Below are 1,073,213 nucleotides of genomic sequence, written 5' to 3' on the forward strand. Positions count from 1 at the left end.
CTTAAGATTTTCGGGTCCAGATAGATGATTGATTTATGAAAGGGTTTAATCAGTGATGAAACTTTATTCTTAAAGCTATAATTGATACTCCTGACGATCAAGATCTGACAGTTACGATAGAGAAAATGTCTCGTAGTAAAGGTTTAGTGTGTGTGACTGGATTCACGCGAGCACGTTAATGCATGAAAAGCGAACCCAGTACAATAAAAAAAAAGTGCGCTCCAGAACGTTCCTATTTATCATTGGCCAGCAGAACAGAGCCCTAACTATGGCCGATGAATAATCAATCATCATGATGATGATGATGCATTTGCCAATCACCCTTTCACACTAAACCGCTTATTGAATCAGTGTGAAAAGGTACTTGCTAGAGGTTCTTCCAGCGCCACGGTTACTCTTAAAACCTTTGTGTGTGCTGCTACTATGTGCTTGGGAGGCTATTTTTCCCCTTAGAAGAATATTCACCACACCGTAACCTGTTTTAAAAACGTATTTTAATATGTACGTTAATTGTTTTTGTGCAAAGATTTAAAACCTACGGACGGAAACTGTTCTACCGGGTGCTCACATCTCCGGGCAGCTCGAGCTCGAGAATTTGGCCGAGACTACTGAATAAAGGCAACGAAACACTTTTTTCACATTGTCTTGGCACGCACCACTCACAACTTCTTCCGTTCGCCGAATCTGGATCGAACCAGTTGGGGACGTTTAATGCTTAGGAAGCGTGCCACCTGCCCAACACTATCGTGATTCGGTCAAACAGCGCACCCCCCCGACATTGGCATCGGAAGCGTGCCTTGCTGACAGGCGTACGAACATAAATTAGCTGTTGTAGTAGCACCACAGCAGCAACCCCCCGCCCCAAAAAAAGGAGCGCTTTTGAATCCCCACAGCGATCGATCTGTCACAATGGTAAAACATTGTAGCGTCGAAGGTAAACGGTGGTGGGTAATGAGAAGCACCGGCAGAGTGCAACATTGATTGCAATTATCGCGACTGCACGAGATCGCACGATCGATTTGCAGGCGAACGTATCAAACATTCATGGGTGCTGATGAGCTCTAACCTTACTGGCTGATTGCAGCACTTTTCACGCCCGGTGACAGAAGCGTGCTAAGCATGGGGGGACGCAATCTCGTCGGCCGCTTGGTCGCGATCCATTAATCCGCCCAGGTAATGGTCAAAATGTTAATCATGGGCACGCGCCGCACTAGTTTTTTTGCCGGTGGTGCCACCGATCGAGAATCCTTGTGCGATGGAAGCGGAAGAGCTCTTGGGGGGGGGGGGGGGGGGGGTGACGATAGGGGGTGGCAAGGAGACAAATGAAACTATTACCAGCCATAAATTTGCGCCATTGCGTGTCCGGTCTGGAACCCGTTTTTGGGCCGCCAGTGCTAGAGGGACAACGCTACCATCGTTGAGGATAACAAGATGCTGGCCCGATTCCTTGGCCCGCGCGCGACGCAAGTCGAAATTCAAATTTTGATTGATTGCCCCTTGCGATTAGTGGACGGTGTTGAACGAGGTACGCGATAAGTTAGACAGCTTTTACAGGAATGTGCAGCAAAAGATCACTTGTTTTGTTGGTAAGTTTTTCGCTAATTGAGTGAGCTCTTGTGATATGCCATACACTATTGGCTGACGTTAAATCCTTGTGAAGTTTAATCCTCTAAAGTTAAAGTGTTGTTGATGAAACTTTTTGGTAATACTTGCACCATACTGACCCTGGATAAAGCTGTTTTTGGTAACGCATTGCTTTTGACGGCGTGTGCTTTGGAGCCGGGCTTAGTTCCCTTTCACAATGACTGGTCCGGCTTTTTGGAGGAACAAGTCTAGGGGATTCGTTTTTTTTGTTGTTGTTTGTTTGTTTGTTCACGATTTCGCAACAAAAGATTATGAGTAAAAAGTCCTTCAAAAATTCCTTGCTGCCGGTTTTGCGTGTTGTTTGTTGGGTGTACTGCTTGTTTTTTTGTCTGCCCACGGTTCTGGTTTCCTTCTATTTTTCCGTTGATCATTCAAAATGATCGTTTAAGAATTTGGCACCGGGGGGGGGGGGGGGGGGGTGGGGGGGGGGGAAACAAAAAAACATCCACGCGCCTTGGACATTATTTTCTCTGTGTTGAAGAAAAAAAAATGGTTCGGTAGATTAATAAAGTCCATTGACTAGTAACTGTTTTACTGGAAGGAGCTCTTTAGTTTTGGGGTTTTTTTTGTGGTACTATGGTACAGATTTTTAAATTCAGGGTCAACGTCAGCAAGATTAGCCAGCGGACCTGTGCAACGGCCCATATGCGGTTTAGGGAAGTGAAGAAAATAGTGCACTTGTAGCGACTTTGGGTTTTAGCGACCGATCGGCACTGCGAGATACGAGATTAGAATGGTGTTTCGTCCCGGGCGTGAAGGATCCGGCATTATGCTGCCCCTTGACCATTTGTAACCTCTCGATTTGCATCAGCCTGTTCGGCGTGCAGTTTTTGTTGTTAACGGCGCGTGCCATAAAGTGATGGAATGTTGTTGCCGCGCTGCGCTTTGGACGAGCAAATTGGTAGAGCCTGATGCCTGATAGAACAAAGACACATCATACTGGTGGAGGAACTGGAACTGGTTGCCTGGTGCCGTGGGGTGCCCGATCTCTGATGCAATTGGTCCGTGCCATACAGTTTTGGCATGGTTCAGCAGTTCTATGACGCACCTTCCGCGTCACCGGCGCAAATTTTTATGTTCTGCGCCACGCGAGCCTCTCACCGTTGGTCGCCGTTGGTTGGTAATGGTAATACGAAAAACATTAATTGGTAATGCAAAGCGATACAAACGACACCGGTGCGCCTCCATTTCGGTATGGAACTGGTATTGCTTACAACAAGTTTGGTTGGGGCTTGAATTAAACAATTATGAATGAATTTGAAAGGGCCGTCGGAGTCGTGCAAGATAAAGATAAACACGTCGATCGGTCGTGAAACCACCAGGCCGAGAACAGGTGGCAAAAACAACCATTTTTGGGAGTTTTTTGTTTTGCTCACGATGCACACCGATGGAATCGATTTAGTTCTCGTTTACATTTTACGATACACGCGTCAATGAAGCATCAAATCAATTAAATGGTCGCAGCTATGGCCGTCCTTTCACTACGGCTAGGCAAACCGGCCCGGGCCCGGTGGTGGTGGTGCCATAAATTGGTTTTACCCGATCGAATGGTTTACAATTAGCGGTGCTCATAGAACGAAGCGCAACACCCGATCGGCTTCGTTGCAATTGATCGATGACAGCAATGCTGCTGATTGCTTTGTGCAGATATGCTTTGTTCGGTTGATCTGGCGGATTCATCCAGAAGGACACACACATTGGGGCGAATGTGTTACGGATCCTGCTGTGATGCGGAAGCCCCGCAATAGGTGTGATTTAGAGCAATCAAATATGGTTTAATTTGATTTTTTATTCTTAATTTAAGTGTTTTGGTTTTCCCCCCAAGAGCTGACTAATAGGCTGGATGCGTTATTTAGTGCATCAATCGGTTGATTGGATAATGGAGGCGTAATTTATCAATTTACTGTTGGTTATTGCTACGATGGAATAATATTTTTCGTTGCCGAATGAAATTAAGCTAATGATAAGGAAGAATGTAATATGATCTTAATAAAGCTCAGCAGCGCCCAACCAAGTCCCATTGAAAACATCCAGTCCAGTTTGGTGAGATGATGATTTGAAGTTTTGGAGATTCGTAATACTTTATTACAGTAGAGCGTGCAGTAACAGTTCGTTCGGAGTTAGTTGGGCCCTTTTACCGGCCAGTTGAGTTTATCGGATTCCAGCCATTCTAGTTGTTATCAATTAATTCCGATAAACTCCACCGCCGGTAAGCCAGCCACAGGCCATACGGCACACACCGTGTCACAGTTCAGCGTTGTTGGCATCGGCATCAGTACGCTTCGAAGCGGAACGGTAGCGGGTAGCCACCGTTGTACGCCCGCCCTAGCCGTGGCGAGAAGGGCAGATTTCGTCCGAGCCGTGGTGCAAACGGTGGCCGCTGATGATTTTCGCCGACCGAATCGCGCCGTCCGAGCCGTGGTGAGGTGGTGTGAAAGAATGCTGGCTGCGGTTTGCTTGGTTTCGCTGTGAGCAGCAGCACCAGGTACGGTGCACCCTGAACGAGTTCGGCGGCCAGCCTTTGCGGTGGTTCCCCAGCATAGCCCAACGGTTCACTGTCGAACTCTTCCACCAGATCGTCGTGCAGGTCCGTGGCGATGGTTCGCTTACCGAGCCGCGGTCCGAACCACATTGCGGCAGCCCGTTTGCTCAGTGCGTCGGCAGTTTCCTCCCGTCTAAAGGCGCCGTCGGTAGCATCTGTCGCACTGGCATCCGGCGCCGCCGCACGTCCGGACGGTTGCAGGTCCGCAAACTTTTGATCCTGTGAAAGGTATTCCATGCAGAGTTTAGCTGGACGGTTCCATGGCTTACTAGACGCAGGAAGTACATTTGAATCAACCTCTACGCTCAGTGCACTTTTGATGGCCAAATACAGGCAGATGAGATTAAAGAAAAAGGAAAACCTAAACATGATGATTTCACTGTTCGCGTTTGGCTGGAAAGAAAATGGAGTGTTCACTGTACTATCACTAAATTGCAACTGTTTTATCTATGGGCAGGACGAGCGTTTCTTATATAGTTTGGACACTGGTCTGCGATTGGCCCGTATCGATTTTCTTCCGATCCGTGCTGGTGTAAAGATGAATGAAAGCGATCGACGGTATGTAGGTGGCAAAGCAAATCCTTCCACCAGCTGCTGTGGGACGGATGAAAAGTGATTGTGTTTGAATCGTTCTATTTTTGCATACTAAAACAATATTGGTTTATTTTTTAATTAAAGCATTATTCTGGTCAGTTGCATGTACTTATAATAAATTAATCTAATTTACATTTGTTTAATATTTTATTCATGTGATACAAAGTGACACCAAACACATGTTATTGCGATGGAGACTCACACATCGTATCGGGGTTGACGCACTCCTTTCCCATTCTATTAATTATTCTAGAATTCTAGAACAATTCAACGTTAGTTGCGCGAAGCAACTAATCGACATCATCGTTCCATCGCACTGTCGATTAATTGGAAATCCATCGTTAAAAAAACCTTTTTCGGATGGAGAAAAAAAAACGCCGAACGCGCCATGCATGGCCAAACTTACGGCCTGCCATTACGCCTTGTCGAGTGGGTATCTTTTGCACCCGGCCCGCCCGAACTGACCAGTGCTGTGATGAGCATTAATATTAATTTAACGGCAGAGATCAGTCGGCAGGCGGGGTTCGGTTCTGAATCCCTACATCACCTTTTTGTGCCATTGGGCGTTTGTCGCAGCCAATCGGGGTGGGTACGGTTCAAAACAAAAGGATTACAGTCGCAGTCGGAGTCGGATGTTTAAAAAGGGGGGTGACGGGCAAGGTATGCAAATCTAGCGTCGCCCATACGTAATCGATCCTCGCAGCGGGATAGCAACGCTGCTGAAGGAAACACGACGTCACACGACGTCCTCGTGGAAAGGATATGTGTTAGGCGAGCAACATATACGGCCGGTAAGACTAGCTTCAAGTGCAATCAAGTGTGTTTGCAGTCAGTTTAACTTTTTTTTTTTGCAACAGTTTAAAATTGAAGTCAAATTGAAGGTTCCAATGAGCAGAAGAATTTGTCTCCTTCAAGAAGCATTGCTTCCGTCGTACTCTTGCGATTGTTTTAAGCTGAATTTAATCTTCATTTTAAAACGACCGACAAAAAAAAGAGAGACGAGTGCATAAAGTTCAACGACAGTAAAAAATATCATTAACCGCTCATCGATCACAGGGTAGGCAGGTTGTTTGCCTGCACACTGACTGCTTGGGGAGGAAGTCATTTGGCGCAAAGCGATCGAAAGGCTCCATCATGTTCTTGCGGCTATTTGATGAGCTTAATTTTCACTTTTTGCTTCATTGCAAACGCTTGTTTACAAATCACCACAACGGGCTCTCGGGTCACGTGGCCGTACGATTTGCCTCACCAAAACAAATCAACGGGCAGTGCGCGATGCATGACAACGCACGCTCCGTTACCATGGGAACGCGCCCGGGAGTAAACAAACAAACAAAGCACCGCTCACCGACCGTGCAAAAGCGAGACGCCGTGTGGTGGTCCTTTTTGGGCACGATTTTGACACTCCGGTGTTAGTGTTTGATCGCACAGCGAGCGTTCCGTTTTTCCGTGCAGTTCCCACGCATAATCGTGCCGCAATCATGACGGAAGGTTTAAAGTTAATTGTCATCGAGCTGAACAAGCTGCTCGAGACGGATTACAATCTGATCAGCTTTGACGCACTGTCGCCGGAATCGTTGCTGCAGGTGTTGGTGGACGTGTGTCACGCGTTCGGTGCCATCGACAAGCTGGACGTGCGCGAAACCGATCCGGAGGAAACGAATGCGCTCGTGATGGAGGCGCTGCGTAAGGTACAGTACCGGCCGGCGGAAGCCATCGACGATCCGGGTGCGTTCCGGCGCGGGATGGTGCGGGGCGAGAAGAAGCTCATCCATCCGATCCTTCGCTGGATTTTCGAGAACCGTGAGAGGGTTAAGAAGGCCGCATACCTGGCGAAGTAAGTAGGGCAACCCCGTTGCCGTTGATTCAAGTGGCCTCTGCCAAGTTCGATTGGTTCGGTGGTGTGCACGTTTGGCTTCCTGGTGGCGGTGGGTTTCACCACTCGTTTTTGCTCTGTTCAAGATTTTTGATTCCACTGGACCTGCCGCCGGAGGCGATGTCGATGCCGGAACTGGGCAGCCTTTGGGCCCAATATCTGGAGACGATGAACGACTTCAAGGATGCCCACCGGGCGTACGAGCAATCCGTGCACGAGGGCACCCAGACGCGCGAACTTCGCAACGACATTAGCGCGATCGAGACGGAGATCGAGAACGTGAAAAAACGCATCGAGCGCACCCAGGCCCGGCTGGACAAGGTGCCCCAGCAGGAGCTGCTGCTGGAGGCGGCCAACAGCCTGCGGATCGAGAAGGAGCGCCAGAAGGAGCTGCTGCAGCAGATCGACGAGCAGAAGCAGGGCCTCAATCGGGCGAACATGGTGCACGAGCGGTTGCAGAAGGAGCTGCACAATGCGAAGATGTCGGTGCAGGGTGCGACGCCCCAGAATCTGATGGAAAGCATCATCGAGGAGACGCAGGTGCTGGAGTTTATGGTGCAGCAAAAGTTGCCCCAGGAGCTAAACCAGCGCCGGTCCGAGGTGCAAACGCTGCAGGAGGTGATCGATGAGCCGAACATAAGTCGGGGCGATTTGCAGGATTTGCAGCAGAAGATCGACGAGCTGAATCGCGATATTCAGCGGTTGGTTGAGGTGAGGCTCGCCGAATACAGTACGCAGAACGATACGCTTGGCCCTTTCCGGCAGCAGGCGGCTATGGTGGCCCGCAACAAGGAAGCCGCCGCCGAGCAGCTCGATCAGCTGACGAAGGAGTTGCGCGAGGTAGAGCGCCAGCTGCAGGACAGACAGCGGCAGCTGCAGGAAACCGTCGGCGAGGTGATACTGCGGGGCGAAGATCTGAAGCAGTTCGTAAACACGCTGCGCGCCAAAAGCAACGTGTACAAGCAGCAGCGTGCCGAACTGGCCGCGGTCAAGGCGGAAGTTAGCGATTTGACACAGACGCTGGAAAATCTCAAATCGCAGGACCCGTCCCTATCGTCGACACTGTCCCAGATGACAGACGACGAAGCGTCTTCGCTAGGGCCGAGCGGTGGGTTAGATGGGGCGAGCGACGTCGGTGAGGGGGACGGGGGTCGCCGCACGGAATCGCCCATTACCGGACGGGGCATGACGGAGCTGGCGCGGCTCGTCGATGGCCTTCAAAGGGCGGTCGGGGCCGCCCGTGAACGCGTCACGCCACTTTCGCAGCAGCTACGGCCACTGCGGGAACGTGTCATCGAGCTGAAAGACGAAATGGACTCCAAAAAGCAGGTAGGTTGTGGTGGTGGTCGAATGGTTTCGCTTTAATGCGGTTGTCATCGTCGTCAAGTTCAATGTTGGTTTCCATTTCCCCCCCCCCCCCCCATGGTCGCCCATGGGGCCCGTACCTGAGCCGTACCTCCGAGCGCTCCGGAGTGTGGCGAGTTTCGATGCAAACGGAGAAATTTATGGATCCGTGACAAAATGGTTGCATTTTATGGTTTCGCCACCTGTTTTTACGACGCTTAATGCATTCTGCCCAAGGTCGAATGATGATTTAAAGATGGTCGGTGCATTTTACAGCTGTGAGTTGTATTGTAATTGGTTATTTAGGTGTTTAGTTGGCTGGGAATACTTCAGGGCCTATTGATAGCTCGGCGAAGACCTACGTTGGCCTTCGCAACCTTCGTCCTACATTTCTTCCTAAGCAAGAGAATGATCGATCTTGCAACAGCACACAGCAAAATGTCCGCACAATGCAATCCATTTAGGATGGAACTTCCTGTGCCGGATTTTTTCCACAGCCCAACTGCGGTTCCACGCAACTGTACATTTGTCGTTTCGCATCCTCTTCCACACGAAACGTTTTTCGGGACGCCGTTTTTTACCTTCTCGAACGCTTCATTTTGTTGCTTGATCCGTTCTTGGGCTAGGGAGAATAGGAGACCGGGTGGTTTGCCAGTGACGAACAGAAAAGAGGCTGCAAGTGCGACCAGATGTGGCTCGGATGCACTGCACACATCGAAACATGCCCGATCGGTTGTCGAAATCCCCCGACTCGGGTGTCCTTTTTAGAGTGGCAATCTATGCCACGGGTAGCTGGCAATGGGTACAGCGAACGAACGGTAAGCGGGATGGGAAAAAAAAGGTACAAAACGATGTCAGAAGAAGAGGTCAGGTCCTTTTCGGGCCGCTGTTGTAGCCTCTGCACTGCAGTCAATGTTTTGCAGCACAAGAGTGAGGTGTTGGTGTAAGGCGGACGCATCCGTGCCGGGTTCCCGTTTGTGTGATCTCCCAGTGTGATTCTGTGATCTGTGAGCCGTTGTGTGAAGTAGGAAAAATCTCTCGTGTCGGACAGTGTACAGTTGGGCGAACGAAATGAAGCGTGGTGAGCTACCCCGGAGGATCAATCGATCGCTGAAGAAGATGGCGAAGCTGAACCTTCTAACTGTGCTAAACGAGAACGTTACCAAGCCGATCACGCGCTTCTTTCGCAACGAGATCGTAGAGCTGCAGCGAAACAAAACGAAAGCCGAGTATCACTATTGCTCGAATTACACCGTGACGCGGGATGCGGGCAAGTGCAAGCAGGCGTCCAAACACGCGGTCAAGTGTATAGAGTTTTCCTGCCGCGAGTACAGCCCAAACAAACCGACGCTGCGCGACCAGTTGAAGGAGTTCACCATGAAGCACAATCCGTCGGAAGACATGGTGAAGGATCTGCTCTCGATCATGAAGGACAACGGGCTGGAACTGTCGAGCAGCAGTAGCAGCGGTAGCGATAGCTCATCGTCCAACCTGTCCCTCTCGTCCAAATCGGATGCGGGAAGCTTTTGTGCACCACCGACCTACCACAACTTCGACGTAATTCCAATGTCCGTTGGACGGTATCTATCCTTCGGTATCAGGCGCTCGATCACGAACTATCTGCAGCGCTTTGTGGACGACAGCAACCACTGGTACATGAAGACACTCTTCATGGACATGGCGTTCTATGTGGTGAAATCGGAGAAAGCGAAGGGAGGCACCGGCCAGCTGCCCCACTACCTGATCATCCTCGGCAAGCTCTCGATACAGCTGGACGAACCGTTCGTGATCGGTGTGTATCAGGGTGCGTTTCCTACGCCGACCATCGCGAACGAGATCCTGCGCCCGCTGGTGGACGAGATGAAGGAGTTGGAGAATCGCAAGTTTGAGATCGAATCCCGCCCGTACCTGCTCTCGATACGGGCCGTGCTGTGCGATCCGATTGCGAACAGCTTGATCACCTGCACGGCCCTGCCCAACTCGCAGTTCGGTTGCAGCAAGTGCAATCAGAAGGGCCAGCTGCAGTTTAACGAGGGCATTACCAGCTTTCCACCGACGGCTAACCTGGCCACGCTGCGCACGGATGATGACTTTGTGTACGGGCTGATCAACGGGCATCACGTCGGTGTGGCGGTGCTGGGTGAGCTGAACCTGGACCTGAAGTCCCAGTTCATGATCGACTACAAGTACGTGGTGTGTGAGGGTGTCATGAAGCGGTTGATGAGCCTGTGGATGACGGGGAAGCTGGACTATCGGTTAAACAAGCAGTCGCTCCAGCGGATATCGAGCAAGATGGTTGGGATGGGCAAGTACTGTCCGCGGGAGTTTCGCCAGAAGCCCAAGCCGTTGGAAGAGCTGGATGCGTGGGACGCGTACGACTGGCGTCAGTTCCTGCTGTACTACTCACCGATCGTGCTGAAGAAGCACATGCCGCACAGGTACTACGTGCACTTCCTGTACCTGCATCTGGCCATGCGGATCCTGATCAGTGGAGAGCTCTTCGTCGAGTGCAACACGTTCGTGGCGGGCCAGCTGCTAAACACGTTCGTGGCGGACTTTTCCCAGCTGTACGGTTCGCAGCTCATCGACTACAACGTGCACAATCTGCTGCACTTCGAGGAGGTTAACATGAAGGCGGGACCGATGTGCCGCATGAACGGGTTTCACTTCGATCGCCAGATGGACACGATCCTGCGCAGCATCAGCACCAACTCGGCGATTACGCTCGAGGAGATTGGTGCGCAGATCGACGACACGACCGGTGCGATCGTGGAGAATCAGCTGAACGAGTATAAGCAACCGTTCCCCAGGTTGGAGGCGACTCCGTTCGGTACGGAGCTGCTGATCAACCAGCACGTTACGCTGTCGACCAGAGAACCGGACAACTGTGCGATCACGAAAGGCGGTGTAATGCTGATCGAAGCGTTTGGTGTGGAGGAGGGCGAGATAGTCCTTACTGGGCGACGGTTTGTTGAGCAGGCGGTACTTTATCAGGCACCGGTAACCACCCAAAAGCTGCTGCTAGTATCCGGACTGTCTGACGTTTGTGTGGCCAAGGCGGGAGATATTCTATCGAAGGGAGTTAAGATCGATACGTTTCGGGGGATTGTCGTGTTGCCGCTTCTTCATCACTGAGCTGATACCGGGGCAGCCGTTCGCAGAACAGCACGTAAACAGATTGTGATATTTATTCCAGGGAGAGATCAGACTGGTCACAGGCACCCGTTTCGGATTTGGTTGGGGTAGTAGACCTAGCAGAGGGAAAACTGCGCCAGGTACCAACGGTGTGTTGCAGGTGATGTTTTAAATAAATTACTTGTGTGTCAGAGCTAAAACGAATTGTTCTTGTTTTCGTTAGACAATTAAGTACGTGAAAAGCCCAATGCTTACAATGGGATATGTCCGTTTCTTTTTAAAAAATCCAAGAGAAGAAACCTCTTCGATTCTTGGGTAGAAACCGGGACGTGAAACCAATTACAGTCGATCATTCCAGGTACGAGACCGATTTACGGACAGAGACTAGAGATCGTCTTTTAAGTTGGTGGAAAGTCCATTGTACCATTTTTAAATTCCGCCAACAAAAAATGTACAGGAAAAAAACTGCCACCAATATTAAAATAAAAGGTATAAGAATATTTTCCAACATTTAATTGTTTCCAAATCAAACTCTTATCTTATCAGAGCTGAACCATTAGGCAGCTGGGAAAGATAGCGATCTTTATTTTACCTACATTTTTTACCATCAAAAACAGTTCTAAATTCCTTGGTGCAAATTGCATCTCAAACCGAAACCTTTCATGAAGATTTTTACAGGAGAAGAACAGAAATCCACCCCTTCAAAGTTGGGTTTACCACCGAAGGATAAGAAAAACGACCAAACAACCAAAAACGATCCGATCCAAGTGAGCGTGTGCTACCTGGAAATGGGATTGTTAAGTTTTATGCCCTCTTCGATTTGAGGCAGTTATTGATTTTGGTGTCCCGGTCGGCCTGAAAACCCCGAGGTAGGTCGTCGGCTAAGTTTCTTGCAGTTTTTTGTCCGATCTTTCTTCGATCTTTCCCTGATCTTTCGGCTAGAGTAGGGTCGCTGCATGTGAAGAAGGATCAAGGTGGACAAGCAAGCTGGAGAAGAAAAATAGCTGCTGTGCTATTATGTACGGATAAAGATTGATCGGTTTTGCAGGACGAGAAACAGAAAAAAAGGGGACGAAATTTGTACACAGAGCCCGGTGCAAGCTTGTGCAAGTTGCAATGGTTGGTACACCAGACCAAATTGTTTCTACAAAGAACAACCCGGCGTCCTACGGTTGACACACCGGACTATTCCTGGAAGAGGGATAGTAAGGTGAAATCGTTCACTTTCTTCGGTTGACATGTTGGGAAAAACGAATCAAAGGGAAAATCCCTTTGAAAAAGATCGGTGAAGCAACACGCAGAAGGTGCATTCCTATTGAGCCTACTTTCTCTATTTGCAGACGTACGACGCGCTAATCGCCACGCTGAATGCTGAATCGGCCACGATGCAGACGAAGATCACGGAAACGGAGCGCGCCATACACAAGCTCGAGCAGGAGTGGCAAGAGCTGCAGATGGAACACGAACGATCACAGCTACTGCTGGAAAAGGTCAACGAGGAAATGTCCACTGCCGGAAACGGGGAACGAGTTTCACTGAAGGAAACCCTTTCGCAACAGATACTCGAGCAGGAAGCAGCGATAAAACGTTTGTCGGAGGAAAGGACGATGCTGCTCGCGACCAAGAACGATCGTGTCCAGCAGCTGGAAATGTGGAGCGATTTGAGAAAGTTGTTTGAAGTGAAAATTCGTTGTCTGCACGAGCGGAAACAGCGAGGGCCGGGTGGAACGCTTTCCGTTAGCCGTGGTGGAGCTGAAACGTTTACATTGCAGTAACATTAATAGGGATCATTTATTCCCCTTGACATTAGATTGAAGAATACATACTCTTGCACGAAAGGCGGACTCTCTGATCCTCGTACGAGTTTACAGTTCGGTTGAAAGTCGGCAGCGAAGCTCCTCGATGAGTGTGTCGAGCGTTACTTCAACCTCCTTCCGGGAGGATATATCACGAAGCTTTACGACGCCGCGTGTCATCTCACCTTCACCCAGTATGATGGCGTATGGGATCTGATGCTCCTCACAGTGTTGCAGCTGGGCAAGCAGCTTCGGATTCCGCTTGTACGAATGTTCCGCCTTAAAGCCAGCGGTCCACAGTTGGTTTAGTATCGCAAGCCGCCTTAGATGCAACCCTTTGTGAGCCGATACTACGTACAGTTCCGTTTCGTTGGTGCGAATCTGGTCGACGGCACGCGTTTCGAGCACGGAAAACAAACGTTCTACACCGATCGATACTCCAACACATGGGACCTGTTGTTTCCGCTTGGGATTAAACATTCCCACCAAGTTGTCATACCGTCCGCCACCGGCTACAGAGCCTACTGATAATTCCCTATCGTCGTTAAGTAGCACCGCCTCGTATATCACACCCGTGTAGTAGTCCAGTCCACGAGCCAAGCTAAGATCGAAGGAAATTCGGTTTGAGATCTTAAAGATCTCGCAGTATTCGAACAGCAGCCGCAAATCCTCGAAAGCCTCACAAGCGTTTGCATTCGCTTTCAATTGCTCATCTTCTGTTAACTGCTTGAACAGTTCCAACCCACCGTGCATCGTTACGTACGGTGTGATTCGATCAATCGGCTCCCTATCCAAACCCTTTTGCTCGATCATCTCACGTCGCACCTCATCCCACGGTGTCTTGTCCAGTTTATCGATGGAAGAGCACACAGCACGGAACATCTTCGCCGGTACTCCGCATACCTCCAACATACCGTCCAATAGTTTCCGGTGGTTTAGTCGAACCATAAACTCGCCAACGCCGACTTCGTCGAGGATTTCGCACACAATCTTAACACACTCCGCATCCGGTAGCATCGGATCGTACATTCCGGCGATATCAAAGTCACACTGGTAAAACTCCCGGTAGCGACCGAGCGTGATCTGTGGATTATCTCGCCTGTACACCTTCGCGATGTGATAACGCTTGATGTTGGAAATGTTGTTCATGCTAACGTACCGGGCAAACGGAACGGTGAGATCGTACCGCAAGGCAAGCAGCTCACCGCCCTGATCTTTGAGATCGTAGATAAGTTTCGAGTCGTCACCGTACTTGCCAGTCAGCACCTCCTTTAGCTCGAAGACCGGGGTTTCAATCGTTACGGCGCCGTGTTTTCGGAACACGCGAACCACCTGGTCCAGCAGCCGTTGCCGGATAGCGGCCGCTTTTGGACCGTGATCTCGTGTACCTTTCGGTGTTTTTAGTACGATGTGCTGGTTGCTGATGCCTCGATGATTTTCTTTTGATTTTGCTTCTTTTTTCTCCATTTTTACGTTCTTTCCTAAAACACAAGCACTTGGTTGCTTACTGATTGAGACAAAACGACGGATGATGTTTGGCAAATAAAATTGCATCATGCTTACTGGTGGTTCGAGCGGTTGTTTCGAATCGTCGCACTGTATTGCAGCCACAGGGTATGCAATCCGCATGACATCGATTCGAGCAGTATTTTTATTCGCATTTTTCGAGCACAGTGGGTATTTTGTGGGATGATTGGGACGCAGTGAAGAATGAAAAAATATGTTGTGAGTTCATATTTAATGTAATAATAATTTGATAATTGTTAGATATTTTAAAGAAAAAACCCCAAAAAATGAAGAACGAAAACTGCAATTTACCCGGTTTTGTTTATGTTTGTGGCCCTTCGTTGTGACATATGACCACGGCTTCATGTGCATCCCAAAGTGACAGATAGAACGTAAACAAACACAAAACCCAATTCGCTGCCGGTTGTTCAATTTCACTAAAATTCACCTTCCTTTAGGTTGTCGCGATGAACGAAATCAACCACAAAACCGTATTTGTGCTCGACCACACGCCCTACTTCGGAATATCATGCGAAAGTCCAATCGATTGCGATTTTATCAAGAGTAAGGTGCCGGTGCCTCCGATCAGCAAGAGCCTGTGGACGTGTGCGGTAGAGGCTTCCGTCGAGTATTGCCGCATAGCGTACGATCTGTTTCCCGTCGGAAAGTTGATACGGTTCGTGGTGAGTGACACGGCGGCCCACATCGTGAACACATGGAACACGGGCACCCAAACGCTGACGCACATACTGAACGCGATGACGATGGTTGGCGTGCCTCCGCGCCAAACGCAAGCCTCGGACTATTCGGTGATACATGGTTTGCGGGCGGCTATCGAAGCACTGGCAGAACCGACCGAATTTCAGAAGGAACAAATACTTGCCCACTCGAAGAGCGACAGCTTTAAGCTCGTAAATCGCGGCCGGGTGATTTGCATTACCTCGGCCCGGGATGACGCCAGTATGAAGAGCTTGGAGGACATTTTCCGGACGGTGCTGGTGCAGCAAAATACGATAGCCGGGCACAAGGATTACATCAGCATTGACCAGTGCCACCTGGTAATCATCAACCTGTACCCGGCCAACATGGAATCGATGGTTTCGAACCGCGCGCTCATCGACATTTCGCCCATACTGATGTCGGAGATACACTCGAACAAGGCGAACAGCATATCGAACAAGCTGACCAACCTGATCCTGCCACACTTTGATCTAGCAAGCACAACGGTTACCGGGATACCGATGAAGGAGGAGCAAAATGCCAGCTCCAGCGCTAACTACGATGTGGAGATTTTTCACGGTCGTACGGCTCACTCGGTGTTTCTCGGGACGGAGCTGGTTCTTCCGCACAGCTTGAAGGAAGGTTCGGACTACGAAACGGTCACACTGAAGTGGTGCACTCCGCGCAGCTGTGGCTCCTCGGAAATGCAACCCTGTCTGGCGCAGTGCCGTGTCACACCGGTCGATGTTACGTCGCGGCCAAGCTCATGCCTGATCAACTTCCTGCTCAGCGGCCGTTCGGTGCTGCTCGAGATGCCGAAAAAATCGGGTGGAAAAATTACGAGCCATCTGCTGTCGGCGCACGGAGGAGAGATTTTTATCCACTCGCTCAATACCGCCCGCAGCTGTTTGGAGGATCCACCCTCCATATCGGAAGGTGGTGGCGGACGGGTGACGGACTATCGTATAAAAGATTTCGGCATGCTAATGCAACAACACCGCCTCATCCCACTGAAACCAATGCCCGAGCGGCAACCGGACGAGAGTTTGCTGAAGATGCGCACAAAGCTGTCACGCAACTCGCGCTACTGGCCACTAACCCTCGGACGTACGGTGCTGTACAACATACGCCACTTTGTGGAACCGATACTGCTGCTGACCCAAAAACCGGAACTGTCGGAAGACGAGAAAATGATGTGCCTCAAATCGATCTACAATCTGTCGCAGCTGGAGGAACGCCAGGAAACGATAGCCATGCCCAACATGGGTCATCGCTTGAAGGGCAACAAAAAGGAAGAACAGTACCGGTTGCTCTGGTCGGAGCTGGAAACGGTGGTGAACTATAATGGTACGTCCCCCAACCATAAGGCCATCGTAAGCTGCATTCGCGAGTGTCGGCGGATGTACCCGAACGTGGACGGTAGCGACGCGCATGACAAATCGCAGGGTAGCGAAGGAAGTATGTCCGATGCGCACCGTGCCAGTGTGATTCGAGCCACAACCGATTCACCCATGTCTCCGCCACATTCGATGAGTAGCAACGGTGGTGGTGGTGGTGCCAGTAGCACAAGCGGCAGTGCTGTCGTACCAGCGGATCCTTCCTCTTCCTCGGCAGCCGTCACGCTGGGAGCGAGCAGTACAGCCGGCATTGTTGGGTTACTTGGAGCACGGACGGGCGTGGCTAGCAGCACCAAGAAAAGCTTCGGTTCGGGCGGACGATCGCTGTTCGACGTGTTGGCCACTACGGAGCGGACCATCAGCCAGAAGCGTATCGATTTCAGTGGAAGGCTTTGTACGCCCACGGGACAGGTCGCAAAACTGTATTCTCACATTGGATCGAAAGATGCGGAAAGTGCACCAGGCAGACCGGCGGATGTAAAGTAAGGCCGGGAGGTGAAACACAACCTACTTCTCACGATCGTGCATACTTTGGCGGTTTCTGTAAGTAAACGTACAATTGCAAATAAAGTTTTATTAAAAGTTAAGCATACCTGAAACTTCTGAATTACAGATCGTTTTACTGAACTTCTGTCAGCGTTAATCGACAGTTAAACAATTGAAATTTGGTTTCTGCATCAAATGTTTCAGCTCTTTTTGGGCCTTTGGGAGCAGTTGCTAGAAAAGGTCATTAGATAGAAGTCTGTTAAAAAAGCATTGGTCAATGCTCAATTCGGTTGAGGGTGATTTCGATTGACAACGCCATCTGAGTTGGCGACTATCCGTCCCAGGATACTCTGTTCTCCACCGTAGAGACGAATCAGATTCAGTCGTACTGATCGGTCAAGATCAAATTGAACTTTAACTTGAGTCAAATTGTAAAGCTGCATATATCAAAATCCAGGGTCCATGATCCCAGGGTCAGTATATCCTCCTCTGTGGCACTGCAATCTCGAGAGTTCTTGGGCAGCCATTGTGAGATAAAAGTGCCCAGGGATCCGAGCACCAGGATATCTTAGCCCTTGCTGTGTGTCATCACTGTTTACGAAGGCCAAATCATTCACACCCACATGGGACAGAAAGAAAGACGTGTTTTGAAGCATAAAAAATAGTACTTTTTTATTTTTCAGTTTTTCTTACCGTTTTTCTTTGATCAGTAAAAAATAGTTAAAAAATTAAACTACCTTGATAGGAATACAAAAATTTGCTCTACCTCCGTGTTTCTTTTTCTCCTCCCTTCATCATCCCTTATGTGTTTGCTTACAAGGGCTTCCTTCTCCAAAACATTTTCCAACCATTTTGCTGCCCACTCTACCACGGTAAGATGGCACACAGTTCTCTGTGCTTAGGTTTTTTTTAATAACTTTTCGAACCGTTGTTTCGTTATGTACCGTGTCGCATTCGCAGCAGAGTGGCGCAGTAAGGGATGCGATCTGATCTTCACTTGTTTATGGTTGAAATGGGTATTGAATATCGCTCCACTCGCGCTCATCATCATGCTTGCGGGTTCAAAACGCAGTAACAATTTCACACTCGACAGCGAGGGATGTTGGAGTCGGAGTTGATTTGGTTTTGCCATGCTCCTCACTCGTCTTCACACGTGCCTATTGTACACCGCATTTTCCAGGTGGTTTCGGGTTTTCCTCATGTGCTTTCACACACACACACACACGCACATCCCTTCCATTGCACTGTTTTAATGTTTTCTGCTTTCATTTACTGTTGCTCTTGTTTCGGTTTTCTTCTTCCGGGGTCGCTTTCCTCCACCCCATTATTTGCCATTATTTGCTCGACACGCAGCACGACATTTGTTACCTTATTTTGTCTTGTCTTCCGGTTTTCTTTTGTTTGTGTGTTTTTTTTTTGTTGTCTTTAATTTATTTTCACTAGAACCTACACTCTAAACTGTAAAAAAAGGGTCATCAAACTATGGGCGTCTACATTTTTTGGTCTATATAGACGGATGTAATAAAAAACAGCTAGAACAGTAATAAACCTCTAAATATTTTTTTTTGCTTTGTTTGGTTTTTTCACTTCCCACTCTTCCACACTTCTCCCTTACATGTATAATGTGTGTGTGTTTGTATTTTCGCGTATTTTTCTTGTGTTTTGTGTCTGTGAGTGTCTGTTTCTTTTTAAATGTTCAAACGGTTTTTGGGGTTTTTTTTTATTCCGTTTGATTTTGCTTGTTTTTTACTCTCTGCTGCTGCTGCATTCTCATTCAGTGTTATTATTATTATTTTTCTTTTGTTTCATAATAATTATTATTTCATAGTCATTTGTTTAATTAATTACTATTTATTGGCTAATAAATTTGCTTCGTTCTTTCTTTTTTTTTTCTTCTGTAGTCCAATGTGTGTGTGTGTGTGTTTGTTTTGTATGTTTTGAGTTGTCGGGGGTTTATTCGTACTATTTTATATGCAATGTAAACTTAATTTAGTTCATTAACCTTTTGCCTCTTTCGCATTATTTGTTTTTGTTTTACCACGTTTTCGCAGTTTTTCGCAGACAAAATCAAATGGGTTTGAACTTAAACTGGAAGAAAGCGCGGTTGGACGAACTGCGGTTCTGTGGTAACAGCGCTTGTCACAAGCCTAAAAACTGTTAACCAAACCGGGACTGGTAGAAAACGTTCACTGCACGTGATAATACTTAATCCCTTTCATTAGAAAGAAATATAAAGTGTTTGAGAAAAAAGAAACAACAATTCTTACTAGCAAAACACTTCCAAAAACTAAAGTGAAAAAAGAAAAACGCTTTCGCTACCTTCGCTATAACACGAGCAATAGATAACAACAACAACAGAACAACACGTAATCTTAGTTAAAAAGGATTGCATTTGCTACGATTTGCGTTTGAGAGTTCGATTTCCTTCTGCTCAAGCTGTATCCGTGTGTGTGTGTGGTTGTGTTTGTTTTCTCTGTATTACTTTCATGTTTTCCTTAATATCGTCCTTGCTTTTCCTTGCTTTTTAAACTATTAAACTCTCGCGACATTTATCTGCTTCCGATACATATATGCTTGCAAAACGACGTTCAACTTCTTATCATGTTACCGCGTAAAACACACACACACACACATTGCCAAAAACATTGCTTCTCGCTGGCTTTCTTTTGCACGGCTTTTTTTTATCAAAACAACGCAATTGCAAATGGCCGATTTTTATAGAAAAAAAAACTTCTCTAAAGTAATGCCAAAAATCAATACAAATTTTATCCACACGCAGGGCGCAAATGTGTGTGTGTACGGGAGGGAGGAGCGAGCATTGGAATTTTGACCATTTTTTTGGTTTCGGGGGGTTTTTTTTTTAATTTTATCTACTTTTGTTGTAGCATTTTAAGCAGTTCGCTTTTGCGGTGCTTTATGGGAGGGATTATAAAGGGGAGAAGGATTCGAAGGGCAGCGGCCCGGGAAGGACTTTCGTGGACTATGCTCGTATTGCTCCGTCGTTTCCTTTCATTGGTGTGTGTGTGTGTGCGTCTGTTGGGAAAATTTGGTTGTTTCGTCGCTTTTGTTTCTGTGTTCACCCACCACACGCTCTCGTATGTGTGTTGTTGTTTCTTTTAATCTCACTTTGATCCACCAGGTTTAAGGTTTTGTATTTTTTGAATGATTTAATTTTTGTTAAAAAACGTCAGCTACAAGTATAAAAAACATTTCTCATCATGAGTCTAAAGTTTTACACAATTCTCCGTATTTTTTTGTTTTGTTTTGCTTTTTTTGCTTGTTTCACGCTAACCCGCGGCAAACCCACACGCTGGCAGGCCGCCCGGATGACGAATGACACACGCACGCCATTTTCTCGGGCGTACTACCCGCGCCACGTGGCTACGGCCCGGTTTAGGGGATGCATTTCTCTGTGTGGGTGTTGCTCCTATTTTACTCCCCCTCCCAACTGGTCGTCTAAGGTGGTTTTTGCACTTTTATCGTTAATTTTGACAGTTATTAGAAACGTTCATGTGTTGCGTGTTTCGCCGCTGTGTTATTAATTTTTTTCCCCGCTTTTTCTTCCATATTAGTGTTTGCATCAAACGGTTTGTAGTCGTCGTTTTTCATTGTTTTTTTTGTTGCTAAACTGCTACGCGAAGAAATGATCTTTCTCCCTTTCCTCGCTTTATAAAGTGTTGGCGGGCGAATGCACGCGCGCGCGAGAGAGACATTCCCATCCCGGTTTTGCTACACGTTTATGTAGTTGGTTTAGTTTTAAGTATTATAATATTTCGTGAAAAAATGCTCTAAAATTAGAATCCAAAATCTACTCAAAAGATTTATGTTCGCTTTCGCTTTCGCTTTCCATTATTGAACCCACCGTCCATCCGTTTGCTCCGGCGCAACAGTATGGTGGTGCGCTTGTGGCTATGTGTATTAAGAGTATAGAGTTTATGCATTGGGGTTTAATTTTCCATACTTTTGGAGAAGTGTTTTTCCGCTTTAATTTTTTTTACGTTTGCCAAATTTTCCCTCCCAGCTGCCGTACTGCCGATCGTTCCGGTTCATGCCAGGCCAAGACATAAACCGATATTCGGTGCTCGGTTTGGGGTTTTTGTTTTCGTTTTCAATTGGTTGGAGATTATTATAGAGGATGCGTTAAATTCTTTTTTTTTTTGCATTAAATTTTACCCTTCTTGGTAATGCGTTTGAGCCTTCTATCTTCGCTATCCACAACTTATATTTTGCTTTCACTAATTTTCTTCTTTGATGGAACGTTTCTTCCCTCTGCGTGCGTGTGTGTGTTTTCTTTTGCTTCTTAGCATAAAACACATTGCAATCGACCCGTTATTCCTTATGTTAAATCTTTGTTTTTTTATTATTAACGCTTTTGTTTCATTGCTTTTCTTTGTCGGTTTCCTCTGTTCCAGTTTCGCTTATCGAAGCTGTTCGAACTTACTTTTTTTTTTGGTGACATTAAACACTGCTGAAGAAGTTTTTCTTTTCTTTGTAACGGAAAATATTTGCTTCTTTTATATTTTAACGGTTTTTTCGGAACCACACTGGCGATCCTGGCGGTTTGGTTTGAATTGCGTAAGAAATAGGGATTAGTGTTAAACATGCATTCACTGTAACTGTGTTTCTGTGGTTGGATACTATGGGGAGGGGTTTTTTTGCTTCAACTCGTCGTCAGAATTTTCCTATTAATATTGTATTTTTTCAATTTGCTTTTGTTTGACTGCCACACACCTTCACATTTGGTTTTTGCACAAGCTGTTTTATAGGGGCAAACAGTGAACGGTAGCAATATTGACTCATTACTTTCCTTCGCCTTTGCCCAAAGCTTTTTTTTTTGTTAGATCGAGTAACTGTCATGCATTTTTCCCAACTGCGCTCATGTCTGTATTCTGATGATGGTTTCCTGGTTTAGCTGCCAAATACAAGATATGAGTGGGTGGGGCGCAATGAATGTGGGCGTACGGTTGGGTAAGCTGGGTATCATCATAACTATTGCTCACGAACTGGTCTGGCGAAACTTAGTCCTGACTGTCGTTTCCTTCCTGAATGAACTGCAGATATTCTCTTACTCTCTCTATTTACTGTCACCCACTCGGTATGATACATACATCCACCCGCTGCTAGTTCGATCATGAGCCTGTGCACTATTACTGCAACGCATTCCGGGCGGGTTCATAGTGCCCGGCTGGGCTGTGTGCCGTTTCGGGAGTCGAAACGGTCGATAAAGTGTTTGGTTTGCTTTTAACTAGGTAACGTTTATGTTTCGATTAGTACAAAAAATAGAGAAACGATAGCAACACTCAAAACAATCACTTCCTATGACGTCACTGCCCATCCGTTTACTTCATTCTCTTGGCCGGTTGCAACCTCTTGTTCCGCATGTGTGGGTCTGTACTGCATTTTATTTGTTTGTTTTCCCTCTTTAAAAAGATTAATTATCGTCCTGGTTCAAACTGTGCAATAAATTCACAATAACAGAAACAAAACGAACTTCTAATCCACAAACCAAAACAACTGAGATGAGGTGGTGCATTAGGCGGTTAAAAGTAATTCAAAATTTAATAACAAAAATGAAATTTAAAAAAACTATATATAACAACAACAAACAACAAATAGCGAAATAACAAGAAAAGTCTATAAATGTAGCAATGAGAAACAGATAAGACAGAGAATACTTTCTTCAAAAGCAATTTCTGAAACGGTGTCGACTAGTTCGTTGTCAGGGAAAGCGTGTTCAGCGTGTGTAGAATACGTTTGCTAAAATGTCCTGACAAACTACCCAATTCTTGGCCTTTTTTCCTTCATCACGATAGCGCACACAATTTAATACACCTTATCAATAAATTTAATTATGATCGCAAAATGTGGGTCAACTAATTACGGTTCCTTTAGCGGTATTGATAATTGCTTACAGTTCTCTACTCAGTAACCGGCAAGAAAAAGGTACGAGATTGTGTAATATACGCCCAACCCGCCTCCCCACAATCGTTAGTAGTAGTAGTAATGTGAAGTAGTACAAAAATATATATTTATTTGCTCTCTCAGTGCGCCGAGCCGAGAGATCGTGCAGGGTTCGACACGTGTACGACGACGGCAAACGGGATTTTTTGTTTCGCTGATGAATTATGTTGCGAAATAACGCGCATCGAATCTTGCTGATCGGGCTGTTGATATATAACTGGCATTCGAGTCTCTCTAGCGCTTGTATCGTTTTGCTTCTTTTGTTACTCGAGACTTCAGGTACAAACACTTCGTGTCGTAAGACTGGTTCTTCATTTCAACCTTTGCATGTGACGATTGGATTTTTCTTTTGGTTTTTAAAGGATAGGAAATCGCTTCCATGCATGTACCCATCTAACTATACAGAACGTGCTCGCGCGTTCGCATTCGTCTTTCGCTTTCGGTTCTGATATATTTGCGTTCTTTATAATGCGGAGCGAAGAACACAACGAGCTTGACTAGATTTACCCAAGTTTGTTGAAAACCTAAGCAACAATTAACGAATTCTCTTCTATAGCGAGCAAGAACGAGAAAGCCGTTCCGTTTTTTAAAAAAAAGCTACATTTTACAAAAATACGAAAAAGCTTGAACAGAGTCAAAATGTCAACAAACACTTACATTCAAATCAATACTGCATCAGTGAATACTATCGTACACAAAACAAAAACCCTCCATGAGATACAAGCTACATTTACATTTTTCTTCTTTTTATCGACTAGGTTTAACGTGTTTGTTAGAGTAGGGGGGAGATGAATGAAGTATCGTTTTGATCAATTCAAGTTGAAAAAAAGTAATTTAAAAAAAAACAACAACAACATTTAAATCGCAACAATCGATAGTATTATTGCAGGCTACTTTTGCAGGGTTTTCCGGTGGTGGTAAAATATTTGCTTTACTTTTGTCTCCTCTTCATTTTTGCTGTACATTACTATCGTTCCAGTTGACAAATTTAATTATGATCTTGAGCATAAGCACATATCGCCGGCCATATTCTCAACACGACGAAATGAAATTTTCAGATTTTAGCTAATTTGTACTAACAGTACTGATTTGTGTTCGACTATCTCTCTGTGATAATAGAGCCATGCGTGATCGAAAGTAGTGGAAAACAATTGCTCCCATTTGCATCGCATTTAGTAGTTAGGTCTGCTACATAAACTGCAAGAAAACAAGGCTACACTCCCAGATGATCTCGATGGATCGTGCTGCTCTTTTCTTATCCCCCGGCACAACATCAGCGTCAAAAGTTTTGTGTTGTTGAAATTGTTGAATTTAACTATTCACGACCACATGTTAGGAAAGCTACATCACGGAACTAAACCATTTGTTTATCGAGTAGACTGTCTACTAATTCACTAAGAAGAATTTGCTAGAAACCTCGTTGAATTTTGTGTGTGTGTGTGTGTGTGACTGACTGTTGTCGGTTTTGCATCCCTGCTCTCCAGGCCCGGCTAGTTGGCCCAGATATTGAGAAACTGGGTGCACAAAAATATAACACTTTGTCTTACGTGCCCCGCTTCACTCAAAGAAGTATCGCACGCATTTTCACCAGACGTTTGGGGAGATTTTTGATTTACCCGTAGGAAAACGGTATTCAAAATGTACACCCGTACACCTGTACGTTCTATTGGGATAGAAAAATATACTAACTGCAGCCATGCGGTACGTTACGATGAGGCGCGATAGGATTAGGGTTAGGGTGATTTAGTGAATCATTTTCTTTACGCCTGTCGTCACTTCGGTCACCTTGTTAGGTTAGTATAGAAATTCTACCATTTCGTATTATTGTTAAAACGGGAGCTTCCGACGATAACGTTGATAATTCTACGGTAGAGTTTATCATAAGCATTATTTGATGTATGTGTAAGTGCTTCGCATTCCACGGTTTTGCATTTCATGGAAGAAGTATGTTGAATCTTTCCGAGTCATGCGTATGCGTTTGTATCAACTCAAAACTAATCAGAGAACCTGTTACAAAAATACACCGAAACCGAAAATCGAGCTTTAACCAAGATGAACCAAACTCAGTGGCTTTCTTCACTTGCGGAGACGAGATGCTGCCCCTCTGACCTTAATTATGTTTCTTTACCACCGGCGCTTACGGTGCCTTTTTAAGATTTCATCCTAAGCATTACGAGAAAACTACGTTTTATTTCGTTAAAATTTGTAACGGTTGCTGGTTGTTTTTTCTTAGAATAAAATTTTTCCTTTCAAACAATGTATATTTATTGTATTTTCTCGCTGAAGTAATCGATAATATTAAGCCGCTTTACTACACTTCCCTTTGCAGTTAGTGGTTTTTTTTTCGTTTCAATAATTATGTTTAAAAAAAAAACAAACAAATTCGGTACCCATTTTTACCGATGCAATTTAAATCGTCATGTACAACAATCGAAAAAAAAATACCGAAAATAGTCAACAACTTAGCTTGGAAACGAATAATGTATCGGTTCAAACGTACGTAAAATGTACGCATCTCTGGTTGTTAGCTTGATGTAACTGCTACCTGCTACAGATTTTCCTATATGGCTTTTGCGCTACTTAAACCGTAATCAAAAATATGCGTAACAAAAAATACGTGTGAAGAAAATTGGAACATTATTTAACGTAGCTTGTCTTCTCCGCACTTACAAATCTGCTGTTTTTTTCTTCTTAAGTCATTCGCTAGCTAATAAGTCCTATAGTTATAGTTCGCTAAGATTTGTTTTGCTTCTGATAAACGTAGATTTGCTTACGTTTTGCCTGCATTGCACCGCAGGTTTGTCTTTTTTCCACTTTTGTTAAATATAAAATTGTATTAATACATCTAGTACACGCTTTCCTCAATCAGGGGGTTGTGTGTTTTCAAGTCTGTTTCAAGTAGATTTTGCTTACTATTCACACTCATGCTGTGCCTTGCTTTTTTTTGCTTGTTCTACCCATCCAACGGATGGTTAAATTGAGTAAGTCCAAAACAAAAAGCACAAACATTTACAATTTTGTTTTTTTATTTGGCTTTTACACGCTCCTCCATCTCATCATATTGTTTCAGTGGTTAGCGCGATCATACGTGTGTGTGTGTTTTATTTATGTTGCAAATTCCTTGCTTGATCACAAGGAATAATACCAGCATGCGATCCGACACCAAGTTACCGAGCGTCTTGCACAAACAACTATAAAGCTGCGGGTGGCCTACTCCCGGCCAAACCATTCCCGCTGGCCATGATATACCGTTTTTTGTTTGTTTGTTTTTTTGGTTAGCGTATTTGGGTTTTTAATGGTTTAAAGTTTTATAAAAAACGTCTTTTACATGTGCTTAGTCATAGTCAAAAGCCGGCGGAGCAAAACATCGGTTTCTGCCTTGATATAGCCTACCTTCAGGCGCAAATATCGTTGCTGGAGAAGTAGCAGTATGTCGTTACACGGTGCGATCGTCTAAATTGCAATAATGTGTTTCTATATTACAGTAAACCGATCCGGTTTAGTTTTGTGTACTGGTTTATCAACGCGTTCAACTTAATGATCGTCCGGTAAAGTAAGCAGACGCTAACACACACTACCTACTGGCCTGCTGGCCTGCTACACTTGCCGGCTGCATCGTGATGAGCTGTTCCGAACGGAAGAGGATGCTAATTTAATTTACATTTTGCTACTATATTTCTAAAAAAAATCTGTCTATCAAAAAGGAAAGTTCGCTAAATTGCTATATAAAATATGTTGATATGGTCAATATCATATACAAATCGGTTGGATAATTTTGAAGTAACGTTTTAAGCCATGTGTGTTTAAAAGTAAGAGGGAAGAAAATTTATAACTCCTCACAAAACACACGATCACATACTTTGTACAGTAAAATATAGGGTGTCTTTTGTGTACCGTTTTTGTGTATGTGTGTTTGCATATTGCTAAAAAGACTTTTGTTTTGTTTTTCGTTTCTATCTACGCTAATCTGGGTCCGTTTGATGACTGATTTGGAGAACGTAATCTTTAAAATGGCTCTTTTCGCCACTATTTTCCATCCTATATCTACACCAGTCTAAATGGTATGCTGCTGCTGCTGTTGCTGCTGTAAGCGCACGCTATATACGTTTTACATGTTTGTAAATGACCTAAATATATAATTCATATGCTTTACCTAGTTCAGATCGTTCGGTTTACCGAGTTGTTATGCATCACTTTCGGTAATCATTTTTCTCCTGCTCTGCACTATACTTTTGCAAGCACGTCATACGAAACAAATCGAAAGTGTGTTGTGCATATGTATTATACACTTGTTGCATGCCTGTTTCATCCAGTCGCAACTGTGTACAGCAGTGGTAAGAATGGTTCCGAGAATCACGAACGAGCACTTTAAAAAAGTAGCGATTTTACACAGGATCATTCAGCTGCCAACATGATCAAACGTTTGTTTCGTAAGTACAACAAGATGAGTGTAACCAAAAATTAACCAAAAACCCAGCTACAAAAAGCCTTCCCAATAAATCACTTGCTGCTGAAACAATTCAGTGATATGACACCGCTTTTTTTGTTTGGATGATTCATAAAACTCTGTCCCCTACTTCAAATTTGTCTGATCAACGTCTTTTTAAGTGATTTGCTACTGCTTCTAACCGTAATAAAGTTATTTCTTCATCATATCATACATCGTGACGTTCCGCTGGTTTGATTGCTATTTAAAATTGTCCGATGCTTATAAATATAAAACAAAAATTGAAATAAAAAACAACAGCAAAGGAACAGCTTCGGCCTTTTGTTTTCGGGTTAAGCGCAGCGCAATACTATGTACAATAATTATAATTACGACGCTGCTGGTATTGTGAAAACTAAAGTTATCAGACCAATACACCAATTGTTACTCAACACGGTTGAAAAACAAAATCAAGGTATTTCGATCGTAGGATAGGATACATCCTTGTGGAACACACGGTTGGCATGAATTTAAATCAAGGCATTTCTTTTCTCTTTCGTGTGTGTTTCGTCTACCAGCCATGCCATGCGACGATGTTTGTTTTTGTTTCGTTTTTTTAATGATTTCCTATAAGATCTTAATTGTTTTTTTCTTCTACGGTTGTATTGCAAATGGTTAACTCTATAAAAATATTACTTTCTTTTAGTTTTAGTGTAGCCATTTTATCACAAAAATCGATTCATCTCTTGCTTGACATTTGGGGCGTATGGTATGGTCAGTTCGAACGATTGGCTTATATTGAACTATTACTTTATCGTTTTGCAATCGGATCGGTGACAAAGCAAGCACAGAGCAGAATTGTTTTTTTTTTCTTATACACCTTCCTTTCCTTGCAAATATGTACAGAGAGAGAGAGTTCTTCTATAGCATTTATCAAAGCACATCAAAACACGGCAAAGGCGCGTTTGAATCGTTCGGTTACATAAAGCTAGTTACAACTTCTTTAAAATGGTTCCTAGTGGTTTGAATTATATTTACTTTGCACTGCCACACTGACAGCGCCGCTGGGTTGGTGAATTATGGATATTGAAAAAAAAAAATAAAGAAGACCATATTGCATCGAATGCTCGAAGAATAGTTGAAACGAATGTTAACGATTTACAAATATGGCGTTTGAAGTTAAAAACTACACGAAAAATGAATTATTCTCCCCGCTAAAGCTCAATTAAATCTAAACCGATATAGGGAGGAAATGTTTTAAAAAGAACAGTTTATATTGCAAACGCCTATTTTCCGAGCGGTTCGCTTATTTGTAATCTAACAGCCGAAGTAAAACAACGTATTATTCATACCTTCGCCTTAGGGACTTCCGTTAGTGGTAGGCGTAATCGATTGCAGTTTAGCAAGGCGTTGTTTCAGCATATCTTCTTTCTTCACACTAGCCATACCGGCGACGATGCCGCCGGACAGCAGGTTATTGAGGCCACCGATGCTGTTACTGCTGCTGCTACTACTGCCACCGATTGCCGCCGAATGATGGTACTGATCAATGGAACTGCAACGGTTCAGAGAGGACGTGGAGGTGGGCGGTACGGCGAGTGCCCCCGTAGCGCTATTACCGCTAGCCGAAGATGAGCCAAAGCGTGACTGGATATGATGGTACCCGCCCGTTCCACCGTGTGCTGCCGTACTCGCTATGGAAGAGGGTGTTGACGCGGTGGTGGCCAGTGGTGGTGGGCGACTTAGCTGGTGGTGTCGCGCTCTCGATGCCAGCCCGCCGGCAAAGCCAACGGTTCCACTGTTACTGGCTCCAGTGCCGGTAGACCAGGGAAACGAAGGCGGCGGTGGTATGTAGCCGGCAGATCCGGTAAATCCGGCATTAGAGCTGCTGCCGCCACCGTAGTAGAGTCCGGCGGGTACGGTGCCAGTGCTTGCGGATAACGATGCGAGGGTTTCGCTGGGTGTGCAGCCGACGACGGAACCGATGGCATTGCCGCCAGCTCCACTACTCGCCCGCGCCGCCGCCTGCGTCCTAGCAGTTGCAGTTGATATTGATCGGGGCTGTTGACGTTAACACCAACGAAAGGGCACTGCCCGGGGCCGATCTGCGCCTTCCTTAACGAGGGGCTTATGGTACTCGCGGCCTTCGCGCGAGTGAATCAGACCCCAGCACTGTTCGCAATAATACTGCGCGACGCAAACGAGACAGAAATAGGGTTAAATGTGAGTATACATCGTGGAGTAGACAATAGGAATTTTCGTCTGCTCAATTTCTAGTCGATCTCACCTGAAGACAAGTGACGTTGGCACAGAAGAACGGAGCAAATTTGCCTCCACAACGCTGACCATGGCACTCGTCACACATTTGATCGTCCAGAACGTAAGGCTTCACCTCGACGCGTTTATCGATGTCGCCATGCTGCAGCTGGACGAAACGAGCTGAGATGGCCGCAATGTAGCTTTGCTGATTCGAAAACGCTACACGTCCAGCGCCCTAAAATGTTCGATTATGGTAAATTTTGTAGTCTGTAGTTCGATCGATACCACGACTAGAGGTTCGTTGTACTTACCTTCGGATACTTCAATTCCGGATCTGTATCGATACCTGCATAGCACACACCACCATACAAGCGATCCATTATCATGGCGAGTTCATCTACGGACAGGCCGGAAAAATGATAAAGTAATTAGTATATAGTTTTTTTCGTCAAGGATTGGTACACTTACAAGCTTTCAGCGGTCTCGGCACACCGCCCACAAAGACGGTCTTGCGCGGATCGAGTGGCATCGAAGCGTCCAGCACAAAATCGGCATCCGCTAGCCGCCAGGGACGGATTTGAACCGCTTTGTTTTTGATCGTCGGTGATGAGACAGTGATGTAGAGCTTGTCGTCGTCCGGGACGCACGTTTCGATCAGCTTTTGCACACCGCGCTCTTCCTGTGAATGGGAACGCGAAAACAGAGCGAAAACAATTTGCCAGGATTAATCGTTTGAAAAATCGCATCATCTCCATTCCCGCGGACCAGCTTCGCCCTTTATAACGGATCCTGCTGCTACCACTACACACGATTGTTCTGGATCTGGGTAGGCGAGCTCTGGGTAGCTGGCAGAGCAAGAATCAAATCACCCCGAAAAATACTTGTCATCAATCTTGCCCTGTTGTTGCCACCGAGTGGACTTTGGCTTCAATTATCGTCGCATCAGACGCGCGTGGGTTAGTCGTGCATTCGCCAACGAACCGTGGACACGGTTCATTTTTTCCACGCCTTTAAAGTGGTGGCCCGTGGAGTCGTCGTTGTGTGTGTTTTTTTTTATTCCTCTCCCTCGGCAGTTCACCATCAGCCAACCAGCATTCTATGCCGGGCAAGATCATTTAAATAATGAGATTTTTTCCTCCAATTAATCTTCTCCCTTTCATGCTGTCTCTTGTTACAGGGACACTTTTTTTTTGCTTCTGATTCTAGATATCAGGTACACGGTGAATATACAGCCCGAAAGCTGGGATGAAACGTGTGGTCATTTCCTTGCGCAGAGTGACTATGAACGCTCCATTACTGTGCGGTACTATGCGTCACGGCCGTTTGGCAATGGTTGGCTGTCAAATTAATTTAATTAAAATGTCTCTCGAGGGGTCCCGTACTGACTTTCGTTACACTTTGGTAGTGAGACATTTGCTAGGCTTCGCTGTCCACTGGAGGGGGAGTATTGAATTCTAGTACCTCAATGAGCCTTTTTAGCGTAATTGCTTCATCAAGATTAAACCCTAGATCGATGGGTACAATTTAATAGATATAGACCAATCGTGGGGACGAAAAATTCTTCCTCCAGCAATGGTGGGCCGTGTCTAGGAAGGTTTACCAATGTCGCACCAAATGGCGCATGAGGCGACACAAAAATCGGGTTAAGAACACCACCGATGCTTGAGATGCTTGCCTAACATATCAATCTGGTCCCCGCCTGAAAGTTACGGAAAAGTGTTTCTCCCGGCAACATTGCCTCGAGAAGTAAGGCAAGAAACTGAAACTGCTCCATATGGTTTGTGTCCTTCTAAGCACCGTAGCAGGCCACCACCACCATACATTATGCAAGTGTTTCGTGTGGAAAACTCACAGTGGAGAGTTTTCCTCCCACTAAGATCGGGTGAACGGAGCGAGTTCTTTTGCCTTCCAGAAATGTAAAAGCTTAAACAATTTCTCGCATGGAACGTGTTGCAAAAGTGATTACCATGTTTTGCGGGCATTAAGTTTTGAAGGAGCACATGTCTTGGGGCGGGCGACAAAAAGCAACAATGGGAAACCGCAGTTCTTGTTGCATTCGCTCCGCCCAGCGCACCCGTACACTCTTCGTGCCACACTTTTAAAATGTGAACACTTTGTTTAGCTTATTGAAACAAGTTGTATCAGAAAGTTACAAAGTTCCCGTATCAAGCAGCAGCATGTGTGAAAGTTTCTTCAGCATCTTTGTTTGTTCGGTTGAATTAAAAATGCGTTAAATATGCTGGTGGATCGACGTACGATAGAAGGGAAATTTATTCACCAAAGATGGTTAGATCGGTTCTTCGTTAAAAATCTACGCTGTATAGGCTTAGTAAAACACTGTTACACTGCGGACATTTGTGGCCGGTATAACGGCGTGTTTTTTCTATAGATTTCTATTGTTCTTGTGTTGTGCAGAAATCATTTTCTATTGGACCCACTTCTGTTACATGAGTAGATTACAGGAAGAAATCTGAAAATTGTAGCTGCAATTTCTGGATTTTATGTGGCAGGGCAAAGACAAAAAAAAGTGATGGTAAAGACAACAGTATCTTCTGTGATGTAACCACCATAGGGCAAATGGACAAGAAAAACACAGATGACAATAGTGGTGTAATGGACAATAGTGTAACGATCATCTGGCAGAATGCTAATAGATGGGCATGACCCAACGAAGCGATACTTTGATACTAGCCGTTCAACGGAAAAAGAGGCTGCCGCTCAAACTGGGAGGAACTGGACCATAAAACACAATGAATGGCAAGCATTTGCAGAGCACAATAGAACGAGTTACCAATAGGCATAGTTACCGGACGATAAAAGGAATAAAGGGACACGGATTGTTCGAAAGAAGTTGTAGTTGTCATTAGCTAAATACAATCGATTAGTGCTGATGACAACGATTTACTTTGAAAACTATTCGCCTTAAATGTAGAGAAGTCTTGGCTAAACTTTCTTTGATTACTTTATTAGTGAGGGTTCGCGTATTTTGAATTAGTTTAGTAACTTCAAAAAGCCTTACACAAACATCAATATTCCTATCATTACTGCCAATACTTCCCGTAAAAAAAATCCCCAAAAGGACACAAGAACACAATTGTTCTGGGACCTTTGCAAAGTTAGACAAAGGGCCGGTTGCCATATTACAAAAAAGCGTGGTAATAGAAATTTTTGTAAGTTGCACCGATCGTAAGTATACCCTTGGGCAAAGCACCTCTTATTATTTCTTTTCCCCCAAACGACCGACGAAGCGATAAAAATGATTGTCTCACCGGGAATTTTGGTGTTGCCGCTGTTTGCCAACGTTGGCCATGACCCTTCGGTCTGGTCTGGATAGAGTAAGGACGAACATCGAAGTTAAGATTAATCGTTGAAGGATAAATCTTCCCTCTACCGGAATCGGTAATGCTTGGGCGAATTGTTAGGGCGTGTGATAGTGATTAATTAGTTCGAAAAGATCGTGATAATTTGATTTACCGTCCACTGTGACAGCTTTCCGTCGGAAACATGAAGCGGAAAAATTGAGATGTTCTAAAATTGCACATAAAAAGCTCGCTGTGCTATGTTTTCCGTTTTTATCTATAGTTGAATATTGTTAGCTTACTAAAATAATTTACAAAACTGTGGAAATCAAGCTAATAGCTTTCTAATTTGTAAGATATTTCATCTTGAAGTGAGCTATGTCGTGTGCACGAGTTTTGCTTCAATCATTGAGGAAGGAACTTAAGCCATTCATCAGAAACGTATCACACACAGTCGATGCTGTCTGGACTTGCTTTATCAACAAGCGCAACGTAACACGTTTCACAGAAAACAAATCATACACAAGATTTAGAATCAATACTTCTTGCTACCGTTCGACAAGGACGACAAGGAGTGCGGACTCGTGGTTCGGTTAGCAGGACGAATGATAAGCGGATTTCACTGGTAATGTGCAACACCCCTTTGGCAATTGTTTTCAACGTACACCGGAGAAAATGAAATCCATCGAACGTGATTTTCCGAGAATCCGAGCACCGACCATTCGAGCTATACAATCGCAGCACAAACCAGCGTAAACAGAAAGGTTAGGTCTTGGGGCTAACTGGTGCCAATTCAATTAGCAAACTGGACATTATTGTTGACCGATGAGTAAGGTGCAGAAATGAGGTTTACGGAGGTACATTGATAGAAACGGCGTTGCATCTTTAATAGATGCAAAATGAACATTGCAAAAGATTAATGCATAATAGTATATTCTACTTACTTGAAATAGCAGAAACGCATACCCCTTCGGGGGAAAGTATGATTTAGATTCCGCTTTGTGAGGCCAATCGACGATGAGATCTCCATATTGGTTGAATGATGTAGTAATTTCCTCTGAAAAGAATAAAAAACAATTACCTTTAGAACTTCTTCTACTTAAGTGTACCTAGAAACGAGTACCCAGAGAATTTTTCTGATGCGAAACAAACGTGCGAAGAAGAGGGAAAATCTCCCGAAATGAAACACGGAGCGCTTCGCCCAACCGTGGCAACTTTCCAACGAGAACCTGTAGCATATACTGTGTTGACCTTGCGGAGCCAAGGATCTATACACTGACGCACGATACACTCAGCACTGCCGTAACAGGTATAACAGGCTAAAAGTAATAAATCTGTTTATGTAATAACAGCATAATCCCGTATATGGCTGGGATTTCTTTGCGCTACACTTCATTGAAAAAGACACAGAAGAGCAGTCTAGTCCTGGTGGGGTGCTATCGTTTAGGTTGTTCATTCATTCACAATGGAAAAGCACTTAGGGAGCAGTTCATGTATGACGAGTTATACATTTGATTTTGGCGCTTTGTTCGCTCTATTCTGCCTTTAATCTTTGCAACACCACGAATCATGGCATCAAATAAAAATGCGACAGAATTCGAAAGGTATTATGTACTTCATAGCAAACTCGTATTATAAAAATATATATATTTTGAACATTAAAGGCTTTCTTATGCCTAACTACACGTGAGGTATATCTGCTTTGATATCTACAACAGATTCGGTACTCTGAACACATCCTTCATCATGGTCGCAACATCGGAGTATCGGATACGCTTGCGCTGCCCATTGACGGCAGCTGTGTTGTAGCAGGGAAATGTGTGAAACAGCGTAATGATTTAGTAGATAGCCGAGCAATTAATTTAAGAATATTGTTATGGCAGTGGTTTCTTTCGCCGCGACTTTGGCTCGCACTAGATCGGTGAAGTTGGGCCTGTCCATCGTACGCTGATGATAGTGCGGAAGCTGTGTACCATCACTTTTCGACGGTAGACGTTTAGCGACAAAATGTAAATGTTGTTTGAATTGGACATTAAGCGGTATTTAATAGATGGTCCATCCGTACCGTGCCGAGTATGCCGGTCAGCAGTCTGGCGAGCGAACAGAAGCAGCAGCAGCAGCAAGCAACATGACGATGAAGTCTGACAAATTGCCCAAGCTTTCGCTAATGTTCAAAGGGTTTCAGGAAAGCAGTGCGGCATCGACGCGTCATCTCTAGTACATTTGCTACCCTGTGCTCCACTTCGCCGCGGTACGTTTCATTGAAGGATAGTTTTTTTTATGGTCGTTTATTTGATAGCTGGTATTTAATTAAAAAGCAACCACACCATCATACTCGCTAGCATCGCCATGGATCGCATCCCTGGCAACTACTACAGGAGATGGACCTATATTGACCAAGCCAAGCATTCCACGTCTAAAAGCGGAAGTGAAAAAAACCCCCCAAGTGCGGGTAGTCAAATGAGGATAATTTTAGTGTAGAAAGAGTATTTGAAAATTGCACTGGAGCACACAGCCAAGACAAACGCAAATCTTAACCTGGCCCACCGTGGTGATAAAAATGGACGGAGAAATGACAAGTCGGTCGGACGGATGAACAAATAGAAGCTTTAACTGTGAATGAGTTTAAATGAGAAATAAAAGATTTTTCAGAAAAAAAATCATTGCTGAACAATTCTCACCTGCCGAGAGAGCTTTCAGTTTGTAGAATTTCCAAATAATGCTTTAATATTCGTCTTTACCAGCTTAGTGCATCTTCTTGCGTTTACAGCGCCCGCTTACGGTTCATAATAGTCGGCACCGTTGAAAGGAGGGAATAAAACGGTATGGAACGGTTCTTTTTTTTTGTTGTTGTCGTCCCTCCGAGCAAGGCATTAAAATCTGAGCCACCCTTAAAAAGGACGACGAGAGCAAATTTGACGTCTTCATAAAATGAGCATCGTCAGGTGGAACTGAGATACGTTTCCGACGACCGTTACGGCATCGAGGGAGACGCGGCTGCCAGTGGAACGAAGGGAACGATGGCACGCATGGAAGGGGAGCGCGGAACGGAACTTGAGCACTTTACAAGAGCAGCAGTTTCAAGTTTCGTTGATGGAGAAAAATGCGCTCGAGGTTTCAGGTTTGTGTGTGTCCGCGTTCGAATGCAGGTGGGGTTACTTTCGAAAGAACGTAAAGGAAGTTCGTCGACAGGATATCTGTTAGTTTGAAGTCCTTTCTGTTTTGTTCGTTTGCACCACGTGGCGCCGAGAGAGAGAGAGAGTAATTGAAGGCGAAAGAAGAAGAAAACAATATTTGTGGAAAAATATTTTATGGAGAGATATTTTTCTTCGCTTGAATTAAGTACTACAGGAAAAGGTTTTGAATAATGAGAATATGACGATAAAATTGCTGCACTTACTTCTCTGTTTGATAAGCTAGGCTTGCGAACGGTATTTTTGTTAACAGTTGAACGGCCACAGTTTCTTGGTAATTGAGTCCGTAATATTTTTTTAAAGAAGACTTGAAACCGCCTTCAGCTTGATTAGTTTTTTTTATGCGGAAAACATTGTAGAAATATGAGAGTCTTATGAGTCTTCACTATATAGAAATGAAAAAGGTTTATTTTTGAGCTGTTACAAGATTTTTGCTTTAAAAGTATTTTTTTCCTATATTCTCGGAGATTTTACACCATGGCGAAAGCAGCAAAATTAATTAGCAAGCGATCCAACACCGAAACACACAAGAATCTTATTGCATTATCGATCACCTTATTTTGTCGGTCTATAATACAAGATGCAACTAATTGTGTACCTCAAGAAATATTCCGATAATAGAATTGTTAAGAAAACAAACTGTGTGAATTTGTAACACAGCAGCTTCTACAGTGAACCGACCAGCCATTGCTAATTATTTATGATGTTTGAGAGGCAGGATCAAACTCGTAAATCACACTTCTGTGTGTCGAGGCTGCCGACGAATCTTTAAGTCCAACCGTAAGCAGCAGAAGTGCTACATTTATATCATTGGTCATAGCTGTCAGAACGATTTGATAAGTGTTGGATGTAAATATCTTGCTTTCCGGTAGAAATCTTCGTAATGCAACAACGTACAACTTATTGCGGTTTGCATACACGCGCGTACGAGCCGTTCCGTTGTGGTTGAGCATCGGGCATCGGAGTACCATCAACTGGACAGGATCCGTTCCCAGATGGTGCAGTAATTCATTTGGGGCGAACAAACTAAAGCCCGCCGGGCAAACCTTCATACCGCGTGCTTTGGGCGGCAAAGGGTAAATGGCGATCATTTCTTGTTTTGCAGCATTCACCCGGTATGCTTGTTTATTTAACCACTACCAAGTCACTACATGCCAGTAGATGGGGGAAAATGATCCGGAGTAAACGACACATGGAAGTTGCAACGATAAATAACAGCAGTTGTGCAATTGGTAGCACTCCTTACTTCGGAGCTGTATCTAACAGACCTGCCCGGTTCATTGTTGATCAATGGAAGAATGGAGCCCAGAGAGTTAATGGAAACGGGGGATACACTTGGAGTTTAATTTCTCAACACAAGCTCTCTCCTGCACTGTACATGGGCTAGGGTTTGTGGAAACAGCACAATACCAGATGACCGAAGCTATATGAAGGTGTTTAGAAAAAAACTCCTGTTTTTGAAAACCACTCCACAAGACCATGGAGATCCTAAGCACTTTACATCCGATACAGAATCTCTCCAAGGAATAAGAAAGCGTGTTTGCATTTCAAGCGCATGCCTGCCAGTGAGTAACATACTCACTTCAAACTACCTTCCCGTCGACTGCTACTACCTTTTGTAATCGCACTGATAAAGCAATAAACTGCAATGCAAAATGTCTTTGGAATGCAAATGTTACAACGAACGATCAACACCGGTTGGACTGTTTCAATAAGCGTCATTCTTTTTTGTGACAAAGCTACACCCACATCCTGCGGCTTGGTGGTGAGGTTCTCTTTTGTTTCACCGGAACAATGCCAAATAGCAAGTGATACACGTTCCCAAAATAGAGTATATCGGAACATTGCCGGAAAATATCCTTACAACACTGGACTGCTCGGCAGTAGTTCGTAAGGTGGACAATAATCTTGCAACTGGACGGTATGGACGGTGATAAAGGTTTACGCCATCCCAGAGCCGACTTTGATTTGAATGTTTAGACAACAGCTATTGAGTGTTGTAGTATGCTGGCGATGTAGGTTAACGGTGGACAATAAAGCGTCAACAGCTGTGAATTGTTGTTTGGTAAATTGCTTTCTGTAAATAAGGTGCCAGAGCTCAGTAGTACAGAGCTGTCGCATGTACACTAGGAAATTGTTTCAATGCACATGGGCTAGTACAAAATTTAAATTAAACTCGGAGACTGTATGCTTTTGCAGTGGGAAGAAATTCATCCATTTTCGGTCACTGTTGTCCGTCTGTTTCGACTCGCCCTAGGTAATAAAAAAAAGCGACAAGCATGCCTCCCCTTCTTTGTACACGCTACACCAATTTGCAAACCAAACGCAGTAGCCATCGCCCGGGTGGTAGGTATGTAGTTAAGTATTTTCAATAAGCTTCCTCCGTGCCGGTTGTCGCGGCACCCATTGGGAGCGCCATCGAGTGTGTGGACGAAATTTTAATAAACACCAATTTTAGATTTTAGGTCACGTCGCAAGCGCACAGTTGTACCTAATTGGGCAGTTCGCCGGATTCGGAAAGCAAAACGCACACGGCTCCGACTTACCTTCATCGATATCCGGTGGCAGACCACCGACAAACACTTTCCGCGAGAAGCGTTCCGTCGTCTCGGACCCGTTGGAGTGGGGCGAAGATCTAGCCGGCGAGTTTAGCTGCATCTGGTTGGCTCCGATAAAACCACCGCCACCGCTACCATCATCATCGTTCAGGTGTTCGTCCAGTCCCGCGAAAAATGGTTTGCCTGTAATGGGATGTGCAATGGGGATGAGAATGATTAGTAAAACGCCATCACTCGAATCATATTAACAGTAGCAGATATGATAGAGAAAACCCGGGTTAAAACCAACCGTGCAAATCGCGCACTTTCAGCTGCGTCAGATATGGCCCAAGAATCGTTCGCATTGCGGCATCAGTAACTTCACGAGAGTGCCGATTGTAGTTAGAACGCAAACACTTCCCATCACTGTGCAACATTATGGCCGAGCTTTGTGTAAATGCAATGGTAGAAGCAGAAAAGATTCTAAAACTGATGATTCCGAAACACAACCTTTGGAGACGCTTCTCAATCACTTCAATCACGGAAGAACGCTACGAATTGACTGCACTGCACGGGGCACGGATTATGCGAAAGCATGGCAATTATGTTCGTGTCTGCCCCTGATTGGCTAGCGCCCTTAGTTACCGTTGCCAGGTAGTGGATAGCAAAGAAAAGGCGGAATGTTGAATTGCGACACATGGCGATTGAAGCATCTGTCACTATTTTCATTGATCTGTCAAAATTCCTTTGGAAAAGGTTTGTTTACGTGTGGCGACCGTGTGATGATACAAATTAATCTTCGTTTTTCCTTTTTGTAGTTGCAGTATTCTGAATTAGAAATATTGCTATAGTGTTACGGATGTGTAAAGTTCGGAGACATATGAAGAAAACAGCTTTAACTAAATCATTCCTCACTGGAAGCTCTGATATGTGCCAGGATTAACGTCTCGCTTCAGACACGCAAAGCCAAACCAGCACCATCCATCACATAAAGAACCTAGCCCATCGGTAAACAAAGCGTGAAATGTATGATTTTCCTTATTTACTGAACATAATCAATCCAATTGGTTCGAAAACAGCGGCGAAGGTAGCGGCCGTATTGACAAACTGGCGACCTGACGGTTCCGGCTAGACGGCAGCGTACAGGAATTGGAAAACTATTAGCCCCTAAAATGTGAGACTCGGCGTGTTTGAAACCATGCGCACACTTTGTTTGATTAGCTGATTGGAAAGTATGAAGCGGTAGACGGCGGACCACCCTGCCCGATAGGGTTGCACAGGTGAGGCAAACCAATCCTTAACTTAAGCCCGCTTCCAGAAGCGACTAGCGGTGAAAGGTGTTACTGACGGAAGCGCGGACTGAAGTTGAGATTTTAATTGAAATCAAATTTCATTTAATCTCCGATGAACAGATGGTTGTTTGCTGTTTGGCACAAAATTGCCTACTTCAAGCATCATTGACAGACCAGATTAAGACCTAAATCGTGCCTAACGATGGGTGGGAACATAGTGTTCCAATATTTATGCACAAACCCTTGGCGTGCGGGAAACGATTGGCTGTATGCTCCTAACCAACCCATAATGTGACCGAGTGCTAACGTTGCCACAGGGTAAGGACCACCGTTTCTGGCGAAACGAAAATCAAACGATTTTCACAATTTCCTCATTTTCCTTTGCAGAGTGTTTTCTACAGCGTACGCCAGCCCTTGGGAGAAAATAGGCAATACAACAATTCCTTATAAACGCCCTACAGACGCGGGGCAATCTGGTCCCTCGTACCAGTGGGAACACTTATCGTGTGTGGAATGATGGTGGCTTACCGGCCTCCTTCACTGCACTGCTTCCTGCGTATAGTTAGGCTAGGCGGGGTAGGAAATGGGGGGTGTCGAATCTCCCTTCCTGTTCCACGTCAAACGTTGCGTGCGGCACGAGCTGCATTTCAACGTACAACATTACTAGTCTTGATTATGTGTGCCTGCTGTGCTCGGTGTGGAAGGCTTATCGCCGCGTGGCCAGGAAAGTTGTGCGCGCTGGGGTGCGAGAAAAATTATTATCAAAATAATCGTAATTATCGCTTGTAATTTGTATTTACTAGAAACGCCTACTAGCCACCGGGGACAGCGAGTGAGAGAGAATAGTGACGATTAGTCCAAGGATTATTGCCCTGTGCGTTCGGGGTCGAACGTTTTGCTGTATGGGTTGAGTCCGTGGTGCGCCCGGGAAAGATTGCATGATTTAATTTAATCTACCCCCGTTGTTCATGCCCACTGCTACTTCTGGTGCTCGGAACCCAGAAACCGAATGGATATTACGTTGTTTGAAGAAGGTTGATAGTGCTGTTGGGAGTCGGGGATCCGTACGTGTCACGCTTGTTGACGAGTTGGGGCTTTTTTATCGTTTAGCATGAAGCCTACGAACAACGGGCTGTGGACCGATAGGATCGAATCCTCTCAGGAACACGAACCAGTAATTAAGTATCGTTTGTATGGTTTGCCGTGAATGCCGATTGGAAAATATTCTGCAGGATTGAGGTGCAAAGAGTTTTATTGCAGCTCTATTTTCGAAGTTTTAAATGAAGCGAATGGTTCAACTGTAAATAGTAATTGAAAATCGATTTACGAACATAGTGCTTTGATTCGTGTACAATGCCCGTAATAGTTGTTTGATTCGAGACCATCATTGTACAATATTTTTCATCGGGGTTTTTATTTTTCTCAACATAAAACGTATAATGTAACGTGTTTTGTTGTTAGTCAGATATTATTCATCTCCTCATTGTGACGGCCAGTACTCCACACCGAAACCTTGCACAACATTAAGCTATCTTTTTGTCAATCGGTTTTGCGCCACATTTCGCATAATCGAGTTATCCGTAATGGTGTGCCAAGCGTATACGATACCACACGCCCACTCACGGGAGATTTTCCACTTGCGAGACGTACACGTTGCGTTAGTTTCGCAAAACAATACGAACCTAAGCATCGGAAGATCATTCCGACGAAAGTCCTCACGGCTGAACAGCACACCCCACTACGGCAAACCCCATCATAATGTGTATGAAAATGTAATTTACATTCAAAACAACCGCACACGCAGTGGTATCCCGGTTTAATTAATATTTATATTTACAACCATCGTCATCGTTGCGGCGCTCATGCATCCTGAAAACACTTAGATGTCAACCCATTGTGACGCTGTGGGCGCGCGCGTGGTATGGCAGTTGGGTGTTTCGGCGGTGGCGGTAATGTTCATGGCTGCCTAGCCAGCCGGTAAGCAATACAGCCAACCGTTTACGGTGACGATTCCCGTGGCTAGCATTATCCGGCACCATGGAAAGGGTCCGACCGGGAAGCCTGCTTGGCAATTCAATGAAGCAGAAGCGACGTGATTCATACGGGCCGGCAAACAAGCCAATGGACGGACAGGTGATCGCTGCGGATGTGATATGTGCCACTGTTATCGCACTAGGAAGAACAATAAAGATTCATGTTTGTGAGAGTGCAATTACATCCGGGCGCTGTTGTTTTTTTTTTGCGGCTGTTGTAAGAGCTGGTGCGAATGGAATGTGTTTTATGGACAACCTTTTCCATGTACACTATATCCTTTCATTTTCGATTCGTTTTAGACGCTGTACGTATCTACCACCGATCGGAAATTGAATGGCGGGTCCAAAATATGATCCACCGAATGGGGGAGGTTTTAATTAAAGGATAGAAAAATTTATGGCAACATGGAAGTGGAGCACTTGAGCGAACGTGTGAGAAACCATTTATTGAATCGACCGCTGAGTGAACGTGTGCCCCTGTGATCACGCTGTGGGAAAGTTGAGAGGAGAAATGCTGCTCGAACAGGGCACAGGGGTTGGTACGTGGCCAACAAAAGATTACTCCCGGAAATCGTTACTTATGCGCTGTGGAATAATAAGTGAGCGCCACGTTTTAAGGACGAAAGGACGGATAAAAAATGGAACCTCGTTCGCGTTCGTTCGTTCGCGTTATCAAATGGGTCCCGCGATAAGGTCCCGCGGGAGCTTGAAAGTGTCCGCTCGGGCGTTTCAGTTGAAAAGGTGTTTGACGCGTAGAGGGCGAGAATGTAAAATCGCAACCGAAGCGGAAGAAAGAAAATGGGAGGCAGAAAACACAAGACACAAAATTAAATCAACACTTTACGATCCTGACCATCGTTGTCATCGACGCCGCCGTAACGCTGTAGCCTGGCGTCACGATGTGGAAAACGGAAAACGTGCTGAAAGTATAAATCTTTATTGCAATCACAACGAAGACCACTGTGGGTGGGAGATACGAGCCCACGGGTAGGGAAAACGTGTATCTCAAGCGCTGATTCGAGCAAAAGTTTAAACGTAAGTCCCCTCGTCGTTCGTCGTTCGAGAGCCATAAATTTGTATCCGATTTTTCGTTTTCGCTGATTTAATTTCTGGAAAACCACTCGGCCAGAATGAAGGGCGTTTTTGAAGAGGAATTTAAAAAATCGCAACTATTGTATATAATAGTTGATTCAGTTGGGTAAGGGAATGGGGTTGAGAATTCAATGAGTTACCAGTCGTGGTCGTGTCGTTGGGTCAGATCGTAACAGTTTGTTGTGATGTTAATTTATGCAGGAACAAAGATACACGAAACTGAAGTGAAAATAAAAATCGGGATTTCAATTGCACTTTGAGAGACAAGCTGTTGGTAGTTTACACAGCATTCTTTCCTGACAATAAACACCGTATATTTGGTCGTTTTATATGAAACGAGCGCTGCAAGTGAATTATTGGCTGCTTGATAGAGCGAACCTCCTGGTGACGTTAATCAACTACAAGTTGGTGGTGGGAATATGAGTCTCGTGGGAATACTTTTCCCCTGTGACATTCGTAAAGCCATAAACTAAACTAACGCACTGTCTAATCGGACTCCATCGAGGATCCGGGACACCGCAAACCAAAAGAGAGAGAAAAAAACAACCCTTGGACAGACTTTCTGTGCTGACATCCGGCAAACCAGGAGGGGGTAACCCAGGTTTTGGGGGAGCAGGATCACGTGCATAGACATATTTTCAACGCTTTTGCCATGTTTCGATATCCGGTCAGTGGTTGGCGAAAATATATAACCATTCACGAGGACTTTTTTCCGGTCCTCGTCCGGTCCTAATCGTATCCGGGCGGAAGGGGTTTCCACTTTTTTTTGAGTGTGTGTGTGTGGTCCGGATGGTCCGGACAACGAACAACATTCAATAAATAAATAACAAAATGTTTCAACGCATGAGCACACGGTACGCGAGTGGCAAGTAATATGTTTTTAGCTATGAGACCCGTGGTCCGGGATGGGAGGGGGGAGGGGGGTGGGGCGGTCTTTTTCTTATCATCTGTTGTGGCCGAAAAGCTGAACCCATAACTCCGGAGGTGTTGCCTCTGCGGAAAGCATCCCCAGTTTCAACTTTGCACAGTGATAAATTACAACTCTTTTCCCCCTTCGGAAGCTCGGTTCCGTGTGCGGTGGGCAGTGTTTTACGTTAAATTAATTTTAACGGAAAACTTTTCCTTCGCCCAAGATACCACGTGCTCGGGGGTGTCTGATGTGTTTCGGGGGGTTTCAGCAAACTGTGGGCTCCATTGCGGCCGTATGAAGTTCAACCGGAAAAGCAGGGTGGGTGGTTTTTTGGAGGAGAAAATAAAACACAATACAACACAACCTCAACAACCCGAGCGCCAGCTTTCTGCGGTTGATATGTAACGGTGGCACCAAGTGTGGTTTACGTTTCGTTGATGTGGGCGGACGGATGATGTCCTAGCGTTTCTCTTGGTTTTCGTTTTTGGCCGCCGCTCGCTATGCACACTTCCGGCGCTGTTTTGTAGGGCGCGGTGCTCGCGACCCCTTTTTTTCTGCATCCGTGTGTACAATAATTTTATGTGCCATCTCTATTGCTTCGGGTTTTTCGGAGTTGGTTCGTCCTGTCCGATTCCACCTACTTGCTGCCCGCTCGTATGTGTGTCATTTTTCAGCAATAAAAGTTGTGTGTGTGTGTGTATGTGTATATTTTCCACGCTTCGCCGTGGAATTAGCGGGAAAACGCGGGCGAGTTTGTTGGTCCATGCAGAACCGGTCCCATTTCAGTGTGGTAAAAAAAAAAACGTTGAGAGCACGCGTAACTCTTAGCGACTGTGGTGCGATGGAAAAGACTGGAAAATGTCCGTACGTTCAAAAAAAAAAAAAAACGACGCAAGTTCGCGTGGGCTTCTGGCACGGAAGATGACGCGCTGGCGATCCAGAAAGATGTGGCGTTCCCGTACCCTACTAGCAGCGCCATATTCTATTCGACCGGACCAGAGGGTGCAATACGATCAAAAGTGTGTGATTAAAACTGGCCATGGTGGAAGACCATAAAAAATGGCAGGAGTGGACAAAAAAAAAACCCCTTTCCGAGCTGAAGAGACGGGAAAATGCGGGGGGTAGTGCTTTATGGTATGGTGCGAAATGAGCAAAAGATGTCCTGCGAATGGGACAGGAATCGTTGCGGATCGTAATTAAATAACTTTAATAAATTTAATATCAAATTATATTGGCTCTTCTGCTGCCAATGCTTCCCTTCCGCATGTTCGCATGCTGTGTTTTACCACCACCCCGATAGCATCGTCAGCCGGTTTTTACGCCGGTGTTTGTCAATCGTTTTCCGGTGCACGATGGGTTGACAAGCTAGACTAGCCCGCGGACAGCCGAAGCTTCGGACCGGGGCCTGAACGAAGTCGACCAGCAGAAGCTCCTTTATGTACCACGGACACACCGCAAAACGCGAGCACTCCGGCTCGAAAAGGGTGGGAGGGAGAGATTAATTGCCATTTATTTTTCAACAATTTAATTACACTTTTGTTTAATGACCTCCAGTCATCCAGTGAGTATCGGTGGGTGAAGAATGGCGGGAAAGCTGGAGGAAGCTGGAGGGGAGCCACAAAAAAAAGAGTGGAGAAACAAACCGGGACGACGAGTGGGTTGACAGCCGGAAAGCGCAACCCGACAACAAAGGGCGGTCCTTTGCCGATGCACTCAAACCGAGGGACAATTGATGAAGATTCATAAAATTCCATTAAGTGTTCATTGCATATAACCATTTGTCGTACAGAAATTAAACCGAAATGTAATTGAGATAATCAATTACACTGCTCGAGTGTAATGCTCGGTGGGTTGGGTTGGGTTGGGTGAGCTGTACCCCGTTTTACAATAACTTTATTTTAAACCGTTTTTGTGCGTTGCGGCGTGGATGGTTGTGTTTTATTAATTGTTTTTCATAGTTTGATGATTAACACATTTTCTGATGTAAACGTGTCGAGCGTGTGTCGAGCAACACAGAACGATGAGAAAACTGTTTTCACCTACAGCCATTGAGCAAAGTTGCGCTTGGAAAGGAACTGAACCATTAGTTGGATAAAACGCTTTTAACTCGCGATGGAGTAGGTGGTTTTGGGGAGGGGAAATGTAAGTTTTCCATTTCTCTCGCATAGAGGAAATCTTAAAACACACGAAACACCAAAGGGAAACTCAATCAATTCGGTGGCAAGGTACGGTGGAAATTCATCCTTCTCCCCTCCCCTCCAGAACAGCTTGGTACGTTCCATAAAAATTCGAAACGAAGCGTTTGTGTTATGGAAACAGGCGCTATTCTCCCGATTCTCGTACCGAAAGCGCAGTAAAGTATAGAGTTCACTTTACTGGTGCGATTTTCCAAATCGTTGCTAGAGCATCGTTAGAGTACGTTTTGTGCTACGGGCACATGCGGCTATAAGGTAGTAAACCCGCCGTTCCCCCGAGGTCATCCCACGTACTGATCCTGTTTTAAGCGACAAGGAAAACCCAAAGTTTTGTACCGTCCGAACTTGGTCCACAACGTGCGTTCGGAGCGTCCGTAAAGCTCCACGCCGGGGATGCCGACTCGTTATCGGCAGTGAAAATATCTATAGTAGACGAGAGCTTCGGTTCTCGGTCGTACTGTAGCTATGAACAAATGGGGGAATGAGGTTCAGTTTACATTTCGCAAAAAGGAGAAAAAAAAAGTTTGCAAAACATCCGAACCCCGTGGTTGAATTAACAGTGTAATGGCCTGTAGGTATCGTGAAGTTCATTTGCGTAATTTAGTGGTGTAAGGTACGAACTTACCGAAGACACCCGCCACCGGAACGCAACACGATTTTCCGATTGGTGGGGTATAAGGGCGCTTTCGCCAGATTTCTTCACGCTTTGAGTGAAGTATGTACCGGCCAAAGTACAAAATCGTGTAACATTGCACACATAATGATGATCCATCCGGGGGTAGGTTAGTTGCAAAAGCTTGGCTGGAGCGCACGGATTTGCTGATGGATAGGAGTAGCGTGGGGTTGTAAAGCCGTACTAACTTTGTATTCGTTCCTGCGACATGCATTGAAAAAGGTGTTTCATGCGGTACTATAGAGAGGTTTAGTTTCGAACCTCCGAGCAACCGAGCTTGAGGGTGAGGAACAAAATTAAATAACCACGAATTTTCTGATCGGTTGTAATTAACCATTAAACGATCCTGTTTGTACTGGTACCGCAGAAAGCAAATTGAAGCAAAACTTTTTTTCCCTCCCCTGTCAATGCCTTGACGCCGATTGTCGAAAGCCAATTTGTGCTGTGTCCTATTGCATTTGAAAACGATCCTCGCATGGAGGCGAAAGCAAATTCGTCACCGGCCAGCACATCCCCAATTGCCATTGGTTTTGTGTCACAATTGTTGTTATGGCCGTGGACCGCTCAGCATTCCATGCCAGCGACCGGACCGGACCGGGACGGAATGAATTGACGTAATTTATATTGCTTGTTGGCTATTAATTTTCCAATGATTTATGACACACGCAAATACCTGTCTCGCGCGGGTGAACCACATGAAAGACACGCATTTCCGGATGGAATGCGATTTGCTGGCCGGGAGAGGATGGACTGGGGGGGGGGGGGGTTTCCATTTGTGGGGGAAAGTTTAGCGGCACGCCGAGTGTGGCATTGTATTTATCGATAATAAATTACTCACCGCCGCTATCGAATCGGTACGTCATTTCGCTATGCGCCAATGTGAATGCGAACCGTGCCGTTTGTTTGACCAATTTTTTTGTTTTTGCCATTCAAACTGTAAAGCGTTGTACTACGTCGAGGACACTTTTGTCTTGTTGTCCCATCGACTGCATGCTAAATCAACAAATCTGCGATGGGGTGGGGACCATTCCGTTTGCTTCCTGACCTGGATTCGGGCATGTGTCTGGTCGGCGGTGGGTTGTAAAATGCTCGAGAAAGTATCCAGCTAGGCGTTTTCCGTACCGGGAGACACTACAAGAAACAGATGCTAACCGTGCGCGTGTGTGTGTGTTCCAGGCGGAAGGGGTGAAAACAGTGGAAAGTTCTGCCCGGACACGTTGCCTGTTTCGTTTTCGTATGTGCAAGCCTTTCCAGTGCGGATTTAGGCTATTAATTACGGCAGTACAGCCGGCCCGGCGGTGGTGCGCTGCTGTGCCGTGTGAGCTCGCGAGTTTCCGGTGGGGTTTTTGGTTGTTTTGTTCGCCAAGAAAATTTTAATTTAAACTTTTCCCGTGAGTCGTGTTTTCGTCGTGCTGTCAGAGAAACCAAAATTGAGACCAGTTTCCACTTATTTCCGGCCCATAAAACTGAATCCCGAACCCCGAAGGACGACGGATCGGAATCGCGCCGTATCCTTCCCGGTCGCTACATTCGGCGGAGCCATGCGCCATGCCATGTTACTGGGTTTCTTTTTTTCTTCCCCGCACCACTGCTCATGCTAGCGAACGTGCTGTTGTAACTTCGTAGCTGGTGGGAAAAGAAGCGTACCAGCAAGTTGGTCCACACCAAGCAAAACCCCGAACGCCCACAAGATCCATGAGAAGTGGAAAAGGTTACCGGGGAGGGGGGTTGTTTTTTTGTGTGGAAAAGGTTAGAACTTAAAGTCAAAAAAACAATAACATCAACTCACACACACACACTTGTTTGTACATTTCCCAAAACAAAGGTAATAATGGCAACAAGAGCTAGCAAGCAGCTGGTGCGAGGGAGCAAGGATTTTGACATTCGCAAGCAGCTGCTCCACGTGGGCAGAGCCCGAACGGTTCTCGTTACTTGGGCACGTTGACAATCCGGCCGTGCCTACGCGAACACCGCCCGTGTGTTTGCAAACGTGTGTTTGCTACATCGGGTTTTCAAAAATTCGCTTTCGAAAAAGCGTTGCCTAGGTTCGTTGATTTTTGGATGCCTTTCTTTTTTCGGTCGGTCGTTCCCGATTGCTTCGGTTACGGATGGAAAACTTTTTTATGAATTCCGGCTTTGATTGAGCGAAATAAAATTGCGTGGGGAAGGTTAAGGGGAGGAAGGGGTTGGGATGGCGAATCATTTCGAGTACGTGGATTTGACTGCGATCTGTCAAAAAAGCATACATACCAGCCCGAGAGCGGCTGCGAACCGATCACTGTACGAGAGGATAAGCTTGAAAAGGCGCAATTTTCAGGACGCTGGAAGTCAAAGTAAGCGCCAAAGTAACGGCAGAGCCGTGCGGTACTGGTGCGGAACTGCTGCGCCACTGGCTCATTTGGGGTCATGCTTGTCTTTTGTTTGCAGTTTAAATTGCTTTTCGAAAAATGTTTAAAACTTTTGTTTGCTGCACACAGCACGCTTGCCAACGTAGCCCACTAACGATGGGTCTTAACGCCAAGGCCAAGGATATGCTGATTGTTGAATTTGAGCGGAAGGAAAGTAAGCGTAATAAGGAACACGAAGAACAGCGCACCGAAAACAACCATTCGGCAAATAGCGTGCCGACCTACATCATCGTTTTGTGGCTATTGCTTTAATAAGTTGATTGTGTAACATGTTCGTGTTGGGTGGCTCCCCCATACGACCCACAGGCCTGGTGCGAGTTGAAGGTAGGGAAAAAACAGCACTCTACTGGAAGCCAGCTCGGAACAGCACATCGTGTGTGGTAAGCCTTTTTCTATCCTCCTGTGCCGCTGCGAACAGCGTCGAGTTCGATCCGCCTTGCACGGCTAACCACAAAAACCTGTCTATATAGTGTCCCATTCGGTGAGACAAAAGACAAAAGCGTGAAGTTAAAACTTTCCCCGTACATCGTCGTAAAATCGTCGTTTCCTTCCTCGTTGGGGATGATTGTGTTTTGTGTAGTTGTTTTTTGTTTGTGTGTCTAACCATGCGCAACTATGTCGCCTGGTATTCGCGACCATATCACCACGCGTGAAACGGTTGGAACTTAAAACTGCTCACGCCTAAAAAACATCCTCGGTATGTTGCGATCTCGCGAAAACGTGGGAACATCAGTCGTCCCGGTTGGATGCAGAAGGGGATTGTGGGACAAAAAAGCTTGCCGAGCTCCGGTTCGCTTAACGTACGGACAGTAGCTTTGTTACAATATGCTTACAATAGTATCGTTATATAGGCATAATGTTTAACAGTAGATCGTTTTTGTTGTTGCTCTGATGCCTTTTGACAGTCGTCAACGAGGATTGCTGCGTGCGTCATTATCTCTGATGGTTTTGTGCTACTGAATTGTTACTGGAAAATTGTAAACTTCAGCTTTATAGAAATTGTAAACAAAGTATAATCGTGCGTATTAGACAGAAAATATGAATATACGCACACATCAAGAATATTCCCGTGCTATTTCTTCTCAAACAATGAATACTTCTCACAAAGAGGACCGTAAGATAGAGCGAAGATCGTGGGCTCTTTGAGGGACTTATTGGATCCCCATCCACATTATTGACTGTATTGGTTGCCTTCAACCACGACTCGAGATGCTTATTTGACCCTGTCGGTATCTTTGAAATAGTTTGGTGCCGGGAATATACGAAAAAAAATTATGTCTCGAACCACTGGCACGAAGAAATAAAAATCTTTCCTTCCTTCCAACACTTAAAAAAGAAGAGAGTTTCGCCCAAATTAAATCGAACGTCTAGTCCGGGATGTACCCACCAACGATACCGCCACGATCGCCACCATCAACGCGCCTTTCAAGCGTTTGGACAAGATTTTATGATCCAGCGGCGTTGCAATAAAACCAACCGTCCCAGTACGGTACGGTGTTTTCGTTTGATACCTTCGTGCTCTTGGGTGCTGCAAATGCTGGTTTCTTCATAAAAATTGGATGATGAAATGGGTATAATTTAACGGACATAAAATGTCTCTTCTGTGAACACCGGCCATTGCTAGCGCGGCATTTCAAGGAAGTTTGGTCAGCATAAACTAAAAAATCTTCTGGATGTGCGTTTGGGTAAAGCAATCAGCCCAAGAGACGTGGACGCCAATTAGTCATTCGGCACCAAAAATCTCGGCAAGTTGAAAGAATTAGTTTTTTTCACTCAGTCGTCGTCCACTGCATCTGACACTGGTTACAGATAAATTATACTCGCCTAGCTGGTGGTTAGCTAATTGGAAATGCAAAAATCAATCGTTTTATAGCGCCTTTTAAACGTTCAATCTCACCCCAAGCGCGAGTTTCCGACACAAGATCCTTCCTCGTGCAGATTATGTCTGCATATTATGGCGTCACTGAGTCCCAAGGGCATGCGATCGATGCGGTCACGTGTACCGTCCTGATTCTTGTTCGAGAAATCAACAAAAGTGTTGGTAGGGCATTGGAACCTACGGCAAGCTGAAGAACAGAGGTTCAGAGTACATTTTTATTACTGTCTACAGTCTACAGGGATGTGTTTTTTGTTTATTGGAATCTGTTAAGTGGAAGCTCTGAGCGGCTGAGTGCGACACAGTTGTTTGTCTGCTTGTTTTATTCTGATACAAAGATACCTCTCAGCACTACAGATCGGCTTCAACATCACGCAAATCGCAATAAGAAATGCTCATCAATGCTTCTCGCATTGCCTTCAATTAGTTTGCTCCGTATAAATCACATTGATCACGGATCCTTCTAGACTTTCACTGATCGACGATCTTACACTTGGGGAACGAGCTGGGGTGCCATCGCTACCCACGCCGGCGTAGTACGGGAACTCGCTCGGCTGATTGTCGCCATATTCAGATTCGGAATCGATGATTGGCACGATGCTTTGTGCATAGTTTGCATGCTGAATCACACTCGAACCGGGTGAAAGATTGGCCGAATCGTTGGAGGTGTCGTCCGCCGAATGGGGCGTGCTAGCGGGCACTACACATTTGTCGTTGATCGGAGTTTGATAAGATTTGATTTGATAGAGCTGCAACGGGACGATCTCGCTGAATATCGGCATGTCGGCGGTTTCCGACCTTTGCTGCATCGCATTGCTGCATTGGTGCACTGCACTACAGGCGGCCAATAGGTTTGGTAAATCAACACCATCGTCCTTAAGGTACGGCAGCAGGCTCGCAAACCCCCTCACCTTAAGAAACACTCCCGTGTCGATGAAGGATTTTAGCTGCGATGCTTTCACCTTCGCATCGCCAACGTAGAGAATGTCCAGAATCGAACTCATATCATCGTACTTGATGTTTTTCAGCACTATTATCGAATTCCCGCACGGGTGCTCGTTAAGGATGGCTTTGAAAAACTTACTGCCCAGCGATAGGACTATCCGGTGGGCATATAGTTTGCGCGACTCGCACACTATCGTCACATCGACCAGATGCTCTTCGAGCCTTGATTTTTTCAAGTCGGAATGGAAATTTGAGAAGCTTTTCGTGTTGTCTATGTTGTAGTAATGATCTGCGGTGTTCATTGTGTATGTATGTTGCACACTAGCACTGCACTACAACTGATTCGATTTTTATTCACTGTTTGTTGGTTCTTTGCTCCCAGATCCACTTTTCCTATTTCGTTAAGATGGAGAACTTTACAGCCACGCGATCGAGCCACAAATGATGAAGGTTCCAGCTGGGTAGCCAGTTCTTTGGCCCAAAACTGATCTTTCCAGCAATGTCAAACTCAAACGAAATCGTGGCATGAATAGAATATTGCTGATAATGTGTAGAATTTGTAACAGAAAAAGGCTTTAAAAGTAGCTTTTTAAGTAGAGATAAAATTGAAATTCATTGGGCATCAAAAATTGGATGCAGACTGATGTTTGCGTAGCCTAATCAGAATGCTGTCTCACGTCCCCTATGTTTGACACCTCTGCGCAGCCGTTGCAACTGTGAACCGGTTTACGAAATTCGAAAATTTAATCATAAAACCCCTTTTCGTTTCGTTTCCCATCGTGTCCATACTAGCAGCAAAACAGCAAAAAGTGTTCGAATTTTGGTCTTCGTCATCGCAACTCGAACTATTAGTTTGCATTAAAGCAGGTACACGTACTCCATTCATCAACATATTATGACGATAGATCATCATTAGCAGGATGCGTGCTGCAATCGATCTTCCCTGCCGTATTGGAGCCAGTTTTCAAATAGTGCGAGCTGCGTTTCATGGAACTCTGCTGGAGACGGCATAATTTTCCAACCCATGCCGACCGAATCGGCCCGCGGGCAAATCTAATGTAATTAGAGTGTGTATGATTCATAGTTCAAATTAAGCTTTCACTTGTCCAATGCCATTTAATTTTCACAAACTCGCACACACACGCACTTCACATACTTATCAACTTCCTTTCAGTTTATTTCCTGGGTCCGAACGGTCGAACGTGGTGCCCGCCCGACAAAGTGCGACAGCAAACAGCATAACCGGGTGTGCCGGGCACATCGGATAATTAGATATTTATCATCAATCACATCGAAATTATGCTGTACAAACAGCGAGTAGAATTAGTAATTATCGTTACCGGGTAGACATCGTTTCATTTTCGGTACTACCGACCCTGGAGAGACCGTGCGGCTGAGATGCACGCATTTATCCCGATGGGAAGTGTGTCAGGTCTCCTTACACCGGCCAGCGAAGCGCGGTGAGATCAAATTGAACTTTATGTTAAAATCGATACGGTATGCCAGCCGAACGCGGCTTGAAAAGCAATCGTGCGGGAGAAATATTGGAACATTGGTTGGATCCCCTTTAGTAGCCGTTCGATATAACAGCTCCTCCGATAGGTACACACCGCCGCGTGTGAAGCCTGTCGGGCTGTGTAAGAATCGAAACCCCGGGGCGGACGGAACAACACGAACGTGAACAAGACCGTGAAGTCCTGGGCGCCACAAAGCAGCACATCTGTTGTTGTTGATGGTGGTGGCGGTGGCGTTATGTTTGAGCATATCGTTCGTTAGCTCAAGAAGATCGGCTTCAGATGCAACGTTCTCGCCTGGGACAATATGAATTCCCTGCTTGTGTGTGTGTGGGTCGGTGCAGGTGCCTAGTGTTTACAATCCAGCTCAACACATCAAACGACGTCCTGACGTCGTGATTTATTGTGCCCGATGAATGACGGCTCTCCTGCACCGCTTGCTTCACGGCTGGCAAGCGGATGGTGGCCCGGAGGCCATCTTGTCATCGCTTACCGGAGCGCGAAGGAAGTGAGCCCGGTGATGACACACAGTCTTCCAGCCGGCCAGAGCGACGCACGAGCTTGGGTGCCGTCGGGTGATGCCAGAACAGTGGGCGAGACGTTCTTTATGGAAAACCGAAAGTACTTCCCAACCTGTATTTATGATGCACGGCACAGCAGCATCCTCCAGCGAAGCACTCGACCGTTGTGGCGGTTTAGAGCGATTTATGAAAATAAGCAAATATACTGCTTGTGCAGACTGCCGGAAAGTGCCAGAGCTGTGCTGATGGATGGACGACTTCGTATCGGAGTAGTAGGGACAAGACAGTTTAATGCAAAACATGCACCAAGCGAGCTGCTCATTCGCGAACCATATGAATAGGTTAGGATTCAAACGCGCTCAGCCGAAATGCTTTCTTCTTTTTTTTGTAACATGTAAACATAAAGCTACATTTACAGCTACATTTTTATTTTCCCCCTTTCCCGGGCACATACAAAAGACACACACAGACAACCGGGACATGAATTTGCTAAAACGGAATGCAAAACTAATTGCACTGAGTGGCAAACTTTCGGCACCGTGGTAAATGCGAGCGGAAATTAAATTCAATGTTAGTTCGCTAGAGTGTAATTAAAATGATAACGCCAGTGCACCTGGTTACAGGGGGAAAGGGGCAAGCAGTTCCGGCGGCAGTGTACTGCCTGGTTCTCGCGTCATACAAGATGAATCTCAAGACGCTATGTGACGTTCCTCGGTGCGAAAGTTATGCAACGCGCCCAGATTCGCACAAGTGAAGTGAGCGCGAGACCAACTTCTAACAATCCTTGTTCGCGGGTGTGGGGAAACACGGGGGGTGATGCACCGGAAAAGGTGGACGTAAAATGGTCTCCCGTGAGGTGGAGGGTTTGACGGCGTTAATTAGACACTTAACCCCAAAAATCCGTCCTATGCTGACGTTATCTAGTATAATGAGGCAAATTTTTAGTGCGCGTCTCGCACCGCGGAAACGGCGCCCAGCACGGGACTGCTTCCTTCGTAGGGTGGAAACGCTGGGATTGAGTGATGAAAATTGGTGATAGTAATAGTTAAACTTCGCTATCTTTTAATGTTCCGCGGGCGGGGCTGGTGCCAAAAGGGAGCTTGTGGAGTTCAAATTTTGGCAACAGTTGCAGGGAAGTACTTGGGGCCGGAGCGAATCGCACGAGTGCTGGAAAGCGTAAATAGCATAGTTGCTGTCGGTTTTTATGTCTGGCAGGAAACGAGCGAAAGGCTGTCAGGCGAACGTTACGTAGCGCCTTCGGCACTACACTATACAATATTTCATAAAGAAATTGTTGTGGTAATTTCATGCGAATAGGCACACAACTCCTGAGGTAATGATAATAGGATCACTCAAGGCACCGGAATGCATACGGCAGCGGCATAAGAGATGCGATGAAAAGGGGGATCAGCATACTCTTAACAAACGTTTGAAGTGTTTGAATGCCAGAATTTAAATGAAATTCTTGCTTAAAAAGATAACCCTCCATGTGTTTTCATGTAAGGGTAATTCCATTTGATGATTGTTTTTCTAGACCAAAAATCTGGAGCAAATCAAATGGAGCAGATCATACGCTGCTTCCTGTTTTGTAACCGGCTATTCATTGAAAGGTAAAAGTATTCACAAAAACACGTACACACACACCTTAACGGTCACGTGTGGGATGCCAGCTAACAAATTATCCTCAGATAGAGGTTTTGCGGGTTTCGATTTCCGTTTCCGTTGCGACTTTATCGCAGCTTTTTTGTGTGTGCATTTGTGGCTGTCGAAGTACTGCTACCGGAAGCGATATGCAGCTCACGTACTATTTTTTACTAGCATGTTTCCCTTTTTTTTCTCGCGATACTCTTGCCCATTACATAAACACAAAACACCCTTCGCTGAGACTGACCGAGCCTGATTGTGTAACCGTTCGTAGTTAATGTACGACATCAGGGCAGGGCAAGTAGAACCGTTTTAGTGTTGGTTGCGAGACTAAGCGCAACTTTCGAGCGAACGGGCAAAAGTAGCACCCGGCAAGAGTTACACCGGTCCGTAGTGCGGTTTTGGGTTCAATTCAACTGACCCAACAATCTTGCATGCGCTGCTTCCCGTCAGAGCGCCAAAAGTACTAGAGCGAAGAAAAAATCTCCGGTGGAAAATCTCGGGTTCGTTTGCTTCCATTTCCATTTCCATCGTTATAGATTGCGGTTGAATGCTTTGTTTTGTTCCTATTTTTAAGAAGGTATCGGGATGGTTTGCATTTTTATGGGTGAAATTTTTTCTCAAGCGCTAAACGATACCGGGCTGGGGCAATCGTGCAGCAGGTCCCAGAACCCACCGTTTGTGGTTGACCATAAACGACAAACGCTTTGAAGATTTGTGAACTTTAATTAAAATTCCCCCCCCTATTCTAGCAGGAAGCTTCTCGTTATCGTGAATCTTTGACCGCAAAGCCCACGAACGCGGCACGGGTACGGATTAGAAATTTGCTGTCGATGGCGCTGCGATAGAAAAGCGCCGGTGAACCGTACGATATAAGGGCACAATTTTCTCCTTGACACGTGTAATTCAATTATTGGTTACCCGGTTACCTGATGCTGCAGGCACTAGACTGCTAGACGAACTATCGAACTCACCTGTAAGTAAAGAGAGAGAGAGAGAGAGAGAGAGAGAGGGAGGGACGTGTCTATTAAAATAGTTTATTACGGGGGTTTGAGGTTAATATTCTAAACTGCGTACAAAATGACAAGTTATGATCCGGAGGGGTGGTAGGTTAGGATTAACCTTGAAAGGGGTTATTAAAATATCAATATTGGTGGCACCCATTTTGGGGGTATATTGGGGTGTTTAATGAAATCTCGGCACCGCACACAAAGGTCGTAAATAAAAATGAACTCCTATTAAAATTCCCTTTCGCATTGGGGTTCATATTTCCGATTGGGCGGCTTAACGGCCAGAGTCACTCAAAATGCTTCGATTGGTTTAAAAGCATAAGGCATCGTCAATTGCGTCGAAGCTTGGCGAACTTTTAATGCGAATTCATAGCCATCGAAAGCCATTTGCTTTGGCCGAGCGCGTAACCATTTATTTGCGTTACTGTCCCTATCGGCTGGAAGCATTAGGCGAAAGCTCACACTTAATCATGATCGGTATGGCGGAAGTCGGAAGTGTAGCAAGCAAGCAAGTAACAAAAAATGGCCGAAGTAGTAAAGGCCGTCAGACAGCGGCTCGGGCCCAAAAATCCTGGCCGGAATCGAACTAGCAACGGAATTTATTGCCTGATGCTTTCGCACGTCCCAGTACGTCCTAGCGGGTCGTCGGTGGTTGCTGGTCGGGCGGGATAGAGCCACACTTCCGGCCATTGGATTTGACACGTAAATAAACGGCGTGTTTATGGAAACGGTAGTTATCTTTCCAGCATACGGTCGGCTGCTATGCCCAAACCGTGGCCCACCATTGGATGGTTGCACTCTATATATCTTTCCGATAGTTTACTTGTCTTTTTGTTGCTGTTAGTGTGCCGATCCACCGCCCACTCAGCTCAGCTCAGCTGACCGAAGCTGATACGGCCGTGTTTGCGTTGGGTTCGCTCGCCAGTAGGTAAATAAGGCGTGCGGGTAAATCGTGAAGCATAAAATCTGGTATGAAAAAAAGAGACACGGCACAAAAACATAAAACACGTAGCGCCCTGGCTTCGTCGATTCGTATCGACCTTGGCCGAAGGGCGTCCCTTCGCGTTTTTTTTTTCTTTAGTTCTGTTTGGTGGGTGTGTTAGTAAACATGATCCGCACAAAGCGCACCGGGACTGCTTTGCTTGCTTGCTGGAAGCGAAGGAAAGTGTAGCGAAGGGTGGAATAACGCCGACGCACGGTAGAGTTGCTGGGCTTAACACGCAAATTTGCAATTATAGCCGTATCGATCCTAACCGATTTTACGTCCCTCTTTAAAGGGACGGCGTTCGGTGTGCGTCTCGAGGGATATTGCCGCGGGGTGTTTTATTTCAAGCTCCAGCATGGGGGGAGGGGAGCCTCTGTTTACAGTGTTGTTAACCAAATCAAAGTCCGGTTTGCTATTTGTTCGCCGAGCCTTTTGAAGGTATGCTGAACGAAAAAAAAAACAGGAGGGCGATTTCATGAGAACGAGGCTGATAAGTGTAGAGTGTGGCGAGGGAAAATCGGGCAACTTTCTGCCCTTCATTAGAGATAGATGAAGTTGTGTAAATACTTATAAGCAATCTGTGTTAAGTAGTGAAAATTCCTAGTTAAATACTTCTTCAGCATTTCCACTATTCGCTAAACGCACGACGCCTTGCTAATCTATTTTACATGGGCACTGTGTGTCCAGCAGTGCTGCAGCAGGCAAAACAATGATGAAATGATAATGAAAATGGTTTTCTCATCAACCGCATCAACCTCTCGGCGTCAGTATTCGACAGTCCAACCCCAAAACTAATATCTTCAACTCCAATAAATCAATGTTTCTTGGAAATTTCCATCCCTATCGCAATGGCACCGCACTCCGCCTGCCGGAGGAAACTGTTGGTGGAAACCGTTGTTTGAAAGTAGTTGTTCCAAAGGATCACGGGCGGTTGCCGGGAACGGGTGCAAGAATGCCTGACGGAGTGCTTCCCTTCGAATCAAAGGTCTCACGCGCAGTAGTGTATGCAGCAGTGGGGCGGCATAGCTAAAACCCACATCGCACTAATTAAGACAGCAACACACAAAGGCAACGCACAAAAGTTTTACCATCGGGAGTAGCACACCGATATCAATCGAACCCCATCCATCAGTGGTAATTAGTTTCATTTACCGCAAAATTCCACTATCGAAATCTTGCCGAAACCGTCTGGATGGATCGGTACGCTCGGTTAGCTTTATCATTAAGGGGTTGGAGCATGTAGCCGATCCGAACGGACGATATTCGCTTTTGCAAGGATTCAGGTACTGTTGTGCGTTGTTTGGATGGAAATTGTAAGCTGATTGAAATTTATTTATTCGATACTGTATTGATAGGACAATGGCAATGGGAGGGTTCTTTGATAAGCTTTTGCGCCTATTGTTTCATCCAGCTCGTGTGGTTGGCTGGCGTGTGGATAAATAATGTTGAAATATTCGATAATTCATCATTTCCCCATAAGAGTTAAGGAGATATTCAAACACGCTCGTCGCACAGGAAAACTCTCTCAATCTATTTTTTTATATGCACAAAACGTGTATCGTTTCTGCTTTACTACGAGCATTCCGCGTCGAAGGATAAGATTACGTTGATTAGTGAATTTTAATCCCCCTAATCTGGGCTCACTTATCTAGCCAACTCTCAGCCGAAGAATCCCGCACTGCATAAGCAAAGCCGTCCTAATTATTCGCATTAGTTATTGTTTTCCCATCAACATGACGACAACAGAGTGCTTATTAATGCGGTGGCTGCTTCATTTCCACCTTGCTGGAGACTTTCCACCCCCCACAGGGTGTTCTCTTCTATATGGCCCCTTATTACAGCCGCTCAAAAGCTTCATCAGGCCCTGGGAATGGACCGATTTACATTCGATTGGCATTAACGTTGAACGCGCCCGGGTGAGGTAAAATAATATTATACATGTCGTTTTCGTTCGCCATCGTTATGGTTAATATTATACGGTAACAGGCTGGTAGCGACCGGCACACGTGCCGTCATGGGCGGTCCCTCGTGGGGTGGCGGGTTTTGAGTGTAAAATATGAAATTGAGATACGCAAGTAGGCCGGCTGGGGCCCTCGGGTAAGGTTCGTGAGCATTTTTCTCCCATTATCCTTGTGCCTGGTGCTGGGTTCTGTTCTCAGTCTAGCACCGGCCTCCCGTCACCGAGCATCGATTGCCTACCGTACACCAGGCACATTGAAATGATTGTATTGAATTTCATACGATAACCGTACCGTAATGCCGCTCTCCCACTAGACCATAGTGCGGAGATAAAAATCGATGATATCGCATGGGTTCAGGGAGTCAGAACACCGTACGGGCCTTGGATTGGAGATCAGTGATGATGCCCCTTTGCTACGGAGGATCGGATCCCGGGGTGTTGGAGAACTTCTCGCACTCGTGCCAGGCTAATGGCGGACGGGCCGCAGCAATAATGCACGCTATCAGAAGAACGAGCGCCAGAGCGAGAGAAATGGGCCAACAACAACAAAAAAAAAAGGAGCGAATTCGAAAAAAACATCACATTCACGAATCGAGCATATCGTTATTATTTGTTATTTTCATTTTTATCACCAATTTATTCATGTACATTCAATTTAAATAAATACATATTTCGGGCAAGCTGTACGCACCGGCGACAGTTAAAATCCGCCACTGGCCGCAATTGGCCGCCCGGAACGCATTCGGCCGTGCTTTTACGCTACGGCTGCGTGCCACGAGTTATGATTATGAAATTCAATTATTTTCATGTCAGCTTTTGTGTGTGTTTGTGCGTTTTTTTTGTGTTTGCTTTTTGGCTCACTCGCTTCATCGTCCTTTGCTTTCGTCTGATGCAAGTTACTGTTTGGGATGCCGGTTCGTGGCCTGATTATGTGTGCCGTTGATTCAGTACGGTTGACCGGACTGCACCGATCACAGGATAAGCTCCGATCCGTACGTGGGATGCAAATCGGTAGCCGAAATTAATATTGGCGAACTGCAATAGTGGCTGCAAAACTGTCAAACTGATGGCAGCAATGTTGTACGCATCTTTCATATCTGAGCCATTGATGGACGGGGTATCATGGGGGTTGTATTGGGATGGTTTCGGAAAGTGTTCAAATGAAGTTGCTAGCAAATAATCGGCGTAGAGTTCATAAAGCTCGGTTTGTTTGTTGAACTCACTATTTAAATATTCCAATGGGAACAAGAGCTTTATCAAAGGAGATCCCGGGTCAGAGATCATGAGATCCGGGGTCTTAACATCCGTATTCAAGCGATATGTGATCTTGGGATCCAGGTTCTTGAGATTAGGAAACTAAGGATCCTGTATCTTAGGATCTTGCAACCCAGGATCTTTTGATCAAACACCTAGGGATTCGAGGTGGAATGCGAGATCTTGGGAACCGAGATCTATTATTCAAAATCCGGACAATGAAATATTTTCTTCAAGAAAATCACTTAGAGGTCTCATCTTGTTAGTAGCACGAGACTTATCTTTTATTGGGTGTGATTATTTCATAATATCGAGCTTAAAAAACACTTTTAACCCCTGATGCGAAGGTTGCGATTAAAGCCGGTAAATTGAAAAGAAAACCACCACTCAGCACATTACGCGTTCTGTTTAACAACACATAGTAATTGTTGTGTAATTAATGGGAACATTGTCCGTACACTATCGCTCTTTTCGCAATTTCCCCTCACACACTCTCATTCTGCCGGCTTCATGCAAATGCAACGTAAACAGATGTTGACCAATGTTTACAGCGCTACCGGTTGTGGGTTGTGAGAAGAGTAGTTCTCTACATCCATTTGAACATGAAGAAACAGTCCAGGTGCACGCTGGTCGTGAAAGGGAACAAATTTTTCTATATCATATTTAAACGTATCCGTTCGATTTCCTGCAATGCACCTCACGGCTATACGGGTTCCACGATACAAGCTTATTAGTCTGATTGTTATTTCTGCACCGCGAGGTTTGTCGGGAAATATGCTTGTTAAGCTAGTGACTGTACATGTTTCCTTTATGCGGTACGCTGGTGATTCTATTCCCGTCGAATTGCTTTGAAGTTGTCACCGTGATGTGAACCACTAAACAAGTGCTAAATGAAGCGCGTAGCACCCCCTTTACTTTTATCTCGTACAAATCGATTCCTGTGCCCGGGGTATTCCAGTTTCCTTCTGTTTTCCTTCTTGTGTTGGAGAAAGTTGTGCTTTTTTTCTCTATCGCTCTCGCACAACAACAACATGAAGCTTAAGAGAAACAGCTGGCCTTCCACCCCTTCTACTCTACTGGCTATGGCAGGGTGCGCTTTTTGGGGCAATAAACATTTTCTTCAGATCGCTCCCACGCGGATCATCTTACACTATTGATTGAAATCGACTGGTAGGAAAATTGTCTCGCCATGTGCCAAATGTGCGCCCACTCGATCTGTTTTAACAGCATGGGGAGAAAGCAAAGGGGTTTCGGTTTTCCGCTAGCAGACTCAGTGGAGCAGCAAATTTTTAATCAACATCAACCCGCTGTATATGTGCGCCTCAGCTTCCTTCAACCGTTCAACCATTGGTGCTTACGAAGGAGCAGGGGAGGCAGGCTACGGGGTAGTGTGTGGCATTTTCCACCCGGCTCATTTCATTTTCTCCAGTGCTTTTCACGCGACGCTGACGAGTGGCGAGTATGGAAGCGAGCGAGCGAAGGCAAGCGCCGGAAAATCCTTACAGCACGTTTAAATTGAATTGTGATCATTAAAGCAGTGCGGGATGCAGGGGAAGGAAAAGCTGGGGCAGTGAACGCCGCCGAGACGGTTTGCTCCATTTTTCCACTTAAGCGTATTTTTCTGCCTCGATGCGGTGAAAGATTACCGAAATAACATAATCAAAATGGGATAGCAGCCCAGGCCCGGGCGGCGTATGGTGTTTGTTTTTCTGTCCTTCTCTCTATTTCTCTCTCTCTCTCTCTCTCTCCCTCTTGCTCTTTAACCCTGGTAAAACGTCTTGTAACATGTTTCTTATCTTTCTTCGTCTCGTTTCAGTTTCGGTGAAGGGCGATGTGTGTGTGTGGTGAGTTTATGTGAACCCGCGGAAATTCCTTGTGCTGTGTGCTGCGCCGTTCACACTCCGACGATTGTTCCAGGAACGGGCGAACTTTGGCCCACAACCACGAGCGACCTCACGACCAAAGCCAATGAAATCGAAGCCCGAAGGGCACGGGCCCGGCAGACGGCACGGGACAGCAGGAAAAGCGCATAGGGAAAACAAATCCAGCAACTTGGGACACAGCATTTGGTAACAAACTTTATCCTCTCACCCGGACCCGCACCAGCCCCTGAAGATGGGTGGTGGTGGTGGTGGTGGCGTAAATAAATGCGCTCACTTTAACGAGTGCAGCATGACGGCATCATCATGATGCTTTCGTGGCACGGGAATGTTGGTTGCCAAGAAAAATGGTTGGCCAAATTTTATTACAGAAATTACGGCGTCTTTTAGCGCAAATTTTCCATAACTTTTCATTCTGTGCGCCCGAGGGGGTGTGCCACCGTGACGTTGTGTGCACGAGCACTGGTGACGATGGTTTGCTAGACCCCCGGATTGGGTAGCGCATATGAAGCGAGCCGAGATGACACTGTTAATGATTCTGTGCGGTTAACGGAGTCGGTGGGTTACCTGTGGTGGTATCGGTCGTTCGGTGTGCGAACTCGCGCCTTTCAGCATCGCGCAAAAGCTGCAACCTAGCCGTTGCCCCATAGGAGCGCGGAAGCATCGTGCTGGGTATCCGCGATCCCAAACCGGAAGGCGTTAGAATCACGAATGAAAATATGATTATAGAGGTGATATTTTACACCGTTTTTCTTGCACCGGTGCAAATGCGCTGCTGCTTCCTGTGGTGCCTTTCCATTCATTCGTTGTGCTTGTTTGTGGCGCGAGTTTGTACACACACACACATGCGGCTGATGGGAATGTGCATTGTGCAAAAAGTGGGAAGGCCATCATGGGAAGGAAGTTAACTTATTAGCATATCGTTTGAAAATAAAGAATAAAAAACGTCAGAAAGCAAATCCCGGCATGCCGCCCGGGGACGCTGCTTTGGCGGTGAAGTGTGAAATGGAACCGGGAACAAGATGTATTGGGATACGTGTTAGCCCCCCCCCCCCCCCGTGCGAAACCTTTCGCCAAATATAATCGTTCCAGGACGGTGGGCAGAATGCACGGGTGGCACTTTCTAACGGCGAGCCGTACAGAGCGCCACGTTTCGTTTTCGTACATTCGTTGCTCGCTAATATGGTGGAGAATGTTAAGCATTTTTCACACCATCCGAAGCTTCCGGGATGCGGGCAGGAATGTGTTACCGACCAAATCCTCGGCAAAGGTAAGGGAAGTGAAAAGGCAGCTTCTTGCCGGTGAAATATGGTAATGATAATATTTTCGCAGCAAATCTTTTTATTTTCCACCCATGGTTGGATAGACAACAACGGAACGGTGTCCGCTGGTGGCTGGTAGCGTAAAAGTTACAACGCCTAGCCCATTGCTTAAACCGACTCGCACCAGGTTGTACAATTTTTCGGCGGATGGTTGCGCATTTACTTTTTCGCTTTTTATATGAATTCAGTGCCCAAGAAGGAAGAAGAATGTGGGCACGTACACACATTCTGGCACCACGGAAAGCGGCAGTTTTACGAGAGCAAATATTTTATTTTGTAGTAAAAAGAAAGGCGGCCAGAACAATATTAAGTTGCGTTCCCGAGCTGGTAATTGTTTTTTGCGTAATTTAAGCTGGTATAAGGTTGAGAAAATGAAATGTTAATAAATTTGCACTACGATCAAAATGATGGCTTACACTTACGCTACTAGAGGTGGCAGAAAACCGAGTCGTGAGTCAGTAAAATATCATTTATCACTTCTGTGTACCTGTGTGGGAAAGTGTGGCAAACAGCATAAAGCGTAATGCCATTTAACCGACAGCGATGTACGATGATTTACCGAATCTCTGGAAATTGGCACTGGCATCGTAACCTTGTGCACACCGTAACCGCGTAAGCTACCGGCGTTCGATACGTTCGAAGTGCTTGGGCGGTCGCAGGCTTCCAAAATTTTATCCAAACCTCGTTCCGATGTAAATGTCTTACCGCAACCCGGTAGACCTGGATCGCTTCCTTCGTTCAACAACAACAAAAAAATCGTCCGACCTCTGATTGAAAGCAATGACTCTTTTATCGCGCCCAACGAAATAGCGTCATCGTAGCGCTGTTTCCGGAAATTGATTGGCAACATAAAAATAAGAGATCCGTACGCTGGAAAACGGGAGTGGGGATGTGGGATCGTGCCATGGAGCAAATGGAATTTTACGGTGTTACGCTGGCACCACCAACCACCACCATATGGCAACAACGTTTGGTTGTTTTTTCTTCTCTCTTTCATGCTCACGTTCTTTGCGAGCGTCATCGCATCTTGAGCGGGATATCCATCCCCGTACCCGCGGTTGGTTAGGAAATTTTCGCGGAAATTTATATGCCTCGGTGTTGGGCGTTCCTTTTTCCTCTCTCTCTCTCTTTCGCTCTGTTTGTTTGAAATCGAATGTGAATGTGGCTGTGTCCCGGGGGCAGATTGAGCCTCGGTGGTAGTTACTAGTAAAGGCTACAGCCGCCTTGATTGGGGGGGGGGGGGGGGGGGGGGTTGCATTCCCTGGTTGGTGTGAAGCAACATTACATCGCCAGTCGGTGGGCTGCGTGTGTGTAATTGATGTTAGTACACCGGATTGCCATTATATGCCGTACCTTTTTGGTGGTTTGATTCATGACCGTGCCACGAAGCAACTGTTCTACCACCGAGTCCACGCCACTTCGCAGCTGACTGATGGCATGTGTGCGTTTTACTTAGTCGACTGACAGAAAAGACAAATATGGCTCTCAAAGTTGTTTTCTTTGCTGCCCCATTCACTGTACCGCGACGCGTATTGCCGCGACACAGTATGTGTTTTAAAAGGAGTATAATACTCTGGAAAAGGCCCGCTAGCGGAACCAATAGTTCATCTTTGCGTACAATTTATTAAACATTGAATGCTTGTTTTGCAGGAAGATGTGTATATGTGTGTTTCTTTATTTCTCTTTTCCTACACAGGCTCGTTCTCGTTCCATCGTAGGTACGTAACAAGTGCCTGCTTTGAGACAGTGATGAAGCCAAACGGTCATCATACCCTGAGGGCAGGAATTGAAATTGACTCAATTCAGCACAATTTCCGGACTTTTCCCGAAGACAAACCGTCCTGGCTTACGGCGTGCATCCATCGGAAGCGGTGGAATCGACCATCCACCCAGTTGGTAGTCGTTTTTGAATCAGCAAAAATTATAGTAGCAATAAAGAAAAATTGATGCCAGCAGAGAACGTCGGTGGGATCATATCTCGGGTGAGACATTCAAGCCGAACTTTCCACCAGGGCACCAGGTGCTATGAATTTGTTCTAGAGGGTTTTCTTCTCCATTTTTTTTGGTGTTTTCTGTTTTTTTGTCTATTTGCGTTGGCACGTTTTACGCGGACGACACTTTTGGTTGGCCCTTTTGCTGGCATGCCATTCTTCCATTCGGTGCCTTTCAACGGCCGGACGGTAATCATTGTTGTGTGTGGGTGTGTGTGCACGAACTGGGGAAAATCAAACAAAAATTTATTTCACTTCAAACGCTACAAAGCTCTTTCGGTGGTGGTAGAAGCATACTGCCTCTGTCTCGGATGTGAAGTTGAGCTGGTCGCCCCAGCAGCAGAACTCGACGAACATCACACGCGCGATGACAGTCCTGGCTCGGTGTCGGTGTGGGATCCGGAAGGACAAGACAGCACGACAGTTGGTCGCTTTACTGTGTCCTGAGTGTACATTGTGACTGAGCTGCACGGCCCGATGAAATTCATCGTTACCTGACTCTCACACCCCCCCGGTTCTAGAGACACCCTTGCAAGAGCAAGCTACAGAGACCGGGAACGCGTTCCAGGGGCTGGGATGAAAATTTTAATTCGCGAGCACTCGATGACGTGAGCAATCCTTGGTGGTGAGGGCACAGAATAAAAAAACGGAAAACTGGGATGACAACAGACGAACACCGGCTGCCGGAGCATAATATGTAAATGTCATCCTATTAACTTTTGATCCGTCCGGACCGGCTGGCAAATGCTTTTACTTTGGCCCTGCTTTTAGGATCGCATTCGTTGGCGTTGGTTCCTTGGAGATGGTTTTTTTTTGCCTTGCCTTGCCTTGCCTCCTTCTTGTTGTGCTTGGGAGCACTTTTTTGTGTGTGGTCCCTTTCCACACATTACTCGTTGGCCGATCATTTCGCTGTTATCAGATAATGTAATCTTTCTTTGCTCCTTCCTACCATCAACACCGTCAGCAAGCTCTCACCTTCCACGATCTCTGGTGGGAGATGTCACAGTTGTGACGGCTTCCTGTTCCGGCAAGATTTTGCCTATTCTTTGTAAATGCGTTGGGTGTGCGTGTGTTTTTTTGCTACACCTCCGTCTATGATGACGCGTTCGGTCGCGATACAGGCGGTAATTGCAACCCGCGCTTGCCCTTCGCACGCACGCTGTGGAACTGGATTTTCGCAGCCGAAACCGCCCGAGCTGAACTGACATCCTGCGGGATTACGACATGCGGCAGTCGGATCACTCGACCCGAACGTCAGGGGTCGGTGTACATGATGTAGAAAAATGTACCGATAAATTAATTCAATTACCCGGGAAAGGCGAAATTTCACCATTCGGAGTTATGGCGTCATTTCGGTAGCCTTTTTGCACTCTCGACCACTCTCACGTTTCCTCACCCCGGTTCGATAACCGGGGTGCCGTGGGCGACAAGAGCCGATTCAAAGCCCGATGATGATGAGTTCCGGATGCTGCAACTTCAGGACGTGCAGGGGAAATGACAAGAGTAGCAAATTTTTATTCAAATGAAAGCGGTTGTCATTTCAAGCAGTACCCAACCGCTCGGAGTTGAAAAGGAAGGGCTTCAATGGCACACAAACGCGGTTGGTGCGGTTGGATAAGCGTACGGGTTGATGGTGGAAGTGGGCAAATTCCTTCCCTACCAACCGAAGAAGAAGAGAAAAACACTGAATTCAACTCCAGGATCGTCGGGATCGTTTCGAGTGGCTGCGTGTACTGTGTGTTCTTAGCTGCAAATGGATGGCATGGCTGGAAGAAACAAGGGTGTTTTATCGGTTCGGTTATACCGCTGGTGGAGGGGACGCTTGGGATGAGCCGAAAAGTTTTCATATCGCAGACAGTTATTCAAATGCGCCCGGGAATGTCGGTGATAACGGGAAACGATTTGCGTGCTCGGGGTTGTGCTTGTGCCGCCCGAGTTTCGGTATGAATAATTCAACGGAACGGCTGAGTTTGCATGCGAAACTCGCGGCATGGGAGCGGCCGTGGGGCGGGACGGACTTCGCCCGCTGTAGGTGCATATCTGATGGAAAGCATGAATATACGGTGCATTTTCTCCGTTTCGCAGCGGAATGATGACGCTATCACAATTAGGCTTAATGAAAGTGCATTTATCGATAGCGGCAAAATGGATAGCGTGGTTTGTGCTGAAATTACACCACCGCAACAACTACACCATGTCCGGATTGGACCACGTACGAAGAAGCGGCAGCCTCTAGAAGCCAATCCTTTCCTTCAACAAAACGAAAAAACCTCGCTCGATTGTACCTTTAGTGTAATCTATCTCGTAACGCTTCGCACTCGAGCACAAATCCGTCGATAATCTCTTCACGGTAAGAAGGCTCCAGTCTAGTAGCGATCCTTCGAGGCACTCACTTAGCCCATTCGCGTAACCGCCGGCAGGATGCGGCATCCCCCAACCCATTTGACCACGGGACGACCTTCGGCATCGGACGTCCTATCGCCAACCCCATTATATGCATTATAATTTATTTTTATGTTTATCAGTCTGAATGAAATCATAACTTATTTACTGCGCTCGTACCTGTCCGGAGTGACCGGGGTTTGTGTGCGCGTTTCGCATTGAATGGCCTCACCGGTTAACCCGCCACTCGACTCAATGGCAGCTCGAGCTGTGCCAGCGGGCATCCCAAACGGTGCTGGAGAAGCAACCTTTTTCTTTTTGATCTCTTGTCCCTCCCGTTAGCTGAAGTAGACACTCGACGGCCTAAAGTGCGTCCCTTTTTTTCATCGAAAGGGACAGACGATCGATGTTGATTCCCTTCGCGCCTACTGGAGCTCGCAGGTGCGGGAGCAGTCTCGGGCTAAATCTCAGCATAATTCAAGTGTCCGTTTGACAGAAGGTCGAACGGCTAGGTAGGGGGAAACCTTTTCGGAAGAATCCGGTCGCGATACGGGTAAAAAAGCCCCGTGCAAAAGACGCACACAAACGACCGCGCGTTCCTTCTACGCTCGCCAAGTAGCGTAGCACCGCAAACGATACCCCGCCGCCAGGAAGACAACGGTCGAACGATGGCTTACGGGACGGCGGAAGTGTACCGTCACCCATTCCACACGGTCGGTGGTTCATCAGTGTGGGGAAGGTTTTGCCAGCCTTCCATCCCCGGCCCCTCGTTTTTTAACCCACTGCCTGCCTGCCCGGTGTTCTTTTTCCGTTCGGTATGATAATGAGGATTGAAAGGAGTATCAATTTTCGTATCATGTCTGCCGCAAGTGCCCGGGTCTGGTCGTTCCGTTCCGTCTTGGGCTCGGTACGTACGTACGTACGTCGGTCGTTGGGTTAACCGGCGTTCGGCTGGTGGTTGAACCTGGCTGGTTCAGTTGCTATTTGTCCACGGTAAGCCAAGATCGGGCCGGGCGTGTGCGTACCGAGCCCGTGGTCGGTTCGCTGCGGTTTTTCACTTTCGTTTCGATGAAATGTGCACCATTAAAGATAATGATGGTTGGTAAATCGATAAATGGAGTGGCGGTGGTGGTGGTTTCTAGGAAGGATCTCCAGGCTGCGGCTGCGTGCCCTCCTAACCCCATGCTAGCATGCGAACTGAAATGAATGGGCCCCATTCACAGGTGATTAGGATAGGATGTTGCGGAAATAAAAAAAAGAAAACAGGAAAAACTTCTACCAAAGAAAGAACATCATGAGCAAGAAATCGTGGCATCTGGAATCATCTCCCAGCATCACGATCGCTGCGTACGGGTGTTAGTTCCATCGTTAAGATATCGTCAAGGTTTCGGCGTGAGCTAGGGTGGAAGCCCAGAGTCTAGGCGTGGGTCGGTACTTGAGCATAATTGATGGAATTAAATATGGCTTCTTAATGCCTTACCGCCACCATTCAAATGAACGCTCATCAGAGCGCCCGACCGATAGCCGAACAGTGCGCGCCGCGGTGCAGAAATCAAGCATCATTAGGCGAAACGGCATTGAATTAGTATGCTAAATCTTGCATGAATCTGACTGCGGCTAGAAACCGCGGCGGCTGTACGCAGGGTAGCACAATTAGCAGTAAACGGATTGTGGTAAAAGTTAAATAATTGTACAATCAGCTAAAACACGGATTCAATCCGTCTAAAATTAGGAATGAGTTCTTCCTCTTGCTAAGAGCACTGTTATCGAAAGCTATTTCATGGTAAGAATCAGGAACCGGCACATACCATACACAAACAGACTTTGGATTCATTTATTTTCTAGCTCGATAGATCCGTATCCTCCGGACTGGTCTGGTGTTGTTGGATGACCTTTCGTACAATTGCAACAGTCAACACTGGCTGTCGGGTTCGATACAATGTATGCAATGGAAGTGTGTAAACTAACCCATCCAGTGTTGAGGCATCTGTGCAGGAGTGCGCTGTACCGTTGCTCCAGATGCACCACCGCTAACAATAATCGTAATTGTGGTGCCTTTCAAAAGTTCCGCCCAGGATATGGCCGAGCAAGTACAAGAAGAAGAAAGGCCGACCGGACCGGGTCCAGATGCAACAATGTGTTCTCGGATGGTCCGAGGGAAAAGGGTGGATGTGATCGGTCGATGGGTTGATCTATATACCGCACCGTTTGAAATGTGCTCAAACTCGCCAGCCACACCGGAGAAACAGGATGCGGGAACCCACACGTAGACATTACGATTTCCTCCTCATTCATGTTTAGCCACCGTTGCCAAGTGCCCGGTCGACAGGAAGCTAGGCACGACTATGTGGCTGCACATTTTCACGCCACCGAGTACGATTTGTTCGTCATTAACCTTTTGCAAATGCTGCCAGGTGAATGAATGCCGGTCGCCAAAAAGGGGAAACCACAATCCCACCGTCCGTGTGTACCCTGGCGTCACTGGTTGAATGGCACACGATTTAACGAGCTGCTGAAACTGTTGCTTTACCGAGAGACTAGCGCCCGGGTTTCACGAAGGTTCGTACGGGCGGAATACGGCACAAGGACGCACCTTTGACATTTGAAATCCTTCGCCCCGATGCATTCTTCTCGTGGGGCAGGAAATCTGTTCAAATGAATTGAAAAACCTTCCAAACACGCTTTTTCCCGACCACACTGTTTGCTAAAATCAGGGATTCTCGCGGTCGCGCAAAACTTTGCCCATGCGGATGGAAAGTGGAAAGATAATAAAAGATTTCACTTGAATGTCCCGGTTGCGGGTCTGCCCACAGGCAAAATGCAACCGGTTAGGCGGATGAACGTGACAACCTTTTTTCGTTTATAAACCGGACCCCGACGGGTGGTAAGTGTGTGTGTGTTTGTTTGCCGTTTTTCCTTCGCTGTCTCACTGACTCCATTTTTTTATGCTCAGTATCCGCCCCGGAAGGTAAACTAACGACCACGTGTCCCAAACGCAATCGACGGCTTACGATCTACGAAGTATGCCAGGAAGAAAAAAAAACCCTGGGCAGCAGGGTGTCCAGTACTGGTGCCACTCGGAACTTCCCGGTGTGTGAGTGTGCGCGCGCGCCTTTTCAATGCGTGTTCCGTTCGCATAGCCGAGGCTTAGAACGCCCGCAGGACACGGGACACGGGAGTCAAAGTTTGAATTGCAAAATGTTTCCGACGGAGCACCGGTCGGACCACGTGCAGGAACGAGCACTTGTGGCGTGGCGTGGCGTGTGGTAAAAGTTCCGCAAACAAAATCTTCTCAACTTCGCTTCTCTTGCTCCATTATTTCCTTTTTTTTCTCTCCCCTATCGGTCGGACACATTCCGGGTGATCTGTGTGGTTTTTTTTTCTTCTTCCCCGTCCCCGTCCCCTGGTGATCTCAACCCCGGGTTTGCCCGGGATTTCCTCCATTCGTACCATTCGTCCCCGCAAGGGACGTCGGCATTGAGGTCACGCATTCAAAGACGATTACAAAGCTGATTTCCATCCGGATCGTTTGTGTTGGCTCTAGTGGATGACCGTGCCAGCGCACGCACGGGAGAGCGGAAAGCTGGGGAGGGATAAGCGAGGATTGCGACGCAGGAGGGACAAAAAAATGTGAAATCCATGGGCGGGATCTGCTCAGTGAAGCGTGTGTCATCAAGGATCAGCTCTGGCTTAACTTTGGACGTAACGATGCGAGGATAATAATGTCCCATGATTACGACCATTACTTGGAACATCATTATTGGGAGCGACGAGTCGGTGTTAATCTGACCGCCGGACCCGGTCACTGCGTATGTTCGCGTTAGTGAGGCATTATGTTCCGGGGGGTTTTCGGACCATGGTCCGACCATGGCGGTGGTGGCGGTGGCGGTTTGCGGTGTGTAGCATATACCGACCGGGGACCAATTTTCTTGCGTGTCGTTTTGGGGTAGCATCTTTCTAATCAAAATACGACCGCAGGATATTTGCTCGGTATCATATTTCACTTAGTGCTCCACACCTACGGGGCGCAAGTGGGTGTATCATCTAAGATGGCAATGGTTCACAGCTACGCTACGGATCTATACACGGTCAAGTAAATCCTTTTGCTAGCTTGTAGTGTGCGCAGGTATACGACATCCCGGGAGCTGCTGACATGCGGAAGACGTTGTTGGTCCACTTACCTTGAAGTAGAGAGAGAGAGATAGAAAGGAACATCAACATAAGTTATCTAGGAGCGGTACATTGGGATATTGGTTTGAGACAAGCTTAAGCACCGATGCTGCGTCGATGCTTGTGAACATCGTTAAAGCCACAAGGTATAGGAGACACGACAGATTTTCGACCACGTTTTGTTTTAAAGATTCTTATTTTAAAATACTGTTTTGGGGAAAATGTATGGAAAAACTTCACAAAAAAACCTACATGCAGGCTAATGTATTGTACAAAATTTGTTAAATTGCCTTCAGCCTAAAAACGATAACAGCAATTTCGAAACCAAAGAAAAAAAAACCTCATACCTCTAGGTCGAATTAAAATTGTACAAACTCCCTGCTCGAACTAGAACAACCGAAAACCCGCTTCCAGGCAAAACGCTGCAACGGTTCGATTGTGAAAACCGAACCAGTATGTCGAATCAGTTGGCGCAATATTTGGTCATCTGGAGCAGCAAAACAAAAACATCGCCCAACCGAGGTGGAAAATTCCCCAAAGTACCGGAAGTTTATAAGCCTATCGCTTAGTTTACCATCGTTGCCCGTGGGACGGGGCGTACTGAAAACATCTCTATTCGCGACCAGCTGGCAAGCTCGTCTCCATGCACATGCATCACATATATGCTTCTCGCCTGCAAAAGGGAGGAATATTTGTGGGAACTGGGGACCGAACCGTACCCCTAAGCAAGTTCCCATGCTCGAACACTTCTCTCTGTGTGTGTGTACAAAACCGGCTAATAGTTAGTTTTAATCTGGTTTCAAGCGAAGGGCTTGTTGATTCAATTTGTTTGTTTACTGCTGCTGCTGCTGCTGCTGCTTCAAACGGACAACAGGATGGGTCTGTGAAAAGGGGAGGGCTGCAATTTTTATTCCCCCCTCTCCTGGTGGCGAATTCTGTCGTGAGATTTCAATGCCCATTGTTCTACGGAAAACGGATTGTTTGCACATGCTTGGTTTTGTTTCATTTTTGCCACCCTTTTGCCTCCCGGTGCTTTAAGGTGCTTTTCGGTGCGCCATATTGGGTTGTTTGGTGAGGTGAGTTTTTTCTTCTCTTTTCTCTTGTGTGTGTGTGCTTTTGTGGTTGGGCTACTAAGGTCCAACTAGAGAAAGGAGGCGTACGCCTACTTTATGGTTTATCGATTGAAAGTATGCACGTCGCACGTCGTTTCCTGGCAGAAAGCCTTCCAATGCCAGTTACGCAAAGAAGTAATTAAAATTTGGCTCATAAATAGCAAATCGTAGTGTGAAAGCCCCTCAACCGACCAGGTAAGGTGTGTTGGGTAAGATAAATAAAAATGCAAATTTATGTACAAAAGACCAAAAACGGACATTTGGGACGGCACTGGTGCCAGATTTTTCACATACTACCGTGCGCGCGTTCCGACTCCACCCGCTTTACGGTGATGCTACTAAGCTCGGTAGGAAACTTGTGTTCGTCACCGAACAAAATGAATGGTCGCCGTACGAATGAACCTTTTTCTGTTTTTCGGTTGGTGCTTTCCACTCTCAAGATGCAGGTCCTGGGGGTTCAGAGGGAGAAGCGGATGATGAGCCAGTTGAAAATGGACTGCGAAATGCGAATCGGTAGCATTAAAAGGAGTGTAGCATCAAATATTCATGGATGTGTACATTCATTATTCAGCTCGGAAAAGTGAGGAAACAATGGCAACCGAACTGCGGTACGGGACAATCTGCCAAAAAGGATCGAGAGAGAGAGAGTGAGCGAGAAAAATTGGGACCCGCACGTGGACATTGAAGGATTTGTCTTTGATTGTGTTTTGCTTGCCATTGCTGCACTGCTTCGTGGTGCATGTGTTATTGTTGTTGCTGGTGGTGGTGGCCACCCTTTTGACGCCATCCATCCATTCGTCGTCACCGTTGACGTCCTTACGATAGTAGGTGCAGGACGTCGCTGGACGACGCTGTTTGCAGAAGAAGTAATGGGGTACTGTATACAGCACTTCCGTCACCGTTTGTCTTTCGAATATTGCCACACATACACACTCGGACACATGCAAATCTCAATGTGTGTGGTAGTAGTATTCGGTAGCCTCGCTCCACGTTATGGATGGGTAAGCAAATGGGTGTTTATTATGTATGTTCGGCTGTTTCGTCCCGATTTTTTTTTTTGCTATCCCTTGAAACGGACGTAAACTCTACCATCTCCAAACAGTGCTCGGCAAGAGCTGTTGGCCGAAAACTGTGGTTTCAATTTCAAGCGCCGGAGCGCCGGTTCCGAACGGCAAATCCTCTTTTGGTGAGACGTTAGGTAAACAATGGGTGGCCGGCCGGCCCCTATTTGCTAAAACCGGTCGCATGGCCGACTTTGACCGAGAAAGCGCGAACCAATTCGTTCCCGGCTTGGAAGATAAAAATCCCAGCTGGTTTCCGGGAATTCGTGTGAATTGTGTGTGGGTACGGGTTTTTTGTTTTGCATTTTTTCCCACACCTGGTACCACCAGACCAGACTGCCAGGCCGTCAGTCACTTGGCACTGTAGTCAGTCCCGTGAGTTGATTACGGTGAACCGTCAGTCAGTCGATGGGTAAACGTGAAGCACCGTTCTTGACCATCAATCGCCGTACCGTAGGCGACACATTTTTCGAAGATGGCGATCGTCACGAAAAGATAACATCATCAATCAACCGATTCCCCCCAAAAAAAAAGAGGTACCGACCGGCTTAGTTTCCGGTCAGCGTACGGTGTTCAGAAGGCACAGTAGAATCGTTCACTCGGTTGGTTGTTGTACGGGGCCGAAAAGCGAACGGGGAACTATCCTACGATCGATCGACAATGCAAACCCAATTTCGTGTTTTATCAATCGTTATCGGCCTATTGCCTATTGATTTCCGTACCGTGGCGTGAAATATTTCCGAAACCGAAGTCCAACTCCAAGGAGTAATTGTGCAAGTCCGAACTGTTGGTGGGATGGATTTTGGATGTTTTGGCGCAGGGATGTTTTTTTCCTAGTTCGGTTATTGTTTTGTCGTTGTTGTGTTAGCAATTGGCTTTGCGCAAAATACAATGGCTTACTAATGGAGTTTGATGTACAATAGCAACTACGATTAAGAATCGCGGTAAACGTGCTTACTGCTGGAGAAGGATTTATCGATTCGTATGCTGCTATTAGTATACTTGGCTGGAGTTTTCTTTACAGATTTTTCTAATAATTTTTAGATTTTATACGATTTTTCCTGTAAACTAAAGAAGAATTATTTTCAATAATTTCGTGCGGATTTGGTCTCCAGGATCTCGCGATCCATTGCGACTTACTCACAAAAATATAACCCATACTGCACCACGAATTTAACCACTTGTCGAAGAAAAATGTTTGTACTACTTTCACCACGCTCGAGCTGTTATCACTGCTACTCGCCCGCACCGAGCCATGTCCTGCGGCTGACAAAAATACAGTTCTAAAAATAGACCGGAAAAGGGCGCGGCCAACAAGCCTTCCCCTGGCCGGTGTGGTGTGTGAGAACGCCGCGCCACAAAACACCGGATGGTATGGTGCGGGGCAAACGATCCAACTTTTTCGCAGATAGATTAAAAACCTTCCGGTGGTGTGGTGGGTTCCGTTTCCATATCCTTCGTTCGATGCTGCCACCGAAAACAGCGCTGTGTGCGATGCTGAGCAGCGATAAATGTATCCAATCTGCTCTTCACCGCGCGGCCTTCAACAGCGGCCTGCTTCTCCGTGATTCTCGCAAGCGTTCCCGGTCGGTTCAGGGTTCGAGCGTTTCGGATCGACCGGGCCAAAGTACCGAGCGATGTTACCGATGGTAGCGAAAATTGTTTGCCTACGAACTGTCGAATATTGTGCGCGCGAGGTTTTTCCTCTGCATTCCGTTTTCCACCATCGCCGTATCGCTTGAAGCAACCAGTAGCAGCGACCAGTGGCAAGGTAAGTTCGACAAACGAAACATTATCCCCCCGTGCTGTACGCTACCGGTTATCTGTCTCTGTGTGGGTGGCTGTGTGTGCCAGAAGGTAGAATAGAGCGGGGGAAAAAAACCCCGACGAACAAGAATGCTAACCATAGCCACAGTTGGAATCGGGGGTTTGGTTGGATCAGGGGGCAAAACGGTCAGCTGGCCGTCATCGTGCTCCACGGTGAAGATTCAATATGGACGCTCCAAACACTGCCAAACGGACTGGGCGAAGGACGAAACGAAAAAAAACTGGACCTACTCGGCAGGCTTTGTCTCGCTCGTCCACCGGCTACGATGGCCGCCACACGTTCGTACTTGTCCGGATCTTGTGGTTATGGCATTACCACAGTACACCGCAACTGTGCCACCCGTTTTGTGCAGGAAAGTGAACACGAAATCCCAAATCTCCTAAGTGAATCGAAATGAAATGAAAATAAATTATGAGATATGTGTTTAGTTTTCGGCAGCGGGCCGACGAGTGTTTCGGTGTTACAGTGCAGCGGCCCCGAAACTCCCCACGGACCGGGCGTGAACCGAGAGCATCGCATAATCCTTCTACGGGAATGCGTTCCGAGGCTCGAAGCAACTTTAACCAACTTCACCACGAGCATAATCGACACATTGGAAAATGGGCTAAAGTTTCGCCCGGTTGCGCTGGGTGCGTCGTGTGTGTTTGTTGTGTATGAAACAACTCCATTGCTCCTTCTTGGTCGCTTCCCCTACCGTATCGGGGTGTAATACGCAATCAACATAGTTCGATGATTTATTATTTGCTAGTTTTCTGGGGTGGTAATAGAATTACCTCGCCAAAGGTTTCTCGCACTCTTTTGGGACGGTTTAGTGAAACATGTTTAGCGGATGGTACGATCGGATGGGCGCTGTCGGTGAATTTGCTAACGCACCTGGGAAGGAATGTACCAAGCAGCAGCTGCTATCGATTTGTTCGGCCAAAATGGGGGCCATTTGGAGGATTGTAATTCAAAGTTTCCCCATCCAGCATGAAACCGCACCAGGAACGGCCGGGTAACGAGTGTGTTAACAATCGCTAAAGCAATGTGTGGTGAGGTGCCGGCATAGTTCAGTCAGTCATATATCAGAAGAGTTGTTCTAATGGCTTGTACATTTTATGGGAAACAAAAGATAGATAATGATAATTTAGCAACTAAAGTTTCGAGGAACTTTTCGATGAATAAGAAGCGCTTTATCACATATAGACGCTTGTGTCTCTTTAATTTAAATAAGCGGAAAACACCTCAACAAAGGCTCTGCTGTAATAGTGGCTCATTTTCAAGACATTTTATCTTCCCATTAGGTAAAAGAAAATCTATTCACGTCTCTGCTGCTAATTAATAATTGCCGCTCAGAGGGATAAATGGCGTTTTTCCTTCATCAAACATTCTACATACTAATCCTGTGCCTTCATAAAGCCTGTTCAACGGGCCGGGCGGGCGTCCGGATGTACGGGAGGACAAAACCGGCGGTGGACAAATTATGACACATTCATAAATCTTCTCGCTCTTCGGGTTCTTGTCTCAACAATGATGTCGCGAAGGGTTTTGCTAATGTCTAACCCGAAGTGTAGCAATGTCGCTGCACCCTAAGAAGGTTTGAGTGATGAAAACCGAGTGTTTTTTCTCCGGTAAATATTTTTCTCTCTTGTCTTTTTAAAGCCAATTGAACCAAGAATTGCTGTAAACTGAACAGCATGTAAGCATGTGAAAATCACGATCAATTTAATTGCAATCGACAGGTTGCAAACAATAGCTAAAAGATCGGCTACCTTCTGCGTCTGCGTCTTACAGTATATGTTTGCAGCAGATCAGCTTCATGAAGTTTGCCGATGAGGAAGTTCAGCTCAACCGCGTCTCTGGGTAAGGAATAAGTTTTTATAATTGACACTTATACGCTTGACGCTGCCTGTCTGCCGGCAAGCTTCATCGGGTTAACTTGCTATCCCTCTTGTGTCGGCGGGACGATCACGAGCGCAAGGAAAAGAAAGCAAACTTTACTAATCCCATTATGCGCAGGGAAGCATTGGAAAGGAACAATTGTTGAAATTAGTTGCATGAAAATTTCATGGGGGCACAAACCCGTTGCACCACACTTTGGCGGTGTTTTGGTGCCGAAAACTGAATGAATAAGTGCATTTCACTGCTGTAACGCACGGAGAGCTGTCTGGTAAAGTTTCTCATCTGCCAAATGTATGCTGCACCGGAAATGGTTCTTCGTCGAACGACTGGGCTTCGGTTCGGGAAGAAGCAGAGAGCGGCGAATTAAAACTGACATGAGCAGAGAAGCAGGAGTTTTTTTTCCTAGTCGCTTTTAATGGTTTAACTGTTGAGTAGTGCCACGTGGTTCGTGGTAAAACTGTCCGTTCGCTTACGAAAACAACGTCAACGGGATGTTTTGGTACGAGATTGATGCATTGTTGATTGTTTGTCTGGTAATAGGACGGAATGAATATTTACTGAGTAAATGTAAGAAGTGGTGCTCTTGGTAGGTTAACATCAAACTCAGCAGGTTGACGAGGAGGTGTTAGTGGTGTATGTTTGATTTTTTTAGCCTTCTTTCTTAAACACTTTTCAACCAATTACTGTACACATGAAAAGCGTGTGAGTTGATGCAACATTTGATTGCGATGCCAACCGTTTCCCTCCGGTTGAAGAACACAAGATATGAAAAGAATCTCATCTCATCACTTTCGATCTCTTTGCGCTAACTAATGATCAACTGTCACGAACAGATCCTGCATGTGAATGAATGCTGTAACACGTGGTCGGTTCACACGAACTGCCGGCATCAATTTGGGATGCGTACCACTATCTGTGCGTTTAATTGTTTGTACCATTTCATTTCCATGAAGTGATGGAAATCCCGTTCCAAGCCCATCCAGTGGGCTGCCCAAGTCGAACCGTAGGCTGTAGCGATGCAGCGTACGCCGTACCGTTCGCCGCCCACCGCACAAGAACGAAGGGAGGAAAGCTAATAGCTACTGTCAATCGTCGCTGTCAAAACCGATTTCCTTCCGGGGTGGTGTTGTCTGGGTAGCGGTCTGTGGCTTATTAACTGCTGGCGTCCTGTGTGTGTGCGTGGGATGCATCAGCTTCATTTCAGCCCCCAAGGGGGAGGGCCGTGCTTATAAATTGAGCTCGATATATTTCTGGTGTGTTTTCTTTGTAAGTAGCTCCGTTATGTTACGGGCGAAAAGCGTTGTATTGTAAGGAGGCAGACTGTAGGGATGATGATCAAAATTGAGAAATCGTAAGAGAATGCTGGGCGATCAAATTGGCATTGCGGCGCGGACGGCTGGCTGTTTGTACACGACTCGTGGATGCTGCTGGCCCGCTTGCTTGCGGGCAAATTTCCGTACCGAAGTTGATCGATTGGAAGGGAAAAATCGACAGGTCTTGTTGGACTACAGCAGCTACACGCTACCGAATGGATGCGGTTCGTTCGAGTTTTGGTTTCTTCACAATTTTCCTCCCCGGGGGAAATTTTAAGGCGTACAGTAACGTAGCCTGCTGTACGCCGGAAGGAAGGAAAGTGAGTGAATAATTTAAATTTACATTTCCTTGTCAGCAAACGGTACCGGCGTTGCGGCCCGATCGAATCGACGCCGGGGAGGAGCGAACGGCACTGTCGCTTATCAGTCAATTTCCGATACCGATTCATCTTCGAACTTCGCGGCGCGGAACGGTTCGCAGGCGAACGAAAAGTGCCGCCTCGGACTGCGGCGCCTAGGTTGGTGGTGGAACAGTTATAGAAAAAAGGGCAAACGAAAGGCGCAAAATAACTAACGAAAAACAGACAACGCTTTCGGTTCGGTTGTATCGCTGGCCTCGCAGTTCATCATGGAATCGCAGCTGCTCGGAATGGTGCAGTGTTTTTTTTTTGTTCCGTGGGTTGTTACGAAGGGAAGATCATCATGCTCTCGTGCCACACGTAGGAAGAGGGCTGTTTTTTATGTTTTCGCTCCGAATTTTACTGTCAGCTGTGACGATAGCGAAATATGATTGATTAGCGGAAACATTACATTTGACAATGAAAGATTTGTTTTTATTGGATTCTGTTTTATGATTTAACTCGCCCGGCATGAAGAGGGAAACTGTTGTAACAGATTTATGTGCGGTATGTGTCTGTTGACATTGACGTAGTTGTATCGGAACCGGTAGTAGCAGATTATTTGGCCGTGGGAGCAAGAAAAAAAAGCAAATATAAATACGCCCACTAGTTTTAAAATAATAAAGTATAAATAACAGTTAAAAATCGTTTTTTATTGTTATATTTTGCAATGTGATTTGTGATTATTGCAACTGCAACCTCACGATGGAGACGCATGGTACTTTGTTGTGTGAAGTACCGGGCGCCTCCTTTACCAACGAACCGGGCGTAATTGTCACCGAAATTAGTGGCTTTAATAAACTGTCACAATTGAAAGCCTGTACAAATGCGATTGTGTTTTATGGTCAACGGCGCCTTAACCATTTAGATTTTGGACGATTTTATTGCTGTCAGTTTGGGTCGGAAACCATTCGTTTTCCTCCGAGGATAAATGGCTTTTTATTCGCTGGCTTACTATCCGCCATTCGGGGCGCGGAAAGCGTAAAGAAATGCCCGAAAAAAAAAAACACTTGTAATGAAATGGATATGAGGATGCGTGAAACGTATAAAGCAAAATATTTTTCCCCCGAACACACGTAACCATGTAGCGTACATGTGCCGGGCATGACGAAGCGATAACGTATGGTGGAAGATTAATCAAGCGTGACTATAAATTCAAACCTACCATAATAACCAAAGCTGGAGTTGGGTCGGAGCGAACGGGAGTTATTTTTGTTTTCCTCCCCAGCCGTCGGTGGGGCCCCACAGTGGGGTTCACAGTTGGACGCGGGTCGCATGGTAACAATTAACCCCGCGTTCGCTCCCTTTCGAACCGCCCCAACGCCCTTACCGAAGTGGCTGCTGTGTTAGGGAGCGGGAAATGCGAAAACTGGAGCCCGTTACGCGCACGGTACAGGAAAGCCGTTTCGAGCATTCCGTCTCGTTTTATGTGTCGGTCGAAAGGATGAATAATAAAATTACGCGCAATAATTTCCAACACACTGCACATTGTGGGATAGATATGCTGTGCCTGGGAAGGATGGAGCTCGCCTCTCACGGCTCTATTACTTTTTCGTACCGGCGAAACACCAGCATACACGCGCAACCCTTATATCGACGGACGCGCATCAGGATTATCATGTGAAACCGTAAACCGGAAGCAAACAAAAAAAGAAGCAAAGAATTTGGAAACACGGACAATAAAACAAGTAAGGTCAGAATAAAAACTGTACTTGTTTGAATAAAAACAAACACGAGTGCACGGCGCGGCCGGTTTACAAGTGTGTGTCGATGCTTTAGATGTTTGCCATGTTTGCCAATGCCTCTCGGCCGCCTGCCCGGAACTGCCGCGCGAATCCGCTGTAGAACATGTTTATGGAGAACGAATATGAAGTCGATAAAAAATATGGCAAACGCTTTATTGCTCTACCACCCCGAGCACAACTGGATCTGTAACCGTTATTGTTTATTCAATTTCTTTTCCCTGCGGTGGGGAATTCGTCGTTGTTGTTGTTGTTGATGGTGGCTTTGCGTTTCCACTGCCGGGAAAGGACACGTGTTTTCATTTAGAAGAGTCATCCACTGCTCGGTGCAAGCAGCAACAAAAAAAAAGGAAGCAAAATGGGGAGAGAACAACCCCAAAATCGAGGTGACGAAGCGTATGGATAGCGTTGGCGCTCGGTTTGAAAACATATTTGAGTTTCATTTTATTTGCTTCCTAATTTAATTAAATTTAATATTTTATTTGCACTCCGCTTTGGGACACAGCGAGCGAGTGATGGCGCTGCGCGAAAAAGCGGATTGTTGGCTAAAGTACGTGCACGATTTGGGGGAGCTGGGAGTGAGCTGTAAATGTGAGAAAATATTTCTCACGCACAAAACGGCCGATGGGCAACACGCCAACTGATGGAGGGGTATAAAAAAAGTTTTCATCCCAAGGGACGAACACGTTTTGTATTTACCATCGGCTTGAGGACAAAGAAACAAGGGGGATGGCGGGCGCGCGAATGGATAGTGATCATGAGCTTATGTTCGAAACCGATGATGTACAAAATTTAACACTTCAGTTAGTCCAGTGCGAACTCGACTCGACTGAAATTGAGTAGGTCGGTAGAATCCGCTTCCATGGGGGGTTGCGTTTCTGCGGGAATGCTTCAGGAGCGGATAGTTAGAGGACTCAATTTCCCTCGATTTCAACCCGTGCCTCGCGGAGTGGACTGTTACAGTTGTACGCATTGTGCGTATTAATTGCAGTGCCACACTGAGCGTGAATGGCAATAGTGTTTACAGACGCATCGCACAGCTGGACCAGCGTTACTGGTGGCCTTTGCCAAACATGCGAATTTCACACACCCATAAGCATATTGTGTCGAACCAGTGTCGGTTAAGTTGCGTGTAGGATTTCGCCGCCTAATCAACGGTGCCGGTGCTTTATGGCGGGCGTCCAATCGGATCGGGATGGCAGTGTATTAAAATGCCCACACAAAGCTAGTCAGGGCATCGTGAACACATGTACTGATTTTAGTTGGAATGTAAATTTATCGTAGAGACATTCCTGCTCTAATTGACCCTCGGGAAGCATTGCGACAGAATTGGAGCGGTTTCGGGCATAGGGAATAGACATATTTATTGAAAAAAAAATAATTATCTTGCAATTGAATTAGAGGACCAATGGGTCTAAAAATTGATTCGTATCAAAATGTTGCAATCAAGGAAACAATTTTAGTTTTATGGTTTAAAAAATACTTCCAAGATGCCTTAGAAACGGTCATTCTTCTAGCTGTAATAATGATCATTTAACATTTCTATTTAAGAATAAATTACTTCGTATTTCTTTAGAAATCGAACACACAGCGAGTTGAAACACGAAATCTCCAGAGACGTAACAGTTTTTGGAAACCAAGCAACCTCATAACCTAGAAAAACCCTCCCGGAGAAGGATATCGCCCAAATAGAATATCGAAGAGAAAGAAACCCATCACAGAGCAAGAAACGAGTTTAGCGACGAAGTATTTCCAGTCCATTAATCATAATATGTTCGCGCGCCCAACCCATCCCCCCAAAGCATCGGTTGACACTTTGGCAGGTCGGGGCAGAAAACTCATCAGCCTTCTCCGAAACGCGAATCCCGCCGGGTCGGTAATTTCGGCGATCGTTACCGGGATGGAAATGGGGTACCATTTCCACTGGTATTGATGATTTTACCTTCTTCGTCTAGGCGTTGCGCCCTGACAAACGTGTCAAGCACATTTACCACGATCATAGCGCCGGGCCCGAGAGTTGACGAGGCTGGTACAATGTTTTTCGTCGTGCGAGTGGCAAGTGAAGCAATTGAAAAGGAAACTTAACATTTTAGACTCATCGCTCCTTGTGGGTTGTAATGCGTTCTTAAAGACGCCGTCTATTGAACCATCGTTACTGGTGGTACTCTGATCCTGATTTTTGTGGTGTGTTCCTTCAGAAACCTTCGTTGGTGTCAGCTTTCGAGGAGGTGGCGGTGTGGTAGTGGCGCACCGCCACGGTACGCCACTGATGACACAAGACGCGCACCAGAGCTTTCGTTTGTTTGCTTAGTGCCCGATAAGAGGCTTAAAATTTCATCACCCCACAAAGTAATTAATCAATGATGTTTCGTCAACCCCCCAAAAGGGTGGTACGATGTGCTGAGATGCCTCGCGGGAGTTTTCTGTCACTACGGGACCAGGTAGGCACAACAGTCTCATGGGGGCGGGAGGCTGGCGTGTACAATGCTAATGGATTATCGCATTCCCGGCCGGCGGGTACACACGTACAGGACCGCTTTAAGTTGTGGCTCAATACAGTTTCAAAGCATCAAGATGGCTTACGATGGTATGACGTTCCATGGGAAGATTAAAGCCACGGTACGTTGGGTAGAAGAAATGTGTAGTATCCCGATCAGCGTCAGTAGCAGCAACGTGAGCAAGATAACGAATAATTCACCTATCGGGAGATTTGGTTCGAATTATATCATCAACATTAAAAGCCAGGGAGCAGCGTACATGTGCGCCATTGCTCGTGGGATCGGCGTGGATCGGGTTGTGGAACTTTCTCGGGTGAAGTTTCGTATCGTGGCTGGATTATTGCTCAAGAAAGCTTCTTATCAAGAGCAATGCACAGCTCTTCTTTCTACATCAGCTTACTCATGCAAACAAAAATCATGTCAAATCATCCACTTCCCATAGCGATGTGAATCTGTTTGCGCTTTTAGGGGTAGAAATTCACTTCCGCTCCGATAACGTCGTTTTGTCCCTCACAATATTTTGGCGTGTTAAAAGCATCCGCCACAGCACACAATCTTGCAGATAATACTGTATACACGAGGTTCTGTGCTGGCTCGCAATTGTTTTACAACACACACAATTTTTGATTTCACAACGTAAACAGAAATAGGAACGCACTGACACACACACATACCTACACTCGAGGATGAAGAGGATTGTGCGTGGAAAAGCCAATGAAGTTTTATGGTTGTGGCCACCATCAGCGTCATATCGCCAGCTCGCACAGCCTCGAACGGACGTCGGTCGGTGAAGCAGAGGTTTAAAGCGCAAACCAACGGAACGGAAGCAAATGTTGTTGCCACTGCGGTGGCACGACGACGAGGGCAACCGTAGCACCCGGAGGATCATAAAACGCGGCAATCCAGCGATAAGCTTTTCGGGTTCGTTACGGTCCGCGTGACATAATCTTATCGAGCCGGTGGTCGGATGGATATTTAATAATCGCACACGCATTGATACACCCTCAGTGAGCCGTTAAGAAGCTATCAACGTACCATCATGGAGCTATCGCTGTCGTCGTGGAAGCTAACGTGGCTGTGCGGATTGGTGGGCCTGCTGCTGGTGACGGTGGTGCAGGGCACATTTTTGGACACGTACCAGGTACAGCTGGCCGAGCTGCACAAACAGATGAAGACGGAAATTGGGAAACGGTTCCGGGAGAACAGTGAGCTGAATGGAGTGATGATCACACAGGATCTGATACCGCTGCTGGCCGAGGGAACGGTCGCCATCCGCGAGGCAAACGGTGAACTACGGGGACAGGTCGACACGCTTCGTCCGAGCGATGCGACCGGCGAATGTTGGGCTTCGGTCGATGCGTTGATCTATCTGTACACACAGTTCGCACAGTGGGATCTGCAGGACTGTACGTACGGTGGATACTCCCAGTGGATGCGGGAAGATAGCCGGCTACGGTTTTACCCGGTCGCACACGAGCTGCATCGTGCCAGCAGTGAGGTGATCAACACGATCGTCGGTATACTGGCTGAGGATAATGTGGTCACGAACGGGGAAGACGTCGAGGGACGGTTGGATGGCAGTTTGGATCACTTTAACGAAGTATTTATCGAGGGACTGCAGGATCTGGACGAAGAGATCGAAAAGCATAACGATCGGAGCGTCGCAATTGAGCAGTATATGCGCGAGTGTATCGATCGGACGATTGCTACGAGCCGGGAGGATGTGGAGTACACGGTTCGGTATGCGGAATATTTCTGTCTAGAGGCATAATAATAAAGTCCCGAAATCTAGTCACTAGAGCTAGCGGTTTCGCACCGGACGTTGTCGTATTTATTTACAGCTCGAGTTCAGCAAGCACTACAACAGCTCAGCGAGACACTCTTCCAGCGAGTTGTCGAGGTAGCTGAACCAATAGTCCACATCGTCGTACACACCGGTGAAGCAAACGCGCGTCTGCTGCACGATCTGTTCGGCCACGTCATCATGCCCGTCGATCTCGTTCTGCAGCACGGTTTGATAGTTACCCCACAGGAAGCGCAGATATTCGAGCTCCTGCTCCAGATACTCCAGCTGGTCCTCGAGCACGGAATGCATACCGTACGCTTCCGAGGCGAGACTCAGGGCGCGGGTCGCCTCGCGAACGATCGTCTGTGCGTGCGAATGGAACGTGTACTGCGCATCGGCATTCGTTTCCTCGTACGCAATAACGGCGCACCAGCTAATGTCCCATCCGGTCAGGTAAGCGTACGCGTCCATCAGCTGGAACGCGGCATCGAAACATTCGGCCGTGTCGTTCTCGCGCAGCCACTGGTCCACCTCGAGCTGGGTCCGCTTGGTGGCCACAATCTCGCGCAGATTGGCCGTATTGTTGCCCATGATGGAGAGGACGTAGCTGTTGGTGGCCAGTATGGCGTCACTGTTTTCCGCCCGCTTGCGCTGCACCTCCTGCTCAATTTCTTGGCTCAGCTCGTCGAGCTGCTGCTGCAGCTCCTCGACGGTGGAACCGAACGTGGTACCGAGCACCAGGGCTAAGACCGCCACTACAGCTAGCACGCGCATGGTGTATGACACTTGTGTTCTTTTCTGGGCTGCGGATTAACTTTACTTCCAGTAACGCGGGTCACAGCGGGGGGTTCGATTTGCCGGCCAGAGTTATCACGAAATACTGCGCGAGATCAGAACGACGTCTGCTATTTATGAGCGGACGAAGCTTATCGAAGGGCACGCCATCATGACGTCGACCATGTTAAGCCTGAGGTCCCCAAAAAGGGAGCATATCGTACAGTGTGAAACAATTACAGGGTCACCGTCGGTAGCTAATGAGGAAGTGTTAAAAGGGGGTAAAAGCGCTTACTCATAGTGTCATAATTGGATCGCACACGCGCTTATGCGGGAAAGATTGTTACAACTGATATCTTAAGCTGCTAATACTTTGATAGAGATATTTACCAGCACGTTTCTTTGGTTATTCTTAATCTTTTTCTTTTGCGCGGTTTATCGTGGAACTGTTTACATCATTAAATGCACGATAAAAGGAATATAAACTCTTGTTCAGCTTTAAGCAGTCAATAATTGATACGATCTTCCTTCATAAAAGCAGTTTTCTTACAAAACCAGCAGCCTTTTGTATTTCGATTGTTCAGATCGGATTGCAAAGCATTGCCGAGCCTGTTCGTTAGTATCATTCCCTGTGGGTGGAAGATTTGATACTTCCGATCGGGTTCCTCTCAACCGATATTGCTTGCAGCCTACCAAAACCGAACTCCAACAAAGTGTTTCCATGGCCTCTTTTCAACCGTGAGCTATTATATGCCGCATAATTTCGTACGAGAAAAATCATGTGTGCGTGTGTTGTGTAAGCCTTTGCTTTGCCTTTCTTTTTCCTCCCCAAAGGATTTCCCAGAATAACTTATGTGAGCAGATAATAAGCTTTCGCTCCCACACACGATTGTGCTGTGCGTTTTTTGTTTGCTCCTCAATGACTAACAGAGAGCTTTCAATAATTTCCCTTCGAAAAAAGAGGCAAAAAGAACATTGAACACATTTGGTGACAGTGCCAGTGCGCCTTGAGAGTGCATGAATCAGAAATAACCAAACACTTTTACTCACGCTCACACACACACACACACAAACCGAATCCGAATTCTTGTGAAACGATGAAGAAAACAAAGGCAAACTTCTTATCATTATTGGGTGACTTTTTTTTCTTTGACGTGCCCTGGACGTGGACGTCGGTGCATAAGCATAACACCCAGCTTGACCACGGCTGGAAACTGGTCGTCCTGATGGGTGGTGCTGGTGGATGTGCGGTTAGCCTTAGTGACGGATCGCTCCCAAATGGGTCACAATTTCGCCCTTTTTGATTTATGGCGGAGTGATACGGTTGCGTGGAGGATAGATAGCAGCAGCAGCAGGAGTTGGTCGTGTGGTAAAGCCGAAATCCATAATACTTATTACGACCCACTCGGAATCGGCACCGGCCAATCGGTGGGCGGTTGTGTACCGGCGCTATCTTCGAGCGTGGCATTGAAGAACATCATAACGGGTGTTATGCGTTTTGAAGATTTTGCTTCCGTACTAATCTCTAGCGGGCTGCCATCGCTCCACCGACTTTAGAAACTGTCGGTGTGTGTCGAAATGAGAGCATGTTTTGAGGGGAAAGGGAAAACCAGAACCTGGACGCGTAAAGACAAATGACTGGTGGATGGGACTTACGATAATAAACATTCCGTACTGAGACACTCACACACAAACACAGCGAACGATTTATGTGCACCTCGCTCGCTTTCCCGGTGAAACAATCGCAATTACCTGGTTCGAAAGCGAGCGAGTGCCGGAATAAACCCGGCTCGGAGTTGCACAGAAGGGCAGGATGAATTAAATTAAGTTTTGCAATTTCTTGCGCCCTGAAAAGGCACAACATTTCGCACAACAATCCCGTGCGCCGTGTGTGTGTGGCATTGTGCGCGGAGTAGGTGAAGTTTAGATATTTTAGAAGCGTCCTAACCGTAAAAACTCGAAACGACCTTAATTTATCGTCTAAACCCCCAAATGCCTCATTACGCAGAGGCGGGCAGAGAACCGAAAGGAAACGCTGACCGAACCCGAGAGCGAGATAAAGCGACCGATGAGCGCGCTGGTGCGATGAGCTCGAGTGAAGTTGCGTGGTGGTAGAAAGTTACTTGAAAGTTTTAAGGGTCGTTCGACCAATGCGAACGGCCGCCGGTGGCCGGGAAGTTACCGAAATCAGTTTCTCAATTACATCGTAAAATTATGGACCGAGTTCCGGTTGCTATCCACGGTGCCACCGGATGGGAAATGGGGATAAACGAAGCAAGAGAGACAAAATCGTTATGGAGTCGGCTTACAGCGGGAGTGAACGCAAATCAAAGCAAAATGTGAAACGGGGGGCACGTAAGCCGCCCGAAAAGAGGTTACCCTTAGTTACTGTCGCACATCATCAAGCCCAACTGCGGAAGCTTTCGGGCGGGAGCTTTCTCGGGGCGCGAGGCGGGATGGAGACGCGCCTGGTTACGAATGCGATACGGTCGAAAATTTGCGTTTCCGGTGAAGCACCTCCTTCAGCGCAGATCATATAATCCTGGGCTGATGTTGAGAATGGGAATGAAAATCTCCTTCCCGGGCTTCCACCACCGTACCGATGTGTTTGGCTAGAGCTTTTGTGCTTAAGCCCTCGCGTTAAGCTCCGTGCTCACACTCATCTACCATTGCTGCTCGTTCCATCGCATTTGATCATCACAATCTGGCTCGGTTGGGTGGCAGGGGCTTATGTGAAAGGGGAGGTGTGGGGGAAGGGGAAGGTCGGGGAAAAAAAATATGGAGAGTGGCGGTGTAGAACGATGATTCGGACCAAGTGCAAAACTGTCACGACCGTTGCCACGACAAGAGTAGCAAGATTTATGAGCGATTTTAAATGGTAACCTTGTGCATCCTTGGCTGGTTCTGCTCGGTACCGCCACGCTGCAAAACCCGTACCCGTTGTTGTGTAATGTCGGAGTGTCGTTTGTTTGTTTTGCTAAACTCCAAACCGGCTACACTTCATCACTTCGACATTGCATCGGTTGCATTGTGGCTGGCTGGTCTGTTATGCTGCTCGCCCCGCGTCCGAGCTGTCGCCCCTCCAGCAAACCCCACACGAGCCGCACACATGACAGTGCAATGAGCGCAACATTTGCAAGTGCATTAATAAAATTTGTTTTAAACTAGCACAGGTTTGTGGTGCGTGGCTGTGTGTGGCTGAGTTTGGAATGCAAATGAATACAGCGGGGTTGGAAAATTTGTCCCTTTTGTTGCGCTGCAGACGCTTTTAGCACAAGGTAGCAAAAGGTACTGTGGTGGAGCTGTGTGTGTGTGTGTGCGGGTATGCCGTTTAATAGTGTGCGGTGGAGCCTGATCATTTATCATTGTTTGGGCTGGCGGTAAAGTACACAAGTTGTCCAATAACTCAACGAAAATGGATAGAGCGGAGGCCGTGGAGATCGGGAAAGATTTTCTCGTTATGCGTCCGGATGAAATCGCGACATACTTGAAATGGTTGCCGTAAGCTGTTGGATTTGTGAAATTTCATCGCAATCTAACGTACCGTTGGTTTTAATGTGTCTCTTTCAATACCTTTTGACTATTTAAGCTTAAAATGGGTTTTGTTTTAGTTTGCCATTTTTGGGATTTACCTTTATGAAACAGCTCGAGAGAGAGATAGAGATAAGATAGAGAGATAGAGAGAGAAATTATGTAGCCCAATCTTGGAAATCCGGCAGCCAAGGTGACGGTGGCGCCGAAGCGCAAAAACCGGCTTTTGCATGAAAAATGATTTACCAAAATAGCTTCAAACATAAACATAAATTTCAGATCAAAATAAAAACCCATCGCTAGCATAAAAACAAATCAAAATAATGGTTGAAATAAAAAGGGCAAACAGCCCACACACATCAATCGGTACCCTTTGACACAGCCGGAAGCAAAGCCACTTTTCACGATGACGTATTCAGGAAGGATCACAAGAGCTACTAGCCGCTACAGCCGTCTTGATGGCTTGATGGCTTCCGGGAGATCATTCATCGGCGTACTTGTTGTTTTGCGCAAACAAAACATACGCGTGGGAGACTTTTGTGATGTGTGTGTGTGTCACCGATTGATGGGGAAAGCGCTGTGGAAAGTTTAAAATGCAGCATGGGTTTTGTAACACACTTAACACAATACATTTTGTGTCCTAGAAAGTGTGAGGTGTTGTTTTATGGAGGTGTAAAAACAATTCACAATCTACAACCGGGATTCGAACGGGGGACATTTTATTTGTATGCAATCTGATATTTGGCTACTGGGCGAGAAGAATTTTCCTTTTGTTTTTTGCTTGTAGAGGATTTTTTAATTCTCTCTCGCTCGCTGTTGAATGATACAAACAAAGCAAACACACAAAAATGAAATCGAATTCTCGTTAAAAAGAAGCAGTATTGATTTCGTTGCCGGCGTGTTGTGGGTTGCTACGGGCCAACAGTTTGAGCCCCGATCCGTGGAGAAAAGAGTGTGTTAAGAGTCGAATTTACATCGTCATAAATTTTATGCCACCGTACGCTATATAGCCGGTGATAAACGTGGCGTGAGCGTATGCTTTCTCCCTTTTCCTACTCTTTAGTGTGTCCCTTCACATGTCCGGGGGTGTGCCATATATTTAGCCAATTTCTCCGAGCACATGAGCGGGAGAAACATACACAATAAAAGGGGGGAAACGACAAACGTTTCCCGATAGTTAAAATTAGCATGCAGACGAACCGGTGTGTGTGTTTGCACAATTTTGACACCCAATTACAGTTCTTTACATTCCGAAGCTGGATTGTTGGTCCCCATCTGCTGCTAGCATGTGTAGAATGGTTTTTCACGCCCGGGGAAAATGATGTGCTTGTGTGCTGATCACGGCCAAAGTCACTCAGATGCTTTCCGGACCGGTCAGGCACTGGTGTTGTCCATTCTTTGTGAGACAATATTTTGAGCTTTTCGGGGTGCAAAACTTTTCCAATCGAAGGCCAGCGCCCGTTTTGTGAGCCCCATGATCAATCGGTCGTCCGGGGGGGCTTATGATGGGTTTGGATTTAGCTGAGAATATGTGTTTTTTTTCTGGCCCTTTTTCTGCTTCTGTTTTGCAACCCTGAGCCCATTGGAGTGGGTGAAAATTTATTAATTTAACCGACAAAACTTTTCCAATCACTCGTGTGTGTGTGTACGGCGAAAGAGGAGAAAGGGAGCACGAACGCTCCAACCAGCAGGGCCCAATGAGTGATGGTCATTTTCCGAACCAGTACATGCAAACATGCTACCCCCGTCTTCCGGTCGTGTGATGTAATTGGGTGCAAAAACTTACCGCCTCACCCAACGAAAGATCGGCATCTTTTCGTGGCAAAACGTTTTGACATGGCATTGTACTTGGTGGCCCACCCGAAGCTGTCTTCCGCCGGACAGCCCCAAATGGATGCATGTTTCCCTTTTCTGGTCCTGGTTTTTGTTGTTCGTGTGGCCACTGGTGCATGTTACTTTCCCCCGTTTACAACACCCCACGGAGTGTGTGGGAGGGTGTGTATGGATGGGAACGGACCATCACAGGGGAGTCATCATTTCATGCTTTCCGGGGTGATAGAACTCCCGGCGAAGAAGCGGTACGATAATGTCTGCCAACCCGAGCTGTCCGGAACTGAAGCGAACTGTATCCGTGCTCGGAAAGGAAGTGAGCGAAGGAAAAGAATTGTTTCCTTCCTCTCGAACAACGAACCCGGCGTAGAGGAGTCTACAGCTACACCCCTTGCACGGATTTTGCATGTTGTGGATTTTTCTTACCCCCTCCCACCGATATTATTCAGTGCAGCGTGGTTCGCTGGTGTGCTTTCGGGATGACGAAGATGAAATGAATCACGGGTGATGCAAGATAGCGTACGAGGAGAACCTCTGTCATCTTGGCGAATGGTGGCGCTCGCTCCGTGTCGTTCTGTCCGATGATTATGATGAAGTAGCTGACGAGCGTGGAAGACGAAGCATTTCCCTGGTGCATATGAAATCGGGTAATGCATGTGTTGTTGCACAGCCGGTTTCTTTTTTTGCTCTTTATTTCGCAGGAAAAGCTACGGCACGAGTGTAACAGACTCAAGCAGCAGGAAGCAACGTCCGGAGATGACAAGCTTCAACAGTATCGGGGTGATGGGTCGGTTACATCCACTTCCTCGGATGGCTCGGATAAAGGACGTCCTGCACGGGGTAATGTAATCTTCATCGTTTTTACGAGCGGCCATCGGGTGCACACACATATTGGCACTCTCCGCTGGGGATCAGGATATGAAAATGTAATAAAACCGTTACACGAGCCAGATGCACAGTGAGGGAGGCACACTGCCGACTCTGCTGCGGGAAATTGTGCCATGCGTTTCCTTACACGGGGAGGCTAACGAAATCATCGTAACAGCCTTCAAATGATTTGGTTGTCGGGTTAAATCGACAGGATTAGTGGGGCTGTTTGTAGGGGGTGCCCCACGCAAGGAAGATGATAAATGTGTCCGTCTATAAATGCTGATGATCGGTCTCGGGATGTTAGCAGGATTCGAAAGGATGACAAAGAACAAGAGCAGAATTTGTTATTTGATTCACGCTTTTAAGTGGAAAATAACAGCACAACAGACCGGAAAGAATACAATAACACAGTCGCGATTTACCGTGCTTTGTTTTGCAATAAATGGTTAAAAACATACACAGCATTAAACAGGCCCTTCACCAACTGCTCGCTGAACCCACCGGTGTAAACACGCTTTCTTTGTACGTTTAAGTAAGGCAAACAGTATGTTGTTGTTCCACAATTGTTCCCAAAAACCACTTGAGGCGCAGAACGTTGAATCGAGCGGGCACTAATTGTTTTAAGCTGAAAACGTTGTTCAGTCAGCAGAAAAAGGGATTTATTTCTCTGCAAAGGCTGGCAGCTGCTGATGCGCAATGGATACATGACAACTTAAAAATCCATCAACTATGTATTTCATTCCCGGTCTCAGAACAGACAGGAACAATACCAACATTATGCAATGCATTTTGTGCTAGGTGCGTTGTAATTGTTCCCGGAGAATCCGTTCTGCAGGCAAACCGGCAGCTCCAGGTCGTAGTGAATGTTTCATAATTCGATGCAAATTATTTGCTGTGCTCTGATCGGCAATGAACGGGGCGCATCGGGTAGAAACGGTAGAACGCAGAGCTAAAGTTCCGGAACATTTGGCCTTTTGCTAGAAACAGTCATGCACTCTCTCTCTCTTAGGCACTCCTGAAGGCACAACGATGCAACGGCGAATCAAACATTCCTGTGGGTTTGTATGCGCTTCCATTGTGTATCGAGCTCTGGGTTTCGAACGTAGCCGACAAGCTAGTTTTGGGGAGCTAGGTTCGTGGAAGGACCGCGCTTTTGGCGTATCGCGTTTCAGCATTCACTCGCAAGACAAAGCAGTGCTGGCGTTTGTTTGATGTGATCTTTCGGCAACTGTTTTCGGGCAACGTTGGTGCCTTTCGGGGTAAAGACTAAACGTGTTGAAGTTTAATAGCGCGATCAGTCACCTGTGTTCGGGAACTGCTGAATCTGTCTAGCGTCTGTCAAGTGGGGGTTTTTGACATCAGAACCTTAAATTTTAAATTTACATCGTACTACACAGACAAATGTATGCTACCCAAACAGACGTTTGAAAAGTTTCACTATGCAAAGGATTACTTAGTAAGCCTCATAAGTGAGAAGCTCCCAGGTTGGCTTCGAGTTCATAGAGGTACGTTATAAATATTCACCAGCTTTGCGTAATGTGCGTGGTTTTTTGTTGTTGTTTCGCTCCTCCGAAGGTTTTGGCGAATTAAAAGTAATACAGGGGCGGGATGAAACTTTTTTTTCCTGACAAGCGGCTCGAAACTTTTCCTCAACACAACATCCACAACAGGGTGGATTTTGGGCAAGGTAGCAGTGTCCCCCGCGTTCATTGTTCAGCAGATTACTTAAGGGATAAAAAGCCCGATCCGTTTTCTAGTGTCATGGTGTGGTAGGCAGGAGCGAGCCGTACCGAAAGTGGCCAAAGAATCCTTATCGATGTTTCGCAAACTCGAAGCCCAAATCAAGCCTTGGGACGAAGGAAGATTTACGTCTCGGGTGCCGTTTGTTTAGCATCCCGTAACGTAAACTTTTTCCCCGGGTTTCTCCGTGCTGTGCATATGATTAGCAGCCATGGCTGTCAGTGTGTGTGTGCGCCTGTGAAAGCTACGCGATAGAACGTTAATTTTGCATTGCTTCTCACGCAAAAGTGTCAAATCCAGCTGTGGATTTTCCGGTTTTTATATTGCTCAGAAAAGTCAGGCTGAAGCCGTTCCCGACCCGAGCGAGGCAAAACTTGTTGGATACTTTTGGGGCAAAACTCTATCGCTTGACCTACTTTTTGGCGTGTGTGTGTGTGCACCACATCGCAAAATCCTAATGATGTATGTGACACGCCGGAGCGAAAGCGGGAGATGAATGTTTTGGAAACAAAATGATACAGCATGAATTTACACTGCTGACTGGCAGGAATGCAAACCCTCTTGCATTATACAACCTCGAGAAGGAATTCGTAGTGCGTAATAAAAACGCTTAATAATTTAATTTTTTGCAGTACCTTTTAAGCTTAAAGACTTCTGGTAGCATAAAACTCATTTAAAGTATCTGCAACTTTGAGTTCTTAATTCTACTCAACTTTAAAGCAACCGTCCGCGACTGCAGCTTTCGGCTGCCAACGCTACGAATAAAAAAAAGCTGATCCAGTCCCGGCAGTTCTGTTGCAAGTGTTCCGAACTTATTTAACACCGTCCACAGTAGCTCAGCCGGCGGTATAAACGGCATTCACCAAACCAAACCAAACACAAAAAAAGGCAAACTGGGCGTTTCGACCGATGAAGCAAAACACCGCACAATCGACGCAGCTCCGTGGGCTTGCTGATTGGCGGTGAGTGGCGCGAATTTTCGTTTCGGAATTTTAATGAGGAAATTTAAAACGCGCCCATAAATTACTACACCGAAGTATAACTTACTTCCGCCGGTACGGCGTCGACCGGATGCAGTAGTCGATCCGGTCCGGGCGTAGGAAGACAACCAACACCCAGCAACTGTGCCTTTCGCCATTCGTTTGCGCTCATTTGCTGGTGGTCGGTCTAGGGCAAGCCTTCGCGGGTAAATCGCCTACCATCGGTGGTGGTGGCTGGCCGTGTAGCTCGGGGGTGAAATGTAGGGCAAGATTGGTTTAAGCTAGCCGGCTGGGCCTTTCTTTCGCGGAAGTGCTCGAAATTGGATTAATGTGGTATCGCCGTGGCAGAAAACATTGTCATAGCACGGACACGGTTGCATAATGTTGCTTGATTGTGTAGCATTCGGTGTGGAGCTGTGCTCGGTTGTTCGGTGTTGCGGATTATCGTTAAGCGGGAACGGCATGTTTTTCGGGCCTGTCTTACCACCGTCAGGATGTGCAAACAAAAGTGCATTTAGCTGGAGGCGCGATACTGGCGCGTATTGTGTTGAAATTTAAATTGGCAAATTAGCCTTTATTTTTGTATTAACTCTCTCTAGTTGCAACTCTGAACTAAAGTTCAACCATCATTTTGGAGGTGAGAAAAATATAATTTCCACATGATTGAGGCATGCATGATGACCATCGAAACAGAAAACAACCACCAAAGTAATAACACCAGAAGGACTGCTTCTGTAGCCCTTTCTAGCCCTTTGATGTAACCTATCACAAATGTAACCACCCTTGACGCTGGGTCAATCAGCAACCCCTTGCTTCAAAGTATAGTTCTCGGTTACAGTTACAGAAATTCTTCAATTAACTCCCGTTCTCCGTTGAACCTGCGTTGCTGCGTGTCCTAACTCACACCTTCCGAGCCGAAAACTTTCAATTCCGGAACCCCCCAGCGTACCAACCAGTCGACCGAAGCCAACCACACCAACAACAAAAAAAAGCCAGCCAGGCTTTCAAAACCCGCATTGAGATCGCATCGAGTGGCGGATGAGTACTCGTGCTCGAATTACCCAATCCCGTGTGATGGGTTTTCCCCGGGACTGGAAGGTTTCATTTGTTGATTAGCACTTCCCAGCTCAAGTGTACCGGCAAAAGATTGAGGCAGATCCGTTTCGGGTAGGTTCCCGGCCGGTCCGGCAGCAAACTGCCAAACCGAGCACAACCGAACCGTTCGCTCTCTCTCTCTCTCTCAATCCAGTGGCAGTGAAATTGACTCGAGTGTGTATGTGTGTGTACGTGTGTTCGTACACAGTCCTGTTTCCGGCGTGCGGGACGATCGATAGCGAGGACACTCGAATGTTCATCAATAATTCGAAGTGGTCACCTATTTTTAGTGTCAAGATGAGTGCACTCTCGCGTTCCGGTTTGGGTCCTCCGGTTTCCGGCTGGGAATGCAATGCATCGCGCAGCAGGTGTGACAAAATGGATAGCAGGAACAGCATTGAACTGGCTGAGGATGATGCTCTTTTCACTGTGCTTCAATCGACTGCGCTTCTGGCCGTGTGTGTGTTTGTGCGGTGATTGGCGTCTGATTGGAAGCTTTTGAGCGAGATGCATTTGGTCAGAAAAGCGAGATAGATTTTTAGAACGTATCAGTATCGTTACTGACACTGTCTGGGAAGCGATACTAATGGACCTTACCCAGACAAGGTTGCAATAGTTTGCTCGTAGCTTTATTTATTTTAATCTTATACACAGATCCTTGGTATTTTAAATTCCCTATTTTCATACAAGAGGAATCATTAAGTGTGAAAACAACAGTCGTATTAAGCCATAAAAGTTTTGAGCACTGATAAAAAAGTGCCTGTGAGACGCTCTACTTCCATTTGTCTGCGAAGAAACCGTAAATCTCTTTTGCATTAATCGCTTTTATTTAAAAACGTGTTCAACCTGTTTGTCTCTCTCTCTCTTTCTCTCTCTTCTAATTCCAAATCTGAGCTCTTACCATCGATCCACACTCAGGAATGAAGCTTGCTGCCCTTGAAAGCTGCCGAAGGTACTCACTTAATTTTTCAACCGATGGAAATTATTTTCTCCATTCCCATTTCCTTTGAATGAATGAGGGATAAATCCTCGTCCGAAGTTCACGAGTTCGGAAAGGTGCAACTTAAAAAAAAAAACAACACCCAAATGGGGAGCCTGAATGTGAATGGCTGAATTTATAACGTTTACCCAGCAACCGAACGCGCGGTAAACGAGGTTCGATAAGGGAAGCGCGCGTAAACAGAGTGTGTGGAGACTTCGATGGAACCTCTGTGAATGCTACGTAGAGAGCGAGAGAGTGAGTAAAAAAAGTGTGATTACCTTAAAATGATGGGCAAACGAAAACGCACATGGCCCCGGGTTAGAACACACTTTCGGCAGCACAACAAACACTTGAGACTTCTGGGAGCGGCGTTGTTTGGCAGAATCTTCCGCTTATCCGACGGCCCCTGTTCCAGGATCGTGTTTATTTGCCAAGCCATTGCACGGCGAGCCGGGACGCGTGTATGTGCGAATCGAACAAGCACACAATTTTTTTAAAATTTACCCAAGCTCGGTCGGTCGCGTCACGCTCGCAACGGGTTTCGGAAGGCGCAGGCAACGCAGGGCGATGAATTGTTGCGTAGAGCTAGTCAAAAGAATAAATCCCACTCTGTCGGCAATTCTGCGTACGTCTTTTCGATTGCTTGGAAACCATAAATTTCCACTTCCGATAAAATCTGGTGCTCGCGAACGTCGGCAAACCTGGTGCCTTTCGCGCTGTACTCGGGCGGGATGGAGAGGTGGAGCATGTATGCTCTACGTTTGCTTGTCCCATTTTTCACCACGGGGTACGCGTGAGGGTTGCCGAATCTTGAGAACTCAAACTCGCTCGCCCCTCCCGCGCTACTAGCAATCGTTTAAGTTTCGTTCGAGGGGTTGATTTTGCCACAGTGCGACAATGTCTGGATTTGCTTGCACGAAGCTTTTCCCCATTTTTTCTGTTCTCTACCGTACTTTGTTTGTTGTGTTTTGTGGAAATTTCTGACGATTTTTTCTTCACATGTCACTTCACACACACTCACACACCCGCAGCCAGCTACCCACGTTCAACATGTACCGGAATGTGTTTGACTTTGCGTTGCGAATATTTGTGCGTTTTTGGCGTAGGTTAGCTTTGCCTTTGCTCGTGATTTTTCCTTCACACGATCACGATACGATCACGGTGAAGCTGGGCTGGGAAAGTTTGCTCATAATTTGTGCCATTTTACGAGTGGCACGGCGAGTGTGTGCGGTGGTTTGAGATAGAAGCATTTTAAGTTTAAATTTAATACTAACTTCGCGATGGTGTTTAGTTCTACGGATGCCGTGATGTTTGGCCAAAAACGCTTTGATAGCGTAATGCAATAAAATCAACACACATCGACACACGCGATTATTCGAAGGCTTGTGCTAGGGAAGCTTTGTGGCACGAGCTCCACTCCGCCTTGGGTGGAAAACTCAGAATAAGCTACCCGTTCTTATTTGAACTTCTCATTAAAGGCTTATATGGCGGGGATGAGATTTTCGTTTCTTATTGCCCTCCGTTCAAAACGGGATATAGTTTTCCTCAATATGAAAAGCAAAACGAACATTGGTTTGAATTTTTCCGACTTTAAATACCAGCTTACCCTCATTTGTGCGTTCACTTGGGCGTTGACTTTGAAAATGTTTCCCGAACGATGTTTCGTACTCGCGGTACGCTTGATACGGAAAGTCCTATTAACGGTACCATACGGTTTCGCGCTTTTCCTTCTTTTGCCCATTTGCAGGATCATTAAACCTGCTTTCCGTTTTTATTTCGCCTTACACCAATAAGCACCACCCGACCGACGCGAGCGTGTTCCCTGTGTTCTGTGAGCTTACGTTTTGGTGGGGGAGAGGGGGGGGGGGGAGGGGAGCGCCAAACCGAACGAACTAGTTTGGCACGGTTTTTCACGAAATTTTCTCGCGCACGACGACGCCCGGCTACAGGTACATGTTTTATTCATAAACAAATATTTGGAAAAGAATTTACTTCTTCCCTTCTTCCGCGTCATTGGCACACAGGAGAAGCTTATGTTGAGCGTTGCGGAGGTCAGCCACCAGACCTCCAGTTGCCTTGCTAGGTGTTCGATCATACGATGGAGGTGGATGAAAAGTTTGTTGTTTGAAGAACAACACAACTACTTGCATTGAGCGCTTAAGGGGGCACGGGGAAGCTTAGCAGTTGTGGCAGGGTGGCGCGTGCTTCGACAATTGTTCGAAAGCGTCAGCGCAACATCCACCAAGACGCCAACCACCAGCACACACACACATAAACACTGTGTGCTCTGTCAAGATGGTTGCGGAAAGATGGTGGCAAGCACGCGGTAATGTAACTGGAGATGAAAAACGCGACCGAACAGAAGTGGAAATTGTTGACATCGTTTCCCAGGTTCGTCTTCGCTTTCCCCCAACCCAACGGCAACCTGTACCGGTGGATCAAGCTTCGATATCGGTACGCCCCGTCGTCGACTGCACCGTTGTTCGGTGTCTCATCACTCAACTGTTTCACTTTTGTTACTTTGTGTCGTTCGGTTTAGCGAAGCCTCGGTCCGGGGGGGGCTCGAGCGTACTTGAAGCGGCAAAAGAATGCCAAGAATAGACGGCAGAGCGTCTCTTGTTTCATTGCGATTGGACCATCAATTGGGCGTGTGCGTCGTTGTGCGTTGCAAGCCGTAGAAAACTTTTTCCTCAAGTGTCACTTAGGACAGGTGCGTTCTGCCCGGCGAATGACACGCTCGAATTGATTGAAGAAAGCAGATGGAAAAGGGAGAATCGAATGAAGCAGACAGGCAAAACAAAAAGGGGGGGGGGGGGGGGGCAAAGGAAGGTGTTCATATTTCGAGGTTTTGTTAGAAAAAAAAACACTGCTGGCGGCTGAAGTGTTCGATGTTGCAAAGCAGAAGGAAAAGTACGAGGAAAAAGCAGAGGGCGCGAGAGAGAGAGCAGAGCGCGAAATAGGAAACCAGAATTGCCACACTTACCTGGGATGAATTCATGGAAATCGAGTTTTCCTGTAAGAATGCGGAAAGGAAATAAAACGTACCATTAGCAAAGAGTAGCGCCTGTATCGGTGAAAGGAATGAATTGCGTGTGTTAGCAACCACAGGACAGGACGATGGTGAAAGCGATGCAAAGCGAAATGGATAGTAGCAAGCGAAACAAGCAGAGGGGAAAAAAGATAAGTTTTTGTGTAAATGATCAGTTAGAGCAATTTATAGCAGAGTTTAACAAGCAGCAAGAAAAATGTGTTATGAATTTTATAGTTTCCACTCAATAATACTATTACGACGAGGGCATCGAGCTTCGGAGCCGTGCAGCAGCAAACAACATCCCATAAATTGCTAACAGATTGATCAAACGGGGAAATTTGGCAAACATTGGCATTGTTCACCTGCAGGTCGTACTTTCTATTATTCCGTTTAATAAAGTTAAACTCTCTCACCGTCACCCTCATCCCGGCAGCAAACGAACGGGTCAGGTTATGCCGGGTAAATGAGGCACAAATAATACACCGCCAAAAAGTTGATTGTACGACTTTGGCCGCACAAACACGTACCGAACAGTCCCGACCCGTTTTTGGGAAAAGGTTTGAAAAGCCGGTACGAACGTTGGCATGATAGATTTCATAAAGCAAAATCAGAAATCATCATCATCCGGCACTGGGTGGAAAAACAAAAAAAAGAAAACGACAACCAAAATGAATAAAACGAGAGGAAGAAAACAATAAAAAAATATTTATCTTTATCTGGCAGCTTTTGAGGTGGTTGAGTGAGCCGTATGCGCCCGCGTTCTGCCGACGGAGTACGGTGCAGAAAGTTAGCCTGCGATTCGGGATCGGTTCCTGAAGGCATATCGCTTCCTGTCTCATCCCACGCGCGCTTTTTGTGTGTGTGAGTGCGCGAACGAGACGAGGGGAGGGTATGGAGGCTTGGGGAGGAAAGATAAACCAACAACCGAAAGACCGGGAGGGCTATGATGGGCCTTTTTGTTGTGTTGTGTCTTCCGGTTTTTGAATGTTTAATTTATGGTGGTTGGCTCTAAGGGAAAGCGAGCGAGCAAGAGTGAGAGAGCGAGAGAGTGAGATCGTTAAAACTTTAGCGATATGCACAAGCATCCATTCCCGGGTGGGGTGAAGGGATGGGGGGGAGAAGGTGGGAGTTGAACAGGGCGAGTTTGAAACGAATGAACTTCCGTTTCGTTGGAAAAAGGTTTGAGCGACCGGGTTTTGCTCTCTCCGAACCCGGGTGCGTGGGTAAACCTTTGGTAAAATGAAAGCAGTGAACTTTTCCTCCTCCTCCCGCTGCTGTGTTGGTAGTAGTGTGAATGGTGAAACTAAATAAATGACAGGTAGGAGGCAGGTGAACCCTAGAAAGAAATGACCTCCCAAAAAAGGCCTAAACGATCGCCCACACACACCCATAGACACAGTAACCGCTTGACTGGATTGGATTTTAATTAAGATTTCTATCGTGTCGATGAACAACGGCCGGTTCCGACGTTTATTATTAAGCTAGCTAATAGTAATTATCTGCCTGAACGAGCCTGCAACCAGGCAGGCAGGTTGTAAATCAAGCAACAGTTGCGTTCTAGGAATTGTGAAGGGTTGAATCAAAACAAGGGGTGGGAAAAAAGAAAAAAACTCCGAGCAAGGAAAAAAAAACCCCGAGCGTTAAAATCCTTGATCCAATTTCGTTGGAACAATCCCGTTTCATCAAGCGGAACACGATTTGTATGGAAATTTTTAGGATGGCTTTAAACACATTTTATGTCCATCAGATTTTCGAAATGCTTTTGCCGTTTGATGGGTTTTAAAAAATAAAATTGTGTGTAATTTAGTTTACGGCTCTGGGATGAAAGACCTCACCTTTCGGAGGTGTATGGCCGTGACACTTAATAAACAAACGTTATTTTGAGGTATCGCGGCGTTTGATTTTTTAAAGTAATATTGATCTCTGCCAACGCAAATGTGTGCACTTTTTCCCATGCTTGGAGGTTAAAATAGCCGGGCATGCATCCTCGCCAAACACATACAACCTTTCCCCCGTTGGTCGATAATTCAATTTTTTCCTTCAAACTCTTCACTGTCCTTCCCTTGTGGGTGCCGAGGGGAGGGTAGGGGCCGGGCCACATCGCTCTGTAACATGATGATTCCCAATCAATAACGATACCCATTTACCGAGCCAGTGAACGGCTGCAGGAAATTGCTATATTCCTGGTAGTTTCATTTTACACACACACACACGCTCACACTGCACTGTCACCGAACAAGGAAGAAGTGAATGGCGAGCGCGAGAGAGAGAGAGAAAAAAAGAAGGCTACGAATCAGCCCAGCATTCATTCGCTCCCACCCCACCATGATCTCTGCCGTTTGACGATGCCATTTCCGGTCCTTCATGCCTCGGTACACGAGGAAGCGAGCGAAGTGGGCTCAATTATAGTTTCGCCATTGGAAACAACCCCGAGTGCGACTGTGCCGCACTGCACATTATACATATGCAAACGTGGCAGGAGCAGGAAGCGTGCGATGAGAGGTCGGTTAGGGTGCGGAGTGTCGGTTGATTTGAGTTGAGCCCGCTGTGCAACGGGACAGTGGATAAGAATCTCGAATTTCGGCTTCGGGAGTTTTGCGATAAAATGCATTCCATCGAGTGGGAGCCCGGTCGCCGGGAGTTGGTTGGCAAAGGGATTGTTGCGGGTGACGATGCCTGTCACTGAGTGCTGGCTGGCTTCATTATTCATGTTATTTATTAGCCGTGCAAAGTTGAGGAAAACGTGGAAATGTGATCATTGGGAGTGAAGTTGGAGTCGGGCGTTGTAGTAGAAGTAGAGCTAGTAGTAGTAGCGTGAGCCGTACAAAAAAATCCTTCATTCGCTCAATACATTCCGGCATGAGCAATGTTGGAAGGGAGCGTTCATGGAAATATCATTGAGGAAAGTTTAGCATGAATGGAGAAAAAACTAGGAAAAAGGGTTTGCACAAGAGCAAAAGCAAAACATGCACGTTGGAAGAGCAACACAAACAAGGAAGATGTTTGTAAAGAAGCAAACACGATTCACAAGGGACGCTCGGAATCTTGAATTGAATTTGCCCCGTTTTTTTTAACGGAAACTCTTTCCCTGGGTGTCCATTTTCTGCCAGTACTGAAATGAAACTGCATCATCGACAAACGACAGAAGGAAAGCTTGGCGATCGAGCAGGAGAGTGAGTACGATTGAAAATATTAAACATTGGCATCGGCATCGGCATTCGTCTGGGGAAATGGAAAAATGGTGGCGGAAAGCTTCGAAGAAAATAAACCATCAAACAACCGGCTCCCAGGCTGGGACGAGCTGTCGGTGTTTTTAATTTATTTCCGCTTAGCGTGAATATTCTAATTTCTTAAAGCAATCGCAATCTACTGTTGGGATTCGGAGTCCGTGCTGGGCTGGAATTCGCGTTGTAAGTTCTTGCCCTGCAGCTTGACGGAAATGACGCTGGACAGCAAATGATGGAAAGCTAAAGCAAAGTGCACCACAAAAGGGTTTGAATCACATCTACGATGTTGCAAAAGAAGGCAAACAATCGGAGAGTTTTATGGCTTCATCTGACATCTGGTAGGTGAGATAGAACAAAGAAATTCAACTGCTGGCCAAATAGTAATGGAAAGGTTTTATTTTGTGCTGTCTAGTGCTTGGTTAGAAAATTATTGGCCCGCATAGTACGTATTTTTTGTAAAACAAGTTAATAATGAAAACATGGCCACACGAACTGTTATTCTACCCCCGAAAGCTATGCAATCCGTTTCATGAACCCATGAATAAAACGCAAAACTATTGCAACAGAATCTCCGGCAATCAGGAGTGACCCCGCAGTTCGGTACCGGTAAGAAGATGAAGCCATAAAATGGAAAGACGCCCGTCATATTGGATTTTATCAATCAAATCAAAGCAAAGTCCTTACACAAACCTTTCGCAAATGGCTGCCAACCATGGCGATGGAAGGGGAAATAAAAGGCAACGAACGACCCAAGGCATCTTAGCCACAGACGGGAGCGATTGTTGTGTGGTGCCAGCAGGAGCGCAGCTTTCCTTTCTGTGCGCTGCAGATGCATAAAACTTGCGGCAAGGTAATGAATTGGAAAATCGGCAGAAGAAGGAAACAACAACCGAAAGGCTGCTGACCGAATGGAAGGAAGGAAAGCAAGCAGTTCGGTTACTTGTGGTGCTGCTGCTGCTGTTGTGGAACGGGTGAACGAGTTTTTCGTCCCAAATGTCACCCGAGTTGTAAAAGGTCAAATGGCAACGGTGACGCGATGGTGCGCTGCGGTTGACGACAGACTGATTTTGATTTCGATCAGCTGTCGATAACTGGCAGAACCACTACCGCTCGCCACCAGATAATCGAACCGTAGTCAGCGCAATACAAAACACCACCGGGTGTGTGTGTGTGTGACCGGGATGGAAAATAGATCGAATTGCTTGGCGGGTCTTGACTTGCCACTTGGTTCGGGGACCGGTGGAGAGAGAGGAGCGACTGTCATGTTTGATGAAAACAACTGACACACAATTCAATTGAATCAGAGCCAAACGCGTGCCAACCAACTGTCAAGAATTGTACTCCCCTGTTGTAGCTCATGCACTGGGCAAGCAAGTGAAAGCGACTCATTTTTGCTCGTGGTTTTCCACCATTTGGCATTTGATTATACAAAAATCATTCGCTCTAAAAAGCATCACTAGATTCGTTTGCCAATGAGGAGTTTCTTTCGAAAAGCTCACAAACACAAACACACATCCAGTTGGAGGTTAGAATTGAAAAGTGACAGTCCAATTTTATGCTTGCTTAACTCTTCCACTAGCAAATCGGTTGTGGAAAAGGCTGGTAGTGGAGAGAGAGAGAGAGAGAGAGAGAGAAATGGTGAGCAAGGATGTGCCTTGGGGCTGGCAAACTAGACGAGTGTTGTTTTTCTGCGCAAATTGTTCTTGGAAAACGAAATGTCACCGACCAATTGAGGGAAAACTCTCGCCTAGCAGTGCTGTGTGTCAAAGGGAAGCTGCTTTGAAGACTAAAAAGCGGGTCCCACTTTCCCTCCGTCTCTCTGTGTGTCTGTGTGTGTGTGTGTTTTTGAAGGAGGGAACGTTAGAGTTGGGTTGGCTAGAACATGAAGGCTAGTCACCAGCGTCCTTACTCCCCCGAGAGTGGATGTCTTCCTTAACCTTTTTGAACCGAAATGACGACATTTCTGTATGAAATTTGCACCCGTAGGATTTGTTTGATTTGCAGCGTGCGGGCGCTGGGTGGCCAGCCGTGCCGAGCAGCGAAAAACAGCGTCTGATTTGCTTGTTATCAGGTGGCACCATCACCTCCCGGCCGGTTGTCGGTACCTTCACGACCGACATCAGCGTGTGCTGTGCTGGGCTATCAACATGGTTCTCGACACTCACCATCATCATCATCATCATTGGAAGGTCGTCCCTGACGTCGACCTGATAGCAAGTGTAGAGAGATGAGAGCGCTGTCGTTATCGGCCGTCGGAGTCATTATGTCGTTTTCAGCTTGTTTTCCGGCAATGCTTCAACGCCGAACGGGGCCGGACCGAATAATGACAGAAAGTAACAATTTGCATACCTTCGGGGCGTAACGATCGGGGAGGATGTAGGTTCAGGTTCGGTGGCTTAAGAAAAGCTTAACGCTTACGGCGGCTAGCCTTCTCGGACAGGCTGCTGGTAGCCGGCCGTTCCCAATCGTTCGGGTTCGTTCATCTAGATAGATTTCCGGAGGCCCTTCCTGGCCCGGTCCCGACCCGGCTTAACGTATTTGAAAAATGTGTGCTACCTCCTCCTTTAACTTACACGAACTATTTCGCTGCCGGGGTTTGGGTTGTTTATGTATGGTGAGAGTTTTCTGAAAGCCTGCATATTTTTGGACGCAAAATATCCTGCCCTAATTGGTAAACATGAGCTAGCGGTGGGGATAGCATGTGTGAGGTTGCGCTGTGATGTGCAAGAGGGGCGATACCATTAACACCAGGCGCCTCCATTAGCATCGTAGCACCGGGGTACATGCTGTCACATTAGTGCAGGGCGTGTTTTCGATCGAGTGTTTTGCGGAAAAAGAAAACTGTCCAGTCTAAAGCGGCTGCTAATTCCGAGAATAAGTTGGGTGTTTTTATGACGTCAAAATAGACGTGAAGCTGAATGAAAAGTTCGGTTTCTGAGGACCATTAATGATGTGTCGTAAACGAGCTGATGGACACGGATTTGAATTAGATTAAAATGTCAAACAAATATTATGTCGCGAGAAATAGCGAAGAATTGATTTATCCTATTAGTAACAATAATTGGTATGCTATTAGCAGGCCTTAAATGAATGAACAAGTATCGCACGCGAATCAACAACAACAGTTTCCTTATTCATTAATTTACCTCTGAACTGTTTAGATTCTCGTTTTGCCGAAGGCCTCATAATTCACAATAATATTAAGCACTCAACATTAAAGGAAAACAAAACGGGGGCCAAAAAGTATGCTCGACAGTGGCTTCCGCGGAGGAAAGCGGAGGACAAATTTGATTGTACGTTAACCAGAACCACCGCATCGACCGATGCGTCTTCATTTGCAGCGCTAAATAATCATTAGCGCATGGCGATGATGATTGCTCTTTAAACTTTCGCACAAAACGATCCCGGCTCCCAACTCACCCCCTCCCCCCCCGTGCAGGGCCACCGGCCGTACCATCAAGGCTCGAAATTTTCACTTCACAGGAAAACGAGAAAAGTGGCCAAAGTTACGATAATAAACATGTTTGTTTTTGTCAGATTTTGTCGACCATCTTCCAGCCCCGTGACAGTTGAGCCCGCGAGGCCACTCATTTCCTTGCCAGCAGCAACAAACACACTTTGCGCGACGCGCTGGGGAAGCGAGCGAATCAGTAATGGGAGGCTTTGCTGTCTGCCCTCCAGGCAGAAAGCATCACGGGCAGCCAGCACCAGTGGAGGGAAAATTGTTTTCCAGCTTCAAGTTCATAAAGCGCTCCCGGTTTTCCTTCGCTTTCTAAGGGCTCGGGTGAGAAGATTCGCGTTAATGGTTATTACCGCTCGAGGATTACCGGTTAAAGCATCGCTTTTTTTGTTGTTGCTGTTGCTGTTGTTTGGTTTGCAACGTCCGCCCAACACTCCACCCGGCTGTGTGAGTGCCCGAGAGTCAAGCGTTTGTTCGCTGAAATTTCCTGTCCGGGCTTTATGTTTTGTTTTCCTTCCACTTCAAAGTGGTCATCGAGTTTGGCGGAAAGTAGGTTTCGGGATGGTTTTCGCTACTTCGGTGTGTTACTTTTGCGGTGCTGCCGTGCTTCTAAGTTTTTGTGTGTGCGTGGCTCAAAAAAAAAGGAAGTGAATTTTTAAAAGGTCAAAAAACAGATAGATTACCGTGGAGGAAGCGGACACGAAGCGATGAAGTAGAGTTGGCGGAGGGGTGGAAAAAATATTCAAACGAACACTCAAACTAATTTGAATAGCATTGATAGTACCGTTTGCCATTCGGAATGAACCGGCTACCGAATGGGAAGTACCCGGACGCGATTGTAAGTTGTTCCTCGAGCAGAGAGTTTGTCTCTTACTTTACGTTTCGTGTGTGCCCTTACTTCTGTCACTCTGTTGACCACTTTATATTGCTTCTTGGAATGGAACAAGAACAAGAAAAAAACTATTCTTACAAACATCCTCCTGGCGCATCTTCAAAAAAAAAAAAAGGAACGAGCAGAGAAAAAAACGGGACGGTTCTGAAGCAAAAAAAAAAAACGCCCGGAACACAATGGGCGAAACTTTCCCATACCCCGATCCCGGCCAGTTTCACTGACCGACCAATGTTTTGCTGGCAAGAGTCAAGGGAGCACGGAGCTAATGCTTACGAATTTAATTCCATTCAATTTTATTATCGCATTAATTAGGAACAAGTTTTGCTACAATATACCGCACCGTACGACCGGGAGCCAGGCAGGGGGAGCGGTATGTCCCCCGGAGGGAATACAGGCTGGGATTTTTCTTCCCTTCCTGGCAGGGCAAGATTAGGGAGCGAAGTAGCGCACAACGGGAAAAGCGCACAAGGAAATGGAAGGGTTTGTTTTTCTATTGTCCGGTCAGGTTTGTTCACTTCCGCTTTTTATTTCATTGCCACCACCGTTGGCCACTCCCGTCGGTTTTGCAAGGAATTGCTAGTGGCGAACACACACACACACACACACACACACACACACACACACACAACCAGTGGCACAGATACATACAGCATTGGGCATTGTTTGGGAACTCTTTTCTCGCAGGAAGTAATTGAATAACTTTAGATCATGAATATTTAAACAGTTTTCAAAGATGGAGGCTGCCCTTTAAAATTTTCCTTCGTCCACCCCCCCCCCCCCCCTCAAAACCCTTGCCCGGGGGGGGCCGGGTGGTTCGGGAGGTCTGTGGCAAGGGAACTCGTTTGCTCGGGTGGCTAATAAATAATGAACAATGCCTTAAAGCTACCGTCGAGACCATCGATTGTCGGTTTTTGGGGTGGGAGGGAAACTCTGGGCGATTGGGAGGGATGGCTGAAGTTTATCAGCAAAGAGTAATTGGAAATTGGTTGCTGTTTTTGCTACCGATGATCCCTATCCCTGCCACGATTGCTTGTTTATCGTCCGGTTTTACGATTTGCATGATTTGTGTTGTGGAGCGACCGGTTGGTCGGTAAACCCGGCAGGGCTAACGCCAGGATCCCGGGACGATTGTGTAGTTTTTCTTGGCCGCTTTTAGACTTTACAGATCTGTCTGGTGGCAGCGAGTAACAGAGACAAAAAAAGCACTGTTTTACATGTGTCACTTTTGACATCGTTTCCGGGTGGCTGGGAGGCCTTACCCGGTATCGTCGGCACACGTCGGTGAGAAGAACCTCTGGCGGCCTAGTTTGGCGGAGGATGCGTGGCCCTAGGCCAACTCCGTGCGGACACATGGCCCGAAATGAGGAATGATTAATGGCAGTTAGCGAATGTGATGGATTTATTCTCCCTGCCTGTGAGCGATCGTGATTCATGAACCATTTATTTTACTGGCACATGCAGACCCAATCCTGGTTGGTGTGGGCTGGGCAAAAAGGGGGTATGCCCAAAGTGCCAGTCAGTTTTGGACACGGCTATATTCCAGCCAAAGCAGTGGCGTCCCACTAGGAGAATCGCTCTGATGGAAATTAGTAGTTCCCCTTGGACAGTGGCGTGTCGAGCATCGCACTTTTGACAGCGGCTCTGGTCCGCTGCCAGCAAACGAACCAAAATCGGAGCAAGTGTAAGGGTTTGTTTGATTCCCGTTTTTTTTTTGTTAGTGGTGATTTGGTTCGTGTGTGTGTGTCTCTTGTCGCGTGGAGTAGATTATCCATCGTTTGCTTTATCTCAGGGGAGATGTAATTTTGATAGCTCGTCGCGCATAAGTTCCCTGTTTAGAGAAGGATAAGGCAAGATTTATGCGCAACAAAAACGGTTTATGGCTGGCGGTGGACAAATGGTGGCCGGTGGGTGTGGCACGTTTAATCTGCCAAGTGGCTTTATTATCCATCAGCAGCTTTATTTGTGCAATTTGGGGCGGATGAACATGTCGCAAAGTCAACATCAATTAGAGTAAGGTTTTTTTGTTGTGTGCGTGCGGGATCCTGTGTAACAGGATAGTTTGATGATAAATAATCGGAAAATAATAAATCACTCGATCATTTGCACTCATTCAGATACCTCATCAGGCACACACACACATATGGAGACATCCTAATTATCTAAAATATATCCTTAAAAAAGGGTTTCATCCCCAAAATGTCCGTCCCCTTGGCTGTCAATATAAATGCTAATTTAAATCGATGCGAAAGGGATGCGGCACCTTCATTGTCTATTTCCGGCACAAAGCAAAACACATTATTAGGAGATTGAAACATAAGCAGTTCGTTGCAAATCGAAAAATGGGAACGACAACAGCAAAAAACATTGAAAAAGACAACGGTCATTTTCCAAGCACGGTCGACTGATTGTGACCAATAACTTTTACCTTATGAACACTGGCCGTCCACACGATTCAACCCGACAATCAGCAAATGCAATAAAATATCCTGATGTTGGCCCCTTTCTGTGCTCCTCGCCCCACTCGCTCCTCGCCAAACGAGGTTCCCTTTCGTACAGATTTACTCACTGATTCGTACTTTATTTCACGTAAAATCGGACTTAAACCGGATGGCCCCACACGGCTTTGGGGAGAAGCTCGGGGTGTCCGGGATCGATTTTCTTCGATCTGGTGCGAAGAAATATAGAGCAGCAAATTGTGCTTCGACGTTCGCCACTTTTCATCGCCCTTCATCCTTCCGAACCCGCGGGGGGAAGCCAATCACGGAAGGCACACAGCATCATAATCTTTAGAAATCGGAAATACTGTCAATGTTTTCGACGGTTTTTTTTTTCTTCTGCTTTCTGTTGGTCGGTTCTGTGTGCTTTGGTTTCTCAGTTTGCCCGCTTGTTACAAAGATACCGAGCTCGACGAATGACACCGGTAGAAGCATCCTCTCATTCGAACCGGAAACCAATTGGTGGTCCAGTTTTATAATCCCTGACACGTTTTCGCTTCTTCCTTTTTCTCCTGCCTGTGTGTGTGTGTGCACTGTTTCTTCGGATCAATAAAGAAGACGGCAGACAGACGGAAGTGCGCTGTAAAGTGTGTTGTGGCCAACTCGGTCGGACGGTCTTCGGTTACCGTGGGACATATTGCCTGCTAAGTGCTGCTTTAGAAATGAACCATGAAGCGTGTATATATGCGTGCGTGTGTGACAGTTATGTGTCTTAAGGAGCGAAACCGGGTGCCAGCAAATGGCCGGAAGCAGATCAATCAAAGGTCGATATACCTTTCTAAGCGCTTACGAGAGCAAGTCTGGTGGAGTGTAGAGCGAATCCCGGCAGTGATGTTTATGGCACGCTCAACAAGACGCACTCGCACACTCATAAACAGTGCTGTGGATTATCTCATCCTGAGTTTAATTACTTGTAAAATCGTTCGGCTTAATATTTCTTCCCAGCCAGTAACGGTCGTCATTGACGACCTTTAAACTACACCCTATGACAGTGTGTTAGGACTTGTATGAGCGAAAAGCGCCATGCGTCGAATCACACACAATAGAGGACAGTTTTCCGTATCACCGAACGCACACACACACACACGCAAAACACTTTGGTCGGATGGGGAAATAATGCAGGAAATAGAGCGAACATTTCCTGGTGTCAACCCCTTGTTACGTGCCTACTTTACGATGTCCTGTACACCTACGGGCAAGCCGGTTTTGCTCTCGGGGGTTTTTTTTTTGTTGTCGCTCTTCCGTTGGCCTGGTTGGTTGGTCTGACACAATGAAACGTTTGTGGTCAAAGCAAAATTTGATTACGTCGGACCAACGGGGAGTTTCCATGCGTCGTTTCAAGCACAATGTCACACCCATTCTCACCGTGCGTGCGTGTGTCGGCAGTGTGGAACACAAGATCAAGATTTACATCTTTTTGCGTAAAATGCGGAACACGTGCGACCAATAACAATTGGTGAACGACGACTTCGTTCGTTTCCCGGGCAGAGTTTGGGGGGGGGGGGGGCATAAAACGCATGACGTAAGCCTTTACCCTCAACCCACAACGACAAACGGTCCGGATGGCTCTTTATAAGAGCTCGGGAGTTTTTGCACCCACGGGGCCAGGCCGGGTGGGCGGAAGTTTTGGTTCGGGGATGTGATGGGGATGTGATTCGGTTGGCAAAAAAAGAAGACGGCATGGGCCTACTACGCCTTTATCGAAGTGTCACCATTGGCTACCTGTTCGAGAGATAACAGCTTTTGAATGGGTGATTTTATTGCATCTGGTGTCCTAACGTCTTGTGGAATCACGACAAAGGAATCGACTTGTTTGTCTCTTTTTCTTCTGAGAACTGTACTGCTTCTTACTGATTCAGGTGTCCCGAGGCATGACCAGCATGCTAGCAAGGTGTATTGTGAAAGCTAACTGATGCATCAGGTAAATTTATAGTTTAATTGTCTGTCTTTTAATGCTTCAAAATCCTTCCCATTTTTACTTCATTATACTGCTTATTAACTCAATTTTTAAACAACTGTTCAAATAAAAAATATTTAGTAAATAAATTGGAGAAGAGAACTACTTTATTCTATTGTGAATAGAGTTCTCTTTCATTAAATTTAAAGTTGTATGATTGAGTAGTTCTTATTTCTGAGGATATTGGATTATGGGAAAAAAAACAAGACAATTATACCTTTATGCTTCTTCTAGGCATATTATGGCCTCTTCTCTTCTTCTTCTAGGTCTGAAGATCTCTTAGGTTTCTGGTCTACTAGACTTATTGATACCGCATATTTAGATAGCCAGTATTCACTATGGGGGAGCGGCCCAGATGAGATTTGAACCCCGGTAGTGCCGTGTGAGGATCGGCACCGTAGTCTACTACAGTGCCTTTCCTATTCTGAACGGCCTTTTATTCTAAGCTAAGAGACAATGAGTTTTTGTTAAACAAAAATGTGCTAGTCTGACATTCCGTTGGATAAACCTGGACTCATATTCGGCACGGGTAAACTTTTAAGTGTAATGTTATAAATAACTGTACCAACTGTACAGGACTTTCTTTATCCAGTTTTTTTTGTGTGCTACCAACCCGTAGAAAAAAATAGAAATCATCCCCACCGAGATCCGAAAGTGTGTCCAAAAGCCTGGAAAGGCCAAAGTTAAACCGATGACACAAAAAAGCAACTCGTCCTGATGAGCTGCTGATGTTACTCGTGATGTTTCCGGTGGGCGTTCAAAGGGTTTCACGCCACCTCTCCCCCCCCCCCCCTCCTACACGTGTTTGTGGAGCATCATAATTTAAACGTACTTTTCTTTTATTGCTTTCGCAACAAACACTGACAACCAGCCAAAGCTCAGATCGGACGGATGACTGCGGTGGGATGGCACGGGCCACTCCCGGGTGGAAGTGGCCCTTGTCGAGCTCACCCTTTCCGAAAAGGGCAGGTGTGCAATAACAGTAATAATAACAATAAAAATTATGAACATGTAAATGGTTGCCCCGCCCCGCTGGGTTACCGTGGCCACGCCGCATCCGCTTTGCCGTTTAACGTTTCATTCGGTGACATTCGAGCGTTTCCTTGTGGCACTCCCCCTACGATCGTGGAATTTCCCTCTATACCTGGTCTGGTTTAGAAACATTTTTCCTTCATTATTTTTGGTACTCCCAGTACCCCGAACCCGCCCCGAAAACATATTCATTTCCGTTAACATCGACCTGAAGTAGCAGCGACAGCGATGAGTTTGTGTTCTTGTTTTCGAACGAAAGCGTGAGGGAAAAGGGTGTTCTATGACGTTTTTTCTCGTTACTACCTTGGTCATGTAAAAACTCACTTGCCTGAATGTGATGGGCAATTTGTGGAATTGAAAATGTTACCACGGAACCGGGGTTGGGTGGGCTAAAGCTGCCGGAGAAACTTTTCCCCTTCCCGAACCCGTTTATCGGGCACGAATGAGGAAGAAAAAGAGAAAAACGAGGCAAAAGAAGGTGGTGATGAACGGGGGTTTATGGTGCAGGAGAAGGAGGGCGATTTTTAATTTTTCCATCTCTCGGTTCACGGTTCGGTAAGCATTTCGACACTGCACATCGTTAGCTAAACAGCCGCAGTCGTCAAAAAGTGTTTATTTTGCAGTATCCTCATTTTATGCGACTGTCTGTTGTGGAAGGTGTTGGCCGCATGTGGAAGGCTTGCAGCAGATTCCGTAATGCCGTTACAAACGTTGGATGACTTTTAATTAAGTTTATCGAACATTTTCTTCACCGACCCCGACCGACCGACGAAGTGAAGCACTAATGGCGGGGGGAATGGTTGGGGAGGAACCCATTCCCACTTTGCGTGAGAAGGTAAATCGTTCTGATTTGCCTTCCGACAGCATGTATTCAAACATTTCGTCCCCACGGTCGAGACGCCATCGAAGGCCGGTGGAACGTTGGTGGAGACGCCTGGTCCCCGTTGTGCAGCAGTTCGATTCCGAGAGCTCACATGGCAAAGGTGTGTTAATGGACTAATTTGCATACTTTTAACACGGTCTGTTAAGAGCCGGTACGCCTGCTCGGTGAAGTGGGTGCTTCGTGTCTTCTGTTTTTTTTTTTTTTGTTGCTTCCACGCATACCATTTCCACCCTTGATGGACAGCGACAGCGTGTGGGCGAATAAGTAACGAAACCGGTCGCAAGACCTCGGTGTCAACAGTTTGCAAAAGCTTAACAGTTCAGACGAACGTCACGCATTAGTACTGGACGGACATGTGTGTGTGTGTGTATCAGTGGGAAAGAGCGTACGTGCGTGCGTGTGTACTTAACTTTTTTGCTCACCACCGTCCTATTATTTCCCTCACGTCATCAAGCTCGTTTGCATACGATGGCGTAATTATGAAGCCTCACTTTTACGACGAGCACGAGTCGTGTGTTTACATTTATTGACCATAAAGAAAGTTCCACTCGATTAGCGTTTTGCTTTGGCAGTTCGTGGTTAATAAACAATTTAATGTTGTGAGTTGTTAAACCGATCGTATGTGTGTGGGAGAGGGCGCAGATAAATACGAACCGCGTTGAGTGTGTTCAGCAATTTGAATTGGTATCGTACGATGGCAGTTGGCAGTTGAATTTGCATCCTGCGTGTACGTTAAGCTGATTGGAAACAATTTATCGAAAGGGAGTGAATCGAAATAATGCCCTTTCAACAGGCTATTTTACTGTTCGAGCTGTGATAAACTTGATCACATTACACTGCGATAAATGCATCACAATTTAACAAAACTTTAGCAACACCACTGATACAAAAATAAATCAAACAGATGAAACTTACCGTGTAGCTGGGCTAGCGATTGCAGGGTGTTGGTGTTGCAGTTAAGAAAACCTGTAATGAGAAAGGCAAACGAAGGACGAGAATTAAAACAACGTCATTAAAAACTCAAAACGTCTGACGAACGAACGAACATCCCCCCCTCTATTTCTAGATTGAAATTCAGTTCAATCCCCACGAACCTTTCTGCTGTTCGATTCTGGAATGTGCCCTGAACAACCCTTTCGCGTTGACCCTACTTAAGATTCCTTAATGGTAAAAACAGGTTGAATGAAACATGAAAAAGTAATTATTAACATCCACTGGATGAGCGGACACAAGGTTCGAGGGGTTCGAATAAGAGCTAGTGAAAGAAAATGGCGAAGCAGAAGAAGAAAAAAAGGAACAAAACCTGAACGGAATCGCTGCTTTTTTATGACACCCCGGTCACCTCGATCGCGGTTGATCGAAGTGCAAAAGACTGTCAAAAATGTTCATCTTTCAGGGTTTTACAGTTTCATCGTCGAGGAAAAAAGCGCAGTTTGGGAAAACTTTTTTTTGGCGAGCCATATTTATCCTGCATTTGAAGAGGTTGGCAAGAGGACCGGTGAGCGGTTGCTTATCGGCGAGACTGTGTAAAAATATAGTAACAAAAACACAGAGCAAACCAAACGGGGGGAAGGAAAATCCACCAAGCAAAAGTGAAAGGCCTTACGCTTCGTCATGTTCATCCAAAAATGGCATCTAATCGCGCAAAAAGGGAGCTGAGTGTGTGGGTGAGCAGCTCAACCCTGTGCCGAGAGGGAAGAAAACGATGCTCAACCAACAGCACCACCGTCTAACCGTCGAGTGCCTAAGACATGCCGGGTTTTTTTTCATGTCCGCTGCCGGTGGCTGGTGTTAAATCCGAACCGTCCGTAGAGGCTAGCAAACGACGAAGTGTGACGATTTATATTATGCTTTTGCTTTTGTGCCTCCCGGGAACACGTTTTATTCGTTTATTTACTCAATTTGGGCTCTTCACTGTTGGGCGTTGCCTATTGACCATTAATCCGCCATGGATTGCTTTTACGATAAGGAATCCCACGAGGGCGAAACCATTGCTTCGGTTTTTCCGCCACCACTGATTGTCGGCATTTTAATGCGGCTTCTGGGAAAGGCGAGGTGGGAGTACGGGTTGTGGGACTTTCTTTTGTAAATTTTCTAAGGAAAAGTCCTTCGAAAGTCAAGCGGATGCGCTTTTGTGCGAAAGGGAGTAAAAAGTTTTGGTTGGAAAAAATTGGAACCATTCTACCATTCTTTGTTTCCAAGATCCAGTCCACGTGCAGTGTTTGGAAATTGGACTGATTAGACTGTTAGATAAAAACCTAAAACATTCTCAAAATTAAAAGCAAAATTTTTCCTATCAGAAGGAAACAATTTTTATTTCCTCAAGATAAAAATTACGAATAATGTCACATGTTCTTTAAGCGATGGTAAGAGTGGCCCACAAATTTAATACGAAGAAGGAAAACTAAACCCTCAATCTCTGTCTCTCTCCCTCTATCCCACGATCTAACTCATTCCCATTCCCACCCAAGAAACAACCGAAAGAAGGAAAAATCATTGCCTTTTGTTAATTGATTGATAGCTGAGAATTTCACCATCGGTCGACGGGGCATCGGCCATTGTGAGCGTTTGCTGTTATTATCAACAAAACACGTCAGTGCGATTATTGTGCCCCATTTTCTTTTCCGGCCAGCGACACGATGTCCCAAAACGATCCCGGCGCACTTTGTAAGGTCGGACAAAGCGAAAGGAATCTCGTGGTGGTGTGAGAACCGAGACAACCTGATTGATACTCGAGTATTGCTAATTACCGAGCGAACGCTTCCTTCCCGTGCCCGATGACACACGGCCAATGGCGGGTGGCCTTCCCCAGAAGCTTATTTTGAAAAATGTGTTTTCACCAATGACTGCTTTCCCAATCCGATGGGGATAGCACGATGATAGAAGGAGCGGAAGAAGCAGAATAGAGCAACTAGAAGAGCATCAACAAAAGAACCGATCTCGATGCCCAATCAGTGTCTGGGGAAGATGTTGGCACACACCACAACCCACCCACCCCCAAAAGATTCGTCCATTCAGAGCCCCGCGACCAGGCCAAAACAAAGCAAACAACCAAATCAACCTAACACAAATCAGGATAAACGGAAAAAATGTCATGGAGAGCGCTCCGGGACGGGGAAATGGCTGCTCGAAGAGAAGGGTGGGGGGAAACAATCCCCACCCCCGGACGATCTCGGGATGAAGGTTGGCGATGAAAGAACTTACTTTAATCGTTCGGCTCGTTGGGCCACAACAAGCGGCAAGAAAGACGCTCGTGCTGTATGTACACACAGCCAGCGTGGATGCTCACCATCATGATGCTCAAGCCCAAATCCCCAAACAGTAATTAATGTGCGCGTCTCTACAACTGCCTAGTTCGTTCGCAGTCGATCCTTGAACCGGTCCACCGGAGAAATGATGGCATGAGGTGGGATGGGATGGCACAATCGAAGCGGACGGAGTTTCTATCTCGTGTTTCGTTCGACCCGAACTGCTTTTAAAAATGAATGAACGAAGCAAGGTTTGCGCATGAAAAAAAAGGTCTTCACTCGTCTAACACTAAGACAGAAGGCAGGTGCTGCGGGTGAAACGGGAGAAACGGGTTAAAATTAATATCATTCGCAGTGCCATTTGAACTCTCCCGCTCTAAACCAGCTAACTAAGCTGAAGAACGGTGAATGCAACTCGAAACCTTGAGAATAGGAACTGAGCAGCGTCGGGTTCGTGTTTGTGTTTCTTTTCAAAAATGTTATCGAAAACTTTTCAATTGAGATGCAATCCGGGTGGCCATTGCTCGGAGCTTCCTCCCCTTGGGGAAGGAAGAGAACAAAGCTATCAGCGTTTGTATTCTAATCGGCGAACTATATCCTTCCACCATTTCTTCCATCGCTTCTGGCCAGTTCCGTTCAAAGACATTTCCAACCGTTCAATCGGTGCGGGGGTCAAATGTTTGCTCACAATTGCGATTCGCTTGCTGTGCTTCTGTGCGGGGTTTTCGCTTTCCATTTCTTCCTTATTTTCCCAAACACTAAACACGAACATTAGCATGGTACTAGCATAATCGGTTGAGGGAAGGGAAAAAGAATGTGAAAAAGAACTGCAGAGAGGGAGAGAGAGAGAGTGGCAAATGCGTGCGGAAAGAGGTGACAATTTTCTTCGAAGGTTATCTCCGGTGACTCGTTGCGGGTAATTGCATACTTCCTGGCGCACGATAAGTATCGTTTCAGTTGTCCGCCCGGTTGTCGTTGACAGGTGACAGCTGCAAAACTCTTATCTCTTGCTGCACACTTCACACCCACACCAGCGTTGTCCACCGCGGACAGGGACTCTTCTTTGGTTTATTCTTTTTTGTTTTTTGTTCTGTTTTTTATTCATCGCGGTAGATCATACTGGAAAAGTTTTCTCGCTTATCTTCGTTGTACTGTAGTTTGGACTTTTTTTTTTATTTGCTTTCTCTATGTTTGAATGTTTTTCAATTCGTTTTCAACTCTTTTTTTATTAAGTATTTGTTACTTACCCTATTCAAGCTGTTCATGTTTAGAAAACTAAATCCAATGTTGTTACCTTACTCGATTGCGTTATGAAACTTGCTCAGTGGGGATCATTTTCGTTGAAGGATATTCTTTATATCAGGCATATTTTAAACTTAAACTTAACTTATTGACAGCTGAATAATGCTGTCCAGAGAGTCAACCCGTACTCCATGTCCGGGGCCGAAGAGAACCTCTATTTATAGTTGTTTCTGTAAACCGGTGCTTACGCTTTTCTTATAAATCCTACTTTATATCAATAAACACTGAAGTGGAGTAAATTAAATTATGATCATCAACCAGCATCAAACGATCGATACGATACGACTCACTCAATTCATGCTCGATTAAACGTTTCTGGAAGCGAACCCTTACCAGCATCGAGTGTAAGCAAGTGTCCACTACGACGAATCCGAGCTGGAGAAAATGCACCCCCAAACCGGAAGTCGTTAACTTGTCATGGCAGTTGATGGAAGGTGGCAAGGCACAGCAGAACGAGGGGGACACACAAAACCCCAACACGTGAAGTAAAGAGTAATGGAATTCATTAATTTCTGCTTACGTGAGTATTCAATTTTTAGGACTGGCCCTTGTTTTCCAGCGAAAGCAAACCGGAGATCTGGGAGTCCATCGTTTCGAGAAATCTGGTACAAAATCTTTGCTGGTGTAGTGTTTTCTCGTGCTTCTTTTTTGCTGTCCTTCCCTTTTCATAGTGGCCGTACGGATAGGTGCAAACGAGAACGGGGAAAGGAGCGGCAGGGAGCTAACGTTTCGCACCCGAATTGCCAACCCTGTATGAAAAGGTAACCGATGTGATTAATTACACGTTCAAGACGTTCGTTGGCCGGTACAGCGAGGAAAAAAAAGGGAAGGAAAACAAAATCACATACACAAAGGTAGGTCGGCCGGAAGTGACGTGCTGGTAGAGACGAGCGAGAGTGAGGACAACACAAAACCCCCAAAATCGCAATACGCCAAAGAGCACCCGCTTTTGTTACAGCGCATAGAACGAACTCTATTGTGTAACGCTCGGTTCTGAGCCGTGAGCGGTGCAAAAGGTGAGGGTCGCTTCCGGTACTTCCGGTCGGTAAGGTGGCGGTAAGTTGACGTCAGCATTGGCCTTCAGAATTGGCTTAGTGAGGTGTGGGTGGGTCGGGGGCAAGGTGGCGGGGAGGAGGTCTCCGGGGTGAGTATCGTACCGGTTTCGTCCCTAGTGCCAGCCGAAAGGTGTTCATTTGTTTCATCGTTACAACCGTCGCCGTCGAAGGGGTGAGAAAGGGCTGCACGCGGAGCCAGGCGAGAATCGGACTCGGGACGGACCCAATCAGAGCAAATAAACATCCATTTTGGAAACACCTTCATTGTCGCGTGGGCTAAAGAAATGGCAAAGAGAAATGAAAAATGGCTCTCCGAACGCAAAAAAAAACCGGGGTGGAAAACCGCGAAACGTTCTATTACTGTTTCGGTTTGACAGCTCGTGGCTAGTTGTCACTTTGACCATTGTTAATGGCCGTAGTATAATTAGTGTGCGCCGGGTTGTACGGCCAGTGAACGAATCATTTGATAAATTTACGCCAGAGAAAGCATCGAAAAGTGCACTGGGAAAAGTAATTGAAAGTTTTCATTGTCCATCGCTGGCCGTTATTTTGCTACAGTTGAGTGAAGCTGTTAATGGCGGACACAATCGGGCACCGGGGCCGTAGGTGTAGTTGATGGGGTTAGTTGTTTTGCTGTGCTATTTGGTTTTGAGTCAAACAAATGAAGTTTCAGACAAAGCGACTGCATTAGTGCTATTAAACTTCATTTTTAAACAAAATTATTGTGCAAAGTTCTTATATTTATAACAGTTGTATAACAGTTGTAATCTACAAGCAAAGAGAGAAGCATTGAACGGTATAAATTCGGATAAGGTTTTACTAAATTAAAAATTATCAGAGTTTGCTAAACAAATGATGAAAAAAGCAGCAATGAAGCTACTTCACACCACATTTCGATGCATTTCGGTCACTCTCCCTACCCGAATGCCACACGGCAAACTGCAACGGGACGATCGATCGTACGTTCCTCATACGGTGGGTCGTTCTTTTCATCTCCGCAAAAGTTTGTTGCATAAATAATTAATGTGTGTATCCTATCCCATCTCTGGGCAATGTTTAATTTATGAGTTTAATTAAATTTTTAATCGGCACAGCGGTGACAAAGCGCTCATCTAGCTCATAATAGAGCAGCAGCAGCAGCAGCACGGTACGCTGTGTGCTAGCCGTTTAGCTGCCGACAGTCCTTTGCATACTTGGCGGCTGTAGAAGCACCGGGACAGCGAATGTGTAGTGTGCGCTTTTTTTCCAGCACGAGGCCCACCGGGTCGCCAATTTAATAGCACCGCCGGAGCACGCACACCACTTACAAAGCTGGGCGGTACATGCCGAGCAGTAAATAACGGTAAGAATTTAAATTTCAAATTCAGTTGAGGATAACTTTTTAGCCTGGCCTTTTTTCTCTCTCTCACCCTATCTTCTAGGGCGAGTCGCGTGGACACATGGGCGCGCGATGCGTATGGAGTTTGCCGTGGCGAAGCGTTTGTAATTGATGTCGCGTTCCACTAATTAGGCCAGCGCCGAAGATATCGTCCGCACCCGGTGGGGCGTTTAGGTGATGGTGCGTGCGAAGGATAATCGCACGACCGCTTCCAAGTGGGCTGAGCAAGCAGCACGTGTGTGTGTGTGCGTTAGCTACCGGCCCAGCGGTTTTTGCATGATGGATGTGTTCTTGTCGTACTCAGCAATGAATGACTTCTAGTGATGGTTGGTTTCGTGCTTAGCATAACTGAATTACTATTATTGAAGCTCACATGCTTGTGGTAAAAAAAGTGTTCTTTACTTTAAGAATTCTTCTTGAGGTCGTCCTACCTCATCAAGATAATAGATAAGCTTATCATAAACCGATTTCCCCATCAAACTAAAATCGTTACCTCGCTGCGACATACCTCCATCGCCAGGTGTCCTTAAAATTCGTCCGACAAACACCATTCAAACCTACGAAACACTAAACACACCACATCTCGGGGACTGATTGGCCTATTGCTAAATCAGTCGCACTGAATGTTGCATGAGTCCGTAATATATGCTGCCATCCGAAAGCCTTATTCATTTCCCGTGCGGCCATCGTAAAACCGTTCGTCACTAATCGGCCGGACTTTATCGGAGTTGAAAATTCATAGCATTAATTGAAAAGCATCCTACACGCTACATTATGTTAATTGATTTATCCATATTTGATAAACCTCATCACAACCTGCCCCTACCGACATCGGTCAACTTCGACGAGCCGTTTGCCCTTTGGCAGCGGCACGATTGCCCTACTGCGAGCGTTCGGCTTCTATTATCAGCCGGTTGAGGGTGAAGAAATAGAAGCGAATCTAGATGAAACTGGGCAAATATGCTTTCCTTGCTACAAGAACGGTTTCCGTCACGCGCACCAGAAACATTTCCGGGAACGTTCATTTCGGAATAGTAGCTCAGCAACTTCCCGGTGCTGAGATAGACGCTTTTAAATTATGGAATTTCAAATTCAGATAGCACAAATAAAAGCGTACCATTTTTCGGCTTCGCAAAATCTTACGCCAGTTGACGACTGTTGAACGGTGATTGAATCAAGATCGCCGGTCAAGGAAGGCGGTGGTTCAAAACACTTCCATTTTAATGACCAACGTCTGTTTGTCTTCTCGGATCGTTAAATTTGTGACCCATTTCTTCCGGTTCCGGCGAGCACTCAAACAAAAGAAACGCTGTATGCGAATGAAATCAGTGGAATTTGGCATAAATGATAACGACGGAAAGCATACTCGGTGTGGCCACACACCCGGAACACAATGAACGAAATATAAGCTGGTTTTGATCGTTTAGCGTAATTTCATTTACGCAATCGAGCGCTGTGAATCGGTAAGGTTGGCCTCAACGCAACTTTAACCAGCAGCCAAAAAACAGGTGGCAGGTGGCAAGTACTGTCTTGCTGTTTTTTTTTGTTATTGCTGCGAGGACTTCTTTAAACACAACGAATCCAGAAGGAGGATTCGATTTTAATTCCTGTTCACGTTCGCACCAAGCGGTTCGCTTCCCGGGCTGTGATTGTGAAGTGTTTCGGTCGACGGTCGTTCGTTTTTTCTCTCTACTTTGCGCAAAAAGTTTCACTTCTTCTCGAGCGTTTGCTGAAGAAGCGTCAATCGAACTGAGAAAACACGGTGGATCAAAGGAAATGGTAGATCGGGTTGAGCAGGAATATGATTTAATTTATTCCCAAGTTCCCGTTCGTCACTAATGAAGTTGAATTTGTGTCACCTTCCGGGGGGCGGGGAGGTTTCTTCCCACTTCCAACCGGATTGAGAGATAAAGATTATGGAAATATCGGAATGGAACGAGGTTTTAGTGTTGCTGGTCTGCACAAAGCCACCCAAAAACTCCAATCAGTCTGCCGGCTCGAGTGTGCGCTAGAACAAGTTCTGCATATTTTTAACAGGATGTTTTCGTTCGGCCCAAACCGTTGATTATTTGTGATTAAGCGCATTAAAGATGTAAGGAACAATTTAAATCCATTACGGTGTGGTTGCTACAGCAATTTAACGCTATACGTTCTTCCTTTCGCCGGTTGTGACTGTGAGGCGCACAATTTAATTGAGCCATTTTAAACGCCATTTTTCAACCCATAACATAGCCAGGGGAAGGAATCTTGATTGGGAACTGAAAGCACTTCACTGAATTCAAATTAGACTTCGAACCGGGGGCACGAAACCTGCGCTAATTACAGGTTGGAAAATGTCGCCATAAAAATACACCGCGCGGAAAACAGTGCCGAAAGCGGGGAGAAAATGGCATTCCGGTAGGCCAAAACATAAAGTAACATATTATGCTAGCCTGTCCTGGGGGCGTGTGGTGGAGAGAGGGGGTTGAAGAAGGGACAAAGGTAAGGGGAAGATGAAAAAAACTCAGTATCAGTATGCAAAAAACAAACGTTAGTCAATGATGATTGCCCATAAAATGGTGTAACAGCGATAGTTAATTACAATTTACAACCACGGCTGATACTATCGCGATCCGACCCCAATAAACTAATGATCAGGTAAAACTTCCCACCCACCCACAAAGGTTTATATATGTGTGTGTGTGTCGTGTTGGCTGTTTGCTCCGTTTATGTATTTAACATTTTTTGTATGCCGTGGTTCGTTCAACGCCACCACTGTCTCCACTGATTGGGTACCGGTTGTCGTTGTCGGGTACCTGGCTCTTGCGCCGTCAGCTTCACCCCCCCCCCCCCCCCCCCGACACTAATAGCCCGTTGGGAATCCGCGTGAGCTTCCGGCCAGGAGAAACCGATAAGCGGACTGCCGTCGGCCCTGTAACTCTTCGCAGTAATGGAGCGAGCGAAATAAATCAACCCCGACTGCTTCCCGACTGCCACTTCCCTGCCGACGGACGTCGTCCTACGAGGATGGCGCGAAGAACAGAACCGGGCGGACCAAACTTATTTGTGTCAGTTTAATCTCTCCGCAGTTTTCCGACTGGCCCAACTTTTCAGCTTCACGCCCGGACTGATCTCGTTCGCCCATTTAGCGCAGGAATAATTGAACAATAATTACCTAGGCTCGGAATGTCGGCAAAAGAATCCACCCTCTCGGGCGCACGGTTCGCCCAGAAAAAAAAGGTGGACAGTTGGTTGGTTCATTTGTGATTTTATCACATGAAGCCGAAACCCGTTTCATTCGCACCGCAGCCCGAGAGCCCGAGCTTCATTTCCATCGAAAGGTATCGTGCCCTAAAATAAATGGCGTCCGATGATGCGAAATGAAAATTGGGAAAAATTCGACAAGATTAAGCAAAATTCTACGTAAAGTACCACCAGGAAACATAACAACCTTCCCCCCCATCAAATCCACTTGGACTGGGATCAGCGCGTAACGATAAAGCATTTGGTGTTTGGGTTCTGAGTGCAATTCAGGGCTTCAAAAAGGCCTCAAAAAAAGCCAGCACCATTATGCTTTTCCCACCCTGCCTATCAAGCCACGCACGGGGAACCATTGTTGCACGCGAATAAATTATTATTAATTAATTCCTAATTATTTATTTGCAAAACAGTGCTAACTGTTCGCAGTTACACGGTCAACTAATTATCAAGTGTACGGCCCGCAATCGCAACAGGAGCACCGAACAGGACGACTGCCCTGGATCGATGACGGTTGAATATTAATTAGCGCAGCGTTGCAGTTCTCGTTCTCGACAATTGCACTTTCAGTGCAGGTGTTGAACGGTGGCGTTGGAGGCGAAAAAAGGGCCTAAAGTTTCCAACATTGATCAGTACATTAGTTAAGCGAGTTGCTGCTATTGAGTGCGTAGCTTGAGGGCGAGAGAAAAACTGCACCAAAAGGAAAGATCCGAATCATTACTCGTTCTTTGGAAGTGTGTGTGATTTAATGTTTAACTTGCATATTTTGGGCACAGTTTCAATCATGCTAATAAGGGCTGCGGCTTCGAAGCCCCTTTCTTCGAAGCGAATTGTTTCGAAATTCATATCCTTTATTGACCCGCTGGTGGGCTGAATTTAATTCATAATGTGCTTTTATATTCACGCATTATGTTTGCCTTTGATGTGACGTTTTTAAGCTGGGAGGGGTGAATTAATTTTTTAAACATACGAGATTGCATTCCCCGCACTGCTATCGAGCGTTGCACAAAGCACTCTGAACTAATTAAAGTTTCCCATAATCACATTTTAACTGAACGGTTCTCGGTACGAGGTGGATAGGCGGCTTGAGAGAGATGTTCCCACGATAGGATAAACATAATGTTTTTGTATATGAAAATAAATTAAAGAAATTTTATTATCGAATGATCCACACACTTCAGAAGATTGCCCCTGCCAGAGGCCACGTCCATCATCGGTCGTTAGTAACGATTCTTTGCCGCCTAAAATGACAACGACACAACCGTTTCCGTGCGATGGTACAGAAATTACCCGTGCCGACCGTGGCGAAGCAACGTTGGTAAATAATTACCCAGTTCCGATTCCGATTCCCGTACACGAACCTCGCTCACGTCTCTGGTTCATTCATTATTTTTGCGTCCATTTATCGCTTTTGTCCTGTAGGCAAAAGTGAATTCGTTTCAACGTTTTCACGAACGCTTCTTACCACGATATCACGGCAGTGCCTGCCAGAGCAGCAAGCGGAGAACCCATGTTGGTAAGTGATTTTTCCTCCTTCCCCTGTTTTGCACCCCTTCGCCTCCTCACCGACACCCCTTCAACCAAAACCCAAACCGATGAGTGAATGAATGGCTGTAAAGTCATTGAGGTGGAAGTTCTGTTTCGTAATCAAATTGAGTGCCACGATTACGATAACGATCAGCGAGCGCGGGCCCAGCCGGACGCACCAACACCGACCGGTACGGTGGCACATTCGGTCGCCGGCCGGAAGCGGAACTGTGACACGGGTACGACAGTGCCGACGCGTGGAACCGGGGATGTGTTATCGCTATCGCGTGACCGTATCCTATCTGTAGCGCTGCGTGCGTGGAAACATCTCACCTCACTAGCACGCCCCCGGGTGGGGGTTAAAGCAAACATCAAACTTTCGCGGTTTAGTCGAGCGAGGTAGCGTGTGCGGGCGAAGTCAAGGAAAACTATTTGAGGAAAACTCATTTTCACACCTACGTCAAATTGAGGGCCGGGCTTTGATCAGTGAGGTGTTGGTTGAGAAAATCCTGGCTCACACACATGTACGATGACGGTTAATTACACCATAGTGCAAGCAGTTTATGCATTTAGTGGAATTTGCCATACCCGATCACAGTGTTGTGCGTGCATTCTAGTTTTTCTCCCTTTTGCAACGTGTTATTGTTTTATTACCAGACCGTTGTAAATACAATTTCACCCTCGGAAAGGGGTCGAACTGTGCAAGCACTGTGACTGTTTACGCTGGCGGTGCAGAAGCAAACAACGTACCGCTGACCTTTTTAATGAGCTTTCTGATTACTGCGGCAAAGGTGTAATGGCGTGCGGCTGGCCATGCATTAGCTTGGGAGTAAGGAGCTACCTCCCGCTCGTACACACAATTGACGATTGACCGGAATTCTATCACCATCAGGAGCAGCAGCAGCATCTCTCGATCAATTCTTTCCCCATTACGACCTGACGTTGATTCATCAATCTTCGGCCCGCAGCCTTCCCGTTCCGAATCGATTTTGCTTTAATCCCTGCGGCGTGGCTTACATTCTTCTGCCTCGCTGATCGATTAGTTGAGGTTGGTTTTAATTGTGTTTGCAAAAGTCACTTTTGCACGGGTTTTTCCTGCTAACTCATGCAAACCTCCCAGTGCCGAGGCGAAGAAAGTGGCCCAGCTGAAGATGGCTGGAAACTGAAAATCATCCCCTGTTCTTCGCACGTCGGTCGATGACGGAAATGATGGGACGGGCCTTCGCGTCAGGTAGACGATGCTAAGACGTAGGCAAACACCGCCAGTTCTCTACACCTTTTACACCCGGGGTTAGTTGGAAAGGCTTAATCCATCAGATTAAATTACTCCCATTTTGGTGTGCAGGCAAGTTTGGTTGCTCGGGGGGAGGTTTGAGTTTGGGATGGAGTTGGGGCAAGCAGTGGAGGCACCAATCTTTTCTCCCGACGATTTTCACTGGGGCCCTTCTGTGGCCTGGTTTGGTGTGAGAATGCCAATTTCACATGCCACATGCTTCGCCGTTGTCACGTTTCAGCTGAATCACCAGACATCCCAACGCTGCACTATGGGATGGGGTGCGACAAGCCTGTGCCAAAAGTTTTGCAAATCGTTGAAGATATCGTAGCTAAAAAATCAGAATAAAGAGAGCTTTGCTGTTTGCGTTTTTTCACGTCTCTCAGCAAATTGATATCAGAATAAAAATATTTAAGAATTTTAAAACAACATACGGAACGAATCCAGTGTTGGAAATTAAATTAAAAAAACGAATTGAATTATGACCTGCTCTATCCAATAGTGCGCTATGGCGAGTAGGATTGGTTAAAGGATAGCGCAAATAAAATGGAGAAGGCTTTTCTATATTTAACCGAGGCACCTGTCCAGAATGCCATGCAACCCCTATGAGATAGACATTGGTTCGATTAACAGATTATGATGAATTTGCATTCGTTAGTTTAACAAGTATTCATTAACGAATGCCAATCAAACTATAACTATATTATACAGCATTTGTTTAAGCTCTTATATTATCCATAAACCACACATATAAATATGGGCCTGCGTGTGTGAAGCAAAAGAGAGAGCGAATGTGTGATTCTTCTTGTTGCCTTCGCTCTAAGCCATCGATCAAGTGATGAACGATGAATAAATATGAAGATAAAGCCAAATCCAGTTGTGACCCATTTGCAAACACATCACCGTACCGGGTGTGTGTGTGTGTGTGTATGTGCGTGTGGCACGGATTAGGCAGGGATGAATGATTGGACAGTGCAATTTCTACAGCCATCACCACCGACGCAAGAAGCCACAACACGTGTGCGTTATTAAGATCAATCATCATTAAAATTTGATATTGCCGGTTGAAGCTGATGACGATGACGGACAACAATCCCCCCACCGGCGGTTCGTCAGCACGGATGAAATGTCCTGCGATGATTGTTTCGGCTAGGTTCCAGCGTGCGAGGCGAGCGCTGGCCACTGCCGGAACAGCCCCGCCGGGAGTACGACCACCAGAAGATGTAGCGAAATCTCGCGGGAAAGACGCTTCGAAAGCTGCGATCCCACACCACTGTCGACGCGAAGCGATTCCATGCGTTTTGTGGCTTCCGGTCGCCAATGCCGCAACCCCCTACCCGGTGAGCGTCTGTTCGTTTATTTATAACCTTAATGCGTGAATTATGTCCTTTCGGAGCGCATATGCTGAAGGAAAACGCTAATGTTCCCGGGAGAGCGTGTAGTGTGATGGGGGGGGGGGGGGGGGTATAGGTTTGATCGAGCGTCGTGCGATGGAAAGTCGCTGTTTGAGGCTTCCCGCATCCCTCCACGGCCACAGGATAATCCTGGCTGCTTGCGATACGGCGTACACGGTGAATGCAGATTTAAAAGCCCGGTTGCTGGTTTGATGATAATGGCGCGCACGGTGCGCATATGATTATGCTTGTTTGGTTTCCTTTACGGTGTTTCGAGTAACGGCGTGCGGTGAAGAATGATGATGATTTTAAGAACCGCTCTCCGTCTGGCTGGCACACACGCTGGCGAATACATGGCCACAATTGACTTGTTTTTGCCTCAACCACAGCCGATGAAGGCGAAGGCGTAATGGAATATGCCGGGCGGAACCATAAAGGCGCGTACCGAGTACATGCGGCTGGCTACGATTGGTGCCACCGGAGGGATCCCAAACCCCCCTATCCCCCGTTTGGGGATATTGTTTTACTTTGTTTTGTACGATTTTTTGTGTGTGTGTGCGCGCGTGTTGCTATTTCACTTTTCCCGCAGGCAGATACTTTCGCGCACGGGCTGGATTTACCCAAGAAGCCTTCTGCGGCCGTTTGTGTAGCAATCTAGAGTGAAGTCGATGGTGCGCGCCTTTCTACTGGAAAGGATCATTTATCATCTTGTGACATAAAACATCATGTGAGCGCGGGCTCTCACACACCGAGAAGCTCACAAACAAGAGAAGTCATCAAACTGTTGTTAAACGGAGACGCCGGAAAGGATTGCCAAGAAGCTTCCGGTTGGCAATATGTTCCTAAGCGAGAAAATTACTACCTGGCCGGGGGGGTGGACGGGAAAGCTCCACCGAACAGAACCACACACACACACGCGCGTGCACACAGAGCTTTATGTGAGCTTATTTTGAAACCATTACCATGATCTCCGCCATGACTACCGGAACCGGCGGCATCGCAACAACAAAGCGGGCACGGGTTAGAAGGATTCAACCACAAAAGGTTCAAAATAGACACGCATTATCTTAATACACTTTCAGTACGTTAAGCGAAACGTGGTAAATTGGTGCTATAGCGTCGCACCGGGTTCAGGTTTCTTTGAAGCACACCACCACCACCAGCAATTGCACCTGTAAAAGGGAATGCTATGAAACATTTCTCGCGAGATTCAATTCCAGTCATTCAATCACAGCTCGTACCGCTCCGTGCGAACTGTTTGTCGAATGGATGGGATCAAAGGTAGACAGGTTGATGGCGGTCTTTTACGGCGCTCGTGTTGTTATGGTTTGGCTCATGCAAAACAGGACCACACTGCATCGATGCACAATATTTGCTCACCGTCCTCTGAGCAGATGATGACAATCTCTGACTCAGCCGAGTCAGCAGGATAAAAGGTGCAATATATCACGCGCTCAGATATTTCAATCATACCTCGTTACTGCAGACAATACTGCCCTTCTTGGTAGCGTGAAGAGCAATCTTTGATGCATTCATCGGTTTACGGTCAACACTATTCACGTAATGCACCGTTCGTGCTTACTGCAGTCGTTAACACAGTACCGCACGTACCTGATTGTTCATAAAATTGTGGGTAAAACTTTAAAGTGTTATGAATTTTAGATCGTGCCCGTCAGCACAGCTTTTGTCAGATTGCAGCTGGCGCGCCGAGAGCCAGTGAGATGTTTGCTATCACGTTCGAGAGCCTTTTATGACCGCTTTTAAAAATGGGTTTAATAATTTTTGCAGACGAGCATTCGTCAAGCTTTACGCGGGATGGAACCTTATTGTACTGTACTGATCCTTATCCAGGCCTGATTGGATGTTCTATTTTTACATGAAATTATTTTTAGACCTTAAAAAAACCCCCAAACAGTGGGAGATAAAACAGATTACCTGACCTGCAGAACTGAAGATGAAAGCGAAAAATAAAAGGACATTGAAAGGACTATTGCGCGAAGAAATTAAATTATATCCCCGTATAGCATATCGTCTCACAATTCGGCATCATATTTACAAAACGCTGTCCCTTCGGTTATTCATGCTTTCAACGCGCGCGCGTTTCAGTCGGTCTCTCGTTCTCTTTCGGTCCAAAGAACGATCCCGGAATTCCTCAACCATCAGCATGGTGTTTTGCGTCAAGTTGCTCAAGTAACAGGCTTCCTTCGCTTCAACTTCCTGCCAGGCTAACTGGGCAAACACTTCGGGCGGGGGGTAAGGAAAACCGATCACTCTTACCGGCGCGCCTACCATCGCCCGACCACCCCAGGGATTGAAGCAGGTCCTTAATATCCTCATCGGCACATGGGCTCATAAATCTGAGTTTTTGAATATTTATAATAACTTTGTGCCCGTGCCTTCATGGCTTCGCTCGGAAAAGTTCTGCCACCGAGGACGAATGCCACGAACCATCGCCACCGTCCTGTTTCGCTCTCCGGATGCCCCCGTGACGTAGTAAGTTTTGCACGATTACTGACCGCATCCACCTACTTCCCCGCCTCAGAATACCCGATCCACCGATTCCACTCGAACTCCCTGGAGCTTTTATTTTGCTTTGGTAAAAAGTGTGTGTGTGTGTTTTGCTGCCTTCGTCTCTCGCGCTTTCGTCATCATTATCATCATCAATAGTTGAATGGTGCTGGATGGATCGCAGCCGGGCCAAGGCTTGGAGCGAGATGTAGACGAACGCACGGAATGTTGATCGGAATTTTGATGAAGATGCTCCGGTATCGGATGGACCGCTTCGTTGGCGCCCCCAGTAGTATTGCCAGCGTGCCTGTGCTATGTGCTCCGGATTTACGTCTTTTTTGTTTGTGTTGCTTGCAGTGCAGGACCCATTTTTCTGTGTTTCTTCATTTTCGGGAAGCAGTTTTTTTGTGTGTGTTGGTTTTGGTTGTTGCCTTCCTGTTTATTCCTGTTTGCCCATCGTAGCGTTTTGTTTGCTTTCGGGGCATAGAAACAAGTGCTAGTGTGCCCGAAAATCGGACCCAGATCTAGACGGGACTGGGCCCTCCTTTGGGGCGGTGGAATGTTTCGGCAGAACTACGAGATGGCCTAGCGGGAGAAATATTGATTGTATAAGCACGTACCGGATGAAGTCCTGAGCAGCATGGCAAGTTACCATGGCCATAGAAACTCGATCTGCGTATAATCGATGTTCATATTTTTGGGGGTGTTTTCTATGCGTTTTTATTTCCGATAACGGTTCACCGTGCTTCCGGACGTTATGTGAGTGGAATTGAACTAGCCAGTGATGGGGAGAGAAATAATGACAGTGGTCGTTCACCCGACTGCCGGATGGATGATTTTTTTCTCTCAGTTACAGAAGATTCCGACACACGTGATGAAAGGGTATGTGTTGCATGGCATGGGCGGGAGTTCCATTACGGTTGAGATATTTGAGTCATGCCCGAATCCAATCTAGACCACTGGCTTTCATGAAACCGTAGCTGACTTACAGTTGTTTTAGCAAGAAACTATAAAAATCACAAGCAAGTACTATAGGCTCGATCTTGTATCTCCAGAAACATAACGAGCGACCGCATAACGCATCCAGGGAAAGGAATTAAAATGTTCGACATAATGAGTACCGAATACGGATGCTAATCTGGTCATGCTTAGCTGGCTGCAAGCGGCTGCTTATGGACTGGAGCTTTTCCACGGAAACACACAACACAAAAAGGTTCACCTAACACCTTCCAAAGCATCGGTGGGTAAGATTAAGCGGCGACCGTCCGGCGACCACTGTGAGCCGGTGTGAAACCACCGTAACCTCGGACTCGGATCCGTGCCCCGTCCGCTGCAAAACGTTAATCCGAGCAACGTGTGCTCGGTGACAAGTGCCACCCGAACCGTAATCCAATACGTAACGCATGAGTCACGCGCCGCAAGGACAAGTACGGCACACCGATCCGGTAGGGGGTCGGCCGTTACACGCCGTGCGTAGGTATCACATACACCACGATATGGGCCGTCGGATGTTTATCTTCGCAATTCAAAGTTTCTCAACCGACCGACTCTGCCAGCACGGACCGGGGTGTTACTTTTCACCCACATGTACTCCTCTGGCAGGCAGGCTTGATCTACAAAGGTCAAGTTGTGTGTCGGGACGAGCTTTGAGAACTTTTTAGCCACGAGACGTGAAGGGTGACGGGAGGAGGATGGGTCGGTGAAACTACGGACCGCTCGATAAGATGTTAATCAAAAATTGAAATTGCAAATGGCAACTGTGTGGATGCTGGGATAGACATTTCGGAGGTGTACGGGCTGTTGTACACAGGCAGAACGGCTGTGTTCCCATTATGACGAGCTGCAGATGTTGCATTTCCATTGCTAAGGTGCGATACCTGTGTGGCGGCATAAAGAGATTGTAAGGTATTGGTGAGGTTGCGGTGTTTGTACAAGTGATTGCCTAGACGTGTGTTGTAAGCGTTTGGTAACGACTTTCAGCTGATCATATTCGCAATTCCAACGAGTTCTATCGAGATGAAAGCTGTGCAATAGATGGTCGTTGCAAACATTCCACAGATATTGCTGTTAGCATGAAAAAAAGGTAAAATTCTAAAAATGAAACAAAGAAAACCTCCTCGAGCTCGAACACCCTTCACCAAGAATGATTAAAACCATCTCACAATAACAAGCAACCCAAGCTAACGGGTTAGGCTTTACGGCAGCGAAGGCACCGAAGGTTGCCCCGTACCCGGCCTAGCGAGCCACTGCTGTCGCTGTGGCATAATCGCTAGAGTGCTAATTTTGATAACAAACCGTAACGAGATGAAACGTGACGTGAAATGGGAAATAGTCGTGGCTTTTGTCGTCGGCGCTATCCACACGGCCGACTGACGACTAGCGGCCCAGCCATGACCGGTACCCCGTTTGGATAAATCGTTTGCATGACGCAAACAGTATGTGTGTGTGTGTCTTTTTTGCGCCAAGCCAAGGTCAACGTTGCACAGGTTCACGTGGATTAAAGGGTTGATAAGTGATTTATAACAGACGAAAGGTCTATCATGTCAGGCCTCGCAGGCTTTTTGAGGTGATTTAAGTCCAGGAAAAAGAAAACACTGTTTTACAAAATTTTAACTTCAGCATTAACTTAAAAACTAACGAGCGTAAGCATAGAGTACATGTCAGATAAGGATGATGCTTCTAATGCTTCTCGTTTTTCAACTCCCTGCACATCATGCACAAAAGCTGACGTATGAAAAGAATCCTTACATTTGCTTTCCGGGAAGCAAACCAATGCCACGCTACCTTTCACCGTGCTGTTTTGTGTCGCAGAAGGGAAGCAAAAAATTCGAATGTGTCAGTGTCCCTGCTTCCTACCTTCCAGAGGATCGTCAGTCGGCTGAAAGAGACGCTCGTCGGATAGCAGCAAGCTGGCCAGCGTTTGCCCGTTCCGTTGCAGATCGTTATCCTGCCGGTACTCGGAATTTAACTGCTCCTGTTGCTCCTGGCCGGAAGCCGAAGGAACTGAACCGTGAAGTTGACGTTGATAGTCACCTTCGAACAGGGAGAGGGAGCGCCGCACTACCGGCTTCGTGCCAATCGCATCACCGTGCCCGGTATGCAGCTCCTCACGCTCCGGCACGGTTGGCCAACGCGGCAAATCGAACGGTCCGAGCGTGGACGGGTTCTGGGTCGAGCCGGACGGCATGGACGAGGATGACGTACATTCGCTGGGAGGTAATGAACCGTACGCGCGGAACATTGTGATCGGAATTTTGACCTCCTTCCGTACGCTCCCGTTTTTTTTTTTTTTTGCGATTGGCAGAGAGAAAGCACACACGAACACAGAGACTAGCACTCAAACCACACCGTTGGAAAAAGAATATGGCTCCGGGGGCGGCACTGTGCGCCTGTACGTTTACTGATTTCCGATTCCAGAGCCAGATCAAATGGTATTTCGGTCGGTACCACACACAACACACTCTCGTTATCGAAGCAGGGCAACTGCAGGGCGTTAGATAACACACTAGAAACACTATCCGCAACACACAGACACGGGCCCGGGCCACATGTCACACCAAAGCCCTACACAAACTCGGGGCTCGTAACGCCTGATTCACTGTAGTGGCTCGCTGCTCGCTGAAACTATTTCCGGCACGATTTCTGGGCAGATTAGTTGGTTGTGATTTAACCGGACAGCGGGTTTGCTCACTGTGTGGGAAACTGCAGGCTACACCACACAAAATGGGTTGTTTACCACAAACAAAAAGAAAACCGAATGGACGAAAGATACACTTTTCCAACGGGCAACCACTGTTCCACCGAAAGAAAAGCAGAGCCAGCAGAGTAGTTCACTGTTAATGGGTGAATAGTTCCTGTGTGACTATATCGTAGGCACGGCGGCAACCGACCGACCGACCGACCGACCGAGCTCTCTGGTGACAGCTGTTGAGATCGTAGATCTGCCGGCCCGATGCAAGGTGCGGAAGCGCGCGGTTTTTAGAGGGAGGGTAACGCGCATAGAGCACGCGATCGCCAAGTTTTGGAGCGATTGCGCGAAACGGGGAGGAACTCGTACGCAAAGACGTGCGACACCGCTAATCATACGCAAGCAGCGGGCCATCTTCAGTTCGGCCGAGTGCGCCAGAATGACGGTGTTGGGGGGTGGGGTGACCGAGTGGCCGGCGGACGACAACGCACCACACCATGATAAGGCGACCACATGCACACAGCACCACCTGCCCTAGCCACACACACACACACACGGAGCGATCGGCCATGTGCAGTGTCAATGTTGCGGTTGTACCCGCTCACTAACGGAACGGGGCAGAGTAGTTTCCATATCGCGGCGAGCTGGTGCGTGGAAAGTTGGCGGCACATACACATTTTGTTTTCGTTTCGCGTTTATCTTCTACCGTCACGAAGTATGTGTGCCGCACTTTACTCCGCTGGTAACGGCGTGTTTGTGGGTTCCAGCTCCAGGGCTGGGAAGAAGCAAGACGGGGGCGGGACAAGGTTGCGAGCTACTAGCTAGCGGAAACAGCGGGGTGTCACATACACGGATGGCACAGCGGAACAGCGGCAGCATCGGCGACGTCTGTCAGCGCTGATCCGAAGATAATCGTGGCTAATGTTTCTGTTCCAGCGGCCGTGCGCCCGAGTTTGGACACAGGGCAAATGGGTCAAGATCAGCGGTGTTTCGGTGGTTGGCATAATGATTAATATCGATCAAGTACGATCAAAATATCATTAGCGGTGCGGATGTCGTTTAGAACGGTATAGCACCCACGTATAGCATTCCAATTATACGCACTGTGGTTTCGGTTGTGTGGTGGAACAATCAGATTTGAATGGGGATGTATCTAAATGGCGAGATAAGTTATTTTTAAACGATTGAATTCCTAAGTTCTTATTATGTAGTATTAGTAAACATCCATGAATATCTCATAGATGTAGAATTTTGAATACACATAGAAAGGTTTATAGCTTACGCTCACCACCATCACAGGTCAGCAAAACAGCAGAGACATCCAAAACAATCGGCTAGACTCTTGTCAGCAAATGTATGGTTGCGCGTTCGTATGCGGGAACCGATTCGCAGCTTGGTGCTAATTTAGCCCACACCTTGGGTAAGATGGGATGATTCTACTTATGGTGTTAGAAGCTGTGCTGTAACTGGGTTATGCTCTAGTTTAAATCACAAAGGCTACAGCACCCTTTTGGACCCTTTTTTATTGATGCAAGTGAAGTAAAATCGATCGCAACATGATGCTTGAAGCATGTCAAGCTACTTACTCTATTATTTACTCCAGTAAATTAAAATAATGACGACAGATAGAGCACACTGCTCGCTCACAACTTCAAACTCCCGGAAAAAAGACTCACAGCTACCAACACTCAGAATACCTTGCCGGCTGCCTGACAGCTGTCACATACGAGTTCATAGTATATGTCAAATTTATGACTTCCCTGCGTCGGGAATGTGGCACACGGAGGCATCCGGCTCGCCGATGCCGAAACACGGCAATTTCAACTGGAGCAAAATTCCAGCAGGAGCATAAGTCAGGACGGCTGACATTGACATACCTTTCTGGAGCTCCTGCGCCACCGTTCTGCCCAAACTGTGCGCATGATACCGTACAGACGAGTTCGCTTTTTGAAGGTGGTCGTTTCGGCGTAGGCATGAGCTCAATTTACCGTCCCTCGTTCCCTACACCGAGGCTGCTACTGTAAACACCTCGAAACTGCAACTGTCGTTCACAGCTTAGTTTCCATCCGAAAAATTATGATAACATTATTGCAGCCTACAAAACGCAAGCATTAGCATCAACCGGAGCCAAAGTCAAAGCGGGCTAGACTTCAGCAACGTTTGCCCGGGATAGAACTACTTACACAAAACGTCGTTCGCCGAAGGCCTGTTGCTGACAGAACTCTGTGTGGTCTTGGGAGGTTAGTTTGGGGTTGGGGAGGCCTCCTGTTTTCCACTTGACTTCCTATCTCTTCGAGAATATGCCACGTACAAGCGTGCGTGCGCTTTGATAGCAGCCTCAGCATTACAATTTGTGACAGTGGCTCCTGGTCCTGCTACATTATTTTCTCACTCCGGTCCGGAATGCGACCGGACATCGACAGTTGCCCGCCACCGATATGCCCTACCGGTGTACGGATTTATTCAAAGTCAGTAAAACACAATCTTTGCACCGGCCGTCCACTCTCTGTCGATAGCTAGCTGGCGAGCATGGTTTCGGAAATGGTTCTGGAAAGTGTGGGCACGACCTCACTCCGCTCGGTGTCGGTTTCCACCTCCGTAAAACCGTATGGTTTATGGTAGAGGAGCAGAAAAAAAGGCCAATCCCTCGGATCCCCCATGCACATGGGTCCCGGACCCCTCCCCCCATCCTCTGGCATGGCTAGCTAGCTAGCTTTGGACGGTCCCTAATCGGGGACTACAAATTACCAATGGTAATCGCACTAAGTGATGTGCGCCGATTGGATGGCCCTTTTTGCGGCCCAAGTAGGTCAAAGTAACGAGTTCCCGAACCCGAATGCGCCCCCCGATTCTCGCAAAGAAAATCAGAGCTCACCATGTTAGGGGACAGTTTTTGGGTGGAGGTCGGAGGGAAGGAAGCTACTTGAGCGGGTGTGTGTACGTTAAAGCTCTTTGAATGGTTTCAATTTCGCTTGATCTGGCTCAGGGGGTGGATTTCCACCGGGTATCATCGTACCACGGGAGCCCATTCACGTGGGTAATTTTCCTTGAGCTAAACACACTACTTTGTGCCAGTGTGTGTGTGTGTTTGTTTGAATGCGTTCTGTTGTGATGAGCCACATGCCGCATGGTTCGACTGTAAAAAGCGCACGCACACCATCGATTGTGCCTCGTAGTGACAAGGTTTGTGTTTACATTCGCTGTCACGTGTAGTGTGCGACATTGAAACAAACTTGCCACCGGTGCTGTATGGGCTCCCGAGGTGGAAGGGGGTGAATTGGGGTTTGGAGCAGGGCAGTGGCGAGGTAACATTAGCGGCAATGCGAGGTAACACGTTATGACGCAACTCGAGCGCGATGAAGTGCGATGCCATATCGCATATTGTCGGTGGTTTCGTGGTTTGGAGAGTGTAGGCAATTCATAATGCACGCGCGCGCCGTGCAACGGAAAAATGGAACAGAAAGGTAGAGTGGGACAGAAAAGAGAAGAAAAAAACGACAGAGAGAGAGAGAGAGAGAGAGAGAGTGAGTAGTAGTAGTAGAAAAATAGCGACCCATAAGGTAGGAACAGTGTGTCGGAAGAGAATTTATTTTCTCCACTTCAGATTCTAAATTACGTACCAGCCAGCCCGCTTGAGCAGTGTGCGATAGGAAAAGGTGTCACTGCAAGCGGCCGCAAGTCCGAACGGTGCAGTGCCGTTCGCCAAAAGGTAACGAAGCTGACAGACCTGTGGGGGAGGGGTGAGGGCAGCCAGCAGGCAGCCAAGTATCATCGTAACGATGCAAATGCAGACGGTAGCGACGATAACGAATGTATGCAAACGAGGTGCATCAATGGGAACGCGAATAGGAAGAACGGCACGAACACGAAGAACCTGCAACGAGGTTGTACGAGGCCATGCCCAGTGACAGCGTACAGCCTGATCGGATCGGGCAGAGTTTACGAATGAAATGAATTGAAAGTAATTTGCCAACCGTCAGTGCCGGCGGCGTAGCGTTTGCTGTGAGTGTGTGGCATGGAGGTGCTAAAAAACATGATACGTGGCAATGAGGATGGGCTCGGATCTGATCCAGTGGACAGATGGTTATGCAAAGGTTACGGAGTCATGCAACCTGAGGCCCGAGACACACTCCAATCATGAGCATAGGGAGAAATCAGCATATCTGCTGATAGCAATGAGGAAACGGTTATCGCAAGTGGCGGATAATCATGGCGGATACGATGGGGAAGCGTACGATCTGGAAGAATGTCTTGAGCGAAGTAGAAGAAAAAAAAATGAAGCTGTCGCTATGAAACCTTCCCGCTTGAATTATGATACTCACGACTGGGAGAGACTTCAAACTTGTAAAATTTACATTCCAACGAAACTTTAACACTTTTTCGTTTCCCCTAAATACGTACGTACGTTGAAAGCTGTTTCTGGCAGGTGTCATGGCGGTGATTAATTCTACTAAATACAGACTCCCTTAATAAAATATGCCCAAAATAAGATCTTCAACATAATGCTGTAACACGTTCACCGCATTGTTGCCATTCCAACGATTCGCACCCCTTTTGCCGGCTTTCCCCGGGAAAATCGAATTGCCAAATATGCCAAACATTTTGCTCATTATCCGTACACCGGCCTGATAAAGTGGCAGGCAGCGGAAGACATCTTTATAAAACTCGGCACCATCCTGCCACTGGTCCTTTCCGCAATAGACGGCCACCCAGCCCACTCGACACGAGTTAGCAACGAGCGTCGGTAATCGCTAAATCAGCATTGGGAGTGTCGTGTTGTATCCAACGCGACGAGTTATGCTGATGCGGCGATCGCTGCTGGGCCGTTTATGGGCCGATAACGGAATCGGCTGAATTCAATAAAATAGTTAATTTCAAGACACCGAACTGTAAAAGACTCTTTCTATCTATTCAGAAAGAAAAGTTTTAACTGGCGCCCGAATAGGGACCTGACAAAAAAATCAGCGGGAAGTGTATAAGTTAAAAAAAATCCTATAAAGTTAGCCATTTAAAAATTGTGGCTAATCTCGTGGTTGAAGGAGCCATCATAATAACGAAGCGAACTTTGGGACACCGTGGTTAATTCCCGATTGCTGCCAGCGAGCCCCCAGTCATCAGAAGGATAAAAAGGAACATCTTGCTGTAGCTGCCCAATTTTCCCCCGAAGAAAAAGAAGTCAGATGCCCATGGAAATTAACTCAACCATACTGTAAGTAAAAACCTAAAAAATCCGAAATCAGTGAAATTTTGGTGTTTAATTAAATAGCTTCTGCTGTAATTTGTTAGTGGTGAATCGTGATCGTGACAAGTGTTAAGTGAAGTGAGCATTTAAAACACAAAAATGACCAATCCCAACACTGAAATGGTTCTACGATCTTTCGTGGAGATGGGAAAAACCCCTGACTTTTTGAGGGATGTTCCTATTTTTGATGGAAACCCAAATGAGTTGATGAATTGGATTTCGGATGTGGAAGATGTTTTTATCATGTATAGAGATCTTCCTGACGACTCTGTGCAGTTCCATCTGATCGAACGAACAATCAGAAGGAAAGTCCGTGGAGAAGCTTCCGATGTGTTAAATGCAAATAATGCAACATGTAGTTGGCATCAGATAAAATCTATCCTAATGCTTTACTATAAAGATAAGCGTGACGTGAAGACCCTGGATTATGAATTGACGTGTATTCGTAAGGGTAATTCGGAAAGCCTCGCCGGATATTATAGCAGGGTTAACCAATTGTTAGCCGCTATAATAGCACAAGTTCAAACTGACAGTAAGTACTCTCTGCATGCAAATGTCCACATAAACTATTTCAGAGAGAAAGCTTTGGATTCGTTTATTAGAGGTTTAGAAAAACCATTATCCACTTTATTAAAAACTGCTGACCCGAAGACCCTTAGCAAAGCATATCAATTTTGCATTGATTACTTTAATATGGACGTTCGATCAGCACCTTTTAAAAATCAATATGGAAATCAAAATTCTCTTAATATTCCCAAGCCAAGAGATTTAGGCTTCGAGCCTCAACCCCCTAGGGTAGCACCCAGAAAAATTGTTTATCAACCAGTACCCCCTCCTAGAGCAGCGCCTCGTCCAGCTCCACGATACAATTCCCATTACCTGCCTAATCAGCAATATACCCCACAGAGGCAACAGCCCGAGCCAATGGAGGTAGATAGAAGTATAAATTCACGTCATATTGACTATGGTAACAGACCCACATATGGCGAAAAAAGACCAAGACCACCATCAAGTCAAGAAGCGTGGGTAAAGAGGCAAGCTCACCCATTATATGCTCATCAAATGAATAAAAATGCCAACGACGCAAGGTATTGTCACGGACAAACAATAAATGAATTTGAGCTCACAGAGCAAAACAATCTTGTTGACAAATTACAAAACATAAATTTGCAACACGAGCATGATCCGTTGGAGGGATCAAGTCGCGATGGTCAGAACCATTTTTTAGAGTGGAAGATGAGTTGGTAGTTCCCAGCCTTCCTTTTATTTATCTTAAAACTACCATTGGAAACTTTCCGTTTTTAATAGACACAGGTGCTAATATTAATTTAATACATCCACAATTGGCACGTGCATATGAAATCAGTAAACCGTACGAATTTTCAGTAGGTCAAATAAGTTGTGCAAATAGTACATTTGCTCCTACTAGTGCAATTAATATAAATTTTTTCCATCCCAAAATTGATTTTGAAGATCGCTTTTTGTTACACAAATTTCACAATTTTTTTTATGGAATCATTGGAAATAGCATGTTGAAAACATTGAAAGCTAAAATTGATCTAGAAAATGACCAAATCACATTGAGTAGAAACTCTAAAAGATTCGTCATCCCAATCTCATACTATTCTCCACATAATCGGTCATCCCACAATTTGATCCGAACATCTCATCTATCCAAATTAGAGCTAGAAAAACTAAACCAGGTTTTAGATAAAAACAGAGATGCATTTTACAAACCAGACAGTAAACTAACATGTACAACCAAAGTGGAATGTGCAATACACACTTCAGACGATACACCTATCCATCAAAGAGTGTATCCATATCCTGCAGCATATGCTGACGAAGTAAATAAGCAAGTTGACAAGCTATTAGCGGATGGAATAATCAGACCGTCTCGCTCAGCTTGGACTTCACCGGTATGGATTGTGCCAAAAAAACCGGATGCATCAGGACAAAAGAAATTTAGAATGGTTATCGATTATCGAATGTTAAATGCTAAAACCATCTCCGAAAAATATCCAATGCCCGAGATAAATTATGTGATAGACCAATTAAAAGGAAAAAAATATTTCTCGACTTTAGATTTAGCTTCGGGATTCCATCAAATTAAGATGAAAGCATCAGATATTGAAAAAACGGCTTTTGCTATTAATAACGGTAAATACGAATTTACTAGGATGCCGTTTGGTTTAAAAAACGCACCGGCTATATTTCAAAGGGCTATCGATGATGTACTTCGAAATTTTATTGGAAAAATATGTTACGTTTATATAGACGACGTAATAGTTTTTGGCGATGATTTAGAAAATCATTTGAAAAATTTGGACACAATTTTGACAACATTAAATAATGCAGGACTAAAAATTCAATTAGACAAATCAGAATTCCTTCGCCAAGAAGTTGAATTTCTTGGTTTCATTATTTGCACAGAGGGAATAAAACCCAACCATAAAAAAATAGAAGTTATAAATAAATACCCTGTGCCCAAAACCATTAAAGATTTGCGTGCCTTCCTAGGATTAATGGGCTACTATCGACGATTTGTCAAAGACTTTGCCAAAATTGCTAAACCTTTGACAAACATTTTAAGGGGAAAGGGATCTGACACATCCAAAAAGAAAATTACATTAAATCAACAAGAAATCGAATGTTTCAATAAAATGAAGCAAATACTATCATCGAGCGATATTCTCATCTATCCAGATTTTAACAAACCATTTATTTTGACAACCGATGCTTCAGATTATGCAATTGGATCCGTTCTTTCTCAAGGTGAATTAGGCAAAGATAAACCAATTCACTTCGCATCAAGAACACTATCTAAAACTGAAGAGAAATATTCCACCCCTGAGAAAGAAATGCTTGCAATTTTCTGGTCACTACAAACTTTCCGCAATTATTTGTATGGAGCTAAACTCAAAATATTAACTGATCATCAACCACTTACTTTTGCCCTCTCCCAAAAAAATACTAACGCAAAATTAAAACGTTGGAAAGCATATTTAGAGGAGCATGACCACGAGATTTTGTATAAACCAGGCAAAGGCAATGTTGTAGCAGATGCCCTCAGCAGAATAGTTTTCTCTATGACTGGTACGCAACATTCATCACAAACTAGTGACGATTTTTACATTATCTCTACAGAAGCACCACTTAATGCTTTTCACAACCAGATCGTGTTGAAAAAAGGGAAACCAAACACAGTAATTGAATATCCATTCCAAAATTTTAAACGTACAACAATTTACTCCGAAATAATAACCGAATCATCTCTTTTACAGATTCTAAAGGATCATTTCACAATATCAAAAGTAAACGGACTTTTCACGAGTGAAGACATAATGGGAAAATTTCAAGAGGTTTATAGGAAGTATTTTGGAAGTCAGAAGCTCCTTAAGATTCGATTTACTCAAAATCTTCTGGAAGACATTACAGACGAAGATCAACAACGAGAAATAATCACGGCAGAGCACAATAGGGCACATCGTGGAGCCCAGGAAAATAAGTCGCAAATTTTACGTAAATACTATTTTCCAAAGCTGCTAGCCAAGATAAAAAAAATTGTTTCCAATTGCTGTATCTGCAATGAAAACAAATATGACCGAAACCCTATCCGGTATCCTCAACAACAAACTCCAATCCCCGTACACCCTTTCCAAATTGCACACATTGATATAATGTTTCTCGAAAAACATTATTTTTTAACTTACATCGATAAATTTTCAAAATTCGCTCAAATTAAAGAAATTCAATCGCGAGCCGCCTTAGATATTGTTCCGGCAGTTAAAGAAATAATTACAAAATACCATCCTCCTAAAATATTAGTAATGGACGGCGAAAAATCTTTTGGTACACAAGATCTAATAGATTTTTATAAAACTCACCAAATCCAAATATATTTAACAGCTACAGGTCGAAGTGAAATGAATGGAGTAATAGAAAGGTTCCATTCTACCATATTAGAAATTTATCGAATAACGAAATTTGAGAACAACAATTTAACTATTTCTGATCTAATCGAGCTTTCACTTCACAAATATAATTCATCCATTCATTCGACTACTAAATATACTCCTTATGAGATAATTTTACCGTCTGTCCGTTCATCAGATATTTGTGAAAATGTTTACAAAAATTTAACAAAGAAACAGGAGAAAGATATTTCATATTACAATAAGAGAAAAAAGGAAATAAATATAAAAGAGGATATGACAGTTTATGAAAAAACCAGAGCCAGATTAAAACACAAGCCGAGATACAAGAAAATCAAGATTAACAAAGTAAACTGTGAAAATGTTCACGAAAGGGGGTGGTTGTGATATATTTTGAGGATTGAAGTGAGACTGTGTGCACTCGTATCGCTGGTCGGTTTGCAACTGTGTATTCGTTTGTCCATAATGATTTACATGTAATTCGAGTAGTTCGTGTAAGTGTATAACAGTCGAGTAGTCCTAATCTTAATCCTTAATTGTCTACTGTTTAATTCGTGAAATTTAAATGCATGCTCGAAAATTGTAATATTAAATCCTGTAGTTCAAATGCATGCAAGATTATATAATTATTCTAATTCCCACATTCCCGGCCACCAAAGAAGGAACTTCTTTAAATTTCATGCAAATGTGAATTCAAAACTAATCGTGTACTCCTGACGCAATGCTTATCTCCTATCTGCCTGTTATCATGTGTGTGTGTGTATATGTGGGTGCGTGTGGGCGTGTGTTTGTTTATCTTGATCCGTGATTGACACTTGTGAATGTAAACAATGTAGCGTGGTTTACAAGTGCGCATTAATCAGTGCATGTGGTTTCCGTGGTTTCAAGATGACTTAGCGGGTCTGGATTTGGTAGAACAGCTAGACGATTAGCTGCGCAGACGATATGCTTCCCTGAAGCAGTGCGCAGTGTAACAACGCGAACTACCCCGTCCTTTCCTGGATGTACTGCAACGATGCGCCCCATGGGCCAAGAGGTAGGATGAACATTGTCTTCCTTAATAATCACCAATTGATTTTGTTGTAGGACGGCTGCTTTACCGGAACAATATTTGGCCCGGGCTTGTAACTGTTGCAGATACTCCGGATACCATCGGGCCCAAATCGATTGGAGATGTTTTTGTACCAATTGGTATTCCTTCAGGTGATTGCTCGGCGTATTGGTGTAATCGATGTCTGGTACCGCTTGCATATTGCCACCGACAAGGAAGTGGCCCGGTGTCAGTGGTTCTAAATCACACGGCTCATCGGATAAAGGTGTTATTGGCCGTGAATTTAAACATTGCTCTACCTGGGCAAGCAAGGTAAGCATGTTCTCCTGCGTGATGCTTGTAGTGCCGATGGTTCTAATGATGTGTTTTTTAGCTGCTTTCACCGCTGCCTCCCATAAACCTCCAAAATGCGGCGCTCTCGGTGGGATGAATTTCCACTTCATCTGATTCGTCGCGCACCAATCAAATATTGCAGCTCGATCGTGTTCGTCGCATTTAAGCATCTTGTAGATGCGATTCAGCTCGTGCGCGGCTCCCTTGAATGTGGTTGCATTGTCGGAGTGAAGTTCCCTGATTTGACCGCGGCGTGCAACCAAACGACGAAGTGCATTTATGAATGCTGTTGAGGTCAAATCGCCAACCAGTTCGATGTGTACCGCTCGTTGTGATAGGTAACACAGTTTGAGTTCTGCCGCCTTGAGTTCGTCCGTAGTGAGAGGTGGTATGTGTTTTGAATGTGCCGTATTTCCCTTGTGAAGCTTCGCGTTATGAATAAAGCGCAAGCCGTATGCAACAACCCTTTGCAGTGTGTGGTAAGCCGAAATTCGGGAAAACAACCTGTTCCGAAATTCGCAGATTGTAGATGTTGTTGCAACCCGTGGTGAAGTTAACCTCTCCTCCTCTGCGCTCTCAGCCTCGTTTGGTGGTGAAGTGTTTTGTGGCCAATCTTCAGCGTTGCGTGCTAACCAATGTGGCCCGTGCCACCAGCGTTCACATGCCAATAGTTTCTCTGGTGTTAAGCCACGCGAGATGTCGTCTGCTGGATTGTCGGTGCCTGGAACATGCTTCCAGCACTGTATGCCGGAAGTTTGCTGGATTTTAGCCACCCTGTTGGCTACGAACGGCTTCCAGCGATTTGGTACGGAGTTCAACCAGTGAAGTACAGTCATTGAGTCGGTCCAACAGATTGTAGTAGCAGAAACCTTCAGTGAATTAATCACCTTCTCGTGTAGGAGTGTGGCCAATCGCGCTGCACATAATTCCAACCTAGCTATAGAGTGTGAGTTAGATAATGCGACGACTTTCGACTTGGCTGTTAGCAGCTGTACGGTGACTCCTTCCAAGCCTTCAGCGCGGATGTAACAACAAGCGCCGTATGCTAGTTGTGATGCGTCAGCAAAGATGTGTATTTGCAGACTTGTGGCCGTGCGTTGAGCTATGTACCGTGGTATTCTCAGGTTGCGCAGTGAGGATAAGGTAGAGTGGAAGTTCAACCATTCTTGCTGTAGGTGCGATGGTAGCTCGCTGTCCCAATCCCACGATCTTCCGTTCTGCTTTAGAGCCCACAGTTGCTGCATGAACATTTTGGCGATGATGATCGTTGGACCCAGCAACCCGAGGGGATCGAATATTTTAGCTATGTATGACAAAACTAGCCTTTTTGTCATGCGGGATGGTGTAGGTGGTATATCGATCCGAAAACGTAGAGTGTCAGCAGCTGGTTCCCACATGATACCTAACGTGGAAACCTGCTTCGAATCCTTCCATTCATGCGTTAGTTGAACTGCTACATCTTCAGACGGCACGGTTTGCAATGCTTCGGTGCGGTTTGAAGCCCATTTCTTCAGTGTGAAACCAGCTGAATTTAACATGCCTGATATCTGCTTCTGCATTTCAATCGCTTCATAGATATCATCGGTACCCGTTAACAAATCATCAACGTAGAAATCGTTTAGGACAGCGTTCACTGCCAGCGGGTACTCTTCCTTGTTGTCAATAGCAGCTTGTTTCAAGGTCCTTGTAGCTAGAAAAGGAGCTGATGCTGTGCCGTACGTAACCGTCTGTAGTTCAAAGGTTGAGATGGGTTCAGCAGGATCTTCTCTGTACCGGATGCGCAGATATCTACAATCATCGGGACTGTGTAAAATTTGCCGATACATCTTCTCTACGTCGGCAGACAATGCGATGGCACGAGAACGGAACCGAAGGATGATCGATAGGAGATCTTCTTGAACGACTGGTCCCACCATGAGTTTGTCGTTCAACGAGTAACCACTCGACGTTTTGCACGATGCATCGAACACGACGCGAACCTTCGTGGTTGTGCTCGACTCTTTAACAACGGCATGGTGTGGAAGGTAATAGTGATCTATCGAATCATCTGCAGGACTGGTAAGTCGTTTCATATGCCCCAACTGTTCGTATTCTCTCATGAATTTGGCATACTCCTTTTTCATTGTAGGATTACTGTTCAACCGCCGTTCCATACTACGCAATCTACGATCAGCTATTTGTTTCGACTCTCCTAAAACGACATTAGGATTGGGGTTAAAAGGCAAACGAACGACATACCTTCCACTTGTAGTGCGAACAGTTGTTGCAGCGAAATGCTTTTCGCAAGCATTCTCCTCGACCGATAGCACAGGATCCTCGGCTATGGTTTCGCTCTCCCAGAATCGATGCAGGATCTCCTCCAATGTGGCATCGTGTGCAGAAAGATGACACAGCCGCGGACCGGCTGATATATGATGAGAGATGCCGCTGACAACCCAACCGAAACGGGTTTCAATCAGCCACGGCTTGCCTCTGCCAATAGAGCGCTTGCGACCGGTGTGCAGCTCCCAGAACGTATCGCCTCCGATGACGATATCGACTTGCCCCGGATGATTAAAGGTGCTGTCCGCCAATGCCACATCCGGCATTTCCCATGAAGAGATGTCCGTTGGTGAAGTAGGAATGTTTGTACATGGCGTGTCCATAACCAGGAACGCCATTTCCGTTGAGAAGGGTTGTGTCTTGGAGTGAACGGTGGCGACGATCGAACCCTTGACCAGCTGTACCGAATTGCCGATGCCCGAAACAGCGACGTTGACCCTTTTGCGACTGGTCAACAGCCTTCGAGCTAGGTCTTCCGCGATGAAATTCGATGTGGAACCCGAATCCAATAAAGCCCTTGCTTCGTGGATGTTGCCGTAGTCATCCTTGATTTGGATGTTTGCCGTTGCAAGGAACACATTGTCGTCATCCGTTTGAGCAGACATTGTAACCGTTGTGGGAGGAGTGTAGCGTGGAGTGTGATGCAATAAGCTGTGATGACGCTCCCGACATATGCGACACGAAAATTCCGATTTACACTCCCTCACCTGATGATTGCTGCTCAAACAATTCCAGCACAGTCGATTCGTTGCAACAATGTCTCGTCGTTGCTGAACTTCTTTACCTGTGAACACTGGGCAGTTGCGCAAAGTGTGACCTTCGGAACACTCCAGTGGACACTTTGGCGGTTGGATGAGGGCAGACGAAGGAACAGGAGCCGGGCGAGAAGTAGCTGCATACGCGATGAACCGTCGTTGCACTGGCTGCCGACTGTTGCCGGCCACCTTGGTACCACCAGCGCTTTGATCCATCACGAAAGTGTTGGTCGATTTCAAGATTTGGATCCGATCTTGAACAAACTCGATCACATCCTTGTATTTGTCCCGCGTGAAGTGTACCGAATGCTTTTCCCAAGCCAACAGCGTTTCCCGATCTAACTTCATAAGCAGCATATTCGACAGCGGTGTATCCCACGAATCTACCGGTTCCTTTAACTTCACTAATCCGTTCACGAAGCGCGTGAATTCATCCACCAAGTGGGAAAGCTTATCCACGCACACCGAATGCACTCCGGGGAGATAGTGCATTTTCCGATAATACTCACGGATTAGTAGACGCGAGTTGTCGTACCGTTTAAGCAGAGCAGCCCATGTGATTGCGTAATTGTCTTCCGTTAGAGGTGTGTGCTCGAAGGGTAGTGCAGCCTCTCCTTTTAGCGATGAAAGTAAGTACTGCAGTTTTGCGATGCACGGAAGCTCAGGCGAAGCGTCGATCATAGCAAGGAAGCGATCGCGGAACGACAGCCATTTCGTATGATCTCCATCGAACGTTGGAAGCTCGATTTTGGGTAAGCGTAGGTTTGGTGCGTGCGGTCGACCAAAAGCGAGTGTCGACGAAGCCAAACCTGTCGTATCGTTGACCGCTCCTTCTTCCTTGGGTTGATTTGCACGTAAAAATGATTTCAGCTTCCTGCAACGTTCCTCGAAGTGGATTCTCTCCATAATGCACGCTTCGATTGTTGCATCACTTTCGTCGAGTTCCTCCAGTTTAGAAATAGCGGCGAAGAACCCTGCCTGATGCGATTCCAAATTCTCTAACACCTCCGGAATCTGTTGGGCGTCGTTGGGTTGGAAATCCGTCTGGAACCGCTCCATGGATTTAATGCTTTCCACAGCAATCCTTTTCTTCAACTGCACTGCCTTGATTTTCTTATCCATTGCTTCTCGAAAATATCACACGAAATATCACACGACGGTAACGAACAACTCGTTGGCGCGAAATTCGAAATGGTGGAGTGTAACCGACCGTTGCCCTTGACGCGGGGCCGAATGCGATGGCGAATTTGTCACGTAATGACTTGCACAATTTCCGTATACCGAGTTCCACTCTTGGTTGCAGAATGAAACTTCCTCTCCGTATATCACGATCCGGTTCGAAGGACCAACAAATGTGAAAATGTTCACGAAAGGGGGTGGTTGTGATATATTTTGAGGATTGAAGTGAGACTGTGTGCACTCGTATCGCTGGTCGGTTTGCAACTGTGTATTCGTTTGTCCATAATGATTTACATGTAATTCGAGTAGTTCGTGTAAGTGTATAACAGTCGAGTAGTCCTAATCTTAATCCTTAATTGTCTACTGTTTAATTCGTGAAATTTAAATGCATGCTCGAAAATTGTAATATAAAATCCTGTAGTTCAAATGCATGCAAGATTATATAATTATTCTAATTCCCACATAAACAAAAGCACTATAAACACAAATGATTCACGAAAAATTCATAAAAACGATATAAAAATAAGATAGCTAACAATACCGTCATTCTAACATCATTGTTCTCTTCTTACAGTTTTCTATTTGTAGTATGTACCCTAGCTGAGCCGAGGATCTCTATTCTGAAGGTAGACAACCAACCTATAGTTGCAATGGACGAAGGTTGGGCAAGAATAAGGATAGATAGCCATATTTACATACACCATTACAATTTAACTGCGTATAAGGGTTATATTCAAGCAATTAAGGACGATTTCGAAAAAATGAGCAATAATCAATTTTCCAGTATTATCCAAAACCAATTCGAAGAACTGAATACCATATTGAAAAGAATGCTTCCCACTAAAAGATTCAAACGTTGGGATTCCATAGGAACAATTTGGAAGTTTATTGCAGGAACACCAGATGCAAACGATCTTCGTGTTATTAACAAAACAATTAATAATCTCATCGATGACAATAATGCACAAGTTACAATCAATAGGAATATTAACAACCAGATTAAAGAAATAACAGAAAAAACTCGTAACGTAATAACTCAATTCAGATCAGAATCATTAGAAATTCATTCCATCAATATTTATCTCCACCTAAAAAAGATGATAGACACACTGCAGGAAATAGTTGATAGTATAGTTATGACGAAAGCGAATATTTTAAACGAAAAAATATTGTCAAAATATGAAATCAATTGTTTGGAAAAAAACCTGGCAGCAGAAAACATTCCGTTCGACACAACTCTAGAAGCGCTTTCCTACGCCGACGCCTCTATCGCCACCAACCGCCAAGAAATAATGCTGCTCATAAAAACACCCAAACTCGACCCAAGAACGTTCCGTAAGATAAAAATTTATCCAATCCTGTACCACGACGGCAAGATTCACCTCCAGTATGACAGATTCATAACTCACGAAGCAATCAGATACCGTGTTAGCACTCTAACCCCGAAAATCTATAAAATCAATGAAATAGAGTTGGATGAATCAGATTGCATTCCAAGATTAATGGAAGGTCGAGAAGCAGAATGTAACTTTACGAAGAGTCCAGCCAAAACTGAAATATTACAGATTAATAATCACGCCATATTGATTAACTCTGTAGAGAAATTTACACTCGTCTCCAACTGTGGTATAAGCAACAGAACACTTCAGGGATCGTTCGTAATAAGCTTCAACACATGCGATATTTACATAAACGACGTGAGATACTCATCCAAACTCACCGATCTAGTTGGAACGTTGAACTTATATCCACTCGACGGAGTGTTTATTAAAAGACAGCTGGAAATTTCGAACATAAGTCTGGAAGATTTACATAATCTGCACATCGAGACACGTAAAGAATTGGAGCACATTCGCTTACAAAACAACTCTTTTCAAATAACCTGGCCAACGATAAACATTTTCGGAGGTATCATCTTTCCTCTCATTATACTGGGAGTAGCATTGCTTTACTGGTTTACAAAGAGGTGCAAAAACACGCAAACGGTAGTCACAGTACATAATTCGTCACCAAATCAGACACCCGACTACGTCACATTTCCTAAACAAACACAGTGAATCGTGGACGTTCACATCTGAGGGGGGGCGAGTTAGCAACGAGCGTCGGTAATCGCTAAATCAGCATTGGGAGTGTCGTGTTGTATCCAACGCGACGAGTTATGCTGATGCGGCGATCGCTGCTGGGCCGTTTATGGGCCGATAACGGAATCGGCTGAATTCAATAAAATAGTTAATTTCAAGACACCGAACTGTAAAAGACTCTTTCTATCTATTCAGAAAGAAAAGTTTTAACTCACGTAAGCAACCTTAAAAGCATCACCAGCTCCCACCCGATGACGCGCCGGTCTATAAGTTCGCGCGGGCCGAAAGAAATTCAATTACAAAGCGCCGCTTCTTTCCTTGCACCGGTGCCAGTCGACGAATAAAATGTGCGACATCCGGACCCGGATGTCTCTTGGAACCCCCCCGCTTTCCACAGCACGCACGCATAATTCCGTCTGGGATGCATGCGTCCGCACTCTCGATGGCTGGATGGCTTCTTTACGGCTCGTAATAACCTTGCCTATTGTCGTCACCAACGACTTTGCACTTTTTAATTTATAATTTTTCACGTCTCAGACACGCAGCCTTTCCCTGGGTGCCGCATGGATTGTTTCCGAGAAATCGTTCCAATGGGGTGTTTTTGTTTTCCTCTTCTTCTTCCTTTTCCATCGCGCACCCGATATCGCGCCAGGCAGGGCTGTCGCCGCAACGTGCTGAAACGTGACCGCTTGTGGCAGAGGGTCTCGCTTTATTCGACTTAAATTTGGCATTGAACGGCACCCATGTCCCGGGGAAAAAACTGTGGCGGCGCGAGAATCATTAAGGGGACGGTTTAAACTTTCCCATGGGTACGCTTTTACTCAAAAGGGTTCCAAATAATGACACTCTGGCACACGACAGCGACGTAGAAAAAACAGAGTTCACGACAGAGAAAAAAAACCGCTTTCGAACGCAGGAGATGTCGTGCCAATGCGTTGTACGTGCGTTTTGAGAGGCAAGCCGTGAGGAACGGTTATTGGGGTAAATATTGTTTTGATGAAATTGTCTGCCGACCGGGAGTGATTACATTTTGTGTCACAATCAACGCAAACCGAGGAAGGGCAACCATTTTCGTGTTATTAGTCGATCGCTTTTCCAGCACGTACTGCAATCGTAATCCGCGTGGATTGGTTTTAAGTACGTCTGCGATATTAAACTTTTTATTTATTTTTATAATAAATAAACAAATTTCAAGAGTCTTTAAACATCCTCACATGCAAACTCCTCCTAAACTTTAAACCGTACCGTACCCAACGCTTGAAAAATCATGCAGCTCAACACATACCAGGTTAGAGTACGCTGCATTTCGGTACGCCGTCGTTCCGCAAACTCAACTCGCAGGCATCCGTTAGTTTGTTTCACTTTGTTGCTCACCACACTGTAACAGGCGAAAAGTTCTCATCTGCATCAGTCGTTCGCATCGATGCATCTGAAGATGCGCGGATGAGAGCCACAACCACTGGCGCTTCATCACATCACTTATCGCTCACAGCTCACTCGCACCAGCCACGAATAGATGCGAGATGGCGTGGTTCGGCGCGGATGATATGCAGCACACACGCGTATAATCCACTGTTTTCATTGTTGCAACTGCTGAACCTCGGGGCTGGAGCTGACTGTGCGAGAGAGGCTAGCTGGTCGAGGCTGCTGTGTTACGCAAAACTACGCCCGCGTTCTGCTACCGTTTGCACGCTTCGCCCCAGCTAAGCAATGAAAGCTTTGCGATGATTGTCAAATGTGGTGCAGCTGGAAACGGCAACAGATACTGCGACAGTGCGACAGTGGTAGCTTCTAAATCCGGTGGCAGCGGAACGGATGGATGACGTTTCATCGCCATAGGTTTAGTAATTATTGCTCCAAGGAGCGATTGAATGTGACAGGAAGTGAAATTGCATTACATGTACCTTTTGCTAACATGGTCCTCGTTACAGGACAGCATCGTTATGCTTCGATGGGGGAGAATTGCAATGGTTCCGTGATATTTACCTGTAATGAAAGAAAGAACACATAGAAAGAATGTTAATGCTGTTGATGACTTACGGGAAGTATGCTTATTTGTTCCTGGTGATTTCTGATATAAACGATAGCATTGCGACCTGGGAATATTCTGAAGAACAAATCGTATTCGCTTGGGAATTTCTGTATTTTTTTCAATCTTCAAGGACTTGGGCTTTAACTTGTCGTGCTGTAGCGCGCTAGTGAAATCATCCCTCAATTTCTGCACAAGCATTGCTAGGCCCTCTGCATGCAACCCGGTGTCTCTGCTGACTTTATCTCACCAGTACCTTCCAAAGCAGCCATACTTCCAAACTCGACTTCGACCCCTTTCTTGGGGGACAACTTACCAGAAACGTTACGATGTGTTACGGTTTCTGGCACTGTTGGCAATCATCAGCCTAACCGACGCAACTTCCCACAACAATGTCACCACATCCGGGGTTCGACCCCGTTCTAAACGGCTCCGACACGGCTGTCCGGGAGCTTCGGTTGTTCGGTGTAATCAAAAGTGAAGATAAATTATTACTCGTGAAACTAGGTCACCCGGTACAAAGTGCATCGCTCATTGTCGGGTGACGCCCGTAGCCCGACCATAAGCAGCTAATAAGACGGTGCGGACGGGGTGAAAGGGAACAGCTGTGGAAGAAGAAGCCACTTCCACCTGAAGCGATGAAATATGGTACATTTTTCATGCATGGTAGGCCCTCGTGCTCCTGTGCCCGATGGTCGTAAGGGAACGCTAATTGTCGGGTTTGTATCGTCAGGCATGAAACATCAACAATATCGGAACCTACAGCGACATCAATCGCGTGTTACAAAGCTGATTGAGCCGCAAGCAGGAGAAGTCCAAGCAGGTTACATGCACTCTGTATGGATGTTCAAGAAGGATGTACTCCTCAGCAAGAAGCGTAACACTCTAAATCGGCTTCGTTATCGACATGTTTCTTCACAGCGTGCACTGCTAAAGAATACTATTGTTTTCCCATAAATCTTTAGTCAATTATTTTCTGATTCAAGTTTTGAATGCTGCTCACAGCCGGGTACGCAAACGCTTCTAAACCGGTGTTGTCTGATGCCTGCTGGGTGCCGGTGCTGAACTTTTGTTCCACTGGTCTGCGTACATTAGTCCTTGTTGTGGTCAACACACACACACACTCACCTGTCTCTTGTCCGTTACCATCCCTTCCCCTCACTTCTAACCTCACTGTCTGTGGTACAATGGAGGAGTCCCGTTTTTCGGTTGGCTGAGTCTCACATACGATCGGTTGTGCCTGCTTCAAAGTAACCGCAAATCTTCTCATTTCCCTACAGTGGATGGTACGGGTCCGGTACAATTGCTGGTGCTCGTGCTGAGTACGGTCGACATTGGAACACTTACTCCAGGGGTCGTACACCACGTACGGTGTAGTCCTGTACTTGGAACACATCGTTGCACATCCGGGCACAGGAGACGTCGGAGGTCGGTTTTAGCTGCGATTCACATTCCAACAGGCGATTCAAGTGGGGACCGTCCACGGGTAGGACGTTTAATCTGGGGATTCGATAAAGCGAACCCGTAACCCTACAACCAGAACTTGTCAGGTCAGTGGCAAGGAATGGAACAAACAAAACGACCAACAACAATAGTGATCGGTGCCGAGCAGAAAAGGGAAAATGCATCCCCTTTAAAAGTTGCGCTCTCTATGATAAACGTCTGGCAGCAGGCAGGCACAGGCAAACGCACAGCCAGCATGTTGATGATAACATCAATTATGTTTTTCCTACCTTCCTGAAACATTAATTACACTCACTAATTACGACCGTCAAGTAAATTTTCCTTACCGCTTGCCACGTTGCCGTTCACAGTTCTCAGCAGCCAGCGCGCGTTGGAAACGGGATGCTGATAAGCTGGTCGGGGGGCGGCTGGTTCACGACCGAGGGAAAACCGGGAAAAGTTTATAAGCCAGTATGTGTGTTTCTGTTTTTTCTCTTTTTTTGTTGTTGTTTGGATATCGAGCAAACAGGCAGTCGACGCTTCGCGTTCGTCGAATTCTTTGCGAAGAACGATTAGGCGGTGGATGAATTATTTGCCAACATTTACAACCGCACGATAAGGGATGGTTCGATCGTCACGTTTGTCACCACGGTAAGTGAGGCTGAAAAATTGTTCCATAACAGCCAACCACAACAGCCAACACTGGAGAGCGTTGTGTGTTGAGTTTAAACAAGATCGAGAGTGTGAAAAATATTGCTTATAATGAAGCACCACAAGGACCAGATTTTCCAGTGTTCTACGAAAGCATTACTTGGTCTTTAGCGCATCTTTGGGAAAATTTAAACCATGCCATTGAAAGAAAACCCGGAAAGCTTATTGGAAAGCCAAACGAGCAAGGTGACTTTGTGCTTCGCGCTTAAGCGCCCCATTCAATGCAAGCTAAAAATAATCAAATCCGCATGTAAACTTAATTGAAATCCCGGAATCCCTATTCAACTGCCCATCATATTGATTTGCTCACGGTTCGCTTACGGATAGGATTCAGGATGTGACCACAAAGCACACACACACACACACACACACACACACACACACACACATACACTCACAAATATTAACTTAATTGATTCGATTTGTTCTCCCCGGGTGCTGATCACCTCACCGACAGTCCCCGCGCAAGCAAGCACTCGGACCGGGCCGGCAACTAATTGAAAACTTTTCCGCAACACTTGGCATTCAATGGACGCAGCTGGTTCGCTCTCGACGCGGCTGAAGGATGGCGAAGGATTTTGACGGTGTCTTAGATGAGTCGTTCTTGCCAATTTTCCATTATTATTTCCCCCTTTTTGTTTGCTGCTTTCGGTCAGTTGGCCGGTGTAGGCGTAGCACCCGTTTAAAGGCTTCTCCAAACGTGTTCCGTTTCGCGAACCGAAAGACGGCGAAGGCTGATTGGGATGGGCAGACGCACCCGCGATGACGTTGATGATAATGGTGAACGAGTGGCGCTGGCCTTGAAGGTTTTGTGTGGCTTTTTTCTTCTCTCTCTCTCTCTCTCTCTCTCTCTCTCTCGTTCTCTCATTTTGTTTGTTTTGTCTCGTTAGTCCTTAGTCCGCCACGTGAACACGATGATGATTCTGACAGCGCCGAGTTCATGGTACTCAAATGATAGAGATGATGTTCTGTGCACGAAACTCCTTACCACAAGAGTACCACGAAACCGATGACTGTATTATGCTATCATTAGCAGCACAAATATATGCGCACTCGCCCACCTCCCACCCAGTGTGCCTTGCTCGAATGTGCTTTTTCCGAATGATGCCTTTTTTCTGCTTCTGTATTAGCGTTTCCGTTTTTGGGCTGCGTGGCGGCTTTCTTCAAGTTCGGTTCGGATGGGGAGGAAAAAAGCAGTCCGGAAAAATACCTATCTCAACAAAGAACTTCCGCGCACTCTCTCTCTCTCTCTTTCTCTGTTGTGCGTTCGAAGTTTTTGGGTTTTTCCTGATGGTTCTGTTCTCTCTCTCACTCTCTCTGTGTGGATCTTCGATGGCGAGTTTCGTCTGTGGGACGATCGGATGTTATTTTTTAATTTAGGGAAAATGAGGAGTCCTGCTGTTGATGCTCATTGTTTTCGTTCAATTTTGTGTGCCGGTTCGTTTGAGCCAATCGATTAGAGCTGTTTAAAGCCCGATTTGAACGCGAGATTTCCCTGCGGAGTCGAACTTTAAATGGCCGCGCCCAACGGCCACGACCACTTTTTAAATTCATCGTTCAATCAAAACGTCATAAAGAAGAGCGCTGCAGCTAACTGGTAATACAGACAGAGGTGAGATCGATAGCAGCAATGATCCATCAAAAACGGTTTTTGGGATACGATTTTAGCAGAGAAATAACTGAAACCCCGATACACTCAACTAAACAGTCGGACGACACTAAGACGCCGGTAAACGAGGATGATAGATTAGCGTCGCTTGTACGAACGCCGAACGATTATTACTCGAATCAAATCGAAGCACGTCAAACCGACAGGACAAACCGTCAACATGATCCCATTTGTCAGCGAGTGACAGGTTTCAATATTTTCAATTCTCACTCCCAGTTTTTCGAGTGGAAAATGATTCAAGTTTTACACGTATTTGAGGGGGTGCTGATTACCGGTTGAGGGCCACCGGATGACCTAGCGAAGGGTGGATAATCACACGGTGGACTTAAGTGGGACTTAATTTAACGGGCTTTTGAAAATCAATTTCGTCTGGGATGGCGATTTTGTTGGCACTATTAAGGCTGATCAGCAGAATGATCCAGGGATTTTTTTTATGTTGTTTCGCAACAAACGAGGTGCAATTGGTGATGCGTGAGGCTTTGCTAACACGTCCCTAACTATTACAATTATTGTTATGTACAAAAACAGATATTCTTAGATATAAGTTCGTAATCGTATAATCACTGGATAGACTTCCCAGTTACGCGAATCATTCGGCGTAATTTAATCGAACTGAAAATGTCCTCTTTAAACTAAATGGCACTCATTTGCTTTCAACCACCGTCTTCTAGGGTGGCTCTACGCTCCTCGCTAGACAGTGGAAGCAGCATAATGATCGAATCTCGAAAAAACAATGACTATCGGACACGGACGACAAACCACTCTTGTTCGAATATCTTGCTTTTTTTGCTTCTAAAGATAAAGCGCATTGAAGGACACGGTGGGCGCTGGTCGTGTCCTTTTTTCGAGACCAAAACGTGACTCAAGTGGACCGCTCTTTCTATGACGGTTTACCACTTGAGCCAGAACGGAAAACGAAAGAAAAAGCAACAAAGTGAAGCATTATGCCTCTGATTTCATGCTAATAGTCCATCGATTAATCAGTTTGATCAGAAACATTGTAATTGGAGGGCATGATAGTAAAACTGTTTTTTTTTATACACAATGTAACGAATCTTACACGTACGTCGTTTTTAATGATAAAATTTAAAATTATGCAACGTCGCCAAGGGGGACGAACAAATGTTGAGCATACTGTTAATCAATAAATGACCCCGAAAGGGGAGAAAGAAAACCTTACCGGTGTACGATTGCAAAGCTGTGTGTGCCCGCTTTCACCGGGTTTTTCACCTTTTGCACAAAAAATTGGCCACAACCTGGTCGGCCGGGCGAGCAAAATCAAGCGACCGAAAGCAAACGCTCGTCATCGCCGTGGACAACACATGGTTCTTTTAATGGAAATTCCGGTAAAATAGCGTGGCGCATGTTGGTTTTGTGCACCGGGCGATTGCTCATACCTCGACCGAAAATCAATCAACGATTGCTGATTTTAATTTATTCATCAAATTTGTCGCAGCAGACGACGGATACAACTGTGCCGACCGACACATACCGTGTGCCCCTCCGATCGCTCTGTCCCTATCCCATCGGTAATCAGGACTGTGCTTTGCACGTACATAATCTGCATCCGACATGGGGCGCACATACGTTCCATATATTTTCCCGTCGCGTGTATGTGTGTGTGTGTGTGTGTGTGCTACCGTTGTTGGGAACCGAGTTCTGTAGCCTTATTTTTATGCTTCATCAAAATAATTTCACCATTAAATGAGCTCATTTCCATTCCATAAATGGTTAAATTTTTGAACCACTCCCCCACAGCTGCAGCAGTGGTTCAATGGATGGAATAATGTTAAAATCGCTGTGATATGGTTGATGTTTTTTGTTTTTCTGTAGGGTGTACTAGGAAATTCTTGCATGAAAGGATTAATTCGTCAGAACTGTTGGAGTTTAGTTTATGAAATATTTTATTCCGTGTACAATTATGCATATTAAAAAGTGGAGCTTTCTATTGATGTTTGCAGGACATCGAGTGATTAAAATGTGTGCAAAGGTTTGAGCAAATTATTTCTTTTTGAAATAAAAAAGTAGAACAAAAATTTGCTTTCCTAACAAAACCTTCAATAGCAGAAATGCCTCAGTAACCAATCGATATCCAAAATGTCCTGATGCCACTCGTTTCACAGCTCACCCAACAAAAAAACCACTTGACAATGGTGAGATTGATTTTCGAAGTTTTGTACCTAACCTAACCCCTAAGGACCGGTGACAATAAAATCGGTTTCTTCTCCTTCTTTCCCTCTCTCTCCAGAAAACACTAGTCCAAAGAGCATGAATAAGAAAAAACCGAGAGAAACAATAGTTTATGAGCGCCCCGAAACAACAATGCAAAGCAGCTGCTTGATGCTGGAGAGTTAAAATCATCTATTCTCCCTTTTGCTTGGGATTTACGGTACGGCAACGCATAAATCGTACCGCACAGGAAACATTCCGGTACGCACTCGGATGCTTTAAGCGCACCCAAGGTGAAGGCGTTCACATGCTTAAAAATTTCATCCCTTGTCAGTGTTCCCACTTCCACTCGGTCGATCGGTCGGTGAGTTTCTTAAGCAACTTTTTCCCTTCTCAGCGGTAGATAACTTACGCTTGGTGGTAAAGGGAACTTGACTGCTTCGTAACGAGTCGTAAATGTCGTACAAACACACATATACACCCAACCGTACTGCAGTGCTTTGCGGGGAGTGTGAGGTGAATCAAACGGGCAGCGAAAAGAAAACGGACGCCCGTGAAAAACGAACACCAATTTCGGAACAATTCGCTAAAGCTGTAAACCTTTCCAAAACCCTGCTGACCCTTATTAAGGTGAAGGAAAAAAGTCCAACTCATTCCGAAGAACTGAGAGCTGCTTATCAATTTCTGCAAACTCGGTTGCTCGCAGCCTTTCGCACCGTTACCCGATTCAACAAACTTCCGAAACGTGTTATCATACCCCTTAGAGGCCTATTCTGCTGCTGCTGCTGCTGGCCCTTTCAATCGTTCGATTTGACCCTCGTATCGTTGGGCTGAGATTGGGTGTGTGTGATAAAATTTATAAGCAAACTATGAAAGGAGCCCCAATTAAAGTGGCTGGCCGGTTTGGCTTGCTGCCGTGTTGGCAAATTATCACTGGCGCAGCCCGGCCAACCAGGGAAGCTGCAGCTCTTGAATGCGGGAACAGAATTTTAAAACAACCCTTATTACGAAATCAAACGTTATTGAGTGCTAATGAGCTCACGAGGCTAATATTGTATTAGGTTTTATTTTTCCTCCACGCAAGCTGATGTTGAGATGTGATGTTGAGTCGGAGATAACGCTTTTCCAACAGATAGGAGCAGTTTATAGGGTTGTTTAGGAGATGTTTAGGAGAAAATATATAGCTCATATAAGCGATTTGAGCGCAACAACCCTTTACTTCCGGGCATGATGCTATAGATGCGCTTCACGCAGAAAAGAAAAACTCAACCATTTCACTACGAAAAAAAAACAAAAATTATCGTGCTCCAAGCTAATCCTGATCGCTAATCCTAGCAGCATCGTTTCTCATGTCGGCTTATCGGTGCTACAGAAGCAAAAAAGCTCCATCTCGAAAGAAAAAACACACACACACGGGAGAAAAAATGTCAAATCCCTATTCCACTCATCTAACCGCTTCTTGCCCGGGATCAGTTTGCTTTCCTGGCCGGTGGAAATGTTTCTGGCCACCACCGAACGGGCTGTCATAAAGAGCCGGAACCGTGCTTTCACCGTTTCATTGTCACGTACGCTTTGTTTGTGGTTGATTAAATCCGGCACTTTTTAATGTTGGGAATGCTTTAAAACAAGAAGAAAAAAAGTGGAACCGGAAATGAATCTCCTGTTTGGGAGCTCTTTATTTCCTTGGATGCCATCACCCCCAAAACGCAACCCAAGGTTTCGGGGGCCAAAGGTTTCGACAACCCTTTCACCTCCAGCGGGTTTGTAATGCGTGTGCTCTTCCTTCTCTCCCTGGCTGGCTTTGGGTGTCATACATTTCTGTGTCGGGTTAAAAATCCCTTCGTCAGCTGTAGAAAGTGATTTCGTTAGTTTGTTTTTCGCTCCACAGTTTTTTTTAAGTATGATAATTTCATCCCTTTTTGGCTTCCCCGTGTATGTTGCGGGAGACATATTTTTCTTCATTCATTTGTGGCTGTGTGTGTGTGTGTATGGGTGTTTTTTCCTCTTGTTAGTCTCCCGCTATGCTACGCATCCTGGAGAAGGACACCAGCTGCCGGATGATAATGATGAGCCAGTGTAAAGCATAACTTCAAATGATCTCCTTCGCTCGGTGACATCTTCCCCAAAAAATGGTTGAATTTTCTACAGCAAGGGACCCGGGACATGTTGATCCCGGCCTGCATTAAATTGTGATCATGTTTTGCCATCCTTCCGGAGATGATTAAACGTGATAAGACGCCGTACCGAAGATCTAGTGTGTCAATGTGTGCGTCCAATTCTTGAAAAGCACGTACCCTGTAAAGGCGACCGTTGGTTTTTCGGGCCTTTATCGATACGTATTACGGAGCAGTTGTAGGTTGCGCCAAGTTTGGTCCAAGCCAAACTACAAACTACTCGTATTCATCAGCCACCCATCCCTTGTGCACCCCTCTCTCATTCTTCCACTAAGATCCTGTTGCAAAGAGCAGCTTCGATCAGGCTCACACTTGGCCATTGCATCCGTCCGAATCACTGTGGTTTATTGACTGTAGTTTATTGTAGTTAATCTGGTGCCATGCGCTTCCGAACGCTCCAGCGCCGGAGGGATGAGATCGGCACCAGAGATACAAACCGGTGGACAAAGCAAAACTACCTCATACTTGCTAATCATTCTCGGTTACGGTTGTTTCTGTGTGTCTGGTGCTGACGCCTTCCCGAACAAGCACATCATTGAGGGGTTTCGGGTGACTTTCGGGCTTACGTGGGCTTTCGTTTTGGGGAATTTTTTCTTCTAGAACATCCCACGTTTGCCGATACACTTGGACCTTCTCGACTATCCTTCTAGTCTTGCACTCCCTGAAAATCACCTGAAGCCATATTGCTTTCGTTTTCTTCGGAAGATAAATTACTGTGCTGCAGCAGGAAGGCACGGCAAATCTCCTTCGTACGTGGAATGATGAAAAAGTGACAGAACGATAGCAATGGAAAAAAAATCGTCGAGAGGCCAAATGAAACGCAAAGATACAAAAGAACTCTACGAATCGATACCATCGTTCCTTGTCCTTCGTGCTCCTTCCGCTTACGTGCTGGAAAGCCATTTTCAAGCCACCTATAGACAACCCCGGGTTTTTGGTTGCTTGTTGTTGCCCCGATGGTAAAAAAGCTTTTCGTAGGAAAACGAAAAGATTTCTGAGGCAAAAGTAATAAGCGTCCGTTCGGGTTGGTTGGCAAACGGAAAGGGTTAGCACACGGACGCCGGGAAGGATAATAACTTGCCACGTGCTCATAGATCAATTCCTCTGCACGAAGCAGTGTACTGTTGACGTGCACGGTAAAAGGTAATACTGATGATTTCGCAGAAAGAAAAACCTGAAGCAAACGAACCCGGTCGGAGAATGCAATAAGCAGAACGAAGGTGGTTTTACCGTCTCAGGGAATAGGAAGATGACGGTCATGGAAGACATATTTCGTGTAGCGCTCTGCCTAGATCATCCTTTACCTGCCCAAAAGGGCATGCTGAAATCCTTTGGCCCATTTGGCTCCCTCGTAGCGTTCCGGGGCGTACCGCCGGCGCGGATGGCGGGAAGGGAAGTTTTATTTAGCAGAAAGTTGAATTGACACGACCGGGATGATAACAGATGGTGCTGATAAATGTCAGGTTTGTTTCGTGCACCGTACCACGCCATCCGCTGCGCTAAACGGGCGAAGAAATCAGCAGGGAAGACAATTTAGGACGTCGTCCAGTCGTTCGCCGTGCTCAACCGAGAACCTGAAGAGGTGGGGCTTTCGAGGCCGGGTATGGGCATATTTGTTACGGGAAAGTTTCTGCGAGAAGGTTCAAATTATGATAGAATTTCAAGATAAAACGCAACCCCGGGAAGCGTTATGACAAAACTTGTATCTCCAGTGGTAGCAATGGTAGTGAGAGCTTGGGTCCGGGTTTTTTTTGCGGGTAGGAAGCCGTAGGGGTCAATACGGTGAAAATTTATGTTTCGGCTGGGAAATCAGACTGCGAGAAGTTTGGTGCGGCACGACGCTATTTTGCGCGCAACTACTATCCGCTTCTCGCAATCTGTTTGGATTATGGTGGATCTGTCTGGAGTTGCGCACGACGCTGGCTACATCCAAGGCATAGCTCTCGGAGGTGTGGTGTGAATTGAAATGTTAACTCCATCACAATCCGGCGAACACGGGTAAGCCACGTTCCTGGGAAAATATTTCTGGAGAGCAGAGCGCTTTACGAGCAACAGACATTTTCCCGAGAAAAAACGCTTTGATCGTGCGATGAAAAGATCCTGCGCATTTGTTTCTCATCACCTCAACCTTCAAACGTAATTACAAAACGTGAACATATAACAAATAAATTAACATTAATCTTCAGCGCACCGTTCCGCGTAAAGCAATTCGGCGGGAGACAGTGATGCTTTGTCATTGCGGGGTCATCGGAAAAGGGCTATCGCGTGACCGAATTTCGTACCATTTTTGCGCCTCCTTCTGTTCAACTCACAGCTCACAATAGCTCACACACACGCGCGCACACAGGGTTGAAAGGTTTCGTTATTTTCTTCTTACGGGCTGCTTTTTTCCGCTTCTCGATCATTGCTACCACTCACATACCTTGCTGATGAAACAAATTTCCACGCACTGGGCGGGAGAGTTTCATCGATGGCATCAAAGAGGATGAAGGTACACCGTGTGGGCAAGGTAGGGCGGTGGTCGGGTGCTCGGGCTGACTGGGACTTTTTTATGATTACTGTACCGTACTGGCAGCACTACCCAACCGCGCTACCCCATTCCCTTCTTCGGGACCGGTGAATGAATGTCACCGGTTCAAAAATAGCAGCATGACATTTTTATGCTGTCATTGCATTGCTTTTCTGCGCATGATTAAATATTAAACACGCGGAGCCGAGCGAAAGGTGTTGGCAATGTTCGGCACAGCGTGAATACATTCTTTACTCTCAGTGCTTTGCATACGGCAGATTTTATGGCACTTGTTTACAAATCATTGTTACGGACGATTTTGAGCTTAAAGTTTGAGATGAGCTTAAAGGATGGTATTAGAAAGACAGAAGTTTAAATTATTTGTTACTTGTGCCGCAAACTGCAACATATTTTTTCGAGCAACCTTTCGAACATCCCACGCACAATAAACCAAACCGAACACAACATTTCCACCATCAACAAAACCCCATCGGTCACCTCGTTTATCAACCCCAACCTTAAAGCTTTTACTCAACGGTCGCACATACCATCGTCATCAGCTTTGACTTCACCGTTCCTGATCGAAACCAATTGAATCGATACAGGCCCACCCGCCCGAAGCGCTCCGTCCCGGGGACAATAAATAGACCGGGGTGTATATGGCTCTGCGTCGGGGATATCGATATAAATATTTTGTTTTCCTCCGGCAGCCCCAGCACACACACACCCGGCGTTCGAGCAACGGCCCAGCCACAAAAGGGTAATGCTATGTCAACGATGCTGGTAAAAGTAAACGTAAGCAAACAGGACAAACAAACCACCACTCAACGGTACACACACACACACACGCTAAGGGGATGAAAGGGAAAAAAGAAAAAAACGTATGCAAAAAAGCGAAGAGGGATTCAAACCAAACGTCCCCTCCTTGGGGCAACGATTTTTCGAGAGGTTTATTTTATCGGTAAATATATCAAATCAAATAATTTTTAGCTCACTTTTCATTCCATTGCTGTTGAAGCAGACGCGCTTCATGTGGATCGGGGCGTGTACCGAACCTGCACTCCCAGGCAACATGGCCCAACGAATTCGATTTCGAGCTTGTGGCACTTGTTTGTGCACATCAGGATCGGGAAAAGCGATGGTAAATGAGGATTTTTCTAGGCCATCTAGGCGTTGAATCTTGCGATCGATCGATGAAGATTTGCGTCGTCAAGCCTACCGACGCTGTGGGGCGCAGACAGTACATAGCTTTCACAAATTACCCTTCCTTAACCCACCCACAGTTAGCATGGCATTGAAACAGCAGCAGCACCAGCAGCAGCTACATGGCAATACATTTAATATAATCCCTGTAGGTGGAGAATCACCAGCCAGCCAGGGCTATCGGGAGCATTCGATGCCGATAATAAACCCGTACGTACCACCTCGAGATCGGAGCCTGGCGAATCTTCATCGCCGTACCTTGCAACGAGCGCCGACTTTCGCCGCCGACGGGCCGGGACCGTTGTGTGTGGTGGGCATGCTGGCGGGGGCACACGCTCGCCCAGGACACTTGTGGCAATAATGGGGTGTTAATGGGTGAATTGATTTTCTTTATAGTCGTGAGCGCACGATATAGTCGCGGCACCGGCAATCGGCAGCGTCGGTAGCGATATACATCATGACCGATTATCACCCGCAACAAGATCCCCGGGTAGTGGAGCAAACGCTTTTCGCTGACGACCGGGTTTTCCTTTCATCGGCTACCACTCCCCGGGAAGGGAGGTGAATTCGGCGCTCACCGGAAGGCGATAGTGATGGCTATGATGACGCCGTTGAAGGCGTAATGGTACGACGACGCACACGTAACGCCGGGAAGCGGGAACGCGGACCGGGACTGGGCGCGGGGGAGACTGGTTGATCTGCTATCAAATCCCAAACACTCGGACCGCCTTTCAACGACTGGTGGACTGGGTGAACCTTGATCCATAAATAGTAGCCATTTTCATCTTTTTCGAGAGCGGCTAGCAGTGGTGAGATGCTGGCTGGCTGGTTGGCTGGCTATGGTTGATAAATTTTCCTTCACCTTCTTGCCCTCGGGGAGCTCGCCGATGATAGTGTACGCTCACTTCCCCACCGGACAGGTCAAAGCCAATGGCCAAGGGCTCATAAATAAATTAAAGCATGAAATACGTCTTGCGGTGACCGTAAATCAATGTTTTCTACTGCTGCTTGTGACGGTGATTCCGAGCGAAGAAGATTCTTCGTTGCGCACCGTGGTGAAGCACCAACTCGCTTGCTCTTGCGGCTCTGCACAAAAGAAAAAGCCCTCCCCAAGCATCGGTGTGCGTTAAGGGTACAAATCGCTGCCGGTTCTTACAAGCGCACGGAAGACACTTCAAGCAGTACGCAAAACCCCGAAATTAACCACCATCGTTCGTCCTCGGGTGGACGAAGGAGTTCGATCCCGGCTGCAGTTAATTTTGTTCCCGTTTTACATTCATCTTCCGAGCGCATTGCTAGATCTCGGTGCCTTCAGTCCACCGTCCAAAACCCGATGAGGAGTAAAAGTTGATAAACAGTCGTTATGAGCACAGAGTGAGTGAATTGGGTGCTTGTACGGAATTGATTGTAATGCGTGTTACGCCGGTTTTGAAGTATTGAGATTGGCTAAAATAGCTTTCTGGTGGAAGATTTGATTAGCTTTTGCAACCAGAAAGATAAAATTGGTATTTTATTGCTCTACTCTATTTGAATTTGGACGTCAAATGCGTCGGTTTCCGGAGAGCTTCGAGAGCGTTTTATTACTAGAAAATCTTTGAAATGACAATACGGCGTCATGCCGTAATACTGGAATTATAAATAAAATAAATAAATAAATCTTTGAAATGAAATCAAATGCACAAAACTGAGCTATTAAATTATTCAATTTTCTTCTAAGGAATATGCGATTTAACTGATGCTCTTAAAGCATTCTGATGCAAGTAACGAGATTTATTTTAACCTCTCTCTCTCTATTTTAAAAATTTTAAGCATCCTCATTTAATATCAGAACACAAGCAGATGGATAGCTCACCTGCTGCTTCAAACCGGATTTACATTTTTTAATACGTTCGTCAAACATTTATGATTTTACTTTTAATCTTCCTCTTCTTCACACTTTCCCGTGACACCCTGAAAGCGACTTAGTCGACTTCGCCCTCCTACCAAATTTAGGTAAGTTTAATGGATTTTCCTTTGTCTTTGTGACTTTTAAGTTCATCAATTTCGAACGTGATGCAGACGGATATAACCTTCACCACCGATACCGGTATCGTCCCCGGTACCCAAAAGAAGCCAAATGGGTGCAGAAAATCTTCACTAATCCATAATAATATTATCATCGCCAACCACCAAATGAGCCGCTTAAGTGGGCAAACTTACAAAAGCAAAGTTGCTGCTGGTGCGGCTGCGGTAAAGACGCAACAATGTACAAAAAGAAAGGGCGAATCACAAAAAAGATAAACAATGCCCACGCACACTTGCACCCCGTCACAGGGCTGTTGAAAGAAGAAGAGGAAGCGGTCGCCTTTTCTTTTTGCTTCCCTGTGAATCCCTGTGCTGGGATGGACTTGCTCCTGCGATAGTTGTGTGGTTTGCGAAACGCTCCTCGGGTCTTTTTCTTTGCCACCTTTCTTTGCGCCACCATATACTTTCCATCCATCGGAAGTAATCCTGTTGCATTTTCGTATTTCATTACCATTACCGAATTTCCTGTGACTTCATTAGCAGTAAAATCACGTTCAGCCGCGCGGTTTGCGGTGTGCGCGCATGGTACGGTTTTTGCGTGCGCACCCTCTACCACGCTGGCTTTGATGGTGAATAAAGGAATATAAATAATGTGAAAAAGCCCCCTGCCAACCATCCACCCTCACCGGCACCAGGACAGGGCTGGAGAGTGGTTAGTGGCCGCATGAGTAATGGTACGCGGCTAGCATGCGGCATGCGTTTGCTGGCCCCGGAACAAAGCACGAACCCATTGGCGCAATGATAACGGAACCCACCTTAAACCGTTGTGCAGCTTCGAAATACCGTTTTATACAGCACTTTTCGCTTTCGTGGGCGCTCCGGCCAAAACTCGATGGAGGCGCCTGGTGCGACGTACAGGGAGCTTTGGTGAAAGCATTCTGCGAATGACTTTTCGCACGGCTTTCTCAGAAATGCGCTTCAGTCTCGCGGGCGCCCATCACCAGTTTTGGGGCAATACAATCGCGCTCCCGAGGCAGAGTAGATCGAGAGTTATTCAAGTATGACACAGTCGGGCCACAGTAGTTTCATCATACGAGTGAGCGAGCGGTTGTTTTTGTTGTTGTAGGAGAAGATAAAGTTTTAGTGGGTGCGTGTGTGTCTATTTCTGTACAACAGAAGCAACGAGAGAGCAATAGATACTTTGCCGGTAAATGATGGCCACTCATACGCAGTTGGTTCCCCGCAAAAACATTCGCATTAATCTGCATCACAACAACTGGTTGCCGATGGGGACGGCCACCACTACCGAGTCACCGAGCGTAAGTGCGTGAATATGGTCCAGAAAATATCTCCATTAATCGCATCACAGCCAGCAAATTACAAAGTTTTTAACTAATTCTCATTCTATTAGCACTCTGGCAACTTTGCACTTCATCGCAAAACGGGCACGAGGAGACACACTCACTCGGTACGGCCACTTGCTTACCACAAATGAGTTCACGTGTTGTGAGTACACACACACACACACACACCTTCGGCACACTCCCCTTCTCTCCCGGTACCCGTCGCTGGCAAGTGTGATGATGTAGAGCGGTGGAAAAACTTTGTCATGCACATGCAAGTGGCAGCCGGTGTAATAGAAAATTTTCGGACCGAATTTTCGAAGTTGATGTTGCAAAGCGGACGAAAAATAGTCCGTTTATGAGGGAAGCATGTGTGTGCGTGGGAAGGAAAAATACTACCAACTTTCTTCATCAACAGCGTGTGCGTGTGAGTCGAGCACGCCTACCCTTGTACGGGCGGGTTTCAAGTGCAAGCGTCATTATTGGTTATTTGCCATACAAGTACATTTAAGAAGAGGCATGCCTGATTGATCAATTTGGCAGCAAGTGCATAAGCCCCGTCTTAAATGGTGATTAAAAAGTTGGCCAACATTATTTACACCTTTCTTTCTCTGCACCTATTTTGGGGGTTGGAAGCGTTTGTCAAAAACTCAGACACGAGATATTCACCATTCATTGCGATTTTCTTCAAGCTCGAGTTGGAAGTGTTTACGAAGAATATACAATGTTGAATATTTATTTAAACCACCGGTCCCGAATAAGACGAGATCACATCAATAATTTAATCTTAAATATGCAACAAATATGGTCTCGACACCCATCACACAGTCTGCAATATTCCTCTCAACCAGGCGCAACAAGCGCAAACACGATACGTGCGAATGTACATTGCGCCAAAGCAACAGCTACAAATCCTTCCATGTCAGAGCGAATTTGGTTGTAGCCACTGCAGGATTACGGCCACCTAACGACATCGTTAAGGTGTGCCAAATAAATAAAAACAAAACCAAAAAACCCCCGCGCAGAAAGGCAGCTCAAACGTTTTTCGCTTACATCTTAAGCAAACCAAGCATATCATCGCGATGCTGTTGCTCACGGGAAACCACCATCCGGCCCACGGGGGGTTGGCAAGAGAAGCTGGTCAAACCATGTAACGAGAATCTGTTTTTGCAGCTGATGATTCGGTTGAAGTTTGATGCCCCGGTCTTTTTAACGCTACTTGCGGCACCCCCACCAAACGCACTTGTTGACGAACGAACGTGGCGTAGCCCTGAACGTTGAAAGTTATTCTGGCGAGCACTCCGGCGCTGCGCAGGAACCGTCCTGTAGGACGGAACTTTTCTCCAGCCGCACCGGTTTCGGGACAGTTTCGCAGGAAGTGATGCTTTCCGTCTGCAGCAGCAGCCGGGCATTGGAACGCGCGAAGGTGATGTGTGTTTGCAATTCAATTTCCAATAAATCTCAATAAAGCCCACCCTAGCTGAAGATTCCCAGTTTTGCGCGAGTCGTGCTGTTTTTTCCTTTCTTCCTGGTTTGAGGAAGGAACGATAATATGGCCACATCGCTGATACGCACAATCAAATGCTTGGAGGGGCAGGAACTGGGTTTCATCGTCTCGTTTTGACTTGCTTCACTACCATCGTAGGGTTCGCAGTGCTTACCGATGGTCGAAAGACTTTCAGCCGGAAGTGAAGTTTAGATCAGTAGGTGAGCCCCATAAGTAACGGAAAGGATACGAGCGAAAAGACCGTTTCGAGCTTGGCCACGTGAAAGCGGATCGCGATAGGTGAAAGATGGGATAGGAGCACGAGCTCGTACGAACCCGGCCACCGTTATCCAGCTGTTGCTCTTTGTGTCTTTGTGTGCAAGACAAATCGGTACATCAGGGGCGGCCCCACGTAAATAGGCTTTGGCAATGGGATTAGTGTTTCGATTTCCGGGATTGCTGGCCGATTCCTGAAATAAAATTCCCCACACATAGTGTTGTGCTTTCTTTTGCATTTACCGCCAGCGCCATAATGTCCAATTCGCGCGTCCTGTGAGACCGAGAAGCGCTGTGAAGAAAAACTTTCGGACGAACATTTGATTTGAGCCGGAAGATATTCGCACTTAATCAATCGATTTGTTCGGTGCCTTTGGTTCGGAAGAGGGACGGGTTTTCCGTTGCGTTGCTTTGGACGACGACTACACGCGCCGATAAAGTTGTGTTTGATGAGCTGGAAATGATAGAAGTAATGCGTCCGGTCCCGGATTAAGGTTTTAGGGAACGTCATGAAGTCTTTGGCTCTTTTCTCTTCTTCGAATAACCGTTGACTCCGAGCAAACGCCCTTGCAAATCCTTTTTCAAAGTGAACAAAGAAAGTGATAGCGAGTTTTGTTAAGGTTTGCTGTTTCGCGGTTTTTGTAAAAGAAAAATATTTTAACATTATTTGTAGAATGAAATGGTAAATTCGTAATCAGCAACCATATAACAAGCACTGTCCCTGCCCATTTCGACCAACCCCGATAGGATCGCGAATGAGAGAAACCATACATTACACATGCCAATCGATCGCTCCGTGTTCCACGCAAACGGTTAAAATGTGCAAATTGTGGTAGCATTTTTCTCATACTCTCGCCCATACACCAATTTCGCTGTGCAGAAAAAGAGATCTTAACCGCTACATCAGTAGATAAAAATGAACGTTCCGAGATACCGAAATCCTCCGTGGCAATGTAAATTAGTCTCAGTAAACCGGATAATTGTGATTTACTGAAATCAATTCCGGGAAGATTATGGTGCTATTGCCACTGAAATTGCACCGGTATCGACAGATATCACGGCAGTCGTACGAGCAGACGGGCTGAATCGGTACCGTAAGCCCGCGCACGACAAATGTCCCATTTAATACCGATGGGAAACCAATTAATCGTTGTCTTTATCATTGGTTGTGTGTGGAAGTTAGTCTATCCGAGTTGGGGAAATCGAAACGGATAGTTGGTGTACAGTAAAAATGAACCGATTTATAGTGCTCATTCGTTGTATCTTTAATTTGCTCAATGTATTTCGAACGCGAAGATCAATCGCTTTTTTCAGCTGTCCTTATTGGTAATCTTGTAAGCATTTTAACCAGAGAAACTTATCCCAAAACTTCCCATTTACCATTCTTGGAATGATCTGCATATTATTGCAACAAATTATCATAAAACAAAAACCCACCAGCACACATAAATACATTTCCTTCCAGTCCACGCAATCACTCATCCGGACGCTTGCTGCTTCTGGAGGTAAAAAGTGACGAATGGCTTAGGTAACGGTTTGAACGGTCACCGTTTGCTGCAACCGCTTCCAGGAACAGATCGTTTCCAGCAAAACACACATTCGTAATGCTCGAGAGTGATCATTGCAGAGGAATGATTATTAATCACAAAGGAGTGGTCATCTCTCATCTAGCATTAAACATCTGCTGTACGATGGTAAAGTACAACAACCAGAAGAAGACAAAAAAGGGCGGCACAACTATCTCAAAGAACGCACCGCCTGCAGATGATGAGTTTCCGGCAGCAACCTGGGCTCTGTCCCGTCCTTACCACAAAACCACCCCCAAAGACGCACACAGAAGATGGGCAATTCGCCTTATCTGCAAACGGGATCACTTTTGGCTAAGGTAAGAAACCGATGCAAGAACTACCGAAATAGAGTGTCGCACGCTTTGTGTGACCAAAAACAAGGTCACAAAGCACTTCGGAAAATTAAACACCACCCTACTGCTGCGGCTAGGAGCATCCGGGAGAAAAACCCGAGGAAAGATTTCTTCGACTCACACAAACAATAAATGATATTCTTAAGCTGTCCGGCTCGGTGTTTGGTGGAAAGGCCAGGCTAAAACCCCAGACGCTGTGCAGCTCCCGCCCTCCCGGGTGTTTGAAATGGTAGAAATGGCGAAAGGAAAATAGCGACACTCAGGTGTGTTTAGCCGATGTCGGTCGGAGCCATTCTAACTGAACTGCAAACTGCACCATCCCGTTCCCAGGCATCCCCCGTCCAGCGTTCTCGTGTAGCGACTTGCCTCTGAGTCTGAACGGTAAGGCACCACAGATGGATGCTCGAGTGGATTGCTTTTCATTTATCATCAGAATCGAGCACGGGGAAAAGATGCGTTTTCCGTACTTTCTAAATGAATGAAATCCGTCCGGCGGTACCGAGGCTGACCAGAATGGAAGCGAAGGGAATAGGAGGAACCACGCAGCAGTTGGAAAAGGAAAAACAACTAATTAGAAGGTAATTAGTTTCATGCCAGTACACCAGTAGCCATCGCTAGTCTCGAGAGTGAGTTGGCTGTGTGTGTGTCTGTGTACGGGAGCTGAACCTAACCGGTGAAGGATTATGGTCACTTTTTATCGTTACCATCATCGCGGCTCGTTGCTAATTGTTGGCAAAAACAAATTTTAACTATTTCTATGATCGATGATGGTTCAGGTGGGCAGATTAAAGGCGCATTCGGGGAATTGTGAATGACATGTACTTCGAACGATTGTTATGATTATATTCTATGAATTAATAACTGTACAAAAAATTTGAAATTTATTCTCTAGACAGTTATACACTTTAGACAGATGCCTTCAAAAGGATCGATTTAGAGGAATTCTATAAAGCCTCTCCACATACTCGTATTTCCCACGTGTGCTATCGAGTTTGCATAAGCTTCAACGAAAAAATTGTACACTTTCCACGAAAAGCCTGCAGCTCAGCTGCCTACATCAACAATCTGGTTGATCTCATTTAACAGCAAAGCTCATTTACATACATTCAAACACGATTTTCGTGAACATTTTTCCGGCTTACACTTCGATCGATGTATTGTGCCGCGTCTTAAAAACGTCTTAAAAAGCACGCTACAACTTGCTTACGAAATTTAAAAACTCACGCAAAAACATTTTCATATCACCCAAATACCGAAGATCTACCAACGTATCTACGTTGGTCGCGTTTCCCATTTCCATTCCCGAGAAACGGATGCGGAAAAACTGAAGACTGTCTTACTGTGGCACCCTCCTTCTCGGCGTACGTTCTTTCGGCTTCACTTTCGCAACGTTACTTGCTCGGACCAACTCATTTGCATCGCTGCTGCCGCCCACGGTGCTGTTTGCGAACGTAAGCACACCAACCAGTTGTCGCAGTTTGGGACAGGTGACCTTTCCCTCGGCCCGGTGAACGCTAATTAATTACAATCTATCGGAAGCTCGCAATCGGAAGTTCACTTAGTGTTGGGAGAAATCTGTTTTTCCCTACCAAACGTTTGCTTTCGGACGGTTTTATTTGTCCCGGTCGTTTTTTTTTTTCTTCAAATTCTTCAATCTGCATTAATCCGGCCTATATTTCAATGAGTGTTTCAAACGTGTCGCAACAGCAATAGGAAGAAAAAGCCCTCAGGTCCACATTAGCATAATCGCGCGCGAACCGATGCAGAAGCGTTGCTTGAATGCTTGTTTAGTGACGCTTCACGTTCGTTCCTGCTCATTATGTTTATTTATTTTGAGCCTACGCGAATGTAAAAAAAAGCAGGAAGATTAAAAAGTAAAATTAGAAGAGGATGTGACCTGAAAGCGGTGCCAAGAGGAAGAAGAGAAAAAAAACAAGCAGCACCAAAGGAAGGGGGCCCTTTTCAATATCGTTTAAGAAGCGGATGGTTATCGCCTTTGAATGGGCTAGCTGCCGTGACTGTTCCCCACCGGGATTGGGTAAGGCGTTCTCATCGTAATCATGATTAATTTCTGAGAAAGTAACAGAATGTGCTGATTAGTTGCTGGCTAACGCATTTTCATCCCATGTGTTGCGTCACAATTTTCTGTGGAAATTTAATAAAAGCTACTATTTCCATGCGCTCTCCCTTCCTTGCTCCGGAAATGCACGAGCTTACGATGCGAAAACCAAAACAAAACCCAAATTTTCCAGTTATGCTTTTCCCTTTTGTTTCCTCCGTGAAAATCACTCACTCCTTACGCACTTTTCTGTGCGTGGCTCACTCAATGCCGCAACGAAAAGGCGTTCCAGAAACAGAAGAAAAGCACCACCAACCGTTGCATCCAAAACCAAACAATGACTGATGCTTTCCAGAGCTCTTCGGAAGAAAACAATACAAATTTTCTTTACCATTCATCCCGTCCGCTTGCCGTTTTTCGGTGGGGTCGAGCATGACGGCCAGCTAAAAATCTGTTCGTCCGGTAGAAACGAAACTATCAAAAGCTTTCTTGCGTCTTACGAAGGGAAAACTGGTGAGCAAAAAAAACACACAACTTCCCTGGTTGATAAAATGGCAGACAATCTCGGCCATATTTTTTGGAGAAAGTGTTTGCTGTCCTGGTCTCTGCTTCGTTTACCTAGCTGCTCGGGCCATTTTTTTTCGCTCCCTTTCTTTATTCCCACTCAACGTTTATGCCAGGTCCAGTTAACGAAAGCTCGTTGCCTGCTGCCGCCTGTTTCCTGCGCTGGGTATGATCTGAGTGGGGGGGGGGGGGGGGGCAGCAAAATCGACAAACGCCCTCGGGCGAACGAACATCGTTTTTCATTATTTCAAGTTTTCTCTCACTTTGCCGTGTTTTCGTGCGGGAACTGTGTGTTGCCGGTAAGACACAGACACACCAGACCTGGGTTGGGATTCCCGCTTCGAGCTTCGAGTTGATGGTTTTGATGATGAAAAGCTGTTATCGTTTGCAGGATACTCGTGCTCCGCTTTCGTCGCTGTTTATTTTATTCATCACTAGCGTACCACCCGCTTGCGCCACCATCCAGCCCATTATATGTGGGCCGGTTCTGGTACCGGAGGGTGAAACTGCACGCCACCGAAATACAAACTGATTTCGATAAGATCACTGAACCGCCTACACTCACTCACGTGCCAAATCTGACTGACTGGTGGGAGTTGGGACGGTGAAAATCAATAAATGGGGGTGGAAAAACAAGACACTCTTTCTGGCTTGTTAGATTTCTTGAGATGTAAGCACAGCGAGAGAGAGAGAGGGATATAAAATAGCCCAAGCATTATAACTTCTTTCAAGGCTGAAAGTACTAATAACTATTCATCATGCATTCCTATCCCGCTGCCAGAATAGCTCGAAGCGAACAGGAGAAAATAAAGAACCCTGCTTCCCGAATCGGGCTAAAACGCATCTAAAGCAATCAAACCGATTTCTTGCACCAACCGAAAAACTCTTCCCTGCCAAAGTGGCAAAAGCAACTCGCAGCGCTTTGTGACAGTTACAAATACGATCGAAATCCTGACAGATAAAAATAACTTCACCTTCCGGGAGTTTGGATGGGGGGTTTGGAACGGAAAATTTTAATACAACCCAAAGCTCCCGGTGGGCATCCTTCCGATTTCCATTTAAGCTGTCGCATTTTCCACACACACACCGTCCAACGATAGAGAGAGGTGACTCCGAAATGGGATAACTTTTGCAGGCACCTAGCAAACCCATCCAACTCTAGCCCCCGGAGTGAGCGATAATGGGTTGAGAGGGGAGGGAGGGGAGGGAAGGGGGAGGGAGGAGCTAGAAGGAGGGAAAAGTGCACTCACAAACCATACCGCGAACCAAACAAAACTTTACGCCGGCTGCTTCGGGGACACAAAACTTGACTTGGGGCTGATGCGTGCTGTGGCCATTGTCACACGACTTGAGGACCACAACCACACGTTTAGTTTAGCGTGCACCAGCACACACACATACACACACTTGCGCGCCGGTGCAAGCATGCTGTGCACGATCGCATCCGTGGTCGAACGTTGCATCCCTGAAGAAGAAAAGTTTACCATGGAAGAAAGCCACAAAACCCCGGAAGCCACTCGGGGGAGGCGGGAGGGTTTTTGTTGGGATCGTTTTGGCGGGGGGAGGGGCTTTTCTTTTTCCAAAGGCTAAGGTGGCAATAGTGCATATTCTAGTTCGTTTTTTTTTTCGTTTACCCCCATCGCAATTTTGGGTGACTTCCTTCTGTTTTTTTTGTTGGTCGCAGCCCACACAGCTAATACACGTTGGCGTTGGTGACGCTGTGTGGGAAAATCGTCCTACACTGCTAGTTTTCCCTAGCCTTCTGCTGGCTCAGGCTGTCTGTTTTTGTTGTACATTCTTTACTGTGGTGTAGGACGGTCCCACCTTCCCCCCCGGATGGACAGAGAACGGTTCCGGGCGAAGGTTAAAAGTTTTCCGCGAAGCGATGCATTTCCACTTCCTTCGCATAGTCTGTTATGTTGGCGAAGGAAAAGATGATTAATAGTCCCGGTGCAGCAGCGGCAGCAGCGAGCAATAGCACGGCATAACGGTTTGGGGCGAATGCGTGCCAGGACCATTTTGTGGTGCACATTCGATTCATCGCAATCATCGTGCGCTCTGCAACAGGAGGCACATTTCGTGGCCAAGCAGGAATCGTCCCGTGCGCGACCGCACAATGCACTCAACAAAATGCAGAAAAGTTCATTTTTCGCCCCCCCTCCACCAGATATGGAACACACACACACACACTGGCCAATGGAACTATTTGTTACTGCAGCGGAGCGTGTGCAAACCAGGGCGCACAAAAGGCACGGCACCGAAAGTGAATGTTTCGATTAGTTTCGGGAAAATTTATGGCACCACTCCACGCGGTGCACGATCATTTATCCCAAATCACACACAAAACCGAAGAAACAGAGCGCTTGCATCGGTTCTCCGCGCACGCAAAACCCTTAGCGTGATACCGGCAAGCACGGGAACTACCGACAATTCCCTGAAAGTCTCGAAGATCGAAAGATGAAAATATAATTTCCTTCGCTTTATCACCTTTCGGCGAAGGTGCGGAAATTTATGGAAAGCGTTGCTCGTTCGCCAGCTTCACCGCTGCGGCAGAAGCCTTCTGTCTCGGTGTCGTTTGCCGAGCCGCATTTGAAATTCGATCAAGTCACACTCAATCACAGATTCATCGACGGAGCAGGTGATTACTGTTGCGACTAGCCTGTCCATTTCGTGGCAGACGCGTGAACCGAACAGACGACACAGTAAGTAGATGGAAATCACTATGCTGATAGATTTTGCTCACGCATTGCCACGGCAAAACAAGAGCCGGACCGGCAACCAGGGTCGTGTGTTTTTCGTCGAATGCCGTGAAGAAAGCCAAACAGCATGTCTGCATCCATTCAGCTCAGTTTCCCCTAGTGAGTGTGTGTGTGTGTGTGTGTGTGTGAATCGAATTTCGACCATTTCCGCTAGCTCGGATCCGTATCCTTTTGCCAGTACCAGTTTGGGGGGAGAAAACAGTGACAGAAACTCGGAGCTGCATGTGAGAGCATCGTCATACGAGCAGAATCCAATCTTTGCCCAAACGGTAAGGTTGGGGATAAAGGAAAATCCGAAACGACAACGACTCACTGCACAAGCGTCGGAGATGAACCCCCCGGAGCGGCCGGGGCTTTGCGCTATTGCCAGCCCGGCCGGCGTTGCGGATTTTCCCCGTTACACCGACCCGATGCTGAGTGAAAAATTTTCCCATGCATATTAATAAGATGTTCTTTGATTTTAAACCTTTTATTTGTGCTTCGTTTGTTGCGGAACGACATGGATTACGAGATGTTTCTGTGTGTAAGGTTGGTTGCTTCTTGCCTTCTGCTTCAATGAATTCCCCCACACAACGGTTCATAAGGCGAGGAATGTATTTTTTAAATTAAAACAAGCACGGCACGTCATATCTGTATATCCAATGTAATAGTACGCGAGACCAAGCACAGTGATAATTTGTACGATTAAGCAAATGTCAATTATTACTTGTAGGATGTTATACCCACAAAAACAGAGCGTTGGTGAAATTGTCAACCAACTCATAAGCACATCAACATCATGACTGTAAATTTCGGAATGGCACATCCGTGTGCATCATATGCACATCCCGAGCACCAAACGATTGGGCGTCACTTGCAACGTTGTTGCTGTTGTCACCGCAATGCAGACTTGGCGAATGTCGTGTCGTGTGTGAGTGCATTGGACACAGTTTGCTCATGCAGAGCTTAATAGGTCGACTGGCAACCCAGACCGTTTATGCTGCTTATTGCGAAAGTCTTAGACAATCGTGTAGCGGGAAATGTTTGCCATTCATTTCTACCCCGGAAACACTTGTTTTGGCATCGTACCGTTGATGTCAACAGTCGGAGCGTGTTGCGATGGCCGTTTCGTTGCAGAAGCGCATGCTACGGCAATCGTAACACTACCACCACTGGAAGCCATACGAGCCGAAACCACCTGCCAAGTAGGTGCCTTGCCGCCGGTTTTACTTGGAACAATGAGCAGAGAAGCTCAGGCCGACGAAGGCAGGCAGCAAACATTGTGTGCCAAAATTTCAGACGAAAAATGTAGCAAAACAAAAAATCTGTGCGTTGAAAGATGTTGCAGCAAAATAAAGTTAATATAATACCAAGGAAAGGTAATGCTTCCTTTCTGGGACTTTCCCTAACAATTGGCTAACCAAAAAAAGGATGTTAAAATCTCCTTAAGGCAAAAACAACTCCAAACGACCACTTCCTCTCATGTAGGCTTCTCTTCGTACGGGAATGTATTTTTAATTAGCAATTAGATCTTTCGAACGATTCTGCATTCTCGTTCCAATTAGTGCAACATTCCAGTCAATGTAAGCTCGGTTAAGTTCCTCCTTGAACGTCCCCTTTTCGGAGCACAGTCCCTTAACTGACGATTAATCTAAATTCCATAACCTTCCCGAAAGCTAATAAAACAAACACACGACGCATGGAGCTTGATGTATGGGTGGTTTTAACAGCTGCCCTTTCAGGACAGAAAAAAGGCACAGATTACGTTCCAATAAAATTATGCGTTATGCGCTCACGATTCCTGCTTATCGATTCAAACTATCTCAAAGCATCACCACCCAACGGTGCCTCGAACAACATTCCAGATTGTGGAGCACACCCAATGTTAGCTGCTAGCCGTATGTAACTGTGGCGGGTTACATACGGGGAGCAAAGCTAAACCATACCCTGTACAACTTGAGCTTATCGTCGATCTAATAGAAGCAAGAAAAAAAACTGGACGAAAACAAGCCAGCAGGAAAACAGCCTTCCCAAAAAAAAAAGGTCTTCAATGTATGACGCACGATCGATAGGGCGAAAGTTTGGAATTTCCCTGTTTTATTTTTTTCTTGTTGGTCCCCCTGACAAAGTCCTTCCCTGGGGAAGGTAATCTGTTCAAATGTTAATTAAATTCTTCGTCCAGAAAAATTCCTCCGAACGACCTTTTGACCCAACCCAAAACGGTCCTGGCGTGCTCGGACCCTGGTAAAAGGTGCAGGGTTTTTTGAGCTGGGTTATGTGGTACGCATCGTACGCTAATTTTGATCTCAACAGACAGCTCATAAAAACCAACCCGACGGACGATTACCCGACGACACCCTCCGGTAATAGTGCGCTTCTGTTTTAAACGCTTGTGCCAGCATAATTGTGTGGCAGAGTGTGAAGCACAAACAAACAGACGCAAGTTTGGTCCAACTATTGAGCCGACTGTTTTGGCGCCTTCTGGAAAAGTTTTCCAATGCTACGCTCCATCCTGATCCCAGATACTGCCAGTTTGCGGATTGTGGTCTTCTTCCGGTGACTTACCTTTCAGATGATCCGGCTGCGATGCTTCGCCGACGTTTCGCATGATGTCGCTCAGACAGTGCTCGAGCGAGCGCATGTCCAAACCGTTGCTCAGCCCGGTGCGGTCCTACCGAAAGAAATGAGACAAAATGAAGCCGTTAGGAAATCCGGGTCCGAAAATTGTGAAGTTAAGATTGCGGCGGTAATTAATGGAACTTTTTCCTGCCCTTCGAATGCCGTTTTGGCGCAGCGAGGTATATTTTCCGAAGATGCTTCCACGACCAGCACGACGAAAGCGGCTAGAGTGACAGTGCCATTAAGCCAGTACAGTCAAACCTGGGTGCGCGGGAGAGGGGGGTGGGGTCGGGGACGGTTCTATCCAAAACGGTGGTTTATCCAACCGCCGTCGGAAGGATGCTCCTTAACAAAGTCGCTTTCTTTAAGGTCAACCATTGGAAACGAGACCCATTCATAAGTTGCTCGTGTATGTTAATTTAGTCCCAAATGGCAAATTGGTACGCCTCTTCAGAACGCTCCCCCCCGGTCCAGCTTTCCCCACTGCGGGGTAGGTATAGCCGCTGGGAAAACCCACGCCAGCTACGTACTATGTAACGTAAGATTGCAGTAAGAAGGGAAACTAATTTCGCAAAAGGTTGGCCACGATAAGTTTCGTTTCCATACAGGTAACATTCACACTTGGGTGAGTACGAGCATCACCGCTGGAGGAGGGCCACCGGTGAAATGAGCTACGGAAATCTTACGCTTCACTCATTCGGTGAATGTCTGCATCTAGCGATGGTTTCCAAAACCCCGAACCCTGGCTGTGGGTTTTATTTTTCCTGTGGTGAAATGTATTTTATGTTTGAAAATGTGTTTCCAGAATTTGTGCACAATTTCTTACATGATTTTATTGAGCACAAGGTATCACAATGCCCTGAGGCCAACTACCGGGCGTACATTAAATTGTTCGCCCAAACACGGCCAGCGTTCCGTTTAACAACACCGGATGCAAAACGGATGCCTGCTCGAAAAACTCGTCAAATCTCTAAATTGGATCGAACGATATCACACTATGCTGCGTCAGCGCGCACCTTTCGCCGAGAGCAACTTGCTTATTCCCAACGATCGGGCTGTTTTTTTTTTTGTCGCCCTCTTTCGTTCAGATTGTCGGTGGAGTCGGTTGAACCACAACAGCCGACACACACACATAAAAAAACAGGCACACATCCACATAACGAATACGGAAGCTCGCTCGCCATAATATCTCGTCCTCGAAGCCAACCATCCACGGAATGGCAAAACTGGGTCGTATAAATATTTTCTTATTGGATTTTGAATGAAATATTTCCGCTTGCCGCTTCCATTTTGCACACCCCTTTCCGGCACCACCCCTACATTGCTATGTGGTGTGTCTGTGTGTGTGTTTTGCAAACGGACACCAAAAGCCAATGTTCACCCTCGGTTCCGATCTCCTCCCGCAGCAGGACGATGTACCGTGTAAATCGTGCATTTTATCCACATCGTCCGCCAGCTCTCGCATATGCATATGCGAGGATGCTGTTTTACCGAACAGCATCCCCTAGTCAATGCTGGGAAGAAGATGTCGTTTTGTAGCACCCGGGGAATTGAGATTTTTTTTCCAACTTTCTTTTTCTTAACTTGCACCACCCGGGGAGGAGAGCTCGGGACACAGAGAACAAGAAGCAGAAAAAAGCGCCAGAAAACGCCAAGTTTATCCATCTTCTCTAAAGGCAATCGAAGCTAAAAACCGCACACGTTTCTCATGTATGCACATGGGGGGAATGAGAGCGGCAGGTCTGTTTCGGTTTTTGCTTTCCTTACATTTTTTGCATATTTCCCTTCTTTTCGGCACCCGGGGGGGGGGGGGGGACACATCTGTTGCATGCTGGTGGGTGGTGAGCTTTTCCCCACACCTTTTCCCATGCATTCCGATCGTCGGAAAAGCGGATGCGCCATGGCATCAGTGCAGCATTCGATCCGTTTGTCGGCGGCACACCGAAGCTCGGCAAGCAAGCAGGCTAGAACCTTTCAGTGTGTATGTGTGTGTGAAAGTCGCCCCCGGGAATAGGGAATTTGTGGTGGATAAGGGCTGCTTCCGCAGGACTGTAAATCCCTACCGAATAATACGGGCTGGTGGAGAAAATTCATTGAAAAAGGCTCACCATTCATCCGGAATGCACTGCCGGCTGCTGCTGCTGTTGCCCGAGAAAACGATCACTTTCTCTCCGTGCCTTAGCGTGAAGGATTGCAGTCAAAGCAAATAGAATAGTCTATTTCTAGCATACAGCAGCGCGCCAACGGCAAAAAGTTAAGTCTAACAGCAAAAATGCATCTGTTGAAGGAAGAAGCGCTGGTGAATCTGCATTCACCATTCGCGTCATATCGTAAGGCAAAAGTTAGAAGTCATCATACTTAGCGACCAAATCGAACCATTGCGTCAAACGCTGCTTGGAGTGTGTGGGTATGTGGGTAAAAATGCCACATAAACAGTCTTTTTTTCTTCTCTGTTTGTTTTATAAAAAAACCAAAAAAATTCTGAAGCACTGTTTTTGGTAAACATCCACCCGAGGAAAGCGATGACGACGTCAGTGCACAAGTTTGCTTGCCCCGGACCGAAGTAGTGTACGTAATGTAACTTCTTACCCGCTGCGAAGCTAGCAAGAACAAACTTACAAGACTGGTGAACAAAATTGATTATTTTCTATTTGTTTGCCCGCTGGTGCCTTACATCCAGCGCCCTGTGCTAACCCGCTGTTCCCCTCCATTCGGTTCGCACAAACAGATCGATCGCAGTATAATAAAACCTGTGCAAACGCTCCGCCCGATAGTCTTGCCCTGAGGGTTGCCGTAGCAAGCAAAAATCCGGGAAAGAAAAACGCACCTCGCCCTCGAAGGCGGCAACAACAACGCAAAAAAACCCGCACACACATAGGACCAGCAAAAGATTGTACATCAAACGTGTGCGCCTGACAGGTAGGCAATGTTTTCGGTGGGTTGATTTGATAAGACGCAGTGCTCGCAGTGCGCCTCATTTTCGTTGCCCTCGTCATCGTTAAAAGACTGCCCTGGTGATGTGATTCAATCGCTTCATCAAAGCTTCGCACGGCAGCTTCATCTCTTCGGGCAGTTATAATTGAATGTCTGGATGGGTAGACCCTGTTTCGTTGGAATGGGATAGGGAGGGGGGGGGGGGAGGCTAGAGAGCGACGCATGGCGGTGCGGGAGATCAAAGCTATTTGTGAGTCGTTTCGAGCTCAGGCGGTCGAGAGCGATGATTTGTATGATGCTGATTAAAATCGATAGTCCTTTGGGATAGTCACACCATTTGGACAATGTCCCGTTTCGTTGGAAATGTCACAAACTGGAGGTCGTTCTTTTGTTGTGCATTTGTTTAGCTAATTAGTTTGGCCTAGGGCAAAATATTTACCGTTTTCAGCTCCAAACCAAACATTACACATCAAAACAACTTAATTCATGATTTTTTCTTTTGTTTTGGCTAAACTTCTCTGAAAATTCCAAGTATTAGCCATGAAAAGCGTGATGCTAATTTACGATCCAGCGAGAAAGAATTTCAAATGCTGCTTCCTGTTCTTGCTTCTAAAATATTTCATTAGATATCTGAATATTTTCATATTGGCAATATACAGAGAACAAAAAAGCATCGCAGTTATGCAGTGCATTCCAGAGGTACGATGCGTTCCTACGCAATATACCTGCAGCTGCTGCTGCCAATGGACGCAAACCGTTGCAAACTAGCTAACGTAATCAATTCCAATACCTTTCGCACGCACACACCAAACATCACCTTTCATCATACTATGCGACACTTTTCCCAAGTTTTACTGTTTTTCCTGTAGGCGCTCCGTCATCAAACGGCAGCATATTTGCGTTTGTGGGGCGGTGGAGCCCGCACGCTGGGAGGTGCCGAAACGTCAATCTGAAATCAACACGTTAGCTAAACCAAAAACCGTGGCCACGTCCACGAGTCTGGCGCGTTAGTTTAGCTTTCCGTGTCCGAAAAAACCGTCCGTCGATCCGTCCGATGCCGTTTGGTATTTTGTGGCGCGAAATTTCATCCCAATGACGGATGAACACGTTTCGCGCAAACCGGGCCCGTCCGTGCGGGATTGCCGAGCGTCCCAAAATTGACGAGTTTCAGAACCGTATCCCGGGATCTGACCCGGGGCTGATCAATTATGAACGATTCAATTCGCTTTTTCGCCCTTACCATTCTGGCAGCATTCTGGAGGTGGGCACACCGAGCTCCACACCGAGCTCCATCTGTACGCCAACATCCGCCAGTGTTATTCAAGCTTTTTGGCCACGGAAAGCAAAGTTGAGTTGAATTTCTGTACGCCAAGCCGGCCAGACGCGCGGTACAAATCGTGCCCCCGAGCGTAGGCTCTGGTCTGGAATTCCGACGAAAGAAAACGATCGACCCAAAACCACCCGAAATAGACGGGCGAACATCAGTCCGGCACATTGGCTTGGGCAGAAATTTTGCGAAGGTTTCACCGTCGCATTTCCAGCCACCTTTTGCCAATTTTTGCACCGGGAATCACCGCATTGCAAGCGAACTAGAGCGCGCGCGAAGGTTCAGGAAAAATTCATAAAACCATTAAAATTCTATAACCCACTCAATCAGCTGCACGCTGCAAAGATGCACCGAAAATTGGACAGTTGATATTTTCATTCAATTCCAGGCTTCCGGTATACGAGGGCTGCCGTGGTAATGCTGCCGATTGTTCGATGGGCCCACCGGTTTCACCGGCATGCAGACCGATCTAACAGCTCATTGGACTCATTCCGAGCTGGTTCGAGCTTTCGCCCTGCACAAAACCGTTTAGTGTGGCCTAAACGACAATCAAACATTCGAACTACCATAACACATTGCTTCCTGGGCTTCCACTGGCTGCTGGCTTTACGGATTCGTTATGCCCTACAATAGCAGATCAGTTCAGGACACACACAGCACACACGTTCGAGCGCTTCTCTGTGCTGTTGGATTATTGGCAGTGTTATTGTAGCTATTCGGCTCACGCAATCCTTTTCGATGAGTGTGTGTGTGTGTGTATGTGTCCTTGTCCGTTGCCTCAAAACCGGGTGAACCAATCTCGGCCACAGCCAAGCTGCCGGTTACGTACGAGGACAGGAATCATAATTAGAACACAGCGGACAGCATTACGGACGGGTTGGACGGTTTTGTCAGGCAGAAATAGATGATGCGTGATGTTCCGGTTCGATCCCCGGGGACAATAGCATGGCTAAACGCTTTGCACACACACACACACACACACACTCGAACCACACAGTTGACTGTTGTGAGAACGTGTTTTTTGGGGGATTTCGAAACACTTTCGGTAACGGACAAACTCGATTTGTTTGTGAGGGAATTTTTGGGAACTGTGTACACAACCATTTGCCGTGCCTGTTTGTGTAAACGATTCACACAGAAAGGGCCCGATGTAGTTTCGTCACGATTGTAAAACAACTTAGAGCGCAAACATGCGTTTGAATTAAAAAAAAAGGTAGCTTTTGCTGTGGTAAGGACATGTCAGTACAATCCAGGATATTTTAGGATTTTTCTGCAAAGTTTTCATTCCCGAACTTCTCAATTTCTTAAAGGTATAGGTTCATATTTTCAACCGAATATCATACCATCTTGACTCTTCGCAGCTTCCTCACCGAACATCCCCCCAATGGTGTGTTTAATATTTCCCATCGCCAGTTTTGCCAGTCCCCCATTTTACGATCTCTTTAACCATCCAGCCGTGCACCGGCAGGCTTTTAAAACAATCGCACTGATACTCTCAGCAGCGAATATCTCTTCACTTCTTCAAGCGTCGGCCTGGACTCCTGTGCCGTTCCAACACCGCAGTCCACGTTAGGGACAATCCTTCCCAGGGCACCTAGCCTAGCTCCAAACGCTGGCAATGGACGCGGCTCAATGCACACGAACCTGTGAAACGGTGGTAAAGGTACCCGGTACCTTTTCATTTTGCTGCCCCGAAACACAACATCAAGGCCCATCAACCGAGATGGGAAGTTTAAAGTTCTTCGCCGGTACCAACTTCGAATGATTGTGCAGCACATTTCTCGGTGCTCGGTTGCAATGCTGCGTACCGTAGCGTACGAACCCAACGGTAAAGAAGGGCAAAACCCACCCAGGGACGCGAGAGAGGACGACAGGGGCGCGCAAGGTTAAACGCTCCGTTTATCTCTGCCGTACTTCGGGATTACTACCCTGCATGAAGTTCGCGCACTACAGAAGCGCACACTTTACGGCCCCCGCTACGTTTGATGCACTTTCCTCTGTTGGAGTATATGGAAGATCCCTTTTTATTTAACAGCAGCGGAACGAAAACAAAACACAAGAATAATACTGTCAGACGATGGCTGGATGATGCGGTGCGGGATCGATGACGGAATCTTGAAACCGTGGCAGTGTACCGTACCGTGGATTGAAACTGATTTCCACCAAATGCATACACCGGACCGGAAACCCGGATTCGGAACCTGGACTGCATTTTTCTTTCCCATTGTGCTGGGACCGAGCTCTCATCTGCTCGCCCGTACCGACACGGCTTTTACCGGGTTTTATGGAAGAATTTATGTTCACATCCCTGAAAACTCGCTCGCTAACTGTTATGGCTCTTGATTTTTTTTTGCAACCATTTTTTTGTTTGTCGGAACTATTACGCTCCGCTGTGTTTTTTTTTTTTTGCTTCCTCGGATAAAGATTGCACGGGTAGACACGGTACTCCTGGAACGTCTGTGCTGCCTACGTTTGCCCAAATGACTGCCTGCTAGCGCGCGCTGTGGGAAGAAGCCGTTGTTTGTAACCTATTACGGATACCTTTTTGCCAGCATGCGGCAGGATCATGTTGCTTCCCGTGCGCGCGCGCCCATCAGTACATACAACTTCATTGTGCTGTGCCCAACATCTTTTTCCCTGGGTGTTGTTGGTAGGCTTCGGCCAGAGCTGGATTCCCATAGCTTCAACTAATTTTCCGTCCCTCGGCATGGTTCGTCCGGAGAGAAAAGAACGACGGTACGGTGGAGCTGTTTTCTTGGCTCGCTTGTAGTTGGGCAGAGAAGGAGAAGTACGCGCAGAAGCAGGACTCCGGTCACAAAGTTCGGTACGGTTCATTCGCTAAGGGCAATGAGAGCGTGTACGGGAGCTCCGAAACAAAACAGAATGAGGTAGGTGTGAAAGTTTGCCTTTAGGAACAATTTCTTTAAGTACAGGTAAACCAACCATCGTAGGTCACCTCTTGTGCGGTAGTGGTGTTATGGTGCTCGCTATGGATTTGGTGTTTGTTTGATTCATTTTAGAAACAGGTTGGAGATTTTTCCTGCATCCTAGCTCGGTCGTTTTTGCTATAAAACATTTATAGCATGATTATGAAACTGAACTAACGTTTTACTAGCAAAACAATAAAAAGGTACGTCACATCCGGTACGCTTCGAATGCAGACAAAATGCAAATCCCCGCACCATGGCACAAGCCTGTTGCAATAACCACGATAGGAAACGTACCAAGGGAAGCAAAACAGCAACCACTGCTATAGTTCGGTCGCCATGCGTTCGCCTCACGCCGTACGATTGAAGTTTATTGCCAAACACGGGGTAACTTTAATTGCAAAATTTATTGAAACCCACGGTACGTGGTTGCGATGCGCTTCTGTCGGCCACCAACCTCCCCAAAAGCTCGCTGCACCAGAAACAGTCCGGGAATGGGTTGAGTTTACATAAAATCATACCCATAATAACGCGACCCGTTCGCTCGGTAAAGCTTCCAGAACGCGCTATGGATCCTTTCGAAACGGGACCAAGCACCAAGTACCGAACCGAACGCGAATCTAGAGCGCATGATGAAACATTTATTAATAATAACTGTATTACTGAGTTATACCTCATTTTCCCTTTTTTCTTTTTCCTTTTTTGTCCCAACGCTCCCCTTCACGGAGAATGCATTACGATAGTAACTTTTATCCCCGTGTGGTGCGCTAAACTAAAGCCAACTTTTCAAACTACCGAGTGTAACGAGTAACACTATTCCTGCTGCTAATAGGTACGATGAAGTGAAATTTATCTTCGCCACCAATTATCTTTAACCACAGAACGGTACGGTGGTGACGCTAATGCCGCGACGAGCAACACTTAGCAGTCGGTTATGCAGCCAGTTGACAATGTTTGTCAAGAGTGTCCTGCCTGAAAGCCCATCATTCATCAAATCCGGGGGTTGCCGAGGGCTGGTCGGGTCGGGTGCCCCGGATAAACGAGCGCTCGCAACATTTATCTAACCCCCTTGCTGCGTTATTAAAACAGAAAAAGGGTTTTACAACACTTTTTAAGGCAAGCATAAACTTGTGTACCGAAAATCTTTTGGTTTAACACACTGATAAAAACGCCTGACCCTGCTTGGGTCTGGTGGTAGAGTGCGCCTTCAAGGAGGGATCCCGCCAGGGACATCGGGAGCGGTGATGATAGAGATCCATTCGGTACAAGTTATGACCGAAGTCGTGAAAGTGCTTGTCTCCATGCCACTATCGTGTCGAACATGAAATGTCTTCGAAGGCTTCGTTCGTACGGTGCCCGGATGGGGTCGTCCGAAGGCGAGTGGCACGAAGAAATGCGCGCCGCAGACACATAAACACACAAACTGTATCCGGCGCGTCTCGGCCGCCAAACAATGTAGCCCTTGCCTAACCGTTGCCAGTGTAGCAGCGTAACGAGATGCCGGCCGGCCGATGCGCGTTGTGCAGGCTCAATCCATTCTGTCCGCCATAAACTGGCATGTTGAAAATAATTAAAAGCCTAATCAAATAGATTGTTATCTTTGCTGGAATGGGCCCAACCCGTCATTTGTGCAGCTTATCCCGTTCTCCCATCGATGTGGCCATCTAGCGTGGGGCGTTGTTCGTGTGTCTTTCGGAGAAAGTTTCGAGTGGTGTCGTTTCTGTGTGGTGTAAACCTTTTGGAAGGAGGTCCGGAATTTGGGGGGAATAGTAATGGGAAGGCATTCTTCGGAGAGTCACACCAATCATAGTTAATCTGAGCAGTCAATGCATCGGCAGGAACGAATCAAAGGCAGCGAGGCGGACTTAAGCTAGTTTAGGAAAACAAGAATACTTTGTAGAACGCAAAGAAAATCTTTATGGTTGTCTAAATAATGGGTCGTTCGATGGTCATAAATCAATGTCACGAACGAAGGAACTAGGAAGATTTGCCCAGCTAAACCCAACTGAAGAAGTAGCTTTCGTTGGGAATAATACGACAAGAAGCAACTCCTTTTTAAGTGTTTGCATCGGAGAAGATCTTCATCATAATTACTGAAAAACAAAACTATTATAACAAATGGAAAATAGAGTCCCTTTTTAAAAGATCTGGGCCATACTTGTGCTACTTAAAATGTTAAACTGAAGCTGCTCTTTCAGTTGTATAGTGGTAGAAATCACATCACAGCCTTCCTCCATTAGCCCCTGGAACGGAAATGTCCATACACGCCCCGCTTAAAGCAAAGTCACACACACACACACGCGCGTTGTTCACGCCGGAAAAAGGTAGCAGGCAAAAATCCATGGATAATTTAATGCATCCTCTACGCTCGTATTGTGCATGCTTTATTTAGCAGTACGCTTGTACGTCCTTTTCAAGACTTCCTTCGGTCGAGCTCGGGCACAAAGGAAAGGAGGCCGGTTGGGACGGTTGGGAAAAATAAAACATGCCTATGTTTGCGTTTTTGTCTGTTTTCGTAGTTGTATGTGTGGACGTGTGTGTTCACACATTTTGTGATTTTGCTTCCGGAACGAACCGTATAACCGTATCCGTTGCATTCACCAGGCACCGTTCCCGGGAAGCCAAACGTCTGCTCGTTATCATTCGATTTTATATGTGTACGCCCACGGAACGACAGCCTAAGCGTCAAGCCAAAGTTTGCTGCTGCTGCTCACCAGGTAGAAAGATGTCGAAAGCAATGCGGGACATCGAGTGAAGCGATGCTCCGCCGCTCTGCAACGCCTTCAACAAACCGGCCCACAAAGGCAAGTGATGGAGACGCCTTGTCGCTCATCGAATGCAGCCGGTTTTGATGAGCTAGAAATAAACTTCTTCTACAGGTTGATGCCGTTACCGGGGCTGTTACGCAAATAGGTCTTACCAATAAAATCATCATATCCACTGCACGAGCTGCTTTCAGAACTACCACCGACCAACTTGACCGACATTTCGTACACTTTTATACCTTCTCCATCGTCCGTAGGGGACGTCCGTAGTCAGTAAAACCCGCCCGAAGGGAGGGGAGATGATTTACGCAAGAGCTTTTCGATCCAAGCTGAGGTTTGGTAGTGGTTCTCAATAAACTACAAATATTTATGAGTGTTGCGTATTTACAATCCTGTTCAAGCATTGGTGTGCGTTAAAACATGGGGCGGGTTGTATTTGGTTTCCTTTCTTCAGCTCACAACATTACAACTTGATCTTCACTTGCTGTCAACTTTAAAGCTAACCATTATTGGCATGTACAAGCTTCGACAAAATTCCAATCTACTACGATTCGTTTTAAATTGAACAATGTTCCTTATGTTTGCTGAAAGTCGATTGGAACCATAATTTTTGAATGATTCATGACAATTTTGCTACAAAAGTCGAACAGCAATAACCACAGCGTGACACACCGGGGCACACGCTGTCGGCACGTACCTTCGCGCTGAAACAAATGGTACTAGTACAAGTCGGCGAACGGTGGCACGATTCGTCCCCCGGTTTTTTATTTGCGGCATAAACCCCAGACGTTTCTTCCATTCTCTCGTCAATCAATGCCAAGTAGAGTGGTTGCCTCCGGTACCCACGACCACAACCACGGTCCCGGAAGCGCGAAACCGAAATGGTAACCAGGTGGCAGCATAAAGCACGGTTGGTTATTGATTTCCCTTAGCTCGTGATGCAATCCTTTCGATTATATTCGTCCCCGCCAGGCAAAGTTGAGCGGGTTGGTCGGGCAAAAGACTCGTGCATGGTACATGAGTTTTCGTAGCCGTTCGACGACCGCGTTCTCGCCCTCGTCCTGTCGTCACCGTCGTTACCGGCCTGGTTGTGATGACAATCGTACCATCTTGAGCTTGCTTGATTTGAAATCCTACTCCTCTGCAAAGCCCCCGACATAGTTCCATGCCCTCCCTTCGCTTTTTTAACAATCAAACCACAAACAGCAATAATAACAAACGCCAGCAACCTAACAAGCCTCCCCACCGGATCCATTACTTGTTCGCGTTCACAACACACACACACACAGGCTCGGCGAAAAGAACAGGCAGTCGACAAACCTGTGCCTCTATCTCCCCTCCCCCCTTCTGAAACGAAATAAAACTCGTAATACCGCAAACGATGAGGTTTTTCGGTTGTTTAGCAAGTGTAGCCAGTGTCATTAGATGGGCCAACTTTACCGAAAACGAAACGACACCTACACGCATTCACGTCGGTCACATCACATGGCGACCGACCGAAATGGGGAGCGAGAAAAACTTCAAGCAAAACCGAACCAGCAACAACAAAAAAAAAAACAACAGGCCCAAGAAACAAGGCACAGCAAACTAAACCGACAACCCAAGCCGCGAACTTATTTTAAGCATATTGAGCGGACGTTAGGAAGTTTCTTGGCTTTTCATTGGATGGTTTTCGGTGCTTTTTTCCCCCCGTTTTTCTATCCAAACTTTTCCCAGCTCCCAGCAAGCTCTCGCACAGCACAGTACTGATCGGGTGGCGTTCCTGCTGTTGGAGCTCCGTATTTGCACAGTAATGCCATCGGAATACGATGTTTATGAATCGATAGAATTGGCTGAAGACACTTAATACCATCCCGAAATTGTTCATTCGCTTAATGGTACCGATGGGGAGAAAAAAGAGCAGAAGGAACGAAATCAACAAGGTAGCGTAGGAATCGATTTTTGTTTTTGGTTGACTTTTGCCACTCAAACACCACCAGGCACGGTGACTTGAATCAACAATCGGTCCCATAAATGCTGTCAGTTTGTGGTTGGTGGGTGCTTTCCACGGACGTAAGCAGCCAAAACGGAAGCACTTGTTTTGCTGAAATCAACAAAATGACACAAGTTTGGGTGCAAAATGAAATCGTTTTCCATTGTCGCTTTCAAGGAGTGGAGGGCTAGTGAAAGTCAAACGGTTTGTAGTGATCGCACAACATAATAGCTCACAGTTTTAACTCGAACCATGAAATAATCCTCATTTCAGTGGATTTATTTCGTTGAACATAATAAATTTGTAACAAGTAGAATGAAATAAATGAAAGCACGATTCGTTCGCGGAACTCAACCACACCGCACATACTGAGTTCGTAGTATACTTTTCACACCACCCTACAGCGCTAATGCGCGACACCAGTTTCGAAAGAAAATTCAATTACTACAACACTCATTTCGTGTATCGCGCATGGCGGGAGAAAATAATATTCCACCAGCACTGACGCCACCCTCCTAATTGGCCATCACCGATGGCTGCCCGGTTTCGGCCACAACGATTATGTAAGCAACCTACATCCCACCCGAAGCCGATTCGACCTGGGACTGGGGGCCAAGCCCTCCCGGAATGTGTGCCCGAGCCCTTGACTGCCGGACAAGCGCCCTAGCGCACAGACCAGCGAACCAGGCGTTGCGAGTAAATCATATTATACATCATCACCAGAGCGCAAACACTTAGCGCCTGAACTGTACCGAACCGAACATTAGTGGTTTAGCGGTGCTAGAATCGAGACTGGGGAGCGGAGGTGGCGGGGGAAACAGAACTCACACCGCGCTTCGTGGAAATGGAGGGTGAAATTAGTGTTATCCGACGACCTAACTACTTGTCACACTCGCTTCTCTGCAAACACACGCGGATACGCGAATGTGCTGACCACCTATCCTCCGGATGGTCCAGCCCACAACCGCCTTTGGGGGTGTGAAATGAGAGGAAAAAATTAAACCCCTCCAAAAGCACCCTTCCTCATCCGGCTGTCCGGCAGATCGAAGCTCACGAGTGGGAAGCTTTTTTTTTCGCACGGCCACCTCGGGCTTTTTTTTAACCACTTTACCCGTTGGTAAACCACCTAATTACATTCGAGCCTGTTCCGGCTTGAGCTCGGGCAGATGGCAGTGTACAGCATACACAGGGAGAAGGGAAAAAATGGAAACAAAACTTTTCCCCAAGTGTCCACAGCGCCACTCTCATCATAAGTACATCACCCTCTGTGCAACGCTCAACGATTTCGTTTGTGGGGACAACGGTCGGTGTTTGTGTGCAGACCGAGAGAGAGAGAGATCACGACAGCTGAAAATGCTAAATATGACACTGACACGAAAAACATAAATCAAATCAACTCAAATTATTCCAACCACCCACCCGGAATGACGGTGCCACGCGGGCAGGTCGGGTAGTGTGTGAGCGAGCGCTCTCGGAACGGAAATGGACGCTCGGGGACTTCCCGTCCCGACCGACGTTTCCCCAGGGCGGTTCCCCCTCGGTTGCTCTTTTACACGACACCAAGCAAATCGGAATCGACCCATGCCGAACCAGATTCAGCGCCCAGACCAGAAACTCCCCACGGAACTACCGCTGACGTGCCATGTTAACTCAATACTCGACGCAGAAACCTCTTCGCGTTCGCCGCCTAGCGTAAGCAAAACGTGTCGTCAAACGGGGGGCCGGGTCCCCGGTGTGCCCTCGCTCAAAGTCACTCAAGTATCTTTTGCTACCAGTTTTCACCAATCCCAAAGGGGGCCGGTAGCGAAACAAACAAATCACATCAACATTAATATCACTCGGCTCGATTTTGGACCCGGGCCCGGGTCCCCCGGAGGGACTTTACTCGATGGGTCTTCGCCTTTGATGGCCACCGTCCCCGGGGAGGGGGAACGACATCCCCGGGATGGGATGGGATCGTCGCGGTACCGAAAGCCTAAGGTGGAAGCGATGGAAAAATTGGCTCCAACCGGCGATAGGAAATGGACGGAGGCCCACTGAAGGGTGACGATGATTCTAACGGTCGCCCGTGTACATGGTGATGATAATGATGATGATGATGATGATGATGATGGTGAGTGTGGAGCTTACCCAGGACCTTGGTACCAGGTGTCAAAGGTAGGATATGGTAAATGATATTAATATGCATGAACATGCAGATGGTTTGTCGGGCTGCAGGATGTGCATGAAGCAATGAATCCTGAACCTCCGCCACCCACGGGTACCTCGACCACTGCAAGCCCATCTTCCCAAGGTGTCAGGTTTCATGTCAATGTGTGTGCTTTTTCTGTTGCCTCAAGCTTCCCGGATCAGTGCTAACCTTGTCTGCTTTCTGCTTCGATTTTCTTTGATAACCCTCAGGCAGTTCGGTGCGATTTTTCTAGCTCGCTTTGAACCATGGAAACATCGAAAGAAAAAAAGAGCCACCCCGGTATAAGAAACACATTGGACGTGAACCGGCTCACCTGCTATAACAGGAATTGAACGGAGCAGGGTTTTCTACTGCACGGTTCTTACAAAATACACACACCTCACACCCCCTCTCGCCACCGCCGCGCAATGTGTGTGTGTGAGTGCCGTAACAGGTGGTGATTTGAATTTCTTTTGCAACGTTTTTATTTGCCACTTGCCGCGCCACGGGCTCTGATTCGGGCTCCGGCCGAGGGGGGGGAGCGTGGGAGCAGTGGCAGACGTGGCAATCAAACGTAGCGTATTGGAATAATATTTATTGTGGCTTAGCAAATCAGCCCATTGACATGCAACACGCACGCAAGCCAATTTTTCGCAGATCGAGCCATTTTTGCGGCCACGTGCGCGGGCCTGTGTTTGCCGTTCGCTACCGCGCCTCTTGCAGCATTGATGGATCGTGTGATAAGGGAACGCTTAATTGATTGCAAAGTGACGGGTAAACGACAATTAGGTGTTTGATTTGAAGGTATGTTTTCGGCACGATCGTTGCATATGGGTGTCGATGTTTTTGATAAGAATTGTTTAAACTAATAGACTTTGCTCGATGGAGCTCCAAAAAATTTCAATGTTATGAGAATAACACCGGACGCCTCAGCCCATAAAGCCTTTTGGGCTTACGACATAGACAGCGAATTTGTAGCAGCAGTTTAGACTCGCAAGGCTCCGGTGGTCTTGCGTGAAAATTAAATGGGTCTGGCACCGGACAACCAAGCCCGTAGAGTCTCTTTAAGCGAGCCACATGGATTGAGGAAGCGTGTAAGGCTTAAGTTGAGATGTAGTGATGTCGTTTATTCTTCCAACTACAGGCCGGCATTGCTAGACGACGGCATGAAGGATTTCTTCAGCAAACCAAGACTTTGAAGCGGTTGTTGCGCCTTATAAGTCAGTAAGTTATAAGCAATTTCGTATCTACCAAATTACAGATTCTTCCGACTTAATTTGTTTTATTTCAAGTAGAAATTATATTTTAAAATTAATTGTAAATGTTTAACGCTGGCTTTTTCAAAGTGCTTCTGTCACTAATACTCAACTGATCTCCGCCGTATCTCGCTCATATATACCTTGATGAAACGCATCGACTCACCTGAAAGCAGAAGAGAAAAACAAGTGATTAGATAAAAGGAAATGTGTAAAACCTACTGTGCACACTCAGCTCTAGTGTATATGCATATTTTTGCCCGTTTTAAGAATTTGTAATACATTTTTAAGTAGGTCAACTGTTTGATGAAAACGATTCCCCAAAGCGTTCCCACCCGTTGTGTACCGTTTATCTCGCTCGGGTAATGCATACATTAACGAAACTCCCGTAGACTCCCCAACTTCAAAGAAACCTTTGTTCGCTTGACTGGAATGCACTGACAATCGATGCACTTTTACTAGCAGCAGCACACTCACACACACGCACTCTGGGTACCGTGTGCTCGACATTCTCGGGAAGCACAACCGTTTGCACTTGCCGCGTGGGATGCAATCTTTTGATATTGTCTTACACGTCTTTCAAGCAGATGATCAAGCAGTTCATTAAAACTATGCACCACTCTCATCCACCCTCGAGCCTGCTTTGTGAATGTTCATCGTAAAAATGTAACCGTAACCAGGACGGGCGCATCGCAATAACGCTCTACCGGTGCATGTGATGTTTCATAAAATTTCGATTTTCACCTAAAGCTATCGGGAATCATGCCATTTTTCTATCCCGTAACTACCCCACCCCGAAAGCAAATCGAACCCTACCAGCAGCAAACACCGGCTTGTGCAGCCCTTGTGTGTGCAGCCCGCAAAACAAGCAAAGGCTCTCGTCGCTCGCCGGCAGCCCCAGCGAAGCAACATTTCCGATACGGTCCACTCCATTCAGTGGCAGGATTCCCTAGAGTGCTTCCGGCGCTCCCGAAGGAGGTTCTTGTTACTTTTGCTCAAACAATCGCTATCTTGTCACCAACAAAGCTCACACGCTTTCGCTTGTCCTCGGAAGCCTTCCCCGTGTACGGTGCGCCTGTAGTTCGCGCTCGCACTACCATGAACACCGCTTCCCATGTTCCCCGTTGCCGTGTGGGAAGTTTGTCGACAAAGTTTCTGATAGTCCGGCCACGCTGTCCAACAACACAGCCCGCGGAAGCGACCCGTTTACTTGCTCTGGTTTAGTTCTACCTCCTTTTTTTTTGTTTTCACTCGATCATCTCCCTTTGCCACATCCCCAGCACCACAAAACGTAGTGTCGTCGTCTTGCATCGTTTCTCGTCCCGTGGTTTCACGCAAGCAACCCACTTTCGGAACCATTTCCATCTCACCAAGGACTTGGCGCTGATTTCTCACTACACACGATGGAGACGCCTGGTCTTTTTTGCTGGTCCGGCACCATCCCGCCCTGTTCTATCCCATTCTACTGAATGCAGCGGGGTACACAACCGCACACACACGCACACACACACAAACTTAGCCGCTTCCGCTTCCCCGTACATTCGCTGGGTGGAGCATTTTTTTTTCCTAACACCGCTTCTCGATTTTACATTCTACACTCAAATGAATTGCTTTATAACAGCTCTGGTGCACCACTGGGTCCCACCATTGTCGAGCTCCCCTTTGCCCACTCCAGGGCTAGAGGTTTTTCCTCGGAACTACGCAGCACACCACACCTGCCCCCTCACTCTGCATCGAGTTTGCTGCCCGGTTCAGCCAAATAACACTTCACTTTGCAAGCGATTTGTGCAGCATCGAGCACATCTACTTTGCCTGTGCCGTGATGTTCAATGCTCGGGAGAGCTCCGCACTTGAGCAACATATTTTTTTTTGTAGGAAATTTTACACCGTAAGTTAGAAAAAGAAGGTGGGAGGCTGGTGGGGCTGATAAACATTGTAAAAGAAAGAGAGCGGAACAGCAGCTTGAAATAGACGCGATGTTTGCACCGAACTGGATTTCAGTATAGCTGCACCCGATTGTCTGTCCCACCATTGTGTAAGTTGTCATTATCGTCATATCATCATTATTACCATTATGATCATCGTTGCATCAAAGGGAGAGTCTACGCAACTGCAGTGTGAGTTTGTTAGAGCGTAAAATGTAGTTCTTCCTGTCATAGATAGGGGATGTCACAACGACACGTTTCATGAACTTGTTTATTATTCGATCAATCTGATACTTCTTGTTCTTGCATTGCATAGTAATATTGCTAAAAATTTAAAATTATTATTATTTGAATCGAATGAACTCTGATGCTTCAAAGTATTCAAAATGAATAACTGATGTATTAATCCATGGATTATTTAAAAAATGGCAAAGCAATGATGTTTCATCATAATGGCTCTTCAATCTCATTTCCTCAACCAAACACAACAATTTCTGATACTTAAATTGATGCTCGGTTTTGTGTTTTTTTTTCCAACTTCTGTCATCCACACTGTTTGCGGTTCGCCCCTCGTTCGCTGCAACCGTCCTTCAGCTACAACAATAAATCCCAACAATGCAGTAACAACTCAACAACTGCGTTCCAACTTTTTTTTTTTTTGTGCTATGTTAATTCTAAATCCACAAAAAAAAGGTCTCCAGAGATGAAGTACATTTCTCGCAACTTCCACGTCTTCCGTGTCGTTACGCCGGGTGCACTGGCAAGCACTTTTGCATTGCATTTTTGTTTGCACGGATAGCACAGAACAGTGTAATGTCGGAAGAGGCACACACACACATACAGACAAACAAACAAAAAACCAACGTAAAACATCTTTTCCTCTCTCCTGTTTGTTACAAGATTGCTCATTTGCCAAGAAACTCTGTTTCACGTCGATCGCTCTTATTCTTCTGCTGCACTGCTGGGCCGGTCGAATGTTTAAAAAATCATCTGCACCGAAGCGTGGTAAACTTATTTCGCCTCCTAATAACTTGCATTGTTGTTACCCATCACAATTTGCTGCACAGAAATATTTGCTGAATTATTCAAGCAGCTGCAGAAGCGCAACTTTTACTACGACCTAACTTGGCACCGTGGCACCCGAGTGAGGATGGATGGGCGACGCAAAAACGAACCAAACTAACTTTAAAGTGTTGGAAAACAATCACCACAACGCATTGCTGGTGCGCTTACCACTACAAGATTTTCTAATTGAAGCGATATCCTTTAAAGGTGGGTGTGTGTGTGTGTGTGTGAGGAAGATTAAACTGTGTGGGTAAATTTATAATGTCCATTTTGCCCGAAGCCATCGAACTGCTAAACTCCAAATGACATTTACAAGGCGAACGTTCGTTTAAAATTTGACCCACCGAAGCTTTAATATCGCCAGCACGACCCTTTTGCTGGAGCTTATTGCTTCTTTTTCTTCTGTAACGGAAAACGGGGCGCGGGGGAGCAGCGGGGGAGGGGGGCTAGGGGTTCTCTTACACTTGGCTTCGAAACCCGCTCTGTAACCTCAGCCAAAAGTGGCAAATCGCTTTGTGGCGACAGTTCATAAGCAGTAAATTATATATTTAGCCACATACAGCCAGCGCTCGGAGTCGCAAATTTTGTCGTCAGTCTGCCTCGACACTGGGCAATGTTCGCTCGCCCGGCACTCGGAGACGTGGCACACGACACGAAGCTGCAAAAAAAGGGATCGAAAAATTACATCCCAAAAAAGGCAGTCAGTCAACGGTACCAGCAGCAGCAGCAGAAGCACGGGCAAACACCACACACACGTACCTTTTGCGGCCCGAAGGACGTGCCGAATTTCTTTTCCTTTCATCGGTTTTCCGCGCGACAGCGGCCAAACCGCACCAAATCTTTGGCTTCCTTCGGTCGCTCTTTAAGCAGCAACGACGAACATGAGCCACCTTCTCTCCCCCCCCCCCCCACTGCTGCCAAAACCCCGAGCGTCACATGGCTCTCGATTCGTTATCCTTGATGATGCAGCCATTTCCTCGTGGCAGACTCCACGCACGGTGGCGGACGAGCGAACGAGCCAATCAATTTACTTCCTACGTCAAAGTAAAGTTTAAACAGCTTCGTTAGCCTCCCGCCCGTGTGACATTGTACGTTCCAGCCCCCTTAGCATGCCCACAACCAATGCAAGAAGCGTTAGGCTACCGGCGCCCACCCCGATACGTTGCCGATATTGGGCTAGCAAGCGCCAGTACACGGTGACGGCGTTCTGTCGGATGGTCAACACATTCGACGAAGCATTCGACCGAGTTGACGGATGGGACGCGGGATCGGATGGGACGCGAGATCGGATGGGACGCAAAGACAGACGCAGCTTATCGGTTCCATTACGAGAATTAAGTAATACCACATCACTTTGTTTAAATGGGTAGACTGAAAGGAGCCCAGGGGAAGGAGCAGTGGCGATACTTTTATGCTTACGCTTTCATTCATTGCCCGGTCTTGAGGTTGGCTTTCTTTCCCGATTCCTAGCTTTAAAATCGCACCCAGTCAACTGTGAGATTAATCCGCTTCTACCTCATTGCAGGCTGGGCGGAACTGTTGGTGCGTCTTGTGGAACTGGAAGGAAACCGTTCCACATTCAAAAGTACATTCCACTTGCGAGCGTATGCGTTGAACGCAGACGAGCCAGTTGTGTCAAGTAATGACATTGTTTAAGAAGCGTGCAAGCCTAAGCTTTCTTCTCTTCACGATAAAACGAAAACATCCAACAGCAGCAGCAGTACTGTTCGTTAACGTAAGCGTTTAAATGAATTAAAACGGCTCGACAACAAAGCGCTGCTTCATTATTCAGCCCAAAGCAAACATTTTAATGATGGATAAGCCGATAAGATTCGCTTCTGGCTCGTTCCGTTGCTGGAACTGATAGTCAGACACCGATGTGCGTTTGAAAGTATTTTTAATTTCCATAGCCTTGCGTATTCTTATTCCTTGGTGCTTGGAATTGAATGATCCTCTGTACATTGAAATACTAAACGGAAAAGTGATAAGCGATGCAAATATTCAATTAAACTTTTTCGTTAAACACTCTATCGGTAAATACAGGCTGTTGGAAGTTTGGCAAGGAATTACATGTTTCTAAATTAAAGTACAAACCTAACAGTACTTTAATCAGGGAAAACGGTACGCAAAAAGAAAAAACACCACCCCGTAATGGTTGTTAGCCACACAAGTAGTGGCTCCTTCACACGGGGAAACGAATCTCCTTCGTTTTCGGAGCACACCAACATGCCGTTTCCAGTTTTGCCCAATTGCAAAACTTCGCTGCCAAACATTTTGCACAAGTAGTGGAAAGCTTTTAGAGTTTTGTGCGGTTTCCACCACCGACTTACTGCGCCACCAGAAGTGTTTCACCGTGGAACAGAGCTTCCTCCGTACGAAAAGTAGATACACTTGCATGCCCATGACACGAAACGAATCATCGTACCCTTGCTCAGCAGTGCGATGGTGTGAAAGAAAAATGTTGCCAACACCATCCTTTAACTCGCGCTATCACTGTACGGCGATAGCGGGAACGGTGTGGAGCGCATTGTAGGCGTGCACATTCAAATAAAGCCAGAGCCCTGTGTGGTCTGGTTGCAAATGGAAATAAATGCACACTTGGCAGGGAACGCGCGTGGAAGCCGTGGAACTGTGGAACCATGCAAGGAGCTACAGCACTTCTTGCCGAGCCTGCCAACCGGTAGCTCAAAGCAAAAACAAACAAAACACCTTACTTACGCTTAGACAAAACTCCCGTTTGCTGCCAGCCATCGCAACACCTTGAACGGGCCCATTGCCTAGCCAGTAAAGCATCTTCACAGTTTGAAAGTATTGTGAATAAATAATAGTGATGGTGTGTGCCATCACTGTCCCTTCCCCACACACACACACAATCCATTCCATCAATCCACCAACTACCCAGGACGCTAGGCAGTGGACCGGGGAGTGTCATTTCGAAATAACTTCCCAAAATGTGCCCCGTTTTTGTTGGTTGTTTTATGCACCGTCAGAAAATCTCTTCCCACTGCTATCATGCTGAAGCTCCAAACACTCTCTTTGGAGCGGTACAAGGCTGGGGGGGGAGGGGTGTGAGGTGAGAATGGAAGGCAGGACCATTGCAGATTGGCACAAAAGTGCAATCAGTGTTCAGTTGCAGTCGGAGGCAGGGTGATGATGATTTGCAGCACCGACCGACCGGTGGAAAAGAATTTCAATTATTTGCACTGGCATAAGCATTCAATTCTTGATTACTTTCACGAGTAATTGCTACCACGAGCAGTGCCGTGCTGCCAAGGGTTGATGCCATTTTCCGGCACAAGAGTTGCTGCTTTGTTTTGCATTTCCACAGCGCCTCCAAGACGATCTTTGTAGTACGTGGTCAAAGATGCACTTACAGCATTTCCATTTAGAGGTGGGGTAGAAAATCGAGTGCGGATTTTATTTCTTGTTTTCCGCCCGCTACTAATGTATGTTGTGATTGTAATTCTTGTGCCGTTTGCCTTTTTTTTGTGTTTCACAAAATGGGAAGGGGAACAAAATTGTTTCAACATTCTTTTGCATAACCAATTACCCTTTCGTTTGTATGAGTTCGCAGGCTCTTAGCGCTAGCCTTTCAAGTGAATAATTTAGAAGTTCTTACTTCAAGAGACACCAGATAGAAAAGTTTTAATTAAATTCTACTTCAATGATTCTATATATTGGAAAAATATCCACTAAACTGTTTAAGTTTAAAAGAAAACACTAATATTATTGTCAAACTTTTGGGGCTTGCATCACCATCAACATCATCATGGCTTAATCTCATTACCTCCAACCAACTCACCCGGATAAAGGCTCCGGTGGATATCCCACTACGCATCGAAATGCCTCCCACGGACAATGTACACGATATTTGGACAAGACACTTGCCTCAGTCAATTTGATACAATCAGCACGGAAACACATCCTCTTGATCTTCTCACCAAACAACAAAAAAAGCGGCCGGAAGGTTTTGTGACCTTCTCGCACTCCTTAAGTCAGCTACCTGGAAAATCATGATCACATAACTTGACCTGGGACTCTTTTTCCAATCGATTGCGTTCACTCATATCTTGAGCAAAATTGTGCCCTCCCACCCACCGGATGTTGAAAACCCCCCTGGTACGCCTGAGGTCAGCCACTTTAAGGTGAACCAATTTTTTGTTTGTTCTTTAAGCGTAGGGGAATTTTATTTCATTTCAATTTTTTTTTGTTTGGTGTGGTCGACCGAATAGAAGAGAGCGAACAGTAGTAGATTGGGTTTTGGATCGGTCCCGGTCCATTTTATCGGATGAGGCGATGGGCGTTTTTTTTTTCCTCTCTCTCTCTCGTTTCTTCTTTATTTTGGTGCTCATGCAATTGGAAAACCCCGTTGGACACGGATCGGGTGTGCAGCAAAAAAAAAAGGGGATCGTACAGGTAGAAGCATCCACTCGCTTGAATGGTGTACCGGTGCGCTGGTGAAACAAATACGTCGCTTCCTTTATGCGGTGAAAACACCACCTATGATAACGCTCTAAGTCATCGTTTGAATGGACGAGAGAAAATTAAGGTTGCAGACACTATTCGATTACGCTCAAGGGGGCGCGCGCACACACACACGCTACGAGAGGGCATGGTCAGGAGCACCGGGTACAGTCTTGTCAATTTGCTGGCAATACCCCTTAAAATGAATCGGTGTTCCGGTAGCAACTGTAATACACGCAAACCCACACGACCGAACGGAAAATGTCTGATACCTGCAAAGCAAGTACAACGGCGCATACCGCCAGTGGTCGTGTACATGCACATTGGCCCGGTTCACAATGAACCGCAAATGAACCGCCAATGTTCTCTAGTTGGGGATTGTTCTGTTCGTGCGCGGCGAAGCAATCTTGCCACCGGGTTGCCCTTTACCGAATGAAGTGTAAAATTAAAGTAGAACAATTCGTACGAAGCTCACCGGTCGTTCCCGGAGGTTAGGTCAGCGCTAGCGGAACCGAAGGTTCTGGAGGGTTCATATGAGTTTTCCGGTGAACACTCACACGTATACCGTATGCGAGCGGAAGCATCCAGATACACCAAATATGCAAATCGAAGAAAATAAATTGCTCGGCCAATTGGTAAACCGAGGCACAAAAGAGTCGTACCGTCGGGAGTATCATGTTTGCCCAAGGAATAATCAATTTCGTGGGAATGATCACAATTGTAGAATTTTCATCCGGTGTTCAGGTATCCCTGGTTTCTTAAGAATTGTTTCTTTATGATCAACTGTAAGATTTAATTTACACATTCGGCAACTGTTTTAGTAAGAGTGAAAAAAATATTAAATTTACTGACGTAGTTAAGAAACTTAGAAAAAATGAACTCATTTTTGCTTTATGTTATCCATTTTCTTTACACGCCCCAAATCGATGACCCCATAGCAATAAGACTATAAGGCAAAAAATGTTAAGTTTCGCCCGTTTCCAGGGAAAGAAGCACACCTTAACTATCACCCAATTAGCATTCCAGTCAGACATTTGTCAACGTTATCCTCAGCCACAGCCGGGAAAAAGTTTTGCGGTCGACAAGTTTTTCTTTTTGGCAGCATTTGTTCATTTTGTTGTGTCTCACCACCAGCTTCACCAGCAGCAAACACGAACAAACTTTTGCTCGGTAAAACCTCGTAAAGCTAAATAAGAACAAAGAAAAGTATACTCCAACAGCCTCCTCGTCTTTCACGTTGCTTCGGCTTTTTCTTATTAAATAAAACGAACCTTGCGGCCACATGAACCCTGCCCTAATAGGCGCGTTTTCTTTGAAGCGCACATGTCGTAACCCTCCCGCTAATGCAACGCAATCCGGCGTACCGAACAGCGGCACCGAACAGACCTCCTCCAATAAACAATTGCCAGATTAAGTCTTGTAGTCTTGGGCAAACAAAAAAAAACACATCCAACATGTTCGCCCGGAATATTAAACATCTTATAGAATGGGGCCGGGAAAATATTGGGGCCCGAGGGGAGCTGAAGCGATTCTGCCACAACCAACCCGAGACACCCGGCGAGACTTTTAAGCCCAATCCGGAGCGGGTCACCATTTGAAACGGTGCCAAGCGGTACAGTATAAATTAGCCAGATATATTGAACGCCAAACCAAAAGGGAAAGTCTGCTTCGGTCTACTAATGCACTAACAAAAGACAAAATCAGACAACCATCACACGAACCATACGAGCACACCAACCGAAGGGACGATTCCGCCGATTAATGGCTCGGGGAGAAAGTAAAACGAGTCACGTTGGTAGCGGGAACTGTCGCAAGAAATCGAACCGAAAGGAAAATGGATATGGATCCCCACCTACCCCCTTCTACCCCGGACCCGAGTAGTGGAGACTTAACAACACAGAGGCATACGAGTTGTTGGCTTCAGTGCACTGCTGCGCCAGCATTTGGTGAGGTACGGGAAAATGGACAACCATGAAATGTCTGTAAGTGTGTGTGTTTGTGTGTGTGGTTCTCTCTTTCATTCGTCTTTAAATTACAAAAACGTGACTAATTTGGTTCCCTTTTTATCATCGCATAAAAGAGAGAAAGACCAGAATCAATAGGAAAGCAATCGGCGCACACTCGTATCCTTTAGTGAAGCTTAAAGGATAATTTACCCCCTGCTGCCGTACGAAAACAAAACCCCAATCGTAAACGCATGAAAGCCAAACAGTGACAATGCGAAAGAGTAATAAAAAAATGCTTCGCGTCATCTTAACGTCGTTCTCCGTGATGCGTGCAGGCGTTAAGACTCGTCGCATGACGACAAAACCTCATTCTATCAAGCGGGTGCAAATGTTGGCCTCAATTAAAAGAGACATTTGCACATGGAAACCGTAATTAGAGCATGCCAGCGATGGAAACTTATGCATTTGATTTCCTAACCGAAAACACTTATCATGTGAATGGTCTGCCCTGGTGGTCTACGGCCCTGACGATGATGATGCAAAGCGAGCTTTTGTAATCGATAACCATCAGCTTGCTTGCTGGTGAGGTTGGTAACCATGGCAGCGAAGCATAGCAAAAGAAAAACCCGAAATCCCTTCGGGCGCCGCACCGGGTGGGAAGCGAAACCGAGCGGTGAAAGAACGTCGGCGACCCGCTCCCTACGTAATACGTAAGAAAGAGGATAGCTAAGCCATCACCATTATGTCAAGAGTGTGACGACGTCACCAAGCCAACTGACATGTGAGCGCGTTCGTAAAAACGCAAGCCATGAGTCAGTAAGAAAAATCAACGCAGACACCTAAATGATGGTGGAGGCCACACTAAGCAGAGCACCGAGTGAAAGAAAAAAAAAACACACAAAGACTCCACACATTCACACAACATGGCCGAAACAGGAAAGCCATGCACAGCGGAAGAAAAGCGTATTTGCTTGGCTAAAGTAAGAAGTGCTGCTCATGGTACCACGTACACTTTCAACCGGCTTCAACCACAACCACACCCGGCCAGTAGGGGAAGGGGAAAGCAGAAAGTGAAAAGCAAAATGGAGCACAGCGAGCAGAATTTACATAACCAAATATCGTCCCGTCATTTCTACGTCCTACCGGCGATGTAGCGTGGTATCGGTAAGTGCCCCGGGAGCGCCATTGTCTTAACCTTCGCAGCCGAATCAACTATTGAACAAACGATCTTGAATCCTTTGTGCCGTCACAACCCGTACAGCAGTACAGCAAGCAAACCGAAACCTCACGATAAGGATCGCATCCGAACTGATCGATTCGATGTGTGCGCCTGTAGTTGTGTGGCTGTGCCAAGTGTTGCGAAGAAAAATACTCGACCGCCGTGGGCATTTTGGTAGGGTGAAAATGCTGCTGTACGGACGCTTTTCAGGCGAGGCAGAAGATAATCAATCACGTCAAACATCAGAACAAAAGCATTACCCTCCCGCGCAGTGTGTGTACATGTGTAAAGGATTAAAAGAACAAACGAAATGCAAATGCAGAGCAGTATAGGTAAGCGAGAGCTTTCCGAGAAGTTTTCCTCAGTGTGCCATAAATTCTGCCTGTCAGCTGTAAGCTGTTTGGGCTGACAAGAAGAAGCAATTGAACTTATTTACGAAGCGAACATTCAATTTCAGCCAAACAACGAAGTCATCGTTGACCAATCTAATTTACTTGCTCTAGAGTTTACTTACTATCGATTTAGATTGAAAAGTTTATAATGACACATTTAAACTACGTTTTTTTTTCCTTTATATTAAATTGAAATTAACCAAATTGACCCATGTAACAATGTGGGCGAAAGAGCGAAAAAAAAACATTGAAACAAAAATGTTTCGCACAACAGACAAAGCAGCATTTTAATGAACCACCAGGCGCCTCCATTTTGCTGTGCCGTTGTTCGAAGCGGCTCAAACACATTAAAGGCGTTCTCCCTGTCATCGAGCAAACAGTGCTCGCTACGTTCGGCACGGGGCTAACTTCGACTCATCATCGATTTTCTCAAACATTCCATCCACCGCCACCCAATTCCATCCAACCGGTTCGAGATGGTACGGTTCGTAACCGAACGACCGAGCCGAGAGTAGCAGAAACATGACAATTCGTTGTAAGCGGGAGCGCAAACTGGACGCAGGAGGACCCAACCAAATCGACCAGAATAACATACACTCGACAGAAAACGTAGTGAATAAATTACCACTGCCAAACCGGCAAACGGAAACCGGAGGCAGAAAGCTTTGGCGTCGTCAGGCCCGATGGCGAGAGGATCGGGCCACTGTACCGATGGCCATGACGCCATGCCACATACAGACATTATCAATCACACACACACACACACTCGCGCCAATCCGTCCGAAATTCCAGCGCGTTCCTTCAACTCAACTGTGGAGCATCGTCAGGCAAGCAAGAAGGGTGTCGTGCCTGTAATGGCCAAAGAACATAAGAACAAACCCTACCAGTTAACATTTTAAATCTTTCACCATCCATCCGGCCATCCTCCACTTGCTCATGCCCACCAAACCAAGGTTTTGCGTTCCATTTGGAGACATACCAGCGCAGGAAAAAAAAAACGTTGTGTCCGTTCTTGTCCTGCCTGCCTGCCGAGCGCGAGCAAAAGCGACAGAAAAAATCGAACTGTGTGATGACCAAACTGAAAACTTAAATGTAACGTACCGAACATGACACGAACCTTTTGCCAGTGGCTCGACAATCATACTGGCATGCAACGCTTAACCCGTCCTGAAGTTGAAGCGCAAACTCGATATTTACTGCAATTGTTACAGCAGTATCCGAAAAATATCTTCAACTTAGTTTTGTTTCTCTTAATTCCTTAACACTTTAAAAAAAATGCAATTGAACCTTAACAAAAACTGAACTAGTTTTAAGCGAACCATCGAATCTAGACACCGAAAAAAACAGAACACATAAACTTGTCACGCTTTCCAAAGTTGGATCGAAATTTCTACGAATCGGACCCGACCCGCTTCCGAAAGGTCAATCGGGCTAGAAAAACGAGCATTTTTTTTTTAACCCTCATGCCATCCGCAACAACGAACGCAAACGAAATGCAATAAAACAATCCCTTCCCCATCCCCTACTCGTAACAGCGAGCCATTGGTAACGAAACTAAAATAAAAGCTCACAATAGGCAAAAACCCCTTAAAACGCAAAATTTCCATAATCATCCCACGTAGGACATATTTTTCATCCGAACCGATGCTACTTGGTGTCTTCTTGAGGGGGTTTGTTTTTTTTTTTTTTGGGTGCTGAATTTAGTTTCCATTTTGTGCTACGTTTCTAAGAGGGCTTCGTTTTATGCTTATACTAGTCTCTTTTTTGTTTGCGTTTTAAGGGTAGAATGAATCACGTGAATAAATCGTACGGTTTTCTTTTATGCTTTTGCAAGCCTTCCATCCTTCGATTACTTAACTATCGACATCGCTATCGGTTTGAGCTAAAAATGGTTTCTCCTTCAAAATGTCTCCGAACTGCTGCAAGATTCAATCACACGAAACAATCACTTTCAATCAACACTTGAAAACACACATTTTCGCAGCGAACTCAACTAACCGTTTTGCCTTGCAGATAGATGTGCCGATCTTAGTTACATGTGTGTTGCGAGGGATTGCACTGAGTGACACTACATTCCATTAATTCACACTGTGCCTACGCCCTACAGCCCACTCTTTTTTTTTTTTTTTTTGCTGGGATCAGTTTCATCATTCCTGCATAAGCCACGTCCACGTTGCTCCGGAACAACCCGAAGAACACTACCATTCCATAAACCATCCGATCGAAAACGTCAAATGTCACCATCGTCGAACCAAGCCACCAGAGCACACACCGTACATCCCACCAAAGGAACCCCAATGAAAACCCGGTAAAAAAAGAACCCAATCGTTCGAAGCCTTTTCCCGTGCCCGCGTGTTTTTTGCGCTCTCCCTTGGGGAACAGTTTTACAAACTATATATGAACAGGATAGAAAAAAAGGCCCACAAAGTCACAACCGAACCAAGCACGGCGGAACGTTACCAGCGAATGTTGCTACCGAACGGGGCCCCATTCCAACGCCTACACCGTACGACGTAAACACTCGCACGGCACCGTCCAAAACCAAAGCCCTAGCTCCAGCTCCTGCAGGATGATAGCTCCGGGTTTGCGCACACTCACACCACACGGCCCGTTACGCGTTCGGGCTTTGGAGATCGAGGTTTGCCAGCCTTGGCACGCGAATATCAGCAACACAATCAACGTGTTTTATTTCTTCTGCTGCTGTTTCTTGTTTGTGCTTGGGGTTTTTGTTGTTTTCTTCCTCCTCCTCATCCGTTTTTGTTCGTACCAACCATGCTCGAACGCGAGCATTCGAATGATGCAAATGAAAAGTAGGTCAAAAAGATGCTTTTAATGACGTCATTATCCTGGACCCACATTATGCTGAATGCTCACACCGCACTGCTCGGAAGCGAACGTGTCGGTATGTGCGCACAAAGCCTACGCCGCTGCTAGTGGTGGTTGGATTCCGACTTCTCGCGCCACCCAGTAGCGGCACATTCGTCACAATAAAGAAAACGTCACGGAATGGCGGTGGTGTTCGCCCAAGATGGTGTGGTTGGCAAGAAAATGTGGGACACTCTAAAGCGGCGGAGGCTTCACAACCGGTTTGTGGACTGCCAGGGCATCGTGGTATGGTGACGAAGTCCTGTTTTCCCCTGCTATTCCATGCTTTCTCTTTTGTAAAGCGCGTTCGGTAGAAACCAAAAACGTATTTGGAAGGACACGTTACGCTTTAATTCCCACCCGCATGGTCGACCATCCGACTCCCTGGCAGCAGTTTCTTTTGGTGGCACAGGAAAGCTTAGCATTCGTTTGTTCTTTTGTAGGTTCTATACAACACATCACGTTTTGATTCCCTTGCTCATCCTGTCAAAAAAACAATTTCATACGCCCATTTTCGTTTGAACAAAAAAAAATCAATGGCTTGCCGAAACATTCAACCCTGGGGTTTTGAATGGCAATCTTCTAGCTCTCGTACTTATTGTATTGTTGCCTTAAGTTATAAAATTCTTCATATTATATTTGTTCACAATCACACCACTGTAGTCAAGGTTTTAATAATATGAAATATACTTCATACTCTTCACGATCAATAGACCATGTATCCGTACAGAATGGCAATTGCCGCAGTTGGAGCTCGGCGTTTCGCAACCTCACTAAAGAACCCAAAGATCTCTCCACGAAAAACGAAAAATAAAATCCAGACCATTTAATTAGCTAACGAATCGTAATGGGCGTCGCACTGTTACTTCACACTTCCGTAATCTGTTCTTAACCAACTGCCCGACGCTTTAACGCCACCAACCCTCCCACCCCAGTATCAGAATCGCTGATGCCGATGGGTTCATAATTTTTCCTTCTTCCCCGGAAGCGTAATGTGCACTTTACAACCCCGTTTCACAGCAGACAGAACCATCGGGAAACGTGTTATCGGGTCGCTTTCGGGATGAATGCACCTGCACCGGTTGCGATTAATGGCAGACGCATTTCATTAACTGTACGGTACCGGGTACCGAAGCAACAGCCTGTCACGGTGCACCCAAATGACAGGTGAAAGCGTTTTTTTTGCTGCCCCAGAAACACTCCAAACCCGGTCTCCATCGGGTGCGTCGGTATTGCAGTGGCAGCATCCGTTCGGTGGGCAGAAAAGTTGGGTTTGCAACGGTTGCAGGATTTAATGTGCTTAAGGGTGGGTGATTTTAAAATTAAGCAACCTCCGCTGAACACCTGATGAGCTGCTGGTAGCAATTTGAGTGCAATTGCAAGTGTAGCTTTCACCATTGGCAGATAAATGCAGCGTAAGCAGGGTGCAGTATTAGACTTTCGTTTTTTTTGTTCGTACGAGATTTGCCACCGTTTGCATCTTTAAGCATGGTAAGCTTGCATTCCCGATTTGTTAATCGCTAATATAGAAAGCCTTTGCGGATTATCGTTCAGGTGTTGTTAGCCCTACAACAACGAGAAAAAATACGCTCGGATGTTTGCTTTTTGCTACGAGATCCATCTTAAAACCTGAACTCGGCAACATCTGTTCTCAACTCGCCCAAAATAGCATCGGAGGAAAAAGGTGTCGATGGATGGATAGGAGTTAATGAACATGGCATTACTAATTGAACACGATATCAATTTCTGCATGAGTTATCGTTCACTAATGAAACATAAAATCTTCGCTCGATCGCATCACTCAATGTGCAGATTGTCTACCGAACAACAACAGCAACGGCCGCAGTTGTCAACTTCCTTTCGGCCAACTTTGGCCCCCTATCCAACGTCCAACTCAGGCAACAAAGAACCTCCGCATAGGTGAACAATCTATCAAACACAGACACACAAACGAAGAAGAAGAGGAACAAAAACCTTCCCGACCTTGCCGTTTTCAACCGACGGTCGGCTAATGAACACCAATCCTCACAACCATCGCACGTACTCGGAGTGCCGTGCGGCGTCGTTTGGCAGCCAAAACTAACTCCCGACGGGCGCTTCTTTCTTTGTTCTTTCGCGCTAACCTGCGCCGCGAGTGGTACAGAAATAAATCCAAACAATTTATATCCACTGTTACTTTCGCTACTAGCCGCACACTTTCGCTTGCAGCATCGATCACGTGGGTACACTCGACGGGTCGGGGAACGATCCGATCCAATGGAAAACTGTCTTGGTGTGGTGTTTCTCACACCCAGCACAGACACAAGACAACAGCGGTTACGATGCCACCGCCATGAGATGGACGAAGAACCTTCTCCTACGATGGTGTAGTAGCGTAATGTTTCAAGGTTAAGTGATGTTGCTTGGTTGCGGCTAAAAATGGCCAACCGTCTGTAGCCACCTCCGTTGGAAGCAGGTGGCAGGGTGACGGTGCACAGATGCATTACTCAATCCCGTTACGTACGCGTTGGCATGCGCCGATGCGTCTGCGAGCCGTTGCGCTCACAACATTTGCGTAATACGGTAACCAACACATTCGCAAACGGTGCAAACAAAGCATTCCGAGAGACAATCACGCCGTCACTCACCTGATACGATGACAGGAATGGATCACGGTTCTCGTCCATGCCCGACACTACGTCGAGCGGTCCGGGAAATCCTCCGGAACCGATGCCACCGACACCGCCGCCACTGCCAACGACACCGCCAGCACCTCCACCACCACCACCACCACCGCCACCAACGGTACCGGTGGCAGATATGGAGAGGGACGATTTGCTGGGGAATGGAATCGATGAAGTGGTGCGCCTGTAGCGAGACGGCGAGTTGGCAAGGTTCGACTGTAACGGCTGCAGTGCGTTCGACTGATGGTGCGATGGATGATGATGGTGCTGCTGCTGCTGCTGCTGCTGGTGATGCTGATGTTGTAGGCTTTGTTGCTGATGCGAATGTTGCTGCTGATGGTGGTGAGATTGCTGCAGATGGCTGCTATTGCCGATGCCGTACGGGGAGAGCGACTGGTTACCGGACTGGTGCGGAGGCTTGCGCGAATGTAGCCCGTTCGGCCCGAGTCCCGATGGGTTGAGGCTCGAAACGGAACGGCCACGGTTCCACGAGGACAACGAACTTTGCTGCTGCTGCTGATGCTGATGCACTTGCTGCTGCTGCTGCTGCTGCTGATGGTGTTGCTGCTGCTGGGTGGACTGTTGCTGTGACCATGGGCCCGGGTTGGACCACGAAGGGTACGAATTTTTATACTGATTCTGTTGCTGCTGTTGTTGCTGCTGCTGCTGTTGCTGCAACATTGCATTACCATGCACGGATAAACCGCTCGGCGAGATACCGTGATGATGGTTGGGGAAACCACCATGCGAAGCCGTAATGGCACGGCGCTGTTGCTGATGTTGCTGCTGCTGTTGTTGCTGCTGTTGCTGCTGCTGCTGTTGTTGCTGCTGTTGCTGCTGGGCAGCGGCGGCTGCAGCAGCTGCGGCAGCCGCCACAACGGCACCACTGTAGAGATTGCTTGAGAAATTCTGGAACGCTCCCAATCCATTCATTGATAGGTGAGCACCACCGGAACTGCCCTGGCCAGACGTCGTTTCATCCGGACCGGTCGACCACGGGCTCGAATGATCCGGTGACGTTCCGAACCCGAGCCCGCTCGGAGCCAAGCAAGACCCGATGTGTGATGATCCGTTCATCAGATTGGACGTGACACCGAGACAGCTCAAGTCGGACGCCTTCAGACTGAGCTCTTCAGCTACGGACTGCAGCTGCAGCTGATCGGATCCACCATCCAGGAGCAGATTGTTGTTGGCGCTGTTCTGATTCCCACCACCACCGTTACCATTCACGCACATGCTACCGCTGCTGTTTAAACTGCTAGCACTGCTGCCCCCATTATTGCTGTGGTTGTGACCCGTGTTGTTGTGGTTGCCGTTTGCGCTACTGCCGTTGCTGCCGTTGCCCATCCCATTCACGCCACCGTGCCCGCCAAGGTTCACTATCGAGGGCGATGTAATGCTGCCACCGTTCAGCAGCGAAGAAGTGACCGTCGCTTCGCCGACATTTCCTGCCGCCGAGCCCAGTGCCATGGAGAGTTCGCGGGCAGCCGACACAGACGAAAGCGAGCAACCGTCGGACGACATGGCCGTTGTGATGATGCTAGACACTGAGGAAAGACCTCCTACGCCGCAGCTGGAAGCAGCAACGCTCGATGCCATCAGCAGTCCGCCCGGTCCATCGACAACGGACGCACCGGAACCGCCCGTAGCAACGCCTAACGCCAACGAACCAGCCGAACCACCGCCGCCACCAGACAGTTTGGGACCGGTGCCACCGTTACCATTTGTCTTGGTGCGCTCTCCCATCGACACCGAGGACGACGAGGACGAAGATTCGCCGATCGTGCCCAGACTGTCCGAGATGCCAGTGCCGGCCATATCGGGACCGGACGTCCCCGCCAAATGCTTGATGTTCAGCAGATTATTGATGCTGAGCGTGTCGAGCAGCGACGGATTAGCCACGCATGACTCGTTCGCAAGAACTGAGCTGGAGTACAGAAAATCGCCCATCGCTCTGTTCTCTTCCTGTACTTGGGGGAACGGAACCTTCCAACTAGCAGACAGACTGTGTGGTAAGTTTTTCAACCGCTCCAAACAGTCACTGCAATCGCACACACGCTTAGCCTTTCAGTCACGAGTCACTTGCAAATTTCACACAAATCTTCACGAAAAACCACTAAGCTTAAACTAAGCTTAAACAACCACGCACGACGATTCACCGACACGACACGCGCGAATTATTTACGAAGTTTTGCCAACTGCTGGCTCACAGTGCACAGTGCGTTTTGCGAAACGACGAGTACTATCTTCACCAACCGTGTTCACGATACATCACATTCAATCGAATCGACACACACACGCAGTTCACATACTCTTATCAGCTGTTGGGTTTTACACGCTTTTTTAAATATTTTAAAATTTACCTCCACTTTCCGATTCCGACATTTGCTTTACGTCCACTTACGCGACAGTAATCACGGTCATAACCAAGCGATACGCTCCCGACTCACGCATTCACACCAACAACAAACCGCTGGATTACTTTCGCGGCGGATTAGTGTTCTTCACCGAACAGACGAGCGATTTAACACACGAGCGCACACCTAGAGCAGTGGCGTATCTGTACTCGGAGGGAAAAAGATGAGCCAGAATGTAACAAGACCATTAACATTGAGCACAACGCACAACTGTTTGACACGTTTGAACTTTAACTTCACACACCGAAGCCGTCCGGGGCCATCCTCACACTAACGAGCTTAAAGTCGAACAACGAGAGTTAACAATCGATAGAGGGTTGAAGTTTAAGGTTAGCTTTCGTTTAACAGTCGATGAGTCTTCTTACGGGCACGATTCGCTCCCCCTGCCTTCGGAACAACTCTACCATTAACACACGCACACACTAAGCGGCTAGTTCAAAGCACATCGATAAACTCTAGCGAAATAGCGATACATAAACTTAACAAGCACACCGATAAACACCAGGTAGAAACGTTACGAATGTTGTTATAAAGGTAAGAAAACTTTCTGCCAACTCGTCGACCAGTTTGCTGTCGACCACCAGCACACCACCGATACGGTACACAGTGGACGGTGGCGTGTGTTTTTTTCCGCAGCGCCTTCGAAGCACGTCAGGGCTCGAGCCGAAGCCTAATGGTGCTTTCCCTTCTGTCAACGCCGGAAAAAAACGGTCCGTTTCGCTACTGCGATCAACTTGTCCTGAAACGAAGCGACACGAATTGACCGCAGAAAGCCAGCGTTGGCTGAGTTTTATTCGCCATCCGCCGAAGATGGACCTAGATGGAGCAGCCGAGCAAACCGAAACGTTCACAGTCGGGTCACTCAGCACCGTATCCTGCCGAACACTCCCCGATGGGGAACGCACGCAATGAGCGAGGGGCGGGTAAACAAACGCACATTTATCCCAGTGGCACCGTACCCTAGTGAACTCGACTCGGTCTAAGGATACGAACGGAGCAGCACCAACAGAAGGAAGCGTTCCGAACGCTGCTGAGTGACTCGGCGTGACATGCGCCGTCTCGTCGATACCCGATTCGGTCCCGTGCACTCGCCGGGTGGGGCGGGATGGTGGTGGTGGCTCGGCAGGAGAAACGACACCCACCAGCGCGATTAATAAGGTACGTGGGAGTTTTCGAACGAGCCTTCCAGCCTCAGAACTCCAATCTTAACGAAGATTCCCCAGCTGCCGTTAAGCTAAGCTCCTCGCTTGAATCGCCATCTCCATCAGTCACTCGGCCACGGTGAGTTCTGCAACGGTTTTGGTTGAGAAATTTGGCTCCATCATGACATGGTTTCAATCGGAAAAGATGCGTTTCGACTTTTCCCAAACGCGAAGCATCGGGACGATGGTGTGCTTCTGTGTGACTTAACGCCACACACGCCGCGCGCTCTCTCTCTCTCTTGTTGGCTGCGTACGTGCGTGTGCCGCTGCGACAGACAGTATGGATGCGTCTAGACGGTGGTATAATTGTGGGCTCTACTCTCGTCTAACCGAGAGCGCCTACTGACGTCAGTAAAATGCCTGGTGAACCAAAATGTGCCATCGGAAAATGCTCAACCGCCGTCCCATCCTCATAGCAAGGATACTACAGAACTTTCCAATTGCCAACACACCGTCTAATGACGGCTAAGCCACACAACAACAGCAAAAAACGCACAAGACATTTTATCCATTTGGAGTGGTCGCCGGGGTAGCCGATATGACGCTCCATCGAACGTTTGACGCTTGGATCGACCAGGGGAAGCGGGAGCGATCGCGGGTGCTGGCGGTGGTGTAATGATGGGAAATTTTCCGCTATGATTGATGCGTTCCGGAATGCTTGTTTTTGTGGGAGGAGTAAACTGATCAGCCCTGGTCCGTAGGCACCACAGGCAAGCCGGAAAAGAACTGGGCCAAAACAGGACATTCGTCGATGGGCCATTAGCCCTTCCCGTTACGCTTGTCTACCTTGTCGGTCGACCTTCTGACCGAATACGAAACGATTACATATTTCATCAGCAAAATGATGAAATTATGGAACGTTACCAAACAGCTCGGAAAACCGTTTGCGCTTCGCGTCCGGCATTGCGTGTAACCGAATTGATTTGCGTTCATTCATAATTATCGTTTTTTGTGTGTGTTTGTGGATTATTGGTAATGAGGAACATCGTCCGTGCGGACATCATTTGTGTACTGTCGGAGAAAAAAAACTACACCACTCTTCAAATCATAATTAAGAGCTTGATGTAGCATTTAAGCACGATCAGCCTAAGGAAGTGGTGGACGGCCTGTGCGTGTCGTCCTCAGCGTTGAACTGGGCAGCAAATAATGGATTATGATAGCAACTAAGTACTTATTTTTTGTTGATTTTCTTTTGGCAGCAATTCGTTGTGTTTTTGTTTACCGAAAACTGAAAATGTGTGTCCTTATGGTGTAGACTTATCATACTTTTTGGAGAGTGTCTACATCAGCTCAGTTTGATATACCGTGAACAAATGTCTATAACTCTATACCACGATATGTCAAAACGGTAGTGTACATACTCCTTCAATGTGAAGAATTCCCTTGACACTATCAGAAATAGCTATTGCATTAGGTATGTTAGATTGCTGGAATACATTAAATGCATTTGATCCGGTTCAAACATCGAAGAACTTTAGTTCCTAATAACTATCAAGCGCCGGTATGCAGCAAACCGAATAACTCTCTCTCTTTCTTTTTTTCTCTCTCTCTCTCTCTAGCTATGTCCAAATGTCAAATAGTCTGTAAACACTTCACACACACACAGCCAAATTCACCACTAAGGGCGCTACCATTACCAAGGCAGAGAAAATGGTGTCCTCAATCGTGTACACGGCGTCGCTAGGATTTTCCATGCCAACCGACCGCCAGAGCAGTGTGTTATGCCGGATAACTTTTCCACACTCACACCAGCGCACACGGGGTACACGTGCAATGGAAAGGAAAACCTTTACCGCACATGAATGAGAGCTGTTGTGTGCTGCCCAAAGGAAGGAGCATCTAGCGAGAGAATGTGAAGCGTTCAAACACGTTCAAAGCTAACCTGCGTCACTCACGGCGTCCGTACGGATGGACGCAGAGGCGGCTTTGACGTTATGATAAGCTGGGAAAGCGAAGGAAAACCCCAATTTCCGCACTCCAATGTTCATGCCACACGGTTCGGCGAGAGAGCCACATAAGCAATAGAACTGCACACAAGCGCGTGAGGGAAGAGCACGGCAAACAGTCCGTTTCTAATGACAGCAGTGCCAACTTTGCGGCATGAAAAATCAATCGCACAAATGTGTTTTTCTCGCATGGTTCGATCCCGCTCACACTTGAGTTTTGTTTTTCATTTTCAATGACATTTTTCCGTCGTACACAGCCTGTTTCTGTCAACCACTCTGGTATTCATGAATGTAGTGTACATCAATCGGTACTTTCCTACTCTTTTCGGTACCCACTTCATACATAGTGTTCCTCTATCGCTCGCTCTCTCTATCTCTCTCTGCTGCTCTTGAATGCTGGTATCAGCAACGGTACGCTCACGCGTAAAACATCCTGTGAATGAACAGTTTTCCTCTCTCACGGGCGCCTATGCACGGGGAAACTATAAATGTATACGTCAGAAGAGAAACTGTCAAAACAGTGGGCTATTTTTGTATGCTGAATGTTGCGTACGTCACACCGAACACAAAACGCCAAACCACCAAGCAGGAGAAGCTGCTATTATAATCTGAATTTTTCATCATTCGCCGCAGCTTACGGCGTTCGCAGGAATGGTTGAACAATTATTTCCACCGTTTCGTAACCCATCGATTTAGTGTCGGTTCCCGCTGGCTGCGCATATCATTGTTCAACGCAGTAAACACGCACATTTCTGGCCTCTTCTGGCGTTACGTTGGTGGTGGATTCCACCTTATCAGCAGATAACGATGTCGTCATCGGTGCAGGGAAGACATGGATTTGGAGAAACCGCACTTCAGCACAACGCACCCATACGCTGTGTTCCATATCTCGAGCACGGTTTCGTATTTTTCTAGCCTCTGCTACGTTTACGCAGTCAAACATCACATACAACACACGCAACATACGGAGCTCTAGCACTGCACGTAACACGCACACCACCGTACCCAAATGTCACCAGCTTGTGCTGATAAGCAAGCATCGTCGGGGAATCGAACAAAAAAAAATCGGACGCCAGCATCGACGTGGACGCTGGTACCTCATCGATTGCATTAAACATAGATACATTAGGTGCTGTATCTATGTTCAATCGTGCCACGACCGATTGGGGCGCACTCGGGAGTGCATAAATAAGTTAGCAACTTGACAGATGGGTTGCCTTCGATAAGCTCCACTACGGCTAGTTCGTACTAGCCGGGAAACCAATTCAATGCCAATACTCGCATCCACACACATACGCACGCACACTTTAACACAAACACATTCATTACTTATACACGCTAAGGCTACGTCCAGACTTTGGTGCATAGCGCTTGGTTTGCTTGAGATTGCATTTGCTGAACCTGAACCGTGTATGCACCGTGTCAACACTGCACCCACAGTGTACAAAACCTCACTGAATTCAACAGCCTTAAACATGAACTATGTGCAAACGGGAAGAAGAAGAACTGGCAGCCCGGGACTGACGGTGAGATCTCCGCTCGTATGCTGTCTGCCACCTTAAAACACCTGCGATGGACGGGCAAAGCTTTGGAACAATTCAACATCACACTCTGGTGTGTGAAGCCGTGATCCGCTCACAAACCCACACACACACACCAAAACACTAAACACGTCATAGTTTTTCCCTCAAAACACTTATCACATACACTCAGCTACGAAAGATTCTGCACGGCAAACCACACCGTCCACCCTTTGGCACGCTTTGACGGCAACATACGGCAACGGCCACAGAGCTTGCTGAAGCGTTAGCGATAAAGAAACACAGCATCGTCGCGAGCTGCACGGTCCAACCACAGGAATGTGTCAACTTGGCCCTCCGAATATTAGCGGAAAGATGTCCCACACACGCGTAGGAACCTTCCCACACACGCGTAGGAAATCCTGTCAAACTGGTGCCCGCTGCCCCGCTGCGGTTGTTGCCTACCTTCACACGCGTGAAAATACTACTTCCATGCGAATCTGTTCACACTCGAAACGCGTCTGGCCAGTGGTGGCTCCTGCCTAGAGGCTTTTCAGTCGCAACTCTCGCCAGCCCTGACGTTGCTGCTGGTGAAAAACTACTTTTTTTCCATCCGTCGAGCGAGCAGATTCGCTCACGGTTAGCTTCTTGCGGGAGAAAACACGCCACCTTACTTTCGCTCGGTGCTGGTACGGTGCGATGCAACAAACACTGCCTAAACACACGGTCCGTTCATTTTCCCTCGGCACTCACCGTGTACGGGTGAAGCGGAAAGCGGCCTGGGTAGGGTTGGTTTGGCACTCCGGGAAAAACTCAACCTCTGTCCCACATAGACGGTGCAAGGTGTGCGCATGCCAACAGCTGTTATCTGAGTGCTGCCGCTTGTTCGCACTCGCATGAAGGAGTGCTACCGCTCGGTCAACACTCAGAACTCGTCCGAAATGTTCATTACCCGGTAGTGTAAACGCACCGACCATAAAACCGACCACTGACAATCAGACTCACCAAACAGTGGGAGCGAGTGCGATAAAAAAAAACCTCAACAAACTCAACGCGATTGATAAAGCTTCCCAGCAGCGGGAGTGCAAAAGAGAGACATTCCGGCTAAAGATCGAAAGTGAAAGAGCTACTTCCCCGAAAAACGAGAACCGGTGAGGACTGGGCGCTAAGGGCGGAGAAGAAAGGGGAAGGTGCCGGGGACGGTTTCGAATATCGAAACTCGGTCGGCAAGTGAGGGATGCGGTTGAGTTCGAAAACAGCCCCAATTTTCATCGACCAAAGAGAGACCAAACATTCGCACATTGAGGGAGAGCAAGGCGGCCAGTTTTTGGAAACAGCCGCCGCATGCGTTCCATTGTGTTATACTATCAAGCGTTTGAAATGGTTTTAATAAATTACGAAAAGCGATGATAAATAATGCAAAGTTATTTTAAACCACATTTATTCATATTCTTCGCATTATTTTCTACCTGGTTAAGATAAGTCTTCTGTTTTAAGATACTGATGGAGTGAATTAAATTTGTGTCTGATATTCTATATTTTGACTAGCGTTGAAGTCATTGTATGATCGATGTTTTAGATACTTTTGCTTATAGAGAATGTCTAAATTAGAAATCTTTTTTTATTATTAGTTTAGGTATTAGTAAAAATGTGTATTTTGTGAATTATAAAAATTGAAATTCAACGACATAAATAATAGAGTTGGTTGTTAGTTTATTAAGTGCTTATTTTTTTACAAACGAACAAACGAACTAAGGAACCTAAATAGAATAAACCTTGAGCCAAGTAACTCAAGGAACGTTGCTAATTCAACTGCTTTGCATGCTTGCTTTTCGAACAATTAACGATGCCCAATCAGCAAGGACTGTTCTCATCAATTTCAAATCTTTCATCCATTCATCAAGTGAACATTAGTAGACCTAATGCCTGTCTCATAATGAGCAAATTCCGCGGTATGTTTTGCTTACCCCCAAACGAACCAGCTCGAATGTGTGACTTGCGCCATCTCATATGACTTTCATCCTTTTTAAAAACCCCATTTTTTTATTCAGCTTGCCTATCACTAGCTTCATCATCCCTCTCTCGGTGGTTGTCTGTTTTACGCTACACTTTGCTCACGTTCCCTTTGAAATGTTAGACTTTTTGTGAAAAAAATGGAACAAACCTCTAGTAAGCAATAAAGACACCCCATTAAAGACTGAAAGCAACGCCAGCGCAACAAAATTTCAAAGCTCTGACTATAACACAAAAAATGCGTCACCTTTTCACATTACCACCGGCAGCGGAGCGCATTTTACCCACTGCCCAGCGTAATTGAAGCGACTTGAAGCGGTACCCAACTGCAACATTGCACCACTGCAGCACACGCGACTAGCAGGCAGGCAGGCCTCAGCGTACAAACAGCAAATGTGCCGAAAAAAAACCCGTGCAATAAAACCAGCAAAAGCAGTGTGCTTCCATCCAACACCAAGCTCGCAAACAATGGATGAGTCCGTGTAGCACAGCATCGTACAGAGCTCATCAGTCATTTATAATTTTATAAGAGCACACCACAACCACTTTCTTCGTTTGTTAACCGTCCGGCCGGCCGACCGACCGACCTGCCGCTTGCTACCGATCTGCCCCGAGTGCCCGCGTTGTTTCGATTGTTCTACCTGTCTGGCTAAGAACACTCGCCACTTCACAAGCGCCCCAACAGAGCGCACTGGAAAATATTTCTCAACCGTCGCAAACACTTTCCGTCCGAAGCGCCACAAAACACATACCGCCCGTAATAGGTGGAAACCACTGGTTTTATGCTTGTGCCATTCGCTTTGCTGCCTAGTGTTTTTTTTTTCGCTGTTTCGCTAAATGATTCTAACATGCAAAGGAAGATTTAAACAACATTTATCATTTTTTTTTTATTCATAAAGAACGGCCTGGCCGTATTGCTAACATTTATCATTTAATTGTATATAAATCTTTACCATAATTTAATTGCTATTTCATTTAACTTTTTTGCATTTTTTAAATCAATTACGTCTGCGATTGATTAAACTTAAACACGGAAAGTTTTTTTTAAAAATCACATGCATTTTGCAAAACTTTATTCACGCTAACACGCTGCAATGAACCAGAACAATTATAAACCATTGATTTCGACTACCTTCGCCCTAAACCCACCGATAACCTATCCTACGCTAAGCCCCATCAACACCCACTGCTCCGGGCTGGCCATTTGGCACACTTTTCCATACTTCACACGGTTGGTGCGTGGGAAAGGAAATGCGAAACTTATTACCACCGTCGCTCGAAACGTCCCGTCGGGGGAGGGGAAGCTGATAACACATTCCGGCACTACTGGTGCAAGCAATGGAGGCGCCCAGTACCCGACTGTTTGCGAATGCAACACCAAACTTACACATGGCTCACGCAAAACTGCTACCACACTAACTGCTGCACCGGTGATAATGGAACGCTCGCGAACTTTCGTTCCGGCTGCGTTCAGCTATCAGCTGCCTAGGTGCGCACGTGTTGGGGGGGCAGGTGGTGCAAGGGGAAGCCAGCGCAAGAAGCCGAACCTTTTCCCCGGTAGCAGTAAATAAATACCTATTAACAAACTGTACCGCCGGAAACGACGCTGTCGTTGAGTGTGAATTTTCGGACAGTGTATCTATTTTAGAACCCCGGTACCCAGCACACACTCGTCTGGCGTCTATCTGTGCGCCATTTTTGTGGCGTGCAATTTGCCGGAAAAGGCGTTGTTTGTTCGGTGCGAGATAAAACAAAGTTGTCGTCACAGTTTGTTGCGTTTGTTTCCGGCCGTTGTCTCGCTCGGTGGAACGATTCGGACGGGCAGCTCGTTTTCCCGGTTTGGCATCATTATAGCGCCGGAGGTAGCGCCACACACGGTGGTAGTTGGGCGTGTGGCGAATGGAGAGTGGCGAGAGCAGAAGCAGAATCCATTAAAACTATTTATTTTTCTCATTTACACTACCGGGACGGTCGTTGTTGAATGGTCAGGACAGGACAGTTATCCACGTACCAGCGCCCACACCGATCGGGCCCGGTTGTAGTCCCGTCCTGTGGGTGTCATGGATTTATGAAGATACATTATTTGACAATTATGCAAATATATCTTTGAGATCCTGGTTTCCGCGTCCTGTCCAGCCATTGTCGCCATGGGGTGTCGGTTCCTTTAAAATGAATACCAAACACCCTCACACACGCGCGCGCGGTACAGCGGGACGATAGCCCGTGTACGTGCCGGCAAGCAACTGTTACCCACCGCCGGTAGATGTTATATTAAGATCGAACCGATTATTGAATACCCGCCAACAGTGACCGCTAGTTTTACCGCATCAGTCTTCCACCCTTTCTCCCCCAACTCGTCTCCTCACTCCCCTTCCTGTCTGTCCTCTTGCTGTGTGTTTGTGTTTGAACGGATCGTTAATGGTGGGTAATTAAATCACCATCTTGCAAGGCAACCGAAACATGACCATCAATGTGTCGTCGACCAAGCGTCGAGCGGGCGTCGCGTTTTGCTTCTGGAGGGTGGATGAGACGAGCGCGTGGTTTCGAGGTACACGCTTCACCATATGCATTCAATCAGCGATCATCGGTACAAGTGGATTAATCAGCATTAATTTCATTGCACTATGTGACATGACTTCCGTTCCGTTGATAGGAAAATAATTTCACCCTCGGTACGTGCCAGTAGATTTAGGAATCGAAACTTCCCGTTTCGCTCGCACACTTGTCTGTGTATGTGCGTGGAGGGAAATTTGCCCTGGCCAACGATTAGAAACAGATGATGTTAATGGAATTTTGAGCACGAACCAACACAAAGACTGTCGGACGCTGGCGTATTCGCCGTTCGGCGTCTGCAATTTCCACGCGTCCACCATGGTATTGAATTGATTAAAATGGCCAAAGCTTATCGAAAATTTGCAATGAATGCTGCACGTACCATTGGAGAATGCTTTTATTTTCCTTTCGACATAGTCTGCAGCCTTGCATGCTTAATACGTTCTGCAAGTGCTGCAAGTGCCTGGAATGCGGGAAGACGATAAAGCAGGCAAACAATTGTTGATCAATTAAACATGCTTCGAGAGTGCTTTACCAGGCGCACATGCCAGAGCAGCTTAAGGAGCAAGGCGGAGGACCAAAGGTGCTTTTAATTAAATGTTAAGCAACGCTCAAAGAACTCATGATTACCATTTTTAGAAAACCGAGCTGAGATAAATGGTTGTAATTTTTATGAATGTTTTCTGTTCTATCTCTTTATCTTTAACTGGCGATTTGAAAATTGTATGATCCTTTTCCATCTATTTTCCTCTTGTTCTATGATTAGTCCCAAGGTATTTTGGCTCTGTTTTTTTGTAATAAAGTCTCGTCTTATACCATTAATACGATTTGATTTTTTTTTTTTTTTGGGAAACGATCAACAAACGAAAATATCTGTGATACCATCAAAAATCCTCAGAACCTGGAACTTAAAGTACCACTTCTTTTTGCGCATGTAAACATTGCTTTCAACCATTCGTTCAATACTTCCACAAATCATATCCAGCATCTACTCCCCATTTTGCCAACAAAAAATCGCGGATGCACTATCGAAAAGATTAAGAACTTTTCCTTACATAACTAATGGCCACCGTACCATTTCCCCACCCGGTTACACAACTTCCCTCCCGTCGTGCGTAATTGGGTGGCGCACATTAGCTTTGGGGGTAAACACAATTACCACTTCTTGACACGCTCGTCAATCATACCGGTCACGGTCACGGCGCTAGTCGCTGGTCAGCTCTAACTGAGCGATGATCCTTCGCCACGCGTCAGTACTGGTGTCGTGCCTGCTCTGCATCGAGCGTGTCTACTGCTCCATATGTTTGTACCACGGGTTTCACGAAAAGTTTTTCACCGACCTCAACTACATTATCGACGACTTTGACAGCGACATCTGGTATGTGTTGGCGTTCCAGCAGCCGAACCTACCGTACCGGACGCTGTACCACGTGCCGCAGGATATTGCGTCGAACCGTAACTGTTACAGCTACACGCTGCGTACCCGGGTCGGCGTCATACTGGTGGAGCTGGTGTGCCGGGAAGCACGGGCCGGGTACGATTCGTTCGACATATTTACGCGCCCGAACGGAATGTACGTCGTGGGCAGCAAAGGACCGCAGGAGGCGCGAGACTTTCGCGTCGTGCATGTGATGCAGCTCACGCGAACGACAGTGCTGTTGATTAGCTGCTCGGAGCAGATGAACACGTACGGGATGCTGGTGCTGAATCGGGAACCACCGACGGCCAAGGATACGTACCAGGTGCACAAGATCATCGAAGCCCGACTGCCCTATCCCCTGCACCACTGGTTGAACTACACCGTGACGAGCGTTTCGGCCGGCGGTGAGACAAAGTGTAGCTGCATCAATCATTTTGTGAAAAGTTTGGACGATCCTCACGACAAACGGAAAGGATTTGTACTGATAACGCTTCTCGCGGCCGCCATGCTGCTGGGTGTCGTGAAGGTATTGAAACGATTTTGGTTAGCTGGATAGCGGATAACGCGCTGAGCAACTTTCGAATGAATAAATGATAAATGCTGCGTGATAATCGCTTCCATGTGCTATTATTTAAATTGAGCCTTATAAATACAATATCAGTGATGCATTTTTTTGTTGTTACCCATCAATTTAGTACCAATTCAATCGACAATAAAACACATTGCTTCATCGAAAGAGAGTGTTTCTTCACCGCTTGCTTCCCGATACGACACAATCCACTATGCTTGAACCCATGGCAGGATCCATCAAGCGGCTAGGACACTAACCATCCCGTTCCCCTTTGCTCGGTATTAGTATTGATTGGCCTTTACCCGAGCGACGCCTTATTACAATCAGCGTTTTATTTTATTTCATTGCGCCACCATTGCAAAGCCTTAGCCGCCCTCTGACAGTTTCCATCTCGGTACCACTGTCCACCAGGCGTACACAGGCCGGCGATGACGCCGCCACCGGTCGCCTAGCCTCGTTATCGCGCTTGCTCTCTTTACTCCCCTCCCTCACCCCCTTCTTCCCCTCCACCCACCCCCCGCTGGCCGAACCCGTTCGCATCTAATCTGCATACATTTATTATACATAAAATGTAATCCCCAAGAGCAAGAAAAACGACTGTCAGCCGACAGTCGGCTGTCGTCCGGTAACGAGTGAACGCTGAAAGGACTTCGCCCCGGATACCATTAGCTCGATCTTCTTGCCTTGACGGTTGTGCTGCCACCGGGTGTGTGGGTTCATTCGGAGATGGAGGCGGCGGCGGCGGCGGCGAGGTCGTAACCCCGTTTTCGCCCAGTAATCGGTGTGACAAATTCACTTTTGCGTTCCCTGTCAAAATCCTAGCTTAAACATGCTAAGCTGCCACCCATCGTCGACTGTTGACGGAGCTAGATTTTATCCCTTTCTCTCGGTGCGCTACCTCTGCTCTACCTCGTCCAATTGGACGTCTGGTGTTCCCTCGTTCGTAAAGGTAGTATGCACGCTCGCCGATTGCATGTCGGGCTTTGCACATGCAGTTCCCGATCCCGATTTGCTGGTTTACTTAGTAACGGTTCTGTCGAGGTTCTGTGTAAGTTTGTGGGAAAGTGTTGCCATCCAGTGTTCGGCTCGGTTCTACCACTTCGATTGTGTGCATTACTTTCCGATCACCATCGTACGCAAACCGTAACGGTGTGTGAGGAAGTGCTCACACGGTCGAGCGAACGAATTTCAACCGTTTAATTGAAATATCCCGCGAGTTATTAGCCGCACGAGGTGAAACTTTCCCCTATCATCTATCGCACATGTTCGGGCGCACCATAACTCAACCTGCGAGACGGAACCAATCCCAGCGTCTTACCATAGTTTCTCGCGTCTGGAAACGTATTATCTTGATCCTCTGTAGGCATCCGATCAGGATGCCGTAACGCTCGTGTGCCAATATTCGGCACCAACGTTGGCAGGATATAAGATTCTAACCCCGTTTTTCTATCATCCTGTCTTCCAGCTTTTCAAATGTTCCTGCTTCTTGAACACGAATGCATGCATGGTAGATTCACATTCTGACCGCGTTTAGCTGAGTTGAAATTCGTCCGTTCACATATACTTTTTTATTTTGGCTTGCGCTACCTCCACACAAAGTCTGTTCGGTAAGTTACCTACCTATGTTATACGGTTGATAAGAACCATCAAAACGAGCGTCCGGACGGGCGAAGCGTGGCGAAACCCCGAAGATATCTCACTCTAGGACACCGTCGGGACATGTCTGTGTGGTTGCACTCGGAAACCAGGAGCAGCAAAATCTCCTCGGTGGGAGTTTTTCACCCTCGAAACCAGTTGCTAACAGGTAGGAAAATTGATTAAAATAGTTTGCTACATTGTAATTTAATAAAACTCTCGTCCAACCACCACCGCTCCACCCTCCACCCGGAGAGGGCAAAAAGCGAACTCCGAAGCTCGGCAGCAGAACGAAAGTTCGCGTGTCTCGCTTCCTCGTACCATTTCTTTCGGTTGAAGCTCTAGGTGAAGCTTTTTACGTTGGCTGCTGTACACGGTGAACAGGTTACAGGCTATTATGTTGCTAGCTGCTCTCACTGCTTGCTTTAAATGCGCTTTTTCTATCGCTTCGGAAAGAAACCACCTTTCTCCGTATCTCGGTAATTGCTCAACGAACAAGAAGATTGTTTAGACAGTAAAAGTAAAACACGCTTTTAACATTTACCCCGAGAAAGTCATCTCCATCAAGATTCGATACAGGAAAGGATTATACTCTCTCTCTCTGCTACCCAAGATCTCATAGTGGCGCCAGAAACTAAAATTAAGTATTTACCGACGCGACCAACAACCAACGCAATCGCCCACTATTAATATTCAAATTCGAATCCATACATTGTTGACCGTGACAAAGTGTGTTGGTGTGCTGTCGTTCTTTCCCATTGCATTGGACGAGCGGCAAACGTCACAGTTTAGCAGTAGAAAGTGAACGGCCCACAGCCACATGGACCGATGTCAAGTTCACAAGACGAGCGTGGCAAAGCAGCCAACCGACATCTCGCATTCAAATAGCTAAAGTGCCTATTTGACCGTCGTTGGACGCCGTAGCTGAGCTGAGCTAGTTATGATCGTGCCAAACGAAACGAAAAAAAAATGTAATCGGTGCCCATTGCAATGCCGAACGCTGGCCAAAGCGCCAGACTGTGCCACTTTCTCCAATCTACATAAGTAATCAAATTGTCTAGACGCAAACGAGACTCTCAAAGTCTTGCGAGAATCGAAAATGCGTAACAGAGCCAACCGAGTCTTTCGTTTCTTAGGGTGATTTTCTTTTGCAGCTCTTGCTTTACTTGCCCTTTGAGGGAGCAAAAACGTCTCACCTACACTAAACGCAAGTGTGATCTGTCTTGGTGAGCCTAATAACTCACCGTGGGCAAAAAACAAAAAAAACTAAATTCGTTGATAAGTTAATTTGTAGAAGTACATTACACACACCAACCAAATGTTGAATCGTACTGAAAGGTAGGATACACACCAACCAATTCATCCACCATTCATTCATACAGCACGGCGATCAATAAACGGAAAATAATTTACAAACTACGTTTAATCATATTTCACTTTGTGCCACCGACCAAAGCCACCGGCTGTCGTGATCAGTATGGTGCCCGTGTTTTGCTCCTGTTTGTGGCTTTGTTTTCGCCGTTGAAACCCTCCCCGAGTCCGGAACCGTAACTTCCTGGTATCTACATCCGGTTCGTTTGCTGTCTCTGCGATTGACACGCAGCCGAGTTCCCCCGCCCCCGAATGCCTTATTCGTCCATTGTTCCACGGGATCGGCATTGCCCAGTTACAGTTGTGGCAGTAACTGTTTGCTTAAGCGATTTCTGATAACGCTCACTCACAGATTGTTTTCTTTGTGTGTTGTAATCGTTGTATTATCACGGGCGGGTTTAATGAAAGACGTACACAAAACAAAAGCAAAATGGGCAACAAAAGAAAACACCGCTAAATTGATACGATTAGTTGCGCAGCATCAACTACGGCCTATTAGCAGCATATTGATTTCACACCTATATAGAAACATTCTTATGCACGCCACAAGCGCACAACATCACACGTCCTCGCACGGGTCGAAACCGCTTTTGTCTACATCTCAAAGCATCTTCCTGCGTCCCGGTCAGCGAAGAAGAATGGCCTCCTCATGCCTTTATCCACCGTGTGCCTTCAAGGCCACAGCGGCTACAGCTCATTCGCACTTTACAAGCCACGGCCGATAGGTAATTCCTGCCTCCGGTATCCCCACATCGGTTGGTTGGAGGCGAACGCACGGATACGGCCAGCGGGTGCGATGATTTATATGAAATTTGCCATCAACATATTCGAAATAATACATCATTATTTCCCGCATCCGGGCATCCGCCGGGCTTCGGGTCGGGGGGGGGCTTCCCATTCGCTTACATCCAACGATCAAAAAGACATCGCACCCGTACCCGTTGGACGATGCCAGAGACTTCTCGGAACGACACGATTCCGTTTCGTTTGACCGAGCATCATCCAAAGCACTCGGACAAACAACAAAGGAACCGATCCGGCACACCAACCCGGCACGGATGGTCTGGCATCAGCCATCGTATCTACCTAGCAGCACGGTTCGCTCCGTGGGAACCGTGGGAACAGTTACGGAAAATATGCACACATAATTTCGTGCTTTCATAAGCGATCCTTTTTTGCCTCTGAGGATGGGAAAATGAGTATCATCATCGCCGTACGCAGAGTTTTCCATTTTCCACCACGGGGCACATGGGGTAGGGGCTGTGGCACCATGGCATCGTTAGTTTGGGCTTTCGGTTGGCGTTTGCAGAATTCCACCGAGGTCAGCAGCTGCCCGTTTCGGTGTAGGCGTAATGTGTCGATAGAATCATTAGTTCTGTGGTTTTCGCTTTTCCGTCGTACGAAATGGGTTTTGTGTGCCGTTGTCGTACGGTACGGTAAGATGGCAAACACCATTGTGTCGTTCGTGCCAATCGTGGGTCGGCGTATCATTTTCGATCATTACGCATCGCTCGCCCGAAACGTAACGCGCAAATAACGTGCGAAAGTGAGGTACCGCGGAGGTTCCAGGTTGCACGATGGTTCAATTGATTTACCTACACAAAGTGTTACAATTACATCATTTGTACTGATAGGAAGTGCATAATTATAGGCGAATGATAAATTCGTGTTTCTTGTTGTATTTGTGTTATGTGAGATATCTTTATACAATGTGTAAGTCCAATAAGCACAATTATAGTTATAAGCAGTTTAAAAGAGCGAAACGAAATAAATAACAAATTAAATCAGACTTGCAATGAATATCAACGACACAGGAACATTATTTTGGTGAAGGCTATACATTAAATTATGCCTGAATCTTACATCGTATAAAATTCCTCCCCAGATCCTGATGGAAAGCAACTCTTCCAAATTGATTGTTTAAAAACACTTAACAAACGTGTAGCTCTGTTCTTGGAAAATACATTTTCTTAAAGTTTTATTGAATTGTAAAAATGCAAAACTAATCCCACATTCACAACAGCATCTATTTCTTCGGAACAGCCAAACATTTTGCATGATATTGTTCTGCGAAACACAAACGATTGATTACTGCCGGCCTGTTGCTTATCAACCATTATCCATTCCCCGCTCAATAATGAAGCGTTTCGCGAGGCGTACTGATACCGTTTCACTGAAACCACGCACCACCATTCCAATGCATATTAATCAATCCCACGTTCGGCATGATTCAGCAAATGTAGCTCGAATGTAATTGAAATAGTTTCATCACCATCGGGCGGGAGGACGAGACGGGGCACCCCTCCAAAGCCAGCGTAAGAAACTAATCAAACATCCATCCATCACTTAACCATCATGCTTCATTAAAACCAACCGAGCCCAATCAAACTACTTCCCGCGAACGGCACGACCCTACCTGCCGAAGCCCTAGAGGTAGATGCAGTTAATTTAAATTTTGGGTTGGTCGGTCGGGGAGAGAGGCAGTGCGAACCACGGACGTGTTGTTGGGAGCCGGTTGGCCACACCGACGAACGGAGGACTGCTTACCACAATGACTTTTACTACGGCGCATCCGTTCGGCTAGGATCGCGCGAAAGAACTATCAATTTTGCATCAACCAACCCGCGGTTCGTTTTTCCCGTGCCCCTACCGAAAACTATCGCTTGCGGGCCACGATCACGGAAAAAGTGGTTATTCATTCGATTCCGATTACTGCATCTGCCGTGCTGCTGCTGCTGCTGCTGCACACGATGTCCTTCTACCGGTGCGATGCCATTGGCTGACGTTACTGATTCATTCACTTCATTTCCCGCTACGAGCACGTCTTGCGTCGAAACGATGGAAATGGAGTACCTGACAAAATGATAAGGAATCAACTTTCAAAGGAGCAACGCAATCTTATACTACCGGAATACCGCCAGCAACACTCGATACTGCCTTTTGCCATCCCTCGCAACCCACACTGTCTCTCTCGCTCTGTTTAAGCAGAATAGCAGGAACGATAGCGTGCTCACCAAGCTTCAGCTGAATGATGTACCGGAACGGTGCTTCGTCTGGTACCCACGTCTGGACACACTAGCCAGCCCGGCGCAAGGTGAGCCAATGATCCTTGCGAGCCAAAGGCAAGGGAATCGAGTCGCACCGACGGAGACTGTAAAGTAAATTACTTCCATTCCCGGTTCCGGTCGATGCATTTCTTCGCAGCATCGTTTCGCTCCTCTTCAGCTCTTGCCGTTACAAAACGGACTCAACAACGCACACACACACACACACACCAACGATGAAATGGGGCTGTGAAAAATTGTGCCGCATCTCCTGCAAATGGCAACACGATTCCTGCACCAGTCAACAACAACCGGTTGCTCCAATTTACAAACAAGCTGCCAGTGCTTCCCCTCACAATCAATTGTTCGTGTGTGGGTGAGTGTGTGCGAAGGTTGAAATTTGCGCATTTAAATTATGTTTTTTCGACTGAATGCACCAGCATGGGCGTGTTGGGTGAGGTATTGCTCATTTTATACGTCACTGAAGCAGAACGATTCGACCACCATCGCCGTAATGTTGACGTAATAACACCTCAGCATGCATTTTGCATCGATAATAATTTTATCGTTGGTTAGCATTTCATGCCCTCACGGTGGCAACTATTTTACTACACCCCCCCCCCCCCTGATTCCCCGGTGGGTAATTCCATCTATTCATTCAATAAAACAACCCACAAATGGGGGGGTGGCTGTGCAGAAGTATTATTAACACAAAAGAAGGAGTAAAAAAAAGCAGCCCAGCAATGGAAATTCCAATCAATCTGTTCGGAGGGAAATCGTTTTTCGTTCTTCTGCTACGGAATGATTTGCATTGTTTAAACCTTGCTGCTTTGTTTTGTGACATTTTCAAATCAACCCCCTCCATCGCTGTTCTTCTTTTTATTGCGTTTTTCACCAGAATCCAGAACAGTGCATCAAATTGATCTTTTGATGTGTACAATCGTGGAATGTATTTTAATTTTAGTTGTTTGCATTTTTTTCTTATTGTTCCATCAGTTTTCCGTACTGTCTACATCGCTGCTGTAGTTTATCGTTTGTTTAAATCGACATGTGTTCACCACAATAAAAGTGTCCGCTATGTTTTACAATTTGCGTTTAAGTATGCAATTGATCTGATTTTTTTCTCTCTCATTTTTCGTTTTTTGTTTTCTGGTTACAGTTAAGTGATTCACTGTTTAGTTTTAATTACATAAATTAAACAAAGCTTCGGAATCACTTTTAACTTCTAAAGCTAAAGGTATGTGCATTATTCATTTGAGTTTGTTCAAAGCGCTTGGGTGAAATTTATTTACGATGTTTCGTGAGCCATCTGGTTCACAGTTTTAAGCTAGCCGAGGGCTTGTTTGAGTTGTTTCGTGAATTTCTTTGCCAGTGTTTATGGACGTAACAGTTGTTTATTTATGTTTTGCGATAAAAAAAACCCCCCTCAACCCAGTATCCAACCTATGCTCATTCGGGATGTAATTGAGTTTGTTACCAGAAAAAGAAATCAATATGCTAACCGCCTAGCCTGCCTGTCTGCTGGAGCTTCTATCAGCACAACCAAGAACCACTGCGAACCATTTCTCTTTCGATTACCATTTGTTTGATTCGGTTGCTTGGAATTGGTTGAGGAACGGACAAAGCAACGGATAAACTACGGACATCATACGGTAAGCCGGTCAAATGAATATTATCGCAGCTACGGTCTGCATCGTAGCTTAAGCAGTGCCCAGTCCTATCTAAAATCCTACCTCACTGCTTCACTGGTCAACCGTACCGACCGGGTGGGATGGTTGTTCTGCTCCGACTTCTAAAACACAGTCCAGAGCTGCACCGAAGCCGTAAGTCGGTCGGGTCGGGACAAACATCACATTATAAGGAAAGTAAAGTAATGTTTTCTAATTTACTTTTAACGACCGAAGCTCCTGGTGCTGCTCCCGCCACACGCCCCAGTTCACGATCGAATCCAAACGCATTCGACCGGCACCCACGACAAATGGTTGCTCGCCAGTAATTTCAACGATTCCGTGCAGCGCAAATGTTTGGTGTTCGGTGCTGTGTTTGGCTTGAAATTAGTTTCAGGACTTTCAAGATGTGTTGTTGGACTGCACACTTTTAATTGCATTAGGCAAGATCTTTCAACTTAATCCATAACACTCGCTCGCAGCTTTTAAGCCTTGTGCTGGACCGTTATCACAAGAGGGCTGATGCCTTTGGCATGTATCACAATGTTAGGAAATAAAACAGTTAGTTGCAGCGCAACGGTTAAATACTCCCCCGTACCGTATGACATCTCATCTTTGCGCGCAACAAAACTCCTCGGCTTGTTTTCATTCAGTCCCGCGTGGAGACTTGTTCCTCGATTGTGTGTGTGCTGTTTCCCGCACAACCATGTACAGCTAATGCGGCTCCATACATCGTCTTACCGTGCATACTACTTACGCTTGAGTCTTTGGCTCAAGGACAGCCCTCGAGCGAACCGGTTCCATCAGCGAATTGCACAGTTCCAGTACATCTCATCCACTTAGTGCACCGATTAAAAACTACTATCGGCTTAAATGTCGAAGCAAAGTTTAGCCCTGGAGCGGGGGAAAACGGTTCCCCGTGCGGTGGGCCCTTCCTGACTATTGTTGTCATGTTTTCTCCCGACAACAATAGGGCGGACACACGCGTGTATTGGAGCGAGGGGAGAGGCCGTGGGAGGAGAAGAAGCGTGGTGGACATTTTCCTACCCGGGCAATAATTTCTCCCAGCAGACGCACGGCAGCGTCGTCAGTGTCGACGAAAACTAGGACGACGACACGACGACAACGCAAACGATAGCAAACAAGCGGGTGCCCACCATGTACACGTTGTCGGCAGTATGCAACATTACGGCAGGAATATAAGGCGGTTAAGGCTCGTAATTTACACGCGTCGTAATTTGTCCCACTGGCTGCTGCTGCTGAACAACCCCCCCCCCCCCCCCCCCTTACGCTGCACGCTGTGCGTTGTGTGCGGGAGAAAAGAAAATGTACAGCCAGGAGGCATTTCCCAGGCTCCCAAAGCGTTCGCGTACCGTACTTTCTGGGGGCGTGAAGAAAATCTTTGATTTCAGTGAAGTAACAGCACGGGGAAGTTGTACCGCCGGATTGCTTCCCCGAAAAAACTGATGAAGCTCCAAGCAGGAAAAGAAACACGATTGTCAATACCCGGCCCAGTCGAGCGCCGAGCAGCAACTTCAACAACCCTTCGATGGAACTCGTAGCCAATTCAGCTTTACCCCTGGAGACACTTGTCCAACCCGGTCGGTAACGGCCGGCCGAAAATGTTTGCCGTCATTAAAATTTATGCTACCGAGATTGTAAAACACTTGCCGTGCGCGATTTCCACCCCGGGCCGACTCGGGTCGCCCGTTTGGTGGCCGCTCGGGGGATGATGGCTCCTAAATCCGTACGTGTCTCAGCCAACCGACCAAAACACCTTCAATCTGCAGCCGACGAAAGATTGAGCCCCGGTGGGGTTGGCCGTTCGCGCAACGTTGGGCTGGCTGTGCCGGAAACTATCCCATACGGTCAACCGACGAAACGGAAGCCTTCCACGAACCTGTGTCACTCGGCGAGAAAAAAAGGAACAAAACTGGACAGCCTCCACCCCGGATGGACCATAAACGAAAAGACTGACTCGAGAGTTCGTGACTAAATCTGGAGACGTGTAAGCGCTTTTCACACGATCATATTTCTATCGCCGGCAGCAGCGAGCCTAAAAGGCAGGGATGGTTCCCAGAGCCGGTAGGTTACGCTAGGTGATGTAGGTTATTTTACGGATGGACAAAGAGGGCCATCGTTACAGGTCGCTCTGAACCGCTCGGCATGGATGTCCGTGTGTGTGTGTGTGTGTGTGGGAAGCTGGTAGTTAACTTGACTGGTCATCGTTAACGAGGTTGAAGCTTAACGATTGTTGAAACGCGTTTGGAAGCTTCCGTTTCCGCCAAGGACAGCACATTTTTTGCCGCTGGATGGCAAAAATCGTGCACAATTAGAGCAACTAACGGGTCAATCTAAACTGCACTGCACGACGAGGTTATGGGACTTGTATCTTTTCTGGTATTTTGAAGCTTATCCACGTGTAGACGTAAAGACCAAGAGTGGAAATATGAACCCAATTTTTGTATTGAATTAAATTTCATATTACCAAAAAATTTAGCCAAGAAGTAATTTTATAACTCTCTTTTAACTGGCCATACTAGTTATAAGAAGCTTATCCTTAAAGCTTCACCAGCATTCATCCTTTATCTGTACCTCTTAAACCTGTCCTACGGTGACATTTTTCAAAACATGTTTATGCTGCTTTCGATTCGCCCGCCACCCGTCAAGCATGCTTACGAAATGCTTATGTTGCGGGCAAACAAATAAATCTCACAAGCACGCGTACATTTATCGATAAACATCTGTCGATGCGTACAAAACATAACCGATATGAATGAAACCACCGAACTCTCAATAAAACGACTCCGCCATCTGATTTTGGGGCGGACAAACAAAGCAGCTCCAGTGGAGGAAAAGCGATGGTCGTAGCATAGAACACAGAGGGAGAGTTGCAATCAAGCATCTAGCCAACTGGTTGAAGCCTAAAAAACAGAACACACTATCAATCCATCTGGACGTGCAGTTGTTGTTCAAAAACATGCAAATCAATAGCCAATGTGCGGTCACACCGAACGGACACTTTAAACGATGGCTGTCTTGTTGGGAGCTCACATGGGAACTTAGGATGGGGTTATATTTAAAGTTCAATCTATATTTAGCTCCTTTTTTGGCATACCAATTGCGATCAAAAAATACCCAAAAAAGAGAATTTTCTTATCTTCACCATGAGGTTGTACACAGTAAATCGAGCTGAAACCGAACCGAGAAACAAACAACACCGTAATTCGTCTGGCATCATCCGTAACACGGGGCCACAAAGCCACCGTGCAAGGACAATGCGGTACCAGCGCTGGCTGAAGCCATTTAAGCATTTGTGCAGAAGACACATTGGTAGCAATTGAAAATCACACCAATACCAGCCCCGGATGGCTATTTGCAAAACGTCCATCAACCCGTTTTCCCCGGTTGGCTGCCAGACTGATGGCGAGCCGTAGGAAAACAAATCCACCATGGCTCGTGCACGGGGCAGGCTGTCGTTTCTGCTAAAAGTTGCATTCTTCGCAACTGTGATATGCTTCTTGCCTATCTGGAAAACTCCGTAACCCGGGAACGACTGCAACAGCCATAAACCATTTAATTAATTATTGTGCTGTTTGTGCTGCGCTAAACGTGGACGCCGGTCGATAGCCCAATTCCTGGTGTGCTATAATGGCGTGTTAGAGAGGGGTTTATTTTTGGATGCAATTGAATTTCTGCTGATTGACCTTACGGTGGCTTTCGGGGTTTGTGTGTTGTGTGCATGAAATGGAGGAGAAATTGAATCGTCCAGAATTGAGGTTAAAAATATCTGAACCAAGTTCTACCGTTCACTAGAAATTGGTAGCTTTCTCTTGAGTTGTGATATAAAAGTTGCAATAAATAAAATAAATTTACTAAAAGGATTCAATTAAACGTATAATATAACACCACCATTCTTTGTGCGCCCTTTGCCATTTAATCCAATTTTTTAGCACATTGTCAGATTACTCACACACGCCAAGCACAATTTAACTTTGTAATTCCTTTCAACAGCACGGCACCAAACATGCACCGCGAAACCGCGAGCAAAAGAAAAAAAAGGAGGATATCCATTTAACGCATCACACAAAATCGCCCACAAATAATCACTTCAAATGAAGAATTAAATGTTTCTGTTTTCGTGCATCCATCGTCCACCCATTTTTCGTGCATGAAAATGCTACCAAAAATGCTCGAGTGGATCGGTGATTTTTTCCTTCTTCTTCCATCGGTACATCCAACATCGTCCGACCGGTTTAATGGCTGTGTTTGCACGATACATAAAGACTGACATTTTCTGGCATGGTTCGGCTGAAGCCTTTGCCTCGCTGCTTTTGAAAAAAAGCAAACGGGTTCTGATTTCATTAGCTTCCATCAACTGTGCCGGTGTATTTTTTGCTTTCCCGATTGCACATCGTGTGGCGGGTAATGGAATTTTGTGCGATGATAATTGAACATTAATTGCAATAAGAATTATGGTTGAAATATTTATACCTTACGAGCACTGTGTTTTCAAATGTTAACAAAACGTTGTAAAATTAGTTTTGAAATCGTTTAACTTGTTCCGTCTACATTCGACCTGTTTTGTCCTTGGGCAAGTGAAACAAGGATTTACATTGTCAATTTCGCAATGTTGTTGTAATGCATGTAATGTAATTTGATCGGTGTTAGGTTTTGGGACACACAAATTACTGTCCGTTTTACAATTACAAGTTGTTGTAGGACAGGTTTGCTTGTAACGGCGGCAAACCAATAATTTATTTGGATTATATGTGCGTACGCGCTCTACCCGAAAGTCCCTTTTTTCACTCTTCAATTGATGGAGAGCACTTGCAGCCAAAAACTAACCGAAGGTGTTGTAGCAAATGTTTGCCCAAATGGATTCGTGTTTAAATTTACGAGATAACTAATTGGATTGCTCTTGCGAGATTCATGGGCTGTTTTGTGTCCTGTAGAGTGCATACTTCCATACGTGCGTGTTGTTCAGCGAGTCTTCTATAGCTATCCACGTTTTGTAGTTTTGAATTTCAAACCATGCTACTTTAATACTTCATTACTAATTTAGTTCTCCTTTAACAGTTTAAAACTTCAGAATTCTATACACTTTACCGACGATTTCCAGCTTTAAGTGAACCGTAAAGTCAACCGGCACACACATTCGTTCTCCTTCTAGCATTGTCTACGAGCCTTTCTGACAAAAATAAAGTGAACTCGAGAAGAAATCCCTTTACGAAACACAAGCACACACTCACTCATACATAATTTTCACACCCCCAGCGCGGGATTATCAACTCAAGCGTTAACGAAATCTTCAAATCCCAACCTGCACAATGGGAGAAAGTCACACACCACCCTCGCAACCACGCAAACCCACGAGCGGTCGCATCTTAGCAACAATCTCAACCTTGCCCTACTGAAGCGAGCCCGGTGTCGAACGCGTCGCGAGTATGGAGCGGAGGTTAATTTTCTCCATCCGTTCCCTACGCCACACCACAGCAGCAACAATCCATCCGGAACGGTGGCGGTACCAGATTCGAAGCGAACCATGCAAAACATGCTAATTACAAGTGGCAAAACTTTTACTCACCAACCGGTACACCGGGGCCCGCTGCTGTGTTGCCGTTGCCATTTAGTGACTGGCAGCAACAATTTCCCACTGCACTGCGCACCAGCCAGAAAGTGGTAGCTGTGAGCGGCAGAATACTTGCCCATATACCATGCTCACTTACCGGTTCGACACTCATCATCGCCACTCATCGTCACATCTCGGGTAAGATATCACCGTCGGGTATCCGTACCGCCGACCGCGGTTAAGAACCGGGGCAAACATACTCTCGGAAATTGGTGTGCGATTTAGACTATTAAAAACTTTATCCTACATCCGATCGGGCAGGGTATAGGGGGGTGGGGCGAAGAACGACCGAACCCCGGTAGTAGTGGGACACTGGAACACCGTCGAGGCTGACAGTTTTGTTGCGGTGTAAGCGCCAACTCCGGACGGCAAGAGCATTAAACTATCTTTCGTTACCCATCTTTTCATACACCCTTGAGTGGTTGCAGCGGTGGAAGGGATGCACACCCGACACACCCACAAACGGTTGTGCCGATCGTGGAATTTACCACACAGCAAAGAGCAACGACAGTTTCCGAAGTTGCTGTACGAAGATAAACACTAGCCGCCACGGGATGGAAACAGATTGGCCAATCCGCAGGGAAAACAGTCAACTGTTCGTTCCAAGCAGCAGTGGCAGCCGTGGAACAAACCATGGTGGATGAAAATAATGATGCAGATTCGCTCGGTGGAAGTGTAACATTAGCTCATAATTCTTGCCCAGAGTGTGGGAAGCGTAAGCATAACCTTACCAAGAAACTTCAACTGCTTCGGTACGCCACACACGCCAACACACCCAGTCTCCCAGCGTTCCAAATCTCATTCATTTTCATCCAAGCACTGTCACATCTGTTTCGGTGGTTTTTAGCAAAACACATGAGCCACATATCACCGCCTTCGGTGTCTAAGCTTGCCGTTCGAATGTAGCACGCGGACGATCCACCAGCCAAACAAACAAAAACCTCCCGAAACGGAAAACTCCGTCTTACTCTTCCGACCCACGGCTCGAAATTGTCGTTCGTTGAGCTTTTGCAAGTGCTGCTGCTTTTTTCCCAGCTCCGCTACCGCGGCTTCCAACATTGTTTGACGGGACGGTATGTGGGTTTTCCAGAGGTTCTTTTTTTTCTCTCCCTTGCAAGTGTTTTTCCTTCTTGTAACTTGTTCTACCAACTCTGCTCTCCCTCCCATTACATTCCATTGCGCTTACTTGCAACGTTGATGCTTCTTCGTATGCAAAAGTTGAGAACCTTAGTGGGAAATTATGTTCGACGCTGCAGCCTGACCACCCGCAGCAGTGATGCAAGCAGGCACAGATTCATTCGAAATTGATTTGGTTGCTAAAAAGCTGCTACTGGCCACAAAACATTCCTGCACCGACCAAGACCACCGAGACCAAATGGTGCTTCTCTCGCACTTTTTCTTTTTTTTTTTTTTTGGTTGGTTGGTAAACGATCCCGACGCTGGACAGGAGCCAGCAGGTTGCTCGGTCGGTTTGCTCGATGGGGAAATTTATTAAACTTTGCCAATGACGTGGAAATCAAAACATATTTGCAACCGTTTTGTGCAAAAGCTTTTAAGCATCGTTCATTTTATCTTCGTAGAAAGTGGTGAGCGAGCATCAGAGCTCTTTGCTCAAAAATACTAATGTGTTATTTGTTAGTAACTGACTCATTGCTTATTCTTGTATACTACAGATCAGATTACTGGTGAAATTAATTAACTGCAGCTGCAAATGCTGCTTCCACCATGAATCAAGCTGTGAATATGTTGAGCTGAATGAGAAAACAGACTGATATCTCTGTTGAATAATCTGTGCACAGATCAAGAAACACGGCCTTTTGATACAAGTGGTCAGCCACAAGAAGTTACAACTTTATTCAATCTTCTGTCAACTGTCAGACTTGACATTTCCCAAGTAACAAAAATTATATCGTGGCGGTGTTGCTAATACCTCAACAATCTCTACTATTCATTACTGTGAACGTTACAGCATTGCTGTAATAGTATTGAAAACGGATTTGATCCTTTATTTATCAGGCCAGAAAGCTCATTTTCAATTACTTTTCATAATTTGCATATCAAAAAAACGAAATAATATCAAGATAAGCATTTGATATCACTGCGATAAAGGTAGGTTCCTCCATAGAAATAACTAAAATGAAATAGTTAATTAATGTAAAAAGCTACGATTCTACTAACTCATCGTTTCGTTAATATAACTTTCTATTTGATAAAGTAAGTAGATATTGGTAAATGTCATAAAACGACCCAACGCTTTGTGATGAAGTTGCCCAACCAAAATAGCAATTTAGATAGATGAAGCTATTTCATCCTAACCACACACACACACACATACAAGATCGCTCTCACATTTCTCAAGCATTTGCACAACAATTTGAAACCCCTATGCACCATCCGATCCCTGTCGAGTGAAATGTTTTAACATAAAAGTAGACAAACACACACTCACACACCATACCTCTTCACGACGTAACCCGTATTCTTTTGTCGAATTTTACGAACTACTTTCCTTTCTTCTCACAGGAACCTGTTCGAGCAGACAACAATGTTTTGGGAAAATTCATTTTTTCGTATAAACGTCCCGACGGAAACCATCGCTTCTTCGTATGACCGAACTGCACAACACATCATCCTTGGCCGGTGATGTTGCGCTGCTGGTTGCGAAACCAACCGAAGAAAAATAATCAAAATAGCAATATCAAAAGTTCCCGCTCGCCTTATTCCACTTATACGCTCATCCAGCTTCATTACGAGGGGGGTTGGGAAAAAGGTTGCAACCAGAGGAGAGAGAAAAAAAAACACCATCGAAAGGATTGTGTTCTTGGGTGACACTACCAGTACCAGCAAACGAACTGGTTAAAACACAACGATAAAACATCTCGCGAGCTACTACATAGCTAGCAGAAGAAGATAAAAAGGACAAAATTGTAAAATAAATGTTTGCAAAATGCGATCCTTATAGCAGGGACAGTTTGCGAGCAAAAAAGGGAGACCGTATTCGGGGGGATTACGGTGCAAATTATTTGCCATTCGGTGTGGCGAGCATTCGTGCTGGAACCGCAAGTCGTACCACATGCCAGCTGTCGTGCACCAACGGCTAAAACTGGTCACCTAAAGTAGCCCAAAGCAGTGTGCAACTTAAGAAATTCTTTTCACTCTTCCTGCTCACCCCCAGCCCGGACGCAAAGGGGACGCTTTATCGATCTAACATTGACTCGATCCAGCAGGATGTGTAAGATGTGTTCCTCTTCGTGCAACTGGTGCATCCGCGCGAGAGATAACCACCCTGAACCACAAAATGCGTTCCCGAAAGTTTCCCCGAAAGCTAAGTTGCATCGATTTGGGACACTTAAAATGTGACACTTCTTGCAAGAATCGGTTCTGGTTTTGTGCCCAGCCTGCTTCTCTTGGTTGGTTCAATTTCTTCGATCGTGCGAGAATCGAAATTTGATAGCGTACGGCGATAATAGCCCCCCGAGTGGTGCCAAGCAGCTCGAGAGCTCGTAGTAACAACCACTGAAAACAAACTGAAGGACACAGCGCACCGGACGCGTGCACCACCGTGCTCGAAAGGCAAATTTATGATGATTGTAGAGCGTAACAGCAACAAAAAAATTGACTCGCTCCGAAATGCGATTTTGACGATAGCGCGAGCATGCTATTTACGGTGGCTGCATTCCAATCCGCAACGATCGATTCCAGCTTTGGAGTTTGAAAATTCCGTTCGCCTTTTTTTTTTTTTTTTGTTGCTTTGGTTGGCTGGCAATATTCCCAACCATTTAGCGCGAACCGGGCTCTCTCGAATGAATCGAACGTCGAGCGCCGGTTCGTTCCCGTTACAGTTGCACTTTTCGTTGCGTTTTGTGGGTTGACGAAGCAAAAAAAAACGCGCGGGTGGGGGGAAACATCCTACCCCCACACTAAACAACGGATCACAACGAACCGATATGCTCGCTTTTTTGCTTTTTGCTTAGCCTTAGCGACGGCACTGAACCGTGTGGACGCGATTGATGCAATCTGAAAATGAATCAAACATTTTTATGAACCTTGGCGTTTTTATCATCGCCTCCGCTACTATCTGCACCGCTTCCTGAAAGCGCTCCCGCTCAGGCTCAACCCTCGCATCCGAATGCGATAAAATTCACCAAAAACCCACGCACCGAGAAAGAGAGAGAGAGAGAGTGCGCACGGGCTAAACTAAGACCATCCAGATTAGGGGCGTGCAAATCCGCGTTATTGGTTTTTGCAGATTTTCGATACATTTTTTGTTTCTCTACCCGCTGACGGTGATCTCTGTCGCCCTTACATCGCGCGGTATGGTGCGTTGTCCTGTTTTGATGTTTTTGTTTGCTACATGCAACATGACCACATGATGCACGATGCATCCGGAATGCCGTACCGTTTTATCGACGTTGATTCGTTGCACAGTTTTACAAAACCTTCCTACGCTGCACATGCTGCGGAATAATTGATTGTTTTCAATAAGGAACAACGGGAAAAACAACACGGCTACCAAAATACTCGAGCAAAGTTGGGAAGAAAACAAAACTATCAATGCACAGCAACATACCAAAACCAATGTTGAATGACTTTCGACCCTCGCGGCAGGACTCACCCGAAAGCCCGAATGACCATTCGGCTCATTTACTTTCACATTTCTTCGCAGGAAGTTTCGAAACCTGGCGGAAGAAATGTATGCCCTTCTTTCCCCGGCCAAACCCCGGCCCCTTGCAGTGTTGCAATTTCACATTCCAATCTTAATGAGATACGATGCAACTACAAACCACGAGCTTCACTGGCAATTGCGCGAGAAGCAATAGAAATAAGTACATTTCTGCTACAGAGGTTCTCTGGCGGGCCGGGTCGAAGCTGTTTGGCACGATAAAGTAAAGTAATTATAATTCACTACGCGAACGTGTACAAATTTATTGCTGGCCAATAACCTATTACCACCATCCGGTGCTAGGGAATATGGCCCGGTCCGACCGTCGTTCGAAAGGATATTAATTCATAAATAAAACTTATGATGTTTGATACGGCGGTCGGTGCAGTAAGCTTGATAGCAAGTTTGCCGTTAATAGATAGTTGGTTTGAGGATGTACAATAATTTGATTACAACGGCAACGGTTCATCATTACGCTTTACGTCAGTCAGAAATTTATAAAAGGCAATACAAAGTCTAAAACAAATTTTGCTAATAAGTCCCTGAAATCCCTGGATCTTCATATTGAAGAATCCTCGAGTTCCAATTTACTGGGTGAAACATTCCTCAAATCAAAGGATCCCCAGGTTTCAGTATTACGAATTCTCATCAAATAATCGATTCAGTACGAAATTACTAAAACATTATTTTAAGAAATGTTTACCTTCATGGTAACTCCTTCCCCTAAAACACGTTACTCAACCATTCTGTGTGATGCTGATAGCATTTATTAATTCCCCACGCGTTATCATTCTAACGCTCTCGGCTATTTTCATTTCATAAAAAGGAATAACCATTTAATTAGCATAGCTGCGGCATAAACAATGAGCTAATCATCAGCTATAAACGCGCCCAGTAATTGTTTCACAGTAATAAACAAACTATTATCGACAAATCTATCGATGAGGATATTTTAATTACAATAATTTACTATCCATTACCACATTGCATTCGTTACTATCCCAACATCCAACTACACACGCTAGAGATTGAGAACAGAAAAAAAACCCCTACCACTCAAGCGCAACGTTATCATTTAATGCTCGATTGATCGACCGCCCAACGTAAATACATCGCTTGCTAATTGAAATCAAACCCATTCACTCGTTATCTTTTCCATTTCCATTCGCCCTGTCAAGCATTGGGGGGGGGGGCGCTCGTTTCAAATGCAAATTTTGGGGCTTCCCTATCAAAAAGTGCACCCGACCCGGTGTAAGTGGAGCTACGCGTTTGGCTGTCACTTAATAATTCAAAACTTATGCTTCCAAATTCCGAAACCCATCTATCCATGCACCCGGATAGCATCATCCGTGGCATCATAACCCATTTTGTGTGGCGCCCTGCCTGCCACACAGGCCACCGCTTGCCACCGACCGAAAAACGCAAGACAATCGTCATGCAAAAGCGCATTACAAAAGCATTTGCCCCGAAGGGACACCCGGAAGTGGCTACTCGCACCGTACCGACCTTCTTGCAAAAGGGGAAATTGCCGGTCTGCATGTACGTTGTGGAGTAACTAAATTCAAACTGCTTGATAATTTGCATAACAAAACATCTCGTACCGGTGTTCCCATGCCCAGCTCCCAAGGAACGGCGCACATGCAACGCGAAAGTCACATCAAGACAGGGCTTTGCACAAAATCGCTTCGAATAAGTGGCATAAGTTACGGGGTACCGGGAAAGCAAAACACTGCAGGGCTTCGACTGCTTGCACCGTAGCAGGGAAAGGGAGACGATGCTGCCTACGTCACCGCCATCACCTGCAGCAACAGCAACAGCAGCAGCAGGAGGATGGTGCCAGGAACATCAAACACCGATCATTGGTGGGAATTACAAAATCCGACCGTCCGCCTTCGGCCAACCGCAGCACTGACTGACAGCGCTCGAAACCGTCGCCTTCGGAGGCGAAGTGTGTTGCTTTATCTTTGCATACAGATTAATTAAAATAAACATTTTACTTCCTTCCAGGAAGCCACCGCCCGGCACCGTTTTTCCGCCGCGCAACACACGTCGATGTTCTTATCGCCTTATGGGGTAATTGTTGGAAAGGTTCGCTTCCTGAACCTGCCGCCCGGCTAAACCCTCCCCAGTGAAGGAGCAGCGCAGCGAACGTCGGGCTGCTACAGTGTGTTGGTTTAATGAAATATTAAATCACTAACCCGAGCGCTGAACCCAAGGAGCACGGGCAGGCAGGCAGCCATGGACAGGATACAGACACAGGGGACATGCAAACAGACAGACACAGTGAGTGTGCGGCCAACCGACGGCCGGGCGTGCTAACGAGAGCACCAAGAAACGAAGCAAAACCCATTTGCAGATGGGGAAAGGTCGTCGAACAAATGAGAATGCTCGCGAACCAGCATGAAACGTCTTGCTCCGGTTGGCCTCTTCTCTCCAGTCAATGGCAATGGCTTGTCGTATAATTTGCTGGCTGATGTATCTAACAGGCAGCAGCAGCAGCAGTTACAGCGGCAAAGGTGAAAGAGTTGTTAATCATCATTCATGCACGAGTTAAGTCTCATATCAATTACGAATTCATTAAACCCCGGAGCTCGCAAGGATGAAAACCCCTCGGCCTCGGTAAGTTTGGATCGTAAAACCGGCTTACGTTACGTTACTGGCACACGAACCGATCCCGACCTCACCCAAACGTGCCACGGCCGAAGAAAGATTTTTAATCAGCTGGTCCCTTTTGGGTCATGGTCTGGAAGAATACATCCTGCCAACGCTGGTACAACTGGAGCGGCAAAGGCCCTGGGAAGCTGCAAATGAGCAACGGCGAATACTGCCGGTGCCGGATTTAGCTTTTATGCTCTGATTTATGCTCGCTCGGAGTGTCTTTATCTGCCACAGTGGACCTTTCGGTCCCCCCCTCCCCGTGAAGGTTGCCCACCTGTGTCTGACTGTGCACGTTATTTCTCAAGTGAGTTTGGTGCCGTTTGATGGTCTTTCTGCTGTTGGGATTAGCTGATACGGTAACTGTTTCTCGGTCTATGCTCTCGCGGGAATTCGTATCATTCAAGTATGCGAGCAACATAATGTTCCATGAATTGATTTACTCCCAGCATCAACTTTAGAGGAAAAATGATAAGAAGATAAACGCTAGAATGCATTGAAGGCGCTCGGGCAGTTGCTACAAACGAACCATATTGGCTCGTACTATGCACTTATCTTGCATTACTTGATGATCCTTTCTGTATGATTCCTCGATAATATTGTGAGGAGAAGTCATGTCGTGCTTGTCAAGTCTTCCCCATAAAAGATACAATTAATTGAACGGTGGCTGTACTCCAGACGACCGGTAACGTGATAAACTGTTCAGTGTCCCAGAACTCCGCGTGCAAGCATAACAACAATCGATTTACTATTTTTCTTTTCATGCTTCGTCACACGGTTTATGGCGATGGGACTGTTGTACGTTCATGCCATATTGGTGCTGTAGTAAAACCGTAGCTTATTCAGTAAGGTTGCTTTACTTTAGCTTAAGCATACAATCTGCCGCTTTTTTTTTCAAACATCCAAATCCAGAATTATAAAACAATTACCTTCATAGTGTCATGTCATTCAAGGGCTGCGTCGCAAATAAACTGCCTGTTCAGCTTCCACAGAAATGTATCACGAATACGGTCCTTCAGCCAGATGCTAATGTCGCTCCTAGCCGACAGCGAACAGCGCAAACATTTTCCTAGAAAGATGCTTAATCTGATACACTTGAAGTACTAATCCTATTAATCTGCACGGCACACCGGTACAAACTGTACGCTTGGAACATTGGTTCGACTGAACTAATCCGATTGAATTTTGCTTGGAAGCGGGTTTCACGGAAACCTACGGAGGATTACAAAATGTAGAATATTACAAAGCATTGTTCAAAGGTGGTGCCACTAAAAAAACAACGTTCGAAACGCTTCATCAAGCTGTTGGTAACTTATTTTAACCATTGTATTTAAATAAACGAATGCACCACATGTTTAGTTAGTTACATGGTTCTCAGCACACAATCTTTAATATCTCATGTAAAGAACTAATCCCTTTCTAAAATAAGCGAGGTAGCAAAATGATGCTCTTGCCAAACCCCAAGAAATCAATGCCCTAAGCTCCGGTCTACGGAATATAAACTCTCTCATTATTACTGCCGTGCTCTCAAACCCCTTTTTCAAACTCACTCTGGTCTGGGTATTTTTTTTTTTTGGTCACACGTAACACATTCGAATGGTTGCCGAATCAAAATCAATTTCCATAATCCCACTACCCTTGGCGTTGCAATCGTTTAAAGAAGCCACTCGAAGCCGCTTGATTAATCCCACTTTATTTACCTCAAAAGGTAGGCTCATTTAATGCAGCCGCACCGTCCCCATATAAGCCTATTTTGTCATCAATTTCACCCTCCATAAAAAAGCTGAGCCAACGGGTAAAAGCGCATTAGTAGTTGGGGACCCACTGTCGGAAACCGGGTAGCGAATCGATATGAAATGCCGTATATGCCGTCCGCTTACCATAAAGGAGCCATAATATCAACAAAAAAGAAAGATGGCTACCACAGAAATGTCCACAATCCAAATGATGATGGTTTTGGTGCTTTTCTTGTGAGAAAATCCGAACGGCCGCTCCGTTTTCCTCTTTTTAGTTTTTATGAAACCGGATAGAAATCCCCTGGAAAAAGATCACATTTCCAAAGTATGATGTCCTGCGTGCGACTTCAGTTGTATATTTATTACAAGTACGTGCCACTCTCGTGCAGGCCGTTTGTGACCGGAAGGAAAGAAATATACTCCCTTCAGCCGATTCGAAATCCCTCAACGTGTGTTCCTTTCTTGCATTCGTTTGGAGTAAACTTCATAATTCAAACTTATTGTAGCCTTTTTTTGGGGCTAGACAGAAAAACCCCACCATAGTCTTGCTTCACAGGCGGGCACAGGTAGGAAGTGTAATATTAAATAAAAGGATAGGATTTTATTAACCTTACTTTGTGTAACTAAACCATTTTTCATTGCTACATCTCATTGAACAAGACTCGCGTTTTATCTTAACTTTATTGTCGTAACTGCTCTATTTCTATTTAATCACGTCGTTTTAAAAACGAACTCTACTTCCACATGAACTACGACCAAAATAGATATTCTCAGCAAATGTTTGTTGATTTTCAATCGTCTATTCGAGACATAATCATGAATACAATTGATGTAAATATTTCCACCACTACCGAAACAAGATCAATTTAATCAACATTTCGTTCATTAACAACTTCAATCAAACGCTAATATGAACGCTACCCATTCCTACCGGAAAATTTAGCTCAACAGTCAGAACCATTCCACGTGTTCATCGTAAGTTTTGTTGAAAGTACAACCACTGTGCCATCTGTCAAACGAATTTACCGTTGCACGAACTTTGTTTTTCGCGTTTGACGTTTAAAAGCGACGCTATGGAAAACGCGCCTTTTTCCTGTATATTCTGAACTCTGCGACACGACTAACATCTCAGCTATCGAATGTGCTAATAAAGTTTCTTTTGTGTTGTAAACGTAAAACATATTTGGCCACCTCTTTAGTTTTCCACCCTCGCCAACAGGTTATGGGCCCAGTGCATCGTGGACAACATAAAGTTTTGCGGTTTACTGTAGCAGGAAAGTGACTTTTGGTGAATTAGCATCCTGGTGTTATCCGTAGTGTGTGTGTTTGGAAAGAATACGCGATGGCGGAAACACATGTTTCGATTGAGAAGCTGAGTGACCAGAACTACACGGTTTGGAAGTTTAAGATGCGGCTCCTTTTGTCACGTGATAAAGTACTGCACGTTGTGACGGAGGAGCAGCCGGAGGCCCCTGATGCCAAATGGCTAGCCGACGATGAGAAGGCGAGGGCCCTGATCGGCTTGGCATTGGATGACAGCCAGCTTATTCATGTCATGCAGACGAATACGGCGAAAGAGATGTGGGACGCTCTGAAAGGCTATCACGAGCGGTCATCCCTTTCGAGCAAGATTCATGTAATGCGCCAAATGTTTGCCACCAAGATGCTGGAAAGTGGAAACATGGCTGAGCACCTGAAAGAACTTACTTCGTTACGTCTCCGACTGATAGCCCTTGGTGAGGAAATGAAGGAGCTCTCCTTCGTTGCCCTGATGCTGTCCAGTCTACCGAAATCTTACGACGGTCTGATAACAGCATTGGAGAGTAGGCCGGATGCTGACCTAACAGTAGATTTTGTTAAAGGGAAGTTGCTGGACGAAGGGCGTCGGCGTGCGAATGGCGTAGATGAAGAAAAGGCTCTGTACTCTGGGAAATATGGTGCTAGCAATAAACCCAGTGGAAAGAAAAAGAAGAAGATGCAGTGCCACTACTGCAGGCAGGACGGGCATTTCCGAAGAGACTGTAAAAAGTTGGCTGCGGACAAAAAGGAGAGAGGAGTTCGTGAATCAGCGAACGTCACTGTGGAAGAAAAACAACACAATAGTATGGGTCTGTGTTTGTTCCTTGGGAAGGCACAAACTAAAGGACTATGGTGCTTTGATTCGGGTGCGACTTCCCATATGACGAACGATACATCTATTTTACACCACATTGACAAATCGAAGCGGTCTACTATCTCCTTGGCCAATGGACGAGTCATCAAGTCGGCGGGTGTCGGAAGCAGTAGTTTGGTGTCGGTGAATGGAAATGGTGCTCGAATGAACGTTTCGCTAGACAACGTTTGCCACGTGCCTTCGCTCACAACAAACCTTCTATCGGTTAGCAAAATTGCCGATTTAGGTTTTGAAGTTGTGTTTGACAAGGCTGGCTGCCGGGTTAGAAAAGGTGAAAAGGTGGTATTAGTTGGCGAACGACAAGGCGGTCTGTATCACTTGAAGCGTTATTCGGAGCATGCAATGCTCGTCGAGCCTACTTGTGGAGTTTCCTGTCTACACCTGTGGCATCGTCGATTTGGGCACCGTGACACGGAAGCAGTAATGAAGATTGTGAAAAACAACATGGGAAGCGGCTTGAAAATTGACCGGTGTAACGCAAAGTCCGTATGCGGACCGTGCTGCGAGGGCAAGATGAGCCGTGAATCCTTCCCTAAGGTTTCATCTTCGAGGGCTTCTGCTGTTGGCGAACTGGTGCACACGGACCTGGGAGGCCCAATGGAAATACCCACAGTGCGCGGCAGTCGGTTCTACATGATCATGGTAGATGACTACAGTCGTTATACGGTTATCTATCTGATGCAGAACAAGTACGATGCTGAGGATCGAATTAGAGAATACTGTGCTCTGGTAAAAACACAGTTTGGTAACTTCCCTAAGGTCATTCGGTCAGATGGTGGTGGCGAGTATGGAAGTAATTCTTTGCGAAAATTCTTTGTAGATCACGGCATGGTACATCAACAAACGGCACCGTATTCGCCGCAGCAGAACGGAGTGGCCGAGCGCAAAAACAGGTACCTGGTTGAGATGATGCGCTGCATGCTGGCAGATTCGGGCTTAGATAAGGTGTTCTGGGGTGAAGCGATTTCGACTGCCTGCTACCTGCAAAATCGCTTGCCATCATCCTCAGTGGCATTAACACCTTTTGAGCTGTGGTACCGAAAGAAGCCCTCGTACGAACATCTTCGTGTATTTGGATCGGAGGCTTTTGTGCACGTTCCAAAAGAAAAACGCAGAAAGCTTGACAAAAGAGCTGACAAATTGGTGTTCGTTGGTTATGAGGATGGTCAGAAGGCTTACCGTTTTGTGAACCTGCTAACGAAAAGAATCACCATTAGCAGAGATGCCAAGTTTTTGGAACAGTGCGAGAAACAGAACGTGCCAAAGCCGAAGCTGACACCGTCAGGAGGAGTAGTGGAATTTCCACCTGTCTCAACTCCACCTCCTCAATCGGAGGAACCGATCGTCATCGAAGAAAGCGTGAACTTAGATGCATCGCAGTACGAAAGTGCGACCGAAGACGATCCGACGAATGAACCTTCGTTTCATGCATTCCCTTTGGATGAGGTTGTACGTAAATCGACTAGAGCGACCAAGGGAATTGCACCGATTCGTTTGATAGAGGAAGCGTATACGGCAAGAAAAGCGGAAATAGCGGTGGAACCCAAAAATCTCAATGAAGCTCTGGCCTGTGATGCTCATGCCGAATGGAGATCGGCAATGGAAAGTGAGCTGAAATCACACAATGAAAATGGGACTTGGGATGCCTTAGTGGAGCTGCCTGCAGGACGGAAAGTGGTAGGTTGCCGCTGGGTCTTCAAATTGAAGCGGAACGCAGCTGGAGAAATAACCAAACATAAGGCCCGTCTGGTAGCTCAAGGCTATACTCAGCAGTTCGGCGAGGACTATGACCAGGTCTTTGCTCCCGTTACCAGCTATACGACTCTTCGAATGTTGCTTGCCCTGGCTTCCAAATTGAAAATGACACTTCGTCATTTTGATATCAAAACTGCCTATTTGTACGGTGATCTAGACCAAGAGTTGTACATGCGACAACCACCAGGCTATGCAGAGAAGGGAAAAGAACATTTGGTGTGCCGTCTAAAGAAAAGCATCTATGGACTGAAGCAGTCTGCACGATGCTGGAACCTAAAACTGCATAGTGTCCTAGTGAAGATGAATTTCCAGCAAAGTGATGCGGATAAGTGTTTGTACACAAAAGTCGTTAAAGGGAAGAAAGTTTACATCCTAGTATACGTAGACGACTTAATGGTAGGGTGTGTAGATGAAACTATTATCGACACTGTATACCAAACCTTAAGTGACCTTTTTGAAATGACTGATCTCGGAAAAGTGAGTTATTTCTTGGGACTCGAAATCAAACAGAAAAATGGTGATTATAGTGTTAGCCTCGAAAACTATATTGAAAAACTAATCCATAAGTTTGGTTTGAGTGATGCAAAAGTTGCAAAAACGCCTATGGACGAAGGGTTTTTGAAAGTACAGGACAAGAGCGCAACTTTGGATGATCAAACTCAGTATAGAAGTCTTGTTGGTGGTCTGTTGTATATATCGGTGTGTGCGCGACCCGATATTGCGGTTAGTACGGGCATACTCCGTCGAAAAGTGAGTGCGCCTACTGAAGCATACTGGGTGGCAGCCAAACGCGTCGTTCGGTACTTAAAGGCAACTAAGCATTGGCGGTTGATGTATGACGGACGTGGTGATGGCTTGATCGGATATTCAGATGCCGACTGGGCCGGCGATGCCAACACGCGGAAGTCAACAACAGGATACGTGTTCTGCTACGCAGGAGGAGCTGTGTCTTGGGCCAGCCGTAAGCAGACGAGTGTCACGTTATCCTCCATGGAATCGGAGTACGTTGCTCTGAGTGAGGCTACACAAGAATCGATCTGGCTTCGTCGGTTGTTGAACGACATGGGCGAGCACGTGAAGGGACCGATAACAATTATGGAAGACAACCAGAGTTGTATTCAATTTGTTAACTCCGATCGGACCAATCGTCGCTCGAAGCATATTGAGACGAAGGAGCATTTCGTCAAGCAGCAGTGTGCGTCAGGACTTCTGACGCTTGAATACTGTCCCACGGCAGATATGTTAGCTGACGTTCTCACTAAACCCCTGGGAACCATAAAGCAACGAAGGTTTTCAGGAATGCTGGGACTGTCGACGAATGATGGCACAATTAGTTGAGGAGGAGTGTTGAAAGTACAACCACTGTGCCATCTGTCAAACGAATTTACCGTTGCACGAACTTTGTTTTTCGCGTTTGACGTTTAAAAGCGACGCTATGGAAAACGCGCCTTTTTCCTGTATATTCTGAACTCTGCGACACGACTAACATCTCAGCTATCGAATGTGCTAATAAAGTTTCTTTTGTGTTGTAAACGTAAAACATATTTGGCCACCTCTTTAGTTTTCCACCCTCGCCAACAAGTTTAGCCCCTGCCCAATAACCATTCCACAACATTCAGGCCAAGAGATAACAATTGGTCGTGGAAGGTTTGCCTTCGCGAAACGAGCGTTCAATTCATGATGGCTTACCACAGCATTCAATGTCAATTTCATTTGACATAGTAAAAATACCACGGCAAGGCACGGGGGAATCCAATAAAGCTCGCTGTAAAGCACTCAACCCGATGTACAAAGACGCTCGCACAACGCTTGCCGCGCTTTAGCTGGCCATAGTTATCATACGCGTCATTTTGGTTTAACATTTTGGTGCGTATTTTTGCGTAAAACGTAATGTTTTGCCGGAACGAGCGGCAAAGTGAAACATCCTCCACGGGTTAAATGCCGTAGCGGCGTCTGCAGGACACCGTAGCCCCGTGTAACCGGAAGCATTTTCTAAACGGCACCACAACTGCCCAATCGCTTAACTCGTTTTTTTACGGTCACTAAACGGAACGGCTATCCAACGGCCGAAATCAATGCTTTCTCCATTCCCACCGTTTTCCGGTTTTGTTCCGGCCCCTTTTCGGCGCCCTCTGCTACATTACACGATCCTGCGTAGCAGCGAACGATACCCCGGTCAAAGACATCCCATAATCGTTAGGCTTAAGGCGTTTGAATTTTAATTCAATCTTCCAATCCGCGCGCTCCACTGTCTTTTGGCAGAAGATAATGGATTTGAAGGCGAGGGCCGATAAGGGTCTGGTTTGGGCAATGCTACATCGAACATGAAACCCCTTTTTGGCAAAGGGTGAATGGTTGCTGGCTAAATGATTTCGAATTTGGTTTCGAGAGAAATCTTTTTCCTCCCGCCGAAGGAAAGTGATTGCGAGCAGGACGGAAGAATAAGTCCATCTAGCTTTCTTAGAAGTAATATAACCAAGACAAAAAGGGATGTTGAGCAAAAACCAAATATCCGTGCAGAAAATGTCTAAACATAATAATATTTTGAAGAAAGAAGCCTTTCATTTTTGTTAAAAATGTCTCCTCGCTATCCAAATACACTTATTACGAATTGTTAACCCCCAAGTAAATGATTTTATATTTTTTTTCTACTTTTTATACTTCACCTTTTCAGCACTGTTAGGGTTGCATTTTATTTTTCACTAAGAACAATCTTTGCCGGTTATCGCCATATCCAAACTGACCTTTAAACCACCCCTTAATGCTAGAAAGCACTGCTCCAAAGTAAAGAGCTTCCGGGAACAAGGAACTACGGTTACACGTTACAAGGAAAAGGCGTAAAGTAAAGCAGTGATTACGATGCAACGAAATGAGCACTTCGCTTAGCCGTGCTACCAAATTGGCATGCCGAAAGTGAAGAAGAAACAAAAAGACCACCGTCACCGTACAACCATTTTCCATTATGAAAATTAAATTTCTCACCACGCTGCTCTCGAGTGACTTTGTAAGTTCGGTTGCAGCGCTTGCATGTGACCATTTGGTGACCACCGCCACCTTCTAGAACGATAAATCAAGACAGTGCATCGTGGACGACAAGCAAACGTAACTGCTTCACCTACACTCCGTCCAACACAGAATGCATGTAAATCGGTGAAGCTTCAGTGCATCGTTCATCGTTTTCTGCACCAAGAATCTGTGTCTGTCGTTCGCTAAAGGTTAAGAGCTGCAAATAGAGTGCAACGAAGTGGTTTATTATAACACCTTAGCCAAGCCACGCAAATCACTAGAAAAATTAAGGATCAGTGCAGATGTTCTGCTTTGAAAATATTGTTCTTCTGTTATATTTGTTGGATAAAATTTGCGCTTAAAAAAGTAGCATTTAATTTTTGTATTTTTGTGTTCATCACTCTAGCCATTTTACGCTTTCTTTTATTTTCACCCAATGTTTTGCGGAATAAAATAAGATTCGCCTCCAGTAAAGTACCAGGCGTCTCCATCGAAACAATGAAGTACCGGGCGTCTCCATTACAAATGTGTTTACACAACTTTAACGTATTTTGAAGATAATAAACACGCTGCGCTCTCATTTTTATCACGCCTAAACGCGCACCCTGATTTAAACATAAATGTAATCAATGTTGACGCACGGGCTGTGCTGTCGAACAATTCCCGATAACAAAGCAAATGGTGAAACAAATTGACGACTGCTGACGAAGTGTTAGCGAAAGATGGCCGGGCGGCTTCAATCATTGTTTTAGCTCGTGCCACGCTCGATTAAGGACAAATTAACAAATGCTTCAACAACTCAGATTCTGCATTTGAAACAAATAACAATTTATCATACTTCCACCATTGCAAACCAATTAATCTTGACCTCCTCCGCCCGACGATGCCATACTGCCGGCACGCGAACGCCCTTCCGACGGTAGAAATAAAAGCGAAGGCATCATTAGATTGCTTCTTCGAGGCTAGAAATGACAGACTGTCTGACGCGGGAGACGACAGCTTTGCCCGGACGCTGGGCCCCAGCAAACGGTCCGCTCATCGATCACTAATCGACGGTCGGTGCCGCTTTTCGGCGCGATTTAATCGCTGATGATGCCTAACCACCACCATTGAACTCGCACTGTCGGTATGTCGGCTCGCTATCACTTCCAATCAAACAATGCTGGAGACGGTACCCGTTGTTCATCCAAAGCAGACTGAACCCGGCCAGCCTTAACAAAACTAAAGCATCAAATTCGCATGACATCAAAATGAGTGTTTAAGTGAAAAATTATTCCCATATCGATGACAATCTATGGCCCTGAAACGGGCAAGAAAGAGCGAGCGTTGTTGGGGTTTGTAAACGATCACCTCTCCGTGCTCGTGCACCACCCCATTCCGGTTCGCCCGCCCTCTTCGCGATACGAAGAAGATAGATTCTCTGTGTTACGATAATCAATCAAACTCAGCGCTCTACGATGACTCGTTTTTCCATCGGTTTTTCCTCGTTCGAGGGAGATTTTTCCCAGTTTTTATTTTTGTTGTTGCTTCCGCTCCTTATACTTTACGCAACAAACCGTGGCAAAGATGCTTTATCTTTCACTGCCCACTGGCAGCTCGCGAATCAATTGCAGTGCAATGTTCAGCTGGGGTGTTGCTTTACATTCGCTGCAACGTACCACTCGAGCTTGAGTTTAAATTTACATCGATTAATTAAATTCTCCAGTGCGGCACTGCCCTCGAACCGTGCGTGCTTGCATTGACAGGAATTTGAATCCCGGATTGAATCGTGCCGCACCTTCACGGCTGCCCACTCGTGCCAATCAATTTTCATTTATTTCAAGTGTGCAATGTAACACCTAAAGGTCGCTTACACAATTCGGCGAACTTAAGAGTGCCTGCGAAAAGAATTCAATTTTAATTAACTGGTCGGACTGGCACATGAGCATGCACAGTGGCTGATACGAAACTATGCTGCCAATTGTTATGTGTTATTTGTTTTATTAAAATTGGTTATTTATCGGGAACTATTGGAGCAATCAATTTAAACTCCTTATTGCAAAAAATTGTGAGTGGTTAAATGTTACTGGAAAGTCGTCCGATATTCGAGAAAAGATAAAATTATTATTTCTATATGACTTATTGTAAGAAGCAGCTATCAAATGCTACCGTTTTTCCTTTACAAACAGATAATCCACCATCGTTTTCAATCAAATTATATCCACATCCCAAGCTATCGATCATCGTTGGGTTTATGGTCTTTTAAGATATGGTCTCCCTAAATAACCCCAATCTTCTCACCGCGACACCAATCGCATTAACTGTCCGTTCTCCATAAACCCGCCACGGGTCGTATATCCCTGTCATAATTCTTCCACTTCAGTTTTATAAGCAATCGTTTGCCCCTTTTACCTTACAGCGTTGCTCCCGCAATGACCGTTCCCACTTCTTACATTGACCTCACTCTGCTTCTCTCGCTTCACTGGTTGCCCTGCTTTGACCTGTTCGTTGGTAATTCTATTTGAAACGAACATGCTCACACCAAAACCAGGTAACCAGACAAGCCAAGGAGCTGTTGATTTCAATAGGTCACTACGCGCAGGACACTCCGGGCACGGGTTTCTAAGGGTTATTGAGAAACCATAATCATAATACACCTCAAAATATGTTCCAAATAAGACCGGGTGGTGCCCTTTTGCATGTGAGGTAGTTTAAAAATGGCCCTACCGCTTGCCACCAGAATGCGGGTAGCACAGCTTCATCGCCGCCATATCGCCGCAAACAGCAAACTGCACGTTTCCATTTCTTAAGCATTTATTTCTGCATTCATAGCATCTCGGCTCGAGTGCGATGGTTTTGCGCCGAGCGGCGAACACCCTACAATCAACCGGGCAGACTGTTCACATAAAATGAAATTATGAAAATTAATTTGCTGGAACAACCCCGGGCGCCCCGCTGCCCGTGCCAGCGACCCACACCCCGATAGGCACATATTTGCCTGTGCTACGGTCATCATATTGTCAGTTTACCACCCAAAAACTTCACCAGCGACAGCGACAATGGCGCTTTCTTGCTCTTTCTATCTATTTCTTTTTCCACCACCACCACCACCAAGCGCCCTTCTGCGCGTACCGGCGGGCGGCTGGAATGCATGCGATAGGACACAAGCAAACAGCCAGCTTCTTCACAGCTGATGCCAGGCCCCAAACTGATGCTGCTGCTGCTTTCTCAGTTGTCATAATTTTCTACTCAAAAGTGAATTTGCCTCCCACCAACACCACCCGCTCGGTGCCGACTGACCACGGGTACGGGGTGGTTCGTTTCTGGCGCGTTTCTTATCTTCCTGCCGAGCGTCCTCCAGCACAGCACATTTGCGAAACAAAGCGAGTGGGCTAGCAGTGCAAGGCGCCAGTTCCATCGAAGATTGCTCCTGACAATAGTCCAGGTCGAAAACTCGATACCGCCAACTAACGATGATGACAATGGTGAAAAGATGTTGATGATCAGTGGGCGAACGTTTTCGAGAGCAGCATCGAGTTTGGGAGGCACCCACCGAAAGGCTCGATCCTCAACCATCTCTCCCGCCGCTAATGTGCCCGGGTTGGCTGTGTGACAGCGAGCAGCAGCTCGCGAGGCGCGATAAAGACGAGCACAGCCCCATTCGGCTAGGGAAAAATACAACCCACACTAGAAAGATGTTCACCAAAAAAGCAAAACAAAAACGTTTGCGTTCTGCTCGGTGTGAAAAATGTCGAATAAAAACAAATGATAAACAAGGCATCGCTAACACACCGCGCTCTGGAGTGTTCGTTTTGAGACACTCATTTTACCAACTTCCAGCTCAGCTCCCAGTGTGTTTCTTCTTCGGTGCCTGCAAAGGAAGCCTCGGTCGGTCGGGTAAAGTACCGTTTCACTTCACACCGTTGGCACTTCCGCACATAAAATAGTGTTCGCAGTGTTGCCAACGGTACTGCTGGGTTGAATAGTATAAAGGCTCGAAATGAAAAAGCTAAACAGAAGCTAGCAAACGCTCCACAATGAAGCCCGAGAAAACCGACCGCGTGCTCAGGCAGGGGGTTCCGGTTTTTATCACCACTTTTCGCGTTCGGTTTCATTATACTTACCAAACCAATGGAAGCAGCATCCTTCAAAAGAATGGACTGCTGCATTCATTCGGACCATTTTCTTCTCACCAGCCACAACACAAAACATACTCGAAATAGATCCGAAATACACAGAAATAGCATTCTTCCACCCGACCCTTTTTCGAACACCAGGAAGGGTACCCTTACCATCCCCTTGTTCGTTCTGTTTCGGCTAGGAAAAGTGATCAGTATCTTGTCCCGTACTTTTGTACGTAACAGCAACCAATCTGCTGCGCACCATTTTATGCAAATGGGAAAGAGAACGAACGGTTGCAGTTTCCCCAATCGAACACGGACGCAACAGTTAGTGGCCGATCTATTTGCCACGGTGCATCTTACCTTCCAGCTTGACAGCTTGTGTTGCACAATAGCAACTCATTTCGGTCGGTAATTGAAATGGATGGAGCAAAAGTTTATATTACCATTTTATGCTCAACGCAAAACAATAACTAATGAGGCTAATTATAAGCTTGTGCATGCTCCACTGAGGAGAGTTTAAAAAATAAAGTCAAGTCGAAGCACTTAAATAAAGTCGAAGATCAGCACATTAGGATAGTGTTACGTTTAGAGCTTCTTCTGAACACAATCGGCATTATGTAAATATTATTTGAATCCCAAATATTAAAAAATACCCACCAGCACCAATTTTCCAACCCGTAACGACATATGACGTACGGCACGTAAGGAACGATGTCGGTAGATCTAACGCATTGTTCAAGGTAAAACCGGCTAACACCATTCAGCCACAGAGCACTAGAGCAAATGGCTGCTGCAACAGACATTCTCCACAATCGTTATCGCTACTTTGAGGATTTTTTTTGTTCTGTCCGTGTGTGTGTGTGTCCGTATGTATGTATTAAGCACTCCACACCACAAATGCAAATGTTTGCAAATGCTTCGGTACGTGTTTGCTACAGTTTCAAATGAGTGCAGTTTCCTTTCGATGCGGATAGCAAATATTAACAGCGTTTTGTTCATAAATTTGACATAAATTTGCCCAGCTCGTTTTGCCCACTCTTGATTCCACCTTCATTCCAGCTCGGGGCGAAGATTTGGGGCGAAGCTTAACGGGGTTCTGAAAAACAAAAAAACACACTTCAGACACAAACACATCACGTTAGAATTTGAATTTGCACGGCAAAGCTCTCTCTCTCTCTCTCTCTCTCTCTGTCTCTCGCTCGCTCGCTCGCTCGCTCCCTCCTTGCTTGTGTCTCATTTGTTGCTTTTTATATACGCTTGGGAGGTTTTTTGCTGCATGACCATCCACACCCAAGCACTAAAATACATTCGGCCATTTCACTATCTCATTGACAGCGGGTGCATGTTTGGGAAATAAATAATTTAATTTAACCATCGAGACTGCATTATGCAGCGTACCGAGCGGGGCAGCATAATAGAGCGCATAGAGAAAAATAATGCATATAGAACACCACACAAAAACCCCAATGCATTTTTATCAATGCCCCATGCACATGTACGCATCCAACAGAAGAAAAAAAATCCCAAAAAAAAACCATACTTTGCAACTGAAAACTCTTGAGAATTCGCAGTAAGTTCAAAAACAAACCCCCAACCAATGTGCAAACAATGACTGCACTTTCCCACGGAACCCGATCCCCGGAAAAGCTGTTGAATAAGTTGCGCCCGCATACCAAACAGGTTGATTTTTAATGAACATACTTTTAAAATTCATTTGCACGTGCAGCACGCTTGCCGAATGTCTGCGACTGAATTTTGGGCGATTGTTTGCCACCGTTCCAACTCCTTTTTTTTCTGTGCGCATCACCACCGTACAATGCAAATCGAAGTAAGGCACACAAAAAAAACAGCAGGCGATTTAATCACGCCGCTCGCTTCGGACCCCACTAGTTCTTATTTCAATCAATTAACTCAATTAACTTCTAGCTCGAAAGAAAATTAGCCAACCCATTCGTTATTCCGCTCTGCTCCGTACGATTGATCACGCGCGTACCCGCCCCCCCCCCCCCCACACGAGATCCATTCAATTGGCCGCGATAACTTATCGGTGCCACTTGCTTCTGCCTCACGGCCTGTGTCACCCTTACGGACGGTTCGCCAGTATCCAGCGCACACTCGACTACCTCCGAGAGCTTTCTTCATCGTCCTTTACTCATTTTACTGCAGCCATCGGATTCTTGTGTGTTTAAGCTCTAGATCTACCGGTGCTTGTTCCTCTCTCTTTCTCTCTCACTCGCTCTCTCTCGTGCAAAGACCCAACCCGGCCGTCACGTGAATGGTTTGGTAGCAAATGCAGTGCGCAGAGCTGTGTTCAACGACTGCCATCAGATTTCTCGACACAGTTCGTCTGAAATGAAGGCAATTAAAATATCATTAAAGGCAAAAACGTTACTCTCACGTGGCGAAAACCTTCGGCCGGGATGATGCAAAGCATTGCAGGATTCTGCTTCCCAGCACCAGCAGCAGCAGCAAAGTTCGAATGATAGATGCAACGCCCCACAAGCTGAAGGATCTGGATCATTTGATTGTGGGCAATAGACACACACACACACACACCACGCAGTCACAGTAAAGCGCTGGCAATATCTTTACTATTCTGTGTGGACTTTCCGTTCGTTTGCTGCACCGTGATCGGTGACAGTGATGGAGGTCTAATTTTGAATTTGATCGTCTGCTCAACTCGTTTTCGGTATCTTCGGGTGGATAATTTCTTCCGATTAAATCCGGTCTGCAGTGGAGTGACAAATGAGATGTATAATTATTCGTACAAACAAATTTGATATCCATTTCCGATGGTGAAAAGGAGGCGCGTTTACCAGGTGCACCAGGCATTCGTTTTACCAGGTGAAATAAACCACGGGAAACTGGAACGGCATATGGAAGAGATTTGTGGTAGAAGCATTTTACATACCTTTTGTTTATTAATTCTTAATAATCTAATTTTTTTGTTATAAACATATTATTGGTCAAATCTAGTCACAGGAAGCCAGAAATGGCATACCAAGACCTTCGGAGGTTGTAATGCCAAGGAAGAAGTAGAAGGTATTATGAGTTACTAGCCGAAAGTCATTGAGCCAATCTTGTAGCTCCAGAGGGATAACCTTAAAGACGGTATTGGACAGCATAATGCCGTGGAAAATAATACATTCTAGCTTATTTTCCTTCTTGTACATAGGATAGAGGAGAACATCTCAAACTTGAGTGATTAAATGAATTTCCTGGGTTGGATTACTGCTGTTCAGCCCTTTAACATAACCGTATCAATGCTTCTATTCTACTTATTCTTAAACTCATATCTTCTTTCCGGCTGCTCCTTTGGCCAGTCGCATAAGCTCTGGATGCGCCTTTTGCACTTCTTATTGATATTTACATCAGCCTATATACATTCCACATGCACGTATAAAAAATAACCATTTTGGGCCATCGATCGGCAAACTAATTATTGCACACATTGATTAATGGCGCCTAGTTTCACCCCACCAAGTACGCATCGATTGCTCAAATCGGACCCGCTTCTAACAATAATGCCTCTGTCCACACTCACTCACTTACTTACACCCGGCCAAACATTTGCGTACATCTCCATGCATTACCAGCCTGCCTTCCAGCCCCATTCCGCCAAAATGCATCCACACACGCACGCACAGCAAAGCCCCGTTCCCTTCTGCTCGGCGGCTCGTTGTCTATTTTCCCTGTTTGATAGCGTAATTTATTCGCACGATTGCTTTTCCAATTTACTTCTGAAATCGCAATAAATTTTTCACGCAACCAAACGCACACCCACCACGACTTCACGCTTCGCATCCCCTGCGCTGAAAGTATCTGCGGAGCGTTGCGTGTCGACCCCACCACGAGGGGGTGGGTAATGCTGGGGAGCACCGGAACTGGTACCATTTTTGTGCTCATCTCCCCCATCTCCTCGTATCCTTTTTGTCCATGCCCACGCTTGTTCCCCATCCCGCTCGCCCCGCCCTCCCTGCTTGCCATGCGGATGAAGAAAAATCAGCCCACTGAGCATTCCCCCGAGCGAGTTCATGTCGGTGGGAAAAGTCGGAAATTTTTCATTAATATTTAAATCGTACCAGATTCAATGATCGAACGGACGGTGAAGAAGTACTCCCATATCCGATCTGTCACCTTCCTGCGCACTCCCTTGCGGATGCGTCCTACCGTTTTGTTCTTTCGCTGATGATGTCAGGGCCGGGCCTTGTTCTCGAATTTAGTGGGACAGTTTGATAATAAATATGATTCCATTTTTTGTTACTTCCTACCGGCACACCAACCCGGGACCGGTCTCGCAATCGAGATAGTGTCATCCGGGGGTTCCTTCTTTTTTTGCTCTACCCTTTCACGTCGTCGAAAACCCACCGACCGAGAAGAACAACCCACCGGGCAAATGTTACTTCCATTCCGTGGATGGCAGCATGGATTGAGAAACGATAGCAAAAAGGAACACGTAGACAAGCCCAATAGATTATTAGAATTAGGTTACCATATTGCCCCGTAGAGAGTTATTGAGTGTTCTACTTTGTCGCTTACCGTTTCCATTTCCGGCTACAGACGGTTCTTGAAGTGTCTGTGCTCCGGTTAACGAAAAGCTTTTTTAAAAAAAAGGCTGTCACAGTGGCTCGTGACTTTAGCATGAATATGAGTTTTGTTTTACGTAACTACCATTAAAATATTCGAAATAAGTACCTTAACTAATTTATAACAACCACAAAAGCATATTGGAAGTTATATGTTAACCATAAAGTAAATATATTTCCATTCCTTGCTATAAAAACTGTGCTTGTATTATTGTTGCCATCACTGTAGTCGGTATATCTTTTATAAATAAATTCATACTACACAACGCTAACGGAAGCCGAATCAAGCGAATGTGGCAACCAGCGGTATCCGTTCACCCTAAACGGTGGATCTAAGGTTCTCCACCACAATAAAAAAAACACACACACTCACACAAAAAAGGCACGGCAAATGACAAACGTTACACCATTTCAGGACAAAGCTGAAAAGCACAAATCTTCGACACGGTCATAAAACACGATGCGAGATGAAGCGTAAATCATATCGGCACATTTTTCTCACCGTTGGCCCTACCCGTCACGTGCAAGAGAAGCGCAAGAAAAACGCAAAACACTGATAGCTGGTGTTGCGTATTTTGCTCGGTGCGAACGGCGAGCGAATAAAAGCACGAGTGGCACGAGAAAACTGCACGCCCCGAAGCACGGTGGAACTGATCCATCCTTTACAGCTATCAACACTCATCATCTCGACCAAAGTCGAGACCGACTGCGGTTTGACGCCATCATGTGGCTTGTCGGGCCCCGAAACCCCGGCGCTGGTGGAGGTGGGGGAGAATTTAATCGTGATAAAACAATCACCACCAAACGATCTGCAGCCCGGTCGAAGTACAGCACGGACAGGGGGAAACAGGGGTCGCACGGGACCGGAAGTTTGGATGTAGGTTGTAGGTTTTCCCCTTTTTTTTTGAAACCCGATTTTTCTGCGCTTCCATCCATCTTCTATTGAGCTTTCCACCAGATTCGAAAGGGTACCGGTCACGGCCTATCCGTACGTATGCACACGGCCACGCACTCAGCGGCATTGTACCGTAGCTTGCCCGAGATACCCAATAACAAAAAATATTCAGATTTTACCAGCAAGCTCCGTAAATGGGTTCGTAATCCGTTTTGAGCAAAACATGTGCTACACTCGGGGGGGAGAAAAAAGCCACAAGCCCAACACACTATCCCAATATCGATAGTTGGACAGCAGCAATAACGCACCATCAATCTGCGGATGTGGTAACACATGAAGTCATCATTCTGCAATCAGAGAGGCGCTATAAAAGCGATATAACGTTACTGGGGATAAAATCATATTCCTCGAAACGCCGGCCCATTCATCGGTGCTTCTGTTTGCCAATGCTGCGTTCCTGCTAAATGAATTTTGGAGATCGGTGGAATGCTGCATAAACCGACTGATGGGCACGATTGCCGGAAAGCTAAACCCATTCTCTGTGGAATGTTTTCACCCGCAAGCTTGTTTGCACTACTATCATAGCAATCAAACAGTTGGAACGATCGGTGATAGTTTTGTCGCATTAATGTTGGTTTTAAATTGCTTTTCGGGATGATAGGTGTTTTAATTTTTTTAGAGCAAGCAATTTCTGAGAATGCAATAAAGTTAAATTTTTATGTAATGCGTCTATTACACATGGCTAGGTCGCCAATGTATTTCCAGGAAGCTTGATCCTGGGCAGCATTCCTCCAACAACGACTGTATCTGATCGCCGATTAGACTCCACCTGATCACTGTGCTCCTGTGTGCCTTGTACCGAACGTGTGTCCACGTGTCCCCATCATCGCATCCTTTCGGCTTTGACCGTCAGCTCAGCTAGTTCGTGATTCATGCTCCTACTCCGCATGCCAAGCTCGCACACACCGCCAAAAATAGTCATTAGCACCTGCCGATCGAAAATTACGAGTACTCTCTCTTCTTCTGTCAGCATAGCCCTCGTGTGTGTACGGTACTACAGGATGTATTAGTGTCCGATATGTTTGTTCAATTGATGTACCCCTTTATAGAGACAACTTCCCTTGTTCAATGAGCCTTCGGCTACGATCGTACCAAGCTAGCTTAACTCCTCTACCACCTTGAGATCGCCACCGTTTCTAGGTACTCTGGTTCCGAGCTGAGCTCTACCACGGAAAGAGCCACCGGCAAACAGGTATTTAGTGTTTCGGGTTTAAGACTCTCCCAGTTCTTTGTCTGATGATGTCGATGTCGTCCGCGAAGCTAATGAATTTGAGAGACCGAGAAAAAATCATGCCCCATGTATCAAATCCTCCCATTAAACTTACTAGAGCAATGTTGAACTGCAAACAGGAGAGTCCATCCCCTTGCCTCCTTCCGCGAAGAGATTCGGACAATTCCGAACACATGTTCAACACTCCTTGCACAGCACACCATCCATTGTGGCGTATAGGTCACATTGCAATAATATTTTTTTTCAATTTCAATTGACTTTTTTACTCCAATACATCTCTCTTCGCCGGCCTTATGTTCCCAGATACTTGCAACGCCTAGAACCCGTTTCAGTGTTTTGCGCTCTAATCCACCTTCCATTTTGTTCCAGCACCATGCACTGTACAAAAGCGCACAAAGCTCTAGCGTTCTAAAACTGCTCTAAGCAAGTGCAAAGAGTTCAGCCGATGTTACTGTCTACTTGAGCGCACTATCATTAAACCCCTGATTTGTTGTACAATTACTGGTACCGGTCGTTGGCAGCCACCACTTCCACATCGAGGCTGCCGAGCAACTCCAGTTCATATGCAACTCTGTCGTTCACATTTTTCGCATGCCTGCTAAATCCTCTAGAATCCTTCCCCACAGCAACAAAAACCCCCTCCTCCCCCCCCACGCTTCCCCTCCCTCCCCCCTGGTTCCAGCAGCTTAATGACGATGCTTAATGGTGTTTGGGATTAGTCAGATTTATGACGCACACGAAAAGAGTAACAACGGTCGCACTTTTGCCGTGTGCGCCCTCTATCGGCGGTTCCCAATCATTTGCGACCTCTAACGATGGCACACCGCAGCCGGCGCTTGTTGCACTAACCAAGTTAATTACAAGGATCTCCCCCTACTCAGGCCCCGCTGGCATGTGCGCCCCGTAACCGCAAAAGCTCGGCACGGTTGGCCGTCTGCAACGGCACGGCACCTACGTGCAGCTTTATGGTTGCCCCGAAGCCGAGGCTGTGTCGCGCTGACGAGTAAACTTTGCCCTGCTGCTGTTGCTGGTACTTTCCATAATCAAATGTAAATATTTGATCTGAGATAGTTACACGACCCATTTGCTCGTACCCCGCATTCGGGGATACTGTGGCGTGGACCGCGTTCCGCACAGTGGTCCGGCACGATGGATGAATCGACCGAAAGTTAACAAAATTAAAAGAATTAGTGCGGTTAAATTGTTCTGAGCCCTTGCCATTTTTGTAGTACCGCCGAAAGGAGCGATGAACAGTCGTTGCTGGCGAGATGTGAGTTGGTGTGAGGTTTGAAGTTGGCAAGCAAGAAGAAGAAGCTCGTTCTTCTGCGTTCAAAATTAAGTTTCTTTTAAAATTAGTTCGACTTAAATACAAAATATTTTTCATTTTGGAGATGGACGTTACTGAGCTTCGAAAACAATTTAACAAAAAACCCTTGTGATTTTTGCAAATCGCCAAGAATTAATACCGAAAGCAAGACCACTAACAAAATGGACACAAAACTTTATAATTTACAGAACCAGTAGCCGTGGCTTATTCTTCCCAAGGTCTACCACCAAAGCGGGAACAAAAACTTGTAGCATTAGAATCGATTTCAGCAATAGTGGGGGTGGTAAAAAAAAATCCCCAAGTCATCACCGCATCCATCAATCCTTGGGAGGAAAGTCGTTGGACGTGTCCAATAGCGGACGCGTCGCCCGAATGACGAATCGGAGTCAGACCTCGCCGCATGTGGGCCGCAGGTTGGGTCGAAAACGTCTTCTCGGGCGACGACCATTCATCTTGAGCACACGAGCTTTCCCGGAAGCGCCGGCCAGTTCCGGATGCTCCATCAAAATACCGTTGTCGGTTTCGGTTTACCCAAAATTGCCTCATCGGATCGTCATCATTGGCATCTGGATGGCCATATGCTTCCGTACGGTAGGAGTTCTAGGCCTGCGAGCCCCGGCACAGGCTAGTAACAACAACAGCAGGGCACTTACATATGCCTAATATAAGTTAACGCACACGGCCGGATCGCTGAATGGACGACCCTGTCTAATTTATTTGTGAGAATGAAAAATTGCGTGCTGATGAAGCAGTGTAAGCAGTGACCCATTATTATATGCATACAAAACTGAAGCAACTGTTGAAAAAATAATTTATAAATTCAAATAGTTTAACTTTTCTAAACCACTTATCTTAATTTCATCATGACTAACATGAGCGAAAAACTTCATCAACCGTACCTCGTGACAAACGCAGTTCTCCCCTTTTTTTTGCTACATTAACAAATAATCAAACTCTTCTCGCCAAAATCCAAACATTATCCGCCGTCAATCCGCACGAGCTCCCAGCGAAAACCGAATCCCAAAAATGTGTAGAAAATTATTTTCCCCGTTTTTTTTTTTCTCCCCATTCTCCATTCATTATGCCCCACGGCATGGTCGCACAATATTTGTACGGAAACGGTCACTTTGCGGGCGGGAACGGGCCTTAAATCGAACCAGCCGCTTCGTTTTTCGGCCCGTTCGAAACGCTTAAACGGAACCAACCCAACCATCCCGGCGAGCCCGGAATGTGGTGGCCATTGCCTGCGGGACGCGGCCCGAAGTAAGTGGGATTTAAACATCGTTAGCGTTTTGCCGGGGCTGGCTTATTGGGGATTTTTTATTTCCTTCCCAGCATCGATAGCTTCCCCACTGCTGGAGCGGCCGAACCCGGTGGCGGTGTGGGACGGGCGCGTTTGCTTCGCACTGTTTGATGGGCGCCGAACGTTGATGGGCTTTACAGTTAGTTGGGTTTGAAGATTGGGGGGTAAAAAGTGCTGAATAAACAGCAAAATTCGATTATGACCGCTGGTGATTTGATGAGACAGTTTTTCGCTAAAGACCAACCGTCGAGCTCCGCTTACTGCTTGCCGACTGCTGTCCGAAGTATGCCGTCAACATTGGAACGCACGGCCCCAATGCACCTCTACCATGGCTGTATTATCCAACCACTAGATTTCGGTCCCTTCTTATCCCGCCATCCATCCATCGACGAGCTACGGTTGGCGGGAGTTTCGATCAGTCGCAGAACTTCAGTACGAAACTCCCACTATACGACCGTAATCCTGACGGAAGCACGCACACACACACACGCTCAAACAGCTAAAACACGCATAAAAATGCCACTTTCGCCGAGCACCGAACACCGGAGATCGAGAACTCATGAACCAGAAGCCCATCAATTCGAGTGCGATTTATTGAACCCATGTTCTGGTTTATGGCCTGTAAACACTATTAAACATCTTTTCCATTTCGGGCATTTATTTTTTTTTTTTTGGCGGGGCCCCAGTCCACTTGACTGCAGTTTAGTCATGAAATGAAAAAGGAAACAATAAAACCGGAGCGGAAATACAAGCATATAGTGTTTTATTTTTGCGTCCCCCAGAAACTGGGATGACTTTTGTCGTACAGTGCGATCGATCGAACAGAGGCTGAGAGCGTCCTGGGAGAATAGTGGGAACCACTTGACATTTAATACTACGGACACAATAATCCGATGAAGCTGATGCTGACGGTTCAAACAATACGGCCCTCGAAGTCCAATCGCCGATCTCTTACGTGAAGGAATCGACCCATCACGTTTTGCTCGCGACTATCGATGGTCCACCATATGTAAAGTATCATTAAAATTATTCAATTTCTATGCAGCCACGCCACCCTCGGCCATAGCAAACAGTAATCTTCCAGGACTGTGGTTCCCCGAAAAACTTCCCCCCCCAGCGATACATAATCGGTGCCATCACTTCTCCATAAAAATGTTAATCAATGTCGCACGGTCCTTTCGCGCAGGTTCGCGTTGCAGCTCCATTGTGTAACTTTCGACTTTGTCTTTGTGGCTAACGACAACACATAAAATAAATCCATCCAGCGGTGGCCGAACCAGGCCGGTCGAACGTTTGCAGTGACATCCGGCAGGAAATAAGATTTTTTATTAGTTTATCCATCGGGTGATGGGAAAACACATTAGCCCGGTGTTGGCTGCATTGTGCTGGCCCCGCCCGATGTAATAACTACCGTCCGTCGTGATTGGCATGGTTCGTCTTCTTCGGTCCGAAGCTTCATCGATAATCTCGCCCAGCTTCATCGCACAATACGGTCACGGTTATGGACCGCAAGTCCGGACAGTTTTCGCTTTCGCCTAAAACCCTGCCTGCCGGGGCAGCGGGACGATTGTGTCCGGGTTGTCGGGGGGTAGTGGGGCAGCTTACGGGATTGTAGCTTCCGAAGGTGGGGTAGCTCTTATTGGTCGAAAAAGCAAAAAGCGGGAACCCGAGATCACCTCACCAAAAATCTCCGAGAAGCAATACAAAACGCATGACACGAAAGTGGCTTATAAATTTAATGGCCAAAGCGATTCGCCAAAATCCGCATTCACTGTCAAATTTATGTGATCCTTGGAAGCGATTTACGAGTTTTGGCCAGTGCCGACTGGGGCAAAATACCGCACGCGGCTGGTCATCGAATGAGCCCGCCACAAATCGCCGTGAGAAGTACGCACACGAGCAGTAATTCCTGAGCGTATTGTGGGCAGGCAGATGCAGCGGATGAAAACACACGACACGACAATCCGGTGCGATTTACCAGCACAGCATCAACAAACTCTCCCTGCTGCCAGAACCGGAACTGGCCCGTGATTTGCCGAACCGAATTCGAAGGTGGACCAATTTGCGTAACCGAATTTGCAGAACCAATCTGAAGCGGCGCTTATGTGGGATTACACGGGAGGAAAGCGGGAAACGCAAGCATGGGAAGGGATCATTTTTGCTGGGAGGCGAGTATACTCACCACGTGAGCACACAACTGTTGCTGCCACTGTTGTGCACAAATCCCCGGAAAAACTCGGTGTGCGAGGCAGAGCGGGAACCGTTGGCTGTAAGTCCCGGTAGAGCCCATTTTCCCGGGTTTTCCGAAAAAGGTAGTCCTCCCGCAGTTTTTGATCGTTTCACGGCACCGACCGATTCGAGTAGGTTTTGTCATAGATGGCAGCAGCTAACGGCTAATGCCAAATGTCGAATTCCACCCAAACCTCCGGCCAGCATGCCAGTATGGATTCGAGAATCCCAATCGACGAGTAATTAAATGAAACTGGAAACTACCATTCGAAGCCGAGGTTAGTCGGGCCTAGCGCTGGAGGGTGTGTGGGTAGAAAAACAACTCCGTACTTGGAGTCGTACCGGGGCGAGCATGCAAAGCCCAACTAAATTAAATTCCATTTGATTGTGCTTTATGCTGATTGCCGGAAGCTATTCAACAGCTGCATCGTTGTTGCATTGCCGCTTGCTGGTGGTGGACACGGCAGTAGAAAGCCGAGCGTAGGGATTAAAATGTACATTGATTGGTATTGATTTAAATAGCGTTATGAAACAGTGTAAAACGAAAATCGACCCCTTCCCCGGCAACCCAACCGGCGGACAATGCAGCCGGTTCTGGGTCCAATGAAGGAATGCGGTAAAAGTTGATGGTGAAAAGTTATTACGATTATGCCTTTCCACGAGACTGCGTGATCTATTTTATTCGATCCAGGGTTTCATAGTTATTTTGCACAGGTTTTTCCGACCTTTTCAAGCAGCGAAAGGAAATTGAAACTTTTGCTATATAATCTTTTTTATTGTGTTGCAGTATTTTAATGATCAGTTGCGGTGCGCACGATTAATTTCGAAATATGGTTTGGTTCGACGATCTTTGCGTCACTTTAAGGTTTGCTCTTGGTTCCTTTATTTAAGGATGCGTAAATTTACGTGGCGTGCTCAAACATTTGCATTGGGGAAGTGATTTGATGGGTCTTGCTGCTATCCATACGGTTTGCTATTACGGTTTGCAACCTTAGTTATCGAAGGCTTGACAAGAACTCGTAATTATCTGAGGTCAACCTGAGGCTCTGCTTGAAAAATGCTGAGGCATCAAATCGCCTTCAGGAGATACGTATCATCACTGTGGTGGGAAATTTGGTCCACATTACACCACAATGTCCTAGCCAGTCTCAAGTTCATGTCTGATTGTATTTACTTATATTTACGAATCATCAAGACATTCTTTTCCATAATTCAGGTGAGCTCTGCCGTGTGCAACATAATTGAAGAAAGGTCCAAACTTTTAATTGAATACGTCTAATTTCCCGCGAACACTCTGTTTGTGTATTTATTCTAGTTAACAAACTTTCAATGATCCCACCTGCCATTCTACATTTTTTGCACCTGTATTGGTAAACATTTAACTCATTTATTTAACACACGTTTACAATACAATACATGGCGTTAGTCTCTCTCCCAGTGCGACTCAAGTACCACACCACCACACGCGCTATTGAACGTCTTGCCGTGCAATGTATCGCAAATGTTATCACGACCATGTTCTGCTGCCCGGTATCTACACCAAAACAAAGCAACCTACCAAGCTTATCGCTCTCGGCACCAGCAAACTAGCCACAGCCCAACGAAGGTTGAGTCAGCCAACGGTGCGAAAGCACCCTCCGATAACGCTACACACAGCGATAACATTAGTTGTATCTGGCCTGCGTTCATTGACAGCCGCCCCATACCGTGAGGCGTAGCCCCAAAAATCGTGTCCTGACCATCGTATCCACGATGGACGCTCTGGACGGTGTTCCGCGATCGGTGCTCGGCTATCCGGTGAAAACGCGTACCCAAATCGTGATGACGTTTCTCGTGCCGGTGATCTTCGAGCTGATGGTATACATCGTGCTGACAACGGCGGACATTCTCGTGACCATCGAGCACTTCCGCAACGGTAACCCGGCCTGGGGATGGTTCACGCTCGCGCTTATCTGGCTACCTTCGCTGGTGTGCTTTTGCTCCATCGTGTCCACCCCGGAACGGTGGCCGGACCAGATTGGGTGTGACAAATGCACGGCCGTGTTTCTGTTTAACAACATCGCTATCCTTGTGTTCTTCCCGCTGGCCGCTCTCTATCGGTAGGGTGATCACAATGTGCGAGAATACTGGCAATTCCGTTCATTTCCTTCTGCTGACTAATTTTCCAGATTTAACAGGAGAATTTTCTGGAGCGTAGAGGCACTGTTTCACGACAAAAATACGTACGGACGGGCACAGTCGGTGGCAAAGATAATGGAAACGTCACCATGCGAGCTGTATCACTTTCTGCAGGCTTTTCTGCAGGCCGCTCCCCAGATGATGCTGCAGCTCTACATCCTGCTACGCGATGGCACGTTTCGCAACTACGACACGGTTACGGCGCAGGTTATCAGTGTCGTGTTTTCCTTCCTCACCATGGCCACCATCATCACCAGCTTTCAGCGTTTCGAAAGCCAGAAGATTGTTGGCCGTTGCTATCCGTGGAGCACACCGGAACAAGCCACAACACGGCGCAAAGAGCTGATCCGCTCGACAAGCACAGCCGACAGTGCCCTAGCCTCCCACCCACCATCAATCGCTCCCGAAGCCGATCCAATCGTGCCGAGCATTATGCGCAACTTTTACTCGCGCTATGGTGGCGAAGATGGGCGAGCATCGGAACGGCACACGTACTCCGCCGTCCCGAGCAGTCCGCGCAAGACGTTAAACGTGTCGGCGGTCAACTTCGATCGACAGCAATCGAAAGCGCATCACGATCCGTTCGTAAACTTCACCGACGATGATAAGCTGCACGAGATCAATGTGTTCGACACGGTGGATAGAGCTGTTGATCGCAACGCAAAGCAGTCTGGCCGTAGCGTAAGCTTCAAGCTACGGGATACCATTGACGAGTTGCAGGAAATGGACCACTATCTGCGCAGCACGGAAGATGTCCGCAACATTACCGATGACAGCGACGATGAGTATCTGAAGCCGGATGAGTTCGATGCGGTCCCAAAGAAACCGGCCCCGCCAACACCGGAAGCGTCGCCCGGTATGTTTCATCGGGTGTCCGTGTTCCGGAACATGTTGCTGTTCAATGCGGAATCGTTCATAAAGGAGAAAGTGCCGAGGCTGCCGGAAGGAATGTTCGATCATGCAGATCCCAACGAAACCGTGTCGCGCAAGGTGGCAAAGCCTGATCAGCCCGATGGTGATGCGATATCGTTACCATCGCGCCGACAGACGATAGTGGGCCTCGAACAGGACGATATGGTCGGCAAAACGGTACTGTTCGTCGGCTGGGTTATGTTCCTGCTGATGCGCATGCTATCCCTATCGACGTTCTACGTGTTCTTTCCGCTCTACTTCTGGATGCTGGTCGCCAACCACTATATGCTTATGATCGCCTGCATCGTTTACGAGGTGCGGTTGCACGAAAAGTTGGAGCGCTACTTCTTTTATTTCTTCCTCGCCTACATGTACATCTTTTCATTGCTAGAGTTTAAAATACGCTTCGTTCATGTGCGCTGGTGGTACGTTGGGTACGTCGGTATTGTGCTGATGGAAAACGTGGCAATGCTAGTGGTATGGTTCAATCTGGGCGTCTTTGAGTCCTGGTGGTTTTACTTCCTGCACCACACGATCATAGTGAGTGGGGCTTTAACCATGATGTGCTTTCTGTTTTATTACGCATTTCTACGCCCGAAGGATAAGGTACTGTTTGTGAATGAGTGACTTTTACCTCTCGCAAGATGGCACATCGTGGACGCTCTCTAGGCTTGCAGGCTTCCATTTGGGTGAGTGGAAACGAATATGTAGAACGTATTTATTTATTTTACTAAGCGGAACAACTTAATGACTGCTTAAAACTGCTATCACGGCCAAATTTTGTAGCGTTTTGAAACCTTTACAGCAGATAGCTATTGTCTAATCCTAAGTAATTTCATGGCTTTTAATATACCGACCCAGTGTGTATGAATGAATGAAAACATTAATAAAATAGTCTTAAGCACAAACCATCTTTTTCCATTTCCACTCATTATAAGCATGATAATACCAATCAGTACAATTAGAATAATTTTAACATTCAACTCCCTCCAACGCATTCTCCAACCAAACTTAAACCACGGAACGATGCCAATCAAAAGATTAACCTAAAATCAATTACACCTAGCAGCAAAAGTAAGACATTACCGTTCGGCGACAAGGCAACCCAAAATCGAATCCTTTACGCAAACAGCCCCACTAGTTTTAAGGCGGGTGGCCAGATTCGCCCTCCCCAAAAAACCCACCACCCCGCACTCGGGGCGCATAATCTCGCAAACCCATAATCCCATGCCCTCGTGACTGGAATTTGATGCGTTTTGTTTCCTCTTGCCGGCTTCCGGCAAGCCCTGGGATATCTCGCAATATACCCACTAAAAATTAACAACTTTCAAGATAATGGCACCGTGAACGGATGGAACATTCCCCCCCCCCTCCCCTCTCTCTCTCTATCTCTTTGGCCGACATTCCTGGCGTTGTCCTTGTACACCAGTTTGAGGCAACATTCCGACGCAAACCGTTTGACGAAAAAACGACAGACTATTAATGTGATTTACTGTTACGGCGGCTCGTGCCCCGGCACCGTGCTGGCGTCGGGACTCGTATTAGCTGGAATCGTAATGTTTTAATCTATTAAATTGATTAGAGATAAATATTTTATGAACGCTTGAATCAACTTCACCAATCATCTTCAGCGCTGGGCTATTGGCTGGATACTGCACGAAACCCCGCTCCAAATGGTGCTAATGGAGCACCAGTTCACACATTCTCCATTACCGAAGAGCGGAGGAATTTGGAAAGAGTTTAGCGGAACAAGACACGAATAAAGGCATCGTGAAATGCGGGTGAAACGACCCAGACCCGGAACGTGATGAATAAGGCTGATAAAGGGGGCGACGTTGTGAATGTATTCTTTTATGACAATCACTACCGGTGGGAAAGCGGCTGATGAAAGCTGCAATGAAACCCAGGAAACTGACTGATCGTCTAAAAGCGTGCGATGGAAAGAAACGATAAAGATTGGGACAATACTTCCTCCCATATACAGGGATTAAGCAGCCAGCTGACCGTATCACTGGGAACAATCTGCTTAGGAGCGGCAATTAAATTACGGAGAAGCATAAATTGGCATAAAGTTTAACGTAAAGTACAGCGCGAAAGGCAACAACAGTTGGTAAAAGCCATTTTAGTAGTTTAAAGTTTTTTTTGACATGAATTTTGCGCAAGGAATCTTATCCAATGGGATTGTTACCAAACTTTCTCGTCGATGATCTTCCATGATGATCGTTATAGGACGGAAATATGGAAGCATGCTAGAGCTAAAGATAAAATAAACCAAACCCATATGGAACGGGATTAATACAGCACGTCACATGATGGGATTTTCCTCCCAGCCAGCCCTCCGTTTTCAACCCTGAAATCTCTCAAATGTCCATTATTAATGAGGTTATGAAATCAATAAGAATTCCAAACGAAATAATCAATTCCATAATAATCACACTTCCAGCAGCCCCTATCGACGATGCTCCTTCATGTTTCAACGCGCGGCAAACATCAGCATTTTTGCCGCAATAATTCGATTGCTAACTTTTCCCCCCGCATACGTAAATGGAGTGAATAGGGTGGCACAATGGTGAGCATTCAGCCACGCACACCAACCAATGGACCGGGACCGAAAGGACGTGCAAAATCTCTGTCACTACAGGGATTGAAGAGGACGCAAAGGAAACGGGCAGCTGCAGATAGAACAACATTCCAGTTAAACATTCGATAATCCTTTTGCCCATTGACAATAGCTAATATCATTGGCGGACGCGTCAGCCATTGCCTGCTCGAAACGACCGTTTGCTCTTTCCATGTATCGAGCAATGTATTATGCTCCCGTACGATATTGCTGCTCGCAAATATTGTGTAAAGATGGCCACTTTCCGCAAACCTTCCCATCGGTAATCCAGCAGAAAAGATGGCAAAAAGAAGAAGAAAGAAAACCGATCCCCCGTTGGACTGGACACAACCACCCATTCGGTTACAGATTTGCAAGGAAAGACATCTATTCAACGATGGTCCAACAACCATGCGCCTCCATCCGCTAACCAGGAAGGAAAGAAGAAATGGTCCGATACCCAGAGGCTTGGGCTCTTCTCGCTCATCCGTATTGCATTCTCGTCCTGCATGACCGTGAGCAGAAGAACAGGGAAGCAAGTTGTGTACACCATACATGTTTACCGTGAATGCACGGATACCGTGGAACGGATAAATGTGACGCTCGACTGGTGCTAGAAAATCAAATCTTCAAATTGGCCACACAAAAAACGGGTTTCAGTAATAACACATCGATCCAACTTTTTCAATAACTAATGGATTATAACTTCCTGCCCACTGCTTTCATGGCTGCGAAAAACACACACACAAGCACACGGCTAGGCCAAGAAAATCACACCAAGCCACTTGTAGGGCCCATTCCAGGCTAACGCGAATGGCAGAAATGTTTGGGTTTTTTTTTTGTATTGCAAATTAAACGTAAAAAAGGTACATTGTATTCTTTTTATCCTAATAGATTTCCGGGTCCGGTAGCCGAGGCGATAACGGCGCCGGTCTTCACACAGCAGGACCGGGGTTCGAATCTCATCCAGACCGCCCCTCCCCGTACGCACGGTTGACTACTTTACTACGGGTAAAATCAAGTCACAGAAAGCCAGAAATGGTAGGCCGAGACCTCTTGAGGTTGTAGTGCCAAGGAAGAAAAAGAAGAAGAAGACTACCAGGTATATTAGTATCTGGGGAGTGATTGTGGCGATCGTGCCTAGTTTTTCTTTCACCCATTCCCAATACTTTTTTAATTTTATTAGGCGGTTTTTCACGCATTAGAAGCAAAGCTGGATCGTCCGGCACCAATCTCATGACATAACCGGGTTGTCCTGTAACACATATAGGGCCACAAATTCTACCAGGCAGCTTACTCTCGAACGTGGCCAACAGGATTTTGTCAGGTTTGGAAAGAGTCAATGTCTCAGACTCGTAGTGCTGCGACTGTAAATGTTTGAGTGGTGAATTTTTCTCACGCCGTAGTATGACCAGTTGTATGTTGTTATTGGCAAATGGTATAAAAAAGCTGCATGATAGCTAAGTGGTATTAATCAGTTTAATAAGTTAAATATGTCTTGCATGATGTATAAGAGCAGGTTAAGACAAGAAGAGATATGGATTCCGCCAACTATACTCCATCAGCATACTTTTCAAACAAAATAACATGAAAACAAAAATGTTATTCGTCAGGTTTACCAAAGGTTGCACCCTCAGCAAAACAATTGCCCCGAAAGCTAATCCATTTCCTATAGCTTCCTTTTTGGAGTTTGATAAAACCATCAATTGAACGCATCATATTACCCGACCCCGTCCTACGCTCGCTCGCCTCACATTTATGGGACGTCACATCCCCTTTAAATCGACAGCTGAGATTGTATGTAACCAAAACCAACGATCTGCAAGCACGCTGACGGCGAATAGCGGCACGATAAAAAGCTAACATTAACCATTACGAAGCGCATTCACAGCAACAAACCCAGCACCAGCCAAACAAGCGAGTGCGAAACAACTAAGCGGAAACGAACCTGGGTGGAGAAAGTCACCAACCAGTGATGCTGATGGTCGTCCATCCAGCCGTCGAAAGCATGGCGAACGAACGGAACGAAAGCACACGGTACAGCACATTGTACCGTGGTATGACCTAAATTTTACTGCCGTTTCATATTGTTTGAGGAACTAGTTAGCTTTATGGATCATGATAAAATGTTTGGTTTCGGGTACGTTTCGTCCCCGGGCCAGGATTACCCGTAGCGCCGATCATTGGAAGAATGCATCGGAAGGCACAATTACACGATGGCTCGCTATGGGCGGCCAGAATGGCGGAATGAAACCATCGGTCCGGTACCCGGTAATCGTTACCCATCATCGTTGATATCCCGAGGATTGCTCCACACACACACACCCTGAGACAAATATACCGATTGCATGTGTATCTTTTTCCCGCCCTGCTCCACCATTAGGACATATCACGTTTTCGTTAATGATAAGCTTCGTTGCGGGGGCCATTTTTTTTTTTTTTTTGTTTGTTTCCTTCTTTGGTGTACCAGAAAACTAGAATATAGCGGAAAATCGGTTCCATATTACATCGGCCGGTCCGACGGTGTACATGCGCTGGTACGCAAACAACGGCACACAATTTTAGCATCCATGCTGTGTTCCCGATAGGATCGGGACCGGTGCCTGAGAGTTGCAACCTTTTCCAGGCGCTTAATTTATCTCACCCTTGGCACACACTCACTTCCAGCCACAAAACTTGTCGCTCATTACCTACTGCTTTGTCGTCGGAAAATGGCACCACTAGTAGCTAGAAAATCCGCCAGTAATGGGTAGGATTTCTTTTAATACCGACTTTCCCCCCGGTCCACTTCATCCGTCCGGACAACGCCAACAGCCAGCATCGCCGGACACACGCCCGTCTTAATGAAGTTTGTTCAAATATTGACCATCTCCCTTGTTTTGCTCCATCTTCGTGGCTGTGTGAAGCTCAAGACTAATGTTACTTATGTGTTGGCCAAACCAAACAAACCACGATTGTCCACACACACACACTCGTTATGATGTCACCAAACGAAAGATTTGCGCTGCGTTCAATAGAACCTCTGCACCTTCCGCTCTGCACTTTTTGTCCGTGGGAGCAAATGAGGAGCGAGCCTCAGCTCTGCGACAGTACGTGCGACTCCCACCAAGAGGACGCGCGCCCACAAGCGATAAGAAACAGGCAGCACATCGGGCGGAAATAAGTAGTAGCCCTTTTGGGGGCTAAATTACCGGCATCCGGTGGGAGAGACAATAGGTCGTTAAATTGTCCAATTGAGTGACAATAATGATGAAGCTACTCAGGAAAACACAAACTTTTTCCCCGTTTTCAGCGTCATCTCTTAAAGCTTTGCTGTTAGCATCCAGCAATCTTTCGTTAGGTAATGATTAATTAAATCATATACGGAGCTCATACAAACCTGACCATTGGGACAAATAGTTTTTGTTGCTGCAATATACATTCGAAATGTATGCAACCATCTCAGACCCTCTCAGAGTGTAGCTAGGCCAAGTTTAGAATGTTCTGCCCGTCTTCGAGACGGTAGAGACGTCAGTATGCACATGACAGATACTTAGTATCCAGCTGCGGGTAAGCTCAAGTGAAGAAAGTCTGATCTGGTTTTTGCACTACCTGTAGCATTTCCATTTTCCATCTCAAAACAAAAAAGCAATAATCTTTTCGACAGAAACCTTCATCTAGCAATCATTGGCTGTACCATGTCTGATTGAAGAACAAACAAAGAATGGCAAAGTAGGCTATGACTTAAACGTCATGACGTCATGTTACATCACGACACGTCATGAAGTTGGCCCATTGCTCGTGAAACCGTGTAGTTCTGCACATCGCAAATCGCCTCCAATATCTCGGTCCTCTATTGCTGCGGTACAACTTACGCCATGGAAAAGGAGGAAACCATTTCTCCAATTCAGCAGCTCCCGTACGAGGCAAGTAAAATACCACAAAAAGAGGCGCTTTCTGAGTTCATCGAGAGCTTACTAGCGACAAAAGTAAAACAAGCAGGTGCGTTATTCTCGTTGTTTTAGGTGCTCTGTAAAATCTTTGACTTCCTCGACATAAACAGCGTGAAGCAGTGTTCTCGTACATGCCGGCGTTGGCAAGAAACCATTTTTTCCGACTATTACATCAAACGGTTCAAGATGTCCATAAGCCTTCCGCTATGCCGCAACGAGGAGATGCAAACTTTGAAGCAATCCAATCGTTTGTATTGTAATGTAAATCTTAGGCTATGTTCCAGCACAGCTCCTTGCGTCAACGGTGCCATTTTCAACGGGATCTATACAATCTTTTGCTATCCGAAGCTAGAGCAGTTGGTGACATTGAAAGTAGCTATTCCGACGGTTCAGCATAATGCTAAACGCATGCTAACGGATGCCATCAAACATATGAAGCACCTTCGAGAACTGCACATTGATTCTTCCACCGGCTCTTTAATAGAGAGCAATCAGATGGATAGGATTCAAATTCTTAGCCAGTCGATCCAGTCGCTAGTGGCGCAAGCGATACTGCCAACAATTGTGAAAGCTCCGAAGCTGACTTCATTGCGCGTAGTGATCTACACCCACCAAACTGTGCCCGTTCACAACGAAAAAATGTTCTACTCGTGCCGGTTGCCGAACCTGCAGGACCTAGAGCTTGAAAAAAAATCGAACGGGAGCTTTGCTAGCCGGCTCAACGTGAATCACGTCTTAACGTTCTTTAGCAATCTCAAGTCGCTGCAAACATTGAGGCTGAAAAATGAACGCACTTGTGGCTACTTGTTCAAAGCAATCTGCGAACACTGCATTAACCTGAAGGAGCTGTTCGTAGCGTCGTTACACATCGTCGAAACCTCGACATTGCGTAATCTTTCAAACCTTGCTAACCTTCGCCATCTTACATTCGAGCACATCGAATGCCTTGAACCCGTGCCATTTCGAGCCGTCCAGCTACCTAATCTAGAATCGCTAGCAATAGGCTCTTTCCCAATACTTCCGGAAACACTGTCAGCGTTCAGATGTGCAACGAAAATAACTATGCTGGGGAAAAATATGACGCCGGATTTGATCACGGCCATTGCTACCAATATGCCGAATCTGAAGCATATTGGACTCAAACATTTTTCTGCCGCTACATTACAGTTATTGCATCTATTCGTCGTTGCAGAAGTGCTCACTGTAGAATTTTCCATATCATTATTAGTCTACTCCCGAGGCACTGTAGCAAACATCAAAGAAATCCATAGTTTAATTACAGAAACACCAAAAGCTTCAGATATTGAACACTTACGTTCACAGTTTCCCAAACTGAAATTATTGAAGGTGGGAACAATGTTTGAAAAAAGCTTTCAAAACTGATTACATGTCGTTGAAAAACGTACAGATTATCTATTAGTATGCGGTAACATATGATCTTATGTGTCAAGTCCTCGGAAAATAATGTATTATTTAGGGGTGATGGAAATTCAATAAATAATATGCAATAATACAATAAAATGTATCACGACTACTACTTTCTAGTCAAATCATGAAGCTGTCCGCAGTGCCTGCATTTGTTACCTACTGCAAACATGATATTATCTCTTATATGTGCCAAATAATGTTCCGCTTGCCGAAATTTTCCCCATCCTGGAATGCGACAATATTGCCGGTTAAATGAAACCAAGAAATCAGTGCTTATACACGATCACTTTAATAGGAAAATAAAATGATGCCGCTACGGTTGAACAATCATCTGCAAATAATGGCGCAACAGTACAGATTCATCCCGAGCAACCTCTGCACCCACAGTGCACACATTCGACGACTCGTCCTTCCTCCAACTTCGATTTCGGCACACGGCAAATACAGTTCGTACCGAAGTTGGTGTCTCTCGTCTGTATGCAGCGCAAACAGCAAAGATTTTCATAGCCCGACTTTTTCCATTTCGCTATCAGATTGGAATCGGCAATTTTTTCCTTCAGGCAATAGTCGTACAGCTCCCTGCTGATTGCTTTCCGGCGGTAGAACAGATCGTAGATGTAGCGTGACTTTTGGTGATGTATTTTGAAAATCGGCCACAATGATTCCGTAATTCGCTTCCCTTCATGGGGCTCCGTTTCAGCTGCAAAAGCAACGATGAGATTTAGTTAGCAAATGGGTTGGTGTTAACCGATGGCGGGGTATCGAGCGTTGTTGCCTTCTGTCGTGGCCTGCTTGTGAATTGTTTTGCCGCACATCCTTACCTTCTCGCATCTTTTGCTCTAGCTCCTCGAGGGTAGGTTCAATCAGTTCCCATCCTTCGGGCGGCTGCTTTCTGCTCCTTCGCACCTTCGGCATCTTATTCCAGGGGGGGAAAGTACAACACAAACCTAGAACAAACAATTAGTGTAGCACAAGGACGTTTTTCCTGCACTCGCTTTGCATTTCTTTTCAACAAAACAGAATTGTTTTGACGCTTGTGGCAAGATATTTTAAGCAAAGGTGGGACACACGAGATACTTTGACAGTTGGGTGAGTTTGACAGCAGCGTAGCTGCGCATTATTTCTTTTTCGCTGCACTTGGGCGTTAATGTTAATGTATTAATTTTCGGCCAACATTGTTACAATTTTACAACAAATTTTGATTTACTTTTCGCCCAAGCTTCGAACAACAATCCAAGACATAACTGTGCCGGTGCATGCTTGTGCTATAATTATTTTTATAGGAAGTGTTCATTACTGTCATCAGTGTCAAACACAAAAACACGTTTATTTTGTTGTGAAAAATCTCTCTCTTGCTATTTCTGGGGCAAAAGGTCCAACACATTGCCGTTCTACCAGTGCGTTGTACGATAAATCCAATGCCATGGCGCCCACAATGACTAATAGTAAAAAACAAAAGAAGCTTAACAAAAGCACCACACTTGCGGCAGACGGTAACAGCATGGAATTGGGGTCACCATCGATGGAGAACGGCGGCGATAGCGCGGTGGATGATAAGGTTCGGAGCCTTTGCGAGGTATGTAAACAGTTTTACTTATTGTCGGCCCCCTTGCCGTGCGCAATATGTAGCCGTTGGGTTACAAAAAGAAAAGCACACAAATAAAGTCTGTTGATTGGTTGCTGAATTGCTTTTTGCAGCATGGACAAAACGCTATCGTTGCTGGCATGAAAGCGGCAAACGTGATGCCGTCGGGACGGTCGCGCGACCTTTACGCCTCTCATCCAGAGTTCATCAAAATCATGGACACGCGGGCGAATCAGGTGCTGCATATAATATCGAACATTTTGCAGATGCAGGGAGTACAGGGCAACATTCTGCAGTGAGTACACACTAAGCAAACCCGATGCACCTTCGCAGCTGGAGCAGCCTCCTCACATTTACTTCCCATTCGACAGACGCGATCCGGACGAGCGGCTAGAAATGATTCACGATTTTAACGACAACATTCTGGAGCGGATACACTTCAACTTGGACGAAATGGCAGGCATCCGCAAGACGGCGCCAACGGTGCTGGTTCAATCGGAGGTTCAGGTTCCCGTGGTACCGCGCTATCGACTGAGCGGCGCGTGGAACGAAAAACAGGCCCGTGAACCGGTTAAGGCTACGCTCATCACGGGCACAAACATTGCCCGGCCGCAGGCAAAATTTAAGGTGCCAGTTGATAATTCACGCATTAACCCGTTCGTGCCGACGATACGCGATAAACCAAACTCTCTGAAACCGCTGGCCGTGTTGCCGGAGTACGACAACGACGGCAACATTGTAAGCTATCTGCATCCGTACGAGTTTGAGTTAGATCACTTTCGGCCGGCAAAGAATGTTTTTCAGCATGTTACCCCACTGGAACCTCCGCTGCTGGAAGAAACCCCGCTGATGTTTATCGACAAACAGTCGCAGCTGGCGGAGCTGATGCGTGAGTTAAAAGCAGCCAGCGAAATAGCGATCGATTTGGAGCACCATTCATACCGGAGCTATCTTGGATTCACCTGCCTGATGCAGCTATCGACGCGCAGCAAGGACTACATTGTGGACGCGTTAGCGCTTCGCGAAGAGCTGCACGTTCTGAACGAGGTGTTTACCGATCCTAAAAAGTTGAAAGTGTTGCACGGTTCGATCAGTGATATCGAATGGTTGCAACGAGATTTAGGGCTGTATCTGGTAAACATGTTCGACACCGGCGAGGCGGCACGAGTTTTACAATTGTCCAGCATTGGGCTGCAGTTCCTGCTGAAGCACTACTGCAACATACACACGGACAAGGCGTTCCAGCTGGCCGACTGGCGCATCCGTCCCATCCCGGACAACTTCATCCAGTACGCACGGAAGGACACGCACTATCTGCTGTACATTTACGACAGGATGAAGAACGAGCTGCTGGACAAGGGAGAGGGCCTGCTGCAGACGGTGTACGACAAATCAACGTTCATCTGCAAGCAACGGTATCAGAAACCCACCATGAACGAGGATCGCGTGATGAACATCTATCGCCGCTCGCGATACGTGTTTGATCACCGCCAGATGTACGCGTTCCGCGAAATCCTGTACTGGCGTGACCAGATGGCACGCCTGGAAGATGAATCGCCGGGATATGTACTGCCGCAGCATATGGCGTTCGATATTGCATCGAAGCTGCCGCGTGAGATTCAAGGAATCATAGCCTGCTGCACACCGGTCCCTTCGCTCGTGCGGCAGCATCTGCACACACTGCACCAGATCATTCTGAAGGCACGAGAGCTGCCACCGGTGGTAGATGGCAATCAACCGCACACGAAGGAGCAACACGCGGACACGAGATACAAAATACAGACAGCGTTCGATTTCGACAATCCCTTGGTGTGTCCGCATGACAATGCAGGCCACACGGATGCAGCCGGTGGCACCAATCATCCGACACTGCTCGGCGATTTGACCAACACGCTGAATGCAGTACGGCTAATGCCACGGGTTGATGCAAGCTTGCTGAAGGAGGTGCCTGATTTGGGCGTTTTTGCAGCACCGACAATTGTAAGTAACGCCGAACGGGGTTTTGTCAACTTTGTTGTTTACATTTAAATCCATTTCCCGGCTGGTATTTGCAGCAAACGATAGACAGTCGCGGACGCGTCGGATTGAATGAAGAGGTCGTGGGTAAGGAGAAATACGTGAAACTATTAACATTGCATACGAATGTTCCGGTAAGTTTTGTGGGAAATCGGCATTTACTTTAGACAAAAAACTGCAAACACTTGATAACACTTCACTTACCTACTCTCCCTCTCTCTCTCTCTCCCTCGATCTATCAATCACCTTCGCAGCAAACCCAGGCAGGGAATAATGAAGCTAGCAAATATGAACGGAATAAATTCAATACACCATTCGAGCGGTATCAGGAGACGTGCCGTTTGCGTCAACTAAACGAACGTAAAGATGAAAATCATCAGAAGCAGCAACAGCAGTCCACTGTCCAGCAAAGCTCCGAACCGATCGATAGTGCCGCGCAACCGTTGCCAGGTCCGGCGACTGTAGTGGTGGTAAAGCAGGAAAGCAAAAAGCCACCAATTCCACCACATTTAATGACGCAAAATCAGCTAAAACGGTTGGAAGAAATGAATGCGCGTAAAGCCCTAGCGGCAGGGGAAAAGTTAAACTTCGATGGAACTACAACCGTCACACAACGGCCTTCCGTTCCGACTGCCGCCAATCAATCACACGGTAAGCGCAAATCCTTTCCAATGGAAATTAATGTAAGCGGCAGCGGAGAAACTATCGAGCAGAGCCTCGCGGGCGGATCGGAGTCGGAACCGACGGCAGAAAGCGGAAGCAGGAAAGACAAACCGAGTATGGCCCCGTACAGGGACGAATCGAAATCGGACGCTCACAATGACAGCACTAATTGGAACGAAAAGCGAGCAAAAACTAAGAAAGCTAAGCAACGTCATCGGAACCTCATGAAATCGTCCATCGGCCAGGGATCGCACCAGTCGTCCAACAAACCGATCGTCCCGTTCGATTACAGCAAGGTCGACTTTAGCAGGTTCCGGGGTGGCTCCAAACCGCTCGCTGCTCCGCGCAAAGGAAAGCGTGGCGGTGGTGCTGTCGGTAACCTAACGCTGGCCAACGATTCCGGAGAAGGTAGCAGCACCCTGAAGAAGTTACATCCGAACAGTCGGATAGCGAAGAACATAAAGCAAACACAGAAGCTTTTTAACCTCAGCAGCAGCGGCAGCAGCATGAAGCGGAAGTAGACTGTAGTAGTTAATGGCAAAATAAGGCCGTTTGAGCGATATATCTTATGAAAATAAAATGAAAAACAAACAAAGCGCCTTTTATCATAGCTCTTGTTTGGGACTGATAGAAGCGTACATGGAGTGAATTTTGCGGCTCAATTCCGGACCAATCCGTCGGTTGGAGGCCGTAATCGGTCCACCGGCTCTGCGGATGGAAATGTTGGACAGCAGGTTGGCGGCTGCTTCCACGCCCGCAGCGCGGTATGCTTGCAACAGCGAGTTCATCGTTGGGTAAACGCTCATGATGGCTTCCGCTATTTCCAGCGTAACTGAGGGTATTTTAATGAGCTGCGCTTGGTACAGTTGCTGGAGCCCGGCCGTACCTTCCACGCGCACGCAGCCTTTCTTCTCGTTGCCAAGGTACACCTGCTCGCAGCTATACTTTTCCAGCTGCTGCTGTTTGTAGGGCCGCTCCGCGATACTGCGTGCCAACTGGGCAACGAAGCTTGCCACCTGTTCGGCCGTTTCCAGCAGCTGGTGGGATGTGTCCTCGCACAGTTGCACCTCCGTTAGCGCCTGTTCCGTCTCCCGGCGGCCAACGCAACCGCGATGCACCCGACAATAGCTGACCAGTCCAAAAACGATCAGGCTGAGTCGGCGGTTCGGAAGCTGCTCCTTAACACTTCGCACCGTGGCCAACAGTTGCTGATTTCGCACAGATGCAACGAAAGCGCCACCGTCGAGCAGACACACGGCAAACGGTTCGTCACTCTTCGTACCGGACATGGCGCCATCGGAAGTCAGCTTAGCGACCATGGTTCGGTAGAACGTTAGCGTGCAGGGTACAGGCTGTGGCGTCAGCTCATACTTGCATCCTAGTTCGGTGAGTTTCGACAGTACCTGAGCGCCATGGGGTTCCCGCAGAAAGCCCGGATCGATTACAACGTGCAGGAATTTGTTACAGTGTCCCGGCTTTAGGTTGCGTTGTTCCTCGTTGTGGCTCAGCAGCTTAAGCCGATCGGGATTGTTTACGGCAAACATGGTGGTCGATATTTGTTCGGCACCACGACGCTTGGCAGCTACGAATGCAAAGCACAATAGTAAACCGTGAAATGTGCTGCAAAACACGACGAGTATAGCGATGTTTAGACCTACCGAAAGGGAATGTTTAGGCAATGAACAGCATATAAACTTGATTAACACCCCAATTCCTCCGATCCTACTGGATTACACTTTTATCAGCGTACGCGCCACCGGACGCCACACGCATGGCAAGGCCGTATAGAATGAAGGTAATCAAAACAAAACACACATATCGCGTGTTTCACTGTGTGCGTACCTTCGCGCAAACGGAGCGCACTACCAGACACACACACACCGTCACACACTTCCACACTATCGGAGCAAAACAATCCGCCGACTGCGAATCCTTTTTCGTGCGCAAGTGTGAGCGAACGGAGCGGGAAGCGACCGGAACTGTTCCCGTGTGTGGGGAGGGTGTCGCGGCGCATCACGCTGGCGGAAGCGAGAAGGCCAAATCAATGCATTTTCTAATGCTAAAATGGCGTCTCGATGGTGGTTCGGGGAATCGGTGCGTGCGTGTGTGGCCAAGTGTTTTCATTGAGCAGCCGGACGGATCGGTGGTGACGGTGTTGTGCAATAGCAAGCAAACGCGGAGACGGAACACACCAAACGTCATTTGAATATACAAACGCGGACAGTGATGGGTCGTTTCGCGGTGGTCGTGCTGGCGAAGATGTCATGGTGCTAGGGTGAATAAAAAAGCGTTCTTTAATTTCAGTGTAATTCATTGCATGTGTGTGGTGTGTTTGTGTGTGGTTACATTAAGAACTTTATTTACAAAATCGACCTAAAACCTGTCTGGCCCTCGATAGACACGATGAAGAACGGAAGTGGTTATTCGGGATCGTAGCAACAGCTAGTGTATCTGAAGGCTTGAAAGCTCCAATAGATCTACCTTTTTCCCGGAACAGGCCGAAGCCGAAGCGGGCTGTGCAGGTTACTGTGTGTGATTGCCTTGGCTCGCTCGCTTGCTCGGGGGAGCACCTTAAATTGGGGTCGAAAAGTTTCATGATCGATAAAACGAAATGGTGGCGAGAGCAGCGGGCGAGTGGTGACATTTCGTAATCGTAGTCTAGAGTCTGTACGCCCGATAGAGGGTCGCGCGCCTGTTGTGATGTGTGCTTGAGTTGCGCTGGGATGTCTCAGGAGCGGCGAAAGGTAACCGAGAAGGGGGACGGAGGGCACCTCGCCCTAACAACCCACAGCGCGTGATGTTCGAGGGACGACATCGGCGACCATAGGTTCCTATGATTCAGTCGCACTGCATAGAGTCTATAATAGCACCCTCCCGTGTAGCGGTCGCGAGAGCGAGATGGCCTGTAGCAGATTAAAAGATTCACCCCGAACAAATACACCCCACTCGAAGACACAGGAGCCTGTGTGTTGGTGGGTGCGTCCTAGTGTGCGTACTGCGAAGAGGATGAGTTGGGTTTCACGCTAAGGGATCTTTGAACCTTTGACCTCAGGAGACTACATCCCCGCGTCGGAGTGTATCGGTGTGCATGGGTTTTAGGGAAGGCGTGTGTGTGTGTGTGTTGGTGCTGTTTTTATCGCCACTAGCTTAGAATGGGGTTGCACGCTTTGTGCGAAATACATACTCTTCCTTGGGCGCGTTACGCGAGGGTTCGCCTTTGTGACTCCTGTGTCCCCAGCAGTTAGTTTACATCTTGCGCGCCCTCCGTGAACACCACGCGCAGTGACTCCTCGGATGTGTGCGGTTACCTGCGAGGAGCGCCCATCATCTCGCTTTACACGGTTATTGATTTTCCGAGGAGGTCGATTGCCGAGGTCCACCTTCACGTAGAGCGTGCGTGTTAATTGCTTCAAGACGTCGCAGTCGGCTCGCGTAGTGTGTGTGTGTGTGTGGTCTTAACAGTGTTCCTTCATCTTTGCTTTCACGGTTTTTGCTTGCAGCTCGGTAGTATCTAAGCGTCTACACTGGTGATGCATTCCGTTCTTCGAAACTAGTCACATGAACTAAGAAGCGGTGGTGATCATAAAAAGTGCGTGCTGTGCATGCATTTAGTACACGCAAAACATCATGAGTGCCGCCACCGGACTGTCGCAACAATTCTGTGTTCGATGGAACAGCCATCTCGGCAGCTTGGGAGCAGCCTTTCCACAGGTACGTACAATCGAAACATGTGACCCGTACCAGTTCCTCCAAGTATTTATTGTTATAAAATTTTATACGTTTTCGCTTACGCCGAAATTATATTTTAATGAATTACAAATATGTCGAAGGAAAGACGTTCGATTTCTCCAGAGGTTCTTGGATCCTGTCTCATCCCCCAGTCCCAAACCCTCGCTTCCTACTACGTGCGATATCTTCCTTGTCCATCTCATCCTTTATCCTACACTACTACCACTACTACTACCACACTACCACTTGTACATATAATGCTCTACCGAGAAAAGCTGAGGATAAAGTGTTGCCAATGGTAACCCCAGCCTACACGCTCTAGTGTGCGTATTCGTCATCGTAGCGCGCGTGGGGGTTGTGTTTTTGAATGATGCGAAGATGAAACCATCGAAACGAAAGGGCAATTCCCTGCTACCAAGCCTATTCGGTGAGACAATACTGCTGCTTCCAGCACGGTTGCTGTCCTTGCTACCGTGCTGTACGAAGAGGGTAGAGAGCTACGGCCCAATTTGCGCTGGTGTAATAATAAGCACGTCAAACAAATGATGCAAAGGTGGACGAGATGCGGGGTAGCGTTGAGGGACGAAACCGGGGGTGGATGCGGATAACGGCCTGCCCTCAAGCATTCGGGCTTGGACCGCAAGTCTCATCTCGAGCCGTTCCTAGGGGTAGCATTTAGCGCAAAGTGCATTTCGTACTTGAAGGGTTCCCACTTTTCAAAAGGGCTGTACCGTGTGCTCTCCTTCAGCTCTACAGCTCATCTCTTTCTGGCGCACCCCATTGTCAACGAAGGTCTGCTGCTGCTGCGTCCGACAGCATCATCGGGCGAAGAAGCACCCCTTGGTTTGTCTTAGTCGGGGTTTCCAGTGTGGTCCATTTGTGCGACACGCGTTTTGATAATACGCCCTGGGGTTCCGTGAAACGTGATCATGCGCCGCTCTTCGCAGTGCCCCTTCTAGCTACGTTCGTTTCCCTTTCTATTTCGCACTCGCTCTATCGCGCTAGGCTTGCTACGATGCGTTATGCTGTGTGTAATCTGGACTCAGCGTTTAGGGTCGTCCAGTGAGCGGTTTATCACAAATGTCTGCTAACCAATGCATGGCTTTGCCGATGAAAAATATGCCCAAAATTGTAGGAAGACTGCTCCTACTGGAAGGGTTTTTTATTCTTTATCCGAGGGTCTATCATGGGCAGGGACAGGTTTCCTAACTAGAAAATTTTAAATTCATTTTTACATAAAAAATAGGAAAAAAAACAATGCCGATTGGTTCAAAGACCCTGGAGTTTGGTTGTTGGTTGTATGGACTTTTAATTCCGTTCCTCAAAAGGACGATACCTTTTTTTCTGTTGAGGAACCCCTCGGAACCATTCATTTGGGCTGTGTGTGCTGGCGGATGTAGGGGTAATCGGAAATTTGAACATTTTTTGTCGTCGTTTTGTGGCTGGTGGTGGTGCTGCTCGCCGGGTGATGCTTCTACGCTCCAGTGTAAAGGGCATTCTTTGAGTCTGCGCCCAGTAAACGGTATTCCCTAACGAAACTATTCCCTGTAACGTTGCCCTGTCCTGGGGTCATCGAACGTTCTAGGAATGATAATTATCAACCTTTTAAGAGGGTCCCTTAACAATGAAAAGAAGCCACACAAGAGTGGGTGGTGGTGGTTGCTTCTACCTATGTTTCGTGCGGTTTTTCGGTAAAGCATTATATTTCTTAAAATGTATTTTTCAGCCCTGTTAATTTTGAAAATTTGCAATAAATTAAATTTTGTTTCCTATCGTTGTCCTGCAGCTATTAGCCGGCCAAAGGTTCGTCGATGTGACGCTTGCCTGTGAGGGTCACCAGGTGCACTGTCACCGGTTGGTGCTGGCCGCCTGCTCGACGTACTTTGAAAATTTGCTCGGCGAAAATCCCTGCAAGCATCCGATCATCATCCTGCCACGGGACATCAAGCTGTGGGCCATACAAGCGCTGGTGGACTTTATGTACAAAGGAGAGGTGAATGTATCTCAGGCCGGACTGCCAGATCTGATGAAATGTGCCGAAATTTTAAAAATACGCGGTCTATGTGGTTCCGATGCGGCGTTAAACCTAAACCAACTCCATAGCCCACCAGCAGGCGGAGGGAGCAGCTATCCCCAGCAACGGCATCACAGTGCCAGCAGTGACGCCGGCGAACATCCGGTGGACAATACCAATCGTTCAGCGGATGGATCGTTTTCCACAAGACATGGCGGTACGCAATTCCAAAGTATGAATTTAATTTTCGCACCATAAAATGTGTGTGTGCTGGTTTACCAACGAATTGCTTTCTTGTTGACCTACGGTGTTTTAGATTCACGATCAGCACAGCATAACAGCGGGCCTAGCGGACCAAAGAGACAGCTTTTGAACAGCCTGAACCTGCAGCCTATTGATGCGGGAAGTCATCACCATCAGACCGACGATGGAAGTCATAGTGATAATGGGGAAAGTGGCAATGAAATGTGCATCAAAACGGAAGATCTAATGATCGGTAAGGCATTTGTGCGTAAGCTTTTAATTACGTACGTAGATATGAAGCCAATGTCATATTCCTACTTGCAGATGACGATGACGCAAGCAGTAGACAGTGTGCAGATGATGACCTCGGAATGGAAAGTAATGACAAAGCTTCCACAGGTAAGTTAGATTAAAACATTTAGTAATTAACTGCATTGTGAAAATGTTCTCGGTAGAACATTGGATAAAATGTTCCCTGTCAAATCTGTGCCAATATGCCCGGAAAAGTATGCCACCCTATTCTATTGCTTTACTATCGGAAGACATTTCAAAAGCTTTAAGAAAAACACTTGTGATGAATTAAAAAAAAATATTTCACTTTCCGTGCTACGCGGACAATAGTAAAAGTGTGTGCTTTCGTTTGTAACGGAACGGATTCCTATTTCTCCATGCCTTAAATGGAGGTGCCTGGTTGTTGTACAGGACATGGAGGTGCCTGGTTGATGATGTCCGCATATGCATGCTTCGTATCATTGAAGATGCATCTTCAATATTTCCGTAAACTAGTTTCTATCGTTCACTTCCCCGTTTGTGGCCATTGTTGCCTTCTCATACTCTCCTTTCATTACAAACATTGTATGGCATCATTATCTTCATGCACTATAATCTCTCGCTCTCTCTCTCTCTCTCTTACCAAGCATTCCTATTTTAATGTTTATCCGTTACCTGTGTTTGTGTCTACTTGCAGACGCGATTCGCTGCGAGCAGTTCCTCAGCGTTCATGCAATGGATGCGGAGGATCGAGTGAACGATCGGGTTGCCAGTGATTCGATGCGGGACCGAATGGAGGAAGAGATGGAGGAGGGAGAAAAAATGATCGGTGATCGAAGAATGACGATGATGGTGATGAGCGAAAAATCAGACCAATCCGCAAATCATACCGATCGCCAAGATTTCGTGCAGGACGATTGCGATAGTTTCGCCCACGAAAACGAAGGCCAAGACAATGATGATGCTGATGATGATGATGATGATGATATTGACAATGATCTAATGGAGGTGGGAGAAGAGACAGAAGGCGTGCGGGCTACAGACGAAGGTGCGAAGGAACAGGAAATGCGAAGAAAGGCAAAAGCGAAAGCTAGATCCACCGTACATCATTCCACTAAAAGCAACGAACTATTAGCCTCCCAGCCGAAAAATTTCTCCACTCTCGCCCTTTCTGCCTCCTCCCTGGTAACGACTTGCAGTAAAAGTGTCGATAAATCTGGTGAACCGAATGCGCTGGCCAGTGGTGCTGGGGAAGGTGCACAGCGCACGAATGGAACAACACGCACGATCGGTTCCGTGCCATCACTTTCCTCCATAAGCACCGTGCGTACGGTGCCCGGTAGCTCTTCCCGAGGTTCGATCCGCGTGAAATCGATCGAGAATCTGTTTGAAAACTATCAAGCCAAACACCAATCCCCAAAGTCTTCCCGTGACGCTAAGCGAAAGAGCATGCCGCAGTCGTCGGTGCTTGTGCTTGGCTGTAGCGGCGGTGCCAATGTCAGTGAGAATGATAGTGCCAGTGAACAGCAGCAGCAGCAGCATCGTACCGGTGGTATCGCTTCCTCGCTGTTGTACAATCGCAATGAGACGGATATTTACGTGAAACAACGGATTCCAAGAGCGACCGAACGCCATGCAGACGGTGTGTGCGACGAAACGAATGCTTCCACGGCGAGTGACGGTGACGGGTATGAGAATATAATATGTTCCCCTAACTTTCCTCAACTGAGCGAGGTCGTCGGTGGGTATAAGGCGGAAGAGGACGACGAGGAGGAAGAGTATGGGGAGGAGTACGCGATACAGCTGCTGGCGGAAGAGATCGACAGCAGCATGCTTGCGAATGGAGCCGAAAGCGAAGGTGACGAAATCCTGTACAAACCACCAGCCTTGATGGCTATCGCCGGCAGTGCCAAAGGATCCGGCAACAGTTGTGCCAACAATAAATCTTCCGGAATGCGTACGTACGGCAGAGTGGGCGGGATGGGTAATGCGTCCGGAGCTACCTCGACATTGTCGATTCGCAAAGTAGAGCGGGACTCTCGGGCGAATCTTAACATGGCGCAAGCCCGCACCGTCAACCGACGGTCCAAGCTGACGGGTCGATCGAAGGAAGCTTTGCATCAGTTGCTAAACACAAACGGTGCGCCACCACCGATCGCTTTTACGCTGCGCAACCCGCGGGGCAATCAACCGCGCACCTACAACACCGAAGCACTGTGGGCAGCTCTGATGGACGTGAAGGCAGGAGAAAGTATCTACCGGTAGGTCTGGACGGTGGGGGGGGGGGGAGACACTGATGAGGGGTTTTTGTTTTGAGGTTGCAGAAATAACGGTACCGTTTACCCTTTTTCGATTTCCCATTCAGCGCATCACAAATGCACAAAGTTCCTCGCAAGACACTACGGAATTGGATGAAGCGTTGGGACATAAAGTCCGCTTACCCGATGCCCAGGCAGCTGAAGGAAGCGGCCGAAAAGAAGCGCATCATCAAGGAACTGACCAGCCAGATACAATAGCAGGAGCATTTGCAACGGCAGCGGCTGCCGCAGCTGCAACTAGGATTGCCGCAGCTGCAACCAATGCAACGACCATCGCTATGCCCAACGGACGATCGCGTGTTGACACAGTCCGGTTTCCACTATGCTAGTAGGAGCGCCATCACTACTACCACTACGACTGCTGTTGCCTTTCCACAGCAAGCTGCATCAGTTACAGCGGTTACAGCAGCCGCCAACCGTACTATGCCAATAGCATGGGAGTGAAAGTTAGGAGTGAAGAAGCAAGAACGGGGAGGGGAGGTGGGGGTGGGTTTAATATGCCAAAAACCAAAACTTACAAGCCAAGAAAGTAATCAGCGAGCGTAGTGAAACAAACATTATATACAATAAGAAGACATATACATGTACGTACCGAGTCAAGGCAGAGACGGTAAGAGACAAACCAAATGTTGCACTGCGATGTACTAAAAGACATTGCGCAGGGAAAGGAAATAGTTGCCAAGATAAAGATGGAAAGATACCCAGGGAAATGAGTATAGCGAGAGTATAGTTATATATATACACACACACACATATTCGTTTTATTTTACAGTTGTATATTACCCATCGTTTACCGTCTTGGTACAGCGGAATGTAGGGCAAATAAGTTTCCGTGAGTCAAGCCATCGAATCGTAGCCATCGTAATGCCCACCACCACCACCACTTACAACCATATACACTTTTCTTCCATTACTTTTGTGCATCTTGAATTGTTGTCGTTCAATACGAACGCGGAGTGCGAATGGATAGGGTTTTATACTTAGTGAAAGTAACTACTAGCGGCCAAAAAAAAATTGAATGGTTGAAAGGGCAGAAGGTGGGGGGTGGGGAGGGGGGGAGAGCCAAATTCGTTTATAGTAACGCCTAAAAAATCGATACACCCGGCATCCTGTGCAATGTCCTGGTTGGTTCTAAACGAATGGATGCGCGCATGGGTGTCGGTTTCTAGTCATGGTCTGTGGTTTTGCAGGCAGATAATTTGAACTTGTTTCGTTTATATTTTACCCACGCGGATATAGGTTTAGCTTTGGATGTGCTTAAAGTTTTAGTATTTTGTTTGAATCATTTTTGAGTTTATTTTCATATTTTTTTATTTAACACACAATCAGTGGCAATATATTATAGTTCGAATGCAGGTGTGGCGTATATGAAGTATTTAGTTTGTGATGTGATGGGCTCTGTCGCAATGCTTGGCAGCTTGCTTACTTTACGTTTAGTTATCTTTTTTTTAACATACCACAAATGTTTGTATTCCTTACCTCTCAAGTTGTTCCTTTTCGGAATCGGAAGTCTATATTTATTGTCCAATCGAAGGAGTGTAACCAACCAACCAACCAATCATGCCAAATCTCAATACTATTTGAACCCGCAATTAATTCGAATGCTAGTAAAGTAGGGGTTTGATTGCTGTCGTACTTATAGGTAATATAGTTGTGCCCGATAAATTAATTCTACGCCAGCGTGTACCAATCCAACTTTTGTAGTCAAACATCCTTTTTTCAGCAACATCAACTTTACTTGCACACACCACCAACCCACCACCAACACACGTGGTGTGGTGTGCAGGGTGATTATTTCTTGTCCATGTCGCGTGCCGGATGCGTAGAATACAGGAAAAAAGGGCGATAGCGAACCGAACCGGTGGATAATGTTGAGTGAATCCTCTCCTATTTTTTTACAAGAGGACCCCCCTTAAGAAATCGTCTCGAGACAAACAGATGGAACTTATGACAGGATATACCGACTATATAGATATACATATTGTGCATACACAAAATCCAGACAAAGAAAATGCCAGTAAACTATTTATAAGAATGATAATGGACAACCTTTTTTCCTTCCCCCCCTGTCGACCTGTCGACAAAACTGATGACCGGTGATATACAATATTAAGAGCTGCCTCATCTCATGCATTTACCTAACGTTTAACTCTCTAACCGGCAGAATTTGCCTTGGCCAATGTAACCTGCGAGTATGAGATGAACGCACAGCAGCCACAGATGCCACAGGACGGCAGCACCGTCGGACGGCGAGTTCGTCGATCGGAAGAGCTTCTTCGACAGGCAGCGGAATACGTATCGCGGGGAGAAACGTTCCAAAACGTGAGCCTCAAGTTTGATATTCCGATCTCCACTATTCGGTACGTGTATGTGCACCGGTGGGTAGCATCGCTTTTCCTGTTTAACGCCTTGCTTTCGTTCACTGTTTTCAGCTTCTACATGGCTCGTAAGGGAATACTACCACGAAGAAAGCGAGGCCGAACGGCCATGTTTCCCTGCAATGTGACAAATCGCCCACAGGTATCCGCTATGGAGATAACAACCTCGTCTACGACGATCCCGCCACCAAACCCAATAGATTTACACCATTACCATCAGCAGTTGAGCGAAAACATGATCATGGCTATTAGACAACCTGCCAACCAAGCTGGGAGCAGTAAGGAGAAGGAAGCTTCTGCAAGAAAATCTGGAAGCCGTTCGCCATCACCGACCGGCCCACCGTTTCACTTTGCGAACTATAAGCTTCCCGATCTACGGCCGGATCTGCTGTAGCGTGGTGCCTCGTAACACTGAACCCCGGTATAAATCGATGATCTCAATCAGTACCCTAACATTTCTTATATAGAGCAGACGGATGTATATTTACAGATTGCCATATGTCTATCAAATTACTGTATTGGGTGTAAATTATAATTAACATATCTGGGGATGCTTCTCAACTGCTAATCATGGGTATTTTAGCAGCAGAGCTAATTCCGGATTTTGAAAAGAAAAATAATGAATAAACTTACTCAGTGAAAATGTACTTTGATGGAGGTTGCAGGTGTTAGCTTTGAAATACACTGTTTTATTAAACTTAAGACTCACACTACTACACAGCCTATCGCTCCTTTGCGGACACACCTTCGAACGCGTTCAGCTGTATCTTCTTATGATAGATCTGTTCTTCCAGCTTGGCGCAAGCCTGCTCAATTTCGTAGTTTTTCGATACCAACATTACCCACTGAGCTTCCAGTGAGCGCAGCTTCTCGCCACCCTGCGTCTGTTTCGTTTTACGGGCCCAGTTTACGTCCTGTATCTCTTTCTTCACCTCGGCCAACCGGGCCTGACACTTGGCCTGCATGGTCACCAACGTTTCCAGGTAAGATTTCCACATTTCGCAACCATACTCAGCCATCAGCTCGAGGTTCATGGCACGCACCGCCTGATGCTCTAGCTGTGCCATCGAATTGTCCACACTTTCACCCCATGCCGATACCTCGTTCATCTTGCCCGCTGGGGGCGGTGGAAGCTCGTACCGCTTCATGCTCAGCGGTTCCATGGGGAGCCGGTTTTGGATGCGCTCAAACTCTGCCGCCATCAGTTCGGTCTCGAACGCCGTTGTGTTGAGGGCGGGCAAATGTTCCAGATAGTTTTTGGTAGGCCGATATCGGCGACATTCTTCCTCCACCATTGCGATAGCCTGAAACGGAACAACCAACAGCTCGGTGATGGGAGAGTTTTCGGTAATATAATATTCGTTTCATACCGCTTCACGAACGCCGGGATCATCGTAGCCAAGATCGATGTACGGTAACGCATCCACTAATACCTCACCGGCCATTATTTTATGAGCTGTTTGTTTTGTTGAAAGAAAAATAAAACTGTTCAATGTTTTAAAGGAACTGCTCAATGTTTTGATTGGGATACATTTGATTGTTTAACAACAAACCGTTTGACAGTTGGAACGACATTTGGTGAAAAGGCTTTCCGCTGCCGAACGGAACGAAAAGGCTTTTTTGTGAAAAGAAATTGGAGAAAACCATTCCCATGAGCACAGCAACAGATACGAATTGTTCACAAAATCAAATTGCTAGAAATATTTTACAAATGTAACAACTTTCCCTTCAGGTGCATCACCGACTGACCAAAAAAGGCGATTTGTTGGTATTCGGCTCTCCACTGAACTGAAATGATGTAATGTTGACAGCTGTCATGGAAAAGCCGGATCGGGGTGCTTCCGCTTTGAATAGTTCTTTTTCTGTCCCCCGTGGCATGGTGGACGTGCTTGATTTAAGCAGCCAACAAAAATCGTGAATAATCGGGAGTAAACCTGTGCGAAAATGGTAAGTTCATGTGGTAAAAGATGTACCTATGCTATGGCAACCGGATGATGCACCAGTTGCTGCGAAACTATTCGAGTAAATGGTTAAATTGTCGTTTGTTTGTGTGATGGACGGTCCGGAATGCCGGAATGAAAGCGGTGTGGTGGTTGACATCGCATCGGAAGGACTCTAGACCCCCTGGCGCATGCATTTGCCCCGATGGATTAAAGTGTGATTGAAAGCAAATGTTTCGTGAATTGTGCAATGGCGACGTTTTTGTTGGAAATGTCGCTGTTAACAAGGTGGTGGAAGTTACAGTTAGTGTCCGTCATCGTGCCCGAGGCGAAGATGCCGGAAACGTGTGTTGCGTGAGATGAAAGTAGCTGTTCGTACTGTTGTTTACCGGAAAGGCTATTGTAACACGTTTTCGTAGTCCTGATGTATGATTGTGAAATCGTTTTCGTTTGCCGTGGTGCTTTCAATCGATGCTGTGATATGTCTGCGTGCAGCCCGAAGTATTGCATTCTAACAATGCGTATGTGTATGTTCCTCTTTGCAGAGTTTGACGGCAGCGCGCCCTTTGGTCAGTGTGTACACTGACAAGAATGAGGCGGCAAAGGACAAGGCAGTCGCTTTGCCAGCAATTTTCAAGGCACCGATCCGTCCGGATGTCGTGAACGAGGTGTCGCAGCTGATGCGCCGCAACCGTCGCCAGCCGTACGCCGTTAGCGAGGCTGCCGGTCACCAGACGTCGGCCGAATCGTGGGGTACTGGCCGTGCCGTGGCTCGTATTCCGCGTGTCCGCGGCGGTGGTACTCACCGTTCCGGTCAGGGTGCGTATGGTAACATGTGCCGTGGTGGTCGCATGTTTGCCCCAACCAAGACCTGGCGCCGCTGGCACCGCAAGATCAACATCAACCTGAAGCGCTACGCTCTGGTTTCTGCGCTGGCCGCCACCGGTGTACCTGCCTTGGTACAGTCGCGAGGTAAGTCCTTGGGCTCTGTCCTGAATGTTGCGTTGTTTGTAATCACAACACTCTCTATCGTAGGTCATATCATCGACGGACTCTCTGAGCTGCCTCTGGTTGTTTCCGATGACATCCAGAAGTACCAGAAGACCAAGCAGGCCGTCACCTTCCTGCGCCGATCCAAGGTTTGGGCCGATGTGCAGAAGGTGTACAAGTCGCAGCGTCTGCGTGCCGGTCGCGGTAAGATGCGCAACCGTCGTCGCATCCAGCGCCGTGGACCGTTGGTCATCTACGATAAGGATGAAGGTCTGCGCAAGGCTTTCCGCAACATTCCTGGCGTAGACACGATGAGGGTGAACAAGCTGAACCTGCTGAAGCTGGCCCCCGGTGGCCATGTCGGACGTCTGTGCATCTGGACCGAGTCCGCGTTCGCCAAGCTGGATGCGCTGTACGGCACCTGGGAGAAGCGGTCTACGATGAAGAAGGGTTACAATCTGCCAACCCCGATCATGGCCAACACCGATCTGGCCCGCCTGCTGAAGTCGGAGGAAATCCGTCGTGTGCTGAAGGCGCCGAAGAAGATCGTCCACCGTCACGTCCGCCGTCTGAACCCGCTGACCAACAAGGCGCAAATGTTGAAGCTGAACCCTTACGCTGCGGTAACGACGCGTCGCGCCCAGCTGATGACGAAGCTGCGCAGATGCGAGCGTATCGTGGCCAAGGCACAGGCCAAGAAGAAGCCGCTGGACGCCAAGCACGAGGCCGTCGTTTTCGTCGAGAAACAGCAGCGACGAGTGCAGCGGCTGCAGAAGCGTGTGGACGCAAGAGTGGCCCGGCTCTTGAAGAAGAAGACCGAATGCGAGGCCAAAAAGAAGGACGGTGCGCCGAAGAAGCCGATCCAGAAGCGCGCAAAGAACGAGAAGAAAGTGGTAGCGAAGGATGCGAAGCCAGCGGAAAAGAAGGCCGTGAAGAAAGTTGTGAAGAAGACCGTGACGAAGGTTGCAAAGAAGTAAATGGATGAACACTAGTGTGCTCCGGTATGCTTACTTCATTGGTAAAACGTTCTAATTTCCATCGGCATAAATAAAACCATAAAGCCATCAGTCCTTTCAGCTGTGGTGGAAAGAAGATTGCGTTGTTTTATTTGAGTGTTGTACAGGCTAAAGAATATCACGCAAGCCGCAAACATATAAAGATGATAACACCAAACAAGATAGGAACTTACAGTCGACAGACACAAAGTAAATCATGACTGCTTAATCAATCCGATGGAAATCGCTTCGAAGCTTTGGTCTGGTGAAGAAGTCTCCTGAACGGCTTGTTTGGCGCCGCGTGTTTATCCTTGACTATCTCTTGGATGCATCCATGACATTACGCAACTTACCCAAAACTTAGCTAATGCCAACAATTAACTCAATTAGTGATTATCAAAAAATAGCTCCAATTATAATAGGCAAGAAAAGTATCTTTATTTTAAATATACTTCCAAGATGAGTCTGCAACCGTCGGTTTAATTCATTCATGCCGACTTGTCAACAGCTGCTGAACACTTTAGTACCAAACTTGAGATGTAGAGGTCGTGAAATCATACTGTTTTGCAGCTGTCAAACTTGTTTGTTTACAAATGTTTCGAAAAACGAAAGGAATATATTTTGCGAGGAGATCGTATCGAGTGGATTGAGATAAACGACCATTTTAATAAACAATGGACATACTAAAGGCAGAAATTGCTAGGAAAAGGAAGTTGCTGGAGGATAAAAAGCTTGTGGTAAGTAGAATCGAAGCCATCCGCCTATTCCACAGTCATTCAGACGCGTTTGTATATTGGCACTTTGTTGCAGGACGAAAAAAAGAAATACTTTAAGCGCGGTGAACTTTTGGCGCAGGAAGAGGAAGAATATCTGGAGAAAAGTGGATTAAACAAATTGGATGGCGTTACCAGCAATGGGTCAGCCGAAAAAGACGGCCAATCTGCTGTAGGGGCCGATCCTAAGTATGACTTCAAAAAGTTGCCCCGGTCGGAAGTGATCCGGAAGCTACGGGAACGCGGCGAACCTATCCTGCTGTTTGGCGAAACGGAGAAAGAATCGTGCCATCGGTTGCACCAGCTGGAGATATCAACGCCGGAAATTAATCGCGGCTTCCGTAACGACTTCCAGGAAGCGATGGAACAAGTGGACGAAGAGTATCTTAACGAAATCCTTTCCTCGAACGGACAGGCGCCCGGCATGGGCAAGGCGAAAAATTCCAACGAAGACTATGCCATCGAAGACAGCGTTACGTACGAATCGATACAGGAAATGGCTGTGCGGTTAGGGCGCAGCGGAAAGGATCACGACTGTCACGTGATAATGACGCTCATACAGTTTCTGCTCAAAATGTGGAACGACCAGCTAAGTGCGGTTACGGCCGCCGAGCGGATGGCTACCAAGGGCAAAATTGCACGGGCTACCTTCGAACAGACGCGGCTGTACCTGAAGCCGTTGCTTCGCAAGCTCAAGAACAAAACGATCCCGGAAGATATTCTCGACAGCCTGACGGACATTACGAAAAGTTTGCTAAAGCGCGACTATATCCATGCGAGCGATGCGTACCTGACCATGGCCATCGGAAATGCACCGTGGCCAATCGGCGTTACGATGGTCGGTATCCACGCGCGTACGGGGCGTGAAAAGATTTTCTCCAAAAACGTGGCCCACGTCATGAACGATGAAACGCAGCGAAAGTACATACAAGGGTTGAAACGACTGATGACCAAAATGCAGGAATACTTCCCAACCGATCCTTCACGGTGTGTGGAATACGTTAGTAAAAAGGATAGGCAAGACTGAGCTGTGGTCGATCTTTCTTGATTTAAAGAATAAAGCAACGTGTTTAAACTCATTTAACAACACGACACGACAGTGACACGTTTTATTTCACATTTTACTATATCAACAATGAAACACGTACACGTACACATAACCCACTACGGACCCAACACAAAGCGCACCATAACGGCTACGGCCTACGAAAGCTGATCGGCTCGGTTTGTAGCTCGCTCCACCGCGTTCATGACGGTGCCGCGCATCGATCCTTGCTCCAACGCGTGCACACCGTGGATCGTAGCTCCACCGGGCGAACATACTTCGTCCTTCAGCACGGCAGGATGCTTGCCCGTGTCCAGCACGGTTTTCGCCGCGCCCATCACCGTCTGCGCTGCAAGCCGTAGGGCCATGTCGCGCGGGATGCCCTGTTTCACTCCTCCATCGGCCAACGCCTCAATGAATTCGTACACATACGCTGGCCCACAGCCGGCCAACCCCGTGGCGGCGTTAATTTGACTTTCCCTCACTTCGTACGCCAGCCCAAGCGCACCGAACATGAACTTCAACGCTTCGTACAGCGTGTCGGTGGTGGTACACAAACGACAAAACACCGTACATCCGACGCCAACCTGCATCGGGGTGTTGGGCATCGCGCGGACCAAATCATTAGCATCTATCATCGGCAGCGTGCTCGCCAAGCGCTCGAGCGTTACGCCAGCCATTATCGAGACGTACAGCTTACGGCCCGCACTGGAAGGAAGCTTTAGAACTGCGCTTTCAATATCACCAACTATTTGGGGGAAAATTTGTGGTTTTACACAGATAAACACGGTGTCCGCTTTCGACACAATCTCCCCGTTGTTGGTGGTAACGTGCGTCACCCCGAGTGGACACCAACGTTTTTGCAAGTTCGCTAGGTTGGTGGCCGACACACAAATTTGTTCCGCTTTCAGGACACCTAAAGGAAGCGGAAGGGGAATACGTTAGCAATGGTAGCGCAACCGTTGCACATCGCCCAAACGTACCTTTGTTCAGTAGTCCAGATGCAATAGCGTAGGCCATATTACCGCCTCCGATGAATCCGACCGTTTGCTTTAGTGGACTGTACGTTTCCGACATTTTTACCCGTTGATGTACCGGCAGCTAAGGTAAGTGTTCGATTCACCCACACGCAATGCTACGATTTCAAGGGCAACTATGTTGAGGATAAACAATCAACAAACGCGGCACCCGTGCATCAACAACGAACGTCTCCTCTATCTCGCGATGTTATCTAATCAACGCGTATTCGTTTCGTGCGCTAATCTGTTGGCACTGTTTGTTGGTTTTGCAATTGCCATTGCGATAGAACGCGAATGACAGTTCGCCAATTGTTTACATGATTTGCTTATGTTTGTTCTGCCAGCACTGCACAGTGGGATATTCTATTGGCCATTAGGCAAACAAATCAATTCGACCTTCGCCTACAGCAGCACTCCAAAAAGATTCGAGATGGAACGTGTATTGCCTCTTTATTAGTGATAACAATTATTACAGGGACCATCAAGATGGCGAACATGAAAACGCTTGAAAAGTAAGTGAGGTTATGTTGAAAACACTAAGAGCACTGATCAAAGTACACAGTAGACGTGTTGCCGTTGACGTTCAACATGGCGGGAAGACTATCGTGCGCTAGTTCCGACAAGGAAATTCATCGTTTTGTCACACGCGAACAGATCGGCTTTTTGCACGGTCGGTTTCGATTGCAGAACGACCGACTTACGCTGGTGGAGCTGCGCGAACTGTTGAGCGGAATCGGGCTACACTATACCGACGAGGAGTACCGAACCTTGTGGCTGCAGATAAACACCGACCACGATGAGTACTGCCAGTGGGATGAGTTTCTGAGCTATCTGATCCTTGGCTTTCAGGACGATGATCCGTTGGCGGTAAAGCAATCGCTTGATCCACCCATTTCGGACGAGCTGTGTCTGAAGTTGCGGCGCCAGGTGTACAACATCATCAAGATCGACTTTTGCCCGATGGTGTACTACGTAAGTGTACTCACGCATGTGTTTGGTAATGGTCTGGCTCTAAACGCACTTTCAGGATGGAAGCGTTAGCTGGTCGCAAGGACACTGGATCACAACGTCTCGCGAGGGTGTGATACAGTTCTGGACCGAGGACTGGAAACCGGCGATGACGGCACGATCGGTTCCTTCGAACTTAAAACGCTCGAAAACGTGGGTTCTCGAAACGGTTCCCCTGCCGGATATGAGCATGTTCTGCGTCGCTGGACTGGAAACGGAGCTTCGGTTCTACGATGTCGTTGCGTCGTCCTTCACGCTGAAGCTGGTTATCGAACGACTGCCGCATCCGATCAGTGCAATGGCGTACCGATTTAACCATCACGAACCGGGCAAGCTAATTACCGGCGACTACGACGGTCATATCCGCTTGTTTGAGTTTCATCCCGAACGAAAGGCGACATCATCGAGCGAAACATACTCGGCCATAGCGCGCGTAACTCTGCAGGACGTACTACATGGGAAGTATCCACCCCTGGAAGGTACAGATTACGGGCGGCTTCTGCCCGACATAGTACGCTCTGTGCAGTTCATCGAAAGTCTGGGAAGTTTTATAGCGTGTGCGGAAGTGAATCCGCTAGCTTCCACCCGCGGACGATCGCGCGAGGAACAACCCTGCAGCATGGTACTGCATCCGCTAGAAATGCCTCCTTCCGCATCGGTAACGAAATTTTACGTTCCCCGAGGTGTGACGTGTTTCGCGTTCGAACCGTCCAACGAGCTGCTGGTGTCCGGAGGACCGGATTGTGATCTCCGGCTGTGGGATATCCACCGACCGGATAAGCCATCCGTCGTGCTGGTAGGACACACGTCGAGCATTACGTTTGTTTTCCTGCAAGACGCTGCCGAGAAGATTTACAGCCTGGATCAGAAGAAGATCATCAAGGTGTGGGACGTGCGGAATCGCGTGCTGCTGCAAACGTTTAGCCAGTTTTCGACCGTTCTTGTGAAAGGCGTTCCGGCCTGCGCGTACTACAATGCGCGTGAGCGAGAGCTAGTGGTAGCGAGCAACAAGCTGTTTGTAACGGCCTGCTGTCCGGAGATCGCACTCGACCGTACGGATGGTGATAGCCACACCAAACCCGTGTCGGTTCTGTTGTACAACGAGCTGTACCAGCTGGTTGTAAGCTGCGGGTTCGACAGCTTCATCATAGTGTGGGACCATCGGTTGAACCGGAAGATGACCATCATCACAGAGGCGCACACGCAGGTCCGCAATGGAGTGCTCGAACCGGTGGAGATTACGGCCGGATGCTTCGATGGGAAGCAGCAGCTGTTGCTGACCGGTGCTCGCAACGGTTCGATGAAAATCTGGAACATTAGCGGCCGAACGTGCATGCGCACAATACAGATGGATGACGACTGTGAGGTGACGGCCGTCTTTTGGCAAGCCAATCGTATACTGGCGATGGGCTGGAACCATCGGGTGGTGGAGTATGCCGCCTTCGCGGAGAACGATGAGTATCCGCGAGGATTGCAGTGGCGGAAGCTGCATTCGGACGACATTCTTTGTGCGGCGGTCAGTGGTACAACGCCCGGCGTGATGGCTACCTCCAGCTATGCGGGTGAACTCGTGTTTTGGATGCTCGAGACGGGGCAACCGTACCGCCGGTACGATGCAACCAATCCCCGTTCACGCATACCGATCCTGTTCCGCGAAGGACCCGAATCAAAACCACGCAAACTGACACCGAGACGGTCGATCTTTCTAGCATCGACTGGCAGCTTGCAGCAGCGTCGTCTGTCCCGAATCCAGATGCCATCGGGTTTGGAGCAGATGCGGCGACTTTCGATACAGTCGTTGCTGTTTCTTCCGTGCCGTCCGATGATGGCCGACCACGGGACAATGGTCGGTTCGCTGGATAATGGGACGGTGCAGGTGTGGTCGCATCATGCGCACGGAGGATTTAAAGCGCAGTTCAACGGAATCCATATGGCCGGCGATCGGATAATTACGATGGCAACGGATAAGGCGAACAGGTTCCTGTTTACTGGCACCGCGCTCGGATACGTGAAAACGTGGTACATCGAAAATTGTTGGTGAGTCCAACCAACAGCAATGGTCAAAGTCAGAATGAATATGTTGTTGTGCATGTCTCTTCTCCACTCAACAATAGGATTCCGGAGGAAGACAAATTTCACGTGAACAAACCCGCCCTAAGAATACTGTTTCCCTTCCTGCTGAATGATGTGGTACCGGGCCGTGCCAAACGTTCCGCCCGTGCACAGCCCAAACCCTGGCTGCTTAACTCATACCAGGCCCATCGGACCTGTGTGACCGGACTGGTCTATCTGGACGCTACCGGTGTGCTGCTGAGCTGCAGCAGTGATCGCACGATAAGGCTGTGGAGTCTCGGTGGGCGCTACATTGGTCTGCTGGGCAGTCCGGTCAGCTGGGAACCGTTAGCAACCGACCTACCACTCCCTGAGGGATATCGTTTCCGGATTCCGCCGGACCTGCAGCGCGAGGTAAGCTTTACCACGGCGAAAGTGTTACGAGGAGGCAAGGATTTCCCCCGAATACGGACCAAGAGCGGCGGTACTGGTGGTGGTCTAGCGGGAAGCGTAATCGTGGAACGACAGAAGCAGATACCGCCGATCGATACGTACGGTAGCGCACTGGTCGAACCAATGCTGAACATCGCCGTGCTGAAGCTGCCATCTAAAGAACCCAGGCTGCGGACGATAAAGTTGGAACAAACGTATCCCTCGTTGCCGCTGTACGGGCACATGGTAGAGTTTCCGATAAAAACGCTAGCAAACTCGACAGCCGTTGAGCTGTTGCTGGAGAAAACAAAAATGTTGCAATTTAAGGAAGCACCAGCGGATCCCGACACCGAGGAGAAATCGAAAGACGCTTAATTTGAAAGTAATCTCAAGTTGAGTAGATTTTTATTGATGTATTTGGACGCCTCGTCAGTCGCGTTACGATTCGCAGCTGTACGATTAAATTGTTTGCCGCGAACCTAGAAACCCCGTTTCTATCTAATGCTCTTTTAATGCATTGTACGAGTACAACGCGCCTAACGGAGTACTATTTTAAAGCGTCCCTCTTTCCTAGAACGTAATATGCATTTCCCTAACGTACGGTAAGATTGTACACTGTTCGGTTTTCGGTACACTAGCCGTGGGCAGTTGTCGTCGATCAGTTCTGCTGCTTGCGCATGCGTTTTCCCTATCCAGAAACAATCCTTCCCAATGTTGGCAACGACTGCCAAGCACAGTTGGAGCCTGTTCAAACTGTGCGCTGAACACTGCGTCCGATCCGTCGTGCCTTTCATATATATTGGTTGCTTCCTACCCAAAACGTTTCCTAAGTACGATGCTTATCAGTTAAATGACTGTAACTATTTACATACTTTTACCAGCCCTTGTGCTAGTTTTACTCCTGTGCCGGTCCACGCTCTCTCCAGCGAATCTTGTCTTGCGACTCATTCCTCAGTGAATAAATATAACATTGCTTAATATCGTGCCCACCTTTTCATCTACGCTTAGCCCAATGTGCAGCTACCTTCGTTCGTCTCGCTATCTACTGTACACGTTTCATAGCTATTGTCTAATTAATGTTTAAGAAATTGCATAATTATCTTACTCGGGATGGAATCTAATCGCGCGATAAAAAAGGGAATGGTTTGGATTGGAATCTATGGACATAAAACATAAAGAAGAGGGCGGGGAATTAAAACAATAGTCGATAAAATGCCACATATGTCACAATATTTTACAGCGCTAACACATTGCTCGAAGTAAAGATACAGTTCGTCCCGGGTCCGGGTCTAATCTTCATCCGGACCGTGTCGTGGGGGTGGCTTGTGCATGGGGTTTTCCCCTGGCACCCGCACATTACAGTTCCGTGGTAGTTTCCGCATCGGATCGATCCAGATCGTTTAGGTAGGAGAAGGACAGCTGGTTGTAGTCCCGCTTGCCGAAGCTAACGTTTTCGTTCGTTGCGCTGATATGGTTCAGCTGGGGCTGCGATTGTAAATCTCCGTTCTGTCTGTAAGGCAAAAGGGGGGGCAGGATGCGATCAGCTTTACGCACAGGTCACAGCAGGCTCGCACGACTTACCGAATGTGAAACAGAGGATTCGTTATTGGCACATCGTTGTAGCGATTGTTGCGTCCAAGCGTGTTGGTCACAATCTCCGTCCCGACGTAACCGCCGTTGTGCATCGGATGGTGATGATGGTGGTGGGCCTGGTTCAGGTTAATGTTGTTCGACGCATGGTTAGCATTGTTGTGCGGCGGCACGTGGTTGATGTTCCGCTGGTTGCGGCCCAGCGTGTTGAATGTGTTGTTTTGGGCCATGGTTAAATTATTCCGATTCAGCGTGTCACCGTATCTGTTTGGGGATGAGGAACGAAACCCCGTAAGACTTCTGATTGCTCTCCGACAAAAAAAAAAGCTAATCCTAACTTACCCATTGATGTAGTTATTGCGTTCGGATTTTATGCGGCCGAGTGTGAGCGTACCCGGTACCGCACCATTTCCACCGGAACCGAGCGGATTGAGATAGTTGTTGCGATTCATTTCGAGCGTTCGGTTGAGCGTGTTTTGGCGATTGTTGATGTTGAGATTGTTGTTGTTTTTCGTGTTATTATTGTTGTTGCGCTGCAGTGTGCCAACAACAGCGGTCGTTGCGTCGGAGTTTGTAGGACTGTGTTGACCTGGCGAGCAGAACGAACAAAGAAGAGAAGATAAATCAGTCGCGCTCTTAACCTCAAAAATACCAACTCAGGATAACGATACTTGAAAAGCAACTTCAAACTGACCATTTTCTTTGTGCGTGATGTAGCTAACGTTGTCTAGGCTGAAGGCATGGTTTTTGGCACTAAAGTCCAGCTGCAAATCGTCACCCTCGTCGGCAAGCGGTACAGCCATGGCAAGGACCTGCGTTTCGTACTCTTTCAAGCTGGTCGGATTTTCGGACGGTGCCTGCTGTTGGGAATTGATCATGACCGGATCATAGCGTACGGGGCTAGCAGGAGCAGTATACTGGCGCATTCTTTGCTTAAAGTTTTTGTATCTACCGAATAACGAAAAAAGGAAACCAATGCACATTAAAAAATAGCGTCAAGCTAGCGGGGAATCCATTCCGGAAGCAAACTGGGGGGGAAAACTGCATTACTTACTTGGACCACGAAATGCAAATGTACACGATGCCGATAGAACCCAGAATAAGAATCACGATCGCAACGGCAATGAGCGCGAACGGAAACACGTCATCGTTTCCCACGATGGTGGCTTTAATTTTCTGTATCGGAAGCTTCGGTTCGATCGGTCCAAAGATGCCCTGCGCGGTAGCACGCGCGATGCTGGACGCTTCGAAGTTGATCTGCGACAAGATGGCCGGTGCAAAGACGCGCTTCGCGATCGTGCTTGAGTTCCGCTCCAGGATGCGCTCCGTTTGCGGATCGACCGCGTAGAACCTGGTGGAGAAGGAACACAAAACCCCCGGATACCGATGTTAAACAGCTAGCAGTGGGTGAAATCCCTTATCCCTCGATACGTACCACACATCGGTTGCGCCGTTCACCTCCTCGGCGGTGCCGTTTTCGTTCAGCACCTTACGAACGCTGACCCGCTCGATGCCCGTTATCAAACCGTCCGTTTTCTCGTGCAACAGTTCCTCGAGATTGCGCGCATGGCGCCGCATGTCCTTTGGGTTCGAGTCCAGAAATACGAGCGTCATACGATTGATATCGGCGATCAGGTTGACCACAACGCGGGCCCGTGCCTTGTGTACCGTGCCGGTCGAACTGTTGCCATTATTGTCGCGCGCTTCCACCAAAAATACGAGCGGCGTCTGCCGAACGCCCTGGAACGATCGTTGCGTCTTGAGCATGCCCGTGTCTTCGCTGATCGTGAAGTACGTGCTCGGTGCGTCCTCGTGCGGGATCTCGTTCAGCTGCTCGTCCACATCCAGCAGCGCGTACTTGATCTGGCCGTACGGTCCTACGTCACGGTCGGTTGCCTTCACCTGCAGCAAGGGCGTTTCAATGTCCGCGTCGGCATTGATCACCGCGTAGTACGTGTCGTTGCGCGTGCTCTGTTGGTACGTCTTGGGAAACACAAACTGGGGCGAGTTGTCATTCTCGTCCTGCACAATCACCCTCACCGTGGCAGTGTTTTTGTGCTGGTTAACGAAATACTTGTTGCTTGCCAGCCGAACCTCGAGCGTGTGGCTGGCGGCCGTCTCGTAGTCTAGCGGAGCGATCAGTATCAGTGCGCAGGCATGGTCCTCGATGGTGACGCGGAACAACTTTGGCCCATCGGCATTGCCGATCAGTTCGCAGCTGAAGCCACCGTTGTGTTTGGTGGCTTTCTTCGAGTTGATGATTTGAATGAGCTTAACGGTCGCATTAACGCCCGTAGACTCCGGCACGCTCGTGGTGTAACTATCGTCACTAAACGCGAGCCCCTGCACCTCCAGATTCACGATACCACCGTTCTCAAGCCGCGACTCGGCCGAATCACCGTTCGGATTGGCCGGGATGTGACCCACGTAGACGGGAAGCGTCGAAACACTGCTCAGCTGCGGTTCGCCCATATCGAAGGCACGCACATCAATCAGATACTCACTGTCCTCCTCCTTGCCCAGGTCGTCGCGTATCCGTACGATTCCGGAATCGGCATCCACTTGGAAGTACTTTAGCGCTTTACCGCGCCCGACCAGCTCGTACCGTACCACGTTGCCGGGCGAGGATCCATCCCCGTCGACTGCCGGCATCGATCCAACGATTGCTCCGATCGGCAGATTGTCGTTGATGCTGACCGGTTCGGGAATCGAAACAAACACCGGTGGAATATCGTTCCGGTCCTCCACCTCGACCATGATCCGTATGTAGTCGCCCGGATTGGTGCCATTGTTCTCGAGCGTACCGACGATCAGCTCGTGCATCTTGTCCTTCTCATAGTCCAACCCGCGTATCGTCTTGATCTGGCCCGTACGCGCATCCACCTTGAACAGATCGCCGGGACCGCGCTTCAGCGTGTACGTAATTTCGGGTTTCGTGTCCGGATCGAATGCCCGCACCGTGGTAACCGTCAGGTCAGGCACGTTTTCCGGCACTTTCACCTCCAAGGTTGACTCCATAAATCTGGGCACTTCGTCCGGGATGTCGCGTACCTTCACCGTGACACTGGCCGTACCGAGACGCGGTTCCGGTGCACCGTCCTTTGCCGTCACCACAAATCGATACTCCTTCTGCTTCTCGTAGTCAAGCGCGGCCTTCGTGCGTACCTCACCAGACTTTGAATCGATCTTGAACGGAATGTCCGACGGGATGGTGTACGTGATCTCCGCGTTCATACCTTCATCGGCATCGGTGGCGTGTACCGTTCCGATCGCCACGTTCTCCCTACCCTCGTCCACCGCAAACACGTACGGCAGTTTACGCTCATCGAACTCGGGATTCTTGTCGTTAATATCCGTCACCTTAATGTTAACGGTGGCGCTGCTCGCTAAGCCTCCATTGTCCTCTGCCCGTATGATCAGCTGATAGCGCGTAAGATCCTCACGATCGAGCTTCCGGATCACGCTGATCACGCCACTGTCCTTGCCGATCGAAAACTGGCGCAGATCGTTCCCGGTCGTGATGGCGTAGCTGACCGGATCATTCTCAGGATCTTCCGCCTTGAGCACGATGACGGTGGAGTTAATTTCAGCACCCTCGCTCACCTGCACTTCATACACCGGTTTGGCGAACCGTGGCGGTTTCGTGTTTGGGCCGGGTGTGATTGTCACCTCGACGATGGCCTGCGACGACAGTCCCCCGACGTCCGAGGCCTGCACCGTGATGCTGTACTGCTCGCCAGCATTTAAACGGGTCCTGGTTTCGATCTCACCCGTGGATGGGTCGATGGCAAACTTGCTGCCACCGTTGTTGGACACGTGGAAGATCGAGTACGTAATGACGGCATTATCGGCGGCATCGTTATCCGTAGCCTGAACCTTGGTCACCAACCGTCGGCCATCGCCCGCCATCAGCGTAACCGGCGCAACCATTGCCAGCTTCGGTGCGTTGTCGTTGATGTCGCGTAAGTTCACCGTAAGGCTCATCGGCGCACTGGCCGCATTGCCACTCGCTTCCCGGGCCACCACCTGGAACAGATATTTTCCCGGGCTGGGAGGATCACGGTCAAGCCCTTCCTCGTTAACGCGCAGTATGCCTTCCTTCGACACGGTAAACGAGGGCGTCGTTACCTCGTAGATATACTCCATCCCTTCACCTTCCGTGCCGAGATCCTGATCGGTGGTGGATAGCTTAATCGGGGCACCGTGCGCATCCATCACAACCGTGCCGATGGGCGAATTTTCATCCACAAAACCCTCGGTCGAGGTGATGCTAATCATCGGTGGGTAAGCATCGACAGGCTTTACATTGATCGACAGCTTAGCCGTGGTGTATCGCTTCATGTCCGACACTTCTTCTGCCTTGACGATGATGTCAAACTTTTTGGCCGTCACCGACGCGTCCACCAGTTTGGTCTGTTTCAGCACACCCGTCTGCGGATCGATCTCGAAGTAGTCACCGTAGTTGCCCGGAATGCCGCTCAGGAAGGAGTACCGGATAGGCGCACTGATCGTGTCGAGATCGACCGCCTGTATCCGCTCCGGTGTAACCGTCAGCACGCCCTGCAAAGTACCGGCCGGTACCGATGCACTATACTCCGGGTTGAGGCATGCTCCATCCAGCAGTACACATCCGCGATAAATAAAGGACGGGTCCTGGTCGTCCGAGTCAGCAATGTCGATGGTTAAAGTTGTTGTAGCCGACAGTCGTTCGGTTGCATTTCGAGCACGATCCTGAAAGCAGGAGATATACGGTAGAGCTTGATCAGTGAAGTCGTTCGTAATGAGTGACATCAGGAGCAATTCAATCATTTACTGGAAAGTGAATCATAAAATTGGTTTAAATATCACCAACTGCAAATGGTATTGGGCGCATTTAACCCACTCCCGTTGAAGGTGTGTCGTCTTCTGCAGAGCAATTCTGACTGGTTAGCATTGCCGCATTTAAGTACTATTTTGGTATATTCATTACTATTCATTGAAAGTAAAATCGTCAAAGCAACAGCAACAGTGGCACCCTCCCCCCAGCGAGCCAATATTCGAGCTGGATCGGTTCCTTTCACCTGATCGGCAAAGGGATCGGGTAATTGGAGTCGCTTTTAATTGGCAGCTTTATACAACCGGGTGCCCAGGAGCGGTCAGAAAAGCAAAGAATAAAAGCCGTAAATGAAGTAGAGCAATAAAGTTTGTGTTAATTGATACTTTATTGAATAGCATACCAAGTTGAAACTGGCGACAACTCTCGCAGATAGTGCTAAGACGCTTTTACGATTTTAAGACTATTTCGTATGTGCTACTGGAGCTTAAACTGCTGCCGTTAATGAAACCAGATCCTAGTTTGATCGACGTAATAGACCTGCTTAGTGGTAGAGGGATCCATCCAACAAAACTACCTGTTCTGCAAACCTTTTATCTTAGAAACTCGATCAAATTCATACAGGACAGTAAGAACGGTATCCCAGCGTAGGTTACGAAGTGTCTGACTTTCGAACAGATATAACATAACCAGCCTGTCCGTGTTATGATATGCTTGATGTCTGGAAGTACTATAAAATTAGTTACAAAAACACCCCACGACGAACGATGCAACCCATTAAGTCAAGAGCAAACATTGAACTTTACAGCTCACTTCTCATCATTCCGTAGACATTATGGCCACCACGTCGATGAGAGACGGCGGTGGATCGTTTTGCCATTGTGCCAATCATCTCGTTGCGTGGATCAATAACAGCCTTCCCAGGGGGGGAAGGGCCAGCCATAACAATCAAATGGCATCTTTTGTGCCGAAGGATTTTAACTTCTTCTACTTCTGTGAAATTCTTCCCGCGAGTAGAAACCACTGAACCGGTCGGTAATCCCGCTCTAGACAGCGTGCATCATTTTTTTGCTTCGTCCGCAGCGGAATCGGTTTCATTTTGCCCTTAAGGAATCTTGCACATCTTCGTCGTGCGCCATCATTCTGACGCATGGTGCAGATTTCTGTCCGATCTCTGACATGTTCTTTCTGTTGCGGTGAATCTAGTCCAATCATCATCATTGCGGGCATCGTTATTGGTGTCCAGAGTCGGTACACTAGCTTTGGTTCGCGATGGAGTCGAGTAGGAAGATTCCATGCAGCAGCTCGTGTGGAAGGGAGAAAATCATTTAAAACTCTCGTTACACACACGTTCTACCTTTCAGACGATCATGTCCTGCTGATTGCTTCGCTGCATCATCGCTGCAACGGGCAGCAATCCCTTCAAAACGAGATGCAAATTACTGTGTGACGCGATGCATCATTGCCCACCGCTCGCTAGCCGTTTGTGCCGGTCAATCGGTTCATTGGCACCCTGTTAGTGGTAACACCTCAGTAGCCCTAGCAATCTCGCGCCCAATCCTCGTGGTCATTTGTCAAGCATCGGTAAATTGAATGTAATTGCCATCGGATGGGCGGCTGACGGTGTTTGGGCCTGAGGCTCATTAATCATCTGTCCTTTCGGGACGAGTGCCGCAGGACATCGGCTTGAATGGTGCCCACCCTAACACCGTCCATCATTCTGCGCGCTGATAGCCCATCGGTACACGTGTGTGGCTGATTCGTGTGGGACAGATTTTGTTTCTTTTAATTAAAAACCTTTTAAAAAAGAAACATAATGCAGCGCCATCGATTTTGGGGCAGCTTTGTGAAACACAGTGAATGTAAACAATGGCCGCGGCTGTGATGAGATTACAAGACCACGTGAGCAGTGATTTCAATGCGCTCGAAAAACAGAAACCCTTCCAAACGCGTCTGTGTTCTGTCAACGCTATATTAACCGGCTGCCGGGCATGCCACCCAACAGGGACTCACTGGGGGCAGCCTGAAGCGGTGCGTCTCTGTCGTCGCTCGGCTGGTCAGAGTTGAAGGTTTAACCTTGTTTTTCGAATCGAATTAGCGCAGCCCGACTATTATTAATTATCACTATCGGTGTTCTCGTTCGGTGTGGGCTGCTGTATTCGGGGTGTTCACCGCAAACAAAAGTGGTCAAACAGGCAGCTCTACAGCATGTTTGGGGAGTTTCCTTTTTTTTTGCTGTTGTTCGTTTGTGAAAATTGGAACACGGTGGGAATGGGTGTTAAATTAACCACCCATGGCGAGGTGGTGGCCGGGGAGTTGCCCGGTCGATTCCTGCGGTGATAGTTACGCGTTGTAGTTGTTTGTTAACTGCTTCTTGTGTTCGTACCATGTGATCGCTACAAAACAATTGTCTCTCAAGTTTGTGACAAATTTTGTTTAAGCTATTTCTTCCTACACGAATACTAGCAGTCGGAGTAAAGCGTTGAGATAATGTAATCGATCGATTACTTTTGGCATCGATTACCTTCATCATAGGTCTGGAGCGTGTATAGCACTAAATTGGTCCAACGGAAAGGTATGCATTTTCCAATTAAATTTGGATCCCGCAAGGAATGCGTGTGCCTTACCCGGTTTGGGAGCAGTGCCGAAACGAGCCGGCCAGTAAGCCAGGTAGCCTAGCATTAGCAGGGAAGTCAAACTCGATGCCTACCGAGCCACAATGCGGGCAGGGGGAAATAACTATCTTTAGTGTGTGGTGCCGACGGCCAACGTTCCGAGAGGAGTTCCATCGAGAACACTAAGGGACGCAATCGACGCCATCGGGGCGGACCCACTCGGCACGTAGCATGGCGCCTGCAGCAGAAAAGATAAAGTTGTTGTGTGCGTGTGTGGATCGGGGTTGAAAATTATAATAAATTGATCACGACCTGGGCTAAGGGAAATGCAAGTACTTTGGTTCGAGGCAAATCTTTTGCCTGGCCAGTGCACTCTGTCGTATGATTTCGGTGCGAGTCGCCCTCTTTCTTCGTGCCTTCGATGCTCGTTACGACGGCTAATATCGAGAGGATCCACTCCACTTGAATGGCGATCGAAAGGGAAACTCGTTGAGCTACCCCCGGTTTCCACTGGGCTCCAACGGAACAGCATCCACCGGCCGAGCTTTATCACTCTCGCTGACGACCCGACTGACCGCTCGGTGTGCGGGGAGAGTGAGATCGCGTAATTGCATAGGACGCCCGCGTGCGATTGTGCACGTCATCACAACCAACTCCCGTCCATCACAACACCTATTCCCGGAACCCGGAAGCTTGTGGTTCGGTGTGTGATTGCAAAAACAAAACAAAAAGCGGGCGGCAATGTTCTCCGCCAACTCCAACGCGGTAACGATATAGCACTGATCATGGGGCCGTCGGTAATGGTTTGTTACCGTAAATGGATCCGTCGTCCTCCTTGGAAAACCTTCGATCGAGAATGCAACGCGCTAGCCCCGAAACGACGAAACCCAAAACGGACAAAACGCTCCCGACGCAAAGACCAGCGCCAATGACGCAACGCGGATCGTCCACCAGCAGCAGACTGTGTCCGGGCGAGGAAACAAAAACTTGCACCACGAATTAAGATCACAATCTTTATTATCTCGCGTAATTTAGGTCCACATTTGGCACCTTTGGTGGTGTGGTGCACGGTGGTACCCGCCGTGCCCTGCTGGACTGGCCTATTAACGTGACTTGTTAATTCGTTTTTGCACCTGCTTCTTCCTGGCACGCTGGGAGTTCTTGGGTTTCGTCGTACACGAACGGAACCTATTATTGAGCCATGGTTGCCGAGCACTAACAAAGTCACCTCCAAACTTGTGTGAGCAGGTTGGTTTGAAAATGTGTAAAAAATTGGCCTCCGATAGCGCGCTGGAATCTTTCAATGTTACGCAAGTAGAACTAAAGCTTTCAATGCCAAATCTTAGCTGGATGTTTTGCCCCGTTTGCAGCACTCCTTGCTGGCGGATATTCATAACGCTATTAGATGAACCGAGATGGAACAGCGTTAATTGAGTGTTCGTTTTTGGTTGGTGGTTGAGTTGCAAATGTTATACTGCACCTTGATCATTTTCTTATAAGGTGGTTTATTATCGTTTGCCATTTCTTTAAGTCCTGATACTTGAGATAAAAAAGCTAAATTAAGCCTTTTAAGCCTTGCGATAAAAAAACTGCAGACTGAAATTTATTGGAGAGATTAAATAGTCCAATTGCTGGACGTCTTTTACGAAAAGATTTATAGAGTTTAGCTTTGAAGAACCCAACCATGTTTGAGTCGAGCAGCATTCAGGTTGGGCTCAAGCCATGCCCCCTGTGTCGTATGCTCTGATTTTCGCTTGCAGAATCGGTGCAGGCTAAGGACCATGCATCGCGTATCAAGTGGATTCAGTCAGGGGGTGCACAGGTCCCGTCCGTGAAGTTGCAGCAGCTTGAACAATCGAGGTCGTGGAATGCAGGTCGAACGTATCACCCCCAAACAAGTACTCGTGAAGCATTAGGCAAAAAAAGAACCCCGCAAACAAACAAGCCCCAAACGAAGGCTTCATTATGCTGCACCCGCTCGCTCCCGCTCGAAGATGCCTCCGTGTACAGCGCCCGGCAAGATGCTAATGGAGAGGGAACCGTTCACCACCCGGGCCATGTCCGAGGTGGGATGAGGGGGGGGTGTGTATCAAAAAAAGGGCAAAAACAATTTACCCATTTCGTAGGCTAATTCCCGGCACAGTTAATCTGTTTCACCTTATACGCCAGTCGCACCGAGACCAAGTTTTGCGGAATCGTCTGTGGATGGGTGAGAGTCGTCGGCAACTGCATCTGTCTCCCTGTGGGTAAGTGGCTACGATAGGGTAAGGTTTCGGTCTGTGGCCTGCTCTCGACACTTGCGGGTCCACCGCAGCTACTGTGCGCGTGTGTGTGTTTTGGGTTTGCTTCTGGAGAGCGCATTCCAACGCGGCTGGTTCGGCTGCGTTTGTTGCGATATTTATGCAAATATGCGACGGCTAGCTGAAGCAAACAAATATCGCCCCAAACCATGTTGCCGTGTGGCACCACACCGTGTTGGATAAGGTTCGTCCACCGAAGCGGACGAATCGGCTCCAATTACTGTCTGCCGTGCCGTCACATTGCACCTGGGCCGCCCGACTGCCAGCGAGCGGGTTCGCGTGGCTGGTCCATCCTTGTCGGGACACGTGGGCTACCCCATACGTAAATTGCGGACCCGCGCAGAGCCTTTTCTGGACTGGTTGGCAATGGTGTGTGGTATTTAGGTTAGGGGAGGCCCCTTTGGTTTGGTCTTCCATCGATGGTCCCCGAGATGCATATGGAAATAGCAATTATTACATGAATGCTGCAGCCCCACAAACGCATCGACACTTTAACGGGGGAACGGCACGCGTATCAAACAGGAGGTCGGGGGGGGGGGGGGGGAGAAAGTATTCACTCACCCTTGCGAGTAGCTTGCGAGCAATCGCACACAAACACAGGCTGATAATTAAATTGTCAAGCGGGCTAGGCCATCGCCGAGATAGTCGCCGACCACTATCCGCCCGACACTCGGGGGTTGAACCACGATCGGGACAGTGATCGGTGGCTGTCGGTTGCGATTAGGAAGCTTCATATTACTGACCCGCCGCCGCCACACACGCCATCGTCAGTTCATAAATCACGGACGTCGCTGCGGGCAGAGAGAATGGCAGGACTCCGTTCCGGTAGTGATTAGATGTCGTTAGACTTTCACGCCTTTACGCTTGAAAGCTGAACCTGAACTACTGGATTGCCACCCAGCGGCGCCCGAAACCGAATCGAAGCGTGCGGGAAGCGAATTTATTGGCCGATGTTTTTGCTTGTTTCGGGCAATTTTTCACACGGAGCAAATGTTGCGATACCTGATCGACGTTGCTGTCGGTGATCACGTACAGGATTCGGTGCTGGAAATTCACACTTGCCAGAAACTATATAATTATGGCGGTCGCCGTGTCGCCTCAAAACCTCCGGACCGGGACCACCAACCCTTCGAGAACCGCAACAAGGGTTGAGGTTTCTATCTCTTCCACTTTTGTTTCTCCAATGGCTTTAGTTGACTTTTTTGTTTTGGGCGTGTTTTGCACCCTGCCGGGTATGCTTTGGCAGTGCTGCGAACTGTATGCGGCTGATAGTGCGCTTTATCATATGTGTTTGCTATTAACAGGGACCGAACGGCTGTTTACCGCTGGATGACGGTAGGCCACCGTTGGATGAGGGTAGCGTGCATGCAACCTATCGAATTTAATAACTCATAATTATTCTTTTCGCGTGTTGTATGCTTCTACAACGCTGATGCCCTTCGGCAGTGTTTGGTGGATTAAGAATCCCGGTTCCAGGAAGTGTATATTGGTGGAAGTGTTAATCGACCGGTGAAAAGTAACCGTGTCGAAGCAAAAGGTGTTTTTATTGCAAAGCCTGACGTATCCTCGCTAAGCGTGGTATTAGAGTCGTAAAGAGATTTTTCATCCTGCTACGGTGATTATAGCCAGCGGGTAAGACCACAAAATGAAGATATCGGCTTATTTTAGACCCGGACCGCTGCGAGAGCACTTGACAAATCGGTGAAAGTGTTTAGCATTAAGCTTAATTTGCAATGTAGCTACTTTATGCACCGGTATGGGCGAGATAAGGTCTGCTGGCGAAGGATTTATTAGCATTGTCATAGCGAACACGCTAATAACGATCAATAGCGGCTGGCTCGGAGCAAGTGTGTAGCTCGCTGCTAGGAAATGGTTCAGAAGCTTGATTAAATAGAGTCCAATTTCTGCACGATCCAACAAGCAACACCGTGTGTTTAAACAAAATTACTACACCCCACGCCGCTATGGAAGGACAGTTAATGGTTTTGACCACAGAGGTTGATTTCTAAATTCTAAATAGATCTTGTAGCGCAGAACTCCAACAACCTGAACAGGTACCTCATACGAATGTACATAATCGCCTACTCACGGTGCATTATTCTTTGTCGTGATGGTGATGATGATGCAGCTCTTACAGCACTCAGAATGCATAGAGATGAGATCAACGATCAGAAAACATTGGTCACTAGTAACACCTTGCATATGGCAGGGTGATCAACAGAAGCAGATACTAATTGGAAGACGCATTAATCCACCTACTGGCAAGCGTGCTTTCGCGCGTAGATCAGATGGAAATCAATGGCACTGATTTATGATGCGAGTAATTGGCCTTTAGCCGTAGGGCACACACAGGGGTGTCGGTAATTATTGTCAAGAGTATCGTTAATCATTAGACAGTGTTTTTTTGTGAGTTCTGATGTGAACATTGCTTTAGAATATTGAGGGGCTGTATATATTTCTACTTCTAAGATAGCTCTATTCTCAACAACATTCTTAAAGTTTTAAATCTCTCAAGAGTTACGGGACCAATTTTTTGCTCACATTCGCTTCTAGACAACCACAATGCTCCTAATGTCCCAGAAGATAGAGAATGCTGCAAGATTCCAGAGGACCCTTCGTTTTAAATGTACCAAGCCCAACATGGCCAACCCCTTACCTTGATTGCGGGTCGCCATGGTCTACATCTGACGGGCTGCTACAGTACGGTGTACTTTAATTGCTAGCAGGCGCTGCAGGCTGGGCAACTCATGCGAAAGGGTGTGCGGGTGGTGTCTGACCTAGCGGTGGTTCCCGTTGCCGGCGAGGCGAACCATCTCGACCCCAAAACTAGGGAGCGTCCTTGCGTTCGTTTTGTTCTTGGTACAGTTTCGCTGGTACACGGTACACGGGAGAAAATGGCACGAGCCGTGGTCCATTTTTTGTTGTTGTTGCTTAAAAAGTTGTGCAACACAGATCGATTGATCGTTTATCGGTGTGGAGAAAGGGACGCGTGGGCCTCGATCGGTGGGCACTGCCGGGAACTTGGTAACGCTGGTTGAATGATTGAACCGACCTAAAAAAATGCGGTCAGCAACAATCAGCGCTGCACTAAACCCTCGGGAGCGAACTAGATTAAGCACTTGAGGGGGGGGGGGGGGAATTGTATTGGAAGGGCATGGGGCTATGGGGTAGCATGCAAGAGGCAGAAGAAGCAGCGAGTGAAGCGCTGCACGAGGCCTGATTCTAATCTCCGATAAGCACCATCGCCATTGCGCGCCGGCCAGAAAGATCGAGCAAATGGGATGTGGATGTGGATAAAGCAAGAAAAGAGGCTTTGAACCCTATTTGAGGTAACGTTACAGGGAGTGAAGAGTTCACCAACGTGTTCCTATCTTACGGTGGGGCTTTTGGATTTTTTCCTTCTCTCCGTTAAGTATCATGCTCACCATTCAGCGCAGAATATCGATCGAGAACCGGCTGGAAATGAAGAAAATTAGATCACTTCCGATTGGAGCGTAGGGGTTAATTGGGGACTACCTCGACTACGAAGGTTCCTGCCGGGTTGTTTAGCTGCCCCCAGACCAAGCTCATCGCAACGGCCGGCCGTGGTTTGGTTGGTAGATTAAAAAATAAAATGCAACCAAAGCGCCTTCATTTAGACTCTCTCGCGCCCCGGAAAGGGAAGTGTGAACACCAGCAATGGCGGTGTGGCATTAGGCTTCATACATCGAGCTGGAATGTGGCTCATCGCACACGGGCAAGAGCATTCGACCGGCATTAGCGTTGGATTACGGTTTCGGTTTGGCATTTTTCGCACTTTCTTCGGGGTCGGCCGGGATCAAAAGCGAGTGCGAATGACGACGATGATCGGCGATCAGTGCCGTTTCCGGGCATGGAATCAAATCCCGCTTGCCTGGCCGCCGATATGTTCCGACAGGCACGCATAAAATGATGAATTAGCTATTATTAAGTGATTAAATAATGCGATCGAATAGCGGTGGGCTTAGCGGTGTTTGATGCTGACCGCTCCGTTGCAGGTGAAGCCGAGACGGGCATTTGCGATTCCCTTTCCGCCTTTTTCGCAATCGCAAGTAATGGTCCTTTGGGAGGAGGTTTCCCTCGTCCACTGGTGTGGACATGCGAAAAAAGAAAACTTTCACTAATCCCGCCGAGTCACGTCGCGTGAGTGCAAATTATTTACGCGCCGCTCGACACGAGATGACATCGAGAGTGTTGCCCTTTTGTCAGGTACGGCATTCCGCATTCATCCACTCCTTGTCACACATCGCCCGGGTGCGTTTTATGTTTCACTTGCAGCGAACAGTGACGCTGTAAAGTTCAGCACCGTTTTGGGTGCTGGTTACAAACACTGACCGCAGAAGGACACCGGGTGGAGTCTATTGTGCCCGGGGGGGTCAGCTGCTGGGAGGCCTGCTTGGACGGTTGCACGTTGCAAGCCCAAGAATTAAGCTGATGTCGTAAATCTTTTCCCATAAATCAGTACCGTGTGCTTTTATCGCCTGTCATGCTGGCTCCGAAACCTGCGGACGGTTGCGAATCATCACCGTGCCCATGATTTTATCTGAGTAAGTGCAAGAGCTATGATTCCGTCCGGTGGGGAATCCCAAACGCATGGCCCGTTCCCGAGCGTTGTTGATAAGTTTGTCTGATAGGATATCTTCATTGTGCGATCGGCGATGATGCTGGTGGCGTCCCGGGGGTCGCAGCAGTCGACCATATCGCGTATGTGTCGCTGATCTCTGGCGGAGGGCTATCTCTGCGTGCAACCGGCGTGCCAGTGCAGAGATACGAAAGTGATGGCATGTGTGAGCAAGAATCACTTCTCAGTCTCAGCCCCTTGTACCAACGGCACCGTAAACGGCGCGGATGGTGATGATGACTACGTGCAAATATGAGCAGCTAATGGAACGCTCCTTGAATTAAGAGATGAAACCGCTCTCGGAGCGGCGGTACACAGGGCATCAAGAATATCTCGCACTCGCAGGTCCTCAGAGGACGACAGCTGAACTGAATGCTAATGTGATGATTGAAAGGATGGCGGCTGAAGAAGAGCAAAGTTTGTTACGGGGACATTCAACCGGTCCCTTCGGCTCCAGTGTCAACAGCCGGTGAACAGCCGACTGAAGGTGATTTAAATGACGTTCCTGGTGGAGCTTGCGATAAAGAAAAACATTGTTTCTGCGCTAATGAGAATCGTCGTTTGCGTGTGGTGATGTAATATTTAAAGACGCTACACAACGATTGCATTCGCTGACAGCAAAACACAGAAGAAACCGAGATAACATTTCAGCGTCTTGTAGTATCAGACTAGAGAAGCGATAAATAGCTTCTCAAAGTAGGAGCGGAAAGCAGAATGTATAATGTACATAACTTCACACCAATTAGAAGTTTTTTATCCGATGGATCATGTTACCCAGGGTTGGCAGCAAACCGCCAAGCTAAACATTGCCTTGCCGCTTGTCCAACGTAGCAGGAACGATCTCCGAATGTATCATCTTCAGCAATACGCCGCCAATCTAATGTTGCCAAATCCCCCATGCTCAATGTGATCGTGAAATGTTAAAATTGTTGTACCGCGATTGTGTTTCCCATCCGTTGCATTCGCTTCTGTGTCCGTACAGTTGTCGTTCCCTGTGCCATCGCCATTGCCGGTGGAGATTGCCGCAACAGCAACAGGGTTCGGTATAATGATCATGTGAATTTATGCTGTTATTGATTTGCTTGGGGAATCGTCTCCTAACACCAGCACTCTTAGGTACCTGGTACGGATGCTATCGTATCGGTGGTTGGTGATGATGTGGCGCAGTGGTTATTGTGTGAGTGTCTTCAAGCGCGAACGATGCAATGATGTGCATCGAATGCAGCGAGTCTTCAGGCCATGGTGGGTACGCGATGTATCGCTTGCTGTTGTCACGGGACTTTGTCATGAAGCCAAATAAGTCAGGAGGTTTTCAGCTTGAAGGTTGATTTCATAAAACATCGTGAAAAATCCCACCAAAAACGACTGTGCTGTCGGTAGCAGTGTTCATGGGACTGTATCCCACTGCATGACGATGGCTAGGTTGGGGTTGCAGGTGCATGGTGAGCTGTAGAAACCACCGAACGATACGCATCATTAAGCAGCAATCCTCACCTATCAGTTGTCGCAAAGCTTGTCTGGGACTGGCTACAAAATATTTCATAAACCCAGCGTAAGAAGCTTTCCTAGACGAACAAAATTAGGGCAATGCAACAGCGTGCTACGGTTTAATGACAATTAAGCACATCGTAGGCATAGGAGCAGTAATCGCATTTCGAACCCCAGCTCCGAATGCACTGAGAAAGGATTGTGCCATTGGTGGTGGTGCAGCACAAAGCTGGTGACACCTACGGGACACACGCGATTGCAACGGGCCTGTGCATGTGTCGTGCAAATAGATTCATTCCGTTTGTCATGGGTAGGGTATTTAAATTTGTTTTACCAGTGCCTCACGGCCACCGGCATCGAGCAACGTGCGCGGAAGGAGCCAAGAGTATCGGGTGAATGAGCACAAAAATACATCGGTGCCCATGGCCGAAAGACACCGCGTCTTTTGCGTAAGGCGGGGTGACTTAAATGGAGCAAAACAAATCATGCCTGCCGTACAGGACACTGTGGGAGCGACCGAGTGCCATAAAGATACGGGACCGATCCGTATCAGGTGCCGAGCGCTGATGTCTCGAGCGGAAAGTTAACATCCTGTCAGGAAGGTATTTACAGCACGGTGTAGCTGTGACATTTAGAGCCTTCCAGTTTCCACCTGCTCTGGCACGTTGCGTGTGACTCTGTTGGTAGGTGCCGCAAGCAACTATTTAACGCCTCGAAGAGTTGGCGAGTGCGTACTTGTCGGTAGGCTCGGTACGTCCACCGATATCAAAGCTTTACACCGCTCGATGGTTTTTTTCGTACTTCGATCTCAAGTTCCAAAGAACCGGCTGCCGATGTTAATGGTGTAGTTGGTTGGCTTGGGGTTTTTAAGCTGTTGTACAAAAAAACACAGACTTTACCATCATGGACGCAGTAAAAACCCGAAATGTCTCGTTGCCCGTAGCGAATTAAAAATATATCTTGCCCCGGACCGCACACACCGAGTCGCGCCATTTAAATTATGCCTAATCTGAGCCGCGTGTAATCATTCGTCCCGTACGCTGGGTGGAAGTATAATTATGAAAGGCGAGCAAATGGTGGCGGCGCGTGCACGAGCGCGTTTCCTATGTGCGTTTGCTTTACCATTTAATGCCCATAAAGCTTACACTAGGCAGCATTTTGTTCGTTCGGCGGTACCGTACAGTGCACATCAGGTACACCACCGGCCGCAAACCGGCCCACGGACGGTTCGGTTGTAATCTGGCCCGCCTCATTCATTCATTCGGGTTCGATAGAATTGGAGATCCTAACAGATCGATTAGGAGGTCCGCGGATCGAACCGCGACGCGTAAACGGCCGAACCGCGGGCGTTAGGCTGAACATGTGCAGGTGACGGCGACAATGACGACGACGTTTGTCGAATATTGCCACCAGCACTGCAGACAAGGTGTCGAAGGCTTCATTGATCTGGCAGCGCGATCGCGACCGAAAAGAATAACTGCTATTAATGTGTGTGTGTTGAAGCAGACGAGGGAGGGACTGAACGGTCGGCAACACCACAACCCCGGCATAACAGTGGAAGCAATAGAAGTGCAAGAAACCAATCAGAAAACGATAAAATCATGCTCCATTTTTTAAAGTGAAGCCTCATTTGCATATAAATTTTCCTCCCCAGTTGCGCTCGAAGCAGCACCATGATAGATTTCGACGAGATTTAAGCGCAGCGCGGTTTGGTGCGACCTGCTCTAAGACGTGGTAGTAGTCGTAGGTTCAACGCGGGTGCCTGAACGCGTTTTCAGGCAAACCACCGGCCAAGCGTCGTTGTTGAAGGTTAACTACCCCTACACGCCGGACGCCCAAAATTGGAAGTTGTTCCACCGTCATGGTCGTGTTGACGGGAGGTACAGAACGCCTATGCCCTTTCGTGCTGGGTAGCGTGACAAGAACTTGTCGCGGACAGTTTGCCAGAACATAGCACCTTTGAATCGTGGTTGTTGTTTTTTGCTATGCTCTAGTTTGATCGAGGGGGTTCATACAGGCGATTTTACGCACGAGGATACCTATGGAGCACCTGAAGGTTTGGTCCTGTAGGCACGTAATCACGGACAGCATGAGCCTAGGTGAGTCGTTCTTTCTAATCTACTTCCCATGGTTGGGATTTTAGCGGGCAGCAATGGTGTCTTTCGGTACCTTGACATGGTCCGTGGAGTGTAGTTAAGCTTTAAGTGACCCTACTGATTGGTACGCTGTCTGTTTGGGACATGCCTATCAATCCGTACCGCATCAGCTGTGGGTACGTTGGTAATATGTGTTCTACTTATTTGTTCTCTTCAGTGGAACTGGAAAGCTGACAAAAGTTGTTATTTATAGCATTGGATTATATTTTCATTGGACAGTTTATGTGAGACATAAAGGCAAAGATCGCTGCTATAATTATGCTATAAAAGTCACTCGCTCGAATAACCTGTTTAGCTGCGAAAGATTATTGCTGGCGTGTCCGGTATCCACGTTGTAATTCCTCTGTCATTCCACAACTAGAACAAAAAAGCAATATTGCTGGAACCGAAAGGTCTTGGCCAGCTATTTCTGGCTGTACTGGTTTGATTATACATGTCCTGCGTACGAGGAGACGGTCCGGAGAGAATTCGATACTCGGTATGCGATAGGTCGTCTGCCAAACAACTCTCGAAAATAATCCTTGTTGTAACATTGTTTTGCTTTGAGCCTTAATCACTTACATTATGCTAAATGAAATCGTCGACTTTTGCATTGGAAGTCGTCAACCCTTGGTCGGATGTGTTTCCTGATGGAAATATGCACGACGTGGCATGAACAGACAAACCCCGATGCCGTTCGGGAGCGAGTTTTCGCACTCGGGATGCGATCAATCACATGACACAATGGTCGAGCGCAAAAACTTACGATCATGCTTTGATGGATGATGGAGTGGTGGCAACATACAACAGGCACAGGTTCCAGCAACCTAGGGGTGACCGTGTGCCAAACGTCACTAACTGTGCATTACCGTCAATGTGCATCGATGCCATTCGTTGCGCAAGCGCGTAAGGTGCATTTGATTGATGTCGGGAATTAACCCGACCAGCCAGCCAGCCAGCCAGCCTGGGCTGCCTGTTTCGATTGCCACAGCCGGTTGCTGGCCGTTACACGGAGGGAAGTATGTTGCTTTTTCCCACGTGCGACGCGTCGGGGTTTTGTAATATGTCAGCCCACCTCGGGCGCAGAGTGCCCACCTAGCGAGGTCGAGCGTGATGATGAGCCACTCATCGATGAAGATGTCCGCCTCGTGGCCTGTGTGCGGCATGGTTATGAAGAACGCTGGCTGGAGCCCATGTGCGCAACCCTGCCAGCGTTGACTTTTGGCGCCGTTTATATTTGATTGCAGATGATGGGATCCTCGAGGGATTTGATGGCTTTCACGCGTGCACGGCTGGCAAAAGGCGGCGAAGCTACATTAAGTGTTATGAAAATCTCATCACCTTACGCAAGGATTGGAGAGTAAAGTGTGGAAGTTGGTTAAGTTTTTAAACTATCGAAACGGTATTGTTTGTACAGATTTCATTTCCCCGATACAGTGCACAGATTGCGTAGTGAGAACAACATACACGCGGAAGTGGCACGTATGCAAATGACCCTCAAGGCTCTGTATCCTTTACCACGCGACTCCTGCCGGTTGTGTCGAAAGTAGCCCGACCCGTTGGAGGAATCCCGTACGCGACTACCACGGCCGGTGCGGTTCGCAGGTGCGTTAAGGAGAAATGTAAACAAGCAAACCAATATAAACAACCGTAAAACAAGGCCCGGCACGCTAGGTGGCTGATAGCGAACGACAAGTTACGGACGCACAGACGGGTTGGGTTAAAATAAGCAACCCCGTCGGCGTCTCCCAGTTTGGTAAGGTGTACACGAAGGAAGGAAGCGCACGGGAGGACGCACGATCGAACTGTGCAAATAGTGTCATTTACACTCCACTCACGCACGCTTCCCCTCGCGGGGACACTTGAATTTGAAAGCTTTTCTAACGGGTTTGTCGCGCGACGATTTATCGATGGTCGGGGTTTGAACAGCACCTGCCACTGCTGCTGCTGTTGATGGGCACAGAGGAACACAGCCGCCACTTCTTCAGCTGGTAGGCTCGGGCGAGATTATGTCAGCTTTTTTTTATTATTTTATTTTGCTCAATGAGCTGCCGGGCTGATTGAGAAGCGAGCGTGCCTTGGAGGTTGGCGTTAGTGCGTACAAGTATGAATGAAACTTGACTGAGTCGTCTAGAGCCCGAGTGAACGGTTGCGCAATTCGATAGTCGCAGTGCAGCGTTCGATTGGGATCTGTTCCTTCGCCGTGATGTGTGTGTGCGCGCGCGCGCGTGAGCACTTTGCAACTTCGCAATGCGTAGAAACTGGACCCCGAAAAGAAAAAAAAACCCATAGTAACAATACTACCACGACCAGGCACAGGTTGTTGCGACCCAATTAGGGCACAGACACACAGTATGAGATGCAATGTGCTGCCACCACGTGCGATCGATCCGCCCCGACTGATGCAATGTAACGCGACGCATAATTCGCGTGATAGAGGGAGGTTTCGAGCACCGGTTTGCCCTTAAGTTTGCCGCATTCGATCGAACTCGGGCGATTCGATTGGGACCAGCACTTTTAATTGCCACCGGGGCAGAATTGTTTGCGATGCTTTTAATTACTATCCGATCCCGATCCGATCCGTACACGGCCTGATGACGGGGTGGGTTCGTTTGATCGGGTCCAATATTAGGCAACCGAAAATGATCGAAGCACAAAATTGATGGTTTATCATCGACCAGAAGGCGGTCGATGATTGGTGGTATTGTTAAGGTTTTTTTTTGTCTCTCGCCGATGACTCTCTTTTTCAACCTGTCACCTGGGAATGGGGGATGAGGCGTCCGACGTCTCTCTCTCTATGGGCATGCGGGTGATGATCATTTGAGCCGACAGGTATGATAACGGTGGTACGGTGGTGCGCTTTCTCTTCGCTGCCAGTAGGGGGCAAGCGCCCCGGCCAGCACAGCAACGCCTTCACCTCCGGAAACGATCAATGAAAAGTTAAATAACGGGTGGGATAATTATGTGGAGGATCTGTGCCTCTTTGAGCTGGCGGAACTTTAAACAGGAAGGTTAAAGTTTTTTGTACCCCCTCCCCCTGGCCAACCCACCCCCGGGGGGTCATCCTAAAAGTCTTCGGTCAGTCACAGGTTGCGCAACATAGTGCCCGGCTGCGTAAAGTGGCCTCCCATAATTACGCGCGCGCCTGTTTTTCTCCTGCGGAGCGCCCATAAGTGTGCGGTTCCGGTTTTGCTCGGGGGCCGTACGTCGAACAACAACAAAAAAAAATCGCCATTAATTAGCAGCGCGAATCTTCGACATTTAGCGGACATTGGTTTGGAAAGTTGTTGCGTGTTGCGCGGATGCTGGTAGCGTCTTATTTTGGTAGGTAAATGGTTTTTGAGACAGTTTGCTCGACTGCCGAGGAGTGCGAGCTAACACACACAGGGCTATGTAAAACTGTTTTAGCTGTAAGAACACGTAACAGAGCTTCCTAGTGTATTATAAAAGCAACTACTGGCAATCTGTATATTTATCACATACTCAAATGCAACTTCGACGTATATAAAATTTATGTCCAATAAAATCTGATCTATAAAATGACCCACTGGGAAAAAAACAGTAGGAAGCACTGTACTGCACCGGTTGGACTGCAATTAACCGCCGGCCACGGTACGGTCCGTGGGCTCCGTCAGCCGAACATAAATGGGAGAAAGGATCTAGGCAAGAAATATGATGCTGCGCGGAGAGCTTTGTCGAGCATTAAGCCAATGTCATTCGTTCAGAAACGTTACGAAAATTGAAACAAATTGGCACTTTTTCTCTGAAGGCGGGCAGCTCCGTGTCGACCGTTGGAACCAACAGTAGAGATTTTTCATGCAACTGGGAGAGAGATGCATGCAAATCCTCTGAAACGAAGTGGCAAGCGCTACCTGCTTGTCCAAAAGCCGTTTCCATGCGACAGTTTTATCCCCCCATCTTGTGACAGACGTCCAATATCTTGTTGCCCCTCATTTCAACTTCACGACGATAGCGAAACGAGCACATGGCGGATATGGTATGGCAAGCAGGCAAGAAGAAAACGCTACAAAGCAATTATTGGCAAAATGGGAAATGTAAACATAAACTCGGCAAAGAAAGATTTTTCTCCCGAAGGGCTTGAATCTGTACGTTAATTGCAGTCTAACGCGCGCACCTGGGTTTGGTAAGGTGAGTGAAGACTTGTGCGGTGCTCTGGATACATTGTGAGCGGAGGATCGCCTTAGGAGCTGTGGAGAAAGTGGTGTGTGGCAGCAGCATGAGATACGACGACGACGGTTGTCTACTATACTCGCTCACCGGTGAGGGTGACATGTAGGAAGGATAGTAGTGTGTTACTGCCCTCACTGCACCGCAGTAGTGCATTTCCGCGTTCCGGTGCAGCCGTCGTCCATCCGGTGCGATGCACGACGCGAATTGGGCGACCGATCCACGCTCCACGGTCAATTCAATGGGGTGTGTTCCGGTCGGTGTGCAGGTGAGGATAGGCAAAAGCTAATTAAGTTGTTGGCCCCGGACCGAGCCGAGCCATGATCCACCGTGACCACCGAGTAAGGGGGGAGTTTGTCGAAGCGAGCGATCGTGCACCAACGGAGCACCGTGATGGTGGTGGTAGGTGACGATGGTGATGATGATGCCGATGCTCTTTCCCATGGTGGTGTGCATGAGGGTGAATCTTAATTGCGAAAAGCGTTTATGCTTAGGTACAGCTTTCTTCAGCCTTCCCCACAACCCGATCAACACCCGTTGGCGATGCGCATGATCATGCATGCCCGATTCCCCGGCGACGGTGGACCGGGTACTGTTATGCAACCGGGAGTTGATCACGCCGTCACCGCCGTCGACGGTTGCTGGAGTTGGAAGATGATTTGAATGTGCAACCACGGCCATCCGTACATACGCCGCTCGTTATCGGAGCGCTGGATCGTTTCGACCCCGATTCTAGGCGATATTCTTTCACCGCCAACACATCTCGCCCTATAATTACACTACGCCCGTTCGTGCTCTGCTCGTCGCGCGCCCTATTTGCGGCAGTTTTTCACACCAAATAGCCTCGTGCGCGTTCCGGTTGCAAGGGTGAACTTCCACCTTTGGTAGCCCGGACTTTTCCCGCCACTCTCTTCCCGGTGGCCGGATCATAATGTCGATTCGGATCGGATGTTCCGTTAGGCGCAAACTAGACAAACACGAACACGGAGCATCAATCGCCACGGCGGAGGATAAATCGATTTTTTCGGACCAGTTCGATCACATCGCACACGGTGAGTGAGCCGGCGGCCGTGATACGGCACTAATGGTCGAATTTTAAATGCTTTCCCAATTGAATGAAGCAAAGAGCTAACAGCCGTCCCGGGCGAGATCCCATCGGAAAGATGGCTGCTGCGGGATGCGCGGGTTGGTTCCACCGATACCGTTCTCGAGTGTGTCACAAATCTCATCCAGCGGAACCATTCTTTTGGCCGGCGCAAGAACTAACAATTTTGCCACGATTTCCAAGACCGAAAGGTGTTAACCGAACGATTGTGCCGGTGAGATAATGGGACGAATGAAGATGACCTACCGTGGCTGGGGGGTGGGAGAATTTGGTTGTGGGGAAGCAAAAGAAAAATTGAATAGATCATGTCTGCTAACACGACTTTGGCTCTCGGGTGTAAAAGCATAAAAGATGATGTACGATCGATGCAACGGGCGAGTCAGAATTCGATACCGTCTCAGGCTCGGTTCAGTTTGTTCTAGTGGATTCCACCAACTTGACTACAATCTTCTGCACAAAATGGCTTACGGGTCGTGCTACATTCGTGTATGAGATGGGTGAAAAGGATGACCAGGAGGGGGTGAATTTAACGGTACGAAAAGCACACCCACTACATCCCTTTCGGCTACCTTTCATTTCCAAGCAGTAAGCTTCCCACTTTTGGTGTGTTGCGTCCCAGTAGCCTAGTTCTTTTCAAGCGATAAACGATAATTTACTGGTGGGTTAGCTTTATTCAAGCGTGCACATGACCCGATTCGCGCCGTTTGTCGGAACGAATTCTTTTCCGAGTGAGCGACAGCGAGAACAAAAGGACGCTGATGACAGCCAGCTCGGGCGCGAAAGGAACCTTCGATGGACAGATCGAGAGCTTCCCCCGCCTCAAAAATGATGTGATAAAGTCTACCATTACTGCTAGGATTGGACGATGTCGGACGTTGAGGTGGCAAATTTACACACAGTGTATTATGTTAAACGTTATGCGTGTGTGTGTGCGTGTTACGATAATACAGAAGGTCTCGTAGGAGCAAAAGTAAAACACCATTTAAGGAGCGCAAATTATTTGCACCGAAATGCTGACGCCCATAGAACGCCACAGCGGCGCAAACGCCTCGATCATTATGCTAATGTGGCGGGCAATTCCGTTTCGTACCTTTCGGAGGACGGGTTTCGGTTGGTGTTTATCTTTTTAGCACCCCTTCGATGGTAAAGAAGGCCAGCGCGCCAGCTCGCCTGGCTTGTTCGAATGGGCCCGAATCCTTGCGGCCAATCAGCGCGCGACTCATTGCGATTACGCCGGGCTCCAAACTGTGACCATCTTCAGCGTGGTCCCGAAGCTCATGAATAATTCATGGCGCATCATTGTACAGATTGAATTACAGAAAGAAAACAACACGCGAGAGCAGCAATAGGTGAACAGAAGAGGAAGAAGCTAAAGATATAACACAATCAATAGAAACAGAATCGCCCGGAAAGAGAAACCACCGTCGTCTCGTGCTGCGTTAGCTTCTTTGGTGGGTTTTGGAAAGTTTCGCTAGTTGCTCACCGGCCGACCACCGGACGGGAGGACGATACTATTAAAAAACCGAAACCGTGCAAATGTTGGTGAGCAAAACAACTAAATATAGCAGTATTTACATTTATAGTCCTTCGGCACGGCTAGCGACTGTGGTTGATGCTGCGATCGGGGGGGAAATAAAAGCAGATGCACACCATAATGAATGAGCCGTCCCCCTGTGAGGTCGAGACACAGGAAACCTTTCGGGACCTTCGGGATTGAACAAATTTAAATTTTTGATCATTCTATTGTTTTCGATGCTGGTTCGGTGGTGTGCAGCTGTTATGGTGCCGCATAGAAATTCCTGTGCGCTTTCACTATTATTTGGGTAACGCGAGCCGTGAGCTTGTCACGCTCGATCAGGTTCAGGATTTACCAATGACACACTGTCAAAGCTGATTGTTGAAAGAGAAGATAAAGAAGAAACCCGGCATTCAAACAGTCGCAGGTAAACGAGCGAAATAATCGTACTCATTAATAAACACAAATCAAACAAATCCCTTTCGGTCGCAGCACGGGTGACAGGCCGGCCAGGTCAGGCAAGTGTACATGCATCGAAATTAATTAATCATTGCAAAATCGTACCCACCGAATTGTTGGCCCAAAAGGGATGCCAGCTGCTTCGGAGCGTAATGTGAGAAGCAGCCGGAGAATGTGGTAAGCGGCAGCATTGCTTCGAAGCAAATGATTAAATAACCACATTAATTGAGAGCGTACCTGAAGTCGATGTATTGAATTAAAGCTAATCTTCGATCTACGATCGCAGCGGACCGGTCGTCAGTGCAAAAAGCGGTCGAACTGTCGTTTCGCGATCGCCCGGGATCTTTCGTACCCGAACGGAGACAGTGGTGCTCACCCGTGGCTAACCACTTGTCGTGTGAGATGAATTGGTGGGGGATTTTTTTTTTGAGTTCATATTTTTTCCTTCTCGATCACCACCAATGTAGCCCCCACACACACACTGATGGATGTGGACATACGTTCGCAAAAAAAAGCTCTAGCAACCGATGAAGTGCACTCCCGAAACACAGAACTAGCGCATAGTTTCTGCAAGCAAAAAACAAGAGCCCCGGAGACAACCTACATCGACGCCCCGGTAGTGACGAATGAGTTTTCACAGCATTTGGCATCGAGCAAAAAGGGGTGAAGCAAAACGATGAACGACACTGATCCCCGCTGCTGGTATTGATAGTAACGCGATCCAAAACTATAAATTGCATCGATTTAAGGTGGAAATGTAAGTGGACGCTCTGCAGCACGGCCTGCGCCTAGGGGTTGTGTGCGAACCCAGCCGCCAATGGAGCGGGCTGCTGTGGTATGCGATACAGGCGATACACTTTTCCGAATGGGCACCTTTTGCGACAGGTTTGACAGTATCAATTACATTAATTGGATTCCGGTTTCTCTTTCATTAGATTCTCGATTCCCGCATCGCCGTGTCACCCAATTGTGACGAGCAGGAACGGTGGTAGTACGACCTGCGGAAAGCAACCTGTCGCTGGCAAGCGGGCAAGGCGCGTCGGTTCAAAATTTATGTTGATTTTCGATCCACGGAAGCGACGGATCGCGCATATGTCAAGGTGTGCTGAAATATTGTCCAGTCGCATTCCCCCGGACCTTGAACTTCTCGCCAACGGGTTGCATCGCGATCCACACGGATGCACGGATTGCCCTTTAGCCACCGCGCACAGCTGTGGAGTTGTGGCGTTTTCTCACATCAGACAGCGGCAGCGACAACAATACTACTTCGGAATGAAAACCGTGCTAGAAAACCGCATCCAATAGTGAAGATGGCAAACGCAAACGCTCACCACAAACACACACACACACACGAGCACTCAGTGACATCTATCGCGAAGCCAGTCGATAAAAATAAACCACTGGTTTGGTTATATCGACCAATAAATTTATCTACTCGAATTGGCATCGCGAACGCCTACCGCTCTCGAGTCGATAAAAAGATAACGATCGATATAAATACTGTTCGAGTAGTTACGCTATCTGTCAAATTGGCTGTAAAATCTCTGGTTTGTTTACAAATAGCAACACAAGATTGTTATTGCTAGTGGGAAAAGTTTGGTTAAAAACGTTTAATGCATTATTTTTAACGGATGATGGTGATGATGATCATACAAATCTTGCAGCATAACGAAGGCATTTGTTACCAGGCATTTTGAATTACCTGATAAAACGTAAGGGAAAACATGTGTGGTGGAAGTGACCATCGATTGCATTGATACGTGGAAGGATGCTAGGAGGTGTACACCCTGAAGACGGGCAGTGGTTTACAGTATGGCTAGTCAGGTGGTTACTGGCTCTAGTTCCCGGAGAAGCGCACACTGAACTTTGATGAAGAGCCTTCCGAAGGGTGTCGCAGAGCGCGTGTCGTATGTCGGGTGCGCGCGTGGCCCGGTATTAGGAGATTGAGTGTTCCGTTGGTCATTACGTTACTGGTAGTTTGCCAGCAACTTAAATTATGCGTGTTGTGTACTAATCCTTGTTGGATGAACAGCCGTTGCCTATTTTTATAAGTGTTCATGATTTTAAGTTTTTCAATATTATTACATTACATGTTGATTGTTTAGATTTATTCAAAATTCGAAATTCATTGAAATTCTCGGCAAAATCATGATAAATATAATTTTCAGCATTTTTTTTCCTTTTACGACCTAATAAAATCGTTAAATTTGCTAGAAAAATTTTGACATAGCACATAAATAGTACAATTTTTTTCCTAAATCCAACGTAAGCTCTCAAATCCGACTCCGTACCGTTTATCAACTGGTTCGTGGCAGTAGATAAATATATCGATCGGTAGTGCCAAACTGTGTCGTTCGCGATGCAAATTAACGACTTTTTTAACCACTGCTCGACTTTTTCCTCACGATTTGTATGACGGGCATGACAGTTGTTACCATCGTTTTACGGGTTGACAAATTTGTTGCGTTGCGATACCATTCCGCCATGATAGTCGTTATATCGATCGATATATTTATCGACTGATGGTTAATTTGGTTCGCGATAGGTGTCAGTGTTCTCAGCTATTATGCAACTAGGCTATCGAGCGGTACCGGTCTGTGTGACACATCTTCTGAACGGCGTCGTCGTCATCTTCGCCTCGACCCAGTAAGCGCTTTTGCTGCGAGAATCACCGAGCCGCACGGTGCTGTGTTGTGGTTGGCTTTCTTTAATTCTCATTCCATTCGCTTCTGCAGTTTTCTACGCTCGTTCTCGTTTTTCACCCCGGTATCGTTAAGGGCACAGGGCACGGTCGCGTTCGGTTCGGTTTTAAATCGAAATTAATTAGTTGTTTAACATTAGCAAACTACACGTCGTTGCCTTTTGGCCTGCCGTGTTAGAGCATCGTGCACCGTGATCTTCGTGGCGGGTGCGCTGGCTCCGAGGCGGATACACACACACACACACACACACACACACACACACAAACACCACAAGACAGTTGAACATTTTCGCTTTTTAGTTGGGGATTTTTTTTTTTGGTCTGTTGTTGTTAACTATTTCCAGCCCGGTAAAGTCACCCGCAGACGCGTTAGGAGGATAGAAGCCGTGGTGGAGCAGAAAAAAAAACCGTTGGTGAAGACGGTACGTCGGTGAACTTTAACTTTTGTGAGCATTGTGGCCATTCGGTGAGGGTTCCTTTTTGTTCGGTGTGGTTGCTGCGGGTAGCCAGACTGCCACACTCTGCCACATTCTACTGGTGTGGTGTGGAATTGCAACATTTAGCCGTTTCTTTCATTGCATTTCCATCTTTCGAATGGCGTGATGGTGATGATGATGGTGATGTGGAACCATAGGGAGCACACCGTAAGAAGGTCGCCCTAATCTGGTGAATGAATCGAGCGCGTCCGGGGGCTTTGATTATCACATTTTCTCATAGGGCTTTTTGTGGTGCAAACCAACCCTTATGGGAGTTTCTGCGATATTCCCCACGGCACACGCACATTGTGGCCCGATGTCTTGAACACCGGTTGGCCGTACGTACAAGTGGCCCCCTGTTTCCATACTCCAGAGATACAACAGTTCTGTAAGCACACGTGTATGGGCTGCAAATGGCGCCAACGCTGCAAACAAGAGACACACGCTTTCCGGTCCCTATCACGTGTGGAAAGACAATTTTCTCCCTATCGGCAACAACGGTGGGTGAGAAAATTTTAATGGTCTCGGCGACATGACTTCTTGCAAGCGAGCGGGGGGAAGTAGATCGGGAGGGTTGGCATTCCGCGTGCACCGTCTTACCGCCATGCTGTTTCTTGCATAATTAACTTGTACTTCCGCGACACCGAATGAACCGATAAAGCTATGGTGTTCTTTTTCCAACCCCCTAATGGTGTTCGGTTGACCCACAAACTTTCCTCTATCATGCACCCTAGACATTCGCCACTTGCCTGGTTGCCTTGCTCACGTGATTCGGCACGCTAAGCGTGGTGTTAACAGCTCATACATATTCCGAAACATGATAACAAAATTTTGCGCCGACCGACATTTTGTCTGCGGCGACCGCTTCTCACCCTGCCTGCTCATTCTCACGCGTTCGGTGGGTCGTGCGATGAGTAAAATATGCTAATCACATCCATAACGACGACATCTGAACGCGCTATAAATTCGTCACTGATTTATAGTTTCTCTTACAGTGATTGTGGTAAAAGCAGAAGAAAAAAAAGACAAGAAGGTAACAATAACAAGAAAAAAAAGCTGGAACTTATATTTTATCGACCCAGACGCTACTACCGTTCAGCCTTTAACAAGTTTGGCTTGGTGATAACATAAAAGCTACGCCACATTGGCTACAATCTTGGCGACCCGGCAAACCAGACCCGTCTGGTTACGAGCGGCCGACGTCGATCAAATGGCAGTAGGGGAAATGAAAATAAAATGCTAATTAATATCTCATTTGTGGCCGGTCGAAACAAAAGCGGCTTAGAAGTGGCTGATGAAGTTTTAAAACAATAGCCCGGATCGGAACGCATTGATGCGGGGCGCAAAGTATTCCACGATCCACGTTAATGATTAATTCGTAAATGTTCGGCCACAGTATCAATCATTCGCATCCAGAATTTGGATGCTAATGTGTTTTAAATTTGGTTTTGGCTGCAGACAAGGCAACGAATATTGTCCTTACGAATGGCAATCAATTTCGACGATTGATATTAAGCATCGGCAAATTTGGAATCGTTATATGCAGCTGCAGCTAATGCATTATTCAGTAGGTTTTGTTCCGATGCGGCTGGAGGAGTTAATCGGTGATCGGGATGCATATTTTTTTGCTATATATTGTGGCTAAATTTGGTGCTTCTGTTTGCTTCCGAGCATCACACTGAAGCTCGTTATAATGTCATAGACTGAAAAATGCTTGAAAATCACAGCACGAACCAAAATTATTCATTTAAACTGCAATTTCATTACCATGGCAGACAAAAGACTTCAACACATTGAAAAAGCGACGAACCTCCGGTTTTTTATCGTCGACGGGTAAATTTCAAATCCCAGCCTGCCTGGTCCCAATCGGTATCGGATGATTCATCTGCCCGCATCGGAAAGCTAAAGATTAACTGCATCGACGTATGCCACCCTGCGTGTCTGGCGTGACACCGAGCAGGGCAGAAACCAGCGGTGTCCGATTTGGTGTAGGCCACCAAATTGACCCACCACCACAATCGATTAGCAATCGTGTCAACAGCAACACACACCGGGCCAAAGGAACGTCAAACGAACACCCACACACGGGGGTTGATCGTGGCCGGTGGTGATGCCGCCGGTGCTGGTTGCGCCGGTCGGTGCAATGTAGTGCAAACATCAACCTACCATTTTTGGTACCTTCCGATCCGTCGGCCGGCACCGGTTCCTTCCGCGCCCGACACCGTCTGAGTGTGCCTCGCAGATTTTGCGATCCCTCGCAGCAGGCACCCCTGCGGCGATCGATACCGATACCGCTTTGGGCTCACGGTCACGCTAAGCAAATCGCCGTACAGTCGCGAGTCTCGAAACCATCAGCAGCAAGCGCATGTTTGCTTTAATTTCAAAAAACCTTCTGCCTTCCCAAAATGTAGTCGTTCGGTTGGCATTTACTTTCCTTTCTCTTTCTGACCGGTCCAGTGGAAGTGCCCGGTGTCGGAAACTTCATCGGGGCAGCTTCGAGAGATGCAATAAATCCCGCACCGTAGGACTTGGCACATTTCCTGCTTCGCGTTGTGCCTGCTCGCTCCCTTGCCCTAAGCATTCCAGCGTTTCCGCTCACGAGCCATCCACAGCAGAGCCTACAAACATGAGGGGGGGAACTAAGAAGGGATGAAAGAACGAGCGAGAAAAGGGAAAACAAAAATCCCCAAAACGGATTGGCGCATTTAATGCCGATTTAAAAGCGAAGATTCGGTACAGAATTATTTCGATCCGGTATCAATTAATAATTTTTAATCGGTCATCAATTCGATCGGTTTCCCGGGCGAAAGGATGATGCGATCGAGATTTCATTCGTAACGTAGAAGGGTTTTAAGAACCACACCAAAAAAAAAAAAAAAAGCTACCAGCGAACGAAGCGGCAAACATTTTGCCGGTTCTGAACGTACATCTCCCAGCACGACACACTGCGCCCGCGCTGTCAGGTGGACCGACCGTCACCATGGAAACTGAAGGATTTACGGTGTACGGAAGGAACGGTCGCTCGTTGCTGTGGTTTGTTGGTTTGCGGATCCGTGGCAAAGTATTCGGCAGAATGTTTAAATACGATTCTGCAACCCGAAACGATGCCCCCGCGTGGATCTTCCCGGGGATAAGTGAGTTATCTTCGGCGGGTGTTAAATGCCAGTATTATTTCTTGCCCCGGGATAAATTTATGGCCGACGATCACTGTTTCGGATTCGGTACGATTGTATACTGCGAGTGCAAATGAGGAAACGCAACACGATCGTTTTGTATCGCGTTTTTCTTGTTGTTGATGTTAAGTTGAACATAAAATTTTAGTGAGCGTAGCATTTGCACCGCATGCATTTGCACCTTTCGAACGTGCTTCGCTCGTAAGGGTGGAAAATTGAAGCGAAATATTTTTAATTGGCATCTAACGCTCGTTCTCGTAGAATTCCCCGGTGGGACAGACTGTCATACAGCAGGGAAACAGTTGTGTACGCAGGGCGCAAGTAACAGGCTGCATCGGTGGCTAACCGTAGCGGAGAATGTTTGGCAACTTGTTCGTATGAGTTTGTCTGCTTTTTTTCCTCTTATACTTCTGCGGCTCACGCGGAATGCCAAATTAAATTTATTAATCAAGGAACTAATTCCATTCTAAGCGTGTGTCTGAGCTTTTTTTTTTCGCCTCTCCTCTCGACAAGTGTTCACGGTCTATCGAACGGACGAACCGATACGGGAGGAAATCTGTGCATTAATTTATGGATACCATTTAACATAAACAACACCATTAATCTCATTCCACTGCAAAGCCCAACTGCCGGCTGCTACCACCCCCGGAACATACCCAAGCGGGTTTTCTAACTCCCTCTTGAAGCGGGTTCCAATTTCCTAGCCTTTTTTTCTACTCCTAATTATTAATCACACCCTCGCCACATATATCCACGCTTGTGAAATCAACCCATTTGTTACATGCTGCTGGTTGCTCCAATTCTCGAACCGATCATGTGTGAGCATATGTGACATTTATAAACCATCTTTTGCGGGCCACCACGCAGCGCCGTACATTATGTTGCGAACAAATTTTATGCCAATTTCTGTGCTTTCTGGTGCCCGACCGCCGAGAGAATGCCGTTTTCGTCTTGTGGACGGGCTTTCAGTTTGTTTGTCTATGTCACTTCCTCCGTTAGCGATGGTTGGATGCGGTTGGTATGCGGGATATTTTTTCCCAGCCGGGTACGGGATCGTTAGCGGTGACGCGAAGGAACATACTCGATAAGAAACATTCCTGCTAGTTTGAGGTTAAATGTCAACGAGATGGAGCACATTCTTGGACCGCGCGCCACGCTTGTTGGCTTGTCGGAACCGCACGGCATGTCGGTGGTGGCCTTCGAGCGGGAAGTATGCAAACAACATTAACTGTTGTACCGGGCTGCTTTGGCTTCTCGGTCGCCGGTTGTGGATAAGGTAGAACAGTATCGCTGCAGCATGGTAGGGGTCGATTAATAAATCAAAACCTACGGACGCCAATATAAGAAACAAAGCGAAACGGAACGGAACCGGAGCTCCTTCGTGTCTAGGAACGTGCTGTGGCATAGACGCATTGCGCTTCTTTCATCGTCTAGAGCGATTTGGCTTGTGTGTGGAAAAAAAACTTTAAGAATAGTACGAACAGAAGATAGAATGAGCACGTGGTGACTTTTCAAATTCTTAAGCAACTTTAAGCTGTTCCAAACAAATGATCTTAACCTGGAATAATTATTAAACCGTCACTTAAGCTATGATGAGAAGCAGAGCATAAACGTACTCCTTTTCGGTTACGATTTTTATGTATGAATCCGATCGGATAACACTCCCAAGCCGCTTTAAACCCGTTTGGCAGTGGCGTAGGGCGTCAAAAATCCCTTCACTCCACCGCGCGCTGTTAAACGGGTATAGATTTTTCGCCCTAAAAGGCCATTTGAATGGCTACCACCACCGGTACCGGTATTTGGTAGCAAGGCATTTATTCTCTCTCGTTCGACGCCCGCTGATTGAGCCACACGGGCATAAGGCAGCCACGGCAGCCACAGCACCCGGAGTGAAACATTTTAGATTTGATTTATTAAGGAGCAACATTTGCCGACATTTGGCGAATGATTTGCGCGAAGTGAGGGTTTCGGCAATGAGATGATGTATGAGCCGAAAAGCAAGAATGTGCGGGATTGAAGCAAGAACCGCAAGTTTTGGCCACATTCCTGTGGCAAATGGTTTATCGAATGTGGGAAAATGTGAAGGATTATTATAAGTTGTATAAAACGAATGTAATAATATATCATTTACTAAACTTTATTAAAATAAGGCCTAAGGGATTTCTCTGCAAAATCTTAACTTCTTCTATCCACCAGAATCCCCGAGGAGCTTTTGTGAGCTTACAGCCTCCAACACATTTCAGAAGATCAGCATAAACTAACCATGGAAGTGAGGCGAAAGCAATAAATTGAATGTTTTTGCTACACTCCATTCAGCTTCGCTTTGGGCACCACCGAATCGAAATCGAAAAAGCAAAAACGATGCGGTAAAATCGTCTTTAAAATGTGTGCAAAAACGAGGAGTGAACTCAGAAGAAAAAAAAATTACACACATAATTGCTACACCGAAGCGCAAAGGTGAAGCCGAGTGAGAAATTCCTTTGCCAACCTCATCTTCACAGTTGCTAGCCACCATGGCATCGAAATGGAATCGTATGGGAAATGTGTTGGCCATGCTCAAAAAAGGGGAGACATAAGGTTAACAAAAACCGCTTTTCGAGGGCGGGCAATGAAAGCGAAAGCATTCGCTCAAATCCGGCTTCAAGATTACCGAACTTTGGAAATTGCATCCGTAGGGCATTGGACTTGAGGTTTTTTCTTTGAACCAATAGTACTGACCAATTACTGCTGAACAATAACCTCCAGAAAGCTATGTCTGTTAACGTTTGCATTTTAATGCCAGATGCAAATTAAGAGTAAAAGTCCAGCACGCTAATTGCAAAAAAAAAACATTCGACTAACTGGAGCTAAGGTTGGAAAGCAGCGTGAGTGTTTTAACCGAGCCTCATATACACAGCTTACGAAAACGCGATCAAATTAAGGCCTCCCCAAAATGCGAACCCACACGATGATGATGTTGGCTCGTCATGAAGGTGCGGCAATAAAAGTCTTCATCACAGCCAGTGGCATTGTGCCTGATTGCCTGTGGCGTAGAATTCGTCATTAGCTCATCACACAACGGGTGCAGTGACGCACAGAAGGCCTGCAGATATACCAACATTTATTTAGCTACTCCGGCATCTTCTGCTTGGAGTTCAGTTTGAACCATATTCCTTCAATCGGTCTGCTTTCCCACAGTGGCTCACACCTTATATTATCCGCTTATACACCTTCTTCCGCTGCCGGGCCTGTTCCGTTCGTTCTGACGATGTCGAAGACGCTTATTTAAAAAATGGGACCCGTTGGGAGCTGTTGCCGTGCCGTATGTTGCTTGCACGTGATGCAAGATTAAGCGCATAAATTTTGTACTTACCGATGCAACGATGGTCAGGTAGTATCGCTGCGTTCGCTCGTAATCCAGCGTCTTGACCACGGTGACCTAAATGAGCGAGTAGCCAAGGGGGAAAAAGGTGGAAGAAGTAAGTAAAATGAAAACAATAAACAATATGAAAATCGTTGTAAACGTGCGAAACAAAGTGCAAGATACGATCGCTGTTGGAAGGTGTCCCTTAATCCATACTCTCGCTGGGAAGGGCAGGATGAAATGCATAAAAGGCTTTACATATACCAGCATATAAGATACTGAAGAACGGGGGGAGAACGGCATGCTTGTGGTGGTGGTGATTAACGCGAGTGTCCTAGATTTGTTATTTACAAGCTGCGAGCTGCATCGCTGCTTCAAATAAACCTGTGTCCCACATAAACTGTGATTGATCCTAACATTGAGACATTTCGAACTGCAGGACGTTTAAAGAAATTGAAGACTTAAAGCAGGTGATCGCCACGCAGCCGATCATATTTGCCTACTCGGTTTATCCATACAATCTTGTACTTTCCTCAACAAAGTAGATGCAGTTACGATCCTGCCAAGAGTTGCCTCCTCGTTGTAATCTATCATCTGTTCCCGTGCTAGCGGCAATCTATCGATTGAAAACTGAAACTGGAGCTCTTTCCGCATTTTTGTCCCCCACCCCTCGCAAACTCCCTTCCTCTCTCGTCCCAGCTGCAGTACGATCACGAGGAACAATGTTAGGTACGAGAGGGCAGACAGGAGTTTATCTTAATCTTTCCTCCGGATGGAAATTAGCGATAAAATATAGCGTAGTAATGGAACACCATGAGCGTGTGTGTGTGTGTGCTTGGTGCACCGGAGTGATGTTGAATCGCGCGCCGGGCTGGTGCAGCGCGTTGAATTGTTCTTCTAGCTATTATTGTTATGTAAACAGTCGTGGTCCTGAACCCCCCCGTTAGACTGCCAGTCGCGACCACAATTCGGGACCAACGCAACGGACCGGCTCGAATGGTTGCGGGTTGCCTACTCCTACACAGGGGGTGTTCCAAAACGAGATTAGTTCCTCCTTCCTGCCTACCGAATGCCGAACGCTCACCTGTCGCTATTTGGTTCGTCCTATCGGGTGTTGGTGTGTTTGGAACCGTTTCCCTCCCGTGACCCGGTTTCGGTCGAATCGCGATCCAAGGCGACCTGCGCGAAACAGCATCTCAGCAACACTGTCGATAGTGCGGGAGGCTGACTGGTGGCACCCTATAAATTCGTTGGTGTGTGTTGGCTGGTGCACCGAGCAGCGTGATGTTGTGCAACGACATTCCTGGCTGGCAGTAAATGCTCACATCCCGCCAGACACCCATTACTGCGGTACGGTTTGTCCCGTTTTGTGGGCTCTCACGTTTCGTGGGCCGGTTGAGTCGGGAGTTTTTTTGATATTTTTCATCATTTCCATTTCGTTGGTGCACCACAACAAACATTCCGCAACTTTTCGCGTGTGTGTGTGTGGACTGCAATTGGAGTGCAAGGAACGCTTTCGGTGGTATTTTAACACCTTCTCGGAGCGTAAAAGGGATTTTTTTTTCTCAGCTCGCTTTTATATAAAGCCGTCGTAAAAACGAAATATGAAGAAAATGAATGTGATTGTAGTGTGACAGGAATTCACGAGGTACGACGGTGGTGGCCACCGTCAGGATTTGCCAACCACCGCGGTGGAGCACACACACACACTCACACACACACACGTCGTCATATCATAAACAGCAACGCGCTGTCGTCATTGTCATCGGTCGGCGTCAGTTTGCTTCATGGTCGGAACATGATCAAGACATACTGTCTTGATCAAGTGACAGTCAGTTAGCTTGTTTTCTGCCATTAATTTTACCTTTAATACGCGAGCGTCCGTATCTTGCCGTTCGCCGCACGTCACTCTACCTCCACATTACACTGCTTCACCCGAACGAACTTACCTGTCCCTGGTGCGGATATGCGATGGCGAACACCCCAAAACCGTCCGCCGCCGTGAGGGTGTTTGGCGAAATGTCCGAAATGTTTTGCGATCCCTCGACGATGAAGTACTCGACCAGCCCGTTCACGCCAGCATCCTTATCCGTGGCCTGTATGCTGCGGAAAATCGTCGTCCCGACGGGCGTTGACTATGGAGGAGAGGAAGCAAAAGAAATAGAATTAAAATCAACATCATAAATCATGGTCGGTTTGGCAAGGGTAACATGTACGGTGGATGAATAGCAGAACGCACCGCAGCACACTACCAGCACGGCCCTTGCATGGGGCATTCGAGCGTGGTAGATCGGGCTATAGAACTCGAACTTTTGATGCCCAATGTGACGAGGTTGAAAGGTGGCAGAAATAAATTGCATGTCGCCCGAGCAAGTTCGTGCGGTTGGTGCATGCGGTGCAACATGTTTGCGGGAGCATTTGTAGGCACTCATCATCATCTGCCTATCATCATCTACGTACACTGTTTGTTGCGGCAGTGGAGCAGTGGGATGTCCGGCCTGCACGATCGTCCTAACAACAAGAGGAAGCGGCGATGGTGGTATGGTGTCTTTCGCTTGTACAATTAATCATGTACCATAATTTCTCCTATGCCCCGCGTACATCCTTCGCAGTTGGCATATTTTGCGAAGAAAGACAACGAGCACCCGTTTAATGGGAGTTCTAACAACAACAAAAAAATGGCTTCGTCTATTGCTTTGTGCAGAAAATGCTCGTTCTCGTGTCGATATCGATTCCGCAACAACGATCAATCATTACCGATCGAAAGGTTGCCAGGCAGGAAGAACGATCGGGTGTAACGGACGACTGATATGCATGCAAGCGATTGCGATAAACGATTTTCCGTTCGGGTACTTTGTGACCCTCTAAACGTTCCCCCCCTCCCAGTGGTAAGTATGCCAGCGTGAAGGATACGTGACTAGTCTTCCTGGCAGGAGGGAATAATCTCGCCGACCCCCTTCTTATTGAGCTGACAGCGATAGAGCATTTCTAACATATTCGAACAAAAGCTCGCAAGTGAGTTCCGAAACGTACGCCATGGAGCAGCCAAAGGATGCAAATTCCATCGCGCTTTAATTGCGAAGAACAGGGGAAGCGTCACGCTTTCCTTTCCTGACACACTGCACAGCTGCTGCCAGAATCATCGTCACGTCGCAGAAAAGGGTTCAGTTTCTGATCGTGCCCATGAGAATGTGCGACTGGCACGTGAAATGGAAAACTGACACTTTGCAATCATCAGTATGTTGCGCAGATGGGCGACCCGGGCTCGCTACAACCACTCCCCAGGAGCGTTCTCCTACAGAGCAGCATCCCATCTGTTCGCGCACGTCATGAACGTTTAGAACCACGATGACAATCAACCGAGCGGTGGTTTTGCACATCCCCGACAAAGATTAATGGGAAGAGGTTAAAGCGATGTTCGCGATGTTTTTGTCTTAAACGCGCGCTGGGTGCCAGTTCGCCTCGCGAGCGCGGAAGAAACTAAAGCTGCCCGGAGAGGTTAATTGCTGTCGAAAGTGCTTTTTGCGGTTGACACTCTAATGAATTGGCACAGCTAACAGTGACGAGGTTAGTCTACCGTTTGCTGGATATGTTGGTGTGAAAACGGGGTGTGTGTGTGTGTGTGCTCGGTGTTGATGAGACCACCGACAGCGACGACCGCGCACAAAGTGTTGTTTTGCGGTTGCTCTTATCGAAATTAGAGAACATCCGAGGATCTGATCTGCGAGGATGCTTTTAACCCCAACACTACAATGTGCTGACCGATCGCGGGTAGGTGTGTGTGTGGATTTTTGCGTTGTACGTTTCAAGATGAGAGCTGCCAATTGCGCTTGCAATGTCGCTTTGTCCTCACTTTATCACTTCTCCCATTATCGTAAATTGTCATAAATGGGATTAAAGGTAAGTTGATAAGCAGTGCCGCCCAGCATAGCCGATCGATCGATCGATCGTGATACGAACGTTACTTTCTCTTGCATAACGGCATCCCTAGCATGCACTTGCACGGCGGCGAGTGCAGTCTCCACCGCAGCAGACCCTTGAAAGCTTTCGCATTGCGCCTGCCAAAGCACACACACGGAGGGTGCAACGATGTTCCATTTTTATCCCCCGTCCCGTTTTGAAGGTTTCACGTACGCGCGCGCGGTTCCGGCGTGACAGGATATGTGGTCTGTGTTAATGTAATTTATGCTCGCTGCTGCCATCGAAGGGAAAAGGTCAGGTCAGTGAGTGGTCCCGACCCCCGAACCGGACCGCTTGGTAATTGAAAAATCGCATTTTACCGGCATGTAATTCTCGCTCATTTGTATCGATGTACGAGGCGAGTGCAGCAGATCGTCGCCGGGCACCTAGAGTAGAGCACCGCAAGGAGTACGTTCGCGCCGTGTCTGGTTGTGCTCCGGAAAGCGTTAAAGTGCACACCGTCCAGTGGTGAGTGCGTGAATGGTCCGACAGGACCAGGAGGAGGCTGCCCATTGCGGGATGGCGGATTTATCTTCCACGGCAGTTTCCAACAGATCCTGCAGAGTGTCGGCGTCGCACGCACATATGTGTGTTCCCGGTTCGGCACGCAACCGTTGTTGTTGTGTGGGACGCACGGGACCGAATTGTTCGTGGATCTCGTGGCACTTAAGTGGCCGGTAATAAATAAGCTGGAAATTAGCACTATCGCTCGTCGTGTGCTGTGCCTGCTGCCCCAGCACAGTTCGCTTCCTGCAGGTGGATAAAGCCCAGAACGGTTCTCGGGTACGCCAGCGATCAAGCTACTTGCCGTCGGCATTCTTTGGCTGTCGTCACCTTTACCGGGCTGTGGCCCGAGGGCAATACAACGGATAACTAGGGATAATGTTGTTTATTGCTTTATTAATGCCCACCAAACCGTTGAATCCGGGGGAGGCTCAAGGTGACTGGAAGGTTACTGAGCGGGAGCTTATCACGTTCAAACACAGTACCGAGGCACAGAATTGAATCTAATGAAAGCGGTTGTCTTAAAGTGTGGCCCCCTTCAGCATGCCAGCCCCAGGCCGTTGAGTGATGAACAGCTGGGCTGGATGGTTTGGCTTTATAGCCGGGAATTGCCTCACCATCACGGGCACATCGTACAGAGGGAGGGAAACTACACGATACGGTAGAAGTTCACTTGTTACCGAAAGGTATTTGCCTAAAAACAAGAACATCCCCTTTTGCACGAATGGGACCACAGTCGTGGCATGGGTTGTTGTTACTTCACCAGCTCAACTGCACAACTCAACGCGCCGTTGTAAGCGGAACGGATGTCGTGTCTGCATGCACTTTGCCTTTGCGGAGCGACAGCTTGTAGCCATTAGAGTCCAACATAGAAGGTGTGTGTGTGTGACAACGAGGCAAACGGGCAAACGACACCGACAGAATCTTTCAGCGCTGCGCTTGGAAGATTTATCTGCACGAAAGCAAAACGAACGATCACTGTTTTACACGAACTCGGCGATAGTCAGCTGGATCGGTTTTCATAAGTCACCTGTTGGCTGTTGGGCACGAGTGTCGATGAACGGGATGCCCAACTCGGATGGGAATTCTCTGGTAGGAGTGGCTCCCTCATCAGAACATCGGCTGTACTCGCGGCGGCACCAATTTTCGCGGGCACACGGTCACAAAACGGGGTTGGTTGTAAAAGTGATGATGGGGAGAAAAAAAAACAACACCAAGACACACACACACTGGAGTAGACTTTAGGTGATGGGGAAGAAGCGAGCGTTGCTGCTTCTTCTCGACGATCGAAGCAATTTCGCATCGGTTTGTTTTAATGCAAACGCCACAACGCCACTAGGGATTGGTGGTGGCGGAAAATGAATTATTTATGATCGCTCAACCGTCTGATCGATTCCGTGCAGGTTTTTAAGTTTTCGTTGGTGGGCGAATTGAAAACTAACGGATCGCGTACCGTGTGACCTATAAACATTGCCATGCTAAACCGGGAAGATGGAACCCTTGCCCGCAGCGTGCTCGGCAAGTGTATGTGTCCCGGTGACGGCGACCGCAAGGTGTTGTCTTGCTTTCTTGATCGCACGATTTGTGCTGGGGATAAGTTTTGCCTCCGATACCCTCCGCCCGGGGGAGTTGCTAGTGCTGTCTGCGGTTTTTGGACGAAGTAATGCGACAGGTTAGGCTGGGGCTTGGCAGCTAATGAGAAGCGTGTCTTGGGAATCGGCAAGCTGGCAAGCTCGGACGATCAATCAAATGTTCACGCCCAACTTGTCCCGCTAATGCAGGAGCAAAAAAAAAAGGTAAACTGGTCCACACGTTCGCTGCCGCTTGATTAACATTCTTCACGAGCATCTTCGCGTGGCAGTGGCCTCTCGTTGCTCAAGCGCTGGCGCATACGCCTCGTTCCCCTGGTTATTCATTGTTTCCGAAGCAAACCGGCAGCATATCGTCGATCGCCAATCGGACCATTTGGATCAGCGGAATGGTACCCAGCATGTGTCCAATTATGGTCAAACGTCGGACGGTTCGCCTGGTGCTCACTATGCCAGCTCTGTTCGATTCTTTGCTTATCGTTGATCGTTGCTTTAGGATCACCGAGCCTGCCTAGAACGATGCAGGACCAGGGGTTTATGAAGTCACAGCCCGTGACTTGTTGATCCCGCTCGGCAATGTTGATCCCGTTCGGCAATTTGTCAGCACACTGCCGAGTGACAAAAGCACCCAACGCCTTGTGGATCAATTATAGCTTTCTAATAAGGCCATACTGCGCCGAGTATTGTTAGGTAGCCCCGCGCACGAACCTTAGGCGAATGGGTCGATGGAGCCCAGCCGGGACAACAAATTCATCCCATTTACGTTACCTTGGCCTGCTGCACCATCCAGCCAGCAGAGGGTGTTTTTATGAAGCAGTGAGCGTTATGGGAAGGGGAAAGAAGTTGCCATTGCTCGGTGGTAAATGTCGGGCGGTCCCGTAAGCTCGTACTTGGCTATCTAGTGTTTTCGTCCCGTTTGTAGATCATGACGGCACAGCGATCGGCGCTCGATCATCGACGTGGGAAATTAGTCACTATCAAACAGGTCATTAAATAGTGTAGCCATCGGGTTGGGGATACTAATTTTGCCGCTGTAAATCGATCGCTCATGTGGTTGATATTTGTGCAAAGTGTTAAATTACGCGGTGTAAACGAGCCAGCTTACGCGCAAATCTAAATACTCGCCCAACCAACAAGTCATCAAATGTGCGCGCCCATTTCGCACAGTGTGTGCTCGTTTCCGAGTGTTAATCCGACATTTTATCTACTGCGATCGACGACTGCCAAAGGATCAACGCTCGTCATTGCCTAGGCAGTGTGGGTGGGGTAAGAAATATGATCTTAATTCTCGTGTTTACGGCACGAACGGAGCCCGCACCGGTGCGCTTCCAGGCCGGAGCAGTAAAATTGCAACAATGTTGATAATGTTTGCACCATCCGTAGATACACCGTCTGTGCATGCCATGCTGGGAGGGTTGAAAAAGGAAGAGAATTTTTCCTGACCTCATTCTCGGCAGCACTGCAGTTTTCTTTGTGGGAAGGTAGTTTTGGCCCGAGTGGGATGCAGTGGGATGGCATCGAGCGGTGGTTGTATGCAAAGATTGATCACCCTTAACCGGGTGGAGGACTGACTTGGAACGGATTGATCTCTGGCCGGGCAATGATACGAGCACGACACGGTGTAATTTGTTTGACATGACTTTGACTTTTACTTTTATTCTCCTTCATTACAAACTAGGCTGTAAAATGAGCTTCCAAACGAGCTGCGCTGATATAATGTTTCGAAGGCTCGTTAAGATTAGCATCATGCCGATGAGGTTCACTAAAACGTGCGACCTTCGGTGAGGTTCGCTTAGCTCGGGATGCGATTTGAAGACTTCGGTAAAATCTGCGCGATGAGTGCTGGCATGCACAAAGACCTCTGACGGTGTTTGCCTTTTCTATGAAGGAGTGAGTTCAAGTTCAGTGCGCCGTATGTAACGCGTAAATCACTATAATTTATGCACCTTAAAATCTATCATGGAAGCTTAGACTGGTTTTTATGATAAAACCCAGATGACTACGGTTAGCGGCTTAGCAATTCGTGTCCTTAACGAAGTTGAGCTATTTAAATACTGTACGGCGTTCGGTTTAATTGATTTTCCCAACCATGTTTTGCTAAATCCCTCTCTCTCTCAAACATGGGCCATCTAATGTTGAAGGCCCAAAGTATCACCTGCTATTAACTTCCTTCCATCTTCTCAGCCCACCGCCGTGCAACGATTACCGCAAAGCTCCCGTTAATCTGTTGTGACATTTCATGGTCGATTTCGCTGTGCGCGTCGGCTTTTTAAGACCAAACAGCTGCAAATAACAAAAAAAAAACTTTGCACACGCGATTTGCATTGTTCGCCGTGTGGTTATTGCCTCCCAAATTTGCAAACCGCTCAAACCCCAGCAGCAGCGGGCAATGAATGAGGCCAGAACATAGTTCGGAGGATAATGGTTGAGCTGTTTTTTATTCGCACGGTTTCGAACCGCAGGAACTCATATGTCAGGCCGCTTTGAAACCGGCGGAATCGTTTTGCGTAATTGCTAATCTTTCCATTGGCAGCGGCGTTTCATCAACACGGCTGACCAACAACGGTGTGCGAGTGTTTGTCGCAGTCACTTAGACTGCTTTAGCTCTGTCAACAATAGGGTAAACGGAACAGGATTGTGTTTGTGTGCGCTGCGAATGACGTGTCGTAGTTTAATAGTCGTCGGACGGATGGAGCGTCTACGATTGATCGTGCTCTTGCTGACCGTCGCTGTCGTTTTCGAGGCTACGGTTAGTTAGTCGTTATTATTATTGACCGTGGAGTGGTAAAGATTTTGGCAAATCACGTCGGGCCTTGCGGGCTGAGCCTGTGTCCGACCACCTGATCTTGGTCACGCATGTGAGATACTGTTTCGCCGTTCAAGATTTATGTGCGCCGAGTGTTGAATGAGTAAAGGGGAGCATGGCCAAGCGGTCAAGAACATGGCCAATCCGTACTGTCGGTGGGTGTGGTAAGGAGAATATGGCACGGCTAGATTTGACGCATTAACTGTGTGCTAGTTTTGCGGTTCCCTAAATCTGGAGGTTTGTTTCTCTTAGGCGTTGTGGTGGCAAATACCCGGAAGTCTTTGACTTTTTGGGCCACTCTGCACCCGACGATGGACGAAAACTAGCCAGTGCAAAATCTGCCTCAGTTCAGTAGGGGACCATTTTGTAAGGTGCGGTCTAAGCGGAATACTGAAAATTCCTAACCTCTCACCCAGAATGAAAGCACCGGGGTGGAGGGCGTGCGCTAACGAATCACAAAACGCGACATCACAATTGCGGTCAGATGAAATTGTTATGTTCTCGGTGTCAGTGTAACTTCCGCGTGTACCGTTGGCGGGTGGTTCGGTAGTGTGCCTGCATTCACTGCCGGTGCTTCCCGCTCTAAAGCACGTTCAGATAGCGATGCAAAAAAACGCATTTCCCCACGGAAAGAAGGAAATGTTTTTGCTCCGTTACCGGTATCTTCTTTCAGCACAGCACAGGTCCCCCGCTAAACCGGTCATGCAGTGTGGAAGGTTCGTGGTCACGCGGATCGGGATTAGCGATTCCGACCGTACAGCGATTTTCCAGACGATCGTCCCGGGTGATCGGTGGCGGTGTGGTCGTGTTAAGCCGCGCGAGGATTATGTCGGACAGGATGAGAATGGGGAAAATCGTGTAGCAACTAAAATAAAAAAATCTGTGCTGCTTGGTGAATCGCACCCTTATCGGGTGAGTTTGCGAGGTTCAGACAAAAAAATACGCCAAGAAAAGAAGGATCGAGAATCCACACTCTATGCACGTCCTTCTTGCTCTGGTTTCCGCGAGTGTGTAGCATGGTAGCATGCGCGGCAAACGATGTGTTTCGTGAGCGTTGTATTTGCGAGAGCCTGATCTGGATGGTTGGATGGATATGCGCGATTGGGGATTTTGTTTTTTTTTTATTGCGTTCGAATCCTTGTTAATTTTTTTGTTGCTGTAAAGAACCTAACGGCAATGTTGAAACACACGTCCATCTTTGGGAGTGACCGAACGAATTGAACCGGTGCCACCTTTTGCAGGGTCGAGCCTATGCTACCGGTATTAGCAACAGGGTACAACGCCTACAAACAAGCAAAACCAAACCAACAAAAACACACACACCGATCCCGACAACAACAATCCATTAGAGCCAAACCCAAGGAGGGAGAAGAGAATCGTGATTTAGAACCTGATTCCTCCCGTTCGCTCCTCAGCTGTTCCTTCGCGCGTTTCTTGCAATGGGATCGATGTCCGTGCTGTCGACATGCACTTTCGGATGTACCGACACGCTGGGGATTGGCGATTTTTGTTTCTTACCGTTGTCCTGCCGGCTATTGGCTAAACGTCTCACCAAAACGTGCCAGCTGTCAGTCGATTGCGGGACCTCACCTCACCTGACTCATGCTGACCGATGTGACTCAATTTCGGAGCCCGGGCTGGTTTTGTGAGATTCGTTTTCGCTCGCCGCAGAATGCTGCCGGGACACATGCCCAATTTGGCGTTGATCAGGTTAATTGCGGTGGAAACCACCTTGCTGCGATTCCCTTTAGCGGGATTTCATTAACCTTTTTCCCCTGAGCGGGAAGTGGGTTTTTGCGCTTCTGGTTTAAACTTTTTTTTGCGGGAGAGATATTTTTTTACCGACTTATTTTTGCCAACTTACTCGCCCTGTTTGACGAGAGTTTTATTTTGTAAGTTTAATGTCTTCAATGTAATGCGTTCACATTTGCTCTCGCATTGACCTCGTTTGCGCGGGAAGCAAAAGGTTGCTAAATGTCACGTTGCGTTTAATGCGTTTAATGGTGGATGGGCGCTTGCAATGTATACGCCGGGTTCGTTGCAGCAAAAGGCTTTCCAGCCAATTTCGTATCCTTTGAGAGCAAATTGTTCCGTGCGGAAGGTTCGTCGCTGTTCCGGCGCACGAGTCGTTCGTTTGTTGTTGTTGGTTGAGCCATGGTGTGGAGGTTGACTCGACGGGTTTTATGGCTTCATTATGGTAGTGGGGTGGCTGACAATTGAGGCGTTGAGCTGTGTTTATGTACCACGGTTGATGCCGTTGATAGTATTCAAGGTGTGCTATTACCGTCTCTTTGGTTCATATATAAATGTGTGTACGGTCAATTAGCTAAGGCGGTTGATCAAAAAGCAAATCCTCACCCTGTTAGTGCACGGTGGATAGTGTATCGAGGCCAATTATGATTCATTAGATCGTGATAATGTAGCGGGAGTTTAGAAAGGCTCATGGTTAAGCATATTCTATTTTGGTTTGTCTTTCTTGTTCTGAAATATGACCTTAACATTAATATGGCAAAAGCCAGAAGCAATCCTTACGAATCACCAAGAACAAGAATATTTCCTTTGAAAATTCAAATGATTAGCCTTTCGGTCCCATTGGGACAACTGTAGCAGAAATTCGGTAAATTGAGGAACCTGAAATTTGATTCGCCACCGATTTCTTCCTAGAAACTGATTTCACGCTCGACTGATATTCAAATTTGCTCCCGAGCTGCGAGCCCGAGTGTTGCCCGAAGCCGTGTAATATCACGGAGATCAAGAATCTCATTAAATGTGACGCTTGCGGCATTAAAACAGTTTCCCAAAAACCGCACTTTTGTGCATTCGCTGCGAATACGATACGACTTTCAACGTTCGTTCGAGCGTCTGGTATTCCGTTCTGCTGCTTCCTTTTACACGTTTCTTTTGGAAACCTTTGCGAGGAACAAACCTAAGGAATCAAGCTGCGACACACATCAACGTCGATTTCTTCATTGGTGACGGGTGCGAATTAAGATGGCAAAAAATGATTACGATTCATAATTGCGGTTTTGCACCCGGGACCGATGAGAACTGTTCAATATGCGCGCTAATTTACACACAGTCCCAACCCGGCCACGTTGCGCGTTGCACACCGGCCATTCAAACCTATTTTGGCGTACAGCATCGGCAAGACCTTGAAAGAAGCTCGAGGAGAGATGAACGTTTCTCGCGCTCGTTCGCCCCGACTGCACTGCGCACTACGTGTGGTTCGAGTACTGCAGTTACCGTTTGTCAACAGCGTTTGCCATTTTCGATAGCAGCTTGCATAAGAGCAACGTCTTCAGTCGGCGAGCGCGCACACACGCGGTACGATCAATTAGGAGCAGATAATTTGAATTAATAATATTAGCTTACGCGGACTCGGACGGATTCCTGCAGCACGATGAGAGGCAAACGAATCAATTCCCGTGCGGCAGACCGTTTAATGGCAAAGTCGTGAGAAAATCACAGCTCGCAGCACAGAAACGAGCACCATTCAGTGCGGGAATCTTTCCGAAAAGATCCCTCGATGCATAGCAGGTATGACAAAATTTTTCTTGATTGAACCTCGCGCACCGAATTTGCGTTCACTGCGAAGTGGCGACGGCAAGCCTGAAGGTTAAACTGTCAATCGAACGGTGCAGATCGGCTGATCGATTTGTAAACGATCATCGAAATTCCATCCGAAATGCATGTATGGTCGGCTTTTGTGTGTTTCGATGCGCACAACGGGACGGGTTGAAGTGGTTCGTACGTAGTTTGGGCTTTGGGTGGGCTCACTCTTAAGGCACAACAATAATCGAGCACTGAGCACTAAAACCCCAAAAAAAAAACCGCTCAATCGGGCAGCAAAGTAGTCGTCACTAATTTGTTTGTACAAAACGATTCGGTGGGCCAAGCCGAAAATGAGAACCACGCATCAATCGGTTGAGTGGAAATTAAACTGCACCACCGCTTCACGGGCGCTCGTGATCGGTTTCGATTGTTTGCGTTGCGTTGGAAGCAGCGGGTTCGTCGCCTGCACAGAGCACATGTCCGCCTTGTTTGACGTGTGAACCAGCGGTGGTGTGTTTCGATTGTGTCACGAAACCGTTTATGATTTTGACAGGTTTGTTCGGAGATTGCTCAAGTGCACCCCGACGGCTTCATTTCTGAATGGGCGTAAAGTGACTGTAATGACAGCATTCCAATCATGGCGGCAGTTGCGCCGGTCGGAAATAGATTCCAATTGCAATCGTGTTACCATTCTGGAACTGTTTGCTGTAAAGAGTCGGGTTCGTTCTGCCCAAGAACGCGCTGATTCGACCCTGAGCCACGCGACATGACAAATGATGCCGTCTGACAGTATCGATCGATCGATCGCTTACCATGAGACTAGGATTGTTCTTCGTTTCCAGCGTATCAAGAGGCTGACCTTGGTACGATGCTAAATGGAAATAGGAAATTAATATCACACGTCGTTTAGAGCCCTTTTTTAAATTTTCCCAGCCCATACGAATTATAATCAACATCGGCGCTGTTTGGCGATGGAAGTGATTTATTTAACTACAACCACAAGGCACTTTGATACGGAATGGATTATTTTTCTCATCTCTTTGCGCGATTCGTCTGCACGAGATACCCATCCGATGTCGTAGGATACCCCTGGCAAAGGGCAGAAATTAATACAGACACAGTGATTTTCGATTTCAACAATATAATTAACGAGTATTCTCATCAAATTTTATGAACATGATTATCATCATCATCAGAGGCAACAGCATCAAGCATTGGTCCACGGTCGACGTAATAATCTTTTGCACATTTTGTGTTATTTTCGTCGACATCTTGGTGCGGACAATTTACAGCCTTGCGTGTCCGCACAGTCACACACACACACACATACGCGTGGCCTTAGTTGATGTAGACAACAGAAGGGTAAAAAACATTCTCCCAATTCTGTCTTTACCTACAGCGCAAACCGGTAAAATAAACAGCGCGTCGTTAAAAGGCTACGATAAGCGAATATTACGCTCCGGTGGATTCGTCTCGATCGAACAGGGCGGACGTAAAACGACAAACTTTCAATCAACAGCAAAGATGAGGCAGAAGCGAGCATTGGAATGAAAAGCAACGCACGGAAAAATTGGAACCTAATCAAGGTTGATCCTCGCCCACGGTTAACTGAACTGTGCGGCGGTGGTCCTGATTCCATTAGAGGGGTTGGGTTTGAGTTTCTCGGGTGTACGATCGGGACCACAGCTCGATAGCCATGCCTTGCGGTGGTGAGATGTATGGTTTGCCGAAGGGAGCGAAATAATAAACACCATTTTAATAGAAATTTGGCCATGTTTTGGTCGAAACGAAACGATCACTATGCTAATTTTCGTTCCCGGTTTCGAGCTAACTGTCATGGAGGTTTCCCTGTAGCTTTTGTCCGCCACGTCTTAAACAAGGGAGAAGAAAATTGTTGTTTAGCATCTGTTGCATGTCTAACGTTGTCAGCAGAGAACACAAGTGGCCGGATTCCTGCACCGACATGGTTTGGGCGGTATTACATTAGGGCACCGTCGCACGGGGATGCACCGTTTTATCACATTCCGTCGATCGGCGAATGCTTGAACGATGGGGTTGCAGCGAAAAAAAAAACCGATCTTGTTACGTCGCGATCAAGCGCGTACCGGGTAAAATGAGCATGTAGGGCATGGACATTTGCACAAATATGGTTATCGATTAATCCAGTTCTAGGTTGACGACGCTCGACGTCAAACGGGCAAACGGGACGCTCGTGCAAACTGCGGTTGTGGTAGGGTGAAGCAAAAACCACACACACACGCCAGTAATGAAATTCACAAGAAAATTTCTCCCTCATTAGAAGCTAATTCCTGTAGACGCTTTTTGTGTGTTTCTTTCTCCATTTTGTTTGACGGTTCGGTTCGTACTCGTGTGCTCTCCTGGACTGTCCCATCTGGTTTGCACTCTAACCAGTTCGAGACACCGTGTGCATATGGGGTGTATCGCGTGCAAAGAGTCGGCAACAGAGAGTTGCACGTCCTGCCCGGTGCTTCCTCATTCCTTTCGCTAGGCCTTTCCCTGCAATCGCGAATAGCTTATTTCACGTTAATTATATCATTCCGATCACCAACGAGAGTGTAGAACAGGTTCGTCTCTTACCCGCAACGCAAGTCACTCCCGCCGTGTGGCTTTTGCTGGTACGCTCGCTTCTCCCATTTAACGCGGGCACACTGACGCGGTCTTTCCGGCACCAGCCCACCACCACTATGATTCGTATGATATTATTGAATTTTAATCGGACTTCGTTTGACAGTTTGCTGCAATTAATTAACCACCCATAAATCAGTGAGTTTGGTCGCGGTAATCGATACGCGCACCGCTGCACCAAATGGGCGTTGGTTCACGAGGTGGAGCGGTAGGAGAAAAAGCGAAGACTTAGTGCTGGTGCTCTCCGGTCGCGGATCGCATTTCCTGTGATTTGATGTATTTTGTAAAAAAGCTAAACGACAAAACGGTGCACTGAGCTGTACCGCCGTTGCATTCGTCACAACAAATAGCAGTTTGCTGCAACGGGAGAAAAGTGCTCTCGGGTGTCGAGTTCTGGTCCATTTCAATTCCAATCACACATGCACATGTTCTGTTGGTTCATATTGCCCGTTTTAAACAAATCCCATCAAACGATCTGGCTCTCGATCAAAGCGGAACCCCGGAAGGTGTACGTTGAGCTGGTATGATAATCTAAACAATCATTTAATAAGAAACACTAATTGCGTAATTACCGACCGTTCGTACAGCATGGCGGTAAGTATGTGAACAGGCCGAATCGCGCCCATTTAAATGCCAGCACATTATTCATCGACAAGATCAAAGACTTTATTAAAATGTCGCCGATTTCCGCCGTCCCGAGTGTGTTGAAGATTTCGATGATTCATTCGTTCTCACAACCGCGTTGGGAACGAACGATGCAAAAGCTTTCCGGCCGGTGATTCCTTTTGCGCCCCGGGGGCATCTTTAACCTTAATATCACCGAGCAGCGGTTGCGGAATAGGACTTTCTAATTATCCTCTGCCCCACCGGCGTACCGAGCGGCTTTTAGTCTTTCGAATTAAATTGTGCCGGCGGGCTGCAGACGTGCACACGTACGCATGGCGCAGGCGTACAAGTGGCGTACTGGGTGAAAATAAAATATGACATGACATGTTGGCGATCAACGGGGAAGGGACACTGGAGACGAGGTGCCGCGAGGGTGAGGTCAAATTGAGTTGACCCGCGAATTGTGCGCGTGAGAGTGTTAGTTCCTGGATCTCACTTCCTTGGGTGCGTTTATGGAGCGCGATTAGACAATTTCGAATGTGTGTTTGAGGGAAACAAAAATTACTCTTCGATGGGTTGATCGCGTAGGGTTGTGATCTAAGTCACATAAATAAATCGCCGATTGTATCCTTTTGCTAACTCATAAAAAACGATCCAGCGAACGGCGCCGTGAGTGGGTTTTTTGTCACGGAACAGCTTTCTTCCGGTGAAGAGGATACCAATTAATTCGCCCCAACCATTCACTGCATTCTACTGAATATCGTTTCTTGTGCGTCCCCAGGTGCAAGAACCTTTTGGGAAGCGGTTAATCCGTTTTCTTCCTCACCCTCTCCTAATCCGAATGGGGTCATCTAGCAAACGGGGCGAGAAGAGAAATAAATCAAACCAAAGCAAAAGCGGTCCAGCAAGCGGTTCGAGACACGTCCGAAACGAACAGTGCTAATAATTTCGCTAAAAGCTTTCGAGGGTATTTGCTTTGACCGGACGGTTTAGGTGTGAGCTGGACCGTCGCCTGATGACCAGCCGGAAGGGACCGGTTTGGAGCTGCCAGTCCAAGGAAACTGCTTTCGTTCTTCCCGCATGTAAAACAACCCGTTTGCATTAGCTAGCTGGGATAGAATCATGGAGAAAGTATCACGCGTTTGTGAGGGATGATGAACAAGCCCGACCCGGTAAGTTTTGCTGTTGGGAACAACAAAGTTGTTAGCACGCCCACGAAAGAGTGCAAGTTTTTGCAGTGGGAAAGCCACACAACTAACAAAACGCATAATTTCGAGTGGAATTAATTAAAAATCTAATTACCAGTTTTGTCTGACTCACTCGGCCCAAACCAAATCGATGGCTGGAGGTTTATCGTCAAGGAAAGAAAAGCAAGGATCGAAAGCAAAGCGTCACGCGCTTTAATTATAGCTTCGGCTCGACCGATTAAAGCTACAGCAGGCGCTACCGAAACAGTGCCGCCCGGTAGGATGTAGCTAGTTATGTTTTAACCGCGCATCATTTTCAATGATGATGCTCGATCGGCGGATTCATCCCGTGCCCGAACGCAGCAAGGGAATGTGGAGTAGGGCACTGGCAGCGGAGGTAATAAATAAGTCACGAACTGTTTCAGCTCCATTTCTGCTTGCACAAACAAAGAATTAAGTATCGATAAGATCAATAAAATACCACCTTCCGATTCCGGCCAGCAGTGGGAAGAAAGCACTGCCTCGGCACAGGAAGGCAGTCCCGCGAGTAGTGGAGCAACTTAGGTTAGGTTTGTAAGATTATCCGCCGTTGGTGGGAGAGAAAAAAACATGCTGGAGAAATGGGAACGGAAAGATAGCGATGGAAAAATGAGCCTGCCGCACGCCGATTACAACAACAACCGTACACAGCGAGAGACATTTTGCAGCATTAATAAACTGGTGCAGTGAAGATCATGCGCGCACCCTGACACTGACGAACACGATGATAATGATGATATGGATGATCTAACACCGTACAATTACCGGCACACTGATTGCACGCAAGGGCGGTTATGCAATGGGCCGAAGTGGGTTACACCGATGGAGGATAGTTCTCACAGGGAAGGAAGCTTCTTGAGGTTCAACTCCACTCGTCGCTAGACTTTTTGCAGGCGCATTCCGCTCGGGTTCAATGGTTTCATAAATCTAGTTAGCCTTACCCGGAGCGAAAAAACAAAGCAATTTCTCCCTCCCCTTTATTCCCAGGCTTTAGTTAGCGATCTAGTGACAAGTTCTGGTGCCGCTTGTCCTTACCAGAATCTTTGCGAAACGGTGCATTGAATACCAACAGTGCCAACATTTGTATGGATAGGATAATGACACCGCACCGCGAACCCTTGCCTACATTCCCAGGCAACGCGAACGAGAGGACTTTTGTACAGAAGATGGAATGATATCATCGCTACAGCGCCGTGTAATATAATGGCAAAGTCGAGTAGCTCCAGCGTTCCACGGGGCGTGTGGGCAAACGATACGGCCACTTCAGCACCGCACAATGCATGTGCAATTATTATGCGTAACGAATTACGGGATGAATACGGGCGGGTCTCGTGTTTGGAATCCCTGCCGAGGGTTACCATGGCCCGTGCGTTTGCTGAACCGGCGCGCAAAATTATAGTTCAGCACTGTCCGTTGATCGGATCGGACACATCATGTGTGTTCACCATCGATACCGAGGTGCTGTTGCTGCTGCATTACCGTGCGACCCTGCCGTGCGACCGAGGTCGAACTGTACGTCCAAAGAAGGCCACGTACGCGTCTGTTTGTGGTGCGGCTGATGCACCATAAATAATGCAGCAAAGGTACGAACAGAGTGTGATGCCGTTTAAGCGCCCTCTTTCACAGCTCCCTGGATGGTTTGGGTTGGATGGGGGTTTGCTTATGATTCATCGAACGCCACGCAACTCGAGCACTGTTTATTCGGCGACGTCTGCCGATGGACGAATCTCGTGCGCTACCTACCTCGGGGACAGTTGTTTCGTAGGGTGTGTTGATAAACATCGGTGGATTATCGTTGACATCCGACACTCGGACGATGATTGGAATGTTGCGCTTGCGGCGCGTTGACCGCACCATACAGGTTATCTAGATCACGAACGCGGAGGTGGGCGGGAGAAAGCACGCAAACGAGAGCGATCAGTGATGGACGGGTTTTTTCGCGAACCGCGAATGCGCAACCTACCTGGAAGACGATGTGGCTGAGATTTTCCTCGTCGCGATCGAGCGGATGGATCAGGCGCAAGGATTTGCCATCCAGCAGGAAGGTCGGTTTGCCCTTTGGGAAGACTAGCTCCAGCGTGATGTCATCGTTCGGGTCACCGGAGATCGGTAGCTCCGGTGGATTTGTGTGTTGCGCCACGGCTGCAAATGGAATGGTGAAACATTCGAAACCGACGATGATCGGATCAGTAGAGCAAACAAAGCGGGGGACCTACATCCCGAACGGGATGGCATCAAGACCTATGCGTCCAATGAATGGGGTGACATTCTTGGCACCATGTTTGTTAAATTTTGTTGTTTGGCGAAGTTTTAATGTTAGCTGACAGCGGTCAACACAAATAGTAGGATTACTGACTTCATAAGAGACTTCATGAGTAAGCTCATGTTAGCGGAATGTAGTGTTCTACAGACGCTCCAAATGGCTGGATTTATCCTTCTCGAATGCTTTATGAGCCCTGCCCAGGTTCATAGCTATGCATTACACCCGTAGGAAGCTCTAATTCTGATTAGTGCCTGCGGGGGGCCAATAAGCTGCCCCAAAGTGCTGCCGCACGGTCACGAAGCACTGCTGCAAAACAACAAGTGTACCATTACGTTCCCGCCTACAGGGCACATTTTAATTGATTGTGTTTAACTTTTCTTCTCTCTTTCGCTCACATGCTTCAGATTGCATACGCCACTAAAAGCGACACGGTGCGGCAAATCGAATCGGGGTTTTGTTTCATTTGCCTGGAATGTGACTCCATGTTTTGGGCCGGAAAGGGATAATACTCGTGTACCAATGCAGCTACCCCACCTGCAGCTTTTACGGCGTGTGCCTGTAGGGTAGCCGCTGCAAGGTTGTAACGCTTGCCGCCTGTTAGAGTTTTGCACCAAGCACCATTAAGCGTCCTTTTGCACCGAAACCCCGCCCGAGGATGCGTTTGCCCCAGACGCAAATATGTGTCTATTTATGTGCGCAAAAATAAAACCGAACGGGGTTTTTGATGTTTTTTTTTTGTTTTTCGCTCGTCTCGTGATACTTACAGCTACCACGGCTTTCCTCAATGTCCAGAATGATGCTGGACTGGCCCGTTTCCACTTCGCACAGCTGCAGCTTCCCGTCGACGGTGGGTAACGCGCAGAAGGCGAGCAGTGTCGCCAGTAGCAGTGCACTGTGCGCCATTACGGCTGGTAGGATGGGTTTGGACAGAAAGCTAGTCACCATCATTGTCGGGTGGGGGGGCTGCCGCGTTCTGGTCGACCGTTCTCGTCGCAACCGCGGCCGATCGTGTCCGCTGTTGAGCTGCTGCGGTGGTGGTGGTTGCTGCTGGTCCCGTTTCGTGACGATCGATTCCGTCGATCGAGTGGTCGTGGTGCTGATAGTCATTTCCGCTGGTGTCACCGCGTCCGGTCGCAATGTCACGCTGGCTGGTCTAGCGATGCTGGCGAGTTGCTCCGTACCAACGCAGCAGCCAGTGTGTCTAGAAGGGAGAGCGAACCAACGAATTAATTAAAGACGCATACAATTCTGAGATCGGTGCAGGATTAAAACAGGGTAGGCAAGTAGCGAATGTTTAGCCGGCTTCAAATTATATATTCATATGTTATGGTGAACCGATAATGGCATCTAGAACGGACCACCCCGCCCACGACCCGACCATGTGCTTCGTGGGAAACGGAACACAACGGGTCACCACCTGCATGAAAATGATACGTACGGGACAGGTACGCGTACCACCAACAATTAGTGATACTTTTAATCAATTAACATACTAACTAGAACTAACAAAGCATTGCTTCGGTCAGCAGCTCGGTTTGCGTTTGTCTTCCAGTCGGATCAAGTCGTGAGGTTTGCTTACGATTAGCATAGCCGCAGAGCAAAGGGGGACCCAAGGAGAGAAAGCGAAGCACGAGCCCATCGGGAAGTGGTTTTGTCCGTATCGGAACGATTAGAAGATTAATAGCGTGAAGCAAAAATGGTAATTCCATTTCCGCCAGCGACGCTACGCAGAGATTAGTCATTCGTGAGGAACTTGTTTCTTTGTAACGCTTGTAAAAGCGTCATCTAATCTTCCTTCGATTTCCAAAGGGTTTTGATTCGCGTTGTGGGTGATTTGGATGACTGTTGTCTTTTTAAAAAAGATTTAGTAAAACGAACTTACAATTTGAAGTATTGAAAAGGGTCCCAAGGTATACAAATGACCTCCAAACAACAAAAAAACATTCAATTTCCTTGACATATTTGCACATTGCGATCGATCGCGAATAAAATATGTTAGGTTCCCGAACGCCTCCCCCCCCACTCGAACAGCTTTTGCGAAGGTAGGCATGAAAAATGGGATTACATTTTTTACACGATCGCACACATTGCTCACCATTTGACCAAACGTAACGATCGTTAGAAGCAATGTGTCGCTGGAGGTTATCGATCACCTTAGGTCGAACGATGTTGAGCGCGTTGATCAATTGGGTAGTCCGGTTTTTTCGTTGTTGTTTGTCGTTGGCCATTCATTCACCAGCGTTCACCTTGCACACTGCACGAATGCACGATTTTTCCCAAATGAAGCCGAGCAGATAGGACGCAAAGATTAATGATCCTGTTCCCGTTTGGCTCGCCTTCAAACGCGCATGGTTCTTGGTTTGGGTAAAATTGAAACTGTATACACAGATGCTGATTCGACGGCGAAAAAAAAGGCTCAAACCGATCATACCTCGATCGAAGTAATTAAATATTCAAATGTAAAGCAAAGTGCACCCTGCGAATGGTCAGATAAAATTACACCTGTCCGGTTAGCCGTAGTACGGAGCCGCCCGAGCCCGGCCGTAAGGATTTGGTGGTGTGATTTGGAGCAATTTTGAAAACTAAGGCTCGTCCGTTTGTGTGCATTTGGGTGTTGCGAACCGGTGGCCAACCCTTACGGACTGCGCTAAAAACGCACCGCCTGCCAACAGGGTCATGATTGCAGTACGGCAGCCAAAGATGCCTGGTGATAGATTGCGGGCGCTACGTGTTTGCTTCCATTTCTGGGCACCGAGATAAAGCACACTCCCGTACGTCCCGACCCGATCGGTTGGTGTCCTCCGGTCAGAGAAATGGAACATAAATTTTGCATTTGCGGCAAACCGGCATCAAAACCTTACGCAACGTGCGACCGAACCTCTCGATCTCCGGGACCCGATTCGATGCGAGAAGCTTGATCGGTTGAACGCAACCTACCGGTACCGGGAAATGTTCGTTAGCGGTGCGGTTTGAAAGATTTTCCCTGATACTGTGCACACACTGTACCTGGGCACTGGTGCAACAACAAGTGCAGTAGGATTTTCCATGTTCGGGTCTGTTTTCAGGCAACCCATTCTCCCGGCAGGAATGTGGCATGCATCGCGCTAATAAAAAAGAGTGTAACGACGAAAACTGATTTGCCCGAAGCGTTTGTGGTGTTGGAGCGTTGGTTGACTCGGGCGAAAGTATACCTACACACACACACACACCGTATGCTGGTATCCGTAATCTATCCGCGGACACATTTAACGAGCGTCCCCATTTGGAACCATTTGGCCATCCGCCAACGATCGAGCTTGGGGTTGCTTCTCGTGGTTGGCGTTTTTCTTAAACTAACGCAGGTAAGTTTGGGGCTCATTATGCTGGCCCTCCGATGCGGTGGAAAACCGACGTTCTTGGTGCAAGCAAAAAAAAAAAAAAAAAAACGGCGAACGGCAGTCTAACAGCAACGGAGCAAAAATGCTTAACCTTTTCTGTGATAGCTTTCTGCCCGAAGGGCCCCCCCTTTTTTCGTGGGCATTATTTATGGCCCAATTTACCCAATCGTCGTTAATAATAATACCTCGTAAATTATTTCCCTTCGTGAATGTGAACCAGTTTCATTTTCCGCCCAGGAATCTTGTTATTATTCAGCCTAAGGCGGCTGCGGAAGACTGTTCTGGCTGGCACCGTTCTGAGCGGTCACACTCCAGGCGATCCAGGCCGAGAATTAGCAAGCTTTTTTTTTGACGACTTCATTAGGGACCGTGTCGTGAACGAGGAGCTGTCTTTGAGCGTAGTTTTGTCAATTTGTATCCCATTTCCCTGGTCGTGTTTATCGACTTTTCTTTCTAACAAGGTCATTATATTAGAGTAGCACTTTAGTTGCTGTAAGTGATCAAATTTGTGCGCAAATAAGGCCACACAGCTGGACATACCGGAGGCAAACCAAACACCGGAGCAATTCATCTTCCCAAACCATGTCGGTCCGTCTTCCTCCACAAAACACTTCTACGTGTGTTCAAAATTCAGTAGAAAATGTTTATAATGCGTGTAATAATGATTACGATGTTGATTAATGGTGAAAATATTCTTCAACTCCAACTACACGCCGTCCTTGCGACACGGACACACGGGCAGCAATAACCGGAAGATGAAAGAAAGATAACGCAAACCACCGAAAACCGACGCGCGATGGAAGCGTAAGCTTCACCGGCAACGATGAAGATGCAGCCGCGGTTGCATTGTTAATGCAACATGAGCGCGCGGCATTCGTTTTTGGCCAGATCGATCACCCATTTATCATGTGCCGTGGACATGGGCTGCAGGCCGCGAGAAGATGCGCGTACATTTTCACCCTTCGGGGCCGCGCATGCACTGGCCGATAGGTGTTGAGCGAACCGGTTATGCGTGCATTTGGCGATGTTGCTGCGATTCTACCTGTTGTGGATGGGAATTCCGGTCTACCGGCCGGGAACGCTATGTCTCGGCACTCACACGCACCACCGCAAGATGGTCTTGCGACGCATTGCCCACCCATTCCGGCAGGGAAGCAAGCCGCAATGTAATGTGTCAGCCGGTGCGAATGGACATAAATTGTGACATTTATTTATTGGGCCTGTCCTGGTGGGAGTGTAGCGCTGTACTACAGGTTTTGATTTAGTGGCCAGTGTTGGCGGTGTGTTGATAAGCGAACTTTACCCCGCCTTTGAACGAAACATAATCGTACGTTTTAGCAAAGCAAGTGATGTACGAAGCTGTTAGACGAAACGCTGATAGTGATCTTTGCTGATACATTGCCGGTAAGAGACGGGGAAGACATAATCTTGTACGTATAATTGCATCACTCGATCATCAGCAATTATGACTGGATATTACTCTGACTGGTCTCAGGTATGACGAGCGTGATGGAACAAGTTTGTTTGATAAGAGCGAAACATTATTGTACATTAGATGTAATCTCAACACGCCATCACCGAGAGCCAATAGGATATGTTTCGAAAGGTATACAGCATGTCATTTACTATTAAAATGGATGGAAAACTATAAACCGTGAAAATTCGAGTTAAAGCTCAAATTAGGCCGTTGTTGAAGAGTTTGTCTATAATAATTCATAATAAATTAGGTGATGCCGGTATCAATGAAATGCATATTTGGCAAAATAATTTATAGATACACCTGTTTTTGATTATGAAACATGACTGTATAATTAGAAAACCAAACTCGAAAGGTCCCCCACAAAAAAACTTGATTTGGCAGCAAAAAACTTGCCACAATGAAATCGGATTGCCATAAAAAAGCAGAAAATTTTGCTAACTATAATTTATATGCAATTCGTTATCATTTCCATTCCATTTTATGTTTCCTATTAGCTCCATCAATCGTGAATCAGCGGGTTCGGTTGACCAGCTTTAGGATGGGTGATAGAAGCGATGCATGTGCCGCCCTGTTCGATATTCACCTGCCACGAGCTGGGATGAGCAAGGCGCACGCAGGGGTGTGTTATAAAATAGATTCCTTGCGTACGATTCGTGTGCGTTTCCTTATACCCTCACCGCCATTACGACCCATAAATTATGCATAGAAAGACCGAATGACAACAACTTGTTAAATCAATTAAAACTCGTTTTCACTTCGTTCATTCAACGTACGACTCCCCGACGGGTTGTGTCCCGATGGGAGGGGTGGAGAGGAACCATTGAAACAGTCTAGGTGCCCGGTGGACTTTAGCACAGACGTTATTCGCCCGACAGCCAAAATCCTGTGGGTTGACGGTCGCCGGGTTTGCGTGTACTGATCACCTTGTTTCCCATCGATTGCAAATGGACCGTGTGCGTTGCTTTGCCGGGATCTTCGCACACGGGTAGGCGAATATGCAGCGTGGCAAGGCTGAACGCGTACCCAGATAAGATCCAAGATCTTTCACTTCAGTTCGCATGTGCGTGTTGGATCTACTCCCTTCGGGTGTTTTTTCTTCTGCAAAATCTTCCAACCTCCGCTAGTAATGGCTGGAGGTGAGCTTAGCTGCCTGGCAGCTGGATAGATAAAATGTTGACTTGTTTGGCAGTTCCAGCGAACACAACGAACGTAACGAACGAGCGTAACACGTAGCGGGTTGTCCAAAAACCGGGTGGGAGTGGGTGGGAACAAGCGGAGGAAACTTGACAATTTCGGGATATGCTGCCACCGGGCAGACAGGCCGGCGGGACCCGTGAAGGACCTGCGGTGAAGACCTCCAGGAGGTACACAAATTAAACAATCCACCACCACCACCACAATCCGGTCGTGTAGCAGCAGCAGTCAAATGTGTCTCCTCCCGTGGAGTGCACTTTTCATTTCATTTTATGACCCGGCCGCTTCTTTCCGGGGACCCTTTCCGGACGTCGGTTCGGGATTGAAGGGGTTGCTTCTTGCTGTGCGATTCTCCATCACGGTTCGGACCCGTAGATAGGTCGTCCTCCCGGTAGTGGTTGGCGGATGTTTGTAGGGATTATGGGCACACTTGTTTTCGCCTTGTATGGCGCAACGGCAGCAACAACATTCAGAGCGGCAGCACACTTCCTGACCATGGTTGCGATTTGCGTTCAGTGGTTGTCCAGCGAACCGAGCGTCGTGTGGTGCTTGTCGATTGGATTATTTATTTTATTTTTCCATTTAATTAGATGTGCACTTGGACATTGTTTGGATATGCGTGTTTTTTTTGCGCATGGAGTCAGTGCCCTCTAATGGGTTGAGCGACAGATTTCAGCCCGTACAGCATGAGTACGGGCATTCAAGAAAGTCTAGCATTTGGGAAATCAACACACCAATTTTTCTTTCACCCTAGCTCTTTCTCTACCCTTGGTCTAGTTTTAATTGATTTTGCTTGTAACGGTTTTGCAAGATGGCTGATGTTTTCAACCGTTGCAGGGCACGCTTTCCGCCTACTGCACACCGGGTGGTAAATGTTTTGACAGGCGGGCAAATGCAACTTTCAGGACTGGTTTCAATTACAGGGAGCGTGCCTGCTAATTATTGATCACAAACGGCCCCAAACGGTACATCGGATAGGTTCGGTTGGGTTTCCTTTTTGTCTTGCATCCACTCTAGCGTGGATGATGTTACCTTATGCAAGCAAATTAGTTAAAACAGGAACACTCGAAAAGAGAGTGGGCTTGATCTGGGGACCCGATCGAAACGCCGCTGGATATCCCGATAATGAACCGCTGAAGCTGCTTAACACTCTACCAGTCCATCATCAATCCTTCGATTCCTTTCACCGTTCACGGGTCTAAATGATTAGTTCCTGGACCAAGGGTTTACCGTTGTTTCCCCCCCACCCGCCCCCCATTTGACTCTTCTCGTTTGGTGACAGGAAATGTATTTTCGCATCGTTTCCCGCACGGATAGCGGGGCTTGCAGAAATGCGCAACTATTTTCACACAAAGCTACCGAAGACGATCTGCTTGGTGTGTAAAAATATGTCTTCCTGTTCAATATCCACGTCTGCCATCTGAATCTTCACCGACGGGGGTTCACCAGGTTTAAATGTGTTAATTTGTCTTCACTCATTTAGCAAACCTCTCACTCGTTATGCTTTGTGCTGGGGTTGATTGCAAACGTTAAAAAATAATTTACTAATTTACACCACATCTTGAGGGAGGTTTCCTGCGGCTGGTTGCGTTGAAATCACTTGTTTTAGTGGTACAATTCGCGGAGTGAAGTCTTCGCTTGCTGCAAACGGAATTTCAGCTTGCACGGTACGGTGCGGAAAGAGCTTCGAAAAGTGCAACAGCCATTTTACACCGTGATCGATGATGACTTCTTGTCCATCTGCGGCTGACATACCTTACACACTTCGGTGAAACTTTCCTGCCTACAAACCGGCGTCGTCGTCGTCGTCGTCGTTGTCCTCACTGATCCGTTCGTTATGTAAATCGCTTCGCACCGTCAATGAGCAGTCATCAATTCTAGACTTTCTCCCCCTTGGTTTAAGGTTGGAACCTTCGGAACGATACCGGTAAATAAATCACTCTCACTTCGGTCTGCGGCCAGGAGTCCTTCCGCGTGCTATCACTGTCAATCACCTTGCCTGTTGTCTTGCCCTACCTTGTAGGTGTCTTGTGTAAATTCTCTTCCCCCCCCTCCCTCGGTCTGGTTCGGTCGTTAGACGGCTTGACATTTATTTCCCTTCCGAGACATCGGTTATAGCGAGTGAGGAAGACACCGTTGCCATGACACGCCGATGAGGTGGTAGCTTTGATGTACGAAACCTCCTGCAATTGCATGGTTTCAGATCGTGCTGCACGCTGACTCATTGTTGCAGGAGTACTCTAATTAAAGTAGCTTCTAAACCTCGATGCCAAGGGACAGGAGAAGCGAGGGCGGAGACTGTAACGTCGGTGGTGGAGGTGTTCGAAAGCAAGCAAAAGGAAACAATGGACAATTCTTCTGCTCCTCTCCGATAATGGGTACCATGACTGACTCATCGTTCCGCAGCATCATCAGCGGAGCACCATTCAAGTTCAATCGCTCGCATTTTCATTCAACCATCATCATCAGCAACCAACCCGCCTTCGGCCTTACGTCTTTTCCGCTGCCATGGTCATCGAACGATGCGTTCAATATCACGACGATCGCATTAAATAAAATTAGCCTTTGCTACACATAAACCAACCCATAAGCTCGCTCAAAGTAACCGGAGTCGCTTGATTTCGCAGGGCAGGGAGTTTTTTTTTCAATGCTCGGTAGCTTTTGGTTTTCTACTTCTTCTTCTTCTTCTATTTCCATCCCACCAAGAGCCAGACAAAAAAATAGGGCGCGTTCGAAGAATAGTGTGCTTTCGGCGCCAATCAGCTTCAACACGGCACAATCGATCGAAACGGAGTAAACCCAGCCGTTGGTTGAAGTCTAAATAATAATACTTACGCCGAAATTGAAAGTGATTTATGATGACGTAGCGCGGCTGGGACGGAACCCCAAAGTCTAACTGCCCTTCAAACTGTTCCATACTTAACCAGTTAAATAATACTTGCACATTTTTTCCCTTTTTGTGCATACTTTTTTCTTACTTCATTCCGCTGCTAGCCTGCCAGATACTGTTGTCGATTTATTCTAATTGTGAACACAACAAAGGTTAACCCTTCGACGCTTGACTCGCTTTATGGTGCTCGGGGTGAAAGGGCACCGTGAGACGGGCGAAAATGGTGTCCAATTTTCGAGCCCAGCGTTAGTTCAATTGGCTCTGCATGGTCCGTCCACCGGTGCACCACACGGCGGTAGGACGTCAAATGTCAGAACTTTAACGATAACGATCGTTCGCTTGTAGCCGCACGCCGCATTCCCCGTATGTACCCGATGGAGTAATAAAAATTATATCTCAGTTCTGTTGTCTGTCGCGCCTCATCGCCGCGGAGTTCAAAGATTAACGGTCTGCGGGTTGAGAGCGGTTGCGAAAAGCTGTGCTGTCCGTGCTGGTGTACGGTTGAAGAAGCGTAACACTAAAAACCCCCAACGGTGATATTTTCATTTCCACCAAAAACACTTCTCCACAGACAGCTGATTGTCGTCGTCGGCGGTCGTCCGTATCTCGCTCTCGAAGCTCTTGTTGGGTTTCTGAAGATTGGCTCTGTTGATTTTAAAGCTCAAGCATTCCGGTAGCATCGGGCCAACGGAATCCGTTCCTATAGGCAACCATCTTCGAAAAGGACCACTTTCGATGGCACGAATGCCACGAAAACCGATCGCATGCAGAAACCGATAAACTTTCACTCAACCCCGGTACTCCGATGGGAAGCGCATGGATGGATGCCGGAGGTTCGGGACGGACAAACATAAAACCGTCATGACCCAGCTGAAACGATCGCGCTGAAGCATTTCGCTTTCTGCAGTAGCCATAAAACAAACAGCGACGAACCACCAGCACCGACGATCATCGCCGGAATGTTTCATCGTATCGTCCACAATCTCTTCCTACTTCAGCATCAACCACCCTGAAGACGGAGGTGATCGATCACAAGAGGCAAGCAAGCAGGCAAAAATTCAAAAGCCTAGAGCCATCCAGCGACAGTGATAATAGATTAAACATTTTTCAATAATCACACAAAAAGATGTACGCTGTCACGCTATTGCCCATTTGCCTGGGGAATGGGATGCATCGCTCGGCGCTTTCGTGCTGCTGCCTTTTTTTGTGGTTGTTGTTAAGGGGATTCTTTTAATGACACGCATCATTGGGGTTGAGTTTTTACTTCTACGCACAAAAGAGGAAAAATTTCCTCTTGGAGAGAGAGAGTGAGAGCAAAAAAAAACTCCACTCCCGGAGGTTCATTTTAACCATCGAAAATGCCACCAAAACATGACCCCATTCGAAAACTGGTTGGGGGGCGTTCTTATTATTGGCTTTCTCGAAGCAATTTAGCTCGCGATTGAAAAGAAGCACCGAAAGTATTGTAAGAAACATAATGTGTGAGAGAAAAAAAAAGCCTCAACGTTACCCTGTAGGATGCAGGAAAAAGAAATGAAGTGTCCAACCCACCTCCCGAGGGCTGAAAATCGGACATCTTCCATGGATGGGGTTGGACTTCTTTTTTTTTTTCTTTCTTTTAACTCCCCAGCATACGTAGGGAGAACGCTTGGCAATGTGTTGGCCTACTTTCGCTTTCCGCGTGGATATGTGTGTTGTGTGATGTGTTGTCGTACAGCGAATGGATTAACAGAAGACCCGAGACCTATCGGGGTTGGGGATGATAACATTCTCATACATTCGATTAACGCATCATGTACTTTGCGTGTGGAAGCATACTTTTGTAGGTAATTTGTTATTTGTTTTTCTTTGCTTCAATCACGTGATTGTAACACCAATTCCTGTTGATTGTCTTGCAGCTACCGGTGTGGCGAGAAAATCCGGTTTCAATCCGTGGTTTTTGTCACGTCAAAAAAAAAATTATTCACCCTTCCGAGAAGAAAGCTGATGCGGAGTCGAAAACGTCCGAATCCTCGAAAAATCAATCCGATGATTTACAACCCCCGCTCGAAACGGCGCATGCAATCAACGCACCTCTGTTGTCGTTGGCCCCACCGACAGCTTAAGAGGTACGTGACCCGCGGTCACCCTAGCCGAGGGTTGAACTTTGAACGGCAGCGGCAGCCTCAAACTGTGGTGCTGATTTATGATTGTTTACATGTGTTTGCGTACATTGCGGGTCGATATATCTCGGACATCTTATAAAAAAAAATCACGAGCTGGAGAAACTTATAGCGAGTGAGAAACTCGAATTTATGGGACCGTTTGATGGGCGCACAACAATTTGCCAAAAAAGTAAACGATCGTTTTATTCGCCAATTTTAGCAGTTCGCAGCATGTGCTACCTCGCTACGTGACACTTTTTTGCAACCCTCAACCCGGTGCGAAAATGTAAATATTGGTGCCGGTTGATTGTGTCACCCGAGGACGGTAGGTAGGTCGAACAATTGAACTTTCCATCTCAGCTCATGCGTCCGATGAGTGTGTAAAATCGAAGCGTGATTTATCGCATCATAAATCATCCATCACCACCGTCGAAAGGATTTCTCAAGCGCGAATTTTATGCATCGACCCGTCCTTCGCGCTCTCCACCGGGAAAGAGGGTTAGGTTGCAATTATAGGCGACGATAGGCGATTTCCCTTTTAGGTTTTTCGGTGCACATTGTCAACCACATTTTTGCAGCTTTTAATGCTCGCACCCCAGCAGAGGCCCACTTATCGTACATCATCATCTTCACCGTGGCCAATCGTCAGCGGTAGTGGCCATGGCACAGTGTGAAAAGAAATAAAACTTATCAAGATATTGCTCGGTGCGCCCGTTCGAACACAGATGAATAAACAACATTCACACCCGTTTTGGGCGAGATATATTTGGACGGATGGTCCAACACCGTCCGTTAATCGTGCATGTTCACTTATCGCGATTACAGCGAGTGATGCCATCGCTTTCGTTTTAGCCTACTTCCCGAAGGGACAGTAGTTCTCGCATTCACCTTCCTTTCACAACAACAAACATCCCCCACAACGAGCAACACGGTGGGTTAAATACCTAAAACTACATCTGTTCTCTCACCTCCGAATGCGAGCTCTCCGAGCCGATGGAAATCAAAGCCCTTTCCTAACGAACTGTCCGCAGGGAGAACGAAATAGTGGCGGTGTTGAATTTGCATTCAAGAATCCACCACGTACAGTGAAGCCGACCGAATTCCGTTAACCGCGATAGAAGAAGGGAGAATTTGCAGGACAGCTTCAACAATTTAAGCTCACCGCGGGTGCACTCATGGAAAAGGGGTTCACCTGCATTTCCCGTTCAAAACGGTGTGCGGTGTGGTAGCTAAAGAATGCTCGCCCTTCACATACAATGCGGAGAACGTTATGGGTGGGTGGGTACACGTTGGGTGGCATTTTCTCTTCACCCCGCAGTGAAGCATTTAGGACAGTCAGGCTTACAAACGCAGTGGGATAGCCTAATGATCCCCTTTTCGTTGGTGTTCTTTTTTTTGCGTTCACCGCTACTAACGGTGGATTGGTACCGTTCAACTACGTCCACATGGCGGTGCAGTTGCACCGGTGCTCATTTTCCCACTATTGTGCTGACATTAAGTCACCAGGTTATATGTGCACGCCTTACACCTGAGCACGGGTTTCCCCTGCCTTTGAATAGCATTCGTAGAATGTTTTCTTATGTACCACCCTTACTGTACAAGGTGGTATATCGGATTGCAGAATATTACACACACACACACACCCATGGACAGATACATGTATGCATGTGTCATTTACACTGTTCTGTGCACGTATTGTAAAGGAGGCAAATATCGCAACATTTAACACATCGATCGTGTTTCCGCTTTTCGGTTCGATCTTACGCAAGACGTTACCACCCATTTGTTGATGCATCCCACGTGTTGTATTGATCGGTTTGCTTGATCGTACAAGGAAGAAACACCTGTTTGCTGTCAAAGAGCAACGCTAGCATGCTTTCCCTTTTCGTCGCGAGGGCTTTCAGCAAAGGATGGCAGAGTGAGTCTAAGGTTTGTTGAGCGTTTCGTGCAAATGTCACTCATCGATTGGAAGGTTGGGCGAGTGCCTCGATCCATCCTTAACCTCGGTCGATCACTTCACTCTGGCTCGGCATCATTTGCTGCCGTGTTGCGTGTGCTCAGGTGCATCGCAAACGACAATGTCTTCGAACGCAAACCCATTTATGGGCGAAGTAATCAATCAGTGTGCATCATGTACGATCATCTCGTGCGTCGTCGGCTAGATGCGAACGAGCGATATGCCATTACGCCGGTAGTGACGACGCCGTATGAATAAGTACGTTACAAAATCTAAACTTTGGCCTCCCGAAGCCGAAGTGCAAGTGCACCCGTGGCGCACGATACTGCGAGCTGTGAATGAATTCCTGCCCATGTCTGCCGAGGCGAACATGTGAAACGTGGCAGTTGCAGGAGGTAGACGATACCACCAAGCACGGCAGCTAATCAGTGGTGATCGCGTTTGGAAGTCTCGCCGAAGGAAACCACCACGAGATGCATTCATGCTGTGCTGATAGCCATCAGCTGGTGCCGATGAATGTCACCGGTGTTGCACTCCGGTGCATCATTTAGAAAGTACGGTGACACGATCTGGTCTGGCTGGAGATGCAACATTGTAGCGGAGCACTGGAGGCTCGGCTTGTCATGTTCTTCACGATAATCATGATCCGCAAATGGGGATCCCATAAGGGAGCGGAGCTTGTGCCTATTGACTATTCAAATTTTCCCATGGCTTGCATTCGTACGCTTCCTAATTGATGTAAGCCAATACAATGTAACACGCCGTTTCTTGTTTTGGAATCTTTTTCGCAAGCTTACAACCATTGGTATTTTGCTTCACATATTAATATAAACTGGACAATATCTAGCATTTAAGCATTTACCATCCCACCAAACACATCTCATGTTTTTTTCTCTTCACACGTGATGTTACCTTATCGAGCGATCGAAACCATACCGGAATGTTTCGGTCGGGCAGGATCGAATTTCCTCCCGATACTCCACATACCAAAGCCCAAAGGGAACGAGGTGTGCAAATGTAATTAGAAATCCATTTATCACTGTCACGAGCCGGTTGTACCTACATCGGCGCAAGACAAAATACTAAACAACCAACCCTGCCGGTATCCCATCACTTAACCGAGGGCTCCGTAGGATCAGTACGAAACTGACCACAGGCCAATGATGACGCCATTTACGGACCTGCCTCAAAGTGCTGGACGGGAGGAGATAGAGATGAAAACACAGAAACTGCTTCACTTTCTACCAAAACCGAACCACCGTAGATACGTGGCTCATGCTCGATCATGTCTGTAGTTGAACCAGTGCCGTATAATGGAGGCGCAGTTCGACCTGAGCAAGCTGGCCAGTTTTATTAATATTAATTTCTTCGTCCGATAATTGCTGTCTTTTTCCGGCTCGTTTGTTTCGATCGTGGTGGTAGCTTTGGGTTTTTTTTTGTTTTGTTCGTTTTGTTTTCTTGCCAGTTTTTTGTTGTTGTTTCGATCGCTATGGTACGATGGGATTCGTGTTTTGCTGCCGCCGCCGCCGCCGCCATGCTTGCTAGACGACTGACCCAAGAGCTGGCCCAGATATGATCAACGTGCTCACCGTCTGCAAAACTATCCTTCGGCCCGGTGTGATCATAAATAATATTCCAGCGAATACGGCGTGTGATCAGCCAGCATTCGTAGTGCGTCAGAAAATCGAAAGGAACTCACGCTCATTTGGTGTGACATGGTAAACGAGCCAGCGAACAGACATACCACCAAACAAAAAATGGGTAAAATAAAGACGAATTAAAAAGCATTTAAGATGGATAAACATCCCAATAAACAGATGTATATTTACTAAAAGTATACTAATAAAACTGTAGTTCACGGCTTTCCCCTAACAGGAAGTGGCTGCAGTTAGCACCATCATGTGGCTCACGCTAATTACACGGACCGCATCGAAACACTCGGTCTCAGAGACCCCCGAAAAGGATTACCTTTTTCTTGTGTGACCCTTCTGGGACCCAATCGAATGTGGAGAGATGTTTTATGAATTATATGCGACCGAGTTCGATCCACCTGCAGCTGATGGCTATGGTTTAAAGAGGGGTGCCCCCAAAGCTAATAAAATCGAGCAGGAAATGACAAATCTTTTCCCACTCGCATGAAGTTTCGAGTCGACTCGGTTGATAGTTGTCCGCTTTGTATCAACCACTTTCGTAAGCCCCCAAAAATGCACCTCGAACACTGTTTGTGAGTCAAGCAAAATGGGACAGAAAAACAAAACAAACCCAAACCGAAAACCAATACAGAAGGAAACAAACGTACGATTTGATGCAGGAGATTTCTGGTGCCGCAGGAGGAGGGTTTTTGCTTTCTGGGACATTTCCGGCCCGGCCGGTCCGGGGATTGGGTTCGGAATTAAATCGTATCCCTTCGAGCGGTTTCACGTCGCTATAAAGCCGCACGCATTAAGGTATGAAATATCGGAGGGCTTAACGTTCCGCCTCGAACGCGCTATGGTTGCGTTAGGGGTTCGACCAAGTCCGTCCGGCCTGCCATCCGGTACGGGACGATGAGAATCGGGCCAGTTGCACGAACCGAACACTGCCGGTGGCGTCACTGATGATGTCGCGATGGGGCGAAGATGGTAGTTTGATGATAAAGCAAACCAACCAACCAATGCCAAGCAATGCTGGAAGAATACCCCATAAACTGGTGCACCGCGTTCATATTTTCCATTCGTGTTTCCATAGCCATCGTTTATTTTCCATTTTTTTAACTACTACCTTCCCTCCGGTCCACACCAGCCAGAACGCAATTGGAAGCGCAGAACGATGCTGGTGATGATGCTGCTGGTGCCAGTTTATGCTACGTGTGGGAAAATTCCTTTCCCACCCTTGGGGCAGAACCCTTGACGGTTGCAGCCGGTTGTGTAGCCCGAGCAGGCTAGTTGTGGCGAAGAAAATATGTTATCCTGCTCAACGTGTGATAAATTCAACCACAAGCAGATGAAAAGTCGAACGAAACACCTTCACTACGCGAGGCGATAGTCTGGGCCGCCCGATGAAGGTCGCATGAATATTGCCTTAATAGAACGTTCCGTGCCCCTTATCTTCCCCGATGCCTCCTGGGCCGGAGTGCTTCTGCATCATTCGGGCTACATTGTGCAATTGTAGTCAATGTCCTCGCAGCTCGCGTCAACCGGTGCACGAGAGATCAAAATCGGGAAGGACAGAACCGCTCCAGGGTGTGTGGTTGCCGACTCCCGGTCTGGAAGCGATAAATAATCAACCGATGGTTTTTGCTTTCAACGAGAGCTACCTCAACCGTGTCGGGCGCTCTGGGCAGGCGAGCATTTCTTTCCTTCTTCGCGCACCTTTTGTATACAAATAAAGAAGGAAGAAAAAAAAGGGGGCTTCAGTGATTAAATTCACCTCGTGGACTCTCGTGGGACATTGCTCGTCGGGGGTAGATTGAATAATGTGAGACAGTGCAAAGTGTACTGCGATTGCAGCCATGACAGCCAGCAGATCGCAGAGCTGACATCGACGGGTGTGGATTTTGGAAACAGTCGTTCCTTTTTTCTGGAGCATGTCCTTCTGGAAGCGAGTTTCACCCTGGCTGACACTACACTCATAAATTGATCAGAAATTGCATACGATCACCCGTGGCCGTGGTGAAGCACCAACTGTCCTTCGTTAATGTAATCCCCCTCCGAACGACAACAATTGTGCATAAGCAACTGCACACGATGCACTCTTGTACCGATCAACGATCCGTCCGTCGATGCAACAAAAAGGACTCATCAAACTGTACGGCGGCGTAGGACGCTGGCTTGGTTAATGTTTTGATTTATGTGGAGCTCGACCTGCCGTGCAATCCTCCTGACCCGTGCGTACCGAGCTTCTCGGGATCGTCGGGCAAAGGAGAAGGAGAAAGTTAATCAATTCGGTTGCACACGTTGTGCTTGTTTTTGGTGGTCGGCTATTTATACATTTTTTTCATCCATTGCCTACGGTGGCCCGTGTTATGTCGATGTCTGATGAACGCCCGTCGGAAAAGGTCAATCGTTCGGGAGTCAGAAGTCAATGTTACGACGCTATGCTTGCGCTGGTCGATCAATTACGATTTAAATTACTTTTATCACCGAATTTAATGATGAATTTGTGCCTTCAGACTGAACTTCAAGGCAACAGATGCAAAACGTATTGCGTCGGGCGCTTGATTTGCAAACCGGATTGACGGGCGATGGATGTGCGTTGGTTGGGCGTTACGGGTATTGCATAAGCTTTATTAATCGATCATTGATGCTCGAAGAAACAGTAACAGATTTTTTCTTGGAAAGGTAAAGTTAACTCATCAAATGTTAAAGATTGCTCTTTACGATGAATTAGACAGTGGAAAATTGCACAAACGCATCTTGTACATGCTTGTAACTTTAGCAAAGACTCATACTGTTACTAGTAAAAACTGGAAGTCGACTCCATCTCGTCGATTTACGTCGTCGAAACTTACGGGAGCAGTTATCCTTGTTGTCATGCTTTGTTTGACAGACGTATAAGTAATCTTATCACATTTATCCCACTCAAGATAGCTCGTACAAAACACTTCCTTCGTGATACCATTAATAAAAAAGGTTTTGCCACTCCCTACAGGAACGGAAACGCCGGCAGCGAGCTTGCACCCCACTAAAAGCTCCCGGAAAATTATTGCTACCATTTTAATGCACTTGCATAGTAATTGTTTCCCATCCGGCAGCAAAGCCAAAGTGCTCGTTCCGTGTATCAATGGTCCGCCTTTCGGTCCGGCTTTCGTGCCTTGCCTCGAATTAAACGTTGCTCGTAGTGCAATCGTAATAAATTTATCCACTTTGTCATGTTTTAAACATTGTTGCATCAACAGCGCCGCCGCCAAATGTCACCATTGTTACAGCCGCCGGAGACGATCGGTAGCCGAACGCTGTCAACCCTTCGGAAGTCAACCCCGTAACTGTGGAGGATGATAGCAAGCAGCATATCACAACGTTCGCTGCCATGGCTGCGCAATCTTGAGTGAGTGACTTGAGCGGTCGGTTGGCGACGAACCTCTTTTACACCGCGGGTGGATCACGAGATGGTGGTGGTGGTGGTGGTAAGGAGCAAATAGCTTTTTATTACGCCTGCTACCAGACTTTATTTCTTCCCGGGTGCCATTGTGACCCTTGCTCCGCGTCGCCACAAGGAAGTGAAACGTGAGTGTGGCACAACTCACCTCGGTTCATGCTTTGCAACGGTGGAGTACATTTCTGCGCGGCTTCTGCAATTGAAGAAGCGTTCGAAGAAATTGAGGAAATAGTCAAGTGAACAGTGTAAGCGCAAATGTGCCGACAGTGAAGCTAGTCCAAACCACCGGGTGGACCGGGTAAAATACAGTAATTGTACTTTCGAGGTGGCACTTTATGCTGGTGAGAATAAACGTCCCGGTACGCGGTTGCAACTGTTAATGATTACGCCTACTGTCAAAAGGCTCGCTAGTGCTGGCGCACTGCTTAAAGTTTCCCCTTTAGCTCCTGATCTACTTTATTGTCGGTTCGGGTTTACGAAATGGTGCACTCCATCGGTTTCATAAACTCTAGGATTAACGAGGACAAAATGAAATGCCTACCAACAACCGTTCGGCGAAACGAAAAGTAAACCCTTAAAAGCAGAGTTTCACTAAACAAAAAATATGAGACCTGCGCGTGGTGAAGCTGGCCTATTGTTTTACGATTTTATTCAACCCAGCGATGGCATGCGTTCTGCTTTGGATTTTATTTTTGTTGGCTGTGGGGTTGAAAAGTTTCACATTTTTTGGATGTTGCTTTACAGTTCGGCAGCATTTTCATTTCTTCGCCGGTCACATCGTTCCGTTACATCACGCGATTTGAATTAGGAGGTATTTTTTTTGTTTGGTTTTGTTTTTACTTCACGTTCAACTGCTCATTTCACGCAATGACGCTAGTGCTGTAGGTGTTCGGCTTCGCCGGTGGCCGCCGGTGACCTAATAACCGGTTAAACTCCGTTGTAATGGTGCATTTAACAAACAATTTGTAATGCCCCGAACCGTTGCTTTTCCTATCACTTTCGGATGTTGAGCGACTGACAGTGACCGAGGGACGGAAGCGAAATTCGTTTCACATTTGCCACACGCACACTTAGAAAAAAAAAGCCTCAACATTTCTTTCTCGGCAAAAGGGTTCCGAAAAAGTCCAGAATCAGGCCACCGTAGTCGAATGCTCAACTTCTTCGGAATATCGGTTCGCTAGCGTCGGCTGACCCACATTCGGTGACATTAGTCTGGTGGGTAACGTTTTCTTTCCACATCCCAAATCTCGGCCGCTTTCGTATCAACCTGCTGGCGAACCTGGAGGCATCGTCGAACACACCTCCATCGGGTGTAGGCATCCGTTAGGGAAGATGTTAAACATCGTAGCATTCGAAGAATTCCATGGAATCTCCATTAAGCTTCCCCTTTCGTCACAGCCGAATTGACAATTCCCGGAGCGGAGCATTGTTTTTATATCTGGCCCGGCATTGAAAAGCTCTCGTCCCGGCAGGTTTTGCCTGCGGTGCTTTCTTCGTGAACCTTGTCATGCCACCCTCGGGCACATGGTGCGAGTGAAACCCACCGCGGGGGACGCGCGTATCCCGTGCATATAAATTGAAAATTAACTTCATTTATAACTCGAAGCGATTAAATGAAAATGATAGCAAAGCCGCGATGATCGGAGCCCACCGTTGACGGTTCGGTTGGGTATTTTGGCGTTCGATTCGGCTACAAACGGAACCAGCCTCGCCCGGGTCGAGCTTATCGTCCAATCGAGCTGCTGCCAATCGAGCAAAACGCGTCCTCCCTCTTTTAGCTCTCGGCCAGGGCGGTTAGTTTGTTTAAGTTTTTGTCTTTTTGAAAGCGTTGCCAGATTAATTGATTGATATTAATTACTTTTTTTACGCACGCACGCACGGAGCTGCTTTTCTCCCGCAGGGTGAGCGGGACATTCCTTCGATAGACGATCGATTAAATTTCTACAATCTATTAGCAATTCCTGTTTTGTGCGGTTCGACGCAGGCTAATCCTTTTGGATTGAGGTTAAACTGCACTTAAAGTCAACCTGCAAAGCGGCAACATTTTTGTATCAATTTGTTTCAGTTTTAATGCCCAGCCAGACCGTTTTCCGAACCGAACCGAGCACATCTGTTGGTTTTACGATGCAATTTTATTTATTTCCCACCAACTTCCACCCACCGGTTCGCGTTGAAGTTGCGTCGTTTGCAAGCGCTTAAACGATGTGTAATGTTCACTCACGCAGGGAAGTGGCTCGTAAAAAAACACGCAAACCTGCTTACCTATTAGCCCTGTATCGCGGCATAAAGTGTAGTTTTATGATGCGACGACGACGACGCACGGTTTATGGGTTATTTATTGAATCTATAAGTAGCACTCGTCACTTTGCTGATGCTTACAATGACAAATTCTAATGCGCAGCCTTGGAATATCTTCATCCAGCCTGCGCAACCCAGCCAAACGCCAACCGTTCGGCAATGACAAAGACATAAAGTACAATCTTAACGAGATGTGCAACGAGACGCGATCAATCGGCTTCGTAAGACCTGGGCAAGATTGTAACAAATCCTTCGAGCTGTTCGAGGCCTCAACGAGATAAGCGCCTTCGGACGAAACATGTTGCGCCACCCAAATGGCACGATGGTGCGCAGCATATTTTACCCCGTAGAGAAACGAAACATTCGTCTATAAATTTGTCAAATTAATTTTAATTAATTTGTGGTCCATTTGTGCTGGCCGCCGTGCTGATGCGAAAAGCGAACCTGACGGATTCGATATCGATGCCTGGCGGGGCGCCGATATCAACTAGCGGAAAACGCGCGGAACACCGAACGACCTTTTCGGGGTGATCTTCCACCGATCGATCGATCAACCCAGGCCCAGGTCTCGATTGAAGTTCCGTATAATTTAATGAGACCCCCGGATGGGACGGGTATAATTTTCACATGATTATTACAGCCTGCAAACGGGCACGCCGTATGGGTTTTCGCGGGCGGGCACAAGCTCGTGTTCGGGTCGCAAGCGATACGATATGATCTCGATTTCCTCCGGTTCCCGGGTTCGACGGTAAAATGTCTCACTCGACGTTACTTACCCCCGGTACGCAAATTCGTCGATCAATGTTCGCTCGGGGGCGTCTATCGATCAATCGATCCGTGTGGCGTTGTGGTTGCGCGGTCAACTCAATCAATCGTGTTCTGCGCTCGCTTTGATTCCGACCATCCAAAGCCTTTTGCGACGGCGCACAGGTCCTACCTACACGATCCACGGATCCTGGGTTCTGTGCTGTGCGGAAGTAGGCATTTATTTAAGTGCTTTGCTTAAAACCCGACCGATGCATTCCGATGTTGGAGGTCTTACGCTCATCTCACCCACAATTCTTCTACCGATCGCCAGCCGCTGGGTCAAACCTTTCGCGCTCTCTCTCGCTCCTAGTCTGCGTGACTGTACGAGCAACATTGTTACCGGCGCACAATAGTCCATCATTAAATCAATTATTTCCCCTTGAGAAGACACATCGTTTGACCATCCGCGCAGCGCAGAACAACAGCCTCATATTTCGCCTTTTCCGTCCGAAGCGGGATGAAAGTTGTAGGTGGAACTTGAACATTGTTTGAGAAGAAATTCCAAACCCGAGCTTGGGATGGAAGAAACGTTCTTTTTCGTTCACCACAAACAGATGCTCTCAGCTACAATCGCATGAGGCGTACAAAAGGGGTTACACACAATAGCAAAGTTGGTGCGGTGCCGCTCTTGCATTTCTCTTTTTTTCACTTCACAAGGAAAAAAGAAAACCCACATTCAAAAGGTAGCAGCACTGTGAGTAAACGAGCGAAAATCGCTTTGGCATTTGGGACACAATCATGCCATTATGCAAAATAGTTAGAGAAAACATGTCGTCCGTACGGTCTAGCACACGAGGACCGCAAGGAACGAACCCATTAGACAGGTCGTAGGAAGCAACAGATTGCATCAACCCAGTTCATTTGAGATGTTTTGTGACTGATAATGATGCAGGTACATTGCTAACATACTTAACTGCTTGTTGGGTTTTGTTTATCATCCGAAGAGAATTAGAAGCTTGTTAATTGCAAGATAAGCCTCTTCTCTTTATATTTTTTACTAATAATTACTTGTACTAACTTATTCATTCTCAATCTTAAAAAGTCTTCGTAACTAATGAAAATGTAAACATCATTACCCTCGGCATTACGTATCTTTAGTTTTAATGCCCTTTTTCTAAAAAAAAGCCCACAAGGTGAGGCGTCATCAAGAACTGTAAATTAAACCTCCAAACATCGTTGAAACCCCCAAGAACAAAAGCAAGTGTTGAGAGCAATCCATCACCATATCATGATAATCATCCCAATTCTGGAAGATAGGACGGCACCTACTCAAACACATTTACCCCACACGAAGCCGGTCGGATACCGCCCTAAAGCCGTATGCTAATTCGGTTTCCCAATCCATCTACAATCGTCGAAAGAGAGAAAAGGAGTAGCATAACAAAGAATAAAGTAGCTCCGTTTTCCCATTCGGTAAAGTGTTTGCTTTGTGAGTGTATCTTTCAATCATAAAAATTGACTTTTACCAAACAAAACCGTTCGCATACTATCTTCATCAGGCGCGTACAGACAGACCCAGTGATTTATAACACCTCACAACCATATGGCCAGCCGAAGTGTGCTGCCAGTTCGCTGCTGTAGTTTGGGGTTTGGGGAAGTACGAGAACAAACCACCTACGCAAAGCATTTCATCTTCGCGATACGCAGTAATCGACTGAGTTAAGCGCTGCTACTTTTACTGCCCCACTGCGTGGCACTGCAGAATGTCATAATCCAGAAAGTGCTGAGACGCAGGAGAAACGACGTTTGAAACGGTCGCTTGTAGTACGCTGTTGGTGGAGGCATTGGGGGAAGAAAGAGATTGCCAGTTATTCATTACAATCAACCCAACCCAGCTGTGTCCTCCTATCGGAAACGGTAAGTGCACTGCGAATGTTTCGTTTCTTCGCAACAGCAAGTTTCCCGCACAACCAGAAGGTGTATGCATACACTCAGGTCGAATCAGGTGGTTTATCATTATTAGCGATTATTTATTGCACATTATTGAAATTATAATTTGTTCGTAAATAAGATTAAGGCTCCCTCGCATCTTCCCCGCACAGCGTTGCGTGTTGGTTTGCCTCCCAGTATCGGGCGGGGACGGTGCTAACGGCACGACAACGGCGGCCGCCCTACGATCGAAGCGCGTGCGTAGGTTGGAACAAATGCGCCGCAAAGCCGACCGAGGTTTTATGATTACTACGCTGCGCTGCGTTTGTTGTTGTTAATGATGATGATGAAGGTGGATAAAAGTGGATCTACCGGCTAAATATTTATGTACCAGTCTAAGCTAATTAAAAGAAAGCGGTTCGTTTATTATGATGAAGTTATCCACCGCGGCCGACGGTCCCTCTACGGTGGCTTCGTATTACGGGGGAAAAAAAAATCTTCAGCCGTGTAGCTACAAGGCGAAATGCATTTGCGCTGCGGTGATAATGTCGATACACCCTTGATCGATGCAGCTTACGGGTCCCTGAAGTGTGCCCGGCGAACGCACCGGAGATGAGAGAATGAGGCAAATATCGATTTAATTCAATACCATAAAGTTCTAGGAAATATTTGCCTGCACCGTCCTTACTACCAGGCTGGGGCAGGGTGGAAAGAGCAAGCGGATCAATATAATGGGTGGTGGTTCAATTTGTGGCGGCGTCTGAAGAGAAAAGAAATTTCTGCTTGCTTCATCGTCCTACGCGCACTACGGTTTCGCATAAATCCAGTGTCCTCGAGGAATTCACTGCCCATTCGTTCCATAACCGTTCGGTGATCCCCCCCCTCTCCCCCCCCCCCTCCGTTTCGTAGAGAAGATGGCGCCCTTTTCGCTGCACTTCTAACCGACTGGAAGCAGTTCGGCGAAACTACACGGAGCCATACCGGTACCGTATCGGTTAAACGGTATCGAGTGCCCGCATCATCAAGCGCACGGACCGTAATAGGCAAGAGCCGGTCGGAGCAATCGTTCTCTAGAGACCGACACGGGATGGACAGGAAAGTGTGTGGATTGATTGGATACAGCGGGTGGCATCGGATTGAGACCACCGCAAACTTCGATCTGCCGGTGGATCTTCGGCGCTGGATATGTGCTCGAAATTCCTCCCCCCTGCATGCACACGAACAACGAACGACAGCTTACTGTCGAGTGGTCTTCCCGAACGGGGTTTTCCAAGTGCCCTGTCACTCCGCTGGGCCTGGGCCCATCACGTAGGTCAGCTCGGTGTGGCAAATCTAATCGGACCAAAGTGTACCGTATCACAATCATTATAAATTAAGCCACATCGGTTGTTGCCGTGTCCCCTTTCGGGTTCGGTTCGCTCGATCGTGCACCGAAGATGCAGCTGAAACCAGAACGAACGATTTGCCTAATCGTAAAGATCAATCGATCAATCGACCGTTGATGTGCCTCCGTATCAGTGATATTCGATCAGTGCTAAGGAAATGATTCCCGTTCCCGGCCGACCCGTCCGGCGTTGCCGTTGACAACGATTGCCCAATGAAAACTCCATTCGCAGTTTAGCGCAACTTGAGCGCTGGGGCAATCGTTGCTGTGTTGTGCCATCCAACGGTTATAAAGCCATTTTTCGCACATTCCTTGATGAAAAGGCACGATTGATTTGTCGTGAGTTAATGAAGATGAAAAATGATCATATAAATAATTAGTGGGGTCGTCCATTGAATGAAGCTTATTTATAAAATGTACTCTAATGAAAAGCTCTAGTGAATTAACAAAATGAATTCTGAATGTTGCTAAACAATATCAATAAAGTCGATCAGTTTATACGAAGCAACCCTCAGTCGACTATCTAATATCGTATAATGTAGCTTAAAGCGGTAAGAAAAACATCCAGAAAGCGTATTCCATCGACCGCCGAAAGGATTTAAAACGAATGATGCAATAATCCTTCTTATCGAACGTCACATTTGCACTAGGATTAATCAACGATCGGAAATTGATACACGCGTCACTTGACATTTAAAAATGCATTTGGCGAGTTGATGACAGCTGCGGATCGAAGAAAATGTCACAAAAAAAAGCTTAGGAACGGATTAGACGCAGCAAAGCATCAGCATGTTGAATGTTCGAGAAGAGCAACACGTTAGATTAGCACCGCTGAGAAGCGATAGAATTAGCGAATGCATGTTAAAATAAACGCGAAATGGTTGCTTGTTTTCAAACACCTGCAAATGTTGTTTCGTTAAACCGGATATCCCCTGGTGGGTTTTGTCGGAGCGAAATAACAAGATGGTCGATTTAATTTTCCACATTTTTTGTGCTATGTATTTACGTTCTGTGTATAATAAGAGCAAACTTATATCATACTCTTATAAAATGTTAAACTCTTTGTGCTTCTTTTACCGGCCCTGTTTAGTTTTATTCGTGCAAGCAGCCAGAATAATTAATGGCCGTTTACCGTATGCATTTAGATCGGATCGGTGTGCCATCATTTGTATAGAAATGAACCGGTAGCGGCTTTGCCGGCGCGTTCACAATGCGCATTGTTTCGGGGTGCAAGATGAAGAATCGGCCATTCCATTCCTTTGCCCTCCGAAGCGGTGGCCAACGCGAATAGTGGCCACAGATTGACAGCCGGTACCGATTGGCATATATTGGCAGCCCGTTATGCTGGCAGATTCGATTCGGCTTAGAATCAAAGCGAAGGGCAATAGAAAACGAGCGACAAAATGCAAAATAGAACATGGTGCGCCTTAGAACGCGATCAGCAAGCCGTCGCTGGTGAGATGGGACGGTCCAGACGGGAAGGTGGCCGAAGCACGCGATGTAACGACCAGAGCAAAAAGGTTGACAAATGAAACACGGAACTTTTGTACGAAGTGATCGGTCTGGTCGGAACCGTCCGCAAACCGGTGTGCTGCGATTTGTTGCCGATGCGCGGCAAAGAAACGGCCAGTGCGGTCTAGGCTTAGCCTGTGACTACGCACGATAAGCACCCGGTATGGGGACGACCGATGTACGGCGGGCTTCGTTCGGCGTCCGTTCGAGTCGCTGTCGTGCGACAGGATGTACGGTTTAGCGTTCATTATTTATTTTTCAATAATTTAACATAAATTTCAGTTGATGGACACATAAATTATGTTGTATTTTAATGACGACTGCAGATCGGCCAGTGCTTGTTCGTTCGCCGAAGGATGGGTCGCAGACTGGTTGCCTTTGAATCGAGCCCAATCGGACGGGTAGATCAGTGATGCTGCACTGTGAAACCGTACCGTAAGCAGACAAAATGACGCTCTATTGACAGTTGACAAAGGTCCTAGGATCGTGGAGTGTGCTCGCTTGGAGCTATTGGAACCGGGAAAGCAAAATTTTCACCCCACCGGCAGTGTTATAAGGGAGCGGGTAGAAGAGAGACACCCGATCGATTGTTTTTCCGGCATGGAATGATTCTATCTGCAGGAACATTTACGCGCACAATACCACGGGGGGGAGGGGATGATGAGAACAGAAAATAAAGCACAAGCGAATATCGGGCAGCATGACAGACGGGAGTGTTACCAGATAATGAAAGAGCGATAAAATTAGCGAGGGAAATATGTTGTAAAATAAATGTAATTGGATTTACGGTATCGAACTGGTCGTAAATATGGGACAAAGTGACTGCCACTACCACTGCTATATACCCGTCGTTCGGTGTCCGATTGTATCGAGTGTGCCGGAGTGAACACTTCAGGACATGAAGGCGAAGTGATTCCGACGGCGAGAGGGAGGAAAACATTCCAACCATGTTGACAGGAAGGAATTTTTACCGCACGGAAGGACCTCCCTTTCGTTTGATTGTCGCAATGAGCGGGGCCCCAGGAATTCGTAATTGCGACGGGTGAAGATGAATTTAATTGACACTCGTCGCGAGCAATGAATGTCTGACCGTCGTCGGCCGTACCGAGCGAGCACGGAGGTGACGCGATAAGTTTGCTGCCGGTAGCTACCGGGTGACCATGGGCATGCTTCCCTGTTTGTCAGCTGGAGGTATCATTAGTGAGCGCGGCTGATGATGATAATGATGATCATTTGTCCCAAAGTTGTCTACTTTGGTAGATTTGGTACCGTGTACCGTGCTCGCGAGATGGTTGGATGATGGACATTAAGAGAATCTTGCCGTGTCCTAAATGATTTTCACTTGATCTAGTCACACCGAAAAGTCCATCCATCCCGTGGCCAGAGTGAGAGAGCTGGTAGTAGCAGGTTTATCGACAGGCATCCAGCAGACCCGTTAGCTGCTAGCAGCGGTGACCTGATTAGAGTTTGCCGTGAGTCGCAAAAAGACACGTCCGTAATTGATTTCGCTGCTTGAGAAATCGAAGGAAATAGCGTAGCGACGGGTTCCGTTTGCTGGAAACCGACAATCGACCACCGATTGAGTTATTACGGTCGGTTTGCATTGATCGCATGCCCATCATCGATCATATTTATCCCCCCCGGCGGCCATATCATTCGGCTTATATGTGTGTGTGTGTGTCTATGTTATTGACCGACGCCGCCATTACGCCAGATGTCGTAATGATGTTAATTGTACTGTAATCAAAGCTCTTTCTCCTGGCAGAAGAGTTTTTTCTTCTTCCTTCCTTGGGTGATTCAAACGGAACACAATTCTTGGCTGATGATTGATGCAACTCGAGCTGGAGCTGCTGCCATTCCGATGCAACTATTTGTATTCGACCACAAGACGCGATGTCCCAACCAATCAATCGGAACGGTAAACGTTAGCGGATTATGGAATACCCTAGGACTTAGACGAACTGCTACACCGACTGTATCATCTCAGCTGTTCATTCCTGCTGATCTACTAATCGCGAAACGCTCACTTCTTTACCAATGCCCTAGGGACGATCAGGGCTCGTCAGGGACGCCCTTCGAACAATTGGATCTCGCAATGCAGGGGGGGAGCAAGAAATCAATTAACAAACGGCGTGCCCGATGCCACAATCTCCCCGGGAAGGGCTGCCGAACCTTCAATGTCAACCTTGGCTGAGCTACCAGATCTCCCAGCACCCAGGGCATGGTGGGCAGCAGCCAACCTGAAGCTGAATGGTTCTTAATCGCGACGCACTAGACTGATCGCGATAGTGTAAAGGGAACAGCACAATCGGAGAGGGGGATGGATCGCAGAACCGTATCACGATTTTGATCCATATTTTCATAACCCCATTTTCAGAGTCCGGCGAGCAGCTCCAAGTGTGCGTGTGTGTGTGTGTTTGTCGTGAATTGGCTCACCGGGCCTGATATCCTTCATTTAGCGGACGGATTTTGCTGCCATTTCGGGCAGTTTGCTTTGCGAAACCGTCCCAACACATTCACTTCCACCCAGCTTCCAGGGCTAAGCGTATCTTGCGTAGCGCGGTAAGACTGTGGCCACCGCGCGCGGATAATAGTGTCCAGAGTGAGCGGGAACCACGATTGTGGCGATTTTGCAGACGAATACGCAAAAGCGAATGTAAAGAGCGGTGTGGTCGGTGTGTCGGCGATGTTGCGGCTCACGGTTTTCTCGCCAACCGTTCTGGAGTGCTCTTGAGCAAAACGAGCACCACTGGACGGAAATGTGCGGTTAAGTTTTTCAAACTTGAGTAGAGTGGCTCTGAGTGCAGGCTTGATTTACTATGCGTGCTGGCATTGCGTTCACGTTTGGCATGGGTTGGAAAATGATGCAGAACGGTTTGGGAAACTATTTTATATTTATTTTATTTCTTAAACTCTTTTATTCCCGTTTGAAACTAGATCCGGTACAATAATTTGTTACTCTTAAGATCTCCAATCCTGCATTAAAATTTAATGTGATATGTTTCATTCCAATTTTGCAAACGAACAACCGCTGCTTATGTTTCGACAGCAATCTTCAGGCTTCCGCCTGTTTTCACCCAAATCATTAGATCAGCACAAAAGTTGCTCATAAAAATAAACGCACGCTTTCTCCTTCGCTTCGGGGCGATTTAGCGTGCAACGCCTTTTGTCGTCTTTTGTTTTGCGCTTCCGACCAACCGACACCGAGAAGTTTTGCCACCCGAGTCGGACGCGCCAAAGAAAAGATCTACCGCCGGTGTGGGGCGAGATTTTGGGAAGGGGGAAAAGGGGTTTGCAAAGCTTGCGGGACTGTGACCGGTGGGTCTAAATGAGAATAAAAATGAGGTCATTATTATTTTCATAGCCGTTGCTTCATGTTTTTTGTCCGGCTGCTGCGGCTTCAACAGCCGGTTCCAGTGAAGGGAAGTTGAAGGCGTTTAAGCGGTGCACCGAACGCTAGCGACACTTGCTGTTATGCTGAGGCGGGCGAAAACCTGATGGCCATTTGCGAACCGGCGCTGACTAACGAGCGCAATGGTTTGCTCTGGCTACTATGGTTCATTAGTATGTGGTGCCGGACAGCACGGCAATAAGCTAAAAGGGAAACATGTTTTTGGCGATTCTTCACAACACTAGCCAAGCTGAGCGTTGCGTTTGACGGTGCGCTGCTGTGTGTTGTGCTTTACAGTGTCCACCTACGGTGCTTCCGGCTTTCAAGTGAACAGCAACATCATCAGGTTCCTCTGCTGCCATTTGACTCCGTTACGAGGTACTTGTAGCAACAACAAAAAAAACATAAAAATCCCAAGCTCCAACACCTCGGCAAACGTAAGGGCGAAGGAAAGGTTAGGCCTGTGAGAAAATGATTCATCATTCAACGGCTCGGTTCAGTGCCTGTTCGCGAACGCACTTGTTGAACACTTGAGTTTTTCCGACGAGCTTTGCCCTCCTTGAACGGGCTACCTGACTGTGGCTTCCACGGGTAGATCCAGCGCGAACGGTCGATCGGTCGTCGTTTCCATCGGACGGCAGGATTATCGTGTGCCGTTCGGTACAGGTTCGCATTAATAATTTATAAATGCACCGCCCGAAATGGGATGGGAGAACCGCCGGCGGCTTATTGTTGGCCGAGCGGCATGCTTTTAAGTTCTTAACGCTGCAAAGGGATGCCATTGTCTGACAATCGAACAATTCGAATGCCACTCGACGTCGGTTTTCCATCACGATCGACACGGTGACGGAACGGACGGAAATCTTGATCACGGTACCGTATCAGGATTTTCGGTGCAGCCCGAGACGCCCGAACTGAGGGGCAGCTTCACGTATCGCAAAATAGCGAATAGGTTGATTAGCTCGCCATACCTACACGAACGGCCATCCTATAATTTACAATTTCAATTATTCATATCAGCGCAGGATCAAGTTAGCGCAAGGAATGAATATGGCATAATGCTCTCTCTGGTCGCTTTTTGCCCACCAGAACCATTCCGAGATATTAAACCTCCGGGTCATGTGTGCTAAAACAATTGAGTCCAAGCGATTTCATCGCAACTGCTAATGAACGCCAAACCAGCCAAATGCCCATCGAGAACGTGGGGAGCCGTTGTTACCATTTAACCTTCCTGCACGCGAATGACAGGACTGACCCTGAAACATGTAAAATCTGCAACAGGGCGTAGAATTTAACAGCGATCGTATCTTTTGCCCCCCCGCACAGCATTACACTTCCTTTCCGTGACCTCGCCAGAAACGACATTAAACCATCCCCGTCAGCATCGGAGACGAACTGAAACCTGAATGTCAAGTTGACACCTTTCACTGCGCGCTCTCGCACCATTGTTGACGATTTTATGCTGTCCGTGAGCGAGGGCACGCTGGACACGGAGGATATCGAGGCGAGCTCTCCCCGCCCAAACCGCACAGATATTGGCACCTCGCGTCAACAGTTAATACCCTCTCGAAACAACGCGGTCGTAAAGTTTCGACAATCACCTTTTACGGCGATCGGGCGGCTTTTGATGTTGTGCCTCATCGATTTTTGGATGAATGACAATCGCAACCTTACATTCCGGTGATGTGTGCCCATTGACGGATCGTCATAAATGTTTGCCCGGTAGGAAAGGAGTTTTTGTATGTCTTTGTACGCATATTTACATGTCATCTACCTCACAAACATGCTCACAAAAGCGTAGGAAAGTATTGAATCAAAAACGGCCAACAGATCTTAAAGGAGACTGTCTTCTGGATTTCTAACTCCCGTCACGAAATTCCCATATTGCACCCACTGGAGCGCTGCTGGTGGTATGTGCATCGATACCATATAAGAGAAATGCAATAGTTACGCGGTAGGGGTTCAAGGATTTTGCAGCCCAGAACGGCCAGTCCCTCAAACCGAGGAGCTCAACAGTTGCGTTGCTGCCCGTGGGTACCTTTCTCTTTTGCATTCGTAAAAGGAATCAATATAAATATCTTCTCGCTAGTCGGCTCCTTGCGCCCATTATCCTACCCTTGCGCGGTGGTATGCAGCAAACGTACCTTCAAATTCGCAACAATCGCACCGATCGCAATCGATCGCGGAAAACGCGGCCCGAGATGGATTGATTATTTTTATGTAATTGACATAAGTTTTTCGATCATCTGCTAATGAATGCTTGCCGTGCCTGCCATCGCAAAACCCCGCCGTCCGCCAGCCGAACGAATCGACGCGATCGAAGAAGAAAAAAGTTGTCCTTGTTTTAAGCCAACCCGCAATTGCACCGCAAAGTAAGCACAGTTTGTCTGAAAACGAGAGTGATTTTCTGCTTCATAAATCATTCATCACATAACAAGAGCATACCGGTCCCGGCGGTTGCTTGTTGTTTCACTAGCCCCCCCTTTTCGCGCCTTCTACACGGCAACGAAAAGAAAAGCGGCCAGCAGTGGCAAAAACGAGTCCTTTTCTGGTTAAGGACCTACCGAACGGTGCAAGAACTCGATTGTGATCAATATATTTGTAATTGCCGTATGCGAACCCTAGGGTATAGCGGCAGCGGCAACGGCAGCAGAAAAAGTAAACTTCCAATCAAGCGACATTTTGGGGGTGATTTGGAAAATGCTTCCCAGGTTTTTGAATTTGAAAGTATGGTGCGCACCGGCGCCGGTACTCTTAATGCTTCTCGCCTCCCTAGTTCAGGTGCACCTTTCGGTGGTCCGATGAGCTTACGCAGAAAAAAATGGAAGCCTTTTCACTTGTCGCACGATTTGCGAGGGCTTGACACCGGGCCCGGTTTTGACATCACTTACCAGGAACATGCATCCTCCGAAACAACTTTCAGTTTTTCGGCGTCCGATCTAGTTCTACCGGCAGGTAACGGTGCACAAGTTGCGAAAGTAAGAGTACACTCCAACACAGCGGATCTAGCAAACCGTCAGGTGTAATTTACAGATCACATTTTGGAGGTTGCTCCGTATGATAAATGGTACCCAGCCACTCCTGCCTTTCATGCCCGGTTTTGCGAAGATCGATCGATCGAGCACAACCTTCTATCGGAATAAGAAAACACCAACCGCCCCAGTACGATTCTGCACAGCAACCATATGAACAAAATTAAATCCAATGCATCACAAAACAAAACGACCCGGGGCGGGAGAACCTTCAGCCCTAAACGGGTCGCCGCATGCAAGAATTGTCCGCTCGTGCCGCTGCAATGAGATCGTGTGGAGATCGTTTGTTTGCTTCACGTGTGACGACTTCCCATTCCCTAGGTCCGGGCCAGGATGAAGTGGGTGATGATAAATGGCTGCTGCCATGGGCTGTGTGATTGTGGTCGTGTTCGGTGTGCACGCACGCACCAATCATATGTCAATTCGTCAGGTGAACTACCCAGTGCACCGGCGCTGCATTACCAAGGCCTGGTTGAGCTCCATGGTTTGGAAGCGAATTGAAATTGGACCGGTGATGCATGCAGCAGCAAAAGTAGGATGATGAAATGAATGGCAAAGTCTTCTAATGTTTTAACTGGTGAAAAAAAACTCGACACAAAATACGGTGGTAAAATGAATCGATCCCTTAGTCGTGAATCGCGTGAAGGTATGCTTGTATACAGCAGCGTGTGACGTGAGCGATCGAGCGTCGTGCTGCTTGTGGTTAAGCAAATAGGAAGCACGGTATGGTACATGCGGGCCCGATCGGTGATAGTTTTAATTCAATTTTCTCCCGAAGCTCTACAATTAGGTGCAAGCTTGGGCGGACAGCCAATCTGTCCCCGATGGGCAGCGAGTCAAAGGTTAGAGCCACGATTTTACCGAGAGCACGCAACCGCGCTCGCCAAACCACCACCGGGCAAAAACGATCGAACGGTTGCGGAATGGCGAACGGGATGCATTTAGCATTTTTCGATCCCGTACCCAAAACGGTGTCCAACTAGCTATCTAGATCATTTCTCAACTTAATCGCAGATCTGTCCCACCGGTTGCCAGCGGATGGCGAACGTAACCGTGCCTTGCCGGTGCTTGTAATGATCCACGTATTAGTCATGTCAATCTTGCTCACCGAGCGATCTACATCAACTGCCTCGGCAGCACTTCCTTTCACGACTCCCGGTCGGAACCTGCGAACTCTGCCGCTGTAGATGATTTCCACACAGATCGCGGCGGGTTCCACTCACTACCCAAAACCGTCACTGTCACAAGAGCTTCGCCGCGGTGCTTTATTCATACGGTGCATTTTGTGATCATGCTCCACCGGGACCGGGCGGGGGTGGGGAGAGCGCTGATTCGTCGAAAAACGGTATAGCATGGGAAATCCCGGTGGTAGTCACCGAATATCTGCACAGCCTTCCTGAGTGTTGCTTTTGTGTGTTCGAGTTTGTAACCTTTGCGCTGGGCTTTACGACACACATCGGTACAGTTGATGAAGTCGGGCACGGAGACGATATCGGCTAGCTGACGATCAGACAGGGAACTTACTGGCAACCCACTCATTTGACGAGCTTGCCCGACGACTGACTGACTGACTGACGGACGGACTGGTTGACTGATTCGCTGATGACGCTTACTTTCACCGTATTAACAGCAAGCTCCGGCCAGATTCCCGAGGTGCGCGAAAGAGTTGTTCCATTCGGTCGGACAGCGGACTGCGATCCCTAGGACATGTATCGCTTTATTCGGCGGTTTCTCTCCTTCTTTTTCTTTATCTAAGCAGCCTGCATCCGGCCAAAGACGCGAAACAAAAATCCCAACGCTAAACAGCGGGAAAGATGATGGATGAGGTGTTCCCTTTGATTAAACCTTGTAAGGTAATGCAATTAGAGTTTGGCGGATCGTGATGATCGCGGCACTGGGGGGGGGGCTGCGGCAGGTCCAGGTACGACCCGCTCCGTTTGCCTGAGAACTCGACGAAAGGTCATAAACAAGGAAACGATTTGACGGGCAGTTGCAGAACGCGCGGAAAAGAAAGTCCACTACCGGGTGGAGCAACCTGCACGAGATTGAGATATCCGACGTTTTCTAAAGCCGTTCCCGGCGGGAATTGTCGGCCAGGGATCTGGAGAAAGAATCAAACCAATCCCGGGATTGCCCGGTTTCACCACCGGACAAGCCCCGCAACACTAGTAATCCCTTGTCATCCATTCAATTTTGGGATGCCGACCGGGCCTGCGCTGTGAGGAAGCTGTAGCAGCAAATGAGTTTTATCGCTGATTTAGATCTGCTCATTTTAATCTGATCTTGCACGGCAATCTCCAACTCGATCTTGCACCGTCGCCATACGACCGTCCGCTAAGTGTACCAGCGTGACATGTGTGTCATGCGAATTATCGCCCAGTGAGAGACATTTTACAGCCATAAAATGAACCATCTATCATGCGACCCGCAGTCCGGCGACCGGTTCTCGCGGCGACCCTTTTCAACCCGCAACGCAGATCGCGCTCGATCGGCCGTCCGCCTGCCAGTGCGTTATAATTTATGGGCTCCTCTATTGCGTTCGCGATCACCATCAGTCTTGGCCGTAGTTGACTTTTGCGACACCGAAGCACTGTACAGGTAAGCGCGAGCTTTTTTTTGCTTTCCTCTGCCCACCACCATCTGCCAATGCACCCCCCCGCACACCTTTGCATAATTAACACCTGTTTCTATCCTTCTGGATCAAGTGGCTCGTGTTCAAAGTGCTTGAACTGTGCTCGTGTGCGGACATGGAACCGTTCTATTCACTTCATCGCAGCACCATGTAAAGTTGCTGGCCGTTACAATCGAATGTGCAGTATCGGGCAGTAGACAACTCGAGACATAAGTCGATCGCGTTTAGTTCGACTTTTACAAGTAATTTATTTTCCGTTGTCATTGTTTGTAGTACTAGAATTCTAATGAAGCTGTCAGAGGAAAGTCGTCAGCCAGTTGCTGTTTTTGTTTTGACCCAGAGACTACCGGCGGTAAGCTTTACTGTTGTCGGCTGCAAAAGCAATCATCAGAAGAAAAAAACGGTAGCCATTTGTCGGAAAGTAGTCAGCCAATCTAATTAAGATACGACTCATAAAAAGCTTCTCCTATCGCGGTAGAACTTTACTGACAAATGATGAACGACTCTACAGGTACATCAGCGAGCTTGTGGCTCGGAAGCGGCACACGATGGATCGTAAATCAATCGACACAACATCAAGTTTTACACGGTCGTAGTGCGAAGATCAGCCAGAAGTAGACACAAAGGTACTCGGGTAGGTGTAGGTGCGATCAATATTGCTCACAAGCTACCAATTGTTTACGTGGGTGGCAAAACCGTCTGGCCAGCCTGGTGCGGACGAGAGTAGGAAGCATCCGTCTTCACCTTAGATACAACTCCACCATACTAGTCGCACACGGAGTGCGGATTTATTGTACATTTTCGTTGCATTCAATCATTCATAAACTACACGTCGTGACACTGGGACGGTTCTTGTGAGACCCCGTCGTCCAACCTGCCGATGGCAGGTGGGCGGAAGAAGATTGCTCCCTGCCGGTGGGAAGCCTTTGGAAGACAATTATGTCACGCGTCCGGCAAAAGGCAGTGCGTCATTCAGCCCTACACGAACGTGTTCTGCTCGAAAGACGGAAGTTCTCGGCGGAAATTGCCTCACTGCCAGGAGTCCGCATTGGACCCGCTGGCAGTCGAAACAAGTTCTCACAGAACCTGTTCTGATAAATTTGTTCAATTTTATAATACCTCTTCGGGCCGTGGTGATTCGCCGTTTTTGGACTCCAATTCATTTCCACCCAACTTGCTCGGTTAATAGCAAGCTCGAGCAGCGAATGGTACGAGATAATGTGACCACTTCCTAAAAGCTTTCGGCGGTCATCCTCCAAGCGGCTAGCCACTTGTGATTTTGCTCTCGATCAGTCTCAAGATCACGCGGATCGGTGATGTTTCATTCTAGGCCGCGCCATCTACTCACTGCTGGAGCGAACGTTTTTTTTTTTTTTTGGCAAATTGTTTTATTTTATTTGCTCTCGATCAACAGACACTCTTCCGGTTCGCTTGAACGCCTCGGCCCGTTCGTTGCTTACGGTCTGAACCTTTCTGAAGCTTACGTCATCCGAACAAGTTGTGCCGGAGCAATGTAAATCCTGTTTCGTTTGGTTGTTAGCGAGTCTTATCTGTTCCCTTGGCTGAAGTTAATGCTGCTTTTTTCGGTTGCTGGTGTTGCTTGTTTTGGACAAGAGTGATTTTTTGGGGAGAGGTTTCTGACGCTGTTGCGCCGGTGTCAAATGGAACCGCGGACCAGTGTCGCGCGTGGACCAGTTTTTATCATCGTTTGCTCTTCTCATCACCGACGGATTAACTGGGTCTGGGGCTTTCAGAATCGATGCCAATGTACAGTGACTGCAGAAGGCTTACAGAAATGAGCTCTAAATCCCAAAGTGATGTAGCACGGTAACAGGGGGAAAAAAAGAACAAATAAAACCACACACCAGATCGAATCGTTTCACTTTGCACACGGGCACAGAAAGATCAAGCCAAATGAAGCCCGGGGAAAAACAACAAAGATCGCTTAGCGTTGATCGAGTAATGCTGTACACATTAAAGTGGGTTCGGGGTTTGGGGCAAATCCCCTTGCGCTTAACGTTTCCCGCGCTGGGCTGGCTTTTTTTTGGCATCTTGCCACGTTGCTGACAACCGGCACCGGCGACAAGCGTTGGACCCGATGGACACATGCGATGCTGTACGATGCATCGCGTACCAATTACCGTGACCGGTTCGGCTTGAGTTTGCGACTGGCAGTCGATTTCACTTTCGCCCGGGTGCGATAGCGCTGGCGAACGAGCGGGCCCTGCTGTTGTAGGTGCACGCCAGCCCGTACGTAGTGATCGTTTCCAACTAAACCATCATATGCTATCATTTTCCTGCACACTTTCAGCGCTTCACTCTCACTGAAAGAGAAGCGATCGGTGCGCGATGCACCCTCTTCGGCGCAGTCGTCGAGTGAAACTTTGCTGATGAAAGGATGGCGTGTCTCAACGTCATTGAGTCAGAATGTTGGCACGCGGACCTAAATCTAGCGCCATACAATTTGTAAGGTTTTGTTTCTTTTCCCTTTTTTTAAAAAAGAGCTTATGATGCTGTGGACACCGGGAAGTTGAGAAACTGCGGCGCGGAATGCATGAGCCGAGAGCAAAACTAACAGTAGAGCTTGACCAATTTTAGCTCGAGTCTCCCACGCGCGAATAGAAAAAAAAGTCGTAGCACCGAAAAAGACCGTTCTTGGCTGGGGCGTTGCACGTTTACTTCCACCAGCGCCAGCCATTCGCCGGGCTAATTCATCCGTGGCCCCGAACAACCACCGACACCGACAATGAGCCATTTATCTGCGAACGCTTTCCGCGGGCGATATTTTCCGCTGCCGCTTGGCTCGTCCAGTTCTTCCCAGCAACCGTCAGCTGCCGGTCCAGGGCGGTCTTCGCCTTCGGGTGAGAGCTCCTCCGTCCACGGTGCAGCGGTTCACACACTCTCTCTCTCTCTTTGTCTCGATCTAGTTCGGCAGGGAATATTGCTTAATCGAGATTTTCGTGTGCTATTACGGCGTGGTCGACGGTCTGGTAACGATCAAGTTCGCACCCAATCCACCCCACCCTTATTTTCGTAAACACAGCATTGCGTCAGTGCATCAATAATGGTACATTGTTGTGAAGTTCCGAGAGTAACCACCCGAAGGTTTCCTGCCAGTCCAAGGTAAGCCAATGTGAACCGAATGCCATCAGGGCAGGCAAACAAAGAATCAAACTAATGGGCGATCGGTGTGCGTGGGTAAAAAGTGCAAGCATTCTCGTTTTTTCCTGCTTGCCAGAATATTTTAATTTTCTTAAGTCGCATACAGTTGAATCATAGCTCCCCGAAGGTTTCACCCTTGATGACAGCCTTCAAAGACCGGGGCAGTAAAGCAGTACGGATCAATATACTATCGCTCGAGGCTAAATTCGGTGCGCGCCCCGGATGGATGATGAATGGATGCAAAGCAGACGCCTTCCATTCAAGGACACGTCCGTGATGCGTCCTAGGTCCTTGAATTTTGTTGCCGCCAGGTACCACGTTCAGCGCGGTTCAACGACACCGCGGTAATCCTCCGTAGATTTATTGTGTTTTAATGTCTGCATAATTATGTGTTTCACTTTTAACACACCTGCCCTCGGGGTATCGACAGCAAGCTATAATGCTGCCCCATGTTCTGGAAGCTGAGACTGATGTATACAAACACACGGACGCAGTACGCATCCTTTCTGAGCTCCCGGTGCAATCTGCAAATCCATCGGCTCACTATCGACAGCTGCCATTGGTCAGGGGTTCGTGGAATTTCGTGCCGGATCTCCGATGCGGCGCACATTCAGTAAGCGGATGCTGTGGCGCGGATCTCCTTGAAAACGGTCAAAGGAGTCGTGTGGCGACTGCTTAATTGGGAAAAATATTCTGGACGTGTCTTCGCTTTTGTTCGGTCTGCTAAAGAACCTTTGGCTTTTTCTTCATATTTTCCAGCTCATCGCGTGTCGGTATGCCGTTCGGACTCATAAATGGACTTTGGCAAACAGTAAAGCCGCTGGCAAAGCAAAAAAGATCCTTCAAATGCATACCATCGCTTGAAGAAGATGTTAAGCTGCCGGCTGGAAACATTTCTATAAACTTGGCCAAAGTGCTTTGCGTAAAAAGAGGAACTGTTGTGTTCACAACTCATTTATCATCGGTTGCATCGTGCGGAGCATTGTACCAATCAACTTCATTAGCAAAGCTTAAGCAAAACATGGTTGCATTCTGTGGACGTTCTTTATTCGTGAGAAGATTCGAAACAATTAGTGAATCAACATCGTGATGCATCATCCCGTATAATCACTTTTATGATGGAAACTAAACTCCAAGAAAAACGGCACAGTTCCCACGATTTTTGTAAACAAAATCAAGCTCTCGCTTTCCGGATCAAGTTCGCGCTGACTTCGCTTTGCTGAGCACGTGCCGGGTGTGATTGTTGACCTGCCGGCGGGTGTAAATAAATAAACAACTTTCAGGCGGCAAAACGACAAAACCTATGTTGAAATCAGGCACACACACACACCACTGTGACGTATTGTAGATTATATAAAATTTTCCCCGTTCACGCTACCGGGTTAAAAGGAAAGTTCTGCTGCTGACCATCACAACACACATCGCGGTGAATCTAACCATAGACAATGGAGGAAAAATTAGTCAAAAATATTGTCCGTCTACCCGAGGATGGCGTAATCGACTGACACCATTTGCTGCACACCTGTGAACTGTGAGACTGGGTAAAGGAAGCACTACGCGCTGGGGTGGAAAAAGGGCATGATCTTCACCTTTCCAACGGGCGAACCGTTGCACACCGCAAACACTCGCTCTCACTAGACAAAGTTTTTGTTTTTTTTTTTTTGTTGCGGAGTTTTTGTTTTACACCCGTAATCGCCAAACCGGGTGAAAACTGGCCAAATTACTCACCAAAGGCGCGAAAAACCGCAACACTGTTCAGCCAGCCGGTAAACAATACCTTTTAACATTAGTCGATTGGAGCGGCACCAGCCGGCAACAAAAGGGTGTCTGGCAGCGCTAGAAAAAACCGCTGTTTATCATAACAATAGGGCGAAAGTGTTACGTGATGTGAAATATGTGCAAATGAACCAAAATTCACCGACCACAGGCTGGGTTACGGGGCCAACCCGGTGTGTCGGTGTGTTAGCGAGAAAGGTGCGAGCGAGAAGTGTGGCCAACAGAAGGTTACGAAATTATGTCAAATCAGCAGAAACAAACAAACTAGACCGAAGGTAACACTTTCGATTTAGTAAAAATATTTTGGAACTACCGGCATGACCTACCTGCTGTGTGCAGCGCTACGCAGAAATCCTTGGACGAAGGCACGTTTAGAACGCAGTTCTAAGAATGCAATTGCATTTGCACGTCCGCTCAAGGTGACTCTAAATTTAGCTTAATGCTCTGTGAAAGCTATTTTAGGCCTTACTGTAACAGTAAAGTACTGCAACAATGTAATGCAGTCGGGTGTAAGTTAATCAAGATCTATGATGCAGCTAACACTCTCCCGCAAAATGGGCCAATCTAATAGCACATTTACGCGGGGGGTTCGTTGTCTTCATTAGCGTTCCTAATCAGGTGAGTGCCGCCAGGCTGTTCCGTGAGCTACTGCTGGCACTCACAGACAAGGGGATAGATCGTACATAATACAATCGTTCAAAAGTCTTGCGGCAAAAACGCGTACAGGGAGAAGATAAATTTCTAGCGCGCTTGCGTACAAACACTGTCCAAGGTATCGATCGATCGACGCCACGATCGTGATACACCGTCCAAGACGAAATCACCTGGAACGCCCTGGATCTTCCCGGCCTGTCTTAGGGCTTTTGTTAGCATCGCTCTGTTACCACCACCGATAGGCGACGCACCAGCGGATGCTATCGGATGGGCGATCGTGCAAAGCGCCAACAAACGATCGCGCGCACTCGTAACTGCCCGTGAACAAAGGCGCATTCGTCTATCGGGGGCAATTTATCTAACGATTTATTGATTATAAATATTAAATTAACTACCGGTGAAGTGTGTAGCAGCGTTTAAACCATTCCGTTGATGTGTTTCGCCTGCTCAGGCAGGTACCGTGTGTACTTGGCTTTTTAAATTGCAAGGAGCAACGCGAATGCGCCAGTCTTTAAATGGTCCTTTTCCACGAGTGCGAGTGATTCAGTCAGCTAGGTCCAAACAATCAGCGCACAAATCCTTTTAGGCCTCTGCACCTCTCTTGTTACAGCCTTTCTTCGCTGCTCAAATCGTAGGCGTGATCCGATCCGATGATTGATCGATGAAATGGGATGTCGTTTGGGGTTGGAGCTTTTTTCGCTTTCCGTATGCGTTTTTCATCCTGCCCCTTCAATCGCCCCACTCAGCCGGTGCAGACCGAACTTTGTGGGGGCTGGGATTTATTTCTCCTTCTGCAAGGGATCTGATTACGATAAAGAGAAATGGCCACAGTGCTTTCCGCCCAACCGCACAAGATATGGGATTGTTTTAATGGGACCGATCAAATCACGTGCCAGTAGTCGTGGCAGGCGCTGGTTTACTCTGTAATTTTACTACTACGCCTTAAACCTTGTAATGGGTTCCCTGGACCAGAATGTCATTTTTGAATCGTAACAAACAAAACAGATAATCGAACCGAATGTTTGGTGCCCATTGCAGCGAGCGGGTTTGGAGCAAACAAGCTTCGAAGCAGTTAAAAACAAAAGCCAAACTATACAAAAAAACACAAAACAAGGTCCTCCCTTCCTTTGCTTTGTCCCGATTCGGGGAGGAAAATTTCTGATACGCCCTTACGATCAGAAGTACCAGAACATTTTCCACGCCTAGCCTGCGAAGTGAAACGAACCAAATGCCAAATGCTTAATTCGTTAAACCGCAATCCCGGACTTGGCCAAGATCAGGTTGTGTGTGTGTGTGTGTGTGCTTGCGTTTTTTTTCCTGCTCTCCAGTTTCCCGTGCCATGTTTTACATTTCCAACATGCACCCATTGGGATGCCCCGCATGGGCCGTGGGTTTTGACGACGGATGCGGATAAGAAAATCTGCAACCACATGCAACTGTGTCGTCCACCGCCGCTGGTACTCGCAACCGTACACGGATGAATGTGGCTGAGCGTGCGGAAAGTGCGATGAAATTTATTATTTCTATTAAAACGACCCGGCAACTCTTCGGCATCGGGACGCATCGACCGGGCTAGCCGACCGAACCGTTACCCGGCAGACCGGCTAATCGTGAACGGTTATAGTTTGTAGCGAGCAAGCTCATAACCTCGGCACGGAAACACAATCACGCATGATGTGGTACGCCCGTGTGGTCATGTGAAATTTCGTTTCGGACCCACAGAACACAGATCCACACTTTCGTTTCGTCGCGGCACACATTTGCTTTCCCCCCTTTAGTTGTTTTGCGGAAGTGGAAAGTGAATTCGCGTCGCAAATGTCTTCACATCCGTGCGATGATGACGGGGACAGATTCCGTTCTCAAATCCGGAGACCCTCGCGCACGATACCTGAAGTTCAAAGGTGTACACACTGCTGGGTGTAGGCAATGGGCAAAGGAAAAAAGAAAAAGAACATCCGCGACCCAGCACGCCTCGTAGATCGGAGCGTGCAGATAGGGTTCGAGCGAAATGGATGGTTCATGCGCGGTCTTGAGTTGTTTATGCTAGCTTGACAGTTGCGGAAAAGTAGACAACTGGCTGGTGTTTTATCTAGCGGTTGCAACACAATGAAATGTGTTTATTCGTACGATCCAGGCAACAATCGAAGCTGTTTTGTAAAGAAATGACGCCAGTTGTTTCTTTATTTGGCGGGAAGAAAACCTCAGCAACATATGGGCTGCATAGGCAGAAAAAACACTGTCGTTGAGTTTGTATTTATTGTAGCGCAGTTTTCTTTTAAGCCTTTCCCATCTGCTTTGTTTTTGCTTTAGCTGAAGTGAGCAAATGTACAACAATTATCTTTGTTAGATACAATTAATTACAATGTAAATAAACATCCATTGCAATAGTCTGCAGACGCTCCCAACATCGGACTACCTTTGAGTACAAAATTTATGGCTTCAACATGCTCCCTTCGGTGCGGTGGGAGTTTTTGTTACTAATTTCGCCCAACTCCAACTGCTAACTCTTACTCCACTCGACCACCACGTGTGCATCTCTAGCGTGGTGAACGGAAATGCATCTCTGGTGCACTCCGATTTTCTTTCCACTAACCATCCGGTCGTAGAGCGCAGTAAGCTTCCATTTACTACACAATCTCCAGTGGAAACTAGGTCGACCTGTTGGGTTTCCACTTTCAGCTCTGTCCCTTTCTATCTCGACCAAAAGTCGGTGGTAGCCCGGGATTCCGGTAGCATCTTGACGACTGCCGAGGGTGCGTGTTAAGCTTTTCCTTGGGTGTGGCACGCAAATAGGGCCGGCGAGCGTCTGGTGGCACGAGATTGCCCGCACACTCATTTCCATCAAGTGGATCATTCGGGCAGCGTAGGGGAAATGTTCTTCTCCCGGCAAGCTTGCCTGCCTGCTAGCTTCCCATGCTAACAGGAAATCAAAACAACAGACAAAAATGTGTGATAAAATTTAATTGAAACATCTTTCCATCCATTCCGAAACTTGAGGTTTTTTTTACGAGAGCGGAAGCAGGCGTTTCTTTTTTGCTTCTTCTCCTTTGGAATGATTCTTCGCGTACCGTTAATGCTAATTTTGTACTTTAAGCTACCGACATGTAAACGTAGTCAGAAAAATTATAATGCAGAATGAGTTTCACTAAGTTCAGAAGAAGGGAACCAGCTTCATAGCGTAAGTCAAATAGAAACGATCAAAAAAGACATTTTTTTCCAGGAACGAGTATACTTTAGAATCATCTTTAAAAACCCGAGCACGATCAACATGCTTCGAAGCGTTTATGTTACAGGAAACAGGAAAATTAACCGTAAAGATAATCACAACCAGACGCGTACCGAACGAGACCGAACGAACATTCGCACCCGACCCCCAAATGGCTAGTGAAGTAAGACAATGAAAAGTACGATAAGAATAATAGTCGTAAATTAAAGTACCAAAGAGCGTTTCGAAACAAACAAAACGAAAAAAAATGCTGCCAAAATTCGGCACATGTGTACGCGGGTTCCGCTTCGTACACGATTCGATTTGCCCAATGTACCCGAGCTGGACAGGGTTGGAATACGCTAAAGCGAAAGTATTAAAACCGTGTGCTAGGCAGCGAGCGATGGATCCCCTGATCCTGATCATCACGTTCACGGGTTGTACAGTGCAAACGGCACACACACACAAAAACGGCACCGTTTCGAAAGGGTTCCGATTAAATGTGATGAAAACGTTAAATGGCCAAAAGTTTTAATAGAGGAGAAAATTGAACCACCCAGCCGGGCGCAGTACTTCACGCTCTATGGGCGAACGTTCGTCCGCCACCAAGCGTTACATTATTCGATCGATTAATGGTTTTGTGTGTCCGATGGTGTTACTGGCTTGGGGTTGAACACTTTTGTGCTAATGTTACCGCATCGCCCTGCCATCGGGCTGTTGGCTGTGTGCTTATCCTGCCTGACTCTTCCATGATCGACTCGCTTACTCTGTAGGGGCCACCGGTGGGAATTGAATTTGGTTATTTTCCACATAAGTGATGCATTTTTACCACTGAGAGAAGAACACAAAAACCGACTCGCTATGACGAAATGGAAATTGATGGATGAGCCAGGGTGCTAGTAAGTGTATTTTGCGTTCCCTGTTTACACAATAATAAGACACGTGTGGACAGGCACCCACGTGACAGACTTTCAGTGGTAGCTTCATATGAGAAATGCGAAGTAACATAAGCGATCAATGGAGTAGAGCATAGGAAATGGATTTGACCTTATAATCGCCTTTTTTTAAATATTCGTGTGCAATATTAAAGCTTGCATAAACTAAAAAAGCAAAAACTTTGAACTTACTTCGTAAAAGTATTCAGTGATTGATGATACGATTAGGCAACTTGAAGGCTTTCTGGCTATGCTGCTCAGCATTCAGTGAGAATGTGCAAATGATGTTGCATTAGCAGGACTGTACTTACCAGCGGGCTGAAGCCGTGTACAGCCATTAGCACGAGCACGGCCCATCGTTTGCATGGACCTGCTAAATGGAGGGATCTAATATTACAGCGCTACGCGACGAAAGACCGCTTGGACCAATTAGATGATTCGCGTCCAACATAAGTGCACTCGCGCCAAAGATACAGTTAGCGCAACACTACGACCGTACCCACTCTCTTGCCATCGTCCTCGCTCACTCTCCATTATAAGATGTCACTTTTTGTCTAGCGCACGCGTTTAGCACGATCGCTCGCGAGTTTGTTGGTGTGGCCGTGCACCGTCAGGAGTGCATTTATGTACATGCGCGCTACGCATGCGATCCATATTTTATTCAATAGACGGTACCCAGGTCTCGCAGCTCGTAATTTATAATTTATGGACTTTTACCACCCCGGTGAGACCTTCTTTTTCCGTCAGCAGCAGCAACTGAACGATCCGTCTGAAGGCGTCCTGGATAATCTCTGCTCGCCCGCTTTTTCTATGGTGAAACCACCAACCGGTGCTATCACATCATTCGACCAGTAGAATGAAACGTGCATTGCGGATCGGTTGGTTGGCCAACATTCAACCAGTCAACAGGATCGTTCTAGTTGTCGTCATCAGCGTAGGCACTCCTTGAGTTTAATCAATAAAATCAACCGTACAGCTGAATGCCTTTCTGCCGTTGCATGTTCGGTTGTTATAAATTAGCATAACCAAAGGATCGTTCCTGTAGGAGGTCTGCTGCGAAAGGAGCAGAACCCGCAGAACTGATTATACTAATTGAAAGATGCTCACCATGAATTAGTCATGTTTTGATGGAGAGCTGCTATTCGTGGGGTGCACCATTTCCTAGCGAAATCGGTTGGTTGGGAAAAGACTGTTCTTGAGCAGCAACGGTGCATTGGAACCCGGCACTTCACATGATCGGCCTGATGCCAAACTTCAAACGTTCCGCCAACACGGATCACACATCAATAGCCTTGAATCTACCACAACACAGGTTGACCGTAGGGCAAACCACTGAATTCGACTGCTTAATTAAATTGCTCATTGTCAAAATATTTAGATTCAATTCAATGGTAATAGAAAAATGAAAACGGGCAACCTCTTCGGCACCATCCATCTTCCCGGAGGATGTCCCGGACAGGGATTACAGCATTCAATGTTCGCTCAATGAGTTCACCCGGCCAGTTGTAATGGGCAGCGATTGACAGGTACCAAGAGCACCATTTGATTGGGCTTTGAATGGAGGATGAGAAATTCCTTCCCTGACCTTTCGATACCATCATCGTCTGCTGCGCAAAGCACATGTTGACGAGGACGCTTTGATCAGCTGCATGACGGTGCCGTTTTTTTTTTTTTCCGTGTCGATTTTGAAATTCCTTTCCAACACTACCTGGCCTGAAGAAGTGGTAACAGGTCGAATAAAACGAGCTAGAGAAGCAAAACAAATATCACTACACACACACACGCACGTACGCACTAAGATCAAATTTACGAGATCCTGGCACGGAGAAAAAGAAGCGAGAAATTCAGCCAAAAAGGTCTATCGCCACGGGATGATCATTTCACTAGCATGGGACAAATAGAGCCCAATCGGACGCACGCTGTGCGTGGACCACAATACATATGGAGCGCTGGAGGTTCCTGTGCTCCACTAAAGCAACCCGTAGCACCCCAAACATTTAATCCCTAAAACCGCGCTCGAAAAGCATGTTGGTACATTAATTTATTGGCTTCGCCGAGCGCTGGGGATGCTGCCGGTGCTTAGGGTTTGACAGTCGAAAACTACTCCGCACACTTATTCGCTTCCAGCTCAACTTCCCAGTAGAGTGGGCCGAAGCTGTGGTCCAGAAGGATGCATTTTGTTAGATTAACCCTAAACCCGGGAAAGAACGCCGACCATCGGGGACGGGCAGATAGATGAGGGTGTGAGATTCAAGCGCCAGAGATTTATAGGCGATCTGATAAAGAATTTGTTTCGTTGCTTTATTTCGTGCTGTTGAGCGGTTTAAAAGAAAATTTATGGTTGGCAACCCGCCTCCCGAAAAATACCCCATGGTGGAGCGCGTAAGATGAAACCCCTGCGCAGGGTTCGTAAACTGGAATAAAGCATTTGTGCTAAGCTTCAAGGCAGAAAACCTCGAGAGTTTATTCGAAACAAAGCCGGTGGCGTTATCAGGCACCATCTTGCCGGACAACCGTTTATTTTCGGGTGGACTGTGTAGATGTATTAATTGAAGTAGAATCATGGTGGAGGTCAACATGCTTGCTACATGTGTTGCATTTTGGAACACATATTCCGAGCTGCTGATACGAAGCTAGCGCCTTTCAATCGCCCAATAAATATTGCTTCCATTATTCGTGTCCGCAACAATCGATCTGCGTCTTACCAGAGTTCAGGATTAACGGCAATCCCTCCCATAAAATTCCACCATATTTACAAGGCGATTGAGCAATAAAGAATCTAGCAAATAAAAATCCAAAAAACTTATTTTTAAAGTAAAAAAGATATTCGATACACTTACCTTTCTTCCCAAAAACGACTGACGGTGATTGAATTTGGCCGGTAGCGAATAAGAAGGTTCGCAATCGATTGAACCGATTTGTGGCCACGATACCACACTTCAAGGAACAATGTAACGTTCTGCCGTTGTAGAAGCCAACCTTCCGAAGGTAATGGAATACGAGCACTACAACACACCGCTAATCAAAGTTCCACCATTCAGCCGGCTGATCACCCTTTGATGCTGTACGATCACCACAAACACTGGCTTACAGGACTGGAATGGACCCGGCAATGTACGCGCGGGTGTGATGATAATGATTTAAGAGCAACCTTAGATCGGTTACGCGAGATTAAGGTGCCCGTCACTGCCGCTGCAACAGGCCCGTGCACGAAATGCAGCTGAATGTAGAACGGGTACTGCTTTCTCTCTGCTTTCCACTCCACACACCGCCCGGAGAGTAGGTGTTTCCGTTCTGACGTCCTTTCGCAGATCCACCACTCTTCTTGTTCTTCCTTGCTCACGTTTCTCACGCTGCATACGCCACTTGCATACCTTTACGATGCATTTGCAACCGCCGCACTCACAATAATGACAACCGGTGATGCTTCTGAATGCATCGCTGATGACGATAACGATGTGGCTCCATTTAAATGATCAAGATCAGGAAACGGTTTCTCCTGTCAAAACCGGCCCACAGACAACTTAGTGCCGCGTACACGGCGATTCAACTATGCACTGCAGAAAACAGAAAATTGTTAAAGGTTTAAGATGAAGAAAATGAAGACGAAAAAAAAGCTGGATTTGCAAAAAAAAAATCTCTGAAATGCACATTGTATTACACACTGATTAGTCACCTATTATCACTTGAGGCCGAGCGAAAAGGAGAACCGAAACGGATCGACCTAACGAACGAGCCAATTGGCCGCACGGTTCGGAATCAAAATTATACTTTATCGTTAGCACTTTATCATGGGACAGCTGGACGGTAATTATCATTAATCTTGTACCAACATTCTGAGGCTACGCTCGTTAGCGTTGGCGTGAAATGAACAGCACCCACTGTATGTATGTAATAGAACGAACTTTAGAAAAAGGGATGGTTCCACCCAGCGCAACAAGATCATCGGAACGTCTTGCCGAACATCGCGGAACATCTCTTGGCGTGCATGATTCTTTGCATCTTATTCATATCATTCCGATGAGCTTGATGAAAACACTTGTTATCTAGGAAAATTGCACGATGGTGAATCCAATTCCGAATTGGATGGTGCCGGGATCTCGCTAGCCAAATCGGACAGATCTGAAACGAATGTGGTAAGAGAAAAAAAATCTATATTAATCAACTAGTCAACATGTATGTACGAGGATGCGATGTGCGAATTGAGCTACGGAAGGAGATACTTTAGCGTATAATAATATAACGATCACGGTGTGCATAGGGCACCGGTACCGGTTGCAAGTAAGTAGGTCCTTCCGGGAATCTCCTGCAGTGCATACCGGCGACGAAGTGAGCTAAAAATATCTCATAAAATGAGCACCACTTCTTATGCAGCGCCGGCGAATCAGGTTCAGACGGACCGCCACTCCATACGGCAATGGTTCACTGTCGCCACCATCAACCATCAGCATCAGGTTGCGAAGAGTGTAGCGAATGCGAATAAAATGGTACCATTTTTATTGGACCTGCCGCTGAGGATTTTACACTGCGCAACCCAAGGGCCCCGGGCAGATAAGACCAATAATTAAGTCATATGTTAGGTCCAACTCACCAGCCTCAGCGCTGATGCAAAATCGCACCGAAACATGTGGCTTGCGGCATGCCGTAAGTGCTTTACGACGGCCGCGTCTGCGGTATCAAGATGACCAACGACAACGTAGCAGATATCGCTGTCCGCCCAACGCCCCAACGACGCCATCAATCAAGCCCATCGCCAACCGATCCGGGTACGATGAAGCACGGTTGTAAATTTAGCACACAGGTGCACTTTGACTCTGGCATCCGAATACGCTGGCTGCAAGGCGATGATCTCTCCCCGAGGACCAACGACGAGAAACAGGGTGAAACATTCTTCGCACCGTCTTTGGCGAACTAAATTGGCTATTTAGAGCACGGCCGGTTGGAAGCGTGCGCATGGCAGCGGCAGGGGGTACCACTCCACGGCTCCCGACAACGCGCTCGGTGGAATTTTGCTGCTGCCAGTGCGCCTGTGTAGCCACCGTGCTACGGATGCAGTTTTTAGGATCGAGCGGAATAAGCTGGAATAAAAATGGCCACTCCTAATGGGATCGGAGTGCTGCCAGTTGCTGCAAGCCACTGCCTATTTGCAGGATTCTAAAGCAGCACCCATGCAAGCGACATGCATACCGAACAACGAGCACAGCATAACAAGACACCACCGCTGCCCAAGGACCATAACCGCTGTTGTCGTAAATGCTAACAAGTGGCGTTAAGGTTCACGCTGAACGGGATAATCACTGGTCCCGCGAAGTAGCGGTAGCAGCTTGGTACGGAAGAATACAGCATCGTAAAATGGATTTTATTGCACCAAATAAAAATGGGCTCAGAAGTTTAAACCATGTCGTTAATTAAGGCATGAAAAGCTTCATATCGCTAGATGTACCATTTTGCGCGAGAAATCAATTCATGGTTTTAAACCAATTTTATATCATTTATATGGCAAACCCCTTATTATGTGCTTCGCGTTTCTATCATTCCCACTGTGCCCTTCCGGGCCCGGTATATCAGGTTGGGCGAAGCAAATCTTGCGCGTAGACTTTACAGGCGAGCATGTTCTATGCTCGTGCGCAGAAGGCTTTGGCTTGGCAGGCTTAACCCGTGGCACTTCAAGAACACGACTCACGGCAACAACACAACGCGGCGCGACGCGAGGATGCAGATCGGTGGAAGCGATCAGAATGTTTGCAGTTGGTCAACCCACGCTCACCTGCCCAACAGCTGCAACACACGCTTTGGCAAGTGCAGCACCCGGATCCCTGGGGGGGGGGGGGGGTGGGGGCACGAAAAGTGAACCGAAGTGAATGTAGCCGCATGAAGGGAGAAGAAGAAAAAAAATCGTCATTCCTGTTCGTTTGCCCGTCCGTGTATCCCGGCGGTTTGCATTGATCATCCGAAATCTCCCAAGCCAAACCCCGATAGCCAGGGTGCAGCCGCATGACAGTTTTCAATGGTAAAGGGATTGCATTCTTCCGCTATTCGTTGCCAATCGCAACCTTTAACCACCGTGGATAGGGTAGTTGTTAGGAAATGAGAACGGGAAGAAGAAATTATTTCATTTTCATCTATATCCATCCACGAATAAATGCACCTGTTTAACGAAGTAGTTTGAAGCGGGCAAATCGTTCCCATAGCATGACCATTTCCTTTCCGGTGTCGTTGTACAGTGCAGCACTTATCAAACTATCTCGCTGTGGGATATTGACCGGTGCGGTTTCCAGGCCATTGGAAACAAATTTCCAAACGGAAAGCCCTTCAAAACGTTCAGCACAAGGTTGTGGTCGATATTCGACCTATTGACATTCAACAAATCCGAGACAGGGAACGTGTACGGACGACGTTGCAAATCAAATGCCTTCCTCCTCGGTGCAAAGGAAGCTCGAATGCCACTTCCCGTTGATAAGTTGAACCGATGACAAGGAAATGTGACACCATCGTTCATTTGTCTTCTTGTCATCCAATAAGTGTGCAAAGTGTTAATCCAATTTTCCCCTTTTGCGCTAAGGCGCAGTTGGATGTATCCCTTGCCCGTCCGAACGGATGTACGGACGGTACCGCTTTGCGCTTTGGTTCCTGTGTTTGAAGCGCACCGAATCCTTTGGGCTAATTCGTTAGAGTCGGTGAAGAAGCCTGAGCGGATGAAACTGGATCCTCTTGTGGTTTCGGCTGCCGATCGGTTGGTTGCAATGTCCTCTTGTTAGCAAACTTGAGATAGCTTTTTCTAGACACGAGTCGCCACCAATCGACGCAGTTTCCGTCAGCAGTGTGCTCCGATCGATCGGAAAAGGGGCAGCAGAAGAAAAAAGAAGGAAAGGAACAGCAATGCACCTTCCCAAAGCGTCCGGTTGCCCGAAGTCATAGAAGTGACGTGTTGCAAGAGCACTTGAAATTCCTTCCCGACCACAAGTGGTCCATTCCATTCCGCTCCGTTTCGTTCCGACCGGCGAGACGCGTAACGACGACCGACCGGGTCAAATTTTTCCGATACGCTAAACTACTTCGCGACGCTGTGATGAAGGATTTTGTCTACACAGAATCTCGTACGTGGCAGGAACTGTTTGCGCTGTTTTGCTAAATAATTGCTACGTTCGCTACATGAGCGCTTCGTAAAGCATGCGCTAATTATGTTCTACCATTTATCATACTTAATTTTCCCGCTAAACAGAATCCAGGCTTACGTGCACCATGCATCCATAAAAAACCCGTTCGCGAATGTGAAACGGCTAGCAAAGGTCACGTAGATTGGTGATCAAACGATCGGTGGTGCATCGAATCGCGGTTGCAGTGGAGAGTATTCACACGACAACAACAAAAAAGCATTAGAAAAGTGCATTCCAACGGTGGAAACTGAAACGCTTTATCTTTCTCTTTCTGCAGCATGAGCCGAAAGCGCGAAAGAACGGTGGGACCGCTTTTCCACCGTTTCCACCCACTAGGAAAACCTGCCCCGAAGCTCCCCCATAGTGTCGGTCGGTAAAAGGTTGGTAAAATTGATTTCAGCTGGCAATTTTCCTACATAAATTACACTCATAAATCATGCACCTTAAACGCCGGCAGTTCGGGCAGTTGTTGAAGTCGCGCATACGCCCCATCCTGGGCTGCCGTTTTGCAGCTGTATGTGTTTCACTGCTTTGCGCTCATGCCCAGCAAACATATACTGATCCGAACCTAGAAGGGATGGGTTTGGGAGAATTTTTCCAGCAATAAAAATTACCATTACCATAGATCACTTCGGGACGGCCCCCAAGATCACCACCCGAAGGAGTTGTTGCTTCACTATCCGACACACACACACACACAATTCGGAGAACCGGGAAGACACATTAGAGGCTTGTTCGGGAATCCAGTCCGCACGGTACACTTTGTCACACACTGCTTCTTGGGTTCGCCGTTTCGCTCACGTTTCAGTCGCTGGTACGATGCTTCCATCTTCGACAGATCGAGTTCCACGACCCCACGACAAGATCCGGTTGCATCTACCGTCGGGACACGCCAACCCGGACGACAACGACGACGTCTGGGCGAAGAATCCCGATGCTGGATCTGGTGATAGCGTAATGAACGCCTACACATGATCAGGTTCGCTCAGTGGCATTAGGGGCGAAGGATCCGTTTCACCGTAAAACAGAGATAGAGTGAGAGAGATGGAAGAAGAAAAAAACAGGCACCAACCTACCAGCGCAAGCACTTGTGCAGCCGTTCTAGTACCGCGCCCTGCAAATTACACTTTCAATTCGTGTTCTCGCCAAACCAAAGATTTATAATACCACACGGTGGGTCTACCGCATTGTGCCAACCCACTGCCCGAGCGAACTGATTCACCGGGCAACCCGATCGGAACCCGGGAGTCCGCGTCGCTCGAGAAGCAGAAGACTCGCGAGTAGCAGAATGTCCCGAAGAAACCGGCCGAAGTAGATTATCATTCTTTACTTTATTATGTACCTTTCGTACCCCTTTTTCACCAGGGGATGGATGTTGGGGATGTTTTTGGTTTTGCATACTCTCGCTCGCTCTCTCTCAAACGTTCCGCAACCTGATCAGTAAATCGAATATCCACACATACACTGACGGACGGACTGGACGGTGTTTCTTAATCCGGTGGGTCAATCCACGACACGCACACGCTAGACCAAGCGATCGAGTGGGTGTACGGGATCGGCGGCAGTTTCAATCCCGTTGAGCGCAGAAATCGCACATTTCTGCCGTGCTCCCTTCGTCCCCTCGTAGCTCCACCGACGTACAAAAACTAGATCTTTTCGAGCTCATTTCGTATTCACACATACGGGGCCGGTTGATTAATCTCTTTCTGGGGAGATTTTCGTTTCCACCGGTTTTTTTTCCGTTCCGAGATGTCTGAGATCCCTTTACCGAGGGGCACCTGCTACCAGGCGGGGGAGGGGGAGGGGGTCGTCCCGTGCTGGTCACCCGTCTTCGGTACCCTACCGAGCACGGGCTACCATTTGTTTTAACTTCAGCTTATATATTTACTCATTTCCTAGAACTACCAGAGCACCTCCGGGGGCGTTGGCGAGAAAGATCGGTAGATTCGGATGAATCTGTATGTTGCTGGAGTGGGGCCTTTTTTTTTTGTTAAACCGTGTGCCATGTGCAACTTCCCCCATAACCCGTGACGTCTTTGCCGTTCGAAATGAAATGAAACGAAACCCAAGATCGCGCACGTTCACTTCCCTTTTCCCGGGGTGTTCTAACAACACCCCGTTCCCATGACATCGGGCTGGCCGAAATCACGAACCAAACATGGTGCTGAAGCGATCTTCAGCCAACTTGTTCCGTCGCGGCTCGTTCAACCTTTCGGGAGGAAATCGTTACTGTTCCATTCCCCCTGCACCCCTTCACCAGCGGAGGGAACATCACATCATTACTCGAATGTAATTTGGTGTGTCGATCACTGCCGATACCGCCGTACCGAATGGTTGAGCAGCGCGCTTCCAAGAATTGATCCATAATCAAACGCGACGAGAAAACAATTGGTGATCCTATGTTTAAAGAAATTAAAGGTGAAAAGCATCGCATAGTACCAGCTGATGGTTCGAGGCATTTCTGGAGCGAGAGTTTTGCACACCCTGTTCTACCCGAATTTCGAGCCTCTCTGCTTCAAATTCGTTTCGCGCATTAAGCGGACCTTTTTTTTATTCTGCGGATGCTGGATCATCGATTGGCTACAGGCGAACACTAGAATCATCCGATTTGATTTATGGGCAACGATCCTTTTAATTCAATTGATTATCGTAGGCCTTGTTTTAGTTTTTTTTAAGTTTAGTCGCGGGAAACGGCGGCCCAAGCAGTGTGGTCGATTGCGGTTCATTAATCTTGCAAACGGATCAATTATCATGGACATGTGCAGTGTGATCAACTTGTTCGCCGCGCACACTCGTTTTTCGGACAATTGCAAAACGCTCTAAGCTATAAAGAGGTAACTTTGAGTAAAACGATCCTCCAAAAAGCGGAACGAAAAAGTACGACACGTTAGAACTCCACTGCAGCATGGCCTGTGTAAAACAAATACTGCGGCACTGATGCGTGACTTTTAAGCTCTGGTTTCAATTGTCACGAAACCGGGTGTCACTTTTGATGGCTATGTGTTAAGTGGAAATAAATTCTCTAGCGTTATGGTACGCTAAGCGTTTGCTCAAACAAGACGTCACGTAACAAGCGAGTCGTCAGAAATGTAGCATTGTGGAAATGGCGGGTTCTGTTAAATTTTTTGTAATGCTTCCACGAAAGACCAATACTATCTACAACTGACATTGGACATAGTGGCTTGGAACGACACTATGTACTAGCAAATACTAATCCTTAACTCTGGAAACCTGTTCCTAATCATTAAACTTCTTCAGGAATACAAAATCTATCACCCTAAAGTTGGTGTGCGTGGCCAATATGTTTCTGCCAATAGATAGAAAAAATATATCCCCACCAAGTTTTGCTATGCAGTGATTTCCCTGACATGTTGATAAATCGCTTCATTGTCGCGCCTTTCCGCAACTTTCGGTCAGGCGCTGGGCAAACAAACATACGGTCGCTATCGTAAACCGCCGCACCAAACCCGGTCGGATGCTGTCAACCAGTCAAACCTACAGCGTTTTCCGACCCATTCCGACGGGTTCGTACTTCGGGAGATGCATTGGTGAAAGTTTCGCCTACCACAACCCCGAACGGTCCCGCGACGCGAAGCTTGGAAGACACGCTCGCTGGAGGCTCACCCCACAATCGATGAACGGGCTCACGTTTCAGTTTGTCTTTTTATTCGCTACCCTGTCTGCTGTCCCGCTGCTTTGGATGCGAACGGTTGTGATCGCACATTCCAACACTCGCAGGATGCTGCCACGAACGAGGGGGGGAAATATAATAATAATTGACACAACATTAATAATATTATTTTCTAATTTAATCGTCCGTTTCGCGTTTCGATGGTTCGGCAGGAGGGTTGAGCTGGTGCAAAGGACGTTCCGGACGAACGACGTACGTACGCGCCTCCGGTGCCAGCGACTATCCGGAATTCTTCCGCTTCACGATAGCTGTTGTAACTGCAATAGAGTGTTTTGACCGGTGCGAGTTCATTCGAGAGTTCGCATTCATATCCGGAAACGGTTGGCCCCTTGGCTTGCCAACTCCCCGCTCCAAATCGTTAAGGGAGTTCGCTCTGGCAGCTCCAGGATTGGCGCTCGATTAGCCGCGTAAACAGCCCACCCCCCTAACCACTGTCACCGGTTTTCGATATCCAGCACCGAAATGCAACATCTCCGTTGATTACTTTGAAAATAGCTGAAGATGAAAATTTATAGCTTACATCGAGCGCCCAAATGCCGCAAATGTAAACCTACCCACTGTTGGACGGTTGCAAACGGACGGTGTAGAAAGCGGGTGCGAGCGGGCGCGGACCATATGATACGGAGACTGTTAGGAGACTTTCCGTAGGCCCGTTTGTAGCACGAGACGCAAGGCGTACAAATGTAGATTGCGTAGGATGATCGATCGTGTCGGGGACACACGAGGAGATGCCCTCGAGCAGCTAGCGACAAATCTAGGTGGGCTGTTGACGGGTTTTCGTTCGGTTTGGACCCGGTTTATCGTCACCTCTTATTCCAACCCGGCTCGATGGGAGTGAGACTCCTCATTAGCTTTCAGCGCAATCAGAGCCTGAATGAACTATCTACGATACAGAGCACATTAGATGCGTTAGTGTCGGGATTTATCAGCACCAAGGGCACACGGTGTCTGTTGAAGGCACTTCAACCCGAACGACCACCCGATGGATAGGGATGATCGTTAAACGCGCTCAATATCTGCCAGCCCGCACGTCGGCATCTCAAAGCCCACACCTGAGTCTGCAGACGGCACGAAAAATAACAATACCATTACCATTAGATTTTAAGAGCATCGTGGCATCATCCACCACATAAATCGCGATCTACACAAATATCCGTGCATCGTTAAAGGGTGTGCAATTTCCCACCAGCAAACGTCGGCAGACGGATCCCTATCATCAACGAATGTACACATCCGCAGCATCCGGAATGATGAATATCCGTGCCGTGTAGAACGCAACGGTGGAACGCATTTCGAAGGGTAGTCGCAAATTATTTGCCCATCTTTTTTTGCGATGCGAAACCACCGTACGAAACTGGCCGTGCTGTGCAGAGAAATTCTTTCTTAATGCGAGGGAACTCTATCATCCTTGCGTAGCAACGGTACCGGTTCGGGTTTGATGATATATCTTTTTCCACACCTGTTTCCAACGGTGGAAAAGATAATTACCCACCCTAAGCTGGCGTTAGTAGATTATTCAGTGCTGAGCACACGTTTGATTTGAGTGCTATGTAATGCGTTCTCTAAACTGGAACGTAAATCCATTCTCGGCTGTGTGCGTGCATTAAGCCAGCGATCATAAAAGCCGACCCTTTTCCACATTTTCAAAGCCATGATTTATGCGGTATATTCTATGCGCCTGCGATTATCCTGCCCGTTCAACGACGTGAAGTTATCAGGCCTACCGTAGGATGGTGGACCGCAAGAAGGAGTGAACTTTTGACCTGCTTACGGTGGGTTCGCCAGCGTTAGTTGCGTTCTTCTGCATACGGTAGCCAAACGCACGGCACAGCTCGTTACACTCTCTCTCTCTGGAGATTCTGGTGGCGGTCCCAGAAGTGACGCTTAAGAAAAATCGTTTTGCCGCGTCCTAGCAGTGTTAAGAGATTTCCCTCATCACGCCCCTTTCCCTTCCGACTGGACTTCCCGCTTTGCATACAAGCAAAAACCCTTCGATGTCGTCTAATATCCGTGCACGCGGTATCTCACTTTCAAGCTCATCGAGCGCGGTCACTTTCGCGCGTAATGCTGCACCGTGAAAATTGCACATCGAATTCACGGCACCGCCAGCCAGGTAAGGACTTGAGCGCTAAAAGTAAACAGGCGCGCGCGAAACAAACCGCGCATTCGTATTTGCATATATGCAAACGTCGGGTGCAGCATTCGATCGGTCGTACGCAAAAACGCGATGGCCATCGGGGCTCGCGCGCTACGGTGGTGGAATTGGAATTAAATGGTTTACTGCAGCTCTTTTTAAGGCTGACGGGCCCGATCGCAGCCGAGCGCAGTGTTTGTGTACATGTTACATTTTATGTCGCATTGCGGCTTAAAACAATGGTGCCTTCTCGGCTGGATGCGTCCAGTACGGGGTGCATTTGGACCATGTTTTTTTTTTTGGTCTGCTTCTAACCACTTTTTTCCCCCATTTCCCGGGGACTATTCTCGTACCGCGTGTTGCAGTTATGCTTACTTCCGGGGCCGGCACGACCAGTGCACGTGCGCACGACAAACGCATACGTTTTTCATCCCGCTCGAAAGGGGCGATGGTGTGTGGACCTCGGGGATGTCAAAAAAATTAGTAAACTTTCTCGCAAGCGGACCAACATACCGCTGTCTAACTGGTGTGCAGAGCGCGCGCTCTCCACCATTTAAAAACCAGTTGCAGAGCGTTGCAGTGGCATGACAAAAACAAAATAAAATGCTGTCAACACTGCAACCGCAGCCCGCAACAACCGAAACAAAGCTAAACGTGGAGAAATAATTATTCCATCACAAACGAGATCCGCTGCCGCGCTAGAACTCGCTTTCACCCTTTTCGCGGGCGTTGGTTGGGTGGCTTTCAGAACGCTTCGCACAAGCGCACACTCGTGTGTGTACGTGCGCGCTGGATGTAAAGTGCGCTCGGTGCCGGTGGACGTATTTTGAATTGAATGGGCAAAGGGAAGATAATTTATAATGTCCACAAACGTAGGTCGACGCCTAAATAGGTCACGCTTACCGTGTGCGGCTGCAGGGTCGGCCGGCGACACATCGCGCAAGCCGGACTGCAGAATGCAGAAACAGGAACCAACCCCGGTAGAACGCAGCGGACCAACGGTGCGCCGATCAACACACACGCAGCTAATGGAAGAAATCGTGGAACGTTGCTGGCGGGAATGCGGGACCCCTTTTTGACCAGACACCTGAAAGCGTTCTAATGACGTTCGAATGGTGATTTGCAAGCATAAGCACCACTACGGCTGGGAACACATTTACAAACAATCAGTAAAAATCACGTCGGTTAAAACCTACAACGCAACATTCTTGCACCAAACAGGGGGATATTGTGCAGGGCCTGTCGATGGGTAGGGATTAACTGACCGTATGCAATCAAGTGCACCTGCAGCATGCATCCCGAGGTATGAAAAACGAGAAATTCTTGCTTGAAATTATTTAAATCAACAAACCAACAAAACGGGAAGCAAAACTGGAAATTGATATAAGAGAAGCGAGCGTTCCAATCAGCAGCACACCCAATTGACCGTGCGAGGAAGCCAACGAAACGTTCGCCACCGAAACCTGCCACAAATCAAGCCTCGACAGCTCCACAATGTCTGGTTTTGTTGTTTGACGCGCGAAAGGAAGCGATGAAAAGCTTCAAATAATCCACAACTCATGATCATAGTGAGTCATCTACGGGCTTCAAAATTTGGTTCTTGTTTTTATTTAAGCTTCACGTGAGATGACTATCTTTCCGAAATTTGAATTTGAAGCTGGAAATGAAAACGGCAAAAACTGGCACGAGTTTAAGGGAGTCCAGTGCTTTCGTTCTAGAAAACATAAGACATTTCCCTGCCTCAATTTTTGATTCTCTTTCTTAACGTTCGATGGAACGGGCGGGTAGCTTGCTAACAACAAGCAACGACACTAACCCACCCGCTCGTTCGTAAGGTGACGCGATCTAATAACACCTGTACCTGAAACTTAATCCACCACAGCCTGGGAACACAACTGTCCAGCAAACACACAACAGTGGACAGAATATTCGCGCTCTCGCAGTTCAGTTTCGCTCGAGATGGTAACCTGATTTTCGTTAATTTTAATATGTATTCCCTCTTCCGCCGTTCGTTCGTTCGTGGCCGCCATGTTTGGATCGCATGCTGTCAGCCCTGACCACGGCAGAACCGGCGGCGGATATTTGATACGATGCCGTCTTAGATGCTGTTTGGATGTGGGCTGTCTTACGCCATTCTCGCGCTCACATGATCGCCAAATGTCATCTCGGAGCCGGACGAAACTGCGCATTTGAGTTATTAGCGTACGAACGCCAGGCTGTCTGCGAATCGTTGAGCAGTGGAACGAACGAAGTATGACGGTCAAATTATGGCTGGTTTGCGCAGCTATTTCAAAATATTTCTTGATCGTGTTTAGAAAAAAATCTCGTTTGAATGAAAAATGTTACCGTGAGATTAGAAATCTTGAAAACATAATTATTCAAAACACATCAATTACAATGCCTAGCGAAGGTCTAGGCTAGCAACGCGGTCCATGCACCGTGCCGAGACCATTATCAAGAATGCGCCAACGGGATTATGACCTCAATTTTCTTACCACCCGCCTGTCCGTGGGGGCTCAAATCACTAAACGATTGCACTGGTACGATCGCATCACCAAAGGCGCCCTTTGCACGGTACCACGGCGCAAGGGGGTGGCAAGCAGGAACTAAATCATCGCAGAATTTATTACCATTTGCCGAGATAAGGAAAGCTCATCCCACCCCCTGCTCAGATGCCCACCGTTTCACCCAGAGCGCACCACACATAGCAAATCTGCGGTGCGCTGCTGCAGAAGCATACAACACACCGGAAAAGTGTGTGATCATTATTGCGCAAAACCACCCCATTCGGTATCAACCGGTATTCGTCCGCTAGCGCAAGATCGCGAGTCGATGAAAGGAACGAACATTGTGGTCACGATTTGTGTAGCGGGTGCAGTTGCAGCAGGTCTCGCATAAATCGCATCCAGTCCGCGTATGCGTCCAGAGCGTCTCCGGGCAGCCGGCTCATCTCCATCCGAGCGCTCCGGTCGGAGATTGGTACGACGCCAATCGCTTTTTCCATTTCCAGCTCGAGATGCTGGAATTCTGGCTTCAGACACAGGAACCGCAGCAGTCGAAGCGGTCCACATGAAGGTGGTAAAAATAATGAAAATCAATTTCGCCGTAATAATCAGCTTCGCACAGAATCCAATCGGTTACAGCTGGGAAGAATTTAGGTATGTGGTGCGTTCAGGAAAATGTGCTAAAATAAGTCATGTTTCGCTGAGGGACTGGGCGTTCTCGGTTTCACAAAACTCTCTCTCTCGCGCGATCGTTCTATCCGATCGGTGCTGATCGATGGTTGATCGAACAGGGAGTTTGTATTAAAATAAATAAATCCCATCATATCTTGATGCAGCACACTTTTTGCAGCTGTTTCGTAATTTGCTGCAAAGTTTCTCTGCTAACGCGAATGATCAATTGAGTGAGTGTGTGTGCGTCCGAGCACACGGAGATGATCCGAACGGCAGATGGCAATAAATTGAAAATATTATAAAACAGACGTTCTGTTCTGTACGGCGAGCTATCGCGATTTCGTTCCGTCGCTTGTGTTGGCCCCGGTCTTCCCCGACCATTAGCAGAAGTAGCCCGTTTTGCTTTAAGTAATTTCGTTTCGCACGTATCCGTGGTACGATCGTGATGCGAGAGGTTCACCGGAATTCACCCGATCGCGGAATGATAACGAAACTGGTGTGAGTGTGTCTGTGTGTTTGTTTGGTAATAAATTTTACTGCCATTAAGAAGTTACATTACCATTTATGCCAACCTCCAAGAGCTCCGACATGAAAATGTGTGCGTGTGTGTGTGTGATCATTTCGAAGGTGTAAAAAACCAACACGATTACCACTGCTTTGAGAGGTTTTTTTTATTCACTTTTAGTTTCTACTCCACCCCACTTCCCCCTTCTATTACCACCCATGGGGTGTAAAATGATCGCAAGAAAGCACGCACATTTAGGTCTCGGGACTCGCGGGGTTTGTTTTCCAATTATAGAAAATTGGATCAATTATTGATATTGCAAGCAGAAGTTCGCACCAACCTTGCCACCTAGTGTCCTGTACGGGCAGGAGTTTTCTACCCACTACCCACCCTTCCACCTACCCTTCCACCTCTCGATTAATCATCGACGGAAACGATCGTTAAAACTTAGACAACCTGATTAGCGATTGGTTACGTTGGTGCTCCCTCTGGTGAGGAGAAAACACAGATTCGCTGCAAGAACACACGGCAAGAACAACGCGCTCATGCTACCCAAAGCGAACCGTTTTCCCATCGAACGGAACACTCCAGCCAGGGCCGCGGCAAAGGAAGGGGAGGAAAAGCGAAATACTTCGAACCGTGATAACGATCTGCGTAATTTGCAGCGAACGAGAAACAAAATGGACAACAAATGAAAACGAAACGTCTGCACTGCAACGGGCGGGCCGGCTAGTTGTTTAAATCCAAGTAAACAACATTCATTACTGTCACGAAGCTGGCCACGGAACGGCACACGGGCGAGGTGCGCCCGGCACAACGGTAGGAATGCATTCCTTACGCAGGTAGCACGCAATCTTCGATTCTTGTTTGTTCTGCAAATGGGTCGGGCTTTGGTGAGAAAAGATGTCTTAACGTTCTCTAGACACACTCGTTAGCCGTGTGCCGGCGAACACTTTGTGTATAATTTATGCGATAAGCGTTGGCCACCGAGCCGGACCAACGTTTGTTGAAGCGAGCTCCCCAGACAACATCGAACAGCGCGGTACGATCGATACGTTAACTCTGGATGTCACCGGGACGGTTTTACTATATTTGCGTAAAATGTTGCAAAACATGAGTCAATAATTTCCCGCCTGCATTCCAACCGGCCCAAATCACTCATATGAAACTGAGTACACAAATCGGGTCAAAGGTGCTATAAAACTCTCTCGATCGAATGTATCGAATGTCGTTTTATGGCACGATCGTAAAAATAAAGCTGCAACCAAATCGACACTTCATCTGAATGAAATCCCAAATCATTCAAAGCCTTCCCAAAACGACTTAATTTGCTGTGTACATCATCCGTCCCGAACATCGTGCGTCCGGATCCTCCCTGCACCGGTTCATCTCCATCAGCTGTAGCGCCTCGCTCGCGGCTATAAAATATGAAATTTTATCCATTTTACCGAAAATGGTTTCAATTCGTCTTCTTGTTTATGACAGTTTCTTACGATACGCCTTTAGCGAAACATACGCCTCAAACGAACCAGCCTCGGTGAGCGGTGAGGAAATAGAAGGTTCACCTGCAAAATTGAACCATCAACGGGAGGTTTCGCGGATGGCGAAGTGGACAGAATTATCAATCGTAAAAGATTGTGATTCGCTTTTTTCTTTGCATTTTCAAGGAGTGTTTCTCCTTAGCGTCAGTGAGCGTTTTTTTTACTGCGCGATCTTGGCCGGACAATTTCTGCGTTCCGGTGGACGTGGTCACGATCGGTTGATAATGTCATAATGCGTAACCATTAATCTGCATGACTAACGACCCGATGGCGCTTTCCTGAACGGAGGGTGGGGGTAAGCCAAGCGTCTATGCAAACCATTTGTTTGCGAATTTGAGGTTAGATTTTACATATTCTACCCACAATGGCTCTGTGAATTGGGACAGTAAGAGGACGCGAACTGTGGGAAATGGTCAGTCTCGGATAATGTGTGCTGCTACCGGCACAAAACGAAAGATCTAACGTTAGTAACGTGTTGCTTTCAGTTCTTAAAGAAAGGCAAGTAAACACATATAATGGTAAAACCTCCTTCAGATTGCCTTACAGCGATTACGAACTGTGCGTCCGCATCAGATCAGACCGATCGACATAAGAAAACGTTTCATTTTCTGCAATAAAATTGAATCTGATTGAATCAATCCACCGATCGAACGATGGCCAAACCATTACGATCGCACAATTTCCAGTCCTCCAGCCGTTCCGAAACGACATCAGATCGACAGTTATTTGTGTTCATTTTTGGGGCCCTTCCTTCACCCCAAAATCGGAACATCGGATCGGCCATGAATCAATAGCAGCAGCAGCAGCAGGCGAAACGAGCCAGCACGCGAATTGATGTGGATTTCTTTCCCAATTTCAACTTCAGCCTTACCCCAAGGCTTAACTGTCCGACCCGGTTTTTTGAAAGCCAATCGATTGCAGTTTTCCATTGCGGAACAACACATTCGGGTGGGGGACATGCGCTTCGGCCTCTGGTATATCAATCTCTGGACCGGGCGATGTGATGACCCAAGCTTGGAAACGTTTGCCAAAGTCAGCCTGAATGGCATCAGTCTTGAAGGTTTCGACGGGAAAGAGCAAGTTAAAAAAAAAATGGAACATCGCATCAGCAACGCCAGCAATTGAATAGTATTTGATTCAATTAAAATTCTTCACTTCACATTTAAGACCCCTCAGGTTGGTTGGGCATTCAGTGTAACCGATCCACCAAAAGCTTCTTACGCTCATTCGAAAGAGCGCACTGGCTTTTGAGTGACATTTAGCTGTCATCCCAGCAGGACGGACGCTTGACATATCACCACAGCATGGCCCCCTGCGAGCATCTCGCGTGGGGCCTGCAATGTTGGTTTATGCTTCATCCCGTTCGAGCAACCCTCCACCGGCCAGGTGCTTTGCCAACCTCTGCCAGCTGACGTCAAACTGTTAAACAGATCCCTAACGACCAACAGCTCGCGCGGCTCGGGTATAGTTTTATTTCAGTTCTCATGATTTGTGCCATTCTTCGTGCCATTTCATGCCTCATCACACGAAGTGGATTACAATCGTACATCCTCACACCTCCGTATACACGGTGTATGCCACCATGTGTGGGGGGAAGTGAAGACGGCAAAGGTGAAGTGCGCCATTTTTCTTTCGATTTTATCGTCACCCGTAAATCTAATCTTAATGCCTTCTTTTGGTTCGAGCTAGTGTCCCTAGTGTTCTTCGCGTTGACCGTTATGACACCTGTTGGTCTTGTCTATTACGGGGCCATAGCAGAGGAATGAAAAATTTCGTAAAAGAAACCCCCCCCCCCCCCCACTCGAAAGTGATGCGCGAGTTGACCACCCGGAGAAGAACGAACGCGAGCGTGCGAAAGGAATTCGAAGCACTGTCCTCCACCCCAATCACGCCGTTTGTTGGTTTGGAACTTCCAAGTACAATTTGTCACCAGCTAAACAAAAGCTAACCCAACCCAAGATACGTTTAGAAATCTCGGCTTTACGACAGGACATAAAGGTGTACCGCAAGAGAACCGCCCGTGAGCCGAAAGAACCGATGCAGAGCATAAGTAAGAATCGAAGAGGCAAGATTACGAGCACGGCCAAGCAGACAACCAACCACATGTGAATAGGACTTCAAAATCTTTCACCACAGGCCAAACTGGCCAGCGCTAGCGAGCGAAACTCGAGGGAGGTTAAAATCGGAAAATTAGCATAATTAATTGCTGGCTTCATATCGTGCCGCCACGAAACTGGCAGCTTCACTGAGTAAACGACCAATTGAGAGTTAGATGGGCCGGTGGAAGAGATTGTTCGCTCTTGTTATTAACGAATTTTGGGGCCGAGAATAGACCTATAGACTGTCGTAGAAAAACACCTTCGCGGAGGGTGTTGCTTGTAGCAATAGAATGCTGGAAACTGGTTCCCAATCATTTTACGTACGGCAAACCACTGGGCGAAGCAGCACAGCTTGGCAACAACAATTTACCACCCTAAAGAAGGGTTTTTTAAGAAGTGGAGGCAATTAATCGATAACGAAATCCTGTTCTATCAGTATGCGATCGCTATCGTGAATCAGCGTACGGTCAGAGGGGCCGGTTTTGCTGGTTGAAGGTGATTGGCGACGAGCGGCCAAGCGACGAACCCGCAGGGCCGAGCGCGGTACTAGCCGCGGCGGCGACAACACCAGCACGCACCGTACACTAAAATCAGTGTGGTTATGATTAAACTCATTTGCTTGACTGATGTGAGCTTTGTCGAGCCCCTAACGTTAATCTAATTAATCCATCGAAAGGCAAACAAAATGGACAGCGAATACAAGGGTTGTATTTGAATTGCAAATTCGTTATCCTCCGGCAAACAATGTTGGCTGACGACGCCGAACGGTGGATATCTTTGGTGCCCGACGGTGCTCGTATCCGTCCACTGATCCACATCTTGTAAATTAAGACGTATTCCGATTGGTTCGAGCTGCAAGGCAAAACGAACCGATCGGACCCGCGTAAGGGTTTCTCGTTAGAGGCTTTAGCTTTATATTTTTTTAATGATCGTGCTTCTTTTTTTTGTTGTTGCTCCTCCTAAAACAGCAAGCATATCAGATCCGTTCGCGACCGTTCATTAATTGGAAAAATAACCTATAAGCCAACATAACCGACCGGTGAAACCACCGCTATTTTTTGAGCCTAAGATTTCGGTTCATCGGTTTTCGTATTGCCGAAATCCCACCGGGATTAATGTAAACTTTTTATTATAAACATATTTCGCTCCCTGAGCCCCACGACCAGCCTACGTTTCGTTGGTGAATCTTTCCTTGTGACCTCTTTTTGTTGCTTCCTACCGGTTGTAACTCGGTTGCGCAGCCACCACCCGGCTAACGGAACGGCATTTCACGAAATCGATTAATGGACTGTTTCGCTATAGTTCATCTCGAGCCTGTCCGACGTCGGGGACCTGCTGTGCCTGGATATTAGTGCAAATCGAATCGAACGTATGGAAGAATTTCACACCTCGTGCACCTATGAGCAGCGCGGATTGTTCGGGACGCTTCACCCTGCCGGCTTTTAAAGAACAAAAGACTTCAACGGCGAGGAAAGCAACGAACCCCACGACAGAGTGGTGCCATTTTAACTCACCATTCTGATACGATTTGCTCACACACCGTTAAAGACAAATACATTAGCGGTAATGGGGTTTCGAATGTTTCGACCAAAACCACCGAGTGCGAGAAAATGCTTGCGGTCACATAAAGCTGGTTGCCGGTAGAATGGGACTTGAGAACGCAATCTAACGTCCAAACGTGTCAGGTGCGTGTGAGCTAGCTGTCCGGCACCACTAACGGCCCGAATATATGTATTTCCGTCCGCTTCGCACAGAACCGGGTCCGGGGGGGTCCATGATCATTAGCACAATGCGTCTTGGACCATTAATATTACAGTTAGACACGAAATCAACACGAGACAGTTGTCTTTGGTTTGCTGCTCAGCGAGTGAAGTTTTTGCTCCCATCCACTTTAACCACAGCAAGTTTCAATTTCATCGTTTCATAACCCCATTACGGTGGACACCATTATTTTACTGTGTTTTTTGCTCTCTGTCCGCCAGTCCCCCCCCCCCCCACCAACAACCACTTGTCGCTCAATCTGCTCACGAAGATGTTCTCAGCGAAGTTCACAAAATCGGACCGCCGAATGCAGCAGGCAAGTGAGGCAAGTGAAGCTAAGGCAAAACACATGCGAGCCGCGTCACATAGTGTGATAATAATTTATGAGTCAGATAAATCACTTTTACCGACTATTTTTTTCGGGTTCACGACCGGAATAACCGGAGCGCATTGATAATATCCGTGAGAAGCTCATCATCGCCCATGTGCGCCACCTGTCCGACTGGTAATGCGGAGATGACGACGATGAAGATATATAAATAAGGAAAGCCAATCAGCTTGACGGTAACCATTTCCGCATCGTATGCGCGGAAAGGGAATGCGCTTTTCATGAGCGAGACGCGATAAAGTGCTTCAAAAAAAAAAAAACGGCCCCGCGTGTACATTGTGCATTTGCGAATAGTTCGAGGCGATAGGTCAGCGGCTATGAAGCAGAGAGGTCAAGCGTTGGTTCCTTTCTACTCAGCATGTGTTCCGATGGGCAGCGTACCGCGGGGCGTTAATGGTGGTGCGTCAATCGCAGCAAAAAAAAAGCTAAGCGTGATCGTCTCGCTGGCGATAGAGAGAAAGTGCAGCACCAACTGCAGCACCCCGACCGAAGATTAGCTTTCTCTGTGCGGTTGCGTGTTGGTGTTAGGCAGCAAACAACTTCTTTTACCTGCAGGGTGATATCGTGCGCAGGTCTAAGCTGCTCCAGTTTGGAAGGAAGAATTTTAACAGACAACCTCACTGAAGGTGGGTTCAGGAAATGGGGCCAGTTCCAGCGCGTGCACGCAAATACAATTTATCCAAGCCGCTAATAAAATGCTTTAGCCAGTTGTTGTACTTTTGCAACCCAGGCTCCTTGCATTGCACGATCATCCATTATTATACGTGGCTGGGTTAAAATATGCGCAAACCTGCTTATCACTTTCTCAGCTCGGAAAACCGATTAGATGAATCCTCGCGCGACGCTGGCACTCAATAAATTGTCACCCATAAATTAGCACGAGCGTGTTCAAGCAATTTTACGGCCGGTACGAATAGCGACATGACGAGGCACGTTTATTGAAAAGCCGAAGAAACACACCGCCAACCGTGTAGCTACCAGAGGCTTCAGCCTGCAGGCTGTAACGTATTGGCGTGAAGCGCTTGATAGAAAATTTAATTTTCCATACTGATTTTCATAATTCGCTCGATTGATCAGTTTGTTAACAACGTTTCTGGCAAGTGAGCAAGTGACCTGTCCGTCCGGCGAATAATCGACACACACACACACACTCACACACCGATACGTATGCGATAAATGTGGCATATTTACTAGCCGGTAAAGGTAAATTTATGAAACAAAATATGTAAATGAATCGATCGTGCCCGCTTTCGTACAAGGTTCCGATGGCTGGCCGAAGTTTGTTCGTGATCGTTGCGTCCCCATGTGTCTCTCCCCATCTTGGCGCCCTCCTTTCTTCATTTAAAAGGCTTCACCTTCGTCCCTTACGAAGGTACACGGTTTGATGCGGCTTGGTTGCGCTCGCATGTGCTGCACATGGTTCGATTTGCCGGCTGTCATTAACATCTTCCTCGTACGGACTCCGCAAGCGAGGATTAAAATTAGAAAACAACTCACCTGCCACCATGACACGGTAAACACAGGAAAAATCGAAAGCTTTCACTGACTGGCGCTGTCTGCGAGTGAAAGAACGTTACCCGGTTTTTAGCACCCATCGAACGCAGCGCATAGGAAGTGGTGTGGCAAATATTTTGTATTAAGTTTGTCCATAACCCGTGCCGTCTTCATCACGCCAGTAAGTACGCTCGAACAGACGAGCCGCTGATCGGAGCAGGGTTTGGTGACGCCAGACGAAACACCACTGAAGATGGAAGGTTCAGCAGAGTTCAACCTGCTCATGTGCCAGCCGAACGTGGCACCGAGCAGCTAACACGGGATGAGCAAACGATCCCAAAACGGCAGGAACGCCATGCTGTGATGTTTCGTGGTGTCTCGCGTGATGTGCGGTTCGTTCGGTTCATCTTGAGCGCCCGCATTGAGGTCATGTGTGACTGAAGCGCGTAGGTTGAGGCGATCTACCGATTCCACCTAACCTATCGCTGGCCCGATTTGGCGTGGAGTTTCGTAAATTGTCGTTTTTGTTTGCGTTCTTCGGAGGAGTTTGTGGTGTGTGCGTGTGTCTGTTGTGTGTGTCACCCTTTTGCCGACCAACCAAGACTTTCTTCGCGACATCGCCCATCCGTGGATGATGGTTGGTTCCCGGGTGTATTGGCAGTAATGGCTAATTTATATCCATCGATCGTTGCTGCCTACGGGCAGCATCTTCACTGCGAAGGACGCCTATCGTGACATTTCCGATAATCGATGGCTTTGTTACGACCAATTATCTCGCTGGGCGTTGGGAAATTCACCAGACATTTTGTTTATTCGAGTCCCATATTTTGTTGACGTTCGTTGTATTTTAAATAAAAATGCTTAAAAAATGAGGGCTTAAAGGGACTCTTTCCAATCACTTAAACTTTAGCTCCAGCAACAAGTTAATTATCTGCGCAGAACAGTTACCCTACTTAAGAGCGGCACAATTACATGCTGCTCCATGTGATCCTCCATGCCGAACTCCTCCTACCGAAAGTCGGAAAATCATTAGAACGAACTAAATCGATCGTCTAACAATGAGACGATCAAGATCGCATCAAAAGTTGATCAAAAGCTGCTGCTGCTGCTGGCTCCCCTGTCCGGAATCCCGTTAATAGCAAAGTGATTCTATCGTCACTCCTGCGCAGCGACGTTGAGCAAACAACCGAACTGGCCACAGCACAAAAGCCCGTAACATAATAGCCGCGGGGGGAAATGATGGTTTTCAAGAAGCGTTCCCGCTTTTTTCCCGAACCGTTCCCGCACTAGCCATGATGCGTCTACGTGGGTACGTGTTTACGGTTCTGTGCTAAATGCTTCACTGGACAGCGGGCAGAAAGTGATTGTCTCGTGCGGTTCCTCTCGCGAAACTTACCACTTTTCGCGGCACGAAATGTACGGCGCAAGTAGGTACCGTTCACGGCCACTCAATCGCAACGCGTTCCCGCAACGATAGAATAATAAAAGGAAAACCCCAGACATTGGGCTGTCCTTCTGCTTCTCATCCCCTTCCGCGTTGCAGAACCCGGCGTTTAGATATTGATCGGATTAGAAGCGGACATGGCTTTATTTAATTCGTTCCTTTAAAAAAAAAGAGGAGGCTCTCGATCACACCACCGGTACCGGTACGCCGTAGAATTTCCAACGATTATGAGCTGCACGGTCCCTAATGGAACTTCAATCTTGATCGTAATCTTGTTCCGAGTTCGTTTTCCATCGGTGCTGCCACCACCAAACCGATCGCGCCGTGGTAAACAATATGAAAATAAAACGGTAATTTGGAAAGGCTCTTCCGAAGATGTTAGATTTGTTGTTGTTGTTTTTGTTTCACTTTTTCCGCGCTCTCACTGCTGCCCGACTGGCAAAGTTGTTCTGTTCCAATCAACTTGAACTGAATCGGCGATTGTCGAGACAAAGGCATCCGGAACCCTTGGGTCCGTGGGTTTCGCGGGGGGAAGGGAAGGGGAGCGGCATCCCTTCATGATGCACTTAACCAGAACTAATCCAATTTCCGCGGTATTGTGTGCGGACCGACCGAAGCACAAATCGGCCCGAAAGATCATAATCCCTGCGAGCGGATTTGGAGTTCGCTTCTCGCTCCGGCCGATCCCGGGTTGCCGGGTTGGTGTGTGCGGCGTGCCAAATGTTGTGGCCTTTCGGAAGAAATGTGCGCATCGAATGGGTATCGATTTGAATGAAGAAGATTATTGCATAATAAGAATCGGAGCAGACGCACCACACGCCGTATGAGCGAAACGAGTCTCGAAAAAAATGAGAGAAAATTGATTTGCTCTTCAACCGATTGTGAAGCAATACCGTTTTGCTGTGCAGTGGCTCGTGGAAAATTAAATTAAACATTGCTGAATGTTTGTTTTCCTTTTGATTTTGCTACATCTTGCCTTATGCACACAACGGTGTGAGACCTCGATCAAATCCGGCAATCAAGATTCAACCATTGACAATAATGTTAATTAAATCATTAAAAGGCTTGCCTTCAACCGGTCCGCTTACTGTACGGCAGCGAACAAAGGCGCAGAGCGATCTGCCCACTTCCTGACGACAAGCTGTGCGTCACCGCACAGCCACTCCACAGCCAGGGGACGGTCGGCGACGCATGTTAAACATACATTCAGAATCTCCCACGATTGTCTGCGCCAGCATGCTTTTTTCAAGAACATCATCAACAGAAGACACACACACAAACCACAAAAAAAAACACCGGACGATCTTTCTCGATCGCTTTCGTTTCGCTTTTCCGTCCTCCCGCCCCACAAAAGACAACCCGAAGAGTTGTAAAGCTTGCGTCTCCCCACAGCCCAGACCATTTCATTATTCCGCCTTTTCGGCGGCTACCGTACCGGTCGTATCATTATTGCTCCTTTCGGCTCATCATTCTTCCGACTCCCGGCTCAAATCAAAACGCCATCGCCGTGTTCCGGTCGAAACCCTTTGCCTCGGTTTTACATATATCGACGATCGGGAAAAAAGCACATGCACAATGGTAGATGACAGTGGCAGTGGCTAGTCGGAAAAGCAAAAGCGATCCCATGATCCCACACACACACATTATTCACCCTTATATGTGATTTCCAGCGTTTTGCGACGAATCCGTTTGTGCCAGAAGAAGGCGGCACACAGAAGGTAGAAAACACCAACGGACCATTTGAACTTGTAACCCTTCCTGCGGGACACTGCATGCGCGTGAAGACGAGCATAATAACGATGCGGCCGAAAGATGCAAGGAACGCGAATGGATGCGGTGAAGCATCCAAAAGTGAAACATATAGAGATAGAACCTGCCGGGACTGTGGCGAGCAAGGGCCGACCGCTAGCAATTGTATCGTGTCGTGATAAAACTGAAAATAAACTCTAATTAATGAACGGAAAACAAACAAAACACACCGAACGCGGACGGAATAGATAAATCAAAGGGCGACGACATACGACGAAGATGTTTCTGTTGCGGCAGATCTCCGCGCAGAAGGTAACTAATGTCGTCCATGCTCATCCGGAAGATGATCATCGGTGTGTAAAACCAGGAAGAACACAACTTTATCAGTTCAGGTCTTCCGAACCACCTGAACGTTGGCAAGCCGGTAGAGAAGAATGGCTGCGTTGAGTGATTTAGTGGCAGTTTTCGGTTCCCTTATTTGGTGCCCGCGTTTCTTATTCTCGAAGCATTAGTCCTGGTTTCAAAATGGTCTGTTCGGGGGGATAAAGCGCCACATGAAAAAAACATACGCCCAACCATTGGTAATCATCATTTAACCACTCACGGTAACACATTATTTAATTTTATTAACATTTGCCCCGCTTCGAACGCTTAGAACGTTGCTGGCAGCAGATGGAATGGAAGATTATTACGATTATCAATCATAGCGCAGAAGATGATGATGATGATGATGGTGATGGTCGTCGTGCAACGGGTGTCTCCCTCCCTTTTTTTTGAGATCCCGACAGGTAGCTGCTTCACATTTCGTAAGACCATGCTCTGCTACCCAAACACTACCGATTGACTGTGATGGCTACTCGAGAAACGGAGTACCACAGTGACCTGTGGTGGTGGTGCTTTAGAGGAAAAAAAAGGGCACACATACACAACCTGAACCATATGCTTCTGTGCTTCTTAGGCTTCGGCGTAAAATACATACCGTACATGCGAAGCGAAGAAAAAACCAACATACTTTTGCCGCAATTAAGCGTTTATTCACATATATCGGAAAGCAAACGATCAGCCAAGCACAGGTGCAGAATGGTGAGGCCCCCATCGAAAAATCGGAAAGCTCAAGTTATTCTCCCCTTTCAGCCTCATAATGGTTGCGATTAGCGCGCTCGGGCAGGCGTTTGCAGGCAAGCTGGCTGGCTGACTGGCTGGCCACTAATGATTCATATCGATGAGTGTTAATCTTACCACACGGAGGCAACGTCCACTCGATCACTGCTAATGCCATACAAAGCCATTCACACACACTTTATCTCTTCGAACAGTTATTACCAAACGCCACAAAACACACGAAGCTCGTACTGCTTGTTTCTTTTGGGTGAATGTGTAGTACTGGCGTCGAATAAACTTATCAGTTCGTTAAAATGTTTCATCCCGCCGATGATGTGCTCGCAGACTCGCTCGCAGACAAATGGCGAATGCTGATGGCAAACATTAGCTAGAATCGAGCAGACATGTGAACTCACTGCGGGGACTCATCGCTTGACGCGCTCAAGCTGTTGGATCCAAAGTGCTTTCGTTCGTTTGCCCCTTGTTTTTTTATTTCGTAGGGTTCGTCACTTGTCGATTCAAAAGATTTCAACTGTTCGATCTGGCAACAAAGTGTCGTTAGAAGGGGACGGCGGCAATCGCTAAATCCTCGTTCGCCGAAGCCAATAAATAGGTAAATAAACTCTTAATTACCCCTCGAAAATTTGAGAACCATCGTTGGGGGAACGGGTGGGAATAGCAACATGTAGAGAACATGTTTTCGTAAGAACATCATTTATGTTCGGCTCGCTGTTTAGATGCCCCGCCGTGGTGCGTTCTAACGTTTGCTGTCGATTTGGGTGCTGGAGCATGCGAAAGAACGAACGATCGATCGATTGATCGACGGCTCGCACAATCGCTCAGATCGTGCGATTGTTGTGGCCTGTCAAACGCTGCTAGTGGAACACAAATGAGCAGTTTTAAGTGTTCTATAGCCCAAGCGCCTCAGTTAACGGAGTAACGGGATGAAGTGTGTGTGTGCTTGCGCAAAGTTTGATGTTTTTTTTTTGGCAAGGAAAGGTGCGAAATAATGTTTTACCTCCCATTCTAGGAATCGATGACCTCGGAGAAATTTGAGGATTATTACATTCAACGCTTGATGTGAATGGGAAAATAGCTTTTCTTTTTTATATATTATTATTGCCCAATATTTCCAATCATTCCTGCTATTAGGAATAATTTAGAAGAAGGTTTTCGGGTATGATGAATCCAACAAACAGATGCTATAAAATTTTTGAGCAAACGAACCAGATACGAACTGCTTTATCGTGATCTAACACACACCTTTTCCTTCTAACAATTGACGAGTGATTTACCTGTCAGAATGTTTCCTCAAAACCTGATTGCAAGCAATTGAAAGTGCAATCGTGTGGTACGTATCGTATTCATCGTTTTGTGTACCGCGCTTCTACGGATGTTTATGGGGTCTGCGCTAACGAACGATTTCTTTGCTCGCTAGAATCCAGAACGCACCCACCCCAAAAGGACATCGACCTACCGAGGCCCTGTAGGCTGGCCGTACACAAACACAGCTAACCACGGCCAGAGCGCGAGGTTTGGAAAGTCGATGACTCATTCTGTGTGATTTTCCATCACTCCAACGCGTCACCGCGATGACGCGCAGTGGTTGTGTTAATGTTTCAATTTCAATCACAGCATGGAAGGAAATGCCAGAGGCGTCGTACCAATCGCGGAAGGGCGTTCCTGAGCACACGGCACACAGATCTCTTAGAGGCACGAGTAACGAAACAACTGCCAAATGAAAGGCCAGTTAAAAGGCGAAGCGAGAAAGAAATCGTTTCGTATCAGAAGCTAAATCTAAACCCAAAAACTGAAATTCTCCCCGGTCCACAAGGAGAGCAGGCCAAAGAAACGTTCTAAGACAGTTAAAAAAACGGTTAACTTCTTTCGTTTCGTTACGTTAATGTTACACCCTTCCTTTGTGGCTCGCTTGAAATTCTCACATCCGACATTCTTTCTCCTTGTAGCCTCTAGTGTGTGCTTCCTAGCCCTTAGCTCAGTTTGGTGGTCATTTTCCGGAAGGTTTCTTCCCCCATATTCTTCCCTTTCGGCTACATTTGCTCCCCTGCCCCAAACGCACTCATTTCGGTCACATAATACAAGTAGTTAGATGTTGCTGTTACGTGGATATGCTTTTAACTGCATCGGTGCGTTCCAGTGCGGTGGACATTCCGTACTTATTTCACCGCCCTGTATGCCCTCTGTGTGTGTGTACACATTCTGGACCGGTGGCTTTCGGTTGGCCGGGAAGCGACCGGCGTCGGAAAAATGGTTGGTATTTGCTTTATTTGTGTTGTTTTTGTCTTGTCGTAATGTTAACATAAAATTTTATGAGTTTATTGTGTTTGCCGAACTCGCACACCACACTGTACGTAGGTTCGGAAACCTGATCCGGGAACCCCGCGTTCAGATGCGGCACAGCGGCATATGTTTGTACAAATACCAATACAACACCCCATCGGCTAGTGGAGTTTCCCAATGCAATCGACTATCGATGCCGGGCGATCGAACGGGAAAGCGACTAGCGCTTGCTTGTTTCAATTAACATTCTTACGCCACCGTAGCAGCAGCAGCAGCTTCGTTACCAGGCTTCATTATACAAACCCCAGCTGAGCAAGGATCGAATCGAGATCGGTTAATCCTTCTGCAAATGTGCCAAGGATTGCAAGCGCGAACCGTACACAAATAGCAGCACAAAACATCAGCATCAGCTGATTGTAAAATAATTGGATGGGAAACACAAGAAGAGGAAAAAAAAACACGCGCCCAACGGATTACGGCAAGAATGCATCCTTTTACGCGGGTAATGTGGATTAACGCACGCACCATTCGCGGCCAAATGAAGATCCTTCTGGTGGTAACGATGATGATGATGATGATGATAGTGCGGGCAACTACCAGAGATAATGCCACAGCTTGCAGTGTGCTACGTTTCTAGGAATTCAGGCTGGACCTGCGCTGTATCTTCCGAGGCACACAGAATCTGAAGCCTTCGCCGACAAAACAAAAGAAAAATCTGTGTGCTGGGTTAGCGTGTGTGGCTCGCACTCCAAATCAAGAGATCAGACCCGGCGTAATGATCAGGGCCGGCTTTGGCGCAAGAGAAAAGGGTTAAGTAAAGAAGAGGGTTCGTAAACAAACTTTATTCGTTTGATTTGATTTACATGGTTCTACTGGAATGGTTACGCTTACTATTGTTTTTCAATAACTCGCCCAATTACTGCTGTTTGTGTAAGGTGTGCTTTCAACGGATTCTTTTGCGATTCTGTTTACTTTAAAAAAATATATTTTTCTAACTGTTTCTAAATCAAAAATATCTTAAAAAATGAAGAAACAGGTTGCAATTTTCAAGAGCTAAAATTCACTTTAAATCGAGACTAGTTCTTTTACCACAAACAAAACAAAAGGGCGTCGCACTTGGAACCCGTCCCTGTCAACCGTGTGTTGCACCCTGTGCAAGCGTTCCGTTTTGGGGTGAGAAATTTATGTAGATGATATTCAAACACTAGCCGCCAACTGTCCCGGCACCCCCGGCGTAACCGCCCTACCGTTCTATTCCGCCATCGTGAGACGTGCTTTGGGACGTGAGGCACCGGCAAGATGACGATCAACGGATCGGTTACACAGTTGAACCAGATGGAGAACGATTCCCAACCCGAACAACGACAAAGCGCGTGTATCGATTTCAGATCACGTTGAAGCGCTACTTTAGCGTATTCTTCTCGCTTTTTTATTGTTTCCATGTCATTTCAGGGGCGCTGTTTTTTGTGTGTGTGTCTTGTTTCTTCTTATCGGTTCGAAGAAATCCTCAAACTAAGATGTAGACTATCGGGTTCTATCCGCTGTGCGTGTGTAGATTTAGTTCCTTTCGCCTGTATGTTTATGTGCGGCAAGCTCCCTGTGTTTGGATTTCTCAACCGGGTACATTCCGGCTGTCATTTGATTGATGGGAACCACTTCGGTTTCGCAGAGCAGATGGGCTGTCGAAAGACCGATCTCCGAACACACACGCACGCAACAATCTTGCGGCCATAAAATCAAAGCAGAAGCGACGCTTGTACACCACGCGAGCCACCGTCGATTTCGATTGGGCCAACGATATGGGTGGTCATCCGATGGGTGGAGTGGGATGTTAGGGGGCGCGTTTCAGTGACGAGTATGGTGATCGAAACACCGAAACATCTAGCGATTTGACGAATTTTTGAAGATCGGCTTTCAAACGCCTCCGACTTGAGCCGACTTCGATTTGGTTGATGCCGATCCGAAACGGACGTCCTTAGTATGGAACGAGGTCGAAACGAAGAAATGTTGATAGAAGACGATTTAAATAAATTTCCTGATACGAGTTGAACAGGTTGAGCTTTCCTTTGACCGATCAAACAAGCGATCGAATCAGAAAGTTGCCCGTGCATGGGATGCGTCGCCCCATTCCTGAAACACTTCAGCGAGGATTAGAAATTGGACACGGAAGATAAAGATAAAAAAGGGTGAACCACTGGATAACCCAAAAACCCTACCCCAAAAACACTTTGTACTACATGAATGTGTGTCCTTATGGAAGAGAGGTTTTCCAGGGTGGGAGAAAACAAAACCAAACCAAAAAAAAACGACGATCGATAGCTTATACAAATTAGAAACAATCTATTAATTACCTCTTGAGAACGGCTGGCTTAATCCGAATTAGTGTAACTGCAGTTTGAGGCAGTGCGGTAAAGTAATCCAATTTAGACGAGACCGCTACAGGGTTCGGGCGTGTATATTGACCGCAGGAACGACATGGAATTGCACTTAATCCAATTTGTCACACAGGTAAGCACTGGATTCTCCCACCTGAACACTTGTGTTTCCGATGCAATGCGCCATAAAGAACACAGCCAAACGCAATCCACAGCTATTTCTGAGTGTAAGCCCTAGTGTCGCACTTGTACAGGGATTTCACACAAAGCACACACATTTTCACAATCTACCGAGGAATGCTTTTAGTGGAAGTATGCTGACATACTGAAGATGTGCGACGCGGGTAACGCCTCTTCCCCTTTGATGTGAACAGAGAGGGATCTCTATGGCAGGTTACATACACTACAATGACACTTGATTAAAATTCTTACCACAAACCGAAACAATGCTGCGATCGCTTCTTTCATTCACTTTGATTTGTATTGTCGGTTCCTTTTTTTGGTAAGAATAAACCGTGAACAAAAGATTTTGTTTTAAATTATACTCTCTTTTACAGCTAAACACATCAGCCCGATAGGAACCTGTTCTACGCGCGCATTGAAGTTACTATCAGCGAGAGAGCGAGAAAAATGTGTCACTTTCTTCGCGGCTGCATGTCACACCACCCTGCTGCTGGCACACTTGCGGCACAGGAAGAATGCTGTGCGATCACGCTTTCGTCTCGCTGCTCTCTGACTCACAGCCGCCAAACACGTTTGACTTAAGCACAGCTTTGACAGGAATATTGCCATTTGCACTTGCGGTTCCACCAACACCAGTTTTATTCCATTGCAGCACACAATACAAGCACTTCCTCGTGGTTCGTGGTCAAATTCGTGGACCCCAGCAGCCAACCACCGCGTGCGTCTTACACTGAACCCAATTAACAAGCAGCACAGCTGCGTTTTTCGTACGAAACACAAATTTCAATTGTTAAAAGCAAAGCACACACTAACGTAATCCTACTCCGGCGATCCTTTGCACCTGTCACCGGTTGAAACCGATTCGTGGAGGAGGGTAAACTAGGCACCGACCCTTTGCACAAGCACACAGCACACCGACCCGGGTCTGTGTATGCCGAAGCATTCGTACGCGCTCTTCTAAACCGCTGCGAAAACCGTCGTGGCGACGATGCACATCGTACCGTGGTCTACGCTCGACTGCTGCATGTAGCGCCTTCATTCAGCGAAACCGGCCTGGATCGTGGTCGCCTGGCCCAAAGGCACAGACCAACACACACAAACACGGTGCCCCTGTCGTGAATGTGTGTGCAAGCAACCGCCCAACATCCCCGGACCAGCATAACCCATGCTTCATATGCTCAGGTGAACCGACGACTCCGCACAATCCGGACACCTCGCCCCAACCCCTGCCAGAACCGGTTTTCCGGAGCTTTTGTGCGGACTTTCTTTCCACTGCGCTCGTCATTTCGACGGCGGTTCGGTTCTCTTTCGTTCATGGTGGTCGTCGCTGGCAGGTCTGGCCTGTTCCGCTTCGCTATTCTGGACCGTTTCTCACATGGGTTTGTTTACGGTGCCGTTCGGTTAGTGTGCGTGTGCGGCCAGAGAAATCATAAGCGGTCGGTGCAAAGCAAACGCACACAACGGCAAACGCGCGGACTGCATGCTGGGTCGGAATAATGCCACCCGCGAGAGAACCCGCAAACCGGTCCGGGAACGTGACCGGAGAGATACCGAGGAGGTGCGTCTTCGGTAGGCGGCAATGTAACAGGTTGCTCGCTCTTTTCTCATAAGCGTAAAGCGTTGCCGTCGTCTTATGTTGGGGGAGAGCTTACGTCGATTCCGTAAGCTTGAGCTTTTTGATTTGGTGGTTCATGCAAAGGGATCGCCCCTAAAGCATACATTAAGGCGCCAAACGATCGATGCAACTATTTGATCTAAAATAATTACTTCAGACGGGTGTTTTTGTTTTTCACATAACTTCTATTGTATTCAAAATTGGAACATAGTAAATTCAAAACGTACAAGCAATATGATTTTAAACTCAGCTAACTGCTAGCAGTTCGTAACGCTATTTTTTCTATGCTTTTCTGCACAAACGTACTGGTTTGGCACTTAGTTCATATGTTCAAATCGCTCTTTAACTTATTATATTCAGTGTATGCTTTTCTCGGACTCTTCTATCCAATCTTGACGCACCGCTAACTATGCAAGGACACGGTAGCAGCTTGCCTTTACTTCCGTACCTATTGGTTCAAATTTTCCAAACAAACGTTTTACTACTTTCATCGCACATTCTTTTGTAATTATTTTATTTAAGAAAAACTTTGTACTTTTTCATTTTTCAATGTTTGCATACTGTTACCTAAATTTTGAAATAAAGTTTTTAAAACTACTACTACTACTAAATAAAGGATCTATGGTAAATCCAATAATAGCGTCTACCTACCAGAAACGGTAATTTAACCAAAATTAAATGAATATCAAAACGAGAAATAAAAATATTAATAACAAACGAACATTCATAGCGCCTTAGACTGTTCAAGGAAAGCAAAAACAAAATGCATCATATAGAATATGTTTCGTAGATTGTTTGAAAAGTTTGAAAAATTGTTAAAAAGTAATAAAAGAAGATAGCTTTAGCATGGAACTAGAGGGTGAAACTAAATGTTAAAAATTAGGGATTTTTTTTTGTTCAAGTTTCAACGATTTATGAGTTTAAACTACAGATTACGTAGCGCTTTAATTTTTTTATACTTTTGAGTAACTGTAAACTGTAATTGTGTTATGATATAGTGGGTTGAGGACCTTTGTTTTCATAAACAAATTACGAAATTAAAATATTTTTTTCCATGTTTTAAAATAATGAATCAAACTATTCTTATGGGATAGCGTATCCTGAACAGATTGATAAACTTAATATCTAATCCTGTCTAACTTACCGTATAAAACCAATGCACCGGTGCTGTTGTGTTGTCGCTAGTACGACTGGAGGAACATCCTGGGTGGTATAACTTCATAGTACTTCGATACGAGTGGATGATTTTCTACCAGCACCTGCGCCAGCACGACATGCGGTGGTAAAGGATACCGTTTGATGACAAACTGAGCCTGCCCAGTCTCGCTGATTCGTGTTCCACACCGAAGCCTTCGCTGCGCTGCTAATCTGCAATAGAAGGATCTTTTTAACAGCGTGTGTTTAGGTGACACGCCGTACTCTTACCACTTACCTCGTCAATAGTATCCGTTCGCTCTCGGTAAACTCCGGTGAAAATATGAGATCGTAGTACGGCTGCCGGGCAAGGATAGCATCCATAAGCATGTGATAGAAGGGGATATCAATGTGACAATAGTCTTCGATCGTGTCTATGGGTTGATTCTTTTTCGTGGGCTTTTTAGAACCGAGCCCTCTGCGATCATGCTTGTAGCACACTTCGATCGGCCGCAATATGCCCGTCTGTTTCGATCCTAGCCCACCACCCGACCAGCCTAGCTTTTGAAGCAATCGGTAACCGATATTGTGCTGCTCGACACATTGTACAGGTTGGTGGCTGCTTTCATTCAAAAGTCTTTCTACATTGTAATTCAGGTAGGGAAACCGCTGTATGTACTGCAAAAAAGATATGTATTTAAGGACGGTTTGTTTGAGTGTAGCAACGAACCGCGTTCCGCATGATACTTACATTCACTTGATAGCAGTAGTATTTCAGGATTTCCAGTAAATCTACCACGCATTGCGCATACGCCTTACGGTACGTGCCGGAAGTTTTGTTGATGAAATGGTTGGCAGCATAAGCTTTCACTTCGAATATCCCATGCGATATCGCACTGATGGCAATCGATATCGTACCACTACCCAAACGTTCGAACCATTCCGTTGTTTCTTTTAAAGAATTGTTCACCACAATGATGTTACGGAGTATCTCGTCCAGCGTGTGGGCCGGAAAGACGGGATCCATCCTCCAATCTAGCTCTTCCGGGTCCGCCGGAACGTGTGCCGGCGACTCATGGCATTCAGTTTTCACCGGGATTTGGGCGCGAAAACTTCTTTTCGCCTTCAAACTGTGATAAACTTTGGCCACTGGTTTACCAAGCTCGCTCACTCGCTCCATGAGCTCAGGCGCATATCTACATCCGTACGCTACCATGTTCGCGAATACTTGCGCCAGCGCAACTAACTCCTCTTCCGGGATGCATTCCTTGTGCAATTGCATGAACCATTTCTTCAAATTCCACAGCGAGTTGGTATCATGCGGGGTGCGGTATCTTTCGATGATCCAATCGGTGTTAACAGCGGGTTCCGCTGATTCCAGACTAGTTGTGGAATCTTCTGATGTTTCTGTTTCATTGCGTGCTGGCCACGGTCTAGATTTACAGCCACGAGAGAAAGGCTGAAGCCATTTACGCCGCATCCTTTTGTGTATGTTTGCCCGCCGAGTGGCTAGTCTTTTCTGACGTGCACAAGACTGAAATTTCATATTACCAGCAATTTGTGGTAATTTTCTGATTCAATCTTTGTTAATTACTAAAATCGTTTAGTAAACAATGATTCCCTACTGTTCTAGTATATTGTTGGCCCGTACCACCAATCGAAAAAAAATGATCCAACTGTAATTCAAGGTGTGCATATAGGGCAACTACAATTTGACATGCAACAAAAAGGTAATCTGGAAAGAACGTAGAATAGTATAATGAAAATTCTGCAGTTTTTTTTTTTATTAAATTGATCATAATATGAATTATTCAATTGTAATCTTTGGATTTCTAGCTTTAAATCGAACCAAAATTCCAATAAAACAACCGAACCGGTTCACTAATGTTCATCTTGGGCTGAACCGGTAATAATTTGAGCACACCGCATTGCTTCTTCAGATCTGTTTACCTTGGTCATTTAGAGTTTGACAGAAGTTACTTCTGTGAAAATCATAACAAAGACCAAAACACAAACATCCTCAAAAACGTGGTTTATTTAAAACAAATCAGAGACTGTGGAAAATGGCCAAAAAACGTAAGGTAGACTCATCTGCGAAGGAGTCAACTACAGCCAATTCTGAATCTGCAGAATTGGATATGCAGCAGTCAATCGATTGTGACATGGAACCCGATTCCGAAGCGCCAACTAAGAAAAAAGCGAAAAAGAAAAGTAAACAACCTAATGCTGCATTTGTTGAGGAAGACGTTGAAGAAACTCCGTTTAACGGTGACCAATGCAGCAATTCCGAAGCGCCAGCTAAGAAAAACGCGAAAAAGCAAAGCAAACAACCTAATGCTGCATTTGTTGAGGAAAATGTTGAAGAAGCTACGCACAACAGTGACCAATGCGGCAATGCCGAAGCGCCAGCTAAGAAAAAAGTGAAAAAGAAAAGCAAGCAATCTAGCACAGCATTGGTGGAGGAAACCGTTGAAGAAACTCCGTTTAACATTGACCAGTGCAGGAATCCGCTGGAGCAAGATGAGCATTGGGAGCTGAGGCGTGCATTTTTGGAGAAAAACCAAGAACTTTTGTCACAGGACGAGCTCATTTGTCTCGCTCAGGTGTACATTAACGTGCAACTGTTGGGTTGCCGCTATCCCCCGGAAACTATGACGCTGGTAGAAAAACTATCCGACGGTATTGGACGCGATTATCATCGCAGCCGCGCGTTTATGCTGAAACGAACGTTTGTTTCGGCCTCGGATGCGGCTGCCTCCAAGGTGCGAAGGGAAGGCCCAGTGACTGCTGCAAACGTTGATCGAACTGCCGGATCGGGGGGGCAGATGGCCGATGATTCTCAGAGCACTATCCCTTCGTTTCTGTTGAACTGTCTGCGCAACGATTTGATTATTTTGAATAACGATTTTCGGCTAACAATTGATATGTTTAACTCATTAAACAATGGCGTAAAGATTGTAGCAAGCTCCCACCCGAATGGCGAGAATATGCACGAAGCTGTAGTGAAAGCTTCAGGAACTACATTAGCAACAGTTATTGCCAATGATAGCAAGCGTGCGCTTAAAATGGCTAAGGAAAATGTGATGAAAATCCTGTCGCAGCATTGCTATTCGCTAAAGGTACGTAATTTGAATGGCATGGCTTTGAACAAGCCACTGGCTACATCGTATGTTCTAATTGCAGCGCAAAAAACAAGCCACTCAACTGGACGGAATAGAGGTCATACCGAAAACAGACACTGAAGAGCAAGGCAATGCTGAAGCAGACAAGCTCGGCACGAGCAACATGGGATTTAAACTGTTGGCCAAACTGGGTTGGAGCGGAGGATGCCTTGGCGTTCGCGGCGATGGCATAGTGAATCCCGTTACCGTGGACCAAAACGTCGGTCGTAAAGGGCTTGGAAATGCGGTCCCTGAAGTAAAACTGAATCATGCTGTGATTAAGCAAAAGCTGATGGATTTACGTGATGGAAAGATCGAAGATCATCACATTGTTTTCAGCAATGAATACTCCAAGGAGGATCGAAAACACATCCATATGTGAGTGATGCAATGGTACACGCTTTGTCAAAATTGTTATGATAACTTCATTTGTTTTCTTTTATAGGCTTGCCATTAGCATGCACTTGAAATCACAAAGTCATGGGAAGGATTCCAACGGCACCAGGCAAATTGTGGTGTCCAGAAAAGCATTGCGGCCTCGTGAATTGCTTCGTAAAATTATGCTTGAAAAGGACCCCACCTTCTGCGAAATGTACGAAGTTATACCTCCGGCTGAGCAGGAGTGACATGGTTGATTGGGTGCTTTGGTTATAGATAGTTTGAGCCATTCGACCTTATTGGTCGCTAAGGAATAATATAAAAGTGTCTTGGTTAGTACATAAATGAAGTTTGCACTTTATTAACGGCTGGGACGTTTTTGTGAGTGTGATTTTGATCGATACTGTTTCTTAACTAACTGCATCACCTCGTCTATAAGTTCAGTCTTGCTTCGACGCCTTTTCCGTTCGCCATCCGACCGGTTGCAGTACTCCTCTACATCAATTACTTCTTGTTGTACACCATGCTCGTCGTCTTCTTCGCTTATATCGATGACAATCGGCGCGGGAGTTGGATCTGGTACCGGAGTTTCTTTGCTGCTAGCTGCACGTTCTGTTGCCCCAGGCAAATCCGTACCATGGGTGTGTATCTGACAGTCGCTGGAGGTTTGTGTGCTGGCATCTTTCAAGTCAGGAGGATCCGTACAAACAGCGATGGTGTTGGAAGTCTTTATCACAGGCGCTCGGCTTTCGTGTGCTACATTATTTTTCATTTGCCATACTTCACGTATCGTGGTATATTCTTCTATCTTCAGCAAGCAGTAGGAACACACGACCGATGCGTGATCCTTCTCGTAAGTAATTGCAATATCGGACAGCCTGTAAATAGTTTCAAAGTGCGCTTCCGTCAGCTCGATCCCGCCGCCTAAATTAAATATCGGCGAACACAAATGGTCTGTGCTATGGCATAAACGGCACTGTAACGTTGGCAACATGTCATCCGGTAAAATGATGACTTCTGATTTCACTATAACTTCATCAGACCAACAAAGGTTGGCCTCTGTCGGATCATCTACAGCGGGACCTTTATCGAAGTTGTCCGGTACTGACGAAGTTTCGCTATTCCCTTCTCCGCCCATTCTGCCCCTTGTCATGTTGATGTGTTTATCACTACTTTTTGGTTCTGTATCAAGAAATGAGAGAAGGTTCTTCAGATTGTCTTCTGTGCCTTAAATTGTTTGAGGTACTTACTTGAACCTTGCTAAAATTAATTAAACTATGAAGGAAACCAACAGTATTTACAGGAGTTGTGTTGTGTGGTTTTCTTCCCGCGTCGTTGTTGTATCATTGCAAACAAAGTTTGGCAGATCTGAGTATTGACCAAGGTTTATACAACATTTTCGGCGATTCAATGCGAGTGAAAATATCTCAATTTTACAACCAAAATCGTTTTTTGTGCTAGATTTGAGGTTTATTTTTTTTAGCAATAAAAAAACATTTTCATGCCTGACCTCGATGCCTACCTCGATTCATTGTAGACGAATTAGGCTGGTACTAAAAGTAAAACCATAGTAGGCATTGGTTAGATCTTCTCTTAGCAGGTATAAAAGCAGACTATTCTGGCGTGAGAACTGAGTCTTATTCTAATCGTTTGTCGTGAACGGTTCGGTGCAACAAATAAACTGCCCAAAGTTAGTGAAAGTTCAAAAGCAGAAATCCGTCGGTTGTACGCCCAGCACTCGTGCAAGAAAATAGTAGTGAGCGAAACCATTTCAAGATATTTGTTTACATCGCGCGGCTGTCAGCAATGAATCGCTAGAAGTGGAAGAAAGTGCTAATCAAAACACAAACACACGGTGGGGTCTTGTACGCGGTGTAATCTGGCTATGAAATCGAAAATTCATACGTTGAACCGTCTGAAAAGTGAAGTGAATATTCCTCATCTAGCAAGCCTTGTCCTGTAAATGTGCCGCGACGTTGTGCGTTGAATGCTGTGAGCAAATTTGTGTGTGGCCGAATTTGGTGAATTTCCAGCGGGAGTGGTAGTAGTCGTCGGTGCAAAGGCCACAAATTTCGCAATCACAAAAGTGCAATTTCGAAAGAAAGAATCATTTACCAACGAATCGTGTGAGCAGCGTGCTGCAGCGTTATGGCAAAGATGCAGGAAAACTGGCGCGATGTCATTGCCGATAGACTACGGGAGCGAAATAAAAATGAATCGGCACGGTTTGCTGATATTATACACTACAGTAAGTGTCCTTGCGAAACCGGTTCACTGACATGCTGGGCGATAAATTAGATTATGCGTACGGTGTAATGCATCCTTCCCGAGTGCAATATGGGCGTACGCCGTACAAGCAATCTGCTGCCACTCTTGGCTGCGAAAGTGAAAGGAGAAAGTGATGTGCGTAATACGCTACGGATGAAATTTTGCGTGACGGTGTAACCATATGGCAATGGGGGACTTTAATTTTTCTTTATATTATACACCATTTTTATTTTGTTTCTCTTCCATTTCAGATAACCGATTGTTCGATACGGCCGCCAAGCTGCGACAGGAAAATTTGGATTTGAAAATTGATCGAAAAATACGGGACAGTGTGAATGTGGCGGGAACGGCGGGTGGTAGTGGCACCGGTTTCGGGACGGACGTGGCAGCCATAACAAATGCGCAAATTCAATCGCTCGAAAAGAAGGTGCTTGCCCAACAGGAAGAGCTGACGGACCTGCACAAACGAAAGGGCGAACATTCGCAAATGGTGATCACCCTGAACCAGCGGTTGTCCGATCTGCAGAGACTGCTGGTCGAGAGGGAGCGCGCGCTGGCCGAGAAAACGGCCCTGTCCGTCGCACTGAAGGAGGAGTTGGATGAGCTGAAAGCATCGCACGTTACCATAAAGGATGAATCGCTAGCCTCGCAGTTGCGCGCCAATACGGCCGAAGACAAGCTGCGCACAGTGCAGGACGAAAACACCAAGCTGCTCAACCTGCTGATGGAGTACAAATCGCGCGATGCCGAGATTATGAACAAGGAAAATGATAAGTTTGTGAAGGAGAAAAAGGCACGCATCGAAAGCGAACTCGAACGGGCGATACGGGACATTCCGGGTCCTTCGTCGCTCGGACCCGACCTGGACCGGTTCGATATAGACGGCCTGCCGGAAGGTGTCGAGTTTAAGTTTGATGCTCACGATGGCGAGGTAAATGCGGTGCGCTGGAGTCCGATTGAGCGTATCGTGGCCACCGGTGGTGCTGACCGGAAGGTGAAGCTGTGGGACGTGGGGAAAGGTAACAAAAGCCGTACGAGTTCGCGAAGCGGATGCAATCACACATTTTGGTTTTCTGTTTTTAGGTATCTGTGAGCAGCGTGGTGTGCTTGTAGGCAGCAATCAAGGCATCAATTCGGTAGAGTTTGATACGACCGGTTCCATGATTTTGGCCGCGTCCAACGATTCTGCCAGCCGGATGTGGTCGGTCGTGGATCATCGATTAAGGGTGAGTTGAAATCGATGCTTTGGATCAATCGTTCATTAGATGGCTTGGGTGCATACAAATTGAGACACGGGGTTTATTTTTAAGTTTATTCACTTTATTAAAATAATGTTTCACATTACAGTAACGTTTTCCTATTTGATCGCCGTAAACCGATGTTTGTTGGTTAAGCCACTGATGCTTAATCGCATGCTCTTCTGCGATGGTAGAGTGTCTAGCGAATACATAGAAAACATATGCATATGTATTGTATGTAGTACTATTGCGTTATGACACGCATTTGCAATTCTTTCGAAACCGATTGCTTTGCGTGGCCGTTCGGTTGGATTTTGTTTGTCGTTAAACGTTTTCCTCTCCTCTTTTCCTCCTCACTGTTACTTCTTCTCTTGCGTTCCATCTACTAGCCTAAGGTTGTTTTGTTGCGCAATTAAGTTAATGTTAATTTGATTTCATTACATTTAAATTAAGTTAAATTATCATTTACTTTTTTGACTTTTATGCGGTTTGTGTGTGTGATGGGAGTGTGTGGATGTGTTTGTTTCTTTTTATTCTTTTTCATTTCTCTTTTATCTTCGCTTGCTTAGCTTTGTTTTGTATATTGAGGGTTAGTAATTGTTTTTTTTATTTGAGCTGTGAAAATGAATGGGTTTTGGCGGATAGTTCTGCCAAGGGCTGTACTAAAAATGCATTTTAAAATATTGAAGGAAGCACTAGACAGAGCTGTTGTTTTGCTACAGACCTGCCAGGTCGTTTGGAAATAGTTTACGCGGACATTTGCTATTGACTACTAACTATTGTTATGCGTATCTTTCTTACTTGTGGCTAAGATTAGTTGCGAATGTATTCATTGAAATGCCATTACATTTAGTGGCAGTTTTGTGTTAAGGTAATGCAGAAGATTATGCGCTGGGTATTGTTTCGGTTTTTGTTTTTTTTACCAGTGGGAGATGTGAGTGAGTGCAAAAATGTGGGGGTTGTTTTTATCGCTTTGCGTACTGAGTATGATTTGTGTTCATTTTTAAATTACAAAGCAAAAGCAAATAAAAAAAAAAATCGTTTCAAGATGCCCTCAGACGCTAAAGATCCGCGTGTGACACATGCTCAAATGCGGTGTGCTTCAAAGAACTAATAAAAGTTAGAGATTATAAAAAATAAATTATGATAAATGCTTAAAATTAAGGCCGCACATTTCACTGGCTGACAAGTGGCGTGAGCCGAGGCCATAATGAAATGCGGACCCGCACCGGGCATCGTCTGCCCAGTGCAGGTCCAAATTTGCTGTTGGATCCCTTGCGCAATGCAAAACTCAAATAAAAGCTTTCGTTCGGTTTCATTTGAGTTGTTCATTGCGGTTTGATCGTGGCGCTCCGGTCCCGAACTACTTGCACACGTCTCGCAAAAAAAAACTAAAACGTTCGCCGGCCTAAGTGTGGCCTTAAAGTCCGGAGAAAAGGACAAATGGATATACAATGCTACAGATTGGTCGATGTTTCCCCATATCATGTTTAACACCACGGCCGTCACTGTCGGATCGAGGGGATACGCATGGGGGGTACGGGATTGTTCCTATCGTTAAGCTACTACCTTACTCTTCGCCCTTTTGCTAGGTGAATTTTGTCTTTGTTTTTTTTTCTCCTCTCTTTTTTCATTATTTAGTCGAAACAGTTGCTACTGCTAATTCTAACACACGCACGCACTCTGCATTACCCGCACACTTGCGCACAAGCGGCGCGGCAATGCACTCATTCATCCTAGTCGTTCAGTCATGCAGATCAGTCTCACAAACGGAAGAAGCTTTTTTTGCGTTTTAATTCGTAATGCCTATCACAATTACGCGTTCACCCTCGCACACACACACAGTTCCTACCAACCCCTCTCCCTTATAATGTTTCGTTGTTCCCTTTTTTTCTGCTAAAGAGATGTAACTTCTGTTTTTGTTTTCTAACTCACACAATTTGTCCTTCTGTTTTATATTCTAGTCGTCCTTTTCTCCAATATGATTTAATTCATCGATTGTATGATCTTTGCATGAAAATGGTGATAAAATGATACTTGATTGGGTGTATGATTGGTTTTCTAAATGTGATTATGAGTTATTCATTCGCTTTTTTTAAAAAAAGACTCGCTCACTAGAGGCACTTTCTTCGTTTTGTTAATAGATCTAGAAAATAATAATTGCGCACATCCAACATTGAAGGGATTCGTTTTACGTATATGCACCACGTGATTCGAATGACAGTAAGCGATCGCTGGCTGATGGGTGAACATTTATCCTCAGGACAAAGGCTACCCGCACCATCGACCTTCACGATGTTGGCGATTGGATTGCATTTTGCTCGAAAGTAGTAGATTTGCATTATGTACAAATAGTGCAAATGTTACTATCACCTTCCACAGCAATCCAATCGGCCAGAACGCTTCTGAACAGTGCTTAGTGTTCAGCAACGTTCATCGTCTGTTCTTGTTGAGTGTGTATGTTTTGTGTTTGTCCGTTTGACGTGGGATACCTTTTGTAAGCTAAATCTGTTCCGGTGCAAATTTGGTGGGGATGTGGTCAGCAGCATTGGCGTGGTGCAATTTAAAAGTGCCTACCGGCGTAACCACTGTCATACAGTTTGCACATAGAGTCTGCTCGGCTTCCGGTCATCGTTGGGGTCGGCACGACCGACGAACCCATGGAGGCGTTCTCGAACTGACGCTGCTTTCGGCGGCGCTGCCACAGATAAGTCCAGATGGCAATCACAGCCAACTGACCGAGCAGGAAGACGGCTCCGGCAACGATAAGACCTGGACGAGAAGGGGGAGGGGAACAATGGGAAAACCCGAAACAGCGTTAGCATCATACGCGCACGACCCACTGGTGTGGTTGATCGTATACTTACCTAATCCATTGACACAGATTCCTTGGCCATCGCCGGCCACGAACACGGTTTCACTGCTGCTAAGCTTTGGCTTGGCACCCTGCTGCTTTTCGAATCCGAACTTGTCCGTAATTTGGATCGACTGTACCAGCAGCATATCGTCCTGCGGGGCTTGGCGTGTGGTTTCCCGGCGATGGCGTACGGCCGCATCCATCAGTGCGCTCGTCGTAGCGTTAATCGATCGTCGCTTGCGTCCGTACGATACCATCGACCGCAGCTCACCGCCAAAGTCATCCTGATCGCACTGCACCGGTTCACAGGTCGGCATGCACGGTGTGACGAGCGCTCGGAACTGTACCATCTCCGACGACGGGAACTTGAATGCATCGAAGTGCGAGAGCAGAATCTTGCCGGACGTTGCGCTTTTGTAGATTGGTCCCATGATGAAGTGATCCGTAGGGCAACCGCGGGCATCGATGAGCGTAATTTCGCTGCTGTCCACCCCGTCCATCGCGACCAGCTCGCGGACAAAGATCTCGTACGGTGACTGTGGGTCCAGGATCTCGAAGCGCAGTGCCAGGGGATCGCCAACCTCGGCCGTGCGCATCATTTCGCTGCCGTCGCGCGTGGTAATCTTCATCACTACGTTGGGCGAATCCACGACAACCTCTTCCGACAAGGCCGGTTCAATGTCGCCGGTAACGTCCAGATCGACATCGTTCGAGACGGTCTTGTTGGTCAGATCGTACTGGCAGGTGACGGCCAACCCCAGATCGGAGGACGTAACGATCGTATCGTGATGCTGGATAACGACATCGTTCAGGTAGCGGCCGAGACCGTTCTGGCGCACATTGCAGTCGATGTCCTGGTAGCCCATGCGCAGTTCGAACTCGAGCGAGTTCTTTACATCGACCGAGCACGAGTTCGGCGCACCCTTGGCGTACACCTTGCCGTCGAACAGTTTGGAGGTACGGATCTTGGCAATCATGTCGCCGGCACGGCATTCGATCGAAACGTTATAGCACGAGGACAGCTCGTAGGTGGCGGCTTCCGGAACGTCCAGATAGGGATCCTGAATGTCGGACAGCGTGGCACGGCTGTGATGGGACAGGCGGCACACCATATCGCCGGTATCTCCGTAGTCGTACGAGTGGCAACGGTACGGCGAGCTCAGGCACAGCTCACGGCACTCGTCCACGCTGGCCACGTCCTGGTACACCGAGTCGACCGTCTTTAAGATGCGGCCGGACAGGCGCTTGAATTCGCACAGCTTGGTTGGTTCCTCGGCGCAGTTGTTCTCCAGGTAGTCGGCACCATCATTCGTCTGGAAGGCGGATGATCCGGCCAGTGTGATACGGTCCATGTCGGACAGTTCGCAAGTCATTGTGGTCTGGTAAAAGTTGGCCGAACTAAAGTGGGGGACGAGAAAACGAGAAAACAATCATGTACATGAGAATGTATGTTTGAATTATCGATTTGCACATTTTGCATGACGCAGAATTTAATTGTAAAGATCATGAAATAGTTTTGAAACCCGTTGGGGCCGGTTTAGCGATCGAGAACGTTAACGGTAGCATTATGAGCGGTGCGGTGATAGCAATCTCTGGCTCTGGTCTGGTTGTGTTCACAGAGCGACACCTCGTGTGCTGTGGCATTCCACACCGCAGCTGGTTCACCGTTACACGAGTTTGTCATATTCAAATCAGTAAAATTTAATCTCGACACCAATTGCCATCCGTTTGCATACGGTGTGCCCTATATTGTGTGCAATGAACAACTGGTAGCACGCGCAGAACGCTTTCCGCGCAGGGAACGGACGATCGGGCTTAACGATCCTAACGGGGAATGAATTCTAGTACAGAGTTAGTACGGTGAAGCAAAGGACGCTAGACGCGTTAGTGAAACGGTCTTGCGCTGCAAAGGGCCTCAGCTGGTGCGGTGTCGCGGTGTCCGCCGATGTGTGGTAGTAATTATAATAATTGATCAATTTTCATCGATAGCGGATGCAGCCTGCGCCTGCCTACAGTCGACTACGTTGGTCGTCTGTGTCGTTCGAAGGGCAGCGAATATGTTTCCGGGTACACGCTCGCTAGCCGTGCAGATTACGGTCCTGGTAACGCCAAACAACATCGCGCAAAGATTGAACTAACAAATAGCGTCTGGGACAGGCTGATGGGCTGATGGACTAGTAAGAGTAAGAGTTTGACCCATAACCGGAAGGCGTTCGGGCAAATTGGAGCGAAGCAAATTGAACGGGTGGGTGCCACATGCAAGTATGTCGCACCCTCACCGTCTATTGTGTGGTCCGAACCGCAAAGCAAACAATCGACCCAGACACGCTGCTTTGCTGTCTGCGGTTTTAGGGTGCTTTCCATTTCATGCCGCGTCCCCTTTCTCCGGCACAGGTTGTCCACGCCATTTCGTTCAGATAATCTTTCTTGTCTACCCTCATTCGGTCAGCAATCAGGTGGAAGGCTGTGGCTAGGGTCTTTTGAACTGCCCAAAGGTAGCGTGGCATGAGCCTTACAGATGCGTTCAGTTCGCTTTACCGAGTCATTCCCTGTTTGATAAGTTCGTAAATCGAATCGAAACAAAATGAAGCAAATTGTACAACGAGAAGTTGTAATTTTGCTACCTCGATTAAGCTTATGGCTAATTTATTCCTGGTAGTGCCAACAGCATCCTTCTCTTCGGAGTGAGATGAAAGTAAAGTATTGATGCGTAATCAAACTGGCGGCACCGAACAGTAAAACCGACTGCCCGCTGGACGCCAGAAGGTATAAAATGATTTTAAGCCACGTATCCTTAACCGATGGTTGAAATGATATTTTCGGAATTTCGTGATAAAAATGACCCGGAAAACGAGTTTCTGCTTCTGCGCTAATGTTTTCTTCGTCCGCCTTTTTTTGATACTGTTCTTTTTTTTCCTGTCCGACCCGCCACAGAATCTCAATTGAAAACCAAACCAGAAAATACACGAAATTGGAGAGAACAATTTGGAAAACCACAATCCTTGTTGGCGTGTGTGTGCCTGAAGTGTGGTGAAGGGAAACTGCGAGACAGGCCTCCCCACCGGAAAGGTCATTGATCAATCGCACCCTACATTGATCTGGTGGCGTGCCGATCGCACACAGCGAGCTGATTTGCGTACACTACTAGATCGGCGGCAGAACCCGATGGTGCCACAAAAGTGTTTGTTTGTGCTTATGCCCATTTCCGTTGCACACGTCCGCTTGAATGTTCATGATAAGCGCTTTTGATTTGCTTAATTTCCTATCCATTTTTCAAACTGAAAGATACGAGTCCCACCGGGTTCATCTATCTGGCTGGTAGCTGATTGGGCGACAGTGCTTGTGAGAATTGTGTGAAAAGAAATGGAAAACACATAAAATTCTCGTCCCCATCGTCGGTCGGTCTGTCGAGGGTGGGGGTTGGTAGGCGCAAGGGCAAGGGGGACGCAAAACCCTGCACGCAATTCGTGGTTTGGGTCTTGATTGGTTTAGGTGCTTGATCGGCCATCCGAGACAGTGGACAGAGAAAGAAAGATAGGGGTCATCGAACCGGAACGTCCTTGAGGGAAAAAGGGTGAGGTGTACGAATAGCAAATAATAGTAATGATAGTTAAGGTCGCGAGAAACGAATAATAATGACACTTGTGCGCGCGGCCACAAAAGGGGAACGGAGCCGGTGCAAATTGAACTGTTTCGGAAGGTAGCTCGGCAGGCAAAGGCTGATGACATCGTCATCCCGTCGCACAAGATCCGTGTGGCCGTTCCGGTGGTTTGCGTTTGATGATTGATTACAGTCGGTCTGCAAAAAGCGAACGCTAACTGATGGACTGCTATCGACAGCCGGACAAGACAGTGGCCAAAGACAACACGCGCTGGGAAAAGATGGATCGATCGATAGAACCGTTCTGACGTGGTGGTTGCTATTCATCCGTCCCAGGATCGGTGTCGCTATCCCTCATCCGATGGATCCTCAGTGAGTGTTTGTGTGTGTATGGTGAGCATTCAGCAAACGATTTGTACGCTGTCATGTGTACACAAGGATTACCATTCGGAGGCATCGCTCTGTAGCCGAACGACAATAATTGGCGATCATTAGAGTCGTCGCCCAGTTGTCGCTTGGTTTTGTCACGAGTCTAATCCTCCTCTCCTTGCTGGAGTCGCTTAGGTTGGGCAATCGGTTTGGATGGCCAACTACCGCCAGTTACGATCAAGTGACTCCACAGCACGCTCGGTCTGTATTTGCTTGAATGGAAAGTGGTCAACTCGCCCGGTCTGTCGGTGCATGCTAAACCAGCGTGGAATGCTTGTTCTGCAATAGTTTTAACAAGCGCATGGTGCTTTATTAAATCAAAATGGCTTTGAATGGGCGTTCAATCGCGCTGGGGCGCAGTGTCGGCGGAAAAGGAAACACGCGGAAGATAGGAAGGAACGCTTGGGCAGATTCTCTGCACGCTCGGCCTTCCTTTTACCGCCAATGGAAAGGTTCGATGGGCTTGCGATAGGCAATAATAATAGGTTTCGCAGTACATCCGGGGATAGATAGTTTTACTTGTTATTACTTTTATCCGACTTCCATTATTTGCCTTCATGTGAGCGCGAACACGCCTCGCGGTACCAAATCGAGCGAAGTACAAACACACCTACACTCACACACACACACACACACACGTGCGCTTTCCTCCAGCATCGGGGTGCGCGTTGTTTCATAAGCGCATTGACAAGCAGGCAGGCCTTTGCTAAAAGCGGGGTTCGACCAAAGTCCCATTTCCACAATGGAGCCCAGGCACACTCCAAATTGGACAAAAAAAAACCTCACCAAGGGTGGAGAGATTCTTATCAGTGAAGGAAGTTGAGCAACTTTGGACCGACGAAGCGCAAGATGCTGTGGAGCAATGTGGAGCAACGACGGGAAGCGGAGGAAGTTTGGGCGAAGCAAGCGGGAAGAAATATAAAATATGTACGGGTTTGGTTGGTACAAAGTGCGCTTAATGGTCTATCTCTCCCCTGTTTGCTAACAATTGTGGCGAAAGATGTCCTCCTATCGTGCCGTTTTTTTTTGTTCGGTTTTTTTTGTTCCTTCTGCTCAGTCCAAACATTCTGCCTTGTGCGCCCTCATCTTCCAAAGTTGGCGGGTATGGACAAAAGCTCTATGGACGCTGCTCCCATAGCGAGTTGGTCGTTTCCGGCCCCGGTCGCATACCGGGTGGGTTCGTTTGCCGTTCTGCACAGTGCTAGAGGTCGTGGTTCAACTAGTAATTGTTTCTCCATGCTGCTATCGTCTAACAATAATGATATAGTACGAGCTTCCAGCTGCTTCTAAGCCACCCTTAGTCGGCCACCACAATCCAACCCCCATTACCTGCGCTGCTCGGAAAGCGGAAGGTGATGGACCTGTGCATCCATGTTCAGAACGGTGAATCGTTCTAAAAAAGGGCGTTGCGCAAGCATCGTTCGCGATCGAATTCGAGCACGACTAGATTTCGCGCAAGGTGTGTGTGCGCGCGCGCGACTAGACAAGCGGTCAGCACCGGAGCACCAAAAAGCCAAGGGAAGAATATAATTAACAGGTTGTTATGGATTCCTTTTGAAGATGCTTTAATGCTCGCCAGAAACGCTAACCTGGAGCCCCCGCACATTTGGTGCAGAATCGTATCGTACAATTACGAGACGGCGCTCACGGGCGAGGGGATTGTATGCGGTGGTCCGCTGGTTCCTTTCTATGTGATCCATTTTGTGCTAATAAGACAAGCTTCATCACCCTTCGAGTGGATGAAGAATGAATCGCGGTACAGGTTGTTGTACCTTTGGGCTCTTTCTCTTCCTCTGCCTTTCTCTCTCTCTCTCTCTCTCTTGGCGAAAAACACTTTGAAAGCACGTACTCTGGCGGACGGGTGAAACATTAAGAACGTCCTACCCGTAACTTCTGCTTGCGCGTGCCGTGTACGATCTAGTCGAATGATTGGGGAGTAATTGGAATGTCAGCGGAATCGCGCGCACCGGGCCACATGCCAGCACGACAGGCCATCCTTTCTTGGCCAGGTCGGCGATTCGTGGTTCGCGGCAGGGACATGCGGGTTAGACAAGATCTACTAACTGCTTGATGGTTATCAAGCACCGAAGTCATGTCGCCGCAGATAGTACTGCACACACGATCTAACAATGGTGTAGCGGCGCAGGTGGTAGGAGGACTCGGTGTAGAAGTCATCATGCCGGTGACCTTAGCGAATCCTCGTCACATCCCTGGTGAAGTGCAGCTGTACTTCTAATCTGCCGGAATCGATCTTTTCGAAGCCCTACTACGTGTGCGCTGGAGAAGATAAACAACAGCCGAGTGTGTGCGTGTGTGTGTGCTTGCCATGCTCCAATCCGTGTACCATAATTTACCACCGTGCTTAGCCGCTGGTTGCAAGTTAATTGAGCTCGAGCGCCCTGGCCTGTCCTGAAACGACACACGGAGCATGTGCAGCGATTTATGGAAAATGTCACTCCGTTCGTTAAGTCAGGTGCTGAGAATTTGGCACTTTCTGCACGAGCCCTAGAGATATCGCTGAAGCACGAGGTTCAATCCTGTTACCGTCTCCATGGTTAGTTTAGCGGTAAAAGTGTAACGGTGAATAAGATAAACTACCTCCAGCGTTTTGGTGTTTTGCTATGTTAGAGCACCGCTTTACATAATGTTTCCATTAGCACTGGGAGACGTAATTAATTCATATGTCAGAATAAGAAATGATGAAATCCGGCTAACGTTGGCCTGTCAAACACTCGGGGAAAGGAGTTGGATGTGTGGTCGTGAAAGGGTCAACATTCACATTACTCGTATTGTTGTGGTGTTTTGTGGTTTCATGGAATTTGTTTTGCTCGCAAACATATCGAATGAAAACAATTTAGATAAGATCACCCCAAACCGTGCTCGTTGCAAATCGTAGACGGTCCCATGTAACGAAAGGCGGGATAAGCGGAGCAGCAAGATCCCAGGGCACACGTTGTTGACAAGCAACGTGTCGAACCGGAGAGCTGTGGTGTGGTTATAGTGTCGCGCATTGAAAACCGAAACCATTTCTTGCAATTTAATGTCTCAGTTGCTAGTCGGAAATGTAAGAAGACACATTTGGGAGACGCTATAAATCACTTAGCTCGTCTCGGGGGGGGATAAAAAACTATTCCAGGTTCTTGTTTAGCGCAGGTGTAATCTCCGTTCTTCTATTCTCGCTCGGCAAGACAGACGCAATGAATGTTAATTATTTCTTCAACGGTGAAAAAACAGGCGGCAGCTTCACTTGGGCGGCAAGTCTCGTGATATCGGGTCAGATACGTTCACCTACTTTGTTTGCCAAGGATTGCAGTTTACCCGTTTGCCCTAACTCTAGCTAAAGCCGTACGGTGCTCTTATTTCTTTACGCAAATGCAAACACGTCCGCCTTCTCCGGACGGTGGTGGTGCGATCAGTTTAGCAGGGAGTAATTAATTTGCCACTATCTCGAGTACATGGATCATTAGCATTAGTGCTTTCGTTTCTTTCCTTTTACATGTGCGCTCGTGCCAAGTGTTGTATAACTTTGCCAGCATAAATGTTTAAGGTATTTTATGTGGCTGTACGACTTGGAAAACCTTTTTTTTTCGTTCGTTGGTTGGTTTGCAGCTTCATCTCGTAAAAGTACGTGATTATCTGGCACGAGCAGAGATCGCCTTGAGGTTAATGTCTTGGAGTGGGACACTTACTAGGCAACGACTCCCCCCGGGGGCATATACTACCGTGCGGTAGCATAAAACAGTAACACAGCATAAATAATGAATAATTGTAATTGAGTAATCAAAAGCTTTTCCGTGCCGCCTGGTCAAGCAATGGGATCGGGCTGTTGGTACACATGCTGCACCTCGTTCGTCAGACTGCGGTGTCGGATGCGGTGTCTGACGAATGGATGCCTCTGCCTTGCTGCGCGTAATTGGGTCAATCGAAAATGATGTTGAGTTTTCTACGCCACGCAGAAATGTGCTAACGGGGAACCATCTCTATGAGATGATGTGTTTCTTCTTGCCCTCAGCTCATCCCGCGCGCTATCGCGGTGCGGTCTACCAAGATCACACAGCTGAGGAGCCAATTTCATTAACACCTTCTCTTTCCGCGCGAAACGTCTACACGGCTTGTGCTGTTCATGGGATTGGGTTTTTAGTTTTCCCGTTGGCACACCGGGACGTAGCAGTACACCGGTACACCCTTTGCTTTGCTCTCCTTTACGATCGAGAGTCGTCGGATCGGTTGAGACCAACGCGAGTTGGGAGGCGGCCGGTCCCGGAATTTCCCATTCCCTTCAACGTACAGTTACAGCGGTGAGCTCTGATTCTGGTGAAGTAGTGCATATGGATGGAACCAGTTACAAGGTCGTAACGCGAACACATCTGGCATGGGCAGATAGGGAATTTGTGTTGTGTTGTGATGTTGTGGCCGTATCGCAATAGTTACTGCTGTGTGTTTCATGGCAGCAAGAAGAGTTTTTTGACGACCATATTTGCCACTCGACCATAAGCAGTAACGGTCTTTTGCATAATATACGAAATATATTCCATTCATTGCATAATTTTTCATGCTATTTTCGAATCCTTCTCGCTTTCAGTCGCTCACTTTGTTTTTCTTTGTTCACCTCGCCGTTGATTATTCGTTGGCGTCCTGTTCGTTTGACAGAATGAATATCATTTAACCCATACGTCGGTGGTAAATTTAGAACCGTTTCATGCCATCGCAGAAAGCAATCCAGAATGTCGACAGTTAAGCTTTCTGCTGCGGACAGTTTTCGCTAAGAACTCATCGGTTCCAACGTTCCTGGATGACCGGTAAGACCGCAGCCGACAGCGCGCAGTCCTATCACATTTCCCTCTATGCTAATGAGATCGTTCAGCGAAACGATCGGAATAAATCCTTCAATTTTCAGCGCAAGGCACAATCGTGTGTGCAGCGAGCGAGCGAGGTGCATTTGTGCACACTTACCCACATCACTCGATCGATTCACGCGGACGCCATGGCGTTGATTGTATCGCCATGGAAAGTACTGTGGCACGGGCACAATCCAAGTCCGCGCTCAACAATAGATTGATGGAAGCTGGAGGGACATATTAAAAAACTCTAACAGTAGCTCTTCCTGGGCGGCAAACTCTTTAAGACGGTCGGGTTTCTACGTCTATCGATTGTCCTGTCCCCTCTGCCGCCCCTTGCATCTCCACAATATGAGCCGGGCACGGGGATCGATCAATCGCGATATCGCATGACAGAGGGACATGATTTATGTTTGGTGAAGCATTTCGATTCCTGCCTGACGTGCATCGGCTTCTTTTCTAAGCCCCCAATGTGCTGCGATGGGTGCTACTGCTGTGACGGCTGCTGTGGGCCGATCATTAAGGAACAATTTTCGCTCCTGCGGAAAGTAAATCGGAACCAAATGTAACCGGTTGCCGTTGGATCCAGCCTCGGGTGTGTGGGGAGCGGAGAGTGGTCGCTTAGTCAATACGTGACCAGAAAGCGATCGGCTACACGGTCACGCAATTTGGCGCCAACCGCACAGAGCGATCGCCGTAGGTGGTAAAACAGATACTCCTGTTTTTGCAGATCGGTTTTCAGCCTCCGATGGCGCGACATGGGTGCTCGTTGGGGCGCGAGGAGAGCAATATAAAAAAAAGACCATCTCAAACGTCCTTTTACCGTTGTTGACAACCGTTTGACTAGCGTTGAAAACGGACAAAACAAAACACACACACAGGGTTCGGTGCGATCCAAACAATGTGTAGCTTGCTGAAGCAGCGAGTGACAGTTTATCTTTTGCCGCCAAGCAAGAGTTCTGCTAGCAGTACAACAGCGGTTGTGGCAAATAATATGACAGCTCGGTATGATAGCATTCGACACTCGTGCAAGAGCTCACTCACATTGCATGCAGTCCCTAGGATCAGAGAACATCAGCCGCTCGGATTCCCCGCAGTGATGCCTGGGAACGTATATTGTGTGGAGTGTTGGAACCTTTTCCAGTGTTTCTATCGCCAACTGAGCTCACTATCGATACCTGCAAAACGTGCTAACATGCGAAACATCCAGACGGTGGAGTAGCACCACCAACATCTCGAAAGCTCGCGGGTAAAAATTCTCGGCCAATTCTCTCCCGTGTGATGAATTCCATCGCAACGGTTGGGCATCATTTTTAATTGGACTTTCTACGCTCAGTTACCCGCAGTGGAGAATGCTGTGGACAGTTCTGGCGGCGGTCGATCTAACCTAGAGAGCAAAGGACCGCAACCGGGAGTGGTCGCGACAGATCGGCATCAGGAAGATCGTCCCATGATCGCGTGTGCACGATGCGGTAAATTAATTAGACTTTCTCCTTCTCTTATCCCGTGCTGTACCCGGGCAGGGCTAGCTGAGGACCATCCTATCGCTTCGCCATCACAGTGGTATGGGCGGGTCCACAACGGTTTTTTGAAGTCACTGCGCCGCGTGAGCTTGAACAATCATGAGGGTTTCTCCGCAAAGATGAGATTTAAAATTGGTGTGATGGAGTAGCACGAAACAAGCACATGTATTAAGTCTCCAGAAGGGATGACCCAAAAAAAAAGAAGGAGTATGATAATAGTGTACTGAGAAGGGGGTTGCCTTTGAAAAAAAAAACCGCTAGAAGTTTTCGCACAACTTTATTCATCTACAGTCGCTAGTTAAAGTCAAATGTAACACGACTGCACACGAAGAAAACGCACCACTGGATGCGGCTTAGAAGCTGATCTGGTGTGGTGCTTTCCGTACGCAACCACTGTATGATTGTGGTTCTAGAACTATGGTCCTAATTTTGTTCTGTGCTGTTGTTGTTTTGTTCCTGCCCATTGGATAGTAATTAGAACCGTGAAGACGCCACAGTGACCGAACGAACGGTACATTTTACGGAACACACCGGCGCTCGATCGCGGCCACAAGTAGATAGGATAATTAATTTTCTGCCAATTAATAAACACACACTAATTTCATATTATTTAGCGCCCGCGCGCACACGCTCGCTCCCATTTACCGGGTGCACGCGGGAATGGAGGACGCCTTGGCGAGTGTCGTCCGCGCAATGCTTGCGGTCTCGCGATATCCCGTGGGAGACTTTCAATGGGCGTGTTTGGTGTGTATATAGCCGCCGTGTGTACTAGAATTAATTACGGAACGTCGTGGTAGAATGAAGCATCCATTGTCCATGGGCACTGAAGATGCTTGAGAAAATGGTGAAAGAGGGCGCAGTGGTCATACTTGCCACAGGGTGCGATAGTCCCCTTAAGTGGCCTGTATACTATCACTTCGAAAGAAAGGCGAATTCATTGCCCTTTTCCCATCCCACAGCAGGGAAAAGGTAGCGGAATATAGGAAGATAAAGAACAACCACATGGCTACCTCCGAACTGCGGCAGCAAGTGTCTGTGGCGGACGATAATGATAGTAACAGGTCCGTATCTCGACTGCGCCAGTGCACTATTGGGGCTGTAACTTTAATTTTGACCGCGTAGGTCCAAGCCCCCATTCCTTTCCGGTGGTGGTTGAGGTGGTGCATATTTCTTCCACCATCTAACGTTTCACAAATTTAAACTTCGCCGTTATACTGTAACGTAAACCCTCTGAAAACATGTTGGATTGTTAGAGGCGGACAATGGTATGTTCTCTCACACGCACCCGGGTTCGGTCTCACGACGATCCCTTTCGAAATTCGTGACCAACCGCGAACGATACAGCTAGCGGTGTGACACGGGCAGGCGACACAAAAACAATAAAAAAAAGTAATCGAAATCACACCAGCAACCTCTGAAACTTGACCCCGCTCAGCAGATTCGGTTCTGAGGATGTCTGAATTTCTGGCAAGCGGACCGTATTCTTTGCAATTAAGAAACATGTCGGTCCAATTAGCTGGGATGTGGGTTAACCAGGAACGGATCGTAATCAGGGCATCGGGCGGGTTTGTTTTTTTTTTTTTGCTGCTGCTGTTGCTGTTCCGATCCGTCGATCGAAAGGGGCAGAAAATTATGCTTATCGGATTTATGTAATACCGATTAACCGAGTAGGTTTTGCTCGCGTAGAAAATCCAACCTGACCGGTTAAATCAAATGGCTTGCGGGCAGGTGCGCGTTGTTTGGACAATCGATAATCGATCTCGTTTTCCTCTGACTCGGTACAATTCGGTTTAACGGTAGAAGCAGTCTGAGGGAGCGGGGTGCAGCAGTGTGTTGACCATGTTTGTTGATCGACGATCGGTCCGATGATCTCGTACGCCCGTTTGTTGGTGTGCACCCGAGCAGCGATTTCCCGATTGAGCTAATTTTCTAGATTAGTTGCAATCAAGGCATATCGCCGGGTGCACTCGGTTTTGCTCCCCACCCTGGCAGTTCCTGGCGGTCTCGCAAGATGATGTACCGCTAGGAAATATGCCAGCGTTTTTTTTTCTCCCCTGAACGGAATTGGTCACTGTGAATGTTGGTAGCTGCGGATGGGTTCGAGAGCTAGCCCTGGCTTTGGTTCCGGGGTTTGGTGAACGTTGGTTAAACCGGCGTCCAGGAAAGATACAGATAACGTGCTGCAAACGATGGCAACTCTCGCATGTTCCAGTACAAATCGGGAAACGGTGCTACCGCTTGCATTTAGCTCAATTTTTTCACCCTCACTAATCGCAACGCGACTAAATGGGTTAGCTATAATTTGAAGCACAAAGCAGTAACGTTCGATCAATGGAATCTTACCAAAGTTTTTCAGGCACCCAGATAACGCTGATAGTAGGTTTGCGTACTTGGGCGATAAAATGATAAAGCATTAATAACACTTTTTGCCTTTTAGTACGATTTTCGGATTCATCTTGAGCTAGTTGTGTTCGACTTAAGGGATAAATGTTTTACCCTGCCTTTCCAGACCAACAAGTATCACACATATCACCTCAGAATGACTCTGCTCTGGATCGGTGTCGATAGCGAATGTGGTTTGCTCGGGTTCGCCACTCAGCCCGCACCGATAACTGTAAACTAACCTTCAGTTTCGAGGCCATCCCTACCAAGCGGTGGTTGCGTTTTCGCTTGCACCGAACGAGAAAGAATGGTGATCCTAGTGCTTGATCCGTTCGTACCACATTTGCCAATGCCAATTGTCGACCGTTACGACCGCTAGCCGATACACTTGTTTTAATATTTATTTAAGCAATCAATTTAAATGACCCGGTCGAAGCAAGCGACCGGCGGTTTTGTTGATAGCGTCATATCCCCGGAGCGCTGTGGTAGTTTGTTATTTTTACCCCGGCCCGTGCTTATCCACTCATGGCCGGCTTTCTTTCGGCGCAACCCGTGGAAGCATTCCCGTACATATCGAACTGCCGACCGCCCTATCACCGCGGTAAGGTAGAAAGGGGGAGAAATGAGCCCCCGAGCACGTTGGGTGCACTCGGAAATCAGCGGCTTTCATCACACTTCGTTTCGTGTGCGCATTTGCACGGTCAAAATGGGGTGGCACGCTGAAGGATAATCTAATTTATATTTCAACGTCGCGATTCATTCGCCTGTATACTAGAGGCTTTCCTATGCACGCCAATCGGTTTGGGTTTGTTGTTGGCTTTTTTTTGGTTTGGGTTTCCTTTCGAGTTTATCGATCCTCCCATTTTTCTCCTTGTTAGTGTTTGACCACAATCTACCGTTCTGACGGTGTCTGCTGCTGCTGCTGCTGCTGCTGCTTAGCAACGTCACTTCAGGGGATACATCAACGAACCCCGTTTCCAGTTTTGGGGCGGGCAGTGTTTTTGTAGAAGCGCTTGATTTCCGAACATTTTTTGTTTAGCTTTTCCCCCCATTGATCGGATGAAAATTTAAATCATGCCTTAATTTGTCAGCCAAACGCCGCCTTAGATAAACGGAGGTGCTCTAGCCAATGGAAACGAGCAGGATTTGCATACAATGTTAATGCTATGATAATTTTGCTGCTTTCCGTACGGTCCAATTTGGGTTTCGTTCCTATGAGCGTCTTTTGCATAGCGTTGGTGCACCTAGTGGTTAGGAAAGGTAGCTTACGGAATCGACAGACAAACGATCGGTCGGAAACTTTGTATGAGGGGCACTGTTTGCGATGGTCCCCACGGTCAGGTTCACCTGTCTTTGAAAGTGTAGCAAAATATGAACTCGATCACTGGGCAAAGTTTATTCTGTGGGGCGGTGTTGGTGGGCGTGCTGTGGTGACATGTTTGAAGTGTTTTTCAAAAGGAACATAATCATGAAACGCTCGGCAAAACAAAGCCGGAAAGGAAAACAAAAACACCAGGCGCGCTTCATTGAATAGTTTCCCCCAAGGAAAGGACAACAACGAAACAAGCTGACTGGCTGCTGTGTATAGGACCTATTCCGAGCCGCGCAAGTTGTTAGAGAAATTATGAAATTTATGATTATTGGTGCTTTCTTTTGTGCTTTTCTACGTACGTATCTGCGCCCTTAGACGCGTAATCTTTTCCGTCTGACATGTCTGGGCCAGATTCTTACCGGACGCGTGTAGAACGAACGCTCACGCTTCGACTGGCGGGGGCCGGACGGTTAAAAGGAGCGTTCTTCGGTCGCAAATTGAAGTGAAACATTTTGTCAGCTCTAACGATCGTTTAAGTCTCTCCAGTTGTGATTTCCCACTGCCGAGTCACCGGTAGTTCGCAAGCCTGTTTGTGCGTGTGGCGTTAATTGCACTTCAGCTCGATTGTTTCGCTCGATTACACTTGCGAAACGGGCGTCAGGTCTGGGGCGAGTGACGTTCGGTGACGCTTTGCGGTTCAGGCCAGGTCCAGGATTGTGGACGACCTGGGCGGACTGGCTGGCGAATGGATTTGGATCTGGCCGAGTGCTGCAAGAAGCCGATCGTTAAGAGCACCATCCTTTTACACGGTCTGCTTTGCCTGGTGAATGAATATAATGAGATCGGTTGTACGCAAAGCGTCACTTAGCCGAGGTCCGCACGGCAAAGACTAAACAAGATGCCATCGTGGCGGGCATCATCGGCCCCCTGTTTTGCGATTGGATAGGAGCAGGAAAGGAGAGCATATGGGGGTACTTAATGCGACAATCTCACCTATGCTCGTTCATAACTTTTGCCTGCTCGGTCTGCGCACGCCACCGTTCACTGGGTGTTCTGGTTTCTCTGACCAGTTCCAGCGGTTTAGCACTTGGGCTGTTTAGCACCCGGCTGCCACCACCCGGTACCTACCGATCGGTGTAGTTTATTTGCATAAAAAGTGATCAAGTTGACAGAAATTACATAAAAGGGCAACTGTTGCAATTGTTTCGCCCTCGTCCCGTTTGCCAATGGCCGCTGATGGCTGAAAGAGCTCGGCCTCCCTGCTTGGAGTGACCAAATCGCACTTCTTTAATAATGTTCTGAATTGAGCTTGGGGATGGTACGGTGTGAAACGCACCGGCTTCGTTTAGTAAATAAGAAAAAAGACCATTCGAACGTCACATGGTACATGTTCTATTACCGCACCCGAACCGGGAAGTGCCGTGGCACATCGAGTGGCAAAGATGTAGAATTTCAGTGACCGGATTCTTCGACGGTTGGTGCTTCGTTCGCTCTTCCGCATTGGTGCAAAACAAGTGAAGGTAACGGACGTGCTTGCCAAGGCAAGCAAACTGATACTGGAACCATGTTCAAAGCTATGTCGACCACATTTTTCTAACCACCACTGGAACGATAATCGTACGGGCAGGTGATGGGATGGGGTGGTAAATCGAGTGGTAAAGTGTTGTTCACTGTTGTTAGCTGAAAATACCGATTGTGCCCCCGAATGGACATCGTCGCGAAATAAAAAAAAAGCGAAGGACAGGAAAGGCATCTCACACTAACGGTAGCTAAGGCGGTAGCCGTAGTTCGAAAGGGTTAACTCAATATATTTTATGCTTCTGCTCAAGATCAAGTTGCCGCACGTTTTCGAGCAAAGTTTGTGGGGTGAAAAAGTGTTGCTTTTTTTCGTTCTAGAAAGAATTCTTTTTCTTGTGTGTGTGTGTGTGTGTATGTGTGGTGTGATCATAGGCGACGGTAGAGGATAAAACTATTCGCGGTTGCTGGCCGTTGATTGGTTAGGAGTTATTGGAACGGATGCAATCCTGCGAACATGATCGCGATCATGCGCGCCCAACCTAGAAGCGTGTGATGAGGCTTCAGAAAGGTTAATAGAATTGAACACGAGTGTGGCAAAAAATAAAATCAGAAGCACGTTTCTACCACCACACGGGCCCGGTCAATGATGGGTCGCGAGAGGAAGAGTTGGCGAAGCGAGCTGTTGCTTAATAGTAGCAATATCCGATGTTGTTAGTGTAAACGGTTGAGTTGTTTAGGTTGTAATCATAACAATAAATTCACCGCATGTTCAACTCGTACAGCCGGGACGGGACGAGCGTGATCACCTCATTCTCCCGCCTGAAAGGCTCTTCTTCAGCTTTCGATCACTTTTTTTTTCATACGCTTCGCTGCTTGGAGCCAGCTACTCCAGAACGGAGAACTTTGACCATCGCGATAGTCACCGAGCGGATGCTGGAGCGCAAATCGTTCCTAGAATGGGTCTCTCGTGTCATGTTCATTTCCGTCGAATGATCGTTTATAGACCACAGCATTAAAAGTGGAATGCAAAAGAAAAAAGTCGGGAAAACTACCAAGGACCATCCTCTAAGTTCGTTCTCTTCGCCAAAAGACCAGACAGATGAACGAACTGGACAAATGGATATGGAAGATTTACTCTTATTTTCTGCCAGAAAGCTAGCTGGCGATGAGCCCAGGAAAAGGAAGCATGCTTTGGTCGGGAGAAGAGAAGGAAAACGGAATTCGATGTTTCGTGGTCGTGTTGGCAATTGTCTTTCCATTTCGACGCGCTTCGTCTGGAAGGTACCACTTTTGGCGCAGACGAAAAGTCGAGGGCCACACTTGACGTTGTGTTATCCGATAGAAACAAGCGAGATATGGAACCATATAAAAAAGGGGGAAAGTGAAGCGACTGTATAGTAGCGATGGGTCATGATTTCTCTATAAAGATGATGATAAAATTTAAGTTTTATGATTGCGCCTGCAAGAAGTGTGCAAAATGTGACGAGAAACGGAGGGCTGGACGGTAGACCCGCGAGCAAGAAGGATTATTCGAATCATTGCCTTTTGGTTTTATCGAAAAAAGATTCTTGGTAGAAGATTTTGGCTGTTTAAGACAAATTTACTACAGGAAATGTGTCACAAATCGATATAAATTCTTATAATGCAATGGTTTTTTTTTGAAGATTTTAGATGTGGCTCGTTGTAAAAACTATACTATAGACAGACTTTATGATCGTGTATCGGATACAGCAATTGTTAACAGGGACCGATCGAAATCTTGGTGGCAATGGCCTGTTACGGATTCCCACACTTTGCTTCGGCGTCGGTCGAACTGGGCCTTTCGCCTGTATCGTGCAGTCGCACACAGTACATTGCGGACGGGACACGCACAAACACCCCATTTGCCAATTAACGGTAGCGTTCCCGTTGACAATTGCTGGGGATGATTTAGCTGTCGGATGTCATCAAAAGAGATGCGCCAGAGGGCCCAAAGGCTTCTCTGCCCTGCGTATGTCAGAAGCGTTCAGCGTAAGCGCGCTTGTTAATGGGGCTCATTAAGAACGCTCACGACGTTCCACTGCTCGATTTGGGAACGCGGCAGCGTTGTTTGTGCGCGGCTATTCTTGTGACGCCACTAATCCGTACAGTGTTTCGGAGCGGTTCTTTGCCCATTCCACCAATGAACTGTGTCACTAGCATCACACGATCACTAGCGTTGGTGGCAACGAATCACGAAACATCCCATCTGTCCGAGTTGAGTTCGTGCAGTGAAGTTCAAAGCTTATCGGGTTTGGGGCCAGTTCGATTCCGTTCGCGGGCATCATCAGCATAAAAACGGCACGATCCTGGTACCGATCGGGCACCCGAAAGGACTATGAATAATTCATGAATGAATGCGCGTGAATGAAACCGCACCACCACCGACCAGCTCAGTTCGATCGATTGATGATGGGCCAGGCAAAGGTTTCCTTCCTCACTGCTGTGAAGCGTTTCTGGTTATCTCTGCGATGATAGGCTTCGGAGGATAATTACCGTCGAACGGGACTCTTCCAACAAGCGGCAGGTAGGCAGAGGTTGCAGCTGATTGCACCCGACGAGGGGGGCATGTAATTTTCTCGTTTTATCTGTGCAAGCGCATCAATTCATATACACAGTGCCATTTGATGAGCACCGCAACGCCGATTAGATGTAAGTGTAGAACAAATTCTGTAGTTTTTGTTTGCTGTTCGTCTTGTTTCCGTGGCCAGTTGCCAGTTCGCCTGGCGGTGCAATTAGATGGAGCTGGAGGGAATCGATTGGATTATTGTAAATTCCATTGGGAATGAATTGAAGGTTCCTTTTTGGAGGATTGCTCTTCTGTCGGAGCTAAACAAGCAGAATTATAGTGAACAATTGCGCTCGTACTGGTTCCGCCTCACGTTTGTCTGTCTTTTGATGTCGATCATGTCGACACTTGCTACATTGTCTACAAATCGCATCATGTAACTCGTTTGTTCTTGGTCACTTTGGACACACACACTCAGGGTGCGATGCATCTCGGATGACGGGTGTTTAAGTTGACTGGATGATGAGTTATTAAGCCAACCGGGTTGTTGCGAGCAGGGGGAGCTCCGACCATCCGCGAAAATGTAAACGATTGGCTTCCTGGCACATGGTGTGAAGAAAGTGCATCGCATCACTTGACGAAGAACAGCCAGACAGGTCAGAAAAAGGCAACGAGCAAGCGGGCCTACTATGTACTTCATATTCTAATAATTATAGTACCAATAGTTTGGTCTGCACCATTATGCCATTTTCTGCTGAAGTATGGGTTTTTAATGAGCCATTCCGATGATCGTAGAATCGTTACTTGATGCGCGTCTCGTTTGCTAATTCAACTCTGCTGAGCGCACTTCGACCATCCCCGAGCATTAGCACGTTTCGCACAGCCCTGAGTGATGGCTGCCGTTGAAATAGGCGGATTAAGAAGATGATCGTAGTTTGAGCTGTGTGTGTGTGTATTGGTAATAAACCTGACATGGGTGATCTAGTGCAAAATTACTCCACCAAGAGTTGCCGGTGGGATTCAATGGGATTGCTTTTTCTATTTGAGCAACAATCGACCAGAGCGCGCAAAGCTATACACTGAAGAAGGGCTCAGAACGTTTTTTTTGGTATTACAGAGTACTAAAATACCATAAGAGGCAAATAAATGAATTTCTCTTTTCATGCGGTTGATATGCATTCAAGCAGCAATACTGAAAGTCATTGGATCTATTTGGTCCAATATCCGTTCGCTCCACCTTCCGTCTTTAAGTGAAACAATAACCAACACGCTCGGACGGAAGGCAGTCATATACATAATCCCGAACTGTCTGTCTAGAATCCAACACGGTCGTTTTACTATTTCACTAACCGGTTCTACAAATTGAGTTGCCGTGGGCTTCTATTTACCGCGCAAGCTCTCGTTGGAGAAGGTATCGACAGTCGAACAACCTGTAATGATCGAAAAATTGACTTTTCCTCTACTTTAGGAGAGAAACAATCGGACGATCGGACCCGACGCGGAAGACGGTCGGACGTGACGCGGGTTCTTCTCGACGTTAGCCCAATCGTCCACCGGGCACTAACAAATTCTAACAAGATGACTCAACGTTAAACGGTGATGGTTAGCTCTAAATGGAATGTTTAGATTTTGTTGAAGGATACCCTGTCTTCGTCAATTGTGAAGCAAGGGAAAACGGAGGGGGGGGGGAAGTTTATATAAAACAAAAAATCATGAAAAATCAACAACCGCGGTCGGCCTTGAAAAACAATTGTCTGGCGTAGTCCGAAACCAGTTTAATCTCAGTGTGACTCTTCACTGCCCATCTTGATCTTGTTTAGACCGTTCGATAGAAGGTCACATTATCTTTCACATCTTTCCCGCCTGCCCGGACCGGACAAGGGATGAATAATTGTTAAGTAAAAAGAAGGAAGGTACGCCCCTCTTCCGCAAACGCCAAACCTCCCGCGTCGTACGATATGAGAGTGCTTTGATGCTGGAATGCGCATCCCATAAAAAAAGCTGATAAATAATCGGTGTAACTCGGCATGCAACACTTTGCGGCGGCAAGGAAGAAGCCGCAATTCGTTCACGCTACTGAATAAATCGCTAAAATTGATTTCTTTGTCATTCTATCAGCTAGAGCGCTGGAGCACAAAGCCCCATATCAAAGGGCATCGGGGATTCGAAACCGCGTTGCATCCCTGTGTGTTCCCCCACTGCGGGAAGGGGAATATGTTTAAAAGTTCATGCCCGTTACGATTATCATTCATCATTAAAATGCCGAGCTTATTAATCTCCTGAGTAATGGACCATGCGCATCGCAAGTACCGTCCTCATGGGGTGTACCGTCCGCGTTTCTCGGGTGCCCAACCATCTCCGGGGACTCCTGCGCATGTTGTTTACACGGTCGGAATAGGTTCGCTCGCGGACTGCACCACGAGGTGCAACTACGCAACAGTTTTGCTGTCATTGATTTTAATGTTGCAGAGTTCGTACGACCATGGGCACCTTTTGCAGTGAACCTGTGCGCTGCAACCGTGGCGAAAGGGCGAACGGGTGTCTACTTACCGGCAGGTGAATTCGTTTTCTCCGAGGCACATCTCGATACAGTCGCGACGCGAAACGACCTGGGCGGTACGCTTGACGTGTCCGTTCAGCTTGTAGCCTTGCACTCTGTCGATGCACCAGGCACGTTCGCACGGACGCAGCTTCAGACAGGACTTCTGTGCGTAGATCGTGAACACCGGGAACTGTGACTTTGTAAGGGCACCTAAGGGAACGGGGGAAAATAACAGCAATTGGTCAGTGTGAAATGGCAGCAATGTGCGGGCACATCTATGCTTAATATTTATGTGGGTTTTTAGTTAGCCCTGTAAACGCTTTAGAATGGTACATAGCAAAGTTTTCACTTTTATCAGTGCGCCCTAATCCATCCATCGTATCCAGCAATGCAAGCGAATGAAGTTTAATTTTACTTTCTTTGAAGTTACGACCCGTCATCCGTGATCGGTTTTAATCGAACGCTTTAAAAGACGATTTTTTACGCTTCCAGCACAATCGACGGTCTGAAAAAGGTAATTATTAAGTGCAGAAGGAATAGTGTCCACGATCGGTTGCCGGGCGTACACTTTCTACTGTACCGGTCGGAAATGGAACATGCTGAGCAGCTCACCTACTTCTTGGTGCCGGGTGCCAAGGGATGCTTTCATGTTTGATGGAACGAAAGCAAAATGATTGAAACGATCAAATACTTCAATCGCAACGACAAGCACCGACGAGCACTGTTTCAAATGCGTGCGTAAAATGCCTGCAGGCTAGCACGACGACCAAGCGCAGTCTAGGGCTGCCGTAGATCTTTCCGAAAGCGATACGATCGAGTTCGTGATGAAGGGGTTGGGGTGAGTTCTGGAGCGATATTTTGCGCTAGCCTATTTGAAATCGCATTCGTCACAGCGGCTACATCACGTGCCATGTGTTCGCGGTAAATCGGTGGCAGCTAGCAAAAGTGTTATAGCTGCCATCCTTTCTTCGGTGCAACAAACTGCTTTGGTTGCGGGCTGAGCGATAGCATGACGGGGTGAAACTGGTTTGATAACACCATTTTTCTGCCGCTGGTGGTGTTCGTAATGCCACCGGGCGTCCGTTTGTTAGTGCGCGGCATCTATTGCGTTTGTGGTGCATTTGCCGCAAACGGTTCAGCTGCACTCGGGCTGGTAAGTATAGCCGGGCGCGATGCATAAGATATTGTATTTAATAATGGATCAACCATTATTACTGATACTTCATGTATGCAATTTTATGTTCTTGTTGCTTCGGAAGCGGCATTCTTTTCGTGCAAGCGCGCCCTCGATCGAACGCAACGAGTAGCCTTTAATCAGTCGTTTCATTATCGTTCTCTTTCGCGTTTATGAAACAATATCTAAAGGGCGCGTTTGCTTGCTGTCCTGAATGGAAGCAGACTGAAAGGGGGGTTTTTTCTCCCCCCAGCAGTAGGGATGAGTGCTGTACTGTCAGACCCGCCTCAACCAGATCTCTGCCCCATCATCGATCATTCGATCGAGCGATACTTTATGCATAGAAATACGCTCAAGGAAGGTGTCTTCCGTGGAGAGAGGGAGAGAAAAGGCTAGGGAAAGATCATGGAGCAGTGCAAAAAGTGCGGTATTATTAGCGGTAATTTGATAGTTGTTAGGTTCTAGTTGTCTACGTGGTGAGCCAGGGCTTAAGTTAAGCCGTTGGCTTGGTGTAAAGGTACTTGGGCTCTTGAATAGCTTCTTGACCGATGCCCTCGTCCTGAACTGTAGCTCAAGTGAGTGGATGGATGGATGGAACGGGCGTGTAAATTAGTGTTCCTCCAACAACGTCTTCGTGCGGCAGCGTAAGCTTCCATGAAATGATTTTTCAATTTTATGAATGGGTTAAACCTGGCTGTCCATGCCATGTGATGGAAGTGCTTTTTGGCGGTTGGTCTAGATTCGTGCATATGTTTTACTCATGCATTTTGTTGTTTAGAATATTTTAATTGAATTGAATATATAGGTTTAGGCATATATCATAAAATCAGACATGAACAGAAAATTAGATAATTATTATCTTAGCTTCTCAAAATTCGATTTGAGGTTCTCAAAGCTCCAGTTAACAGTCTTGAAAGTACTTTATACTCGCCCGATTCATTTAATGCAAGTGAGAGTGCACATGTCCGGCCCAGGTGCGCGCGACCGCCATCTTCTTCTAGTGCCTCAAGGGGATGCGCGTTGCGAAAGCTGGTCGTGCAACCGGAAACGATGAGCAAACGATAGCGCATCGTCGTTAGAGACCCATTTCTATTACCGTTGTTTGATTTAGTGCACCCATCAGCGACAACCGAGTGCACACCTTTCCCGCAGCTAAATGTGTGGCTTGTGGTTCGTCGTGACGCCGATCGGTTTGCGTTCAAACCATCAACCACGCGAAGGTAGATGAGCCACACAAACACACACATAAAAGACACAAATCGGCCCGAAGGTGTCCACGATTTCTCCCGTTTTGCAAATAAATTATGAATTCATGTTCTTCCGTTTTTGCACCAGCAGCGCACAACCGATTATAAGCTTTGTGGATCTTTCGCATAAAATGGAAAGAGGCACAAATCGTGTACACTTGAGCTGTTTGCTTCGGTATGGAACCTACCTGCTTCCTACTATCCCTCCTATCTTCGGATTTTTTGTTTGCTGGTGCAACAAGTTCAGTGTCAGTGGGAAAATTAGATGCAATTGTGAGAGGTAAAGCAGAGCAAGTCGTTAGAATTGAAGTCGAATGGCGAAGTGTGGATCAATTTACGGTACAGCTGAGAGACAGAGAGACCGCAGCACTAGGAGGGTGCCCATTTTCTCAAAGGTTTGCGGTTTTTCCTTTCACTTCTACATCGGTGTCAGGGAAGAAGAACGTTTCGCTGTCCCTGTGCCGTATTAGGTTTAGGGAGGGGGAGATTTTCGATACTTTCGATGGAAGTTATGGAACGATGAGCCATCTAGCAGAAGTAGAACATCCCCTGTCAAAGGATAAACTGCACAAAAATGCCGCCTCAAAGCAGATGCGCGCGGCGGTGTATTTATGTGGAGTGTATACACCACGTTCAATTTGAGCGCAACATGAACGAAACAGTAAATCGGACGAAAAATAAACAGTCTGACAAATTCCGGTACAAAATCACGACCGGCGACGGACAGCCGGGCCAAAAACCTCCTGGAATCATGGCGGAACGAGGGAGTTTGAATGTTGATTCTCTTAAATTGCCGTGCTTCCCATCATTCACTGGTAGACCGGTGCGACCAGTTGTCGATGGTCAGAATGTTGGAGCAAATCCCTGGGAAATGCACTATATATGCACAATCACGAACTATCGAAATTCTTGCTCGTTTCACAGCAAAAATCGATCCCAGCAACCGAAACTTCTTGCTGTGTGTGCGGCTTCAGTCCAACGGGTTCCGTTTGGAGCTGCCGTAGGGCGGTCCAATTTTTATTTATGTACTCGCCTGTCCCGATCACGAATTGCATGGACTGGTTTGTTTTTTCATCGTTACATCGTGGTGAAGCCTGCGCAACGGTCAATGTCGTAGGCTGCCGTGTGGAATGGAAGTAATGATTTTTTGGAGATGCTGAACGTTTATAGCTCTCCGTACAGCAGGAGGGTGACAGTAAAATGGGGATGACATTTCAATTTTTATATTTTTTTTTGCAAGTAGCTCTTCTTAACATGGCTTTTAGACGAAGAGGCTACTTGTTTCTCGGATTTGTATGTGTATCTGGACAAACCCTTTAAGGAGATGAAGATCACCATAATATAGAAATCGTGTTTCACATCGAAGTGAACCTAGTAATAGGATAGTTTTGACAGCTAGTGAAACGATCGTAACCCCAAACAAAGTGAGGGAACCGGATTTGAGAATCCGTCCACTAACGATGTGCACGAATGCGCGCTGCATCGTACACGGAACAGCCCGCGAGAGCGTGGCGGGAAAGATAAATTACAAATTATTAATTATCGTTGGCGGTCCGGCGCTGTTGACGCTGCTGTAGAGCGAGCCTGCGTGCCGCTAGCAAATTATGATCAAAAGGAAGCTACATTTCCTGCTGCGACGCCGGATTGTGTGTTGTGAGAACATTTTGCCTCCAGTTGTTAGTGTAACGTTTCTATCCTTCTGCCACCTACCGGATCCCAGCGCAGTAAGCTGCTCTTAGCTAGCGGGTGGGCCGATATTTAAATCGGCATGCTTTGTGATGAAAATCGAGCGGAACATAGGTTTTGCGTAAAAAGGAAGGACCGTTGTATCATCCGGGAACGCTGCTTGCTTTCTACTTTACGGTTTCACCTGCCCGTGTGAAGGAAATGATACTCGGATTGATTTAGTGGTGAATCAATCTAACGCCACTTGCAGGGTTAGAAAATCGATTTGGTTTTATACCAAGGGAGGCGTTCGCCGAACAAAACGACGGAATGTTGTTGTAGCGATCGTCAGCCGTCGGATACCGTCGCTCAGCTGGTTAGAATACCCCACTAAGCGTTACAGTTAGTTTGCTGTACTTGGTATAGACAAAAGAAATGCATGCTGGCATAAGAGCAGTGCAGGAAAAAAAAAAAACGCACGTTACCATCCAGAATGAGGACACGCTGGAAAGGGAAAAGTTGATGTAATGATCGCTGTTTTGTTTCTACGTTAACCTCCAGAAACAAGCGTTCCACTTTTTTTAAGCATTGAGCGGGCGTTTTTAAGACTGTCTTTCATGGTTGCTTGTACCGACTTCAAACGCATGCCGCATGGATTAATCCAAACGCGTGGATTCTGTTTCGTGCGAAGCGTTGCGTTCTCAATCGATCAATGCAATTGCATGTTGTTGAGAACTTTAACCGACAGGACTATCTGCAAATGAGACTACCCGCTATGCGTAGGGTCTCTCGCACCTGGGACACGGGACGCGCATTGCCATATCCGATAGAATGGTAACAATGTTTTGCCGTTGGGATTTGATTGTCGAGAATGCAATTTTACCCGGGATCATCCATCGTTAGCGAGGGAGAGATCCCGCGGTGGGAGATATACTGCACTGATTTATGCTGTGTATCTCTTAATTAGAATCGTAAAACCGACGGACGGCGGCTTCGCAATTCTTTCCCATGTTTTGATTGGTGTATAGCAGCCCGATCGGTAGCGTGACATTGCAACTGATCGATAGCCTTTGGCGCTCGCAGTGGGATATTTCTCGAGCGTAGGGCAGATCCCACCGTGCGAGTGTAGAAAAACAAGGAACCTTACGGTTCAAAGATATCACCGCATAAATCACTGAACTGCTCGGAACAACGCGTAACGGCGGTCCGGCCCATACCGCGACCATACAATAGCGAGAAATCATCTGCCAGCGTTGTTGCTGAACCGAAACCTCCATGCACGGGCATATAAGCTCCATAATTTATGGTCCACGCTTATGGAAGTTTTTCTTCGCGATCTGTTGTTGTTACACGCGGTGTTGTCTTTTTTTCATTGCTTGTTCCCGTTTGATGGCGATGAGAATCGAAAGGGATGCTTTCGCTTGTTGTGTCTCCGGGTCCAGGTTGTCAAACGGTTGCTGTCTTCTGCCAATTCGACCGTTGGATGGTGGAAACACCCCGTGGAGAGATATCATCGAAAAGATACAATTTTATTATGGTTGTTTGTTTTTGCGATCGTTGCCCCCTGGCTACATGGCTGTGTCCGGGCGCGGGAAACTTTGCGCGGGTTTATCTGTGATAGTGCGGCTGCCATGGCGCAGTGCTGGTCTTCGGTTTGTTTAGTCGCTAGGCTCATCGAAAGGTCACCGAAAACGGCAGCCCATAGGTTCGGAGAATCGTGTTGCTATGTAGCTTCCGGCTTCATAGGTCGTTGAACACTTGGTAGCCGAGCTGTTCACATGCGCCCAAATCGCGCCAAACAAACGAAACGACCGATTCTATTGATTTTCTTCAGGTTCGCCGGGGCAGCATCAGTATGATTGCGCGCAGGAGCTTTTGCCGTAAAATATCGGGAGGATGATGACAGCGAGAAGGCACGATCGGCTTGTTCATTGCGCACCGATACACAATGGCTAATTTATGTGCTCGGAGAAAAGCGAAATCCTTGCCGTGGTTCACGAACGGTTCCTCGCCGTGCAGACTGGTCAAACATTAGGCGGATCTAATAACTTTCGGAACACTATTATTGTCCGCGCTGGGGGATCTGTTTTTTGTCGGCTCATCGGTGTTTGCTTTGCATGTCGAAGGAGTTTCCTCTCGATAGCTGAGCAAGAACCGATACCCGGTCGCGGGAATCGCAAAATGAATGAAACGACTTTCCCTTTGTGAGGCGGACTTTACTGCTACGCGAACCATAAGCAGATCTGACAACGTCTTATGTCCAGCCGCATTGTGTCTAAACAATAAATAACATCTCCGGTCGAGAATTTAAACGCCATCATCGCGCACACTTGCCCGGGACCCACTTTAGTGGTGAGTGATGTGAATTCTTTGCCCATGAGCTACGAACCATCTGCTTTGTCGAACAGATCACGCGACCCAGCGAAAGCGAACGCTCCATGTGTTTCGCCGGCCATCATCGACCCGTTATGGCCGGGGGCAGGATAGAAAAGGAAGCGCACGAAAAACGAAAATAAAAAAGAAACTTAATGTCGAAACTGTGTCACGTGGAAATCATCACGATTTTTCTGTAGGAATCTTGCGAGAAAATCTCACATCTTTCATCGGTTTTCTTAATATTGAAGACGTTCGCTGGGAACGGCGAAAAGTACCGCGTGCGGACGCTGGACGAAGTGTTGAAGCATCAGCTAATGACCACACACCGGTCGGTCGTCAGTCGACGACGAAGCGATCGCGATTTGAGAAGCTTTTCCAACCCTTTATTAGTGCGCCCAGGGATTGCTTTCTCCGCCAGCTTCGGGTAGGCTGCATCGCGGTACTGTCGATTATATTTTCACAGTTAATGACTATAAATTTTAATTTGGCTTTTTCGACACTGTCTGCGGTGTTGTTTTGTTTTCGTTGCACCGTGCAGGACTGTTTCTAGCGCATGGGTAACTTAATTGTTCCCAGAGAGCCAAGATCAATCTTATCGGTTACGAGTTACGGCTTATCTGTTACTAGTCCTTGATTTAGTACTCTGAGCTGTTGTAAAAACTTTTGTTTTCACCCTTCTAACTACTTATTCAAAATGCTTTGGTCGATCTTCCGGTACAGCCCCGAGGTTAACTGGGGTCTCATCGCAACCACGGTTATGGGAACGGTCAATTATGGGTGGTCGATTCTGTGGCGGTACCAACCCATCATTGTTAATTTGATCAAGTTAATTGCTTTTCGATTAGCCATTTTCTTCCGCCGCCGCCATAGTGGGAAGAGTGGAAGCTTTAGTGTTTTATTATATCTCTGCAGTGGGAAATGCAATTTGTGGCCAGCGAACTGGCTGTTCCAATTGAGGCCCACCATTTTCACCGGCCGGGACCATATCTTTAACCTTTCCTGACATCATTTATCCACATTACGGGTTAAGTTTTGAAAATCGAATCAGATCAAAATCAAGGTTCCGTTCTGTTTGTTGTACAACGGCACCAGCATCTGCAGGAGGGATCAAAACGGTTTGGAGATCAACAAAACGTGATCGATAGAGACCTCCCAACGCACGAACAGAACACGGGACGCTAACGGGATGGATCATCAGTACCATCCGTAATAGGATGCCCCGCGCGCTCTGCCCGACCGGACGAACAATGTTTCGAACGTTGGCGGGAAAGAAAGTGATGTATCTCATAAAATTTCTTTCTCTTTGAAATCAATCAATCGATCATATTGTAGTTGCTCGCGATCGGACCAAAGATTGCTGCGGCCGGTCTCTGGGGAGCCGTTCGGTGAAGTGCCTTGATTAGTAAAGAATTATGGTAAAATACACCTGTTAGGGGCGCAAGCGGATGTCTATAGAGGATGTACCTAGAGTATTGACAAGGCTACCAGCAAGCGCTAGGACATTGTGTGTGTGTGTGTTCCCCCCTCCCCCCCCCCCCCCGTTTTGACAGCAACGACAACTTACCTGGTAATTTGTCAGAGTTTGACGAGAACAGCACACACAGGCCGGTTTCGTAGTTGACGGATGCGCATGAATCATTGTTCTGACAAGCTTCCAAGCAGTCGGTCAACATCAGCGTACCGGGCATGGAATCGAGCAGCTTGTTCGGTGCCGAGAAGACATACCTGTCAGACAAACGCGAGGAAAATCAAACGCTTTAGAATAGAGGACCCTGGGGGATGTATGTAGGGATTTTGAATTGACGCAACCATTTCATATTTTGTTATTTTTCTTTTCTTTTCAGGTAAGTAAACAACAAACTGGTAGATGATGTGCGTCAACTGTTGCCTCACAACTCACCCGGTGACCAGCTCGAAAGCAATAAAGTCCGGATCGCATTCTTCGTCTGAGTACTCGTCGATCATTTGACTGCTGTTCTCAGAGCTTCCGCTTCCGCTAGCGTTGGCGGACGATTCCGTCTCGGCGGAAGCGCCTGCACTGGTTGCTGCAGCCGGTGTGATGGCAGCCGGAGCCTCTACGCGCTCGTACGCCGGCTCTGAACCGGATGCGGTTGCTAGGTTGTCCTCAAGTGGTGCATCGGCTGGCTTTGAAATTGGTAGATCGAGCCGGGATCGCCTCTTCGCGGCATCTATGCTCGGGGAGGAAGCTAACAGCAGGCACGCCAGCAGCAGGGAACGCAACGATCTTGGCAGCATGTTGACAGATGAGAGTTTGTCGTTCTGAAAAGATTGCATGATAAAAAGGGGGAAAAAAAGAGAATATAAATGAACCTGTTCGAATGTATGGCACGTAGTATGATCGAGTGATATTGCAGAACCGTTGTCATTAAGTCACGATAGGCTTAAATTTGTCAACATATTGACAAGGAGATTGTCCCAAGCGTTTGTGAAGATAAAGGGGAAAAAAAGTTCCCTTATATGTTCAGCGTAATTTGATATCTCCTGGGAACACGATGGAGGATTGACCGTCTTGTAATGTATATCTGGTCAGTACAAAACGGTAACGGGTTTCAAGTATCTTCAATAGAAAGATGTATTTTCACACGATTCACTGCTCTTACTCGTTGGTGAATATAGAAGGCATTATGGACATCATTCTGAATGAATGAAATGTTATCTTGACTCTAACTGATTATTGGATAGAGTAAAAGCTTCAAAATCAGCATTTATGCTTTACGCTAATCAACGAGGAAACACACGAGATAAGCAGATACAAGTGTACAGCAGGTGGGAAGGAAAAGAATGTATGTTACATTCGATTCAAGTCAATACAAAACACATGCTCGCGAGCGGACATCACCAGCTCATGAAGCATCGAGAAAGCTTAAGTGCCCCAGAGCAAAACAAACTTCTCGATCGAGCCTTTTCAAGACGGTTGTCTCTTTCACCGCGGCCGGACACTGGGTACAGTGTTTCCATGTTGGACTTGCTCGTTATGCTGACTTGTTGTCCCCTCTACCTTCTTAGTGCACACCGCGCCAGCATTCTGTTCGAACCGCTCGAAGCGCTCTCTGGCCGTCGGTAAAAAGTTGTTATTTTCCAATTTATCTTTTTTTCCTCCATTCAGAAAAGTGTACTCGCCAGATTTGCAAAGTGAGGTGTTCTTGCGTTACTGCCGTTTGTACTGTCGCGTCCTCATGCAACGCGGAAGTGAGCACAAGTTTCCCTCAAATGCCTGGATGCGGTAGGTCTGACCATTCAAAAATCCATAACCAATAGTATAAATATGAATTCGAATCAGATTGGAAGGTACGACAAACAAAAAAAGGTCGAAAGAATCGGCTTTGAATGTTGTTTTCCTTCTCCATTATGGCATTCTGCTAGCCGACCGGTGTGCGCTTGATGTGTGTTGGAGCAAACATACATCGAAGCGAACAAGATCTACCGAATAGGATGGCTTACACGCCAGGAATGCTATCGATGCGCTGGCTGTAGTTTAAATGGAGCGTTGGCATGCTCTCGCAGAAGGTGCGATCGTTGATCGTGCTCAAATACCGCCGCCTGACGTGGTGCTCCTAATGCCGCTGGGGAATTTAGTCACAGCCCACGAAGCCGTTTATTCGCTTACCCCATCCCGTAGATAGTTTTTTTTTTCTGCGAATGTACTCCATAAAACAAGATGCTCGGGAAAAAATAGAAGCGCGCAGCTCGTTCCTTTTAATAACTGTTTATACCGAATCGAGTGCATGCACTATGCGAGGCGCATAGTTAAAATGGTTTTGCGATTTGTTTTGTACTTCCGTTTTTGGTGCATCGCGTTAAGGGCTGGTGCGTTGCCAAGTTGGAATGCTTCAAGCATAACGATGACAGCATCGTTAAACATTTGATAGCTTGTTTGCTGTTGTCTCTTGGCGCGGGGTGTGTGTTTCAATTAAACATCAGCATATTGTTGGTTTTAGATTGGATATACATTTTGTTGTAGTTGTTGCTTCACTACTATGTGATAGCTCAATCATAGTAGTTTCCATGTAGCATGGGTGTTAATTGATTGCTCATTTTTGACATCATACTTCCCACCAGCATTCACCGGCGCGTCATGCTTGATTGAGTTTTTATGTTACAACAAAGTATGCAAAGTAACCTGGCGTTTCCGTTCCGGAGGTTATTCGTAAACGAAACGTACCAGCTAACGACCCATCGAATGGGCACATCTTGTGCAGTTCTCTTCAGTGTTAGTTGAAATGCATTAGTTGGAAAGCAAATAGCCCTAGGATGTTGTGTGCCGTACGGTGGAAGTGAACGTTAGGTCAGAAATTGACGTAATTTCCACCAACCAACAACGGTGCACCACGCGCTCAGCAAGTACCTTTATTACAAAAAAAAAACTGAAAAACACATCGCCTGTTTACATCACCGTTTGGTGAAATGAAAAGCTATTGCGAGAGGCTAGAAGGAAAGATTCTTCTTAAGCTGGATGGAGGTGGGATGCTTGAGTTGGGAGCAAAAAAGATAGATATTGTATATTCTTAACCCTTTGGCCCAGCAGAAGCCTTGTCGATTTGTACGAGCACATTTTCTGCACGTTCTACATAATGCCATCGTTCAGCAACGAGAAAGAAAAAATGAAATGGCCAAAGCAAACCAGCTAGGGTGGAGTCGCTCTTATAATCGCTCTTATGAATGCAAATAATAATTTTAACAGCCTAAAGCGAAAGGAGCAAGATTAGCGACGCTGGCTGTTAAGGTATTCCGCCTTCAACTGAAATCGCGAGTATTGCGCTGGGAAGGATTTTTCTGTTGGGTATTTGATTTTTTTCTTCAGAATGCTAGTTTTTGCTGGTACACAACCCAGAGCTGGTGCAAGAAAGTCACGCCACAGCCGATTAGACCCCGAACCGGATGAGGTTAGGAATGCAGTGCGATATCTGTTTTGTTGTTGGGCAGGATTTTTTTTCTCTCGCTGCTCGTGCGGGGAACTTTGCGCCTTACGGGCACCTGCGACCTAGATTTTTGGTACGAAAAGCAACTGTAGTGTCCTGCTGTGCGATTGCACGCTATTGTCGCTGCACAGTTTGCTGTGCAACATTGTAGCAGCTTGAGGATAGAAGCATAACAAGCCAAACGGAAGCGATGGCAAATAACAGGCAGGTTCGGCAAGATGAAGTAGAACGGTTGCTATACGGTTGCTACAAAACATGGTTGTCGGTTAGCCGAAAGTAACTTTTACTGTTGTACATTGTTGAGCCGAACGGTGCGATAAGGAGCATGATATGCTAATGAATTTATTTTGCGTACCAAACTCACGAAACGATTATGTAGCACTTGAAATTCAAGCTTGCAAATACTTGCAGCCCCAAGAGCGAAACGGGCCATTTAGAATTGTACCTAAAATCTCTTGTAGCCACGATGTTCGTGATGGAATAAACCTTTTCTGTAACGTTCGCTAGGTTCGCGCATTTTAACGGCTTGACTAATCGGTTTGACCTAAGCGAGGTTATTGTACTTGCTTCCGGCCAACTACAGCCGCTCGCTGCTATCGATTAAGTCGATGTATATTCTGCACGAAGCACCTCGAGGTTATTTGATCTTTGAAGTGCTTTATAGCATGGCTTTTCTGGGGACTGGCTTTTAATAGTATAATTACTGTAGAGTTTTTAATTATTGATAGATTTAAGATTTTTCGTGCGGGACTTTTAAGCTCTAAAGAAGGCGTTCATCGAATATACTTTGCTTTATACTTCACAGCTCAAAACTGTGCACACGCTGCGCCTACTGTCGTTTATATATCCCATTTTCAGGGCTTGAGCAAACTTACGCCCAATGTGCAAAGGAGCAAAGTTAGTCTGACCAAGATTTATGATGGCGATCTGTGTTGGCCAACACAATTCACATTTTACGTTCGAGCAACACAGAACGACCTAAGAATGTCAGTTAAAGTGCTAATGTGTTGCATTATGCTTTACAGCCTGCACCGGATGAATGGGGTCTGCATAGGTTTGCATAGGCTGACTTCCGCGCTCTGCTATGTTACTGCTTAATTACGTCTACTCTGGCGTTGTCTAAAGTGTCCTTTGATCTGCAAAGTTTAAGAGCTGTAACCATTTTGCGTCGACACTGTTGCATGTAATTAACATAAGAGCTCTCAAGAAACGGGCATCGGCAGTCATTGCGTTGCCCGTTTAACGGCTTCGTAAACTTGACCATACACAGCAGCAGCGAAAGTTCATTATTCTTTCGGTTGTAGCGATTGTTGTCCCGCAGGGAAGCGAGCGAACTGCACGCTTGAAGTATGGTAGGGCATAAAGAACTTCCTGTCAAGTGCACGATATGATGTCGCTTACGGATAGAAACGGGCGAGAAACGAACAAAACAAAAAAAATTAAATCAATGGTCAAGAAACGAAGGAATGAACCTATTAGCGGGCACATTCCATTGCGCTTCTGGACTTTTGCTTTTAGTTTCTTGTTTTTGTTTGACGTTGTAGAATTCGCAGCACCATATGATAGTGATGGTGTTGATGTGCCGTCTGCCCGGTCTCGGCCAGTGACGGGAGAGTCTGTCGCACGTAGACCCCTTGGCGAAGGCTAATGACCTTCGCGCAGCCAAGCGTCATCTTCAGGTTCGGCAGGTTCGGAACACGTGAAGCGGCCGCAGCGTGTGTGTTTGCACGGTTCGCTTTTAGTGATTATTATTTTTTAGTTAGTTTATTTTCCTCCATTTATGCCACCTTTTGAGACCGCCCTGCCAAATAGATTTACACTCTCCGGCAACGTATCTTGAAATCAGCGCTTCGGCTTTGATTGCGTAGTTTGAGACACAAGTACGCCCGGAACAATAACGAGATCATTCTTCAACCGGCTTAAGCACTCCGATGATTCGTACGAGCTCGCGAGGTTATGTGGCGTCTTTGCGCATCGATGGGTTAATGCAAAAAAAAAAAACGGAAAGAAATAAAATAATAAAATACCACCACTCGAGGGAAATCATAACAAACTGGTTTATTGAACTCGACCTCGACCGTTGTTTGGCCTGGTTGGGTTGCCAGGTGCGTGCCTATCCGGTGGCAAAGGAAGGTCGATCCAGAAGTAACGATATTTAATGAGTTATTATATAATCGTTAGACCGGGCGTATAACGCTCATCGCTACCCGCATGACGGTTTGCGACGGAAAATCGTTTGGCCAGTGCTCGCGTGAAGCGAACGTGAAATGAGTTGGGCTAATGAGATAGCATCATCCCAGACAAACAGTATGCTTGCTCGGGATACGGATCAGGGACGCTGCCAAAAAAAAAAAAAAATAGCAATAAAAAAGCTACCCCGAACAGAAGTGTGCTTGGGTTGGAAAGCCAAAGAACCCCCAGTCAAGTGATGCTCGACTGTGAAAGGATCTTGAAGCATGATACCTCTTTTTCACTAGCGAGGTTAAAGATGCTCGCACCTAAGCATAAGTGGTGCCACTTCGTTTGAAGCGGTTGCGAATTCTAAAGCACATTTTCGGCATTGGGCGGTACCCCCATGCACAGGGAGAGAAAACGCTCCTCGATGACGCGCATGATGGATGATGAACAAATTTGATAAGAAAATAATAGCAAATCGACCTTGACGGTTAATTGATGATGACCCTTCTGTGTTGGAAGTGGGAATAGAAATAGAATTGACCTCCCACTGTTGAAACTAAAAGTGAAGAGGTACTGTAGCGAGTGGAGTCTATTGTTCGGCTAGCAGAGAACCATTGCCCGCCATCTTCTGAGCGGTTTGATTTCGAACTGTTTTATTGTTGGATTGAAGTTCAATGTCCTCATAAGCTTGTGGAAGCCATGTGTGTGAAACTCTCCATTCCCCAAATTGCTAATCCATGTGCAGCAAAAGTGCGTCATGAGCTGTAGTATCGCCGGTTTCGGGTGCGTGTATTTGTTTTGCGGACCTGGCAGATCCTGGCTAATCATCCTGGCGCTATAAACGGCATGCCTTCGCCGACTGATCAATCTAATAATGATGACCCCGATTGGTGCGAAGAAGGAAACAAAGCGTACGGCGGTTCCGCCACTTTTATGATAACCTTTTTCAACACTCTGCGCTCCTCACAACACCCCCCTCCCCCCCTCCGCCATATTGTTATGTGTGCTTTCGCATGGAGCGTGTTGGAACATGCGCGAAAGAATCTCGCCTTGGCGTGTGTGTTTGTGTCGGCAGTGGAGGCCGAAGGGCGCTGTAGGGCGAAAAATATGTTACCCTTCACGTCCCGTTATAGCCAGCTTGCGTACGTGGCCACCCGCACCCGCGGTTCAGGACGCCCCCCCCACCCCCCGCAACCATGCCGATAACTTTGTTGCGGGAGGAATCGGCAGCAGTAAGATTGACTGCACGATAAACACTAATTCCCGTTGTGATTCTGGGCGCGCGCGCGCGCACTCACTCCCATGCTCAACCTGCTTATTGAAACATTCTCGATAGTAATCATGCATGTGTAACGTATCCTTCGCCAGCTAATGGCAACTAACCGAGCCGTCGCTACCGATACTGATAGCAGCCGTTTGCAGTGCCAGGGTTCGGCTGGGGGGGGGGGGGGGTTGTGTTTCTGCATTAATGCTTGGCTCATGAACCTCATGTGCCCCTCACACGGGCGCCCTTTTGTGCTACCGTAAAACGCTGTGCTCCTTCGTTCGCCCGTATTACAGCGTGCCCCGGCTTGACGTAAACTGGCGCAACAAGCTATCCGACCGGTCAGAACAACGGCTTAAAGGGTGCTAATGAATGCCATGTTCTAATTATTCTTCCACTTGGTATGCTGATACGTCCGTCCGCCACTTCGGGAGAGGATTCCTGTATGAAACAGCTTTGCTCGAGCTGTGGCGTCAGCCGAAGACCAGGTGTCGGCGAACTATTTTGATAGTAATTTGGTCCCTAAGTACAAGCGGGTGTTATGCTTCCAGCAACAAATTTGCGATGGCGGAGAGCCGCCTGATTGACGCAAGCTATGCTGCTAATTTGTATACAGCACGTGAAATATAGATTTTTTATGTTCTACCATAAGTTTAGTAAGAATTTTGTTCATGCATTGCGCTCCACGATGGTGGCTAGGCAAACTACACGGATGATCAGAGTTCAAATGCGCAATCAAGGCGATAGGATGAATAATTAAACGACATGTACGAGAATCCTCACCAAACGAGGCCCACGCCGGTTAGTGTCGTACGGAACTCGCGTGTATGTCGCGCGTGTCGCAAGTCGTAGATGAAGGTAGCAAAACAAAAATGTAGGTAAGATTTCGAATACCAGATAAGTTTGCTTCGTCGCGGAACTGAAACGCAAAACGTTTAGTGTGTGTGGTAGATGCGATGTTTCTTTCCCTTATGTTGCTCTCTTGCTACGTCCCAATCGATTGGGTGGAAATGGTGCTTCCAGTAGCTTAAACCAACCCTCCTGCCCGACGGACGATGTGTTGTCGTTTTTTGCAGAACCCTATTTTTTCGCGGCTACAGATTTTCACTAACCGATAGCCCGATTTGAATGGGTACGGGATGGCAATGTTTTTTTCCCTCATGTTTTCCATCTTGTGATTGTGCATGATATGGCGTGGGGGATGGATATGGCCTTGCTCTACCCACTGCACGAGGTCTACAGAGTTTCACCTACGATGAATGAGTCGGGCCATGGGAATTAGAACACAGTTCGTAACTGTGCGCGATCGCTCACTTCGAGTGATGAGCGTGATGCGATCCGGGAAAACAAGGGTGCAAATACTTTCATTAAGTTTAGCCAAGGCTCTGCAACCGAAGGCAGAAGAAAGTCGGCAACAGTGGAAATAAATGCGGTAGAGACGGCTTCACACCTGAACCCCTTTCGGAGGGAGCGCTCGGGATCGTATGGAAGCAGTTTGCAAAGAAAAGGCAATTTATTCTCCCATCCACCCGTGCCCGTGCCTGATGTTTGGATTGCATTGAGCGGCGGGCGACCAGGTTGCAGTTGTTTGTTCTTTCGCGAAGGGGGGAAAAACGACTTCCAATGAGGTGCGTAGAGCAATGGTGGCGTAAGCAAGTCGTAGCCAGCCTTTCCCTTTTCGCGTATCGGTGGGACCGAGCAAAAGATTAGCTATCGAAGGAAGCGCCCAAAGGGAGGAAAAGATTGATACCGGCGACTGTTATTGGCGAGTGGCATGTGGACAAAGAATATAAATACCGTTCCGATGAAAGCAACATCGCCGGGAATCGTCGGCTTTATAGGATCCATACACTGCGTGCGAAGGTTTCGTTCGTGTTTGACCACTATAAACCTATTTTGCTGCACGCGAAACAACAAAACGTACAAAAGTAGGTTTCGGTGGTAAATGATTGATAAGATGGGTGCATTGTTTTGTTTCGATGCAATCGGTCCCATACAGTTCCGATGCGCTCAGCAAAGCTAACGACAATGTTCGAACTCTGCGACTTGAGCTGTGGTGAACGCGTGAAACAAATAGTGCTTTACATTGTACTGACAAACATAACTGCACTCTGCACGGTCGATCATTTATAACATCCATCATTAGACCACTCGCCGTCGCGCGGATTGTTGTTGTGTTTAAAGGGGTTTTGTCCATTTCTACTGCGAAACGCGGTCCGAACGGCCCCCCCCCCCCCCTGTTTGATTGCAGGAAGATTGACTTTTTGAATGAGCAGTAACGAGATGTCGTTTGCTTAAAGACGTTCGGCCCTAGACGGAACGGCGGTTGGAGACCGTTTTGTTGTCCATTGCGCTGTTTAGCTAGTTACGTGCTGGCGACACCGGGTGCCTGTCCGTACGAATATTCGCATGCTTTTCTGCGCGGTTCTCGCCGGACGGGTTGGACACAGTTGAGCTAATTTATCACGAAATTGCTCACTCTAAATGAGTGTAACTGTTAGAACCGAGCCGCCGCCTAATGGGATGCAATATGCCAAGAAGTGGGTTAAGTGCGGTCGGAACCGTTAAAATTGTGATCTGTCATCGTCCGCCGGTTAGAAGTGGTCGTGAGAAGCATCAAACTCCCGAAAATCGTACTTCCTCTTTTGGCGCTTGTTTGCTCGCGCTTCGGTTCCCTTGTATTTCGGGAACAATTGGACTGTCGGCACGGTTTCGTCTGGCGGTCTGGCTTGCTTTGAAGTGCACAGCATTCGAACGGGTGGTTTTTCCGTTTGCTGCGGTTCTTTGTACCCACTAGCTCCGATTGTTAAAGAAGATGTTGAAAGTTAATTAGGCATTCTGGGTGAGGTGAGTGTTTTTGTTGCCGCCTTGGACGCGAGCCAGTGAGAATTGTTCGAGTTCGCAGCGGATTCGTTGCTGTTCTAGATGTAAACAACCCCGGCACTCTGATGGTGTTACCGTGTACCGCCTTGTAGCATAGCCAAGGCACCGAAAGGGCGGACAACATCAAATCCCCAAAAGATTCACGCTTGCAGATCAAGTGCAATCGTGGTGGCTGTGTGTGTATAATCGCATTTCTCAAGCTAGCGTCTTTTCGTGAGCGCAGTGCGCAGAATCAATTTCCCAACAGCGACCATCCGTACATGGCGCATCGAAACCACTCGTCGATGATGATTTCGTATTCGTGTCCCCATGTGCTTCGCGCTCCCGGCGGGACCCTCCTCTTCCCGGGTCGTGCCGAGTTGCCCATGAGTCCCTGCTGTGCCTGCGCGAGTCCGGGAAGTGTAGGGTTCAGAGTTTCATCCGCGTGGAAATGCAAATTCCTACCGAACAGATACTTAAAACCAGGACGGATGGGTGAAAATAGTCGTGATTTTCCGTCGTCGCAGTTCGGTCGGTCGGTCGGTAATGAATCCCCGTGCTGGGGGAACCATTCCGAACCGGGCAGGCGTTTTGTGACGGTCAACACTTGATAAGGCGTTGCGAGCGCAACCCCGACCCGACATCGTTGCAGCCGATGCATTTACCGGCAGGCAGTTTAAATGGTCTCCAGGACTGGACCGGTATACCTTTAATTAAGACCCTTGACTTGAGATTTCAGCGGAAAGCATAGAAAGAAATTCATCACGTTTCTGTCCAGTTTGTCGAAAAGAGGGGGGGAACGAACGGTTTCCATACCTCTGACCTCCTGCGGTATGGTTGGTTTTTGTGGTAGAGTTAAGCCCACGGAACGTTTGCATTGAAATGCTTCTCACATGGCACCCTGTGCAGGGAGAGGGTGACGATGTTTGGCGTGCCGCAGCAATTTTCGCTGACACCGGGTACAAACATTTGGTGGAATTTATTGTTGCTGTCGTGCTGTGCAACCTATCGGTGGTGAGGGATCTTTTAATTTGGTGCAAGTGAGTGAAAGAAGAAAAAAAGAAAAGCCCTCTACACACGAATCGCTTGGTGTTTGCCGGGTTCCACCGTGCTAGATGGAGCCATCAGTGATAGGAGTGCAACACACAACGCGCCAGCAACTGTTGGCACCGATCGGTGAAAATTGCATCGAAGCGAAGCGGTTAGAATTTCGAACCGATACTGATACGGCAATTCCTAAGAAACTGCATCCGGTATAATATGCTGGACGGTGGCGAGATGCGCAGGAATAGAATTCCAGGCAACAAAAAAAAAACCCAGCTCCCCGAACGCATTATCCGACGTAGTATCAGCTGCGAATAATTACCTTTATTCGCAAGAGGGGGAGCAAAACGCGGGGACCCGTGTGTTTAAGAGATAATTTGAATATTTTTCCCTGCCTCTTCGCGAGACGTTGGCGTGTTGCGGGACGTGCCATCAAACGCATCGCAAACGGTCGATCGTGCAAGTGTGCGGCGATAATACGTTTTGCGGAATGGGTTGTGCAATTTTGCGACTGCAGCACTGGCACAGTGAACGGCCAGACGGGGAAAACGGCCATTAGAATATTTCAATAATCGAATCATTCCAATCTCGTTGTAATCATCCTAATGCCACCGTCTAACGGGTCGCCTTCCGCGCTCTGTTGACTGTGCGGATGCGTACAACCGTACCGTTTGTTGGTGGCTACCGGTAATGCCGGGCAGTGTGCGCTATTAAATCTCACCCACCACGTGCTGCTGCTGCTTGCCGCTGTACCAGGCGAACGCATCCTTTCGATCCGTGATCATTCCATTAGTAGTATGCATGTCCGCCGCCAACTATTGCCACACCACGATTGGGACGGTATTTGCTCAATCTACTGCTCAGGATCGCAGGCAGGCAAGTAAAGTGACCGGTTAAGATATGCCGCTGCTTGGCTGCGAATTATCACCGGGAACGGTTGGACGGGCCAGTGATGGTGCCGGGTTCAAGATATTTTTCCATTATAATTTCAAATTACATTTACGGTATATCTGAACGGCAGCTAAAGAATGGTGGCCGATCGACCACGATCTCTTCCCTTGGCATCAGCCGGGAAGTCAACAACAAAGTTCTGCTTGTCTCCGCTGCATTGATGGCGGCACAATTCGTAAGGGCGTTCGCTATCTTGCGGTCAGTAGGTTGTTTTGGTTCGTAATGGCTTCCCGCCATTGGACGACTGAGCTAACGTACCGAGCAGGGAAAACGACTCTTGCCCGGGACGGAAACAACGAACCCGCTTGAAGGTGTGAACCCCGTTGGCCCAGAAACGAAATCTTTCCCATGACCAGCGTGTCGTGAAGATGATTATGCAGATCAAATTGACAGCAACCGAAAAACGTGGCATCCGTAATGAAGAAATTGCTCCGCACCGAAACACCACTACACACGAGAGAGTGGCCGTGCATAAGCTGCACGAGACGGTGCAGTATTGGAGGTTTACCTTCAGTCAGGATTATGATAGTGCCGGACCCCGTACTGTTGATCCAAATTTGGTGATAGAAGTTTTCTTTCTTCAAACCGTCTGTGCCGGATGGTTTTTTTTTTTAGTGCTGGTTTCCATCGAACCATCAACGAATGAATTATTCATAATTTGCTATTCCCGTCCGGCGCAAAGCACACTCAACGGAACCTACGTGGAGGGGTGCCTTTACCTTTTTGCTGGATGCGGTTACCATGATCTTGCCGATGGTAAAACTGCATCGTGCCGCTGTTCACCTCATTAGAATGTTCTTGTGCCGTGGGGCGCATCACCCGCGAGGTACAACGGGCCGGCAGTGTGTGCGATCTCGTTCGGGCGAACAAATTATGAAACTTAGCACCTTAACCTTTGGTACGGTGAAGCGTTACATTTACTGCCGTCAATACGAGGCGTGTGTTGCGCTGAAGAATGTGTCTGACTTCGTTTTGGTTTTCCTCTTTTTTTGCCAAGTACCAAACAACAAATAACTGTAGTTTTGGGTGGTATTTGATGCCCTTTTACACACAGCCACACACACACAAACATATACGCCTGATCGTGTTGTGCGGGAGCGCCGAAAGATTCAAACCCGCTTCTGCCGTATCGCCGCTCAATGTTTCTGCTGTGAAAGGAGCGTAAAACATTGCACTCGATGGATGTGTTACGGTTCTGACCGAAAGCCCTTTTTTCCTCTAGTTCGTTCTCTCACCTTTACCACCATGTGTACGGTTCATTAAAAAACATGTGGATCGAAAGTGTGAGTTCACAATTACGGGTTCTGATTCTTGCACCGCTCCCGGTTTCGAGCACGCGTTGATGGGAAAGGGTTCAAGCGCAACTCGCCCTGGGAAATGGAAGGGCCCGAACCGCGGAACAGCTTTGTAATTTGAATCGAAACCGAAAAATATTATTAAGCTTCGGTCGAATCCCTGCTAGCGGAGATGTGGGAGAGAAGGATGGGAAGAAGGTCTGCCTCATCAACCCCCGTCAACGGCACGTCAGCACCCGTAGTGCCGATGGGTGACCGATTGGCCCGAAACATCGGCAGCAGAGCCGAATGTCGGTTTCGATCGGGAGAAATGAAGCGTAACGAATGCAGGCGATGATCTATCCGTTGCGCTAAGTTACACGCCAACGGCTCGGTAAAGCGAAGTTCAAGCGCGAACTCCATTCCGCGTAAGAATCGTGCCAAGCGTACTTCTTGCTCCTCGCTCCATCATCAAGCGCGACAAGAATATTGCAGGATAAGAATGTGGTTTTTTGTTTGGTTCATGTGAAATTTACCCCAAAAATTCTCTTCTCCTGAAGGGGTTGAAAAATTATGGCGGATGGGTAGGCGCTAATGAGCGTCCTCGCGAGTGTAGTCTTTCGGGTCGCTGGTAGTTACGCTACCGGGCGATCGATGAACTCGACGCGTTGGTATGCGCAGTAAATCGATACACCGGTCGGTCAGTGCCGGTCCTACGGGAGAAAGGTGAGAAATTACACTATCGAACGTGGTGATATGTGTGTGTTAATACCCAGCAAAGATAATGGAATTCGAACGAATTGCCAAGAACGGGGGGTCACTTCCTGATCGAAATGTTGCGAATGTTTCTTCAGGTTTTTTGTGTGTGTTCTTTGTACGGCCAAGACTTGCATTCTTTATGCTACCATCCGGTAAACGATCGTCCGCCACTCTGGAAAGATCATTTACGTTTATCCGGTACTAAGTATTTCGAAAGGAAGCAATTCGAAGGTAGTTTGGAGATGCTTCAACATCACTGGTTGTCACATGAAACGGAAAGCGTTTTATCATTATTGCTCATGGTGGTACTGCAACATGGAGTTGTGTTGCATTTAATGAAGTTAATTCTTTTCTATGCCACTTGATCCCTATCATTGTGCTTGGTGCAAATCGATCGAACAATTCCAGACTTGACAGTCCTCCGAGCTAGCTTGCCAGGAGGATGCTACGTTTGGAATTAAATCTGCAGTTCTCTCCCTAGTTATTGGTTTTTCTTTCTTATTAAAAAAAACCAGTCAAAGGGTGCGGATGTGGACAATTACTTCGTACTGCTCTAACTGCTCGCGGATGCTTGCACAAACTTCTCATTAAATGTGGTGTAATTGAATGGTGAGGCAATCATACACACGATGGTGGGCTTCCTCTTTGGTGGCGAGATGTAATCGATTGTTGTGCCATAATGGTTGATAATAATGACAACTGTAACAAAAACTACTTTCATTTTTCTGCCCCCCCACAGCAATCCAACTCCGACCGGAAGTCACAACTAGACGCATCGCGATTGCGCGCTCAGTGTTGCCCTTTGGGATGTATTTTAAATGGATAAATATGGGATGAAACTGAGGCTGGGTGATGCTCAAGCAAAGGCGTGCTACCGTTATGTTGGGTGTAAAAATAGTAATTTGAAGAATTGTTCCGATCAAACCCCGTCGACGAATCGCCGCCACGAGACAAGTGCAAACAGTCGTCATCCGCCAGTGCCCTTGAGTGGCCGGTGGTCACAAACGACAGTGGTTAGCTTTTCGTTTTCGTTGCAAATAGAAATGAAAAAGGAACTTGCTTCGTCATGGATCTCACCATTAAATGTGGGATAGACTGTTGAAGGGCACTGACCTCGCTGGTATTGAGATAATTGCAAATATTATGGGATTGTGTATATCCATTAAGACAACAAATTAAATTACTAATAAGTATTACCTTACCTTTCTGAAAACGATTTTTTCTGCAAAGAAAAACAAAAGAAAAACAAATATTAAATCATCGGTTTTATAGCAAATCATAAATTGATCGTAAAATTGAATATAAATTTAAAAACTAATTCCTTTCAACACACCAGGATTAGATCTCTATTGTGTGGCACTAGAGGCATCAAAGTGGAACACAAAAAACCCCGACAAGTAAAGCGATGAGAGCTTTTATCTGCTGTAAAGCTGTTTGAGAATGGAATGTAGAATAATGGATAAATTTAGAACCGCAAAGTGAAGCTTCCTTTGCACTCAAATTCGCAAGTGCGTAAACGTTGCAAATAGTTTGTGCAAAGGGTATGAAGATCGGTCTACGCCTATTAAGGTTAGCTTTAAATGTAGAACGTTTCCCAAAAGGAAAGGCAATCTTCGGATAGCCTTGTTTCCATTTCATTGACCTTCTAATGGTATGAGCAACGCTATTTGCCAAATTTCATCAGTGTTGTGTAATGCAAAGACAAGGAAATGATGGAAAGAGGCCCCGAGAACGAAATGTTGCTTTGAACTACCAATGCGAAACGCCCGTCAAATGTTCTGCGAGTGCACTTTTCATCTTCGGTTTTAATTGCTCCCATTGCCCGGCCATTACTTTGCGTACGATCGGAAGAATAAGGTTGAATGATGTTTGCTGAAAAGTACGCCTGTTTTATTGCCTTCGTTCGCCAGCGAAGGAACGCGAAGCAAAATCGGGTTTACGTATGCAAGTCGGTCAACTGGTTCAAACAACTGCTAACATGCAATTAACAAACGAATCGTGCAAATGAGAGCAACGATTCTTGGTGGTATCGTTTATGCATACGTTTGCGCCTCCGGGGTCAAGACAATCTAGCCGCGGGGCCTCTTTCTTTGAGCTGCCAGGCTGCTGACGGGGTTTCGTTCTAGCCCGGCTATCACACCCTATACATCTTACAATCTCGGATCATAGCATCGATTCTGCTCAATCTAACCTCCACCGGTAAAGGGGGGAAACCAGTGACAGAAAACATAAATAAAGGATTAATTAAATTGTTCAAAGGCTCGTTTCACTGCTGATGATGCGCCAGTGCGTAGCCGGCGTGTGCCTTGACCGGTCGTCATCTGCAAACATGCGTTCGCGCTCTTGCCCCCTGGTTCCGTTGCACAGCCCGGTGGAACGAGTACGATTTCATTTGACTTATGTTTCCTTTTTGCGGGCAGCTTCTGTACTGCGCTATTATTAGCCGTCTTTATCATACCGATTCTCTATCGAAATGAGGATCGTTGCGTTGATGGTAACGTTGCCGGGGAGAAAGAAAAAAAAAACGGATGAACACAGATTAGTGCTCCGGCAAATGGTGTATTGCTTTTCGGATCATCCTCAACGAGATCAGTGCGTGCAACGCCATTACGGCAAAGCCGTAGGACGGTTCTCGACCCGATGGCAAAATGTGAGAGCCAGACACTACTAACTACGCAAGAAACGATCGGTTTTGCTGGCAGAATTTATGAGCTCCCGTTTCTGGAGCACACCAGGCGTACTGGCCAACGCATAGCAGAGCGTGGTGGGTGACGATGTATCATAATAAATCTGTCATGTAACGTGGTATTAGCGGAGGGCTTCGTGCACCGGTAGAAGGTAAGAGATTTCTTACCTTGGATTATCGGACAGAATGCCCTTCGTGCTTTGCTTTGCTCCACGCTGTCCGAGCGTTTGATTATGATGTCTTTCTTAAACCGAACGGTTCGCATTTCTCAAGTGCGTCTGTGTTTTGATTAATTCAGTAGATAATTTAATTAGTCAATGTCTAGCGGCGCTTTAAGGGCTTCTAAGGGCTGGGTAGTAAGTTCCCGTTGGCTTCCGTTGGCGGAATGAAACATTACAGCCATAATACAGGTTGAAATATGTAGTTAGCATTAAATCAATCCTTGAGTGTAAATTGTTTGGTAGTGAAGAAGGCGTATGCAATCGATCGAATCATTTGTTCGATGCGTATCGTACCAAGCGTTTGATGATGGCCATAACGTCGTGGTATGATGCGATCAATGCCGTTGCGCCAGAAGCGGCATGCGGTCGAACACCCACCGCGTAATGTTGCGCAAAACTTTCACCGTATCCTGCTGCAAAACCCATAAACCTTGCTTTCTGCGGTTTTACCCTTTGTTGACAGTGAAAATAATGTGAAAATGGTGGTGCGCTTGCTGCGTTGGACAGTTTTCCCCCGATAGTGGTCAAAAGCTGCAAGTGGACAACCCACGGTGTGTGTGTGTGTGTGTGCATTGCGGAAAACGGGTCGATCGTGTGCATGTGCAGAATTTGCATTGTGTAAACAAATCGACAAACCACAATCAGCGCCGTCGGCGGCTGTGCGATAAAGGGAAAACGACTGTTTTTCAACACTTTCGCAAAGCTCATCAGCCTTTTCTACCGCGATGGCAACTGTGGTAGCGGCTGGAGCCAGATAGTGAGTGCGTGATCACGGCCGCGCTACTATTACTTTCTCACGCCATCGACTTCCTATGGATTTCGTCCCTTAGTTACCGAAATTGGTCAGTCACGAGCTTTCACTGCCGAGTGGCCCTTTTTTTTCGTTCTCTGTCTCCCTCGGTGGACAGAGAACGAATGGCAGGGATTATCGCGATTGTATTGCACAAAAGTAACGCTTGCCGCCTCGCCGTTTGCAGCGATATCAGTTGGGATCGTCGTCATCATTATCGAAGCACCACTACCGGTCACCCACGAGTAGCGGCAGTTTCTCGAACGGCCGAATGGGAAATGGTGTTTCATTTATGGTAATCGACTACCGGCATCAGGTTCTCCGTACGAGCAGGAAAACTGCACTTGGCGTAGGCCCTTCTCATTGATGAAAATGTCATCCGGTCAAAAGCAGCGCGCACCGTGGACGCCGGTATCGGAGATATGTTGAAGGCAGGGCAAAGGCACGACTATGCTAAAATTTCGCGTACACATCCTCTCCAGCGACCCAACCGGGGAAGGGTACGGCAAACGGCAAATGCAATTGTGATCACATAGTGGAGAAATTAAAGATCGAATTGCCAAGTGGAAAATGGGAACGCGTCCCGCTGGAGAAAAAAAAACCCGCCCCATCCGATTGTTAACCGAGGGATAAGATGGCATATAAACGAATGCATTTTTTATGCTGCTTAAGGGAGGGGTTTGCCCTTTACTTAATGCCGAAACATCCCCACCGGGGGGATTGACTGTTACCGGCCGTAAGTGCAGCAAAACAGCTTCCTGACTTAGCAAAGACAATCTCGACATGTTTATGATAGTGCAAGAACAGCGCTCGTGGAAACAAAAACCTCGGCTCGCAGTGATGATAGCACAACAATGTCGCTCTGCGTTGATTGGTTGCGAACGATTGCGAACGATTCTCGCAGAGGGTTGAAACAATGTTTCATGCACGGAATTAGACCAACTCCGTGCTTGTGCTCTGGGGGCAATTAAAGACCATTCTTACCATTCCGAGCGAAGAGCAACATATGAGGTGTATGTAAATTGTATACTATCATGTAATCACGCCAAGCCTGGTAGATGAGCAACAGGAACATAGGGAAAGAAGCATTTAATTTGTCATATTTGCAACAATCACGATGTGAACGATATGTATTGCAGTGTTCATCTCAATAGGATTAGTTACACGTGATTTTATTTTATTTAGTCTAGGAATGCCGTTAGCTAGCTTTTTGAAAGCATGGCAAAGAATTTTAATTGCTTGCCCATGTTTCTAGCGGTGATACAAGATACGAAGGAATGGGCGAGCGTCTTTAGCAAGAAGCTTCAATCAGTTCGAACTGTTCCGCTTGTAGTCTGTGGCAACTACATCGTTCAGAATTGGAGCTACACAGAGCAAACATTGTATTCAAGACATTGCTAATCCACCAGTAATCCATTTTGATAGGGTGTTGAGGTTTGCTCAATCAATGTGATCCAAGGATTTGCGATGCCGATCCCGATATTTGGTACATTCGTAATTATGATTGTTGATGGATTATGCTAGCAAACCGAAGAAAGAAAATTATCTTACTCTCTTTCTTATTGCCGTTGCGCTATTCGTCACTCGTTAAAGTGATCCAATGTTTCCCTCAGTTCTATCCTGTTGGGATGTTAGCAATAGTTCGATCATTTGGTCTGTCCCGACTTGTCCATCACAACCACACCGCGGCTAGCCCAAGCAAATGAGTAGTGACGGATGGGCTTTTCTCCATTTCCGCGTGTAGATTGGTCGTATAGACGGGTTAACGGATAGAATTAGCTAATGACAGGTTTGCTAATGTGTGTTAGCTTTGCTCTGGTAGGCTTAAGTGAAAGAGCCGCGCGTCGTTCTTCCAAAGCTCCCTTTTTTCATCGGTGCCAGTGCTTAATGAACGATAGTTAACGCGATTGCATACATCTGTTTTCGTCTGAAGGTCTCGATTTAAAACAAAAGAATGCTTTCAACAGCTACAGCATTCCTATCTGAACACCACCGCTCTTGAGAGCTAGCTTTGAGCACGTCACTTTAACGTAACGGTGCAAATCATGCCTCGTTACAGTGTGTGTGTTCAGTCGCTGCTTGCTAACTAATTTACCGTTGAATTCGCGATTCAATTGGCAGGGTAATGCGAAGAATGGTGAATTGGTATAATTATTCAATGATTGAATTAAAATTAAGCTTCCATCTTCTGTGTCCGAGATGGGTGGAACCAGTAGTTTGTTCTTCCCTCGTTAGAACGTTTACAAACACTCTACCGTTGCATGGTTTTCTTCGGGCGGCAAGAAACCGTTGCCATTATTACAATGTAATCATAAATGCAAATGATGTTGTCTGTTTAATATGTTTATATTTTTACAATTGCAAACTTCGCAAACCAATCTTTATTCGATTTATCCCATAATACGAAACATGATGCAACACAGTTTTGCACGTACGAGTAGTAGCATATTTTCCTGACCTAAACGATTGCTGATTAATGCATGCAATTAGTAGGGGGAAAAAGCGATTCTTCATGCCTGTGGCATCAATAACTCCTTTCTCCTCCTTGATGTAAAGTAAACAATTTTGCTTGGGTGAAATTTCTTCGCCTGAAAGTTTCTAATGGACGGCGGTTAGAAAAGTGTGTCAACGGAAGTAATTGTTGATGCGGAAAAGTGCACCACGAACGTTCGGTTTGTTGTGTACTCCTAACGTCGCCAAGGACACATTAAAAGATCATTAACGCGTCAAAGATCATTAAAGACTTACGCGTACGTCCTCCCCTGCTTATCCCTTTTTGTCGTACGCGGTTTTCCCAGAGCGATCCATGGATGCGCGCGTTACTAGCATTCAATTCGGTTGGTGATCTGTTTGACCACAATATCTCCATTAATTGTTTCCGCTCCCGTCTTTTGTCTTCTTTATCCTAAAATCTGTTTTTCTTTTCCTCACTAGCCATCTCTGTCTGCTCCCTATATCCTCCTTGTGTGTCATGTATGTTTAGTTATAAGATAAATTGACTTTGTAAAGCCCTTGAGGCAAACAATTTGAATAAAGAATAATAATAATAATAATAATAATAATAATTAAACGGAAACAGATCTGAGTGCGGTTGTAATAGCAAACTCCGCAAACAACGTATAATTGTGCGCAGATGGTCTCGAGAAATCGAGATGTACGTCAAAATCCTTCGGGGTACAATCATGCAGAGCAGTTTTGCAGATGAAACGAGTGCAGACATCAGGTTGATGCACATAGTAATGCATCTGCTCGGTTCAAGGTTAAGCACTGGTGCTAATTAAATCTCTTATGGTGTACATTTCCTGCTGATACGGCGTGTTCGCTTGAAGGCAGGCGACCACCAACCAGGACATCGTGCTAATTGTTTTATGGCAAAATAGTTGCACGAACTTTGACTGCAGTCGTACCCCGTGCTGGCGATGCACCGGCGTCCATTGCCACTGTGCCATATTAAGCGCTGTAACTCAAATAATTAACATTCTTCGCGGATGAATGTGAGTGATGCGCCACTGGCGGCGACGATCTGTTTGCGTTAATTTTATTTACCTTTATTTTGCACCGATGTTAATGATTGCCGACGATTTCGCCATCGATTTAAATGTTGTATTTATTTGTTTGGTTGACTAGAAAAATCAATTAAACACCATCTGTCATCGGGACGATGGAGAAACGGCATGCTTAAGGTTTAGTCATTACTTTCGCAAACACTCACAGTACAGTCGTTGATTGCGTGAGTGTGTTCTGGGTACGATGCGTCAAGAATTTGATCGTACCCGGTTGTGTGGGATGGCTGGAAGAATCCATCTTCATCACAACCATCGCCATGGTGGCAACTGCAACAAACGATAGCAGTGTTGTGGGTGATGGGCAAGATGTACGATGAGCTCCACGGGCAGGCAGAACAAAAAAAAAATGCGAACGGACGACAAACGGAATAAAAAAAGCAAGAAACCGGATTGGAAATTGTAAGTGATTCGCGCAACGTTTAATGTCGTCTATCATTAGGCATCAGGTGGCTGCGATGTTGCTCTGAAGTGAAATAAACCCGAGAAACGCATTTCGTCGCATCCACATGCAACCTGACAGATGACAAATATAACTGACGATTGTTGACGACAGCGTGGATGATGCTATATTTAGATCCAACACTACTTGATGTGTGGGTCTGCATTTTTTCCAACTGCTGCAGAACAAGTTCCAGTTCTTTCCTTGCTCTGCAGGTCCCTATGAATCATCGGGCGTACGCCGTGCTTTAATGCACGAGAACAGCCGTGGTGTGCGCGTGAAACAATTTCCAAGAAAAATCGTAAAACGTAATAATTAAATTGAGGATAGGAAAAAAAACCCGATCATTTCTTTCAAACGAGCAGAAAGCTTCCGATCCGGGTACAGTGGCATGTCGAGATCGTAGCACCCTGCGCAATGTTGTCAGTGGGGTCTGTGCAGTCAAGCTGAAGTTCATGCACACGACATCGCGCGCATCGCTAGACTCGTAGCTTAGAGGCTCGTTCGGTCGGATATAAAGAGAGGAGGTGGTCGGGGCATGCGTGACATGCATACGATAGAGGTACGTTTTCACCCAAGCACACCCAGCGTTGAGCAGGTTGTGGGAATGCATTCTATTCTGGTCTAGCTGTCGCTGACCTTTAGCGGCCTGGTGTCATGCAGCGGTGGAAAGTGCATGGCCCGCAGCGATCGAGATCGGCACGAATAATTATAGCACGCACGCACGCATGCCTGTGGTGTGCGTTTAATTCCCCGATTTCACACTTGCCGTTTTTGTTCAACAGCCTGGTACCGATAGTACGATCTGGCATCGGTCAATCAAAAACCCTTCATGCCGCCGTTCCATGCAGTCGCTGTAGTGCAGTGCGCGGTAAGCTTCTGTACGATTGCACCGATGTTAACTCGCCGTAGGAGGGACGAGCATGCCGAGCACATGGCAGGCGTTTAATTAAATGCAAATAAATCTCAAATCTTTCGCACCACGCGATATGACGGTGCTGCGCACACTGTTCTTGGGAGTCGCGCATCGAATGGCGTTGCATGTCGTTACACGGTTAAACGATCACACCGAGCTAAAAGCTAAAGAAGCGTGATCATCTTAACCTTTGGGTCAGTTTAAGAGTGATGCTAGTGGTTCGTCACTTGGCGCAAAAGGCCCTCCAGCTAGGAATGGTGCAGTTTGATTGACGCACAAATTTTACGTCAAAACATGATTTCCCCCAACGGTCTGGTCCAACGTGTTAGACGGTAAAGGCGTGAATGGCTGACACATCGTTTAAGGTGCGATAGGCAGTGGCTAGGCACGCCTTACAGCAAAGTGGTAGTGCAAGTGACAGATGATGTTTCAAATGATATAGAAGAAAATTAAAGAAATAATGTTACTGAGTGCGCGATAACCACCAGTTCCAGCATGTGTGAAGTGAGATGCCTTATATTCGCTAGCTCAAATCAAAAGCAATTGAAAGTTCTGATTGAAATCGTTTTACAGCTTTCACATGCTTTATTTTTGTGTGCTGTTGCTCGATCGCCCGATAGACGTGCCCTGCCTGTTGAATATCCTACCCGCTCGATCAATTTGTGCTCGTTGAGGCTAACGTGGCGTGTCACTTGATTATATTTAAACTGGCCTCCATTTCATCGGATATTTGTGAGCCGAGGACAGGTTGAAGCAATAACCATGACGTTGACATGCTGGAACGCGGAAAGTCTTTCGGACGCTCGAACCAACGACGATTGCGGTCAATGCGGCAGCCGAAGCGTGTGCCATCCAAGGTCCGTGCTGATGATGCATAACCGTACGGGCGATAGCCGAAAAGAAGGGGTACGTGTGGGCGGTTGGGCGTCCATGAAAAATGGTCGCGAAACAAAATCAGGTTAATTGGAGCAGCGTCGTGGAAAAAGACATTATCTGCAACAGGGGATTAAAGAACTGGATTGCAATCTTCCAACGCAAAGAAAGTGCTTCTTACGATCGATTCACCAGAAGAGCGTCCAGGCATTGGTGAGATTTATATTGATCTGATTTAATTTTTTCTCGCCCTCCCCCAGTGGCTTCGGCAGTGGGCATGCGGTCAATGGGATGCTAGGTTTTTGTTGTTTGCTTGGCTGCGACGGCTGAATGTGACAATGTGTACGCATACGCGTACGTGAGGGGGCAAACTTCCGCCCGTAACGATGCGAAGATGCGGCTTTTTCTTTATTGACGTTGAACTGATTATTTTTTGTTTGTTTTGTTTCCATCGTTTTTGAAGTCACATCGATTCGCATGACCGCGTGAGATCGTCAGCGGAAACGGGTCAATGGGCGATACGAAACTGAGCCGGTTCGCACCTTCCCCTGTAGGGCCTTTTTTGGGGTCTTTGGGGGAAGATATTTGTGTCATGAGCGTTGGCATGGGTCGAAGTTGGTGCATCAGTTTTTTTGGTTGGCACAATTGGACCTTTTCCGCCCGATGAAAGGTGCCAAATCTTGGTTGTTGGAAGCTTTGAAAAACAATTCGGCAGGCTCAACAACATACCACTCTGTATGCTACCTTCGCCCGGTCTTTAATCAAAGAACGGTTGTTTCCAGTTTTAATCAGCTCACATTCGTTCGCCGTTCTGTCATTCGGAAATGAAAGGTTGATGCATTGCTAACTTTTGCACATTCACATTTTCCCCACATCACAGCCCCCCGAGCACAGGGGGAAACGTCGAAAGGTACTGTGCTTCTATTCGTTTCTGCTGCCAGCTTTCGTTGAACTTTTTTTTGTTGCGTTTGGCATACTAAAATCATCCTGTTTGATTCAGTTTTCTTTCGGGTGGTACTCTTTTCGATTGCTCGGCACGTAGCATGCTATTGGGGCAAAGTTTATTCGTCCGCCCCTGAGCATCGCGATCCGTGCTGTAGCGTACGTACCAAGGGGATGAAACATGTGAGAGTTTACAGTTATGTGGAAAGGACTCGTTTGGTCTTGTAAGCAGTGTACCTCTCAACAGTCAATCGGTCGCATGGTTTGGCGAATCAACCTTTTTTTTTGGTGTTAGTCCGTACTGTGCGTGTTGCTCTTTGCTGCATGTGAAGATAATATGTAAGGGTGCGTTTTTGTACTTGCAGCACTCTTTCGGCACACATTCGAAATAAGTGCGCGAATCGAAATGTCCCCAACGAGTAGCTTCAACATCCCGCAACGATGGCGTTGATTTATCGGTGCGTGTCGCAAAAGGCAGGTAAAAGCTTACACACAGGTACCATTTCATTTTGATCGTTTATCTACGGTCACCAAAACGCTACCACCATTGCCCAGTGGGTGGAATCGGGATGTTGGATCATGTGCACTGGCAATGAGCAGTTATTTTTCGCTACGTATAACCTTCACGCAAAAGTCCTATTGGCAAGCGTTGTCTCGTGAAAGCAAATGGAGCGCAAAACGAACCTAAAAACCTAACCGATACGAATGATTTCAATGCCTAGTGAGGGCACGAACCTCGCCAATAACTCCTACACGCGTATGCCGTGTTGCTTAACCTACTTCCCGTGTGGCTCTCGGACAAGTTCTGTTACAACCAAACCAGAATCAACGCCCGCCGGTCGTTGATTATCGCCCATCGGGATACGCGCGCTTATCCACATCAGCCAACATCAGCATCATCATCATCATCATCATCAACAGCAGCTTCAGCAGCAACACCAACCAAGCGAAGTAGATCGAGCGCTTCGGGTGCAGTCTGTGCGAAAATAACTAGGCAAACAACTTGTTCACATGCCGGTTCCGCTCGGTCGTACCAGCCCCCAAAAGCGCGTCCACGCACACCTTCCAATCCGGAATGGTTGGCGGCAAATTAATAACAATCAATCTAGAGCACAATTTATGCATGCACCAACACCGGTTGGTATGTATGTGTGTGTGTGTGTGTGTGGTGGAAATGAGCATAGTTTTGGACCAAATTACCCGTGCCCGCCCTCAGGAAATAGATCAACTCACACCGCTCAAATCGAAAACAGAGCAGCGCTTATCAGCCGCGATCTAGCCCGGCGATCGAAATGCCGGCGACCGTTCACCGGGGTATTTTCGTAAAGTAAATGGGTGTTTCCCTTCGAAAGGTTCCCGAAAGCTACCAATTTGTATTGGAAGTTTCTGGCATTGGCTGCCTGCGGAATGCAGCTCGTCTGTAGTCGAACAATAAATTATGTATGTGTTCGTGTGTTGTATGCAGCCCGCACCGGGAGCATCATAATTTTATATTTCCCTGTGTTTTTGTTGCTGTTGGTTCGGAATAAGTAATGGCAACGCGTCCTAAGAATCGCGCTACGATCGGCACAATCCAGTTCGGTACGCAAACGATCTCTGCCCTCGGGAGGCTCGGAATGGCCAGCGTGTGGTGTAAATTAAATTACCCATGGGGTGAAACGGGGTCAAACAAGCTCGAGCGTTCCTGCTGCTGCTGCTGCTGCACGGTCAATGCAGCATCGATTGTAGACAGATGTTGCTGCCTCCTCATCACTTCACCCCACCAACCAGATACAGATAACGGGAGCTTGGGGTCAGGTGTGTATGTGAATGGTGGAAGAACAGTGCAGAATTCGCAGCTCCAGATGCGAGCGCAGGGTTTGTGTTCCAATACTGAAGTTTTTGGTGATTTTTTCTGAGCTGCCAGCACACGATCGACGAAGCCGTATCAACCGCCCCCCTCCCCATGGTACCGTGTGGCTAGGCTGCCCGACTGACTGAGGCAAGAATCGAGCAGTGCAATTATGATTGAATTATGGTAAGCCAGAGTGAAATTGAATACGGGCAGTGAGGGAAGGGAAAAGTTCGCAACACGAAATGGAAGCGTGCGGTTTATGCTGAGCAGCGGTATTCGCACGCCACGTCCCCACTCCACGAGCGTTGCTTCCTGGAAGAGCGAAATTAAAACATCTATCGCAGGGTCTCGAGTCCGTGGCGTGAATAAACAAATCCAATTTGCCTCTCTGGCTGGGTGGGTGCTGTTTTTTTTTATTCATCACTCGTCATCAACTCTATCCTCCCTTTCTCCAGTTGTGCTGAATCCGAGCGAGCGAAGAAAGTTGCCTTTGCACCGTTCCTTTGCTCACTTGCTGTCTTGCACACCTTTTCCCACGCACGGCACCAAGTAAAATCGAAGCAAGAATTGTGCACACCAAGGCGAGAGAAGCATGTAAATACTCGCGATGAGAAGCACCAACCGGGGGCGGATTCTTCTGGATGGTTGGGTGGGATTGTACAAAAATTTTCCGCACGGTATATAAGACGGTTGGGAAGCGGTAAGAGAAGGATTTCGATTTTTACTGTAATTAGTTTTGCTTATCTTTTGCACCTAACCACGCCGGTCGCATTGAATGTTGGTGAGATTTTGATCCCAGCATTAACTTTACACAATTAAGGTTCAATTTCGGAAGATTACTAGCTCGGTGCTGGAGCATGATCATGATCAGTGGCAATGATCGTAGCCACTATTTCGACCGTATCTTACACGCACCAGAAACAGTAGAACGGATTGGTGTATTGCTTTCCAATGTAGGCAGGTGAAGCTACTCGCCGGCCACAGGAACCGAAACGGTGGATGCTTTCAAACAAATCGGCTTAAAACCGTTCCGAACTGTGCTTGGGAGCGTTCGTTACGTTATCTGCTGAGCTAATCATCGATAATCTTGATGTGACTTAACTAACACGGATCGGATAAAGAAACAGGTAGCGCGGTAGCCGAATCTGAGGTGGACATTTTACCGAACGCATTCATTCTGTCACTAAATGAGCTCCGTTTCGTGGACATCTGTCTCATTTTCGAGTCTATCTCGTTTGATTTCCTGACTGTTTTCCTTTCCTTATGTTCGAAAAGGAAAGTTCGTAGAACTTTTGCTCTCCGCTTCACTTTTCTCGTGGTGCGTAAGCCGTTGCCCGAGACCGGTACGCAGTATCGAATGGCCGAACGGTACACAAGGCTGACGGAAGCATGGCGTCGTAGCGGTACATTTTTATTTCATGCTTCATGTTGTGACTGTTTTTTTTTTCTACCTTCCAAGTCTCACTAGCATGAAACTAAAACGGAGCGAAATTAAAATTAGAACGATCCTATGCACCGTGAAGATGAACGTTCAGCTTCCTGCTCGGTTGAACAAGAACCGAGTCGATAAACCCTGCAGCTAGAGGGTGAGGGAGGGAATGGAAAAAAGAAGCGGAAAACCCGAACGACAAAAAAGGCACGCATGACCGAACCGTTTAATTAGTGAGTCTGTGGAATGTCACTATTCTAAGACGTTTCTAATGCAACGTCTCGATGTCACCGGAACCGGCCATTTGGCAGATGGAGAGCAGCAAGCAGGCGAAGCAGGTCCACGGGTCCGGATTGAATAGGGTCAGCGCGTTTGGTGCGCTTGACGATGCATTTGCAGCCTGGTAGCAATTAAAATGCGGAACATTGAGCTTATTTTAAAATCCCCTTCCGAGGTCCGATCAATAACGGTGCTTGGGCAAAACGGTGACCACCGGGCAAGATTGAAACGTACCCTCGCGCTTAGCCCGTCGGTGCCTCGCACACTCATCCAAGGCACGGTGTCTGGTCATGCGTAATCGATTAGTTATTGTTAAACTGCATGTTTTTCCTTCACATTACACCGTATCGTGGCTGTGTTGTAATTTTGTGCCGTTCGCCCTTGCCGGCTTGGTCGTGTCGTGCAAATCTTCATGACCAACTGACACGCAGACCAACTGTCTCGGGCTCGGGCTCAAGCCGTACGCTCCCGCTCCCGAATGCGTGTGGTCAAACGATCAATGCTTAAAGTTGGCGATTCGTCGGTTGGGTTGGATGGTGAAAATTAGCTTCAGGCACGCAGAGGTACGCTTGCTTCCTTTGCTGCCGATCTGGCGCTGTAGATTATTGGCGAAATGTTCGTGAACGGGCGACGTTTTAACGGTGTACTGTATCGAAAAAGTTAAACATTTTGTGGCCTAACGTCATTATCACATTGTTACCGTTAGCGTGGTTGATGCCCTCGTGACGTGTCGAAATGCAACCGGTGAAGAACAAGTGCATCGAAGGCTTTAAAAATGGTGACCGTGCCCTCCAAGAACGGCATTCAAGATTGTGGTGGTCAACAGGTTTTGTTTGTTTTTTTTTCTTCTCATCCTCGGTTTCATCCCTGTTTCCCTGTGCTTGCCTCCTTGAAAGTTTTGTTTTTTTGTTTCATTCATTTCGTAAATTCTTCCCCTGCAAGCATGCCCCAATCGGTCAAGATCGAAAAGGTGGTGTGCAAGACAAACGAATAAGGCAGAGCTTCGGGACGTAAACATCTGAACGCTCGCATCGTGTAATGTTTGCCCAGTTTTTGTGGCTTATTACACAACCAATTTTTGTGGTTATCCTTCACCGGCTGGAGCGGTGAATCTGTCTGGGACTTTGGTGAAGGTGAAGGTTTGGTCTTTCTGCTTCTTCCCTGGTTTTTTTTCGTTTCCCTTCGTCTATGGGCAATCGTACCGATGGTTTGCCTTCCACGCACTTGTCTGTCGATTACCACCAAAGCGCCCTCCCCCCTCGAAACTCTTCATGTCTGACCTTGCACTTCACCTGCCAGGTTACGAGAGTCCAGAGTTGTTATGGGGCGGTTTGCAGGACCGAAACGCTTTCCTCACACTCAATTCACCGAAACAGTGTGTGTATTTGGGAAAGGGTGAACGTAAAATTGTAGAAAACCCGTTGGTTCGTGATTTTTCTCCCGCCATCCGATTTGGGTTGGCGTGGATAGATTCACTCTCTCAAAGCGAAAGAGAGAAAAAAGGTGGGCGGGCGAGAAGAGCCTGCTGGTGTTTTGTTTGGTGTTATGTTTTATTTGCTTTTAACTTCGATTTTAACACTTATTTCGTGGCAATTTAGGCAAACACTTAAGGCTTAGGTGGTGGGATGTACGTGCAGCAGGTTTTGTGTTATTTCCGGTGCACCGCACTGTGCAAGCTTGCAGCTGGTGTGAAACATTATGGGCAGCAGCGGGGTCATAAATGCATTTCTGTTGTATGCTGTTGTAGTAGTATTTCGTTCAGCTTCGATGAACTAGGCTGACCTCCCCTGGGAAGTGAATTAACCGTATCGTCGTTCAGCGCACTTTAGCGTACCTGTTCGGACGGACCGGAATCTGTCTGCCCGGATGTACTGAATGAATGAGAGAAGATCATAAACATGTGTTCCCTCCAGGGAAATGTTTCTAAAGAATGTTGACTTTGTCTGTCGCGTACGTAGCTGTCCACATATTTCACGTAAGCTTGACGTTCGTTTGTACGACGCGAGACTACTGCGACCGCACACCGAGAGGAGTTCGCTTTTAATTGTTGAAAATTACCAATGATTTTAATGATCCATCCTCAAGGCGCCCAAGGCAATGGAGATAACAATCTTGATAAATCGTTGCAACAGGTACCGGGAATCGTTTCATTGTCTACGTGCGTTTACACTACGATCGTGGTTGCATCCTCGTTGTTGGTATAAAAATCCAACCAAATAACGGTTCCCCGGGCCACCCTGTACAGCTCGTGAAATTGAGAAGATTAGACATAAACTTACGCGTTCGCACGGTAGCGTTCGCTGTTACTGGTAGGAATTTAAAAAGAAAACCCACGAACGAACGCTGCGTTTAGCATAACTCGACTGGGATTTAAAGGAAACAGAAAGAGCTCGTCTTAAAAAAGAGTCCCCGGGGAACTACCGGTTAAGAAGGCAGCAATGGCCGATGTTGTCGCCCATCCGATCAATGGCTGCCGTGCGATTAAAACTGTACGTCGCGGCCGAAACGATGAGCAATGTAATGTTTCGTTTTCTTCAGACAACGATCACACTCCGTTCCGCGGCACCTAATTCTCGATCCCGTTGCAGAACATTTGAATGTGTACGTTTGCTTGCCAAATTTATGCCACTTTCTCAGCGATGATTAAGCCTCCCTCTGTGCGTGGAGAACGCATGGATGAATGAATTTTCTGCGGCTAAAGCCTGCTTCGGAGGAACGTAACAGCACCACCAGAAGCAAATGGGGGAACAGATTTCAGCAGATTCCACCGATCGCGGGAGAAGACCTACTTTCTGCGTACTTCTTCCATACCACCGAAAGCCAGAACGTGGTCTGGCAGCCAGTCCGGGGCTTTGGGACGGGGTAAGGCAAAGCAAAATGACTTCAATCGTTGCGCTTGCTGTGAGTAAATAAGCTCAAATTACAGTGATTTCGGGATGCCTCCGGTAGTTTCCTGTGCTAGGCCGCGTTGCCCAATACCTGTTGGCGCCATCGTGCAATGCCATGAATTATTTGTCTGATGTCTGATTTGTTGAATTATGTTCTTCGGGGTGGGTTTGCATAATTTACCTTTTATTCTATCGCAATTCGATAGCTTCGTGGTGGCACTGTAACGAAAGAAAAAAAAAGGTCAAAGCTTATTAGTATATTGAATGTTGTGAAGCATTTTAAGTAGAAATTAAAACGGTTAAATTTAAATATCCAGAATGTAACGATTCTTCATTATCAATTTTTCGTTTCAGGTACGTACCAAATGTTATGAACCGGGCACACATTATCGCAACATAAAGTATGTATAAAACCCAACAGAAGACGGCCATAGTTGATCTTATAAGTGACCATTAAGACAATCTGTGACAGCCATAGTGTCAATGCTTGTACTTCTGGTTCAGGAAAGCTCACCTTGTTAGTGAACGTGATAATCGTTTCGCTTGCGCGTTCCCTCGGAAAGAACTGACCGAAATCGTACATGACGCATCCATCAATCCCCCGACGCCGAATGAAGGCAGTATTCTTTGGATGCATTTGCCATCAATCATAAACATCGAGTCATGTCCGCTTGTACGGGGCAGTCGTGCTCCACGGATTTCAACGGCACATCCAGGGCGCCAAAACGGAACGATTTCTGCTACATTTGTAAATGAATTCTTTTCCAATGATGGATCGATGATGATCGGTCGTGAAAAGCGTGGATTCAATCGCACGCGAGATGGATGGAATGCACGATCCTTTGCCCCGTACCGGTGTGGCTATTTTTAGCTAGACGACACTGTGACCCAAAAAGAATGGTTCACGGGTGAAAGAAACGATGCGAGAAGAAATGTCTAACACCATCATAGACGAAAGCAACACACACACAAAAAAGCCCCCCGAAAAAGGAAATTCGTGGCTTGTGCTTTGTTTTGATGTTGGCATTACTGGTCTTTGGGAGTTGTTTTGCTCGCGGCACTCGGCGGGAATGAAAGCCACATGCCTAAAGTGGTGGGCCTGGTGATGGTTGTTTTGCCCCGGTCAAAAGGCATAATTACATAATTAGATGAAATCTTTTCACCGCCCGTCCGGTGCGCATGTTTGAAGTGAATCACTTTTCCTTTGAATTTGGCCCATGCATTTCCGAGGAGTCGCTGCGCGAACGGGTGATATGTAATGATGATTAACATCGCGCACTATTTCAAGTATCGTTTAAGCGTTTCATCAATCAACGGAAAGATTTGTGTCCGCACGATCGCACGACTGTGTCGCAGGGCATCGCGGGAAGGGAACCGGGAACAAAATCCAACCCCTTGCACTGAGGAACCATTAGCGTGGAGGAAAGTTCGGCACTCGGCGAGTGATAAACTGTCTTTTTTCGTAGGTGATCGGTGAACCAGTGCAGCAGCGCGTGATTTGAACGCCATTCGTTTGTGAGAAAAGCCACCTGATGGGATGCGTTTTTTTTTGTTGGTTCGTATTTTCGTCCAAGAATGCACACGCTGCGTGATTAGTATTCCATGGAGACACACAGTGGCAGCGATATTTCGGTATGCCTCGTCCTGCAGGGACTGGAATGTCTAGCCGAAAAAAAAGAAATGAAACACGTACCACGACCCGACACTACACACGATCGTTAATCACTCGCTCCCTCTGGCCTGCAACCGCTGTGCAACCGCTGTGTGCTGTAACGGGATATCGTCTTTTAATATGACAAAAATGTTCTGCTGTTACAAGTGGCCTCCTTAGTACGCTCATGTAAGAAGCTCGCTGTCTGTCGATCTGTCTTCGGTGCTCCCACCCTTTCACCGGTTGTTTTTTTTTCGTTTTGGCCTAATCTAATTGCCCTTTTTATTTCGTTGAAGCACACTGGAACACATGAGCAATGGGAAAGGTTTAGCACAGCAATGTCTCGATTTGAAGAGCCCGTCGAAAGGAGAGTCGTACGGCAGCGCTTTGATGAATGCACATACCCGTTGAGAAGCATTTGAATATCAATGGCTGACAGCTCGAGGAAAGGAAAAGTGGACGGGAAAGGCATATATGTTTGTGGATGGATCGTTAAGGACCTGGGATGGTGAATGTTCGCAGCGCGATTAAATCTTCGCAGGTGCCGTTAGAATGCTCTTGGTGCTGTTTTGCTCTTGTGCCGCTATCAGAGACAACAATTTCGTCTTAAGTAGCTAGAGCTCTTAAGCATTAGAATGTGACCGTACCCCAAATGTATCCCAACGCAACTGCTTAGGTAGATTGGCTTACGGAGAAGATTTGTTTCGTACATCCTTCAACCAGTCTCTTCCCAACCCGCCTAATATCGTCTCGCAACAGATTGTTGGCACGTGGGGCACGTAAGATGATAATTTCATAATTATTGCTCGATAGCTGATCAGCCACCAGGCGGGTCTAATTATGCACCGAAACTGTGGATGCACAGCTGAGCCAAAACGAAATCAGGCGTTGAAAGTTGTTGATTCGGCCTAGATGAGGTTATGTGCCTAACCGAAAGCAATATAGTGATCGATTGAAATTTGTATACCTTTTGGGGTTTGTAGATTACGGTGTGTATGTGTGTGCATCCGGAAGCAAAAACGCAAGCCGTGCTGTGCCGTGGAAAGTTACTGGACGAGTTCGTACTTTCAGCCACCCAGTTGCTGTGCAAGGTGCTAACCGTGGTCGATTTCACAGCGTTGTTGTTTTGTTTTTTTATTGCATTTTCTCCAAGCGCATTATTTCATTCCATGCTTTTTGAAGCGAACCTTGAAAAGGTGGCTCCAGTTTGGGCGCCTGACGCAACTCGACCACGCTCGATGATGGTGCGAATTGGAACGGTTGAGTAAAAAGAACCGGTCGTTACGCATTCTCTGACCACGAGGAAAGCTTTTTTTCGACTTTAGGTAATTGTAGGTAGGAGGGGGAAAGGAGCGGGCGCGCGGGACAGCCCAAGTTCAATCCAATAATACACGCGTGTAATCCGTGGTGCTATGTCGGTCGCTCGTTTTATTGAGTGTCCGCCGAAACAAAAGAGCGCGCTTTCTTTAGGGTCTGATCCGGATCCGTTAGCTGGGTGCTATTCGTTAGCGGCAGTAGTAAAAATTGGGAATGTTCCACATTTTTCTAAACCCAACCCCCTCAGCCCCAGCACCCATTTTCGATGGGAAATATCGGTGAGAATGCGTTTTCACCGTAGCAGAAGATGTGGTTGTGACATTGTGCGTGATCACTGTAATACAGGATTGGCTCACGATTTTTTTTTCGGGTTTCGATCCGGCAACATTCCAAACTACGTGGAAACGTGTTGTCTGGCTAATGGATCATTGAATCACCACATTCAGTCCAAATTGTTCGTGCTTTGGATAGCACGGTAAAGTAACTGATTGATACCGGACAGTTTTACTTTAATTTGAATCGTTTGAGCGCTCATTAATAGTCCCGAAGTACGTCCGAAAATGTCGGTATCGTTTAAATGGCTATTAAAGTTCGCCAAGCGCGCTTGCATTTTTGGACGTATTTTCAGTGCCGGTCCAGTTTCGTGTTTCCACGCGTATTATGTTTGTGCCTTTTAGTTCGCCGTTACCCAATTACTGTGTTAATATAGTAATTTTCTCACATAAATTAAACGTAGAACAAGCTATCAGAATGATTTAAGGGTAAGAGTTGATCTGAGTAAGATGGAGAGGAGAGTCCAAAGACCGACCCTGGTTTTGATCGTCTCTGCGTTTTGTTTGTGCTGAAGGTGCTACAACGCTAGCGTAAGATTGTAATTGATATCCATTTTCCGTTAAATTAGATGTAATATGTCGTCCTTACTGTCAGGGCACCATATGTGCGTGTAAAACTGAACGGTGCGTACCCAAAAAGCAGGTTGGTTGGAAAATGGCCCAAAATAAAGCACCACCGTATCTTGAGGTGGGAACGAAGATACGAAACGGCACGCACAAAACAGCATTACTTCAGTACGTGATCCCGTTTTTCCTTTCTCACTGCTGACCCTTTCCCAACGTTTGGTGCTAGCGCTTTTTTCCATCGCGATGAGAAAGTGGTGGAGTGTGGGTCCGTTGTGCGATGATTTGTGTATGCCAGCGCGTACATCGGGGCAACGCATTCTGAAGGAAAATAGCGCACGACGACCAGCAGATGCCGGCAACGGTACCGAAAAACAAAGGTGGTGGCGCTTGTCGCCGAACGCACTGCTGTCCAGTTTTCACACTACCCCGCTCGTATTTGTTATTTTGTAGCTGTGTCCGATCCGTTCTTGTGGCTTGCTACTGTTGCAGCTGTTTCTGTTACAGTTTACAGATTGAACTAGATCACTGTAGTAGACGAACAAGGGTAGAGGTGTAAGGAGCATGAGCGACAGGAAGCGTCCTAAGAAATAAACCATGTCGTTCGAAAACAATGAACCCTTCGCACCTTCCACCAACAATGGAACGCATTCGTAGAACACGATTCGCTGCAGATTTGACGCTTGATTTTTTGGAGTACATGTAATTATTGATCGCGTTAAAGGTTTCGTAAAAGAAAACCATCAAGGAAAAATAGTGCACCAGAAAAACCCCTTTCCCCGGGGGAGGTTTTAATTTACCCTCAAATGAAGAAAAGAAATGAAGTTTTCCTTACCGGATGTATTCCAAAAAAAAAGCTAGGGAAAAAGTATTTATCCGTGAAGAATTAGCATGGTAAAGCTAATTCGCTGTGTTTAGCGTTTTGTTCTCATGCATTCTCCGTCGAACCGGTGCGCAGCGAAAAGCGAATGCTACGAATGGTCTAACGTTGAGGAAGTGTCCAAAATCAAGCAATCCGACAAGCGTTTTAGCCTAGTTTTAGCACCTTCGATATTGTTCCCTACATCCCATCAAATCGATGCCATAAGAAGAGCTAGAGAGAGAGAAAAAAAAAATACCGCTAGATTGCTGTGTGAGCTCTCTCGAAGCATTGTCGGCGGCATTGGTTGACGGCTTGTTAATACGTTCTGACCGAATTACTGTTCGATGTTGAATGTTCGTTCGATTCCGTCAGGCACGATCTACTTCCGCTCAGCCGACCATGAGGGAAGGAAGTTATGAAATCATTACCAACCAGCCGTGCATTCATCGATTTATCCATTTCCCGCCGTAGGATGATCGAACTCGATTACGTAGCTCTAGCTTTAATGGGGTAATACTACTAGAGCGGAGTTCGTAATCGAACCTTGCCCGGGAGCATTAGCGAGCTTATGCTTCCGATGTCGATCGTTGTCATTTCTGTTTGTAGTTCGTGTGACTGCTCTGGACGATGAAACAGTATCTCTCATCCAAATACATCTGGCCAAACTTTCTCAACACCCTGAGGAAAGTTAAACTTTTCTCAAACAATTTTTCGACCGTCTGATAGATGTCTCTGAAGGTGCCCCGACAAGGTGCAACACAAAACGCGGCCCTTGGCAGAGCATGCGGGCGTTGGTGGCCATTGACGAGGGTCATAACTGTACTTTTATGGTGCTGTAACCAGTGATTATCTTTTCGGGTCGAACCGGGTAGAACGGAGTATCATGGAAAGCTGCGTGGATTGCGTGGATCTTTCCGCTCCTATCAGGGCGAACGCGATCGTACCCGGGAATGAGGCTAATGCAGAGCGCGGTAGAGCCGATTGGTGTATCATTTGCGACCGTTTAGCTGCGGCTGGTTGAGCGTCGGATGTACGTGCCAACGAAACATATTTCCTTCGTTTCGATGATCTGTTAATCGCCCCAGCCCAGCGCTGACAATGCACTTATGATCGATATGCAAAGTGTGCTTCCTGGTGAATGGGTAATGGAGGTGGTAGGAAGATACACAGCCGTCTGCCCTAGGGAAGGTAGAATCTCGTTCTATTTATAGACAAACGGATCTTCGGATGGGTCGTGGCGTTCAGACGCAAAGAATAGCAAGCCATCGTTCGTTCTTGCATTTAATTGCCATTACATCCTTGCGGTCCTTGCGCACCTCAGCGGTCGGTTATCAGCGGCCCATCAGCGGTCCGAGCGTATGCTGACGGTACGAAACGATCGATTGCAGTACGCTTTTAGACATTATTTATATGGAGTACCACTGCGTGCCATTCCGGTGTTTGCAGGGCCTGTAACGCGCCTTATCGCCAAGGCACGCTGGCGACAGGATGACAGCACACGGTCAAGGATGAGTCCATCATCTTGCCAACGCTTCCGTTTATCTGGTTGCGTGCGTCTCGTACGCTTGTTCCTCCGAAGGGGGGGGGGGGGGGGGGGGGGGGCGAAAAGTGGACGAGTTTTAATTTATGCCGCTGGTGATTCGAACTGGATAACTAGATGGGCTCAAGGTTGTTGCATGTCAAATGGAGCGCAGCATTGCTATTGCAGGCTAGCAAGGTGTGTGTGTGTGTGTGTGTGAATGTTGCCGCAAGATGGCAACCGCATTCAACCTGATTGTGGTGACTGCATACATGTTTTTTTAATAATAAAAATTACAATAATGATGATGTTTTGTTTGTTTTAATGGAAAATTTATTTACACATTGTTTTCCGTATTAGGTGTAAATTATGTGCCACTTTTTCTTTAAATTAGCAAAATTCTGGTCATTGCTTTCCTGTTTATTAATTGGCAAAGAACTTTTTCTACATCCATTAAAATGGCCGCTAATGAGTACAAGACTAAGACATTAAATACTTATCTTAGCTTGTTAAGCATGAGTAACTCGTTGGCCCAGTTTTTCCTGCTGAAGATGGACTGACCATACCATTTTTTTCTGGCTTAAAATAATCATGAGAATTGAGTAGAATATTCTCACCGTTATGAGCCAGATGCTGGTGCGTTGAAACCCACTTTCGCGTTGGGAAATGTAAACCTTGGAAATGGAACCGGTGCTTTTGCGTCCATTGAATTTCCTCTCCTGTCCGGCAGCATGACAATGTGCGTCCAACATTGTTCACGACTGGACCCGTGGACAAATTGTGTATCGTAGAGTGATGGTAATCAATAATAATGATCATGCGAGGGACGAATAATCGTACAGGGGTGACGTATGCAAAAGTGGTCTGCGTGACCTGTTAAATCTGCATCGTCTTCTCTTACGCCCTGCATTCCTGCGCAACGAGCCTTTGTTTGTACACCAGCTGAAGGGTTGAAGGGGTACGGGTTTTCCGTTTCCCGGAGAGTCTTTTAGCACAAATTATCCGACAAGATTTATGTGCCGTTGGTCTTGTAACAGTGCATTCTTCGGTACTCGTTGGACAACTAACTGGACACTTGCCAATCGTTTAGCAAACAATAGGGTGGTTTTAGTAGGGGGAGTGAGTTTTGAAATATAAATGCAACACCGACCATGGTTCGTCCGGCAAGCATCGGAAGCAGGGAATGGACACTCGCTATGATCCCGGTGCAATGTTAGAGGTCCCGGTCATCAAGGCATTGTGTGTGTGTATGGTGGTGCAGTTTAACTGTAGTTTTCTTCACATCTAAACCCCAGCGGAACGAAGATGATTGGTGCACGAGATCATCGTCATCATCATCTGCTCGCACTACCTAGCGGCTGCATCGATCCCAAGAGCACACAATGCACCGGCTGTGTGCCATTCATGGTGCGACCGCGGGGAAGCAGGCCGGAGAAATTGTTCCAATAAAGCATGTGAATAAGGTCTATTAATAATGTTTACAGTCGCATTATATGGGTATATAAAATTATGACGATAGACGATAAGAAATTATGATGTAGGTTTACCGCAGCTCAGACCATCGCGTTCGGGGCGCTGTTCACCCAGTTTTCCCCATGGCCTTCTGGTAAGATGCTGGAACGAACTGTACCAGAAAACCCTCACATACTTTTTATCATGCATGTGTGTGTGTGTGTTGCTTCTTCCTACTTGCACAGAACGGAAAAATTGGAGAGAGTGGTGCAAGTGCGATGCAGCCAAGAGTCCACACGGTTCAGGTTGATTTACTTCGTACACGGTCTGCGTGTGGTTGGCAAATGCGGAACTTGCTGGCCTATATTCCTGTGCCGGATATTCTGGTTTTCGCCCCCATCGTGAGCATGTATCGCTATCATAGGTCCGCTGCACATCCCGCATAGCATTCGTAGTAAAAATACAGGCCAGCGCAACGCTTCTCTCCAGCTTTAATGGATGAAAATGTGGCTGTGTGTGCATAGTGCAGTTGGAACTGGTTCTTCAGGGCTACAACTGTAGTTTTCCCTCATTTGTACTTTCCCTGGAGATGCACACAAAACAAAAAAGGTTTCGGATTAATGCCGCAGATGGACTAGTCTCCTGCGTCTGCACATGCAGAGTCCTTGCGAAGAATGTTTTCTTCGGGAAGCATTCTCGTCCAGCCGATACCTTGCCCATTGTGCTTATAAACGCGTGGCTTTACTGCAGCTCAAATTTCCGACTTCAATCTTGCTGATGATGCGATGTCGTGACTCTTGGTGACACTAATTACTTCATTTTCAGGAAAAAGAAACTCGGTCGGTAGCAATAAAATGTCATTTATTCCGTCTGGTCGACGTGCGTGCGATGATGATCGCTGATCATGCGTACACGATGTGTTTACGTTCCTCCCGGCAGAAGAAGAGCCGACCGACCCGGGGAGGGGAAAAAAAGAATGGAAAGGGAAAAAAAACCCGCGTGTATTCAGCACAACCAAAGCCCGCCCCGGGAGAAAGTAATGCCGGCACTGTGCGACAGCACGGAACGTTCCCTAGATCAGTGCTGGAAAGTGGTGCCGGTGCGTGACTGGAATTGGAACCCGTTTAGAATATGTATCTTCTCCAAATGATACTTTCCACGTTTCCTTGGCTCCTGGTGACGTCGAGCTGTGATGATGATGCGGCGTGTGATGTGTTTATAAAGCCACCCCGGGTCGTGAAGAAACGGACCGTAAGAAGCGTCGACTCATAACCGGTAATGTCCACTGCTGCCTTCGTGTGGCGGGATACCCGGCCGTGGATGTAGGTGAGTGTGTCGCGCTGTACCGGCGCAGCAGTTTACAGCAACGCTAACGCCATCTGCCGCCGCTAATGCTAATGACATTCGCACGTGATGTGATTGCTGTCGAGGGTCGACAAAAAGGGGTTTGTTTTTGTGTTTGCCACCGATAGATTGAAGCTTTCTCGATGGCGCTGAACATAAGGGTTTCTTTGGTTGTTTTGATTTGGTGCTACAGAAAACGCTTTAAGGGATCAAATCCACTGATCACACGAGCCATTTGCGGAAGGGATGTTTGAACTTTGCTTACGATTTTGTTACGAACATCGCAGCGCAGTAGGAGGGAGTGCAAACTAACGGCATTATGCAATTATTTTGTTGGCTTTCGGTCTTCTTCTCGCGCAGTAGCGAAATGGGGTCAACTAGTCAACTAGGGTTGTCAAATCGCGATCGCAGTAGAACGATACCCAGCGACGTTTGTGCTGCTGGAAACAATCGACTCGTTGCATCAATATCTAAAGCGCAACCGGAATCAAGTGCGGATCGATCTCTCGTTAGAGAGCATCGTTATTAGGTGGTAAAGCCGCCTGCTAGCGTACCGCCGTAAAGCCGATAGACGGAGCGAGTCAGCAGTGAGCAAGTTTGCAGTGAAAGTTGCCGCATTTCGCTGGTGCAATGGGTTTATTATTCACCATACGCAATGTAAGGAGGAGGGCCTCAGCTAGGCGCATAAATTTTTATAGCCACTTGTTGACGGCAGAGATAGGGTTTATTTTTTCCGGTTCTGTTCGGTGCGTTAAATGGGGGCAAGTAGAAGGACACGGACGAGCTTAAATAGACCAATATTGCAGGTCACCGCTATCAATGTGATTTGGCTGATACAATTCACTCAAAGAATTGTGGAATAGACAATTCGATGCTGATTTTGAATTTCCACCAAATTAAAAGGCACAAGCAACGAAGATTCAAACATCGAACCTTACGACAGCTAGGTACAGGATTTTTATGTTTTCAAATGATTCGATAAACGTAAATAATTACGCAGTGCGCGGAATGCATGAACAAGCTCTAATGATTCATGCAACTGTCAGTTGCCTTGTCAATAATTCATATCCCTAGTGGCGCTACACCGTATCCAAATTTGGTCAAGTACGAAGATACAGTTAGCCGCATTCTTACAGCGAACCTGTTTCACATCACGAATTCACTCCTGTCGGGGAATCTTGCGCCCCGACTCGTGGATGTGTATGACACGATCACATGTTGCAGTAATAAATATGAAACGCAGCATACCATTAACGGTGTACGTGATTGGTGTCTGCTGGTCTGCTTCCATCAACTCCTGCCTATGGAGCTTTTAGCACATTTTCATGCCAGACCCAAACTAGCACGGATCAGCCCACTATGTTTGAGCGGATCGGCTCCCACCTGCTGCTCGATGCATACAAAATGTTTGGCGCGAATTGTGCGTCAGCCTGAATCTGTTACAATCGATGTTTTGTACGGTTGCGGAGCAGTCAACTGCTCAACGGACCTTCTCATCTGTTTGCCACTCACTTCCAGCTCCTTTTACAGTCATGATTACCATCGGTGAGGTTTCGTCCCTCCAGGGCCTATGTCTATTTAGCTTTAAATTATGTAAATATCTTAGACAAACTCCTGGCGGGCAGCTGGCTAAGCAGGAAACAAACGGAAAACAGAAATGGTAGCGGAGGAAAATGCATTATCTCGCTAGCGGCGAGCGCCGTGCGTGTCAGCTCGCGACAGTGCCAGGCGTCCGATCATCCTGACTGAGCGCAGATGCGTGCGCATCTTCCGGTCGCCGTAGGTTTTGCGCCGGCTTGTTCGTTGGAATGCGTGCACACAGCACAGCAGCTTTGGCGCGTCTGTCGCCTTTCTCGTTCAGGGAGGCGTTCAAGCTGCGCCTGGGTGGATAACTTCCACCCCTTCACATAACTGCACTTTTCTCCTACGAGCGGCAAGCTACTTGTAGGAAGGAGGGCGGTATTGCGAAGGAGGGTAGTTGATTTTTTTCCCTTTTTCGTGTAGTTTGTGCGGTGGAAGGATGCAAAATGAGGTCCACGTTTATTGGGGCCACCGGTCGCTAGAATGTGAAACCGGGTGTAGGTGTGTCGTTGATAAGGATTGTCTCCCGTTACCTCGTGTTTTTGGAACCTTTCCAATTGTACTACGCTCCTATCGTGCGCTAATGATTCGTCTTTGCTTTTGCATGGATGGATTTACATACCTGCAAAAATGAGAAAAGAAAATACAAAAATTGATCAAAACTGGGAAATAATTGGAATAAGGTTTTTTGTTTTGCAAAGTGAGTATTGGGCGGCGAAAAACGACGAAAGATCGGTATTTTCATCAATGTGAGTGCCCCATCGGAACAAGATTTCAATCAAAGCGCTGAACCAGTTTCTCTCGGATGCATAACGACCGTTTGCGCGGATCTGCTGCGTCGTCGATGCTGACGAACAGGTTCTTCCACGAACAGGCTTCACTGGCTTCCCCGGTCCACGGTGCACACCGGCTATTATCAATCGAGCACCTCGGGGTGCATGCCAGTGGGGATCGCATTAGATCGCGTTCCCTCCGCTACGTCGGCTTGCGAACGGACAGATGAATGGTGCAGTAGTTCGAGGGCGGAGGCTGATGTGAACACCTGAGCACAGCGGGATATGGTAGAAAAATAAAAACAGGTTGGAATGTCTAAATCCCGCTCGTTGTTCTCAATTACCGGTATCGGGAGTTTTCCGGTTTCTTTTACCCCCGGTACTGTGTTGCCTTTACGCTAAAGGGACACAGCGTTTGCACACGGGTGTGCTATCCCTGTTTTCCCATGCTGAAGTGTACGGTCTATTGCGGTCTATATTCTGTTGGTCATTGTACTGCACCTGGTGCGTTGGGACAAACAGGCGCCATCGTAGGGCTTTGGTTTCAAATTGTCTTTATTTGGCTTCGGAACAAATTGTTGCGCGCTAACCGGATTTCTAGTGGAGATTTTGCATATTCACAAACACTTGGTGTGAGTGAACCTAAGGGCTGTACCAATTGTGCGGCGTAACGGCATCAGTAAAGTGTGTGCAGAAGTATTGCAAGACACCTTTTTCGGAGAAGTGATTTTTTTATTTTAACATAGCTTTGTGCATAGCAATGATTGAAATAATAAATGCAAATACGCAATCGTCGAGAGGCGAAACGAACGAGCTGAAATTCTTGAAGACGGATAGTTTCCTGACCCGGTTCGGAGCGGGAAAAAAAATCTCGCGTCATTACCGTGTGATACATGCAGCTTAACCTGCCGGTATGTTGGGTAACGATGCATGATGGCAGGATGTTTCATCCTCATCCACACATACACACATCCATACACGTACATACACTGCTGGAACACATGCATGCATGGATGCGCCGAGACGGATGCTTGTTCGCGCACCACCAGATGTGCAGGTTGCTTGCTGGCGTTGACTTTGTGCGTTCTTAGTCTTAACTAATTGACCGGATGTACCCATGTGTACAAGGGTGATGATAGTTTTTTTATACTTTATTTATAGCTCATAATCAGAGGTTCAGTGTCAATGAACTACCGAGATTCCCTACGTAGCCCTCTAAAGCGTTCAAACAGATGATACGAATGCTTCAAGATGGTGGAACTATTCTCCATCTTTACAAACAATGGCTGCAGTACTATGCAGAGATTTTTTGTTGTTAAAACAGTTGGTGACATTTTGTTTGTGCAAAGGTGTGCCAGTGTTTCAAAACTCAGCTTTGGTGTATATTTTATTTCACGTCCATTAATCTTCATCACAACCAACCAAAATGAGGGTGCAGTTCACACGAATCGAGCGTGTGTTGTTGGAAAATAAGTTCACACTTTCTCGCTTTACTAATGCGGAAAAGTAAATTGTGTTCCGCTGCCAAAGTACAGAGGGCTGAATTTTTAAAAGTTATTGTTCAAATTCCTCCATCAAGCGGGGTAAAAAAAACTGTGGACTACTATAAATCCCGTGCGCCTTACCACAACCACCGAGAGAGCATTACGGTGCTGGAAAGTGAAACCTCCCCATACATTACCGCAAAAGGTGCCATCCTCGTGACCATGAAACCTTTTACCCTTTCGGCAAGCGGTGTGCGATGTGTTTAATGATGGTTTGCCAGCTTCACATGCACGCCCAGGTACGCCCAGTTTCCCAATTTTCCACACGCCCCTCGCTGGACAATTAGCCGGTCGGCTGGTTATGGGAAATAATTTTTCACTTTCGACCACCGGGCGCCGACCTACATAGGGCGTCTGAGCAGCAGAATAGTTCCCTTCGGTCGGTTTCCATTTGAAGGTTTGCTTCCTGCGCGAATCAATCGTAGCGGCATTTTAATTAGCGTTGATCGAAATACAATTTCCAGCCATACAGAGTTTTCTTTTTGTTTTGCTTGCGAAATCGTTTCACCAAATCCATTTTCCACGGTAATCCAGACGGGAGAGCCAAGCGATGGAATCTGCATCCCACTGCCCAAGAAGCACCGTCGAAGATCTGGGCCTTTGCCCGTTAGCGCTTGTTAATCAATCAGGCTTGTCAAGTGTCAAACGCGAGCCAATGGGAGGGAATTTAGTGTAAATACGTGGAATACGGAGGTTCATTCTTTTCGCGTCTAGCCGCCCAGTGAACGGTGCTGACAAATTGCAAACTACCAATCAAGCGCTCATGAATAATTTATTACCCTCTCTCGGTGGATTCATTTTGTAGCGCGTCTCAGCAAAATTTTCCACCCAGCATCGGGGAGGATGCAAAAGGATCGCTTACGAGCAGTCCAGAAAACGATCCATTATCTAAGTATGCTCCATTGCTTTGCACCGACGGCGTGAAGATGTGTCGCCACACTGGAAGCAACAACAGCCGTCAGCTGTGTTGATTTGAATGTCAAGTGGAGCAACAACAGTAGAAGAAAAAAAAACGTTGCCGAACAATAAGAGCATAAATAAGGCCACACGCAGAGGCAGCAGAGACATCAACTCGGGACAAACGAACGAACTCGTGCCGTTGTTCTCGATTGAGGTTGTAAAGTGCTTTTTTTTCTCTTCTATATGCTTCTTGTTGCCTGATGCTGTCCCGTTCTCGATTGCAAATCAAAGTTCCCGCAAGGCAGAAGCGGTTTGGTGTTGGGTGAGAAATTAAAAAGTGATCCATTTCGTAATCTACTCCATCCTGATCTCCCTCACGGTCGGTCGTGCGATTGCGGTACGGACGTTCGTGAATCCTTTGACGAAGAATGAGAACTACCATTCCGTGTATCAGGTGTAGCGGCGGACCGCATTGAAACGGACGGGGTTCACGTTGAAGCCATTGAAGCCCTACCAATGTATCATTTTGATTGTCGGGTTTGTGGTAAAATGCACGAAGGAAGGATGCAATATTTATGCAGCATTAATGTGCTGACTGTCAATGCACAAGGTTGCCACAAAGCAGAGGTTCTACGATGCTACTTAGCTTCCAATGAACTCGTCACTCGGCCCCGGTTTGTGTGATGGGCAAGTGGAAGCAGAATCACACATAAATGCAGATCAAATTTCCTGCCACAAACATGCTGGAGCCGTCGAACGGTCAACAAAAATCAATTTGGCGTTTAGACTCCCGGTCGCGAGAACTGGTGACAGGATGAAATTAGCATAAATATTCCTTCAATTTATGACTCACTCTCAATCGCCAAATCAGTGATCAGGGGCGCGAAACACACACGATGGCTAACTGGCTTGTTGTGACGCGGGTCCCCGAACCCCGCGAAAGTAGGTCTTTCGCGGGAAGAAAGGGTGGGCCTGTACTAATGGGTTCGGTTCCACCATCCGTCATCGAAAACGATGACAAAAGGTAAAACAAACTACACCTATGCTTGTGTGTTTCTGTGACTGAGCAAAATGTACCGTTATATAATCTTCTCAGGCATCCCTGGCACAACCTGTGCAGCGTTCCGGGTCCTGTGCTTTGCCGGGATAAGCTTATGTGACCGACATAAATCAATATTTGCTAGGGCTTGTGATTTTTTTACGCGTCATATTTTTGTGCCCATTTGGCTTGTCCCAACTTTCTGTAAGCTCTCTCGGCCATAAATTCTCATCCACTGCTTGCCAACTCCTGTGTCCGTGTGCGTCAGGTTGCGGTTTGTTGTTGTTTTTTTGTGCCGGCTCTGAGGTGAGTGTCAAATTAGCTGTGCGTCACGTAAATCTTTTGCGCCGATAATTTACCCAACCAGTATAAGTGCAGCTCATCGGCTAACCTTTTTCGCTGGTGCGCATGAGGTTAGCCTTTGGCGGAAACAAGCAGAGGAAACAAATCACCCAAAACGAGGCGGTTAGGTAATTTGTCATTGCGGGACTGTTCTGCAAATTGGTGTGCCGCGTACGGTATATGCTCGAGATGATATTTACACCTTGCGGGATCCGTCTGAAGGAGATTGACTTTTGACATTGACGCCGAACGATACGCTCATCCTCGTCTCGGTATGGTGTCATGCATTCAGGTTGGGGTTTTGTGATGTTATTTTTATTGTGAAGAGAAACAAAACCTGTGGGCCTGCCTTCGTGTCCTATGCAACCGATACCCAAACAGTGATCATCGTCACCATGCGAAGCTCTTCGCCGTTCCTATTTCGGTCATCTTCGGCGACGTGGTGAGTGGTTCGAGAACGTCGATTAACATCAGAATACATTTGGGTTGGTTGGCATTTTGCATTCGAAAGCTGGCGTCATCTGTGTGTGTACGCCAACTCTCATCGGTCATCGGCCGCAAATGAAGGACACTTATGGGGTTGTTGAACAACAAGTTGAGGAAGCAGAAAAAAAGAACGCCAAACTCCGCCGAAAATGATTCATACAAGCAACGATTCTATATTTTGCGTATTACCAACGAAATCTTACACTCTTCGTCGGCCGTGAAGGTGTTCCGGTGTGCAGAATGCGCGACACAACCAGACAACCCAGAAACTCTCTTTCATCGAGGCCGTTCGGTTTGTGTGTGTGTGGTTTGCAAGTGGGAGTACCATTTTGCGCTTGACCTTAATTTTCGATCGAATGTTTGTCTGGTTTGATCACTGGATCTGAGACGAGGCCACGGTGTTGAGTCACGGTCACGAGAACGGTTTCGAGCAAAAGTGAAACAAGTTTCACCGGTTCTTTCACCACTAGATTATTTGTTCGATTTCGCTTAACGACTTAACCCGCCGGCAGTTTCCTCTAGCGCACAAACGTTCGGAACCAGTAGACAAAACCCTAGCCTTCCTTGCGGGATGTTCTGTGCTTTCGCTTAGCCTCGTTGGAATTTCGACGTGTGTATGGGCTGTGTTGGCTTTTTGTTTGTTGCTTTTCATTTTAAAACAAAACACAAAATGAAACGGTTTTCTAGCAGCACCCGCATAAAATGTGCAGAAAAATGGGCTGTGCTGGGTAAAAAAAAAATACTTACGATAGTTTTTCGCACATGAGGGAGAAAACAATTAACATGCCCTGGCGCTCACGCGCTCTTGTCGCGTGTGCTCACGAAAACGATGCTTCGCAGCATACCATCCTACCCGTTGCACCTCCTTGGGAGGAAGGTTTTTGGTCCAGCTATTGGTAGAAGGGAACCTAGAGACCTAGTTTTCTTGTATGCAAATTTCTAGAACCAGCAGACCCTAAACACTTTGTTTTTGTACAAGTTTGTCTAGCGCTTTCAGCACATCACGCCTTAGTACGGTATGGCGTTAGGAACGTTTGGTGGCGGTCTGTTGCTTTTTGCTTGTCTTCACCTAGACGAGACGTGATCAGCACGAGTAGCGAGTGTTTTCCACAGGCGTAACATCGTTTAGTGTCGTGTGGTTCGCGAGCTCCTAGAAAGACAATCGAGACTACCGGTTGCCGAAAGGTTTGAATGGCCAATATGCAGCACTTTGTATGACTCTATACAGCGAAAGCGTAAAAGATCATTTGTGGTATAAGGATTTGGTTTTCTAAAGCACGCTGTGCAAAAAGGCGTCGATTTGTTTTTATAATCCCTCTTAATTGATAAAAGCATATACTATGTGTGGAGCATTGAAATAGGAAGAAAAATTAAATGACATAAAATTCTATCCAAACACCAAAGCAGAGAGAAAGGGGATCAAAAGCTTCAGCAGACGACCCGAATCGTGTCGTCTAGTTGTGGTGGATGAAGCATGTGAGAAATTATTCGCCCGGTAAGCTTCCGACCAAAAAAAAAAAAAAAATAGAACTGGTTGGAAAACTGGTTGTGCAAAATGGTGTGGAAAAAAACAATCTTCCCAACTGGACCTGCAGGAATCGTACGGCGCAAACCCCTAGGATGGGGCCCTGCTTGCAGGAATATTTTTCGAACTCTTGCGCCCCGGCAAGACTGGTCGGCGATCCTAACTTTTGTGCGGCGAGAAAATGCGCATCCGTTAGGGACGGGGTGGCCTTGCTTGGCGAAGAAGTGGGGTGGAAAAAGAAACAACCGGCGGGTGAAGACATGCGGAAAAGACACTTTCCCCATTTCCGTCGATCGAAGCTGGTTCGTGCTCGCAGTTGCTGCTGCTGCAGGGAGGAATCGGGCAGAACCGCGAACCCGTGCACAATGTGCCTTCAAACGGTTGTTTTCTCTTCTATATTCCCTTTCCGTTCGATGCTGTTAACATATTTTCACGACGACAAGGCGACCGGCCGACACCGAAGTTATTGGGCAGCGTGGTGGCAGATCTCCTTTGTATCGCGATTGATGAACGAACGGGAACGGTTCGCGCATCGTCCAGCCGATGAAAAAGGGGAAGCCGTGGAATGCTTGCACATTGCGCAGTCAGCCTCAAGGGAAGCTTCCCGTTTGCGAATGGCTCCCGGGCCAGCGGGCCCCACTGCTGGAACGGTGTTTGTAAGAGGCGAGGATTGCTGCACCGGTATTGCCATCGTTGTCGTTGTCCCCTGAAGGTCTTTTGCGCGCGCCCTTTTGCGCTCGGTGTCGTACTTGCGCACACCGGTGGCACCGCAACACGTTTGGCGTACACAAATGGCAAATTGCAAATATGGGTCATATGCAGCCGAACAACAACCCCGAACAACGGGCGGCTGTTGACTGTGGGGTGCATGAAGCATGTTCGTTTTACAAGCTGCGTTTATTCAAAATAGAGACATTTACCAACAAGATATATGCGATCAGATCCGAAGGGAAATATGGTTCGTGGTGTGCTTTGTGGCTGTACAAAACAAATCGATGAAATCGTAATTCACTCCAGAGGGTGTCATTTCAGCAGACCTGGAAAGCGACGCTGGTAGCGAAGGCTAAGAAAGGTGCAAAAGTCGATCGTATCTAATCACAAATCACAATCGAAACGCCATGTTGGCGCGTTGGCTTGGAGAATAATGCGCCCTCTGGAGTGCTCGTAATGATCGTGCGTGAAAGTTTTATGACGACTGTAGGGATCGATTTAGAGCCATAATTCAAGAATGCTTAACTGCAAGTATATTATTTAGCGAATCGCTAACATCTGTACCGATCTGACCCAGATTATTCGAAACGACGTGCTTGGTAATTGTTTAACCAACCAAAGTGGGCTTGCTCGTTAGGCTCAATTTTTTCCTGTGCATTGTTGATAAAGATATTTTTTTTTCATCCCAGACAACAACAAAAATGATCTAAAAAAACAAACCGCCGAAACACAAGGTAACTGCACTTTATTGCTTGTGCTACACGCATTTCCTACAAGAGCAGTCTCTTAAAAAGCGGCAAAATGGCTTAATTGAGTGGCTTGTTTGTTCTGTGAGGCATTTGTTCTATGAGGCCTTACCCTTTTGCCCCGCATTCAGTTCAAACTGCGTCTAACTTTTCTCCGAGAACAACTTCCTGTACCACACATTCACAAGCCGTACTCTAAGACCAATCTTGCAGCAAAACCGTTTCGGTGTGGAATAAAAACAACCACATTTGCCAAGTTCCGCTCACAGTAGAAGTTTGGACCGAGTACGCTGCACAAACCTACGAAAAAAAACACACACACCAGAAATGAACATTGGACTCAATTGCGTGTGTGGCTAGTGTTCGGTTTCTTTACAAGCTCCCCTGGCGCACATCGTGTAAAAGATCCCGTAAATGAGGATTCCTTTCCGGTAGAGGTGCTGGGGGTATGGGATCAGCTCGTTCCCCGGAGCTCTAGAACGCAGAACCGCGTACCGTATGGATGCGGAGTTCTTCCATCAACCGAACCATCCATCCGTCGGAAAAGCTGAAAATCAGCGGACCGACACGCCGCAGTTTGGCCGCAGCAGCACCGTGTCTAGTCGGACGAGGCAATAAACGGTGCATTTCGCTTCGGTTTTTCCGATTACCGTTTAGAAACGCTGCGTGAAGTGAGATAGTAATCACCTAATTAAGAAGTTTTTCCCCGATTTCGTTGACCCTCCGGTGGTGGGTAGCTGGCGTGGGTTTGGTAAAGCTTTTTTCCAAATTTTCGGCTTCGGGGGGTTCTGATAAAAGTTGGCTCCAGCAAGAGATAATAGTTGAAATACTTAGTTGTTTCGTTTGTTGGTTGCTTATTTATTCGCAAGCGATTCTTCTTGCCTACACTGCTGTAATGTTTATGTTTTCCGCCCATATTTTATGTGACGGTTGAGGGCAAAGAGCTACAGCTACTAACGGATCACCCTGCAGTCCTACTGAAACGTGCGAATGCAGTTGTAACTGTAACACTGTGGAAAGGATAATTGGCGCCCAAGGCAGTACATCCCAGACCCGGAACGCCGTTGCAGCATGGGCTCGTTCCATGCGCTTCGCACTCATTGCTGATTCATGCAGAATGCAAATCATCTGTGAATTATAATTCATTCAACACCAGCTTCCTTTTACCACTTGAGTCTTGTGTCTGTGCAAGACGCACCGATGAGAAGCAACCAGGAAAGCAAGATTGTTAGGTAGAATTTGAAATTTAAAATCAAGGCTTCCGTTGCGTACTCGAGCGATGGTGGTGTTTGTGTAAGAAAGCAATGTGGTGGTAGGGTGATTGGAAAAATTGATTAGCTGTGTAGAGCTAATGATTAATCCTTGCCCAGGCTGGCTTGTGCCAATTTGTAGCTTCGTGTCGCGCGATGCCGCGCAATATAATTTAACACTGTAAGACATCGAGCAAAACAACTGGAAAAGGTTGGAAAATGCCTCTGCATTTCAATGCGGTCGCGTTAGATAATTATTTAACTGTTTATCGCCAACAAAATGTGAGCAAACGTGAGCGATTGAACCGGTGAGTCGGTTGTGTATGTGCAACCGAGAAATGACGATCGAACCACTGCTTCCCACAGCACCACGATCGTAGCCGCGTGCGTGATCTACATTTCGCGTAGCAGTGCGCGGAAGCTTCGGCCGGCGTGGAACGGTATCGACCATTATTAGTAGGTTCTGAGAGACGAGGCTTCGATGCGCTGATGATTATGGCACATTCCATCACACCAGCGGCTTCCCATCGCCGGCCACCATTATCATCCTCATCATCATCAGTAATTCCCCTTCCGGTCGGTATTCGGTTGCGCTTCTGGCAACGATTGCTACCGGAATAAATCTCTCCCCCCTTCTACTTGACGCCCAGCGCTTGTTGGAGATGGCTTAGTTATGGTTGATTCATGCTTGCGGACGGTGTTGCTGTTCTTTTCGTTTCACGCCCGTTAAGAAGGTGAACAAAAACAAGGGCAAAAATCCCTCAATTGTGTTCACAACCAACACTCACAGCCGACACGCATGCATACGAGAAGCGCAACATTCTTCCTGACCCAGTGACTTGGGACTAATCGAAGCGTTGGAACGAAAGCAGATGAAATCGAACATTTTAGTTACATCACTCAGATGGCCGATGTTCCGATGGGAAAAAAACATATATATAAAGTGTGCCACAAGTAGAACTGCTCAAAGTCAGATGAAAAACGTGAAAAGATGTCCCGATCGCAACCGCAAAGCAGAAAACTGCTACAGGTTGGAAACATGAAATCATCCCACCGAGTGGCCGGTTTGCTACCGTTTTCCTTTCGCTGCCCGTAATCAGTTCTCATATGACCGAAAGAGTATTGTATTGCGTACAACGAACTTTCTGATCGCGGTGCGGGTTAAATCAGGCGTCTACTCAGAACGGAGCAGCAACACGGGGGCTGGCACGTAACTCTCGCCTTTCGTTTGCTCTGCTCTCGTCTGCCTCAATCTTTCTGTGCGCGTACGCGAGTGTACCTTGATGCACTTAGCGTGTTTCTTCGGCTACAATGACCGTAAGCAAGTGGGAAGAAAGACTCGAAAACACATAAACGAGCTCGCAACTAGCAGCAGCAAATGAAGCTGTATGCATTCGGAGCGTTTATTGTTTCATTTGCTGTCTAAATGCTTTTTGACTGAAAGGTGGCTACAGTAGGCAAGTATAGTCGGCCGATTCACCCAGCCGGATGGAAAACGGAAGCAGGAAGATCGTTCGTTCGTGTACCGGGTCTCTATAAATGTGAAATGCTTCAGTGGGTTGCTGAAGGCACAAGAATATATTTCACGCAGCTCGGGAACTACCTGCCAACAGTCGGATATAAAACCTTCAGTTGCGCAAAACTTCTTACGATTGATTACATTTTTTCATCCCTGCATGGTGTATTTCCCAACCGTGTGGTAGAATGATGATACCGTTCTTCCGTTCACATTTTTACCATTTTCTTGTTTCATCACCAATTCCGAGCGGCCGTGCGCACTACTAAGCGTTCGGGTTCGTCGCTTGTTCGTTGAAGTCTTTTGTACGCGCACGTCGAGGTGATACTTTTCACTGCTCGTTTTTTCTCCTCTTGGCTCTTTATATAAAGACACACGTTTAGTCTAATCTAACCATAACTGGTTAATAGGTTTCAAAATTTACCGGACCACTTATCACACGAAAACCATTCTGGTTTCCATCGCGCCAGCAGCGTAAAGCGACGCCTGAAATAGTCTACCACCGAACAAAAATCACTGCAGCACCGTTGGGCAGCAAAGCGCTGGAACGCAAGCAAACAAAACGTAAAATCTTCACTCACGCCAGAACACACAGTGATGGTGGAAAGTAAAACAGGTGAACTCAATTTGTGTTTAATTTTGAGCCTCGCTACACACACCTCCACAGCCTCACAATCCGTCCAGTCCGGATTCGAACAAAATGGCAAGGCAAGATTCAACGAGCACAGTTGGCGATGAAGGTGAGAATTTGAATTTGTTTTTTCTAAAGGTGAACACATATCGATCCTGAGTGTGTGTGCGTGTGTGTTTTCTGTGTCTTTGCCGCTGTTGTGTAGTGCGTTAGCACTTATGTGGTTTGTTTTTCTTCGTGTTTCCCGCGAAGGTTTCTTCATTATCTTCCACTGGATGGATGTACTTGTTCCGAAGCAGAGCGAGCCTCATTCAATCGCTCGCCTAGCGTTTTGTTTGATTTGTTTCATTCCTAATATTTTTGTCGGGGAATGTTTGTTTACGATCACGAGCCCTATGTTTGCGAAGCAACAGTGTGTTGCAAAGGTATTTTCTGCTTCGTGTCCTTTTGGTATTCACCACGGTGCAGAGAGAGCGAGCTGCCATGGTAACGTTCATCTAGAATTAACGCTTCGGGTGATACCGTTCGTTAAACTTCGAATGGTTTGTTGTGTTCGTTCAGCGCGAAACTAGTTACGCACTTACGAGCCACTGCCACACGTTGATGCAAAGTATTGACAATATCGAAGGCTTTGTTGCGTCTGCTACAGTTGCAGTACAGTGCTAGGTTGTGTTATCACTCGACTATCAACTATCCACGCTTAACCGAGATGATGAAGATGGATACATTGGGTTGGATGGATTGATGTATCGAGAACCATTCGCGAACCGGTCCGTGTACAAAATATGCACGCAGTAAACCAGCCATGCGGGATAGAAACCTGTTGTGCTCTTCTTATGTTTTATTCTGCCGGGCTGGATAGGTTCTTGTGCGGACCAGAAAGCATCTTTTACTGTTATTTTGTGAGTAAAACGAGATCTAGTTTTATACCACCCGTCCTACAGAACGTAATCGCAAGTGGATGTTCCAAGTGAATTGCACAAGCATCGCTCACTCACTATTCACCCGTGTGCTTTAGAAATTAAAGAGGAAAACTTAGCACTTTTCACGTGTTAATACCAGTTTAAAATAAAACCAATGCGATGGATTTGAACCATGTGGAACCATCAATTTATGGAAAATGATTCTGTGTAATTTAAAAAAAAAATGTAAGCCTAGATACCGAGTCTGACGTGCGATTTAAACACATTTCGGTTTCAATTTCGCGTAATTGGAAAACGTAAAAACGATTTCTCGGTATTATTTTTTTAAAGCTCATGTTATAGGTGAACCTTGATTTTCAATCCCGAATGTAGAAAGCTTTAATTTTGAGCCTTTAAATACATTTGATCCCTGTTTTCTCGAACTACATCCCGTAGTGTCCAAATGAGATTTTTTTGGTGGTGTGATAGGAAAATATCATTGCACCGTATGAGCTGAATATTTGCAGCTTTTTCAGCCTATGATTACAAAAAATCCTTGGTTCGTTTTCCTAGGTTCTTAACATTTTTATTTTTTTTTGCAATGCCACGGCACGATTACAATCAACGGTCCTACATTATCCGATAGATCTTAATTACTCAAATTGCGGCTGAAGTGTAAGCGATGTGTTAGCGATCGTCTTTCCGAAAAGAATAGCACTTCTTCTCTCGGTATAGATTTCCGAAACAGCATGATTGAAAAGCACACGTCCGCAAAACGGGTGAAGCGTGGTGAAGCATGTGCAGCCAAAGGTTTCCTCCTATCTTATCCGCACGCTAATGAACCTTTGCTTCGTTCGACGGACCAATCGATATTGCTGCCACAGCATCGAGAGATCGTACAATCGATGCGATCGTTGTGCGAAATCATTTCGTTTCCCGTTTTTTCTCCAAACGGGGTATGCATGTGTGGATGTAGGTATGTATGTATTTGCCGAGGTCAAAAATCTTTACCCCAAAACTTACCTTTTTTTCTGCCTTTGCTTTGCACGTTCGCTCGTACCCGAGCCGATTCACTTTGCACACGTGCACACACTACAGTATCAAGCACACACAGTTCGGAAATTGCGGCAGCTCGGGAAAACTATTTTTGTGTTGGGCGAATTTTTCCGTAAAAAAAACTCGTATTTTCACTGCTCAACTTCACACACGATTTCGCGGTGCGCTCACACTCAACCACTTGTTCTGGGCAAGTAGAATTCCTCCTTTTATGCTATGTTTGTGCGTGTTTGTTGCTGAAGCGAGTAGCAAATTGCTTGCAGATGCAGATGGAATCGATTTTTGTTTCCTACACCAACAACGCGAGGAACACGTTGCAGGAAATCGAGCTTTTGCTGGCGAGTAATTTTCACTAACAGTATTCTGAGTCGATCTGAGGCTGCCCGTTTTCCACGGTCAAATCACTTGGCCAATTTTGGATTCACTGAACGAGCCCGAAAACGTGCGGGAATTGGTGATTATGCTTGAGTGGATTAGATCCGTTGATCAAATTCGAACTACACTTTGCACCACCAGTACGGAAGGAAAAGTGTCTAGCAGCCAGTGTTGGACGTTTGCCGAGCACTTGCAACTTGCAACACACCAACCCACACCGAACGAAGGCGACAAGGCCAATAGCAAAAAAGGTTTGCTATTGCAGAAGTCCAAGTCGACGCTTGGAGCTGGATTGACGAACGGGCTTTTCTCGATGCGTCCTCGATCCGCTTGGGAGTGGGGAGACTTTTCCAACTGATCTTGACCGTACGAAGGTCGTCACTTAACTAAAGAGAATTGGTTGGTCGTGGGTTGTTATATAAGTTTTTTTCCTCCCGGTAGCGGCCGCGGCGGAGCGATCTTCTTCGGGAAGCGCTAGCCGCCCGTTGGGTCCGAACCGAAGATCGCGCGATCTTCACTTTTCCGTCCATTCTTCGGATGAGTTTCTCGCGGCCCTCATCGCGAGCACTGTTCTCTCTCTCTCTCTCTCGCTCTCTCCCGGGAGCGAGCCTTCCCGATGCTGCATCGCATTGCATAATGAAGATCGACCGCATGATCTTGGCATAGCCAGCCGCCCGGTCCGGAGAGCGAGACCGAGACCTCGACGCAAAGCAACAACCTTGATCGTGAAAAGCGGTGGTGCCGCTCGCGGTACGAGCGCGTACGAGATGTCGGCCGAAGTTTGCGCACCCGTCGCGCCATGTTCGGCTTGGCCCAGATCGAGTAGGAAGTTCAACGAACGACGCGGAAGCGAAAGAAAGCTCCAAAGCGAATGGGAGGAAACGAAAAGGAACGGCTACGAAAGATGCTTTTGCGCCTGCAGCCTCGGTGAAGCGTTTTGAGCTTCCCAACCGAGTGGGGTTCTTTCTCCACACCCGAAAGCTTCCCGAATAGATGAGCAGGAAAACCGAGCAGCGGCTCGGAAATTCTCCCGCTCGCGAGCACGCGATTCATTTCACCAGACCGTACGCCATTCTCGCTCATTTATCGTGGATTCTGTTTTGTGTGCACACGCACATATGTTTCTGCCCGACTGCTTTCACTGAGTGACCGGGAATGAGCGACTGCGAGGAGAAGCAGTCCGATATGTGGTGCGCTTTTTTGGGAGCGATGGGGTGAGCTTGAATGAGCGTGAATAGCATTTTCCACGATGGAGAACACACTGTAGGGGATTGTTTGATATGGAAAGCGCAAATCAGTACGAAAAACAGAAAAATGCTTTACGATCCACCAACACACCGGCATTGCAAATGGGGAGGGGGGGGGGTGGGAGAAGGTAAATGCATGCTATTTTAAACCCGTGTCACCGAAGCGTTGCACCAGCTGGCTGCATTCTCATCCCCCCCGGAATACGCCAGACGTAGCCAGCTTTTCTGTACCGCACCGGACAATGTTCGACCTTTTGCGCTCTTGCCACTTGCTATCGTGTGGCACCGATCAATTTTGGACAAAAATGACCTAAAATACTGACACATTCCATGCGGCGTGCCCTAACACGGCTGACACAGCCTCATTGTATTATTTGCACCGCCGGTGCACATCTTTTGTTCGGTGACCGTGATTGTAAACGGCGGTCGGCTGAAATTTGACACTGCCACGAGCCAAGTGAAGGTAAGGGGAAAGCATCCCGAAAAGAAAAATCCAACAAAAAAAAAAAATGATTCTCCGGTACCGCTACGTTCGGCGTTCTTTATTTGCGAACGCGCACTTTATTATTCGTTCTTATCAGAAAAGTGACAATTCATGGCACACGGTGCACGAAGCGGGCCTTTTCTTCTTTTTTTCCTTTTTGGTTGGTGGTTTTAACATCTTTTCTCATTTAAGCGCTCATTCGCGTAAGCCTGTTTTGTTTTTTTGGCCGGTGGAAAACTTTAAACATGCCGACCAAATTGCATGCATAAGCTTGTGGTTTCAGTGTTGGGCACTGGCATTGCCTTCAACAGTACAGTGGTTCATAAATCAGAGCAAATTTCCCAACGGCTAGAAGTAAAACAAACTCTCTGCTTGTGGTGTGATCCATTGTTGGTATCTAACTGGGGGGGTTGAGTATAAAGGAAAAATCTCCCTATGCCTTTGGTAAAGATATTCATAGACCGGTGCGACAGTGAAATGCTAATTGATGGTTTTGCTCGAAATGTGGGCTAGTTTGCTTTGCATTCAATCAAGCACATGCTTTTGAGATGCTATTGTATTTCGGTGAAATAGAATTTTCAGGAACCCCCATTAAAAGCTTGGCTATTTTCCGAAATTTGTCTGTTGGATTTGGCCTGTTAAGTTGAAACGAAATATTTATTTATTACCTGGGGAGGTAATTTTTAGAATCATGTAAAGCTAAACGAATGAACGTTAACAGTTGTGTAGCTTACAGAATATTGAGAACAAATTGAACGAAATTCCTACTTCGAAACCGTATCCTGAGGGCCGTTCATAATGAGTTCATTAAACTAACAAAGTATAGAATACGAACCACGCAAGCAGCTCGACAGGATTCCCTTATCGATTACCGACGCTAGCGGAGGATCGATTGCCCTAAAGCATTTCGATCAACTCCATCGATAGCAATCGATTTGATTCCGATCAGGTTGAAGAAATGCTCTCGTTGTTTCTCTCAGCACACCGTCGTGTGCCTGTGATACCACCCTTCGCCCAACCTCGGTATCAGTTTCCCTGATTTCATTTGCTGCACCGCACCGAATGCACTTTCCGTAATGCCATTAATGAAAGTACGCGGTGCATCTGCGCGGTCCGCCGCCGTATCGCAGCAGCAGGTATCGAATCCGTTGTACATCAAAAGACCCACCACGAGGCAAACGCCGGTGCGTGCCTGAATCTCGATCACTTCCATGCGGTTCCTAGACGCTTGCGTTGTGTGATCGCAGCGCCTGCGATCAATCATTCTCGATCGCATGTTACCAGTAATGGCACGATCTACAACAGTGCTGCTGTTTGTTGCGTTGTTGCTCATTCCATTCGCTCGCTTGCTTTTTTTTCTTCCCTCCATTCAGCAGCATGCATTATCCACCGAGCACAACGCGAGAAATGGTTTGTTTTGGTTTGGTTGAAGAATTTAATGAAGTTGCCTTCGCTACGGGATTGATTTTTAAGGTTTGCCGCTCACTGCTACTTGCTTGCATCGCGTTTCGCGTGAGTCAGTGCTGAACAAACTACCGAACACACCACCAACAGCAAGCGAGGGCTTGTTGTGGGTGCAAGGATTGGATCTATATGCGCGTCACGAGCTCAGAACGGAATGCTTGATAAGGGGGGGTGTACAGAAAACACTATTGAAACGATAACTTCTAAGCTCGCTCGCTACCTATCGCCTGCTGATTTGTGGTACGGAACCGAAGGGCACCACGTGGGGACTTCACGATTCGCGATGGAAGACGCGGGTTGTGGAGATGAGTTTATTATTAGAACAATTTCGCTTCCGTCGGTGTTGATGATTCGCAAGATTACCGGGTACCCGGAGTTAGTGATCAGAAAGTTAGCAAAATTGAGCCAATCCGTCAGAAGGACGACGACGACGCGATACTGAGGCAGTGCAGTAGTGTAGTGCTGGGTTGTTTGAAGAATCATCATACCCGGTTGCTACCCTTGCTTCGGTGCTCAGCATTACGGGAAAAGAATCGATTTCATCGGAGTTCAATAACATCACTTTTGTGGCGAAGATGGTGTCTTGGGCAGCCGGTTAGCAGCAGATACGGACATTGGTCAGCCACGTTGGGGACCCGTAAACAGTGAAGACACCCGGTGGTGGTGAGCTTTCAGGCGGTTCGTCTAGAGTGGCCATTAAGTCATGCACGAAATCGTTCCAAGGTACGCAAGCGCTTGAAATCAGTAGCAAGTGGACGAACCGAAGGAACCGTGGCCTAACCGTGGCCATCCGCGATCCGGTAGTGTTTGTTTACGATCGTTTCGCGATAGGCTAATAACAGGCGGCAGATCGGCGGCTTATCCACCGAAGACGGATGGGATCCACATACTGATCTGCTGTTGGTGATCGTGCCCCCACAGACAGATCGGGTGGAAATCGATCGGCATTCTACCGCCACGAGGCGTTTTCAAACGTGGCGCAGGGGCTCGACCGGATATGGCCGGAAAGTTAGTTAGCGAATCTAATTGCCATCGATGGACCCAGGCTGCTGAGACGGGGGGGGGGGAGGTTCGGTCTTGCGAAGGAGTGGTGGTGGTGGTGTAATGTATTTTCGTGTACATAAACCATAAACGGTTCGCTTTGGCTTTGAAGGGTGAAGATAGTAGCGTGCTCTTGCATTACATCGCCTTTGATGCAATCAACACTCATTCCGATCCATCTCGGGGGCTTGGTGTAGAGAATGCTTCGGTTCGCAGTCATCGAGCGAACAACCCCCCGGTGGCTTGAGGTAGTCATCCGGGATTGGTCAACCGGACCTTATTTATTGATATTCGGAAGATGGTCGAAACCGTTGGTTTACCGATAATGATAGGGTTCTAATGCTTCTCCAATCTAGTCTACGCGAGTGAGCCGCATACCCGCTTCCTCGTTCAACAGGTCTTGCGTCCCTTCACTTCTGTGTCGGTTAGGTCTTGCTTCTCGAGCGTGTCTCTTTCCTTTTCGCTCGTTACAATCGTCCATTTACATCGGATCACCTTTCGCCGGTTCGTGTGACGATGCTATTTATCGATCAGCGACAGAAGCACTGGCGACTGAAACTCTAACGGTGGTTAGCAGCGCGGCCATACTGGCCCTCCTTCGGGGCCCCTTCCCCTGGCTGAGCGCAATGTGTGTGCGCGCGCAATAAATCAAATCCGCGGAAAAATACTAATTTATTATTTTATAGCAACTAAATCATGCCGGGGACCCTCGCTAGAAGTTCTCCACATTTTCCAGCTCGCTCAGCCGAACCGCCATGGTTAACCATCGCATAGGCTTCGCGCGATCCGAGTATGCTACGGCAAATGCTTCATGATACCGGTGGATGGATCCATCCGCCGCCGAGACCATAAATCCTGTTGCGGGAACCCCTCCGTCATCCGTGGCAGCCGGCAGCTAGCCGGCGTTGAGGGTGCTAAAGTGGTCACCCCCTTTTCGCCCGGCTGGGTTCGATCAATCCTCGGCACACCTGAAGACAGCTCTTTTCGGACCGTGATTGAGACGTAATTCAATCCGGGCCGGTACGCGTTCGCGGCTGATCGTTGGCACGCTTTGCTGCGCGCGAGAGCGACACGTCCAGTGAAGGGTGTTATGATAATTAGACCCAGTACCCCAGTACTGCCCAGACGCTAATGCTTACGCGCCTCGAGAGCGCAGTTCATCTGACGGTTATGTGCGCATTTGAAATGTTTTGCTTCGGAAGCATCGGGTTAAGTGTAAAGTTGCAAATTCAAGCTTCGACAGCTCGGAGAGGCACTCAGCCTGTGCCATCTTCCTTTTTACCGCGATCGCAGCAGGGTCGCACACTTGTAAACCGATCGTGTCAAACGTGTTGCTACTTTGTAATGCGTGTCTGCATAACTGTTTCACGCAAAGCGTGCGCAGCCTGTCGAACGTACGCTCAATGGTTGCGAAGATGGTGGTACCGGAATGGCAGCATTTTGATAGGTTTGTGTTTTAGTAGGGCAAAGTTGATGGGCTCTCGTCGCCCGTACAGCGGCGCTGGTGAAGCTCTCCGTACGCTACGTCTGTGGCCAACACACACAGTACAGTGTCGTTAAGTGTTTGTGTGTGAGTGTGTATGTTTTTTTTTTAGCACTGCTGCTATTCGGTATTGCTCGGGTATTTAGTTAAACCACATTTTCCCTCTCCGTTAGAGTACCCTTCCCGAAGCCAAGCTCATAAATCATTGCGAGTCGCGCACCGCAGGGTTATCGTGAGCGTAACAATGACAGGGGTGCATTGTTGTGTTGATTTTATGCTTATGTTTGTTTTACACTAACGCACCTATCTTGTAGTTCGATAGTGCACTACCGATTATGGTTCCCGACTTAATGAAGATTATTTATGGCATCTTAATTCTTGGTTGTGTTGGTTAAGCAGGCATCCTTGCAATATTTTAAGTTGCTGTTTCGTTTGTCGGGAAAATATTATTGAGTTATACACACTTTTTTGTATAATGTTGTATAGAATACCAATGATCCAATATTAATGTGTGATGAGTGATAATAATAATGGTATTAGAAATATTTTTCTTCAATCGCCATTTGTCTTCTTTGCGTGAGTGTGGAGCTCATTAGTATTTAACTACATCTTTCACACTCACACACAATGCGCATCTCAGTTTCATACTCATACGTGCCAAAATGTGTGAAAGCGTTAATGCGTCGTTTGCAACTTTTCACCACTTACAAGTGTTCATCACTTCAATGGTGTTTTTTTTTGGGCTTCTCGTACTTCCTCAAACAAAACCCTTTTTCTGTCATCGACGTACATATCGATTGCAAAAATCCTGAATTGGTGCGAAAGTTCCTTTCTCCTCCGCCACATGCCGGCCACTCCCGCTTTCCCGTCGTTGGTGGGAGTTCACCGTGCCCTGTCCATTAATCCGATTTCCATCAAATCATATTAAACTAATCGGCTAACAATTCCTGAACAGAGTGGCCCAACGTCGTTGGCGCTGCGGCATCTCCCGCACCCGGAAAACCAATTCGTTCGATTGCGTTTGCCCCAGAGAGTATTCGCGTATTCGAAAGTTGGCATTCGATAACGAGAAAGACGCGCGTCGGCACCACGATAAAGATTCGTTTCGCCGCGGTCGGTATGCATGGAAAAAGGTGAGCGCGCGCGCGCGAATGCGTTTCTCCCCGTGTCAGGAAAAGTGTACAGACACACACACACACACGGTGGAGAATGCGGAACACGGGGTGGTGGGAGGGTTTCTGTTTGGCTCCGAAAATATCTTCCCACAGCGGTGAACCGATGGATCAACCTATCGTTCGGTTCGATCAGCTTTCCTCCTGCCAGACTCCCTGCGCAGCCGGAACCGTGCCGAGTGGGGGGAGAAAAACTGCGTTGATTGTTACTATCAATCAATCGATCGTCGATGTCGTCGCGTCGCGTTACTACCGGGGCAGCAGTTAAGAGTTGCGAAGGCTAACTGGCCCGCCAACCTAGGGATCGAACGGATTGGACGGGAACGAGAAGGCGGAAAATGGGGGATTTTCCGCGGGCTCCCGCGGTGGGAGTTTTGTGATGCCGAAGTAGGAAATTCAGTTCATCGAATGCAGCGGATTGCGGGTTCGTCGCTTGTTTCTCATCGAAATTGGTCGTTTCGAAATGGAAACTAGGCTGGTGGCCCGGGTTGGCTGTGGTTCCTGTTGATCTCGCATCCGATGCACACGCTTCACAATGTGTGCCGTTTTTGATACGCCCGGGTCCAACCGATCGGGTGGTGGGTGACATTACTACCAGTACGAGGGCTAACTGGCTTTCCTTCTTCGTTTTCGATCGCCGCACAATCGAATCGGTTTCCAATTGATCAAAACGATGGGAAACGGCCGGTAGCAATCGATGATGATTTTCTTGGCCACAGAGCGATCGTTAAAAAAAACCACAACAAGCCTAAATTAGTTGATATGAGGCCATATGGGATGGGGGAGAGGTTAGAAAGGGGTTTTCCTCCCCCTAGAAAAGCTTCCGAGGGCGCAGGTGTTGATTTTTAAATTTTAGTATAAAAGGGTTACAGTTTAATGTGTTTATGTTCAAATTAGCTTCAACATAGGCCTGATTAGTGTTGCCCGTTGATGAACCACATTTTAAATATTCATTCATTACTACAATCGTATCCGTAAACAATCAAGGTATCTTTTATTTCGGTGGATGCGTCTGTGTGAAGAAGGCAAACGGTTAAAGATGCGCCTCGGAAATCGCTGGAGAGCACAATTTCCGGTCCTTTTACTTCTCGTTGCACTGCACCAATCGTCATCCATCATGGAGCACTGCTATATTATTAGCATACACCAAAATCCACACGCATCCATCCTCGTCGTTGTAAAATGAGTTGTTTCGGCGGCGAGTAAACACTTACCAACCGTCACCGTCCAGATCAACAAGGGCGAAGGGCTCATTAAGGGTGACCCACTTCTGTTGCTGTCTTTCGTGCGCGCTGATCGTCCATAATGCCGTCGTTGGAGGACGTTCAGTGATGATCGCTAGCAGAATCAGTAAACTAATGATGACTTAAGCTCATAACATCGTAATTTTACTAAGGCCAAAAAACAAATGCAATTGGGATTGCGGAGGAATTTAAATGTTTATGCTATCATATAAAACACAAACATGGCGCAAATGTGAAACAAAAATTATCTTTAAATGCAATTTATTTTTCTGCTCCTTATTTTAATGATTTTTCTGCCAACTTTGTTTGTGAAGTGTTTGATAAAAGGAATGTATTAGCAGTCGTCGCACTAGAGTTATCATTTGCTGATTGTTTCATCCTCAATTAATTACATGTCCAACCGTCCGCTGACGGTTCTTACTAACGGTATGAGAACAACCATCCCATGATCAATTGAGCACTGTAGGTGAAGTCCGTTAGAAGAAATATCCACTACCCGGTAGCAGTATTTGAATATCCATTCTAGTTCCGCATTTATGGAACTTAGCCAGGGGGAGGAGAGCAAAAAAAGAAGTAATGCAATAGTTGCAGTTTTGGTCTAATCATAATCCATTCGCTGCGATAGCTACGCGTCGGTTACGCGTTCTTTCTTGCGCACACCGGTCATCCATTCCCGTAACTGGCAGGCGAATGGAGCGAACCGATCATCTCGTACAGCCACTTAACGTCGAATGGCAATAATTTGACTAATACTCATCATTGTGCCAAAGGATGGTAAGATCGGCCCCGTCGGCTTTCCAAGCGGTAGATTACCGGTAGAAGTCGCTCAGAAGATGTTACCCGTGCCCGGGGGCGGGAAAGGAAGTTTAAGGCATTTGCCACCCGGTTTGTGTCCGATTACCGACACGCGGTACAACGCAGAACAGCAGCGACACTTTTCCTAGCATTCCTTCCGCGTTTTGGCGCATGCTACTCCAGCGTTTCGTGTCTTCCCGATTCCCTAGGTCCACCGACAGCTATCCAATAGTGATGACCTCGGCTGTGTGTGTGTATATCAGGCAGGTACCGTTTTTTCTCCCGGCCCCCAACATACGGTCGCGGGAAAACGATCATAAATAAAATGACAATCTTGTCCCGCGTGTCTCACCGCGTTCCGCTTTCGTGCTCCTGCAAGTCCTGCTGCATCGATCGGTACCAGGTGGATGGGTTGCCGTGTGCAATGTGGAACCGTTCGAAGGTTTTTGTCGTTGTTGTGGAACAGTCGCTGTACTGCTATCGCTGTAAGCATATGCTGCCACTGTTGTTGTCGCCGTTCGCTGCATTTTCCAACCGTATGCACCCGATTGTGGCTATCCTTACCGAATAGCTGGCAGAAGTGTTCTCACAATGTGTTACCACGAACCAGCGACCCGGTTGGTGTCGGTTTGTGCGCCAGCTTATGCGCTTATGATTGAGCTTTTGTGTGCCGGTGGTTCCAATCCCGGGTGTTGTCCATCAGAGGGAGGATTCTGCTTTCTGTGCTGCAAAACAAAGCTCAGCAAACAGCTGTGTCTCGTAGTGTGGTGTGCCCCGGGCTGGACGCTTCTGTGGGCTGCCGCCCGTCCAAGCATCCGCACGGTACGGTGCACGAAGCAGATAAAATGAATAATGTACACCTTTCGCGGTGCGCGCGCTCCGATGTGCTACAGCAGCATCACTTCCGGAAGGAGCACAATCCCGCCACCTATCGGGTCGGCAAAAAAAAAAGTGGCTCCTAGATACGATTACAATTCGGTTCTCTCCATCGAACATTATTTATCATACGGTCAGCATTGATCCTCTCCACCGGCACAACAAGCTTCGTCCACTACCCCGAAGCTGCTGGAACATTCGCGCGCCTCTCGCCGCGAATTCTCCTATTCCATGCACTTCGATTCCTTTCAGCAGCGTTAAGTGGGCGCTAAAAGAAAAAGAAACAATCCAAGGGACACACATTTCTCTATTATGTGTGTGTGTGTGTGTGGCTGTGTGTTAGGTACGCGGTAGAATTACCGCATCCCAGTCGGTCACCGATGCTAATGATGAGATAGAGAAACACCAGCAAAAAAAAGCGGTTACTGTTTGCTTATCGGCTTGAAAGACCCTGTCGCAGCCCTGTTAAATCTCGCAACTAGCGAGAGCGCAAAATATGATCTGCATCCAGGCGCGGCAGAGAGTATTATTAGGGTAGCTACTACTATAATGAACCCATTAGGAGCTTTCGACCGCTGCAAGATCGTGCAGCGGTGGTGAGACAGCGCCCCTGTCCGTTAGCACACCCGATAGCCGTAAATTCCATGTCATTTTTTGGCCAACGGAACAGTCAGATCACCCAGGTAACTGGGTCAGCCTTCGGTGTGAGCCCTTGGTTTGGCGAGAACGTCCCCTGCCGGCCACCGGTACGGTTGGCGTAAATTTCTCCCGCTGAAAATTAATCCTTCTTCGTCGAGCGGAGGTGTTTAGTGTCAGCCGCGCTTTAGGGATGCCATTCGGATGCTATCTAATCGAAACTTTCATCACCGCGCAGCTTCGAATCCGGCCGTGCTTTGCCACGGTCGTTCGGGCTCGGATCGAGCCGGGGGGGTGGGAAGCAAATTATAAGGAACGATTTAAATTCGATACACTCCTTCCTGGACTAGTTTGGTTTTCAGGAGACGGCAATGGCCGGTGTGGCGCGTTTTGAATTTATGGATTTATAGTTTTGCCAAACCGTTCACCTTTATCCTTTCCGCACGCCGAAACGTGTGTTCGCGTGCGTGTTTAACAAGCTTTCTTCGCGTTACTTTCGGTTTTATTCTCTAGTCCTAGTTTTATGTTTAAAGGTGGCGGTGGTGCTAAATATCAGAACCGCTTAAAATCCGCAAAACATTCACCGGGTAAAGCAGTCTTATGTCTTAAGTTCAGCAAATCCGAATGACCTATAAGAGTGACAAGATTTTTGGGGGGATCAAAAGCAGGTCGTCTTGGCCGTTTTTCCCCCCCCGAATCAGGTTATTCATGGCCGCGGGCCGTCACGCGGTCAATAGTGCAGTGGATCATCGGCACTCCGGCACGGCAACACACATTGTGATGTTGATTAGTGCCATTAAAACGAGTCGACACAGCAATCGTGGGTAGCAAAAGTGAGACGACGACCCGCTAAAGTGTGTCGGCTTAGCCGAGCACTTAGTGTACGAGTACGACGACATGTTGTCACCGGTTGCTATCGAAGGGGCAAAAGAAATGGATCGTTCCTCGGGTTGTTTAACCGCCGCGTGGAATTGACTGCCCATTGCCCGGGTAAATTTGATAGTGTCATTCGCAGTGGACATCACCTATTTTGATAATTTCGCGCCATCACAACTTCTAGGCAGGAAGGCGTTCGAAGGTGGACGAAATTGTGGTCACACATTTGGCGCTCGCTTGTGATGAGTCATTCGAGCACGGTTTTCACTCGCAACCGTTTCACTCTCGTCTACATCGTTTGACAGTTGAACTTTTCACCTGAAAACCCCATACCAACCATACCATTCCGTTGGGAGGGTTTTCTTTCTCATGATGATGAAAATATTCCATTGAAAACGAAATTTTGAAAACGAAAATGTCACCTTTCCTCATTTGAGGTGGGAGAAAATTGTACTTTGAAGCTATATTTGCCCCGTGATTGTGATAATCGTCGCTACGAGAGGAACTTTGCTGTGAATGTTTGGTAAACTTTCGTCAGGGAAAATTTCCCTTCAACACACGTTAGCCGGGTGTAGGGGGTCGCTTGAAATGGGCGAAAAATTGTCGTGTTGTATGATATCATGTTGTTTGAGGTAGATTATGATTTCGGGCAAGGTTTTAGATAATTGTGCTAAGATTGCTTGAAGAAATCTGGACGTTACAGTCCACTGTTTGACTCATCTGTTTTGTTGTCTTTATTTTTCTATATTTATCTTTCATCGCTGGTATGACCATGCAGTTGGATTGGTCTAATTGCTAATGGGGTTTTCCGCTGGGCCCCACGTTTTGATAGTACCAAATTCTTTTTCCGGAACGCGCTACCTTTCATTGTGGTGCCGGCTGTAGTAATGCTGTTCGCATTAGGGCCAGCCTGTCCACGCAGTTGATTTACATCTGTGCCAATTTGCAACGGTTGTTACTGTTGGCGAAAAAAGCGAAAATTAAGTGACCAGGTCAGTGTGTCTATTAGGGCTCATTACGCAGCATAAAAAGGCCCGATTGTTTCTGTGCCTTTGTATGGGTGCGTAGTGTGTTTGTGTTGATCCGTACAGTGTACGTTGTGGATCGATGGTAGAGGCCCGACGAATCGATGGCTCGTGTGGGCTGGCGCCTGAATTGTACATTTTTGCGAGCTACACAGGAAATTCGTTGCGAAATGAGGGAGCATGAGAAAATTGGCACCGAAATCGAAATAACTAAGAAATCATGTTTGCAAACGCACCACCACCACCGTCTCACTCGGGGTCGATGAAGAAACATTATAATCACGGTGCAATTGTTGGTGGGGTCATCAAATGTCTTCGGCACTGAACCCGCGCTTTCCTGCGTACGCGAACTCGCGCGCGCGTTCGGGGGGCTTTGCTTTGCGCGTGCACGCAGCGAATGGGAAAAGTCCTAATTTTTCCTTCCGCAGGAGAAAGTAACACATGAACTTGCAGCTGCCGGTCTCGATTCCACTGTTTGCTTAAGTGCGCTGGCGGGCGTTTTGACATTGCGTGCGGTGGTGACCGATGGTCAGTGACGGGTCAATGGAAGTTCATTGTTTTGCGCGATGGGTCTTGTTCATTGGTTTTTAATGATGTTCCATCAACGAAGCCAAGGAAAACAAAACAAAAAAGAACGGCAGCATTCCCTACATGCTGCGTGCAGAAGGGGGCAAAAGGGTGCTTAATCTTCCCTGTTTTGCCGGTGGAAACTGATGTCGTATGCGAAAGCGGGTACGTGCTGCCCCACTCCTTTGTTTGTTTGGGCGTTTTGTTCATTTACGTCGGTGATGCGGTGCGACATAAATTGGTGTCGCAAAATCTTGACCAACTATCGCTAATTTGCTTTTAATTTCTTCTTTCTCCATGCACCGGAAACGTGCGCTTGTTTAGTGCTAGCCAACGCTAGATGGGTTTTGAAGGAAGATACAAAGCTCGCGATTCGGTCTTACTTTCTGGCCCCCAGGTACGGTCGTTACCCAATTGTTCAAAGCCTCGCGAAACCGCTAATGTAAGAATGTACTGACTATTATCGTTTGCACGAAAGTCTTTGCGAAATGAAGACTGACGTTAAACGTTCACGATGAAGTGAAAGGTGCGCTGAATGATGCAGATAAAAAAATGCTAAATAATACGACGCGTTAAACCGTGTGGAGCACATTCTAGGCAAATATTACGCCAGCAACACACATCGATGCGTGCCAGTTTTACGACGTGTTATCAGTGCAATGAGAAATAATTACTAGCTCATTGGCAGCACGTAGGTGGTACGCGTGGCACGTTAGCTACGATACGGCAACCCGGTCGGACTGCCCGGAAATTAAGTCTCGTTCCCTTTGGAGAGCCCCGCCGGGGCAGCAACTCACATCTCCGTGCGTACTTGTCGCGTTCGTATCAGTTATAGCAGTGATTAGACTTTAATTACCGTTTAAGGAGGGAGAGAAAAAAATCGGTGGAAAGCATCTCCACTTCGAACAGGGGACTGGTTTTTTGCTTCGCAATCAAATCGCCTCACCGAACTGTCCCGGGCAGAAGATGTTCCACCGGGTGGCAGCTGGGCCTTAGCGCTGTAAGTATGCTTGGAACGAGGTGCCTTATACAGCTTTTCGATATGTTCTAATTCCTGTTCCGGCGCACGATTGCATCGAAGCGCACCCAGCAATGGGTTTTCCGCTATGGACAGATAACATGTTGCGTGCACGGTACGGGTATTCAATTTGCGGTCAACTTTGGAGGTTCAACCGTTTTTGCGCAGCCACATCGCCGATGACCCCTCGATCGATCGGTGTGAACACTTCAAATCCACGACGCCCAAAACAGGATAGCAGAATCGTGGCTGATAAGTGAAAGCATGCGCGGAATCTGTACAACTCTATCGGCGTGACCCACTTGCGTAGGATCATGTTTACGAGCATCGCGCTGCGTATCGCGTAATTCCGGTATTACTGACCGGACGGTTTTTACCGGGTGATTCTGCTAATCTGGCAATAAACATTCCACCAGACGTTACAGTTTACTGTGGGCGAAATGGAGATAGAAAAAAAAAAACCGAAGCCCCAAAATCCTTCCGGGTCGTGTGAATGAGCAGCTTCCGTCACGCGTATTATGCCTGCGGGGCAGGCGAGAACCGACATATTGGCTATGCACTTTTCTGCGCTGGTTTCATTCCATCCGTCAAAACGTTGGGTCGAAAAATGGCACAGGTCAGTCGGAAGTCAGCACTTTCGGCACGCACCGTTCGCTTATCGCAGCAGGATGAGAAATATTGGTCCAAAGTTTTCCTCCACGATAAACGGGTGAATTGGTTTAAGCACACATCGCCCCGCACAATCTACCCGTGCATTCGGTGTGTTTCGGCCATATCGGTGGCCAGAGTTCGACGAGGAACGAAAAAGGTTAAGATGGCCGAACACATCTTGCAAATCATTTATACCCTTTAGCTATGGGAGATATGGACCGTGCCGGGATTTCTCGCCGGACGTGTTACTGCCTACGAAGATGAGCGCTCTCCGGGTGCTTTTGTTTTAGTTTTCGGTAATTTGTCACACTTTTACCACGGCTTGTGTTGTGGATGGGATCGCGCACTTGGTGGTGAAACGCGTTCACATGCTTCGGTACCGAGCACGTCAGCGTTTAAGCGAAGGTAGATAAGGTACGGTGAGATGCGCCGTATACGATTACACTGTTCGTTATCAAGCTTCCCATTAAACAGGGAAGAGGCGGTAGCAATGAAAGTGAATGTTTTTCATGAGTTTCATGAATGATTTGCTCGATTCATGCGGTGTTAGGGAGAAGGAAAGCGAAGAAGACACACACGCCTAAACGTCTACCCCGCAGTCATATCAAAGGCCCCTCGGCAAAGACTTTCGTGACTAAAACGGCAATCTAAAGTGTGTCAGTTGAATGCTGAAAAGTGGAAAACTTCCCCCAAAAACAATTTTCTCCATTTCGTGTACCCCGTTTTTCCGTGTGCGTGCGGTGTAATTCAATCTGAACCATCCCATCCTGCGCTTCTTTAGGTGTGCCCCCCCACCCCTACCCTTAGCACGGAAGGGAACGACGAAATTTTCAATCTTCTCCTCCTGACCTTGATACAATTTTCACTTTTCAGCAGTGTATCGGTGCGAGTTTTCACCGCCAAAGCCCGCCGATGAATTGCCTAAATGATTTTCCCAGTGAATGATGAGAATCAAACTCATCAAACTCTCACAGTTCCCGGTAAAGACCGACCGCATCGGTCTCTGCACCGTGCATGCTTATGCGCTGTTGTGTGTGTGGCTGATGAATGGAATAGATATGGCTGAAAGTGAAATGCATTGTCGCGGCTATGGCCACAAGAGCAACGTTTAGTTTTTGGTGGTACATTTTTCCACACGCCATCCACCAGCCCAGAAGCATCATAACCGCTGAACGTCACCATTTAGCTTTTGGGGTGTGTGTGTGTGTTTTGATTGCTGTGCCACAATATCTAGCGTCACTGTGATCGGCTGGCCCAGCCCGAGGGCACAGCCGAAGCTGTCCCGGTGGAAGTTGAATTAGGGTTAATTATAATACGAATCGTTTGTCTCACGCTCTTCGCGGGAATATTTTCGGCCTATCTGAAGTGCCGGAAGGAGCAGTTTAATTGATTATTGTGGACCGAAAATGCGCTCGATGACAGCAACTGCTCTCATCGAGTAAATCCGGCTGGCTTCGAACGGTGGGGAGATGTAGATTGGACGACGAAATCGAACCGTTCCTTCCGATTAACGATTATCTGATACCCGATGGGAATCGAGATGTTTTGGGGCAGTTCCGCAAAAAAAAAAAAACAAAAAATCAAAACCGAATCCAGGTTAACGTTGTCGACAGGTTAGCGCCAACCACCGCCTAGGTTATTCGCTCCGAACGGTTAAATTGTAATTCGTAAAGTGGAACTTTTTATGCGAAAGTAAACAGGCGTTTCGATGGCGTTCGCATGCGACTGTGGACAACGATAGTAAACAAGAATTGGAGTTTTTTTTTCTCTCCCATTCTTAAGTAGCTAATTATAGTGATTCGGATTGCATGTGTAACCGTTGCATCTATAAACAAATGAAATGACATATGTTGCCATGCTGTCGTCAGTAGGATTCTATAAATGCTACAAACTGATGCTACGGCTTCATCATCGACCAGGGATCGAGCAGCTCAAATGGATAATTTACATATTTTATAGCTACGTTTATGGCTCTGTTTAGTCTGGCTGGGCGAGGTGTGAGGTATGTGTTCTCCGTCTCGACACAGAGTATCACAACGTTTGCGAGGATGAAGATGGGGTAAAGTTCAGGCCTACCTTTCGTAGACATAGTACCGTTTCGACATGTCGTAAATCAATTGTCGATATGTGTTTATAGCATATGATTTTGTGTGTATCTAGCGTTTAACAGCGGGAGAGCTTTAAATTGTAGGCTCCTCTCTGGGAGCATTAAGAACTTCAGCAGGGAAGAACGAAAAATTGCAAATACACTAGCTTAAGAATATATTTGATCGAAAGGTATTTATGGTACGTTTTTCTTTCTATTTTATTTTTCTCGCAGGTAAGCAATGCTTCTTCTACATCGAGGATGAACGCGCCAACAGGCAATCAGAGCAGTGCAGCCTAGTCTACACGAGACACGACCGTACGGATGCTGCCATGTGACTGAACTTGCTCGCAAAAACACGATTGGCAATGCTACCATGCTTTCGAAGCAGCCACCATCCTAGGGATTTGAGCCACACCGAACGCTCACTCTCGCGCAAAAGCTCGTGCATTGTTTTGTGCCATGGTATGGGTGAGTTCCAGCAAAAGGGTGGGGATAGAGTGCGATTTTTTTCTCCCTGCTAATGTGACCACAGGAACTCGCATATCTTCGAACCGTAGGCTTTTTTCTCCTACACGTTCCGCGAAAGCTTTTTTGCTCTCCTACGTTGTGGTACCAACAACCGTCCTTGTCGGTTTTTTTTTGTGCTCGTGCAGGGTGGATTAAATCCGCAAGAAGGTTTCCTTCACCCCAGGTAAGCGGTACGGGCAAATGACCGGCAACGACAACGACGCTCTCAAGTTCTCGCCGCGCTACCGAGGCGAAGGAGAAAAAAAGCACACGCCGCTTGTTGTACTGTTTATTGGAAGGGGAATACTTGCTGCATTCGCCTTGGCCGTGACTTTGGCCAAGGCAGCAAATGATCGCCAGCCGGGCCTCCGTTTTTTAACGGTTCGCCTTTTGACTTCTCGTTCGAAGATTGGCCGGCGCGGCGGACGGTCACGTTATTGCATAACGTTGGTTCAACGGCAGTTGCTGCACACACGGTATTTGCGTGCTTTTCTTGAACCGTTCGGTTCGGTCGATTGTTTTGTAGAATGCTTTCTACAGAGCCGTTTAAGTTGTTTGGTATTTATAGTAAAATAATTGTATCGATTTCGGATCCTATCAGTGCACTCCTGACTGAATTTACTCAACTTAACATCAAGAGACATCATCGGGCGAACAGGCGAGAAACCTTTTTTGGGAAGATAATTCCTTCTCTGTATTAAGCAGTTTTACAAAACTCTTTCACTCACTCTTCTTGATTTTCTTGTACTGTGAGAGTAAATAATAGTTTAATTCTTTATCAACAACGCCAACTCAGTTTGCATGCGTATATCCACGGAGCAACATGCGTAAATCAACCAGCCAAAACGCCGAACTTCGGTGCGGAGTTTGACGAAGATTAATTATCATCCGATCATTCCGGTAACATTTTCCGGTAGTTTGCTCGGTTCGCATGCATCGCGCAAAATTCTTTGCGTCCCTGCGGTTGGTCATTGCCAATTAATTTCAATTTGCTTTATTTGGTTCGCACGCCTCGTTCCGTCACTGAGCACGCCGCGAAAGTGTGCCTGGATGTTTGACCGAGCAGGGACTGTTTGGCTGCCGTCACCACGCTGTTTGTGTACGGTGGTGGTTGTTGGTTTTCCTTTTTGCTACCATTTTCTAATCGCTTCCTCTGTTGGGCTCAACCAACACAACTCACTGCATCGATTGGAGAACGTCAAAAAAAAAAAACAACAAGAACGGGACACACCAAGTTCTGACGTTTCCCGTGTTTGTTTTGAAGGTCGTTGACAAGAGTATCATCGACGCATCCACATTATATCCCTTCACGTCCGTCCGCATCGAAAGCACGTGCCCACCCTAACCTTTAGCTATGACTTGCGATTCCCAAGTCAGGTTTTCGTGGGGGCATTTTTTTTTGTTCTTTCCTCCTCAATTTCATAACCGTTCCAAACATCATATGGTCGTAAGATGCTCGCGTTTTGCTCGCGTGCAGGTTGTGCCTCTTTCGCGCCATCCCTCGGTACCTGCGCTGGACAGCAAATGTGCGGAGAACAAATATGCGTCCATAAAAATTAATCGACCGGAAAGGGCTCGCGCACCGTCGTTTTTTTCCGGCTCACCCGCATGTTCGTTCACGTGCGCTTGAAGTTTTGGTTGGTGTGGTCCAGCCAGAAGCGCACCGGAATGATTTTGTTTCGGTATCATAAACCGATCATTGATCCCCCGGGTTGGCGGTGTTGTTTTTGTGTTTGATTTTTTTTTTATTTTCGGTGCTGCTACGATCCCTAATCTTTAGCATGAATTTCATTAACTCTTGGCGGGGTTGGCATCGTTTCTTTTTTTTTTATATATGCTTCAAATTAGTTCTGAAACCCTTGCCCGAATGTACCGTTAGTTTGTAGTAAGTGAATTAGATGGCCTCAAATACGCGAGGTCACACATCGAAAGGAAAGAACAGATTTTACACAAGGAAGGCAAAACTAAGCAATCGCGTTATCGCTAGCAACACACTTGAAAGAAGTTCCTTTGGAAAACCTTGCAACAACACTGTGTGGTCAAACACCTTTTCGTTCCCGGTTTCTCATGCTTTTAATATCATCATCATCATCATCCTCTTCGTCGTCAATGACCTTGGCTAACCGTGCCTGCCCTTTGCAGGCAGGCAAGTTCCATTTGCTTGACCAACTTCAAATCTCAGCCCAGCCAGCGAAGCGACGTATGCGGGACACACTCAAAACAACAAAAAAACCAACAGGGGTAAACATTAACTCTCCAAAGGTGCGATCGTCTGACAGCTTCAGGAGTCGTAGAAGTGCCCCCAAGGATGATAGCTGATGGCGATGGTGTTGATGGTTATCCTCCAGCCGCACGCGAATTTCTGTGGCAGGTTAAAGTTTTTCCTGTCGTTTTCACAGCCCCCCACCTTTCCGTTCGGTGGAAGAAAGTGTAATTTCATTTTCGCACCAATTCTTCTTCCGCGCGGATGAACGCGGTTTGACTTCGAGTGGCAGTGACGGTGTCCAGACATTTGTATTTTCTGATTTCTTCTTCGGCCAGCGCTCGGGCTGGATAACACACACTTCGAGTGCAGCGCACGCGACGAACGATGTAAATATCGTCAAGTGCATTATTTCATATTTTTTGCACCTCGTTCGAATGTGAAGCAAACTGCGCACGGGCTCCCCCGTACACCGCATCTTGCATCCAAACGATGGGTGCACCAGGAAGAGGAATGCATTTTCTCACCAACCGGCCACGGCCACTGACCGCGGCTGGCGTGCACATTGGCCACACCGGTGACTCACACCGGCGCGTTGTCAGCAATTTGACGCTTTAGTGGTAAATTAAAGCGCACCGAAATAGGTTCATTAACATTTTTATTTATGTTCCCGTGTACCGAGCCGTTTCAGCCGTTTCGTTTGCGCAGATCGTGTGCGGGTCATGGGATCGGACTTCGGGCGCAGATGATCACACACGGTGGCAGTGTCAAAGCCTCGGTTGCGGAGCAGATTCACCACCTCGTTCATTGCATAATGCTCGGTGTGAAACCTCCGGTGCAAGAGTTTTCATTTCAATTATCTGATATAGAATATCCACGGACCACGACAATGAACCTCCCCGGCATTCGGTGTGCAGGTTTTGCATAGGAAATAATTATGAACGTGTTTTTGTGTGTGTTTGTTTCCGTTCTTGCCCGGCAGCAGAGGTGGAACATGCCGGGTGAGCAGCATGCGAACAGTTCGGATGGTGAAAAATAAAAACAAATCCGCACACACTTAGTCACTCTAGCAGATAATATAGTTTGACAGGTTATGCATGTGCATGGGAATGTTCAGCAGTTGCTAGGAGTGCGGTGCACTTGAGGCACTCGACTGCAACTTCAGCCGTCGAGTGATGAAGTGATCACAATCTTTCAAGCGACGTGCGGCCAACAGGGAGGGGAACAAAAAGTAAATCTTCATCGTTTGCTAACGAAAGTGCAGTGTAGTAATAATGTGTTTAATGGCGTAAACAATGAACCGCTGTCACGGCTAACAGCACCCAAACAGTTTTTTTCCTTTCTGAAGTGGCTGAGAGCAAATATTTTTTATTTGACATTCTTGTGAGGTTATGTTTTTTGCTTCGCCGTTATCTTTTCTTTTCACTTATTACTATGTTGCATGGTTTCATTTTCAATTACACCTTATGGAAAGATAATCATTTTAAAGCAATTGTGCCTATTAACCAATGCTTGTCAAGCTTCTAAGCAGCTTGTCATCGACAGCATCGAGAACGACAGAGAGGAGAAAATAATATTTTAACAATTTAATTAGAAAAGAAAATTAGTGTTTGTCAAGGATACGAGAATTCAACATTTGGTTGGTCAAAGAAATCTGAATATGAACTTCATTTCGCTTTACCGACAACCGCCAAGTTGTTAAGGGAGCGCTAATGATCACCGTACTCCAGGGTTTACTGTGAAGTCTCGCTCGCGGTGGGCTATGTCTTGCGACATGTCAGAAAACCACCATTAGCGGTAAACCTTTTACTAACAACAACCACCCCGGTGACACGGACGATCAAGTCTGCTGGTACCACCGTTCTCCTGGTACGCAACTTCTTGATGTCGCCGGTGGTAGCGGTTGCCTTTGGGTTCCATGTGTCAAAACCATAACAATAAATTAAGCTTAAAGCTTCGCGCTAACAAAGAACGGGTGTCGACAGCTTCCGCATCTTCGCGCGGCTGCTTGACGTGGACCGCACAATCGTGATTTAAGATCACCTCCTTGGCAGGCACGAGCAGGCAGGCACCGTGACCGCCGGCGGACGGAATTGGACGGCGGGTGGCTCGGTATTTGCTGATTACCCTGTGTGCCCGTGCTACCGCATAAACGGAACGGATGAGTAAGCCCGGACGCTAGATGGCACGAACCAGATGGAAAGTGTCGTTCAGCGTTGGTATCTCAATTTGCCCACACGTATTAGAGCAGTTGCTAATTTGTCCATTTGCTTGCAGTTTAGGATTTGTTGCGTTGGACTGTTTCGTGGGTGGTTATCGGTTTCAGTCAAGATTTGTTAAGCGGCTGAGAATGAGGTCTCAAAGACCCAAAGATTTAAATCCTGCTCGCAAGAGTTGGTTATTGCTAAGATATATTGTTTAATTAATCACTCATCTTCTTTTATATTAAGCTACAGCCTCTAGAAGTCTCGGCATGCCATTTTTTGCTTTCGGTGACTTTATTTTACAGGCAGCTGGATAGTCTGGATTGTGAGGAAAAAGTTCAATACTACTAATACGCTGAAACAGTTTTGGCCAGTTTCAATATCTCTATCTCTGAGCGGACATTCAACCAGTTCCCAATTTATACGGATTAGAACAGCGGGTTTACCTTCGCACTCATGCATCGCTGCACATAGGAAACATTAGCGGCTAACTTTCAAAATCCGAAACAGAGAAAACGAACCAGTACCGGATTTTAACCCGTTAGTACGCTAGAACCTTTCCTACGCGTCAAACGTATCACCTACCGAAGAAACCATGTACCGTACGCTCTTTTTCACCCTCACCGTACGCAGTACACTGTACTCCGGGTGGGTACGAAAGAAAAACGATCCCAAAACCCCGCACTCTTACAAGTCAGCACTGTTTTAAATCGTTCGTCAATTGGGCGAAAACGCCGGAAAAAGGCTATGACATTCGATACGAGTTGGAGAGCCGCATGAACAGGGGGAATAAAGGCGCACAAAGGGTGCTGGTTGTGTGGTGTAGTAAAAACATAAAACAATATAATGAAAAGCCCCAACCGCTCTGTTCGGTGGTGTCGAAGCCGCGTATCGGATAGGGTGGCGTTAAATTTGATTCATTCAGCGCCATTCTGAAGCGCGAACGGGGGGTGAATGGTATGCTGCGGGCCAAGTATCAGTTCCGTGGCTAATCTGCACATACCCTGTTTAGAACCGTCAAGCGCAAGTCATCGGACGGCGCACATTGCACTGGCGTGGGGGCGGGTTTGCCGTTCACCCTTGCTCGGATCTAGTTAAATTGAATGGGAGTGCCGTTGATGCCGGTGACGTATTTTAGCTGCCGCTGCTCCTGAGGGTCTGCGCAACGCATTTCTAACGCACCTAGCGCTCTTTTTTCTTGGAAAAGATTTGCATTCTAGCTAGCTTAACAGGATTAGCGCTGGTAAATGTTCTGTCCGTTTGAACCATTTAATTGGCTAGCACCTATCCGTACGCGGTGGAGGCGGGTCTCTAACCTGAAGCAATAGCAAGCTCCATGTTAGCAATCATATATCGTCTTTTTATAGAACTTGCTTGGCGCAAACTTGTCAGATGGGAATGAGTCAAGAATGTTACGCGATATAAGCAGAACTATCTTTGACATTAGCCAGTGATGTGTTCTTGAAATTTAACTGTTTAAAATTTTCTATCGAAAACTTTCTCACTCACTGTTTAATGCATCCCTCAATCGTACGAACACGCAGGCGAAAACACGATACTCTCTGGACATCGTTTCCTTCGCACAGCAAAGATCAGCGGGATATCTGGATACGTAATTTTCCTGTCCATTTCATAAGCACGGCTAGCGGATGTTTGCGGAATGAGATTGGATGTGATTTAAAATAGAATCCACACGCCGATTGTGCATTCCGTTTCGAAGCCTTCCAAGCTTGCGGCGCTCTAATCCGTTGAACTCATCATAGAACGGACCTCCCCGTGTACACGGCCGTACACGTGTCTCTTCAAAATGACTGATTATCGCACGAACAAGTGCAGCATGGTGCGGGCATTAGAAGAGGCCGATGAAAAAAAAAAAACTCCCCCCCCGTGCACATCCCACAAATACGATGAGTTTGTGGCTTGAGCCCTGTTCCTTCCGTTACTAACCGTCAGTACCGGTAGTGCAATTTTTCTTCCCGTCTTGTACCTGTTGTGTGCATGTTGGAGCAGCAGTGGCGAACTTAATGGTGATTAAAAATATGCTAATTTTCTTCCCTTCCTTCTAACAATCGTTGACGAAATGAAATACTGCCCGAACGCGGGAGTGCGCAATTTGTGGGGAAATGCAAGTGCTAAAACGAAGAGACAGTTGCACGTAACGTCAGGTTTGCGTTTACGTTCTTGGTCTCTGCCTTTTGACGGAACGCATATGTTGGGTGGAGCAGATCTCAACGGGTTTACCCGCGCGTACATGATGTTACCAGCATTTGCTCGCTGGATGGTAATGCGTTGAAAGATGACGGGAAGTCTTGGTGCGGATTAGTGAAAAGCGTATCTACATGCTCGGCTAACGAGTCCCGAGCTTTGGACACATCCTGCTGAAGTTCCCGTGAAAGCACTGCGGGCGATATTGACATGGTAAAGAAAACGCTGAAGAATTCGCTACCCAGGCCCGGCTAACGTTATCTAAATGATACGTTCTCGCGTGTGATAAGTCTTAAAGAGTCCACAGCAACAAATTCCAACAACGGCGAGTGAAAGTGTAGCAGTGCGTTGTTCTGTAAAATATGTTTTAGTGCCACAAAGCCATAAAGCACCGAGCAAAAGTGGTGCAAACGTGCTGCTGCCCTAGGGCACGTCTCACGTTATTTGTCGTAATTTTGGTTTTGGCACTTTTTGTTTTTTTTTAGCGCTCACTGTCGTGATATTGTTCACTTTCGAGTCGAGCGTCATTGTTTCCGTTGCCGTTTTCTCCACGAGATCATTGCGCCACTGCTCTGGCACGGCCGCTAAGGCTACTGGAACTGTGCTGATTTGCTAGCATTTTGTCGAAAAAATAAAATGGTTTCATCGTGCATGCTGCCGTTGCGGAGCCTCCCGGGGAGGATGATATGGCGCACTCGTATTTTAGCACTCGTAAAGATACTTTCTTTTTAGTATGCATTTTTAATGTCACATTGTTGTGCGGCGGGGCACCACAACACCAACGTACCTGTCCGCGATCGTGCTCTTGAAGCGGCATTAGTTGAATCGCACCACCGGCCACCGGTGTTGGTTTTCGTTTTTCAACACTGTTTCCGTCTCGGTGATCCAATTTCCGTTCTGCATCTCAATTTATGGCGAGTGGGTTTTACTAGACCGGACCGTACCACCTTGACCCCGGACTGGTGGTGGGGCCCGCCTTTAGCATACGGTAGTAAGCTGTCGTTTGCACAAGCAAATTATATGTCTTTTGGATGGGCTGTGGTTTGTTTTCTACCATTACCTACTTAGTTTCATTTGCAAACGAGCTCACTTAAATCGACACGCCCGAAGTGTGGCACTCCATTAGCCGTACGATACGGTAAGGGAAAGTTTTGAATCAAATCGAACCTGCGGGACGGTAGCGACACCAAAGTAGGATAAATTTAAGTATATTTAACCGAGCTGAGAACTTCCACTGGATGAAGCGATGCTGATACAATTTGCATAATATCAATCGGTTTTCTGACACTGGGATGGGTAAAGTCGCTGGCTGGTGGAATATTTGCGAAATGACAGACGAACCCCGGTTCGTCGGATGACAATGCCCTTGCACTTTTAACAATCGCGTGATTCACACAAATGATCCGTTACTGTGTGCACGAAAATGCAATAACAGGGCGGTGGCAGTTGGGCATATATATGTGTTGGTTGTACCGATTATTTCGCTCTTGCTTTCATTTATTCGCCCCTGCTTATGTTTGTATTTTGTGATCCATTGCTAACAAACGAGCATGTTTAATAGGCAGTTTGGCGTTGAATGTGGGGTTGTACAGCGTTTAGTTTTGATTTAATTTGGTTTAATGATCACATTGAAAGTGACACCGCGTATCATTATTGGAAGCAGCGTCGTGGCAAAAAAAAAGGGTATGTTCCCAGGGTCTCATTTAATGGGCCAATCATCCATTGCCAGTGTGTTTTTTCACCTTCCGGTGTGAACGATATGATGCACTACGCTTTCTTTTGCCCCTGACACTCATGACGCGGGTCAAATGACAACTGCACACGGGTTTTCCACAAAATTGTATCGGGGCAGTATTTTCGTGGCTACCTGTGCTCAAGAGCATGGAAGGCCCGTTTTTGCTAGGCTGAAGAGCTGAAGGTAGCACAAGGTCCAAATAAAAATTTCCATACCGCGGAAAACATGGACCTTCTTAAACCAGGGGTTTAATGGCGGGGCTTTACTTTCTTTTGTTACGCGATTTGTTTCAGTTTAATGTATCGTTTTCCATTTTATTTGGTCGTAAACATGCTACTTCAACAAATTGTTGCTCTACTTGTTGCCTGTTGGGATAGCAAAACACTCTTAGCTGGCAGAAGTTACAGTGGTTTTCAATTGAATTTAGTTTACTCGTTATTGGGTTTACAAATATTATGTTTTATTTTCTAAAATTGTATATTTTTTATCAAGAACGACATAAAAATTCAAAAATCAGTTACCTCGCAACATTGTTGTTAATTACCGAGGCGCTGCAATTGAATTGTTTCTTTTGCTGCTTAAATTATGCCCAGGCTAATGATTTTAAGCTAATCATATAATTAGCTTTTTAAATACTATCTGCTCCAGCTTGTATGAAACAGTTACGCAGATGGCCCGTATTGGTGACCGTTTTAGAGATCACGCAGTACGTCCGTGCATCGTCCGTCCGAACGTCTTTGTCTCCATCGGCAAATGCTTGTTTTAATTGCCCCTTTTATTCTTATATTTTAGCAACGTTTCCTCCTTCCCACTAACCGACCGTTCCAGCATTGTACTTGCTGGAAGCTCCCGTTCAAACGGGTGTTGCGATACAGTTTTTTTTTGTTGTTGCATCTGCGCGCATAGCAAAAACGATCATTAGAGGAACAAATGGTTGCCATTTAAGAACGCCGTGTTGACCGATTCCTTTCCGAACCGGCAGCACAGCAGAGTTACGGCAAATTAAAGTCGCTTCGGTCCGTGATGACGCTAACGGACGGGAATTGTGGCGCATGTAGTAGGAATCGGGAACGACCGCTTGCAAAAAAACAACTGCCTCAAAATCTCGAAAGATTAATTAAAAGGTGTCCTAATGGAAACGTATCTGTGGCTCTAGCAGGGCATCAGCCACGCCGAAGCTACCGGTAACCACATTCTAGCCCTCCACCTCTGGGATGACGTTGACGTGCCCGGGTACAACTCTATCAAACTAATAACCTTTTGCTGGCGGTTTCATCCGACCGTTACATTTGGGCGTAACTAATTCCCGATGAGACTTTGCAAGCATTACGGGGGCACCCGATGAGGTGGATTTATCGCATTAGGATAGCACCGGCGTTAGCGTTAGCTGGTTGCTATTAAAAATTACGCTTCGAGCAGGAATGCATCCAGCGTGTTTGGGAAAATGGAACGCTCGAATCATGATAGTGCAATTTATGACGTAATCTATGTTTTGATGTTGTGCTGCGTTGAGGGCGTTATTACGAAGGGTGCAAGCGTCTTCCGTTATTTTTAGTTTTTAGTCAACAGCTTACAATTTGGAACAAAAAATGATCAGCTTTTGAAGAAGTGGTGTCTTCATCTGAGAGCAGTCTTGACTTAAAAGAGAGCAGTCTTTGTTTTTGAATCATCCAAAAAGCTGCTCGTAAGAATTAAGGCTCTAAAACAATGTTTGATTCGTTTAAATAGGCAGCAATGATTTTCATACTTTCTGTTGGGCTTTGACGATCTGAATATTTACTTCCTTTAACAATGATGCTGCTGAAATACACTCTAATTTATCAAGTTTAAGTAATTTAAATATACTTCACATTGTTTTGGTGAGTTTTCCACAAACGCTTTATAATGCGTCCCTTTTCGTGTTCTTCCCTAACATGAACCGGTTTGATATCGCTTGATATCATTTAACCTTATTACGATTGTCATTAGCAGCGTTCGTGCTGGCCAGGTGTTAAAAATTGTGAGAGTAACATCATCACCCTAGCGTGTTTTCATTCTATTCGTGGCTGCATTTTAATCGCTCACCTAATATTTCGTTTTCCCTGGTGAAAACCGATACTGTCGTCGGCGTGCCATGGTCTTAAGTGATGCGAGAACGTTGATGAAAACAGCAACAACGGCACAATCCCGTCTTGGAAGTGGGAGAAAAATGGTCATCACGATGTGGATGTGAAACGACCGAAAAATCACTTACCACGACGGTCTAGTGTGACAGTTTTCGGCTACCCATTCCCATTTAGACCGACCGCCCACCAGCAGGGGGTTGCATTGTTTTCGGTCACATTTCAAAAAATGGCCAACAATGGGTTGCTTCCATTTTTACATTTAAAGAATGCAGCTAAGAAATCGTGGAAACCCGCCGCTTTTCTGCTACCATGCGCATGAGATCTGATCACACCCGGCTGTGTGTGTGTGCGGAAAAGCGGGTGCGGAAAAGCGGGTGCGGCCTATGAATCTGGCACGCTGGCCAACGGGTAGCAAGGAATTTGGTTTTCCAACTCTGACACTCTGTGTTGGTGCGATGGGCGAAAGTTTCGACACACATTCTCACGTTTGTGGCGCGTTTTTTTTTACAGTTATAGTCACAATTGTTTTAATGTTTTCATCGCCGTCCACTTGGGGTGAAAAATAGTTTAGAATTAGAAAATTTATTTATAAAACACTTACACCCTTATACTGAATTGGAAACCAAAATATTGTTGGACACTATTTTGAATTTTGTAGCTCTAAAATGAAGACAATTTCTTTACATTTGTTGCATATAATAATAGTTGTTCAAAAAAGGGAAATTGGTTAGATATATACCCTTGGTTGCTTTGTTTTGGTAGCTGATCACCAAATTTATCATAAACCAAACTATCTAGTGATGATTTCCACCACCCAATAATATTGTAATAGTAGCTGCGTAACCACGAGCCGTTATGAAATTAATTATGTTCGATCTAGCTACCTTTACACCTTATCCCACCCCTCATTTTCCGCTTCAACACCCAGTAGTTTGATTATGCTATCGTACGATTATGAATACAATGGTAAATTTTCCAATTTATTCTCAGTGTTGAATTTTCACCGGTTCGTTTTCAGCACACGGTAGATTTCTTCCGATTTTCTCGCAGTGGAAGCCTCGTCTAGGCCTTCCTTCTTTGTCGTTCGCTTTTCCATCCATCAATCGAGTGCATGCGCTTATGTGGGCGGCTTCTCTTGCTGGGCTCTTATCAATGATCACACGCGTACAGGTTTGTTTTGAACAAGTCATTAAGTCAAATAAGGCAGAAGAAAAAGAGATGGAATTTTGTACATTTTCGACATTTCACGGCCGACTCCCTTTGTCGGTCACTGAGACAAGCGGCGCATCGTGAACCGCCGGTGAGGGTGTGTACAATCACCATCGGTTTCTTTCGATCCCCCCTCCCCTATTTCGTCAGTCATATCCCATAAAATGTAAGAAAACTGAAGATACATACCGCGTGGCTTTGCCCATTTCACGGCCACTTTGCATAACACCGAATCGCAACAGGCGTCCCCCCCCCCCCCCCCCCCCACCGCCCCTGTTTTCCAGCCGTACCCATTGTTAGTATTTGGCTGCATGAAACAACGTCCACTTCACGCATCGTTTCAGGCTTCTTGTGGCCACGAGAAAGTGGAAGCGAGTGGATAAATGTGCTGAGCAAATTGAGTAAGAAAATGACCGTTCGACGTAACGCACCAATTTCGTTTGGAACTCGATCGATTACGTGTTTCCATTTCGGACGTAGTAGCTCCGCATCTGGGTATCCGGGCATCCGGCGGCTGCATGTTCGTTCTCTCGTTTCGCCTTAGTTCCGAAATGCACAGCCCCGTGCGCGGCATTCGGCAAATCAATTTCCGGGCCGTTTGCGTTGGTAGCGCGGGCGTTGATTGCGTTTTGTTTCTTTCAAAACTTTCTCTGCACCCAAGACACGGAGAACTCATTTTTCATGATAACGATCGGTGTGTGATTTGACAATCGACCCGATATCTCCGCACTCCGGGCCAATGTGGGGAAATCAGGTGCATCAGTGGAGCCCGGTTTATTCTTTCCCGGTCCACATAGCCTTCAGCCCAGCGTCGAATGTGTCGTTAGCTTCTCATTATCGTGAGGCAATCGTTGCTTTTGTTAGTGGGGTGCGTTCGGCGGGCCCCCGTACCGCGGTAGGGTGTGGTGGTGCTTGATGCTTGTTTGTGCCCGTGAGATGAGGGCAAACCATCCAATCACAGGATCGAATCCGATCGGTCACACTGTGTCCTCTATTTTGAGCACAGGAAATCTTTTGGAAAGTGTAGGTCGCTACAACATAGTTATGCTCCAGTTGTCCCGTATTGGACGGATGGTACGTTTGGGGTAAAGAGATTTGATGAATGGGTTCCTGGAGGGGGGGTGTTCGTGTTTTGGGGGCTCATTTAAAGTGTTTAGAAGGAATTGTAATTGTTCCCGATATTGCTTTCGGAAACATGGAATCAGTTTTTTAGAACCTCATCGAAGCTGATGCGACATCTATATGCGCTCTATATTGTCAAAAAGGATTTGTTTCAGCGCGCTGTACCCTACTGATTTCCTTTCAATTCCTAATTCACTTAATCTTGAAGAAATGGAGCTTTGCATGTATAACAAGACAGCTATACATGTAAATCCCAGCTTCCTCGCGTCACAGGAGATGATTTGTTTTAAATTGGCTTGCGCACACACCTTACAGGTGTTGACCAGCCACACTGCGGCCCACCTCGTCCGCTTAACAACATTGAAGAAGTTGATAAGGGTCTTTTTTCCCGACCGCATTTCATGTTCCATCACCCGCTCCATCCTGAAGCTCTCCGCGAAAAGGGGGTTGCTCCAACCGGTCAGATTAAGACGTTAAATCACATTGTGATAATCGATCGCAACCTAAGAAAACAGTGCTCAACGAACGGCTGGTGCCAGTCACCACAGTGTACGAGATTATGCGGGCATGCGAGTGTGAGTATTTATTTGTATCTTCAATAACTTGAGCGCTTGATTGCAACAGATTGCGCCTAGGAAATCTGCTGACTCAGGATGTTTGATGGATTCCTGGTGCGGACACGGTGAGGCGTTTGCTATAGAAAGTCAAACATCCATGACCAGTCCGTTCGAAATGGCCGGCTAGCGTACACAAACTGCACGGTGTACGGTCGAGCAATTGTGTCTCTTTCGCACTAAGGCCAGGCGGCGGAAAAGTGGCAGCCCCCAGTGTAGTGACTAATTTTTCCTTTCACACATTAACCGAGGCTGGGCAGCGGGCAAATCAACGTGGGCAAACGAACGAGCTGGTTTGCGTGTGCCGAGGTGTCGATTGAGTGTAGTTTGTTTTTCCATGCGTCCTCTCCTTACCCGGCAGCACGAAATCCAAACACCAGCCGACTGACCTACATTTTATTGCAGCGAGAATTAAATCCTGGAAGCAATCAGACACACACACACAAACAGCTGACCAAAAGAAGTGGCCGTATGCTCGTGCTCGCAAACTCCTAGTCATTCTGGTTCTGGTCGCCGAGAGTTGGTCAAGTGTTTTGTTACGTTAGCGCTGGAACGAACCCACACCGAATCGAGCAGCCCACTCTGCAGAAGTGTCACAGAGATGCGTGTGGCTTGACTTGGTTTAGCTGGCAATCCACACATTCCTGCTTAATGCTTGCCACCCACTCCCACAAGGCCACACCACGCACTGTGGAAGTCTTTTTCTCTTTCTCACTCTCTCTCTCTCTCTCTCTCTCTTTTGGATTTGCGATGCAGTATGCTTCTTCTTTTCTAGTGCTCGCCCAAAACCCGAAATAGATACACGAAAGGTTCGTCGCTTTGAGTCTTTTTATTGAGGCACTTCAATCTCCACTTGTTGCGCTAACCTCAATAATTAAATGACCTGATAAAGGTTAATCCATCGGATTTCCTGCTTACTTTTTCATGCTTACAGCTGTACGGAATGTTTTCAGAGGAAGAGGAGACCAAATTTGGGCAAGGTGTTTCCCCCGAGCCCGTGTGTCTAATACTGTCGATTTTATCCATGGCCACAACAATGGACGAGGGAACGTGTTTATGTATGCATCAATACTGTGACAAAAATGGATAAAAAATGTGTCGACGAGACACATGAAGTGTTTTCTTATCGTGATCGCGTTGAATTGAATTTTCATGCAACATCTTCAATTGTAACGATGTAACTGACGCACACACAAAAAAGCAATGCTTGAACGATGAATGAGAGTTCAATATTTGCTAGCCCACACTTTCTCTTCGTATGCATGCCACCATAAAACATGCTGAAAGTGATTTATGATGCCGTTGATGGCGGGAGGGGGGGGACGATAAACACATTATTCACATTTGGCCTAACCCCAGGCGCGAGTTCTCACGGGTAGGAAAATGTTCTGTGTTTCTCTCTGTTGGCGCAGCACGCATGATTCTACCGTTAAGTTCTGCAACCGTTGCGTCTTGTGCTTGGCTGTTGACGTGCTGTGATCACCGCTGTACCTTTTAGGTTTATTAATTAGCTAAATTTTATCTACCCCACTCACCACCAATTTAATATCAATTAGCCAATGGATATTAACCGTTGCCTGCCCACCCAGAGGCTTCCGATAGTGGTAAGGTGCGAAAAATGTTACACAAAGAACCCTTAGCCTGCAGAGGTTTCCAGCCTAGGACGCATTTACATTTGTTTGCTGTTAGCTTTGAATCATTCATCATAAGATGGCACCCCGCTCAGGTTGGATCAAACAGGATAAGTTTCATTAGCATTAGTGGGAGAAAGTAGTCGCGTTCGCGTGAATTCCCTGCCGCATGTGACCCTTTCTCGAGTGTAAACTGACACCGTCGGCCAGCCCACTAATAACGATCGAATGGAAAAGTCGTGAAGACATGGTGAAGGTCGATACGCACCGGCTTGCCGGACAAGCGCGGTGTTTCACCTTGTTTCACTGGCCCTTAGAATGACCCTTAATGCGTGCGTGTGTGTGGCGCGCAGGAGGAGTGAAAGGTGACGATGAAATGCGCTCTAATCGAATTAATTGATTTAAATCTTTCGTCCATAATCAGCGCTTTAGTCCTCCCGTAGTCTGGAGCCCGCGTACTTGGTGGACTTACTGTCCAATGCTTACTACGTGAAAGCTGTTTACCCATAGTGGTCATTGAGAAAACCACTCTCAGATGGTCAATTTTCTCACACGTCCGTTCAAACGTCAGCTCAGCCCCAAGAATACCTACCACTGCTAATGATTAGCTCTGATTAATGAGCTTATAATTGCCTTCGCGCTTTAGATGGATGGATTAATTACAAATGGCGAGAACCGAACACTTCCTGACAGCGCTCCTGGAATGCTGCTGAGCATGTGGTACGAATGTGCCGGGACCATATCATGTAAGGGGAACGTTTTCCGGCATCCGGCATTATTGTGTGAATGCTTAAGCAGTGTGGTCATCACGGCGTACGGAAAGAGAAGCGAACACTTGTGAGAGAGAGCAACGGGCGTTCGTCTAATTAAAACTGCCAACCTTATGATAGAAATCAATTTGATCGTGCAGCCAGCGAAGGATAGGAAAGAATCCAGTGGAATGCGATTGCTCAGCGGGGCAGATGGAAAGGATTTGTAAAACGTGACACCTGTGTGGTAAACTGCTGTGTGATTATAGAGTTTTGTGAAGCCGCAGGAAGTTGGGGTCATATTTTGCACCTATCCATTATACCGGTGGAGCAAATAAATTCACCGGAGGAATGTGTTTTGCTCGCGGACAAACGCGCCCTGTTTGGTTGGTGGCAAAAAAGGAAGGCAACGAATCCGATCACAGCTATAGACGCTGTCCACTAGATATGGGACTCCTATCGGTCCCATCGTGCAGGCGTCGAGTGCGTTTCTCGGAAGAAAAACCCATAAGTTTGCGCGAGCATGATCATCAGCTACTTATCTTAGGTCGGACGCGCAGCACGCGCACGTGTAAAATATGTTGTGCTCCGGTGCTGTGCAGTTGTACCGCGTTCCCGTGCAGTACTTCGGAGTTCAAGCGGTTCGAATCGCTGACATGAGCCGCTTGAAAATGCTCGCTCGAAGGTGCACCAGCTATGAACATAAACACTTCAGGGGCGGGAATGCTAGCGGACACATGCGCACGGTTGTGGTAGCAGTGTTAGCAGCTGCAGGCGGCGTAGAAGGTAGCGCAGGAACTTGCAGCGAGCTATCCAGGGTTCTTGAGTTCTAAGACATCGAAGGTCGAGTGGTTTGGTGGATGACAAGCGCAAGGGCCCATCGCTTCTAGTTTGCAGGAAAAGCATCTTATAATTCGTTGGTAACTTACTACTGTTTCAAGCCTTTAAAAAAGCTGGACATGTGTCTAGCTCGCGGAGCCGTGAAGCACGCGATACGTCGGCACTCGACTCGCACCACTTGTTGGAGGATATTAATTAAAAAAGGATATTTTGTCCAAGCACGAACGGGTAACGCCAGCCGGCTGAAGTTCACCGAAGCATCGGCTGGCGTGAGGATGGGGTTTGTTTGCCTTTCCGACCGGTGCCCTTTTGACAAGATATTGAGAAAAACAATCCGTTATACGTGACGGTGCATTTGAGTGTCGAATTTGGTAGGCATCATCAATCAAATTGTTTGTTAACGCTGAAGATACGTTCTTTGAAGATGCGTTCAAGTGTATTTACACCGGTTGCCCACACGAATTGGCTGTTCCACTTCAGTCTAATTACTGGACAGGTGCAGTACCGGTACAACTTCGTGATGCAATCGATTGATCCTTTGTTTTCATTACTTTGCCTTTAATTTTCTATGACAATTGGACCTCTGCTCTGCTAATGTCTGCCTTTTCTATATTCTTTAAATTGAATTGGGTTTCCAAAACATTTCAAATAAATTTTGTTTTTACATAAATATTTTTAAAAAGAAATTAAGCTAATCTTACGAAAACAATCTTCAAATAATTCTTGTCATACTTTAAAGACATTGTTAAGCTATGTTTCAACCACTAACCCACATCGGTAATCATGATTGTACTCTTGGCTGGAATATGATTACACCGTGACGATAAATCATTGTGCAACGCTCTTGAATGCATCAATCGTATGGCACACAATGAAATGACAGTTTCTTCGTTCCTTCGTCATAAGAAAAACGAAGCAAGGAAGCGTCCGGCAAGCATTGACCCTCATTTGTACTGCCTAGTAATCCACTGACCGGCGGAGGCAGTGACACAGCAACCGACTGACTGACCGTGGTGAAAGATGAACTGATTTACTTCGGTGTATGTCCGTGGCATATCCGCACGATGTAGGTTGTCGTAAGATGGAACCATCGAACGGGAAGTAGCCGACAACGGACCGAACAATACTTGCAGTGTAAATGTCGCAAAAAAGCTGGCCAGTATGATCTATTGGCGCCGATGTCATAAGGCACTGAGACAAAATCTAGCACGCGTTGTCTTTCGCGAAGCTCGATCGCAATCTGTCAGATGAATCTTGGTAGGTCACTCAGATGGATTGCTCAAATAAAATAATAGAAAAGAAATTTCTAAGACGTTTTGCTGGCTAAGCTGTGGTACGGTACAAGTGCGGTAGCGCTATGAAAGATTCACTTTAAATTACTCTCATACACAGTACATACCCAGTTCCCTCTTTAGACGATACATCAGACACACAGATGACAACACATCTTGCCCCTGTGCTCGGTCGTGTTTAATAGACTGCTTTTCTTCTGCTCATGTAAGGCTGGAAAGCATTCATAGTGTGTTTTGCGGTATTTGCAAATTCAATGGCTTGCTCCATGATCCATAGCAGATCCACATCGTAATGTTCATTTGAACCAAGCGCCTGTCCAGTTTCTTTCATCTTCACAATGCAAAACTTCCAATGCTTCGTAAAGTGGATCAATTTTGCTGGGACCATCCGCTTTGCTCGCTTATTTTTCCCCAAAACGTTTGCAACAAACACCGGTCATCGGTGTTGGTTGCGCGAGACGTTACGGTTGCATTACCGTTTCGTCTGCCAGGGGTAGGAGAAAATCAGTGCTCATTTCTCATCGTTTTTAGATGGCATCGGGTTCGGATCATGAGAAGCCAAAATGAAGCTGGACAAAAGACGCAACGCGAAACGGAGTGGTGTGCGATGGACTGATAGCATCATAGAGAACGGGAGAAAGCGTTGATTAAATACACCGATAAGTGCACTACGAAAAATTCATCATATTTATTGTTACAAGTTTCTTTTCACGAGCATAAAAATGACTGCAAGCGCTGCAGGAAGCGTAGACAGCGCACGAGACAAAAGAATCGAATGAAAGGGCACGAATGCGCGAGCTTCTTTCTCCAAAGCGCCGTAGAATTGTGCCGTAATGGTACCGAAACGGAATTCCCCGCGATCGAGCCGCAGGATCCATGCGTTCGGTGTTGCGTTCTTGTGCATTTTCCGAGTGAGATGATTGTGCGTAGGCAGCGGAAAGTACCGCCGAAATTGGTGACTGATAGGCACACAAACTTCCTCCATTCAAAGCCAAAATGCCACTTGACCGGTCCGTCTACCCGTGACGATGGTGTTGGATCCCGCGGAAGAGCGTCATGAATTCAAAAATTCAATTTAACAGTTATTATTACGTTACCATCATTACCCATCGTTTGCATGTGGAGGTGAATCGTTTTTTGTTTTCTTCGATGCCAGTCAGGCGCTTATTCGTTGATTGAGATCAGTGCCATTTCTTCTTCACCTCTGCCCGTGACACACAACAGCGAGCTGCTTTCGGCCCTTCGGACGAGTCTTCACGCGCGGTTTTTCATGTCTCTTTTCATATGAGCATATGATCGATTTGAAGTGTCCATACCGGGAATACGACATTGGTTACGCCGCTTTTCACGGCCCTTTGGACGTTCCCATCGGAAATCAGGTCAGCGACGAAAATGATAAATTGGTGTAGTACAACGGCCCACAGCTTGAGTCGAAAATCTTGGCCGATGATGGTACAGTATGGATATTTCGTGTAGTCAACCAACCCCGCTTCCCAAGTGTCCACCTAACGGTGCATATTTAAAATTCCTAACCGTCACGATAAATGCTCGACGAGGGTCGTGGTCGAATCGTTGGTCGGATAGTGCCATCCAGCGCGTGTTGTAACGCCCTGGGGTCAAGTACGGTGAGTAAGCGACAGTTTCAACACACGTGTGCGATTCCGAAGATTGTGCGAACGTATGATCAAACCAACGTAAACATAGAACGCTTGCGCTCGTTGTTTATCTGTCGCATACCATTTGCTGTGACACACAGTTTTGCGGTTAGTGTTGTGCGCTAGTCATTTCTCTTCACTTTTGACACCTTTCCATTAGGTGCGAAGTTTATCTAGGTGATGCGTGTAGAATAATATGTGTCCGACAACATCTAGTTGTCTGCTGTGGGACCTAATTTCATTACAGCACGCAGACTATGAGTGCTCGTCGCTCCATAAACAACTGTTAAGCAATCTGATGCGAATTTCGTTTGTAGTGTCATATTCTTTTTCAGGAGTCCTATACATTTTCTTTTAAATTAATTTTCGGCTTGTTTTAAATTAAATTTCGGCTCGGGCTCTTTGATTGGGCCATTTCAAGGACTTAAATTAGGAAACACTTTTATCTTTTGACTCAGTAATATTTATTTTTCTGCAAAAAATATTAGTCATAAAATATATATTCGAACATCAAATCTACATACTGCCGTTAAACACTTTTACTGGTTTTTCGATAATTTTTTCCTATTTTTTATACATAAGTTTTCACGCATGATTTGCGTTTATTCACATTGCGTAATCAGAGACGGCAGCCGTACTGCAATTGTTTCCTCGTTGCATTTACACTCCACCAGTGGCAAATGAACTTACTGCCCGATATATTGTAGCAAGAACTTCCCGATTCAGAGCAAAACCAGTTGTACGGACGTGCCAAACCACACGCGCCTAACAAATTCCTTTTTTTCTTCACCCCTTTTTACCGTACCACCCGGCTGAACACTCCTAACCCAGCAGCAGCAGTGTACCGGGTCCAAGGAGAACAATCTTAATTGAAAATTAATATTCCGCACACCGTTCTAACCGTTGCCCCATTATTCACGCTGGCACCATCGCCTGGCACGGTGCCCAACTGCGAACTGCGAGTGTGAGTGTTGACACCGGAGTCGTTGAATTTCATTCTTGTGCTTCTGCTCCTTGTTCCTGCACCGCAGCGGCTAACCCGGCCACAGCACAGCATTCACTCCCGTTGCATACAATACCAAGCGACTCCCACTCACCAACCAACCCGGCGTTTGATCCTGGGCAAATGGGCAAAGGCGTATGGGTCGAACGGGTCCCTGATGGTTCGTTCTCGTTACTCGGCGTTAGAGGGCTGAATGTAGCTACTTCCTTCCTGTCAAACGGTTTTGGATGCAGCCGGGCAAGTAGTTAGTGGCTTTGTTCGCCAGTCAGGGCACGACGAACTGCGCACCGACAGGAGTGCATAGTTATACGCGGCTGTTTGTGACCCAAGCCTCCCAGCTCTCCCCAACCACATGATCCTAATCCGCAAGCATTCGCGTATTATTTGCCCCGAGATCATCTCCCCCAACCGATCTCCCCCATTCGCCCGGCTTGCGTTACGACTCGCGGGCGACTCAGAACATGGCAAAACTATTTCAATTGCCTCTATTTATGCTTATCACCGACGATTCATCTGCCGGTGCGCAGAACTCGCAGAAAATTCGTACCCGTGCGGCTTGCGAAACGTCCGAGCGTCGTGTGCCGTCGTCCCTGCGCTGCGCGAGTTTCTGTGTGTGTGTGTGTGAACTGTGTTTTTGGGGGGGAGGAGAGTGTGGGTGGTAAGAATGTACGTGTATTTTGGGGGCCTTCTGCTCGCGCGGAACGAACATTCCTTATTACTGCGAAGAAGAGCATTTGCATGCCCAGTGTGAGAAGTCTAGCAGAAACAGCGGTATTTTTGCCGCTGTTGACCTCCAGCGCCGGACTAGGCTCACTAGGCAGCAGCAGTTGTCCGTTTGCCATTTACATATCCATGTGGCAGTGGAGGGATGCAGAGGTGGGTTCGCTGGGGTGGCTCGATGCCACCATTCAATTGTTACTATTACTGATTAATTAAAATCGATAGCACATTTAAAGCTCGAGAACTTTCGTGCCTTTCGCCTGTCCGAAGCTTTTGTTTGTTTCGTCGTCGTTTCGGTGTGCTGAATGCCCTGCCCTTAAGGGGCGGGTAGGTAAGCAGGGATGTTAAAGGAATGGGGTGGTGTGCATGCTGGCAAAGCCCACAGTTCTGCGTCAAACTTAGACCGACAGAGCAGCACTAGGATGACATTTCCATTGCGCATTTGCATGGTATCGTGCCATGGCAGTTTCCAGTGTCCTACTGCACCGTGCCGAAAAGGACAAGCAGGATACGTAGGGGATGAACGAGATGAACGAGTAGCCATTCTTTACATACTGCGAGGCCATGTGATGAAGGCGCGCGGGGAATTGGTCCGCCAGGATGACAGTTTGGAATTTTTACACAAATCTACTTAATTTCTTTCCCTGCTGATTCTTGCTAGCTATGCTGCTGAATTTTGAAGGGCCTCCTTCTGTAGCTTAGAAGCAATTTTTGTACAGTCTGCTGATTCACTTTTATGAAATGGTGATACTATTAATAATTACACTTTCTTCAAACTTCTAACGGTAGTTTTCCTATTAGGAATACGTTTCCACTCATCTCTAACTCACTTAACGTATGATAAGAAGTCGACGACGGTATTTGTCTATTGTTACAGCATCATTATTAATGTTTATGCAACTTAAAGATGTACGTGAGCTTGGATGTTTCTCACATAAATATAATCACTTTTAAATTAGCTTTTGTCCAATGTATAGAACATAATATTTTTACGCGCATTTTATAGTCTGCACTCTACTGAGAGCATACTAATCTTCATACCTCTCGTTAATCCTTCTTTTGGATTTTATGTTTCAAAAAGAGCTAGGTATGAAAATGAAAAACATGTAACGTTTACAGCTTCTCATAAACTTTTCCAATGGCGATTATGGGAGGCATGGGAAGCGCAGATCAGGTTTAAAAGGTGTACAATTCAATTTATTTATTCATGCCAAACGGTGGGCTTCCACCGTTTCAGCGAGATGCCGTCGCTGGTGGTAATGTTGCGGCGCATTCTTTCGGAAACTTTACTTCCGCAGCTAAGAGCAGCTACATTAGCAACACCTTCCCAAAAATTGGCACCGGTGCGAAGCAGTGGAAGATCAAACCCGATTCGCCATTCGCACTGTTTCCTCCTGCAGTGTGAGCTGTAGCAACGGCTAAAGCATTTAGCGGCGAGAGCGGTAACGGAAAAGCACTTCATTGCGCACATCCGCGCCAGGATCCGCGCGAATTTCGGAAGTCGAAACGAAGCGTCAAAATTAAGAGATGGAAACATTTTTGCTCACAAACAGTTACGCTAAAAGCTGTCATTGGACGCTTAGCTCGCGTCCCTCCCCACCCAAAAGAAATGAAACGTCTAATGCAACGTTCGCAGCTTGCCCGAAATATTTCTCCTAATATCCGGAATGACTTTGGTCGGCGAGCGGGGACACGGATGGGAGGAAAAGGCAAAAGAATTTTCCATCGTTCCGTCAAATTCATCTCCATTGCTCGGATGAATAAAACAGTCGCTAGTAGGAAGGGTTTGCTGCTTTCGCTATGTGGAATGTGTATGAATTAAACATCGGAAGAATTAATAAACGACGCGCTAACCCGCTGAGCGATGTGGCCGCACACCACGCGTTCCCTCACTGCCGCCGTTTTCTTTACTGCCGAGTGGTAATGAATGAGTGGGGCGATCTAATAGCATCGCCCTGCCTTGCCACCCTTGACGTTCTTGGCACTCAGGTTGCAGCTTCTCCAAGTGAAAAACCCCCCAACCAACCCTCCCGTTCAAGCTCTGGAGCATCGGCTCTCTGTTATCGTTTCTTTTCGTCTTGTATAATAGTGGACGAAAACGGTGGGTAGCGCGATCTTGTCTTACGAAAGCATATCCATTGCCTAGGCCTTAACCTTCCACGCTTATCTACTGCCCGTCGGTGATCTCGATCTCGATCGTTGCAGAAACAGAAGTACCCGCTGCAGCAGATCGTCCATTGCGCCACGACACTCGCTCATAACGAGTTCAACGGCGAGCACGACCTCGTCCAAGTTCACAAGTGCACAGTTCCGTTTTGATGGATGGAATCCAAACGCTGCATTATGTCATATAAATTACAATAATTATCAGTGTTGGATTTCAGCGCAGCGGGGGATACATTAGGTAAGGCAAAGGTAGCGAAACTTGCACAAACCAGCTGCGTCTCTGTCGGTAACACATCTTTCATCACCTCCGAAGTACGCTTTCCATGCGGGAAGCGGGTATTGAAAAATGGGAAATCTTCACTACAAGTAGCAATACAGAAGACCGCCAAGGAGCATACCGTTCGCGCAAGAGTTGCAGCACCGCGCGCGTAGCTCTGTGCTTTAAAACCCCCCCAGGGAAGCAATTATGAATTGACTATGAGCGAACGGTTAGAAGGCCGAATTTTATCCCTCTGTGATTCGATTTGACGCAAAGACCACAAACAGCAAGTTGCACGCAAGAGAGGCACCATTTATTGCACGCCCATACCTACCACATATTGCTCGTTATTTCCGGACAGTCTTTCAATCAAATGCGTCCAGTTTGTTTGAGGCACTGTTTACGGGTTTCCCCCCCCCCGTCTGCGAGACGGAGCAGGGCAGCAATGCGTTCTAATGCTCGGTTCAATGGTACAGCGTACAGCGTTAGAGTATCATTTCGTTGCGTTTTATTGCGGTGCTTGACCAGTTTCCAGCACCCTTTGAGCATGGCCGAAAAAGCAATTCCTGTATCTCCCGGTGGTACGCACCACCTCCGGCTCGGCATGATCGAACGCGACTTTGATGATGTATAATTTTCCAGCTGATTTGTTTTTCACACCTGCTTCGGATACGGTTGGGCGCGTCGCTGCCAGCGCTGGCAGCGACGTCATCCGGGAAAATGGAGGGAGCAAGGGAGAGTTTTTGAGCAAGCATGAGAACGTGCCCTTCTTCTGATCGATCGCTGATCCACCGCTTCACATGATGTGCGGTCGCTTACATCAGACCGGTACGCTGGTACTGAAACGAAAGCCAACAACAGTTACACATTTACGCGCTGCAGCTCATATTTCTGTACGTAGCAAATTTTGGGCACTGCTAGCCGGCTGTGTGTGTGTGTGGGTTGCTTCGAGCCGGGACAGTGGATGATCCAACCGAATTACGACTGAGAGTCAGCAGCCACACATTCGCATCTTCTGCCCACTGCGTTGGATTGATCGCGACCAGGTAGGCTTTTTTATAGGTCTATGGTTTTTCTTCGTTAATGGTCGTTGTCGTTGTACCGTTGCCGGTTGCGTCTGTACGTAGGTTCGCGTCTTCAGCCCCGGTCGGTCCGCCGGCATTCCATTTTCCCGGTTTGCCAGACGCGGCAGCTTACGGCTTGGCCAGCACTCATTTGCTACGGGGCGCGTTGCAATCGTGTGGATGGCATTTTGTGCGGCCTTCCGGCTGAACGGGGAACGCAAAGCGAATGAGCCTGCTTCACATTCAATACTTTTCCGCCCACCGCCCTGTGACCGAATTCCGCCGGTGACGCAGTAGTGCCGATACACGGGCACAAAAATAGGGCCCCGAAAAACGACAAACCCTACTAAGCGCATGAAACAAAACTATCCGGCAAATGGTTTTGGCCATCGGCGAACGTCTCTCCGATCGAAGCAAATCAATTCGTGGGTTGCCCAAAAGGAAGTGCTTAAAAGCGGGCCAAGCGCAGCATTAACACATATTTCAACGCCCGGCAAGATGGAACGCTGTGCAACTGCCCGAAGGTGAAGGCGGTTAATGCGTTCCGGGCCGAGACATGCAGATCGCAAGCGGAAATAACAATTAGGACCAGAGCAGACACCGACCACGTTTGACAGATACGTCAATCGGGATTTGTGCTGAGCTGAGCGGCGTACCGTTATGATGCTTGTTCGATGTCCGCTGCACTCTATCATCATCACGAAAATCTATTTCAGTTGACAAATCGACAACTGCAATCGGGGTGTACGAAGGAGAGAACACCTCTGAAGCTCTTCATGCATGCATCGTGCATTGCACATACGCCTGATGCAGCTTACTCAGGCGACACTCGTCTAGTGAGTTGGCGGACACTATCAATACGGTGAAATGTTTGCATAAACGCGACCAAACGATCGATAAACTAATGGAGGTGGATGTAAACCAAATACACACACGCTTACAGGTACACTTGAAAGATCATTGAGAGAAAAAGAAATAACATACCTCAATGACAATCGGATGCTGTGTTCATCGCGTTAAACGATAGGACTGTGCGTGTGTGCGTTTTTCGAAGTTTGGAGAGCAAAGTAAACGTCGTGACCCCCACAGGCAGGCGGGTATCGTCTTCGGTAAAGTATCGTCGTTCTGCGTGATTTGATATGATCGATTATCGTTGCATTCCCACCTTCTTGCTCTCCGATACGTCTGTTCCTGCGCAGAGCAGTTGATTCCGGAGTCTCCGGCGATGACACCGATCGGACATCCTGCTGCGATGGAGGTAACTCGTACAACGGTCTCCGATTCGGTTAATGGTGAGATTTGAATGCAACGATAGCGCCCGTTGCCTTTCATTGATGCTTTCCATCGGGGTGGAAATATTCAGCCAGAGAAAGGCTGCAACCATCCGTTTCCATACAACCCATGGATGAATGAATGCCATGTCTTAGGACTTGTTGAAAGTGATTTGAATCGCGCTCGCTAACATCGAATTGATTGTGCGTTTGGTCCATTGATAAAAAAAGTATTTTGATCGCGATCGCTAAACACTTACATATTTACGGTTCTTTTCGCTGGAAATAGCATGCCATTAAATTGAAGTTTTTTCTGTTGCAGAGTTCGTTTTGGTGAAAAAATATCATGTAGGACACGGAAGCGCGATGTCTGTTGAATTCCGCTTTATATGGGTGCTACCTATGTACAGAATCCATTAATGGTTGCTTTGTGAAGCAGCCTCACCGAATTATATACATTAAACATGTCTAGACCAGATCATCGAATGCGTTTTTTTTATGAGATCGAGCACCGTATATTTTAAGGTGCATTTTAAGGCACCAATACCAACTTATCAGCTAATAGAGAAGTTATCAACCTGCATGTAAACACTCTCCATTCTAATCTGTATGATTTGTTTAAGCACTCCGCAGCAAAAACCTATAATCTGTAATACCCACTAGCGGCACATTTCGTCCGGGAAACATCATAATCATCAAATTCAAAAGCCCGAAAAGCATCTTATAATCTGTAAATAGCTGCAATGCCGCGTAATATTTGACAAGCATCATGAATTCCGTTCATGATCGTAATCCAGACCGGTACAAATTCGGTACCGTTCGGCCGCGAATGGGTGTACTGCATGATGCAGACACTCCCACTCGTTGAGCGGGGTTTGCTGAAACATACTGCTTATCGGTCAGTCGCGATCAAATCGCCGCAAAGCACTGGCTATACTTGCAGCTACACTAAAGTAGAAGATCCAATTTGGAAGCTTCTGTCGTGCTGCGGAACGATTCGGATGATTTACGAGATCACGAGACCATGGTGCGATAACAACCTTATCAAGATCGAGTTTGGCCGTCGGGGGTGATCGGGACACGGTAAGGCATATTTTTGCCTGATGCCAACCGCGATGGGGTTTTTTTCTGCCCTCTCTTCAGTTTCGATGTGAGAAATTGAGGGACGAAGAATGAAACAAACAACACCAACGTTACCCACAGTTGATAATGGCGAACTATGAAGCAGGAATCTGCTTAAAATCGCATCATCCTGTAGCTCGTGTGCACTTCCAATCTTATCTAGTTTCGATTTCATCTGCCATCAATGGCGCCGGCACTACCGGCATCTTCATTCACCGATCGTTGACCAGAAGAGAGCGTTTGCGGTTTGGCTTAGACACTGAAATCGATATTTAATTCATATGCCAATGCAGATTGGGTTCAACGGTGCTCATCTGAAAACCAGCAAACCTCCAAACGACGGTGTGCACAACCATGACATCGGATGAACCGTTTGCCTACAGCGTGAATCAACCGTGGTGATTTATGAAGTGGGAAGAACAAATCAACAACACACACACACACGCGGAGTTCGTCACCGTGTGCTCGCGTGTTCTTGCGCTCGAAAATGGTGTTCCACCCTCAATCGCCCCAAGGTGATGGACGATATTGAAAGCGCATATCGTTCCACTCGACCGTCGCTGCTGCTTCTCCGCACTAGCCGCCACTATGGCGGGCCGAGGAATAAATCGTGCCCAGGACACCACACGGCCGTCGATGTTTGCTAGACCACAGAATCAGTTCAGAGGGCCGGGTTAATCTAGTGTCTTGATCCAGCGTTTGAGGGTGGTGATGCTTAAAAAATAATAAAATATTGAAATGTGTGTTTTTCACCGGCACCGTGCAACCCACAACGTGCACGACGGTGGTGGCGCAATCGTACCGTGTGTGTGTGTGTACGGCGACCGCAACTCATCACCCTCGAGAAGCCGTTAGCTCGCGTGAGGATTCGATCGTGGATGAAGGCGTTGCACCGAGGACAACGGAGCGTGAAATCATGAATTCTATTATCAAAAGCAAGTGCGAGTGGTTCTACCGGGCAAAGAGTGTCAGAGCAGGAATGGAGGTTTGGTTTTTTTTTATGCCGCCTTTCGTTTACAATTATAATAAAATAAATTATCGTGAAAATGTGCGATACAAATCATGCTTGTTTTTGATCATGTTGCATGTGGCAAGCGAATGGAATTATGATCGTGTTATGTAAATAAACGAATAAATCCACCCTCTCGTCGTGGTTCCGTCGCATCTTGGCGGTGATGAAACGTTTGGTTTGTAAATTGCTGCAAGCTCGATATTTCACCACTACCTGGGAAACTAACTGGGTGTGGAAACTCAGCAATATTCTAGATCAGATATAAACAACATTCATTTGGAAAAAATCAGAACTTTTGGTAGACTTATGAGTTTTAGAACTCAAGCTGTGTAGTTTTCTAAGAACTATGAACACCAGCATCGAAAGTTTTAACCGTTAAGACAAGGCAGGCAACCTGGACATCAAGATGCTTGATCTCTTCTCACCCAGCGTTTATCTCCGTCAATGGTATTTGGTCGGGAAAATAATTTTACGCCATGCCCCCCCCCCCCGTCTTTGATGCATAGAAACCGGTGAAATGAATACGGTGTAGTATTTTCCCTACCCACTACGCCTCATCCCAACGCGTTCTTCCAAATTGAGCATTTTGTTTTTCTTGGCCGAACGTGCCTCAAGATTTTTTTTTTCATTGGTTAATGGATGCTTCGTACATGCACCCGTGTTTGTGTGTGTGTGTTTTTTTATTCATCAAACACCCCGGAGCGACGATCCACTTTGGGTACCGTAAAATTAACTTTTACAACTAAATTTATTCAGAACCCCAACACGATTTTCTCAACCTGTTGTCTTACCTGTTTTTTTCTCAACCGTGTGGGTGTACACACTCACATACCGATAGAAGGGTTTGGATGAATTTCCCTCAGCTTGTACTGACCAAACACGCCCTTTACGCCCCTAGCATTTGCTTATGTAGACGGTTTCTTATACAGGTGGATGACACAAGCAGGTAAACGAACCTGCATACGCACCAACAACCCGACAGTGACCGATCCCTATCGATGACCCGTTCCTTTGACGACACTGTGCAGACGTTCATCATAATTAGGCGACATAAAATTTATAAATACTGCGGCAAAGTCGCACTCATTGATTGGCGACCGAGCTGAGCCTGATTGTGGCAACGTAATGAAGGGGCAAATAATGTTAAACATCCATCGCACAGGATGGTTGCCTGTTGGGGTAGTTTTAGAGATTGTAGGTCAGAACGGTTGGTTCAGTTTGGGCCACGGAGCACAACGTTTCACTTATCGCCGTACGATCTGCTTGATTGATGTTGGTTTTTACTGTGAAAGCGCCATGTGGTAAAAAGCAGCAATCACGCAGAAACAAGAACCGTTTATTATCGAATCTCATCTTGTGCTCTTAATGCCGGACATACGTGTCGTCAGGAAAAAAGGGAATCAATGAAACGAATCGTACCGGTGGAATGTTGTTCAGGGTAGCGTGTAAGGATGCAACTGCTATAATTTTTGAAAAGAAAGAAAAGAACAGCGTCTTCGCTGTTATAAACATAATTTTGCGATAAAAATTCAATTTAATACTTCAATAATCAACACTCATTTGCTAGTTGCTGCTTAAAAATCGAATCACATTCAAAGTAATGATCCTACAAAACATCACATAGAACGTTAAACACACAATTTGTTGCTATAAATTTGGAATAATTATTAGGAAGATTAATTAATAAATGATTATGGTAAATGTATACAATTTATCACTTCCTTGTACTTAAACTTCGTTATATCCATTTCTGTCAATATTGAATCATAATTTGGCTTATGTTTGTCGTCTTCTGTACTTCAAACTTTGAACTTAAATTCCAGCTACTGATCTTTTAAGTAATCCATTTAAATAATCAAATAAAATTGCTTTATTTCGCTCGGTGACCTTTAACAATCTCATTGATTTTTTTCTCCATCCTTTCTCTTTTTCTGTTCCAGGTGAGTGCTGTCAAACTATTAGTAAAACACATCACGGCACACTGCAGCTGAGCGTCGGTGCCAGTGCTGCTTCCTGAAGATGCGTGCCCAGATTATATATATTTTTTTGGTGGAAATTCAATCCGTTTTACCTTTACCGGCACACTGGCCAACCGAAATGACCGAATTTATGGTAAGCCATCAACAAACGGCCGACGGCAGAAAGGAAACAAAACCAGGGCAACACACTGCAAACACCAAACAAAAAAATGGCCAGCGAAATCTCACCGAAGGTTCAGGTCACTCCGAGCAGGTAATTTCGCGCGCACCGAATGCAAAATGAAGCGCAATGTAAAGTGCAACCGTGGAAAGGGTTTTTGACTTTCGATCTGATATTCCGTGTGTGTGCGTGTGGTTCCTTTGCTGCTGCTGCTGCTGCTGCGGGTCGTCCGAGTCCAGTGACCTTTTAATGAGCGTCATCAGTATGACCGTGTGATGAGTCAAGACGACACTCGGACAAACGGCGAAAACGCAAGGCAGACTTTGCGGTTTTTACCTTTGGTTTTTTTGCTCTTCAAACTCATCGGGCGCTGCTGATCTGGTTGCAAAAGACCAAGACGAATTTCGCCCGGCTGACAAAAGGGCGCTACGGGGAGTAGCGCCTGGCTGGTGCGCAATAATTAGAAGCCACACTGCTGCTGTTGGTTGTTGGGGCTGATTGTTCTTGCTGGCTGTGCTGTTGGCACTCGTTCGCAAAAATTTGCCCGAGGCGTAGTTACGCTTCGAGTAGCTTTTAATTAATAGATCAATCCAGCAAATGCCGCTAAACCGCGGCCTCCCGATACGCTTCTTCGTTCGGCGAAGCTGCGGCAAGACAGTTGGGCTCCTTACCGTGCAGCTGAGTGGATCGAAAGCATTAGTATTAGACACTGTTTGGTGTGGCTGGCCGCCCTACCCCTGCCAGCAGTTTACCTGCTGTGCCGATAAGACGCAAAGGCGCGTAAAATGGGTTGGGCATGGTGAGCAAAAAGACCTCCTAATGTAATCACGCAACTGGTCTGGTCGGACGCAGCCGCCGGCCACGGCTATTGGTAGTTAATTACAGAGCGTACAGAGAACCTTCTTGTCGGGTAGATCTTCTCTCACACGCAAGGACGCCTGGAAACCTTGCGCAAGGGTCCGAAAGACCCTAGGATGCAGACACACGTGTGGGGATTTTGTTTTATGTTGTTTGCTTCTTGTGTCCATCACTCACCAGGCGAACAAAATCTTTCGCGCGCTCGCACATACGTACAGCAGGAAACGCATGCAACACTTTCGTCGATCGGGTTGGTTTAAGCTTCAGTTCGTTCTTACGCCAAATCTGTGCGATTCCGATGCGCGATGAAATGTGGCTAATTGATGCGCACGCACGGCATCACATAAAGAGGGGTGGCTCAGTGTGGTGTTTGTGTGCCGGGTGCCGCTCAGTAATACGCCGCCCTGTCGAAGATCGGGACAAACACAGTGCACTAATGCGTGGGATTAGGATGGCCGGGACGCGGTTTGTTCGAAAAGGTACGAATTAACCGTAAGACCCAGAACACGGACCGGAGTCCCGCTAGCGCCTTCGGTAGCTTTTGCGTGAGTGCAGCGATTAGCAAATTTTATGGCGCTACATGAGCGCTTCGATAGGTTAGGCTGGTGGTGGGAGGGTGTGGAGGAAGGTGAGGGGAAAGATAACCGGAGGTGGTGATTGGGGTAGGCAGAAAAAACAACATACAGACAATTCTCAGTAGTAGCAATGCCACGGCAGATGAACGGTTCCTGGTCAGATATTTTTCACCGGGCGTTTCACCGGGTGCGATTGACGAACGTAGCACAATGAACTAACGAACAGGCGGGGTCCGTAGAACATCCGGAACGCGATCACTATCAACTTCACCGGAGAAGGAACAAATCGCATCCGTTGTTTATCGCGGATCGAGATCGCAATGAATTCTTTGCTCGTTCTCTCGTTCGCGCGCCCCGGCCAATCACACATCGGTACCCTCTGACCAATGCTGGCCGGCCGGGTAATTATGATGATGATGATCTTCGTCAGATGGAAGGTGCGATCTCACGATCACTTTCTCTAATAGTGTACGATTTTGTAACGATTCTATCCCCCACCACTCGGTTCCTCTACTTTTGCTGTCCACCGCGTCTACACCGTGAAGAAACTCCCGTACCAACGCACCGATCAACATCGGCGATGAGAAATGAGATCGTTATCATATGAACGAGCTTTTCCTTTATTTTATGTTCCGTTTTGTACTACTTGAGAGTGTGTGTGTGTTTGTGTGCAAGTTTGTGTTTTTGTCTTGTTTCACGAGCATTGATTTTCCGACCAATGGGGGGGAAAACATTTGTTTACAGACTAGAGGGATTATGCTCTGCGCCCTGCGTTCGATGGTATATTTTCCCCCAGTGCGGTGAGCGTTCCGAGGCCCGTTTCTTGGTTTGAGATGAGAAACTGGGAGCGAAACAAAAAACTTCCAACCTTTGCGCCTTGGGGAGCACACATCGTGTATATGAGCCGCCATAAATTGATTAGAGCAGTTCCTTTCCTTTCTTCCTTCCTCCTTTCTCTGGTGCCTTATCTAGATTCCTAGGTAAAAGTAAAAGCTTTAATTGTTTCCCATTTTCTCCTTCCCTCGCATGAGCCTCAAACACTGACCCGTAGATATTTGGGCAACAGTGAGCGTATGTGTTTGGTTAAGGTGTATTGCACACTTCCTCCTAGCTGGCCGGGTTGCAGAAGAGTGATGAACTGGCATTAATTTCATAAATTAGAAGCGTTGGCTGGCGCTTGGCGTTGTTCATGCGTGTTTTTCTATCCTACCGCACCGCAACCGCGCCCGTAATCGGAAAGCTAATTCTACCGTTTTCGGCCGAGGTCAGAATGGAGAATGTGTTCTGGTTTTTCATCACCTAACGGGTAGTACCTCCAACCCTTCTTTCGGACTTCTGTCATTGAACTGTGCCGTCTGAAAGGAACCTTTCTACAGGGGAACACACGCATGGGGTGACGTGTCGATTTACGACCCTCAACTTACCAGCGCTTGGTACCGTTTGGTTTAACGAAATCTGTTTTTTTTTCGGTTTTGTTTTTCACAACTATCCACCGGCCGAAGATAAGAGACTCGCGGACTGTTAATAAAAATGTATAAGTAAAACTGAAGCAAACAACCTCCCACGTGAGTTTATTCATCAAGGTTCACGGATCGGAATAAATGCGTCGCTGACCAAAGAACAGGATAATATATTCAGACCAAAACTTCTGCCTTGATGTACGTTGCTGACTAGAATAGCAGGCGAATCAATTCGTGCTTGATGGCATGGCTATCCGGTTGGTGACCATTTTTGGGTTCGTACACTCTGCCAACCGACCGTGGCAGCTGTGTGTGGCTGGTTTGCTAGATAAACCAACGAGCTAATTGGACCAACTTACCCGTACGCCGAACGGATTTTTTCGATAAGCATCGCCTACAGTATTGCGAAAATGTAAGTAAGTGTGCAAAAACATAAGATAACCCAACCGGTGTGCCTGGGATCGGTAATCATATAGTTATTTTGATGTGTGCCGCACGTTTGCTTTACCACACAAGTTGGTAGTCGTCCGAAGAATATCTCTTCAAAAGTGTACCTCAGTGTGCCTTCTGCTGGTTGATTCTGTCCAGCCGGATGACTTCGCTCACACAGAAGAACAAGGGAGCGAGTCACACTTTTCCGGGTGCTGCGAGTTGTAAGAGCTTTTGCGTTGTCGACGCTCTTTAACCTACAGGAAACATACAAATGTATGCAACTTTGAGCGAAGTAAAAAAAAATCCCATTAGACCTCGGGTAGCGTATGGCCGAAGACTACCGATTCGCGAAGGCCTTGCGGTGTCTTAGACCGGTCAATTTTTCGAGGTCAGTAGGAAATGTGTTCCACGGTTAGGAACCGTGCATCAGTGAACTCCTGATGGCCTTTGTGCCATGCTGCTCAAAATGGAGGCAGGGTCAACAGGATCATCGTGGTCAACAGCCGATCCGCACGATCTTAAAGGGGTGGATTGTTTCATTCGTGGTTGGCTGTGCCGGCTGTACACCTGCTCTGCGAGATTTCGGCAAATGTGTATGCTAAACGTGCTGAATTGCTTGGCGATATGGTTGACCGCATTCCTGAGGTCGGCCGTGTCATCTTGTCGAGGTAGCACACTGCTCATGTACCGTAATATGGTGGTAAAGATAGGCTTTATTAGCTATTTAATATTATGGTTAAATAATTTATTAAAGATGTTGTGACTTCACTTTGCCTGGTTTATTGTGCTGCTTGGAAAACAAAGGGGAATAGCACAGATAAAACGATTCTCATGGATTGTTTTCAAAGCAGCTGATTTGCAGAATTTTTAATTTGGTATGGTTCATATTCTTTTCGCTGGTATGCAGCAATAATGATGTGACTTTTTTTAAAGGTTTTCCTCAATTTTGTTGACTTCTTAAGGAAGCAGATGATACAGGAACGTAACATCGACAGCCAGCGCCTTTGAACAATGTTTTGAATATTTAAGCCATCGAACGCTTTGAAGATCGTCTTGATGATGATTAATGCCAGCTCGGACCCGATGCGCCATTCTCGAGAAGTAGCGTGCCGCATCATGCACCTTCTTAGCAGCCACCAGCTCGAGTCGGTGTAGTTCTTAACAATATGCCAAATATATTCAACCAATGCGGAAACTCCACCCGAATAAGTGCTGTATGTGAAGCAATAATTAATGGAGTATTGTTCTTCATTCCAAAATGTAAAGCCTGAAAAACGCAGTACCGTACCATGTTGGGAGACTGTGGACACACCGCCGAACCGTTTTTTTTTTTTCGTTCTATCTGCTACAATGTTTTCCCGATGTGTCTGTTTTCGGTTCCATTTGTTTGCTCCAAACAAACCGGCTCCAAACAGATCGAACGGGGCGGCCACCGAATCGGTACAACGTTGCTTTCTTTCTCAAAGTTTTGTAATGAAATTCTGTGTGTGTGTGTGTGTGTGTGTGTGTTGGGGTTGCTGGTTCGATCTTTTCACCGTTCGACGTAACTGAATCGCAGGTTAACGGTATCGAAGGTTTAGAACACACCGGTCAATTAGAGTTATTTATTAGAACCGATTTCGTCGCTGGTCGGCGCGCAAGCGCGGGCTCTGTATACAACATGGTGATGATGAGCTTTAGGGTTAAATTAGGGTTGCATTTCAGGCTGGCCGCACTCGTGGGATGCTTTTTTGTTCGGTGCTTCTCCGTGCTTCAGCTTCAGCCTTTCGTTTGTGCTTTTTTCTTCTCTCTGCTGCTCTCCTTCCTCGAAGGGTTTTCGTTTTCCTTCGCCCCGACAGTAGTGGACAACAAACATCCCAAACAGAAGTGGAACTAACTCCCGAAACAAGTTATAAATCGGTTTTAATTGAGAGCTTATGTACCATTTGGCGCCCGAGGAATGTGCGCGCGAGCTGCTCTTTCCATTCTGATTTGACGCTAGAGACCCGTGAACCGTTTTTTTACACGCATCCCTCACTTTTTACGAGAGTAGCTGACACCGGCACGGGAAGGCGTGCAGCAAGGAGTAGTATACAAGGGTAGGGCTAATCTTTTATTGCTATATATTCGTCATCATTTTCCAGTACGGGCGTTGCGGGTCGAACTTTCCTGTTTTGCGCCTATTTCCTGTCCCGGAGAGGTCGCAGAGTAAGCAGAAGTACATTAGGTACGCGGCGATGATAATTCTAAATTTATAAACATACCGCCCATAAAAGCATTCCACGTTGGGTGGGTCGGTTGGTTGTTAGCGAGGTTCTAAAAGCCCTCGGAAAAGGCCATCATCGTGTTTGGACACGGGTGGGCAATAAACTTTTCAGATAATTTGTAAATCTTCCCCGTCTGTCTCACTATCTCTTGCTCACCCTTAACCCCTTCAGCCTCACCCTGAAGTGAAGCTTCTTTAGCTCAAGAAAAAGGGCTAATGCTTTTTGCTGCATTTGCATGCTTTTAAAGTATGATGTATACATGTTAACTGCTCACTGATCACAAATCTTCATTCCAGTTTCCACAATTCCCTCCACAATTTTGGGACCGACAATTTATTGCACACCGGATTCGTGGAGTCCAACGCACGAAACATTATTCGTGCAAATATGTCCATCATCCTACAAACGGTACTGGGGCAACCTTTTGGCCGGTTGTGCAACTTCGGCGAGCGATGATGCTAATGTATTCCTAGCCTGGATGTTGGAGCGCTCGAATGATGAGATTGCCCCCTGGCACACTTTGTGCTCGGTGTTTTCCAAGCCCCCCCCTTTCGATCACTTTCCAGCGGAAACAACAATCTTATTCAGTGTCGTGTTCCCACCGGAGCACCTATTTGCAATCTGCGGGCATCCCATCAGAACGCGCCGAGACCCAAATCTTGCCGTGCGATTGTGCAACACAGATCCCGGGCGGTTGTTGTCAGAAATAGGTTAATCGTTAATAGAAACACCATCCCGCGGGGATCACCGATTGTTTGTCAAAGAAAAGTAGCTTTCGCAGTGTGCCGTCCACCACGCGGTTCCTACGGTTTGGGGCACTCATTTGCCAGCGGTCCCGTCAACCGGTGTCCCCCCCCCCCCCCCCCCCCATTGAAGGTGGACAGTGGAAATATCAACCATTTCCCACATAAAACCTACCCCGAGTCAGAGCGCAATGGGAAAATCGTTTTTCCCCTTCGTTCACCCAGTTCCACCCCACAATCCTTTGTCTGGTGACGACGTGGCGATGGAAGGAACGCACAAAACAAAGATTTGTTCTTTGTACCCCTTTCCCCCCATTCCTCCACCCCCCTTGACATCGGTACGGTATCCACCCACGTGGTTCAGCTGATGAGTGGGAAGCAGACGTAACACGCCCCAAAACAACTCCCACTTGTTTGCTTCCTAGTCGGGCGTCCGGCCTTTCCGGTCTATTGCCGGCATCAAATGTTTAACTGATCTCTCCCCCCGACAGACGGAAGGAGATTCCATTAATGACATCGCTTTGATTTGGCAAACCCGGAGGGAAACTGTTTAGCAGGGTGGATAAAGTTGCTTTCGAGCGGGAGCTGCCACTTTTTTCGCCTTCCGGCGCAAAGTGACAACCCTTTTCGCAGCTTTGCGAGATCGGACATAGATTTGCCGCCCGGAGAGTTCGCAGACCTGTGAATCAAATCCGCGCAGTCGATTTCGGGGTTGAGTGCCAAAGTTTTCCGAATGGGAAGGTTCGAATCGTCAGTACAATAAGCGCGCTAATAACAATCATCAGCCCCGAACAGCAACTGTGAAAAGTCCCCGATCGAATCGTAGGCATGGGGGTTGAAATAACAGGGCCAACTATCAATAGGGGAAGCGATGGGATGGGCGGGCGCGCCCAACACACGCATCGGCGAACGGTGGCGCAATCGCGTCGCAATGCAATGGACGACGTGGCAAAATATCACAGCAGCCAAGTCAGTCAGACCGTCGGCTAACGCCCTGGGAACGCGTCGGTTGATGTGGTTTCAAAAGAAGAAAAAAACGTAGGATAAGCATTAATTTTTATATTTTATCTTCGTACACTAATTATAGTAACGTTTCGAAGGGAGGAGTTTCGGTACACCCTTTTTCCCGCACCGTAAGGTGCGTCGTGATGGCGAAAACGGGTGCCGTCAATTAGTGGGGACCGCAAGGAGTGCAAAAATTGTAAACCATCCATCGAACCATTAGCTGATGAAGTTTGTGATAATGAAATGATGGTTTTGGACGGTTTGTGTAAGCTATTTTTCTAACTCGACCCTAAACACTGCTAATGACGTGGGAGATGTGTGTGTGTGCAAGCGCTTATAGTAAATGTATTTAAGCTTCCAGAAGGCAAAGGTTTGCTTTACGAGAGTTAGTATCTTGTACACGTTGTACGTCTTTCGCTACAAAACCTTGTATTGAATAAGCTGTCTTGGAGTTTCAAGTTAGTTATTGATTTATGTATAACAGACTGTCAGCCGAATAATTTCACTCACCATACTCTTGTTGTTTTTCTCGATAAAAATGGATTCTTCTTCACCGTATAAACAGTATCAATCATTTCACTTTGCATAAGAATGTTTCAACAAGTAGCATCCTTGCTGCTGTCAACTCTGTTTCGGAGTGAAATTCCTTCCGTGTACAGTCTCTACTCTCATCATCTCACTGCCCGCTGCTCCGTCCATTCTCGACTACGATTAGCGTCCTGGACAGCAGCATTATCGGCGTGCCGTAATGATAATTTAATCGGTGTACAGTTAATTAATTGACTTTTAAATTTGTCTTAATGAGTTGTTTGTACATTCATCTGCGCAGTGCGTCAGCTACGCCGTACTTAGCGTGCGCTTCCATTCCGATCGTGCCGACTCGATGCCGTCCGGGTGATCTGGTTTTATTTTCCGCTTCCCCATTTTCCCGCCTGCAAAGCTCCATTTCCACGGCCCGCCATCTTTGCCGTGGTGACCGCTTCCCAAGCCATCTACCGCTACTGTAGCACGGGCAGTGGCAACTTTGTCGTTGTGTGGTGCGTTTGCTCAGCGGCACGAAGGAAATGATCGGTTTGTTTCTCATACTGTGCAGTTAGTATCACACGCGGGGTTTTCCTCTTTTCCTGCTGGGTCTGCGGTCTGAGCTTTTGGCCGCACGGCGCACGTTCATATCGAGCTTATCGGGTTGGATGGTAACCACGGTTGCACTATTTACTATTTAGCACTCGACGCACTTGCGCTGAGCCAAAAACACAAACTGCACATTCAGACACACAGTCCCATTTTCTCAAGCGATGATTTCTCGGTTTCGCAGTGTCGCAGTAAAACTTTGTTCGACACTAATCATTATGCTTTGCGCCCGTCCTACGACGTCGTATAGTGCATACTATTTGTTAGGGAACAGGTCTGTTTAGTTGCAGCCGGTGCAATGATGATGATGATATTGCGGCTTTAGAAACTCGTTTGAACGACTAGAAAAACCACACCGAAGCAATGATACCGCGATTGCATGGTGAGCTAGATCAAACGATCTTCATTCATGCTCGCGACATTTATTGATGCTCTTGAGGCGGGGACTAATCAATGCTGGCTTCGCACTTCGCAGGCAAAACACGAACGAATAGTTTTGTTGTACATGCGGCATGGGATTTCGCATTTAAAATAAATTTCCCGTTGGCGCATAAAGTGTACACATTATATGTTATTCGTCATTGATAGCGCTTTATGGTTGGACATCTCATTTATTAAAGCAGTTATAATCTATTGAATTGCTAGTAGTGATAAATATAGCTTTGTAAATGGATTGTCTATTTATGACTTTCCAATCCTCGTGTTCTTAACATACTTTCACTCTTCATCAGTCGACCTTACAGCGGTGTGCTTCCCATTATGTGCATCTTCTATCCATGTATAGACTCCGTTAATTATTTTTAATGATCCACGACGGATCTTTTTGAGTGTATCTGTACCGATATTTTATCTACTGCACTCCTATTCCACGGAGCAAAGTGCAACGCGGTTTCTTCGTGTTCCATGCTTTTTTTTAAACGTTCCTGCAGAAGGACTCGGAAGCTTGATCGGAAAATGGGAATCTCACCATCCACGATCGCTAACTTCACGACAGCTTCCATGGCCTAATCTAACTCAATCAATATTTGAACGCCGGCCTGCCGGGCGAGGAAAGGCTGCAGATAAGAAGACATCGAGCGAAAACCCCGTCAAAACTGATCGTGATGTAGCGGTCGTTTTCTACCACCTGCTGTCAGCTGAGCATCAGCTCTTTTACCACCGGTTTCGCATTACCCTTCAAGCAGGACACCACACTACCTCGCACGGGCAACCAAACAAACCAACCATCTCTGCACCCTTACCGTGTACCGATCGGCTGACACTTCCCGCTCCGTTCGATCAGAGCTCGTATCGTTTGGCCTTACACCACCGCCACCACGATGCACACACTGCCCTTGCAAGCGGTCAATAAATTAATGTTAAAGCCAACTGCCGAACCCCTCGGGATCGTGCCCGGGACGGGAGAAATGAAGCATTACGCTTGATTATGATTGAAGCGCACATAAAGCAGCGACATCGATAAACTCGCGAATGTACAGCGATACTAATCTACTACTTGTCTGCTGGGTTACCATTCGGCATTGGCGAATGCGTGGTGTGTGTGTCTGTTTGCTTTGGAAGTTTGCGCCGTTTGCTGCACGCGTGCTACCATCATCAACCACCGCACAATGTCACATTTCGCAGTATGAAGGATATGAAATGTTGATGTGCAAACCCGCAGACGCTAACGAGGAAACGTCAGGCATGACAAAGATCTCACTCGGCACATATCGGTCGCACCGCGTCGCCTGAAGTACCCCGTCGCCACATCAACGGCAACATTAGCAGCAGGTACTAGCTCAATTGACCTAGTATTTGGAACTTCCTTCCTTTCTATACATCCGAATGGGGTTTCCAGTGGGTTAGGATTTTTTTCTTCGTTTAGGCTTTTTTCCCTTTCCCAGCCCTGTCTCATTGCTTGGTGACCTGTGGAACGGCGATCAGTACAATTGGCTAGACTGAATGTTGAAACATCATCATCATCATTATCATCATCATCATCATCGGCATCATCTAACTGTGGAAGTCCGTGATTCATTCGCCATCATAACGCGACCGTATGTGACGGTATCGATCAACGGGTTCCTGATCGTAACGTGCATTCTTCGCAAAACATTCCACGGAATGGACCCAAGTGCATTCCGATCGGTGGGGTGTGTGTGTGTGTGTTTTTATTCCTCTTCCGGCTGCATTGCAATTGCGATTCCGCTTCGGAAGATTGTCCCATCATCGGAAAACCGGTGGTGTCGGCCAAACGAGCATAGAGGTGCAAGAGCAAAAGTGTGGCGCCCATCTGGTCATTAAGAAAAATCGACGGCACACGAAGAGCGAAAGGAGTTTTTCACCCAGCAATTTTCGCGAAAGTGTTAACAAGCGGCAAGTGGTCACGCTTCGGTCCGATCCGCATTTTGCTTAATGCCGCGAATGCTGTACGCAGGTCGGTCGGTCGGAAAAGTCATAGGTGTAAAAACTTGACATCTACATCACCACAGTGGACCGATGGCTTGGGCTCGGATGGGTGTTCGGCTGGGACATGCCGCCTCCTCACGCTACTCCACTCCAATAAGTGAAATCATTTATAATTGATCTAATTTCGCCACGCTTGTCGGTAATGCTATTTTGTGCGTAGTTTAATTTCGTTTAATTTTTCAACAATTAGAAATCGTTTGGTATGATGAACTTCAAGCAATGCCTTTGCACGAAGTGACCATAATTGCTTATGCCATTTATGAACCAAATTAATGACCACGCCAGCTGTCTGGCTACGATTGAGCTGAACAATTTGTTTATTTTATTGATAATTAATTAGTTTCATAGAATTAATAACACAGTAGAAAGTTGTTCAAAGCTGATAAAAAAATGCTCTTTCGATTTACCGATTTAAGACAGTCGTCAGCGTAGATCAAACAGAGCAAGCAATTAGAAGTGAGCAATAATAAACAGGAAGCTCATTGTTAAAATTGACATGGTGTTGATCATGATGAATTGTGAAGAATCGAACAACCGTCTAGATTTGAATTTTTTTTCTTCATTATGCTACATTTTGCGGATTAATTAGCGCGACTCGTTCGATAGCACATTGACGAGGGTTCTTAAGCAAGCTCATAAGAAAGTATCGTGGCTTCTTTTGCATTGGCTTCAACCCTCCGCATTTGCTGATGTACCCCTTACTTCCGGCTCGACCTTATTCCAACAACTGTCAAGCGGACACTAGCTGCGATCAGATCGAAACGAAGCCAAATTTTAATAATTGGCACTAATCGCGCATCGATCGGTTGTTAGCATTTCTACCTTCTTCTTTTTTCGAATGGCGGCATCAACCCTAAGTGGCTTGTTGACACAGTTTTGCGAGTCATCGTGTGTGCAGATGAACGGGTAAGATGATTTTAGCAGTTTAGGGAATCACATTCAAATGTTAAAAACAAAACCTTCCAAAACTATTTCTTCCTCCCCCCGAGAGGCTGAGGAACGCCACAATGCCGGCTTGAGAAAAGCACTTGATAAGTACACTTGTCATCCACCTGACGACGCGAGTGAATATAATAGTGGTTTAGCGAACGAAAGAAAACCCCGTTAGCGGGACCCAATTCGAGAGTTTCAGCAGCGGTTTGCCTTGAGATAGAGGATTCGCTAAAAAACGGCACACCAAACCTGCTGCTACTCTTCAGAAGCTGAAGAAGATTCTGGCACAACCCTCCCTCCCCTTCCCGGGCACGATTTCATCCGCCCCCACCAGCCATCTATCAACACAATCATCAAACATCAGCTCGTGCACTCGTCATACTCACCCTGGGATTGGGGCGCATATCCGTACCAGCTATACCACCCATCGGTAAACAATGGCACAGTTTTCCAACTAATTGTAGTTCAATTTGCATAACCATGACGCGCTCGTCTCTGCTTCGCTCGAAGGCATTATCTCATCTTAGCTTCTGTAGGGGACTTTAAAGAGTACGCTGCCCGCCGGTTGTTCTGCTCACAGCCCTCTCAAAGCTATTCGTCATCTGTCTCATCGGCCGGCAAGTGGGATGGTCTTGCCTCTGTCTGTGCTTCCTATTATTTAATTTTTGCATTGCAAAATTCACACCGATAGCTAGTGTCGTTGAAATTTGGTTGACAATTGACAGTTCCGTGCCCTTCCGGCGAGACATTCCTGCGACCGTCCCTTCCCGCAAGGTGATAGAATTGTCATCAGTCTAACGGAACTCGCTGTACGGGATTCCTCCCATAGTCCCATGGGTCGCCCAAAGAATGGGCGACGGCAAACGTCAATGGAACCGAGGATGAGCAGCGTCACCACCGAATATGTAGGTTTTTGTGTGTGTGTGTGTGTGTGTGTGTGCCCAAGATTGGGTGGAGAAAATGACTCTGGTGTTTCAGATGCTATAAGAAGGGCGAACAACCAACGCAACGCCGGAACGTACGGAAGGACACACACACACAAATCAACGACTTTTTGTTGTTGTTACTCAACTGTCTACCAGCAACAGACCATGCCGCTAGGTCGTGCCATCCAAAAATCAACAATTCTAATTCAATTAATCTGCTTCATCAGTATTTAATTACTCTCAATTAATAAAGGAACAAACGTGGTGGCTGGTGCCGGTGGACGACGCATCTTTTGGGGGTGGGCAGCGAAGCAGATGTGTAGGCTGCGTTGTGCGCCCCCTTTACGAACGAAACAAAAAATCCCACAACCCTTAGCCGGAATGTATGGAAACATTATTTTTGCCAATTATTCTGTGTACACCAACACGGAACAGAAATCTAGCATTTGTGCCTGCGCGATGAACCAGTACCCCAGACCGCGCCCAGAACAGACGCACACTCCCGTGATGAGCGGTCCCCTGGGTTGGGGGAGCATCTTCTCATATTAGAATGCAAAAAATGTTGAACCCGTTAGTGATGGAATCGACCGCGAGTGTAAAGCCCAGGTGGATGGCCACAGTTTTTCGAAGGTGTTTGCGAAGGTGGACCGAACCGGGGAGGGCACCTGCACGCTGGAAGGTCGAACGTGAATGGGCTGGGTTTAGCCCGAATAGCCGCAAGCGCCAAGCCATTAAAGTGTAACATCTTTATGATGAAGTTCTGCTTACGCTTCGTCTCTTGGTTCGGTTAATGCTCCGTTTGCCTTAAAGCCGCTCGACTTTTTTTTTTGTTTTTGCTTATTTGTTGGAACGTGGCATGATTTCGGGACGGAGGGACGACGGGCCAAGGGGAAGAACTATTGCCCCTAAACAAACAGTACGGTAGAGGAGGGCACATGGCCCTTTCAGAAGACGGAACAACAGCAACAACCAACCACGAAACAAAAAAAGTCTCACGAGGGCCCGGGCAATAGAGGACACTCTAAGGAAGCCCCTCGAGCGGGTCGTTTTTCATGATTCTGCGTTACAGTACGATCTCTCTCTCTCTCTCTCTTGCCTTTTACCAGCACCGAACACCCTCAACCGTCTGATCGCTTGCTGCATACTGCACGAAATCGTACCACAGTTGACCACACGGAACCGAAAGACAATAATATATTTGTGATAATTCTTCGCTGCCCAGCAACGAAGAGCAACACTCTTTAGTCCTTGCCCGAGCCTCTAACCTTTCGCCGTGATTGCTTGCTTTGGCAGGGAAAAGGTGAGTGCAAACAAGCTGCTTTCCGTGACCGTGTGGCAGCACCTACACGTGAAACCACCCCGAAGCTTCCAAAGGGCGGATGCATTTCCAACGCGCTCTGTGCACGGAAATTCGCTTCATAAGCCAAACCTACCTAATCCAATCGCGGCCGAGCAGCTGACAGGCGGAGAAATAAATACACCGAACATCTTTCGTCGTCGTCGCCGTACACCCCGATATACTTAATTTATCGATAATCAAATGCAAAATCGTGTACAATCAATATTTGTACAGATTATTTATATGCGAACCGCGCAACCGATGAAGTTATCTTTGGCGAGTTGCAATTGCAAAATAAATGACTCCTTTAATAGCGATTGGCCACGCTGCGGTTTAGCATTTCCAATTTTTTTTTTAACGGCACGAGCAGAAGAAAACCGGGGAGAAGCAGGGCAGAAGAATGAAAAGGATATTTTCATCGGTAGTGCCTTTCGCCGGCCAATGCAGACTTCCCTTGGCCTAAAAAGGGGCCCTTTTGGACACGGTCTGCCTGTACCGCATTCCGGCCGGCGATATTCGGCGGTGAGTTATGTCTGCACACGGCTAGATGGACGATCGCGCAAACCGTGCTCCCCTAACCTTCCCGTCCTATCTGAATGGGGTTGTTTTCTACCACTGTCAAAACAAATGCTCACGTTTTTTTTTCACTGCTTCCTGGCTCCTCTTTGGTGTGTATGTCAAAATGTGCGGTCGATCTAATTTTTCCCTACGCGGTCGCGAAATGCATGCACCGATGCAAGATCACGACCGTCGTCGTTATTCGGGTTCGAATCGATTGGTTGAGCGCAAATGCATCATGGGTAGAGCTTTCGTGCAGTGTAACGCACACACACACACACACACACACACACACTTACTGACCAGCACTTGGTAGTCGTCGCACTAGGTTCAATCGTGCCGTAAATCGGTGTACACCAAGTGACAGATACTGCGGCTGCTGCAGGCTTGCACACAAATTATAAGCACAGGAACCATGCGTGTCTATCGGCTGTGGGGACGGTGCATGTCGTGTCAGCACGATTCCGCGATATTTAGGAGGCCAGCTGAAGGCCAGCTCCGATCGATGGTTGGTGGACGTTGAAAAAATAAAAGGCAGTGTAGAATAGGTATGGAATACGGGAGAGCATTTTCTTTCAACCTGTCAGAGTAAGACATTTCAGTCCGGTCACCGTTTACAATGTGGCGTGAAGAATAGAACGGAAACGAGGGACACTTTTCACGCAATCGTAGCATGCGTGCCCTGCGATCATGATTCTTGTCTAAGAATGCGGCTTGCTGTACGTTACTCAGCTCTATTCATTATGTTACGCGAAACTGGATAAAAACTAAACGTTACCTGATTTGCGCTTTGTTAAGGGAACATCGCTTCAATATATCCAGATAAAAAGGGTCGAATGATTACAGTTTTTTTTTTTGTGCGTAGAACATTATAAAATTCTGTTAGAGATTACAAGTATGGAACGTAAACGGATGTCATTGGAGAAATGAAGGATGAACTATAAACAACTTTTAGAGTACAGTTGAATAAAATCTCTCTCTTTCAATTTGGACGCCATTACGTAAGCACACGTTTTCTTTCTGTGAGTGAATTATATTCGAAATACAATAATAAATTAAATTAAATCCCGTTGGCACAATCCCTTAATGGTGGCACTATTGACTAATTTCTTCACTTATCGATCGATCGATCGCTACGGCCTTTCGCATCTGCCCACGATGATATCTATATTAATTCACATTTCACACTTAATTGAACCGACCATAAATTGCATGCGGCAGCAGCTCGCTGAAGGCAGCAATGAACGGAGCACAAAATTAAATAAATAAGCGTTCCGCACTATTATGCAGTGCCGATAGAACCACAAGCAATCGAAAGTGCTAGCCGCCCCCCTTTTCGGGCGAGCTTCTGCACTGTAAATCGCGGTGTAAATCCACCCTAGAAGGTGTGCAAACTAGTGTATGGCGTGATGTTTCGTGCAAAAACAATCATCATTATCATCTGAAACAGCTGTGCAGAAAATAAAACAAAAAGCAATGTGGGGTGAAGTGAAGTGGGCGAACCTGTTACGCGCTTACAGCTTTACAGATAGCACAAACCCTTTTACACCTCACCCGAGCGAGTGTGGAAGGCACAACCATCAGCGGCGCTGATCGTATTACGGTTTCGGGCAAACCATTTCCTGAGGTTAGCAAACATTTTTCCGCTAGAATAGATACGACCAGGCGGCGAAGGTTCCGGTTGTGTGTGCGGTAGAAGCATACCGCAATTCATTAGCCGGTTTAACGATTAAGAGATAGGTTTCACAAATCATTACCACAATTGGACCAACGTCGGGAAACGTAATCCGCAAGCGTAATGATTCGGCTAATATTTCAGCCAAGCTGCCAATCGCTCTCTGCGAAAACGCTCTCTCACCTTCCCCAAACATCCAGGAAGTGCAGTAAAAACATACACACCGAATACCGAACAGAACGTGTTTGTTTTGTGCGGCAGTTTGATAAAACATTCTCACCTCGGGTTCTCTCTGGTCCAGTGTGTGTCCAACGGACAATGCTTACCTCGTTGCATTGATGATAAACCGTGGAATCGCGTTAGATAGAGGGCTAAAGGCAAGCTCCGAGAATGTCCTCCTGCCAGCAGCCGACTGCTGCGACTGGGAGGTCTCGAACAGGAATGGGTGGATTAAAAAGCCCATCCCACGGACCGTTTCGGTGCAGAAGCGTACCTAAACAGCCAGAACATTATGCAAAAAAGCTGTACACTGTATATCGCACATAAAGATGCAAATTAAGATAAATTGTTCGACATACGGTTTGCTGCCGTGCCCGGTGCGGTACGGCGTCCGTTCGCCTGCCACGGACCTTCTTCCGGTGTTCGACGAGGTTCGCCCTGCTGCACCCCGGCTGCTGCTCCGTCCGTGGGATCATAAGCATCAACCAAAACTTCTCGTGGCCGCCGTTAAGATCGCTCGGACCATGAAATGGAGTTTATTGTCTTTTTTCCGACCGGATCAGATGATGGTGGCAGAAACGACATGCTGCTTCATCTAGAACGCGTCGCCATTCCCTCCGGTCGCCTATCAGCAACGATTCCCCCCGGGACCAGACCAAAAAGCTCCATAGACTCCATCGTGCAGGCCGAGGCACACACCATTACTAAACAGGGCAGATGTGATGATGGTTGGCTCCGGCTCCCAGAACAAAAAACCAAACTTTAATGGCCGAAGTATAAAATTCCTGGTAAAAATTCCGTTGTGCATGCGCATGAGAGATCGCTTTGCCGAGATTTAAAATTGAAACAAATAGGCAATCAATTGTTCCTTCGTGTGTCTTCGGTACGTGTACTAAGGGGGAGCGCGAAGTTTCGGAAGATGTTCTAATGCGCACAGTAAAGGGCAGTAAAGGGTTCGTCGCTTTCTGGCGGTGGGGTTTTCCAGTCAGCTGGCGTTGCTTCCCGTTTGCTTGGCAAGGTTTCGTTCTCCCTCGGACACCGTCCCGTTTTCCGTGGGTGGGATGAAGTGCAGGCCTCTCTTTGCCGAAGGGGTTTACAATAATTTGCGTGCCGTTTTGCATAAACTGAATGCAAAATGGAATTTATTTTGTAAAGGAGCGTGAAATCGCGAAGCATGCGATTCGACGGGATTGGTAGCGTAGCGGTGTAGCGGAGGCAAAACGCGAGTGGCGCATCAAGAAAATGGATTAATAAAAAATAAATAAAAACCGGGTAATAGAGTGAGATGTGGTGGTTAAGCGGCGGTGGTAGACGCCGCATAAATCCAAGCAAGAACAGCACTGTGAGCAGCAATGTTCTCGTAAATATTTAAATTACCTATTAAACGGTGGTTATAAATTTATTAAATTACTCTTCACCGCCTTTTAATAATAAGACATGAACTGGTCATTGCCATGTTCGCTTTTGTTGTGTTTATGCTGTTTAGTGGGATACTGTGTTCTGTTGTGGATCTAACCTAAAAATGACAGCTGTCTGTTTGGCTCGTTTGTTTTGTATGAAAAACAATTGCCATTTTATTTCCTTCGAATTGGACAGTTTCGATTAGTTATCACAGTGAAAATAAAATACATGACGACTTTACTGCAGCAGGCTTTAAAAATCAACTTATTCAACGCTCGACAGACTGGCCATACGATGTCCCAGCTTTGAAGGGTGGATACTGAAAAAAAAGCAGACTGCTTTGCGACAATTGTTGTGGACAGTGGCTTGGCAGGTTGATGCCAAGTCAAAGCGCAACCAGCACTGTCAACTTCACGGTATGACCTCGCACGGAGGGCAACTCACGATGTTAATTCGATCCGGTCGGTCAGTAGCAGTTCGTGGCCTAACAAGAACCAGCGCACAATTCTTTCCAGTGCCAATCGACGGGCGGTCAGCTTGTGAGAAATCAATCAGCTGACGAACCCGTTGACACTGACAATTCGCATGCGGTCCGATGATTGACCGGCGAATGCATCACCGAGCCCTGACATGACATCTACGATCGCACGTCGAAAGGTCGTGGCAGAGGCAGGTTCGCTAATTTTCCGCTCATCAGCCATCAGTGCGATTGTAGCTGGGGAGATGTTCACTCGGCTTCACGGTGGTCAGCTCAGCCTCGATCGTGTCACTGTCATGTGGGTGATTCGTTCAATGGGGTTGAACCATGCTTCCTCCGCTGACTAGCAGCGCCCTGTACGCCGGCTCTCTTTTCCTGCCATCTGATTTATTGATATGTCATTGCACAGCACGCTAAAGACGATTTCAATTTACCCTGGTTGGATTATGTGTAGTCAAAGGGAACAAAATGCAGGAAGATTTTGCTTTGTTATATTTGTTGTTTAGTATGAACATTTTGTCTAAAACTTGTTGGAACTTATATAACGATAGTTGACAATCTATAAAACACCTTTTGAATCTCTATCGTTGTGTGAGAGCATCTGCTAAATCCTGTCCAAAAAAAGATTATTGTGATTGTGTTTTAATTAAGCACAAACAATTTGTCACTTGGCTTCCGGAAAAGATTTTTCACTATCCCGGTGGTGAAACTGAAAGACTGGTGCCGTTACTACTGATCTACCGCATGCCCCACCGTGTAGGCACGTGCTCAAACATAAACAATATGCAGCTGTTGTCAGAAGCATACAGGTAGCACCTTCCGGCGTTATCGCTGCCATACATTTCATAGCTAATTGAAAATTGGAAGGGCCATTTGGGAAAAATTTACAACCTCAACACCTCCCCCACGGTGATTCACGTGCCAAGACACGGTACTGTATCGTCCCACGCTTGCCAACCGACGCTACGTCACCAGCGAACCGTCAGCGAACGTCACGGGCGGTTCGCCGCCGGCTATGGCTAATCTTCGGGTATCTCTGACCGCGGTACCTAACAGACACTTTCGCGTAAGTGTGTCGTTTGAATTTGATTGCAATTTTCCACTCGCATGCCAATTGAGGTATTGAGGCAACCTTAAAATGTGGTCTACAGCGCTGTGCCACTCTTTCCTTTGCGGCATGGTATCCGCGCACAGCATCCCGCTTGGCATGACTGCAGGGGTTGAAAATGGGGGCAACCTTTACATCTCGGGTACGAATGCAAATATATGACCTGGAATGCCGACCCACGCCATCTTGCGCGTCATTATCATTCGACATCGCGACTGTCGATCGTCTACCGGTCGCGTGCGTTACCCCGCTGAGCTCATTCTCGGGGCGCCATGGTTTCCCCACAGCTCCAGCGGAAGCAGGAAGAATCTCTGATGAATTCACACAGTAGTGCAGTGTATGTTACCGACACCCGCGTTTATTAGGTCTTTCCACGGGTTTGCATCTCCCTATTGCGGTGGCATAATAGAGCTGGATAATGGGAATAAAATTGGGTCAAAAGAATGTTTGCTGTTACGACTATCCGACACTTTTATTATGCTCTCAATATACTCACGATGAGTTATGCATCATGACACATACTTAATGCTGGGAGTAAAGTTTGCAGAAAATCATTTTTTCAATGAGTGAGTTTAACGTATTTGAGTTACTGTAGCGCAACAAAATGCAAAGCTTTTTTTTCTGCCCCCTAAAGGAACTCAAATAAAGGTACTAATCACTAAGTAGATTCGGAAACCGCTGTCTGTACCGCTCTTTACTTCAACTCACTTTTCTCCGAAGCTTTATAATTAGCCCCGTAAGCAGGGTTGTAAACAAGGTCATGCGCATGGATGTTGGAAGCCCTCTCGCCCACTGGTAAATGAGTGCAAACCGAAAGATTTTCCCTACTTTTGCTGTGCCCAGCGCCAGAACACGTTCATTCCACTGTTGTTTTTTTCTTCCCTACTGTTCGCTACTCACTAGCAATCAAACATTCCAGCCGGTAGTGAAAGGTGAAAGGTAATGGCTACATGTGGATTGATTTTTTGGCAAATTTTTGGCATTAATGCACGTTACGGTGGATGGGTTTTACGGCTGGACCATTGCGGGAGCGGTCCGCTTTGCCGTTCATGCCGGCCTAACGAGTGTGCGCGGGTGTACGGTTGATGAAATTAGAGTTCGCAAATTACCCGTTTCCGGGACATTTCTCTTTTATTTACTCAAAGTGCAAGACAGAAAAACACACACGTGCACACTCTCAGCGTAGGATGTGTTACAACTTTCGTTGCTACCATGTTTCGTTTCCAGCCAAACCAACGATTCTTCGATTTTGAATAGCTTCTTGCATCGCCGTCTCGGCCAATTTTTTCCTGCCTAGTAGAAGATATTTACTCAGTGCGTACAACGGCGGGATTAAGGAGAATCGACAGCAAAACGCGGCTAGAACGATGTAGGTTCTTGTCAGTCATCGGCTAACTTATCGGAATTCTCGGATTTTACACTCGATCCATAATTCACCGGTATCTGACGAAGATAACGTATTGGGTGAAGCAGACCAACACTATTGCTGTCCGATACACTTTACGTAAAACATATTTCTTCCACCCGTGCACTCTGCCCCGCATATCCCACTGCCCGCTAGTGGGTTGCATCTCAGGCACGTCTCGCGCATCGTTATTGTCTTGTTCGTATCGTTCTTCTAACTCCAGAACATCCTCGCCACGACCGTTCCAAAACCTCGGCCAGATTTTGATCTACAACCCGGCATCCCGTGCCAAGATGTGCAGAAACGCGTCGCGGAGGGGAAAGACTGCGGCAGGGTTTGCACTTTATTGATTCTGCATTCCCTGCAGCAACTGATACGTCTGCCCGGTGCGAGATCAAATCGGGCAAGTGTATCGAACGCTTCAACCCAAACCTTCGCCTCCACTACAGAACTCCTTCACGGAAGGAACAAATTTCGTGAAACTCTAAGGAGATGCGATTACGAGCGTGTGTGTGTGTGCGCGCACGCTAGTTTACTTTCCACAGCAACCCGGGACGGAGCGAGCATGGCTTTGGTTAACTGTTTTGTGTGGTTGAGTTTCTTTAAATTGATTGCTGATGCCTTTGCCTGCGATCCCGCATTGACGCGAGCAGAAGGCGACTTGTGAACGGCGACGCAATCGCCTTGCCCCCTTTTGCCAGACGCCGGACCGAACCGTGCAGCTGCGGTTAGAAAGGCGGGAAAAAAGCTGGCTAAGATGATAAGGTACGGCGGGAGGACAAGTTATTTATGCGCGTTGTTTGTACCTTCTTGTGTTGAATTACGCCAGAATGAATCATGTAAACTATCGATGGTTTAGAAACGGGTAACAACATGCGAGCAGGGGGGGAAGGTGATAGAACTTAGAATCGCAAATATCAACGAAGTAAGCAGGGGAAAAACAACGATTGCTACACAAATCGAACGGCTCACGCGGCTTTCGTTAATCAACCGGAGCAACTCTCGGTGCTGCGGAGCCACACACGGAATGTGTAGAATTTGTGTGCGATTCTCGCGTGATGCCGTTTTCATTCTTTGCCGTTCTCGGTTCTGTAGGTTCTCTGGTGGGTGGCTGGTACGATGCGAGAATGAGTTATAAACACATCCGGGCGTCCTCGCCAGACGGTGCGCCGGTGGTGTGGAATTGATTACGAGAACATCGTCAAACCAACACCGTTGGACATTGGCAAACCCTTTCCGTGAAGCTGATGTCCCGCCGGCGATGCATATGTAAAAGCGGAAATCCTATGATTCGTCACTTAATCTCTTGATCGTAGTGCTTTGGCTGGAGGAAACCGGTGAGGAATATGTTGCTTTGCAAAGCTTTCGTTTTGCTGCATTCTATTACAGTACATTGAGGAGTTTTGTTTTCTATGCTTGCGGAATTCCTCGAACCATCGTTACCCTGGTCTACGGTCTTCATGGACCATATCGGCTTCAAGACTTTATTTTTCATTCACATTTCATTGAAAAAAATGTGATTTTAGTAGAAAACGTTAGCTCAACACTATTTCAATAAGTTTATATAGATTTCGTCGATTTTTAATGATCAGTTTGCATGGAGGTTTTGATCATGAACGTGCACAATTTATTTTCACCATGTCCAAGTGTCTGTCGTTAGCAGAACGATCTGTACGATGATTGTAGCTGCTAAACGTGAGAACGCATTCATGCAACGCTTCGGTATCGGTACCATACATACGAGGTGCAAAAAATGGTTCAGTTGTGTACACATAGGTGCAAAAAAAAGGAGAACAAAACTTCATCGATCGAAACTCCGCTGGTTCTTCATGTCTTGGACAAGGCAGGCAGAATTTATGGTTTAGTAGATAAGCAGCGCCGAGCTCTAAAATTCATGTTAGATGATGAGAGGGAAGCAGAACCTAAGAAGCATAACTAGCATAGTAAAGCCAAACAGTTGCATGAGTGGAGAAACCAACAAAAAAAAAACGTGGTGAAGAAATTGAATAGAACAAAAGCCTGCTTTCAACCCCGATTGGCGTCATATCGTTCTGGCTGTCCCCGAGATATCCCACCCCCTCCCCCTCAATGCCAGAACTATTGGAGCAGAGGAGCTATGGTACGGGTGTGATGCGGTGGCGCGTATGTTCATATCCTTACCGTTGACCGTACGAACCGTCCCTACCAGACATCTGCTAACCTGATCAAACCCCGGTCGAAACCCTTCCGGACCGGTACGGTACGCTTCACTAATCTTATCAATGAAAGCGATCGAAAACAAATCCCGGCTCACACAGTGCACATACGCGAACCTCGCACAGGGTAAACGCGCCGTCCCGCGGAATATGTTCACCGCCCTCGGGGTCTGTCCGCGCTAATATCACCCCCCGCGTTTTGGCCCACCCTGGGACAGTAACTCGGCATGTGGCAGATGCTGCTGCCAGCTGCCATCGTGCTCGGCTCTGCGTGGTCGCGTTCTCACTCGCGCATGCTGTAGAACATGGAAACATGAAATATTCATATATGTAATGGAGAGTAAATTTTGCGCTCACGCTTCTTTACCTTTTTATCGAATTAAGCAAACACCGATCCGGCCGGTGCTCCCATAATGCCCCCCCCAACCAAAGCTAACGATCAATAAAAGAGCGATCGAGCGGATCGTTCTTTCCGGTGCAGCATGAAGATTCTGCAGCAGAAAGAAAACCCCCCCAGTCTGGAAAACATACGACATCCTTGCCGCCTGCCAGCCTGATTCCAGCCGCGTGCTCACCGAACCGGCTGTGTGTGTGGACTGATCGAATTTTTCCGATTGCACCAGAAAGTACATCACCCACCACAGTACGTTGTAGCGGTATTGGGTCTGGGTTTTCTTTTACTGTTTTTTTTTTCTCTTCCATGATGATCCCTCTTGCGCAGGATCCAAATGTTGTCCGAACCGTGGTCCGTGGTCAATGACTTCTAGTGCCAGGGACGTAAGGCACATCAGCTTTTACTGATCGGTGTCTGTATCCATCCGTTGATCCATTTCGCGCCCGCGTTGTACGAACCATGTATTCTAATCTTTTATGCGCACTGCAAACTACATCATCACTCAGAACTCCTTAGATACATACGTCTATCTCTCTCTCCTCTCTCTCTAGTTCTATCTTCGACATAATTTCTCTTTCCCTCTATGTTTTCTTCAGCATAGAAGAGGAAGGTTGGCATAGGTCATTGCTCTGGGTCGCGCGATCGGCTGGAAGTTTATTTGTACCGATCGATCGTCACTATTTTGACCTCTTCGTTGTAGCCGCCCGGTGGACCGCCTTGTCCTTTACGTACAATGTGTCATTCGTTGTACCAAGCTGTCACAAGCTATCCTTACGTTCTGGGCTCATGTCACGACGAAACGGCTTACCATCTTTGCCGCGTAGTCAAATTACATAATTAGCCAAACGGACAGTAGGCAGTTGCCAGCAACACGACCAATTCATCCTTTTAAGATTGGCCGCCTCCTACGTGGATATCCACACACACACACATATATACAGCTACATACATAGGCGCGCGCGCGCGCGTGAACGCCATAATACAGGTGGACATCATCGACAAGGACCATACATTCGATCGCTCGAAACGATTGTTTGCCTTCCTGCTAAGAAAAAAAAAAAGAGTACTGTCTCGGATGTCTTTGGCGCTACTGACGCACTAACGCAATTGAAAGTCAATCGCTGAAAGCACTACCGGCAAGAGCACGCTCAACCGCGGGGTGGAGAAGCCGCAGCTGTCGACCATTGGGTTTTCGTGAGCGCACATGACAAGGTGCAGACGAAGACTGCACGCGCAACAGTGAGCCGGCAGCAGTGCTGGGCCAACATTCGCCAGTTACGCAGTGAAATCTCGTCTCGTCGATCTTCGACCATCGCGAACGTACGGAGCGACGCGTGATATCAATAAGCTGCGCCGGTACTTCAGATCGATTCCTGCAGGGTTAATATGCTGTATTTGGTGTGTCGTTTGCCGAGCTCACGTCTCCGTGCCGATGTCATCCATCGGGCAAACTCCTACGATCTTCATTGGCAAAATCATTCTGCCACCGTACTTCCCGCATGCCAGCGAAGTGGGTGGGGGGGGGGGGGAGGGAATTGAAGGGAGCGATGAACATGCACTGTGCATTGAAATTCGATATTTTGACAGTTTGATATGTAAAACAGAAGCAAGAACAAATTAATGAAAGCAGAATGGTGCAGAATGGGGACCCGGGACTCCACGACGCTGCACATGCAATCAGAAATTCTTGTGCACACACAGGACATGGGTAGGACGACGCGTAGCAGCATGTGGGGCTGGGTTGCGAGCGTACAATCGAACGGTTATGTTGCATCGGTTTGAATGGTTGAATGATGCGCCAAGGAGAAGGTGCGGGTAGCAAAACGGGATCGTTCGGTAAACTCAGCGCTCGGGTTGGTTTTTGTGGTTCCCCGCCAGTCCAAATCGGGCGCTTGTAAGGATGCAAAAATTCTTTCCCTTTTCCGGCACTCGCGCTTGAACGGAGACTTGATCTTGAGGTACCCACTGCCCACGAAACATCCCTCGTCTCGCCCTTTATCCATTTCTGTTTGCAATAGATCAATGATTACGAAGTTTTCCGGGTGTTTTTCACTGGCAGAAAAGAGGGAGAGGGAGAGAGAGAGATAGGCTCATTTGCTCGACCTCGGCAAAGCTTAACCAATGCGCGCCTATTGCGAGCGGGAAACATGATCGGAGGGTCGTCCAGCATTGCGACAGAAAATGGCATCACAGTGGAACAGTGCAATAATAATGAAGAGTTTATTGAATTATGCTATCTTCGGCTGCATGCGTTTGCGTAATGCGGAACACATGCATTCCAGCGTTACGGCTGCACGCATTTGCGCAGCTACACGTTAATAAGGATCCGTTTTAGTTTATCGTGATCTTTTTGGCGAACTTTGCGAACGCAGCAGCGCACGGCAGAACCCATTCTTGCAAAGGACTAGCGGTGCCGCGATCGGAGGGGGGGTGCAGGCTCAACTGACGAGTTTTGTGGCATAACGAGATCAATCCAAATGATGGGTTCTCCCGTGCCGTAGCGTAGTTCGTAATGCAGCCGGGAACAAACGAATAGTTTGATAACAAATAGAATGCCACGGGTGGAAAAGGACGCGGCAGAAAGGATGGGTACAACAAATGAGCGAATAATCACGTTTTTCATTCTGTTCCGTCGTCAAGCAATCATACATTTATAAATTGCAATCAACTCGTGCAATACACAACATTTCTCTTCGGACAACCGTTCTTTTGGTGTTCGAGCGCTGCTCGACATCGATGGCGATACACCACTGGCCACCACAGTCGGAAAGGCACTCGAAGGAAAATTTCAGCAGAAAGCAAAGCCTCGTACAATTGCGTGCTAAGCAACAATGACACTTGACTGCTACGATCGACATGAAACGTCAGATACCAAAGACCACGGTAGTCACGTAATGGTGCCCTGCTCTCGAATGGTGCTTCGTTTGCATCCAGCTGTTGTGTACCCACGAACATCCCATTAAAACCGCTTAATTAGTTTCATTAAAACGAAAAGTATAAAAAAAACTACCCCTGCATCCCTTACGTTCTGCAACCGAGGATGCATTCCGGAATCCTCACGTGCGTTTCGTGACGTCGTCAAGGTGTGGGTCATATGCATAATCCAGTACAGAGCTGGCACTACTGCCAGCCCATCCGTCTAATTGTATGAAGCATTCTCGTACAGAAACTGCTCATTCGTCTCGGTCTTGGGATTGGTTTCAATGTACAAACATCGAACGCTTCGCGCAGTAATGACTTGCAAAAAACGGACTGCACACGCGTTTTAAACACACAAATGAGGATTGACCGTTGAAAAGATATGCACATCTTGATGAGATATGCCATTCCTTCGCGGCCGCATTGGCACGATTGTTTTCCATGCTGACCAAGAACCAACGGTGCTGCTGCACCCCCGGTACACATGGGATCCCCGGCGTACTGACAGATTTTCACCAGATAACAAAAATTGGATGCAACCTGAAGGTGAACCGCGCGCAAGCGGACTGCACTGTAGCTGGACAGCAGGCAACGGAAGTACGGCAAATACAAAGACAGGGAAAGCTTACGATTGTTAGGGGGCAAGCTTTATGTGAAAAGTTTTAAACCGTTTCTAAGAATTTTCTGCGCAGAAAAGGTAAAGGTTCCCCCGTAAAGGCGTTGAAGGCTGCCGTAACCACAGGTGCACAAAGCCAAGCGACCATTTCGTGGAAGTTGTTGCTGCACACGAGAATAATGTGAGAGAATTTGCACCACATAACAACCCCCCGGGGGTGAGAGATTATGCTTAAGGTGCCACTAATCGCCAACGCACTAACGGTGGTTTTGCAAAACTGTTCGGCGCGTACCCTTTGAGTTTCGAAAGCTTGCTGGTTTATTATCATTTGTATAAATGACTTCTTATTTTTATTATATTTTCTTGCAGCTCGTGTTGGGGCGTTTTTTATGGCAAATGTTTATTGTTGGACTGTGGTATTGTGGTTTATACAAATTTCTAGCCTAGTTTATTGCTAGATATAAACAAATTAGGTTTAGAAGAGATAAGTTAATAATGTAATCAAGAGATGCGATATAGCTGCACGCAGAATAATTCGATACCTTTGATGATGTTGCGAAGCGTAAACATTAAGTGTAAACACAGACACTTAGACAGTGAACTTTGCCAGTATGACGCTAAATAGTGAACGTGGTTACGCGTGCGAGTTGAGAGATCGAAAAGCGTGCACGGTTCGAAGGGTTAGAAGCAGAAGAAAATTTGCGTTGTAAGCAATAAAATAGAGTAATATTTTGGCGCCAGTCATTATACCTGTTTCATACACAATATTGATCAGTATACGCCTAGAATATTGCTTTTTTGCTTTTTTGCTGCTATAGGAATGTTTAATAAAGCAAATATAATTTTTAATAATCATAGGCAAACAACCGTGCCACACGTCCCACAGTGGTGCCCTAAAAATGGTCCACAGTTAAGAATGATTTATATGCCATTAGCATTACGTTCCACGTTCGATTCTCGGGCCTCGTGTTCTACGGATTGTTCTTATCGGTTTTCGAACCACATCACAGTAGTCACAGAACACACACACACACACACACACACACACACACACACACACACACACACGATATACGGCACGGTGTTGGTCACATGGTGGTCGGTCTTTGCTGCTTCATTTTGTTTTTTTGCACCGTTTACCGAACAAAAACAACCTGGACACCGCGTCGGAAGTAACCTGGATGGCACTGGGCAATGAACATGCCCCTTTAGTTTTTTTTGTTCCATTTCATATTGCCTCATCTTATCATATCGGTCACATATTGTATTTGCCGCGTCGAAACGGTTAAGTCACGGATCGGGTGCATCGTCCGATCGTGGTTTTTTTTCCGAAGCGCAAGCCGGTCGTTAGCCAACCAACTACGGTACGGGCTGTGGTCCTCTGCCCCTGCGGCAACATGATCATTCTTGGAAAGTGCTGCTTTACAAGTCGTTATAGGTTGTACACAATCTGACATGCTACCCATGGCTTGCATTATGAGAAAACGTCCACTCCACCGCATCGGGATGGGCATTAATGCACATGAAATAGTCACCGACCGAGGAGGGTGAAGCTAGGTCGCGAAAAAAAAAAAACAGGGATGTAGCAAAGTTGTACATTTTCTGCTTTCCATTTGACTGTACAGCTCCGTCCGCCAGGCTTTCCTTCTGTGGCTTGGCAGAAAAAGGGAAAAGCTGTTGTTGTGCTTAATTTCCCATTTGTTTAGTTATCGTTCTGCGGGAGTTTCTTTTTGTGTCCATTCTTCTCTTACTCCCCCCCCCCCACCCCTGCTTCTGGCGCTTTAATGACATCTAGGTGCGCTAGGTCCCAGGTTTGGGAGGACTATTTTGACACCGTGTCAGTATCGTTGAATTCCTCGGTTCATTTTAATAACTCTTGATTATTGCCTCCTTTGATCTGCTAATTTCATGCAAATAAAAGACAACACATCGTGGCGCTCGTGCCTTGTTCGCTGCCGATGGGGGTGTACAAGCTGGCGCGTGTTTGTGTGTGGATGTGTATTTACCTATGAACCGTTACATTCCTAAAGAAACATTAAAAAAACACACCATCGCACTGCTACAGTTTCGCGACCGCGTTCCTTACCGACCCATTCACGTGATATCGGGACGTAGCGCAAGCTCCATAACAAACAATCCGGCTACGTTTCTGTTCCCTTCTGTTGCGCGTCATGTAAAGGTATACCTGATCTAATTACAGTGCTAATTAACTAGCGCTCCGCCGCCGCCTTCTACCCACCTACATCTGGCTCCGCTATTGCAAACGAAGTGTTGAAGCTTAACCAAGCGCGCGCAGATACGCGGGCCATCATGGGTGGGGAAAAATAATTAATTGCAATCAATGTTCTGATTTTTGCCAATTTATAATCACCCAACCTAAAATAGAAGTTTTGTACCGTAAGCTTCCTTTCGATGTGCGGCAGGAAGGCTCCTTCTCGCTGGAAGACGCCTGTGGACCATCCACAATGGGCGCGCTAAACGACCCGGAGACTATAAACAAATGAATGAAAATTTCAAAACACGCCCGCACACACACACGCTGTTTGTTTTTCCTGGGCAGGAAGTGAGGGTGGCTCCTCCCGTTTCCACGGCGGTTTGCTACCCGGCAAACGGTAGAAATATTGCTCATCGGAAAAACTACATTGCTTCGCAACACGGCACGGGGAATGAAAACCGAGAGTTCGAATGCCAGAAAATCGTCCGTTTGTAAATGGGAGCAAAATGCGGCCCCAAATGCGAAGACCCAGCGGGAAATAACAGCTGCCTGTTGTTGTTTGTTGCACGCGGAAAGGGCACGCCGGACAGGAAGAAGTATCATTGGAGGGGATGAAGTGTAAAATTACGATCACATAAACATGGTACCGTGGTGTGCCAAGGGTACTACGTTCCTTGACTCTGGCTAAGGGCCTAAGGTACTGACCGGTGAAATCACTTCCCATTTGAATACGACCAGGCGAAACAAGCGCCCCGAGCAGAGGGCCCTGAAAGTGGTCCCGGTTCGAATGTTTGCCTACTCTGCTTGCACATGCACGGCCTGTGATGCTATGGATGCGACCCGGGGGGAACGGTTCGGAAGCTGCGCAACTCATGGGATGGGTAATTATTGGGCAATGGGCGCTCATGCCGTACGGTTCGTTAGCACGGTACGTCGATGGACATGGGAAATCCGGAGGGATCCCCCTGGACGCGAAAAAAACATTTCAGAACACCACAGTTCCCGGCCCTTTAAAGCCGTTGCGCTCCGTTCGAAAGGTACGCCGCGAATTGGGGTGAGCATTTCCGCGTACGTGTGTGTGTGTGTGTGCTCCGGTTGGGAAGAGCTTTTTCCGCGTTTTGATTAACTTCGGATTAATTGGAACCGGGTGATGTATGTGTGGTTGTGATGTTGCCAACCAGCGCTGGCGGTGCTGGCGTTGCTGCTTAGCCACCATTTATCAGCCAGCAAATGGGCCTAATCGTCGCGATGATCATCGCGCTAGCTGCACACACTAACGAAGGTGTGCAACACGCTTTTCGTTTGGCTATTTGCCGTGCCGCGGTTTCCTACCTGCTTGATTTCATCGAACACACCAATAACACCCCCATCGGCCCGAGCCCCACAATCGCCGGTGGGTGCCATTGCAAACAACCATGGCAGAACAACAGGGCAGAACGGGACCAATGGGCAAACGAATTAATGAATGTTGGAATTGGCCGAGTGTCGAAGGGACTCCCCCGGGACGATAACCAGCGTCTCAACCAGAGTTCCGGCAATAAGGCTTGTTTGATTTGCATGAAAGTGCCATTCCGCTCCCATCCCGGGCGGTGTTAGTGAAACTAGGGCTTGCGAGCAGCATTGTGGCCGATTTTCCTAGCTCCATGGCTGTGAAGTCTTTGGTCAAACGTCCGGTCAGGACGTTTGGTTTGGCAAGCAGTTTTCGGGAAAGAAAGTTACCATCGCACTTAAGAAGCTAATGGAGTTGGACAGGTAGTAAGTAAATTGCGTTAGACAGCTAAGAACTGACCTCCACAGAAAATGGTAGTGTTGAGGTGGCGGACACCGTGGAATTGTTCTATGAGTACATGTGTTTTAGTATACCAAGTTTGGTGGATGGATTTTAATTTGAATCTGCTATGGTAATCCTACGTACCTATTTCGTAAGATAAAGCCAAACATGCATCAGTCATGGTCTCATTTCGCTACTCTATTTTCCATGGAAAGCGCTAATTCTATTTTTCCCTCTTTCACAGAACCTAGAGCAAGTGCCGGTAGAAGTGGGCCAAAATCTTTGTGTTTCTAGCTACTTCCCCACAAACACCAGCCCAGCACGCACTACTCCTCTCGTTCCTATCTTCGAGGATCGCCAACCCCTTTGGAATTTGCCTGGCGTGCCAACAGAAACACAAACAAGATGTTGGGGTAAAGGAAACATTAGCATTTATGGTGGAGGCTGGTCGGCCCGCCACGGGGTAGTATGTGAGAGCACACTCGCAAGAAGCTCGTTACGCGTGCGCAACAAAGTAGTGCGAACGAAAGCGCAAGAGATTATGTGACTACGCTTCGGCCCGATGGTGGAGATCCGATGTGCGAAAGATAACACCTTGGAGTGCGTAAAACGTAATACTATCACCCGCTTGCCAGTGGCACGATGATGTACGATCGTGTCTAGTGGCGGGTGTGTTGAGTTTAGTACACTTGCAGCCGTTCCGTTTTTGATTGTTTCCCAGTCGGTGAAGATGTGCTGTCGTTCTCGGCGGCACACTTCAGCTCCACTTTATCTCCGCGGGTGGAAAAGTTGGGCACATTCTTGGTGCTGGAGTTGAACCAGTCTGCGCCTACCGCTGGCTGGATAAATATGTCAGTAGTATGAATTCTGCTTGCTCGGCAGAAAGAAACGGTAACGCGGATGAAGAAGATAATGCACCTGAAGCTAGAAAAAAATAACAACAACCCGCCGAGCAAAACAAAAGGGTGTCGGGTGCTATTGTTTCTAACAGCGATCAAAAGGGTATCATGCTGACAAAACGCGTTACCGCGCCAAATGGTCCGCCTGATGGTAACGAAGGGGAGGTTGCTGTTGGTGATGTGTTTTTTTTTTTCCTCTACATTCGCAACCATGCCCAGTTGGCTAACCACGCCAACACTTGACTCTCTTGCTTGTCTATTGTTTTACAACGCTCGACGACATCCCATACTTCTTTGATGTCAGTGCCAGCCGGGAAAGAAAAACGCTCGAGTATGCGTACACAGTCGACAGGAATTCGCCGTTTGATAAATGAAGATAGTTCGCGTCGTGCCTGCATAGCTGTAACTCGATTTGTAGCTGAATGATGATCGTGATGATGTTGTTGTTTTTAATCCAATCACTCATGGCTTAGTTTTTTTTTTCTCTCTTCTACTCTACTGTTCTGCTGTTCTCAATTGTCAAGTCATTGTAAAGGGACGGAAACGGCGCGTGTGCCCCGTGCCAAAGTAGAGCAAAACAAATAGGTTGGTTTTGCCCCAACCCTTCGACGGTGGTTTTATTAGAGTGTGACCTTTTCTTTATGCTGCAAATAGCGCTCGATGAGATACATGTGTGTATGTGTGAAGGGCGGCAAGGTCAACAGGTAAGCGCTGGAGAAGAGAGTGTGAATATCAGCGCATCATAATGATGTTTGTTTTTGTGTAGCCCGCGGAAGATGAGCAGGTGTATTTTGTGAGCAACGCAATTGCCTCATTGAGATGCTAGTTATAAAAAACTGGAATGAATTGCTCCGACATCGAACGAAACAGCGATTTTCTTATAATATATTTAGAAAAAAAGGAAGTCGCTTTTTTCCATAACTCCAAACAACAGAAGACCACATTCATAAGCAACGCCTGGGAGCGAGCATGCATATCCCCCAAAAAAAACTAACGTTTGTCCGATTTCCTTCTTTGTTCCGATTTTCATTCATCCCTTCGCATCAATGAAGAATAAAAAAACCCCCGTCTGTTACGCCCAGCATATTAAACACAAAGCCCCCTTCCCGAACCAAATGCACACCCTTTTTAATAACTAAATTCATTCAGCCAAAAACTTAGCGGTGTCTGGTTGCGCTTTATTTTAAGTTTTATCGTCTGCTGCCGCCATTGTGCATGTGCGATGCTTTAACTCCATTCATCCCAGGCAGGCATCCGGTAGCGATCCACTTTCGGGTGGCTGTGCGAACGAGGAAGCAACGCAAAACGGAGCGCCCAAGCAGCGCGCCTAGTACAAACATCATCGTGTTCGATTGGAGCACAAAATTATATATATTTTCAGGGATCGCTCATCTCGCGGGCATGGGATGGCACGCACGGTGGCCCAGTTTTTGGCGTTCGTTACAGTTAACTTTCGCTCCCATTCGTAGCACCTGGGCCGGCTGTGTTTAGTATACCGAGTAACTGGAAGTGCAGGCGCAAAGCGCATCAATCAACAAATTTATTAAAGTGTTAATAACACGCTGTGCCGATGTGGGGAGTTCGGCCCTTCAACTGCATACGGGAAAGGATTTTTCCTCCCAGCCGGAGAGGCCCACGGGCAAACGAGTATTTCGAGAAGCATCTTCACCCTGTGAGTGCGTAATACCGCTGGGAATCGAGTTTCGATCGAAGGTGCCGCGTCCTGTTTCTGGAGTGTGTGTGTGTGTGTTTTCTGTTTGATCTTAATTGCAGCCAGGAAAAACCTCTCATTTTTCAACATTGTACGTAGCCAGGAAAAAAAAACAGGAAGTACAGGAAAATGGTAGTACAAATGTGGCAAAGAGGAGGAGGGTATCGTTGATGCACAGCTTTACTGTGCGCAAACTGCACTCCAACCAGGCCTTGACCATATGTGCCTGGGCTCGTCTGTCATTCTGCAGTCCAATGCAGTCTCCATCTCTGCTCGTACGCGCTGCTTTTTTTGATGGGTTAACGAGAGCTTTCTCGCTTCCCGAGTTTAGCGGAAATGGTTCAAAGGCTTGAGCACTGGTGGTAACTGTTGCACTCACCCGTTGCTCATCCGTTCGCGCTAGACAACGCTAGACAAAAATGAGCTACAAATGAGTGTTCCCACCGAGATGGTTCACGGAGCGCGGTTTAAGTGTTGACCACCACCGTTGATTGGGTGCTGGGAAGCATTTGATTAATGGTGGCAAACAGTTTCCACTCTGCCAGCTTTTCGCTCCACACCAGAGACACATGCAAACGATGTAATACAAGCGGTCCGTGAGATTTGGACACGTGCGGTCGTTCCGTCGGTGCTCGTTAGTCCCACTTTTCGCGACGCTGCCGACAAAGGCTTTCCCTTTTTTTTTTTTTTACGACAAACCGATCAGGCGGACAAAAGCGTCTCGCAGCGTCCACTTGTCCAATGTAATTAGGCGAAATTATTTCAATCAAGCTGGCCCCAAGCTTGCCAATGCAAGTGTCAACTGGGCGCTCCGAAGGCTTAAATTGCTTTTCGCTAACGCTGTTGAAATCTTTCGTAAGCGACGAACCTGGTGCGCCGGGCGTCGTCTTGCGGATGTGGGTCGTCTCTGAGCGGAACGTCGAACCACAAATCAGGGTGAAATTGTTCAGATAATTCACTTTCCGATCTGCTAAAGAATTCTGTAATGAACGACGGTGGCGCATGTCACTGGCGTAGCAGTTGTTAATTTTCTAAACGAACGTGGCATAAGTGAGTGATTGGATTGGGTAAATTACTTGCTGCTGGTTTGTGGAAAGTGAAATTGTCACCTGCTGATTAGTAGTTGCGTGTCCAGATGCTAACTTAAGTATGATGCGAGCATATGTATTGCTTGTGAAATTTAAAAAAAAAATAGTACAATCGCATCTTGAAATCATGAATTCTCTATGTACCATACGTTACATGTTATTCAATTAAATATTATCCCAAATATTGATTTATAAAGATAACTTTAATTGTAGCCATAAACTTGTCTTCTTTCTTGGCCTTACAAGCGCTTTAGGTCATGCCTGCCATTTCTGGCTTACTGGACTTAATGATACCGCATAGTTGGATGGTCAGTCCTCACAACGGAGGAACGGCCCAGATGGGATTTGAACCCCGGTCCTGCCGCATCTACTACCGGGCTGCATCTACTTGTATTTAGGATTATTCGTGCTGTGGCCTGAATAGCCCAGACCTAGTTTTTCTTCGGATTCAGATAGTCAATCCTTGCTGCAGAGATTCAATGCTTCAAATTCCGAAACAAAAGGCAAAGAAGTGATTCCTTTCATCCCCATTAGAAAATCGTCTAAATTTGTAAAATACGAATCTAATTCAAATTCCTTTAGCCAAAATCTGTAGTCATTCCTGCATTACTTGCTAAACCGAAAGCTATGGATGTTTCGTTTGTTTCAAGGGCCACCCAAAGCTTCCGAAAATTTGTTGCAATCCATTACCATTTGTTTCCCATCTGCATCGCTATGCAAATCGAATGCAGCCGTTTCTGTCCCACCGTATGATACCGCTCGCAGTGGGCACTCATCTTATCTTGTGACGCTGAACATGATCGTGGCTGCGGATGGAATACGACTTTGGCATCAGCATATACATTATGTCAGGTGTAATAAATTTACCTCGTTCGCACCACCCGTCGTAGAATGTTAGGAACATTTTCTGTGTGTATGCTCAGCTTCCTTTCGTTTGTGGCTGCTTCAACCGATCGTCGGTTCCCTTTGAGGGTGAGGAATTTTCTTTTCTTACGATCCACTGACCAGAAGACACCAAAGTGGCTGTCGATTGTCGTGCCGACTTGTAGGCGAAGGTCCCGGCTGAAGATATATTTTTCACGATGCAAGAACTAGATCAGCAGCTGGCCAGAGCGATTTTCTTGTTTCGATCGAAGATAGCGTCTGCAACAATTCGACCAAATCACGTTGATGATGTTCTTAAAATACCATATGCTTCACTTGATTACATGTAAAGTATGCAAATTTGTGCCCATAAAATGCACTTACCATGTTCTTGTACGTGCCCAACGCGCTTATGCTGACCGCTATGGTGAAACAGTAGGTTTGCTGAAGAATCTGTCGGTTTTGGTGTGCTGAGGTCATAGATTTTTGTTTTTCCTTCTAAATCTTTTTGATTTTCAGTTTCTTCGTAGCACCTTTGCGTGTTTTATCGATCATCTCATCAATATTTCAAAGCAGAAAATAATCAAAAAAGATTTTACTCGCATAACTGAAACTGGCTTTCTGCCTCAACCTCTCGATAATGAAACCTTTATCATTCCACCTAATTTGAATCCAGTGCAGGAAAACAGAAAACTTTTCTTCTTTAACTTTCACATCTCGATCTGTTATGAGCGATGCAACAGGTTACAGTGTGTAATACCGCCCACTAGCTTCGCATTGGCCCGTACCACCCTCAGTGCAATCGCACTGAACCATAATTTAGTTTTCAACTTCAACTCAACACTCGTCGCCATGGTGTGGGTCCGATTTGCGCATGATGCATTCGGCACCGAACGGTACCTCGCACATTGGCACGAAATAGGGGGGGGGGGGGGGGGGGGTTGATGCACTTGACCGTGCAAATACTCACGGAAATAAGGGTTGCTTGCTGGCTGGCAACTTTTGCACGTGATATGTGCGCGATCGGGTCCTCCTTGCGCACCTTGCTGTTTCCTTCCATTATGCTACCTGAGCGCGTGTGTGTGTGTGTGCTGGTGTCCGTATTCGACGGGGGGCACAGTTTAAACACCGTTTATCATTGCCATTATCTGGGCCCACTAGGCTGGCAGGCACACATTTGCCGTAATACACGCTTTATAAACTCCGTGCTGCCGTTTTATCGGAAGCATCAAACCAACCAACCCTTCCGACGCCCCGTTCCGTGGGGAAAGGGGCCAACGTCTTTCTTTCCTACCCAAGCCGAACCAGTGCCAGTGCCGTACATAATCCCGGGTGTGCAAGTGTTGGCTGCTGATTGCCATTTATTTTCATTTATCTACGGTATAAATTACCGCCAATATGCAGCATTGGAATGGCATCCGCAACACCACCGGCCGGGCGAACGATACATCGATGCACGCCCTCCTCCACGATACCGGTGTATTATTTTGCCGTGCGTTCCCGGCCCACGGTCGCGTTCCGATCGTCGCCGTCGTCTCACACCTTTAACAGCATCCGCCAGCCGAAGTTAGGCCATCGCTGTTGTCCTCGTCGTAATGTGGGGGTTCGCGTTGATCGAACGGCGTCCGCGAAACTGCATCATGAATGTGCATACACACGCACACAAATAAAGCAACGCATCGCATCCGTGTGTGTGTGTGTGTGTGTGTGTGTGGTATCAAGCGTGATGCGTAGGCCGCTGGGGTGCACACATGCGGTGTCAAAAATAGGCATATTATTACCGATAATAATAGCCATCAATGTTCGCTTCCGGACGTGGCCCAGCCGGCAGCTGGGTGTCGAGACTGAAGCATAATCACTCGGTAAATTGAATGTCAAATTTTATTCACCAAGCTCCACTGTAGCGGTCCGTGCGGTTTGCTGCAATCTAGGGCAGGTTGCTCTACCTTCGGACTGAAGTGGACCAAGTGCAAGGGCGAGGTTGAGCCGATGCAGGCCCGAGTGCCTTACATTTCGAACATTGCCAACCGCGCATGCGTTGTTAATGCGCCTACATTCGTCATCGACGGTCCGACGGTCCATTGTTGACTGGCCCGATGGTACCGTAAAGCGACCGGTACCTGCTGTCCGGTAGCAGCGAACGCTTGATGGTGATTTGTGCGCCAGAACAGACCAGAAACCCACAATCATGATCGGCCGAATGATACGGTTAGCGAGTGGCAAGCCATTCACCCATTGTTGTGATTGTTGTGTGACGTTGCGATGCGACGTTAAATGATGATTAATGAAGCAATCTTCACTGCACAGTAGCTCGCTGCTACACTTTTTATCGTCATATTTATTATGAAATTAACAGCTATTACCCAACGATCAAGGCTAACGGTCAGCCCGGAATCAAGTAGTAATTATAAGAGATTACCAACAGCAAAGAAACAAAAGCATGATTAGTATCTCGAGAGCAAAAAGTAGTATTACAAGTGATGCTTATAATTAGGGGTTTTTTGTACTAAAATAATTTACTATAGATTTTTACTTGTGTCATTACATTTGTCACAGAGTATATCTTAGTCCCTATTTACATTACATGACAAACTAGAACCTATCTCACGAGTTACATTAGTAACAGCTTCTGCATATGTTTAACCTAATACTCCTTCATTCTAGTTGTAATGGAAAGCTTCCAATGATAGCATTACAGTTAAACTAACGTTCCATGTCTCGGGCGAACCGTTTTCTTCCCTGTGACGTACGAAACAGCTTGCTCAGCATTCAGCATAATCCCTGCAAAATGGTTCGCGTTCAGCCCAGCAGCAACGGGGGCTTCTAAGCACAGAAACACACTTTTCCGATCTTACTACCTTCCCTGAATTACGCACGATCGCGATCGATAGCAGCACGATGTAGGTCAAAGTCAGCCAAGATTAGCAAACACGCACACACGTATCGAAATGTGGATGGCTAGCGATGCGATAAAGCATCGGGAATGCTCTGCCTCGCAGGAACGCGGTCACTGCTACTGTCTGAATCACTCGATCCGCGTGCTGCAGACTAGTCTAGGAATCGATTCTAAGTTTTGATGCTTTGTTTGCATTTTCTGCGCCACCCCCCATACCATGCCCAACCACCGAAGGGCGTTGATGTACTATTAGCTCCGTAATCATTATGCAATCAAGATGAAAATTTCGCGCTCGCTCACGTACCAACCGCCCCGGCTGCTGATCGACGTCTACTTCAATATGCTCCAGCGTGTTCGAAGCTGCTGCCGGTCGGAAGCTGCTTGGCTGGTGGTGAATGAAAAGCGAGCAGAACTACACCTAATGCACCGTAGCGGTGAAATAGTTGTGGAAAATCGGTGATCCATAAACTTCCTGCACACACACACACACGGGCAGGACTAGTACCGGAGCGGGTGGAATGTAAATAGTAGCGTTTTTTTTTTTCACTTTCCGACTCGCTCTAACAAGGTGCAAAATATGCAAACTTAATTTGTTTACCTTATTCGGTGCTTATTTGTATTTTATTATTGCTCGCTGCTCTAGATCCGGTACCCAGCTCGCTTCGCGTCCACCACAAAGGGCTGCAACAGCTACCCCAATTCTATTGCTGCAGATGATCTCACAGGCAATGGACGCTGCTGTGTGTAGCGGTGAGGGTTGTGTGCTCTAATTTCTGCCCCATGACCATTCGCACCGACGCAGTAAGGTGGAGCGGGCCGCATGCACTGGTAATAGGGAATGATCGTGCGCTTTGCTCGCCATGTTCGCGGCTAATGTGAATGACAGTGTAGGAAAATTCTTGCAAATTGCATCTGGAATCTTTCTCTCTCTCGTCTGCACTAATGGCACGCTGCGCTCATGCACCATGAAAGTAATTGGCAGTGAAAACATTGCGAACCGAAAATTAAAAGTGTAAATAAACAAACATTGGCATAAATACTGCAACGCTAGTGGCATTCGTTGTCGACCGGGGGAGTTTCGATTTGCATGGTGTAGCACGTGTCCCATTGGACTGCTGTGTGGGCCATTGCTATGGGTTACAATGTTTCACGCCACTAGACACTCGCTGGTGAGCTCGGAGTTGCCATTCATTGCTCGAGCACACAATTCCTGCGGGATGCCTAAAAAAAATCCGACCAGCGGTTGCTCCTATTTCACGAATGTTTGCATGTCATCAACTCATGCTAATCAGCCTGGCCGGTGCAGGAGCGAGTGATAAATTGAAACGGGATTAATGGAACGAAAAAGGGACGGAAAATCATCTGTGGACGGCTAAGTGATAGGCATCGTGGATGGTTGTGTGTTGAGGCTGGGCACATCTCTCCTACTCTTGAGCGCGTAGAAGCATTCAGGGTACGTGCGATTGTACTTTTGATAGTAACATCTTGACAGTTTAGTTTGCTTTTAAGCGATTGGTTTCTTCTGGATATTATGTAGATTCTTTTCTTTTCTTTTACTTCTATTCTTTTACTTCTTTTATTCTGAAGGTTTTTTTATACCCCTTTTGATATGCTTTACTTCGCTTGAGAAACTAGTACGAAACACAAAGGTTTTATGTACAAGTTCAAACAGTCCCGTCCAAAGAAACCCAGAGTTCCTATGTCCATACCAAGTGGCAAAGTGTTTACGCATTAAATTTACGATAAGATTATGCAAATGTTGGCACACTTTCGGTACGGCGATAGGTAAAAGAATAGAAAGATGGAACCACTTGCACTGCTACTCCCACCAGCCTTATCAACCTTGATTCAGCGCATCTTGTAGGACATTGCGTTGCGGGTTTCGCATTGCTTACAATTCCATCCTGTAATCGTGACCGAACCGCTGGAACCTGTGGGATGATTTGAGGAAGATTCATTACCACTTTTACCGTTGGAGTTTTATTTTCGCTCGTTTGTCCATCCTGGTCGGTCGGTATCCGGAAAAAAAGGAGTATTCTACGATCGTTTCGCACCAAACTCCAGCATTGTGGGCGGCCACCCCTTTGCCGGCGAAAGTTGATAGCCGATGGTAAAGGGCAATAAAAGAAAAAACCCGTGGCTAGTTGGAAAATACAGCTCTCCGTGCGAGGTTGGAAAAACAAATAACTACACCGGTTGCTGGCTGATCCTTATCCATGGGTATTGCAGCGTTAGAAAGGAAAATATATTTCTGTACAGAAGTGTATGTGTGTGTGTGCTTCAAAAACCACTTCCTCTCCGATTCTTCCATGAGCATCTCTGGGAATGTGTAGCACTGCTTTATGGCGCTACTCAGATGGTTTGTGGTTGCAAAATGTGTACGCTTTTGCGAAGTCGTACGAAGCAGCGCAAACCTTCGGGCTACCAGACTCGCATACAAGACCTGGCCCACCCCCTTCGCATATGCTCGCATTGATAACCTAATAAAACTCGCAGCTGGAGCACACAGCTAGATTTCGCTTGGCCGGCCCGGCCACTCTTTGCCTTCGTTTGCATGAGATCATCGCTTCATCCCGTCCCGGAAGATGAAATTAAGAATGCTTTATATTCCTTCCCGGCGGTGCTTTGCCCAGCCCGACCCTTGCCCTCTTTCGACCGCCTGCGTCGAGATCCGGTAACAGGTTACTCAAGTTGGTAGCCACGTACGTGGCGGGCCACGGTGCGCCAGCAGTGCCCAAGAGCAATGGGGCATTTGCAACACCCTTAAACACACAAACGCATGCGCGCACACGCGGCGTGCCCGGGTGTAAAGTGAGATGAAATGTGCGGCATTTATGATAAGAAACGATTTATCGGAAGAATTATGAGATTTAAGCTGCACCGCTTCCTGTCTCGCTAGGCGGCGGCCGGCTTTCCCGGCCGGCAGGTGAGCGAAGAATTTAAATTTTTCCTCCCCGGCTTGCTTATGCTTTGGCATCAGGCGATTGATTGCTTGCTGGGTACGGATTGCGGGATTTGTGGGAGGTGGATTGCTGCCCGGCCGATCTGTACCGAATACCGGTTGCACGTAGCGATGATAAACGCTAGATTATTAGAACCTCCTGCCTGTGGGGATAACAAAGGGGTGAGATGGTATGCAAAAATTATGTGATTGCAAAAAAGGCATAAGATTACTGTACATTAGAACGTAATTAAACGTTTTCGCACGTTGTTTTTTTTTAATAATAATAATAATAAGTTAAGTTGTATGTACTTTAGAAAAGAGTAAAGATCATGGTAAAAATCTAGTTAATGCATCATAAGCAAATTATTTCTACCATCGGTGGTCGATAATACTTCACTGAATCCATCCATGCTTTCGCCATCCACCAAAAGGCGGTGAGAGATACTGAACGATAATAATGTTATTAACTGCAAAACAACAGTGTAAAAACGTGCACAAATAAGTATGAAAGGGTCGAGGGAAAAATAATAACAAAAGTTCACTGCCTACCACGGATCTCCAGCGTCTTCCAGCGATTCGCCGATTGATTTAATGCAAAATGCGCCACGCCCACGTGTTCGGAATCATGTTACCGGACGTCCTGTTGAAGGGCGCGTTAAGAGTAACGAGGTGAGGACAGGGACAGGTATGATCTAACCCGTTACGATCGCCTTACGCAAAGCAATTCCATTTATCGGTATTAATATCAAAGGATTTATAAATTACTCTTGTTATTAATATTATTAGTATCGCATCAATGCCATCGTCGTGTTTCGATTAATTTTTCTATCCGACTCGTCGTACACAAGTGAAGCGGTCACTTATACACTTCATTCATCGCATCAGCAACACGATCGCGCCTCGCCACAAACGAAAGATCATGTCCGTGGTCCGGGTAAGAGCGTCCGGTCGATGAAAAGACATCCTAAGCGATTGCTCGCGAATAAATTGAAATTAACACTTGCCATTCGCCATCCTGCCCACAGTCCTTTTTCTAGCCGGCCGGTTGTCAGGCGCCATCGTTACCGGTGACATCTTGCACACCCCGGGCGTCGCTCACCTTTTGCTACGACCGTGGCAACGCAGATCAATTGGCGACACGGCAAATGGGGTTTTGTAGGATCGAGACTACGCTCCACACTTGATACTTTGCGAACGCCCCGGTGAGCCTTCGATCGGTGTCTTCATCAAACACTGGTCAGCACGCTTTGCAGCTAAAGGTGCTTTGTCACGGCGCGTACAGCGTTTGATAAGATAAGTCAAGCTTTCAGCACCCGATCGCTGGTACAGATATTGGCAGCGGAGCAACGTGAAGCAGGGGCTAACACCAAGTTTGTAACACAATCTTGATCGCGCCAAACCGCGCCGCTTTTGCCGTGCGATCCTGTGATGCTGTCGAACGTTTGCATTTGTTCGATTGCTTTACATGACACGCGGTTAAGAGATCTCTGTCAGCTAAATCGGGACAGTGTTGACCGATGCTTACCATTAACAGGAAAGCGAACATGCATGCCAGCAAATCGGTTCGAAGGGATGTTAGCAAAGATTTCAATTCGTCAGCTTCAGTGGATTGTTTTGTACTGCTCAGTTTGTAATTCATTCGTGGATGCTAGATATCGATTTTGCAATCGTGCTGCAGGGAAGAAATTGAAATAAATACAAAGATTAACATATCTATTGGACTACCTGTGGGTTCATATAGACCAGATCGGTGAACTCTATTAATTAAGGAAACCCCATTAGCTAGTGCCTCTTTCTCTTTAATGTCTCCCTAGAATTGTTTATTGTACCCTGGTCTATGGTGATAGGGCTTATATGCATTTATTGCTAACTTTAATTCAATCTACCCTTTCCTGCATCAAGGTAAGCATACATCTCACTTTATTTATGACGGTTCACAACTAGTCGTAAACTTGGATTATCCTGAGTAAAGCTTAACATCACACAGTAACCTACATCTGTCGCGGTACTGCCGCGTTCCATAGCTTACCAGCTCACCAGAGTAATAAAACTGTGCGGCACTCTCATTAGCCGCACAACTTGCACAGGAATGTAAAGTAAAACCGATAAAAACTCCACAACCAGAGCCCCCACGCGGATCGATTGCAGAAAATACGATCCTTCACAATGGGTGATGATCCCACAGCCAGCGAAAGCTATTCCACACTGATTAAAGCAGCCCGGGACCTGCCATCGCGCAGGAACTTAATCGACACTGGCACATTTTCTCTAATCCTTGTCTCGCTGATCCAAATTAGAAAAGCTGTACGATTTCTTTTCTTCCCCTCATTTTTTTTCTCTTGTACAATTTTCTCGCCGGCACTGTTGTTTTTTGCCCCCAAAGTTCAACTGTTCGGAAACCCCGGGTACGAAAGGTGCACCCGATGGTCCACTAAATCACTTGCACTTCGTTTCGATCAAATCGTTCCTTCCAGGTGCAAACTCGTTGGGTGCTTTGGTAGTAAAAGATAGTAAATACAACAACAAAAAAAGGGGAAACACCACCGATGCTACAATGCGCGCGCATTGCTGCTGAACTCACTGCTGCAAACCCACAAATGACGGTGACGTCTTCAGGACCGTTTTGCCGTTGCCGTGCTGGAAACGATAAATCACAGCCGTTGCCTCCTCTTCTTAGTCCTCGGATGCTACGCGGCGGGTTGGCGGAATCGATGCAGTGGACTACCAGTCTGACTCATCGCGCACAGATCGTGGCTGGAATCTGCCGCTCGTCCTCAATCCGCTTTGGGTAGGAAGAAGTATTCGCCGCGATTGGAAGCCTTGGGAACAATCGGTAAAATTGAAAGAAGAAATAAATTATACGCTTTCAATTGGAACTATACGTCAGATGCGCGCGGGTTGCGGCCGGGGGGAGTGAAAATATCTAAACGTTTTCCTTCATTGCAATTATATTAGCGGACACAGGTTGGTGCACTGTAGCCGAGTAGCTCGGTACAATCTCTGCTTGCCACCAGTAATCGGCACGGTAATAGTGGTAACGTAGCATTCAATAGTATTTTTCATACAAACTGGTTAATAGTTTTTCGTAGTATTTCAAACATTCATTTTGTTAGTGTTTTTTAACTAATTCTCTCAATTATTTAGGAAGTCTAGCTGCAAGACATGAATCAATTTTGTCCAATCGAGAATTTAATATTCCTTTGTGCGAAAATCTCATCCCACCGCTCGAACGCCCTATTGCTGGCTGTGGGAATCGGAAAATGAAAGACATTCCGGCGAAGAGGCGACTTTCACTGCTGGTTCCGTCACGAGATCCTTTCGATATGTACGGCACAATAGTTTCTTCGCCGTATGATCAATGCTAGAAATCGGGCTTTGATTTTGTATTGAACGGACGGTAGCTTTTGTGATGAACAACATTAATAACCATTTTATTGCTTCATTTACCGACCTCCTCCGAAAACCAGCGTCCACGGATCATATGCGAACGATCGGAATGCAGCAGTCGCTTCGATGGCACACTTTCAGCTTCAGGCCACTATCGAACTCCAGCGTCCCTGTGTTCGGCTGATCCCGCAACAACAGTAGCGCTTATTGTTACATGTATACAACTTATTAGATCCAAAACCCAGCTCCCGCTACTATTCCCGAATCAATCACAGCACACGGTGGAAAGCTATGGATGTATCCCACTTTACACGACTCACAAAGCACAATCAATTGAGCTGAAGCTAGCTGGTACGGTAACGCGACGGTAGCGGGGCAAAAAAAAGAGTCAAACAATTGAAAATTAAAATAATTAGAACACTGGGCAGGCATCGGCATACGCCCCGAGGGCTCTATTATTAATCCAATTAGGGGACGAACCCCCAGCGCAGAACCTTAACTGGATTGGCTGGCTAACTTACTGACTGACTGACTGACTGACTGACTGGGCCCGCTTACTGTACAGCTGATTATACTTCCACCAAGCATTGCACCTCACATCGCTCCATTGATGACCGATGATGATGCTACACTTCTTGCGCATGCGTTTAAAGCTGTAGTTCCCGGCGTAATGACGGTTCGCCTAATCGATGCCCGTACCACCGGGCGATGTGTCTTGTAACATTGAACGTGTACGCGTCTGTAGATCTTCCACTAAATTAATAACGAATGAAAAACTCATTTCTTTTCCCGCGTGTCCACCCACTCGGGGGGTGTGGAACGTTTTTATGGTTCTATGCGTTTCCACGGTGCTGTTACGATCGACCACTGGTTGACGTTGGTCGCGGCTGTTTCTACTGCATCGCGCTTGGTGAGCGAGTAATTCACAGTCGGGTTTCAGTTCGAGTGCAACAAATGATGCCCACTCCTTGCTTCCTTCCTTGAGACGCGCCTAATCGCCATCCTGCGTACTCCATCGTGGAGGCACGCGAAGGGTATAATTTAATAACTAATTAATTTAATTACTATTTGTTATACAACAATCTTCATCTGCATCAGTGCATCTTTTGCCGCATCGTATTCGTACGCTAATGGAGAACGGTGCATTCACTTACTGCTCGAACTCTATGGATTATTGGTGGACGTCTTCGCCGGCCGGTCACATAAATGAGCTGCACGTGTAAGATTTGTGTGTTCATCTTCGGGGATCGCACACACTCTGGTGGCCGTTTAGAAGTCTCAGAGATGGTCACAGGTCTGGGTGGCAACGTACACTTTCAACGATCGATCGATCGGTTAACCGAACACGCGGGTCAATTTGAAGAACAATCAGATATTGAGAATCCTCTTCCTGGATGCGCCTTTTGGGAAGTGTTGTAAAAAAGCAACATACAATTAATTGCATTTCGCATGGCGGCAAATGCAGAAAGCGCCTTACCCTTTGCGATCCAGCACGATGCCCATCGACGCATGCGTTCGCCCATTAGTTGACGCACCAAATGGTCATCAGTAGGCAAACCGCGCCAGCACTGCAGCGCACCGCGAATGATTGAACCCCTTCCCAATCGTGGACCACAGGTATGAAGGGGCAGAGAATGATGTGATTCCGGTCGTCACGATCTGTGTGCCGACGCGTCTCCGCCTACGAAAAAGGGGGAAAAATGGAAAGAAGTTCGCTGGTACATCATTCCCGTTAGTTGGTCCGTGGAACCACTCGGGAAATCCACTCACCGAAATCTCACATCACCCGGACGACCCAGACACGGCACAGTGTCTGCAGCCACAGCTTTTGTTTGCTTTCCGTGCAGGCGGGCGACAGTGAAACTGCAACTGCCAGCCGCTGTGCCCGCCGACTGCGTACAATGAAAAACTTCGGCGACCTATGGCGGCCGCTCACGCGTGCTCCGTGTGACGCCGTGTGCACTCTTTAATTTCTTCCCTTTTTTGTCGCTAATTGAAACGATTATCGAAAGTTTATCGGCGACCCATCCGTCCACTACCCGATATGGGTATGGATCGTTCGATTTCGAATCTATATACCCCCCCAACGTGTACCGCAATTGGTACACGATTGGTAGTCTTTGTACTTCAAGCGGTTTGTCGGGGTTTTTTTTGCGCCATCGTGCTCAGTAGCTCACAGAACAGCTTATCACTCACGAAGCGAATGTGCGAATCCATCTGTGCGGATGATAACCCTTCATTTCCGGACAAATGAAGGAAAACTTGTGTGCAAATATTCGGCATTCGGGATTGAGATCGATTGTGTTCGCTGTATTCTCACCACCAATCGATTAACCGTTTCACTTAGGGTCACCGGTTTGGATGTTGAAGATCGTACGGTCAGTCAGCAGGGTTATGAGAAAATTGTGCCCGAACTAGTTGCTAGCTTGTTTAAGTTTTGTTTTAATGTCAGCGTTTTCGTTTGTCTTTTATCGTTTTAATACCCATCAATTTTGCATCACTGATCGATATAACGGAAAACGATCACCACATTTAGCCATTTTGGAATGCTCGCTTTTATTTTTCGTTTTCGTTATCGATGAACATTTGAACTTTTACGTTTATTGCGTTGTTTGTATAAGCTGGCAGCGTTCTCTTTTTTTTAAGTTTATTGGAATTTTACGATTTTTGAAGCAAAGATTTATAACAGATTTAATATCTTTACTCTTTCTTACTCGGAAACTCTTCTTCAGGGTTTCCGAGAAGAACTAACGATGTGCGAGCCATTTCTGGGCAATGGCTAGGATGAAGTAAACAATTGCCAGGTGTATTTATAGGATTGACTACCCAGTCAGTTAAAGGCTAGAGTGCAATAACTTATTACAAAGTGATATGAGCTTTTTAGTATTCACAATATATACATTTGCATTCGTAATGATGCAAGATATCATTTCAATGTAGTGCTATGCTATTGCCCATATTGGCTGGTCAGACTTTTGAGGTTATAAAACCAAAGAACAAGACAATTGTTCTTACTTCTTCTTCTTCCATGGCACTACAACCTCGAGAGGTCTCGGCCTGCCGTTTCTGGCTTTCTGTGATAGGATTTTACACGTAGCAAGGTAGTCAGCCCTGCTTACGGGGAGGCGGTCTGGATGGGATTTGAACCCTGGTTGTTCTAACTAGACGTAGGTAAATATTGGTGTCGGCTACGATGTCCTCGGCAGATGATAAAGACATCGAATAGTTATTTTAAACTGACTGAAAATAAATAACGAAGTTCCCATTGATTGACGACTTCAACAAAATTGGATCAGATATTCATATGTACAGAACCTTGTGATGCTTATTAATTTATTGATTCCCAATTAATACCATTTAAAAAAAAATCTTGAATTTTGATGCTACTTTTTTGATAACTGAAATAGTAAACTTTTTAGGAAAAACTGCACTACTGCAATTGCACAACACTTGTAATATTATTCGCAGTACATCTGCTGCTATCTTGCAAAGTGTGGCAACGTTCTAGAACCTCGTTTACCCCCTGCGATTTGAGTCACATTGCACTAAACCACCCGCGACCATTCTTTGCGCGAGTCAAATATGGTTCACGTTTTATGATACATACCACCACGGATCATCCAAGAACGATAACGTAATCACCTCTGTCGAGCGTGATCGATCATTCCTGAATGGCGTGCTTAATACTGCCGAAAATTTTGTAAAATCCCCGATAGCAAGTAGGGCAGTCGCAGTATACTGAAGGCATACCCCCAACTGTTACCCCCTATCGCGATTGGCACGAGGGACCAACGCGACGCACTTCAATTTCGTAGGATTATGCTGTGTTTTTTATCGTTCCGCCTATTAAGATTGCTGTAAAATGAACCAACGATAACAAGGTTCGGTCGTAAGGCTACTAACCTGATTACCAAAACCAGTGTCCCAGTGGGGGCTGTGCGGTAGCAATTAACAGCGCCTGTTTTATCTTATCGAAACATAGCATCTATTGCGATGGACGAATAGACAGGAAAGGGGTGCGACCGATTGTCCCACACCTCTCGGGAGTATTTGTAATCGTGCAAAGGTTACTTGTCAGACTGCACGTCGGTCTGCTTCTTCCTGCAGCGGCCATTAAATCCAATCACGATCAGTTAAGAGCCGAGATTCTAACGGCAGCGCCTTGCCCTCTTTCTCGAAGATCTAGAATTCTTTGCTGAAACGAGACAGCAATTGATAAGACGCGCAGCATATTGATATGATTGTCAATAATACCGGATGAATCGTGTGTAATGTGAGATACGTTGCAGGAAGGCTGGTGTGTGGGAAAAGGCAAGGCCAATTCAGCTCTTACGCTGGAACTACTCCGGTACTCGAACGAACACAAGTTTACATCGCGTAGATGAGCTGATTGATATTATGTTTTGCGGTGATAAGAAACCACCGGAATACAATCGTGCCCTGCTCCCGGGGTTCAATCGAGGAGGTATCGTTATCAGTGAGCTACGGTTCGGGCGGTTGTATAAAAGCTGTCCCGTGCACCGTCAAACGTTACAGTTTGGACCTGGGTTCCAACCAGCTTAAACCGTTTCGCAAAGCAAACAGTGACAACCACTCACTAGAAATGCGTGCCTTCGTGTGCATGCTGTTGGCGGCCTTGGCCGTGGCAGTGAGTGGCCAGTTCGATACGCACCAGTGGGGCGATCGTAGCGGCATCGTACATCTGTTCGAATGGAAGTGGAACGATATTGCCCGGGAGTGCGAAACTTTCCTCGCGCCGAAAGGTTACGCCGGTGTGCAGGTGTCGCCACCGACCGAGAACGCGGTCGTGTGGAGTCCTCGACGCCCGTGGTGGGAACGTTACCAGCCAATCTCCTACAACCTGAACACCCGCTCTGGCAGTGAGTCCGAGTTTGCGAGCATGGTTCGCCGCTGTAACGCGGTCGGTGTGCGCATCTACGTCGATCTGGTCATCAACCACATGGCAGCCATTAGCACGAACGGTGGAACCGGTGGATCGACCGCCAACTCTGGTGGCATGCAGTTCCCGGCTGTGCCGTACGGCCCGAACGACTTCAACCCGGTGTGTGCGATCACCAACTACAACGACCCGATCCAGGTACGCAACTGCCAGCTGGTAGGACTCCCGGATCTGAACCAGGGCAGCAGCTGGGTGCGTGACAAGATTGTCGAGCTGATGAACAAGATGGTCAACTACGGTGTTGCCGGTTTCCGTGTGGATGCCGTCAAGCATATGTGGCCCGGCGATCTGCAGGCTATCTACGGCCGCATGAACAATTTGCCGACCGACCAAGGATTCCCCCCGAACGCTCGTCCCTTCATCACGCAGGAGGTCATTGATCTGGGCGGTGAGGCGATCAGCAAGAACGAGTACACCCACCTGGGTACGGTGACTGAGTTCCGCTTCTCGGCCGAAATTGGACGTTCCTTCCGCGGCTACAACCAGCTCCGGTGGCTATCGAACTGGGGCCCCGAGTGGGGCTTCCTGCCCTCCCATCTGGCTCTCGTTTTCGTCGACAACCACGATAACCAGCGCGGTCATGGTGCCGGTGGCGCGGACGTACTCACGCACAAAGTGCCCAAGAACTACAAGATGGCAAACGCCTTCATGTTGGCCCATCCGTTCGGCATTCCTCGCATCATGAGCTCGTTCTTCTTCGACGATGGTGACCAGGGACCACCGCAGGACGGTGATGGCAACCTGAGCTCTCCGATCATTAACGCGGACGACTCGTGCGGTGGTGGCTGGGCATGCGAGCACCGATGGCGTCAAATCTATAACATGGTCGGCTTCCGCAACACTGTGGCCGGTACTTCGTTGAACGACTGGTGGGACAATGCGGGCAACCAGATCGCTTTCTGCCGTGGTGGACGTGGCTTCGTCGCGTTCAACCTGGAGGGCTATGATCTGAACCAAACCCTGCAGACCTGCCTGCCGGCGGGCACGTACTGCGACGTGATCTCGGGCAACAAGTCTGGAAGCAGCTGCACTGGCGCTAGCGTAACCGTTGGTGGAGATGGCCGTGCCAACATTTTCATTTCCGCCAACTCCGACGATGGTGTGCTGGCCATTCACGCCAATGTAAGTATTGTCCGGGGAAATGTTTGGACAGGTTACAAATTGTTCCAGTACAGTTTGCTAATTTAATTTCCTTTTTCCTTTTTTTTCCTTTTTTAGTCCCGACTGTAAGAAGCGATTACAAGCAACGTGACGTATTTACACTCCACTAAAGAACTGGAAGGAATGAAAGTACAAATTTTAATAAAACTCATGCAAAAATACTTCCTAGCAATTGTATCCCTTACTCCAACTGGCGAGTTGACCCAAACTAGGTCAAACAATCAATCTCAAAAGCTTCACCTTCGTAACCTAATTCTTGTCTTCAAGGGTTCGTTTCCTAGTCCGAAACAAACTCAACGATCACCGGTGGCCTTAAAAAGCGAAAGTAATCGACTGTTGGGCCGTTCGCGAGTGATACCGTTTTACAATTAATGCCAGCAGTTCTCATTCCATCGCGTATCATTTGCTATACATTGTGTTTCGTATGTTTAGCTCGAAGAGATCAGGAGGAAGAAAAAAAAATTTCAATATCCAAGCCCCCAAAGCAGCGCAAAGGCCAAACGGGAGATCATGGATGAGTCGGAAAATGTATCGACCCACAACCCAGCGATTCCAAGCCTCGGGAAAGGGGTCGGAATTTTTTTTTACCGAGTCTCTCAACTTCAACTCATACGGCGACTGAGAACGGCACGAGGTTTGGGTATAATTTAAATGTCAAATGCAAATCACGGCGCTTCTGTGAAGTGCACCATCCTTTTGCACAGACCTAGGGTACCTGCTCCGGTGAAACGATGTCTTATCCCAAAGCAAATAGAAAGGATGGCCTATTAAAGGTGGTATTTTTTTGTTATTCCTACCGCACATCTAAGCTCCAAACCATGCTAAGCTGGGAGAAGGCGTTGGTAAATCTCGTACGAAGCTAAAACAGATCGGTATCGATCAAGAGCAACACGCAAACCGTCGGGTAATGAATGAAAAGTTGTTGGCTCATTGTCTCGACAGTATTCGTGCAGCACGGGATCTGCTGGTAGTAAGCTTGCTACTGTGCAAGCCTGACGTCAGCCATGCTTCGATCGATTCCCGGCCTCGGTGCCACCAGCCGGGTGAGCGTTCTTCTGAGATGCGAAATCTGAACGGCCAATTGACCGTGCGGTGCGTTTCCGAGGAAGTGAGAAATTGAAGGAAGGCTCACTTTAACGTCCCTTGCCGAAAGGGTTCGGGAAGTTTTAATCAACCGCAGGCTATTAATCGTGTGAATTGGGTTAAAACTGACCTCACCGCTTGACTGCAGCCAAGCCGGGACAGTACACGATGCAGAAGACATACGGGGCGCACATTGACCATTAACGGTGGACGGGTTTACCTCTGTCCGGCGACCAACGTATCGCCCAAAGATCGTACCTTTAATTGTTCATCGAGCGTTCCCACCCGTCGGACACGCGGGGGGGGGGAGGCCTTCAAATGAGCGTTCCGAGGGTGGATGGTGTGACTTAAACCCTAAAAAAAAAATTGATCCTCCCCGAATGCTTTTGCACAATGCGCGAGTGGGTTTGAAAGCGATTCGGAAAATGCAACAACAATGCCCATAATTGGTGGGGAAAGTTTCACCCCCCCGTGACACCGTACCATGCTGACCGTGAAGAACCTTTTTTCTTACTTTTTTCTCTTATTTCTCTTTTTGGCAGTTAAAGTGTCAATCATCAAAAAATGCCCCTGCTCTGCCAATCCGTCTCGACGTACGTTGCGCGATGGGTGCGCTGTGTAATTATTGCTTCTCCAATTGGTGATAAACATCGACCACTTACAGCGTTGCTATTGGTTTGGAGCATCGGTATGAGCGTATGCTCCGTACAAAGCAGGAAGGCAATTTCGATGCGGCGCATAAAAAGAGTGTTATTTATGATTTTGTTACCGCAGCAACAGCATAATGCCTTTATCTTTGTAACTTTCCGATAAAAGATCACTTTTCTTGGGAGAATAGCATTGAGTTGTCAAAATTGTATGATCAATTTTCTCTCTCGAATTTTTCCTTTGAATTCTTCTTTCTTTGTGAAAACTTATTCTGGACGTAAACAATAGTGTTGCACAAAGCAATTGCAGCATGTCTGTCGTTTTACGGTTACGTCGCGAAATAATGAATGCAACGAATTTGGCTTTCCTTACTACCTCCCCGTTCTTAACTGCTCTCCAGATAATTTAGTGTTCTTCGACGATATTTTTAAGTTATTCTACTTGGTCTCTTGCTCAACAAAGCAGGGGAAGGATGTAGAATTTGCTTATCGTTTTACGCGTTGCCTCTCATTGGTGAATGAGTTGATATGGACTTTCTTGGCTATCTGCTAAGCACATCGTTATCGCAGTATCACAATCGTGAGATTTTCCACCATTGATTTATCGAAATTTTGCCAGAAGATTCGGACCATACTTCCGATCGATTAATCGAATTTTAAGCCGCTTCGTTATCTTATCACGAATGATACGAATCGCGTGGGATTTCCTACCGCACGGTGTCAGCAGTATTTAAAACGCCCAGCACTAGCCGCACCATGTAAACAAAACATCTCAACCGTCCGAGTGTTGTGTAGTAAAACAAGCGTTGGAGCAATGCGTGCTGCCGTAGTGCTGCTGGCGGCGTGTGCCACCCTAGCCGCGGCCCAGTTCAACACCCATCAGTGGGCTGACCGTAGCGGAATTGTGCATCTTTTCGAGTGGAAGTGGGATGATATTGCGGCCGAGTGCGAGAACTTCCTGGCGCCGCGTGGATACGCCGGGGTGCAGGTATCACCACCGACTGAGAACGCCGTCATTGGTGGAAGCTTCCGGCGACCGTGGTGGGAACGGTACCAACCGATGTCTTACAATCTGGTGACGCGGTCCGGTACAGAAGCTCAGTTCGCTAGCATGGTGCGCCGTTGCAACGATGTCGGAGTGCGCATCTACGTTGATTTGGTGATCAACCATATGGCCGATCTGGTCGGAGGAGGTGGTACGGCAGGCAGTACGGCCAACCGGCCAAACTTCTCGTTCCCGGGCGTCCCGTTCAGCGTGACGGACTTTAATCCGCCCTGTCTCATTACGAACTACAACGATCCCATCATGGTGCGCAACTGCCAGCTGGTCAGTTTGCCCGATTTGAACCAGGGTATTCCATGGGTGCGCGATAAGATTGTCGAGCTGATGAACCATCTGATCGGCCTTGGTGTGGCTGGGTTCCGTGTGGACGCGGTCAAGCACATGTGGCCCGGCGATCTGCAGATCATCTACAATCGCATGAACAACCTGCCAACATCGCACGGCTTCCCACCGAACGCACGTCCCTTCCTAACGCAGGAGGTCATTGATCTGGGCGGTGAGGCAGTGACGCGCGATGAGTACACGCACCTGGGCACGATCACCGAGTTCCGTCATTCGGCCGAGATTGGGCGCGTCTTCCGTGGGCGCAATCCTTTCCGGCACCTGACAAACTGGGGCACCGGCTGGGGCTTCCTGCCATCGCATCTTGCGCTCGTCTTCATTGACAACCATGACAACCAGCGCGGACATGGTGGCGGTGGTTCCGACGTACTCACCTACAAGGTACCACGCAACTACAAGATGGCCACCGCCTTCATGTTGGCGCATCCGTTCGGTATCGTGCGCATCATGAGCTCGTTCTCGTTCAGCGACTCGGAGCAGGGCCCGCCACAGGATGCCAATGGTAATTTGCTCTCGCCAACGTTCAACCCGGACAACTCGTGCGGTACGGGATGGGTGTGCGAACACCGGTGGCGTCAGATTTACAATATGATCGGTTTCCGTAACGCTGTCGCCGGTACGCAGATTAACGACTGGTGGGACAATGGCAACTATCAGATGGCGTTCTGCCGTGGCTCGCGCGGCTTCATCGCCTTCAATCTGGAGTCGTTTGATCTGAACCAAAGCCTGCAGACGTGTTTGCCGGCGGGTACGTACTGTGATGTGATTTCTGGCGATCTGGTAAATGGAGCCTGTACCGGTAACTCTATCACTGTCGGTGGTGATGGACGGGCCCAGATCGTCCTGCCCGCTAATGCATACGACGGTGTATTGGCCATCCATGTTAACGCGCGCGTTTAAAGTATCTGTCGAATGATCTTTCCGTTCGAAGGTGAAATGTTGTGTTATGATACAAATAAATTTAGTTTAAATCTTTAAAACCATGCAAACTTTCAAAATTAATCTGCTGTCAAATCAATGTATTTTTCGATATCTCTTCGATCACCTGATTCTAGTTATGCTTTTGAAAAGTTCGGTTTTAGAAACTATTTTATGATCGCATGTTGAAACAAATTAAATACAAATCATTTTAAATGGCATTGCTGCCTGCTTTGCCCCAACTGTTCGCCATCACCGAGAAGCTGCATTCATGCATCTTATTACTTTCACAAATCATCAATAATTGTGTCGTGATCGTGACATCTTTACCATCGCCTTGATATGCTATTTCGAGTGTTTTCTTTTTCCTGCAGCATTCCTAAACTCTGTTTCAAATTGTCCAAATCCTGTTCGATCAACACCATAATAACAGAGACATCACCGAAAATAAGAACCCTTCAAGCTGAACGCAAAACAAGCCATCTACCTTTCTCGCGTGTAGACGATGACAGCTAGTAACACTTTCTTCTACCCAACACGGCGTACGGACGGATTGTCCGGATCGAACCCAAACCGTACCGAGGGTCCTCGGACTGCGTGAGGATAGTGTGCATCGTGCGTTCGATGCGTTTGTTGTGCTCCTTTCCGTACAAAAGTTTGCCGACATTAGGTCAGCGGGATGGGAAAGCAAAGTCACGCACACCATTTGTTGCAGCTCCTTATTTCGGACAGCTTATCATCAGCGAGCTACCGATAGGTTATAATCTACCAGAACGGTGATTGAGTGCACCCGTGGCGGCGAAGGCGAGTGACAGTAAAGATATGAGTTTATCGGATCACAATTTGGCTCTAACGCCCATATCAATCACGAGCGAAGAAGAAACTGCCACAGGGTTAAGCCCCAAACACGCGAACCGAACAGCGCTTTCACCCCTGCAGCGCGTCCTAACACGGTGTTGATTTAATCTTCTTCGATACCCGGCTGACCCAGTCCCCCGCGAGTTCAACCGAGCCGCCGGGGTGGCCACGGTTCCCTGTTTGCGTCCGCTTTACTTTACCTGCCCTAAACAGTCACGATTGCAACCACTTCCGATATTGTGTTCCATGGCCGCGTCGACTCCCCAACCGAGCAAGGTGGTCGGCAAGGGTCGAAACAGAATTTTGAACCGAAACGAGCAGCCATCGCACCGAGGATGGCTTTCGCCCGCATTTGCTTTCGGTTCCGGTGCTGACACAGTTTCACCACGATCGGGCACTTGATAAATATCATTATCGAATTAAATAAATTCATTTTCGGCTCGCCCGATCGACGGTGGGGCTCAACTAAAACACCCACCACCTCCACGCCCTTCTCCCCCCCCGGATTGGCTTTCAATTGGCGTCCCCTTTGCGTCCATGTGACGACGCCCGGGAGAGAAGGCTGTGCGCCGGGATTGTGGCGTGCGATCTTTCGCGCGCGGCTCGATTGGTGCGATAAAATGGATCTTTCGCGGTCATCTTCAAGGCGCGAGAACCGCCACACTCGCCCATCATCACGATCATCATTCATACTGCCAATCAACGGTGAAAAGTGAAATGCGTGCTCCACCCGAAAACAACAAACAATGAGCGGGTCTTCGCAGCGGGCCGTCTAGCGCCAACTGAAGACAACAACAAAAAAAATAAAAAAAAAATCATCCCAAATACCTCGCAACACTAACAGAAAAAAAAACACGCAACCCTATCCCCCAAAAAAAGGGAAAAATACGCTCCCGCGCACATAAGCTCTCATTCATTGTTTCCTGCCCCATTGACGCACGATCGGATGCTGTGCCAGGGGTTTGATGAGGGGCTGTCCGGCGGTCTCCAGCAAGAGCCATGGATAGTTTTTGCCCACCCGGCACCCTACCCCATCCTGCCCTCCACCTAACAAAGCGCATCGTTGTTTGATGGTAATTGTGGTCCATTGTGCATGTGTACACTGGCTGATTGATGGCGCTATTTTTTGCGCACTATCGCAGCACAGTTTTATGCCGATCTTTGGCAAAACAGAACAACAATTCCTCTTCCGAAAAAAAAAAAATTACGAACTCAACACTCTTCATTGCGTCCAATTATCTGCCTTCCTAACGGCGCGATAGACCTAACTTTCGCTTTCGGATAGTTTAGCGAGTGGACCAATCGCCCTCAGCGGAAGATGATGATAGAGGCAAAAAGCGCAAACAACTACACATTCCCCTTTTCTACGGTAACAGTATGACCGTTTGTTACTATTTCCTGCTGTATGGCTAAAGTTACGCGGAACGAGATCGAGTGAGAAGCGGTATTAAATTACAAGCTACTTCGCAAGTTGTCGCCGGAATGTTGGATAAAGTTTACGACAATGCGCACACGACTGTTAATTTTCCAACCGCGATACTCGCGAACCAGAACAATTCGATACGCCCCACAAATTTGAATGTTGTTCCGCTCTCGGTAGGGGAGGCGAAAAAAAAATTGGTGAATAGTATTGGTGAGTGTAATTGGAGCACCCGAGACCAAGGACCACAGCTGGCGGCCACCCAACCCAAAGGAATGCGACTGTTGTTTGGGATTCGGTTTATTGGCTCGCGACGGGTTCGGTTCTCCTTCCAGCTTCCACGGGCTTCGCCGTGTGGATCTTGATTGGAATTTATGCTACTTAACAGTACCCTGGTTTTAATCGATCGATCGATGCCCGTGCCGTATGCGAACGTTGTCCCTACGCCTCGAACTACGATGCTTTCTGCACATTCGGAAAAGCAGGTTTCTTCGGTGTGGTTCGATTACTTCGCACCTTCACGATACCGACCAGCATCCGATTGCTTCTCGGGCGCTTGTACCGGGTGAGAGGAACGTTTTTTTTCCGGTTTGATTGTGCTATTTGTTGACCAGCCCCGTTTGTAGCAACGCATTTTATTAGCGGCGAGTAGTGGCGAACGTTAGCAGAAGATCAGCACGACTGTGGGGTTGGTTGGTACGGATTGTTGTTTCGCAGTTTCGGACACCCGCTGCCAACAAAAGCCGGCTCGGTTCGATCAGGAAGGACCCCATTTCCGAACCGGCACCTACTTCGGGCGAACTCCAAAAGGGGAGCCAGCCCTGCACACACGAGCCCGTTCGATCGTGCGATTTATGACGTTGCTATTTCGCTCGCTTTTGTACGACGCCGCACCAACGGTGGAGGATACACGTTTCGCAGTGAAGTGGTTGGTAAATTAGTAGGTTTATTAAGTGGTTTGATGATTTTCTTACCAACCACCACCACACGCGTGAAGGGATGCTCGAGAGTGTGTGTTTTCCGGCTGCATGAAGGATCCATAACGACCATCCGGCAATCCAGACGAACAATATGGCTTTGACACACACATAGTGGCGGTATTCTGAACAGCTTCTCATCCAAACTGGACGCCACTCCATTAACGGGCAATAGCTCGGCCACTGTGCCCATTCGGTGGCTGATTATTTATCCCTTCTTTATCTGTCCCGGATTTCGCGTAGTTGCACCGGTTTTATGAAAAGTTAATCACACCGATCTACATTGATGACCGAAGCCCGTGGGTAACGTGGTGGTTTTCACTTTTTTTTTCAACCATATCTTCCATAAAATCTGGTTCGAGTGTCACGTAAATGACATGGGACACTGGTGCTTACACACCGTCTCCGCCAGCCCCGACCATTTGTTTGATGTTTGCCGAGACCCTCGACACAACACCGTTACACCGTTCGGGGGCCCCGGTAGAACAGCAGGTGATAGATCACGGAAATGAGACTCATAAATTAAAAAAAAAGAATCAAAATAATAATCATCTCGCAAGCATCTCCTCTAGCAGCAGCCCAACCTCAAGAAGCGCTTGAAAATTGAAATGCATCGAATCAAACTGCACAAATATTACACAAACTATGCGCTCTGCCCAAACGACCGGTGTTCGCTCGAGGGCATTAGCTTACCGTTAATTAGAAGCCATAAGTTTTAGGGACGGATGTCACACAGAGTGTAAGCCTGAATGACACTGGAACGTTCTGGAATGTGTTCTGCTTATCCCCGGGGTCCGCTTTTCAATCAGCTCAGCCATGGCCATCCGCTTACCGGTCGCGTTGCGTACACAATCCCTTTTAAGGGATTCGGCTTGCTGCTTCCATCTTTCAAAAAATTCTTGTTCCTCCCCGTGTATTTGTTTGTGCGTGTGTGTGTGTTATTTTATCCATTTATCTTCTCAACAGCTAAGTTGTGCAGCAGCGGCAGCAGCAGCATCGTCCGATAGTGTTGCGCGAAAGTGCACTAATTATATACGTTTATTAGCCATTGTTTCCCCTAATTGCATTGCGCCCTAAACCTGAATGCCCCAGGGCCGGGGCTCTGACCGGTCGCCATTTCGTGGGTGGGTCTTGAGTTTTCTATTTACCCGGTTTTCGTTCACCCCACGGCCAAACATTGTGCCCGATTTAAAGGTTGGCAGAAGAAAACTCAAATGGTACTGACCACTTCCCACGCTGCTTAACCCTGCGTTCTTCCATCGCGAAGTTCGCGAACTATTTTTTACCATATACGTATCCCGGTCGGATAGGATAATTTCGTTTAATTAATTGCTTATAGATTGCACCGGATCGTCGATGCTTTCGTCTTCTGCCCCGTGCAATGCGACTACCGCCGCGCTCTAGTTCACCATCTGATGCTAGGCTATCTGCGGTTCGATTTGTTCCGTTCGTTGTCTTTCGAATTCACATTCAAATTGTGCTGCCGGCTTGGGAACGTTCGGCGAAAAGGGGTAGCTACGTTCAGTGGCATCCCTCTTTTCCCAGTGCCCCTTCGAGTGAGCAGTGTGTCACCGTGCATTATTTCGACCACTGTTGGACCATCGGAAAAGGGAGAAGATTTCCGTTCAACCATTTTTCCTACCATGCACAGTTATGTGTGCGTCCATAAATAGGCTGGTCGCGCAATTCTGAGCGACATAAAATTGTTGACCAATTATCGATCACATGATTTCCGTTGTTTTATTTTCGTTCTGAGTTCTGACGGGGGTTTTTTTTCCCACTGCATCTTCAGAAAACGATCGTTCTGGCTTGGTTCACGGTTTTTCTCCATTCGTTAATTTCCTTTTCACCTATGCGCCACGATTTCGGAGCAAAACATTCCCGAGTTCCCGAGAACGAACGATTTTTTTTTGCCTTGATTAGGGTCGCTATGAAAAGGGCTTATAATTGGATAGTCAGCATCGCCGGTATCATCGTCATCTTCGTCATTCCCCTCCAACTCTTGATGATCATCATCATCAGCAGCAGCAGCAGCAACAGTGGTCGATCGTGCCTGAATTACGGCGCCTAGCGTCAAGAGCACCCACCACCATCATCGGTCCGCCAATCGTACAGACAATCACAGACGGCAGCGTGTCTTACTTACCGTACCCAACGCTCGCGGCCCTCATTTCCGACTGGCGCTATTCTTATCGCGGTAAACTCATCAACATCGGAAGAATTCTTCCACCTCTAATTACGCTCTTCGGTTTCCTCTGGTATGCAAAACCGTTCGATCGTACACGAATTCATCTTCAACGCTCAGCTCCTACTGCAGGGATCCTGCGTCAGAGGGGCGCGCGCGCACAAACCTACCTTTTTCTAGCGTGTAAAGGAAGGAATTTTGCAACAGGTCGCCGCTTCATTTGGTTAAGATCTTCCCCTTTCGAAGACTATGGAACGGGTGCAAACTCGTGAAGCGAAGTAGTTGGGGAGTTTGCGACACGGGGGAAAGCAAAATAGAAGGTGTTTGAAACACGAAACACACTAATAGCCACCCCGTACCCTTTTCCCTATCGACGGCTAGCATTCACCAGAACTGCTACTACGCGAACTATCGACCACGCGATCAAGTGTGAGTCTTCACGCGAACGAATTCTCCAAACGACAGATCGAGGCCGAAGATCGCTATCGCTTAATCATAGACATCCGAGCGAGGTTGGCCCATTTAGGCACAACGGCTGGTAGGCGCATCCAGTAACTGAACCGTAGGACGTAACCTCGGAGATATAAACTTGCCTCGCGTGGCCAAGACGAATGGGGGTCTGTGTGAGATATTATTGCAGGTTACAATTGTCCGAAAAAAATGCCACAAATTATACGTAACTGCCCCGAAAATGGTGGAAGCTACGCGGTCCGTAAGCGTGTTCCGGGTGAAGGGCGCCTATTGCACACTAAATGATGTGGTTGTGGTGTGGGGAAAATAGAATCGAGTACATGCATACCCGCGCACGGCCCATGGTCCCAGGTCCAAAAAGGTTGTCCGTAGTTGCTACGTTGGAGGTCGCAGTTCCATCGCGAAAGACTGCCCGAACTGACGGCCAACCGTCACGGGGTTCGTAAGTGGAGCAGCTGATCCGGTAGGCACTGGCGTCGCTTCCAGGTCGTCGCATTAGCAAGCACACACACAGCAATCGCTCATTGGCGGGTCATCGAAGGTCCCGGTGCGACATGGTGCAGACGATTCCATCGTGCCCACGCAGAAAAAGATGCACCGTATGCACCAGGGGAGGGAAAACATGAGCATCCCCAGCGATTCGATGCAGATGAAGCTTGTACCCGATGTCGTCCCACACAATGCACGATCGACAAACTATGTAGATAAACCGTACAACCGAAAGCTTACAAAGTAACCTAAATACGCTTGCCCTCCCCAAAAAGGGGTTCCGTGATTTGGAAACGATGAATAAAAATTCACCTGTCGCCTGGTCGGAGCAGGAGCCTGTTAAGCCGCTCAATTCTGTTTGTGGGTTTGAAAACCCTTTACAAGTTGCACAGCGCAAAATGATAATGATGATGATTAATGTTCCAACCAGCTTGGCTGAAGGTCGCACACACGGCGCGACGCACGGCCAAGGGTGTCCGATTTGACGAGCTCTCTCGCAAGTCCTCGCTATCGTTTTCCGCAAATCTCTGGATCTTGACGTCCAGAGTGCCGCACCAGAGTGACATTAGGGGGGCAGTGAAAACCTGAGCGAAATCGTGCCCTTCGGTTGTTTGGTTATTTGCGACGAAAACCGCACAAAGTATAAACGGGCATGATTTACGGGTGATCTTGATTGGACGAGTCGTACCCCCCACCGTCACTCCCGTCCTAATGGAGAAGCTCATCTTCAGGACGATAACGGCAAACGTTGCTTTCCCTTTTCGGTTGAGCAAGTCCACGCCTAGAACTGGTCGATACTCGGCATCCCACTTTGAGACCACCGCGTAAAAGACCGACGTTTCGGACCACATCTTTCGCCTTTGATCTTCGCACTGGAATGAGCAAACGGTATGGCACGACGGTTTTATTGGCGGGTCGCGGATCGCGTTGTGCAAGGTGTGCAATGGAGCGGCATTTTTCCAGGTCACCCACTCGACGGGTGACCGACATCGGTGTCGTCGGTGTATGGTGAAAACCGATCAACTGCAACACGGCGTTCAATGCTTTCATGGATGGAGTGTGACCTGCAGAAGGTGGTAGTGCCTCTGTTCACTGTAGTTTATGTCCGTTTCTGACACACATACAAAAATAGAATCGTACAGCTCCATTATTCATTTCAAGCTTCTTGTTTGACCCCTTTGGCAAACGCTCAAGTTCAATCTCTATCATAATCCTTCGAGATTCACCAGACTGAATGACCTCTCCTCTCAACCATGCCGGTTCCGTGGTGCAGATTCCAATCCAACTGGATGATGAGCTAGCGTTCCAAAAAACTCTGCCCACAAGTTGGCAGATCGGAACATGGCAGCTTTAAAGCAGTATGGTTTTAGCAGCGAGGTTAAGCTTCACTGCAGGGATTGCCGGAAAGGTACATCATACACTGTTCCGAGACCCTATTCATTGAGAGCGTTTGAGGTCAAGCGAGTCATTGAACAAACGCTCGCTGATACATCCTGCGAACCCCATTAGGTAAATCTTAGGCACATTGCACGAGGAATGTGATCTAATAACAGACTGCCGCACGAAACGATCACGTGTCGGATAGGAAAGGCAAACTCGATCGACGTGCTTTGTGATAATTACTAAAAATAGAGCACCTTTGCTGCAAAAAAGACACTCCACTGCTTCAGACGCCCCGATGCTCCTAGCTGAAGGTCGACAAGAAGAGGTATTACCACAACCGCCCCGAAAACTAACCTCCATAAGGTGCTGGTAGCGAGCGTGCGTCGGAGTGCTGGTTTGCAAATTATGACTAAAACATATTCCGCCGGTGTATAAAGTGTAAGGTTCGGTGTTCGTGCGTGCTCTACAAACTCGCAGCAAACCGGAAACTTTTCAAGTGGCACTACATGGGCCCAAACAAATGGGGAATGAATATCTAATTGACGTTGTGTAACTTATGTATGTTGTTGCTTGCTCGGGAAGCGTCTCTTTTCCGACCGCGCTCAAAGGCCCACCTGGAGGCGCAACAATTGGAACGCTAACTCTAAGCAGCAGCATCCGGCTCCATCATCCCGGTGCCGATGCTAATAACAATCCCTGGAACCGTGGCCCGTGTGCTAGACCGGGCGGAGGCGTTGCTCGATGTACCATTAAAGTTCCAATTCACACACGATTATGAGCGTGCATTACATCGCCGTACCTCCGGCCAACAGTTCGTGCTGATCTGGAGTGTTTGTTAGACAGACAGGCGTTAGAGGTTGACTGCGTGTGTTTCAATTAGTGATGTTGCAGCTTGCCGGCATTCAAACGCTTTTTTGTAGTGTTTCATTCTTTGCAAAACCTCATAACCGACTTCTAGTTTGCTCCAATTTCAACCTAACTGAACTTCATCCCGCTTGCTGGAGTGTCTGTCTTTAAAGCTGCGTTTAAGATGTATGCATAAGATGCAAGAGTTCAGTACAACTACGGAGCGATTACTGATCATCTCTGGTCTAGAAAGTAGTGGGTGTTAAGAATGGCATCTATTAACATGCGCTTTTCATCGGGCAAACGGGTATAGATGATAATCTGACGTTGAAAAACTGACGCAAAACCGATGCCAGGAAGCTCGCGGAAAGTAACCGTTTAATGTCCGTTTCCAGTACGTAACCAGAGTGATCGAAGTGTGGTGGCCGTACTTTCTACGTGTGCCATCGTGTACTTTCTTCGCATGTATGGCTAGTTTGATGTATCGATTGACTTTTCCCAGCTGTCCCTGGGGAGGAGAATGCAGTCAGCAGTGCCATGCATCCGAAGGCAAAGAGCGGCCAGCGAACTTGTTCGTGCATCGTCAACACACTGTGTGCAGCTGCTGTCGCCTGTCGCTTCAGAATGACCACATTCCAATCAGTGCTATCTTCATCCCGGCATCTGCCCAACAACAGCTCCCATCGATCGTGGCCTGGCAACTTCCCGTCGCGGCTCGAAGCGTCATCCATCAGCGTATTGCCGCAAACTTGGAGGACAGTCAAAAGTTTCGTTCCACCGTCTCGCACCCATTCTACCCCGTCGGGAAGCATAATCAATTGCTCATATTCCTCCACTCGACAGACGATTATTCCATGAGAAATGTCGCCATTTTCCGCAGCGACACGGAGCAACGGTGCACCTTCGCCACCAAACGGTCTGCATGGTCTAAGGAGAGGGGAACCGTTGCCGATGTCTGACCCTTATTTTTTCAATGGTCTTGAACGAGTTGAAAAGTTAAAAAAAAAACGATAAAAGCTCCAAGGAAGCCTTCCTGTTTTTCCCATCTCAAGCGCATCTTCAGTGCGTTGGATCCGATCTTTGCTTTCCACAAACACAATCCTCGATTTCCCAACGACTCCAAACGTAAACCGAAATGAGGGAGAGAAAAGGCAAGTCAATGAAGACAAGTGCACCAGAGAAAGAACCTTCAAGCAAACGACTGAGCACTTGGACTGTAGGACCAAGCGGGGAAAAAAACACGTACAGTTGACAGGTGACTTTATGTTAATTTTGACCTCCTCTCATGAACAGTTTCTTTCTTTTTGGATCTGTTTTCTCTCTCGCTCGCTCTTGCACTATCAGTTCGCGCGCTTTTTTCGCGATCTCTTTCCTGGGGATTATATTAAACGGAGGGAAAAATCGAAAACCAAACGAAAAGAGGTATTGCAGGGTATACTCCAATCGACCCACCAGTCCGTTTCCCTTTTAGGGGATATTTGGATTGGGCCGTGCTGGATGAAAACCAAACGAAGCAAAGGAGAGATGCCCTATCAGTTGAAGGAAAGTGCATATTAATTCGCTTAACAAACAGTTCACTAACAACCTGTTCGGTGATCGCAAAAATCTGGGAATTACGTATCGCTAGAAAAGGGGGGAAACTGTACGGCAAATTTTTCTGCTACGAGTTGCAATGGTAATGACGCTCGATACAGAAGGTATACACTTGGAAAGTCAAACGGTTCCAATTGATTCACCTACCAGCGTTGACATTTAATATGCGATCGGTGTTCATCCGATCATTCGTTCAATGATGAATGCCTGGAATGGTGAGACAAACCTCGGAACATTCCGCATTGTCAGTCGGGCGCAAAGATTTGGTAGAAAACCATCAGGGGCAAGTAGCGAAGATCGATACCACGCGGTTATTATCCACTCACGGCGACCATCTGCATCTGCCCTGCGCTAAGTTGCGATGGGAATTGTTGCTGCCTCGGCAATGGCAAATAAATATTCAATGTGATATTATTGACTTACTTCGATTCGAATCTTGGTCAGAAGGTCTACCGCCCCGTGCCTTTGCAGCACCTCGCCTCCACCTAACGCTAGCGCTTTTTTGACCAACTCATCGCCGACTGGGGACAAGTTGAGCACAGCAAAGTTTTATCCACTCTCTGTGTTGTCCTACGTCAAGCGACTACGATCTTGGTGAATTGCAGTTTTGTGACCAATATGGGTAATCGTAAAATCATTGTCGATCATCGAGATCATCTCCTGCCGTCGCCCTCCCGGCGTGCCAGCCGATTGAGTCCAACCAGTCCAATCAGGCCAATCGGAAGTGAGTTTGTACTTTTTTTTTTCGGGCTTCCCTTCTATGCTTTTCTACGTTTGCAATCCTAACTACCAGCAGCTGGTAGGGATGATTGTGCTGTCCCTGGTCGCTGCCGTTGGAGAACCCGCCACCGTCCAGCGCGCACCATATGCCCGGCATGAATACGAACTGGAAAAGGGCGAAAATTGTAGGAGAAGACTATAAAAATGCCTAACACCGCTCCCGCACGGTACCACACGTCGACCAAATTAGAGCAATCGTTCACATGTCTGATGGATGGAATTTACCTGCATCGGGAAGAAATGGGTCAGCGGGCAGATATGCATCAATGGCGGGAGTCTCGGGAACCTGGAGTTGGTGGGTTTGAGTATACCGACAGGCGATGGGATGTGTGTTTGGGGCGAGCAGCTAGACGCGCTTGATGCTCAAACGGTACCGGAACGGTAGGACGCATTGTCATTTCGAGATTGCAGGCAATCAGGTTTTTCACCATGCAGGAATTTTATTTCCCAAGCAGTGTGTGGAACGTTATGGGCACGAACGCCTTCCTTCACCTTATGGCGTGCGTTGGCGGTGTTCAATATTTTTTTCTGCTTGCTTCTGTATCTATTATCGGTTATGTTGTGTGTTTGCTTAGCTGAAGGGCTTCTGTGGAAGCTTTTCGAGCATTTTTTTTAACTGTCTGGAATGATGTCACCATTATGTGTACTGGAACAAGCATTGCGCTTGGGGGTTGCTGCAAGGCGGTACTTACTTCAAAAGATTTACAATTTCAAGATGCACTAAAATAATTGTATGCATGTAGTAAAATTAGCCACCAGAAGGTATGCTGTGTCATAAAATTAAGCTTGCGACGCTCGTGCAAATCAACAAGCAACAGCATTAGCCGGGGACTGTCACGACTGTACTTTCCTGTATCACCGACCGGAGATACAGATTCCATCACCCACACCATGTGGATAAACAAAACATAAATGTAACTACCTCATTAAACTCACCATTCACCAGCATGCGCTTCATACCAACAATCGTCCCTGCCGGGCAGCAATCATCCGTCCCGGTGGCGTATGGCTCAGTAGAGCACGTCCCATACCATCCCATCGGGGAGCAGTGGTTTTGTCCTGCTAGCATCCAATAACGTGAACGAAGCCTCCGGGATACCGAAAAGAAAATGTCTCCCGAGCCAATTAGCCAAACACAAACGGGACCACCGGGCACAGTACTTCACGTACGCAAAAACTGTCCCCAAGTGGGCGGCGCAGTGTTCGCGGACGAATGGCTGTAGCTTTGGTGAAAAGTCGGGCAACACTTTTCCAACCACCGGCGACGACGGCTGGTGGAAAGTTTCGACTGACAGCGAACGTATATGCCAATGTCACAGATGTGCAGGGAAACAGCTACTGCGCTGATGACTTAATGCCAGCCAGCGAGTGACGTTTCTCCAAATGCCGCGCACGATGGATGGCTGTCAGCGTTTGGGAAGCTACTAGGGGCCCGTGAAGCAACGAATGCACACGGGGGATGCACAAGTGATGCTAGTGTGTTTCCTTTTACAGCAGTGTGTAGAACAAGCAAAGCGATCGATTGTCGACGGGAAGCCAAATGGGGCGCTGTCGCACCGTGCGCCGAACATTTCGAACCCCGGGTGAGAGGGAAAGCCTAAAAGGGGGAAAAAATTGATAGTTTTCCTTGCGGCATTGTGCATCGATCGATTAGCACTGATCGAACGTACCTAATCCCGGCCAGGTTGTGGATTATTTGGCTCGAGCTAACTCTGTTCTAACTGTAAAAAACAAGCACTCTCCCGCGCGCGCACACACACACACGACCAGACTTTCTTTGGGTGCTCTTTAGAATGATGGCTGTGGCCTACAGGTTAGCGAATTAATTTCGTCCGGGAATGTGAGGAATAGTTTTAGCTCCGAACGAATGGTACACCACCATCGATCAAACGGTTTGACAGCAACGTGACAGTTCCTGTAAGCAAACGATCCTTGCCGACCGACATCCCAAACCGCCCAGCTCCCTAACTCGTTCCGCTGGGTGGAAAATGTCGGCCTGCTGATGGCTGCCGGCTCCGACAGGTGCTCCAATTCAATAGAATTGATCGACCCATTCGACCGATTCGATATCGCTCGCCGGCGCACGGGGCCACCGCATGGTCCTTGCTTTTACCTGCGAAAAAAGGCCGCGAAAATGTGTCGCTTTCTTTCGGGCCGATCGCTTTGTCGCATTCGGTGTGCGGTTTATGTTTATTAAAATGAAAAACTATTTTAATGAGCTTCTTCCCCCTGTTGCTCATTCTCGGGTGCCCCCACGGAGCGTCACGGGCGTTTCGGGGAAATGTGCTACCGGTGCAGCCACCGCTAGCAGGCTGTAAGAACATGGACGCGATTGAAACAAGAAAAAACGCTAGCCAGCAGCAACTACCGGGCGGCACCACTGAAATTGGCAGACATCGCGACGAATACTGTGTGTGTATCGGTTGGTTTGAATCGGGCTACCGGCGCATTTGCCGCTCGAAGTTACGGGTCTCGCCGTGCGCCAGAGATGACAGCTTTGATCCCGGTGTCACCCTGGTGGCAGGTTGTCATGCAGATGCAGTGGCGTGTGGTTCGCAAACCACCCCAGTGGTTGCAACAATGTTACGGTGGAAAAAAAATAGTCGACCGTCTTGGGCATGGCGCGCGCTAGTTCAGAACTGGTGGAAATAGCCATGGTGCCTCCATTGAATAATCGTCTAGCACGCAAGCATTCGTAAGCATTCGTCGCTGCCGAGACTACCATTCTTCAGTGCAGTCTTTTCCTTTGCTTTGCTTTGCTTATTTAAGGAAGAAGGTCCCGGCTCTAAGGCTTCGCATATAAGGTTCTTCAAAAAGTTGGATCACCACAATGTGTACGGCAAGCAAAATAATCGTTAAGTTAATGGCTCACAAATGTATCTTCGTTTTGAAAATAAGACTGTAAAGTTTTAAGAAGTTTGGGCCCAACATTAAATTCACAAAACTCTCCATTCTGCAGCTACAAACATGTCAACCTTAACCCTTCTGCTCACATGCTGGCAGCAGCAGTTTGGTAGCGGTAACGAAATGTGACGTATAATTATTTTCTATGCAAATTTTGCAGATCTTTGCCCTGTCGATAGCCCACTTCCCATGTGGGGAAGATGATTCGCCGCGCGTGTGTGTGCGCACCCTACATAACGAGGATACGATCAGATGCGATCTGCTACTGGCAGTGTTGCAGTATGCACTTCGCGTGGCGTCTTAACTGTACAGCAGCAGCACGCACAACGATACTATCGAAAGCCGGAAGGTTAGGCTTTGTGCAGTTTGCTTGCACTGTGTTGTTCCCATTTGGGCTTTTCCTGCTTTTGCCCCACTAATTCAACAGAACGCAATCGATTGACCGCAGCATACCATTTCGCTCGCAATGGTCAAGCCCAATCGATGATGGTCCTAATGGAAGATTGTTGTTCGATTCGGTGCGATCACAACCGGCATTTGAACTTCGCTGCAGTTCTCGCTGCAAACACGCCAACGTACGCGCAATTAAGTAAGTTGCAATAAAAATTCAAATTGCCACAAAAGGATCTTTGATGCGCTTGTTCTTGATGCAACCGTTCGCCTCTCCCGCCCCCAGAAGCAGCGGCAGTATCGAGGAAAGTGTCGATAAGTTAAAAGCATTCAACAGTTTTATCGCCTCACACCGGGGCCGGTTGTACGATCGCTACTACCCCATCGCAAGGCTGCCCTAACCACAGCTAACGTGTCGTCCCGGTGGTTTTGTCGTGGGTGGCTATCGTGGTGTGTACCGGCGGGAGCTATTCCGTAAGCCGCTTTCACCGTGTGCCCATAATTTAGCGACAAACAGCCGGCGACAAAACGGCCCCTATCTAAGCCCGATGCCTTGTCGGGCGGCAGCGGTCAGCGCAGTGTTCTGCAACGATTTTCTAGGTGGCCACGCCACGGTTACGATCTTACAGTAAGTCTGCGACTCACACGGTCGCTTCATTTGTCATTTGATGGGCGATTTGTGAACACCCATTTTGCTCGATAATTTCCTTGTGCGCTACCGGTTGTGGGGGGCCGCTACCTTACCGGCGGGAAAAAACTAATCTAGCTCTCGATTTGGTAGCAGATCATTTGCTTTCATTAAGCCCTACCATTAGCGGGTGTAAGTAGCGGGCTCTGAAGGTATAGCGGTAGTAATCTCGGCTTAAAGGAAGCGAGAGAACAATCGTTATGCCGTTGGAAAGTGCTTGTATCGCTCCTTACTTATGGGCATGTCGATACCCTTTAAAACATACGTTCCTGCCGTACAAATCAAGATGTGTGTGAGAGTTATTGTACGATCGAGCCTTGGTAACGATAGTGCTTCATAGAAACGGTTGTTGCTCTTTTAATGTAACATATGCTCTATTCTAAATTTGTTGCTATAAAAAAACTTCTGCAGTAGTCATTTTAGTGTAAGAATTCTGTAGGAGAAAGGATAACACAAAGCGTTCTGATCGTAACTTAGGAAGATCACCAATCCTTCTAGGGTCTTGCACAAAATTATTGCCTATTGGTTTGATAGTTTACATTTATCGTGACAGTTAGCATTTGGTAGCATACAGAGCTCCCCACAGACATTCTTGACGCAGCTCATCAGCGTCCCAGTCCTAGCGGGTGGCAAATGAGCTTTAGCCCATCACCCAATCATGTGTAAACGGAACTTACCTTTCCAGAGGTTTGGCTCTAATCTAGACTTTTCCATTTACCTCCTCCAATACAAGATTCTAGCTTTATGGCTTCATACAGCAAAACTAGCACGTTCACCGAGCCGCATCAGCACATTCGGCACACGGATTGTGCAGCATGCCCAGTGCTAAACGTGCTGAGTGCTTCCGTACGGGTGAATATGAGTTGCGCGGGAAAATTAATAATGCCAACTGCGGCCACCGGCCACAACACGCGCCACGATCCAACGAGACAAGCGTAAAAAAGTGGATTCGCGTGCGCGCACACACACACACGTGCTGGAGATCATGAACCCGTCAAGGGGAAGAAATTGAATAAAACCGCCGAACATCCGTATACTCTTCTCTCCTGCCACAAGTGGGGAAAGGGAGGAACGGGTGCGAGGAAAATATGAGTGATGGAAATTATCATGACCCCGGCAAACTCCTGGCGCATCGCGTTCGGCTTTGCGCCTGGGCAGAACGTGATTGGAAATGGCAAACTCCTATGTGCGCTTCAGCTCCAGTTCTGACACATTAGCCTGTGAACGAATGGCGCGTGTGTGTGTGTGTGTGTGTGTGTGTGCATGTCTTCGTCCGGAAGTAGTGCAGCGGATAAAACGAATTAGTTTTCCGCGAGCGTCCGTCGCAGTTGATAGGCTTAGAATTACGGGACTTTATATAGCGGTAATGATCAAATGCGTTTGCTGTTTGCGTACAAAGGATGCATCTAGCCGCTACCGGTAGTTGTATGCAATCGTGTATCGTAATGCTTAAATAAGTTAATCCTATAGTCCTATAATCCTATAATCCTATAATCCTATAGTGTAGCTTAGCTTATATTTTTAACTATCTAGAGTAACTGCTCCAGTTTTCGGCAGTTTTCGGCAGGTCGGCAAAAATAGCAAAATTATGGGAAAAATCGCAAAAGAAATAACCTTTCAACTACTTTTAAAGAAATAAATCATTGTTTATTCTTTAAATACGAAGTTTTGACGCATTTAGATCGATATTTACCGAAATATCGAATTATTTGTGCCGAGCTCAAAACATTTCGACAGATTGGCTTTGTGCCGATGGAACTGCCGCTGAGATTTAGCAAACTAGAGCTTAAAAAAATTGGGGTTTCGATTTTTCTGAACAATAAAATTGATTTAAAATTTATTCAAAGCTCATTGAGAATTTAAAAATCCAATAAATGATTATTTTTTCACTTTAAAAGCTGCCGAAAATAGGTACATGCAAAATGTTGATTTTTGACAGCTCAATCCAGTGCAATTTCAGAGCGATTTTCGAGAGACGTCAAACTCTGGCAGTTTGATATCCAAAATGGGCAACATAAAATTAATTATTTAACTACTTTCTATAATGAATTTAAGCAAAGTAAGAGTAGAAAATGGTTTAAAATATTTTTCGTTAACTAATAACACCTATTCGAGTGTTTCAAATCGTCTATTCGTGATGCCGAAAATAGGAACACAGCCTGCCCAAAATAGGAGCATTCTGCCCAAAATAGGAGCAAAACCAATGTTTGCATTTTTACTAATATTTCTACAAAACTGGGTTTAACCAATAAATCATGAATGCTGAAACATTCTTTGATAGTTTTACAACCAAAATAATACCAGCTTCAATCAAAATTATTAAGTTTAATAATCGTATTTGCATTTTTTTTCTGATCAGCTGCACTAACGTGCCGAAAACTGGTACAGTTACCCTATATTCACTTTTTATTTTTATTATTAAATTTAAAGCACCTCGAACCTTAAAAATGTTATATTTTATAGCGAGTATCTTTAGTGTAGCATACAAAGAAGCAAAACTAGTTCAACTAGTTTACCGGTATGTAACACGACTTTAATGCTCGATTAAGTATAAATTTTATGCCACACAACTATAGCGTGCTTGGTTAGCATTTGAAGGAATTACAAGAACCTACACAGAACCCTTCAGAACGGCGATCGTACCGTAGGTCTTGTACGTCATCAATTACACAGACCCCAAAGCTGTGGCAATCGATACCGTGCTCGCGAAGCAACCAGGAAAACCCGCATCCCGCAAAGGATCAGACCACGGTGAACCTACCTATCCTGCTAGAAGAACGCTTGGTAGCGCCAACTTGTTTGGCCGATCAATTTATGATGGTAAAGTAATTTTTCAATTACACCATAACCTTACCGTGTGGCCCGGTAGACTACCTTCTTGTTATCATTTGTTATTTATACTGCACCGGGTCTAACGAACGGGGAAACGACGGTACGCAAGCTATGCCGTCCGTACTAACATCCTGCCGATATGGCGGCGGTCTTTATGATTGTGTTTTAAATAATGCGTACGCCCTTAACTGCGCACACAGGTTAAGTCTATTGGCAATAAAATAATTCACCATTAACGCCCCTTTACGTGCTGGCGCTTCCAGACCCAGGTGCGCGCGATCGATTGGTGAGTGCGTGGCAGATGCGATGTGCCGTAAATGACGTCGCGATATGGTGGTGGTGGTGGTGGTTCGTCAAAAATTTATTAGATGCACTTACCTCTGCAGCACTGCAACTGGCGGACGATTGTGTGTTTCGCCGAGGGTTGCTCGCCAACACCCTCGAAACGGTGTGATCATCGTTCATCCTGTGCCGTTCCTACCTCGCGCGCCCGGGGATGTCCCGCGGCAATAAAACACAAGACAAAAATCGCTTGGGCAGCACAAAAATTATCTTCCCCCGGGATGGTGCCGGCAAGTCAGCTCTTACCCTCTCTCTCTCTTAGAATGCAACCTTTTCCACAAGCGCGCGTAGACCAATCTTTTTTGCCGTTGCAAATCTTACACGGCATCACAGCCGACGCACTTGCGGAGGGGGCGCTGGTTTGAAATTATATTTTGTTTTAATTAATTAATTATCCATCCGGTTGTGGTGTGTGCCGTCGGCAGAACATTTACCCACACAAACACATACACACCCTCGGGGGAGGAAAACCTTTCGCTTCAACCCCAAAAGGGCATCGCGGAAAGGGCAAAGTTAACAGAGCCCCTCGAATGGTGCAGCCGTGCAGGGACACGGGAACTTACCGCGGGTGTGTCCGCATCAACCACGCAAACATGATGCTAATAAAAATAGATTGGAATTAAAAGAGGCAACACACCAAAAAAAAAAACATGGTCTGCAAATAAAATGCTTCAAACGCAATTAATTGTGCTCAATAAATAGTTTTCAATTTAATTTCGCCTTTGGCGACGGGTCCGCTCCGGTCTCCTGAGCTAGGCTAGGAGCTAGACCGCCGCGGCGAAACTGTATCGAATGGAATGCGTGCGGTGGTAGTGCGCCTACCCGTACAGTCCTGTGAGAAGGGGAGACAACTACGTCATACACGACCTGTGACGTGCACTTTTCCTTACCACCCCTAATTAGAGTATCGCAAGAGGAGGTGTTTGGCTTGACGCAATTATGTCACATAAATGTCACCAGCGGTTCGCCTGCATGCCTGCTAAAGCTTCGGAAGGGGAAGAATCCACCGACAGCAGCTACACAGGCGGTAATCGTACATGATCTGATTTAGTTTTGTTCTGGCGGTGCTGGTGGATTTTTTCTTTCCGGGATCTGAGGTTGGCAGCGCCGTCGGGCAGAACTATATAATTAGTGTCAATAAAACCTCGATCGACTAACCGATTGCTGACAGACGTGGCACGGCTGATGCTCTATAGCGTAGCACCGTCATATCAGCGGCGTCGGACAACAATTTGGTCCGGATAAGCGTGTAGAACATGATCGCTTAGAGTCAGGCGATGCTTCGGCGGGTTCGTCGGTTGGTGCTGTTGTGAACAGAGAATGTCCCCGGTGGCGTTCGTTGCCTGGGCTTGAGGAAGCCTGTGTTGACTACTTTAATTAGATCGTATTATCCAACACGTTCGATTTGTGCGATCAAATCTTTCCTTCGCGATTTTGGTCTTTGTTTTTTTGTGTTGGCACCGGACAGTTGTTGAACAGGTCCTGTTGACACCTCGCCAGCGGATGTAGGAAACTCCTCTCTCGCACCTCGGCTTGTAATGTAGGTGCGAATTAGCGGGGCGTTACTTGGCGGAACCAGAATTCTCGAACGTCGATTAACGACGTCCGGCGTCAAAGTGAGGATAATTGATGGATTGATGCGATAAGCCGCGTCAGAAAGCGAATGGAATTTCCATAGTGTGAAGCTGCTCGGTGTGATGCTCGGATTTGTTCAAGTTTCGCTTTTCTACGGTCGGTCGCTTCATCTCTTTGGGACAAATACCACAAAATCAACTTCTCGCCGTGGACTTGCGCAACCTAGCAGCCAGCCCCCCCCCCCTTATTGTTCTATAATTATGATGACGATTGTTATTAACCGTAATAATCACAAACAAGTTGAAGATGGGTTCTGTTTCTCGCGCGTAGACAGCCGATCGTAATGGTCGCATCATCGTTTTAGCATAATGATGCTAAACCCGATCGGGGGAATGGATCGAGCTGGCCGATCCTAGAACAAAGGAAACTGCTCCTCCGGTTCTGGTTCGGAAGGGTAGTTCTGGCACATGATGGCGCATTAGCGCATAGACTAAAAGAGCGACACACGTAAGCAGAGATGCATTGATGGTCGCATTCATGATGCTTTCTTTTCCGCTTAATGATGTTGCCGCGCTTCGAAAGCAACTACAACAACAAAAAAAAGGAAAATCACTTAAAGTATAGGAAGCCGTGGTACAAGGTACAATAAATGCAGCAAAATTGGTACGGTTCTAGTTAGAATTTTTATTGTGGCGCATTATGCGGCTATGCTTATGATCATACGCCGGGCTTCTTCTTTGCGCGGTGGGGTTTTTCATCCTTTCCTTTTGCCTCCCTTTGACTTTGCTCGATGCGTCCGGTGAAACGGTCAACCTGGGTAGGGTTAATGGTGTAGATCGGCTTAAACAACGGCTCCGGTCGGACGTCGGCAGTACTTCTCATGACCATTCCGTAGACAGGAATATCGATTCACCGGAGGGAAAAGACCAGAGGAAAAGGTTCAAACACGACCATCCGTAGCCTATCAGCGAAAACTGTTTGAAGAGAGTTTACGCTACTGTCGATCATAATTTGCATTAGACCCGAGCGCGCTTTAACGTTCGATGCGTTCGGTCCATTGGAAGAGTTAAAAACAAGCCGCCCCTTGTGCCGGTTAAGAATGGTTCTCGCTGGCGCTCCTTAGCGTAACAGGGAGATTTTCTTACATCGGGGAGGGGTTTAGAGAACCGATGAAGCGGTGGAGGGAAACTACACACTAGGAATGTTAATTATTATGGTTGTATTTATTGCTATGGTTATTGCTATATTTATATGCACATTTAGCTGCGTTGCGCCGCCAACACTTGTGATGTTCGTTAAGGGCCTACCGCATAGAATTGGCTAGATGTGTATATAAAGGGGGGGCTGGAAGGATTTTCATTCGAAATTAGGATATTGATGCAAGTCAATCTACGGATAGAATATTCTTCTTATTACTTTAATTTATTCAATTTTATTTATTTTATTTTTTTTTCTGGGGGCCTATAACCAGAAAAGTTATTTTTAAGCATACTCAGTATGACTACAAGTTAAGGAGGCCTAAAATGACAAAAGATCTCGTGAGGTTTTATTATGAAAAATACGAAGTAGAATAAGTCTTTAAATCCTTAAGACCTCTCGGCCAACCGTTCCTGACATCCTTAATTTGACTTCACCCCGATAGCTAAGGTCGTACGGGATGACGATTGTAGCGACCTTAGCTGGGCCGCAACGATTTCGAGCGGCGGCGAGTTGAACGGCGGCTATTTGTGCGGCAGCGAGTTATACGGCGGCTATTTGTACGGCGGCCAACGACAGCGGAGACGAGAAGCAAAAGACACGACAATCTACGAAGAGAACGATACGAAGATTTTCGGGGGGATCGAAGGATCGAAAGAAGGATCGCGCCTTCTCTTAGCTGGTGACGGCCTTAGTGTGCGGATCGTGTGGATCAATAGAATAAACAGATGTACTGTAGTTAACAGATAATTTAACATTGGTAGTTTCATGATCCTGACGGTATTCAATATTCAGTCCTGCCATTTGAAGCCTGGGCCCTCTATCGAGATCAGACCCTTTCAGTTTGTTATGATACCCAGTAAATATCCATTGCACCACTAACTACTTCTGTAAGTGACCTAGCTGTATCATTCTCCTATAATCTCCTTACTTCAAAGACATTTTCTATCAATATTATTGAATGTCCTGAAGCTCCTTGTTATGGAAACAATTTCAGAGCGCCCCCCCAAAAACCCTCAAGCGACCTAAGAGTAAAGAGGCCTGTTCAGCCGATCACATTGAAAATTGGGTTCATGAGCCCCTTCCGGACACACTAAACGTGTGTGTAATGCGATGCTTAACACCTTTTCCGCAGCATTAATACAGCTCCTTTGCTCTTTACAACCAAACGTTTTTGTCCGCAAGCAAAAGAACTGTGTGCTTCTGCCTCTGCCATTGTGTAAGCTTTTATGTACTCCGTGTCAGATGAACTTTCGAACGTAGAAGCATCCTCGCCAAGGGTGTTAATGGATGCCCTCAACTACTTTGCGACCACCATCCGCCTGTGCTAACTGGCTGCGTCGTTTCGTCACCGATGAAATAAATAAAATCGATGGGCGTTTTGTTTTGCCGCCGGTATTCATCATCCCACCGGTGGCACATTCCGGACCGAACCCACCTACGGTGTGACATTTACTACCAACCAGGTCATCAGTAATGAACGGGTGGATTTATGGTTGAGCCTGGTATGCGAACTCGAGATGGTAAAGAAATATCGGACATCTCAGTCCCTGGGGTAAATGGATGTCGGGTAAAAAGATGTAAGAAATGCTACAATTTTTCCATTAATTCAAATCACACTTTCCAGAAGTGGGTTAAAACTTCCAAGCTATCGAGACGGAAACACATTTATTGTCTGTGATTGCCGTACGAAACATAAAATAGTTCCTTTTATTGGCCGCCCTATCGTAACCGTAAAACACGCTTCAAGTACTAGGTTTTACTGGCCAAAGTTTAATCCGTCGTACCTGCAGAAAAGGAAGAAACAAATTGAATCCGCTCAATAACACTGCCATCGAAACCGGGTGGGGGGGGGACGTCTTCATTCCGGTCGATAAAAACCTTCTAAAACACCCCCACCCCAAAACAGCCGGCCCCTAATAAAAAGAAAGTGATCCTGCCACATTCCCGCAGTTTGCGGTAGGCGCGCGATTTTCCCTCGCACGGCGCTTCCAACACCGCGGAATACCCACTTGTGACCGCACACTCACCGAAAGCACCCGGTGCGCCGAAAGGGGAATCGCAACCAAAAAAAAAAAAAAAAAAAAAAAAACGACGGCAGAACGATAAAGCAAACAGCATCGCGAGACTTCCCGGACGGACGGAAAATGGTGTGCACCTCGAGGAAAAACGGCATACACCGAATGTTGGCCATCAAGTTTTCGGAACGGTAAAATCCACTTTTAACATTCATAAAACCGCTCGCCTCGATGGTTTGTTTTTCCTTCTCTCCCTGCGGTAGCTGCTGCACGACCGTGCGTGCTCTGTTGCCTTCCTTCTTGCGGGTGCATTTAATAATCGGCGCATCGGGCTGCAGCATCCGCGGCACCTACGCGCACCGGCAAGGTGTTGTGTCGAGTCGAGTCGGGCTGTTTTGCTTGCTTTTGCCCGCTAATGCTTGCCTGTGCCGTGAATCTTGTACGTACGCTGATGCTGCATCGCCCCTGTTCAATTTCCTGGTCCTATTGATGGGGAAACGAAAATCTTTCTCCCACCTCTTGGGTGACTGATTTTTGACCCACCGACGAGTGGACGTTTCAAGGACAGCGTACGGAGATTGTGGCCTACGAGCAAGCGTTTGCCTACGATGTGGCTGGGAAAACGCTTTCGATTGTGGTTGCTGGTATTCGAATGTTATTTTTAGTTGCAACAATTCTCTCGATCGGCAGGGCAGCAGGGGAAGAGTGCATCCATGCAAAACATGCGTCGTGCAGGTTGAGACCCAAGCAATTGGAATCCGTGTGCCGGTTTAGTTAAGCGCTGCGAGCTTCGATATAGGTGTCTTGATGTGCTGGATGTACAGGGAAAAAACAGAAAGGAAAAGATGCACTTGTGCGGGGCTCCTACCGTGCGCCGCTCGATAACCCGGTTGAGGGTGGATGTGGAGAATTCAATCGTGATTTCTTACCGTTTTTTATGTGCCTGATCTCCCCAATCGATAGGGATCATCGGGGCGCAAAGACTTCTTCAAAGCGCGAAACAAGTCTGGCAGTCAATCCAGGCAAATAATTTCACTTATTGATGATACAACTTGGCCTCGATTGGAGGTACCTGTCCCGTTTATAATCCCTCTCTACTCGACTTGTCTTCGCTTACATTTGTATAACTGTATAAGTAATACTAAGGGTTTTGTTTAGCGATACAAAACAGACACATTAAATTAAATCCAAAGATGTTAATATTTGTCATGTAAATGAATTTATTGGACCAAATCTATTATCGGGATTTTACTAAACTCCTTTCATGGTTTGTGTATGTCGAGCTATAAACTGATGCACATCGCGCTTGTTGCCTTATTCTTAAAATTAAAAACACACATAAATTAGCACACCGTTTGGTCGATGTAGACCGCGTTGTGAAACCTGGTTTCACATTAGCGAATAAATTTCGTCCATTTTTCATCTTAATTGCAAACCGTTACACTGCACACGTGGTGCTGTGCCAATGATCGGTTGACTACTTCTGCTCCTTCCCTTCTTGCAAGCGCCCAGAATGCTTCGTACATGTACTCCCAACCAAACACACTATCGAAATAATAAATTCACTTCGAAAAGCCGAACTGCAACATCTCCCGCTAGCGGATAAACCATTTGTTTTATGGACGCCCACTAAAATCGGGCAGGGTAATTAGGCCGTTTTCCGTTCGAGTGGTGGGAGTTTGGTGATAAGACATAAATCTAGCGGTGCACCAACACCCGAACGGCAACACCTCTACATCGCATCGCACCACACACGCCAACGGCTCGGTAGGCGATGGGGGAGGGAGGTAAGGTTTTACCGGAGAGGGCTCCGAACAGGAAAGTGTTGTTGAAATTTATGACATCACACTATGTGTATGTACTGGCCGGTGCCTGAGCGCAAATAGGGGTAGCAAAAAGCTGGGTAGGAAAACATATGCTCTACAAAAATCTTGCTCCCATTCCCCATTCTGCCGATCGTTGCAGCAAAACGTGGCTGCACAGATGCATTGGTGGTGTGGTAATTATGGATCACAACTGGAACAAACCCGGGGGAACGGAACCGGCGCGGAGACAACCGCCCTTGCACTGATACAGCTCTGGGGTGGGTGAGTTTAGTGAGAATGAGAAAACGTGTCAGCATAAGCTTTTGTGAGCGAGCAAGATTACCGCATTGTAGACAAGTGTGTCGTCTTCTTGCGTATGATACATAACACGCATCTCAAGCATATTGTTCCTCGCTGGGTGACGTTCTTCTGGTTCAATGTTGAATAGAATTCTGTACATACGCAAAGAGCATCACGTGCTAGACTTGAAGCTCTTAACGCGTGGCTTGAAGTGCTTGAAGCACTATGATTATAATTTCCTCAAGCAAATCAAGCTTAATATCCTTCTTTTTCGTTAAAGCATATTACATTTAAACATCTTTGCCCAATCAGCGATTCAACAGAAGGAGAAAAGAAATGTAAATTCTTCCCGCGAAAATAACACGCCTTAATATATGCAATCCGCCCGACATCAAATGGGCGAATGAATCTTGTCGAACAGCCGAACAGCCTACACAGGCAGGGAAAACGCATCTGAAACCTAGCTCTTTAACGGGCGAATAAATGTTATGTTAATGATAACACCACACTGCATCGTTGCAGTCGCATACAGGTTTCCAATCGATCTCATCGATTATCAAGTGCATACGGTCGCACTAACCATCTGTTCGATTTGTTCATTAGCGTAACTGTGCTTGTATCAAGATATTAGCACCAACCATCGCGAGCATTGGCATGGTCACTGTAGGGTACGGCCTACTCCGGGAGGGGGAAGGAAAAGGATAGACAGTACGGCCTTTGGTGGTGGTGGACCGGTACCGGGAGAGAATCAGCAGCGACCGTTGGACACTGCCGAACAGATCCACTGCTGGGGAAGGAATGGCACGAGTTGATGGTGAAACCAAGCAGGCCTCGTGCCAAGGGGGGAAAGGAATGGTGAGAACCGTTGGACAATGCCGAACTGGTCACACACCAGGAGTGGAAGGGAATGATGAAGACCGTTGGACAATGCCGAACAGGTCAACACCAGAAGGGAAGGAGAAGGAAGATGTAGCTCGAGCTCAAGGTGGGGTCGGAGAGCGCTAGAGAGTGTCCAATGTTGGTTGCCCGTCAAGGACCTTCAGAGGATTCTTTAGCTGGACTACCTTGGGATGCGAAATAAATTTCAACTCCTAAGCTCTTTGCCGTTTGTCTCAGTCTCCCCTGAATCGCATTTTATTTTCACATAGTCGCTCGAAGCAGCCGTGCTGTACTAGCGATGTTTAGTAAATTACATTCAGGTTCTTTATGGTTCCCTAATCGCACCATAGATGGCGCGACTCGTGTTTAAACAACCCCGGTGTAATGCGGGCGGTCTAACTTTAGGCGCGTTAAATCTCGAACATCCTGCCACCTTGAAATTGAGAAATTTCAATAATTTCCTACTGCCGTGGGTATAACGCATAGCTTTACGCGAGGCCTAACTACCTTAGTCTTGGTACTGGTTTGCAGTGTAAATACCCTAGCCTTTCCATCCTTTCCAGGATGGACCTCAACTACTCGTGCTAACAGCCAAGAAAGTGGTGGTACATTATCTTCCTTGATGATCACTAACGTACCTGGAACGATAGCCCTTTCATCATCCTTATACCATTTCGAACGCGGTTGGAGTTGCTGTAAGTACTCCTTATGCCATCGGTTCCAGAAGTGACGCATTAGTTGTTGAACATGTCGCCAATGTGTCAACCGATTTTCAGGAACGCCCGCTGTCTCGGCATCTGGAACATGTTGGAGGTGCGATCCAACCAGGAAATGTCCGGGTGTAAGGGCAGTCACGTCAGTGGGGTCATCGGTCAGCGGTGTTAATGGCCGAGAATTGAGGCATGACTCAATTTCGGTCAGCAGCGTCGCCATGTCTTCGAAGGAGAGAGACGTTTTGCCTACAACTCGTACTAGGTGGTGTTTCATCGAGCGCACAGCCGCCTCCCAAAGCCCACCGAAATGGGGAGCTCGCGGTGGAATGAAGTGCCACGTAATCCTCCTGTCCAAGGTCCATGTCCGGATGCTCCTTTGATGATGTGATGAATGCAACAGCTTGTAGACTTCATTTAGCTGGTTGCTTGCTCCCTTGAAGTTTGTTGCATTATCTGAATGCAACTCTGCTGGAAGTCCACGGCGTGCCACGAATCGACGTAACGCTGAGATGAATGCTTCCGTCGTCAAGTTGGAAACAAGTTCGATGTGAATTGCACGAGTGGCGAAACACACGAAGATGGCTACATATGCCTTTGTAGCAACTGCTCGCCGGTATGCGCCTTTCACAAAAACTGGACCGCAGTAATCAATCCCCGTGATTGAAAAAGGTCGGTTGGAAGTCACTCTCGTCGAAGGGAGATCTGCCATTAGTGTCTCTGATGAGATAGGACGGGCACGGAAACAGGTGAGGCACTGATGATAAGTCCTTCTCGCGTGGTTTCTGCCGCCCAAGATCCAATATCGTTGTCGGCTCGTACTCAGCATCAGCTGTGGTCCCGCATGTAGCAGCGTCTTGTGGAAATGATCCATCAGCAGATGGGCTAACGGATGTCCGTTGGGAACCACGATAGGATGTTTGGTGTCCTCTGATAGCAATGCGTTGCTAAGCCTGCCACCAACACGAATGATGCCGTCTGCTCCCAGCTGCGGATGCAGCCACTTCAGCTTCGATGACGAAGAAATTGATTCCTTCCGTTGTAGTGCTCTTATTTCTTGTGTGAAATAATCCCTCTGCGCTAATCGGCACATTACTTCCTCTGCTTCCTTCAGGTCTGCTGTCGTGATACCAGGGCCAGTATACGATCGACGTTTTGAACAACGGTTGAAGTATTGAACCCAATACGCCATCATTCTTCTGAGCTTCGAGAACGATGAGTATAACGTGAAGACGCGATGGTGCGGTTTCTCGACAACTGCACAGGCCACTGTAGAGGCGCGTCTTTCTGCGGCAGCGTCGTCGTCAAATGACGATATCAATGATTCCGGCCATTGCTCTTCCGGTTGATTTAGCCATGGTGGGCCCTGCCACCATAACGGATTGTTGAGGAGCTCCTTACTCAGGCAGCCGCGTGATGCAAGGTCCGCTGGGTTGTCTATTCCAGCAATGTGTCGCCAAGCACAACCAGTTGTAAGCTGTTGCACTTGCGAGACACGATTGGCGACGAACGGCTTCCAGCAGCTTGGTGATCCTCGTAGCCAATGCACCACGGTGGTTGAATCCGTCCAAAATGTAGCTGGAGATTGCAACTCGACAGCTGACTTCACACGATTGTAAAGCAAGCTGGCTAATTGTGCTGCGCACAATTCCAGTCGGGCGATGGAGTGCTTGCTGCTTATTGGTGTCACTTTCGTCTTCGAGGCGAACAGTTGAATCGTGACGACTCCCTGTTCGTTGCAGCTCCTGATGTAACAGCATGCTCCATATCCCTTTTCTGACGCGTCGCAAAAGAAATGGAATTGGCTAGAGATGCTGCCAGGTCCAATTGCTACACGAGGAATGTGTAGCTCCTGTAGATGGATCAATTGGTTGTGGAAGTTGATCCATTGTCCTTGAAGGTGATGCGGTAGTTCGTCGTCCCATCCCCAGGGATGTTGCTGGTCCGTCTGAAGAGTCCAGATACGTTGGAGGAATTGCTTCGCCATGGCTTTCACTGGGTCAACAATTCCCAAAGGATCGTAGATCCTGGCGATGCAAGAAAGGACCTTCCGCTTCGTTATTGGCCCAATAACGTAGGGCGCGTTGATTTTGAAACTCATGTTGTCGGAAGATGAGTCCCAAACTAAACCAAGAGTTGCCAGAACTCCTTCGGCTCCCGATTCAGCAGATGGAGTGGCTGCTAACTGCTGTTGGTCCACATGCTGTAGCACGGATGGCTTGTTGGAAGCCCATTTTCGTAGCTCGAACCCCGTCTTCGCGTACAATTCTGCCGTTTGTACTTGTAGGGATTCAGCCTCTGCCGGCGAATCACTTCCAGACACGAAATCATCCACGTAGAAGTCACAGGATCGCGCAGCTGCAGCCGGATATTCCTTCCCATGATCTTCTACCGTTTGTTGTAATGATCGTACTGCCAGGAACGGTGCAGATGCTGTCCCATACGTCACGGTGTTGAGCTCATACTCCTCGATGGGCTCGTTTGGTGAATTCCGCCACAGGATGCGTTGCAGGGATCGATCGGTGGGATGTACCAAAACCTGCCGGTACATTTTAGCCACGTCTGCTGTGAGGGCAACAGCCCTTGTACGGAACCGCAGCAAAATGGAGGTAGCATCCTGTTGAATGGTCGGCCCGACCATTAACGTATCATTCAATGATACTCCCGTTGATGATTTGCTCGATGCGTCAAAGACGACACGGCACTTGGTAGTGGTGCTGTCGGCTTTGAAGACCGGATGATGAGGTAGATAGAACGTCTCAGCGTCCATCGATGTAGCTGCCACCTTGCTCATATGACCTAAGCGAAGGTACTCGTTCATGAAATCAACATAGGCTTGTTGAGTTTCCGGTTCTCTTTGAAGTCGTCGTTCTATTGCTAAGAACCTTCTTAGTGCGCTGGTCTTTGAGTCCCCAAGTTTGCCGATCATTTCGGCTTTCCGGGGAAGTCGAACCACGTATCGACCGTTGATGTCTGTGGTAGTTGTCGCTGTATAATGCTCCTCACACGCACGTTCTTCGTTGCTCCAGTTTGGTGTGCCGCTCACCTCTTCTAGTTCGAAGAATCTCTTCATCAAAGAGTCCAGCTCGTTGGTGTGCGTGACGACTGCACACATTGAAGATGACAATGGTTCCTCGATGATGGTGTTTCCGCTGACAACCCAACCAAATTCGGTTTCTTGGAGCGTTGGCATGTTGTCACCCAACGATAGCCGTCCGGTCCTCAGGATCTCGTAGAAGAGTGATGCTCCCAGTATCAGGTCGATAGGCGCTGGGTTGTTGAACGACGGGTCAGCCAGAACACATGCTTCAGGAATACTCCAGTGGCTGATGTTGATGTACTGTCGTGGCATTTCCACCGTCAGTTTGGGAAGCACTAACATTTCCACCGTTGCATTGTAACTGGAGCATCGGGAATGAATGGTAGTAGTCACGGTGTGTCGCACGTTCGATCCTGCGCTGCCACCAATCCCTGACACGGGAATGTTTACCAATTTGCGTGGTAAACATAGGAATTGGGCTAGCCTGCCAGTGATGAAGCTGGATTGTGCTCCGCTGTCCAGAAGAACACGTGCCGGATGGGTGACTCCTGCGCTGTCGGTGATGTTGAGCATTGCCGTCGAAAGCAACACAGTGGATGACACAACTGTGGTTAATGTTGTCGTAGCGGTTGTAGATTGTCTTCCAATAACAGGTGATGGACCAGGTGTTACACGTGAGTTCTCCACATGAATCAACGTGTGATGCCTGCCCTTGCAGTGACGACACGACCATGGTGAGGGACATTTAGAAACTGCATGTCCGGTACCAAAACAGTTGAAGCAGCGGTTCAATGTTTTCAGCTTCTCGATCTTATCCGTAGTCGTCAGTATTAAAAACGTGGGGCACTTGTGTAATGGATGGTGCTGCTTACACAAAGCGCAACAGAGCTGCGGAGGGTTCGGAGTCGATGACACAAATGCCTTGGTGCTCGCTGGTTTTCCCGACGGTTGTCGTTGTTGAGGCTCCTTCGTTGCACAGCTTTCCAACACTTCCGTCTGCCGAGTGATGAACTCAAGAGTTTTGTACAGCTCAGGAAACTCTCCATGCTTTAACGAGCGTTCCCACAACTTCCGAGTTTCCGCATCTAGGCACGATGACAGAATGTGGGTGATGATGAGGTTGCTGGTTCCGTCGATGGGCTTCTCCATGAAGATGAGACCGTCAACATGCGCCTTACAAGTCTCGGCAAGGTGACGAAGATCCTTTGCAGACTCTCGGGGTAGCGCCTTGAGGTGTAACAACCCGGCGATGTGTTTGTCGACGATCAACCGGGGGTTCTCGAACCGCTGGACTAAGATCTCCCATACACTCTCGAAGTTGTTGCTGTTCATCATTGAGGCGTTGAGTATGCCGGCAGCCTTTCCTGTCAACGCCTTGTTCAAATGATGAAGTTTCACAGCATCAGACTCATTGGCTCGGCTCATGATGTCCTGGAACATAGCCTTGAACTTTGGCCACTGTTCGTAGCTACCGTCGAACGTAGGCATCGGGATGTGGAGACGGTGTTGCGGCATTACGAGTTGTGCTGCCACCGGCGGAGGCTTGACGTCCATGCTCTGAAGAGATGCCGCTTTCACCAAATATTCGGCCTGGAACACTTCGTCCTCAGCGATGTCCTTGTCCAAATCATACGGTAGCTGCTCGATGAGTTGATTCAGCAGTGTATGTTGTTCAGCCTTCAGCTCTTCCAGCATTTTGGATTGCACTTGTGCAAGTGTTGGATCGGTCTGCATGTTGATCAGCCTTTTATGCACGACCTTCAACTTGATGCGCAACACTTGCACTTGCATGGACACTTCTGGTTGCTGCATTACTGCAGTTTCTGCTCCAGATAACTCCACGGTGTCCATGTCCTTTGTCGACGCACGTGTCACTGGCATGACGTTTCACTGCACTAGCACTGATGATGAAAATACACACTGATGCACAAACCCCGATGACGAATTCGGAAACTGCTTGCAGTGCGGCTCCACCTAGTGGGCTGACGGTTGTAACCCCTCGCTGGATGAGCGCCGCTGTGGAACTAATTCGTCGGATAGTTCCTTCGATGACAATGGTGGTGCTGGATGAAGATGGCGACAGCTGGAGGGTTGGCGATGTAACTTCCCTCGCTCTCTGCGCACCGATGTGGACCCAATCTGTCCGATTGGTCCGTCGTTGAAGATGGTGACGCCTGGAGGGTTGGCGTTTGTAGCTCCCTCGCTGGACGAGCACCGTTGTGGAACTGATCCCTCGGATCGTTCCCTCGATGAAGATGGTGACGCCTGGAGGGTTGGCGTGTGTAGCTTCCCTCGCTCGACGAGCACCGATCTGCGCACAACTTGCAGTTGGTGCTGGATGAAGATGGCGGCAGCTGGAGGGTTGGCATTGGAGCTTCCCTCGCTCTCTGCGCACCGCTGTAGAGCGAATCCGTCCGATTGCTCTCTCGATGACGATGGTGACGCCTGGAGGGTTGGCGTTTGTAGCTCCCTCGCTGGACGAAGCACCGATCTGCTCACAAGATGGCGGCAACTGGAGGACTGGCGTTGGAGCTTTCCTCGCTCGCTGCTCACCGATGTGGACCCAATCCGTCCGATTGGTCCGTGTAGACCGGCTGCTCACTGCACACTGAACACCGCGTTTACTGTGATTAACGCTCGATCGCGGACTGAGACGCGGCGATTCGCGAACTGGCACTCGCGTTGATCCGGTTCGAAGGACCAAAATGTAGGGTACGGCCTACTCCGGGAGGGGGAAGGAAAAGGATAGACAGTACGGCCTTTGGTGGTGGTGGACCGGTACCGGGAGAGAATCAGCAGCGACCGTTGGACACTGCCGAACAGATCCACTGCTGGGGAAGGAATGGCACGAGTTGATGGTGAAACCAAGCAGGCCTCGTGCCAAGGGGGGAAAGGAATGGTGAGAACCGTTGGACAATGCCGAACTGGTCACACACCAGGAGTGGAAGGGAATGATGAAGACCGTTGGACAATGCCGAACAGGTCAACACCAGAAGGGAAGGAGAAGGAAGATGTAGCTCGAGCTCAAGGTGGGGTCGGAGAGCGCTAGAGAGTGTCCAATGTTGGTTGCCCGTCAAGGACCTTCAGAGGATTCTTTAGCTGGACTACCTTGGGATGCGAAATAAATTTCAACTCCTAAGCTCTTTGCCGTTTGTCTCAGTCTCCCCTGAATCGCATTTTATTTTCACATAGTCGCTCGAAGCAGCCGTGCTGTACTAGCGATGTTTAGTAAATTACATTCAGGTTCTTTATGGTTCCCTAATCGCACCATAGATGGCGCGACTCGTGTTTAAACAACCCCGGTGTAATGCGGGCGGTCTAACTTTAGGCGCGTTAAATCTCGAACAGTCACCATGGTTCGATATTTATGGTATGTTTTATAGAGATTCGATTAGCGTTATTTTTATGTCCATACATTTGCCCACCTCGAAGCGGATTATTCACTCGGAAGCGTTTTATTACAACATTCTCCAATTGATCTGTTTTGATGTGTTGAGTAATGGATGAATCTTCTTCGTTCTCTTTTCTCCCACAGCACACCTTAACTGGACACAGCGGAAAGGTGTTGGCGGCCAAATTTCTTGGATCCGCTTTCCTCGTCACAGGAAGCCACGATCGAACACTCAAAATATGGGACCTCAAAAACCGTTCATGTACGTTACCGTGTCGAAACGTTTGCATTGAACCAATTGCGGACAGCTAATGATTGCCCTCTCTTACCGTAGGTACCGAAACAAAGTTTGCTGGTTCGAGCTGCAACGATCTAGTCACGACGGATAGTTTCTCCTTCATTAGTGCGCACGTGGACAAGAAGATACGCTTCTGGGATGTGCGGACGGCGGATTGTACCGCGAACGATATACCACTGCAGGGAAAGATTACCTCGCTCGATCTGTCCAAGGATGGGAAGTTTCTGCTAAGCTGCGTGCGGGACGATACGATCAATCTGCTAGATTTGCGTCAGAACCGTATCGTACGCACATTTCGGTAAGCGGATCAAGCGTGACCTTACAAAGCCGTTGCGTAAATGATAATTCGATTGATTCGATGATTTTGCTTTTTCAGTAATGATAACTTTAAGGTTGGATGTGACTGGTCGAGGGTAGCGTTCAGTCCGTCCAGCTCTCGGATAGCGGCCGGTTCGGCTGATGGATCCGTGTTCATTTGGAACATCAACGGACCTCTAGAGACGGTGCTGAAGGATCCCAAGTGAGTAAATGGCTACACCAGCGGTGCTTACTAACGTGGTGGTGGTGTAACATTGTACGTCCGTTCATTTTGCCTGTCCTAGTTTGACGTTCTTCATCCAACATTGCTATAATCACGTTTATGCCCTTTCGGTTTTCTGTCCTTTTTCCCTTCCCTTGCCTGCGCACACTTACGCACCCATCCATCTATGCATCACCCCCCATTCGCTATAAACCACGCGCCACGTTGTTACTACTACCTCCCGCCTCACCAGGACTACTGACCGGAATTGGTTTTTTCACAGTGGAAGCGGTGCGGCGGTCACGGCCGTCAGCTGGCATCCGTTCAGCTCCACCCTGGCGTCGGTCGATCGGGCCAAAAAGTGTACGATCTGGTCGAACGCTTAACCCGACCGGGCAGTATGCAACAGCACACACAGTCTTTATTGTCAACGGCAGGATACGGCAGAACACGAGCCGGCCCCCCGCCGGAATGTCTCTCCACCACCCGCGCCGCCACCGTTCGTGCGCCGTTGTTGGCGGATGCTGTTAATGTTTTCCCTACTATCGTCGTTCTTCGTGATCGCAGGCTCCTGTTCGATGCCGGCTTCGTTGTAGATTGGACAGGATGCTTCCTTTTTAATGCGAATGGGGTTGCGGCAGAGCGTGGTTGCTACTACATCTTTACGGTTTTTTCTTCTGTTTCTTACTCATTAACATTAACAGGTAAGCACAAGGGCCTTTTTGCCGGAGCGGAAGAACTGCTACCATTTCGTTCAATCGTGCAGGATCTTTTGCATTAATAAAATATTACAAAAAACAAACCGACGATCTGCGTTTCAATACCATTTACTTATAGTTTGCATGTATACGATATGCACGTGCGTTTTCACATTTTAAATGCATCCGTTTGTAAAGTCCCGAGTAACATGTAATGAATTTAAAATTCTTTTAACACTTTCAACCATAAAATCAATTTCTAGGAAGCATGGCTTCACGATACGACATTCGTTTTTTGATTTCACTGCAAGTCACATTACAGTTTAGCCAGCTCCGTATCAACCGATGGGTCGCGAACCAAATGGCGCACCTTATCGAAGGCGGGATGTTGCTTGTCACGCATCAACTTGAAGATAACGTTTTCACTCGTCGTCACGAAACACCCGTACTGCTTGAGACGCTCGAGAGCAAATTTACGGTCCTCCTGGGTGCGCGAAACCGAACAGTCAGCGGCCACATGTACCGTGTAACCCTTGTTCAGCAGATCCATTGCAGTCTGCTCGAGACAGATGTGCGATTCCAGCCCGAACAGTACCACCGTTTCGGGGCCTTGCGGTCCATACAGTTCTTCAATCTTGCGCTGCACATCCGGTATCATCATGCTGAACAGCGTTTTAGGATACACTCCCTTGGCGTGCGAAATGTCCAAGTCTTTCACGATGCGACCCAGCTTTTCGGGATAATGTTCGGTAACGATCAGCGGTACGTCTAGAATCTTGCCTGCTTGCAGCTAAAAACATAGGTGGTCGGATGTTTTGTTTAATACGTACACGGGGTGCTACATGAAGGAAGGTGACCTTACCAATTTGGCAGTGTTTTTAACCACCGGATCGAACATCTTCATGCCCGGGCGGAACTTGTCTTGCAGGTCACATAGCATGAATAATGTTTTCTTCACATCCAGATATCCGAGTTTGGTCAGTTGCCGGGCCATTTTTGTGGAGGATTATGAAACAAAATAAAGCGACCTGCCGAACGTAAACAACGCAAATACAGAGATTTCGCCGGCTTGACATTGAACGCTTGAGAAACGCTTCATGTCCTTAGCATGAGGCAGTGGTCTATACCATGGAGAATCCGTATCCGTTCGAACGCCGTGGTTTTTTTTATGAATAAAATCTGGTGTTTACATGTAATTTGCTTTATCCACCCTCTTTATGCTGCAATAGAAGTTCAGAGAAATTTAATCAGTTACAAAAACGCTGCACAAAGCGATCCTGAGACTTGCAGAAATGAAAAGGTAGAAAGGTTTTTCTTTTCATGGATGATTCGCTAAATTAATAGCACCAGAAGTTTGAAAATTGAACGGCTGAATTTGGATTAACCTTCTGAAACTTTCATCAAATTTGTAAAATACTTTTAATTTTACGAAACCGTATCCGAACTCCAAAAAAAAAAAAAACACGCGATGTGTCAAACGAGCGGTTGACAGCTTTTCGAGTTCGAAACGGCCTTTTTTTCCTACATCGAACTTTCCTTCGAAACCGCATCTTCCCTTCGGTTAACTTCGCCAAACAGTAAGTGGCTGCGCTGGTATTGGTGAAATCGTGCGACGAAGGCAGCCATTTATTTACCTCGTCCGTCGCGAGCAATAAATAAATACGAAAATTACTGCGTTTTGTGCGATCTCGCGTCCCAAAATTGTGTCCCGCGAGTGGCCACCGGTGCAGGGCATGCGGTGCAAGTGGAGTAGCCCGGTTCCGTGCGTGAGAAGTGCGTAAAAAGTGCGGTGGAAATGTGCGGAAAATGTGTGCCCTAGAAGCGCGACGTGCAGCATCGTGTCGATGAGCGGGAGGAAGGGTAGTGGTGCTACCTGGCACAGGTTTTTTTTTGTAGTCGTCACTGGCAACAACCACCGCGAATTTGTAAGCGGATCGTGAAAAGCGAAACCCGCTCCGTTCTGTTTTGTGTCATCGTGGAAAAGCCTCCCGCCCAACCCTGCTCCTTCCCCTTCTGCCTCCCCGCGGGCCGTGCAGCAAACGGCGGCAAAACTATTTCCCTACGGCACAGAGTGCACTGGCCGCCGCCGCGTAAGAGCAGAAGCAGCAGCATCAGCCAGGCCAAATTGCGGGTTTCGCCGTGTGTGGTGGTGGTGCCCGAGTGCCGAAATATGGTTGTGAATCGTTGTGTACGTGTGCAGTGATTACGTTCGTGGCCGTGTTTTGTCCCGGAGTGTAGGGCAGAACCGCGGTCACTGCGCCTTTCGCGTCCACGCTCCGACTTCCGTTTGCCAATGAATCGTCGGCAGTCATTGGACAAGCCAGGTGAGCAGCAAGGTGAAAATCAGTTCTTTTTTTGTACTCTTTTTTATTTCATCCCCTTCCCCATTCTTCCCGAATTACCCAACTTCTCCCATCGTTGTAATCAGCCGGGTGAGCTTTTGGTGCGTTTTACGAGAAAAAGAAGGAATAGAAGGAAATCTGTGCGTGTGCGCCCAAATTCGTCCCAACAAATCAGTGATGTGCGTGCGTGCGTGTGTTCGTGAGCTCTTTGTGTTGCCTGTGAAGTGGTGTGCGTGCATTGTTGAGAATTACAGTGAGAAGCGACACGGGAAACTCTCTCACTTTTGTCTCACCATTCTCTCTCCCTCTCTTTCATTGCGCCCTTGCTTTGTCGCACAGAAGTTTGTAATGTTGATCGCAGCTTTTTAAAACATTAAACTAAATAAATAACGTTGATACAAATTAGCTTGTTACAGTTGTCGACAGTATTGTAATTGGACACGTGACAGCTCATTGTGAATTATTATTTAGTTCTTCTTATTTAATTAAGCGTTTCATTACACACTTGGCTTTAACGATAAAAAACAATTACTTGCGTCTATTTAAAATTTGTTTATTTTTTTCAACTATAACATTCAAAGTTCGTCATTAAATCAATTGGTGTTTTAATAGTAGCATCCAATTACCTGGGTTTATTTGAAAATAATTCAAAAGGAAAGGCTCGTTATATGGAAGAGAAAAGGATAGGATAATAGGAAGTAAAATTATCAGCTATGTTATTTATTCTTCATTTGTTTGAGAGGATTGTTTTAGTTTCGTTTCGTTTTATTGTAAACAATATACAAAAAACGACACATTGTTTACATTATGTGGAATCTGGAATAATATGGAAAGAACAAATGGAGCATTGAGCAATTTTGATGTTTTATTCATAAATAGAAGGTTTCAAATTTGTTTACTCCTAAATCGTTGGACAAATATTTATATTTCAATTGAAAGCTGTACGTATCGTGGTTAGAAATGCAGATTCGTTAAGTACCATGTATGATTTTTTTTCCATTTGTCATTATTTTTTTTAATAATTTTTAATGTTAAGGGCTTACTCTGCCATGTAAATAGTTCGCATGGAAAAAAATCACTATTGACGTCTGATATCGAACCGTTGGTTTCTCCGTAACAATCAGAATATTTGCATTTATAATTGATGATTGTTTGGATAGTAATTAAAAAAACTGGAATTAAAATCGGTTATCGCTGTGCATTGGGATATTATCTGCTCATAATAAATATCAGACACAATTTGCATGGATTGCACTGACGAAAACGGTAAGCTATTATGAACAATATTTATAAATGGTAAAGAATATCATAAAGCACATTTCTATAACTAACAAATCAAATTATGTATGCTAAAATGTATTTAGTGCGAAGAGATTCAGAGCTCAAATAGATATGTGATATGAAATCTAATTAATGGTATGAATCAATCTTCATCACTTTGGATCCACAACATGGGGAAACGGACGCAAAACAAAAGACCGTCTGCTCAAATTTGCGCTCAACTGTATGTTTTTCCTGTGGTATGGCAAAGAAGAAGAGACTCAATTCCCATTCGCACTCCGCTTCTGCTCGCCGTTAAGGGTCGTGGGAAACTGCTGCTGCTGCTTGCTGCGTTACGAGCTTTATCCGACCACGGGCTTTGGTTTGGTCTTCCTGCAGTGCAACCGAGCGACTGCCACCCGTTGAAAGCGGCGGACGATTGGTGGTGCCCTCCTCTTGACAACACATTAACGGGGTAAAGGATGTAACGGCGAAAGGAAAATGTCAAAAACGTTTCCATGTTGCGTGGATCGCGTTTCATCGCGGGTCATTGGCGGCTCGAACGCGCTGCTGCTGCTGCGCTTTATCGAAACGCAGTCGTAAGCGAAAAGCGAATGAATGGTCATCGTCACGGTTGCATTAGATATGTATTAGTGGTATCACAACATAACCAGCGCCCGCCCGTGCAGTCGATAAATTAATGGTATGCACGCGCGGAAGGTAAGCGATGCACACGCACACCCATGCAGAACGCTGGTCTGAGGACTGAGGTCTGACGACTCGGACAAGGATACTCACACTGTAGGTGGTGGCGCCCAGACGGTGCCACCTGCACTTGTTTCAATGGATATTGGCGGTTTTTGTCCACGTGAGCAAATGCTTCAGCATAAGCAAAAGAGCTATCGATTTCCGCTGATGGATCAAAATTAAACGATCAAGAGAGTGTGAAAAACTTTCACCCTTGCGTGAGTGTCGAGGTGTAAAATGCTCAAGACGTTATAAAATTGACCTAAATGTTCTGTTCTGTATTTTGCGAACACTTTGAGCAAAATAGATCCACCTGCGCGCACACCCACTGCAGCAGCAGCACGCCCAGCATCGTGTTAGCGCACCGGGCAGGCACCGAAAGTGTCGCAAATTTGACTCGGCGCTCATCCGATGCGTGACATTCCGTTACATGTTAATGTCGGGGAAGAAAGCACAGCCGTTTTGTGTAGCAACAGCAGCAGCAGGTTCTGGTGACGTCAATCTTGACGCTTAATCCCTGGCCGGTCGGTCGGTCGGGTTTTTTCGCCTCCCCCTGTAGTGTGTGTCCCACGCACGGAATGCAACTGCCAACCGATCCTCCCTAACGACGCGCCTCATCAATGGTGGTGCGCGCGATGCGAAAAGATTCAGCAAACGAGATGCGAAAGAGTCGTATGGTGTAGCAAATAAAAATCGCTACACCCGACCGAAAAACAAGAAGCAACGAATGTGTCTGAAAGTGGCCGAGGTAAACACGCGTAAAATTAGAATGTGTCTCTTTTCAGCTTCACTGGCAGTCGATGGTTGGTTCGGTTGGTTTTTGGTGGTCGTCGATCTTTAAAGAAGTTGAAGTCGCGTGGTGAGAGCACTCATAGCCTTACACACATGTAACAATGTAACTTCGATTGGATTGTACCAAGCTGTGGAATGAGCATCTCGAGGCAGGATTCGAAGTGCCCCCGTCCCAGCAATGGACATGCTGCAGAAACGGAGACAAAAATCTGTGTGAAATGAATTTTTTGAAAATGCTAAAAATATGCTTCTTGCTTGTGATTTTCAGATCATGCGATGCGATCGCGACACACGCACGCACAAAGCTCGTGTGCAGTAGCAGCAGTATGGGGTCAGATACAGTTGCGGTTGTCCCGGTCAACCTTTCCTAGACGGTTGGGGACCGCGTGTTAAGATGGGGTACAGCGAGAAATCTTCATCTTGCAAAGTGGTTATAGATACACGCACATATCAAATGATATATCGGTCCATTGGCTCAAGTTCAATGGCTTAAAGGGGCGTTAAAGAAAAGCGGCGAAATTTGAGTCGATATAAAAATAAACGACAAATCTTAAGATACTGAATGCTGCTGTTTAGTCAACTCTATTCCATCTTCTTCATTGGTTGTACAGTCTAAAGTGGCCCAGTCTGCTAGACTAATTTGTACACGTAGAAGGATAATCAGTCCTGCAGGTGCCGGTACTCAGTCCAGCCATGTGAAGGCCAACTCCGTTATCGACTCGGCCACCCGCATCCAACACTATGTCATATGAGGTGTTACAAAGCAAACACAACAACATAACAACACGGAGTTGGATTGTTTGACTCCCTAACCATGTTTGGCTTATGTGTACTTTCATATAAAAAAAACCCTCTGCTGTACACCGTCAGTCAGCCGGCTCGCACTTCGATTGACTGTAAACAATGCACCGCAAAAAAAGTGGTCAGTCCTGATGCTTTGTTGTGTTTTGGGTCCCGTTTTACACCACCACTCACTGCCATTGCTATTCAGTACTGCTTCGTTTGCATGTGTTACGTTGCAGGAGCAAATCAAGCGAGCATAAAGCCGCTCCAAATAGCCCGGTTTTTCGCGTGTCAGTAACGCGTCTCCTCCAAAGGTATTGTGCTGTAGGTACGTGCGTGTTGTTAGCCGTACGTTTGTGGTATGCTTCCAACGCTTGTGCTGCTGGTCGGTGTGTAGAGAGACGCATATTCTCCCACATACGACCAGGCAAGTACGACGAGCGGGCGATGGGAAGCGTGGCAGTTTACGAGTCTTTTCTTCCGGTTGACCTATCTCAACTCCGGCTACTCCGGATATCTGTCGCCCTTGGTAGAAGGGGCGAATGCCCTTGACACTGAAGCCTTAGCACGGGATTATGAGCTGCTGAAATCCATGGTTTTATTTCTCCGATATCTTTTACGGCCCTTTCAACGGATTCAGCTCTTTGCTGTGTCACGTGTGGCTAAAGTGTTGAAGAAGACATCTTAGGAAGGCATCACAAATCAGCTGTAGATAAAAATAAACAGCTTAAGAATGTCGTTTTTTTTTTCATTCAACAGGAACGGCGAGCAAATATTGTCAAAAGTATTTTCACCAGCAGCTATTTTTGGATTATCAGTTCGTTCTCGACCAAAAGTATCCAACCCCATTTGCAGTTCGCAAGCACAATCCGCAGCTGCGTTAAACCGTGATAATGAAATATAGCCCCGAACGAGCTATTGCTACCGGCGATTGCTCCATCGTCGTTCTTTTGCACCAGCCCACCGCCCGCTAGCGAAAAGGTCCTTGAAGCAGCACGAAGAAAAGTTGCAAAAGTGATAAAAATCTTTGACCCATATACCTTCCATTAACCCGCGCGGTTGAATCGCTTCCGGAATGCTCTTGGAGCATTCCTTACCTCCGGGGTTGTTCTCGGGAGCCGGTAAAACGGGGAGGAAGCTTGTCATCGTCAGGGGCGCAAAGTCGGGCCGACCGCGTGTGTAGCGGCGTACTACTTTTTTCCCGACCCTGGTGTTACATTGACGGCGCTGGCAGCGTGCAGCAGCTGAGCTCTCGTGCTGCCCGCTGTGTGTGACGAAGGCACGGCAGCAATATTGGAGGTTGGTGGTTCATTCATGGTTTCGTTTTCGTTACATTCCGCCACCGCTCCGTGTCCGCGCCCACGGTCGGTCCGTTTCGTCTCCGCGTCACTTACCGCTTTGGGCACGTGGCACGCCGCCTCAAGGGCGGAAAAGAAACTCAAGTCACGAGACTCTCGGGTTGCTGTGAGTCGATGGCGCGCTTTGCTGGTGTTTGCGTGGAACGTGCTGTGGGCTTACTTTATCCTGTTATTGCCTTGCTGGTTTGCAGACTTTTGCACGCCTTTACCTTCAATGTTTGCCATTTCTTTTCTTGTTTTGTGCAGAACATTATGTGCTCTGGTTTGATAAAGTTTGGGCGAGAGGTTTAAGCAGGATTTTTGTTTGCCTTTTTAACCATTAACCGCTTTGCTGTCTTATAATCGAAACAACTTTTTTAGTACATTTTGATTTGTTCCCAAACGTATCCCTTACGCAACATGAGTTCACTGTTTGCTGTAGGAAAACCACTTGTTGTGGTGATGTCTTTTTTATGACGGTTCGTCGTTTGCAGTTACCAAGTCCGATTGCTGTTTATGCGAATGTTTTTTATGCTTCCGCGTGTGTGTGTGTTTGTGTTTTTTTATATTCTTCTTCATTTATAAATCCGGAACTACTATCGTCCGTTGCTGTGACTCACAAACACACACGCACATGTGTGTGTGCTTCGGCTATGTGTGTTGTTGTCCGCATCTGTTTCGGTAGTTACTTTCACTCGGAACCAAGAGACCAAGAGACACTTTTTTTATCGCACAGTGGCTTTCGGTCACTTCTCCACGGCACGAAAGAAGATTGGACGACAGAAACAGTACCAGTTTTCGGAGCGTGGTGAAAAAGAAAGTTTACAATATGGAAGATTTGCTAGGCAAGCTAATAAAGGTGTCAACTCCTATGCATGATCAACAGACATTTATTCCTTTAATTTCACAAGTTTTGCGTATTCTACAACAACGAACACAAGTATATTTAAAAAAGTTTATAGATACATTTTGAAAACATGTTGCATTCGTCGGGGTTGTGATACAATTTTGGTTCTCGTAAAAAACCGAACAAACCATTGATTGTTTCTAAGCCAACACCAATTAGTTCCAATTTGCACGTATGCAATTTAATTAAACAGAAATCGATCCGTATCAGCAAATACATTTTTCCAGTTGTGGAACTGTTGGACCAAATCTCCACTGTGCATAAAACAGTCTAATACTTCGATCACGCGTCATTAACGAGCGAATATTGATGCAGGCACACAACGCTATTCTGGGGCCTTAACCGGATCAACCGGAAGTCAGCAGAAGTATGGTCGAGAATGCGTGATTATTTAATTAGGCGTATGATATTATAACGAAACGTAGTCATAGCAGCTATTAATGAAGGAAAATAATCGCAGACGCATCACACGAAATGTCGGTTTTAATTTCCCAATCGGTGCAACTTTCACCCGGGATTATAATTAAGCTTTGCAGCAGCGTTATGAGGGTTGAAAGTCTATGAACTACCAAATTAGTTGTAAAGGAGTAAGTGTTGGTTAAACTTGTGGATTTGTTCCTAAACACCAATTGTCATGCAATGTGATTGGTTGTGTTGAAAACATCATTGGTGTTAACGCCATCCTTTCCATTGTATCACAAGAAGGTAAAGTTGCATCACGAGCGAAACCTGTTGCCTTTATTTACGTTATAGAGATTTCTACAGGATTTCTAGAACCACAAATACTAGATCGATAATATAGTAAAGTAAATTACATTCCCTACGCTTCGTTTGTTATATGTGGTTAGAATGCAGTACGCACGAGGTCGCTCCATTGTCAACTGATCGAAGTGTGAACCATATAATCGCCAAGACGTGCGTAGATGTAGCTTAAGCGATAAGAACATGACATGCAGCTGCCTAATGCCACCTGACACACAACAGCGCCGAGATGGAAAGTGCATCCACTTCTTTTGCCTGACGTTATCCTTCTTCTGCCGATTACCACCGGTGTGAGTAGTAGAACACATCTTCGATCGTCTTTAATGTAAATAGTACGTGATTGTAGGACATTTCCCGTGACACACGTTCACACGATGGTCAGGCTATCGTACGATTATTTATCTACTGGTAGGGGTACGAAACAGACAGACCGGGCTAGACGTGCCCCCATCACGCCCCATTGTAGATGGGAAGAGGGGAGCATAAATTTATGCGTGACCGATGATCAAAACCGCTCTACACCTTATGTTGTGATGGTAGACTATGGATTCTCCCTTAGTAGAACCCGACAGAAATATGTACGCGTCGCTGCTAGCTCTACGGAGTACTTGAAAATTAGATTTAAATTGATTGCTGCCATCATACTGCCGACGCTCTTCTGCTCTTCTAGTTCGTTCGTTTTCAAGAGTAGAGTCAGCTTTAACAGCGCTTGTGAAAGCCAATATATTGAAACTTTCAAGCAAGCACAACGGTTTCAGCACGCTAAACAGAACTTCATGGTGGTTGATTGGTATCAGTCAGCCAGGTATCTACCTTATCTTCCTCTTAGAAGCGTCGTTTTTCGATAGCTCGTTGGTTTGTTCGCAATGAGCAGATTTAATGTTGCTTATAATCAATAATGACTGTTCAACGATATGCCTAGGGTGTTTTCTAGGCCCCCGAGTGTTGGTGGAGTACACAGCTATGGTAAATTCGTTTGTGAGTCGAAGTAATTGAATTATTGGCCTAAAATGATTGAATTTTCGTGGGAATGTTCCCCCGACGTGTTTCGTGTTGGGAGCCAAACATGTTGCTGTTGATAGCATTTTGATGAAAAGCTCAGTAACGACGGTGTTAGATACTTCTTCAGCAGGCAAATCGGAAATGAAAAGTAGGACATCTCACTAAAGCCATGCTATCCCTTTTGCATTCATTAATATCGTTTTACGATACTCGTACGGTGGTATCAATTCGTCGAATGAAATAAATCCAATGCAATAAGCGTATCCTTGCTCTGCCGCCCTATAGGTTGGAATGTTTGTTAACTAAGCAGGACGATGGTGCTGCTCTGGGTGAGTTGCAATTCTTACGGTTTTGATGGATTTCTCGCGCGTAGAGACAGACAGGATTCGTGCTGAGCATTGTCATGCCGTGGCCACGTAACCCTGCGTAGCAGTGAAAGGAGAAGAATATGGATGCAGCGCAATGAGAAGTTGGAAAGTTTTAATTGCGCATGTATGCGATGCTTCCATGGATTGTATCAGTATCGGAGTGATGTCTAGACTTGCACGAGTGTACTGAGCGACAGTGGTCGGGACGATACGAGTCCTGTGTATGTCTTTGCTTGGTACAGTTTTTACAAACCATTGCAATATGTCACGGAAAATAGTTTGGAATTATAATTGGGAAAATTGGGAAGAAAATCCTCTATATGCAAGTGAATCGAAAGAATGGAGCAAGAAAATAGTATATTCAATATCTATGAATCGTCAAACGAATACATTTCATTTTCCTTCCACATTATTATACTTTTTTTTTACAAAATATTCTTACTTTTGCACTCCCAGCTCCATATTGACACATTGCAAATGACTCTGCATGCATAATTCGCAGTAATTATCAATTATAGAGCGTAGAGCTGAGCGCATTGAATGAATATGTATATAAATTACGGTTCGGTTAAACATGATTTATTATTACGACCTCTCAACCCTCCCATATCGTCGCACCTTCCATGCCTGCCCATCGCAGATCCCCGCTCGACCGACGTTGCGAGGCCAAAAGGTTAAAAAGTATGCTTTTTGCAATTTATTAACGAAATTTTTGCGTGCCAAAATGTCACCCTCGGCCGTACTACTGTTGACGGCTACGGTAGACAAAGAGTTGAAAATAAAAAAAAATAGATCGAACTCATCTCATAGCGGTTGGTTGGTTGTGATCGATAAATGCATAATGTGCGTTGTGTCGTTACGTGCAGCCGTAATAGCCGCCGGAGGACCAACAAAAAAAGTGTATTGATGAGGCTTTTTGAATAATGCAAAGTTATGTCGGGTTTAACGACGTGTGCGTGTGCACTTTTGTGTGCGTTAGTGTCCTGTCTTGTGTAACATGGTTGGCAAATTAATAAACGGAAGTAAAACCTTAATAATGAAATAATGACAATGGGTAACCCAGGGTGATATGTTACGACCATGCAGTTGTGTAAAGTCCGCATAGTGATGATGTAGACAAGATTATTGCCAAAAAACTATAAATGTACTTTGAAATATTTTTAGGGTACCAAACTGTTCTTGCACTCAGGAATATCATATAGTGTAAGCTTCTTTTCTACATTATTTTAATAAACCTTGCCTCTGTTGGCTTTTTTTAGTAACACTCGTGATTCCTACCAGTTTGATGAGTCCTACAGTCTTACGATTGATTGCTATGGGTGATCGATACCGGAGTGAGTTGAAATCATTATTCTTACGGCGAAGTGCATCTCTTGTCGGTATGATGTTGGACAAATTTCCCGCCAAATTTATTAGAAATATAAGCCTGAAACCACAGAACCTCCACTTCACTTCTGTGACGTGTCCATCGATTATTTCACACTCTTTTGCTTTACCTTTAGCCGGTGTGAAATTATTAAACCTCGCTGCTCGATTCAGAGGTTGATGTTGGGGCATCGTGTTTGTGGCAAAACCACCATACCACAGCGTGAAACCGAACGGATTAGTCGTTGCGATCAGCGATGAAACGAAGGGGGACACAAATCTCTTCTCACAACAGACGGGGCACGATCAACAATGCCTCTAACCCGCCATTATTCGTCATCATCACGGACGGGATTTGTCGTCCTTTCGGAGCGGGGTAGCAAATAAGCGAAAACAGTACAGCTAGTGACAGTAATCTGTCATGCAAAATAGTAGCCATGTGTCAGATGTTGAGGCCATAGAACAGAACGTGACTACCATGTGTGGAGGTCGTCCGTAACTACCAAACAGTTGGTGTAGTGCGACAACAAATGCGCTGCTTTGTTATTAATTTAAAAGTTCACTGAAGATCAAATAATTTTACAGAAGTGGTTTTAACTTAAGCCATTTTAGTCTCTATTTGTTATGCTATGTTGTTATGTTAAGAACAGTTTCCCAATATGTTTTTTTATAAGTTCCGTAACATTTCATCCATGTCGGAATGTGCGTAAAGCAATTTTCAAACAGATGTGTCCCATGGAAAAATGACGATGCACAACACCTACCAAACAAGGACAATCAACCTACTCAAATACTCACTGCCTCAATGATTTACGGTCGCTAAAACAGTCAAGCGACCTGTGTAGCGTCCACACACACACACACATAATAAATCCCCGGTGGCTACATATATCTTTCATCAAGCTGCCCATCCTCTTCATCATCTTGAGCAGTCTATCAAACCCACACACACACACACACCAATCGTGGAGATTCGTCCTTTGTTATTACTGGCCACTGTAGTCGTCCTTTCCGGATAGTGCGATGCTCTCCAGAGCAAAAAAGAAAAAACGGGAGACAGATTTGCGCTTCAAACGGAACCAAGAAACGATGGCATGTAAGCGCCAGCGGCCCAAAAAATCCCCAACAACAACCTCCTCCTTGTCTGCGTGTTGCTGTTTTGCATATCTCCCAGTACCGATCTGTTGCCGTTCAGACGCTTTCGTGTTTCTTTTATTGGGAGTGTGTCGTGGGCGCGCATATCTTGCCAGAACCATCGAGAATAATAGTGCTGCCGAATGGCAAAATAACTGATGGGGGTGGTGCAAATCCTATTACCACCATCACAACTACTTGCAAACAAACCGAAACAGAGCAAACCTGTCCTGGCATCCATTCGAGCAGAAGGCATTGGTGTGGGGTGTGGTGTGTGCAGGTGGTTCTCAAAATCCGACAGCAATTTACACCGCTGACAGAAAATTAAACGAACGCAGACGCTTTTGAGCAAAAGAGAAAGATGCACATGTGGAAATGGGCAATAGAATTCGCAACTCCTCCGGGGACACAAAAATAAAGTCCCACAGACGAAAAAAGAAAAACTCCACATTTGTTTATGTGTCTGCATTCCACCGGTGGTGTAGATGTGTACGGCGAAACTCAAACGTAGGCTGTTGCTCTACCCACTTTCGTGCCTTGATAGCTTCCTTTCGTCCTTGTTAGATCTCTTTTTTTCGTGCCGAAGAAGATAACAGAACGACTCAATGTTACGCACGGCCAGGCGTCTCCACCAAGCTTTTAGCTACCGACCATACTTGACAGAGGTATAGGACTGTGGCGCGAAAGGAAGAATAAAAACTTGCCTCTATTTTTATTCTTCATCCAGAGACAATACACCTACGCATATATTTTTTTTTTCGCATTGGATCTGAAGAACAGCTTGTGATGTGTACAATGAGTTCAAAGGGCAGCAAAGTAGACGGAGCTGCTCTGTTGGGAAAACAACCGTACATCATCTCGTTTTTCGGTCATCGGTCAGTAGTGACAGTTTGGCAGAGGGAATTTTCGGGGAGGAGTAAATACAAAAAGAAAAAACTCGTAACCTTACGAATAATGGAGTCATAGGTCTTATGCCTTCGAAGGCAGCAGGCAAACTGATATTGCCGCCGGTAGTTAGCGCACAGGCGTCTGTAAAAGCTTTTCCGGAACGATAGCTCGAAAGGTATCGGTTTTTGTTGGTATTGGTGGTGGTCGATTTTTCTCCTGCCTTCCAATTCTTCAAATCCAATTCTTTTGAGACGCAGCACCAGTAGATGATTCGGAACTAACGGCCAACGGTTTGTTTGGGTTTGGTCGAAAGGTTGTTGAAAATCACATTGCCTAGTACGTTCGTTCGGAGGTGCAAGCAGCTGTGTTTAAGCTGCTCTCATCGCTCCATCTCCAACACGTATGCGTTGTACCAGTCCGCCAGCAGATTTTGGTGGCTTCATTCCATTCACTGGCCAACAACGGGGAAGCGTAAAACTTGTTCAACGTACACAGGTGCTTTTTTGTTGTTGGGTGGAATTTTCTTTCCGCAGCATAGATAGCTCAATTCGGCTGGGTTGGAGAAAGGTCACCGGGGTAGTCCGGGCTCCTTAATGTTTGTGAGCGGAAGAGTCATTGGCTTTACCGACATCTAACCACATCACATCACATTGAGGGATCAACTTCCGTGCGGATGTTTACAGGTGTGTGAGTTTGTAGATGCCCTTTTCGTTGACCGTCGTTGCTGTGAGACACGTCCGTCGGGATGAAGCTGTTTGTATTAGATCACGCAAGGTACGTACATGCCAAGGGCAGCATTAAAGGATAACGCACCATTTCTGTTTCTAGCCAAAGTTTCAATAGAATGCACTGTAAATGTGGTGTGTGTGGGAGCAGTCGATCGACATGCCACCGCAGACCAGTAGATCAAATATTTGTTATAGATAGTACAGAAAACAGCTCTGTTGTGAGCGAGTGAGTCCTAAATGCCAACACATCGATTTTTGTGCTAAAATTGCATCTCGAAGTAAAATTCTTCACCGATATCCATTCTCTTTTCTGCACCGAGTTCGTGGTCGTCCGCGTCACCGCTTGTCAAGTGGATGAAACACAGGTTTAGGGTCAGGTGTTGGCATGTATGGCTAGCACTAGAAAATTCGATTTTCCTTTTCAATGTCCTCTCGAAACGAAATCAGCACCTATGCTGATCAGATGGTAAAGTAGATAACATCGCACCAGCCCTAGTTTATCAAACATGGCAAGAGACTTCCTATTTGTGGCCGCGTAAAATTCGCTCGTTCCAGCTTTTCCGCATCGCATCGCAAGGATTTGTGCCGTTTTTGTTGATGTACCCGGGGCATGAATGTTTGCTCGAAAAAAATAAAATAAAACGTGAACGATTGGTTTGATAGTAATGGACTGACAATACCCATCAATCGGATGTTTAACCTCGGCGCTCTGAATCCCCCCATATGGTCGTGGTTTTTGGGCGTCCATGTACGTACCTTCCGTTTTGTTCCGGTGGCGTGTTGGTTATTTGTTTGCATTTTTTTCATCCCCCATTGTACAAACTGCAGAGTGCATTTTTGCGAACACGCCGAACCATACCTCGTTGAAGGTTAGTATTGGACCAGAGAAAGGTTCCAGTGTGGGTCGAATCAGAGCTTGTTGGGTAGGCTTTGTTTTTCTTCTTCTCTAGGTCGGCCTCAAAAATTCACACCGAAAAAAATGGGACACGATCGAAAACGTGGTGTGGAATAAAATTTTGATTGATTTTTTCGAGAAATTGCTTTAGTTATTTGCTTCCTGTAGGGTTTAGGATTCAACAAACAGTTGCTATGAGCTTTTGTGATGAGCGGTCATCGTTTAAGTATTTATTTGCTCTGTTTATGATTTTCCATGTATCGCACAATGAATCATATTAGAAAATTCTAACCTAACAATTGTTCGGTTTGCAATCTCGAAGAACGCTCTTCATCGTTGCAAAACTCGCAATTCTCGTAACATCATTTAGCAGCTGTTGCGTTGAGACAAGCTGCACGTTAAGTAATTCTATCTAAGTTTAATTAGTACATGTTGATCTTCTATGACTAGCATTTATGCACAGGTGATGTTACCGGTGCTCTTCTATTTTTGACCCATTTTTCATGAAGCGACACAATCTAATTTCACTTTTCACTCAACTGGGAAAAAGTAGTTTGACATGTGTAAATTTAACTCAACGTCGCCAGTAGACAATTAGTTGTTTGCCACAAATACAATTTTCCCGATAATTCGTCACAAATAGCACAAACCGGTCGACGCCAAACTGCTTCAACATGTAGCTTATTCACATGCATATGCAGCATCGACCTTGAACCTTAAATCGCCTAAATTGAATGGTGATGCACAACATTAGCGGCTAGGGAACTGATTTGTGCAACGAATTATATTTATGAGCCAGCGAGCCACGCCGTCTGGACATCGTCGTAAATATGGCCGAACCATGGCAATGATATGCAAACCGAAACAACACTGCTAGCGGACTATTAAACGGTAATTAGGGGGCAGTAGCGATAAGCAAACCGAATTACCGAAGCCGAAATAAAACTCGCTGACAGCGAGGGCCCGCCCGCCGACCAGTGTACGCGATGTGTACAGCAACAGAGTGCGTAACTGTTACGTGCAGACATATGTTTGTTGGTCAGTGCCACAATGTCGAACGGGGCGCATAAATTCAGCGTGTCCGTCGTTACACAGCGTGTCCACCGGTATGCGCTGAGCCCATGAAAGCGGAAGGAACACAGGGACGCAAATTCCATCAGGCGTGTCCGTAGCTGGAGCGTCGCGTTTAACCTCATCATCATTATTAAATGTCGGTAGCGGATTTGAAGCGCTATTTATAAGTGTTTGCATACGCTTTTCCATCACAGCACTGTGTTGTTTTAGTGCTCATTGCACTGGATTATCGATATACTCGATGACCTATTATGTCATTTTTTTTGTCTCTTTACAATATTTTGTGAATTTTACAATTAACAAACCACCTTGCCGATTATAAAACTGCTAACATTTTACTGCTACCTCAAAAACCAACCACACCAAACAGTATCAACTTGGAAACGCCGCGTGGACACCACCATCCCGACAAAGTGAATTGATTGCGCTGGTGGCGCGATTAAAATAACAATTACTCTTGTCTAGCCACCGGCACACTGGCCGGGCAAAGGCTGCGATCTGTCACGACGCGCTGGTGTATTAGCTCCAGCGCTTCATCCAAATGCTGCCCAAAACAGACAGCGCGCGCCCCTGGTGACGCTGGCTCGGCAGGTCAAGCAGACCATTGTTTATGGAGAGTTAATTTCGTTTACTTTCGCTTGGCTGGGGTGCCATTTCCTTGCCCTGTGTGAGCTTCTTGCGGTGATGCTCTCTCAGTGTGTGCATCGCCTCCTCCTCCTCTAAAGCGTATAATTGATTGAACAAATGTTCCAAAAACAATTCAGGGGGAAAGCGAGCAAGAGCGATTGTGTGTGATGATGCGCCTTCATAGTGAAAGGTGCCATCTATTCGGTGCACATTGGCGCTGTTGAAACAAGCGACAACAATCAGGAGCGGAACACATCTGCTCTCCTGCTCGCGATTTGTTTGTGGTAGCAACGATTTAATTATGTTTTCTTGTGCAGTCGTATGTTTCTGCGAATCCTTCCTTTGAAAACCGTATATTAATGTTGTATCGCAAATTCAAGTGAAGCTATCATGAGAGATCGTTAGTGTTATTTTCAAATTCACGCTGTTATCATTAAAGCGCAAATGTTGCAAATACGACTAGTTGTGAGCTATTGTGATGCTGTAAAGAATTGTCAGAACCTCAGAAAATGTTCTTACAAGTATTAGTTTGATAAGCTTTCCCATTGAATTCAGCATGCGAGTTTGAGCCATCCACACTGCATTAGAAAAATGCAACATTTCCCCTTTGTTTGCGCACTCGTTTAGGTCAGCTAGCGATCACTAATTAACTAAATCCCACGATTCGCTAGCATACGAGTATTTTTCTTTACCATGTCATAGGTTTCCATTCGTCATAGACTATACCAGCACCATGCACTTTGCATAACAAAAAAGGCATTTCATTTAATTTTAGCTCTTCAGCTTTCATCGTTCGGTGGCACAGCATTTAATTGAACCAATTTCACCTTCCTTCAGTATGCGCGTTCGTTGCATGTAATAGATCCTTTTTTTACACCATCCAATAATGCAACTCTATTCAAAGTTTCTACATATTCTATTATAACCTCCCCCTGTTGATCTGTACGCTGGCTTCCAGTGTTTCCAGAGCATTGTGGAAAGCTAAAGCTCGTCCATACGTCTGCACATCTTGCATTGATCACTGACTGCCGATGCAAAATGGAACATTATTGCATTTTTGCTGTTGTTTCAGTTGTAACAAAAAAAAATCGAACCTTACCGTGCGATGCTGTAGCGAGCCGGAAGCAAAGAAACATAATTAAAATATTTCAAAACCTAGCGACGGCGTGGTGGGAAGAGTCTCGCGAGTGCTGTCCGGGGGGCCACCCCGTATGACATTCCTGCGCGTGTTTTCAGCACTGTAGCAACAAATCACACTGCGTAACAACGGTTGCCACGACGGCTATGTATGAAATGATGGTCGACGATAGAGGTGCTTATCGATTTTGTCAATTTCATGCACTTTGTGCATCAAGCAAAGTTACCAATAATGACAGAAACGACCGGTGTAGTAGGTAGCTGGTAGCTGGGCGCCCGCTTTGACCGTAGTAGCGTTGCTCGACGCGACTGCTGTTGGACTGTTCACATGGTTGTTCGTCTGTCGTCGTAATTCGAACCGAGCCTAGAACCAACCAACAACGTGTTGGATGTCGTGTTCTGCATCGTCGTGTATCCTGTTCGGTCTGTTGTTAGTAGTTTGGTCAGATTTTATGTTACGGAGCTTTCGCTGGAAAATTGGCAAGAGTTGCTACCCTTGAACCAAGAGTAGTAACTAACAGCACTACATAAATCGCGCATAGCCTTCGTTCGTGCCCCACTCAGTGGGGTTGTAGGCTTTAGTTAGGTAATTTAACACAAATGTATGAGGATGGTTTGATAAATGAAAGGTGAGCAGTTTGATAGATGCCTATTCAGGGCTTTAGGTTATATAAATCTTGACCAAATATTAGATATGTAGTTAAGAAAAGAGCAAATAATGTTATATTGTTATTTGACAAGTGCACATCATGTTACTGGAACGGCACAAGTTTGAGTCCTGTTACAAGGTACCCACAGCCGCCCTAAAATCTCTTCTGCCTCCAACTATATGATGGTGAATGAACTAGCGCCTCTCTGCTAAGCTTGATGCCACTTGTATCGCGTGCGTTTGGTGATGTATTCGATATTCAGCATCCTTTCACGCTGCGCTCGGGGTTCTCTCGGTGCGTCCTTAAGAATGGCGCCTAGAAGCGTTCCCACAACGCGCACAGAAAGCAGGGCGGACGCGTAAATGAGAGAATGGTTGACGCGAGAGAAAGCGTCCGAACGGTGCAAGAGAAAGTGGTCCTGGATCCTGGCCGAATGATTTACAGACAAACCTATCAAAAGCAAACCACACTTCACCAACGGCGTGCGTGTGTGTATGCGCCAGTGGCGGAAATCGATTCCTAGCCGAAAACTTAACAAGGAAACCCTGCCCTGCTGCCCCCAAGTCCTTCAATTCCTTGATGATGATGATGATGATGCTGCTGCTTATCACCACTAGGGGGACGCGCGCGCGCACGCATGCCATGTGTGTGTGTGTGTGCGCATTTGCGCTTGTAGAAAGGACTGATTCAGTGGGTATCGGTTTTTGTTTTCCTACGACAGAGTCTGTTCAAGTGACGTATTTTCACACGACGCACAAAAAAGGACACATGAAGGAATCACTACGCAAACCGTTTCGTTTTTAACCTGCAAAACTGCTTCGGGTGCAAGTGTTCCCTCCTCGGTTTATCCTGCCGGTCATGATGTAGTCGCCGCCGCCGCCACCGTACACAAACGCTGCACGCCGGGAAAAAGGACACCCCAAACAAAAAAAAAAAAAACAAAAAAAGAAGGATGGAATAATGCCAACCCTGCCGAACGGTGGCGCGCACATGTTACAACAGGATGTTGTGTGTTTGGCATTGTAATCGTTGCCGGCAATGATGGTGTTGATGACGGTGCTGACGATGGCATGGTATGGTAGTAGTGGTAGCAGCGTACTGGTGTGCTAACACATTGTGTTCCATCACGACGGCGGTCACGTATAGCGCCCGAGTGCGGTTGTAAGTGTAAACGCGCTAAACAGGACACCCCGATACCGGTGTGTGCGTGTTCCTTGTACCGTGCATGTGCACACGTACCGGGAAGCTGTCCCCTGTGGCAGTGTTGTGTTGTTTCGGGACGCACAGCAGGCAGCAGTAGTAGTGGTGTGGCATCCGATAGCGATGCAGCGCGCATCATCGCATACGGGGCCAGCGAAGGATGTGTTCCTTCTTCGTCAAGCGCAAAGAACGAGCAGGAAAGAAAAATGCGAGCGTAAGATGAGAAAAAAAGGACACTTTATCTCGCGCGTTTCCTCTGCCGCAGCGCTTGATGTGTGGGTATTTTTCGAACCCGTGAGCGCGCACCGTGGTGGCACCAGGAACCGAACCGAGAACGCGCTTTTGCTCTTCCTTGCGTGGCTGCATGGGTGCCGCGGTGCCGACGAAGAAGCAGGATGGAATTAATTAAAGGCATAACACCAGTGTGTTGTTGAGCGAGCATTGATGAAGTGGGTGTATATTGTAGCACTCGCAAAATTGTGGTGTAGTGAAAATAAAATTTGCGACTCGGTGTGTGTGTGGAGTATGATTGTGCCCCAAGACAGGATATGCTGTATTTTTCTGCTTATTTGCTTAAGACAGACCGAAAAAGGCGTGTGAAGAAGTGAATTTGTGCTACGAATCGCGTGGTGATTGTGAGTGTGTGTATGTGTGTATTTTTCTTGTCTGAAATAGTTTTCTTTCTTAGTGCGGGTTTTCCAAAGACGTGTGAAATAGTTGTAAATAATTATCAAAACTTCTTATGAGTTTCTTATGAAGCTTTTTAAACACGTGTTTTGAAGAAGACGCTTTTGCATTAGCAAGGTAAAAAAAAGAAAAACGGGACAAAGTGCATAATGTATTGTATGGTGGTCTTAAATAATTCATCGCATGCATCGGCGTCCAGTAATCAAAACAAACAATTGCAGGTTTATTGCACTGCGTTTCGTGTGTTCAAACGGAAAAGGGTGTCCCTTCCGTTTTTCGGTACGAGTGGCTCTCACGCCAATTTCTTACCCTGGGTCACCTGAGCATCTGGGGCTGGAATGTCCGCTTGTGCATAATCATGTAACGAACGTATCGACTAGTAGTTGCACATGGAGGAAAATGTCTATCAATGCTGATGATGAGAATAGCGCCATTCATTGGCCGCCGATTAGGGTGTTGAGAGGACATATTCAGATTTCAGAGGCAAAGTGTGTGGCTGTAATTGGATTAGACGAAAAAACCAAAGCAAAAAGAAAAAAACAACGAATCCTTCCACTTACTCATTGTGTTTGACGGGGTCGACGTAATTTCGTAATGCCTCTTCCCTATGACGTAGTAGCAGTTTGCCTTACTACTACACAACACAGCCGTGCTTTCTCTCGCGCGAGCCCATGAAAACATACACCCACAGCGCTTCGGTTGGGAAATCATCATCATGCTGGTGGTGCATACAAAAAAAGGACGCAACGCAACGCTTGTTGATGTAAATATTTCCAGAGAGCAGCAGTTCGCTCTTGTACGGCGAGCTTGTTCTCAGTTTTTTCTCGCGTCCTGTTCCGGGCGGTGGGGTATCCTGTGACGCGAGCAACAACAAAACACACAAACGTCACCGAACGCGTCCGTGTGTGTCGAACTTGTTCCTTCCTTCTGTAAAGCATCTCATTGTTGCCGCTGCCGGAAGGGGCCACAAAGGACCACACACCGGAAGTGGTGGAAGCCATGGGAGTGAGTGAGTTGAGTGCAAAAGCATGAGAAGAGATCTAATGATACAGGCAAGCATCGGCGGGCTGAAGAGAACATTTCACAATCATCCTTCTGCAGCGCAAGAATGTGGTGTGTACTGTGTGACCGCTTCTGTTTCGGAATCTGGTTTTATCGGCCCCGTAGCTATTCTCACACCGCTGTAAAGGGCTCTCTCGCGGCAGGCACACTGGGATAGAGCTTGCTAGAGCTGGAGTTGATGGCTTGGAGTAGTAATCAATCGCATTTGCCGAATGTGTTTGTACACCCGCCAGGATATATGCGCCCAGAATTGGACCCGTGGATTACGTTCTCGTTGTTGGGCGAGTAAGGACACGCGCGTCGTCGCTATCAGGAGAGCGGTTCGTGCAGGATAGATATAACTATTTTTTAGGCCGTTCCACACAAGGGGGGGATGGGTTTTGGTGTGCTGGCTTTATTTAATTGCAACTTTAGTGCGTTCAACAACTGTTGCTGTAAAGCGAAACCGTGGCTCTCGCCGATGCACTCCGCCGATGCTAAGAACGATGGGAAGCGGAACGACCAAAAATAAATCGTGTCAAATATGAAGCAGCACAGCGTTGTGGTGTTGTTGATGGTGAAAAAAGTGTAACACACCACTCGATCGAGAGCAGCGAGGGTAGGCCTGAAAGCCCCAGCTGTGCTGGGATATGCCAAAAGTTTTCCAAGTTCCAAGCAGCTGTGTTTTGTGGATGAGTTTTCATTTCAGACAAAAAAAAAAAGAGTTGTGACAGTCTCTATCATCATGCAAGAGTCTTCCAAGTAGAGTGGTATCGAAACAGTGTTCTGCAATTTTCACGTGATACAAAATGTTTCCTTCTGCCATCACTTCCCCGCTACAAGTGATAACATCGGTCGGTGGTAATGAAGCAAAGCACGGACGTTTTTCTGATCGCTTTGTATAGGAAGTGGTTTGCGAGAGACTTGCAAACAGTGAAACGCAGTGGATTTTACACACATTACCACCAATTATCACACCCCAGGCGGGCTGAGCCAGGGTTCAGCGATTCTCTTCGCGTGACAAACAAAGGAATTTTTTCCCCCATCAGCGGCGGAACGGGCAAATGAGATGCTCGGATGCGATTTTTCTCTGCCAGCTCTGGTTATCCTGTGCTGCGGTGCCACTCTCTCTATGTGTGTGTGTGTGTGTGTTGCTGCTCTCGTGCTCGTGACGTGTGGTCAAACCCACCGGGAAATCGGGAAAACGAGACCCGCGCGCGCTGCTCTCTGTCTCGCCGAACGACAACGATTTCGGCGGTGGCGGATTTCGAACGGGGGTGTCACGCGATACGCACGCTTAGTATCCGGAGCAAAAGAGCAGCACAGAGCTCTGGCGAAGGATGTGCGCCCCGCGAGTGTGTTGTGCCTTTGGCAGAAGAGAAAGGATCCGCCACGACATATTTTATTACTGTGCTGTGCGTTCTATCGCTGGTGTGTGTGGTTGCCTCTCCGGTGCGATAGCACACGCCACACGCTCTCATCGATGAGAGAATTTTAATCAAGTGCTTCAATCTCTTTCGATTCTATGTGTAACATGGGGCGACGTAGTTTTGTTTCGCGTTTTTAATGCTCTCCGGCGGTGTGGGTGGCTGTCGTCGTAGAAAAAAATAGGCACCAGCAAAAAAGGTTCCTCCTATTTAATGCTGACTTTCGACTGCGGTTCTACAACTGTTTGTGACTATGTTTCGTATCAGTTTTTTGTTGTTGTTGTTTCTATTGAGAAATTCCCCAGCTTCAGAAGCGGCGAGGGCCCTGTGTAATTGTTGTTCTCTCCCATGTGATACAGTGTTTGTTGTTGTTTCGGGGAAAAAGGAATGCCACAGTCACAGCATGGTACCAAACCAAGTAGAATCCACCAGCAATCGATAAATGTTGTTTCCCTTCACCTGATAGGGTAATGTGTTGTGATTTTAGTGTAAAACGTGTAAAACGATTCACATGTTCGAAACGTCTATAATATTAGAGCTGTTATTTAGTAGCACAACCTGATCTGCATGTGTTAGTTGGTAAATCTGCAATGTGAGTGTGAGTAAAGTGAAGATATGCGGCATAATAATGCCAACAATTGTGTGTATGGCTTTAATTTACAAGCAAAGGTTGTGCAAGTGATATGAAGTGAAGTGTGTGTGTTTCCAATTCATCTCGTTTCTGGCGGAAGGCGTCTTCCGAGTGCGATGAAAAGATGATATTCGGTAAAAAAGCTACCCGAAGACACCGTGCCTAATTTTGCTCCAAACTCCCCGGCATCCTGTTTTATTTTACTTTTTTCTTTCCCTTTTTTTACAAAACTAGCTTGCTTGGGTTCCCATTTCGTTACTATAAATATTGTATTTTTTTGCTTTGCGTCGCACCATAAAGGTATTTTGTCTCCTCCGGGTCCATTTCTAACACCGAGCCCATCGCCATCGATACCAGCAAGCCCTCGGTTGCAGCCATCACCTTCACAGTCACCGTTTTCGCAGCAACAGGACATACTGCTGGTGACAAACAGCACCATTGGTAATGTGACTCAGGAGCAAGTAAGTATTGGATATCTCGCTAAGGCGATCGTCCGCCTGTTGTACTAAGATGGGTCCGATTGTTCGATTGTTTTAGGATCGCAAGACAGGTGTAGCAGTACGGCGTCAATCATTTAGCCAACAGCAGTCTGCTCTCGTCCAGCAGCAGCAAGTGCTGAGCAACAGTACCAGCCCCAATGCCGGAACAGTGGTGTACCGTCCTAGTCCTACGCAGTCTCCTGCGGGCGCTACGACCTACAGTATCTCGACGACACCTGGCAATGAATTCAACACGACTCTAGTCGGCTCTAACAACATTTCACTCAATAAGGTTTGTATTGAAAAAAAAAACAAAACAGAAATTGGCGGTTTCTATGAAATGGTGTAATTCATAATGATCATTCTCTTGTATCCTCCAGAAGGGTCGCAAGTCGTCCTCTGTCAGTGCTATTCAACAGCAACAACACCACCACCTCCTCCAACAGTCACATGCAGGCCATGGACATGGAACATTGCCCCCCGCCAGTAGCCCGAAAGCGGCGAAAAAAGCATTGCAACAGAGCCAGCAGCAGCAGCAGCAGCAGAACGCATACCAACAGCACCACGCCGCGGTATCTTTCGTTGGAAGTCCCATTGCAAGCCCCAGCCCGATCGCAAGCCCGAACGGTGGTTCGATACTGCTCACTACCGGAAACGGCACCGGAGGGGCTGTGGCTGCTGGTACGTCCAACGCGACTAACCTCGGTGGCTCGACACAACTGAGGCCACCAACACCGCAACCTATCATTCAGCAGGTAAGCAGCAGGCGTGCAAATTCCGCAGCAAGTTGCTCACAACCGTATGCTTTTCCATCTCGTTGCAGTATCCTGTTGTGGGGACCGGAAATCAAATAGTGCAAATTTTCCAAGGTTCCCAGTTTGCAATAACCCAGTCGCAACCTGCCACCGCGGCTACCATAACGCAGCAGCATCATCATCAGCTTCAGCAGCAGAGCGGGCGCCATACAACTATCGTATCCCAGCCAAGTCCCCAGCAGCAGCAGCAGCAGCAGCAGCAGCAGCAGCAGCAGCAGCAGCAGCAGCATCAGCTAAACCAAACCAACGTGCAGCAGCATATACCGTTGCAGGCGATACAGGCGCAGCAGCTTCATACCATTCAGCAATCACCATCGCACCAGCAACAGTTTGTGCAGCAGCATATCATAGCCGCTACGTCCGTCGCATCGAGCGTGATACCGTCGTCCGTCGCTTCTACCGCATGTGTTACTTCTACCGGTGGGCTGGTTATAACAGGCACCGGCTTACAGAGCTCCCCACCGGCAGCAACTGGAAGTGGTGGTGGTGGTGGTGGTGGCGGTGGTAATGCTGCCAATGTGAAACATCACAATAAAGGACCACAGCAAATCCTTCCAAAGCCAGCCACCGCGACGCCCTCGGTGTCCCCGACGTCTTCGACCTCATCGTCGTCCTCTTCCGCTTCCTCTACGCCGATGTCGGTGCACCATCATCAGCAAAGCCATCATCAGGCGACGGCATTCGTTTCCAGCTACGGCTCGACCCCAGTCGTACACGGCACTAAAACGATCGTGACGCAACCGAAAACGGTCACTTCCGTGTCCCTGCCAACTGTAGTATCGCAACTGCCGGCCCAGATACAGGTCTCCCAGGCGGGCACGGTCGTGAGTGGTGGCGGCGCGACGCAGGTGCATTTTACGACGACCGCCACTCCTCAATCGCAGGGTACCGCGCTTAACACGGCGCAAGTGCACGGACAGATGGTAACCACGAGTACGCAACCGGCGGGAACACAGCAGCCAGGCGCACCGACGCAACAGAACGCTACCGCAACGGCACAAAATGGGTCCATCATTCTGCCCACGGGCAACATTAACGCGCAGCCCCTGTTGCTCAACCAGATGCCGGTGCTGGTGCAGCAGAACACACCGCAGGGGGTGCAGCTAATATTGCGCCCCCCCACACCGCAGCTGGCGGCCCCGAGCTTGGTAATACACAACACGAGGCCCCAGCTGCAACAACCGCAGCCACAGCAGGTGCTGCGAATACTGAACGCCAACGGGACGATGCAGTTGGCGACCACGCCAACGTTCATCGTGTCGTCCCAGGGCAACCTGGTGCAGCAGAACATATCCGGGCTGAAGACGAACCAAGGTGTGCCGTTAACGCAGATTCAGGGGCTTCAGGGGCAGAGGCAGCCGCAGCAAATCACAGCGGCCATTAACCAGCATCTGCTCAGCCAAGGTGTCGCACAAATACAGAATCTTCAGCTGAACGGCAACTTAGCCCAGATTCAAATGCCCAACGGTCTGAATGGGCAGCTGCTGACGACTTCTCTTCCAGCGCAGTTTCAGCAGGCGAGCGTCGGTGGGTTTGGCATTCAAAACCAAAACATCAACCTAAACCAGCTGGGCAGTGTGAATTTACAGCTTGCCACGGCGCCCGGAGGTGCCACATTCGTGTCGCCTTCTTCCACACCAGGCGCTGCTCCAGGTGCCGCCGCACCAACTGGGGAAATTGTTGTGAACGCTCAAAATATCCAATTTACCACGACTCCCGGAACGGCACCGAACACAATAACCGTTAACGCCCAGGGTACGCCACAAGCGCCACCAACACAGGTGTCACAACAGCAGCAGCAGCACCAGCCAGGTGGTCAGCAAATGTTGACCACCGCCACGATCGATGGGCAGATTCAAACGGCCCAAATGAACCATAACCACCACGCTGGGACGCCCATTTTAACGACCGCTTCCGGGCAGCAAGTGATCGTTACCGACGGTATAAAGGCTCAGATTCATGCGCAAGCTATCTCAGCGCAGCAGCAGCAACAAATATTTAATCATCAAAATGCCCTACAGCAGCCAAGCGCTTCGGTGGCTATTCAGCAATCGAATCAGGCTCCCCCGTCTGCTGCAGCCTTATCCCTACCGGCCACACGAATCGAGGTAGAAAAACCAAAAAAGGAACGGCGAAATAAGAAAAAGGTGAAACCAATACAGCCACCGGTCGCCACAGCGGCACCGATGATTGTACAACCAAGCACGCCAACTGTGAGCCAAGTGCCAATTTCTACCAGCACTCCAACGACGACCGCGGCCGCCAGCGACCGACTAACGTCGCCCAATTCTCCCTCGTCGTACAGCAACACGCACACTCCTACGGGGAAATTAGACTTGGCCAATCTGATGAAAATCTCCGGCATCGGCATCGATGACGATGATTTGATGGACACAGATGAACCACCGCCCTTGCTGGCCACCAGTAGCAACCATCCGGCAGCTGCCGGTGTCGACTATCCTTCCAACATTGTGATACAACATAATGAGACGCAAAGTGGTGCCAGCAATGCGGGCAGTGCAACAGCAGGAGGACAGCAGCATTCGGCAAAGGAGATGATGTCGTCGACCGCGATAGCTTCTTCCGGTGCACAGTCGACGGGTGGACAGGTTCTCGTACAGTCTCAGCAACAGCAGCAGCAGCACCTCCACCAATCTGGCCCGACCGTTGGTGCCGCTGCCGGCAGTGACATCATGATCACAATACCTTCCACCGTCGGGTCGGAAAATGTGGAATTTCCTTACACCATCTCGATACCGACGTCCGGCATAGAAAGATCGCAGGAGAAAAAAGGTTCATCCGATTCCGGCCAGTCGGGTGGTCAAACGACTGCCAGTGTCGCTGCCATGGCGGGACAGCAGCAACAGGATGCACCGTCCTTCATGATCACGATCGATCCGGCGAGTGACACTAGCTCCGGACAGGCATCGTACACCGTTTCGTTGCCGCGCTTCGGTGCAAGCGATGATTCGAAAGTCGTTAACATTGCAACCGTCGCACCAACGGCTAGCGTGCAGGCAATCAGTACCGCAACAACAGCTTCGATGGCCACCTCCAACGCCGGCAGCATGCAGCAGAACAATACGATCTGTGTGAACAGCTTGATGAACAATGTGCTCAACAATACGCAGGTAACGCCCACGCTGCAAAGTCAAATCAACGAAATTCAGAACCAGCTGATGGCTGAAGCACAGCCGCACCTGGTTGCTCCCACTTCAAAATCATCCAGCAGCGTGTCCTCGTCGGTGGGTCCAACGTCGCACCATCAGCAAATGCTGACGACAATGGCACCGCTCGGTGGGACGGCTGCAGCTTCGGCCTCGTCCGTAGCAACATCCACGACGACCTCGATTGTGATATCTACGAGCAGTAGTAGTAAACTGTTGTCGGTTCCCTCACCCTCGCCCAAAAAGAAATCGGCCACCGTGGCCAGTGGCAGCAATCACGGAACGGCAGCGATGAATAAGAAAAATGGAAAAAGGCTGGAAAAATCGTTCGACACGATTGGTACGACCAGCGCGGTACCGACGCAGATTGGAAATATTCAAATTTCGCAAGTTGACGGCACCACAGCGAACCAGAGCAAAGCGGTTAAGGGTGGCACCATCAACAACCAAATACAAATAACTCCGATCATTGACAGCAAGGTGGTGAATGTGGCGGGCACCCAATACCAGAGCCTGGCGCAGATGCAGTCGACGGCTGGGCAACCGCAGTCGACTGTCACAATTCAAAGTCAAGTACAACAACCACCACCGCAACAGCAGCAGCAGCAGCAGCAGCAACAGAGTCATACCATTATTCCATCGATAGGAGGAGTCACAGTTTCCCAGCATCAACAACAGCAGCAGCCGCAACCGACGCACTCGGTACAGTCCGTACCGTCTTCGGTACAGTCGAATGTTGTAGCAGGTGCCGGTGGGGTTGTGTTCACCACTCAGCAGCAGCAACCCACAGCCGTAGCAACAACACCTACCGTGCAGCTGAACCAAACGTCCATCACGCCAACAACACTGATCCAGCCGCCGCCGGCAGCTCCACCGCCGCCAGTTGCAACGGCCCAAGGAATACTTGCTCAGCTGACGGGTAGCTTAAGCTTATCGTTGGCCGAGAATGGTCAGCTTATTTTGAAGCACGACGTAAACCAACCACAAACTCCTGAATCGCAAACTATCCTGCAGGCCATTCTGTCCGGTGCTTTGGGTAACATAACGCTGGTGAATGAGCCATCGAAACCGCAACCTGCGCTCGCGAATAGTAACAGTGGCATATCGGCCAACATCGCACCTGTGCAGCAGCAGCAGCAGCAGCAGCAACCGGGGCATCATCAAATAGTGGTGTCAGCACAACCAGCGCCACAGCAAAACAAAAATGTGGCCGCCGTTAGTGGGCAGGTGCAGCAGAAACAGGTGCAGGGCAATACCACAGTCACTATTCAAACTGGTCAGCAACAGCTGCAACTCCAACAACAACAGCAGCAACTGCAACAACAACAACAACAAATGCAACAGCAACAGCTTCAGCAACAACATCAATTACAGCAGCAGCAACAACTGCAGCAACATCAACAGCAATTGCAGCAGCAACAGCAGCAACAACAGTTTGTACAGCAGCAGTCGGTCTCACCGGCGTTTACGTCGCAATCGTCAAACATAGCGCCAGCCATGCTGCAACAGCAGCACATGCAAACCAACAACAGCAACAACAACCAGCAGCAGCCCCCCTTGCTTCACACGCAACAGTCGCAGATGCAAACTCTGAAGCATGTGCGCAAACCAGAAACGAGCATCGAGCCCGTATTGAACCATCAGCAGCCGCTACCAGCTCAGTCCCAGCAACAGCAGCACACGGTGTTAGTCAACCCGAATGTGCCAAAGCTTGTGGAGCTGCCGAAGGTGGGGCCCAATCAGCAGCTGTTCTCCTTAAACACGCTCACCAACCAGATCACGCAGCTAAGCCCGGGCCAAACGACGGCCGCGCTCGGACCGATGGAACGGGTGCTGATCGTGCCGACCGGAATCAATGCGCAACAGCTGGCACAGTGTTTGATGCAGGGACAGATTCACTTCAACAACGTCGGCCAGGTGACCCAGTCGAGCGAGACGCGGCCTACGCCCACCTTGACGCAATCGCAACAACCCGCCGTCTCGGCGGCAGCAGCTACCACAACGACCACAAAGGTTCTGTCCAATGCGCAAACTGCCGCAGCGGAACAGCAGCAGATCAAAAATCCGGCTTTAAAAGGGCAGCAAATCGTTGCCAATCCAGCAAGCAATACTGTCAGCGCGAAGGTACTAACCAACAGTGGTAATGTTGCAAATGCCAACAATGTCACTGCCGGCAATGCTGGGTCAATCGTGAAGGAAAAACCGAAGCGCAATCGATCGAAAAAACAGGATAAAGCACAACCGTCCGCTAGCCCTTCGAAGCCGGCGATTATTAAAGTGAACACCATGGCCAGTGGTTTCCCTCCGAGCGTGGTTCTGCAGCCGGGTCAGCACGCACAGCCCATACTGTCTGAAGATGGTACCAAAATAGGCACAAAAATAGTTGGTACAGTGAATCCAAACAACTTTGTAACCAACAGCCTGCAGCAGCAACAGCAACAGGCGCAGCAACAGCAGCAGCAGCAGCAGCAACACCAGCAGCAACACCAGGGGCAACATCAGCAACAACAGCTACATCAACAACATCATCAACAGCAACTACAGCAGCAACAATTACCTGTACAACCACCGTTGGTAGCACAGGTTCATCCGCAGCAGCATCAAGCGCTGAAACCTCCTGCCACGATGGCGATGGTTGTGAAGGGTACCATTGGATCAACGACGGTAACGGCAACGACTTCGTCCAGCAACAATATAACCGTCACTGCGACAGCGGTCAAAAAGGGCCGAACGAGTGTCGCACAACAGCAGCAGCTGCAACATCAAGCTCCCCAGCAGCAGATGCCACCGTTGGTTAGTGTAAATTCCACCGTCCCGGCCTCGGCTTCACTGAGCAGCAGTTCCCCGCTAGCGGTCGGCACGCCGACCGTAGTGCCGCGGGTGCAAACAATCCAGCTGACGCCGCAGAAGCAGCAACACCTGAAGAGCGTGCAGCAACAGATACAGCAACTATCGACCAAGCTACAAAACAAGAACCTTCTGTCGTCGCTGCTGATTCCCGCCGAATTTGATCCATCGAATCCGCTCTACAACAAACCGTTGCCTTCGATAAAGAATTTGCAGACGATGGCGGACAAGGAAATTTGCACCATACTGCAGCGGTTGTTCATGGAGCAGCAAAAGATTCTGTCGACTGGCAAGATCATTCCAACCATCCAACCGACCGGGCATACGTTTACCAGTGCAAGCGCACAGCAGCAAACCCTGCCCCCGCCACCTACACCGATCAGCAGCGGGCCGGTGCACAGTGAGCCGGGTGCAAACTCTAGCGCCAGCGCTAGCACGGAGTCGAAATCGCAACAGGCAATAATTGCACCGATCACAGTTACGCCAAGCAGCGGTACGACGGTCTTTGCCGGTGGCGTCGTTGGTAGTGGCGGTGCGGTTGCTACGCCCCAGATCGTTGGCGGTAAGCATGAGCTGCTGGTGCCACTGTCCTCGACCACCTCGAACCCCAGCATAAGTGTCCTAACGTCGTCCAGTGCTACCACTACCAGTGTGGCACCGTCAGTAACGCACTCGTCGATGTCGATCACGATCACCAGCAGTACGCTACCGATGCAAAGCGCCGTGCAGAAGTTCGGAAGCTCTAGCGTTGCTCTCAATAAGCAGACCACAACGATCATTCCAATAACCACCTCGTCACTGCAGCCTCCCCCGCCATCGGCCGGTACGGGAGGACAGCAAGTGCTGAAATCGGTTGGCTCGATGACGACCGCGGCGACGGTGGCTTCGGTCATTAATAGCGTTGCGAAGAACATCACCGTCCCGGCAGGTACGATCGTTCCGAAGCACATTATGCTGTCCACCACCGGTGGTCAATCGCAGACGAACAATTCCGTGATGCCACCGCTGCATACGCTCGTACCGACGGCCCAGCAACAGGTGAACGCGTCCGGGGCTGGGCTGGGCAACAAACTGGATGTGAGTGGAAGTGGAAGCACCGCTCTCAGTGCGATCGTAAACCATCAACAATCGATTGCAGCGAATCAGATGTCTAGTGCCAATCGGTCCAACACGCCCATTCCTCCGCCACTTGTTGCCACGGCACATCCCGGTGGCGCTCAGCTGAAAACGTTGTCCGGCACCGCTGGTCATGGTAGCTCTTCGATTGTAATCGTTGGTGGATCTCATGCGATCCTGAGCGGGTCACCTCAGATGATTGCACAAACTGCAGCCAGAATTCAACAGCAGCAGCAACAACAGCAGCAACAACAACAGCAACAACAACAACAACAGCAACAACAGATACAGGTTCAAGGAAGCAGCGGTGTAATGACTTCGGTATCTGGATCCTCTACGTCCACTTCTACTCCTGCAATGGCTACAATTGCACCGTTGCGTCCATCTGTACCAGCTACAGCGACGGCTGTATCCTCTACGCTACCACCTCCGTTGGTTCCGTCCAGTGTCAGCAGTAGCAGCACGGTACCGTTCAGTCCGGGCGGTAACAACGGTAGCGTCCCGTCACCGGCCGTCTGCGGTAACGGGAATGCGGCAGTGACCACTGCAAACACATCAACCACGGTTACAACCATAGCGACCGTGGCGGCTTTCACTACCACAACAACAACGGCCAGTGCGCTCTCGTCGGCCGTAGTTGCTGCCTCGGCATTGAACAATAACTCAAGCACTCCGGCTGTAATCATTGCCGCTCCGGCGGGTACTTCCCCATCCACCCCGATGACGTACATAACGACCAACGTACCGAACAGTCCGGCCGTGAAAGTGCCCCGTGCAAGTTTGTGAGTGTGATATTGCTTTTCACTTTTCTCCTTGTCACACACCGTTGAGTGTTGCAGTGTTGCAAGTAGTAGTAGTAGTAGCAGCTTTGAAGCAAGTACTAATATTTTTCCTTTCTCTTCTATTCTATTTGCTGCACATTTCACCTCTAAAACAGGTTTGAGATCCAGATACAGAAAGATCAGGATGCGTGCACAAAGCCGGACACTAACACGCCGTTCGGCAGCAAACAGGATGCCATCAAACGGCTGATACGCTACCACTGCATGTACGAAGAGAAGTGCGAGGAAAATGAGGAAGAAGAACTACAGTTTGAGACGACGGCCGAATGGTTTCCGGAGGCGTTCCGCACGATGCTCAGTCGATATCAGCGGTTAATGATAAATGAATCGATGGTGAGAATGACGCAAACATAGCGTTGGCTTTGATCGTGTTTTTAATACGTTTGTACGCTTTTTTGTTATTCCTTTACAATTGATTAGCGTGAAGTTCGCACCTCGGAGTTGATGCTGGTGAACAAACTGTTCAAGGCAGACATCACACAGGAGATTGAAGAAATGCAAGAACATCTCCGCGAAACGGAAAGTCTCGACCTGCCGGCAAAGGACGGTGCGGAGGACGTGATTTGTGTTTCATCGTCCGACGAAGACAAACCCAAACCCAAAGACGTGCCCCCGGTGCAGCCAGGAAGACAATCTCCGATGCTTCCCCGAACGCTACCGGAAGCTCCCAGCCACAGTGTGAGCGGTGGGTCAAGCAGAGCCGATTCGTGCAGCGGTGCGACCATTACATCGGATGCGTCAGTTGCCGTGAATGGGCCGGCTGCTACAAACGCAAGTTTAGGGGACAGTGGAGTACGATCAGGTGCGTTTGCCTGCGGTGAAACCTCGCTCCAGAGCACATTCCAAAAGAGCAATAATATCGCTGCCGTCATGCAGACAACTGCAAAGCAAGAAACTGTGAACTCCAATCGCACCAATACCCCTTGGTGCGATGCGTTCAAAAAGAATGCACGGACAGTGGCAAACAGTTACGATGATATCGAAAGTGAAATCACGCCAAGCTTCATCATGAAGAAAGCTGACGGTGGTGTGAATGAGGAGAAGAAGCGTGACATTGCTACCGTTCCACCACACGGTGCATCGTCATCGGCAATGGTAACCTCAACGGCGCCACCAACATTGCGCTATTTCAATCAGGTACACCTACCAACGGAGCAAAAGAATTGTGCAACGGAGAATTCGAGGGTTGATAACAATTCCCTTCCACTGTCGTGCGACTCTGGGTCACCGATTGTAACACCCCAACTGACGACTTCTGCAAAGCAGCAGGCGGTGGAGCAGAACGATTCGGCTTACGATGAGTGGATGTGCTTCCAAAAAGATCTTAGCTACTTTACTGGAAGCGGCGATGGCAACGGTACGAATGAAGTTGACGGTGGAGGTGTGCGAATCGGGGCCACCAACGCTATTGCCAATCTTGGCAGTGATGCCACGGGCCGGCGGAAGATAACTGAGGAAGAGATCCATGAAATGTTCAATTCGAACGATTCGAAAAGTGTCGACAAGCAGTTGGAGCAACTGTTCAGCACGACGGCTGACGATAAGCCATCGTCGGCCGTTTCTCGCGTCGATTCACCATTAACCGAATTCTTCAACCACCAGCGTAGTGCAACTGGCAGCGGTGCGGATGTTTGCGGAGTTCCATCGGCGAAGAGTGTCGAAACGCGGCTAGACGCACTGTTTGGTGGTTGTGAAACGCTTTCACGCCATGGTAGCGGTTCAGCCGCTACCGACACGAGAGCGTCCGGGATGAATGACGATAAATCTGATGATTTGATTGCAACCCGTCATTGGCCGTCATCCGTATTTCAGCCATCACAGGAGGAAGAGGAATCGACTTCCGATTCGTTTCTGCACAAAACGTCGTCCAGCAGCTTCGATGTCCTTCAGCAGCAGCACCAGCAGCAGCGTTCTTCCGGCAGTGGAGCACAGAAACGTCACTGGACGGGTGCGGTATCAGGTGGTGGTGGTAGTTCAGCGGCGGGCATTGGCACCTCCGCCGGGATGTTGTATTCAAATGAATCGTCGGAAAGTGAATCAATAACTCCGAGCAAGCGGCAGTGTTTGTCACTCGCTAGCAGCGAAAAACCACTCGACGATGGTAGCCGAGCTAATGTGAAGAGTGATGATCACCGTTGGCTAATGGAGTGTGCCGGAAACAGTGATACCCCCGGTACAACCACATCCCAAATGCAGCCCATGGGGTCAGTCGGCTCGAACGGTTCGATTCAGAAGTCTGCTCAAGGTAACGATCACATTCTTGTAAACCATGGTAGTAACAACAGCATTGGTAGCACCGATATTCATATGGGATGTGGCGCAATAGTAACTAGTGGTGGTGGTGGTGGTGGTGGGGGTGGCGACTGTAGAGCAATTAGTTCTGGTAGGGTTATTATCGGTAACTGTAGAAACGGTTCCAACGGCAATCCGCTGGTCGGGCAGGTCGACAGTGAAGATGATGGGCTGTCGACGGCAACTAACATTATCCTGATGGGTAGAGCGACCAACAATAACAACCATAACAATAACAATAACAATATCAACCATCATCCGCATCATCATCATCATCATCATCAACAACATCACGGAGTGTCCAAACGAACGTCGTGGAACGGAGACATCTTACTGGCGTCCGCTACGGCAGAGGACGTCGATCACCATCATGGAAGCGTGCTAGATATGCTTGAAACTAATCTTAGCCTAAGCCTAAACAATCTTAACAGCATCTGTAGCTCGGACATGCTGGACAGCGGAGATCCGAGTGAAACGGATCCACTTCCGCATCACCATCCACAACACGGACAGCAGCAGCAGCAGCAGGAGGAACAGCTGCACCATCAGCAGCATCAGCAGCAGCAGCAGCAGCAACAGTCGCACCTTTTGCATCATAATCACATATCGCACAACCACATTGCCCATAGTTTGCATCATCACCAGCACAACCATCATCCTCACCATCACATGCATCCGGTGGTGGACGGGGCACCATCCGTCCCGGAGGCAGTGGTCGGCGATGGCCGGAAAGCGAACAAGAATTGCTTCAGCGAGGTGAACGACCTGGTGCATGGTGGTGGCCCGAATGCTGGCTCCATTCCGGGAGACGACGGAACTAATCTAATTCTGTGTGGTGGTGATGGAGTTGGTGGTAGTAGTAGCACCCGACTAAACAGTAGCAATGATCACAATAAAATCAACTATCTCGATCGCGATCTTCTAGGCTTGGACCCGTCGGAACATCACGCTTCCCACCATCATCATCATCATCATCACGGTATTGATGAGAGCAATAGAGCGCCGGTGATCAATGCTGTGCACTCTCACCATCATCATAATCCCGGGTCGGGTATGAATGGGCCGATAACGCTCGGCAGTAAAGATGCACTGCACATACCATCGAGCATGATGGGAGATGAGGATCCATCGTTCCACGAACATCACCAGCAACAACAGGAACAGCAGCAGCAGCAGCAGCAGCAACAATTACAGCAACAGCATCATCACCACCACCACCATCATCATCATCATCAGCAAGCACTCCATGATCTGCACCAGTTCAATAATATCTCGTTCGACACGATGGGTGTGCCGAACTTTGAGGAGGACATCAATCGGCAGGTGCAGAACGCAATCGACAGCATCTTGAACCTGCAGGCAAACGAAACGGACGGTTCCCTGCACTACTCGCTCGATCATTCCTTCCTTCCCGACAGTCCGCTGTCAGGTGGGCTGGGCAGCTCCGTCAATCCATCGCCGCTCGGTGCGATCCACCAGCAGCACTCGGAAGCACCGCTATCGAACCATCATCCGGCAGCACACCTACAGTCACAGCCACCACACCATCGACAATCGTCGTCGATATCAGCCGTCCAGCAGCAGCAGCAGCAGCAGCAGCACGTGGGCATGAAACGGAAGTATCCCACTGACTGTCCGTCGCCCATGGTCGGCGTATCGCCTGACGATGGCAGCCCGATGGGACCGGGTAGCAGTGGCAGTAGCAACAGCAATAACAGCACCATCAGCAGTCTGAGCAGCAGTAACACGACCGGCAGCACGGTCAGCTCCGGAAGTGGTAGTGGCAGCAGCGGCAGTTTGCTCGGTGTGACGAATCACCACTTCGGTGTGAACGCTGCCGATGGTGATCCGTTGAAGACGATCATAAAATCTTGACAACTTTCCATCGTTGGCTAAGTGGTTGAGGACTTGTGACGGTTGCCTAATGCTATTGGTTCGAGTATGGCAGCAAAATGGAAATTTTATGGTTTAGTTTGCCAAAAGCTTTAGAGCTTTTTTGAGGTCTTCAAAGCTGTAGAGCAAGTCATATGAAATGTTTTAGTTTAGGTAAAGCAAGCATTTCGTTTGAAACCTTCGGGGATATTTTATTTAATAACTCAGTGGAATTCCACTCCAATTATCCTTTGCTGTATAGCACCGGAAAGTCTCTCATGTGCATCATTTCATTTGCACCCGTACCTGATTTCTTCTGAGGGAATCACGCTTCGACATTAGCCGACTTGAAGATCTCACATTCTAAAGAGCGTTACTAATGAACCGAACAAACAACTGCCAGCAAACGAATAACCAAACTGTGGGATGGTTCACGAGCAGGAAAAAAGGCGGAAGTTCAACAAGACAAGGGACACGGTTACATTCTTATCCAACCAATCGATGCAAGCCGAGGAAGTGAATCAACAATAAAGCGAATATTTAAAAACGATTTTGATCGAGGGGTTGTACGTAGGCTGCGATAACGGAACGCTGATCGAGCAAAAACGAGCAGAGTAACAAACAAAGCGCAGCGCTAAGGAAAACCGGGGGCACCTGGTGGCGTTAACGATAATATTGACTTAAGGTATAATTTAGCTAAGGTGAAATGATTGATCATATAAATTAGTACTTCTTAGGATACGTAACGGAAAGCATGTACATAAGCTCCCGCCACATCGAGCCACCACGACGCGGCACACGACGGACATAGAAAAACCCCTATTCTTGTAGTACACGATGTTTAAGTAGCTGGAACGTAAATGAACATGAGTCGAGTGTGTGTATGTCGATGGCGAGAAACGTTTCGTGAGTGAGACTCATGGACTTTGAATGGACAACGGTTTTTATTTTTGATTTTTAAAACGGCGCGAAAAACAGTTTGTATTGGACAACCGTATCCAACACATACCCATTGTTTGTGCATCCCAAAGCAGCTGAACAAGAAGCGGACCGATTGGAGCGAACTGAACCGGACTGCATGTTTTTTATCCAACACGTACGGGGGATCTCTTTTTAAACCGAGATGATATATCTTGAATTTTTAACAAACCTTAGAAACCAACGCTTTGGTTTTTTAAAACACATTTCGTTTCTTTTTAAATATTGTAAAACGGGAGCGGTACACTATGGACACAATAATCAAAATCAATAATGCAACGGACCAGCTCGATATAATGCTAGCGCGCAATCAGAAGGTTCCGAAATAATGATGATGAAGAATTTACAGACCATATGAACAATGATGATATAAAAGCTCGATACAAACGATAGACAAAACTTACGAAAGAGAGGGAGAGAGACAGCGAAAGGAAAGCTAGTTGTACAACTATATATCTATATATATACACACACACATACAAATATATTGAAGAGATTATCCTTTAAACGGGTGCTTTTCATTCTCGAAAAGTCTTGATAGCTGGGGGTGCTTACGAACGACACAAACCGTTACCGCAGGCAATACTTTCGAAACACTGTAAGCCAAAACAAGGGAAAACAATAAAAACTAAATCGTACCGATTGCACTAAACGGATGCTGGACTGCGCGCACGCTTTTCTGTTGATCGATCGAAAGAGCAGGTGGGGCGGTGCGCATTGGAGCATCTGCTTCTAAATCACACCACTACCATTACGAAACGTAAATGTTATTCGTGCCGATTGGACTGTCCTGTGGTTGAGTGGTTTCTGTTCATCTCTATGGCAACTAAATTTTCATTTGATTGCGCGTGTGTGTGTTTTGCCACGACATAGTAGCTGACGACGGGGACATACTACAGTCGAACGGATCGTTCAGAAAGGGGCACTAGGACAACCCTATTGTTTCTTCTCTCTATATGGCAAGCGCAATTTTTTTTGGCGTTCGTTTCTTATGCGTGACTTACGAACAGACGACCATCGATTGTCCGAATGAGCCTACACGCAATGCAGGAGAATATGTTTGATTGTGTGCGTGCGAGCGAGAACGACATTACTTTACTAAATGTTGCGCTGTTTGTTCGATCGGTAGGGTTTAGCTGGCTAGAAAGCAATGGTATGGCAAATAAGTGTATAAAACAAAAAGGTAAATGAATGCAAAGCTAGTAAAGGTAACGTGTGTGTGTGTGTGTGTTTGCGCGTAATAAATGTTGACGAAGGGACGTAGATTCAACGGACACAAACATTAATTTCTAAGTAGGTAATTGGTTTATGCGCCCTTTTGTTTAAGTATGTTCTGCTCATGTGTTAATTTTCAACTTAACTTAAATTAATATTTATATAAAAAAACCACCTCCCCCCCCCATTACACACCCCCGCCACACACAATGTGGAAACTATGTAGCGAGAAAGACAAAACAAACATGCTCAGCTAGAGATGGGAGGATCGTGCTAGTATCGGGTGAATATCAACAATAAAAGCAACGAGGATCAATTGCGAGGACGAAAGTAACAGTGAGAATCGTACCCAACATGCCAAGCAATAGAAAAAAAATAGAGGGCCACTTGGTGTGCAGTGTCCAGTGATTTCGAGTGGAACATGTTTTGCTGTGTACACAATTACTGGTTTCGGCACGTAGTTTCGGTGTAACGTACAGCTCGAAGAGCCTGAAGTTAAGTGAGCGTTAGAAACATTATTAGACCATCGGTACTGTGCATTTTGGCAAACGGCAAAAGAAAATCCACACTTTGTAATTTTACGTTTCCTTTAACTGTAAGAGAGATCCTTTCTACGCCAGGACAAGGCAGGAACGGCAGGTATTCTACTCTCACACTGTTTTTTGATTACTACAAAGGTAAGGTAAATGATTCGTATTGAAAAAAAATCTTATAAAAAAACCGATACGACAAACGTAGGACACATTTGTTAAGAAGGCAACCCAGTCGGACGCTTGTGAGAAGGTCATAACCGGCCCATAATTATCTATCCCCCCCCCCTCCCCCCCTTCCCTTTGCTCATAGGAGAATTCGTTTCGTTTGAAATCCCCAGTTTGCTCATAGTGTAACTTCGATTTGTGAAGACGGTTTACGATGGATAAGATCAATCAATCGTGATCATTAGGGGTGAGACTCGCCGCCTGTCGGAGGGCTGTAGCGCCTAGTGGGAGTAGTGTACCACATCTCTCTCTCTCTCCTTCGCTCCATAAGAGGTTAAGCGAGTTAACGAATCAGTAAACACAGCAAATATCAGTATGCAGAGGCGCTATACTGCATTGTACAGAGCACACCAGCATAAGGAGGTAAAGCGCATCGCGGGCGGATAACGATAACACGACGGGACATGTTTAATGCGGGGAAGATAATGAAGAAAAAATAATCTATCAAAATACAATAAAAAGCAGATGATTTTTATTGAATACAGTAGTGGAGATGTGTAGGCTGTTGTTTTTCAATTCTAGGTGAAGCGGACAACAATCACAATGATGTCCGAAACTGGTCCGAAAGTTTTAAAACCGCCAGCCGGCAACGGCCGATGCAGAAGAATAGTTGTTCCCGAATGTGTGACTGGATGTCCTGCTGGACTCAGGCCAGACCCGGCCAAAAGAAATATTTTGAAGTCTCCCAGATTGAAGGCGGCATTTTTTAGCTACATTTGACGGGAATGAGCTGGCAGCAACTACGATCCCGAAGAATAAATTTCTCGAAACTTTCAGAGAACTCCTGCAACAGGTAAAGACCGCTGACAGATAGGTAAGTACATCAGATTCTTTCCTCCTCAATTAACCTTCTAACGTTATCATTGGATATCTCTCTGTAGTCTTAGATTCTAATAGCCAAAAGAGCGAAATATTCAAACACCTATTTGAGTATGAAAGGCATCCTGGCCTTTCTTGTCGTCATGTGTTGTTTGCTCCTGAAATGATAAGAAAAAGACCAAGATTTACATGCAAATAATATATCCTCTCGCACGCTTCAACACCATCAATCCATCTCAATTTGGGCCTACCACGCCTCCACTGTCCGTGTGGACGGCCTGAAAGGACTTTACGGGCTGAGTCGTCTGGTGTCATTCTCATGACTTGACCAGCCCACCGGAGCCTGGCGAGTCTAATTCGACAGTTTTGGACAGAGTCCATGTCTTAGAGGCGTATGTGAGTGCTGGGACTATAAATGTTCTGTACAGTCCCAGCTTCGTCCGTCGCGACAGGTATTTAGAGTGGAGAAGTTTCCTCAGGCTGTAGTATGACCGGTTGGCAGCCAGCATCCTTGCGCGTAACTCAACATCAATGTTGTTGTGGATGCCGACTTTTGACCAGACCAGATAGGTGAAGTTTTGGACTGTTGTGACCGATCGCTTTGACTCTTTATTCTAGACTGACCGCCGACCTTCCACTTACATCTTCACTAATCACTAATCACTAATACTAACATACTAACACACATTACTTACTACTTTCATATACTACATTCTCCTCGCTAAACGGAGTTTACCTTACTTCTTTTAAAATCCCTAATCTATGACTTATTCTAACGCGGATACTTTAACCTAGGTTGTCCTCGAAGTCTATCATGGACGACTTCGAAGTCGTGCGATCACCTATCTGTACATCACCCAGGCGTAAATTAGTGTTTGCTAATAGGGCCGCTGTTGGTGCCGTCATCATTTTGGTTGTCGCCTCGTTAATCTCCAACCCGATCTATGCCGCACGCTCGATCCTTTGATAAGCTTCTGCTACATAGGAGAGCCGCAAAGCAATTATGTCTATGTCATCAGCCACCTGCACCTGGCATGTGATGTTGGCCATTGCCATTCTTACAAGCCTGGTAAGCTTGACCGGGATTCCAAACGAGCTCATTGCGTCGTACACTTTTACCCTTACTGTGCTGTCATGTGAGTCTTTAAAATGAAGAGATGCTACGAGTGGAGCTGCTGCTCCGCCATCTTCTCCAAGATTTGCCGCATCGTTAATTTTCCATTTCGGAATCCTCTCTGATAGTTTCCGACTATCTCTTCAACGAATGGGACAAGTTTATCTATCTAAGTTTATCGATTCGCTATTCCACACCTCAGTAATAATTTGATGAATTTCCTATTCGAGTGCTGCACTACCGTTTTTGATCAGTTCGGCTACTATTCCGTCGGTGCCTGGTGCCTTGTTGTTCTTGAGCCGACAGATGGCCATTCGTGTTTCGTCAATGCTAGGTGGCAGTAGCATGATATCATCTGCTAGTGGAGCCTCTAGCTGTTCGTTGAACTGATCATTTAGCAATTCATCAAAGCACTGAGCCCATCGCGAGAGGGGACCTCTGGCTGGTAACTGACCAGATCCCCATCCTTATTCCGACAGCAGGTCACCTTAGGTCTAAAGTTATTTCGGCGACCTGCTATCCCATGGTAAAACTTTCTTCCTGTTCCGTAATCCGTATAATTCAAAGCAGATGAGACTTAATGCTAACCATACATCGACCATTACTTTGCCAGTTTAGCAGTAGCGTACGCCCTGCCTGCTGAACTCCAAACGACTAGCCAACGCTTTCAGCTTAAACTTTCTCAAAAAAAAAAACATCGCAATGTGTAACCGTGCACCAGTCTGCTGCCGGCAATTGGTGTCTTGTCACTCTCCACAGCCTTCCAATTTTATGTAACGAACGAACTCGCACCCACCCACATGCCACGGCATTCCACATCGCATCGCTACACTTCCGTAGGAAACAGTTCAGCTGGCCCTCGCTAGCACTACTAGCAGCAAGCAGGAGGGACAGGCGACGCAAAAGTAGAGCGCACGTTGCTGTCATGCGAAGTTGCTGAATGGTTGCGTTTAATCCACCCTGCCACAGACTAATTGGCGCAAAGTGTGTAACCTGTGGAGGCAGACTGCAGCTATAGTCACGACGCCCGTTGCCGTTGAGACCGGCTTCAAAAAAGCGAAGGCTTCGCGTTCACACACTGACCCACACACCGACGCTTGAGTGTGCTTGTGTGTGCCTGGTTTGGGTCTCACTTAAGCGGAAGTGCGCCAGCTCCAATATATGCTATTAGACGATGGATTCAGGGTCGTGTGGTGGTGGATGCAGCTTCCACGGGTACGGTGCCATTACTCTTGCAGCCCCGGCGACGGTGACAACACGGATCGTACCAAACCGGTTGGTATTGAGCGTGATCGGAACCGTTCGAGTAGAGACAACAACAACAACAACAGCCACCACATTGTTCCACGCGGGGATTCATCGTGGAGAAGGGGATCCGCACAACCACCGTCGCGTGACGATCGAACCTAAGCTAAACCGCTCCAACCGTGCAGTTTCCTTCCAAACAGCTACTCGATCGGATCGCTAAAGTCGGTGATCGCGGTGATTCGCGCGCGGTAAAATGTTAGCTTTACACAATTAGTGACTTACTGTGTGTGTGTGTGTGCTGTTTTTTTTTATAACGAATTGATAGTTACGTGTGTTTTCGGCTTTTGGAGTTTATTCGTGCGTCGAAACAAAAACAAAAATGGTGGAAACACAAGTCGTCGTTCCACCAACATCACACCCGAAACCAACCACAACGGTGACAACAACAACCATTACAGCAACAGCAGCGGTAACCGATGCGGAACCAATCGCTCCATCGACCGAAGATCATTACGATCCTTCCGTACGGATATTGCACATACCGAAGCAGACGGACGGATCCTGCGGGTTTCATCTCACCCGCAGCAAATGGGATCCATATCCTTGGGTAGGTTTAGCCACGATCTTCGATTCAATTCGCAGTGCCGTATGTGTCCAAGAGAGTGAGTCAGAGATCGGGTATTTATTTTCGCACTCGCCCCCTGTTTTTGGGCAGGGAATAATGCCCATAAGATAAAGATGAGTCGGAAAAGATTTCGAGAAGAGAAAGTCTCACCGAGCTGTGCTGAATAACTGAATGTGTGATTGTTTTACAATACAGTGACCGACATTTTATAATGGTGATGAGATCAAAATCTGCTTCTTATTTTCGATGGCAATTAAGTACAACAAACAATGTCCAGGAATATTAAAGATTTTGTGAGAAAAAAACGTTCACATTGTCAGGGCAAATACTCTAGAAGTTAACAGCATATCTTTCCTAAATATATCTTATTCTGAACCCAACGTGTTACACCGGGCAAGGTTAAATTGAATTTGGTTTGGTTTGGTTAATTTTGAACAAAAATAAGAGTAACCTTGAAGTTTCTGATTCTTTTGCATGCTGCTCAGTCATATCCACCAGATCCTAAGCTTGAGGAGCAGGGTTAACGTTTAGTGTGGAATTTTCATGTAGAACCAACACACTTAACAGCAATATTTTGCTATCAAACTCACTAGAATAGCTTAAAGCAATTTCTCGAGCTGTGTACGTCTCCTGTTGCTTCCGCACTCTTGCGACGGTGACCCTCGGATTCTGTTGTGTGTGATGCTCATTCATTCAACTCGTGGAGACTCGTGAACACTCCACGGCCTTCACCTTCTCTCGGCGAGACGCGATGCTGGTTTGTGTGCGCGAGACTATTGGCACCAATCTGCGGATCCGTCCGCTGTTGTTCCGCTGTGCCGCCAACCAGCCGGCCGTTGTTTCAAGGCGATCTTCTTTCGGCAGCAGGCAGCAAAATAGTAACTGCTCTCCAGCAATTACCTCACAGCTAACCCTTCCCGGCCGACTTATTTCCCCCTGATGATTGGTTATGTTATGTTCGGCTGGCCTCTATCCATCTCCCTCTCTCCCTCTCTCTATCTTCTGTGACACCTTTAGGTCAGTGGTGTTGATGCAGACTCACCGGCCGAAGTGACCGGGTTGAAGGTTGGTGACTGTGTGCTGGAGGTAAGGCAAACCGTTCGAGTGGTTATGATTCGGGATTAACGAACGGATGTGTAACCTTTCCGTAGGTCAACAACGAGGATGTCCTTGGTATGCGTATCGCCGAGGTGGCCGGTATGGTCCGGTCCAAGGCGGACATTGTGACGTTGCTGCTGTGGAGCACTGGCATGGAACCGGCCTGCAATCCAGAATCGCTGTGCTGCGGCCCGATGCCAATCAACCTGGAACGGTTAACGGCCAGCATGCAGACGATCGTGGCCGCGCTGGAATGCCCCGTTTGCTTCGATACCATCCCACCGCCCGTGTTTCAGTGCCAGAACGGACATCTGGTGTGTTCCCGGTGCCGGGTGCGTGCGGAACGTTGTGCCATCTGTCGCGAACGTTACACTGTCGGCCGTTCGCTGCTGGCGGAACAGGTCTACCAATCCATAACGGAGGCGTTTAATCTGCGCGAGGGAACGGATGGGAAGCTGCGCGAGCGTCTGTTCGGTGCCCGGTGTACTCGGCAACCGAAGCGTGCCACCTCGTGCGACCGGAAGAAAAGTCCGTACGGCAGTGACAGCCATCTGGTGCCTACCGGGCGACCGATACACTCGCACACGCACAAGTTCCTCGCGCGCATCATGGGCAAGGCCAGCTCGGTGGACAACCTGAGCAAGCACCACGGCCAGCACGCACAGCCACCGGATGTGGTGGGCGATCTGCAAGCATCGAAAGGGAAGTCATTGTCCTTGTCATCGAGCGAAATATTCAAGTAAGCGGACGCATTTCAGAATCTGCCGTTCGATGGTCGTTTTTAAAATCGCCGTCTCTTTTCTTTTTAGGCGCGATAATTCCGTATCGGTGCTGCGATGTCCTTCGGCGAACCGATTGGCGCCGGAACTGTCCGCTTCCTACAACAGTCTCACGATTCGTCGACCAACGTCGTCCATGTCGTGCAATGTGTCGGTGGAAAGTCTTAGCAGCATTCCCGAGAATGGTATTCACCTGACCGTTCCGGCACGTCCGGCCCAGTTGTCCTACAATTGTCCTTGCGGCGAGTACTGTAGTGATGTAATTGCCGGTAAGCCCATCAACTCCACCGTTACCCGATTTCCCCTCTAACACAACTCTTTGCTTTAGCGCCGGAGCTGCAGGAGCACGTCACCGTGCATCATCGTACGCCGGTCATATCGTTCGGGACCGCCTCGGCCGAAATATCTCTCCCACCGCGAACACCGGTTGATAATGCCTGTCTGCTGTTGCTGCTGGATGGACATAAATTTTGGTTAAAACTAATCTCCGACACAAGGTACGATGGGCTTGCTGGTGTGCGTTTTGGCGATTGGTTAACTTGATGATGTATTTGTTGTTACGCTAATCGTATGCCGTCGTCCTGTCTCGTTCACAGCACCGTGGGTGACATTTTTCTGTCGGCCTTGCTGGAGGGCAGCTCGGAGCAGAGCAAAAATTATGCACTGGAGGTCATTATTCGCAAGGAAGGGTTCGACCACATTCTCGGCAAGGAGCTCATCTCCCGCTCGGAGGTGTACTCGATGGTGGACAAGTCGTGGAACGATCTGGTCAACACGAAGGCGGGCGTGTTCTATACCGGCGTGTGCATACGGGCCACCTTTAGCCCGGATACGGAAATCTTACTGAAAGCATCCATCAAACGTCTCGCTGACCTTTAAGGTCGCGCGAGAGGATGTGAGCCCGTTTGTGTGTTATGTATCGTTGAGACGGATGAAATATGATATGGTAAGCGTATTAGTGTTTGATAGTATGCTAGAATGTAATATTTGTTAATAAACCACTCGTTATAGTGCACTTCCGGGGAAGCATTGCATCGATCCGATAATTAGTGACAGCATTCAAAAGATTTCCTGAATTAATGACGGGAATAACTTATTACTGTATCATCATGATGCTACTTTCTATTAGTTGAATGTGTTTTTCTTAACGTTTGCATAGTGTTTTGCTTCAATTTTAGATTTCGAACCAATCACAACCACACCAACCATGCCTTCACACAATGATTGTAACGAATGGTTTCAAACGTGAAACTTTTCAACACGGTTGAAATATTTCATTGCAATTGATCTAGGTCAGTTTGAATGCTGCATATTTGAATGCCTTACCGTTGAAAGCTATTGTGTACATACATTATCAAATTATCAAATTTAATTACACAAGGGACAGCACGCAATTTAAGCAATTACAAATCATATCAAAACGCTTCTTACAACACTTGAAAGGATTGTCAGCATGTTTGTACTCTTTCTGCACGAATAATTCACCTTCTGCAGTGTAAAGCTACTACATCAAAACATTCTTTATTTCTCTTAGTTGCTAATAGTTTTTTCTCCCCTCTTTCATTGTCATGTAATGATCACAAATGCTTCGGCTCACAAGTCTCCATCGGCCCTAAAACGTCCAACAGGATGGTAACGATCTTGTTCCACTGTCGTCAACCGATGTTTCCATTCGGCTCCATTCGCTAAACCAATGGTCAGTCTTTTCAGCGCAAAAGTGTGTTCCCTGGAGGATCGGTCGGCCGCATTGCTTTATGTCCCGGTGGGATCGGTGGCATCGTGCACTCGGACGCAAACGCGCATCCGACAAGCTTCCTGCTTTATTCGCGTATATTGCCGGCTTCGGAGTATCTCCTGACAGCCCCACTCGAGCGGAACCGGACGTCCCAGCCAGCAGCAGCCAGCCTTTATCGATTGCCGATCATCCGCGGCGATGGGAAACAGCTGCACCCGAAACTGTCCGCTCTCGAGCTCCGTGCCCAGGTGCCACAGCCAGCAGAGCGTATCGTTCGGTTCCTCCAGACTGCGAAACTTGGCCACAAAGAACATGTGATTGCCCTTGAACGATGCGCTCGGTAGCAGGACCACGCAGGCCAGCGAGCTCCCGCCATCGGCCAGCGTGACGTCCACTGCATCGTCGGCCGTGCAGTAGTACTGCACGACGCTGGTTTGGTGCGCTTTCTGTAGATGGATCAGGATGTCATGTTGATTTTTCATCCTCGCGCACGGCTGACCGGAAGGGCAGTGAAGCGTGGCCGGTGTGCTGGGCGCCGGTGTCGTCACCGGGGACGCTAGTAATGATGCCGGCGTGCCATTAGGGACGATGTTTGCTTTCAATTTGAATGCGTGCTTGTGCGTGAGCTGTGGCGTCGGTTGTGGTCGGTGCTGCTGTGATGGACGCTGCTGGTACTCACGGCGTTCCAGCGGAAGCCGTCCGGAGATGTTTGTCGGGCGCGGATGTTGCTGCCGGTCCTGTGATTTCGGGTCCAGTGCCGGGTGTTGCTGCTGGTCCGCTGTGTTTTTGCAGAAAGATTGAACAATTGATTAGTATAATATACAAGGTCATTACACAGAGCAAACAATAGTTTCTGAGCCTCGTGACGAACTGCAAAATGTACATGTTTGTACTTAGTTGCTGGAGGTGTCGTTTCGCAATTAACGAAAAATAACAGTTATTAATGATGGAGAGAAAAATGCACAACAGATTCCCAGTAATCGGAAAAATTGTGACAAGTTATTATAATTTAACGAATAGTTACACATTTTCCTATTTAAATTATGACTCCCTTCCGAACTGATTCCACATTATCTCACCTTCACGGCCCAGGGTCTGCACCAGATAGTGAAACAGCTTGTCCGCCACGATACATCGACCACGGCCCAGAACTTCGCGACAGATCGGACACTTGGTCGTCCTCGAGCGACAGCCCGAACAGATCAGATGCCCGTGGTGACATTGCCACGAAGGAGGTCGGATGATCTCCAAACAGATCGGACACTCGAGCAGTCCGGCAATGCCCTGCAGACAGTTGGCGAATCGCGCCAGTGACTGTGGATTCAGGTTCTGCCAAGTAGGGAGAAAAATAGATAAACACAAGAACTGCTCAGGTGTGCTGTGAATAAACCACCCGTCGCTCACACCTACATTTTTCTCAAAGCCCGAATTCCACAGCAACAGCCTTACGCCGGCCGGATTAGTGCGGGAGATTTTTCTAGCCCGAACGCGCTTGGCGATATCGATCACCTTCAGCCCGAGCAGATCCTCGCCGTTCGCTTCGAGCACACAGTCGCCGATCCGCACGCCGGCCACATCCGCACAGGACCCCTCGACCACCCCGCTTACCCACGGGTACGGATCCCACGGGGTACGGCTAAGATGCAACCCGAGACAACCGGTCTCGTCGGCCGGTATGAAGCACTGTCGCAGCTGGTCACGATTGTCACGCGGACCGCCAACCTGTTGCGCCTCCGGGATCGTTGGCAGGGGCGGTGGTGGTTTGGCTATCCGTGCCGACAGTTGCAGCCCATCGTCCGCCCGCTCGCTTACCGTTCGATCGGTGGACATGTTTGATAAGTTCTCACGGTGCACAGGCAGATGCCACCGACATCGACCTATATATTCGTCCAATTAGTGCCGGTGCGTCCAATCGTTTTAAGATTTCTGGTTTTCCCGAGCACCGAAAACGTACGCCCGGCCGGGCGCTTTGTTTGCTTTCTACTTCGTGCCGGCGTCTGACGTGACGGTGCGCTGGTTTGGTGGCCAAGGAAAGTGTGCCGTAGTGCCGTTGTTTGTCTCTAGCTCTGGCAGTACAATTCAGCGCAAAACGGAACTCTGCAATGGGAAGGGAACGCGAGGAGAGCGAACAATAAGCTAAGGGAGCCAACGATGGGAAAAGTGAATGAAAGTTTGGCGTGTAATGAGCGTAAATAAAGTGAAGGAAAATCCGTTGCTCGCTGCCGGTGAACGATACGATGCATGATTTATGCAGTTCGCGCGGAGCAGACGCGGAAAAGCCAGAGCTAGAATGTTGTCACGTAGAAGGGGGGCGTGGAGTGTGCTGTCGGATTTCTGTCGGCTGGAAATGGGGACACATTTACCATTCCAGGCCAAAACTTAATTGCATCATCGTGGGTCGGGCAGGTGTGCAAGTGGAAGGCAGCGTATCGCAGCGGAACTTGGGAGCATATTTATAATCGCTTTTTACCGATCACAAGATTACTTGGAGCTCTATCTACAGTTTCTAGTATCTGATGAATTATTCAAATATTTTAAATTAAATTACATATGTTCTTCATTTAACGGAGCATCTTAATTTACTGGACATTTGACCTTTTCTTCTTAAGTTTTTATGTAGTTAATAAAAATGGCTATTAAAAAAATGCCATCTCGCAATTTTCAGATAACTAGCCGGCAAAAGGGCTAAAGTCGCGAAAGTTACTCACTTATTTCCATTTATATGATTTGGTGAATTTAGTGCATCAATTTTGAAAGACTGTTAGTGTTTCCTTTAGAATGCTGTTGACAGTGTTTAGCAGTGCAGGGAGGAACACACTTCCCCTTAACTGATTGCTACACTGCCAATACAAGCTTCAATGCTATGGGTCCCAAGGTCATTTCAGACACCGGAACGAGTGTAAACAAAACCGGGCGAAAAATGAAAACCAAATGAACTAACATGGCAGCCCCAGAAGGGCCTCCGGTTGAAGTGTGTTGCTGAAACAAAAAAAAAGAAACAGCACTTTAAAGCAACTACAAAAAGCACACATAATAAACAAACTCCACTCCACCAACTTCCACAAGACCTCGGCGGTTGTTCGGCGGTGGAAGAAAGCAAAAAGAATGACACTTGCGTGAACTTGAACTCAGAGGACACTGGAGGGCATGGCTCACTGGCGCAATAGATAATGCAGCAAACGGTCCCCCACTCGAAGGCCGAGGGCTCGACACTCCCACCAGGTATGCACGCTTTTAATGAACGCATGAAGATCTGCAATGATCCAGCATTTCCCGACATTTGACGTCAGTAATTAAAATACACACACGACCGCACGGGCAAGGTGTGTGTGTGTGTGTGTATATGGTCAAATCGTATCAAATATTTCTGCGCCAAAGAGCAGGATGCCTACTCCAATTAGATTTATGATTGTGGCTATTGCAGTGAGGTTTGCTGGCGTTTTGTAAGTCGTGCAAAAATCGCATTACAACTACTGACCGGGCCCGTACCGATCATCCGCCAGTACGTACGCCACGTCTTTCCCCAACACGTACCACAGGGGGAGTGACGCGTTAGCCAGCAACAAGAGTTATGATGTTTTCGGAGAACAGCGCCGCGAGCGCACAGAAAAACGTAAAGAACTGGGTGAAAAATAATTATCTAACCACCCATTAGTAGCGTTACAAGTGCTCATTACGCCGATGGCACGGCGCATTGTATCATTTGTACGCTGGGTTACCAGGTGGCAAACCAACTGTATCGGCCGGCTCTCCTTCTCCGTTAGGATTTTGGGGCGCGCCGTTCGAAAGCCAGATCTGGCCGATCCATCCATCCCGTCCGACCGACATGCACGCTGCATTTCGCTGGGATTCATTAATTCATCTTCCGTTGAATGCCGGGTGGTACGGAGAAACAGAGCGATGGGATGGAACGGCAACGGGATGGGATTGATTTAGCAGCAGCATCAGTACCACGGATTCCCACGTGGTCAGCGGAGCGCGAAATCTCGAGCAGTCGGTTTTATGTCATAGGGCATGGAGAGAAAGTGGATGCACGCCCCGATACCGATGATGCAACACTACCGAGTAACTCTGCCTCTACACTACGCCATGATCGCAACCACAAACCTTGCACGGATGTTGCACGTTACACGAACATATGAGATCTTAAGTGATTTATCAAAATCCTCACTAAACACACCTGCAACACATGCACCGACACCTAGATTTTGGATGTGTTAGCTAATGAAAGCTTCTCACGTAAAGTTTGTTTGTACGATACAAAAACACACCAACAGGTGACGAACTTTAGCGACCAACTGACCGACTGCGTTGACTGATCGGCACCCGTCCGGAGTGTTCCACGATCGTGCACCAACTAAGCAGACGGGACGGGGGTGAGCCACTTGCACCAAACGGTGACTGAGAGAGAGAGAGAGAGATGCGTAGCTGTGGCACACGCTTCACACCACACGCTGTTGCCACTTGCGCGATGATCAATCCGAATGGATCCGTTGGAGTCAACGTCGCGATGCGGAACTCCCCACAGCAACCAGCGAAAAACGGCCGTCCGTAATGTAGCCAAAGTGGGTGGAATCGGGCCGGCGCCCCAAAACCGGTTTGACGCTCATACGTAATCGGCTTTAGTAACATTTTCGATATTTTCACCACTTCCCCTGCGCTCGCATTCCAGATGGCAGTTTATGAAGGGGATTCCTGTGCAACGATTAGTAACGTACCAAGAACCGGGAACGGTTTGCGTAGAGCTTTTGGAAGAGACACCGCGAGGTGACGGCATGGGTTTGACCGACTGTTATCAGACGTGAGCGATGAGGCTGCTAAGCGCGGGAAAACGAGGATAAGTGAGCGGCCCAACAGTGTTAGGAAAAATTAAGTGCTGGACGTGTCTGCTACGTTTGTTTGATGAACTGTTCGGTGGACACGTTAGTTGTGTTTTGGTGATCAGTACCGTTGGAGCTTTCAACTTTTAAACCAATGAATGGTCCGATTTGGAACTAGCGAACTGTGGCGAGAATAATTTTCAAGTCAATTAGTTTGCTTTGGTTTCTGTCGCTTTATCTATCCACGGTTCCGCGAATCTTGTTTTGCTAGAATGGTGCTCAATTTCCTACTTCGCCTCGGCACTGCAGTGCAAAAGTATGGCTATTTTGAAACGTACTGCAAGCTAGCTTTATTAACCTTTAAAAATAGAGCTCAAAGCTTTTCTGTTGTAAAACTTGAAGGAGGAACACAAACAGATACTCGGTTCACTTCCTAATAAGTTAGCAAATGACCGACCATTGCATGGAGAATCGAGTGGATCAGTCACATTAATTGATTTATTGCCAAACGTTTATCTTGCACGCTTGTAACATATTGCATCGGATCCAAACTTAAGTGCAAATAAAGGTGAAGTACCGTTGCAAGTACACTATCGCCACTAAACAGTATGGTTGGCAGTTTTCGGCTCGGCGGTTAGATGATTTAGGTACTAAGGGACTGACTTTTGATGTGGTTATTACAAAGATTTAAGATAACCAATTGTTAAATAAGGTTTCAAAGAACCAAAATAATCGCTAGAAAAAAAAATCAGCATCAGAATGTCTTTTATTGTGATATTTTGCCAAGAAATCACTTTACTGTTCTACTATAGCGCAATAATGTTAAAATGCCCACTTACTTCTTCGATATATTTGTTGCTTCTTAAAAAAAAACAGCTTATGACTTTACTTTTATAATTACGTGAGTCTCATATTTCGATGTCACAGCTAGCCAAAGCAAAAAAAAACCGAAAAAACTACTTTTTTTTAAATTCAAAAGAAATATGTAGTAGATAACGTTCACCGTTCACGCATGAAGACATCCCATTGTGAGCAATTGGATTGAAGAGCGCCCTCTAGTGTTCGGTGGAGAAAATGCGTTTGACAGTCGGCCCTTATGTTTATTTTGTTTAATTAAGAATCAAAACAAATCAGACGAATGCAGTCAGAGGTGCGAAACATTAAAATTACACGTGTTTTAGAAGAGCTATTGCTTTAAGTTACTGCAAAAATATGAACTGATTAGTAATTTAATTCAACAACCAAAACCCTTTAAAGAAAGCTTGTGTGGATGTAAAGAGGGTATGTACAAAACAAACAGAACTGATGGATAATCGCATCGCTAATTTGATTCCAAGTTTGGACGGTTTGTTCAATAAATGATTGTCCGATAATTGCTCACATCAATTCTATTTTTATGTTATTATCTACGCTTCGACTTGATTGTATTCATATCCTTTTAGGTTGATCTGACCGTCAACTGATCTTGTTGATATTCGCGATGGTATTAATCCATCTGTGGAAGGAAGATCGGTTTCGATGGAACAAGTTTCGGGAAAATGGCAGTTCGAATACCATTACAATCGTAATTGTATTCGGTTATGCAGCCCGACTTACAAAGTTCAATTTCCTCATGTGATTATCATGCCTACGATCGCATGATCATAATAGTTCAAACGCACTAGGTAACGAGATTAGAGAACTATCATGTGGTTTAGTTCACTACCAAAAATAATTACAAAACGAATGATAGGATACACTTGTTTATAGATTTTGCATAATTAAAGCTAATTGTTCCTATTGCAATCGATTTAGGCCAATCATTCGCTATCGATTGTAGTGACCTAATAAAAACAGTAAGAACTCCGGCTCCCCATTGCATTACCCAAGCACTGTTTAACGATCAAGCTATAGCATACGGTCACACAAAAGAACACACATGCTGAAACGGATGCGTTGTGTGCTACCCGCAGCTAGGAGAGGGTAAAAGACAACACTCATCTGCTTTTCATCCAACCGCCACGTAACGGGCTCATTAAGCTGTTTTTTTATTGACTCAACAAGATAACTGGTTTTTCGAGCAGGAGGGTTTAAGCGACAACACCACATTGCACCTCGGATAAAGATAACAAACGATAATCACATAATTGTAACCTACAACCGTAAGCTCTGGCCAGTTGAATGGATCCCACGCGAATAAAAGATTCATCAAACAGAATGCATTTTACCGCACCGGGAAGACACGATTGCAAGGTATGGGACGCGGATAACGAGGTTGATCAAAACATTGGCCCTGAAACCTGATGCGTCCGTCCAGGCGTCTTGAGTATCCTTGACGGGACTCAGGATAAGGAACGGTGTCTGGTATGTTAGGTTGGCGTTTCCCACCCGAGTAGCGCATAAAACCGAGAAATTATTGCAAGCGGTTGGCGGAGGAGCATCAGCAGTGGAGGTGATAAATTTACGGTTTCGAGTATGAATGCATTTTTGCGAATGCCAGCTGTGCTATCGGCGCTCTGTTGGCACTGACATGCGCTCGCTGTACCGTCAGGAAGCACAACAGTAAACAGAAGGATTTTACATTCCACCGTTTTATTAGACGGAGGGAGATTTGGCGCTTGTGGGAAGCGCGCTGCAACTAGCGGTACGCGGGAGTTGACGGTGTATCACTGTCAAAGTACGCAACCGTGCAGCAAAAGTTGCAGCTGGTGCAAGCCACCCACCCTCCCCCCCGTATCCTGGAACACTTATCGATATAAGAGCACCGTATCGGGCGCAGGGAAGTGGAAACCGGCTCGTGAGATCTTACTACTACTATTATGCTTTTGTAAGCATCTGACACGAACTTAGCATTTCGCGCGCGCCTGTGACACGCTGAGACCGGGGGCCATAAATTTAGGTTTAGCGTTACCACCGCCGTTCGTTGTCGCTTTTCGGCATGGATTTGGTGGCAGGTGAAAAATGGCGAAATTTAAGACACTCGCCAAAGGTGTCCTCATTTTATCCGTTGGGGGATATCTTTTTGCCGCCGCCGCCCAGTCGTTCGCTCGTGCTCGAACACTTTTTACTGCGAAAGCAAATTTAGGCAGAAAGGAAGCTGAAATGGAATCCTGGATTACCGAGAAGCTGATGCGTGAAGTCTGACACTAATGTTGGCACACCGTGGGTTGTGCGGGACACCCAGTGACATCCGATTTATGGTCGGTGTCAAGGGAACTGCATGTCACACACACACGCACAAAGACTGCCGGCATCGTGACCACCGTTGAAGCGAGTTTAGCGAGTGACTTTATAGCAAAAATTTCCTGTTCTAGCTAATAACGATCAACCCGAAAGATTGCATTTGTCCATTTATGTTAAACATATTAAACGAAGGCGCTATCCATAGACATTTAAATTATCGTCCAAACGGAAGAGTGTAAGAAATGTATACTTAAAAGAAAAGCCACCGCCTGAAAAATGTTACGATCGCACCCAAAAGCGCTCGGTCTATCGGCTGTGTAGATCAGAAAGGATTTAACAAAATGTTCGTAACATCATTAGAAGAAATGAGCGCTGCCGCATGTAAAACCTAATGACCAATTGTATCATACGCGACGTTGGCAGGCAGACTCACCTTTTTTTTTTTACCGGGAGTGCATAAATCGTAACTCCTAATCGCTTCTTTCCTGTGTTTGGCCATTAAATGTATCCTTCGGTCGGTTTGAGGTGCGCTCGATCGGTCGGTCGGATTATCGTGGCGGTCAACGTGCCCTATGCCGATGTGGTTTGACCCTTTTTCTTTGTCGTTGCGCCTTTTCTTCGCCCTATGAACTGTGTCCCGGCGTTAAGATTATGGCTGCCGGAGTCCTTCGCTTTTCCAGCGTGGCTATTAGGAAAAAGTGAAAGGATGTGGGAAAATAGGACTGTCCTACCATCCGCAGACCGTCAAGTTCAATCATGTGTCTGCCCTGCATGCGTGTGTGGGTGCGCGCGCGCCCCGCCGACGGAGCAGGAACACGTTCGTTGGATTATATTTTACTTTTATTCCCTCACTTAATTAATAATGATTGTCATCTTTTGCGGTAATTAAAGAAACCGGCGTCCGGAAATAGGAAATTCGTCGGCCACGGTGCAACGGGTAGGTTGGGCGTGAGTTAGCGCGGTCGACTGGTCGAGTGGGTAAAGCGAAGATGCTGTCCCGGTGAAAAGGCCAACGGGGACATTAAGATGTCAGATGAATTCAAAGTTATCAGTGCATGTTGGTTGGTTGGAGACCGAACGGACGGACACACGGAAAGGTTGCGAGCGCCATTTACCGTCCCGTCCCGTTTCCTTTCGATTGTCAGTCAAAGTTTGTGGAATACTGGGAAATCCGTATCCCGACGACTGTCTTTCCGAAGCGGTAGGTGGATAAAAAGTTAATGTTGGTTATTTTTATCTGGCAGGTCGGATCTGTTGTCAGACCCCAAAACCCCCCCCCTCCGGCCCCAGCGGTAAAGCAGTGCGCGCCATGGCATGCCCGAATGTTAGGCGGGCGAAGAAACCCTGGACCCGGAACGGCCTGGTGCACGGATGAATGTGGACACCGCACTGATGAATGTGTTCACCGATTGCGCAGAACCATCCCCGAACAGTGGAAGACGTTGTGCTCGAGGGAACGTTTCGCTCAAAACGGATCATCTCGGGGGAATTTTAAGGAAAGTTTATTGGTGTCGCCTATGCTCGGCGGCTGGCTGTCAGGGCAGAGCGGAGACCGAAAAGGCAGAGCCCTGTCCCGCGCCCGTTCCAGTGATAGATGATACCCGTAAATGATATCTCATCGTTTATCGCGTGGCGTAAAACTGACCGGCAGTACTTTTGGGCGGCTGTTGGTGATCCTCCAAGTTTTGGATGGAGTGCCCTTTCTTCTCTCTCTCTCTCGATGTCACCGTCGATCTATTTTAATCTGTGGTTTGTCATAATTTTGTTCGGAAGGCAGAAAAATGACCACTTGAAATGGGTTTCAGCTCGAAATGGGCGACGACCCGGCCAGAAGTACCGAAACGGTGGACGGAAACGATCCGTATTCGTCAGCCGGCTCCGCGGACTTGATGCTGCTGGCGGGAGTAGCGTGGCAGTTTTTAATTAAACCGAGAAGCCCATTAGACGAGTGATGGCACCGAGGAAAAGCACATCAAGGCGATAGGGAATTGAAAAATGAATATTGACCGTCCGAAGAAGCAAAGCGCACCGGTAAAATTGGCAACTGGCGAGTGAATTACCAAGCGGCAGCCAGTCACCATGGACTTTACGCTGACCTATTAGAAGTACGGATGAGCATCCAGGCTATTTTTTTTCGGTTGGTGGTGAATGTGTCGCGTTTCCCAAACCGGACGCGCACTCCGGAGTGCATTATTTATTTTCTACATGCCGCCACGCCGGGCCGGGGGCGACACATACCCCGGAGCGACTCGGGGTAAAAACATAATTTCCGTTCCATTTTACGATTTCGACGTTAAACTTGGACGAGCACCGGTTCTAGGTACGAGCACCAGTATGGTTGGTGGTGTTGGTTCGCTGTTTTTTTCTTTATTGTTAGTATACTAGCGGCCCAACCAAGCACCGAAGTGCAGTCAATTTCGGGCTTCATGCTTCCCTTTCATTGATCGATTGATAGAGGGTTGTTTCACGCAATCCCGGGCGTAAAAGGGTCTATTAACCCGTTTATGATGTATGTAGTGTTGATTTTTAGTACCCTTTTCCGGAAACTTTCCGCTTTCGCCGCTCTTTCTCTCTCGCAATGGTACGAAAAAAGGAGATGAAATCATGCCTGAAATTGGTGCAGTGAAACGAACTTTCTAAACGATGCCTATCCCATCGTGCGAAGCGTGTGACGTTTTTGCGTTACGGCCCCGTCCATACGAAGGCACGAGACGGACGGACACAGCTCTCGAGCGAGAGCTACACACATTGGCCATCCTTCCGCTAATAGTAACCGTCCGCCCTGCTCGTAATCCAATTTATGTGCTTTTTGGAGCTTTTCACTGGTGAGCTGAATACGTGTGTCCCTCTACATGTGTCACGATCACTGAGAAAATGACGTACTAGGATGTGAAATTAACGTTATAAATTTTTATTACTGTAGGGTCGAGATAAGAGGAGGTAAACGAAGGACACTTAAGCATTGAGGGACGAGAATAAGCAAAAAAGGGTGTTACTTGTGGAGTGTGTTTCCATTAGCACCTTCTTGCTTTTTTGTGTGTGTGCATTCAATTGCGCTACCGATTGCAGAAGCAGCGAGTAAAGAAGCGTCACTCGAAAGTATCACTCGTCCCGGTGGCTGGCTGGTTGGATGGCCTGATCGATAAGATGGTAGGTCAAGTGGCAGCGAAAGAATTGCCAGACATCCTTTCACTAGCCGGTAATTAATACCGCGCCAGCTCAATTGCCTACACCGGGTAACTGGCGACCCGCTGGCATGACATGCACGTACGGGCAACGTAATTTATAGCTTCTGGCGCGGCCCGGCAACGAACCAGTGGCAAACTACAACCCGAAATGAAGGTAATGGAGAAAATTTGGCAAATTTAAAGGGAAAACTTTGTCGCTCGCGCTTTCACTGCGCTCGCTCATGTTCACTGTGGCGTCCCCCTTTGTGCCTTTCCGCGGTGGCACATGAAGTTTTCGGTGTAAATTTATCACTTTTAATGTGACACCGTCTTCCATTGGGCGATACGTTACCGGGCCTGCCGGTTCACGAGCGTCAGTTGCTTGGCATGTCTTGGCCATTGCCGAGCAGCAGCCGGAGCAGCGTCCCCTCGGCGATAGCGCCCAGCAGCCCCGAAACGATGTGTCGCTACTGGCTTTGGCCACTACTCGCCATTCGCTGGCGATGGAATCGTACCCCATTCTAGTGCCGGCAAACCGATTGCTAGCCTGCCGCGTACCATTGTCGAAGATCGTGTAGCTCGGGCCAACCGTAAAAGCGTAAAGGTGAAATGGCACGCTGGTGCGGCCGTCGCTTGGTCGGAAAAGCATAAAAATGTTTCGCCAAAACGACGACACTCGTTGTGATAATTAAAATTAATTTTAAGGAATGTTCTACATCCCTTTCGGAACGTTTTCCCCTAGCCGGGGTGGCGACCGTACCGTAGTAGAAGCGATACTGCTTTCTTTTTTTGTGTGCCCGTTAGAGAACTGTTGAAAGTGCAATCTTCTCTCGGAGGCGCTTAGGTTTTGTGGTGTTTGAAGAATAGAGCCCGGGGGGGAAGCAGTTGTCGGAGGAAGTTCGCATCGTAGTGCAGTTGCCTACATTTCGTTGCCTTCCGCTTAATGGTTGACCGCCCGTGTCCGTGCTTCGCTACATTCTGTGGCAGGTTCTCTGTGAAGTGAAGATGCTCTCCCACAGTACATGGTGCCACACCTTCAATTCATTAGCTTTCGCTCTTCGCACCGTTACACCGGTCGTGTTACATACATTCCACCCGAGGGGAGAAGCTTTGAACGGCGCAACCGAGTGAAGAACTTCGTTAATGGTGGTCAAAATCCGGTACGGTGCATTATATGTAATGTGAAAATTCGTTTCTGCTTCCGAGATATGCTGGTTTCTTGTGAGTAATGCATTATACCGTAACACAGTTTTTGTGAAGATGGCTTGCATCCCAACAACATTTGCACTACAGACACATTAAATAATTATGTATGTATCTTCCGAACCACCGTTGATGTTCGATGTTTTGAGTTTTGTCCATGCGTCCATCGCCGAACGAACAAGGGCTCGAGAGAGGAAGGAGTTACTTTGCCAACACCGATGCATCGGTGTAACGGTGAAGCGATGGACAGGGAGAAAAACGAAAGTTTCGGTGCAAATTGTAAAAGTTTTGCGTCCGCTTCCATCGGATGGTGAAGTTACGATGCATGTGGAATCTAGCACTCGGGCGTGAATGAGTGATTCCGAGAGCATCGGATAATATTATCAAAACAAGAACTCGTCCATTACTTCTTGAGACGTCGACGGAAGGAATAACCCGGAATGTAGAAGACGCTCTCGGGTGGCTTACCGGACGAACGAAGGAAGCACCATAATTGAAATCCAATCAATCCGACAAATTCGATGGCTGCTCGGCAGGGAGCGAGTGAGTGGTGGTGCGGTGGTGCCGGCACAAGGGATGTCCGGGGTACAGATAATCGTCGTAATCGCATGAAACACACTCGAAATTCTTCTCGAGCATCAAATTGACTGTATGAATTTCCCGTCATAAATATGATAAAACCGTCCGCTTTCCACCTTCGGCCAATCGCTCTCCCAGTGGCCCGAGCTTTCCGGACATCATGTAGCGAGAGTGTGGTCCGATCGAAGGATCGAGTTGTTGCTTTATGCCGTGCATCCACAGCGCTGTACGATGATGAACGGTTTGTGGAGCCCCTTTAGCTCCGAATTTCTCGGCGGGGGCTGCGTGAAGGTGCGGCGGAAGAAAAACGGTAAACTTTTCCAAAATCCCTCCCAAAAACGCAAACCTGGAACGGTGAATGTGTGTGTGTATGTGTGCCATCTCTATCGATTCATGCCTGCGGACTGATTTCCGGACCGGTGAAAGGGATCGGAACGGGTTTCGGCCGAACATAAGTATTTCCATTCATACAAACTTAATAAGAACCGGATCAAAGTTTCTCATATTTTGTGTTGAAATTGTACACACGTCCGGAGCGGCAAATGTGGAGGCAAGTTTCTGTAGTGCAATTTTATGCATCATTCAAACCGAACTGCCGAACCGGAAGCGCACGGAAGGTACGATGGCGGTAGCGTAACGAAAACGGAAATGCAAAAGCTGGCAATTGATGCAGCAGAAACAACTGGCAGACGGCAGTACGGGCAGGAACGAACAGCAGACAGGAATAAAAGTACCAAAAATATTCCAAAAACACAAACTCTACGGTAAAACTATCTCCAGTTTGTCCAACCGCACCCTATACTTCTAACGAGTGAACGAACCACCAGTCCACCGTGCCACCATTATCATCGGCATCACCATCATCGTCACTGAGGATCGACAGGCACAGAAACACACACACAGACACACACACGGTCTACCGGAAGAAGCGCAAATTTCCGGGTTGCCCTAGGTTTGTTCCTGTATCACGTTTGCATAGAATGCACACTGGCCCGGCGGTGAACTGCAACGAAAACGGGGAAGGGAATGGTAAGGCTAGAGGGCCGTCGGTAAAGCCTGAATTCCAGGACGTGGGAACCGATCTCTCTTTCATTCCTTCATTATTTTCAAAGCCGTTTTTCATCCGTTTTGGCTCAGTTCATGCATGTATTCATTCGTCCTTTTGGGGCAAAGCTGCCGCTGTGGTTCCAGGTAAAACTTGTCCTGGGTTACCGGTTCACCCCCCCCCCCCCTGTACAGGTCTGTCTTTCGAAACCACACACCCCGGTTGGGTCCGGTTGACCACCGTGTGGGTGAAGAGTGAAAGCACTTCCAAAGTGTCCTGGTGCGCACCGTCTCGCACCGAATGCCTCCTTCCGCCATGGATGGACCAGCACCAAGGGAAGCTTTTAAGTTCGGCCATGTTGTTTTGTTATGTGTAACATCACCAAATTCTATAAGACGATTAGGCTACGATTCTTGCATGCGGACCAGCAAGACCGGCAATAATTCCCTTCCAAAGATCGGGGTCGGGGTGGGGGTGGTACATTCATCAGCCTCGGTACTTCACTGTTCCCATGGTCAGGTGTATAAATATGCAACTCCAACGAAGGGGACGGGTGAGTTGAGTTGAGCTAGAAGTTGCCAGCCAAATTACCCCCTGCATTTGTGTAATTGGGTGCGCAGTGTACAGTGACCGAATGATACAGTTCCTGCACTGCAGCGAACAGTTCCTCGTCCTTCGCTTATTGATCCGAGGCGGGGTATCACTTTCTTCGGTAACAGTTCTCATGCATTTGGGTAAATCAGCTCTCCGAACATCCATTTATCCGATCGAACCAGATTGGGACGCAGGCAGTGCTTTACGGAGCTCGGACAGTTTCATCCCTTTTTCAGTCAAACATTGCCTAATTCACCGGGGGAGCAGTCGAACAGGAAGGGAAGCTTTACATTCATCATTTAGCAATTCGCACCGTACAGCTGGGCTGTAGTTAAGAAAGCGTTTCTGCCTACGCTCTTCTGGCAAGATAGTCCAAATGTTTACCGACGACATAGCCAAACGTTGTAAAAGAGACGATATCTGAAATGCTGCTACCATACGGGCAGCACACCTATGCCGGGGCATTTTTTCCGGCATTTGTAACCGGTCCGGAGAGGGTCCGAAGTTTTGAACACCTATTGCCGGTGTAACGCATTGTAGGGTAAACAGGAGATAAAAAAGATAAAAGTAATTAAATGTTTCCGTAACTGGAGCCGCTTGGAGCTCGATGGGAGTAGGTAGTATAAAAGGAGATCTTCCATCGGGCGACCGTTTCTCACTGTAGAAGGCCGTTCTCGGCTAAGTTTCGGAGGATTATGCGTGCCCGGATACAGCTTGTTTTCGAACGATTGTGCCCTAAACTGGATCGGTTGACGCAACGTGCACGCGAGTTTGTGTGAAGCGCCTGCTCGAAGATTATTCGATGCCGCATCCGCTGACGCCACCGAGAAGTAAGTACGAATCAGGTTCGAGCAAGATGCTGTCAGGCCAACGCCGAAAGCTGCGACCGATAGAGCTGTCTATCGGCTCACAATTAATCAGTCATAATTGATAACGTCAACCAGGCGGTTGGGACGGTCACGACACGCGCGCTTGTACCCAAGCGTCGTCTGGCAGTGATGATTAGAAGCTCGGCAAGCATTCCGTTTCGGGGTAGTCAGTCGTCTGCAGGCTGGCCAGTGAGTGAAGTGGTGTTGTGTTTGGTGCAATTCGGCCTGTATCATTGACACAATGGAGGGGAAATGTAATGTGTAGCGCTGGTTGAATGCCCGCTTTAGACCAAATCCGTGCACGTGCCGAATGACCACCGCTCTAATCGCTTATTGCATCTTTCATCTTACTGCACAACAGTTTACATCACATCCGTGGAGGAAGGCACCGTGGAAGATTCGAACGCACCGCCCAAGGACGGTGGCCCGAGCTTGGTGGGAGCACGAACGAACGAAAGTGGTCCATCATCGGTAGCGATTCCGTCGATTGACTTGGCCATGGCGTTAAGCAAACAGCAGCTCATCATGCACCCGACGAACAACGACGGTGCCCTCCCGCTGACCAGCGTCGGCGACAGCGAATGGCATTGTCCGGTGCGAGCAGCGGTCGGCGATGGTGGTGGAGAAAATGGTGCACCTCAGCAGTACCGGCGCCCGGCCAGTCCCGCCGACCGTTCGGCGGCGACGACGATGGCAATGATAGCTCGCAAGTATATCATGATGATTTTGTTATGATAAACGATCTTGTCTATTTGTAGCGCTACGCTGGCAGGTGAATGTCAGTGAGACGAAGAAAGAACTTCGGACACATGATAGTATTAGAGCTGACGTAAACGGGGCGAGCTAGGCTAGCTTTGCTAGGAGATTCTACCGTCCGTTTCCAATGCCAATTAGTGGCATGAAACACCTTCATCAAATGTGTATTTTGAACTGTGCTAGAGCAACATGCATGAATGTTTGGGATGTCGATTCAAACTGGCAATGATCGTTGCTAATTGTTTACGTCCAGCAAACCAAGTACAGATTTACCGCCCGCTTCCCTTTTCTTTCCCCGTACAAGAATTGTGATAAACAGTGAATCTAACAACAGCTCAAGTTAAGACATTTAAATAGAACAAAGAACCGGCAACGTATGCCTAATCTTGGGAGCAACTGTTCCCGCCAGCGTACGGAAATTGTTTGGATGAAATCGAGCGTGTGCCGTTTCTGCCCACTCACGCATCCGGTTTTGCTTTCTTTCTCCCAGGTGTCCATCGTTGGAGCGTAACTGGCCGGTCACGTCGCAACCGCTCGCACTGCTGATCGTGTTTGCGTTCCTATGGGCCGTCGCGTACGCCATCCTGCCGCCCGAACTGTCCCATCCTGCCGGCGGCCTGATGCGGCTCGTCTTCCTGTTCGTGGGTGCTCAAGCCTGCGGCATACTGGTCTCGCTCACCGGACTGCCGGACATGCTCGGGATGCTCTTTTGGGGCGTCCTGTACGCCAACGTCGGATGGGCCGACTTTGCCGGGTACGAGCGGGTCGAGGTGTTTCTGCGCGAGATGGCGCTCGTCAACATCATGCTGCTGGCCGGGCTGGGACTGGACTATGCCGCGCTACGCAGCCTGTTTCGCTTCATCATGCAGCTCACGCTGGTACCGACGGTGGCGGAGGTTGCGGCCGTCGCAGTGCTTTCGCATTACCTTCTCGCTCTGCCATGGCTTTGGGGTGTTTTGCTGGGGTAAGTTGCCGGTACCCGTTGGAAAAGGGATTCACACCGCTGTTGTTGTTTTGCCTGTTATGGCAAACGTGTCAGCGTGCACGTGGGTGGAGGGAATTAAATCCTTTAATTTGGTTTTAAACGTGCCCCTGCGGACGCTTCGGCGGGTGTTGTTGGGGGACAGAAGGAAGCAAAGGGGGAGAGTAGTACAACGCCACCGGCTAATGGAAGTTGCAATGCACTAAAAGCCACATAAAAGAACTTCCCACAATGGTCCTTCTTCGAAAGTGTGCGGCCACTCTGTTGTGTGGCCCGGTCCCGCTCAGATTCCGTCACGCCAAGGTTTTGTGTTGTTCCATTTCATCCATTCCGCCGGAAGCGACCCGGGCATCATCGAAGGAAGGCTCACCTACCGGGAAGGGGAATCGCGGGAGATGCGAATAGGACCCGGGGACAAACTGTGGTCCCCGGTTAGGGTAGCGATAGCAAGAAAAGAATGGTGCTGCTAACCCGTGGAAATGGTTCGCCGTTGCGGTGCGCTAAAGAGATTCGTGAAACGCTTTCCACCACCTTTTCCCAAGCTCCCGTGGAAGGCCGTGGTGAATGTAATGCATTACAACATACCAAAGCAACAAAGAGCAAAAAAAAAATCGGAGAAGGAAAAAAGAAAATCACTCAAGAACATAACGCGTTTTTGAAGGGTAAAATGGACTAAACGGATGGGAAAACAGAACAGAAGGAAGAGGAACGGGAGGGGCCAGGGAAAAGGCAGCAGGCAAAAGAGAGAAAATCTTTAACGCGGAAGTGAACGAACGAACGAAAAAAAAAAACAAACCTATGGTTACGGTTCATTATTACGCCATTGCGAGAAGCGAACCCTAAATGGATTGCTGCAATTGCTTCCTTCGGCTTCGGGATCCTCCTGGATCATCGCCAAACCCATCGCCCGGTTGCAGTGGGTGGGTGAATGTGTGTGTGGATGTGTGCGGGCGTCCGCGTGGTTGATGAAAATCAATTCCACATTCCAGAAAGCGGAAGCATGAAACTCCCGACCGGGCTCGAATGGCAAGCCGTCATTTGCAGCATCCACGGGATGCAGCCTTGCAGTTTTTCCACGCTTTCTTCCAAGCACGCGGCCCCGCTCGAAGGATTGTCTTTTCGTCACTTTTTCTTCGGTTTGCGGAGCGAGCGAGTTTGAGTGGCGGAATAAATCCCTTCCATTCGGTGAGCCCTTCGATAGAGTGCTCTACCACGTTCCGGTGAAGGGCGCGTGGGCCAACAACCATCTTCGGCCAGCGAATCACCGTCGTGTTTTTTAATGGGTTTACACTAGTGAAAGCAACCTCCCGCCCATCCCACTGTAAGGTTAGTGCAATTTACTATGACCTGCTCCGAGTAGTTCAGTTGTTGCGTGGGGCTCGGGTTACAGATGCTCTCCCCGGGGCGAGATGAGAGAGTGTGCTTCAGGCGCATAGCAGGGAAGCGTATGAAAATGTAGCATGCAAAAACGAAATGGTGGCGGTTGTGCATGAAAAAGGTGCAGAAATTTAAAATCGTTCCCTTCCAACCCAATTGTTCGCTTTCCTGCTGCAGCCTGGTCGAAACTGCCATCTCGCCGAACGTCGTCGTGACCGTGCTGCTGCGGCTGAAGGAAGAACGGCTCGGGCTGAATAAAGGAATTCACACATTAATCATCGCCATGACAAGCTGTAATGATGTGCTGGCAATTTTCCTGTTCGGCGTCATACTCGGGGTGATATTTTCCACCGGTAAGCGGTTCACCGACAGTGGTTCCCTCCCCCCCCCCGAATGCTAACCGTGCGCACTCTTTCACTCTTTTCGCCAGGCGATCTCACCAGCCAGATCCTGCAGGGACCGATCGGTATCGTCATCGGGCTCGTCTACGGGGGTCTGTGCGGTGTTGCGCTGCTGTACGTGCCCTCTTATCACGCGGTAAGCAGTCAGCGGTCCTGTCACGACGCGTCGCCTGACGTAAGGACATTTTAATTACACCTCACACTCACACCCAATCGCACCCAATTTCACCACACGCAGAAGTACACCAACGGGTTGCGGTTTTCGATGGCAGCACTTGCCGGTACGCTGTCGGTGGTGGGAAGCAAAAAGGTGGGTTACCCTTCGGCCGGTGCGCTCGGCTGCATCGTGACGGCGTTTGTTGCGGGGACGGGATGGCGCAAACGGCCCCCGACCGAGCGCAACGAGGTGAGCATGTATCTGGACCTTTTGTGGAAGTTCCTGAAGCCGGTGTCCTTTTCGTTGATCGGTAAGGAGGTTAACTTTTCGGTGCTGGCCGGTGAGACTGTCCTGTACGGTGCCGTTACGCTGCTGGTGGCAGTTCTGGTAAATAGGAATGGCGCATCATTCACAAATCGCGCCAAATTAAGCATATGTTTATTATCTTACAGCTACGGTTGATTTTCTCCTACCTTTCCACGATGGGCAGCGAACTTAACTGGAAGGAGAAGGCGTACGTCACCCTATCTGGCTTTCCCAAAGCCACCGTGCAAGCTGCCTTGGGACCGGCCGCACTGGATCTTGCCCGCAGTCTGAATGCCACCGAGGAATATGCGCGGGCACAAACAGTGCTAATCGTTACGGTGCTAGCCATTATCTTCACTGCGCCACTCGGAGCGTTGCTAATGATCAAGCTGGCACCGCGCTGGTTGAAGCGATCGACAGACGAACGGACGGATCAGTATAGCTGATTTTCGACTAAAAACTCCTAGTAACTTAAGGGCGTGCAATACTTACTCGAAATTGATTAGTTTGAGGTGAAAGTGACTTAAAATAGTATCAGAAACGGGTGTTAAGAGTTGTGCGGTGTTTACCCATACGCAACATACTACTTAAATTCAACTTAAATTAGATTTAGTTCGCACCAACAGTGGTAAAAGAGTTGGAAAATTAATATTTTAATAAAAGAAAACCCCGTAGCGTAGGGTGTGGCATAGCAACTATGATGAGAATGTGCGCTTCCCCGGGGCTTCATCTGTAGAGCCGCCAATAAAAACGCTCCCCCTCTCAAAGTGGAATGCATAATTTCTTACCGCAGCGGAAATGATTTGAATTTTTGCCCTGCTGCAAACTATAAAACTATAAATCAATGTGAAAATTTTCGCTGCGACTTGTGAGTGGCGAACGCGTCGCGGCAAGTTTTAAGAATCGGAACGGAACCGCTTAGCGGTGGCAAGTTTTTTGCCAACCGTCACCCGGCTACGGTTGCACTCGCGCGGATCATAGCCGGGTGGCCTGCGGCCGGCAAATCAGAAGCTTAACTTACCACAATCGGCTTGCGCCGGCGTCGTTATGGACTTCTTTGGCGAAAAAGTTTCGCTGCAAAAGTTTCCTCCACTGAAAAGGTTCCCGCTTGCCGCGCTCGTTGCTCGTTGTTCTCGTTTGCTTGGGATGTTTTTTTCTCTCGTGCCTGGTGTGGCCAACACTTTTTTCAACTCCCGTGCTTCGTTCTAACCCCGCGGGACAGCCGTGTTCAATCGGCTTGCTTTAAGAATGCGTCCAACCAACGGACGACGACGCCGACACTCACATTTCGTCGGGTTTTTCGCCGACGGTTATAAAATTGTTGAACTGTTGGGACGCTCGATCCATCCAGCCCGGTGCTGTCACTGGCGGCAGCAATGGTAGACTGTAGCGAAAGAAAGAAGAGAGTTTCTTAGAGCGTTTGCAAACTTTTCGAAACATGGCAAATCGTTAAATGGTTCCGTGTTTGGTTTCATATTTCCTTGCCTCTTTGGTTACTTGAGATTGGGTAGAAGAAAGTGTATGGACAAATAACAATTCGTCAAACTGGTAATGGTGCTTGGTGGATACTTGCTGTGTGTGCCAGTGAGCAAGAAGGGAAAGAAAGCAACAGCAAAGCATACAATTCAACACAAGTTTTGTATGTCGCTGTGCTGAAGGAAATTTTGTTTGAATAAGATTGAAGCGTTTTCTAAGCTCAATCTATTGGAATTGTAATACCAATCTAGTGCAATCATATCGCAATATTATTTTTCCTACAGATTTTCTAAATAACTTTACCCGCAAACCTCCTGTCGAGTAACCTTTTCTCTGGAGATTTTATTAAAGTGCTTCCTATCATGTTCCTACCATCGATCGGATCGCTTGGTTGCAAATATAATTATTGCAATGCCGGAATGCTGATGGTTGTGTTTCGTGATTGAATGTAAATGAAATGTTTACTTTGAATCATTATTGCCGTGCATGCATCCGTGCAACCGTTGCGTGCACTGGCAATGAATGTTAATTTGTTTGCAGCATCCACATTAGCAAACAACGCAAATGTGCTTCAAAAGCGGATTACTTGAAACTCGATCGAGCTCAGACAAAAAAATTTAAAACTATTTTTTAACTACCTCGTTGCTGTGCTTTTGTAATGCATTTAAAAGCGTATTTATAGGCCGCGCTTTATAATGTCTGCGTTCGTCTAATACCTTGGTACATACCTCGGGTTTTCAAAAAGGGTCTATAATAATAATGATTAATTGAAGCTAAACGGTACGACGGTTTATGACGACGAACGAAAACTAACCCGCACCATTTAACGAGTTATTTAAATTCGTTGTGAGGCAAGCAAGTTTTAAAGCTTGCAGCATTTCCAGCGGCTCACGATGGCCGGCTACACGTGCCGATAGAGTAGATAAGATAAAGCTTATTGCTACATATATGACCTGATAAGCGTCCACCCAACGTTACACAGTGCGAACCGCTTAGTTTCATTTTATCGAGCGAGCTAAAAAAAAAAGAAAAGAAACAGCATCAACCCCAAAAACAGATGGTTAAAAGTGAACCGAAAAGAGAACCGGTACCGCTCAAAAGTACTCGAGAAACGGTCAAGGGATGATAAATAACAACAGTTTATTTCGTACCACCGAATCCGAACGCCAGCCAGCCACCTGTGACGTGACGGTGCAGGGTGAACGGGTGCAGCACGAAACCCGTAGATAAGAAGGGAATTCTCCAAGCGTTTGTGGCCGGTTTGCTCCACCAACATTCTCGGTCAGCAGCAGCTCTCCGGCATCGGGGTGTTTCCCTCCACCCTCCCGGACATAACTCTGCGAAGGCACGCAAATGGTCCACGGCTGGCTCGGTGCAACCCGACCAACCGGGCCGGGTGTACAATGAGAGAAACAAATCCCAGACACATAAACTTTTGAACCAAATCCAATTTGCGGATATGCGAGAACAAGTTTTCCCATTTTCGCTGCACGCTGCTGCTCTGCACCATGTTCACTCCAGCCAATGAGCGGCGCTCATAAGGCGGCGGCGGTGGTCGACAGACGACACCAACGGATGGTAATGTTGCGTCCTGCAGCATATGGGACTTTTCCGTGGTCCGGAGGTTTAGTGCTGATCCGACGTACGGATGGTTCAGTTTGGGAGGTTGCGGTGACCCAGGGGCCGGCAGGTGGACGATGGTCATCATTTAGGATTTCTACGGCCACCGTAGCCATCGTAGTCGCCGGAGGTGTGGGGACAGAATATGCATAACGATGTCAGCAGGTTCTTAAAGTGGCAAAAGAAACACGCCCGTGTGCCTTCGTACATCCTTTCCCCGGGACGCGACCGAATGTATGTGTGAGGGAGATGCACACCAAGGGAATTGTTGTGTATGATACATGGAACATGACTTTACCTGGTGGTGAATAGGTCCGGGAAGGATGCTGGGACCGGTTCTGGGAACGCACGTGCACTGGAACGGAACACACGGTCATTCGGAACACACCGGAAACCATCACCTGCACTGGGACGTGTGAACGGACCAACCGCAGCACAAACCCCTTGTTCGACTGTGACCTGAACCAACGTGGCGCTTACCGAAAGGGACGTGATTTCGATCCAGAAAACAGCTCAACTGAACCCGATGGTGTTGTGCCTCGCTGGTCTGGGCAAAGTTGTGTCGAACCGAGGCGAAGCGAGCTGTAAACGTGCCGAAGGTTATCTTCAATCGAAAACTATGCTAACAAATTGAAAATTGAGGAATCATCGCTTCAGATTTACCCGAGCTGAAGATTAAACCAACAGCCGGATGTTGTTCGGCAAGGGCGAGGTACTTCCAATTAGTTGATACATTCTCCGAACTGTTGGCATTCAGTAAATCAGCTAAATAATGATGGAAATCTGGGCGATTCCATCATATCTTATCTCCTAGGGTTTGGGACATTGGAAGGACAAAAGGAAGCTAACGATGAGCCGGACGAATAAATGGTTTAAAAGCACACGCTTCCTTCGAACTGTGGTAAAGCAAAGCTAATGTTATTATAATTACGGACAATCGCACCCGCCGTGGCTAAGCAATCGCCACCAAATGAACCTGAAGTCGTCAATTATGAAACCTTTTCTCCGCAATTCGATACCGTCTGGTCGCATCCAAGGCACTAAAAATTGATCGTTGCTTAGCTCCAAATCAGGGTCTCGTCACTGGAGACTGATATCCGACCGCACCGGGACAGTGACAGCAGCCCAGTTCATCTCATCAAAATTAAACCCCTAACCGTTCGTAGCTCCGTTGGGCTCGGCAGTGGCAGTGGCAGTGGAAGACGGTGGGCGACAGCAGGTATCCCTTCCGACCCGGCGCAGCCTTCCTCGGCCAGCGTTATACCAGCGACAGATAGGGGAATAATGATGATGATGGGAAAAGTTTTACACCAATCCCCAAAGATTCCGGTACCGAGTTCTTTCTCCTTCACGGGCACGGACGCAAACGCCTGCCATTATTATTGGTTTATGTGGCAGAAAGAGAGCGAGAGAGAGAGAGCGAGAGATGGTTCTCCTTTTTCTCACAAGGAAAAAGGGGGAAAGATTTGCTTTCGAGCGAAACATAAATAACTCCATCGTTGGGCTAGCATCGCAGGCCGGAAAAAAGGACAATAGGGTTACTGGAGGTTGATTGCAGTGAGAATGGCGATGTAGACATGGAATATTTTTGGCCGTGGAAGCTAATTATATGGTAGCCGTGGTACGGGAGCGAAAGTTGGGCACAGTTTGTTCACTCACCAACACTTAACAGAGTGGAGGTAATACTTAATCAACTATAAAGAGCGCTGGTTTATTGTTTAGAAGGAATCTCAGTTTAACAGTTCTGGAAATGGGCTATGATTTGCAGAACGGGCACTTGCGCACTGACTAATGTTGTTGCAGGTTATCATATTCTGACCAAAACTTTGTGAAAATGAAAATAAAAATATATTCCCGTGGCTTCTCTTTCGAGACACAGCCGATGTTGTTTAGGCTACAAGTTTCTCAAAACATTCACGTTGCTGTAAACTTTAGTCAAATTGTTTCGAGCTCTCGACGAGAAACAAAACAAGAGCTCATGGACAACACCACTGTACATAGCGGTACGTTAAAACAATGAGCTACAAGTTTTGGTAAAATATTTGTACATGTTTTGCAATATTGATCATCACGTCATCGGAGAGCTCTAGCGGCGGAGAGCATCAATATCCGTACCGTTAGTGTCGGGATCGATGGTCAAGAAGTTACTGTAGTCGAGAAATCTTACGAGAAACCCCCAGCAGACGGATGCTCGGTGCAGGCGTGTAATTGCATTTGTGGCATCAGCGCACCCGGAAGTCCGTGATTCGAACATCTCCGGGCGATAACACACACGCTTTGCCGGCTCAATCAGAAAACTTTTGCGTGGTGTGCCCACCGGGGACGAGATGTGTCGTTGAGTTGAGGGAGATTTTTCACTGAAGGGAAAGTTTTTCGCCATGACACCCCCCCCCCCCCCCCGGCCCATCCACTCCGAAAGCTGAACGGTGGTCTTAAGATGAGTGAAAGTGATTGTCCGCAGGGCATGACATCGATAATGGCATTAGGACGTTCGTCAGCAGGTATCATGATGGGCCGCCAGCAAGTTGGACATGTAATCCCCGTAAAATCCCGATCCCAATCCCATCCCGACCGTAGTGTTAGTGCGGGTAAGGACGGGAAAGGTTCGATCCCGTAGCTAAAAGTATGATTTAATTGGAGGATATGAAATCGCGTCCGCTTGTGTCCAGCGTTCACGTTGCACGTGCCGGGTGGTGTTACTTTTATTGATAATAACGAATGTTTTGCCATTAGCCTCCTGCGCCCCCGACTGGCGTAACGTATTCGGGGACCAACTTTTTTCCTCCAAGCAGCGGAGGTGAAGGGCGCGGGAGCTGCGTAAAAAAAGTTTTCCCGCTACGGCACCCTCGGGACTGGGCAGATCTATCACTGTACCAACGTCACTTGGCTGACCAAACACGCTGGGGAGGGGAGGGTGAGATGGAACGAGTGGAGGAGGGTGGGGGGGGGGAACAGGGGACACCCACAACCATGAAGTGGTGGGCGGAGGAAATCTTTCGCGCCGTCTTCCGTGGCAGGTCTTCAGGGGGCCCAAAATGTTGGCCGAAGTAGTGCGTTCGGTGTGTCAGTAATGAAAATAAATTCGCTTCACATTCCCGTGATGTCGGCCGGTGTTTCGCGGCCATCTTCGTCAGGCGGCGTCCCGCGGCCTTATCTCCCGCTCTCCAGGCACCATTAGGGCGCGCGCTAGTTGAAATATGTCCGGGGCAATGTTTTTCACTTAGGAAACTTTTGTCATTCCAATGAGTAATATTGCGTATGATAATGGTGATTATGGGCGCGGGCGCTGGCAGAGCCCACCGGAAAATGGTCATTTTTGTCACAGTGTGGCCCGGGAATCGGGAGGACCTTTCGTTGTTTTTTTTGGTTGTTAGACTTGAACTTCTTGCAAGCATTTTCACCTAACCAGCGCGCCATGCGAGGCACGGTGATGTTGCACGGCAAATGAAAAGGCAAAACAGCAGCAGCACGCTTCGATGAGCCCATGCCTGCACGCGTGTATCACCGGGCCATTTCTTATGCGATTAAAAATGACTTTTCTCCGGTAAGCGTTCCTTATCCAATAGGAAAGCGTAACGAATAGGCTTTCATCCACGGGCAGATGGGATTTTCTGCAGCCCTGGCATTCGAAGCGGCGATAAATCAAAGATAACGCTCGATCAATCAAACCCTTTTCAACGATTTAAGCACGGCGCCCCGGTTTCCGGTACCGGCAAACTGGTTAAAGAAGGCAAATTTGTTCCTGTGCAGCATCCGGCAAGGAAGCGGAGCAAACCTGGGAGCCTGCCGGATGTGGTGTTCCTGTTTGATGCGCCCACCTGGGGATTAGTTGATGATGCTGTTGGTGTATAATTTAGCCGGGGGAATTTATTGTCGTACCGATAAGAACCTTTCCACCGCCGAAAGCTAATGGAGCACCGTGAATCACCGTGGCCGCGGGAAACTGGAATGGAAAAAGGAGGTAAAGCTCTCCTTGTTGAAGGCTTGAAGGACGTCGCGTGCAAACATAATTTCGATCGTCGTACAGGAAGAGTGAGCTATGGTGCCGGGACTCGACGGATGTTTTTATCAGCCGGATTCAATAAATCTGTGGCAGCGTTTTTGCCCGGCGATGTGTAAAACCACTGTTCGCACGCGATTGGGGCGATGGTGAACGGGACGCGGTTAGCGAATCAGCATGGATAATGCAGTGTCGGTACGTGTGTTGCGTTAAGTTGTCTTGTCGCGCGCATGTTGGCGGGATGTCTTGTCGCGTTGATGGTGCCATATCGTTAGCAACTGCAACACTACAGGACAAGTGAGGTGATTTCGATGGCCAAAAGTTTGAGGATGGATTTTCAATTTAAAAACTTTTACCAACAAAACACAGAGAGTTGAATAAACATTAAGCCAATACAGATAATCGAACTTGAAACCGTTTCAATCGACCTTATTGTTATAATTTTTAATGTTCACAAAATTACCTTTTCAGTAATGATAATATTGATTGGTGAGATAATATTACATCGATTCGTACTCTTATTCCCTTTAGTGCAATTTGGTGATCGAATCGTTTCGGGGCGAGCCGGGAAGCGTATCTAACCCCCGGCACGACGGTAAAGGTGAAATGTTATTTCACTCGTTTCGATTACATTCCAGAAAATTATATCACACCATTGAGTAGTGGAAGCTTCCGGTGCGCGGGTTCCCCAGATTCGCCCGGATACCTTCACATCCGGTCGCGTCCTGACAATGATACATGCGGGCTCGTTCGGGCCGCTGGGGCAACGGTGGGCATGCTCAACCCTACGAGGCACCGAATAGGGGGAGGAGAGTTTTTCACAAAGCTATTGTCGCGAGGAGGCGCCACTAACAGATTGGATGCTACGACGTTTCAAATTACTGTGCCGGTGTGCTGTGTGGCGTGAGTGCATAAGGCAGCGGGGACAGAGGCGGATTCCTTCGAGAACGGATAGGGAGGACATTTTTCATCGCCACATGTATCTTGGTGGCTCGGTTACAGCGGGAATCCGCCAACAGCTCAAACACGGTAAACCAGAGCGGGACAGAGCAAGGACGTCACAGTCGTCACAATCGAATGGTTGGATCGAAAGGGGAAGAAGACAAAAAAACTACGGTGCACTGGAAAGAAATTCAATAAATCTTTCACCTGGAACACACACGCTTTGTAGTGAAGGTGTGTGAGTGTGTGTTTGTGTATGTGAGTTCTGGTGCAAACGGATCGGCCGGAGCTGGCAGGCGAGAAGTCGTACTAAATCGCTCGCTGTTACGTAGTCGTAAAACGAGCGCGCTACACCTTAGCTCGACCCATCCTAGCAGTACTAGTGAAGCACAGGAGACATTTCTAGCCACGTTCCGTTGCACGAAGCGCTAACCGTCGCGTGAGGCGATGGATCGATCGATCGGAAGTGTCATCCGGCGGGATCGGATCTAGTTGAACGCATGCTTCCGAGATCGGTTCGGCATCGCCTCGGAACACAGCAGGAAAACGTCCGCAAACGGTGACATACATATTCGCCCGTCGGTATACACGCGTTATCACACACACGGCAAACCTCTCACGGCAAAGCTCTCACCCGGGATGAGCCCGCTCGGGGAGTGGGAAATAAATGGCAAAAGCTATTTGTAACATTTCAGCAAAATTATTTCTCGAGAAATTTACTTCTTTTCTACTACCACCACCCAACCTTTCTGTTCCGTTTCTTTGTTCGCTGGGCTTTCCCGCCCAGCTTTTCAAGGTTTCCCGGAACCTGTGAACCCCAACGCTAAGGAGTCTTACCATCTATGGATGGTTTCTGATCAAGGACGGGACGAAGGTGGATGGTTGTGTCCCTACCGTATCGATGCTGAGCGAGATTGGAATGGGAAATGTTAATCCAGACATGTTGCAAGCAAAACCACACCTGGGAACCACAAACGTTAGGTTTCGAAGATGATTTGTCGTAAAACTTTTTCGTCATGTTATTCTCGTCGTTGTTTTATGATAGATACGTTACGAGCAGTACAATGCATTGTGCATCGATTGGTGAGTGTTGATTAAATGCCTGGTACAATTCTAATTGTACGGGCTCTCTACGCTTTACAGCATATTTATGTTTAGTTGAAATCTATCGATATCGGATGCAGTTAGTTTTTAAACTTTCTAGACTTGTTTTAAATACTGCTTTCTATGAAACAGACAATAAAATAGCAAACAATAATAGTAATATTACTAAAAAAAAAACAGATTCCATCCAACAGCATTCAAATACTAAAGTTACTGCGATTTTCCGGGAATGTTATGCATAGTTTGATGGAGGCGCCCAGTGTTTCGTACAGCTGCAATTCTGCGAGTATGTTGTATTTGGATGGAGGCGCCCAGTACTTTATAAAAAGTGTAGATGGATGCCGACTGACATTGTTGGAAAAAAATAAAAATTGACAAAAACAATTTAAACGTTATAGTTTTTTAACACTTTAAACCAAAACAAGGTTTTACTGTATTGTATGATACATGAAATAATTTAATGTGATGTTTTGTTATGATTTTTTTTCCTACTTGGAAGTTTTCTATTGCGATATGAAAATAGTTATATTAAAGTTAAAAAACATTTGACAGCACATAAAAAATATCTACCTCTTGGGGCCTAAGCTTTTGTAAAACAAACAAACTAAAAAATCCCATAAAATGTGGCACGGCACGCATCAGAGACTTTATTCAGACGCGAATGACAGCAAAAGTGTCTAAAGCTTCTCCTCGCACTATAGCCAATGAGGTCCGTCTGCCTACGAGTGATAGCAAGCTTTTGATTCGTCCAGCTCGCGTTCCCCACGCTCCATTTCGTTCCCTATCGAAGCTACGCTATTCAACCCAAACTGCCGCTGCCCAAAGTCGTCAACGGCTATTTACATAATTGACAAGCAGCCCCAACTTACGATCCGTGTGAGTACGGCTGGTGCCCGGATGGTGGATCGAATGTTTTGGCCTTAAATAATTTGAATATTTCGCCTCTCGGCTCGGTCGTTTCTTCTGCTTTCCTGTTAGTCTGTCAATGCGGGGAGGCGGACCAAACGTTAGCTTCTTAGTGTGCCACTGGCTTGAGCTGCCAACATTCAAACAGTTAGTTGAACCGGTTAAGAGAACGCTACGTTCAGCGCGAAAGAAAGAGTGAGCAAAGCAGTCTTGAAGTTGAGTTGATCAAACGTGTCCGTCAGAGAAAGGGTCCGTTTGTTGCCAAATTTGTTACACATCGTTGGGCTTTGGGAGCTTGGGTAGAAAAAAATCTAGTCCATTTGCAAGAACGCCTTGTCTGAAATTCACGTGAAGCAAACTTTTGGGAATGCTTCTTTCTTCGAATGAGCATTGACTCCGAGCTCGAGTTGATTGACTATATACTGTCGTTATATCGTTGAAAGTAGCGTTCACTGCAACCTCAATAGTCTCTTGGAACCAAAGTGCTTATAAAAATGGAGTGGTTTTTTCTCTAATTTGATCCGAAACGTTGGAATGATCGGGATGAAATCTATTGCGGAATGTTTTAATTGCAATATTTATCACAACCGATCAATATTATTTGCATTTTTGGGTCGAATGCCTCATACGATGTTAGAGTAGTTTCCTGCTTACACTTTCCCCTTGGCACACCAACAGCAAATATTGTGATTACGACGAACAAAATCAATATACGATTAAGCTGAGAAAAATCAGCACAAAAGTTTACGAAAGATGGAACGGTCGCATACGCTGTAAAAAGGTCTATAGAATCGAACCTGCATGAAAACTGGGACGCAAAGTAGTACCAGGGCTTCCCCAGGCCAGTTCCGTTCCCTCCCGCCTTCCACACGTTACGGTGAGTGATTCGCTTTCAGAAAACTCATCGGTCGGATTGTGTGCTTTATTACTATTTTCTTTTCCCAGTGCATAAAGTCATCCTGGGCACGGGCGCACCCAGAACACTGCACACATGGCACGGGGCGATACGTGTGGCATCCGCCAGGAAGTAGCAGGGTTCCAGGAGCGAAAAATCCAAATAATTTATATTGACTTTTAATTTATTGCTGTGGATAAATTTCCGGCTCTGAGTGCATTCGTTTTCGCTCGTATTCCCTCTCTCTCTCTCTCTCTCTTTGCTCGCGAGCGCTCTCTCAGTCCCTTATTTCCACCCATGCATATCTGGCCCTTGCTGGTAGGGTGAAAGGGTTCTCGTTTCTCCACTGCACCTGAATGCAGGTCGGTCGGCCGGATGCACCTTTCCAGTTGACTTCTGCGTGATAAAGCCGGGCCAGACCATGGGAAAGTAGGCTCCCGAACCACCTGATGGTGAGGCAAGCCCGGGCGACCGGTTGAGATTACGATCGTTCAGTGTGTTTACACAACTTTAATTAATCTATAACACGATCTAGCAGCAGAATAAATTGCATTTTCTACAACTATCGAAGCGTCTGCACAACTGCACCGTGCGGGCGTCTCTATTCATGGCACAGCTCCATAGCTCGGTGCACACACCAAAGCAACACATACACGTATGTGTTTGTATGTGTGTGTTCCATTTCTCATTTCCGTCTTGAGCATGTCCGCGGTGGATGGATGAAGAGCTTACTCTAGTGAGCATAAGACCTGCCCGTCCCCAGCAGGTGCCAGGCATGCGGTTTCGTTTCGCAAATGGAAAACCCGGACGGGAAAATGTGTGCTCGCCAAAAAAAAAAAAAAAAGAAGCACGCTAATTGCAAACTTCATCGGTCCACTTTAGCTAACCGGGACCGATTTGGACGGAACGATCTGCAACAATATCTTTAAACATCCGGCGGTACGCAAACGTTATCGCGCCCTGTGTCCTAAATCGCTTCGCGATGGGGAAAAGCAAAATTCGGGGGAAAAACATCACACAATAAGCGGAATGGAATTCGCCAATTCGCGCGCACCCTGATTTGCCTTTAATGTGCGACCATCTGCGCCGGAGAGGTAATCAAAAATGCATAACCACACATTAACTGAGGCAAAGGCAAGCCTCCCCATCGCTGGGCCTCTTCCCTGTGGTGTTTCCCCTAGGATGATGAGCACTTTTCACGCAACTTTTGCAGGCATCTCGGGCGGCTTTAGCTTTCTGCTGGCCGGTCGCGGAAGTTGGTGTGTTAAAAATCACATTAAGTTTAATGACGTTTGAAATTGGTGGATGGTGTGGGGTACGGAAACGTTCCACCGCTCGACACGGCTATTGCGCCCGGTGATGGTAGCACCCGGGTGTAATTGAAATGAAAATTTACAATTCCAATTACCTTCCATTATGCTGGCCCGACTCAATTGATGTGAGGATAGTTTGGTTCCGCTTGGGGCAGATCACCGGCTGCTGGTTTGGGGTTGGTACCGTGTCCGTACCGTATTACTACTCATCGGCAAGGTGAATGTGATGCAAATTTCATCGTATTTGTGTGAGTACCATCCATCCATATGCCGGCAATTTTCGTCGAAGGACGCGCGCTTACTATTGAAAATCAATTGGTTTGTATTTGGCAGTAAAACCGATTGGTTGTCGATTGTGGGAAAATGTTTGTAGTTTTTTTGTTTCGCTGTGTTGCCAAATGAAAATGGGAATTAAATTGTAGCTTAGGTTATAAAAGAAAGACAAGCAGCTGTAACATTATTAACTGAAGTAAAGCTTCGGCCTGTAATGTCAGGTCAATATCAGACCAAACAGCTAAAATCATTTCGGTACTTTAACACGGCTTGTTTATTCGGGAAAAATGAGTAAATCTGGTCTGTCTCTGCAAATTTATTAAAAGCTAAAAAACACAGCAGAACTTTTTCAAACGATATCCCATGTTTAGCAGAGTAGCATCAATCTTTCCAAGAAGGAGCACAGCTAAGTAAGAATGATTCTTGGGACTGTTTACTCTAACCACAGTTACCACAATATATTTACCCACAACTCACCTGCATCTGCATAGTGTCGAACAGTCAGCGGTCGAATGCCCAGCATCGGCCCCGAAACGAGCGAATCAATTTTAATTTGCTTACCATCTTGAGCATGCCCTTGGAAGGGTTCCTTAGTGTCTTAGTGGCCTGCGAACGGATTTTGCACGATGCCATTTCTTTCTTTCCTGACCCCCTCGGCTCACCAACACCTTTTGCTGGGTGGTGCTCCCAAAGCCCATTCCCAGCCAACCGCAACGGGTGTAAGAAAACCAACGGGTTTTGGGATACAAATTAATTAACTTCCAGGTAAGTGGTTTATCATGTCTGTTTCCAAGCAATAAGATCGGAAGATACCGACCGGCCATTGAAATCTAACGACGGTAACGCAGGAGTGTTTAATGTGCCCAGCTCGTGAGTGCTTCGCCGGGCAGACACTTTAGAGAAGGAACAAATACTCACTCGTACGACTTCGACTTGCACTGTTCGGATAAGACGGGTGCCAATTTTCTTCTTCTCTCTCTCTCTCTCGCTTTTTCTAGGTACATCTATTGACTGCATTCTTTGTGACCGTAACACACCACCGACGAATGTCAACTGACTGTCGTACGTACGCCGTTTGAACACCATCTATGCCGGTAGCGCTGAAGCGGGAACGAGACGAGCAAGAAACAGATCAACTTCAACAGACAGAAGCTGACGTGACAGCCGTTCGTTGTGTTGGTTTTTCCCCCATTTCGATGGAGTGGTGTGCTTCTTGAAGTTTGCGTAAACGGTGCAGACTGCACTGCTGCATCGAGGCTGGGTGTCAAAGAGAGGGTAGCCTTGGGACCATGGGTCGTATTGAATTCTTCACCCGGTTCCGCTTTCCCTCTCGTTCGTTCGCACCCCGTTCACCGGAACGTGTAGTTCGGGCTAAAAATCTACGAAGCAAAATCGTTCGGAATGTCAAAGTGGCTATCAAGCGTCGGTGCGCTGCGTTGGGGATAAATGTCATCGATGGAACGGGCTGCGGTGTCTTTCGCGTCGAACGAGCAACCCGAAGCCGGCAAGACAAACAGTGTGAAGTAATGGAAGTTTGGCTTAGTTTATCATGAACTTCAGTCTTCCGCAATCCGGGAAACCGGAATGCTTTCAACCAATGAAATGGAATAGCTCTAATTAAGGTGCTATTAAAAATGGAGTAAAAGCTCCCACCGGAGACAGAGCCCAACTATTTCTACTTCAGCACTTAACTCACTAATGGAATGGCGGAAGAAAATAGTATCAAATGTATCGGCGTCAGGTTTTGTATTAATTTTGGTTTTTATTTTCCGAATTTGTGGACTGGTACAATAATCATACAGGATTTTGCTTCAAGCACTGGAAGGATGCTGGATCCTTCGACCTAACGCTAAAAGGGGCAGCTGTAGAAGCTTCCCCCTAGCTGGCTGGGAGTTAGTATCCCTCTCCGTTGTTTTCTTCTGTTTGCGCCAATGTTCTTGTTTGATGCTTGCCTCATTCGTCATCCCGGTTTTGTATGCGTTTGTATCGGCCCAGCTTCCGGTGTTCGTTCTAGACTAGCCCAGGCTCACCTGTCCTACCGCAGCACTCATCTTGGCTGGTAGCAAACGCTTACGGTTTACTGGGAGGGGGGGATTTGTTTACCATTAAAGTCAATATTTAATTTACTTAATTTTCTGTTTTCCCACCTAGCCAGCGCCATTACAGTCGTGCAATGTAACTAGAGTGATTACCTTTTTGTCTGTGGTTTTAGCCTCAATTTAAGTACTTTCATCTTCATCTTTGTGTTTTAGTGGATTTGCTTTCAATTTCGCTCCACGTTGTTGATTTTAGCGTAGCGATTTGTGTGTTTGTGTTTTTTTACGTTAAAGGCTAAATATGTACGGTCTTATCTAAGGGGGGATTTTTTTGGGTTCGTTTACGTCTATCACCATTGCTCCGCTCACCAGCATTGACCGCTGATCAATGCGCAGATGTTGGATTTTGGTTTTTAGACACTGTTCAATGCGTTAGCTGCTAGTTTTTGTTTGGTTTTGTTTTTAAGTTCAGCGCCGGCAATTTTTCCATTTTCTATTTTCTTTACGTTCTTTGTTTTAGGGGGGTGTTTGCTATCTCCACTTCCGCTTCCGGGAGTCTCATTAGTTGTAGTAGTAGTTGTAGTGGGGTAGGGGTACTTATTATTATAGTAGCTTACGATTTACATGCTCAAAGGTACATCCATATTTAAATATAAAAAGTCTTCATTCAATCCCCACCCATCCGAAAACCGTTTGATGTTAGCTTTTGCATACTTTTTCGGGGGATTTTACTTTCCGTCTACCGTCATCCATGCCCAGTTACTGCAGCTCACTTTTGAGCAGTGTTTTTTGTTGGTTTTATGCACAGAGCTTGTTGAGCATTGAGGGCTTCCGGAGCGTGGAGTTGCAGTTGACAACCCCACGCCATCATGCATTAACGGTTCGCTCTGGTGTCGCTTTTAAAAATGTATCATCAGAAGATATAAATAAGAGTTTTTGAATGTATCTGGCCATTCGTATGCTACCACCGAGAGATAGAGAGACTGTACTTATCACTATTGCGCTCGCGTCTTTTTCTTTTCTTTTTGTGTGTGTCTATATGTACGTGAGCATTACTTACGTCTATCGGTGCCAGAAAGTAATTTGTGTAGTTTATGTTGTTTGGGTTTCTGCTTCTTCTTCTTCTTTTAAAGTTATATGTTAACGTGCTATTTACAAGTGACGATGCGTTACGGTGACGCACCGAATGAAAGTGTGACTCCTAGCGAGCTTTAACTAACACGCCGTTTACAGTGAAATGTGCTGCTGGTTTTCGCTAGAAATGTACATTACAAGCATTGCCCCTACTAAAGCACACGGGATGGGAAATGTTTGGCTTTGATGGGTTTGATGAAGAAGTCTTCGGAGGAGCAACGGTGGAACGTGGCCAGAACGTACGTCACTTGGTTGGACGGGAATTAGACCAACTTTTTCCCTTTTTTTGTGTTTGTTTCATGATTCACCGACCCTTTTCGCTTTTCTCTTGCTTTTTTTTTTGGTTGTCACAATCTATTCCTTGTGATTGAGCCGCCCCGGGAGCTTGGGTAGTCTTGGGTTTGCCCGGCAGAAGAAACAGTACGTAAGAGAGAGGTTCAACAATTTTTTACCGAGTTTAAATACTGCACGTTCTGCAGAGCAACTTGAGGGATGCAGTGGGATGGGGGAGTTGGCAGCGAGAGACTGAGCGAAATAAAAAAAGGACACCAAGGAAGGACGAAAAGTTGGCGCGTCTAAAAGTACCGCCAGCCATTCATCATGGCTGCAGGCTTATTCACGCTTGAGTGCATCAAAAGTGCCGACTGCATATTTCCTTTGCTTTTTGTTCGCCAGGTTTCTTTTTTTTTTGCCTTAGTCTCATTCTTTAATGTGGATCCGTCCGTGGGGTTTTTTTTTTCATTCCCGCTGCTGGATTGCGATTGTGTTCTTCGAATGAATGAATGTCACTCGAAAGGCTGTGACAACGTGCTCGCGTGTCTTCCATATTCCGGGCGCTTTCCACCGCCGCGAACCTCGCAGGAAAGGATTGCCCAAGCCTTTTCTTGGCATGTGTTCCGCATCCGGGTGCGTCCGGGTGCAAGTGGTGGGGCGCAAGTGTCCCACCGACACCCAGCCGGATGTCGGTCGAGCCATGCGGGCAAGATAATATCGGGAGCGGAAGTTTTATAGACCAACCGAAAACTTTTAACACCACAGACACATTGACGTGTTGAATTCGGGACGATCAAAGCCGCCTTCTCTCTCTCTCTCTATAGGGGAGGGGAAGGTGGAAAGAGGGGAAAGCAGTTCGGATTGTGGAGAATGAAAATGGGAACCCAAATCCACACACACACACACGCTCGGGCGCGTTGCAAAAAGAAAGCAGAAGGGTAGAGCGGAGTGAAAAAAAAGTCCCTGGAAAAGCCCTCAAACCTCAACATTTTGCGAACTTTTCGCAAAGAATGATCCGGAAATGGGTTCCAAGTGGATAAAAGTGTAAAACCACATAAAAGAATGCGAAGCAAGAAGATAAAACAGATCCCATCCATCCCTTTACCCCGTTCCATTTCCCTCTTGGGAAGCCTCTTTTCGTCCACAAAAAAAAAAACAAAAGTGAACCGTACCGGACAGAATGAAGTGGTTTGGACGGGTGAGAACAAAAAAAAAAATCACCACAAGCACAACGGCGAAAAAACAATCTACGCCTAATCTTATTCCATCAAAATGGGACCCATTGCGCCATCGAATCGAAACTCCGGGCAACCCATCATCGGAGGACAGAAAAGTGTGTGTTCCGGCAGCCGTCACATTACGCGGTGTTCTCGGTAGTTTCAGGCAAGTGGTTGTTTGCTGAGCTTTTCTTTCGCCAAAAAACGCACACACACACACACATGCAACTGGCTCACAGCAACGAGCACGCATATTAAAACCGCGGAAATTCAATCTCCAGCTTGGGCAAACAATTTCAAGGAAACAGAACCCAGCCAAAGTCCTGCCGTTCCTGGTGCTGCTGCTGCTGCTGGAAAAGCGGTGGACAGTGAGCGTGCGAGCCCACGGGGGAAAGTTTGGTAAATTTTCCTAATTTTGTACCAACAAAGCATGGGGTGGAAAAGCAGCTTCTGTGGTCGTTAGGTAAACTCGGTTTCAATAGCAATAGCGTCGTGCTCCCGGACTGTGCCCGGTTTGCACGTCCCTAGCACGTCATACTTGCGTTGCCGAGTAAATCGAGTAGAGACCGGCTCGGTGCAGAAGCGAAGGTGGGTGTATGAAAGCGTCGTGTGTACTTGTGCCCCGAGTGCTTTTGTGGTGAAGGGGACAGTAGCATAAACAGGCAGGCACCCCCCCCCCCCCCAAGTACTGCACTCGATGTCAGCGCAGTGTTTGTTTGTTTTCATATTTTAATTGATTCTTTCCTCCCGGCCCGGGCAAACGAGCGACGGTGATCGGTCGCGTACAAGCCAAAGGGAGCGGAAAGAATGCGACGATTGGACGTTCGAAAAGTTTTGCCCCTCCACTGCCGTCCATGATGCCGGCCGGCCGGCTCTGTCCTGCCTACGGTGTAATAACTTCATCAAACCTCATTATTGAAACATTTCTGGGCCGGTTCGCTGACACGGGGTTTGCGTGCGGACGGTGGTGTGATGCCCCCGGGGGGTGCAACGGGGGAGCCTAAGTGTTCGCAGCGGACGGCTTGGGGCTCCGGGTGTACGGGAGCATGAAAGTCGTTTAGCCAATTTTGCTACAAGTTGACTTTTTGATAATCAAAACAATGGTTAAAATTTATTTACAAAAGACTTCGCTCCCAACCGGTGCCATCTGCCGGCGTTCACACACACACCGCCAGCAAGTCGCAAGAACCGTGCAGCGGGGGGGGGGGGGGGGGGGGGCATAAGTAAACCACCGAGTACCGTTGGGGTACTCGGGCAAAATTTTCCCACCCACCCTCCCATGAAGAGGGTGAAGAGGGAAAGGATGGGATGGGAGGGGGAAGCGAAGGATAACAGTGACAGTGACAGGCTGTGGTAAGATGGGCACATGCCCAGAACCTAGCAGCCGTACTCTGTCGCCCAGCGCCCGTGCCCGAATTGATTTTAATTTGCTTAAGACTTTATCTAAATATTAGCGCACACAACTTACGGTTCTGCCATTCCTCCCTTCCCCTTCTCCTCCCCTACCTTCATCGTTCCAGCGGACGGGAAGCCGGGCTTCAAATGTCATTTTCCGGCTTCAATAGGCCGCACCGCAGATCCGCAGACATTCATAAAGCATCGTCGTCGTCATTTTCCATCACACCAATCCACGGAGTTCCACAGGCTTACCGGTGCGATTTGGTTGACTTTCTCTTGTTGAATTAGTAATGATGCCCGAAAACCCGAGAAGCATTCGCGCACAACGTACGTACAACTTTGTATGCCGTTGCCAGCCAATTGCCGCGATGATCCTGCCCCCGGTGCTGGATGGATCACCGAGGGGAAAAGTTTGGTACCGATTTGCCTGTCACGTCAGCCCGCGGACGCTCCCGAGTGACAGACGCACTCGAGTGGCTGACGTGTGTCCCCCGCTCCCGGTGTTTCAAGGTGTTTGACGGCAAATTAGCGACAATGCACGATTTCCTGCGGACCAATGCGTATGTACACGAGCGTTAGGGGGCCTACGCTTAGCTGCAGCAAGCGACGTTCCGCGGTGGCGGTTAATAGTGATGAGTTTGCTAATATCTAGTGTTGTGAGCAATCCGCGTCTCGCAATTTCGCTTAAGTTTCACACATATACACCTATACAGAGGGTTGACGGAGGCGACCGGAGTAAATTGGTGGCCCTCGTCGGAGGAATCGCTAGTTCAAAAGCGCATGATGAAACAACGGGCAATGTGTCTAGGTGGTAAAAGGGGGATGGTGTGCATCGAGTCGTCTCTTTGGCATATATGTATGGGTTTTTGTTGCTGTTGACGTTCTTCTGTTGACGTTCTGCTTCCCTACTGCTTTCTCTACCACTTTCGCAGTGTACGAGAGCAATTTCTTTTTGAGATGAATTATCAAAGTACAGTCCTTTGTGACCTCGCGCGCAGGGTCGCTTCTTCTACCGTTTTGAATTATCGCTAATGTATCTGTGTGTGTGTTATCCTTGAATCTATTGAACTGCTGGTGTATGGCTGGGTTGGGTTCGTCGTCTATAATAATCAAGATTGAGTTTTCGCCCCGCAGGATCTCCTCGTGCGCCACACTGATTGAAGTTCAAGCGGAAGATAATGGGAAACGACCTAAACCTGAACCGCGTAATCCATCGGAAACCGGCTAGAGTTTTGTTGTTGTTGTTCTTGCTTTGCGTCACAGCACCGGGGTGGGATTGTTTAATCACGCTAGGGCCATTTTCTAGCTGCTGTTGTGTAATACCGCCAGAACCCAGCAGAACTAAAAATCAAAAATCTGTCCCATAGCTCCAGTTGCACATATGATGGGGGAAACGAAAGAGGAGCCTACTATCACTATACGGTTTGCGTCTAGGTGTGCCACACGAACGAGCGGCCGTCGAAATGGATGGTGGGCCAATCCTTAGATGATGAGCTTCGAGCGATCGAAAAGCGTGCCGCCGTGTAGCAGTGCACCGAACGGAGCCACTAGCCAGGGCAGTATGGGCAGCAGCGTCGTCAGCAGCACCACGCTCCAAGCCGATGATTTCGGTGCGGTTCGGTGTAGGGAGGTGGCTCCGGAGCGCGACGTGGAGCTGGCCACCTGCATCTCCTCCGAGTGTATGTCGGACGATATTCGCTGCGTGTAGAACTGGAAGATGTCGCTTACCTTGGGAGAGGAGAAGTGTGATTTGATGATGACGGTCAGTTCCCGGACAAAATCGTCCACCAACGAAAAAAAAAACAAAACAAAAAATCGTCCCGTGTCCTTACCTCGTTCCAGCCGTAGCGATTTTTCGCCTGCACGATCGCTTCGTACACGGAGCTGTGCTGCAGGCCGCGCAACGTAAACGCCATGACGTGTGTCAACGGTTCTGATGGGGGTCGTGGGGCAGGCGTTAGGATGACATCGTGCCATCGGCCCGGCTGCTGGAAGGTTTCGTTCATCTGCGATCGATCCGTGAGCGTCGGGGAGGGGGCAGCAAGCGGGAACGGAAAAGATCAACAATTTTAGCAACACACGAAACCCATCCCGACGTATTGGAGGCACGGTGAGGTGGACACGTCACGGGACGCTTACCATCAGTTTCCGGTAGAGCAATCGGACCTCCTGCAGCGGTGGATAGCTTTCCACTTTCCAGGTCAAATTAAAGCTGTCGGTCGAGCGGCTCCACGGTGGCGACAGGAAATCGGCCGGCCCTGGACGTCCCGAAACTTCCATGTACTTCTTGGACCGACCCAATGAGTTGTCAGCCACGCAGCTATCAAACATAACATTAAAAGAGCTTTAAAATAGAAATAGGGACTTTCCAAGCAGCGAAAATGCAAGACGTGTTTGCATATAAAGGGTAACTCCGTCATATGTGTATAAATAACCCAACCCTGGAAAACCAACAAAACCATTTTGGTCCGATACGGAGAAGCGTTCAAAATTTGCACCGGAAGTCGTTTAGTTTGGCTGAATGAGGTGCGCAAAAATTGCAAACAGAACTATGCTGTTCGCGTTTGTCCACGTTCACATAGCAGAGCTGCTTGCGCCAGCCTAAAGGTACATTCCGGTTAAAGCTCACTTTCATGGGTTGGCGGAAAAAAAAATAAAACTATCATCGTGCTTCCCTCCTACTGACCTGTAGTTGCCAAAGTCTTCCTGCTGCACATGGCGAATGGTGAGCGTGTGCCGATTTCCTCTGGACGACATCGTACGCCGATCGGTTGGCTGCAGCGGAAAAGAGTTCTGATTCCACGAGACCTGCAACGGAGAAGCGAATGAGATGAGAGTGTTGGTGGTTGCGATTGGAAAAAAAAGTAGAACGAAGCGGTGTCCTTTCCCTACAGCAAGAGATGAAATCGGGTCAACACAATATTCTTCTTTGTAGGAATAGTTGAGGATCAGACAAAACCGGAAGAGGCAACACAAAAAAGGAAAGCAACGATTCGTTTGAACTTTTAGTTTTAGCTTTTTTTTCGCCCCGTTTCCGTTGGACGATATTAGAATGTTTTCAACGAGTGCCATACATGTCATGAGTTTCCCTTTCCCTACCCCCCCCCCCCCCCCACCCTTGCCCTCTATACATCTCAATCCAGCACGGTCTGGACATGCTATTAGTGATTCGCCCACGGTACGACACACGAGCTAAGCCGACCCGTAGCAATCCGTGCACGGCGCAGCACAAGATCGGATTGTGGCCGAATGAATGGTCTCCTCGAGCGTCCATTCAAAGCACTCTGGACGAGAGTCTGCTGAGTCGGGTTTGCAGGGTTTGATCACACATCGTTTTGCCTGAGGTTGACTATTATTGCTTCACAGGGCCAACTTACTCGCTCTTGTTTCGTTTGTCCCCCCGACACCCTCACTGTCCGTGCGACGGACCAACGATTGACAATTGAATAAAGTTGGACTGTTCCAGCGGTACGGTGAATTTGTAAGACCCTTCGTACGCCCCCAAAAAAAAGTGTGTGACCAGACACGAGCGAACAACGGCCGAAAAGCCGGTTCGGAAGAATAAGGAAGTTGGAAATAAAGAGCAAACATTTCACCCCATTTACCGCCGGTTGTCGGTGGTACGGTTGAGAGGCACCGAGCACTGGCAATTGCACCAAACCGAAAGTGGAAGTGGAAAAGCCGGCCATTGTACCAAGCAATAACAGTGAAATTTTATAACTTCGAATAACTCAATTTATTTAGCTTAATTGATTGTAAAGAAAATATGTCTGGTTTGCCGGTTGGGCGACAGAGCAGTAATCGTTTTTGGGTTGGCCAAGAGTGTTTGGTTTGTGGCGTTCCTTTTTTGTTGTTGTTATATGGTCCGATTGGTTCGTACGGTCTTTCGATGGTAAGGTAATCAGTATGGGTTTTTCTTGATCATCTGCTGGATGAAAAAAGTTTTAACCGAAACTGAGCAGATGATTGCAAATGGATGTATTGTACTGATGAATAAATTGCCCTTTGTATTTATTAATTAATAGTATTGAGGCGTTACAGATTTTGAAAACTTTTCTAAAAATATTTCATCAATTCGCTTTTGGCTGAATCTAAAACAACCGCCAGCTATATTTGGACCATTTCCTATCGGATCGTTTCAGTCTACTACGTCTGGCGCGAATTTTCCGGAACCGACCAAAATATGCACCATCGATTGAGATACAACCACATATCGACGATGGCGATGCGGCTTACCACAACCCTAAAACCTCGTTTTATCACCGGAAGTACGCCTCTCAGGGTATGTGTTCGGGATTCTCTGACCGCTATCGCCTATACACGGCCGAAACACACACACACACACACACACACGATGGAATGTTTAAAATTTTCTCGATAGAATTTCTCGCTTTTCGCGCTCACGCAAAAAGAGCCCCATTTGGATGAAATTGTTACGGGGTTTGTTACGGATGTTTAGGTTTTTGTCGAGCTAAGTAATAGATGGAACATGGAAAGAAGTATGAGCCACCAAAGAGAAGAGATACAGCTTAAAAAATAGTGGCATGTCTGCTAAATGATGTTAGAGACACTTTAATTCGGAATTTATATTTATAACTAAACATTACATCAGTTTGGTTATTTGTGCAAAAATTGATAATAAAATCACATCGTAAAATTTTCGATAACAAGCCGGAAATAACCCTGCCGGATGTGGTGGCAAACGATGAAGCTAAAGCAATTCCAAATAATCACCACGTTTCCTCGTCCACGCCACGCTTCGTGTGTGGTTGTGCGGGAGAAAATTTGCCAGAAAATGTAAACGAACCACAAACGAATTTTCACCTGCATCTAGGCGGGTGCTTTGATGCTTCCGATGCACCGTTACACCGATGCTGTGGCGATAGGTGACCGATTTTGTACACGCAACCACAAAATCCAAACTTCAACAAGTTACACCGACAACCTGCTGTAGTCGTTTTTGCCCCCCAGCGAGCCGCCTTTTTCATTCGCTGGAAAATCGTTGATCCAATGCTATAACGGTCAGGTAATGTGTTGTCAATGCAGGCAGCTTTATTTCCTGCCCGATGGTGACGGTGGGATAATCACATTGATCTAACCTCCACACTGTGGTTGATGATATTTACAGCAGTTTGAAGCATACGCACCAATGCTTCCTTTATTTTTGACCATGGACCCTTGTAGCTTCTTAAGCCACCCGAGTTCATCCGAGTGTACACGGTGGTTTAATGTTGCTGGTTCGATTGGCTTTAAAAGGAAAGATTTCTTTTCAACAAGACTTCCGGCGGTTTTCCGACCGATGGTTTGCATGCGGATTGGATTATAGTTGTTTGACCTTGCGGTATTTAATGTAGCATAAGTATTTAAAACCACCGACGTACCGTTGCCCATAACGCTCCACACTCCACACAATGGATTATTTATCACATCAAAATTTATTTTCTCATGCAATTACCAACCGCTAAGGTCAAAAGATCAGTGGCAATTGGTGGGCAGGCCAGGATTAAGCGGCTTAATTGATATATATGATAGGTGGTGGACCGACAGCTTTCCCAAGCAGTTTACGGGGATACATTGTAGCGTGCAGTTAATTAAACACACTACATCCACGCTTATCAATTCCTTCCGCGACTGGCCGCGGCTTCGAGTGAAGTGAATTTTTAATGCTTTGCTAAGCCTTTAATCGGTATGTTTTAAATGTTTTTGAACTGATGCACGGGTGAACTGTGGCCGGTCCGAAACGCGTAGTCACAAACGTCGAAACGGTGTTAAAGTCCGTGAGCCCTGCATTACTCACCTATAGACGCCCCATTCGTGTCTAGCCGCGGCCGATCGGCCAGTTGGACCACCGATGTGCGGTGAATAAAAGGGTCGCGGCTTAACAGGGTAGCCGTTTGGAGGTCTCGCTGGGCAGGAGAATCGGTGTTGTTCTACCCGGTGCCCACTGTGAGCAAACAAATCGTGTCCGCAAAGGGTTACCCGAACGCAAACATACGTCTCGACGGGGCGTTCGGTGGATGAGCTAATCCTCTGCCAAAACAAATTGGAATTTACGTATTACGTGCGCTGCAATTTGCTCTTCGCTCGGCTGTGAAAAAGCTATTTCACAGTTGTTTTTTTTTGTGTTTTGTCGTTGCCCTGATCACCTCTTCCCGGTCGCACATTCCAACCACAGCGGAAGCACGTGTTTTGCCAATCTCTAAATACCTTCCTTACGGTGGTACGCTCGGATTGGGCATGGGAATGGGGAAGAAGCGACGAGCGGATCAACGGCTGTTGACGAAAATTTGTTTTTAACCCCAAACGCACAGCCAGCCCGGTTTGGAACATCATCATTCGGAGCGATTTAGCGCCCGGTACGAGGATAGGACAACGAATTGGAGTGAGCGCAGACTTCATCTTCGACGAGAATGGGGGCTCTGTTTGTGTGCACGTAGTAACGATTGCTTTGAATTGATTTTCATAATCCTAGCTAGCAAGTTGAGGTCAACAAAAGTCGGGCAACCCTGCTACACTCGGTAAACTCTTTCCGTCGCTATTTACTGGTACGTGGTGCTCGCATCGCCACTTAGCTAGAGAACGATTCGGTAACGACAAACAATTACTTGAACCGTCCACCGGAGAACCGTTGGATTAATTGATGTAACGGATTAGGGGTTGGCAAATCGAACGCGTTTGGTGGGCAGAGGGTTGAAGGATCAGGTGAGAGTGAGGGGTCGAGGATTTGAGTGCAAGTTATTCTCATTTCTTTTAGCTTTCGCGCCTACAGTCCCTATTTTTAGACGACGAAAACGGGGAAAGGATGAAGAAGCACCTCATCGTAAGTAGATCCGTTCTGTACCGACGTTCTATAGGTTCGTGGAGCCACGTATGCTCATAGTCCGATGATGCCGATGGTCACCGATTCGACCCTCCCCCGGGCGGTCGCTCCCCCTGTTTTTTCCGAGAGCGAAGGGTTTAACCCCTTTTCAGCAGAGCCACCACTAACAACCGGCCGGATTCGAAGCAAATCCCGCACAACAATGGAAGGCGATTATACGATTGTGGTTTCTGTGGCTGAAACCGACGTTTCGCACCCACCCACCCACCACCCCCGCTATTCGGCAGAGGGTCGAGATTCCGTTCCTAACTTTCGTTACTTTTCTACTCTCTCTCTCTCTCCCTTCGTCGATGACAAACAAATAGGATTATCCCTTTTTTCCTCCCAAACTCGACGGAGCCGGCCACGACCAATACAGAGGCCGGTCTGCGGGGTGGGCTTGATGGTCGTACTTCCTCTCACACCCGATGGTGTATAGGGTTCGGGTCACAGGCCGAGAGGACTATGGTTCGGTTTTTCGGAAGATTGTCTATGGTCATTGCCATGAGCCAAAAAAAAAAAAATGCAAAAAGCTTTCACTCGAGCTCGTGCTCGGAGCCTCGTGTTTGCGTTGAAGGTAGAGATTTACATCTTCTAGCCGGATTCCAGTGTTTTTGCTTTGTGTTGCCTTTTCCCTCTTGCTCCGCAAAGAGGACCCTTTTTTCCCGGGACGCGCTCTACAACGGTGGCATATCCCAACGCCCGGACACAGGACCGATTTAAAGGACTTTAAAAACAAATGATGAATGTGACAATATTTTCGTTCGGTCGCATGCCGGCGCGGATTTGTCTGTTTAACGGCGGGCAAATCGGATTACCTCACGGATAAGGTTCGGTAATGAGGGAGCTGTAACCTTGCATTTTTTTCGGGAAGGATGATTATGTGTGTAATTTAAGATTTTCCAGGAGCATGCATCCACCATCGTCATTTATACTGAACGTTAGTGTAGTCCGACTGTGAGCAAACGATTATTGCTTCAAACAGGAAAGGCTTGGAAAAATGAGGTTATGTATCTGTTGGTGACAAGCGTGAAAACTCATACTGATAAGGAAAAACTGCCGCTATCATCACATAATATGCACGAAGTTATTTTGAACATTTTTGTTGTCCAACTGTGCGCGCCGCTCTAACCAGAAGCAGAAAGAGAAGAAGCGCGGTACGAGAATCGTTGTTGATAGGACCGTTTCTAGAATTGTTAAAACAGCTTCGTGCTTCCTGCCCCATGTACGCGTCCGATCGGCAACGGTACTTGAAGTATTGTAACACAGGATAGCAACAGCGCTGCCGATTTTACGCGCCACCTTAAACCCAAAACAACGTCATGAAGTCGTTTCACTCTTGACACGTTGATTGATCATAAACCAAATGAAAACAACCCACAAAACGACACCATCCGACAATGGCTTCTTTTCGCCCTCGAGTCTCGAAGAGAGAGAGAGAGAGCGAGCGAGAGAGCCTCTCCGTGATGACAGTGATGTTGGTGTGAGTCGATGGTATACCATAAACGTTAAATTTAACGTGCCAACTGGCGAAATGCAATAAACACGAGTCGCGAAGGCAAATGGAAAAGTTGCGCTCGGAAGCACCACGGCGATGGGGATGGTGAAAAGTTGCTTAAGGAAAACAACATGATGATTGGGAAAGGTGTGCCCGGTACGATGGTGTTCGTGTTGATTGTAACTTATTGTTTATTGAAAACGGAACGGGCACATCGTGTAAAGTGGCGCAACACAACACAGCGGGCCGTATGCATCCACCTGGTGGACATCCGAAAACCGACCGCAAAAGGTATGCAAATGTATGGCCGAAATAAGTTGCTGACGCTGGAATTAATGTACAGCTCGATACGGAGCGGTGACGATGTATGGTGCCGTTAATAAAATGCCGCTGAAAAGGACAAATAATAGGCTGTAAGCGAAGATTTCCAGTTCTGCGAACCGCACCAAGCCGCTTAGCAAGGTGGTTGTGGACATGCCTGAAGCTAATGCAACGCCTCGCACTCGCTCACGGGGTGGTTTTGGGGTTTGGGAAAATGAATTCGCTTTTCGTCGCACGCCCTGCCCGAATGCCCTTTTGAGGCTCAAAACGTATGACAGCGTTTCATTTCCCTTAAGGTGTATGATCCGACCACGTGCGATGAGAATGTGGATTCATGAATATAAACGATCTCTCCCTTTCGTCGGAATGTCCCTGAAGGTGTGGCGCGAGCCGCGCGCCCGCATGTGTGCTTTTGTGTATTTATGCTGTGTTTATGCTCCGTGGAATTGTCCCTTGACTTTTAGTCTCATTCTTAAGCATCTTGCAACGAGCACCATCCGGGGAAACACGGCACCAGGATTTACGGGGTGGTGGTGGTGGGAAAAAGGTAATTCATAGGAGTGCGGTATAAAGCTTAGTGAAATTGGGACCAAGTTTTCATGCATGCATACGACTCTTGACTCCCGGCACTCGAATCAACATTTATGCTAGCGTGCTCACTTTCCCCCTCCGTGTGTGTGTGTGTGTGTCACCGGCCCGGTACCGACCGGTGGGGTCTGATTTCCAGCAGTAGATACCAGCTTATAAATAGTTGATGAAGCGATTGCCAGTGATTACCGTTGTTAGGTGTCAATGAGATTATCCGTCGACGCTGATCTCATCTCGGGTCCGTCCGGTACCGGTACCGTATAGTGCCAGGGTGCCCATTTCTTTAAAGATGCTCATTTTGCAAAATAAAAAGGGGGCAACAGCCATCGTTGAAGGTGCATGGGCATGAATCTTTGAGCAGTCACACCGGTAGCAGTAGCTGCTGTCATCACCGTCAAAGTGCCGGGAGTGTATGAAAATTTGTTGAGAAAATGGTTTACGATCCGAGCGGTGGTGGAGGAGGTTGGGATGGTTCCGGTGGGTCCTGAGGTGTGACGAAGCGCCATCTTATTAAACTAGCATTCGTTCGTGTTGGGCAGTGATTTTGAAGCAGGTGATTTCATCTGGGAAGTGCTTTTTTTGCTTTTGGAACTTGAGTTATGACTTGCAGCGTTGTCCTGGGCTGAATGTTGGTAGCTGGGCGGCAACTATCACACTCACACACACCGCTCGAGAGAACGCTTCAACGGTGGTCCGGTAAATTCGTGCAACGGGCAGTAAAGAGCCCACTTTAAAATCGAAGCACATCACACCGGGACTTGCAGACTGTGCCCGCTTTCATCTGGTTCAATCTGCTGATGCAGTTGAGCAAAGTGAGGAGATTGATTTAAAATTGTGATTACAGCGTGCACTATAAATTATCTGCCCAGGTCAATCCTCGAGTGCACTGAATTAGCAAGGATCCTAGCCAGATCAGAGCGGGATTCCGACAGAGTGACAGAGGGAGAGAGAGAGAGACTGCAAGGAATCAAGGATCGAGATGAATTATTTATCACTTGTACAAACTGAAAGCGATCGGTGCTGGGGTGATCAGTGTGGACCCGGGGGTTCGTGGAAGATTTCCTTTCGCGAAATGTTGGCACTTTCTTAGATTAGATTTCACCCACGGCGCCCACTCACACCAGCCCAGCCCGTCAACACATAACCTCCCCGCTGTGTGTCAAGTCGGCGCTCCACTCTGCTGTCGATTGAATTCGGAATCGATCCATAAATTTACGGGTTCGTGCGCGTTTGAGCGTGGTGTAGTAAAATCTAACACTCAAGCCGTTCGTCTACACGAGTTTAGTGTCGATACGCTCCCGCGATTCACCATCACACCATTTGAAATTGGTAAGAGAAGTTGTAAAATTTTATTCCACTGCCTTCTGGGGCTGGGATTCAGTGCGCTCCAGTAAGCGTTGACTCTCGGGGAAAAAGGGAAACGTGTCTGGCCGGACGGATGGGTTTGTCAGATGTTATCTCCCAACCGTAGCGCGAGTCAACCGGTAGGTCAAATTATTAGTCCACCACCGTCTGATTTAACGCTTCGGGGCACGGGGCAGGCTTTTCGTGTATGCTGCTGACCTCTGTACTCGTGTCGAGTTATTACCCTAGTCCTCGGAACGGGCGCTTAGGTGCGTTCGGACATTGTTTCGCACGTGAGTTTCGTATTCCCTTTTGTGCCAGCAAAGTCCGGGACCGGTCGCGAGTGCTACTGCTTTTTGTGCTCACACGGCAACCGAATGCATTATCCTGCTCGAGTTGGAGACGAGCACGCTTTTCATACGTACGAACGGGTGGCAGCGATTGCAGCGCACTACCGCGAAAAGTTTATTAAAACCGTCGGATAATTTGCTGCCGGTGCAGGCCGGCCGGTGCCAGGTAAATGAAACAACAGACCGTACGACACAGCGGCAATATTGGGTCGATTAGGGGTGTGCAGCTTTATTAAAACTCTGTCCATTGGCTTCCCGGGGGTCAGACAAGCCGGAAGGGGGCGGAAAACACCTGCCAACGACGACGCGACTTTCACGCTTCCAGGTCGGCTTCCCGAAAAATGTAATATTGCGCCAATGCAAACCGATGGCTTTGTTGTATTGTTCGGGTGCAGCACAAAACGTCCGCTTCACAATCATTTATCATTTGCACCGTGTCGAGTAGAGGAACTTTGAGGGCGGCTGTGACTTCGTCCCCCTCGAAAAACCCCCTCCGAATGCACAAAAGAGAGACATCACACGGAGCGCGATAAACCAAAAATAACATCACAATTCAATGAGTGGGAAAATTGAATTTTTCCTTGCCCGGCCATGCGCGCAATGGCCACACTCTCAATCGCACTTTCACCCCCGGGGGACTGAGACATTCCTTCGGTTGCGTTTCCTGTGTGTGTGAGTGCGTTTCTTTCTTTGTGCTATTTGTTTGAATGTACTCCGAAGAATCTTACCGTGTTCGTACCATCTTCCCACGACAACTGCTCGGTTCGGTGGTTCATCCGCCATCTTCCTACCTCCCGGGGGGCTGCAAGGGATGGAATTCGTTGCTCGCTACACCGAAAAAGGGTGTGCGGAAAAGTCGGCGAAAAATTGCGAAACGGACATCGATCGGAACCACGGACACGGTTTTTCATTCGCAATGGAATGTGCGCGCTCCGACAATGGTGTGGTGTGTGTTTGTTATCTTCGTCCTTTTTTCCCCACCTTTCTTGTGTTATCTGCCTCTTCCCACTGCCCTCCCCATCCGGAAGTCCGTGACCGTGTGAAGCAGGGAGGGTGGGGGGCCGTACCACATTCCAAACTAATTCCTTAATATTTCCTACGTGCTCGGGATGCAGTAATAAGCTTCATCTTTGGTCGCTTCTCTCTTTACATTTTTGTCCTTCGGCACGATTCTTTACTCCTACGTGCGGAGGCTTCGTTCTGGAGCGTTTCGGAGGCAAAGAAAAGGAAAAGAAACTCTTCCCTTAACTTTTTTTTCTGTTTGCCTCGGGTATCGCGGGACCGAGGCGTCTGCGATGCTGGCCTGAACGCCTTGTTTTTGTGACGCTTCTTTTATTATTATTGATTTGAAATTTTATCACTTTTCACAGCATCTTCTGGTTTTTTGTTGGCTTTTGATTCGTTGCGCTGTGACGAGAGTTTTTGGTTTTTTTTTGTTCGTTATTGGCTATATTACTGGTTTTTTGTGCTTCTTGCTTTGCAGTTTTCTTCGCTCGATGTTGTTTACGCGCGTGTGTGCGCGTCTGTGTTTTCCCTTAGTTGGTTATTTGTTTGCTTCCCCCGTTTTCCAACCGTCTGCGATCGGTATGCTTTCATCGCTTCGTCCGCTCGGCCAGCAATCGAATTCCGAATTCCAGAGGCATTTCTCGCAACTTTGTGCTGGATGTGCGCTGCGATTCCGATCGGTCACGGTGGTCTCTCTATTGCCGTAATTTTTGTTCGATTGAATTTAGTGTGTCGTTCGTTCCTCTCGACTTAATCATCACCGTCATCATCGGCTGTCGGTGACCAAAGAGCAAGAGGGTGATTGGAAAAAGTGGACGATTGTCATGGAAGTGATAATGGGCGGAGGGTGTTTTGCCGTTTTTTCTCACTTTCTTCTCCTACACGGGGTGGGAGAAACGATGTGGTAAATTTTACGACAGCGTGTCAGAATTTCTATCGTGAATCGACATTGCTTGGCGAGAAAAAGGTGTTAAGCTGCGTAACCGCAAGGAAATCGAGAAAGGGCTATTTATCGAATCAAGAAATTAATGTTCCAGATCGTTTGCTGATTTAAAACCACAGCAGAAAATTTCTAAATTTTGTAAAACAGCACGACTGACAGTGACTAAAGATGGAAGCTGGAGTTGGCTTCTTCGTATGGTAAAAATGCTATAAATTAACTTATTCGCTCTGTGTGCAGTGCACGGCTTTGTACCACTACCAGCGCACGCTTCGATCCTTTTTTGCCAATAGGGTTGCTTGGTAATGAAATGCTCATCAAAGACCATCCCAGTGCGCCAAACAACATCTTCCGCTCGCATCCAATTTGAGTGAATACCGTCACGCTAATGGCTATATTCACATCACCAGCAGTAGCGCGAACTGCGAACGTCACTCGGCGCGTCAGCAGCAGGCGGGTGTGTAACGCACTGGCCGAGACACCCACGGGGCTCAACGGTAGACAACACATGTTCGCATCCGTTTCGTCGTACCTCATAAGCCGCTCTATCGCACATCATTATCAGCAACTCATCAGCTGTAATAGCAGCGCAGTGCAAACCCCGGTACGGCATGCTCGTCGCTCGAGCGAAAAGCTCCTTCCTTCCGGCCTATCTGAGATTGAGCACATGCTGCGACTTCATCGCACGGGGCGATGATGAACCGAACCGAATTACCTTCCACCTCGCAAGAAGCAACGACGACGAGGCTGGATGGGAAGGCTGGCAGGGTCGAAGCCATTGTTGTGGTCATCTCCATTTGCAGCGTCAGCGTAATGACACAGGCAGGCGCTACCGACCGGGCAGCCGAGGTTTATTGGGGATTATGAAATTAATTTATCAAAACAAAGCACCAGTTAGGCGTTGGGGTGGACGCATCGTTTGCTGTATTTCTTGATGGAATTGGAATTGGTGTCCTACATCGAGCGCGTTCTACGTGCTACCACTGTTCTTGCCAGCTCTAGCGAAGATGGGAACGAAGCGAGTGAAAATAAAATTGCAAACTGTGCCACCCGGTCGGGGCCACCCAGGATCGAGAAGCTGTAGTAGCATCAATATTACACTATTATGAATTTTAATTACACTTTACCGTCTCGTCCCGGACAACCAGCCCCAAACAGGGTCTAGCGTACTGCAAACAAACGAAGACGGGGGTTAAAAAAAGACCGGCCAAGAGCAGTGCAAGTTGTTCACTTTTTCAATTGGCTCGTTACGCCGGTGTATGTAATGTAAGGCCGTGAGTGGATCTCGCTGCAGTTTCCCTGCCGCTGGCAGTGAAGGACAAGTCGTTGCGATTGAAGTGGGCCTATGATTACATGCTTACTGTAACCTCCTGTTGCATGCCGCACAAGGGCAGGAAGTGCTTGTATCTTGCGGCCGTTGCTCGTTATCACGCCCGCCAGTCCGGGATGGTACGGGCGTGACAGTGGGCGAAAGGGGGGGTTTTCCCTCCACCCGTTTTTCCCTAGAGTACTAGAGGCGAGAGCGCTCCAGTCAAGGGTGGAATTGATGACAAGGATGCTCGTGCATGTATAAGGTATACACAGAACGAAAGAACCAATTAGAAAATTGAACCCACTCAGCAAAAATATGGACAGCGTACAGGGTTGGGTACACTTATCAGCCCATGCGAACCACACACACACACACACGCTCACGCACACCCGCGTGCTCATAAATGAGTCGAGCTGGTCGAGAAGATCTCTTTTGCATTAATCAAATTGCTGAAATGGACAAACAAACAACACGCAAAAAAAACTTGATGAAACCGTTCTGACGGTGTTGCAGTTTAGCGAGAAGCTAAAAGCATCATAAATTTGGTGGTTGCACCATTAAATGAATTGAACGGCGAGCCTACCATTTCCGTCTATTCAATCTGGTTTGGTCTTTATCTGGCTGGAGGTTGTTTTTTTTTGCGTTGCGTTTCTATCGAACGAAGCTGAACAGTTGATGTGTCTGTGTGGGTGATTCTGGGATTTTCGCTAGCGCTTCGGATAAAATGTTTCCCGAAAACTTTTACGATCGATCATCAATGCTCGAAGGGAGCCCGGAAGATGGATTTTGGTAAAGTTTTTCATTCGCCCGAGAGCATTTCTTTGTCTTGTTCGCAGCTCAACGGCACATTTACGCTTCAATCAGCTGTTCCTTCGGGGCCAAATGTTGCCTGTGCAGTGGAAGCCTTTCATTTGTCTTCCACTTGAACCATCGCTGTAAGGGACGTTGTTTTGAAACATTTTCATTATTTAAATAATCTGTGGTAAATATGGTTGTAGACGATTCGATTGGTGCATCTGTACACACACACACACACGTTGGAAAGGGGTTTGAAATGAAATAATTACATTATATGAAGGAAGCTCATTGAAATGCACATATAGGCCCTGCAATGCAATGTCTACCAATACGCACGATTGAGTATTCATAAGTCGGTATCGATTTATGTAATAAATGGGACTGTACGGCCTTTCGATGTTTGGACGAACCGTAGCCCTTCACAGCTTGCTTCCTCGAACTTCGTCAAGAATGATTTACTTGAATGGATGAAACGGCGGCCCCCTTCTTGCCGAAAGCATACATGCGTATAGAGCAAAACTCAGCCCGATATGCCTGAAAGAAGTAATTCAGGCGCATGCACATTTGATTCTGCTAATGGATGACACCAACCCCGGCACCGAACCGCAAACGCAGCCGCATGTTTCAACTGCAACGTCAACAATTTTGACATGCAAATGTTTAGTTTTTGGTCCAGTGGCCGGCGGAGCTGGCTCACCATTTAAGGACATAAGCTTGAGCTTGTAGCGAAGAATTAAAATTCAATTTGCTACCCTTTGCGCCCTAATGGAATTGCAAAAGTTGGCATGCTGAAAGTTGTGCTATCCTTGATCCTTGGCTTGCATTCTGCCCCCTGGTTTCCCCCGAGTGTCCGGTGGTCCGCATTAGGACACTTCCTAGAAATCAGACGCCCATACAGCCCCCAAACAGTTTTGCGATTACGAAGGCATGAATCGAATTTCGATAGCCAATCATTCGTATCTGCGAACGTAGAAATTGCAGCAAAAGGAGCTCGGTTTAGCAATAAAAAGGTTCACAGAGTGTGTGTCTGGCTGTGTATTTTTCAACGCGTTCTACCACCTCTACTGAATTGATCCGATTGGATGGGTGAAATGTGAGTAAAATGTAAAAATAAAGAATAGGAAAAAAACATGTTACTAAAAAGATCGTCCTCTCAAATTGAATTACTAGGAAAAGTTTGCCGAGCCAACCGTCGCTCACGGTTCGACCTCCGCTACCACACAGTTGCTTCACAGTTCACATGAGGTACCGTTCCATATCAGTTGAAATGATGGCGATTTTCAATCCGTCCTGGGAAAAGACCGTTGATGTGTTTTGCCTGCAAGACGCTCGTACCTCTCTGGCACGTGTGTACGTGGAGTTCTGGTGCGAACCTGGCCAACAGATTCACCAGACAAGACGTTGGCCGAGGCGGCAAAATAAAACTGAATATTGGTCTCGGTATCCAGCAAAGGGTGGCGAGCGGTGAGTGGTAAGCATGGCAGGAGTCAATTTTCACACCCACCGAAAAACCCATGCTTCTGCAGCCCGTTTTACGATGCTCACCATTCCGTAAGGTTCACGCGTCACCGCACCGAGTCGACCGTCTCGTTTGCCGTTATGTTGTGGCCGATTGATCCGCCTCAAGAGGATCTAGTTTGATTACACCTTGCGTCGGATATAGGGTCTGCAAGGAAGCGGCACACACACACACACACACACACACCAAATGGGAGTGTTTTTATTTTGACTCTATCACAGTAGCTACGATAGTGGTGAAAACACAGCACCTGACTAAACTACAAAACGGAGCCTATTTCGATACGCTTCGTTCGTCCAGCTCCATGTCAAGCCACTTGCTTTCATCGCCACAATAAAGTGCTTCATTTTCATTCCATTCAGCTTGGGTTGAGAGTAGTGTTCGCCAGTGTCCTCCATGAACGGTTTCCGTGTTTCATCACGCCCAAAGACATCACGAATGATCGCCAATCCGGTAAGCTTGTACCGGCAAACAGGTAACCGGTAGTGAAAAGACGAAAGAGTTTTGTCGCCAAGCTCCCAAGGAAGCTTATGGCTCGTCTTGCCCGCTAAGACGTACAGTGAACGGACGGCAGAGTAAAAGGTAATAATGGTCGATGCGTGCTGGTCGAAATGGTCGAAAACATGATATTGGTTTGCAATTTCGTTTCTTCCACTCCAAGCGGCAATTTTGTACCAAGAGTGGTGTAGAAGGCGAGCAAGTGTGTATGTGTGGCGGTACGATCGCACAGCTTGGGACATGAGTGACCATGCGCCTCCATGTTGAATTGAATACTTGTCCAATATCGCTTTGCCGCATAAAAACCAAAGTGATTGAATGTATGGCTCAAACATTGAACGTAAAAGGAAAAAGAAACAGCATGATGGAGTAAACGGAGTGTACGAGGTTTGACTAGCGCAAGCGAGTGCGATGAATTTCAATGAATTTTTCCTCTTAACCCTTAAACCCACTTACGATTTTCAACGATTATTGGCCGCTTTCAATCTTTTCTAGCGAATGGATCTAGCACTGGAGACCACTTTTTTGCTGATGATTAATGCTTTCTCCCACACTCACTTTCGTTGGGTGTACGGGAGACGGCACAGGAAACCGACCGATGTGTGAACGTGTGACGTGTAGACGTAACGAATTTAAACTCACTTGTTGCCTCTTGGACTGCACCTACCGAGCACTACCGTCCACCCAACCCGGGATCGGTTTGCCAGAACGTAATTCTAATTTGATAAATGCTACGTGACTTATTTCATTAAACTGGAACCGTTTCAACGACTAAGGGTGAGAGATGAAATGAAGACGAACTGAAAAAAATAGGACCTCAGGCAACCCACATACGCTTTGGTTTGCTAGAGAGAGAGAGAGAGCGGTTTGCGTTTTATACACTTCGCGCTCTGCACAAAACTTTTTCCGTTTGCGTTAAAGTGGAACTTACCGTCGGTTGCGGATCGGCGTGCACGATACACTCGAGCTGGGCCTCAAATCCTTCGCCGGAATGAATCCACGACTTTTCCACGCTGATATCGGGCGGATCTGAAATGAAAATTGAATGGCAAACGTCAGTCGGGGTCAGTCGGTTGATGGAAATGGTTTCGGACGGAAAGGGAACAACCACATTAAAATCAATCAATCAGCTTTTCATGTTCGGCTGCGGATAAGGGAGGGGAGTGTGGGGAAACGGGTTGGTTACAGCGGCGCTTTGGCCACAGCAAGAGCGGATGAAATTGGCTAGCCAATAAAAATACTGATTTTAATCAAGCGCTATTTCGGTGATGGACGCGGCGACGAAGCGATTGATCAGCGAAAGTTTCGCTACCGAGCAAGATGGTGGAGAAAACCAGCCGTGTCCGTGCTCGGATGTTCGCGTTCACATTCTGCCCATCGATCAAGCGTGCACGGGAACTGAACATGTGACTGTATGCAGAGTGCTGTTCCTTCGCTTTCAGTTTCAGTGTTACCACCGCGTGTACTGCGCATTGTGCTGAGTTCTTTTTTTATTAAATGCATCATTATTCCTCCCGTTGCTTCCTTTAAATGCATTTCAAATGATGAATTCCACTAAAAGATTAATATGGCTTATATACGAAAGACCTCCCGATGGCAGTGTTTCGCACAACCGCCAACGGGTCTAAAATTGTGAACCGCTGTGGTGAGGTCCGTGGTAAAGTCCAGCTGTACACTACCAACTTATTCCAGGATCAAGTGGCATCATATCGGGCTTGGTCAAGTCAGACCAAATCACTCACATGTATTGTACGGTACGAGCGATGATTTAATGTGATCGTGGTTGCTGATGTTTGGTGTGGTGGTAAACGATAATGGTGAAAATCGATTTTATTTATACATATTTGGATTGCATCAACCACCGAGGTCACCGCGTGGGGTTGAAGCGCAATATGAATGAGCTCGGTCCGGTTACGGTGGTGTGGGCATGTGTGTTGGGAGGATTCATATTGAACGACTGTTAACAGTCAATACGGGAGATTAAATAACACGGCTTGCTGGCAAGTGGAAACGTTATGCAAATTGTGCGTGTGTGTGGGTTTTTGTTTCTCTCTCTCTCTCTCGCTTCTTCTTTGCATTATTTGAATTCCATCCATATTATAGTTGCGGGGTCAAACAATGTTATTAAAATATCAATCGCAAAGGGATTACGCCTGTTTAAAAAGCAATCAGGTATTGATTCATCATCACTATTTTCTATGATTGATAAGCTTTAAGTAAACAGGCGAAAAAAAAGTACTCCAAAACAGGAGAAAATTACCACCACATTTTATGTAATTATTAATATTTCCATGCTCTTCCCCTTTTGTTCACGCTATCGATCGACGCAGCAAAACAATCAGCGCACGAGCTGCAACTTGGAAAATTATTCCTTCGGGTCAAATTGTTCAGCGATTGTTTGCATTGTGTTTTCCCGTCTGGGATTGACTTTCCCGGGAGGCCAGTCGGCTCCTCCTCCCCCTTCCCCCCTGCTCACACGAACTACTGTCGGGCGATTCATTACCGTTGATCGAAGGGAAGCTGATTATTTCCCAACAATTTTCACCAACCGGGCAACGAAACGAAAACGAAAAAGGATGGAACGATGCTTACGGCGGCGGCTCGAATGCTGGCCACCGCAACCATTGCAGGACCCGCATGCAGGATGAATAAATGATGTGCATCCGCTGAGTCTGGGTCTACACTGCCCATGAAGCAGGTGGCCCTAGGAATCAAATGCGAAAGGATGAAAAATTAAATTTCACACTCGCCTACACCGGTGCGCACGGAAGCTTTACGCAACAGTAGAATTACCTGCGTAGATAGCAAGAGCGCCCCGTTATGCTGATGATCTGGCATGGATGTTTCATGAAGAGGACCACTCATCCAATGTACAACACACAAACCCCATACAATTGCGTACGCACGACACGGCCGCCCGGCTCACGGACAACTGAAATTGGAGTTGAATATTTTATACCCCTGCCACCCGATTGGCGCGAGTCGATTGTCTAATCCGATCAGTGCTGGCCCCGGGTTTCATCGTATCGATGTGGTAAATTTAATTAGCACATTCTAGGCAACCCAACCGGCCGGGGTTCGGCCGGTGGTAGCTAATGGCACACAGCTGCACACCGGCCATGTCGGCCATGCATTCGCGCGCTTCCGGCTTTGCAGGTCGTCCCGCGAGCGCACGGTGGGTCAGCCGAACGTTAAATTGTTTGATTCAAGGTGCCGGCGGCGTGTGTCAGGTCGTCCCCGGTTCTCCGCTTCCACACACGGCTCACCCGGATCGGAAACCAGTCGGGATTGAACTGAGATTCGAGCGCACTTACGCCGGAAGGAATGTTTGTCGAGCGCCACCAACCGTGACGAATTGTGCACGGCGTATTGGTTTTGCTTTGGAGTGTTTGCACAAATACGTTGCATTTCCTTCCCATCGCATAGAACAGGCCACACGAATGTGTCGGCTGTGAACTAAAAATGGTAAAATCCGTCGACTTTTACTCATCGGCTAATAAGCACAAATATTGTACCACACGATGCGTAATGCTGGGGATCGGGTTGGGTTTCAGACAACGTTCGTCTAACGTGTCAATCATCGAAGAGGCAGTACAATGGTACAATTGCACCGATGAACTCAATTAAGCTGACTGGTTGCACCGCTGAGTTCTGGGCAAACATTTATGCTCAGGGCACTTTTAAATGTACGCAAACGGGCGTACAACGCACCTACGGGCTAAGCGGAAGCGGAGTAAAGTCATGTTTGCCAACTAAACAGCTACCAGCATGGTTTGCATGCACATATTCTGCAGCAGTTCATGGGTGAGTTTCATTTCGCTTCGAATAATTGCATCGATACTGATTCCATTTTATTGTAGTTTGGTGTCAGTGGAGAAACGATTTTGCATGTCCTCAAAATAATGTTTAAATTTTATTTTCTGTCTATGTCTGTTACTGCCTGCATATGGTCTAAAATGTTCTTATATACAATCTTCATTTTGTTCTCTTCACTCTGAATTTAATCTTTTACAAAATAGCTTCAAACGTACTAAAGCTAACAGTTTCAGCTTTAAGATGCCATAAACGTGCTGAAAGATGCTTCGCAGGAAACATGGTCGGCACTTGCATCGGGATGGATGCTTCCACTCGGAGGCCAAAGTTCGTTCCACACCCAATTATATGTCTGATCGTAACGTTGTCCATCGCTTGCACTACCCATCCTAACCCAATGCTGGCCAAATAGCTATCACATTGCACAACGGGAACAAAACCCGGAAAAAAAGCACTGAGCATAATATATTTTAATGTATACGTCCCAGTTTCCGCTTCCGTGCCCATCCCCAATACAGTCTCGCAACACGCCGGACGGACATTATCGTTGCTTTATGCTTGCAGATGTCTGCAAAAAGGAAAAAAGGTTGCGCCCGTTCGGCAGAACACAGTGCAGCGCTGGTGGTGTAGCGGTTGCTAACTGAGGGAACAAAAATGCCAAAATAATAATGTGATACTTTATTTCAGCTTAAGATGGTTATTAAACTCGTTGCTCCCCGTACAGCAACTGCTTCCCACAGTTGTACGCCGTATTGAATAGCGCGAAGTTTTCGCGAACGAGATCTGCAAAGCAGGCAGCTCCAACTCGAAGGCTAGCCCCAGGTCTCGTGGTGGGCTCTGATTTATGCTGCGGCTCCGCTGAACCATGGTTGCGGGTCGTGCAGAATAATGTTGCCCAGGTCATATAATTTCAAATTATGCTTTAGAGGGGACGAGGCGGACGCGAGGTCGCGCATCGTTAGCAAAATACTTACACAACACATCTAGCCGCATGTCCACGGTGACCGGATCGCCGACGCTGTTGTCCGCGGTGCACTGGTACACACCGGCCTGCTGACGTTCGACACGTTCCAGCGAGAGCACCGGTCCTTCGCCGATCTTGGCAACCGATTTTCCCGTTCCACTCTGCTGAAGAAAGGTGAGAGAGAGAGAGGGAGATACACACATACAAATATGGTAAGGCTAGAATTCGAATTTGGATCTCTGGGTTTAATTTTTTTCGGTCGGTAAAAAAGGCAAACACTTACGCGCTTTGTCCAGTAGATGGATGGTACCGGATTACCGGACGCTTTGCATTCGAGCGTTACGGCACCTCCTTTGCGTGCCGTCACCTGGCCGGTTGGTGGGATGGCTCGGACGCTCGGTGGCACTGAAAGTATACCGAACACCGGTGTGGTTAAACTAATGCCGACGAAAGACAATAACGGTAAAGTGTGTAAGTTGTTGGTACGACCCACAATGACCAAACCTCATCGCTCATCGGATATTCTAGCACCGGACCTCAAACATGACCAGCCTAGCTTACGGCGAGGATCGAAGGGACGAAGATGAATGTTTTTTGAACATTCAAAAACAGGCGAGAGCGAGCGAGATAGTCTCAAAATCCGTTTCCTATAAATACGGTTAAAAGCTTTCCGTACTTATCCTAAATTTTACTACATTCCTTTAGCACCGACCGAATGCATCACGGGTCTATGCTGCCCCCCCCCCCCCCCCATTACTCAACTACTTCTGTTAACCACCCTGCCAAACAGAAGGGATTCAATGGAACCTACCGACCGCATTTCGCTCCCTTCAAAATGTACACATCATTTGAACAGGCCGAGCACTCTTCCGCCGCCGTCCCCGGAAAACCCGTTCGGTTTCTAAATTGAGATGAATAGTTAATGGCGGGCTCCCACCGGGCTCATACACCTGTGATCCGAAAAGCCTCCATCCTCCATCGTTCCCTAAAGAGGGCTGTCAGAAATCCATTAAACTAATTTACGTCGATATTACCCGGCTCCCTGGGTCCGCCGGGGTAGGATACCTGACGCTCGCCGCATCATGTTGTTATTAAACGGACGACCCGTTGCGGGCCATGGACATTAATTTGGTAGTCGAACCCCGGTCGACCCAGTCCCCGGGACGACTGCATAAACCATAGTTAAGGGCACAGCTGAGCGGAGAACTTCATCGGAGGGATTGTTTGACTGTGTCTATCAGAGTCTGGTCGACCAGACCTTTGAATCTAGCCGATTGATTTGGTTTGAAAAATGAGCTAAATTGTTGCTCATAAAGCGAAAGATCTACCCACGAATAAATATCGTCAAGCTTTGGGTGAAAATCGCACCGCTCGGCCCATTTATTATGCTTGACCGGCTCGGGTGCTACAGTAAGGGTAGAAATTTATTTTATTATTTCATGATAAAAATCACCCACTAGCGTTCCCACCTGTTTGCCACCAGAACACCCCAAACGCGCGGGAGGCTCACTGTTTTCTTCTTCAAACTCTCCTTCAGTTTGGTGACACTAGACGGAAACGAAGCCGATTGTGCACCAAAAGCAAAGCGCAGAAGGACGAACATTTACATTTCTTTACTTGTGAGCCCTGTGTACTGAAGGTCCGGCTGATTATGTGTGTGTTGGTGGGAGTGACGCGCCAGTTCCCACGACCGAAACAAGACGTTGATTTATTCAAAACACGTGTTCTCGGAGTGTCCTTTCGGGGCGGGGTTGTTTTGTGCCCGGAAATCCGGTTGAATCGTTCTCGTGCCCGGCCACCTACTACATCACGGCGATGGTTGATTTTCCCGTGGGAAGTGAATCAAACTTAGCAAGCAGGAGCAAGCAGGCGCCTAAGGAGGAGGAGGAATATTCTGAGAGGTTTTTTGTTTTTGTTGCAAAAAATATCACGACAAAAACAACAACAGAAAAAAGGTAAAGGTAAAGGTGAAATAGAATTGCTTCCAACAAAAAGGTCACTGCTTTTCGCACATAGCCACAACAAAATCGACTTCTCTGTTTCTTATGGGACCAACCATTCGTTTTTTTTTTCCCCGGGCTGTGCGTCGTCGTCGTCGTTGGGTGTCGTAAGCGGCTTGACGACTGTCCGTAATCTAGATTTGTGCTCGGTACGTGCTGTGCCGTCAATATTTTCGTGAAAATTTGCCCACCCGAAAGGATGCTCGACCGGGGAAGCCGTCCCCGGGACACGAATGGACGATGGCTCAAGTGCTTAAGTACGTTTGCTGGAGAAGACTGTACGCATTTGAAAGCGTTCTTCTCCCCCTCGGGGTCTTTGACGGATTCTCGGAAGAAATTAATCATGGGTTTTTTTGTTGTTGCGCTCGTTGGTGTGCTGTTAAAATATCTTCCGCTGGCATGCTGTTCCTGGGAAACATATAGTGAGCTGGTGGATAAAAATAATAGCAGGAATCGATTTATCGACACCGCTGTTTCGCGGAAGGCTTCTCTGCATGCATTGAAGAAGAGGCAATTTTCGGAAGAGATCTTTTGTCGCTGCTTCCTTGAACACTCTAATTGTAGAATTGATTTAGTGAATTATTTTCCCAGAATTAATAATGTGTTATCAACTGAAACCGGTCCTGAGCTCAGGTGTGTGCTAGGGGTTGTGAGTAAACTGAGCACTGCACACAGACGAGAAATTGAAGCGAATGCGATTAATAAAAGAAAGCTCAACGAAAAAATCACATGACGGAGAGTCATTTTTATTTCCAGCCTTTTTTGTCCCCCCCTCTTTCGGTCGTTTATTCGACCAACGATGTTGTAATAATCATTGCCCGTTAAATCGGAATCGTTCGTCATGAATGGGAATGCCGGTGGAAAATGGTGTAATGTGTGAAAAGCGCACATGACCCATGATGAGGCGAGTCGCATGTATATATTTTTCATTCTCCCTCAGTGCAATGATTTATGATATCCGAGCGCTTCCGAGCAGCAAGGGTTGTAAATGGGCTGCTGCAATGCACTATGCGCCTCGGGGAAAAATAAAACCGAAACGCAAAAAGCAAAATGGATAAACAACAAGTTATGTTTTATAGTGTTTCATGTGCGAGCTCGACCCACCGTCACCTTGTGGGTCAGTGCAAGCGACATCAACAACAAAAAAAAAAGGAGAGAACCAAGTTGCATAAAATTCTCATGCAAATGTGTGTGCCAGTGGTGCCGGCTCCCAGCAAAAGGTCGTGCGTTCGTGCGTGCTCTCGTTGTTCGTGTGTAATCATTCCTGCGACATGTGGATGAAACAATAGTTTCAACATTTTATTTCGTGAGCAACAAAAGCCCCACAACGCTCCACCATAAAGCAACTCGATCCTTGCTTCAAAGTGTGTGTGTGTGTGTCGGAAACGGGGAAGCAACAAATGTTGCAAAATTCATTTCTCGACCGACGCAAACGGCCTTGTTCATAAATATTGATGAATTTGGTCGGTTGAAACATGCACCGAACAGAAGGAGGTGCAAGATGCTGTTGTTATGATTTTATGTTTTGTATGAAGTTTTTATTTGTATTTGTTTCTGCGCTCATTGTTGTGATGCGAGCCTGCCGCACCTTTCAGTTATCATAGATGAAGCACCGGGAGATGCATTTGCATGCGCGACAGCCCTCACGGGTGTCAGCGCGAAAGAGAGTCATTGCCATTTTTTGGTCGAAACACGTGTTGACGTGAATTTTCCAACCACTTTCCACTGGATGGTCCCCCATCCGACGTGCGCGACAAGTGTGCACGTATCAAGAACCATAAAATAAACGGGGCACAAATCATAAAAAGGCAAATGTGCGTGAGAAACGAACAGACAGCTGAACTTGGTGAACCATAAATATGGAGAGTGAGAAAACGGCAAAACAATGGCAAACGATGTTCCTTTTTCCCCTCCCCTCCAGCATTCGAACTGTCCTTAGGGTTAGGGGCAGAGGAGGGCGGGAACGGAGCGCCAACACGAGGTGGTACAACAGTACAACAACTTTGCCGTCGCTCTTGACCGACAACGGCCGACAACGATAATAATACTGACGAAGCTGATAATGTGATCGTGTCCGTCACCAGCTCGGTGCCGTGTTGTTTGGCAAATGGATGGAAGGATCGTGTTGGCGTTGGACAGCGATTATCCTGCCACTTTAGCTCTTGAGCTTACTTCACGCGTGATGGAGTGTTTGTGTGTGTGTGTTGAAAGCGACAAAGCTGCTGTGTCTCCGTGTCACCGGACGCCGGGAACCACGGACACAGGCTTACCTAGCGGCCTGAGTGTGCGTGAATGGCCATCATCAGGCAAAGTGGAGGAAGCCATACGGGCGAGCAACATTTTCGGGGTGTTGCCGTATTTATGGTGCAACAGCGCCAGACATGTGCTTGTGCGACAATAAAAGGCCACCATAATTATATGACCGATAGGACCTACGACAACGGATAACGGATGTGCGAAGATGGGACGTACAGGCGGAAAGCAGCTCGGGCGGTATTTAGGGCACCGAGACTCCTCCCTTTTCTGGTACGAGGCAGTGAGCAAGCACACCGAGCGTTGGCCAGTGTCAGTTTTGTACACATTGAACTTGCTAGAAGTAAAGCGTGTTGACGTTTTGTGTTGTGTCGATACTTTAGATAAAATAATATAGTTTTACTGAATATGTGAATATTCAGAGTATTGACACTCACACCCCTGCAGTGGATCTAAGAAGTTCTGAGACGTAAGACACTAAAATACGCATGTGTTTACTATTAACAGATAACCCTGGTGGGGTGTATCTTTGTGACAGAATCATTGATCGACGGGAAAGAAATTCGGTACGCAATATCACCAGAAGGCACAATGAAATATACATGACACAGTTGAAGGTCACCACAGCAGCCGAGTGCAAAGGCATTCCACTCCACCGGTTAATGGGTAGCCTTCTAGCTGAAACAGCAGCTGAGACACACAAAGATGGCCACGTACACTACATCCTACGATAGTGATAATGGCGGTAATAAACAGTCGCACTCACAATGTTTTATGCTTTTTATTGCTGTCTCCAACTACTGTCTCGGTGGTGGATGCGACCCGGCACGCTCGGTGCCGAAATGAATCGTGAAGCCAGGCGGGAGTGCCATCAAATTATATGGAGCACCACTAGAACCGGATGACGGTTTACTGTTTGTGCAAGTGTTTGGCGCTTACAGCGTTACACCAATCTTACCACACTCAACACCAACACCATCGAACTTTAGCAATGCTGCCGTTTGGCCCATTTGCAGACGTGTGTTTGGTTTGGGTGGCAACACCATCCCGGGAGTCGGTACGGTAAATCCCGGCACCTCCGATCGGTTTCCCGAAAGTCGGAAGCAGCTTATTTAGAGGCGACCTTCGCTATCGTGAAGCATCTACAAATCCTTCCGATTCCCGCAATGCGGTGGGCACCCGGAGCAAATACGTTCTTGGGCCGGGTTGCTTACGTTCTCACACCCAGTGCACTCTCCGAGCTGCATCTGCACACGGGTCTTTCCCCTCTGCTGCAGCCTGTACACCACACAATACCGAACCACAATTAATGGAGCGAAATTTCAAGCACTGCATTTACGATACACACCAAACACCAAGCCGAACGAGAGACGACAGATTGGGAAAAAGTTCATAAAGCTGCAGCTTTCGCGCTTATTGTGCAAATATCTAGCCATGCACTCGAGCAGCAGCAGCAGCAGCGGTTCATATCCATAATGCATCCAATACAGCAACTGCACCAGCTGAAGGGGTTTTGAATGGAATGGCTTTCAGGCGTTTCAGTAAAAAAAAAAGATGAAATCAAACAGCGCCACTGTTAATTACGCTAATGTCGAAGGGCAGCAGAAGCGAAGCGCATTTATTTACCCAACAACAAAACATTCTCGAGACACCGAATTAGGGCCAAAGTGCCGTGGTGGCACTCGGTTGAGGCGGGGGAGGGGCGCAGCGAGACGCATCTTTTCTTCAGCACGGTATACACTTAATGAAGGCAAATATTGTCATAACTAAAAGCAATTTGCATTTCAAGTAAGCTGAAGAGTTTCAGCTCGCAGCGGTGCGAGAATTGCACTTGAATTTGCGGGATAATACGCCAGCGAGCCCTTGGTAGCGATAAGGTCACGTGCGAGCATTCTCCTTGGAGACAACATCCGCCCGAAGCAAAACATCCCACGGGTAAGCGGCCAAAAATATGCCGGGCCCGATTATTCCGGGCCCGAAGAACCTCTCGGGGGGGGGACTTAATTATCGAGAAAAAAGAGTTTACGAAAATTCTAAATTTCTCTCGCACTGTAAACCATCTATCATGATTGCCATTGCACGAGGAAAGCAGCTCTTGATGGTCGGGTTTCGTGATAAAACCAATCCACAACCCTCTTCACCCTTAAATGGTTCGGTAAGGGATGGGGTTATTACGACGATAAGCTAAACCCGGTGCTATTAAAACCCTGAACTGAGAACTATAAATTTACCACACATATTCATGCCTGTGGGATCGCTCACTTAGCTTCTTCGGTCGCATCGGTCGCACCGACACCCGGGCATCAAATAACGATGTTGGTAGATTGTTCGCTTCATTCATCCCGAGAGACAAACGAGATCTAACCGTCGTTTTCCAGCGCTCTCGAGTGCTTGCAAAAATCGATTCTCTCGGATCGTTGGTTGACGAAGGTTTTGCCCTACGCCCCAGGTACGACCACTAGTAGTCGTAGTTAAGATAACGATTGTCTGCTGATTGTGAGAATGCTTCCGTTTCCTTCCAAGAACAGACAGCAAGAAAAAAGGCGTAAAAAAAACTGTCATAAAAGATTCAGCGCTCACATGCCAACAGTTCGGGCGCCCTACTAATTCGATAGAACCACAGTGGCTGTCTCCACGCACCCACCCAGCTCCGGGGAAATCTTATCAGCGTAGTTTAATCGACCGTTCGCAGTCGTCTGGCAGCTCGGTTCGGTACCCACACATCGCACCTGGGCAACCGAGCAGGTACCGAGCACGGGTGGAGACTTGTCCGGGAGGAAGCACCCGAGGTGATAATAGTTTAATGACTGGTTGCCATAAAATCAAAACACGGAAGGATTATGTGGATCATAATCCGGTTGTCGAAATCGTGCGAATCCATGGGGAGCACACTGACAGTGTGTTTTGTTGTCCCGTGTTGCAGGAGACACGTGCAGAGAAGGTTTGGAATCAGAGATCTTGCTGTCTGAGAAATGGTTCCCCTTGCTCGAAATCCTTTCCCGCAACCGAGTGTCGGTATGATTATCAGATGGAGTTGGAAACGGATAAGCTGTGCTTACGTGTGGGGCTTTAGTTTTCATGCTAGTGATTCGATTTTAAAACCCTTCGGTAGGTGTCGACGCTGGTGCTTTGAGCTCTGATTGAAATGGAATATTAAATGTTTTGAATCTTATTACCACCTGACGGAGCCGTACGTGGGTGCTAACGTTGTGCTGGAATTGGTTCTGCGTGATCCATTCATTCTAAGTGAATAAGAATCAGTGTCTCTTACTACTGTGATTGAGCAATTACATATATTTTGATAGTTACACAGACTAAAAAAAATGGAAGCTTACGTCTCCTAAACAGCCACTCCGAAGCAACTCGAAAGTTAAAGTATCGCTCGCTATTAGCTGACAAGTGAAAAATTTATCTGACATCCTTCCTTCTGGTACGGTTCAACGAGCGCGAAATGGTGCACGATTGCACCTTTGCGCACCGGCTGCCAGAGAGAATATTCAAATCCAGTTTCAATCCATTCTTCCCACCCTCATCGTTCCGCATTTGCGGGAGACCATGGCACCGCCATAGCCCGGTCTGTGGCCATAAAGCAATCTAGGAATTATTACTTCCCTCCAGCAGCGCCATTCGTTGTCGGACGCGTATCGTCTGTGGTGCGTATTGTGAATGTGGAAACTGGGATTCACGCGATAGTACACGCGAAACTATCGTGTACGCGGTATGCCACATTCTGGCAACGAAGACAGTCACCCGTCAGCCCTAAACTGGTGTCCTGAGGAGGCAGTTACTGGTGGTTGAATAATAATTGGCAGCGTGTAGGTGCATGTGCCGAGCGGTGGTGGGTCTTATTCCGAAGAAGAACTGTTAAGCCACCTCGGTGTCGATGGGGGCTTGATGGGTGCAGGAAGAACCGAAGCTATCATTTACTCGTTATGGAGCAAAAGTACGTACTCGGCGAGTGCTTCACTAACCGGCGAAGCACCTTGCCAGGGTACGTACGATGAAGCATACCGGCGAACCGGTGAATGTGAAGGAGTTGAAATGGCTTCCGAAACGTTGGTTGGGAGCACTGTGTTCGTAGAACCCGGCCGAACGGTGGAGAGAACATAAATTTAGCAGCAAAATTTACATATAATTTTATTAAAACTAATATGATAGCTATTATAATGGATTTCCGCGGAAGGTCTGTGTTTCGGGCGTCCATTTTTTTTCAACCAGCGCAGCATGTTTCGTTTGCAAATTGAGTCATTGCTTCAAGATGGATGATGTGGTTGGTGGTTGGAATGATTTTTTGTAGTTATCATGTGTAGTTTTAGGGAGTTTGCAATTGGAGGTATGCAATTGGAAAGTTAACAATAATCACTCTTTTTACCCCTTCAATGATGGTTGTTGGAGAAAGCGGGGAAAAAAAGCTTATTAATAAACTTCCACTTCATTTACTCTGCTAGGGAATGCATGTAGTCATGCCCCGTGCCATGTGCCAACGGGAAAGTTCTCCAGCTCCAGTTATCCCGCTCCACTTATCACAGCTGCATCAAAACACGCCGAGGAAAAGTTCATTCAATCCATTGACTTTTCCAGTTAGTGCGCTGCTTGCCACTACCATCCCTAGAAGTTCTACCAGAGGTTTACGAGAGTTTTGCAGCACAGGAACGAACAGTCCGGGAAAGAAAACATTGGATTTAAAACATCATACACCAAAAACCACCACCATGTGTTTTTGGCCAGCCCACGGATTAGAGTGGTAAGGGTCGTTACTCGAATGGAACAAACCGTGCTAGCGTGCACATGATGGTGTCCCGGTTGGGTGTGCAGTTCACTTTTCCTCATCACTAGATATGATTCCGGGTTGGGTGCCCAAAATCGTGGAGTTCTAGCCGGGGGCTGAAGCAATTCTTGACCAACCAAAGAGCATTCCTGCACTCGCAGCTACCTTCCCAAATGCTGCCGACACGCCTTGGACCCCGCAACCAAGGAATTGCAATCGTTGGAGTGCTGGATTTTTTGTTTCCAATCTTTGTCGTTGTTGCTGTTGTTGCCGGTGCGCTCGTTACGATCATCAGCATCAGCAAAGCCAAAGCCAAAACTATTCCCGAGATTAGTCCCTCTCCGTTTACGGTGTGACCACGGGCAAATGGTTTCTTCGACGGCTTGCCATGGCCATAATCCTTGCCCCGAACGATGCAGCATGTGGGCGGTGAAATTGTAAATTATGAATTATGTAGCACCATTTTACACATGTACTTTTCAATTCCGGTCCACTGCTTTTTCTCTCTCTCTCTCTCTCTCTCTCTCTCTCTCTCTTGAAACCACCTAAATAATGACCGGACCTGTTTTCCACCAGTTTCAGCTTGGGAAACGTGGTCGGGCAAACTTAGCCTCGCCTCGTACTTGACTTCCAATGCAATTTGTGTGTGTGTTGTGCTGTGTTGAATGGTGTTTTGCCTTGGTTAGCCCTGGGCTATGTGTGTTTATGTCATTCGGCAACCCCTTTTCGAACCTAACTCATGCTGACCAACTCGTTTTTTTTTTGTTGGCTGGATCTGGTGTGGGCACGTACGATCGCCGTTGGTTGGCTACGTGAGACACTGCACCACCAGCCCTCCTGAGGTTGGCTGAGGTTTACTAGGGCCGGCGAGTAGTTCGAAAAACGTCCCAGGGTAAATGAAGAAGGAACGAGTGTTGTTTTTCGTCTCATATTTGTGTAAAAGAAAGCCAGACTGTATTCAATCAATAGCTAAGTGAATATTACTTTCAAATGATATTCGACTAAATTTTCCTGGAAGAACAAAGCAATAACAAAAAGCAATTATAAAAACTCTTATCCAACTCCTTCCATCAAACGATATATGTGAGTTTTGCAAGTTATCAGTAAAGTTCACACATTTCGCCCTTCAGCTCTATCGCCTTTTTGTGTGAAGCTTTTCTTCACACATGATATTTTCTTCTTGGTGTTGAATCCTTGAAAACTATCGTGTATCAAGGATATGGATTGCGATTCTCAGTCCAGCAACTTTCCATCAATGAATTGTCCCGGAAGCGTAAGAAGGCAAACATTAACTAACTATCGGGACAGCAATAGAACGAGAGAGAGAGAGAGCAAAAACATCGACATCTAACGTTTGACGGCACTGGAGGTAAAGTTACCGAAAACTCTGCTAGTACGATGTTTTGTTCGCCAGTTGTTTGGAACTTTATAAATTATTAAAAAGTTCATCCAAGTCCATCCAACCGGTGCCAACGGAACAACAAGAAACGTTAGGGTGGGTAAGAAATTTGGTGACAACCGATTGTGCTGCCATACGACGTACAGCATTCGTTTTGTGATGTGTGTCGAAGAATCAAACCGTTCGGGATAGCGTTCTTGGATGAATGTACTGAACTCGCCCTACAGCCGGGTTGTGTTGGTGAAAGTTTCGCGCTCATCTTGCGAGTGGACGATTTTCATCGTCAGTTCCGCGTCTTGGGCTCGACAGATGAAAACTCTGTACACCGAACAACGTCTGGTAAAACTTTCTTTTTCCAAAAGCCTCTCCGTCGTCTGCTGCTTTCGCCACATGATTGCGCATCGAATGGGGACTGTTTGTATGGGTGCTCCCCAGTGTAAGGTGATATATAGTAGATCAGCTCAATACTAAACGTATGCCAGTGTGCGTTTTTTATTTGTGTTTGTAAGTATACAAAGGAAAGAAACGTTCGAAACGTGTTCATAACGAAGCATAGAATGGTCTCATACGGGAACCAAAGTATTCTAGCCTACCCACACACACACAGTCTGAAGCAACGTTCAATTGCTCTTTCATTTTCTTTTGGTGTAAATAGCACAAAACATTTAATATCCTCCAAACCGTCCGCCGGGAGCGACCTTTTCAAATGGCAAAGCGACGGCCACGGTCAGAAGTGTCATGCAAGCGGAGGCAGTGGTTCTTGCTTTCTTACCAAACTAACGAGCCTGGGCCTGGGTGGAATGGATGGCACATGCAAGCAAAATACCGGTTGCCACAGGAACGCTGGTTTCCACCCGCAAAACTATGGCAGTAAGCCGCACGGCTACACGATGGAGGCGCCTGGTTGTTTGACGCACACACTCTCACAGAGAACGTGGTCGTTCCCGGTGGAATGCAGTCGTCGCTGCTGGTGGGATGACGGCACGGATGGGTGGCGGTACAACAATTTGTGGGACAACAGAAAAAGGATTAGCTTCATATCTAATTCTGTGGCGATTCTGTAGGGACGAATGGCCCAAAAGCGTGAGCAAGGGAAAGTGCCTGGGGCGGAAGGAAATTGGAATGATTTTTTTTTCGGCTTTTGTGTCCTGTTCTACTATTTCTTGAACGTTGCAGTTGGAGCTTGCTGTTCAAAGCAATCCATTTTCTGATCGTGTTCTTCAGCTTTGTTGGTGTGTGTGTGTGTTTGTGCATTCGTTGGCAAGTTTAAAGGGCGACTTCTTGAGTTAGCGCCAACAAAAACTTTCGTCCTCCCACACTATTAGCTTGGTCCATTTGGTGGACATGACCGATTGCCACGGACGATTATAGTTTGTGTTTGAACCATTATTTGTGTGATTACGGACGGCGGAAAAGGGGTCAGGCAATCGGATGAGGAACATAAAGAAGTGGAAAGTTTTAATATAATAATCTAACAAGAAGTAAAACATGTCAGGTCTGTTGGGGCTTAAGCATCACGGGCTCTGCAACCTGTGTTGATAGTAACGTGTAAAGCATAAACATTCATGAGCTATATTGAAAAGGGAGATGAGCTGCAACATACCGACACTGCACATAGGATCGCATGTTAAAAAGATCTTCATTTTCCACAAACACAACAACACACCGGGGGAAAAAAGAGCGTAAGAGGCAAACGTATGCAATTACGCACAGTCAATGATTTGTTTGGTGCCCTCGTCTGTGCCGTATACGTACGCATTGATTCAATTTAACGCATGTTAATTAAAAATTAATAAATAACGCTTGCTCATCAGATGATTGCATTCGGAAAATGCAAACATAATTTACCGTCGAGCTCATGTGGCGTTTGCGACACTTCCATGCCCAGGTTCCGACAGGTAGTGTTGGGTGATTGTTTGACTTTTTCGATTGTGAATCTATCATTTTTCATTTTCACTTTCGCTGTACATACAAACATGCTTTTAAGCACACACACATACACCAACAGAAATACAATTAAAGAGATTAAAGGACACTTCATCTTACTACTTATGTATGTTTTGTGAGAGTGTTGATCCGTGTGGGGATGGAACAAACACACTTTATGATGAATCATTTCCAACCTGAAAATATTTTTTAATACGCTTATACTTTATTTCTCAAGACAAAGCTGTCACCTACCGCAAGTGTCTGTGAAAAATTCACTCGTCTGCAGCAATGTGGAACAATGCGGAAGAATCACACTGACTTCGTGAATACCATCAGCAGAACAACCAAACGAAAACTGACTCGTAAAAGTCAGGTCTGGTGAGCGCTGAGTATATGCACGCGAAAGTCGATGTAAAGTTGGAAGAATGTGAAGCGAAGAAGGACAAGAAAACTCCCAGCCTTACCGACGAGTTTACCGAGCAAAGTGCGAGAATAGAATAATAAATCAATTGAAACTTTTTTAATCCTACCGAAAACCTGTTCACTTCCTCCGATGCACAAGGTTCATTACTTGCGACTGAAAGGCAACGTGTCGCATTTTTTTCCACCCCTTGCCATGCATCAAACTTTGATTCCTTCGGCAAGCTCGGTTCATATTTCCCCGGTTGGTCATGTTCTGGAGCAAAGTTGCTGAGGGAAATTGACTTTGAAAACGGTGGAACCGTACCGTGCCATGGTCTGGATAGAACGCTCTCCCTCCATTTATCGCTGCCTTGCGCTGATTGATTGTAAAAGTATATGGTGACACACGTACCAATCATTTAACTCACCACACCGGGTCATTGGCCTCCATGGCCTCCGGCAGCATATCAACGAAACGGCGTGACAGTCGGCTGCATCCGTGCCCAAAAACAACATAATGTTCGTCAGGGGTGGAACGGTACTTGCGCTTGGTTTTGATAAATAAAAATGCATTTCACAATCAGCAGCCAGGCAACAGGCCGCCGGGGTGGTTACCCTGGCATCCGGAGGTGAGGCAATGAATTTGAGTTATTTCAATATCAACCTAAAACCGGCTGGTTTTTCACCCGGTCCGCTTTTTGAGCTGTACGCTTTTAATAAAGCATCCGTGTGCCGCCGGGGTGCCGGAACAGGACGTCGCGCAAGATCTATTCTGCAATATTTGCCTTCATGTGTTACCGTGAGTGTTTGTAGGGCTCGCTGCACGATTGAAAGGTCTCGTACGTATAAATGTGTGTGTGTGTGGGGTTCGGTGCAAAGCAAATAGTCCACGTCGCTACTATGCCGCCGTCGCCCGATGACTAGAGGAGCTGAACTGAACAGTCACCACCGGGTGCAATGTGGTGGAAAAATAGCCTCGCATACTTAATGATGACATCATGGAACGCCAAATTGAAGTCTTGCCGCTGCTACTGCTGCTAGCAAACCAGGGGATGGATTATATATCTTTTTTTCTCTTTCCAAACGATATCATCATTCGAATGATAGCTCACACGACCATTGCGAACCGTTGGATTCAATGAACTTGAAATGAAAGTATGCATACGTTCTGAATGGTTGGCTATTCTAGCTTTCCGACTTCGTTTCTCATTTGCGACACAGGCAGCAATATGGGGAAAATTCGTTCCTTTTTCCTACTTTTTTTTGTTTTTTGCTACGCTTTCATCCGTTGCGTTGCCTTCAACGATGGGATGTACCTTATTTCAAATGGTCCCTTACGAATAAACTAGAACTAGGAGGGCTCACATGTAGTGATTCGTGATGGAAAGTGCTGAGCGGCGGAAACGCAACTAAACCAGAAACAACACCACTTGCTAGCAGTCCACCATCCATCCATCGGGCAGGTTCAACTACCTTGCACCTCAATCTAGCGCCAGGGATGCTTCGTACCCACACGCAAAGGTCCCGGACGCTGTTCTGGAAGACTCCAACAGGATCCAAACCAACTGCCCCCCGTACCCCGCTCAAAACCATAGCAACAGCTTCTCGCACAGAGCCGGTTCGTTCTGTTCAGCAGCGGTGTATCTTCAATTTCTTTTCATGCATGTTTACTCAACGAAACGGTTCCCCGTAGGGAAAGAATTTGATGCGCAATGATTGTACTTTCGCTTCGATGCCGCTGCAAAAAACAACCGGCCACACACACACACAGGCGGACAAGACTGTTGGGCAAGGCGCCACGAAGATGCGGCGAATGTGCCAAGTGCGGTATTGACGTTTCTTCATCTCATCATCATTACAGATGAAAAGGAGACAGCAGCCAAAAGGAGCTGAACCGTGCCCACGATCCTTCTTATGAACACGGTACGAGACTCGTCCCGAGGCCTAGCCGCACACACCTGCGCCGCAACGACGCAAGGAGCGAACAGGGGGGAGGACGGGAGCGAAATATTGGTGCGCATCAGTGAAGCAAAGAAATGAGTGTAGCCCCGACGAGTTCCCGGTAGTGAGTAAATACATGCTGCATCGTTACGCTTCTGCAGATCCCATCACCTGCCACGTGCGGCTGGGTCGCCTGAGCTTGTCGAATAAGTTATTTGGGCCGTTTTTTTTCTTCTCCTTCTACCGTGCAGCATTATTATTATCCGATGACTTTAAGCGGTCTAGCGCTAAGGGGGCGGGATGCTGCTTAACGAACTGGAAGGCACGCGTTACTGTCACGTTAGATGGTCGCGCACCATATTGTAGGGATGGTTATGGCATCGGCAGCAACCTGCAGCTGTGCAGAGCACCGTGAATCGTGGGCTCAAGTGCTGGAAACATAAACTTTACGGCTAAATTCTGTTTGATGCATTGTTGTGATATCTTTCGCATCAAGGTTTGCAAACGGTTGTGAAGCGTTGGCGACTATTTGTTGCGTTGCTTAATGATCAAACTAGGCAGGACTTTGGAAAGGAGCGGCACAAATATTGCAACAAATTTTACACAATATCTGACGATCGTAAGTATGCTCGTAGCACTTGTTTGCAGGCTGCTACATTTGTGTTACTTACATCCCACACTTCATGAGCAGCTTTGCATACCCCAAAGCCAAAAAACTCCTCCACAGCTCAGCCACGCATGCATGGATCAGTGAGGAAAGGGAGCAAAAGTTATTACAAACTAAAAACCAACAACCACACCAACCACCTTTCATCACCATACGGCATGGCACGTAAGGGCAAAGGTTTCGAGCTGGAAAACGGTCTTTTTCTGGAGGGACCCGCGGCTGGGGACGGCTTAGTCAGGGATGCATTCCCGTTTCGTGCCGGTGCGTGAAGCGAGCAAGCCGTCAAACATTCGTTTAAATTCAATCAAGCGAAGGAACTTTTGACCTGCGGAAAGGATGTAACTTTTACCCGATCACTGGGTGGAGGGTGAGTGGTGTTTGCTGGCGGGCAAAATTGTTACCTCCGCACGCTAACAAGCTTTCAATCAGGGAGCCTTCCGCGCGTAGTGACCTCTGCAGAAGACATTTGCAACGTTCTGCAACGTCTGAGCTGCTTGCCAGTGGGCAGCGGGGTGGGGTTGCTTCTTAAATTACGCTTTTTGCCCCCCTCAGTGCCTAGGGGCTAGGTGTGTTTTCATTGCCGAGTGGCCATAAATTATGGCACGAAGCTACGTCAAAACTTACCGAGAATTTCCACCGTGTGCACCTGGTCCTTGTTGACCTTGTCGCTGATCTGACAGACGTAGTCACCGGCGTCTTGCGGTTCCAGTTCGGAAATCTCCAGATTATACCCGTTGACAAGCCGTATCCGCTCGTCGCGGGTAACCATCAGTTGCGAGGCGGTAAGCACATTCGAGCCCCGTCGCCACAGCAGAACGAGCGTTCCTGTAAGAAGAGAGAGAGGGAGAGAGTGAGAGTGAGACGATAATTAATAAGATTTATGTCCCAGTGACTGCGTGTCCAAGGTTTGGCTTGACGTGTCGTAGCACGGTTTTCCCACCTCGCGGGCTCGGCAATTGATATTCCATCTGTGTGCGAAGTGAAATGTTGACTCATGCCATGGCTATGAAATAACCACGGCGCAGCCTCTTGTAAACCCCGGTTCGGATAAGCCAGTTGGAGAGATACGTCTCTCGCTTTAAGTGCTAGCGCACTGTTGTTTGCCTTCCAGGGTACGACGCTTAAACGTATTTTTAATGGGAACTCGAAAAGAATACGCGCCTAAACACGGATACAGGATCGGAGGATTCCCACGAGACGCGTGAAACCATCGTCCCTGGAGCGTGGTATGACAGAGTGCTCGTCAGGAGCTATCACACATTCGGAGGAAGGAGCGGCAAAAAGAAAAAATAGCCCCAAACATTACGCACATTTAATTTTCCTTCCAACGGGTGCAAAATTTACTCCCCGTATCGCCGCCATATGTGTCTGCAGGGCTGGGCTTTCTGAACAGCGGGCGAAGTAAGTAAGTCTCTTGAGTTTGGAACCTCCGGAGCGATGCTGTTGGAAGGATGAGCTTTAGTACCGTAATTAGATTCCGAGTGGTGCGTGAGACATATTATCCTGCCATTTTGACGCCACCGCAGGAATCTTTGCCAAACCCCGCGGAATGGGCGATGATCCGGACAGTGGGGGGAGAGGGTGAGATATTTTGGCACGCTTAACGAATCGTTCCTAATGACAAAAGGTGCTTGGTTTGGTTAATGAGTTTTAACATTAGTACGCTCTGTAAATGGAGTGCACGTGTGGTGACGAATTGGGGGAAAGCGAATTCTTCCAGCGCTGGTAATTATATTTCCACTGACAGTCGAGCATTTCGAACGGAACTGCTTGCTGATGCCTTTAGAAGAGCTTTCTTATCGTTAAAATTTTTAGCTCATACTTTTCATGGTTATGCACAATATCCCTTTGGTAAATACAAGCTCAAAAAACGTATAGGGTGATGTAGAAAAACACCCGTACCTCCGAACGTACCACCCATAAACAAGGATTAATATTGTGGACCAACAGCTTACGACCACTGTCATGACTCTTTTAACACTCTCCGGACCGTGGTTGGCGTGGCTTAACCAAATGCACAAGGTAACCTCCCCCGGTGGGTTTCGCCTCGGAAAACTTGAAAGAAAAAAGGGAACCACCCCCTTTTCATTTTCTTTCCACTGGATGAGAGATGCAATCGAGAAAACCATGGTCCACCGCATTTACCCCGCACACCGAACATGTGATCGGTGATGGTGATGTTAATAGTGGATTGCCACGTAGAATTGCTTTTCCGATTTCAATCCAAACACCCGACCGTACCTAATCTTACCCGTTGGGGAAAGTGTTGGAAGTTTCGGGCAATTCGGGACAGCACCCAGAGACTTGCCGGAAATTACGGAATTACGCTCCTAGACACGAGTGAGAGCAAAATGCATGCGGTGTGTGTGTGTGCGTGTTTGCACATGGAAGTGTGTTTGTGCATCGTTACGCTAGCAGATTGTCATTTGCGGTTTTGCGTTCGACTTTTTGTGTGGTTTTTCGATTGGGGTAGTGTGGCTGGAGTATGCTGGAACGGAACCAAAGTTCCATTTTGTGGGTACTGTCGAAGTTTGACCTCTGTGTGTGTTTTTTTTTGCGGTTGATTTTTCCTCGTTGCCATTTCTATGGTAAAAGTTTGCCTGTGTGCTCCGTTTCTTGTTCGCTGTATGGAATTTGCCAGTCAAAAGGCGTTCCCTATCTCAACGCCGGTATCCACTGATCCACCGAAATATTTGCTGGGGCTAAATCGCACTAATTCCTCTTATCCTTAAAACATTTCCCGGCGCTGATTGGGAACTCGGTAGGTGGTCCCCAGTTCGTGCTGGGACCCGACGTCCCACTGAGGCTTCCTTCGGCCTTTAGTTAGCGGTAGACGGAAGGGGGAACCAGTTCGGAAACGGAACTTTTCGACCAAATTACTGGAAAATTATGATTCGACAGAAAATTGGAAAAGTTTCCATTTTGAAAATAACGCGCACGGGGTTGCAGAAAAAAAAACACCCATAAGAATGGCACACACAGACAAAAACCGCGCCGAACTCGGACGCTAACCACTGACTTGCCAATTTCGCACAAAAGCAACTTTCTTTCGTTTCAACTTATGTGCGCTCCGGTCCCTTCGCTATCCGGGAACCCGGAAGCTTCCGTCGCTGGGCAACCGCATCGCTTGCCCTAGCCGACGGAATCAAAAAAGCTTCCTTTGTTGTCAATAGTCCTTGTTTTGTCTTCGCCACTTTTTTTAATACTAATGCACACACACACAAAAAAGAAACCAAGGAACCGAGTAGAGAGGTATGCTGGGGGGCTTACGTTCCGTTTGTTTGATGTGCTTTTTCAATGCATTTTTAGACTTTGGGCTAAAGAATTGCTGTGGAAAGCGAATCGCGCACGTCGGTCCACGTTCCGGTTGATGGTTCGGGCGATGGACAGCGAACCTTTAAACTTTCGCAATGTGTCGACCGAAACGGAAAACAAAAATACACGCTCAAAGTTAGTAGGCAAATACTTGACCGGTGGCCAGATTCTTTACCACAGCGGCAAACTTTTCAACGCTTCAGCGCGAAACCAGCACAATGAATGTATGTTACAAAAAAAAAAAACAACCGAAAAACACTCGCAAAACCGGAACAACTAATCTGGCATTTTTCTTTTGCCCTTTTTTTCGACCGTAAAGAACAGCAAAACTGTTTCTGCTACCGAAACATACCATCGGTTAAGTGGTGCAGGGTTCGGGAATGTTGTTTGGATTCAAAAATTATGAGCCAGCAAAAAAAAATGGACAACCGGATGGAGGTGCTTGTGGTTGGGGTTGAAGCATTGCAAGAATAACAATCGAAACAATTTAATTGCAAATGCCGCATTACCTTACCCGGAACCCATATCGCTGGTGCTGAAACTACCAGGTAGCAACGAGGTGGTAAAGTAAAAGTTTCACTCAAACGCTACTCGGCCGCCCCAGGAAAAGCCACTCGCAACAAAACCATCCGATGCATGGGCGACCAACGATCGTGGGTGAACCACTTTAGGACGTTAATTTGAGACGATGGTTGCCGACCTTGCTTCCCTTTTTTGTGCGTGTTGGTGTCCAGCTGTGTCTTCTCAAGTGCCCATCATTTCCACCTTTATCTTGTACAACCACCCACGCCAAAATTGATGTTGGTCGAGCAAAAGTTTTATGCCTTCGGTTTGCTGTGATCCACACAAACCTTGTTCGTTTGCCCCTTCGAAGCCCTTGCCGAAGAGTCTCTTGCGTCAGGTTGTATGTGCTGAAGCGAAAACTTAATGCCTCACAACCGCCACCATGTAATTCACTAGAACCACAAGCTTTTCTTGACCAGTGGCAGTCGACCACATACAGTAAAAGAAAACTCTCTCTCGCAAGCCCATCAAGCTGTCTAGGCTTGACCCACACACACACACACAAACACACCTGCTGCTGTTGCATCGATAAGTTGTAGCGTGTGCTGTGATAGGCATATGTTTTGGGCGAAATAAGTTTTAGCAGTGATACTGTAGCCGAGCAGCGTTTTCGGTTGGACTAGTTGTGAAATTACTTGCGAGACATATTCAGAGTAGGATCAGGAATTTCTCATCGACAACTCTCATTAAGAAGTTTGCCGTACAGTGTCATTGCCAAATGCTAAAAGACATTCCTGTTGCTATGCCCATAATTGAATCAAACCCGGCGAGGAAAAGTTTTTCTCAACACCGCGGCTCTATCGATTTGATCTGCGTCATATACAGTACCGGTGGCATTCTTTTCACACAATTACACCTAGAAGGACGCGCCAGGGTCGTACGGTGCCCGCAAAACCGATCAAAAAGAAACCCCCTAGGTGTGGGGCGGGATTTTATTGAGTGGGATGCGCTACCGAAAGCTGCTCTCGTTATTTCGGAAATTACGAATTCTTGCAGAATTTCCTCGTAAATCCGGGCCGGGAACTTCAACAGAGAGACAGCACCGTTCTCGTAAATCTTTTCACGGATATCAACGTGCATTGATCCGGACCTGAAAGGCAGAGCTTTTCACGGTCGATTGATGACCATATTTATGGCTGCTTTCTGTCGCTTCTTCCGGCTGGGTAGCTGTTGGACGCATGGTTAATCTACTGGGCAAACTGATCAGGTGAGGAACATTTCCAGGAATCGAGCGCCCGTGCCTCAACGGTTGTTGCAGACAATCCGTTTGCGTCGGAGTTCGGTCCTTTTCCGTTGTGTAACGGCTGCATGCTTGTATGTGCGAAGTTATGAACGGTACATCGGAACAACACACAGCCGAAGGATTAATTTAATGCAATCTTCTGGCAGCCGAGCGGCGAGCCGAGTGAACCCGAATTCTGTAACTTGTCTTGCCGGTGGAGCGTGGAGGTATGCAAGATTCTACTAATCCTCGTGAGCTTAAGACGTAATGCTCTACGCCTTCTCAAACCCTGTTTCGTAAGTGAGCGGGTGTGTTGCACCGTGCTACATGTGCTACAAGAACAGCAGAACAGTTTCACCACCCATTCGAATGTACGTATTGTTGCATCCGAAAGCGGTGGGCTTACCCATCCACCAACGGTACGGAAACAATAGCAAGCATTTCGGTGGGGTGTATGGCTTGTAAACATATTGTTGCTTCAGTTATCACAACGGAGCGGAATGGAACAAAGCCGACCGAGATCCTTACATCGCTGTAGTTGTTGTAAAGCGGGTGGAAGAATTTCTAAAACAGAGTGAATTGTACGTAAGGGATCGCGCATTGTAACAACGATATGAATAGAAAGATTCTCAAAATTATATCGGAATGAAGCTACTCAGGTCCTTTAAAACTAATGCCAGTGCAAATCAAACACAAGATTACATATATTAAAAACTGAACGAAGAATACCAAGCTATTGTTGTTGTAAATGTTTTAAATACGGAAAGAAAGTTTTTAAAGCGGTCTGACTTATCAAGGGTTCACATCACAACACATCTTTTGTGTTCGAGGTTTAGCGTGTTACGAAAAGGCACGAGCTTGTAACCTTTTGTGTGGGAAAAGTCCGATTTTACAATGTGGCTATTTGCGTCCAAAATGGAAACCAATGGGTCGGTCCGATTTGTTCGATAATAAGCCTATCTTTTTATGGCTGGACACTGGATGAGAAAGGGTCGTCCCAAAGGTCTTAAAGTGCGTAAGTCATGATTTATGATCGCACCGTGTCAGTTTTGTACAAATAACTTACATGATTCATGTTAGATTTTTCACCATGAAACTCGGCATAATGCGATGAAGATTTTTGGTCGCCCCATCGCGAAGAAAACACCATAACGGCGTTGAGGAAATGTTTGTTTTTTGTCCCAAAATTTGTGAGACAACTTTGATTGTGCTCAATCTGCTTGTAATTTAGTTTATTTACTACAAATGAAAGCAAGAATCATAATTTGTATTTTTATTTGACATCCTTAACAGCAATTGAGTTATCAACGGTTGGGATAGCAGATTTCATTCGACTTCCAGAAACATTTGCTACCGATCCGGAACCCATCTGTTCCCCCAACCATAGCTGCCAAAAGGTTTCAAAAACGGTACAGCTACCAGATCTTTCCCCAGATCGACATTACAAGAAAGGGGTTTCGGCACGATGGCCTGTGGGGAATCGATGGTGATAGCATAAGAAGTTTAAATGCAGAAGACGTTTGCATGCTTCGGTGCAGTAAATCTACGGTCCGTTTCGTAAGTTGCTATCGTAATTGACTACGATTTCTTTCCACGCGGCGGGCGTGTTGCGCGAGAAAACGTGGAAGTACCGTTTCTACTGACACTCCTTCGGCACGTGAAGCTGAAGGATAGCTTGATGAGGTAGTCGGGAGGAAAGACATCGTTACGCTAAAGTACCGCGAGATACGAGCGCTAGAGAAACCTTTTCTAGCAATTTAGATTTCAGCTTGATGTGAGTATTTAACAAAAATCACGGAACTGTACTGTTCAGAAAGGAACCGATCCACTTTACCATTTAATCAGTTGTTTCCGGGGAAAATGAGAGAAAAATGCAGCTTTTGCATCGGCAGCGTTGTACCTGGTTCTACGCAGCATCGTTTACATTCCATTCGCATGGTTCAGATTGCTTGAACTGCTGGGACATTAAAGTGCTCAATGTTTCAACGTGCTAAATATAATCAAGTTCACCTGAAACATACACTTACACAATTAGTAGCGATTCACGTGCTTTGAAGGAAAAATTTACAATTCAATCGGTTACCGGAAACAAGCCTCACGGAGTATATTATTTTACACCAGAATTGCAAGACCGTAAAACGTGAGAGGTTTATTGTTCGTAGTGTTTTATACACTACCACTGCTTTCTGAAGTTTAATAATAATAAAAGTATAAAAATATTCACATGGCAGGACCTTCGTTCAAATCCCATCCGAGGGATGGCGAGGCGGTCTTCGCCGTACGCAGAGCTGACTACTTTGCTATGGGTGAAAATCAAGTCACAGAAAGCCAGAAACGGCAGGCCGAGACCTCTCGAGGCTGTATAGTTGCCAAGGAAGAAGAAGAAGATAAAGTTATTCGGTATCGTTAAAAAACCCCGTCTGATTTAAAAAAAAAAATCCGAATTGTCCAATATTTCCTGGAGCATATTAAAACATTCATTACCATCGTGCCGTGAGCTGATTGTGCTTCGAGCCATACCTTGCACCGGCTAAAATTACGTTTAATAAATGTATAAATATGCATTTTTCCAAAAATTTAATCATGCTTCCCAGTGCCGTGACAGGAAAAGCGCGTAATAGTTCTAAAACAAACTTTGTCCATCCTTCACCGAACGCTAGCAAGGATGATTTTTCTTTCCCCATCGCCATCCACTGGGAGCCCGCAACAGGACCACTGTTGAAAAACTGCAAGCAACCGGGGAAGTTTTGCGATGCAGGAAAAGAACAAAACCATACAGCGGCAGCAACCCAAAGAGAGATAGAGAGAGAGAGAGAGAGAGAAAAAAAACTAATTTCACGCTTGATGAACACGGAAACATGTGTCTCGCGACGTTGTATTGCTTCATCTTGCTTCCTGCTTGCCGAGCGGAAACACTTTGGCTTGTAACATTTTTAAGCGAAAGTAAAAGAATAGACTCGGATGCTACGAAGCAGCAGCATTTTCTACTCCAATTCACTCGATATCCTTTCCGCGCGCCCTGCCACCTTTCCCCTGCACGCCGTTTGCACGCCGAACATCTTGCGAGCTTTTGCCAGGGGAAGAAAATCGCTTCCAACCACTATCTCTATTTAGCTCCATTGTGTGACGCGAAGCTTTGCGGGGAAGCAGGGCACAACGGGTTTGGCACAACGGGTGGACGTGGATAATGCTTCTGCCAGCACGGGTCGCAACCATATCAGGTGTCAACCGAAACTGCCGGCACTATCGCCGGCACTATCGCCCACCACACCAAAGCGACCAACGGTGGTGCCGCCGTACATCCAAGATGCCACACTTTCGCAACAACAAGCCGAGAGCAACTTTTGCTACTTTTGCTACCACCCAAAGTTTCAGTACCGGGCGGACGGTGGCATGTATGCAGGACAGCATGCGGGAGGATGCCCCTTTCAAAATCTGTACTTTGCCCTAGGTTTTTCCGTGCGTTGTTAAGAACGCAACCCACACACGGGTACAACATTTGTTCAACAATTTCTTTTGGTGCGTCTTACTATGCTTTTGTTCCATAATTACGCTCCCAAACGCATGGGGGGGGGGGGGGGGGGTTGCATGGGGGGGGGTTTGTTTGCTGTTGTATTTGTTTAGCCTCTATTTGCAAGACATCGTTAGGCTCCGTTTTTCGGACGACGCTACTCCAAGCTTCCCTTTGCTTTGAGCGTGTTAAAGCTGCGAAGGACAAAGGCCAAAATACAAGCCTATGTATGTGTGTGTGTGTGTATGGGAAATCATTTTGAAGTGAAAAGCTAAGCCGACCAACGATCGTTGCACTATTACGAAAATGCGATTTTAATTGAATTGTTGTAGGAAAACCACAACGAAACGTACACACTGCTCGTCTGTACTCGCTTTGCAACGCATCTAAGTTTACCGTCATTAGTTTTCTAGTTTTATTGTTTCAACCACAGTTTCCATTGAAAGGTACAATTTAAAGAAAAATCTTCACTACTTTCAATACCATGGCCAGGTCGGGCTTTAGCCGAAGGAACGCAAGTCAAAGTTAGTCATCCGGCACCGCAGCAGGTAACATTCTTCCGTTTCATTAAAAATAGCTTTGGATAAACGTCTCTTTAAGCTGCTTAGCGGTGGCAGGTCGACGGGCGTAAATAAACTTTTTTCCCACCACCCCTTTCGCAGCGCACCTAGCGAGCCGCTGTGCTTCCATCGCTTCCATGACCATCAGCCATCGGGTCCGGACCATCACCGGCGTCAGGAGCAACACCATCCTCTACGCTTCTGGCTTCTATCTGTTGGCGGAACGGGCTTCACTCGCACCGAGGTGGTCCCTGCTGGACGTGCTGGTAACATTGCAGGGCAGAACAGAAAATAAAGCGAAGTGGGGAAGAAAAAAAACTTTTGCCCCTACAGTTTTGCGGTGTGGAGAAGAAGAATTTCGTTGCATGCTTTTTTTTCCTTCCTTCCTTTGCTTGCCGTTCACTTTATGTTGCCGCTTACTTTGTAACCGTCGTCTTCGTTGACGGTTTGCCGCGATTGACTCGACACAAAAGTTCGTGACGATGCTTATTGGTAAGCGTCGTTCGGCTGCCGCTTATCCACCGGCTTCCCAGGGCCGGCAGCGCGCGACCGGTTAATAAGGTGCGAGCAAAACTTTGCCCGAGATTATTGATCGGAAGTGGCTTCCAGTGGCGGACGGTTGAATTAAGTACCGCCCCGGGATGGGGGAGGGGGGGGGGGGGAGCCGAGCCGTTTTGGCCGACGGTATTTTCGGGTATTATTTATGAGGTGCGACTTTCGCTCGGTTGATGAGATGATTTCGAACGGCAAGCGTCGCCGCAAACAGGGGAATTTCTTTCTGCGCGATATACTAGCCGAGTTATCTTACTTCAATGTCGATTTGGCTGTTTGGGGAGCTGGACCGCATGGCTCGGCTTTGCAGGATTAACCGGGCCAGGCTACTCGTCGGCAAGGATTCAATCGATTCCGTTCTCTGTTCGGGCTAAAATCTGTGGACGGTGGTAATTTTAAATTTCACTAACAGCCTGAAAATAGCAAACAGCTCGTTCCCGATGTTGACTTGCTATCCAATGCAAATAAGTCTGTTTTATTTTGTGCGATCAGTAGGAGATTGAAAATCGGAACTCATTATTTGAGTTTGGTCCTTCTGCTGCAGTGTTCAATACTTGCCCGCCGCCCCTTCCTGTGGAGAAAACCATTCGATAATTAATGCACTTCTACCCTGCATTCGCTTCGCTGTGTCCTTTGTCACGGGACACGGAAGTACACAGGGGGCGTGAGAAAATTAATTACTTTGCTGCTAACTTTATTTCCGGCAAGCAAAGTATCTCTCGCGTAACGAACGAAGCAATACAGGCAAGTATCGTTTTACACTTAGATAGCACTTCATAAATTGACATCCAGCGTGTCGAACGAAATGGTCCAGTGATGCACCAGTGTGTCGATTCTTACCGCTCTTGATAGATTGCAATAAATGTTCCGGGTACCGATCTCTAACCGATCAACTCAAGCGCTTTCACGCAGCTGTAAGTGAACTTAAGAAACAATTAAATCTCCAGACAAGCTTCGCATGATTGTCATTTTCTCCCCACTATCACGATGCGAACTGCAATTGACTGGCTTCTAATCTTCTCGCTTTTTGTCCGACACTTTTCGCACCCCCGTTTTGTTTATTTCCACACAGCAATCTGGAGCAGGTGTAAAGTTGATCGAGATTCTAGAAAAAAACGGCGAACGCAAACGCTTTCATCCTAATGTCTTCTCACCCGAAGGCGAGAACGAGGAACGTGTATGGAGCTGCAATAAGCGTTCCAATCAGCCAGCGACATCGTGCAGCCGCATCCGGTTACGCTGATAGCAGGAAACGGGAATGAGCTAACGCTCCCTGGTGAGATGAATGCACTTGTGCTGGGTCGGCGGAACGAAACTGTAATTATTTCGTGATTAAACTGTCATTAATTTTACCACGTGTCCTTTTTGCAGCCAGTGGATGGGCGGCTGGCTGTGGCTCACGGTGGCTTTTTATTTGTTGCAGGTTGGCTCAGGTGCGCCAACGCTTGAGAAACCATTAGCGTTCAAGTTCCATGTCCATGACGCTGTGGTAGAAACGTCAAATTTTGTGTAGGGGATGAAAAATAACATAGCACAAAAGGTAGCGAGCAGTAGGTGGGAAGTACGACACCATGATTGTTTCCATTATTTTTTGTGGTTTCTTATTGTGCGAGCTTAGTTTGTGCTTGGCAAACAACTGCTGCAACAACTGCTCGGCTGTGCTATCCAATGAGCAGTTCCGTTTAGATCACGGTACTTCTGCCGAACTTTACAAACAACTTTTGCGCTGGCATGAGTGTTGGGCTAAATTGATGATCAGTGGACAGTTGCGTATCAATTTACGAGAAACACCAGTGGAGAAACACCGGTGTTCAAATCCCATCCGAGACGTAGTGAGGACTGACCATGCAACTATGAGGTATCAATGTGTCTAGTCAGTCAGAATCGGCAGACATGACCTTAGAGGACGTTAGCCCAAAAAGAAGAAGAATATTCTATAGCATATAATGAAGCTTGAACAGAGTCTTCAATTAAACAAAAATAAGTTGAAGGGATTCTACTCTTGAACATTCGATTCACTGAGCATGTTAACAAGGACCTTAAAGACTTGCTTTTACCGGAGCTCAAACGTCATTCAACCCGTGCTGCAACACGTATCTTCTCAAACAAAAAGGAAGAATTATTTCTACTGGTCTAATTAACTGTTAGTCTTTATAGGCAAGTCTTAAAAATCGTCCATCTGTCTGGACTCAACACTAGCATCATTCACTTGCAATGCATCATCTCTATCACTCAAAATCAACAATCTGCAGTATCATTGGTGAACGAAACTTCAATCGAAACGACTTGCTCTGGCTGTCGTTAACTGAGAAGATGAAGTTTTCCCTACATTTGACAAACAGACGTACCACCGGAGGCACAATGCTGATGCCGTCAACCCTATCACGTCAAAGGCAGCTGGAAGAACGTTTCTTCCGAACGTTTCAGGCCGACGGAGCAGCTTCCGTGTGCATGTGCCAGTCAATCAGATTATGCACCCTGGTGCATCAAACTGTGAGAAATGCAGATCGCCCAGCTTAATCAATCACGTTTCGGTGCATTGAAGTGATTTTTTCGAAAAGACTACGGCATTTTGCAAAACTACAACAGGTTCCCTTTTTTGTCCTGAAGATGAAACGTTTTCATTTGCACTGCAAAAGATAGAACAATCCACGGTATAACAGGTGACTCTGGACATAAAGCGAAGCAATTGGCCGTGTCCGGCCACCGTGCAACGGCAACGGTTTGACAGCTACAAGTGTAAGGCAAAGTGTGTGCCGAGAGTGGGGAAAACGATGTGAATAATAAATTAAAAGAAATATATTTTAAATACACGCAATTCCGAGAATGTTGCTTTCACCGCTGCCCATGGGACGATGGTAAAGTTGTTTCCCCGCGGTGTGACGAACGTGGCATTTACCACCAGGGGGTGGAAAACACAAACCGTCCATCCAACCTGTTCGCAGAGCGTTCGAGAATTGTTATTTCGTGTTTCGCTGCGAGTGACTGCGAGTGAAACTGAGCCCAGCCAGGGCTTCACGGTACTTGCCGTGGGGTCCGGGCAATGGCTTAGGCCCACCAACGGCAGATTATCATCCACTTGGAGCACTCCGGGAGGATTTCCTTATTTGTGGCGCTGGGTTGTCCCTGCCCGTCCCTGCCCGTCCTCTGCTCGCCCTTTTTCTTTCTAGCACGCGCCTCACATCTCTCCCGCCTACAAATGCTGATTTAAGGCTTGGTCTCAGCGGAAATAGAAGCTAGAGTGCGTGACAGGAATATCGTTCAACCGCTGGTGTCCTTTATTTGGATTATGATTTGGATTTCGGTTCATATGTCGGTTTTGTGTTCTTTCGTTTCTCTCTCGCTTCCTTTAATGCCATACCCATTCCATGCTTTCGTCGACCGGTTTAGTTTCCATGTCATTTCCTAATGATAAAAGAAATGACCACTGACGTTTTCCTGCCCCAGCCGCTCATACGCGCTCGGCGGAGGGGGGGGGGGGGGCGAGTGTTTGTGTGGCGTGCAGGACGTGCGGGAAATATGTGCCACGTGGACAATAAAATCAGCCACCGTATCGTGTTATCGCAAATCTGACAGGCAAAAGTTGGCCCCGAACGCGATGGCGGGACGTGGCGACACGCCTGCCTGCCATTCCTCCTAGCCTTTCCTACTAGCACACGGAGCTGTTGTTCTTTGTTTGCGTGTGTGTCAAACCGTGACTACCTCGACAATGACATCAAACGGACCGGTCCTGTTCGTTGCGCCGCCACCGTGCTGCTGTCGAGCTTATTGTATTTCCTATCGAGCTAACCAAAGCCAATGCTGGCTTACCTTTCCGAGTGACGAACACGATGAAACGTCATTTGACATTCGACGCTTCCGGACAGCTTCAGCCTGGCTGGCCACTGTGCGGTCTCAAGTTCCCTCATTAACTACAAACGAAAAATCATATCGACCCATGCAATCCCGATGGGGCGACCACCGTGGACCAACTTTACAATTTCGGTTCATAAATCATCAAAAAACATTTCCGTCTTTCACTAAACGACTTTCGCTGGGGAGGTGGGGGGAGGGTGGCATAATTCCTTACGAGCTTACCATTTCGGCGGCTAAACGTCGGTAAAGGTGAGGCGTCGTGTCTTTGCCGGTAAGGTACGGGCCAGCCGCCTAAAACTGCCCCAAAATCGACCATTTCGGGACACAATCGAGTGTGGTACGCGAATCATAAACCGCGAACAGAAGGCCCATTATTCGAGTGCGAGTGAAAGAACGAGCAAAGAACGTACAAGCGGGAGGACAAAAACTACCATCGTCGTTTATCATCATTATTTATATATTAAGTTCGCGAGATTCCTGCGTGCCTCCGGTGCGTCACCAAAAAATGCTTTCGTTGTTCATTTTTACGAAAATGCCTTCGACGAACGGCGAGCATGCGGTACGGTGGACGGTCTGCGCAATGTAAGGATATGCGAACGAACGCGCTCCGACGCGTTTGAATGATTGGTTTTTGAAGGATACGTTGCGCAAAGGTTGGAAGAGTAGATGGGCGATCAACCGCGAGTTTCGTAGACATTTGCCTCACGAAAGCACGTATAACAGGTTCTGTTTAGCGACCTTCCAAATATTCAACCATAGGAACCATAGGAACCTGGTGAATGAATGTAGGCAAATCAAGCTTTCTAAAAATAGATGAGCTTCATTGGGATGTTTACAATTCTCTGATTTCGTTGCTTTTAAACAGAATATGCTATGAAGGAGGATTTTTTAAAGAGGAATTTAATTACAAAATAAACAAAATTGATAGAGCAGTGAAGTGATAAGAGAAAGAAATAATTTATCATTTTGTAATGTAAGCAAGCATGTCACCGGAAGGTTTTATCAACGATACAGTCTATTTCTGTTTCCAGCAAAATATATTCCTTTTTTCTGAGTAGCTATTTCACAAGTTCAGCATAGAATCACGTACCAGGTATGACAATACATTGCTCGAAATGTTTCCGAAAAAAAGTGGCCTATCGGATCCGTTGTTTCAATATGCGATTTTTCATACCCCGTGTAGAAACACGTACACCCTCTTCCGGATGTATCGTTCATGGTTCGGGACTTACCAAAAAGTGTCCCATTCGGCGAGAAGCAAAGGCCAACGGTAATATATGATCCCATTTTCGAAGATCCAACCACTTTGGAGTGCAATTTGGCGTTGGCCAGTTGAGCCATGAGTGCCGCGTGCGATACGCTGACAGGGCACCACAAAACTATCCACACACACACACAGGAAGAGGATTCTTTTTCACTGTAAAACACATCCCTGCTGACGGCACAGCTTTTACCGACGCTGTCGATTGTCAGCAATCGGCCTATCGCCACGGTTCTTCTGGACGTTGAGCGTTCTACCGTTGCTGCCGTGTGTGAGCCTACCGATTCATAACCGTGCGTAACGCTGTGAGGTGAGAACCCGGAAGTAAGTGATCCTTTTTTTTGTTGTGTGCTTGCTGTGCAACCATTGCGTTACGTGATAGGAATAGGATATGATGGCTGATGGGCCGTGAGTATCGATTAGGTAAATGCATGGTCAACGTGAAAATGACACAGTCCCGACGAACGGAGAGGCTGATAAAGCATAGCAACACAGCTCCTCAGATGAAAACCTGACCATTATAATGGTTACGGTACGTTTGAGCTCAGGTGTCAGGTGCTGAGAATAGATTCACTATCTCGAACGGGAATGCACACAACGAATCGTGTAGCAATAAAAAGTGTGTTGTGTTTTAGTTGTTTCGATTCGCGAAAAAACAAATCTAACCACTAACGAATTCGAGTGGTTTGAACAACTCATTGACCACTCGCCAATGAATAGGAAAAGTCTGCAGCGAAGCAGAGCAGAACAATAATACATCCGAACGGAGTTGTTATTCACTTAAACTAACTTGTGCACCGAGGTAAAAGCATAAATCTGCAAAACTACCACTCGCGTGGCACAATATTCTCGATGGCACTAGCGTTGCATGACCCGGGAGAAGCGAAAAAAACGCAACAACAAAACATTTAACCAAATTTTTAACTAAAGGGTTTTTCTTTAACTCGCTTCATCTTCTTCATGCGCGTAAATGATGCTCACGTGATACGGTGAACACTCTGATGGGATAAATGCAAACCGAAACGAAATCCACCTCGAAACCGACCAGCCGACCAGGGGGCCACCAAAGCGTGTATAACTAATCAAATTTGTTAAACTGTTCCAAAGTGCTGCTGCTCAAAACGAAACATTTTGCTCCCCGGAAAATTCTATTCGGGTTTTGGGTTTTTATTAAACTGCACACGGATTCTGGAGCGCAAAACGATGAGCGCAACAGCAAAAAAAGGTGGGGAAAACTGTACTATACCACAAAGAGAAATCCATACTGTGGTAGGAAGAAAGCAAGTAAAAAAACATTAAATAAAGTGTAGAAAAACACAAAACACAGCACTACACCACAACGAATGGATGCACACCGATGATGGTGGCAGTAAAAACTCCTCCCCTCGGTTATTTTTTCTGCAATACATCTCTGCTACTGTGGTGCACACACACACACTCCTTGGGAGCAGGGATCCGTACAGTCCGGATCTGTTTGCTTGGAGTTCCTTTGTCCCACTTTTCCTTGTGCGATGCAAATGAATCGTAGAAAAACCCGGTGCCAAATCGCAGTAAAACGAATTAATGGAGCGGAATTTAGTCGCTACGTGTCGATGCTTTGATCTATGGATGCCGGTGCAGTGCGGGATAGTTGAACGCAGGATTGAGCGAATAGCGTAGACACAAACAAACGATCAACAACAACCCGACAAAAAACACACACAAACACACTGTCCAACGAAACAATAGTAGAGAAGAGGGGACCTGCGCTGGGTGCAACATCGTGACATCGCTGCTGGAATGAAATGAATTGTCCGGTTGGGGGAAAATGATACCGCCCAAAAGAGAGGGATGCAAAATTGCTCCCACCACAAAGAGCTACCACCGATGGTGGTTGGGCAGCTACGGTGCGATAAGAGAAAAATCGGGCAGAGGATGTACGAAAAAAGTTAATCAATTGACCCATCACCTACCAGTTCATCGAAACGCGGGCTGCACGACAAGGACCAGGTTCGGAGCGGTTTTGGTAAGCTGATAAAAATAATCGATTGCGAACCGAAACTGATAGCATTGCTTATTCATGACGTTTGATTGCATTACAATTTTTGTCAGTCATCTCCATCCACGGTCGGTTCGCTTGCCATTCTTGCACAACCAGTGCAAGCCACAAATGAAGAGCAGTAGCAGCACAACAGTTCTGCTGAAACCCCTACTCGGGGTTACAGCGTAAGTAACAGGGTTTTAATTGCAGTTTGCTAAAGTGTACATTATTTGCCTGTATCCTGGCGGTGACGGTTTTCTTATGCGCAGTGCCCAAAAGCCAACGCTGAAAAACAATGGGCTGCCGAGCCCGAAACACAGCGAGAGGATAATTAATCATTACGCTCTCACTAATTATGGTGGTTCTCATACATTTGATTACCGCTGCAATCGTGATGAAAGTGGCTCCACTCATCCACTTGTAGCTGGGTGCCCGGTCTGCAGCATCGCAAGTGGTGTAAAGCGTGTGCAGAGATAAAAATAATGCGCTTGCATCGGGTGGCACTTGCAGGGTGGGATAATTAGTACGAAACCGACACAGCACATGATTGAGCTCGGTGCTGCTGCTGCCGTCCCGTTCTTACAGCACGTTACGATGGCATGATTAAATAGGAGTTCAATTACTTTCGCTGCCGTTATTTGCCCGGGCAGTGGTAAACTTTTGCTTTTGATCGCGATGTTGAAGTTTGTGATTGAATTTACTGCTTAATTTCAGTAGTTTTATGTGGCATTTTATTTGTTGGATTGGACAAAGATTCACGTGAAACTATCGATCAGCATGATACGAACAGACAAATAACGAGTAAATTTTGCAAGTAAAGAAAAGTTTTGCGAAAGTGTCTTTGATTCAAATGAAATGAAACCCCCGAACAGTCTGTAAAACTTATCATTGGCCTCACTGCGTGGAAACGGTCCGGATGGTATTTGAACCCCGGTCCTTTCGTATAAAGACCGGCGCCATTGTCGCCTCTACCACCGGCAATGCACTGTGAACGTTGCATGCAATTATTTCAGTCAAAAAAAGGGCGTTAGTGAGGGGGAAGCATTCGAAAGTCGAAGGTCACGACCAACCGGTACCAAGTGCAGCTGAGCGGACGAACAAAACTCGGTGCAATATGGCAAACGGTTCCGGCACGATGAATGATGAGCATTTGATGAGTTGCTGTATTCAACCTCAAATCAGTGGGGTACATAAACCGGGCAGGCTTACCGAAGGCTCCGGCTGTATTCTCTGTCATCTGAAAGCCGTCCGCATCGGGCAAAAAACCAAAAAAAAAAAAGGTGAAAAGTCACAACATACGCCGAAATCTGTCCTCGAAACAAGGCCCTTCCTGTGTCAGGGTCGGGTTTGCTCCTTTGTGAACCATCCATCACAGCTCGTGCATAAATATCACCGCACGTCCCGCTTGCTTCATCCCAGGTTTTCGTTTGCCCAAAAATCCCCTAACCTTTGGCGTTGTTTCACGTTGCTACATGCCAGCATGGTACGAACGTAGGGACAGTTGTGGCGACGGCAACGACCAGGATGACATTAGGGGTAAATCAAAATCGAATGTAAACAGATTAGGCGCTCCCGTTCGGTTGTGGCGCAGTGGTGATTTGTACCATTTTAAGATGGTTTGTCGCTCGGATTGTCTGAGCAGGAGGAGTTCTGAATGCTTTTAACAGGGCACCATTTTTGTGCGTAGTCATAATGCCTTCATAAGGTACCAGGCGCCTCCATCGATATTTATTGGTGGACGGATTGATAAAATCCAGGGCTATTCGATAATCGTAAGCTTTGTATAAGAAGAAAATTGCTTCCTTTTTTGTAATAAAGTTTAAATATTTTAGTTATTTGATAAAAATGGTCAACTTTAATGTACATCAATTTTAGCCCAATCTTTAACACAGCAAAACAGCCCTAGTTGCTTTAGCGCTCCGTTTCAATTTAATTCAATAATAAACGAACCACCTGCTACCTGCCTAATCCTTTTATAATTTGCCATACTTTCCTTCCAATCGCCACTCGCGCGCCGAAAGAATTAATAGCAAATTTAACGGATAATTTCAACCCATTTCATTAATCAAATCAAAGTTCCTCAATAACGGCTCTAATTGATGTGGGCTTAACAAAACTCTTTTCGCCGGGCCGCCTCCCGTTTCCCGCTGCTACGCTACAGACGGCGCCATTTTGCTACATTGCCATGCAATTAATCGTAGCTTTCTGGTAATTTATCGTGATTTCAAAAGGAGAAAAACGCCCGACCTTAGGCAAGGATTTTCTTCAACAATTACTGCCACCGCCTCGGTTCGGAGGTTCTCCCCTCGGCGGGCGAACCTTGCGATGATGGGTTGCCCGATTAGCATGGGCTGAAAATTCTCACCAGGTACAAAACATCAAACGACAGGACGTAATAACTCGTTGACAGAGTTGGCAATTTATTCGCTGACATTGTTGGAACTTTCTACGTTTTGCTGCGCAAAGAAGGGCCAATTAATACGATATCGAGCGGTATGGATGCGGTTATGATGCAATGGAAGCTGAAGAGTGCAACTGTACTTGGTATTGTTTTGGGGGGAAAACTTTACTAACGATTCATATTACTTACCTAAGTTTTCCACCTCACAGGGAAGCACCAGTGTGTCGCCTACCACTGCTCGGTATGTGTGGCCTCGTGATATAAAACGGGGCACTAGTCCATTGTTTGGTAAGGAGCTGGTCTTACTGTTGCTGCTACTCCCTGGAAATATAAATGATAAAGACAATATTTAGGAAAAATACGTTCAATACATTTTTAAAACGACGCTTCTTTGAGCTTTCATTTTAGAGAATCTTTGAATTAAGTTGAAAAGCTGAGCATTGAAATTATTTTTGGAACAAAGGAATTTCATCAGCAATAAAAAAGACTAAATTATTATACGTTAATAAATTACAACAACATCTTTGTGTAAGGCGTGTATCAAGCTAGCCAGAAAAAAGAATAATAATTTATTCCTGTTCATCTTTGCCCGCCCCGACGATGCTGCCCAAAAAACCATGACCTAACATTACGCTTTGCCGAGGGCTAATTAAATCACCCCCTGCTGTCAAGGGTGTTCCGCACTCACGTACTACTTTAACGATAGTTAATTTCACATTGCCGGGCTGGCCAGATTTGGCACCGGTCGGAATCGTGACCTGCCGCAAAATGGGGGCTGGCCTATGGCAGGGAAAACGAAACAAAAAAACAAACACCGAACGAAAATTCGTTCGCCTCCGCAGTAAATGAAATCAATTACCGATGAGTTGTGGGCGCGGGCAGAGCGCACACGATGGACCCGAGCAGCAATTCCACGATCGATGCTGTCGGCTCGATAAAAGTTACAGATGAACACGAAACGTGAGCGAAATTGTAACGCGTGTCAATCGTGGGAAGGGAAAGCCGAGAGAAAAAAACCGAAAAAAAACTTGCGAAACACGGGCTGTGCAGATCAGTTGCAACAAAATCACGCACAACTAACGCACAACGCTGCTCGAGGCAGCCCCCGATCGTACTAATCGAATTACTACACTTGTCAGACAGAATTTGCAACAATAAAGTGCGGCCCAACCGCTATTACGCTTGACACATTCATTAATGCTGCCGATTACTTCCACGAGATCGATTTGGTAAGCCGGACAATCTAGCTCGTTTCGATTAGGATTAGGACACGGCATCGGCTGACGGGTTCTTTCGCTCCTGTTCGTTAATCGACATGATGAAAGCCGTATCGTGTGGCTAAACTTTTAGATTTCGTAGGAAAAAGGGTCGCCGAAACTTGGTGGAGTGAAGTGTTGTTGTGCGAAGGTTAATTTCGACGAAAGCCTTTGCCGTTGATCACTCGGGCAGGTTGCTAACGCTGTCCGACATTATTCTTGGATTAGTTTTATCAGTTGGCAAAACGGTAGTGTTGAATCATCACTAGTGAACGCACATTACACTGCTCATCGTAGCGTAGAATTTACCTCACTGATTTTCTGTAATTCCTTCCTCCGTTTCACGCTCATTCGAAAATATTATTTAAAACATTTTGTCCATCCTGAATTTTGTGCGGTTGAATAACAGAATAATTATTCCCCAGAGTTGTGGTTTTTCTTCCATTTCCACCGTGGCTCTGCTCACTCACTCACTCATTCTCACACACACACACGAATTCTCTCGCACCTGGGACAGAACTTTTCTTCCTCTGCAATATGGTCGCAGCCACACTTTATGTCTATAATTAATATTGCAATTTTTTTGTCTGCTCCCTCTCTCTCTCTTAACAGTAATTCCCAGCGCTGGGGAGACTAGCCTACTGTGTAGCTGGCAATATGCCGACAGGCCGTGTCACAAGTCGCATAAAGCTTCTTTTTTTTGGCGCTTCACACAATTTCTCGTTCTCGCGTTTCTCCGGCCGATGTAACTGTAATTGTGCACCAGGGAACAATGCCGTGGACACCGTGCCATAATCACGGCGACGCGGGACAGTGCGAACAGAATGGAATGCAAATTTCTTTTAGTATTGAATTTTTCTTCTGCATTTTTTCTTGCCTTGGTTCATCCGTATGGCAATTTTCTTCCACAAAGATGTGCACCCGTAGGGTGTATGCGCTCGAGTGCAGGTATAAAGTTTTAGTTCAATGGAATGATTTAATTAATGTGCACTTTAATGATGTACGGGTTTTTTTCCGGGAATTAGGTATTTTTTTTTTGGGAACTGGTATTCCTAGTAATGTATGGTTAAAGATGAAGATGGAAAGATATTTCCAAGAAAATGCTATACTATCGATATTGTACGTTTCTGTGAACGTTGAGAAACCCATAGCTTAAGGTACAGGATCCTTAAACACCAATCCCACACACTAAGCTTTTCTGCACGGGTTTGCCCATTCAAAGCAGCTCGAAAATCAGTTGTCATGTACAGTGAACAAGGTTTACTCCCATACAAAACGGGTAAATCGTTTTACGGTAACGATAGGTTATACGCTGAGTAAAGGATATCGAGGGGGAAGGAAAACCCCACCCGTTGCTAATGCTAGTTTATATTTAAAGAATATTTCTTCATTTCACCAGGGCCGCACCAGCGCTGCTGCTTGCCCTGCGCTTCGAGCTTTCGCACGAAAGCAACGATGCAGATTTGGATTAATAAAGCTTGCCACCGGGTTCCGACGAAACCTGTCGTACATTTTGCACGCACCGTCCCAGCGCCGAAAGACGATGCGAAAAGAAAAATGAGTCCCCGGTTCCCTTTACAAAAGCACATAATCACAATTCAAATAACGACGACGCCCGCACCAATCCCGGGCATGAAGCGAAAATACTTCCGAATGAGAAGCAGTGTTTAAGTAAAATAGCTCTGCATACGACATTTCGGAGGGGTTTATGATATTTTCGCTCCTGCTTTACGTTCTTTCTGCCAGTTTTTTCTTGTGTGCTCCCCAAGCACCAACGTTGAGCGCGAGAAATAGCTGCAAATGGATCCACGGTGAAGGGAAAGATGGAGCAAAAGTTTATTTTAGCGCTTACGATTTCTTTTCCCTTGCACACACACACAGTTTTTCCTGGTGCTAATTCCTTTCTCGCTGCTGAAAAACAATGATCGCTGGGATTGTAAGCCGATGCCACCGATGCAGATGAACGCTCGTTTGCGGCTTCGGAAAAGCTTACTCCCGGCTGGGCTGCCGGCCCCAGTGTAAGGAGCACTGTTCGGCAGACACCTTCACGTTGGGATGGTGGCCACGAGGCTGATGATGATGATGAAGTATCGTTGGGCAGGGCGTGGAGAGCGGCAGGGGCGATTCCTGCCAAGCCAGTCGCCCGCGCAAGGGTCGCTGGAGAATGGAAAGTTTAATCACCATGTAATGTTTCGATAATATGGTTTACCGTTGGAAAGAAGTGGCTTAATGAGATTTTCTGATTGTCTTTTGCAGTGAACGTTAGTGCCAGCGGTGCCTGGATCGTGAGAAAGTTGCAGATTGTTTAATGGCAAAGAAAATGTTTTCCAACTGTGGTGGGCACCGCGCGAGTGCACTCGGGACTGTGCTAGATTTGCACTTAATTTGGAAAAGTCTCTATCCTTCTCGCTCTCACTGTGGGACGTTAGTATTCTGGAAAATGGAACGCACCTAGCTACGTAAGCGCGTTCGAGTAGTAAAACAAATTAACAAATGAGTTAAAAAAAAACACTCCTCGATTCACTGCATCCACCGATGTGCATTGTTAAATAATGCTGTTTCATTGCATTTCCCAGCTACAAATTGGACCGAACGATAGTGTTCTCCCTTTATTTTTTAACACATACTAAAGCGTGCTAAGCACCTGACTAATAAATACATTTACATCCTTTGTTTTCTATTCCAGTTCATCCTTTCATCACATGCACTTGCGGTCGTCGTCTGTTCTGGATAGGCCCGCAGCGCTTCGTGGGTCGTGCACTTTAACCCCAATCCGGCTACACTATCGATCACGCCAGAGCGTGCAGTTCCACTTTTCTAGTGGCACTGCTTTCGGTGAACCCTTAGTTGAGAGGTGCACACATCGTAAAACAGGTGCTAAACGACACAGGTGGCAAAACGTCAAACCGAAACGTTCCCGGCGCTGCGCTATCACGTCGACCCACCGGGTTGTCCAACAGCAACAGCTACCGGCAACGAACGTGTGTGGATACGCACATTTTCTACGCGCCACAATATCACCACCCAACCTGGACTGGTTCGTGATTATTTTAATAACATGTTGTAGATAATTAAAATTTATGGGAAAATGAATCGCTACCGTAGGCGACACGGGAACAAAACAAACCCGCCAGGCACGGTTTTGCATGATCGGTGCTTAACTGCGCCCGACCATTGCCGACCGATGATGATGATTTATCACGAAACGGCAAGTGTTGGTGGCGTTATTAACACAACAATACTGCACTCGATGCGAGCTGGTGCATTACCAGCTGCGTTGCAAATAGTATGTTGCTTTCGAAATCGAAAACGTTAACCGCACTTGTTTGAAGGAAATGATGACTTTATTAGACCGAGGTTTCATCCTTACATAGAGCGGGCTCGTTATTAGAAGAAGGTACAATTGATTGCTTTTTCGGATAGAATTTATCTTTACAAGACCATGTTGAACTACAGATAGTTGAAAAGAAATGAAAAATTGGTATATTTGTTAGATTATAAATTTGTTTGGGTCTGGTTGCACAATTCAATCACCTGAATCATGAAACATTGAGACCCGTCCAATAAAATTAAACCTGTAATTCGATGAAAGCAACAGTTCACTCGTAACTGTTGTTATTACACTTCATTAGAACATACTCGAAACTCTTCGGAGCGAGAGAGATGCCAACATATGTTTCAGGTGCAGGCCTTCAATTGTACACTTACCAATCGAAATTGCATCAAAACTCTGATCGGTCTCTTCCATACCCACTTTGATGTGCTCTGATCACCGTTTCCAATCACTAGCTCCTCGATCGTGATTCTACACTACTACTAATACTAATACAGAAGAGCCCTCTCGTGCAGGGGTGGACAAAACAAGGTGAAGACAAAGTGTGTGCTGAATGAGGTTTATTCATTTCATTCAGCAAAACCTTGCACTACATTCAGTTGTGATGAACCCGATGACTGGGAGCGTTGAAAACCCAGGGACAATGGTTGAACGGACGAGTGTCTGTGGACAGCTCGATGCAACGTGACGTATGAAGGACACGAACGTTCCATGTTTAAGGATAGATTGTAGTTGTTTTTTTTCCTTAAATCCAGTATGAACGTGCAGTAACGCCACAACCGGTACGACCGTTCGCTGGCTGATACGCAGAGAAGGAACACGCTCGACGCTAGCAAGTACCATCGCAAAGCTCAACTCCCACAAGAGGGTGGGAGCTTGGCCCCAGATTGATGATACTTTTCCGGCATGACCGAATTCTTCGACGCGCAGCATACGACGGACCCAGCACCAGTTCTTGCCTCACCGCGTCTCAAAACCACTCCGTTCCCCTTTTTGACGTGTGTCGAGGTCCGTAGCGATGACAACATGCAGACCGGATGCACATGATTGCGGATGAACCCCGTGACGAAGAATGGTAAGCACCGACCTTCCGAACGCCCGAAAAAGCGGTACAGTTGTTGGTGATGAAAAATTGAAATTGAATTTCTCATTTGCAAGTGTATCAATCATGAATTGGATCGTTTTTCCGACCGGTGCTTTCCGATCTTTGTGGAAAGCGAGTCGAGTGTCGTCTCATTCGATGGAGGGCAGCTTCCATTACACTTGCTGTTTGGTTTTTCGGGTGAGGTTTCATTGGACACTGGTTGATGACCTGATTGACAGAATGTAATTTCGATGTTGGCAAAATGATTGCTACTCTTGGGCTATTGCAATGCAAAACAAATCCAAGCCAGAGCAATATCTCAAATTAAAAGTCAAGAGCGTGCTGCTGTGACACTGCCCGATCGGTATCAAATCACAGGGCTGATTATTTAGGCAAACATAAAAATTAAGGATATTTTAGGACCAAAACAGGAGCAGTAAAGAAGAGTTATTTTTGTGATAGAATGTATCATGAGTAAAATGAGAAGTACAAAAAATATTTTACCGCCGGCCATTGCCATGCCCTCAACCTAGATCTTTGTGGTCTCATTGGTCCATAGAAATTAAGAATCGTTACAAAGGATACCTGAACCAGAAGCCACGCAAAAACATTTCGCTAAGCAAAGAATAAACAAACATTACAGCCACCAAACTTTTCCCCTTGCGGCACCACAACAAATTCCTTCTCCTTATAGAAACGAAGTGATAACATTCAATGCAGGATGCTTGCCCACAAGTACAGATAAGTTGCAGCTGGCACAATGTCCGACTGATACGTACCGGATCTCTATTACTCATCCCGGAACTCAACTGTATAGGGGCGAAACTAAACTAACAACAATCAACATTACACTCTCCCGGTGAAATGTCTCCAAGAAGCACACATTGCTTTGTGACCAGTTGGCAAGCTTTTATTTTTTCATGTTCGACTGTGCTTCGGCTTAAGAGCGCGGGTCCCACCAAAGAGCAGCGCAACCAGCGCTGCGTTGCAGAAAACTTTGTCAAACTTTTATTTACTGACCCCTTCTACGATCGGACCCCGGCTCCGACTTCCCCAGCCCGTACTAGGCGTTGTGGCGAACAGCCAACACTCCGGTGGTGGGTGCACACCAAACAACCGACGAGAGTCCTTGAAAAACTTACAGCATCACGAAAAACGAAGTGTAGAAAATGTTGTAAACTTTCTCCTGGCTGGACGATGTTGAATTTGTTATTTATTTTCTATTCATTTATCCGTGCGGCTGCACCCGGCACCACTCTGGCTCCGAATCTCGGTGCTGCGTAATCCTGGCAGGGAACGGAGCCGAGAAGCAAAAATGTCTGTTTAAGTTTTTAGTTTACATTCACCCTGGCCTTTGTTCGTGTGTCACGTGGGACTGGTGTGTGGATTTCTTCTAAAGACTTCCCATGGCACACGGATGGTTGACAATTTGTATTGAACTTGATGTTAGCCATTGATGATCGTTGTTGGGAAACACTGTGTGTGGTTTTGCTTTTTGCTCACGTTTCGTTTCATTTTGTTGGCTGTTGATGTGCGGCTGCGAGTAGAAATAACTTTACCTACCGTGCAGCAGTGGTCTCAGTGGGATATGCGATTTTTTTAAACTTCCCATATCCCCATTCGTTTGTATCCCCAAACACAGCTGCCCTTGGTGAAGCACGAATGAAAGAGATCCAGCTGTGGATCGTTGGGACCGTAACTTGTGCTCTAGTAAAACCAGCATAAACACTAACCAACTTCCAGTCGAAGCGATATACGAGCGAAGAAAGTGAAACGGCAAGAAAGAAAAGGGAAACATAACCGGAATCATATGATACAGCAACAACAAAAAAAGCAGGAACAGACTGCTGACCACCATTGACACATCGGCACATTTCCTCCGAAGATTTTGCCACATGGCCGGAAGGGCGGATGAAAACTTTCCTGCCAGTTTCAACTTTATCGACAACCCATATGTGTGGCTCAAAAGGCTTAAGGGACTGGAAAAACTATCAACACTGACGCTGCATATTTGCTACACACCTCGAGCGCGTCTTGTGTAGCGCTATATTATACAAGCTAGAATTGATGTACCGTATAACATGCTTAATATAAAAAAGGAAATTTAAAAATTAACTAAAGTTTGGAAACCTAGTGTAAGTTAACATTCTGCTATGTTGTTGGGGGCAACGTCGCTAACTTGTCATTATCAACCTTCAATTGTATACACTTCACCTCCACCAGCAAAGGATAATGATAATTACATTAACAGGATAAGACGATACCAAGTCGACCTTTGAAAAGCATTCGTGACCTACATACTGCTCGCAACCAGCACAGCACAGTCAAGGTTCGGATGCGACAATCGAGAACTATTTGGCACGAGATGCGAATTAAAATAGAATTAAGATTTCTAGTGCCAGCACCGTTCGGGGAATCGGTCGGAAGGTCAACGTTGGCGTTCGGCCAACACACCAAATACCGAATGGAGGGATAGTAAAATGTCTCATTATACTTTTTCGGCTGCATTATGAATGTGTAACAAAGGCATGTCGCCGGAAAAGGTCACAAGGCTCGGAGATTCAACGCTACTTAAATGCACAGGCTATATAGGCTTAATAGGGGTTCTGTTCAACCAATATTTTGGAAAGTAAATCTTACTTGAAAAAGTGTCATTATAAGTGAGATTCCTTTAACGATGCAACAGTGGATTTAAAATCAATGCTACAGGAAACGTTCTCATATTTTCTGTCACTCACTTGCCATAATTTATCCCCAAAGCTCATGGGAAAAACAAATTTAGTTTTTAAAAATCTTAACAAAATTCAAACCCACTCAACATTGAGCTCTTCAGCAAGGTTTAAGAAATCCTTTGCCCAAAAACACCGCATCAGAAAGTAAGGACCAGGATGAGAAACCCAACCTGGATTATCAGGAAAGTTTAAAACAATTTCATAACTTCCTAATCTTTGCTGGTGTTTGGAAGATTCTGGCATGGCACCGTCTCCACCATCTTGTTTCAACTGTTCGAGAGCGGCGCCCGTTCTCGAGACCCGATCAATAGAAACATCACAGATTGTAAAGCTGTCTATCGTTAAGTATGACGTCAAAGTTTTGTCGAAGGCCCGGTTATTGGGCCGGATGTTCGAGAGATGCTTCTCGATGGGTTTTGTGAAATTTAATTAAAACCCACAGGCATCTCGATTCACGAACACATTGAAAAAAGGAAAAAATAAAAGGAAAAGAGAGAAACACACGAACAAGCTTCATATTTGAAGCCGTGCTTTTTGAACCAGTGTTATTTGTTGTTCACTTTTTTTGCAAACACGCAGTTAAGACGAAATATTTCTTCATTCATTTATCAAAGTGTATTTTTGCTCAAAAGGCTATTACATTCCATAGTTAAATTCTTCAAATGAGTGTTTCGCCATCGTATTAAAAAAAAATTACTAATTGCCCTATTTTCAGTGCTTGCAATAAATACTCTTACATTCATAGATCTTCATTGTTGGATTAATTTAAAAAACAGAAGAAATATTTCAAAAATAGTAGAGCTCGGACTGATTCCAGCAATATAAAAAATATAAATAAACCATCTCTTAGTACTCACTGAACTTAGTCTTTACATGTTTTGTTTTGTTGAAACCATTACAAACTTCTAAGGATAAACTTCCGAAAACAAGTACAGGCAAATATTTGTTTCTCTTGTCTATTCAAAACACTCTTCTGCCGTTGTTGGTAAATTGATGATAGCGAGGTGTTGTGTCTGTACTTGAGGAGGTTAAAATACCATGAAACTAGACAACCTGCTTGATATTATAGAATCATTGCAAAAAGTTGTTAAAGAAGTAACATGCTATCCATTGCTTCCACCATACACAATCAAATCAATTCAAACTAGTTCATCATCATCCGCAATAAGTACGATAAGTATTGTTTCACGATGATTAGTTTAATCAAACATTCTGATCGTCCTTAATAATCATTTCTCGAACGAGCAAATAAAAAACATCTACCATCATTGCTTCGCCCGATGAGTAACAAATCAGCACACATAATTGCCACAGCTCCATTTCGTTTCCGTTTCTTTCCCACTCTCTCTCCACTTCATGTCTCCCTCCCATGAGCTGGAAGACCAATCAAAACACAATTGTGTCACACAGAAAAACGAAACACCACGGTACTTGGTAGCTGTGGTGTTGAAGCTTTTACGAGAGCTTCTTATTTAGCGCTTCGATCAAAATACTCAACACAAACAAACGCTCCTTAGCGGGGCACCCAACAGTTGTGTCACATGAGTTCTTTGATGGGGCTGCAAACGAATGTAATAATCTCGTCCCTTGCTATCGCTTCTATCTCCGTGTAGCTGTGAGAAGGTGCTCTTGCCGGATCAAGAGATGTACAGAGCGGCCGGAATTGTTTGAGAGCCACGGAGACAATTGTTGTTGTCAGTTTCATTTTGGCACCTATTACGCCATTTATGTTATCACGAAGAATACGACCTGCCTGCGAATGATATGGTTTTGCTTTTATGGTAGCTATCTGCTTCCGGGGCCTGTTTGCCTCAGATCGTTTACTGCAAGTGTGATGTGCAAATAGTCGCTAAATATCGCCGTGACTGAAAGGGCCAAAAAATATCGGTCACAAATCAAATCTGGAGGATTAAACAATGACATCTGCATCGTAAAAGAAATGTTTTCATGTGACCTTTATTGAAGTGAGCACAAGAATCATGTGATGTGTAATATAATCCATGCATTTGAGTGAATGAAAAGTACATCTCCATTATTAGTAAAAATTAACATCATCTAGCAACAAGGACACTTGCAGAGAGTTGTACTTTAAGTTATAAAACTTCCTTGCTCTAGTCTCCCTTCGGTGCCTGTCTGGAAAGTAATAGTTTCATACACATAATTTAATTATAATTTTCCAATAAATTGCTGCCCTCGAACAATGCGGAAAACGACTCCGACTAGAGCGAAGCACCACCAGATGCATTAATTGATAAATTACACACCCGATTGTGTATATCAACTACACCACAGATCTGGCATTCGAAGCTATTATCTTGCCTCTTGCCTTTCGCCGTTCAGCTTGGACTTTGCAAGCGATCAGACACACGAGCACAGCGATAGCACTGCCCGTGGGACACCATGCAGGTTTGCGCCCACAATGCTATTCAGTTTGTGGCATTTATATAGCTTCGCAAAGATTGCTCTCATCTGTCCACGCGCTACACCACGCGGGGCGCCATTATTTTATCGTCCACTCGATCCGATCTGCGGTTCTGGCCGTGGTGGGTGCGGTACAGCCCGCATGAATTTTCGTGGAGCAGGGTTATACGAGATTGCAAATTCTTTCCTTACCCGTGTGTAGTACGGCGGAGCGAGTTTTATTGTGCACCTTCCACCAATCGCCAGACGGACTACTTTTCCATCCCTACACACACACACACACACACATATCTATTCATTCGAACATCGTGTGCGAGCAAAGATGAAAGCCAGCCGCCCCACTGGCCTGGCACTGACCTGAGTTGTGCTGGACCTGGTAGGCAGGCCTGCTGTTCTCGCTTGGGATGCTTGGCGCACAGCGCAGTTTTCCCAACGGAAGTGGTCGAGTTGGCTTGAATTTCGAGCGTACTCTCTCGTGCAAATTGTGCAAACCGAGGTTGAATATTGAAGAACCATAAAAAGGAGTCTCGTTCGGCATCATCATCATCACCACCGTCGAGTACCACTCGCTACAGCACCGTAGTGCTTGATCCTGCTACACCAGACCAGACCGAACGGCTGCTGAAATGGGGTTTCTTTTCCGTTCCGCTGGAATACTTTGGAGATTGGGATTGGGCTCATGGATTTCGTGGAACCTGCACGCTACCTTATAAAAAGCCCGCATCGGGAAGCCATACGCCATTTTATCATTTCACAGACTCCCGTGTAGCTGAAGGATGAGCAAAAATGTGTGTGTGTGGCTGTGTTTGCGGATGTGAATGGGTAGGCCTTAGACGAGTGCTGGCAATCTCATAAAAGTTCATATTTCATTGGAAAACACACACACTTGCATATTTTCATACCCGAGGATGCTCCCTGTAACGGGGCATGTTCACCACGGACATGACCGTCAATCGGTCACCAGCATCTTCCACGCTTCTCCCACCGATCGGACGGGACGTGGATGGCCCAACCTGTAACGTGGCCCAGTAGCTTTAGGGGGAAATGGTAATGTGCTTATGAAAAATGGGCTTAAAATTTTCACTTGATTGTTTTCGCCCATTACATGCTGTGTACGTCATGGGCCCACAAGAATTGTGGTTATGGGAAGCCGTTAGCTTTTTGCCCCCGTTACACCTCTTTTTTTATTGTTTCACTTTCCCCTAAACAAGGCACCACCTGCACGTGCCTCGCCGTAAGGTCGGCCGGGTTTCGTTTCACCTCTGTAATGTATGTACCCATCGCTTGTTTTCAATGACGGCAAAAAGTTTTGTTGCTCGCGAATGTGAATGAATGGAATGTGGATCTGTTTCTTTTGCCCTAGGAAGAGGTAAATAAATGTACACCCTTCTGCCATAACGACTTCCGGGGGGAGGAAAAAACCAACAGTGCTGTACATATAAACCAGCGGTACCAGAGTACAGTTTAGTGTTTCGTCGAATTGTGTTAAAGATAACGTTCTACCCGGCTAAGAGTTAATACTATTTTATAGACATAACAATTATCCGTCTTTAAGAAAGGGATGAACGTCATATTTTTAAGCCAAACTAAAGGTATGAGTCCAGAAATGGCGCTATGTTGTGTTGCTTACTGTATGCGGACATACGGTAGCTTTTGTACAATATGGAATTGCCCTACGCAGGACTGAATTACGGGCACGAGTGTTTGAGGAACACAGATGAGAAAAACATAATAAAGATGCCACGCCATGTATCAAGCGGACAATGTTACTTTGTCACGGAACGTAATAAGGGACTGCAATAAAAATCATTTACCTTCACCACGTCACCGTGTACGGGTACGCACGTCACACGTGCCAACGCTTGCCGGAAGCTTGTAGCTATGAGTGTGTGAGTGTTTTTTTTGGTGGGTAAAAAATATTATGCTTTGCATTTTCCTCACTTTTCCCCACTCTCAATATGATTGCTCGTTCTCTTTGATTTTGCTTCTACATTTTCTTTGCCACTGAAGCAATTATTCATTTGCGAAAGATCTACTACGCCCCCCCCCCCCCCCCCCCCCTTCATACGTTACTTCCGGCCGGGCTGGTACCTATTTCTCGACTACAGCGACAGGTCTGTAAACATTGCTCTCTTTTCCAACATTTCCTCCGCTCGGTGAAGGTGATGCGAGCCTCGCACCTCTAGACAATGGTGACCGAGCATTGACAATGGTTCGCTGTCGCGTTCCTGTCACCGGCAAAAAGGAATGCCCGTAATGCGTAAGCGGCCGTGTCTTTGTGCTTATTTGTGTACGGCGTGGAAAACCCCCGTGCTGCCAGGGCGGGAAAGATAAATAGACATTTCTTCGCTCGTTTAACCCATTCATTGTGTCTGATTTTTCGCCCCTTCCGGTGCAGTTCCGTCAGGATGGAGCGAGCGCTAGCAAGCGGAAGTCTAGCAGGGGTTTGTGTTTGGAAACGGGTAAAAACATAATCACATGCGTACGCACAAACAAGAAAACGTAACGCATTTCGCATCCGCATCCTTTGCTTCCGTTCGACATGGCTCATTAACGCGCACTCCCTCGGGAAAACGACAGTGTTTTTTTCCAGCAGCGGCTTAGCTCGCGAAGTGTCGTACGGAATGAAGAATAGCACCACTTGTGGAACATGGCACAAATCTGGCACTGCTTTTTCAAACAAGACAAATTTAGGTTTTGAGTAATGCACAGGACAACTCACCTGTCAAACATTAACAAGGCATCAGCTATCAGGCGCGAGGAGTTTTTAAACCCTTTCAACAGAGTATGATAAGAGTATGTTTGTATAGTTTAAAAGACTTTGAAACCTGTTTGCTATATTTTATTCATAACCTCTATGACATTCGCCAGAGCCGCAAGTTCATTTTCCACCTGGAAGAATACAAATCCTTTCTATTTGCGCCTGTGACCAGAAACACAGGCATGGCTCCGAAAGTGGATCATGTTCGCAAAGGATCACGTCATACACCGGAGGGTTGTGCACTGTGCACTCTTGCAAGAACCAGTTGAGAACATTCATCACCACAGTCTCACACACACACGAACACAGTTGGTGGCATCGTATTAAATGGCAACCAGCTGTAGCTAGCCCTACACGAAAAATTAGTCGACAAGTACGGCTGCCACTAGGCAAAGTATAAAACAATGCATGACCGGGTGGGTCTGCCCGGTCTGCCTCTCTGCTGGCGAATTACATCCAGTGTAGAGGATTTTTTTTGTTTTTAGGTCCGACCACGACGTATAAAAACCCGCACGGAACGAAAGCCTCGACGAATGTTCATGTTTATTTAAATTTTAGCCTGCTCATGGACTCACGTGCTGCATGACCGTACCTAGATCGACAGGACACACGCAAACCGGTTAAGTTTTGCAACGAACGAGCTTGCGCTGCTCAACGAAACGTTCGATTCTTCTGCAATTCTTGCACAAGAAGCATCGCCCGGTATGACACGACGGAGACACACCAAAAGATCGTTCCGAAGCGTGATGGATACCTACCCGCAAGAAAAAAAAAAAAGAACCCGAGCAAAACGGAAGGCTAATGGATAGAGAGCAACAAAAAAAAGTGAGCCCTGTTCTAAGAATGCTCAGAATCCGCGCTTGCAACCAGCTCGTAACTCAACGGCTTTTCATTTTCCCCCGGACGCGTGGTTCCGTTCCGGCCCAAATGGGGGGGATAGAAAGGGGCTCCCAGATAAAGGACTCTTTTGCATGTCGCAGAACAATTTGTGCCGTGCACTTCGCGATAGTTTTATTGCGAATTCTTGCGTTGATTTGATTAAAATAGAGCATTTCGTTGGTTCAATACACTTTTGCAACTTTTATGCCGGTTCAAGGTTTTGACTGGCCGTGGAAAGGTGGGGTGAGTGTATGGGTTTCCGTTTCCGTTAACCTACGCTGGCTGTAGAGATATAAGCATATGATTTTAACCAACACAAGTGTACCGGATAGTTTCTGCACCCAACGCGTTCGTTTAATGAACAAAAATTACAGTTTCAATTTCCAGCTAGTGGCACTTGGAAGGACGAAAACTGTAGTAACTCATTGTTTATTAACTTTTTCCCCGATCCCCCGTTCAGGGGCTTTCCACAGCTTGCCGTACGACCCTCGAGTTCCGCAGGCAGGTAAGGAGTAATTGTTCTACCTACCTTAATTATCTCATTGACAGGAGCGTAATTTGCTTCGGCTTAACTATGCCGCTGCTAACTAGGCGCGCACCGAACCAGAAGTGGAAAGTTTTGCTTGGAACTTGTTTTCGCAAGCTCGCCAAGCCTTTGCTGCCCTCGCCACCCGTGAGCGCCGGCGTTCGGTCAAGAAGGTAAAATCTGTCTTCAGTGACACTCGACGAAATTACACGCAAGCCACCACCGTACCCACATGCTCATTAATGCGGCCGGTGTTCCCGGTGCTCGGTTTTGGTGCTCGGGCCGGTGCAATGGGTTCGCCCGGATGATGGATGAAGTTGTGCAAGTGTCGAAACAATTTCGTTCTTCATGTTTCTCCGGGCGCGCGGAAAGCGTGGGAAAAAATAAGCGAAAGTTACACTTTGCGCGAGCACTTGCAGCCCGGTTAGGTTAGCCGCTAGTTTCCCTGGGTTTGGGGTTTTCTTTTCGCTTCAAAGGCAGCCACTGCTGGCTGGCTAGTTGGTGTGTGTGTGTGTGTGGCTAATTTTGAAATTACCATGGCCACTAACGCATTCTTGCTGCACGCACGCAACTGGAAGCAAATCTAGCCGGTTGGGTCAACGAGTCTCTCTAACTTCACGTTGGAGTCTCAGCCAATGGCGTGGAGAAGAGTTACTGCTCGGTGCAGAAAGTTTTGCGGTGGAAACGATGCTTGTTTATTTTCCAGCTTGTTTTGCGGGCTAATAATTGAAATTTATTTCTCCAGCTGCAATTTAACTCATGTTTTCGGGTTGCGATTTTCCAAAAACAGCTGGATCATGGAGGCTCATATATCTGCTGCTTGGTTTAATGATGATGCTTTTGTTGATGGTAATGTTGCGCGCTTGTTAAATGTCTTGAACGAAATTCCTTCAAATTAGTGATTCCACGTTCACTTATTCTGGCTCCAAATCATCGAGAGGTCTTGGGTGTCAATTCGACTACCATACCAAGCTAATCAGCTGATAGCCGGTCCGCATGAGATTCGATTCCCGAATCTCTTCAAACTGCTTCTTCAATTCTTCAAATTCCTCCACTCGACATTTTCAAATTTCTTCACCACGAAGTCTAATCAAACATTTTCCTTACCAAGCAATTAGATCGTTCTTAATTTGTTTCCTTCGCCATGATTCTTCCGCTCACTTGCGCATTCTCTAACATCCCGCTTTCCATTCCGAATACTTCACAGAGCTTTTCACATTTCTCCTCTAAGGATGTCATAAAACGTTTTAAATTGAGCAATCCACTTATAATGGTGTAATTTATGAGTGCGACTTGCTCCCGCTGCCTTATTGGAAATTCGGTATCATAATCGTTTCTGTCCGTCGCGCTTGAGCACCGTGCAGTGGCGTCTGCAAAACCAATAATTGCATCCGACGATGGCCTAATAAAATTTACCACGGAAGCCAATAAATTACAATTCCCGCAGTTGTCGTGCTGGTGCTCGCAAGTGCATCTTAAATCGATACGCTTTTTCTCTCGGCTTGCAACACCTTCTGACAGTGGGGGCCTTACCACGTTCTTGCAAAGCAATCAGGGGGAAGCAGTGGAAACTTTTTGCTCCACACTGACAACGATTAGAAAAGTGTAGAATGTGATTCTCGTTCTCGGAATCTGTAACCTATTACTTGATTTGAAGGCATTTTTTCTTCCAAGCTTTTGTGCTTCTCTCCTCTACTGGTGCCAGCTGTTGGTGGAACTCCATGCCCACCGCGAACGAGACAGTCAGCGAGTGGAAATGCAGCCATGTGGGGCCGGTTGATCGAAAATTTTATTTCATTAGTTCCGATCGAATGCGCCAGGGAATGTAAATGCTCATTCGTGGCTATTTTTCTGATACGGAAGCCGAGCGCAACAAAAGTTTAGCCCTGCCCTACGAACCCGTGTGCTTCTGTGGCATTGGAAAATTGCATAAATCTGGCACCCCGGAAAGGCGTGGTGCACTTGCAAAAAAAAAACGAAAGCTCATTTGCATCGAACAGCTCCGGCAACGGAAAAAAGGGCAGCAACGTTACCGCTGACCTCTACCGCCCCCCATTCCCCACCATCGAAGCGTCGTCTTTCCGGGTTGATAACAGTAACATATGAAATAAATGTTCCATCTCATGCACAGCTCTTTTTTTTCCTTTCTTCCATCGCCATTCGCCACTACGTGCACCGAATGATTCCCGATCACGATTTGGCCATTTCGAAATTCATCGTCCTTTGTCCGGTTATTGGGGTACGCGCGCGGAAATGAAACCCCGACTCCGGGTGCCCGCGCCCGACCGATCGCCAACTCCAAAACGGTCGTCTGGATCGATCGCCGGCAAGGGCATCGAATGAGTGGAGTGAGTCAGCAGAATGCGTCGGTCGGGGGAAAAACATGGCAACGATCGATAGAGACAGTTACGAGTACTGGTCTCCGTTGCTGTGCTTTGCGTCCAGCCAGCCCGCCTTCTGATAGTCATTGTGGGGTGGCTGCTGCTTCAGCTTGTCTTTCGCCGCCGTTCTGCAGACGCCCAGAATCGACGTTGTCCTCGAGTTCGTCGTTGGTTTCTATTGCTGCTGCTGCTGCTGCTGTAGGAGGGTTTTTATCATTATTTTATAGAAAAGCATGATTTACATTGCAAATTGATCTCTTCACCGTTTCCTTTGGCCACCCGGCGCGACAATTCCCCACACCAAGTCCGTTCTGCCACGGTGGTCATTGAAGTCGTTTAGTTTGGCTAGCCTTCCTCAGGGTGCTTCTCTTTCTTATCGCGCTTGCTCCATGTTTCGTTCCTTCTCGGGTCGCCATCTTTTCATACATTCGCTTTGAAAATTTCGTACCAGTCTGATTACTCGGAGTAGGATATCCGAGCACCCGGTCCGTCATCTACCGCCATCGGTTCGCGTGCTCACCGGTGACGCTGGTTTCGATGGCGATGCTTTGAATAATTTAATTTGAAAAAGGTGGATTCCGTCATGATTTATTCACGAAATCGTTGGCAAAGATGTTTTCAATCAAAAGGTTTTGCGGGTTGAAGTCAAACACGAAGCGAGCAAAAAGGATTAAGGGTAGCGCGTTTCGTACGTACCGCGAGTGGAGGAAAAAAAAGCTTATCTTGGAAAACGTTGGTAATCATTGGTACAAACGATAATGAACAAGCACTTTTCAGCGCGTTCAGCTGAAACAATGTTATTGATTACATGATTGCATTATGTTCTCTTAAGCCTTAACGTTCCAAACACTGTTTGGCTTGTATGCTCACATTTAACTCGAATGAAGGGGTCCATTTTCTTGTTGCTGATCTTTGAAAATTACTGTTCTAATTGGTAAAACAATCTTCATCTAACGTTGGACCGATCTTTTCCTTTCAAAACGGTGTTCAAAGATGGCAGCCCAGTTATGCTTATGTCTGTCGGCGTTTTCATACCGGCACGATTGAATTCGTAGATGAATTGCTAAATAAATTATAGTTAATCTGCTACCCGTACCGATACATGATCGTTTATCTTTGGGGTTTACAGGCTAAACCATTCTACAGCTTGCTTGCTGAAAACGGAAAAGCAATCGCATACGCTTTCCCAGCCAAAGCACACTGGACCATTGGATTACAGCGTGGCCGGATATGAGAATCCGGCTACTGCTCTATCCTTCCGGCGTAAGATTCCTGCACTGCAGGCGAAGTAAGACCGTTCGACTAATAAGCGCAATTTGCTCGTTGAATAGCCGAAGCTTTAGTTTGATCGAGCGCTGCTGTTCCGCTCAAAACGATCTCCCATTTGTCAGCTAGAGTCCGGTGATGGGTCCGGCCGGCCAACAGTTCTACCACTCGGGTTTTCCATTCCTGCTTGAGATAAAGTGTAAACGAAACGGCAACACCATTCTTCCATGCGGGTGAGCTAGCTTTGGAGAGCTTTTATTAATTCTCAACCACTAAAACCAACGAGCTTCGTGACTTTCAACTTTCTATCCCTGTATTGCTGATGGGCTGCGTTGTTTGCAGCTTTTAGCGTCAGTACAAACGTGCTTCCCGTGCTCGAGCCAGCAAGTGGTGGCAAAGGCAAAACGATGAAACTCGAAAAATATCGTGATTTATCGATGATTAGATAAACTCACGCGCATCGATAGAGCGCTTCATTTACTGTACGGCCGAACTGTGTACGGTCAGAAGGGATTCTAATGAAGCGTTGCTTGCTAATGAACCGGAACGGCTTCAATGAAGACGTAAAGCACCGGCAAGAACCCCTCAAACTATCGTGAATGGCGTATGCGATTGAGCAAATTAAAACAAAAGGATGAAGAGAAGAAAAAAGAAGCGGTACGGGTTTTGTGATGATGCGACTGCAAACCTAATGGCACGAAATGAAATGAATCGGTAGCAGCTTTTCCGCTCACCGCAACACTTTGTCATTTGATCTCACGGCTTGTTTTTTTTTTTGTTCGGTTTTCCTCCAGACCCTGTGCCTTGAAGTTTGGTCTGGTGTGTTGCCTGAAGCACACTCTGCGTCAGGGGTGGCACATTATTTATTTCACGCGACCCTTATTAGTAACAGGATCAACATGGATTATTAGTACGGGTGCACAGTGACGCTGGTTCGTTTGCATCGTTTCCTTCGTTTGTAGCTGTGTGAAACTTATGAGGATGAACAAATACATGAAGGATTGTACTACGTACGTCAGAAGCCATCACAGCTCAACCGAGATGAGCTCAGTCACATGCATGATAATGACTCGCAAATGTGTCTACAAAGCGCGTTTACAAAAAAGGTTTAATTTTTCACGTTATGCAGATTCTTTGATAAGGACTTTTTGTGTGAAAAGATCTTCAATATTTTTATAATTAAAACGAATCTTCAATCCCTTAGATCCCCAACTTCATATTATCCAAAAAAAGTTCAATATTTTCATACCTGTAACATTAGGTGTTTTTTATAGCAGTAACGAATGAAGCGAATTACTTTTGCCATGTAATTACCCTAATACAGTTTTAGCGTAAAGGACCACGGTTACGATACACAATTCTGCTCGGTGGACATCCGGCACTCAATCATGCACATTTTTTGACCATCTGTTCCCTGTACTTTATAAGCCCGTCCGAATCTCGTTCCAAAGTATGAACAATTACATCCAACAGCTCTCTCTCTCTCTCTTTCCCGCAGAGCTCCACAGGCAACAAATCAGCCTAATTTGTAGCAATTTTTCAGCCAGCTCAATCCCACACCTTCCGACTGCGTCTGCCAGCATCGAAAAATTTATCAAACGGAATTTAAGTGCCTCGCATTCCGGTAATAGACCTACTTCACCCCCGGGGGTGGCGAGCGATAGAACGATGAGAACAGGGAGGGTGGGTGGGTAAAAGGCAGTCCCGGACAAACGCTTTAGCTCTTATTAAAAACCCAATCGTTCTCATTTAAGCCCTGGCAAACGTACACACACACACATACAAGGGCACATTTATGGAGTACGGTTTCGTGACCCGAGGATATGGGCGATTGAATAGAGTAGAAAAGTGCCATGCTTGTCGTACTATTGCCTTCTACTTTGAGCTTCTTTTTGGTGTATGTAACCTTCCCATCCGACGACGGTACCTGGTGGTATACACGTTTCCTACCAAGACCAAGGTTTAATTGCACATAAATTATCGCCACCCGTTGTCGGGAGTTTGTGCCCCCTTCGAAATTCACTCCCCATGGGGTTTTACTTGTTCCTTCTACTGGCACTTTCTTGGGGCTGCAGATTTGGAAGAATTGTGAAAAATACTGCTTCTGGTGCACGATCTGCTGCACTCCATACCATAGAGACTCTCGCACTCGTAACGAAACATAGCAAAAGCGAATGAAAGTGACCGAAAAAGGAACAGCCCAACTTCACCTTCAAGAGAGTGTGCACGTGAGAGCTGCTTACGGAATGCCGGGGACAAACGTCACAACACACGAGTCGAGGTAAAGACCTCGCCAAAGCAGGAACTGTAAAGACTTACTAGCTGCAACATGCTGTTGTTAGCCAACCATTAATAGCCCCTTACAACGTACAACCGTGGGCCGTTCACATCCCGTCGCGGCTATTAATTTCTCCTCCGAGTGTGCCGTCGCTATTGGTGCGTCTTCGGTGCACGAGCCACAGTCTAACGTTTCGCCCGTCGGTAGAAGTTACAGCGGAGGTTGCGCCGAAGCAAACGTAACTAATGCCATTACCATTGGGACCGTTTCTGCCGTGAAATCAGTGACTGAAAATGTAAGTGGATACCAACACCGCTCGATTCCTGTCGACATGCGCGTCGTCCCGGACCGACGACACCTTACCGTAGCTGCATGAATCAATCTTCTGCTGACTGGCGGTGCAAGCTCAGCATTGTGCACCGGCAACCGGAGTCACTAGTCGCACCAGCACCGTTCGTGCACCGGTTCGTGGTTGGTGAAGACGGCTGAAGATGCAGATTTGTGAGCCACGGTACCAGGCCGTGGCCGACCCATATTATCAGGTGCTGATGATATGCTGAAGGTGCGAGCGGCACATAATTTATGATCGCACTCGCTCACGTCGGGTTTTAGCTGATAGGCGACTTACCTAGAAGAAACGGCACGGGAGAATGGAAAATAAAATAGAATTAGCACATTTGCCGGATAATCCCAGGATCATAAAATGGTAAGTGAAACAGTGCTCGGTGGCGCAGCAGGTCCTAGCGTTTTGCTTCTGGGCCATCGGTCACTGTCAATTAAAGGCAGCCCTTTGGGGTGGACAACGCTACCGCTACCGGCCATCTTGTACCGAAAGGATTTCGCTGCTAGGGCCAAAACGAAGAGCCTTCTCTCCACTGCTGGGCACGCTGGTAAAGAGAAATGATGACGCTGTGGAGACTTCTTGATTTCATTCATAATCAGTAGCTCAGATAAATTGTAGCAACTGGTCGGTGGTGCACTCGTGGTGAAAACTCGCCCAGCTCTGACAGTATTACGGCAAGCATAAAGCAATAATAGCGCTCTCCAGACCACCAGAGTGAAGTGCAGTTTCGCTTCGCGTGCACACTCGACAGTCGACTGCTGCCATTCACTATGCATAAACAATAAGGCTCGCGCTGGGAGTGCATTCATTAGGTTAAGAATTTCTTTCTCATTCGGAATGATTGACTATTATTATGATGCTGCCACGACGAAGAGGCTCCTTCAAACGTATAACGCGCTTCTCTTCCACGCGCTCTATCTAATCAAGACTACTTGAGGCAGCTTTTGAGTAGAGTCAAGTTTTACTTATCACACTAGTTGCATTGGACCTAAAGTGCACTGCTGCCGTAAAACGAGTTAGAAGAATCGAGCCTTTAGTTTTAGAAATGTACTTTTATAACTTTTGTATTAATAATTTTTAGAAACAATATTTTTTTTGAATTCAATAAGTAGCCTCCAGGTTGTTTTAAATGAATAAAAATGAATGAGAATAATTTACCTAAATGTTCGATAAATGATCTTTTCTTTAAGAACTTGCTTTTCCTTCACATCCTTCCTAACTGTGCTGAATGCGCATGAAAAATGGAACCGTACCTTGCCTTCCAAAAGGTCCGACCACGTTTCCTTCTATTCGTAAAAGGCAGACGCTCACGTCGTGTTATGACTTTTCACGCGAAACTTCCCGTGCGTATTCGTATGTGAGGTGAAGTGCACTGCTACCTTCAGTTTCGTTTTCCGAGGATTACCGAGTCGCTATTAGAGCACCTTTGCCAGCCCAGCCGAACCAACCACCAGGCGCCTCCATCGTACGCGACGGCTGCATGGCAAACGGACCGCGTATACAGTGCCGCGTCCGTTCGAACGCCGGGCGCACAAAGCGATTGTAAAATGGTGAACGGTTCCTTACAGATGTCACGAAAGCGGAAGGAACGGTGCCAAGTGTATAAGTAGGATGTGAACATATGGAGCAAAAGTATTAAGCTATTAAAATAATGCCAGCAGTCATTACGTGCCTGGACTGTAGTGCTTCCGTTTAAACGTGTGCCCATAAGTACCTGCTGGCGAAAACCTCTTTTCCCACCAGTCAACTGACTGTCTGATATAGACGGCGGCGAGAAGAGTTTTTTTTTATGAGCTTGGCCATGCTACCGATACACACAAGTTCACAATAGTACTCTTGCGCTAGAGAAAAGGGAGAAAAAAACGCTTCAAAGGCAAAAAAGGGCTTTTGTTTCTTTTATTCTTTTGATACTGACGCTGTGTTTTGCAGTGCATCAAGAACGGGCTTGTGCTTCACACATTCTGCCAGAAAATCGCATCAAGAAGCGAAGAATTTTCTACAGGAATATACCTCCTCAACTCCTTACTACCGATTATGACTAAATTTATTTAGAATAAATCATTCTCTTACTAGTATAGGGTTATAGAGAACCATACTATATCTTGTCTTGTAGATTGTTAATTGTATGTTAAGCCGATTAGATTCTGCAATTAAATACTTTACACCGCTAGGTTATCAGCCAAAACACAATTATCCATAATATAATGCTGGCGTTTAGCCATAATCATATTCGTTGAATATGATCATATTCGATAACATGAACCAGATACGTTACAATTAATAAACATCAAAACCGTTGCCTTAAAAGAGTTTTTAAATTGTTAACTGACATGTTAAAATCTATTAAATCGTCAAAATCATTGTATGTCCCTATCATTTGTGTAATTGGGTCGTTAGCGCTATGGTTTGTAGAAGAAAAATCCGGTCGTAATAGTTGTCGTGGTCTTAATTGTCTACCTGGAGCGAGGAAGTTAATTTTATCCAGAATAAACGGGGCGTCAATATTTCCGCTAATAGTCTTGTTAAGGAATATGCACTGTGCCGTCATTCTTCTATGTTCTAATGATTCGAGTCCAAATAGTAAACACCTTGTCCGGTAGTCTGGACAAGCGACATTACGAGACCAAGGTAATCAAAAAAATATTTTTTTTGTAAATTTGCGCTGAATGGCTTCTAATCTGACTATTCTATCTTGTTGGCGCGGGGACCAAACTATACTAGCAATTTCAATAATGGGACGAACTTGTTGTGATAGCAACAGATGTGCCATGCTATTTTCATCATTGCAAGGGCTGACAATAGCAACTGTCTTTTCTGACAGACTAGCAACTTCCCATCACGCGGATACATCTTAGTATCCTTTGACTGGTTCCCTTCGAGTCAACTGTCTAAAGCGTGCGCTAATCGGTCTAGCTTAATAAAACTATTTTTCTGTTGTTCTGGTGAACACATCCTTGTTATTTGTGCAAATTACTCTGCCCAACAGAACTAGGGAACAAAACAACGATTTTAAACAGAACGGATCTTTAAACTCTTTACAAACACGAATGACGACACCTGATACACGTAGGACTTTGGAAATCGTCAGGTCAAGATGATTCTGAAGCATAAGAGTCTGCTATCGAGGAGCACTCCGAGAACACGAACTTCATTACAACGAGGAACGGATCAGTCTGCTATTATAGTATAGTATTGTATAGTCATAAATCAGGGGCGTTCTTTTCTTCGAAAACGTGATGACGTCACATTTAGAAACATTAACATGCATTTGGTTCCTAGTACACCATACGCTGAATTTGTTTAAACTATTTTGTAACACTTCGCAGTCGGCTAACTTAGTAACAGGTACGTAGATTATTAGGTCATCGGCGTGTAGTGATTTGTATGCATCAGGCAGAAAAATCGCAATGTCATTAAAAAAAATAACGAACATTAGTGGTCCTAGAACGCTTCCTTGCGGTACTCCTGATGAGTTAGAAAATTCAGTAGAAAATGACGCTCCGATGTTTACTCTTCCAGATCTATTTGTTAGAAAGCTTTTAAACCATTGAACAAAATTCCTATGCACACCATATTTTGTTAATTTCGCCAGTAGAATCGTATGGTCGATTTTATCAACCAATACCATCAAGCGGATTGAGAGTAACTTTAACCCCCTCCATAAGCCTGGACTGTTGCCCTTTTCACGTGGAGGTTAAATTTCGCGCTGCACCAATCAAAACCACCTGGACGTAAATTTTCCTTTTGTCACATTAATTACATTCATCAAGCGCTAGCAAGTCACAGCTCTCCAGCCGCGCTACATCAGACCAGCAATCATGCCTATCAATCAGTCTAACAACTGTGCTCGTGTGAGTTACAAGACAGCAAGCGAATGTTTTGCCATTGTTGCAAACGTTTTAATGCGGGCATCATGTTACACACTCTATTGATTTGGATGCATCAATGCACGTAACACCGCGAAAAAAAGAGGTACGCTTTCTAGCGTGGTCGCGTGTGTTAATAAAAGGTAGCGGTGCTGATTGACCAGTGCCATCCTTAATCGGTGGCGTGTACATACCAGTACAACGTGTAGTTTGCCCCGTCCGCATACCTCCCCGAACGGAAACAAAACCCCATTCGTTAGTGGATGTCACACATCACGTAAGCCGTGTGCCTCCGTAAACCGATGACAGCAAGGGCACGCGGATCCATCGCCTGGTGCAGGTCAAAGCGCAATGCACAGACCGGCCAATTAAACTGGTAAAAGCGCAAACCAACTGCATCAGCGCAAACAACTGTGAGCATTTCATTTTTTGTGCAGACTAGGCAGCATAAAAACCAGATATGATTGATGTCAAACGGCGCCAAGGCAACCGGTGTCAATAAACCTAGCGAGCTACTACTACTAAAAACTGTTAATTTGTCGCCAAAAATCCTGCGAGCCTCAGTCCGCCCCGTTGGCCGCACGATACACCATGCAACTGTTTGTGTATGTTTAATTATAGTTTCATTTCCAGTTGTTTCCGAAAATCAATTACACCATCAAACAGTTTGCTCCCGTTTGTGATACGAGTGCAAACCCGGGGTGGATTTTTTTTTCATCCCCAGCACAGTTGCAAAATCCCACCCCCGGTTCGAATCCACCCTGTTTTGCACATCCGAATGCGATGCATGGGGTCCGAGTTGACCTAGGAATTGTGATCGAATCGAATGTCATTTAACATCACATTAGCGTACAGCAAACCGCCAATCTCCCACACCCGACCGGTGCCGGTTCGGGTTGTCGGATGGCAGCTTGCAGATGGCAACGCAGTACCACTGCACAATCAGAAGAATCGAGGCAAAGTCGGTCGAGCGATGGGGAAACTGCCAATTTTCTGCACTAATGCTCTTTTTCCCTGCCGCGGAACTTTCCGTGTGTCCCTCCCCGGTTCAACCGGGGTGGCATCTGTTTCGGCTGATGCCGTTATCAGCGTGTTTAATCGAATAGATTAAAATTCGTACGTGAATGCGAATATTGTTTACTGCCATGCGTTTGATGTCCGGGGTTCGGGGATGAGCTGCATTCGAAAATAGCACGCACACACACAGCAGGGTTATTTTGATTTTTCCAATAGTTTTTGAAACAAATCTAAATCTGTTTGAACATAATTATTTATATGCAGCTGAGATATCCTCACAGCACAGCACTGCCCTACACTGTCCACGCGTCGGTGCGTGTTCGTAGCGGAAATTGGATGCAGAGGGAAGGGATGGGTCGGCAGCAGGAAAATGTTAGTACGATGGTACGATTGACTAATATCCGTGATGCACCCGAAGAAGGTTTGTCTAGCACGTTGGCGGTATAATCGATATGCCTTCGGGGGAGGAAAAAACCCTCCAGTGCATGCAACTCATCATAATTTCCTGGCGATTCGTTTATACCGGTAGCGTACGAAGCATCGGCTGCTTCCGATGCAACCCGCATTGAACAGTGTTTCGACTTCAGTTCCACCACCATGCACCACGTGTTGCTAACATCTGAGCGTAATTGTATTGCAGTAGAAAACATGGAAAATGTGCAGCCGTACTGGCTGGTTCGGTGGTGGACACTGGGAAGCTGATGGTTGGTAGCGAAAGGATTACGAAACGAGCATCGTGTCAGATTGGTGGTTTTCCACCAATCCTACTACCAACCGTACCGGGAAAGTGTTTGGCGAAAGGGCACGCTCATAAACCATCCCCCAGGTGATGCATCCTCGCTGCCGTGTCCGTATCGATCTTATCCACCGTACGTGGGACCGTCGTTGGCCAGCAATTTATGACTTTTGCATTTGCTGCACCGTGAAACGGGACGTTTTTTGGGCACCGGCAAAATCATTTCGTAATTGCCAGTAACCCCGGCCAACGAGACACCGTGCAAAATGAACATTGAGATTTTCACGAACCGCAGCCAAGGTGCGCTAGGAAGATTTCCCGTGGCGGAGTGAAAAATTAACTCAACAAACTTTACACGCCTGCACTGTTTTGCAGGGAAAATTGTTAGTGTTGGATGAGATGCGAAAACAATACTAACTACCACTTTCCTCACTCACCCGCACACACACCTTCGCCATCATGGAGAGGTTATCATTAGGTAGGAACAACGGTACCGGTACCCCTTGGCACTTGTTCATTGGATTGGTTAGCTTTCGCAATGGGGGCTACACGCGGTACACGCTTGTTGTAATTGAGATTCCTGTAGGTTAGCAGACAGACAGGAAACAAGCATGCTGCATTGGTTGTTGTTGCGTGGCGAGATAATTATAATGCTAGTAATGAAATCTACCCTGAGCTGAATTGCGAAAGCCCAAACTATAGCTTTAAACAATGAATCAAAAACTAATTAATTTACACAAACATTGGGTGGTAAACACAGGCCATCAATATTGTTAAATTATTTATTATTTTAGCAACACATTCGTACAATTTAAGGAATGTTTATCAATTGCAAGAATGAAAAGCAATATTGGTACAAAATCCGATCTACCACCAACAAACGGACCTGTAATCAACAGGTTAATGAACATAAAATTAACGTAAACTTAACATAAAACACCGTAGCAAGAATTACGGTCTGATACAATTCCTAGTTCTTGTTACTAGACCAACTTACACTTTTATTCTATTTTGGGATCGCTCACGAAATTGCTTAAACGCGCTGCGTTGTATCTTTGTTGTAGATTTCCGTTACTCCTTTAGGTAAAGACGATTAATTAATTTTACCTTACTGGAAGGTAGCTTAAAGCTCCTAGCTCGATCCCACACCCTCAAACCTACATCTCTACCTTTCACATTGATATACAGTCATTTTAATTGAATCCTTAACCCGGTTGAAACCTTTGCCGCGATGGACCTGCCAGGCTTGCTGGAAGTCTACCGGTAGTTCTAATTTTCAACGAACCATAGTAAAAACGCCGGACCGTAATACTGGCGGCCGCGCACCACCGGGTGGGTACGATATCATCCGAAAACTAATGACCGCAATCAAACCGAACAAATGACGTTCATCTCCTCGCTAATTGTCGCCCAACCAGCGGTACGGACGGCATCTACACCGAAGCGAACCGGACCAACGGACTGAGTGAGAAGCACCTAATAGTTCCGACCGTGCCCATACGATCTCACCGGTCTACCTTTGCACGGGTAGGTTTAATCGAACCGGTGGCGACTACGGCCGAGACTCGGTATCCTTTCGGTTCGATTTATTTTTTCTTTACTTTCGCTCCCTTTTGCACTGTTTTTGGAAACCATCTGAATGAACTCACAATAGCCGTCGTATTCTCCAAACTCTTCTTATCTTTATTTTGCGCTCGGCCGGCTCTAACAAACCAAACGTCCCATCGGCCAGAACGGAAGCATCCATTACTTCAATTAAACGGTTCGTAAAGAGAACCCTGGCGAAGGAAATGAATATTTTGTCCGATAAGAAGCACGGGTCGAGTGTGCCACCCCACCTTGCTGCTGCTGCATGTGGGCAAAGGACCCCGGAGTTCTTCTCTGCAGCCCGAAATGTAAATTTTGTAGCATTTTTACGGGAATAATTATGAAAAGTCCGTTCGTCCGCCGAGCTGGCCACATCCGGGGGGTTGACTTTGTAAAATGTCGCTTTATCGGGGCAGGTTTCCAGCGGAACCCGAATCGGGGATCCTTTTTCATCCACAAATTAAACCGGTAAGCGTCCAAGAGACCCTCCACACTGCTCACTTGGCCGCAAAAGGGCTACCCTGCGGTAAGGGTTCAATCATTTTTCCGCATCATTGACATCGAAGCGAAAAACCTAGCAAAGGAGCAGCCAAGACAGAACACAGCCCGAAGACATCCGGAAGCAGCAAACAGGCGTACGTACTGCTTGCACTCGTCCGACCGGCGGATAATGGAGTAAGTTTCGTAAGCAACTTTCTCGAGTCCTCGAGGCGTCCCAGCTTGTCTCCAATTCAGCCATCATCCAGCTGCCCCACACACATAGCCGTTCCGGCGCACGGTATCGTTTCCATCTCCTGCTGGACCGGAAATAGCAAAAAAACAGAAACGGTTCCTGCACGTGGGAAACACCGAACACGAAAAGATGATGAAGACAATGATTACGGATAGGAGATTGGGGGATTGGGTATCAGTAGACGAAACTCGCTCCGGGTCACAATTTTGAGCTTATACTGCTCTATCCCCTTTACCGTGCACCCTCCTGCGCAACCCCGTCGTTTGGCTATCGAAAATTGCGCTAAAGTCTTCAAACCTGTGAGTGTCCTGTGGCGCAAACGAAGTACGTAATGCGGTGGGAAGGAGCGATGGATAAATATACCACGGATATGAAAGATGCCGCTTAAGTCTCTATTTCTGCTGCCAGCGCTTAGCGGCCTGGGGTTTGGAGGGCTGCGCGATGTAGCAAGGCCGTTGGGATGGTTTTTGGATCGTAAAGGTTTGAAACCATGAAACGGATATTTACCGATGAAGTTCTAATATCCTATTCTGTTTGGATTTTCTTAAAACGGACTTCCGCTATGGCGGTGGTTTGCTCTTCCCGGTAGCCAACACTCTGTAAACTGTTCACGAATCTTTCAGCCAGACAAAGAAGGTAGGGTAGGTAAAGAGAACGATGGTTGAAGGTTATGGCCTTAGGAACGACCGGTTTTGTTCTGCTAAAGTTACGCTTCAGTAACAAGTACATTTCCTTGCTGCTCCGCACACAAATGCTTCTAATAAATGAAATATGAAACCGTGCAGCTATGCTTGTTTATGTGAGGTTTCTTTTTACAAATAAAAGCCCTACAAAATATACATAAATAGAAGTATTTTAATACGAGTTTCCACACTTCAAAATCAGATACTGTTACACATACCCAGATACTCATAAACATTAGCCAGTTTGCTGGGTAACCCATCATTAAAGCCCCATGTATCCGACAGGAAGCGATTCTAATGTCCAGTTGAGCTGGTGTTTGATTTTGGTTTCAATTAGCGTAGCGAAACTAGGTCACAGATTCATCACTGTCGTGTGCATAGTTAAGCGATATCTACAAAGTTTAATCGGCCAGAATAGTGTGATTGAAAGCCCGCTGGCTCACGAGTAACCAGAAGAGCAAAACCAAACGATGAGCGGATCGCAACATATCTTGTAAGGAAAGTTCCCAACAATCGTAAGCCATATCCCTTTCATATGGTTTATCGCTCGCATCTCAAGGATGTTTCAACCAAAAACTTTTCTTCGATCGAACCTTAAACGCTGCGCTAAAGGAGAGGAGCGTTAAGCCACTGATTGTTCAATTATTCATTCATCGAAAACCGTTTTCAAAACCCACCTTAATCGTCTGACGCGCCAAGAGAAGGTCGACGAGCTGTTGAAATTAAACGTTTGCCATTACGTCGGACGATGATGGGGAGCAATGGGAGAAGGCTGGCCAGGCAAAGCGAGCCCTAGGCCGATGATGGGAACGTACAATATTGTAATTATTTCCCGTGTGATTTATCGATGCTAATTCAATAATAAATTAGGTCTAAATTATTGGACGCAGTCGAACTTATCCGTACCCGGGAGTCAGGCCCGGTGGTCATTGACTTCATGGGCCTGGGGTGAAGGAACTGGGGGTAGCCTTCGCTGCACGAAGCCCACCCGGTCACTGGAGACAATGTAATTGAAACAGTAAATTATCGGAAAAGCGAGCGTTATGTTCTGCACCATGGGCCGTGGTGCGTGAGTCAGAGGTGAAAGTGCGTTCGAGCGGACTTGCCAATGTTCAAAGCCTGGCCACCTGGTGAACAACGTCACACTGTGATAAAACATTTATTATGTAAAGCTCCAGTATTGTCTGGATCAACACTTGCCACAATTAAATGAAGGTCAGAAACTGCTGCAAAACATGCGAACCATTGTTTGCTGGAATTTTCTGCGAGTTTTTTTATCGATCATACGTTTGGCAAAACAATTGATAGGGTTGAATCTATTTTTGAAATTCTTCCTTGGCCTAACGACCGCTTTAGGTCATGCCTGCCATTTCTGACTGACTAGACTTATTGTTACCGCATAGTTGGATAGTCAGTCCTCACTATGGGGGAACAGCCTTGAACTTCGGTCCTGTCGTGTGAAGACCGGCGCCGCTGTCGCATCTACCAACGGGCCGCCATTTTTGAGGTTAGTGAGTATAGTTTAAAACTGTTTGTACCATACGCTAATTGGGGATAATTAATCCTGCATCACAAAAATAGTACATTCAAGGTCATCAAACAAGCTTCCACTTGTTTAAAGCAATGCGAGATTCAAGATAGCAACAACAGGCCATAGATGTCTTTGAAGCTTATTCTCTCAATCTGAGCTTGAATCACATTGACGCTTGTTTGATGAGCTGGAAAATATTGCAATTCTTAAAACGGCTTATAAACAATTGTTTAAACCGTTGCGAATAATCGTCCACACCACGAGCATGATTTTTCGTGAAACATGTTGAACAACTTGTAAGCTTGAAGTCAGTCGTCTTAATGCGGCGTAATGATTTCCGCATCCTCTTCTCCCACTGCACCTTCTATTTTTGACACGTGTGACTAGTGCGACACGCACTAATTTGCTGTTTTGTTTTTCTCGCCATCTCTCTCACGCTCCCTATACCTCGCATCTTCACTCTCTTTCTTCCTGCAACTCCTTCTCACTCGAGCTTTGTATCACGCTTGTGCGTGTGCGTGAAGCATGGAACTTAAGCAGCATACCGACGCTCGAATGCGTACGCACATCTAGCTGTGTGCGTGTAGTAGCATACGTATACATCCTGTAGCAAAACGAGTCAGGTACGCACACATTAACACAGCAGCAAGAAAATTCATGTGTCATCAGCATAACTTGAAAGGAAGCTGTTCGAAGTGCGTGACGTTTTGTAATCAGGAGTGAGTAATATTAAAATTTGTCTAATAAAACAGGGACGTAAGGCAAGCTAATTCGGCTTTATCCTTCCCCCAAAACAGTCGCAACAATGCCCGTAACTTGGCTCGACAACGTGTACATAGTGCATCACATCAATGGACAGTGCGTCATCGTGCTGAGCACTAAGGTGCGCGAGCTGCTGCCAGAGTTGGAAATCTATGTTCGGGGAATACCAAGAAACTTTGGACCGGACGAGTTGATTCCCGTGTTTTCGCGCGCCGGCCTAGTCCACTCGATTCGGCTCTTCATGGACTACAATCAAAGCAACAGAGGTTTCGCATACGTGAGCTACGTTAATTCCCTGGACATCGGAAACGCGATGCTAATGCTGAACGGGGTGCAGATTGCAGTGAACCATACATTACAGCTGCACCACTGCCGGGATCCTCGAACGTTCTTCATTTGCAACGTTACGAATCACTTTACGCGCCGGAAGATTTACCAAGCGGTATCCTATCTGATTCGTATGCGGGATGTAAGTATAACAGCCTTTCGGGAGTTAGTGATTTCTTAGTTTGATGAATCGTTTTTTGTTGTTGCTGTTTCATTTTCAGTTCCAATGTCAGCTATTTCAAGCCGGGGATGGGTACAAAGTACAGCTGACATTTAGATCGCATCCGGACTTCATCCGGGCTCATACTAAGCTGAACCGTGTGCGGCATGTATTCGGACCAAATTGTTTTCTCAAGGTTAATAATTAGTAGTAAGTGCTTAAACCATTTTACATTTCGACTCCATCGGATGGTTTTCATTTTAATATTTCATCGGGTAGATTCAAAGGGCAACTGCTTCACTACTACTGGAGCGTAGCGCTTGCCCATCTCTCTTTCTTTAATTTACCTTTATTAGTTCGTTTCGTTTTCCACACTTTTCAATCTTACTTCGAAGACTTAGCAAACAAGTAGAAGATAAAATTTTTATTATGAAAATATTCGCAATGTTGTAATACAACAGCGAGGATGTAATTCATTCCTATTCTTTGTTTTTTTTTCTTTCGAATAAACGTTTGCCCTCTTACACATGTGTACATTGAAATGACTTGGCTATAAAAGCATGATGGTGCAAACTCAACACACCAATTCCTTTACAAAACTACAGAGCCTTTACAACATAGTCCGGAGACCGCGAAACCTTTTCGGTCACCACCATCCTAACAGCCTAGTTAAAAATGTGTTGCGCGTCGCTACGCTTGCAGCTGAAGCCTACCAGCTGGTAGGTTTCCGTGGTTTCTGCGCCGTAAACATTCGGATTCAATTCGGTTAGTTAAACGCACAACAATTAACAACCGCTCGCGCCCAGGGAGCCCGAAACGGACATCCAATTTTCTCCGAAAACCATTTCGGGGCGGCATAAAAATAGAGACACGGGGACACCGGGGCAACACAAAAGTACGGCAAATAAATCGTGGTTAAAATTTATTGCGAAACATTAACGGCAGACCGTTCGCATTAGTTCCCATCACTGTACGGCGTACGAACGTGCCGGAAGCGGTCGCCCGGGAGCAGGCGGAATCGGTTGTATGTGTTTGCCGGACGCTTTTTGCATCATCCCGAGAAATTTTATTTCTGTAATGTTCACCAGCCCCAACGCAACAGTGGAAAGCTCGTTCGGTCCGCCTCTGGTCGAGTTGTTGCCGAGTTTTTTTTTTTTTGGGAAACGTTAATTTTTTGGGCCTCATAATTTTTTCACAGTGTTGCTTGCCACAAACCTGGGAAACAATTAGTCTTACATTTGTTTCGATAATTGAGTTTTCCTAGCGGGAAAGGATGAAAGCGATGCTAAGGGGTTTCTTGGGCTGCCAGCGATGAAGACGTTATGAAGGTACCGTGGGCCTTTCTTAATTCGGTTAATTCCTATTTCCATGTTACCCTTTTCAGTGCAACAAAAATAGCTTTGTTGACCAGCTTTTCCACTAGCTTCAATTTGCTATCGAGTGTAGTTTGCAATTAGTTTTATCCTCGCGAGAAATCATGCACTTAATCTGATACCCGCAATCATTGACCTTCAATGCCGTGTTCCTTTCGTAAGGGAGAAGTCCAGTCTTTTCGCCACCGGAAGCGATCATGATCTGAAGCTGGCAAAGCGTATGTGCTATCATCGTGATGACACCCATCGTGTCGGCGAATCAATACCGACCGATGCTGTTTGTTCATCATCAGGGCAGATGATGTTTGAAGATAAACAGTAAAAATAAACGGCACACTGACACACACACACAAGGCTGCTACTTCCCTACAGGTTTGAGGTCTACATTCAGGCCACGATGTCTGGCAACCATCGTCGCACGCTCAATGTTCACAGCGGACGAGCGTGCGGTATGATAAGCCGAAAAATATGATTTTATTTGCCTGCAATCGCTTTCACTCGGCTGTCAATTACATTCGGGGCACGGTGACATTTGGCATTCGGGTAGACCAATGTCACGGTCCTAGTCGGGATGGGTGTGTTTTTCCGCCTCCCGACTAGAGCGCCGGTGATGCGGTGTTGCTTGTTGTACACGGGAAGTTTTGATTTGTTCCTGCTTGTTGAGCGCAAACGGTGTGTCCATGAGAATATGATAATATGATGGAAAGATTCTAAACAGTTTGTCGAAGTGTGGAAATGCGGCTTTTTTAATATTTTTTGCTGCAATGAAGCATTTTTTCAAACCACGTCTTCTCCACCGTAGAAAAGCCGCTCGAATGATAACTGATCATTTTTTACCCAAAAGAAACAGCATTTTCCCCCCCATTCGGCAGGTATCAGAACGGTGTGTAATTCGTATGCAAACAGTACGTGATACAATTTACTACGCCTCCGCCCACGGTCGATCGGCAGGAAAGCGATGGAGCAATCTTCTACCATATTCTTGGGCACGTACCAGGGCGGCACTGTTCCCGGCGTACGTATGACCTCCGTCAAGAAGCTTCGGCCCAAATCTAGCCGACAAGCGTCTTTGCCAACATATCAACGGTGTGTAAGTGTGTGAATCGGAGAGTAAATCCGATGCCGAATCAGATTTCGATTTCCCATCGGTGTCGATAGCGCTGGCGCTGGAAACAAATTTTGCCTGCCGAGGTGTGGCAAGGAAGATGTTTGCCTTGATTTCCGATCTTCCTTCTTTTTTTTTTTTTGTTTGTGCCGCAGCCTTACACTTACCATCACGGGTGCTATCTGGGCGGGTCTGTGTCGGGTGCTCGTTTAGCGTATTTGAAGGTTGTTTGTGCTACTCATAATGGCAGCTAATGACTTGTTTGCCATGTTGTTCGTTTATACTATCAAAGCTCATCTGCGACAGCGGCAGCGAGCGAACGTGTTCGAAGGCTTAAGATACGTTACGGCGCGTGTGATATCGTTTTCCTTGCAGAACATGGGACAATCATTACTAGAGTAAGTGTTTTTTTTTTTAATTTTTAATCAAATGAATGAAATATTTGATGTCAAACGCAATGGCCTTACTTACTTCTTTACTTAAAAATTTACTGCATTTATCGCCACATCGGCCAGTAGTTATACACTCTGTCGCTAGCCTTTTGCTCAGATATCTCCGATTAAAATGTATCATTTAAGCCTGGCTATGCACTGCCAGTACGGTACCACAGCTCATGGTAAATAAAATTATCGAACCGTTGGAAGCTACCGACGACTCCCAGCCTGGTGTTGGAGGTTTACCAAATCAGGGAAACAACACCACATTATGCATTAAGAAGAACAAAAAAAAAGTGACAGGATTTGGTAGCGCAGACACGACCGTGCTTTTCGAGACGGCCACCGAAACTCGCCAGACCCATCCATCACCGGGCGCGGATCGGTCGATGGTGGTAAAAGAAAATTATGCAAATGGTGCCACGCGAGCACTTGTCAAGATGATTTTAATTTCGCCATCGCCATTTCCCGCCGTGCTCCCCGCGCACATTAGGACCAACCGTCCCGGCCGGTTGTTGTCATTTGCAGGATGATTCTATCGTGCGGGCAATCTTTGCTTCCTCCATCACTGTTGGGATGCTCCGTTTTTTGACGACCGGCCAGAGCACAGTCGGCAGCAGGACGGAAGACATCAAAAAACCGCCAAAACATCAATAATGCATTACGTGAGAGCTATTATAGCGGGCTACCGGAGGCACGCTTTCATCCCCGGGCATTCAACGGCACGGGGGTAAAGCTTTTTCATATTCTTCATCATCATTATCAACACCGTCGCCGTGGTTGGATGCCTACGAGTGTTGGCGCTGGCTGGCGGTGGCTGTCGCCCGAACTTGTAATGAGCGACTTTAAGTGGATCGTAACCCGTTGAAAAGAACAGCCGCCGAACGGCTTGCTGTAAGTTTGCAGAATTGAAAGCGGGTTGCCGCTGTGAGGTGAGAAATTTGTTGTTTAATTAAATATCGGTACAGAGCGCTCCTTACATTACGACTATCTGTTTAATTCCAGGGAAAACAAAGCTCAGAGTTTTCATTAATGCTCTGTCACACGCACTCCATTGATAATAGTTAGTTAAAAGAACGAACTGTCTCTCGATGCCATCAAATTGATGCTTCATCCTATTTCGACTTTCGAAAGTCGTAAAATCCAACCAAGTGTCCCAATCATACAGCGTGAATGTGTTAACCTGCTCCCGATGTACGTGATACTAAAATTGATCCATTAAATTGTTCACGGATGGACACGCAATTGGTTTGCAGACACAACTAAGTTAGAGGCCCATCACAGCGGGTCAGCACTTCCGTACAGACCCGCCATACTATTACGGTACCACCGTCCGGAAGTTGCTTATTACTATGCACGGCTTTACGCTCGCTAATGCTAATCAAATTGTGCTTTCCAGCCACGTGGCCCACCTCTGCGGGACGGGTTGCGCATTCGTGCGTCTGCACCGAATTACCACCGGATGCTGCAAACTAGTATGACGAATTGACGGTTGGTTGCGATGGCATCGTTGGTTGGTCCCACCGGACAAAACTAACCCAGCAACAGCATTATGCTCCCAAAGCAGACATCACCATCAAACAAACTTCGCACTATTGTTTTGGCTTTTTGTCTGCCCCCTTTTTCGCACTGCTGATGCAACAACGCTGGCCGCTGGTTGGTAAAGGAAAACTGTGCGGCAAATGTACATTTTAATCAATAATTTAAACTACACAACCATCAACGTGTGGCAGTTAATATTGAATGAAATTACCAACATCGTTTTCTGGGATCCTGCGCCTCGTGACGCACAAGCACACACACACACACACGAACGTGTGGCGGCTCAGCAGCAGCAACAACTGCACCCGGGAAGCTCATTAAAGTGGTGAGTTATTTGGTGCAGTTTATTCGAAATCATGCTCGCTTGGAGCATTTCAAACTGGGCGCATCATGCACCGTGGGGAACCGTGGGCGATTCGCATTCGATGGTGCAGATGAAGCTGCATTGAAGTACCGCTTGGGAAGTTTCGATGCACCGGACATTATAACCCCTACGCAAATGAGTGCTGATCAAGTCGTCGACTGCAAGAAGTGTTGGACGTTGGTTAAAGCCGTCACAATAAAGCATCTTTTTAAGGCATCGGTTTTTAAAACTTTTTAGCAAATATTTGACCACCGTTCTAGCTCGTTGCACTTCCCACTAAGTGTTTACTGATTTCGCACTTCAAATTACTATTCTGCACCATCGTCTGTGACGAAAAAAAAAACACAACATATTTGCGTTCAAAAATGAGATATCATCATCCAAAAGAATAAAGTTTCCCCATTACAGCAAAACCTTAAAACTCCCACCCGGTGCGCACCAACAAACAAACAAACGGGAACCAGCGCTGCTCGGGAGAAACAAGAGCCCACACTTAAATTTCAATTACAACGCCAACTCTCGACAACACACTTTTGCCATCAACTCCCAGCGGGCGGCAGTCAGTCGAGGTCGCTTTTTGTGGACGGTCGCGAAATATTTGTCCACGGCACAGCAGATCCAGCCATCCCCAGTGGAGAGCGAGAGGTGAAGAAAAAAAAAAACAAACAACCCCGTAAAGCCAGCCCCTCTTGCCAGGAAGCGCCAATTTGGAAAATTAAAAATTCAACTGCAAACCATATTCATCCATTTAATGCTAGCGCGCGCACACACAAACACCAAAAGCTACGTGTGAAGAGAGTTTCCATTAGTTGTGCGCGAGTTGATCATTCCCTTGTTTTTTGTTTTGTTTTGCTTGTGTATCATCCCCGTTCGCGTTCGGTGCAGGAGGCTCGGAGGCTCGTAAAAACGCTTCCCAGCCCGAAATTACAACAACATCCGCGCGGTCGTAGCGTTTGGCCCACGGCCGGTCGGGGATGCCTCCCATCAGAATGGAACGAAATTATACAAAACAACAATAGTAAAATGAGCGCTCAACAAAAGCGAAAACAAAGGCCACCATCGAACAAAAAAGCATAAAACAACGCAAATGAACGTGTAGACAAGAAAGGGCATATCGGCATCCGCAGACGCCTCACGCTTCCACGTGGCCCGTGGACCGATGAGATGCGGTGAGCGGGGTAAAACGGTGCGGAGGGGGGGGGGGGTGTAGAAAGTAGAACGCGAACCGTCAACATGACATTATCAGTTGCAGGTGGGGTAATGTAAGGAGAAGGCCGGCCGGTCCGGTGTACGATTTCGATATGTTTCATCGAGTTGGGCTGTTCCGCCGTGCCTCCGGTGACCTCCGGTTTGCCGTTGACAACTGCTTTTTCTTATCCGTTAATGCGAAATTCATCTGTTCGGTTGGTGCATTCCTGCCGGCAAGTTTTGCACCCTCGCGACCAGAAGCACCCGCTGAAAGCGCGTATGGGTGTTTGGTGGGGTGAAAAAAAAGAGCTGTAAAATAGTCCAACGCTGGAAACAACAATCACATATGAAAACTCGTTTACACCTTCAACCACCTTCGCACTGGCCAACAATCGAGAGCAATATCCTGCCGCGCAATAACGGATAAGTGATATTTCATCAAGATGGAGAGCGAGCGCCGTATGCTAGCGCGTACATTGGGATGTCGAAACCGGGTTGAAATTGAATGTATTTTTTAATTTTCATTTCAATTAAATTATATCATCCCCGCCCCGCCCCCCTCCGTGTTTTCATCCCTCGGGAAAACGCGGCTGGAAGGATCAGTTATGATAACCCAACCCGTTCGGAGGGTACGATCACACAAAACGATCGTTTGTACACGCACATTTGCATCCTCGTGCTGGGGGTGCGAAACTGTCCGAACCAGCACAGCACAGGCGGAATTGAACACCGAGTCGGTCGGGGATTCGGTGATTGCGAATCCTGCACGAGCACGGTTCGTTATCCTGCGGTTGAACGTACGCGTTGGTGTGCATTTTTGAGGTTATGTTTAATTATATTTTAAATGACAGTGTGCACACACACACAACACACCAACGCGTACGCAAGAACGATGCTAGGTCGGGGCGGAATATTTCTCTACATTCCATCGGATTGCTTGTCGGGTTTCTGTATCGGGTGGCTCTGCGCTCACCCTAAACACAGCCACCAGAGCCAGAGAGGACGTGGGCAAGGGGAGTAGTTGCGCTGTTGAAATCATAACGATTATGCTCAACCAAGAAAGGAGCTGGTTCTCGCGCTGGGAGGTTCCCGTGCAGTTCGACGTTGGTGGTGCGAACGCACGACAGCACGCCGAAAGGGTCGCTCCGTTTTTTTCTTCTCTTTTCTGTGGTTGTGATTTGATGATATTGAAATTTGCAAACGCTCCTCAACATTCAAGTGCACATTATTATGAAATCAGAAGGGATTTTGCTAACGCCCCGGAGGGTGGCGACCGGTGGGAGCGTGGTTTTGGTGAGTTGGCTGTCTGTAATTTGCATATAAATATCATTTCTCCCCCCAATTTCCGTGGGTGGCTTGCAGTTCTGCCGGAAGTCGGGAAAAAGAGGAATGATATTTCTGTCTCCCCTTCTTTTTTTTTTGGTTGGGGCATCGATGGCTTAACGAAGGTAGATATGGCAGCAACACGCAACACCGAACACGCGGAACACATGTCGGAGGTGATTAGAATTTCGCAAGAATGTGTCACTTTGCATTCGGACGACTAATCGGTGCTCACATTGAACAAGGGCACAGTGATGTTCAATGGTTAGTATTTGTGGGTGCTAATCGATATGTGAAAGCCTAATGAGGAACAGGATCTTGTAAGTATTGTTGTGGGTTCTAAAACTATAGGAGAACTCACAAAACTGCCATGATGCATCGATAGCCGACAATTGCGGCGTTCTCTGACGCTGCTGAGGCTGTGTCCTTTAAACAAGTAAGATGCATACATGATTGTAATATAGTAAAATTTTCATCCGATTTTGATCCGATTTGAAGGGGCGGTCCCGTGGACGAGGCGGTAACGGCGCCGGTCTTCACACACCAGGAACGTGGTTCAAATCCCATCAAGACCGTCTCCCCGTACGTAGAGAGCTGACTACTTTACTACGGGTAAAATCTAGTCACAAAAAGCCAGAAATGGCAGGCCAAGACCCCTCGAGGTTGTATAGTGCCAAGGAAGGAAGAATAGTTTGATCTTTCATTTTAAGTTCTTCATTGGAATATATCCACTCTCAAAGGTAATCTTATCAAGAATACTATTCATATATCTCGTCTTCATAATTCACACATAAACCTTCTTCATAGCTTCATTCCGTACCCTGCAAAGCACTGCAAACATTTGAATCAATATTTTTAAATCTCAACCAGCAGCTTTAAGTCCGTCCTGCAGCAGCACTCCCCAGTCAACTCTCGCAGCAGCTTTAAGTTGCCCGCTGCCCCAAAAAAGCCTTTCTCACGACCGTATCAATCCGCCAGACTTCATCAAAACGACTGCTTTGCACGCATAACCAAGCAGATAAAATCAGATACGGGCCTAGCTGGGCCTACATTCGCCACTCGCCGTACGATGGCCCTCCCGAAACTATAAAATCCCCTATTCCCGGCGTGACAATTTTCAGATAAAATTCTGCACTACCCGCGCTTTGCCTTATCAGGCTACGCCAACCGAGGGACGACTTTCTTTCTTTGTCGAGAAAGTCATTCTTGCCCTTGTACGACAGCCCGGGGGCAAACACAAAGTCCAAGTGTGATCGGAGTGTGGGAGAAAAATCAAAATGACAAATTGGCGCGAGCGTGAACATATTTTCCCCCGTACTCTGCGTGTTCGGAGAAAAGCTAAAGGTCTTGGAAAAAAAAGTCGTATACACCCACCAGCACCGCCTCCGCTTTCGTCAGATGCAAATCCAGCGAACGGTTTCGTGTGCTTAGCGGACACAGGCAAGCGGAAATGAACGAGCCAACCGTCACGAGTGCCCGGAACGGAAAGATTTTTATTTCATTTGAATTTTTATTACACCCGGCCCGGTTTCCCCCGGGTATGGTTGCTGGTGGGACGAGGAAAACAAAAAACAAGTCGAGTCTTACACAAACGAACGAGCAAAACATAATCTAACGAATCCCACCCACCCGTCTAAATCGTATCGGCGTCTTCCGGTTGGGCTCTGTCCGAACCAGTGAGGTGGCCAAACTCAACCAAACCAGCGAGGACAGGCTATTTTCATTACAATCCAAAACGGGGTGTGCAGCGTTCCGTTCCGTGCGGTTCCGAAACGGGTAAATGAAATTACTACTGAGACCAAGAATTGAGCCCGGACTGCCGCCCGAGCACGGACGTCAAAATTACCCTTCGCTCGCGCGGGACTACCGCTAGTAAGATTGCAATTGTGTGCGGAACTGCAAGCAGTAAGATGATGGGAGCACACAACAGCACACAGCAAAACAGAAAAATGGGGCCAAAGTAAAAATAAATTCCCATCCGTTGGCAGGCGACGAAAAAACAAAACGAAACAAAACCAACAACCAAGCAAGCGAGTGAGATGCTCACAAGAAATGGAATGTTTATAGCGCGTACTGGCAATGGGCTTCCCTTTTTTTTGTTGTCATAAGTTGTCTGCCGTCCATGGTCGAACGTACACTCGTACCTTCTGGGCGAGCTTCTCATTTTCCTATGACTTTTCTTACGCCCCCCCCCCCCCCAACTACTGACGGCGGTTCCTCGGCGATGGGGTCCCCAACAAGGGGTTTGCATTCTTTCTGATTTCTTTAGAGAATTTGCGCTAATATTTGCATTATGTTTCACCTCTGTTTGTTCAGTTTTTCTTTCGCTACCGTTATTTCTACGACCGAGCGCGGGTCGAAGCGCTTCATTCTGGGCCATTTTTTAAAGCGGGATGCATTTTTGTTATTGTTGTTTATATCCTGTTCTCGGAAAGCGGCCCTAGTTTGGCCAATATTATAATGGAAATTAAATGCGTTAATGCATCACTACTCTCTCTCTGTTTATGTTGAACGGAAAACAATCAACTGGGGAGCTACGCGAAAGTAACATTCATTCCGGGGTTTTCCCCGGTTTCGCATAACTCCCAGTTTGCAAATCCTCAATATGGTGTTATAAGGTTTAGCTGACGTCCACCAAAAGCACCAGCACGATCAAAATCGATCTCGTGCAAATGCTGACTCAGCGAGCTTTCGGTGAATTGCTCGTCCCGTTCCTTGCCTCGCGAGTGCATTTGTTTTCCTTGGTCAAAAGCAGCTTAACGGTTCTTTCGCTTCACTCTCAACGCGGGCGTCAATGAAAACCCAGATCGGGGGCCAGCACTGCAAGCGAAGCAAATCCAATCAACCGTCAGATAAGTCCTTCGACACACTCACCCCTTCACCGGTAAAGCGTCCGTTTGGTCAGTGTGCCAGACGCGCTTGGACGTCTTCTCGGCAGGCAGGACGAACCTTGCCGAAGTCGGGAGCTGCTACCGATGAACACTGAACGTGCAGGATGCAATGATTGCAAGATGCATAAATAAGCATAAGCTTCTGGTAGGGATTGGCCTTCTTGGAGACTTTGATGATTGCACGGACGAGCGTGGACGATGTGATGTTTGCGTTTGGTGCGTTCGCCATTCGCATCGTGCAGTTCGTCCACGAATTGTTATGATTATTACCCCATCACTATCGTTTGCAATCGTCGATTTGGATTTCTCTGCTACCTCCGTTGCAAGTTCGGTTCGAAAGCTGTTTGGCTTGCTTTTCTAATAAAAGCTATGGACTACTGAATATTGATGGCAGTGAACGCTTCTTACACCGCGCACGCGTACAACGGCAAAAGGGGACAAGCAAATGGGGGAAAAGATCGTTTTTTTGGAGGAAAAAGATCTTCTACAGTGCATACGATATAAGTTTGCAGGAATGCACTGCTCTTACCCGAACGAGCAGAACGAGAAAGCATTCAGGGTTTTTGTTCGTAATAGCTTTAAAATTAAATTAGAATACAGAAAGTACAGTAAAACCGAGCGCTCGTACATGATTGGGTCGATGCTCGGCTTCGCTAACAGCAAACACTACAACCCAAACTCATTATGAACTCAAACCAAACGCCGGTCCGTGCAAAACAAACGGGACGCCGACGGCAAACGAACCAGTAACACATCCTGCCAGGAACGGAGTGAAATAGGAACATGGCAAAAAGAGCAACAAAAAAAACCTTTTTTCATTTCCTTAGCTACTGATGGTATTTTTTATAGCTTCCTATCTTGGTTTCTTTTAACGGGGGACCACAAAAAAAAAACGAAAACGATAAGTTCGACCATGGCTTGCCACATCGTCCGACGATGACGGGCGCCTCCTCACGATGACGACTACCGGACGAGATGGTGTTATGCTGTGCATGTGTCAGCAGTCCTTACCGAAGTTCAATATTCAAAGCATCTCCGAAACGCATCGTATCGTCGGACCGTTCGATGAGCAGCAGCAGCAGCAAAGAAGTGATTTTCAAATGTCCGATGCTGCATGGGGCGCCAGTAAAATATCCTTTGCCACTGTGCCGGAAATGTGCTGTTTCGTTTCCCTATTGCTTAAGTTCCATCGACCCGGTCTCGCAACCCAGTTCCCTCGCCCCAACTGAAGCATCGGTCGACGGTGACGCTCCCAGCAATCCTTCTAGCTGATGAAGTATGTACGTCTTTTGCGGTTCTTTGACATTCGGAAACGGTCACCTTTCCCACAACCGATGCTGGAAGTTTGTTTAGCTTTCTCCAGGCTTGACCTCAAAAGCATGACGGTTGCATAAGGACTGCTAGGCGAAACGGTACCGGGCAGATCAAATAAAAACTGAACTACATAGATTACGCCAGACTTGATAGCGGCCGTCCCGATCGTTCGACGATTTTGAAGAGAAATCAGTGTGTTACGGATTCGATTATCCGTTCGGCAGGAATTGGGATGCTTGCATTTGTGACAGTGGTCGGATATATGTCGCATTTCTGAATTCATGTCAATCCTGTCAGGATCTCTGGTCCGGGATCCTAGTGGGCGGGAGGAAAAATGTTAGGGTTAGCTTTAAAAGCGGCACCACTAATTGCAGCTCTCGGGTCGGTGCTTGTTATCCAACACCAATGACATAGTTTCATTGGCCGACCCGATGAACGATATCAAGCGCGTTGCATAGCTAAGTAGGCGATGCGCAGTTTTTTGTCCCATAATTTGATGCTATTCATGTCAGTCGGATCCTTTTCGTGGGTTGTTTAAAAAAAATGCAACATTTTATAATTATACACCGCAACTGATGTTGTAGAAAGTGCCAACAAGTATAGACCGCCCATCGACGAAAACAACCTTGGATGCACTGCCTTCGACCACACTTCAATACCGGGCTAAACAAACTACTAATGGAGCACGAAGAACACAAATGAACCTAACCTGTACGCCGGCAAGCATGATTAACTGCATATTTAAATTGCTAGCAATAGGCGAACCGTCTGGCATTTTCATGTTTATTCGCTTTTTCTTCCCAAATGACCGAAGATTACGGCCATCTGCATTGTGATACACTTCCGATCCATCTCCGTTTCTCATCCCGGTCGTTGAGAAGCCGTCTCGTGAAACAGTCTGCTCACGATGCCTGGCGTGCGGAGTAAAATGGGATCATTTTTCATCAAAAAAGCGAACAACTCAGCAAGTAGGGGTCGGGGCCCGCAAGAAGCGGATCTCGAATCGCACGGAAAAGAATATCACCGACAGTGTTGCCGAAGACGGGTGCCAGCTTCCAGCGGTGACAACACTTTACCCCCACCCGTCCTGCTATCGGTAAGGTGCGGGACAAGATGTACAGGTTTCTACCGGGTCCCGGTGTTCGCTTTTTGGGATGATGTTGCTGAAAGTATGGTATATCCCTGTCTCGGGCACACACACAGTACCGGCAGGGATACCGGTAGTTCATGCTTCGTTCTGGAAGCTTAGCACACACACACACACAAGCTGGATGGGCAACGACGGGTGGCTATTTTTCATGCTGCAGCTTTTCCAGCACGGCAGCATCATTCATCTCACCTCATCACCGCGCTACCCGTGTGGGTTTAGGTCGTCGCTTCGCCGTGTCGCCGCTTTTGAAGTGTCAATGTTTTCCTTAGCGAAGACAATTGTTTCCTATTTTCATCCATGCTTTTTATCATGAAGCTCGTGGTGCTGTTCGCGAGCGAGGAACGCTGGGCGGTTGGCAGTGTGTCTTCGTGGTCGCGCGAGCTTCAGGCACAAGATTGATGAGATGCTATCGGAATGAAATTGAATAAAACTGTCCCTTGGTGGGGCGGTGTCGGGGGAGGTGGAAATTGCTCAGCCGAGGTTAGTGGGCGGACAGGTTAGCAAATAAACTGCCGCGACACGGAACTACCGGAGGGGGGGGGGGGGGGGCGGTACATACATACAGCCGGGAGCGCATGCGATGCGCCAGTCAGATGGGGGAGGTTAGAACCTACCGCAGCTCGACACACGGTTGGTATGGCTTTGGTAGTGGTGTTAGTTTTTGGAGTTTATTTGCCAGAATTAACACTGAGACACGGGTAAACACATATTTCGATTGCCTTATGTGATGCCATCATGTACACCAGGCGTGCTAGTTGTAGTGCGCGGTGGAGAGTAACGCAATCGCATACCTATAGACAATCATCGATACGCAAAGTTTGCGCTGCGTGGTATATTTGCGTGGAAAATCGATTAATAAATTGTTTCTATTTGTCTGTGCGATACTATTTGCTGTATGATTCATTGCCATTGAACGGCGCTGCCAACCCAACAATTATAGGTTAAAATCTGTTTAAAGATTGCCATTGGATGGCAGAGCAAAATACATGGCAAAATATTATGAAAATGAAAAACATTTTGGCAATGGTTAAACAAGCCAACGGTAATGGAACAATTGAGGTGAAATATAAAAGCTATGCACGACTATAGCCGCTTGAAGCCGTTCATAGTGCCTTGTAACAATGATGATAAATGTTATTAGTAAAACCTGTCTATCAGCGGCAGCAGTTTGGTCGACCAGGGTAATTAGTGAATCGGGGAGAAAAACTTTCCATTCCCACCCCAGCCGCAGTACGCAAAAATTATAATTATGATATTAAAAGACATCAATTAACCACATCCGATTCACCTGCCACTGTAAGCAGTGTGAAAAAGGTGATGCAGGCTATTATTATTCGGGGGCGGAGGATATCGATCGGAGGCGGGCGGTGTGCAGTGAAAACAATCAGACATGAAATTAGATGATCGTATCGAGCAACACACCCGTGCGAGGTGTGCGGGGTACCAACCATTTACAAACATGCCTACACACAACCAGCGCTCAAATCACCCAAAACCACCGAAGGCTAATGCGTGCATGTGGGGATAAACTGGAAATTGTGCAGTGAAAAACACGCATCCAAAAAAAGAAAAACGAAACTCATTACAATGACGCATCATTTTGGGGCGTATTGTACCTCTCACGTACCAGCAGTGTTACAGCCACCGCGGGTCACCATTTATTGTTTATCATTCTTCAATTTCAATTAAAATTGCAGCTAATTATTTGCGGCTTAATTATTTCCCCGTTGAATGGCAGTTGCCAAACATTGCGAACAAGAGGGTGAGGTGGGTCCGGCCAGCTCCAACGGTCTAGTTCCGGCAACCGTGTGTGTGTGTGGTAGATTTTTATAGAAACCAAAATCGTTTTTTTTCTCTCTCCTTCCTAACCACAACCATCCCTAGGACTAGACTGATCACAGCCCACATTAATATTGCATAATTGCCTCCGCTCGATGGCCGCTCGATGGCACCAAAATCGCTACCGAATGCAAATGCTATTTAATATTAATTTTATCTACCGTCGCTCACATTGACATATCGCAAATTAAAGATTAATGCAACCAATCTCTACCCCCCCCCCCCCCACAACCCACGGGGCTGGATGCTGCTGTGCGCGTGTAGGTGCATCGGTTGATGCGTTGGGCCTTTTTATTCAAATGTCTGCGTGCGTATCGCGGGCGTGTGCTTTGTTGTACGTGGAAGCCACAAACAATATGTTCGGTTTGGGGTGGTATTCGCTTTCAATCATATCAGTGTTACTGTGGTTGCAGCTAAAAACGCTAGATTGATGATTAAAGTCATGTTTGAAACGGCAACCACCAGGTATTATGGCTTTTAATGTGTTTTACTGTTGTGAACGTCGAGCTGCAAGCTAAATTTATTGATGATTTTTTTTTGTTGTTCGCTGTGCAGGTTAACTACTAATCAGAAGTTTTAAGTGCAGTTTACCACTCGCATTTTTATTGTGTAAATATTGATCGATAAATTTTTAGAGCAATAAAAAGGCGGAAACTGATGAATAGCAAGAGTGATTTGACCCTGCTAAGCGTTGTTAAGCAGCGCGAAACTATTCCACGAACATTTTAAACTATCAATTCTGCACTTCCGTCAAAGCCTTTTGGAATTGTGGACGCCATTTAAAAACTAGCCACAATCATGCTAAATTATCGCTTTAACATCACATCAATAGAATTGTAGCGGTTTTGTGGAGCATTTAAAAACAAACTAAACTTAAGCAAAATAGCGCGCGCCCAACAATTATATTACAAATGATTCAATTGTATTGCGGGCAAAGAAACAAAAAACCCGCCAGCTTTCCCTGGAAATGGTTCCGCTGGAAGGGTGCCAAAATGGCAAATTCATTAAGATCGAAACATCCTCCCACGGTTTCAAGTGTGCCGGAAGGACGCACTTGCGAGCGGATGCCAAATGTGTCCCGTCGCCGTCTACGCCGGAAGCAGTAATCACATTACGCGCAATGCTACAGCGCTAAGCTAAACAACACCAACCAGCAACAGCAACCAGTTCATTTGGCGTTCGATTTCGCCGCCGTGGTTGAGTTTCGGGGCTGAAATGAGAACGCAAAAAAAAACACACACACAGGCATGCGGCCGCAAAGTAGTGCAATGGAAAGTGCACAAAAGAAGCGAATTCAATTATGAATGCGTCCGCCGATGCCCGCGGAAAAAAAGCGGGTGGAATGGTTGAGCTGGGACGGGGGGTTTTTCCTTTGCGCGGGATTTTCCCATCAACTGCACCAAATCCAATCGATGTTTGCTTTTGGCCACGGTTCAACCGCAACCCGAAAGGAAGGAAAAATCTGCTTTTCCGGATCTGCCACCATTGCCGGATGTCATCTTCGATCATGGATCACGGGACCGCCGGGGGGGACACGGGCAAGGTTTTTATTTTCCGCTCATTCGTCCTCCTGCAGGTGCAAGTTCCGAGCAGTACTTCCCTGCGGGTACTCCGGCCGCCGTGGAGTGGGATGTATTTTTCATTGCCCCAAGGAGCGAAGATATGTGGGGCCCATTCGAGCCACAGCAGTCTCGCCGGGGTCATCGAATTTCGGTTCACTCGGCTGTTCGATCCGTGGAACCGTTGACAAAAGGCATACATGGATGCGCTGCGAGCTACCAACGGGCGAACTTTAATAACACTCCGGCTCGGCATGATAGCCGCAAATCTTTTTCTACCTCGTCCCAGCACGATGCAAAGTGTTGTTTTATGTGAGCGTGTTTTTCGAAGTTTCGTTGTTTTTGTTTTTTTGTTTGTAGCACCCTTGCACAAACGAACGTCATTTCGATTTCACCAGGTCCAGCGTTGGCCGGTGGTTCTTTCGCATTTTCCCCGTTTCCTTTTTTTGTTTGTTGCACCCTGGTTTGTTCGGAGCACTTCGGAGTGTTTCCTTCAACTACAATTTCCATTCCGTTTTTATTTGCTCGCTCGCCTCGTACATCCTTACAGGCGGGTGGTAGCAAAAAACCGGGCGCCATTCGATGAAAATCTACTACTGCCGGGTGGTGCAAGTTGCAGAACGCGCTTGCAGCTCGTCCGCGCTTGATACTCGAGATCCGAAAAGTTGGGCCCAAATCGGTGTGGCTGGAATCAAAAGTTCTGAGTAGTGGGAGGGAGGGGTTTCAGAGTGGTCACTGCACTGGAGTATGCTCGAGCACCGAAACGCCACCGTGTGATTTCGGCCTATCACTTGTTTACTCGGGTAAGCAGTCCACTTCACTCGATGGGTTTTACCGCTGTTTTAAACATTGATAAAGAGAACTTCACCGATGTTGACCTCGAGTAACAGGCGCTACCCTTTGCATGCCAGTTTGAAATGGTACACTGGCCGGGCTGTACGGGCGTTGAGGTCCGTTATTGATTATCCGATGAAAAATTCGTAATTTAGCGGGTTTTGTTGTTCTTCTTCGGTTTGTTTTGCCACAAAATATTCTCCGTCACCGGGAAGAGTTTGTATTATTTTCACACTGCTCGTTTGAGAGCACTTCTGGGTGAATTGTTTCCTTTTGTGATATAAATACAATGGCTGGACGGGTACAACGGCCGCTTCAACGCTGCAATGGCCATCGACGAAAAACAAAAGTGAGATGAGATGCGTAAACAATAAATGCTGGAATATGTCGAGGAGGTTCAAAATCACTCAACTGCCTGCATATTCTTTAGCTAATGAAGCTCAACGTTTCTACAAAGGTAAAAAAAAGCTTTGTCGACCATTCACAGATAAAACTGCCACTAGAAAGGGACATTCAGTTGCCACGAATCACGTGTCAGAAAATAAATATTACAAACCGAGCTTTAAGTATGTAATCAAGGCAGTCAAACACTTGGAAGAGTTTTGAAATATTTTCTAACACAATTTCACAACACAGTACAGAGTCTAAAGCTCAAGACACAATACCACAATTGCCCTCTTCCAAACAGTCCACCCTAGAAGCACCACAAAAACATAAGAAAAACGTGCAAAACATCCGTAACAACGAGATTCAACGAGCGCTTGTATGCATGTCCCCCAATCACACACACGTCCCCTGCGGAGTTGCAACGAGAAAGAAGCCTGTTGCAAAAGTAGCTGCACAATTTGCTATCCGGATGTGCATGTCAAGCGAGGACGGCACTCAGTAAACGGAATTGATAGACGTGCATCAATCCCGCTTCGTGCTGTTGTTCCACCGAACAACACGGCACGCGGCGGTTAGTTTATTGATGTCGACGAGAACCGCATCCGGAGGAAAATGAAGTGTTTCGTGAGCGGCACCCACATGCTTAAAGTCACAACAATGGCGGGATAGAAGTAGCACAAACCCCAGGTCTTTCTCAAAAGCTGCTCCTCCCCCCCGCCGGAGCGTCTCCGGAGTACATTTAAGCTTCTTGTGAGCAGTGACAAAGCTACATGCGGCTACCGTAAAATGTTGTGTACCGTACGTACGTATCTGTCTATTCCAATAGACAAGAATTTATTGACAATCAAAGGACGACGCGCAACGTGACGGCATTCCCTGGATGCATACACACACACAAACACACGGGGGACCCGAGTGTTGCACCACATTTAGCCCCGTCTCCCATCAATAAAGCTTCGGTTTTGCCAGAGTGGCATTTCGTTTTGATTGCATCGGACGACCCACCCCACTTTTTCTTCGAGGGTGAATCGATCTCTTACGGCACCGACTGCTGCCGTCGTGACAAAAGGCGAAAGACGAATGTTTTGCAAAACTATTGCACCCGTACGATGTTCGTCAAAGTCTCGTTCCGGTTTTGAATTTCTTCTGCATGCTTCTGAGAAAATGAATCACGGTGGGATCGATGGTGGCGTACCGGGGGGGCTGCAGAGATTTTGCATTCTGCAGACGGATGTTGCATACTGGCATGCTGGATGGAAAAAGCATACGGTACAGTAGCGAAGCACTCAGTGTGCACTGTCTACGGGAGGAGCTCACCACAGCGATCGGTAACGAAGCCATTTGGTTGACCAAGTACTTGTTCAAGAACGCTCCCGCTCGTCACTGTAAACAATCAACCTGCTGCTTTGGCTTCCCGCCGGGCTACGGGCATAATGGGGTTTTTGCCCAGCAAAGTGGGATGATGCGACAGGGGAACCCTTGCTTTGCTACCACCGTTTCCACTACCGTGAGCCGGCGGTTTGGGAGTACGTGTGTCCTGCACAAACAGTCCCTCGAACCCCGGCCAGTTCCGGGTGCCGTCGTACGAGGTCTAGCGAACACGAAAACAGAGACATCCCTTCCCGTAATGGGATCGATGTAAGCACAGCTAAAGTCACGCCGTCCAAACGGCTGACTGACTGACTAATTGTCCTTCTGACACGAGCAGCTATGTGAGCCAGTTAACACTTCACGAGCAGTCCGCCGGCAAGAGGGTCGGCTGTTTGCAGTAAGGAAGCGTTCCCTGAGCAAAGATTCAACAAGTTCCCGCAACGAACGGTTCGCCCCTGATTGGCTCTTTGTTTTCTTGCCCGTGACAGGAACGATGTATGCTACCTTCATGCTACCAGCGATACATTTTGTGTAGGCAAGATGTGGGCAGAAATGCATTGAAAAAACGATCGAAGGTTGCTTCGAAGGTGGTAGCAGCATATTTCTGCGCGTACCACGAACCCCCGGAACGGGCGTTGTTTAACGTCGATCAGTGTCAAGGGCGGTGGACGATTGGCGATGAAAAGCAAAGCATGAATCCACACCGGTTTTCAGTAAAACTTGTCTCGATTTGATTGTTCGGGTTTGGTGGTCCGGTTTCCAGTGAAATGGATGGAAAAACAACCCATCTCGTGCTACCGGCGGCGGCCTGTTATCCTGCACGACTACCGAGACGCTTCAAACGATTATGTTTATAAATAAAACATCAAACCCGTAAACGAGCTATCGAAAATCTAATCTAATCGAGACGTCGGCAGCCAGCGTACGGGGGGTGGCGGTGGGGTTGGGAAGAAAATTGAATGAAACATAATAACAATGATGCTATAATGCTGCGCCACAACAATGCCATCGCTCGCACCTGTGCAAAAACCATTTACACTCCACAATACACTCACACGCGCATAAATGATCGATAGGTCGTAGCAAGAGTTAGTGTTTTGTTTCACATTTTTTTATGTTACATATCAAAAGCTGAATATTTACTTTTTGTGTCCTTTTCCGCATTAATTCGTTTCGATATTTCAAAAGGTAAGAAAAAAGCTTAATTTGTTGAAAATAAAATAAGAATAAATTGCTCGTATTTCACTGTTACAAAGTGACATTAAATACACGAGAGTAGAAATAGAATTGTAATAATAAAAAGGACTTCACCCAAAACATCCCAACTCAAGACGTGACGAAAATGTGTTCAAACTTTTTGCTCAACCCAATATTAGCCGTGTGCCGATGGTAAAATCGTTCCATCAAGCGTGGAACGTTTCAGCAACACGAAATAGGGCGCCCGTGAACGAGTTGAAGCGCAACCTAAACCCATCCTGGCCAAGCTGCTCGGCGACGGAAAATAACAATCAATCGACACCTATATTCAATTTTCTTCCAACCTTTTTACGACGCTCCGGCAAAACGTTCTATTATTTTCCCACCGCCTGTTTTTTCCTCCAACACCACCTTTCTAACGTTTTGCTCCACCCAAGGAGGCCCCATTTGTGTCATGGATTGGGAAGCAACAGCAACACACAACACATACACAAAAAAAAACACTCACCTTTTATTTTCGAACGGCGTGACAAAACCATGTCATTCATGGTTCACAAGTTTGTGTGCCGTCAAAAAAAAAAGCGTTCGAAATGGGGAAGTAAACCACCCACCCGGGCGAAACGCACGAAACGCCTATCAAACGAACCGTTTACGGTGGTTTGCATCTTATTATCTGCAAAGTTCTTACGAAAATTGTCCTCCCACCTGTCGCTCGAAGGATTTACCGCAAGCGATCAATCGGCGAAAAGTTTTCCATCGCCCCAGCCGCGGATGGCGTTGGGAGCAAAAAAGAAAAACACATCCGGGCACTTGGTGGGTTTTGCTGCGTGTGTATCAATTGCTATTTTCACTCCAGGCCGATGGGTTTTGTTTTTTGTTGTAGATGATAATTTGATAAATTTCTTTGTCTCATTCTGGGAGAGCTATTTTCTGCTCGACAGGAGGAAAGCATTTTCTACACACAAACAAATAGAGATTATTGAATGATTGTATAATCCTTACGCTGTCCTGACCTTTCTTTAACTCACAGATGAACAAGTGCCGGATCGGATAGACGTTGTGACGTTTGCTTACTCGGATTATTCATTCCAAACCATCCTCGACCTCGCCTTGTGCGATTGTCGTGCTTTCCTTCACTTGCCACTTACTTCTCGCGTATGTATTTTTTTCACATTCAGTTGAATTACCGCACGGTTTCTAAGTCCGATGGGCGAAAAATGTTTTGCATGTTTCCACCAAAGCCATGGCAAAGTGAAATTTGTTGTTTGATGAACAGCTCCTGCATACCTCGCCCAGGTCGGAGTTGATCCGACGCTTCCTCACCGGCAGCGCTGTCTCGCTAAGCAGAACCGGGCCAAACCAGCTAATGGACGACGCCGGATCACTCGGAGCATCTACAGTTCGCATTGATGCCACGCCGGCCGCGTGGGAAAGTGTGGTTCAATCGGCAGCTGTCTTAAAACCTGACTCATCCGACAAAAGTCGAGCGCTTGGCCATCGCTTGCAGTACGAGCAGTTTAACCGGACCAAACAGTGTGACATGGTGCTTTGAAAAGAGAAGTTTTTCTCTGATCAGCGTTTCACCCTGTCCGATTTAGACGTGACCGGAACGGGAGATTAAAAACCATTCAACAGATACAGAAGACGAAGTGGAGGCGGGATTTGGTCTGTTAGAGTTGATGATATAATTGCGTCAATGGAGGTCCACAGTTCCGTGGAGAGCCTTTTAATCTGAGTGAACTAAACGTTTGCTCGATGCTGTGTAACTTCCACAAACGGACAGGCTGCAGGTCAGTTGCTCACTAATGTGCTTACGTTTTTGTTGTTTGCTTAGCTTAAAGTCCGGTTAAAATCCCATTTGATGAAGCGCATACGTACCTAAAACGAGAGATAAAAAGAAAGAAAGACGTCACTATCGTGTATAACTACCGTGCCAACAGAGCCGTCTTTAATTTCGTATCATAAGCGATCTGTTCTAAAAATTATTTCCCCACACTAAATGCTGCCTACGTGGAGAATTGTGCTGAGAAACAATTTTTGGAAGACAGGCCAAAAGGCGCCAATGAAAAGTCGCGCTTCTGTTTGCAAGAATGCAGAACAACAACTCCAGCGTCATGTTTTACCCATACCTTTGCAAATGAAACTGTTCGCTCGGGCACGAGCCGGGCGATGTCTTAAGATAAAAGAAGGTGGCAAGTCAGCCGGTGAACCTTTCACCGAAACCTGCGCGGATTTTGTGCTTAACAAATTCGAGCGGCTTTCGTCAGTTGATTTGAAAGCTTGTTTCAATTAGCATTTTCAAACGATTTTCCTTGTTAGGCACGGTGGAAGCTACTACCTACCGATCCGCTCGTTTCTCAAAGGAATCCTGCCTAGCACTGGTTCACCCAATTCGTGGAAGGGAAATTGAGGCTGACAAACTCCTCAGCAGCGGCATCAGTGGAGGGAAGCTACTTTGCCCGCGTAAATGTTTCCGAGATGAAATCGATGAAGTCCAGGAGAGGGCGAGCGAGTGGGAGTGAGTGAGTGAGTGAGAGGTGGCTTATGATGAAGAAATTTGTGAAGACGGTTTGACGTACGCAACCCGTCATTCCCACGCACGATCTAGGGGGAAACAAGCTTCTTGTGAGTCATAACCCACCCCACCATCCAAAACGGGAACGACCGACACAGCCAGCCGCACCGAAAGCTACCTTTTAGCATTTAATCCTAGCTCCGCAAACTCACACGTGGCCACCCGTATTCCTGCGGGGCAACGCAACGGGACAAAGTTAATAATTTATACATTCCAGGCAAATGTGATTTCAAAGCACCTGACCTTGAGTAGCGAGGGAATGGGTTCGCTGGAACTGGTTCACCAGTTCAAACCCCGTTCCGATTCCCCGATGTTCGATGTTACCGAAATGTCGTGTTTCGCCAAAGTTCGCCACGAGTCAGATTCACAGACCGAAATCATTTCCTACCGAAAATCGAATCGTTTAATCGTTTGGTATTGTGTGGCCCGAAGCGGGTTTGACACCTGCCGCCATCGTGCCACCGTCTGCTGTAACAAAGCCACAAAGTTTACCAACACCTCAGGACTCCGTCGGCGTTGGCCCTAACAATCGACAATGGTGGTGAGCGTTTTGGAAGGCGGTGGAAAAGGAGCCTCGCCTCGCAGATCGTGATTTTGTACGATATCCTGGGAAGGAAAAATTCGTCGAGGGCGTGTAAAGCGTGCAACAGCAGCGCCACCACTTGGCTCATTCGCAAACCCATTTATCATTCCGAGCGCTGTGCTGTACAGCTCGGCAAAGCATGAAACCGTTTAGAGGTGTTATTACAATAAATTCCTAATCATAACATGCCACCCGGTCCCGCACGGATCCAACCGGCACGCTCAGGTCCGCCGTTGCGAGACGCAACCGGTTCCCCCTACGGCTGATGGACGAACCCGTGGCGTGGAATCGAAAAAGTGTGCAAACCAACAACTTCAAACAAGCGTTCATACGTGCTTGTGTACTGCTACCTCCCCCCCGGCACCGGGACCGAGGGCTGGATGGGTGGCCAGCGCATGAAGTGTGTTCGCTCGAGTGCTTTTCTAGTAGTTTTCAAGCCGAGCTACAACAAACTCCTTCAACTAAGACCGCACAACCAGCACCGCGTCACCACCATTATTCGTTCGCCGGAGGGAAGTCGTAACAAGCAGTCAGGAATGGAATGCACAACTCCTCCGTATTGAAAACTCTCCCAGCCGACCATTCAACAAGCCAAACTACTTCCAAGGATAGCACCGTTGTGAGACCACCGGTTTGGATTGGCTGCCGGTTGGAAAATTATAGCCCCGTTTGCTTCCAGGCAGTGAGATCGAGCCGGGGCACAGTGGCGCTACCGTATCTTGTCGCCCATAGCTGCACGTCTCCCACGGCCGGCAGTAGGTTGGCACTGGTTCAGGCTGGCATCGTGGCATCGTGGAATGTATTGCTTCCTCGGAAGCCGGCTCACCACTGTCTCCCCCCTTTGCTCTTGCCAGTGCTGCAGCCTTTCTGTGTATGTACATGCACTATTACACCTTTAATACGTACGTCCACGCATGGCATGCTATAGGAATATTTTATCCCTTCACCTAAGAACACCAATCTTTGCTTGGCTCACGCATTGTGGGAAATGTGGTGGACAAAAATGCTGCTAGCTATAATATTCTAGAAATTGTTTTTTTTTTCTAGTTGTTGTAACAAACTTCGAGAAATATTTTGCTGTAATTGTGTGTAATGGAAAAACATCCTTCCAAACCCGTGGTATCCACCATTATTAAACGATCGGGATTGGGAAGCATGTACTATCCTGCACCCTGCGGCCAAACGTAAGACACTGATTCAAAACCGATTTGTTACGCCGCGGTACAACTGCTCGGGAAAGGGTGCTTACAGGGCCTCTCTGCCAGTAGCAGGCTCGGACCAGGACCGTAGCAGGCGACCATTGTGCAACCGCCGTCGGGCGAGAATCCCCACGGTGCTTCGCAACCTCCCATTTTATGAAAGTGTTATTTGCAAGGTGAAAACGATCCTGTAAGCAATTTCCCATGGACCTGTTCCGCTCTCTTTTGCCAGGCACCCATTTGCGTTTGCAAATGTGGGTCAATCGTGCGAAGAGCTCAAGAACAAGAGTGTCAGTGAGAGTGTGGAAGGAAAGCGAAGCGCCCAGGGTTCGAAGGTCAGCCAGTTGCCGGTCGGTGTAGGGGCTTTTCGTGTACATTCAACCATCGATGGGCATTGCCGGGGAATAATTTATGACCGCCAGCACACTACCACCGCACATCACTAGCGGTGGTTGATTCGGGCGTGCTACGGGGCCCCCTGTAGCGTTCAGTAGCTGTTGAAGCAGTTTTCCATCAAGGTAGAAGATCTAATTGTCGGTTAACTGAGATGGAAAAGACCGTACCTGGTTAAGACTGTTCGGAACGCTCTAATTTGTGGCCTCTTGATAGCTGTACTACGGTAAGGATCTCTCACAGAGTTTATAAGATGGTAAAAAAAATTAAACGAAGGTTTGTTTCATCGCCCATTATTCCCTGGAAGCTTACAATTAAGCAATCTGACAGCTTTCGATTAAAATGTAGCGGGGAAAAACAAGAAAAAAGGTTAATTTGTGGACAGGATCATCCTACGCGGAAAGGCTTCCTTTGAAATTCCACTGCCAGGTACAAAGAATACATGTTTGCAAATGAAGCAACGCTTTAACACGAAAATAAACATTTAATTAATCTTTCGTCACTTTGCCGGCCCCTGGACTGTCACATTTTTATAATATAATTAAACTGGCCCAGCTAACGATGGTAACGTGCGAACGAGTGGAACATTGCCACACGTTCAAAAAAAAATAAAAGGCACGTGGCATGCTGCGTTTGACATGATCCAATCCACAAGGTACACACCGATGTTCGGCTACTCTTCAAAGGAATTCTGATGCTGTGGTGTGATCTTGGATCCCGAGGTTTTTTTTTTTTGTTGTACATGCCCATAACTTCATTTTACACTTCTCGCACAGAACCAACAACAACTGCAAAAAGAAAAATCGCTCACCCAAACCCCCCAGGAGCTTCCAGGATATACAGGCAGCAAATGTTACCCAAAAAAATAGACGGCCCAACAGAAACTGCAGGAGGGAAATAAAGGAACAAGAAAGGAACACGCACACAAAAAAAAATCAAAGCACGTTATCAGTACATTTTAACGTTATCAAATTTGTCACTTCCGATAGCGCAGTGGCACAGGATCCTTCAAGGTTCGATTGGCTTTTGGGAATTTCTGGAGAGATGTTTCCTACTGCGTACCGGTAATCGGCACGCAAAAGCAAAATTCGTTATAAACCGATCAAACCATCCATCACTTGCCTCGTGGTAGCACTTCGGCCCGCTGTCCAACCACGGTAGGCAGACATCCAAATAGCGCGACCGGGCAGCATAAAAAAAAAGTCGCCCACAACGCTGATAATGATTATCCTGTTGCATCACATCCCGCTGGGAGCAATCCAGCATGTTTGCGCCCTTTTTTTTTCTTTCCTCGTCCCGTTTTGCGCGTCCGGTGATCCTTTGGACGGCCAATCTAAATCCAGTGTCATTCAGCGACACCCGGCAGCCCGTGCCAGCGTGCCGTACTGTTGAGCAATCTCGCCAAGCGACCGGGGCCGAGCGAACCGTGTGTCCCGTTTTTGCGTCACTGTCAATGGTGTCGCTGTCGTTTTGCTTCGAGAAAAATGCGGCGAACAAAAAAAAAACCCCGACCGGCAAGAAAACCGACGTGAGCGTAGCGCAAAGAAGGGCACAAAATCAATGTAAATTTAATAAAAAAGCGCACCAAAAGCGCGCAAAAAAAGCGTAATTCAATTAAGGCGAAATTACATGCAGAATAAATTTCTGTCCTCTTGCTGGGGAGCCGTGCGCGAACCACGCCGTTGCCGATGCGTACACACACACACACACACACACACACCGTGTTTCCTCTTCATTTCCATTTCCTTCGCGAGCAAGGGCAAGTCGTGGGCCCGGACAGAGAAAAACATCCCGAGTGGCCGTCGATTCATTTTGCTCACCGTTTTTCCCTAACACTCTCCAAGGGGATAAGCAATTTCCCGTATCCCAGATTTTGTCCCGCCCTGGTGGTGGAGCGGGGGCGCTGAGTGGTAGCAGAAGGAACAAGAAAAAAAGGCAGGAATCGCTCAACGCTGTGTTGGACGCTGGGGCCATTTTAGAGTCTGTGTTTTCTTTGCTTTGCTCTCTTTCTTGCCGTTCGCAACCATTCAGCAAAGCGTAAAATTGCTACCACCCAGCGTCATCTCGAGCAGCCGCTAATGTAAACAAAATATCATTTTTCTAGCCATTCTGTTTGATTTTTTGTAAGTGTGTGTAGGAAAGGGATGAAGTCTCTTCTTTGTTTTATCGCTTACTGGAGCTTCTGTGAGGAAGCACAAATTTTGTAGATCAGCATTATCTCTTACCGCGTGAAAACCAACAATGCAGGGATATTTTAGGACTGAGTGTATCAACTTGAAAGTTTTACCAGGAGGTAGCAGGTTGCCGCAATAACTTTAGACCTAAGGTGACCTGCTGTCGGATTAAGGATGGGGATCTGATCAGCCAGAGGTCCCTCTCGCGATGGGCTCAGTACTTTGATGAATTGCTAAATGATCAGTTCAACGAACAGCTAGAGGCTCCACTAGCAGATGATATCATGCTACTGCCACCTAGCATTAATGGAATACGAATGGCCATCCGTCGGCTCAAGAACAACAAGGCACCAGGCACCGACGGAATAGTAGCCGAACTGATCATAAACGGTAGTGCGACACTCGAACAGGAAACCATCAAATTATTACTGAGGTATGGGATAGCGAATCGATGCCTTATGATTGGAATCTTGGTATCATCTATCCCATATACAAGAAGGAAGATAGGCTAGAGTGCAGCAATTACAGGGGTACTGCGGTGTTGAATACCGCCTACAAGATCTGCTCCCTAATCTTACAAGATCGATTTGTCCCATTCGTTGAAGAGATAGTCGGAAAGTATCAGAGAGGATTCCGAAACGAAAAATCAACCACTGACCAAATCTTCACGCTGCGGCAAATCGTGGAGAAGATGGCGGAGCAACAGCTCCACTCCTACCATCTCTTCATTGATTTTAAAGCCGCCTATGACAGCATAGCCAGGGTAAAACTGTACGACGCAATGAGTTTGTTTGGAATCTCGGCCAAGCTTACCAGGCTTGTAAGAATGACTAGCCAGGTCACATGCCAGGTGAAGGTGGATGGAAAACTCTCAGGGCGTCAGGGAGAAGGGCTTGCCTGTCTTCTTTTCAATCTGGCGCTAGAGAGAGCCATCCGCGACTCGGAGGTGGAAACTTCGGGGACCGTCTTCTATAAGTCAATCCAGATCCTGGCATACGCTGATGACATAGACGACATTGGTTTGAGGCTCTCCTATGAAGCAGAAGCTTATCAAAGGATCAAGCGTTCGGCACAGAACCTCGAGTTGGAGATTAACGAGGCGAAAACCAAAATGATGGTGGCACCAACAGCGGCCCTGCTAACAAACACTGATTTACGCAGGGGTGATGTACAGATAGGTGACCGCACCTTCGAAGTCGTTCAAAACTTCAGCCATCTGGGGTTAAAAGGCAACCCACCGACAACAGCATAGATGTTGAGTTACGTGCAAGGATGCCGGCTGCTAACCGGTCATACTGCAGCCTGAGGAAACTTCTCCACTCCAGAATCCTGTCGCGACGGCCGAAGCTGGGACTGTACAGAACATTTATAGTTTCAGCACTGACATACGCCTCTGAGACATGGACTCTGAGCGGTATCAAGGATTGGCGCAGCAGACCAAGACCGCAAAGCGGTTGTAGCGCCTGATAAGTAAGAAGTAAGTAAGTAAGTATCAACTTGTACGGTTTGTAGCAATTTTAAAATAACAGAATTGTCAAAGAGGACAGTACAATGACCTTTTGCAGCAACCCATCAATTAATGGTTTCCAAGGGGAATGCACCGGATAGAATTTGGTACTCTGTGCTGGCCGTTGTAAGACCGATGCCGCTTTCTTCTCGTACGCCCCGGAACACCCCAAAGATAAGTGCAGGCGACTCCTTGAAAATAATTTTCCTAACTATCAAGTATCAAAATTATCCAAGCTGTTTACACCCTCTGACAACCTTACGAGAACAAAATGCTCCAGAAAAATTAATGGCATACAGCTTTAAACCCGTAAAACAAAGAGGAAAAAACAAGCGGGTCTCAGGTGGTGCTTGTATTCATAAACTGCACCTGAAGCCTCTGTCCTAAGTGCTTTTGACCATTATCATGAAAAAGCTTAATCTACTGAGAACAGTTTCTTGTGAGATGTCTCTGTTGTACTTGCGGACGTAAACTATACACATCAAGGAATGTGCGACGGTGTGTGAGACAGTACATCTTCCTTGCACAGTAGTGAGAGCTAGTCGAATGCTGTCGATAGTTTTAAGTTGCATTATTTTTAAAGAAATATCTATACATTAATCTATTTTCAACAGAATTTCAATTAGGCTCCGATGATGAACGGTTTCATGAGTTTCAAATGAAAACGTCGTTCGTCAAAGTTAAACATCGGAAAGGTCACTCGAAGGTTTTCACGTGTGCCTCAAATTTTCTTGTGTGTTTTTATTAACATGAGGGATAAACTGAAGCAGCCATGCGCAACATTAAACGAGTCCCTGAAAAACAACACTCGAGACAGGCAGAGAGCCGAAACCGAAACGGTAAAATTAATCAAAGCACACCGCTTGAGTACGAATGAAATTCTATGAGCAGAAGAATAAGGTTCCTGCATTTTTAACTGTCCAGCCTGATTGACTTTCTGACCACTCGACAACTGGAGCGCACGAATGAGGTTTGATTAGAATTTCAAATTCATGTTTCGATTGTTCTGCTCCGGGCCCCGAAGCCCTGAATACCGAATGTGCCTACGCGGAAGGTAGTAGGCTACAAATTGTACCAACATTTTTGGCATTCACATGAAAATTTCGATTGCATGAAGCAGTAGTACCTACAGCACCACTCGGCGCTACAAGCGGTAGAAGCAACAACAACAAACAAAAAAAATCCAATGCAAATAAAACCAGCAATGATAATGATGATAACTGGGCTGCAAGAGAAAGAAACTAGAGAAAAGTCACAATCCGATTCGGAAATATATTGAACCAATCGGAAGGGTTTCGAACATTGGCCTGCTTCTTGCCTGCCTGCGTGTGTGTGTGGGATCGGAATAAATGAATATCTTAAAGCCACTCCAGCATTCCGGGCCATCACGCCGGATGCTGGGCTGCGTCGGCTCCCTTTTGCCGGCGCATTGAATCTGTCACCCCATCTGCCACTCGAGCATATCGGTGATCCTGATCGAACCCTCGACCGGATGGGTGGTCGGTGAATGATGATGAAATTTTGTTGATTTTATCAAACTGCTTCCCATCTCTCGATCGCTTAGAGTTAGATCGCTGACCCGTGCTCGCAAAACGTTTTGGTGCAGCCGAAAATGTTACCAATTTGTAGCAAATCCTCGAGTCGTACTGCTAATCGCACCGCTCAAATCGCCAAGCATCCGTCGACGGTGACGCAACATACGCGGCAGATAATGGATTGGTAGCGCAACAATCCAGCGCGTCAACTAAACCGTCACCATTGACCGTGTTACCCAGATGCACCAATAAGTGGCACAAAGGGGGGGGGGGGGGGGGGGTTTTCCACACACAATGGACCTGAATGCAGAAAGCTTTGAAGCGTAAAGCATGGCCGTGGCAGGACCTATTCCTATACTTCCTAGCAGTTGATCCTATCGATCGAGTACTAAACTGAATTGATTCTAGGCGAAGCGTGCATTGCGGATCGAACGTGAGGGCGAGAAGCGAAAAGTTCGACACAAATGGAGTGATGTGTTTCGCCTATATCCTGTCGAAAGGTTCGACTCGTCTAAAGCTGGTTTGCTGGTCCCAACATTCCAATAACACCGGTACCATCTCCGACTCCGACGCGGGCTTTGTTAAAATCATGAAGAAACATCACAGGACCCAAACAAAAAAATCCCATCATCGGAAGGAAGGAACAACAGTCGGCCAAAATAAAACATTTTTCCGTTTCTCCGCATCATTTTGTGCCGAGCGTGGCCGTGGCGTCCGTTGCCATCGACATTCGATGCTTTCGGGGGCGCTCGGGGTGCTCTATTTTGGAGATTTTGCTTTTTTTCGGTTCGGTAGAAAATGTGCCATCACGAAGATCGAAACGGTCCACGTCGGCCGGTGGACCGGTGGGGGGGGGGGGGGGGGGGGCAAGTACGCCGGGAAACATTTGTATGGAGATATTTACATATTAATAGTATAAATAACATCGCAAAGCTAGGCAACAGAACGAACGATGCTCCGTGCATAGTTTGGCGCAGCGCACGTCCCGACCCGGGGGCATGCCGTTTTGAATCGGACCACACCAAAGGCCACGTACCGTCCGACGCTAGTTGATAAGGCCGTCGGATTGCGAGCGGCACAAATAGCGTGACATGTTCCACGAACCATACCTAAAACCAACTCCTAGGCTCAAATGGCTCGTATAACCCGAGAGTTGCCAGTTGTGTTGCGACACTGGCAACGGGATCCCATTCTTTGCCGTGATGCAGCTGGCCTGGCGCGTGGCAGTTTGGGGGAAGGTAAATGCGAATGCGGGCTCCCGAGAAGAGAGAAAGAAAAAACACGAATGCTGTCAAACACATTTCGGATGGCAAAAATCAGCACCAGCCGGGTGCCGGGTGTGATGTTGGATTTAGTTGGAATGCCGACGGTGCTCCGGGATCACGGTTGGACGATTTGATCATCCAAATAGCTGGGATTCGATTGTTGCCAGTGCGGGGGTGGTTTTGCCTTCCCCTCAGCACCGAGAATGAAGGTGAAGTCAAAATGCGGCTTATCAGTCGCTGGGAGTTTTCACAGCTTCTCATTCACCGAGGGTGGTAGGCGTTAAGCCGGTAAAGCTGCCAACACAGGGACAACGAATGATGCGAAATCACCGTCCGGATGTCCGACAGCGACTGTCGGGCAGCTGGCATAACGGCCAGAGATTGACACGAAATCTGTTCATGATTTTTGCGACTGATGAAAATCGACATTTGATATCGGGAAAAGGTGATTAGATTTCTTATCATACTTGCTGCCGTGCCGTCGTTATGGAGCGCAGTCAACGGAACTTGTTCGCGTTCAATTTCGGTCCTTCCCCGTGCTGGTGGTGATGATGATGCCAAAGTAGGTATTGCGCACTGATTACGATTCAGGAGAATGTTTATTTTCGTTGCTGTTTCGTCGTCTTGCGCTTGCCGGTAGACAACATTCGACACCACGAGTCAATCAGCAGCGTCAAACTGTCCGTACGGAGCGACGAAACGAATAGCGTACGTGGGCGGTGGGGTTTCCATTCAATATGGCCAACGATATCATTCGTTAATTTATGAATTATCCTTTTATTGGGCTTATGATTGCTATGGAAGACGCAGACCGGGAACCTATCGAACCTTCGCGGCTTCCACTACATTGGTGCCACACCCGCTGGTTCGATTATACTAGTGATGGGAATAACCACTCAGTAGCGTGAATTAAATCAGAGTGAATAAGTTATAATAGTGAGTTACATCTTATACTCACTTTTTAAGAGTTTATTCATGAATAATGATTTAACTCTTCATGACGACTAGCCACTCACTCAATTGGTTTTAACTCACTCATGAGTTAAAAAACATATTGGTGATTTAACTCTCCGTGCCGACTATCACCTCACTCACCTCGCTTTACTCACAAGAGAGTCAAATATCGTATTGGCATATCGCATTCGTCCCGATCACACGATGATTTAAGAAAATACAATATGGTAACGTGCCGTAAGTATAGATTGCTCACACAAAAAAAAATTAAAGGGAATATGTCAAAACTTTGTTAATGCATCGCAAAATGTTAATGAAGCAACAAAAAAAAAATGTTAATGAGCATCGGAAAGAACTCGCGATATGCCAATACGATGTAGTGAGTAGAAACGAGGTGAGTGAATTAAAACGCAGTGAGTGAGTGGCTAATCGGCACGGTGAGTTAAATCAAAGGTGAGTTGAAGTAATTCTTCGTGATGATTTAAATCATCTAATTCATTGCTAAGATTTAAGTCATTCACTCATTCTGATTCAGTTTGCACCTCACTAGATTATACCCACCATCTTCAAACCTTCGTAGAAAAACGCTCTTAAATTTACATGTTTAATAATCATACAAATTGCTTTACCACACTCTTCTTCCAAATCCATTTAAGTAGTGCTAACCTAACTTTTAGCAGACGTGTTAAACACAATTATTTTTTCGTCACTCTTCCCTCGAGAAGGAGGGCGACTTTGGCTTGGGCCTGGTAGTGGTAAAGTTCAAATTGAATTCACAATATCTGACCCATTGACAAGCGGCGGCTGGGCAGCTTCGTTAGGCGGCCCTTTGAAATGTGATAGTCTAAATCCCAGCTGCCCAGCCCAAAACAAGTGAACTTGCAAGAGAGTTGTTAGAGTCAAAGGTTGGTCATTATTTATAACCTGTCCCCAAAAATCCTTCATAATCCCAACCCCACTCGCCCAGGCTCGTGCACACAGAACTTGTGCCACTGTGTCAGCACACTGCGGTGACGAGCAAAATGCCGGTGCCGGTGAGGGAGAAAATAAAGGTTTTCGTGATCGGTAAGATCACTTTGAAGTTCGAGCACAGCCGAAAGCCGATTGGATGTGAAAGATTAACAAAGACTCATCGTTGAAGCTGTTGTTTCGTTAGGTTGTTTTATTTTCTTTCTTGCGGCCCCTGCTAGCTGAGGAATTCATTACAAAAAGCAAATCTGATTGATAAAGGATGGATTGTGTGCTTTTTCGTCGTAAACGAAACAAAGCACCGGTAGGGTTGAATTTAGCAGAAACGTTCACATCAATGGGTCGGAAGACAATGCGCTTCCTTTTGCCACAGTATGGTGACCACCATCGACTAAAAGCATCCTTCAGATTCGGTGCGGAAGCGGGCAGATTAACGATCGTGCAGGGGGTAGTGCAGGGATGATTCTTAAGAAGGGACATGACATAATCTTTAAACAGAACTCTTTCATGCTTAACAATGAATCGTAGTTAAACGTGTTTGAAGGTGGTGCTGTTTTGTTGGGCTAATGTCCTTGGTCTGGCCGGGCGGAGGTGGTTCTTAGAAAAACTGTGTGACAATATTTGTCAATCATTCATTGATGGGCTCAGAGGAGCCCAAAGAATGACGCAGACAGTCCCGAAGCTCGATTACATCTTTCGATGACAGTTAAATTTAATACATTGCAAAGATGTGAAACGCGAAACCATCCAATGTTTGCCATTTTATTCCGCCGAATTCCGCCAAAGAATTGTGCACGCTCGCAATAGCAGCGAAAGCGTGCTCTTTCGTGCATGAATTGGGTGGCTGTGCATAATGTGATTTCAACTTCAAAATCAACATCACATCTACATAATCCCGCTCACCCCATCAGTGCAAACATTGGCCGCGATCACCGTCGCGCGAGTGAACCCGCTAGGAAAGAAAGAGAGAGCGAGAGAGGCCAGAGATCCGTCGTCCTTAGCACTTTCTTTCGGCTACAGATAGCTGCAAATGTGGCCACTTTTTCCCACACTCACGGGTAAAAGAAAAACCCGAAATAGAGCTATTTGGAAAATTGGTTGCAATAACGTAAAGTGGTTCACCCCATTCGCGACTTTTCTTTTCAATTCGCCCCTGCCACATCACCACAATTGAAAACAGTAACAGAAAATCTAGCATCAACACGAGCGTGCCGTACGGTTCGAGCGCCACGGTCGTCATCTCACACACTCACGCGAGCAAAAGGATTTCATTGAATTGGTTACTCCACCGCGCAACCGTTGCTCCAACTCCACCACCACCACCATCGTGCCACCCGAAACATCTAGGATACGTCCCTTTTTTCCACCTATTAACGACCCTGGTGTGCTGGGGAGCACCAGGGAATGCTATAGAAGGCTCCTGGTCCGTCCGGATCTTTGCCGGTGCGCTTTGCAGTGGGGGTGTGCTTTTGTTTTTGAAATTAATTGAATCAAATTAATTAGCTCCCGGGCAGTAAAAGCAGCAGCAGATAGCTATCAAACTTTGGCGAAATGTTAGTCGTCGCGAGAGAAGCGGAACGCCGGGCCTGCTCTGACGGGGCTGGCTATGAAGCACCGTCCGCACGGAACTAGCTTTCGGGAAAGGCAGTTCTAGTAACCCTCCACCGCACCGTCGTCACCCCACGTGGGCTGACCGTTTCCCGATGAGCACGGCAGGAAGGTTAAGGGTCGCCGGCCAAATTGAACGAAGACATTCTTTCCTTTCGGAATGGCGAGGTACCGTACTCCCCGATCGCTTTCGCACCACGGCCTCGATCTTATCATATCTGCGAAGAATTGCTAACTGAAATTGTTCGTGCCAAAATAGATGGCAAATATTTTGCTGCCGATCTTAGCCCAGGCAACCCGCTAGCGGCGGGGCACAACCCGGGAAAGTTGCGTACGGCTCTGGCTGGCGGCTTTAAAGCAATGTGTTTTCTAGCTGCTTCTTCTGCTAACAGTGGGTTTCAATTTTCGATCATTTGTTAGCAAAATGTTAGCAGCCCATTGGTGAGGTGTAAAGTAAACCCTGCTCGGGTGGGCATGATGGAGAGCGTACCGAAAGCCCCACTCCCCTCCCAAAAAATGGTGGAAGAGTTTAGAACGGTCGAGTGTCGTATTGAGCGGATTTCGTACCATGCTGTGGTTGTGTTGCTTCAAAGTAACGGAAGGCCGCCTGTAACGATGCGTTCCAATGAATTGGCAAAGTTTTCAGAAGCGCCGGGTTTATCGAACACTCGACGCTCATTACTACAAGAAATACAAGTTTGCACAATCGAGCCGTTTGCATTGTGCTAAAGTTTGTCTAAACAATGCAAAGAGTTGCTATTCAATTACATCTTTTGTCGTACAGAAATGGGTGGAGCAAGATCAATAAATTGCCTCTATACGATCGTAGCGAAGTCTTCAAACTGAGTGGAGCAAGAACAAGCTTTTTAAATATTATAATAAGGTAAAATAGAGTTCTCAAAAATACTTCCCTCAGTTCAAAACTAACTCGGTAAAAGTACCTAGAGCACGTATAATTAATGCAATGATATAAGATCTAAGATCCGCCAAACGCTGCCGTTTTAATCTTCCAAGAATAACAAGCCTTCTGTGGGTACCTGTGAAAGTGTCGGGAAAAGGGCAGCCTTGGGAAGAGTATTCTGTGTGCAAAAAACCGTTCAAGAAGACATGCATAGTGTTATTTTTAAAACGCGACCCAGTGAGTTCGACAAAAAAACCGACCGTAAGATGTAAAAGCATTCGTCAAGATGTGTTACATGTTGGTAGCAAAAAAGCCCAAATTCCATTATCTAGTTTTTGTAAGAAATAATACCATCACTGAGAGAAAAACCATTACCCGTACCGAAACAACCCATCGAGAGGATGCTTTTCAATTTTACCTGTATCATAACATCCGTCCGGGTTCATTCAGGAAAAAGGATATTTACAAAGGTAATACCGTAGAAACCGATTCCCAAATTCAAGGGGTAGCCTTTACGTCGGACGCCTCATCCGCATCCGGTTCGGCTGGGGCGGGAGAGCAACAAAAAAAAAAGCTGATAATAAACTGCCAAAATTTATGCAAAAGGAAATTAACATCCACCATGAGACTGGAGTCCGGCGTCCTTTGCCGCCCTACCCTCCTCAAACCGCGCGTAACGGCTATCCGCCTACGAGAACTAGTAGAATGCTGGGCGCAAGTGGATGGGTGCTAGGCCTCGCCTGGTCATATTATATATGGAAAGGCTTTCTTGCACCTGACCCCAACGACGGCTCAACTCCCGTAGTCTGCCGTAGTATATTGTGCTGTGATGTTGTTCTGCGAGTTACACGGTTCCACTTTTCACTCCCGTGAGGGTTTTGCGTGGGGCCGGATAAATTTGGCACGGCGAGAACCGGGCAGACGATCCCAAACGGTTCCGCTGGGATCATAAACGGATGCTTCGATCCGCGAATTAGGTTTCCGCTAGGTTTTTTTATATTAACTTTACAGCCTCTCCCCGAGCGACCGTAACCCAGCTCGAGTGCTTCCGAAATCCGACACTCGTACCGTTTTTCCTTCGGGGTTGGATCTTTTTTCTTTTTTGCTTCCTCTCCATCAACACGACCGGTTGTCAGGCGTCGTGCAAACTTTTCGATTGCAAAAGCAGCGCTTCGATTTCCGATTACTCATCCGGCATGATGCACATCCCGCACGTTGGCCGCCGCAAAAACCCCCGAACAGTTCTGGTCCATCATCACGCGACACTTACGCGATTGTCGAGCGAGGGTCATGTCCCGCAAAGTTACTGCTGCTTTGCTCATAAAACCGAGGCACATGAAAAAAGTTCCGGTCCGTTCTTGGTCGAGAAGGGCCCAACCCACTTAGTCGCGGACGATGCGTTGCAAGCATACGCGCATGAATATTTTAAAGGCTTTTACAGGGTTATTTTCCACCGTGCCGAGCCTAGGTGTGCCGTGCTGGCGATGCTACCCCACTCGAGTTCATCCCCGCACGTCTTGCGCACAAGCAAGACGCACTTAAACACCCGAACGATGATTGGGCGAATAAAAACAGATTATCGACATGTTGCCGATAGTATCGCCCAAGCATCCCTTCCGTACCGGTTCCAACCAACAAAAAAAAACCCTTCCCTGTCAAGGAACATCTGGTGAAGGATTTTAGAGGTGCTCATCGTTCGTTTCCGGTTTTGGAGGAAACTGGATTAACCTCCCATGAAGCTTTTAGCATTATTCAACTTTTTTTTTTGTCCGCGTCTTCTTCTTGGTTGCCCTTTGCAGCCGTCCATTTTCTCTAGAGTTATAAACCTAACGAGCAGCAAAGAGCTGAGTGAGTGAGAAGCAAAGAAATGGTAAGATACTACGAGTTGCCAAACTCTGGCCCAGCCGTGCATTTACCTCAATGTTGGATTGCATCCTACGTCGTGGCCACATTTATTGAAGGCCCTTTTCCGAAATCCATCCATCCGGTTGGATGGGGTTTTTTTCACCTTTTTTCATTTTTTTCTTCTCTGTATCAGTTAAAAGACTTGGCTGTGTTTCTTCCCGTGCCCGCTCCTCATTCAAATGGGATTGAAATCATGTTTACGGTGTTTTTTTTTTTTTTTGCTGTATAAACGCTATTGGTATGGTCGATATTGACCATTTCCCAAGGTAGTCATTAGGGGGTTTCTCTAGAAACAAAACCAAAAAAAACCCCTGAACGAAAGCAAGAAGAAGCATGAAAGCATCCTGTAACTCCTCTCAGTTCGATCAGCGATCGGAGAACAGGGTTGACCTGGGGTGGATGAGAAATATGTTGTTTATCAATTTTTATGCCTCGAAACCGACGGAAGGGCGCCCGCCGAGTCGACCAAGTCGTCCCTCGGTTGGAAGGAAAAACCCAAACAAGAAACGCACAGAAGAAATATCCATCCAAATCTAATGAATGATAAATGCGTTGCGGGGTAAAAACGACCAGGACCTGGACCTGGTTCGGGTGGCAGGTGCAACATGGAAAAACATTTGGCAAATCATAAATCATGCAAACGTTTTATCCAGTTTCAAGCAAATTGTACCATTTAGGGCCACTAAATCAAACATCAAACAGGTAATTTAAGGGTTTTGATTGATTTGTTTTTGTGCTCCCCCCGGTGTAAATGGCGTTTTGGCGTCAGTTTTGTTTGATTCAACTTCGGTGTATTTAATCTGTGTAATTTCAATTATTGCTGCTATGGGTATTTATCATAAAAAGATTGATAAGGTAAAAATTTATTTGAAGCAAATCTTTCAAGACTTCAATTTTCTGAAATTTATTTTTATTATCACTTATCAATAGTGATCCAACTTAAACAACGAGAGCCATTCGTTAAACTCAACGTTCTTATAGGATTCTTCAATTCTTCACCCAACAATTATGAATTCAACTCAGCTTGGCGCAACTCACTGTGAGCGACGAAAATTTTCCCAGAATTTTCACCCACCCCTCTCCCCCTTCCCTTCCCAAAGGGACTACTACTAACCACAACAGTCTGTTAAACCGTGTACGGAGGAAGTTCGCAATCAAACGCAATGCACGTGATTGTGTTTCATTTTTCTTTACCTTCCATACATCCTTGCTATGCTTTTGCGCCCGTTCAATATTATTCTGTGGCGTTATTTTCTGAACCGATGCATCGCTAAACCCCGAAATGTGGTGGACGGTTGAAGTTTTATGGCAAGTAAAATGTTAAATTTTTCACACTTTCACGCTTCCACAGCCAACAGCTGGATTACGGTCCATTGAGCAGGAAGTAATCGTTTCGGTGGGCTACCACACTTTCTGGCTTTGGTATGCTGGTTCTTATTTTAGAAACGGAGGGTGTTTTTGTTTTTGTTTTTGTTTCACGTTCATCGTCAATGTTGATAGGGAAGATATCTGACAAGGTAGAAACACTTTTTTACCCATTCTAAGAAGAAGCCTCTCCTGCACAGGCTCCGAAAAGAAAAAAAAGATCACAAATATATTTGGCCGATGATTAACCACTCAATTTCTGTTTTCTCTCGATTCCATTCCACAATTCAAACATGCGAGATATTGGGCAATATTTTTGACTGAAGTTTCAATGAGAAAATCATTAAAACACCGGAACTTATTTTTGCTTATCAAAATGCTCTCTTCACTCTTCAATATTTGAGTCATGACACACAATTTCACAATATTGGTGCTATGAGCGTGGTAAGCTTTGAAAAGCTCCACTTCAAGAAAATGCGAGTTCAAAATGGAGTTAAACCGGAACGAAAGTAGCCCCGCAACATAAAGCAAACTGCTAAACTGATTTACACATAGAGTGCAAAACCCAGCCAAGAGCCTCACCGGCAACGGCAATTGCTAAAACAAAAAAGAAAAATGCTTCACAAAGCGTAAGATAAATGTTTTCACAGTGTACACACTTTCTCGTACGCTGCCACGCCAGTCACGCATTTATCCCTCTACAGCACCAGCGTCAGCGGCAGAGCAAAGAAATCGTGCGTGCTTTCTGTTGGTATTTTCTTTGTTTGTTTTATTATTGTCCTGGGGAAGTTCGCTTCCCCCCCCCCCCCTTATGCTGCGAAAATCATTGAACCGTCGACTACATTTAGTTTCTTTTTTTTGCCGAGCCAACGAAACAAATCAAGCCAAAAAAAACATGTCGAGGAGAATATTCTCCTTTCAAGCGGCTTAAGTGCCAATCTCAGTAACAAAGGACTTGGTCTCTATGGACAATCAAATTCAACGACGAATGAACAAAAAAAAAAATAATAAGTACAGCTTTTCAACGTGATACAAATAGCTTAAGCATTATGTTGGTGATTGTAAACATAAGGAACGCATCTACTTCTCCACAATATTCGACAATTTATGTTGTCAATTATCCTATCGTAAAGCTTTTCTCCTAGTAAATAAATTTAATTGTTTCTTGCAAACTTAGTTAAAGATGCATTTTTTTAAACTAAACTGCTTCTAAATTGAACCTAAGTTTTAACCTAATCAGGGTTGTCAGATCCCTACATGACTCATCTCGGAAGATACACAATTTTCAATAAATCCCGCTATTTGTCGCCGACTAGGGCGCGTAATCATGTTCCCACGACTATGCGTAGCTATTTCAATCCATTTATAATCTTCTCGGAACACTCATGGCTTTTTGCAGGCGACTGACGCGTTCGATAGAAACCATCCCTGTCGTCTTCCGCGTTCACCGGCCACCGACGCATGAACCGGAAGCCATTATCATCCATCAACCCGGGAAGATGACCGAACTCATTTTGACCACCACTCCGCGCCGCGGACCGGAGCTCCATAAATCGTTAGATTTTTATTACTTCCTTCGATAGCAGGCAGTGCCTCATCTTCGCCACTACGACTGGCAGCTGGAATGGTCAAAGCCACACCCATTGTCAAATAGGTTCGAGCGTTCCGGTCATTCGATGAGGAAGAAGCTTTTTCACCTCCTCTTGGATATGGGCTTGCGTTGCGGTGTTTTTTTTTTAGCTTGCACCACCTTCCATTCATCTTCCCACAAGACATCCAATCCGAAACCTGGAACAATAAACGATGACCTTATGGACACCCTCGCAAAGACCAAATCCACCCATGAGCTGTTAGCTGTTTAACTATAATTTACTAACTGTACTTTATGTTTTACAAATAAGGTCAAATTAAATTGGAGGCATCACCAGATGATTGCTCAGTCTTTGGAAACCATTAATAAGGAAATCACGGAAATCATTAACCAGTTCAACCCAAACAAGTGCCTCTGGGGTCCAGGAACACTAGCGCCGGAGCAGAGTTCATTTGATGCACAAAAGCGAATGTAATGACAGCATTGTAGAGGTTTTATTACTCCGCTAAACCTCACCTCTATTCTTCCACCAAAAAAAAAAACCCCCCGGAGGAATGGTCATTTCTTGTTAGAGCGAGCCTGTCAACAGAACACAAGTTTCTGCATGTACCTACTCGGTCGGGCTACACCCTTCACCCGGTGTCATATACTCATTCGGTCTTATCGGTCGGCACCGTCGTCTCACGCTTGTTTCACAGAAAGTGAGAGCAAAACTGGCGCTGGAAAAACTTTCATCCCACCCGCCCGGGCGGCCAGCGAACCATTTCGAAGAAATCCCAGCCCAGGATTCATCGTTCACACAGCAGGTGACCGTCAGTCAGTTACAATAGGTGGACAGTTCCGGGCAACCGAACAAAACCAACTACCGCTTGTGCCGCAGTTTTCCCGCCAGTTCGCTGTTTGCCTGACCTGTGTACTATGCTTTATAGGGGGGTTTTTGTTTTCTCCTGCGTCCAGCTACAAAAGCGGACCCACAAAGGAGTCACCCGGAGACGGTGAAAAATGTAATTAGTAAACGTCATCCTCGCTTATTGTCTTCGGGAGAGTGTTTTTTTGTTGATCTGCTTTCTTCATTCGCTTCGTCTTCGGCACTCGACAGAAGTGGGTCTCTTCATCAAGTCATTCAAGCCTCATCTGTTTTCTCCACTACTTTCGTCGGGTGGCACGAGCTGTGGGAACGAGATTCAGCCGGTGAGTTTTAACTTTATTGTTGTACCATTTTGTTTCTTCCTCCGGCGGTGCAGAGCGTACGAATGTTTAAAACCCCCTAAAGGTAAATTGAGAGCTGTAGGAGTGCAACGAAACGCGACTAGCTGAGCTACTGAGGTGGTGGAGATAGTTGCTTTTAATCAGCTTCGCCATTGAATATGACTCGTGTACCTCAGATTCAAATATGTACGCGACTCTCGAACTTTATGAAATGTGAAGCTAAATTTCCAAACCGTTACAAGCTGTAATTTCTCGTTCCTAGAATCTGTTAAATAATGGAAAACTATTTGTAGCTCAGTTCATTGGAAAACCCAAGCCAACCTAACGTAGCACCGAAAAATTGCATCCAACATTCTTTTGCCCATCGCTTCAACGGAAAGGTTATGCACCCTTAGCTAAGGACATTAATTTTCTCCATCTGCCATCATTATCAGTGCTTCCTTTTCTGCTCGAGACACGAGCATTTCCTGCTCGGTGGTGGGCGTAAGTGAACCAAGGGAAAGTGCAGCATTTCCCTACCTCCCTCGACGCCATCGACGATATTGACGCCAGTGGAGGTGGTGTGTAAAAAGGAAAAGATGCTACATTATTACGATCATCATAATCATAATGCGCTTATGTGTCGTCATAATTCGCTCACTACGGCATAATTTGAACACTGGTCGCAACAACAAAAAAAAAATGAGACTCCGTTCTGCTTCAAACGATGCAAAAGAAAAACAGCCCCGCGCAGTTAGCGGGGAAAAAAGCGGAAACCATCAACGGGAGGGAAAAGTAATGACACCCACCCGCTAACGCGCATGTAAAAACCGTGGCTCGAAATGAAAAAGTTTCCCCGAGTGAAATGGTGTGAATTTTCGCACACACACACACACACGCGCACACTTTTCCGATTTCGACGCTTTTGTTCGCACAGCTTCAAGGTGTGAGAATGTAATGGGCAGGACTAGCGCGGAATTCCTCGTAGACTCTGAGCCTAAGATGAAGTGCCAGATGTCTTTTTCTCGAATCGGTCTTCTTTGTGCGCTGTGGAAGATGCAGGTGGCTCAGAGGCCTGCTTTCGCCAGCAACTGCCCGCGATAAGTGCCCTTATGCCGAGCAAAAACGCCCAGCAGCAGGACACGGTCGCATATTTGTCAGCTCAAGTTGCTCGTTTAAGCGTGAAGAAGTTGTCATAAAATATCGATCATCAAACGATCCGCAGCGAATGGTTGACAACACGAGCCAATGTGCTGCACGAACGAAAGCGGCAAAGGTGCAGGGAGAAAGCGACACGCAAGTGAACGATCGCGTGGGCGATTTACTGGACACCGTCGCAAGTGGGGCAAGCGGGTTTGATTGGATTGAAGTTGGCGAATAAAATGATAAAAACCCCCGGCCCGTTTTCCGGCAGATAGCGCGCGGGATGTATCAGATTCGGCCAATAAATAGCGCTTCTCGGACAACCTCCCACCGACCCCCCCCCCCCCCTCCAGGCCATTGCTGCAAGGAAGCTGCCATTACTTGTCGGCTCATAAACCGGGACAGTGGTGGCGAACGTCGAAGTGAACAATATCATTAAATTGTTTACTCTCCTGCAGATAGCCAAGATAATCGTAAAATAGGTTTTTGCGTTTCGTTTCGCGACGTTGGGCGAAATGATTTTTATCGAATCCGAACGAATAACACTGATTGAATAAGTGCCATCGTTTCGCTGGAATTGGTAATAATTTTAATGCATTCCCGGATCAATGACGGTGGCTGTAATTACTTTTTAAAAGAAATATTACGTTGTGAAATCTGTTTTTTACACCTACTGGGGGTGAGCGTTAAAACGGAAGGATGAGATGGACACATGAGACTTTTCCATCCGAAAAAACAAGTGCTGTATTTGACTTTGCATCAATTTGCATAACATATATACAACTCTAGCCTTTGCCGAAATGAATAATATGATTCAGTTTGGAGTTTACCGCACAAAGCAGCGGGCCAACCCTCTCACTTCCGACATCTCGAACGAGGCCGCTGTCAGAAGCTCACCGCCAAAGAAAAATGGCCGTCTATTAGACCGTCGACGCAATTGCTAACCGAAACCAATAATAGAGTCTTAATAAAAACGAATGGATCTGCCACACACTTCCGTACTGCTGCCAGAGACCCTCGTCAGGCCTGTGCCCTATGCTGGCCTAGTAGGGAAGACAAGATGGCAGGGAAAAATCGACAGCCAGAATAAATATAAGATAACTAACAATCTCAAACCCCCTACGCCCCATACGCCCCAGCCCCCCATGGTGAGCTGTGGAACTTATCCATCCATTCCAATCATTCTACCATCATAAATCTCCACCGGTAGTTTACGGTTCAGTTTGCACTCCTTCACAAACCCACAAGCAGCACACGTGTGCTAGTGCGTGCGTGCGTGTGTGTAAGCGGATCCTTTACGGTTCTTTGCCTTGTGGTTCACGCATTCGATTGGGCGGCCCTTACATTAAGCTATCAACCGCTCTTCAAATAAAACGAAAATGGGAATCCGCCCTATCCGGTGTGCGTGTATGTGAATGATGGCATCCAAGTGAAACACTCACAGCCAAACGGATTTGGATGTGTTTTCGGACCGGTCGGATATGTTGAACCTTTCAAGGGGAAGCGCAAGGATAAAGCGGCAGGATGAAAAGCTCTAAGGGCTAAGCTTTTTTCCCCTTTTGCTCCGGTGGCTCGTGTAGATGAAGCCTACTTGCACAAATGACCGCATGCGAAAGGCTCTCTTTTGTGAAGACTTTTAGCACTGAACAAAGAGTCGATCTCGGGTTGGGTTTTTTTTTTTTGTATCGGAGACTCTCTCTCTCTCTTCAAAAAAAAATGGCGTAGAATCTCCTTGCCGATACCTTTGCCGTAGATCATAAATTATTCATTTGTTCAATATTGTCAGGGTTTTTAGTGAGCCGTGCGATCGGTTTACATCGACCCATGATCAAGCTTACGGTTCAAGAGCACTTTTAGGGAGTTCTTTTTTTTGACGAAAAAATATTACCAAACCTTACCATGAAACTGGGCTCCACACATGGAATAAAAGTATCTTAACTTCTTCAGAACCGACACTTACCACACTGGATGCGAGTGGGCGATCGAATGTCTCATACCAGAACTGTTGTACCAACCAGAGCATCCATCTACTCTCGGACCATGAAGCATACACCCCCATTTAGCCTCAGGCCCCGTACAATCGATTTCCAATGTGTAGCACGCTTACGCTTTTCAGCAGCGATGAACTTGTCGGGACATAAGAATGGTAGGGAAATGGGCGCAACATAACGAGCAAATGTCTGCCAGCTTCCGACTACACTGCACGGCCGCGTGTAGCACCCGACATACACACACAATGAAAACCCTATATAAATCTCATAACATCAATTAAGTTAATGGTAAAACGTAATAAATATTTTCTTTTCATCCTTTTGCTGGGGAAAAGGAGTTGAAGCACACTTTCACGTATTTCCCTCCTCCATTTCAATGGCAGTTTGGTTGCCCTTTAAGCGTCACATTACGCCAAACGCGCTACAGATGGAGCAGAATTGTCCTTTCTAGGCATCGCTCCGCAAGCCACTTTCCACTGTTCCCCAGTTGCATGGGATACGTGTTTAAGGGGCCACTAATATTAGTCTTTTCTCTGCACTTTTTCTCGGTCGTCCGCCAACAGCAAACGGTTAAAAAGAATGGTTCCGATGCGCGCCTTCGTCAGAAACCCCGTTTCCGTCTCGAAGGAGTTAAGTTGTTTGCTTGTTGTTTGGTGGCAAACGTAAAATTATTGAAATCGTTGTCAATAAATTTTCTTCGATCGCGTATGGGTTCGGTGGCAGGGGCGGTACGTTCGAACACGATAAGATGAATTTGCACAACACGTGCGTGCACTGCTGGCATCATCCGGATGCTCGGAGCGACGAGTGATGGAGCTGCCGCCTGTCCCGGTGGCCGGGTGCTAAGGGAAATTTATGGAAATTGTCTTGAACATCCAGCAGGCTGCGGTCGATTCCACTTACTTGTTTGAGCACACCAAACCCTCCGAAAAAGGTTTCGCTGCTGGATGGGGCTGGATTTATGCTAGCACTTGAACTCTGAACTACTCGGTACAGCGAGGGAATGGGATTTCAAACGTCTTGCTCGATCCGTGAAATACCGCCCAATGAGATATCAAAAATAATTTCCCCCCCCCTGTACAGATTTCATGCGTACATATTTTGCCCGTACTCGGTGCCGTGCGTCGTAAACCTACAAGGTGAAACGGAACGTGGGCAGGTACATTACCATTACACATAACGTCAATATGACGCTTGACGCAACTCCTAGCTACGGGACACTGGAAGGAATCATGTTTTCTTTCAATTAACTCAGCCACATACTTTGGTTTCGTGTTTTTTCCTTTTCCCGTCCGTTTTGATTCCCGTTCGCCACCGTGCGGTAGGCAAGCAAATTGATTTTACGCAGCCATTTCGCTCACCACTGGCTTTATATTGCCGTTCGTGAACTCACTAAGCCACGCACAATTTGGGCACTGTAGGACCGTTGAGCGTTTTAAGCACCGAATCGGCCTAGTAGGTAGACAGTTCGGCGTGCAAGTCACATCCAGCGATAATTTTCTACATTTTGGCTCTTGCCAACGAAGTCAACGAAGAGTAAGAAAAAATGGAGAATAACGAAACCATTAATGGTAATCCACAAAACTGATAGCGTCATCTGAAAACTCTCTCTTTCTCGCCATTTTGCTCTGTTGCTCTCTCTCTCTCTCTTTTATTTGTTTGCAAAAATTAGGCCATGTTTCTGGGACTGTGTCGGCAGGCAAGTGAATAGCCACCGGGTACTACATGTCCTTACCAGCGGGAAAGCGTTACGCGAAACCGCAGTTTACATTGTACGCAAAGCTTTCACCTAACCATTTATGTTGCGTGAACACGCACTAAGCCACCCCTCCCCCCCGATTCTCGAAGGCGAAGGAGAGGAGATTATGCTGTCGAAACAGCGTGTTGCGTGTTGCGAAAGGTAAGGTATGATTTCGGCTGTATGTAAGCACATAGTTTAAAGACTTTGCAGACCCTTGGAAACGGTGAAACAATGCTAGAAAAGTTGAAAAAATAAATTGACCTCTAGTAGTGAGGTAACGCCGCCCTAAAAAGGTGAGTGGATGATGGTTTAGCTGAAACTATTCTCATTCGATGACATATTTCATCTTTGTTACTGTAGAAGTTGTTGAGTTCAATAAACATCTCCTCCGGTTGTATGATAAAGCCTCTAAAACCCAACAGTTTAATGCTGCAGCTGCAGTGTTCATGCTGCACACATGGTAAAGCGTTGGAAATACTTTACCATCATTACAGTTAACTAGAACAGCGCTCCGTTGTCTTACCAGTTTTTGAAAAGAATCTCATTAACGAAGAATCAAGTGCTCACATCTTATTACTGTGTAACACCAGCATGGTGCCCGCAGTCAGTGAGAAGAACGTTTTCTCATTAAAATGGAGTTGGAGATCCACTTACCTGAAAGCAAAGAAGGAAGGAAGGAAATTAGTGTTAGGAAAAGCATGTATGGCTTTAATACTGATTTGAAATATAAAATATTTAAAATAAAAGAAGCTCCCGTAGAATGTGGAATTTTTTTTTAAAGATGTTTGTACTCAACAATCGTAAGACTTAGCAACAAAAGCTCTTCGTAAACTCTGAAGCTTAATTTGTTGATGCTTACCGAAGAAATGAACATAGTTGAAATTATGTTATTTGCTCCCAATTTTGAACTTTCTACACATCATTAGAAAATTTGAATCATGAGCACTTAAATTCAAAACTGGTCGTAAGAAGATGTTTTTTTTTCTCATTTGAATTTAACCAGATGTCGTATATGAACGATGCAACAAAACCAGCAGCAGCATAAAACACAAGCACTCGTTCGCTTGTGCTCACGATTGTAAGGACGAGACTGCCTTAAAACTTTCCCTTTTTTCCCAACCCACAACAATGATGACGGCGATACGACAGGTGACAGCTAACAGCTCTGGACGGATTCATGTCCTTGCAGACGCAAACTGGTACGCGCGTCGAGAAGGACGGCGCCATCTTCCCGACACTCGGTTCCCTTTTGCTTCACGACCTAGCCGCAGGGATTCCGGCTTGTCTGGAACCCCTGTTCATCCTTCCTTTGGTCCTGTTCCGTTGCTGTGTGGTATGCAGGGTGACAGCAAAAGTGCCATGTTGTTGTTGTGATTAGGTGTTACTACGCCATGGGGTGTGTAGCGTATTTTGGGGTCGGTTCGTTGGCGCTGGATGCTTCGGATCGTTCAGAGTCACCAGCGGGCCTCGTTCGAAGGTCATAATATGGTATTTGGAATATGGTATCACATAGAACAATGGCAGTGATTTTATGTAAAATCTTAGCTATGATGTAGTACTCGTGTGACAGATGATGAAGCTACTAGAGCTTAATATTCCCATTTACTTCTGCTGCGTTTAAAAAAATAGCTAAACAATGCGGACGCCCCATACGCTAACGCACCTGAAATTGAGATGCAAAACTGTACATCCGGACACGGAAATAGAAACCGTCGCCATCGAACGCCATCCCCTGGCAGCGGCCTTTCGCAGAACCAAACTAAGAAGACAGAGCATCCCCTCTGTCCAGCGACGTGATCCTTTAAATATTCTACGGCAAAGACATTCCGTCGGGTTTCCGAGGCAGTCAAACGGATGCCAGAAATTGTTTACAGCAACGAGGAAAAAGTTATTCTCATTCATCCGGCAATGCTTCCCTGCTCACGATAGCCCAGATTGCCTTTCCAAGAAAGTCCGGAAAGCTGCCATTTCACTGTGCCAAATAAAGCGTTCCGTACATACCGATGTAGCGTCGTTGCTGTAAAACCGTACAATTCTTCCTCCGCTCACTATCTCTCCCCTCCCTCCCTGGTCCGAACCGTGTACTTTTAACGATCCGGAAAAAGCAAGAATTCCTTTGCTTTCGTGGAAAATAATCTCCAAAAACTTGGAGATAACGAATCCTTCCGCTTGCCACGACCCCATACACCGCTTATTATTTGCTCTACTGCGAAACTTCACTAATGATCGTCTGGACCGGTTGTTTGTGTTTACAGATCGAACCGAAAACTATTGCTCGCACACCTCAACGGTTCGCTAAACAGTATGACTAGCTTAATTGGACTGACAATACAATCCACCTGCCAGCGGAAGTAACCGTTGCAGGCGATGGAATTTTCCACCGATTATGAAAGCTAACCCCCTGGGCAACAACATTTCAACGGTTCGAAATTCTTACTAGCCAATTAGTGTGTTCTGCAATAAATGTTTATTTGCGCCACGCGATCAGCGAAAACGGGAAGCATAGTATGATTTTCTAGCTAATCATACATTACGCGCATCAATATTCATAAATACGGTTGAGTTTCTTTGGCCCTCCAAGCAAACATGCAAATGATGATTCTGGTGTAAAATAAGCGGAAGCTCTATTCCTTGATTCGCTATTTTTACCTTCCGCTGGTAACATCCTTCAGTAAAGTTTATATTCGCCTTAAAAAAAAAACGATCATCGAATTTGAAACGAAATTCCGTTCATGTCATCCGACTTTCGCTTACGTGTCAGTACGATAAATAGTTAAAGCTTCCTCCTGTCCCGGATACCACCACAACCACGCCAGCGCTCACTTCATGCTGGTAAGTGTATGAATAAAACGGTCGTTAGTTTCAACAGCCTGCCATTACTTGCGTACGCCTGACACCGGTCGCTTCGTCAATAGATTCGAACGGGAGCTTACGGGAGGGAAGGAACATTCCTTCAATTGTTCGCCGTACCGTGTTTTTCATCAGTACACCCCAACACGGAAGCATGTTGAACCGTTTGCTCAATTTTCCTTCCCACGCCGCACCAAAGCGGAAGGAAGGGTACATGTTTGCTGGGTGTGTGTGTGTTTTTGCGGATGTGACATGAATCGGTAAAGTCAAGCAGTTTCTCCTGTTGAGGGGTAAGCTTTACGGGATGAGGAATATTATCGGAAAGTATCTGAGAAATAATGATATCTTGTCAGAGCCACCTGACCCACCAGAGAGAGAGTGAGAGAGGGCGGGAAAGGACGAAAATTTGTTGTTTTGATATGCAATGTAAGTATTGTTGAGTCTCACAAGATTTTACCCCGCTACTGTTATAGTGCACCGATGCCCCGAAGGTGTTTCACTTCGGTACAAACTTTGATTGCAATGGCAATAACAAGATTTGCATCGGAGCTTACTCTTCTAATGCTCGGCTTTAAATGCGCCTTTAATGTATGACATTGTTTATTGCACTTGCATTGCGCCAACATAATCTAATCTGATTGAGTCAGAAAATTGTCCTGGGCTATTGTGAACTCACACAGTCTGTTATTTCGTTTACAGGGAAGAAGTGACAGTATGATAATAAATTGTACCCAGCAACTGTTGATTATTTGTTAATTAATATCAATTATCGCATCTTAGCTTCCAGGTTCAACTTTCCCACCATCCCCACAAAATTTCTACTTCTTAAATCAACCAAAGCACGATCAGCATACAAAGTATAAAATGGCAGTGCAATAGAAAGATCAGCCAAGCATTTTTAGAGCCAACAAAGAAGCACAACATTCCCCTGGTACCACCACGACCGGGCAGAGATGCTACCACGCTAACGCTGTTTGTAAGAGAGGCAGGAAACAGGAAAATGACTCCTAGGCCAACGAGTACCATTTCGTCAAAATGAACTTATTTATATTCATACTTTCATGCAGCAGTAGCTCACCAGTGGCGCAACTTTCTCGCAGGCCCGTAAGAAAAGTAAGATCTCAGATAAAGTAACGGCGGCGGCGGCGGCATTCATTCTTGTTTCTGTTTTTTCCGATTTCGGAAGCGGGAAGCAATGTACGGCACAACGCGCTCTAAATTCACTATCCCTTGCCGCACGGGTGTATTCCTATCGCCCGGAAGCGGGAAACCCACGGCGGACCGGATGGAAATCGTTGAACCACTTTTGCTGTTGGTCCTTCGGTTCGCCCCCCGGATTGTCAGAAATCTGCAAAGCTCCGAACAGAACGCCACCAAACACTGTCCTTTTGAGTGGTGTTGTGTCGTCTACTGTGCCGGTACAGTGTCACCCAAGGGTTGTTGTAATTTATACTGGAGGCCATGATCCGCCCTCTCGCACCATTCGTTCGCCGCTTAGTTATTAGTTAAAAAAATTATAATTGCAGACGGTAAAAATTTCTTGCAGCAATACGAACTGTGTTAAACTTTATCCCTGGGGTGTTTTTTTGTTCACAAAACGTGGCCATTTGCATGTCTTTTATTAGGATTTTATGTAAAAAAGTGTAAAATTAGCAAAATTGTAATATCCTGAACTGAACTGCCTTTGGTAAGGAGCATGACAACTCAACCAGGGAGTCCGTTAGTCCTTCAATATCTGATAGCAGGCAAGTGTTTAAGTTACACTTCAGGGTATAGTTTCTTATCTTTGTTTGCTTAGACGTACTCATTATCTGCACCTTTTTCATGAAATACTCAAGAGAACGAATTTATCCTGTCAAATCAGATTATAAAAAAAGGTAACCTTATGCCAAACCGGTCTAGTGGCTTACTGTAAAATCAATTTCAGCTTCCCAGATTTCACCGACACTGATTATTCGGAGCGGAATCGCTCCCAACATAGATCCAGCCATCACCTACAGAATCTACCACCGATGGTCACGTATAAATATTCCTGGAACAGCTCCCTGTGCCGGCAGCCCCCAGTGCCGTGGACCACCACCGGCAGATAAACAGATGCTCGAAAATTTATCCGTTTGCAACGAACGAATGAAGGATAAGTATCCCCAAGCATGTCCTCGTAAGCCACCTGGACAAAGGCTAACAAATCGCATGAATAAAGAAATAAAACGGCCAACTCACTGTTCCTTTTTTGGGGACGAAAGCCGGACCAATGCCGGTTTGGGGGTCATCGGCAACGTTGGCCAGCCGGGCCACCACTTGCCTTCGGCCTGAACACAAAAGCACTCCAAGCTGTCTTCAGGTAGTGGCTTTCCCAGCAGTGTCCCCCCCCCCCCACCGAGGTAGTTTCCCGCTCCGAAACCCGTATGTGACCGAGGCTGCTGTTTGGCTAAATGTGCCCATTTCTTTCGAAACCAACGACCCGGCATCGAGCATGCAGTCAATTGAGCGGAAGGAGAGCCAGAGCGCTTGAGGCTTTGTCCTTTGGGCATTGGCATCGCTTCAAAGAAAGGGCGAAATGAATTTTAAAGCATAAGGAAGGGCCGAAGCTCGGTTGAAACTTTCGAGCATTCCGGGAACTAACCAGGGGGGGGGATATTGCTAAACGCATCGCTTAACGTTCTGCACAGGACCCAACGTTACCGCTGCCCAATGCCACCCGCAAATCCGATCGATAATGTTTAACTTTCTCTCTCTCTCTCTCCCTAGTTCAAAAACTTCCTTTTTGGTCCAGGACGATCGAAAACGGTTGACTTTGCCTTGCTTGCAATGTCATAGCAAGAAGCTGAACTGCTACCTCTCACGGCAAAGACGTGTGTACCCGTCATGGGTGGCGAGCGAGCTTCTTCAGAGTTAGTCAAGCGTTCCGACGCACACAAATACCGTTTTGGGCTAGATTTCCTTCCACCGCAAACGGGGACGCATCCGTAACTTGTGGTACCGGGTCACGTGCTAAGCTTAGTTTTCATAGTTGACTTTGGTAAGTCCTCGTCGAAATGTTACGCTTCCTGGAGGGTTTTCCTACGGGGGTCAGGACGTAGAACCGTTTCTGTACTTCAAGTCAAACAGAAAAGAAAAGTCGTACACTAAGAAAACAAAATATGGCTTACCGTGCGTGTATTATGTGGATGCTGGTTTGGTCAAATTTCTTAGGGGACCTACAAATGAACCTGTGGGTTAGCGTTTACGAGCATTGCACAACACAATGCATATTCAACACGTAATCGATGCCATACTCTAACGAAGCTTACAATTTTCTTACCCTCTGTTGTGGAGTCTGTATGACAGAAAGCTTCATCCATTTGAGTGAAAATTGGAGCTTTTCCCACATCACTTATCCATCATTTCCATAATCAAACTCTCATCCGAAAAAAAAAATTTGCTGCAACGATATAACGAGGTGCGAACCATCCCTTAATGACAAACGTAGACGTCAATTGAAAATCACATCGACAGCGTACCGTGCCTGGGTACCTAACCCGTTCGCTAATTTCAAGTGCTTTGTCTCGTTCATCACTCGATCGTTCGGTGATGGGCAGGGGGGGTTTAATCGGCAGCCGTGCCGAGAGGTTAAATAAGCACTGCCACATCTGGTTATTACTTTTGCAGGCATCGCCATTAGCCAATGAATGGCTTCAGCATCGCTCACCGTTATAGTCCGCTGCGGATCCATATATGCATGAAGCCTAATGTTTATGAGTATATAATTACTGTGCACAGCATTACTTATTCACGCGTGCACTTTAGAATGAGTAGCGGTGAGCGGTTACCGAAATACAGATAGGAGAGTAGGAAATTTTCATAGAACGTCAGGTCTTTTGCTATGTATAAATTAAACATTTCTTTACGTTGAAACGCTCAACGCGATACAGATATTTGGGTGGAAGAAAAATCCGCCCATTGAACACAGTTCATTTGTTGATAAACATCGTCGCATTTTAAGCATCCCAGCCCATAGTCCTGCTCAATTATGTTAAAGGAATGTTTTCCATTAGCCCATGAATTGTATTACCACCCATACCAATGGACCGCAGTCCATTGTTTCAATGGAGCAAATTTCAAGGTTAATAATGCAGTTTTATATCCCAAAACCCGACAAGCGTTTACAATCGCCGAGTACAACCCTTTCAGAAAAGGGCCGGTTGAATCGTAACGGCCGGTACCAGTGTTGAACATTCATTTCAAGGACCTTTAATGCTCGTTTCCTTCAGCAACGGGCCGGCCAGCCCAGTGGCACCAACCGAAGAAGGCTCGCTTCGTTCGGTGTGCCGGGCGAAAGCCTGCCATCGCACATGCTGCTTGCTGGCCGGCCGGCGAAGGTCAAACAAACTTTTGGCAAACGTCGCTTAACTTGATCCGAATTTTTGCCTCGCAACCACGAACATTCCGAGCGCCGAATATTTGCTGAGCATAACGCTTTAACTTCTGCCCCTGCGGTGTTTACTGACGTTTCGATCAAAACGCACAAGACGGGAAAATGGAGAAACAAATGAAAAGCAGGACAAGCCCGTTTCTCGCCTTTCGGAAGTGACGGTCGGCGGGAGCATCACACGCTGATGATGCTGGTGTGCTGATAACATTTGGCCAACTTTGCAAAATAGCATGCATTCGTATGGCGAACAAGCGAGGCCAGTATCTGTGCGCTGGTAACATGGCACATGGGAAGAAAACAGGCCGGATTTGGCGAAGATTAAGACGCCTGCCGGTCCTTAGGCGCTCGGTTTGCTTTGGCACAAGAGTTGAGCTCGTTAGCAGATAAAAACTTTATTTCACACCATCGTCCCGGAGGCTCGCTGTCGGTGGCTCCGGCTCTGCGAAAGAATGCGAATGGTGCGTCTCGGACACAACACATCCATGGCATTTGTCGACCAATCGGGCTGGGGAAAATATTGAGTGTGACAATTCACAACTTCTTTGCACGCGGTGTGAAGCTTACACGGCGTCCCGCTGTGGGTTCAGTGCGGAAGATCTCACGTGGCGGCAGGCTTCAAAGTATCTAGATTGTTGTGTTTTTTCGTTCTTTTCTAACATGCATGGGTAATGTTTTAGCGACCTTCACATTCCGCCTGAACCGGCCCACTTGTGCTTTGAATTTTCAGATGGTTGTAGGCCGTACCTTCAAGCCGCTCGCTAGCCTGTTCGTCTAGATGAAAATGTGAAACGGTTGCCTTCCGAGAGCTGTGGCAAGATGTGTCACCCTAGCGAGTGGTTTGGGCTAGCAAAAGTATTTCATTTCGTTGCCTTACACGCTTGGCTGCCCTTTTATTGACGTTCGCTTATTTAACGACCGACAACTGGTAACTAACGAATGCGCCTAGGCGGTTGGCGTCACGGCCAACGCCGGCAAGCTGCGCTCTACTTCAAGCCCGTGCCCAAGTCTTTTACTTTTGACCGATCGATTTATTTGGCCGGCACTTTTCGCAAATACGATTCACGCAATTTTAATTCGGTGAGCAACGGGTTTCTTCTTTTCACTCGAAATCGTTCAAATCGATTGTACGAACGCAACACAACGTACTTTATTTGCGGCTGAAAACTTCCACTCATCCCGGCTCTAAAATCTTCATCTAACGAATCGGAACAAATTTTTATTACTAGCTATTCATTATGATAATGGTTGAGCAGATAGAAGAAAACCAAACCGAAATTCTTCGTAAAATTTTCCTTCCACTAACAACGGGCTCGTATCGATTGCAATCTTGTTCGGAAAGCAGGAACTGTTTTTTCTCTCTCTCTCTCTCCTGTGTCCTGTGTCCGCGCTCACACGACTGAAGAAAATGGAGTGTACACTGTTCAAAACTTTCTGCAAACCATAGTACTAGTAATGGCTTCTTGGGTAAACCTTTGCTCGCCGTCCAAGATTTTCCTGCACGGATGGAAGTTAATGTGTGCGAGAGCCGAGAGCAGCAACATCTATATCGTAATTTTTAAACTTAAAATCTTATGGCTTTATCCGTGGCGAAATCTTTTGAGGTCAGCAGAAGTCTTTTCTAAGTTTGAGCAGCAAAAAAAGAATGTTCAACGTAACACGGAAGCATGGCATAGAGCGAAAGGTAGAGAGACAGAGCTCAATTGCGGTGCAAACAGAGAATGCGGGAAAAGAAAAGATGGAATGATAACGCACAGTTGAACAATTACTGCTTCTTTTTCCTTTCTTTTCGTTACTTCAACTTTGGCAAGCCGCGTGTCCTTTGGCAAGCTCGCAAGAGTCCGGTCTGGCTAACCTTCGAATTGGGATAAAGTTGTTAGCATATTTGTCTCCATATTACCATATCTGCGCGGTGATGCTGCTTTCAAACCGATGTTAAAATATTTTCAAACAAATCGTCTGTATACCAGGCTATTGAAACTATTGAAAGTTTTAATCCATTAAACATTCTAACCACTAGCTTCTCAGTAAAAATCGCTCATAAAAACTATTTCACTCAACAACTCTAATAAAAATCACACAAAAAGCGCCCAGTTGATGTGGTTAACATTGACGTTAAATATGTATTTGCTCAGAACTGTTTGAAAATTTTGCGGTCAAAGTTGGTGCAACTTGACATTACATGCAGCGGTCACATTGCCACTCGAGCAACTCGACCAACGTTTCGCTCACAGTTTGACCTGGAACACCCATCACTCACACCACAGATGCGAATCATAGCTAGAAAACATACAATTATAATCAGTTTAACCGCAGCGAGGATGAAACGTACCTTCCCTGAGCTGCCTTGAAGCCCTAAGTCCTTGAAGTCCTAAGGTTTTGGTTGTTAAAATTGTTCGTTTCTTTATTCGTCTAAACGCTGGTTGGCTTTCGTCAGCATCCGAACCACTTTCGTTAAAATTGATATTTTCTTCTATTCAAGTTCAAATATCCGTAGCGACGGCAACACTACACTGCCGGCTGTGTGATTCGTGCCAGCATGCAGTTGTCATGAATTGTACCCATCGTATCAAGCGTTACAGCTAGCCACACTGAAGGCGGAAGCGGAAAAACCGAAACCATTAATTAAACAGGGCCGGCCCGTAATGCATGGGTTCCGGGAAAGGGCAGCAGCTCTGTTGCTGATGATTCCCATGTTTAAATAGTAACTTTCAGAAGTGTTCACCGGATCCTTTGACCCGGTTGGCAACTCGCACACTGTGCTTCTGAGATGCTGCCGTACTGCATGCGACTTCTGCTTGCCCGTTCATGCGATGCTAATAATCGGTGCATGTGACTGTGGAAAGTCAGCCAAAGATACATTGCCCGGAGGGAGGCCTTCATCCGCTTGCGGCCAGACAGTGAGTGCAGAGCACTAGCTTTTCATGTATCATTTTTTTGTTTTTTTGCGTTGCTTGTACGGAGAGAGCTCCCGAAAGCTACTGTATGTACTCTCCGTTGGTCAGTAGGAAAATCTACCTCTTCCCGAGGGGGTTGGCCAGACAATTACACAGACTTACATACACGCACGCTGTTGGGCACAGTGCTGGGCGGGATCTGACTGGCCTGTTGATGACATAGCAACGTTTGTTTTATGAGATGTTTTCAGCTGTGATGGGGTTTCACTCGCCTGCATGAATGTAGCAAGGATACTGTCTGATTAGAGCTAACAACAGTTGCGGTTTGAGCCATTCTTCTTAGTGAAGAAAATGGTGCGCCGACTGCGCCTTTGCGTGGCTAATATAATTATAGAAAATTCAATATTTTCAATCACCTCTATCTATTAATCCAGCACCGATCTCATCAAAGTATTCGCCTACTGACTATCGGTAAGCACACCCGAGTGTCACAGATCATCAGCATCCTCATCACCGCCACTCGTGATGATCCGTTCCATTTGCAACCCGTACGCGCCTTTTGCCTGTCACGAGTTGTTTAAATGCTCCACAACCTCAACATCAATTATAAACGACCTTCACTGAGCTCTAATTACTTCGAGCATCATATTTCGATGTCCACAAACGGCTCCCGCCCGGCGCTTATAATTGAGCGAAATCATTAACGCAACCCAGGAGCGTGGCACAGCCTCACGCAGAACCCCACCTGCACAGGACCAGTTGCACATCCGTCATCCGTGCCATCCGTCGGGTGCGACAAGGATAACACCAATAGGCAGCAATCAATTCCACGTGCTGCGGTGTTGCTGTTAAGATACACTTGCCCGCGCTCGATCCGGTGCGCCCGCCCGTGTTCGGCCCGGGATTGTTCGGGCAGGAATTTAAATAAATGAATATTAAATTACATTCCGAAGTGTCATAAATCTTCACGCTCATTTTCGGCAGTGCTGAAAGCGTCCACGGCCCAGATTCTTTGCCGCTGCCAGATTTTGCCTTCCACTTCAACCCGGGTTGCGCGCACCGCGCGTCTCATCAACTGCCCGGCCGGCGTGCACCGTCGCTCGTCAAAGCCTTCCGAAAAGTGTGCGGTGTCAAATTTTCCCAGATTTTTCATCGTGCCCCTAGCGCACGTCTGGTCCCCTGCAAGGGCTTGCTTTGCTTTCTCCCATTTGTTTGTTTGCGCTGTCGACTGTCTTCACCTCGTTCCGGTCTGTTTCGCGTTGTGTACTAGCATGTTCTTTCCTTTCTTTTGGTGCTTCTCATTTGGGTACGCGGCAGCCTTCGAGCAGGCGTAATTTTTCCGCCGAGCGTGTGCGCGTACGTGTGATGATTAATTACTGCACCGCTACGGACGTCTTGGGACGACTGGGTGCACGGCAGAATATGGCACAGACTAACGCAGCCACCGTGTGTGCTGGTGCCTTTCTTTCAGCGGAAAACAAGATGGGCCAGATTTTCCACGGCAAGTAAGTTCTCTTCTCCTCACGTGTGTGTGTGTGTGGGTCTCGGTTCCTTAAACGGGGCTAGTTTGGGAAAGCTTTACAGCGCTGGGCACGTCGAGAGTGCAGGGAAAGGGCACACATTACCCGATTCTCATGTGGCACTCGGGCAGGCCAAAAGTGAATATCGTTTCCGATGATTAATTACCCACCATCGTTCATCATACGGAGCGGAGCAAACTTTTCCTCTACATTAAACCCACCTCCACTACACTCCGTTCCGGTTGCCACTCCGCCGTGAAGTCATAAAACACTTATGTCGAAACACATGTGAAAATTTCGGAAAAACCATGAGAAAATGGCTCGCGTTCCTGTTCGGGAGCAAGAGCTGCTTCAGCATCACCGAACCCCGGCGAGCACCCACTTCGCAACGTTTCCAGTGACCATCTCTCCCTCCATCCCCCCCGGCCGATTGGCACTTCAGTCTCCCTCGAGGGGCACTGGATTAGTGCACACGGAGAAGCAGTTCAGCAGGCATAATGCAAAAGAACGATCGTTTACTGCTCCACGCTTCTAACGATAGCGGTGCGCCATGTGGTAGTTGGAGAAGATAAAGTATCAGCGCATTCCTTTCGTTTTCGTTGCTTTTCTTACGGTTCCTTCCATTTTTTTTTCTTGTTTTTTTTTTTCGTTCGCCCTTCCAACACCCCATCCCATCGGTACGTAAATATGTGTGTGTGAGTGTGTGCCTTTGTATCTTTATCTCCCTCAACAGCTTCACTAAAATGTTCGAGCGGCTATTCGTTCGGTACAAACTAAGACTGTGCGCTTTGCCCTGCCCGTGCCAACGCACACAGCCAGCAGCGTGGAGCTGCACGGAACAGTGTGTTTCGGTAATGTATTTTTTCGGTGCAGTAAAATTCCCCGTTCCCGGAATGTGACAGAAAAATGCTTTCGGTAGGGAACGTCGTTGCAACCAGCTGCCGGCCGACGAGTACGACGTAACACGCAAGCACTCGGCACAACTTTGTCTCCATTTCGGCACAGACAGGGCGGGTGAAGAAAAGTTGCACCAGCTAGGGGGCACACAAACCATCACTACACGGAACGAGAAAGCACGCGAGAGAGAGAAAAAAAAGCACACATCCTGTCAACCATGTGTTGGTGCTGATGAATAGTGGTCTAATAAAGTTGATATTCGATCGAAACCAACCCCCGACGGTGCACACGTGGAAAAATCCATCCCGCCGAACGGTTCCCGATGCTTCACCACGAAAAATAGCTTGCTGACTAGCGAACACTGGTACCAACCTTCCAAAGTTAATACGATCGTTTCGTGGCCCACCATCAGAAGCGGAAGCAAGCCAAATTGAAAGGAAAATAGCTAAAGCTTTGGGATCATTTTTCTAGCATCGAACCGCTGGTTGCTCGTACCGATATTAAACCCACCTTTCCGTAAGGCGAACGAAGGCGAATGGCGATGCATTTCCCCACTACCCGGCCCCCTTTCTGACTAGTTTCAGAAGCAGAAGCATGGAGCAGAAGTAAGCGTTGGACACTTCTCTGCTCCATTCATTTCGCAAGCCCCCGTTAATCATTCGTGCAGGGATAATATTATTTAATAGCAATGGACTCGGTATGAAGCTGGCAGCAAGGGGGTTTGAAAACCCAGCAAACGAACAGATGTACGTTCAATCAAGTGGTATAATTCGATCGCTTTGTTTCTGTCACATTCAACATAGTTTGCTCGTAAGGTTGAGTGCTATTATAAAGTTGTTGCCATCAGCTCAGGCTGCTTGTAATGTTGCAAAATGAATGTTACTCATACTCTTTTTTCGTATGAAACAAAGCCACTGTTTGGAAACAATGTTGCTTTTTGATTGTTTTTCCCCGATGCTTTCGTCTATTCATCGTACAAAGCTTTGTACCAGATAGAATGTCTGTTGAAAGCTTAGAAATTTTAGATGCTTCCATCCATTACCTTCAGCGTATGAGATCGAAGCACTCGTCTATGGGAGCACAGAAATGAGCTATATTTTCTCAAATATAAAAAAGCTGACCCTTTCATATTAATAATACACAAATCAGACCACCTCAAGACTCATGCGAGGGTTAAAAATAACATCAAGGCGCAATAAGGCTTAATCGTGACAGAGCACCACAACAGGAACGGCTAGCCCGTACCGCTCGACCAGCTGTGGCGATACACGCTCTTCTCACGCTCGCTCACCCGTGAACTCTTTAACCAGCTCGAAAGGATCGTCGAAAGGCTTCGAGGTTGAGAATTCGTACTTTAATTTTCGTTTCAACCGGTGGGCCTCCAATTTGCAGATTCCACCAGGATGCATGGGGCATTAAAAATTCAAAAGCGCTACGTGTCTGGTGTCTGCTCGACAATACCTTTGCCGCTGCTGCTGCTGCTCCAGTATCTTGGGACTTTCCGTTGGTGCTAGCGGTCTGCTTTATGTCTCTTGCGGGGCTGTGCCGCAGGAAGCTGAGCTTGGAACGCAGGATGAGAACAGGGGCCAGAACAACATCAACAAAAAAGGGATTGGCTCACTGAACGCCCGACTTCACTTTGTCCTGCAAGCACGATCCACCCTAAGGACTCCACGAATCTGCTGACAACTCGCATTGCCAATGAGACCCGACACCGGTCGCACCGTAAAGCATCGCTCCTTTACGCTCTGCCCAAGCATTTGCTGTCTGCGCAACAGTGGTGACGCCACCACGCATCAAACATCGTCGCAGCGCCGCAACCGTCAGACGATGTTTTATGGACACCACTTTGCCCGGGAACCTTCCATCGTCCAACGTCTTTGCAACCACGGTCTCGTAAATGACCAACCGTAATGTGCTCTGCATTTATTTACCACCATCAAACAGCGCTGCCACGCTACAACGAGAAATATTTCACACCGTGTTGGCGCACAACCTTCGGTCAACTGCGATGCACCAGCTTCGCCCACAATGCTAGAACGTTTCTCCCGGTCAGTAAGCGTTTTTGCTTCTGAACCACACACACGTGTACACGCTTTGGTGTTTGTGAATCTTCAACGCCCTTTTGGTTATGCTTCGTTGGCCCACTTCTTTTTTTTTTTCTCTCGTAATCTCGCATCCATCGTCACGGGGTCCAGCGGGAGAGAAAAACGCCACCAAGCACGTTGTTCCCAGTGGAGGCCAGCCAGCGAGCATCCCAACGACGACAACACTATCTTTCGCCAGGGACATTGTGCTATCATCTTTGCGATAGCGTTCTATTCGTGTAGTTTCCTTTTTGTGTGTGTGGCTGTGATATTCACTAGCGTTCTCTTAAAGCATCGAGCTTAGCTTTATCCTTTCCCAGGCTAGCCATGTGTGGTGGTGTGTGTGTTGGTGAACCTACCTACCGGTGTTTCGCACTTCGTATGCTGATAACTGATTCCGTACGTGTCGGCCGTCGGTGATACCGGGCGAACGCCAAGCGCGTCGACCTTCGCCGGCCTCGCACGTTGCGAGGTTTTAGGGTAAAATTATGGCCAAAGCCATCCGAGCGCTACGGTGTCCAGGTCCGGTTGGCGATTTATTGTGCCAGGGTCAGGAGATCGCTTTAACTCACTGCGGGGCCGGAAACCCGACGGAGCGCAGCCGAGCGAGTAAAGGACTCTTTCGGCTTCAAGTATCTCCTCGACTTGAAGCGTTTGATGATTCCAGTTAACGAACTAATCTGCCTTTCACATCCGGGGCAACACCTTCAGCGCTGCCAGCTGTGACGCTAGCGGTGTGTCTAATCACCAAACTCTGGACCACGGGCAGAACGACGCTAATCTATGGCCCCGGTGCGGGGGAGAGCAAAGTGAAGCCGAACGATGGTTTTCATTATGATAAACATGACAGCTTATGCGATGTCATGTGTCGTTGGGCCATGTTCGAACGTTTCCACCCGGACCTTGTTGATACGCGTGTGGTTTGTGAATTGTACCACCTTCACACGATCGAGCTACTTCTCAAGTATTCTCAACTTAGCAATTATCATTCCTTCATCGCCATATGCCAACCCACTTAAGATAAAAATCTAATCAAATTTATATGTAACCGTTCGCTTTCGTACTGTCTGCACTGTATGGAGAACAATGATTTTAATAGTCAATTTCTTAAACAGATCATCTTCTCCCTAACGAACCCTGTAAATTGGCGTCATAATATTAATTTGTGACAGGTAAACAATCCGCCAGTCTTTCGTTCGCGGCCTCTTCTTTTTCAATCGCTTTCCTTTGCTCTGCTAATAAGCTTCTATTTAATTCCCTCCCGTTCGCTGGTACCTGTACTCCTCGACACTCGACCGACTCGATAAGACTGTATTACTTTACTCCAATCAATAAATCCAGTTGAATCCGCAGGTGAACGCTGCGCTCAGCTGTGCCCTTCTAAGCGCCCCCTTGACAGGGCGAAAATCCAATCAACAAATAAGCTATCGTCAAAACATTAACTGCCGTTGCCTTCGCTTCCCTAATCAACCCAGCACACCGAAAGAAGGTGAAGCAGTGACTGCGCCGGCTAGAGCGGCTGCCGAGCGTCATGTAAAAAAAAATGGAAAAGCAATAGAATAGCGTTTGAAGCTGAGAGAATGGTAGAAATGAAAAATAACAAAATCCTTCTAATCCAATAAACAGCCACCACGCGTTCTTCTATCGCTGTTATATACACTCTTTATGCGTTCGATAAAATGGTACTCTATCATGCTGGGTTTTCGGTGTGAATTTCCTGTTTCGGTAATTTGATGGGGAATACAATTACTTTTCACTATTTTGTTGTTAACTGCATCTCGAAAGATCTTGCCTAATTCATAATATTTGTGAACTGAAAATTGAAGCTACAATATAAAATGTTATACTTAGTGTAGCTATATTGTGGTATCGAGATTCCGAAAATGTAATTTAAATAAAGTGTATCGGATTTATTCCAATAATGCGGGAGCTACCTCAAAACAATCTTGCAATTTTTTTACTACTACCCTTCAAGATTCGTTAAACACGCAGTATTAAATTGTCTCAAACAAAACTCAACAACAATCGATCAATTCTTCTTCTTAGCTCATCTCCAGCTCTTCAATCCGAGATTGGGAAACATTACAGCGCGGCTGACTATCTGTGGCTCGATGTACACATCGCTAGACAGCCAGTCTAGCGTATGATCCTATCAATTTCCTCATCGAAGAAAGGTACTACAAAACAGACGTTTGTAACGGAATGCAAAGATATTAATAATGACCATCAATAACTGTCACGAGCAGACGAAAGTACCCAATTTTACCACAAGTTCGATACTGAACAATCGTATCGGTTGCGCTCTGTTTATTCTTATCCCTTTTGTTTATGTTCACAACATGGTTTTTGTAATTCTTTATAATGGTTAAATATTTTGCTGACTTATGGAAAAGAGAGTTCTTATCTTCAGTTAAAACAATTATAATAAACAATCTTGTATTGATACATTTTTTTGCCTTTCTTTTTCAGCCTAAACTTTAGTAAAGTTGTTGTAATATTGGCACAATTCCAAGTATAATCTCATTTGTGATAATTGTTTTGTTCGTGCATTGTTCTTATAAACTTTTTCAATTTTCTTATTGAGCCATCCTACCCGAGTCAACTTTCTTTCAATTTTATCATCCCTTGGAATAAAAGAAACGGTCCATACCTTTAAAAGGATTAGATTCCATTGTGCGTATTAGACTACATAAACTCTTTCTTTGCAATCACAGGACATAGCGTGCATCCACATGGAGGATGAAATTGAATCGACACGTGGCGAATAGTCTGCCCAATAAAGTAGCCCCACAAAGGTTCGGCCTGCAAAACTCAATCATAATCAGTATTGCAGCGTTTTGAGAACAATAGGAAAAAAGGGCTGCGTTCCTTGCTTTTACGCAGACATCCGGTGCACCGGTTCAGTATGACATCTGTCGAACCGAAACGTCAATCAGACAAATGTTTCAGCAAAGGCGATACCAAAACGATAATGCTAATTTTAATTAATTTCCCTCCAATTGTACACCCCGCTGCAAACACACGGTAAATGATCCACGTGTTCTGTTGTCTTTTAGTGTGGGCAAGTACCCGAGTATCCTGTGCTGGTCGCTTCTAATTAACCTCAAAACACGAAAGAACGAGCAAAACTGACCTGATGCTTCTCGCTCTCGATTTGATTGCCGTTCGAAACCGGTCCAATCTTTCTAGCAAATTTGAACAGCCAATACATTGGGAATGGCAAAGTGCAGCTGTCTAGCAAGAAACGTGACGGTGTGCGCATGAATAAAAAATCGAAGCAAATCGCATTCCGAATTACCGTTTAGCAAAATTTACTGATTTTTGTTTTTTTTTTTTGTTTTTTATTGGAATCGTGTTTCATTCAAAAAGAAAAGAGAGTTTGCTCATTTGATGGTAAAATCTACGTATGTTCGAGACAGAAGGTGTCATGTTACAGAATGTAACGAATGTATCGATTTGACAATGCAGCGGACATGTACATAATCCATAATCAATCGATATAAATTGAAGAAACCCTACCCTAGGCAGTATCAAGTTACACAGTAAACTGTAAACTGTGCTGTAAATGTATCCATTTGCAAGTAGCAATCAATTGTACCACATACTATTCGCACAACTACACCGCGTCGGCCATACTTCGAAGAAGCCCTAAAAAATGCCCCTTTAGCGCATCGTCAACCGTGCGCCCTATTGGCACACCCATTGGCAATAACTTCCGGGCGACGGTGTGCTCGAACCTCTAAAGCTCCAGAGGTTAACAGGTTTACGTCAATAAGTGGATTCCATCGATGGTTGCACATAATCCCGGCTTACACGATACCTAAGTAAATGGGCTCTTTATTTTGCAGCAATATTTGCCATTCGCTAATTGATTGATGGAGGCGCCCAGTACGCCGTACGGAATGCACATGCCCGGTACTTAGCATATCGCTGATCGGTCGATAAACCGTCCGTACAGTCGGGAGGAATGGTTCTTTTGAAACCGTTCGCATCACTGCTAGCCCAGCCGAACCATGTTTATAACATAATCATAACAAATTTCATAAATTGATCTATTTATGAACCCATTTGCACGAAAGGTCACCCTATATTCACCTACAAGTCCATTTGAATATGTTACTCCCGGCGAGGGAACTCCCCGATGGATATGGGTTTTGGGTGGACTTTTCAATAATCTGACGGGCAGATAAAAACCCCCCTCCCGGCCTCACCCGTGAAGCATCCTTAGCGAAAGCCTAATGGAATGGGGGGCAAAACGAAAAAAGGATCTAATAAAATCATTTCTCGCTCGCTTCCTTATAAACACTTGTCCCGGCTTTTGTCCCCACGCTGTGCGTTACACATACAAACGATACCATCGGTGTTGTGCCTTTGTTGTGGGGTGTTTTTTTTTGTTCCACGGTGTGCGTAAAATGATATTGCTTCGTTATATTGTTTTCCAATAGCCCGAAAACGCCGACGATGACGGTCGTGAAACTCATAACAACCGGAAACACTGTAAAACCAGCTTTGAACTAGCTGGCCAATGGTTTCAAAGAAATTTCTCCAACATTATTGCAAGCGTCATCATCATCATCATCAGCACAGCAGCAGCTTCGCAGCAACGGGGGAACGAACTCTACACCTACTACTGGCAGGAGCAAAACCGGACTCAGTCACGGTTGTTCTACGAACCAAATGTCCGTTTTGGGAACACACGCGAGAGGGAGAGTGAGAGAGTGAGAGAGTGAGGCTTTTCGAATGGTTTTATGTTTTATGCTGCTTCGTTTAGATTTTTTGCCTTTTTTCACACATTAGATTTTATTCCCAATCGTTAGATTTTATGTTATTTTTATAGGCCCAAGTGCGAATGAAATGTACCACCACGCACATCCTAGGCGGGCAATGTGGAATGGAGCTATCGGACTGGAAGGTGGGTAGCGCATCGCAAAAATGAAACATTTCATTTCTGTACAGTCCCAAATCGGTCATTCATTCGTTGCTTCTGGATTGCAACTGTGCTTTATCATTTTGCTCGTAACGAAAATGAAGGCTTTTTGCTTGCTCTATTTTCTTCGTTAATTTTTAAAGATAAAAACTTCATCCGTGTATTAATTTCAGGCAAAACATAACAGAAGGTATTCTATTTTATTTTTAATTTTATAATAAATACTCAAAATGGATACTTCTATAACGGTTTCAACTAACCAAATAACAAACAGCCACACGAAAAGTTCTGCCTTACGCTACCATATACCGTATCGTATTCATAACCATCGACAAGTGAACAAAATTCGCAGCCCAAAATCAATATGACCTTCAGCGAAGCCGACATAACGATTAGCCACAAATACAGGCAACGCTAGGTTTCTAGAGCACAAAGTCTCGAAAAGGGGGGCACATTCAACGCCGCACAAATGGTTTAAATTGTGCACATAGTTTCACCGACTGTTCGGCTCGACATGCCAAGTCCAAAGCCCAGCTTCGAGGCCAGACCCACGTGTGTCCTTGAGATATCATTCGGTCGAATTGGCAAAATAGATTCGAATCGAATAAATCACCACGTTACGCTCCCAGCACCGGGACCGGGACGCTCCATCACGACACGTTTGCGCCCCAAACGGCTGGCAGGCAGGCAGGCAAACACAGAAGCAACGGAAACAAAAAAAAAAGGCCCGAAATCCCTGCCAGGCACTCTCGGAATCGAAACCGAATTCGCACAGGAAGTAATTACTTCAAGACGATAAATATTTAGTATTCCTGGCCGTGCAGCCGTTCCGAGTGGTTGGCTTTCCGTTAGCATTTCCAAACACTTCCGGTCATAGAGAGCCAAGCGTCAGAGCCGTGTGCCGTTCGGTGTGTCTGTTGTAGCGGAAAGTGTTGCGTATCTGTTTGAGTTTTTCATCAGCCTGCCGCTTGGTGTAAATGGTGTTGAAATGGGGTCTATCGGCCCTGCTTTGGTACAGGAAAATAACGTTCCTCTAGCGCAATGAAACAGAGCAACACCCAAATGTAGAGGGAACCATTTTCTTACCAACACAAAACAGTGCTACGCATCACTAAATTGTGCTGGGAAGAACGAGCCGAATTTCGAGAAAAACTGCGTCAAGTGGGGAGTTCTTTTTCCCTCTTTCTCTCTCTCTCTCTCTCTCTCTCTCTCTCATTTCCTGCAACTCGTTGTCTCGCATTTGTATGCTTAAGTTTTTTTTCCCCACTTTTCGCTCCACTAGCTCTCGCTCGCGTGTCCTTCAGATGCATTGTCGAAAGACCCCGCGATGGATGGTGTTGATCAAACGTAGACAAACACACGTATACATACAAACGCGTAATCTACCCAGCAGCAGCGGCAGCATAAAAAAAGCTCCACCAGCTGAGCTGAAAAAAGCTGCACGCGGCACAGAAACGCGTTTACAGCAAAAAAAAGAAAGATCTCTGAGCACGGAAAGACGCTGCCTGTGTACGCTGCTGTGAATGCTGCCTTCCCGTGCCCGTCATGTGTTTATCGTGTCTTATCGAGGTGTAGAGAACGGTTGAGCTTCAGGCTTATTCTCCCAGCGCGTAGCACCGGCGAACGAGGAAACGCGGAAATGAAGGGCATTTGTTTGCCGTGTAAAATTTGTTGCGAAATAATTTTGCTAAACGAGCCAAATATTTACATTCGCATGTTCATCTTCCCGAGAGTGCCTTGTTGTATGCAATGCGTCCTGCACTTCAAGTCATGCGGTGTAAGAGCGTTAAGTGAGAGCGAGAGAGAGAGACAGAGATGCATATCGGGTGTTGTTAAATGACCATCCAGAGCAGCTCTACGGTTGCTTAACTTTGTGCTTCTGCAGTCCATCGAGATAACACGGCAGAACCTTTCAATAATGATATTAAATGCTTAAAACATTATTCTCCCATTTTCCAGGCAGTCCTTTCAGTGACGGCTCATTCATTATGGATGTGCTATCATTATTTTCTTTGCCCTCCAGCACTGTTCCCTCCTGCCATCGTGTCTTACACACACACACACCTAACAATACCATGGCCATCATCATTAATCCAGACGATCGTTCGTTGAAGATAATGTGCGCCCGAGAAGTGCCATTTTCAAAATAATCAATCCCTCTGCCATTTCGATTGATCGAAACCGATGGACCAGGGCTATCGTATTCACATTTATACTGCCGTAGAGCATCTCCCCGCTATACTCCCCCTTTCTCAAAGTATCCTCTTATCTACGGGTGAGAAACTAGCCTTTAATGGATTTACAGCCATTAGATCGATTTATGTCAACGTTTATTTGCTTCGTTTCATCGCTGCCAACCCTTGGATGCCGGGACGCTTGCATCGGTACCGGTTACGTTCCCCGTGCAGACCGGAGCAAACCCTGCCGGAACAGGAAATTCCAAACGATCTTGGACTATTCTTTTGCGTCTTGAAGTGGTATCCTCACACCAGCGCATCGCCAACGCCGCACTACCGGAAGCGTCGAGAAAGACACTCGCTTGTCTCTTCATTTATTTTATTTACTAATGTCATCGCAATCTCCGAAAGCACTCTGACGTTGCCTTCTCCCGGGTTCTCTCACCGACGGAATCCGGTCCATCCCCTCGCTGGCCAGTGGCTTCCAGTGGGTTGTGAATCGGTGGTCGTTTAGTGGGTACGGAGCAAAAACTCTTTCAAACAATGCATCCCGGTCGCCCGAATGGAAAGGGCGAACGAAAGCGCTGGGCGGTTTTTGTTTTTCGTGCTTGATCCGGCAGCGGAACAGCTGAGGCCAAAAACCGTTCACTGACGGACGTTGAGGTAAACCGAAGCGAGCAAGGACATGGTCGATTTCCACCACCGCCATGTAACCTTTAGCCGCACGTACATACACGCCCGTCCACGGATGTTCCCTGCCGACCGTTTAAGGGAATCATCCCTCAACTGCCGCTCACCGGCTGCTGCTGCTGCTGCTGCTGCACATTGCCGCCAGGCGGTGTGTCTTCTGCTTGATTTATGGCAAAAAGTTTACAGCTTCTGCTTTGCCAAGCACCTCTGTCTCGCCTTCCACCACTGTTGTTCCGTGGCGTGTTCCACGAACCATCGGAAAAGCGTAAGCGCGTGGACAAGAGTGGTTGAAAGTTTTCAACTGTGGATAAGAAAATGGATTTGTCTCGTGGCAGTATCATGATTTTGTTGATTGCATTGCATTGGTGTATTTCGATTGTGCCGCGTGGGGGGAGTAGGCAGATCAGTCGCTGCGGGACGGTTGCGGTGCCCACTTTTGTCGCCCTGCTGCCACACGGCAGGATAAACGGGACACAAAGGACCGCTACGATAAGGGACCTTCGGGAGCACCGTAGCCACTCGGAAATGGCAGCAAAAAATATGGTCAGATAGATGGATGGATGGATGGAAAGTCCATTAGGAACTTTTCAATTGTTTAATGGGAGCAAAATTAGGCTCCTTTTCCAGACCAAACCAACGAAAAACAGACTCCACCCCCCCTACCGTCTCGTTCTACCGCGTCCACGGCACGATCCATATGGAAGTGCGCCACATTCGAAGACCCACTGGAAATAGATAAATTGTTATTTATGGTAATTTAATGGCGTTTGATGTAAATCATTATGTTCCTGATTCGGTACGAATTGCAGGAGCCACTTTTTGTGTACGAACCTTCCCACACCGGCACATTGTAACATTGGTCGTTGTTGTGCGGAGCCATGGGTTGAGCTCCAACATTTAATCTGACGCTGGTGTATAAGTTGTTTTTTTGTTTGTGTGTGTGTGTGTGTTTTGGTCGTATCAATTCGTTCTTCTTTGTCTGTTTACAAGAACCGCCGAGTCCGGCAACTACTAGCAACCGAAAAGTCGTGCGGTAAGTTGCTTTGCTAACTTCACCGAGGCGTGTCTCTTTCGGTTCGGTTTCGCGGTGTCGGTATAAATCATTTGCAGCAAGACGACCACCTTCCAAAGCATCCCCGCTCTCCCCACCCACGAAAACTCAGCCCACTCAGCTGGGTTGGGGCCGAGGGAGAAAGTTGAAGTCAAAGATGTTTTAGCGCTTCGAAAGTGCACATGTTCTGTTGGTTAGCCCGGTAGGTGTTTCTGCGTCTACCGGCGTCTACCGGCGTGTGCGGGAGCGCCAGAACAAGATTTATGACTAAATAACCCTCCCCTTCCGAACAAACTAGACTTGAGCCGCCTCGGCAACCCCCACCGACCGGATCCTTTTGCTACCTACCGGAAGGTGCAAAGTTGGGAATTTGCTGATATGAGGATTTGATTTTTGTTTGCTGACGGTTGGCTGATTTACAAGAGCCACAACACAGCTTTTAACCTTCCCTTCCCCAGATGGAGCGATGGACCGATAACGACTGCTATGGGACGAAACTGCCTGTGCAGTGAGCAATAAATAGTTTCGGAGATTATAAAGCACAGATAGTCCGTATTCGCCAAGGAATTATGAGCACTATAAAACGCTCATTATTTTGAGGAATGGAACGGTTGGTTGGTTGGAGATGGAATCATGTTTTTTTTTTTTGTTGTAAAACTTTGCTAAGGAATGCTTCGCCCAACTGCTGTCACTAATTGGGGCAATGATCTGTTCGGTCGTGCCTGGCTGCAATGGGAGCTAACGATCGAGAAAGCCTTATTTCGCAACGGTGTATTGCTGCTTTCGAAATGTTGCGTACGAAAAAAATGTTTCTTCAGCAAAAATAGCTTAATTCATCTCGACTTCCTTGCAAAAAACATGCTCCATTCCTTCGGGCGCTATTCTCGGAACTATCGTTAGCATCCGGATCACGCGACGAGAGTTTCACTCAATTGTTTCATTTATTAATGTCACGCCACGTAGAAATGTCAAGAACATCCTCAAGTTTTCCATCCACCGATGGGCGGTACAGCCAACCGACCGGTACAACGCGAACGTTACAAGTGACGTGTAATAAAGCCATTCACCCATCGCTTAAAGCGGCACCATTTCCAACCTTCGATAAAGTTTCGCGGTTAAGCTGATCCGTCCCAGCAGCGGAAGGTAAGGCCCGTACCAAAACACCTCGCCCTGGACGCGCTGGCCCGAGGTTATGATGTTCGGTGCCCGAGCTCGTAGGTTCCCTGTGTCGTAAGCTCTGCACAAGAAAACTGCACAAGCGAGTGTGTGTGTATGTGCTATCGGCAAAAACGGGCGGATAAAACCCAACCAATAAAAAAAATGACTTACACACACAAACACACCCTCGAATGGAATGTTATTAACTCACCACGACTGGAGATGACCGCATCTGTCGTTGACACTAGCAGGCTGCTGACAACGATGAGGAGGATGAACATGTTGCGAAGGAAAATAAATCGTAGAAAGCAATTAACTACGCCTCGTTGACTTCGATGGTTGCTGTTGGCCACCGCCGTGATAGCATTGTTGCCGGCGCAGTTTGCGGTGACGATGGGTCGGACAGTGCGCTTCGCCGAATCGGAGGCAGCGCTAGTAGCAGCAGCATCGTTGCTACAGCCGCTGTTGGTGTTGATGCTGTTTTTGCCACTGCCACCACCGCCACCGTTCCTGCTGTGTGCGGCCATTCTACTAATAGCTGTAGCCGGATGTGCTTGATACCACCGGACGGTATTTAGTGCAGTCATCGCGATCTCTCGAGTCCGTCGGCAAATGGCCACACCGAAGTGTCTTGATGGCACTGCTTCCTATGCGGCAGAGGGAGAGCAATTTTTTGTTTTCTTCCTATCCGTTCAATAACCAACTGCTGCTCCACGGGCCTAGTAGCGCTGCCACGCTGTCAAGCGCTGTCAGAAAGAATCCGCTGACGAACCACCGTCGTCGTCGTCGTCGGTGCGTCAATAAAAGTTACTCCTTGCACAGTTTGCACAAAGTTTCAAGAATTGGGATTTTCACAACACTTTCACCGGCTAGCACCCACACTGAAGCTACGTTTGAGAACTTGCCCCGTTCCGCAGAATTAATCAAACACTTCTTATTTTGCCTGCTTATCGATTCCACCCCGGTTACGCACGTAAAAACAACACCTTCCACTTCCACCTTCACCAACACACTCTAGCACCAGGTCTCACACGCTCCAACCAACTATTTTCGTCAGCCGGCAGAAACGCTTCATTTTATGGCTTCCTAATGAATCGGTCGACCAAATGACTTCCTCACGCAACGATTACCTTTCGTCACCGGTATCACCACCACTACCATCTGCCACGATCATCATCACCATCATCAGCTTCACCGCAACCTGTTCACGGAAGCGCCGGTTCGCGGCGGTTCGATATCAATTAGACGCTCTTCAATCGACCCGTGATCGTTCCTGTACGTAACGCACACTACGACGCGCGCTCGCTCGCTGTCAAGCTAAACCGACGCTTTGAGGATAATCCGGCGTGGAAAGCAGGAACGGGATAATTAAAATGCAATTATCAGCTACACTCTTTTGCCGATTTTTGTTTGTGCCCGCGCCGCGCTTGCTGGAGGAAGCAGATAGGAAAGTACGCGCACGTGACTGTTCCGTCGTCCTTTCGGTAGCAATAAACGATGCGGCCAATGGCGATCGACACTTGCGGGGAAGGATGAATGTTTTTTTTTATTCCTCCACCTCCTGCTCACGGAACTGTTCTTCAGCAGTTATGAACGTGGCACGCCTTGCTTGGAAAAATCAACAGTTTATTTAGACCGCCGCCCGGAACGTGAAGCCATCCGTCTGGAAGAAAAAGGACAGACACAATACAAACACTTTGCCATTAGTTTCCTTTTTTTCCTGCAAACAATTGAAGTAGTTTGTGCGCTTGGTGTGTGTGTGTGTGTGCTTTTATAAAATTAATTGCATTATTTATCGTGCGCGCTTGATGAGAAATCTTATTTGCAAAACAAATGTTACCCATTCCGGAGACGTCATACACGCGAGAAACAAAGAACCATATTCGGCGTAAATGGAATTTGGGAAAGTTGTGTGTGTGTGTGTGTGTATTTTTTATTCTATCCTTCCGCTGACGTATTTGTTTTATCAAATTGCGAAACTATTTCTCTCGTTATCACGATGCCGTTTTGCGCCAAAACACAACTTCCGCAGTAGCTTTCACGCCCGGATATGGAATGTCAGCGTTACAACGCGGGACTGGAACGCTTTCGAGGAATGTTTTTTTTTTTGGGCCGAAAGGAAAATTTTTAGCTTCTGATGCTACCTTCTTAACTCCCCACGTAATCCGCACGCCTCCACTGCCAGCTTCAAACGCCTCCGAGCTGGAGGTGTCCTGAGACAGGCAGGCGGCAAGTAAATTCATTTGTTGCCACTTTTTAATTAATGAATTTTGTGACGATGGTTCTAAACCCCGACCCGTCGGAATGTGGGCCGGGAATGTGGGCCGACCAGAGACCCGCCGCACAACACCGATGACGGCAAATGAGCAGCATTCGTCTGCACCCCACCCACCCGCCTGTTCGGTACGTTAAGCCGAGCTGAGATCTTATCAGGTTCTGGCTGCTTCTTTCCCCCCCCCCCCCCACCCGGCCGGCAAGGACCGACGCCTTTGTTTGTACGGTACGGGATGTAGCAAAGTTCTTAACCGTTTCGGTTCCATGCATGCAAGCACTCCCGAAACGGGCGAGAGTTTCCCCGAACACATACGAAGTGCATCCGGCAAACGAGTGTCTTATGCACGTTTGCTAATTTGCATACATATGCATTCTGTCATGCTCGGTCTAGCTCTGCGGCACTTATGATTCAATCTCATCACAGGACGAAACTTTTCGTCGCCAGAGAATCATCTTGCCAACCCTCTCCCGACGACGTTGTGCATACAAGGCGCTTCCTCTTCACGCATACGCCAAACAGGCGGAAAATAAAACAAAAATACGTACACAATCAATCCCCACGCCGGGAGGAGATGGTGGGGCGGCTTTCGCCAAATAGGATTCGCCTTTCGACAATGACGCTCCATCGGCAGCTTCCCGGACCGCTTGTTAGCGAACTCACTGTTTCGGTTTAATTTCACCGTTGCCCATCCTTGGCACATCCCGAACCACCTTCCACCACGCTCGGCAAAAAACATGTGCAACTGACGGTTGACAAAAATTTTAATACATTCATGAATACACACACTCAAAATGGGGGGAAACCCCCAGATTGCAACTGAGACGTATACAGTGCTGGCAATAAGTATAAGTGTTTAATTCGATAAGCAGGCAAGTTGCTGATGTTCAACAATAACCATTTTAAATAAATATTCAAACAAACTTCAAGATTTCAACGCTTGGCTAAGTCATTTGAAGCTTTCCTTTTATTTATCTGCCAAACTGTACAAAGAGATGTTCGAATGAAATTACTCATTTCGAATTTATGAAGCTGTTCTCACCGCTAAGTCCGTATTTCCCTGTATCCTCCGGTACGCGGCACTCTTGTTCACACCTCCACGAATGTCTTTGTTGCAATGCAGTGAAGGCGGTGGCGGCGAAGCAACACAAATTAGAAAACGCTTGCACTTGAAAAGCATCCTCGAGCGGTGCACGTCTACTATGGGTACGCTTTCGCACTGCTTTGTCTAATGAATTTCATGAGCTGCTTCTTATAAGTCGCTTAAGTACGAGAAAGATATCATTAAAATGATCCACTAGAACTATGCTGTCGCTCTACCACCGCAGTAGAAGCAGAAGAGCAATTGGTCCGGAATTTAATGAAAACAAAAATCCCGACCCGCTAAGATGAGTACGAGGGGACAGATCCATTCCACCACCGATCGCATAAATCGCACCAATTGAATCTGATATTATCGCGAGCAAACGATTCGAGGTGCAAATAAACTCGTGAAGATGTGTTTTGCCGATGGAACTATTTTGAGGTGAGTAGTTTGCTGGTTCTCCCTTTGAAGTGCTCCATCGCCAAACTCACTGCTGTGGTAGAAAGAAAAAAACCCTTACCGTCTTATTAAAACTAGCTTCCTTTCTCGAAAGTGGTTGATGTGCCTTTTTTTCTTCCTCGTACTCTCGCGCACTTTGTGACTGCGTAGCAGTCTAATTGGAGTGGTTGACAACGGAAGAACACCGCACCGGTTGCTTTTATTCGTACCTGAGATAATTTTTTTGCTGCTCTCATTGCACTGACGCTTGCATACGAACTCCGGCTAAAGGACGCAGCAGTGCAACAATCAAGTTTTGCAAAAACCAATCTGTTCAGTAGTACCTTTTCGCACGGGGCAGAATACTTGAAAAGAACACCGTTCCAGGAATTCCAGGCAAGTGGTGCTGCTTCTCATTTACCACCCTGTGGGCTGTGTTTCGCCCACCTCATAGCCCACAGGGCCGGATAGCTGGAACGCTGGTACGGCAATCGATCAAAAGCAATTTAAATGCACTCGATGGTGGAGAAAATGTGCTGCACTGTGAAGATTCGCCAAGCCAGCAGACAACCGACAGTTCTACAGTTCAAGCGCCGAATCCGTTTTGTGGCGGTTCGTGCCACCCTAATCCACCTCGCAATTCGAGCTGAGCGATTAATCGAAAGCTGAGATAAAAGCTTTCAGGAGCTGGTCGGACTGGTTTCGAATGAGAGCAACCGCTTTCATTCAACCGTTTCTTTATGGGCTGCCGGAGGATCAAACCCCGATTCAATAGCGGAATGTACGGTACGGTACTGTGTACTGTTAGCTTTGGCGGCGCGAGTCTTAGGCGAGTTTTCTGCCGAATGTCTCTCGGATCGCATGTCCCGTGTAAGAAGACGGCATGCAGTCACGGAAGGAGTCCTGTTTTCTGCTCAGCGTGCGAACGCATCGAAAGGGAAACCACTTGCTGCTAAATTTATCGGCCATTTCACGACTTTCACGAAGAAGAAAAAAAAGCTTCCCTCCTATTCGATTGAAGGCCGTGCCACTCTTCTGTTGCTCCCAACCCTCGGTTACCGTACCGACAACATTTCAGTGCGGTTCGGTCGGGATGTTTGTCCTACCGGCTTTCACGGTTTATTTTCCATTAACCAGATATTGCCTTTCCGTGATGTACCGAAAACAGAAATGGAAACGGCAAAAGGAATCCCGTCGCAAAGGGAGTGAAAAGGTAGCCCGATCTTCGAATGAGGACCGAAAAAAAACCCCCACTTCATCGCAATTGAAGGAATGAGCTCCCGAAGTAAAGCGTCTGACCTTCGCACGAGAACTTTTCCGGTTTCCGGTTTTCGTGCCGGACATACCACCCCACGCACCAGCAAACGACCGTTGGCCAGCTGCCGTGCCGACAGGCGGCACCACAGTAGCTCCAATCCATCCTAGCGCCTGGCGGAAATATAAACATAAAATTTTATTATAATACAACTGTGATTCAGATTAGGTCGTTCGACGTTCGGTTTCTTCACCTTTTGCGTGGAAGGGGTACTTTCCGCGGCCATACCAGAAGCGTGTTTTCACACTCATGCTACTGATTGCCGGTCTTAAGGTCGTACTCGTACGGTCGCTTTGCCGAATCTGGCCGATTCAAACAACTTCATCATCGGTGCTACGGTCGGAAAATTGGCTCGAGCAGGAAGCCAGCACGCGAAATATGGTGGCTGGAATTCTTTCCCATTTCCAGAAAAAAGATTTTACGATACGTTACAATAATAAGCAATCATAGTGCTTCACGGAAATGAACCCCGAGCGGTTGGCTTTTGTTCACACGCCACACCGGGGTGCCGAATGCTTTATGAGAAGCGAATTTTCAAAAGATTCTCCATTTTGCTTGAAGCCTTTTTTGATTAATAACATACAGCTGATTTAACCCACCTGTGAAACTATCCACCAAGTTTATCTACGTAAAGGGGCTTCTTTTTCTATTGCTGCTTAACTCATTCCATCGCGACTCATTTCGAAAGACATTCCAACAAATCAGACCAGTTATTGGTACAACTTACCGCAGTTCAAGCACTAAAATCGACAACGAAAAGTGAAAAAAAGCGACTGTTGCACGAACTTTATTCCTTATTTCCATGTGAAATGTGCTTGGGAACAAATTTTCCGTTTTTCCATTTCCACTCACCGATAAGATTAGATGCCCGCCGGCAGCACAAAAGGCACACGTCGGTTGAATGTGTGCCTCGGTCAAATGCGCTGCCAGCCGTCGGGTCTATCGGTAGCCATAAAACCATAAAAACCGTGAATATGCTTCCACACAATCTTAGTGCACATCAGCATTAACTTTCATTTCGATACCGCACACAAACACACACACACAGTCGAACTGACAAACCACAAAGCGCGGTGGAACGATCGAACGAAGGACGAAACCGAAACCATCTCACCTTGGCAAGGTTGTGAAGCGTTTTTCATCTTCAACGGGGCACCCCGCACCGCACCTTACGCTAAGCGAACATTTTTATTTACGAATCTTAATTAAAATCGTAAACATTCCATCACATTACACGCACACAAGCAAACACACACCGCACACAGGACCTTCCAAGGCGGCAGAGATGCACGAGACGACCATCATAATCTTTGGTTACCACAGTCCTCGGGCGCTTTAGGGCTCCTGTTCCAGGCTCGAATGGCACCAGTACCTCCCCTCCCCCCTCCCCCCCCTCTCCCCTGAAACCGCAAACCATTGGGACGTTCGCGTGCGCTTTTACGATGACGATCTATTTTACACACAGGTGCTACAGATTCGTTACAGCTACCGTCGTTAAAAGAGCGTAAGAGGACGGTTAAGGTGGGCCGGGAAGGGGGGAGGGGGCGAGGACAAAAAAGCATCTGGGAGTAAATGTCATAAAAGGAGAAACTTTTCCCTCCGCAAGACGAAACCAACAATCATAACCATTACGGTATGTCATTTTGAAGCCGATCTTACATTTTCTACGCCGTTCCGTTTTTTTGTCTCTCCTAAGGAGAAAGGTATAAAAGCGGGGGGGAAATGAAGGAAAACATGTTGCCAAAATGTCTGGCTTGTGGGGGGGGGGGGGTGTAGTGGGTTCTGTTTTAAACGATCTTAATTCGACCATCTTAATCACAGGTTCAGTCGCGCGGTAAGGGCGCAATTCGCAAACATTAATTAACTGAAACCAATCTCAATGACGCACGGTCAGAATCGATTGGATAAAACCATCTATCTACGCGTGGTGATAAAGGAAAATAAAGGGGATCGGAGAAAAAAACACACACACACACCAAAATATCAACAACTCGCCAACCCGTGCGCCCGCCAAACGTCTTCCTCCCGTATCCTTTTTGCCCATCGTTCCAGTTCACGTAGAAGATCATTAGGATAAAGCTTGCCCCGGAACGGGGAAACTCCCCGGCTCTAGTCAGGCGGGAAAATTTAATTGATGGCCTTATCGAAACCGCCTCGCACTTGCATCAGGCATCCAGATCCCGCCGGGCTTCGGCCGGAGTTCTGTCCCAGCGGTAGCCAAACGACCATCAGGTCTGGTGGTAGAAAGATGGCGCACTCAATCGCACATCGACCGTGAAATCATTTGGTCCTGTTGGCATCATCGAACCCGGAACGGGATGAACCTCCCGTATAGGCAGTGTCTAATTAACGATGATCTTTTCCTGATGTTGCGTGTTCCGTGGTAAAAATCACTGGCTCGTTGACCACTGTACCGCACGATTCGCCGCTAGCGATGATTGGAATTGAGTCTCGGACGGGCGTTTTTTGGTGTCCTTCTCTTCGAACCGATTCCTCTGACGGGACTGTTTTTTCCCCCTCAATCGTTCGATAATGATCTCACTTTATTGGAACTTTTTACTCACAAAAAGGAAAAAAAGAAAACAGAACTCCTTCCACAACAACCATTAGACCTTTCCGTTAAAAATAAGTTACTCAAAACGGTCAGAAAACTCCAAGGTTCTGGAGAAGGAGAAGAAGAAAAAATCTGATTTCAATGACTAGACGGAAAAGGTAACTTTAACCCTTTAGACCATGATGGGACCTTGACGTCGTAATTAAATCGTTATTATTAATTACACTTGACAATCGGGCGAACCGTGAATAAAGCCGTTTCCCGACAGGCCAACCTACTCCCTGGCTATTTTGAGGGCAAATGATCTTTTCGATTAAGGTTTCCTTATCGCAATAAATATCCAAAATTGACGAAGGGAAACAGGCTGACGAAAAGAATTCAATATTCCTGCGCAATTTCATAGATCTAGCGAAACGGTAACATTTGCTTACCGTTTCTTTTCGCCGTAACCTTCTGATGTCGCCAGGCAACTAGCCTGTTGCCCAAAATGAATTTCCCAACCTCTCCAACATTTCGAAGGCTCCAAGATATTCTTGCCGGACGGTAGCCTCAATCGACCCCTGGCGAACAAGAAACTCTCCGCAACCGGAGTTCCGGAGTAATCGATACGTGCCACCATCTGTCCAACGTACACCGGACCGGCTCGAACTATGTGTCGTGTACGTTGCCAAAACTGTTTGCCCTCCTCAAACACATCAGACCCGCCGAAGTTCCCCGTTCCCTTCCCGACACAAGGATCGACAAATTGATTTATAAAAGACTTTTAATTAAAATTCCTTTCCTCCCGTGCAGCTTCCACCAGCCGTGCATCTTACACGTCAATCTTGGCAACCTGGCGGGACCAATTTTGACAGTTGGCAACATTGGTCAGCCGAACAACCAGTCGGCCAGCCGTGTGCCGGGAGGCTCGGTTTAATACCAACTTTTCGACTAACTGTAAAGTTGGTAAACATTAGCAGGTTTTTCGGCCCGGGGGAAACGGGGGGGGGGGCGGAATGGGGAACCTTCTCGCCACAGGCGGAAGGGGAACACTCTCGCCGTGCGGGACGAGCGAAAATATAAACATCCACCATCTCTTCGATACTCCATCATAGTTCGGGGAAAGGCGAAACATTGCAAACAGAGTCCGGTTTTCGTTTGCCGGGGTAGTGGGGACGGGGTATAATTTAACGGGACGGACCGTGGGCGGGACGCACGTCGGAACCCGGGGTTTTTGGAAGCCACAATCGTCCCACTTGAGACTAAATTGAGTTATTTGCTTTATAATTTCATTATGCTATGTTTTCGTGATCCCAGGCCCCCCTGCTCTGGTCTGTCCGCCTGCGTGGAATGTGCACGAGCACGTGCACGTGGGGCAGGAATCAAAGTTCACCTTTTTTTAATTTAACCGAACCGAATTCTTGACAGACGGTACCGACGGGTGCAGGCTTTTTGCTTTATTTTCGTCCAACGTTACCAGGGGAAACTGGTGCTCGTCGTGCGACAAACCTGGTGACTTTTCCCCCGGGTCGGGCACGGTTACAATTTTCTGGCCCTCGTTCATGGAACGCTTCTTCTGCAAAGCTTGTTGTAAAAGAAACACCTTTAAACGGTCATAATAGAATTTGGTTTTTTATCCACCTTCCGGTGCAGAGAAGTGTTAGGAAAACATGTTGCTTTTAAAATGTTCGCTCAAGATCAACAAAGAAGTTGTGCACTGGCAGCAAATCTGCATACCTGCTAATGGAATCTAGGCGAGGGTTTTAGGAAAACTTTCCAAAATCAATTTCAACAGAAAACAAAATCTCAAAACACACACACGCACACACGGGCGGAAACAAAGCAAACAAACAACATCAACTGCTTATATTTCCCCCAGCAAGCCACGAAACGCCGGCGCTGGAAACGTGGCGATAGGACCTCGACAAAATCGGCCGGTTTCGGCAGGTTCCTGCCGGCCTGTGCGGGGGAAAGCGTGGTAGCTTAAGTAAAATAGCAATTTCTTCTATTCAAATCAGGCTCCTTCCCGGGTCCCCCCCTCTAGCACTGGCTCACTGGCTCGGTTTGCGGATTTTGGCAGCAAGGGATGCCCGGTTTCGCCTTCCTGCATCCGGCCTGTTTCAACAGTCAAGTTTTTGCCCCACACCAGCCGGCAAGCAAACAGGAGCGAAATAAGAGTACGCGCGCAATGCATCGGAAAACGCTCAACCCTTAAAACAAACTCAATCTCAATCGAACCGAAGCCCTTTCCATTCGAATTTCCGCGGCCTGCAGATTCATTCGTTCGTTCGCGCAAAGTACCGGTACCGGGTCTAGGTGCGCAGAACCGCGTACCGTGTACATAGCCCGCGAACGGAAGGTATTGGGAGAAAAATTAATTAAACTGCCCCCGTTGTCGCAGTTCTCCGCCGGCCGTCCGCTTTCGTAAACCAACCCGCCAGGTCGATGTGCATACAACAACTATTTTGATTTTCTCCTTCCTTCGTAAACGGTTTTTCTTGCTTGCGTACGCGGATGGTGGTGGTCGTACGTACCGCGGAGCAAAAACGGTGTACTCCAGGCCCCAGACCTGTCGGTTTAATTACTTATCTGCTGCACAAATTCTATTCCCCCCGAAAACACACACACACACAAAATGACAGAAAAAAACTCTACCAAACTTCAGGATAAGGCTATCTTTTCATTGACGTTTACGTGGTAGATCCTTGTTCTCGCTAGGCCAAACACTTACAAGAATAAACGAATGAAAGGAAATGCCAAAAAAACCGCCAACCTAAGCTCCGCCTGTTTCTAGGTGTGCGCATATCCTGTAACCCCGCCGTCTTCCTTCCATTCGGACATAGCGGACGGCGAAACCGTAGCTAAAGCAGAACGTCTCGAAATTAAATGATAATCAAACAAACGGAACCTGTAAGAACAGGAAAAAATAACATCCTCGTCTCAAGTGGTTTGCCGCTGCCAGTCCTTACCCCAAATAGCATGGCTTCCCGTACCTTAGCAGTTCCGCTTAGTTCTGCTTCTGATCTTCGTGTGAAGCAAAGAGGAGATAGGGGTTGTTCTGCGAGGGTGATTTGCCTTACGCAAATGGTATCCGTTCGTCAAGATGCGCTCCACAAGTCGCTTCCGCCCACGGTTTTTGCCAGCCTTCACCATGGTCGCGCTATGGGTCCACCGTTTGCGTTGACCCACTTTACCATCGCTCCCAACATTCGGCAAAGAACATTGACACTCAAGTCGACAGCAGCGCAACCATCACAATCGACCAACCATTATTTCATTTGACGGGTAGTAAATGTTTCCAGCATTTCCCAAAAGCAAGCAGCAGTTCTGAGAAATTATTAAGAGTGCTATCCTCGCCGGAATACATTGTACCGTTCAAGTAGTACCACGTGTCCTAGGGGAACCTGATAGTACGGCAGCAGCGAAAAATGTCCTTCCATAAAGAAAGAAAAGCTCGCCACACAAAACAGAACCACTCTAGTGGAATAAGAATGCTAGGCGCATTTTTGTGTCATTTTTCAAACTCCATTAAACCTTCCGCGAATGGGCGGAGAAGATCGCGCAACCAATTCCGGACCTCATATCAATTTTCATCAACACTAATTCGCCGTTTGCTGCGGCACTTCAAATCCAAACTCCGTCGTCACTACAGAACAGAAGCACTGCAGGGGAACAGAAGCAATGGGGTTGACCGCCGAAACAGACCGCCAAAAAGCATAATCCCTCGGAAATCAAAAGCTGAGTAAAAGAAAACAAAAACACAAGGTACGAAAAAAAAAACTCACCGACGGCTCACCGACATCCCGACCCGATCTCGGGGGTCAGCTAATCTGATAATTAATTGTCTTATTAATTGATCCACGGGTTGATGGGTTAATTTTTATGGCAGCAGAGCCCAGAAAAGTATGCGCTAACAATCGTGGCGTCGATGGTGGATTACCAGCAGTATGGCGCCGCACCGGCATGGCATGGCGATGGAACCGGCGGCTGAAGAAACGATCACGATTGGTGGGTCCAAACCAAACAACTGAGCGACTCTTCACATTGACCGGCTTCTAACAGAAAACTGTGGCCATCTGGCATAGGAAGGGGGGGGGGGATGATTGCTAACCTCGATTGGTCAGATCCAACTGCGGAACAGTAAACCAGAAGCGCAGTAAAACAAACTTTATCCCTAAACCCTTCTTTAAGGATTTTGGACGACTAAAACAACAGTAAATTATTTCTTAAGATGTCCCATCTCCACCTTACGCTTTCGGAGCAGAACGGTATTTTATTCTATTTGTTAAAGCAGCTTTTTCCCCCCTATAAGGTATGATAAGACGGTCCTTCACAAATGGGATGGGAAAAGATTGTCACCAACACAAAGAGGCGATCTGAGGGCGTTTGTTATTGGAACGGAAATAAGGAAGTTCAGTCGTCAGTTCTTCGGATTCCCCCCCGGCACTCAGTATGCCAGTCCGCATCCCTTAACCTATCCGCTGTCGGCTAATTCACAGCATCACACCCATCGGTACGGAATCGGCAAAGTGGATCCCCGGGACAATAGGACGGGTTTCGCCTCAGAACGACGATAAGCATAAAATAAAAATAGAACGTGTGATACGTTTGCTAACATGCTGATTGAAAAGTGGAAACCGTCCCGTACTCTCCCAACTTCTCTACCGTAGCCACCGTCGAGTACAACCGTTTCCTGGCAAAACTTTTCTTAACCCTCAAAACTATAGTCCGTTTTTCTATTTTTTTTTTCACTTTCACCTTTTTGCTAGACTACCAAGATTAGACTGCCCAAAACTGGAAACTTGAAGAGAGAGAGAGAGAGGTCAAAGGGCACACGAAAGAAAAAAAAGGGCTGCTCCTTCCTTCCTGCTGCTTGTTAATGCGACATATCGGTTTCGCTCAGTTCCCCGCGGGTCTTCATCACACGCGACGAGAACATGCCAATTTTCACTTGATCGTCCCATGACCATCGTCACGGAACGAGTTGACTCTACCGTAACGGGCCATTCGAATGGGTCTTCTTGGTTTCCTCCGTCTGTTGCTATTGTGTGACCAGTGTACTTAGGTACGCTTCTGCGTACGGAGTGGAAAATTGGCCCTAACGTGAAAAGTTGATTATCAAGCTGGATATAAAGTTCGTCCGCTGCTACCATCCCAAGATCGTCTTCGGGCGGATCCCTTTTATTACCCTTTTTTTTCTCCGATACGCACCCAAAACCAGCTCCTCTACCTCGTCTCATCACACTCAGCATTATCCTAAGCATCGTCTCGGGATCAATGATACCGTTCGGTCGACTCCATCCACCCGCCAAACCCTATTGGAAAGGACGACTAACGCGCCCGGTACGTAAAGTGGACCTGGGATACACACTTCCACTCTGGGAAGCTCGTTTTTTTCCTCTCTCCTGTGTGTGTTAGTCTGCTTTTCTTCTCTACGCTACAATGCGGAATGGGGTTCTCTTCTTGGCCTTGAGATAGCTACGAGCTCGTTGCGAATTCGAGTCGGTATCCCTGCCTAGAGCAGCAGCAGTTCCGCCACACGTCGAGCAAGGTCGAAAAGGTAAGCTTCTGCAGAAACCCGGAAAGAATAGAACGGATCGCACGGAAATGAAGAAAGACGATTGAATCGGTGGCAAGCCGGGAGGATACTTTTGTCTCTATTGAATAAATTGTTAATCCCTCCTACGAAGCAACCATTCGAACCTTTTTGCTACCGTGCTCCAATGGAAAAGCCTTTCATTACCGCCACTTAGATACCGTACCGCTTTGCTTTGCTGGCGGTACAGACGTAGCGAAGCGACCCTGGAAGCTGGATTGGCCTTTTTCATCCCTCAGCCTCAGCTACAGAAGGGATCTGCTGGTTCTGGCAGAGAGAGAACGATTTCACGATAGATCCGTTTTTCCTATCCTCGAAGACAGTTGCTACGAGGCACGGCTAGATCCATCTTCCATCCACCGAGCCGAGTGACAGTGTGGCTTCTCCTTTTTTGTTGTGCGTTCGCATTAGATGAATATTTTCTCATTTTACTCGTGATTGTTTTATGGCCCCTGTATCGCCTTCTTTCGGTGCCAGAGCCCCATCACTGGCCCGAGTTATCGCAAACCACCCGAGCATGTTGTGAAATAGTTTACGGTCTCTATCGAAGTTTAAGTGGAAAATCGATGCCACACTGCCACTTTGGTGCTATTTTCAAACCACCAACTGTCCTTTTTTGAGGTTCTCCATGACTCGGTACCGCTCATTCGACACCGAACATTGTGCTCCCGCAGGCCACACAGCACTGCCCACACACACACACACTTACATACATAACTTTTGAGCACAATATTTACCAACAAGACCAGGGGCCACCAAACACCTCTTGGTCTTGTCAAGCTTCTCTTCGCCCAAGCTTAACGGCGTGGAAAATTCAGTCACTGGAACACGGTCGCACGGACACTGTATCGGGGAGGAAGTTTATACAGCCCGGCACTATAAACAAATGCGAGCACGGGAACAATTGTGTCACCGGTACTTTGCGCTTCCGGTGCTGCACGCTCGGTGTACCCCATTTCGCGTAGGAACACTTCGCCCGAAGTCAGGGTCAGTGTTGCGAGAGCACACCCGAAACTGGAGCGTAGCTTTAAGCAAATGCTGCTGAAACGTCTCGAGACGATGCGTTTGCTGTACCAGAAGTCCATTGACCGGGGTGGAAATTTGAACAGGATTAAAATTCAGTTTAATTCCTTACTCAGAATTTCATTTAAGAACTGCTGGAAGTGGTCGTAATTCTGTAAGCTTCTGCTGAATGTATCCAGAGTGAACTGGTTTGAAGTAAGTTTGATGAATTTTCATGCATGCTATCTTCATCACATTATCCTTTTAAGTACACTTTCTTTCCATTTTGTTCCGACACATTCCAATGTTTTCACTTGCAAACAGCACTGTTTGATAATGCGCCTTGCTACTTCAACTGATGATGTTTGTAAACACTTTTGCTGTGATTCTACCACTTATGCGCTTTTGTGTAAAGTTTTTTAGTAAAGTAAACCAATCATTACCTCTTTCGATTGATGAAACACTAATACACACACACACTAACGCTTTTCATTCAATTATACACTACAATCAGACAACATCACAACGGACACTGATTCGGCGTGCAGCATCGATCGGTATCGACAATTTTCCCACCAGATGATACCGTACACTCGAGGGGGGGGTGGGGGGGCATCCAGCTTCACCCTGCAGCGGTGCCAAGCGGGGGCGCACGTGCATCGATCACTTGGCTATTGATTGCATAAATGTTAGCCGTTCATGCAACACCGTGCACATCGCTGATTGCCAATCAACATTTCACCGACCACAGGCGCAGCGTTCTGCCCAGGATTCCTATTCACTTCCACACCGTGCGGGACGGTGAAGCAAACCGTTTACGTTACCGTACCTCTGACACGGGGATGCTCGCGTATCAAATGCAAGGAACAAACTGAACCCTCGTCACTCCGTCGGGACAGTTGCGCCCAGGATCGGAGCTGCGTTTTGGTCGTCATTTGGCGGAGCGAGCTGCACGAGCGACCATCAACACCAAGGGTAAAACCCGAACCTCTTGCTGTCACTATCGCGGAGTGAAAACACAAGAGAAAGTGAGAAAATTTCGTGCGTCAATTTTCACGAGAGCACCTACCAGCCGCTGCCATCCACCGTCAGTGTAAACAATGCAAAACATCACAAAAATCGAACGGCGGGAGAGAGCGAAAATGAGAGCCAGAGAGCAAGTTCAAGAGAGCGAGAGAGTTTGAACACATCGCGCGTGAGAACGTGCAGCCTTTTTTCCGCTGTCGGGTTTTTCCTTTGCGGTGTGTGCAACTGCGTTCGGGCGTGTTTCGGACCCGGAGTTTCCCAGCCGAACGCACGATAACAAACCGGAGGAAAAGCTGAGCCGAACCGAACACAAACAGCCGAATGCGTGACAGCATATTCCGGGTTAGCCCGGCAGCCTGCCCGGCGTACCCTTGCCATCTTCCTGCAGCTTTTGTTGACCCTTTCGCTGCGACCGGGAAACCGGGGGTGTTTGGAAACTGGAACACGTGACTAGCCGTGGGTTTCCTTTGCGGAAGGCGCGATATCGGACCACGAACGATGCGCCGGCACAGCACGGTGTTGCGCAACATGTTTCGAACACTGTCGTGCTACATTTTTCGAACATGCGTAGGTAGTCGCAAAGTCCTGGGCATGCAATCCAGCAACAGTACAGTGATTGGAGTGTAAAAAAGGATTCGTTTTTCAGTTTCTTTTGTGGTAGTTGGATTTTTTTTTTGTGTGTGTATTTTTGAATTATCTGTACAACATATTCCTTTTGCAATGGGTATTGCAAACGCTGTTGTAAAGGAACACAAAAAACAGGACAAAGAAATGTCCTGAAAGAAAGAGAATATAAACTTTATGCACTCAACGTTTAAGCTTGCCGATGACCTCAAACGTCAGCGATATACCAAGAACTACCAACACACGTTCGCCACACGGCTGGTCAGCTGCATCTATAACCAAACGAGGACAACAATGACAAACCCGAAAGCCGCACAGGAAAGAGCTTGATTTTGAGCGAAAGATTAACATCTTTCCTGACCTGCGCGCGACCCAACCGTTTGCAGTAACGCATCGGAGGCAACCGCATTGACAACGGCCGCCTGTTCAACCCTTTCAGGATAGAAGATTTTTCCACATGTCCACCATTGGTGCCCTTTTTTACGGAAACGGTGATCTCTACCACGCCGTATTCGCGTTGGCTCATTCATCTTCCTCGCGTTTGGATGCGTTTCTACCGGTGGACGCCGTACCGGTAGGGACAAATTTATGACACATATCTACGATCTCACACCGCCACCGCCGTCTCGAGCAGCTGACCCGCGTACGTGGGAGGTCCGTCCCGACGATGAATTTCGAGTCGCGCCTAGCGGAAAACTTTACAGTTTTGTGCCGAATCCGAACGCAGCAATACTCGGTACCCCGTTTTGTGAAGGGCCGGTTTGATCTATAGGCATAACTTGCCGATGCTGTCGACCGAACCGCTCCGGCAACCACAACCAACCCCGCTGGAAGGGAAACGAAGCGGGCACCAACACTGCCACTACCCCGGAATGCTAAAACCCGGAGTGAAACTGAGCCTGAAATTTGATGATTCTTATCGGCAAATATTTATCTTGCCTCTACACAAAATACGAGACCCGGGTTTCGCCTGAAACAAATGTCACACGCAATATCTGCTGGGGCTGCGAGGCGGGCTCGGTTGGCGTGGTGAGCTCCAGCTCGATTGCGCGTAAAACCGCGTCCGAAGAGCCGCCATTCAAGGGACGCTTTGTTGCATCGGACTGGATTATGGATTATGGAAGGTGGAAGGACCTCACACCGCGCCCGTGCCGGTGGGATGCGAACGTAGGACGAAAATGGAAAGAAAATATTAGAAAATTTTCCTGACAGAAATTTAGTTTTTTTTTGTTTTGTTTTGGTAATACGCACTAATCACGCGGTTTCGTTCCGCAGGACATTGAGATTATAGTTGTTACAACGCACCATTAAAACCATCACGGTTGCCCGAGCATGGACAAGCGCAATTTGTTGCGCGGACCTCCACCTGGGTTGGGCTATGAAAGTGTATGCGTGCCGGCAATCGTAAAATGACGACAACAGGCATCACATCGAGCTGGAAGTGAAAAATATCTGGCAAATTATAAGCTCACCTAGCCTGTAGCGCGAACGCTATTATTTTATAGTACTATTATTTTGACATAAATCCTACAATTGTGGACTAGAGTTTGCCATTTTTGAAGTTTGGTAAACAGAGAAAAAAATCCATCCCGAGGCTCCGGGGGATATCTTGAGCACGATAAAATACAGGCCGTTTTTCAATGCCCAAACAATAGTCATTACAGAGCTGTCGCAGATCTCAGCTATCTTAGCGGAACAAAATGGAAATCTTGAAACCATAACGATGATCTTAACCCTTTGTGATAGATTCTTTAGGTCCTCCTGTTTGTTTGCTCTCTACCACTTTTCATATTTCTATCGAACTATCCCTAAATTTCAAATTTGAAAGAGAATTCACATCATGCCACAACTACCCATTTTTTAAAGTAGACCGAGAATCTCCGAGAATTTTTTATAAATGTTTTAAAAACAACAAAACTACTTCATATTAAAAGAATGCATTTTCTCCCCACATTGAGCAAGACAAGCACCCTAATTGCATAGGCTCTCAGGCTCCATTTCATGTTTAGCTTCACTCGTTTAAGGCCACCTAGTGCAGCTATCGATCCGTGTTTTTAAGACGATTGCCCAGCACCAGCTGGACCGAGATAGTGCTGTTTATTTGCGATGCATGATGTATGTTTTATTCTTATTGATCATCACCCCTTGCCCGGGCGCCTTATCGGACCATTTAGCAGCCCTTTCCAGCCCCATACACCGGTATGACTTAAGTGCGGTAATAAATCCAGCACCAAAGATACACACACACACCTTCATTCTGGCGATTCAAACCCTGGATGCAGAATTGAAATTTAAATATGCACCAGCCCGATTGCAGCTGCAAATGCCATCTCGAATTCATGATGCTCAGGGGAACGTTAACTTGATGTTTCTCTCCCCGGTGTGTGGCCCTGCCACATTCGGTTCGGTAAAGATTGAACTAACGCTTGTCCCTTTCCTTCACCCACCACCGAGTCCAGCACCGGGTGCAACTGCACCGGGCAGCCCCGGGGTCAGCAAATACGGTCGGTATCTTCAAGCACCGAAGCGATCGTTCCTTGGTGTGTCGTCAAATTTCTAGTGCTTATGCAGGCGACAAACTCTTATCGGGGTACAGGTTTGTCGTTCGATATTGAATTACCCTTATTACTACTGCTGGCTATCGTTCTCCATTACTATCATTATCTGAAGATCATTCCCAACAGCTGCCCTCGCTGCATTCAGTCGTTCACCTCTCTCCAGCACTTGCTCTGTCCTTGGTGCTGTGGTATTGGCTGACAAAACCTTCATCCTTCGACCGGAAGACGTAAACATGTCCCACAAGTGCCATCTTCAATATTCCAGCTCGTTGGCTGTGCATTTTCCGCATTGCCCAGTTTGCCTGTCGTGCTCATCACTGCCATTATAGCGACCCATCTAGACCACCACCCGCCCCGGCCCGTTTTCATCCGGGCAACCATCCACCGACTCTGCTCTTGTTTGGCAGAGGAAAAGTCAAACAAGTCGACTAATACCAGAAACTATCCAGAAACACCGACCGCCCATTGCACTGGCTGATTTTAACCGCAACTATCTTAGGCAACACAAGATTTTGACGTTGGATCAAAATCGTCCCATCCCTATCGTTGCCTGTCCTGTCTTTACCGTCGACCATGACAAGCGAGGGGAAACGGGGATGCTTCCCAATCCAACGTCCCCCACACTTCCGTCACTTTCGCTACAATCCTCCAGCATCCGTAGGCAGTGACAGGGACGTTCCTTCTAGCACCTTCCACCGCCACCACCACGCGTACCAACGGTGGTCCTGATTATGTAGATGTATTTATATATCTCTCCTTAAAATCGCCCCTACCAACAATGCCAACAACTTCATTACGAGCTCAGCTCCGTCGTTAACTTTTCTACACCACTCACTTATCACTACCGGTGCTGCCGGGTGAAAGGGAAACACGTTACATTCGCCACTGGCACACTCGTTGTATTTCCTCTCACGCTCTCGCTGGCAAGCACAGGACGCGCTGCCCCTTTCAACTTCCGGAACGCGCTCATCCGGGTACGGGGCGAAAGCGCCAGCAAGATGTTTAGATAATAAATTATCCATATTATTACATCTATTATGTTTTGACACGTCTCGTAAAGCGAAAACGGAAGCGCCAACAACTAGCACACACAAACACACCGCAGCCTCACCTGTGTAGCCCCGGCACCGCACCGTGTACACACCGCCAGTGTGACACACTCACCGGACCAGAAGTCCATCGGAAGTCAGTCACTGCCGGGAGAGGTTTCGTAAAGTTTAATTAAATTTTCACTCCCCATGATTCCTCGGGAGCTTTCGCACAGCCCACTGGAACAGGACGGAACCGTCCGACTGCACGATTGCTCCGGGAAGACAACGTGGCACCTCTCACCACTCCCCGCACAAAGCCTAGGCACTAGTTTCTAAGCATTGGACCACACTAACATTCGGTTGGGGTTTTTTTGACGCTCTCCAGTGCCCACCTTCCGGCCACCTCTTTGCAACTATCTTGCTGTCAGAAACACCTACCGCCTGGGCGAAAGCTCCAGAGGAAGGAATTGAAATGGTTCCAAACTTTCCAACACTTATCGGCACTCCTGCCGAGTGTTCGCCGGTGTCCATGGTCGAATGGCAGGGTGAATTTTGCCAGCCGAATAGTGTGTACAATGTCAAAGACAAAGCATATTACGAGACTGTGCAGCTTCAGGAAGAAACCACCGAAAACTTGTCGATTAGGCCTGCTGTCTCCGATTATGCTATCTGATGCTGGGCAAACACTATCACCTGTGGCACCGATGGTCCCGATGCTCGATACGTATCATGAACTTTGGAATAATCTAATCCAAGCGAATGTCGTTCTGTACCTAACCTAGCATGTGCCGGACGGACACGTATGAAGATTGCTAAAAACTTGCTTTGACCATAGAAGATTTGCTCTTGATTCGATTAAGCTTGACTTAACTTCCGGTTCATTCAATTAAAGAAACAGCAATTCGAAAAGGTGTTTCTATTTTAAGTTAGCATCACAAAGTTCACAAAAGTTACCCCTTTCAATCAATAATACTAAACAATTGCACATAGTTAAAGAGCTGTTCAAGATTGATTCGATATTCAACTGAGAGCGCTACGATGTGCAGCGTCACGAAATGAAGCGATTCGTGTGGAACGGTAGTACCAGGCGGGAAATACCGAGCTGGCCTAGCAATCCATTTAATTATTACTAAACTTTCGTCCTAATCCTGCGTCTACCGATTGCGATGCACTGCGGCCGAAAGCGATTGGACGTAATTAATGAACCTTCGGTGTCGATGCAAACGCTCACCGTGTACCGGGATGGATTGTCACGGGGTTGGGTTTACATGACCGATATCGCGCACACTACTCAATTAAATGGTTAATTACTATGCTTTCAACAATTTTGCGTGGCTTCGTGCAAGACAATCGGCCCCTAATCGCCACACAAAAGGGATCGCATTCTGTGTGTGCACAAGCATGCGGATTATTTCCTTGCCGGGCGAGCCTTGCTTCGGAGCGACGGTTGAATCGGCCGGTACGTCCGGTTTTCAATTAACATTGCTCACGGAGGTAATAGACAAACTAAGACGCTGTCCACTCACCTTACTATGTGCCGTTGGTGAACAACTCTCTGAGTTTCTAAGCTCTGGTCTGGGCTGGCTTTGGAGTCGTGTATGGTGGAGCTCCAGGACGATAGCAAACTATACGTAAATATTGTGTGAAAATGTTACCAAATAATCCGTTGTACAACTTCAGTGAAAAAATTAACATTTCAATCGTTAATTGTTCATTATTTTAAGTCATTTACGAGCAACATTGTTTCACATTTATTCCTTTTATTCAATCCAATTACATATTTACCATGGAAAGGATTATCCAGTTCTACCTAATTTCACAAACAATTTCCACATAAAACATTGGATTTCAATCAATACACTCTCGATCGGCGAACAGCTCAACAAACAACACGTTTTTCATTCACTGTCTTTTAAACAAACCTCGAACACCATTCCCATTATTCGTTCCAATGTTTTCATTCTATGAAATGCATTCCATTACAAATTGTTCACTCCCATTAGCAGAAATAAGTATCTGAGCAAGTTTAATCCAACACCGCGTGCCTACTGAAATGGTGCTACTTTAATTTCTCAAAATCGATACCCTCACCCTGAAATGCCCCAAAAGCCATTCCTTTTGCATACGGTTCCAGGCTGCATTTCCGGCTGCATTATTTATATTGCTTGGTAGTGAATTCTGTGTTTAAAATTTAGCACTCCACCACACAGCACTATCGCGCAATCACCTCGCAGTGTTATTATTATTGAATCCCATCTTCAAGTACCCGCACCCGCGGGACGTTGGCTACCTTGGCTTGTTATTCCCTTCTTAAATCAACCGTAATGCTAGTTTACCTTCCGTCGGTTTACCGCATTCGATCGAACCCTGTACAAAAGGCCTGGCCCCCCTTAAACGGCTTCCGGTCGGCGATTATCTGTCATGAATTCATTATGCCAGACGTATGCATAAGTCATCAACTTTAACTGACCCCAAGGCTGGTCGCAAGCTAACGGTGGAAGGAACGGTTTTTATTCGCCCCCGAACCGACTAGCGAAGGTGTTCTGGCAGGCTATTCAGCCGTGAAATTTGTTTCCCAGTTTCCCCCGGGTTGAATAATTAACCAACCCGCCGATCCTCCGGCATTCGGAAGGCGCGCTAAGAGGCACACGATGTATATTTCCAAAAATGTGTTTCCGATTGCCCGGCAGCGATCGGCCGCCCCGCAGTCACCTGGGGTGGTGTGAAATATCTTCACCTTGGCGAAGGTGCTCTTAAACTGTCCCGATAATAGCGTTCACCGGCACGGCCAGTGTATGTTACCCGGTGCCGGAACATTTTTAAAGGCACGCCGATGGTACATAAATAATCTAGCACGGCTCCCTAAACGTGCACGGTACCGTATGCGCTTAAAACTGGCCATACATTGTACAGCGCGCCTGTCTAGTATCTAGCACGCCTTCCCAAAACCGATCCTTCTCGATCGAACCTATGGCAGAGCGGGTTTTCCCTGTGCTTGCCCATGACGGCTGTGTCGGAAGTGATTGATGCCACGATGAATAATTAACCGATACACCCAGCGAGGTGACCAGCGCATCGTGACGGCTCAAAGGGTCGGTCCGACAGGGATGAAAAAGCTGTATTTTAAAAAGCTTTTTAAAAAAGGCCTTCATTCGGCTATCACGTTTTATCGTTAGTATAGATTTATGCCAAAATTATGCTGTGTACAGTTGTGTACAACTCACTCATACACTCACACAATCACTATTGCTGTTTTGCTCGAAAAAAAAGCTTGAAAGACCCTGCAACAGATTAAACAGGTTCTGACGAATACTGATGGACTAAATAAAGCTTCCGATCAGGGGCTCAGAGTTGACACATTTTTACCCCACAATGAAGATGACAGCGAGACCCACCATCACGCCAACTCCAATGATAATGATGGCCTCACACCATTGACCTTGCGCAGCCCTGTTGGATGTTCACTACGCTTGACGTCGGTATGATTGATTTTTGGGTACCTTCATATTCTGTATTCTACCCGTGCTGGAATGGGGCGCATTTTTGTCACTGGGAAAACTGTCAACAGGTTAGTTAGCCATCACGAGAGAGAGAAAAAAAACAGAGGGAAGCAATACTAAATCGATACAGTCAATCGCGTTGAATGGATTCCTGGGTCACCCGCCCGTACGGGCAAGCTCTCTACACCTCGAAAACTACACTTAATTACACACTACTGAAATATGTAAAGCTAGCAGCAGCGGCGACAAACATCGGGTAGGTTTGCCACACAGGGACACCATAAGCGTTGAGAAGCTTAATCGTGGTACCGGGTTTTATTTTTGTTCAAACAATTTTACTTAACACACACACACTCGGCCCACCCATCGGGTTAACCGTAATTAAGGTAACAGAACGGACACGCTGAGTGGTGTGGTAATTTACTATAATTTTTGTTTGACTTCATTTAACGTCCCTAAAAAGGGTAATTTGATGTGGTAAGTGAATACACAGAACAACCCCCGCTGTTGGGCAGCTTTCGATCCAACAATAATGGACAGCTAGCGGCGTACGATAGTGACCGTTTATGATTTAATGAACCGAGGACTCGAGGCGTGACCCAAAACTGGTCACAACCCCATTAAACGTTGGGGTTAGTCTTTTCCTCGGCAACTAAGCGCCGTGTTCTTTTATATGAGTACATCTCGAGTACATCTGCGATCGAGTACCTTCAGTCGCGCGTATAGTGGTGCAAATGCAACCCCAAAGCACTCCAAAAGAGCACAAGCCCAGGTAGCCTCCAGCTAGGATATTCGTCAGCTGGCGATACTTCCGCTTCCGCTATCTCATCTGCAAACATTAGCCAATATTTCATCCAACTTTCGTCGCTTCTCCGCACACCGCTGCTACTTTTAATTCATTAGTTACATTTGCATGCATTCACATTCTTTCATTTTGCATCCAAAGCTCTACTAGGTACCGGAACTGTTCAAATTTTCTGTTCCAAAAAAAACTGGTGGTCGTTCCACCATTCATTTCAATGTGAGCGAATGTGCACCCTCGGAAAACGAACGGAAATGGAATAACTCTTGTGTTGGTTGTCTTTTTTTTTTGTGTTGCTGCTCGTCGCTTCTTTTCCAATTCTGACGACACTTTTTAGTTGTTAAACTGACGGCTAAGAGCTCAGCGGCGCTATCCACTAAGAGCTTTGCTTAAATGTGTCTGTGCTGTGTGCTTTTTCGTGTGTGTGTGTATCAAGCCAAGCCTAGTATCTCAATCGCTCCAGAAATGAAAAGTTGTCGAACTGAGCATTTTCTCCACCGGGTTGCAAGCATATCAGCTGCCCATTTGCCGTCATCAGGGCTTGAAGCTTGAAGATTTGTCCAAGCGGACCTAGATCCCATCAGTCTCGCGTCCCCCTTCTTTCCGCACCGTACCTTAATAGTGAATGATTTGAAAAACACTTATGTGCTCTTCGTTGATCCTTTTTGATTCCTGCTCTTTCCTTCCCACACTCAAGGGTTTTTTTTGTTGTGTGTGCTCCCTTCCCCTGTGATGTGGCTCGAAACATTTGTGTCTGAGAAAGTGAGAAACCCACGGCGAATCGTTCGTGCACTTGTTTGCACATGAGCACTACCAGCTTCGAGGCCCCGTCACCGGCGGTGGCACAACTGCTTCGATTCTACTTCCGGACTGGCAAATAGGAACGATAGGCCATTTAGATGAAAAACTCGTCGAGAATGAAAAATATTCCACCGCCGGGAGGCCAAGCACAAAAACTGGCAATATGTGAGCACTGCTGGCCAATCGGTTAGATGCATGCGGCTTAACGAAACCTGAAGCTCGGGGTCGGGTCGGGTGTAGGTTTAGAAGAACTTCACTAGAGTTTTACGTTTCCAGCGGTTAAGGATTAGAATGGGGAACCGGCAACAAAAAAAAAATGGAGACAGATTCGGGAAAGCTCTCACTGCCAACGACAGAATGTTTAATGTACCGTTGCTGAGTGATGTTTTGATTAATTTCCAGCATTTGATGTGTTGAGCTTATTTCCTTCGTTTTGTGCGCTGCGTGTGTGTGTGTTTTCTTCCTTTTTTTGTCGGTTATCCGTTGCATGAAAAACGATCTTTCGCGTATTTTATACTTAAAAACTGTCGATGGGAGTATCGCTTTTCGACATGCGATAAGTTATCCGCATCAGCGTATAATGATGCCGCTCGTCCATGATTTGGATGTGATAACCATTTGACGCGTACTTTTGCAGGAAACTTTACAAGAGATATGCTAAATTTTTATTTTTTACTGATAAAGATTCTTTTACATCCCCCTAGAAAAATATGTCCACGCAGGAGTGAAGGGTGACCGCACCTTCCAAGTCGTCCAAAACTTCACCTATCTGAGGTCAAAAGTCAGCACCGACAACAACATTAATGTTGAGTTACGCGCAAAGATGCCGGCTTCCAACCGGTCATATTGCAGCCTGAGGAAACTTCTCCACTCTGACTGAGTGGACTCCTAAACTGACGAAGCCCTCTTAGCCGCGTTCGAGAGGAAGATGCTCAGAACGATTTTTGACCCCGTATGTGTGTGGAAGGACAATGGAGGAACCGCTACAATGACGAGCTCTACGAGCTGTAAGATGATCTCACCATCGAATTAGACTCGCCAGGCTCCGGTGGGCTGGTCACGTCATGAGAATGACACCGGACGACCCAGCCCGTAAAGTCCGTTTAAGCCGTCGACACGGACAGAGGAGGCGTGGTAGGCCCAAATTGAGATGGAGTGATGGCGTTGATACGACCACCAGAACGGCCGGGATAACGGATTGGTTGGCAGACGACGGCGCTAAACCGTGAGCGGTATCGAGGATTGTTGCAGCAGGCCAAGACCGCAAAGCGGTTGTAGAATCAAAGAAAATAAGAGATATTTTTCGAAACAGAACTCTTCTGAGTTTCTCACTCTAAACGCACTCATTACTCTCGCAGACAGGTATGTTCATTCCTATCAAGATCACCAGTACTCTGTCAATGGGATCTTCATCAAAGTGATGACACCCCAGAACATACATCCTGCACCCGCGAATGCATCCGTTCGTAAGGATCTTCACAAGCAAAATGGTTTCAAATTAGCTGACTACCCACACTACAACCCACACGCACACACGAAAGAAGAAATGCGCAATAAAAAGCGTCGGTGCAGTTGAGCTCCCCTCGCACACATCGACCCGCTTTGTTTTACGAAACCTGCGATAGCAGGCGGATGTTGTTTCGGTAGAACATGGCGTACGAAATCATTGCAACCCCATCGTGCCGCGTTTCGATTCGTGCCCGGGGTTTTAGCGCCTGTTCTGCGGTGCTTCGCTGCTATTGAAGCCGCTGTCACGCCCGCAACAAAACGCCAGCATTCGAGAGTGCTGCAAATATTTACAACCATACAACTTTCCCGGCAACACACACACACACACATCGGGCCTCCTGCTCCGGGGTTTGGTTTTCCCCGTCAACGGAAGTGAAGCATTTTCCGGGAGTGAAACAACGATTTTCCGATTTCCGACTCCTTGGGTCGGAATACTTGTGTCGACTGTCGACAGTTTAAACAAACACGCTCGTACCGTGCCCCGCGCGTCTTTGTCGGTTCGCTTTCGAAAAATGGCAGCGTGTAACAATCACGCACAAATTAAAACGCACCTTTACCGATGCTACCCACCGCCGACACTTGGCGATGGGTGTATAAATAGAAGAACAATTTAATTTTCCACATGCAAACGGTACTACTGGCCGCGGGCTGGGTTTCATGGTATGGAAAAAGCCCCCGTAGGGTTAAACTGCACGAACTGGTTTAGTGAGATTGAGTTTGATTTTCTAAGCATCAAGTCGTGGAAACGATCACTTCAAGCAAGCGTACTTGAAATTGCTTTCAAATTTTACCCTAATTGCTCCATTTTGTCTATACAGCTAGCAAAGGAATACATTATACATTAAAGCGTGGTAGAGAGTTTACATATTTGATAGCTTTACTAACGCTGGAAACCATGCACAAAACTGATGTTTATCATTGAGTCTCAAAAGCAGCGTGCACTTACACGAAAACTTCTCCATTTCTTTGCGAATGCTTAAACTTTCTGTAGTTTGTCGCAAACTTCAAAGCTCTTCAAATCCTATTTGGAAGCTAACCACCGTAATGGGAGTGCTCATCTTCATTACCGTCCATGAGGCAGTGCACGACATATTGCCGGTAAATGTGGTCCGTCACGAGCTTCCACCACGGGTTTTGAGGAATCATGAAGTAATTTAGCAAATTGATGGAAAGTTTTCCCTTTTACAAAATAGCTTTGAATAGTTGACTCTCTTTCTTGTCCAGAGCTTTGCGTACAAGCAATGTGGATTTATATGGATCGATGGTGGCATTTCTAGGTAAACAAGGCATTCGATCTTTCATGCTCAGTGTTGTACTACTGATGATTTTTGCTAAAGATATTTTTTATCAAATAAAATATTTCTCTGACACTACCAACATGCATAGCTGACTTTTACGATAGTATGGGATCTGCATTTAAGATATTCAAGGGGGAAGATATGGAAGACAAATATGTCCCATGTTGATTCCATTTACAAATAAACCCATCTTATCTGTCTCGATTCGTATAATCAAAGAACAGGAACATTCCTTGGCCACACGCGCACATGCGCTCTTGTAAGCAATTCTTCCATTTGATCTGAAAAATAAAATTACTAAATCGAGTTTCCCTCCATTAAAGTGCGCAGCAAAACGTTGTGTAATATCTGTTTTACAATCACAGATCGATGCATCATTTGCAAAATCAGTGCCAAGCCCAGCGTACACTACGGCACAAAACATTCGCCCCTGCTACAAATAGAAGGCTACAGCTGCCAGCACCATCTTCCGACGGTACGGAGCATCTTTCACTACGCACCAACGAACCGATGCAAAGGATGAAAGATTGTTGATAATAAATGAAACAGATACAAATCATATCTTTCCAGCAGTACATCCAGCAGTACGCAAGGGCAAAACCTTTCAGCAACTGTTCCAGGAACAACTTGAGCATGTTCGTGCCCCAAATACAAACCCCCCAACCCCCGGCCTATTTGCACGCTTCGCACCGCTACCTCCACGCCGGGATATCCAGGTTTGTGATTGGCAAACCGAAACAAGTTGGAAGCAAAAGGTCGTGCTGGGCTGTGGTCAGCAAACGATAGCACATCTGATGATAGTATGATATCACAATACTGGGAAGGTTTTGCGACATGAGACAAAATTAGTAAAAATTATCATCCTTCAGGCGCATGTACCCCCACAAGAAACCGAAATAGTCCGGAGATGCTCTCGGACCGGCCGCCCCTTGCCACCGATAGGGGTTGCAAGATGGAACAATGTACAACATGCAAAATTTCCTTCAAAACCCCTTCGCCTTCACCCCGCTTTCCCCACCCAGTACGTCCCGGAACTCCCGGTACGCACCGTATGCAGACAGGTGTGGGTTTAATGTCTATGTTGAAACGTTTCACATCGGTTTTCCAAGACGAATCGGTACGATGGTAAGACATGGCTGCCGGTACTGTTGCTTCCCGGGTCCGCACGGCAATGGGTGTACGGGTGAGCTTGCGCAACGCAGGGTAACGGAAGTGGCGGGCGGGCGGGGGCAGGGGGTTGTAAAGAAAGCCTCCAACCGGACGTTGTTCCTTGTCGTCCCTGTTATCTCCAAGGAATGGGGGATCCTGTTGTTGTTTGTTGTACAGAGCACCAGGAAAGGATTTATTACCTAAGCTACACAAGAACCCTTCATTAACCGATTCCGTCCGGCTGGGTCGCCAGCGCTGGTTTGCTTGTTTGAAGCTGATTGAGCACTGGCCTGCCACCCACCCCTCAAACCTATCGTTTACCGGAGGGGCGTATCTATGGTTTTTGTTGACAATAAATTTACTTCAAATTTGTGTAATCAAACCACTCTAAATGAGCATCTTCGGCTTCAGTTCGAGCCGATATCATGTCAAACCCGGATTCCATGTTTGGCGTTTATTTAACTTTACCTTGCAACGCTGGCGCAAACGAATGGCGTTTCGGGAAACAATTCACCCTGATATGGAGCCTGAAACCTCGATTGAAGGTCCATAATCTCTTTGCCTTTTCAATTGAGTTAAGTAATGTTTCGATTACAGTTGAAGCGACATCTTCGATCGAACAACACAACCAACGAAATAGGACGGGATAAGCAATAAGGATAATTATAATTAACATTTCCGCCACGGCAGAGGACGCGTGTGTCGCTCCGTATCGACGTACGGCTCAAAACCGAACCGCTTAATCGCATTGACTAATACCCTATCGCGTGGTTAGAATACAAAGCTTGCCTGCGACTAAATCGGCCCGATATGCCCGAACGCTCGCACTGGCAGCGACAGGAAGGACGGCGCTCACCCGGCGCAACAAAAGACACGGCACGAAACACCTTGACGGAAGGCAGATAAACGACACAGTGAGTGTAGCAATGTTTTCTTTTGTTTCACTGAGCGGATTAGTTGCAGATTAATAATAAATAAAACTGCCTCGCCGTACACCTGCCAGCCACCTACGACGCCCGCTGGCACTGCTCGGTACCGCCAATCCGTCACCAGCCAGTAGCTGGATGGATGGTGATGTTTGTGGATCGGATTTTGCCCGGCAGCCGGCTGATTTGAAGCATGGTACACATACCCTGCACGACTCACACCGCACATTGCTCCGGCAGCATATGGTTCGCACCGCCAACGCGCTCTATTATACCGGCAAAGGGGATGGCTGTACAGGCTTCCGCGATAGCATACCGATGTCGTGCTGACAAGGAAATCAATCAAATTTACGCGAGTTTAATGTAGAAAGAATGTCGGCTTTCTGCAAATGGTGTAAGTCGCACTGTGGATAAGGAAATGCCACCGTGCCTCGTGCCGCATGATTTACGAGATTATTTGTCTTAACATTTTCTTTCAGTCAAATTGATTTGGTCTACGATTATTGACGCACTGTTGCATAAAAAAACTCGAAGAATGATTGTATGATATGTATATGTATGTGTATATATATATGTAAGTAAAAATTTACTTATTTATGAAAATTTTTATATATCGGTTCAGGCACTCGGTTTTTTAAGGCCTCTTCTTTATCAAACAGTTAAATCTATCAACGATTCCATTGCTTGCCATTCGCGCAATTCGTTTTGGATCGAAATTGTCGCAATGGTACACAACAGCAGCGCTCATTCTTATTATTATTTCATTTCATCCACGAGTAAACCAGCATCCAATCGGGCTTCCAGCACCGTGCTCCGGTAATCACGGCACGTTCGAACGGTTTTTTTTTTTCGTCGAAACCCTACCCGTTTTCGCCCTGTCCATTTTATTTATACTATCGCGAACGAATTCAATAAAAATTATTAACCTTTCATCGTGCCTGCTCCAATCTGTCGTCCTAGACATCGAGCCAATCTTTTGGTTGCTGGTCTGGTCAGTTTTCGACCAAAAAACAAAAAAAAATACACCGGAAAGCCAAAGGGCACAAGCAAACAGCAAATGCGCGAAATGTGAATTTTCATGCTTCGCAAACAAAACGCTGCGAACTGTCAACAAATGGCATTAGAATGATGCGCACGGCGAGGCTAATTGAATTTGACCTAGCTACCTGTGACCCGGTGCTGCAAACTGCTGTCAATTCATTGAAATTTTCCGATTACATTTTGAGCGAACCGGCCGGGAATAAACAATTGCTTCCCCGCAAATGGTTCGCCAGTAACGGACGGCAATAAAATTGTGCCGCCTCTTCGCTAGGCGTGAAAAACGTGACGTGTTCTCAGATCGATTTCTGCAGTTGCGATCTATCGACAGGTAATCGATGGATTTAAATAGAATGGACTGTTAAACTAGTATTGCACCAAATGTTTGGCTTGCAAAAGAAGCGTTTCGTTCCTTGGTTTTGTAACTATTACAACCAAATACGTATCCTCCCAGCTTCACTTAACAGTAAAGTAGTGCGGAACAGGAACCACGAACATCATCTCAACCATCAACTTTCATCACATTTACGTACAAACACATCATAAGCTCAATCAGTCACTGCTGTATCCAATTTCAGCTACCGGTGCCAGCTACAGAGGCTGCATTGGCAAGCTGCCCTTTTTTTTTTTCGTCCTTTCTCGCGCAATGTTTGCTCCACGAAATCCTTGTTTGCATTGGCGCTACAAAGCTAGACAGACGAAAGTAAATTGCTTTCTTGTTAATTTGAACGCTCGCACCGCATCATAAGTAAGCTTTCTTATATTGATCCTGACATTCAACTGGGACCATCAGCACCTTTATCATCATCACCGCCATCATCTTCATCATTCGGCTTCACGATCAAACGGGCGCGCCGCGCCCGAAAGCGCGTGATTTGAATTGTTGCTTTTGCCGGCACAAATGGATGGGATGGTGCATGTGTTGTTTTGCGTTGATGTGCGCACCTCACTGTTGATGTTATCTTTTTTACTTGGTGTTTTATTTGCGTTTTTTTTTTTGTTCTTCATTTCGAGTTCTTTTTGGTGTTGTGCCGCTTGCTGCACAACATCCTTGTTTTGCGTGGTCCGTTCTTGGGCATTCCAGCACAAAAGGTCTAAGGACACGCTCCAAACGGAGAGGGCCCGCATGCTCCAGGGTACCAGGGCACGGTTCGCGGAACGCGCACTGTTATGCTAGGCGTTACTCGCATCGTAGCACCGTATTTCGCTCGCGGGAAAGCAAGTAAGCCTTTTCCGCAGCGATAGAGCGAAAGTGATGGGTCCCGCGAACTGTGCCACGAAATGCTTTACTTTGCGCTTATCGTGTTTGTGTTGGCGCGCGCGGTAGAAACAAGCTAACCCGGCCTGCCTGCCTCGGTCGCCACGTCCCAAATGCTTCACTTTTAACAAACCGCGCCACTAGCGCCAAAGTGACGAGTGCGTCAGTAAAGCCGGTGGGGGAAGCAAACGCCCAATTGTTGCACGTTCCCGTCGGCCAGACAAAACGAAACCTAGGCACGGCCGAAGGAACGAGCATCCTCTTCTGTGGGTGATGCTTTAATTAATTTCGTAGCATAAATCTTCTTCTACAAAAGGCGTTACGTCGACGACTTGCCCGACGAGTGGCCCTGGTGTACTCCGCTCGTCCCGTCGAAGGTTTGTCTTTTCCCGTTGGCAGTTTACTTATCGTCAACATCCTACAGCCATGCTACATACATATGCAGGCAGAGGCGTGAGCAAACAGCGCCACCAATGTAAGCGGACGGGCTGATGATGTATTAGCGTTTGATAGGCATTTAGAAGCACCTTCGTGCTTTTGCTGTAGCAAGCCAGCCCTGGAGTGTCTATTGTTCTCACCCAGCGGATCCGTTTTTGAAACTGCCCTTGAAATGTTAATGTGTGCTAAAGTTCCGCTGGACGAACTTTGGGTAACGGGTTGTATAGTACAAATTATTAACAAACACAAATTAACATCTTCTACGAGAGAGTTCCTATAGCGAACACTAGATCAGCGTAGTATTAGTCAAAAACTGGAGATTTTTGGTTATTTTTCTTCTTCTGCTCCTTTCTTTGACCCTTCGACCTCGAAAGGGCTTTCTGAGTTCCTTTGACTTTGAGAATATTCACTCTCTTCTTCTTCTCTTTCTCGGGCTAACAACCTCTTAGGTCATGTCTCACTAGTCAGTCCTCGCTATGGGGGAACGGGTCCAGATGAGACTTGAACCCCAAGTCCTGCCGTTTGAAGACCGGTGCCGATGTCCCATCTACCACCGGGCCGCCACCCCCCCCCCCCCCCAGCGTCAGGATATACCTATCAATATACTCATAGTTGGTAAATCAGCTCTGCTGTCAATCTGCTGAGGGTTTGTTTACCTGACTTATTGATTATATTTTTTCATTATTCGGGAGAAATCAAGACCAACAGTGTCCCAAGACTTCATACCTTCAAATACCGAGATCCGAAATCCAAATGCCGATTGATCCTTGCTGAGTCCAATTGGAGCACGTTCCTAATATGCGTTATTTTGTCTGAGCTGCAGTTGGAAAAATTATCTATCAAACGGGGTGACCGAGAGCTAGCCAGTAAAACATCAGTTGATTGGATAGCACACATAGAACTTTGATGCTTTTACTTTGACTAGGGCACCGATCAAATCCGTCAAATGCACAATCAACATGAAGCTAAATCAGTTTCACACAACTCGCACTGTAAATATATCAATGTTATAACCATTTCATAGTAACATCATTAGACTGTGCACTAATACGACTGTCATCAACACACCCGACCACCGAAAGTATCCCCCCGACGACAAACACACCGTCAGCACGGCTAGCAACCGTCAGCACGGTTTTAGGCTGCTGACGGTCTTAGCGTACGTATCCGGTTGGATTCCGTGACCGAAACCTATCCAAGAAACAGCTGCAATGAATCACATGGCGGTGGATGAAATGTTACAGAAAGATACATCTGCAAACATGCACCACGGATGGTCCGAAAAGCAACCAGCGTAAGGACGACATTTGACACACTGCTCGTAATCGTTAGGCAAATGAGCAAACGAGCCAACCTCAAGTACACATCTCGCTCACGAAGGCAAGAGCAGCTTGAAGAAAAAAAAACATGCCGGGAAAGGAAAAATATGCACAACGACATGATGGCTGGGAATCCGTTGATGGCAAGCATAAATAAAAGGCACATATGTTTAACACTTTCAAAAATCTTACCTAATAGGATTAACAAACATTACGGTCCCCGGGCGAAAGGATTGTATGTGAAAGGTTGGGTTGCATTAGTTGGATTTTTTTTACCGGACCTGTTTTGCTGTTTGTTTGAGTTGCTTGTATCCGTATAATAAACGTGAAACCATGGGCGAGGTATGTGTAATGTAAGATGGCCCCCCCATTCAAACTGCTCGGTGGTTTGGCCAAACTGTAGGACCTGATGCACTTTGGAGGCTACATTTACGCCTATCAATGGCCTTTTGCGCTTTTCTCTCGTGTGTTAGTGTGATTATAATTGTAGTCACATGTAGTTGAGGAACAAGCGATGGAGTTAAATACATTGATCATTTGAGTAAATCGTTTAATATTGCAGATGCTTCGTTTCTGGTCCTAACAACCTCTTAAGGTTATGTCTGCTAGTTCTAGACCTACTAGACTCAATGATACCACGTAGTTGGATAATCAAGTGAGTTCTCATTATAGGGGAACGCTTCGGATGGGAATTGAACCCCGGTCCTGCCGTGTCGCATCTATGGCGCCGCTGTCGCATCTATCACCGGTAGAAGTGGGCTCTTCTTCTAAGTTCTTTCACTGGACAATCAGTCCTATAGTCTTATCAGTCTAAATTACTTTGTGAATCTCTTCAATCTTAATACAACTTCGAGATCATTTTTTTGCTTCCATTTTTCGAACCTCATCGCACTTTCTTTGCAGCAATCAACACCTACGAAAAAGAATCGTACGTTTCATAATTAAATACATCACCTCGGTGGTAGACTGCTAACCCTATAAGCAAGCCGACACGCCGAAACAAAACACACTCATCACCAAAACCAAGCATTGTCGTAAATAAAGGCATTAAGATCTTCACTTCATGGAAAATGCAAAAATGGCAAACGCTAAAGCAAGCTCTAATCCCCTTAACGATGTGAAAACAGAGCCCGAAAAAGCATCGCTACGTATTCGCTATTAACGATCTGATGTATTTATTTGCTTTTTGTCACGCTTAGCCCCTGCTTTACGTCTCTCGGTGTCTCGTAACCATCTCACCGCCGTGGAGATCAACTCCCTCCATGGCAGGGGACACAGTCAGCGAAAGGATACAATCTCAACCCATACGAACGGGAACCAAGAAGAGCGGGATGAAACGAATTGGGTGAATCGGGTCGTAAGCGAATGCCTTGGCCCTACATATAATTTCCCCTCTACAACAGTTTCTCCTGGTGGTGTTTTTATTTTCCCAACCCTTGAACAAAAACATCCCGAGATCGTTGACGACCCTCGCACCCCACCCGTAGAACCTGCCGAGAAGGGAACGGGGTCGAAAATACGTAAAGACATAATGGAGTGTAATTGCAGTATGAATGAACCGCGGACTCCGCTTGTGACGTTGTGATTGTTATATTCCCCTTGCACTTCAAGACCAATGCCCAACTCACTGACACCTTTATGATCGACCAACCGGCAGGGATTCTGCCGTACGTACGCTGTTACAAATTGAAGGCAAAAGAAAAAAGGTCGCGGTGCGTTTGTTTTTATCCCCCGGTGGTCGTATAACCCGCCGTAGCCTAACCTCAAACGGGTGGTGGCATTTGACTCGAGTGGACGCGTGAAGAGCCAATCGCTTCCGTCCGGCCGTACGATGTTTGGGCGCTCAAACGCGAAGGGTGCGCCACCATTGGGAAGGGAAGCTAATAAAAGGAGGGCATCCCGTAAAGCTGTCGCAGGCCTTTTGCTAAACGTTTTTCCCGCTATAAATCGTTTAACACACCTCCCAAGAATCTACCCGGTGAGATTGTAATAGCTTGACCAACGGCGTAAAACGCACTCACGGAAGTGCATTCGAGACGGCACGAAACAAAGAATTGGTAGACAGCAAACAAAACACAGCGACAAAAGGACAGTTTTACGTTTTTTGCTTCCTGTTTTCCCACAATCCCACACAGGCAGCATCCAACAGGCTGAACACCTTGCACCTCGTGGCGAAGCAATACGAAAAACTGCAGAACCTCGGAAAACATAGTACCTAATAATGCTAATATGCTTTCGGTTGGAAAACGAATTTTAAACAGCCCCTAACGAAAGCCGACTGCTAACGGAGCCGAGCAGGACATAAAGCGAGGTGGATAAACTAAACCCGTCTCTGTTACGAAATTCAGGTGGCGAAAGACGTGCGAAGTGTCTAAAAGCACAAAGGTGCCTCTAAGAACACTCGTATATCTTTCGGGAACATCGTTCGAATGTAGCTTTGGGAGATATTCGTTTGTTGGCAACAAGATGAGGTTGAGTACCTTGCCACCGTCCGGTGTCTTCCGTGAGCTCACAATAAGTTTGATGCTGTGTGGTTAAAATTTATAAAGCGGAACATTAAATTTTACATCTTACCAAATCACCCGACTAAGACTCAACTATTAATCTAACAAACAAATATTAAACCAAAAATAACCCAAAAATTTATATTTTCCAAAATGAAAATAACAAGCACATGTTTCGCACGTCAACATTCGGGTCTTATCTTGTGCTAAAGTTATTCATAAATAAAACTTCCAATTACCGCCAATTCGAACCAGCAACACGTGGACGTGCAACTGCATTGTGACCAGTTGCAGTCAATCATCGCGCTCACCATCCATTGACTGTCCGCCGCCACGAAAATGCTAAGAAAATGGGTTTATCTATTCATGAATGCCATAAATTTGAATAGCATTAAATGGTGTGCGACTAGTTTGCTGTTTTGACTTTTCCATGCACTAGCTAGACTATTTTTACTTTCTGCTTCACTTTATTTGCCCGGCCCGGATACACACACACACACGCTCCAGCAGCAGCGTGAACGGTCAAGCCACCACGCTAGAAGGATTAGACCATAGCACCAAACCATCTGGAACGTTTGGCCCGATTAGCAGATGATCGTATGTGAGAGTAAAAAACCAGCCGACCTTAAGAACTCTCTCAACCATCTTCAATGGCTTTTAGTGGTCCCAGGTCCTTCACACAGCCAAAGCAAACAATCCAACTGTTAATTGGGTGATCTTAAAGTACTGCCATTGTAATCTCACTGTATACGCTCCGGAAAATGATCGTAAACTGCTCACGCCACGCGTGACTTCCATTAAATCTTTCTGCCCAGCTAAAAGCTAGTGTAGTGATTAAACGTTACCCCGCAGCTAATGTAAGAAACACACACTGCTTGCCGTTAAAAACCGTGCACCTTCCGGACGCTTTGTCACCCGCAAACGTACAATCTGCTTACTCGCTCGTAAAACTTCCTGCCCACAGCATCGGAGCCGATGGCGTAGCCCGGAGAGCCCGGGAAAACCTAAAGCAAACCGAACGCTTCGTCTCCAAAGAGGGACTTCCGTGAAAGAATAAATTATTTGCTCTCTTACCGGTTTCAGACAGGATACCCGGTCGTTTCGACAGTGGTTCAATACCCTGGGTTTGCCTGTGTATCGATACCATATTCTAATGCCGGATGCCGGAACGGCGGCCCCGGCACGGAAACCGGACGTCGCCCAGATACGGTCAACGGTCGAGTCGAGACTAATCAAACCGTTTTAGAACCACCGCACGTGGTAGCTCAGTTTGGGTACGAGCTCTGAGCCACAAACAAAACTCATCTTATTAGCAATCCGATACGCATCGACATTTGCTTCCGCCCTTGATTCCGCCCGATACGGGGTCCGCCGTCCGAGCCGCTCCCGCGCGCAGCATGTCGTCGCACCATAAAGTGACGCAATTTATACGCCACTCGCAGGCCCGTGCAGCACCCGTACCCCTCAGCGGAAGGATACTTTTCGCCGGGCCCAAGCATCATTAAAACTGTAGAAGAAGCTAGCGCCATGGGGATAGTGTGGTCTATTTAAACTTTTCTCATCTATGCACTTCTCGCTCGGTCAGACAAAGGGCGACGCGAGCAAAATTTTCTCCGCAAACGGGGCACACGGAATACCCGAAGTACGCATCCCGGCACCCAAAGACACGGAGAAAATCTCCAAAATTGGTTAAACTTTGTGCCATAACTCGTGCCGGTTGCCGATGCACTGAGCTCTTTTGGCGCAACTTTTCCTCGCGCATATCGCCGAACGACCGGGCCCAAACAAAAGCGTGTTAGTGAGTAAAAGGGATAATAAAAATAAATAATCGAAACCTAAACTCGGGGTAGTCGCACTATTCCGGTAGTGGAAGATCCACCGCACCACCTCTGCTTGCTTTCCGTTCCGGCAAAGGTGGTGACAGCAGAAAGTGCAACCCGACCCAGCCAGCACAGGAAAACTGTCCGCTACCGTGAAGTGAAACAGTATACAAACCCAAATGGGAATGGCATGCGGCGTTTTATTGAGGCACAAATGATAATTTATGAAATTCGAAACTACCACGTTACGTTCCCAGCACAAACCGGCACTACCCTTTGCACCGGGGATGATGATGGGAAAAATACAAGATGGGAGCACCAACAACAAAAAAAACAGGACTCATAACGACCAGCTTCAGTTCTTTTTCCCCTTGGTCTTCAATGGTTCTTACCGGGAGGGGTTTTTTTTTCACTCACAAGTCACACAGGCAATAGTGCGTCGGGCCGGGCTAATCCGGCGTGATTTATAGTATTGAAATCCCCGCCAGCATGCATCCTGTGCCTACCGTAGCAAACCATTCCGATCGATGCTAAAAATGGCAATCTTTCATCACCTTCATCGTGCACGTGCCCGCGCTATAACTTTCCCATCTCAGTAGGCCCACGCGCATATTATCCTGTGTGCGTGTGTGTGTGTGCCTGTTTTTCTCTAAAATACAGCCGTTAGCACAATATGGAATCTAAATCAACCGGTGGAAAATCCTCTCGTCAAAGCGAGCTCAACAGCAAACTTCTCGTGTCCGTCAATCGGCCGAAGCGCACGAATAGACCGGACACACCACCGAGACGCGAGTGCAGTCCGGTGCGTCCGGCAAGAAGTCGGCCCGAGCAAAACCTGCTCGAGGAATTACGCAAATCGCTAGAAAAACCGCAGCAACCGCAGCCCATCGGAAACCACCCGCCCCAAGGGCGTGGACGGACGCATTGAAATCTACCACCATTTCACGTTCAAATGAACTGCACCGATTCCACAGAGAGAGAGAGAGCAAGTAACAGCAACAGCAACAAAAAACGCACCCAACAACATAAAGAGCATCTGTTCGTCCGAGTTCATAATCATAATGCCTGGTGAGGCGCTTTTAATCCACCCGCAATCCTCGAACCGACGTCAGCGGCAAGTCAACACTCTGCGGAATCGAGCAGCTCGGCAGAGAAAAATCAATCAGACTCACCATCATTATCAGATTGACAGTGTTCAGCCAGCGATGGGAGGCCCGCGTAACCGAAGCGTCGAGGCCAGCGACGCTCGAGGATTCATCCTTCAGCCTCTTCAGCCCGCGAACGTCACTGCAACGGTCGGAGAAAGCTTGGCGAATCCTGAACCATGTTTACATCGGGTACGCTTATTTACACTCCATTAAAAAGCCATTAATCACAGTTGACGGTCGAGTGTCAAATCCATTTACTTCCGACATGCTGTTAATGTCTGCCACACGGAAGGAGCCCGCTGCGTTTAAGCAGCAAATCCCTCGAGTGCGCCCAGAAGGATGCGTCTAGTTAGTTCAGCCGGCGGAAAGAAAGTATCTCCGACGGGGTAAGGTACGCCACCTTCTGCAAAACCTTCGTGACGGTTTCCCTTTTGCGCGTGGCTCGTTGTTCGGGTGGTAGTTCATGATTTCTTGTTTATGAATAAAATATAGTCCTACTTGTCCTGCAGTCGCCGAACCTTTGCACAGAAACCGTCCGATGCCCGGCAGACGATGCAGCAAGGCAATTGAATTAAGCGGCTTCATTGCGGCCAGGCAAGCTGATGGTAGCTTAATTATGATTGATCTTCCTTGAACCTGGCGGTGGCTTGTCGAACGGGTGATGCACATCACCGACGCTCTATTTCTACGTATCTACGCTCCTTTATATTATGGGGTCAACTGTCCTGCGCTCTTCCAACACATTTCCGGCACGACCTGTCCGTGCCTCCGTGGCCACTTTTTCTGCCGTTTGATGACTCATTGGCGGACAAAGTATGATTTGTGGCGCAAATATGGGGACCATATTCCGGTCTTATTTCGTTCTTCTTTTTTTTTGTTCTCTTTCTTGCATTTCACCCGTCACAAAGCCCGGTGACATTAGGACATTGTCGTTTTGAAAGCAAATACGTGTCCGTGGGCCGTGATGTCACTGTCGGCCGCTAAGTAGAAGGTACACAAGTACAAAAATCGTTCCGTCGCGAATCCGCTTCGGTGCAGCCCAAAACCGCTGCCACTGCCAGCTAAACCATCGGGATCGGTAATGGCATCGGTGAAATCAGAACCACGAACTCCAGCTTGCGTGGCTTAGAAGCAATGGGAACGGCGTCCGAAACCAAACAATTTCGTTTCAACCCGACGTACGCGAGGATAAGCAGATTAAGTTTGCTCTAGCCCTCTCAAAAGCGCAAATGGAAACAAATGTAGCGATGGTTCGGGATGCATTTGGTTTGGTAGAATGCTTAAAAGAAAGGCACCCAGTAAGGCAGCATTGGATAATGCCATGTTGCACTGAATACAACAGCCTTTGCTTTGAGGTTTATACAATCGAGCTGAATTTCGATTCTGAATGAAAAAAACAACTTAAACTGGGTGAGTGCCTTGATTTGATTTAAAGCATGTCCTCTTCTTCCTTTTGGGACTACGGCCTTAGGAAGTCTTCGGCTGTTCTAGGTTGCTGGGGCTTTAATACATCAAGAGCTAGGAGCGCAGGCCTCCACGATTCAAACACGAATTTATATCAAATTCAAATTCTTTAAGCAGAAAGCTTCTTAGGACTTTATAAGCCACACCAGAAACATTGATCGTTACACACTTTTCTACACATTGAATAAAGCCAATGTATACGAAGAGTTTGAAGTTAAGTAAAGCTTTAGCACCTAACCTTATGTTCGATAGCGCTATCTAACGTAAAGCTTACCTAAACGACCGTGTGGTAAAGCGATCAGCATACTTATGTTACGATTAATCATTCTGCATGATATTCACATGTCTAGCGCATGAAATTTTCATTTTTTGTTGCTGTTCCATAAACAGAAATAAAACATCAAAAAACCAGCATCAGCAATGCCGCAACCCTGGTCTACCTCATTGGGCTATTCGATTTTAACGACAGATCGTGTTTATCGCCATCAACCAAGATAAACCGGACCAATCGATCTGCTCCCGGTTTGCCGGTAGCAAAACGTGCGCAGTGATCGTAAATGAATTCCATCTAATCCATCGTAAAGCTTACTTTTTTTACATCATTCCAGGCGCATTTTACGTTCGACTAACATTTAACACCCGACCGACGGTGTTTAAAGCGGGTAGATTGCTCGCTGGTAGAAAAAAGCATCTAGCACGGTGCAATTTCTAGGCACTAAACACACTCTCACCGTAAATTTTCTCCCCGGCTCGTGCAGATTTTCCGTCACGCACAAGTGCACCGCCACACAACTGCAGGACAATATTGACACGATAAACTTTTACACCGGCTTCGACATACTGCCGACGACCGGCGGCAAATCATAACGAAATGGATGCTGCTATCCGCTTTTTTTTTATTTCTTCTGATGCGTGAACGCAACATTCCCGTTCGGATGGTTGATTTAAATTATGATGTTGATGGTGGTGGAACTTTTTTTGTTTCGCGGCAAGCGAGAGTATCGAGACACCGAAATATGCACAGGCTAGAAGAATGCATTACCCACTCACCGATTCTCTTCTCTGTTTGTCTTAACGTGCCGATTGGTTTGTTGACGTGCCTGCGTAACGAAAAACTTCGAAACACACTCCTTTTACAACTTCCCACGGAGGTGGCCCACGCACTAGCATGTTTCCACCCCCCGGCTCGGGGAAACACTTCAGCACAAGGAAAGCTTTCCGTTGCTATCAAAAGTACATCGTCATCATGCGGTGAGCATGCTGTCGTTATAAAACATGTTGCCACTTTCGCTCATTCGCGGCATCATCACGCTACAACAGCGCAGCCCAACGCACACCAGCGCTGGCAGCTTTCAGCGAACCGCTTTTCCACTTCTTTGATTTTTTTTTTTTGTAACGATTCGTTTGCCATAACGTTCGCGGAAAGTTTCTTTTAAAACAGGTTTTTTTTCTTGAAAAGCCCTTTCTTTTTGCAACCATCTTGCACTCGGTTTAATCTACTGGGATTTTAGAGATTTAAAAAAAAATATTTTTTTTGTGATGAATCCTTGAGATATTCTTCTTCCTTGGCACTATACAACCTCGAAAGATCTCGGCCTGCCATTTCTACCTTTCTGTGACTTGAATTTACCCGTAGCAAAGTAGTCAGCCCTACGTACGGGGAATCAGTCTGGATGGGATTTGAACTCCGGTCCTGCCGTGTGATTGCCGGCGCCGCTATCGCCTCGACCACTCGACCGCCTCTCCTTGAGATATTGACTGCTGCAAAGGCAAGTGTGAAATTCTATTTTGTATAATGTTTCAAGTTTTTATACCCACTGAATTACTGATTTGGCTAGCTCTACCGGTGCTGTAAAGCTTCAATACAATTTTGTTAAAAAAATCCTTCAACCTTATATGCACATTTTAAAGTTCTAAATTTCCCACAGTTTGCGATGTCCACAAGATAAGTATTCTGCATCATTCCCGAGTTCCACTGACAAAAAAAAAAACAGTTCCTCGCGGCTTCTTAACATCCTCAACGAAAACTTCGAAATGATCGGATGTGCGGAAAAACTTTCATTTTCGTTTCCTCTCGCACGATCGTAACCTTCGCCACCAGCATCGGCATCCATCCTCAGCCTCCAGCTCCAGCTTCCGTTGCAATAAACAGGAAGTTTTCTTCACCGCTCGCTCGCTCGCTCGCTTTTATGAACTTCATCTCCATCACCTTCAACTCGACCCATTTCCCGTGAATCCTTAACCTTCCCTGGTGGTGGTGGTGGTGGTGGTTTTTGATCGTAAAGAAAGCAAAGGGTGACTCTAAAAACGCACGCCTCACATCCATCTCGCGGAACAAACGCTAGCACCATTTCCCAGTTCCCAATTCTGCTCACTCGTTCGCGTGACGTTTGTGTGTGTGTGTGTGTGTTTTTTTTCTTTTATACATTTCCTTTTCTGTTGCATGTCTTTCGCCTTTGTGTACTGCGCGAAAAGGGCCCCCATTTGGGCAGGACGACCGAATGGCGGGCACGTATGAGTGGTTTTTCAGATTTTTATGCATGCTAAAAGCATTTTCCCATCATTTTCCACCTTATTAGGTGGGATGAATATTTTAGAGCAAACTTTACTCTTTCACCAATACGAAATGAAAAAAATGTGTGACACCCCGACACCATGGTGGATTGGCGAGTGGGACGAGCAAAAGGATGACAAAAGTGTCACTTCAGCAATCCCTTCCATTTAGTCATTTACCATACTCACCAAATCAAACCAACCAAACGAAACCGCTTTCCACTTTTGTACGGCGAGTCATCGTGAAACAGCACACTGTGTGAAGATTTTTGCATCCATTCACATGCACAAAGCACATCGGGCGGGCTAGGGTAGGTGGTGGAAAACGGGACACTCAGCAGCCAGCAAACTTTCTCTAGCGCCCGTGTTTTGCCACTTTTTGATACGTAATGGAATATTTTCATTCGCCGAATCGTTTAATGTTGATTTGCCACAGTCCAAAGCTGTGCGGCGTCCTACGCTCGCAAAAGCTGCGAAAAAAGGTAAACTTCTCAAGCCGAAGCGAATCGTGAAGTCGCGGCTGGTGCGTTCTTTGAAAACATATTTTAACTCCAACTTTGGTCCCAAACCCAAAACCGTAGCTTTGCCGACAGAGAGAGAGTGACAAAGACAAGCACACATCCCTGGTCCTATTTGCATACTCACACCGAACACACATCGCGCACATTATCGCGCAAAGTCCATTAAACTGTTCAGCAGCTTCTGTTGGTGTTGCCGATTGGATTGTTTACTTTTACATTTACCCTACCCCGTCTGCAGGCGGCGAGGGTGACATTTATCAGTTCGTCCTTCAGGCTGTACGTTGCTGTGCCGTCTCCGGTCCACCGGTGCAATGATTTTTCCACCGCACCGCTAAGAAGCTGATGAATCACGCATATCAATCCATCTTGCTTTGCTGTGCGTCGGGAAGTAAATAGCCGTTGATTTGGCTGCTTTGCTCCCGGCTGCCTATCTTCGCCGAGATTAGCGGCGGTAGGCGTTACTCATTTATCGGAATCGTCAATGTTGAGGTAAGAAGTAAGTGTTACAATTAATTTCTTGCCTCGTGTGTTCGATTATACGAATGAAATCGTCCAAATACCCAAAACCGTTTGCTGAGGAGTAATAAAACCATGCACGGCACGTGAACCGCCCTCAACTGATTCCTTAAAACTCGTCAGCGTGGCTAGTATCTGATAGCACTGGTACCATGTCAGCTTTCTATGTTGCAGTGTGTCGCAATACTGTGTGTCGCTCGGTTACGGCATACATGACCGCTTTTACTTCCGGTGAAGAGTGGTGCCGTCACCGGAGACCACCAATACCATCAGCAACAAAGTATAGGACGTATCAAAGCAACGGTACGAAAGGGAACGGTACACACAAAGCTTGTGTGGATCAATGATAGGCGGATAGACGGTCGGATATAGGATACGTAAAACTAGTCGGTCGTCTTACGTCTCCGACCAAATCTTCCGCGTATAAGGTCTTCGGACAGTAATCTTATACTGGTGGTGATCAAATGCGGGTGAACCAGATGGCAGGGGAGACAGTCTGTTCAATTAGTTTCATAGGAAACACAATAATGACCTTACGGTCTGCAGCTCTGGCAGCAAACTGTTTAACATAACGAATCACAAGCAAAAAAGATGCGTTGGGATAATCAATTTGAAAATTTTCTGTTAATATTTTTATATAAAATTACTGATAAAGTATTCCATTTTCACGAACACACGAGAAAACAGCTCCTCTCACGAAAACTTGCAATCTGAACCCTATCACTGCTCTTAAAATCTCATTTGCACATTAATGTTTATGATCTCCAAACATTCCTCAAACCTTCCTGTCAAGATACAGCTTATACTATCCACAATAGGACGTACTACAGATACATCCAATAACTACATTAGCTTCATTTCAAGCTCTTCTTCGGCAGAACCAGTCAGAAACTAACCAGCAAGACGTACACGCAATACCGAGCACAATCCATCTAGATCCAGTCACACACGGGATCGTGGTGATGATCCGCGTTCGATAAGAATGGGATTCAATGAAATGCTCTTGCTCCCGCTCAATATTCCCACATCTGCCGCGTATCATACGACGCATACGACCGTTCGCTAGTGCTGCATCGCGTTAGTTTCATTCCACAAACGCTGACAGACAGACAGATAGACGGGCAGACCGACCAGCCCCTTCTGGCCTTGGCAAGCGCGGCCTTTCACCACGACTTCAAACACGGGCACGCCTTCCGCAACGGTGCAGATGAAATCCCTCGGAAGTGCCCAACCAACCCACTCCGGCGGGTGCAGAAGAACCGGCCGCGTGATAAGAAAACTTCTAATTTCGCATGCAGAACATGCACCCCGGGAATGTCTCACTCTTTACGATGCTGGGTTGGCACTCCGCTTTTATCGTTCGTCTTACTACTGACGCGGAGGTTTTTTTTTTGGTGTGGATCGTCGGCATGACAATAAACCTGGTCCCGGTCCGTCCCAGGGTGTTCGTGTGTGTGTGACTGAGAGTTTTGTGTTCGCCTAGCACTGATCTAACTGACATCGAATTATGCGCTTGGCTTCTTCTTGCCATCCGACGCGAAATCCCCCAACAAAAGCAACGGCACCAGCTAGATAGAAGAAAGAGACCCCCACGCGCTGCCATATTGTGTACCGTTTTCCCGCCGGTCTACGTATTGCCCGTTTGGTCGTGCGTTTCGCCAATGGCTTCCTGTTGGCAAGGATCGGTTCGAACCGCCTACCAATGACGTTCATTAAATGTCAGCTTGTTATGGCCGAGTTTGGCAGTGTGGCACGGTTTCTCGTTGGTGTTTTTTTTTTCAAATCCTCTCGAAACATCCTCTCGTCACGTTGGCAAGACACCGCCGGAAGTCATAACTGATAACGCGCACTACTGTCGAACGGGGGGGGGGGGGTCGAACCGATACGGGGAGTATTCAAACTCCCCCGCGCGAACCGTACTGATGGCCGACTAATGCGAGCAGTGTACGATAAAATTCGAAAAAACCGAAACGATGCTAGCTCAATAATGTGTTTGCTTCGGCTACGAACTGTGCACGCGTTGCTTCTTGTTAAATGTATCCGGCCCGTATCGTGGGCGTACGCCTCCCGCCAGTTTGCTACCACCCTCACGGACTCATTATTTTTATTATATTGTAATTAAATCCGTGCTGTGTCATTTTCGACTTCACCATTCCGCCGTCGGCTCTTAGCTCATGTTGCAGCCTGTTTATCGAACAAATGATTCGTTCGGTTCAAAACATTAGTTTGGCGACAACGACAAAACGGGGACCCCTAAATTATTATGCCATCACAGCGAAATGTCAACCCTCAGAGCTTTTTTGGACGGCGTAGAACCCTGCCCGTTAATTGTTTCTGCACGCGAAAAACGCAAAAACCAGCACGGAGGAAATGTAGGCAGTTTGCAGCAACACCGATACGGGTGCCTGTCGCTGCTTTCGGTGGTGGTGATTAATATTCAAAGCACGTTCAAGCCGTCTGCGGGGGCTCGAACAGTCGTGTGAAACCAAACTAACAAACTAAGAAACAGGACGAAAACAAGCCGTCCGTGGGATTCCGTTTGAAGGGTGGCGGTGGAGAAAAATGGTACAAGGTAAGAAATTATTAGTGTCACTAAATAGTCGCACGCTCGGGAAAGCCGGAACACTGTTCTAGGGGGCGTTTGTTTGTGGGAGAAAAGGTGTCCGCGGGATTTTTGTAGCAAATATGAAAAGCGTATTCCCGCTTTTTTAAAGCTGGAACATATTCAATCTTCAGTCTAATGTCGGACGAACCCTGTAGTACTCAAATGTCTTAGATAATTTTAATTTCCCTACCCAGTTTAATAGGTAATCAAAAGCCACCGATAGCACGATTGGTCAATTATGTATCCACACAAGTTCCATTTCAAACCAACCCACCCCAACACAGTTCGCATGCCATTTTATGGACCGAATCCGAAGCAACGTTTCTTTGTGTCTATTCCATGAAAACGAAACATTTCGCCTCATTTCAACGTATTGCTTTACAGAGATTTGTTTTGGTCGAACTTTTACATGCACCATGCCCAAGGTGCCGATCCCATTTCAGATAGCATTCGGATGTGGCCGGCGGGTTCCTAGGATACCCAGTTGTTTTTATCTTTTCCAGCAGCTATTACAGTACGTCAGACTCAATATTTAAAAATGCCTACGTCTTGGCTCATTTTTCTTTTTTTCCCCGTCCCAAAAACCCCCAATTCAGTCTGTCCCATAGCATAGCTGCTGCTCATTTTTGTAGTATAAATGCCATTAGCATAACTCAGCGATTTGCATCCCGGAGTGGAATTTTCCCTCGGCGAAACCCATCAATATTTTTTTGTGCTGCTGCTTCCATTTCGCGTATGTTTATTCTAGTTGTCTACGAGCAGATTTGTCGAAAGACGAATTTTCACCGAAATGAAACGTTCGGGGAATTTCCTCGGAGCAGCCGTAACGTCCCGATTTGATTTCTCGTACCCTGTGCACCGTTTGATTAAATCATTTCTAATAAACTCGCTTATCTCTGTCAATAAATTCTCCAACGAGCTAAATCACAAGCCTTTTGCTGTCATTTTGAATCTACTGCTGGCTGGCTGGATTTCGGCTCGATCGTTGTTTGTTTTCGCCTTCTTTTTTCTCTCTCTCTCTTTAGCTCCTTCATGAATTGCTTGTCAAGTTAAGCTAGCGATACAAACAGACACACGCAAGCACGCGATATTCTTCCACCTAAGATGAAGTAAAGAAAAATCCCGCAAAAAAATATACTCTCACATTTGCTCCGTGGCAGTTGACGCAACTGAACAACGGTCCAAAGAAAAACTCGCTTCATTCTTTACCTTCAACTGTGTAGACGCACACGCGTCTAGGATACGCAACGCTTCGCTCGGGGTTTCCCCCCGCCTCACCCCCCCCCCCCTCCCTCCCTCAACTAGAACCAGCCATAGAAGGCTAGCGAAGCATGGCAAGAAAAACTCTTCTCGCCAACTCGGTTCTGCGGAAACACTTAGGCTGGGTGCGATGCGACGAAACAGAAAGCAAATTATCCACTTCATTTCCCAATTCCACACTACCGGGGACTTCGTCTCGTATGTTTTTCTTCGCCCAAGTTCGTCGCCTTCCGAACAGCGAGCGATTGCTGATTTTTCTTAAACCGTCATCTTCATCAAACCTGCTCTCCAGTCCCAGTACGACGGTCCTTCCCCGTTCATTTGCTCGACTGCCAGTTATTAACGCACCCGCACGTCAACGCAACGCGAACCTGAAGATGAATTTACCGCAGCAAACAAAAAAGCAAAAAAGGGCAGCATGGTTCATCACCCAGTCTAACCATCTTGATCTAACCGGCTTAACGGGGTCGATTTTACGCCGGTGCGTGTTTGCGCGAAACGCATCTAGACTGCTGATGGCTTTTCGTTATGCTTTGTTAGATGTTTTCCCGGCAATCCACCATGCCCAAACACACACATACACACACACACACGCACGAACGACACAAACCAATGCGAGAGCAACAGAGTGGTTTCACTTTCTTATCAACACGTCCGAAGCGAACCCAGAACCACCTCCAGACAGCATAAAACCATTGCCTGTTGTGTCTGCCTTCGCGCGGAAGCGAAGGAAATAAATTGTGCTTAAAGCTTTCCGCCAACGTAAAAGATCACTCCCGACTGCTCCTGACGGCAATTGGCAAACCGAATGTGAAAAAGGGATTTTCCGAAACTGATTTAATTTATTGCCGGGACGCACTTTTCGCACACCGGCATCGCCGAACACGTATGAAAACGGAATCGCTTCACGCTGACCCGTAAAGATCGTACCGTGTTAGGAAGGCACTCCGGACGTTGGGAGGACGTGAAAGTGAGCGTGGTTCAATTTCTTTGGACACTGTCAAAAGTATGATTTATGTGGATCTTTTCACACCTTCTCGGTGGTGTATGAAAGTTACGATCAGTCCTAAAATTTTGAGACTAAATACTCTTCTACAAGGAAACAAATCCTGTGATCTGGTATCAGTTGTTTATCACTTTCCACTGGATTGCTATCGAGTTTTCACATGAATACAATCGAGTTCCCGAAAAAGCCCCATCAAAATCGTCATTTCCATGCCTGGCCTGTTGTACGGCCAATATCAAGCGTAATCGATATTTCCTAGATGGCATAGTCACAACTAATTCTCAGCACAGCGAACAACGCGTGAACCAATTTCGAACTTTTGGAGGGTTTCAACAGAGCTCCATTGTCAAAACTGCCCATACTATATGCTACAACATCAAAAATCCACCATAAAGGACGCTTCTAAACACATGGATTGGCGAGTTTCTTTCAATAACCGGAACTGTCCGGAACCGGTAAGACAATAGCCAATTGGAAGGGCTCTGTTTGATGCTGCGATGATTAAAGAGTGGCTCGATAAAAATCCAACGCTTAACAGCACAGTTTTCCACGCAGTTTTCTTGGAATGCGGATGGACATGAAGGCTTCCCGAGCTGATGGTTGAAGATGGGTCTCGGTCGCTAACCGCCTGGACGTTGGTAACGAAAACCGACCGAACAGCTTTCATCGACAACACATCGGTGTCCTGGAAAAGCCAAGAGTGTTCCGAGAAGATAGTAGATGGATCAAAACAAGTTTGCGTAGCCCCATGGACATGATTAAGTATGTCAGTGACTAGCAAGCAATGAATTTAATTAAACAATGTATACCTTCCGAGAAGAATCGGCCATTGCCATGGTTTTACAGCACGAAGAAAGATCTCGATTTCGATGTTAATGTTCTCAGTCAAGTATTAGTTAGTTCTTAAGAACTGCAGACCAAATTTAGATCCACAAAGTCTAACAATTTCAAATCATACTATGAAATGGTTGACGTAAAATGGCAATGGTTCGCTAAAGGGTTTTCTAACATTATCCAAACTCCCGAGTACTCTTTCGGCTTCTTTAACCTAGCCTGCGCTGCCATCTTTAAACCTTACCCACACGCAAAAGCATGCACCGAACACAAACAACATCCACGTGATCGTAAGAAGCGACGGCCCTGATTCTTCTCCCCCATGCTCCAGACTAATCCCAGCGTGCATGGCCGCCGATCCGACGCAACTGTGGGGGAGGATGTTATTTTTCCGCTGGAAACAAAACAAAAAAAAACGCAAAACGAACGAAAGTTTTCTCGCTGCCAGGAATTATCGTGTAACTTTATGTAAATTTTGATTTACGCCTCTGATAAACGGTTCGTATGAGCGCCACAGCTAATGCGTGCGCTTTGCGGGCGTGTATCGTTAGCACTCCCCAAAAAGCCACCCCGGCCAGTCCAGATCACGGCCAGTCGTCGGCAACACTAGCATACTAGGCCATGTGTGTGTGTGCTAGTTGTACGTGTGCCAAACTTACGTGCGTTACCCCGCACCTCGTGGGAGCATTTTGGGAGCGATGGGACGACTTCAGAAGTTACACTTAATCATCCGTCCGTGATGCGTGGCTTTGGAATTTGGAGCAAGCCCTACCGTGTGTGTGTGTGTGTGTGTGTGTGTATGCACAGTGTGTGCCAGCGTGCATGATACTGCTTCTTATCGTCGGTTAGCAAAACCACCCATCCATCCACGGTGGACCGCAACCGGTGGAAGGAACAAATTAAGGCAAGCCAATCTCAGCGGTTGGCTCCATGCGGTCATACGCGCCATTTTGCTCCCGATCCCGATGGTGCTCACGGGCACAATCCTTTAGCCGGGTGCTGTACGCGTCGGCAACAACTTCACACCGTAATTTAGGCGAAACCGTGGCGGAAACGTCAAAGGGAAACATATTTTGTGAACAAATGTGACGTGCGCCTTTTGAGGTTTCTATGATAATCAGTTCTGTTGTGCTGTACCGCCACATTCATCAGCTGCTGAGGAAAGCTCTGAACATTTTTTTTCTTTCGCTTCCTCCCGAAACACGCGATAGTGGTTTGTCTTTCTGTAAATAACTTCTAAGTTGTAGCTTTCAAATCCAACATTCATCAATCTTTGTAACTCAAACACTGCTTCAAAATACGTTAATTCTATTAGAATAATTGCAAAACAAATCTTTCACCCTAATTCAGCTACTAAATAATTCTGTTTACCTTCTCCTACGAAACTTCACTTCTTCTTCACTCAGCCCACCGATTGCCTGCTTTCCTGGTTTCACCCCAGGTTATGATCAAAAAGCGGTCCCAATTTTCGGCACTGCGAGTGCGACACTTTTGGCGCGCAGGAAATCGAAACCGAAGGGTAAATTGGATGCACCGGCCGGGCACGCCCGCTGCACAGCACCAACTGTGTCCGGTGTCCGTGTTTCGTAAGTCGTGTCGCAATATTGGGAGGCGGCGAAGGGGCAGAAACTAATCTGCCATGAATAATTACCGTCAACCGATCTGGACGCCGTTTGCTGCCGAACTCGGAAGCAATCAAATCAGATTTATGCTCATTTGATTAACATATGTAAACAACGCCATTAAACTGGGACGGTAGCGCTGAACGCCAGCTCATCTGCTCGGCCAGTCATCACACCGCAATGCTCGGGCGGTGGATAAAAAGGGCAGCAACTGAGCGGCAAACAAATTCACTTTTGCAAATCGAACAAGCTCACGAACAACCGATAGCGAGAAAATGAGGAAACGCGGCATCCCAACTGTATCCGCGGACCGCGGTGTGCCGTGTGTCCGCACAGTCCATTTTCGTTTCATTCATTCATCAATTAAGCTCAATGTACCGTGTCCGATTGCGATTGGATGCGAGCGAACCACTATCTGATCGATGTTTGGCCCCCGTGATTCATGTCTGTGGCGTACTTTATGTAGCGTCTCTTTGGCCGGGCGAAAGAACAAGACGATAAGGAAGCATTATCTTGGCCTCCTCCAAACCTACCAACACCGGTGGCACGTTCACGCAACACGCGGTGTGGAAGTTTGCAAAAAAACAAAAACATTACATTGACCCTCGAACCAATTAAACCTTCGCGGAAGAGAAAGGTGAACGAAACAGCTTTTGTTTAACATCGCTGCACGGAACCTTTGAATGATTTTGCTTGGTGTTTTTTTTTTCATTTTTCACCCGGGTTCAATTACGCAACCGAAGAGTTCTGTCTAACAAAACCCACGAGAGTCACCGTTGTCTCCCGGTCGGCAGCGCATCGTCCGGCCTGCATGGGAAATACATTCTGCGCGCGTGATCGAATCGCCGGTACGAAAGGTATTTTTGCTTTCGGGAGCATTTACTTCCTCGTCCACAATCGCAGTGGCCGCGAAGCCACACAGTAGCACAAAGAACAGACGCAACATGGCCAACATGGCTGCGGTTATATTCGCCGGTATCGAAGCAACATCGCAAGCGTCTCAAGTTCCACCGGCCGGACAACACGGTGATGCACGCGATGTGCGTGCCAAGCAAGCAAATCAAACGCAAAGCCCTGTCCCACCTTAGCTTTACCCAGAAAGAGTTCCATCTTTGTCTTACGGGACGCTTGTCCACAATTGCTTCACTCCATGATGGAAGCTAAACATCAGCCTGGACAGGAACGACATGAAACATGATCGGAGAAACCTCCCAAAATAGGAGCTGCTGTGCAGCACGCAAAAGGTGCAGGGTACGGACCGAAGGCAAACAAAAGAACAATTTTTAATTAACTAAAATTCGTACGGTTTTCCGCTCGCGGTACCAACCACCGGGACAATTGGTTAGTGAGCAGGAAAACAAGGTGAAGCAACGAAATATCTAGCGCTTTTGATTGGTTGTCGGTTTAATAAACGCTTAAACAAATATTACGATTTGTTTGTTATCTTTGCTCACTATTTTTGTTTGATAATATTTGTTCTACAAGTTTTCCAACAATTTCACTCTCTAGCGCACTTTGCCGAGTATCGGATTACTAAGCATTTTTTTTATGTACACACTCCTGCTTATATTCCACAAGCTTTTCAATCTAGACCGGCGCTATTTGTAGCCCACCCCGAGCACACCAAAACCTCTCGAATGTAGGATGTTTTATTAGAAATGGTTGCATTTTTCATCAACACTTTCACACGAATTGTCCCGGTATCAGTCGGGCAGGGTTTCCGCTAAAAATAGTTCGCTAGAATATAATGGAACTTTTGTTTCGCTGTGCAGCGCCAATCATCAGATTTCATACAGTGGAATGAATGCTGTTGGCCAACAACTAAACACACGCACATGCACACACAAAAAAAGGTGCGTAAATAGTAACGGCAGCAAGCAAAAACCACCCAAAAAAAAAACAGGGGAAAACCCACAGCAAGTCGGTTCGCAGATTCTGTGCTGTCTGCTGTGCATGGTCCGGCCGGTGCATCGGCCGGTACGCCGCTGATGGATCCTGTTTTGATTGCTCTTCCCTTTATACGTTCCCATTCCTGATAGGCAATCAAATTATCGACCATATAACAAAGTTTTCCCTCGTGCCGTGCTCCACGTACAGGTCCGCCCAGTCCTCTATTGTCCATCGGATGTACCACGCACGAAGCTAATATTCCGATTTCGGCAAACCCTCTACATGCCTGGTCGTTTGTCTCGAGCCCGAAAAACAGGAGCTCCCGTAGCCAAGTTTTTCCTTCGTGTTTGCATTATTTCTAGGCACGCACTCTATTTGCCCCGGATACGTCGATGGGGAGTTGCATTTGCTGAGTTTTGTTTTTGTGCGGATTTTCGACTCCATTTTTTTCTTCCACAGCTCGGTCACGTTGTTGTCGGTGGTTGAATTCGTTCGTGCCACTTACTCTGCGCCGGATGCACTTTGCCATGCTTGACCGGAAACACAACCAACGAGGCTCGATGCGGCAGTTGTCGTTTACGCAGGTCAAAACCAAAGCAAAATGTGATTAAAATCCGATAAATGTAGCATCACAGCGTTCAGGTCCAGGGCCGACCAGGATGCCGGATAAAGTAGAAACGAACCCAAAGAAAAGGGCATAACAGCAGCCGGTGTGTTTGGGTGTAATTGGGATGCTTTGTAACAGTTGCGGTGATTGTTGCTTTTAGCCCAAATAAAAAGTGTCACAGCGGGGCTACGTGGGGCTCGATATCTGGCGAGCGCTTACATCTATCCAACCCATCAGTGTCGTTAAAGGATGGACGGCTTAGCATTTTTTTTCGGTACAGTTTGACTTATGGCCCATTAAAAGATTAAGGCATTTTTCTACTACCGAGCCGAGTGGTAAGTGGGAACTGTTGATTACTGCTTCGAGTGAATAAATCTATGCGGCAAACTGCTTTATGAAAACCCGATTTTTCCTTTAATGCCGGCTTGGATGAGTTACGCTGGTACTTTGTGTGCACGGTTACGCCTCACCATTGGATTAATATGCCATTAAGCTCATAATTGCTCGCTGATTTCATTTCTTTGTTGCATCAATCATAGCAATAATCAATGTAAATTGAAATAAAAACTGTATGCTTATGTTTGGTAGCGCAATCGTGATTGTTCCTCCATTATTAACACCTTTAAACAACGAAACCCGACACATTGCCACTGTTTTTTGAGCACACACACACGCACATTAGCAAACAACAATCGCATGCCTGGCCACTGGTTCGCATTAATAGGTTAGGTGTGGTTCCGATTGCTTCGATCATGGGAATTTTTAATCACCGATCGACTGCCCGCCCGCTGAAATTTGGTCCCTTTCTTCCGTCATACAATCCTGCTTCGCTTCGTCTGGTTCGCTCGTTAGCTTCGGCCGCGGGAAAGGTAAGGGCGGAAGTGACCACGCTATAGCGCACGAAGTTCCGCTCGAATTGCCGCCACAAATCCGATCCTACTGGTCCGACCGCATAGTATACGGCGCGCACGAAACCCTACCGAAAAGGGGGTCTGGTGAATGCCAGTTGCTGCCAAACGCACTGACCATACCCTTTCTTCGATCGAGAGCGTTTCTTTTCTTATAAATATTGCACTTCTCCACGGTAATGGGTGCATTCGGTCAGTGATCGGCACACCGAACGTAGAGCGAGCAGTAGCGACACCCACAGTGTTTCGAAACAATATCCAAATACACTTAATAAGTGGAGGTGACGATAGTTTTAGCGTTTTGTGTCGTATTTCATTTTTCAGTAGTAGTATGCTCGACCAGTGCAAGTGAGGGAAGGAAAAATATTAATTCGGCATCGAAACCGTGCAGTAGATACAAGATCTTACAAGTGAGTTTATTCGCCAGTGCTGTACCACGTGTTGTCCATTGCCCCAGTGGCTGACGTGTTCGGTGGTGTTTTCCATTCTCTCCGTAGATGGCATCTATGGTCGTGTTTGTGCTGACGCTTCTGCTAGTGCACTGCACCACTCGGGCCAACCCGGTACCGGCAAAGATTCTTGGAAAGTACGTACTGTCGTACCAATCGCCCGGATCGAACGTTCACCTTAATGCTCACGACGATCCGGACGAGATAAACGAACTGTCCAATGGAATCGAGAGTGGTGAAAGTGAGCCGGAGTTTGGCAGTCCTCAAACCGCGCCCAAACACTTTCGATATCGGTCACAGTATCGGGACCCGGTCGAAGATCAGTACGAAGATCAACAGGAGCAGGAGCAGGATACAGCGGACTATGCCGATGATTCGGCCACTGCCAGCGCTAATCATCAGCATCAGTACATGACCACGTACAAGACTGTCACCAAGCATGGCGGTGGAACACGCCATCGTCCGAGCTATTCCGATTCCACCAGTGAAGAGGAGGAAGAAGAGACGGACACTAGCGCCAGCGAGGAATCGAACGCTTACAATGCTTACCGAGCGTATCAGAACAAGGGAAAAAAGCATCAAAGCCATCATTCTACCGGCACCAGCAACAAGGCACCTTCGGCTGGACATGGCGGAACGCACTATCACCACTACAGTCAGCAGCATCATCACCGCCCGAAGCAACAACAGCAGGAGCAACAGCAGCTTCATCACTACCACCATCAGGTGCCTTCCGGCCACACCTCCTACCATCCTCAGCTTATACAGGCCTACAAGATCCTGCACGGAGCGCCGAACCGGCTGCCAACCTCGCACGAACAGTACACCGATGACGATGGCAGTGACGAGGACGAGGACGAAGATTTTCACAGCGGGGCAGCGATCGGGGCAGCTGCCGGAACTGCGTCCGGCTACGGGCCACAGATCATCCACACCAAGGGACGCGCGATTCCGATCAGTCAGCATGTCGAAATTGAAACTCCCGTCCCGGTGCCGTACGTCAAGAAGATACACGTGCCCATCCCGCAGGAGGTGCGGGTAAAAATACCGCACCCAGTCCTGGTGCCGGTTCCCCGCCCGTACCCCGTCCACATCCCGGTCGCCCAACCGATCGCCGTACCCGACATTAAGGAAATTACCGTACCGATCGAAAAGATTGTTCCCTATCCGGTGGAGAAGAAAATTCCCGTCCCCATAGAAAAGCCGGTACCGTACCCGATCGAAAAGCACGTACCCGTCTACCTACCGCAGCCGATTCCGGTGAAGGTGCCGATCGTGAAGACAATTATACACAAAGTCAAGCAGCAAACTGCCAGCGGTCCTAACCTACCGCCCGGAAGCGGTTCCTTGTGGTAGGTAGGAATTAGGAACCGGTGCGGCTGGGACATCTGTACCACAAGGCCTATTTTTGCGCCCAACCAACCGTGTACTCCAGCGCTGCATCTATTTAAGCTGGCCCCGGAATAAGTTCCGTCGGTAGGGTGCATACACGCATAAACCGTCTTCCGCCAGCAATCGTGCGGGCCTACGGTAGTCGCGGCATTCAGACGCACGACTGTTGCATAATTTCAAGGCGCTACCTACCGTACCGTACCAATTATGTTAACCGTGTTGTGTATTGGCGTTAACTTTTTTCGCTAATTAACCTTAATCATTTCTTTCTTTTGGGCTTTTCTTTATCGTACAACAACTGTTTGTCATACAATGTTGTTAATGCACTTGTTAGCGTTGTTTTTCCCACCCTGCTATCGGTTTCGTTATCGTGCCTACTTCCTATTTTTCATTGAACTGTTTTTCCATTTGCTTCATCTCAGTACGCTACAAATGACGGCACTGTGTGTCCTCATATAAGGGAAACTATTTAAAAATGCCATTTTGTTCGATTTCTTTTTTAAAGTGCTGCAGAATGTTACCACAAACGAACAAAAAAACCGACTAAATTTTCATCATTCGTTTTATTGATTTTTATGATATTTATTACAACTTTTGCTGCTCAACAGTTGCTCAGGTTAGGAAATGTATTAAATGTAACGATTGTCCGTGCGTTGGAGGACGAATGACAATTTTAATCGTATTTGAACCGGTCTAAAAGTGTTTGCAAAAAAGCACGATGAACTAACGCACCCGTTATGGGTTCAAATCTTGACTTGATTGTGCCACCGATAATACAGGATTGACATGATGCCTAGCTATGAGCAGTCCAAGTCAAAGACAACACGGACCAAGAACGACCGTGTTTGTTTTTAATGTCATCATCTATTTTGTTACTAGGTTTGTAGTTTGTAGGTCATAAGCATAGCTCTTCATCGATATTCATTGTTTATACCCATCAATCATTTCATTCAGTTTTTAGTTTTGTTTTGTAGATAAATGCTTGTTTTTATATCATTTTTTAGATGATTGCTATTTTGCTGTATAAATTGCTCTCGTTTTCTTACATGACCAATAAAGCGATTTATTCGAACAATTACATTATCTCTGTGAAACTACAATAAACATATTATTTTCTTACTTTTTTAATAGTAGCAATATGATCGTTAAAAAATAAATCCCTTAAGTTTTTTTTATAACTGTATAACCTATTACTGTAAGCTTAATAGATGTCAAACGATACCGCCGCCCTGAAAATGTCGCATCCAGCTAGCCAAAACGCCGGTACAGTGGAAGGAAATAAGAATGCATAAACTAAAGTAACGAATGTAGCGTCGTAATGTACCGTTCTAGGATGGTGGGCGGTCCGGTTAGTATTGAATGAGTTGCTCCCTGCGTTTCCCAGCACCATGTCCGCACGGACGCACTACCCCGTGCGATAAAGACATCCCAGAACATCCCACCCGAAAGTTCCCTACTAGCTAAGGAAAAAACGGGACGCTAGGGAAGATAGATGATGATGATAGTCTGCACCTAGGGTCGGATGCTAGGGTGACGATAAAAGATGAAATTTATCGGTATTATAATGATGTTAAAATGTACGTGAGTAACGTACTAATGTCGATCATATTTTCCAGTTCCCAGACCCAGATCATGATGGCCGTGCAAAATGTAGTACGTTAATATCACCAAAATGAAATCGTGTCTCTGGATTAGAGGGTTTAAGCTCACTAGTATTTTAATGGATCCGTGGGGAAAAAAAATGGGGACACTAACAATCTGATGGGGCGGTCCGGTGGCTGAGGTGACAGCGGCACCGTTCTTCAAACGGCAGGGCCGGGGTTCAAATCCCATCCAGACCGCCTCCCCGTGCATAGGGCTGACTACTTTACTAAGGTGTAAAATTAAGTCACAGAAAGCCAGAAATGGCAGGCCGAGACCTCTCGAGGTTGTAGTGCCAAGGAAGAAGAAGATAGTCTTTGTGTGATCATTGAAACTTGTGGAAAATGGGGCAAATGTACACGTTACAATAATCGTAACAATCATTGTTTTCCCCCTTGGGACTCTACAGGCTAAAAATATTACAAACGGGTCACCCAGATTGCGCTTGAGTCACGCACAGACAACGGATGACAAATGGGTAATTCCACCAAAAAACAACACCTTAAAAATAAAACTTTTGCATGCACATCCTGCAACGTCCGTGTAACCGTTTCACTAATTAAAGGAAACGATCCACAGTTGCAGATTATCTAAGCTATGGAATGACGAAAATGTCACTACCGCCTTCCGTAAACATTGGGACTGGCCCTTACCGACCGGTGAGTACTTTCACCGAACGAACGATGCGTAACCATATATTCCGGAACTGATCCGCAACTAAGGTTGCTCCGAATCACAACGAAACGCAACGAACGAGGGTGAAGATCCTACCATAGCCACACAGAGAATTTCACTTTCAAGGCCAATTATCACACCACACCCGCGTTGGTTTGAGGCGCGTGGCCGATGACTTTCCCAGTAACCAAGTAACCGATATTGGACACCACCAACGTCACGTTGCCTTGGGTTGGGCCATCGCTATGAAACCGGGTGGCATTGACACTGTCAACAACGCTACTGCACGATCGGTCTCTGTGGAAAATGGTTATCTCTGTTTCGACGCCGTTCTACGTCATCGTGCTCTTTACGATAAAAATGTTTTACCGTCCGTCTACTCACTCGCGATGCGCAGTACTGTGCGGTGTGCAACAACGCACGATCGTAGAACAACAATAACAAACCACAACCTACCATAAAAAAAAAACCCTGCGCAGAGATCACAAGTATCATGAGATCGTACGGTTTTAGCGGAATGTTGTTGACGATCTGCGAGGGATCCCCCAGGAATGTTGTGTATGCATTACATTTTTGGGATTTGATTGGATCTCTTTTATTCTTGTTTACAAATATTTATGCAAAATTGTACTTGCTTAATTGTCAAAAAATTTATCCTTGCCGCTCGTAAAATGTTGATTAAAAATTATCAAACTCATTCACAGAGCGCTCTGATAGCAACAAAAGACGCAGAACGTGGCACAATTAGCACCCGGTAGCTGGTGAACGACTTTGCAACGATGTTTGCACTTCCGTTTTACTACCACTCAACCGTCTGCTCCAGTTTCCGTTCGTCCGACTCTGTCAAAGATCGGCAGCTTCTCTGCATCGGCTCTTACCTACCCGTACTCTATGGCAAACATAGCTCCCAGCAGTGATCACGCTCACGCGATTCCATATGGAAAATCGTACAAAGATCGCCCGGCAAACGCGAACGAAACGAACACGAACTGCGTAAACGCTGTGTCAACAGTGCTCACCCTGTACACTAATGACAATTCACCGGTCTGGTGCTAGGTGTTGTCTGCGGGGAAGCATCTTCATCTAGCAAAATCCCCTAGCTTTGTGCAAGAGTAGGAACGCGTACGAAGATACTTATTCGTGTGAGTGTGTCAACCGAACGAGATACAGATGCTCACGATGAGTGGTCAGTGAAATTAAGAGGGGAGTACAAGATTTATCTGGTGACGGTGGATAGCCGCTTATCGTATTCGCAACACAGTGTCCACCGGTACAGGACATTTGACGGAGGGTGATCGAGCAGTACGGGACACAGTTTACTACGCGGAATCGTCCAGTGATTATCGGCGCGTTTAGTGCATAACTGTTAGCGGTACCTGCGACGGTTCCTAATTCCTCTTTCACTGTGATTCAAAATGTAGCACCGTAAGTAGCACGGTTCCTGAGTGCGAGTGTGAAACATACCATGGTGCCTCAATATACCAACAAAATTCCAAATGTTTCTGTGTGTGTGTGTGAGTGTACGTGTGTTTGTGATTGATGATGTGTGTTTTTCGATCGTCCTCGTTGCAGATGAAGCTGCAGCAGTGCGTCATTGATTTCGCTATCATCCTGATAACGATCCCGTCGCTTGTCGTCGTGGCACTGCTACTGGATTACATGATGAACCACACCGGCTGGTCGGATCAGCTGGAAACGCAGATCATCATGGTCGCCCTGGCGGTGGCCTTCTTCCTGATCTGCATCATGATCTCCGTCTACCTGACGCACCGGCTCGGCAACTGTCTCTGGGCCGGACCGCAAAGCGATCAGCAGTCGATCTACTCGATCGAGCGTGGCCACGGTAGGAACTATTCGCTCGACGTAACGCCACCACCGACCTACGAAACGGTGATGGGTGAACACGAACCACCGTCCTACGAGAAGATCAGCCAGATCTTCCCACCACAGGAACCGCCACCATCGTACGCCGCCACAGTTGCGCTCGAGCGCGACACTGTGGCGCACATCTGATCTACGTGCCATAGTAAACAGACCAAGAGGGCCCCCGTACTTCTGGTTCTGGTTTGTTGTAAAGGCTGGCTACGCTCATTATCGAGCGTGCCGGGTGTATTCGGGATGAAGCGAAATAAAACAAAATACGTAACTGCTACCTCCCACTGTATTGTTGCTGTCATTGGTGCCAACGGTGAAGGTGTCTTGGCTCTAGAGAATTCCGCTCCAAGGTGGGCTCTACTCGGTTTTAGTTTTCGTGCCCGGTTCACCGGCGGGTTTGGAGTGTCGCTTAAAGATAAGATAATATCCCAGCACGATCAACAGTACTACGGCGACCATGTCTAGCCCGTACACCTGATACGGTGCCATACTGCGCGTCGGCGAACGCAGATACCGCAGTCCCTTATTGGCGATCACTTTCTCGATCCAAAAGATCGCACGATCCAGCGGAGGTTCGGGTTGAGTGCGGAAACGGTACGATAGTTCCTTGGCACGCGTTCGATAGCTGTAAGCGGAAATGAAATTATGTAAACCGTACTCGCAAAAACGACGATTGTCTTCTGGATCGCTTACCTGCTATCACTCAAAATTTTATCCATCGCTTCTTTCAGTGTGTTTGCGTTCAGGTTCGTGGACGATATCCCGATACCGATGCCTGCCACTTCGATACGGCGCACGTTCGAAAACTGATCGGCAAAGAAGGGCACACCGATTACGGGGACACCGTTCCAGGCCGCTTCCTGTAGGCTGAGGAGTCCGCCATGACTAATCAACAGCTTCGTGCGGCTGTTTGCCAGTACTGCCGACTGTGGAACCCACGCAGTCATTAGCACGTTCGGAGGCATCACCAGCTTGTCCGCATTGGCGTGCTTCCAGATGAACCCATAGTCGGGCATGCTGCGGAACAGTTCCAACAGCTGCCGGTTCACTTCCGGACCCAGCATCTCGCTCTGCACGTTTGTTCCGAAGCTAAACAGCACCACGCCTTTACCTGCCCGTGCAATGAATTGTTGCATCATCTACGGATGAAACATATGATGATAATTAATACCCGGCACTTCATGAGTTCTCGCTCGAGCGGTAAGCTACACACTTACTGCCGGCATCTCCTCGGTTCGCTTGATATGCAATCCGCCCACTTGCACCACGTTTGGTGGCAGCAGCTGATAAAAATCGAGAGCCGGATCACTGTTTACGAGCACCAGCTCGGATCGCCGTTCCAGCAGCTTGACGTGTGGTGGGCTGATGCCTTCGAATACGCGCTTCATTCGCTCCTGCTCCTTCGGCATGTACACCTGTTGCCGGTACAGCATTTCGAACCACCAGTAAAGCGTATTTCTGACCCGCTCCATGAAGCTCATCTGGGAATTGAAGCTTGACGCCGGATGAGGCAGGTAGGTTGTGTAAAGCGGTATGTCCGCTAGGTACTGGGTGTACGACGGAATGTTGTACGGCGAGATCGAGACCAGCGGTGGGTGGTTAAAGTGTTCCAGAAAGCCGAGTAAAAATTGGCCCATTGTGAAGTCGTGTATCACTAGATCAAACCGGAAGGTTCTTGGATAGTCCAGCAATTGTTTGATAGCGGGCTCGTCCTCCAGTATACCGCTGGACACCGTGTAATACTGATACACGTTCATAATGTTTGCGAACGCATTTTCGTAGGACGAATAGTCCGTCGTACTACCGTCCGTAAATGCCGCCATCAGCTTCTCGTAGAACTTATCCATCACCAGAAACGTTTTTCCCGGCACGGACGGTTCTTTTTCAAACGACAAAATCGTCAGATTGTGGCCATTTTCGTACAAACGCTCAAATATCTGTCTGTTCCAGATGTGATGACTTTTCGAGGGTGTAGTCTGCAGGAACAGAATGTTTTCAGCACGCACGCTGCACACTAGCAGAGCCGCCCAAACCACCAACAGAATCCATCGTATCGTCATACTCCACCAGAGTTCCAAAGTTGGCTCCACCTAACGACACCAATTAGTGCACGGTTTTTGATATACTTTTCCACCAAACCGTCTGCTCAACGCATTTGCTTCACGGCGTTAACAATCGGGGAGTTCTGTGAGCCGTCGGGAACGCTTCACACGCACACTGGAAGATACTTTGCGGCCGAAAAAACTGTAATAAAGCCGGCAAAGTCACGCAATGCAAGCGATTCCAAGGCCCGGTCAAATATATCTTATCAGATGACTTTGGTCACCGGCAATTATCACCGGCCGACGGGTGTATTGGTGACAGCACCGAGATTGGTGCCACTGCGGGTGCCAACGTTCGGTTTAATAGCGTTCGACAAAGTCACTGCCGGTGCAACCATCGCCCGTTACCGATTGAACAACAACCACCGCGATCGATGTGTCGCGGTCGAGTGCGTTCCACTACACGCAAATGGACGGCTTCAAGTGCGCTGAGCTGTTGTGCATAGCCCACACGACGATGTTTTCGATTATGCTTCAAGGTTTGTTTCGTAGTTGTGTACACATGCTCGATTATTCTTATTTCCCATAGTAGCATAAAAATAGCCCAATACCGTCACTCACACACACAGACGGTGGTTAATGGAGCGTCGCTGATCATCACAACGCACGCATCACCGTTCGACCGAACGCACACCCATCTTGGGACATTGTCGTTCAATATAGCGTTTAATTTCCGTCCTATCATCACGTGCTTTGTCACGATCTGTGCGACGCCCTGTAGGAGGATGTTGGTAGTAGCTATTGACAATCAATGCCACCGACCGTTTGTTTTTCCCCAGCTGGTACGTTATTGACGGCGTTACCTGTTACTCTGTACCATTTCAAACATGGCGCCGGTCTTTACTCGGCAGGGCCGGGGTTCAAATCTCATCCAGACCACCACCACGGGTAAAATTAAGTCACAGAAAGCCAGAAATGGCAGGCCGAGACCTTTTAAGGTTGTAGTAACATGTAGCATAAATGTAAATACACAATGAAACAAAATATTCCCTTCGTATTCGCTTTTTTTCCACGCTTTACGGCATAATATCACCTTCAATCAAATCGCTCACAAGAGACATCGACCATAATTGAACCAAATTTTCAATTTCCCTGCTAGCATCATTTCCTCAAGCAAGCATGCCTTATCGATACGACATTGCGAAAACTTTTAACCAGCGGTTCCAATACCGTTTGATTCACTCTGGGTAAATAAGATTACCAACTTTGCACACCTTACCAAGCGGTTTGTAATGCTATCGCACATACACGCAGCGTCACGATCTTGCCATTCCCACAACCTCTCGATCTGACTAGCTCAATCTTTATTTATCTTGCCTTATTTACATCGTTTGTCGGTGTGCATGTGTATGTGTGTTTCTCATTTCCCATTGAGTTCTTATTCTGGCTGGGCAAAACCCTTTCACCGCATGGCCGCAACCAAGATGCTGGCAGCAACTTCATGCTCCATTGTACCATATGTGCTTACGGGTCATGTTGTTCGCTTGTCTGCACGCCGAGTACACTGCCCTGCTGCACAGCCCATGCACCCAACGCACAGGAGCGCAGGGACACGCATACAGGCACCATGGGCCGTGTTTACTCATCCGTTCATCTGTTCCGGTTCCGCATCCCGGAAGCAATACCGAGCGCCGAGAATGGACGAACCCAACCAGAATACTACAAACCACCGCCTGCCTGTACGCAAAAGGAGTCGAGTGACGACACAAAGAGCCAGTAAAGTAATGTAAACAAGAAATCTGAGGTAATTTATGGACGAGTTGTGCCGCTCACACCGCAGCATCCAAGCACCGGCGATGATTCACACCGCTTCAGCTCCCACTCAAGTACCGGGCTAGACTTCGACATAGGTCAAAGGGTGGGCGGCCTTCCGGGGAGGTTGTTGCTGCTGGTGCTATAACGACCGACAATGGGAGCGTTCCGGTTTGTCGTTAAGCCACCCAAGAATGCTAGCCACCCACCCCACGCCTTTCTAGGCTCTCCAGTGCACTGACGAGCCTGATGATGTTGATTTATGCACATTTGAACCGAAAACGGCGTCAGCATAATATGGGGAGAATTTCCATTTACGGGGCCATACAGACCAATACCCCAGTACAGCCGGTGTCAGCGATTCAGCGCGCTGGAGACGGCAAACCCCAGCCATGCTCTGGTGCTGTGTAGTACCGCCCCCTTGTCGGGATGGCGCGTGCCATCGATCGCGCATGCAATTCAAAATCAAAATTAAATGGTAACTGCTGGTACATTACAGTCCTGTTTTCCTGCATTTTTGCTACCATCAAAAGACAGCAATACACGTACACTATTATAAGCATTAACTTAATGCCGTTTCCCGGCTCCTAGCGTTTGTGTTTGTGCATGGCTCGAGGCGTTCGGATAATGAACACCCCTACATCATACACGGTCAATATGCTCTAAATAACAAATCTGCTCCGATACCCGACGATGCTGAACCGTACCGTCAGCACTGCTGCCCTACAACGGATGGACGGCATTGTTGTGCGTGCACCCGCTCCGATTCTGTAGCGCACTTCGTCTCCCTTAGCAACGCACTCCTTGGACGCACTTCAAGACTGTGTTTTTGTTGTGATACGTACCATCGCTTGCTTCCGGTGCCGGCGGGGCCGCCTCTGCTTCCGGCTGCCCGCATCCAAACAAAACGTCGGCGGGACCCATCGACCCGGCCCACCTTTCTGCAGCCGATGTAACAACAGCAGCACGGCACAAAAAACAGCACACACATAAGATCAAAAATACATCCATTTATTCTCTTCTTACACAACGCATTACGCACGGTATGTGGAGGGTATTATAATGCCGTGTACGGACCGATTCACTCGGCATTGAACCGAACGAAAAAACGATGGGCGAAGAAGTTGAGACTTTCCACCAAACAACTTCCGTCCAAATACCGAAACCTTCGTCAGCGCAGCCTCAAGGTCTCGAGGTTCTGAGATTCGGAGGAGTTGAAGTTTGGTCGGGGAGTGGTGGACTTATTTTTTTGCAAAAAGGGACTGGTTCGGTCCTAGTCACCGACACGCTCACCGCCACTCACCGGGCCTTGGGAGGATTTATGGTACAAGGAACAGCAAATGACGTTGGGTTTCGGAAGCGGAAACAAATATGCTAATTTTAACACTCTCCGCCTCAGTCGAGTTTAATTCTTTCTTCTTGGAACCGCGAGGCCAAGTGTCATGTCGCGTACTGATGCACAGCGTCACCGAGTGTGTGTGTGTGTGTGTTTATTTGATGTGTGTCATCCCGTCCCAATGCTTCACCGCCCCCGTGGCGCACTGATCCGATCGTGACTTTGATTCAAAGTTTGGCTTCCACTAACGAATCCCTACAATTGAAAGCATTTGCCAGGATGGGAAAGGATTGTGTTTATGAGTGGCAAAAATTCGCTTTCGAAAGCAGCAGGCCAAAGCCGACTGTTGTACATTTAATTGTTGGCAGCCGACAACCGTGTTCCAGCCTGTGCCATAGACGAACTTTCAGTCGCTCCAAACTTCCATCGGATGCCGGTAAGAATCCGGTGCACGTGGGTCTCAAACGGTGGAGAGCGGTGATACACACCGGTCAACCACGCCGGTGCCATTCTAGGAAACACACCCATGAAACTTTAACATTCAAAGTTCATAATTTGCATACGTGAGAGCGTTATAATTTTAATTAAAATATTTAGTATAATGAGAAATTTTTGCTACGCTAGGCGGTGTCCTTTTTCTGCTTTGTATGCATGTTGTTGGCTGTTTTCTTTTTTCGTTTAAAATTTCCCTTTTCTTTCAAATGTCGATGTGTTTTTGCGCTAACTATCCGTAAGTTGTTCAGTGTGTGGAGGGCGTGAAAAGGATTCAAGCTGGTACACTTCGCATACCTAGCGCAGCTTCATCTTTAGACCGAAGGCTTTGAACCCTAGTTGGAGTAGCGACTCCGAATTGAAACTGCCCGGCACTCGTCACCAGTGCTCTGCCACGGAACCTTACCTTTTACCAAATTGTTCACCCTTCTGAAAGCAAACGACTAAAAACCTCATGCCGACGTTATGCTGGTAAGGCTGAGGCTGACTCCACCCTCCGTCGAAACAAAACGGCTACCAACGGCATGGCTAGGATTGGAGTTCTGGGGTTCATTTCAAAACAAATTGGTAAACAGGATCGATCCGCTCCGGCGACCACATTCGCTACCGTCCGGGTAAGCGGGGGGGGGGATACACGTACACAGAAAACGGGGGTAAAATCTCTGGAGGACCAACTCCAAACCCAACTGCCTGTTTTATTGAACGTTAAACTGGCATGAAATCTTAATTAGAAAATTATTAAGTCAACCAGCGCGTGCGATTCGTGGGCTGGCAGGAAGCAACGAACGATTAAATTCGATCCAAGCGGCTAAGTAAGCTTCATTTGCCCACAGACATCCCTTGGCGGTAGACAACACTGTGGCCACAAATGTTGCTAACAAAACAAAGCAATTGACAATAAGTGACATTCTAAATCGATTACATCGAAGCATGATTAGAAACGGTCGGTGACATTCTTCCCACAATGGGTCGATTATTCATACAAACGAAACTTAACAATTAATGTAATTATGGAATCGTTGTCACAGCTACAATGCTGAATGAATCGAATCAATTAGCGATTGTCTGTACAGTTCCGCGTTTGCTGTGCTTCGCCAACTTTCAGCACCAAATTTAGCTGCACTATTTTCAAAATCACATCAAAGTGTTTGGAGCGTTTGAGAAATTAGAATTTCCAGGAATTGTTCAAAATAGTGAGCTACTTTTTACTACCTGCGAACGCAACATTCATTGCGATTGATTGACAGTTGATTGGTACGCTGTGGAGCAACAAATTATTCTGCGTAACTTATAAGCTATTGTACTCCAAGCGCGCTTCCGAGTACAGCACCCCTGCTCTGTGCCCGAACGCCAATGCCTAGGGTAATTAATTTTCATTCTCCACAATTCTTCGAAGCACCTTCTGTGTGTGCAGTTTCATGTAATATTATTTAATTACATTACTTTCCCCGTAGATCTGTGTCGGCAGGACAAACAAACCTCTTCAATCAGTAATCCTCCCAGCAAACACGGACATCATCGCAAAATCCTTTAGCTTGTTTTGTGCGGACTGTTGTCCCTAGCAGTTTCTCCCTTTATGATACTCATCCGTTTCATTTTCGCTACATACTCGCAGCAAACAGTTGGTTGGTGCAATCGATATTCATTCTTCTTGTTACCTTGGACATTCGACATCCCCTCTTTAGGTGTGACGGCACACCACTCGGTGCGAAGATCTATTTCATTGTTTGTTCTCCCGTTTGTTACTCCCTAATTCATCACAATCGGAAGTTTATCCACGTTTTAAATTACTATTTACCATTCCAATTCCATAGTTTTGTCCCGCTTCGGATTTATGGTCTCCTTCCCTACAGCCCTAATCTTGACGCCGCCGTTCTACTTCAACACGTCCCGTACACACCTTTGCCAACCCGGCACCGGATTCGCTAGCCTAGCGAGAAATGCTATCAAAACGCATTTCACGCATCGACACTTGCACAACCGGAAGGTGCCGGCATATGCTGGTCTTCCCGTGGCAAGTCTCAAGCAAGTCGAGCGGGAAGGAAAACATATGTATCACAACAGGAGCTTACCCGCGCATTCGCTCACAATTGTTGCGTTACACACTGTGCTCAAAATGTCCATTCGGATGTGCTATCCCTTTTGCACGGGGTTTCGTTTGCAGCATCGCAACCACCGGTGTTGTAGAACGTTTAGGGGGTGTGCGGTGTAGTTTGTGCCTGGGAGCGGCAAAATCTCTCCCCATCGAACGAGAAGCTCTTATCGACTGACACGACCAGCCGGTCTAGGCGTGGTTCGTAAATCTGCCCTCAATAATGCTGTGACGCAAGGACGCGCATTATGGACGCATTTTCGAGCGAACAAATGCAGCCCGGGGACAGTGTTTTGGGTGGCAAGGGACTCGTGGTTTTTTTTCCTTCTTCATATACACACACACACGAATATACCATTCATATAGTACTTTGTGTGTCTGTATTTAATTCTGTTCGCCCTAATACTATGTTTTCCATCGTTTAACCAACTGGAACGCATTATTTATCACGACAATCACTCATGCTATTACAGTTGACAATTATTTGATGCATGTTTCGTACATATTCACCACGGATCAGGCACCTTCAATGGCTCGACCCTCGGTTCGACTCGTTGCAGAATTTATGCTCTGCTACGGGAGGGTACACTGCACGAAACTACGTGTGACCCCGTCACCGTACCCCGGGCAAAACGGTATCACGGTTTTTGTTTGATATTTTAATTTTGCCCAAATAATGTTACGCTCTTTCGTCTAATGAATAAAGCTCACCCTACACAGATTTATCATGGGTGACAAGATTTTGTGCCAGGTTCCCTTCCCTCAGAACGTAGCGGTCGAACAAAATTGGGGTTCCGTACGACGATCCGCCGTCGCCGACCAATGGTGTGGTTCTGCCGAATTGAGTGATGTCACGAGATGCAGGTGTACCCCGGGAGGTTCTGCGTGCGGGCTTTGATGTCGGACCATTTTTCCGTGCGATCATTTCGACGCACCAAAACTTTCCCCCTTGCACCGAATGACGCACAACACGGGAAGAAGACGTTGAATAGAGCAAAAATTTTAATTCACCTATCAGACGCAGAAAGCCTACCCCGAAGGCTTCAATCAAGGTACGGCCGGAGTATCGGGAAGGATTTAATGCCGGATATCTTCGCGCACGCCCGATCGGCGGCGCGCATTTGGTTGCGAGATTGCTCCGAGGGATGACAGCACAGGCACCCTACCTGTGTGGTGGAAGCTTAAGGCACAGCTCATCGGAACAGACAATGTGAAGCGCACATTTGCAGAGGGAGGTTTTGAGTTTGATGAATAGATTCAGGAATCAGTATTCCGAACACAACCTCAAGCGGTATCAGCCTAAACAGTCTCTCTACCCTTGCTCCGCGTTTATTCATGAAGCAACAAATCCTCTCGAATGTTGTTGCTTTTCTAATTAATTCACTGCCTCACTGTACGATTGTTGTTCAAGGGTCTGATATTTAATTTACGAAACAAACGGGTGAAAAGTGTGTGTAACATATTATTATAACATTAAAATTACAAATTTACCAATCGCTTTCCTCGCAAGGCTCATCCCAACGATTTAGTACATTGCGCCTGAAAGTATACTTCTTTAGTACAACAGTATGCTTGAGACATGTTTAACCACAGATTTCAAATTGAATCGATGAAGATGATCGAAAAACAAACTAAGTACTCTAACACCGAGTCTGAATTTGTTCTTTTTTAACTTTGAATCAGTTTCTCTTTATTGTTTAATGCTGTTTCCATTCGCCCAATGTACGAAAAGAAGCTGTGAGCGTTGGCCAAAACTCGATAACATGACATGCCTGACATTTGATCGATTCGTTGCCGATGACTTCCATCAAGCTACAAACGTTTGAAGTAATGAATAGCCACGAATGGAACCACCATAATGTAACCATTTTTAATTCACCACCCCCATTTCCGTCCCATACCCCAACAAACAACCGCAGCGAATTGTGTTTTCCGTTTTTTTTTTTACACTTTCCATTTCCATTTTTCTCTTGGCAAAGGCATTTGCACAGGCGACAGCAATGGTTCAGTGACCAGGACGTTTCGCCGAGCCCCGTGGTAATGTTTTGGGCAATTGTGAGAAAAAAAACTGAAACTAACTCAAACAACACGATCGTTTCGTTTCATTGAAATTCAGAACCGCGTGTTCATTTGATTAATTTTCCTTTACACCATTGACATTGATTTGCAGCCCGCGCGCGATTCTACCGTCCCGCCGTACCCTACGTGCCGTGGCTGAGCGTTGCGTATGATATGATTGTGTTTAACATTTATATCACGAATCCTGGCGAGCGGCCCCTTCCGAGACAAGCGCCGAAACGAATGCCTATCCTGCCCGTTTGATCCATTCTCCAGTTTGGTGTGAAAGGTGGCAAATGTTACTGTTTCCCGATCGTACTTGCTCGTAGTAGGGATCCGTTGCTCGTACGAAATTATCTAACGTAAGGTGAAAGTGAAGCTAAAGCAGGGTGTTCCCTGTGTCAAACTGTGACAAGGGCCCGCCGTAACCGATGGGAAGCTTGAAAGGACGAATGGAACCTTCCGTTAGCCTTGTGGACGAGCGTGAGTGAAGAACGGTACGAAGGATAGAAAGGAAAACCATTTTTTCACGAACCAACGAAAAGAAACTGTATTCTGGGTGAAGAATTGATCGTCAGTAGCAAGGGTAACCTCGCACCCTTTGTGCATTTGACACCTAGTTTTTTGTTAGTGCGGTCCTTCGATATCGATTGATTTGGGATGCAGTTTCAGTTTTGGTAATTTAACGCCCGAACACCATTCCCAAAAACGCGTCCCGTAAGATGAGATTGATAGAATGTTTTTTTATTTTGCCTCTAACAAAACGATACACAACAAATCTTATTTCTAGATTGCACACCGATATGGAGCGAATCATCATTGCCGGGCGGCCTTTGCACGGGTATCAAACGCAGCCTCCCGTAGCTAACGATCGATCACATGCTGCGACCGGTACGTGCCTGCATTGTCGGGTGGCGCTCTGCGCCGGTGTTTCGCTGTGTTTTATGACACGTACAAACGGTCGTGGCGGGTGCAATTTATATTGTTTCACCTTTCCGGTCTGTGGTTTTCTTGCAGTGCACAAATCGTTATGGGCGCAAAGTAGTCAGCACATAATACATAAAGCCGCCCCCCAGTCAGCTGGCCACATTTTATCGACCGGAACTCTGGGCTCAGTCTGCTGGCCCGGCCCGTTTTTTGTACAGAGGGAAAGGAGCAGGGAGAGAGAGAGAGAGACAGAGAGTGCAAGTTGAAGTTCATACCAGTCAATCAGTTACACTCAGTCATTCTGTTAGTGCAGGAGGTGTCAAAGTGGTATCGAGCTTAGTGTATGCAACCAGCATGGAAAAGAATTCGGCTGCAGCTTTGCTGTCAATCAGAAACCAAAACCACTGCCCCGCTGCGCTGCCCGCCGGTGAAACGACGGCAGGCATTGAGAATCGGAAAATTCATTTGCAAAATTTCATCACTCACCTGCCCACTGAAAGGGCTGACCGCAAATCGTTGTTGATATTGCACGATAGGAACCTGATACGGTCAAAATCAGGTATCTTTTGCACTCGTGGAGCTCAATTGATATTAACGATTAAAATTAAACCATTACACATAGTGATCAAATCCGGCGAGTGCAAACAATTTATTTTGCAAAAGTCTCCAAAACCACTCCGTATGATCAATTACCGCATAAGCTTATCGGAAAATTAATACACATTTCTGTATCGAAGAAACAGCTCGCAGTCGTTGTTGTGGATTCAGCTTATTTTTGAGTTGAATTTGCAATTTGAAACTAAATTGCATTTTTTGAATGGTAGTTTTTCGAAAATAAACACTGGTTTTCATATCCCATACAACAACGTTTGTAACAGGTTTTGTACATTTAACATTGAATTTTAAATGCTAATTCATGATCAATACATTTGCTACATTTTATAAAAAAAGAAGCTTTTAAAATTGACCAGCCTGCTCACGCATCGCTGACCGCTGTGCAACGTCAAACCGTTGATTTTGAACAAAAGAAATGATTTCCAAACCGTTAGCATGTCACTGCTACTGACCACCACAGACCAGCGACAAGGCTTTCCGGTCGATCAACCACCTTCACCACCGGACCAGCATCCGTAATAGTGGTCGGCAATACGCCAGCTAGCACGGTACGCTTCTAATGCCAGGAATTGGCCGTTTTGCTGCGCGTCGACAGCCCAAAACCATCCTCACTGACAGGCCAGCAAGCAAGAATAATGAACAAACTGTCAAATAAATCAAATCTGCCATTCGCAAACATTTCGTGCCCCTGATTACCGACCGGTTTTGGGCAGGGTAAATTTCCAAATTAAGATTTCAAATGCCTTTCGTTGCGGTGTTATAAAGAATTGTACAATCGACCAAATCGTATAGTAGCGAAACTGGACCGGGACAGCTGACATTCCTTGCAAAACTTTCTTGAGCTCTGTCAAGCTGTCATGATGTGCACGCGATTGATGGAGTGCCCAATGCTTATGACCTTGCTTATGTGTCTCCGCAAACTTTTTTCCAAAAAATGTAATGAATTACAACAGCTTAAAAATAGAGTATTCGAGCTTGGGAAAAATCCTTACTCTTCAATTGTAGAGCCCAATATAGTTTCACTTCATACCGACAGTCAGTGTGATAAGAAAATTTAAATCAATATTCTTTCGCTCCAACTAAATTGATTGAAAATTGCATTGTTTGTGTATTTGCTCATTCAAACCTGTCACTGGCAACACTGCTCCAGCTCTAAGATACATCCCGACCTGAATTCACACGATACATTTCCAGGCTCAATGGTGCTCGTAGAGCTTGATGGCTTCGGTAAAATGGCCCAACGTGTTCGGCAGCTGACTTTTCGCCAGACTTGTGTTGCTTCGTACCTTCCACCACCGGCGTCAAATGATAATTGAAAAAGTTACCAATCTAAAGAAATGGCATGCGTTCCGTGCTTGCTACTATCGACAGTCGCCAACAAATGCCTGCTGCTAGTGGCAAGATAAGGATTAAGCGTGGTGACGCTCACACATGGAGGATGCACTGCGATGCACCTTCGCCGTATCGATTAAAGCTGACAGCTGTACCGGCACACGGGGGCAATCGAATAGAATCGGCAATAAAGGAAACAGTCCAATCACCGTGGCAAATAACCAATAGCTCCGGAGCAGTAAAATTTAACACAACTGCATGCAAAACGAGCAAGCGTCACCCATAATCTGTCCCCGCAAGGGAGCATAATCTTCGCTGTCTTGCTAGTCTCTGGATATGCAGCTGGAATAAACACCTCCCGCTCGACCGTTAGACTGAGGAAGCACGATTCATTCCAGCTAGAGTGTCCGGGCTCGGAGGGACGACATCCTGTTCTGTTGGGGATGTACAAATTAATCAATCATTCAAATCGCTTGGCAAAACGCTTTTCTTACCAATGCACTCGGTTTTGCATCGGTCCGGGTGAAGGAAGAAATGTTACGATGAATTAATCAGGATTTTCAAACATTCTTCATGACACAATCCGTACCATCGGCGATATGATGAATTTTGCCTATAATAATCAACACTTGCGTCTGCATGAAGATTCAATAGCTTAAATGGGTTATTCAAATTTAATTTGGGCTATTACCCGCTTCAGCATATTAGACTTCCGTCTTAACCAACTGACAAGATGGGGAAGACTTAAATATAGTAAGCTATGATGAAGCTTTAAACTCAACACGGGCGTTACCGACTCTGCTATTCATCCAGCAAATAAACCTGTGTTGATATGCTTAAACCTGTTATACATTCTAAATATAGAAAACAAAAATGTTCAAAAACAAATAAAAAGTCAAACAACTTTTTGCCAGATCAGACTGTCACGCAATCTTGACCCGCTCTAAAGGTAAGCGGTCATTTAAACACTCCAAACATCAAACCATTAGCGAATCCGCTTATCAGCTGCTACAGGGGATTTTTCTTACTGATTGCAGCGCATCCATCAGCATTCGTTTTTGCATCACAAGTTCAGTACAAGATTAGACTTCCGTGATGTCTGTAGCCGTACTCTCGCGTTTGAAGCGTACGATGTGGTGCTCTAGCTAGCGGTGATCCTACTTTTAAATCAATCGTATCAATACTACCTTTTATGTTGGTGATATCGGGGGAGACAATGATGCCGGTACGCGGACGATTGCGGTTTACAACAAATTAAAACTTATTTATTACATTACACTTATTACACTTATTACACACGCACACACACACACACGCTAAAACTTCGCTCGTCTAACGCGTCCTGTCTCGGCAGCGGCTGGATCAAGAAAGAGGCCGATCGGTCCCGAAGCCCGAACACGAAGGATGAACCGCATGGCACGTCGATCGCTGTCATCCGTTGACAGGACCGAGTAACGGCGTTACGGTCCGGGCCTCCGCTGCTTGGTCGAGTATACACTCAACACCTCCCCCTTTTAATTCAGCCGATACGCGCTGAACCTACGAGGCAGTCTTCTAGTCCTAGAAGATCGTCGTGGTAGCTGCGTCTGCTGGGTGTTGCTGCTGCCACTAGACGAAGCCGCTCGTTGTACCTCCGGTTGCACGGATGATGCTGGCGATGATGCCGGTGCTCGCTGAACCCCTGTCAGCGCCGGTGCTGCTGAAGATGAGGCTGGCTCCGTTGGCAGCGAAGCGGACGGCGACTGCTGACGAGACGTCAAACTCATCTCATCTAAAAGTAAACTAAGGGGAAATTGGTGCTGATCCATCTCGTTCCGTTCTGATGAGCTAGCGACACGGCGGCGGAGCTGATTCACATGACGCCGAAGTCTTCTCTGGTCGTGCGACACAACCTCGTACATGACGTTGCCAATTCTGCGAGCAATCCTCCCTGCTATCCAATTCCAAGAGTTTGCCCGATACACCTTGGCATACACTAAATCACCAGGCTGGTATTCACGAAAGTCATCCTTCGCTGTAGACTCCGATGCTGCAGGAGGGCGCAATAGATGATGAATTGTCCTGGTCGTTCTTCCAAACATCACTTCGGCTGGTGTGCGCTGGTCCAAAGCAGGATTTGGTGTTGAGCGATACGTGAGAAGAAACAAGTCCAGGGCCTCTTCAAGGGACACGTTCCTCGCCCGTATTTTCTTCAGTGATCGCTTGAAGGTATCCACAAATCGCTCTGCCTAGCCGTTGGAAGTTTTAATGATTTCCGGCCACTTGGAGTAGGCATCTACCGCAATCAGGAAATAGGCTCCCTCCACAGGTCCAGCGTAATCGATGTGTACGCGGTGCCAAGGCCCAGGTGGCTTCGGCCAACATGATGGTATCTGGGATGGTGGTGATTTCGCCGCAGCCTGGCATGCTTCGCATGAAGCAACTCGATCGGCGATGTCGCTGTCCAATGATGGCCAATACACGAAACTGCGTGCAATCGCCTTCATTCGCTGGATGCCCGGATGCCCTTGATGAAGCTGTCTAAGGCATCTCTGCTGCAAAGCTGCGGGAATCACAATCCTCTCTCCGAAGAGGATACAGTCGCCAACGGTCGTCAGTGCTTCCCTTCTATTGTGGAATTGGGCCAATTCCGCACCATAACTGACCTTGCCTGGCCAACCCGATTGGACGTAGCGGTACACTTCGCGCAGTAGAGGGTCCTTTTTCGTAGCTGCTGCAACTTCTCTAAAATGAATCGGAAAGACTTTTAGCGAATGTATGGCTACGTGATTTACAGCCTCCTCAAGCTCAATACTCGCGATCATGTACTCCTGCTCCGGTTTCGCGTGCTTGCTGATGAGCCGCGACAGCAGGTCTGCATTGCCGAATTTATCCGTGGGTATGTACTCGATTTCGAAGTCGTATAGCTGCAGCGCTAGAGCGAACCGCTGCAGCCGGTTGGCAGTATACACAGGAATTCCCTTTTTTGATCCAAAGATGCGCAGCAATGGCTTGTGGTCGGTTTGGAGGCGGAAATGCCTGCCATAAAGCATCTTGTGGAATCGGGTTACTGCAAAGATGATAGCCAGTCCTTCGCGGTCAATCTGGCTGTACCCCTCTTCTGCTTTCGTTAGAGCCCGTGACGCGTGCTGCACCACCTTTATTGATCCATCCGGAAACTTGTGGCTAATGGTGGCTCCGAGCCCAACCGATGAGGCGTCTGCGGCTACTATAATTTCAGCCGTAGGGTCATAATGTGTCAGAAGCAGATCAGACTTTAATATTTCCTTGAACTTTCTGAAGGCCTCTCCGCACTGCTTCGTCCATACAAACTGATTGCCATCTTTCAACAAGTTATCCAGGGGGTATCTCAAATTCCGCATGTTAGGCACAAATTTTCCGTAGTAATTAATGGCACCCAAAAACGAGCGGACTTCATTCACATTTGATGGAGCTGGTAGGTTTACAATAGCATAAATTTTCTTTGGATTCGGTCTAAGGCCAGTACGATCAATTATGTGCCCGAGGTACTCTATCTGATGCGTCTTAAAAGCACACTTCTCAGCTTTGATAGTAAACCCAAATTCTTTAATACGCTGAAGCACCTTGTTGAGATTTTCATCGTGCTCTTCTTCAGTTCTTCCCCCGACAACAACGTCGTCCAGATAGCCAGAAGTGTAACACAATCCGGCGAGCATCGCATCCATTATCTGCTGGAACGCGGCTGACGCAACCTTTAATCCAGGAGGCAGACGATTGTAAAGGTAAAGACCTCGATGCGTGTTGATCGTTAAAAGGGGCCTGTAACGCTCTTCAATCTCAACTTGCAAAAATGCGTCTGACAAATCCACTTTGCTAAAAAAAATTTGCAATGGGCCAATCTTGCAAAAATATCATCGGGGAGCGGTAACGGATATTCATGCGGACGCAACGCATCGTTCAACCCCGTCGAATAATCGCCGCAGATTCGAATAGCTCCACTGCTTTTGCGTACGACGACTATTGGTGTCGCCCATTCCGAGTAATCAACAGGTGTGATCACATTCATCTGGACCAGGCGATCAAGCTCTTCCTCTACTGTAGCCTGCATTGCGTATGCAACCGGTCGCTTCGGGCGGAACACCGGACGGCAATTATCCTTAAGCTGCAGCTTGATCTGCGCTTTCGTGCAAAGCCCTGTGCCACGAAAAACTTCCGGAAAACGGCTCTGCAATTCCTTGGGAATCTGTGCGGTCGTCGAAACTTTGGCGCAAAACACATCCATTGGAACGGAGCTAAGAGCAAAAAGGTCAATCAAGTCTGCTCCCAGTAACAATAAATCGACTTGAGCCACACGGATGATCGCCGGCTTGGTAGCATTACAAATGGCAACCTCTGCTCTAAACTCGCCAAGTAGCTCCAGCCTCTCATTAGAGGCAGTCTTTGCGCAAACGGTAGGCTGCACCAATGACGGCTTCCCTACTTTCTCCCACGCTGAACGACCTATGACCGATATATCTGAACCCGTATCTAGCTGCAACCGGATGCCAACTCCATTGATGGAAACTTCCACAAACTTGCGACTAGCCCGTACGCTGCACACCGTGACGGTTTTAGCAAATCGCGTTGGGCGATAAAACTTTCGGCCAGCCCGATGCTTCTGCTTGCGGCAGCGTTCCTCCAGATGACCAACTTCACCGCATTCACGACACTTATGGTTAGTATGCGGACAATCCTTCACCCAATGCAAAGCTCCACAGAACCAACAAGGGTTACTTGGTTTTCCCGACCGGTCATCACGATGTATGGGACGCGAGCGCAATCCTTTGCCGCGAAACCCATGATGGCTACGGCGCGCGCCATTTTGAATTGCCAACACTCGCTCCTCTTTTTCTCCAATGATCATCGCATTTTGCTTCTTTAATGCCACCAGACGACTACACTCCGCCGATAATTGCTCGAGGGTGATTTCAGCATGTTCCTCGATACGCGAGAGCAGCTTTACCCGAAAATCTCTATCCGTGTCTTCTTTCAGCCCACATACAAAAATCAGACACTTGAGCTGTTCTTCACCCATGCGGTTCAGCTCAAAATCAACACATGCCCGATTGACTCGACATGCGTAGGCCAAAAAATCCTCAGCTTTCGTTTTGACGATTTGCATGCATTTGTAGCGTTTAGTTAAAAGGGATTCTGCCTTGCCGAAAATGGCCTTCAATTTTTCCACGGTAGCCTCAAATGTTAAATCGCGGGGATTACGGGGTAAAATGTAATTCACGTACCTCTCATGCTCCATTGATCCTAGCTTCCGCATAAGCATTCGTACCTTGGCCGCATCGTCAATCCTGGCTGCATCACTGACGAACAGATCCTCGTAGCGCGAGTACCACGCCTCGAACGTTAGACCGGCTTCAGCCTCGAAGCGGAATTCGGTGATGTTTCTCGCCAGCGAGTCCAGGATTTGCTCCGGATTGGCTGGAGCTGACCGATGCTGCTGCTGCGGTTGCGACGCGATTTCCGATACTAGTGGTTGCTGCTGTGATGCACTTGGCGGATGCACTACTGGTAGCTGCTGCTGCGATGCGTTTGTGGGCAGTGATGCTGGTGGCTGTTGCTCAATTTTTGTCATTAATTGGCGTAGAAGCTGCATTATTTGATACATTGTTGGCTCACCGTTTTGTGACACGCCTGGTAGCGATGGCGGGTGCTGCATCGAAGCGGCTGGAGCGAGCGATGGCGGATGAAGGCTTGTGGGCGCTGATGATAGCGATGGCGAAAAATGTACCGAGGACGCTTGAGATCCCTGCTGCTCGACCGCTGGAGCGTTTGACGGGAGCGGTTGGCCGTATCCGGGTTGTAGTAACGCAGTACCCGGGGTTTCGAACTGCTGCGAGAGACGGCGCTGCTCTTCCTCCATCGATGAGTCCGTACGACGGCGTTTGCGTGAGGAAGGAATTGTTGCTCTGCGTGTGTATCACTTTTTTTTACCAAATTTCCTCGTCGCCACTTTTATGTTGGTGATATCGGGGGAGACAATGATGCCGGTACGCGGACGATTGCGGTTTACAACAAATTAAAACTTATTTATTACATTACACTTATTACACTTATTACACACGCACACACACACACACGCTAAAACTTCGCTCGTCTAACGCGTCCTGTCTCGGCAGCGGCTGGATCAAGAAAGAGGCCGATCGGTCCCGAAGCCCGAACACGAAGGATGAACCGCATGGCACGTCGATCGCTGTCATCCGTTGACAGGACCGAGTAACGGCGTTACGGTCCGGGCCTCCGCTGCTTGGTCGAGTATACACTCAACACTACCGAACTACCTCCATTAGATTTTCCCTTCACGTCGCCGTTACCAGTGACCTAACACTAAGTTGGTGCCATAAAATGAAAGTGTTGTTTTTCTCGGTCATTGTACTGACTGCATGTGGATGTATCGCATGCGTACCGCTCGTTGCTGAACCGGACGAGAAGTGTGAGTGGAGGTACACGTGCTGCGTACTAGACGACCGGGACGGATCATGTAGAACGCCCTGCCCTAAGCCTTCCATCGTTTGTCCGACGGAAGAAACAAAAGACCGAGATCCGGGAAGGTTAAACACGCTCAAAGTAATCGTCTCCGTCCCGTGCAAGGAAGGCTACCGAAAGGATCATACCGACCGGTGTCGAAAGATTTTTGAAGAACCTGTCTACTACTGAGACGAAACTGTGCGTGTGGTTCGCGGGAACAAAATCATCACTCAACAGTGCCACACTCGGCCAAGATTTGGAACTAATGGCCCAGCCAATATCACTTCAAACGTTACTTCTGTTTACGTACAAATCTCCTCCGTAAACACGCGCCCGTCTGCATACTGAGCTGTACTCGAACGCTTAAAGGCTTACCGTACGGCCTAGTGTCGCGGAACATTCTCCGTGCGACAGTGTACTAAAGAGCAGCAGCAACATTGCGTGCCCAGTAGCGACGGCTGGCAAGCACGCATCACATCGTGTTTCAGCAACACTGTATCGTGTTGCTTTCATGGGAGAGCATCGGAAAACTTATTTGCAATAAAATACCAACGACTCACATTATCCGGGAAAGCATCAGAGCATACGGAATTCGCCCATCGAGAGAAGCACTGAAAGCGAGGAGGTACGGTTTGAATCCATCCAAAGCTAATTGAAATGATGATCATCCACTCTATTCAAACTTATAGCATCTTGGTGTTACTTGGAAACAACCGCAATATCCCACCGCAATGCCCGGGTGCTGGCCTGTCACCTCACCGCCGCACACGGAACCGTACGTTGACCAAATCAGACGGAACCCTCCACCGATTTCCTGCACAGCCAGCTGGTGGTTTGTAACTATTTAGTTACACAATAATAGTTAATACGCTCCGTAATCTTATTGGTTTTGGCAGGTTAAAGCTTCCTTCGTCAGTTTTTCCACCAACACCGGGAATCGCTACCGGGAACTGATTTGTATTTAATCCGTAGCCTTAATTAGATTTGCCCCCCCTCGATCAGCTCGGCTCACCGTCGACAGGGCCGGCTGGACGTGTGGGCACGTGCAGCCGACGGTTGTGTTATTCCTTCCCGATAGGCTATTCGATCCGCTACCGGCGTTGGTCCCGCCGGTCGCCACTGCACTTTTGCTCCTCCATGTGAGTGCTCCTCGCTGCCTGCCGGGCAATGACATGCGAAGAAATCACATACACAACAATCCCAACACAGCTTCCCCCTTTTTTACCGGCAATAAGATCCGCTACGACGCTTCGCTGCAAATGGTCCGGAATTTCCTTTTTCCTTCGTCAACCGATGGGTGCGCGCCCGGTCAGGCACGCCCGAACTGTGGAGAAGCGAAATAAGCAGCAAAAATGGTGCAGTAGTGCGGGAAGCAGGTACTGCGGACGAAGGCACAATACAAATAGAAAAATAATAATGTCCGATTCCGGATATTTATCACGTGCCATTGCCGGTGATGTGTAAATTCCCGTGTATTCCGGATTCCTTCCGTTACGGGACAGACGATTTTTCATCTTCAGCCGAAAAACATCGGCCACGCCACTATCCTCCTGCCCAGCCTAGCGCCAAAGATCCTGCCATAACTCCATTTCGGATCCCTTCGCGCTGTCAGAAAGCAAATAAATTTTACAATTCCGTTCCATATCCGATGGCGCGCACACACACACACACACACACTCGACACGGTGGCTTCATTTCTGGTGTTCGGGTTAGACGGTGAAGAAGGATGCTTACCGCTTCGGGGCTATGGTGGAATTGTTTTAGTTCAGTGATTTTCCTCCCCGTCCCTGCCCCGTCCGAAGAGGGCGATTCTTCATCTTTTCTTCAAGGCCGCAAAATCGAAAGGACCGGCATAGCTAAGGATAGCCGTTTTTCTTTGTTGTTCCACACGGTCACTGACCAGACGATACCTTCGTTCGGGATGATGATGACGATGCCGTTGGACGCCATGATGGCGATAGAATTTATCGCAGCTGAGCTGAAGAAAATATAGCAACACACACACACTCACACACGGTCAAATGGCTCACTATGCTGAGCAGCAAATCCAACCTGTTCCGAGTATTCGATCGCTGCTGTTCTGCCAATTCTCACTCAGAGTTGCCCGGTACGGGAAGAATTGATATCCTTTTGATTTGCCGTGTCGTTCTCGGTCGGCTACGGCTGTTTCCCATACCGGTGCAATCAAACAACGGAGGAAAGAGCAAAATTGAATTCCCTCCACCTCGCCCCCCCCCCCCTCCCCCCAGAATATCTGGTGGACCGAAAACCGTTCACCGTCAATAGGCGATATGTTATGACGGCCAATGTAAACCCTTTAAGCCGAATGGGAGACCCTGTTCGATTTGACACGATAGCGCCGATATCCCCTGCGAGATGCCAATTCGGAGTGAGGTGAACGGAAAGCAGACAGAATCCGAAAAGGAAAACAACGTGTCAAGCCGGAAAAACCCAATAGAAAACAACCGAAATCTGATAATCCTTTTCAAATTATCCTACGTATTGTCGAGCGCGAACGAGATACGGGCGGGCAGGGAGACGGGCGAGAGGGCGGCACAAAAGGCACCAAATCAAAATGATGTCTTCGTCGATGATTGCTAGACACTTTGTGGAGGCCATATTCGTAGAAGTTAAAGTGAGGGGTTAAGTACATGGGTGTTATATCATCACAATTTTTCCATTTTTTTTTTGCTTCATGTTTTTTTATTGTTTTTTTTTTTCGCCCCCTCCCCTGCAGATTTCTGGAGGTGAGTGAAGGATGTGAAGCTAGGTTTACAGTTTATTACAGCTTGAGGGTTGAGGTATTACACATAAACTCATCAGATTGATACTCGGGCGAGGGATGCATACGCCTCGGGGAATACAGCACGTGTAAGGAAAGGTACGGACGTAAGCAGGAGCTCCAGATAACATGGCGTATGCAACAGAAACGAGAATTATTTTGAAAGTTGTTTAATGTTTCGAGAATTTTCCATAAGCCCTTCAGGGTATGCATTGAGAGATATGTAAAGAAATTGCTATTGACGTATAAAATGTGATCAAACTATTGCGTGGATATTCAAGGCAACAAGACATCCCTTTACGTTGACATCCCTGAGAAATAAACAGATAAACGTAGCGAAAGGCAAGTAAGAGCTTTAAAAGGGACCCCGTTTGAACTTTAACACATTCAACAACTTTACTGAGATCTTCACTTTGTATAAATGAATCTACATAAGATTTGAAGTTACAGGACAACTTAATAATTCCAATAGAACGAAATAAATAAGTGTAAATTCATCAACAAACTGAATATCTAAAATACACCCAAGCTTCTTAAACTATCCACAAACTGCAACTACACTCCTAATACCTCCTACTGCCAACAACCGGGTCACCCTCTACCTGTCTAAATTATGAGCACTCTCGCTAATGAATCGAGAACCCTCCACCCTTCTTGGTGCGTCTTCCCCCCACCGGTACGCTCTCGGCACGATCGATCAAATCATTCACTTCATTGCGCCTTCGAGTGCATGAACAGTTCTTCGAACCATCAACGCACAGCTTGACTTCAATCAACCGTCAGCGCCGGGCCGGCCACACGGATGGCAAACACGGGACACGGGTGTTACATTTTTAATCAAAAATACCATTATATACACCGCACGGAAAAGGAAAGTGCACTCCGAACTAACCGCGACAGTTGAGCCGCCCGTGCCGGTCTACCGGAAGGATGACAGATGTGTGGCCACTGGCAAGAAACTCCATTACGAAACCGACAACAATGCCGGTTGGGCGGCACGGCAACCGTAGCGAAATATCTCATTAGTGACAAATTTTTCACCATGTTTTTTTTCTTTCTTTCTTTCCTCGTTGAGAGTGTTAGTGTGATCTTTTTGCCATATTCCACTCTTAAGGACGAACCCGCGCAAAGGGGAAAGAAACCCTCGAGACGACAAAAACTTTGTCAGCGGAACACCCGGCGGGAGGATAAATATTTATAACCTATTAGCTCGATGGATCGTTCAATCAACGAAAACAAACGTGGCGGGAAAGGAAAAATTGATTAAGCCTACAAAAAGAAACTCTAGAATAGCATAACAACAAAATTAAGCCTCCGACGAATCAGGTTCAGTCTGATGATCTTTTGAAGCGTGGATGAGGGAAATTTATAAATTATCTCTTCCGTGTCTTCCGTTGGTGGCCAATATTAACGCTGCCCGTGCGGCAACGGCACCGTACCCAGGCTGCCAGAAGAGGTACAAACTTTCGGCCAGGTGCAGGATATGATTTCGTTGAAGGTGGGCCTCAGTCGAGACGTTATTGGATTGATATTGGAAAACGGATTCGATCGTTCGATATAAAGCAATAGAAAAGAGCCATAGGAATCATTTGTTTGCGGTATAAGATCATTCGGGAAGAACAATCTTCGGGATACTCTGTAATAGATAAAATTCCATCCTCTGTTTAACGAGCTCGAATACTATTGAAACACGTTTTACTGCCTGCTCAACACACTTACTTTCGCGTATCGCTAAAGGAACTTGACCGATTTGATTGCTTTACTCTGTTGCTTACACAATAGCTTCCTTTTCTGGCTTAACATTACACATTCCTTCCACCGAGCTCCTGTAACTCGTCAACAGAATCGAATCACTCACTCTCTCTCTCTCTCTCGCTCTGCCACGGCTCAAAGTAAAGAAGGTCCCCTCCTGCAAGCAAAAGTGTCATTATCTATCTCGTTAGAGATATAATTTGCACAGCAATTAGACTGGCCCGACCTGGGAAGAGCAGTAAGGGTGTGATTTCCCCCCCATCGCAAAACAAGCAAAGCTGTCGACGGAACTGCGCGGGTGGTCTTATCGTTGGAATTACTCAGCGTCACACACACACCCTCTGGGTCCGGAAGCCAGAACCCCCAACAGTGCGATAAAACGGTGCGAAATGGGCATTTGTCCTTTGTCCCTGTTCGGCTGTTCGGGCCCGTCCCCGGGCGGGTGAGGGTAGGCGACCAGACGGCCGGGTGACGTTTGTTTGCCGAATTTGCATACAAATTTAATTCCATTTGTTTATTTCCTCTAAATTTGTACTTGTGCCGCGCGTTTTTTATTTTAAGTAGCGAAACGCTCTCCCTCTCACCCCATCACCATCTGCAGCTGGGCAATTGTTTTGGTCACGATTGGCAGACGAACGGAAGCATTGGATCGATATGATTGCAACCGACTGTAGAGCGACAACAAACGCGTCCCGAAAGAAATGGTCGTAAATGGTCGCCTCCCCCGGGGCGAGATCGATGAAGCGAAATGGCTGTAGGAAGAAGAAAAAATAGCCACACATAGCCCGTGTTTATAGGTCCCTCCAACGTCCGTTACGTGGTGGACGCCACGTACACCCATCAAAAACGCTTGGCTCCGCACCCCCAAATCACTTTCTAATGACATCGCATGCATTTTAATGCACAAAATCAATTACGGCCTTTTCTCGCCCACATTACGTTGGATAAGCTTTGCACTCCGCCCTTCCAACCTCTCGGACTCGACTCTCGAAGCGTACCGGGTTCGAAGCGTATTTGTTCTTTACACTGTGCTACTGTTGACGATGAGATTGCTATCGCAAATGACACACAATCGACAGTCATTTGAAAATGTCGATCCATCCTTACCCGCTGCCACTGTGGGGTAAAATCCTTACAGCAACGCGCCCTACATCGAACGAGGGGGCCGTACACTGGCCTGCCGGAACAAGCGCTACAAGCTTATCCTTACATTCGATCTTGGTTACCGTACTTTTGCATGTGCGTTTAACGTTTTGTTCAAACATACTCTCGGTACGATATTACGGCAAGCAAAGGTTAGGTCGTCTGATCTTCTGCATCGTTATGATCCAAAACGTATTAAACCATAAGACCTTGTCCTTGTGTCCTGAGAGGATTTTTTATTTTTGTTACCCAAAGAATGTTCATGCTGAAGCTTTATCAAAGTTTATTGATAGCAGAGCTCTCACCATGTTAATCCAGGTAGCATGAACACGCCTAATCTTTTTATACATAAGCATCTAGATCGATTGAAGAAAAACTTATCCAAGGAACGCCCATTAAAGACCAACACTTGGTAGAACATAAACTTAAGCTCATTATTATAAATGAAGCACTATTCAATTATGATAATTGACGGTGAAATCATACGTTAGAAAAAAAAGCTTTTCCTAGGAAAATCACACGCCAACACACACCACCTGCAACACTTGAATCCGAGTGCGCAAAATGCATTTTTGCGTGTGCCCGTCGATGCGATCGTTCTCGCACACCAGTCAACATGTCAACGGTTTGATGTTAATGAGTTGTAAGAAAAATAAACCACCATTTTCCAGCGTCCTCCACTACATTTCCCAAACGGTACCGGCAGCTAACCACGCAAACTGCTCGCCATCACTAATGAGCACTCTAATTTAGACGAATTAGTTACAATTTGAGAAATTGAAAAATATTTCCAAACCTACCAACCCATCAGTAAACAGAACTCACCCGCCCCGGGTTCGGCGAATGGAAAGGAATCACACATTCCACCGGAGCCAATGAACCACGGAGTAATTAGTGCTCATGCAACATGCAGCGACAACTAACAAGTTCCGAAAGTGTAGTTCCGCTTGCCATTTCTTAAACCACCTCCTTTTAGCGGGAACAATCAACAGTTTGCTTCCGTTTCTGGCGCGCGCGCGCGCACACTCACACGCAGGCTGAGCGATGGATTGCGGAGCATTTGTTTCAAATGCACCCCTTTGGCCTAACCAATTCCCTTTGCATTAAAAATGAGGGAAAAGTATGTTTCCCCCCTTTGCCGTTACGGAAACAAGTTAGACAACATTTTTTCCTGTGCTATTTAGTGATATTTTCTTATCAGTTGGTAAACACACACACTAGCCAACAGCCTTGTCCAGCCCCTAGAATGCCGTTTGGGCATGGTCCATCAAGCAAATTTGAAAAAACGATCCTTCCCATGCTTCACAATAATGTGTTTTGAAAGTTTGAATGCTTTTCATGTTTTGGCGCTGTGGCTTCCACGGTGGCGTCATGACGATTTCACCCCTTGGGCCGGGTAAGTACTTACGACGGTAGTTTAATGGTACCGTAAATTGATATTTGCATGCAAATAATTAATTAACCGCCTCCAGTTGGTTGGGTGGGTCATTAGCACGAAAGAACGGAAAGAACTGATTTTACACCAGACCTTCCGCCAGGCGGCTGATGGTCGGACCAGCTACGAAATCCGTCACCTGTCAGTTGTTTTCCCACTGCTAGAAGTCATGCTCACCGAGGTACTTATATAAAAAACTACAAAATCCTTACACGCGGGGCTCAGTAAAATGTAGCGACCACACAGACGCTGTTTTTCCCACCCGGTCACAATTATCCTGACATCCTGCCCAGCAAATCCCCCAAGCAGGGGTCAAGTTACATCCAGTTCGGTACGGTAAGCCTTAACAACCTTCTGCGATTTAAAAACTCGATGTTTTTTTTTGCCGATTCTCTCCACCTATTGGTAGATAATAGCTGACGTACACGTTTTCTGTCGGCCGGCCGGTCCGGATTACAGGCGATGAAGGACGTCTGCACGCCCCCACGTTGGCCCACGGGAAATGCGATTTCAATTAGCATTAGTCTTGTGCAAGTAAAATGCACACACGCACACACATATTCTGACCAGTAAGAGGCAGAAAAACAAACTCGAGTGTGTTCACAAACAGTGACGTACGGTTCATGGCCCCGATCAGGGGTTTTCCACGCAACAAGGAAGCGATTTTAAACTTCACCCATGGCGAATCGCTATGATTGAAAGCTAATGCTTCGCTGGTAAGCGTAGCGAAGGCGGAAGTAGCCTGACACGTGGCAAGCATATGTCTAACCAATACCAAGAAAACTGTCCATTATACTGCGGATGTAATTCCTTTTTTACACACTTTCACCCGCTATTGCTCCTTTACGTTCGTTTAGCACCCTTCGCGCTGTGCCCTTCTGGGTTCTTCCGTCCAAGATCTCACTTATGTATGTGAAGGGGGATGGCAGGTTCAAGTGAAAGATTAAACATTGATTTGCAACCACTCTGGCACGCTCCGCCATTAACATATCCGTTGTTAAGTAGCTTCACACACACTCACACACACACCCAGAGCGTGCACGATAAATCAGCTTGGGCCAATTGGCTCACTCTTTAAGTGCGACCGCATCTTTAAACCTACGGTGGGTGCTTATGGCTGCTCGAAATTGAAATTAGCATTTTGCAGCCGGTTCCTCAGCTCCGATGCATAAGCTCCCGGCAATGCTTGGCATCGTTGGGCCGTCCCGCGGTCAGCCAGTTGTGCAATGTCTTAATTATTGAAGTATTCAAAGCAGCTAATTCATCCATCGATTGACAGAACGGGTGTTGGTATCGGGCACACTCAAGCGCACACACACACATACACCTTCCACGAATCGCAACGTGCATACCGGTTGCCAGCAGCGGCCGCGAAATGATTGCAATTTAATTCATCCCGACGGCCGATGGCATTCCCGAGACCCTCGGCACCGGACGAACGGGGATGCACAAACACAGCCGACGAACCACGCGAACAACACATCCTTCCATCTCCACAAATCACTTCAATTAAGTGCCACATTGGAATCGAATTTCAATTCCGACATTCCTTAAAGCCACGCGCCTCCATCCTGGTGCTTCCTTTCGCGTACGAAGCACGCCGTTCGCTCACTCACTCATGGCGAGATGATGCCTTCCCGACACACTGTTCCCACCCACCGCCGATCGATTCCGTCACGGGTCGATTAATAATTAATTAAATTCTTAATTAGTTTCATCCCTATTCTCCTTATTTCCCCCGGGGGGAAACGTTCCCGCCCGTGCCCCGCTACCATCGGCATCCGGATTAGCGAGAACTTTGTCTAGGGTCGAATGGGCTCCCAGATAGACTACACGGCGCATTAAAGTTGAATTCCAAGAAGTGCATTCTGTGCACGGGCGTTGCATATGGTTGCACATTGCGAGTTGCAATTTTGTTTCAATATGAGAAACATTTACGATTTCCCACAATTGCGATTAATGAACTACAGCACTACGATGAAGAGGATGCTGGATGCTGGAGGCTACTAAACTGATGCTAGGTCCTATAGCCGCAAGTCAAATTAACACACTATTGAATTGTTTTGTAATAACACTTCTAATAAGCACTTGGTCTGTAGTTTTCTTATACACTTAAATGTACCACATCGAGGCCCAACAAATGACTAATAGCATTTAAGACCACCCTACGTTGAAATGAGCCACATTTCCTGTAGAATAAATTCAGCTGATCCAACCATTTTTCTTTGAAGTCCTATCGTAATGAGAGCAACAATTTATCGAAAATTTTGGAAAATTCAAATTTGATACAATCTAATTCAGGAAAATCCTTAAATTGCGGCTATAGAAAATTTTCACATAATTTTTATAAAATCTAAATATTTATAATTATTTACTTGTTACTTACTTACTTACTTACTTATCAGGCGCTACAACCGCTTTGCGGTCTTGGCCTGCTGCGCCAATCCTCGATACCGCTCACGGTTTAGCACCGTCGTCTGCCAATCCGTTATCCCGGCCATTCTGGCGGACGCATCAACGCCATCACTTCTTCCAATTTGGGCTTAGCACGCCTCCTCTGTCCGTGTCGACGGCTTAAACGGACTTTACGGGCTGGGTCGTGCGATGTCATTCTCATGACGTGACCAGCTCACCGGAGCCTGGCGAGTCTAATTCGATGGTGAGATCATCGTACAGCTCGTACAGCTCGTCATTGTATCGGCTCCTCCATTGTCCTTCCACACATACGGGGCCAAAAATCCTTCTGAGCATCTTCCTCTCGAACGCGGCTAAGAGGGCTTCAGTCAGTTTAGGAGTCCACTCAGTCAGAGTGGAGAAGTTTCCTCAGGCTGCAATATGACCGGTTGGCAGCCGGCATCCTTGCACGTAACTCAACATCAATGTTGTTGTCGGTGTTGACTTTTGACCCTAGATAGGTGAAGTTTTGAACGACTTCGAAGGTGCGGTCACCTATTTGTACATCACCCCTGCCGCTGGTGATGCCACCATCATTTTGGTTTTCGCCTCGTTAATCTCCAACCCGAGGTTCTGTGCCGAACGCTTGATCCTTTGATAAGCTTCTGCTACATAGGAGAGCCTCAAACCAATGATGTATATGCCATCAGCGTATACATATATACAGCGTATTTTTTTTAATCAGGATCTGGATTGACTTATAGAAGACGGTCGCCGAAGTTTCCACCTCCGAGTTGCGGATGGCTCTCTCTAGCGCCAGATTGAAAAGAAGACAGGCAAGCCCATCTCCCTGACGCCCTGAGAGTTGTCCATCCAACTTCACCTGGCATGTGATGTTGGCCATTGCCATTCTTAAAAGCCTGGTAAGCTTGGCCGGGATTCCAAACAAACTCATTATGTCGTACAGCTTTACCCTAGCTATGCTGACATATGCGGCTTTAAAATCAATGAAGATATGGTAGGAGTGGAGCTGCTGCTCCACCATCTTCTCCAAGATTTGCCGCATCGGGAAGATCTGGTCTGTGGTTGTTTTTCCGTTTCGGAACCCTCTCTGATAGTTTCCGACTATCTCTTCAACGAATGGGACAAATCGATCTTCGTAAGATTAGGGAGCAGATCTTGTAAGCGGCATTCAACACCGTAATACCCCTGTAATTGCTGCACTGTAGCCTATCGCCCTTCTTGTATATGGGACAGATGTTACCAAGATTCCAAGGCACAAGGCATCGATTCGCTATCCCATATCTCAGTAATAATTTGATGAATTTCCTGTTCGAGTGCTGCACCACCGTTTTTGATCAGTTGATCAGCCTTGTTGTTCTTGAGCCGACGGATGGCCATTCGTGATTCGTCAATGCTAGGTGGCAGTAGCATGATATCATCTGCTAGAGGAGCCTCTAGCTGTTCGTCAAACTGATCATTTAGCAATTCATTAAAATGTTTACTTGTATTTCGAAAAAAATCTTCATTTTAAATTGTGTGAAGAAAAAAGAACTAATTTTTACTAAGCTGTTCGTCAAACTGATCTTTAGCAATTCATCAAAATGTTTACTTGTATTTCGAAAAAAATCTTCATTTTAAATTGTGTGAAGAAAAAAGAACTAATTTTTAAATTTTTAAATAAGTCACCCTCCTTCTCAAACTCATTTCCTCTCGCTTTACTCGTTTTCGTTCATTAAATCCACCACTTATAACGTTTTTTGTTTCGCGGCTGTCCGTATCGTATTTTATGCCCCGCAAGAATCGAACATCAATCATGCTTCAAGTACGATAAGTTTAGCCTACCATAAACATCGGCCATCAAAGTGTTTAAAGCGCGGCATGTGCCGATGGAGTTAATCACTGCAATAGGTATTACCTGAGCAACACCACCGTGGGCCAGTCAGACAAACGCTCGTTTCCTGCCGGTTTATGGTATCTTAAGCGTTGAGCAACAATTCGACAGAGCGCTGAATCACCATTGAGTCATACTGCAAATGGGAAGGGACGCAGACAACCTTCCGAATAGCCCTATTTTTATAACTGCACGATAAGAACATCGGTGGTTATCCTTAATCCCGTGCTCTATCATGTTGTGTTGTGCGTCGTTTGCCAAAAACACTTACTTAAAGGATTACTGCAAGCGGTGACGCATGTTGGACCAGGCGTGTGAAGCATAATTGTTTTGATAAAGTCATAGTGTTTGATTCGGTAGTTTCGGCACATTCATTTAATACCGAACCGGCTGATAGTAGAGTCTGTTTACGCACAACTTATCAATTAGATTGGTTTGGTAATAACATTGATGCTATAAAAAGGGGACCTTCCATGAGAACTGTACATCACACACGGGTAAGTGTGAACGGAAAGCATTTGACACTGTAAATTACAGGCTCTCGCATGCAGGTCTTTTTATTGTAAAAAATGCATTTCTTTTGAACCATTTGAACGGTTGCTTTGTGAAACCTTCATCATCATCGTGCAAACGGTTGAGCGGCTATATAAAAATTAGAAAAGTATGGCGCAGCGTAAGAGTGGCCAGGCTAGACAGTAATGAAACTTCAAAGCAGTTGCATTGCGATTCCAGTTGTCATCAGCTACCAGACCAGACCGTACATCACCACTGGCAACCGGCAAGACTGGGCAGATTTGCACCCGTATTACAGCTTTATACAATGCCGTAGGGTTCATTGTGACACGATGCAGTGGCTTAGCCGCTCGCCCAAAGTAACTGCATTCCAACTACAACCCCGAAGGGACGGCAATATGGCCAATAGTCGGTTGGTTGCTGTCGACAATGGAGAACCCCATCCGGGCATAAAATTAAAAATATGTTCACTGACCAGAAATTGTAATGAAACAGGACACCCGGTTGCCGGATGCTTCGCCATACCATCTGGACGGCGGCACGGCCAAAGGATGTCCACCTTCCACCGGAACGGGTTGACGCTAGTGTTCCTAGAATTTTCTCCCGGTTTTTATCCCCACGCTTGCACCTGTTCGAGGTGCCCGATGTTTTACCGGGTGAAAAGAAATCCGAAATAGAACATAAAAGAAAAACATCGTTCCGGAAGCAAACGATCAAAGTCAAAGTTCCATCGGTAGCCGGATGGTGGCCGACAGGTTACGGATGCATTCCGACCTGTGCGTATGATTGCCAATCGGTAACAACAATACGAAACACATTGTTTATCACTTGTCAGCACATCAATGCCACATTTTCGACGTCAGCTAAACACCTGCTACCGGTGGTACGTTCGATGCAACCGAAACCCCCCGTGACCGGAAGCCGAAACGTCTGGCCTCCTGTCCGAGCCGCAAAAGGTCCGGTGAACCGGTGCACCTCACGATCACGATCCAGATGGCGATAATTGCAAATTTGTTCGGTAAACATGTGCAGCATCCCATCGGTCAATCGGTAATCCGGAGGCACCGTTTCATACCGACCCTTCGGTTTCGGTTCAGTTGTTTACCTTCGCAAAACCGATGAAAGCTTTCCCGACTTCCGGGTTTTGCAGTTTCGTACGCTCGGCAATGCTGGCCGGGTGGGGACGGGTAGCACAGTACGAACCCCATCCGGTAGGCACAAGCATCACAAGTTCGGCAGCACGGGCATGATCGGCACGTTACGGTGGGTATCAAACATGAGTCCGCACCGCAAGCCGGACGTACATGGGCTCATTTGCGAACCCCTTCTGCCCAGGATTTCCCGGATCTTCCCGGCTGCCTGTTTTACGGATCCGTCCGGGCAAATCGAAAACGATTGGACGGATTTTATGGAACGTGGTGCAACGTTATTTGCATACGCCACTCTCTCTCTCTCCCTTTCGACTCTGTGAACTGCAAAATACGGTTTCTCTCGACCACGAGGCCGAATGAGTGTCGAGGTGTTGGAAAAGGAATGTTTCCCTCCAGCCATGCAGCGAATGTGGGTTCCGGGGGCAGCGGGTTAGAGTCGAAAAAGATAGATGCCATACTGGTGCACGCACCCAGAACAGCTCTGCCCGCTTAAATCGGCACCGGATCCGGTAGCCGGGCTTCTGGAGCTAAACCAAAAGCAAACACAATTGTCATGCCAAACCCGGCACAATCAGCTAGCCAACAAAACTGGCCACTTGCTTCCTCCCACCAGCCGATGCCCCAGCCCGGCCGTACCACAGCACGAGACCGCCGTACAAAACGAGGTGGAAACCGGAACACAATTACAATAAAACATGCTGAAGTTTCGTCGGTCGGCAAACTTTCGATCCCCCCGATTGGAAAGAAAACAACCCGAAGGAAACGGCACAAGATGTTCACCGGGTCGTGAAAAGGAAACACTGCCCATATCTTGCGCCACCCTTGCGCCACTCAAACAAATCAGCCCGGCCCTGACCATACACCACTAGCTACGTACACACTTTGTAGCCAACTCGTTGTAAAGGTACACGGGAAGGAACCGGCCAGCATCGAGTGCATACATTATCCTTTGCTTGGTGCCGGAGGACAGCACTCTGGCACTACATTACTTATGCCGCACGATACTTTATGGCACGAACGATCGTGTACAGTGTCCGGCGCCGGAAACGGGTTAAAAAAAACATTGCCGAACGCGATTCCGATGCTGGCTGGCCGGTTCCGAACTGTTTAAAGATTTCTTTTTACATTGCGTTGCCCCTACATCGCCCGGGGAGCATTTCGTTCGCCGTGATAACCAATCACACAGGGTGGGTCCGTAAGACGGTGGTAAGGACGTGCTTGAACTGTTGTGCATAGTCTAATGTGCTCTACAAACGACATATCATATCACCACAATAAAAACTCATTTGTAGACAAATTGTGATCTAGCATGGCTTATCAAGCAGCTCCGATTCGAGGTCACTTACTGTTGGGGTTTTGTATATCTATGTATTATTAACGTAGAACTTATCTTGCTCGTAGTTCACCTTGTCAATATTATTTTATAAATTCCCTGGGAAGAAACTGGCTTCAACCCGCTCACAGTTGAACTGGTCGTACTACCAAGACCTACAGGTGCGCATCGTTTTCACAGAATCGATTTGCATCTTCAAACCCTCACTTACCTTTGCATTTGATCTCTAGTAGGAATCCTGCCTTGCCTTCACCATCTAGCTTGCTCGTGTCAAATGTGTCTAAGACAAACACTTGCTAAATGGGCAAGACATGGGTTCAAAATCATCACGTACCTCAAATAACATCCTTGCTAGCTTGTGGTTAATTTTCTTCACCAACAAACAGACACAGCCAAAGCGAGAACCTAGACATCCTCCGCCAGCATATTTAAGAGCCTTGGGTAGCACCCGCCGAATGATGCACTGCCTTCCTAGAATCATTGGACTTGAAGTGCTACTAGCTTATCCCAAAGTTCAGCAGGACTTGTGGTAAGTTAATCAACTGTTTACTCACTTCAAATAGTAGGACAAACTTCTCAGCCATTTTTGATTTGCTTTAACACATCATTTGGCTGCTGTGGCTGAATGTAACTTTACTTCCACTTCAACTACTAACTGCCTGTTGTTTTCCCGCTCATATCTTTTGATTTAATTTTTGTTCCTGCGCTCAGTCCCTCACTTCCGCTGTGGGGCGCGTATGAATGTCACAACTTCCAGTAGCGAAACCAGTAACGGAGCTGACCATGTATCATGAGTCTGACCGTTTCAATCGTTTGCCGCTCCGCCGGGTTTTCTTCGCCTCATTTTTCTGCTTGCCAATCATAACCATCACCCATGCCCATGGTTTTGGTTCGCCGTTTCGCTCGTCTCAAAGTCTTGGCATTTGACGTTGATGTGATTCTGCCCGTAAACCGTACCGTAATCGTTGCAAAGCTGTGCTGACGATGCTTTCGTCCAGCGGTAGCGGGTACGAGAGAACACACACACCGGGGAAAAACTGTATAAATGTCCAACGCTTTCACGATTACCATTACTCTCCACACCGCAGGGCATTATGGGTGATTCATTCGTCCTGCCCGTGCCCGTTCGGGCTCGTTTATCATCGGCCTGCTTTTTGTTGCCCATGCAGTCGCAACATCGCGCAGCCCAAGTCCGATTTTGCTGGTCCTTCGAAATCCTTACCTACACGGCACCACGCTGCCACACACTTTTTGCACGCTGACGGCAGTTGCTTTCAATTGAGTTCTGGCGAGTTGATGTATGTTTGGATGTGACACATGCTGCCACCACCGGTGGCGTTTGCCTGATGTACCCTCCCCCTCCACTCCTCCCCCGCCATTTCATCCTAATCTCAACTAAAGCCGTCATCCACTGCCAGCAAATGGCTAAGGCAAACAACAAGAAGCGTGTGATACTTACTCCCCAAAACCTGAAGTTTCACAGGGAGGGCTGCTACAGAAAAAAAACCCCGCTTTTAAATACCTACTGCACAAAAACACATCCACTGCAAGTGCCTGCAAGCTGTACGGGCACCTTTTTATGGCATGTCACAATATTCTTGGAGCGCCATAAATACATGCAACCACACTGCGCGTTCTCCTAGCTCACACACATCTGCACACATCAGACACGGAAATCTATTCAAGACCCTGCGCCCCGGTACCTGCGGTTCGTGATGTAAGATATTAGGACGATATTAAGGCGCACCCGTACGCCACACATTCATATTGCTTAAAATTTAATTTATTTTCCCACTGTGTCACACGGTCACGAAGCGCACCCCGTCCCGTCCGGTGAAGAATGACGATCAGAAGGGCAGTGGGTTTCATAAATTATGCCACTCTACCTTTGCGGTCAGCAGGCAGAGCGCCGCTACTACACCACCCAGTGGGTGCTGTGATCGATCATTTTGTACACGGGAGCGCAAAAACATAAGCTTTCATGCTAAGGCTATTTTGTTTCCATCAAACATCTTTAATCTTGATGTAGCTGAAAGGTGATCCGTAATCGAAACGGTGGTTGGGTACGTGGCACTGGGAAATGCAAATGATTTTGCCACACGGCGACATGCACACATCATGGTGTTTCTATGGTAATGAGGGTGCTGGCGTGGTGGATCACCAAACACTTTCTTGACTTCCCAAAACAAAACCTGAAGCTAAACATTATGCGATCAATGAGCAACTATGTGGGGACATATTTACTGAGCAAATACAATAAGTTAGTTTTTGTTAGAATTTGTATTCATCTTTAAAAGCCGCACTTCTAGCTTCTTATCGGCTCCAAACGCTCCAATCAATGCGAACACTTTATTGAAGAGTTTGCCCAATATTTGTATGTACAATAAAATGTTATCAAAACAGCGCGTGTAATGCTAACCGGGTGGCTTAAAAAATAATCCTCATTCGCTTATCGTCCCTAGGCTAAAGCTATCCGCCCGATCGATAAGCTTAGAACAGACCTGTATAAAAAGGATTGTTCTTGTCTACGCTTTCCGTTACTAGTTGATCACGTTAGCGCCAGTTACAGTTGCCAACACAACAAACAATGAAATTTTCCGTAGCAATAGTTTGTTTTGCGGCGTTCGTTGGCGCGGTCGCGGGAGGACCAATCTCGATGAGCAACAACAACATTGGAGACATTGTGAAGGTTGACGTTGACGCCGAGATTGACATAAAGAGTGAGATCAATGTGGAGCTGGTGAATGTGATTGCGCAACTGCTGCTGGAGCTGAAGGATGTTAACGTGAACGTGTGCTCCTCGTCGTCGTCTTCGTCGTCGTCTAGTGAGGAAACCAGCGAGGAAACCAGCGAGGAAACTAGCGAAGAAACCAGTGAGGAAACTAGCGAGGAATCTAGCGATGAAGAAACTGCAACTACCTTTCCGCCTACGACTACCAACACCACGCCTGAGATTGGTCCGGGAACACAGACCTCGACGGTAGGAGACATGCCGAGCTCCGTTCCCTACCAGGACCTCGTACAGTCACTAGTACGAACGAAACCTGATGGGTATGATGCACCAGGAATGACCAAAGCGCAGAAGGAGAAACTTTGGCGTAATCACGTGGAGCAGCTGGTACAAAAGCACATTGTCGAGCGTCAGTAACTCTTGTATAAAAAATCTTTTCACATGCACAACACATCATACTTTTACCAACATATCGTGATGCAACCCAATTAATAAAAAAGCAGTATCAACTACCAGACAATCAGTTTCTACTAGTCTTCTTCTTTCTAGGCCTAACAACCTCTTAACGCCGTATGTCTGCCATTTTTGGCATACTAGACTAATTGATTGAATTGAGACTGAGGAAACTTCTCCACTCTAAATACCTGTCGCGACGGACGAAGCTGGGATTTTACAGAACATTTATAGTCCCAGTACTCACCTCTGTGACATGGACTCTGTCCAAAACTGACGAAGCCCTCTTAGCCGCGTTCGAGAGGATAATGCTCAGAAAGATTTTTGGCCCCGTATGTGTGGAAGGACAATGGAGGAGCCGCTACAATGACGAGCTCTACGAGCTGTAAGATGATCTCACCATCGAATTAGACTCGCCAGGCTCCGGTGAGCTGGTCACGTCATGAGAATGACAGCGGACGACCCAGCCCGTAAAGTCCTTTAAGGCCGTCCACACGGACAGAGAAGGCGTGCTAGGCCCAAATTGAGATGGAGTGATGGCGTTGAAGCGTCCGTCAGAATGGCCGGGATAACGGATTGGCAGACGACGGTGCTAAACCGTGAGCGGTATCGAGGATTGGCGCAGCAGGCCAAGACCGCAAAGCGGTTTTAGCGCCTGATAAGTAAGACTAATTGATACAGTATAGTTGGATAGTCAGTCCTCACTTATGGGGGGACCGGTGTAGATGAGATTTGAACTCCGGTCTTGCCTTGTGAAGACCGGCGCCACTGTCGCAACTATCACCGGACCCGCACCGACCATTTCTACTTGTATACTGTATTAGAAACTATTATTCGCTAGGAACGCCATAATATTCACAATCAACTAAGTTTACTACACGTCTGTAACTACTAAGTACTTATCCTTTATTTTATATCTTCAATTTGCATCTTCAAAACACTTTTCAAACACTCGCAAATAATGCTTCTGCTTCCCGGCAGCCAAGAATAAATCTAATAGATTTGTGGTACCGGCCATCATATGTCTTGCGTCACATTTCTGGGAAGCGCCTTACGTTCATCATCGCCGCCTGTGACATACTGTGACCATCTCGGTGCTGCTCATTTGTCAAACGATATTTGTGTGCGGTTTCGGCAACCTGAATGCGAGATGGATTTAGCACCATATTACAGTAACGAAGCCAAAGTGCAGCATCAACTGACAGGTCTGGTTCATGGGAAATGCTTTTCTGCAACTTTCTCTCACAACTCTTAAGCATTCCACCGTTCCAAGAAATGTAAAAGCAACGGTTAAACATTTCAACTAAGCACATTTATTAATCGACATCATTATCAATAGCGGCGAGCGGGAACGGATCTCCCAAACCAGTGGGCTGTCCTCCCTGTCCACCCTGATGCGATTGCTGTAGCATCGCCAGCAGCTGCTCGAACTGTTTGCCACTAAAGCCAAACATTGGCGATTCACCAGAATCCGAAGCATCAGACTCCGAGCTGAGTTTGTGTCGGTGCTGGGGTAGCTTCCTCATCACCCGCTCGTACTGATCGTAGGTGTTGCCCTTGATGATGTTGCTAATTTTCGCCCCGAAAGCATGTCCCATAGTTGGAAAGTCCGGTATCCCACCGAGGCCGGGTAGGGGCGATCCGACCGTGATGGTGCCATTGATCACTACGAGCACGGCGACGAGTGCTAACGCGTTTGCTGCCACGAGCTTCATCTTGAGCAGTTTAGCTCCTACTGAAGAGGTGCACCGAAGCTGGAGAGCTAATTTAAACGCACTCGGGATGGAACACAACCTCCCTGCCTCGACAGGTGGGTAGAGAATCACGATAAACTAATCAATTCATCTGTTAGTCCCCATCGGTCGCTCGCCATTTCGAAGGCGCCGTAATCGATTGCAACCAGAATCGTGGCGCAACCTTCTGCTATCTAATCTGGACCGCTCCCAGCGCTGATTTAGTTTGGTAAATTTCGGGTCCTAAATCCTCCTGTCAAAAATCTTTCCCCGTACAACCTCGCGCACTTCAGTACTGGGCTTACCTCGGGCGGATCAATCGGTTCCGCGATCCGGTGCGCTACAGTCACACACAAGGGTGAGCTAGCAGATACGAGTGAAACAATGAAACCAAACCAACGGGTAGCCTTCCTGCTTGGACACGCCATACTATTTGCAGTCGTCGGATGTGTGGCGCCTGTCGAAGATCCGCTGGCGCAGCTGCTGGACAGCGTTTCGCCGGGGCTCGGGGTCATCGGTGGACAGAAAGTGAGCGGACCGATCAGTATCAGGGACAGCATCGTCGGTGACATTATCAGCATCAGCGTGAATGTGAACAGCACCATCCGTACGAACGTTTCCGTCCAGTTGCTGCAGACGGTGGTGTGCGCACTGAACGAGTACGGTCACTACGGGATCGCAATGGACGACGTCCGCAAGGCACTGGCGCGGTGGTACGTGGCCCGGACTCGCGGCAAGCAATGAAGTAGGCAATGGCACGCGTGTCCAATAATATAAAAGCGTGTGTCCACTGTGCCGCCACAACGGTCCCAAGAAGCTGCTGTCCGGTACGACCGCCCGGGATGAAGAATTTCGGTGAAGGATTTAATTATTTGTAAACACATAAATTTAATTGAATTATGGTAATGAAAAATAATGAATATTTTTTAATTAAACCATATGTTTCGGGGAAAATGTCTACGACAATTACCAATGCATTTTTCATTGCACCAAGTGCCGAAGTGTTCAACCGAACCCCCACCCCGAATCACACCCCCAAAATCGCACCCGCACCATCATCCATTAGCGGTGGTCCAACCGAGTTCCCGGACGCAGGCGATACAATTACATCCAATGCGAAACAAAATTAAAATAAATGCAGCATCCCCAGCATCCCCCGGGAAAGCACCCCGGGACACTTTTCAGCCAAAGTTGGCAAAAACCAGAAAAAAAAGAAAAGCGAAGAAGGAAAATGGCAAGACCCAGCAATAACACACACACACACAGAGAAAATGACAGCGTAAAACAATAAGCAAACAAATAATCTGCGTGCAACAATACCTAGAATAAACAACACGCAAACGATCGATTTTGTTCGCTTTTTTTTGTCGGAATTTTCGTCCTTCCTGGTGCCGGGGTGGTGCCGGGTGGTCGTGGGGCCGGAATTTGGTGCCAGTGCGGCGATGATGGCATGGTTTATGTAGGAGGAAATTAATTTGCGTCTTTTTATGAGTGTGTCAAAAAAAACCCCTCCACCGTCCCGAACAGTCCCGATGGGTTCCGCGTGCTTGTGCGTGTGTGTGTGTGTGTGTGCTATACTTCCGTTTTTTTCAGCCGAAGTTTTCCTTTTTTTTCGTACGTCGGTATGAACAATTCAACCACTTCCGACCGGGCAGGTATGGGTCACCGTGCTCGGATGGAAATTCCGGAAAACCGGTTGCATTTGCTGCAATCAGAGCGGTATCGCGGTCATTCTTTTTCTCTTCTTCTTCTTTTTTCTTCACCCATAATGTATGACGTCGTACAATGTGATTCCATCGACAAATAAATGCTTTTGAAACCTATTTTAATAGGTTTTTTTTTCTTTGCGTGTGTGTGTTCTGTTTTCTTCATTTTGTTTGTGTACTTGCAAATTACTGCAACCTCAACCTTCCTGACTCGCTGGCCAACTGGCACGAGTTTGTCGAACGGAAGCTACATCCTGCCTGCACGAAACCAGGCATTTTGAATGTCCGCTTAAAATCTCATCGTTCGGTTCATCGGTTCATTTGTTTGCTTTTTTTCGCCTCTCATTTGTAATCACACACTATGGCGGCATCCGATAAACCACTGATTACAACCCCTGCAGGGAGAATAAGGGTGACTAATGCTATAAAGGGGAAAAAATGATTGCAGTATATTCCACTAAAACATTGTGTAGCAATTAATATTCTCTGCCCGCAAAATTCTATTGAAATTGTTAGTGGTTTAGCATTGCTGCTTTTGTCGCGTAATCGATCCTTTTGCAAGGGTAATTTTCATTTGTGGTGCTGTATATCAACTTTTCGGCCTTTTTTTTGTTAAGGTGGATCTATTTTAAAATGGAATCCCGAGCAGTAAAAACTGGAAAGGGAATCAATTTGGAATTTCGATTGTTTTCATGATGTTGTATGATATTCATTTAGTTTAATTGGTTCTGTAGAATTAATACAAACGCAAAAACAGGCCCAAAAATTTCGTATGAAGTTTGGAGGAAAATTTTAAAAGGTAGTACAAATTATTAATAAAGCGCAAAGCCAGCCTCTAGTAAAGCTATATGAAGCCAATATAAAACACAAATGGAAACCATTCGTTTCGTGAGGAATTTATAAAGAGTCTGAAATGCCTTAGTTGAAATGTTTTCAAACAAATAATGTTCAAAAAAATGTGTTCGAAAACGCTGACGTATGAGTTTTTTTTTTTTTTTTTTGTCCGGATCTATTGTTGTGGCTATGGCTTCAATGGGGGTTGGTTTTGGTCCGGTTGTCTATTGTGGGTCTGGACTGAAACAAACAAGCACAGTTATTTGGTCAGTACTAACATGATTTTTTCTGCGTGCAATGTTCTCCAAGTAGCCCAGCCAATGACACAGTCCGTGATTGACCATGTCAACATCGAACTCAAAAGCAATGTGTGACTCCACTGTTTACGAGGCTGTACCCGCCGACCACTCCCGAGCCCAACGCTAACACAGGTGGACCCGCTGTATCAAAGCTGGACTGACTTGTAGCACACTGCCACAGACGAAAAAGCCTGCCTCCTTTTTACGGCATTATGGAAATCGCCCTCGAATGCAATTGCTCCGTCAACGGATCACCCGTTGCACAACATAAAACACTTAAGACAAAGACAACACAACTAATAACGAAAAAGGGGATTGGCGGATGTGGATTGGAAGGATCATGAGGATGCGGAATCAAAGGATAAGCCCGTTCTCTCTGGCGAATCGGTAGATGAGCCTCATATAGGCGAGGTCCCTAGTCGCCAACACTTCTCTTATTTCTACACCCGATCGTCTGCCGATGCTCTCGACTGCGCCCAACAAGGAGGATCTTGCGGTTTCAAACTCCACGCAAGACCACATCGTGAAATCCATCACCGCAGCCACACAGCTTCATCTGAGCCAGAGTTATACGCTGCAGATGAGCATTCAACGCGAAATGATTCGACATAAGTCGAGACATCATGCGTATGCCCGGTCAACAGAGAGCCCACCGAACCAAGGCCGCAGGGACACTTAACGGAGTGATCGAGAAAAGGAATCGCCCGAGCTCGTCCGCCTCCCACATGCTCTGCCAGCGAGACAGGGAAAAGTTGCTGTGGTCGGCGAAGAAACTCTCGGGCCGAGATTGGACGGTCGTAAAAGGCGCCTTGTTGGGCGCCTGTTTTGGCCAGTGAGTCTGCCTTCTCATTGCCGGGAATTCCACGATGAGATGGGACCCAAATTAGCGAAAGTCGAACATTGAGCCAAGCAATTCTATGATATTGATGGCAAGGAAATCCTGACTCTCAACAGCCTTCGGGGATCGTAGTGCTTCAATAGCGCTAAGGCTATCTGTAAAGATGAAGTACTGATCCGAAGGTCTCGCTGCTATCATCAATAGTGCGTACAAGATTGCGGCTAGTTCTGCGGTGTAGACACTACACGGCTCCCGCAATTTGAAATATGCTTCGGCGGACTCACTAAAAACACCGAAGCCGGTGCTCTCCTTGGAGGATGATCCGTCAGTGTAATACTGGCTCTTTTGGTCTAAATGGCCATACTTAACGCTGAAAATGCCCGGAATCAATCGGGCGGAGATCATTCGGTATGGTCTTAATTTCCTCGTGCAACGAGGAATCTGTTGTTAAAAGGGAACTGTAGGTCTCAGGAAGGGCAGCACAGTTTAATGCCTGTGGAGCGCTAGGATGCACTTGTAGGGCAGCAAAATCTTCGTAGATCTTCAAGATTTTGCTCTTAGAACCTGTCTCAGAAGCGCTTTAAAATTTTCTTCGATCAGTTTGATACTGGGATTTGATACTGAAGAACGGACTAGAAGGCAAAGCGACAGCATTTCAAAACGTAGTTTCAGCGGCATCACTCCGGTCATCACTTCTAGGGACTTTGAAATTAATCTTTTACCTAATTAACTACTTAAATGTATTCAATTCAATTTAGTAAAAAAAAAATTCAATTCGCCCTAACAGTATGATGTATAGGGTGAGGATCGCTCCGATCCATTCGCCTCTTACCTCGTACTGTGGCAGCGGTACGGACTGTTCTGTATCCTGTTCGACATTACCCTGGAAGAGGTACTTTCAGTGATGGGTCAACGCTGATTTTGACACGCTGATGACATAGAGAGGAAGCTGACAGCTGTTGTGGACATGCATTGGCAGCTCGAAAGATCAACAACGAGGATCGGTCTACATGAGAACGTGAGTAAATCTAACGTGGCTATGTTTGTTTTCTGTAGCAATCCAGATATTTCAGATGTCATAATGATGCGAGCGTTGCATAATTCCAATAAATTGTCCAGTTTATCACGCTTCAGGCGTGATAGCATACGCAAAAACAATAGCTCAACCAGATGTCTATTTTTTTATATGCAACAACTCTTACCGTGATAACAAGTATGATGAAACTATCAGCAAGGTTACGAACATTGTCTTGTCTGTCTTACGAGATGACCAAACTTGCTAGAACATTTGCTTTCGTTTGGAGGCATATTACCTAACAATACCATACAGCCGGATAGATAAGTCTCCGTCAAGATTAACCTGTCATCCTTCTTCGAGAGATTTCAATCGATGCACAGGCAGGCGGTTTCATTGCTTTCTTACTACCACTTCAACCATCTTTAATATAAAAGCAACTAGAAGCGAAACTTACAGTAACACTGCATCAAAATGATTCGTTGCGTTAATATTTCCGTGCTGCTAATAAGCTTCACCGTCTCGCTGGTGCTGGCATCCGGTGATCCAATTACCATTTCTGGCAACACCATAGGAGATTTGGTCAACGTGAACGTTAACGTGACGGCCAACATACAGAACGAAATCAATCAGGATTACATGAATGTGCTGGCACTGCTGCTCTCGTCAACTGGAGATGTGGACCTTTTCCGGAAGCTGAGTAAAGCCAACGAAGAAACGTCCCCAACGACTGTTTCATCCGCTTCGGTCGGAAAGGATGTACCTTCCCAGCAACACGAAACGGTAAACATCGAAGAAGCGCTCAAGAAATTGTTCCCCAAACTTGCAAGCAAACAATAAACTGTTCGTGTGTTAAGTTTTTGTCTTTCTGTAGTGTTTTTATTCACGGTACCGAATGCATTCGTTCAACCGGTCGTCGCGGTAATCTATTCCCACAGATCGGTCGCTTTGTCCATGATGTCTTTCAGCTGAACAAAAATGTCCTCCACGGTGCTGTCGATACGCGCGACCAAGTCTTCGGAAAATTCCACCAAACCGTCGTTGCTGACGATCGTGTAGACGATCTCCTCGAACAAGGTCCAGGGCATAATTTTGTACACCTCATCGACCACATAGTCCGACGCCTGGTAGATCAGCTCCATTTCAACATCGGTAAGCTCCTGCAGCTCTGGCAGCACCGCAAACTCGTAGTCAAACAGTTCCCGCATGCTTTCCTTAATGCGCACCAGGTCAGCATCGATCATGGCGAGCAGCTCGTCAGAAAACTCGAACGCACCACCGTTGGCCAGCACCTCCTTTACGATTTCCTCCAGCACATCGGCGGGGAACACCTCGAACATCACCTTGGTCGCATGCTCGAAATAGTCGGTTAGCCGTGCCACGATATCGTCGTCCGCGCCCTCGAAACCTTGCAGTGCCAGATCGAGCAGATTCTTCTCCATCGCCGAACGAACCGTTTCCAGCGCAACGTCCAGACGCTCCGACAGCTCCTCGGAGAACGCAAACTCACCACCGTTCACGAGCGCCGTATGCACAACGTCCTGGAACACATCCGCGGGGAAGTTATCGAACAGGCTGTTGAACATGACAGTGATTGAATCGTATATCAGTTGCATCGTTTCCTCCGACACTACGCGGGGGGCCCTCTGCGGGTAGAACAAGCTCTCCAGCGATTCCAGCACTTCGCGCAGCTTTTGACGCAGCGATTCCAGCGTCTCGTCGATGCGTTCGTTCAGCTCGTCGGAAAGATCGATCACGCCCTCCTTCTCGATAACGTCGTACACAATGTCTTCGAGCAGCTTCCACGGGATCGCTTGGTACGTCTCGTCGGCCAGATAATCGATGATCTGGTAGATCAGTGCGCGCGTTGCATCGTCCAGCTCAACCAGATCTTCGAACAGCTCGAACTCGTAATCGATCACCTTGCGCAGTTCCACCTTGGTCGCGGCCAGCGCTTCGCCGAGCAGTTCCTGGAGTTCCGGCGTGAAATCGAACGAGCCCTCGTTCTCCAAAACCTCCACGACCAACGTTTCGACAATGTCCATCGGCACCGAGTTGACCATCACATCCACAGCATAGTCCAGGTAGTCGTGCACCTTACCCATCACCAATTCGTCCGACGCATCCAGCCCAGAGGCAACGATAGCGATATCCTCCAGCGCGTGCTTCAGGTTTACGCGCACCTCCACATTCTTCTCGTCCAGCTGCGCGCTCAGCTCCTCGGAAAACTGGAAACGGCCACCCGTCGCAAGCAGTTCCTTGGCAATTTCCTGGAGCAGTTCCGGCGGGTAGGTAGCCTGCACGGTGCGGAACACGGTCACGAACGAATCGTACACCAGATCGAGCGTCTCGTCCGGTATCTCGGCGCGGCGCTGCACCGTCCGCGGTACTGGCGATGCCATGCAACAGCTGCTTGCCACGAGCAGCAGCAGAACCGTTTGTGCCTTCATCTTGGATGGATTCCGACAGCTTCACACTCACACTATCTTCCTCATCATGCGTGCGACATGGTTTTTATATGAATCGGAATATTCTTATCTCTGCCACTGCCAAAGATATCGCCCATCGTCAGATCAAGGTCCTTCGCATGAATCAATTTGCTTTGCCCAATTAGCATATACGGGGGGGGGGGGGGGTGGTTATCGCGGTGCAGCAAAAGGTGCCAATGACTCATTAGTGCCCATCGATCACGTGAATTGGTGCAAAAGCACACACACACACACCACTCCTACCAACTGGACCATTGTGTTATATCATACACTGATTCCCATCGCTGATAGAAGCGCCATGCTATCTCCGCTCCAATGCATGACCAAAGCTCGGTGACATCTTGTCACCAAGGCGCCGGGTGTACGTGGTAAGATGCTTTCAAAAGTCTTTCTATTTTTATCTTAAGCCGGCATCTTGCAACGGGTGTCACGTGTTTGGGAATTGTTGTTTTTGATCAAAAGCGCAGTATCACGACGACCATTCATTCTATTAATAAGGCTGAAGTTAAATGCAGGTAATGGTTGTAGATATGTTGCATTTGTGACCATGCACAACAACATAAGCCCACGAGAAAGTGCTGTAAACCCCTTCTCTATCTCAATTGCTTAACTATCACGTGCCAATGGACTGTAATGTCACACCTGTTCTGGTTAAACGAGATTTATAAAATTCTAAAAACATTAAAATCATCTTATCCGTCTTGGAGTACGGATGCTTTTGCTTCCACTGGGCGCCCAAGACGTATATACTAAAACTTAAATGAATGCAATATCGTTGTCTTAGGATTGCGTTGGGCAGTATGAAATCCTCTCATACGATGTCCCTAGAAGTGATGTTCGGAGTGATGCCGCTTGAACTACGTTTTTTGCAGCTATCGCTTCGCCCACTACTGAGATTCACAGTATCAAACGCGCTAGTGATTGAGAATGTTAAATCGTTTATTCGTGCGTTTATTCACATGATGTCTAGGACTCATGTCGAACCATTATCCAATGAACGCGCATCTCCATCGTGTAGGCAGTGCCGACAGCAAGGTTTTAGTAGCTGTAGCAACGGATATCACGACCTTGACCACATCCTCTGGTCATGCGTGGAATTCGATGCGGCAAGACCCGGGTTACTATCAGCCGCCGGTACCAATGCGCGACATCCTGGGTCCGAAGGATTACGAATACGCGCGGATCCTGTTCGGCTTTGCCAATGAGATGGGAATCACCCACTGATTCCTTCTCACTTCCTATCCCGTAGTAGTACGCACTATTGATTGTCCAACTTAATATAGTATATACTATGTGTTTATTGTTCCTCGTTTGTCCCGCTCAATAACTCCAACGTGCGCCAGTCGCATTTTTGGCCTAAGCTGGTGTCAAAGCAGCACTCAAGAGACCTGAGGTCGCTATTGGCGGTCGTGCTGCCGGCGGAGTGTGTGTGTGTGTCTACTACCACGATGGCTCAACTAAGCTTTTGTGGTGCTCGAACCCAGGCATTCTGCCGACGACATGGTCGCCCGTGACGACATCAGCACGCAATCCGGAAAAAAACGGTTTGGAGATTCGAAGCTTCATCAAAGGGAGTTCGACGCAGAGGACGGCGTCATCAAATTCCCGAAGCGCCATTACCACAAAGGCTGCCTCCCGTCCCGAAAAACACGTGACGACAACCTGACGTCGCTCCCGATTCCCACTTTACCAGTGGAACTCCCCATCCTCTACCGAGTTCACCCGTTACCCGGTACCCAACGTTTACCAAGAAAAGCTATCATCCTTCTAACCTTCATACTTAACAGTTGCTTAAAACTAAACTACTGCATTTTTTCAACTACGCCGACCATGCTCAATCTATACAGCGGAGCTCGCCGCAATCTTTTACGCCCTATTGATCATAAGTGCTTGTTCTCCAGACGAATATTTCATCTTCTCCGACAGCTTAAGCGCTGTCGAAGCACTAAAGTGTGTGAAGGCAATTAAGAGCCCTGACTACTTTATGAAAGCAATTTTAAAGGTCTTAAGCTCCTTGTTTGAAAAATCTTTCCGAATATCTCCTGTTTGGTTGCCCGCTCATTGCGGTATTCTAGGCAATGAAAAGGCAGATCAATTGGCCAAAAAGGGCGCTTCGGAAGGGTCTCTTTTTGATAGGCTTATCCTACCTCACGAGCACATGCGTGCCCCACAATCTCTCTGCATGGCTCGGTGGCAGAGTATGTGGGACACAGATGAGCTTGGGAGTTTTTTATATTTGATCACTCCCCAAGTTAGTTTGAAGCCCTGGTTCCAAGGCATCTCAGAAGATCGTGCGTTTATTCGAATGATGTCTAGGCTTAGGTCTAACCATTTCGCATTCGGTGCGCATCTCCAGCGTATAGGACGGGCCGACTCCAAAACATGTGTAGCAGCCACCATAGGATACCATAGATGACATAGATCATATTCTATGGTCTTGTCTGGAGCACGAGGCAGCACGACCCTCCTTATTGGACGCAGTTCGGGACATCGGCTGAACGCCCAACGTTCCAATTCGAGATCTGCTGGGGGGCGGGGATGATGCCTACCTGAGGACTATGTTTGAGTTCTGCCGAGCGAATGGTATTGTAGTTTAGTACCTTACCTTCTTTCCTTCCACTCTTACTGTTTGTCTGTTATATGTGTTGTATCTCGCTTGTGTGTATGATGATGAATGACTGATTGAATGAATGAATGTATGAATGAGTGCGATGATGGAGGGGCTTGGTATGGCATCGGCGGAATATCCTGGATGATCCAGGACCAAAAGCTACACCGTTGCAATGGCGTGTTGCAACGGTCAATCAATGCTGACAACACAGAGGGATGGAAGAACGCTGGATCTCGACACGCAGAAAACTGACGATGGCATTTCCCAAAACAAACGGGATGAGATGATCACTTACGATACCGACCCTCGCAACCAACACTACCACGACTACTGGATGACGGATATATTATTAACGGATCAACCGAGCTCACCCGGGATAAGGTGCCCTTTCACGGTTTGGAGAAGGAAATGTCTCCAAACCATCGTGAATTGTACTAATATTTGTAATTTAGCTTTAAGCAATACGGCCAGGCCGTTCCTTTTTTTTTTATTCATAAGGAACCGCCTGGCCGTATTACTAGGCCGTTCCTTATGAATAAAAAAAAACTAGAATACTACCCAGACTCTTGGAACATAGCAAAAATTTTACCCATTGCTAAACCCAAAAAAGACCCGAAGAATCCAAGTAACCACAGGCCAATCAGTATTTTAAGCTGCTTGGGGAAAATTTTCGAGAAAATCATAGCCAGCCGTCTTACAGCACACTCTAAAGACCACAACATCGTGCCGAGCTTCCAATTTGGGTTCCAACATAACCTCGGAACCACGACCCACCAAATGAATCGACTCACGAACACTATAAAAAAGCAACGCCACATAAAAATCTGGTCACATTAGGTCTAGAAAAGGCCTTCGATACAGTTTGGCACGAAGGGATTGTTATATAAAATGATCCGTTATAACTTTCCCTCCAAACTCATCCTTTTAATAAGATCATTTCTACTAAATAGATCTGGTTCAGTCCACCTAACATCCTGTAGAATCTTTCAAACCCCTTGCTCGTCTGCCACAAGGTAGTGTACGTTCCCCAATACTATTCAATATATTTACTTGTGATATACCTAAAATGAAACGAGTCAAAAGATACGCTTTTGCCGATGACGCACGATTCGACGTGCTGTACAAACCATAAATTCAGCAAACTTTTTGTGATATTGTCTCCATTGAGGAAAAAGCAAACCTTATACACTGTAATACAAGATGCGCTTTTCATTTTAAATGTGATGAATACAAACAGCAGTAATAAAACCACAATACCCTTTTGACCTTTGGTCACTTTTTAAACCCTTATAAATTGTCCCACCGCCCGTGTGTTTCTTCAATTTGCTCCCACACCTTCCCATCCAGTTCGTCTCCAGCACGGCTTAAAGCTTGTTCGGTAGCTCGCACCGCTCTAGAAGATTTTTTAAATCGACCATCACCTGGTGGAATGTTTGCTGAAACTTGTGGCCGCTGGTGACGGTACTGTCGCGGTACGCCGAAAAGATTGCCCAAATGCAATCCTCCAGCATGGTGTAGAAGCAACCGTAACCATCCATGCACATCGGTGCAACGTAGCCACAGTTGATCGTGTAGCCGAGCGTGCTGGTGGACAGAACGAAGTTCCCACCACCGCCACTCTTGCTGTACAGCGGATCGTCGTACAGCTCCGGAATCGGTATGCCGCTGTCGTACGCGGCACACCACAACCCGAACAGATGCCGATCGATGCCATTCCCCTTTCTTGCCTCGTTCATAAGCTCCATCTGTCTGCTGGCGGCCAGCTTGAACAGTTTCGCTTTTTCGACGTCAGTCGCGCTCGAACTCTCCATCGCCTCCAGGAACCGGACCGCCTCAATGCTGCACGAGCGGCAGGTCTCCGTACGCCCTTTGTAGTACTGGCGCATCATGGCCGTTTCGTAGGTCGGGGCAAAGGTTCCATGCAGCCGGTAGTAGGTGAGCAGCAGTGCCGTTTGCACGTACGCATCCGGATGGATCCTGTGCTGCTTCATGAACGCTTTCCCATAGTCCTGGAACTGATCCATCGAAACGACAACGCAGTTTTGCTAGCAAAGCGAAACCCAACATGGTTAGAGCATTTTCCTCACGATTTTGACAGGAGCAACTGCCACTTACCATTTCATCGATAACGGTTGCCATTCGAGCGATTTCTCCGCGCAGCGTGTCATCCAGATCGAAAATCAACTCCTCCGGTAAGATTAAACTCTTCGCCGGAACGTCCCAATCCGGTACACCCTCCTCCGCGATGCTCATCATGACGTACAGACTGATCGACATCGAGATCGACCCATCGTAGCAACAATGCTCACCGTAACAACCCATCTGGCCGTTCTTGAACGCGATCGTACCGCAGCTCTTGTCCGTCCATTTGGAGTGTATATCGCCGGTTAAGGCCAGCTGTGCCAAATCCGAATAGTTTTTCGGGCAGTGTGTATCGAGTATCATCAGCGCGACCGCTTGCTCGATTTCGCCCACCATGCTCTTATTGCGTGACGAAAGCTCTACCAAGTGTTGGCGGTTGCGAGCCCACGACGTACGATCGTCATTCGTTAGGGCCGGTACGCCCGCATGCCGGACACTGGTACCTTCCACCCTCACCTGGATCTGCTGCAAAGTGAACAGGAAATCTTGCGGCCGCAACGGCTCTCCGTCGCTATCGAGACCGGGAATTTTAAAGATGCGCCCGCCGTACAGCACAATGATGTGCGATGGGCAGGGACCTTCCCTTTCCGTCCGGAAGTAACTTTCCACTTTATCCATTTCAAGCCCGGGCGTTCTGACGGTGTTGTACAGTCGCCGATACAAATCGGCCGAAAAAACGTTTTTCTTATCGGCGCTGGCGATGGGTCGCAACCGTTCCGTACGCAGCAGCTTCCAGAACACCATGTTGTGGTGCAAACAAGTGGCGGGGCCTTTGAGAAAGTTTTCCGGGATCGCCTCCAGCCCGACGGCATCCAGCAGCAACGGTTGCACCATCACACAGTAGGGAATCAATGCCATGCGCAAGGTGCAGTACGCGTAGTCTTCCCACCATTTGTCGACCTGTGAATGAAAACGAATTGATGAGAGTGCGTGAATTGGCCATTCCATGTCCGTTCGATAAACCTGAAGCGAATCTCCTTTCAACCGTAAAGAAATGCAGACAAATGCTAATACATCGTTTCGTATGTGAGGTTTATTTTAGCAATTAATCATGCGCCATTACTCGGTGAAAAAAACCCTTTTGTCTAGAGCCAGTTAAACCCTCTTTCTTACAGCATCTGTGGCTCCTTCAGCTTCTGGAAGTGTTGACGGATGGCGTCACGCAGCTCGTGGTTGAAGTGGGGACGTCCCTGCTGCGCCTGACCGGCAAGTGCGGCCTGCACCTGTTCGCGCAGAGCGGGCGAAAGCCGGGCCAGGAACTGCTCGATGTGGGATTGCTTCAGCTGTTGGAAGTGTTGCTGCATCTTCACGCGCAGCTCCTCGTCCGCATGCGGCACTGCACCGGTGCTGATCCAGTTCTCCATCAGCGCACCGACCTCTTCGCGCAGCTCCGGCGTAAGCATGCCGAGGAACTGCTGGTACTTCTGTTCGGCAAACTCGCGGAACCGCTGGTTCTCCTGCAGCTGTACCAGCAGCTGCTCCCGGACCTTTTCAAAGAATGCGTCCGACGGTTTCTCGCGGTTACGGATCGCCGTCTCCAGCTCGGCACGAATATCCTCCGGTACCATGGCCAGGTATTGCTGCAGCTTTTCCCGCAGCTCAGCGTTCGGGCGTGGACGGGCCGACACGCCGACGACTACCGCAGCTAGGGCGACTACGATGCTTGCTAGTTTCATGGTTATTTGCACTGTTCGCTGTACTTCACCTGTGCCCTACCGAGCGGCTGGTAGCAGCTTTTTATACTGAAAAATCTTTCCCATCCAGTATCTTTCAAGAGCAAACATTTTCATTAGATAAATTCTCTTGTCACGCGCGATGTATCTATCTTGGCGCGCACCGATTTCCGGATGTGAGTCACCAGGCCAGGAAAACCAACCACATTAAGGCAACGCGCAGGCAGGCTTGTTTACAAACGACCACAGCCCCCTCTGGCAGGGATGTTGGTTTTTCCCGTGTCACGATGGCAAACAGCAACATGGCAAAAAAAGAACGTTGGCTGAGCACTCCGCCGTAGCACACCGGACAGGTGTTGATGGTTATCAAATGTCTTATCAAACAACGAGGGGCGAGTGCCTTCGCTTGTCGGCGAAGGAGACCACCATTGTGTCGTCTAAATTGTCTCGTTACTCGTCCAGCAGCGGTACCGAAAATCGGCATTCGAAATGGGGAAACACAGCATTCGGTGCTGTATTCTGCTGGCTGTGTATCTCAGTGCTCTGGCGGCGACGGCGGAACAGCAACCCATTTTCGACAGCTCCGAAAGTACCATTTTCGACTGTATCGCTTCAGCAGACTTTACAAACCAGAGCGGTGGCGCACTCTCGAGCGAGTGCCAGCAAGCGTTTGAAATCTACCTTCCAGCGCAAGATAACATAGTGCGATTTTTAACTCAGTTCGAGGACGATGTGCAACTGCAAGCACAGGAAGCGCTCAGGGCTGCCTTCGTCCGCATGCTGCGTGACGACGAGAGTGTGCGCGAGCTGAGCGGTCAAAGTGAAACGGCATCTGCCGGCCGAATACCGGACAGCATTCCGACCGAGCTGCGGCATGAAATCCTGAAGCACATGCTGAACGGCAAACGATTCCGTGCATCGCCGGTGCTGCGGGCCAGACTTCACAGCATCCGCAACCTGCTGCTAAGCCAACAGAATTACGCAGCCGCGTACTGGATCGAACGTTTGCTCAAACTTCCGGACGTGCATCAGCATACCCCGCGGGACAGGAGCGATACTGACTGAACTTTACACTCGGCACAACGCGGACGATTTGTACGGCTCGTGACCCACTCTTTATCTTGCCTGATTAAATATTCGCGAAAATATATGACTTTCGTTTCTGCGCAAGATAATAAACGGACGGCTGTGTGGTGAAGCGCCAAAATGAATGATAATACACATACGCACGGACACAAGCTCGCACACTTACCCAATTTTTTTCCTTCGCTGCCTTCTCTTCCAGAATCGTCTGCAGCTTCGCACCAACGCCCTTGCGGAAGGTCTCGATGATTTTTTTCGTATTTTCCAGCTCTTCGGCCGTCCCGAACGGTTTCAACGATTCGAAATAGCGCTTGAGCGTATGGTCCAGCTTTGGCAAAGGCAACGCGGGGCGGTCTTCATCGTAGCAAAACGTACTTTCCGTGCTATCCGCCGGAAGGTAGTAAATGCTCTCCCGATTCATCTTTGTTGTGATCCGCCTAATGGGCGCTTGAACTGTTTCAGTGTTAGAAGCGGCAGCGCTGGTGGTGGTGATGGGTTGACCGCGGTGCTACACTACAGTTACGGTACGGATGTTTACATGCATAGAGCAACGACCCCGAGCTATTGACTAAAGCAACCGAACACTTTGCTCCACACTCCAGCGTATCACATTTATCAATCAATAGTATCCCCACTCGTACCGCACCGCACGCCAACGATCGCGATTGAACTTTGGAGCCCGGTCCAGCTGGGTCGAAGAAACAAGGCGAACTCGTTTGGTGTTTTGTACACCCAACGGGAGAGCAAGTGCGACGAGCGTATGCGACGCTGTGCAATCACAGCTTGCTCAAACCAAAACATTACAACTGTCACTTTGACAGTGCCAGCCTACGTAGGCCGACTGCTACACCACGTTCCGCAAGCCTTGCAAAAGCATCCCAAGCAATGAGGAGCACATCAACTGAAACGGCGTTTCGTGTTTTCGATTTTATTGGTAGCTTCTTAGATTAGGTTCTCCTCCGATCGAATGTATTCACCGATGTCCGCTTGATGAAAGCAAACCGTTACTAAAGGATCGGCCATTTTACAGTCGTTGGTGGATTTTGCCGCCACACCAAACCCGAGCGGAACGTCACTCATCGACATCACTATCACGCCCTGGTAGATGGGAGTGTTTTCGGTGATCCGGCCCATGCCCGATTTCGATACGTTGTTGCCGTACAGGAACTGCTGCTCGGCCGCCGGTTTTAGCCAGATTTTGTACTGCGCGTAGGGGGCCAGGTATGCGAGCGCCGTAATGTGCAGTATAAACTTGTTGCCCTTGGTAAACTTGCCGAAGCACGTGCCTAACGATACCAAATTTTCCCTCGGTACCGTTTCTGCCAGTTTCAGAATTTTCTCCGACATGTAGTACACGCGGGATTTTAGCTCGCGAAAGCAGTACGTACCATCGGTACGATCAATTAACAGCTTTACATTCGTGCCAATGCTAAAAGATAAAAAAAAATCGTATTACTGCCGGCGTATGTGTGGCACCTCCAACGAACCGGTACACCCGCGAATACTTACTATTTTGATAGTTTTTCAAACAAAACTTTTGTTTGCAGTTCAGATAGTCGCTTCATTGTTTCTTTTGGGTAGGGTTGGCTTCAGTTTGATAACAAAAACGCACTTGGAAAGCAAAAGTTGTTCCGAAAAGCACGCAGTTGGAAGCACGTTGCACGTTGTTTACGTTTTGTTTTGGTCCGACATGTGTGGGAAAAAGGTTGGGTCATTTGCAGTAGTTTGACAGCTGACAATATAGGATGTTTGCAAACCTTGAAATGAAAGTGAAACTTTTCTGAAAAATAAAATTATTATTTTATTGTTAAAAAAATGCTTATTTTATATTACAATACATCATGTGAACAACAGAGGAATTTTTCAATAATAATGCTTTAGATTCTGATCATTATGTTTTTCCAAAAAAAAAAATCTCATCAGCATGCTCACCTCGAAATGTTTCATAGTTGAAACATTTCATTCAACATTTTGGGTCACGAACGGTAGAAAATGTTTGGATAAATTTATTTAAATTTTAACAAAAAAAATGTTCTAACAGTCAAATACTGTAATCAAGCACATTTTTGGATAGATTTTAAAATTATCAACATTCCAATGAAATATTTGCCTAGCCCAGGATAAGAAAAATACCATCCAACTGGGAGAAATTTAAGTCAAGACTGCCAGAAATTGAAGACCAGGACAACTCAATTGAAACGCAATAATATCCATACCCACATAACCAAAAAGCGATATCCGACCTTACTACGACCTATATACGGAGTCGTATATGTAGACTTATATGTACACTTACAGCAGTAATTAACAGACTTCGTGGATGAAAAAAAAGCGTGCCATAATTATAACAAACAATCCATAAATGTGAAATGTTTCATTCACGGTCCTGAAAATTTTCAGCGGAGTTTTGAAACGTTTCAAGCAACCACTTTTTAAATGAAATAAATCAACAATTTAAATTATTCGTTCAAATTTTTTTTGACTTTTATTCGTTGACTTTCGATAAGTTTTTTGACACAACAATCGAACACATCGAAGCTATGCTTTTTCTCCTTCTTACACTCGTTGCGCGGGCAAGACACCGTCGAAAGAATAAAAAACAATACCTACATTTCATGGTAATTTTCACCGACTAGAACTAGAAGAAGAAGCGATATGGTCTTCTACGTCGATGGCAGATGTATCGTCGATGGCAGATGTATCGTCGATAGCAGATTCAACCACATCTAAAAATTAATGAGAATATCAGCACATGAATCACAATTTCATCTAATCCTAGAGGACAAATAGAAGAAAGACTAAAACTTCCCATGAACAGTGTGGTCAAAGGTTGACACTCCGACAGAATCGCACTGTTCTCCGAGTGCTGCTAATTGCCTTTTGCTTCTATACAAAATGCCATTCTTTTTCAACAACAAAACCTACACCACGCAATATGCACCAATGCACGCCTACAATTGTCAATTGACGAAGCAAAATTTGTCAAAGCATTCTTCGATGAATCAAAATGGCAAGCAACTGAACGAATTTTGAAAAAAATCTCAAAGCTGATGAAATCATTCACAAATCAGTTAAAAGGTGAAACATTTCCAGTAATTTCAGAAATATTTCAACAATTTATTTTTCTGCCATAATTTTTTTTTACCGACATGAGATAAAATAGCACGTCTCGGAACCAATTTTCCTTTAAGACCACAAAGTCGGATAGTCAGTACAAGCTAAAACCTACCGACTTATATCAGACTTTGTGGTCGTAAGGAGGTTATGTGGGTACCGATACTGCGCTAAACAGCGACAATGAAGAGCTAAGAAACATTCGTAGAATTTTCTTTTCCATTAATTTATTTACTTTCAGATTCGCGGGGCGGGCAAGGTACTTTAAATCATCGGTAAAGTACATTTCTTCGTTGGACGCCAATTTGTTGTTTAAATGTTATTAGGCCATACTAAAACATGTGTGCCCTTACAGCTAAACTCTAACCATTCTTGGAACTCTTTCGTGATACTAGTAATTAAATAATAATGTTATTGCCGCTTCCAGTTACGTTCGTTTGCGTGCTCTTAAATAATACCTACGTCGTAGGTATACCTACACATTCGTTTGAATCTTCGCAGAAAATTGATACATTTACGTGGCTTTCGAAACATTTGTTAAGGTTTGACAACATTTTTCAAACTCGGTTTCGTTGGCCGAAGACAAAATAATAATAACATCCCAACAGAAGCGAGCTCACGAACTGTGCAGTAGGAATAGTTGGGAATGGTGGAACGCAGCGCATCGTCCGGCAATCTGGCACGTACTTATTGTTTCAATTTGCTTAATACTGTTCGCAATAGTTGACAGTAATGGGTTACTCGCATCGCGCTGTCTTTCCCATGCCGTGACGCACGGCACTAGGCGCTAATCACTTCCTTTGGTTTATAGGCACGCTGCTTTAGCAGATCGTCCAGATGCTCTTCGCGATAGTACACCACAAAATCGGCCGGCGACAAGCCTTCGAAAATTGCGCAAACACTCGGTTTAAGGTTGTAGAAAAACAATGGCTGATCACGACGGGCAAAGTCTTGCGTTATGCTGTCGATTACGGTGGCGGCAGTAAAGTCGGCTCCGTACACGTGCGAACAGTCGATCACTACCGGTAGTGACTGGCGAATCGATTGTTTCGTTACCAGATTGCGAACGTAATCGACCGAGGGGAAGATCAGACACCGATCGGGAGTGATGATCAGATATTCGGCACCGCCAGGACTCTGAGGGAAGGAGAACACGATAGCGCATTAGATGGCTAGCAAATGAAAGCTGATCCGATTGAAACTTACCGTTAAACGTTCAACGGAAATCTTTGGTCGAGCGGCATGGTACAGAATAAACACGACGTTCAATCCCACCCCAAACAGGATGCCCATTTCCAGCGGCAGTGCCAAACAGGCGATGAACGTTCCTAGGCCAGGAATCAGATCACTTTCTGTAAGCAAGAAAACAGTTTCCCATTATGCATCGTAACGCATCTTACCGGAAGGCAATAAGGTTCACCAAACATCACACTCACTTTTGGTCCTCCACATGGGTTTCACTACCTTTACCTCCACCATAAACACAACTGCCGCTATAATGACGGCCGCCAAGGATGCCTTCGGAATGTAGGAAAAGTATGGCGTGAAGAACAGCAGGGACAGAACCACCAGTCCCATCGTATAGATGTTGCCCATCGGTGTACGCACGCCGGAAGCATTGTTGACCGCACTGCGGCTCAGCGAACCCGTACCGGGGAATCCTTGCACGAACGAGTTGGCTATGTTAGCAAGCCCGATGGCGATCAGCTCCTGTGTGGCATCAACAGGCTTTCCATTCGCTGTGAAAGAGTAAAGGAAAGACTCATTACAGCTTATCCGTTTGGTTTGCGAGGGAATGTGTTGCACACTGCACTTACAGAACGCTTTGCAGATCGCAATGTTCTCCATTAGCGCAATCAGTGGAACAACGATCAGTCCCGAACCAAGGCTCGATACCATATCCATAAACGATTCTGCCTGGCCGCTCATGGTTTCGTTTGCCGTAAGGGAAAACGGTGGAGCCATAAGCGTGGGCAAACCCGGCGGGATGTCTCCGATCAGTTTGAACGGTGCCGCGGCGGACGATTGGAAAGTGTAACCGATGGCGCCGCACACCACTACGAGGATCGCATTCCTGGAGGTACCGATCAACCACATCACTTTGTTTATGATCCGATGGTTCTTCGATTTAAGCTCATCGTCCGCCGGTCCCACTTTCAGTCCGGCAATAATCTACAACGAATGACGGTAAAGCGTTGATTAGCAAAAGCACAAGCTAGTGCACTGAGAACTACTTACTCTCATGATCAGCAGCACAGCGATACAGGTGAGTCCGAGGAACGTGTCCCAGACCTGCACGTTATGGATGTCGTTGAAAATGTTTCGCCAAATCTCGATGAACGTCGTGCCTTTGGCCGAGATGCCCAGCACGTCCTTCACCTGCGACGTAACGATAATCAACGAAACGGCTGAGGTAAAGCCCGACGAGACCGGTCCGGACACAAAATCGACCAAAAATCCGAGCCCCAGTATGCCCATCATCAGCTCCACCACGCCCGAAAGGAAGCACAGCAGTATGGCTTTTCCAACGTTTCCTCCGGCCGTTTGGAAAGTGAGCAGCGAAGCTATGGCGGTCGGTCCCATCGGTACATCCTTGCAGCTACCGAACACTATGTACACGATGCAACCGAGGAACGATCCGTAAAGTCCGTACTGGAAGAGGGATACGAAGTAAGGTGAAAACGCGGTCCAACGGTCGCGACCGGTACCGGCGAAGGTACCAGGTAAACCATACTAACCGCTGCGGGAACCCCGGCAATACCGGCGTAGGCAAGCGCTTGCGGTATTACCGTCAGGCCGACGGTTATTCCCGCCACTAAATCCCCGATCGCATCCGTGGAGTTGTACCTGGGAAGACGATGTCATTTGAAATAAATAACCAGTTTCTGTTTACGATCAGGTTTACAGCAGCAGGTCGGACAATTTCGGGATGGGATTTACGAGGAACCCCGTATTGCACGTGCTCTGTTGCCATATCTACTTACTGCGGTAGCCATCGTAGAATGGGCAAACGTTTTTTGATCATCTTCTCGGAGAAGGCACTTTTAGCCTTTCGCTGGAGCCAAAGATGTAGTTGCCCTGCCTGATCATCGCCCGTAACCTTCTTCCCACTGTCGGACACTGTACAGGATGGAAATGAAAATAGGATTCAATATCTGGATGCGGTACAGATGTTGGGTTGCCTACTTACGAATAAACTCGTTCGAACCGCGTAAACCACCGTGCGGTTCGCCATTGTGCGTCGATATGTCGATCGTTGAGCAGCTGAGGGCTGCGTTGTCGTACGAACCATCGTTCGGACCGCTGATCGTATGGATTTGGGTCTTCATCCTCACCAGCCGGCAGTTGTTGTCACCTGCAACGTAAAGCGAGATCGGTCGAGCTAATCAGCATAGGCAAGGACGGTCGTATGCGGGCCGCGAGCTACCGACGAATGAAACGTCGGTCGATACGGCGGGCGAGTTTTATTGCAACGCCTGCAACAGTCGCACGATCACAAATACGCACAAGCACATGTTTGGCGGAGGATACGAATTCGTTAGGCAAATTTCCGTTACGGTCCGCTCTGCTAACCATCTGGTGTGATTTCGGAGGCCCGTTTCCCTGCCCGCCGAAGACAACAACAGCGGTGGTTGTTTGTTTTGGGTGCTGCAACGATTTTGTTGTTGCCATCGTTCAACTGTTCACACCTACAATTGCGATCACCAAACACTGTGTCAGTGACCACCATTTTGCTTGCGTCTCAAGGTAACAAGGATTCACTGATAAGTGGATCACGATTTTGTTTTTTCTCTGCGTAAATAACGATCAGTAGTGGAACGGTTAAGCCCTCTCTTTTTTTTGTTCGATCTTCATTAGTCACGATTCGATGGAGGGGTTTGTGGTTCTGAAGCATATTAAGGATGAAGATATCAACATACTCTCTCTTCGGTCAGAAGATGATAAAATCATAAGCTAATTCCGATCGAAACACACCGTTACGCATAATCGGGATCACAAACGACATCACGGTACGACACCACTCGTGTTTGGCTAATACTAATAAGTGGCCATTGTTATTGACACTTAACAACCTACCGTTAAGCATGCTAACACGTTAACAAACCGCTGGTTTCACACCTGAACGATCAAGCACATACACGCCTGGCTTGTTTGAACGGAGTAAGAATGACGCACAAACGGAACCAAACTCCACACCGATTGGAAAATCTGGCGCTTTGTTTCGAATGAAAATTCACGATAAAAACCGTAACTAATTGGCAGGTTCGATTGTACAAAATTACATTGATTGAAGTCAATCACTAGCGAGTAGCTGGCCACCAGAGGCACCGAGTGCAGCTGACGTAAGTAAGCCACACCGTCCCCACACACGTGGTCGATCGGAGAGAATTTAAGCTTGGTTCATCTACGGTCGCTCCCGCGTTTCTGCCATCCGCAACGGCGTCGGGTACGGTTGTGATCGGTCAGATCGCACGGTAGGAAACTTAAATCCCAGTCGGCCATTTTTTTTGTTCCCCACAAAATCCCGCTGAATCACATCATGCTGGAATATATGTACCTTCACCAATACAAGAGCGCTTACACGGCGGGGTGCGTCTTCCTATGGTTTAAAGATGAAAGTTTCTTGTTTGAAAACTTTAAATGAAAACAAACCAATAAGAGAGAAAAAATCCAACTTTCAAGAATTAGAATGCACTTTTAGAACGTTAGCTGAACGAAACTGTTACGTGAAGTTAATTTGAAGGAACATCAACCACAGACAGCTGTTGCACTACTGCCTCACTAATCTAATAGTTTGAGAAAATCAAATCACTTCACCGACCAGTAGCGGAAAACTACTAGCCTTCCCATCTGGTGCGATTGTTACGTGAGATAGTTCGGATAGTGCTAACCTTCTATTATCTATCGCCCCAGACAAGCATGCAGCATATCTTCCACTGATCATGTACGATAGCGTGAAAGCCTTCTCGCCAGTGGCGGAAGATTAAAAATGCTAATCCAATCGTTTAATGGCGATTTTGTTCCCATCGACGAACGCCCTTTGATCGCGTTGCTTACACTGCAGTTACAACAATACCTCCGTACGATCGTTCTAGAAGTATCTTTAGAACGAGGTTAACAAAGGTAAGATATCATTCGTAAGTTCTGTTTACTTTTTTGTATTGTTGCCTCGTATTTATGTTACCTTGTTATGGTCGTACGGCCAATTTCTCACGACCGTTACGCGCAAACACTAACTGCTAACGAAGACCGGTTCTGAAACGCGCAGAATTAACAGTTGCTTGTTTTTGACAAACTGGTTCAATTAGCACCAAATACGTTCCCAAACCATAGACAAGCTGATCGGGAGACCTTTACGAAAAAAACAAAAAATCTATCTCGCACCAGGCGGCTCCATTGCTGTGACGTCAAGTCTGCGTATTTTTTTAAATGCGTATGTCCTTCGATGGCGTAGTATTTACAATCGTTGAGCCTTCGCTCAATAAACTCTCTTCCCGCTTAAGCTTGTACTGGTTGCACTTCACCAACATGAAGGATGTTTGTAAAATCGACCTTGAGTCACTTCCATTCCCAGCATCCTCCCAGTGCACCTATCAAAGTCCATCCTGTCCCAACCCATCAAAGTCCACCCTCGAGACATGCGTGCGTCCATCCTTATGGCTCTAGCTTCATTGTATTTTGCACGATAGCGATGACGTTTGGCGCACACTTTCTTGCCGCGCCGTTTTGAACTTGAGATGGTGGGTTCATCCGAAAAGCGGTGGAAACATCCAGTTCGTTCCAGTTGCTACCCGTCCCAGGCGGGCACGTTACGATGTCACGCGATACCGTACGGACACTCTTCATGCAGCCGACTGCTCGATGACCCTTCGCCAAAACAGGAACCGGTTTTCGGCTGAATCACCGCCCGTACGCACGACCGCACACTGCTTCCTGCTCGCTCGTATAGAGTACCGCTCATTCACTATCCGAACCGCCGGAAAGCAGTAAAACGGATACGGAAAGATCAATGGCAACAAGGGAATCCCTTTTTTGGGGTTGTACTCTAGCGGATACAAATTGTCGCGGAGATGCACGAACCCCCTTCCGTACCAACCGTTAGCGGGCACATTTGCTGTCGCGTGCACATTTGCAAAACCAGCCAGCCATTTGATACACATTTTATGCAAATCGATTCAACCGGACACGCTTCCATCAGTCGATCATGATCGTGACCGGACCCTTGCTAAACCCTTGCTAAAGGAATGGCGGTGGCGGTGGATCGAAGGGCCAATGTTGACGAGCTGTCGCAAGCCGTGGAAACTCCCGCCCACGATCTGGCCGCCCGTAAATCAATAGTACGCCGCCTCAGTAATGGAGTGCCGATCGTGTTTGCACTTTACGGGCAATAATAGGCAAACGTCTGGACGTGCAGGGCGGGTGGCGAAAGAATGATTTGCATATCGCTCGGCGCGCAACCTGCCCGTACCAGATTCTGTCCCGCACAAGCACGGTGATACACGGTGGGAACGGTTTCTCTTTCGGTCACAGCACCAACATGAAGCCACAGTCAGTCAGTGCAGAACGAGCATGGACGTCCTGCGCGGCTGATGGTGCGAAAATCTGTCAAGGGTTAGGAATGTCCGGGAATGACCACACCTAGGAGTTCTAACGCTTCCATCAATCCGGGGCACGATCAGCGGTTCCCTGCAGACTGGTGGGAGTTGGTGTCCCCAGCCGTTCCGGATAAAATTGATTATTTATGGCTGCTTGCTGAGCACACTAAGCTCACGGACCCTTTTGCCGTTTTATCTTGACTGCATGACCAGTTCTAGGGCAAGGTAAACTCGTCAGTTCCCACAGGGCCTAGGAAAGGTACACGAAACGAAAGGATGATTGTACGTCTGTTCCTACGGCATTAGTAATAAGTCACACACGTGCTAACAATGCCCTGCATGCTTTCGGAGTAGGAGAACCCTACTGAACAATACGATCGTATGGCAACGATAGTTTTAGCACATCGCGAAGGAAATCCATTCGAACTTTATTGGATAATAAATATTCTAGCGATTGAAATTGCATATTTCGAGCTGTTTGGTATAATTCTACGATTCAACAACAATCCCAGCACAAGGCTGAACCGAACCGTGCCCCCCATACCGAGTATTTATTTCCAAAAGAGGCCAAACCCGTCCAAAATTATCGAACTTGAACCTGTCGAGCAGGAAGTAGCCGCATCCGTTGGAGTGATGCGAAAGACTCCAGTAACGGTTTTCACTTTATAATCCAGCCACTCTCGTTTGACCACACTCGGATATTTGCATGATATTTCGTTGAAAAGTTCCTACCCCTTAGCGAAGAAAACGGATCCTGTTAAAAGTTGTTTACCCATTCTACTTGCTCGATGCGTCCGGACACTCTCCAGCCAAGGTTCTTCCGGGCGCTGGTATGCTACCATCTGCTATAATCACCCAACCGTATCAACCGGAAGCCCAATAACGGCGGCGACAGCACATCGTTCGTTTTTCGTTACTGATGGCACTCACTCCCTCCCTCTCCCTCGCGCAACCATTTGCATCGGCGATTAAAAAGGATTCACGGGCTCGGAGTCTATGGAAATGATCGATTTTGTCAGTTCCGTTGTAGCGCGAAAGGAAACAAGGCGCGCTCGATCGATGATGGCGGTGGAATGTGGTAGCCGCTATGCGTACGTAGCGCCGAAGCCATTGTACACGCGAAGGTTAGCCGCGTACGGGGTAGATTTACGCACAGCCAAGAATGGCAAAAAAAAAGTGTGGCTGCCACGCAATGCATCCCCCCGTTACCGTGATCTGCGCGCGGCGTGTGCATGGGATGCGCTTACTGGCGTTGTTGTGTGTGCGGTTGTTTGTTTATGTTTTTGTTTGTGCACCATTTACTGGACATTGTTGCGGTGGGCTGCTTTACGCCCGGTGAGCAGTTTTCAACCGACCTGAAGCTGACCTTTGTAACGTCTGTCTGCAGCAATAACACTTACGGAGGGGGGGGGGGGGGGGGGCGATGCCTATTTCTTACCCGCTAGCCTCTGCTGAGGCGAGACAGTAAGGTGATGTTCCTTATGGTGCGGGAACTCACAACCACCACGTTTAGTTGGTGAATATAATTATGCTTAATGGGCGAACAGAACGCACATCAAATCGAACTGCAGTTCGATGCCTTCGTTTGGCAGTGCTGTGCGCCATGCCGCACCATGCAAGGATTCTGATGAGGCCTAATGTGCAGTGGGCCGCCGGGCCAAACGGGAGCCCGATCGGCAGGCGTTCAATGTAAGATGTGTGGCTCTAAGAAGGTGGTTCACGATGGCATGATGCAACCGTGCGCGTACCAACCGATTGGTGCCAAACTGATGGAAGGGATAATTGTTTATGCGGCGCGATATATTGATACGCATCTGTAAGGTTGAAGGTACGCTTGCACCGATGACCACTCTAACCAATCGGGTAATGCGGCGCACTAACGCAAACGGATTGCGTATGATGCAGATTGTAAGTAAATGACGGCTGTCTAAATCGGGGACGTACTTTATACGTGTGCAACCGTATTACACCAACTTCCACGCTGATCATGTAACCGATGCCGATCTGCACGTGTGCGGGTACCGGTGGTAGAGTTCCTGCGGGTTACAGACATGGTACGTATTGGTCCTTAACAACGACTAGACTTCAACCATCTGATCGTTTGGCATCAGGCAATGGTGAAGTAGAAAATCCCCTTTCCGGTAAGCTCTGAACCTGAACCGTGGAGAGCTTAAGAGAACAGGTTTTTGTTTTGTGCACAACGAACGCGTGACGTGCTGGGTTTCGACTAGTTCCAGCCGGTGTTAAATTTCTCCAAACTCCCGATATGAACGAGATCGCGAAATTACGCCGGTGTGAACATCAAACAGGTTAAAGAGAGCATAATTGATTGCATCGGATGTTACAGACTTAAAATACATTTTACTCCACTGATTTATCATTCAAAGCAACAAGCTATAAATAAAATCGAAAGAAAACATAGGCGCGATCCCAAACTAGCGGTCGTGCACATGGCACAAACGATCGTACCCATGCTGCCGATTAAGATTAGTGGGCGACGAGGGTGTGCACGTGTTTAGCTGTGACACAAACAGCTCTCATTAAGTCGCCGGTCCTCAGTTCCTTCCGTCCGGAAGCCAGTTTTTTTCCGGCTGTTTTGCTGTCGTACTCCACCAATCGACACCCCCCCCCCCCTTCTGCTTACCATACGGTAACGGTAATTAATTGCCAGATACCAGATAATGGACGCTGGTTCGCTGGTCAGACGCAAGCTTCCAGCATCCATCAATACTAATGATTGTGTCAATTTGAAGTTTCAAATTCATCTCACGAATCTCGCGTCTCGCCTGGCATCGTTTGAGTTCACTATACTTTGTTACAAAACGGGCTGCAAGATTTGATTAGGCAAAGATTGTAAAATTGTCGCACTGAAGCAAGTAAACGCTCAGCAGGCAACAACTTCCAAGCAAGCTCAGGTGGCCCGGTGATTCGTTTAAAGCGGTCGATTATTTACACTCTGTTTAACATTCTCCAACTGTAGGAAAACAACCACAAAGCCATTTAGATGGCTATACAATGGGGACCGATTGCTCATTGCAATGAGTTTTTTTTTTCGTTTGTAGTATTTATTGCTGCCTGTATTTTCCCGCACGAGCCGTCCATTCCTGAATCCAGTGAATGGGGTTCAACGTTTCTGTCACCATGACGTTTGATCGGGCGGTGAAGCAAACGTGCGCGACAATGCAACTGTAATTGCACGCATTCCATCTTCATGATTCATCAGCAAGTCTTTGGATATTGTTGGAAAAATTAGGCAGAGCGTCACTCATCTCGTCTCACTCGTCTGTTATGGTGCGGTTCACCTCGATTTGGTCAGCTCAATTGACAAACTATAGGTGGAAAAGTTCATACCAGAAACCAGAGTAACAACCTGCTTGCTTCAGATGAATGATTGCTTTCTTACATTATTCAGCACCATTATCACACTGTTTTACGATTGCCAAGGTACTACGTTCAAGGTTAGCGACGGTTGACTATCGATGAAATTTCCCTTAAACGATCGGGGAAAGATTACGTGTGGCTTCCAGCTGATCTGGTGGCCGGCCGGCCTGCATCCAAAGCAAACCAGTTTGAAGGGAATTTCCCACCGACCGCACCGGTATGATTGGTTTGGACGAAACCAGAGTGGTGGGTTTTTTTTTAACTTTTCGCTTCATCAAACACATGCGCCTTAGAACGTGCCCACCATCATTAGCACATGGATTCCCCAATTTTACGGATAATTACACCCACAAAAACAAAACCACAAACGCGCCCGGGTAATAAGAATACTGTGGCTACCCACTTCCTTACTAACGTTCGAATGATTGTGCCTGCGGTGAGTGCACCTTTCAAAAAGTTTGCCCGCGATCCGCTCCAAGCCAACGTTCAGTAGGGCGAGAGTGCTTTATCAACAACAAAACCATCCCCGGTTTAAATTCAAATCCCGCACCCGAAAAAAACGGTTATTTTTTATGGGCCTCTAGCACGTGATCGCGCCACTGGCAGCGTTTCCCGTGCCAAATTACCATCTGATAGACGCGCTGATCGTTGTTGTTATGCTTTGTTTACATTCCTACCGCGCAAAACCGGTAGAAACCGGTAAACACCGGCTTGTCGTTTCCAAAACTACATCCATAAACAGTTACAAAAACATAGACACACACACACACGCTGAAAAAAACACCAAGATAAAACGCCTTTCAAATGCAACAACGATCGGCAGTGAACACTGGTACGCGTTGTTGTGGCAGCGAGTCGCCCACCGCCCACAGCCGCGTAATCCGTGTGTCAGTGTGTGTGTGTGTGTTTTGTGGAGGTAAGTTTTAGAAGCCATAAACGGTTGGTCCATCAAAATCATGTTCATCCGGCCACCACGTTACCGAACGATGGTCCGCACGGCCAATGGTCAACGAACCGTGGTGTCCGCCAAGTGCCGGCAACCGTAGGAGCTTAGGAGCAGCAGCACGTGACGAACGGGAATCCTTTGTGACCCGGCCGAAATCGAACACGCGGATCGAACGGTTTGCAAACTTTCCGATTTTCTGGCACAGTCTGGCACCGGACGGATTTGGGTTTTTTCTACGGTCGTTTAACACTACCACGCCGATTCAATGCACGCCGGTGACGGTCACATTAGAGTGCTGTAAAGCTTAACCCTAGGCACATTGGCCGCCGCCCCAGTGGCACGGTGTCATTAAAATATAATAATGTCGCAACGCTGACCATCACTTGAGAACGGGCTGCGTTTGTTCACGCACAGACAAATGGAACGAATCGACACGGCCGGTACGCCCTGCCTGCAGCAAACCATTGACCATCGGGCCCGGCCCCCCCTAGGAGTAGAAAAGTTTTTAGAAAGTAATTATGGCGCGTCAAGGCGTCGAAGGTCGAGACGTGTAATAGGCCCGCGCCAGGTTTGATGATAGGTGGCCCACCAGGTACCACCAGCAGCCCCAGCCTACCACCGAAACATCTTCGACGAGGTCACGTTGGAAGATCGAAGGGAGAAATGGCGCTGCGGTGCGTGATCCCACCGAACCGACTCGCACATTCGAAAGCTGTGCAAAGATGGCTGACATGTTGATTGAGTTTGAAACAGCAAATTATCATATTTGTTGTAGTGTGAAGGGTTTCTCGCGCACTGTATGAAACAATTATTCAATTCTATTGTTACGAGCACTAAGCAAGAAGGCAAGATCCGTCCGTGCCAGATGCAGGGCTGCTCAGTGGCGCAATAAATCGAAGGTGATCTGTAACGTTTTTGCTGCCCCGCTTAACCTTCCACACCTAAACCTTCGACAAAACAACTTCAGGGCCACAGAAAACAAACCGATTGATCACTTCAACTCACATGCAATCTCACAATCATCTTCTCAGGAAGTAAAGAAATTCCAAATACCGGCTTGCCAGTGGGTGGCGGCTAATGCAACGTCAGGGCTACGATCGGGCGATTGTGGCGTGGTATGGGCGGTATCATTAAATAAAAACCCATAGCTAACCGTGTAATGTAACCCATCATTTCATACGCCACCGTGTCTGGCACGGGTGTCTACATTTTCCCTTGCCAATCAAACAAATCCATTCCAGTTTACTGTAACTGGATGGTTTTGAATCCCAACTGCCGGATTGCCCAGCCTCGTAGGGGAATCCCTGCAAAAATGGTAATACATTGCTATGGTGTCGTCGTCGGCACGTTGAAATGCAAACGCCATGAGCCATGTGTGTGTGTGGGTCGGATTTTTGAATCAAAGCTTAATTGAAATTCTAATTAACACCTTTTTATGGCGGCGCATACTGGTGGATATTGTTTTCTTCTTTACCCCAAACAAACTCAATCTTCACGTACAATAAATTCGAGACGGTAGAATCGATACCTGTAATTTGCACTTCAAACTACTACCTCGTTTGGTGGTTTAATTGCTCTAGCTCAAACAGACATGGCTACCAGAAAGTAAGAAAACAAGAAGCAATCCACGAAACTCGAACAGGAAGCTCGGCACCCGAAGGTCGTCCATGATGATGACTGGATTAAGATATTACTACATTCTCTAACGGGAAACGCCGCTTAATGATGCAATTCGAATGGGCAAACAACAAACTGCACCACAATCCCCTGCCATGAACACACAAAACCTGTGGCGCTTTAGAAGATCAGCTATTTGTTTCATTGCTTCAGACAATTTTTTTTCGCTTGTTTGCGCTTGTTTCATACATTCTCACCCTTGCCGGCAGCCATGAAACACTGCTTCCCACTGCAAGTTCATGGTCATGATTCAACGCAATATCGCATCGCTGATATTCGGCCGTTTCGTGCACTTATTGCACTTATTGGCGGGAATTGTTTGCTTCAGAAATTTATAGATTGACTGCTTCATTTGCGCACATAGTAGTTTCCCTTTGAATCGTCATGTTTCTTGGCAGTTTATTTGAAATAATCGGTACGTTAATCATTAGCAACGGCTGGCTGATCTTCTTTCGACGATTAATGTACAGCACGTGTCGCGACATAATGGGATACATCCCGAACCGAACCCCCAGAGCGAGTTTTGGGCAATAAACTTTGCATTTCAAGGTGCACCAGACCGATTACAACCTCATTCCACGATGACACAGATGCGTTGGCTGTTGGCGCGCCTTATGCGTTGAGCAATCGGACGCTCCTTTACGAGTGTGATCTTCGGTGTGATTCGAACGTCAATCAAAACCCACGGTGTTGCAAAATTTGCTATTTTGCAAAACCGAAAACCCGACTGCCGCAACTCGAACCCATTTGGTTTGAGGAATATTCGGATTTCGATGATATGGCCTTAAGAGTTTCCCGCGAAATAGACACCCAAGTACACCAGGCGCCTTTCGTTCAAAGCTACCGATAACAAACATACGCTCCAACACGCTAGTCTTACAATTCGCTACAACTATCCAAATTCCATTCTGTCGCATCGGACGGAACAAGCAGTGCTCGCGTGAAGCAACCAGCAGCAACAGCAGCAGCAAAAAAAAGCGAATGAAACAGCTGATACAGCAGACCTTTTACAGCAAAAAAAAAACCAAAACAAATCAAATAAAAACAAACGAACAAACGTGTACACCGTGGCCTACAAGCACCCACTCAGGAAAGCTGAGGTTCCTTCCAACAATGTGTATCACCGTCGTCCCGGATAGGCGTGCGTGCTCACACGCGGAACGCACCTTTTCACTTTCCGACACTCTAACACCGCTCGCTGCTGCACTAACTTTACACTTTCAACTGAAGAATTACGTCGCCACTCGGAAGCCGCTGGACCGAATGGCAACAATATGCAATGTGATTGGACGGCAACCGATTCTAGCATTCAGGATCATCAGACACACATATACTTAGGCATATAAGACTCTACACTCACTTCACTGAGACGGGTGAGGCACAGGTAGCCAGGAACGACGTTAATCAAGGATCTGCAGCGGATCCGCAGCACAATGTAGCGTTCGCCCAAAAGTCGCCCACAGCCACGTTACACCCGGATCATACAGGGCAGGCTTGCCTTTCTTCACCCGGCCTGTACGCCACCACAGATTTTGAGCCACTGGTTCGCCGCAGTAAAGGCGAGGAAATCAACGTGTAAAACTAACCACCACTCTATGCCGTACGGTAAAACACTTCTGGTACAGCCAAGCTACTCGGCCGGGTGTGAAAGCGCGTTGCGTGCGGCTCTATCGCGATCTTTTAAACAACTGAACTCGCTCAGCTGGCGCGCGCTCGATCGTTGTCCAGGTGTGCTGCGGTTTTCGCCCGATGAATTTTCCAACCTTTGCAACCGCCGCTGCATGCCCGCCTGCTTTGCCAGTGCTCGCGAGACGATCGCTTACGATCGCCCGAAAGCTAATGCGATCCAACATCGGTAGGCGCTCCTGACCACCGGTCCATTCGATACAAAAGCTGCCCTTTTGGCGGCCCACCAGATTACATGATGGTTAGTGGGTTAAATTTTCATTGATTTTCATTTTATCACCGATTATGAAATGCACTTCAAATGCGTGCCTTCTCATCCGCGATGCGTTCGTTATCTCAAACACAAAAAAAAGGGTACAAACCGATCGACAAATCTCAACCGACAGCTCGTTTGTTCGTAAAATTCAATTCCTTCCGGATGCCTCGCAAGCGTAACTTTATTTTGTTAGAAAAAAAAAGATTGAGTTTTGCTGTATCACCAGCATTCTGCCTTACTATGCTGTTTTTCTTCTCTCTAATGTAGTTGTAGAATCTGCCAGCTTGGGAGTTGCATTCTCTACCGCAGGTCAGCATTTTGCGATTTTACGAGCAAATATTCTCAGAATTCAAAGCGATCGTACGAGGTGGCGCGTGCGACATAATTTTCGTTGAAAACCAAAACCCGAACCTGATCAAATTCGGTTGCAATTTCTATCGGTACCGGAAGTTGGCCGCGGTACCATCCGGTGCGTGAGCATTGGGTTTAAGCATGTAGGCACCTATCGTTGAGTTATGCGATGCACAGGCGTTTCGTTGGCGCCACGTGCTGGATGACATGCAGGGCAGGTGAACGGCAGCAGGCCAGCCTGTACGTGGTTGTTGGCGATCAAATGAAATCAACTCGCCGCCCACACGTGCTGCTCTACTATGGTCTTGGCTACGCACCCAGCTGGCATCACAATACCCGCAGTGATCATTTTCGTTTTCTTTTTCTTCGCAATATCAGCTAAAGAATTTCGATCGATCGTTCGAGTCATCTTTCACGTTTACACTCGGTAGTTTTTAATTAGTGCTCGTGCTAGAATGGAAAGGTGTTTCATCATAACCCGCTTTGTACAGGTGGCACATGGAGCTGGACGTAACGGATGAGAAATGCGGTAGAGAATGTTGATGCTCAATTCCGGATATTGAATTGATATCGGAAGTGATTTTGATCGTAGCCAATTGAAATAATCGTGTAATAGGGTTGGGATTAGCATACTTTAGCCACTAGATTTTCGAATGCGAGTTTATGCGGATGTTGCTGTTTATCGAAACTCACGCGCAATCAGATCAACCTTTGCAAATGTTCTACACCATGCTATATTGCTGATCCCGACCAACAGATGGCGGAAGGCTATCGACCATTTGAAAAGTATTGTTGTTGTTTTTTTTAAAACTTTTGTATTGTATGAGCTAATTTTAGCACCCTGGTAGCCTGGTTGTGTTGATTAAATGTTTAAAATGTAATATGATTACATTTGTAATTGTCTATTAAAATTAATAGCTCATCATTGAACGAAGATCGATCGTTTTAAAGATGTTAAAAGTATTCAAACCCCTCTTCTACATTGTTTACCTATTTTTTTAGAAACTTTTCCACACGAACATGCTGTTGAACATATTGAAACGGATCGTATCTCAACGACCCACGCGTTTTGAAATTTATCGTGGAGAACAACAAACGGTTTTGTGTTGCTCGGAACTGTCAAATAAATGTCAATTGACTCACAACAAAACCGGCCATGTACCGGCCTTCTTTCTGTGCGCTTGTTGTTGTTACACAATTCTGACAGTTGCATACATACCGAAGTTACACTATAATAGCACAGAAAAACAGAAAAGTAAGTGAATTTCTCACATAGCCTATCTATTCTTATGACCATTGTGAGTTTCAAATCTTTGCAGCATGTCGAAAGCCGCCGGACGACTAAAAACTATGAAGAAAACCTTCGACAAAATCAATCACACGACCAAGCTGCGAACAAACATCCCTGCCGGAATGGCAGTCGCCGGGCCGCCTCTTGGCCCGATGCTAGGCCAGCGCGGTATTAACATTGCAGCCTTCTGCAAGGACTTTAACGAGCGGACAAAAGATTTTAAAGAGGGTATCCCGCTACCGTGCCGTGTTGCGGTCACGTCCGACCGAGCGTACGAGTTGACGATACACTCGCCCCCTGCTACGTTCCTGTTGAAGCAAGCCGCCGGCATACAACGCGGTGCCATGAGCCCGGGGAAAGAGATTGCTGGAAAGATCACTCGCAAGCATTTGTATGAAATCGCCAAGATCAAACTGCAAGATCCGCCAAACGCGCTCCTCACGCTGGAGCACATGTGCAAGGCGCTGGTCGGGATAGCTCGTACGTGTGGAATCGAAATCGTTAACGAGCTGGACCCGGTGGAGTATAAAGAGTTTCTCGAGCATCGAAGGCAAGTGGTAGAGGACCAGCGCAAGGAGTTGCAAGAAAAGCGAGAAGCGCGAATGTTACGTGTTGGATAGTTGTACACTTTATTAGACAGCAGAATAAACGGCACTACGTAGAGAAGTCGAGCTTTTTCCTATCCTTGGCAGAAATTTTCTTTCTCCTTTTGTCGATATGTTTCGCCAAGCTTCCATCATCCTTAAGCTTGTCGTACCGTTCCACCAAGGCGCGCGCCTGCTTGGTGCTCTTGCGTTCGAAAAATGGTCGCTTTCCTGCTTGTACAGATTCGCGCACCTGCTGTTTTTCGCGCATCCTTTCCCTGTCCAGAGTCTTTTGTTTCGAGAACTCGCGTATCTGGTTCTCCGTTCGCTGAATCACAAACTTCAGCCTTTCCGTCTCTTCAGGGTCGGTCGCTAGCTCCAGCTTATTTTTCAATTTTTTTAGCTCTTTGTTTCGCAAATCGTCTATGAAACCATAATTGTTCCGGAACTGGCGACCACTGAAGTATCCTTGCCGGGGATCGAACCGTGGATCCCGGGGCTGTGAAATGGAAGCATTCTTGCCTTTCTTCCCCATACCCAGCGCCGGAACTTTTCTTTTCGACGTTACCTCCTCAGGACCACTGTCGTCGTCCGAGCCACCATCGTCTTCGTCTTCTGAGGTTTGTTTAGACTTTTTCGCCGGTTTCGGCTTCACCGTGGTATTTTGTTTTCTTTCTTTGGTCCTGCCAAATATGGCTTCGTTGTAGACGCGCGTACCAAGCTTCTTTTGCAGGTTAAGCAAATCTTCAAACGGCATTTCTTTGTACTCATCATCGGCAAGTTTTGGCTGGAAGAGAAATGAGCGCATGTAGCAAACCGAGCATACTTGAGTCACTTTTAACCTGTCGTTACCACATCATCCTCGCTGCTATTTTCTGCTTCTGATGATGATTCGGTGCCTTCGTTTGCCTCGGAATATTCACTTTCGGAATCATTTTCAGAAGAATCCATTTGTGTTTGGTTTAATTTCTTTTTTTCACTCCACAAATAGCGCTGTTTTGTGTTTTCCGCGGGCCTGAAAAACGTGTTCAAAACAATACTTGACGTTTATTTGACAGTTGTGTGAAACCACAACATTAGGAACAGTTTACACGGTATTGCTAAATTGCTCCAAACAAAATTTTTGTTTGTGCGAAATAGCCATAATTTGGGCCTCATACATGTTTCCCACTCCATGTTAGGCATGCAAATATCACATTTGTTAATTTAGCCAAAGGTATATGGCTATGTGCCTCCAGAAACTGACGAAGACTAGATTCTCCTCTCCCAATATCACGTCGTTGTCTCGCGTATGAAACAATGGAGGTGTAACCGACCCTAAAGCTAAAGTGACAGCTCTAAACGAAACGTCGTGCACGAACAGCAACAACAAACGGCATTCTTTGTTTCGGTCACGGGCGTGAATTGTATCATCGTTTTCCCCTGTGTGTCTATTCTGTAGAAGGCACACGCGGAACCATCTGCAAGGGATGACTTCTAGTAGTGATTTGTTTCTCCAACGCAACTAGTAGTGCTTATCGTAGTAGCTAAAGGTTAGTCCCTGCAGGTGTGTAGCCTTCACTGTCGTAACTTCGTTTCAAGTTTCTTAGATGGTAGTGCTCTTTGGGCACCCCCGTGCGTGATTGTGCGTATGTCATGTGCGCCAATGCGTGTGTGTAGTGTTGTTTTGTGGATAGAGTTCCGAATATTGTACGCCAACTGTGTTTCTCGCCCCCGGGGTACGGTTACCCACTGTAAGTTTTCGTATGTTATCGTTATGGTGAGCAGTGCTTACGTGCAGCCTAGCATCATAGAAGCCGTTCACAGTGTGCTGTCTAGTGGTACGAGAAAAGCTAGCCCGCGCTTACATGGGTGTCGAGCGGATAAGTTTGTGCCCTAGTTTGTTCCACATTATCTGCAACCGTGGTAGATTTAGTGTCGTACCTTACCTTCGCCCGTCTATCAAAATCGAATCATCTCAACGCGAGCCACGGAAGAGTAGGGTAAAGGGATCCGTGGCACGATACCGACGCGCTCGTGTGACCGATGGTTCGAAATAAATACACATTAACCACCGCTGGCAAGTCGCCCAGTAAGAAAGCTCGCACCGGCAGCATCAGCAAGCAACACGACGCCAGCGACGACGGCGAGACCGGCAATCTGGACAGCGGAAGCGTTAGCGGAAGTCCCGTAGGAGGCGGAACCGATACGAGCGCCAAACGATGTGACGGCAGCTCGGTGCATAAGCAAAACCTTTACATCATTTCGTTTCCCGTTATCTTTGTGTTCAACGTTTTGCGTTCGCTGTTGTATCAGTTGTTTATTGTTTTCCGCTACGTTTACAACTTCACCACGAAAGTTGTGTACAAACCGGTGAAGAAGGAGTGCGGGCTCGAAATCGTGATAAATACCGATCACGGACACCATCATCACCACCATCACCGTCACAGCAGTCACAGCATCCACAGCACAACTTCGCAACAGCAGCAGCACCTTCAGCAGCTTCAGCAGCAGCAGCAACAGCAACAGCAACATCAGTATAGCCTACTGCAGCAGGACCAGCAACAGCACGGCGTAGCAGATTCTACCCAGCAAGCAGCACACCCTTTACAGTCCTCACAGAGTGGCATATTGGTCCACAGTGAAGGTCGCGAAATGTCAATCCAGCGATCGGCAAGCGGGAGTCAGGTTGGGCCCGGAGATCCTTTGTTGGCCAAGCAGAAGCACCACCATCGGCGTGCTTTCGAATACATCTCAAAGGCTCTTAAAATTGATGAGGACAACGAAGGTAAGCTTTCCCCTTTTCACAGGCATTATTGTACATTTTTAAGCTAATTATTTCAATTTTAAAGAAATCCTCTTAAATCCACTTCAGCATGTCACTAACATTTGTAGCCGAGCCGCAATTAAGCAACAACTGTTAACCTTGATGTCCTTCAACCGCAAATGGCATTGGCCAAGCGAAGGCTTTTTGTTGTCCATACATGGACTTTGTTCGCAAATATTTAACGTTCCGTCGCAGGTTGAGACTGTCAATGTGTTTTTGCCACAATTTATTTTTACTATTTCGGTGCAAAATGTCACCCAAAGTCGTCAGGCAAAATGGACCGGTTTTTGCACACCTTTGCGCACAATTTGCGACTGCTTATGGTCGTCTAGCCAGTTGTTCCAGGGTGGTGCTAACTCCTGACAGGGAGCGCCGCTCGCTCTTTGTTCGACGAATGTTTCCTTAAGCCTTGGCAAGGAAAAATCCCCATTGGTCATCAAACCAAAGGGAAGACTGAAAATATTCTTCCTTAAGCCTTGAAGGATGTGATTAATCTTACACTTCTTGCCACGCTGTTACCGTTCCGTGCTAGCCGTGTTATTTGCAATAGTGGTTGAAACTTTTTTCTCCTTTGGCATAAAGTTGTGGAATGGTGCCTTTTGTCGTCTGGCACACCGAACAGCATAAAGCTTCCTGCGTCCCGGCTTCCCGGCGTCCCGGCGTTACAACACAAGCACAAGCGAAGAGGTAGGAGAAAGTTTCATTTCCAAGGCACGTAGACACCGGGAAAATGTGTGTCCTTTTCCTCCCTGCGCTCCGTGCCATTCTTCTGTTCACCTTGGCTAGTTTTTCGTTGCACTTTTTCGGTGCAGATTAAACTGCAAAGCGCAACACAAACGATGGCAGGCGATGCGCCCTGGTACGGGGGCGACGATGAGGGTGAACAACGGCGCACAACTTTTCCCCTCCATTATTGTCTGCTAGAAATGAGCTGGTAAGTAATTGAATGTCTTACTTTTGCTCGACGTCTCTGGCAGAAACTGCTTTTGCTGCCTGTTGGGATGGATTGAAAAAGGTGACGGTATAAATGTTCCCAGCTGTGGGGCAGCATACAAACCTACCATGCTCTCAAGGTGATGCTAAAAGCAACATTATACAAATTACCTGTTTGGAACGTTTCCTGAGGTCGTTCACTTAGGACCTTACATGGCACGGTACGCCTTTCGTGTGACTTGTCTCTTAACCCTGGCTCGCACGATGACTCAACGGCTAGTCACAAAATCACCCTCACCTTGAATTTAGCGAACTTGGAATTAATAAGCACAATCCATCACCGGCCGCTGCCATATCGTTTTTTAGCAATTGAGAAATAGAAGAAATTGGCCTCGAACAGAATGTGTCACGTAAATTTAAATTTAAGCGCAAATTACACGCAATGTAAGCGCTGAGACCTTGTGATTAGAAATGCATGTTAAAGCCGCCCGAACCGTATCACGCATAAAACCGGGAGCATTTTTTAAACCTTGCCCTATCCCAACATTAACGAACGGCTGGCACCAACAGGAATGGTCTGTTTTGTGCGGTGGTAAAGGGGTTTCATTTAAATGGCACAGCTAGACGGAAGACGGCGAACAAAAAACATGCAAGTAGGACATAAAAAATCAATACATCCAGACGAATGCCGATGAAAAATTAATCTTGTTACTTGAGGTAATGGCGTGAGGTACGGCTGAGTTATTTCGATTGTGGGGCGTTTTGTTGAAGAACACTCCATTTAGGAAAGTATGTTTTCTTTATCCTTTGTCTGGTTTTTAAATGGAAAGCAATAGAACTGTTTAACCACAGTTTTCCAATAAATTAAAAAAAAAAAGAAAACTCAATTTTATCTTCCACAATTACTGGTACAGCCGGGGATGCTCAGTATGCATACACCAGAGGCCCGTATGGTACATTGAAACAGATTACAATAGAAAACAATAAATGCTGCTCCCCGCATACACCGATAACCATAGGAAGAGTTCATTGCACCTTCTGTGCGCTTTTGTTGGCCGCACGTCCTTTATGCTTCATCGAATTGAAGTTTACACCTGGACATTCACACCCAGTTCGTGCCGGTGTGTAGAACCCGCGGAAGTAGCACATTGCAATGAATCGAATATCGATGCAAACATTAACATGCACATTCAATGCAGTCGTTCAATCACTCTACCTGCATTCTATCCCTGCTCCACCAGTTCCGACGTTTTCCAATGACGGCCGGTTAAATGCAGCGCAGCACGTTAAAGCTAAAGCAAATAAGCAAATTGTAATGATCCACGTTTCGCTAGCTGGTTTATCTACGAGCGTTGATCAAATTTTAAATTGATGGACTATTTCCTTCCGGTTATTCGAATCCTCTTAACAGCTCCTCGTTCTAGGTGATAATTTATGTGGTGATGCTACAACCACCGCGTTTATGGCACCGTTTATGGGTCTCACCGAGAAGTCTTGCTGATGGCTTCCGGAATTAATATTAAAAAAAAAAGAACAACCTCTTGTACCCACAAACGGTTTTATACGCACCACACGCTGCTAACCTAAATAAACCGTGCCTGTTACCATAGAGGGGCACCAAACGGTGCGATCCAAGGCATAATCGATAGCAGTTCAACCCCTGTGTTTGCCTCGCCAAGAAGCGCCGTTTTTCGTTGCGACAAAACGTGGTTCTTGGAAAAGGGGGGGGGGGGGGGGGGGACGGTATAAAAATTGTCTTATATAAAAATCAGTACGAGTGTGCGGTTGAAATGACGGCTGGTCAGCACAGAAAGACGAACCCATTAGGGTAAAAAGGGTGAGACTACCGTAATGGAAGGATTAACGAAGGATTTGAGTCGTTTTATCCGCACTGCCGAGCACACAGGGTTTCTGCTATGGAAATATTGCCTGCACTGTTTAATAACGAAAATATCTGTGATAGTGATGTTTAAACACATTTACAACAGCAGTTATGTTGTCATAGCACAATAAAAGAAAACGAAATAAATCATACCGATTCAGCTGCACCCCAAAACGGTGGTATAAAATGTTCCTTACCAAAACGACAATCGTTCTGCGGTGCTTTACCGGCTCGCAATCGATCGGTACGGTCTTGTAAGTTTAATCAATTTCTGTTCTAACAAAACTTATGCGGGTGGTTGAAGGCGTACGGTTCTAGCGCCTGCACATACGTTACATATTTTAAGGGCAGCCTTTCTCCTTTCCTCGCTTAAGGGCGAAGAATAATCTAAGCAAGGGGAAAAATCGTTCATGTTCGTTGTCATGTGCGCCGTCAAACGTGCATTGAATGCAAAATATGTTCCCCCAATGGAAAGCGGCATCACTCTATAGGTCGATGTAGAAGGTTTATTCGAGTTTACACGCGACGAGACTTTCAGGATGTCTTAGGTCTGGTGTTCATCATGCTCGCAGTGGTAAAACACACGGTGTGAACTCTCTCTCTCTCCCTCTCTTCCTGAAAACCTAAAAGTGGACAAAGTCCTCGGCGTAGTTGTAGTGGATTAGGTGCGAGGGTTTAAGGCAACGTCGCGACAGGTTTCATGGGACGCTGTAAATGTTGGCGCTTTCAATCGCCATGTCCGCCATGTTCGTGTTCTGTTCAATTCCGTTCCAACAATGGTTTACAATAATTATACGCTTGCTTTGCCACGCAACGTTTGTCTGGAATAGTCCTACGGTGGAGAATGATTACTTTCCCTGCAAGTGCTCGACGATACCATCCTTGCAGTTGACCTGTTTTAAAGCTTCATCCCGATAATGGTAACAAGGTTAGCACGAGATATTAGCTCAAGTGCATGCGTGGCCAGTGGATACAGCAAAAGGTTCACAAAAGAGGGTCTGCCAGTTAAATATAGTAAATATAGAGCTCTGCTGTATGAACTAACCTCTCTATTTCTCAACCATGCACGTTACTAACGCCTTAGACTTATTAGAATTATCTCTTCAGCTTTTTTTTCTACAAGGCTATTAGTGTCGTTCAGCAGGTTGAAACACGTCGCATCGTGTCGTTTTCCATAATGAAACTCATGACTCGGCTTGTGTAGGTGTGGACGCAATATGAATCCAGCCCACCTCCCCAAACAAATCAACTTTCCATTTTCGAGAAGCAGCATTCGATGCTTACTCCATCCCAAAGTAGAATTGACTTATGGGTATGTTTACTTTCAATTATTTTATTTTTTTCCATTTTCGATTCTTAAATGGTTGATTCGTCACCATACGCGCCAAAGCCGTACGAACTCCGCACACACCTGCTTACATGTGCGACCTTTTACACTGGTCGCAAAAATCATCAAAAGTTCTTTTGCCCTACGCTGCTGCCCCTGGTTCACCACATAAGCAATGTAGCGATGAACATGATTTCGATTCTGCGCATAATTCAGCCAGTCTGCTCCTTCGTGTCTTGCCTATCGGTTGTCCTGCGTCCAAAAAATCCCAGCTGCCGGTAATGAGGCAAGAACGAAAGCAAACAAAACCGAAGCAAAGTAACGTCCAACTGGCGAGGAGGGAAGGATACAGTGGGAGGTGTAATTGTTTGATTATTAACATTACGCAAGCAAACATGGCACGACAATGACACGCTGCTAAAATGTGCAGAAATTCATACATCTCTCTGCTCTGCTGCTCTGGGACCTGAAATACACAGTGACTTGTCCGAGTCACTTCGGTTTCCCGCCATGCTGTTAATAAGTTTTAATATCCGGAACAAATTAATTTTAAATTAATTCACCATGTCGCGATGCTTAAGGGATGTGTAATGCTGGCCAATGGAATGCAAACATCGCGCATATGCCCACGCTTAAGAATTGCTAACAAATTTCTTACATTTCGAGCTAGCTTCAGCACTGTTAATGTTGGTGGTGGGTGAAGAACTCCCAAATCCCCTCGAACTTGCTGATCAATCAATAAATTTTCGATCCAACAATAGGCAGCCGATGATGACCAGCTTTCATTCGACCACGGCCGATGGGTACGTTGTGGCAACTCAGGCAAAAGGGCCACAATAGGTTGAAAGAAAAAAAAACAACCCCCCAACTCGTTTAGCACGCCAATCGAAACCTTCTCGTCTCGATCCTGCAGTGACGAACAGCGGGCCAGGACTTACAATGCGGCATTAAAAGAATCCTTTTTGGCTTTCCCAATTTTGGTAGTAGTACCCGCCGTATGTAGCACGTGTGGTGGAGAAAAGTTTTAGTTGAGCCTGAATGTGGGCTGGTTGGCGAGTTTGTGTTTTCCCCCCCTTTCCAGAAGGCTCACTTCAAAAACGAGTTTGAGACAAATTTTCAGTATGCTTTCTTAGAATTGGAAACTATGCTTGTGGGGTTGTTTGGTTTATGAGAGCGTATGGTACGGCGTTGCCTTCCTAAAATAGTAGAATTAATCACGTCTTCTTCTTCCTTCGGCCTGCCATTTCTGGCTTTCTGTGACTTGATTCTACCCCGTAGTAAAGTAGTCAGCCTTACGTACGGGGAGACGCGGTCTGGATGGGATTTGAACCCCGGCCCTGGCACGTGTGAACGCCCAAAATCGCGAATTAATCAAGTACTAGCTGCAAAGGGCGGTCCGGTGGCCGAGGCGACAGCGGCGCCGGTCTTCACACGGCAGGGCCGGGGTTCAAATCCCATCAAGACCGCCTCCCCGTACGTAGGGCTGAAGAAGAAGCTGCAAAATATTGCTGCACGTACCTGTCTGCGATAGTTTATAACTTAATCCATTCAATTGTACTTATATTTATTGCAGACATAGATTGCTTGATCGTTCTCTGCGTTTGTGTGTGAATCCGTCAAAAGTGTGCCGTTACATCGGCATCTTTTCGTACACGTTCCCGCTTGAAGCACTTCCCATTTTAAGCCTTTCGGTAGACATTTTGCAGCACACTTCTGTGCACCGTTCTAGTCACCGGGGAATCGACCGTTTAGTGCTGCTTCCCTCCAAACTGCACCAACCGGCCGACGTGTTGCCAACGTGTCTGCAAGCGTTGTGTCGACAAATTGTCAGCAGCTTTTCACCGCGCTATGCGCTATCCTTGGGCGACAGCATCCTTTCGCTCGTGTATGCATGATGGATGTGTGTTCCATGTACAGGTATGATGCTAAAACGATGTCGGCTCTCTACAAAGCTCTCCAGCTGACGTAGCAGCAAAATAGTGCTTGACACATTTCCTCGGCTGTGATGAGGCGCTCCAGTCTGCTGCATCCTGTTATTTGCGTGTTTGTAACTAACGCTAGTTTATATTGACGGTGATAAGTTTTGATGCTGCAATAAGAGTATTATTAAACTGGATACTCTTTTGACAAACCGGCGTTTATTAACTGCATCTGATGTAGTAAATAACTATATGATTTAGTTTAATTAAAGAAAATATTTTGTGTATAGTAAAGTTGATGAGAAACGGTCCGGTGGCCGAGGCGATAAACGGTAGGGCCGGAGATCTAATCCCATCAATACCACCAAATCCAAGAGAGCCAAAAATGGCAGTTGATAAATTGATGTTGATGGAAAGTTGATGAATTGGTAGATTGATGGTAAAGATGATGAAGCTGATGGGTCTTTGATCCAGCCTAAAAGACAGCAGCGTCTACTCGGCAGGAACAGCATTATCCCATCCGCTCTTCGGACTACTGGTAAAATCAAGTCAAGGATGCCAGAAATCTTCAACAGTACACAGTATATACGATCGAATCGCACACTGATTCGTCTGATGGTGTTAACTACTATCTTTGGCGTTGTGTACGAGCGGGGAGGCACGTGATGAGGATCCCGGATTTATGCCCCACCAGGAAGGGGCTTGTTAGCGACCCGGTCGGCATGAAGCGTAAACGAGTTCTCTGGTCGGAGATCGGATGTAGCTTTGCGCCGTGACCTCTACTCTGAACAGGCCAAGAAGATGGAGAATATTTACGCGGAAATGGCAAACCAAGAGGGTCAAGAAGATTTTGTATTGTACAAAATTCACAGCTTCTTTATGAATAGAACTACAACAGCTATTGTCTAAGATGCCACACTATTCTGAAAAAAGCCTGTTTCTTGAAACATTTTTTGTATTTAATTCAATCGAATCAACGCATCAAAATTCATCAAAAGAATCTTCCAAAAACGGACCCGTTTGTCGAAGGTTCAACCCTCGAACCTTGCCCACGTACTTTCCCGAGTGGATAAGTCCTGCCAGATAGAATGTTGCAACCGCAAATGTTTTGCTTACGAGCTTGGCCAGCTTTCATGTCGTAATGCATATTTAATACTGTATCGATGTATGGAATGTAGGGTGCAAGGTGTGTGTGTGTGTCAAACAGCAAACCTTCTCAGCGAGTTCGATGGTGGTGTGCCAAAATGCATACCGCATGTTTCGGTGGTGCTTGTGGTGGCTTTCTTGTCATCGTTTCACTTACCATCGGAAGGAGACGAAAAGCTAGCTTTAGGATCGTTAATGGCATAATTGCAAGAAGAGTAGTGTGAACAGGGTTTAGTCACGTTGTGGGTATTTGGCGCAAATTTTAAACGCTTGCAAGCCACAAGCAACAGTTGATTTCTTCATCTAGTTTAAAATCCATAAAGTGTAGCATAATAGCAAATAGAATCTAGGATATTAGTTGTAAAAATAGTTATTGTCCTTATTCCTTGCAGATCAAAAGGAGCTGGCCATCGAACTTTACCGGAAAGGCATTCTGGAGCTAGAGCGTGGCATCGCAGTTGAGTGCTGGGGTGGCCGTGGCGAAGTCTGGGAACGGGCACAGCGTCTGCACGATAAAATGCAAACCAACCTCTCGATGGCACGCGACCGGCTGCAGTTCCTGGGTATGTAGTGTAAACTCGTCTATGCATACGTGAACACTTTCTGGAGGTGGCAAGTCTAGCCTTTTTCATACAGCTACCTTCAATACTGTAAACTGTTGCGTTTTCTGACCTACGAGAGCTGTAAAGGATGTAGATAAACCCTTGCCTTATTATGCACTATTAATGTACAGTACGTTAGGTTTGTCTTCGGTATTAGCGAGTAGCAAAAAGCATGAGAGAATGATTGCATGAAATTATTTATGTTCATTTCCTTTTTTTTTATTTCTTTTTTGTGTTCTTGTTTGCATTGGTTTTAAGTTGTCGTCAGCTATTTGTCTTACGTTATCCTTCCCGTTCCTTCGCTCTCCTCCCAGAACTTATGCTGGAAGCCAAACGACTTGAGTTGATCGAAAGCAAACAAAATGAGCAAAATCATATGCACCACCACCATTCCCCTATCAGGCGTCAGAACACGTTCACACTTAGTCCCGAAGAGGACGTCACCACCGCCCACAGTGGTGCACCATCATCATCGTCGTCGTCCTCGTCGTCCGCGAAAAACGTTACCGGTCGTGAGCAAACGTACGAGCGAAAGTTTAAGATGCCCATGTTCATTCCCTCCGGTCTGCATGAAGCAAGCACCCGGAAAAGCTCCACCGTTCGGGACGGGCCTTATCGGGAGGCCAAATCAAAACTGTACAATACCGAAAACAAGATCGTATCGTTTAATGAAAATTGTGCCACTTACGGATCATCCACTGCTCCAACGGTAACGTCCAAAGGGACGCCAAGGACGGCAACGACAGTGTCGGCGGTTGAACCGTCACATGCATTGACCACTAAACAAACCAACAACGAAGGTAAGCTCAACACAGCAACAACAACGGCCATTAACACAGAGACAGTACACGAACCACCGACAACTGGTTTTGTGTACGAGACATCAGTAGCAAAAGTTGAAGAAGAGAAGAGAAGCGTTTTATATAGGCATTCGGAGCATAACAGTGCTTAACACTACACAGCATACGATCCATTGTAGCATACTTACTACACAGCTTTATAGGGGTGATGGGGACAATGGGAGCAACAGCAAACAAACATACTTAACGATGCTGTGAGCATCATTATCATAAAGGGCCTCCGTTCGCACTCGAACCAGAGGACTCTCGTTTTCACGTTTCCGCCTCAAACCAGTATCGGTAACAATCTCCCTTTTATTTTCTCATTCAAAACATTATTAGATTATCTTATGAAAGAGACTAAAATGAAATTCAGTAAAAGCAAAAAAGGGCTCGACTCTCGAAGACTCGAGAAGCCCCCCCCCCCCCCCTTCCCCTCCCTGATAACATTTGTGTGGCACTGTAGGATTTACGCCTAAATGAATGCAATCCGCAGTACACGTTGCGATAGCTTCACAGTGTGTTTTCAGTGTGGTCAAAAATGGTTCGAATAAAGTCGAATGAAATACTGCTTATCATTCGATTAAATCCCCCTCCCTCTATCCTGACCATTTATATTGGCTTACAGGAGCTAGGTACTAATTTTTATTCACGCTAGGGGTAGCCAATCAGGTTTGCAGCATACACGGTATTCTCGGACTGTAACGGCCCAATAAGCCAAACTATCTTAAGCAGCTAATTTCAGCACGCTAAAGATCGCTGATCTTATACGCCTTTTGCAGTAGATAAGCAGCGTCATAGTTCCTCGTACTCTTAACCGGGCCTTAAGCAACTTTCGTACATCGAGCTGTTAAAGAAAGTTTTTATGTGCTTTTTATTTTCATGCAAGGCATCTGTTTCGGGATTTCAATCTGCTGATCATCTTCCGAACTACTAATTGTCAGATATATCGATTGGAATATCGATTATCTCGCAGTCGTCTTCGTTCTCAAATATTTCACGCATAATTTAAGCACGCCTTATAAACAACTTGAAGGGCCATCTTTCGCTCTTAAATGGGTATAAAGTTCCATGAAGTACCGCATGCATTTCTTAATAAGCCGCATAGTTCGGATGAACACTATGCATGGTTTATAAATAAGCCTCATAGTTCCATCGAGTGCCAAGTGCAAGTAGAAAAGCTTCATAGTTCCATCAAGTTCCACGCTCCTTTTAACTTGCCTCAAAGTTTGGCGGTGGTACGTTTTTTCTTTAAGCAGCCCTCAAGCAGCACGATAGTTCGATTTCATTATTTTTGGCTATTTGGGGGAACATTGGTTCGATGGATATTTGTTAACGGGCATAGATATTCAGAAATGGAGGAAAAATAAGAATAATAACATTGTAAATCACTTCTTAAAGCCAGGCTACATGATGCGTGATTCCAAAAAGATTTCGCTTAAAAGGGGGGGGGGGGGGGATTGGCGAAATTTTTACGTCAAAAACATTTCGGTTCATCTAGCCGCGTTGTTCAGAGCACTTCATGCTATCTCTCTCTTCAACCGAAAACTACCATGACAACGCATGGAAAGTGACAGAGCGGGCTAGAGAGAAGCGAAATCTTTCCGAGATTTCAGCTCGAGGAGACGAAATCTTTTTGACGGATGGATTTCGCATAAGCCCCCCCCCCTCCCCCCTCCACCTTTTTAGCGAAATCTTTTTAGCATTTTTTTTCTTTTTTTTTACAATGCTGTCTAGTAACATTATTTAGGAACAATGCACAATGTTTTTTTTTTATCAGACGAGTTATGACCATACAAAAATCCCACTATGCAATAAAAATGACAGGCTACAGTGCTGCACACAAAAGATTCTAGAGGGGGGGGGGGAGGCTTCTCGAGTCTTTTACCCAAAAAAGTGATGAAACATTGAACAATGCGCTGTTATGGACCATGCGAAATATATTCAAATTAGACAAGTCGTTCCGATATCAAGATATTATGACAAAGGCAAATAAGAGCATTGTAGGCTAACTATTTTAATGTAGGACAAAGTCGTTTTTCATAGCTCATATTCCATGTCGTTTGCCCCAAGCCAAAAACCCATCTACAGCTGCGAGTCATCAAAAGCGCACCAGCGAGTTATTTATCATTAAATCCTTCAAACTCATTTAATTTATTTTGCTTAGTTCACTTTTTGCATGCCAAATGTATCCATTTTTTTGTGCGTGTGTGTACGATAATGTTAAACCAAACTGTAGAAATACGCAATCCTTTCCGTTTGGCTAAACCTACTCACCACACGCGGAAACCTTGATTTCCGCTTTGTAATTATACAACTTCCCCAACCGTTCCCCTTTTTACCTTTCGCCAAAGTAGCATTTAGGCGCTTATTCACATGACTCTCCGGAGACAGAGGGGTTTAGCCTGATGCCGTTCTACTCAACTGCTTTTTTGTCTCTTTCCTTTCGTCCTTACGCCGGCACACGGTGTGTCGGTCGCCGTCATCGTTGTAAACGACAGCATCCGGGCGGAAATTAACCGTCGGCTACAAGCGTCCCGGCAATCTGGGGGTGATGAATAAATCACAAACCCTCCCACGAAGCATGGGCGGAACCCGGACGACACCGACCGGCAGCGGAGCGGGAGGTATTGCCGGCGGACTGGCGAATGGAGCAACGTACGGAAGCAACACCGGTGGTGCAGGCGTGCCAAAAATTGTGCCAAAACCGGCAGCAACACCGCCTGCCATCAGACGGCAATTTTCGGTAGGTACAAGCATGATCGCCCTCTAAACACGGTCGGTCGTTTAAATAACCGCTTCTCCCCGTGTGTTACAGATCCCTGGAAGCTCCCCAGTACGCAAGGCAAGCAATGGCTATGGCAGCAAGAATACGCCACCGCCACGCTCGAAAACCCCGCTCGCTGGTCAGCAGCATCCTCAGCAGCAACAGCAGCAACCACAAATTTCCGTCAAGGGCGTTGAACCGAAGCTAGTACAAATCATAATGGACGAGATCGTGGAGGGTGGCGCCAAGGTACAGTGGCAGGATATTGCCGGCCAGGAGGTCGCAAAACAGGCACTGCAGGAGATGGTGATTTTGCCCTCGGTGCGGCCCGAACTCTTCACCGGGCTGCGAACGCCCGCCAAAGGGCTGCTTCTGTTTGGCCCACCAGGCAACGGTAAAACGTTACTCGCCCGGGCGGTGGCCACTGAGTGTTCGGCTACCTTCTTCAGCATCTCCGCTGCCACGCTCACGAGCAAGTACGTCGGTGACGGGGAAAAGCTCGTCCGCGCGCTGTTTGCCGTTGCACGCGAACTGCAACCGTCGATCATCTTCATCGACGAGGTCGACTCAGTACTGTCCGAGCGTAGCAGCAACGAGCACGAGGCGACCCGCCGACTGAAAACCGAATTCTTGGTACAGTTCGATGGTCTGCCGGCGAACACGGAGGCGGACAAAATAGTGGTAATGGCGGCGACCAACCGGCCCCAGGAGTTGGACGAGGCTGCGCTTCGCCGGTTTCCGAAGCGCGTGTACGTTACCCTGCCCGACCGTGATACCCGCGAGCTGCTGCTGCGAAGATTGCTGCAGAAGCAGGGCAGTCCGCTAAGCGATACGGACCTGGCGCATCTGGCACTGCTGACCGAAGGATACTCCGGATCGGATTTAACGGCACTGGCGCGGGATGCCGCGCTGGAACCGATACGAGGTATTGTATCATAAAAAACAACCCCCCGCGCACCGTTTGCACAATGTAACGTTTTAAATTGCATCGATGTTTTGCAGAGCTTAACGTGGAAGAGGTAAAAAATATGGATCCGACCAAGCTGCGCAGCATCCGGGAGAGCGATTTTCACAACTCGCTCAAACGCATCAGGCGCTCGGTGGCACCGCAAAGTTTAGCCGCGTACGAGAAGTGGTTACAGGACTTTGGTGACGTTACGCTGTAAGCTCCCGGCATCGGAAAAGGGCGGAAGGATCGTGCGAGTGGTGCATCGCTTCCGGCCACACATGATAAGAGATGATAAGAGAAGCCAGACGCAACAACTTCCTCCTAACACGACGGCTTCTGCATTGCTTTCTACTATCAAACGACCCCCGAACAGTCGTTGTTCTGTTCGTTTTTGAACGCATAATTGAAACCAGTGGTGGTACCGAATGAAGGGCGAGTTGAAAGCCGTTTTTGTGTTTTGTTGTATCGTTGCGTTGCTTTGGTTGTGAATAGTCGAAAGGTATATGCGAACCAGCGAGACTATTAGCTATTACGTGTGCGCTATATATATACTAGTTATGTTCGCTTCGTGCTAATTTCGTTACTCAAAGGCACCATTGAGGTGCGGGTTGCTTCCTGACGCCTAGTTTAGTTTATTCGAATGTATATTTCTGTCTATAAAGGTATAGTTAAGCGTAAATAACAAAACCCGCAAAACCGAACACTCAAAAGGCCGCGAAAAGGAGCTGATGGCTTGCAGAGGGGCAAGCCAGATAGGTGCGGAACCGGCTGGTAACTTCCTATAGTAGGCCAACAAGCGATATTGCGATATTCGGAATTGTACAGAACACTTGCTTCTTCGCCTATTAGCACAATATTGGCCGCCGTTTTGATGCTCCTCATTGCAAATGTACGTGTGGAAAAGGAGCTGTTTTGTTGTGCACGTGTAAAAATGAAAAGAAAACCTCGGAAAAGCGTTTGATGTATTGCTGTTTTCTATTTAAAACCCATGCTCAAACGAAGATTTTTAGTTTTAATTGTTCTGATTTAAACGAAAAGAGGTTGCTGCTCGCTATTTTATTTGCCTCCCTCACTTCCAATATGTGACATACCAATGGAATATTAAATGCACAAAAGTAGCAGCACTTTAGCTAAAGTGCTGCATTACCCCGACGCCTTACTGCCAGCGAGTTCGATTGATGCACAATGGAAGAAGTGTTTTGTCTCATTTTTGTTTTTTGTTCAACATGAAACAGTTGCCTTGAAATTGCAACCGAACAAGCCTGAACATTCGGTTCAAAATCAAAACATAGCAAATAATGAAACTAAATCAAACCTCTCATCAATCGCTTTTTAATGTCATCACCACCATATGAGGCAGTAAACATTCCACTGGAGTAGAGGTGGACGTTGCTGGGCATCGATAGTGTATTAACTCATACCGACCGCAGGAGTATATTTCCGAGATAATCACACTAACAGAACCATTGTAAAGACATGTACGCCAAATGCAAATGCCTCAAGCAATCACACACACAAATTGGTCGATATTAGAGGGTAGCAATATCGACGGTGGAGAGTGCGAATTTTTTAGCATAAACAGGTTCGAAACACACGTCTATAGACATACAATACAAAATGCATTACAACTAACGATTGGAACGTGAGATTGCCGAGAGATGCAAGCCAAGCATTCGTTTGTACAAACACCAAGAGGAGGCTAGCATCACGGCCATTTAGGCAGGTCTTGTTCTCCCTCTGTTTAGCTAGCGTTCAAGTCACCCTGAATTAGGCTGCCACTTTCCGTTGACCACCTGGTTGGATCTTTTTTTTGTTCTCGCAACAAAATATCAGCTCATTCCATCCAATAGAGACGCGTGGTTTACGTCGGCAGCCGTAGTATTTCAAAGTAGGATTCCCGTTTCTTCTTCAACGCAGCAAATATTCGTGCAGTTTATAGGGGGGAATAGTAGTAGTGCAAAAACCCTTTATTCTGAGTAGCATAAGCCTCGCCCCCAAAACCTGGTAAATCATTCTTGAAGTTGCACATGTTGCCGAGCAGTAGCAGGGAAGGTAAAATCGTTTTAACACTTGCTTTTTGGCAAACAACTAGGGATGGGCGCTCCGGTTCCGATTCCGATCCGATCCAGCATATAGATGTGTTCGATCCGATCCGAAAGAACGATTCCGACCAGTTCCGGAATCGTTTTGATTCCCGGACTCGTTTTGGTTCCGGATTCCCGTTCTGCTGCAAATGTATGTCGTACACACTGTTCTGCGTTATCGGTAAAAGACTCGAGAAGCCCCCCCCCCCCCCCCTCCCTGATAACATTTGTGAGGCACTGTAGGATTTACGCCTGAATGTATGCAATCCGCAGCACACGTTGCGAAAGCGTCACAGTGTGCTTTCAGTGTGGTCAAAAATGGTTGAATTAAGTCGAATAAATTATTGCTTATCATACGATTAAATCTCCCTCCCTCTATTCTGACCATTTTTTTTTTTGGCTTACAGGAGCTATGTACTAATTTTTGGTCACGCTAGGGGTTACCAATCAAGCTTACAACATACACGGTGTTCCCGGACTGTAACGGCACATTGGTTCGATGGATACTTGTTAACGGGCATATATATTCAGAGAAGGAGGAAAAATAAGAGTAATAAAAT

At 47.0% G+C, this 1,073,213-nt stretch overlaps 42 protein-coding genes and 4 long non-coding RNA genes across 84 annotated transcripts; 25 read left to right on the forward strand and 21 right to left on the reverse strand.

Annotated features, from left to right (window-relative positions):
- Positions 1–3,683: 3,683 nt before the first annotated feature.
- On the reverse strand, positions 3,684–4,637 carry LOC118505339 (PBAN-type neuropeptides-like). Of its 2 annotated transcripts, none has more exons than XM_036040995.1 (2): positions 4,484–4,637; positions 3,684–4,405 (listed from the first exon to the last, which is right to left on the reverse strand). In XM_036040995.1, exons 1-2 carry the CDS (start codon positions 4,553–4,555, stop codon positions 3,917–3,919), a joined length of 561 nt encoding a protein of 186 aa, XP_035896888.1. In that variant the 5' UTR covers positions 4,556–4,637; the 3' UTR covers positions 3,684–3,916. The 2 variants fall into 2 exon arrangements, with proteins under 2 accessions (XP_035896888.1, XP_035896886.1); XM_036040993.1 differs by having other exon boundaries at positions 4,472–4,637.
- A 764-nt stretch (positions 4,638–5,401) lies between these two features.
- LOC118505336 (intraflagellar transport protein 81 homolog) lies at positions 5,402–12,987 on the forward strand. Of its 2 annotated transcripts, XM_036040990.1 has the most exons (4): positions 5,402–5,571; positions 6,367–6,617; positions 6,743–7,985; positions 12,476–12,987. In XM_036040990.1, the coding sequence occupies exons 2-4, from the start codon at positions 6,454–6,456 to the stop codon at positions 12,908–12,910; spliced, it is 1,842 nt and encodes a 613-aa protein (XP_035896883.1). In that variant the 5' UTR covers positions 5,402–5,571; positions 6,367–6,453; the 3' UTR covers positions 12,911–12,987. The 2 variants fall into 2 exon arrangements, with proteins under 2 accessions (XP_035896883.1, XP_035896882.1); XM_036040989.1 differs by lacking the exon at positions 5,402–5,571 and having other exon boundaries at positions 6,164–6,617.
- LOC118505338 (histidine--tRNA ligase, cytoplasmic-like) lies at positions 12,441–14,661 on the reverse strand. The gene is made up of 2 exons (XM_036040992.1): positions 12,962–14,661; positions 12,441–12,887 (listed from the first exon to the last, which is right to left on the reverse strand). Exon 1 carries the CDS (start codon positions 14,558–14,560, stop codon positions 13,001–13,003), a length of 1,560 nt encoding a protein of 519 aa, XP_035896885.1. The 5' UTR covers positions 14,561–14,661; the 3' UTR covers positions 12,441–12,887; positions 12,962–13,000.
- A 166-nt stretch (positions 14,662–14,827) lies between these two features.
- LOC118508441 (protein asunder) lies at positions 14,828–27,717 on the forward strand. Its single transcript, XM_036048232.1, has 2 exons — positions 14,828–17,097; positions 17,168–27,717. Exon 1 carries the CDS (start codon positions 14,905–14,907, stop codon positions 17,038–17,040), a length of 2,136 nt encoding a protein of 711 aa, XP_035904125.1. The 5' UTR covers positions 14,828–14,904; the 3' UTR covers positions 17,041–17,097; positions 17,168–27,717.
- A 365-nt stretch (positions 27,718–28,082) lies between these two features.
- On the reverse strand, positions 28,083–221,408 carry LOC118508440 (cytoplasmic polyadenylation element-binding protein 4-like). 8 transcript variants are annotated; one of them, XM_036048226.1, is made up of 12 exons: positions 221,325–221,408; positions 213,451–216,046; positions 181,543–181,648; positions 116,087–116,137; positions 101,178–101,207; positions 94,700–94,762; positions 38,726–38,920; positions 33,930–34,042; positions 30,155–30,365; positions 29,998–30,083; positions 29,715–29,921; positions 28,083–29,614 (listed from the first exon to the last, which is right to left on the reverse strand). In XM_036048226.1, the coding sequence occupies exons 2-12, from the start codon at positions 215,434–215,436 to the stop codon at positions 29,498–29,500; spliced, it is 3,165 nt and encodes a 1,054-aa protein (XP_035904119.1). In that variant the 5' UTR covers positions 215,437–216,046; positions 221,325–221,408; the 3' UTR covers positions 28,083–29,497. The 8 variants fall into 8 exon arrangements, with proteins under 8 accessions (XP_035904119.1, XP_035904116.1, XP_035904117.1 ...); XM_036048223.1 differs by lacking the exon at positions 221,325–221,408 and adding an exon at positions 221,037–221,169 and having other exon boundaries at positions 213,451–216,181; XM_036048224.1 differs by lacking the exon at positions 221,325–221,408 and adding an exon at positions 221,037–221,162.
- On the forward strand, positions 38,901–43,387 carry LOC118508443. The gene is made up of 5 exons (XR_004905793.1): positions 38,901–39,472; positions 39,535–39,724; positions 39,796–39,996; positions 40,129–40,326; positions 40,396–43,387. It is a non-coding gene; the product is annotated as an uncharacterized LOC118508443 (long non-coding RNA).
- LOC118508442 lies at positions 85,387–86,418 on the forward strand. Its single transcript, XM_036048233.1, has 2 exons — positions 85,387–85,527; positions 85,615–86,418. The coding sequence occupies exon 2, from the start codon at positions 85,646–85,648 to the stop codon at positions 86,375–86,377; it is 732 nt and encodes a 243-aa protein (XP_035904126.1). The 5' UTR covers positions 85,387–85,527; positions 85,615–85,645; the 3' UTR covers positions 86,378–86,418.
- A 52,317-nt stretch (positions 221,409–273,725) lies between the features above and the next one.
- On the forward strand, positions 273,726–276,197 carry LOC118508444. The gene is made up of 2 exons (XM_036048234.1): positions 273,726–274,298; positions 274,368–276,197. The coding sequence occupies exons 1-2, from the start codon at positions 273,952–273,954 to the stop codon at positions 275,914–275,916; spliced, it is 1,896 nt and encodes a 631-aa protein (XP_035904127.1). The 5' UTR covers positions 273,726–273,951; the 3' UTR covers positions 275,917–276,197.
- A 2,752-nt stretch (positions 276,198–278,949) lies between these two features.
- Positions 278,950–283,341, forward strand: LOC118508451. The gene is made up of 2 exons (XM_036048253.1): positions 278,950–281,793; positions 281,893–283,341. Exons 1-2 carry the CDS (start codon positions 281,746–281,748, stop codon positions 283,201–283,203), a joined length of 1,359 nt encoding a protein of 452 aa, XP_035904146.1. The 5' UTR covers positions 278,950–281,745; the 3' UTR covers positions 283,204–283,341.
- A 173-nt stretch (positions 283,342–283,514) lies between these two features.
- On the reverse strand, positions 283,515–284,281 carry LOC118508456 (protein BUD31 homolog). The gene is made up of 2 exons (XM_036048258.1): positions 284,070–284,281; positions 283,515–283,948 (listed from the first exon to the last, which is right to left on the reverse strand). Exons 1-2 carry the CDS (start codon positions 284,161–284,163, stop codon positions 283,608–283,610), a joined length of 435 nt encoding a protein of 144 aa, XP_035904151.1. The 5' UTR covers positions 284,164–284,281; the 3' UTR covers positions 283,515–283,607.
- A 264-nt stretch (positions 284,282–284,545) lies between these two features.
- Positions 284,546–288,150, forward strand: LOC118508447 (exosome component 10). Its single transcript, XM_036048243.1, has 5 exons — positions 284,546–284,824; positions 284,947–285,128; positions 285,205–286,813; positions 286,888–286,983; positions 287,104–288,150. Exons 1-5 carry the CDS (start codon positions 284,672–284,674, stop codon positions 288,031–288,033), a joined length of 2,970 nt encoding a protein of 989 aa, XP_035904136.1. The 5' UTR covers positions 284,546–284,671; the 3' UTR covers positions 288,034–288,150.
- On the reverse strand, positions 288,109–289,711 carry LOC118508453 (crossover junction endonuclease EME1). The gene is made up of 2 exons (XM_036048255.1): positions 289,171–289,711; positions 288,109–289,094 (listed from the first exon to the last, which is right to left on the reverse strand). The coding sequence occupies exon 2, from the start codon at positions 289,054–289,056 to the stop codon at positions 288,118–288,120; it is 939 nt and encodes a 312-aa protein (XP_035904148.1). The 5' UTR covers positions 289,057–289,094; positions 289,171–289,711; the 3' UTR covers positions 288,109–288,117.
- On the forward strand, positions 289,507–298,127 carry LOC118508448 (longitudinals lacking protein-like). Of its 7 annotated transcripts, none has more exons than XM_036048249.1 (7): positions 289,507–289,606; positions 291,013–291,223; positions 293,028–293,487; positions 293,572–293,751; positions 293,823–293,897; positions 294,466–296,029; positions 296,134–298,127. In XM_036048249.1, the coding sequence occupies exons 2-7, from the start codon at positions 291,140–291,142 to the stop codon at positions 296,282–296,284; spliced, it is 2,514 nt and encodes an 837-aa protein (XP_035904142.1). In that variant the 5' UTR covers positions 289,507–289,606; positions 291,013–291,139; the 3' UTR covers positions 296,285–298,127. The 7 variants fall into 7 exon arrangements, with proteins under 7 accessions (XP_035904142.1, XP_035904137.1, XP_035904143.1 ...); XM_036048244.1 differs by lacking the exon at positions 289,507–289,606 and adding an exon at positions 289,649–289,787; XM_036048250.1 differs by lacking the exon at positions 289,507–289,606 and adding an exon at positions 289,649–289,787 and having other exon boundaries at positions 293,028–293,472.
- Positions 298,128–299,109: 982 nt separating this feature from the next.
- Positions 299,110–300,014, reverse strand: LOC118508455 (pre-mRNA-splicing factor SPF27). The gene is made up of 2 exons (XM_036048257.1): positions 299,835–300,014; positions 299,110–299,768 (listed from the first exon to the last, which is right to left on the reverse strand). Exons 1-2 carry the CDS (start codon positions 299,907–299,909, stop codon positions 299,187–299,189), a joined length of 657 nt encoding a protein of 218 aa, XP_035904150.1. The 5' UTR covers positions 299,910–300,014; the 3' UTR covers positions 299,110–299,186.
- Positions 300,015–300,256: 242 nt separating this feature from the next.
- LOC118508450 (60S ribosomal protein L4) lies at positions 300,257–302,488 on the forward strand. The gene is made up of 3 exons (XM_036048251.1): positions 300,257–300,411; positions 300,950–301,376; positions 301,440–302,488. The coding sequence occupies exons 1-3, from the start codon at positions 300,409–300,411 to the stop codon at positions 302,369–302,371; spliced, it is 1,362 nt and encodes a 453-aa protein (XP_035904144.1). The 5' UTR covers positions 300,257–300,408; the 3' UTR covers positions 302,372–302,488.
- A 477-nt stretch (positions 302,489–302,965) lies between these two features.
- On the forward strand, positions 302,966–304,259 carry LOC118508452 (pre-mRNA-splicing factor 18). The gene is made up of 2 exons (XM_036048254.1): positions 302,966–303,126; positions 303,200–304,259. Exons 1-2 carry the CDS (start codon positions 303,064–303,066, stop codon positions 304,187–304,189), a joined length of 1,053 nt encoding a protein of 350 aa, XP_035904147.1. The 5' UTR covers positions 302,966–303,063; the 3' UTR covers positions 304,190–304,259.
- LOC118508454 (pyrroline-5-carboxylate reductase) lies at positions 304,232–305,528 on the reverse strand. The gene is made up of 2 exons (XM_036048256.1): positions 305,191–305,528; positions 304,232–305,123 (listed from the first exon to the last, which is right to left on the reverse strand). Exons 1-2 carry the CDS (start codon positions 305,282–305,284, stop codon positions 304,366–304,368), a joined length of 852 nt encoding a protein of 283 aa, XP_035904149.1. The 5' UTR covers positions 305,285–305,528; the 3' UTR covers positions 304,232–304,365.
- Positions 305,529–305,806: 278 nt separating this feature from the next.
- LOC118508446 (WD repeat-containing protein on Y chromosome) lies at positions 305,807–309,255 on the forward strand. The gene is made up of 3 exons (XM_036048242.1): positions 305,807–306,198; positions 306,254–308,271; positions 308,349–309,255. The coding sequence occupies exons 1-3, from the start codon at positions 305,815–305,817 to the stop codon at positions 309,091–309,093; spliced, it is 3,147 nt and encodes a 1,048-aa protein (XP_035904135.1). The 5' UTR covers positions 305,807–305,814; the 3' UTR covers positions 309,094–309,255.
- Positions 309,094–443,311, reverse strand: LOC118508445 (cadherin-99C). Of its 6 annotated transcripts, none has more exons than XM_036048239.1 (13): positions 443,177–443,311; positions 412,027–412,743; positions 365,176–365,612; positions 364,112–364,290; positions 363,892–364,014; positions 347,209–347,394; positions 345,269–345,334; positions 311,744–315,039; positions 311,363–311,659; positions 311,003–311,256; positions 310,651–310,897; positions 310,300–310,572; positions 309,094–310,228 (listed from the first exon to the last, which is right to left on the reverse strand). In XM_036048239.1, the coding sequence occupies exons 3-13, from the start codon at positions 365,516–365,518 to the stop codon at positions 310,075–310,077; spliced, it is 5,418 nt and encodes a 1,805-aa protein (XP_035904132.1). In that variant the 5' UTR covers positions 365,519–365,612; positions 412,027–412,743; positions 443,177–443,311; the 3' UTR covers positions 309,094–310,074. The 6 variants fall into 6 exon arrangements, with proteins under 6 accessions (XP_035904132.1, XP_035904133.1, XP_035904130.1 ...); XM_036048240.1 differs by having other exon boundaries at positions 443,127–443,311; XM_036048237.1 differs by having other exon boundaries at positions 443,109–443,311.
- A 766-nt stretch (positions 443,312–444,077) lies between these two features.
- On the reverse strand, positions 444,078–446,820 carry LOC118508461. Of its 2 annotated transcripts, XM_036048266.1 has the most exons (4): positions 445,786–446,820; positions 445,333–445,712; positions 445,045–445,268; positions 444,078–444,348 (listed from the first exon to the last, which is right to left on the reverse strand). In XM_036048266.1, the coding sequence occupies exons 1-3, from the start codon at positions 446,578–446,580 to the stop codon at positions 445,082–445,084; spliced, it is 1,362 nt and encodes a 453-aa protein (XP_035904159.1). In that variant the 5' UTR covers positions 446,581–446,820; the 3' UTR covers positions 444,078–444,348; positions 445,045–445,081. The 2 variants fall into 2 exon arrangements, with proteins under 2 accessions (XP_035904159.1, XP_035904158.1); XM_036048265.1 differs by lacking the exon at positions 444,078–444,348 and having other exon boundaries at positions 444,954–445,268; positions 445,786–446,819.
- Positions 446,821–446,984: 164 nt separating this feature from the next.
- LOC118508459 lies at positions 446,985–448,947 on the forward strand. The gene is made up of 3 exons (XM_036048263.1): positions 446,985–448,153; positions 448,218–448,573; positions 448,641–448,947. Exons 1-3 carry the CDS (start codon positions 447,098–447,100, stop codon positions 448,819–448,821), a joined length of 1,593 nt encoding a protein of 530 aa, XP_035904156.1. The 5' UTR covers positions 446,985–447,097; the 3' UTR covers positions 448,822–448,947.
- LOC118508464 lies at positions 448,901–449,972 on the reverse strand. The gene is made up of 2 exons (XM_036048268.1): positions 449,824–449,972; positions 448,901–449,755 (listed from the first exon to the last, which is right to left on the reverse strand). The coding sequence occupies exon 2, from the start codon at positions 449,724–449,726 to the stop codon at positions 448,935–448,937; it is 792 nt and encodes a 263-aa protein (XP_035904161.1). The 5' UTR covers positions 449,727–449,755; positions 449,824–449,972; the 3' UTR covers positions 448,901–448,934.
- Positions 449,973–450,210: 238 nt separating this feature from the next.
- Positions 450,211–675,825, forward strand: LOC118508458 (autophagy-related protein 16-1). Of its 2 annotated transcripts, none has more exons than XM_036048261.1 (7): positions 450,211–450,821; positions 451,093–451,860; positions 451,925–452,067; positions 674,349–674,466; positions 674,539–674,800; positions 674,879–675,022; positions 675,276–675,825. In XM_036048261.1, exons 1-7 carry the CDS (start codon positions 450,722–450,724, stop codon positions 675,406–675,408), a joined length of 1,668 nt encoding a protein of 555 aa, XP_035904154.1. In that variant the 5' UTR covers positions 450,211–450,721; the 3' UTR covers positions 675,409–675,825. The 2 variants fall into 2 exon arrangements, with proteins under 2 accessions (XP_035904154.1, XP_035904155.1); XM_036048262.1 differs by having other exon boundaries at positions 675,306–675,825.
- Positions 452,140–539,020, reverse strand: LOC118508457. The gene is made up of 8 exons (XM_036048259.1): positions 538,216–539,020; positions 514,387–514,424; positions 498,545–498,564; positions 483,971–484,350; positions 483,635–483,795; positions 475,617–475,818; positions 454,947–456,334; positions 452,140–454,851 (listed from the first exon to the last, which is right to left on the reverse strand). The coding sequence occupies exons 4-8, from the start codon at positions 484,324–484,326 to the stop codon at positions 454,643–454,645; spliced, it is 2,316 nt and encodes a 771-aa protein (XP_035904152.1). The 5' UTR covers positions 484,327–484,350; positions 498,545–498,564; positions 514,387–514,424; positions 538,216–539,020; the 3' UTR covers positions 452,140–454,642.
- Positions 630,742–633,010, reverse strand: LOC118508466. The gene is made up of 3 exons (XR_004905794.1): positions 632,728–633,010; positions 632,435–632,638; positions 630,742–632,357 (listed from the first exon to the last, which is right to left on the reverse strand). It is a non-coding gene; the product is annotated as an uncharacterized LOC118508466 (long non-coding RNA).
- On the forward strand, positions 635,439–637,239 carry LOC118508460 (alpha-amylase A-like). The gene is made up of 2 exons (XM_036048264.1): positions 635,439–637,039; positions 637,136–637,239. Exons 1-2 carry the CDS (start codon positions 635,561–635,563, stop codon positions 637,145–637,147), a joined length of 1,491 nt encoding a protein of 496 aa, XP_035904157.1. The 5' UTR covers positions 635,439–635,560; the 3' UTR covers positions 637,148–637,239.
- Positions 639,559–641,193, forward strand: LOC118508462 (alpha-amylase 1-like). Its single transcript, XM_036048267.1, has one exon. The coding sequence runs from the start codon at positions 639,623–639,625 to the stop codon at positions 641,111–641,113; it is 1,491 nt and encodes a 496-aa protein (XP_035904160.1). The 5' UTR covers positions 639,559–639,622; the 3' UTR covers positions 641,114–641,193.
- An 8-nt stretch (positions 675,826–675,833) lies between the features above and the next one.
- Positions 675,834–676,803, reverse strand: LOC118508465 (isochorismatase domain-containing protein 1). Its single transcript, XM_036048269.1, has 2 exons — positions 676,583–676,803; positions 675,834–676,510 (listed from the first exon to the last, which is right to left on the reverse strand). The coding sequence occupies exons 1-2, from the start codon at positions 676,712–676,714 to the stop codon at positions 676,037–676,039; spliced, it is 606 nt and encodes a 201-aa protein (XP_035904162.1). The 5' UTR covers positions 676,715–676,803; the 3' UTR covers positions 675,834–676,036.
- A 478-nt stretch (positions 676,804–677,281) lies between these two features.
- Positions 677,282–716,372, forward strand: LOC118508467 (mucin-17-like). Of its 3 annotated transcripts, none has more exons than XM_036048270.1 (8): positions 677,282–678,056; positions 699,805–699,965; positions 700,042–700,275; positions 700,364–700,738; positions 700,807–708,710; positions 708,866–709,103; positions 709,191–711,015; positions 711,988–716,372. In XM_036048270.1, the coding sequence occupies exons 1-8, from the start codon at positions 678,014–678,016 to the stop codon at positions 712,935–712,937; spliced, it is 11,730 nt and encodes a 3,909-aa protein (XP_035904163.1). In that variant the 5' UTR covers positions 677,282–678,013; the 3' UTR covers positions 712,938–716,372. The 3 variants fall into 3 exon arrangements, with proteins under 3 accessions (XP_035904163.1, XP_035904165.1, XP_035904166.1); XM_036048272.1 differs by having other exon boundaries at positions 677,282–678,044; XM_036048273.1 differs by lacking the exon at positions 677,282–678,056 and adding an exon at positions 699,212–699,638.
- A 2,434-nt stretch (positions 716,373–718,806) lies between these two features.
- On the forward strand, positions 718,807–722,614 carry LOC118508468. The gene is made up of 6 exons (XM_036048274.1): positions 718,807–719,673; positions 720,709–720,777; positions 720,843–721,528; positions 721,599–721,837; positions 721,897–722,065; positions 722,165–722,614. Exons 1-6 carry the CDS (start codon positions 719,446–719,448, stop codon positions 722,445–722,447), a joined length of 1,674 nt encoding a protein of 557 aa, XP_035904167.1. The 5' UTR covers positions 718,807–719,445; the 3' UTR covers positions 722,448–722,614.
- Positions 722,615–723,048: 434 nt separating this feature from the next.
- Positions 723,049–728,617, reverse strand: LOC118508469. Of its 3 annotated transcripts, none has more exons than XM_036048277.1 (4): positions 728,022–728,617; positions 724,714–725,400; positions 724,383–724,632; positions 723,049–724,081 (listed from the first exon to the last, which is right to left on the reverse strand). In XM_036048277.1, exons 2-4 carry the CDS (start codon positions 725,131–725,133, stop codon positions 723,321–723,323), a joined length of 1,431 nt encoding a protein of 476 aa, XP_035904170.1. In that variant the 5' UTR covers positions 725,134–725,400; positions 728,022–728,617; the 3' UTR covers positions 723,049–723,320. The 3 variants fall into 3 exon arrangements, with proteins under 3 accessions (XP_035904170.1, XP_035904168.1, XP_035904169.1); XM_036048275.1 differs by lacking the exon at positions 728,022–728,617 and adding an exon at positions 727,484–727,657; XM_036048276.1 differs by lacking the exon at positions 728,022–728,617 and adding an exon at positions 727,411–727,657.
- Positions 727,802–728,154, forward strand: LOC118508470. The gene is made up of 2 exons (XR_004905795.1): positions 727,802–727,868; positions 727,976–728,154. It is a non-coding gene; the product is annotated as an uncharacterized LOC118508470 (long non-coding RNA).
- A 618-nt stretch (positions 728,618–729,235) lies between the features above and the next one.
- On the forward strand, positions 729,236–743,488 carry LOC118508471 (sodium/hydrogen exchanger 9B2). 5 transcript variants are annotated; one of them, XM_036048281.1, is made up of 8 exons: positions 729,239–729,404; positions 729,566–729,787; positions 739,104–739,452; positions 739,989–740,462; positions 742,035–742,210; positions 742,288–742,394; positions 742,497–742,802; positions 742,868–743,488. In XM_036048281.1, exons 3-8 carry the CDS (start codon positions 739,241–739,243, stop codon positions 743,165–743,167), a joined length of 1,575 nt encoding a protein of 524 aa, XP_035904174.1. In that variant the 5' UTR covers positions 729,239–729,404; positions 729,566–729,787; positions 739,104–739,240; the 3' UTR covers positions 743,168–743,488. The 5 variants fall into 5 exon arrangements, with proteins under 5 accessions (XP_035904173.1, XP_035904175.1, XP_035904174.1 ...); XM_036048280.1 differs by lacking the exon at positions 729,566–729,787 and having other exon boundaries at positions 729,236–729,404; XM_036048282.1 differs by lacking the exon at positions 729,566–729,787 and having other exon boundaries at positions 729,238–729,404; positions 739,104–739,448.
- Positions 743,489–756,987: 13,499 nt separating this feature from the next.
- LOC118508473 (neural cell adhesion molecule 1) lies at positions 756,988–936,669 on the reverse strand. Of its 3 annotated transcripts, none has more exons than XM_036048283.1 (11): positions 936,204–936,669; positions 921,732–923,183; positions 817,927–818,058; positions 799,101–799,301; positions 783,401–783,522; positions 783,128–783,281; positions 779,272–779,369; positions 763,995–764,116; positions 763,448–763,628; positions 763,141–763,314; positions 756,988–763,036 (listed from the first exon to the last, which is right to left on the reverse strand). In XM_036048283.1, the coding sequence occupies exons 2-11, from the start codon at positions 922,105–922,107 to the stop codon at positions 762,791–762,793; spliced, it is 1,806 nt and encodes a 601-aa protein (XP_035904176.1). In that variant the 5' UTR covers positions 922,108–923,183; positions 936,204–936,669; the 3' UTR covers positions 756,988–762,790. The 3 variants fall into 3 exon arrangements, with proteins under 3 accessions (XP_035904176.1, XP_035904179.1, XP_035904178.1); XM_036048286.1 differs by having other exon boundaries at positions 783,128–783,278; positions 936,204–936,668; XM_036048285.1 differs by lacking the exon at positions 936,204–936,669 and adding an exon at positions 935,894–936,148.
- On the forward strand, positions 849,759–850,942 carry LOC118508474 (APOBEC1 complementation factor-like). Its single transcript, XM_036048287.1, has 3 exons — positions 849,759–849,870; positions 849,949–850,382; positions 850,462–850,942. Exons 2-3 carry the CDS (start codon positions 849,957–849,959, stop codon positions 850,606–850,608), a joined length of 573 nt encoding a protein of 190 aa, XP_035904180.1. The 5' UTR covers positions 849,759–849,870; positions 849,949–849,956; the 3' UTR covers positions 850,609–850,942.
- A 39,830-nt stretch (positions 936,670–976,499) lies between the features above and the next one.
- On the forward strand, positions 976,500–979,214 carry LOC118508476 (ataxin-2 homolog). The gene is made up of 2 exons (XM_036048289.1): positions 976,500–976,705; positions 976,793–979,214. The coding sequence occupies exon 2, from the start codon at positions 976,793–976,795 to the stop codon at positions 978,098–978,100; it is 1,308 nt and encodes a 435-aa protein (XP_035904182.1). The 5' UTR covers positions 976,500–976,705; the 3' UTR covers positions 978,101–979,214.
- Positions 979,215–981,696: 2,482 nt separating this feature from the next.
- Positions 981,697–982,604, forward strand: LOC118508478. Its single transcript, XM_036048295.1, has 2 exons — positions 981,697–981,877; positions 982,025–982,604. Exon 2 carries the CDS (start codon positions 982,025–982,027, stop codon positions 982,463–982,465), a length of 441 nt encoding a protein of 146 aa, XP_035904188.1. The 5' UTR covers positions 981,697–981,877; the 3' UTR covers positions 982,466–982,604.
- Positions 982,596–985,396, reverse strand: LOC118508475 (UDP-glycosyltransferase UGT5-like). Its single transcript, XM_036048288.1, has 3 exons — positions 983,545–985,396; positions 983,021–983,466; positions 982,596–982,952 (listed from the first exon to the last, which is right to left on the reverse strand). Exons 1-3 carry the CDS (start codon positions 984,385–984,387, stop codon positions 982,685–982,687), a joined length of 1,557 nt encoding a protein of 518 aa, XP_035904181.1. The 5' UTR covers positions 984,388–985,396; the 3' UTR covers positions 982,596–982,684.
- Positions 985,397–996,270: 10,874 nt separating this feature from the next.
- Positions 996,271–1,001,307, reverse strand: LOC118508477 (uncharacterized protein K02A2.6-like). Of its 4 annotated transcripts, XM_036048291.1 has the most exons (3): positions 1,000,274–1,000,406; positions 997,828–998,238; positions 996,271–997,752 (listed from the first exon to the last, which is right to left on the reverse strand). In XM_036048291.1, the coding sequence occupies exons 1-3, from the start codon at positions 1,000,278–1,000,280 to the stop codon at positions 997,262–997,264; spliced, it is 909 nt and encodes a 302-aa protein (XP_035904184.1). In that variant the 5' UTR covers positions 1,000,281–1,000,406; the 3' UTR covers positions 996,271–997,261. The 4 variants fall into 4 exon arrangements, with proteins under 4 accessions (XP_035904184.1, XP_035904183.1, XP_035904187.1 ...); XM_036048290.1 differs by lacking the exon at positions 997,828–998,238 and having other exon boundaries at positions 996,271–997,757; positions 1,000,274–1,001,307; XM_036048294.1 differs by lacking the exon at positions 996,271–997,752 and having other exon boundaries at positions 997,995–998,238; positions 1,000,274–1,001,307.
- Positions 1,001,298–1,004,814, forward strand: LOC118508479. Its single transcript, XR_004905796.1, has 2 exons — positions 1,001,298–1,002,138; positions 1,002,203–1,004,814. It is a non-coding gene; the product is annotated as an uncharacterized LOC118508479 (long non-coding RNA).
- A 26,989-nt stretch (positions 1,004,815–1,031,803) lies between these two features.
- LOC118508480 (peroxisomal carnitine O-octanoyltransferase) lies at positions 1,031,804–1,036,311 on the reverse strand. Its single transcript, XM_036048296.1, has 3 exons — positions 1,035,687–1,036,311; positions 1,032,735–1,033,661; positions 1,031,804–1,032,664 (listed from the first exon to the last, which is right to left on the reverse strand). The coding sequence occupies exons 1-3, from the start codon at positions 1,035,936–1,035,938 to the stop codon at positions 1,031,984–1,031,986; spliced, it is 1,860 nt and encodes a 619-aa protein (XP_035904189.1). The 5' UTR covers positions 1,035,939–1,036,311; the 3' UTR covers positions 1,031,804–1,031,983.
- A 111-nt stretch (positions 1,036,312–1,036,422) lies between these two features.
- Positions 1,036,423–1,037,222, reverse strand: LOC118508481 (60S ribosome subunit biogenesis protein NIP7 homolog). The gene is made up of 2 exons (XM_036048297.1): positions 1,037,027–1,037,222; positions 1,036,423–1,036,946 (listed from the first exon to the last, which is right to left on the reverse strand). The coding sequence occupies exons 1-2, from the start codon at positions 1,037,080–1,037,082 to the stop codon at positions 1,036,460–1,036,462; spliced, it is 543 nt and encodes a 180-aa protein (XP_035904190.1). The 5' UTR covers positions 1,037,083–1,037,222; the 3' UTR covers positions 1,036,423–1,036,459.
- A 1,624-nt stretch (positions 1,037,223–1,038,846) lies between these two features.
- On the reverse strand, positions 1,038,847–1,052,921 carry LOC118508484 (sodium-independent sulfate anion transporter). 2 transcript variants are annotated; one of them, XM_036048302.1, is made up of 9 exons: positions 1,052,592–1,052,921; positions 1,041,822–1,041,986; positions 1,041,616–1,041,751; positions 1,041,370–1,041,478; positions 1,040,870–1,041,283; positions 1,040,449–1,040,803; positions 1,040,068–1,040,370; positions 1,039,838–1,039,983; positions 1,038,847–1,039,768 (listed from the first exon to the last, which is right to left on the reverse strand). In XM_036048302.1, exons 2-9 carry the CDS (start codon positions 1,041,958–1,041,960, stop codon positions 1,039,412–1,039,414), a joined length of 1,959 nt encoding a protein of 652 aa, XP_035904195.1. In that variant the 5' UTR covers positions 1,041,961–1,041,986; positions 1,052,592–1,052,921; the 3' UTR covers positions 1,038,847–1,039,411. The 2 variants fall into 2 exon arrangements, with proteins under 2 accessions (XP_035904195.1, XP_035904194.1); XM_036048301.1 differs by lacking the exon at positions 1,052,592–1,052,921 and adding an exon at positions 1,042,709–1,042,890 and having other exon boundaries at positions 1,038,849–1,039,768.
- A 1,713-nt stretch (positions 1,052,922–1,054,634) lies between these two features.
- Positions 1,054,635–1,055,486, forward strand: LOC118508486 (39S ribosomal protein L11, mitochondrial). Its single transcript, XM_036048305.1, has 2 exons — positions 1,054,635–1,054,779; positions 1,054,844–1,055,486. The coding sequence occupies exon 2, from the start codon at positions 1,054,845–1,054,847 to the stop codon at positions 1,055,433–1,055,435; it is 591 nt and encodes a 196-aa protein (XP_035904198.1). The 5' UTR covers positions 1,054,635–1,054,779; position 1,054,844; the 3' UTR covers positions 1,055,436–1,055,486.
- Positions 1,055,421–1,056,447, reverse strand: LOC118508485 (ribosomal RNA processing protein 36 homolog). The gene is made up of 2 exons (XM_036048303.1): positions 1,056,252–1,056,447; positions 1,055,421–1,056,186 (listed from the first exon to the last, which is right to left on the reverse strand). The coding sequence occupies exons 1-2, from the start codon at positions 1,056,348–1,056,350 to the stop codon at positions 1,055,470–1,055,472; spliced, it is 816 nt and encodes a 271-aa protein (XP_035904196.1). The 5' UTR covers positions 1,056,351–1,056,447; the 3' UTR covers positions 1,055,421–1,055,469.
- Positions 1,056,448–1,056,739: 292 nt separating this feature from the next.
- Positions 1,056,740–1,071,531, forward strand: LOC118508482 (spastin). 3 transcript variants are annotated; one of them, XM_036048298.1, is made up of 6 exons: positions 1,056,740–1,058,166; positions 1,065,805–1,065,975; positions 1,066,329–1,066,814; positions 1,069,355–1,069,599; positions 1,069,672–1,070,545; positions 1,070,623–1,071,531. In XM_036048298.1, the coding sequence occupies exons 1-6, from the start codon at positions 1,057,425–1,057,427 to the stop codon at positions 1,070,784–1,070,786; spliced, it is 2,682 nt and encodes an 893-aa protein (XP_035904191.1). In that variant the 5' UTR covers positions 1,056,740–1,057,424; the 3' UTR covers positions 1,070,787–1,071,531. The 3 variants fall into 3 exon arrangements, with proteins under 3 accessions (XP_035904191.1, XP_035904192.1, XP_035904193.1); XM_036048299.1 differs by lacking the exon at positions 1,066,329–1,066,814; XM_036048300.1 differs by lacking the exon at positions 1,056,740–1,058,166 and having other exon boundaries at positions 1,065,835–1,065,975; positions 1,066,273–1,066,814.
- Positions 1,071,532–1,073,213: the final 1,682 nt, after the last annotated feature.

The sequence above is a fragment of the Anopheles stephensi genome, chromosome 2 (genome assembly GCF_013141755.1).
Source record: "Anopheles stephensi strain Indian chromosome 2, UCI_ANSTEP_V1.0, whole genome shotgun sequence".
Classification (NCBI taxonomy): Eukaryota; Metazoa; Arthropoda; class Insecta; order Diptera; family Culicidae; genus Anopheles; species Anopheles stephensi.

Bases quoted from the DNA above. Each gene is read 5' to 3' on its own strand.
- LOC118505339 (XM_036040993.1), bottom strand. From the start codon at position 4,555: ATGTTTAGGTTTTCCTTTTTCTTTAATCTCATCTGCCTGTATTTGGCC. The intron at 4,406-4,471 runs GTACTTCCTGCG...TACCTTTCACAG, and splicing joins GCGTAGAGGTTGATTCAAAT to GATCAAAAGTTTGCGGACCT.
- LOC118505336 (XM_036040989.1), top strand. From the start codon at position 6,262: ATGACGGAAGGTTTAAAGTTAATTGTCATCGAGCTGAACAAGCTGCTC. The intron at 6,618-6,742 runs GTAAGTAGGGCA...GCTCTGTTCAAG, and splicing joins AAGGCCGCATACCTGGCGAA to ATTTTTGATTCCACTGGACC. The intron at 7,986-12,475 runs GTAGGTTGTGGT...CTCTATTTGCAG, and splicing joins AAATGGACTCCAAAAAGCAG to ACGTACGACGCGCTAATCGC.
- LOC118505338 (XM_036040992.1), bottom strand. From the start codon at position 14,560: ATGCGGATTGCATACCCTGTGGCTGCAATACAGTGCGACGATTCGAAA.
- LOC118508441 (XM_036048232.1), top strand. From the start codon at position 14,905: ATGAACGAAATCAACCACAAAACCGTATTTGTGCTCGACCACACGCCC.
- LOC118508442 (XM_036048233.1), top strand. From the start codon at position 85,646: ATGGAGCTATCGCTGTCGTCGTGGAAGCTAACGTGGCTGTGCGGATTG.
- LOC118508440 (XM_036048226.1), bottom strand. From the start codon at position 215,436: ATGGGCGATTTTCTGTACTCCAGCTCAGTTCTTGCGAACGAGTCATGC. The intron at 116,138-181,542 runs GTAAGTCACCGG...TTCTCATTACAG, and splicing joins GCAGCCGGATCATCTGAAAG to GTTTTCTTAACTGCAACACC. The intron at 34,043-38,725 runs GTAAGTCGGAGC...TATTCTTTTCAG, and splicing joins GCCACCGGATATCGATGAAG to AGGAAATTACTACATCATTC.
- LOC118508444 (XM_036048234.1), top strand. From the start codon at position 273,952: ATGGACGCTCTGGACGGTGTTCCGCGATCGGTGCTCGGCTATCCGGTG. The intron at 274,299-274,367 runs GTAGGGTGATCA...CTAATTTTCCAG, and splicing joins CCGCTGGCCGCTCTCTATCG to ATTTAACAGGAGAATTTTCT.
- LOC118508451 (XM_036048253.1), top strand. From the start codon at position 281,746: ATGGAAAAGGAGGAAACCATTTCTCCAATTCAGCAGCTCCCGTACGAG. The intron at 281,794-281,892 runs GCAAGTAAAATA...TCGTTGTTTTAG, and splicing joins TTCAGCAGCTCCCGTACGAG to GTGCTCTGTAAAATCTTTGA.
- LOC118508456 (XM_036048258.1), bottom strand. From the start codon at position 284,163: ATGCCGAAGGTGCGAAGGAGCAGAAAGCAGCCGCCCGAAGGATGGGAA. The intron at 283,949-284,069 runs GTAAGGATGTGC...TTGCTTTTGCAG, and splicing joins AGAGCAAAAGATGCGAGAAG to CTGAAACGGAGCCCCATGAA.
- LOC118508447 (XM_036048243.1), top strand. From the start codon at position 284,672: ATGGCGCCCACAATGACTAATAGTAAAAAACAAAAGAAGCTTAACAAA. The intron at 285,129-285,204 runs GTGAGTACACAC...CCCATTCGACAG, and splicing joins GTACAGGGCAACATTCTGCA to ACGCGATCCGGACGAGCGGC. The intron at 286,814-286,887 runs GTAAGTAACGCC...TGGTATTTGCAG, and splicing joins TTTTTGCAGCACCGACAATT to CAAACGATAGACAGTCGCGG.
- LOC118508453 (XM_036048255.1), bottom strand. From the start codon at position 289,056: ATGTTTGCCGTAAACAATCCCGATCGGCTTAAGCTGCTGAGCCACAAC.
- LOC118508448 (XM_036048249.1), top strand. From the start codon at position 291,140: ATGAGTGCCGCCACCGGACTGTCGCAACAATTCTGTGTTCGATGGAAC. The intron at 293,898-294,465 runs GTAAGTTAGATT...GTCTACTTGCAG, and splicing joins TAATGACAAAGCTTCCACAG to ACGCGATTCGCTGCGAGCAG. The intron at 296,030-296,133 runs GTAGGTCTGGAC...TTTCCCATTCAG, and splicing joins GCAGGAGAAAGTATCTACCG to CGCATCACAAATGCACAAAG.
- LOC118508455 (XM_036048257.1), bottom strand. From the start codon at position 299,909: ATGGCCGGTGAGGTATTAGTGGATGCGTTACCGTACATCGATCTTGGC. The intron at 299,769-299,834 runs GTATGAAACGAA...GTTCCGTTTCAG, and splicing joins ATCCCGGCGTTCGTGAAGCG to GCTATCGCAATGGTGGAGGA.
- LOC118508450 (XM_036048251.1), top strand. The intron at 301,377-301,439 runs GTAAGTCCTTGG...TCTCTATCGTAG, and splicing joins TGCCTTGGTACAGTCGCGAG to GTCATATCATCGACGGACTC.
- LOC118508452 (XM_036048254.1), top strand. From the start codon at position 303,064: ATGGACATACTAAAGGCAGAAATTGCTAGGAAAAGGAAGTTGCTGGAG. The intron at 303,127-303,199 runs GTAAGTAGAATC...ACTTTGTTGCAG, and splicing joins TGGAGGATAAAAAGCTTGTG to GACGAAAAAAAGAAATACTT.
- LOC118508454 (XM_036048256.1), bottom strand. From the start codon at position 305,284: ATGTCGGAAACGTACAGTCCACTAAAGCAAACGGTCGGATTCATCGGA. The intron at 305,124-305,190 runs GTACGTTTGGGC...CGCTTCCTTTAG, and splicing joins ATCTGGACTACTGAACAAAG to GTGTCCTGAAAGCGGAACAA.
- LOC118508446 (XM_036048242.1), top strand. From the start codon at position 305,815: ATGGCGGGAAGACTATCGTGCGCTAGTTCCGACAAGGAAATTCATCGT. The intron at 306,199-306,253 runs GTAAGTGTACTC...ACGCACTTTCAG, and splicing joins TTTGCCCGATGGTGTACTAC to GATGGAAGCGTTAGCTGGTC. The intron at 308,272-308,348 runs GTGAGTCCAACC...ACTCAACAATAG, and splicing joins TGGTACATCGAAAATTGTTG to GATTCCGGAGGAAGACAAAT.
- LOC118508445 (XM_036048239.1), bottom strand. From the start codon at position 365,518: ATGACTATCAGCACCACGACCACTCGATCGACGGAATCGATCGTCACG. The intron at 311,257-311,362 runs GTAAGTAATGCA...GTTATTCGGTAG, and splicing joins ATTTGCATTTCGTGGTCCAA to ATACAAAAACTTTAAGCAAA. The intron at 310,573-310,650 runs GTAAGTTAGGAT...ATCCCCAAACAG, and splicing joins CGCAATAACTACATCAATGG to ATACGGTGACACGCTGAATC.
- LOC118508461 (XM_036048266.1), bottom strand. From the start codon at position 446,580: ATGAAATTTCAGTCTTGTGCACGTCAGAAAAGACTAGCCACTCGGCGG. The intron at 445,713-445,785 runs GTAAGTATCATG...TCTTTTTTGCAG, and splicing joins ACTACTGCTATCAAGTGAAT to TACATACAGCGGTTTCCCTA. The intron at 445,269-445,332 runs GTAAGTGGTAAG...CTTCTATTGCAG, and splicing joins GAACGGATACTATTGACGAG to ATTAGCAGCGCAGCGAAGGC.
- LOC118508459 (XM_036048263.1), top strand. From the start codon at position 447,098: ATGGCCAAAAAACGTAAGGTAGACTCATCTGCGAAGGAGTCAACTACA. The intron at 448,154-448,217 runs GTACGTAATTTG...TTCTAATTGCAG, and splicing joins AGCATTGCTATTCGCTAAAG to CGCAAAAAACAAGCCACTCA. The intron at 448,574-448,640 runs GTGAGTGATGCA...TTTCTTTTATAG, and splicing joins GATCGAAAACACATCCATAT to GCTTGCCATTAGCATGCACT.
- LOC118508464 (XM_036048268.1), bottom strand. From the start codon at position 449,726: ATGACAAGGGGCAGAATGGGCGGAGAAGGGAATAGCGAAACTTCGTCA.
- LOC118508458 (XM_036048261.1), top strand. From the start codon at position 450,722: ATGGCAAAGATGCAGGAAAACTGGCGCGATGTCATTGCCGATAGACTA. The intron at 451,861-451,924 runs GTAACAAAAGCC...TTCTGTTTTTAG, and splicing joins GCTGTGGGACGTGGGGAAAG to GTATCTGTGAGCAGCGTGGT. The intron at 452,068-674,348 runs GTGAGTTGAAAT...TTTCTCCCACAG, and splicing joins TCGTGGATCATCGATTAAGG to CACACCTTAACTGGACACAG.
- LOC118508457 (XM_036048259.1), bottom strand. From the start codon at position 484,326: ATGCTGCCAAGATCGTTGCGTTCCCTGCTGCTGGCGTGCCTGCTGTTA. The intron at 475,819-483,634 runs GTAAGTTGTCGT...CCGTTCCCTTAG, and splicing joins AAACTCTGACAAATTACCAG to GTGCCCTTACAAAGTCACAG. The intron at 456,335-475,616 runs GTAAGTAGACAC...CCCCCACTTTAG, and splicing joins GAAAACGAATTCACCTGCCG to TTCGGCCAACTTTTACCAGA.
- LOC118508460 (XM_036048264.1), top strand. From the start codon at position 635,561: ATGCGTGCCTTCGTGTGCATGCTGTTGGCGGCCTTGGCCGTGGCAGTG.
- LOC118508462 (XM_036048267.1), top strand. From the start codon at position 639,623: ATGCGTGCTGCCGTAGTGCTGCTGGCGGCGTGTGCCACCCTAGCCGCG.
- LOC118508465 (XM_036048269.1), bottom strand. From the start codon at position 676,714: ATGGCCCGGCAACTGACCAAACTCGGATATCTGGATGTGAAGAAAACA. The intron at 676,511-676,582 runs GTAAGGTCACCT...CTATGTTTTTAG, and splicing joins TTAAAAACACTGCCAAATTG to CTGCAAGCAGGCAAGATTCT.
- LOC118508467 (XM_036048270.1), top strand. From the start codon at position 678,014: ATGAATCGTCGGCAGTCATTGGACAAGCCAGGTGAGCAGCAAG. The intron at 678,057-699,804 runs GTGAAAATCAGT...CGCACCATAAAG, and splicing joins CAAGCCAGGTGAGCAGCAAG to GTATTTTGTCTCCTCCGGGT. The intron at 711,016-711,987 runs GTAACGATCACA...GCGATCTTCTAG, and splicing joins GATTCAGAAGTCTGCTCAAG to GCTTGGACCCGTCGGAACAT.
- LOC118508468 (XM_036048274.1), top strand. From the start codon at position 719,446: ATGGTGGAAACACAAGTCGTCGTTCCACCAACATCACACCCGAAACCA. The intron at 721,529-721,598 runs GTAAGCGGACGC...TTTTCTTTTTAG, and splicing joins TCATCGAGCGAAATATTCAA to GCGCGATAATTCCGTATCGG. The intron at 721,838-721,896 runs GTAAGCCCATCA...TCTTTGCTTTAG, and splicing joins CTGTAGTGATGTAATTGCCG to CGCCGGAGCTGCAGGAGCAC.
- LOC118508469 (XM_036048277.1), bottom strand. From the start codon at position 725,133: ATGTCCACCGATCGAACGGTAAGCGAGCGGGCGGACGATGGGCTGCAA. The intron at 724,633-724,713 runs GTAGGTGTGAGC...CCTACTTGGCAG, and splicing joins ATTCGGGCTTTGAGAAAAAT to AACCTGAATCCACAGTCACT. The intron at 724,082-724,382 runs GTGAGATAATGT...GCAAAAACACAG, and splicing joins GCAGACCCTGGGCCGTGAAG to CGGACCAGCAGCAACACCCG.
- LOC118508471 (XM_036048278.1), top strand. From the start codon at position 738,676: ATGCCGCATCCGCTGACGCCACCGAGAA. The intron at 739,453-739,988 runs GTATATCATGAT...TCTTTCTCCCAG, and splicing joins ATGGCAATGATAGCTCGCAA to GTGTCCATCGTTGGAGCGTA. The intron at 742,395-742,496 runs GTAAGCAGTCAG...CACCACACGCAG, and splicing joins ACGTGCCCTCTTATCACGCG to AAGTACACCAACGGGTTGCG.
- LOC118508474 (XM_036048287.1), top strand. From the start codon at position 849,957: ATGCCCGTAACTTGGCTCGACAACGTGTACATAGTGCATCACATCAAT. The intron at 850,383-850,461 runs GTAAGTATAACA...TTTCATTTTCAG, and splicing joins ATCTGATTCGTATGCGGGAT to TTCCAATGTCAGCTATTTCA.
- LOC118508473 (XM_036048283.1), bottom strand. From the start codon at position 922,107: ATGACTGCACTAAATACCGTCCGGTGGTATCAAGCACATCCGGCTACA. The intron at 818,059-921,731 runs GTGAGTTAATAA...TTATATTTCCAG, and splicing joins TGCGGTCATCTCCAGTCGTG to GGAGTAGCAGCAACAGTAAG. The intron at 763,315-763,447 runs GTAAGCGTCCCG...GATCGATCGCAG, and splicing joins TGCTCTACCGGAAACTGATG to ATGAACGAAACCTTCCAGCA.
- LOC118508476 (XM_036048289.1), top strand. From the start codon at position 976,793: ATGGCATCTATGGTCGTGTTTGTGCTGACGCTTCTGCTAGTGCACTGC.
- LOC118508478 (XM_036048295.1), top strand. From the start codon at position 982,025: ATGAAGCTGCAGCAGTGCGTCATTGATTTCGCTATCATCCTGATAACG.
- LOC118508475 (XM_036048288.1), bottom strand. From the start codon at position 984,387: ATGACGATACGATGGATTCTGTTGGTGGTTTGGGCGGCTCTGCTAGTG. The intron at 983,467-983,544 runs GTAAGTGTGTAG...TTTCATCCGTAG, and splicing joins GAACCGAGGAGATGCCGGCA to ATGATGCAACAATTCATTGC. The intron at 982,953-983,020 runs GTAAGCGATCCA...TTCCGCTTACAG, and splicing joins AAAATTTTGAGTGATAGCAG to CTATCGAACGCGTGCCAAGG.
- LOC118508477 (XM_036048290.1), bottom strand. From the start codon at position 1,000,908: ATGGAGGAAGAGCAGCGCCGTCTCTCGCAGCAGTTCGAAACCCCGGGT. The intron at 997,758-1,000,273 runs GTACGTGAATTA...GATTCATTTTAG, and splicing joins GGATCAATGGAGCATGAGAG to AGAAGTTGCAGCAGCTACGA.
- LOC118508480 (XM_036048296.1), bottom strand. From the start codon at position 1,035,938: ATGAATCGGGAGAGCATTTACTACCTTCCGGCGGATAGCACGGAAAGT. The intron at 1,033,662-1,035,686 runs GTAAGTGTGCGA...TTTCATTCACAG, and splicing joins CAGCGAAGGAAAAAAATTGG to GTCGACAAATGGTGGGAAGA. The intron at 1,032,665-1,032,734 runs GTAAGTGGCAGT...TCGCTTTGCTAG, and splicing joins CAACCGTTATCGATGAAATG to CAAAACTGCGTTGTCGTTTC.
- LOC118508481 (XM_036048297.1), bottom strand. From the start codon at position 1,037,082: ATGAAGCGACTATCTGAACTGCAAACAAAAGTTTTGTTTGAAAAACTA. The intron at 1,036,947-1,037,026 runs GTAAGTATTCGC...TTTATCTTTTAG, and splicing joins TTTGAAAAACTATCAAAATA to CATTGGCACGAATGTAAAGC.
- LOC118508484 (XM_036048301.1), bottom strand. The intron at 1,040,804-1,040,869 runs GTAAGTAGTTCT...CATTCGTTGTAG, and splicing joins CTGTGCTGCTGATCATGAGA to ATTATTGCCGGACTGAAAGT. The intron at 1,039,769-1,039,837 runs GTAAGTTTCAAT...TCCTTCCCTCAG, and splicing joins TTTCCGTTGAACGTTTAACG to AGTCCTGGCGGTGCCGAATA.
- LOC118508486 (XM_036048305.1), top strand. From the start codon at position 1,054,845: ATGTCGAAAGCCGCCGGACGACTAAAAACTATGAAGAAAACCTTCGAC.
- LOC118508485 (XM_036048303.1), bottom strand. From the start codon at position 1,056,350: ATGGATTCTTCTGAAAATGATTCCGAAAGTGAATATTCCGAGGCAAAC. The intron at 1,056,187-1,056,251 runs GTAACGACAGGT...TTTCTCTTCCAG, and splicing joins ATAGCAGCGAGGATGATGTG to CCAAAACTTGCCGATGATGA.
- LOC118508482 (XM_036048298.1), top strand. From the start codon at position 1,057,425: ATGGTTCGAAATAAATACACATTAACCACCGCTGGCAAGTCGCCCAGT. The intron at 1,065,976-1,066,328 runs GTATGTAGTGTA...CTCTCCTCCCAG, and splicing joins CGACCGGCTGCAGTTCCTGG to AACTTATGCTGGAAGCCAAA. The intron at 1,066,815-1,069,354 runs GTAAGCTCAACA...TGTAAACGACAG, and splicing joins TAAACAAACCAACAACGAAG to CATCCGGGCGGAAATTAACC.